This window comes from Camelus bactrianus, chromosome 14 (assembly GCF_048773025.1).
Source record: "Camelus bactrianus isolate YW-2024 breed Bactrian camel chromosome 14, ASM4877302v1, whole genome shotgun sequence".
Taxonomy (NCBI): Eukaryota; Metazoa; Chordata; class Mammalia; order Artiodactyla; family Camelidae; genus Camelus; species Camelus bactrianus.
In genome coordinates this window covers 19078006-20231438 of record NC_133552.1, presented here as the reverse complement: position 1 = coordinate 20231438, position 1153433 = coordinate 19078006, and the positions used below count along the sequence as shown (strand labels likewise).

Below are 1153433 nucleotides of genomic sequence, written 5' to 3'. Positions count from 1 at the left end.
TTAAGAGAAAAGATTGAGATCTTTTCAAAGAGGAGGGAATTCTGCCTCCAGTTTGCCTTTGGACTCAAGACTACAACATTGACTCCTGCCAGTTTCCAGCCTGCTCACCTGCCCTGCAAATTTCAGACTTGCCAACCTCCACAATTACATGAATCAATCCCTTAAAACAAAAATCTCTCTCTATACACAAACACACATCCTATTGGTTCTGTTTCTCTAAAGAACCTTCCAGAATACAATTATTAATACATATAATGTCAATACTCAAGGTAATACTCAACGTCTTTGCTTCCTCACTAACGTTTGCATTTTAACAAGGGCTCAACTTTAAAAAGTAAGCAATGTGAACATTGCTAAATACTGTTGGAGAGCAAGTTAAGGGTAGGGAAGTACTTCCCAGTGACTTTAAAATCATTTCACATAGGTAGTGACCTATTAATGCGATGGCCCTGGGTTAGTCCCTATTTGGATTTATTTCCTCCTCCCTTGAAGCTATGCATGAGACACGTAGAAATGACTTTAGCTATAGACACCACATGCATTTCTTTTAGTCTGGGTTAATATTTGGAAATCATATATAAATAAAAACAGCCTTCCTATTGCTCTGTACACCTGCTGTATACTTGGTGTAATTCACCTATTCATCATAATCATAACAGCAAGGTAAACATGAGTCATTGTCTCTGTAAGAGTCTCAGAGAAAACAGAATCAAATGTTCCTCTGAAACTTCTGAGAGGAAAGTCAATATTTTATCCATTACATTAGGGCAGAAAAATCAATCAGTCCCAAATAAAAGTCTTTTCCTTTTTTAGCTTTTCCTGTGGAAGACTCATCAATAAATCTTCCAGAGTCATTACCGTTCCTTCCAAGGTAATATTACACACTTTCACAAATGGTAGGACAAGGATAATGTAAGGGCAAGGTGGAAAAGAAAGGAACTCCAACCTGAGATGTGATAAAACACCAAACGATTTTGGTTCCTACAATGCAGACCATTATTATGGGGATGCTGTTTTCTCTGCATGAAAATGTAGAAAATTTCTATTCACTGATAGTTACCCTATTTCTTTTTTATTGTTGGTGTTTTGACAATCATTTAACCTTACCTTTCTTGCCTGCTCACCTGCTCTTTCCTCCAACTTTTGGTCAGCCTTGTGAGATCATGGACAGCACGTTCTCTTGAGGTGGGAAGCCCCATAAAAAGACCAGCAGGATCCCCAGGCAGGGCCACTACTCTCCTAGCACCATCTGGTTCCCTGGCCCAGAGGCTCTATCTCACTTTTTGCCTCTGAAACAGATTACTTACAACTAAAATTTTATTGGTTCCCTGAGCTCACTCCTGATTGGTTATTTCCTTCACTCCTGATTGGTCCATTTCCCTAACCTCTGATTGGTCCATTTGTAGTACTTCATTTGCATGGAGCGCACTCCTGATTGGTTATTTCTCTCCCTCCTGATTGGTCCATTTCTACAAAGTTTGCTCCTAATTAGTCAACTTTTGTTATACCTTATTTGCATATGATGTTGCAAAGTGTAAACTGGCAGCCTATAAAAGTCTGTGTAACCATACAGAGGGGGTCCAGAGCTTGGAGTGTTAACTCCTCTGGGCCTGCTGGCATAACAAACCTGAGTTCTCCAACTCTCCGAGTGCTGCTTGGTCTCTTGCCTGGATCCAGGTTGCTGTCACAACTAAGCTGTAACACCGATCTGTAACACATTTTTTTCTGCAACACTACAAGAAGCAGAGGTTGTGATTTTCTATCTCAAAACTGGACCAGGTGAGCCAGACCATCTCCTCTGTCAGAATAAGGAAGTAGGTCTACAAAAGAGGACTAATAGGTAGACAAATATTAAGAAAGGTTTATTGCCTTGAGATCAATCGTGACTCAACTGGCCCTAACCCTAGAGTTGGTTAAGAGTCAACTTTTTGGCAATGTGAACCCTTTCTGGAGAAGACTTCCTTAACCTTAGAGCTGGTTGAGACTTAATGTTTCTGGGAGCTGTGGAAAGAAGGTGAGTGTTGGCTAAAGCAGAAGTAAGGTAGGAGCAAAAGGGAAAAGCGTAAAAGGACTAAGGGTCTTGTCTTCAGCCTGATTCCAAGGGGCAGTGTAGGGCATTGCCAAGTGCCATGGAGCCAGTGAAGAAAGATGAATTGTTTGATTACAAGTAATGTATTAAGATAATTATGCAAAGTACTGATCAATAAGTTTCTCCCCTACCTCTGTACTTCATAAATCCCTTTGCTTATCTTTTTTTTTTTAATTGAAATACAATCAGCTACAATTGAATGGTCCCCAAGTCTAAAGGTATAGTCATTCATTAGCCACCCACTGGGGTAGCAGAAACAAGGCTACTCATATCAGACAGAGCTAAAGAGAGACAAGCATCTGGAAGCAGAGGGCAGGACAAGTCTCCCAGCTCTCATAGACTTTGGGACAGATGCATGGGGTCAGGAAGAGGAGAGGAAGGATGGTACAGAATGCCTTCTTCTGCAGCAAGGAGCTTCCTTTGCCTGAGCTGAGAGTTTGGTAGATGCTGAATGGCCACCAACTTGTGCTTCCTGCTGCTTTCCATGACTCAGTTATCCCCAGGGTGATGGGAGGGTGGGGATCTGTCTACCTTCAGTGAGACTGAGAAAGGATAAGGTGGATCTAGACTAGGGTTTCTAAACTTTGGTATTATTGATATTCGGGGCTGGATAAATTTTTGTCATACTGCTGTTCTGTGCACTGTAGGATGTTTAGCAATATCCTTGAACTCTACCCATTGGACGGTAGTAGCACCAGCACTCCAGGTGTAATAACTCAAAATATTACTCTATTTTGCCCAGTGTTCATTGCGGGGGCATAATTGAACCCCAGCTGAGCACCACTGGTCTGAACTAGTCTGAAATCTCCCTCTGAGCCACCAGGGTATATTCTCTCCCTCTCTCTTCTTCTCTTTCTCTCTTCCCCCTCTCCCACCCCTAATCTGCTATAGCTCCTGTCCTAACTGGTCTCCTGTATCCCCTTTTACCCACCCCAAATCAGCTTCCACATTGAAGCCACAGGGATCTTTTTTAAAATGTCTGTCTTGTGCTTAAAGCTCTTTGAACCTTCCTTCTGCATTTGCCATCTGACCCAACCCTGTGTGATCAAGTTGCTCTGCAGACTCTTCGTCTTCAGTCCCTCCCTTATCCTCAGGACTCCAATGACCCTGCCCTCTCATTTTTCAGGTGGACTGTGATACATCCAGCCCCAGGGCCTTTGCACATGCTATCCTTCTGCCCGAGATTCTCTCCTCTTACATATTTTCCTGGTTAAAGTGTAGCTCAAGCATGACTTCCTTGGGGAAGCCTCTCTGAAGGCTCAGAAGGAATCAAGCTCCTCCTGCCAAATGTACTCGTATCAGTACAGAGCTCCTTGGTAGTACTTATCACAGTTGCGATTTTACACTGGAGGGCTGTTACCTAATTAATGTCTATTTCCTCCTCTGAGTCGTAAGATATAGGAAACTGGCACTAATGGACTTCTTCCCTTCCTCCTTCCCTCTCTTTATCTTCTTTCCTTCTTTTCTTCTCTTCTTCTCCCTTCACTTTTTGTGGGTGCAAGTCCATATGAGTCTGCTGATCCTGGTCTGTAGCCCCCACGCTGGGCTCTGTAGCATGTGACATCTGTCTTTCAGTTATTTATGTTTCAACTGATCTCCCTTTCTAGCAACCTGCCACTAATCCTCCACTCTTCCTATGGGCTAAGGCAGTTTTTTGAAGGCATATTGAGTTGCTGGAAAGATGTCACCCAAAGCTGTCTTTGTGGGACCCCTCCAAGGTGAGTAAAAAGCCCCAGCCTTTTGTTCAAAGAAAAAGAGACCCTGAGCCTTCCAATCACATCTCAGCCATTGTGCTGTAGCCCGTGCAGCTGATAATAAAAATAGTTTAAAAAAATCAGACAATGGCAAAAAAGGAAAAATCTAGCTCACTGCATTTATCAAGCAAACTCTGCTTTCACGGGGCTTTTGGCGGCAGGCAAGAGAAAGTACAGTTAATGACAATGGCTGATAGCGGTATTGCTGATGGGCTGTGAACTTGTCTGGCTCCTGTGTTTCTGGTTTGTGGTTCTATCCCAAGTCTGTAATGACATATAAAATAATAGACTGCTTATCCTCTTCCTTCTTCCTCATCGCGAATCACGTTTCTCAAGACAATACATGGAATTTACAGGATGCGAACTTGTCAGTTATGAATGCGCATCACTCAGTAGAGTGTCACTTAATCAAGACCTCCCACCTCATTTGAACTTAAACCTATTTCGTCCACATGGTTCCGCTTTAAACAAGCTTTCCTTGTTTCCATTTTGTCTTTCTTCCATCTCAGTCCCTTCAGGCTGTTTGAAATTCACCATTTCCAGATGAAAGCTTCAGAAAGTGTTCTCTACCAGAGAATAATGAAGCCACAAACTCTTCCAGTCTCGACAAGACAGTGCTGGGGATCTAGAGCTAAAGATCATAATGCAGGCATAACAAAGGGGATTGTTACGGATCTCTACAGGGATGAGGCACTTTTCACATCCATTACTGCACTTTGATGACACTTGCAGTATCCTAAGAGAAAACCCAAGGCCCCAGGAAAAGATGGGAGAGACATTCTTCTTTGTTGGAAATTCCATCTTACTAGGATTTCTATTGTAAACACCCTGAGCCACATTCTCATTTGCTTTACAAACTCAAGGAGAAATGCTCGCTGAGAAGATTCACAGAAGAGCTGGATGGGGGAATTGGGTAACTGGCTTAAGCTCCATGATTGCAGAGACCATGTTTTCTTCAACATCACATTCTTAGAGTTTAACAGAGTATTTGGCAGTTAGTGGTCCCAGTAAATACCTGTTGATCTTCTGTATGTGTAGCAAGTAATACAGCATGAAGATGGATGGGAATTTCCAGTGTAGATGGGAAGTAGGAAGGAGAAAATGTGAAAAATGAGGAAAAGTGGCAATAAGTAAGCTTATGTTATTTTCTTTAAAAATATTTCTTCTTTAGTTATATTGTCCTTCTGAGGCTGTCTTTAAGATGACTTCTTAAATAATTGCTCTTATTTCCATTTTTCATAGCTGAAGAAAGAAAAGTACAAAGCGTGGATTCCCTTGGGTCATGTGGTGAATCTATTTCATTCTTTCCCTGTTTTAAAAATCTTTGTTTCCTTCTTGATCTTAAATAGGTTCGCGTCTGTCTAACATTATTAGACAGGGACAAAAACTGTGCTACCAAAAACATTAGTCTAATCTAGTGCACCATAGGGCGACTTAGAGAGATTTAAGAGGAGTCAAGAGTTACTTGCCTAAAAGAGGCAGCTGTATTTACAGGAGAGATCAGTTCTCAATTTGTGTGAATAAGTTAAATTTTCTTTTGACCTTCCATGACACTAGAGGCCCTAGTTCTGCTGGAAGAATTTTCCAGGAGCTTGGAGATGAAAGTTTATCCAACTTTTTTTTCTTCCTTTTTCCACCAGCACATGGTAGACATCATAACAGGAACATCTTACAATGGTTTTCTTGAGAAAGGAGGTATTAGAGAAAAACAAATATCATGTACTATCACTTCTATGTGGGATCGAAAAATATGATACAATTGAACATATTTACAAAACAAAAACAGACTCACAGACATGGAAAACAATCTTCTGGTTATCAAGGGGGAGGGAGGCAGGGTTAAACTAGGAGTTTGGGATTAACAGATACACGCTACCATATATAAAATAGATAAACAACAAGGACCTACTTTATAGCACAGGGAACTACATTCAATATCTTGTAATAACCTATAATGGGAAAGAATCTAAAAAAGAATATATATATATATATATGTGTGTGTGTGTGTGTATATATATATATATATATGTATAAATGAATCACATTGCTGTATACCTGAAACTAACACAACACTGTAAATCAACTGTACTTCAATTTAAAAGAAATAAATTGGCTACATTTTTACCATCTCACTTTTTTTTATTCCACGACCTAACCACTGTTCTTGAGTCTGAATCACTCACTGCTACTTTGCTGTGTGATATCTTGTAGATCACTAACCTCTCTGTGTCCATTGTTTCACATCTGTACCTTGAGAATGAACGCTCTTCTTTACACCACAATGTAGGGCTAGAGGGAAAAATACAAGTAGATACAAGAAGGCTGAAGCGAGTCATGTTTCTAGTCCCAAAGGAAATTCAAATAAGTTTAGAGTTGCTACCACATTTCTTCGAATCTGTTACCTTTGATCTTCACCGTGGCAGTATTTAGGTACCACTAAGAAACAAACAAAAATGCTGTCAATTAAACTAAGACATGTGCCTTCTTATCACATCAATTTTAAGATATGTTTCCATTTTGGAGATGCTAAAACGTGAAAAAAAATCAACGAAACATGTATAGCATCTTATGTCACTAGAGCCAGGGCCATGCCCAATCTGAGCTATAGTTCAAAAATTATAAAGTAAACATTATCAATTATATGAGCTATTATTTTAGAAGCATTTTGCTACCCACAATTATTATCATGTGAATCCTGAAAGGACAGAACTAGTGACAGCTGTTTTCATGAGCTGTGGATGGACACGGTCTAACAGTCAGCATTTGACTTACATTACAGTTTTATTCAGCTTCCATGAGCCCATTTATTTATTTTAAATCCAACATTCTTTCTATGAGAAGTTCTTTTAAAATAATAGCCACTCTTCCGTGCCTCCCACAAATAACCATCCTTACACACTTGCTGCTGACTCGGCACTGGCAGTTAAACACAGCCTGTTTCCCAGGGCTGCCCTGGCTCTTCCATCCGGCAAGGGGGACGCTAAGGCAGCGTCGGTCACAACGCTGCCACTCCAACTGGCCTTGGTTGTACCAGCTCATCAATCAGACTGCTGTCAGTCTGCATTTAAAAGGGCAGTGAGGTTTATACTTTCCAAGAGAAAAATCTCAAAGTCTTGCCGGATTCCTTTTTTTTTTTTTTCTGTTTATAATAGGAAACTTTGCTCCATGAAGAATATATACATTCAAAACTGTGGAAAGCGGCTTGAGAGTGACTGTGACCACCTTTATAATGAACAGTAATGGAATTTTGATGGTTTGCTTCCACATCAGTCGGCCCAACTTCCCTTTGAAAGCACAGCGGGAGCGATCTAGACAGATGGGCAGGGTTGGAGAACATTGTATATTCCCTTGTTAATTTGTGTAACACTAGCTGTTATTCGCTACACACTTACTATGTGCCAAGCACTGTTGCAAGGAAATTCATAAGCTTGAGAGACTTTATTTCTCATCACATGTAACAGGCAGGTAATGCTACCAGTGACTTCTCACACGTGGAGGAAACTGAGTGTTACGTATTGAGTTGTGTCCCCTCAAAATTCCTATGTTGAAGTCTTAGCCCTCAGTGTGACTGTATTTAGAGATGGGGTCTTTAAAGAGGTAATGGAGTTAAAATGAGACCATTAGGGTGGGGCTTAGTTCAATAAACTGGTGTCCTTATGAGAAAGGGAAATTTGGACCCAAAGACAGGCACAGAGGGAGAGCCCTAGGTAAACATGAAGAGAGCTACCTGGAACCCAGAGACAGATCCTTCCTTTGTAACCCTCAGAAGCAACCCACCTCACAGACTCCTTGATCCTGCGCTTCCAGCCTCTCAAACTGTAAAACAGTGAATTTCTGATGTTGAAGCCAAGTTTGTGGTACTTTGTTGCAGTAATCCTAGCAAACTAATCAAACCAAACCAATGAAGGTGATGCAGTTTGCCGAAGGTCACCCAGCTAATAGGGGTCTATGGTTTGCACGTGAACTTCTCCGTCTGTATCTGGAGCCTGGGCTCCCCCTTAACACCATTCTCTACAGCCCCTGTGGAGACAGAATGAACCCTCTTCCCTGGGCCTCACGCTCCATGAAAATGAATGAGCCCATCAGCATGAGGTTGGTGGTTCCTACAAAAACTGTAACGGCACACAGCAGCTGTTTCCCTGCCATGCCACACTACAGGTGAAATATTGGATACACATGTCATTATTCCGCAAGGAAAAGTGAGGGCCAGACTGACCCAGTCCATCCGTCATGCAGTGTGTAAGCCCCGTGGGAGCCAGAAATGACTTTAGGGACACGGTTTTCCAAGTCGTCCTCTGAGTCTGATGATCAAGGTCACCATGACCTGTGACTCAGGTGCACCTCTGGAGGATGCTTCAAATCTTAAAGTCCTGATCTTGTCGTTCAACTGCTCAGAAGCCTGGATGACCATCTGCCGCTGTGCCGTGCAGTATAAAATCCCTAATCCGGTCCCTCATGTGGCATCGCCCTGGCCTGTGTTTCCAGTCCTCACTAGAGTAATACACCTTTTCTCCCCACATGCAGGCACGTGTAGGTGTGCACACACACAGACACACCCTGGACTCACGGCCATGCTGGCTCACTCCCTTCACCCTGGACTCGCCGAGTAAGCTCCCCCAGCCGCACTCTTCCTCCAAGGATTTCCTTGACCTGAAACTCCCTTCTTTACCCCTGTTCACCTACTGGCATCCTACTCACTCACGAAGTCCAATTCAAACCTCACATTCCTCAAAGGCATTTCTCCCGTCCCTTCAAATGGAACTATTTCCCCTCTAATTCAAAGTCCCAGGCCTATTTTCCAGTCTGCCTTCAAATGGAGATAATTATGACTCTGTTATCCCCATGAACTCTTGGGAGAGAGGGCCTCTGCCTGTTCAATTTGTGTGTGTACTCCGCAATATCTAGAATTTACATAGTGGAATATCTAAAATTCACACACTCTTTACATAGTAGGTACTCAATAAATTTTTGCTGGATTTAACGCAGTCTCCTGGGTCATCCCAATGAAGGCATCCAAGCAAGCTCTGAAAAAATTCACCAACCTTCAAGAACAAAAATCAAAGCCCTGGAGCCTTGCCCTTGGCTTTCATTTTAAGCAGAGCCAGCTCGGAAGGGCAGAGAAACTCTTTCTCATGTTTTTCCTGGAAGACAAAGTATGGGCCTGTGATCACCAAGTATGCTTTGTGGTCTCAAGTTCATTGTCTACCAAACATACAACATTTTATTTTGTTCCTAGACTAAACGGCTTTGAACTCCAGGAGTCAATAATAGAACATACTCCACGATTCCTTCACTTTAGGTGACAAAGTGACAGCACAGATGACGCCGTGGCCCCGAACAGAAATGACATTCAGTGTCCGATTAAAAGGTGCATATGGTCAAAGTCAATTTCATTTCTCCAGGTTGCTTTCTTCTTAAGAAATGCGAAGGCAGCACAAAAGAAACACGTTTCCCAGCTCATAGGCCTCACCCTGGGTGACTGTCCAATTTAAAACCACTACCTGATCAGTGTCACTTGATCTGGATGGCAACAACTTCATCAGCAGCACAATCTAAAACTTATGCCCCTTTTCTCTAAGTTGCTTTTGAACTTGATGGCAATTATTTTGTCCTCAGCGGCAGCTGGTGTAATGTGGAATGTGTAATGGTGAAAAGAATGGTGTTAAAAAACAAACAAACAAAAAAGGAGCCTGGAACCATCTGCTCCAAAACAAATCCTGGCTATACTAGAAATTAGGGATCTTTAATATGACTTAACATTCTGGGCCTCGGTTTCATCATCTGTCAAATGTGGGCAGAGGACTGTTTTAAAGGAGTGTTATGATAAACTAACTGAGTCAATAAACCAGGACATCAGTGTTGGATTTAACGTGAACTGTTATGATTGCAAAATGTTCTCTTCAGCAAAGAAAGGAAGCAGCAAAGAATATTACTGGCTTCTGTTACGGGCTGCATCTCAAACTCCCTTCCCTCTGCTTTTTTTTTTTTTTTTTTTTCCTTTGCAGAATCCGTTGTAAATTATAAGCAAACATACGAGTGATGCATGTATATTTAGTTTCACATATAACCTCATTGTTACTTCCTGGCTTCCTTCCAAGATATCTTACAAGTTATCAATCTCGCCAGGACAGAGTGTGTTTTCTGACCACTTCCCCTTTGCAATTAAGGACTGTGACCACTCGCTTACGCAGACGGAGACCAGCAGCCTTAACCCCAAAGGAGGTCAGAAACTCCCAGCTCTTCCCGCCGAGGGGGCTAGCTGAGAACCCGACACCATGTGTTTTAAGGCTGTGGCTAAGACTGTGACCATAGGAACTGGGAACACCCACCAACACCCAGTTTCCCCCAGCCCCACTTCCTTCGCTTCAATGCCATTAAGCATGGTTGCAGTGCATTTGTGAATGTTTTGAGTGGAGTTAGGTTTCTGGTGTTTATTATTGAATTGCTAAAGATTTGGAGAGACGACAAACAGACAAGTAAAGAAAGAGACAAAAAACATCCTTGACAGACAAGTACTATAAGCAGACCTGGGGTCCACGAAGGTCGGGGTTCTCGCCAAAGCCCCAGGTTTTGGTCAACTGCTCTTTAAATAAAACCTGCCCTAGATGCACAGCAAGGAGGCTTTATTTGCATAGGAGACCTGCCAGTCTGGCCTTGCAGATAGTAGATCAGAGTCAGGCTGGTGGCGAGTTTTCCTGTTTACCATCTACTTTCATGGAGGCGTTGAATGCAAGGCCTTACAAAGGATCTGGGAGGGCCATCTCTTCTCCTCTTCCCAGATTTGGGGTTTCAATTGCCTCTTTGCTCTCTGTATCACCTCTCCACGTTGAACATGGAGAAGATAAACTCCCAAAGGCTTCTCTTCCAAGCGTGTGGGAGGGCTTGGAAGCGGGGCCGGCTGTGCTGGCTATGGAAAGGTCGGGTTGCACCATGTCGTCCACAGGCTTTCCCAGCTGGGCAGGAAGGCTTCCCCATCTGACTTCATGGTGCCACTTACATATATTCATTCACCCACAAAAATTAAACCCACGTGGGTGGAGGCCGTGTCTAAGCTCTTTGCCATTGCAGGCCCCACCTTTACTGCATACTTGCCATGCTAGGTTTTTGGTTTAGTCAATGGGTTCACTGTGTCAGTTTTCTTTTCTTTTTTTTATTGTTGAGATAGGACTTCCAAAGGCCTGGGGAGAGACCAGCCTACGATTTCCTAGGAGAGTGAACTCCAAAGGCTTGTCCATCAGAGTTGAAGAGTCTTGAAGTGCGCAAGCATCCAAGCATCCAAGCATCCAAGACATATTTTATATTCCTTGGAAGTCTAGAATCTTATCACTCCTTTGAGAGGAGCTGAAAGTTTAAAGAAACTGTTGTTACTGGATCTGGTGAGGAGGATGTTGACTGGCACAATTTAAGACTATGAAAGGTCATGCTCTTTGAAGATGACATTGGCTGCAAGAGTGTAACTTACAGCTTCAAGAACCTTAAAATTTTACCTTTTCATCTAATAATTCTTCTAGGAATCTAGCCTAAAGATATAATATGAATATCAGCAAAAGGTCTGTACCCAGCAAAGTTCATCACAAAATTACATACGAAAGCCAAACGTTGGAAACAATTTTAAAGTCCAGCAGTAAGCAAAGGCTAGGTAAATGATGGGGTGTCATCATTAAACTGGAAAGTAAGACACTTTGTTGTGGCTGTTTTGATACCATGGATATTTTCTGTCCCCAAAGAACAAACTACTCAATAGTTGGGGAAAAAAGTGATGAATTTAACACGTGCTCCATCTCAGGAATCCTGCTTCTTCCTGTTTTGACCCTAAGCCCAGGGCTTTGGTGATTAGGTGGCTTTTAGACATAGGCTGAGTCTATCTGATGTACAAATAATCTGTAATTTAAAATCGAAAGCTTAATGATTTATTTTTAGTGTCATATCATATAGCTGTGATGTTAAAATAAACATGACAACCAAAAAATAGGGTCAAACCTTTACTTACAATGGTGATATTTATAAAGAGTATTTATCGATGAAGAGGAATATTTATAACAATAGCAAGTAAAAAAGAACAGGACATACATGGGCATGTACAGTGCAATCTAAGTAATGTAAACATATTTATATGACTATATAGGCTATTCATGTGCTAAGTTATTTACACAGATTTCACCAGTGAGAGATTATGAGTGATTACTTCTTTTTTAATATTTTTATATATATATTTTCTTATAGGTGCATATTACTTTCATATTAAATTAAAATTTCATAAGAAAAATATTTAAAAAGTGATTAAAATGACAGTTTATTGGGTTGAGTTAATGAGAAAGGAGAACTTAATGGTGGAGAATGTTTTTAAATACTTGAAATGAGATCCTTGGGTAAAATGTGTGGCTACTTCCTCCCTGAGAGTTCTGACTCCCGCTTTTATCCCTGAAGGGGCAGTGAATCTGAGGGCTGGGCAGTCTGGACCACTGATACTCCTTGTGTTCTAAATCTCTGTAAAATTAGGAGACTGAGCAAGGATAGGTTAGTGCTGCAGTATGAAACGGCCATGTTTTTTTCCCTTGACCATGGTTTTTCTGGCAAGTGCTTTATCAGTGAGTTGGCTCAAATCCCTGTCTCAGGCGCCCAGCACTATTAAGAAGTTCCCTATTTTTCAGCACTCTTCCTCATTCAAGCCCCCTTTGAGTATAAGCTCCTCTTATAGACGGTGGAACCCTTGAGGGCTGGAGTTGATCTACTTCTCCCAAGGCCTCCTCTACATGGTGCAGCACCAGGTGTTGATGGATTAGATGCCAGCTTTAGCTAACAAAGCCGGAAGCAGTCTAAGCTGAATGTTTTCTTATCTTCCAGTTGGCTCTGGCCCCTGCTCTCAATCCCTGAGGTCCAGCTCTCTCGGGGATCTAGATCCAGAATAGGATAGACATCAGGAGGGCAGGAGAGTCTCCCGTGGTCTTCAGTTGCCTTTGGGGTTCTCTAAATATGGCCAACTCTCTAATATAGTGGGGGTAATAGGGCAACACTAAATAGCAAATGGAATGGTGTATTTGTAATGGGCAAGAAAATAAAGACATCTCATCTTCTGAACAAAATTAGAGGCAATATCATTCATTTCATTAATAATTTTGACTACATAGGGGCCAGGATAGGGAAGGGGGTATTTTATGCAGTCGGCATTTTATTTCCACGGATCCTTTCAGAATACCGCTTGGACCAGAAACAGCTGGTAAGAGCTACTTTCTATGGAAGCCTAGGTTTTTCCTAAGGCCAACTTTGGGAGAATTGGCCTGAATTCTGGGAATCCCTCAGAGCTTCCCTGGCCTCCCTGGGGACGGGCTGGATCCTGAAGATGCTTCCTGGGGCTCTAGAGATTAATTTACTCTGGGGAATGAGAAAAAGGAGAGCAAAGGGAGAGAGGCATCAAAAGAACTGCCACAAATTACCTGCTACAGTTTGGATAAAGGTGTCCAGGGGAGGAAAAACAGCTCCCATCTAGGGCAGAAGGGTGCCCTGGTGTTTCTTCTGGCTCTATGGTCGAGATGGTAAAGGAAGATATGAGGCAAAGAGATCATATCCCTACTGAGAAGTTTATGGTCCTATAGAGATGGGGCTGGAAGAAGTCTGTTTACTTTAACAGGGCTGCCATACAAGGTGCCATGGACGAGGTGACTTAAATAACAAAAGTCTATTTTCTCACAGTTCTAGAGACTAGAAGTCTGAGATCAAAGGGTCAATAAGGTTGGTTCCTTCTGAGGGGTGTGAGGGAGGGATCTGTTCTCAGCCTCTTTCCTTGGCTTATAGATAACCGTCTTCTCCCTGTGTCTTCATATCATCTTCTCTTTGTATGTGTTAGTGGCCAAATTCCCTCTTCTTAGAAGGATCCCAGCCATATTAGATTAGGGCCCCCCCCTTATGATCTCATTTTAACTTAATTACCTCTGTAAATATTTAAATATGATCGCATTCTGAGGTCCTGGGGGTTAGGATTTCAAAAAGTATGAATTTTGAGGGGTATACAACCCAAAACAAAGCCCATTCATTTCTGGCTATGGTAAACTCTGGCACGGGAGTATTTCCCAGTCTTTAGTGTCCATAGGCCTAGGGTCCTCCACTCTTTATGCCAGTTAGAGAGCAGTGGAGAAAACCAACCCACAGACACACTGCATGCAAGACTTCAGTCTTAGACAGCAGGCACTGCATGAACCACCCACTCAGTCCCAGCCTAGACTGGACATGCTCTTCTTCTAAATGGAGCAGTTGCAGAAAAAGCAAAGTTCTATGGTGAATCCAAAATAGTCTGAAACTATGAAGCTGGGCAGTTTGGTTGTGTGGTGGAGCCCATTAATTATAGTATGTCCTGATCCTGTTTATTTGTCTAAACTCTTCTTGGTGCTGCAAAACTGTCCCCCTTGGACATCAAACAACAAAAAAGTGAGAGACCGTGTAGCAATAGTCATCCACCCTGTGGCTGCAGGTCTGTGGTGGGCAGGGGCAGGAGGACACACTGTCTTACTGGGCTGGGGCTCTACACGATGTGAGTTCACCTGGGTCCCATGGAGAGAGACGTTCCTGAGCATAACTGTGGGTTGGCTGGAGTGGTCTCCAGGACCAGCTGCCATCTTGTTTGTGATCAGCCAAATGTTTTGCAGGTTAAACTGATGGGTTTGGAGCAAGGGGGTTGTGTGATGAGGTGAGAGAAATACTCACAAAGCCTTTCCTAAATATCCTTCGTCCATGTCCCAGACTGTGGTCAAAGAGAGCAAAGACCAGCTGGCCAGTCTTGTTTGTTTAAGCTGTTGACTAATCTGTGAGTTCATGTGCTGAGCTGGTTCATGAAGTTCTTGAACTTTTATTATTCTTGGACTTTTGGCACAGTAAAAATGAAATAAGAAACTGATGCTTTCTTTAAAAGAAGCTATGAGATTGAGTGAATTCAATGTTTGAATTAAGAGATTCAAAGAATTCAAAGAAAATCTGACTAATATTTTTTTGATGGATATTCTGTGCCAGGCACTGGAATTGGAGTAAAGCTGAACTTTTTTTCTCAGCTCTATCAAGAACTCTATTCACTTGGTCTGCTTCTAAGGTCCGTGGGTCATACTGGGCCTGAGTTTCTGTGAAATGATGTTTAAATGCAAAATACTAATGAGTATTTATAAATCAGGGGTAAAGAAAAGTGAATATAGATCTGTGCTTTCCAATATGGTAGCCACCAGGCTCAGTGACTGGTGAGAAGCTGAGGAAATTCATTTCCTCACTTGCACTAAGCACATTTCAAGTCCTCCATAGCTACCCGTGCCTAATGGCTACCATGTTGGACAGCATGAATCTAGAACATTCTCAACATGGCAGAATGTCTATTGGGCAACAATGATGCAGATTATGAATACAGAAATCTGAGTTCATGTGGAATATTTTTCATTTCAAAACATTTTGCAAACTGCAACTCATGACAGCTGGAAAGGCCAATTAAGATACTGACTTTATATCTCAGGACTGAAGACAACCTTAAAGACTATCTAGATTCATTTCTCATCTGATGATTAATCTATTCTGCAACATCTCCACCAATCCTTTGTCTGTTTGGGGCTTGAAAATTCTGAGAATAGACATTTACTTTTCAAGGCAGTGGATTTTATCTGTGAATTTCCCTGGTCCAAAATGGTTGGTGTCATTCAGCACAAGGCTCTTAGAAATGTTAATTTTCCTTGGAAAATATTAAGGAAGTCCATATTCTTATTAATCTCTTTACAGATGAGTCACACAATTTCATTGCCATTGTGTATAGGAAGAATAAATGTCAACTGTAAAGGCAAATGTCAAAAATAAAATGAGGTTATGCAGTTGTTTGCCCCATGTCCTGTGGTACGCTAGTAGGTATGCTAATAATAATTTAAAAATTAGGTTTCAATGTATTAACATAGCCAAACAGATTACTTCCTACTAATAGTGATCTTACACATTTTTCAATGATTTTCTTTGTCGAAACTATTTCACCATCGAAAAATGAGTGAATTTTCCAGAGAAAAAATTAAGTTTACCTTTTAAAATGCCCACATTATGAGAATGAAAATCAAGCATGGTAGAAATACTTCCACAGAATGTCTCTGCTTGACTCAGCAGGGCATACTGACACACCCAGCTTTTTCTGAAGGTCTTGTCCTCAGCCCTGTGGTCCTGAGCTTGGCCCCTGCACCACTGAGGCTCACCGGCTATGCAACCCTGCAGCTGCTCTCCAATGTGTTCCTTACTTGTTCAGTAATTCTTCCAAGTCTTCCTCTGCTCTCACCAATCATTTCCAACCATAGTTGGCTATCCTTTATTCTAGTAGAGATTTTATTGCTTCAGTTCTTGTGTTCCTTTTCATGCCCACTGGATTTATGTTTAAAGATAAGAACCTGAAATGACCATTCTTGGAAGATTCCTAATTATTGGACTAAACAAAGTGCATAGACTTTGGGACAGCTCTTTTCCTTGGTGTCTTTCCACAGTGTCCACTACTGACTGATGAGGACAGAAATGTCACTGGCTGATAAATGATGCCGTGTAGTGATCATAGAAATAATTACAAGAAGAAGAAGAGGAAGAAGAAGGAGAAAAAACAGGAACATGCACACATTAAGCTTTGTTCTAAAAGCTTTGGCTATGTTGACTCATATTGTATTTCTTACAACCCCATAAGGTAAATTCTGCTTTCTTTATTGTTCAAATAAGTTAACCAAGGCACAGAAACATCGGCCACCAAGGCAGTAAGTGGTAGGGCCTGGATTTCATCACCGGACCCATGGCCCCAGAGTCCCTCTTTTTAACCATTTTAAGGTAGATTTTTTAAATAAAAATAAAACATGAATATACGCATATTAAGCATCTCTATTTTGAATGGGGACCTTTGGTGAAACCCGTGTACTGTTTTATGAGAGGCAGCTTGGTACAACAGAAAGAAACATAAGATCTATAGTCAGGACTGATGGGACATTTGTTCAGGGATTCAATACATATGAGTTTGAACACAGTCCCTTCTGAGTATCTTTTAAGGCTTTTTCTTCTACCTTTCCTAGGAGGCTAATAGAGCCTGGTTTGCACAGGAGCATATAGTGCATGCTTGTGGTGGTGATGATATCTGCCATACTGGTTATTTCTGAAATTCATCTACTCAGAAACACCTAATCAGACATATTTTTGCATATGTATTGCTGCTTCAATATTTTAAGACTGAGGAGGACTCACTTTATTCAACAACACTAACTCAGTGCCTGCTCTGTGCCAGGCATTTTGCTGGGTGATGAGGGTAAATAATGAATAATACAGATTTCACATCCTCAAGGGGCTCATAGTTTACTGGGGAAGACACTCAGGTAAATAGATAAAGACACTATAATGAAGAAAGTGATTGGATAAAGGTGAGTGAGGGACAAGAGAGAAAGGGCTCTTAGAAGAATCTCAGGGAGAAGCCTAGGAGGAGTTGTCACCTGCTCTGAGACTGGAAAGTTGTGGGGACAACTAGATATCTCTCCCAGCATCGTACCCCCTTGCACCTATCACAGTGCCCGACTGACAGCTGGTCTTCATAAATGCTTGTTGTGTGAATAAATTATCAGCATGAACACAGATGCAGGGGTTTGAAATGAAGAGCATAGTGTACAGGAAAATTATAAATAATTCTTTATGTTCTAAAACTAGAACTTTAAGTACTAAGCAGAGAGTGATGGGGATAAGCCTAAAGGTACCAATGCAAAAAAATGAAGAAAGGGTTTGTAAAGAGCTCGGACTTTATTTTAAGTAATCATAGGCCACTGACCGGTTTCAAATGGGAAAATTATACAGCCAGTTGCATGTGCTAAATAGATCATTCTGGAAATAGGGTTAAGTGGGAGAAGGTTGTTGGTGAAAAGGACAGTAAGGAAGTCATTTTACTACTATGGGCAAGAAATGAGGAGAGGCTGATTTAGAGACAGAGAGGAGGAAGCAAGCATTTGGGGAGGCCAGCAGCATAAGCCAATCCCTTGTCACCCCTCTGACTCTGATCTCTAAGAGTAAAGTAGATAGTATGTGGGGATAGGAGGGTTACCCGAGGTTTCACATCCTAAGGATTCAGGAGAGAAACAAAAACATATAGGCTAGTTTTTGAACAATATTATTTATAGCAACAAGTAGACCTAAGCATTAATAGATGCTGGAAAATCTGAAAAGACAATCAATCCCATAGCTAACTGAGAGGCTCTGGCCAGGTGATTCCCATGCATCCTGGGAGACATGGAATTATGTGATGCTCCTAGCCCTGGTCCCACTGGTCCTCCTCCCCATTGAGGAAGCACCTTCCTCACCACCTCACTCCCTGTGTGTCCACCATTGCCGAAGACACCTCCAGTAACCTGACCTACCCAGGAGCTGTGGGCACTCACACTAGCAGACTTTGGTAGGAAGAGAAAGGACAAAAGGTCAAATGCCATTGAAAGGATCTCAGAAACTTGAAAGAGGAACCCAGGCCAAACAGAACAACTGCCTTGCGGCAGAGGTTTGGTAAAGGAGTAGAGGTGAATTAAAAAATGATTTTAAGGAGAAGTCTTGAGACATAAGGAAGTATTGCAAAAGCTCAATTGAAGAGAAAAAAAATTTCTTAAAGTAAAATTTAATTCTGAATTTAAAAATCCAACAGATGACCTGAATAATAGAATTGAAACTGCTGGAAGATGAAACAAAGATCTTGATGATCCAATCAAAGAACACATGCATGATGAAAAGCAGAAATAAAATAAATGGAAATTACAAGTTCAAGGATAGAGGTCAGGAGAGACACATCTGGGAGACCTAATGTGGTGAAAAGAGGAGTTTCAAAGGGGAGGAAGGAAGAAGAAGAAATAATAATTATTCCCTGAGCAAAACTGAAGAAGGGAAAGATTCAGGAGACGTTTAGAAGATGGATAAGGTAAGACACTTTAATATCATTAATATCATTTGATTATGTTTTCAGAAACAACTATAATCTCTCTGATTAATTTCTGTATTTCCCAAAAGTTTATTTAAAAGGTCTAATACTTGAGATCATTTCATTTTAAGAATGAGTCTGAGATAATGCTAGTTAATTAAAAACCTATCAAACACAGATGCTTCCCAGAAAGCTGGAGATAAAATTACTTTAGATACTTCCAGCATTGTGCACAAAAGAGATACACAGCTGTGGACAGGTGTACTTCCTTCATACATGATCAAGTTACTTTTTTCACCTCCACCTCCCATTCAGGATTCCCTGAAGTCTCATAATCTACCATTAGAAATGCACTCCTTTAGGGGTAAGGCAGTAGACTTCATGATGACTGCAAACATAAAACCTTAATTCAACTGTCTATTGACACAAGTCAATGTTAATGTGTTATAGTTTATTAGCTAATTTGTTAGCACAAGGGAATGTGATGAGAACAGTTTGCTGGTGGGTTATATTTTTAGGGAGGCCAGACCCAGATGGGAGATTTCAATGGGTCCTCAGTGAGCAGTAATAGCTTGGATCTGAGATCAGAAGAGACTCAGGGGAGAAGGAACACTCAGGGGAGCAAAAAGAATGATAAAAGAACTGGTAAATACAAAAGACAAATGACTCCAGCTTTACAAGGTGGCTCAGGCTGACCCCCATCTCCAGGATAAGATATTTTCTTATTCTTACTACTTATTACAGTAAAATGCATTTTAAATATTACCAGTATGAAGGAATGTAAAAAAATTTTTATAATTCCCAAGCTTATGTTTCCTTATATGGCAGAAGGAACATTGAAGATGTGATTAAGTGAAGGATCTTGAGATGGAGAGAGAATCCTGGATTATCCAGATGAACCCAATGTAACCACGGGGGTCCTTGTAAGAGAGTGGCTGCAGAGCTAGTCAGAGAGAGGACTGAAGGGCAGAAGCAGAGGTCAGAGATTGGAATGACGAGTTTTGAAGATGGAGGAAGGGGCTGTGAGCCCAGGAACTTAGGAAGCTGGAAAAGACGGAACTGATTTGTCCCTGGAGACTCCAAAAAGGATGCAGCCCTGCAGACACATTTTAACTTTTTTAAATTTTGAGGGGAAGGGGAGGTAACTAGGTTTATTTATTTATTTAATGGAGGTGCTGGGGATTGAACCCAGGACTTCGTGCATGCTAAGCACGCACTCTACCACTGAGTCCTTCCCCCTCCCCAGTAGACATGTTTTAAACTTCTGACCTCTAGAACTGTAAGAGCATAAATTTGTGATATTTTACACCATTAAGTTTGTGGTGATTTGTTATAGCACCAATAAGAAACTAATACACTCTCTTAGGGCGAAAGGGGCAAAGAGAGAGGAAGGTGTTACCAGAGCCTAGAAAGCACTGGAGCTGTGGGGAAGGGATGGCCAGTCAGGAGTTGTGGCCACAGGGGAAACGACCAGGACCAGAATCTCAATGAAGCCGAGGAGGGTGGGGTTGGGGATGAGGTTTAGGGGGTGGGGAAGAGAATCAAGACCCTGCTTTCTCTCCCCTTCTGCCTTCTAGACACTGCCAGTGCTTCCTACTGGCTGAACTCATAGGACAAGGGAGCCCAGGATATGTTGGCCACAGAGGTCAGCATCCTGGCCACAGAGCAAGCCAGAGAATGGATTTTGTACAGAGCACAGAGCAGAGGGTTGGACCAATGGAGAAGAACGAGAAAGATTCTTGAATTATGACATCTTGGTAAGAATAATTATATTCACTATTTTAAACAAAAAAAGATTGTATCATAATGTATCTTAAACTATTTATTAGAGATTGAAAAATCACCTTTTTCCTTCATCTTTTTAGCTGGAAGTTACGGTTGCAGCCTTGACTAACTAAATAAACACAGAACTCATTATTGTACAATTCTAATGGTGTGATCGCATAATTGCAGGCAGAGTACCAAACTCATCACACAGCCTGAGATTTGAGAATGTCTAACAGGCTTTCAGTTTTCACAGAAAATTCTAAGCCCTGGGCATCACACTTTCAATAATGATGTAATTAACTGAAAAGTCTGATGTTGGAATTAGAATTCCAATGTAGAATATGCGAAACATGGAGATATTGTGTCTTCATGGAAAGCATCTTACAAAAACCTTCTTCATAGAGATATGAATCATGAGGGCAAATGTACTGTGGAAATACTGACAAATAATACTTCCATCCTCAGAAGCTGGAGGAAAAGGAGGTCAAGGAATATTGCTGTTTCAATGAAGACCAAATTTAAAATATCTGAGTTTTTCCTATATATGTTCTGAAGAAAATAAAGTGGCAAGACATGAGAAGAGAATTTTGGAATTGCTAGTAAAGTGAAATTAACAGCATAATCTTGAGTCATCCAGCCCAAATACCTAATCTCAGAAGGAAAAAACGGTGCTCATAATATAAACTGAGCTAAGGAGTAGCAGGTCCTTCAGATTCAGCATGCCCAAAGTAAAACTCTTTGTTCTTTGCCCCAGTCTACCTACACCTGTTTTTTTCTCTTGTGTTCTCTCTTTAAGACAATACTGCTCAGTCATCCAACCAGAAACCTGGGTCACTCTGGACTCTTCCCTTTTCTCACTCCCATGGAAGTTGCCCCCTTTCTTCTGAACATCTCCGAGATCAGTTATCCCTTCTCCAGTTCAATCCTTTCTGCCTTAATTCATGCACTCGCTTCAGCCTGGACAATTTCAGTTACCACCTAACCTGCCTCCCTGTTTCCCCCTTCTTCCTCTCACATTCACCTACGACATTCACTTATGTCAAAATAAATTTTCTAAAAACAGTCATCCAGCTGTGTTACCCCTGTGCCTAAACATTGTCAATGGATACCTGGTGCTCAAATCCAGCTCCCTCAACATGGCTCAGAAGGCTGCCCATGATCTGGCCCCAACCTGCCTCATCAGGTCACTCACTCTGCAGAGGCTCCTTGTGCTTTAGCTGCACTCAATGTGTTCTTTCCCCCGAAAACCCCCACTCTTTCTGGGCTTCCAGACCTTTGCCCGTATGGACCTCACAGACATCTCTGAAGACCTAGAATGAGTGCTACTTCTGTAAAAACCTCTTGGAGTCCCCTACAGAGTTTGTTGGACCTTCTTTGAACACTTGTAGCACTTGGTTCAGACGCCTAAGACAGCACTTACTTTAATTTGGCTTAAAAATCTCTTACCTGTTAAACAAGGAGTCCCTGAGGGTAAGAACTAAGTCTTGCTCGGGCTATTAGAAGACCTTATTTAATAAACAAATGAGAGAGAATCGATGTCCTTGGCAGTGGGTTTCAATGTAATTTTATAGAAAGGGAAGATTTATAAAGTCAACGACCAAATAGTTACAGAGTATTGTTCAAATTACCCAGTAGGAGGGTATTAGAAATGACAGACTTTATATCACTAAATTAAGAATACGAAATATTTGTTTACTCTTTACTACAGAGATAGTGTGTGTGTACATAAATAAAATACTTGTTTACTCTTTACTGCAAAGACAGCAATAATAGTAATGCAATAAAAAGGAACACCAAAACTTTTAAAAATGAGGAGATATTTGGAAGTAGGGAGATAAATGGATTAAACAAAATAGTACAAGTAAGGTGATGCTAAAATGGCAAGTTAAGTGTGACTGTTGATTCACAGTGGCTTCATCCTCTGTAGTGTCACTAAATATTCTTTCTCTGGATTCACAGCATCTTCATCCACCCAGTCACCCAGTCCAGTTCTCCTGCCAGCCACCTCTTATGAACAGTCATCAAGTTCTGTCTATTTTATCTCTTACATACTTAAAAATGTCTCCAAGACCTCCTTTCGAACAAGTGTTTGCCAGATCTAACAGAACGAGGCTGCACTATGTAGACTTTGCCAAGACATACCTCCATCCAACAGATTAGTGGTCCTCAAAGTGTGGTCCTCAGACCTCCTGGGGTCCTTGAGATCCATTCAGGGGATCCTCAGTATCTAAGCTATCTTTATAGCAACACTAGGGTCAGAATTTGCTTTTTTACTTTGTAGACATTTGCACTGATGAGTAAAATGCTGGTGCCTTAGAATAATCAAGGAAAGTTGATGTGAAAACTCAGGCATTCTTCATGGCTACAGACTTCAAAGGTTTTTTTTTTAAAGCCAGTTTCACTTAAGAATATCCTTGATGGAATAAATGCTATTATTTTTATTAAGTCTTAATACTTGAATATACATCTTTTTAATATTATGTGGGATGAAATGGAAAGTATGTACTGAAGCACTTCTGCTACATAACTAAGTATGATTGTCATAAAATAGATAAACAAGTTCATACTGTATAGCACGGGAAATTATATTCAATATCGTGTAGTAACTTACCATGAAAAAGAATATGAAAACAAATATATGTATGTTCATGTATGACTGAAGCATTATGCTGTACACCAGAAATCGACACAACTGACTATACTTCAGTAAAAGTATATATATACAAAAAAAATTTGATTGTCACAAAGTAAAGCACTCATGAGATTGTTTGAGTTTTAAGAAGGAAAAAAAAATCCCTTTTCTGGAGATTGACAAAATATATTTGTATATTAATGCCATTGATAAAATCTGCGTTAAACAAAAAACAACAAATTTTTGTTGATCACAGTATTTTCCACTCGAAGGTGACCATGGGACCACCTTTTTTATTCAGCGAATGTTGAGAAACATCCGAAAGAGCCATTTTCAAAGTGTGGTCTGGGACACCTAAGAATCTCTGATCCTCTCACGAGTTCTGTACCGTCAGAAGTATTTCATAATATACTAAGGCGTTCTTTTTCTTTTTCATTCTCATTCTCTCAAAGGTGTACAGTGGAGTTTACTAGAGGCCACATGAAGTGCAATACTGTAACAGATTCAATACAGAAGTAGATACGAGGCTCTAGTAAGCCAGACAGTAAAGAGATCTGAAAAAGTGTAAAACAGGGTCACTTTTCTCCTTAATTTAAAAAAAGGGATTATTTTCCTATAATGGAAAAGAATCTGAAAAAGAATATATATATATATACGACTGAATCACTTTGCTGTACACCTGAAACTAGCACAATATTGTAAACCAACTATATGTCAATAAAAAAATTTTTAAATAGAAAAAAATGGTTATTAAACAAATAAAACTGTACTATACTAACATGCTGCTGATACATCAAAAATCTCTCAGTTTAGATTTGTAATATCCCAAATATTTACAAATATAACCCACATAAACGAAAGCTCTATGAGGTCCGCATTAACTCTGATGAATGCGAAGGAGTTCCGAGACCAAAGAACACTCCTGAGAGCAGAATCACTCGTGTGGTAACTGTTATTTTTCCCTGCACAGCATCAATTCCTTTCTTTTTTGATATCTGTACTCTAATTTTCCCTTAACTCAATCCCCTGGCTCAAGGGAAGGCATTTGATTCAGGCTTGTGTATCCAGCCATGCCTGAGTCCAGATTAACCCTACATTTTTCAACTACATGAACCAGTAAATTGTCACTTGACTCCAAAAGAATCCCATTTCAATACACCAGGGTTCCAGGAAATACAGTTTGAGAAATGATGATCAAATCATTGTGCTGTTTATAGCTGAGTATTGACATAAACTTGAATTTTCAGTTGTGTTCTTGATCTTGGCAAGTCTTACTATCTATTAGTTTAATGGGACTTTGGCTTAATTATGTTATGATTTTGGTAACAGATTAACTGATGAATAGATATATTTATACAATAATAAACATATTAGGAAATTCTCAGTAAATTCAGACATGTCCAATTGAGAAGATACACTAAACAAATAATTATAATAACACAGTCATCTTCTGCTTAAGATAGCCACTGGTCAATTTCTCCCAGGTAACTATTACTCAAGGATTAGTTTTAATCATTATTTTTGCCCACAAAACCTTCTCTGACTATCCAGAATAGGTTAGGTCCCATGATGATTAAAATGTCTTCACTGTTCTTACATTTTTGCCTTCAAAGCAGTCATCACAGTTTTAGTGAACTCTTTGATGATTTGTTCAACGTGTTTCTTTCCCATTAGAATGTAAGCCCCATGTTGTCTCTTGGTCACCACTCTGTCCCTAGGATACAGCTTAGTGCTTGGTATACAGTAGGCATATACTCAATTACATTGCAGAATGAATGCATGAATGTGGGGGTGTCATGATAGAAGTGAAGGGTGCTATGGGAGAGTAAACAAAGAGAGTCAACCCGGGTTAGGAGAACAGAGAAGTCCTTCTGGAGTAAAGACATCTGAGCAGCAAGAGGAAGAATTGAGTAGGAATGTCATCCAGGTGTGGAGAGGTGGGAGAGGAGTCTACTAGAGTGAGGGGTAGTGTCTGAATGTAAGATGACCTAAGAAAAGGAGTCTAGAGCCAAATTATGAAGGACCACTTGAGGCCTTTATCTCAAGAGTTTAGACTTTATACCAATAACACTTAGGAGCCATTTAAAGACAGGAAGTTGGGAAATAGTACATCTTTTTGCTTTAAAAGGAAATCCTGATCAGGATGTACAGAATTGTTCCAGGGCAAGAAAGACTGGAGGTAGTGGACCAGTTAGGTGACATGATTAATTCAGGTGAGAAACAGTGTGGCTTGGACTGGGCTGGAAGCAGAAGCTCTGTGAATTCCTTCAATCATTTTTTTTTAATTGAAGTATAGTTAGTTACAATGTGTCGATTTCTGGTGTACAGCACAGTGTCCCAATCATGCATATACATACATATTTTCATTTCATATTCTTTTTCATCAAAGGTTATTACAAGATATTGAAAATAGTTTCCTGTGCTATACAGAAGAAACTTTTTAAAAATCTATGTTTATATATAGTGGCTAACATTTGTAAATCTCAAACTCCCGAATTTATCCCTTCCCACCCCTTTTCCCTAGTAACCATAAGATCATTTACTATGTCTAAGAGTCTGTTTCTGTTTTGTAGATAAGTTCATAGTGTCCTTTTTTTCTGATTCCACATATGAGTGATATCATATGGTATTTTTCTTTTTCCTTCTGGGTTAATTCACTTAGAATCCATGTTGCTGCAAATGGCATTATTTTATTCATTTTTATGGCTGAGTAGTATTCCATTGTATAAATATACCACAACTTTTTATCCTTCAATCATTTTTCATTGAACATGTATTTACTGTGTACCTACTATATACCAGGCAACATTCTAGGAAATGGGGATATAGAGGTGAATAATACTGATAAAATCCTTGAACATACAGAGTTTACATACTAATTGAGGAGTGAAATGTTGACAAATTAAAGTCAATTAATAGGCCAGAAACTTTCATTACCCTTGAAGAAGCAACATGTGGACTGACAGCAGGGTTTCCAATCCAGCCTGTGGATGCGGGAACACAGTGGGATGACATCTTTAGGGTACGATGGGAAAATCACTGTCATGGGGTAGGGATGTCACTTGAAGAACTCTGTAGGAATGTAATGTATGGTCTTATAAATGAAGCTACTGGGTCAAATAGACCAGAACATGATTCAAAGTTTTGAGGGAACTTCTTGTAATCTGAGGATCAAGATATCAAGGAATAAAAGACACATAACAAACACTGAAAAAGAACAGAAGGGGCTATAGTAAAGTCACTGTGGGTTTAGATATTATTACACATTAAAAAATCTTTGATCCTAGTAAAGATTTACTTTAAAAAGGTGAAATATAGAATTGTTTCCCAAAAGAAGAAAAAGAAGAAGGAAGAGAAAGAGAAGGAAATAACCCTTACTTCTCAAAGTTAACAAACAAAAAGTAGAAAGAGGCCCAGGAGTGCATGGAGTAGGGGACCAATGTTAATTATTTTTCTATTAGAGTTTGAAAAAAATTTTTCTTCCTCTTTCCCCGTCAAACTTGACGTACATATATACACAAATACTAAAAGCATTGAATTTGAACACACCATTGCATTTGTCTGGGTGCTTTTTTAACACAACCTGGTTACTCTTCCACAACTTGTGCTGAGTTCTACGTGTTTAATTGAGAACCCAAGCTTTGGTAACTCAGAGATACGTCATTTGTGAAAGATCTTCCCCATGGAAGTGCCCTTTACAGAATTACGCAGAAAGAGAACATAAAAGTAAAACATATTAACAAAAAGTGGAAACATCCTAAGTTTGTATACATGTTTAAATTGGCCAGAACCTCCAGTCCTTCCTGCTGAAGATGTATCAGACTCTGTTAGCGATGTTCGTATTTTCATTTTCTTCCCAAGGGGCACAATTCTGAATAGAGACTTTTTAAGAACCCTAGAAAGTTTTCCTTAGCAAGAAAATTAACATTGAACACCACCACCATCTCAGCTTTGTGTAACATCCTTCTTTCCTGAGTGCCAGCTGGATGAGCCCTCCTGGGTGGCCTACCTCTGCGTATACCCCTCTTATTTTTAGGACACTGAAAGAAAATAACTGCCCAGCAGTAGGAACGACATAGACCGACCTCTGGAGGAATGCAGTCTATGGTCTTACGTTGAGGATACTAGGTCCTACTCCTCTCACTGTACCGTTTCTTTTTTTAACTCAGAGTTAGTGCCTACAGGCTCTCCGCTACCACATTCCAAATCCACTTCGCTCAAAGACACTTTGAGGGCACAGAAGCAGGGATTTGGGAAGAGGGTTCTGGTTTTTCCAAGCCTGCCAAAAAAAATCAGAACCTATATTTGAAACCATGATAAAGGCTGCACCCTCAGGATCCCTGAGGGTGTTCTTTGCTGAATTTTTTTGAGGAGGAAGGACTGGGAAGGGTGGGAAGGAGAAGTAGATAGAAAAGATCTTCAAAGATCACCAAGTCCAATTTTCTAAATGCTATCGGGGAAACTGAGGCTCAAGGATGCTTACTGCCCCGGGAATGTCTGTGATGTCACCTTTATCCCCGACCAAAGCGTTCATCTGCCTCTCTCCCAGCCCATCTCTTGGGCTGCCAGAAAGGCAGCTGAGGATGGGCAAGTAGCATCTGGAACCGCTGGAACGACCCACAGCCTCCTCCTCTGAGGGCCCCGAGGGGGGAAGGAGGAGGCCTTTCAGTGAGGGAGTAAGAGAGGGAGGGCGAAAGGAAGGAAGGGGAGCCAGAGGTGGGAGTGGAAGCGGCAGCTTCGCTCGGGGCTGATTGGCTCCCAGGGCCAGCCCTCCCAAAGCGGTTTATAAGAGTTGGGGCGGCCGGGCGCCCTGCCCGCTCGCCCGCGCGCCCCAGGAGCAGCGCCCGGCTCTGAGCGCCCCACGTCGAGGCCCGCCTGGCCGCGCGCGGGCTCCGCGCCGCCTTCGGAGTTGGCCGCGGGCAGACGAGCCAGGGAGGGCAGGCGAGTGCCCGAGGCAGCGGGCCGAGCGCCATGCGCCGCGCCAGCCGAGACTACACCAAGTACCTGCGCGGCTCGGAGGAGATGGGCAGCGGCGGCGCCGGCGCCCCGCACGAGGGCCCCCTGCACGCCCCGCCGCCGCCCGCGCCGCCCGCGCCCGCCGCCGCCGCCGCCGCCGCCGCCTCCCGCTCCACGTTCGTGGCCCTCCTGGGGCTGGGGCTGGGCCAGGTCGTGTGCAGCGTCGCCCTGTTCCTCTACTTCCGAGCGCAGGTGAGTGCTCGCCTCCCAGGGGCGCGCGCGCGCGCGGCCGGGGCGCACCCACCTCGGTCCTCTCCCGCTCGCAGGGGATGGAGCCCGGGCCCCCGGCTTGGCTCCCCAGATCTTGCATATTCTGGAGGGCAAAGTGACTCCGAAAAGGGAGCGTCCGGCTCGGGGACAGCCTGGCGCGCGGCTGGGCGCACTGGCCTCTGGCCCCTGCGCGCGCACCCAGCCCCGCCGCGCGCTGAGGCTGGGCTCGCCCGGCCTCGTGCGTTTGAATTTCCCCCGGCGAGACCGCATTGGCCGCTCACCTTTTCTGGAAGTTACTGCACATTTTTCTCCTTCATACATTTCCCACTTGGAGCAAAGAATGAACTATGTCAACTTAGGGGGAAAAAAAAAATTGAGCGCCTCCAATTAGGCATCGATTTTTTTCCCTTCCTACCCATCACTGGGAGGAATTGCGTCCCTGGGGCCGGCGGCTTTGCACCGCGCGCGGCTAAGCGCGATGCGTGGGCTGCCAGCAGCTGCTGGAGCACCGAGGGGCGATGCCCAAGTCACCAGATGGACCGAATGACATAGCGCGACCAGAGAAGCCTGGTCTCGGTACCCGGGCTCCGCTCGCGCGAGGTGAAAAAAAGAGAAAGGGGCCCACGTGCCTTCTCACGAAGGTGCGCCGAGGAAGAAAGTGTGTGTGGACGCGGTGAAGTGCTCTCTCCTGACACAGCCTCGCGACAATCTAGCGAATAACCAAGCTTTTCAAAGATGAGGAAGACTGCTAGGAACTGCAGAGAGATAGTAGGAAGGAAGGGGTAAATTTGTAACATTATGCTTTCTGGTGGTTTTTGCTCTTGTGTTTTCTTGGAAATTGCAGTGCAGTTGGTTGGATTCATTCAAATATTCTTGTCTGGTGCTGTGAACTCTCTCAAAGGAAGTGGGGGGCTGACTGTGCATTTTTTTTTTTTATGGGAAAAGAGAGTTGGGTTTGGACTTCATTGGTTTTCAGATTCAAAGGTGATTACTAAACCAAACTGGATGCATCAAAACACGGCATTGCTTGGGTTGTGCGGGGTTTGACATGTGCTAGTCTTGAACTCCATTACTTGTGATCGTAGGCTTTATGTTAAATATTCATTACCCATTAATTTGCATTTTACAGACTTAGTTTGATGATCTAGTAAAACAAATGTAGACATACTCTGTGCAGTGCGTTAGGAAATCTGCATTATAATCTTTTTCTTTTGAGGAAATTTTGTTTCCTACAAAAAACAACTTTTGAGTGGTTTATTTGTGACATAGATTACACAAATCTATATGAAATTGATGGAACGTTTTTCTTTCATTGGAGTATGCTGCAGTCAAGAATGAGTGATTTATCCATTTTCCCATCCAGCATATGATTCCGTACCTCCATTTAATGCTTGCATAATTTATGCCTGTATTTCACATTGCACTATTAAACGGTATAGAATGTAAGTTAAGAATCATTTATTCAACATGCAGTGTCCATCTATTATGTGTGGGGCATGATGCCAGGTAATGAAGGGGCCTCTAACCAAAGACTTTACATTCTTAGTCAAATAAGAGAGGAGCTTTCAGAAATGGATAGAGGATGCCCTGGTTCTCTCTTTTTTGGCTGTTCTGACACCTTAGAATGAGGAATGAATGAGTTCTAGGGACCAGGGACAGCTTAGATTGGCAGGAACCATGGAAATCGGTGTGACCATTTAGGAAAGAATGACTTGCTGGGCTGTTCAGCTTCTTTGTAGGGATTCTCAGCATTAATGGTCTGGTGGGCTGAGGGCTCTGGCTTTCTGATGATCTTCATCCTAACTGAGCAGTCTTGATGTCACATCGATAATAGTGAAACATTCAACTTCTTTTTTTCCCCCAAAGTAAACATGTAAGTTAGTAAGCCTAGCTGGAAGTTTTTCACTTGGAAAATTTAATGTCATCAAATTTCTGGGTACAGTTTTCCTAAATGCCACGAAGATTGAGTTTATCCAAGACTTACGCAAAATATATTAGCCACTACTCTGAACCCAACTTTGTACTGCATTTTTGAAAGGACATCTCCTTCAGGAAAGAAGTAATAGTAGGGGCCGTGTTTTCATAGGAACACACCACTAGATATGATTGCATTTTACTGAGTGTGGTATCTGCCTTTGATACCTAAAGGAGTCCTCATCATTTACAGAGACATTCGGAAGTAGTTTCAAATAAAATGAGATGTTTGGAATTTGTTTCAAAATAACAGGTGGGGTGGGTGAGGGGACAGGGAAGTGGTTGCTTATAGATGAAACGAGATTGTCCAATCACACTGGCTCTTGTTGAAGCTCTGTGCCAGGTACCTGGACGTTCACTCTGTAATTATTTCCACTTTTACGTATGCTGGAAGCCTTCTTTCAAACATCTGGCCAAGAGAATAGATTCAGTTTGACCTGACAATGATTTAATATTTTCACTTACATTTGTTCCTTTGGATTAGAACTTAGTACCGAATAAGAGAGTTTTTTGATTTCCGCTAAAGTTTTAGGTCAGCTACTTGGGTTTTCTGAATGCATTTGAATTAGAATGAAATCATCTACTATCATGTAACATGTTTGCAGTTTACAGTGAAAAAAAAAAAAAGGAAGAAAAGAAAAGGGATCTAGTTTTATTGTTTTTGTTTAAAGGTGGTAGCTATGCAAATTATTGAGAAAAAAACAGTTCAATTTAGTTTTAAATGCATTGAGACGAATGCCCCAAATAGTGTAAAACTTATACTGACTTTAAACAAAATTTTCCCTTCTCAGCTTATGTTTAAATAGTTAAGCAGCCTCCTGAATGTTTGCAGATTGCCTGTGCCTAGATTAAAAAAAAAAAAAAAAGTACTAGATCCAGTGGAGATTGGCTTTTCCCCCACCAACCTTGCCAGAGAAAAAACAGCATGTGGCTTGTGCTATATATTTACCACATAGTATTCATACTTTGGTTTACAAAGAAAAAAAGAAAAAACCTTCTAAAATGTTGCTTTTAAATTTTATGTGTGCTTTAAAAAAAAAAAAAAGTCCATATAATCATATTCAAAGTTTAGAGTTTGGCTACAAGATAAACTTTTCAGAAAACTCAATCTCTGTTCCCTTTTAATTCCTTCCCCCAAGCCCTTAATACGCACACTAACCTCCCTGGGCTGTTTGTTACCCAAACAGGAGAGCAATCACTACCCAAAATCTGATGCAGAGATGTGTAGGCTGTCTGCTTGAAAAAAAAAACCCAGAAAACAAAGTAGCACAAATGTCAAGCATCCTGCCTCGTTTAACCCTACAAATGATTACTATTTTTTTTTTAAACTGAGTTCATGTCATATGAATTGCATTATATGATAGATGTATTCTTGAAGTCCATTTTCAGTCAGATGTTCAAGATTTACTTACTATGTTCAGTCATTTCTAGGCACAATGAATTCATTTGTAACTCAGTTTACTGTGATTTTTTTTCTTTGATGACGTTCTTCTCTATCTTCTTCTGTCATGTGTAAGTTCCTTGAAGATAAGGACTGCCTGTTTTACTTACTGCCTTATTTACAGCATCCAGCCTAGTGCCTGACATGTTGAATTTCCCGAAAAAGTTTTCAGATGATTTGCAACGCTAGAAACATACCCATTTTTAATTTGTAATGTGTAAATGATCTCATTAGTGGCTAAAATAGATGAAAAAGTATAATTGTTTCCATCCTGCAAATTCTCTATCCAGACTGCTGCGTCAGGGGATGGGTTGTTGGGGAGGTTCCATTGTTCAGTGAGGTTTGTGGAGTGTCCGGCACCAATCCCAGGCCCTGCCCTGCAGCCCCTGCAGCATCAAGACCGCAGGAGCAGAGGCCCTCATTGGCCCGTGTGTGCGTAGCTGGCCCTGCTTCCCCCCAGCATCTCTCCTCCTCCCTTTCTCCTGGGCTCCACTTTCAGGAAAGGAGAGATGCAGGAGCCCTGGAATAACAAAGATATTTGGTTCTAGGTTAAAATTAACATCTCTAACGTATGACCCTTAAGTACCCAAAATAAGTGAGTCTAGCAAAATTAATTATGCCATACTTTCATTTGGGAAAACAATTGATGACATTTTATAAATGTTTTAGCTCTAGTGTGACCTTCTGAAACAGTGGTTCCCACCTGCACCTTAGAAACACTTGGGGAGACACTCGGTTGACCCTTCCCCTTAAGGGTGTTGATTAAATTGGCCAAGGGTGGGATCTGGGCACAGACTTTTTTTTTAAGAGAGAAGAGACAAAATCTTTGCATTATATATCTTTGCATCAAGCCATAAGCCATTATTGACCATTGCAGTATTTTTGTACCAATTGATATTATTTGTGAAAAAATTGTAAAATTGGAGTCCAAGGAAATTAGGAGACATTTTAAGAGCAAACTATATTTGTACGTTTGGTATTTGAAAGCAGAACTGCTCAAACTTTAATGGGCATCAGGACCTATATGGGATCTAGTTGGAATGCAGATTCCCAGGCACTGCCCAGGGCGGGGCCTGACCTTCTGCATCTCTAACAAGCTCCCGGGGAGCCTGGGACGCTGCAGGTGTTTGGACGGTACTTGTGGCAGGGAGAGTAGCAGGGGCTGCCGCTTCTGTTGATGGCGTTTAGCTTGTCAGCAGGATGGAAGCTTAGTCAGTTTTAGGGTCCCCAGGCATTGCCCACTCATTCCAAATTGTTCCTTACTGCCGAGCCTGGCTTACCGAGCCAGCCGAAGCCTTTGCATGACTCTTCCGTCTTGAGGTCTGAACTCAATGATCCTTCGTATCAGTTGTCCAAGCTCCTCTGGTTTTGTGGGAAACTCCTTGGTATAAGTGAGCTTTAAAAAAAAAAAAAAAAAAAAAGAAGTATAGAATCGAAGAAGGCTTGCCTTACATGAAAACTCACATTTTCTGTCTCATACTAATTCTTTAAAAAAAAATAAAAAACAAACATAGGTTGCAAATAGTTTCGCTTTGTGAGTGACGCCCTTCCCGGGATTATAGATAATCCTTATATTTGCAAGAGTGGAATGACAAAATTTGTTTCAGCGGATGCTCAGTTGTTGAAAGGTGATTATTTCATTTTGCAACTCACGGATATGAAGAGGGTACGGACTCATTTATTTCTGATGGTTGGTTAATAAATCCGCACATCTTCTGATGACTTTTAGAAAGATAGACCAGGGAAAGAGAGACATGGTATGCATTGACTGGGCTTTGGTTATTGCCAACTTTTGTTATTTTTCCTTTTTTCATCTAGCCTGTACCTAATAAGCAAATGCACATGGAGTGCCTTGAATTTTTTGAGAGAAGAGGACAATAAATTAAACTGCTATTATTAAAACAGTTAGACAGCTAATTATCTCTACCCTTTACTTGGCAGTTGAAACCCCTCCTAAGGCTTGTCATAGCCACAGGAGGAGAAGGCAGATAATTCCAACAAAAGAGTAATACTTACAGAAATGCTTATTCTGGTACCTGCTTTAACCGGGTAACCAGCTAATAACTCGATGGAGATATTTTGGTTGGGACAATCCCTTACTCTACAAGAATTTTAGCATCTTTTCAACGTGTATCCATGTAGCTTGCTTCTGCCATGAGCCCCCCTCATCCCATGTGACACCATACATCACCACACTCATTCTCAGGCATCCATCCCCTGACAGACGTACCAACAAGATGTACTAGGTTAAGAAAACTGATGAAAGATTCAACAAAAAGGGAAATTATGCTTCTGGCTTCAGATTTTCTTTGAGGTTAGGAAATGGATTTCTCCTTCCCTTCTTTGGCTGATTAAAATATACATTGGTTAAGGGGAAAAGCCAGACAAACATAGCAGCTAAACATGATGTTAATTTCACCTGATTTATGTCAGCCTCATGCGAATTAGAAGCCAATGTTTTCACCAACTCAAGGGTAATTGTATTTCCTATTAATTGTTGGGGACATAAAAACTTTTGCAAGATTTTTTTGTCCTTAAGTCACACTTCATTAAATAGCAGAATGATCAATGACAACCACACTGACGTCCTCATGTTCTTCCCTCAGATGGATCCTAATAGAATATCAGAAGATGACACTCACTGCATTAATAGAATTTTCAAACTCCACGAAAACACGGACTTGCAAGATACAACTCTGGAGGGTCAAGACTCAAAATTAATACCTGATTCGTGTAAGAGAATTAAACAGGCCTTTCAAGCAGCTGTGCAGAAGGTGAGTTGACCTTGAGATTATGAACGAGTCAAGGGCCCTCACTGGCTCTCTTACGACTGAAAATTAAAACTGGCTAAGTGCTGTTGGCTTTGTTCTTTTTTTATTTTAATAGTTTGTAAAGGAGCTAATGTGAATTTTTTTTAGCAGAATTCTTTTGAAGTTGGTAATAGTTAATTATGGTGACCAGTGATATTCATGCAAATATTCTTTTCTATTCTCTTTCTTTTCTTTCTTCCTTCCTTCCTCCCTTCCTTCCTCTCTTTTCTTCCTCCCTTCCTTCCTCCCTTTTTTCTTTCTTTCTTTCTTTCTTTCTTTCTTTCTTTCTTTCTTTCTTTCTTTCTTTCTTTCTTTCTTTCTTTCTTTCTTTCTTTCTTTCTTTCTTTTCTTTCTTTCTTTCTTTCTTTTCTTTCTTTCTTAGGGATTTAAATTCACACTTGGAAAGAGGACAAGGATGGTTTGTGGTCCTCAGTGGATCAGTTTGCTAGCTTGAATCCCCTGTCTCAGAAACCATTCCCTCAGCTCACAGGATTCTCTGCTAGCTCTTTCCTTTATATTTGGTTTTGGGATGGTAGGATTCCCTATTCCACATCTGTTGACCCAGGAGAATAGCTATAGCTGGTCCACTGAGGTCATCTGAGGTCGGGGGGGAGGCAAGTAGAGCGGGAACTGATGTGGTGAGTGAGGTGGAAATTCTCTGCCCGTTTTTGCATTCCCCGGGAGAGCTGGGTGAGAAGGGAGGAGGTGGGGACAGAGGAGACTGGTGACTTCTCTTACACCGACAGCTCCAGTTGAGAAACACTGTAATAACTGCCTGTTTTACTTCCCTGGATAAAGCTGCTTGAGAATTCTGCGGCCCTGGAATTGCTTTGTTTACTGACTCCACCAAACACTGGGTAGAACCTAGTGATGCCACTGCGTGCCCATCTGTACGCATTGCATACTTACATGCCCCTCTGCATGGATTCTTGTGTCCACCCATACATTTGGGCTGTTTCTGATCATCTTAGAGGAAACTCTGAAGTCCTCAAATTCTTTAAATCTAAATTGAAGTTTAATATATATTTCAATATTTTATCTTTAATAAAATATCTGTTTCTTTTTTGAAGATTCACATATAGTGATAGCATTTTTAAAAAAGAGGCTATGTGTTGGGGGTAGAGGTAGGGTGATGCTTTGTGTAACCCTTAAAGCTGATATTTGCTATATTTCATCAAATCAAAGGTACCAGTTTTCAACTTTATTATTTTATGCATCACAAAGAAAGAAAAAAACATTCACTAAAAAATTAAACATGATCGTCATAAATTCAAGTTGCATCTCAATTTCAGTGATGCTGAAATGTAAAAACATATACATCATAGAATCAATAAAGTACATATTGCTCTAGAGCTAAAAGAGCATATTTCTTATAAATATTACATTTTCATTATGATTAGTGTGTAGGTGCTCAGCTAGCTTTATGCAGTAAATGCATATTTTAAAATTTGGGTCTAAATTTGATCTTTTTATCGTATATTGTGACTTTTGAGCTCTAGCAACAGCAGTCCCACTAGTCTAATTCATATTCTTATGTTCTATAACATTTTCTTTTTCCGCTTTTGCAAAGAACTAACTTTACTAAATAAAAAGAACAGAAAAATGGGCAACCTCAGGTTTTTCACTAGGAGAAGAAATTGGAAATTGAATGACTCATGCCGTATTTACCTCTGCCCATAGCATCTTAATTCATGTACATATTGCAGGAAAAACTGTAGGATGTGAAGTCAGATAAACTGGCTTTTGAATAAGTGTGATCTTGGGAAAGTATTTAGTATTTCTTCGCTTTGGCTTCCTTATGTTTATGATGCTCACAGTACCTCCCTAGCAGGATTGAGATTAATTTGAGATAATAGATGTAAAGGTGCTGAGGGCTGGAAATACAAGTATGCACTCGGTAAATGTTTATATGTTACTTTTACTGCCACTATTATTAATTCATTGTCATTATTGATGATTTAATCAAAGGCATATTTTTAAAGTATAGAGCAGGTTTGATCATTTTTCCAAGAGTGCATCTGAACAGTATCACACTGAAGCAAGTTGCAGAAAACCACTGTCATGTTTTTACCATCAGCAACAATTGAGTTGAGTACATACTATCCTTTAGGAAACTTCTAGGTCTATTTAAGAGAGCGTGTTCTTAAGGCATTTACAAGCTACATGTTGAGGGATAGTGCCTTAGTGGAGGAGAGAAAGCCATCACATTTGCAAGACCCTCAATTTAAAATTATCATCAAAAATCCTGATCTACGTTGGGGCAAAGGGGACCTACTGAGCTGTGTGTTGTGAAATCTAATACTCAATTTGATGTATTTTTTAAATTGAGGTATCATTGATTTACAATATTGTGTTAGTTTCAGGTGTACAGCAAAGTGACTCAGCTTTCTTTTTTCAGATTATATTCCATTATAGGTTATTATAAGATATTGGATATAATTCTCTGTGCTATACAGTAAATCCTTTTTGCTTATCTGTCTTATGTATAGTAGTTTATATCTGTTAATCCCATACTCTTAATTTGTCACTCTTTCTCTCCCTTTCCCCTTTGGTAACTGTAAGTTTGTGTTCTGTCTGTGAGTTTGTTTCTGTTTTGCATGTAGATTCATTTGTATTATTTTCTAGATTCCACCTATCAGTGATATATTTAAAAAAGAATGAAATATTGCCATTTGCAGCAACATGGATGGGCCTAGAGAATATTATTCTTAGTGAAGTGAAGTCAGGCATAGAAAGACAGATTCTAATTCCTTTTTTATTGTTTTGTTCTATGTTTTATTTTCATTAGTCTGCCTTTTATCGTCTTAACTCCCAAATACTGAGTAATCTATCTATAGGCAACATTTACATGCATTAGAGATGATCTGTTAGTTCAAAACTGAACCACTAATTAAGGTAATTCTGGTTAAGTAAATGATCACCTCCTAATTTTCTGTTTAGCTCAATCCATATTTTATCTCCTTACCATGAAAAAAGAGGTAAACTTTCAATTTCACTGGTGTCTTGGTTCTTAAACATTATACTTTAGGTTGCTTCTGGAAGAATAAATATGCAAGATCTGCCAAGATAATTTTGAAAATAAGTAATATTAAGAAGAACAGACACCATTAACAGTTAGTTATGAGAATGCAAGGATGAGTCATCTTAAAAGTGAAAGGAGAAAAACATTCTCATCTCACAGATACTGAGAAGGGATTGACAGAATTTTGCACTTATTTCTGATGTCTGAAATCCACTAGTAAATAGCACGACTTGGATTCTTGATGTTATCCTAAATAGCTCAAACTAAAAGTCAGCTAATGATGAAAAAGAGGAGCAATTCTCTCAATATTAGGAACACATCAAAGATGCCCACTGTCCCCATGTTATTTAACATTGTTCAGCACATGCGATTACATGTGAGAATGAAATAAAATATATAAAAGGTGGAACTTGCACGTGATATGATTGTGTACTTGGGAAAATTCAAAACAACGGAAAGGCTACAAGCAAAATACACCAGTTTGTGAAAGTTAATAGGTAGTGATCACTAGCTGTCCTTATTTCAAATAACAATTAGAAAATAGGAATGAAAGATTTTATTCACAACTTTTAAAAAGCCCTAAAAATTAGCTTCACGAGGAATGTACAAAGCTTATGGAAATAAAACTAGAAAACTCTACAGAGGCATTTAAAATAGGATTGGATAATGTAAAGACGGAAATACACAAAGTCATACCCACGAAAGAGAACGAACACCTTAGAGAAGCCCTCATTGTGTGCTGTGAATGTCTATGTGTATATAATTTAATATAAAAGTATTTTGAATAAATGGGCAGAGTTTGAATTATTCAAAAATGATACTGGGACAGTTTGTTTGCTATTTAAAAAAAAAAAAAGTGATATCCTGAGTGAAAATAAATCCCAGATGGAGAGAGATGGCCAATTATCTGCTCCCCGGCCGTTCTGTGCCTTCTGCTGCCTCAGTGAACGTTCTGCCCCTCCCTGTCCCATCAGGACTTCCCCGGTCATTGTCCCGTTTCCTTTAAGCTTCCTAAGTGACTGTCTACAGTAGAGGATGACAAACCATTGTGTACTGAAAGATGCTGATGAATAAAAATGACAGAATTTTCATTATTTTATTTTATCTAAAAAAATTTTTTAGAACTGTTTTTTGTGCAACTTTATTTATTTATTTAGAGAGGAAGGGAACTAGGTTTACTGATTTATTTTTAGATGGAGGTGCTGGGAATTGAACCTAGGACCTCATGCATGCTAAGCACCCACTCTACCACGGAGCTATCCCCTCCCTACAGAATTTTCACCATTTTAAGAGTCTGTTGGAGACCAGGTGCCTTGTTCCCGACGAGTAAGACTATGAGAGATTCAGTACCTGACAAGCCAGAAGGAGAAAGATTGGTGGGCAGACAAGCATAGTCAACTGCTCTTATTAAAGACACCCTGTTTTGATGATTACTAATAGATTAGTGTGACTCACAATATGAGTAGAACTTTATTTTATTAATTTCACATTTTTTGGTCGCTCTGTAGGATTTTACCTGTTATTCCTGAGTAACTATTACACCCAGGTCATTCTTTTTAAAGAATAAGAGCTTGTCACATTCTACCGTTGTGTGTTTGGAGGTAGAAGGTGCCGTTTCTTCTCCCAGCCCAGGGGATCTTGAGGAAGGAGACACGCTTTATCCACAGTCTTATGACTGGAATCAAACAATGTTTATCAAGGGCTAGGCACTTTGCTATAACCTCTCCTAGCACCGAGGATTTACGCTTCTCTTATCTTAGCCAAATAATGATTTGCCAAATGTGTTGTCCTGATGAGGATTATTGGTTAGTGTGGCATTCTGCATATCTTGCCAAAATCATCAGATTTCTCATTTCTCGTGCTGATGCTAAAAATAGGATGGAGGTACCAGGCATTCATAAGGAGGTTTGTGTCTTAGTTTTAGTTCTAATATAGATATTGGGTGAACCCGTAAAACACAATTACATTTGTGGCTGCTGTCATTATTGAGAGATCAACCCATCCAGTGGTAACAAACACTAGACATAGCACAATATCACATTCTGTGTGTGCAGAAAGTGATGTTTACCCAGCCCGACTTTGGTCAGACAAGTAATGCTGTTTTATCCTCCCTTTTTTTTTGTTTGTGGCTGGGTTTTCTTGGCTCTTTTTCCTCTTTAGCACAGAACACTGAAAGCCTCTTAGTGATCTAGCCCCACCAACCACAATTTACAGTCTATCATAACAGTCTGTGACAATAAAGAAAACACTGGTACAAATACGGTGTCCGATTTATAAAGCAATTCCTGTTCCAGCTTTGGCAGCCCCTCTGGCCCCTGCCATCCTGAGGAGTGAGGTGGGGAGCTCAGGCCTGAGCCGGGCACTTGGCCCTCAGACCTCCGGCCAGGCTTAGCGGGAAGCCATCTGTTTATTCACTGTTTATACATCCTGAGCCCTGAGGGCTGAGACTCGACTTGATGTCAGCATGCCCGGTTGTTGATTTCACCTTGGGTACCTGTTTGTGAAAAACTTCCCGAAACTGACTTTTATAAGTGTCTGAGGGTAACAACAAGGTCCTACTCTATAGCGCAGGGAACTATATTCAATAGCTTGTAATAGCCTGTAATGGAAACAAATCTGAAAGAGAATATATGTGTGTGTGTGTGTGTGTGTGTGTGTGTAACTGAGTTACTACGCTGTACACCAGAAACTAACACAACACTGTAAATCAACTATACTTCAGTTAAAAAAATAAACATTAAAGCCATGAAAAAAAAAAAGTCTGAAAGGGTGATGTGGAGGAGAGAGATCAATATAGAAGTCATACCAGTCACCTTGCTGTTGTGACCAGAGACCCGTCACTCAGTGAACCAAGTAAGATAGAAGGTTTTTCGCTCGCGTGCACCAATCCAGAGGTGGCAGTTCAGGGCTGGCAGAGAGGCCCCCCCCCCCTCCTCAACAGGTACCTTCCGCTGATGGTCCAAGTTGGCGTCTACGTTTGTTATCATTTCCAGACAGAGGGAAGGGAGAGAGAAAAAGTGAAGGCAAGACCTGGAAGTTGAGACGTCATCACCTCTAGTAGCATCTTATTGGCTGGAACTTGCTCATAAGATGACACTTCGATGCAAAGTAGGCTACACCCTCCAGCTGAAGGGGGTCGCCTATAACTAATCGGAAGGAGAGGATGGATTCCAGGAGCACAACGAGTGGTCTCCAATATTCACTAAACCCTGTTTAGGAAGGAAAATGGGCTCCCTATGTGAGCAAGAGTTAACTCTATGTACACACAAGTCTATGAAAAATTGACGTGGTCAAGATTGTATTTTATAAAAGTTAAAGCACTTTAGGATTACGCAGATCCCAGGAGACAGAGAAATTTAAAAGTAGATTTAACAGCATGCATCTTTTCGAGGAACTTTCACAGGCTGGTTTAGTCATATGCATCTGTGATCTTTGAATCAGCCTTGCTTCTCGCTTGCACAGTTTTTAGTCGGTTTTGTGGATTCAAGGGTATTAATGTAAAACCAGAAAGCTAGTCAGATGAAGTGATTGTCTTCTCCACATGCAAAGCTGATTCCTTAGAATTCCAATGTCAGTGACTGCAAGAAGCCTTGTAAGAACGAAAGTAGGTAAGAAATCAATTAAAACTTAAGTAGCTCCTAACTGCTTATGAAACTGTAATCATTGGAGTTGTTATGCAGCCATTATTTCTCGTCTGCTTTTTAGTGAAGTACACAGCAAAACCAACGGGAAAAAAATTAAGCCAATGCAGTATCTCTTTGCCTTTGTATATAAGAGCATGCGTCCCAAGAAAGTTTCTTGTAAACCCACAAGGCAACTTGGGGTTTGGGGGCAATGATGTTCCCAAATCATGATGTTAGTCATGTAGTGGTTTTCCAATGGGATTTCATCTCTGCCATAACAGTTTTGGGAACTGCAATTCAATCAACCCCAGTCATATCTAGCATTTATAAAAGCTGTCTTTATGGGAAAGCTGAAGTATGACCCACAGAATTTTCCTACAAAACCGAGGCCATCGACTGCCTTTGGCTCAACAACAGGCCATTGGCTGGGATGTGCTCAATCTCAGGGGAGACCCAGGGCAAAAGGTAGGAGGGTTTGCAAGAGGGAAATAACAGAGATGACCAGACAGCTGATGTTTGCTTGAACTTTTTGAAATTCAGGGTCTGAGAGGTCCGTTCTCTTGTGGCTTCCTCATCACTAGGGTGCTACCCCAGCCCTCAGTCTTTGCCCTTTGAGAATGCTAGTTGGTGGTGACGGTGGTGGTGGCAGCGGTGGTGATGGGAGTTGTAGCAGCTGCAGTAAAAATAATAATGATAATTAGAAACTGTGAGGCTGCTACCCATTAGAAAGTTTTGGTGAACCCAGAATCTCTTCTCCTCGGGGCCTCTACCTGCTTCTCATCTGATCTTCCCTTGCCTGGTGAGTGATGAGGTCAGCATTTCCATCAGTGCAAATCAGAAGCCAGAAGATGGTCTTACACACTTACTCATTGACTGTTCACCTCACCCCATCCTGTGAACTCCACCTCCTTACTAAACCTTCATATACGTCCGTCTACTCTGTGTCCTTACTGTTGTCACCAGTACAGGTGTCACCATCACCACCATCATCCTGTCTTGTCTGGACCACTGCCAGGGGCCTCCCCATCCTTCAGCCCACTGCCTCTAGTCCATCCTCTCCACCGCTGAGTGACTTCTCAAATGCAGATCTGAACTTGTCACTTACTTTGCTGCTTAAGAAAATCCTTCAGCGGACCCCTGTAGTCATCAGGGTTAAAAAAAAAAAAAAAACCCTATAGTCATCAGGATCAAGCCTGAGCTGTTGAACATGTAACACCAAGTCTTCTGTGTCTTGGAACCTTCATTCCAACCCCAGCATCTCCAGACTCATTACCTTGTGCTCCCTCTCATCACCCAATCTCAGCTTGTGCTCAGTGGCCCCACCACAGGGAAGTGCCAGATGTTCCCTAACGTGGCTGTGCCCTCCCCCCGCCTGCTGTAACCATAAGCACAGTGAGGGCATAGAGGATATCTGTCCTGGACATGCAGCATCCTAACACCCTGCAGGATGCCTGCCCCTAGCGGCCATCAGCAAGCTTTGAGGGATGGACAATGGACGGATGGATGGATGGATGAAATATGGGTTTTCTGTACACATTCTTTATATGTCATTCTGGGCTCTTCTTTATGTACCGTTTTTAATTGTTTTTCAAAACTGAGCTCAGGCATTTCCCAAAGGAGTCCCCCATCGGTGCCCGCCTGCCCACCTTTGGGGTTGGCAGCCCCTCCTGTGCACACCCAGGGTGTCTCGTATTCACCCCATCGCAGCATGGACCACAGAAGCTGGGTGCGGGTCTGACTCACCCGAATGTGAGCTTTCCAGGGACAGGGACTGTGTGATGTTTGCTGTGTCTCCCCAGTGGCAGGCACACAGCGAGCGCTCCATGAACGTTAAAAGAACCAGTTTAATGAATAACTGAGTGCTCTGTCTCATCCTTGTTCTTGGTGTCATCAGGTGACTGGTTATCAATGTTACCAGAACCTAGTCGCATTACCAGAGCCTGAAAGATTCTCATCAGGGGCTGGAGGTCACTCCCAAGCGTGGCCTTTTTCCTGCTTCTTTAAGGGGGGAGCTTCTTCCCTTTGGGGGGCATGAATGGGATGGAGACTTTGAGGCAGGCTAGGGAACCCTCCCTGGCCAGTCTGCCCCCTCCCCATCCCTCTCTGGCCTCATTTGTCCACAGTGGCTGGCTTGGTACCTCTGTTCCCCTTTGAGTTCCCTTCCTAGTAGTCAGAATCACTTTTGGGAGAGTCTGAAAGGGTGAGCCTTCTCAGAGGAGATGAGATTTTGTGGCTATCAGAAGCTGTGCTGATGGCAGGTGGCACGATTATATTTCAAGGGGCAGAAGTGAGCGGAGACACGGTAAGTGGCACAGTTCGTCCCAGAGGTCCCACTACAGTTACTCTGCCGAGCCCTTCAATTACACTTTTTTAACCCTAGCGCAAGACATTTTTAAATTGGCCTCTTTATGAAGACTAATACTGCCGTCATAAGGCTACTTTATGAAACCCCGAGGGGACCTTTAACTGTAGCAGAAACTTCCTCATTTAAACCATGAAGGTTAAACAATAAAAACTAATTTTCTATTCCCAGCATAGCCATCATGCTGCCAGGAAAGCATCACTCTGCTCTAGGAAAACAAGGGCACGGGATTCTCCAGCCCTTCGGTGGGTAGAGTCCATTATCTGTGTGCAAAGACATGTCGCCTTCAATCAGCAGGCTCCTTCTGGGAGAAATGAGCCCCCCGCGGGCTGTACTTGGCGCGGGAGGAGGAGGCCAGTTCCCATCCTGGTAAAGCTCTTCCCTGAGAGTTTCCAGAGACTTTCCAGAGATGCTTGCAAAGATGGTGGCAGTGGATTCAAGGAGGAGACGAAGAGATTAGGAGTTTCAGGGGGTGAGGGGGGGCGTGCCTGAGGGCAGGGGAGGGAGAATCTGTGTTGCAAAGACTTTAGTTTTGAGGGAGTTTTTAAAATCAATAGTTTATATTAAGAAATAAGGAATTTCAAGGATCAAAGGCCAAAGTTACACTTTCAAGTTGGAGATGGTTCTTAGCTTCAGGAGTAGCAGAGCTTATGCCTCAGCTACTGTCTCCCTGCCTCCCCAACACTCCCTAGACTTTGGGCCCCTCCCATGTCCCCCGCCCCCCAGCGCTGGCCTCCCTGTCCTGGTACCTTGTAGGGCTCTGCTCCAGGGAACCTGAGCTGAGAAACACATGCCTTTCGGAACATATATTGAGGTTTAACAGGACACTTAATGGATCTCGCTCTTTAAGTTCTTTGCTTTGAGGTGTTTTTGAACTGTCATCATTGACTCTTCTCAGCAAGCCTGGGGGGCCTCCAGCTCCATCCTGGCGCATATAAAGTGGCCCCACATCCTGTGGATTCAAAGTTCAGTGTGAGTTATAGGGGAAGAGGGGAGGAGGCGCAGACATCTATTCTAATCTTGTCTCCCTAGTTGCCCACAACGCCTGGCGGGTGTTCTTTCTGTGCCCAGTGTCCAGGAATGCTATGGAAATAAAATCTTTACAATTAGAGATGAGCTACTGATAAAACGGTAAGACATCTCTCCGAGGGAGCAGGTGTGCACTAAGTCTGCATGAACGGGCGGGCAGGAGACTTGTAGAGAGAACTGCCTCTAAGTAGTTCTGTGTGGCTCGAAAGTCCAGCGTCCTCAGAGGTGGTGGGGTGCAGGGGGTGTGGGGGGAGGAATAGCAGGAGAGCCTGGAGTGGCAACCGGCCCAGTTGTGCAAGGCTTATAAGCCCAGGCCAGGCATGGAGACTTGTTCCTGTAGTCTGCAGGCAGCCCCTGGGGGGTTTTCAGAAGAGGCGGGACTTGCTCTCCTGAGTACTTTCCGATGCTCTAGCAACGATGGACCAGTCTGAGGAAAGCAGGAGACCAGGAGAGGCGGTGAGAGGCTACTGTTGTCATCCTAATGAGAAATGATGAAAGCTTGCAGGCAGGCAGTGGTACTCCGGCTGGAAAGGAAAGGATGGATTTCTGAGCTATTTACAAGGTGGAAGTCTGCAGGATTCCTCTGCAGGAATAGGAAACTGACTATTCATTTTCTGGAAACAACCCATGTGTGGCATTCATGTGCTAACTCGGCTGATGAATACGCTCTTCTTGTAGCTAGGTTGGAGAAGAATTACAGGAAGTATATCATTAAGATGTTAAAATGAATGCATTACATATGTTAACAAGTGTATGAACCCTGTATTATATCTGGCAAACGGGGTGTTAAATCCTTGTTCAACCAGCCAGATGTCCCTGCAGCTGCTGCTGCTATGGCAGAGGGAGGCAGCCACCTGAGACCCCAGCTAAGAGCTGGTGCCAGTGGTTTCCGGAAGCATCTGGCTAGACAAATCGCTTCTCCTGTGCTCTGATTGACAGGTACCACATAGATCACACAGTTCACATCACAGTGCACAGGTGGGGTTTTCAGTCTGATAAGCCCAGACTCCAGCAACTTGACCTTTTTCACCGAATCTTTATAGGCGTGAATGTCCTCAGTGGGAATATAAATCTATTTGTACATATGATTTTGCAAGACCAAAAAAAAAAAAAAAAAACCGTGGTCAAATAAACAAAGACCAATTTAATAACATTCACTCTTGAATTGGAATGCTATCAAAGTCTTGTTTGGGGCAGTTATCCAGCTAAGTTTGCAAAGGCTGGTTTAGTGTTTGCTGTAAATGTTTGAATTACCTGGAGCAAAATTTCCATAACTGCTCAAAAGAAGTTGAAAGTCCCTGAGAGGTGTTTATATTTATTCTTATAGAGTACAATCTCTCCTAAGTGGCTTTGATTTACCAAGATTGAGCCAATTCTGGGATGTCTCCCTCCTCCCTACGCTTGGCAAAAAGATCCTAAAATATTCTAAAAGATGTTCAGAGGAGTCTGTCCCAACCGTCTGAAGACACGGGCTTCACTCTTGAAGTTCTCCCCATCACCCTCCTGGGAATTGTGCCTCTTGGATATTGAGTTCAGGAGAAGTGAAAAGAGCAGCAGTCCGAGAGACCACAGTTACACAATCACATTGATCTTTTGTGTACGTTCTTTCCTGGAGGAGAAATTGTGAAATCCCAACATTTTCCTATGAGTGAAATAAAAAAGCTGAAATTAAAAAAAAAAAAATCATCATGCCGGTTGTTTTCTTGTCTGTTCAAATGTACTCTGACAGCAGAGATGAAAAGTCAGTGCAGTCTAAATAGGAAAACACCACAATGAGAAGATTTTCAAATGTTGTGAAATGCCCTCATCTGCATTGTTTTTAGACCTCTGAGAGGGGGCAGAGGGCAGTTTCAACTTTGCAGTCCGGCTCGGGCAGCCCAGGCGCGTCAATGTTGGGCAGCGCCCACTAGGTGGCAGTATGTCAGAGGGTTTCTTTCATCCGAGACTTGGCCGCGATCGCTTTGGCGGTCTACCACTAGTTCGGTTTTTCTTTGTCCTGTTTTGAAGGGTTAAATGAAGCGATCGTAATTCAGAGATCCATTATGCTTATTTAAAAATGCATAAATTCGCTGAAAAGCCTGCTCGTTACAGTGTGACCATAAGTAAGTTCATTCATTTATGGGATTTTTTCTTAGTAATTTATAGGTAAGGATTCTAGTGGTCATGAGTAGTTTTTGGAAAGCAGGGGGTCGTTCGTTTTGTCCTTCCATGTGATGGATGCGAAACATGCTGTCTTCTGAGAAGGTGGATCGCTGAGCTCCCTGGGTTGCGGGACATGGGGTTGTCTTCAGTGGCTTTCAGCCAGGAGAAGATTGCGGGGGGGGGGGGCATCTGCCCAGTTTCCTCACCCTGGAAACTGTTTCTGGCTTCTGCCTGAGGCTGTTTGCCATGAGGTGTGTCTAAACTACCTGTATTTCTTTATGCAAATCTGTGGGAATTCTGATAGTGTAGACATCATAGGATTGCATTGCATGTGTATCCAGAGAGTTAACTATTCTTTTCAATTTATAGCTGAATATCAAATAAGGTAAAACACATATAACATTTTTTTAAAAGATCTCTTTCATCTGAATAATTTGTTCAGAGGAAAGGAGTTAGGCTGTTCTTTGTAATGTCTTCCCCAAATTAGATGATCAGAACTTTCTGATTTCAAAGAAACCAGAAGCCATGTCTGAATGATAAGATTTGGGAATAAAGAACTGCAAATTTTTAAACACTCTAATTAATGTGACAGAAGTAGGGGGGCTAATGCGGATGAAAACAAACAGAAATGCAAAGCTTAGGAAATAAATGGAATTGTCAGCTGGGGTGAAGTTTGGGTACTCCTTTGGAAGAGTTTCCTATAATCTTGAAAATTAAAAATATTCGGGGGTCATTCCAAAGAGATCTATGCTTGATATGTACAGAGCAAAGTATCTGACCCTTGAGAAAAAGGACCAGAGTGGCCCTGCTCTGTGGCATGGACTTGATGGAGTCATATTTGGAGATGGGGGGGTTATGGATTAGGTTGGGGGTTCACCAGCCAAGCCTTGAATGAGTCCTGGTCGGTTCTGAGCATCCTGTTTTCTGAAGCCCCTGGGAATTCTGAGACCATATTTCCTGATGTTGAGGCTCCTTTTTGTCAGACTCCCCAGGTACCCTGCAGCCAGGTCCCCAGGTAGTGAAGGTGTGTCTCCTTTCCACTTACTGCTTCAGGGAGGGACCCACCCTCTAAGGATTTCTTGATGGGGACAGAGAGGAAAGAAGACCTTTCCTTCTTCCCACTTAGGTTCTCCTGTCAGGGTCCTATAAATCAGACTGATGAAAGGCAAATTAGCAAGAGAGAAAAGCACACCAATTATTTAACGCAAGTTTTGCATGACACAGAAGGCTTCCTAAGGAAATGAAGACCTGCAGGAAGGGCTAAGCTGAGTGGATTGGGTTTGATAAAGAGTTGGAAGGTGTAGAAAAATGGGACAGGACAGGACTGGACAGGGTCTGAGCAACGGGTAGTGACCTGAGGATTCCTCTGGGTGTCCTTCCATCTTAAAAGATTAAGATGCTTCTTTCTTCGAGATGGGGAAGGCATCTCTCACCTGAGGGTCTATGAACTGCTTCAGGAGGTTACAGGAGGAAGGAAGTTACTCCTTCCAGCATCTGCCATTTCTCAAAATCCTTTCCCTTAAAATATTCCATATGCCAAAGCACCCTGTCTGGGGGGAGCATGTTCTGAACCTCAGAAGTAGGGGGGCTAATGCGGATGAAAACAAACAGAAATGCAAAGCTTAGGAAATAAATGGAATTGTCAGCTGGGGTGAAGTTTGGGTACTCCTTTGGAAGTACCCAGGCCATTGATACTTTAACCTCAGCTTCCAGGAGCATATTTGATGGCTACATCCTGTAAAGGAGGGTGGGCTTCTGGCCCTAGAAGAGGAGTGAGAAGGCAGAGGCTCAAGTCCCAGAGATATCAGTGGCAATCTTATTCTCCCTTGGCCTCCATCTCCCAGTCTGAGAAGTAAGGTTAGTAGTAGGTACCCTGTCTCTGATTCTAATGTGAATCAAATAGGGTCATACAAGGGGAAACTGTTGGCTCCGAATGTAAGGGGTTATTTAATTTTCAATTTTATATAAATATAAATTGTGAGACTATCATAACTCTATGACTAAATAGAGCTGTCACCAAGCAACCATTCATGCGGACACTCAATTAATAATAACATTTCTCAACACCTGCTACATCTTAGAATCACCTGGGGAGAGTCTTGTAAAAAATTACCAAGTCAACATCAGACTAATTGTATTACACTGGCTGGAGTTGGGCCAGGACCCCCTAAAAGTATAGTTTTAGAAGAATGTTATGTTTATGGTTGATATCTATGCACATAAATTATGATCTTCGAGTTAAGAAGATTGGGGGTGGGGTAGGGGATACAAGCAAAGATATTGAGAATACATTTTTTGTAGCCTGAGGCAATAAACACATCTTTCTTTTCCATTTTTCACACACTTGCTTTTCATGTAGACACTTCCCTGCAGAGTTTCAGAGAGGAACTGCCCTTCTTGGAGAACCGACAACATATAACATGAAAACAGCATTATCTTGTGGGTCTTCAGCTCGAGTTTTAATTCATCCTGGGTCATGACACACCTTTTTATTTTATTATTATTATTATTTTAAGCAGACACTGTAAGTGCTTCTGAATGGCTCTGGTTTTTGAATTTTTTTGTAATGAAAAATTCTGTGGCAGCTCTGACCTGGCAGCTGCTGATGAACTGGGCAGGAGAAGTTCATTCCCAGATGGCAGAGGACAAACGTTCTCTGTCCGCTTCATCAGCTTGGGCCTGGTCTCAGGCTTCAAGAAAAATCTCATATTGGCCCATCTCGGAAATCTCTGGGGATGTCAGAAGGATTGCTCTTCTCAGACTGAGGCCCCAGGTCAGCAGCACCAGCTCACCTGTTAGAAATGCACATTCTCAGGCCCCGCCCCCCCCCCCCCCCAGTGGGTCAGAAACCCTGTGTTTCATTCAGCAAGCCCTCCGGGAGACGGTGCTGCGTGTTCTCATGTGAGAACCACCGAGCTAGCACCAAGGTCCTTTCCTTGTTTTGCTCAATAATAAGCAGCTTTTCTCACCCAGCAGGCACTTGTAGGCATTGGTCGTATTTGCTTCCTTCTTCCCTCCCGCCTCTTCCCTCTGATGGTGAGGCAGGTCGGGGCTAGAGGGGAAGTGAAGGGTAGCTTTCATTCTCTGAATTAGTCTGTCACCCAGGTTCCTATTCCTGTTCCAATCTTTCAAGAGATAGTAATCAGATGAAGATATATAGATAAACACGTAAAGAGATACATAATATATAAAGACATATTGCATCAGAAATGTATAAAGCTATATACAATGAATAAAGATATATTATATGTACACTATATGTAATATATTATATATTCTTAAAGGTAAAAGATAATACACAATTTATAAAGATAAACTGTGTATATATAAATGTATAAAAATGCACACAGTGTATAAGGTACTTTGTGCATATATAAATCTCCATTGCGAATGCAGGGAAGACCAAACCAGGGAGTCCCAGAGATCAGGGTACCATTGGGAATCCAAAGATCATGACATGAGACTTGGGAGATTGACAGTCAGCACTGGAGAGAACTAAATCTTGGATGGAGTGGGGAGAGGAGCAGGACCTGGTAGAGGCCACCGTGTTGCACAACCCAAAAGGGCCAGCCGCCACTGGCCTAGAATTCCGGGCAGTGATGCTCCCTGAGCCGTGCAGACCAGCGACCTAAGTCAAGGCAAGGGCAGGAGGTCGTCCTGAAAGAGGCTATAAAGTTTCCTTCTCTAAGTCAGTCATGCTGTGACTTCTTTAGGATGTTAGAATAGGTAACTGAAGGCAGCTCTGCTGTGTCCTCCAAGGGTCTTTAAAAATAGAATAGATTCTCATCTCTCTTGGGGTCCTACAGGCAGAGAGAAGAAATCAATGAAACTTTATGACCAGAACCTTTCCTGCTGTTAACAGCTGAAGTCGTGTTATTTCCTCGATCTATCTACCTGTCATCTCTCCAAAGCCCTTCTCTCCAGACATTCAAAGAACCAGAGCTATCTGGTCCATCTTTCAGACGTCACAGGGCGGGAGCTAGTTAGCCCGGATGGTCCTCCCAAGAATGAAGAAATTAAGAAACTCTCCAGAGTGTTTCTAGTATCTAGATGTATGGATTTACCAGACCGCCTGCTAAGTGCCTACATGCGTTACCCCACTGAATCTTCACAACCACCTGTGATGGAGGTGCTGTTAAATATCCTCAGTGTATGGAAGTGACCGAGAAGGGATTTGAACTGACGTCAGAGCCTGCAGTTACATCCACTTGACTTTACTATTTAATGGTAGCTAAGGTTTTGGTTCGCGTGGGCCCGCAGTTACCTATTGGGTCCTTCACGGTCAGAGCTCAGATTGAGACGTGCAATTAGCTACGCTCTTTATGTACTTGTGTTCTTTCTTTTTCTGGCTTGTGCTTCTAAACCTCTATTTGTGGCAATATTTTAAGTTAATTGTTGGTAATCTTAAAGCTCTTAGACTTCCATGTAGTACTTTAAATATGCTGTGACTTTTTTTAAATAAAAAATTAACCACTGGGAACTAGGCATCTTTCTCTTCCTTATGGGCTGAGCGTCAGTGTTATAACAGGGATTCACTAATGAAACAGACATAAAAAGAGCCTCCCTAAAGATTTAGGAGGGTCATATACTCCGTGGTAATTGTTATTTTCCTAGTTAACTTCATCTCCATTTGTGTACCTGCTACAAATGTTTGATTATGTTCAGTGATTCCATTTTTTATCATTTACATTGTCTTTTATTTCTTCTTATTGTCCAAAGTGTTTTGCTAGATGGTAGGCACGCAGCCTACTTTTTAAGCACATCAACATAATTCTTCAGGGGTGGATTTCCCTTGATAACTACTTAGAACATCAAGAAATGTTACCATCTTGGCATAATTTTGAATAAGGATTGAAAATATACATCTAAAGTTCTCTCGGAAAATATTGGAGAGATTGGAGACAAGTGAAAGAAGAAAGCTTCTCTGCTTAAGGCTTCTGATGCACGAAGATAAAATGCTGATTATCTAAGCAAGAACTTTATTAACAGTGTAAATTTTGAGATGTCCTTTGTAGGTCTGAAACAATCTCTTAAGATATCCTATATCTCTCCTTACAATGAAGTCTCATGACCACATCTTCCCAAACTCCTGAAATATTTTTATATCTTTTATAAATCTAGTTCATTAACTTATAGTATGTATGATCTGAAATTATGATAACTTGTTGGATTGTTATCTTTAGATATGAAAGAAAGACCAGTTATATTAGGTACCTGGAGTTAATAAAATTGCATCAATTAAAAAAAAAAAGAAGGAAAGGAAAGAGGATTGATGTATTGTATGCCCAACAGTCCTGAATTCTTACTGCTCTATCGGAACAGTGAGAGTATAAATAAGATTCTTCTTCCCTTGTATTTCAGGAAATGCAGCATGTTGTTAAGTCACAACACATCAGAGCAGAAAAAGGTAAGTGTGGATCTGTCTGAATATTTGAAAACCCCCAGGGTCACCACTCTGGGCTAACATGGCTTTTCTTATCTCCAGCGATGGTGGAAGGTTCATGGTTGGATCTGACCAGGAGGAACAAGCCTGAGACCCAACCCTTTGCCCATCTCACGATCAACGCCACGGACATCCCATCAGGTAAGTTCCATTTGCATCCCAGCCTGGAAAATATCTCAAGAATTCTTTTATCAGCCAATTTGAATTCTCAAACCTATTCTTAGTCTGTGACCAAAAGTTTGAGAGCCCTTAACTTTCAGGCCAGAAGAAAGGTCATTTAGTCTTCAGTTAGTAATCCACATCATGGAAACAGTGATTCTCAATCATGCCAGAATGGACACCATCACTGTATTCAGGCCATCAGAGTGATTTTCTTTTAAATGACAGCTAGTTGAGGTTGCAGAGCTAGGAAGGACAGTCCCTTGTTAGGCTTGTCTCCATTTACCCAAGCAGAAGGTGGCCTGCAGTGCATGAATTCCTCCAGGTAGTCATACACTCAGCCATCTCTTGCAGAGTTTTACATAGGAGCTCAGCAGAGTGACATTAAAAGGCAGTGGCCCTCTAGAAAATGAGACATACTCCTTCTCCGGGGGGATTATCACCTTTTTCTGGCTAAGAAATTAGCTCAATGGACTGGAGACCTGATTATCTTTTGGAAATGAGGAAACCCAGAGTTCTATGCCTCCAGGTACCTTAATACACCAGCGATCTCAGCACACAATTCCCACTGGTTACTACACCTGGGGTTAGGTGAGCATCAAAAAGATTACAAAGGACATGATGACAGAGTGACAATTGGACATTATTATTATTGTCACACCATTTATTGAACACACACTACGTATCAGGCATTTTGCTCCGTATTCAAGGTCTCTGATCCTTACTACAACCTTGCAAGCTAGTGATTATCATACAGATTCTGCAAACAGGGAAACCAAGGTCCACCTAGTTTAACTGACCTGCTCGAAGCTGTGTTGGTGGCAGGATTAGAAGTTGAATTCCATTCTAGCTGATTCCCAAGGCCATGCTTTTTACACTATAGGTTATCATCTAAGTACCCGGGGCCAGTTGGCTTTGTCAGAGGGAAATAAATTCAGAGCTCTTATGTTCCTCTTTTCCTGTAAGAAGTAGATTAATGTAGCTTTAACAGCATGTCGTCTTGAGTCTGATGGCCTGGGTTTCAGGACCCACCGTGCTGCTTCCTGGCCAGGTGACCTTGTGCAAATTATTGGAATCATCTGGGAGTCGGCTTCTTCATGGGGATGGTAATAGCTACACTGGGAGTGTAGTTTGGTGCAGCCACTATGGAAAACAGTATGGAGATTCCTTAAAAAACTGAAAATAGACTTACCATCTGATCCCGCTACTGGGCATGTATCTGGAGGGAACTCTAATTCAAAAAGATACATGTACCCCAATGTTCATAGCAGCACTATTTACAATAGCCAAGACATAGAAGCAACCTAAATGTCCATGAACAAATGCCTGGATAAAGAAGATACAGTGTGTGTATATATATATACACACACATATATATGTACACAATGGAATATTACTAAGCCATTAAAAAGGAATGAAACAATGCCATTTGCAGCAACATGGATGGAACTGGAGCTACTAATACTAAACAAAGTAAGCCAGGAAGAGAAAGAAAAATACCATATGATATCACTTATACATGGAATCTAAAAAAATAACACAAAACGAACCTCTTTACAAGACAGAAACAGACTCACAGACATAGAAAACAAACTTAAGGTTAAAAGGGGGAAGGAGGGAATGGAGGGATAAATTAGGAGTTCGGGATTTGCAGATACACACTACTATATATAAAATAGATAAACAAGGTCATACAGTATAGCACAGGGAACTATATTCAGTATCTTGTAATAGCCTATAATGAAAAAGAATGTGAAAAGGAATATATATATATATAACTGAATCACTATGCTGTACACCAGAAATTAACTCAACATTGTAAACCGATTATACTTCACTGAAAAAATGATATCTATCTCATGAGGCAGCTACAAAGACTTCATGAGGTGATGTTGTAATGTGCTTACATGGAAGCAGGTGTGTAATAAGCACTCAGTGAATGTAATTTGTTAGTATTCTTTGAGTTTAATTAAATAATTATACATATTCTAATTTTTTCCCCCAAAATGATTCAAGGTCAGTTTTTCTTCAAGTTAAAAAAAAAAAAAAAGAATTCAAGTTTTAATAAACCGTTTTGAAGCCGTTGGCACGGTATGGGCCACGAAGGAATTTTTCCTGACTGCAGACATGGAAAGAAACCAACTCTTTGATTTTTAGAAAATTTTCCTAAATTATCTATCCCATCCCAGATATGTTCCCTATAAACGAATTTTCCCTGTGTGTGTGTGTGTGTGTGTGTGTGTGTGTGTGTGTTTGCGCACGCGCCTTATGGTGGAACCACACTAATCTTCTGGGTGAAAAGCTATTTTGCATGTCAGCAAAGGTGATCTAATTCATACTGATACGTCAGCTGTGTGTGCCGTGGATGGGCTGTGCATTGATCTTTTCAGTTCATTTTAAACGGCAAATGATAAATCTTGCCTTGGACTGTGTGCCAAAGTCTATTTGGCGGGAGCAAGCATGTTTTAGGTACAAAGCTCTCCCTCCAGGCACCTAGCATCAAATCATTGCCAAAAACAAGGCCAAACTCCTGGTTATTTTCTGATGGTTATTGAGCTTGAGACAGAGCGAAGTGAGTGAGCTAGTGTATGCTTCTGTTGAAGAAAACAGAACTTGCTCCTCGGGCTTGGCCAACAACTCCTTGGGTCCGTTCGTCTCCCATCTGGGGCCACTACTGGATGCTTCCGGGGAAGATGGCTTTCATTTTGCACGTTCCTCTTGGGCCTCTGTTTCACACTTACCTGTACTTATTACACATGAGAAAGAAATCAGAATCTGCCTTGTGTTGATTGTATTTCAAAGCTTCTTGGATAAAATGCGTGGGTAGAGGGGAGTATTTATTTTGGGAGGTCAGAAGTCGTGGCTTTCTCAAGGGTCACTCAGATAAATATTTGAAGAGGCATCTTGTCTAATATCTAACAGCGGTCACCCTGAGGGCTGGGGAGGTGGGGAGGCTGGGGAGGCGGGGAGGCTGGGAGGCGGCATGGAAACCCAGGCTTGCTCTTGTGAGGTTCTTCAGCCTGACTGAGTGCACATCTTCCTCATCTTTCCTCCCGCTCTGGTCTAGGCTTTTATAATAGGTATTCATACTAACCACTGACTTGGCGTTGAGTAATAGCAGCTGACGCTTATTGTGTGAAACTATTTTAAATATTTTAAATGTTTTATTTAATCCCACCAATATGGCACTTCTATGGAAGAGGAAAGTGGGATACACAGTATTAAGTAACCTGCCCCGAGTCACTAAGCTGTGAGTGTCAGAGTCTGGCTCCCAAGGGAGCAGCGCCTTTATCCTCCCAGTGCGTCCCAGGACGGAGCTTGTAGTCAAACCACGGTTCATCCAGGCTTCCTCTGGTGCTCATGTCCTTATGTTCTCAGGGTAAGAGAACAAATGACTTCGCGGTGGGCAGCAGATGACGCGTGGAGAGTCTTCACGTTACATCCATGTAAATTATACCAAAAAAATTTTTAAAAGTTTAAACAGACCATACTAACCTTTGGTTTAGTTATCATATGATTTCTCGATTTCCTTAAGGTTTACCTTCAATCATTTTAGGTCTCAGATTTCAAAGCAGTACTCATTTTCATAATCCGATTCCAGAGAAAATCTGAAGTGCGATCGTGAAGGAACAAAAGTTACTTCTGATAGGATGTCTGGACTCATCAGCATAACTCAGTAAAGAATAGAAAGAAGATTTACTGCTCTCGATGCAGACTTTTCCACAAGTGTGCGAATACACACAAAGGAACGTGTAAATACACACACGATGAGGGCACATGATCTTGGCTGGGCTGGTAAATGTGAAATCACTGATGGGTAAATCTAACTGTAAGTTCTATGTTTGCCTGAAGATGTTCACGGGGAGGTTAGGCACAGGAGAAAGAATAATGTTATTCCTATGTTTTTAATATTGCATTCATACAAAAGGACTTTAAAAGCTTTCACACGTCTTCATTAACGAAAGAAAGCAGTAGATTAAGATTCTTTGTAATGGAGTAAATTCTACAATATTTTCTTCTCTGGGTGCATTCCATTCTTTGCTTGAACAGTTTTCCTCGGTCACAATCCTTTTCTCAGCCCATCCACATTTGACCCAAGTCCTCCCAGCCCTCTGGCTCCTCTGTCCCCTCTCTGGGCTGAGCTCACCTGATCATTTCCGCAGCTCCCCCTTGGCAGTTGCTGGAACTGAGCTTCCCCTGTGTGCTATGTGACACTCCGAAATGAAAATGTTATCTTTTTTCGTTTTGTGTGCCCATTTCTTATTTTCTTCACTATGAAGTGGTAAGTGCCTTGAGGGTCCACTGCTTGGTATAATTCTTAATCATGGGTAGAGTGAACGCCCATAGAAAGGACCATTCAAGTATTTACTGAGTGACCAAATTGATCAGGGAATAGATAAAAACTGATATGTTTAGCAGGAAATAAGGACATTCCTCCACTCCTTCCACTTAACTTAAGCTATCAAAGGGAGTGGTATGTGGTCAAGGTTTCTGTATTCTCCCCTGTTTCATGTTCCTTCCCTGCCTTCCCAGACTACAGCGCCAAGCCCTTGCTCTAACGCTGGCTGATCCAGCCCGTCGAGAGGGCAGACTTCACCTTAGCCATTCTGCCGCTGTCTGTTAAGAGCCATCATAGGAGATAAACTGTAAGACCAATAATTCATTGGCTAAAGGATTGAATACAAGAGTAGAGTAAGAAGGAGGTAAACACAGATGGTTTGAGATAGGAAACACATTGAGTTTTATTAGGTTTGTCAATGGATTGGGTGGCTGTTTACCAATCTGGAGAAATGACTACGGTTTATGAGGATGCAATGAACAGAGTCTTGTAGTCTCATTTTGACTCACTTGGGACCACAGGATGATGTTTACATCTGGGATACTTTAATCTGGGATGACCTGAGGTAGGATCTTTGATGGAAAAGGGTATGTGCTGTGCTGGGGCCTGGAGGCAGCCTTGCCTGTGATGGCTTTGCAGGTTCAGTCTAGCGCCCTCCTGTGGATAAGAGGAGGAGTTCAGGAAACCTTTCCTGACCCTGGATAGAGGGATTGGAACCACTGGATTCTTCACCTTTGCAGGCCTGTCTAATGATAGGTTGCCCTACTGTCACTTGGAATCCACTGCAATTTTTTTCTGCCACTTACTTTCCCACCTGGTTTGTTCGTGCAGCAGCCTGGTATTGAGGTCCCCAGACCATATCCCTGCTGCCCAGTGGCCCTCCAGACACAGAACATTCTCCTTTTTGTGACTCTCTAGAGACAAAGGCAGGTGTTCAAGTTTGCCCAGGATTCTGACCAGTCTTGAAAGGTAGCCAGTGTGGGTTTCTGATTCTACAAGGATCTCCCAAGGACCCACTCTAACCAAAGTGTTGTCAGCTCCAGTGGATCCGTGGAATCCACTTAAGCTATGCCCCGTGGGCTGATTTCTCTTGGGTTACAAGCAGCAAAAAACTTCTCCCTGGCTGCAGGAACTAATCCCAACTCCATTCTGAGGCTCCTCAGCTCTGTTTTGCCTTGTTGAAATCCTAGCAGAGGCCAACCTTAGCTTAGCATAAGTATTTACCAAATCCTCTGGAGGAAAACTGTGTCTTTTGACTTTCCATAAAGTGACACCTTTTTCCCCACCAGCTGACACCTTTTCCAATTATATAATAGGTATCCACATAAATACAAATGTTTGATTAATTTTATCCTGGAGGTGGTCGCAATTTTCAAAGACCTAGTAAAATACACCAAAGACCTGAAATATTAAAAGCATTGGATGTATGGCTGATATAGATTTTCTAGAAACTTCTGCCGCTCCAGCAACAGTGGCATGAAGATCGGGTGTCACATTTCAGGTGTGAGAAGGAGCTAAAGGAGAATTCTGGCTCATCAGGAGAGATTTTACCATCTTTGGGGATGGTGTGACGTTGTGAAGTGGGGAAGTGCAAAGCCAAGAATATTTTCTTTGTGAACTTCTCCGGGGGCAGCTTTTCAGTCATGTGACCTTGGGAGGCATCTGGGCAATTGGAGGAGGAGAAAATCAGCGGTGATGAGCATAGAATTTAAGAGGCTGACTTTTTGGTTGAAGTTGCTGTGACCCAGATTTTCAGTTCCTTCTACATACCTCTCTCCATGAATTAAAAGAGAAGGTGATTAGAGATGATCGTACCGAGTGAAGTAAGTCAGACCACGTCTGAGAAAGACAAATACCATATGATGTCACTTATACGTGGAATCTAAACAATAATGATACAAATTCTATTTACAAACCAAAACAGACTCATGGACATAGAAAACAAACCATGGTTACTGAAGGGGAAAGGGCGGGGAGGGATAAATTAAGAATTGGAGGTTAACAGACACATGTTGCTATATATAAAATAATAAACAAGGACCTACTGTATAGCACAGGGAGCTATATTCAATTTCTTGTAATATCATAATGGAAAAGAATCTGAAAAGGAAAAATGTATATGTATGTATACGTATAACTGAATCACTTTGCTGTACGCTTGAAACTAACATTGTAAATCAACTACACTTCAATAAAAATTAAAAAAAAAAAAAAAAGGTGAGGGTCCCATGAAGTGTGGACGGTCTCCTCCGAGACCTGTTCCTTGCTTTCCTGTTTGAACTGCCTTTGATTGATTCTCTTCCTTCAGCCTTGAGTGACCTTTATGCTTCTGTTGGCTGAATCGTAGTCCTCCTTTAAGTTATCAGGCTCAGTTGCTCAATAAAGTCATTCTTGACTCTTCTGGGAGGAGGTAATCTCCTTCCTTTGAATTCCCACTACAGTATTTGCACCTTTCTTGTCAGGGCCCACACCTTGCTTCCAATCTGAATCCAATCATACTTATCCCACGAGGGCAGGAAAAATGAGATTTTTTGCCTTGGTACCCTCTCAAGTGCCTAGCAGAGGGCACTGGTACATCTTACCTGTACTCATACTCTGGCTTTAGAAGATACATTCGGAGAAGCTATTCTCCCATTGGAACAATGACTGTTACAGTGAGTTTTTCTCCAACCTCAGAATTGTGAGGGTGATGTCCTTCTCATTTGAAGGGGTGGGTTTTAAATCACATGTCTCATCAGGGAGGGTGAGAGCCCAGTGGTTGAGTACATGCTTAGCATATACAGGGTCCTGGATTCTATCTCCGAAAAATTAAAAAAAAAAAAATCAAGTGTCTCTCTTTTCCTTAGGTTCCCAGAAAGTGAGTCTGTCCTGCTGGTACCATGACCGAGGTTGGGCCAAGATCTCCAACATGACATTCAGGAATGGAAAACTCATAGTTAACCAAGACGGCTTTTATTACCTGTATGCCAACATTTGCTTTCGACACCACGAAGCTTCGGGAAACCTCAGTGTGAAGTATCTTCAGCTGATGGTGTATGTCACCAAAACCAGCATCAAAATCCCGAGTTCTCACACCCTGATGAAAGGAGGAAGCACCAAATACTGGTCAGGGAAAGCTGAATTCCATTTTTACTCTATAAACGTTGGAGGATTTTTTAAACTACGGTCTGGGGAGCAGATAAGCATTGAGGTATCCAACCCTTCACTACTGGATCCAGACCAAGATGCAACGTACTTTGGGGCTTTTAAAGTGCGAGATATAGATTGAGCCCCATTTGGTGGAGCGTTTTCATGTTATTTCTTAGGATGTATAGAAAACTTTTTTAAAACAAGCCCAGAAAGATGTATATAGGTGTGTAAGACTACTAAGAGGTATGACCCATAGGGTACAAGAAGACCCCAGCCATGCTTTTGACTCTGTAGAGAGCAAATGTATTTACAGCCAATGGGAGGTGTTGAACTCAAGATGTGTTACAATCTAAGGGTTTTCTTACACAATGGTTTTTCAATTTTGTAATGAATTCCTAGAATTAAAAGTGATTGGACCAGTTACAGTTGCCTTTATGAAAAACCACATTTGAGCAATGGGAAGGGTTAGTTTTCTGACTCTAGCCTGTGGTTACGTGCCACGATGCAGCTGAAGTGGAGAGGGGTCATCTAATGGCAAACTGAAAACAATCTGAAGGGTTAAATTCTTTTGAATTGTTACATCATGCTGGAACCTGCAAATAAAGACTTTTTCTAATGAGGAGAGGAAAATATATGTATTTTTATATAATATCTAAAGTTATATTTCAGATGTAATGTTTCCTGTGCAAAGTATTGTAAATTATATTTGTGCTATAGTATTTGATTCGAAATATTTAAAACTGTCTCGCTGTTGACATATTTAATGTTTTAAATGTACAGACGTATTTAACTGGTGCACTTTGTAAATCCCCCAGGGAAACCTTGCAGCTAAGAGGGAAAAAAATGTTGTTTGCTGATATCAACTGTATTATATTTCTTCCTCTTTTTTAACTTAATAGGTTTTTCAGACTTGTCAAGTCTGTGCAAAAAAAATTAAAATGGATGCCTTGAATAATAAGCAGAATGTTGGCCACCAGGTGCCTTTCAAATTTAGAAGCTAATTGACTTTAGAAAGCCGACATTGCCAAAAGAGATACATACTGGGCTACTGGGATCTGTCAAGAGTATTTATATAATTATTGAACAGGTGTTTTTTTCTACGAGTGCTGCAAATTGTACATATTTTTTTTAATGGCAAAGTTATCAGTGTCTTATCAGCAAAAACAAAATCCATTTTTAATTTAGCGGAAGTTATTTTATACTATACAATAAAAAACATTGCCTTTGAATGTTATTATTATTATTTTTTTGGTATGAAAATAAATTTATAAGAAAACCCGCCTTGTGCTTTTTGTGCTTCTCTTTCCTGTCTGTCTTGCTCTGTGATCCTGTTCTCGCCAATATGCTAATGTGGCTTCTATCTTTCCAGAGGTTACTGGGAGAAATGCAGATTTAATTAAAAATTAGGAACAGATTCAATTAAATTAACAAACCTCGGCATTTGAAACATAATTTACAAGGGATTTGGAGGCAAGAATGGAGCCAGATAGAAAATAGAGGCTTCCTCGCTCAAAAAAGATAAGTTTGTTATGCTTATGTCATGAGGAAAAAAAGTGTTGCTTTGCACAAGTTTGTGATGCCCTGCAGAGCAACTGTTTAACCTGGAGGAACCCCTGAATATTGTATCCCTTACGGCCGTGAAGAAGCATTAATGGTGGTCTGCGTGTTTATCCTCACAGGAATTTACATGGGGGAGCCATAAAATTTTTAACAGTAGATCCTTGATGGTGGGACTTAATCATGGATCAAAATACACTTATGGTTTTAAAACTATCCATAAATTGGAGGTCGATTGGTACAGAATATCTCTGAAGTGTTACATATCTCAATTACTCTGATCCTGTTTATTCTCAGTTTAAGGAAAAATGAATTTTGAGGGGCAATTGGAGAAATTCTCCACTCTCCACTGACACAAAATCTTGTCATATAGACTGCCTTTCTAACTCCCCTGGCTCCTAGAATACGATTTGATCATTTCCAATGGTGAATCACATTCATTCACTTTTGTTTGTTTGGTTCACATCATTTATGGAGCACCAACTATGTGTGAAGCACCGGGGATCCTATGGCCCTCTTCTTGCCCTTGAGGAATCTTCATTTTAATGGGAGCCAGCCTAGTAAGAGCGTGGTAAGCTCCAAGGTATAGGCATCTAGAGAATAATGTGGGAACAGAGAGGAGGTCGTTGAACCCAATCTGAGTATCACCGAAGGTCAAGAAAAAAATCAGACTGGATAGGAGGTGGGCTGAATGGCTCCAAAAGTGTTATAGAATATTCATTCTCACTTTTAACTTAGAGGCAACTAACTTACAGTGTCTCAAAGATGAGCTAAAACCCAAGGTCTAGGGATGGAAAAACACCTGGAATCTAGCAAGAAAGTACATGGTGGCACGAGCCAGACCAGAGAACCACCATGATGGATGGTCTGCAACATGAAGAGAGACCCTTTATACAAGACCTTGAAAATTCAGGCTGACAGTAATGTCAACTTTGTGTATGTTGCCTGGTAGGTCAGGGATATTTAGAGCTTCCCTGGAATGAATCTATGACAATGAAATGTTGGTGAGAACTGGCTTATTCCTTGAAGGACGCAACTGTAGCAAGCGGATATGACAGGAGGTAAAGGAAAGGTTTTTTCTTTTTTCTAGTGTTGCTCAACATTTCCAGGATCTGAAGAGAAGGATCCAAAACGCGAGATCCAATACCTTACTTTTCCCGCCTACATGCCACTTTGTACTCTCACTTTTTCTTCTCAATTACCCCCTCTCCACCACTTCCACTCTTAGGTGTTTTAATCCTTTCCTTTTTCCTTTTCCCCTAATGCCTGATTCTTGCCTCAGAGGACCATTTAGTTTCTCTGATGGCCCTTGGAGACTAGAAGGCAGCTGCATCTGATTGAGATGGAACCAGACCTTGTCAGTGCTCAGCACAGGGAAGAGGATGTTGAGGAATGACAGGACAGATCAGGAAACTAACACATACTGGATGCTACGGCCAATGGAATTGTTTGCTCATGTTACCTGCTCCATTTCTTCTTCTTCCTAACACATGTCAAATACAAAGCAAGGGAAGTGGGCCAAATTTGAAGTCATCTGTCTTTTTTTGACTCAGTTTTCACGGCTAGACCAGATCCCTGCCTCCTTGCATCTTCTCAGAACAGTACACAGGCGGCCATTCTTGTTTAACAAAGTTGCTTTCCTCCGGCTTCCCTTTGGTTCACTCATCTCCATCAGGACGTCCTAGAGAGCTACCCAGAGCAGACCCGTTTCCCGGGTGTCTCAGGTAAAAAGCTTCATCCTCTCTTTGTGTGTCTAATTATGGATGTGGCTAGAGATAGTGGCATGGGATTATACCTGCACATTGTAGCGGCACAACTTTGACTCAACTTGCGGCTTCACAGTTAGCCTGTGGAATCCTTCTGGGCCACTCCAAGCATGTGTTGGCTTCATTGTTGGCTTTGTTAATCGAATCTCTACTTTCTATGCTATGAAATTGAAATATGTTTCCCAGTAGCTGCATTTATAAATGCTAATTAGTTATTGATTCACATTATTATGATTTAGCCTCTCGTCACTTTACGATAAAATATTTTGTACACAGGGTATGTTAGATTTTAGCTATAAAACAGAAATCTATCCTTTTGATTAATAACACTTTTTATGGTACTGCTGCTCTTCTATTCTTGTAATTAAAAAATTCTATTTCCTTATCATCTACCCTCACCTCCCCTCTCCTTTGTTGACTGATATTTTCTGTTGTTACTGCGTCTTGACTAGCTCTCTGGCTATTTGCAGTGACAAGCTCTTTGATATTGTCAGACATGGACCACTTATAACATGATTCATACCATTCCTGGCTTTCAATCTCTATAGAAGTTTGAAAATTCAAAGAGGGATCCCTTCCTGTGACAAAGGAATGGGCTAGAAGTTACTTAGTCCATTAGAAGCCCCCAGAGCTAAGGACATGGGGATCAGGGCTGGTTTCAGAGACAATATACGTTCTCCTAGAAGGAGGTAATAGATACTTCAATCTCCCTTATCTTAAAATAAAGGGTCTTAAAATCACGAGATGTTACTCTCTTGGGCAAAACCCATTTTCTTCCTTTTCCTATGGATTCTGAAGAAGCTTTGTTTCCTCAAAAGACTGATCTCAACCATCTCAGGTTGGTGGAATGAAAGCTCCTCATGTGGCATGAGCATCTTTTGGAAGAAAGATCACAGATTTGGGTATCAGCCAGACTCAGGGTTGGAATCTGAGCTCTGTTGCCTGGTGACCCTGGGCCAGCAGCCACCATTTGGATTTCGGTTTCCTCCCTTGTAAAGCAGGAGCCTCCCTGTCTGTGCGGTAGAGTTGCGAGGGTTGGCAATAAGAAGAGCTCAAATAAGAGCCACTAGTTTTATCCTCTCATCCCATTTGCTACATCCCGAGTCCCCAGGTTGAACACACAGTTTGTCCTTTTTCTCCAGCTGCCACGTAGCCTGTCTTGAGCAAAGCGCCACACTCTGCATTGTGGGAGACACCAGGATAGAGACGGTATTAACTTCCTAGGGCTGCAGGATGGTCACGTGGCTGATGGCAGGAAGGGCAGGGCAGTTGAGAGATCAGAACCTTACCTGTGACCCTGAAATCTTGGATAAAGTTACCCAAGCATCCTCATGAGTTTGTTTTTAGTTGAGTTTGCGTTTCTGGTGGGAGCCAGTGAAATAACAAGAGTTTGCCCGAGCACTGTGAGGTGCGGAACAGAACAGCCTGCAGACGCAGGAGCGGAGGAGGGAACTTTGGGGCCACAGCCATGATCTCAGGGTGAAGGTGCTGGTGCTCTGAAGTGGTGACCTTGAAACTTCTCTGGGTGAGGAAACCTGTGCTGAGGACACTCGTTCAGGTTTAAAGTTAGAGTATTCACATTGAGAAGGAAAACATCTTGGTCCCTAATAGGTAAAAGGAGAAAACATCACACAACTCTAGGGGAAGCACAAATAATAAATAGGACTTGTCAGAAATACCCAACTGAGGGAAAATGTTATGAAATAGGGAAGGGGAATCTGGAGGCGTTTACCTAAATCCCAGAGAGACATTACAGCAGAGGAAGAAGGTGAGGCCCACAGAGTCAGCACCTTCCATCCCTTCTCTCTCCAAAATCACCAACACAGGTGGCCTGTGATCCAAAAGGCGAGTCCCATCCACGTCCAAGCTCAAGTCAATGGTGAGGGGGCTGGGAGGAGGGTCTGGCCCGTGGGAATGAAACAGGAAAGCAGCTTGTGGCTGAGCATCCATGTCGGTTCCGGGAGGAGGTTTTTGTGTGTGGCCAGAGGCTCAGCAGGGGTTCAGTTTTGAAAGAAGACGGTCAGGATGCCTAGAAGTGGTCTGACTCCAGCTGCCTGGAGGGATAGGCGAGCCCACTGCCAAGACACGGGGGAGCCCTGGGCTGGGGAGAGACCCCAGTGTCCATGTCCCCGGGAGAAGAATGGGCCTGACAGGCAGCAGGGCTTCCTTGCGAGTGAGGTCGGGAAACTTCCATGCAATCCTGTTCCCGAAACCGTGAAAGGCTGTTTTCCTCCATGAGTGTCATGCAGCCGCTAAACATATACCACAAACTTGGTGGCTTACAACAAAAATTCATTCTTACAGTTCTGCAGCCAAATATCTACAATTGAGGCGAGGGCAGGGCCACACTAACTCCAGGGCTCTGGGGGAGAATCCTTCCCTCCCTCTTCTGGCTTCTGGTGGCCCCAGGAGTCCCCGGTGACGGCTTCACATCAGTCTCTGCCTCTGTCTTTCTCCTTGTCTCCCTGTGTCTTCTTTGCTTCTGTTTCTTCTAAGGACAACTGCAACTGGATAGAGGGCCCACCTGGATAATCCAGGAAGATCTCCTCTCAAGGTCCTTAATTACATCTGCAATGGCCCATTTCCTAAGTAAGGTGACATCCAGAGACCCTAAGGGTTAAGATGTGGACCTGCCTTTTGGAAGCCACCATTCAACCTACTAAACTTTCCAAATCCCAATGAGTCATGGGACCAGCCACTCTGCTAGTCTCCTTTTTGGGGGTGATGGCTTCCAAGGAGGGACCGGAAAGAGGCCGAAACTGGAGAGACTATAAGTAAAACACTGAATGATCCCCCCAAAATCCCCAGATCTGCAACCTGCATGGGCACAGACAAATAGGAGAATGTTGCTGCACTAGGAGAATGGAATTACGGATATTTTCTTCCTTCCAAAATTGCCCTGCTGTTATGCTACCATTGAATTCAATAATAATGGGCATTAAAGCCGATCTTTTCAATAGAGAAACATCAGAGCTTTTGGTGCTAAATGAGCCTAAAGCCCCGTGATGTTGGCCTGTGCGCTTTTGAGATGGAATAACCGAGAAGCTTAGGGAAAAGTGTGTCAGCTGGAAGGGTGAGGAGAGGCTTTTTAGAATGAGAAAAAGTGACTTCTCCCCGGTGTGCTGTCTCTCTCTGTTTACACCCTTCCACTTAGATCGTATTTAGAATTAGGCGCTGACACACCAGGCAGGAACCAGACTTGGTGTCCAGCGTTCCCGCCTCCCCTCCTAACACAGGTTTTCCCACCATTGTCTTGATTTGAGGAGACAAGATGAGGAAACAGGACAGTTTCAGAGAAAAATACTTTCCTGAACGTGTTCAACAAACCCATTAATGAGATTGTTAAAAGAAACTCAACAACTCAGCTGAACATTTTTGTTTGTGATCTATTAAAGACCGGTGATAAAGGCTTTCTTTTAACACAGAAACTCTGATGTATCAAAACCTAGGGATTTTTTATTTAAGCCTGAAATATTGGCCCGCAGAAGTCCAGCCCTGCCAGCTGCAGTGTCTAGAGAACACCTACTGGCCTGAAAAAAAGAGTTAAGCTTCTGGTCCAACACCACTGCAAGAATTCTGCTTTTCTATTGTAAAAGCTGGCTAACTGGAGGAACACAGGCAAACCCGAGGAGAAAATCTTTCTTATCTGTGCTTTACAATAAAATCCTTTGAAGTTTGTTGTGTACTATTAATATTAATGCAGCCTTCAAATTATTTTTTAAAAGCTACACATGGCATAATCTTGTTTCTATAGGGGACTTACGGAGATTTCTGTGGTTATTGGTGTCCCTGAAGGAAATGAGTCATTCAGTGCCCTGGGTCTAACAGGAATGCAGGTCTTGACCCAGAAGAGATAGACCAATTTAGTCCACTCGCAATGAATATTTTAAAATACCTGCTCAAGATTTCTTAAGGAGAGAAGGAGAGTGACACAGATGTATAGGCAGAGAAGGAGGTTGCTGGTGACAACATTAACCCCCCTTTTGTCTGTCCTAAGCAATTCAGATCTGGCCCAAACTTGCCTATCCCACACAGTAAAAGGAGAAATTCATCAGAATCCCCCTAAATAGTCGGGCAACTCACTTTTGTTAGAGGAACACACCCCTTGGAAACCAGACCTCTAGGGATGGCCCTGGGGCCAAACATGAATTCCTTCCTGGCACACAGAGAAGTAATACACCTTTTCATCTCTGTCTTCTTACATTTCAAGTGCCCCAGCCACGAGCCCCTCCAGCCCTCCCAATTTGGCTCTGCAAAATGTACCACTGCAATCTCCAGTCTTCCCACAAAAACTAATTTCCCTTCTTATCGCTGAAAAGGGCTTATGAACTATATTACATCAAGTTGTTTAAAGTGATCTATAGTCCGTTAATGTAGTTGCATCCACTTTTCTTGGCCTTGATCAATGATTAAGAAATATCTGGGTTTGTTTTAGGAAACCCATGTCAGCATTTGTCCCATGATTAAAAACTGTGCATCAGGCAGGAGTCAGACATCTTTTCGGGTTTTGAGAGCCTCTGATATATTGAACATCATGCTAGGGCTATTTTCTTGCAAAATCTCTTTGAACCCTGATGACAATTCCATGAAGTGACTGTTATGATTCTGTTTTATAGACTGGTGAGTCAGGACATCTGGCTTGTGTGTGTGTGTGTGTGTGTGTGTTTAGGATTTGAATGTAAGACTACCAGGCTTTCTTCTGCACTCCTGCAGTCACACACCACGTGGCTGATGTCATTGCTTCTACCTGAGACGTCCTCCCATTTCTCACCTGGCCAGATTCTCACCGTCCTTGAAGTCCTTGGGTAAGCCCCGCGAATCCATCTGCCATCTTTTCCTTGTGAACTCCCATTGTTCTTTGTGTTCTAACCACACAATCTAAGACGCAGTTATCTCTTGGCTCCTACCACTTTTTGATTATTCCCTAAGACTTGGTCTTACCTTCCAAAAGGAATCTGAGCAGCTTCAGCATAGAAGAGTCTGTTCTCTGTGCTTCTTCAGGGTCCCCAAAGGGGTGGGGTGGACAATGGGGGTAGAGAAGAACCCAATACAGGCTGGTCGAGTACATGATTGTGAATTCACCTGTGTCCTCTGTCAGTCATGAGCATCCACAGCCTAGCTTGTGTGTGTGTGTGTGTGTGGCTCTTAAAAGCCCCTCCATTTTTGACCCCAATTTCTTGCTGAAGCTATACAGAATTGGATGAATGGTGGTGGATGGGGGGAAATGGAGCCATTGGGGCCATGTTTGCATTGTGAGTTTTTTTAGGTGTAGCGCCTTTACATGGAATCCCATGTCAGGGAGGTACAACAGAGTGGAAATATGAACAAATTTGACGTTGTGAGGTCAGAGATCTAGTCTTGCTCTGCAACAACTGTTTTAAACTTTGGATAAGACACTTAACCTTTCTGCAGCTCTGCTTCTGTATTCACAAAATTAAAATAATAATAGCCACTTCATCTATCTTGTGTTGTTGAGAATTCAAGCAAAACAAACATGCAAAGGTGTCAGAAGGAATAAACCGAAATACGGATTGAATAATGTCATCATTCCTGAAGTCCGTCAGATCTGTTACACAGTTTGACCTGATCAGCACTGAGCACCTATCCTGCTCATCCTCACCCCCTTTGGTACCATCTTCCAACCAGAAATCATTTCTGGGGAAGATTTTAGGGGTCAGTGGGGTCAATACATATGCTGGTGGCCATGCTGACCCAGATCTTCAAATTCATTCTACTCTGATTTGACATTTCAAGTGGGTTTTTTTTCCCCTCTCCTTTTGAGCCCTGGCTTCACATCCCGGAGGCTGAGCTCACCTCTTGCCAATTTTCCCTTTTCTAAAGTAGAAGAAAAAGAAGAAAAGGCAGAAAGGGAGTGCATTTTAATCATAGTTGCAATGGATCACTTTCTCTTTCCTGCAGGCAAAGTAAAAATGTCCTTGAAAGAGTAATGAATTAGAGTCTCAGGACCAAATCCATCTTCTTCTCCCCCTCCACCAAGCTCTTCTACATTTTCCTCTCTCAGCCTGAGGGGAGCTGATCAGCCTCGTGGTGAAAATGAGGACAGTCCAGGAAGATGGCGGTCTAAATCATTCTTCTTCATTTAAAAAAAACCCCAAGTCTTTAAGGACCACCCATGTCTAAAATCCTCACAGCTTAGAAGGTCTAGCACTTAGTAAGGACTCCATAAAATGTTGAACTCATTTAAAACCAATTTTTAGAAAAGTAAAGCCTTAGAGGGGATCCCCCAGAGATGTGTGTATTACAGTAGAAAGGAAATTCCCCAATGGCAAGAGTGGCTCATAAGGAGAACCATTTCAGACATCAAGGGTTGGTTAGAAAAGAGATATTTTGGGGTGCGTGTGTGTAGACAAGTGAGTGTGTCTGTGATGCGTCCTTGCGTTTTCAGGAGGTATAACTCAGGAGGCTTTTATTGGTAAGTAACAGAAAACTCCAATTCGAAGTGACCTAAATAGTGAGGAAATTTGCTTTCTTGTCTAATAAGAAATTCAACTGTCAATCAGGCTACAGATACAGTATGTCAAGGCTCCAGATCTGCCTCTTACTGTTCCCTGTGATCTGTTCTCCTTCACGTGTTGGCTTCACCCTCTTGGAGGCAGCAGAATGGTCACAGCTGTTCCGGGCATCCGATCCGGGCACAACAATGTTCAGAGGAGGAAATAATAAACACGACTTGTCCAGGCTTGGCCAGTGCCCTTGAGGGGCTCCCAGTGGTGCAGGGAGTTAGTTTTGCAATCCCCAAGAAGCTGGCTTCTAGTCAGAAGCCAGGTGAGAGCAGAGAGAATGGTATGCTTAGCTTCTGGAAAACCATGTTGATAAATGTGGCGTAATTTTACATCACGTTTGTGTACAGAACACAAACCGGAAGATTTCTCTGCAGCAAAACCCCACTGAGCACTAATCCACTCACAGCTGGGTGACCTTCACCTGAACCTTTCCCTCCGTGCTTACTTGGCTTCTAAGTAATGATGTGGGGCTGAATTTCCAGCACACACACATTCTTCTGAAATCTGAAATTCCCCTTAAATTCCATGCTCTAGCCAATACAGCAAGGATCTGGTATAAAAACTTTATTCTTTTAACATGAGCCCTTCCTGGCTTGATAGAGGCTAATTCCTCCAAACTTGTTTGGCTGCTCAAAACATGAGCTCAGTAGTCATTCTGAGTTCTGAGATGACTCAACAATTGCTTTGGATCAGCTGCACAACTGGCCCAAATGACTGCGAAAATTGGTCATTAAGATGATTGAGAAACATGTTTCAAGTGAGTAGCAGTCAATTTTGTGCCAGCAAGTTGATGTGGACAAACCCCAGCCTGATTTTCCTACCCAACCCCCGCCTCTGCCCTGTTCCCGGTCCTTCTACACAGTGCCCCCTTGGCAGGACAATTTTCTAAAACACAGTCTCGGTCAGGTCACTCACTGGTCCCAAAGCCGAACATCATTTCTCAACGCCACCAACAGATTAAATGTAAAGCATCTCCTGCAATCGACTGGTTTTTGCAAGTTTTTCTCCTGAAATCTCTGTCCCCTGGCCTCTACCCACTCTGCCCCATTCACGCCAAAATACCACCTGTTGTAAGAGAGGTCCAGCGTCTTAGCCGAGGGCACACAGTAAACGGCAGAGCCTGAATTCAAATCCAGGCACTTATGCTACAGAAGCCACTAGTCAACACTGTTATGCACAAAAATACAGTGGCCACTTTTACACTGTCTTCCATTTTCTAGCCGCATCCTGTCTGAACACACGGCAACAGAATTACGAAGAGCTCAACACAGTCACGACCTTTAGACAGGAGAGACTGGGCAGGAACTGGACTTCGACGTGGCTTATTCGGTCCCCTAATCAGTTCCCCAGTGACACACAGTGAGGGGAAGGCACGGCTGGATGTGAAATTTGGATTTAGTCACAAGATCTGCCTGGAGTCTAGGCTGTGCGATTTGCTAGTTCTGGGGTCGTGAACAAGCCATTTCACTTATCTCAGGGCAAAGTTTTCATCATTACTAAAATGAAGAAACTAACACTGTAAACGATGACTGTTACCTTCACGACGGTGAAACTGAGGGGCCAGAGGGATAAACAGGCACGCGCCCCCTGCTGCGGGGAGAGTGGCCGCAGCCGGCCAGAGGAAGACAGCCTTCGCTCCGAGACCCGTTCTGACCACCGACGGTGCTGAGTCAGTAAACAGTGGAGTGAGTGAGAAGACTGGCCACACGGGGACAGGAACTTCCTGCACAAAATGACAATGGGGAAGTTAATCTCCTTTCTCCCCACTGTGAGGCTACGGGGGGCAGAGACCAAGGGCCGAGAGTGGATTCCTCTCCCCTCGCCAACTCCCCACGACCCGGACACCATCAGGGTTGTGGGGTACAGTGGTCTCTGATGAGGATGCGAGCGGCTGGGGGAGGGTGGGGGTGGGGACAGGGACCGCAGGTGGGCTGACACCCAAGCTCCCAGCTCATGCTCCATTGTCCTATCAGACTTACAGTTGTAAAGCAAAGTAATTAAAGGATAAAATTATTAAGAACTGTAAGTCAGCGCAGCTCAGCTTTGAACCCCAAACCCCGTTCCCTCGGGACCGCACGAATCTTGGGCTTTGCGCAGGCGCAGAGTTGGATGCACTGCAGCAAAGCCTGGCGGGCTTGGCGGAGGCGGCGGGGGTTTTTCTGCCCTGAGGTCTTCTCAAGGCAACAGCAAAGCGAGGGTTTGACAACACTAAGGAAAGTTTATTAGGTTTCCTGCCTCAGATCTAGGGGTTCAGCCTCCTCTGCCCTCTTTTTAGGGAAACCGAGGATGATCTTTCTTTGCATTGGTTTTTGCTGACCACCACCTATTGGGAGGAGGGTCTGGACACTGATGTTCTAAGGCTGAGGTTGTTATGCTAAGTGAAAATAAACACTAATAAATCCCGCTGTACGCGCTGGGTCACATGCTGGCTTTAGGGAGACATTCACAACCATCTATATATTTTTTACTGAGTCTTATAGTGGAGAAGAAACATCATTCATGTGTCTCTATTTGACATGCATTTTATTATACATAGGACTGCTGGAAAACATCCCCCACCAGCCAGCTTTAACTCCTCTGCTGCCACACAATTGCTGCTAATGTCACCTTCAGGGAGTGCCTTGTTTAGACAGGGCCACTTTTGGGGGGGATCTGCTTCATGATTAAAAATGACTTATCAAAGTAAGTTGCTATAGAAATGAGTTGCATTATTCTGGATATAAGTCAACTAATTTCTGACTATAAGATGCCGCCAATGATATATAATATAAAAGCACAGATATAATGCATTGCTTAAAATCCTATGGCTGTCTGCAATAAAAGCATTCCTCGTACAATTTAAATTTTATATACATTGCCTAAATGCACTGTATGTTTTATCTAAAACTATATTGGCTCTGAGCCATATTAATTAAACTCTTAATTAATTATTAGAATTTGGGGGGGTTCATTTCATCTTATTTTTTCCAGATTGATTGAGATATTGACATAATGTATGTAAGCTTAAAGTATATCACCTGATGAGTTCATACATGTATATATTGCAAAATGATTACTAGAATATTTTAAATTAATGTTATTATTTGGATGACTCAAATTTCTTACAAAATATGCAGGCAAAATGGATCAAGTCTCTTAAAAAGTCCATATCCTTTGACAGAGAACTTCTACCCTGGAGAAATCAGAAGGGGAGAAAAACATATATGTAGAACATGTTTATCAGAGAAGCATAATATACAATTGTAAAATACAGAAAGTTACTTAGTTATCCAACAGGAGAATGATTACATAAATGATGGTATTAGAAAAAAAATATAATCTCAAGATAAAGAATGGACTTTGGAGTCAACAAGGTCTGAGTTTGAAACCTAGCTCTTTGATTTACTAACGATGTGAGCTGGAGAAGATTAGTTTTCTCATCTAATGCATTGATTGTCTATTGCTAAATTATGAACTGCCCCTAAGCTCTGTGGCCTTAAGACAACAATCAGTAATTGTCGTAGCTTCTACGTGTGCAGGTTGGTGGGGGTTGGCCTGATGGGGGCTGGGCTGGGCTGTGTACCTCTGCTTGTCACTGTATGTCTGTGTGTCTGGCGGGGACCCTGCACCACGTGTCCCTCATCCTCCTCTCTTATCCTAGTGGGATAGACAACATGCTCCTTATGTGGTGATAGAAGAGCCACAAGAGGAAAATGTGGAAGTACGTAAGACAACATCACATTTCTTCCTCATTCTCTGGGCTAAAAGCAAGTCACATTGACCAGACCTCAAGTCAAGGAGTAAAACAAATCACACAGTAAAGGTTACAACTCCATGACAGGAATTCTCAACCTTGGCACTCTTGGTCTTTTGGGCCAGGTAATTCTTTCTTGTCGGGGGCTGTCCTACAAAACACTGAATGTTCAGCAGCATCCCTGGCCTCTACATACTGAAGCACCTCTATAATTGTGACAACCAAAAATGTCACCAGGCATTGTCAGTTGTCCCCCAGAGGACAAAATTGGTCCTGGTTGAGAACCACCAATCTGTAGAGAGAGGTGAAGAGTTAAATACAATAATAGATCTGCTCCTGTGAGGGTTATAATATTACTGACCTTATATTGATTTCAGACGATTAAATTCAATTGCTGCTACTTTAATTGTTTAATAAATGCTGGCTTCTATGATGTAGCCATGTAATAATATAATAGCTATGTAGTGTATAATTAAATACAGCTATATAACATAGCCATTACAGATTATGTATGACAGCCCAAGCTGGGAAGCAATGTTCAATGACGCATCACCCCTGGGTGTGGGAGAGCTCTATCTGCAGACTTGTAACCATCTCGCATTTAGGAATAGACCCTCACCCCTACAGAGTTTTAGCAAAGCACATGGTCTCCCACCAGCCTCAGAACTGAGATGTGAATAGAAGTGATGCGAGTAACTTCAGCATCACCCCCATGGAAAGAAAGGAACTGCTTGCCCCCCACTTCCTCTCCACTCGCCCTGAGCTGCGGGGCAGATGTGGTGCTTGTGAGGAAGCCCAGACCCCGTGTCCAGGGCAGGACTGTAGCAGGTGAGGGAGTAACAAGACAAGAAGAGACCTGGGTATTGGATGACGTCATAAACAGATGCTTTCACGTCCCTAACGCCTTATTTTGTGAGAGAAAATTCAATCTATTTTGCAATACTGTACTTGGGGGCTTTTTATAACAGTAGCTTCGTCTGAATCATTAAAACAACCACAACAACAAACACCATAAATTGGGACAAGAAATAATATCCTGCAAGGGTAACAAAAATGTCAGCTATATGACTTTAGCAACTGTGTGAGCTTTTAACAATTGAGTTCAAGTTGGTTGTGTTTAAAATTGATCCCGGAACCGTTGTGGGATAGGCAGCCAGGGAACAGACATTGTAAGCTGAAGGGCTGGTGACCTTTGTCAAACCATAGCAAAACATCGGTCAAACTGGTTCCTGCGATAACACTGAAGACAGGTTATATGCCCTGGAGTAAACAGTGAGACGAAACCAGATTGTTGGTTTCTGTTGGCTGCTTCCTGCTGCTTTGAGTAGAGAGCGATGAAGTTTGGAAAGAATCTGTCAGTTTGCCAGCAGAGACAGAGGGAAACCCATCTGGGTTAGGGATGTCCCCTGTGCTTGGGACTGCAATCTGAATTGACTTGCAGTCCAGTAATTTTGGCCTCATGGAGCTGGAAAATTGAACCGTTTCAGCATCATAAACAGAAAGAGATAACACTGTGTCTAGGAACCTTTCTCCAGGGCCTGTTGTTAATGGAACCGTAGGAGCCAATCCAACGGCAAAGATAGAATTAAGCATATTGTTGTCTCACCCCAGCCTGTTATTTTAAATGGCCTCAAAGTTGCTACTGAATTAGAGAGAAAATAGTCCAAGTATAGCGATGAGTAAACACATGTGTTCATGAACTTGAGATTGTTGCAGACAAGATCGCTGGCTACCCTTGCATGCTCATGGAAATGACTGGGAGCAAACAGTCCAGAAAACTGCTAAGAATTCTGAAAGAATTATGTGATCAAAGAAACCACAAACCTGGCCTGCAAAAGCTGTAATTTTCTGGCCCCTGAAGCAACCCCCAGGAGAGCCGCGCATCCCCAAGTAAGGCATGCTCTCCCACACTCACTTTAGTTGTGGTCGCAGAAGTAAATGGACAGTCAGAGGCTCGGAGAGGTCAGGGGACAAAGGACTGTCTTCCAAAGACAAGAACTGGCATCTGCAGACCAAGGAATTTTCTTCATTGGCTGTGATGGAGACTTATCATAGTTCCTTCCCAGTAGGATTTCACCATTCTTAAGAACCAACGACTTTTTCTCCCATTCACCCTTTTTCCACATGAGTGTTTTTACTGCCACTCTCCTGTTTGACTCCACTGTCGAACACTGATTATGGGGAAGGTGTCAGAAAACATGCCCATTAATCAAAAATCTCCCAGATCTGGGCACCTCCAGTCCTGATGGAGAAGGCTTGATGTCATCCAGAAATCTTGAATTCTGGGTTGGATGTAGTAACTGGATGTTTTTTAGACTGTCCCCTTGTTAAAAGAGTGATTGTGTTTTTGTGTGGTTAGCAGGGCACAGTTGAGTGACGGGGGAACTTGGGGCAGAGGCTGGCAATTGTGCCCAGCATCCATTTTCTCCTTACATTTAGTAACACGCTCTCCCATGCTGGGTTTTTGCAAGATACATGACCGTGCAATGAGGGGCCAACTTTTCCTAGCCTCCTTTACAACTCAGCGTAGCCACGTGGTTGAGTTTGGGCAAGTGGCAAGTGGACAGAAAAGAATTAAGCCACTACCAAGGCACATTTTTCCTCCTAGCCTTTTAATTTTTTTAAAAAAAATTTTAATATATATTTTTATTGAATTATAGTCAGTTTACAATGTTGTGCCCATTTCTGGTGCACAGCACAATGCTTCAGTCATATAGGAACATACATATATTCGTCTTCATATTCCTTTTCACTGTAAGTTACTATAAGATATTGAATATGGTTGCCTGTGCTCTACAGTGTGGACTTGTTGTTTATCTATTTTATATGCATTAGTATCTGTACCAAGGCACATTCTTAAAAGAGGATGTTGCTTGTCTTGCATCTCCTCTGTATCTTCTTCCCTTTGGCTAAAACATGATGTGATTCTGTTGAGCCTTCAACCACACGGACCAGAGCAGTGCCCTGGGAATGTGGGCCCAAACCTGGGTTCCTGGGCAGCCACGGGCACAGAGCTCTCTAAGCCCCCTGGAAACCCGTCTGCCTCTGCATCTATCCACAAAAGACAAGAAAGCTTCTGTCTTGATGGGACCACTGTATTTGGGGGTCTTTTTGTAATAATAGTTTCAATCTGCCCTAAAAACTCAACTGTTCAGGTATAAAAGAAACCCCAAACCAATTTACGCATTATGATCTCACATTTTTTAAAAATGTAGGTAGGCACAGGGAAAAACCTGAAAAGCTAAGTATCAAAACATTTATTTCTGAACAGTATGAATAGTATTGTAGGTACTATGATAGTATGAATAGTATGAATAATGGCATTTTCTTTTTGGTGTTTTTCCATATTTTCCACCTTTTTTTGACTTTGCGTAAATATTATTAAACAAGCACCAATATCAGCTCTATTTTTTAAAGATAAATAACAATGATCTCTTATTTCTGTCCCTCATGCTTAGCTACTTTTATTTTCTCCAGTGGCCACAGTTTTTTCAAAGCTAGAAGCATTAGACCAGAAAAAAAAAAAAAAAGTCCCAAGAAAGCTCTAAGTGCTTTTTCTTATCTTTTAAAGCCATAAGACCTGTTCAACGCTTGGTTGACATCTATCAGAACACTTCAAATTTCCTGGAAAAACCGGAAGAATAATCACCAGCTGATTGCCACAGCTTAAAAAAGGCCCTCTTACAGCTGCTAAAACACCCCAAGACTCACAGAAGGGGCAGTTACAGGGAAGACAAATGGCCTGTTGAAGAGCTTGCCTACATTTTCTTTCTCTCCAGAAGCAGCTTCTGGCCAACGTGGTTCTCATGCTTTATACAGGGTTGTGATGATGGCTTTTTTGGAAGGCGTTTTTTCTGACCTGCTCAAAATCCTCTTTCTCTCTTCCTACATCCAATTGCCCAATACATAAAACTATTCCAGGTTAAATAATCTCTTCACCCCACCCCCGTCACTGTGCCCTTCCTGCTGTGGTTCTAGCGTAGGTTTGTCTCATTGCCGACTCCAACAGTGACTAGCCTCCCTGCCTCTCATCTCTCCTCTTTTTAATGCAGCCTCTATCCTGAGATCAGAGCTGTCCTTTTAAAAGACATATCTGATTCCATCAGTGCTCCACTTAATGGTTTCTATTGCTTTTCAGGTCGAGTCGAATGACTCACAGACCCCTCATGATCCAAGCTGTGCCTACATCTCCAGTCTCCTCCCCAGACATGATTCCCCACACACTCTACCCCAGCAAACACATCCTATATGAAGCTCCATGATTCAGCTACACTGAATTTTTTTTTCATCAAGAGACTTTAGTTTTTAGAGCAGTTTTAGTTTTACAAAAAATTAATCAGGGTACTGAGATTTCTCACACAGCCTCCAACCATCACCCAGTACACACAGTCCCCCCCCCCATTATTAATATTGTGCATTCATGTGTAACATTTTTGCAGCTGATGAGCCATTAATGATACATTATTATTAACAAAAATCCATTGTTTACAATAGGGCTCACTCTGTCTTGTACGTTCTACGGGTTTTGACAAATGTGTAAGGACATATATCCACCATTAAATTACTATACAGAATAAGTTCTCTGAACTAAAAATCCCCTGTGCTCTGCCTATTAATGCCTCCCTCCCTATGAGACCTGGAGACCACCGATCTTTTGCTGTCTCCATAGTTTTACCTTTTCCAGATTGTCATATTGTTAAATCACACAATATGTAGCCTTTTCAGTTTGACCTTTATCACCTAATAGTATGCATTTAAGGTTTCTCCATGTCTTTTCATGGCTTGACAGCTCATTTCTTTTTATTGTAGAATAACACACCAGTGTATGGATATACTTTAGTGTTCTTACCTGTTCCTCCCTGAAGGACATCTTGGTTTCTTGTAATTTTTGGTGATTATGAATAAAACTGCTAAAAACATTACTAAACATAAAATAGATAAACAACAAGGACCTACTGTATAGCACATAAAACTATATTCAGTTTCTTGTAATAACATATAATGGAAAAGAATCTGAAAAGAAAAAATACATATGTATATAAACGTATAACTGAATTACTTTGTTGTAAAACACCTGAAACTAACATTGTAAATCAACTACACTTCAATAAAATTTTTTTTAAGTATTAATTACTGAGCAAGTGGGTAAGTGAATGCAATGGATAGGGTTACGCCAAAGCTCAGACACATTGGGAAGTTCTCTTTAGGGCTTGAAAACACTGAGGTCTAATTTGTTACCATCTCTTCCCAAACAGGTAAGTTCAAGCAAATCACTGAAAACTTTAGGATTTTTCCTTTTCTACGTTTAGAGACAGAGACCACGCTATTTTCCTGGCTCTCCAGGAACCTTTATAAGTGGAGTAGATTACTATACCACATACAGGGTTATTGTGAAGAGACCTTGTAAGAATAGAAATGCCTAGAAGATTCCCTATTAGAGTCAGGAGAGAAAAGTTAGGAACTCTTCTTTCTGCCCTCCGCACGGCTGCCCAGAGTGATTGTGTTTTGGACTAGAGAAAGCTGCAGGGTGTAAATGTTCTACATCAGCCACTTGCACACACATCTAGAAATCACTCCAAAAGAATAAACTTCTTGTATGTGGTCCTCAGACCTTTCATCAATAATTTTAGCTTCAGCCCTGTCAGACTCAATTGGTCTGGCTGTAAGTATAGCTTTGCAGGCAAGCTAGTTCTGGTTCGAGCAGCAATAAATCACTGATAAGCACAAGGGAACTCGGTTTTCTTCCCAGAGCCTAGTCTCAAATCATCTCTTAGCGCACGCCTCGAAACTGGCATATTTTCGTTGACTGCCAAAAAAGAAGAATATATCAGAAAGTCAATTGGCCTCTGACCTGCCCCTAGTGATGAAATCTCTGCCTCTAATGACTTTCATTTGAAGCGTGGAGAGGAAAATAAATGTGAACAGAAAATACCGTAACATAAAGGTTGACCACGTAAGAGAATTCCTTCCCAGCTGTCTTCCATGGTTCAGTTATCCCTCGCTGCATGCCCACCGTTCAGAACAGGAAAACCAGAGACTGCAACTTCTGGATCAGCGCTTCTGGCTTCTTACCTCGTGTTTACTGGGGCAGAAGATACCTTAAGTGGCTGAGCAGCTGCCTCTCTTAGACAAGTGTTTGTACAGACTACACGTGGTGGGTAATCACTGGTAGATTCCAAATCCCAGAAACGCTTTTCTCTAGCTCTTGACCAGCCTCCTTTCTTTCCATTAACAGTAATGAGCTTACAGAAGAGAGATTGCTTCTAATACAACTGAATTATATTAAAAAAATATATACCCTCAAGACAAATCTGCTAAAATCATAAGGCGATTCAAACAGCAGACAAGATCCAGGGGGCAGTTTCCCCTCCTGACAGTCTCCTTTCCAGAACCAATTGTCACTGTAACTGAGAGTCACAAAGCTGGGAGACGGCGAGGCCAGATATTTTTTATGAGCTTGTTCAGGACAGTAGGACCTGAAGAACTCACCTTGGATGACAGTCTCCTACGTCCCAGGAAATGTCAATGTCAGGACATGACCATCTTCTATTTGTAGAGCAGAAGCTGCTTGTCTGACAATCCTGCTGCCCATTCCTGCTTATCCCAGCCCCCTGCCAGCCAGATCGTGACCCTGTGGTTAAACACAAGCCCCACACTTGTCCAGTGAGCTCTCTGACCTGGACGTTGGCTTTCGTCAAAAGAACACTTACTGTGGCGTAAAACTTGGGTTTGGGTCTGACTTCTGTTACTCGCTATCTGGGTGACCGAAAGTAATCTGGTTTCCTGATATTTATTTCTTAATCTACAAAATGGGGACTGTCCTTGCTCTGCCCAGCTTACAAGGTTGTGAGAAGCAAGAGAAGTAAGTAAAGCCATGGCTTGTACTTGTTTTGTGGATGATAAGAGCTACAGAACAGAAGGGGTGGTGGGGATTCAGAGTTACAGAGGGTGTATTATCATTTTTTAGGGCAAGTCAGACTGAGGATGGGGGACAATGTTGTGTGCCTGCTTATTTATTTCTACAGTCAAAAATGACTAGCTTTGCATCTAATAATCATTTTCCTTCTTCTCCTGGGCACACAGCTGGACTGAATTGCGCATCTCACTTACTCTCAGATGTTACTATCTTGTAAATTCTTACCAGTAAAATGTGGATGGAAGTGCTGTCTGCTACTTCTGGGCTTGACCCTTTAATATTTCTCAGCACAATCCTCTATCCTTAGTTCACGGTGCTTTTAGAGTCTTAGTCAATTTTTCATGCTACTTTTTGGCCAAAGAAATATCTAACAGTGCTAATTCTAAGTGTGGTTGGGTCTAAACAACTCAATAAGTATTTATATCCTTGTAATTCCATGATGTTGGAAAAATTGGTACACATGAATTAAAAGCCAAATAATATTTTTATTTTCTTCTTAAATAGTGACAGTTACTAAAGGGATATGTAGCCTGTTTGGACATGGCATAACTTCTTAAACCTGGGAGATTGGACGGCCACCCTCATTTCCTGTTGCATATTGATTTTCCGATGGTACCTGCTTTTTATAACAATAATGACTGAAAACCTAAATTCAAAAAGATACAGCATTATCACTGATCTCAGCAACATAATGGCATAAGACATTCTCAAAAGAGACATTCATCCATAAACAAAAGCACCTTTGTGGGTGTTGTGGGATTCCCCATCATATGCCCAGGGACCTGAGATAAATCCCACCCACCTGTGCACCCAGTAATAGGCAGACAGATGTTGATATGGGTGGTGAAACTGGGGGAGCCAGAAAATCTGCCCAGACTCCTCTTGTTGCAGTCAGGAAAAAAACCTGAAGAGTGTTGACTTGGGCAGATACTAGGAGGCAGGAGATAGAATTTGCAGAAGTTTAGCCACCCGGAAGGGAGAGTCCGGCAAGATATTGGAGCAAATAAAATATATGACTTTCATCACAGTAGAGGTGGTGGTATAAGATTTTCCCAGCCACTGTCCCCACACTCCTCAAGGAAACACTGCACAGGGTTTGATTTATATGTGGTGGTGGCCTCTCCCTCAAGGGAAAAGGACAGCAGTGAGTGAGTGCCTGGCTACCCTAGTTGTGCTGGTCACGGCTAGAGAAGCGCATGTCTCTCCAGCAGCGCCCAAGCACAGAGGCAGAAACCCTATGACTGGGAGGAGGGAGGGGATTGGGAAGGAGGCAGCTAAGGGACAAGGTTCCTGCTGATTGTGCTCAGTGGAAAGTCCACCCATGAGCCTCTGGGTGTACCATTCCCGAGGATCTCCCCACCATGTCTGTAGGCACTCCCAAAGCCCTGAGTACTAAACCCACACTGACGCCTGCTCCGTGGCTGACTCCTTGTGCATGCACCCGTGTGTGGTGGGGAGAGAGCTCTGGTAGACAGGGAGCATGCTCAGAAAACACGCCCCTGTCTGTGGACCAGGGAGAAACCACAGACTTGAGCTATAGTGCCACCTTCTGGAAAACAAGAGAGGATTCCAGTAGCCAGCCTGGTGACTTATAAGAACCAGAAAGAACATTAATGCTTGAGAATTTCGCCAGAAGAGGGAACCAAAAAAGTGGAGCAGGTGTAACCATACCAAGACAGATAAACCCCCAGATAATAACACCACCATCCTTCAGAATGCCCATTCTCAAGGCAACTAGCAAAGATTTAAAGAAGTGTCTGCTTCTTCAAATGCCAAAGTACAAGGAATATGAAAAATCAAGGAAATATGCTATCACAAAAAGAAAATAATAATTTTCCAATAATTGAGATCAAAAGCACAGAATTTCATGATATAGCTGATAAAGAATTCAAAATATCTGTTTTGAAGACACTCAGTGAGCTACCAAAAAAACTGAGAAAGATGATTAAATGAAATCTCAAAAAAAAAAAAAGATCAAAATGAGATTTTTTTTCCAAAGGGATAGAAATTGTAAAAAAATAAATAAATAAATAAATAAATAAAGACCCAAACAGAGTTTCTGGCACAGAAGAACTCAATGAATGAAATTTAAAAATGCAATAGAGAACATTTGCAGTAGAGTAGAGCAAATGGAAGAGAGAATTAGTGAATTAGAGGATAGGAATTTTGAAATAGTCCAGCTATAGACATATGAAAAAATAGAATGAAAAAGAGTGAAGACAGACTACATGATCTATGAGATCCCATTGAAAGAACAAATATTTGAATAATCAATATCACAGAAGGAGAAGAGAGAGAGAAGAGAGCAGACCATTTATTTTTTTAAAAAGCTGATAACTTCCCAAACCTGGGGAGGTAATTGAACATCAAAGTTCAAAAGCTAATAGATCATCCTATTATCTCAATACAAAAACTTTCTCCAAGACACACTGGCAAAAAAATTGAGGATAAGGAAAGAATTCTAAAAGTAACCAGGAAAAAAAAGATTGCAACCTACAAAGGAACCCTCATTAGCCCATCAGCAGATTTCTCAGCAGAAACTCTATAGGCTGGGAGAAAGTGGGATGACATATTTGAAGTGTTGAAAGAAAAAAATAATTGCCAGCCAAGAATTTGCTCTCTAGAAAAGTTATCCTTCAGATATGAAGGAGAAAGACTTTCCTAGACAAACAAAAGCTGAGGGATTTCATCAAACTCGACCTGCTTTGCAAGAAATGCTGAAAGGAGTTCTTCAAATTGAAATGAAAAGATACTAATCAATGAATAAAAACATACAAAAATATATAACACGTGGGTAAAGGTAAATGTAAGCCAGACTTCGAAAACTTTAAATCTGTAATAGGAGAGTGTGTTAACCACTGAATGATAGTATAAAGGTCAAAGAAAATTATTAAAAAGTATGGCTGCTATCCTGGGTTGATGAATTTGGTTAATGAATTCCAAAAAAATTGCAAGGGAAAGAACACTTCAGAATTCATTCTATGAGGCCACCATCACCCTGCTACCAAAACCACACAAAGATATCACAAAAAAGAAAATTACAGGCCAATATCACTTATGAATATAGATACAAACATCCTCAACAAAATACAAGCAAATCAGCTCCAACAATGCATTCAAAGGGTCATACATCACGATCAAGAGGGATTTATCCCAGGATACATGGATTTTTCAATATCCGAAAATCAATCCATGTGCTACACCACATTAACAAACTGAAGAATAGAAACCATATGATCGTCTCAATACATGCAGAAAAAGCTTTTGATAAAATTCAACATCCATTTAGGATAAAAACACTCCAAAAAGTGGGCATAAAGGGAACATATCCCAACATAATAAAGGCCATTTATGACAAACCCATAGCTAACATCATACTCAGTGGTGAAAGCTGAAAGCATTTCCTCTAAGACCAGGGGAAAAAAAGATAGCTACTATACTGGGTTAATGAATGCATAATATAAAAAGAAGTGAGTGATTAAGCCTCTCAGGCTGTGGCAGCCTCATTAGCCCTGCCCTGGGAGCGGAGAGTGAGGGGAGGCAGAGACAGAGGAAGGTCAGGGGAACAGCTCCAGCCCCCGCAGAGCCACCACCGCAGGCTGAGGATGGGCAGACTCCCATGGAGAGAAGATCCTGTTGCCCTGAGGGTATCTCAAGTACACTTTAAAAAAAAAAAAAAAAAAAAAAAGTAAGTAATGACATCAAAAATATAAAAGGAAAGGATTAAAATGGTGAAGTTTTGTAGATGACTGAACTGAAGCTGCTATGGGCTGAAAATAGACCGTTTCATCTGTGAGATGTCTTACATAAGCCTCACGGCAGCCACAAAGCAAAAACCTAAAGCGGGTGGACAGGGGATAAAGGGAAAAAAGAGCATGCCACCTGCGAAGATAGGAAGAAATAGAAGGAAAAAGAAAGAATGGAAATATAAAACTGCCAGAAAACAATTAATAAGATGGCATTAGTCAGTCCTCCTATACCAATATTCACTCTCAAAGTAAATGAATTGAGTTGACCAATCAAAAGGCACAGAGTGACTGGATGAATGAAGAAACAAGACTCAACTCTGTGCTGACTCTGAGATTCACTTCAGATTTAGAGACACACACAGGCTCCAATGAAGGAATTCATAAAATGCGATGGGAAGCCAAAATGAAAGAGGGAATAGCTATACTTATATTGGACAAAATAGATTTTAAGTTAAAATTGTTAACAAGAGACAAAGAAAGTCATTTTATAATGATGAAAGAATCAATTCATCAAGAAAATATAACAATGGTAAATATATATGTAATGAATCTTGGAGCACCTAAACATACTAAGCAAATACTAATAAATCTGAAGGGAGAAATAACAACAGATAAATAAATAATAAACAACCTCTCGCTCCCTCTCTTTCTCTCTCTCTCTCTATATATATATATATATACATAGACTTTATATATCCCATTTTCAGGGGATATATCATTTCAGGGGACTTTAATATCCCATTTTCAGCAAAGGACAGATCAAACAGAAAATCAATGTGGAAGCAATAGACTTGAACCATACATTAGACCAAATGGACCTAATAGACTTTTATAGAACCTTCCATCCAACAGAAGCAGAATACATGTTCTTCTCAAGTGCACACGGAAAATACAGCAGAATAGACTGTCTGATCAGACACAAACAAGCCTTAGAAAATTGAGGAAGATTGCAATAATATCAAATATCTTTTCTGACCACAGTGATATGAAACTAAAAGTCACAAGCAAGAGGAAAGCTAGAAAATCTACAAACATGTAGAAATTAAACAACCCACGCCTGAACAACCAGTTAGCCAAGGAAGTCATCCACAGTGAAATAAAAAAAAAAATCTTAAAACAAATGGAAATGCAGCATATAAAATCTGTGGGTTGCTGCCAAAGCAGTTCTGAGAGGGAAGTTTAAAGTGATAAATGCGTGTATTAAGAAATTAGAAAGATCTCAAATAAACAGCCGTGACAGGAAGTGGCACTGAAGTAGACTGACAGCCTAGGACCCTTTCGTTAGAAGAACAACACAGCTCACTTGTGGAGCATCAGCCCTGAAAGGCAGTGTTCAGGGCTCCGGGCTGGGACCTTGGGGGCTATTTCCTCTGAAGTAGGTCACATTTTCAATTTACGTCTTGTTTCCTGACCTATTTAGAGAAGATGGTAGTTCAAAATCAGGTAAACCTTTCTGGGAAAGTTTCTATTTGATTTTAACCTTATTAATAACATCGCTGAGAATTCCCCTCCAATCCTCCTGCAGCAGTACAGAGCTAAGAGGGAGACAGTCTGCACCTTCTCATGAGTAAGTAAAGATCACCATGCTTCTAGAAACTTCCTGGCTTGCATATGTCTACGTCATCTTGATGGTTTTAGGTAAAGTCCTGAGACTCTTTGATTTCACATATTTAGCCCAAATCTTTCCATTTTCACCTGTTTATGGACTTTCTTCATGCCCAGGCTGCTTGTTGGCTCAACAGAGGTAACTTGCTGCTGGTTGTGGATGGGAGAATGGGGAATGGAACTTCCTTGGCCCCATGACTTTTGGAAAATATTCCAGAGCATGTATGATTCTTTGCAGGTGTTTTCATGAAGACTGGTTTGAGAGCATATCTGACTTAGACCCACTCACATCACTGAAATTTGCCTCCATTGTGTCTCACTGAAGAGAAAATATGTACTGTACTTTTTTCTTTAATGTTTTCAGCTTTATTGAGGTATAATTGACAAATAAAATTGTAAGATATTTAAAATGTACATTGTGGAAGTTTTTTTTAAATTGAAGTGTAGTCAGTTTACAATGTTGTGTCAATGTCTGGTGTACAGCGTCATGTTTCCATCTTGGTAGTTCTGATATCTGCTTTTTTAAATATTTGGTTAAGGTCCAATAGACATTTATTGAGCACTTACTGTGTACCCTACACCAAATGCTTCCCGTGCTTTCTTTTGTTTAATAATTACCTTGTAAATAATAATTTACCTTTTACTTAAGAAATGGAGATTCTGAGAATCCAGATAATTTGTCCAAGTTTTCACCACTAGCATTTGCAAAATTTCAGCCCAGATAGTCTGACTACTATCCTGAGCCAACTGCTGAATCCACGGAGGTGACCTAAATATTAGTTGACAATCAAGAAGATAAACAGAAGTTTGCAAAAAAGGAGCTATGGGATTTTTATTTTAATGGAGTATGATAAATGCACTTGATCAAAGATGCTGAGATTCTTCAGCTTGTTTGAAAATTTGGCTCTCTGTCAGCAGCCAGAAGCTGAGGGAAAAACCAGAATTCTTACTTCTCAGTTGCTGGCTTCCAACTGTTATTTCCATGGAAACATATCAGATCTGCAAAAACAAGTTAAGTGCCTTAATATCATCACCGCCTAATGGCTGGAACTTCCTGTTTCAATCTAGCTGTCTGGTTTCAAGGGGAGAAGAGAGGAGAATTGGAATGGCCGACCTGAAGGGAAATGAACATTTCATCTCAGTGGTCTCTTGCTGGCTAAGAATAGGAATCATTGCTTTCTAACAGCCATTTAATTTTAGGCCAAGTATAAAAAGAGAAAGTGCCAGTGAACTCTGCTTCAAAGGATAATTAGCAGGAATCTCCTACTTCTTTGTCACCATCAGTCACTGTTATTGGCTGAGATTATTTGTTTATTGCTATAAATACCTAAGACCAATATGTGTGCTCCAGACTTTAGACATTATAGAAGCTTCAAAACCTGGAATGACTGCCATTGGCCAAAGAGATGGAAGAAGACTTCAAGGAGTAGGGGAATAAGAAGTTTCTCTGTCAACAGTCTTATGACTGTCACTAAGGACACATAGAAGCAGGCTCCATACCCTCTGTGGTTGCTCCTTTATTCTTAGAGGGTCAGATCACTCTCAAGCCACAATAGGGGGGCTCCTCAGACAATAAGTCTGGAAGGCTTTAGATGCTACAAATTGACTTTCTCCTAAGAAGGTTTGTAAACAAATACTGTGTCATTATAAGACCGTTACAACATCTTGGGTGGGCTTTGGCCTCCTGCCCAGAGTTTGGAGGTTGAGACAATCAGCAAGTGTGATTAAACCACTCTGTGGTCCATGGGTTCGTGAGGCTGTTGAAGCTTTTGCTACATCCTTCAGCCGGCAGCAACTCAGGGGCGCCCACCGGGTGCAGAGTTCTGAGCATGGGTGCAGAGTTCTGAGCACGGGTGCAGAGTTCTGAGCATGATGGGAAGCATGAGAGCAAAGGGAAGACAGTACTCCTGCTTCTTGAAGAGTTCTGAATTCACCAGCTCCTTTGGGAGCACACACATGAAAATGAGTCAGAAAATAGAAGAAAAACAACCGTTCCATCACACTAAAACAAAACTCCAAACCACGTTTTCCTGACCAAGTTAACTGTTGTCAGGTTGGTTCAAGTGATTTGGGGAACCAGACTTAGATGGAGTTAGAAAGGGAGTTAGAGGGAAATGTGGAGATTTTAGGGACAAAAAGAAGGAGGAACAGAAGGAGAAGCAGCAGCAGTCACAGGAGAAGTGGAGATTTGTGTAGGGAGGAATCAGGAGTAAGAACGAGAGTTGAGAAGGGAGGTGGCCAATGAGCATGGCTTAGATTAGCATTAGGAGCCCAATGTTGGAGGTAAGGACATTTCAGTGTCATGGGGTGGGTAAGTTATGGAGCCCAGCACCTTTTTTGGGGGAAGCGGGAAGAATTAGGTTTATTCATTTATTTTTGATGGAGGTACTGGGGATTGAACCCAGGACCTCATGTTTGCTAACCATGCACTCTACCGCTAAGCTATATCTTCCCAAGCCTGGAACCCAGCATCTTGAAGTTGAAGAGTTTTCATTTGCTTTGAGGAAATTAGGTATTTCTAAAGGTTTCTGAGAAAGGGCCAGCCTTGAGGGAATAGAGCCAAGGATGGAAGCAGCACATAGAAGAGACACCATGTTCCAGATCACTCAGTGGATCCCCATTTGAGTCCCAGCTCTTCTGTGGAGCCTGCCATGTCTCGTCCTTTCTCTGAACATTCATATTACTTAGAGGTTATATCACATAATCTATATCCCTTGATCATTCACTTGTTTAGTCTGTTCGTAGGATACAAAATCAGCGTTAGGGCCATGGCTGACACAAAGGTTATGCAACTCTGTAATTGTTACCATCTAAGAAGTGTTTTCTATAGGAAATAAAGGGCTATGATTTCTGAGGTTAGGCTCACTTGTAGGGGAGCACTGTTTGCTTTGGATTAGAATGTAAACATCACAGGACTGAGACTATCTGTTGACTTGCACACTGGAGCAAAATGACGCTCTTGGTATTTTGTTATTTATGTTGCTTAACACTGGTGTTTAAAAAATTGGATATGGCTCTCCTTGTGTCCTGCTCTTGCTTGTTCTCTCTTGCCACACTCCCTGAGAAAAGCAAGGGTCCAGAACCAGGATTCCTCTGTCCCATCAGCTGGAGTCTCTCTTCTGATTTTGATGGTTGATTTAACCGGAAGAAGATCCTGGTTAAACTAAATTACCCCAGGGAAGGGATTATACACTGTGAGCCTGGATCAGACCCTGAGGAGAAAGGGGAGGATGGAGGAGAGCAGAGGGGGTGCTGCGCAGGCAGATAGGAGATGGTAACACTCAAGAAGATCCATGGAAGAGCCCAAGGTCTCCTCATCTCCCCTCCTTCTGCAGATAGACTTGGCCTTTGGGTTGAAATACAAATAACGAATCCAAGTATGGAAAAGTGCTCAACCACACAAGGGGCTTAATAAATGGAAATTAAAAAGACATAGAAGAGGGGAGGGTCTAGCTCAGTGGTGGAGTGTGTGCTTAGCATGCACTAAGTCCTGGGTTCAATCCCCAGAACCTCCATTAAAATAAATAAATACATAAACAAACAAACCAACCTAATGATTTCCCCCTGCAAAAAAAAAAAATCCTTTAAAAAAAAAAGAAATAGAATCAAACAAACAGAAGACATCAAGTTACTTTTGAAAGGTTTTTAATGAGTGGGGTATGGTGAGATAGCTTTCTAAGTGAGGGTGGCAACTTTGATTTGAAATTTTAACTCAGTGTTGAACTTTCTAGGTCCAGCTTGTTATCCAGATTTAAGATTTTTAACATGTTAAAAATATCACTAATACATATTTATTGGAAAACAGCGCAAGAGACCAGAATATCAAAAGCTGATGGCAATGACTGCTTCTGCAGACTTAGCTGAAGTCAGGCACACCAAAAATGATGGCTCCTAATTAATGCTCCTACTGTCCATGATGAAAACAGCCAACACTGCCCCCGTGCTAAGCATTAACCCAAGTTTTGACAGGTTATTATCTCATTTGATTTTCCTCATAATTCTGCAATGCAGGTCCTTTTACTTTGCCTCTTTCCCCAGGGGAGGAAGCTAAAAATTAGAGAAATTAAGTTTGAACCATATGAAATTGCTCATATTCGACTGGCTTTGACCTAGACATAAGGCAGTCTCAGATGGTTCAACCTGATTAGCGTGTCCAGTCCAAGGTCACATGGTGGGCAAATGATAGAAATTATCCAAGGCATCTCACTCCAAACCCCCAGGGCCTTAACCACTGGGCAATACTAACTACATTTAGCTAAAAGGTGAGGGTGGGCGAGCCTGGGGTCAAGATGACAATGAAATTGATAAGCCATTGAAAGCAAATCATTTTGGGACGATTCAGAAAAACAAATTTTATCTAGAGTCTGGGGAAGCAACCTGTGTACTAGCATGTTGGATGAAGCAGAGTTCTGACCCCTCCCTCAGTTTTGTATTTGTCACCAAATTGCTGAAAGTAACTTCCTTTCTGAATCTCATATTCTTTTGTCAGATGGATATGATACCAAGGGTCATCTTGAAGGATGCTTTGGAAGGGATATGTAAGCCAAATGGACCAGGAGACAGGAGCCACTCAACATTTCCAAGGAAGTCCAAGTCTTGGGGATGCTTCCCGAAAGGTCAACTTCACTGTGTGGGCGGGAGCCCTGGCCAGGTTCCTCTCAATATTCTGCAGTCATTTTTCTCTTTCTACATTGTTTGCTTCTTCAGAGCTGGAAACCTACAATGATTCAAGAGTTCTGACTCATTCTGATGAGCCAGCTTGTCGTTAACATAAATCAGATGAAGTTGAAAGCCCACCTCAACATCACAAGGTCAAACACTGGCTGTTGTCACTGGAAAAAAAAACCCCGAGGCACTTGCTTTCATAAGCGTTGTTACAAAGAAGAGGTTCAAAGAGAGGTTTAGGCAAAAGAATCTTTGTACTTCCCACGGTGTCTGCAGTCAAGCTGCAGATGAAAATGATAACAATTTATTTTGAAATTTGCTCTTTAATTCTGATGGATTTTCTAAGCAAATGATTTTGAATCCAACAGCTGCTGGGTGAGCAGTATGTCCTAGTATAAATCAATCTTCTGCTACCTCCAGAGCGGTGAATAATATGTCTTGGTTAGTGCAGAAAAGATTCCTACATTCAAGATACAGAGCATTGGCACAACTTGCATGTGATTGCAAATATTCAAATGAAATGTAGGGGTCTTGCAAAGACTGAGTAATAAATCATGCAGCAGGCAAGTGCCTTCCTATTTGCATGGATTTCTGTGGAGTTGAAAGGAAAAACAAACAAATGAGGGCCAGCTTAATTCAAAGGCAACTCAGGTTGTCTATGACTGTTTCTGACTTAGCCTGGTCTTGCCAACATAGGACCTAGCCTGGACTCAGGAAAATGCAAACATAGGTTAATGTTGTCCCTGCCTAGGGAACAGCTTGATAAAAGGCGGGTCATAGATGGTACACCTCACCCCCCTCTCCACTCCTTCCAGGGTTAATCCTACTGGTTCTGGGCGAAGAGAGCATGGGCTTAATGCATCCCCAAATGGAAAGGGATGTGAAGTCCTGGCCTCCTCCTCTAAAACAGTACCTTGGAGGGAAGGGAGGGAAGGAAAAAGGAAATAAATGTGCTCATTATGTGGAGGAGAAAATAAATAATCGTCAGTGGAAAAGAGGAAAAATCAGGAAACCAGGAAATGGAGGTGGATTTTTAATAGTGAGATATCAAGTTTTCCCAGTGGAAATGCTCATAAGACTCAAGGAAAGTTTGTATGACATAGTGAAGCATTTATTTACTAATTTACCTTCGAAATCCTTCTAGATTTAATACTTGGCATTTTTTTAAATGAAGGTACTGGGGATTGAACCTAGGACCTCGTGCATGCTAAGCATGTGCTCTACCACTGAGCTATTCCCCACCCCCAATATTTAGGATTTTAAAAACCTATATTTAGCTTTTCCCAGAAAGCCCATTGCCTAGGAATAAAAGAGTGTACTTTTTTAGAAAATCCAATTCTTTCACCCCTTCTCTGCCTGCTCCCCTGTTATTTATCAGAGACCAGAAGGATGGGTTGAAGGATCTGTGTTCCAAATCCAAAGACTGTGATGCAAAAAGGAAAAGTGTAGGAATATGGAAGATAAATGACAAAAAAAGAGTCACTGTACGGATTTTGAATCTTTGGATATATTGACAAGATTAATCCAGATGGTTGTAAACTTGCAAAATACAGTATGTGTCTGTGTGTAGAAGCTAAAACAGGATTTGTCTTTCTTTTGGAAATCTATTATTCCAAGATCTGGGTGTTTAAGGTGCTCCATGTGGCTTTGGTAGCTTTGCCTTTCTCGCTCCTTCTTCTCAGTGACCGGGCAGTCGTGAAATGCATCCTCATGTGGGAGGTGATGCAGTTGTGTTGTGGCATCAGTGGAAAGACTTGAAAAAGCTCCGACATGTAACAAGAAGTCATAATTTCCCATCTTCCATTTCATGTCACTTCAGTCAGATTGTTTGAGGCATCCAGGTCCCAAAGTAAGACCTAGCAGCTGGTGTTCCTACTCCATTCATCGTAAATATAGAATCAAAACAAATCCATCACATCTATTTACAAAATAATATAAAACCCATCCTGAGGCATTGATAAGTTAAGGCCACCTTTCTACATTCAGCTGTTAGATTGCTCAGGACCTCTTCTCGCTGAAGGATATCAAAGCACATCTGTGCACATGAAGAGGGTGTGCTGGAAAGATGTAGGTGCCAGGTGTTGATCTAGATTTCATCTACGTTTGCAGGCTGCTGGCTCACCCAAAGATTCTAGCTGCAATGCTGCTGGATGTTTTAGTTTCTAGTCTTAGTACTTATGGCCTTGGGGAAATTACTCATGGGGTCTTAGTTCCCACGTGTATAAAAGAGCTTGGGTTTCCAAAATGTAGACATGGTATAATGAGTTCACAGCAAACCTCTGCACAGATTCAAATTTCTTTGGCCAACTGTGATTACTGTTGTGAAATATTAACCTCAAAATGACTGTCTCCTGCCTGGCCCAAGTCTAGTCTCTAGGAAACACTCAGATCCTTTGCCCCTAAAACTTCTGGCAGTGTAGGCCTGTGGTAATGCATCCATGACTATCCACCACTGTCACAGGCAACTTGAACTTTCCCGGAAGTGGGTCAGGCACTAGACCTCATGGTCAAGTCTTTCTAAGTAGGTTCCAGAAAGCCTTCCTCACTAGGCTTGAGGTAAGGAAGCCAGTACCCTTCCAGGTCCTCTTGGGGAATCTCAGGGAGGGATGCATTTTGGAGAATTAACATACCAACAGCTCTCTTCAATGAAATTGCTTCAAAAATTTCTCTTACTGTTATATCCTTTCTATATTAAAGTTGAAGAAAGCTCCGAGAATGTTGAAATTCCACTGGTGGAGAGACTGCCTCATACTTTGGTATCTGAATGAGGAAAAGATCTATTTTAACATTCTGGCAAATTGGTAAATCAGTTCAGCCTACACTAAAATCTCTCCTTCCACTACTAGAAAAGATGTACCTCTACACTCAAAATATCTTCTTAGCAAAAAGCCTTTGACCATGATGTCTCAAGATGTCTGTTATAATCATTTTTTAAAGACATCCAAAAAACATAACCCATTTAACTAAGAGCCACACTCTCATTTCCATTTAAAATAACACCCAGGAATTCAGAAGCCATGCAGATCACCACAAACAAGCATTTCAGGACAATCTTTTATGTCCCTAATTCTGTATTTATGCAAGAATTGATACTTTGCGCATTTGCTTAGTGTTATTAATTGGTCTCATCGTCATTCCTTGTGTTCTTTGAAAGTGAACATTCAGTCATTTGGAGGGTAAGAAAAAGGCACAAAATAAAGGTGAATAATACTCGTGAATATTATAGAGATGTGAACTGAAGACAAAAGCTCCTTATTCTATATTCAAATTAAGTAATCTTCACAAGAGTAGGAGAGAGTAACTCCTTCCAGCAGAGGAACTCAATGAAGTAAACTGATGTGACAGATGGCCCCACCATAATCTACCCGAATTGGCATTCATTAGCATACCAGGTTGTATCTTGATCAGGCACGGAACACGAGGTGTACACAGAAATAGCGTTTCTATTAACCTCATCCAAAAAGGATTCTCCTCTTCACCTTGGTGGGGGAAGCTGGTAGGAAAGTGAAGCCATGACGATCGATGCTGACTCCTGTCCCGCAAGCAGAAAGGGTTTCAAGCTCAGGCTGAGCCAACCTGGAGAGAGGCAACTATTCCCACAGAGACACTGAGGCTGTGTGGGACACAGGGCTGTGAGCCTTAGGAGACCTGAAGACCCTGAGAGTTGGGAGAAGATTTAGAAGCAGAGTGGGGGAAAGCACTGTTTTCACCTTTGTCCTCGAAGAAAAGTCATTCTCTGATATTGAGGGGAGAAATCTTGTTCGTGTATCAATTCGGTGTATCTCTGCTGTTAATGTAAAAAGCCTTTTACTTGAGCTGAAAAGCAACCAGTGGAGAGAGAAAGAAAAAAAAGAAGGAAACGACTGTACACTACCACCTGCTTTCCTGGGGAGATAGAAGGCATCAAAAGAAAACACATGTGAGTCGCTTTGGGCATAATAAATATACGGTATTGCTGTTAGCACTGCCCTTCAGGGTGCTGTTGGAAAAAACACTTTCATCTCCTGGGGCTGTGAGACCATCAGTTAAGGGAAATTGCTTCCCCCAGCTGATGACGCCCAAATCCATATCTCTAATTTCAGACCCCTCTTTAGAGCTTGGCACCCATAGATCCAGAGGTTTATAGGACACTCATTCATAGAGGCATCCGACAAGCATTTCTTAAGACGTGCCCTGTGGCAGGAACTGTGAAGTGAGGAATCCACATGGTTCATTGTTTAGTTTGGGAGACAGGCAAGTAAGAGGAAATGCTCATCCAGCTGAGGGAGAGAGGAAACAGGATGCTAGGGGGCACCTAGCAAGAGCCTCACTTGCTCGGGGTCATGGACACAATGGAGGAAATGACATTGAAGCCAAGACCTGAGGTGTGAGGAGGGATCACCCAGGGGAAGCTCAGGGAATGGAGGTTATGAAGATGGGGAAATAGGCAGGGGCCACAGTCTTTGCAAATGCCCGGAGGAGACAGAGATTGTGCTATATTTGAAGAAACAGGAACATCAGTCATGCTTCAGCTCTGCCCCTCCTTTTGTATCCCTTATCTATCTGTCTGTCTGTCTGTCTGTCTGTCTGTCTGTCTGTCTGTCTGTCTATCTATCTATCTATCTACCTATCTATCCATCTGCCTATCTACCTATCTATCCATCCATCCATCCATCCATCCATCCAACCATCAATCCATTCATCTATTTATGTGTCTATCTATGTGTTTATACATCTCTCCATCTATCTATCCATCCATCCATCCATCCATTTATCTATCTATCTATCATCTATCTATCTGCCTACCTACTTACCTACCTACCTAGACACTTTGGGAAAGAATAAGCATAAAACATGAAACCTGAGAGCCTGACAAGGTCTGGTAACTGAAATATATTAGTCAGGGTTTTCTAGAGAAACACAATGAATATTTTATATACATAGCTCTCAAGTTTCATGTTTTATGCTTATTCTTTCCCAAGATGTCCCCACATTTCCTGTCCAGCTAATTCTATTTACTCTGTAATTCTCAACAGAAACAATGCCATCTCTGAACAGCCCTTTCTGAAACTTCTATTTCCATTCTAGGGTGGGGGAGCCCTCTGTCTTCCCGGGCAGCCTGTGATTACATCTCCCATAGCACAAGTCACAACATATTTTTTTTTTTAAACTGAGTCTGTCTGCCTTCCCATCAGGTTCAAAGTGCTTTGGGGGCAGGTGTCAATTATATCTTCTATTAAGTTGAGTGTAACAGAGTGTCCCCAGGCATCCTCTAATCACAGGACATTAGACTATATTTTTGTGAACCACCTACTTCACTATGAGGCAGACTTTATGATACCAGGGAGTTTGTTTTGTTCGTTCCTCAGCTCCCACAATGGTACTTGGTATAAAATAGGTGCTGAAATAATTGTGTATTTGTTGAATGAATTAATGTAAGATTCTTGTCCTTATCCTGACTTTGACTCATTATTTCTTCATCATGGCAATCCACTCTTGTTTTTTTTCAGACTTCTTTGACATGAGATTGTCTAGTAAGTTGTCACCGACTATGTGACTTTGGACACACAGTTTCCAAACAAACTGTTTTCGTTTCCCCATCTGTGGCATCGTGATTATAAGAGAACTTACTTCATTAAATTTTTATGATGGGGAGGGTAATAGCTCAGTGGTAGAGCACATGCTTAGCATGCACAAGGTCCTGGGTTCAATCCCCAGTACTTCCACTAAAAATAAAATAAAATAAAATAAAATTTTCATGAGGGGCAAATGAATTAACACTTATACAACATTTAAACAGTGCCTGGCACATAGTAAGTGCTCGGTAAAGGTTAGCTATCCTCATCATCACCACCATCTTCATCATCAAAATTACCTCCATTTTCACTTCATATTCCCCAATCCTTTAAAATCACACCTTCGAAACACGGCTCCCATGACCAATCCATCAAGTAACAAGTGTCTTAATAATTTTAGGGGCCAGAGGACTGTTTCATGCATAGTTAGTTCCTAACACAATGCAAGGTGGCTATGAAATCCTTGAGTAAATTGACAGTTTGGAATTCCTCTTTTAAAAACCCTGCACCTTCATGCATAGGTCATCTCTTCAGATGGCCCCGTACTGAACTGATCTGTGCTTTTCAACAGAAAGTGAGTTTTGGTGAAACAGACTTTTCTTGTCTGTTCTTTCCTCTTTCGTTATGAATAACAGTTATGAGCAGGATAAAATAGCATTTCTATTTTTATACATGACATTCATCCACCTGCTTTTCCAAACCTGACACCTGAGCCAGATATATTTCATCCAAGATTTAGAAAGGAACTGAAGTTGGGGTAAAAAATGTCCTCAGGCGTTCCAAGAAGCAAATAAACACATGGTCCCGGTGGCCATTTCCAGAGGGATGTTAAAAAGTCAGTCTGAGCGTGCTGTTCCAGGCAAGTTGGACGGGTGCAAGTCACACTGTTTTTAGGCATGATGTCTTCTATGTCTGTGGGGCCAATAAAACTTTTCATTCCCTGGAAATTTACTACTAATCAAAATAAGATCTTTCTGTCATCTTTGATGGATGCTTATGGGTACTAAGTCCGTTGCCTGACACTGGTACGTATGACTGTCTATAAGAATAAAGTTTAAGCATCGTCCAAAAGATGGCACTGTTTATTTGTGTTTTTCTCATGCTTAATTGCCCATGTTACATTATGCGGGCACATTAATGAACTAAATTAAGACGGAGAGGAGATACCATCCTCCGCACAAATCAAACTGTCACTTTATTACAGGCCTTTTCAAACTCTTCCTCTTGTTCTGCAGCCAATGAATATGCCCAAGCTGTTAAATTTAATAACTGCAGTGTCAGCAAACCTTTTACTTATTAAATCCGTTTTTTTTTTTTCCTGTCTGAAGAGGATTCTGGAATCCATTTTTGAAATCATTACAAATGCATTCCAGAAGATGGGTACTTGAGACATATTTAACTTTTCAATCTTGAAAAGCTAGATTTTTAAATGTAAGTAGTTTTGTAATGATCTTTAAGTGTGACGACACAGGGGACACACAACTGGTAATTGTAGGTTGCCAGCTCTTAGAAGCTTTGTTCTTTGAAATTACTTGTGAAGCAAAAGATAAAAGCTCTAAAATAACTTTATCAGAAAAAACAGGAAATTAAGATTGATGACATGGCTTAAATCCCAAAATGTATTAGGGGATACGTCTGTGTAGGAGTGGGACATGGTGACAGATGGCTTTTTTTATGAGTGCTTCTGACATTGTGGTAAATATATATGTGTACATATATATATACACACACACACACACACATATATATATATATATATATATATATATATTTTTTTTTTGCCAGCCCAGTATGTCTTTAGGAAATCATCTTCCTTATTCTTGAGTTACTTCTATTTACTTACAATTTATTGGAGAAAACAAGTCAAATGGCAACCTTAAATTCAATGGGACAGGAAGGTACAGGGCTAGCATGTCCCTGGAGGGGAGGAAACGCACATATTTAGATAACAAGTATTATTACCTAAATTTGGGGAGTGGTCTGCCTGAGGCTTGGAAGCAGAAGCCAGTGAATGGTTTCACCAAGTTAGACGGAGGGTGGTTATTAGATACGGAAATGAGTAAAATTCCTGACAAAAACCTTTTTTGAATGAACAAAGACTTATCACGGGGAAATGACACTGAATGTGCATTAATAATCATAACAGGGTGGGTAGGAGTGGTTTTGACTCCAACTCCTACACCGCCACTTATAAACAAGGCTAGATCAGAGCTTTACAGAGCAGAAAACATTTCCTTTGTACCCCTCCACACACACACATGCACATAAACATTCAGGGAACTAGCCTCCTTTCTGACACTAGCAAAAAGCAAATAGCATTCAGATGTTTTTATTATGAAATACATCAATTATTCCCAGCAGTGTAAGAGAACAGACAGGGGGGAAGCTGCTAAGAGTTTTGTAGCAATTAAGAATTGCTAAGAGCCAATAAAGATTTCTCTGATGTATATTTAATAACAGCTGAAATTTTATAGGAGAAAGTGCCAGAAAATGTAATTGTGTCTACGTGTCTGTTTTTCTTTATATCTTACTTCCTATCATATCCTTCCGTATCTGTAATGCTTTGGAGCCTTCTTTCAGTGGGTTCAGCATCATAATGTGTTGAAATTATTCACATTTTATGTTTCCTGAAGACCAGAGTCTAAAGAGTTAAAGATAGGACTCACTGGCCTGCATCTAAGGGAAGCTGCTCGGATGCAGAACAAGCAATGAAAAAACAAAAACAGAAACAGACAACCAAGAGTCTAACTGGGATGGACTTATCCTCTATTAGTTTCTGGGCAGATCTGCATTAATTTCGTTGAGCATTTGGTTTCCTTTGATATTATGTACCCAGTGAGAACTGTTTGATACCTTTTATGATGCAGTTTACGTGATCAGCAAAAAGTGAATTTGGTCATGTGGTTCACCTACCTTCAGCTACATAATGAATATGGGTGCAGAAAAAAAAAAAAAAAACCTTGCTACGTTTGAATAAAGAATTTAAATCAGAGTCAGGCAAAGCTCAGTCTGATTCCTGGGTGCTATTTACTTGCTGCAGGACCTCGCCCAAGTTACTTCACCTCTCTGAGCTTTCATTGCCTCATCTATAGAATGATACCAACTTCAAAAGATTGGGTTTTTTGGGGAGGAGGGGATGATTAGGTTTGTTTACTTATTTATTTATTTTTAGAGGAGGTACTGGGGATTGAACCCAGGACCTTGTGCATGCTAAACCCATGCTCTGCCACTGAGCTATATCCTCTCCCTAGTCAAAGGATTATTTTGAGAGTTAAATCATATAGTTTATGTAAAGAACCTGGCATAATGCCTGAACATAATAAATATTCAATAAATGTTATCTATTAAGATACGATTTCCACCCCCCCCAAATTTGACATATCTTATCTCCTTAAACCTCATGATTGGTAAGAAGAAAAACTATTATTAGACTCCACCTGAGAAAACAGAGGCTGGGAGAGTTTGAAGGATATTCTTCCAGGTTACCTAGGGAGACAGCGCGAAGCCCAGGTCTACTAATGTCCTGCTCTGTGACGTTTCCCCAGACATCACTGTGTAGGTGACTAAGAAGTACTCCTATTTATAAGCCATCTTCATGGATGTGATGGTTAGTTTTGTGTGTATAGATAACTAGATGATATATAGGACCTAGTTATTTAATCAAACATTAATCTAGGTGTTGTTGTGAAGGTATTTTGTTGATGTGGTTAGCATGTACAATTAATTGACTTTGAGGAAATACAATTACCCTTAGCGAATGTGGTGGGCCTCATTTAATCAGTTGAGGGTTTCAAAAGCAAAAACTGAGGTTTCCTGAAGAAGAAATTTTGCCTCAAGACTGCAGCATTAACACCTGCCTGAGTGTCCAGCCTGCTGGCCTGCCTTACAAATCTTGGCACTGTCAGTCCCCACAATCCCGTGGAAGCAACCTAGATTTCCATCAACAGATGAACAGATAAAGATGATGTCGTATGTATATATACAATGGAATACTACTCAGCCATAAAGAAGGATAAAATAATGCCATTTGCAGCAACATGGATGGACCTAGAGATTATCATATTAAGCATATTAAGTGAAGTAAGTCAGAAAGATAAAGGCAAACATCACATAATATCACTTATATGTGGAATCTTAAAAAATAACACAAATGAACTTATTTACAAAACAGAAACAGACTCACAGACATAGAAAACAAACTTATAGTTACCAAAGGGGAAAGCGGGGAGGAATAAGGAGTTTGGGATTAACTGATACTAACTACTGCACATAAAATAGATAAACAACAAGGTCCTACTGTACAGCACAAAGAACTATATTCAATGGCTTGTAATAACCTATAGTGAAAAAGAATATAAATATATATGTATAACTGAATCATTATACTGTACATCAGACACTAACACAACATTGTAAGTGAACAATAGTTCAATTTAAGAAAAAAAACTGGATATACACAACCTAGACAGGACCAAACGCAGATATTTCTAAAATTATAACAGTAATTTGATGTGGTCAGGGGTTCATTTTTTTTTTTTTTTTTTTTAGTTTAGCGTGCACACATAACTTGGGGGAGAGTGGGCTGGGAGGGGTAAAGAATAAAAAATATTAAACCATAAAATAAAGTTGATGGTAGCTGTTCTGCTCTTTCCTATAGAGCAGACTACCCATGACTGGGGGTAGGACTGCTTAGAACTTGGACCCTCCTGTGCTTTGTAATCACATCATTGTGGAATGCCTGGTACGGGGATGCCATTCTCCACGTTTCTCCGGAGTCGCTTCCCATCCCAGACTTCTCCCGGTACTGCCATAATTGCTGTCCTGTCTTATGCTTGCTTGGGAAGTTCATGAATTGTGAACCTTAAAAGCCTCAAATTTAGAGGGAAGAGCATGGGCATTAGAGCCAGACTACTGGAGGCAGAGTCCCATCTTAACCGCTTGCTCTGTGTGTGTAACATGGGAACCCACCGATGCTCTGTATTCCCATTGGAAACTCACCTCATCCCTGCCTCTGTGGGCTGGTGTAAGGGATGTGGTGCATTATGTACGTGAGGAAGCATGTGTCGCTTGGTGCGTGGCGCATGGCAACCCCTCATTATATGCTCCGATGTTCGTTCCTGTTGGGTCCAGATGTTTGCACTAATTTTATGTAAATTACCACCTTACTGTATATAGTCTTATAGTTGCTTCTTATTGCTGCATGGGCCAAACTGTGTGCTCCTTAAAATCAGGAGTCTTCACACTTCAGGGCTGAAGATACAATAATGGCTCAATAAATGCTTATGAAGTTGATTTATTGCCCTCCTCCCACATGTGGAAGGTAAAACTAAATATTGGACCACAGCTGTGCCTATCTTTGAGGAATTTACAGTTTAATAAAGAAATTTTAAAGAGATATTATAATTCCATTTTTTTTTCTCTTATCCAGTTCCAGATCTACTGGTTGCTAGAAATGAATCGCAGCTGGCAATTTAAGCAAATGGTATGTTTTTTTGTTTCCTTAGGTGTGTGGACAGGCCTAGTAAACAGCAGAATGATGATCTGAAATGAAGGCAGGAGAACTGCTTCCGGTGCTGTGAGTGATGGTCTCCCTGGCTGCTGGTCTGACTCTTAGAACCAATGAGACGATGAAGGAGATGTCATCTGTTGAGTATCGGGCTGTGCCACTCCTCTGAGCCTTACAATTCTCTCACGCGCAAAATGGGATGATGATATGGTCCATGTGAGCATTAAATTTGGCTGTGTTCAAAGGGTCTAGCACTTGACCTCTATTCTACCCAATGGGTACCAATTAACATTCCTTGGCTTCAGCTCTCAGCTCAGTCTGGGCATCTTTAGCCAAGCTGCCCTCATCCACATGTTGACTTAGCTCCCTCCACTCCCCTTGGCAGGGATGGCTCTGTCTTGTTCTGTGCTCTGTCCTCGGCACCTACCACTGTGCAGCACATAAGTAGACTTCTACGCATGTTTGACAAATGAGGATTATATTATCGACGCAGGAGCAGCATAGCTTCTTCTTATAGTCATATTCTCCACTCACTGTCTGGAAGTTGCCCCACCTGTCCCGGAAGCGCTTCTCTAAAACCCCTATGAGATTTTTGACACTTTAAATATACTTATTTATGTGGTAGTTCCTCAAAAAATTAAATACAGAATTATCCTATGATCCTGCAATTCCACTCCTGGGTATGGTCCCAAAAGAACTGAAAGCAGGGAACTGAGCATATATTTGCACAGCCATGTTCATAGCAGCATTATTCACAATAGCCAAAAAGTGGAAATATCCCAAATGTCAGGTTTGGATAAACCAAATGGGGTATATATATACAATGGACCATTATTCAGCCTTTAAAAGAAACACAGCATGAGAACATGCTACAATACGGATGGACCTTGAAAACATTATGCTACGTGAAATAAGTCAGACACAAAAAAGACAAATATCGTACAATTCCATTCAGGTGAGGCGTCTAGAATAAGCAAATTCACAGAGACAGAAGGGAGAGGGCTGGTTACCTGGAGGGGATGGTGGAACGGAGAGTGGCTCTACAACGGAGACAGAGTGTTTGGGATGATGAAACGCAGAGGCAGGTGGTGGTAATGGCTTATACAACAATGGGAATCTACTTAATGCCACCGAACTGCACTTCCAAATAGTTAAACTGGTCAGTTTCATGTTATGTATATTTTGCCACAAAAATAAAAAATATTACGCAGGATCGTTCAAACTGGTAGGAGAATCTGCTCTGCCTAATCAAAATAGGGGCAGAGAGGGGCTCTGCATGGAAACTCCAGCCCTTTCAGACTCCCAGTGCCACCCAGAACCTTCAGTGACCACTGGCACTGGACTGTCCCTCACAGTCTCAACTGGGGGCTATGTCAGTTGGCCCCTGTCGGATCCTGGTTGCCCTGCAGAGCTGCCTTCCCGGGCTGTCGCTGTCTTTTGAGATTACCATGGTGCAAGGACAGTAATCACTGCTTGAACCTGATTGTGTTCTCAGCGTGACACTGGCTTACTGGGCATAACGGAGCGTGAACAGAATTCAGCTGACTTAAAATTTGGCTCTCCCAGTTGGCTTTCTCCCTACCCCACCAGCCAACCCTTTCTTCTCAACTTCTTTGGCTTCACCGTGGCTTCCAATCCTTTGTCAATATGGACCAACTGTCAGGGTAAATACAGTATCTTGTGCCGATGTGCGTTTCCCATTGATGGCATGTACATCAGAAGAAGCCTGTCCATACTGCAGATCAAAATGATTCTTTTTCCCTCCTTAGCTGCCAGAGCCATTCTCATCTCTGAGAATCAGATCTGTTCCAGGAGCTCATATATCATCATTACCTACAATACAAATTCTGAAATCAAAGCAGACCTGGCAATTTTATTGATGCTCAGAGCAGAACAGAGCCCAGGTCACCCTGAATCAATTGCGCTGGCTTTGCCTTGCTGACAACAAACATGCCACTGACAAAATTACCAGAGAAAAGATGACTTGGTAAGTTCAGTGCGGAAGGTAACTTGTCAGTGACAGAGGTGGGATATTTTTATCTGTATAACTCAATGCTAATGAAATTGGTGGGGATAACACCTGCCCGAAAACGTGTCCCTCAGGGAGCAGGGAGAAGCCGAAAGCACTAGAGTCAGCTTGTTTTCCGAGTCATTTTTCTCGACAGAGCTATGGTTTAATCAGGTGATCTTAACAAGAGCTGAGGAGTTGGGAACCCGAAGCAATAACCAATAAGGCCAGTTTTGTCACTCGTAAGCATGGCTCCTGGATCCGCTCTGGAAGGCACAGCTAATCCATCACATCTGGGTCTCAATTTTCTCATTTGTGCAGTAGAAAGAATCACACTGCATGGCCCTTGGCTCTCTTGAGGATTAGATGCTGTTTGTTAAGTGATTGGAGATCTAAGAATAGAATTCTAAATACAGGCACAACTCATGCTGTCATTTTAGCAAGGGTTGAGGTGAGAAAGAAAAATGTGCCACCGTGGGAGGTTACTGCGGGGCTCTGTAAGGGAATGCAGTGGGGGGAGGGAGGGAAATTAGGGAGGGGAACGTTGTCAGTTGATTAAAGGGAAATGAAGGGAAGCAGAAAGAATAGACATTTGTCAAGGGTCCCCAACACGATCCTCGGGTGTGATGATTCATTAGAAAGACTCGCAGGACCCTGTGAGGCTGCCAAACTCATAGCTATGTTTATTACATAAAAGGATGCAAATTAAAGTCAGAGAAGGAAAAGGTGCATGAGGAGACCAGGCCCAGGGCTCTCCACTGTGATGTTGCACAGACGATGCTCGGTTCTCCCAGCATCAACGTGCGGCAGTGTGTATGAAGTACTGCCAGCCAGGGAAGCTCCCCCAGCCTTAGGGGGCAGAGTTTTTATTGGCAGTCAGTCAGTCCCATAGGCACGGAGCAACCACATGACTGACCTTGGCTGCTCAGTCCCCAGCCCCACCCAGAGGCCCAACAGATACAGGGCTTCCGGAACACAAAACAGGCATTCACCGTAAGTCACATCATTAGCATAAACTGTTATAGCCTAAGGACCCAGGTATACAGAGATGCTGCTATCAGGCAAGGTGTTCCAGCTGCTCAGAGGTGATCTCCCAGGAGCCAGTCAAGGACCATTTCTTTCTTTGGAATGTGGCGTGTCTGGGCACCCCCAGTCTGTTGAGTTAAGCCTTTACCGCACAGACATGGAAAGAAGTGGAGTCCAAATTCCTTCTACCTGCCCATCTTGAGGGAAGGTCACTGCTAAGTGTGCTGAACCCTGCATGCTATGTACTACTAACCTGTTAACGTTGTTGCGAACATATAATTCATCCATTACCACTCTTTCAAGAGTCTCTCAATAGTCTTTATTTTCAGGTTTGATTCACCAAATTTCTTTCAGAACTCAAGGCTAGGAAAATGTTTTACCTTCTCAAGCTACCTTCTCATGTGTTTCTTTTAAAAGCCAACAAAATAGACTTACCCTATGATCCAGCAATCCCATTTCTGGGCATCTATCCAGAGGAAACTCTAATTCAAAGAGATACCTGCACCCCAATGTTCATAGCAGCACTATATACAATAGTCAAGACATGGAAGCAACATAAATGTACATTGACAGATGACTGGATAAAGAAGTTGTGGTATATTTATACTATGGAACAGTACTCAGCCATAAAAAAGAATGAAATAATGCCATTGGCAGCAACATAGAGGGACCTGGAGATTGTCATACTAAGTGAAGTCAGACAAAGAAAAATAGCATATGTTATCACTTATATATGGAATCTTACAAAAAAAGGGGGACACAAATGAACTTATTTACAAAGCAGAGACAGATTCACAGACATAGAAAACAAACTTATGTTTTTCAGGAAGGAAAGAGGGAGGGGAGGGATAAATTGAGAGTTTGGGATTTGTAGATACACAGGTCCTACTGTATAGCACAGTGAACTACATTCAATACCCTGTAATGACCTATAAAGAAAAAGAATATGAAAAGGAATATATATATGTGTGTGTATGTGTATGAATGAAACATTATGCTGTGCACCAGAAACTAACACAACATTGTAAATCAACTATACTTCAATAAAAAAAAAAAAAAGCCAACGAGAGTAATTATAACCCAGTGTCTTTCCCTTTTCCCTGGCCAGCTGTGTGTTCAGGGTTCAGTGTTGTGTTCATCATAGCAACTTTTTTCTGGCATAATTGCTGTCTTCTCTTCCCCTCTTCAGTGTGACCAATTAGAAAGAGTATGGCTTTGGAACCCAAAGGTATGGACTCAAGCCCTGGCTATTCAACAGGCTAGCAGTCTGGCCAAAGCCACAGACAAACACTTAACCTATTTAAACACATGACTTCGTTGTAAAGGGACTTTTCAAAATTGTTGTAAGGATTAGAGGTAAAGATGTAAACTGCCTCCTATTCAGTAGGTGCTAAATAAAGGGTAGCTATTCTTATTATCTTATCTTGTTTCCCTTGTTTATTTTTATCTCTTTGCCTGAGGGGTTTTGGGGGGGGATGAGTGGTGTTAACATAAAGTTCCTTAAATCTCTGTTCTAACTGATAGGATATAAACATAAAAACAAATTGTAAGTCTGTGTCAGTCACATTCCACGCTGGATGCGAGAACTAGCCTGCCAGGTCACTGATCGCAGAGCACATACTCCAACGATGGTCCCCGCAGCTGAGTTTGGAAGTCCTTTGACGGATCTGCCCTGAGGCCACCTCCCTGTGGGTCGTTCCCTGATAAGTGTCACAGGAACTCCAAGGCAGGCCCATCCCTGGGAAGTGCTGTGTCCCTCTGACAAACCACTCTGGCCCATTGGCCCTCCTGAACTTCCCTTAGAACCGCACTGCGTCCAAGATGCTTGCAGTGGACCACCCTTCCTTCAGCCCTGTCTCTTTCACTCGAGTCAGACCAGCACTGTGGTCTGATGCTCTCCTGGCCTTTCCTGGACCCCATCTCATGTTCTCTCACAGACGTTTTCCTTAAAGTTTCTTGCAAGTTTAATCTCATCCTGGCATCTGCTTCTCAGAGGTTCCAGACTTATCCAGACTGTTGGCCTAGAATGTAGTGACTGACAGAGTGAGCGGCTCCTTACGGGGAGGGGCTTTACCCATTATGGACCAGTGTGGTATTAGCGCCTTCCCTGTTCCGTGACCCTAGTTCTGCAGCAGATCTTCCTGTGCAGTCATGAGACACAGTCCCTTGGGTTATGTGGTTGAACTCTGGAGGGAAGATGTGGTCCACCCAACTTCTATCTTGGTTATGAGATTGTCCCTGACAAAAAGAAACATCACAAAGAGCATGCCTGGTCCTCAGGGGGTGAACTGGGCTGTATAAAGATTCAAAAATGAAAAAGAGTATGAAAAGGAATATATATATACGAATCACTATGCTGTACACCAGAAATTAACACAACACTGTAAATCGACTATATGTCAATAAAAAAAAGGTCTGATCTGGGTGTTTTTAGGCAGCATTTCCCTTCCTTAAACTAAAAAGTTCCAACCAAGGAGCATTCATTCCTCCCTGACTGACGAAATTACTTTTTTACCGCAGATTCTCTGCCATTTACCTTTCCCACCTTAATCAATAAGGAAGGAAGAGCAAATAGCTTGGCATCTATTAGCTGCATCGGTGTGAAAACATTGTTGAGGCTATTGTTGTGCCTCCAAGTCTGTTCAGGGAACTGAAACCAATTGAAAGTATGTTAAGAGTCTGTGAATTTGGGATCGTTTGGAGGCTCTCCAGTCTTGGCCAGGACACTTGTTCTTTTGAAAATGCCTGCATTACTAGAACATTACTTGCCGTGTGTTTACACTCAGCTGGCACTGTGGACCTGTGTCTAGACACAAGCCCCAGTTACAACCATGGCTGGGGCATGGAAGGGCTTCCATCAGCACTGAAGCTGAGCCGAGGGGAAAGGGCATGAGGTAAGCACGTGAAGGATGCTCCAGCAGCCAAAGGCAGGCAGTCGGGAACAGGTGTGCAACAGGCCAAGAGCTCCGCCTGCAGGTGGAACTTTGGGGTGGCAGGGCGTGGTTGGTAAAAACGGGCAAAAGTCTAAGCACAGTGGTGGTCAAGTCAGGAAGGCTCGTCAGGAGGTGGTGCGGCTCCATTCCCTGAAAAGAAAGATTTTGGGGCAGGGAAGTGTAGCAGAGACACAGGCTGGGGCAGGAAAACCAGGAAGCCAGTTATTAGCAGGAGACCGTGGTAAAAATAATACAGGAAATTCCCAGTTGCTGGAAACGCATTCTGAGGCCAGAGTAGGAGAAGTTGCAAGGTCAACAGTGCTCCTGGGAAGAGCTGCTTGGGATTCTCAGGACCACGGAGAGGATCTGTGTCTGATTACGGTCTGGGAAGGGGTTGAATTTCCTGCAAGGGGTTAAGAAAGCTCAGGAGACTGGGACCCACGCAAAACAGCACAGCAGAAAAGCACAAAAGATCAAGATCTTGGTAAAAGGAACCCCACTGTCCAGCTAACACTTCATGGTCCAAAGCATCAAGGAGGATATAGGTTTCTGTCCTCTCTGAGTCTGTGCCAGCATGGCTCCCATGCTCTCCGGGGGGACCAGCATCCTCTGTGGCTGATTCAGCTCCTGGAGCCTCAGTGATTTGGCCCTCCTCTTAGCTGGACTGCACTAGACCCTCCTGTGTCTCAGACCCAAGACAAGCCCATTGCTGCCTCCCCAGCTGTCAATAGAGAGACCAGAGCTTCCCCGGGTGCCTTAGCCAACAGTTTTCAAAGGAGCACTCATCTTAGGGGACTTGTGAACAGAGCATCACTGTCATTGTGCCACTGACACCCCAAACTGGCCTCTTTCCTTTTCAGAGTGTGTCCAAGTTGATCTGTGCATTCTTATTTCTCCTTAATAAGGAAACCAGAGGTATGTTCCCTTTGCCATCAGTAGCCCCTGAAACTCTGAGCCGCCTTGAAGCTGTGGGCCCTCCAGGTTCCCAAGCTTCAGCCCACCCCTCTTCACTTTGCCTTAGCCATGGAGGTGACTCCGGGTGTTCAGCCTCCGCTCCCTCGATACCCCATTGTTCTGTCTTTGCTAACTTTTCCTCCTTTCTGGGAACTTCAGTTTTAGCTGCTCATTTGCTTAATTACCTCTATTACTGATACTCACAAAAAGACGGAAGATGTAACAGATGGTGCCTTGGGTTGGATGGATGTTATGGATGCAGAACTGTCAACACACCTATCTCAATCCCACTTTAACTTTCACATTATGTCCCCCTGTGGACTGTTGGCAATGAGCTAAGCTGATGTGTGCTGCCGGCGCCCGGATTCACATCCAGTTTAGTCATTCTTTTGTCCTCCTGTGCTTCATCCTCCACTCTGCCCTCACTATATTTGGCTTCCCAGTGCTTTTGTAATGATCCCTGTAGCATCTTTTAAAACTATTCCACCTCATTTAAAATGTGGCATAAACGATGGGGCCTTGACAAATTAAGTAATAATAAGAAACCATTTTCAATATTCTGAATTTTTCCATTAAGCTCCCCCAAAATAGTGATCTAGGAATACCATTCTCTCTCCACTGTTAACGATGTGGTAATCCTGGTTTCATTAAAAACCTCATTATTCAAAGATTTATAACTCAGTCCAAGAAATCTCCCATGAAGTTGGAAACAGAGCCAGTCTCAGTTTAGAAACTTACTTTAAAACATTTGAGTGAGGATTGAGTATCCAGTGAGGAGACTGGTTAAAAACTAAATGTGTCAGGATTTGAAATGATGGGACAAAATCAACAGAATGAAATTTCACACGTTATTGCTGAGAGCTAGACGAAGGGTGAAAAGTTTTAAAATAGAAAGAATAGAAAAAAATAGAAAGGATGGGTATGTGGGAGTTAGAAGACCTGATTTTGGTCCTGGCTCTGTTTCCCAGTAGCTGTTGAAGCAGTTCACTGGAACTCTCCAGCTTAACCTCATCCCTCTGAGGAATGAGCTGGCATATGATCTCGAATATACATTGAAGCTCTTAAAAGATCAACTAATGAGAAAGTCCAGGTTTAATTCCCTGGCTAAAAGGAATGAGGGTTCTCTGGACAAGTGGCTGATTCCAGTGTTGAAATAGTGCCAATGAGCCGGCAGAATCTTGCTCTGCCAGAAAGTACGGAAATGCTCACAAAAGTGATGGGAACATGACAAAACGAAGCCAAAGCCAATTCCAGGTTTGTGATCATCATGAGGTTCATATGAACCAATCTAGATGTATAGCTGTTTGTTTTAAACCGGTAGTCGCTCAAGTTCAAACACATTCTAAAAGCTCTACATTTTTACCCCACCCCTCATTTTATATTTAATGTCACATTTTACATCTTTATGTGTATCCCTTAACTTTCTTGTAGTTTGAGTTGATGACACTGTTTCTTAACCTTTGAACTAGCTTTTTAAGTGGTCGACCCACAGCATTTAGTATATATTTACCTTTATCAAGGAGATTTTTTTTTCTTCATATGTTTTCTTATTACAGCCTGTTATGTTTTTCTTTTTTTAAAAAATGTGCAGACTTTGAGCTACTTGACTTTAGAGTTCAGATAGGAAAAAACAAAAACCTAAGTGATAAATGTGTGATGTGGGCCAAAAGGGCAACATGAGTTAAAATATCTGCTACTCTGATCCTAGTGAATGAAATAGTTACCCACCAAGTAATGAATTCTCCTTACCGTTTCAGTCTCTACAGTAATTGACCAGGAACCCTGCCCAAAGAATTGTCACTCTGAAGGGATGGTTGGTCTAAATTGGCGCTTCCCAACCCATTGGCTAGATAACTTTGAAAATCCTTGGGATTATTTCAAGAGATACTCAAATTCATGTGTATTTCAACTTATCTTTAGGTCTAATAAATGTCTTTCACTTGTATTTTTAGTGGTTTCCAAATGTAGGTAGATGCTGTTTTATTAGTAAATAATTTCATTTTGAAACCTTTCAGAATTCAAACTCCCTTATGGTATTACATTTTCAGTATCCATCTTAAAAAAAAAGAACAACCATAATCATGTGTGAAATCTGTGTTTTTTCCTTCTTTTATTCTCCTATAGAAGAAGGCTTAAAGAAACAGAGACCAACTACATTCTTCAATAGTATAAAAATGTTAGTTAAGCTTCCAAGTAATTTATAAATTTAATGCAATTCTAATGAAAATGTCAACATTTTTGTGGTAGGCAGATATAGGGAGATTTGACAGATTGTTTCTAAAACTTATTTGCAAGGACTAATGTTCAAGAATGCCTCCTCCTCCCCCCCAAAATATAACAAGAGGGCTCATGTCCTACCAAATAGAAAACTCAAATAAAACTACCATATGGAGCTGAAGGAGACTTTGGATGAATGGGAGAGGAGAGAGGATCTCAGACCAGGCTCATGTATATGAGAATTCGGCACGTGATCAAGATGTAACAGCTATGTTTTGTAGAGAAAATAAAAGGCACTGAAGGTATTTTAAACACAAAAGGATTTCATTCAGATATGTTACTTACAAAGTTGAAAGGGCTGAAGGGGCAATTTCAGGGCAGAGCCTCTGGAATGACCCAGAATACTGCAGCCTGCCTGCCAGGAGCCCTGTTATCTCAGCCTTTCTCAGGAAAGGAGACGGTGCAACTACAGGGCTCACAGATGCACTAAAGAAGCTGTGATGCAGGAAGCAGGAAGCTGCCCTCTCCACCACCTTAATTTCTACCTGAAGAATGAACATGGGACTATTGCTGCAGAAATGTCCACTGTTTCTAAGACCTTCAAGAACCTCCAATGAGTGCCCCTTCCCCAATGCACCTAATTTCGTATGGAGATTCTCACTGCAAAATCAGGGTTTGGTTAGAAGTCAAGACTGGGTAAAGAAAGAAGGCTGATGGTTGGTAGCAGAGCATCTGCAATGCGTATTACTGGGGAAAATAAGTTTTTTAGTTATTTCCACTTTGAAAAAAAGGACCCAGCCACTCATACTTAAACAAGAAATACTAAAAATAATAGGAACAATAATGATAATGATAATAATTGAGAACAACTGATCTAGATCAGAGATCAGTAAGCTTTTTCTGTAGAAGGCCAGATAGTACACTTTTTTGGCTTTGTGAGCCATATTGTCTCTGTCGCAACTCCTCAATTCTCCCATGGTAGCAGGTAAGTAATACATGAATGAATGAGTGTGGCTGTGTTCCAATAAAACTTTATTGACAAAAACAGGCGGTGGGCCAGATTTGTCCCACAGGCTGAAATTTGCCAGCCCTTGTTCTAGGAGATAATCACTGGAGCCCCTTTGTACATGAAGATTTCATATCACTGAAAAATGAGCTGACGTTGATTACTGGTAAGTGTTTACCTACTGAAATTGTTTTTCTTGTAATCATCCAGCTTAGAAACATCATTTATAGCAACTTCACTTGGAAATGGACTGATCTGCTCTGTGTGTTGTCTTTCATAAAAAAGAAAAGAAATTGGTGAAATGCCAAGCCATTCAACTTTAGAGTCTCTTTGAGCCTGAGCAGTTCATTAATTCAGACATTTTTGCAGGGATGTGTGAGACGTCAGTGGGCACCTTGCTTATGTCTCTGCCCTGGAAGAGGAAAGAGAGTAATCTAAAATCGGTACGTGTGAACCAAATCATGACTTTTTTTTTTTTTTAATAAAACTGTCACATTCTGTCAACATTGCCAAAGAACCTGAAAAAGGGGTTCCTTTGAGGAGATCCCTACCTGTGCTCATCATGCTTACACCAATATTCTCATCTTCCCCCCAAATCCCAAGCACACTTACCCACAACTGCACACACACCTGCACCCACTCACACACATGGACACATGTATACTGTCGCTTTTTGATGACCCCAGATTTTCAACAAGTGCTCTTTCTCTGAGACAGTCAACTTCATATAACCAGTTCATTGAGCTCACAATCAAATTTCTATCCCATAATCTCAAGATTTTTAGTTTAGAAATACAGAGAATGTTGGGACTGAGAAGCAGGTGGTGGCTCCCACTGATGTTAGCTGATCTTCACTCACCACTTACCTAACTGATTGGGAAGAATTCTAGAATTAGGTGTTTTTTGAGCTTGGATAGACTATTGAGATTATCAGGGACAAATCCCCCACTTTTTTCTGTAGCATAAGAAACTGAGGTCTGGAGAGGTGAATGTACACAGCTTGTTAGCAGAACTCAAATCTGGAACATCTACCCTTTTGGTAGTTAAATCTTCCAATAAAGACAGTTTTCTTATGCAACAAACAACTTCAGAAATGTTTAAAGAATTTGAAGGACAGAGGGAAAAGCTCACCCACATTTATTTGTTTGGAAGACTTAATTTGTGTGAACCAGTTTTCAATATATGCTATTCATGCTTCTCTTGTAAATGTCATTATCAGTATTTTAACTTTCATAGGTTAGGGTAGATTTCTCATCCAAATTTTTTTGTAATATTTTCACTGTTTTGAGGTCTTAGTCACATACCAAGAGCTTGTAGAATAAATTGAACTTCAAAAATCATACTTCAAGAAAGCCCAAGTTAAAAAAATACAATGTCAAGAATAAGTTTTCCAGATTTTAAATGCTACACAGACAACAAACAATTCGACTTAGGAAAAAACATATCTCCAATCTCTTACTTAACCCCCGATCATGTGCCTCTGATGTATATACACCTTGAATCATGCATGTCTATCAGGATAGAGATGAAAATATTTCATATTCTGAACATTAGAGAGGCTGCTTTTTAACCTCACTGTCTTCTTCTAAGTGAGTTTTGCCACCTCTTTGGTCTGTATACTTGAAAAAAGGATGCTGTCAGCAAATCTTGGAACTAGTTATCTTGGTGAATAATGGGAACATCTTGTCTCAGTAGGGGAGATTAATGTTACCTCTGTGGAACAGACTCTGATATCTGGAGGAAATTTAATACCAGAGGCCAAAGTTTCAGTAATGCACTTGGAAATCTGTACTGCCCAAACATGTGATAGAAGATAGAAAATTCATCCTTTATCACAGTGTAGAAAAAGATCTAGCTTCTCAGTTATATTTAAAAATTACTAATTCTTCTAAAAGCGAGACAAATTACACTTGCATGGTTTAATGTGTCTAGCAAGTTTGAGGACAATGTAGAAATATTAGAAAACATTTAAATAAAGATTATTGAGAGATGAACACTAAAGAAATATCTTCAGGAAAACCTGGGGAGTAAAATTCTCAAGTTCTTAGACATACATGGGATTTGGGATTATTTATCACCTTGCCATTAAAGAGAATGACATAATAGGCTTTCTTAGGATAATTTTTAAAAACTGAGTGTTTTGAAAGTAAGTATATTAACCCATGACTTCTCAAAGTTTTAAACCTGAGAGTTTATTAAGAAGTTCAGGACTATCTGTAAGATGAACTAATTCTTCACTTAACATTTATCAAACCGATGTCAAGTTCTAAGAATGGAATACAAAAACAGAACAGGAGACAGGCTTAGCTTAAATGTGTACTTCACAAAAAATTTTAGGAAATTGATCTCTGATGGAGAAAGGCAGACTAAGTGTAGGGCTTTTGTTTTCGTTTTTAATCTCTTTCCTCACTTTCTCAAAAGAATAATGATGGTAAATACAAGAAAATGGTTCAGTAAATCAGAAATATTTCTGAATTTGTGGAAGATACAATGCAGATAGGAACTCCATGGTACCTGCATAATATGTGGATGAAGAGCATAGCCAAGATACCACTTCTATATGAGGTCAAAATAAGATATTTTCCTCCAATTAAGGGTTTTTCGAGTGTTCTTCCCGTAACTTTAATGAAAGAATTACTTGAGGATATAGTCCAGCAAAACAAAAAAGGGAGCCAAAAAGTGACTGGCAACATGAGTGCATAAAAACAATGGAGCTCACCAGAAATGAATTGAGAAGAAGTTCCAGGAGGAAATCTGTGCAGCAGCTGCAGAAAAAATTGAACCCAAGTTAAAACAAGAAGACAGAGGCTCTATGCTGAATGTCAAAAAAAAAAAAAATGGAGTCTATGCATAAAATATGGTTGTTTTAAGTAATCAGGTTAAAGGTAATGAATCTTGTTAATAAAGAAAAAGAATTAAAATTTTTAGGGGAAAACAAAAGGGCTGCATGAGAAAGTCAAGATTTAAATATAAAGATATTAAAATATAGCATTATTTGAGAGTCTATAAACTGTAAGAAAAGAGATTTAACATTTTGAACTTAGGGCTTAATGTGGTAACTGATGAGACTTGGGGTTTTCCCCTTTGATGAGTGGCCAAGTGTGTTCTGCTAAGGACTGGGCATTTTGAAAGTCCCTGTATGGCATAAATTATTTGTATGGATGTTGGGTAGTAAAGATAAACACTATTTGTTAAAAAAAAAATATATAGCACCCGCTGCTTTGTTCTGGATAACTGGTTCCTGGTACGGGTGCTTGGCACGTAGCAGATACTGAGATATCTGTAGAAAGAAAGGAAAGAAGGAAGGAGAACGTTCTCTTTAAAATGATGAAAGTGTGTGGGTGCATGTGTGTAATTTTAAAATCTTCACCTATCACAACACCAAAAATAGACAGGCTTAAAAAATTAAAAACAGAAAACTGTAACGATGGAGTTGGGGAGAGATGACAAAACAGAATTTATCGATTGTTTACTTAGTACCAGCCCTGCAAGACAGGGCGTGTTACTCCTGTATTTTTTATGTTAAGTGAACTGAATTTCAGAGATATGAAGTGGCTTGTCAATATTGCTCATGTCACGAGTGCTGTTTAAACCTAGTTCTCATGGATTGGAAGCTTAAGTTCCTTTCATGAACTCTTGGGTACACTGAGTATCCTGTAGAAAACAATCAGGGCACTGTGTACCTTTTCCCTTCTCAGAAGACTCAGCATTTTGTTTTTCAGGCTTTTAGCTTAGAACATAATATCTATCTATCTAAAATTGGCTTTTGCGAAAGGTAATTTAGCAAGATGCTTTGTTTATGGAAGAGAAAAACCCAATCATGCTATAAAGATGTCCATCCTTGAGAACAAAAGTAGACGAATAATAGATGGATGCTAAATGAGGCAGGTGCCTGTGAGGATAATTTGAAGTAACCTGTGAGCAATAAAATGGAGTTAGTACTCATTCCCCTCCTCAAGTTCAAGTATCACACACCTAATACCTTTTCTTGCAGTCTCAAGGGGAGCAAAACCTCATAATGGGACCTCTTTGTTTAAAAAGAGAGTCCTTCAAATCAACCAAACTATTCAAAGTTCTTAACTCTTACTTGCCATAACAGTGCACAATATAATTACCCCACTTCATTGTCATTAAATTCTCACAGCATGCATCAAATATACACAGTATTCAGTGGGTTAGGTGCCAGGAGTGAATACACATCTAGGGTGAAGGCAAGATGAAAAAATGTAAATTATACGTATATATGTATGTGGGTGATAATGACTAGAAGCAAGAATTTGCGTAAGTAGCATATTGGTATGAATTCGGAAGAGAGAAGTATGTTGACACATTACAATTTCTGTATTATCTTTTCCATTCCATTCTAATCATCCCCAATTACAGTACATTAATTACTAATAACATTGCCATTCTATCTCCCCTCTTTTTGAAATGTTGAGATAGTCTAATTTTGACATCAGAGAATTTCCTCAATTTCTATCTTGCGTTTTAAGTGTGAAGTAACTTGTTTTCAGTTTTCTTTGTTAAGAGTAAATGTTGGGCTATTGCCTTGCGTTGAAAACTCATGAAGTGTCAGTACCAGGATTTGGGAAGGTTATACTGATTTGATTTATTAACTGATGTTAATGAGCTAACGTGAGTTTCAAAACGTTCTGCCTTTACTGACTTAACTGGCTTTTTTACTGTCTCGAATTAGAATTTCTAGCTAGTAAGTTACTTATCTATTTCTAAATAATACAAATTTTTGAGAAAAGATTGTCTCAGTAGCAAGTCTTATGCCATATCAGACAATGCATTTTGGCTCTATCCTTTGTTAATTATTTCATTTAGTTATAATTCTCCACACAGATAAATAAGAAATTTCAAAAGGAGAATCTGCTTCTAGTAAAGCTGTAGTAGACTGCAATATTCCAAATATTGTTGCACCAACGTACACATGCTCATTCCGTCCTTCTGAGAGATGGGACTGTGTCTCCCTTCCTTGAATTTGAGCAGAGCTTTGTGACTATTCTGACCAATAAACTGGTATGACAGAAGTGATGCTATTTAGCTTCCAAATCCAGGTCATACTAGTGACACAACTTCTGCTTTGCTCTCTCTGATATTTACCCTCAAAAGCCAGCAACTTTGCTGTAAGCCCAAACTAGCCCTTGTGAAGAGGTCACATGTAGAGGAACTGAGGCCCCCGGCCAACAGCCAGCGTCAGTCACCAGACATGGGAGTGAAGAAGCCTCCAGTTGATTCCACTAGACTTCGAGCTGCCTTAAACGTACACCAAGTGGGTGAAAATGAGCTGTTCTCATTGACCTCTGGCCAGGGGAAGGATTCATGAGCAAAATAAGTATTATGATAGTTGTAAGCTAAGTTCTGTTGCGGTATGTTACACAGCCATAGTAACTGTACAATAGTAGTGTCCATTGGATAATGTGAAGCTTCTCAAGTTAATTGGATAAGAGCCAATTCACTTTTCTTCCACACAGCAGGATAACCAAATACCGAATAACATTTGATGCTTTCCCACCTCCCATTAGAATTCATAAGCAGACAGAAATTACTGTTTGGACTCCATATCATAAGATGATTCAGTTCAGGACTGTTTTGGAACAGTGATAAGGAGATAGTTTGTAAGGAAAAGTGAGACTTTTTTTTTCTTTTCAAACAACTTCAAACATTTGGGCGTAAAATATTTTCGTTTCCCTGCCAACTCCTTTTACTTTTAAGACTATTATTTTTAGAGTGGTTTTAAGTTCACAGCCAGACAGAGAGGAAGTTCCAGAGAAAAGCCACATATCCTCTGACCCCATACATGCATCATCTCCCCCACTGTCATCAACGTCCCCTGTCAGACGGGTACGTTTGCTACAAATGGTAAACCCGCATTGATATATCATATTTATCCAAAGCCCAGAGTCTACCTTAGGGCTCCCAGTTGGGGTTGTACATTCAGTGGGTCTGGACAAATGTATAACGACATGTGTTCATAATTATAGTATCATACAGAGTATTTTCAGTGCCCTGAAAGTCCTCCGTGCTCTGTCTATTCATCCCTAACCCCTTCCCTCCCCAGCCCTAGCAACCACTGGTATTTATACTATATCCATAGTTTTGCCTTTTCCATAATACCATACATTTGGAATCATACAGTGTGTAGTAATTTCAAATTTGTTTCCTTCTCTTAGTTATATGCATTAAAGTAGCCTCTGTGTTTTTTTTTTTTTTCATGGCTTGATAGCTCATTTCTTTTTAGACTGAATAATATTTCATTTTCTGGATGTGCCACAGTTCATTAATTCATCTACCTACTGAAGGGCATCTTGGTTGAGTTCCAGGACAAACATTTTTTCCTTGTTTTCTTTCCACTACTCTTTCTGATGATGTCTACCACTTTGTGGGGCTAGGCTATCAAAATAGGGCTGACCTACTGTCTTAGTCCATTTAGGCCGCTCTAACCACAGACTGGGTGGCTTATAAGCAACAGAAATTTATTTCTCACAGTTCTGGAGGCTGAGACGTTCCAGATCAGCATGCCAGCAGATTTGGGGTCTGTTGAGCACTCCCTTCCTGGTTCCGGATATCTATGATGAATTTATCAGGGCTTTTATCTCCTTTCCAGCATGAAAAATATTTCTCTGATTGAGTTTCCACACTGAAATTAGATTCTCCTTTGAGCAGAAGCATGAATGTCATTATGCCTTCTGGTTAATTCTATTAAGGCTACTCCACTCATTTACGCCTAGGGGGACATGATCTGCATTTTAAGGTTTAGTGTGTCCCAGAAAAACCCCTGAGATGATTAGTGAAAAATAATACTAAGACGAGGTAGGCTGGTATTGGGAGAGACAGGCATTCTAGAGTCTACTTCTCCCTGAGAAATTCTTACCACATCTTAGGGATTTATGGGCTCTGGAAAGTCCTGTAGTAAAGACTTGGCTTCACCTAAAATTTTCCCAACTTAATTGGAGCTGGCAGCTTGATTTATATATTTATTTTGTTTTGCAAAATATCTATTAACTTCTCTGGGGACTTATTCCCCATGAGACACATGGAAAACTATTGGTGTAGGGTTTTAAGGTTAAAAAAAAAAAAAAAAAAGAAGCACTCCCATAAAGACGCTCATCTAAACATCACAACACTTCTGAAATGTATTCAGAGAAAAGAGTCACATTTTACGGAAGAGGAAGCTAATTCTTCTAGTAGTTAAGGGAAAAACAGAGACAGCTTCCATGCTGCTGGCGACCAGACAGCTACTCTGCAGGCTGAAAGAAGTGCTGATGTGTTGTCTTTGTAAGAAACATGAATTTGGTTCACTCAAAAAGAAAAATCTAATCTGTGTGTATGTGCGTGTGCGTATGCATGTGTATGTGTGTGTGCATGTGTGTATGTCTTATTTCTGGGTGCATAAGCTTGAGTTGGTCCAGAGTAAGATTCCAAAAAGATGAGGATGGCTGAACTTAAAAGCATGGTTTGTTGGTCTGGCTGGGTTCATACATCCAACCCCCCAGACCTGAGGTCCTAGAGCCTCCAACATCACAGAATTCACCACATCTTGTGGCCTGAAAAGTAGGTGGTCCGCCGGTTTGAACTCAAGCCCAGAAACACAGACCCTCTTGGTATTAATCCAGTACCCACAGTACTTAAGAAACTCTAAGGATAGATCCCCTTTTGGTAATTTGGATGCCAATCAGAGAACACAAGCCATTGGCTACTTTTATTTCATTTTCCTTTGATGCAGGAGAACTGTGGTGCCACGCTGAATCCTGCATCCCTCCCACAGGCAGTCCTAGTTGGAGGGTCTTACCAGATATCCATGGCAGAATCTCTCTTTGTGAAAAGTAACCATCCAAAGGGACACGTGGTTTTCAAGGTTTTTCGATGTCAGCGAGCCACCAAAATGCCTGACTTCCTGTTGGAGCTTATTAATAGGCCAAAATCTTGTTAAGTTGGGGATCTCCTCCACAGTATTTCTAGGGCTTCTGCTGATGGAAATTTAGCAACCCAATTGTTTTTTATGACTTTAAGTGATCTTTTAACACAGCTTCATTGCTTTCATAACCAAAAGCTGTTCATAATGGAACTCTTCCACACAAACCCATCTGAGGAATATGCTTACATACCTATTTTATAGGAATCTGAGCAGGAAGGTTCATGTTTTCTTTATTTCTAAACTTCCGTGAATGATTCATAGAAACTAAAGACAAGATTTCTGTGATACTTGTTTTTCTTCACTAGAGGATATGTACATTTATACATCTGGAGGATGTGGCTTAGAATCCAATGGAACCTCATAAAACATCAGGTTAAATCCTAATTTAGTTTGACATTCTTGTCCAGTTATCTAATGTGGAGAAGTGGAGTGTATTGTGAGGTACCCTAGGGTATTCTTACATCAAAGCAATAAAACAAATAAGATGGGATTTCTCAAAGAAGAGAGACTGTGTGTTCATTAGGATGTTAACAAAACCTGTATGTCAGTGCCTAACTGGATCTGAGCCTGGCTGCCTGGTCCCTACCTTCCACTCACTGTTGTTCTTTTTAACAAATCCCTCCTTTCTTTTCCACTCAAGGCTGACCTCTGGGGTCACATAGCTAGATCTAAAATGTGCTATAAGTGTTTGGTATTGTGTAGAAAGAGTCTTATCGAGAAAATTGACTTGTCTAAGTCAAAGCTACTAGAGATCAGGGCTAAAATAAAATCTCTTAATTCTCAGTTTAGTGTTTTTTCAACCCTACCATCTTTCCTTCCTGTGTGGATAAAACCCAGGAAAGTGAGGGATAAGGGTTGGGATGAAGAGAGATGTTTACAGCAGAGGAAGATTGCTGTGTAGCTTGGAAAACACGTTGAAAATCAAGAATTGCAGAAAATATATGGTCTCCAGACTGCACAAACACATTAGTATGATTGCAGTACATTAAGCTGCTTACATTAAGTGGACATTCCAATTAAATAGAATAGTCCATATTTCCTTATCCATAAAACTGTAATTGAAAGATCTCCAAAAATGAAAAAAGAAAAAAAGATTTTGTTGGTTTGCAGAAAAATCATTTGATAACACCTGACCTGAACTCATATTAAAAAGGCTTATTACAATCATAATTTTCCCATTACTGTGAATAGTCATACTTTTGATGCAGTGAAATTAACATGTTTGCTTTTGGAGGGCTGGCTTCAATTCCCTAACAGTGTCCCATATGCACCTTATCACTTTTCTAAAATTTGAAAAATTCTAGTCTTGAAATATGTCTGGTCCCAAGGGTTGTGAATAAAGGGATATGGGCCTATCTTTTATAAATAAATTGGTTTTCCCCAAAATTATACATGCTCATTATAACCAGTGAAGCGATATAGAAAAAAAAAATCTCTGTCTATATTTGGTGAATATTGTCTATGTTATTTCTCTCTGCATTGACACAGAAGGTAAGACAATAAGACATAATTTTCTAAAATAAGGTCATAATACATAGCAAAAGAAAACATTTCTTTGTCATAAAAGCTATTAGTTTCTGGGTGGGGAGGGTATAGCTCAGTGGTAGAGTACATGCTTCACATGCACAAGGTCCTGGGTTCAATCCCCAGTACCTCCATTTGAAAAAAAAAAAAATAGGGCTATTAGTTTCTAAAATATTTCTTCAAGTTTAAGACTAGATAATGGAAAACAACATGATATTAGAATAATAGGAATAGTACGTCTTTAGTTACATGTTTAATTTCAGGCATCGTCAGTTGACTTCCCACTATAAATATGAGAAAATCATCCTCTTATCCTGCCTCCCTTTATCTCAACTTCCCCACGTTCACACATACATTCTGTTCTCTCCTCATAATTCCTTCAGTTCTATCAAACTTGATCAATGAATTCTTTGTTGACTGCAAGGCCTTTTACTATAGTTTTTTTATTTCTAACTTTTTCTTTTTAATTTTGATTTATTCTTAGTTGAATAGACATTGTCAACGTTTTTTCTTCAAATGAGGCTCAAGATGTATGGTTTTTCTTATGTTTGAGAATGTCTGATACTTTTATACTTGACTCAGAGTACAACTGAGCTGGGTATAAGATTCTTGTGTCTCACTTCAAAGATTGGTAACAAAGTTTTACATACATCTTTGGGCATTAACTACAATTAGGGAGAGGTTTAAAAGCAATGTGATCTAAAAAAAATTTTTTTTAATTTAGTTTTCCATAGTAATTCCCATGGAATTTTTTCTTTAGCCTTGAAATTCACTAACTTTTCAAAGGTTTAAGACATTCTTTATTTTAAGAATGTTTTGAAATAATAAATGGAATCTGTGTGTCATGTATTCTATTACTGTTTTTAAAGACATAAATTAGATGTCAATTAGGCAATGTTTGAAGTCCTTTGTCTTCAGTACCTTATCAATTGTTTCTAATCACTTTTCTTAGTTTTTGTTTTATTTTGTGTGATTTTCTTTTGTTTTCCAACTATATTGCTGTCTGTTTTCAATCATGCGTATTCTACTAGTTGTTTCTTTCATGATTTTCAGAACTATCACAGTTTGGTTTTTTTTCTACCTCCTTTCCGAGTTCTGTCAGCTTACTTTTCACCATCTGTTATTTTATCATTCTTTCCTTGACTTCTTACAACTTTTCCATCAGCCGTCTTTTATGAAAAAAACACTGTGTATTAAACTCCTGTTAAACAAATAATTTGTCCTAAATTCTTGCATTCTTTACCTTGACAAATTCCAGGCTATTCCCAGGGCAGCCAGCTGTCCCGACTGCACATTCTCTCACTTTAGACTTTACCAGACTTGTGCCCCCACCAACTCCTGGGGACACAAGACAAATTGTCTCAGTGATCACCCTGAAGTACCTCTCTTTTAGCTGGAGATGAGAGAAGCAGATTCCTCTCCTGGGCCATGGCAGAATGAGGGGAAGAATGTGAATGTTCAAATTAGAAGAGGAAAATACCATAGATGCTCATCATGTTTTCCAGAGGCATTCTCCGTCTCACTTTAATTTCAGCCCATTTATCTCTCTGAGATGAGTGTAAGGTGCATGCAGACAAATTCAATTTTTAGCCACATCCTTTGCAAATTCTGTCTTGGTCATCTGGTACTTCTCTTTAAGAATATTGGGGGACTTGGCTATTTGAGGTCTCTGCTAAAACCGAGTCAAAGAATTTCCCATTTTGACAATATGTTATACTCACTTTTAGGAAAATCTTGTTCATGCCTGGAATCCAAAGAAGTTTGTGTCAACTCTCAGCATCCTTTTGAATTTTTGGTGCAATTTTCATTGTATTTGGCAAATATTCATTATGATTTGTGGTTGGGTGTTATAACCATGTTTTGTTTGAAAGAAGTGATAGTTCGACTAATTTTTCATTCTTTTTGATGGATTTCAAGGCAAGGGAGAGTAAAAACTGCTCCATCATTTTTAACCAGAAGACTGTAAATTTATTTCATGTTGGTCTTATTGACTACATCTCTTGAGGTGTCTTAACAGAAGGAAATCCTAGTGCTGCATCAAAATATGATCAATGATGCTGTTTTATAAATTAAGTTCTCCTTGTTTCAGGCCATAACACTATGTGTGGCTTACTTAGTACTCATCTCCAGTGCTCCATTGTCTCACACTCCATACGGCTTCCATTGGAGAAAGAGATCCACACACTTCTCAATAAGACTCTTCCAGCCACTATCCAATATTATGACTCTCAGCCCAGATACTTCCAGTCATTCTTTGCTACTTTATTTTTCTTCATAATACTAGTTGCTGTCTAAGTTAAATTCTCTCTATATATGAGCAATGTACATATATATATAACTTGGATAATTATATAAGTTATATATAACTTGTATGTGTTATATACAATTTATTCTATATAAAGTGTGTATATAATATATAGCATAAGTTATATAAGATATGACTTACTTAGGTCTCTGTATGTTTAAATATACATAGTACTTATTATCTTATTGATTGCCTATCTACACCACTGGAATATAAACTCCTGTAGGGGAGGAATGATTGTCTGTTTGTTCACTATTGTAATGTCTAGAAGAACGCCTGGTAAATAATAGGGGCTGAATGGATATGTCCAGAATGAATGAATGACTATGTCACATATATAAACGTCACCAAGCATATGTGTGGCAACAGAAGACTGGTTGGAAACCACTCCTCCATCACACTTCATGAGAGGAGGGATAGATACGGATTTATTTTCAAACCCGCTTTGAAACTGCCAATCAGCTGCCATGCTTGGTTAGGGTTACCCCCTCACGCCTCTCTTGAGATGAAGGTTCCTTATTGGGCTTTGAGGGTACATGAAAGTTGATGAAAGAATAAATCACTTTTTGCCCACAATAGTAAAGGGCCTCTTATTTGGGGGAAAAAAAAAGAAGTTAATGTAATCGAGGAGTTCTTTCTTTCCTCCATGATAGCCGAATGCATTTTAAGAAGGGATTCTCATCCACCAGGCAGCTTGGTGCTGTCCTCCCAAAATGAGTGCAGTCTCCCCCAGAATACAGTCCACCATCCTCAGGTATCCGGAGAACATATGATAGCAACAGATACCGTTTGACATTCCTTATTAGGTACGGGGAGAGAAGTTGCTAGTGGTTACATGCCATTTACTTCTGGGTCTCTCAAGGGCAGGGTGAAGGAGGAGAAAACAAGATCAATTAGATAAGCAGAGGGTGAATTAGCCATCTAATCAAGGACCTAAGCCATGAAGCACACAGCTCTTCTAAGAGACACTATTATCTTTAATGGAGTTCTTTAGAGCATCTTCAATTTTTCTAATGAAGACAGAAAGCCCCATCTTTAGTAAATGCTTCTCTCTGCTTGTTTGACCACAGGATTATCTGTTCCATTCAGTCCCCTGGGGAGCTGACGTGCTCCCTCTTTGTTCCTCATAGAATTATACTGAGAGGGAATCTGTCCAAATTATTTAATCAAATTATTCTTGCTCTGGCCAAATATAAGTGCTTAAATATCCCCACTAAATACTTCTCCTAATGATATTCACTTATCTAAAATTACCCCTTAACTGATAAGATATACGAGCAAAAACACTATTAGGTAAAATATTAAATGAACTCAAACCATTTAGAATGTTTTCATGTCAACCCCTGAATTTACTTAATCTCCAGTGAGCAATCTAAAAAGACAGGGTTTATTCTTCACTATATCTAGCCTGAAACAGCAAAGGGAAAAAAGGTTGAAGAAGAGGTGGCAAACAAGGAAAGAAAAACATTTTTCGTCTTTAATGTCTTCACTACACAAAATCCTATGACTTTTATTTGGATCTTGTATTTCTCAGTTTTGAGGAAGAGAGACATTCCAATACATTTGGAAATAGTGGTCCTGTGCACTATGTACAGGGTGGCTAAAATGGTGCTTGAAGACATTGACTAATTAGAATCACAATTTATTGACACGCAGGTTTATAAGGTATAATTTATATACAGTAAATATTACTCTTTATTGTGAACAGTTTTATGAATTTTGACTTACTCAACACCATGTAACCACCACTACAGTAAAGATATAGACCATTTCCATCACTTTCCAAAATTCCCTCTTGTCTCTTTGCAGTCAATCCCCTTCCACTACCCCCAGGTCCTGGTAACTAACCACCGATCGGTTTCTTCTCCCTATAGTCACACATTTTTCAGAATGTCATATAAATATAATCATACATTAGGTAGCTTTTAAAAGTCTGACCTCTTTCACTTACCATAACACATTTAAAATGCACCCATGTTATTGCATGTATCTATTTCATTCTATGCATATACCAAAGTTTGATTGTTCATGGACATTTGGTTGTTTATGGCATTTACCAATTGTTGGGCATCTGTTTGTTTGCAGTTTTTGGAGATTATGAATAAAGCCACTATAAGCAACTGTACAGGTTTTCTGTGTGCATGTTTTCTTTTTCTCACCTAGAAGTGGGATTGCTAAATTGTGCAGTAAATGTTCATAAGAAACGAACTGTTTTTCCAAAGTGGCTGCACCACTTTGCATTCCCATCCGTAATGTACAAGAGTTCCAGTTCACTAGCACTTGGAATTGTCATTTAAAAATTTTTTTGGCATCTAGTATGTGTGTAGTGATATCTTATATGGTTTTATTTGCATTTTCCAATTGACTAATGATGTTGAACATTTTTTCATGTATGTGCAATCTGTATATCTTATTTCCTGACATGATTGTTTAAATCTTTTGTCCATTTTTTATTGACTTGTTAGTTCTCTTTTTATTAAAAGGAGAGTTCCCTGTGTATTCCAGATACCACTTACTTATTCCTAATACCTTTTTGCAGAGTCAGATGGACCTTCCACCCAAAATTTGGTTCAAGATGTCAAGACTGATGATGCCACACATGTACCAAGAAGGCAGGAAAAGGTTTATTACTCACATAAAGAGGTTTTCTAGGGACAGTAGGACAGGCTTAAGAATAGGTTCAAAAATCGCTTAAGAAAGTATGGAACTGAGACTGGCTTGGGGTTTATGGTATTAGAGAGTGGGCTGAGATGAGGGTTCCCATGCCCACAGACTGGGACTTGCCTGGTTCGACATCTCCTGGTGCCAAAGAATGGAGCACCTATGCTCCTTTATCAGCTTTCACAGGGTGGGTAGAAAGCAGGCGAGAGTCGTGGGGCTTGAAAGCTGTCAGCAGTGAAATACTAAAAATAGAGTCAGATTCTGTTACACATGACCTTTACCAGCTTTGAAAATCACATTTTTAATATCAAAAGAAACAACTTGGTAACATTTAATGTAGAAGACGTATCGAGCACATCACTTATGCCTGGCTCTTCAATATACTTCAGAATCTTATAAAAAGATTATCACCTGGAAATATATTACTTGGGTCTTCTCTAAGGGAAATATCTGTTCTAAATGGACCAGATTCACGTCCAATGAATAAAAAGGGCTGTGAATATAGGCAACAAAACATAGATAACTGTGGGAATTGTGAAATCTCTTCTTTTTGTGAGAGAGAACAGAATTTCATCCAAGTGACGACTCACTCAAGTCACACCACCACCCAGTCTTTTGTTAGGATGCACTGCATGGGTGGCTCTGTCCCAGGTTCTGCATTTTACTGAAGATCTGATTGGCCAAATGACTGGCTGTGACTATGCAGTGGGTCACATGGAAAGAATGCAGGATGATTATAATTCAATTACAAAAGTATTATGCAAATTTCCGTCATTTGTCAGAAATGGGTGCAAGGCACTTGCTAGGATCTGCAGATTAAACATTAAGCAAAATACAGGCATGGCTGTTGAGAAATCTGATGTTTATTGGAAATGAAATACTTAAGTCAAATCATTATTGTAATGGCTTGAGATTGATTTTGAAAAGAATATAAATTAAAGAGTAGACTGGCCAATCATCCTTCCAACTTTACCCCAACCTGAACAGTTTTTATAGGGATGTGGAATAGAATATTTTTGGCTCTTTTTTCCAGAAATATGCAAGCTGACATGGCATTTGGGAACCTTATTTTCAATAGTGAGCACTAACCAGTATAATGATCATGTTTTATATACTGGTGAAATTCAATCTTTGAAACAGATAAAATGTGCTTTTATATCTCACAACACTGTTGTATTGTAAAAGTAATATTTTGGCCAAACGTGTTCTTATATTTTGTGCCTGAATCCCTTTCTCTTTTCTGAGGTGATATGAAGGTAGCCAATTTACGATCAACACCAGGGGGAAAATACAGGAGAGAGGATGAAGAGAGGAAAATATTGGCTTCATTGTCTATTAGTGTGTTGACACGGCTGGATTAAGGTATGCAAGTGCCCCTTGCAAGTTAATCAGTAGGGACATCAAACACACTAATAACATGGCATCCTTCAAACTGGTTGTCTTTCATTGTTTTCCCAATATTAATTTTTAGGTGGGAGAAGGAGTAGAAAAGTAGGACGACAGGTGACAGTGATTAGCAGCTTCTCTCTGGTTTAGGGCAATGGTTTTCAAAGTGTGGTCCCCAGAGCAGCAGCAGCAGCCTCACCTGAGAACTTGTTAGAAATGCAGATTCTTGAACTTCATTCCAAGCCTTTTGAGTCCAAAACTCTGAGTGAGGTCCAGCAATATGTTTTAATAAGCCTTGAAAAGAATTCTGATATATGCTGAAGTTTGAGAACCACTAGTCTACACAATTCAGCTCTGGTCACAAACTCTCATTCTTTATTCAGAAAAACCAAAGTCTTACAATGTACCTACTTACAAATCTTAGAAGATGATGTAGCCACCATCCACTGTTACTCAAGCATGTGCTTTGGGGGCCTGTTCCTAAACCCCCAACCTTGCTTCTATTACTACCACCACCATCAACCTATACTGGTTAACTCTCCATGAGAGGAGTTTTGCTAAATACAGAAGTGTTCTATTTTGTTACATTTTCAGTGATATGTTAATAGCCCCAGTGTACTGGGATCCTGACTCTTCTGGCCATTTGTGGTTCTATGTGACAAAGTAGCAACTCCCTGGCTGTGGTTACTCAGAAATCTCCCGGAGTGGTGGTGGGGAGGATGGGGAGGGAAGTTTTCTACTGATACGACTCTTGGTCTCTTTGCTTATCATTCCTCCCCTAAAAGTAGTTATAATTGTCAATTCCATAGTGGAGTTACTGCTGTTTTCTTTAAGAAGAAAACCAGAGGCTTGGATCACAGAAGTAATAAGATTAAGGGGCGAAGTTTCTTGTAGGTAATAATTTTTCATTTTAGTTTGTGCCAAAACAAAGATATTGTGCTGACAGCTTACATAATTTATATATATAACATTAATTTCAGACAGAGCAGACTTCAAATCAATGTAAGTTATCAGGGATAAAGAAGGGCATTACATAATGATAAAGGGGTCAGTTCTTTAAGAATACATAAGAGTCCTCACTGTGTATACACCTAGGAAAAGAGCATCCAAGTATGTGAGGCAAAAACTAATAGAACTGCAAAGAGAAATATATAAATCTACTATTACAGTTGCAGACTTCAACATCCCTCTATCAGAAATGAACAGATCCAGGAGGCAGAAAATCAGTAAGAACATAGTTGAACACAATAACACCATTAATCCACAGGTTATAATTAACATCATTCATCCAACAATGGCAGAATACACATTCTTCTCAAGCTCACATGAGACATTTACCAAAACAGACCACATTCTGAGCTATAAAATACATCTTTACAATTTTAAAGAACAGAAACCATACAATGTTTGCTCTCAGACAACAATGGAGTTTAACTAGAAATCAATGATAAAAGATAACAGGAAAAAAAATATGTGGTGATTAAGCAGCACATACCTGATTAACACAGAGGTCAAAAAAGAATTCTGAAGAGAAATCAAATAACATTTTGAACTAAATGAAAATAAAACACAATGTATCAAAACTGTGTCTCCTTCAATTTCTTTTTTAATTTCTTTTATCAGTGTCTTATAGTTTTCAGTGTACATCTTAGCTAAATTTATTCTTTGTTTATGGATTGGAAGAATTAATATTGTTAGAATGCCCATACTACCCAAGGTAATTTTAGAGTCAATGCAATTCCTATCAAAATCACAATGGCATATTTCACAGAACTAAAACAAATAACTCTAAAACTTGTATGGAACCACAAAAAAATCCCAAATAGCCCAAACAATCTTGAGTAACAGAAAACAAAGCTGGAAGTATCATGCTTCCTGATTTCAAACTATGCTACAAAGCTATAGTAATCAAAACAGACTGATACTGGCATGGAACAGACACACAGACCAACAGAACAGAATTGAGAGCCCAGAATTAAGCCCACAAATATATGGATAATTAATTTACTACAAAGGAGCAAAGAACATACAATGGGGAAAGGATAGTCTCTTCAACAAATGGTGTTGGGAAAAGTGGACAGCCACATGCAAAAGAGTAAAACTAGACCACTATCTGACACCATAAACAAATATTAACTCAAAATGGATCAAAGACTTGAATGTGAGACCTAAAACCAGAAAATTCCTGGAAGAAAACATAAACTTAGAAGAAATCATTGACATTGATCTTAGTGATGTTTTTGTAGATCCAACTCCAAAGGCAAGGGAAACAAAAGCAAAAATAAACAAATGGAACTACATGAAGCTAAAGCTTCTGCACAGTGAAGGCAAACATCATCAAAACCAAAAAGCAGCCTACTGAGTGGGAGAAGATATTTGCAAATCATATGTCCGATAAAGAGTCAATATGCAAAATATATGAAGGACTCATACAACTCAACAACAAAAAAACACCTCAGCTAAAAAGTGGACAGAGGATCTGAATAGACATTTTTTCCGAAGAAGATATACAGATAGGGTTGGAGGAGAGATGATTAAGCCTAACACAGAGGATTTATCGGGCAGAGAGCACAATCTATATGATACCACAGTGATGGATACATATTATTATACATTTGTCCAAACCCGTAGAATTTACAACACCAAGAGTGAACTGTAATGTAAACTATTGACTTTGGGTGATAATTATGCATCATGTAGGTTCATTAATTATGACAAATCTACACTGTGGTGGGGGATATAGAGGAGGCCTGCATGTGTAGGGGTAGGGGCCATAAGGGAAGTGTCTGTACCATCCCCTCAATTTCCTTGTAAACCTAAAACAAATCAATTTTTTAAAATTTTTTAAAAGGTGAAAAAAATTCTGTGAGTTATGTAAGTTTGTTCCCCTTTTACAGATGTGGAAGCTGAAGCATCAAATACATCAATTCGTATAACACCACATGTTCATAACTGGAGTAGTGGCAGTAACCCATCTCTGAGTCCATAGCCTATGTCATTAATATTGACATGATTTTAATAAGTAACAAGTCAAATGGGCAGATGATAAAGGATGAAAAGGGGGTTAAGTCTTCTTGGGAGGACGTGGTAATTTAAGTAATTTAAGTAATGGTGAGTTCCCCAGTATGCATATCACAAGAGGTGTGTGATAAAGTGACAGGTGAGTTGTGAGACAGTACTGATTTGTTGGAATAAGCTAGTAGGGCAATTTGAAAGCATCATAAGGAGTATGTGGTCCAAGTTATAATAGCAGAGAGAATAATGAGTAGAGAGGAAGTTGGGAGATATTCTGGAGATAAAATTGGTTTGATTTAGTGATAAATTGGGATGATATGGGAGGAGGGTCTCACCTGAGAACTGAGTCTGATGGTGCCACCCAGGTTAAGGAACAAAGTAGGACTGTGTTTGGGAGCAGAAGGAGCTGATGTGTCCAGTTTTGGGTGCCTGGGGAACATATCCAGGTGGAGATGTCCGGTGGAAAATATAGTCTGAGGCTCAGGAACCAGCTTAAATCAGGAGGGACAAATTTAAGAGTCATCAGCAGATCAATTAAAGAAAAGATTTGGGTCTAATGCAACATTGGAAATGACGCTGCCACCTGGGGAAGATGTAGAGCAGGTGAAGAGTCATGTGGAAACTGACTAAATGGGAGAAATGAAGAGAAACCGGTGGGAAAGACTATGAAATAGTGGTCAGATAGGAAGAAGGAAAACACAAAGCCAGTAAAACAGGAAGTCGAGTGAGGGGGAAATTTCCCGGAGCTGCCCGCCATGTCTGTGACTGTGCTGGGTTCATGCAACCTAAGTGAGCAGGGGCTTATGTTGACACTGACATCCAGGCACGCACCTGCAATCAAAGAATGCCTGCCTCATCCCTGTAAATATCCAGACGTCCTTATTCTGCTTATATTGTCAGCAAGATGCTGGGCAAAGTAATAATGTAGAAGGACAAAGCAGTCCCACCATTAACATATTAGTCCTAATCTAGTTAACAGATAACTTCACTAATTTAAAACAATTTGGTAGTGAGAAGCCTGAATTATGCAACATTTTAAAACTCAATTCTGGTGTACAGTGTGGTGACAAAATCAGCAGTTAATAAAGGCTTGTTACGTGAGACTCACTAAAGCTGCTTTGGTGGGAAAGAGAACTGGCAATCTCTATGCTTTGGTAAATAGATACAACTAAAATATGTAAAGAATTTTTAGATAGAGATTAACTAGCCTCTTTGCAATCTTGCTTATCCTTTTTCCATACTTAGGAAACCCTTTTCCAAGGACAGTTCAAAGACTTTAGCCTCATCTGAAAAACTGAAATTTTTAATCATTTATCCCAATTTGATGAGGTTTTATTATTTGTGAAATTTTCTACTTCATTGAGTCTGTGTGACTTTTTCCCTCCTCCTTCCTCTCACTCCCTTATCTCCCCCCAATTTCTTCTTGCCACACTCTCAGATTTTGACAGACCATCTCTTCTGTTCTGATGGCAACATTTCCCATTAAATAACTACACACACTCAAGCATTGCCCCTCACACGTCCGGGTGATTGGCAGATATTTGTTTAGAGAATTGGAAACAGCTGAGAGTGACATTCAAGGATTCAAAAGCAACTTGGTTGGGAAATAAATCTTTGGCTGGGGAAAAAATATGACTCTCTCTTTGCCAGGCAATAGCCTTATAATTTATCATTTATTGGAAAAGAGGAATGCATTTTGAGAATAGCATCAGACTAAAACTGATTGCAGATATTAAGCAATGTCTCTATGGGCCATTACTCATCGTGTACGTGCAAGCTGAGTGCCTCTGGAAGGCGGGAGCTGATGAGGGTGTTATACTGCACTGTCGTAATTGTTAGTGTCATAAACAATGGTATATGACGGGGTGAGAGCGGATTAGAGAGAATGAAGTGTTTTGTGCAGACTCTTCTAGAAAGAAGAAACAAGACATTATTTCACTGTGACGTTAACTGTTGATATGGGTTTTTGTTTGCTTATGGTTCCTAATGGTTATGATCGCTCCAGAGAAATATTCATGGCTTATTCATTTCAAAAAGCCACCCTAAGTGATAGCTTAAGCTGTTCCAATTTTGTGCTGTTGCAGCTGAAATAAAATGAAGGCTTTTTTTTTTCGGTATTAGAAAAAGAAAAGAGATTCAAGAGACCTGAACCAAATGCTGTGTAACCAGGACCCCAAAGACCTCAGACACTGGATAAAAACTATAATAAGAACCAAGAGAGAGAGGGAAACTCTCAGCTGTGAACTCACAGAGAACTCACCCATATTCCCATTTGACATTTGTCACTTTTTATCTATGTCGTATTTACTTCGATAACATTTTAGTTACTATACTGGACTATAAAAATCTCAAAACACAGATGGTATCCTATAAATTTTGGCTATCTCCTTAGAACCTAGCTCAGTAACTTGTCATAGGCTGAATAAAAACATTAATTTCTTGATAGATATACGGCATGAGTCACTATATTTATTACAACTCGTCTCCATGCCCTCAATTCTGTGAAAACATAAAATCTCGATTAGGCAATACTGCAAAGCCATAAACCAGAATGGATTTTAGAATGGATAAGCATCATTGTTTATATGTCCTTCCACCAGTCTTTAATTTTTAGTTAAAGCAATACTGGTGCTTGATAATATGTACACATTATTTGGGAAGAGTTTTACCTTTGATGAAAAAGGTATACCTTCTGGAGAAAAGCATTTTTTGTTATTATTCTTTTGATTAATTGATTGCTTTTTAATTGAAGTAGAGTTCACTTTTGTCATGTCTTTCACGTCCTCACAAGTTGCTGTTCAGGATATGAGGTAATGATTAGCACTACGTAATCCCCTCGAAGCAGTTTATTAAATGTAGATATTGACTAAGGAAAAAAGAGAGTTTGTGAATATAAACCCTGCAAAGGCAAATATATAAAGTATTGGAAAAGTCACATTAGTGTATTCTGTCAGCAAACTGTTTTGCAAGCAGCAGGGTTAACCCTTGAAGGACACTGTGGAATCAAATGGAAAATTTAGAACATCTTCTATCCTCTTATTTCTGGACACAGCCCCTCATCCCCCAAACAATGCTTCTATCAGAAGAGGAAAAAACAAAACAAAACAAAACAAAACAAAACAAAACAAAACAAATGAGCTAAGTGCTTATATCCAGAAGTTACATTTAAAAAAGAGTAACACCAAAGAAAATAGAACAAAATTTATTTTAAAAATCGGAGCAGAAATTGATTTTTAAAAGTATAGAAGCTCAACAAAGCAAAACATTTCTCTGGAAAAATAAAAATAATAGACAACTTCCAGTAAGACTGATCAATAAAAAAAATCAGAGACATCACAAATAAAAAGGTACAACTATTAGAAACGGAAAGGGAGACAGACTATACTGATGGAAGTTAAAAGAATGCATCTGCTGCAAGGAATTCAAGAGTTAATGATAGATTTCTTGGGTCCTAGGGGGAAGATTTCTTTCCGGCTAGAAACTCTTGCTTCTTGGTTTACTTCCTAGCCAATGAATGACCAGTTAAATGTCATTATACCACAATGACTCAAGCTGAGAAGTGTGTCGGGTTAACTCTTCAAAAAAGAAAATTTATAAAGACAAATGGGATGCTAATAAAGAATTCAGCAATCATAAACAACTAAATATGAAACATCAGACTATAAAAAGATTTTGCTCCCATGGTCTTTCAAAACCCTAGCTATCATTCAAAGTCCTTTTCAAAGGCCCCCTGCGGCACCTTGCTCCCTTTGATACTGTTCTGAGAGACATGACCTTTTCTCCTGTGAACACCCATCATGTTTTATGTTTGCTACATGAGTCCTAAGCAACATTTTCACCTTCAGGCTTATAGTTGTATAAGATTCTTGAGAGGATGGACTAGGTCTTATTCATCCAGGCAATTCTAGTAGTAGCAGATACTGTCAGTGGTTGGCAGTGGTCAAAACTTTAAGTTCAATGGAATTGGATTGCTGAAACTAATCCCTAATTCTTTTATAGAAATTCTGGGATCTGGGAGTTGACAAAATCTGAGAGCAGGAACAGTCCTTAGAGCATAATTTGTTCCACTAATGAAACAATGCAGCGAATCACATCAAAATACTCTCTCTGATGTCCGGGTCTTCTTGGAGCCCTCCCAGTGATGGGTACGTACCACTTCCTAGAGTCCATTTAAAGTTGGGCAGCATAACCATCTGTGGGATGTTTCTACTGGTCTTGGAATATCATTATATACATCCTTCAGTCATAAGCTCGCTTTCAGAATGCACACTACCATGAAGAATAAAATACAAAACTATTCAGCATAGTAGCCCACCAAATTCATTCATTCCATAAATACTGAGTGGTCACTTTGTCCCAGGGATAGTGCTGAGTGTTGAAAGTACAAAACTAATGGTATAGAATGTAGCCCCTCACTCAGGGTGTGTGGTCTACAAGTAAAGCATAGTACAGTTACAATACGATGTGACGAGCAGTTAGATTGTTACAGAAGCACAGGGCAGGGCACCGAAGCCAGGCTCGGGTGTGGAGTGTTTTTCAGAGGAAGTGACATTTAAGTAGACTTCGAAGGAAAGGCAGGAGATAGCCAAATAAGGGAGTTAGGGAGAGGGAATCGGAGGACAGGGTACAATGTGTGCAGAGACGTTGGCGAGTTTAGTTTGGAAGCAGCCACCCTGTTTCCTTTAAGCTTTCTGTTTCCAAGCTCTGAAGGTCCTGCTTATTTAACTAGGTGACTTTAAACAACAGAAAGGTATCCTTTTACAGCTTTGGAGGCTCGGAGTCAGGAATCAAGGCAGCAGCAGGGCCATGGTCCTGCCAGAGGCCCTAGAGGAGAATCCTTTCTTGCCTCTCCCGGTCTCTGGTGACTGTTGGCATTTCTCGGCTTGTGTCTCCATCCCTCCAACCTATGCCCCTGTCTTCACTGTTCTCTCTGTGTCTCTGCTCTGTGTGTCTCTTACAGGGACACTTGTCATTGGATTTAGGGTCCCTCCGATAATCTAGATTATCTCTAGATCCTTAACTTAAATATATCTGCAAAGATCCTTTTTTTTTTCCCCCCAAAAAGGTCACATTTATAGGTTCAGAGGCCTAGAACGTGGACATCTCTTTTCGGGGGCCACCATCCAACACACTACAGTCGGCGACTAGGTCTGATTTCCAAGTAGCATCTATTTCTGCCAGCCTGGGCCATGCAGAAATGCTCAGTAAGTGCTGAACATATTTTTATAAGCTCATGATTTAAACACCATTTGTCTAACTTCCATCTTCCTAGTATCTTCCAGTGCTCTTTAAAATTTTATTTTTGGTCATGAATTTAACAATATAATTTCGTTTTAAATTCATGGGGAAAGTAATAACAAGTTTTGGGGGATATAAGTTATATTTATACCTCAAAACAAATTTTTTAGAGTTCTCATGTTCAATATAATTATTTCTAAAAGCATTGACACAAGAGTCTACAAATACAGAGTGAGGTGATTTCCTTTCAAGAACTCAGTATATTATGTTCTGAGAACTTTGAGAAATCACCCTATTTTGATGAAAAAGTTCAATTCTGAATGCTGTCACCAGAAATGAAGAATTTTCTTCATTTTTTTTATAAGGAAATCAGTGCCTTGGACATGATGTTTTACTTCCCAGGAGGGAACACTATCTCTTGTTAGGTAGAAATGTGTGTTTTTTTCAGCAGAGAAACTGCTACTACAAATTTTTAGGAACAGGTTAATGTCTTATTTCAACTTCAATGTTAAAAGCCTATGTAGGAAAAACTTTTAGTGTCTTGGGTAATCTAGGGATGAATGACTAAATAGGCTGACTGTGAATTTTATAAGATGTGACTTTCATTTTAAAAAACATATAGTTTCCTTGTTTAGAAGCAAAAGATGAGTTGGGGGGGGTGTCAGATTTTGAAATGATATAAAGCCATACAACCCAGTATAACATATAAGATGAAATTTGACTTCAGTGATTAGTAAATGTCCTGTATCATATGTGCATATTTTTGGTCAACCAATTTTTATTAAAATATCCATTTTGATTGAAACTCTCTGGTGTCCTTAGCATATATGAGTGGAGGTACAAACAAATGCTCAGAAGCATATGTCTGAGATGAATTCATGCTTCGGCCTTATACTGGTGGACTTTGAAAATGATGGCCCTACTCTATGGCTGTATCATGCCATCTTTAAGGGTGTTGCAGACTACTGACAATCTGATTAATTGCTGGTTGAACTGAGTACTTGAATACTGAGTTCATCCTGAAGCACACAAAGAAAGTAACAAAAACTCTATCTGCATTTTTTTCCTGGAGTGTCCATTTCTTCACTGTAGGGAGTCAATGACCGTGGGCTCTTTCCTCCTTCCGTGACCAGGTCATGTTTTGGTGAAGAACCAGATCCAAGTATCTGTAGCATCACATCCAAATGGCTTGGCCTCATCTCTGTCTTAGTCAATATTTTGAAATCATAGATTTGGGGATTGAAGAATTTTCAAGAAGACATCCTCTACCTGCAGATCTCACTGACCTCTTCCCAGCTATCCAAGTGCTCGACCCACTCCATCCTCCCTTCTGGATGTTTCCTGTCATATAGGTCAGCAGGTTGGCATTGCATGTCCCTGTTACTCTGGCCACAGTAGACGGGACAGAGATAGATCTCTGTCATTGGTGGGCTGACCAGGAGTTCTCACGGTACCTAGCACAAGAGGTCTGCACAACAAGGACCTACCATATGGACAAGGACTAGCAGCTTTGGATAGATTCTCCTTGGGAAAGTTTGAGTGAGAGCTCCACCAAGTCAGTAGAATACAAAGTAATCCAGACGTGGAGAGAAGAGCCTGAAGGCGGTGAGCCCGAGCTGTGAAGCATGAGAGCCACGAGCAAGCGGAAGGCATGAATAGAGCAGATGAGGAGCAGAAAAGGAGAGGCAAGAAATAAGTTGACATCACAGTAACAAAAAGGAGCAGTTGAAAGGAAAAGCAGATGCAGGGATTGAAATAGAAACTTGACGTCAGTGGGAATGTAGTTTGGTGCAGCCACTATGGAAAACAGTATGGAGATTCATCAAAAAATTAAAAATAGACTTACCCTATGATCCAGCAGTCCCACTCCTGGGCATATATCTGGAGGAGACTATATGCACCCCAATGTTCATAACAGCACTATTTACAATAGCCAAGATGTGGAAGCAACCTAAATGTCCATCAACAAATGACTGTACAAAGAAGTTGTGAGATACACACACACACACACACACACACACACAATGGAATACTTCTTAGCCATAAAAAAGAATGAAATAATGTCATTTGCAGCAACATGGATGACCTAAGATTGCCATACTAAGTGAAGCAAACCAAAAAGAGAAAGACAAATACTATATGGTAACACATATAGGTGGAACCTTTAAAAATGACACAAATGAACTTATTTACAAAACAGAAACAGACTCACAAACATAGAAAACAATTTTATGGTTATGGGGAGTGGGAGCAGAAAGGGGAAAATGGAGGGATAAATTGGGAGTTTGGGATTTGCAGCTATTAACTAATATATATAAAATAGATAAAAATATATTTCTTCTGTATAGCACAGGGAACTATATTCAATATCTTGTAGTAACCTATAACGAAAAAGAATATGAAAATGAATATAAGTATGTGTATGTATGACTGAAACATTATGCAGTACACCAGAAATTGACACAACATTGTAAACTGGCTATACTTCAATTAAAAAGAATGCAAATAGATAACAAGGTCCTACTCTATAGCACAGGGAACTATATTCAATGTCTTGTAATAGCCTATAATGAAAAAGTATATGAAAAGGAATATACATGTGTATACATATAAATATATATAAAACAGTCACTATGCTATACACCAGAAATTAACATTGTAAACCAACTATACTTCAATAAAAACTAAGATAAAACAAAATTTTAAAACTTGACCCAGAAATAAAATTTCCGTTCTTGCCCTCAAGCTACTGTTAAAGCATCAGAGCCGGTGTGTATGCTGCAGGCGGTGAATGGTGTCCCAGTTCTCTGTGACCCCCAGCTGTGTGCTTCTGACACGGCACCCAGTTGTTCATACTTCTCCATGTACCTCATAAACTAAGGTAACCTGAGCTTATTTCTATTCTTTGCAACTGCAAGAACCTAAACAAATGTGATATCCTCAAGATGAGGCAAAGGGCAGAGTTAGATAGGCAAAATTATAATTAAAATATAAACTCATAATTTTGACACTAAAACATAATTATTTAACAATATTTCCACTTAAACTGGAGGCCAGACAATGTGCTTTGATTATTTCTATGTAGGCAAAGGACATACTCTTCAAAAAGTCAGTTCTGAAAGCCAGACACCCTCTGTTGATTCTGGGTTGCAGACACAAGTGACTACTCAGAAGGTAATTAGGTTGTTTGTCCTTTTAGAGAAATAGGATTTTCATGTTTAGAAGTGAAAACAATAGAAGACAGTGGCCCCCAGCAACCTTACTCTGTGTCCTAATGGAGATCTTTCCATCCTGCCTTGTAAGATTTCATCACCTTGCCCCTGCGGAGCAGTCAAGAGCAATTTGCGCATGAATGTCAGTCTGATGTCTGATGCTGAGCATTTCTTATTAACTCAGATGTGATGGAGAAGAGAAAATAGTTGTGCTGGTTTCCTAATATGCTGAAGTTTCCTCTCTTCTGAATCTGACACATGACATCTCTATTATCCGAACAATGCACGTGCACATTCTGTGTTCCACTTCCTCTCTCTGCTGTCTTTGAATCAGGCTCATTTCTTCACAAACAAAAAATCTCACTTCATTGTCTTGCTTAGATGACTCCCGCCCTTAAGAGTTGAAGGACGGCTACTTGCATTTAATAATTAAATTTGGAACAAATTGCATTCCTCTGTGGCAATAAATGTCTTACCCACCCCTAGTGGGGCAGAATGTCTTCTTTACTGAGATTCATTCCATTCTTGTGTGCCTTGTTAAGTTTAGGGGTCCAAAAACTGCTATTTTCAAAGGTGAGCACAGAGTTAGAAAGTATTGATCCTTGGAAGTTATCATAAGAACAAAAAGTAGAGAATGCTATTAATAATCACAACTATTTATTTATAATTTAACCATTTTCTTTCTTTTTTTGGTTGGTCCTTTTAGCTTTAATTAGATTCTTTTTTTTAAATTGTAGCATAGCTGATTTACAATGTGTTAATTTCTGGTGTACAGCATAGCAATTCAGTTATACACACATATATATACACATATATTTCTTTTCATATTCTTTTCCATTATAGGCTATTACAAGATATTGAATATAGTTCCCTGTGTTATACAGTAGGACCTTGTTGTTTATCTATTTTACATACAGTAGTTAGTATCTGCAAATCCGGAACTCCCAATTTATCCCTCCACCCTCTCCTTTCCCCATTGGTAAGCATAAGTTTGTTTTCTGTCTGTGAGTCTATTTCTGTTTTGTAAGTCAGTTCATTTGTGTTGTTTTTTTAAGATTCCACATATAAGTGATATCATATGATATTTGTCTTTCTCTTTTTGGCTTACTTCACTTAGTATGATAAACTAAGTCCATCTATGTTGCTGCAAATGGCATTATTTCATTCTTTTTTTATGGCTGAGGAGTATCGCATTGTGTGTGTGTGTGTGTGTACAACAACTTCTTTATCCAGTCATCTGTTGATGGACATTTAGGCTGCTTCCACATCCTGGCTATTGTAAATAGTGCTGCTATGAACACTGGGGTGCATGTATCTTTTCAAATTAGAGTTCCCTATGGATATGTGCCCAAGAGTGGGATTGCTGGATCATAGGGAGTAATTTAACTATTTCAATGACAATTTCCAGTACTAGAGACTTTAGCAAAAAAAGAAAGAAAGGAAAAAGGAGCATAGAGTTTGGAATAAGTCAGGGCCTGAACTTCTAGCTCTCCTCTTTCCCAGGACTGTGGCCTCCGCGGTCCCTGAGCAGTTCAGTTTCCACCTTTACAGGGAGTTAGCAATAGTTGCCTCATCTCCCAGGCAGGGCAGTGGTGAAGTTTAAACACTTCTGTGGGAAGTGCTAAGCCAATGAAAATTCCTCTTCAAAACCACGGTAATAGGATGGTGAATGCTGTGACAGGAAGGCAGGCTTCAGGTCTTTGTCACTTTTAATAATTATCATGTAGGCGATGGGGGTGGTGTGCAAACAAAATGAGAAGTATTCAGAATAAAACATTCAAAACGCCCAAGAGACACAATGACAGGTTATCAGCTCCTTCAGAAGCCTACATTTACATAAATATTTTTCTTTATGAAATGACCAGATTGAATTGAAAGGTGACAATGCAGCTTTTTTCCACTCCAGCCACATCTCTCCAAGATTGACAGCAGTGAGCTGAACTTAACAAAAATGAAATAATAGCAATTTAGCCTAAGACTTGAAGACAAAGACAAGATGACAAATAAGATTCATTTTTACCCTCTGCTTCCTTTCTGGTTTTTCCTCTCATTAATGTGAATAATTCATAGACTTTACATTTTGAAAGAAATAATTACAGTCATCAGAATCCGACTTTTTACAAGCTGTAAATTTTGAGAAGCTGTTTATTCCTAGTGGTGTCGATGTGATTTTAACTAATAAATATCTTTAATCTACCAATTAGAAAGCAAGTATCTAATGACACAGAGCAACACTAGCCTGCGTGGTTAATGTTAGCAATGTTATCAACGTTAAATGTGAAGGAGCTGGTAATAGACGCCACACTTGGTCTGAATGAGTTATACATAAAAAGCCCCAGGAAAGGATGCATTTTCAAAGCATACGCTTTGAAATCAACAGTACAAAACAGAAATGAAAATGGGATGTTTTGGTTTTGGGGGGACACTGTCTTCTTTCTAAGCATGTAACTGTTGGGGGGATTTGTGGCTCTGTTTACGGTACAGAGGATGCTCGATTTGCCAACCCAGCAAAGACGGAGGACCCAGAGTGGGGAGTGGGGACCCCATCATCCTCTAATTCTGTGAGGTGCAGCTCTTATCAACTGTTCTGGTCAAAGAAGTAGCTTGATATTTGGATACTGTTTCTCACCTCTAAAGCTATTTTTGGGGAGTGGGGGTATAGCTCAGTGGTAGAGGCTATGTATGCCTAGCATGCCCAGGGTGCTGGATTCAATCCCCAGTACCTCCATTAAAACAAACCAAAAAAAAAAAAAAAAAAAAGAATACATGAAAAAAATCTATTTCCTGTATTATTCTGTATCATTTATTTGATATAACATTTATTTTAAATCCTATTTTAAATGCCTCCAGTAGAAAACAATTTTAGAACATGTATTAATAATTTTAAAAATATTACCTTGATACATATTTCTTTTCTGTGTATTTTAATTCAGAGTATTCCCAAATATTATTTCCTTTAAAATGAAAGTCTTAAGTGATCCCTTCTAGATCGAAATTACTAGGGCTCTAAATGCTCCTGAATTTCGGCCTTGACCTCAGTTACCCCTTGCTTGTGTGGGTCTGAATGATCCCCTTGACTTCTCTCCAGCTGCCTTTTCTCTCCCTCTGAAATAGAAGTGTGACTACTTGAGTTCAGCTGAGTGTCAGGAAAAAATGGCCAAATACTTAGAAGTGGGCAAAACAGACAACTGGTTGTCCACCCTGGGAGTGTGGGACATTGACTACCTGACCTCCAGGGGATTCTACAGAAGTTTCACCTTTGGGTGATTTCTATTAACTGGGCTATTTTGGAACTCTGTATGGATAGAATGAAGTTGTAAAAAATTAAGAGTAATGCACATGATTCTCGTCCATAGCAATGGAAATCAATTTTATCTGGTAAGTATACAAATGATTTCTGATCTATAGAAATGGTGACCTCAAAGATGGCATTTTATTGCTTTATAGGATCTCAACTTTCTTTGCATCTGTTAGCAAATTCTTTTCCACATTCCTGATTGCCTGATCGTCAGATTTTCCAGTAACATCTTACTGATTCTTCCTTTAAGCACAGAGGCAAATAAAATATGTGATTTAGGTAAGAGTTATGATTTTATCATTTTGAAAATTATACCTGAGTAGCAATTTAGCTAATGAAGTGTGTGTGCGTGTGTGAAAGAGAGAGAGGGAGAGGGACAAAATGACTAAAACCCTCCTTGCTCATTTTGCTAACATTTATAACCGTAAGTAATCAGCTGCCCCCGCTGGACTTTAGCTGTTTCCACATTAAATCAGTAAATTGTGTCTAATTTAGAAAGTTCATCATCACCTAGGTAAATTACTTTCCAGTTTTACAGGGTTCGAGAAAGATCACAGAAGTTGGTACTTAATGTAATTATAGAATAATGATTACCATTTGTAAAAAAATTTCTTAGCATAAAGCAGCCAGAACAAAGCACTGACTTCAAACCAGAGGGAGGTTGTGAAACGGCTAACTGGTTCAATTGTCGTTTCCTCCCACTCAAGGTGTTCAGTCCTTGACTTTTTCCCTTGCTCAAATGAAGAGCTGGGTTAGCAGGAGTACTCTTCATGGAAGAAGAAATGGTGAGAGATACTGATATGAAATAGCTTGTGTAATGTGAATCTGAGAACTCGAAAAGAATTGTCGTCCCACGTGGAAATCTTGCGTTCATAAGGAGCGCTGTAATAAACAATGTAATTCCAGTTCGAGCCCAGTCTTTCATGAACCGCAAAAGGCATTAACCTTTGTTTTCGCTGCAGGCTTTCAAATAAATGCGTATGAGCTAATTACCACTTATATTTTGGAATCAAAGACATTGCTGCTACAGCTAATCTTACGGCAATCTAGCGAGAGGGTTTATACTCAATCCCAGCTGGATGCAGGTTTAGCTGAACCCTTCTTCATTCAATCCGATCTACATTTCTCTTTAAATGTATTAATACTGCATGTACCTTGTATAATCTTTGTTCATACCCTCCTGAATTATCTGGGGATAGGCGTGGATTACAAATTAACTTCCTAAACCACTATTCACTTTCTGCTAATAGGTTTTTGATTCGCATATTAGATACTAAAAGTCAATTCTTACTGAAATGAGAACCTCATAAAACAGTTTTCCCATGTGGAAATGGTGGTAAAGGAAGAAGGTAGGCAAGAGAGAGAGTCTATTTTTTCTTTGCTGCAATTACATTAGGATATATGAATTGTTTGTTATATTGCAAAATCCGGAATAAATAGAATTTGTGGAATCAAAAATTCTTATGAAGAGAGATACTTTTTCTTTTGCATCCTGTTTTAAAATCTTAGCATATGACATTTATTGTATTTGTCCATTTTCTACCGAAATAAAATAGAAAAGAGATCCTACTATTTTGATTACTGAGATCCTGCAATGTTACCCTGTCCATCCATGATCATTGAACAGTGATCAGTAGGGAGGCAGATGGACTGGAGACTGAGCAGAGTCCAGCGCCTCCATAAAACAGCAGGTCCTCTAGAGTTGTGCAGTGCATAACCTGTGTAACTGTATTTTTCAGTCCTGGATGTTTCTGAGCCTAACAGTGAAGACTGGACTTTTGGCAAAATGAAAGTGTGCGCCTACTTGGGATGGTCAGTTATCAGAGACTCCTGGATTGATCACTTCACTACGGTCTGCATCCTTCACCCAGCAATGTGCAAGGTTGGCTCATACTAGCTCCCAACCCGGTGAGAAAGGGAGGTGAATCTCCCGAAGGCAAAATGCATTCCTGCCCTGACACAGTTGAATAATAATTTGCTGTGGATCCAGTTGAATAATAATTTGTTCTAGACAGCATTGCTACTTTCCTCTCTCACAGCTGTCAAGAAATGCCACAGCAATATAAAGACACCTCCCCAACCCCCCCCCACCCCCCTACCCCCGTCAACCTGGGAAAGCCCAGCATACTGTCGGGAAGGGCCTGACCAAATCATCAGCCCCATGCAGTGGTGTCTTTGTTTGTGTGCCCTGGTATAGGAAATACGGGGGAGGGGATATAAGGAAGCTGCATCTCCAACCACGAGCTCTCTGCAGGCTCTCCTGCTCTGTGCAGAGGGCTTCTTACAGCTAAATTCTTGTTTGTATCATTTAAGGAAAGGATGCTTGTATCATTTAAGGAAAGGAATTTGTATTTCTTGCTGGGATCTGTTGACAACTTTCTGTCAGTCACTATCCCCCTGTGACAACCACCCACCAGCACATCCCTGGAATTCAAATCAGCATCAACAACTTCATCTCTATCCCTGATGACAAATTTTGTTGTCATTTGTTTCTTTGTCCTAAAAGTACAGAGTGGAAAAGGGGAGGGGGGAGCAGAGGAAAGGAGCCTTGTTAGTTGACTGCTGCAATTAATTAGATGCCTGTTATTGGAGGTTTTACAGGTTCTGTCTTTTTTTTTTTTTTTTTTCCCTGTCTTTCTTTTTTTAAGTATTTCTGCAATTTGACTCTGGCTGTTGCTGCTCATGATTATGAGCTCAGTGATAGAAGATATTGATTTGCCTTCTTCAAGTAGTAAATTCTTAATGACAGGAATTATCTCTCATCAATTTCTTTAGTACGATGCCCAGCATATGACTAGACACATGAAAGAACTGTGGATATAGGTTTCAATTATGAGATGATTTAGAACAAGTCACTTAACATTTCAGTTTTGCTGTCTATGATAAAAAAAATAAATGATTATAAATCAAAAGTTTTAAGAAACATTATAGGGTTATTGGTGGTATTAGTTTGTGTAGACTGTAAGCTCATAGGGCCTGGAAGAGAGCAGGTGATCAAGAAAGGGTCATTGTAATTACTATTATTATTATTATTATTATTATTAATGAAAATTGAAAATGAAAGAATTAGTCTTAAGAGCTTATAACTAAGTGTAATGACATGTACCTATCTAAGGATGAGGAAACCCTCACAGAGGGAAAGGCTTACTCACCTCCAGATCTGGACCCACCCTGGGGGAGAAAAGAGCAGCTTAGAGTTGGAATAATAATCAAAATTAATGGCTTCAGTCTCTTAGGTATCTAATATATGTTCTTTATCTTCATTTCACTTAATCTTTATAATAATGCTGCAAAGTAGTTATTGTCCTCATTTTTAAGACTTTTTTTAGAGCAGTTTTAGATTTAGAACAAAACTGAGAGGAAAGTACACAGATTTCCCATGTACCTTCTTCCTCTACACATGCATAGCCTCCCCCAATTTTTTCCCATTTTTTTAGTAAATAAGCTGAAGACCAACAACTTGTCCACGTTCCGCAGCTAATAGGTGACGAAGTCGGTCAAGGAGATCCGGACCCATTCGCTCTAGAGCCCTGGATCCTTTCTTTTCAACGTGAGTGAAAAGAGACTTATCCAGATCTTCTATACGTAGGACCTCGAAGTAAAATACAAAATGGCAATAGGTCTCGCTACTTATTTATATCTACTGGTAATCTCCAAATTGGACTCCTATTCTCCACTGTCAAACAGTTGTTCGCGCTCATGGATGGAAGACTGGGACATTCGCCACGCCTAACCCAGCGGAGGAGAGACATCAAACCGTGCAAAGAGGAGAAAGCTGCAGTAGAAGACAGCCTTCCAGGTAAGCCAGTTCCCACCCACATCCATAACCAGCTTTCCCCCGGAAGAGGATTTCTTCCATGATTCCAGTCTTCATGGTTTCCCTTTTGTCAAAACTCTACCGCACCAAGACCTTACACTCCAGCACTCTCAACACTATATGGTCTTTTATTACTTGCTAATTAGAATTAAAAGATAGAATTAGAATTAAAAGATAGAGTTGGAAGTGGCCATAGATCGCATACAGAAATTGAATTCTTTACAGAGAAGAGAAATAGTGCTTCCTGTGTGCAGGAATCTTCCTCGATTATAGGTGTGTTGCTTTGTAAAGGGCAAGGACTACGTCTTACTCAACTTTATGTAGCCCGTTCCCTCTCCCCACCCCCGACTCTAACAGTGCATAGTAAACAGTGGGTATACAAAATATACTACTGGGTGATTAGATCACTGACATATTTTATTAGGGAAACGACACACAAAAAAAGAAGGATTTTTTTCTCAGTCTTTAAATCTTCACGCTGTTATTATGCTACCTCGCTCTAGGGAATATATATGTTTCGCTCAGGACACACAGAAAGCCACGGTGGAGTGTTTTTATGGTCTCCCAAATATCCTGTTATCTTTGTTCAACAGGCACACTTGGGGTCCTCTTACACCTCAACATGGATCTGTTTCTGAAGTAATGTGATAGCTTTTCATCGATGATGAATTGGCAATATTTCATAACTTGAGCTTTGGGTTTTTAAAAATTTTATTTTGGATAGTTAACACATGTACACAAATCAAGATTTTAAGTGCAAAAGGGGTAAACGGGGGAAAAAAAAATCTCTCTCCCACCCTGTTTTCCAAGCTCCCAGTTGTCCTCCTCAGTTGTCACCACTGGTACGTGCTCTGTGATTTCAGAGGATGCAGGTATATGAACAGATACGTGTTCTCTCTTTGTCCCATCTCTGTCTGTCTCCCCTTGCTCTTGACTGCCACAGATGATCGCATACTCATCTTACTTTGCCTCTTGCTTTTCCACGTAGCAGGATATCTTGGTGATCATTTATTAGCACAGGCAGAGCTCCCTCAATATTTTAATACTAGCATGATGTTCCACTCCAATCCACTTTCAAAGAACCAGATATGACCTCTCCCTTATTATAGGGTATTTATGTTATTTCCAATCTTTTGGCATTATGAACACCTGCAATTAATATCCATATATACGTGGAATTTCAGACATACAGAAGTTCATTTAGGATCAAAGAGCATCTGCACATGACGTGCTGAAAGATATTGACAAACTATTATTGAAAACAGTTGTGCCCATTTATTTCCCCATTAGCAGTATATGAGAGTGCTTTGGCGAGAGTGCTGTCAAAATGTTTTATCTTCAACCTAATGGATTAAAAATAGTTTCTTTGTGTATTTTTTATTTTCATTCATCTTATTATAGATAAAGTTTAGTCTTTTCAAATGTTTAGAACCATATATAGATTTTTTTCCTGTGAATTGTCCAGATGCTCTGGTCATTTTTGTTCTTTTTCATATTGCTTATAGAAGTGCTTTATATATTATGGAAATTAGCCCCTTGGATGACGAATCATAAATATTTTTTTCCATTTTGTCCATTTTTTCACTTTGCTTGTAGAATCTTTATTCATGCAGAATTTTCATTTTTATCCTTCAGCTTATGCATGGTCCTATTTCCCACCACCTTCCTAGAATGGGTTCTCAGTGCCCACTCGCCTGCCCTAGCTCAGCTCCCAGCACTACCCTCCTCTCCTGGCAGGGGCCTGGGGTTGGGAGAGAAGAGGGTTGATGTCAGGTGCTTGTGGGCTCCAGGAGCCTGTGATGGGCTAAGAAAAGCTTAGCTTTTTCTTCTGCACAAATACCATGACAGATGGAGGAAGAGACTTCCAACAAAAGGAAAAAGTTTTTTCCTGCTTTTTGAATAAGGAGTTCTACAATTTCATTTTGCACTGGGCCCTGCAAATTCTATACTCAGTCCTGGTCATCTTCCCTAGATAAACCACATATGGTACCATTTTTCTGTCTGTTTTTGTTCTTTATATAAACCGTATTGCTTGTAGTCTCCATCTTGCTTTTTCATTAGATATTTTTTTTGTGGGCTTCACTTGTGTTAATGGCTGTAACAGTTGTTCAGTACACATGATGCCTCAATGAACGTTCTTGTATAGACTGTAGATGCTCCTGTGCAAGGCATATATGTGTGTCCAAATACGTGTGTGTGTATAATTTGCTGTCATAAGGTATGCGTATTTTTTACTTTACTACGAAAGACAAAATTATTTTCCAAAGGAATTATGGAAAGTTTACAATGAGAATTATATATTATATTATATTATATTTTCCCATTGAGCGCCATCCTTACCACAGCTTAAGTATAACATTTTAACTCACTGTGAAGGATAACATTTTAACTTACTGCGGTTTTAGTTTGCAAAGTCCTCATTGTTAAAAAGATTGAGCACTTCCTATAAGTTTAAGAGCTCTTTGGGTTGGCTCTGTTGTCAAGTGTTTATTCATGTATTTTACCACCACTCTTTGGGAGGAAAAGTGCTTTCTCTTTATTGTTTATATTTAGGGGTCTTTTGATTAACAGACATTCTTAACTTTACTCAGTTGAATTAGCCAATCTTTCATTTGTGGTTTGTGCTTTTTTGGATCTTGTTTTAGTATTTTTTTCCTACCTTGCCATCATAGAAATATTATTCTATATATTCTCCCCAATATCTTATACTTGTGGTTTCCATATTTGGGTCTTTACCCCATTAAATTGAATTTTGTGTATGCTTTTTAAGTAGTTGTCCTTATGGAAGACAAATAATCATAATATCATTTGTTGAATAACCCATTCTTTCCTCGCTGATCTACAGTGACACTCCAGTATTTATCAGATTTCGTTCCACGTGTGGTCCTGTTTCTAGGTGATGGAAGTATAAATCCATTGGTCTATTTTATATTCCTATACAATATTACATTTTCTTAATTAATTAAAGCTTTATTATAAACATAGGGCAATGACAACTGGTAAAACACTTCTCATCTTGTTAATTTTCTATAGGCATGTCTCCGCTATTCTTGTGATTTGTTTTCCATATAAATTTTGGCATCTGCTTATCAAGTTCCATGAAAGATTCCAGATTGAATGTGAATAAATTACATTTAATCTGTAGACCAATTTAGAGACAAATGACATCATGCTTAATATACTGGGTCCTCTTATCCAAAAGCATCTATATATATATATATATTCCTTTTCATATTCTTTTTTATTATAGGCTATTACAAGGTATTGAATATAGTTCCCTGTGCTATGCAGTAGGACCTTGTTGTTTATCTGTTTTATATATAGCAGTTAGTATCTGCAAATCCTGAACTCAGTATGTATATTCTGAATTTCTGCATTTACTAGTGATATGTAGGGTTAACTACACGTTAGTTAAGCACACTAGTTACATGCAAGGTAAACTGTTTCATGTGTCTTTGATTTTAAACTCTTCCAGAGCGGGTTCTGGGTCCCTCCTCGGCCAAAAATCTCGAAAACATCCCACGTATATGTTTATGATAATCACTTTTGAATAAATGAATGAACCAATTAAAAAAAAAGATACCTTAGAGATGTGAATGATAAACTTTCAACAAATTAGTTCTCAGCTTTAGATGTATTTCAAACCTGAAAGAGGATGTTACCAAAAATAAGATCATTTTCTCTACCTGATCATTTCTTTTCATTTTTCATGACCTAAGTCATCCAGCACATCCTCCATCCACTCATCCATATGGTAATATTAGTTATTATTTATTTGAGAACTTATGTTCTCTCTTCACATTATCCCATTTTCTAGATGAAGAAATTGGGTCTTAGAGGGGTTGAGCTCATACTCTAAAGGGGTAAAAGAAATAGAAACAAATAATTACAAAACAATGCGATGTATTGAATAGAGATATTTATGGGCTGCCTTCAGAACAGTGAGGAAAATGCACCCCACTCTGCCTGTCATTCAGAACAGTGGTACGGTCAGAGAGGATTCACAGATAAAGGTGATCTCAACTGAACTTTGATAAATAAACGGAAATGATCTAGACAGGTGAAGAAGCCAAGGAAATAACACATGCAGAAGTTCAGCAGCCTGATATTAGAGAGAACAATTTCAGTGTAGAAATGGGAGCTAATCCTTCGCACCACCGCCATCACTCTTTACAGATTGCTACTATCACAAACACCCCATCATGTAACCGTGAGTTCAGCAGTCAGTTTCCATTATTACTAGATACTATTCTTGTCTTTATACAGCTGCCTTTGTGCCCAGCACTGTGCCTGACACCGAGTTCACATCCCTTAACTGCGGGCTGCTTAAGGGGCTACCGAGACTGCTGGCTGGCTGGATACATGGAGATGCTACTTCTGGCTCGGCCCTTTTGAGGGAATTTCCTTGTAAATAGACATCTCTCAGTGACAGCCGCAGGGTGATTTGGACAGGACAGAAGAAGTTACCAGATATGTAAAAGAATTGAGCACGTTCTGAGCCCTTGGAAAAAGCACAGTCAGTTACTGGGTCCTGGAGGACGCTCTGCCTCATCTATAATAGTCCCCTCATCCAAGCCTCTGTGTTTTGCAAAATAATAATAATTAAAATAATAATAATAATATTTAGATTGAGAAATAACAAGATGTGATTAGAAAGTCACTTTGAAATACTCGTATTGGAAGATGCTATGCAGGATAGAATATCCCTGTAGAGAATCCCAAACTCCCTGCTTCACTAATTAAAATATCTTCCTATTTTCTAATCCCTTTCCTTTCTAACTGCAGGGGTGACCGCTGGCAAGATCTGCCCTCTACTGCCAGCTTCTGAACAAAGTCAAGAAATCGACATTATAATCATGCATTGTTTCCATAGCAAGCAATCCTGCAGCTCCGAGCAAAACACTTTCTAGACCCTACCAGAGTGTCTGTGGCAAAGAAAGGTTAATTAGCCTCTCGCTAATTGACAGTATTTCCCTCCACATCTGCTGGGGCCTGATGTGAGTTTAAATGTCTCTATTTCTATGCCTGGGGCTGACTGCACATGTATAAAATTTAAAGTCCTTTTCCAAACCTCGTTCTTTAAAAAAACCAGTCACGTGGCTGGCAAACCATCCCCTGCCTCTTTGGGCTTCTCTTCTGGCTCAGATGTTAGATTAGACTAGTGGTTTTCTAGCTGTTTCCTGGGGTCCCAGAAGTTCCAGAGTCCCCTTAGAGATCTCCTAGACTCTAGAACAGTGCTGTTCAGTAGAAATTCTGATATAATGGAAACATTCTGTTAGAGCAGGCAGACAGCTAGATATGAGCAGATAAAGGGGGACACACACCAAATGCAGGAAACCAAACATCATGCAAGCATGAGGGGTCCCTGGGCAGAGAAAGAAAAGCAGGAACCTTTGGACTGATAAGTGGTCACACCTTTTGGGGTGATGAGTGGCCTGGAGACGAACAAAGAAAGGTGAGAAAAGGCAGGAATTTCCAGTGTCTGAATGTAACCTTTTGCTCATTATGCCCTCATTTTAATAAAATTAGCTTTGCAGATTAAAAGTACCCATCCTGCACCGACGCCATGACGTTTCTGATCCAGAAAAAATAAGGACAAAAATCCCTCCTCCCTTTGGGAAGGTGGAGTTGGGATGAAAATCAGGAAACATGACCCCAAACCCTTCCCTCCTCAATGACTATTCCGCCCATTCAATTTTACACCCTATGTAACTAACTTGCCAAAGAAACTCAGGGCAGCCACTCACCTGAGCCCGCCTGCTCTCCCCTTGAGAGTGTACTTATCCATCCTTTAATAAATCCTCACTTTACTTTGTAACCACTATGTCTTGTCTCTGAATTCTTACTGGGACGGGACAAGAACCTGGACACCAGTTACATCATCGGCAACAGCTGTACATCCATGCTGTCCAATAGGGAGCTACTTGCCACTAGAGGCTATTGGGTGTTTGACATGTGGCTCATGTGAGTGAGACACCGGATTTTAAATTTTATTTAATTTTCATTAATTTACATTTAAATAGCCCTATGTGGTGAATGGCTACCATATTGGACCATGTAGCCCCATAGCGTTTGAGTTGGGGTCTAAATAGACAGATTCCAGGATTTGTCCCATTCCTGCTTCCATCAGAACACACTCGCCTTTCTCTGTTTTCAGTAATGTGCTTCCATGATGGTTTCCCTGAATGCAGGTTCAGAGCTAAATTTAGAGCATTTGAAAACCACTGGACAAAATAACCTGCAAAGCTCTTAAGTCTTGAGAGACTAATCCCATGGTCCTAATCGCCCTTTGTATGCAGCAAGGCCCACCCAGACTAACCTATTGTCTGTCATTCCTCATTTTCCCTGCCTTGGGGGAAGATGCTAATGCAGCTTGATGCGGTCCCTGAGCTGAAGAGTATCCTGGCTCCTTTGACGGCAAAGGCTTTTCATGATATTCTCAGCTTCTCCATCCAAATTGCTCCCCAGGGGCTGCTGTTTCATGGCTCTTTGTGGCTTGTGCTGGTCCTAGAGACTCAGACCTTGTTTAGAAAAAGGATCCCAAGGCCAGAAAAAAAAATCTGACTGAAGTTAATTTTCTCAGCCTGTTAAGTCTCTATTCTCACACAGCCGGAAAGGAGGGGCTGAGGATTTCCCAAGTAAAAGATGCCCAGAGCTCCGTCAAAGCCATCCTAGGATGCCCGCCTCCATAAACGCAACCTATAGTGACTGCGGCTCCCAGAGCTGGGACTGGGTGGTGGTGAGTGCTGTGCGCGCCTGCAGGGGAGGATGGTCAAAGCGGAGACTGTGAGTTGCACATGGTGAGCTTTGGGGTGACCCTGCCAGGGTGTGAACCCTGAGATGGGAGCCCAAGGAGGTCACCACATATGAGATAGGAATCTCACCTTAGTATTTTTGTAAGATGACCAAAAGATGAGGTTTAGAGCATTTCACAGCCCAGAACTGCCTACAACAGACAGTAACACACAGTATCACACAATAGTTTGACTCATAGAAGGTGTCAGTATCCGTGCCTGAGACTCTTGAAGGGGAAGGGGGAAGGATTCTACAGCTCCTAGAATGGTCACGTGGTGGGGGGTGTCGGAAAGGAGTGTGCAGCTCCCTCACGGAGGCCAAAAGCTCAGCCAGCTCCTTCAATTGCACTTCCCCAGACTCCCTACAAAACTTCCCCCTGGACAAAGGAGAGCAATCCCCAGTAACCTTCCAGAAGCCTTTTGTAGGGGGAAATGGCTGTGATTTTCCATCTTTCTCAACCACACTAGAACAAACAGTGGCGCCTGTTAAAGTTTAAGTCAATATTTTAACCAGAGAATCCAATTGAGAGAACCCCATCATTGTACGTTATTTTTCCAACCCCACATTCTCACTTAGAGCAGAAATTGTTGACAGGAGTCTTGTCTTCTGCCATGTGTTTGGATGAGGACTTTGTAGAAACACAGAGTGGGGCATTTTGAGGAGGACTTGCTGCAACAGTGTCATTTGCTGTAATTTTGCTTGGCTTTATCGCATTTCTGGTTGTCTCTTCTTACGTTAAATCACTTTCACCAAGCAAACAAATTATTGAAATACAAATTTTAAGACATTAAACTACAATCGCAAGCAGCTGCTCTTCCTTCTCCCCTGCTCTCTGGGCATCCGTCATTCAACATGGCGGCCATCATCCCTGTTACATACACACCAAACAGTCACCCTTCTCAAGCCCCCTGTTCCATCACATGAATGTTCTTTGCCTCCTGTTAAACAGCAAGAGAAGCCCTGAGTCCTGGAAGTTAAGCTGTTGTTTGGCCAGAAAGAGCATCAGAGTCTTGCCTCTTTTTATCCACCACCCGTCACAGAGGGCTTTCGTGAATTCCCTCTGGACTCCATTGGAAACAAAATTTGATCAGATGAGCCGCCATCAATGATACCAGGAACTCTCCCTTCAGAGATCTTCAGCAAGACTCTTCCAAAAAGAGCAACTGCACTCAATTGAGTAACCTCCCACTCCCCAATTCTTGGGGCAAGTTGCTGGCATGACACTCATTCACAGTGTGTCACCACTGGACTTCAATTTTAGAATAACAACATTTCCTCTTTCAGTTATCCAGTTACTTTAAGGACATTGCTGCAATGGTAGTGATGCTATTTGGAAGGAAATTCTCAAGAGGAAGCAGAAGTAATAATGAATCTATGCCCACCCACCTCCTCGTCACTTCTCTGTGAGTATCTCATGCCTTGTTCATATTCTGTCTCCAGGGCTGAGCAGAGGCTCTGGTTCCTGGTTGGTGAATGAGGGAATGAAGGAAGGAAGGAAGGAAGGAAGGAAGGAAGGAAGGAAGGAAGGAAGGAAGGAAGGAAGGAAGGAAGCTAAGCACAGATGGGAAATCAGGCAACATTTTCAAATTAAGATGTTGGGAAAAGAATTGACATAGCTCCTTTTTTCCCCTTATCCTTGAGTTTGGGTCTGGATCATATTTGAATTATTAAGAATTTCTTCTTGGAATGGAGTTCTCCAGTACAATAAAATAGGCATGTTTTGTCTATGGTGCCCCATCCCTGCATTCAGCAGCTCCATGCTTATTCTTGAAGGGCTTGATAAGGCTGTCTGTCTTCTGTCTGGAAGACGGCAACTGGAGAGCTGAGGGTCTCTCCACAGGGAGAACACACTTAAGGCTCCTTTGCTCAGTAGCCAGGCTGGCTGCTTTGGGGGTGTTCCTACTGGTCGCTTAGTACTGGGGGCCACGTACAGTTTCTGATGGAGATACCCAAAGCTATGTTGCTGGTCTCCATTAGGTACTAGTTATCTTGCTCTGTAGAAGCTGGACTTCAGCATGTCTAGCTCAGCCCTGTCTGAAATGCCACATGCCAAATCAAGGTCAGTGTGTTCTCCTTGTTTCTGAGCTTCCTAGTCCTAAAAGATGTAGGACAATTGGCTAATCCACCCAGAGAAGATTCTAGACCGATTACAAGTCAAAAATCTCTGCCAAAGCTTTCAAACACCTTGCAGTAATAAGGACATGTCAAGGCTGGGGTTACCCTCTAGGGACACTTTCTTTTATAGTGTGACTATCTCTGTATTATGGGCTGTAGCCAAATGATTTTTCATCCTGTGAAGCTGGGTCACAATTAGGTAAAAGCGATTTACAACTAAAGTGTCCACGTGGCTTATTACCTTTCCCCGAGCCACAAACCTCTGATTTAATACATCCAACCCACAGGGTAGGAATTATTTCTGAGAACAGTCTGTGCCAATATTGGACTGGGAATACCTCTTTATGTCCCCTACCCACAGAAGCCCTTTTACTCTCTTTTAACTATACAAATAAACTTCTCGGAATCATTTCCCAGGATTTATTGAAATGATAAAAGTGGAAGCTATTGAGATCTTACAAGGAAAGGGGAAATCTCTGGTTTGAAAAATGGAAAACTAATTTTTTTTTCCAGTTCCATTAAATTACCTATATCCTCACAGGACTCAACAGAGGATCTTGCTTGATACCTGCCTGGAGTCACATGAAATTTATTCTCCCAATTGTTCCCAAGGAAGTGATTAATGATGAGTCAGAAAGTCACCACACAGGAAGTCTATTCTCTATGACTTTGACCTACTTTTCTGAAAACGGACTCAGAGGAGTGAGTGTCATTTAGAATGCCTGGCAGAGAGAGCAACTTAACCTGATTATTGCAACCCAGAGGACTTGGGAGAGAGAGACTTCATGACCAGACGCAGCAGTCGGAATTTGGATTCACAGGAAGAAAAAGCAGTTAAGCAGTGGAACATACAATTAAGAACACGAAACAGAACAGAACCCAATCAGCGTGTGGATGGAGAGACAGTTAGCAAGACAGTATGATGGTGGACGGGTAACGGTGTAAAAACAGGCTGAACGGCTTCTCCCTACAATTCTGGGAGAATGTTAGGCTAGAGGCTCACATCTGAGAAAGCAAAAGAGCTATAGCAACTCATACTTAAGAAAAACCAAGCTGCATCTGGGAGGTGGCACTGGGCCATGTTTGTTATTTTCACATGCACTTACGTTTTTCTACTGCACAGAATCCCATGCCATTAATAAGAGATACATTGTTTATTTTCAAAGGGAACTATGCTTGCTTTTTCCACGGATGCAGTATTTCCTTTCGTGATTATTTAGCTACATGGGACATGTGCAAATGTGACCAAAGCTACCACGGCACTTCCAAAGTCTGGGCTGCCTCCCTGGGCACCCTGACTTGTTCTAGGATGTTCCCTCAATGAACTCCCGCTCCATTTTCCCACCACTCCATGCCATGGCGTGGCAGGGAGGGTATAAGCAGCTATAAAGAGTGCCTGATGCAGACCAACCTCAGCCCAGCCAACTGGGGACACAAGGAGAATCTGCATGCAACCCCAACAAGCTAGCACAGAACATAGTAAAATCTGGAGTTGAGTCTCACAGCCAGAAGGAACACATCAGCAATTTGGAGGAAGAGGGCATCAGTGACACTGAAAATGACCAAGAAATGCTTCCTGGGGAAACAGAGGCAGCAGGGCACAGGGAGATGAAGTGTGTGGCTCGGGAGGCAGCCAGATGTCACTGAAGGAGTTAACTCAGAGTCTCTAAGCTTTGATGCTCTCACCTACTTTTTTAAAACTAGGGGAAATGATACCCACCCACCATGCACTAAGGATGAAATTAAATAACTTATGTGCTCAGCACAGTGTTTGGCACATGGTAATTACTCAATAAAGGGGACAATTATACTTATGGCCCTTCAGCTGGACCTGGACACTTAAGTAAGATTAGGATGGATGGATGGGGGAAAGGATTATATTCCAAGCAGAGAGCATACAGGAAACACAGAACACAGCTCTTACACACATATATATATTCAGTCCTTACCCGTGTATACGCTCAAGAAACACCTGTCTAAAATTTGTAATCATTTTCTATTTGTTAGAAAGTTGCAAAGATATTACAGAGGTCCCTATACACTCTTTATCTAACTAAAGGTACAAAGGCAATCATATTGTAACATATAAACATATCAGATCAGTATATTGTACGCCTTAAACTTACACAGTGTTCCCTTTTTTAAAGAAAAACTTATTTATTTTAATGGAGGTACTGGGGATTGAACCCAGAACCTCATGCATGCTAAGCTAATGTGCTCTACCACTGAGCTGTACAGTACCCCCTGCACAGTGTTCTCTGTCAAGTAGATTGCAATTTTAAAAAAAAGAAAAAAAGAAAACATCAAGTAAATACAAACTGAAGAGCAGTCTCTGGAATGCCTGACCAGCACTCTTGAAACCCATCCAAGTGTGACAAAGAAAGAAGCAACAAATGATCGGAGGCAGCGAGATGAAGAGTGTATTCCTGTAAAGCTGAAAGGACCCCTGCATAAATCTGTGATGAGGAGGCCAAGGGGAGGAGGTGTCGGGGAAGAAATAAGTTAATTAAACACATTTCCTATCTCACGCTACCCTATGCCTGCCCAAGATCATCACCATGACCTACAAAACTGGCATTAAAGATTAAAAACTCTCATGAGGTTCTCCCTCTTCATCTTTCCCTCTTTCTTTGGGGAAAGATAAATGGCCTCCTTGATCGTGTGACACCAAAGCTCCCCAATGTGAGCAAATCAGGCAAACTCACACACAGAGGGGGGTGTGTTCTATTGCTGTGGAAAATTCTTAGGGTTTCTTGAGAAAGCCCACAGATCTTATCAAATAACTTTAATTGATAATTTACGAGGTGGGGAGGGTGTAGCTCAGTGGTAGAGCACATGCTCAGACTGCACGAGGTCCTGGGTTCAATCCCCAGTACCTCCAGTAAAAATAAATAAATAAATAAACTTAATTACCCTCCCCCCAAAATTTAAAAAAAAAAAAAAAAAAGATTTACTGATTATCTCCTATATAGAATGTGTGTCCTGGAAATACAATAGTAAGAAAACCATGAGCTCTTCCTTCACGTATTTTAGAGTCTAATGGGCTACACAATAAATAATTATGTAAATACAAGTTTATGAATTGTGGAAAAGCCTTTAGGAAGGACAAATTACATGGAGAACTAAGAATGTGTATGGGATGTGATCTGGTCAGGGAAATGAGGAAGGACATCTATGAGGAAGTGACTTTTGGATGGAGACCTGAAGGATGCAGAGGAATTCAGTGGGGGATGGGAGAGTAGTCCAAACTGAAGGAAACACAACAAATGTGGAGGCCATGCGGCAGACAAACTGAAAGTTGGCCATGGCCGGGGGCAGAAGCCCAGGGAATAAGGGTGAGATGGAGCTAAAGGTGGATACAGGGACTACGGTCATAGAGGCAGTGTTAGAGATTTGTGACTTTCCTAAAAGCAAAAGGAAGCCACTGAAGTATTTCCAGTTCTCCCAGCTTGGAGGGAAGAATGAATTGAAGAGGAACAAAACTGAAAATGTGGTGACTGAAAATCTCAAGAGTCTGGGAGAGCAAGGATGGTACTTGACAGAGGGTGACGGTGCCCGCGATCATCAGAGGTGAGCAGACTTGAGAGATATTTTGGAGGTGGAATCAGAGAGACGTGACAATAGACCAGCTACTGGAGGTGAACAAGGAGGCCAGACAAACAGAAGGGATAGGGAAGGCCGATGACCAGAGAGGCTGGACAGTCAGGGGAAACCCTGGGGAAATAGAGGACCCAAGGTTTTCCTTGGGGACGATGGCAAAAAGCAAGGCATGGGGGAATCTACCATCTAAAGGAAATCCACTGGTTTCGTCTGCCAAGAGGCGGGTGCTTAGAAAGTACTGGAATGTCTGGGAGACTGAGAAAGAAGGTTGGCAGTGAGGATACCTGGGCCCGCCCACCAGTGGGGCAGAGCGAGCGGGCTTGGAAGTGGTCTTAGAAGAGAAGATGGGGCACAGGGTGGGGCAGCTCCCTGGGGGTCTGAGAGGTGACCACCAGCAGCATTCAGTGTGGACAACACCCGGCAGAGGAAGGCCACAGGCCAGTTGGTGCCTCTCAGGGCAGGAAAGTCCCTCTTCCATCAGGAACTGTACCTGCCCTAGCTTTATACTCATCGTGGTCCTTCAAGACGGGGTGAGCCACTGGGCGCTGTTTGGGACCTGCTATCAATTATATAATTATTTTTAAACATACTTACGTTTTCTAAAGCACTGAGCTGCAAATACTTGCAAGTAGGCGAGGATTTCCCCAGGTGACTAGGAGCATCTTCAGGACAATACCGTATTTTGTGTATCTCTGCTTCCACAGTGTTAAGCATGACTACATGAATAAAGGCAGCCCTGGTTTTAGGTCGGGGTAACAAGTACACTGCAAAAGTCCTCAGGCAAGAAATAAATCAATAGATGAACTCAACATCATTGAAAATACCTTTCATTACTATTTGTGGGTGGGTGGGTGTGACACTCTGGAAGTCTGATGAATTAGGTCTATGAAGGCTGAACTCATCCTCTTTTCCATCTTGCTTATTTTCCTCCAAGCTGGAATAAAGCCACGAAGAAGTTAATCTCGTTAATGCACAGAGGTTGGTTTGCCCTTTCTTCCTGGCAGCTTCCAGAGGAATTGCATCATCCGCTAATGGCAGTCTGGGTCCCACTGCTCCTTCAATCCATGACTGTGACAGTGGGAAGCAGAAGGCACCCGACACAGAGGTGTGATCCGCCCACCATGCAGGGAGCAGGGTTCAGAGGTGTTTGGAAGCATGTTGCAAACCAGCCTGTGAAGAGTGGTTTCATCTTTCTTGTCCATCCTCCAACTGAGACTCGGTTTCCAAGCACTAGATTTGGGCTGCCTCAATTCCAGGACAACCAATGGAGATCAGGTCTCTGGAGGCAGTTAAGATGCTTATAAAGTGTTATTCCTCCAAGTCCTGCCTGTCCCCATCACCTGCATATATTATAACTCTCTGCCATCCTTCTTTCCCAGTATTTTTGTTCACTCATCCACTGCCTCTTTCCTCAGGCAGCGGTATCACATGGCTCACGTAGGTAAATATTTATTTACAAATCCACATGAAATGCAGATGAAAACAACACTGAATCTTTTTTTTTTTTTTTTTTTTTTTTTTGCCAATCAAGTTTGCACAGTTTTTTCATGTTAACACCTAATGTTGCCAAGTTTCCAAGGAAATGGATACTGTCTAACACTGCTGGCAGGAATATAAATGTCTGTAAGGTAATAGAGCAATGTTATCCTATGTTTTAAAAATATGCATAGCATTTGACCTGGCGGTTACAGATTGAAAGTCTATGCTCATTCTCTCCATGTAATTCTTTCTCAAAGTCATTTCATGAGGCAGTTATTATTATTGTTACCCTCATTTATGACATTGAGGAAAGTGAAACTTAAAAAAAAGGTGAGTGATTTGTTCAGGGTTACACAGTGACTATGTGGCCCAGAATGGGGTCAATTGCCGATCTCAAATTTGATCCTTAACTCTCAGATGATGTAAAAGGCTGTGTTCATACACTTACCAAAAGAATTTTCATCAAAGCTTTACTTACATAATGGAGAAAAATTGAAAGCAACCAGAATATGCAACAATAGGGAATTGATTTTTTAAATTATAGGGTAACCATACAGTGAAAAATGCATATATTCTTTAAAATGACATTCTAGAGGATGATTTAATGATGTAGAAATACGCTCATAATACACAATTTAGTGTACAACATAATGTACACTATAATCTCAATTTTTTAGAAATAATTATGTACACATGCATAGAAAAGATCTCCAAAGAATGGATATCCCAAAGTTAATAGTGCTAATCTCTTTCTGCTGGAATTTCAAGACCGTTGTTTTCTTTGTTACTGCATTTTTTTTTTATAATGAGCATGCATTTTTTTAGCATGAAAAAAATCACTACAACGACTCAAAAGCCCATGTTTCCCTCCCATTAGCGTGGATGGACTCTAGATCCATAAAAATAAATAACAATCTCCATTTATTAAAGCATCTCCTACCTGCCTGGCAAGAAGGCTTTTAGGGGATGTTTCACTTACTTGTCACCATTAACCCTAGTAGGTCCATGATACAGATGAGAAAACAGGTTCAGAGATTTTATTTAACTTGCCAAAGATCACACAGCCAAGTGGCAGAACTGGGACTCTAACCCATTGTCTCGTGTGTGGTTGAGAGCAAGGCTCTAAAGCCAGCCAGTTGGGATTCAGATTCCTGAGCTAGTTGCCGGCCATGTATGTGAGGAGTGATTTTCCCTTTGTACCTTGATTGCCTCTTACGTAAATTTGGATAATAATGGTGTCTACTATGCAACAATGAGGATTCAATGAGTTAATTATAAAGCTGTTAGAACAATACAGAGTATGCAGTACCTTGAAGAGCTGGCCTTAGGAAAAGAACCCTCCTGGTTGGCGCTGGGAGGGACCACCAAGTCAAATACATCGGGAACTGCAATCGATTTTGGCCGCTTAACTGGGTGACCTTGAACAAGTCACTTATCTCTCCGTTCCTCTATTTCATTATTTCTTGTGTGAAGTGCCCCAGTCACAGTAACTGCTAATGATGACAGTTGTCCCAAACATTCTACCGGCTCCTCCCTGTTCTCTCTCTCTCTCTCTCACACACACACACGCACACACAGTGACACAGTCCCTGGTTAGGAACCCACCCCTTTGCTCAGGCTGAGCTGTGCCCTGAACTCTGCTTAGGGTGGTTTCCAAGCTCCAGATGAAGAAGCTTGAAGATGATGATATATGTACCGAGTTCCTGATCTTGTAATAGGGAAGAACAAATCTGATTCCATATTAGATCTGTTCCTTTAGCCCTAACCCTGTGCTATGTTTCCTGTGCTTAGTCATGCTGGTTCTGCAACTTTTCGTAAAAGGATGTTGCCTAGAGCCTGAAATATACAGGACAGCCCATTCTCTGGACTCTGACCTTCAAGGGTAGAACACTTTTCCATTCATGTAGAGATAAAAAGTTGCAGAGCACAGAATAACATTTGCCTTATTGGAGGTTTACAGGAACATCATTACCTGACCTAGATGGACAGCTGCAAGAACAAAGGATTCCAACACCAAGAAGTTTGCAAAAACCAATCACATCCCCTCCCCTTTTAGTATAAAAGGAACCTGAATTCTGACTTGGGGAAGATGGTTCTCTAGGACTTTAGTCCCCCATTTTCTCAGTCTGCTGGCTTTCCAAATAAAATTGTTATTCCTTGCCCCAACACCTCATCCCCAGTGTATTGGCCTGTTGTGCAGTGAGCCAAACAAATCTGGACTCAGTAACAGTCTTTTTCAAGGAAGGGAGTCTGTTCTGATTCTAAAGCAGGAAAAGAAGTTCACCAATTTAACACCTTTCTGCCTTCCTTCAGTAACAACAGCAACAACAATAAAATCCTCAGCTTTGCCAGAAACCAGAAGCCCTGAGATGCTTTGCTTCTTTTAATAGTTCCAAAGAAAAGGAAAGTTCCATCTGCTTGCTGTTTACCTCCGGAGCCTGGAAGCACTGCAATTCTCAGAGCAGCAGCAGAGATGGAGGAAGCTGTCTAAATAAATGGCTGCAAGGGTTTGCGGCTATGATGTGTGCGGCGTGGGAAAATAAACACCAGCGCCACTAAGGTGTCTGTGTCTTCCGTTCCCGGTGGGGGGAGGAGAACGGGACGGAAGAGAGGAACCAAGTTGGCATTTCAGAGAGCAGCAGGGCTCCAGGTTATTTTATTTTTTTTCTTTTACAATGAGAAGATTCTAACAGTTGTTACCTTCCCCAGCCCACTGTTCCCTGGACTCTCTCTCTCCGAGCTCTGCCAAGACACATATTTCTCCTTCCCTGGGCCACCCAGAAGGTGTGATTTGGGAATGGCACTAAACAAACCACTGTGATTCCAGCCCCAAGGGAGCAACCGGCCCTGAACAAGGCTCCAGAGGGGAGTGGCTGGAGGGATGTGGCCTGGTCCAAGAGCATCCCTGCTTAGGAGGACTCTGGTGATGTAACTGAGCAGGACCCTATGGGGCCTTCCCAGGACAGACCCCTCCCCTTTATCCTCTTCTGTAGCTCCTTTCTGAAGTCCCCAGGTAATAGTGTATCTCAGGCATATTCTGAGTCTTTCAGATGCTAAAAACCACCACCAAAGGGAAGAAATTAACTACTTGATGATCAGGAGCATGCAGCCCCCAGGCCTTCTGACATCTAGGGATTGATTACCACCAGCCAATCAGAGAATCCTGCACGAACTAACCACGTACCCTGGGACTCCCCTCCCTCTTCCAGCTTTTAAAAATGCTTTGCTGAAACCCTTGGGGGGTTGGGATTTTGGGGGGCACAAGTCACTTGTTCTTCTTGCTCAGCCCTGCAATAAACCTTTCTCTGCTCCAGACTCTGACATTTCAGTTTGTTTGGCCTCACTGAGCATCGGGCACACAAACTCGTGTTTGGTAACGAGGAGGCCATCTCTACCCCACACTTCTGCCTTTTTGGGGGCCAGTGGTGGAGCCCAGCTCACCATGGACTAGGCTGCCACTCTTGGCATGGAATGGCCTGAATCCACTCCCATCAAGGCCGACCTGAGGTTGGGTCCGTTCTCCTGGTGGCAAAGGAAGACCCTGGCTGAAGGGCCACGTACAGACCTCTTCTTAGTGAGACCCCCATTTCCCATATTGAGCCATTTCCTCACGACATGGCCTCAGGAAAGATCAGTGGCCTAGAGAGTGTGGGAGACTATGCTGAACTGAAGATGGATGTTTCAGCAAAATGCATCCTGAGTAAGGGCCAACCAGCGACGGCCTGGGGCAGGCATATGCAAACTAAAGCTGGCAGTCCACTGCCTGCTTTTGTGCAGCCCTCAAGCTAAGAATAATTTTCACATTTTTAAGTGATTGCAAAAAAATCAAACAAATAGCAGTATTTTGTGACATGTGAACAGCATAGGAAATTCAAATATCAGTGCCCATCAGTCATATTTTATCAGAACTCAGCTGCACTCATTCATTTACATATTGTCTGTGTCTGCTTTCACGTTAAACAGAGGAGTTGAATAGTTATAATGGAGGCCACCTGACTCTGAAAGCCTCAAACATTTACTCTCTGGTCCTTTACAGAAATGGTCTGCCAAACTGCACTCTAGGACAGTGGTTTTCAAACTTTAGTGTAATTTAGAAATCCGCTGGTTAAAACAGATCTCAAGCCCCAGCTCCTGCTTCAGCAGGTCTGAAGTGGAGGCTGAAATTTGCATTTCTAATAAACTCCCAGGTGATGCTGTGGCTACCAGCCCAGGGTCCACACTTTGAGAACCAGTGTTCACAGGACTGCGACGGTTCAAAGGACACAGAAGGTAAAAAGAAGACGCGAAGAGGCGCTGGGGAGAGTAGGTTCCACAGGATATGAACTCTGGAAAGAAGGGAAAGGAACTTTCTAGGGAATGAATGTGTGTCTGATGAGCATACTTCTCAGCGAACACACACACGAAAACAGCAGACGGAGAGAAAAATTCAAGATCTGTAGCTGTGATGGAAAGAGAAAGAGACATTGCTTTGATTAAAATGTATGGACGGAAGGAAACACATTCCCTTTAAGCTCAGTGCTTCACTTGGCTCTTAGCAGCCTCTGTGTCTCTACCTTTGATAAGGAAGAGTGGTTATGAAAGGGCTAACTGGAAACAAGAAGAAGTTAATTCTTAACCCTTGGAGGTAAGGTTGTCTAAATTCCTTTGAGATTTCCCACACCTCTCTCTCAGGAAAAAGAGCCAGTTACCTGTTTCGATGATCTACTATCGCATAGTAAACCAGCCCCAGATACTGTGGCTTAAAACACAGTAAGCCATTGTTGCTCAGGATTTAATAAATTTTCTGCTTCCCACACTTATCAACCGGTCACCCAAAGTCTGTCTGCCAATTACCTTCTGGTTAAATGGGAGTTAAGAGAAATCTGGGAATGCTGCTTATAATAGGCAGGGATCTCCAGAGAAACAGAACCAGTAAGACAACAGGGTGTGTGTGTGTGTGTGTGTGTGTGTGGAGAGAGACAGACAGACAGATTTATTTTAAGGAACAGGCTCACACAATTTATGGGCACTGGCAGTTATCAAATGGGTAGGGCGGGCTCTGCAGGCTAGAAACTCGGCTAGGAGATGACACTGCATTCTTGAGTCCAAAATCGGCAGGGCAGACCAGCAGGCTGGACACTCAGGCAGAGTTTCGATTTCATGGTCTTGAAGCAAAGTCCCTTCTTTGGGAAACCTCAGCCTTTGTTCTTAAGACTCTCACCTGATTGGAAGAGGCCACCCATGTTATGGAGGAAAAATCTTCCTTCTTTGAAGTCTACTGATTCTAAAGGTTAATCATGTCTGAAAAATAATTTCATAGCACCATCTATATTGGAATTGGAGCAAACAGCTTGGTACCTGAGCTCAGCGAAGCTGATTAACCATCACACGTCGGTGCCCGAGGGTGAGAAGGGAAAGTCCCAGAGGCAATGCATACATAAGCTAGCTCCAACTGAGGAGAACTCTTGTCAACTTAGGGGCTATTTTGTATGCCATGGTCTAAATTTACTAAGAACATGCTTAGAGCTGCCTTATATTTTTCCCCTGTCTTAAACATCCCATATCACCTCTTTGCCTTGTCCCCCCATCAGACAGTAGTAGCTGCCACTGGACCTCCTAGAACACCCTTCCTGTCCCTCATCATAAACAACACGTCTTCCTCATGAAAAGCATTAGTCGAGACACTTGTCCTACACCATAGTTTTTGCAACTTCAGGCTTCAGATTGGCAACATTAGCTTCAGGCTTCTTGGATGCTCCACAACTCATAGAATTATGGAACTTCAGAACTTGTAGGGAAACTTAGCAGTCAACTTAGTCAAATTTCCTCTTTCTACTGATGAGGCAACCGGATGCAGTGACTTCTCTGAATCTGAGATGGAAGCGGGACCAGATTTCAGGTCTATTCTGCCCATCTCGGGCTTCTTTAGGCATGACAGAGAAGAGAGAACCAATGCATATTAGAAGGAAAAGTACCTGGAAGGGGACAGGAGAGGATGCTCTAAGTCTAACAAGTGGAACTTGTTCAAATTTTTTAATCTCCCTGAACCTCAGTTTCTTTGTTAAATGGCTTATGTTGGTGCTTCTCAAACTTCAATAAGCATACGAATCTCCAGGGTAGCTTGTTTAAACACAGACTTTGGTTCAGTAGGTCCGGAGAGGGTCTGCATTTCTAATCAGCTTCCAGATAATGCTGAGGCTGTTGGTCCTCAGTCATCTTTTAAGTAGGGCACAGGTGACCTGTTAGCCCAACGTAAGCCTTGCAGTTCCATGGTTTGGTGATTCTGTAATTATGGACAACAGCATCAGAAATACATAAAATGGGCAGTAGGAGAAAAATATTAAGTTTTACCTCTACTTCGCCCACACATTTTTCCACAGTACTTTTCTTCCATAGAGGGTCACCATATATTTTGATCTGTCTGAGAAAGTTGTGGTTTATGCCTATTTTCCCAGTGCGATGGTTAATAGAGTCCTTTGCACTCTTAAGAGTTTACCAGCTGGAACAATAAATTATATGGTCATCTATCTTCTAAGTTTCTTTTGCTCATGATCTATGTTCACAAAATACAGAATGCATTTGATTTCCACAGTTTTCCTATTTTGAGCCAAGAGAAGAAAAAAAATTTATGTCCCAGAAAGTTTTCCCGCCCAGTACGTCAGAATTCCATGGTTTGTGAGTTTCTGTTTTCTTTCCTTATGAAAAGCATACTCATTGCAGGGACTTGGCGAGGACCTTTGGTGTTCAGCCCGCCCAAGATGTGGGACCCTGGGAAAAACTGCTGGCTGTTTGTTTTGTGGTGACCAGCAGCAAAGCTCACTCAGATGATTAAAAGCTAAATGGAAAAATACCTCATGGGTGATTTTCCCACTTCCTATTCTCACAGAATCAATGTCTGAATGCACAGTTCCCAAGTGCAGGGGCAGCTCATGGAGTGAACTTCTATGCCTACTTAACCAAAGGCACTTCTCAAGGCTTTGCACAGGAAGGGTACAGCCCCGAACTCCAGATCCACACCTGCTGTGCCTCTAGTCTGCTCACAGGTCTTGCGTTGTAAGTACTTCAAACGGTTCCATTTAAGAGCCTATATTCCTGGAGGCTTCAAAATCAGTTATTAGTTGCCACCTTCTATTGTGAGTTAATAGCCTTTGTTCCTTTATTGATTCATTCAATAAATATTTGGTAAGTGCCTACTATGTGGCAAGAAAGGATTATCTGGCAGCTGAAATTCAGAACTGGACACAAAGATGAAATGAGAAAGGGGAGATATTAATGGAAATTGACAGGGTATAATGTAACATGCGTCCACAATTGATTCAGAACATAAGAGCCTATGGCCAAAAAAGGAAAGAAGAGGCATGGAATTAACATCAATCTCAAAAATTTAGCTCACTGCACACTGCTTTCAAGTCTTAACACAAAGGATGTTGGTTCACTGAGGCTCCTTGGCCACGCTATTTAAAATTGCAAGTCAGCCCCTAAGCCAGTTCTCCAAATCTCTGCTCTCCTTTATTTTCCCTCTATACTTATAACATGTGATATAATTCTCCTGGTTATGCTATTTATTGTCTTTCTTCCTCCATTTGAATGTGTGCTTCATAAATTTGCTGAATAAATGGCCGGACCTGTAGACCTGTAGAATGGTGTCAGAGAGGGAAAATTCCAGAATGAGCTGAAATTTGAAAACAACATCAGAACAACAGAAAAGAATTTTAAACCGTGAGAGGTGAGAAGAATAAGAATCAGACAAGCACACAGACGGCTGGGGAATGTTGAGTACAGTTTAACAGATGACAGCAAAATTACTCAACTCCGGTTTTGCTTCTGTCTTGTCCAATAAGCAAAAGAAAATGGTACCTTGAAAGGGTGGAAGAGGAGCGAACTGCAATTCAGAAAAATTCAGAGAAAAGGGGAGAATTGCAATTCAGTGCATGCACTCATATGAGCTCACATCTCCAGACCCAGCTAAATGGCATTCCAGGTACAAAAGGTACATTTGATCAACAACAGGACCACGATAGGCACTCTTGAATAGCAGAAGGGAAAGATGAAAAAAGCATCCTAATTTTCAAACAGTAATAAGAATGGACTGCTATCATACATGCATAGTATGGTGCAAATTTTGGATACAAAGGTTGAACAACACAAAACTCGTATTGAGTTGTTAACTTCTCCCATAAAGACATCATCTAGGTTGACCTAAAGTCATCCATCAGTACTTTTTGGAAACAGACATTCATTGAACTATGAATTCCCCTATAGGACATACTGTTCCAAAAAATCATAGTTCACCTCCTTACTCACAGTAACACAATCAGAGCTTTTGTCAAGTACCCTGAAGAAATCCACAACACAGTTTGTATATGGCTTTGCTCTGAGTAATGACTCTACTGAACAGGAAATAAGGTTAGCCTGGAGTGACATGGTCCCAGTGGGCTCATGCTGGCTCTGAACGGCCACTATCTTTTTAGTTTGTTTGCTTTTCATTAGTTGGAATCCAAACTCCTTTGAGTATGACCAAGAAGGTGAATATTCTTGGATATTCATTTTTGATATTCATGTTTGCCATAACATAATCATTATAGCTACCTTTTATTGGGGGATTAACAAATTCCAGGCATGGTGCCCAGGACTTTATACATATTATTTAATTTAGTCCTCACATGATTACTGTGTCCATTTTATAGATAAAGGCCCTCAAGTTCAGCAAGGTGAAGGGAGTGACCTAAAGGTCTGTAGAGGTCCTCAGACTTAAATCTGTGTGATAGTCCAAACCCACTTTTTAAAAATTGAGGTATAATTGAAATATAACACTATATTAGTTTCAGGTGTACAACACACTGATTCAGTATTTGTGTATACTCCTAAACGACCACCACAATAAGTCTAGTTAACATTTGTCACCATATAGAGTTATATTTTTTTTTTGATGAAAACTTTTAAGATCTATTCACTTAGCAACTTTCCAATATGCAATACAATAGTATTAGATACAGTTACCATGCTGTACATTACATCCCAGGACTTACTTATTTTATAACTAGAAGTTTGTACCTTTCGACCCCCTTTACCCATCTTGTTTTCTAAGATGCTTACGAATTAGCTGTTTGCTATGAAAGTCTAGATTTTTGCTGAGAACCAACACCACACACATAAGAATGTCACATAGTGCAAGCATTTAGAAGTACTTAATATAATAGAAAGATAACATAGACCATAATCAAAATTACTTTGACAGGGTTAAATGCCAGTGCAAAATTAGTAATAAAAAAAATGGAGCAGGGTTAAAAGTAGCAAAATATCTATTTCACCATTACAGAAAGAAGATGAGCATTCTAGGAAAATTATCTTTGATGGTTTAGTTGATTGTAAATTTATTATGATTCAACATAGTTCATCCAGATGTGGCTTCTAAGGAAACCAAGGTCTCTAGGCAGGTATAAAGAACAGGGTAACATCTGGTGATGTAGGGGGTGGGATAAATTGGGAGTTCAGGATTTGCAGATACTAACTATTATATATGAAATAGATAAACAACAAGGTCCTACTGTATAGCACAGGGAACTATATTCAATATCTCGCAATAATCTATAATGAAAAAGAATAGGAAAAAGAATATATATATATATATATATATACATGTATGTATAGCTGCATTACTGTACTGTATACCAGAAACTAATGCAACGTTGTAAATCGAGTATACTTCAATTTAAAAAAGGAAAAAATAGTGGTTGCCAAGGGGGAGGGGGTGGGAAGGGACGGACTGGGAGTTCGAAATTTGTAGATACTGACAGGCATATGCAGAACAGATAAACAAGATTATACTGTATAGCACAGGGAAATATATACAAGATCTTGTGGTAGCTTACAGCAAAAAAAATGTGACAATGAATATATGTATGTTCATGTATAACTGAAAAACTGTGCTCTACACTGGAATTCGACACAACATTGTAAAATGACTATAACTCAGTAAAATTGTTTAAAAAAAGGAAAAAATAATAAAATATTTTTAAATTAAAAAAGAAATCTGGTTACTAGATTTGTCAGATTGTGCTCTGGCCATTCACGTGGTGTCTAGCTCAAGGGGAAATGTTTGGAATGGCCATTTTCAAACTAAGGTGGTCCAGAAGAGCACAGTGAGAGTTACGAGGAGTTTAGAACCGCACAGCCTACCCTAAAACGTGTCCTTTTATGCCCTGTCAGGTGCTAACGCTAAATTAGAGGCACGGAGCAACACAGGAAGTTCTCAGTGTGGTAGAGATGAAGGAGGGGCAGAGTATGAGTGTCAAGGCAGAGGGGAGAGGTTCATAATTTACCTTCTGCACAGGAAAGGTGAAAGGGGAGTGCACAGTGGGAGAATGCAGGAAGAATGACCTCATGCCAAATGGGAGCCTCCGTCTTTCTCCATGTTCAAGGTTATGCAGGTGTGGCCAGTGACACCCAGAGTCGGAGCTACCATTGAAGAGTCAGCATGGCAAACTCCGGGGCCAGCCCAGCCTGGGTTTAACTCCTGGGATGACCACTTAATAGCTATGTCACTTCGAGCCATTAAACTCTTTGTGTCTCAGATTTCTCATCTGTGAAGGAGGACTAATTGTATTTAGCTCATGGGCTTGATGTGTGGTTTAAACAGGACAATATATGTAAATTTCTTAGACGCACGCTTGACAGATTAGCACTATCCAGGTTGCTCACGGATGGGACACTTGCTGGATCTCATTTAATTATCTCATTTAATGCTCAGAATACCCCTAGTATAGAGAATCCATTGCAATAACCGTCTCAGAATTGAGGAAGTTAAAACTTTGAAAGGTCAGGGAACCTGCGCAACATTACACAGACAGAATATTGTGGTGCCATTCTGCAAACTCGGGGTTTTCTGATTCAAGAGTCAGAGATTTTAACCTCTGGGCTTGACTGTTTCTAACTTGATCTCAAAATAACTAGGGAGCTCAGATCACAACGATGGCCAAATCACCAAATGAGAGGCGGTAATATTAATTAGCTGCGGGTTTTGGAAGGGCTGAAGGTGACGCCCGGTAGGTCCAATCTCCAACATTAGATGAAGTGAGAGGCCAGAGTTTTGACGATTGTGCTGATACTTAAGGAGCAGAGCGCAGGGAAGAAGATGGAGAGAAGATAATAAGAGGCAACATCATAAAAGATTTCCAAGTCAGCGTCACCAAGCTGAACTGTCTGGATGGAATCGGATCACTAGATCCACATGCAGTAATACGAGCAGGCTGAGCAAGGATGAAAAGCTCTATCTCATTGCCTGCAAGAAAAATAATAATACTAGCAAAGCTGTGTCTCATTAAGCTGCTCTTCCGGTTGTGAATGGCATATCGCATAACTGAGACAGGGTTAAAAGACCCAAACCTGTGGATGATATTGCTTTTGTTAATTGTAATTGAATGTTTTTAATTAAATATTACAAAGAATGATTATAAGAGTGATTTCTACAAATGATTACAAGAGTGGTTTCTACCTAGTTGAATGCTTAGAAAGAATTTTAAAATGTGTCACTAAAAAAATGTGCTGCCCAGTTAGATCTGGGTAAGATAGTTGCAAAGAAGAAGAGGAAAAAATAATAATAATTACAGGCTAGGAGGATTCCGTATCCCGTTTGCTTCACAAGTGTCTTCCAAGAGCTCCCTCAATTGTCCAGAACCAAGATTGGAAATCATAGATAATTTATTAGAGCTTGTTTGATTTGAGTTAACATGAAATTCCATCAGCTAAATGATCCAAATCTTCTCAATGGGAGTCTTACTGACATCCTAGGTGAGAGGTTTTATGCTGCAGGACTGCATAGCATTGAAACATTCAGCATCTCTGGTCCACAAGCACATCCCAGTCATTGTGACCATTGAAGAGCCCTCTCTGAACAGTTTCAAATGCTCCTTATAATAAACACAGGAGTTTTAGTGCCCCTACCAAAAACTACTGCTTGTATTAAAAAAAAAGACCTTAGCCCTACCTCAAAAAGTTAGAAAGTGGACTTACATATGTTTTAAATTTTAAAATATATACATTTAAGACATGTAAGTATCATTTTTTTAAATGACTTGTATATTAATTGCCTTTCTGTGATTAACCAGGCAGCTATGAGTCCTGATTGTTCAGTTAAGCGTTCTTCTTCTACATCTGACTACCTGGCGGCCTCCTAAAACATGGCTATTACAAGGCTTACACATATAATAAAAGGAATTATTGAAGAAACTATTTTTTAACCTGGAGAGGCAACAACTTAGAGAAACAGAATTATTGATTTCACACAAATAAAGAATTATCCCATTTGAGGATAATTAAGTTTCTTCTATGAGACTCCACACAGAATCTTCTAGAAATAGCTCTAAACAAATTGAACAAAATGCAGAAAAGACAACATGGTATAACAGAAAGGCTTTACAGCCTTAGTGCCAGACAAACCCAGTTATAAATCCTGGCTCCACCCTGTATGGTACATGTATAAATTGTCAAGTTACTTCTCAAAGCCTCATTTTTTTCCTCCTTAAAACTATTGTAAAAATATTTATCTCAAAGCATTATGAAGAATAAATAAAATAGTCTATCTTAAATTCCCAGCACTGTTTGGGGCAGATATTAGACACATAATAAATGACAATTTCCCTCATCATCTTCCTCTCTGTCCCTGGAGGTGGGAAGCAGAAAAAGACAATTACCTGTTTAAACACACTACCACGAAATGCTTTGATAGTTTAAGGTGTGGATAGAACTATAAAAATTCCTTTGGGATCGAATCCTTCCCTGATGGCAGACACTTTTGACACTGTTCCTTACCCATCTACACGACATTTTCATTTTTATTTCTGGATAGCAGCCTTCCATCTTTGTTTAAGATTGGATAAATATCCTTTGGCTTTCAGCAAGGTCAACCCAGCCCCTGGTCTAAATCCAGACCTTTTGTGACAGATTACATTACCTTTCATCAAATATTCACTCCCTCTCCATGACCTCCTTGAGAAAAGCATCCTTTCCTGTCCCATTGATTTTGGACTTGGAAGGCAGCAGAAATAAGAATTTGCTGGTTCCAAGCCAAGGTTTGCCTCTCAAGAGTTTCTGCCATGAGGAGCTATACCTTGGGTAGCTAGGGTCTCATAAGAAGGCGAGACCGTGGAACAGTGGCCCTGGCTGATGAGAGAGAAGTCAATGTGTGTTATTGTGAGTCTCCGAGATGAGGTTGCAGTGTTTTGCTCAGCAGTTATCGAAACAGCTGACTGATAACACCTGCCTTTCCCAAGATTAGCAAGATTAGCAGAGAAGCTTCTGAGCAATGGTTTTCGTCTCTGATAAGAGAAAGGTGCACAGAGATAAACTTTCTCCTCAGGGTCCCATCTTGACTTTGATTGAAGTAGCCAGCTTATGACCCCGAGGAGAAGGCCCAGAGAATCGCAGACACCAGCCTAGAATTCCTGATCTAACACCACCAACCATCTTGCTTGACTTCTTGCAAAGTGAGAAGAATAAATCCCGGTTTGTTTATACCATGATTTGTGGGGCGGCTGTGTTATCTGCAGCTGAATGTATCCTAAGTGAAACTTACCGCTAAGATTTCTAGTTTTCATAACATAAGCTAACATACTTGACAACTCCCTGAGTTATTTCTGATTGGTGACCAGATGCCATGGATTGCGTTGTTGTGTATGACTTCACTGGCTCATGCAGTCAACATTATCAGCTAATGCATTGGACACCCAAGCATTTAGGATGTCCCCCCAGGGAACCATAGTCCCCATCACCACACTGATGGGTACAAAGCTTCATTTCCCTCAGAGAATCTTCCTTCACTTCCAGCGTACATTTACTCTCCACAGTGAAATAGCCCATGTGTGGTAGAAGTTACTTTTTGATTTGGCTATCTTCCAAGGGCTCTCATGATCCGCCCCCTATCTCACCACAAATGGGACAGAAATGACAAAAGTGAGATTCCTGTGTAAAAGGAAGAGGAGAGAAAAGCCCGTTCCATTGACTCCTCATTTCAGGGCTAAACAGGAGGGAGACAGCCTGGGTTCAGGCCCTAGTTCTGCTACTTTCCAGCTGTGAGAATAGGGGCAGGTCATTTACCCTCTCTTCACCCACTTCATTTCCTCAGAAGTAGAATAGAGATGCAGCCCCAGTACATGACTCATAGTACTGCCACAAGGCTTAAATGAGTTCATGTATGAAGGGTGCCTAGAATGCTGCACTGAAAGCAACAGTTGTATATATAAGAATTCGCCAATTTTGATATTTCTATCAAAGCACAGAATGCTGAAGCTTATAGCGAGAACGATGGACAGGATCAGTAAGAGGCAAGATGGTACAACGGGAGTGCTGCCGAGACAGGGCATTTTGGCTAATGCATGGCATGTGGAATAATAGAATTAGAGAGTCAGGGACCCAAAGTAATGCTTAAATACCCTGTAAAGCATTCTCATCAAGTGAGTCTACTTTTCTTGACTGGAATGTGAAGCTCATTCTTTCCTGAGGTTGCTTATTTAATCAGACATTTGTATCACTGTAGTTTTTACCTCTTGACCTTAATTTTTAATTTTTAAGGATATGCAGAGTAAGTCTAATTTATTCTAAATGTGTGAGCCCCAACATCACTAGTTATTAGGGAAATGCAAATCACAACCACAATGAAACATCACCTCATGCCTGTTAGAATGGTCATCAAAAAAAAAAAAAAAAAAAAGCCAAGAGATAAATGCTGGTGAGAACATGGAGAAAAGAGAACACTTGTGCACTGTTGGTGAGAATGTAAACTAGAATAGACACTGTGGAAAACAGTATGAAGGATCTTCAAAAAATTAAAAACAAAGCTACCATATGACCCAGCAATCCTACTTCTGGGTATTTATGCAAAGGAAATGAAAACACTAACTCAAAAAGATATCTGCACTGCCATGTTCACTGCAGTATTACCTACAATGGCCAAGACATGGAAACAACCTGAGTGTCCACTGACAGATGAATGGATAAAGAAGTTGTGGTATGTATATGTGATGGAATACTATTCAGCCATAAAAAAGCAAAATAAACAAGGAAATCCTGCCATTTGCAAAAGCATGAATGACCTCAAAGGTATTATGCTAAGTGAAATAAGTCATACAGAGAAAGACGAATACTGTATGATCTCACTTATATGTGGAATCTGAAAAAATAAAACAAAACAAAAAAAACACACAAAGAAACCCCAACTAAACTCATAGAAAAAGAGGTCAGATTTGTGGTTACCAGAGGCTAGGGGGTGGGGTAGGGGGATGGGGGAAAGGTAGTCAAAAGGTGAAAACTTCCTGTTACCAGATAAATAAGTACTAGGGATATAATGTACAACATGATGACTACTGTTAATGATGCTGTGTGATACGTATGAAAATTACTAAGAGTAAATCCTAAGAATTCTCACCACAAGAATTGTTTTTTTCCTATTTTGCTTTCTCTATGTATTGTATCTATATGAGATGATGGATGCTAACTAAACTTATTATGGAACCATTTCACAATATATATGTCAAACCATGATGCTGTCCACCTTAAATTCATACCGTGATGTGTATCAATTATACCTCATTAACACTGGAAAGTTTTTCATGTGAGAGTCCTTCAAATATTTCATGAGGCATTATTGTCCACCTCAGCCCCTTCTGCCATAGGGCTTTTCCAGATTCAGTAGATCTTATGCATATGACATAGCACCTCTGTTTTAGCCACACACTCTACTTTGCCTGTGTCCTTTGTGTGGATACAACCCTGCAGCACAAAGCGCACCATGGCAGTCCCAGCTTCTCTCTTGTTTTAGAAACTGTACTTCTGTTGATGTAGCTTACACACTCATGAATCCCTCTAGCAACTTCATCTTGCATTTATTTCCCCTCTGCCTGACTTGCTACTAAACTCCGAATTTCATTTCTGTATTTTTCCAACCAGAAACTCTGATGCAGATTATCATTTTTATTGTTATTACATTTCATCCCATTAGATGCAGCCAATCATTTTAACTTGTCAAGATCTTATATCTTGGTTCTGCCATCCCCTGTGTTTTCCATCCCACCTAGATTGCTGTCATCTGGAAACTAGATCTTTGTCATCTGAAAACTTAGTAAGCTTGCCTACCATGTCTTCATTTAAGACTTTGGTAAAACTGTGAAATAGATCAGGGCACACCACCAAAACCCTATCTAGGTTGTCAGTGAACCATTAATTGGCACCTCTAGTATAAATTTTTAATGAGTTTCAAATTGTATTTATCTGTCCATGAGGATTTCACAAGGCACCTTGTCAGTTGCGAAAGTACCAGGTCTGCAACATCTGAAAGTCCCAGAACCCTACCCCTATTAACAACAACAGCAAAAGGAAATGACTTTTGTTTCAAAACATTGCCTTTGGTATTGATCTCTTAAACGTTTATATAAAGATGGATGTTCACTAGATTTATTGTAGTGATTATTTTGCAATATATACAAATATAGAATGATTATGTTGTACATCTCAAACTAATATGATGTGTCAATTACATCTCAGTCAAAAAGGGTTGCTCTGTTAACCCACTGTCAAGGGGTAGATGCTATATTTATTCCATCCACTTTTTTAAAAAGATCACAGTGCATGGGGAGAGTGTTTTCACGGGCAAGGACCTAAGCTTCACACCCATATCTTCTGTGAATCAGGAAATGCTGGGCAGGTTTGAGGACTGATGGGACTGGCCTGCTGGCACCTATTTGCATGAAGCCTTCCCAGGAGCCTTATTAGAAGGTCAATGATTTGGTATAACAAGACTAATATCCTGCTCCAGAATCATGTCCATAAGTCTCTAAAGCCTCTCCTTGTTCAATCAAGCAGTATTCCAGAAGGAAACAAAACGTACCCCAAGGACAGAGAGTCAAGATGCACGAATTTTGTCTGTGGGTAATGGCTGGTTAGGAGGGGTAATTTTCTATTATAGTGACATGTATGTTGCTTGAATTCCCTTTTAATTCTCGAGTCCAGGGGGAGAAATCACAGATATTTCAGGTAACTATAGGTTTCAGTCCTGGCTCTACTATTAAATATCAAAGGACCATTGCTAATTCCTAATGAAAAAGAATTCTTTGTGAATTCCTACAGTTGTCAAGAAACACCTGGCCGTGAGTCTTGAATTGTTTGCAAGTACCCAGGGCACCTACTATATTTGCTTTTGATGTCCTAACCTTCTTATTCCATAGAGTCTATTTGGGATTATATAGTAAATATGAAATCTCTGGACACTTCCTTGAGTTACATTCCATTTTAGGTTAATTCTGAACTTTATGACTCTGTTTTCCTACAGTCCTTAGCACATACATGGCCATACGCAGCTTTCCTTTGCTGCTAATCCCCGTTTCTAAGTGTCCAAAGTAGCTTTCACTCACTAAGAGTGGATTTTATAGCTCAAACTGGGGTTCTTAGTTTCCTCGCTGTGAAACCAGCGACCCTCAAGGGGTTGGCGAGTGTAAGAGCTTTTGTTTTGGGATCTTGGAGAAGTAGGAGTTTTCTGTGAAGAGATGAGAGGCGAAAAACCAGATCAACCCCTATGCCAAACCCCACCAAACCCCACTGAGCCCAGTGGAGCCCCAATTCCTAGCCTCATGTGAAAGAGAGTCCAACAAAGACTGTGAAAGCTCTGAATGGAAATAGGAATCCAGGTGATAACCAGCAGCACAGAGTGGGGGAAAGGACACTTATTTCCTTCACTTCATCTCGGTGCACTGATGCCTCCTGAGGGCTTGGGGTAGCCGAGGGAGGACGCCTGGCAGAGTCATTCCCACGAAGAGCCCTGCAGCTAAGGGGATCCTGGAGAAGAAGCAGGAGAGGAAGGACACGAGGAGATAACTTCCTCTCAGGTTCGTGGTTTTCCTGGGAAGTACTCATCTCAGTGATGGACAGTGATACTCTGCCTCTGGTCCTAGCAGACTGGAGTCTTTGAATTAGGGTTTACTCTCATCTTGGCTTCCATTCATGGGTCCCTTTTCCTCACTTGGTAACCTCACCAGGAGGTCATGTTTATCCTGCCATTCTATAAAAACACTATTACCCGTGTTCTAAACATTGGAATGTCGCTATACCGATGTCTTAAGCACTGTGTCCCATTGCTGCACCAATGTTTCATCTATGAAACAGTATACATCTTTACTAATTGTCAAAATTATATTTTGAATAGTAATTAGATGTTAGGTGTTTCTATTCTTTTTTTGCAGTCAGTTTTAATTCTCTTTGAAAAGTCTAGCTGGTCATAGGGAAATTCTTCATTTCATGGGAAATTTCTTTGCCCAAAACTGATGGTATACATTTTTCATCATTCTTAATCCTTATGTTATTGTTCAAAAATTTACATCTCATTCTTTGACACCATCTATAGAGCTAGGTAATTATCTTTTATTTTGTCTTCTTGTAAAATTCCAAACTTCCGTGATATTCGGCACACATGGGGTATATGTACAAGACCTTCAGCTTTCTGCCAAACTTCACAAATGCAGGAAGTACCTCTTAGATTTTGTTGTTGGCATTCCCCTGTGTTGGGGTGTCCGTTATCTCTCAGCTTTATGCTTACCCTTCTATTATCACAGTAGTGGGAAGACTGCAAAATACATTTTGCAGAATCCCTTGCCAGCTGGCAGCCAATGGGAGGCAGGAAAGGGAAGGAGAATGGTTTCTGCTTGCATCTGCAACAGGGCGGCAGCAGGAACCGCATAGCAGTAGGAACAGCAAGGATGGTGATGGTGGTGACAGCAACAGTCACAACAGCGGTTTTGAAAAGAACACAGAAGCCAGAGTCGCAGGTGAGTGCCAGGTCTCGGGCAGCAGTGTCCCGACAGTGTCCCAGCCTCAGTGGCACAGGGCAAAATCATATTCCCTCTCATCCTGCAGCTTAAGTTGCGATACAGTTTAGGGCAATGGCCAATCTTGGGATAAGCTAAGCTTTCTTGTTTTGCTCCCGTAGCCCATTCCAAAACTATCATGTTCCTTCCGTTCAACTCCCTCTCTGTCAAACAGCTAGATCTGTTTCTGTTTTCCCGACTGGGCAGGACAGACGCGGGCTGCTATGAATCAGCATGTGTGTGTAACAGTCAGCAGATGTGGGATGCCCTCGAAGGCATTTCATCATATCCTGGAAAAACATTCAAGGGAGACTCAACTAACAACGTCAACTCTGCAAACAACTGTTCTTTGTCTCTCATAGACAATCACCAACCTCTCAGATCCAGTGAGAGGTTTTGTAGCATTCAGGGGCATTTATAGACCTTTGCTTGTACCATGTTTATCCCCTAGAAGGTCTGCATTTAAACTATTGGGAAACATGCAGACTTTTTGTGTCTGATGAGTCCTTTCTTTTTTCTCTGAGTGATTCAATTCGTCACTTTTATCTCCCTATATTTTTCTTCTCATTAACCGCCTAAGAACTTTGAATCTGTAGTTTCCTCTTGGTATTTCTTCCTCCATTTCTCTAGGAACTCTTCATTTTTAGTAGCTACTCTGGCATTCCGAGAGAGGATTCTCAAGAAAGAAAGGAAGTCTGTAGTAATAACTCTAGCCCAGAGGAAGGGATAAGATTGCTCTCATGAGTCAGGTTAAAATGTGAAGCTTATGTTGATGATATCAGTGTGAGCAAGAATCTTGTGCCATAATTCATTATCATGCAGCCTCTATCCAAGATCAAATATGGAGAATATCGTACTCCTCCAAAAAGTAAGACAGGAACATTATTGTAACATACAGAGACAACAGTCAACTGCACAGTGTAATCTTTTTTTCTTCCAAATTTTGTATCTAATCAAGGGTCAAATTCTAGGGATTATCATATTAAGTGAAGTAAGTCAGAAAAAGACAAATACCATATGATATCACTTACAGTGAAATCTAAAAAAATTAAAAATGAACTTATTTATAGAACAGAAATAGACTCACAAACATAGAAAAAAAAAACTATGATTACTTAAGACGAAAGGGGTGTGGGAAAGGATAAATTAGGAGTTTGGGATTAACAGATACACACTCCTATATATAAAGTAGATAAACAAGGACCTACTGTATAGCACAGGGAACTATATTCAATATCTTGTAATAACCTATAATGGAAAATAATCTGAAAAAGAATATATATATATGTTTAACTGTATAACTGAATCACTTTGTTGTACACCTGAAACTAACACAACATTGCAAATCAACTCTACTTTAATAAAATAAATAAATAACATATAGGACAATTCCATAGATTACCATAGTCAAATTCATGCCTGTACCTCTGTATTTAGAAATTATTCCTTCATTGTTCTGAACAATGGGGATGGGGGTTACTGACTCCAAATCTGAGAAATATACAGCCTGTTGCCTTGATAGATTTTTTTTTTTAATTTTAAAATTCAGCCTCTCTGTCTGCATGCACTTTCCTCCCTATGTCTGCATATAATGGTAGATTTAGAAGTCGACACTTGATTAGATACAAATTTGGAAGAAAAAGATTAAACTGTGCAATTGAATATTGTCCAGAAGCAGAGAAAGGCATGCAGCCAAATTTCCCCAGCTCTTTTTTTCATCACATGGCGTTGCTTGGATATCAGCTAATCAACAAACTGGATTTTACCACAACCGCCCCATGCAGGAAGAGACTTTGCAAGAAAATTATATTGTTGCAAGAAAACTACATTGATTATGAATACAAGCTTTTTAAAAAGGGGATAATACAATACAGGGTAAGTTTCTTTTAAGCCAATCTGTCTTTCTGTTTCAGATACAAATTAGTTTGCAAATTTTTCCTCCTGAATTCTTCAAGCATTTTAATCAAACTTTATTAAGGATAGACCACTTGAATAAATAAGATGGAATTCCTTAGCAATAGCCCAAGAAAAGTACACATGAATTGTTGCCACAGGAAAGATCATCAGTCATTTCCTTATGCTATTTGAGGAGAGAAGAAATCTTTCCAGTTTTGGACAATATTTATGTTCTGCTCCACAGATACAGAAAATGGGCATAGGGATATTGAGATGATTTGAATACAGGATAGAGTGGAGGCTTCTATCATGGAGAATATTAAAAGGGTCTATCTTGGTTGATATGGTTTCTGGAGTACATGTTGAAAGAAAGTAGTATTAAATAAAATATTTATAGTTTAATTTATAAGTTTGTATTGTGGAAACAAAACACAGGAAGAAGTGGACTGATGTTTTCCTAATAAATTTCTCTTCTGGAAGATTTGAGCCTTAGCTTTGTATACTCAAACCAGAGCTTTCTCACACGTTAAAATCCTTGTTAAGCGGGGGAGGGTATAGCTTAAGTGGTAGAGGGTATGCTCAGCATGCACAAGGTCCTGGGTTCAATCCCCAGTACCTCCTCTAAAATTAAATAAATAAGTAAACCTAATTACCTTCCCCCTAAAAGAAATTTAAAACTTTTTTTGAAGTGCAACACACTTTAAAAAAAATTTTAATTCATGTTAAGTGTATGTACATGCGTGTGCACATACGATTGGGTAGAGGAGAGAGGAGGAACCAGCCTTGAGTAAGAGCATCCTATAGTCAAGTCTTGGTCAATCAAACAAGCCGACGGGGTAGGCGTCGTTGACAAGGGCAAAGGAATGAGCAGAGAAGAAAATGCTCCCATTTTCCACTCTGCCTCGGCAACCCTATACCAATATGTCAACCTTCCTTGATTGTTGATTTTTAAATTATTATATACACCTCAGATTCTAAACCCTAAACTGCGTGGAAAGGAAAGGAGACGTACTCAGAGCGGGTGTGGCGCCTTCATTTTGTATCTTGCTCAGGTTAGAAACACGGCTAGCTTTAATAGTTTCTTTTACAGTACCAGGCTGTGAAATTGCAAATCTAAATGTGCAAGAAATGGCAAGAGATATAAAGCCAACACTAAAAAAATCATATTTTCAAAGGATAGTTCATGAGCCAGGAAAGTGCACAACACATAGAGTATGATCTCCCTTTCCTAAAATCACACAGATGTACACAGAAAATAGATAGATAGATAGATAGATAGATAGATAGATAGATAGATAGATAGACAGATAGATAGATAGATAGACAGACAGACATCAAATGCCAACAATAGTTATGGACAGTTAGATTATAGATGATCTTACTTTCTTTGATTTTTAAATTTTCCCAAATTTTCAAAATAAGTATTACTTTTAGAATTTGATAAGGTAATAACTATTACTTAGAACTATCGAGAAATAACCATTGTGACCTGGTGTGTTTCTACAACCCACCTGTTTCAAACGCAGAGCGACGCAGAAAGACAGAGCTCTCTGAATTATTCCTTCAATAAGTAAGAGGTGGGAATAGGGCAAAGTGCAGAACTAAGCAGTCTGATGAGGTCCCAGCCTTGGAATCGCAAGAGAAAATGCCTTTCCCCTTGAAATAAAGAACATTTACTTATTTATTTACTTATTTGCTTACTTATTTAGGTACATACCCAAAATTGGTTGAACAAAATGAAATTTTATGCTATGTTTTGTTGTTGCTTGGAGGTGCAAGATGAAGATGGGAGAAAAACAGAGGAGACAACAGCAGCTCCGGAATGCTCCACAGATTCCTCGCATTCGAGTCCCTCCCTCCGCCTCGGACACTTCCTTGCTGAAGGTACAGCATGCTGTTCACAGCTGGAGGGGCCTTCTCTGTCTCTTCCTCAAGAGTAGAGGACTTCCCAGGTCTTTGTTTATCCAGCATTAGGGAGAACACTGGGCTCAACCAAGGCACTTGGTTGATGTGTGGGTGCGAGGATGAATGAGCATTTGGATGATCCAATCCTACACCCACCTAGGAACTCCAGGAGATGGTCACAGCTCCCTTGCTGACCCACCACCAGTGATGGGAGACTCACTAACTGACCACATTGTGGCTCCCGGCTAGCGAGTACCTTAGCTCCTTTCGGTCAAAATTAGTACCAGCCGTTCCCATACTCTTTGTAAAAATTTCGATTCTCTTCCATCCCCTCAAGGAAGGTTGAGCAACAGGGTAAAGATATTACAAATATTATCTGTTACTTCTCATTTAAGAACTTGAGAGTTTTACTAAAGACAGGAATTAGGCATTTTTTCTTTATAAATTAAAACCATAACTTTGGACTTTTGGACTTTTGCTCTTGAAATAGCTTGCAATTTTCGTGTTATATTATTCTCGATCATTTGAAAAGGCTTAGTTAGGAATCTATTTTCTTCTTCAAATATATTGTCTTTGAAAACATCTAATACAGAAAATGTGAAGCTGAAATGATGTCTTGAAGTGTGACATACATACTTGGCTACTTTTACTCTGGATATATTTCCAATATCAAGTTTAAGGAAATCTCTAGATCTCAAAAAAAAAAAAATTCTCACCCACAGATTTCAACTCCACATAAAATTTCTAGCAGATAAAATTCACTTAGCTTTTGTATGTAATTATCTTAGGTTTAGTTTTTATTACATGGTTATCAACTGGTTTTGAAAATTCTGTCATTGTTTTGAATTTTTTAGCCCAAGATGAACTTATTTTACCTTGATTTTTCTAAAATTTCTGTTTCCCCAACTGTATGCAGTAAGCACTTAAGACATGCTAGATATGTACAAGTAGTTGTGGCCCAGACTCTCCCAGGTCCGCTCTAGCACTGGATGGTAGCCTTCTCAAAGGTCTCCCCGCCAGTGGTCCATCTTCCCTTAAGCCCATTCCCCACAGCAGGACCAGAGTGATCTTTCTAAAATGCAGAGCTGCTCAGCTTAAAGAATGGCATTTTAGGCTGGGTAATTCTTTGTTGCCAGGGGACTGGGAGGCTGTCTTATGCTCTGTAGTATGTTTGGCAGTAACCCTGGCCTCTGCCAACTGAATGCCAGCGTCATCCATCCTTCTTTCCATCATTTGTGACAACCAAACATTTCTCCGGATATTGCCGAATGTCCTTTGAGGGTCAAAATCACTCGTGTTGAGAACCATTACCTCAAATAAAAACCAAGGGTTCCTCATACAAAAGATCATCTTTAAACTCTTAACGTAGCAGGAAAGACTTCTGTGATCTTCCGCTGTCTAACTCTAGAGACTTTTCCAGCTCAGACTCTATATTCTGGTTAAAAAGCCTGGTTCCCAGTATATTCAGATACTTTGTGCCCCATAAGAAAATGTGTACCTCTTTGTCCCTCTCATCAGCTGTTCTTTTTCTTCTAGTCGAGTAGTTCCCAAATGCTAGAGTCCATGTGTCACAACCACCTGGGGGGCACCAGAGTGCTGGCTGCCGTCTCCCAGAGTTTCTGAGTCTGTAGGTCTGGGGTGGGGCCTGAGAACTTGCATTTCTAACAAACTCTTAGGTGATGCTGATGGCCTTTGAGAACCAGTATTCTAGTCCCTTGAGGGACTTCTTCCTCACCCTGAAGACTCAGCTGTGCTGGTCGCCTCTTTCAGGAAGCCTCCTTGGCTGCTAAAGCAGAGATTGTTTTCCTTGTCGGTTTTCATAGCACTTTTCACTAATGACCTTGAACCCTTATCACATGACCCATCATCTACCTGTCTGTCTCCCCTGTGTCCTGAGGCCTCTCTGTGGGAAGTGCTCTTTTACCCTCCCGGGGCCTGGCATGCTTCAGACGCTGTGTAGACTCATGGCCTACCTTCCTCAGCTAGGATTATAATAGATTATAACACAGTTATAGGATATTGGAAATCCTTGGCTCTCTCTCAGCCCAATACTTTGACCTGCTTACCTAGAATCGCTCTTTTTTTTAAAACTCATTTTCACCATCACACAAGCCAGTGGATGACTGTTTGAGTAAACTAAGGGAGGGGAGTGGAAACTACCCAATTGTTTTCTAATTGTTACTCTATCTGTCTATCTAGCTACCTGTGTTTCTACCTTTCTGTATCTATTTGTATCTCTATTCATAGATATCTATATATCAACATATCTGAATCTTTCTATCATTTCTATCTCTATACATAGACAGGTATCTATATATCTATCTTTCTATTTATTTAGCTTTCTATATGTAAAAAGAATTTTTTTATTTTTCATAAAGGAAAAGCTTTAAAGTCACAGAACTATTAAAATTGTTTTAGATGGCTATGTAGAATACTCAAACATTTCTAAATGACTTACATAGAGACAGAGAAGCATCTTATTTCTGCGGAAGTCAGTTTGGAATACATCACGCTGTAATCCTATTGAACGCCACCGACTCATCAAAATCACCTGCTCTGCTCCGACAGGACCTAAGCCGAGGGCAGCAGCGATACTTTCACAGCATCATGAGGATTTACGACTCCAGGCCCCAGTGGGCTGCCCTGCAGGCCCGCTATATTCACAGCCTTCAGGAACAGCAGCTGCTTGGTGAGTTTAACTGTCTGACCTGAACCAGGCACCTCAGGACGGGACTCGTATGCTGCAGCCGGAAGTCAAGTTTCCAGATAAATAATGCAAGTAGAATGGCCCCTCCCAGCCTGCTAGTTTATCAACTTGGCAGGTAAAATTTAAAAATGATTATCTTTGACAATAAAAAGCAGGGTTTTATGGGGAAATTAAGAGGGGTTAAAGAAATCAGAGTATGGATTGTTATCCAATGTCAACAACTCTCTGAGATTTACAAGAACTTGATCTAGTAGAAATGGCCAGGGGCTCAGGCAGATGGTCGCAGCTTGGACCACAGCTCAGCCCCACGCTGGTTGTGCAAACTCAAAGGCTTGTTTGACTCACAGCAATAATAGGTATATACGTTATATACTGTGTTTCTGACATTGTACCACGTGCTCTGCACAGACTATCTCATACTCCCCATACTTTATGGTTGTGGGAAACTGCAGCTCAGGCAGATTACATAACCTGATCAAGATCTACCAATAGTCACCGCCAGTTAGGCCCATCATCTGCATCTTCACCCCCAGGCTCTGCCATCTCTCCTTCCACCAAGCTCGTGAGATTTTATGAAGCACAAATGAAAGAATGGTTGTGAAAAACCTTCAGAGATGATAAGGAACAACCCACTGAAAGGGGTAATTGTTATTAAATCCCTTTTCTTCCAGGAGTCATTTTCAGTCTCAGTCTCCCTCCCTTACTACTCTCTTCTCCTAACTCCAAAAGAGCCTTTCTTTTGTAAAACCCTCACTGGACATGAGCACAGCTACCTTATGACTGTTGTTCCTGTGTTTCCACAAGAGGAAAAGATGGTTTTGGCAAGTGATTTAATATCAAGAACAATGACAACAATAGTTATCTTTTGGGGGCTTTCTATGAGCCAGGTCTCATTCTAAGCACATTGCATGTACTATTTAAAACTCAAACACTTCTACCTGGTGGTGCCTTTATAACCACATTTTACAGAAGAGGAAATTGTGACATGAGTAACTTAAATAACTTAACCAGGGTCAAGCAACTAGTAAATGGCAGAGTCAGGACTCATCCTGGTCCCCATGATTGTCTGAAGGTTTGCAGAAGCGTCATCCAGTAGCTTTGTTTGTAGAGTAAAACTGCATAGAAACCAATGAAACCAAAACAAAGATATGCAATGTTTAGCGTATATAAAACCCCCCTGTCTATGTTATTAAAATACAGACTTCTGACTCGGAAGGACTTTGAAATAGAGTTAGAAATCCGCATTTTTAAAGATCTGCATTTTTAACGTGGCCTCAGCCCAGTAATTCTGGAGTGCTCGATCTGCAGACTACACCTTTGAAACACTGAGAAAAATGAAATGAAATGAAATACAGAGAGGTTGAATATACCTGTTTCTATCTGAAGAAATTTTTGAAATTGAAGATAAGCAATTCAGATGAAGACTCCTTATGGCTCAAGTCCCTCTCCAACTAATCAATGACTAGGTATTTATTAACTAAATTAGCTGAGAAATGGGAAAGAAGAAACATACTTCATGTCTTGAAAGATTCTACAATCTGAGCGTCCTAAACACAATTGTTTCTACCCCCACAAAGCAGAAGGAATTTTGTGCATATGGGAGTATTTGCAGAATTGTTTGCTTATCTGTTCTTTGAAATTTGTCTAATTTCTTCTCCCCCAGGTTATATTACCCAACAGGAGGCCTTGGCTTGTGCCGCTGTGCTTAGGGCTTCAACCGAGAGAGCCGCGGCCAAGGCAGCTTCTCAAGGAATCCTCCCCAGAAAAGCATCAGGCGTGGCAAGCACCAGGCGCTCAGCACTGCCTGTGGCTGCGGTTCGACCCAAGGCCCAAAGCACAGGGCTCCGATCCCCCAGAATCAAGGCTTTGCACAAGCTCTGAACAGGCAGTTTGCCCATGTTCTCTTGGCACCTAGTGGGTACTTAGTGCATATTTGTTGAATACGAATGAATAAAAGAATAACTTCGAATACAAACCCCACATCTAGAAATCATCTCTCTGTCTCTCTCATTCACATCCATTTTGCCAGCAAGAACAAGCTGAGAGGCTTAAGAGCAATGGAGCCAAGAGTAAGCAAGTCTTTCATTCCCTACATAATCTGTAGAGTAAAATGACTTTTGAACCTTTTAACGTAAAAGCTTCTTTTGAATTAGAACATCCCGGAGACATCCCAAGAACAGTGGAAAGGGCGAGTGACCAGAGGGTTCAGGTCCTCTGTCACCGGGTGAGCATATTTTGAAAGCCCCCTATGGTGTGTATTGAAAATACACAAACCAATGGAGTGACTGCTGAGCATGCAGGGCTTCTGGACCATATCATCTCAGAGCGACTGGACTGTGCCGTTCTGTGTCCCTCTTCCTCTCATCTTCCCCATCAAACAATAGCATTCCACTTGGCCCCAAATCTTCTGCTTCTTGCCTGACTCAGTCGCTTTGTGTCCTCTTGAAACTTGGACTTATCATCCAGCCACAGCTGAGTTCATTCTACACAGCTGTAATTGACCTCGACACCGGTAAGAGGATTCAGGCACACATCTTCCCCTGGCAGCTGAAGATACACTCTCAGCAGAGCAAAAATAGCCCCAAAGAACAGATCTCAAGTTTAACCTTTCTGTGGCCTTAATGGTTTTAAGCAAAGTACACCACACTGCACAAATATGCCAAAAGCAAAATAACACTGAGTCAGATCATCATATGAACGGTAGAGTATAAAATTACTTCTATTTCTTAGTTAGTTTCATCATTAGTGATTTTTTTATATGTTAAAAATAAGTCACCATTGCTCAGAGGAACTCAAAACAAACAAAAAAAATGCCTTCTCTTCATCTCATTTCTAAATGTTCAGCACACTTCTCTTGTTCAAATCGATCAATGACTTTGTCAAGCCCCTAAGAGGAGTTGGTTGAGATGGAATATAAACTTGCTTGACAAGAAATATGCTAACATTGACCTGAAAGGAAGATGCTGCAATATTACCAAAAAAAAAAGAAACTCATTGATGGTGATGATTATCTTCTCTCTACAAACATTAACATAGAAGATACACAACTTGTTGTGAGATTCTGAAAACTCCCAGTACTGGTCTGGGATCTGATCTAATTTTGGGTGGAGGGGGGACAAGAGGCATGGTTGGCAAGAAGACTTGGAAAGCCAATGCTGACTTTGCTGGGTTCATTCACTTAATCATAAAGAAGCTTCTTGACGTCTGTAAATCAGGCCCTGATTCATGTACTCCAAGTAGCTTTATGGTTCTAAGTTAAGAATTGTTAGGTAGGCTTAAAAGAAGAAAAAAGAAATCAAATGAAACTAGGGGGAGTTACGGGGTAGCCCTCTTAAGAGACAGGGGTTTGTAGTTGACCTAAGTTGGCCTGTATTAACCTTCCCATTGCTATCACAATGGGGCTTTTATCCCTTTGAACTTCTTGCATGCACTTTTATCTTAGACCTTTTTTTTTTTTTGATGGGCATAGATACTTGCTATGTCAACTTTAGCTAGCAATGCAGAATATTAAGGAGGCTATTTATAATTCTGAGCGGCATCCCTGCATGAAAAACTTCAGAAGCACCTTGTGTCTGATAGAGGACTCTGAAAGCTAGCTGTCAGGTGAATGTTACAGGCCCAGAAGAAGGACAGGTAGATCTAAGTTGGTACAGAAGGTCCCGTTTGTTGGATCTCCCTTCTGAGAAGATAATGCCCTACCTCGTGAGCCCCATACCCAAAGCTTATGAAGAATATGATTGGTTGATGGTGCTGGAAGAAAGATACTCACCTGGGAGGATGCTGAGATAGATGCTCAAAGGGGAGCAAAGGACACACGGTACCTTTCAGGAAAGCCTAATACTTTGACTTGTTGGAGACTAGATTCTTGCCCTCCCAATGTCAATGGGCATCATCAGAATTTAAAGTCCTTGAGATGTCACCATCTCACCTGAAATTACTAGTACGCGTACAGCACCTGGTTTGTGGTAGGTAATCAATTATATTGGTTGAATAATAATGACATGTTGAAAGATTTTGCAAATCAGACTGGCCTATAAATTTGTGAAATATTCTAGGGTCCCGGAATTCCACAACTACTAGTGGGGAGCAGCATTAGTTTATTAAGGACAGTGGATAAGAAGAGTGCAGCCAGGTGCCAGCAATAGGGGTGCGTTGTCTGTAAAGGATTGTAAAACAATCATAAAGCTGCTTAAAAGCTGGTCTGCTTTCTATTATCCCCATAAGCCAGCAATTCTAAACAGTACCAATGAAGAAATATTCTTCTCCCCAAAATCTTTTGTTGGTCTAGTTTCTAAACAATTGCTGAAGTTACTGTTGAGTTTAAATTATATATATATATATATATATATGCTTCAAAGTAGCACATTTTGATTGCTTTTCCTTTAATAAAATTTTATTCTGCATGGAAAGTGATTCAGAGAACTCCAAAACCATATCATATCAGCTGATGTGGTTTTTGTTGTGATCACAACCAACTCTTGTTTATGCTTATCATAAAGACAAGAAATAGAATTTGAATTACTTCTTTATGTGGCCACTTAGCATTTTCTTTTTTTCAAACAATTTTTGAGGTACAATTGATATGCACTAAATGTGTTCAATTAAAGTTCCGTGAGTCTTGATAAATGCATACAGTCACATAACCAGCACCACAGTCATACTATTTCCTTGTGTCCTTTCATAGACATTCTTCTCCCCCAAACTCTGGCCCATGATAATCATTGATCTGCTTTCTATCACTATGGTTTTGCCTTTTCTAGAATTTTACATAATTGGAATCAGAGCATAGTCTTTGGTGTCTAGCTTCTCTCACTTAGCATCATGCTCTTGAGGTCCATGGTGTTGTGCAAGTCAGTAGTTTGTTCCTTTTCCTTGGCAAGTAGCATTCCAATGTAGTGATACACCAAAATCTTCCTGTCTACTCACTGGTTAATGAACATTTGGATTGTTTCCAGCTGTGGACTATTACAAATAAAGCTGCCATAAATAGTTTAATATAAGCTAGTATGAGCCCACCGGGCTAGCTCAGTCGGTAGAGCATGAGACTCTTAATATAAGCCTTTATGTGCACATTTAAGTTCTTAATTCTCTTGAGTGTATACTTAGGAATACAATTACTGGGTCATATGGTGCATTCAGACTTCACTTTATAAGAAACTGCCATCGTGCTTTCTAAAGTGGTGGCACCATTTTGCATTCCCACTAACAGTGTATGAGTTCTAGTTGCTCTATGTCCTTGCAATGTCAGACATTTTAATTTTTGTATTTTAGTGACTGTTGACTGCTGGGCAGAAGAGAACTTGGATGGGTGGGAGACAATGTCACTGTCAGTTTCTGTCACAGTCTCACTGGGAACCATGGCAAACTTCAGGGGAGGAAGTTATGATAGATACAAAGGTGGTGATGGCAATAATCATGGAGATTTAATAGAAGTTTCAGAGTTCAGCAATTGATCCTGATAAGGCAACTCTCCAATTTATTTTTAGGGGAAGAGGAGTTTGGAGGAGATGAGAAAGAAGAAAAAGAAGCAACCCCTGCAAAAACACACACACACACACACACACAAAACTATCCTTGGGCAAAACTATGTTGTGCTTCAGTGTGTCCTCAGTCACTTCTCACTTTTCATTGTTTGCATTGTTCTTCAGGTTCAGCAATCAGCACCCCACCACCACCACCACCGAAATCTTTAAGCACTGTCTTAGTTACCTATTCCTGCATAGAATATTACTCTAAAATTTAGTGACTTAATATTTACTGTCTCACAGTTTCTGTGGTCAGAAATCTGGGAATGGCATAGCCGGGGCTTTGGACTCAGTGTCTCTAATAGAGTGCAATCAAGTTGTCGGCCAAGACTGTGGTCGCATCTGAAGATTCAATTGGGGAAGGATCTACTTTCAAGCTCACACTTGTGTTCACTGGCAAAACTCAGTTCTTTGGATGCTGTCAGACTCAGTGCTTTGGTTACTGGGGGTTGCCTGGAGGCCACCTTCAGTTTTTTGCCACATTGGCCCCTCAGTAGGGTAGAAACATCAATACATCGCAGTACGTCACAAATGGCAACTTGTTTCATCTGAGTTAGAAAACAAAAGAGAGCAAGAGGGAGAGTGTGTGTACAGTGGGAGTCACAGTTATTTATAGTCCAATCTTCAGAGTGACATCCCAACACCTTTGCTACGTCCTACTAATTAGAAACAAGTCACTAGGTCCAGCCCACACACTAAGGTAGGGAATTACACAACGGCATGCGTACAGGAAGTGGGGTGGAATCATTGGGAGCCACTTAAGAAGCTGTCTACCAAATCCAGGACTCAGGTGAATTGAGTAAGGTGCCTTGGGTGCAAAATTGAAGGAAATAGGGATTCTCCCCTGACCCCCAGCATGAATGCCATATAATCCCTCCCTAAACACATTGCTGCACTTCAGTCTCGGCCCTGCTATCCACCACATGCACCCACTAACTTTATGATGATTTCTGATCACCCTATGAGGACTCCTTGCCTAGACACCCAGTCTGAGCTTGTCTTCTCAGACAACTGTTGCATGCTACACACTGTCTTCCTGCCAGGACCCTCTCTTGAAACTCTAATGGAGTAGAACCCTATGGGGCCTTCCTGGAGCAGATACCCCCCAAGTCCTCCATCTGCCTCTTGCCTGTAGAAACACTTTAGCCTCCCAAGCCTTCCCTAAAAATAAATGTAATCAAGGAAGTGATAGACTGCAGGAAGGGGGAAAAAACGGTCAAGCAAGACAAAATAATAATAGTTTAGCCATTAAACAAAGTCAAGGACCTTTAGTTCCTACTCAAGGGATATAGATAATATTTTTTTAACTGTTTTGCAGATACTGAAACCCCCATCAGGTGAAACAAGTCAATTGTATGCTGACCACAAGCAAGTAGACCCCAGACTAGATGGAACCAGAAAATTGATGATGTTGACTACCAATTACCTCACCACCAACCAATCAGAAGAATGTCCACCCCACAATCTCCCTCACTCTGTTTTTAAAAACCTTTCCCTGAAAGCCATCAGGGAGTTTGAGTCTTATGAACACTAGCTACCTGGACTCCTTGCTTGGCACCCTGCAATAAACACTGTACCTTCCTTCACCACAACCCCATGTCTGTAGATTGGCTTTACTGCACATGGGAAAGTGAACCCAAGTTTGGTTCAGTAATAAAACTTGGCCGTGTTGTGTTCTAATCCTCCAACACGTTGTTGAGGGAAAAATGATTTCAGATAAGCCCAAGAGATTTAATAATTAATACCTAGTTCACATATAATCTGTACCTTTGGGGCAGGATTAATCAAATTACAATCCATATACCAGACTCGCTGAGGATGCTTAAGGAAAATGCAAATTCTTGGTCACATCCTACACACAGTGAATCAGAATCTGAACAGCAGCTCCCAGATGATACCTATGATAACCAACAGCCCTTTGCATTTAAAGTGTGACTTCAATAGTCATAACGCTTTAACCTTAATAAACTGAATTTCTGTTTGTCAAGTTCAACAAAAATTTAGGGGCAAGAATCCATGATGAGAGAGACTTTTGGGGGTGAGAGAAGTATCTTCTTAATAAACTTCAATAATCCACATAAATAAACTCTTATTATTCTTACTGAAAGCCAGGTCAAACCAATGGCTTGTAATAAGAGTACATGAATCCACTAAAATGATTTCTTTTTCCTAGATTTGGTATTACTATATATACATTACGACTCTGCCAGAATGAATCCTGACTTGGTTTTCCCTACTATTTCCTGTTTTGTGATGAAGGCTGTAGGAACATGTTCAAGAGTTCTCGCACCTTTTCAATTAACATGAGTTGCTAATTGCATTGGTGCTTGTACAGGAAACCATTATATCAGCTTCATTGACTCTGCTTTTCCCCCTAAATTACAGTCTATTGCCTGAAATGTAATCAATCCCTATGTTAAAAATCAATCCTTAGTCTGCCTCCAGAGAACTGTCCCTCATTTTTCTCCACATTAGGGTTTTCATACTAAGCCAGTTACACAATGGATACCATCAGGTCAGAAGTAGAGGAAATGCCTGTTGCTCTAAAAATCACAGCTTAGGTGCAGGGGCAGAAGCAATTACCCAACTGTAACCAAGCCAAACATTGAGATGCTACATGATGTGAGTTCCCAAGCCTTCTCCTGGCTCAAGACACAGCGTAGACCTGAGGGGGAGTGAGTTCACATATAATCTGTTTATAAACAGCAGGTTCTAGAGAAAGAAATTTTCCTACTTTAAAAATAATCTAATGAGATGAGAAGAATAATCAAAATGACCTGACAAGGTATCATAGAAAGTCAATGATGTTTCAGAAGCCCAGCTTTGTGTAAGGGGGAAAAAAATCACACCATTGTAAAGACATTGCTTATTTAAACTCAATAAGCTATTATAGTGTGTGTTACATTGTGTATTTATGTAAATGGGGGAAGATCAGAAGGTAAATGTTGGTTAAGTCAGGGGGCCTGTTTGAAGCACATCTGAGATTGGGTGGAGAGGTAGGGGTTGGGGAGGAGGGAGAGGTGGCTGATGGGTCAGATGATGTGTGAAAGGCAGGGAATGGGTGTAAAATGCAGCTCTATTTCCTAACTGGATGGTCTGAATGTTGAAAAAGCTGAGAAGTATGTTGAACAGGTTATGGCCAGGATGATGAAAATGTTGGGAAGAAATGCATGAAGCCAGATAAGAAGTTGATTAAGATCAAAAGAATAGATGTATAATCTACGTAACTTAAACGACCTTTCATTTTGGGACAGAAAGCCACGTGTCAATGTTCCAGCTGTCAGACAATTTCCACAAAAAAAGATGAAGTATATTTCGATTCTGCCCCCAGTTCCAGTGTATGGGATCTTTCCCCACACCAAGCAATTCTCAGATGCCACAAATACAACTCCATTCTGCCGCTATCTAGTTGGCGTTAGCATCAGATTCTGCAGGTTAAGGGCTCAATCCTATAAGACAGCCCCACTTCAGATGCCAATCCAAGCCATCCAGGTTGTAACTTACACTTCTGACTGACTGCTCATAAATCAGAGGCTCCAATGACCCCCTCCTTGAGTTCAATTAATTGGCTACAGCAGCTCACGGAACTCAGGAAAACATTTACTTACTAGATTACTGATTTATTATAAAAGGACATAATCCAGGAATAGCCAGATGGAAGAGATGCAGAGAGCAAGGTAGATGGAAGGGGCTCGGAGCTCCTCTCCAGGTTTGCCTCTGTCCCTGCATCTCCACATGGCCACCAACCTGAAAGCTCTCTGAACCCTGGCCTTTGGGGGTTTTATAGGGGTTTCATTAAGTAGGCATGATTGATTAAATCCCTGGCCATTGCTGATGGGACTCAATCTCCAGCCCCTCTTTCCTCCCTCCCTGGACGGCAGGCCTGCAGAACTGAAAGCCACATGGTTGGCTCCAAAGGGTCCTTATGTGTTTCCCAAAAATCACCTCATTAACATAACCAAAGACACCTTTATTGCTCTCCTCAAGGGAAATTCCAAGGGTTTTAGGAGCTCTGTGCCAGAAACAGAATGAAGACCAAATGTACATTCCTTATTATAAACCGCAATATCACAAGCATATACAAAAAAAGAAAGTAATTTTAGAATTGAGCATAATTCTTAGATAACAGATATAACTGACACAAATAAAGAATTTTTTTAAAACTTTACATATTATTTCAAAATTAGAATTTTATGATTAAATATCTCATGGCAAGATGGCTCATATTAAGTAGTTCTCATGCTATTTAGTCATTTATGCGTTCACATATTTGCCAAACCTGCGAACTAGTGGGAGTAATATTTGTTAATGACTATGTTTACAAGCAGTTAGGTGTGGCTGAATGCAGAGCACATACACACAAGTGGTGGGAAATAAGTCTAGAAAGAAATTACAGCCCTTTTATAGAGAAACTTTAATAAACTTTAATTAGCAGACAATAGAGAATCACTGGCATTGTTTTTAGTAGAATCTTGGCCTGAGAACATGTTAGGAAGGTTACTGAGCCAAACTTGGGTCTGCTTGCCCGAACGCAGTAAAATCTGCTGACACCAGGTTGTGGTGAAGGAAAGTACAATGTTTATTGCAGGTGTCAAATGAGGAGTCTGGACAGCTAACATTCAAAAGATTCAAACTCCTTGATGGCTTTCAGGCAAGGGATTTTAAAGACAGGGTAAGGGAGAGGGCTTCAAGGTGCACAATCAGTGATCAGTGATTGGACAGTCTTCTTACTGATTGGTGATGAGGTAACCAGGAGTCAACACCATCAACCTTCTGGTTCCAACCAGTCTGGGGTCTACTTGCCTGTGGTCAGCATACAGTTAACGTCTTCCATCTGGTAGGGGTTTCAGTATTTGCAACATAGCTCAAGGATATGGCTCAGAATATTATCGATCGCCCTTGAGAAGGAACTAAAAGTCCTTGACTCTTTTCATGGCTAAACTATTATTATTTTGTCTCACTTGACTGTTCGCCTTTGTTTCTGCATTTTCTCACTTCTCTGATTAAATTTATTCTTTGGAACTCAGGGAAGGCCTGGGAGCTTAAAGTTTTTCTATAAACAAGAGGCAGGTGGAGGACACGTGGAGGTCTGTCCCAGGAAGACCCCATAGGGTCCTGCTTGGTTACAGGAGGGCTAGCAGGATGAGCAGGATGAATCAGAGAAGAGGAAGGAATCAGGGATGAAGAAATTCAGGAGTCTGTCTACATATCCCAGGAGCAGAAGTGAGGGGGACTAAACCCAGGAATGAAATACAGGGAACGAAAGCAAAAGAACTGGTGACAGAAGGACCAGTGACTTAGGCTGGCGTGACAGAAGAGGCTGAGGGTATATCACAAAGGAAGCCCGAGTTAAAAGCACAGGGCCAATGATCCTCAGAAGAGTTGATTTTAAGGGTCAGTGAGTTGGCAGTCTCTGCATTTCACAGGCATGGGCAGAGAGAGAGAGGTCAGCCTTGGTGGCCAGGAAAGAGGGGAAAGGAGCAGAGATTCCCAGGGACAGTGAGCACAGAGGCACAAGGACAGAGTCAGGGACTGTGCGCGTAGGGCAGGGGTGTGCAGCCTGTTGCCCTAGAGAAAGAGGTCAAGGGGAGACAGAAACTGGAAAAGGAAGAGCTAATGCCTGCGTGAGGAAGATCAACACTAAGATACGACCATTGGTGTCAGTTCGGAGCCTTATGGTGACCTTAGCTAAGCAGGGTCATTCAGGCACAAGGGCAGCAGCTGGACTGATGTTAGGAGATTCCAGAGAGTCGCAGAATGAATTCAGAGTTTCAAGTAAGGTCCAAAATGCTTGGTCTGCATCCATTCAAGTTTCTCTATTTTTTCATTCTACTCAGCCTTCCTAGAAATTCCTATTTGAATCCCATTTTCTCCCATTCATTTATATAGCGTATTTCCCTTCCGCCACAATGGAAGTCATTTTCAAAAGCTGATATCAGCTGAATGTGTTAATGGGGTCTCATGATGAAACTCCATCAGGCAGAGCACATTGTTATTGCAATATATTTTATTAGGCTATTAATCCATGTTATAAAATGTATACTTATGAACAATTACTACCACAATTTGATATGTCCAATCCATCGATGTAGGAATTTGGAGCAACAGAGTCTATTTTAGTAAAGAAATTGAGATGAGTGAAGGTGAAATTCAAGATTCTATAGCATGTGTGAAATGAAATGATCCATTTTAAAGACTGGATATAACTACTACACTCCCATAGATATAATTCCATTTAGGACAAACCATTCCATTTTTAACTGTTAAGAATACATTAAAGCTAGAGAATTAAAGTCAGATAAAAATCTCTTAACAAAATGTCAACTGTTTCATCCACAAAGAACAGCAGGAAGCTTTTTTTTTTTAAGCCTCTTCTTTTTTGACTAATGGTTTAAAACCCATGCTAATTTCAGTAAATGTAAGGGATGATTATAGTCAGCACTTTAAAAATGAGAAAATGAATGATTTAGGATGCAAACTGTATTAAAAAAAATCTTGTCCTGATAAAAATTACTGGAGCCAATAGAGATATGGGGCAGGGGGAGGGGGTGAAAATGACAATAAAGTTGGTGCAGAACAGAGACACAGAGGAAATTTTATACGGAGAAAAAGATAAATCAATTAAAGCAGGAACCATGCTGTTTATTGTGATAAATCATATTAATAGAGTTCTTCTGAACAAGATATTCAAGTGAAGGAAATTATATGTATGTACATAAATAAGTCAGGGTTTTAATTGACTGCCTTAGCTTTTGGATGGGAGGATTCGATACCACACATTCATGGCTGTGTCTGTAACACTGCAAACAAACGCTTTGGCAGGGGACACCAAGCGCAGCCCTGTTTACAAGCATGCCCACAGCAGGTTCCGAAGAATAAAATGTTTCTGAAAAGGAGGGAAGCGTGGGAATCAGAGCTTTGCTCAGAATGACATTCTAATGATTCTCACTAACAGCCAAAGGATCGGTTCCATAGAAACCCGTCAAAGCAGCTTCATATTTTTCCTTCTAGCTCATCCATCAGACATTCCTTGAGTGTCGGGTGAGGAGGCAGGTCTAAGAGAAGGCACTGAAGATTTTGCAGGGACTGAAATGCTTCTGCCTAGGTTGTCTCTGCTGTTTACCTAATGGCTTCATGGCCCCCACTCTCTGACTGCGGGCTGTGACCAAGCCCAAGGTGACCTGTCCACAGGGGCTGGGGCGTGGGGCGTGGGGCTGTAGATTGCAGCCTTGCTCCCATGTGAGTGTGTGCTCAATGATGTCGTCTTCCACTGCTGCTCTGCCCGGGCAGGACAGTCCAGTGGGAGGACAAAAACGAAGAGTCTGAGTAAGTTGCAGAGGAGCCCACCTACAAATCCTTCTTCTGTCCTAACACAGGTTATTGTGGCTGTATAGACAGCTTAGTTTTTGTTTTCCTAGAGGGACAGAATTTTATTTTATTATTTCTTGAAGTATAGTCAGTTACAATGTGTCCATTTCTGGCATACAGCATACTGTTTCAGTCATATAAATACGTCCATATATTCATTTTCATATTCTTTTTCATTATAGATTACTACAAGATATTGAATATAGTTCCCTGTGCTAAATGGAAGAAATTTGTTTTCTATCTGTTTTACATATACTAGTTAATGTTTGCAAATCTCAAACTCCCAATTTAGCCCTTCCCACTCCCTTTCTCTAGCCCAGTAACCATAAGTTTTTCATTTTGTCTGTGAATCTGTTTCTGTGTTGTAGGTAAGTTAGTTCATTAGTGTCTTTTTTTTTTCTTTCTTCTTTTTTTTTAGATTCCACATATGAGTGATGTCAGATGGTATTTTTCTTTGCCTTTCTGGCTTACTTCACTTAGAATGATGATCTCTAGATTCATCCATGTTGCTGCAAATGGTATTATTTTATTCTTTTTCATGGCTAAGTAGTATTCCATTATATAAATATACTACAACTTCTTTATCCAGTCCTCTGTCAATGGATATTTAAGTCATTTCCATGTCTTGGCTATTGTAAATAGTGCTGCTATGAACATTGGGGTGCAGGTATCATCCTAAAGTAGGGTTCCTTCTGGATATATGCCCAGGAGTGGGATTCCTGGGTCATATGGTAAGTCTATTTTTAGTTTTCTGAGGAATCTCCATACTGTTTTCCATAATAGCTGCACCAAACTACTCTCCCAGCAACAGTGTAGGACAACAAATAATCCTAAAATTTATATGGAATCACAAAAGACCCAGAATTGCCAAAGCAATACTGAAGGAAAAGAACAAAGCTGGAGGAATAACCCCCCAAGACTTCAGACAGTACTACAGAGCTACAGTAATAAAACCAGTGTGGTTCTGGCACAAGAACAGACATATGGATCAATGGAACAGAATAAAGAGCCCAGAAATAAACCCACAGGTTTACGGTCAATTAACCTTTGACAAAGGAGGCAAGAATATACAATGGAAAAAAAGACAGTCTCTTCAGCAAGTGGTGTTGGGAAAACTGGACAGCAGCATGTAAATCAGTGAAGTTAGAACACACCCTCACACCACACACAAAAATAAACTCAAAATGGCTTAAAGATTTAAATATAAGACAAGACACTATAAACCTCCTAGAAGGAAATATAGGCAAAACATTCTCTGACATAAATCTTAGCAATGTTCTCCTAGGGCAGTCTACCCAGGCAATAGAAATAAAAGCAAAAATAAACAAATGGGACCTAATTAATCTTATAAGCTTCTGCACAGCAAAGGAAGCCATAAGCAAAACAAAATGATAACCAATGGAATGGGAGAAAATACTTACAAATAATGCGACTGACAAAGGCTTAATTTCCAGAATATATAAACAGCTCATACAACTTAATAACAAAAAAAACAAACAACTCAATCCAAAAATGGGCAGAAGACCCAAACAAGCAATTCTCCAATGAAGACATACAAATGGGCAATAAGCACATGAAAAAATGCTCAATATCACTAATTATCAGAGAAATGCAAATCAAAACTACAATGAGGTATCACCTCACACCAGTCAGAATGGCCATCATTCAAAAGTTCACAAACCATAAATGCTGGAGAGGGTGTGGAGAAAAGGGGACAGGTCCATTTTTGATCGGAACTAAGTGTCATCTGATCTTGCAAACATAACCTGGTCAGAAGCATGTTTTACTTTTTCTCCCCATGTTTGTTTTTAATTCAGGTCCTTAGTACCAAGGTTAAAAGCACAATTATGGAGTCTAATCATCTGAGTTGAACTCTGATGACATCACTTACCAGCAGTGTGACTGTAGAGAAAGGATTCCTCTTCTGTGCCTCGGTCTTCTCATCTGTAAAATGGTGAGAATAATTGTCCCTACTTTGTAGAGCTTTGGGACAACTAACACACAATGACTGATACTGGATGTGTTTATTTATATCAGCTAACTAATTACCTTGGTTTTAGAAGTATAAAAATTGTAGTAACAGAACAACTGATACTCAATATTTTAAATGTTTTACCATTACTTGGTATCTTTATGTATATCACAGTTAATTAAAAGGTAAGTTTGTTCTATAAATTGGGAGTTTGAGATTTGCAGATACTAGCTAATATATCTAAAACAGTTAAACAAGAAGTTTATACTGTATAGCACAGGGAACCATATTCAGTATCTTGTAGTAACTTACGGTGAAAAAGAATTTGACAATGAATATATGTATGTTCCTATATGACTGAAGCATTGTGCTGCACACCAGAAATTGACACAACATTATAAACTGACTGTACTTCAGTAAAACATATTTTAAAATAAAAAACAAAAGATTTTTAGAAAGGTAAGTTTGGTCAAGTGAATTCATTAAATAAAACTGTCCAGCCAAAGTTTGTAATGGCTGTTAGTAGGTAAACTCTCAGCATCTCTTCTTTCAAATCCGATTACATTTTGGAAAATGTATTACAAAAGAAGAGCAATAGATGCCATTGGAGAAATGGAGGGGGAAGCTCCAAACTGGCAACAACCCAAGTGTCCATCAATTAAATAGATAAGTAACAGGGGTTTATTCAGACAGTAAATATTACATAGCAATGAAAATGAATGAATTTTAGCACAAAAAACCATGATGAATTATAAAAACATAACATTGGGTGAAAGAAATCAGACACAAAAAAAATACATAATATGATATAGCTTTGATTCTACTTACAGAAAGTTTAAAGAATCAGTATTTAGTGACACATAATGACTACCATAAAAGTGAGGGGCATGACTCATTCTGTCAGTCTCAGCCTGTTGATCGTGATGCTGCTGGCCAGGGCCACCTGAGGTACTCACCTGGGTCCCCACTACTTGTGGAAGTCCCCACAGGTATTTCCCCAACCAGAGCCAACGCTGTGGCTGGACCGCCCCTGTGGTTTGTATTATGATTGTAAGAGACACCTGGGCAAGAAGCCATCAGGGAACTTTGAAGAACAATAGGTCCTGAATGGTATACAGCACACCCAAGGGCCACACAGCGAGGCTGTGCATTGAGGGAGAGGGAAGGACTGGAGACCTTGAGGCTCTGCCTTTATTAAGATCTAACGATGGCATGCCTAGGGCTTCACTGATTTCCTATAAACTGGAAAATACAAAGCATAAGAGGGGCAAGCAGGGCACAGGAAGGGAAAAGTGGAGTCATTCAAGGGGTCAGTTATCTAGGTTTTCTGAAAGGAGACTTCATGTGTGGGGCAGCCTGGCGCTACATCCACTTGTAACTGACAATATCCTTATTCGAGATGGGTGTCTTTGAAATGCATGCTTTGACAATCAGACTTAATGTCAGGCACTTCCACTCCATGACTACCATGACATGAAGGATCTAGTGATGGAAGGGGTATGTGGGTGTAGAGGATGTTTCCGGAATTCTGTCAACATCTTATTTCTTGGTCTGTGGGATGGTTACTCCCACAGTGTTTGTTCATAGCAATTCGCAATACGATGTATTTATGTCTTGATCATTTTTCTTTCTGTGTACTGTAACTCACCAAAAAAAAAAAAAAGACTTTAAAATCCCAGGTGTAAATTTGGAATTTTTTAATCAATAGAAATAAACATTTTATGAATAAAGATATTAGGAACCTAAGCTGGAAGTGAGTGGAGTCAATCTCTTTGTTATATGTGTATGCCCCACCTTCAGCATGATTTTCTGCACTTACGCCTCCAAATCCTTTGTTCCCTTCACCAACTCAGTTCTCAGCACTGCCAATCATAAAGATTAAAGAATAATTATAAATAAATCCATACTGGGATGCCTAAGGATATGCTCACAGTGTGCATAAGGGGTCTGGATCTTAGATGCGATGAATTAAAATTCATATTTTATGGCAAGACGGGAAAAATTAAACATAAAATTGTTCTCTGCCCTTTAGTGAGTCCTGTGCATCTGCATTAACCAGACCTCCCTAGGAGATAACATTCCTTCTTAAACTCATTCAGGAGCTTAAGATTAGGAGATAATCTTCCTTCTGAATCTTGTAAGAGGCCACAATGACCCACGACCCACTACTCACTTTGTACTTGTAGATCTGGATTGTGTGAACCGTCAATTATATGTTGTTTAATATACAGCCCTGCGTCCCAAAAAGTTAAATAACTGCTTTGACCTCTAACAGGCAGAATAGTTCTCAGGGCTCTCTGAGAGGCTATTCCCAGGTTATAATCCTCAGTTTGGCTCAACTACAATTTTCCATTTCTTTCTTAGATCTACTGATTAATTTTTTTGCCGACAGATGTAAAGAATAAAAGCTGGATCGTCAAGATGATGAAACGTACTCGTGAGAGATGTTCTTTTTGAGAAGAAAATTGACAAATGGACGTTCTAATCTGTATCATCTGCTCCTCTTCTATTTCAGACTCTAAGCATACTTCACTTACCTTTTTTCAGAGACCAAAAAAAAGTCCTCGATCATAAGAGTTCAGGACAAGTTCATTCCCATATTCTAGATCATGACTTAGACCAACAGTATTTTGCGGATCTATCTGTACCATTTTGAACAAGAAAAGCCGTTTCTGGCCTAAACCTAGTGACATTGAAAATACCTGCACTATAATGTTGATCTGCTTCAGAAATCTCTTAAATATATATCTCTAGAAGAATAAAGTTAACAGAGTCCAAGAAATAAGAGAATAAAACTGTCTTTTTAAGCCAAAAGTGAGTAACGCCATTGTTTGCTTGAATTGCCAACTCGAGAATGACGTATAGGTTCTATCCGGTTCATAATTCTCTCTGTCACAGTCCTTGGAAGGGTTGCTGGCCTAGGGACTTTATGAAGATGACACATGAGTTGAGAATGACTGACCCTTATAAAATTGCTCACGGTGGGGAGGGTAATTGCTAAGTGGTAGTGTGTGTGCTTAGCATGCACGAGGTCATGGGTTCAATCCCCAGTACCTCCATTAAAAAAAAGAAGAAATAAATAAATAAATAGACCTAATTACCCACCCCCCCAAAAAAAACCACAGAACAAAAATAAATAAAACTGCTCTTATACAGCTTTGTTTTAGTATAACTCTTTTGAGAGCCAAAGAGAAATAGCCCAGAGAAAGCCATTTTATGTGATTTGGGGATAGAGTTGGAGAAGTTGCTCACCACATAAAATGGGAAACTCAAGATTCAGTACCAAGACCAACTGGCTTCCCCTAAATAATTGATCTACTGCTTCGTTCTTTGTATTGGTCCTAAGGAATTTCAGGGCAAAATTTCTAGTCTACTGTTAGTATGGGCCCTCTTTGGTTGGATTTTATATCTCATATCCATATTTTGAATTTCCTTTGTTTTCAGTACTTGCCTTTTTGGTCTTGTAACTTGTGTTTTTCAGGATATAACAGAGTGTAATTTTCCCCCTCAAACTGGAGCATCTTAATCAAATAGGTCTGTAGTTCTAGTCCAGATTCTCTCCCATGTAACAGACAGAAACATTCATCTGCATTGTAGACCTCATCTGGATTTTATGCAGGTGTGTCAATGCATATCAAAAACTGAGTCCTTCTGTATTTCATAGCCTGTCTTGATAAGGGTCACCACATACTTGGTTACCCAAGTCAACCCCTCAGTACCATACTGGATTCTTCCTTCTCCCTATATAATTTGCTTCCAATTGACCTCCAAATCTTTTACTTTTTTTTTAAATTTTATAGAGTTATAGCCAGTTTACAATGTTGTGGGACCTATAATTCTTGTCATCTCGACTCCTAAAAATCTCTTGAGTCTATTCCTCTTTTTCCCGTCCCACCACTAGTAACTAATTTTAGGCCCTCCTTGTCCCTTGCCTAAATATACAGTAATTCTTACCAGCTTCCCTGTGCTAGTCTTGCCCCCCTCCCATAAAGTCAATGGCACACACTCCTGCAGGAGGGATCTCTCTAACACAAATCTGATCATGTCACGGCCTGGTTCAATTTTTTCTCCATGGCTCCCTATTACCTGCAAGATAAAATTCTTTAGAATGACTTGCAAATGGCCTTTTGTAATCTGAACTTCTAAGCCTTTACCTCTCTGTTCCTTAAACTGTGTGCTCCAAACATGCCAAACGCTCTTATTTCCCATTTTTATGCACATACTATTCCCTGAAATTCCTTTAAATTGCCTTCCCTTAAATACCCTCCCCTCTTTGCTGAGCCAGGGACTCTTCTATTTATCCTCAGCATGAGCCTTGCCTCTCAAAACTTTCCCTTTCACAGCCTTTCTCTTGTGTTTCTATAGAATTGACCGGTATGTCTATTATAGAAATTACCATGATATTTTGAAATTACTCCCTTGTACATTTCCTTCTTAGACAATGACTTCCCTCCACAGTCAGGCACTATGACTCACCTTCCTTTGCATCCCAGAGCTTAGCACAACACAGTTAAGTAAATTGATCAGTGAATGGTAGACAGATTTGTTAAGATTGATGAGGTCAGATGCTAGATTCAGAAGACTGTACTCTTTTTTTTTTTTATTGGAAGTATAGTTGATTTACAACGTTGTTGCGGGGAGGGTATAGCTCAAGTTGTAGAGCGCAGGCTTAGCATGCGTGAAGGTCTTGGGTTCAGTCCCCAGCACCACCTCCAAGGATAAATAAATAAGTAAACCTAATTACCTCCCTCCACAAAAAAAATACAATATTGTGTTAGCTTCAGGTGTACAGCAAAGTAATTCAGTTTTATATATACATATATAATATATATTATGTATATTCTTTATATTTTTTTCAGATTCTTTTCCATTATAGGTTATTTCAAGATATTGAATATAGTTCCCTGTGCTGTACAGTAGGTCCTTGTTGATTATCTGTTTCATATACAGCAGTGTGTCTATGATAATCGCAAACTCCTAATTTACCCCTCTCACTGACCCCTTTCCCCTTTGGTAACCATATTTTGTTTTCCATATCTGTAGGTCTATTTTTGGTTTGTAAAAAGTTCATTTGTATCATTTTTTTAAGATTCCACATATAAGTGACCCTCGAACCAGAGACACACTTAGGGGCCAGAGCCAGGAACCTTAGAGTGTGTCCTGCTGTCGTATAGTGTCAGTCACACTCAACATACAGATTAACCCTTCAAGCTTTCCTTTTTTATTCTCTTATTTCCCTCAAAAACCAACACACCCCACTTCTTGTTTTTTCATATAGTTTCCTGTGCTAGACAGAAGAAATTGTTTATCTATTTTACATATAGTAGTTAGTATCTGCAAATCTCAAACTCCCAATTTACCCCTCTCTACCCTCTTCCCCCTGGTAACCATAAGTTTGTTTTCTATGTCTATGAGTCTGTTTCTGTTTTGTAAGTATGTTCATTTGTGTCTTTTTTTTTTTTTTCGGTTCCACATTTCAGTGATATAAGATGGTATTTTTCTCTCTATTTCTGGCTTACTTCACTTAGAATGACAATCTTCAGGTCCATCTATGTTGCTACAAATGGCATTATTTTATTCTTTTCTTATGGCTGAGTAGTATTCCATTGTATAAATATACCACAGATTCTTTATCCAGTCATCTGTCAACAGACATTTAGGTTGTTTCCATGTCTTGGCTATTGTAGACAGTGTTGTCATGAACATTGGGGTGCGTGTATCTTTTCGACTTAGAGTTCCCTATGGATATAGGGCCAGGAGTGGGATTGCCTGATTGCATGGTAAGTCTATAACACCCCACTTCTATAATCTGAATTCAGATTAGCCCTCAAATTCTGCATAACCTATTCAAGCTTACTTATTAGCTATCTTCTGCTTATCTAACTACAGTATCTAACTATGAGTGCAGACATTACCTGTTCCTCAGGTTACAGACTTCTCTTCTTCCTTTTAGTAACATACTTCCCCAAGTCTTGGCTGAGCACAGGACTGCTCACTTAGAGACAATATTGCCTGGCCTCCCTCGCAGCTTGTATGCTCATCCAATGATGTTTTGGTAAATGGAATGTGAACACAGTGCTGTGTGCAATTTAGAGTTTCTGCTCTTGGAAGAAAACTCAGTGCTCTAACTTCCTCTGTCCTCCCTCCATTGGGCTGGAATATGGACGCAGAGGGAATGATCCTACAGACAAGGACAATGTGTGGGGGAACAAAAAGCTGGAAGGAACCTGGGACCCCTTTTCTACCTCACAGAGCACCCCTCTCCTCCTGGACTGCTTTCAATCCAGACTTTTTGTGTGAGAGAAATAAACCTTTCATCTTTTTTACATCACTATTGTTTGGGTCACTGTTAAAGCAGTCAATCCAACATTGGAACAATTTTGCTCAGCTTCTCCCAACGTCTTGTTTGACCTTGCAGACTCAGCTTAGATTTCCTCTCCCAGAATCTGCCCGCACCCCATCTCTATCCATTTCAACCAGTTTCCCTAAACTCCAAGCCTCTCTCTAAAACCTCACACTTTCTTAAGACCCTCATCTTTCCACTCCCTTCCTTCTTCTTTCCATCTCCGTTCTTTCTTCTTTTTCACAAAAGAAAAAAAAAAAAAGCTTTCCAAGTCTCCTGATGCCTTCCTTGTTCTCCATTTTTATGCTTACCTTTCCTCATTGCCCCAAGAAGGAACTGAGCTGTTGAGGACACAGTACTTCTTAGGGGACAGAGGAAGGGGAGAAGCAGAGTTGAAAAAGACTTATTTCTCTTTAGTGGTAAAGTGCATAAGGCTATAAATATAGTTACTAATTTTTTTACTAATTTCACAAGGGCAGAAGTTAAGTATTTGGAAGATGATGAATCTAATAATATAACAGTGCCATTGGATCACTATGGGGCCACTGAGCATTGAGTAAGTGGTGAGTTAGGGAAAGTAATTGGGATGAAAGAATAGATTGAATTGAATGACTTTGTCTCAAGGCCAAGAGACCAGTTAGGAGGTTAGGAACCCCCAGTCTAGGGTGATGCAGTGAACATGGAAAATAGGGGACCATTTCCACCAGATGTTCAAAGGAAGCAAAGTTGTGATGGCAGATTGGATATAGAAGCTCCACTGTTGTCTTCCCTCCTCACAAGGATGTTTTCTTCACTATTTGGTCTGCTACAGTACTGAAGGACTGCAGAGGGTATAAGGAATTTAAAAGAGAGACTAGAAATAAGTAAATGTATTTCCATAGTGCCGCACAGTAAAAATCTATGCAAATGAAATCACAAGCATGCAAATAAGTGAACCAGGATGAAATATCACGTCTTACATAAAATGGTTAACACGCTTTCCAAAGGGCACGTCAGGTACCTGCTGATGAATCAAATTCTGGTCTAGCATGAATAGCTTCAGATACGGGGCATCTCAATGAACAGGTTAAGTTTAGCCTGCTTTCAGTTTCTCTGCTCAGTCCCCTCCCAGCTCTTCTCCATGGCATCAGGCCCTCAATGGTTATTAAATAAAGCTAATGAAATAAAAGCCTCTCCTCATCTAACTAGGATTGTGTGAATCATCCCTAAACTTCTGTCTCTCTGGAAGCTTTCTTTGTGATCCAGTAGCATTGAAATCAGAAACCTCACAATTAAAACAAAACAAAAAAATTCTTTTTACTCTACTTCTGCAAAATGAGTCTTAACTTGCAAACAAAAACTATATGGATTGGTGGATAGGTTCTGCATCCAAAGACTTGGACTTAAGTCAGCTGCCTCCATCTGCCAGCCATATGTAACCCAAATATGACCAGTGTCCCATGTGCTCAGGTTTGCAGAAAAACCAAAACATTGCCCACAATTCCAATCTTCTCTCAATGAATGAAGAACAGTTTAAAAGTCATAGTATATTCTTTTTTTATTTTTTATTCAGTTTTTAAAATTAATTTTCTTTGGTGGGAGAGGTAATTAAGTTTGTTTGTTTGTTTTGAATGGAGGTGCTGGGGATTGAATCCAGGACCTTGTGCTTGCTAAGCATGTGCTCTGCCACTGAGCTATATCCTCCCTCCTAGTCATAGTATATTCAAAGTATAATAGAAAGTGAAATATTACAATCCTTTTCAGACATCTCTCTCATGTCTCTGTGGGGAGTAGAAAAAGGCTTTCCTCCATCTCATGCACTTCCTCATTCCCATGCATTCTCACCTAGGTGGGACCCATGCCATCCACATGTGGCCATTCTAGGGAATCAGCCCATTACCTCCACTCTACACACCAGCTGGGGTGAGAAAGGAGTCTCTTATGAATCTTTCCACATTGACCATCTTTGAATTTATCTCTAATCTTCCCCTGAGCCTTCAATATCCGTGAATTAAGGATTCTACCTGCCTAATCTACTCCACAGGATTGTTCTGAAGGCTCAATGTCACACTGGATGCAAAAGTGAATGTGATCAACTACTGTACAAGTTTAGGTGGAAAGTCATCATTATTTTGAGGCCTGATGTTTTCTTTCGCTTTCCATGGACTTGCCTTCTTAGAGGGAAAAACGCTCCAATTTCTCCCATTGTGGAGTGTTGGTGGGATGAGGAGGCTACCCTTCCTGCCTTCTGTGTCTCCCTTAAGCACCATCTCTCCCATTCCTTCCCTACAGAGCAAAGCTTTGGGGAAGTACTGTCCACATTCATTCTCTCTGTTTCTCGATCACCATTTAATTGTGCTGCCTCCCACTCTACTAAACCTACTGCTTCTGCGAAGGACATCAATGATGGACAAATCAACCAAACACTGGTGTGCTAAACCTCTTCCTCCCTTCAATTCCATCCCTTCTGGCTCTGCTTTTACCTCTCCATCATGCTCTCCCCACCCCCCAGCCTCATCTACACTAAGGTCCTTTGAATGTTTGTATGACCCTGGTGTATTCCTAATGATCACAATATTTACTAGTTCATACTGAGCACCTGCTATGCATCAGACTCCTGACATTTCCCACCTCATCTTCCCATCAACCCTATGAGGTAGCCTTTGTTATTCCCATTTTACAGGTGAAGAAACAGAGACTCCAAGAGGATGAGTGCTGGCTAAGATCACAGAGCCCACAATGCCGGAATTCAAACCCTGGTCCTTGCTCTCCAAAGCCAGGCTCCCTCTTCTCTGCAGACTTCCTGAGTTTAAATCTTGGCTACGCCATTTACTTGCTGAGCTCAAATCTGCCCCCTTACTTAACCTCTCTAACGTCTCTTTCCTCATCAGTCAAATGAGGATGATAACAGCATAGAGCTTTCAGAGTTCTTGTGAGGATTTGATTGGATAATGCTTGTAAACAACTCAGCAGAGTAGCTAGCACATAGCCAGCCTTAATACATGTTATTATTGCTTTTTATGATTGTGTTCAGTACCACTGTCTGTTTCTTCTGTCTATACACCTGCTCCCTGGACAGGATCATCTACACACTCGGCTTCAGTAGCATCAACATGGGAGAAAGCCCCTCTCTCCATAGTCAGCGCAGACCTCCCTGCCAAGTGCTGGACCACACTTCCAGTCACTGGCTGGATTTCCTCCATTTGCTAGCCCATGTACGCCTCACATGTGATAAACTCACAGCACAACTCATCCTCCAAACCTGCTTCTTCTCTGAATCCCGTAGGTTGGAGACTGACAATGCCACATGAGTCATGAACTTGGGCTTTATCCTTGATTGCCCTATCTCATTCTTTCCAGTCATTACATCAGTCACCTAATCCTTCCTCCTAAACTGTTTCATCCAGCCTCTCCTGGATGTTTTCAGTGTCATTGTTAATTCTGTCTTTATTTAAAAGTTTGATGTTTTGTTCATTATGGATGCTTTGCACTAATTTTGATTTTAAAAAATACTCCATTAAAATATTATTTGATTCTTGGGGGTTTTGTTGCTACCTTAAATTTTGCATCCAAGGTAAGCGTTTAACTCCCTTCACTCCACTGCCAAGTCTTCTCCCAATGCAATTTCCTGTAGAGTCCTGCTGGAATGACATTGCTAAAACTTGAGTCTATTCATGGCACACTCTTCCTCTTCCTTAAATGACTTCAGTGGCTCCCCAAGCCTTGCGATTCCACACTCCTGCCACCCTTCCACCATGAACCCTCTGATTTAGCAACAGGAATCCATTTCCTTTCCCTGAAGGTGGCCTGACTTTCATATTTCGGTGCCTTTGGAAATGTGGCAGGTGATCTTTCTGGCTATGCTTTCATTAACCTAGGATGGTCAGGAATAGGTTATACTTGCAAATAGCTGGATATTTATGCATTCATGAAATTTAAAACTTAAATTTCAACTTTATTTTATTAAAATCCTTCTAAAATTTATTCTACTATTCTGCAGTCCTCCGTATAATATATTCACAATTTAAAATATTCTCAATGGCTCAGCTTCATCATTCTAAGCATCAGTTATGGTCCTTTGCTATAATCCAGTGATGCCAACCTCAGGCACCATTGAAATTTGTAAGCCGTTTTGCCCCTAAATCCAACACTCACATATAATTCATTCTTCTCCTTATTCTGTTGCAGTCTTGAATTTGGAGTGTCTTCTTGTCCCTTCCCATCTCTGCTCTCTGCTGTCACTGGTTCTGCTTCTTATGATTCATTCCTAATGACTCGGCCTCATTCCATTTCCTTTGTCCATGTCACTCCCACCTTAACCTTGCTCTCTGCCATTCTCTCCATTGATTCTGCTTTCCCAGGACTTCTTGGAGTTGGCATTCATGGAGACTGATAATTAGAACCTTTGCCAACCTGGGATTGTCCTCTTTTCTTCTGCTCTGCTAACTGACTCTTCCATTTTATTATTCAATTTTTTTATCTTTATCTCCTTTTATGTCCTTTTACTCCTGAGTATGCCATTGTTCTGGTTGGTTGAGAGGTGCTGAATATATATCTACTTGTGGCTGTGTAATCTGTGGGCTAACTCTCAAGTTATTTCTGCTGTGGCATTTCTCCAGACAGGACATCATGGGCAGGGGTTAAGAAAGAATTCTAAGCAACAAGGTCCTACTGTACAGCACAGGGAACTATATACAATACCTTGTAATAGCCTATAATGAAAAAGAATATGAAAAGGAATACAGATATATATGTATAACTGAATCACTATGCTGTACACCAGAAATTGGCACAACATTGTAAATCGACTATACATCAAGAAAAAAATTCTTATAATTATTTTAAAGAGAAAAAAGAAAAAAATCTTTTAAAATTATTTTATTGATTTTTAAATTTATTTTAATTTTTAAAATGTTCTTTGATTCTTATTTTTTTATTGAAATGTAGTCAATTTACAATGTTAGAAGGAATTCTAACCTCAAGTATCTGAGGGACTTGACATCCTCTGTCCTTGGCCTCTATCGCTGTGTTCATCCGAGAACTCCAATCCTAAATGTTTTAGGTCAGGCTGAATGAAGAGCCGTGGAAAAGTCATATGAGCACCTGAAGTGTGTGATTCCTGAAGGGACTGCTGAGTCCGTGGGTCTCACTCATGTTTGAATAAATTCACTCTAAGTTCTTTTGGTTCCCTGTTAAAATAGGAGAAGGCAGGGGCTTACCCAGACTGCCAGTTGCCTCCCGAAATCTATCTTTGGGTGCATTAAATTGCTCCAGTAAGTGACAAGTTAATTTTTATTATTAAGAATTTACTTGTCACCATGAAATTATAAAATACAGAAAAATCCATACTAATGAACAAAGTATAGAAATACAGAAAACCCAGAAAGCTCCATCCTGAGATAGAAAGTAGTCAGAGCAAGATTTTCACATAGATCCTTTTCTAGTGACTGAGATATTTAAGAAAAATCAAGCATGGAGTCAAGACTGGAAGTTTCTGATTGCTCATTTTTCTGGTCATTCTCCTCTTAAATAAATAAATAAATAAATAAAGCAGGGGCCAGTGAAGTACTGGAGTGAAGTACAGTGAAGTACTCTTCCTGGATATTGAACACAAATGAATCTTTTTTGTTTGTTTCCACAATATTCTGCACCCCTACTCGCAATGTCCTTGAAAAGAAATGTGACTTAATGAAGACAGCAAGGACTCAGGAGCCAGTGAGACCCAGTGTGACCTCAGCCCCACGACTTACACTCTGGGTGGCCTTTGGCATGTCTACCTCATGTGGGAGCCCAACAAGGGGTTCCTGAAACTCACTTCCTAGGGTGCCTTTGAGAACTGAAGGGGGGAATGCCCTCGGGACCTTCAGTTCAGTGCCTGGCACATGGTGGGAACTCAGTGAACAGAGGTTCCCCTCACATCCTCCTCCTCTTTTCTGTCATATCATCTATGTCAAGGTCCAGAGCCTGATGTCAAGCTCTTTATCACCATCCTGTACCGACACTTGCTCTCAAGCATGGAACTAAGGAAATGTTTCTTCACAACACGAAAATGATGGTCCAATAAAAGAGGCAAATACAAGAACTCAATTTCATGGGATGATTATTAGCCCTGGATTCTTGGGGTGGCTTCTTTGGAATACATTTGGTAACAGCTTCTTTCCCTTTCAGAAGGAAGGAAGTGGGGAGGGACGATTTAGAGGAGCAGCGAGGAACTTAGGATATGCGGGGTGCCTGGGGGGACAGAAAGAGGGGTCAGACTGAGATGCAGATGGAAGCCATTCGCTAAGCAGAGGAATTTGGTAGAATCTGGTAGATGAGGAGGAGGCTCCCACGTGTGTAAGAGGGAGAGGGTGAGTTTGGAGCTGCGCTGCAGCACAATTTCTTTCACTCCAAGGTGTGTATAATGGGGGGCTCCTGCCAACCCTGGCCTAAATGTTTCTGAAAGCCAGTAGCAAGAACAAACCAACAGGAAGACTTGGTAGCTGGTTGGATGTAGAGGAACAAATACGTCATGGCCAGTTCACACGTTAAAAAACAAACAAAAATAGGGGTTTTGAAACCTTCTTGTACTCCTGGTCACTCTCTTCAACCCAGCAACGGACTCAGCACCATGAAGAGCCCAGCCCTCCCCTTCTCAGCACCAGGTCTGGGCTCCAGTGCGTCTGGGGAGACACATTGCCTGGAAGCCATCACGACATTCATTAATCTACTCTCAGATCAGGGTCTAGATCCTGAGACATCTGTTCTCTTATTGTTTCGGGGCCAAACCGGAAGGCAAGTGCAGGTGGAGGCCACGGCAAACCTGCAGTTAAACCCTCTGTGAAGAAACCACACAGGAAGGCTCCGTGCTCTGGACACGGCCTGCGCTGCTCCTCTGCAAAGGTGGGCCAACCGGGCGATGAGTAATAGTCTGAGCCCTGGACCCACAGACGGGACGAAAGGGATTCTCAGTGCCCAGGGCGGTGACTTCCTCCGCAAAGGCTGATTCAACAACGCTGTTCTCTTAGAGGGTTGGTCTACTTCTGGAAGGCAGCCCCATCAGGGTTCTATTATCCTTTGTTGAATCTCTTCCAAAACTCTGATGTCCTTGAAGTTAAAAAGCTAAAAACTGCAGAAAGTGCTGCACACCACACCAAATACTTTTGGAAATTTCTACCTCAGAGGAACCTGGACAAAGCCCACTCTCTCCATTTGGTTCCGATTGTGTTTCTCTCTTAGGATTTGTCTTGGGCATGTTCCCATACAAATAACTACTATCATCATCATCATCATCTCAGTTTTAAGAATTATAAATGCTAAAAACAGAAACAGACTCACAGGCGTAGTAAACAAATTTATGGTTACCGAGGAAAGGGGATGGGAAGGGATAAACTGGGAATTTGAGATTTGCAAATACTAACTACTATATATAAAACAGACTAAAAAAACAAATTTATTCTGTATAGCACAGGGAACTATATTCAATATCCTGCAGTAACCTATAATGAAAAAGAATATGAAAACGAATATATGCGTGTATATGTATGACTGAAACATTACTCTGTACACCATAAATTGACACACTGTAACTGACTATACTTCAATTTAAAAACAAAGCAAAACAAAGGATAATAATAATAATTCCCAATACATTAATTAAAATAAAGAGTAAGCTATCTTACCAAAAAAAAAAAAAAAGAATTATAGTAGCCATAAAGTTAGTTTATCATTTTTTGAGACAAGAAGTTTTACTATCTCAAATAAATTGTGAAAACAAATCAGCTATTAAAAAATAACAAGCATAGCCAACGGTACTAAACCATTTGCCCAACAGGTTCTTTTTTTGAATTTAGTGTTTTGAGTCAGGGTCCTTTTTGGAGCATCCACTGATTCTACAGGGCATACTTGCCAACAGACCACGTGGTCCCTCCCCCAGACGGCTGCGGCAGCCCTCTGCATGCTGTGCTATTGAATGCTTGCAGGCAGCTGAAAAATTGGACAGAGTGCCTGAGTCTTTGAAAGGTGGACAGGTCAACCTTTTTAATTTAGTAAGTCAACGTGATTTAGGTCCCCACCGAGTACAGCTTGTTCTATAATGGGGAAAAAAAAAAATAAAGCTCTGAAATTTCTTGCTTCAGCTCTGCCACTACGTTGGGGGTATTAGTGAGGGAAACCAAAGTCAGATCCTTCAAATCGGGACATCAAGGATGTGCCTGAGAGTGTCACAGACAGACCCTTGGGGGCAGGGTTCATATCTACAGCAGTCCTGAATTTAATTTTTTAAATGACCTCATTAAAAATATGTCAAAAGGGTATGCAAACAAGAAGCATGTATTACTGATTGAAATAGGCACTGTATTTACAGGTAGATTTTTATATATACACAAATACACACTCAGATCTGCCCTGCACCCACTGATGGCCAAACAATATGGGGGAGACCAACTGGCAACCATCCTCTAGTCGTCCTTTTCTCCACAAAACTCAGCTCATGACTTTGTTCCAGCCATGATGAATTTTTCAGTTACCAAAGAAGTTATGCCCTCTTTCCATCCCATATTTGGCTCAAATTGCTTCCACTACTTGGAATGCCCACCCTGCCCTGATTCTTTCTTAAGCTAGCTAACTATCTCCATCTGTTGAGAGTCCTAGTGACCTTATCCAGGAAGCCTTCTCCCTCCCCTCACTTCTCTCTCTCTCTTTCTCTCTCTCTCTCTCTCTCACACACACACACACACACACACACACACACAATCTACATACTTGACTAGCACCTCATTCCTACTCATCCCATAGAATTTAATACCATGTATTGAAAGATCTGGGTACTTATCTGGCCCCCTCCACCACCACTGTAACTGACCGGCACCCTATGGGGCCTTCCCAGGACAGACCCCCACACCCCCACCCCATCCTCCACCTGCCTCTTGTTTGTAGAAAAAACTTTAGCCCCCTAGAGCTTCCCCTAGTTCAAAAGAATAAATTTAATCAGAGAAGAGAGAACAGGCAGGATCAAAGGCAGTCAAGCAAGACAAAATAATAATAGTTAAGCCATTCAACAAAGTCAAGGACTTTTAGATCCTCCCCAAGGGCTGTACATAATCTTCTGAGCCATGCTTTTTGAGCTGTTTTGCAGATATCAAACCCTCAGCAGGTGAGAAGTGAACTATATGCCAACCACAAGCACGCAGACCACAGGCTGGCTGGAACCAGAAAGTTGATGTTGACTCCCGGTTACCTCATCACCAATCAATCGGAAGAATCTGCATGAGTTGATCACACTCCCTGCAACCCTCTCCCTCACCCTGTCTTTGAAAACCTTTCCCTGAGGGCCACTGGGGAGTTTGGGTCTTAGGAGCTCTAGCCACTTGAACTCCTTGCTTAGTGTCTGCGATAAACACCGTACTTTCCTTCACCACAACCCGGCGCCAGTAGATTAGCTTTACTGCTCGCACGTGAGCAGATCCAAGTTTGGTTCAGTAAAACCGTCCTCACCTTAGAGCATCAGCTCCACCAGGACAGAGCTGGTGTCTCTTCCACTGCGTTCCCATTCTTCATACACGATGCCTGGAAAACAGGCAAATAAACACTGAGTGAATGGAATGGAATGAGTGAGTGAATAAATTCTTGCTCTAACCACTTGGTGAACAGCTACTTCATACCCTGAAGGCTGAACTGACTTGAAGGCTGGTGGGTAGAAGATTCGGTCCCCATGTTCCCTAGGCAACAGGCAGCTACCAGACAGCACCATCCGCTGTCCCCTTGGATGAGAAAAAACACCTCAGTGGGTAGTTTTTCTTTCCCTGGAGATTTTCATCACAGTTTGTGGCTCATTTTATCAAGTCTAGACACTTTTTTTTCATGTGTTGTGGCGTCTCTGTCCTTGTAACACAAAACTCTTTAATCATTAGTCTTTCTGGTGGAATTTGATAGGGGTTATATAAAACCCCTCCTCTCATCTGCTAATGGCAATTTATGGACACTTACTATGAGCAATATACGTTGCAAAAGACTAGAAAACTCACCCTCCGGTTATGATTCAACACTATAACGCGATAGCCAGGAAACTAGACTGATAGTTTAATCAGTGGTGTGCGATCCTTACTTGTGGTTGGCTGCCTCACCAATTTTCATTTGGGAGTTGAAATGGACTCTGAGGCAGATATGGCATTAATTACAGGGGAAATTGGTTGCAATATGCCTTGAGGTAAAACCCTTCTGATGGGAATCTGAGATTGAAAGAAAGCCAAATTATAAAAGGATGATTTACGGGAAAAGACAAATGTATGCATTACCATCACTGCTTAGCAAAGAAAAAGGAGCTGATAAACCAGAAAGATTGTGGAATGACTGAAATGTGAAAAAAATAAAAAAAATCCTTGGGCCCTAACTCACTCAAAAAAAAGATTTATTCTTATGCTGAATGCATTATATTTCCCCAGATACATACGACATTTTCCAAGAGTGCGCTTCAATTAAAAGGCAAGCGAGCATTAATAACAGTTGGCAGGGTCCCTATTTCCTTCTAGACTGAAATATATTTAACTAAGAACTGAATAGGGAACATCTAGGGAAACCAAAGTTAAAATTCATTTTACTGGTCATGGTATCTGATGTGTATCAATTTTCTTCTTATAATAGCACATTTTTTTCCCCTAGGATTTGAAACACCTTCTTAGAAAATTCCTTCTTTTATCCTACCACTGAATATTGATAAAGTAAAATATGGAGACAAAATCATAGTTGAACGACTATCCCTAATTTCATACGAGAAAACTAAGACACAGGGAGCAAGTGAATGCAGTTTTTAAAGCAACATATTCTTTTTCACTAGATATATAATATAGTGAGTTACCGAGAAAAATTCTGAGAGTTAATACCTCTTCCCTCATTGCACCCAGGAAAAGAAGAGCAGCGTTGTATTTTTAAAGAGCTGGGACTCTTATTCCCAGAGGTGAGCAGCAATGAGGAGCCTCTGTGTTGCAGGCAGAGAGCAGCGCAGTGGAGTGCTTAGGGGCAGGGATTTAAGCCAGGCTATCTGCACCCAGATTCTGCCTAGGCTGCTTACCAGCTGGGCGACTTGAGCCGTGGCCTCTGTGCCTCTGTTCCCTCATCTGTATGCCTGGTAGAGTACAAAAGAGTTTCTTACTGTCTTAAGAATTAAGTTGGGTCCCTTCTTTAAAGGGAGGAGTTGCAGGAACCTTTTGAATTGAACAACGCAGAAGTTTCTGGACCCCAGAGAAGGGTAAGAGTTCTGAGACCAAGTGTAGAGGGGAGGATTTTACAGGTTTCCATCAGGCGGGGAAAACAGGTCGTGTCCAGATGGGAGACTGAAAGACACCTGAACCTGGGACTGTGTACCTTGATCGGGAGACCGCGGACCAAGAAATCATGGGCAAGTCTGTGGACATGGAGGGTGTCTCAGTCAGCCTGGAGCTGAGTGCCCACCAAATACATTTGTAGCTAAATGTATATTTATCGTGTGTTCCCTTTCTTCACACAGTGCCTGGAAAATAGGTAAATAAGTGTTGAGCAAGATGGGCTGCTTCTCTAAGTAGGGTTCTTGAAGATAGAACTGAAGACTTTTTTTTTTTTTTTAGATGATAGAAAGCAAGAAAAGGAGATAGAAATAGGGAGGAGAAGAGTGGACCCGAGACACGGAGGGTAGATTGAAAAACCGTCTACACGATATTTAACTGGCATTCCAAAAGAAGCAAAAAAAGAATTTGAAAGAGGTAATAGTTGAAGAAACAGTGGATGAGAGCTTTCTAGAATTCATGGAAGCTATAGGATCCTTAAGTTCAGGAAATACTACTAATTCTATACAGAACAGAAGAAAAGAAATCTACAGCTAGACTCATCGGAGTTAACTGCAGATTATCAAAGATGAAGGGAACATTTTAAAAAGTAACTAAAGAGAAGACACATAAACCACATAGTCTCAACAGTCTTGACAGCTGGTTTCTCAAAATCAAGAATGGGAACCAGAGACAAAGATAACATCTTCAAAGTACCGAAAAAAATCTATCAGCCAAACATGGTACCTAGCTAAGCAAACATTTTTTAAAAGTCAAAATAAATCATTCCTAGACACCATCCCCCAAAAAACTGAGAGAGAGAAATTACTACCAGCAAACCCTCAATAGAGGACATTCTGAAGATTACACTTAGGAAGAAAGAACATGGTCTAGTTGAAAGGTCTCCCATACAAAAGAGATGTTGGCAAAATATCAAGATGTATGATTGAATCTAAACAAGCATTAATTACGAAAAATAAGAAAAAATGGCTAACAAAGGATTATAAATTGAAATTAAATATTGGACAACAACTTTTAAGTAGAGGAACATCAGCTTGACTCTCTGTGATAACTCCCAGTTATCATCTCACTGGGCTTGTACTGCATGTGTAGTGTAACTTGGAAAGTACTAACTTCTTTATGACACATCATTTTCCTAAGAATATTGCATACCTTTTCATTTGTTCAAGGCACCATTTTTTTTATGTGCCTCAGGAGTCTTATAACGTTTCCTTTGTTACAGACATTATATATTTCTTCTTGAGTTCATGCTAGGAAATGTACCTTGTTATTTCTATTATAAATGGAGTCTTCTGTTATTATTTAATTGGTTTTTGTCAGTATATATAAAAATTAATAATTTACGTACATTAATTTTGTAGTAGTCATCTTCCTGAATTATTTTATTGTTTATAGTAGTTTTCTCCTTGATCATTAGTTTCACAGGTTTAAAAAATCACATCATATGCAAAGATTTTACTTCCTCGTTTTCAAAGTGTATTTCCCTTGCCTATTTGCATTATCTAGTACACCAGGCTAAACAATGTTACAGAAGAGAGGTGTTAGTGGACTTTCTCTTATTTCTGACTTTAATGGAAATGTTATTTCTAGAGTTTGTCCCCTAAGTCTGATGCTGTTTTGCAGATTGAGATGGGCATTCTTTATCATGTTACAGAAGAAATCTCTATATTCCTATTAATTTTTTAATAGATGTCAAATTTTATCAAATGCCTTTTTAGCATCCAAAAAGAATGATCATAGTATTTTTCCAATGTACAACTATTAATATAATGAAATACATGGTGGTGTACTTTTTATACCAGATCAACTATAGGTCACCCAAACACATTCTACATGGTCATGGTGTATTACCATCTATGGTACTACTGGATTCTGCTGAATTTTCTTTTCTTTTCTTTTCTTTTTTAGGATAATTGTCTCACCATTAAAATGAAAATCTGTGACATTTTGTGCAACTTTTTTCAGCATTTCATGACAATGTTATAATAATTCATAAAAAAAATCCTTTGGAGAATTCATTTTTCCATGTTCTGTGAAGCTGAAATTGCATGGAAATTATCTTCAATATCAATAACATCGTTTACTGTGAAGGAAGAACTTTCTTTTCACTTACTTCTTTTTCCTGCTCCCAATTTCAACCCTGGAGGAGACAAAGGCAACTAAATGGGGTAGAGTGATGTGGGTGTGTAAGGATTAAGCACAAAGTGAAAAATACAGAAGTTGTTAAGCACTTGTCTCCTCTGCCTAGCTTCCCAGCCCAAAGCAGCAGTTTTAAGTTGGGGGAGGGGAGAATCTCAAACTTTAAATGAAGTTCAGAGTTTCTGATGATTAAGCTGGGCTGCACCTTTAAATGGCTGAACTGACATTATCCCTATGACTTGAAGTGACTTGAGGACTTTTGATAATCTAAGAGTTACTGGAAAAATCTCTGGAACTTAAACAAGAACAGTGAATTGGCTTGAAGAGCCACAGGAGGAAACAAGGTTATTTTATGATTGCACTCTGTTGAGTCTATCTTTTGCTGTGTGGCAGTTACACCTGCTTAGGACACTTCAAAGAATGATGAACAAAAGCAGCCCAGGCTGTTTAAAGGAATACAAAAATGGGGGGAAAAATGAAATGAAAGAAAAAAAATCTTGGCTTTCTCACTGTGACTATCCAACACAGAGTTCTTTCCTCCATTTCCGTTTAAAATTTGTAAATCCTACCTAGAAGAGACTCTTCTATTTCAGAAACATTTTTGACCAATAGTACATCTTCTTTCTCAAAACAGATAACCATCCTGGCTCCCAGGAATCAGAAAGAAATGGCTGGTGGAGAGAACATACTGGTCAAAGTGGTGTCACCATTGGATATAGGCGTGAAGACATCCCTCCGGGAGTAAGTTGATGGAAAAGCAAAACAACCAGGGTCCTTCTTCTATTTCTCTCTGGTATTTAGAATTCAGCTACATCTCCTGAGGAGTAACCGGAACCACAAAGCAATAATTCTCTGATCACTGCAGTTACTAAGGAGGAGACATTTGATCATTCAATACCTGCAAGTATCCAGGAGAGTTAGCTGTGCAATAGTCTATCCCAAGCTTCTTAAAGATGATGTTAACAAAATCATTGGCAAGAGCTGGCATGGCCGTTGAGGGGAGTTTCTTTTTTTGTAGTCTTTCAAAATTTTTATTATTTGTTTATTCCCTTGCATGCTCATTCCCCTTTTCAGTTCTTCCCTCAATGAGCAATACTCAAAGTGTATTCATTCATTTTTATGTGTTGAAGCAAAACACGGACTCTTCTATGAAGACATCTTGTAAATTTCCATACATGGTATTGGCTGTAGGGTTCCTTCTAGTTTTATTTTTTTTAACTTTTCCTTTTTCCACAAGGCACTGAGTTATCATTAAGTCATCTGCTTCTAACAGCTGCATAGTAATCCACAGTGTGTATATAATATTCCCACAGTGATGAACAACCAGATTTTCTCCGAATTCTCATAAAAAAAAACCTGTGATGAACAACCAGATTTTCTCCAAATTCTCATAAAAAACCTGGGATGAAAATCTTTATATACCGCCTTATGAACCTGTGTGATGTGTTCTTTGGGATATATACACCCCAAAGAGGAATTTCTGAGTCATTGAGTTCATACGTCTACACCGAGGTCTGGATCTACAATCTGACTAAGTTGTGCCATAGTGCTGTTCAGAACAGCTGTGCTGGTCACCCTCCCACAAGCGGTCCCCCAGCATTTTTGATCTCCTCGTCCCCCTTGGTTTACACAGCTTTCTAACGGATGTAAAACAAAGGGATAACATTGTTATCTTAATTTGCGTTTCTCTGATTACTAATAAATTAGAGCATTTCTTCATACACAAAATAGAATTTTATGTAAAGAGCTGGTTCAAATCCTTTGCCCATGTTTCTGTTGGAGTTACTGTCTTTTTTCTTGTTGATTTGTCTCTTGTTAGTCGCTTGTTGCTTTAGACATTGCCAGAATTTTATTTCTGTCATTTGTCTGTCTCCTTTATAGAACTGAAACTTTTAACTCTGATGTAATCAAATCCATCATTTTTTTTCTTACTCAGTTTCATTTTTGTTGTTTTATTTAAGTAATTCTTCACAGTGTCTATGTCATAAATATATTTTACAATATTATCTTGAATTAACTTAATAGTTTTATTTCTTACCTTTAAGATTATCATCCATCTAGAACTCACCTTTCCATGTGATATTTGGTAGCAATTCAGTTTTACTTTCTGTTCATAGAGTGAGTCCACTTTTGCAACACCGACTACTAAACAGTAAATCTTTTCTTAATGATTTATGGTACCACTTTTATTGTAAATTAGGTTCTCATATTTGCATGAGTCTTTCTCTCAGCTCTGTACTCCATTCCATCGATCTATTTGTTTCTGCACAAATGCTAGAATGATTTGACACCATATTGCAAAATCTTATGTGTCAGGACCCTGTATTTATTCTACTTTCTAAAGTGACTTTGCTGTTTATGGACCCTATACATTCCTAAGTAAGATTACTGAGCTCCTCCAAATGTCTGAGCAGTCTTTTGCTTTTATTTTGGTTCTCTATATGATGAAAATTATATGAAAGGAGGTGGGTATCAGTAGAGTAGGCAGAAAAAAAACCAAAAGTGCTCAGGCAAACACTTCATTTATGTATCAGACTAATTCATTTCCTATAGTGAGGGACTGAGCTGTAGGCCTCAAAATGCATCAGGGCCCTGGCAAACCTACTTGGTTGTGTGAAATCCAGCCCTCTCCCGCCTTCATCTTTCTTCTGACTTTCTTCAGCATTTTCCTGACATTTAGGTCCTATATCCCCAGATGGTATTGCTATGGAATTTCCACTAAATGGGCAGATCCAATATGACCAGTGTCCCTATAAGAAGAGGAGATTAGGACACAAACACACACAGAAGGAAGACTGCATGAATACACAGCAAGAAGGCAGCTCTCTATAAGCCAACGAGAGAGGCCCCAGAAGAAACCAATTCTGCCAACACCTTGATCCTTGATATACATACAATGGGATACTACCATTCAGCCATAAAAAAGGATGAAATAATGCCATTTGCAGCAACATGGGTGAATCTGGAGATTGTCATACTAAGTGAAGTAAGCCAGAAAGAGAAGGAAAAATACCATATGATACCACCTACATGTGGAATCTAAAAAACTGACACAAATCAACTCATTTACAAAACAGAAAGAGACTCACAGACATAGAAAACACACTTACGGTTACCAAAGGGGGAAGAGGGAGGGGAGGGATAAACTGGGAGTTCTAGATTTGCAGATACTAACTACTATATATTAAGTAGATAAACAACAAGGTCCTACTGTATAGGACAGGGAATTATAGTCAATATCTTGTAATAGCCTATAATGAAAAGGAATATATATATGGAATATATATATATATAATTGAATCACTGTGCTGTACTCCAGAAACACAACATTGTAAACAACTATACTTCAATTAAAAAAAAAAACTTGCTCAATGAACAAATGAATAAATTGAAGGACTAAAAACATAGTAAGAGTCCATTAATGGTGATTACTTAAATAAATTATGGTAGATCCATAGAAGGGCAGTATAAAATAAGATCTCTAAAAACCAGATTGCCTGGAATAAAATTCTGTCTCTGACACTTGGTATCTTTGTGGTCTAGGGAAACTTAATCTCCTAATATCTCAATTTTCTCATCTCCAAAATGGGGATTACAAAAGTACCCACCCCTTAGCATTGGCATAAGGATTAATGAGATAGTCATATTAAATGCTTAGCACAGTTCTTGACATACAGCAAATACCTAAATAATGTTACTGGAATACTATGCGACCATTTAAAGCATGAGGCTGATTTACATATATAGACATGGAAAGATCATAGATGTTAAAGATACTGCAAAACAAATATGTATTGTATGATCTCACATATGTTTAAACACATATATGTATGTGTGTGCAGATTAAAATATATAGAAGAAATCAAAGCAGACTTCTATCAATCGTTGCCTATAACAAAGATGATGTGAATGGCACCATTTATTTCCGCACCATGTATTTCTGCATTGTTTGAATTGCGTGATTGAATATTTATAATGGGCACCAATGTATTTGGGGGTTTTGTACATAAAACTTTTTACATGGGGTAAAAGATTCCTTCTTCACCTGCCTGCTGAGACCTGTCTTCTGAGAGGATGCACCAGATCTGTGAGGTGTGATTTTAAGAATGTTTGGGAAAGTCTCTGCCAGGACTTTTTATCAAAGTCTATTAATCTTTTAAATTCATCCCCCTGTTGATAAGCAAACATTTAAGTCCCTTTCTATGATTTGTATTTTCCCCAAGTATAAAACCAGACTGTGAGAGTAAAGAATAGACTTTTTCAGGCTGTGCTCCCTGCCCCCCTCCCACCCAGGGTTCTGAATCACTCTCCTAGGAGAGATGCTCCTTTGTTTCTCTTCCTAAGATGTAACCTAGAAACGTAACTCAGTCCTGATGTCTCAGCTTCACCCCGACGTCAAAAATGCCTGATCAAGAGAACGTCTCCACGTAGCAGCTGGGCTGTGATCATCTCTCTTCCTGTTGATAATGAGTGACTCTCCTGTTCTGAGAACCTGAGCCTTTTCTGACTTTCTTTTTCCTCACTTCTCACACTCAACCCATTTTTAATCATCAGCAAGTCAACAAACGCCTCTTGAGAACTTACCATGTGCCAGGCACGGACCTTGGGGCTGTAGAGACACGGTCAATGGCCTTTGTCTTTGAGGTGCTCACAGTCTAGTGGGAAAACAGACCTGGAAGCAAACAACATATTCTACAAAGTGTTACGGAAACACAGAGGAACAGCCACTTTCCCCGGATAACATCTCTTGTATTCATTTCTTCCATTACCTCGCTTATCTAAGTCCTTCACCTGCAGTGGTTCCCTGACTCAGCTCTCTATTTTCAGTACCTCCCGTTCTACTCCCCTCTATACAAGGCAGCCAAATGAATCTTCTCAGATTACAGTTTTTTTTTATTCCCTGATTTTACATGATTTTCCTTTACTCCAATGCTCAAAAATCTTAGTTTCTCATTATTAACATTATCACATACAAAATACATTACCTTGGGTTCAAGGCTAGTACATAGTATACTGTCAACAGGTAGCGAAAGAATGAATGAATGAAAGACTCTGGACTGAACCTACTCAAACTTCTATTTTACATTCATATGATTCTAACCACACTGCTTTATCTACATGAATATTAAGCCTGGCCCAAATGCACACTGGCACTTTCCTGCCTCTGTCCCTCACCGGTACCACTCTTTCTGTGTCCCTGGGAAGCCCCTTTTAAGTCCCTCCTAACTGCCAAGACTCTGCAGCTCAGCTCTGGACCCACCTCTTCAGTGGAGTCCTCCCTAAACACCACTCTGTTCCCAAACTCTTTGGCCCAGTCACTCATTTGCTGCTTTGGAATATGCTTCTGGGAGTTGTTATCTTTTGATAAATATCCCCCTGTCTCTCCAAACAGGATCCCCATAATTTATCAACTTCTCTGAAACTGGAGCTCCAGTTGTTAGCTCTCGAATAATAATCACTTACAGGGCTGAAATAATACATTTGGAAGAGAAAACAACATTTATTCCCAATCGGTGCAAATGATACAGTTCCACGTCTACCCCCACTGTAGCCAGAACAAGGGATCTGACAGGAAATCGCGCGGCAGCAGCCCTCGCTAGCATGATAATGAATTGGGAACGTCCTGATCAGCATCTTCTTTCCCATCAGCACGACAAAATTACAAATCTCCTTCCAGGGCCGGCTCCAGCAAACCCACCAGCTGTCACTGGGCACTTCATAATTTATTTGGTTTGATGATTAAAGATGCAGGTGTGTTTAAATTGGAAAGTGGGAGAAAAGAAGAAAGGGGAGGCAAGGGTCCCCCTGGGCTCTGTGCGAAATTGAAAGCATCTCCCTGATATAACTCTCTGCGATCTTCAAGCTTCGAAAGAGGAGGCAAGCAGCAAAATCCACGTTTTTATCTCGTTCCACGCGTTGTCATTGATTTCATTCCAAAATCCAGGAGCCACAGGGCACGGAGAGGATCTGTTTAACTTGCAACTACAAAGCAACTGGGAAGGGTCTGACCACAGGCAAGTTGAGTTTTCCTAGCACCCCTACCCATGAAGATGCAAAGCCCTCTCTGGTCAGCTACGTGCCCACCCCGTACCATGGCCCTCTCGGCTCATCCTAGTGGGACACCTATCTCAGTGGACTCACACTTTATGTGCCTCTGCGCCCCAAGTGGAATAGATCAGGAATGGAATTCCTCAAGATCAGGGCTTTTGTATCCTTGTTATTTCAGTCCTCAGAACAGTGTCCAGCAAAGAGTAGGCCTGTAATGTTTGAACTGAACAAAACCTAATGATGTCTTATGACTTCCCACTTCCGACTATCCTAAACCCATTGCAGAAAACACAGGCTGCCTGCTGCGTCTTGTCACAGGACTGCAGGTGCACGCTGCAGCTGGACGAGTCTAAATGGAATTTTGAGAATAAAATAATGCCATTTGCAGCAACATGGATGGACCTGGAGAAAGTCATTCTAAGTGAAGCAAGCCAGAAAGAGAAGGAAAAATACCATATGATATCACATATGTGGAATCTAAAAGACTGACACAAACTTCTTTACAAAATAGAAACAGACACACAGACGTAGAAAACAAACTTAGGGTTACCACGGGGAAGGGACAAATTGGGAGTTCAGGATTTGCAGATACTAACTACTATATATAAAACATAAACAACAAGTTTCTTCTGTATAGCACAGGGAACCATATTCAATATCTTGCAGTAACCTACAATGGAAAAGAATATGAAAAGGAATATATGTATATGTATATGTATGACTGAAACATTATGCTATATACCAGCAATTGACACATTGTAAAATGACTACACTTCAATTTTTTAAAAATGGAATTTTGAAGATCTTTCTTATCAACTATTGTATAACACATTAAGAAGGCATTTTCACATATGTTATTGAATTAATCCTAACAACAACCCATGAGTTAGGTAGTATTATTCCCATTTTACAAGTGAAATAACTGAAACAAGAGAAATCTGGCGTAGCAGGTAGAATAATGGTCTTCTAAACATATTAAGTCCTAATCCCTAGAATTTGTGATGTATAAATGTTACCCTATAAGGAAAAAGGATCTTTGCAGGTACCATTAAGTTAAGAATTTTGAGTTGGAGAGATTATCCTGGATTATCCGGCAGTCCCTAAATGTAATCACAAGGGTTCTCATAAGAGGGATGCAGAGGGAGATTTCATGCATGAGCACGCACACACACACGGAAGCAACATGACCACAAAGGCAGATATTGGAGTAATGCAACCACAAATCAAGACATACTGGCAGCCACCAGAAGGGGACAAGACAAGGACCAGATCATTCCCTAGAGCTCCAGGGGACGTGGCCCTGTTGCCACCTTGATTTGGAGCCAGTGACCTTGGACTTCTGGCCTGCAGAACTGTAGAAGAATGCATTTCGGTTGTTTTGAGCCACGGCGTCTGTAGTCATTTGTTATAGCACAGGAAACGAACACGTTGGGCAATTGGCCTAAAGTCAAATACCAGTAAGAGGTCCAGTCAGGATTCAAATCTAGGTCCTCTGACTTTAAAGCCCAAACCTAATTCCCTGTATCACATGCCAGGGACGTGACCCAATCCCAGACTATGTCTAGGAACTTGGGGAAGCTGTATTGGCTTTCCAGCCTTCCATTCCAGAGTGGTAAGAGTGTCTGACTCCTTCACAAGGAACAGACCTCTATGTGATCTACCCGGTACTATATGAAGCACTATACACATATATTCTCAATATTCACCACCTTAGGAATTAGATGCAATTCTTATACCTATTCCAAATGAAAAAAACGAAGGTACAGAGAGGAGGTTAAATTACATACCCAAGGTCACACATGCTTTAGGAAATTATCTGTATTTCTAATAATAAATATGGCAGGGTAGTATTTTTAAAGTTTTAACTGTGTCCAATCCCCTTCCCACATGTCCAACTCTCCTCCCCAAAATGTCTTCGAACGTTCCACAAGGTGTCTCCGCTGCCTCAGGCAAGGCGTTATGAATCACCTGCTGCCTCAGGAGTACTAAAGCAGAGGAGGGAGAGCATCTTCCTCCTGTTTGACAAGCTGAAGTACGGGCACCAGATGGCACAAATTTGGAAAAATAGAGGACCTTTGGTCCCCTATGTCATTCAGCCCAGGACAGGATCTCATGTCTGGGAGGAGGGGGGAGCATGCTCATGGACAGGAATGGAGGACCATCGAGAGGCTGCCCAGCTTTGCCTCCTGGAAGCTTCATGGCCACAGAGCCAGGACTAAGGCCACAGGAGTCTGGGTGTTCCCCACCAGTGGACAAGCAGGGCTTCAATTCTCTTGACTTTAAATCCATCTCAGGCACCTCCACTCTTGTTTGATGGCTTGGGCCCCTCGCACAAGTGACCACAAACACTTGGAAAGGAAGATGGGACCCTGACACCTGGAGGGAGAGGGCAGTGGGGTATGGAGAGCCCCGAGGACTGAACTGATGAGGCATTTTGTGGTCTCCCCTGAAATTCCCTGACCCCTCTCACCCTCACCCCCTCCATTACGGCATCAGCAACCAACCCATTCAATAAGGAATGCATCCGAGGGACCCAGAGTGCACCATAAGCTGCGGAAGAACCTGACCCGATGGGGTCCTCTGCTGGGAATCTGTCACAGGAAGTGATGCTGATCTGTGGCATCCTCTAATTCTCCCAAGTACTCAGATTCTTGATATTTGGTCCTTTAACTTAATCATACACCAGACTGTGGGGCTTCTCCGGTCATGTTGCATCTCTTTCTCTCCCACCTCATTCCTCTCTGACAAATGACTCATTAGCAAACCCAACAGTCATGGAGCAACGCTCGCATTTAGCCTCCCTTCCTTCTAGTCCGTCAGCAACAAGGGTCCCTTCCATTTAACACAGTGCCAGGTGCAGCAACAAATTAAGAGCTGGAAAGGGCAAAGCACCAATTACAGAACACAAGGCTGGGTCTGCTGGGGGAGGAAGAAATGGCAGGTTCGACCTTTTAGACTTATGCCAACGCACAGGTCAACTGGGTCCACTTAGTCAACGCCCTTTTCTGAACCATCTCAAGGAATGAACAACATCTCTTACCACAAGCAAACTCAGATCTTTTTTCAATCTATAGAACCAGACTCAAAGCATTTATAGACTGATTTCTAAAATGTTTGGAAAACTTTATTTCATGGAGATATTTGGGAGATTCCCAAAAGGAAAGTAAATGGCATAATATTCTACGGGAAGAAAACACTGTGCAATCAAGCTGTAACTGATCCTCTGTTTGGTTGGTGTGGCATGGTGTTGCCAGTATATTCTTTTATTTACCACCATCCCACAAAGATCTTGACCAATTTTCGATTGCATATTATATGTTCAGCCCTGGACCAGGCACCAAAGAGAATGAAGTTTGAGTCTTTGACTTTGTAGAAGCAACTAGGTCTCATTCTATGCTCACCCATGGGGAATTTGCCCTGTCATAGTCATGTCTTCTCATTAGATATTCCTGGAGCATCAGATCATTCCAGCTCACAGGCAAGGCCCCTAAAATGACCCATCTCTGCCCTTTGGGATGCCGCAGCTTCCGGCATGTGGGAACCACGACAGTCTGAGTTGATCTGTAGGCTCGTCCTTGAGAAGAAACCACGAGCAGCAAATAGCAACGTCAGTCTTCATGTTATTCCTCTGCCGCTCTCACCATGAGAACAGTCCTGTTAGCTTTCAAAAAGCCCCTTCCATGGTCCTTTGGGTGAATCACCCTTGCAATTCTGCTCATTATTTAAGATTTGCCAAGTGTCCATCCCATAGGAGATCATTAAGTTGCCTGACGTGTATACACTTGGCAGAAATATTCCGAGTGTGCTTAGTCACTGCCAGTGTTCTTCCAGAGCTGGAAATACCACAGAGGAAATGTGTACTTGACCTGAGCTCCTGACTGTCGATTCTTTTAAGTAAGTGTAAACAGAGCAGAAACCCTCCATCAGAGAACATCTGCAAAAGGGAAACCAACTAAGAGTACGAGCAGCAGATGGGGCTTGAGAGTCAGGAATGAAAAACCCAGGATGCGTCCAAACTCTGTAAATCATTACTGACTGCTCTCCACGCCGTCTTAATGACTTTTACTACCTCTTGGTTCCAATTCGAAGTGCACATTAAAGCAAGCAACATTGCAAAGACCAGAGGGGCTAGAACAGTAAACTACCCGTAGCTCGGGAATCGTTACGCATTAATTATTCAGGAGCTGGAGCTACTCTTTGCAAACATTAAAACCAGTGACAGCAAAGAAATATGCCTTCCGTTTGGAGGATGGGAAGGAGCAGTGCTATTTGGGGTTGATGCTGGCACGATATTTAGCAGAGCATGACAGGTTTAGTAGATAAATAACGTGATGTAGTATCATGCAAACTGTTAGCAATGTATTGGAAGGCTCAAGTATTCCCTGCAGGGCATTTACATTGGATTTGCTATGATTGCAATATCTGCACAGTGATGCATTACGTGTTTTATTCTCTTTATTATATGTTTTCATTACTTTGTGTGTTAGAATGCAATAAAGGAAGCTGAAGCAATAAAGGCTGATGGATAATAATAATTCTGCAAAGATGCAACTTCCTTTCTAAAGCAGTTCGAGAGTCAAAAGAACCAAGAGCATCCAATCATCTGTTCCTTTGTTAAGGTTTCATCCTCTTTTCTGATAAAGGAATGGTAATGGGTTTGGAAATAGCTTTTGGTGACAGCTGGCACTGTGTGGTAAAGGAGGAGGAAGGTAGGGGAGGACAGGCTCCATTTTAGATGCTAAATCCCGCGCGCGGTTCAGTTCTCCGCTTCTCACTTTTCTTCCCTGTTCTACAGCTTACATATCAGACGTCCTCTTTGAAAAAAAAAAGGAAATCATTTGTTCAGGAATCTGTACTGTCCCATTCTCTCACTCTGACAGCTTATCCTACATTTTAAAGTTTGTTTTAACCTCTTCCCAAGGGATTCTTTGTAGTAGCTCAAAAACTGAGATCACCGGAGTCAGAAACTTAATAAATGTGTGTGCTGATTAGGGAGGAAGTGTCCCCACCTAAGTCTACGATGCGCTTCAGACTCTTTTCCATGATGTGTTATTTTAAGAAATTGACTATAGTTCCCTGTGCGATACAGTGGGTCCTTGTTTATCTATTTTGGTAATAAAAGGAAAAAATATATACGTATGTATATGTATAACTGAACCACTTTGCTGTACACCTGAAACTAAATTGCAAATCAACTATAATTCAATAAAAAAATCTTTTTTTTTTAAAAGTAAAAAGAAAAAGAGCTTCAGAGAATCAGATACGGCTGAGCATGTGTGACGAGCTGGTAAAAGGTTCTATAAGGAATAGGTTTCTCACAGTGGTTTTGTTCGGGGAATACGGTTTATTTGTGGACATCCAAGGAAGTGATCAGACTGGAAAGAGACCAGTGATTGAGATGTTGGAGAGAGGTGCTGCACACAGAAACTGGATGAAAAAAGACTTTGGAGATCCCGGGGAGTAATAACGGGGTACTAACGTTGCTTAGGTGGGAAAATACAGCCCAGAGTCAGAGCAAGCAGCAGCCTCTCACTTCCATGCCAAGCACAGAATGTCTCCGACCCCGTCCAGATGGGAACATAGCACCACCCACCGCTCCCCGAGGGCCTGAAGCTCTGGGAGTTCAGAGAGAGAGCACCGAGTCCTGGTCATGGAGATCAACCTCTGGGTGGCGGGCGGGGTTGGAGGTGGGGGAACCAGCCTTGGATTCACAGAGAGGCATGGCCTAAATGACTCCAAAAGCAACACACACCGACCAGCAGCACGATGCAGAGAAGCAGGGTTGAGGGCACCTACGAGGCCCTTCCCCAGGCCCCCCAGCAACACTCAGGGAAAATTCTGCAGGAAATTGAGGTCTGGCATTATGTCGAAGTGGGCATGAGTCAGTGAAATTTGGGTTATAAACACTCATTTATTTGTACCCACAAACAGATGAGGCTTTGGGGAAACTTAGGTTATATAGGAAGTAAAGGGGAAATTACATTTGAGATTGCAAAGGGCAGGCAGTCACTCTCAGGGTATGATTTTCTAAGAGGCCCAAAGCAATATAAACAACCCACAGTTAACTGCACTCGTGAACAGAGCGTTGGTATAGTCAGGTCAGGCCAGGGAGGGAATGTAGGGGAGTCGCTGCAGAGGGTGACAGAAAGGAGGGGGATGTCTGGGGTCACATCAAACCTAGCAGAGTATCTACAAAACTTGGGCCACAAAAAATCAAAGAGAAAGCTGGTTAAAGCACAGATTGCAGGGCCCCCCTCCCCAGAGGTCCCAATGCAGTTAACTAGGATATTTCACAAGCTTCCCTCCCAATGTAATCTTGACAGAAGTGGTCTTCAAACCACTCCTGGACAAACTTCATGATAGGAGTATCTGTCAAGGCCATCCGGGTCTACATTGCAAACTTAGAGGCCAGACCACCGTCAAGGGAATCATCAAGACTGTACCCAGAAGGGATGGAACCCCGTGGAAAGAAGAGCGTAAAGTGAAGACAGCAGGGAACGCTGTGACCACACAAGAGGTCAGAAACCAGGAAGTCAAGAGAAGCAGGGAGAAGTGTGAGGTGTGGGACAGGGCCACAGACACACAGGACTGCAGGTCACAACTTTCACGTGGTACCCTTGGCCCCACGTCAGAGGGCCTCATGTTGGGCTGGGCAGTGGTGGAAAACTCTCAAGAGATAATTCCATCTGATCAGCTATTTCCAGTGCTTTTGTGGTCACTGTGTGTGGTAGGCATGTTTTTAGGGATGTCAAATTGACTTCTTAGATACATTTCTATTAACTAGTAGAATCGTTTGCTGTCGTGGTGTAGGTGCTAGTTAGTGGGTCTGGTTTTTGAGGAGCTGTTTATTTCTTGATAGATGTTAGTCCTCCAAAGTTACTATTATGACAGAAAGGGCATGTGCTTTGGAGGCAGAAGGTCTAGAATTCTAATTCAGGCTCAACTCACACACTGGGTGACATTGAGCACGTGAATCAACCTCTTAGGACACTGGATGTCTGTTCTATAAAACGGGGATGCTTGTACTTAGCTTTGTGTGGGTTAAATAAAATCAAATATATACAAATAAAATATAGTTGTGAGGCATTCCTCATAGTGCTTGGGATTTAAAAGGCATTGACTAAATGGTGACCTTTATTATTATTACCAGACTAGTCTATAGTGTTGAATAGCTCATCTTTCTAAAAATTGTGGTTAGCAGATCACACTTTTCCAAATTCTAAGTAAAAACTGATCTGTTTTTATGACTTCAGCATACATAATTACTTGTATTTCTAACTTAGACTAAAACAGGGTATATGATTAATGTGTTTTACAGAAATATTAGCACTTGGATAAGGTTATTCTTTTTTTCACAAGTTTAATCTAAGCCTGATTTTTTTCTTAGAATTCAGCAGAACATGTTCTTTATACTGGTGATCTCTGCTGTACAATACACCTATTTTCTGTGCGTCCTGTAGTTACTCATGGCTATTCAACAGGCACTAAATGAATGGTGACCATTATTATTATTATCAGCCTAGTCTATAGCCTTGAATAGCTCATCTTTCTAAAAAATTATGGTTAGCAGGTCACAGTTTTCCAAATTTTAAGTAAAAACTGAACTGTACAGCAGACCCAGACAGACGACCTTAGGGTCATAGAAACTCCCTATTCTCTTTGCATCATTTCTTAGTACTAATCCTCTTTACCTTCTCCAGTATTTACTTAAGTCTAAGACCCACTGCCAACAATTCTATTATTTTTCCACCCCAGCCCTACCAACTAGGAGCAAGATGGGAAGTGATGAAAGCATGGCAGTAAACCAGAAGAGGAAACTTAATCCCTATGTGGCTACTCTTCGTGGGCTTTCACTGTGTTGCAGGGTTTTACGGTTTATGGATTACTACAATACGATTGGTAAATTCCATAAAATGATGAATTTACGTGGTGCTTTCAAAGCACAGAGGAGGGAGCAACTACAGGAGGCAAATTCAGTATGGCTTCAAAGAGAAAGTGAGAGTTAATGTGGGTCTTGAGATTATAAAGGTGGAAGAGAGAGTCAAGAGTGTTTCAGGCAGTGTGAAAAGCATGTGCAAAGGAAGAGCAGATATCCAGTGGTGAGAACTCTGTGTGTGTGTGTGTGTGTGTGTGTGTGTGTGTGTGTGTGTTTGGAGGTGGTGATGAAGGATTGGAGGTGAGATCAGAATGGCTGGTTGGGATTGGACTGGGAATAGCTTTTAGTCCAAATTATAGAGTTACCACTTTATCCATAAGAATCAACTGACTTAAAAAATCATTCCAAAGGCAATATGTGTATAAACTGTACAGGACAAGAATAGAAGTGAGGGGACAGTTAAAAGCCGGCTGCAATAGCTTTTAACTATTTGATACATCTTACAGACCTCCCCCTTCTTCCGGTACCAACGCAAAGTGGAGGTGAGTCTACAACAGAAGACAAGGGACAGCAAGCAACAGCATCCTGCTTTGGTAACGTGAACTGTCAGTGGATCAAAGTGAAATTCAGCCTTTGTTTATGCCCACGTTTCACTTAAGGTCCAGAACTGCAGGTTCTGCTAACTTAAAAAGCATTTTACTTCTAAAATAAGTATATTTCCTTTGAAAATGGATTCTTTGGCTTACTCTATCAAAGGTGTTAGTTGCTTAGACCTACAAAACTAGGATTCTGAAACTAGCTTCAATGTGATTCTAATGGTATGTTCAAGCTACTTAGAGCTCTTATCAGAAGTTCCACATCACCGTGAAGGGGTTACAGTCTGGACAAGGGGACAGAGTGCTGGGTCTACAAAGCTGCTGCTGAGACCTAAGGCAGAAGAAATGATTACTTTCAAAGTTCAGAGACTCCATAAACAAGATCAGACTGTTTGCATTCACAGATTCTTCAATCCCCTCAAATAGTTGCAACTGCCTCCCTCCCCCTTAATCATATAATCTCTATACATTTAGACAATTAATGACCAAAGTTTCATTTAATCAAACCATTGTTTGCCCTCAAATCCTAAACTTATTACCAAAACTAGCTTCAGTGACCATGAGGAAATTCTGAAGAAATTCTTGCCAAGTGATTCATTGAACAATGAAACAGAATACTTCTAACAGAGAGCAATTTTATACTTGGATCCATTTAATGAATGACTGAAATGGAAGTGGTTAACCATTAGGCTATAAAATAAAAATCACAGGATCATATCAATAAAGGCAGAAAAAACATTTGACTAAAAGCAACACCAACTCATGATAAAACTAGGAATAGAGGAAAACGTCCTCAACTTGGTAAAGAATATCTACAAAAAATCAACAGCTAACATTGTATTTAAATCGAAGATTTCCCACTAAGATTAGGCACAAGGCAGGGATGTACCCACTCACCATTCATTTTCAACTGGAAGTTCAACTCAGTTAGATAAGAAAGTGAAATAAAAGGTGTATCAAACAGGAAGTAAGAAGCAAAACTGTCATTGTTTTCAAATGACACAATCATCAATGTTGAAAATCCAAAAGAATTATAAAAAATTCCTGGAACTAATATGTGATTATGACAATTTTGAAGAATACAAGATTAATAAATGAAAGTCAACTGCTTTCCTATATACTATCAGTTAACAAGCAGAATTTGAAATTAAAAACACAATACTATTTACATTAGCACACAACAAATGAATTCCTTAGGCATAAAACTAACAAAATGTGTACAATATCTATATGAGGAAAACTACAAAATTTTGATGAACAAAATCAAAGAACTAAATAAGTGGAGAGATGTTTTATGTTTATGGATAAAAATGCTCTACGTTGTCAAGATGTCAATTCTTCCCAACTTTATAATGGAAAAGAATCATATATATATATATTTATGTATATACTTTATGTATATACATATATATGTAATATATATGTATAACTGAATTGCTTTGCTGTACACCTGAAACTAACATTGTAAATTAACTATACTTCAATAAAAAATAAAATAAAATGAAATCACACACACATATAATTCTTCCCAACTTGATCTATAGATTCAATGCAATCCCAATCAATATCTCAGCAAGAATTTTTTGTTTTATTTTATTTTGCATTTGGGGAGGGCGATAATTAGGTTTATTTATTTATTTATTATTTATTTTAATGGAGGTACTGGAGATTGAAGCTAGGACCTCATGCATGCTAAGTACGTGCTCTACCACTAAGCTATACCCTCTCCCCTCAGCAAGTTATTTTGTGGATATTAACCAACTAATTCTAAAGTTTATATGGAAAGGCAAAAGGCCCAGAATGGCTATCACAATGTTGAAGAAGAAGAAAAAAGGTGGGGATTGACACTACCTGAGTTCAAGAATTATTATAAAGCTACAGTAATCAAGATGGTGTGGTACTGGCAAAGGCATAGAAAAACAGATAAATGGAATAGAATAGAGAGTCCAGAAATAGGCTCCCATAAATATAGTCAATTGATCTTTGATAAAGGAGCAAAGGTAACACAATGGAGCACAGATAGTCTCTTCAACAAATGGTACTGGGACAACTGGACAACTACATGCAAATGAGCTAATCTAGACATAGACCTTACATCCTTCACAAAAATTAACTCAGAATGGATTACAGACAACTTATAGGAGAAAACCTCAATTGCCTTGGGCATGGTGATGACTTTTTAGATACAACACCAAACGTATGATCCATATGAGAAAGAATTGATAAGCTGGACTTCATTTAAATTAAAAACTTCTGCAAAAGACAATGTCAAGAGGATGACAAGACAAGTCACAGAGTTGGAGAAAATATTTGCAAAAGATATATCTGATAAAGAACTATTATCCAAAACATACAAAGAACTCTTAAAACTCAACAAGAAAACAAACAACTCAATTAAAAAATGAGCCAAAAACCTTAATAGATATCTCAACAACAACAACAAAAAATATATATATATAGATCTCAAATAAGAATATGAAAAGATGCTTCATATCATACGTTATCAGAGAAATGCAAATTAAAACAACAACAAGATACTATTACACACCTATTAGAAGAGCCAAAATCCAGAACAATGACAACACCAAATGCTGTTGAGAAAATGGAGTAACAGAAACTCTCCTTCATCGCTGGTGGGAATGAAAAAAAATGGCACAGCCACCTTGGACGAGAGTTTGGCAGTTTCTTACAAAATTTAACATATTCTTACCATCAGATCCATCAGTCATGCTCCTTGGTATTTACTCAGAGGAAGTGAAAATTCATGTCCACACAAAAACCTGCACATGGATGTTTGTAGCAGCTTTATTCATAGTTGCCAAAACTTGGAAGCAACCAAAATGTTCTCCAGTAGGTAAATGGAATGGATAAATAAACTGTGGTACATCCAGACAACAGAATATTACTTGGCGCTAAAAAGATATCAGCTATCAAGCCATTAAAAGACATGGAAGAGATTTAAATGCATATTACTAAATGGATGGAGCCAATCTGAAAAAGCTACACGGTGTGTGATTCCAACTATATAACATTTCAACAAGGCAAAACTATGGAGATGGTGAAAAGATCCGTCATTGCGGGGGACAGGGAGTGTTGCAGTGAGGGCAGTTGAAAGAGATGAATAGGCAGATTACAGAGGATTTTTAGGGCAGTGAAAAGACTCTATATGAAACCATAATGTTGGATGCATATCATTATACATTTGTCCCAACCCATAGCATGTACAACACCGAGAGTGGAGCCTACTGTAAACTATGGACTTTGAGTGATAATGAAGTGTCAAGGTGGGTTCACCAACTGTAGCAAATGGGCCACTCTGGAGGGGGATATTGACAATGGGGGAGGCTGCACATGTGTGGGGGTGGGATATATGTGGGTAATTTCTATACTTTTCTCTCAATTTTTCTGTGAACCTAAAAGTGATCTCAAAAAATTAAGCCTTTTTTTTTTAAGTCATAGACTCACTAATCAAGGCATGAGATTGAATTTTTGTCACAGAAAGGAAAGTTGTCTCTCTTATCAAAATGAAGATACGTAGTGAGAAGAACCAGTTGTATGAACTTGGATAAGCCACTTATTCTCTCTCATCCTCTGTTTCCTACAATTAAAAATGCGGGTAATAAGTCACAAGAATTAATTACATTCAAACCTCATGAATTTTTCTTAGTAGGGAGGGACCTAATAAAGTGAACTGAATTCAATTCAGTGAAGGTGAAGCTATCTCCAGAATACAGAAGAGCACAGAGTCATCCTAACTGTCATGTTAGGTGAGCCCTGTATGTACAGGGTCATGAGGCAAGTGTCCTTCTCCTTTAGGACGTACTGTAGACAGATTCCCTCTGTGTCAAGATCAGCCACTGTCAGATGCTTCCCACACCCACTGCATGTTCAGAAAAACTAGTTCTAAGTACAGACTGTCTCAAAGCCTTGTTACCCAGCATGAAATCTGCCCATCTCCAGTGCACAATGCAAAGTTTCCATCCCCACCACTGCCTCCTAGGGGCCAGCTCACATCTGGAGCATCCAGACCAAATGAGAATCTAGCCTACTGTTAAATGTTTCCAAGATGGAGATTCTTGGTGACCATATATAAGCAAACAACAACAAAAAATGTGGAAAAAAAAGAAAGAAAGAAAGAGAGAAAAAGAAAATAGAATCAAAAAGAAAATACATGAGAAACTGGTTTGCACACACACAGTAAAACCCTTCAAGCCTTTGAGATTAAATCACCTTCTTGGCTGCAAAGGCTATTTCTGAATTGAGCACTTGCTCCAACGTGGGTCAGAGGCAGATAGCATGTCTTCTGTTCTGCATGTGCCAAGGGCCATGTCAGTACTCAAAAATAAGAAAGAAATATGAACATTAAAAACGTGAGGCTAAAACCCCACGCAACCCTCTGCCAATTCCTGCTTTTGAAATTCTAAACTGCAGACCGAACCATATGGTTCCACATACCTTGCTAACTAGAGGCTCCTCTCTTGGGAAATGACTCAATCATGCATTTGTCTTTCTGGGGATGGCTGAGTTTTCTAAAAGCCCTCTGTCCTCACCAGCCTGTACACTTTTTGTTGAAGGAAAATCCTGTGAAAAGCAGAACAGTCAAGAGTCATTAATAGTCACACTCAGAAGCTTTCATACTTACCCACATCCCTCCAAGCAGGCCTCCCTGTGGTTACTAAATTTTTCCTCTTGCTGAGATCTCCCAGCATGCTCTAGGATTATCAAGTAAAGCCAAATATTAAGAAGAAAATCTTGAAAAATCCTTCAGTGCCTGGGGTGGAATCAAATCAGACGTGCCCTCCACTCTGGCACCAGCCAGCTGAGCTACAAACAACGACTCGGCCCGTGCTGAGAAGACACATCATGAGTAGAAACCCAGAATGCTTCTGCAATACATTGTAGAATCAAAAACGGGGGAAATGAAGTACATAAAACAGTAGGAAAGTTTGCAGAAATAACCGTGAATATTTATTTCAGGCATTCATCTGGACATAGCAACGTCGAAACATTTTTCCCTCAGCATTTCTTTCTGCCCTCAAGTCCTTGTACTGGGTAAGATTCTGAACTCCTTAATCATAGCAACTCTGCACCGTGTCTCAATTTGCAAGTAAATGTAGCTTTTGCCAAAGTGAGTGCTGGACTCAGAAAAGAGTTGACATTAAAAAAGAAAAGAAAAAAAAAAAAAAAAGCTGAGCTGGAAACAAAAACATGGAAGCCGGTATCCCCGGTCAAATGGATTTTATTACAGCACATTTTAGTGTCTTCTTTATGTATTCTACTTGGTTGCTCAGATTGTGAAAATTAGAAAATAAAAATTAAGTGGCTGTGTAATATCTGACTTGTCAGTTTTTCCACCTGGCATTTCTTCCTCTTGCAGCATTAACTCTGTCTCAAGGAGAATATGCATGAATTATGGAAAGCCACCTGTCTCATCCAGTGAAATGGGAAGGGTAGTGGGCTGGAAGTCAGGGGGCCTGGTTGCCAAGCCCGTGTCTGCTACTTTCTGCTACGTGTCCTTCAGCAAATCCCTGTAACCCTCTGGGCCTTACCTGTGGTTAAGCTTTTACAGAAAATATCATCTTAGTCAAGAAAACAGAATCTCCTAAGAAGGTTGTCTCCAAAGGAGAATCTTTGGGCATGGAGGGGTATGTCTACCAAATACCCAAGCCTGAATAATCTGAATCACCGAAGTCTGCCTGTCAAATATGAATGGTGTTCATGAAAAAAGCTGCTAGTTCAGCTCACAATTCAACCACACAAGTGTGCCTTTCTTTTGTACTTTTGTGAGTAACAGAAAGACTTTATTTGTATTCCCCATATCAACACAGAGACTGTTGAAAAGACATGTACACCCAAGGATTGAGATTTAATAAAATTAATAATTTTGCTGCTTCATCAGGGTCATTCCTAAGTGAAACTCTTTTTGCTTTGTCTTTTCCCAGGGCATGCAGAGAAAACGTTTACTAGCGCAGTTGACGGTACTGTCTTGATTTGTGCTAAGATGTCAGCAGTTTTCCCTACCATGGCATTTGTACTGTGACCGCAAATGTCAACACAGTGAAAAAAAAGCAAAACTGGAAACAGTTTTGACCTCACAGACCCCCTGGAAGTGTCTCAGGAATCACCAAGCATCCACAGACAATCCTTTGATAACCACTCTGTTCACGTATTAATATAACGATGTGAAAGTAACACACGTGGCTTCCAGACAGAGGACAGAAACAAGGAGACAACAAAAGGGAATTCATTTTATAAAATGCAAGTTTCATCAGACATGGAATAACCAGATATCTGGTTCTACAGCACAGATATCATGTATTTTCCCCTTGGTATTATCATCAGCTTTGTTTAAAATTAGCATATACCAGGTAACAAAAGCATATTGCTGTAGGCATTAGTTTCTAAGGACTGATGTAACAAATAACCCCTCTGGTCATTTCAAAGCAACAGAAATGTATTCTCCCACACTTCCAGAGGCTGGAAGTCTGAAATCAAGGTGTCAGCGGGGCTACGTACCCTCTGAAAGCTCTAGAAAAGAATCCTTCCTTGCCTCTTCCCAGCTTCTAGTGGCTCCCAGCGACCTTCGGTGTTTCTTCGCTTGCAGCTACCCGACTCCAATCTCTTCCCCCATGGACACATGGTGTTCTCTCTGTCTGTCGGGCCATGCATCCTCTCCTCTTATAAGGACACCAATCATTAGATCTGGGGCCCACCCTAATCCAGTATGACCTCATCTTAGCTTGATTACATTTGCAAAGTCCCTGTTTCCAAACAAGATCACATTCCTAGGCACTGGGCATTAGAACTTGAGCATGTCTTTTTTGTGGGGAGACACAAGATTGCGTCCCTTAAACTCACTACACTACATAATAATAATGAATTAACAACAAGTCATGCTGTTCGTTTGCTTTTGATCTTCAAAGAGTTGGAAATATTGGTCAATAAATTTCATTTTTTGAGACTGTTCAATTGAGGCAAAATTGAAAAGCATGTGTTTATAGTGTACAACTTGATTAGTTTCAACATATATATACAGTCATCCCTCAGTATCTGCAGGAGATTGGCTCCAGGGCTTCCGTGGATACCAAAATTCAAGGATGCTCAAATCCCTCATATAAAATGGTGTAGTATTTGCAAATAACCTACACACATTCTCCTGTATACTTTAAATTATCTCTAGATTATTTATAATACCAATGTAAATGCTATGTAAATAGTTGCATAAGTGTGGCAAACTCAGATTTTGCTGTTTGAAACTCTCTGGAACTTTTTTCCTTTTCTGAATATTTTTGATCCACTGTTGGTTGAATCTGCTGATATGGAAATTGTGGATATGGAGGACTGACTGGATACCCATGTAACTATCATCACAAGGCAGCAAACATATCCATCACCCTCCAAATTTACCATGTGCTCCTTTGTAATCCTTCCTTATTGCCCCTCTCCTCCCCCATCTCGTGTCCCCAGGCAATCACTGATCTGCTTTCTGTCACTATGATTAGTTTGCATTTTTTAGAGTTCATATAATGGAATCACACAGTATAAGCCTTTTTTTGTCTGGCTTCTTTCACTGAGCATAATTTTGTGATTCATCCATGTTGTCACATGTATTAGTGAGTCCTTCCTTTTAACTGTTAAATAGTATTCCATTGTATGGATGTTCCACAATTTGTCTGTCTGTAACCTACTAGGTGGAAATTTGAGTTGTTTCCAGACTTGGCTGATACAAATAAAAGAAGAACTTTTAAATCTTCCAAATGCAAGGAATTTATTTTTACAGTGTACATTTTATTTGTTCATGAACCTAACAAAGTATTTGTTGCTATAAATAAAACTAAGCTCCTATGGTTTCCAAGAAGACTGGATCCCACTGGTATAAACTATGGAGAGTCTTTTGAAAAGAAAGTTGAATGATAAATCAAGAGCCAAAAAATGATCATTTTCTTCTCAGTAATTCCACTCTTAGGAATTTAGCCTAGAGAATTAATTTTTAAAAAAGGCAAGCTGATGAAGATATTGTCTGCAGATCTCTCCAGAATAGGAAAAGTTTGGAAGCAATCTAAATATATAATCAAGAAATGTTGAAACAACATGAGAGAGTGCTTTAGATATAACAGTCAGTTCCAAAAAAAAGTAATATGAAATTATGTCTGGATTACCATTGCAACCATATAAAATTTAGATATGTTTGTGGGTGAGGGAACTTAAACATTATTAGTGTGCAACAGTTATGGAATAATGAATGATATTTCCTTTGCTGTCTATTTGTGTCATAAAATTTATGCAATAATAAATATCACTGCTCTAAAGTCACTAAACCCATAGGCTTCTCCTTGATAACATGCAAAAGCTGTTTGTATCCATCTGACCCATCCGTTTATTATCAATCAAAAAAATTATGGTATTTTCAGAGACCCAGTCTAAACTATGTCATGTATATTGCTTCAGACAGAACCTGGAGGTTGGTATTAAAAACTCTTCTCTACTCTGGGAATCTTCTTTCAAGTCAAAAGTGTATGCGTATAAATGAATGAGATCTCATACATTGCTGGTGGGTGTTTGATCTGGTACAAGCACTTTGGAAAACTATTTGGCATTATCTAACAAAGCAGAACATCCTACATACACTTATGACCGTACATCCCCCTGCTAGGTATATACCCAACAGAAATGCACACGTACGCTCAGCGAAGGCATGTACTAGAATGTTGATAGCGACATTATTTGTAATAGCCCCAAATTGGAAACCACCCAAATGCTCATCAACAGAAAATGGATACACAAACTGTGGTGGAGACAATACAATAGAATCCTCTATGACAATTAGAATGAATGCGCTACAACTGCACATGTTCATATGGTCGAATCTCACAAAGGTTGAGAGAAATAAGCCAGATGCAGTAGAGTGTATACACTATTCCATTTACATGAGTACAAAGCCAGGCAAAAGTAATCTATGCTTTTAGGGATCAAGATAACAGTTGTCCTTGGAGGTAGAAGAGAAGATACTGAAAGAAACATAAAAGGGCTTTGGGGTGCTTATATTGTACTATTTATTGATCCAAATGCTGATTATATGAGTGTGATCAGTTTGTGGAAATTCATCAAGCTGTACCTTATGTGGACTTCTCTGTAAGGTATATTATACCACAATGAAAGTTTTTTTGTAAAGTCGATAAGCATTATCAAAAGCTGTAAGAGTATTACCACGAGCTTTCTTTTTTAGGTAGATACTGAAAAGAGGGCCAGTTGGCAGAGTTAGTACAGTGCTGTGAATTTACAATGAACTGGAAAGTCAGGGTTATATAGCGTGGTGCATCGGGGGAACTTTGTAACCAGCCAGGAATGGTTATTGCTAGTCACAGAGCTGAAAGCTCTCAATAAATTTTGTTTCCTCCATCGCGCACTGTCTGATGATTGGCAAAGAAATAAAATACAGCATCAAGAAAGCCAGAATGCCCTCTGCAAGAATAAAACATACTGCCAGTATGACACACAGCTGCACCTCCATCCAAAGCTGTACAGAGCTGATGAGAGGTCCAAGCCGCTTCATGACTTGGAGAGCCTTCATGACTTTCCAGAAGCACGGTTAGAAAAAGCAAAGGGAAAATGTGTTTCCACTAAGATCCCTGATGGAAGGAAGGAACATTCTTCTCCAACCAAGAAAGGAGAGAAGAGTAACAGCATCTTGGTTTGTTACAGATCAGCTCCAGGAGGCAGAGGAGAAATTCTCCATCTACCTGAAGAAGGGCCATTTCCCTTTAGTCCTCACAGAATGCCCAAGAACTGTTTGGTTTCCAGAATTGCGATTAAAAATTTCAACTCTCCTAGTGCTGGTTTTCAGTCTTCCAATTTCTGTTAATGACACAAGGACTGCAGCAAGTTTCTTGAGCAGTTTCCTCATATCTTCTACACGGCTTTGCGACTGAAAGCCAGAATCTGGCAAAACCATGGGACTGAAAAGGGCTTAATTTCCAGAATATATAAACAAAAAAAGAAATCCTTACAAGAGCCCTATGGGAGAGGTAAAGTTATGATGTTCGATTTTTAAATAAAGACATGGTGAGCGGGGAGGGTATAGCTCAATGGCAGAGCACATGCTTAGCACACACAAGGTCCTGGGTTCAATCCCCAGTGCCTCCTCTAAATAAATAAACAAACCTAACTACCCCCCCAAAAAAAGAAACAAAAAATTAAATAAACAAAATAAACAAGGACATGGCAACTTGGGTAGGTAAAAGGTCTTCCATAAGATTAAAATAATAGTAATATGAACCCATTGTTTTAAAACAATGATCTGTTTTTGTAAAACACATACATGTATCAGTATATATTATGTATGTAGACATACACAAATATGTATGTTTACAGGTGACTTTACAAGTTGAGCACTGAGAATTATTCGGAAGGACACATGCTAAATTATACACATGGGCCAGCTGGGGGTGGAGGCTGACACGGGTCAGGAAAGAGTAAGTAAGGGCAAATAAAGAAAAAATATTTAACTTAAAAAGAGGTATTATGAAAAAGGCAGTATGATATGATCCAGTTTACAGATTTATATGAAATGATACAATTGCATGTATTTCTACATGAATAAGGAAAATTGTCTTTAACTTGAAAAAATAGCAAAATCTGCTCACATTTCTGAAACTCATCTGTTTTCCTAGCACTGGAGCGCTGGTAGCTGCAGTAAAATTCTGCAAGTGAAACCGAGCGAGAGTGAAACAGGAGCTCTTAGGAACAACGCGCGCTGAGCTGAAGTCAGGCAACAGAAATGGGTGTGTGGTGGGGTCTTGGGGGTGAGGGCTGGCTGCAGACCAATATTTCAGAAAATGCACTGAAACATTCAATGCTGTGGTGCAGACATGGATGGCAAAGAAACTAAATGAAATGTCAGCTGAGCACACAAGAGAGAATAAATATCTTTTTCAGAGCCCAAGTGTCAGGCAAGATACGCACCAGCACCAGGCGGCTACGGGGCAGAGGACAAGCGCTGACCCAGGAACCGGAGGTCTGTGGTTTATTCCTTACCCTGGCCTGGCCACATACCAACTGCAGAGCCTTGGAAAAGGAACTTCACCTCTTGGCCTCAATTTCTACTCATGTAAAAATGACAACAAAAATAAGACCTCACCTGTGATGATCAGGAGAGAGAGTATGTATGCATTTACTTTACAAAATGCTTTAAAAAGCATTTTATTTTAAAAAGTGCCCAGAAAAGATCACTGACTACCCCACACACATACATGCACACCACTCACGTGTACATTACTATATAGAAATAGACACCATTCACATATAGAAATTCTTATATACATAGTATTACAGTAACACAGCTCTCCTCCCAACTTACTTATAGATGGGGAAACGAGGCTGTAAGGCCTTAAAAGCTAATAATCACATAGTAACCCATTATAATGCTTTGGGGATCTGGCAGAGATATTCATTTTTATAATAGTTTATTCATGGCTGTTAAACATTATTTCTGATCTGGAGAGGGGTCTGTAATCCTTGACCTGGAAAACTTCCAAAACCACGTGCTATGGACTCAATTATGTCTCCTCTCCAAATTTCATACGTTGAAGTCCTAACTTCCAGTGTGGGGATATTTGGAGATGGAGCCTTTGGGAGGAAATTAGGTTTAGACGAGGTCATGGGGAGAAGGCCCTCATGATGGGATCAGTGCCCTTATAAGAAGAGACAGCTTGCTCCCTTTCTCCCGAGTGAGGGCATAGGGAGAAGGGAGCCAACTACAAGCCAGAGAAGAAAGCTCTCACCAGAAACTGAACCCCACCAAATCTTGGACTTTCCAGCCTCCAGAACTATGAGAAAATAAATACCTGTTGTTTAACCCATCCAGCCTATGGGTTTTGTTGTTATGGCAGCCTGAGAAGACTAAGACGCCAGCTCAGGAGCCTCTACATCCTGTCTTCACTGTATCCTGAACTTCCTGTATCATAACACTCATCACCTTGTATTGTCAGTACCACTTCTGGCTGTGTGATCTTGGGCAAGTTACTTAAAACTCTCCTGTGCCTCTGTTTCCTCTTCCATAAAATGGGAATAATAATGGAATCTATTTCATAGGACTTTGCCACGTCCCAGTGTAATGATTAAGTGATTTAATCTATGACTTCACCTAGAATATTCTCTGCCAAAGAGTAGATATTTAGTAAGTAGAAGAAGCTGTTTTTAAATACACGCACCCCAAGGTTCATAGCAGCACTATTTATAATAGCCAAGACATGGAAGCAACCTAAATGTCCATCAACAGATGATTGGATAAAGAAGTGTGGTATATTTATACAATGGAATACTACTCAGGCATAAAAAAGAATGAAATAATGCCATTTGCAGCAGCATGGATGGACCTAGGGATTATCATACTGAGCAAAGTAAGTCAGAAAGAGAAAGACAAATATCATATGATATCACTTATATTTGGAATCTAAAATATGATACATATGAACTTATTTACAAAATAGAAACAGATTGACAGACATAGAAAACAAACTTATGGTTACCAGGGGGGAAAAGAGGGTGGGGGGGCATAAATTAGGAGTCTGGGATTTTCAGATACTAATTACTGTATATAAAATAGGCAAACAACAAGGACCTACTGTATAGCACAGGGAAATATATTCAATACCCTATAATGGCCTATAATGAAAATGAAAATAAAAAGGAATATATATATGTATAAATGAGTCACTATCCTGTATACCAGAAATTAACATAACATTGTAAATCAACTATTCTTGAATTTTAAAAAAGAAGCTATTTCTGTCGCTGTTGTTTTTGTTGTCATGTGACTACTTGGCTAAATTATAAACTCCTTAAGGGCCTAGGGACCTTGACAAGCCCTAAGAATGAACACAGTAACACAGCACGTAAATAAATATTTGCTAACTGAACAACTAGGCGATGAGGAAGGAGAGAATGATTGGTGGAGAGGCAAAACATTTTCAGGAAGTACATACTGCATCTGTAAATAGAAACAAAAGCTATTTTCTCAGAGATTTTAAGCAGAAATTTATAAGTTTCAATTTAATTGATTCAACACGCAGCCAAAAAGACGAGGAATGAATAGTATAATATTCTTGGAACAACTGTCTTGTGCATAATAAAATACCCACCATGCAATTGTCGGGGGTGTGCTCCATCCTAAAGCCCATTAAAGCTGCTGGAAAAACCATCGTGCAGGTTTTGGTTTTTCATTTAATTTTCATAAAATATTTTACTGGAGGGAAGTTTGGGGTGTAATAGCAATGAAGCGTGCCTACTGCTTTAGGTGACATTTCATTTCACTTCTGGAAACCTGTGGAGATAAATACACTAGTCCCAATGCCTGGGACTTTTGCTGGTGATCCAAAAATGAAATGTCATGGACAGCAACTTATTTTTTATTGCTTAATACCCAACCGTTTGCCCAGCAAATCAGAATGACAAAAACAATAGCTATTTTAAGACGGGACACCACATGAGATATAGAAAACTCATCTCATTGGGAACTTCAGTCCTATTCTTGACAAAAGAGCTATGAAAGTGTGAACTTTAAAATATTCCTCATTACTCTCTGAACAAGGGTGATTATGATCCTTTAATTTTGTTTTGACTCAAATCATAAAGCAAAGGCATGAATATACTGCATGGTTGCAGCCACATTATTTGCATAAACAATCCATATTTCTAGGCAAACCTTTTATAGCCTAAATAAGTCTCAAAGACAATGAGAGCAGTAAGTAAGTTAGATTTAAAAGCAAGACGGTGCTCTGTAGCTCAAAGAACTCAGAGCAAACAGAGAGCCTGTTCGTTCTGTTACCAGGACTGCAGTTGACAATTTGTCAAGCTTATCGCATATCTCAAAACAACAGAGCATAATTCCCACCTCGGACTAAATCATCTAAAGAAATTCAGCAATATTGCCCTGCTCCTTTAAACTACAAATAAGTTGCTCAACTGTATAACTTAGTCTCCCCAACAGAAGGAGAGAAAAAAACTCTCTTCTGGGCCTTTCTCAGTAGCCTTTGGGGAGAGTGCCAAGATAAAAGTTTTCCAGAGACTTCTAACAGAACTGTTTGTGTTGGAAAATGCCCACGTGTCATCTCTGTCAGAATATTCCACACCGATTCTTATGGAAAAGGAGGAAAGAATCGATATTCATGAAATCCTTGTGTATTTTTGTTTGGGACAGTCAAGTCATATGGGAGAGGGAGTCAAGAGAGCTTATTTCTCCTCCTTGGAAAATCCACAGGGATCATCACTGGAGTTTCCATGCATCACACATCCCATTGACAAGAGCAAGAGGTAAGCTAATTAAAGTCTAGAACATGCTGCTTAATTTCTTCATGAAAAGGCCCTCCCTTGTTTTGTGTATATTTGCTCAATGGCATTACCTCGCAGCTCTGACTACATCATGTTGGTGATTGCTACAAAAGATGCGTTAGCTTCTTTTTTCTCATGACTCTTCACTCTTTCCCTGGGTACAACCATCTAGTCATATGGCTTTAAAAGTTATCTGGATGCTGATGATGCCATCCCTGACTTCTATCTCCATCCCTGACTTCTGCTTGAGTTCCAGACTTTTATATACAATTTCCCACTTGATGAATCCATTAGGAGGAAGAATAGAAATCTCAAACATAAGCCTTTTCAAAACAGAACTCGTGATTTCCATCCCATATCTATTTCTCTTACAGACACCTGCTCACTTGCTCAAGCTACAGATCGAGGATTCGTTCTTGATTATTCCTCTCCTCCATCAGCAACCCCTGTCAGGCTGGCATCCAAATTATATAATGAACAAGTAAAAACTTAAATGAATATTAAGATAGTGAGAAGTTTCTTGAAGACTATGAAACCGGGTGACATGAGAGGAAGGTGTGAGGTCCTACTTTTGGTAGGGTAGTCAGGGAAAGCCTTTTTAGGAAGGTGACAATTCTGTCATCTGGATATACGGATGGAGATTCCCATGCAAAGATCTAGTGACCAGCCATTCCAGGCAGACGCAACAATGACTCTATGGAAATAAAAAAGGCTTCTTTGAATGAGGTAGGGAAGTAAGAGCTCTGGTTGCAAAAGGAGATAGGAGTCTACTTACATAGGATATTTAAAACCAAAATAAGAAGTTTGGAGTTTATTTATCCAAGTAGAGTAGCAAGTCATCAGCAGGGAATGATAAGATCTACTTCATTTTTAGAAGATCACTCAAGATCCTTGGGCACCATAGACTGAATTCCTTTGCATCCTTCCACTACCATCACCGCCACGCACAGATACTATTGGTCCTGACACTGTCCTGATACTGACAACACATACGGATGCTGGCTAGAAGCACAGAGCAATAATATAGAATACATAATTAACTTGGAAGAAGAAAGGAAGGAAGCGAAGGAGAGAGAGAAGGAGAGAAGAGGAAGGCAAGGAAGACAGGTAAACCTTAAGAAACCAGGAAAACACTGCTATACATAAAATAGATAAACAACAAGGTCCTACTGCACAGCACAGGGAACTATATTCAATATCTTCTAATAGCCTATAATGGAGAAGAATCTGAAAAAGAATATATTATTTATATATATATATAAATGTGTGTATATATATATACACACACACACATACATACATATATATACACACACACACATACACACACATAAAAAACTGAATCACTTTGCTATATGCCTGAAACTAATACAACTTTGTAAATCAACTGTATTTCAATTAAAAAAAGAAAGAAATTGGGATGAAAAAACGAACTCAAAATCTAATGGTGACTGTTGAGAGAGAAGCCCAAAATGGTAGAGTATGGATATCAGCCCTGGATGCTAATGGCAGAGGCTTAACTTAGCATATAGGAAGAGGAGATACAGCCCAGGGACAGTGTGAAGCAGGAAGCTGAAAATAAGAATCTTGGGTAGAGCAGGGCCCTTGAAAGGATTTCCCTGTCTGGATAAAGAGGACTAGAAAAACTCCACCCATCAGCTCAGGGAAGGGAAAAACAAGCTTGCAAATTACTGGAAATCTGAGTGGAAAATACACAGAATCTTTCTTGAAATTGAAACCCCACACCAGAAAGAGCATCAGAAGCTAACAATACCCAGGAAGTGTAATAAACTCAAACCTTATAAAACCTTCTCTAGTACTGGTGAACCTGGGCCACAAGGGAGCACATGACTTACATGGGAAAAAACAACCCCAGTGTAACAGAAGCCCACAATAAAAAAAATTGCAAACCACACAAGAAATAAAACCACTTGAAGGAGAAGAGCACACACAGCCATTAGTAGATTTAACACCACATATTCCAGAGTAGCTGACAAAACAATCTAAAAGACATTAAAAAATAAGAATAAAAACTAAAATGAAAGATTTGGGTACTAGGAACAAAGAAGAGACAAGTTGAAAACAAAAACAAAATACATATTACTTTAAACATTTAAAATATTACTTATTCCAAAACAATCTTAAGAAAGAAAAACAGGCTGCCACCTCTCTCTCCCTCTTCGGAGACGACCTGTACTCTGTCTATGGAGTGTGTACCTACTTTTAATCTGAGCACCCAACCCCCACACCTCGTGGCCTTTCTCTTGCCTTTCAATGTAGTTCTCTGAATAAATCCACCTTCACTCAAAAGAAAAAAGAAAGAAAGAAAAACAAAGCTGGAGTACTCACACTCCCTGACTTCAAAACATATTACAAAGCTCCAGTAATCAAAACAGTATGGTTCTGGCATAAAGACATACAGATCAATGGAACAGAACTGCTCAGAAATAAACCCACCCATATGTGGTCAAATGCTCTTTCGATCCCTTTCTTTGGATAAAGGGTTACTATCCAAAATACATAAGAAACTTCTACAACTCAATAGCAAAAAACAAACAAACAAAAAATACAAATAACCTGATTTTTTTTAATGGATAAAGGACTTGAACAGACGTTTCTCCAAAGAAAGCATACAAATGGCCAACAGGTAAATGATAAGATTCTCCACATCACTAATCATCAGAGAAATGCAAATCAAAACCACAATAAGATGTCACCTTATACTTGTTGTGTCTTAGGACTTGGCCACTCTCAAAAAAAAAAAGAAAGAAAGAAAGAAAAGAAAAACCAAATAATAGAAAATAACAAGCATTGGTGAAGATGTGGAGAAATTGGAATCCTTGTGCACCACTGGAGGGAATGTAAAATGGTACAGCCCCAATGGAAAACAGTATGGAAGTTCCTCAAAAAATTAAAATTAGGACTATCATATTATTAAGCAATCCCACTTTGGGGAATTTATCCAAAAAGAAGAAAGGAAGGAAGGAAGGGAGGGAGGGAGGAAGGGAGGAAGGAAGGAAGGAAGGGAGGAAGGAAGGAAGGAAGACATAAATCAGGATCTTGAAGAGATATCTGTACACCCCTGTTCATAGCAACATTACTCACAATAGCCAAGAGATGGAAACAACTTAAGTGTCCATGGACAGATGGATGGATAAAGAAAGTATGGTGTATATACATACAATGGAGTATTACTCAGCCTTTAAAAAGAAATAAATCCTGTCATACGCTATAACATGGATGAACTTTAAGGACATAATGTTAAGTGAAATAAGTCAATAAGAAGGACAAATACTAACTGATTCCAGTCATACGAGGAATCTAAAATAGTCTGACTTACGGAAGCAGAAAGTAGAATGGTGGCTGCCAGTGGTCAGAGGGAGGGAGACATGGGGAGTTACTCTTCCATGGGTATAGAGGTTCATTCTATGAAAAAGTTGATGAAAGATAAAAAAAAAAAAGCTCTAGAGCTCTGCTGTACAACATCGTGCATACAACTAACAATACTGGGCTGTACACGTCACAATTTGCCAGGAGGGTAGATTTCATGTTGTGTAATTTTTTTTTACCACAATTAAAAAATATTAGGGGCACATCTACATTTTAATAAACTATTCTATATCCCCAAAATTCATTCATTAAAATTTGAAAACTCAATGAGTAGGTTATAGCAGGTGAGAACCAGATCAAGACAAAGTAAGCTCCAAATAGATTTAAGGAAATTACGCCAAATGCAGCACAAATACAAAGGATATATACAATCTTCAGGAGGGAGTAAGAAACATGAAGACTAGAAGAAAAGGTTCAGCATATATGCAGTAGGGTAACAAGAAGAGAGAATGGTAAGAGGGCAACATTTAGGTCTGACTAGTCACAGGACTCTATTCTCCTGGATATAAAGTTTGGTCCGGGGGTCAGCATATGTCCAAACAAGTCCCAGGAGAATGTTTCCTTAGGGTAGATATATGGTGTTGGGAGATTTAACAGCTTGTCACTGGGTTGCAAGATAATTAGGAGCTGGGTGTTGTGCTGTGGGGAGTGGGAGTAGAGACACATGCAGCATGGGATGGAAAACTTTGATAATTCCTTGGCTTTTTCCCACACCTATTTTTTTCTTTCTTTACAGAAGCTATTTCCAGGGAAGAAAAAAAAAAAAAAAAACTCCAAAAATGAAAGCACACCACTTCTGAGCACCCACTGTGAACCCAACACTGTCCCATAGGCACTGGGAATGAAATGAGTAAGATCTGATCCACAGGGAACCAGAACACGAGGCGCTGAAAGGGATCGGGAGGCAGCCTCCTGGTGTCTCGTCCAGAGCCCTTCGGCTGTGTCATCCTCCCTCACCACCCTAGAGCACTGTGCGCCAGGCATGACAATGATGGAGAGCTAAATCAAGGTATTTTAACCTCCTCTCGACCCTGGTTTGAGTTCGTAATGAAACAAAATGCACCAGCCTCCCTCCAGTACACAGAGTGGCTCTTGCCCTGCTCTTTTGGCAGAAGCATCTCATTCGGAACAGCTCGGGCTCCCTGGGCTCTTTGTAACGATCGGTGGGGATGAATGTTGACGTTTCACAATCATTGTGGAAAATCCTTTGCTCACAGCCTAAGGGAGAGCAAGACCGCTGAGCACAGAGTGAGCGCCAAATAATCAGGCACAGGGGTACGCTGGAACCCGCAGCCAGACACCCTGCGATGGCAGTGGGGTTTGCTGAGTGATCAGGACGGGGCAGCAGACATAATGATTAAATGGGGACTGCTGAAAATGAAAGAAAACACTGCAAAAAGAAAAAAAAAAAAAAGGCACCACCATTCTACACTCAAGACAAAATGAATGAAATAATCTACTTAAATCCCTTTGCATCTGCGTGAAACCCTACTGTAAAGGTCCAGCCACCTGGGTCCAATGTGGGACGCCTCTGATGGATCTCACTCGCTCCTGAACGCCCAGCCAGGTTAGCCAAGGCTCCGTCAAGCCTGCCGCGCAGTTGGATAGCTCCCTCTGCCCAATCCTGGGCTTCCCTCTCCCTTTCATGGGTGTTGGTCCCAAATAAATAGCTTGGGTCCAAATTTCCTCTCAGCATGTGCTTCTGGATCATCCCACCGGCAGCACAACTTAACGCCTCACTTTTCAGGACACCTTAAGGGGTGCTGACTTACAGAAGGCGTGTTAGGAAACTAGCAGCCAGGAGCAGCTGGGAAACGGGGAAAGATTTGGTGTCGCTGCCTTCGCTGGCACCTGGGGATACCAGCCAGTTGTCGGGTGACCCTTTCCTTAATTTGAGAGATGCCTTCTGTCGGCAAGCCACCACTCATGCAGCCAGTGAGGGGAACAAGGGAAATTTTAGTCTAGGTGTATGGGAAATACTTATGGGAAATAAAGACCGTGCGGTCCTCTGTCACAGAGAATATAGAAGGGAATCTGACTGCTCTTGCTACAGTCGTTTTAACGTTAATGATGTGCTGTAGGAATCTACAACTATTATGTCATTATTTGGTTACATTATTTGGGAATTTAAAATTGGCAACAAATATTTTGGCATAAATAGGCTCAAAAAATGAAAGGGACTGTTTAATGAAAAAATCAAACACTCTATGCATGAGCAAGTTGATGACAAAACTATAAACTCAAAATGTTTATCAACACTGACCATCCACCACGGGGACTGTATGGTATCACTGATCCCGCAAAAATCAGAAGACACAAAGATGCTCACATAACAACATCCACTCCCAAAGGTGGTGCCTGAAGACAATGACCTAAGACATACAACTGTGGAAAGTGTGCAGCAAAGCAAGACTTTTCGCTTAGATCAAATAACTGCTCCTCTAAATTTTATTCTAAATATTAATTTAATTAGTACATTCATTTTATTCCATCTTTCTTGTGCAAATACAAAATGTGAAGATAGCTGTTCATGCACTGGCTCCAGTGCAGAAAAATGGTTCAAACAAACGATGCTACTTTTACATACACGTAATCAAACACTATAAATTGGAAAATGATTATTTTCAATAATGATTCAATTTTTTAAAATTCAAGTCATGGTACCAAAGTAGAGCACTTGGAATTCATCCTGTTGAAGCTAAAACATCTGACATTCCCAGAGCAAGATGCCATTACAAACTCAGTTAAACGAATTGGTGCTACTGTAAATTCAGTGCTTCAAAAGGTCAAACTAAAGTTATCCTTGCATAATAATATAAATACAAATTTTGATGGGGCACAGTGCCATGGTAAAACCATGTTCTTTTTTTTTAAAACCATGTTCTTTTTAAGGAAATTTATGGAGCAGAAATGTGCTTGGAATTAGATGTGGTGCAACATAATTTATACTTGCACTCAAGTTGTCAAAGTAGTAGCAGAAGCTATGAGAATTTATAAATATTATAATATATACAGAGTTAGAATAACTGAACTACATATTTCTTGTGAAAAATCTGATTTTGAATACAAAGCAGTATGTGCTTTTCTCTTTGCTGGCTGCCATAGGTAGGATTTTAGAAATATTTGAGCCTTTGAAGAAATAATTTGTACATCTCTCTAAGTGTCCTATGATGGTGCTGAACCCTTTATAAATGAGCCTTCTAAATTTGGGCCATAGTTTTCCAGTTTAGTTCGGGAAATTTTTTTTATCAATATTTCCAATGAATGGAATATCAAAAAACTTCAGTTTTCCAGACTTTCAGAAAATCCCCATTCTGCCCTATTCAGTTCAAAGATAGCTCCCCTGGCCAGAGAAGGTAGGAGTAAACGAGGGGAAAGGGTGAGTGTTTTCTCTGCTTCGTCCATCAACATCACCCCCTCGGCCTGAAGCAGAGGGTCTCTTTCTTCCTTGTTGATGTTCTGACCTTAAAAGCCCATTATCCTTAACATTTTTCCCTCCTAAGCCTCGGCTCACTCCGGCCTTTGGTCCTTCTGATCTCTGTTACTTACTGGTCCTTACCTCACCTTCACCTCATCTCTGACAACAGGTTCCTCTTTCCACTTTTGGGCACGTGCCCTTTTTATAACCGAGTTTCTCAGACAGTATGTGCGTCCTCACTGGCTCCAGATGCCTTCTCCTTTTGTCCTCAGAGGGAACAATACGTGTGATTGCAAAGACAGAATCGTAACTGTGAAAGCTTGCCAACCCCCTTGACTCCCCTCTGCAGGAACAGAATTATAACCATCTTTTCTTGAATTCATTCAAAGCTGCCTTCTCTAAGTATTGAGTACCTGACTTAACCCTACAAGCCTTCTCTCTGCTTAGCCAGCAGAAATCCTAAAAGGACAGGCCCCGCCTCACAAGACGCCCATCACTTCCAGAATACCATGAGGCAGAAGGACCAGGTAGCTCTTTCTGACAACGATCTCTTTAAAATATACCGAGGGTTCAAGTAAAGTGGATGACAGTGAGTGGAAAGAAAGGGGACAATTGCTGGAGACAGAGTGGAAGTGGAATTGATAAGCCCTGCCAATAAGTTATGCATGGATGAGAGAGAAAAAAGGTCGTGAGTCTTGCAGGAGTAGTCAAAGGTGCTCTGTAAAATGGTGAGAAAGTAGGGAGGAAGAGGAGAGAACATCTTTAATATTCAAGAGCAAAAGTTGAAAAAACATCTTTCGATTTGACACTAATTTAGCATCTGCCATTCTCTTACCTTGTATTCCTATTTGCCTCTTAAGCACATTTAGCCCTTCCAGGTTGTCCAAAAACTATCCTGTAAGGTCGACGTGGAGGTAAGAGAGTTGTCCAGGGTGTCAACACGAGCGGATGACACAGCTGGACTCTCATGTCTCCCGGCAGCCCAGTGGTTCTCCTTTCTTTTCCAAGATGCTACGGCTCACGGCATCGCTAATGATCTGTAGGCATTAAAGGACAGCCATCACCAGCATCGTTTTTGTATTACAAATAGGCAAAGCCAGCAATGGTTTGTGCCAGTGGCTGTCATTGGCAGGGGCTGAACTGACTAGCTTAGCCTGATAACCTTGCCCCAAGAATCTTTCCATCCTTGACTGCCACACCAGGGCTTGGTCAGTTAGCTGTGAGAAATCCTGAAACATCATGAGAAACTCTCTTTCAGGGTGTTTCTCCTCTCCTAAATCTGAACTTCCCTCTCCTTTCACACTGAGCAGCAACCACAGTAGTCCCCTAACAACTCGCTCTCTCTCTTCCCCTGCTCCTCCCTCCTCTTCTCCCCTCTCCTCTCCCTCTCCCATCACGCACCACTCCTGCCTTGCTGTGGTTCACCAGCACTAAATGTCCCTGCACCCAGTCCTCCACCAACCACCATCACACTTATTTCTCTTAAGCTCTGAAAATCTTACTCCTCCAGCAAATCTATTCATTTACCAAGTATTCACTGAATCCTTATCATGTGCTAGGCACCATTCAAGGTACAGGGAATAATACATTGAGCAAGACGAAGTCCCTGAGCTCACCAAGTTTAAATCTATAGTCTTCAAAGCTCTTTACTGACCACATCAGGGCTCCCCGTTGTCTGAAATACCACAGATTTGGTTTCTGTGGTGACATCACCATCAACACATTCACCCAGATTAGAAATACGTCCATGGGGGGAGGTGAGCCCCACTTCATCTCACTCCACCATCTTGATCTCTCTCCCCTTAACTAAATACCCAGGCTAGAAATAGACTCACCTCTGACTTGTCACTTTCCAACATGTATGCAGTCATTTACAAAGTCCTGGGTTTTTATACCCTAAGAATTCCACATGCTTATTCTGTTTTCCTCATCACTACTCAACATTCTACCTTAGGACTCTCACCATGGGTCACTTGGACTGATGCAACCACCTCTCGCTGGTTGCTCTGCCTGTGGTCTTGCCTCCCTCCAGTCCATCTTCCAGGAGATCTCTCATGATGTATTTAAAATGAAAATCTAATCATATCCATTTCCTGCCCATAACCCTTAAAAAGCCTAAGCTACTTGACACGGCACACAAAACCTTCTATCATCCATCTGTCGCCTCATTGCTTTGCATAGTTCCTATCTTATGTTTTTCCTGAGTTATCTGTGTGTGTCTGTGTCCCTAACTCGGGGGGGGGGGTGTTGGTTTTTTTTTTTTATGCTGGTTTGTACATCTTTGTAGTCTCCGTGCCTAGCACAGTGCCAGACATATAGTAGCCCCTTAATAAATTCTGAACTGAACTGGGTTTCTGCCATTGTCTTGCATTTATATGTGTGTCTTATCAAGTTTTCATGGGCCTGTGTCTTGCTTCTTTAATCTTATACTGCATTTTTGGGGAGTCGTCCTTAGGACGAGTTTACATAAGTTCCTGTTCTCTTCTTCCTTCCGGGGGCATTGTAGAATTGTATTTCCTCCTCCCTTTGAATTAGGGGTAGCCATGTGATTTGTTCCGGCCAATAAAATATGAACAATACTGGCATGCACCTCTTCCTGGAGAAAGCATTTAATTACCCAGTACAAGATACTGCCACCATCTCCTCCCCCTGCTGTAGGGGAAGCACAAGAGGAAATGGAGGCTTCCTGGGTCCTTGAGGGACAAAGGTGACCTGTGCTTGACATGTAGCATGAGCAAGAAACAAGTACTATCAATCCACTGAGACGGGGGGATTTACTGTGGTTGAATAATCCTGTGTGCCTTGATCGCTCCATTCCCTGAGGACAGGAACTCTGCTGATTAGCTTTGTGTCTCCCTGGTGCCACATTCAAAACAGACTAGAATATAAATACTACACATACATTTTGGTTTCTGATTTTTCCTAACGCACAACGTCCCGTTTCCAATATTCCTCTCTCTGCTGCCTCCTTACTAAAGCACCATTTCTGTTCCATTCTGGCACAGTTATGGTTTCCAAAATATAAAAATTAAAATTTCTAACCAGTTCATAATCCCATGTTGATCATGCATGTAGCACTTCGTAGAGAATGGGATGTCTGCCCTCTGGACAGTTCCCACAGGTAGCTCAGCCGTAGCAGCGCTTTTCGGGGAATGAGAGAAGGAGGCTCCAAGCACAGGCACGCAGCTCGGAGGGGCAAAGCCAAGGGGCTGTAATAACCAGCTTACCAGGGGACGGGAGTTCTACCGCGCAGGTCTCCCTGTGTCCTCAGCCCCAGCAGATGGCTCAATGACGTGACAATAAATGTAATAAAATTCTTCCTCCATTTGCCTTTATATGCCTTTAAAAATCCTCACTTTTGAGCATATGATTCTATGAGAAAAAAAAAATCCTCTTCCTACAATCCCTTTTAAACGCTGCTGTAAACAACGGACTGTTCAAAAAGAAAAGGGTTCCAACACAGAGGCTCTACCTGAAAAAAGTGCCTAACATGGACTTACTCTCTCTGTAATCCTTATGGTAACTTGAAAGGCTCATTTTTGCCTCCTCACATAAATGTATCATACATCACTCCAATCTCATTTCATGCACATTGGCACAGAGCTACCAACTACATGCATTTGTTCATAGAGTTAAAAACAAAAAACCCATGGCCTTCTTACCATTTGCTTCTACCTATAACACTTCTAACAGAATGCCTGTTACCTCCTCCGGCAGCTGCATCTCCAAATATACCCTTTCATAGGAAAAGGTCCAGCGAATCATAGCCCATCTGTTTAATATTCTGGAAGTTAAAATAAAGCCTGTAGGCACTGTCTTTATGATTTATGTCTCCTAAAGCCAATTACAAATTTTCAGCTAGAGTTATCAAAACTTTGAATTTGAATTTGAACGTTTACATTTTTATAAATGCCAAGTGTTTCATTTTGGAGGAAAATGTGTCTACATTTACCATAAATACAATGTAATTTCCTAAAGATGCTTTCTGAAAGACAAACAAATCTTCAAGTTAAAAATAAGCTTATAGTGGGCTGGGGGAGGGCAAAGCTCAGTGGTAGAACACATGCTTAGCACGCAAGAGGTCATGGGTTCAATCCCTAGTACCTCCAATAAAAAATAAATAAACGATAAAAACCTAATTAGCACCCTTCAAAACAGAAAGTAAATAAAAACAATTTTTTTAAATAAGCTAATAGGCACAGGGAACTAGTCATTGGCTTGTAGTAGCCTGTAATGAAAAAGAATATGAAAAGGAATATATATATATATATATATATTCAGCTATATATATATATAGCTGAATCACTATGCTGCACACCAGAAACTAATACAACATTGTAAATCAACTATGCTTCAATTAAAAAAGTTAAAAAAATAAGCTTATAAAATTTTTATAATGTTAAACAAAATGAATCTAAGGAAGAATCTCATTTTTTTTCAACCTAAACAAAGTGTTTAGGAACTACAGGGAATATTTCTTTAGTGTAAAAATACATAAAACAAACCTGTGCACTCTGGTCTATACTCTGAAGGGAGTAAGATCTCCGGCTCCGTATCGCCCATAACGATGCCTAGCAGAAGTCCCTCATTTTCTCATGAAGGGTCATTGGGTGGGTTCTGCTTTGCACGTTTTAAAATCTATCAACATAATACCAAGAAAAAAAACACACAGGAAGAAGATTGATAGATCCTCATACACAAGTATTTAAAACTCAATACTAAATTAAGTAATACTAAATTAACAAGTGTTAGCCACTATATATAAAAATCGATTTTAAAAAATTTCTTCTGTATAGCATAAGGAACTATATTCAATATCTTGTGATAACCTTTAATGAAAAAGAATTTGAAAACAAATATATGTATGCATATGCATGGCTGGGACATTGTGCTGTACACCAGAAATTGACACTTTTTTTAAATTGAAGTACAGTCAATTACAATGTAACTGAATGTACTCTAATAAAAAATATAATACTAAATTAAAAGACATAAAATTAGGATATTTGAACATAATATCTTAACAGAGAGAGATCTTTTACAAACTACACACACACACACACACACACAAAAGAAGATAAAGAATGGCCAGCAGACCTATAGGAAAAAAAATGGGATTGAGTTCTTCAAATGAAACTTTCACTCAGCATATAAGCAAAGATTTTAAAAACCAAGGGCATACTTCAGGTGGTGATAAATATTGATGTCAACTTTTGGGAAAGAAATTTAAATACATATATTAAAACCCCTATAAATGTAGATTCCCTTAAACCACCAGTTCTAATTCAAGGTGTTTGTCCCCATACAATCATTAGATAAGTGTCTATAAGGATTTTTATCACAGAGATTTTGACACAAATCCTAATATAAAAAAATCTGGAAGGATGCATACCAAAATATTATCTGTGATTATCTACAAATAAAACTTTAAAAAAATCACTAGTATTTTTTTCTTTTTTTCTACTTATCTATATGTCTAAAGTTTCTGTAAAAACACCTATTACTTCTGAAGCATTCATTTTCATTCTCTTTTTCAGAAAAATGTATTTTAAAAGCATAGAAAGGGTGATTGGAACTTTGGGATTCCTAATCAGGGTTACCCACAAGTCAAATTTTATTCCAACTGAGAGCGGATTAAATGTGAAAAGCAAAACAGTAGGCTCCTTACCCAGCAACACTTGTTTCTCTTCTGGTTACTTCCACCTACACATAGAATTACTCAAAGAAGATGTTTATAGTCCCATACATTTTCTAGATAACTTTGGCCATGAATCCACAATCACTTAGTTTTAATGAGATCAGATACCGGATAAAATCTCAGGGCATGAAGGTATGGCAGGCAGTAGAAGAGAAATTGATGCCAACTTTCCTGAGAATCCCCAAAGTAAGAAAGCATCTCCTTCCCCTATATTAATTCCTGGTTACACACTGGAAAACAGCAGCAAGTGAGAACTGCCAAGCCGAGACACAAAAACCAGAACGTGACCGTGGGCTGCGAGGTCGCCAGGCTGGCAGGTGCAGGGCTGAATGGCCGCGTGCCACGGCAGTCAAATGCCTGTGACAATCACACATTTACAATCCCTTTGGCAGTGTTTCCAACCCAGACTGAGGGATTCTGTCTTCCCCATATTAGGCAATAACAAAGATTTCAATGAACCAAACATTTTATGTTAGTGTCAACAGCACTAACACAGGATTGGCTGGCAGAAAGACAGGGAAGCCGAGAGTGTCTGCATTATTGACTCCAGAGAAACTCTATGAGCACCATCTGTCGTCAGCACCCCCACCCTTTCTATTCCACACCCTTGCCCCACTTCTGAGAGCGCCCCCCAAGTCTTGGCCCAAGAACCTGAAATCCCAATGTTTCCCTAAATTCATATTTGGAAAGTTCATTTCAGCAGAGCAGTTGGGAACAGAAGATCTCTTAATGCTGCAAAGTATTATTAGTTGTCCAGCTGCAAGATTTATCTGCTCTTCCAACCTTCATTCTAAGACCAAACTCAATGCTGCAATGCTTCTCCTGCATAACGTAGGGGGAGGGAGGTGGTGGAAGCCGACAGTCTGGAAAACCACTGTTCTCGAACTTGAGGGTCTATAAACTGGTTCAAGGTCATAAAAGCAAAACAGGAAAGTCTCCTGAATGAGTAATAGGAAATAAGTGGCATAGAGCAAAGACAAGTTTCCAAAATACCCACAAACCACACACGGTATCTACATTTGTATCTAGTTGACTTTTTATGGCTTTTCAGGAAATGAACTGTCCCACTCTGAAAAAGCAGACGAACAGTATTAGGACATAAATCAAGACCAAAACCAAACCCAACAGTGAATATAGTACTACATTTGATCTGTATTGACCGAAAAAGACAATATTAAAATGAGATCACTCAGAGCTTTCCACTAAAAACAAAAACAAACCACGTATACAGAAGTAGTTTAAAATTTATTTATAAATTTATTTAAAAGAGTATAGAAGACTTTTTTTTTCTCTTGCTCACCTTTATGGCCTGAATTAAGAAAGCAGAATTCAAATCTAGAGATGCCAAAGCTTCTCCAAACCTGATCTGAGAATTGGATGAGAATTAGCTGTTTACAGAGACAAGCAAGTGCTACTCATAGTTTTTTACCAACCTGAAAGCATCAAACGATTCCCTTCTTTTCTATCTTAACAGTATGGCTGTAATTACACTCCCAGTGAGAGGCGAGACCAATTAGAAAACTAACGTAACGTGTCGCTGGCAGCAGAGATGAAGTGGGAGTTCAGCAGGCAGCTCCTGCACACACACAGAAGCAAGGACAGGGAGAAACCAGTCGTCCCCAGCTGCTCAGCCGAGTGGATGGGCAGCTGAAGTCAAGGTGAAAACAGGGAGGGTGAACGAAGCTGCATGAAGTAAAAAGCATCTCATGTGGTTTTTCGAGGTCAGTTGACAAAGGCCAGATGGAAGCAAACATTTCTCACATATTCTGGAAGAAAAAGAAAACAAACATTAGTGCCAGCTACAAAACAATATCCAAAGTTTCTGTTAGCCTAAAATGAACTTCCATAAACTGACTATACGTCAATGAATAAATATATATATATATACACACAAAAAATTAAAATTAAAAAAATAAAATGAAGTCCCTCCAAAGAACACTCTGACCTCATGACTCTTTTCTTCAATGATTTAAAGGCCCAGTGAAATGATTTAATTTTCAGCTTCCATTGCATTTGATTTACAAAATGGTCTCTGTCAACGGTGCAATGGCTTGTGGAATGACAGCTCGTCAGCTGTGTTCTGAGAGATAGGCTAACATGGGTCACAGCTAATAGTGTGCACAAATATTGTCATCCACCTCCACAGTTACAGCGAGGATGGGACAAACACAATGTGGAGCAGAGCAATTTAAATGGAAATGTATGGAGTAGAGGTGCACTGTACTATACAGCAGGAAGGTGACCTCTAGGGGGACCTTGAGGGAAGGAGACGGACTACATGAGTCCCCTCCCCCTACCATGTGCAAAGGGTCAAGACATCTCCACTAGGCCTCCCAGGATGCCAAGGTCCACCTGGGATTCAGACTATTGCTGCTCTAACATTCTGGGAAACGAAAATCTCAGGTTGCCTCATAGATCTTGGCAAATCCTTAGGTGTCCCTGAAGACACAGGATTCCGAGTTTCCCTAGCATCTCAAAGGGTCTCACCCACTGGTATCAGAAAAATGATCATCTGAAGTGATCCTTTAAATGTCCCACGCTAGGTGCATTATGAAAAGAAACAAAGGACCCTAGAAAACCAATTTTTTTGAATATAAATGCAATTTTAAGTAATTAAGGAATAAATATGTATTAAGCAATCCAAGAAGAATGTGATTTAAATTAGAAAAAGCTTCAAAAATAAAGATTAGTCTAATTTGTCTATCTAAAACACACTTATCAAAGGCCTACTAGTTAAGTGTCTCATAATGATGTTTCAAAAAAACAAGTTTTTCTTTCTTTGGCTTCCATCACAGTTTGATCAGATTTTCTGCCTTCCTCCTTGCCTTCTCTGTCTTTGGCTTCTTACTGACTCCAGCATTTCCTCCAAGCCCCATCTGTGAGCTCTGCTCTCTTATCCTTTGTGGGAGCTCAATCGTCATCCATCAACATCTAAATACATGACACGTTCTAAATATATCCCGCATACTAACCTCTGATCCACTTGTTCTTTATAAAACACATGCGGGATAAAAGTGTAGTCTGTGGCTTTCCCTTTTGCTTTTCTATGCCATCCTTTGATGAGCAGATGTTTTACTTTACTGTATATTTATCATTTATGTTTGGTTTATACTTTGGGTTTTACGAAATCCTCCCTCGCTCAATTTTATAAAGAATCTATTTTCTTCTAAAATTTAAAAGGTTCTTCCTTTCCATTTATAAGCTTAAATCCACCTGGAATTGATTTTTTTATGATTTCACGTGGGTACTCAATTGTCCCAACGGTGTTTATTGAAGAGTCTGTTTTCCCAGTGGTGGGCTCTGCCTTTGGTTCTACATCAAATTTCTATAAGTGGTTGGGTCTGCCTGTGTCAGTTCCAAACCACATTAAATGTTTAATTAACTCCCCAATGTATTTCTTTATCTTCAGGAGTAGATTGGCTATATTCTTGATTCTTTGCTGTGATTAGAATTTAACTAAATCAATAGGTTATTTGAGAAGTCATTCTTATCCAGTAACAAGGTAGAATTCCATTTATTTATTCCTTAATGTCTTTCTATAAAATTGTATATATTTTTAGAAAGTAATGTACATCTTTTGTTTTACCTTTTTATTAGTTTTTTTAATTATTCTCAATGTGTAGAGAGAAGGTTAGTTTTTATATACTAATCCTATATCTACCACTATTGTTAGGCCCTTATTTATTCTAATAATTTGAATATAAATCCTATTTATTATTCATATTCAAATTTATAATCCTTTATGTTCATTTACTCTCTTCCATCATCTTCCCTTCAATCCCAGGTATTTTTCTATGAACAGGTACCTTCTAAATTGGGAGAGTTATTAAGTAGAGGAGAAAATGTACAGCCTGTCTCCAAGTCCTGTTCAAAATCTGAGTTTCGATCACATTTCACAACTTATGAATTCTATAAATTAGGATAATGTCTTAAACTCCCAACTAATGCCCTATTTTCCACATGACCCCCACTCACAGATTCTTATGAGTCACTAATAACACAAGATGCAAAGATACCATGTTTTGATTCCTTTCTCTCTCTTGTATGTTGTCCCTACTCTGAGTGACACAGCAATACACATGGGCATACGTTATAAATAAATAGACACCTCCAGTATCCATTCTCCATAAATTTGCCGGCATTCAATTATCTTCAATATATACACGTTTGTGAAATCTATCCATAAATTTTAACTATGAGGTGCCTCCCAAGGAAACATGCATATAAGATTTCTAACAGACTGTCTTCCCCAAAATGATCTTTTGTCCATTATGTATTCATTAAGGGGTGATCTTCTCTAGAGTTTCCAGGTCAGCAAGCACTTGATTATTTTGTTGTATTTTACCAGTTTAAAGATTTCTATCTGTTCCAATTTTTTTTAATAGATACATATACACTTGGGCTTCCCTTAAATTGTAAAACCCACTGTACTTAGTTTTGATTCTGTACACATTGCAAACCCCACAATCCCATACATTCCAAAGCTTTGGTGCTGTTTCCATAATATATGGTCCACACAAAACACATTACACACATATTACAACAGAGTTGCAAGCTTTTCTTCATAGAAATCTGTAAGGACATTTCATTTTCAGAAAATGCCTTTGCTGTAGGGTATTAAAAAATCATTTTCTAGTGAAAAATTAAATACCGGTCTCTTTGATGTGCTAGTTTCACTGAAAGAATATATTACTAGAGAATGCGTCCTATTTTTACGACCATAGTTCACTGAAAATCTTCCTGAAAAAAAAAATATTCATTTGTTTTTTGCTGTAGGTCTGGGCAAAGAGTAATATTAAAAAAAAAAAAAAAAAAAAAAAAAAAAAAGCCTTGAAGTCCAGGCAATCACGGAGCAAACAAAGGACAGGTGTCATTTTTTATTGTGACTGGCATTGGCTGGAGCTGAAATCAGGACTTCCTCCCTCTCTCAGAAGCTATTGTGGAATTTACAGTAATCACCCTGGCTGACTGCCCCTCACACAGCTGAACAGCCCACCAAAAAAATAACATCTGGGGAGAAGGCCACAGCATATGTTTTAAATTCTCATTGTTTTTATTCTTCAGCTTTGAAAGATTTTTTTTTTTGAGTAAAAAAAATAAATAAAACTCACCCAGCTGTTACGACTATTCATATTCCAACGGCCTCCAAAGCCCTGGAGGCCACCTGCTTGGCCTTCACCTTGACGTTGGTCCAGAAAAGCATGATTTACCCTTTAAAACAATGAAAAATGTGTGTAAGTGGAAAGCTTGCTGCAGGGCGGAGAGAGTTCTGAGACCCTAATGCTCTGTCTGAACGGACTGTGGGGATGGCTGGCCCCGCTCAGGTCAGGAGTCTACAGAAACTTCTTTTCCCATTAACCACGTGATATGCTGTTAACAGTCCTCTGCTGGAGCAGCTGCCAGTCTTGGCTCAGGCCCAAAGGGGGCATAAATCCTTCACTTTAGACTTTCACTCACCCACCTCTACCCGGTCTTCAACAGCCTTGACCACCCCAGCAACCGCACCCCTAAGGGTCATGCCGGCCGTGAACCCCGGAGGTGGAGGAAACATAGAAGCTTTGGGAAGAACTGAAACATGAAAGGAAATCAAAAATAGCTCTGTGGTCACAAGACAGATGCCCCTCCCATCTAGCCTGTGCCCCACTGCCAGTCTCACTAAAGTCAATCCCATAAGCGAAAAGCAGAAGGAGAAGAGGAAGAGAATGTGGGGAGGGGAAACTTCAAAAGAAGGAAGGGGTACATCTTCAATCGTACCTGCAGCAACCAATTTCAGAAATTAAGTTTAATATATAGGAGGTAAAACTACAAAGAAAGGCAAGAAGTGATGATCCCAAGAGTCAGAAGAAGTTACCAGTAGAATGATGGTTATATTCTGTTTCTGGAGCTGGCTACCTGGGTGTCCATGTTATTTTATTTTATTTTTTTTACCTTGAGCACACGTACTTATTTTTCTATTCATAAATATATGCATATAAGTATGTATTCTTTACATAACAGGAATCATATAGGTTTTTTTTACTTTTTTGGGGTTTTTTAATTATTATTTTTTATTGAAGTGTAGTTGATTTACAATGTTAATTTCAGGTGTACAGCAAAGCGATTCAGTTATACATATAATTTTTTTTTTCAGTTTCTTTTCCATTATGGCTCATTACAAGAAATTGAGTATAGTTCCCTGTGCTATACAGTAGGTCCTTGTTGTTTATCTATTTTATATACAGTAATGTGTATCTGTTAATCCCAAATTCCTAATCTATCCCTTCCCCTTCCTTCCCCTGACTGGTAACCACAGTTTGTCTTCTGTCTGTGAGCCTATTTCTGGTTTGTAAATAAAACATGTATCTTTTTTTTTCATATTCCACACATAAACAACATCATATGATATTTGTCTCCCTCTGACTTATTTCACTTAATATGACAACCTCTAGGTCCATCCATGTTGCTGCAAATGGCATTATTTCACTCTTTTTATGGCTGAGTAGTATTCTATTGTATAAACATACCACATCTTCTTTATCCAGTCATCTGTCAATAGACATTTAGGTTGCTTCCATGTCTTGGCTATTGTAAATAGTGCTGCTATGAACATTGGGGTGCATGTGTCTTTTTGAATTACAGTTTTCTCTGGATATTCGCCCAGGAGTGGGATTGCTGGATAATATGGTAAGTCTATTTTTAGTTTTTTAAGGAACCTCCATACTGTTTTCCACAACGGGTGCACCAAACTACTTCCCACCAACAGTGTAGGAGGGTTCCTTTGTCTCCACAATGGGTATCCATGTTCTAATTCATCATTCTAAATATTTGTTTCATGGACTCTTCTGCGTTGTACCTCTTATAATTTTAAAATTTAAAAAAGAAAATTAAAGGCAACACCATGCTCTGAGATGCCCACGTATGGCTGAATGGAGTCAGGAACACGGAGGCTGGAGAAATAGCATTGGAGTAGGTACCTATGATGTCAATGGATTATTGAGGCATGTGGTTGGAGTGGGTGGCTGTAAGCCACCAACTGTGGGAGATTTGGGAATTTTGAGGATAAGGACTGCTGAGTGGCATGGTCAGAGGCTGGAGAGTTTTACATCTCCGGGCTCAGTGTACCAGATAAAATGCCAACTGCACGTTGACTCAGGTTAGTCTCTGGCTTACAGGGTTGCTGTTTTCTCAACGTCAAGCACCATCTGGCAGTGGCTACATCTTAGTCATTAGAAAGCCTTTTTCCCTCTCACCATGGAATCTACCCGGGCGCCGTATTCTGGTCAGCCCGGTTCGCTGCAGAGCTGGAAGTTTGTCACCTTTTCTAGACTTCTTAACATGTAAACTGAGGTATGACACCTGAGCTGGCGACCTGATTATTAAGGAAGAGAGAGCAGACCCTGAGCCCCCTAAAACTACACAACCAAAGGTGTTCTGGACAGTCCATATGTCTGGGGCTGTTTTTATCCAGTCTTTCCATCAGTAACAAAGATGGGATTTCCCTCAACATCCCCCATCCCACTCCACATCCAAACCACTAGAAGTCTTGTTGGCTCCACCCACTAAACACACCCTGCAGTCACCCATTTCTTCCCATTGTCATATTCTATCCAAATCCCTTCCCTCTCCCATCTGGCTTCTGCTTCCACTCCCACCCTCTGTAATCCATTCTCCACGCAACAACTTACTAAACTGTAAGAGGAATCATGCCCTCCTTTTGTTTTAAAACCCTCCCATGACTTCCCATTTGTGTTAGAATAAAATCACTGGCTTACAAAATCCTCTAGTTCCCAGCTTCTGCCTACCTTTCCTACCTCATTTGGTACTTTTCTTTTGTTGAGCATCTATAATCCAATCGTTTGGGACTCAGAAAGTCGAGCTCATTCCCACTTTAGGGCCTTTGGTTTTGTTCCTCTTCTTGATAAGAGGGGGCATCCCACTGCACGTTTCACTCTCCTCTCCCATCTCTGTGTGACTGGCTCTTGTTCTTGGATGTGACCTCTTCACTGAGGAACTCTCACCTCCGATCTCTCCCTGAACATCACCCTGTGATGTGGTCCTCATATGCTGTTAAATTGTTGGCTTCTATTTCTCTCCTCTGGATTGTAATTTCCATGCAGTCAGGGACCTTCTCTGTCTAGTTTACACCTATTCCCAGTACTTACACAAAGCCTTCAGAGTGTGCCCTGATAGAGGTGAATGAATGAATGATCCAGGTTCACGGTCCCCACCTCCGCCTGCTTCTGTGACAGCAGCTGCATCGTGAAACCACCCATGGTGGTGAGTGCAGCTCACTGTCCACTGCCCTCAGTTCACTCAAACACTGAAGACCGACAACTTGTCATGTACACGATGTGATTCACTGTTGAGTATGTTACTAAGAGGACAGCACAGCAGGTCAGCTAGAGATCATGGGGTGGTAAAGAGATTGCCTTTTCAATTTCTAACGAGAATTCAAATAGGTAGGGAAAATGTACCAATTTATACTTTTGTTTACTAGTGTTAGAAAGCTAGAAATGTTACAAACATTTCATTGCTGTTGAACTAGTGCTCTGGATTTTCTTCCAAGGAGTAACTTGGATAAAAACCATTGTTCAAGTTCCAATAAATCAATACAGTTCACTCCAACTTTCAGCTTGCAGCCCAGACTGTTTCAAGTCCTTGACCCCCAGTGCTCTGTCTTTTCCCTCTGGAGTTTCAACATTCTTCTCTTACTCAGAAAGTTACACTGGGTCAGGTTCAGGTACAATCACAATAGAATTCACCAAAACGTTTTTGGGGAATCCACAATCTTCCTATTAGAAAACTCAGGGTTGCATTTTCTGCTCTGTGAACTTCCAAACGGTAGAAAATGCATTGTCTCTTTGATTCCAATAAAATTATGTCCCTGGAGAAAACCTAACTTACGTCCTCAACACTCATACTATGTTTGTGTTGTTGCCCTCAGCAGGAATGGACACAGCTTTTCTTTTCATTAAAAGACTATCGGAGGGTGGGAAGGGATAGACTGGGATTTCAAAATTGTAGAATAGACTACACTGTATAGCACAGGGAAATATACACCAAATGTTATGGTAACTCACAGAGAAAAAAATGTGACAATGAGTGTGTATATGTCCATGTATGACTGAAAAATTGTGCTGAACACTGGAATTTGACACAACATTGTAAAATGATTATAAATCAATAAAAAACGTTAAAAAAAAAAGACTTGAATATTTTCATATAAGAAGATGAAAAAGCTCACTATAAACTCCAAAGGACAATACAAACAGAAGCTTCTTTCAAAAATTGATGGAGAGCGTACACAATGTTTCAAGGCTTGATTAGTTGTTTCAAAATTGACTACTGAGTTTATTATCCAAAGAGATTTCCTCTTGGATTAAATTTGGATTTACATTTTACTAAACCCAATAGAAAGAACATAAGGTATAGGACATAAACAGCCACCAATATTTAGGTAATCAGCAATAAGGAAATAGAGAAGGAAGGTCAAGGTTTCTATAATTAAAATGTAATCTTTTCCACCTCTAATCAAATAATGCATTTTTATTGGGTGCCCATTGAAGATAATTTCTTAGCAAAGAGGCCTATTAATGTGACATATCACTGTCTTTAAAAATGCTTAAAACTTTATAATCCAATTAATCCTCAGAAATCCAGAGAAGTAACTGGCTACTATTAACCAGCGTTATAGAAATACATATAAGGTTTTTAATAGAAGGGCTTTTAAAGAGAAAATGAGAAAAAAATAAAAGACTAAATGGATTTCCAACCTACTCTATAAAAAAAAATAGGTAACAGTTACAGTTCCCCCTTACCCAACAAAATAGCCGTACCAGTGTATCGGAGTTCCAATGTTTTCTTATAATCAGAGAAGAACACATAAATTCACACTGGATATTTTTAAACTATTCTGACTGGATTATGGAAGCAGTATAATCCAGTCAAAAGAACATAAGTACCCATCCACAGTTGGCAACTGCATCAGAATCAGAAGCTTCCCTGAACCCTTTTTAAAGTCTCATTCACAAAATGAAACCACCACCATTTAAAAATACACATCAGTGATAGTGGGAAGGGTAAACATAAATGAAACCACTCAGTTGCAAAAGGATTTGCGCCTTTAAATCATGAAAGTCTTCACATTAAATTCTTCTCCTGAGACAATCACTGCAATAAACTCAAACAGCCCACAGTCTCCCCAGGAAAAAATTAAAATAATGATAGACATGGTGATTATTAGCATTGGCTCAACATCAACATGGCATTCTGGGTACCCTTAATGCCTGATGTTAGAAAGACGATTGAGACTATTTATGCTATTAAAAATTACTTACTGGATCTATTTTAAGATCTTTCCTAATACCTTAGTCAACATAAAACAACTTCAATGGTGGTTCTTCTCTGAGCTTTTATATTCAAGTATGAGTATCTTACTGTTTATACTAGTTCAATTATTCTAAAATAGTTTACAAATAGTAAAGCATCATCCCAAAGGATTAATATCCTTTGTCCCATGGGAGGCAAATTACGTATAATCTAAATAAACACACAGCTTGAGAGCTGATTCCACTTTCTAGTGTGAATTTATGCCAATTCAGAAAAATGGGGTATTGTGTATGTATGTACGTGTGTGTGTGCGCGTGTGTGTAGTAGCTGGCATCCTCACACAACACCTCAGTAATATAAAGATTAAAAAAGTAAAGAGGTATACCTGAATCACTTTGCTATACACCTGAAACCAACATTGTAAATCAACTACACTTCAAATAAATTTTTTTTAAAAAGGTGATATAGATTCTAAAACCACACTCAATATTACAACAGGGTTTTCCTAAAACATTTCAAAAACTTTATAAGTAATTGTTTTAACCAAGGATGCTTATTTTATTAGCCATTACTACCTCCTGTGTTCAGCCTGGTGGGTTTTGGTTCTTCCTTCCTCCTGTTGCTGTCGTTTAAATTCCAGTAATTCACTCTAGGAGCAATAAAAGTTTTAAAATATGATTTTCAGTTAACATAGTTGTACAGAAGACACCTAAATCAATTATATATTTAACCTTAGCTGGTGCAATATTTCATTTTTGAAACTTTTACATAAGTACCATTTCCGTGTGAAATTATTTTCTTATATAACAAGGTGTAGGAGAAATAATTGTCCCTTAGTCAAAGAATAACCCTGCGAGTGTAAAATTGTGAGATTAAAAAGCCAATGTGCGTGTCTAAGATATTAGACCATTAGGTACAACATACAGAGGGGAAAACACAATGTGGGCCAAACTCACCTGAGTCTTACAAGCAAAAACAAATCAAATTAGTTCCTTATGGAATGTCGCACAATGCTACTTCTTGGTAATTTCTCTAGCATCTCTATCCCAACAAATTTGGAGCTACTTACAAAGAAATATTGGACTCGATTCTGAAGTGCAATTCCATTAGAACAACGTTTTCCATCCTGGAGAATAATCACTCACCTATCACTGAGTACTTACTTCAAATACTAGCGAACTTTGGACTCCCTGAAGGGGTATTTCCTTCAAAGAGGAAGTCGTGTTACCACAACTAAATCTCTAGCTTCTGACATGCTGATTATCTTCTTGGAAGAGGCAACTTAACTTCCACACTCAGTTACTATGTTGACAGTATTAAACCAAATAACTCGGCGCCAGAGAATCTCTGACACACCCCTGCCTGCCCCTCGAGGCAGACCAAGTTATAACCTCCTGTCAAAGACAGAAAAAAGCAGAGGGAAGTTATCAGGCCCGTGTCATAGTCAGTGCCTGAGTCAGAACGATTTTTCTGGCAGAGAAAATACTGTCACATCTTGATAAACACATACCAACACAAGTATTGTTTTAGCCATCAAACTTCCTTGATGAAAAGTATAAAATAAATTCGAAGTTCAGACTGACATTTTATTCTTTTAATTTTATTCGCAGGCCTTCCAACATCCTATAGTCTCCAGAATAAAAAGACTGGTTTCCTATAATGTGATATTCCAAATGCCCATTAATCCCTAAGGCACATTATTTAATTCTAATTTCTACCTAGCGCCAATGACAAGGGGAAAATTAGAGAGTTTTCTGAATAATTGAATAATATTCATTCAACCATTTCTCAACTATTTATTAAACACCAAGGTGTCGAGCTTTGTACCAGAAGGTCACTTTTCCACAATGGCATAAAGTCTTTCATTTTAATTTTTGTCACTATAGTAATATGCACATAGCTTCAAAAGTCTACCAAACAATAGTACTGCTTTTACTAGACTTATACTAAAATAAAAGCAGTTCCAGCCCTCCCCGTCATCCCTACAGTCACTTTCAATTTTTATGTGTGATTTTATCTGTCAATTGATCTCCTTCTTAAAAGTATGCATATTCTTCTGCTTCTTAATTTTTTTCTGAAATTGTATTTTCTTTTGGCTTCCTACTATGGAGAAGATTTATATCTCGATTACTCCCTCCATCTCAATTTCAACTTCCTTTCCCGATACCCCACCATCCTCATCCCTCATCTTTACGACTCTTTTTTAACTTTCAGTGCCATGGAGGAAGGGCTCTGGGGGTCTTCCAGTAGATCCTGCAGATTTCCAAGTCATCCTCTTTCCAACCCCAGCCCTCGGAGGTACCAGGTGCCTCCAATTCCAGACTTGCATTGGGACTGCTTCAACTTGCATCTTAGCATTTCTTACAAGTGAGTTCTGCCTTTTTCTGCTCTACTTTCCAGCTTCCAAAATTTCGCTGATATCGTTTCTTTGCTGCAGTCTCCTGGTTTGTTCTTTTTTCTTACTGGCTTACCTTTTTCCAAAAACATTTCCTTTATCTCTTTTTTTTTTTTTAAGTGGAACTTGGGGAGAGAGGAACTAGAGATAAGCAAATTAAATGTACAAATTTTAACCAGAAGACCTTAACATTTTCAAACGAAAATTATACCAGAATTCTCTTTCTTGATTCTCACAACAGTTCTCAAAGGTAGGCAGGTAAAGAAAACGTTATTTGATGAATGAATGGGTGAGAATGATTATGCCTGCTTTATAGATAAGGAAACAGAGGTTCAGAGACCAAGTAAGTATTTTGTCAAGAGCTAAATGACTAGTAAGTAGCAAAATAAAGACTAGAGCTTAGTTTTTTTATTTTGTTGTGTTGTGTTTTGTTTTGTTTTGTATCTAATCTCCTGCAAAATGCATCCAAAAGAGGTGGTTCAGATTCAGGATAACTTGTTAATCATACTCAAGTGTAAACAGCCATATCCAGCATTACAGGGCCTATTTACACTCAGAAGTTTTAGCAAAACATACCTAACCTAAGCTCAAACCTAAATCTCTCTTGTCAAAGGATGCTGATTTTCTCACCTGCGTTAATCTATTTCTCCAAGGAGCAACTTCCAATATCCCGCCATTCTAAGTTTACTAACATGAACTCTGAACAAACTACACTCATCAGTTCTAGACAGGAGACAAAGATTGTTGTAAAAAACTATGAAACACATATATTTAACATATGCATATTACTACATATTTCTTTAAAATAATTTTAAGGTAATTTTTTTCAGTCTTGGCAAAAATGATCCTAAAATTTACCTAGAAAAAATAAAATGCAATCATAGCAATTCAAAAAATCCTAAAAAAAAAAAAAAAAAAAAGGAAATGAGGGAAAACCAGCTTCGCTAAATATTAAAACATATCATGAAACTGCAGCAAGACAATTTGATTGAGTCCAGGAAAAGACCTAGTACATGAAACATAGCTGACCATAAGTTGTGTTCAACCCTTGCAGGAGAGATGGTTCAATGAATGATAATGGACTAGCCAACTATTGTGAGAAAAATTAGAGCAAGATCCTTTATTTTTACATCAAAATAAATTTTATAGAGGCTTAAGATTTGATCCTAAAAGACGGAACCATAGAAGTTTTCAAAGGAGGCATGCGTACATTTATTTATAAACTTGGAGTGAAGGAGATCCAGAAATCATAAAGGAAAAGGATCAATAAATTTGGCTGCATAAAAATTCAAAGCTTCAACTGGGAAAAAATACAACCCCCCCCCAAATTTTTTTTAATGTTTATGACACACATAAGCTAATTCAATTATTCTTTCATTCATTCATTCAACAAGATCTAAGTGCTCATTATGAGGCAGGCTTAGATCTATGTGACAGGGATATGATAATGAACAGGACAGATGAGGTCCTTGCTCCTTAAGAGTTTATATTCTGGAAAAAAAGGAAGGCCATGAATAAGTGAGAAAAATATCCACCCATAATCCTATGTAGAGGATTAAACACACTGTTGTGAGGCTCCGTGGTTCAGCTCCTATTTTAGACGTAGGCTCAGGGAAGGCCTGAGGACGTAGCTAAAGACCTTATATAAACCCATAAGGAAAACACAACAGCCAAACAGAAAAAGGGCCAAGGACGGGAGGGGGATGTTGGCAGATAAACTGCAGGCTGCCTGTAAATTAAAACTAGTCTTCGTCTTCACCCATAATCAAATACAAATCAAAACAATGAGATAAATATTTTCTTCTAGCATATCGACAAGAGCTAGAAAAGGTTGCTAGAGAATCAGGTACATTCAAGTGTTTTGGTGGAGTCTCTAAGTTAGTGAAAACCAATTTAGTTTTTGGAGAGCAATTTAGCAGAAACCATCAACATGTAAAGTGTCCACATCCTCTTGCAGAAGTGTTCAAAGATATGTGTATGAGGAGAGTCACAGCTGCCTTACTGGAACAGTAAAAGTTCAAGAGAAAGTCTTAATGCACATCAACAAGGAACTGGCACAATCAAGTGGACCCTCCAGACAACAGAACACTATGCAGCAGTGACAAAGAATGACGTAGGTCCAGGGCTTGCCTAGGGGGAGATCTCTACGATACATTAAGCGATAAAAGTTAGGTTCAGAAGGTTCAGAGCAGTTTTCTTGGGACTTCTCCATGTAAACAGAAAAGAGACATAAATCCATTTCAACTTCTATATGGTGGTATATATCATATTTTACACATTTTTATGGCAAAACACATACTAAAATGTTAACTGTAATTATCACAGGAGAGAAAAGAAGAGAGGGTAGATGGGCAGAGGAAGGAAACTTTAATACCATAAAGAGTGTTTTTTTAACTTTTGACCCATATGAATATTATATCATTTCTTTGTGCCATCAGCAAAGGTTTATCTGTGTAGGAGACCATTTCAGGTTTTTTAGGCTTTCCTTTATTTAAAAATCCCAAAGAAATGGGGTGGGTATAGCTCAGTGGTAGAGAGTGTGCTTAGCATGCACGAGGTCCTGGGTTTAATCCCCAGTACTTCCACTTAAATAAAAAATAAAATCAATCAATCAATCAATCAATGCATGCTAATTACCTCCCCCCCAAATAAAAAAATAAGTAAATAAATTTTCAATCTCGATGAATATAACGCTTTTAATACATAAAGATGTAAAAGGGCAAAACACTGTATCATGAAACCAAGAACTGTCCAGGAGGAAGAAAAGAGGACGGAGAAGGAGTAACAGACAGCATCTTGTTACAGAGGCGAGAACAGGGGAGGGGAGAAAACACAGAGCAGGAGGGAAACGGGCCCGGGGAGCTGGGAAGGCGTCACCACGCAAGAACGATGCTCCAGATGGCAGACGGAAAGGCTGCACTCACGATTATTATCCTGTAACTAGCAAAGCATATTTACTAGGGAGAGGCTGGTTTTCTTTCAGTGCCATGAAGAATCATTTCAGCTAATTAATTTGTTCTGCTGAACTAACAGCCACCGCGGATGCATCCGCCTGCCTTATAAGCATATCCCTGGTTCATTTACGCGGTTCTCACTTAGAAATGCAACACCTTGTTGGGTGGATACAAAATAAGTTGTTCTTTGTTCCAAGGACTGAGCTTTAGACAGTAAGAAAATCAAAACGCTCTAAGAAGGAGGGACATGACGCACAGCATCTGAGGCACTGTCAAGTCTCGTCTCACTCAACAAAATTTGTGAAGCATGAACCATTTGCCAGATACCTGGATTCACGCTGAAGGTAGAGATGCAAAGAAGATTCCGGTCCAGCAGGAAGGAAATCACAGTATAAAGAGGGAGACAGGCCCAGAAGGAACCGTGATGCAAAGCAGAAAGAAAGGTGCTGCCGAATGCAAGGTTAAGAAACATAACACAGGAATACAAAGGAAGAGATGCAAACAAGAGAAATAAGGAACACATGTTCCTGAATGTCATGTGACATTTTAAGTGCATCCATGAAGGATCCCAGAGGAAAGTGCGTGTGTTTTCTCACTGCTCCACACATCTCCCTGCATTCAGACGGAGCTCTATACAGAGCAGATACTTAAGTAATGCGATGAACAAAATATCATCTTGGAGATGCCAAGAGCAGAACCTCCTGTAAACACTGGCCTAATGGTATATAGTTAATGAGGACAACACTGTGCAGCCCTCCAGGGATGCTCTCACCAGGGGAAGGGCTGCCATGATCAGGGCCGGGGCCCAAGCTAATGGCAAGAAGGAAAGGGGTCACCATCTCCAGCTAGAGGTTATAGAAACCACTCCTCCATGTTACAACTTACCAAAGGGTCAACTATACAATAAGCAGGTGTGCGCCAGGCTGGACGCTCATGAAAGCTGATGAGTTGGGAGGGAAATGCAATCTCCAAAGCAAGGCTGTGGTCATTGAAGACTAGGATAGGGTCATTTTAAAATCATGTTTGAATTCCAGTGGGGCGTGTTCCAACATGGTTCAGCTTGACTGCTTTATGGAAACATTAAAGTGCCATCACCCGGGCAGGACATATTTCTCCCAGGAGACAATGTCCTTTCAACTCAACAAGAGGAAAAGGATAGTGAAGCAGGGGAGCTGACACCATGAAACTCAAAAACCCCAACCTTTTAATGTTTTTTTAATACAAGAAAAGGGTTTGGGGGCAGGGGATAGCTTAGAGAAGTCTTGGCTTTGTGTTCCCCCATAGTAATACCTTTGCCCAGAAGGACAAAATGGCCTTGGCTAAAAGAAAAAGTGGAAACAACCTCAAAATATTAAGAGGAGACCCACCAAATCCAAGGAAGTGAATATAAATGGGTAAAATAGGAGAGTCAAAAATAGCATTAATAATGTGTATATAAACAATGGAATACTACTGAGCCATAAAATAGAATGAAATAATGCCATTTGCAGCAACATGGATGGACCTGGAGATCATCATACTAAGTGAAGTAAGCCAGAAAGAGAAAGAAAAATATCATATGAGATCACTTATATGTGGAATCTTAAAAAAAAAAAAAGGACACAGATTAACTTATTTACAAAACAAAGACAGACTCACAGACATAGGAAAAAAACCTTACGTTACCAGAGGGAAAAAGGGGTGGGGAAAGATAAATTGGAAGTTCGAGATTTGCAGATACTAACTATTGTATGTAAAATAGGTAAACAACAAGTCCCTACTGTATAGTACAGGGAACTATATTCAATACCTCATAATGGCCAATAATGAAAAAGAATATGAAAAGGAATAAATATATATATATATAAAAATGAATCATTATGTTGTACACCAGAAATTAACACAATATTGTAAACCAACTATACTTCAATTTTTAAAAAGTGGATAATCTCCTACTAGTTACTGTTAGTGTTATCATTTTAATATTAAAAATGGACTTTTAGCTATAATAGTCATTGAATCACCTAGCTATCTCCTACCCCCAGAAATTCTTCCTACCAAATTTCTTCTAACATAAAAAAATATTTTTTTCTCAAAAAAGTTACTTATCCACTGGGGAAAATGTAGAAAATACAGAAACTATAAAGAATAACATGATAATCACTCATAAAAACTCGCCACCCAGAGATAAGTGCCTTTAACGTGTCAATATATTTCCTTCATTTCTTGATTTACGTACATACATAGATTATAACTGCTTATCGCCTCCACAAGTTTGCAGCCTTACCACGTACCAGGCCTGAGCATAAACTTTCCAGATGCTTTTTCTCTCTCCTGTAATCTTAGGAACAATGTCACGAGGTAAATAACATCACTGTCATATGTAACAGGCGAGGTTTAGAGAGATGAAGTAAAGTACACAGAGTACAGGAAGAAGAGGTCGGCTTCAGCCCTCACCCAGACTTTTCTATCATCTTTCTTTTTTCATTCCCACATAGGTGAGCATATTCCTGCATCATTAAAGCATGGTAGTAATTGATGCATGATATTCCAAACTTCAAAACCTTCAGATCCTCTATCCTGAACAAATGGTTTCAAACTTTCTATGGGTGTGATTTTAAAAAGAAAAGTACATCTTGTGTGCTTTTCTGATTATTTCCCCAGGATAGCTGTATACCTTTCAGATCTAATACTTCTGTATTTAGGAAATGTTAGAATTTGATATTGTCAGAGAGCTCTTCAGTTCCTCTCGCCAGCAACGGTATAAGGGAGTCCACAGCATCTTTTAACAGCTAATAGGGTAAGCTTTCTTCGCCCAGCAAACACACACATTATTATCTGAATTTTTGTAAAGTTTCTTATTTATTCTTTTGATTATTCTCCCAGTTGAAGTGTAGAAATAGTTTTTCAAACTACCTCATGTGCCATTGAAATTTTTGCTGGAATTGCATTAAACTCACAAATTACTTTGGATAGAACTATAGTTACTACAGGACTGAATTTTACCACTCAGACACCCCAGCCATCTCCACTTTATCCACATGGATATTTATGGATCGTGAGAAAGTTCTCAGGTTTTTCTGGTTTTTTTTCTAATGTTTTTAGGGATTGAGCAATTTTTTACATAGTTGCTTTTAGATGAGATCTCCATGTTTACTAAGTAGTTTTTGCTAATACTTGAGGAAGTTGTTGATTCTTAAACATATGTTTTATAACCAACTTTTATTTAACTCCATTTGTTCTCATCATTTTTCAGCTGATTCTCTTAGGTTGTGTACGCAAATTGCTCTCATACATAAATAACAACTTTATTTATTTCCAATCATTAGATAAGCTCCTTTTTTAATTTTTTTTTCTTTTCAAGTTGGCCAAAACAATTCCCAAACCTTGTTCCATGCAATATTAAGGTTTTTTTTTTTTTTCTTTACTAAAAAGAGTTTTTCATCAAATAACATTGAGATGCACTAGGTTAGAATTTCCAGAACAATATTGGTTGTTGGTAGGGGGTGCAAACAGTCTTTTGTTGTTCACTGTTCTCATATTTCACCACTGAGATTAATGTTGGTTATTGGTTTGTAAGATTATATATATGTTAAGAAAAAAAATTTATTTCTAGTTTACTACAGTTCCTCTTTAAAATGATAAATTTTAATCTATCAATGCCTATTTTTTACAACTAAAGAGGTAGTCAAATTCTTTTTCTCTCATGATCATACTGCAGTGATTAAGATATAAAAAGTTATAATATACAGCTAGTCATCTTCACATTCCCAGAATAAACCTTACTTTGCTTTGGTAAATTATTTAAGAGAAAAAAAGTCTCAGCAGCTAGAATTTTCTTTCAGATGTTAAACTCTGTAAATCTGTGTGCGTGTGTGCACGTATTCCCCTTATCAAGTTGTGACACCATGGAGATGATAATTAAATAATATTAATTCTAAATTATTTCATCTTTTTCCTTGCTGTAAAACAATTTGTAGAGCATAGGGGAAAAAATCTGTTCCTTAGACACACATTACTATCTATAAAATAGATAAACAAAAAGGACCTACTGTATAGCACAGGGAACTATATTCCATTTCTTGTAAACAACATATAATGAAAAAGAATCTGAAAAAAAAAATATATATATATATAATATATATATACTATATATATACACATACATATACCTGAATCATTTTGCTGTACACCTGAAACTAGCATTGTACATCAGCTACATTTTAATTTTTTTAAAAAAACGTTTTTTAAATCTGTTTCTTGAAAATTCTAATGAACTTGCCTATAAAATTATCCAAGTTTAGCTTGTTAAGGGAAAGTAATTTTCAGAAAACTTTAGAAATCACTTGCATTTTCGTTTTTCATTTTAATTCTTTGAGTCATTTTAGAGTTTCACATTTTTTTATAAAACCATTTACTTAATCCACGTATTCAATTCATTAGCATAGTATTATCTATAGTAATATAAACTTAATCTCTTCTAAAACTGTGGTTCTAGCCCCTCATTTCTAATGTTGTGTATTTGATTTCTACTAATCTTTTCTTGATTAGACTTTCCAGAGATTTGTTCATTCTGCTGACCTTATCAAAGAACAAGCTGTTGGATTTTTATAACAGCTGTTTCTTGAAGTTTTGTTATTAATTTCTGTTCTTATCTTAATTACTTCCTTCAGTATTGTTTTTTGTTCTTGTTCTAAATTCTTAGGTTGGATATTTAATTCATTTCTGTTTTGAGTAATGATTGGATTTAAACTTACGATTTTTCCTTCTCTGAGTATAGTGTCTCAAAGCACTGCTCTGCATGCATTCCCCATAAAGTGCTCTCATCATGATTTTTAATGTATTATATAATAGTTTTCTCTGTCACCCAATAATTTAAGTATGTTCTCATTTTTTGGTTTGTTTTTACTTTCCAAATGACTATATAAAATCAATAACCATGCAAAATCAGTAAGTGTGCTCAGCTTATCTGAAAATTTTTTGAATTCCTGAAAGGTAGAAAGGAGATCAATTATACAGAGAAACAAGGGTGCAGGATGAACTAGAGCTGAGTTAGCTGTGCTTCTGAAGAAGCTCCAGGAAGGGGTCACAAAGATGACTAGTTGGAGGGGAAAGGGTATATAGCTCAGAAGTATAGTGCATGCTTAGCATACATGAGGTCCTGGGTTCAATCCCCAGTACCTCCTCTAAAAATAAATAAGTAAATAAATAAACCAAATCCCCCTCCTCCCAAAAAAGAACCTAAAATAAATTAAATTAAATCTTTAAAAAACCCACTGTGAAATTTCTTATGATGGGGAGGAGAGAGAAAAGAAGAGAAGTAAATAAATGGAACAGAAAATTCAGAGTCAAGAAAATAACAGAAAATAAGAAAGAAAACACAGTTAAAAAGTAAATTATGTAGCAAGAATATGTGCAAGCACACTAGAAATCACAATAAATGAGAATGTAGTAAAAGAGTCTACGAAATTGGATAAAAGAAAAATCAGCCACTTTTGTCACTAGAAATTTAAGCCAAGTGACACAGAGAGGTTAAAATTAAGGGACGGAAAAAGAAATTGGCACATAAATTATAACAAAAAGGTTGACAGAAAAAAATATTAGAATCAGACAAAATAAAAAGGCAAAAAATCAAGCTGAAAAGTCACTAAATGGGGACAGTAGTATATTTCATGTTGATAAAAATCTGTGCTGAAAGACAGGCTTCCCATAAGTCTCATTGGTTGGAATTGCTTCCCATGTCAATGGCTGAACCAATCACAGTCGAGGAGAATGAAACTCCCATTAAGAGACCATTTGTGAATGGATCCCTGCACCAGGGTGGTGTCTGACTTCTCTGAAACACAGGCCATGCTAAAGTAGGATGAATCATGAAGGGGAAAAATAGGGTTTTAGGAGAGAAGTAGGCAGTCAACAATATTCGATACACCATTCTGAAGTTATCACAACACACATTTTTTTCTTTTGCAGCATTAATTACTACCAAGTGATTAATCACTGTAAAATAAAAGTGCAATGTTTTATTTCTTTGTCTCCGTTTAATTGTCTGTCTCCTCCATGAAAAAGTAAACTTTAGGAGTGCAGGAACCTTGTCTATCCTGTTCTTAATTGAAGCTCCAGTATCTTGCAGAAGGCTCAGTATATAATAGGAGCTCAATACATGTTTGTTAACAGAATGGATGGGTGGATGGATAGATGGATGGATGAACACTGGGATAAATTACTCTGAGATACATCAACCAGAATAATACAGTATGTATAAAAAAAAAAAAAGCCAGAAAATGAAGGCTTCAAAGTGGTTTTAAATAATGTCACAGGGTTACAGGGACATATGGATGACAGAAAGACCACTGAATTGAACATTCAGAAGGGATTTTAAGTTTAGAGAGCAGTTTCAGTAAGACCATTTGCGAATAGAAACCAGAACATAAAGCATTAAGGACAAAATGGGTAATAAAGATGTGATTACAGTAAGATTACCTTTACCTTTTTTTTTTTTTTTTTTTTTTTTTTTTTTAGTAGAAGCAGGAAAGGTGATGTCTGTGAGGAGAGCAGAATCAAGGAAAGAGTTGGTTGGCTTCTTTATTTTAGAATGGCAAGCGTCAGCACTTGTTGCCAAAAAGAGTAGTAGTCAATGAAGAAAATATTGAAGGTATGGGGAGGCGGAAGGGAATTGAATCAAATGTAAACTATTGAGAAGTTAAACTTATGGAAGCACCTACTGTCCCCAGAGACCAGAGCAATGGGAGAATGTGGAAGTCAGAGACAAATAGAGCAAGATCAAGGTGCTGTCCCCTCAACTTAACCCAGATGACCTCCCCTCCAATTACTCCACAGTAGGTTGTCAATAAGTATTTGTTGAATGAATGTAAGGAACAAACCCATGAATAGATGCAATGATACAAATGTGTTATTTTCCGTATCTTCTCACCAGGTACGTGACTCTTCCTGTTTTCTTATGCTAAATAACTGAAGGGATAAGAAGTAACAGACTCTACCAATCAGGGAATGCCTCCAGTAGACATTTTCTAACAACAGACTGAACAGAAAGGGAGAGAAGCAAAAATAAGGTAAATATTCTTATGTATTCTACCGTTACTGAAATCCTGAGTGATGGAATTACCCATATGCTAGTTATTCATTTTACTGAAAGCTTCAGTAAGTAAAGGGAAATGATTTATGTGAAAGGAGAGAATGTTCAATCAATAACCAGCAAATCTGTATGTATCAGTATTTGTCTAACTCCAGAAAAAAAACAAGATTAAGAAATAAAAAGCTTAATTTTCCACTGTTTAAAATAACTGCTCAACCTGAAAATTAAAGCCCTGATATGATTTTCTAATCTGTTGAGCATTCTCTTTGTAAAACTGTCCTACTTTTCATGGTCTTCATGTTCTAAATATATACGCCAAACTTTATAAAACACTATTCAAAATCCACTAGAAGTTGTTTTAAACTAAATCATATCTACCCTGATTTCACAACACTCCCCTCAGTATCTAAGTACCTCAGCACTTGGAAATAAGTTAAAAGATCACAGAAACTGATCCAACACTTTTGTATCATTTGACAGACGTTACTGAAAATATAACACGAGTGTACACCCGATTTCACTTCTACTTGCTAATTACTAGAATCTTATTATAGCATTGCTTATTTAATTGTAGGTTTCAATATGAGGCCTTTGCCCAAAGGGGAAAAAAAACATTTTTTAAACACCAAGGGATAAAAATGTTTCGTGGTTTCTTCATTGCTTGTATACAAGCTTGATAACTAGATCAACTTACATTATTTCTTTCAATAATTTAATTACCACCTACTGTACACAAAACAGCTCAGTGACATAGTCACGTGTACTTATGCTGGATGAAACTATGGAAGAGTAAGGGGCTGACCACTGTCAGGAGGAGGGTTGGACTCAAAAGGGTCAAATTATAGCAACAATCATTAGTATGTATTTCTTAATGTGATTTCCACACACAATTGCTATGTAAGTGAACTTGTGCAGCAAAGACATAAAAGGAGAAAAAAAAACACAAATTAAACCAAGTCAAGGAAATCAGAAAGGGAGTTAAAATTAGCTAATTGGATAATTGATAAAACAGATTTTGAAAGATATTCTGGAAGAAATGACAGGCTATATCAACCACTAATCCAGCAAGAAAAAAACTGGAAAATCAAAATGATGGGGAAGATGATGGTCTCCAACTAGCTGAATAATTTATTTAGCATTTTTAGAGGACAGGGTGAAGGGGTCTAGCTCAGTGGTAGAGTACATGTTTAGCGTGCATGAGGTCCTGGGTTCAGTCCCCAACACTGCCATTAAAAAAAAAAAAAAAAAGACCTAGAATGAAGTGGTCCCTTGGAGTGGACGCCCATCTTCCTCATCTTCCCCCCCCCCCCCCGTTGAGGATTTCTGGTACCACTGAGCCTAAGTATCAAAAGTAGGTACGACCATTAAGTCACAACACTGTTTTCAGCTACCATGCCAGAAATTTCGTATTCTAATAAGGATTATTACCCATTAAGCACTTTTCTTAGAGGCTCTGCATTCATTTCACTGATTTTTATTGCTCATTTTATTTGAAACTATATGTTTTATTTGGGATGCCTCACATATTTGTATGTGTGTCGAGCATCTTTACATTTTATTATGTGTGTATTTTTAGGTGAACATTTAAGCCAGTTTCATGATTTTGTATGTCTGCTTTGTTTGTTACACATTGTAGTGTTCTCCGGACACTCTTTGCAATATCATATACCTTCAGTTTAAAAAATGGCAGTGGCACTGGTTATGTTTTCTCGATCAGAAGTTCCCAAGGGCTCTAGCATCTTCTCCATGAAATGCTGGTGCCAACTACAGCAGACACACTGTTGCCCCCTATGAGGCTCAGTGTCATGAGAGTTTTGACCGGACGGAGCCACCACACCACCATCCTCCTAAAACACATTCACCACCATGTCACCATTTTTCATGCCTGCGTTATTTTTTCAGGATTTTCATGGATGTGTATATTTCGGTTCAGAAACCCTGTAAAATGATCTAGTACCACCAGCAAATAATCAGCAGTGGCTAATAGGGTTTTCAAGTACCTCCTGATGTTGTTCTTCCTTCATCTTTTGCAATTTTCGATTTTCCCCTTCCTTTAGAGAATTCATACAAGCCCAGCTTCTGGCCTATAATGGTACAGGAAAAAAAAAAATCGTGGGAAAAGGCATCACCACGATATACTGGTCTGCCCACCATGGGTCTGGTTCAAACTACTCAACCTCTGTACTAAGCAGATAGTAAGCTCTCCACATACACTTGCTTACTGAGTGATTTATGCATGTGTCTGAAGATGCCCCTTGGGATGTATAAAAAGAAGGCACATCTAAGCACAATCATCCAGCACGTTTTAGAGGATGATGTAAATGTTTGTTTAGTTAAGCTTTAAAAATATCCCCTCAGAGATAATCAACACAGTTTATTCTTTCTAGTGAGAAGGATTGGAAATAGAGGAAAGTTAAATATGTTTTTCAAGAATATTCCAACTAGCTGATGAATATCAGAGGCAAGCAATGGTGACACTGACTACAGAGTATTGACATGTCTTGTGCTCATTAACGCTGTCCTATTAAATCGCTTGTCAGCTGGTGATGGATAACATGTAATTCCAGAGATGCGTTCCTTTCTAAGTCTTCACGCCCCTAATCTATACCTGAAGTTCATTTCTGGTCCTAAGAAGCAAAGCAAAGGCTGTTTGAGAGCACAGCAGTCATCATTTCTGGCTGAATTAGGACCTCAAGGGGGAACCTCCAAAGAGCCAGCACACACGGTACGATATCCCACTATTGTCCCACCCACCTTCCACGCCAGGGTTCCACCATGTCTGCTAGAAGTTATGAGATTTCAAGCAGTCAGTCTGTTCATTTCTCACACACTTTCTCTCCCTCACATTGATTTGCAGCTTACCCTCTTTTAGGCAGAGAAGCCGGTCTGATAAGCTAACACGTTGAAAATTCCATTGTTCTCATAAAACTACCAGCAGCATTATAGCAGCAGGTGACATATTTCAGGCCCGGTTCCTTGGACTAATAATCCATAAAGCTTACGTCGCCCGGTCCCCCCCCCCTTCCCTTACTGTAATTTTTCTCAAGCACTTCTTAATTCATTCCCCCATTTCTGTCACTATAAAACCCATATTCCATCAAATAAGAAGCAGCACTTGCCAGAAGGGAAGAGCGGCTTTGGGAACTGTATCGCCTGGGGCACTTCCAGATGTGCTCAGAAAGCCCACCTAGATCCAAGCCCTGCTAATCAGACAGGCAAACATATGCTAGGACTTTATCCTGAACACGAGGGGACTATGATACGATAGAAAAGGTGGTGAGTCATTCTCCAGAGACTCCTTTTTACATTAGAGAAGGCTAGTTTTCATCACAAATATTCCATATCAGAACAGAAAGAGGGGGAGGGGGCCAGGGGGCACATCTTCTACTCAAGGGACTAAAAGGAGGAGTAAAATATTTAGTTTAAGTCAATATGATGCCTTGAGTGAGGAACACATTTGTCTATCTTCCTTTTAAACTTAAGCACTTTGTTGTTCTTTTATCAGAATATGGGTCCTAGTTATTGACACAGAAAACAAAAAAATGGTTAGATCCATAAAGTGTCAATGAAAAGGCCACAGAAACTGGGAAGTCACTTGGCTTCTCAGCTACAAAGAGTTCAAGGCTGGTATTTCAACTACAGGTTCAATATTATTATAGACATTAACAGCTCAACTTAGAATGATGCTGTACACCAGAAATTGACACGTTGCAATTGACTGTACTTCAATTTTAAAAAGAAGAAAACAAAAAAAAGAATTCAATTTTACTTGCAGTCCTAATGCTTACTTACCCAGCTGTGATCCCTAGGCAGAACAGGAAGTTTCTGTTCAAAAATATTGGGGCGGGGGGGACGGATTTCTGATTACTATTTTTCTTAGTTCTAAGTCCCAGAAATTTCTGCCATTGAATTTACATAATTTTTCTATCATTAAATATTGATTTAATATATTAAAACTAAACTTTTTAATTTTATTTTTTATTAAAGTGTAGTGGATTTAAAAACTAAATTTTTGTTATTCCATTAAAATATACACTTTTACTCATCCCCCCTCACAAGCTACGCTTATAGTATATTCACTCAATAAGCAATATTTCAGCCTCCTATGCACAGGCACCGTGGTAAGACACGACCCCAGACCTCAAAGGCTTATGGCCTCGTGTGGAAGGAAAACAAGAAGATTAATGACTGCAGTACAGCATGAGAGGTATTGTGGTAGAGGAAGCTAAAAAGAATGACATTTAGTTAAATCGGATCAAGCACACCTTCTCAAAGCGGGTGGCGCTAAGTTGTGTTTTAAAGAGTAGGAATCAGACTAAGCAGGCGGCAGGGCGTTGTGTGAATGAATGAAAAGTGGCATTGGAGTAGTTTGCTGGGGCTACAAAATCCTCCGGGCTGGGTGGCATAAACAACAGAAATTGATTGCCTTCCATGGAAGCCAGAAGTCCAAAATCAAGGTGTCTGTAAGGCTGGTTCCATCTGAGGGCTTTGAGGGAAGGGTCTGGGCCTCTATCCTTGGCTTGTAGATGACCGTCTCCTACATGTGTCTCCCCACATCATCGTCCCTCTATACACGTCTGCTCCTGTGTCCAGATTGCCCCCTTTCATAAGGACACTTGTCCTCCTGGGTTAGAACCCACACTAATGATCTCATCTTATCTTGATGAGCTCGGTAAAGCCCCAATCTCCAAATAAGGTCACATTTTGATGGACTAGGGGGTTAGGACTTCAACATATAAATTTTGGGGGGGGACGCAATTCAACTCGTGACAAGCACCAAGTCCCCATTTCAAGATGGTGGCGTGAATACGTTTCTGCTCCATTCTGCTCTCAAAAATTACCCTAACCAGAGGAGGAAGTAAAACAAACACAAACTCCATCTTCAGAAGCCGAGAGATGTCTAGAGTCCCAGACAGAAATCTATGAAGACAAAGTAGATGAAGAAATGGGAAGTGTTTAGGATGAGAAAAAAATAACCTAAAGACTTGCCAGTGAGGGATAAAAGACCCACAAGAAGCCAGTCTTCCCCTCAGAGCAACGTGAGGATCCCAGAAATGGATTCACCAGCAACTGGGGAAGATGGATGAAAGGAAGGCAGCTATGCCTGCTCCTCCCCAGAAAATTCAGGTTCTAATCCTCCCAGCCCTGACAGGAAATCAAAAGTATATTCTCCAGATGAACTAAACCAGGCAGGTCTATGACAGAAGGCAGCCGCCGTCAAATCCCAGGCTGAGAATGAATGGTGAGCCTCTAGGCTCTTCTTTGCAGTTTTCTTCTGCTCCCTGCATGGCTTCCTCTGAGAAGTAGAGGGCGATATTTTGTCCATGAAACAAGAATAGGTTGCTATTTTTCCCAAGCAACAGAGAAGGATGGAGCTCTTGGAAATTAAAAGTATTTCCCCTTCCCCTACAAAAAAGACAAACCAGAAAAATATTTAGAAGATAAAGTCAAGAAAATGTGTGGGATAACAGGAAAAATAATTATGTACATTTTATATATTTTTATATTTTATATATATTTTGTACATATATATAGTTTATAGCATATAACTTTTATGTTATATATATTATACATAAAATATATTCCCACATTTTTGGTATAGAGTTCCTAAAATCTTTGTTATTTCCTAAATGGTTTAGAGCATCTCTTGTTCAAATATTTGAGCTTTGACCCATCCCTGACACAGGGCTCCTAAACCATTATAATTTGTGAAGTGATTAAAGCATAAGAAGCATCTTCTGTTCTACTTAGGCAACTTCCTGTGGGCTCCTGGATGGGGGCTGGTCATCAGAAAGACCAAGTCATGATAGAAAGTTTGGAATTTTCAGTTTCCAACTTCCACCCTCCAGCAAGGAATAAGGGGGTGGAAGTGGCATTATTAACTCATCATGTGTACATGAGAAAGCTGCCATAAAAATCCCAGAGATACAGGGGTTCAGGGAACTTTCAGGTAGGTGAATATATCCATCTACCAGGAAGGTGGCCACAGCCCAGCTCCACAGGGACAGACGCTCCTGCGCTGGGGACCCTCCCTGACCTCACCCTATGTATCTCTTCCTCTGGTTGTTCATCTGTATCCTTTACCATATTTTTTCATAAACTGGTGAACACAAGTATTTCCCTGAGTTCTGTGAGCAGCTCTAGCAAATTCATCAAACCCAGGGTGCAAGACATGGGAACTTTTGATTTGTGGCCAAATTGGACAGAAGTTGTGGGTAACCAGGGGACCTGCCACTTGTGATCAGCATCTGCAGTGGGGAGCGGTCCTGTGGGACTGAGCCCTTAAACTGTGGGATCTGATGCTGTCTCCAGGAAGAGAGCGTCAGTATTGGATTGAATCCTAAGACACTTAACTGGTGTTGCAGAATTGCTTGGTGGGGCAAACCTCCCCTGGCACCTGGCGTCAGAAGAGGTGTGTGTGGTAGCGGCAGAGGGGTAAAAGAGACACTCCAGAGGGAAAGGACTGGGGTTTTTTCCTAACTCAATATGTCAGGAAGTAGGGGCAAAGATACATTAGAGGAGAAAAACATATTTTTGCAAAAAATTAGAAGATAAGTCAAGGAGGCCTAAGATTTGAATAATAAGAATCTCATAAAGGGGGAGGGTAGAGCTCAGTGGTAGAGCATGTGCTTAGCATGCACAAGGTCCTGGGTTCAATCCCCAGTACTTCCATTAAAAGAGAAAAAAAAAAAAGTATCCCATAAAGAGAAAATGAAGGGAAATAAATCAAAGAAATAACACAAGAAAATCATCTAAAACTAGATGTAAATTTCCAGACTGGAAATGAATAAAAATAAGCCTTACACTAAGGCATCTCATTATGAAATTACAGAATACCAGAAAGAAAAAAAAAAGAGGAGATACTAAAATAGTTTCAGGGAAGCAGGGAAAAGCCCCCCATATAAGACCTGAAATTCAGATGGCTTTGGATTTCTCAGGAACAAATAACTCAAAGTTAGGAGAGCAATGCCGTCAAAATGCTGAAGGGAAGTGATTTGCAATTTGGAATACTTACCAGAAAATTGCAAGCCAAGTGTGAGGGCTGAATAAAGAGTTTCAGACATGCAAGGACCTGAACTTACATCTTCTCTTGGGAAGCTACTAAATAATCCACTCTACCAAAACAAAGAAATAAAGCAAAAAAAAAAAAAAAGAAAAACGAAAAAGAAAAAGAGAGAGAGACAGAGAGAGAAGAAACAAGACCCAGAAATCAGAGAACCAAACACAGGAAAGCAATAAAAGCAACTCCCTAGATGACATTAAAGCAGTGAGTCTCCTCCTTGGCTGCACACTAGAATTACTCAGGGAGCTTTAAAAGCCTAAAGCCCGAGCCACAGTATAGCAAGATCTCCAGGTGTGCAAGCCAGGCCCTGGGGAATTCTAAAGCCCCCCCCCCCCCCAGGTGCTTCCAGTGCTCGGGTGAGGTTGAGAGCCATTCGGGGAAAGGACAGTCCCAGAACAGCTGCGCACGTTGTGCCTAAAGCCCAACCAGCCCAGGTTAGGTCAGGAGGGAGGAGGGATCAATCAAGGAAGCCTGAGATTTGAATAATAATTTTCCCATAACGAGGGGGTGGGACGTTGCCAGAAGGGAAAGAAACCCGGAATTGACAAGTTATCTGAAAGGAACAAAGTGGGGGAAAAAAAATGTGTGGAAATTTTCATCAAGAGGAATTGGAGAACAGTCACAGAAGCTAAAGGAAGACAGTCACATGTTCACAGGAAACCAAGAAAACGCACAAATAAAATGAAATTGTTTCCAAGTTGTAGGAGAAGGAAAATGTACAGTATAACTGGCTTGGTGGTGAGAAAATACTTGTAGGGTCATAATAAGGGAAAGCCTGAAATCCTGAATTAATTCTATTAGGAGAATGGGGGGAAGAAATGAGTAAGATCTAAAACTGATTCACTGAGAGAGAGCATTATATACAGTGACAGGTCTGCAGAGCCAAATAAAATGCACAGCAAAGGGAGTGAGGTGGGGTGAATTATGACGTCCCCCAAAGACGTCCGGGCCCTAATCCCTGGGAGCTGTGACTGTTACAAGGTGAAAAGGACTCTGCAGAAATTGAGAATCTGGAGATGGGGAGGTGCTCCCCGGTGATCCAGTGGGACCAATATAATCACAATGGTCCTTATAAGAGGAAGGCAAGAAGGTCAAAGAGCAGAGAGGAGGTGACGTGAGGATGAAAGTCAAGGCTAGAGTGATCCCTGTGCCAAGGAGCCAAGAGAAGCCAGGAGAGACAAGGAATCGATTCCCCCTTGAGCCTTCAGAAGGAACCAGCCCAGCTAACCCTGATTTTAGTCCCTTCACACCCATGTCTGACTTCTGACCTCCAGAATTATGAGAGAATCAATCTACGTTGTTTTAAGCTACTAAATTTGCAAAACTTCTTTATGGCAGCAATGGAAAAATACACAAGGAGTTTAAAGAATTGAAGCAGACATCGGGTTGAAGGGGTGCAAGGGATGGATGCCTTTGGGTGTTGAACACAAATCACCTGTGGACTGTGTTCTGATTCGGGTCTGGAGTGGGTCTTGAGATTTGTCTACATTTCTATAAGTGCCCAGGTGATGCCCATACTCCTGGTCCATGGACCACACTTGGAGTGGCAGAGACCGAGGCACCAGGATAGCAGGGAGGTGAGTTGGAGGGGTGAGGAGGAGAAGGTGCAGAGGTTGGCAGAGCAGAGAGGGCTTTGTGCTAAAGCTAAGACATTTGACTTAATCCTTGAAGATATAGGGAACCACTGGACAGGGGAACACCGGGTGGTTTTTTTTAAATTAGTATTCTCTGTAAAAGAGCCAGGGCGGGCAGCCAACCAGAGATGGGTTGCACATTATTGTACAGCTGAAAATATCCAAGGATGAAGACTGTGGAGGGTGTAATGATGCTGGTGTACCTGCTTCCACATCCATACCCAGTACACAGAACTATACCCACCCTGCATAAGTGGACATTGTAAGTTCCCTTCGTCTGAGGTTGTCTTTTGTGACACCTCCAGGAATTTTCTGCTCGTCAGTTTTCATCAACAACATTATATAGCATTTATTAAATTTGCATCTGACACGGCAGATCCACACTTAAATAAAGTCTAAGAAGAACCATTTTCCCAGGAAACTTGCATTAGGTAGTAAAATTTAAATTGTTCTTTTAAAAACCTGAAGCCTTGCAGCTCCTCACAGCCCACATGTATGGGGATCACGCAGTGTTCACTTTCTATGCACTGACCATACTTAAGACAAACTGCAGGTGTCTTCTTTTAACCTCCCAGAAGTGTAACGTACATATTTGATTTTCCGAAAGCATTACAAATGATTCTGCAGTGCAGTCTCTGAGGAATTCCACGCATATGGATTAGACAGCATGGGAAGAATACAATATGGGTAAAAAGTCACTAAAGTATATTGAACACCCACCAATTATTAATTGCTTGGTGTCAAAATGGGAGCAGCTATTGAATGTGGTTCGGTAAGGAGCCATCCTGGGTCCAATCTCGCTCCGTATTTTCTATTAATAGCTCTGAGGATCTTATGACTCATGCACTAATCAATCCACAGAAAATGCAGCTCTGGGAGTCATTACTAATGCCTTGGACGACAAGATTAAAATGCAGGATGATCTTGTTAAGTTGAAGAAATGAGCCAAAATCAATAGAGCGGGTATACCTAGTTCCACCAGGTGTTTCAACCACAGGATTCGAGAAGCCCTCAAACAGAAGTCAAGACCATCCTGCCAGCCAAACACCCAGGTGGTAAAGCCATCCGACTCCCCCCACCTGCAAAAGCTCCCCAGACAGACGTCAAGGAGCAGCTCTCCTGCCTGAACCAGGGCACGGTCCACGGGTGATCCGTGTGCCCATCAATGTTTGGAAGCACCGCTCTCTAGCCCTTCCCTTTCTGGCCATATCCTCTCACTCCCACCGCTCTGAACACTTGGGGCAGTTGGCTTTCATTTTTATCCATGTGCCTCATGTGCTTTAAAAAAGTCAACACTTAAAGGCATCTGTCTGATTTAATTCTACCACCTACAGCTTCTCAACTCCTTCCCCCAGTGACCTGGGATGTGGGGAGAGGGATGATGGATTTGATATGACTTGTGGGGCCCACAGTACCAAATCTGGACCTTGGAACACCACATTAGAAGGGGGAGAAAAAAGGAGCACTTAGACATTTGTAGATAAGACTGGAATGACCGTTTCCTAAGGAGAGTCATAATGTCCTCCTGACATTTTAAAAAGTGGTCACCAAAGAGAAAAGGGCTGCAGATCCGGCTTCTCAAACAACTTAGCATTTACCTGCCTAAACCCAGAAAAGCTAAGACTTTAAAACTTAAACCGATCTTTTCTTTCAACTACAACCCTTTCCCAGAGTCATCCTTAATGACACTTACTTTCTTGCCCCCAATTAGCCAGACAATAACCAAGCCCTGCCAGTTTCAGCTTCTCCATGGTTCTCTGTTCTGAACACTCATCTCCACCCTCTCACCCACTGACCTACTTCAAGTCTCCATGACTCCTCCTCGAGAATCATACAGAAGCCTCCTAGAGGCCTCTGTGTTCCTTTAGTTCCATGCTTCACGTGGTTACCAGTGTGATCAGCTAAATGGCATATCTGATCAGGAAACTTCCCTGTTTAAAACTTTTCAGTACCTTCTGTACCCACGGAACGAGGTTCAAGTTCTCCACTGTGGCAGGTGAATGTCCACAGCGGTGTTCTACCAGGAGTACCACCAGCCTCCTGGATGGGGCATCTCTGGACGTCTGGACGTCTCAATGTGTGGAGGATGCTACTAGCATTCTGTGCCCAGGAGTCAGGAATGCCACACATCCTGTGGTACCCAAGACAGCCCACACAAGAAACCATCCCGCCCAAACTGTCCCTCATAGCTCCCACCTCCTAGCTTGCCCTTCTAGACTGCAGCTCCACAAAACTCATTCCTAACACAGCCAGGCTTTTTCTTGCCATGGTACCTTAATTCTTGCTTCCATGGGATAATTAATTCCTGACGCCTGGAATGATCTCTTCTGACTCATCTTTTAAGCTCAGCTTTCTAATTGCTAGATGCACTACACTCACCCCTTTGCTTTATAGCTAGTTCTCTCCTTTCTTTGACTAAGGTCCTTCCAGGCAGAAATTGTATGCATTTGTATAACATAAAAAGCTGGAGGATGGATAGATGAATGGATGACTGGGTGATATTAAAGACTTTTCAGAGGCTGACGTTTGGTCCCAGTGTCTGTAATGTAGGCTCCAAGTAGAAGCATCATTTTACAGCTGAGACAATAGTTAAGGTCAAAGTTTCAGCTCCAGTCACCTGCCTTTAGTTCCAAAATTCTATACAGGTCACTCTATGGCCTTAATTTCATTCACTAAACACCTCTTTGTGGTTTTTTCTTTCTTTTTTTGAGCATTGTTAAAACAATTCCAGATTTTTATTTTGATTTATTTGGGGGCAGTAGGTAATTAGGGTTTTATTTATTTATTTATGATGCAGTACTGGGGATTGAACCCAGGACCTCGTGCATGCCAGGCATGCACTCTACCACTGAACTATACCCTCCCTCCCCAACTAAACACCTCTTTAGAAATTGCCAGATGGCACCCGGCATGACACACCACTTACGCAAGGAGCAACTTGACAGGTACTTCTGCTTGGCAGCTCTGTGTCCAGTCTTCTCAAGAACTCAGCATTTTTGCTAGCAGGAACACAAAGAGGTGTTAGTGCCTTCGTAAAAGCAGAAATATCATTCTTTATTGTGCCTCTGGATACTAGCCTGGACTTTTATTGGGTGATGACGGAAAGTGTCCCAGGTAGAGAAGGAGAGGTGAGTGGGAGAACATGGTGGAGCAGACAATCAAAACAAAATGCTATGGCAAGTCTGCATTTCATCGCCTGACAAATATACTACCAGGTTTGCGGAATGTGAACGTATGATTTCAGTTTTTTTCTGCTTCGTGTCCTCTGACATGGAGATAAATGCCCCCTCAGATACCCCAGAATGGGGCCCTAACTTTCCCATCTGAACGTTTAAAGCTTGACACCCAGACTTCACTGTAGGGCTGTGGAACACCACTCCCCTACAACACCTCACTCATCCCACGCTGGGGCCACATTCGGCCCCTCACCCTTCAGGGGTCTCTCTTCAGGTCATCTTCCTGCCCTCCTGGCTCTGACTACTCTCAGGATTCACAGAGCTGCTAATCCAGTAACTCTTAATCATTGATGGGGCGTGGACCCCTTTGGAATTCTGAAAGCAGAAATGGACCCTCTTCCTCCACACAGACACACAAACACAAACACACACACACACACACACACACACACACACACACACACACTCCTTTGCATTTGATTTGCACTTTCTGTGGGAGGTAAGAGGGGCTGCCAGTTCCGGTCTGTATTTCTGGCATATTTTTAGCTCTGAGAGACTGTGAAAGCTGGGCCTAGACATGTCCTCTGTTTTAATAAGTTCTTTGTTTTTCCCTTAAAAATCCAAACCCTCAGCCTGGTTTCTCCTCTCACATACATCCAGCATAGGATGCTGGAATTGCTTCCTAGCCCTTACTTTAATGACAGCTCCATTCTGCCCACCATTGATGAATTTCTACGCCTCTGACCTCTCCCCAGGTAATCTGTGGGATTTTGATCCTCTTACTGCATATCCACAACCAAACACCTCAGCGAGGCCTGACTTCCATTGCACCAGACCCTTGCAGCCTGCTCCCCTCCTGCCTCCTTCCTCCCATCACCCCTCTGCTTCCCCTGAATACTTTAGGCCTAATGCTAAGATCTCATTTATCAAGCTCTTAGGGCCTGGGCATCAACAGAAACACAAATGGTGTAGTAAAAGCACATGGTATCCAGTGGGGGTGGAAACCAAAACAAGGAACTGGAAATTAAACAGAGATGCCAACATCACTTCAAATAATTACTTAGGGAGAACATGGCACTTGAACAAGGTCGGAAGCCTGAGCTGGGAAAGGTAGAGCTAAGTTAAGCGACAGACAGAACCCTGAGAAATGGGAGGCTCCCACCGCCGAGCCGAGCAGCCTTCCCATGTGTCTAGGATTGCTTATCTGGCCCGGGACAGTCAAGGAGACTAATGAAGGCTGCAGAGTCTGGAAGCTGCCCCAATGTCTGGGGCTTTATGAAGTCATCAGTCAAGTGTGAAAAGAAGAGGGTTGCCAGAAGTTTGGATGAGATTTCTGAAAACCCTTAGCTAAGAGCAGACCATGGGAGAAAAAGCAGTGAGAAAGAAACACCGTGATCAGCACATAAGGGGCTTCAGACCAAGTAGACGGGCGGCTCCGCATTGTGTTCCAATGCCAAGCACTTAGCTGGGTGCGTAGCCAGCCCCCAACCACAGCCCTTGTGCCAATGACCACTGCCCCACTCACGCCACAGATCAAATCATGATGACAGGGCCACAGGACTGTCTGGGGGTATACAAGTGGGGTCCTGTGCAGAATGGGGATTACTCCCAGGTGATTAGCTATGAGAACAAGAAGCTCCAAGTTACCAGGCTAACTGGTATTTTTCTACTATCAGTACAATAATTTCTGTATATTGGCTGAGCTGGATTGGGACCCTGGTATTTAATTATGGTCATATTTAATAAAAAGAAAATAGAAACTCCTTGAAGGGCAGAGAGGAGGAACATCTCCTGGAGGGGAACTCCAACAAGACTAAGAATGCTGGACTCTGGCACTGAGTCACCTTTTCCTGGGGGTTCCTCCCTCTTTGTCACCACTGTGACTCTGCCACCAACTGAGGGGGGTGATCCTCTCCCACTTTATCACGCTGACCCCAATATAAATACAGGACCCCTTCTTTCATTCTCTATAGAGCAACTGAGGATGAGCTACCAATAACAGACTGGTTTTGAAGAGTTAGTTGACTCTATGAGCCTTAAGCATCCTTCCTGCTTGTTCTTAGGGCGATGCCTATGGATTATCCTAAAAAGTCTCTTCAGGATGACATCACCTGGACATAACTCCGTTGTAGCAGAGACAGCTAAATATCCATCACAATGGAAGTTCTCTTCTGGTCACACAACCTGACTACTTTCCCTGGTCTCCCTTGCAGCTCAGGTTGGCCATGTGGTTGAGTTTTGACCAATGGGATGAGGAAGGAAGTGATGTGCACCACTTCCAGAACGAACTAATAATAAACTTCCCACACAGGCACTTCTTACATTTTCCTCCTTCTGGCTGTCAGGTTAGAGGCAGGCCCTAGAACAAACTTGGAAGGAGAGGCTAAGAAGAGGAGAAAAATAGAATTCTCAAGGAGTAAGCTAGGCATCTGAGCTATTTCAGAACCATGGTCAGGTGAGGAGAGCGTGGGAAAGCGAAGGAACCTGCTCACCCTTAAGCTGTTTTCATGTCAGGTCTAGGAGCTGCTTAGGCCCAGAGTATAAAAACGAATAGTCATTTATCCCAGAATCACCAAGATCATGTCTAGTTTGAGGACGGGGGTTTGGAAGGAAAAACTGCAGTATAAGAAATTCAGGGAAGGAAAGGGATGGGCTAGTCTTATTGCAATGTGATGGAATATTAATCTATCCATGGAGATTCATCAATCAAAAATATTTTTTGACCTTTTGGAAAGGATAAAATGTATAGGAGAGGCTGCAAAGAGTGAAATGTGTGTCTGTTGGCTCATTGAAATAGGCCAGAAACGCAAAGACAATTATTCCTATAAGGCTTTAAAAATCATATTTAGAAAGACAACTAGGGTTTTTAATGTTCAAGGAAGAATCAGTTTACATAAAAAACAAACTTATGGTTACCAAAGGGCAAGGCAGAGTGGAATAAATTGGGAGTAAGGGATTAACAGATATACACTACCATATATAAAATAGATAAACAAGAGTTTTTTAAAAAAAAAATTTTCAAAAAAGAATCCATTTAGAAACATTCACTTAGACCTGTAGGAGCTCCTGTCACTCATCACACCCCAGGGCTTCGAGATGCTCTGCACTGTCCTCTACTCGGTTACCCACATCTGCCAATTTTGCAATGGGATAGGACACACCAGGGCATGCCAACAAAAAGGTTCAACTACTAATTTGAAAGCAAATAATCATCATTCGGCAGGTACCCTCCCTGAAAAAATACCAGTTACAAACTCTCCCTGGGACTCTCTGTCTCGCTGGGAGTGGGTGAGGCAGCTGTTCCTTCTCTCACCTCCAGTCAGCTGACACATGAAGGCCAATGACCCAGGGTGCGGACAGTGACCTAAATGAGTGAAGCGGGCCACGAGGGAGGGCAACGGGAGCGGGACTCAATGGCAAATGACAACTGCCATGCAGGCCAGCATCCAGGAGACCAGGGAGGGCAGAGAGGACTGTGACAAACTAGAGAGTCATCCTCCCTGGAAAGGGGTCAGCAGCCACTCAGTTCCACACCTTCACTGTCCCATAGGGACACAGGCCAGCATAGCCAGATGTCCTTGTTTTTCTAGGTATAACCAAAATGCAAGACACTTTTCATATGAAATAGCTTGAATACTACTTAAAAATTTTTGAAACACTGTGGGCCAACGCTATGCTGACCGAAAAACAAAAACTAAACAAGCCTCCACAGGTCAAATGGGGCCCCAAAGGCCACCTGATGGTGCCCAGGTGATTTTGTTTCTGCTGTTCAGACTAGTGTATCTCTTAATTACATGCCCTTTATATTCATTTTAAAAAAGAGACAGCAAAAACAAGCAAGATTGGATTCTAGTGTTGAAGAGGGATTTAGAAACAGCTGCTCTGCTGGTTTATGTACATCAGCTACTACCAGGAGAGAGAAGGTCTATCATATTTCATATTTATATCCAACACTACAGTATATTATTTCATTTACAGTTTATAACTATATCTATTTGTTTTAATACATTAAGAGCAATGGTGAGACACTATAAGATAAAAAGACAACCCACAAAAAATATTTACAACCAAAGAAAAAATAATGGAAGGATTAGTGTGAAAAATACATGAAGAGTCTAGTAAATCAATTTTTTAAAAGACAAGCCAATAAAACAATGGGCAAAAAGGTAGAAAAATGTATTTCACAGGGAAAGAAACCCAATTAATAGTAATGATAAAAAGAACAAAAATATAGCAACTTAGGACTCATATATTGCTTATTATGTATGGTAATCGCATTATATATATATAAAATAATGTTATATATATAATGTTATATATATATAATATATGTAATAATAATTATATATATATATTATATATATATAAATAAATAAAAAACAATAATCACACATATATATATATGTACATATATGTATATAAATTTCATGACAACCTTGTGAGGGTGCTATTATAATCTCCAATTTATAGAAGTAATTTGCTCAAGATCATACAGCCAATAAATGTCAAAGCCAAGATCAGACTCAGGCAGCCTGGCTCCAGATTCCATGCTTTTAGTCACTAAACTTGATTGCTTCTCATGAGCAATATCCATGTGGAAAGATGTTCAGTCTCACTAATGGCTGAGGACGTGCAGACTAAAATAAGATTCCACTTCACACCTGTCAGACTGGCAAAAAAAATCCCCCTCTCAGGGCAGCAAGCCATGAGCAGCAGGCTTCCTGTTGGTCCCAGCCAAACACTCCCGGCCTTCTAGACAGGAGGCTAGGAGCTGCAGGGATAAGAATCTCCTGGCTGGCATCACCAAAAATTGGTTATTGAACTCAGGTTCAGCTGCTCATCAGTCAAGAATCCAATTCTGAGAGACAAGTGTTGGGCAAAAGGAAAGATAGCTTTATTGAAGAAGCTGGCAATCCCGGGGACAAGGTGGACTCATGTTCCTAAGAACCAACTCCCAACTTCCCAGTTTTTGCTCAGAGGTGATATAGGGAAAAGAAGAAAGGGCTATGTGCGGGGGAGGTGTCAGTCTTCTATTTTCAGAGACGACTGTCTCCATCACATGGTTCCAAGTAGCCATCAGGTCTCACTTGTGGTTGGAATGTCATCCGAGCCGTAAATCTCTGATCAGCTAAGGCATCAGCCTTCTCCATCAGCAGCAAGCTAAGCTAAGCTAATGGTGAGCTAGCGTAGAAGTCAGGCACAGTGAGCATAAAATCACAGACATATCATAATGAAGAAATGAAGGTGGAATAATGCTAAGGAGCCCAGAGTTCCTAGTTACAGTCTCACTGCCTCAATTACAAAGCCACCTGCTAAAGATGGCAAAACCACACTTTGTTTGAGTTACTTAATGCCTGGGGAGGAGAGCTATCAGGCTGACTCAAACACTATTTTTGGATCATTCCACAAGAAAGGTAGACTTCCTGTTCTTTAAAAAAAAAAAAAAAAGACTTCCTGTTCTTTATATTATGTACTTAAATTTTGGTGTTTTTTTTTTTAACCATAACCTTTCCTACCCTAACCAATAGAGTTTTTTTTTTTCATAAGTAGGATACCATAGTATTTTGTTCTGCAAATTGCTTTTTTCACTTAACAACATCCTTGAGATTTTTTTCCATATTATTATATAGCTATCTTATTCCTTGTGTCAGCTGGAGAGCATTCTACAACATGGATAAAAAATAATACATTCAACCACCCCTACTGATGAATATTTAATTATTTGTTTGAATATCCTGGTATATACATCTTTTGTGCACATGTATGAGTATTCTTCCAGGATATAGATCTACTGTAGAATTATTTTCTAGCACACGTACTTATAAATATATGCATATATTTAAACCATGCTTAATAGTGCCCAAGCCGTGCAATACACACCAAAAGTTAGTTATATGAAAGTGGCAATTCAGAATGATAGCCTACCTCCTCTAAGCATTAATCCCCTCCTGCCCAATTGAAAAAACTCTCCCTTGATCCCACAGCCTCATCCAGTTATTGCCTCATGTCACTGTTCCCAAATTCCTCAAAAGAGTTGTTGCTAAATGCCATCTCTCTTTCCACATCTCCACTTAGACCTGAGTCTATTCCAGTCAGGCTCCCTACCCACCCCCCATCACACCCAGATCATTCCTGTCCGCATCACAAATGTCTCCCTTCTAACATGTCCATTGGTCCTCTCTGCTGACCTTTCAGCAGCCATGGAGAATGGATGAGTCTCTCCTTTTGGAAACACATCTGCCTTGATTTCCATGACACCACACTCATCATCTACCTTACCTCTCAGATGCTTTCAAAACTCTACATTTTCTAAACAAGTTTGTAGTCACATTCCATAGATTTTAATGTCGGATACTTCAAAATTTATATTCTTTTATCCCAGAGTAATTTCAATTTTGGTTTTGACTTTTTTACCCTAAAAGTCTCCTTCCACCCTGCCAGGGAACCTGACTCTTTTATTTATTTTTTAATTGAATAATAATTAGTATACAATATTATATTAGTTAAAGGTATACAACATAGTGATTTGATATTTTTATACATTATGAAATAAATGATCACCACAGTAAGTCTAGTCTGGTGACAGATTATAACCTAATAGTCACTTTAAAAGGTAATTAGAAAAAAATTTTAAGTGGATAACTTTAAAATTTCTTCATTTCTGGTTGTATTAAGTTTTTCTTAGAAATGGTGGTTTTCTAGAATTTGGGGGTATTTTTTGGAATTTACTGAGAGTCTTTGAGGCCTTAGTCATGGCCAATGACAGTTAAGTTAAGTCAGTATTTGTAAATTTTTTCATATACAAGGTACAACACTTCATTACTATGTCTATACAATCATGCCAAGTCATTGTTATTCATATCTTCTATTTCTTATGTATTTTTTTTGCTTCATATGTCCTAGTTAAATAAAAAGGAAATTAAATAAATCTATATTGCAGACTTTGGCAGTTTTGTTTTATATATTATTTCAAATCTATATTGATATTTATAATTTACATTATCTTTTGGATTACACATTTTATCGGCATAAAATATCATTTATCCTGCTGAATGCTTTCCACCTTGAATTCAATTTTGTCTCACATTAATATTGCCATATCTGCCTTTTTTAATTAGCATTTATGGATATATGTTCCACACCTTTATTTTCCAACTCTTCTGTTTTATAGATATGTCTTGTTGTAGCATATAGCTAAATTTTTACTTTTTTACTCAATCCAACAGCTTTTCTTTTGATAAGGAAAGTTAGCCTACCTACCTTTTCTGTGATTGCTAATTTGTTGCTTATAAAACTCCTACCTTCTTTCCTGCCTTTTGTGGTGATGATCAAATTTTCATCTCTATTTTTTTTCTTCTAATGTTTTGGTTATATATCTTATTTGTATATGTAATACAATTAAACATATAATAAACACACAATTAGTTATTTTTTCTATCAATATCTGGACTTCACAAGCATTCACTCATGCAAAGAAAAAAAATACTTGTTTTACTTCCTAACCTCCTCTCTTCCTTGAGCCTCTTCTAGCACTAAAATCCTCCTTAATTTTAAATTGACCACGTTGATTCTTAAAAAGGAAATTATAAAATAATCACATTTGACTATAAATGTAACTGTCTTCTTGTTCACAATTGTTCTGATGTGTTCTCTCTTCCTCTTCCTTGGATTCCTTATTTGTTTGACCAGGGTTCATTTTGTGGGATTTTTTTCAGTACAGATCTTAGAACTCCCACAGAAGTGATGAAGTTGGCTGGTGGTGCAAGGAGCTTGTCTCCAGGATAAGAGGAGGGGGTACATATTCCCCTAGGTATAGCATGTTTACCAGGGGCACTTTCGGGGCCCCAGATCCTTCTTAGTGAATCTCATGCCCAAACATCGTTAGGCTTTACCCTTTGGGGCAAAGGCCAGAGTCAGCTGGTCCCTCTCTCTTACTTCCTCCTCTCCTGTCCTCATTTGGAGTTCCTTTGTACTCCACCTTCTCCCTCCAAGCACTATACTAGATTTCTTACAAGGGTTCTATTGATTTATCTTCTTTTGAGTTAGCAACTATTAGCTCCACTCCATGCTATATATGAGGAAACGGGGGCTCAGAGAGGTTAAACAGCTAATGAGGAGAGAGGTTAAAGCTTGAGACCAGGCCAGCAGTCTGATCCCAGATCTGCCCACCCAAGAGGGGACCATTGATGGTACCAGGTCCAACAAATGAGATACTTACGTGAAACTATTTTGGAAATAAGGTACCAGTCAACTTTCATCTTTTAACAATTATTAATTATATCCTGAGAAAGACAGAAACTGTCCCTGACACCCAGGGGCTGGCCTGTTACTCACAGCTAAGCCTTGATGTTCTCCTGTTGAAAGTAATTTCACACAATATCAGTATCAGAGGAGGTCACTCTGTGATGGTGACAGTGATGACAAAAATAAGACCACTCCATAACACGTCTAAACAAAGAAAAATGCACAAACCTTGTCTAAACCACAAAAATGACCAAACACCCCCTCAATTCTGGCTCATCGGAGTAACTGCTGCTTTCTTATCAATTACAGTATTAAGTCTCACTCTGGTCTTCCCTCCTTTTAGACAAGCTCGATTAAGATACCTAATCACAACTACCCCTGCTTCCTGGTAACAGCCAACCCAGGAGAAAGCCCTTCTTCTTCAAACCCTCCCCTCAAGGCACCTGACACAGATCCAAACCCTATCAATCCTTTATGACATCTTCTCACTAACGTGGCGCACAGTTCCCCATCGTGTGGCCAGTGAGTTTGGAATTCATCTTACAAGCAATGGAGAATAATCAAGGCATTTGGAGTAGGGTCGTGGCATGACCAGAGCTGTGATTTAGAAAACGAAATCAGACAAACATGGAAGACAGACAAGAAAAGAGACCGCTGGCAAAGAGATTAAGAAAGCCATTCCAGTGGCTCAGGGGATGACAAGGAGACAGGAGCCAAGCGCAAGCGGCACGTGATAAATACCCCTAGGAAGGCAGAGGGAGGAGGAATTAAAATAAGCCAACGTTCCCTAGGACATCTGTAGGCAGAATTGATAGTGGGTAGAAATCTGGGTTCAGTCTTAACCATCAACGTGATTTAACATTCAGTAGGGATTCTCTCAGATTTCTCATAAACCATTCAGGCTGGTTCTGAACAAAACAGGGGATTTTTGTATCTATAAATTCACTTCATTAGCATAAGATAGAAAGCCATGAATAGGATGACTTTCGGTTCACCTTACTTGGATTATAAAATGTGAGGTTGGATTCAAGCCTATCATACGGATAAGGGATCAATTTAGCCCTTAAGTGTCTTTTGGAAGCTCCCACGAAGGGCATTAGAAGTTTCGTGAGCATATTAGAAGACAAACTTGGAACCTAAGTGTGCATATTCAGCAGACCTGCCTGGATCCTCAGCTCCAGGAAACTAAAATAGATGAAGATAGGCCTCCTAGGAACTAATCACACTATCATTCAAATGGAAATTAAAAAGATGCATGGTTCCAACGGCGGAAATGAAGGAAACTTCCCAACATTACCATGGACAGGCTGAGCTCATGGTGGTGCTTGCAATTGAGGAATAAGAAGGTTCTGTTTTGGAATGAGCTTGGTTCCAAGAGCTTTCTCCAACTAGCTTTTCCCTGCTCTCCTAGAAATTTTGGAAACTGTACCTAGGAGTAAGGTACAGCCAAGAGGGTTCACAAAAGCCCATGTACCCTACAGTAAGCTGAATTGTGGTGTAAATCCAGTTTTGGACCTGGAAGAGGATGTCATTCATGAATGAGGAAAGTCAGACAAAGACATACTTCCTCAGTTCTTCTTTTGCCTCCTCCAGGCAAAATTTAGATCTTGTTGGAAGAAACAGAAGTCAACTTTGCCCAAATCTTTCTCTCTGAACTGATCTATTCTAGAGTCTTCTCCACAGGTCTCCATGTGGCTACAATGCTTATCACCCCCACCCTGACCATATAATCCTGACCTTCAAAGTACACCGCACCTCTAGATCACCTATTTTCCCTAGCCCCCTAAATCCCAAGACCAAGATTTGGCTGCATCGCTCACTGTGTCTGTGACTTAAGTCAATTTAAATGAAGATGATATAAATTGGGAATTCGAAAATTGCACCTCTTGGGGAGTGATGGAAATGTTAGCTAACTTGACTGTGACAGTGGTTTCATTGGTGTGTACATCTATCAAAAGTCATCAAATTGTACATTTGAAATATGCGTAGTTTACTGTACAGGAACCACACCACAATAAAGGTATTTTTTTTAAAAGATGATATATCCCTAATAGGGTTAATCTAAATGAAAAAAGTGTATCATATGCCTAATACTGCTGACCCTCCACAGGTCCTCAATAAAACAGCAGTTTATTGCTTTGCTTATTTCACTTAAAAGAGCCAAGTCCTTTGTATTTTTTAAACTGTACAAATGTATAATCTGTAACATTAAATGGTTATTAGATGTGAATTAAAATTACAAATACTTAAAGTATATCCAATTCTTATCTCTCCAGCAAATCCTTAAAAGAACATTGTTTTTCCTAACAAAGGGGCAGGGAAGGATAAATTAGGAGTTTGAGATTAGCAGATACTAACCACATATATAAAACAGATAAACAACAAGGTCCTACTGTATAGCATAGGGAACTATATTCAATAGCTTGTAATAACCTATAATGAAAAAGAATATGAAACGGGGAGGGTATAGCTCAGTGGTAAGTACGTGCCTAGCATGCACAAGGTCCTGGGTTCAATCCCCAGTACCTCCATTAAATAAATAAACAAACAAACAAACAAACAAACTTAATTACCTCCCCCACAACAACAACAACAAAATCTCTTTTAAGAATATGAAAATGAAATATATATGTATGTATAAATAAATCACTATGATGTACACCAAAAACTAACACAGCATTGTAAATTAACTACACTTCAATAAAAAATTAAATCAAAAATTCAAATTTTTTTCAAAAATGCATCTGATTGCCCCACTCACATCCTACCCTAGCCCCCATAACTAGTTAAAAAGGCTCAGAATTCAAACGTGTCTCTTCACCCATCCAAAAGCCACATGACTAGAAAGATGACTATAACTCAAAGTAAATTACCATTTAAATATAAAGTGCTGAAGTTTAAATAATGTAAATCACAACATTCTTTCTTTGATTTTAACAAAACACACACACTGGTTTATTAACTGTTACTTCAAATCTTCAAATCTACCAGTAATGTTGACTAATAAAAAAGGCCATGACATTTTACAGGCAGTAAAGAGTGACAGAGTAAAATAATAGTGAGAACTATGCCAAAGTTAGAAGCCTATTTCTACCCTTCACTTTCATGCCCAAGAATCCTAGAACTCACTTCTAAATTGTGAAATCTGAGTCTGTCCCCAGCCAGAGTAGCAGACTTAATGCACCATTAATCTGGTCTGTTCTCAGTTGCCAACTGAAATAGTCAGTCATTCGATTTTGAAGGAAAAGACAGTACCGCAGAAGTACATTCCAGAGGTCTTTCCATAAAAACCATCCCGTGTGCTCCATCTGCACGTGCAATCTGCTTGTGTATTTTCAGCCAGCTTGCATGGGCAGATTAATGCGTACAATTAGGAAGCAACCTCACAGGCATTCGATAAACTGCCTTCATTATTACACTCAGGAGAGTCCCTCTGGGTGTCAATAAAAGCCTAGTTTTCTGCCTGTTAGCTAAATAATTGACAACACTAAAAATAATCAGAAGCAAATGAACGAAGTCAAGAACAAGGTGGTAAGAAAGAGCACATTAAGATTCTCGTGGTGGTGCCCCAGGATGCTACCATGAGCTTTTTCTCCAGCAACTGGGATTTACAGTCTGCTCAAGTCCGTGCTTGCCCTTCTCTACACAAAACAAAACAAAACAAAAGCGAAACAAAGAACACCATTCCTGGTCTGCTATTTGACCCGCATATCACAGCATGCGAAACCAGCAAGGTCACGAGGCATCGACTAGTTTGAAAGAATTTCATATTTACGTTTCTACTTTGTGATCCTTAGTTTGACAGCATCAGGAGAATCTAATTTTCTAGGGGAGGGGATAGAATGGGAAGAGTCTGGTTGGTCTAGAGAAAACTTGGAGCTGTTAAAATCCTAACAGTTCTCCTCCACAATTTTTCCGCCATAAATTAATCTGAGAAGGGACAATAAAAGCTTTTTATGCAGAGAAGCCATCTTTTCCAAGAAGTTTCTTGCATATTTCTAGCTATATAATGGCCATTCATTTCATGAGCTATTGATCTTTTAATTTCAAAAATAGTTCAAAACAAAAAACACTTAAAACACACACACATACACTTCTCCTTGTGTTTCTCAATAGGCTTTAAAAATCAATTTGAGATACTTCTCATTTTCAGCCAACTTCTCTTTTTCCTGGTTAACTGGGACTTTCACGATAAGCAGAAGAAAGAGCAAGAGTGAAATGTGCGTGTAATTGAATTCAGCTCCACTGACAGTGTGTGAGGTGGCTGGGGGAAAAACTCGTTTTTCTTTACAGAAAAAGGGTGCTCTCTGGTCTTTAGTAAAACACAAACTCAAGAAGCTGGAGGACTAGGAGGAAAAAGTTTTGACAACACAATCTCCCATTTCCCTTAAAACCCCAAGAATCTCTCATCATGTTTTAAACTCTCCAGAGAACTGGAGATTGTTCAACTTCCCAGTCCTGTACCCAAGACCCCTCACTAGTAAGCAGGTCTTCCCCTTCCAGTTGAAAAGGAGGATGCTGCAGAATTAACACATCTGCTCTTTTTGTGCCTCCAGGATACAACTGCCCCATGGCACCCCCTTATCTACTTCAACTTCTCTGATTGGCCTAGAAATCAACGCTCATCCATTCTCTGCCAATGAACAGGGAAGGCAATAATACATTAACATCCTTAATCTATCGCCTCCCTCCTTCCATCTCTATCTAAGGCAGCCAACCTCTCCTGGTGTTTAGCTTTCTACCAGCTTCATCACCCTATGCTTGCCTTAGAACAACAATGGGGAAAAACAGGCTATGAATTCTATGATTCAAACTGAAGAAGATAACGTCACTCGTTATCTTCCACCCAACCCCATTCCATCTCCCACTCTTTTCCTGGCTACTAAAGAATACTTTGGTGAGTATAGATGTCTCCAACTTTAGAATCTCACTTCCATAATGACAAGTTCAACTGCATAATGAATATAATAGCCAAGAATCCAATATCAGATGTTTTGAACAGATACCACCACCTAGAATTTAAAAGCACAATGAACAATGTGTCTATAAAAGGTACAAAGTTCTGAAAACATAAACTTACTACTGTTGATGTTCTCTAAAAGCTTCTCTTCTAAGGAATTCTTGAAGTCTTTTTTTCTCCTCTAGTTTATTGCTCTGAAATTGAAAGTGTCAAAGTACAATCTATTAGGGAAGCTTTAAGCAGAATCATGATATTAAGGTTACCCAAGGTCCAAAATCTTTAGGCTCACGTGGCCTCAGTAGTCCAATATGGTACCTACCGGGGCTTCCAAGATGTTACCTGTCTCACGACCCATAAGCCCCACACTGAAAGCCAGGAGCCCCACGTTCTTTCCATGGGTCCCCTCTCCCATCTTTATTGGCATAATCACAGAATAAGTATTTCACATTTTTATTCTTAGTTCAAATGACAGCAACATGTATATTTTAAGCAATGTTTTCAAAATGTTCTAAGGAAAACATGAAATTTTCACACCAAGTATGTTAAATTAAAATGATAATAAATGCTTAAACAGTTGATATGAAATATATATATATATATATATATATATATACCCACATTCCAATAAAGCATTCAGGCAGAGATTTTCAATAAGCCAATTCAACTCCCTTCTGACTTAGAATCAGATACTTAAAGCTATTGAGAGACTGAACAGCAAATGTCAAAAAAAAAAAAAGCCAACCACTTGAATAAAAAAGAGTTCTCTTTTTAAATTTGTTGTTTGGAGAGTCTAGAGATAAGGGACTTTATACTTGACATTATTGTCACCATGGCTCTGGCATATTTTAATCCAGCTTAATAATCCAAGAACACTTGCTATTTTTCACTGACACAACTGTCTTTTTTAAATTTGCTTATGAAACAAGTAGACTTTCTAAACAACAATTTTAATAGGGAGTTGGAAGCAAGTTCTACAACACGGAGAGACTTGAAGTTTTAAATGAATCCACGGGAGACGTCAAGCAGCTGGGTCTGCTTTAATAAAAATAAAATTGGATTTGCCCAGCAGGAAGAACTGTGAAAACGGAGTAGTGGAAACCGTCCCTTCCAAACCCTAACATAAGTTTAGCTCCATGTTCCAAAGAAGAGGAAAAAAATTGTTCATATTGTTTATTTCCATGAAAGTCTTCAGTCACACAGAACTATTTACAAGTCCCATTTTGAAAGGTAAAAATGGATGATTTCAGTTTCACAAAAAAGTAAAGGAAATTTACTACAATCAGGGAGAACCAATTATAATATAAGGCAGTTGAATTATTCATGAAACACAGTTCTAGGATGCAAACTAATGGAGAATTGCAAAACTGAATAAATGTGATCTCAATCTAGAAAAAAAAGATCCTGACTCACGAGACCAAAAGTTGTCCATTATAATGAGCTCCCTGCTTCTCTGGGGGAAAAAAAAGGGGAAACAGGGAGATAAAAGACAGTATACAAGCAGGAGGTTTAACAGTTAAACCAGGATGAGGAATGCTTCTTTGAGAACAGTGAGAAAACCACATCTAAAGACCAAGGCCAGGTTCCTTTAGCAAGGTCAGAAATTGGAATACCAGTTCTAACCTCTCCACTTATAGATTACCATTGAACTCAACTCACAAAAACAGTCACTCAGTAGCTAGATTCTGTCCAACAAAGCTCTGTTTATCCCTCAAGAGCCAATGGAGAAGTATTTTGCAAATTGCTGAAATATTTGAATGTTCAGTACCTACCACCGTTTTAGTATAATAATTTAGTAAATAATTAGATTTAGTCAGACTGTTTCTTTCCACATAACATTGAATTAAGGAGTCACCCAACCATACTTATACATTCATATATTCTTTTGATAACTATGTAACCTTAAAAAGCTGAAGCTCTAATTTGTTCTTAGAAACAATGAGTACATACGTGTAAACTAAAAAAATGTGCAGTATATTATATATATTTACTTACATGCAATATAATGTGTATGTGCAGTCAAACTATAATGATTCTACCTAATAAAACTGAAAAAGGGAAAAAAATAATTGGCTAAGAAAAAAAGAATGAATCCAAAAATCTTAAAAATAAAATAAAATAAAAACAAACGCAGAATATAAAATATCTATGAACACGAGGTCCAGAAGAAAAAATTATGGGACCAACTCTAGGTCCAACATCACTGAGTGACCTTAAACAAATCATTTAATATCACTGAATCTCATTTACTCTATAAACACTTATCAAATGCCTATTATATGCTTGGGGGAGGGTATAGCTCAGTGGTAGAGCACATGCTTAGCATGCATGAGGTCCTGGGTTCAATCCCCAGTACCTCCATTAAAAAAAAAAAAAAGTAATTAAAAAAATATAAACTTAATTATCCACCCCCCAAAAAAACAAAAAAATTGTAATGCCTATTATATGCTTGAACTATGTTAGGTTAGGTGCTGGGAATACAGATATAAACAGAGTAGTGCCTACTCTGGAAAACTTCAGAAGCTAGCTGGGAACACAGATAAGAAAGCCATGATGACAGTGTGTAATATGTACTAGGGGACAGAGGTTTGCAAATATGTGATACGGACACAAAGGAAAAGCACAGAAGTGGGAAATTGAGAAAGGCTTTTAACAGTCCCAGTGCCTTCAAAGTGCAGGCCCCACTCAGAGCACAGGAGCCAAAAGTCTAAGTGACATTAGTGATGTGGTTTCTAATCCCGGGTTCATGGATGACCTGTGTGTTAGGAGAAGGCTCATTTGTAGAGAGAGCAGGCTCAGAGCTTTCCTCAGATTCTCCAAATAAAAGGATGATGACCAAATAAAAGGAGAAGAACCCTGGCTCTAACAAGAGGCAGAAAGTCTAGATAAAGATCAATCTTAAACAAGAGCTTTCCAGGAGGAGGAGGAGATAACAGGAGCAAGGCTACTGCCCTCCATTGTGCGGGTTCTCACTGCGCAGGAGCCTAGCAGAGAGGTCAGAAAAGGCTGAAACAGAACCCGCATTCGGCTCACCGAGCCTTGCATCCCAGCACGGGGTGCTTCAGCACAGAGCAGGGGTGTCTTTTTCTATTTCTCACAAAGGTTCCCATCTGTCACCAGTCTGAGCACCCGCAGAAGTGACTCCCTGCATGAAGAATCTGTTTCTAATTTGCACAAAGGCAATGATGGGCTGGTAGTGACCCTGGATACAAAAAGGGCACTCCTATAACTTTACAGTATTTTCAATATAGAAAGGCATGCAAGAATACGCCAGTTCAGAGAACCCCAAGAAACTCACGGATAAATTCAAAGGGGTTTGTAGTGAGATAGGCAGAAGGTAAGGCTGAGAAAGAAGGGTCTGAAGGGGCAATTCTAGAGGAACTTATATACGAAGTAAAGGAGTCTGGACTTCATTAAAGGCAATGATAAGCCATTATGTTATTTTAAGCAGGAGAGGAAGCAGCTCACCCTGAAGGCCACATGGAGGATAAACTGCAGAAAGGACCACAGACATAAAAAACAACCAATTACTGGATTCTCACAGTAATCCAGGCCATATATTGTGAGTCCCAAATTAAGGCAACAGGGATAGAGAAAAAAGGATAAACTCTAGGGGAAAAAAAAATGTGGGTGACAGAAATAAGAGGAAGGAAAAAAGAAATAACAGGAGGTAGGCTAAATTAATATAGGATGAGTCAGAAAAGGGGGACGACTACAGGATGACTGGCATTTAAGAGTGTCAGAATGAATACGAGTTCAATTTTGGACCTACTGGATTTGAGACATACTGTGGCACATCTAGAAGGAAATATCAAATGTACAGTGAAATATGTGATTCAAGGATTCAGGAATATGCTATGGTCTGGAGAGGTGGAGCTCAGAAATCATCGGCACAAGCGATAAACAAATCCATAGGTGTGTAAATGTGGGGGCTTCCACCTCAGAATACGGCAGCAGAAGCACAGGGAAATGAGGAAGATGAACAGATGGGACCCTGGCTAGACCATCAATAGTAGAAAAATGAGTGGAGGAAAAGGATCCAGAAAAAGATCCAGAGGGATGGAATTTGAAGGACAGAGTACTTAAAAGTCACAATATTAAAAAAAAAAAAAAAAAGTTGAAATAAGTTAGAAACTGAAGACTAGCAGCAAATGAAGTAGGTATGCTTCACTTAATAGCATTAAAACTAACTAATGATGCTTCTCAGTGTGTCTGCATAAAACACCATCCATGACCTCCAGGGCTTCAATAACTTTATCAGCTTAATGACTTTATAGTTTAGTGGAAAGAGCAAGGAAAGGCTTCAGATGTCACTCAGGTCTCTAGCTGGTTTCCTACCCTTTCTGAGGTTTTGATGCCCTAAGAGGTTCGGAGAATTCAACGAAAGCATTTGTAAACAACATAGCACTGCATAATATTATTTCAAATGTAAGGAGAATCAAAGGCAGAATAAGATGAATGCAGGAGGCAGGGAGGGGCTTTGACATGGAATGGAAAAATTCTTAAGTGAGTGAGCATTATGAAAGTCTAAAAAAATAAAATAAAATTGTTACTTAATTCATCAATGTGATTAAGAGGGAAAAGCATGGTGGAGGTTTATTCTCACGGCACTAAATTCGAATGAAAGGCTTGCTGTGAGGATTTATGAAAACTTGTCTACCATGTTGTAAGATCCGGTGGCAAAAAAAAGTACTTGCATGTGTTATCCTGCTGTTTCATTTTTTTAACAACTTTATTTCACGGATGCACTAATATTTTAGAGATATTTTCTCTGCTTTATGAATTTCCAGGAAGAGAAATTAATACACTACAAAACCACGTGAGTTGTACTAGCTTCCTATTGTTGTAACAGCCACAAACTCAGTGGCTTAAAACAACATGTATTTATTAATAATCTTACAGCTCTGGAGGTCAGAAGTCCAAAATGGGTCTCACGGGGCTAAAATAACGTATGGATGTTGAGGGAAATTGGCAGATTCCAGTACCAGTAGCAGTTGTCACATCTAACAGGCTTTTAGGGAGCTGGCACTATGAATCCCCTCCAAACACTACAGCAGGGAATCTTCACCTCTCCCTACCCTATGATAAGAAATCTGTTTCCAGAATCACATCTCCTATTTGCATGCTCTGCCATCCTAAGGTGCCAGTCATCTGTTTGGTCAGGGTAGAGGTTAGCGGTACCCAAACTGTTTTAGTTTTGTAGCTCCTACCCATAGGTTTAGTCTTTTTTATCCATTGGCCCCTTCTTCTGAATCTTTCTCCTGCTCCCATCTCTTCATGCTTTCAGTCTCTGCCTCCCTCTGCCAAATCAAGGATTTGTGATTACAATGGACCCACCCAAATAATCCAGAATACTCTTCCTATTTGAAGGTAAGTTGATTAGCAACCTTAATTCCACCTGCAAACTTAATTCCCCTTTGCCATGTAACATACCATATTCCTAAGTTCCAGGAATTCAAATGTGGAGGGGCAGAGGATGGCGCATTATTCTGCCTACCACATGGGTTGTAATCTGTCTTTAAATCAGTAAGTATCAGGGGAGGGGGCAGGGCTAAAAAACAACAACAAAAAATCAATAAGTTTCTGACACATAATCTGCCAGATAATTCACAACATCTTTGCCCCCCACCCTTAATCCTCTGAGGTTTGGTTTTGGAAGTGGGGAGTGGATGAAGGAGGGCCTCTCTCCTTTAGAGTGAAGCAGTGGTGTGCTGATAAACTTAACAACCAGCTCTAGCAGGGAGGAGGAAGGCAGGTTGATTTGTCCCATTTCCTGATTTCTGTGGCAAAAAATGCTCCCTCATAGTCAGTTTCAATCTATCAGCATGAAGTCAATGAGTCCACAAAAATGTATCAATCCACTCTTATGAGCCAATAAAAGGAGGCTTCAATACACCCCTGGAAGAAAACATAACATCAACATACTCTAGTGTGGGGAATACAAGTCTGACCGAAGCATCCCAGTGCCCTCTTCAAAGTTGCCCTTAACCCACAGGGTTAATTCTTCCTGGACCCCCGGACATGACCAGCTGCTAAAGAGCTGGCTGCCTTTCATGCCTCTGTGCTCATTAAAGGATCAAAGGACACCCACCTGTGCCAGCAGGGAATACAGTTTACTCTCCCCTCAGTCACACACAGCTCGTGCCCTATCAGTGTTCCATGTGACCCCTCTTGGGAGAGGACAGACTAAAAGGCAAGGGGGGTTAAGACCAAGAGGCCAAGCTAGAGGTTCTCGGGTGCTTGGACCTTACGTGGCTCATAGTTCTGGACAGCAGCCACTTGTCTGGGGAGGAGAGTGGGGTTTGCAGGCTGGTGTCCATGTGCGTGTTTGCTGTGCATTTTCAAAACTAAATGCTCCCCGTAAGCACAGCCATTATCCCTTCCCTTGGCCGTGTTCACACTGGCAACGTGAAGTACGCCATTTCTAGATGGCTATTTTCCATTTCTCTTTCATCTGACACAAGCTGCTAAACAGGCTCACATTTAGTAAGAAAAGCCACAGATTTCTACACAACAGGAAGAGTGAGGCCAGGGTGGCAGTGCAGGCCAATTAGCCAGAGAACTCAGGTCTGTGGAAGGACCAGAATGGGCTGTTCCTTGAGATTAATGCTCCTCAAATCCACCTGTACACAAGAACCCCCTGGGGAGCTTGTTAAAATGCAGAAGGTCTCGGGGCAGGAGGGGCTTGAGATTCTGCATTTCTAATAAGCGATGCCAATGCTGCTGGTTCAAGGACCGTATTTTGAATGGCAAGGATCTACAGATCCACTCTCTCTCCCCGTCTCTCACTTTTGGCCAAATTTATACCAATAATCATTACAGTTATCGCATTAGGAAAGCTAACCCCATTAAGGTTTCTGTAGCTAATGCGTGCTATACATCTAGTAATGATTACTATCCATCTAGTGTTGGCGTACCACGTGGAGAGCTGAAAATGCTGCTTTTACTCCCATTTAGTTAAAGGAACCTGTTTCAGTCACCAGTGTTTCTCAATAGTATACATTATTTCACCCAGGAAGAAATGAGCTATAAAAGACCCGCAAGCTAGACAATTATGGGTATTAAATGACCACTACTAAATCACGCTTAGGATGTGAGTTTACAGCACGATAATTCTTCAGGATTTGCAAGCCTTTTAATTCAGTTCCTGGTGATGATTTGATATTTTTCTTAGTTCCATCTGAAATGCTGAAAGACTTTGATATACGAAGGGAACACCTCCTCTACAATCACAAGACCGAAGTGTAAACCTTCTTTTGAAGGAGAAAATGGGGGGGGGGGGGCGGTTGATGGAAAAGAGCAGGGAATAGAGAGGCAGAAAGAGAGAGAAGGACAAGTTTTAAAAAGTTATTATAATAACTTTGGGGGAGGGTATTGCTCAGCAGAGTGCATGCCTAGCATGCATGAGGTCCTGGGTCCAATGCCAGCACCTCCATTAAAAAATCAAGAAGTAAGTAAGCATAATTACTGCCCCCAACTAAAAAAAAGAAAAAAGAAAAAAACCAATAAAATAAAAATAAAATGATATTATAAAAAGGGAAGAAAAAAACCTAGACAAAAAGTTACTATAATGTTTTCAATGAAGGTGTAATAGCTGATCAATTGAAGTGAATTGCTGAATCAAATTTAGTAAAGTTCCTATACTCTTTTTTTTAATACCTCCAGCATTTCATTCCCATTCCTCATGTATAAGTCCAGTCTCATCTCCACCTCCAGAGCCTGTATCTCTACAGATGCAGCGTCTCTGCATCTACAGATGTTCCTGGTTTTTCGAGAAGATGTGAGACTTACAGATTCATTTTACAGGAATAGTTCAGAGAGGGATAGGAGCTTGACCAAGGGCACACAGCACAGCAGGACACCTTCCATGAAAGACTTAGTCTGTTCCTCAGCCAGGTAGAGGGCTCCTTGGGGAAAGAAAAGACTCACTTTTGCACATTCCATAAGCCAACAGCTTTTGGCTTCATTGACTCTAACTTCTAAAAAAAAAAAAAAACCAAACAAACAAACAAAAAAACTATTGCTTGGTAACCAGGTTTAAATTTTCACCAATACTCAATCTTTAAGAGGAAAAAAACAAAGAGAAGAAGGAAGAGAGATACAGACAGACAGCAGATAAAAGAACTGTGTTTCCGTGACTTAGACCCACAGTGGGTGTCATACTTTTCATCAGTGTCAGGAGTCAAGCTCTTGCCCCCAAACCTTCAACACGTAAAACCTGCTACAGCTTAAATATAACACAGCTTAGGACTCTGCGGGGGGTTGGGGGGCGAGGAGTGGGATGGGGCTAGAACAACACTACATTCTTCCTGCTCTAGGAGGTAAGCAGTTTTAAGAGATTTTTTTCCCCTGAGCCCCAGGAAGAGGATCAAAACCAAAACATCACTTTGAGGTTTAAAATAGATCATATCACTAATACTGCAATGCCAATGCACGCTTTTTCTTTTTTCAGTGAGAGAGGTATGTTCACTTATTTAAAATCACCCTGGAGGAGGAGGGTATAGCTCAAGCAGTAGAACGCATGTTTAGCATGCACAAGATCCTGGGTTCAATCCCCAGTACCTCCATTAAAAAATAATAATAATTAAAATAAATAAACTTTCAAGAAAAAAAAAAAGTTTGAACTTAAAAAAAAAAATCACTCTGGAAAATTCAGAATTTGGATATAAATATGACAATGTACCATTGGTGGCTGTTGTGATTAATTGCTGCCCCTTCTGGCCAAATATAAAGCTACTCCTTTGATCACTTGCCTGGGAGGTGAGACAGTGTGATGATAAAGAACTTGACCTGAGAGGCTAGTCAGCCTGGATTTGAATCCTACTTCTATTTACTGGCTGCGAGCCCTTGGGCAAGGAATCTAATTATGCGTCAGTTTCTTCATTTGCAAACTTGGGTAATAAGAATAATAGAAACTTCATAGGCTCTTGTGAGGATTAAATGCTTTGTATATGAACAATATCCAGGAGGGAAGCCCTCAGCGACTGTCCGTCCATTCACCATCCTCTCCCGTCTCACCTTTTCTCTCTGAATTGCCTTCATTTTTTGGATTTTGGCTTCTTCAGCTTCCTTCTTGATTCTTATGCTTTCTTCTCTATTTAGCTAAATTGTATTGAGATGACAGAGGACAAAAAACAGTTACTATTTTTCAGTCTGAACCCCTGGAACACAGAATTATGATGACTGGCAAATCGCAGTATTGTTTTGCTAGACCTCGCAGTGATTATAGGTTGAGCTCCTTAGAGCTCACAGCACAGAATGGTCAGGCTGCATCTGCTGCCCATGAAAATTCTCTTTGTGTTTCTTCCTTGGTGTCTGTCTCTCTGTGTCCCACCCCCACCCCTACCCCCAGCCCAGGTTGGGGAGAAGAAAGGGCAGACAATTCTTCCTGGTTATAAAACCCAGAGTTCGTTGTTTAAAAAAAAAAAAAAATCATTAGCATCTTGAAATATTTTGTGTTGCTTTCATGACTGGAACGGAGTAAACAAAGTCATGTTCTTGGAACCAAAATATTCAAAACATATTAGAGAGTTAAATTAAACTAGGGGAGAACAAGTCCCTTTACCAAGGGTCCTGCTGACTGATACACGGCTTGGGTACAGATTCTCAATATTTATCCCTTCACTTCCCACTTCCTGATTTCTTTGATTTCTGAGCGTTTCCTTTGCAATTGGTTTCAAGGTTTTATGCTTTTGGTAAATAAAGTTACTGTGTTATTTCATGGTTACTTTGAAAATGTTGGGACTCTCATCTCTTGCCAAATTTAAGCTAAAAGGGATGGATTCTGACCTTTTGCTGGTATTTCGACTGCATCAGCTGAAGTTGTTGTCTCTGCCTGACTTCAGCCTCTGACTGGCTTCCACCTAAGGGGGAGAGAACAGTCATGAAGGCGAAACATGAATACTAAGCTGAAAAGTCAGTCATCAAAGACTAATGAATACCTGGTAAGTCTACACCATGAGTTTCTTTAACATTTTCATACCCCTGGAAATAAGGACATAGCCAGTTCCTTTTTTTTAATAAGACATGAAAGAATAGTAATTGCTTAAAAGAGAAACAGAACTGAACAGATAGATAAGGCCATATTCCCCAAAGAAGAAGATAATTCAACCAAGGTTTTTCAATCATGTAAGTATTCAAGTTTCTATTTAAACTGAACTCACACCGGAAGGTCCATGCTCAGTAATAAGAAATGGTGCCTTGGAAATTCTAGAACATTCTCCCTGACCATTCCTTAACCTAATAAAAATGATCATCAGTGATGCTTTCATTGTCTTCTTCTTCTGATTCCATTGCCCTGTATTCAAGTAGCAAAGCGCAGGAAATCAGAGGCCTTGCCACAAGGGGAGTACCCAGTTTTTAAAAGTACAATGGGAATATTCTAGTTAGAAACTGATTGTCAATCCATACTATTTATTGTTCTTTCTTTAGGTATTTAAGGAAAATACGGATGCTAGACTATTTTGTCTGCTCTCTATGAAAACTATAATAATTGGGGGCCAGAAATCCTTGCAGGTTGACAGTCATCTAAGAATTACTGTTCAGGGATTTTGCAGCGTTTATGCAAGCTTAGTGTGCGTATTTTAAAGATTCCTTTGACGTAATTCTCTGGTGCTTTGGTCACTAAAAGTCTCAGTTCTCTGAAGGATTCACTCACACAGAAGATACATTAAAACAACTTGCATTCAGCACAGTGCTTATAATTGAACTGATAAAAACACCACAGAGACTGAATCCCCAAAGGTATAAAGGTACCTATTTGGTCTTGGCCCTCCAGTCTCTGTTGTAGGGGTTGGGAGAATGGGAAAGAAACAGTGAGGGCTACTGAGGCTTTCATCTAATGTTACAGCCACTTGCAGTATCTCCTAGAACCATTCCAATATCTTAATAGGGAGCGGAATAAGGGAGGAGTTGAGAATTTTAAAATGGAGAAAGTCAGCTGTCTAAGCGTTTGCAGGTTTTCTTCAAAACTCATCTCAACGTTTAATACATTCTAGAATTCTTTTCTGCCCCCTACCCTCTTCCCATGCACATATCCTTGACCATTCCCAGATGCATCGTAGAGCAGAAAGCTGCAATGAGACGCCTGCTCCTTTTTGGTTAAGGTCCCAAGACAACAGGCGTCAACATCGCCAAATTCCAAAGGCACGTGTGTGGTTTCTAAGCAGGATCTGCAAGGGGGCAACTGAAAACTGGCTTGGGGACCGTTAATGAGCAACTCCCTTCAACCAATTAAAAGAGGTTAGCTAGGCTAGGGAGGTAGAAATCAGAGGAAAGATGTCTTTGTGTATTTCATCATCTGTGTGTGTGTCTTTGGGGAAGGAGGAATGTTCACATCAATGTGAGCAAGAGAGGTTTAACAAAAATCACTTGAAGAGTGCAATCCACATCCTTAAGAGACAGAGGGACCTAGTGGCCCCGTGCTGAGGACAGTCAGAGCCAAAAGGTATGTGGCTATTGTCAGGTGGCTCCTCAGACTGCACGGGAAGTGGCCTGTATTCCCAGAGTTTGTGGGGAGAAGGCACAAGTGTCTGCTGTACTCCCAGTCTGGCTGTCATGAAAGAGAATCCATCCATCCTAAAGGGACTTGCCCATGTGGGCTACCCAGAGGTACCCTGGAGCTCTCCAAAGACAGTCGAGCCACCAAGAGCCAATGGTGAAGCCAAGTGCTGCTGGCAGGAAAGGGTGTCATCTCGACCAGGGAAATCCAGCTCAGAGATGGCCGGGAGCAAGGAGGGACGCTGAAGAACTCCAAGAAGCCCCAGGGTGAGATGCACAGGAAGCACCCACCAAAACTCGAAGAACCTGGGATGATGGGTGCACGACAGACCCTTCCCTCTTCTTCCCGCTTTGACCCAGGAGGGGTCAGAATATGGGAACGGAGGAGTCAACAGAGAAAAATTCAGCCACACTCCATGTCCTCTGCTAGCTTTCTACCCCAAATCATGGGTTAGAGCAGGGAAGAAGGTCTCATCTTCTCCATTAGGATCAGAGTTTCCTCTGATTATTAGAATCAGTACCAAGGACAGAACATTCATCACTGAAATGACACTCTTTTTATGCCTGGAACTAGCTGGACAACTTTACCATTTGAGAAAGGCCAAAAAGATCTAATTTCATCCAAAGAACATCAGAAAAACTAGGAGCCAGTTTGAGGGGGCCAGTTAGGAAAAGCGGTCTCCAGGTTGAACCCCTTAAATGCATTTTTTCAGCATAAAGGTGACACTTGAGATTATCCCTTTTCATGAAATACCGTGGGATGATGATGTTAATACTATTACTTCCACTCATTAAGTAATTATAAAATTAGCTTGCTTTTACCACCATCTTGGAAAAAATACTTCTCTGAAACTGTTGTGATAGTTAAGTAGCCTCTGACTCTAACATGTTTGTATGAACTCAGTCTGTGGGAACCGTGCATCCAGCCCTTTAGTTCTCAGCTGCTGCTGGGAGAGAAGAGAGAAGAAAGGACAGGAATGATTCTGTTTGGGTGGCTTCCCTGTTGAATGGTTCCAACACCGCACAAAGGCAGCCCAGACAACTCATCACTCTGCCGCGTGCCCCAGAGGCCCGAAGGTCTCTATGTGCAGAATGAAAACAGGGGTGATGCTCTCTTTATCCCCACCCCTAGGTCCCCAGCTCACCTCATCTAAGTTTTGGAATTGACTCTCCATTCACCTTTTTCCCCATTACCACTGAACTGCCGTGATTAATATGCTTGTGATAGCGCTAGTCAGGATGGGAGTAAAAGATATGACAGGGCATATGCAGCACCCTGGGTAAGATTTCTGCAGAGCTGATCATCTAAGAGGCTCTAAATTATCTGGCAATTAAGCCTTCACTTCATTCCCACATGACGGTGGCATCATACGCTTGCTACTTGCAGAAAATCAGAAACGGCAGTCTACCTGCATACTTATTTCAACTTTAAATGCGTTCTATTCCAAGCAGCACAGTGACCCAATGACCTATATCATACATTCAGAGACAGATGTAGGCAAGGTGCTAACAGGATCCTTGGGTGGCCCTGTCCTCCCGCATTCAGGCAACTGGCTCGCTGTCTTACCTAGCCGCCTGGGCTCCAGGTTAATGGGCTGACCCCTATGTTTCTCCTTCCATCTCTCCAGGTCCTCCAGCTCTTTCTCAGCAACTAAACCAGGTAAGAAAGATAAAACCATCGATTATTATTATTATGTAGAAAGGAAACTGGTCCCTTGAAAGCATAAGCAGGGGGAGGGGTATAGCTCAGAGGTACAGCACATGCTCAGCATACAAGAGGTCCTGGGTTCAATCCCCAATGCATCCATTAAAACATAAATAAGATAAATAAACCTAATTACCTCCTCCCTCCCCAAAAATAAATAAATAAAATAAATTCTACGAAAATAAAATAAATGTTCTAAAAAAATTTTTTTAAAGAAAAGAAAGCATAAGAAACCACCATCCAATGGAAAATTAGCTACATGCGAGCAGGAGTGGATGAGACATCCAGGAAAGGAAAACACCATCCAGTCCTAACCCCCTGGGGTCACCCTGGACCCACTCCTAAGGCTTGTCTCCCCAAGACTCTACACAGAAGATCCAAATTTGAAAACAACCTGAACTTCGACTAAATTAGGAAGTTTAGTTTTTCCTCCCATTCTGGCATTTTTACTGAAATCAGTCAGACAGAGAAAGACAAATATCGTATGATATCACTTATATGTAGAACCTTAAAAAATGATACAAATGAGCTTATTTACAAAACAGAAAGAGACTCGCAGACATGGAAAACAGTAGTCCTATTGTAAAGCACAGGGAACTCCATTCAATATTTTGTAATGACCCATAATGAAAAAGAATACATACATATGTATAACTCACTATGATGTACACCAGAAACTAACACATTGTAAATTGGCTATGCTTCAATAAAAATAAAAATAAGATTTTAAAAATAAAATCCTATATCAATTTAACGTTAAAAGTTTCCCATAGAGAATGTGTGCAAAACTAGAATACTCATGTGTCAGCAAGAACTCTTCACACACAGTAAACAGATATCTCCAGTGAACTCTGATGCCCATATTCACTGCGCTTTAAATGTTCCCCAAGCTCACAGCAACCACGAGGAGTAAGGGTGCTCAGATTCTTGGCTCTTGGGACCACCAGGCGGAGCCTACTCCGTGGGGCAGCGCTCATTCCCCTAATATACACTGGGTGTCAGCAGGGGGCGCCAGAGATACTAGATTCTGTTCTTCCAATATATGTCCAGATCGCCTCCTTAGACCTGATTGTTTCAAACGTCCATTTACAATATTTTTCTAATAATAGTATTAGAGGGGAAAAAAAAACTTTCTGAAACATCTTAAAAATCCAGACCACGCTGAGGCTTAAACTCCTGTTAAGTATTTAAATCAAAAGCTTGTAAAATCAGAATCTTTGGGTCAACTGCTGGCAGTGCCCACAGTCTCTGTATCTGCATAGCTGTGATTGCCACATTCTGCAAAGACCCAGATGCAACACGCAGGAAGCTACCTGTCCGGTGAGATCTTTAGAGAGCTGCTTTTCTGTTGTGCCTTTATGCTTATTGGTCATCACAAAATTCAATTTCCTATCAAGATCAAGAATGGAGAGCACAGAATCTCAGTGCTAGCCCCACAGCTTGACTTGAAGGAGCCTCAGAACATCGTTTTGAACTAAATAAACTTTAGTTCTACTTCCAGCTCTAAGGTGTAATGCTATAACTTTAAACGGCACAGTTTATTTTATGGTACAACTTCAATTAAGCATGTTATATACCCACTGGGTACAAGGAGTACAAAAATGAATAAGATGTAGTCCCTGTCCTCAAAGAGCTTATAATCTAGAGAAGGAGAGTGAAATCACGAATAAAAACAGCTGAGGGTAGACTCCAATAGTTACAAAATTATGGGAGCACAGAGGCTAAAGAAAAATTCCATTAAGAAGGAATGGGACAGACTGGGACATTGTGCTATACACCAGAAATTGACACATTGTAACTGATGGTACTTCAAAAAAAAAAAGAGGAACGAGACAGATCCAGTAAGAGACAAGTTATTTTATAATCTATTTCCTGTATCACTTGTCTGTTTCAAAAATGTTCATAGTTCTGTAAAGATTTCTGCACTGAGCCCAATTTTACAGGAACTAGATAGGTCTGCTGGCAATAGGTGTGAAATTGTTTAAGCCCAACAGAAACCTCAGATTTAAAAACCATAGATATAACTGTGCTGTGAGTTCTGTTGTAACACAAAGAAACAAATTTAGAAGCATGAACAGCAGAATAATTTTAAAAGGTATAATTAAAACTGCTAAAGTTAAAAAAGAAAAAACAATGTTATCTGGTGAGTCTATACAAATCAGAAAAGAAAAAACACTTCAGACGAAAGCAAACCAATTCTCCTCTATGAGAAAATGAGAAGTCTTCTGAATGTTAAATAATATACGTACTCCGTTGCATCTCATTTCTTCGCTTTTCATTTGGTGCTATCACAGTATATGCGCCTGTGCTGGAACAAAGAGAAAAAGAAAAACTGATTATCATGAGAAATTACTGATGCATCTAAATTTAAACCACTAGACATTCTTCCTGAAAATAATGCTGTATTTATGATCATCACCATCAAATAGGTATTGTGAAAGGGAATCTTCCTCTGAAGACCCAGGTCTGTTTCTTGAGGAGCTTACAGTCTAGTTGTCAAAGCAAAACAAATGCACACAGCCAAATATGGAAATATAAAGCCATTGATGAAGGGTGACAAGTGACTGGTTCAGGGTTGGCTCTTGGTACACTGTCTTTGTAGGGATCTATTGTTCCTCCAGGTGGCGCTCATGGGCACATCCCTTTGAGATGGTTCTCGACTGGGCTTCTCTTCCAGGGACCCACAATGGGAATACAGGAAACACGCATGCCTTTTTTATTTTATTTTGTTATTGTTGTTGCTCCTGGGCATAGGGACCATTTGCAACATAGCCACCTCTGTGATGACCCATCTGAGTAATCAAATGGCCACAGCCTTGTGTTTTGGACTTTGACTCGTCCAGGTACGGGTCCACGGGGCCCCTCATTCTCTTGGGGACACAGGTGGAACACCATCAGGGGCTCAAAGAAGCAAGGAGTCACTTCAGTTCACTGGGGGGACCAGGGAAGACCTCATTTAAGCAAAAATAGTCCACACTGAGATACAAGAAGTGGTTAAAATACTGTGAGCTTCTGAAGGCAGAAACTGCTTGATTGATCTGTATATGCCCAGCTCCTGGCACAGAATTGCTGCTTGATGAATGTGGGCTGAATTGAAATGAAATGATGCCACAGACACAGTCCGTGAGTCCGTGCTGGCGTGGCTCTTCTTTGAGATGATGCATGTAGTCCCACAAAAGTATGAATACCTCAAAGAGCAAAAATACAACACAGTAACAGACTGCAGCATGCATGTGGGTACAGTGTTAGGGGAAAGATTATGCATAAATATAATCATCTCATCAATGTGGGTCTTTAAAAAACAAAAAAGAAAAATCCAAATACTCTTAGAAGTCGCTGTCAAACATGAAATGTACAATTTCAAAGGATAAATTAGCAAAGACTGAACAGGAGAGGCTGAAAGTGCCGCTTAACAGAAGCCATTCCTTCCTTATCTCATTATTTTCCTAGCAGCGAGCCTTCAGCCAGCTTCAAACCGGGCTTTAATTTTAGATTCGTAAATGGGAGGTGTGCAACCACCGTTGCATGCAAATGGGACTGCTGGATGCCCAATTACCTAATGTATATCAGCAAACGTTGCATGTGTAGCCTAGCATGTGTACAACGATGTGAATACAAAATTAGGAGGCTGCCGCTGGAAATTAGTCCCTTGTTCATTGCATATTCTTTGTTCACCCTAAGAAAGATTTTTCACTCCTCAATTGCCCACACTTTATAGGAGTTTGAGAGCTGCAGCTCTATGGGTAGGACCTGCAAACTTGAATACGATGCAATACTGAGCCGTTCTGCAGAGCCTTAAAGATGAAACACGAGATGATGGATTTAAATGCCAACCACGAAATGACTGCAGAATCTTTCATGTCCACTAACATTGTGGTACGGAGCTTCTTATCATACCAGAGATTTGACTACACTACAGATCAGTAGTTCTTAAACTTTAGCATGCATGAGAATCACCTGGAGGGTTGGTAAAGTGTAGTTTCTGATTCGGCAGGTGGTTGGGGGGGAGGTCTGATAACTTGCATTTTTACCAGTTCTCAGGTGATGATGATGTTCTTGGATCTAGGGACCACACTTTGAGAAACACTGCTATAGATCAGTCAAGCTGTCTTCAAACATTTGGACTAAAAGGGAATTGAGGGATTAATAAATCATTGATAAGGACACAGAGGTTAAATCATATGCCAGAGATCATGAGGTTAGTTAAGCAATCATGCTGAGACTCAAACTCAGCCCTTGTAACTTAGACCAACTGGGCATCGGGAGCTCACCCTTGCACTCAATCTAGAAAGCATAAAATACGCCTGTCCTTAACTCCAGCCTCTTGACAGACTTCTGAAGAAAGTAATCTACTTAACAGAGCACCCATCATGGACTTGTGTCAGGGGCTTATGAGGAGTGAGGGGAGATACCAAAATACAGACACCAACCCCTTTAACAGTGCCTACACTTTAATTAGGAATAATTCATGAAATCACTGGAGCAGAACAGAGGGATGTCCAAACAAGCCTCAAAGTGGGAAGATGGAAGTAGTCAGAGACCCAAGGTGGAGGGGAGTCACTGAGACCCCAGAGGCGTAGAAAATTTCAGAGAAGAATAGCAGCAAATTTGGGCTCTGAAGTGGCCAAAAGGATTTCTGTGTGAGGGCTTTGTTAAAAGAAGCTTTGCAGAGAATTTTCCGAGTTCCGTAAGTCTCTCTTACGACATTTCCGGGAAAGGTTTAGAAAGAAAAAAAAACAGTTTATTAAAGATTTTATTCTACAGTATCTCATCTGATTAAGTGTGACAATATCATACTAGAATCTTTAGTCTAGGAATAAGACTGTGGTAAATCTATGGCCAACGTGTGCAGCCGACAAGTACCCAGACACAGCACTGGGCCGTGAAAAAAGGGGGAAGAATTATCTAGCCTCGAGATTAGACGCTTTTAATCGAGAGCATTTAAACATCACCCCAGGCTCAAGGACAGTGGTCCCAGTAATGAATGTTTTATGTTAGAGAATTCCTTAGCGACCTTCTTAGCGATATTTTATTGGCAGAAAATGTCAAATCCGAAACATAATATTCAGAAGGAAGCCCTGCCGAGTAATGGATCCTCTACTCTTATTTGCTATAGGAAGAGGAGCTTAGGTCTAAGGATTTGCTTTTTATTTTTTAATATCATGTGGGGGAACATAAGGCCTGCGTAGATACTAACATGCATCTCTTCGCTTTTCCTTGACATGAATAACAAGTATAACTTATTCATGTGTTCAGCCAATTAGTTTCCACCCACCGCAAGGGCCTCTGCTGTTTTAACCTCCATGGCATCCGTTTCAACAGCCTGACCCTCAAATCTGCTGCTGGAGACAAGCCTAACTCACCTATATTTAGCATTCTGCTCATTTCCTGATTAAGCCGCCTTCAAGCCACTGAAATAAATGTGTATCTTTGAAAATGAGTCTCCTTAATTACCTCATGGAAATTTAATGAAATATTTCAATTTGTAAGATTATTTTCACTTTCCAACAGCACACACTTGTGAAATATTCTAAGGGAGAATGTATAAAGATTAACACAAGATAATGAGAAAAGTATTTTTCTGGACCATTAAAAATATACATCTATATTTAATAAGAAAAATACACTTAAATCTTTTCCCTGTGAGGTCTCTCCTGAACTACACAACTGCCTCTCACGTGTACATTCTTGCAAATTTTATAAGGTCTTATCAATAAGCGATCTACAGAAATGTGCTATGTTGAAGTTAGGAAAAATATCCTGGCTGGCTGAAAGTATTACATAAATATATCCCCTGGTGTGTCCAAACTGCAGCAGATGGAATTTAAATTTCTAATTAGGAACAACACTGGCTTGACTGAAAAAGAAATGTAGTTGAGAGCAAAAATTCAGAAAGAGATTGTTACAAAGAGCTCATTTCAAGCAGAATAGGCAACATGTAAAGTCTACTGTTCCACAAAAAGTTGGTTTGACCAGAAATAGATTCATGGACATAGAAAATAAACTGTGGTTACCAAGCGGAAAAGGAGGGGCAGGGATAGATGAGGAGTTTGGGGTTAATAGATACACATTACTATATGTAAAATAGATAAACAATTAGGACCTACTGAATAGCACAGGAAACCATATTCAATTTCTTGTAATGCACTGAAATGGAAAAGAATATGAATATATATATATAAAAAAGTTGGTTTGAGGTTTTCATAATTCATGAAAATCTTACCCTTAGGTGAAACTGAAAAAAAAAAGGAAATTTTTAGTTAATCAAAGGTACTGGATAGAGAATTAGTTTCTAGATGTGGCTTTCCATATTGGCTTATTTTTCATATGATCTTCAACATAGGAATCTGAAGTTTACTGTTTTTAACCAACATTGAGTCAAAACATATGAGGTTTTCAAAGTTCTTTTATAAACAGACCATTTTCCCAAGAAAAACAAGAAATGACAAAATCAGGTTGAGGAAGTCATTTTTGACCCCTAACCTTGTCACACCAACCCTGATCCAGTCTGTATACCTCTGGTGTGGAAGGACTAATGAATCCTTTTTAGTCTTAGAGCCTGCAGGGCTCAAGACATAGTCTGCATACCCGAGAGGCTGATGTGAAGCTGGTTAGGGCTATAACTCACAGCTTCTGTTGGAGGGCTGAAGAGATGCCCAGAGGACTAGATACCCGGAGGGAACAGATAAACAAGAGACCGTCAGGTTATCAGGGCCTTTGTTCAAGGGGTATCTTTACGGAAAGTAGAGAGGTGGTAAATTTATGTAAATTAGAAAAAAGTGCCCCTTCTGTCAGGCGGCGGTAACCCCACACTAGGGCACACGATTTGGTATGTATATTTCAGCTTCAAATTACTACCTTAGCCAGGCAAGTTTGTACAGTTACCAACCTGTGCAATCATACAGGGTATACCTGAAAGGCATTATTTCTTCACTTAAAACACTCATACACATAAATGATAAAAGCTATGAAAAAAGAAGCAAGAAGGATTCATTCTAAATATACAAAGAACATACATGAAATATAATATTAAAGAGACCATCTCTAAGAGGCCAAAAACCAGTGACAGGAGTAAAGGTGGAGACCAACGGGTAAGTATACTTGCAAAATGTATTAATTTGCTTTCTTAAGGAATTCATATTTTCAGAATGCAGAGATGTCAGGTCTGGGATGTGATCTGAGCCTATGTGCAAGCTAACCTTAGCCGAGGAGTTAGGCTATAACAGTTTCATGGATGCTGGGAGAAGACATGAGACTCCTGGGTCAGAGACAAAGGACTTCATTCCTCTTGCAGCATCAGCATCCACATATTTATGTCTATTCTCTCTGGCTCCAAGTCTTACGGGGGCAACACGATGGATGCTGCACACATGGGATGTTTGCATCACAGCTGAGGAACACTGAGATGGGAAATCCACTGTTTTTATAGCAGATAGTAAGCAAGCCTGGTCTTTGTCCAAGGAAGGCTGTACCTCATCTCTCAAGGTTCCCAGCTACATAACAACCCTGAGAAATAGCCCAGGTTAAAGCATGGTCAGGTATGAGGTGTTGGCACACCCAGCAAGACATCTAGGGCTCAGGAGGTCCAAGCAGGACTGTCTTTTCCAACAAGAAAATATTTTAAAACAGCTTAATGATAAGAAAATTGACATTTACATAAAAGCCATTTATTTATCAAATGGTCATACATTTCCTTTTATTATTACTATTATTAGGTTGAGACCCGATTATGTCCACATGTCTTAAGCATTGCTCCTCAAGGTCATCTATAACTGAAAGGAGAAAACCAGAAATGCAAGACCCAAAGGATTTATATCTAAATATCTGCATAGAATATTTAAAAACAAAATCCATCTTTTATTTCTGATTTTGAAAGAAACATATGCTCAAATAGTAAAATGTAGAAAATTATTTTTTAAACATTTAACAGTCACTCATAAGCCCACTCCTCAGAGACCTCAACTACAGTTTTATTGGAGTGAATTTCAGTGCAGTCCATACTCTGTACATATTACACAGTTGCAATCACATCTTAAGTCCAATTTTATATGCTGTTTTCACTTCTAAGTGGTTTTCTCAATTATGCATGTAACAAGCTGAATATTAAATGGCTACATAATATCTCACAATTTCCATGCATCATAATATAACCACTCACTTAACCATTTCAGTTGTTTCAATTGTTTACTATTATAAACAATCTAGCAGGATGCACAAAGCATAAAACATAAAGCTTTGCGCAGAACATTATCTAGAAGAAAACTCCTAATAGTCATCTAAAATCAGCAGTCAGAACAGGAATGTGGAATATATCTAAATTTTTCCTCCTTAGCAATTATTTGCATTTCCAAAGTTCTGGCGACAGTTTGATCATATGATTAATTTCTGCTCTAATGCTTAGCTCTCCTCAATTCGTAAACTAGAAGAGATCCTGGCCCTACCTAACCATTCATTCTCACCACCTCCTTACTAAAAGCACTTCCGTGTTATTCAGGTTGATAACATGTCCAATTAAGATTATAGTCCCCAACCTTCTTGATAGCCAGATACGACCATGTGATTAAGTTTCACAAATTGAGATATAAGGGAAAGCCATTGGGAAGGATTTCTAGGAAAGCTCCTTTAAATGGAAACAGACAGACAGACAGACAGGAAAAGCTTTTTTGCTGCCTTCCCCCTTCCTGGAAGGCTGAAGTGGTAGCTGGTGCTCAAGCAACGATCTTGGTCAGTGAGGCAACTGAGATGTACATGGAAGACACGCATCAGAAATGGCAGAGCAGAAAGAAGCAGTCTGGTGCCCTGTGACTATAAAACCAGCACATTAGTGGTGCTCTATTGCCAAACTGCCCGACTTTGAACTCTAATTCTGTTACTTCTTAACTACAACTTTGAGCAAATTACTTAGTCTATTTTTTCACCTATAAAGTGGGGATAACAACAATCCATCTCCTAGAATATAAAGTGCTTAGAACAATGCTAGGAAGTAACAAATATTCTATTACGATTGCGTGTAATTTGTACTGAATCAGCCCTAGGCCACCTACCTTCAGACTTAAAAGAGAGAAACAAGCCAAGTCATTTATGCTTAAGACACCGATTTGGAGATGGCTCTTTTATTATATGTAATTATAATAATGAGATATAACATATAAGACACTTATTTCATTATATCAAATAGAACCTAGCTCTGAATCAAAAAGGGCATCTCCTTTGTCATTCTGTGACTGAATCCCTTTGCTGCATTCTCTTCCACAACAGATGGAATTTCATTTTTCTAATTGTTTTTTACATTTCTGGGTCTGGCTCTTTCCTCTGGCATGGATATTCTGGTTCCTGGTTCTCTCCTTTGTCCTTTGTCCCAACAGTAACAAAAACTACTGCGTGAAACAAAGTGGGGTCATAAGTAATATCTCATTAAAGGCCTTGGAACCAAACCACTGGCTTCGCTGGGCCTCCAGCTTGCAGATGGTGGCTGGTGGGACTTCTCAGGCTCCATAATTTTGTGAGCCATTAACTTATAATACACGTCTTCATATGTATAACATATTGGTTCTGTTTCTCTGGAGGACCCTAATACACTAGGTAAATCGTCTTAGAGAATTTACAGAATGCCTCACAATCTAGATTTGAAGAAATGATGATTTCCTTATGATGAGATATTCAGGTTAAATAAATATTTTTGGAAAGAGTACTACATAGGAGATGTTATCTAGATTCCATTGTTAGACCAAGGGTTGTTTCCTTGTACAACTAAATAATAAATCAATGTGTAAAACAGTATCTGCCTATACAGGCAATAGTCATCACATTTTAAAATAAAGATTGGAAAGAGAACATATATTCCCCCTTTTGTCACCCCCTATTAGCAGAAATCAGAGGGCATAATGACTCTAAGGCTTTCTACTTGGCATAAAGAGTCAAAAAGCACAACCTGCACTTTAAAACTAAAGAGGTCTCTACATCAAATGACTTAAAGTGTTTATTTCTAAGGATCTGAACAGTAGGAGACTTTTCCTTTCTTTAACATTTTCGTAATATTTACGTTCTTATAACAAAGCAGATATGACTTGACTTTAACATCCAGGAAAAAAATAGTCTAAGGATTTTTTAAAGAGAAAATACTTAAAGATTTCTTAAAGCAGGGGTTTCACACTTTCTTACAAGACTAGGATGCACAGGATTTCCGCTCTCACTGGCTCCATTTTAGTAAAACCAAATGCTGGGCAATACCAGCCTTTGAGTTTTAATGACGGGAAATGTCTTCAGTTTTTCTACAGGACTTTAAAAGAAATTGCCTTTTAAGTGTTCATATTTGGGGGGGAGGGGATTACAAACTTTACAGAACAAAGGAACCATCATCAACTGATTCTCTGATACAGAACAGACCCTTCAAATGCAGTCTTCTCCCTTTGATGATTTTTTTTCCTGTTAAGCTTTTGTTTCAGATTCAAATACGTTCTGAATAGATGCAATTAACCTTAACAATATGTATAACCTTACATCACTCTACTGACTTTGAAGTAACTAACCTTACTGTGTAATTGAACTAAGTTTCTTTCTTTCTCATTTCTGCTATGCTTCTACTGATTATTATAGGCATTATGGGTTTTCAAGCTTTCATCATCCCGTTGATTTATTGTTTCACTGTTTCAGCTGTCAAAGGCTTTTTGAGAAATGCCCACTCATTTTTGATACTGTATTTGAGCAAAAATGATTGCCCCCTCAAGACTTGGCAGACTGCAAATGCATACCATACGGAGAAGTGGAATCTAGTGCAGAAAAGTTGGAAACCCTTTCTAAACAGGACCATAGTTTCTACCCCGCTGTATAAACAGGAAGGTAAATTTGACCTAATCAAGCCAAAATGTCTTTTCTTTCCATCCGCTCCAACAATCTCTTCTGCCATGCACAAAACTATGCTTTTCACACTGTAGGTGGTAACTCACTGAAGGGTCATGGAATCAATTTAATGGATTTATTTTTAACGAATAAGAATAGAAAATGTCGAAGTGCATCACATATAATTAAGGATGAGAATTGTTTTGTGACATTTTTTCAGTTATATATAAACCCACAGATACCCACGCATGAACCAGGTCACGAATGTCAAATGACTTGCTAACTTTAGGCTGTGGTGGGAAGTGTGAAAGATCGCTGGAAGCCAGTATGTTGCTGAAGTGGCTTAGAAACAGTGACGGTGAGAAAACTGCTCTAATGCAAGCCCACCAAGCTGTCAGGAGGAAAAGCAGCAGAGGAAAGAGGAGCTGCACAGAAACTGCTACTGCAAACTACATCTCCAGCCCATCATTTTAAAGCTGTAAATAAACGTTGCATTACTGTTTCCGTAGGACCACTCTCTTGAGCTTATAGAAATTCTATTTTCTTGATGTAAAAATATGATAATTGATAGGAAATTCAGGAGCTGCACTGTCCCTCACTCCTCCAGCTCCATCCTGTTCAGGATCCAGACTTTGGGAGGTAGTCCCAGGTTTGAGCACCGGTTCTGTGGCTTAAAAAAGCCATGCGACCTTCGGAGATCACTGACTCTCAAGACTCGGTTTCTTCAGCTATAAAGGGGCAAAGTTTTTAGTCTTTATATGACAGGTGTAGGGTAAGGTCTAGCACACGATTACGAATTGGAGACATAAGAGTTCAAGCTATTGTTGTCTTGATGTTAGTCCCTCGGAGTACCCAGTTTAACTATTCTAAGTCACAATTCATTGACTTTCTGCTACCACAGTGTTGCAATGCGTTGCCACATTTCTCATTTCTACAATAAGTCAAATAGGGAGAGCTCTACCAATTAGTTTCATAGTAGAATTTGGTCATCATTGAGACACCTACCCAGCTGAGTCATACAATTATCACTGAGTTAAATACTGTTGTTTTACAAACTTTCTGAATGTCTCTGAGTCTTGCCGGGAGATTGAGTTAAAAAGTTTCCTAATGAATAGCTATCTATACAGAGCCATCAAGAAGATGACTCATTATAATCAATCATAGATTTTTCTCTTCCTCTGTACCATTATTTCAGAGCACTGAAAGGGACTTGGTCATTATTCAGATTTCTATCTCCAGGGAGGACTAATGGCCTGATGCTTTCATGCCATTTAACATCTACAGGCAAAAGCTTATTTTCTCGCAGTCATCAGTGGAGACAGAAGAGAAATCTGGGGCATGGCAGTGAAGAAGAAAAGGTGAAAGCAGTTCTTACAGGCTCTCATAAGTTTGTAAAAACTTGCATTTAAGACCATTTTATGTGGCTAATTCAGATTCAAATGAACTGAGTCAAGAACGACTTAAGACGTTTTCGATGGTCTGTTTTAGACATAAATTACACTTCAGGATTCAGAGCACACTCAACAATTATTAAATAGTGATGTTTATAAAATTGGAATACCATAATTTTATGACTGTGTTATAACATATCTCATCTTAGATCTCATCTTATATTTACAAAATGTTTAATACTAAATTAACACAGTGTTCTTCAAGAGAGGAGAGTCAGATACCAGCCATTAATAGGTGGTCTTACCAAGCCATTCTTTATCCTCCCTTCACTGTCCCTTGAGAATCTGAGGGTGAAGGGAAGGATTCCCAGGGTACTTTCTTCCCCAGAGCACAACAAGCTGGGAAAAGCACTAAAATTAGAGTAAGGAAAGTAGGGAACATCCCCTGAACCCCAAGAGAGGAAGTAAGAGAAAGGAGGGGGTTTTACCAGGACACTTCAACAGCCACCATGTCTAAGCTGCTGTGGTCGGGCGGTTGGGTCCTCCAAGGAGCAGACATCAAGATGAGATCAGACATGCAAGAGATTTACTAGGAGGAAGGCCTGTGAAGGACAAAAGGGGGACAAGCAAGAGTAGGCAGGGAAAGCCTTGAGAACAGGAGAGGACTGATACCTGTGAAAGGAAAGAGGGAAGGAGGATTGAGAAGGAAGAGCCTCAGGCTGGTATACGGTTCTGAGAAAAGCTTGGATAGGTCACTGGGGAGTCTTCTGGCAAAAGGTGCTCAACAAAGGAGTCCTCCATGGGCCAAGAATGGGCTGTCATTAGTACCCTGGGATGTTTAGACGCTGGCTGGTAACAGTACAGAATAAGTATGATCTCAGAGTAAAGGGTGTAATGGATTCCAAAAGAGGCAGCTAGCGCTGTCAGTTGACCATGGTCCCCACAGTAAGTTCTTTGGTTAGAGCAGGCAGATAGCTGGATATTAGCAGAGAAAGAAGGGTAGAGGCCAAATGGCAGGAAACCATGCATCTTATGAATAACAGGAGTTCTTGGGCAGACAGAGAAAAGCAGGAACCTTGGGACTGATAAGAGATCACCTATTTTGGGGTGACAAATGTCCTGGAGGCAAAGAAAGGTGGGAAAAGGCAGGAATCTCCAATGTCCAAATGTAACCTTTTGCTCATCATGCCCATTACAATAAAACTAGCCTTGCGGATTAGATACCCATCATGCACTGACGCCACGACACTTCTGATCCAAACTAAATAAGGACAAAAATCCTTCCTTCCCTTCAGAAGGTGGAGCTGGGATGAAAATCAGGGAATACGATCCCAAACCCTTCCCTCCCCAATGACTATTCCACCCATTCATTTTCACACCCTATGTAACCAACCTGCCAAAGAAACTCAGAGCAGCTGCTCACCTGAGCCCGCCTGCTCTCGCCTTGAGAATACACTATCTATAGCTTAATAAATCCTCGCTTTACTTTCTTGACCTCCGTGTCCTGTCTCTGAATTCTTTCTGCAATGAGACAAGAACCTAATCACCAGCAACACATTTAAAAAAAATTTTTTTAATTTTTCATTTTTTAGTTAAAGTGTAGTTGATTTACAATGTTGTGTTAGTTTCTGGTGTACAGCATAGCGATTCAGTTACATATATACATTCATTTTCACATTCTTTTTCAATATAGGCTATTACAAGACATTGAATATAGTTCCCTACTACATGTAAAACACATAAACTATAAGATCATACTGTATAGCACAGTCAGTTCTTTTGAAGATCTGAACAGCAAGCTTCTCTGGCCGCCACAGAGACTACTTAAATTCTGGTGGTATAATAAAGTATAAATATTTAATCTTTGTCCCTGGCTCCTGGCACAGAGTTCCCTACAATCCTTGGAATTTCAAGTAAAAACAGTGTCAGTGTATGCTATCAGGATGATTCCTGGTGGGGGCCCTAGATAGCTTCAGGACGGAAGCTGTTTGCCATAAAAACAACCACGTGATTAGAACTTTCCTGTCCACCTTGCCCCCACCTCTGGGGAGGGGAGGGGCTGGAGAGTGAATTCAATCACCAGTGGCCAGTGATTTCATCAATTGTGCCTACGTGCTGAAACCTAAATAAAAATTCTCACACAAGTTTTTAGGTGCTTCCAGATAAGTGAACACACCAAGGTGCAAGGAGGGTGACCCGCCCAGAAAGGAAGTTCTCTGGAACGCCTCCCTCCAAATAAATCTTCCATTTGGCTGTTCCAACATTGTATCCTTCAAAATAAAACTGTAACCACATGTATAGTGATTTCCATGAGTTCTGTGAGTCATTCCCGTGAATTGGGCATGGGGGGAGGTTGTGGGAACCCCCAAACTGGTAGCCAGAACTGTGGGTGGCCTGGGGTGCCACCAGTGGCTTACTTTTAAAGTGGAGGCAGACTTGTGGGACTGAGCCCTTAACTTGCAGGGTCTGCATCAACTCTGGGTAGTGTCAGAATTGAACTGAATTACAGATTATTGCTGTTGGAACAATGTATTTGTCAGGGCAGGGAAAAAACAATAACTACGACAACTCCTGATTATCCTGGAGATCACAGTTCAAACATCACCTCTCGGGCACAACTCTTCCTGCTCCCCAGACTAGCTCAAGCCCTGGCTTTCCTTTAAAGCCAATGCATATAAAGAGTCATTAATATAATTATCTGATAACTGTCTGCCCCCATCAACTAGACTATAAGCTTCATAAGGGCTTGTCTTTTGTTGAGCAGTTATTTGTTCCAATATTTTTAATTAAATATCCAGAGCTAAAGACCCTCTCTTATTATAGGGTTGTTGGGCAGATTGAAAGAATTAGCATATGTAATTCACCTTAATTCACTTTAACATACTAAGACTATATAAGTGTTTGCTGTTGTTATTGCTAAGATTTGTCTCTATGGTTCTCACTATAGAGTTGACCACAAATATGTTAAGGAGAACTGAGTCTGTACATAAATTACGTTAAAGTTAACTATACAGTAATATTCCACATTATGGATTCATTTTTCAGAATATCTTTTTATTTCCTTCAAAAGGCATCAAGCTAAAGGACCACCTCCAGGTATGATTACAGACAAGTATCTGAACACAGTGAGCCCTGCCTGTGTTACTATCATAGGCAAGAGCCTACTGCCCAGACTTGGGTAAAGTGAGGGGATAATCCCTTCCAGAAAAACTCATGCCTTAGTCTGACATTTATCTAGATTTTGGGGGGAGCGTAAAGGATTACTTGGGATTAGAAGTTTGTGTGACCTTTCTCCTCTCTTTAAATCTGTATAATTAGCTTACAGTATTTAAGGACAACATAAAATCCCCAACTGAAAATAATTAGGAAAGCCAATATTTATCAGTAAACACTTGTAATTACTTAAATCCAAATACAGTCAAGAGCTCAGCCTTGCCTTAGAGTCAATTAGAGGTCCTCAGGAATCATTTTAACAAGTTGCCTTAAAGTCTCCTTATTTATATTTATATGTAAGTCAGTGTTTTAAATCAGTGTGTTTTTACAAGGCACAAACACTCCAGGGTGACAGCATAGTACTTGGTCAATAAACATTTGTTGTATGAATTCAAGGCTATGAGCACCCAACATTTACTGGATATCTGCTTTCTGCCAGGCATGAAGTTATGTTTTATGCATACATGTCTCCCACGCACACAGAGACCCTGAGAGGTTGGTATTGTCTCATTTTAAGTAATGAGGACACTGAAGAATAAAATAGCTAAGCCCTTTGCTGAAGTTCAGAGAACAAGTAATGGCCAAATCAGAACTTGAACTCAAGCCTGCCTGGCATCAATGCCCATGGTTCTTTGCCCACACTTGGGCTTCCCTACAAACCAGGGTCAAAGTTCAACCCTTGATCATATAAATAAGCTCATATTGAAAGTGAACAAGTTTCACTGTTAAGCACATAACTCTATCCTTCCAAATTTTTCTTAATTTTCAATCAGAAAATGCTTCTAATTTCCCTCCCAAAAAATCAAATATTCATAACTTTTTTGTCAATGTTGTACTGTGATGTTATTTGCCATTCAACCTTGGTTTCCTACTTCCATTAAAGGAAACAAGCAAAAATAAACAGTAGACATAAGTAACTAATGGAGGTATAAGAAGAAATCAGAGTGGTCCAAACAGGATTTTACATGTTAAATATCTACAAGGAAATGTATCTTATAATATTCTGCTTGTTACAACTGGTTCACAAGAAAATGATGAGTCCTGTGAAACGTAACTGAACTCTCCCATGAACTTGCTAATGGTCTATTGTCAAATCTTAGAAATCAAAAAATAGAATGCAATGAGGTCTTCAGATACTGAGGTCTGGGTAATTAATTAGAAAACCATCCCCTTCTGAGTAATTTGGCCCAGCAAGATTCTGGGGTAATTTACAATCAAATAAGAAAACAGATACAACTGCTAATGTTAGAGATGATAGGAGCTTGCCATTAAATGACTATATATAAAAAGATGCTTTGTAATAGAAAAAAGGCATGTGGAGGGTGTTATCATCAACATGAAATTATACATCGAGTGAACTCTGCTACATCAAATGTTACAGCTTTTAGAGATGTAGATTACTTGAAATTAATGTGGCCAGATACCTCCCATTCTGAGGAGAGAAATGCAGCAATCTCTAATTGAACTCACCTGGGTCATCCACCCCATCTAAGGCTAACCCTAAGCTGAACAATATTCAAAGCCTGGTACTTATGAATTCTTTCAAAAGTTAAAGGATGAAAGAAAATGTGTTTATTGGTCATAAGGTTACATATTATATCTTAGTAACCAGCAAACCAGGGTTTGTCTTTCGCGTAACTGGAAGTTAATGAAAAGTGGAAAGGATTCTACCTAATAAAACTGAAAAAGGAAACAAAAAAAGAAAAGAAAACAAAAGAAAAGGGGAACTGAAAATGAAACCATTGGGAAAGTTCCAGTTCACAGATGCAGCACTTCAAAAGCAGTCATGTCTTTACTAACCATCCTGCAGAATTTTAATTTTGCTTGAGCAACTCATTCCATTGGTGGGAAAGGAAAGCTCGCTGACACTTCACATAATAAATGTTCCCAGGATAGCAACTGTGGTCCCTGAACCAAAGACCAAGAATGAGTGCTACCTAGCTGTCCCTATGTAGACTTAACACTGGCGACAAGAAACACCGCAGTCACTCACACCCTCTCTAGCTCAGTCCTCTGGTCCTAAGAGGCTGCTTTATCCGGGAGTTTTGTTGGGATGTGAGCTCCCAGAGGCAGCATTTGCACCTTCTACCCCGTAACCTATTTCCTCTTCACCCTTACCCTGGCAGCTGACGTGAAGATACTATTCAGGGCATCAATTTTTCAAAACAGGAAGGAAAAAATTATTTTCCTACTAGTTAAGAGTATGAGTTCTGGAGATACCTGGAAAATTAGTAAGAAGTCTAGGCGGTTATTACACACCCATGTCTTTCAGTCCTGGAGCCAGTCACAAGAATCAGGAAAGTCGTTGTCTTGAAAGGAACGGGGCCCGGATGTTCAATAAAGGACCCTAGACTGGCACACTCAGTTTAGAAGGCAATTCATGGCTGCTTTTGTACAGGCAAATGAGACTTCGTTTTCTCAGAAGCCCTGTGACTGGGCCCCAGCGTTTCAAACTCCAGTGATCAGGAGTCCGTCCGGGGGGCTGGGCTCCCGCCTCGCAGAACAGGTGGTTAAATACTCACAACCTCGGGGCCGCGCGCTCCGGACTCTCCAGCGAAGGGGTCTCGGGAGTCGCCTCCAAACCCGGCCTGGGACCCTCCGGCGGGCCCAGCTCCCTGCTCCGCACAGAGGGGTCCCGCGCCGGGCGGGAGGCGGCAGGGACTCCGGACCCGGCGCCCAGCACCCTACTGCGGGTGTACATGGTTCAGAGCCCACGGGGCCGGGGCCGCTGCTGCTGCGGGAGCGAAGCGGGCGGGGCTGGGACGCTTCGCGGGTCTCGAGATGCGATTCCGACGGGCGGGGGCCGCGGTTTTAACAGCCGAGTTTCGATTCTCGCTACCGCCTGCAGACTGCGCCCGCCTCCCGGGACTTCCCCGGCCCTGCTGCTCTATGGCGACCTCTGACCTGAACGCAGGTGACAGCTCTGGCAGCGCGCCTCCCGGGATGTTGAGGGGCGCTGGCTCGGCCGCCTCCAGGTGAGTAGGTTGGAGGTCTCCCAACCACCTTCAACGATGATAAAGTTATCTACGATCAGACACGGACACCTCGTGCAAGCGAGTAGTCGCCACAAGGGGACTGAAGTCCTGAAAGACACTCTACGGGCTGTTTAAAAGGTCACCCTAATATGAGGTTACTGCTGGGTATCTGAGACTGTGAACAATGTATTAATCTTCAGATGCCAGAGTTGAGGTCAACGATTAAAATCATCGAAACACAATGTTGCCTTTTATCAAGAATGACTGCTGTTTGGTTTTGACAATTGCTTTCAAGTTAAAGGAAATGGAAAGTGAAATCAAAAGCCAAAGAAGGCGGGGAGAGTATAGCGCGGTGGAGAGTGTGTACTTAGCATGCGTGAGGTCCTGGGTTCAATTCCCCAGCACCTCCATTTAAAACATATATATAAATAAGTGAACCTAATTACCTCCCCCCCCAAAAAAAAATTAAAAAGCCAAAGAAAAAGCAGGCTGAGAGAAAGGCAGAAGTGATTCTCCATACAGCCTTGTCAAGTAATTGATCAGACTTTCAAGAAATAGTGATTAAATACCTGCTCTGTGCAAGACTGGGCAATGATTCAACTATGGTGTGAGAACTGTTTAAAACACGGAATTGCAAGGTTCTGTACCTGTAGGTCTGGGGCGAGTCCTGACATTCATGTTTTTTAAAAGGTCCCGGATGACTCTGCTGTGTGCTGGGTTGACCACTGCTGTCATAATGCTGGCTGCACAGAGGTGAAAGAAGGCTCTCGCCTCACGTCACCTGTATTCTAGAGGTGCAAACAAACGTTAATGCCACCATGGGATACGGCAAAGAACAAGACAATGTGTAAGACTGGTGGATGCTCGGGGAAACTAGGGATTAGCCCTTGGAATAATTCAAAGAAAAGGAACATTTGAGAGCAAGCAACAAAATTCAAGGAATTCATTGAGAAGAAGGAGGCGGGATGTCAGAGGTTTACACAGACAAGGTGGGTACCTGACTCCAGTGGGGCAGGGCGGCTGGAGCACCCCAGCTTCTGGTCAGCAAGCCACTTAGGAGCCGGATTGTTTTACTTGTGTCACTGGTGCTTGGCAAAGACAGATACCTGTCTGACTGCTGATGGAAGAATGAACATGAAAGGCAGGCAGGACGTGGTGTAGGACATAATACACCTAGTTTGGAGCCCCAGTAATTTAATGGTTGATGTTTTTACGGTAACTTTGAGGTTTTTAGCTTTGTAAATGGGTAGGTGGCCCAACCATTCCTCATTAAGCAGGACGGACAGGTTTGGGCAGAAGGTGAAAGAAGTCTGACTTGCGAACTGTTGCGTCGGAGGTGCCTGCGGAGTGAGAAGTGTGAACAGTGGGTCTGGGTGGTCCCCTCTGGAGGTCATCTTCAAAATCTTCTCTGCTGGGAAAACCCCTCCAGGAACTTCTGTTTCAGACGAGAAAGCAACTGTTTAGGTGGTTGGATTAAATCCAAAGTTTGAAAAAGGGAAAACCCAAATTAGGGGAAACCCAGTTCTATTAAAGGAGCTGGTAAGAGTAATAGTTGATTTCAGGAATATACCTAATTAACTATGTTTATCTTACAACACAACCATGTAACACAGCCAAGTTTCAAACACGAGATAGAAGTAGAAGATAAGAGGCAAAATCTAAATTGTTTACTCTGTTCACAGTTCAATTGGCTACCTTCTCAAAGGGTTTTTTAAAATGTGAATGTTGTTTCTTATTGCAATAGACATCTACAAGCTTCTTCAGGATGCTCCAGGGTGAATCATCTACTTGCTTTCACCCTGTCTCTGACCTTCTGTGTGTGCATTTGTATGAGAATAGGGGCTGGCCTCCTACCAGGGGTGTTCTGAGGCATGTGCCTCTGCAGCTGTGCTGGTGGAGAGAAGCAGGCAACTGGGGAAGCTTCCGGATCCCCATCCCTGCTTCAGCCAGAGCACTTTAGCCCTGTCTCTTCTAGACCCTAGACTGCTGCCTGATTTTGTTTGAAGCAGGAATTCCACAGCTTTGAAAGTTTGAAGAATCTCCCTTGTGGAGGGGATAGGATGGTGGTGTATAGCTTGGTAGTACAGTGCACATTTAGCATGCATGAGGTCCTGGGTTCAATCCCCAGTACCCCCAATAGAAGGAGAAGGAGGAGAAGAAGAGGAAGAGAAGGAGAGAATTACAAAACGTTTGAAGCAACACTCAACTAGACAATCGCCTATATGTTTTAAGGGACCGGGGGAACACCTGCAACCGACTGAGATTGTTAAATTGCCTGAAATAGGGCCAATTAGATATTTGCTTAGGAAATGGTTTCTTTTCAAATATAACTGCCTCTGGGAAATGATCATTTCCTCATTCCTTTAGGTAAAGGAGTTTAGTCTAAGCAAAAGACATTGTGGTGGGGGAAGAGGGAAGCTGAGTGAAAAGAGGAGGATTCCAAGAGATGTGCAAAGGGAAATGTAAAATGAGACATTTTGAGGAAATAGTAATTCAGGGCTATAGTGAAGAATTTTAGCTAGTCCAATGAGAGAAGATAAAATAACATCAAAAAGAACCTTCACCACTTTGGTCTAGGTCTAATGATAACATTAGCATGTTCCAAGAAAATAAATGGAAATATGTATCTGATTTTTAAATTGGTTGCATTGGATTGTTTCTTCATTAGCATGGATAATTATATATAAATAGAGACACATAGACTTAGCTTTTACTTGTCATTAAGTGTCTCAGTGAAAATAGTTTCTGAAAATTCTACAAAGTCGTGCTTCCTTAAATTTGATTCTATAGTGGAAAGTTAGATTAATCCAATAGATTTAGGACAGCAGTTATTTTAACACTTTTTTTTTCTTTTCTAACAAAGGAGCTATGTAAAACACTTGGCATCACCTCATTTTAAGTGTGTGTGTGTGTGTGTGTGTGTGTGTGTGTGTGAGCATATTTGTAGCATGACAATTTCATATTCTTTAGAAATTTCTTCACATGTATACCACAAAATCATTGAATGCTGCAGTAATAAATTACCTTACGTTCATGTAAGAAATATTTATTGAATGATAAACACATGCCACTCAGTCTGTCAGACCCCAGAGCCACAGAGGGGAACAGATAGAACCTTGCTTGTTATTCTAGCTCCATGTTTCAGATTATCTAACTACCACCTCATTTTAGGAAACAGACACTTCGGTAAAGTGACTTGTCAAAATCACGTAGCAAATTAGTGACAGAATCAGAACTTGAATTTAGGTCTTCTGGAGTCCATATCTAGCTTTTTACATTTTGCAAGATGATTGTGACAAAATATATTTTTTGATAAAATTCAGGATTTGGAATGCACCTCAATTACTATAATTTTCCCAATGAGCAGCTGCATATTATTTTCCGACACGATTTGGTCAAAGTTGCTAAACTTAACAGAATCGACATTAATAAAAACCTTAATGCTCCAATATGCATCTCTATAATTACATGATCAAATGATCTATACAATGACAGTAATTTATACAACATGTCAAATTTTCATGAATAGCAGACATGTTAATTTGGGTTCAAATTCCTTTTCTTTAGCAGCGTTAAAATAGTGAGCTTCATAGTGTAGCACAAAGAATTCTGCTTAAGAATGGAAAGCTGTACACCTGTCCCCTCTATTTTGCTGGTGACAATGTGCACTGTCACTTGGGGAAATGAGGGCTGTAGAAATGTGCTTTCCATGTTTCCTATCTTTTGGCAGCTGGCAGAATTTCTTGGTTTGTAAATTCAAATCTGAGGAATAGGTAGTTGCTTGCACCTCTGGGTTCTAACACTGTGTAGTAGCTGTCACAAGACCTCTACCAGCTGCAGGGAGAGAGGAATCCCCCTTTGGAAAAACTTCTGAAGATTCTGTCAGTGGCTTGGGAGAGAGATTCCCCTGATCTGTTTCTTTAGCTGTGATAAGTGAATCAAATGGAAACTCTCCAGAGGACTGTCTTTTTTTCACCCAGCCACTGTGCCTTTTCCAAAAGTGCCCCTTCTTAGGGAACTCCTAGTTGCTCTGATGCTTTAACTCTTGTGTGCGCATTCACAGTCCTTTGTAAATATCACCAGGTCTGTAAGAGAATGTGGGGAGCAGAGGAAAAAGACAAAAGACCTGACCTTGAGACCAGGCAGAGCCATTCAAGAGTTTTGTGACCCCAGGCAAACACTAAAACTCTCTGAGCTTTGGATGCTTCATTTGTAAGATGGAATTATTAATCGTAATACTACCACCTGTCCAATCTACCGTTAGGGGTTTGTGAGGGCCAGGTGAGATAACGTATGTGAAAGTGGTTCATAAATTGCACCTTGATGCCATATAAATGGAAGTTATTTTTTGAGGTGTCGAAGCAAGAGCTTTATATGTTTTCTAATAATACTTAAATTTGTCCTCAAAGCGTTCTTAACTTCAGTTCCAGCAGCTCTTGGCTTTCAATTGCTAAAACATTACAGAGCTATATCCTTAGTGTGTTTTATCTTGAAATCCCGTTCAGAATAGAAATAAAGCAGTATATGGTTTTACCTCCCAACGCATAAATGCCTGGCCCAGAAGTATAGTCCCCAGTGAAGCTGGAACTCCATTGGCATAACTGGATGGTACTGAGCACCTCATAGACATTTTGTGACACTGTTCCATCCCTAATACCTTCTGGAAGCTGACAAGACTTCTATTTCTATGGATAAAACCCAAGGTTCTCCTATTTGACTTGACTTGTGTGACTTGGGGTTGGGATTCCCCATAGGTATACTGCACAGGTCGGAGTTCAGGACTCTTCTGAGTGGTCCTCAGTAGCCCATCTACTATGTGGCTCCTTTCCTTGAGGTACCAGTAAGACAATCCCTGAAAGTGGTTAAGATAATGAAGTAACATGAAGTCCAAGGAAAGAGAGAGTGAGCCTTAAACGTATCTACCAAGGGTTTGCTGTTCAAACTTTAGGCTGTCAGATAGGTCTGTGTTTACATCTTGGCTCTACCACTTACAACTGAGAGGCTTTGGGTGGATTACTGAACATCTCAGGGCCTCAGTTTCTTCAACTGTAAAATGAGAATGAGAGTTATAAGACCTACTGAATAGTGTTGTTATATACATTAGGTAAGTACAAAGTGTTCAGTACCATGTATGCAATGTAGTGTACTCAATAAATTATTTAAACTCAAAAAATAAAGTGAGCTGGTCAATATACTCGAACAAGCACTTTACAAACGAAAAAAGATATCCAAATGTCTAATAAATATACGAAAAGGAGTCCCACTTCATTTGTCATGGGGGAAGTACAAATTAATATTACAATGAGATACCTCCAGACACACTCAACAGAATGGCTAAAATGAAAGAGGAAAAACTATCGTGAGCAAGGACGTGAAACAACCAAAATTCTCATGTTCTGCTAGTGGGCTTGTAAATTAGTACAACCTGTTTGGAATACTATTTGGCAAAATCACCTGAGGCTGAATATTTTCTTTTCCAGCCATTCCACACTTGTATATGTGTTCACCAAGTCATGCACAAGAATGTTCATATGAGCATCATTCATGGGAGTGTAAAACTAGAAACAGCTCATATGTCTATCAACAATAGATTCATAAACTGTCGTAAGCTCCTACAGTGTACTATCGTATAATAGGGGGTCTATATTGTCACCTTCTAAATAGTATTAGGCCATTATGTTTCTTCCTCAGGCCATTTTCAGGTGTCATTGTACTTCTATCTAGCCTCCCTCACTCATGTGACTTGTATTGGTTAGATTATAGATTTAGCTGCAATATTAATTGTGATCTAAACATCTGAGAAGCTGCTCTTATATGCCAGTCCTGACATGCACAAAGCCAGGGCTATATAGTGACTCTATGACTTCAAGGGTCCAGGCTTCTACTGTGTTGCTCTGCCTTCTCTAGGGTGATTCTCTTATCTTCATCTACTGCATAAATAATCCAGCCAGTGATGAGGAAGAAAACGAAACTGGAGGACAAGTCCAATCCCTTTAAGTATGCACCTAGAGATTGCACTTATCACTTCTGCTGACATTTCACTGGTCAAAATTTAGTTATATGCCAAACCCAGTTACAAGAGATGTAACTTTTTTCCTCCTTTGGTTCCCTTTGGCTTTAGGGGGGCGTAGGGGGAGGTTTTTGTTTTGTTTTGTTTTTATTCTTGTTTTGTTTTGTTGGTGGCAGTGATGGGATCCAAACCAAAAATTTAGTCTTTTTTTTTTTCTCCCAAAAATTGTAGTCTTAATCCAGTCATTGAAAACTTATTTGTTGAGTACCTAGTATGTACCAGACACTGTTCCAGGCACTGGGAATAAACAAGTGCATCAACCCATCAAAAAGCCCTGCCATAATAAAGCTTTCATTCTTGACAACTAACAAAATAAATAATATATGTAGTGTGTTAAATATTGTTAAGTAATCAGATTTCAAGATGGCCTGCAGTGATTCTTGCTTCCTACCCCAAATTCGGACTAAATGTAATGCAGCAGTGGGAATTAATACAGACTTTAGTACCTGGCAATGTGGTACAGTTTAACAAAAATTGATAACATGGGTTTGGCTTTGGAACAGAGAGCAGGAGCTGGAAGGACTTTGAGGGAAAAGATAGTGCAAGTTTAGGACCATTAAATAGACTGTTAGAGTAAGCCTATTAGGCTTTGAGGAGGCTGCCAGTGAAAGATGAAGGGAAATGTTATCAGGAACTGGAGAATAAGGGATCTTTGTTACACCGTGGTAGCTAGCCTAGCAACACTGCTGCCTACAGAAAATGTGGACACTAGAAAATTTACCTAATGAACTGCCAAGGAGATTACCAGGCAGAATGCTGAAGATCCTGCCTAATTTATTTTTGCTGTTTATAATAAAATATGAGAGGGGAGAGATAACTTAAATGAAGGATTATTAAAAAGGAGTCAGGACTTGCTGGTTTGGGAAATTCTCTCTTAAATGGCAAACTAAGCTAAATTTAAGAAATGAGTTTTTTTCTTTTTTACTGAAGTATAGTCAGTTACAATATGTCAGTTTCTGGTGTATAGCACAATGGCCCATTCATATATATATATATACATATATTCATTTTCATATTCTTTTTCATTAAAGGTTATTACAAGTTATTAAATATAGTTCACTGTGCTATACCGAAGAAATTTGTTATCTATTTTTAAATATATAGTGGTTAACATTTGCAAATCTCAAACTTCCAAGTTTATTTCTTTCCACCTGCTTTCCCCTGGTAACCATAAGATTGTTTACTATGTCTGTGAGTCTGTTTCTGTTTCGTAGATGAGTTCATTAGTGCCTTCTTTTCTCTCTCTCTTTCTTTCTGTTTTTGTTTTTGGGTATTTTTATTAGATTCCACATACGAGTGATATCTTATGGTATTTTTCTTTCTCTTTCTGGCTTACTTCACTTAGAATGACGATCTCCAGGTCCATCCATGCTGCTGCAAATGGCAATATTTTATTCTTCTTTATGGCCAAGTAGTAAGAAATGAGTTTTTGAAGAGCTCAAATCAGAACACCATCATGAAAGCCTCATCTAAAGAGGAAGCTGAGAGAGTGGCTATTAATTCCTTTGCTAAGACATCAGAATGATCTAAGGTGGGGGGGAGGGTATAGCTCAATGGTAGATCACATGCTTAGCATGTGCCAGGTCCTGGATTCAGTCCCCAGTACCTCCATGAAATATAAATAAAGTTACTATAAGAAAAAGAAAGAAAAGACTGATCTAAGGTAATAAATATCTCTGGGAATCATTCAAAGAATAAAAGTTTCAGAAGCTTAAGAGTGTTGTCCTTCAAAGTTTGTCCTTCAAGACAAAAGCCAAGATGTGTTTTCTGTCCAGTGGAATAACCCAAATAAGATTCATTTAAAAACAAACAAACAAACAAAAACCTCAGGCCATTTGAGAGAACTGTATTTGCAGAAACACCACCAGTTTGGACTGAAAGAGATAGATATGTTACAAAATGAAAAAAAAAAAAAAGTTTTGTACTGACAGGAGTCAGTCTGAAAAAACTACACAACTGCACACATGGGAGACCTATCATGGAAGAGGAAAGGTGACTCAAAGGACAGAAGTTGAACCCCAGAGGGTGTAAAGAAATGCCATGGAGAGTTACGAGGCCTAATGGAGGAAGGTTTTGAGTCCTTATGGAGGAAATGCCCATCTGTACACCGCTGGATTTCAGAATTGCTATAGCCCAGTGACACCTACTTGCCTTCTATTTTTCCCGTTTGAACAGGGTATCTATCCTGGTTATCGGATGCATATCCCACCATTTTATGTTGGATATATTGGGGGCAGATGACTTGTCCCTTTACTTTCTAGGTCTTCAGGTCAAGAGAAACTACACTGGAGGCGCTATACCTAAGTAACTACATGTGAGGAGCCTCACGTGCACCAGACCTAAATTAGGTGACGAGACTCTAGATTTGAGCTGATGATCTAATGGAATGAGACTTGTAGGGGTTTGGGAGGTGGTGAATATATTATTCACGTGGAAGAGATATGAATCTTTGGGGACCAATGGGCATACCATGGTAGCTAGCCTCCAAGGTGGCCTCCAATGATTATTTAGGACAGACTGAAGGAAATCAAGGAAGAAAGCAAGGGGGAAAGTAGAGAGGGTATGGAGATAATCCAGATGAGAAATGATGGTGGCTTTGGCCAGCATGACGGCAGGAGAGGTAATGAGAAATGGCTAGATTCTGGGATAATTTTTTAAAGGGTAATGAACAGGAATTTGAAAGTAGGATGGACAAGCACAGGTTGGATGAGAATTGTACAGAAATAAAGATGATATCAAATATTTTGGCATTAGTAGCTAGAAAGATGGAGTTGACATCAGCTAAATTGGGGATGGCTGTGAGGGGGACGTGAGCTCGCTTTTGGACATGTTAAGTTTTAACAGCATCCTAGATACCCAAAGAGAGTAAATTGTTCAAGCCCAGTGGGGTGTCAAGGGAGATGTCCAGACTGAAGATATAAATTTGGACCTCATCGGCATATAGTGTGTATTCAAAGTGACATGATTGGATGAATTTACCTAGGGTGTGATAGACAGAAAAGGGAGTTTGGATGTCCCATCCCCTCGCTTTAGATTATAGAAGCAATGTTGTCACTATAGAAGAAGAGGAGAAAAGATATCAAAGGAGAATTAGAATTCTCTCCCTGCTCACTCCAGGTCCAGGCTGGTCAGATAGAACAAATATACAGGTATCCAGTGAACCAGGCTGATGTTCCAGTGGTGTGGGGTCAACGCTGAAATGGAAGAACAAACAAACACATCTGAATCTCCAAATCTCAACTCCAACCAGGAACAGGGTGACAGACAAGGTGGAAAAGCTGTTGACTAGCAGCTGGTAAACCAGCTCTTTATCTTCTAGCTGCATAGTTCTCAATGTTGGTTATACCTTGGAATCACTGGGGCTTGGGGCCACGCCAGAAGCCAGATTTAACTGATCAGGGGTCCAGCCTGGACATCGGGAGTCTTGAAGGCTTGCCAGGGATTCCAGTGTACAGCCAAGGCTTGGGGATCTGTGCAGATGAAGAAACCTCCAGCTAGTAAGTCATCCTTCTCGGCATCTTTAGGAACAGCTCTTGGTTTGCTTTTTGTCCAGAAAGACATTAGAGAGAAGTCACTAAACTGTAATAGAAGAGATGGCTTAGAAGGCTGAAAAATAGACAACATATAGGGAGAAGTCTTGAACTTTTATTTCAGATTGCTTCTAGTAGGTCATTTCTCAGAACATGAGGCTAAGACCACAAGGCTGTATGCAAGCAGAATGACAATTTGGGCTTTTTTGTGATAGAGTAGGTGTTGTAGTGTACAGCAGAAGACGCGTCAGCTGGTCTGTGAGGGAAGGATAATGAAATGTGTACCCAGAATGTACTAAAACACAGGCTATGGGAGTAGATTTAATGCCTGACACTCTTCAGGAGAATGTGGGGAGAGTAAAGGTATAAAAATTGTTTATTGATGTCAGAAATGTCTAATTATTTAAACAGTGCTTTTGGAACTCCTTCCAAATACATATGTGGTGTGTCTGCATGTCAGAGTATGGTTTCATTCAGACCCTGTGCAGCGGACCCCAAAAGTTCACCCTGGTCTTTTGGCTGGAGGACAGGTACATCACATCAGTGAGATGGGCTTTGTGGCACCATGTTGTGAAAAATAAAGCATTTTGAAGAGAAAACCCACCTCACCCTAAGTCCCTGTTGCTTTCAATAAATTATCATGGCTATAATGTAGGCAAGACACCTAAAATGCTAGGAAAGTGGTACCGTTTGTACAATGTCAGTATCCAATAAAGGTTTGGGGGCTCCGTTCAGGTTAAAACAATCCAACAGACTTTGTCGCAAAGCCTTGCATACTCATGCAGAATCTGGCCATGAAAACAAAGTTAAGACCCAAACAAAACACGGTGTTTTCTATTTCCTAGTTGTGTTTGTCAGCAATGCTTTTTGTGAAGCAAAAGACCTTGGGTCATCATGCTGTTATCCCTTTCCAGGGTGTATTTAATCCAAGTGACACGTGCTTCTGGCTTATGAAATGCGAAGGTTGAGTTTTAAGCCCCTGGGGAAATAAATGAAGCAATCAAATGTATCCTGTTATAAATGTAAGAGGTAGATGAGTTCTCAGGTACCATCAACAATCTGTGCTTCAGACCAGTGTTTAATTCTGGCTGTATTCTAAACTGTATTTAAACCATACTCTAAAGAGATGACTGACACTGGGACTTGGGGAATTTTAAACAAGAAATGTACCTGTATTGTCTCTTATTCTTAAAGGGTACATGACCTTTAAGCGAATGAGCGAATTACTGGTCTCCTCTGAACCTGTTTCCTTCTCTATAAAACCTCTCCTACCCATTTGCTTTTACATGATTTCAGGGCCAGATGTGATCATTCCACACTGGAAATCCTAAATTTTTTTTATAGCTATTATTTGACAAGTTAACAATAGCCTACTGGATAATCTGGATCTGCAAATTTAGTCTTGTAACAGTGAGAGGGTAACATTTTTACAGGTAATATAAATGTGCTCTACAGGAGGGTTGAGAATCTAAAAAAGAACTTTTCCATTTATTAGCTCATTATTTATCCTGATATAACCTGTGAAGAATGTTAGTTTCTCCGTTTTAAAGTTGAAGCAAGCAACTCAGAATGAATACACCACACATACACACTGCACACACATTTACTGGGCTACTACTCTGTGTCAAACATTGACAGGCACTGTGTTAGTTTCTGTGTTGTGTTAGTTCCAAAATCAGGCTTCAAGTCTAATTCATCGAATTCTCTACTGCTCTCCTCACTCTCTAGCTCCGTGTGATCATATTGATTATTTTAAAGGAGACACCATCCAGCAACGAAAAGAGGATTAAAAGATACTGTCTTAGCCCGTTTGGGTTGCTATAACAACATACCACAGACCCGGTGGCTTATAAACATCAGAAACTTATTGTGCACAGTTCTGGAGGCTGGAAGCCCAAGGTTAGGACTCCAGCATCACTAGGTGAGAGCCTTTTCTGACTTACAGACTTCTCGTTGCAGCATCACTTGGTGGATTGGGCTGAGGGGTTCTGTGGAATCGATTTTCTTTGAGTTCTTCTGCAAGCGCTAAGGCCCCCACCCAGGTGCACAAGATTCCTGGAGCACCGCCCTGTTACCTCACCTCCAGCCAATCAGAAGAAAGTTACATGCCCTGCAGCTCTGACCACAAATTTTGCCTGTAAAAACTTTGCTCCAAAAACAATTGGGGAATTTAGGGTTTTCTTGGGCAGAAGCCATCCTGTCCTCCTTGCTCACCCCTGCAATCAAACTTTCTCTGCTCCAAACTCTGATGTTTCGGTTTGTTTGGCCTCACTGTGTGTCAGGCACACAAACTTTTGTTCGGTAACAGCACGACATGTTGAAGGATGCAGGTAGTCTCAACAGCTGAGGATGGCCCCGGCTGACAGCCAGAAAGGACACAGGAACCTCAGTCCTACAACTGCAAGGAACCAAATTCTGCCAACAACCTGAATGAGGCAGAGTCTTTCCCAGAGCCTGGATAGTAGCCCAGCCTGATGACATTTTGATTTTGGTCTTGTGATACCCTGAGCAGAGAGCCCAGCCAAGCCCGCTTGGATTTCTGACCTACAGAACTGTGAGCTGATAAGTAGGTGTTTTAAGCCACTCAGTTTGTGGTAATTCGTTACAGCAGTGTTGACTGAAATAAACTGACAGCCTAAAATTGAGGGTTACGTTTTATTTGGCGGACATTTCTGAGGACTTGAACCCCTTCGAGCCTGGGATGACAGCCTCTCAGATGCTCTGAGGGACTGCTCTGAAGAGGTAGGGGAGGATCTAGGATATATAGGAGCTTTACAACAAAGACCAGACAGTTGGAACATTAAAAGATTGCTTGTTAACTAAAGAAAACCAGGCATCTCAAGTTAAAGGATTTAGCGCTTTTCTATGTATGGGAGGAAGCAAACATTTGGGCCCATTGAATTCGTTCCTTTGACAGCTATCTAGGGCCAGCATCCAGTCCCTTCTTATTCTGAGTCCCCTCAGGGTGCACCACTGTGAGTGGCTGCAGAGGCCAGGCTGCAGGCTTGTCTTCACTGAGGGGTGACAGCAGCCGCTGATGACCTGATGGTTTCAGCATTCTTTGTTTACTGATATGATTTATGGTTTGCAGTATTTTTCGTTCACAGCCGCAATAGGGAACTAACACAGATAGACAATGATATAAATATAAAACTATGGGTTTACACTACTTTCAATCAAAATACCACAGGGATTTTCTAATCTTCCCTTTTTCAGATCCCTTCAGAAATGAATGACCGGATTTCCCTTATCTTTAAAGCATGTACTTATTTGCTCAGTCTCCTCATATGTTCACAGGACTCCTTACCGTGTGGGTCATCTCTTCAGCCTCACAGCACACAGGGGTTGCACTGGCTGAGTTCCTGTCACCCCTGACCCCATCGCACGCACTAAACCCAGACCCCACCTTCCATGGTGGCCATGCCAACCAAGTTACCCCTGGCATATCCCCCCCAAATCTAGAGGATTTGTTTAATGTACATTTTATTTTTTAGCATCATTTTAGAGACTAGTTCTCTCTTTAAAAATGGTGGCTATGTACCACTTCCTGCTCTACCAATGTTATTGCTGCCGTCAACACAAAACAGTACTGAATACCACTGTGCTCACCATGTGTGAGGCATTCTGACGCAATTCTTGGTGAGGAATATGATGCCTGCTTGCAGACCACTATTTCATGATATAACAAGGATGAGAGAATTACAACCCTAGATTGATAGTTGAACTTCTACTTTGCTTAACATTCTTCTTCAAAATATGGTAGACTCTCTTATCCAGTTTTAAGATTTTTTTTAAACCAACAGCCTGATGGGGAGGAAAAAATTTTCCTCTATCTTTCTAAGTTCTTCTGGCTGATCTAAGAATTAAATTGACCTGAAATAGACTAATAGGAGACTATCAAACAAGGTTTAATAACATATATACATGGGAGACATCCAGAAAAAATGAGTAACTTGTCAAAATGACCAAAGTCCTCACCTTAAATATCATCCTTAGGTAAAGATGAAAGAGGATGTAAAGGGTGGGGAGAGTCAGTTGTGGGAAGTTGCCAGGAAAAGCACAGCAAATAAAGGTGATTGTGATGCAGATTTGTCATTTCTTTCCTCACTAATAAGAGCTTCTGGAGATTTGATCATCTTCTGGAACAGAGGGAAACACCCTTTCAAATGGAGATTTCCTTTACAAATGTAAGCATCTCTTACAAACGAGTACCACCTAGTCGGTTTTTAGAGTTCTTCCCAGTCTGCTCTTTCTTAGAAAATAATCAGCTTAAGATAATTAATACGCCATGAGACATATTTGGTGGGGAGAGTAATTCTGCTCCCCTACAAGCTCATGTGTTTATTAGTATAAAGGAAAAAACACTCCTGTGTGTTTCTCCTTTACCGCTCACACATGTTGACTTACAGAAAGACAAACAACAGAACAGTTGTGAGTTTGAGTTTGTTAATGAAAAAAATTAATCAATAGTCAATCTAAGAAAGAACACCAAATGTTTTATTTGAGGCAACCTGGGGATTGTAACCATGGAGACAGTCTTTCAGAGAGCTCTGAGGACTTTCCCACCAGTTAGAGGTCAAAACACAGTTATATAAGTTTTTGAGACAAAGGGATATAATGACATATTATTGACAGTTTACACAATCCGGATCTACATGTGAAAAGTGATTAGTGGGTCAAGGGTCCTTGTGGCCCCTCACAAGATTAAGAAGGAAGCTGTCTCCTAAAAAGTTGTGACCGTCGATGAGATACAAAGGAAATGTTATCTCCTAAGGAGATTTAGTGAATGTAGATGCACAAGACTCACTAAAGGGGAAGGAGGAGGCTCAAATTTTATGTTTAAATTTTTCTTGTCTTGTTCTAAAACATGAATTTTATTTCATCAAGTTTTATTCAAGGTCCTGCTGAGGACTAGAGCCCAGAAGACAGCCACTGTTAGTTAGCTCTGAGGAAACCGCTCCAAAGAGGTGGGGGAGAAGTCACTTTATATATGATGTTTTGGCTAGGAAATATGTGCAATCAAGCATATACCTAGGTAACAGATTACTGCTAATTACAAAGAACAAACATCTCAAGTTAATGATTTTAATGCTTTTCTGTGTATGGGAAAATGCAAGAGCCTGAGGTCATTAAAATTCTTCCTGAGATATGCATCTAACTATCTAAGATGCCTGCTTGTCCAAAGCACAGAGGGCTTCATCCTGTTATATAGTCTTAATTTCCTTTCAGCGCACTGTCCCTCAGCGAGTGCAGTGGGTTACAACTTAACCCTTCTAGAACTTCGTAGAACTAGTGGTGAGCAACGCTCTTTGTTCTTCTTTGTTCATACGGAACGCTTCACTTCTGACACTTCTGGTCACCAAATGTGTATATGTCTGTGTGTGTGCATGTGTGCAGACCGAAAGAGAGCAGGATTTTTTCACACCAAGCAATTCTGTGACACCAGCTGGGTGTCCTACAATTTAATTCAATTCTGACACTACCCGGAGATAGCATCAGATCTCGCAGGTTAAGGGCTCAGTCCCACAGACTGTACCCCCATCTCCCCAGATGCCAACTGCAAGTTCAGGTGACCTGTGCTTCTGACCGATTGGCTATAAACTGGGGCTTCTCACAACCCCCTCCATGGGTTTGCTTAATTTGCTAGAGAGACCCACAGAACTCAAAGAAACAGTTACTTACATTTACCACTTTATTATAGAGGGTATTATAAAGGATACCGAAAAACACCCAGATGAAGAGGTAATAGGGTTGAGACAGGAGGGAAGGGGGCAGGGCACAGCCATTCAAAGAATGACACAGCAATTAACACCAAAATGGTGGAAGATTCAACCCCCAGTAGGCATTGAGGCTCAAGATGGAGGGAGATTTGACTTGCAGTGACCTTGAGCTTCAATATACAGCCATTGTAATATGTTAGTATGGTGAATAACTTGCCCACAGGCACCATGACAGTCCCAAGGCTAGTCATAAAAGGTCAAAGAGTGGGCACTGGCCCAACTCCTGGGAAACCCAGACTCTTCCCCGAGGTAGTTGGAATAGTCCTCCCACTTGTTGGCATGTGAAGCTTCCAAGCTCATAAAAACTGGCAACACTGCCCCTCACCACCTCTCTCCCTCCCTCATCTTCGGAGACAGCCCACACTCTGTCTATGGAGTGTGTACCTACTTCTACTTCAGTCTGAGCATCCAACCCCCACACCTCGTGGCCTTTCTCTCACCTTCTGAAACAGCCTACACTCTATGCTGCATGTATCTCTCTAACTAAATCTACCTTTACTCAACTGTAGCTCGCTCTTGAATTCTTTCCGACTTGAACCCAAGGACCCACACTTGGTGGGGCACGTCCCAGGGACTTAACCAAGACTTGGGACATGGACTTCCTCACACGTCACATGTTTTTCCTGTATCAGGGTGAGGTTTGGAATAGTCTCAAGTTCAGGAGCTTCTGTCACCTGGGAACTAGCGGGGCACCACCCTCCAGGCTTGTGGCTGAGTTCACCAATCTGGAAACTCATCAAATCTCCTTGTTCAAGAGTTTTTACAGAGCTTAATCTGCAGCCTGCCCCCTTCTCATCCCCAGAAGTAGCAGGGAGGGGGAGGGGAGCGGAATGTTCCAACTTTCTAATCACTTGGACCATCTGCATGCAGACTGAGGCCACAGAGGGGACCCACCCTAAAATGCACCAAAATGCCAACAACAAGATGTGCTCAGAAGGAGCTCCTTAGAAATAGCAAAAGGCCCTTATAGCTGGAAATTCCAACGGTTTAAAAACCTTTGTGCCAGGAACTAGGGACAAAGATCAAATACATTTCTTATCATACCACAGTTGGGAACGTATCTTCCATACATTTCTCCTCCTTTGGGGACTGAGAGAGACAAAGGAAGGGCTGGATTTGGGAAAGTGTAAAACACAATAAATTGTAATGAAAATAGGCAGGTAAGACAGAGAAGAATTTGTTTTGCTACTGAGTAGATAAAAGACCTCCTCTTTCAACTGTGAACTTGGCTGAAAGAGGAGGACAAAATAATTATATATTCACCTCAGTCTTTCAATAGAGGCAGAAAGAGCTTTCCATTTCAAATTTGTTTTGTTTTGTACCACATGTGGGTTAATTAGATAAAACCATGTCATACGCCAGATTCAATCAGCCTGAAAATAATCAGAAAACCGGGTTTGGCACGGCGTATGCTGTTTTGGCTCAGTTAGGCAAAAGCACAAAATGTAAATTGGATCCAGAAAATAACATATGGGTACTGGTGCCAGATTTCCTTTCATGGAATTATCTCTCGCTGGCACCTGAGCAGCAGATGCTGCCCTCGGTGACCATTAGACAAATCTACAGGACACTGATACCCATTTTCCACGTTTAGACACTGGACACCTCCATGAAGGGCACTTATTTTACTGCCTTTGACTTAAGCCAAACCCAGCTTTCCAGTTATTGGCAGTCAGTCAACTGCAAAGGCATGTTGAAGTTAAAAAAATGAAAACACATTAAAAAAAAACAATTTAAAAAAAATGAAAACACGATTTGGTTTGGCTTATCCCCGGGTGACTTCCTTCAGATTCACTTCTTTGTTTTTAAAATCTTCTGTAGGATGAGGCATATAGTCCTGAAATCACTCTTCAGCTGTATTTCCTTGTCACAGATGGCTCAGTGAGTATCATTAAGGCAGAGCATTTCATTGTCATCCTACCTAAGTCCCAAAGGATGAACATTTTTGCAAATATCCAAGTGAATCACAGAGTGACAAACAGTCTTTTTAAAAACCTAATCATCTGATTGACGATAAAATCCAAATGGATGATAAATTACTGGTCACTCGAGCTCATGGTTGTCAAATGATTGCCAACCACTATTAAGGCTTCACACTTCTCTGCTCATGTCCAGCCCAACAGAGAAGAAGCTTCTTTCCCTGAAGCACTCAGCAAACCTCTCCCATAATCCCAGTGTCCCAGAAGGGCTACGTGCCCATCCCTGAAACAAGCACCATGGCTAGAGTGGTGGGCCCACCCTGAGAGTAGAGGACAGAATCAATCCTTGTTGGTCTTTGTTGGGTGGGGCCAAGAGGGATAGAATGTAGGAAGGAAGCCAATAGAGTTTATGCACCACCCAGTACAATGTCCCTGCCACTGTCCTGGTTCAAGCCTAAACATCTCTTACTCAGGCTGTTGCAGTAACTTTCTTGTTGATGTCCCCCCTCTAGTTTTGGCCCATTGATCCTGCATCACTAACAGAACGATCTTCCTAGCATGTAGATCTGATCATGTCACCCCCACATTTGACATTTTTTGATGTCTTGCCTTCACCTATAAGAGAAATTCTAAGTGCCTTTTCTTATTAAATAAAGCTGCTCACTATCTGGCCTTTGTCTGGTTGTCTGTCCACCCTTACCCATCTTCGTTGTCTTCTTTGTATTTAAAGTTTAGCAAAACTCAATGATTTGCAGTACTGTTCATTGACCATGCTGTCTCCTACCTCCTTCCCCAATCCTGCTTCATTCTTAACCAATCCAGCAAACTGGTATTCACCCTTCCATGGCCAGCTTGAGCACTGGCTTCTCCAACTTCCTGCCTGGGTCTCTTCTGGCCCCCTCTCCTTTGCGCCCACTGCACTTTGTCACAGTACAGGCCTCTTTTCTGACCAGACCGGCATGGTGGTTGGTGGATTCATTGAAAAACGAATTAAATCTGGATCATAACAGTAATGATACATATTTTAAACATTATTTTTTTAAACATCACTTATAAATCAGTTTCACAACTTTTTTATTTATCATTTCCCTTAATGAGCTTTTTTAGACTTTTTTTCTAATAACACCCTCCCCCACCACCTTTGAAATGTTAATACAACAGACATACAATGTATCCAGTCTGTTTGTTCATGATGTACTCTGTTTATCTACAGCGCCAAAGGCTCTTACTTGGGTGTCAGTCCTCTGATTCAGTTTTGCCTCAGTTTCTTCCATATTGATCATCTATCCTCTATGATTACTAATTTGGGTTTGCTAAAATAAAGGGGGAACAAGACATTTTAAAAGCAAACTGAGGAGGGAAGGTATAGTTCTAGGGTAGAGTGTGTGCCTAGCATGCATGACGTCCTGGGTTCAATCCCCAGTACCTCCATTTAAAAAAAAAAAAAAAAGATTTAAATAAATAAATAGCACCTAATTACCCTCCCTCCCAAAAAGCAAACTGAGTGTAGAGTTACAATCAATTTTTGTAATTCTCTTAAGTCTGCCAATTTGACAGCTTTCTTTCTTTCTTTTTTTTTTTTTGTAACCTGCTTTTAGAAGGTTTTTCCAAAGCATTTAATTTCATTTCTGTAAAAACAACTCCTTTTCCTCCCACACTCACTTTATCGCTGTGTGATGTCTAATCAAATTTTATCATTTCAAAGACAAGACAACCACATGGAAATCAAACACAACAGTCAGGGTGGGGGCAGGAGGAAGAAAATGTTTCCTTGTAGGAAACAAACAGCTGAAAGTGCTGATATAAGAAAAATAGTAACTAACGCTTTTTGAGAACTTTCTAGGTATCTGGCAATATTCTAAGAGCTTTGCAAGAGTTAATTCATGTAATTCTCACACGGGAGGTGCTATTACCATCTCCCACTTTAGTGATGAAAACCGAGGCACAGGAAGGTCAACTTTTTTTTTTCCTTGCCAAATGTCTTTTTTTGGGGGGGAGGGTGTTAATTAGGTTTGTTTGTTTATTTGTTTGTTTGTTTAAAGGAGGTACTAGGGATTGAACCCAGGATGTTTTAAAACATTTTTTTCCTGAGGTATTTCTAAGATGTATTACCAATATCTGCTTTTCTTTTAGGAAGTCTATTGAACATAAATTACCTATCTCTGAAGTGATGTAACTAATAAAAACAGGCCAATAAAAATTTAATATGTCTCCCCATTTGGGCTTCCAAAGCCCAAGGATTCCTCTTCATTCTCAGGGAAGCTAGGGAAGTGAGTTTTGCTAGATTAGGAAGAGATCCCTTTGAGAAGACAGAGGACTTACTTGTTCTTTTTTCCATCCTTTTTGTGTGTGTGCGTGTGCTGATGAGGGTGACCTTAGCAAAGAACCAAAGTTTGAGAACTGAGTAGTCTTTCTGGAAGATTTTTCTTTACATCCAGCTGTTGCTGTAGGAGGAGATGCCCAAGGCATCAGGGGAACTGGGGCAAGTCTAGAAGCAGTCAGCAGTCTGCTCTCAGTGGGTAGGGGTCTGAGCCGAGGTGTGTCCCTGCTGAGCCCACTTCCCCTCCACCAAGCTATTCTTTTGCCCAATTCTTCTTTCTCCTCTTTTCCTGACTTCTGCACTGGAAGCTTCCCTCCAGTTCTCGAGCAGGGCCAGCAGCTGAGAGGAGCTTCGGCTGACCTCGTTCATGCTTTACTTGCTCCTTGGCTCCAGGCTGGCAGCCTGTGACTGCGAGGGCCCAGCCACTGGGGAGGACTGTAACCCTCTCACAGTCCGTGTACTCCAAGGAATCAGCGAACTTATTTGTTTTCTTGACACTGTATACTCAACGAATTGTAGAGTATCTGATACCCAACAGATGCTTAATACATATTTATTGGATATATGACTGGGTGAATGAATGAATGAATGACCTGTGGGTCCCAATCCAATTCATTTACTTAGTTCACCAGTGTCCTTGATACTTATGAATCAGACTAATGAAAATTAATTCTGTCATAAGGTCATGTTTCTGAAGTCTTGGCTTTTTTTTTTTTTACACAGTTCTACATGCCACCTTTTTAATTTCTTTGTGTTTGTTTCCAGCTGAAATTTCCAGCCCTCTTCCTCATTCATCTAAAAACGTCTTACCCATTCTTTTCTGATCATCTCAGTGTTTAAGTCTCCATCAACCCTTCTCTGATGACCCTAGTTAAAAGTGGCCATTTCCTGGGGGAGGGTATAGCTCAGTGGTAGAGCGTGTGCTTAGTATGCACAAGGTCCTGAGTTCTATCCCCAGCACCTCCATTAAAACAAATAAATAAACCAACCTCCCCCCTTCCCCCATAAATAATTTTTTTTTAAAGTGGTCATTTCCTCGCATAAATGCCAAGCACATTGTGGTGGTAATTCTCTTCATAAATGCATTGTACAAACTGCTTCCATATCCCCTCCACCCTGTTTTATCCTTATAATTTCCCTGAGTCAGAATGTTAGATAAATGTTACTTCCCTTCCACAGATAAGGAGAGATTTGGTGAGGTTAATAGGCATGTTCAGGAACACAAGCCTAGAAAATGAAAGAAGATACACCAGAACTCAGATCTCTTCAATCCTCCTGGTCCACTCCTTTTTATACTGCTGTACAATGCAGCATAAATTTATTACAATCACTCCATGTTAGTGCTATCTTCCCTACTGGATTGTAAATTCCTCCAGGCCCTAACATCTTGGTCTTGCTAGTAACATTAACTAAATTAGTAAGTTAGCATAATCCTCAACACTTAAAAAAAAAAAAAGCTCTCTCTTCTTGTATGCTGCTTTTGCAATGGATGTAAAGGGCAAAAGAGCTGCCAAGTTGGTACAGGAGTTGGCAAGCGCCACACTGCCTTCATTCGTTGGTTAATTTTTGCTCCAAAAGGCTTTACTTAAAAATTAATAATAAAATGGGTCTTTCTATATCCAAGCTACCACAAAACCATTTGTGGAGAGAGACAAGTTTCTTCTTTGTAGTTTCATCTTAAATATAGCCATTCATATGCCAGGAAGGGGTGGAATAAGCAAATTGCTACTTCATCGCCCTCATGAATGGGAGAATTGCGGTATTGAACAGAAGTATGATCCGTAGTTGGTGGTGGGGAAAAAAAGTCTCTTGTGGGTTATATACATCAGGGAGATTCAGTCACTGCAGTTATACTCTGAGTCTCTCCTAGTCGGGCATCAGATGAGACCTACGTCAGAACTAATATCAGGAAGCGAGGCCCCACCACTCATTGCCCCAGGAGTCCCAACGTTGGCTTTACACCCGTGAATCCGAAACAAACAAACAAAAATCCTCCGGGACCCAGGGGCTTCAGCTCGGAGCCTGACACTTGGCCTTGATTGCACAAGTTGCCCCGAGCCCAGGTGAGAACCAGTTCCTCTGAGGCCCCGCCCTCCACCAGCGCAGCGGGTGCAGCGCAGGTAAAACTCGCGAACGGAGCCGCCCTGACTAGTTTGTCCCTGCGGCGCCCCGTAGGCAGCGCGGCGCTCCGAGCGGCTCGCGCGCCTCTGTGTCATGGCTGCCCGTGGAGGCGTCGCCCCGGCCGGCGAAGGTCTGCGCTACGCCGAGTACTCGCCGCCCCCCGCCAAGCGGTCCGACGCGGACATCGACCCGGGGCTGGTGAGTCCTGCCCGCGCTCCCGCCGCTCTCCCGCGCCAAGCTGCCGGAGCCTGTCCGCTAGCGCCCCCCGGAAACCCCTCTACTCCCTGCCTCACCCCTTACCCTCGAACCGGGGACCTCCCGGTGTTCATTCACCATCTTTGTCCCACCCCTCACTTGTTCAGCCGAGATGCTGCTCGGTGCCTGGCGTTGACGAGTAAGCTTGCCCAGTCTCTGGTCCCTCAAGGAGCTTCCACTCTTGTCGGGGAGACTGAAAAGAAAACAGGCAGTTGCTGATGCAACACGATGAGTACTGTAGGGTGGATGTTCCCCGTCACGTAAGAGACCCCAGCCCAGTCTTTCGGGGCCAGGCGGTGAGGTCAGGGGAGGCTTCTTGGAGGAAGCGATGTAACCATCTATGTAAAGCTAAGATCTGAAGAATGACTGGCAGTAAACTCAGGGAAGAGGAAAAAGTATTTCAGCTATGAGTCGTAGTAGCTATAAAGTAGACCAGAGAAAGGGCCCAGCCGGAAATAGCAGGGGGTTTATTCAGGCTGAAAAGTAGAGCTGGGAAAAGGAAGTGTTTATTCATGAGATGGAGATGTTTTACTTTTTGGGGGGGGGGGGGTACTAAGTTTTTGGAATCCAGTGTGAAATTTACACCAACAGCACATCTCAGTTCAGACTAGACACATTTCACAGGCTCAGTTGCCACATGTAGTCAGTGGCTACCTTATTGATCAGTGTTGTTCCCAGATAAATGGGCGCTAGAAGCTGGTAAACCACAGGAATAGGCTGGGATATCCTGAGGGCAATGGTACTATTTTGATGAGCTTTGAGCAGAGGAGTGATGGGTTGGGCTATTGTAAAGTTCTCTCAAGCTGTGTGTAAGAAGAATGGATTAGTTAGAGAAAGTCTGGAAACATGGCTGTTTTATCCCTTTTCCACACCACGTTCCATGCTGATCCAGCCCGCAGCAATATGTCTTGCCTTTAGATGCAGCACACTTTCTGTCTGTAGGGTTGGTTTTGACTAGTCATACACTGTCTTGTGACACCTTTTATGTTGACCTGTCATTTCCCATCATTTTTCTGTTTTCTGAGAGCAGAGACTGGGTATTTACTTCGAGTAAGCACTCAAGTTGTGAGTGCTCAGTAATCATTACTTGATTAACTGATAAATTTCTGGGACAGTGTCAGCTGGGTTTGCCTGGAAATGTTTCAGAAAGCAGTATGCTTTTATTCAGCAGACATTTGAGAACTGCTGAGTGCCATGTATCATCCTTGGAGTAAGTAAATGAACAAGACAGATAAAAGTTTGAAAAGGCAAACTGAGCTCCTGCTGTGTCTGATTCATTTCTTACTACAACCCTGTAAGGAAGGTCCTTTTTAATTCTCACTTAAATGAGGAGACAGGGACTCAGAAAGTGGTAAGCAGCTCATCCAGGATCATTCTCCTAATAAGTATTAGACCTAGGATTCCAAATCCTATACTCGTTCCACTATTACTTGCTGACTCCTTAGAAATAAGCCTTTCTGAATGGAGTATTCAGTCAGTGATATAAACCTGATGAGATACTAGGTTAGGTGTAAGTCATCTCTTTATGGGGAGTAGTGAAATATCTCAGTACTAGGCTGATTTGGAAGGCAGCTGGAGCCCTGTAGCATTCTGAAGATAGAAATAATATTGGTGATTTTTTAAATATAAGTAGGTAAAATGTACTGCTTTAATTGAAGCATAAAGGTGAAACAAGTATTTTATTAGAAAATAACATGTCTACTCCTTAAATATGCAAGTGTTCGGGCATGATTCCATCAGAAGACACAAGGAAGTGCTAATCAGTTGCTGGCATATTGCATCAAAGCAAAAAAATCACTGAGTGTGATGGCTGTAAATGCAGGCTGATTTCAGGTGTATTACATTGGCAGTTCAGATGCAAATAAGGACCATTTGCATCAACACACTCATTTTCCCCAAGTTGTGAACAATTTTTGGTAAAACTTTGAACAAAACAAAGTGGAATCTTACCTCAGTTTACATGATAGTTGCATTTTGGAAAAATTCAGTCTTCACTAAAACGGTACAAAAATGATATATTTTACGTATAATAAAGTCCTAGACTGAGATGACTATATACAGGCTTTTCACTACTTAATGTCCAGTAGAATCTTTCAAGATCTTGAGGGATGCCGACAGTTTTTTGTTGTACAGTGTCGTCTTATACATTTTAGGACTTCTAGGATCAGTGTTCCCCATGCACCAAATACCCTCACTCCTATCCAGCTTATTATGACAACCAAAAATTCCTCACAAACTTTCAAAATGTCCCTAAGGGTCTGTTTTGCTTCTGTTGGGAATCATTGGTCCAGGCAGTGACCAGTGATGAGGTAGAAGATAAGACAGTTGATAATAACTTCAGGGGAACTTGGAAGTAATGAAAGTGATGGGAAGTTGACAAAGGGTAGTGTTAGGAAAGAATAAATGACCTAGGTGTGGGACATATTCACTAATCTTATTGAAAACAGTAGAAATAAAATGTTTGGCAAGGAACTGAAGAAATTTTTCATACCATTTTTTAAAAAGATGCAATTTATTTTAAAGTTTTTGAAATATATCTGCAGTTATAAATGTGAAAGGACTTTCTCAGGTAAGCTTCCCTTTAGAGACTAAGAATTAATGTTCATTAACCTGTTTGGGAAATTAGATAAAAATGTAGGCAAAAATACTTGTGTCGTAATTTGAATGAAATACTATCTTAAAATTCATTGTTTACTACTCAGAGGTCATGGTCAAACTTTGCTTCAGCAAAGCTGGTTCTCATGGAAAAGTGGAAAAGAAACTTTAAAGTTACTCTGTCTTTATCATCTCTACCCTGACCTATCAGGCTTTAAAAACAGAGTCTCTTTGCTTCTGGAACTTTACCCTTTTTAACCTTCACACTGCCATCAGTTATTTTTCTATACTAAGACCTAATTATGGTGACCTCCCTTTTAGTAAATTTTCCAGGGTCCAAACCTTCCATTGTAATTGTATAAACTGGATAAATATAGCATGGTGGCATACAGGACTCTTCATGAACTGACCCCTGAATGACTTAACTTAACCCCATTTTCCGTCCCCTTCGCTGTCCTGTACCCTGTGCTGTGACTTCACTTACAATGGTTTTCTCCTTTGAAATTCCTTGCCTGGCAAACTCTTACTCATTTTTTGAGACTCAGGTTAGTAATATATAGCCTCGCCTGGCTCAAGTTCCCTTTCCCTAGCATAATAAAGGTGTGTTATCCCATGTATTTCCTTAGACAGTTGCACAGTTTTTTATTAAGTTATTTCTTATAAAGTATCAAAATTATTTGTATTTGTGTAAGCATCTAGATTGTGAAATCTTCAAGGCAAGAACTTACAAGCTTCTGTGATTGGCATTCATTGCAACTGACACATGGTAGTCACTTAGTTTATTAAGTGAGCAACTATTAGCTTTTATTACTGATGGGTGACTTAATGAATAAATATGGCTGTTTGGTTCAGCACATTGACGCAGGTATTTTTCTGTAGGATTTCTCCTTTATATTAGCCTCCAAGGGAGGACAAGAGTCTGTCTGTCTTGCTTTCTACTCTTTCCCCAGAATTAAGCACAAGGCCTGGAGTATGCTCAATAAGTGTATATTTATAGACAAATGCTAAATAAATGTTTGTTGAGTGACGGAATAGTCTCCATCTTTCCTTTTCCATCACAACTACCTTCCTGAAGCAGAATAATATTTTTTTCTTAATTTCCCTCAGGTACAACTATTGTCTATCATAAACTTAAATGTTGCGGTCTCAGGATAGAAGTTTTAGCATTTTATAACGCTTTCAGGCAGTTTATATTTATCTAGAAGGTTATTTACTGCTTATGCTGTTTTGGAAGAAAAAAATGCCTTAGGGAATTTGTAAACAGTTTTGGTGCTTTTTTTTTTCCTCCAGCAGTAGCAGCTATGATGGAGTGGCTATTTTCCCAGTTCTCAGAAATTCTTTGATTCATGGTAGTGGAACATTTAAAGTAATTTTTCCTGGTTTTTTCCCCCCTCTGGTGAATATTTGAAACTAGACGATGATAACACATACCTGACTTGGCCCACGTGTTGATTTGCTGGCATTATTTAAATAGTGCTTCCACTTTTTGAAACATGTCTTTTAAACTAAAATTAGATATTCTTTCTAGGCAAGGACCAAGTTGGTTTTTTAATTTTGTTTTGTTTTGGAGGAGGGGCATAATTTGGTTTGTTTGTTTGTTTGTTTATTTATTTATTTATTTATTTATTTATTTATTTATTTTAATGGGGGTACTGGGGATTGAACCCAGGACCTCGTGCATGCTGAGCATGCCACTCTACCACTGAGCTATACCCTCCCCCTCAGGCAAGGACAGAGAGGATCCTTGTTCTCAGTTCTCTGCATAGTACAAGCCACGTGGTTATGGCTCTGTAAATTTCTTCTGGATGATTAACAAATGAGTGAAACAACTAGAAAAATAGAGGATGAGAGACATATTTTATAGAATGATGAAATGACAGCCTTAAATTTAAAAAATTAAGATAAATGAGACTCTGATTTTTTTCTTTTTTTCTTTTTAATGGTATAGAGGGGCATCTATTAAAATATAAGCATCTAATACATGTTAGGTATGGTCAGTGCACATAAAACTCTGACTTCTTCCAACATGCTTTCCCAAAATTTGGTAATTTTATTGCTTAAGGCCTCTGATAACATAGGCAGTCTCCAACTCTTGTATTTAAAGTCTGTCAATTCAATTCAGTTTAACAGATTTTTTTTTAAACACAAAATACATGGAAGCTATATACGAGGTGTGTGTGGGGAAGAGATGAGTAAACCAGAGCTGCAACCCTCAAGGATAGAGGGCAGCAAACCTATTTTATGAGTGTTTTTCACATATAGGATACTATGTGATGTATATGTATGTCCTAAGTATATAAAAATTTATAGCAACCCAAGAATGTAGGTATTATTAACCTCATTTTGCTGGAACACAGGTATCCTAATTCCAGGCTAGAGCCTAGGTCTTCATATGACAATTCAGAAATTACTCCCATACTCTTTGAATAGACTATAAAAAAAAGATGAGGAAGCACTAGTATAGAGGTTAAGTAACTTGGCCAAGGTCACGTTGCTGACACGTAGAGAGCAATTCAAACTGTATATCTTTGAATTCCGAAGTCTGTGATCCAAAGACTTTTAGTGATAAAAGGTAGGTAATAAGCGTATGTAACTACTGTTAACATTTTGGTTTATATTATTCCATTTTTTTCCCTGTGTGTATGCACTGTACATTCTGCCTTATAACTTGCTTTTATTCTCTAACATGGTCTGTAAACATTCATCAATATATTATTTAATTGGGGATGCATATTTTAGATATGCCTTAGTTTAATTATTCCCCTGTTCAGTATTCAAACTGTTTACAGTTTTATATAATATAAATAATGCAGTGATGAATATTCTCATCTATGAGAACATTTTATGCACCTTTCTGATTATTTTCTGAGCCTAATGACATGAGTATCGTTAAGGCTCTTGAGTTCTATGATGAAATTACCCTCAAAACAGATTGCCCCAATTTGAATTTGCAGTATCAGTTTATGAGAATGTTCATTGAACTACTGCCTTGACAGTGTGTAAGGCTTTGAGTAGTTGGCTAAAATGTATGCCTCTCATTATTAATGGCCTTTATACTGGAGTGTGACAGGTTGCCAGGTGGCCCATCCAGAAGTTGAAGGAGGTACTAGTAATATTACTTCCATACTTAACAAATTGGTTGGTTTTATTTTGAATGTAGGGGTGTTGAAAATACAACTTCTTGTTGGAGGGTAAGGGAAGATAAAATTTTGTGAGGAGGAAAAAATCAGGGAATTATAAGGAGTGAGAACATCAAGGACCAGTGCTAGGATCCAGTTTGACGTTAGATAATTAAATGACACTCTCTTCTGTAGGTAATTTATAAAACTGCCTAGGGAGAAGTTGTACAAGACTTTGTAAGTTTTTTGTGAATGGGCATTTAAGTTAGATGGGGATGTTTCATCGAGTATGAGCTCACACTAGAAAGATAATTGAATTATTTTTATAGTCTGTTAAAAGAGTGTGGGAATAATTTTTAAATTGTTGCTTGAAGACCTGGGCTCTAGTCTGGAATGAGGATGCCTGTGTTCCTGTCCCAGTGCAGACACTGATAACCATTGCTACAGCTCAGGCAAGGCGTGTGACTTTCCAGGACCTCAGTGTCTTCCTCCGTAAAATGGAAGAAGTGGAGCGGGTTTTGGCTAGATGTTTTCTATAATTTCTTTCAGCTCTACAGATGCCAACAAAACGTTGGACATCTTATGGCAGCTATTGAAAATACAACAAACATATCTTTTTGTTATAGAAGTATAATGTCTCTGGACCTAGAATACTGTGTGTACATCTGCTTACATCTTTCAAAAGTCAGACAGAAATGGAAAATTTCCAGAAAGATGACAAATATATGAATTTAGGGGAGAAGTGTGTGATTGTATGAGAGGGAGAGAGGCAGGGAAGGCTCATTTGAAGATAGGCTAAAATAGTTTAGAACTTAATTCAGGAATAGTGTAGAACTCTTAATTCAGGATGTTATTGAATAAAAAGAATTTAGTAAAAGTCAGTGCAGTAATGATACACGATAAAGGAGAAAAGTCCCTTTCCTCTGAATTGTAGGAAGTAGAACTAAGGCGACTCCTTAAACTTGAAAGAGAGAAATTTAGGGGCAGTGAATTAAATAGCAGTGATGAGCAAGTTAAAGAAACTAACTCCTAGACCTCAGTGAACCTTGAAGTGCTCAGAAGACCAAGCTCTAGAGAGCAGGTGTATCTGAAGCTTCGGGCCAAAGAAAAGTCTCAAGGGCATCAGGGCAAGGGTGCAGAGCTTGCCATGCTTCTTACTTCTTAACACATATGTTCCAAGCAGTTAAGTCATCTTTCAGTATCATTCTGGTTTAATTTTCTAATTAGAGTTTTTCTTTGAAAATCGTGTCCCTTCGTGGCCTGTGTGCTTAGGGTTATTATCTTGAGGTGATTCCATATTGCTAAATAGATGGACATTGACCTTATATTTTACAAGTTGTCTGGTCCAATCTATCTTTGAAATATTTCACGTTACTGGTCCAAACTGTATATAACATATTCTGTCGATACTTAACATATTCTATAGAGGATCCCTACCCCTCAGCACACACGTAGTCAGTTGCAGTTAGACTCACAGTGGATTGAGGACAGGATCTGAATCAGAATTCAGTTTTGCCAGCTTTAATCTTTGTTCTCTGCCTGTATCCACCCTTTTCCCTCTTGATCTAACCTTGACCCTGTCCCTCAGTTTTATCTGGACTCTTCTCAGAAACCATCTGTGACCCAGAAGCAGAGTACTTAGCAACTGGCCACCTGTCTAGCTAACTATACATCCACACATTCATCCATCCAGTCAATTAACTACTTTTATTTAACCAGTATTATAGTCTGGGAATACAAAGTTGAAGAATGCCTGCTTCCTGCTGTCTAGAGGCTCACAGTTCAGTAAAGGAGACAAGTTGTAAAGTTGTGGTCTGGAATCACAATAGAGAAATAAACTGGGAGGTAGAGAGATGGGAGTGTTTGAATAGGGGAGAGGGTACCATTGGTACTGATTTGGTTCATATTTGGAAGTTTACTTGATCCTGCTACCTGTCTAGAGTAGTTCCATTTCTCTTTGCTATTTAGCAGTGAGAAACCATATGTACTAGACATCCTTCTGTGTTAGAGAGGTGTCAGTAATGCTATCGTTACATGAAGGGTTGTGAAACAGAAAGGTAGGGATGTATTAGAGTCAAATGAATGAGGGTAGTAGGGATATGACTCAGGTACCCCCAACTGCCTCACTCAGACAGCGCTTCAGAGGATAGAGAGCTTATTTTGAGAAGTGTAGGGTAAGGACCAGCTCACAGGGAAAATATCCAAGAGTAGGTGTAGGTTTCTTACTTAACAATCTCTGACCAAATACCTGCTGAAATCATTTTTCAGCCTCTTCAACTACTTCCTACTAGCATTGGCTTAATTAATTATAATAAAGATAGAAATATGGAATCTTTCCCTCAAGTTAAACCTAATGTTAAAAGTTTTACAGATTTTTTTAAAAATTTCAATTACTATTATATTCAATTATTGTAATAATTGTAGAGTTTTTAGTTAGTGCATCCTTGTTTCAAATTTGGCAGACTGAATGTGTTAACACTAATAAAATCTGTACAGCACGTTGGTGATCTCAGGGTCATTGTATAAAGCAGTGGCTCTTAACTCCAGTGTCTCTACACATTGACCTGGTAATAAGAGAAGAGGTTGGAGTTACCACCATGTGCCTTTGCAAATAGCCCAGAGCTAATCTGTGGTCCATAATCTCATTTAAAATCTGGGCCTACGAGTGGGAGTGTCATGGGTCAACTTTTGAGATTCATTGACAAATAAAATTGCCATCTCTTTATTATTATCCCAAAGAATATGTATGGTTAAAATCTAGTAAGTTTTAAAATGAATTAGATAAACTTATGGCGAAATAAAATATAAAAGTAAAGTAGTAAGTTTTGAGGACTTGCATAGTTTTGTTTTGAGGCTGCAGGTCAGTTTGTAACCTTTGTGAGCTGATCTTATTAAACTATATCTCTACCCCCAGCTCAGTGTCTTGTTCGTAGCAGGCTCTCAGATTAGATCTTTAAGTGATGAATTAGTGAATAATGAATGAGTCAAAGGGATATGCCTAAAAGCATTATTTTTTGGTCTTGAAACACAGCAGAAATCTCCTTCAGCCAGGGTTCCCCAGAGAAACAGAACTAAGTAGGGTGTATTATTTATCTTTTTCTTTATTTCCAGGAATTGGCTTACACAGTTGTGTGGGCTGGCAAGTCTAAAATTTGTGGGGCAGTCCTGCTGACTGGCAGCTTTCAGACAGCAGCTGATCCTTGAGGCAGAATTTCTACTTCCTCAGGGAAATCTCAGTTTTCTTCTTAAGGCTTTTCAGCTGGTTGGATGAGCTCCACCTAGATTATCAGAGATAAACTCCTTTACTTAAGGACAGCTGGTCACAGATGTTAGCCAGAAGTACAGAATACCGACACAGCAGCACCTCGATTGGTGTTTAATTGACTGTCCTCGCCAAATTGACGCATAAAGCAAACCAGCACAGTAGACTTGGGTTTAAGAACTTGGAGCCAAATGTGCAGCCTGGTTTGGCGAACCTGTGATGAGCCAAGGGCAACCACGACTAGGCTGACTGGACAGGACTTTCTGACTAGGCACATTTAGCATGGAGGAAGGAAGCAAGCTGCTTATGCTATTAGGAGAAAGTGGAGATGAGGTTTACATCAGCCAGTCACTGAATAAATGCAAAACAGTGCTTAAAAGATTATTCTTAAGATCATAAGTTACAGCAAGGATTTCAGTTTGGGGAATTTTTTTGTTAATTATATTAGGGAGAGAAGTACTTATCTGGCCGGAGCCTGAGTTTTATTTCTTACTATGTTTGCTTTTGGTTTTGTTTTATTGTTTGGATTTGTTTTTGTTTTGCCCTTTTATTTACTCTAGCCATGCTCTGGAAATTAATGTATGCCTGTGGTTTAAAATACCTTAAGTGACTTTAAAGTTAAACAAACAAACAAGATGGAGTTAGCCTTGCCTTTTTCCTTTTACTTAAGTTTTTCACTTAAGTTAATTAAGGAATTTGTGTTTTGAAAGAAGTTCAAGTATATTTGTTGCTGCCAATGGAACAGTAATGGTAAGGGCCAGGCAGATGACTGTGGGTTGGTCCAGTTTAGATATGAAGATCTGTGAAATTCATACCAGCTTGAAGATTTTAGGAAAGGATGCGTGTAAACATTCCCTTCCTAATGTCATTTTATCATGTCTGACACTTCTTCTCGAATATAGATTCCCTTCTCCTCCTTTTGATCTGCATGTGCAATACCTCTCTTTCCAAAATTCTGCTGATTTGCCAGCAGTCTTTCTTGTTTCTTCCCATTTTTCTCCTTTCCACTGGCTGTTGTTTAAATTCAAAGAGCTTTCTTTATAGACATTGAACCAAATAAGGCATCATGAAACACTGAGTTCAGCAGAAAGTGATTTGCTTGTGATTAACCCTTGAGAATTGAATCACTGCAAGATAACAAAAGAATGTTTTTTGAGGCAACCTGCTCATTCTTCTTTTCCATTAGTAGATGAGACCTTTTCTTTCTCAGGTGCTAGGAATTCATGTACAGCTGTGCTCAGGTTTTATTTATCATACTCAGGGTGGCATGTTTTTAGAAAATCAAGTCCAAAGGAGGGCTTATGACAGACAGCCCTTCGCTCTGCCCTGGTCCTCTCACAGACTTTCCCCCCAGCAAAAGGCAGCTTCATTCTTCCAGTTGTCTAAGGCAGTAACCTTGACATCCTTCCTCCTCGCCCCTGTTTATTGAGGTGTAATTGATAAATAAAAACTGTATATATTTAAGGTGTAAGATGTATTGATTTGATGTACATTGTGAAATGATTATGTAAGTAAGCTAATTAACACATTCATCACCTCACATCGTTACTTCCTGTGTGTGTGTGTGTGTGCGTGTGTGCACGCGGGCACACACATGTGCACTTGTGGTGAGAACACTTAGACCTACTTTTTTAGAAAATTTCAAGGATAACTTACTTATCTTAGAACTGAAAATCTGAAGCACATCACCCCATTTCTCCCACCCCAGCCCCTGGCAACCCCCGTTCCACTCTCTGCTTCCCTAAGTTAGACTTTTTTAGATTCCATGTATCTGTGAGACCATACAACATTTATCTTTCTGAATCTGGCTTACTTCACTTTGTATAGTGTCCTCCAGGTTCATCTGTGTCACAAATGTTAGAATTTCCATCTTTTTTATGGGTAAATAATATTCATTGTACATGTACACCACATCTTCTTTATCCTTTCATCTTCTCTTTCTTTCTTTTATACCTCACATCTGGTCTCAACAAATCTTGTCAACTTTATCTTTAGAATATATCCAGAATCTGACCACTTGCCCCCAACTCTATTACTAATCACTTTGGTCCAAGCTGCCATTATCTCCTTCCTGGACTATTTTAATTGACTCCTAACTCATCTGCATGCCTCTGGCCTTGACGTGTGTATTCTCAACATGACAACTTGTGATCATTTTAGGATGGTAAATAAGACAGTCTTGGGCCTCTCCTCAAAGCAGACATGTCTCATAGCACTCAGAGAAAAACTAACATCCTGTGTTGACCTGATCCGTGTTACTTCTCTGACCTCATTTTCTGTTCCTTTTTCATCCTCTCACTTCTGTGCACGCTGGCTTCCTGCGTGTGCCTCAGGCACACCAGGCATATACCCCTGCCTTGGCGCCTTCAGACTTGTTCTCTCTGCCTGCAGTGGCTTTTCCTTAAATATTGGCATGGCTTCTTCACTTTCTTCCTTTCTTCCCCAGCAAAAGTCACCTTTTCAGTGAAGTTTGTCTTGCTCACTCTATCTAAATTTGTTGCTTTCACTATATAAATGCACACCTAATTCTTTACCTGCTTAATTTTCTCTGTAGCACACATCCTGTTGTATATTTTTCTAGTTTATATTGCTTATTGTCTGTCTCTCATGCTACAATGTATTTCATTGGATTTTGTCTGATATATCCCCAGGACTTAGAATTCTGGCTGGCACATCGCAGGCCCTTGGCTGAGTAGGTATTGAAATACTTGGAGGTGGGAGATAACTTCCAAATGGCTACTTGAAAAAAAATACCTGACTTTTTTATTGGGAGTTTTGTTATTTTCCTTTGTTTAACAACACAATACTCCTTCATGGTTTTTTTCCACGTGGATCTGTGAATTGTATTCATTTTATTATTGTAATGAAATTTACCTGGCACAGACCCTGAACTTCATTTTCTTTATCTTCTGTGAGACTTCTGGATATATTTACCGGATGTTTTGAGATATGATTATGTGTTAATTTCTTAATTAAATTTGACTGTCATTTTCCACTGTGCTTCCCCATTTCAGTGAATTCCATTCCCTAGCAGATACCAACACAGTGCACAAATAATACAAGTTCCAAAAGGCATTTGGATGGTGGGGATGCTTCTTAAGATCATGTGCATCCCATTATACTAACTTTTGAAAACCTCCTATGTACTAGGTGCTTTGTTAGATTTTAGAAATCCAAAGAGATAAACAGCCTCTACCTCCAGAAGCTCACATTTTAGAAGGGATTTGAAATAGATAAACCATTAATAAATAATGTGCTATGTATTATAGTAGAGAAAGCTACTAAGTACTCTGAGGTCACTAAAAAGTTTAACTTGAGTGAGGAGATGGGCAGGGAAAGCTTCAGCTGGAGATGACCTTGAAGCTATTTGTTGAGGAATAAGTAGGAATTTTCCAGGAGGACTGAGCAGAGAAGAAGGGAGTAAGAGTAAAGATGTGGGAGAGAAGAAAGAATTGACAGACATCTGCCATGTTTACCCAGTGTGCTGATCATTTTTCATAACCTCTCCTCAGAAATCATTTTGAGCATCCTATGATGTAGGTATCCACATTCCCATTTTACAGATGAGGAAATGGGCCCAGAGAGATCAGCTTAGGTAGACATTGAGTTGGAATTGGAGTTTGGGCCTGATTAACTTTAAAGCCCATGGATTATACATTCAGGGCTGAGGGGTGGGAAGATTGAAGAAGTTCATACTTGCTGTGTGGATGGAAAACATGAAGGCTTATGAAAAAAGTAAAAGTTTAGAACAGTAAGGGCAAAGAGGAATAGGGAATGGTATGAGTCAAGGATGAGGAAGATGATGATACTGAGCCGATTTGAAAGCCCAGCCACATCAGAAACTATAATTTTTAATGGTGCTATTTATTGCGAACGTAAGACTCTTCTCCAGCCAGCGTTAGCAGTCTCAGCAAGGGATTCTCCATGGTTAACTCTCCAGCCATTTTGAAACCAGTCAGTGATTTCATTGGGAATTTACTGTTTGTTGATTTCTGCTGTGCTGTTACACATATGCTTGGACATTTTAAAATCTAAAATATTCATGCATTGTGTATGGTCCAAGGGAATGCAGTGAAAACTACGTTTTTTGGCATTATTGACAAATATAAATTTGTCATGAATTTTTAAAACTTAATTACCAGTGGCCAATAACACATAAACTTGTTATATGCATGCGTATCATCTTTGTTTTCCATGGTGACCATGATGAGATTGTTAAAAACTGAATTTCCAAATTTGGTGTAAATAGAATTTTTCTGTTTTCCTTATATAGACCACTTTTCCCAACACTGGTCTGGACCAGTTGTAAAAGAATTGGTTGGTGGAATTTTTAACTGATTTGTAACTTTTTTAGTTCTTAGTTATATACATGCACATTTTTATAGAAAGATCAACTTGTTCTAAATATGTGCTAGTATAAAAAATGTGTCTAGGAATTTGTTTAGATCTTCTGCAGTCTTAGAAAATGTTAGCTACTTTTCTAAACATCTGAATCTTAAAGAAAATGTTTCAGAACTAAAACTTGCTGAAGACAGCCTTGTGGAGATTTAAAACAACAGCAGCAAAACCACCTTATACTGCGTCCACATTTACCATCGACTGTCTTCCCGCAAACGTATGACACCTCCAGCAGTTTTAGCTTAGGTCAGAGTACAGGTGCATACGTCTTTTGTTGTTTTTTTTTTCCTTCTTTCTTTTTCTTTCTGTATCTTTCTTTTTCTTTCTACATCTTTCTTTTTAAATCACACTGCCTGATTTGTTTCTCAGCACGTATTCTGATTTTCCTAAGTCAAAGAAATAGCAACATTTCTCTAGTTTCTGTAAAATCACAGGTACAACGTGATGTCGGTCTAGTTGCATGAGCAATTACAGACATTTAACCTGGTTATTGCCTAGTTGGTAGCAAATGACAGAACTTGTGCTAACACTATGCCTCATTCTCCATTTTGCTTTCGAAATATCTTTTCAATGCCATTTTTGTTCTGTTACTGGCAATTTAGTTTTAAAGCATCATTGTTTAAAAAACATTTAAAATAAAAACTGAAGCACATCGTTGTGCTTGACACTAGATCAAATGTGCTGTTGTGTATATAAAAGAAACAAAATGGATCCTGTTAGCCTGAGGATACAATACTGAGGTTTTAAGTAAATGTGAAATAGCGTAGTGATAAAGCATATGGGGAAATTTTTTTCAACAGTAGTAAAATAGAGAAGATGTTGATAGAATTCTCTGATATTTACACAGTTATGCCAAACGAACCATGGGGTATTGTTTTGAAAAAGCCCCAGTATGCTTTTGATGTTATTTTGCTTTAAAGAATTAAAATCAAATAAAGGTATGGTCAAGAGTTCTTTGTGAACTATTTGCTCAGGTTTCAGACCGACTCTCCTGTAATTCCTGTTTTCGGTGTTTGCAATTGGTTACTTTTTTCTGTTTGGGTCTTTCACGTATGTGGAGCGTTGGGGCAACTTACTTGTGTCTGAGAAAAAAATACCTATGACTTTTTAGTGAATGAGAAACTATTAGGGAGTAGGTTAATATTTTTTTCTAAGAAATAAATAATACTCTTATTCTGGGCCAATTAAGTTTAAAGTTTTAACTTAATTGTTTATCTCTAACAGTCTTAGTACTTCCATAGGAAACTTTGAGAAGGACCTTTATTCTTATTTCAGAGTACAGTATCTGGTAGCGTATGAGGCATATTGGTTTTTAAAATTTCAAGTTGAGCTCAACTTCCAAATAATATATTTTATCAATTGTTTATGCTTAAAACATGTAAACTATTTGGGTTTTTTTTTTTTTTTTAGGGGGTAAGGTAATTAGGTGTTTGTTTATTTTAAGGGCAGTACTGGGGAATTGAACCCAGGACCTCATGCAAACTAAGCATGGACTCGACCACCGAGCTATACCCTCCCTTCTATACTATTTTAATATTAAGCTACTTGAGAACAATTAAAGAGGTAAATCAGATACAACCTCCTTCCAATAAGAAATTTTAACTTCGACAAGAAATGCAGTTTTGATTAGCTATGCTAATACTCTGTCCATTTTCAGTGTGGATGAATAAGATTTGATTGTATAATTTTTGGTTATTTTTTGAACATCCTTATTTGTTCCAGTGATCTGCCTAATTTGGGTTTGTTTTTGTTGTTTTTAAAGGTTGTAAGATTTTCTGTGTTTATCTTTCTATAAAGTTGGTCTGTAGAAGTAGAGATTGATTCTGGCATCAACATTATTTTTCTTATTGTACTATTGTTGAATGAGTGAGAAATGAAATCTATATGGCAGGTCTTCTGATGTGCTCTAGGAGCTCAGAGTAAATGAAACACCCTTCTTGATTTCAGTGAGCATTTAGTTTTTATAGAGGTTCTCATGTTGGGGCTTGTGAACAGAGTGGCTTCAGGGAAACCCGTGCATTCCCTGAAATTATATACAAAAAAATTGTGGTGTGTATATATTTGTGGATTTCTGGGGTGAGATCCATAGAGTTCATCAGATTTTTTAAATGTGGTTGATATCTAGGAGAACTTGAGACAGAACACATCTGGCCATAAATTAGTGCAATAAATGCTGTGATAAGGATAAAGATAAAAATCTTTGGGAGATTAGCATAGACATCGGAGGTTCACCATGTTCGATGTTCTGTATAGAACCTCTTTGGTGTAAGCCTTTGCCTTGTGTCTCTCAAGCACAGTATAGTGACTGGTGTGTAGTAATGCTTGGATCAGTGAGGGTGCTCGTAGTAATGGATGGGTTTTTTGAACTTAGTTTAATGAAAGGACTATTTGCAGAGCTGTGGGCATGGTTTAAGGTGACCAGAAAGGGATGATAAATATCCCAGGGTCTAGCAACAATTGGAAATAGTTATCCATCCAGGCAAAAAGGCAAGAGAATGGGAACTATGCTCCAAAACCCAGTGAGAGCTGCAGGCGTGGAAGAGGAGCAGCTCAGTAGGAACTGTGGCCAGAGAAGCAGAGCAGGGAATAACTGCCATGTCTCTGTCTACTTCCACTCTTCCCTTCTGCTGATGCTTCCTGTTGGGAAAAATAGTCTCCCGTGCTCAGTCTTCAACCCTGCTTGACCATGGAGGAATGGGCGGGCCTTGGTCTTGGGACACTTCTTATCAAGAGCTGAGGAGCTCACACAGCCTGTGCTTTGTGGGATCATCTTTCCCTGTACCATGCATGCCCCTGGCTTTCAGTATTTCGGACTCCAGGGATAGTGTAGGGTACAGAGGGGGCGGGGTCCTTCTGCAGCACATGATGGGTGCTTGTGGGCTAATTTCCTTTTGTCAGCTGACTGCTGGGGGCATCCACTAGCCATAAGAGAAAGATGCACACAGTTGGAGCTGATCTTACTCTGTCTCTTCTCTATGTGAGTAGATCATTGTTCTGTCTAGTGCTTACTGTTGTGTTTTCCTTGGCAACTTTGATGCCAAGATGTAATGGGCAGAAATGTTGAGAGTCCTCCCCTGGGACTGGTAACCGGTGCATGGTGTTTTGTTCAACACTTCCTCTCATTGGCAAAACCCAACCAGAAACTAGAGGGCAAGTGAGGACTAGGTAATGTAGTCTTTAGAGATAAGGGGAAACAGGTACAGAGCAAGTCAGAGAAGGGTGGGAAATGAATCTGGAGGGACAGATGGAGAATAATCATCAAAGTGTGCAATACTTATTTGTTGAATTAAATTGAGTTTTTAATTGTTAAACATAGTTGATCCTTAATTTAGTAAGGTGAAAAGTGATCAAATGACTAATGGTTTGATATTTGTGATATAAATACCTTGGCATAATAATGAAGCAACTGTTTGTCTCTTCTTTATATATTTGAATAGTCCAAATAGTAAAAATGATATAACTATTATTAATCTATAAAAATGTGAAATTAAAATAACTCAACTTTTCAAGACATTTTTCAAATATGCATTTTTCAGAATGTGAAAATTTGGATTATTTAATCTATAAAAGACCAATTCATTTTCTAGGTCCTACCTCAAAAATCACTTTTATGAATCTTCTTTTACTGGGACAAGTTTAAGGGTTTATGAAACATTGTTCATACTTCTGTTATACCACTTACATTCAGTAATAGCTAGTTATTTTTATTAATAGTATTAAAAGTGGTTCACATTTACTGCCTGTTTACTGTTTGCCAAGGCACTGTATAAGTCCTTTACGTGCATTATTACGTGTTATCTTCACAGTAGCCCTAGGAGTATAGGTGCTGTTGCTTGGTGCTTGGGATGCATCAGTGGATGGAACAATTCCACAAAGGCCAGAGATCTTTAAATTCTGGTATTAATATTTCTACACCATTTTGGTTTTGTGGTTGTTATTGTTAGTGTTCTCTGGTCACTCTTACAGTCAAGCACCTTTTCATGTGTTTATTAGCCATTTAGATTTTTTTTTCTGTGAAGTCCCTGACCTACTCTTTTGCCCATTTTCTGTTGGATTATCTGTCTTCTTCTTCTTCTTCTTCCTTTTTCTTCTTCTCCTTTCTTCTCCTTCTTTCTTCTTCTTCACAGCAAAATTAAAGCCTTTATAAGAAAACAGTCCTTTGATGCTTTGTAGTCTAGTTGAACAGTTTAATGGTCTCCCATTCTGCTTGGCTGATTCAAGCAGAAGTGTTAAGAATAGGTCAGAGTCTGGATAGGCAAAGATAAATATTTCTAGTCAGATGAAAAAATAAACGATTTATAAGGAAGGAAGATAAATTCACACGTGAAACAGTTGAGTGTTTTAGTGGGACTGAGGATCCTGAAAGTGAACCAATGGAAGATAAGATTGGAAAATTCAAAAAACCCCAGGAACCTGTGCAAAAATAGACCTCAGCAGAACATCATCTTTAAATCAATACTTGTTTCCGTTCTGTTGGGGAGTAATTAAGTCTAGACAACCTGAAGGGAACCTCAAGGACGGTCTGCCGCTCTGGCAAGCCAGCTCTAGGCTTGTCCTCTTGCCAAGGAAGGAATCTTCTTTTACTGAGGTGGTTGTCCTAGCGTCGCTGCCTGGTGAGAAGGTCTGTCTTAGAACTGGAACTGAGAAGCCTAGATGGGGGGGAGGGTATAGCTCAAATGGTGGAGCACATGCTCAGCATGCACAAGGTCCTGGGTTCAATCCCAAGTACCTCCTCTAAAACTAAATAAACCTAGTTACCTCCTCCCCTCAAAAAAAAGAAAAAAGAAAGAATATTAAAAAAAAAAAAAAAAAGAAGCCTAGATGAACTTTCTTCATCTTGTCTATGAAGAGCTCTATTTCTAAGAGATAGGACCAGGTATTAAAGTTAGAGCATCTCCGTATAGTTGGTCTTTATGTCCTGATGTTTCTCATTATAGAGTCTTCCCTAGAAGATTTGGGGCTTTGATTTCCTAAGCCTTTATTCCCTTACAAAACTTGAAGACTGATGGCTGTGGGGCTTTTTGGTCTTACTATTCCTCTAGTCTCAGCCTTACAACTGCTGCACTGATGTGAAGTGAATCCATTCTGTTCCTTAGTGAGATTATTGTAGCTTTTTAAAAAATCTTCCCTGGATCCTACAGATTTACCTCTCTCGTCGCTAATCAGACAAAACACATTTCTATGGTGTCTCTCCTTAATTCTGATCCCATCAAAAATTAACTTGGCTGCAAGTGCCTGAAAACCGAAAGTAATAGTAGTAGTTTAGGAAGGCAGAATTTTACTTTTATCTCATGTAAATAGAGGCAGTCCACGGGTGCTGTGGCATCTCCGTGATCATCCAGGACAGTCTCTTTCGTCTCATTGTTCTTCCTTCTTTATCCGACATGGTGCTCCGGTATAATGTCTGCATTGCAGCCAGCGGGAAGGAGGAACCGTAAAGGAGAAGGACATTGCCTTGTCTCCTGAGAGATTTCTCAGAAGCTGCACACACCACTCTGCTTATAGCCTATAAACCAACACTTAGTAAACACAGCCATACCGAAGTCTAAGGAAGGCTTGGAAATAACACGTCTGGCTAAAAATAAGACTTTTTGATCCTTTAGAAGAAAGGAAGAATGGGTCTCAGGGGCAAACATTGATCTTTGCTACATAAAACCTTCTTCTGTTGTGACTTAAGTATTTTCCTGAGATGGTTAAGGAGAAAAGCATAGAATAATATGGACTATGGAACCAGTTTATCAGGGTGAGCTCATAACTGCAGATTCTGAATTCTTGGCTCTTACTTTAAAATGTTTTCATTAGTCTAGAAAGGTAGAAATAAACTAGCCTTAAGTTGTTCATCACTTTTACTAATTTGGGGTAGTTTGGCTTCTTTTCTAAACATGGATATAATGTTTTACCAAATTTTTTTAATGTTTATGGGGGGTAATTAAGTTTATTCATTTATTTTTAACAGAGGTACTCTGGGAATTGAACCCAGGACCTCGTGCATGCTAGGCACACACTCTACCACTGCACTATACCCTCCCCTTGTTTTATCAAATTTTTAAATATAGCAGACCCCATTGAGCTTCACAAATGTAAAGGAGGAGAAAGTATTTGCCTTTTATCTTTATAGAAGATAAATACATTAAACCCACTATTAAGAAGCCGATAGACACAACATTTTAAACTGACTATATACTTCAATAAAAATGTATTTTGAAAAGTCTATAGAAAACATTTTAGCAGTAGGTAAAATGAAAGCTCTTAGCTAGAATGAATTCAAATAAATGGAAATGAAATGAAATCTAGAATTATTTTAGTTCAAATAGCTGAAAATTAGCTGATACAGTGCACAGCAGATATAATCCCATAGACGCTGCAGATTTTTAAAAATTTTACAGAGCAGAGCTGGAGGAAAAGAGGAAAAAGTAGTATTAACATTATTATTCTCATTACTTAAAATGATTTACTTAAATACCTCAGTATGTAATACTGTAAGTAATAATCATTTTTTCCTCCACAGGCAAGAAGTTTGATAACTGTAGGTCTGGGTATCGCAGCTCTTGGATTTGCAGGTAAGATAAAGGATACAGATCAATAAATGCTGCAGGAGAAATATTTCCAAATAGCTTCGAAAGTGATTCATGAGAAGACTTCTGGTATTCTGAGGCTCAGTTTCAAGACATACCTCCTCCATCTTTACAACATTACAGTTACTGAACATCCGTTGGCATAGTGAAATCTAGATGAATTCTGTAGTGAAGAAAGTTAACGACAGAAAAGCTAGGAAAACTAGCCCCATAATAGTTGATCTTTCTGATACTTTTTTAGTTTGAACTATAGTGAACTATTAAAAAATAAAATCTTTAATATGAAGCAGAATAAGTGATAGGAGGCTTTTATTCTCCCATATATTTTTTCTTGCAGATAAAATTACACATTTTCTGAGCTGTCAGTTCTTTCTGATGAGCATAGTCATTCCCTATAGTATATTTATTACTTCATTTTTAATGTATTGGTGTAATTTCTTTGACAAACTCAGGTTAATTTTTTTACTGTGCAAATCACCTTTTTAGAAAGAATAGGTATAAAGATTTAAAGTAAAATTGCTATCTCTTCTAGTCATTAACTTACAGTTCTACATTGCATAGCTCTTCTCTAAATGTAAATCTGAAAGCATTTCCTTGTTGATAAAGATTTACATTTTTCCTTTAGCTTTTGTGTCTCTTTGGTTCCATGGATTTGGTCTTCTTAACTGGATCTTCTTTTTAGGAGGAGCCACATTCCACTGTGGTTCTATGGAGTTTAGTAGGATCCGATAGAAAAATGAGACATAAAAGATTTTGTTTTGTTTTGCATAGTATTTAACTTCCCACAACTCTCCTTTAAAGCACCTTACCTAAAAGAACTCTAAAATCAGGAAAGTCAGCGGTTCACATTCCTTCCCTTGGTCCTCGTACCATCAGTCTTGTGTCTCACACAACGTAACTATGGTTAACTATTTACTGAGGTTTCATGAGAAGAATGTCATATCTTAATAGGAATTCTGACAAACTTGCCCATAAACATAAAACAATTTTAGTATTAATGATTATAGCAGAATAGGCATAGTCATTTCAAATTCAAATGTAAGGTTTTTATTTGAAGTTAGAGAAAGATGTGCTTTTGCCAAGGTCTTCTTTCTAAAATGAAAATTGGTGTTTGTATTCTGTGCATACTACAGTGTTGCCAAATTTATTTTACTAACTAGAATATAAAGTAACAGTCAGATCTCTTCCAGGGTCAAATACAACTGAATAATAGAATTTAGGAGAAGTTACCCCTAGACTGTTGGAACTAGGTCTCCTTTATAAGTAAGGTAAATGTCCAGATGTCACTTCTTGAAGCCTTTAACTGCTTTTTCACATTGAGACTGCCTGATTGTGGTTTTGAAGGAATTTTGAGGTAATTTAAATGCTATATTTTATACTGGTATAGAGCCAAATGGAAGTTGATATCTATATGATAAGGGATTTAGATGAGTTAGGGTTTCAGCTTCATTAATTTTACTTTGTTTAATGTTTTCCTTGAGCTCAAGAGCTTTTTATCTTCTACCTGGATTGGCTACTTCACATCTTCCTATTTCTAGCATCCTGGTTTTCATTGTAACATTGTTTGTGTAAGAATAACTGTGTATTTAGACAGGTAACATCTTACAGAAGAGCTTTGTAGTTGAACTTTCCCAGCAGAAATCTTGATTTGCAAATAATGTTATGATTAGAAATTGAAGTCGTAACTGGTTTTCCATCAAAGCTTTGGGAAAAGAGACACTAGTATTAGTAGATTTCTGATTAGGGTATAAAAGGTAAACCAGCCAGATAATGTTTTATTCTTGTTCTGTGCCCTCAAAACAATTTAGAACTTGTTTTGCTGTTGGTACCTAGTTGTCAAGACTCAGGGATTTTCTGTTCGTTTGTTTTTTAATGGAGGTACTGGGATTTGAACCCAGGACCTTGTACATGCTAAGTATGTGCTCTAGGCACTGAGCTATACCCTCCCCTCGACTCAGGGGAGTTTTGATTATGAGGATGCCTAAGAAAGGAAAGCACTAAAATAAAGTAAGTTTTTAGGAGAGTAGTCATCCTCAGTGAGAAATTGACAATAAACATTAAAAGTATTTCCTACATAATTGCTTTTTTATTTTAGAGGTAACTCCATAAAAATCACTCCTCTTTTGTATAGATCATAAACACTACTCATTTTCCATATATTTTAAAGTGATGATCATTGTGAAAAGCAATATAACTAATCATTTTAGATTCATGAGTATCTTTATATGTAAAGGACTTTATCTACAGTTTGTTGTGAAAAGAGAACTAGGATGTAATTTTTTGTGTGACCTGTAACATTGTATAGATGTGAGATTTTATACATAAGCTTTGAAATTTTCTAATTTTATAATTACAGACTAGAGCTTAATAAATTTAAAAGCTATGAGAATTATATTAAAATGAAGTCTGTCCTCCATTTAATAAGTTAGACATTTGAAAAAACACAACTGACTTCTGGTAGATTTTGAAATAGTTGTTGAAGGAACATACATACTGTTAAGTAAACACTGTGGTGAGCACTTTGTAGGTATTGGCTTTCATAATAGAAAGTATATTTGCTTTTATTCCTCTTGCTGTTTAGGTCGCTGTGCATTTCAGATCTGGAAACCTCTAGGACAAGTAATCGCAGAAACTGCAAAGAAGATTTCAACTCCTGTAAGTTAAAGATGGCTTTAGTTAGAAAGTTCATTTTGATTTTTATTTATATGCCATATTTGATAGTAATTAAGAAAAATGTTTTGGATTTTCCAGTGTTTCTATCATTGCCAAGTTTATCTACTTTATTGATTTAATTTCATTATAAGTTTCATGGTCATGTTATATTTATATCTAACTTTATTCCTGGTTTTGACTTCTAATTATTACATTCCTTTTAGTAGTATTACGTCAACTTTGAGGTAATTTACTTTCCTTGTTTAATTAGTATTCATTGATTCATTTAGTGATTGTCCTGTGCCAGGAGCTGAGCATAACTGCTGAACAAAACAGACATGGTCCTGAGGGAGCTTACCCAAGAGTTTATTTCATCTTGAAATATGAAACTCATGTCCTTATACCACCACTGGCCATCTCAAACATAAAATTATAAAATTCCAACCTTGAAATCCTATAGTGTTTATACACTCATCTACCAGCATTACAGTCACTCTACTGAGCTGAATGTAAGTGAAGAATGATAGTGGGTATCTAAAAGGCTACAGTGTGGTGAACTGTGGTTTGTGACCACTGGAGACCGTGTGAAGAAAACTCACATAAACATTGATTTCTGGGAAATAGAAGATCTGGGATAGATCAGCTTGGCTTGTGGCAGTTTGAGAGTGAATGACAAAGGCATTACAGGCTTGTAAGGCTTAGTTAGTCATGAACAATGACCACACTTTCAAAGGATGACATACTGACAGATAATTAAATTCAGGGTCAAAAGAACTGCAAGTGATTTTGCAGACCTATAGATGCATGTCTGTGATGAGAGGGAGCAAGTGTTTATTTTCTGTTTTTCTATTTATGTTTTATTTGGCTAAAGTATTAATAGATATTTAGCATCCATTCGGTGAATGTTCATTAAGCACCTACTACATATCAGACATCATTGTAGGGAGTGGAACATAGTCATGAACCAGACAAGGACACTGCCTTCTAGGAGCTTACATTTTAGTGAAGACTATTAACAAATAAGTAAGATATATAATATGTGGAAGTGTTGAATGTAGAAGTTTGCTTTTTTTTAGAAAAGGAAAACAGGGTAAGAGGTTGATTCTTTAACAGCAGAGAGGAGTCTATGAGATAGGTCAGGGAAGGCCTTTCTGAGAAGATGAGGGAGCAGATCACGTGAACATCTGAGAAGGCTTTCTAGGCAGTGGGAACACCACAGAGGTCCAGAGGTGGAAATGAATTTTGCAGCAAGAGTAACTCAAGTGGAGTATGTAAAAAGAATGGGGGTGGTTTGGGCCAGGTTACTTAGGGCCAAATAGACTACGATAAAGACTGCAGGTGTTACTTTAAGTATGATAGAAAGCCTTTGGAAGGTTTTTACCATGGGGGCAATGTGATTTCCATTTTAGATGATCACACCTGCTGCATAGAGTATAGGCTAGAATGAGCCAGGGGAGAGGCTGTAAAACCCGTGAAGCGGGTATTGAGATAGTCCAGGTAATAGGTGGTGGTAGCTTGAAATAGATTAGTGGGAATGGAAGTAATGACGTATTTCTTTAAATGAACGTCATTTATGTCTTGCTATATGTTTATGTATAGTAAATGGAGAGAATTTGAGAAATCATCTCTCTCCTGTTACGGTGACCTTCAGTAGGTATGTTTATACCATATATAGAAGACTCAAGCTTTGTAGAACTACGTTACTTAACATTGTAAAGGGAGAGAGAGCAAGGAACTAAGAAAATTTTCACTGTTCTGTGGAGGCTCACAGGAAAGGTAGAGTAGTTTAAGAGATTGTTGTGGGTGTCCTGAACCCAGCCCCTGCATTTCTTAAGGAGGGGAAAGTGTTGCATGCCCCCTCTCCCTCCCCTTTGTGGGCTTCAAGTTAAAGACAAGTGGCTTTTGATAAATCTGGCCTGTTTTCCACAAAGTACTCCTCTTGCAGTTTGCAGTGAAACACCTTAGACTATTTATATCATCATCATAATTATACCTCATTGAAGATAATGAGTTTTTAAAATAACTCTTTAAATATTGTTCCAGGGAAGTTGAGGAATGAAGCGTATGCATACTTTCTCTTGGCACTGATTCCAAAAAGTCTAATTCATAAACAGGACATAAACATTTGTATTTTGTAAGTATGTTCATTATTGAACGAAACAGAGTTACTAACCAGTAGGACCTGTAATTTTATGACCATAAATCCCTGTCACTCAGAAGAGAATGTTCAAGGCTCAAGTTCCTATGGGTTCTCTTTTCATTTTTGCTTAAACTTTATTCTCTTGCTTTAAACTTCAGCATCATCTTGTTCTTAAATCTCATCTTTCTTGACTGGATAAAGAAGCTGTGGTATATTTATATAATGGAATACTACTTAGCCATAAAAAAGAATAAATAATGCCATTTGCAGCAACATGGATGGACCTGGAGATCGTCATTCTAAGTGAAGTAAGCCAGAAAGAGAAAGAAAAATACCATATGATGTCACTCATAAGTAGAACCTAAAAAAAGAAAAAAGAAGACACTGATGAACTCATCCACAAAACAGAAACAGACTCACAGACATAGTAAACAATCTTATGGTTACTGGAGGGTAGATGAGAACTATATTCAGTGTCTTGTAGTAATCTATAATGAAAAAGAATGTGAAAACAGATGTAAGTATGTCTATGTATGACTGAAACAGCATGCTGTACACCAGAAATTGACACATTATAATTGACTATACTTCAAAAAAAAAAAAACTCATCTTTCTTCCCCTAATTTTTCCCCCTTTTGCTGGAAGAGTAATTTTTTTCATAGAGCATGTATGGATGGTGAATGTTTTGAATTCTCTACTAAGTAATTTTTTTTTTGCTCTCATTGTTACCATGTAGCTGCTGGCTCCTTGGATTCTGGTAGAACCAGTATTTGTGCTTTTGGTTTTTAGTTTGGGATGATTTATGTTTGTGTGTGTGTTGTTTAGCTCTGGAATTTGGGGAGGGGGGAGTTCTCTTTACTACTGATGTTCTGAAATTTCACTGGAATTTTTAACCTTGGCTTATGTGAAAATTGTCTATCTTTTGTTCTGTAAGATTCTCTTGTATTTTTTCTTTATTTTTTCCTTCCAGTGTCTCTCTGCTCCTAGAATTCATGTAAGTGGTCTTTCTCAGCGGTTTGGTAGGTTTGCTCCAACCTTTTTTTTTTTTCAACTTTTCTTTCTGGTGTAGGGTAGGAAAGGGGACTTCCTTCCTTCCTTCCCTCCTCCCTCCCACAGGCTCTGTGCTCATGGAGTTAGGAATGTTTCTCTCTCTGCTGTTCTGGTGTAATTAATTACCCTGATGTTATTTTTTTGTATTTGTTGACTCTGAATTTCATATTTTCTTCATTCTTCCGGTGGATTGGAGTTGCTGTGTTTTCTCTATGTGCAGTCTTACCTGTTTTCAATCTTCCAGGATTTCTTTAAACTTTCTGGTTTACTACTTGTCTCATTTCTTGTTTTCTAGGCCTATTATGGATTTTTCTTGTTTAAAATATCTCTTTTCTCATTTCAAAGGCACTTTAGAAAGCAAAAGGCTTTTATTATTCAGTCTACTGTTTTGAACCAGTACCCTTTTACTTGATTTCTTTAAGTATTAATGTATATTATTGATTCAGCTAATGTCTAATTACCCCTAATTTTTTTCCTAGGGGAAAAAAACCCAAGTCATTTATCTTCTTTTGAGGCTTTTATTTTTCTGTTTGTGAATTTGTACTTTTACTTGAATACAAGTTTTTAAAATTGGATTTAAATTGTTTTATGGTTAAGTGAAATTCATGGAAATAACACTAATTAAAATCATCCTTCTGTGGCTCTATAAATCAAATAGATTATTGTACATAATTAAAGTTTATGGGAACTGTATTTCTTCTCAGGACAATGGAGTGATATATTTCTCAGGTTTTCTAGAGGGCTTTTTATGTTTCAAGTTATTGATTGCGTAAGTTAGCTAATGAAGACTTTCATTTAACTTGGTTCATTTCATATCTTCTTTAATGATATATAGCACTACAGCATTGAATATTTTAGGAGGAAAATTATTTTGATTTTTGTTGTTCATTTGTACCTTATAAATAGAATTATGAAGGATAATCATTTGTAAGATTCAGGTGTATTTCAAATAGACAGCAGAATAAATCCCACTGTTTCTTTTCTTGGAAGTTCTATTAGAAAAGTATAACCGTCTACTCCATCTGTTTGGTGATATAGTTGTTCCTTATTGTAAGCTCATTTTTGTGAATCTAAACATTTCCTTGACCCGCCGGTGTTGTCAGAAAGTGGTTCTGCATTGCTTTATGTCTGTATATCCTAATATGATGCAATAGTGGTATATTATTTGTAAGCTTCAAAAGGCCTTTTAGTTATACTTTATTGGGGGTGATAAGGAGTAGAGAGTTACAATTTTCTGCTTGCTTATGACATAGGTACTAATTTAGACAGAATAATATATTAAAATACTAACAAATTCTTTAAAAAATTATGTACTATAAAAGCCAACTTTCATATGAGTTTTTAAAATTTTTTATATATATTTTATTGATGTATAGTGAGTTTACAATGTTGTATCAATTTCTGGTGTACAGCATAATACTTCAGTCATATAGGAACATACATATATTCATTTTCATATTCTTTTTAACCATAGTTACTATAAGATATTGAATATAGTTCCCTGTGCTATATAGTATAAACTTGTTATTTTTTATATATCAGTTATCATATGAGTTTAGAAGGCATGATTTTCTCTGAAGTTACATGAGTAATTTTTTTTGTTTGTGTTCTCTGTCTACTTTGCTGTATGCAGCCCCCAAATATTAAATGTCTGTCCTCAAAATGATCTGGTTCCTTTGGAGGGATTGTGATGATTGTGTATGCAGAGATAGACTTACTTATAAGCAGGTATGAGCCTCATCCAGATGCTAGATTTTAAGTAACCTTTTTTTAGCTTCCTTTTCCACCTGGGAAAATCTGAAAACAAAAAATATGCTCAGATATAATACCTGCTTTTAGGGCTACTGAGCTTCGTGAATATAGTGGGAATGACAGTTCATGAAAAATCTTCCATTTATGTTTATTATGCTGAAAAATTGAAATTTCAGAGCTTCCTAACATAGATAACTCATAGAAATACTATGGAGTGAGGTATGCATCTAGTAAAAATTTTGGTTGCCTGAGAGACATCTTAAAACCAGCTGTTCTTTTGTTAAATCTCTGTTCCTTTATATATATATTCCCCTATGTATCTCTTATTCCTTTATATATTCCCCTGTGTGGGGATGTGCTTGTGTATATATACACAATTTCTCCACTTTAGCTTGTGTACTTAAACAATTTGATTCCCTTCCTCCCTTCACAACTTGGAGGAGGGGACTGGTTTTTGTTTACTTACTAGATTGTTAATTACTTGAAATTTGAAATAGTACATCATATTCCTCACCAGACTGGTACATTGATAGATTAGCATCTATGTGATAAAGGACAGAACCTCACTCATCTCATTTGAAAAGTTTCTGGCACATAGTAGGTGCTGAAGTGTTGTTGAATGAATTAATAACTGCCAGAGAATTATTACCAATGGACATTTATAACGATCTATCCCAAGAAAACAGTTTATGTAAATGACCAGATCTGGCTCCCTGAGACTCATCTTTTAAGCTCTAATAATTTCTTTGCTTTATTTAATTTAGCTTTTTTTAATTGTACAAGTAACTGTTCATTGTCAAAAATTTAGAAAGTAAAAACAAACATAAGAAAGAAAAAAATTATTCATAATCCCACCACCCAAAAATAACATTTTGGTGTATGTACTTTCTCAGATTTTGTTTTATGAAAGCATACATTATTTGTTTTTCCTTACAAAAATAGTGGTTCACATTTTAGAAACATGTATACATTCAATCAAGTATTCATCTTTTTCCTTCTGCAAGTTGAGATCATGTATCCTATTCTGAGAACTCCTGAAAAGAGTTGTCTCTTTTTGCTGTTTCTCATTCCTTTACTCCTGCTCTCTCTCAGACTCACTCTGATCAAATCTTCACTCCCAGTCCCTTCAGCTCTTGTCAGTGTATTTGACTTTTGGCTAAATCCAGCAGTCAGTTCTCAGCTCTGGTCTGATTTTGACCTATCGGAAGCATTTGAAACTATTTTTCACTTCCTCAATTTTGACATCCGCTTTTCCTCCTCCCGCACTGCTGGGCCTTTGCAGTTTCCCATACTGATTCCTCTCCATTTCTGTGCCGCTCAGCATTGCAGCCTCTAGGTCTCAGTCTTTGGACTTTCCAGCTACACCGCCTCTTCCGGTGATCTTATTTAGCCTCATGGCTTTAAATACCAGCTGTTTGACATGGGACTCATGATTCTCAAATGTTATCTCCAGGCTGGACTTTCCTTCCTTTTAGATGCTTAATAGGCACTTGAAACTTAATGTAACCAAAACCAGTCTCCTGATACTTGTTTCCCACAACAAACAACCGCCCCTTCTCTAAGAAGTTGGCAGTTTAGGCCAGAAACCTGGCAGTCACCTGCAGTTTAAGTTCTCTGGAACAGAGTAAGACAAAGATCAGCAAGCTGTTAGTTTATTAGGGAGTGCCCTTAGGATCAACAGCTCCAGAAGGCGAGAGAAAGAAGGATGGGGGATAATTTAGGCTGCAGTGTAGTCTTCTTTTTTTTTAAGAATTCATATTTATTTTTATATGTATATTTTTATTGAAGTATAGTCAGTTTACAGTGTGTCAGTTTTCAGTGTACAGCACAATGCTTCAGTCATATATGAACATAGGTATATTCGTTTTCATATTCTTTTTCACCATAAGTTACTGCAAGATATTGAATATAGTTCCCTGTGCTATACAGGATAAATGTGCTTATCTATTTTATATATGGTAGTTAGTATCTGCAGATTTCGAATTCCCATTTATCCCACTCCCTTCCCACCCTGGTAACCGTAAGTTTGTTTTCTATGTCTGTGAGTCTGTTTCTGTTTTGTAGACAAGTTCCTTTGTCTCTTTTTTTTTTTTTTTTTAGATTCCACATAAAAGTGATATCATGGTATTGTTCTTTCTGGCTTACTTCACTTAGAATGACACTCTCCAGGTCCATCCATGTTGCTGCAAATGGCATTATTTTATTCTTTTTAATGGCTGAGTAGTATTCCATTGTAGAAATATACTACAGCTTCTTTATCCAGTCATCTGTCAATGAACATTTAGATTGTTTCCATGTCTTGGCTGTTGTAGATAGTGCTGCTGTGAACATCGGGGTGTGTGTATCCTTTTAAATTAAGGTTCCCTCTGGATATATGCCCAGGAGTAGGATTGTTGGATCATATGGTAAGTCTGTTTTTATAAGTCTGTTTTAGTCTTTTGAGGAATCTCCATACTGTTTTCCACAGTGGCTGCACCAAACTACATTCCCACCAGCAGTGTAGGAGGGTGGTTCCCTTTCTCCACACCCTCTCCAGCATTTATCATTTTTGGACTTAATATTTGCAAAAGATGAGACTAACAAGGGCTTAATTTCCAGGATATACAACCTAATAAAAAAACAAACAACCCAATCCAAAAATGGGCAGAAGACCCAAACAAGCAATTCTCCAATGAAAACATACGAATGGCCAATAGGCACATGAAAAAATGCTAAATATCACCAATTATCAGAGAAATGCAAATCAAAACTACAAATGAGGTATCACCTCACACCAGTCAGAATGGCCATCATTCAAAAGTCCACAAATGTCAAATGCAATGTAGTCTCGACAAAGGCCTGAGCAGCCCCCTGGGAGCTCTGAAGCGTGGGTGGGTCATTGTGGTTGTCCCAAGTTGGGGCAAGAGGCCACAAAACTAAATAACATCACCTGGGAAGTAACTATAGACAAGAAGTGCTAGGACTGAGTCCTAGAGAACTGTAATGGTTCTTCCCCCACATCAGCTAGGCGTTAGCTGGAGACTGCCCTGCGAAGGGGCGTGAGCTTGATGTTCTTCAGCCAAGGCAGTTCCTGGAGTTTGACTGCTGAGCGCTGCCTGCCAACAGCAGCCCAGTGTCTTGAGGAGTAAGCACCTCACTTCGAAGGAGAATTTGTACAATGTGTAACAGTGCTTACTGCACCGTCTTTAATTCCCTATTTCTCATATCCCATATTCAATCCAAGCAAGTGTTTTTTCTGCTTTCAAAATACATCCAGAATGTGACAGCTCACCTCCTCCTCTGCTACCACATTGGTCCATACCTCCATCATCTCTCACCTAGATTATGTTGTGTCTTCCCAACTGGTCTCCTACCTCCACGCTGTACCTGTCTTTCTGTTCTTCACAGGGCAGTTGACATAATCCTTTTAAAGCCAAGTCGGATTCTCTTACTTGAGGGCTCTGGCTTCTACCACTGAGGATAAAATCCTAAGTCATTTCCATTGCTTCCCAGGCCTTCCAGGGTCTGGCCCCAGGAACCTTTCTCTTCCCACTCTCCTCCTTGCTCAGGCCTCTCCAGCCACACTGACCTTTCAGTCCAGTCTTCCCATCTCTGCTGGCCTGCCTGTCTGCTATTCTGGTGTCCTCCCTACTTTTCAGTTTTTCTTCTTCTTTGTCAGCCAGTCTCAGGTTAAAACGACGTCTGTCATATCAACAGTAAATGACTTGGTCAAGGTTATCCAATGAGAAAATGACTCTAGAGCTTCAGAAAATGTTCAGGCCTTCTGCTTCTACTTATCTCTTTTATTCTTTCAGAGTAGAAAAATTAATGTATTTGAAAGTGAAAAAAAATTGTTACCATTTTGTAAGTGATCACCTTGGTCATAATTTCTTGTAAAGAATTATTGTTTAGTGCTGCCCCTCCCCACACCCCACAATTTCAAGTTGACTTCTAGTAAAATGCATTAGTCTTACTGCAGCTGTGTGATGGGATTGAGGTCATGCCACCTCATACGTGAAACTAATTATTTCTTGCTCTTTCGTTCCTGTACAGAGCTTTTCATCCTACTATAAAGGAGGATTTGAACAGAAAATGAGTAGACGAGAAGCTAGTCTTATTTTGGGTGTAAGGTAGGTGTACTGCATAAGTATTATTTTGTTTTATGGCTGAGTTTGTCTTGAAAAAGCAAAAAATGTGAGAGTAAAGTTATCCTTGTATTTTAAATTACAAATAGGAGGCAGAGGAGAAAATATCAAATTTTTATATTTTAAAACCTCAAATCTAAGAGAATATCCTACTCCCCTTAAAAAAATCAGGCATCGTTGTGATGTGCTTTTATCCCTTAATAAGGAGCTATTATATTTGAAGTCTCAATGCAATTATCGAAATATCCCTTATTGTGATGCTGAATTCTTTCTGGATTGAGTTGTATAATTTGATGTATCATATTTTTAATTATAATATGGGATCTGTTTCACAGTTCTTTTCTAGTTCCAAAATTTTACATGTAGCATATTTTATTATACTTGTTCACCTTAGTATTCATTTATTTTTCAACTTCGGACAGTGTAGGAGAAAGTTAATGATTTTGTGTGATTGATGTATGATATCATTTAACACTTAAAGTTAAGAAAACGTACCCTCCCATAGATTTAGCAGTATTTATATTTGTTTACCTTATGTTCCTCTAGAGCCCACCCAAATTTTAGAGCAATATGTTACCTACAACAAATCTTATGGTGATTTAGTCAACGTAATTAAGCAGAACAGATCATAAAGACCTCATTGACATAATTTTTTAATCTGTTGTAGATTAGCAGATTTTTAAGATCAAAACATTTTATTATTTCTTATGACCAATCAAGAAGAACAAGAAAGTGACCAGGGGAGGAACAGCTCAACGTAGCTTGGTGCTTCATTTAAATATAAGAAGCAATGAGCTCTCTCACGGAGAATACAAAAAAGGAAATGATTTTAAGCAGGTGAACCAAATTAGGAGATTAGCCGTATTGCTAACTATTCCTTGCTTTAACATTATTCAGAATGGCATTGTTATTTTTTTGAACTTTTATTGGGCCTCCACATTATCTCATTCATAGACCTAAAATGTGACTATGAAGTACATTATAAAACCAAGCACAACGGTTTTTTAGAGTATCATTTAATATTATCCAGGGTACTTCTGTTTTTAGGACGGGTAACTAGGAGTTGACTTAAGATACATGATTATAAAGTTTTATCCCATTGAACTGGAAGCTGTGCAAAATTTCACAAGGAAAATTGATTGGCTAACAGCATAGCCTTTGATTACAAGTGAATCTGGGTACAAATACCACTTTTACATCTATTAGTGGCATGTCCTTAGTTTCATTACTTGTAAAATGGAGATGATATTAGCTTCTACTGCATAGAGTTGTTGTGAAGATTAACACATATGAAACTTTTAACATAAACATAGCGCCTAATTACTACTCATTAAATATCAGCTAAGCAAACAGATTCTCATCCTGAGTCTGTCGCTGAGGCACTGGTCAGGTTATTTTCAGCTTTTCTGCACTTTAGCATCTTCATTTTTGATTTGGAATGAATGATATTTTGCCTTGTTGGAAGATGGTAAAATGATACGAGAGATGCCTTTTTATCAAAGTGCCCACCAGATAACATGTGCCGAATAAATGTTGGCTCCACTCTCTTCGCATTTCCATCATGAATGCAGAAGCTAATATTTGCCCATAACACATTAAATAGACAGGTACAATTTATTTGCTTTTCTCTAGCCCTTTCTTTCTGTCAGACAGTGTTGATTTTGAGAAGATTCTTCAAGCTGTGAATGCATTTCTGTGGTCAATGAGTCCAAATGATTTAGACTATATAACAAGTAGATAAAGACAAGGCAAATGGAGCTGACTCTGTTGATACCCTATTTAAGAACAGAAAAATTCTCTATGCTACTAGATGGCTATATATTTATTCTTACATATTGCATAAAGCCTGAAATATTTTACTGAACTGCCCAGGAAAACTATTACTATATCTGGTATTTTCTGAAATGATACACACATTTGTGTTTTTCAGACTTTCGCAAAACTTCTGTGGAACTCTGTTTAAACTAAATGTTATTCTATAGACTAGTTGTAAAAAAAAGAAAGAAAAGAAAGAAACTAAAACTGCTCCATTTGCTTCAGGATCAGGAAATACCGTTCCGTTCCACACACCCCACTCGTCTACTCCCAGTCACATACATTCCAGGGAGCAGTTTGAAATCCCTGATCTAGGCAAAATGGTATTTAAGGTTACATTTTCAGTTCATGGTGAAACTGTCTATACTGGAGATACATCAGAGCTACATCTAATTTTTACACTTTGTTTAAGAACTAGGATTCTCCCGTCTTGTTTAATCTTTACAAGACCAATGTCAAGGAGCTTATTCCCTGTATTTTCTTCTAGGAGTTTTAAGATTTCAGGTCTTACATCTAAGTCTTTAACCCATTTTGAGTTAATTTTGGTGTATGATATAAGATAGGGGTCCAGTATCATTCCTTTGCATATGACTGTCCAGATTTCCTTTTCCCAATAAACACCATTTATTGAAGAGACTATCCTTCCCCTCATTGTATATTCTTTGCTCCTTTGTTGTAAATTAGTTGACCGTACATGCATGGGTTTATTTCTGGGCTCTATCCCATAATATCAATCTATGTGTCTGTTGTTAATGCCAATACATACTGTTTGATTACTAGAGCATTGTAATACCGTTTGAAATCAGGAAGTTTGTCTCCAGCTTTATTCTTCTTTCTCAAGATTGCTTTGGCTATTCAAGGATCATTTGTGGTTCCATACAAATTTTAGTATTTTTTTTGTTCTGTTTCTGTGAAAATGCCATTGGAGTTTTGATATAGGCTGCATTGAATCTGTATTTTGCTTTGGGTAGTATGGACATTTTATTTACTTCTTCCAATCATTGAACGCAGAATGTCTTTCCATTTATTTGTGTCTTCCTTAGTTTCTTTCATCAGTGTCTTCTGGTTTTCAGTGTACAGGTCCTTGGTTAAATTTATTCCTGGCTATTTTATTCCTTTTGATATAATTGTAAATGGGATTGTTTTCTTGATTTCTCTTTCTGAGAGTTTGTTATTAGTATATAGAAACACAATAGATTTTTGTACATTGATTTTTATATCCTGCAACTTTACTGAGTTTGTTGATTAGTTCTAACAGTCTTTTGGTGGAGTCTTTAGAGTTTTTTTTATACGTAACATCATGTCATCTGCAAATAGTGACAGGTTTACTTGATTCTTCCTTTATGATTTGGATGCCTTTTATTTCTTTTTCTTGACTGATTGCTCTGACTAGGACTTGGGATACTATGTTGAATAAAAGTAGCGAGAGTGGGCAACTCTGGCATGTTGCTGATCTTAGTGGAGAAGTTTCCAGCTTTTCATCATTGAGTATGTTAGCTGTGGACTTTTCATATATGGTCTTTATTATGTTGAGGCCTATTCCCTCTACACCAACTTTGTTGAGAGTCTTTATCATTAATGGATATTGAATTTTGTCAAATGCTTCTTCTGTGTCTATTGAGATGACCATGTGCTTTTTATCCTTCATTTTGTTACTGTGGTGTATCATATTGATTGATTTTCAGATGTTGAGTCATCCTTGCATTCCTGGAATAAATCCCACTTGATCATGATGTATGATCCCTTTAATGTATTGTTGAACTTGGTTTGGTAATATTTGTTGAGGATTTTTGCATTTGTGATCATCAGGGATATTGGTTTGTATTTTTCTTTTCTTGTAGTGTCCATGTCTGGTTTTTGGTATCGGGGTAATGCTAGCCTCATCAAATGCGTTTGGAAGTGTTTCCTCCCTCTTCTATTTTTTGGAAGAGTTTGAGGATTTGTATTAATTATTCTTTAAATGTCTGATTGAATTTAGTGAAGACATCTGGTCCTGGACTTTTCTTTGCTGGAAATTTTTTTATTGCTCATTCAGTCTCATTAGTAGTAATTGGTCTGTTTAGATTTTCTATTTCTTCAAGTTTAGTCTTGGTAGGTGGTTTGTTTCTGGGAATTTATCCAGATCTAGGTTGTTCAATTTGTTGTTATATAATACAGTTCACAATAGTCTCTCATCCTTTGTATTTCAGTGATATCAGTTGTAATCTCTCCTTTTTCATTTTTTATTTTACTTGAGTCTTCTGTTTTCTTGGTGAGTCTAGATAATGGTTCATCTGTTTTGTTTACATTTGCAAAAAAAAGGGCTCTTAGTTTCTTTGATCTTTTATTTTATCTTTTTAGTCTCTATTTCATTTATTTTCACTGTGATCTTTATTATTTTACTTTGGTTATTTTGGGCTTAGTTTGTTTTCTTTTTATACTTCACTGAAGTGTAAAGTTAGGTTGTTTATTGCTATAAACTTTCCTCTTAGAACTGCTTTAGCTGCACCCTGTAAGTTTTGGTATGTTCATTTGTGTCAAGATATTTTTTGATTTCTCTTCTGATTTTCCCTTTGACTTAAGAATTACTTATTATTGAAGACTATTTTGTATGCTTATGCAGCAGTTGATAGTGCATTTTAGCATGCTTGACGATCTGTTATTTAGCCCCAGGAGATTAGAAGTAGCAAGTAACAGGCAAGGAGCAGCTAGAGACTAGAACACTGGCAGAACTGAGGATTGCATACTGACAGTGTTCAAAACAAAAGAACTTAAACGGATAGCATTTTATGCCCCTTTAATAGAAGGGCAAGCAAACCTCTGCAGACCTTGAGAGTTTCTTTGCACTCAATTGATACTCATAATAATGCTTTTGAGTCATTCAAAAAATGCTAAATTAGATTATTTGTACTCCATTTTTTAAAGGTAGGAAGTACATAATACATTTTTATAAGCATCCTTTATGTTCATAATGAATAACTACTATTCCTTGAACACTAACTGTGTGCTAGATCATGCTAATCTTTTTACTTTTATTGTCTAACTTATCCTTAAAATAATCCTGGGAGGTATGCTCTGTTTTGTAATGTCTGTTTTACATATGAGAGAATTATATAAGCAAGACACAGTTTTATAGACAATGAATGAAGTTTTTAAACCTGTCTGAATATCTCTAAAAGTACCTGCTTTTAGCCACTACAGTGTGGTTCGTCCATGCAGATTAAATCATTTTGAGTTACACAGCCACCACCATGTACTTTGAGTCAGCTACTATTATTTCTGTTTGAGGCCTAGAAAAGTTAGGTAGCTTAAATAATCTAGTATAAATATTAACTAGCAATATGAGTATATTGCTGTTGTTAGTGTTAATTCCTTTTCTTTATCTGAAAAATGTACTAAAGGGAAGCTTTTCCATTATTGGATAAATTAAGTTTTACAGGAATAATTTGTGGTTTATTTAACTTTCTTCTTTAATTTTTGTTTAGACCGTAGGCTCTAACAGCCAGCCTTTTCCCATAGGTTTCTCACACAGCTAAATAAATTATGAGCTATGAAGGGTTTTGAGATGCTCTGTCGAAAAATAATAATATTGAAAGCTAACTATGACGAAACGTTGGTATACATCATGCACTGTTCAAGCACTTTGTCATCATTAGCTAATTTAATCCTTATAATTGCTCTGTGAGGAATATATTATTCCTAGCCCTGTTTTATAATGAGGAAGCTAAGGCAAAGAGATGGTAAAAAAAATTTGACCAAGGCTCCCCATCCTACATGGCAATGCTGGGATTAAAATCCTGCAGTCTGGTAGCTCTACAGTTCAAACACCTGTTTGTTATATATGCTCCCTTCCCTCGACCCCCCAGGTAGCTTGAAGCATAATTTTCTAACTCACAGTAATAGTCTTCAGACTATGGTTCCCCTATCCTACCTATTGTGTCTGTTTTTTTTTTAATTGAGAATAAAGACTGAGATTAAAAGGACTGAAGAAAAGTACACGCAGCAGTGAATCAATGATTTATTTTGATGGTTGGTGGAATTAAGTGAAAAGCTGTAATTTCATTTTTACCCACAAGATGGTGAAATTCTCATTAGTCTTTAATTTCTTGAAACTAATATGAACCGTTAATTTATAACCTGCATTTGACATTATTTATTATAAGCACTTTAATTTCTTTTTACAGCCCATCTGCTGGCAAGGCCAAGATTAGAGCAGCTCACAGGAGAATCATGATTTTGAATCACCCAGATAAAGGTAGGTAAAATTCCTGTTTTTCATAATATGTGGATCAGAATATGTTCTGAACCTTTCCATTACTTAAGCTCATTATAAATGATGTATAGTTGAAATGGAAGTTTATGTGTCACATGTGTTGTGATTTTTCTTGTAAATAAAGGAGCCTTTAGGTGGGAGTTCAGTGATCCAGAGAAGTGATGGATTTATGTAGTTACCAACTTTTGAGAACGTAGTTACTGATTTTTGTATATGAGTACCTACCCCCTGTTTGAGGCTCCTAGCATTTTGATGGAGAAAGAAAAAAAATATGAGTTGTAGACTCTTTGACTGTATAAACTAAATCAGTTTAGTTTCATCATGAATTATATTTGTTAAACCTTACACATAAAAGCATAAGATTTAGGGGATAGTCTCTAAATCTCTGAATGTAATATGTCACAGATGATTCTGAATTTCTTAATTTTATTCTGGAAGGCTCTGAGGCTGAGCCCGTTTGTTTTTAACTGGCCAGGTTTTTAATGTAAATTTATCTTACAGAAAGACAATTATTATAACTTTAACTACACTACAGCTGCTTGAGAGAGAAAGCCCATATGTTCATTACTGTTTCTGCTCCAAAATAACAGATGGTAGAAAGTTGCACTCTATTTCAGAAGTCAAAAATGGGGGAGCAGGGGGCAGAGAGTGAGGGTTGCTTGGATTCTTACTTACAGACTTTTAGTTTTCTAATTATTTTGAAAAAAATTAAACAAATTTTGGATTCCTACCAATCCTGACTCCAAAATAAGCCTCCCCCCTTAGCTTTCTCACATAATTACTTACTATAAAAATTCTTTTCACTAAATGTCATCTCCTTTGGTTTTTGCACTTGCTGTTCTTTAGTGTGAATAAATAAGAGAATAAACTTTGAAAAGAGGTTTCGCTTAAAATTTTAAACAGCTTCAACGGTCACTAAAAGATCCATTCAATTAATTTACTTTGCATTGTGGTCTTTCCGAGTAATTGACTCAGAAAGAAATGTGTTTAAGTGCCTCTTTGAAGCCCTCTACCTCCTAAACATCTTCTGTCCCTTCCAGGTCAAGTATATGCCCTTCTCTGATTGATTGCAGTGGGATCAAGTGCTCATGTCTTTCGGATGATTGACAGGTTGTTGGTTGTGTCTGCTGGCAAGGAAGCCAGCTCTAAAATGTTTCTAAAAGAATATGTATTTTTAAATACTTTTAGTTAAAAAAGAAAGAAAGAAAATGTTTATGTATTTTATGAGCCAGTAATGTTGAAGGAATTACTTGATTTACTTTGAGATTATATATTTATCAGAAGTGGAGTTGATGTCTGCCCATAGTGTGCTTACTAATATCCTTCAGGCTGGTCTTGCGTTGGTGGCAGAGTGAGGGAGTGGACCTGGAAGCAGGAGGCCAGCATTCTTCTCTGGCTTCTGCCTTCTAGCTCACAAGAGGCTTTGGACACTCCCTTGATCTCTCTAAATGTCAAGTTTATCATCTATAAAGTGAAGGGATTTATTTCTTCTTATTTTTGATTGAAGTACAGTCAACTACAATATGTCAATTTCTGGTGTGAAGCAAAACGTCCCAGTTATGCATATACATACATATATTCGTTTTCATCTTCTAAAGCTTTTTTTGGTTATATGATATAATGTAATGTTTGTATTGCCTATTCAATTAATGAAGAACCTGTACATTGTATCTCTATTCAGATCACATTTTAACTTAAGAAGGATACTTTTAATCAAACGTTGTCAACCACAGTTGTGTTGACAACTGTAGACATCTTGTCTATATAATTGCTCACTCACCCAAAATTTTAAAACATTTGGAATTTCAGAGTTCATAGGCTTCTTAAAACCTATTCGTATACTCATAGTTAAGAACTCCTGCTTTAGTAAAAGTATGGTGAATTAAAGAATATTGCAGCTACTTGAGGGAAAAAACTCACATATGATGGAGTTGGGAGATGATAGCTTATAAACGTGGTAATTGTCTCTTGAGAAGGAAGGTTGTTTTGTTTTTCCTTGTTTTTAATGAGAAGAAGATAGATTTTTGTTGTTGTTGACTTTCACAGTGGTTTCTGTTTTCTAATTTCTAATTCTCCAGCAGTTATAATTTGCTTTGGCCAGGTCATGGAGTGGTTGCAAAACTTGACTTCTCTTCCGAGTGCTTCTGAAATTTATGAATGTTCTTTTCCCTACCACCCCACCCGCAACTGACTTTTCAGTTGGTTTTGCTACCAGCTGGTAAAACAAAGCTAGAACTTCAAATGTGTGATCGACTATAATCTGTTACATATTTCATTATCAGCTTGTGCAAAGAAAGTGACACCAGAAAATTAGGTGTGGGAAATGACTGCAAATAAATTTTTTGTAGCCAGTTTTAAATGAGCATTCAGATGTGTTTTGGTAAAAAGTAAATTTTGCCTTTTGAATTTAGTGAGATAAAAGGTTAATGTGGTAAAAATGTCTCAGGTCTTTGATCTAATGTTTTCAAAATACCTTTTAGATTATAGTTTTTTAAGTTACTGGAGGAAAAGTTTAGTTGTTATGAAATCAGTAGTTTGATATGAAGGCCTAATGAATATGGAAAGGAAGACAGGCTAGTTAGAGACGAAAGAGTGTAGAACCTCAGAGATCTCTCATAGACTTATCTAATCCAGTGCTTCTCAAAGTGTGGTTTGCCTTCTCATGCTAGACCACAATTTGTTACCTTTGTCCAACAAATTAAAAATCGAAAGGGAGCAGGGTGTAGCTCAGTGGTAGAGCACATGCTTAGTGTGCACGAGGTCCTGGGTTCAAGCCCCAGTACCTCTATGTTTAAAGAAAAATAAAGCACTACAGCGTTACTGTAAATAAAAATGAGGATGTTGTTGGTGAAATATATATATTAAAAAAAAATCAAAAGTAAGCATTCAGAAATCTTTATAGCTATTTGACATGGCTATGATATCCAAGTATGGGATACTTTCGTGTTTTGTAAAAGTGTTAGTCCACCACAGATTAGAAAAAAAATTTTAAGAAGTACTTCACCGTACTTTGAAGATGCTGATCTAATCAATACTGCCCCCTAAATCACATTGTTTCTGCTCCATCCTGGGAAAAATTCCCTGTTGGCTCTTCTTAAAGATTTTTAGTGATGGAGAGCTTCCTGCTTTGTAGGGCAGCACTCTGGTAGACAGCAGTAACTACTAGAAAGTTCTTTTTTACATTTAGCTGAAATCTGCTTGCCCACAGCAGAGTTTCTTAGTCTTTGTTCCATGTATGTCCCCTTTCAATACATAAGATACTCTTTTTTAATAGTATTTAAATCAAAATTAAATTAAATATTGGGATTAAAAACAAATCAAAGTAATTATACTGTTAAATGGGTTTTCCCTAATTACTCTCATTGTAGAAGAAGCTAAGTTTGACACAAAGCCCTGGTAATAATGTAACTTATTGCAATATATTATATTTAAAAGATGTATCATAAACATTTAGAAAATATATGATGACTAAGCGTCAACATGGAATTAATAAGAAAAAAAGGTCATGCCTAATTAGCTGGATTTCCTTTTTTTTGATAGGTGCACTAGATTATTATTTATTTCAGAGGACTCATCTTTCATTTCCCTTCATTTCAACATTTTATTAGGTTTAAGGTTTTGTATTTGAGTTAATAATTTTTTGGTAAAGAGATAATTGTTTTCTTGCACATTAATTTTCCTTGGTAAGTGCTGAGATCTTTAAAAATAATGAACATGGCTTATTTATCTTTAAAACCTACATGGTTGATATTTAATAAATTCTAATTTTTTTCATGAGTGAATGAATAAGAAAATGGATAAAAAGTAGGCATAGCAATGAAATTTACAGGTAAAATAGTATTGGGAGTGAAAACAAATATATAATAATCACATCAACATTTTAAAAGACTCATTAGATTGATATGAAATGACCTGAAACTATCTTATTTATTTAGAAATTATTCATTCAACTTCTATGTTGTACCAGAACGTTGCGTTAATAAATATTGAGGCTTACACTGTAGAACAGGTCAACTAGGTGTTTGTCCTCATCAGGCATACGTTCTAGTGGAGGGACAGACAAAAAACAAGCAAGCCTATTTCAAGTTGTGGCAGGTGCAATAAAGGTACAGTGGACTGAGATTATAGAATATGGGAAAGAAGCAACTTTACACGGGCTGACTGGGAAGGCCTCTCTGAGGAGACCTGAGGGATGAAGAGAAGCTATTCCTGTGAAGAGTGATTGGAAAGTAAGGGAGCTAGCACGTTCCTGGAGGAAAGAACTTAGTGTGCTTAAGGACGTGGAAGAAAACTACTGTGGTAGGGGTTTAAGAAACAGAGAGGTTGTGCGAGGTGAGATGGTGCCCAGATTTTGAAAACAGTATGCTTTCTGATAAAGAAACACTGCAGGTTCTGTATAACATTTGAACTTTATTTATTATGCTGTCAGGTTTTATGCAGTAGAGTGATGTAATTCAATTTACTTTTTAAAAGGTCACTTTTCTGTTTAATCTCTTTTATTTTTAGGTTTGCTTTGTATTGAAGTAGAATAAATAGGCAGAGAAGTGCATAAATCATGAATATGTATCTAAATAAATTTTTACAAATACACATGTAAACAGATCATCTGAGTGATCATTCATTCAACAGATACTTATTTAAGTAGCTAACGCAGTTGGTGAACTAGACACTGAACAAGATAGCCACGGGCCTTGCCTTTGTGGAACTTGTATTGCGCTGGGAGAGACAGACAGGACGTAGATTAAAAATGGCCACACGTTCTTCACAGCACCTCTCATCAAGAGGTGGTCTGTTTCCTGACCATGTATATTCAGGCTGTCCTTGTCACTTGCTTTGACCAATAGAGTACAGCACAAGTGACATGGTATGTATTCGAAGCCTGGGCCTCAAGAAGCATTGCAGCTTCAGCTGTTAAATCTTGGAATCCAGAGGCCACCATGTGAATAAAACCAGGTTCACCTCCTGAAGGATTAAAGATCACCTTGAGCGTGAGGACTAGCCATCCCCGATGAGGACCCATTGAGGCCATGCTGAGCCTTCCAGCCCTAACCGACCTGACCCAGCTCGGAAGAACCACCCAGCTAGTTCATAGAATAGTGCAGGGGGAAAAAAAAGTTGTTATCAGCCACTAAGTTTTAGGGTAGTTATGCAGAAAAGGCTAGACTGAAAAATGTCACATGATGGTAAGTGCTTTTAAGAAAAATAAAATCGAGTTGGGGAGTAGAGGTTGCCAGCTGGAGAGGAGGCAGCTGCCGTATTATTTATGGCTGTCTTAGAAATTCTCTGTAGGAAGAAAATACTTGAGCAAAAACCTGAGGCAGTAAGTCATGCAAAGATCTGAAGAAAGAGTATTTTGACCAGAAGGAACATCATGTGCAAAGGTTTTGAAATGAGAACATACTGTGTGTTTCTGGAACTGTAAGGAGATTGGCTTGAGCACGGTGAGCAAGGGGAACAGTGATAGGAAGCATGATCGAAGAAGACACGCAGGACCAAGGAAGGGATGGAGAAGCTTGCCAGCTATGTTGAGAACTTGGGCTGTCTTAATTTGCTGAAGTATAGTTATTTATGGTGTTCCTTTATAATCCTTTTTATTTCTCTTAGCTATGATAGTAATGTCTTCTCTTTGACTTCTGATGGCAGTCATTTGAATCTGTTTTCTTTTTTCTTGATCAAACAAGCTAAAGGTTTGTTTTAATGATCAACAAGCTAAAGGCTTCTTTTCAAAGAATCAGCTTTTGGTCTAACTGATCTTCTCTCTCTCTCTCTCTTTTTTTTTTTTTTCCTAATTCTCCCCTTCATTAATTTTTGTTTTAATTTTTACTATTTTCTTTTTGCTTTAGGTTTGGTTTATTCTCTTTTCAGTATCTTAAGGTTGAAGTCAAGGTTATTGATAGGAGATCTTTCTTTTTTTTTTAACACAGGTATTTACAGCTATCTTTGCCTTAGCTGTTCCCCGTAAGTTTTATGTCATGTCTTTATTTATCTCAAAGTATTTCCTTGTTTTTCTTTTGATTTCTTCTTCGACCTATTGATTGTTCAAGAATGTGTTTAATTTCTACTAATTTCTATTTATTTCTTAAATTTGTCCTTGTTACTGATTTCTAATTTGATTCCATTGGGGTTGGAGAATATAATGTATTATTTTAATCCTTTTAATTTATTGAGTTTTGTTTTATGGCCTCGCCAGTGATCTCTCCTGGAAAATGTTCCATATACACTTGAGAAGAATGTATATTCTGTTGTTGGGTAGACGTTCTATAGATGTCTGTTAGGTCTAGTTGGTTTTAAGTGTTGTCCACATCTTCTATTTTCTTGTTGATCTTTTGTCTGGTTGTACTATCCATTATTGAAAATGGGGCATTAATCCTTACTATTGAATTGTCTGTTTCTCTCTTCATTTTTCTTAGTTTTTTGTTTCATGTATTTTTTGGTGCTCTCTTGTTAGGTGTATACATTTTTATAATTGTTATATCTCTAGTAACATTTTTTGTTTTGAAGTCTATTTTGTTTCATAGGAGTATAGCCACGCTAGCTTTTCTGTGGTTGGTGTTTCATGATATATCTTTTTCCATCCTTTTACTTTCAATTTATTTGTATTTTTGAATCTAAAGTCTGTCTCCTGTACACAGCCTATAGTTGGATCATGTTTTTTAATACAATCTGACAACCTAATAATTGATTAGATTGTTTAATCCATTCACATATAATGTTATTATTGATCTAGTTGGATTTCTGTCTGCATTTGCTTTTTGTTTTCTGTCTCATGTCTTTGCCCCATCTATTATTCTTCCTTTACTTCATTCTTTTGCACTGAGTGAACATTTTGTAATGTAGTATTTTGATTTTATTAATTATTTTTTATTATTTTTGAATATTTTAAAAAGTAGTTGCTTTCAGATTTACCATATACATCTTAATTTATCAGAATCAGCTTCAGATTTATACTAGCCTAATTCTGATAATATATAGAAACATTACTCCTATGCAGCTCTCTTCCCATTTACCCCCTTTTGTGCTGTTGTTATACATATAACATCTACTGTTACAAACCTGACCGTACACTGTTAGACGCATTACCTTACCGTCTGCTGTGATTTCCCTTAATCCACAACAGTTTAATCCTATTCATCTCCTTTGTGCTGTTACTAGCAAATGTATTAAGCATGTATTATTATCTGTATGTTATAAGCCTAACAATACATTTTATGCATGTTATTTTATACAGTTGCTTTTTCAATCAGTTAAGAGAACAAAGAAGAAACAAAGAAAATTTATGTTGTCTTCTATAAGTACATAGTTATATTTACTAGTGCTGTTTGTGTGGATTCAGATTACCATCTGAGGTCACTTGCTTTTATCCTGAAGAAGTTCCTTTAGGATTTCTTCTAAAGTGGGTCTGTTACCAGTAAATTCTTTCCATTTTTGTTTACCCAGGATAGCGTTTGTTTCACCTTCGTTTCTGAATAACAGCTTTGCTGACTGTGGGATTCTTAGTTGACAGTTTTTTCTTTGAGAACTTTGATTATGTTGTCCCGTTGCCTTCTGGCCTCCATTGTTTCTGCTAAGTTAGCTGTTAATCTTATTTAGGGATTCTTTAATAAGTGACACATTGTTTTCCTTTTGCCACTGTTAAAAGATAAACTGAAGCATATTAAATTTTTAAGAGTTTGTTGGAGCAAATTATTTGAATTAGGCAGACCAAACCGGAAGTGGTTAGGAGCGCCCTACGGGAAAGACTGTTAGAGAGAAGAGGCAAAATCAAAGCAAGGAGATTACTTGATTGGCTATAACTTAAGCATTTGCTTTATTTGGAAAAGCCTAGTTCATGTTAATTTCTTAATGTTGAAGGACTTACAGGCTTAGGTTTTGGTTTGATTATGTAGTCTGTTAGGCATTTAAGTCACCTCAGTTTAATGTCCTCTTTAATTAATTTATTCCACAGGCAGACTCTCTGCCAGGATTCTGGAGCTGGGAATGGGAACTATGGCAAGCTTCTCGCTGAGTGAACCCCCCCTAGGAGCTAGTGAGCATGAGACAGAGGGGCAGTCGTCCAAGGTCTTCCCAGCTCGCCTCTCCTGGGGCAGAACATGCCTTGCGGACTGGGAGACAAGCTGTTGAGGTCCCAGTGTTGTAAGGGAGCCTTGCCCAGGGTAGAGCCCAGGTTCCGCTTTCCTGGGCCTTAGCTTCAGCCTCAGGCATCTGGGGCAGGAAGAGCCAGAGGTCCATCTTCTCCCGGAAGGGAAGCCCTCTGTCCAGGAGCTGAGGAGAAAGGAGCCCCCTGTCTTGCTACAGTCATCCAGCGTCGGGTGTCTGCCTTGCTGTGCTGGGAGGGGAAAAGAAGGGAGCTGTTGTGGCTCAAAGGCCACAGATTCCTGCCTTTCTTACCGAATTTTCATAGAGTTTCTTTAATAGATAGTTCTTGTGTGTGTGTGCTTTTAAGACCATTTCTAGAGGCTTCAGATGTTTGGGGGTTTTTTATATAGTTTTTACCAGTTACACTGGGGAACAGATCAGTGGAACTCCTCATGCCAGAAGCCAGTCTCCTATGTGTATATACACATGTATCCACATGATTTTAACATCTTTTTTTTAAGAAGGGTGGGTCGCTTTTAAGAACCATTCAGATCAGCAGATGGCAACACTTCTTCTATCTTACAGATTTGGGATGTAGACATTCCTAAGTTTCAATGAGAATTAAGGAATCTAGAAAAATCTATGATAGTATCTGCTTAAGAAAGACCCAAGGATAAAAGGGACTTGTATCTTCTTAATCCTCACGTTGGTGTACTTTCTGTGAAACTCGCGTTAGTAACGCATTATCCAGGCACGCCTGAAGGATCCTGAGAGCTCAGTTCCAGACCACTGCAATAAGGCAGGTTCCACAGTAAAGCAAGCCACGTAAATATTTTGGTTTCGTGGTGTATATAGAGGTTATGTTTACACTATACTGTTGTCTGTTAAGTGTGCAATAGCATAATGTCTAAAAAACAATGTTCATGCCTTAATTAAAAAATAAAGCTGTTGGAAAAACGGCACGGATAGACTTGACACAGGGTTGCAATAAACCTTCAGTTTGTGAAAAACACACAGTGTCTGCGAAGTGCGGTAAAGCAAAGCGCATTAAAACGAGGTACGCCCGTACCTAACTTTGAAACAATTGTTAATTGTAGAATATTTGCGTATTTTCTTTTGTGCCGGTTGGGAATTTTTACCCAGATGTTTGTTTATTTTTTAAGCATGCACTCCTAACACACTTTACCTGGTTTCTGTATCTCTGGAGTGGTTTTACTTGTGTGAAACTGATGTTTGATGCAGGAAAATAATAGAATAGTGACTCAGTACTTCCTTCTCCCCATCAAGGATGGGTGTCCCGTCTGTGTACTCAGAGCTGTGCTGATAATAGATCTCTCTAGATCTAAAGCGCGATTGCTCTTCGAGGTATCTATTATCTAATGGGAAGATAGACATACATATTTAAAAGGTAAATCACAGGCATGATCTCAGTCTTCTCAAGAAGGAAGAGAACCTGAGGTGAGATTACAGGCTTGAAGAAAGTCAAAAGGTTTATAACAAGCACATGTTTAACATGGTAGGAATTTAATAAGCAAGAAATTTGGTAAACAAAATGAGAGGCAGGGTGGTGTGGTGACTGAGAAGAGTGCGGGCTCGGGAGCCAGGCGTCCTGGGAATCCTGGATCCACCTCGTGTTCACTCTGGCTGCTGTTGGGCAAGTAACTAAGTGTTTTTGTGCTTCATTCTCTTTATGTAATGAAAATAAGAATTGAGCAGCTACGAAGGATGGTTGGAAGAGGCAAATGCAATAATATGTTAGAATAATGCCGAGTCACTGTCCTCGTCACCATGGTCCTGTCACAGGTTTACTGAGCCCCTGTGATTTGGGGGCAGTGTGAATTGGTAGTGTGTCAGACTTCAGTAAGGTCAGCACATCTCCAGTGTTAGTTTCTCGATAAACTTTTAAAATTGAAATACACATTCATAAAAGTACACAGATTGTAAGCACACAACTCAGTGAATTGTCATAAAGTGAACTCATTTGTGTAGCCAGTACCCAGATTAAGAAATTAAACCGCACAAAAATTTTCTCCTCGTGTGCATTTCCAGTCACTCCCCACACCCCAATAGTGACCACGCTCCTGATTTTTGTGGCCATAGATGAGTTTTGCCTGTTTTTGAACTTTATGTAAGTAGAATCATGAAGTGTGCAGTCTTTCATTCTTGTCTTCTTTCATTTTGCTATCTTTGTGAGATTATTCACATAGCAGTGAATGCTGTAGTAGGGAATCATGCATATTCATTGCTGTATAGTATTTCATGGTATGTATATCCTGCCATTTATCCATATTTTTCTTTTAGGTTGTCTCTCTCTTTTGAATTGACTTGGGAACATCATATATTCTTCTGGTGTTCTAGATATGAGTCCTTTGTGTTACAGATATCTTTTCTTTGTGGCTTGCTTTTATTTACCTTTAATGATGTTTATTTATAAACAAAATTTAAATTCTGATATAGTTCAGTTTATAGTTCAAAGTTTTCCTTTATAGTTAGTGCTTTATTTTGTTTAGGAAATTTTGCCTGTCTCAAGGTCATGAAAATCTCAACATCGTGAAATTAATTTCTAGAATCTTTGTTATCTTACATAATTATATCAGTAATGAACTGGAATCGATTTTTGTATAAGGTGTGAGATAAGGGTAAAGTTTTAATTATTTTTATATAGATGTCGAAATGGTCCTGCATTATTCATTGAAAAGGCATCCCCTACACCTCCCAGTAATTTGCAGTGTTACCTTGTTATAAATCAAACAGCCAGAGATTTGTGAAAATATTTCTCTACTTTCTTTCTTCTTCCTTTGGTTAATTTTTTTTAACGCTTGTGCCACTACCATAATGTTTTGTATAGATTTATAACAAATCTTCATTTCAGATAGTGTAAATTTTTTCAAGATTTTTGTTATTTAAGGTTTTTTTTTTTTTTTTTTTTTTTTTTTTTGCTGTTTAGCCCTTTACATTTTAATGTAAGTTAGGAACTGTGTCGTCAGTTTGCACGTGCGCATGCACAAGCACACACATACGCTTTCACACACAAACCTCCTGGGTTATGATTGGGTTTGCTATGACTCTGTAGATCTATATCCTGGGGAGCATTGATGTCTTTATGTTGTTGAATTTTCCAGTCTGTGAACAAGACATATCCTTTCATCTATTTAGGTCATCTTTAATTTATTTCAATAAGATTGTTCAGTTTGTAGTCATATCCATAATTTGTTAAATTTATTCCTAGGTATTGATTTTTTTCCAATGCTACTATAAATTGTATTGTTTTATGTAGTTATTTATTTCTAGGACATAAAAAAGTTAGTTTTGTGTATATTGCTGTTGTATCCAGCATCTTGTTAAATTTGAATAGTCTATGATTTTGTCTTTAGGTCCTTTTGGATTTTCTACATACTCAATTGTGTCATTTATGAAGAATGACCATTTCTTTCCAATCCTTGTTTCTTTTTTTATTGGGAATAGAGAGGGGGCATTTATTGCAGTGGCTAGAACCTCCAGTAAAGTGTTAAATAGAAGTGATAGTGGGCATCCTTTTCTTGTTGCTGATCTCAGTCAAAGGTTTTAACATTTTACTACAAAGTATAATATTTGCTGTATTTTTTGAGAACTCCTATCACATAAAAGAAGTTTATCCCTCTACTCTTAGTTTACTAAAAGTTTTTATTATGAATGTGTATGGAGTTTTCTACATTTGTTGAGATGACATGTGAAATGTATTCCTTATTCTGTTAATGTGATTAATTACCTTGATTAATTTTCTAATGTGAAAGCCAGTCTTGGATTTCTGATATCAACCTAACTTGGTTGTGAATTTAGCCTGATCTGCTAAGCTGGTATTTGTTTTTGCATCTATGTTCATCTTGTGATATTTTCATCAGGGTTTGTATCAAAGATACGCTGGCCTCATAAAAAGAATTGAAATATGTTTTCCTTTTCTTCTTCTTCTTATTCTTCTTTCCTCTTTCCTCTTTCTTCTTTATTCTCCCTCTCCCTCTCCTCCTCCTCCTTCCTCTTCCTCTTCCTCCTCTTCCTCTTCTTTTTTTTTTTTGAAAAATTTAGTCATACAACTATCTTTGCCAGACTTTACTTGTGGGAAGATTTTTACTTACAGATTCAGTTTCTCAAATAGTTATGATTCTTTTTTTCCCATTTCTTCTTGTTATATTATTTCTTCTTGATATATTATGTTTTTCCTAGAGGTTATTTCATTTAAATTTTAAATGCTTTGGTATGAAGTTGATTAGCTTTTTTAAAAAAACTAACCTTTGGCATTGTTAATTATCTTGATTGCTAATTCCTGTTGTGGTATTTTCCTTGATGCGTGGGTTACTTGTAAGTATATTGACTGATTTCCAAATGTTGGGATTCCCTAGATGTGTTTGTTATTGACTTCCAGCTCAAGTCCACTGTGGTCAATTAACATACTTACATCAGTACTTCTCAAACTGTCTGCGATGGAGGACATGATTTTTTCGCAATCTCTGGTGGACTGGTAACTTTTGTAAAATATAACCAAAAAAATGAATTTATTAGAAAATTGAAATAAAAAGATATGTAAGTTCTAAGCCCCAGTTTTTGTTATTAGATTCTACAGGTACACACTACTGTGTTAAGTGGCTATAATATTTTCTAAGCACTTATTCTCAGTTTCTCAGCCTGTCTAACTGTGGTCCCGTAACAGCTGCATAGCAGCACTCATCCATGGAACACAATTCAGGTAGCGCTGCTTATTATGATTTGAGTCTTTGAAGTTCGTTGAGACTTGCTTTATAGCCTTAGCACATGGTCAACTTCAGTAAGTGTTCCATGTACAGTTTAAAAGGTGAGTTCTGCACTTGTAAGATGGAGTGCTTTATGTATGTCATTTAGATCGAGGTTCATCATGTTATTCAACTTTTTGATATTCTTATTACTATTTCTTTTTGTCTAATTGTTTTTCTATGAATTACTGAGGGAGGTATATTAAATCTCCCACTGATAATGGATTTGTGTCTTTTCTGTCTGTATTTCCCTTATATATCTTGAAGCTATGTTACTAGGTATATTCAAATTTACAATTGCTCTGTCTTACCAGTAGACTGACCCTTTTAACGCTGTGAAATTTCCCTCTTAATCTCTAGTATTGTGTTTTGCCTTAAGTTTTGCCTGATAATTAGCATACCAGTGCCAGCTTTATTTTCATTAGTGTATTTTTTTAAAATTTTTTTTAAAAAGATAGTCTCTTGTAACATACAGTTTGCTGGTTACTTTATTCATCAGCTATGTTGTATATAGTTGTATGTATATTTATACATACAATAAAGTATATCTTTAAATGCACAGTTTGATGAGATTTGACAAATGTATACACCCATGTAACCACTAGCACAATGAAGACATAGAACATTTCAAAGCTCAAAAGGATCTTTGATGCCCCCTCTCACTGCCAGTCCCTACCCAAGCTTGGGCAGTCACCGTTCTGCTTTCTGCCACTACAGATAAGATGTGTCTTTTCTCATGTTTCATGTGAGTGGGATTGTATAGTATGTACTATTTTGTGTCTGGTTTCTTTGAAGGAAAAGAGCAGTGTAGAATTTTGGGCTCATTGCAATGCGTTTCCTGATCTCTCTAGACCTGGCTGACCTGGTAGACCTCTGGTGCTCTTACACTGATGCGTTTGAATTTTATTAAACTCTTCTAGTTGATGTCAATGGGAGGGTTGGTCTAAAACATGGCAGCTCACGATAGCCAGAGCACAAGAGCTCCAGCAGTGTTTGATGAAAGTACAAAGGTACAGAGGGTGAGTGCTCTAGTTAAATGGAATCCCAGTGGTCCCCCAATAATTTGAGCAGGATCAAAAGATTCAAAGGGATGTTATTTCCATTAAATAAAGGATATTTATCCTATATATTTTATCAGTCAAGATTCAGTGCCAGAAACTAGATGTTTTAAGCAGGAGAGCATTTAATGCAGGGAATTAATGGTTACAAACTGTTGGAAGGTCTGAGGGAGTAAATTTTAGACTTGGGTTATAAGAGTGGCTCCCCAGATAATTACAGAGCTGCTCTGTTGGGGAAGCTACTTGTGGACGACCTCACAGACCACCAGGAGCTGTACAGAAATCACAGCTGCTGCCGCCACCGCCCCACGACCTCACTGGCCCCGCAGCAAAGCCCTTCTCTCCCTTCCGCCTCCAGACCTCCCAAGAGTGCCCCTCGTGGATAGATCCTACTTTGAATCAAACACTACTGGAAGGGAATATAGAAATTGTGTTTTTGGCTTAGCACCTTCCCCAAATTTTAGGAAGATAGAATGAGGGTAGAATGAGAGCCAAACCTACAGTTTCTGCCCTACACATAAAAGACAGCTCCAGTGTCCCTCTGACTAAAAGAGGGTGGACAGTAATTCAGTGTTATTCTGAATAAACTGTCCATTTTTCTCTCTGGCATTGCCATCGATAAATACTATGTTTAATGAGAATTTCGATCTTCTGTGCCTTTGATTTTTTTCCTGTCTGCTAAATGAGCATGTTATGACCAGTGATTTAAATATCCGGCGTGCGTATCAATCAGTTAAAGGTTATGTTTGAGCTCAGTTAATAATTTAATATTTGTCAAAGATACACAAGATGCCCAGCATTACCTTGGTAACTCTCAAAATTTAAACAGCTTACCAGGATTGACATTACCTAATTCCGAGGTCATCTTCAAAGATTATCCTGAAATCAGTTTATTTTATAGCCAAGTGCACACGGAAACTTTCATCAATTTCATTTGTGACTCTGATTGTATATTTAAGGGCACTCTGTGATATATTCCATAAATGTTTATAGCAATTCAGATCTTGATGTGAAAATGTCAGTGGTACCCTCAAGGGTAAAAAGCTAAAAATAGCTCCTCTAGCATTGTCCTTATGTTCGTTGATCTGTTTTCCTTTATAAAGTGGGTGGTTTGATGTCAATAAAAGGCCTGGATAGAGTCAGGACAATATACACACCAATACGGTCTAGATGTTTTTTAGTTCGTTGTAAGGTACTGAGGTCTTATGATGTTTTCAGCAGCTATAGATCGTTTGCACTCAAGGGGAGAATAAAAAATAAAAACAAACACAAAGAGACTGGTGAACTGTAATAGGATTGTTAGCTCGAGCGTTAAGCAATGAAAGTGTTCAGGACTAGAAGTTAGAAGGTGTACATTGCTTAAATAGCTTTAATGTGACAGTTTGGGGCCAGTATTTTTGTATGTCGGATAGGCTCTGTGATTTACAATGATTCTGAATTTGAAATTCACTTCAATTTTCCTCTTGCTGTTTGCATTAGAAAGAATTCATTGCAAAGAACTCTAAAAAAGAACCGACTTAAGTTTATTTTAGGGCACAGTGAATCTAAGACTGTACTCCACAGGTATTCCAATAGGACTATTTCAGAGAACAGGGAGCATATCCTTTAACATAATTTTTATTACCACTTATTTACTAGTTAATTCATTAGTATTAGTAAATATGATTTTAAGTACATAGTTGCCTTTCCTAACATATATTTTATTTTTGTGAAAACATAAGGCATGATAAGACTCTGAAAGGTCCCTTGGATTGCCTTACCTCCTTCAGAAAGATAACCTCCTTTGGAAGAATATTCTTCCCTTAAAAAAAAAAAAGTCTTAGAGAAAGACCGTTATTTTATTTACCTAACCACCCACTTAATTTCAGAAAAATTCTCCGGTCAGATATTTGAATGGTAATGTCTGACCAGTGGAATGTTTGATTTTTTTTTAAAATTATTCCTTATTATATGTTTCTTTACTTTTCTCAGAGGTTATCTTCGTTTGTTGGGTATCTGTAGTGCTTCACTGAACAAGTTTAACGTATGCTGTTGTGATTTCTAGTGAGCTTATAAAAGAATTTGTCAGAGGATGAATGTGTGGGGAAATACCAGAGAATTCTAATAATGTTTTTCTTTATTTGAGACTTTAAAAACATGTCCATAATAAGTGTGTTTTAATCCATTTACTCTTCTCTGTCCTCTCAGGTGGATCTCCTTACTTAGCAACCAAAATTAATGAAGCAAAAGACTTGCTAGAAGCAACCACCAAACACTGATTGATGCTCAAGGACCACTCTGAAGGAAAGAAAAGGGACCCTATTTAAAAAAAAAAAAAAAAGTCCTGCAAACTGGTCTAAACCATGGCCGTTAAAAATTTCATACACAGACTGACCACTTCTTCCACTACTAAGCTGTATAATAATAAAAGACCAATAGTCTGTCTTTGTATTACCTTTTAAAGGAACACTTGGCATTCTGTCGCTGATCTTTCCCCTTCTTTTCTCCCTCTCTGATGGTCATACATTTTAAGATGTCTGTTCTGTTAGCGCTAAGTTCCTCCCGCTCCCCTCCCCCACACAAATATGATGGTTGGTGGTGTCACTGGGATCTGTGAGCAACGAGTAAAAAGTTTCTCGCTGCTTGTACTCATGCTCACATTGTCCCTTGTTTCCTCGGACGAATTTAGTACTCAGCCCACGTAAGATGCTTTAAGTGTTTTGAGGCCGTACACTGACTGCCAGCCCGTGGGAAAATGATCTGAAACGTCCTGGAACTTACTAAACGGTGTTCTGTAAAGTGGTGGTTAGAGAGCTCTGCTCTCCCCGAGACCCTCTGGCTGAAGCCTGAGAACTCGGAGAGCTACTAACACGATTAAAGATTTGCAAAATGAGCCCTGCCGGGAAAGGCTGGAGAGGGCCGGGAGAAGTCCGAGGCGTCGTAGCTCAGCGTAGCTTCCAGTCCTGTGGGTTTATTTGGTTGTTCATTCTGCGCATTTTTACTGAGCACCTGCAGTGTGTGAGGCGCTCACTGTAGGGGTCCTCCAGAGTTACAGGTGTGAACCAGGCATGGACCCTGACCTAAAGGGACTTGTAGAGGAAAGAGAAACCGCATGAATCCTGTTAGAGAGGCACAGATGATATGCTTAGGAAGTTCAAGAGAAAAGAATATTTTAAACCAAGCACCAGGGGGCGCTTCTAGAATCAGTGCGTAGAGCTCTGCTTTAAAAAATAGATACACCGTATGATTGTTAAGTCTGTTGTTGCCCCTGAGATCAGTCAGAATGAGCAGAAATAGGATATATTATTAGTCAGTTTGATTAACATGCAGGATTTCTCCAAAGCAAGGGATGAACACTTGGTTTGGAAGGGCTTTAAATTATTTCCTCACAACAGCCCCTGGTCATCATCAGTTTACTACGCCAGAGGCAGAATACCAGCATTATTTTCTGGTACTCTTTACAGCCCTGGGTTCATCCCGGATAGACTGAACTACTGCATTTCATCTGTTTTCAGATACTTTTTAAATGTTGTAGATGCATCTTTCAGTTTATGACATCCTGTAGTTAGGGAGTTCTCAACGTTGGCAATATCGACTTACCGAGCTGAATAATTCGTCTTTTATGGGGAGCTCTCCTGCACACGATAGGGTGATCGCCAATATCTCTGGCCCTGGTGGAGAGCCACTGCTGTAAATGTTGTGTTTTCTTTTGGTACAGAAAATAATGACCTGACTTAAAGGTGACTGATTCTTAGAGTCACTGAAATCATGGTTCTTGCTTTGAAATCCCCATGCATGTCCTAGTTTTTCTTGTGCTTTAGCGTTTGTTGGTTTGTTTTTTTCTGCTCACTGTTATCCCCGTACCTTGAACGCCCTCCTAATTCCCAGATCTCCACATGCCCAAAGCCAAGGGATAGTTTAAGGCCAAGCTGAGATCTGTCCCTCCTTTTCTGATGCTTCCAGCTGAAGTAATATCATGAATTGTCAGCTCTCTGAGAGCAGGGACTTATCTGTCTTGGTCACAGCCACACTGACACTCAATCAATATTTGTTGACTGAATGAATAAATTCCCATAACACTTTATTCCTCACTTAATGATACCTTGTGAAACAACTACTTGTGTAACATTACTTATTTCTCCTACAAAAGTGCAAGAACTTGTAGAGCAAGAATTTGTCATTCATCTTTGTAACCTCTCTTCAGTATGGAGTACTCACTTTTAGTAGACGTCTTGAAGTTAAAATACTAAAAAATGTTCTCTGAATTCTATGCTTCAAAGAAAGTTACCTCTAATTTTTTTTGAAGTATAGTCAGTTACAATGTGTCAATTTCTGGTGTACAGCATAATAGATCGCAGTCATGCATACATATACATATATTTGTTTTCATATTCTTTTTCATTAAAGGTTATTACAAGGAACTGAATATAGTTTCCTGTGCTAACCACTAATTTTGAAAGTTACGCTAAGCAATATTGGGGTACTCTCAGGACATACGCATTGATGTATTTTCTAACCTGTACTATATTCATGAAAATCTGAGTCCCCAGCATTCACTTGGAATTTCCTTCATTCTGTTCTCATTTTTCTGCTGAGCATGTGCCTAAGAGTCAGACAGATCTGGTTTTGAATACTGTCCTATCACATGATCTTGGGCAGTTAATCTGCAAGTCTATAGTTGCCTCATCTAGAATACAGGGAAAACAATAATCCTATCTAATAAGGTCATTGTAGGGAATAAAGTATAAATCATTTAGTCTCGTAGCAGATGCTCAAAAATATAATGATTGCTTCTTTCATGGCCCTATTTAATTAGATCTGTTAGACTACCTTGGGTTAAGGATTGAGGTGTGTTCCAGTAGTCATATATTTTACTCTTGAATCCACAATTTGGATAGTACGTGGCATAGACAGCTCGTCTCGCTTCCATGCAGCATCACGTGGGGCAGAAGCCGGGCTTGCTGACATGGAGGTTAACCGGGGTGTCTACCTGGAGCCCTGGTTCCTCCCTACATAGGTCTCTGCGTGGGGCAGCCGTGTTACAAGATAAGTGATCTAGGACCAGAGGTGCAAGCTGCATCCTCGGCCTGTTTCATGGAGCCCACCTGGATTCAAGAGTGAGGATAGAGAGGATTGTGGAAGAATTAATGACCATATTTAGTATGTAGCAGGGCAGGTTCCAAATTTTTTTTACCCTTCCTTAGTCAAATCAGTTAAGGCATTCCCTTTAAAAAATTCTTCGGAAATGTAGAATTTAAGTTCAACTGGCTAGTGTAGTTTCAGATGATACTACTACTATTTAAGGTCGATAATAATTCAGTAGTCAGTCTCTAAATGGCAGAATACTTGTAAAATTGGATTTTAAGCAGCTACCCACCCTCAACTCCTTATTATCTGTAGAAGGCTTATTTGAATGGTCACCTGTCTTCAGTAAAGATGGCGTTTACATATTTGCTGTCATTGCATATTCTTAATTACTTGCTGGGTTGGTATTGCAGTTTCTGTTTATTCTTACATTTAGATGCAACCTGAGGGAGCAGGAAAGAAAGGACGTTTTCAAAACAAAGCAGTTACTTCCCAGATTCCAGAGAATATGTGTGTAAGTCAGATGCACAGTTAATTAAAGAGGAGCACAGAATACCATGTACAGTACAGTTGATAGCGCCAATCTCCAGCATAAAGTCAAAGGTGGAGAGCAGTTTAGTGAGGAAAACTGGGTTGATTGTGGGAGGCATTGTTTTATTTAATCTTCAAACCATTTCCTTTATTTGGTTTAAAATGCATTTTAGTTATTTAGCAAATAGTGAACTATGTCAGGCAGTAAAGAAACAGTTCATTTAAAAAATGTGTATTATGCTCAAACTAAATAGAAAAAGCAGATTCTTAGAGAACTTTAAAACAAATTTTTTTTTTAAATTTACTGAAGTTGATTTAGAATGTTAGTTTCTGGTGTACAGCATAGTGATTCAGTTATACATACATACGTGTATGTATATATATATATGTATCTTTTTTGTATTTCCATTATGGTTTATTATAGGATATTGAATATAGTTCCCTGTGCTATATAGTAGGACCTTGTTTATCTGTTTTATATACAGTAATTTGTGTCTGCTAATTCCAGACTCCAAATTTATCCCTCCCCCATCTCCTTTCCATTTATCTACACTTGGATTATCAGTGCCTTTTCTCTTCCCTTCTATGAATGTGGAGAACCAAGAATTGACTTTAGAAATGTTTACATATATTGCATAAAAAACCCTATTTTCTGTCTGTGAGTCTATTTTATAAATAAGTTCATTTGTATCATATTTTAAATTCCACATATAAGTGATATCATATGATATTTCTCTTTCTCTGGTGATCTCCAGGTCCATCCATGTTGCTGCAGATGGCATTATTTCATTCTTTTTTGCCTGGTTCTTTTGAATTAAGAAATACTAAGATACACTCAGTGATTACCCAGTAGGGTCATAAGAAATAACACATCTTATCCAAGTACAGAAATCCTCTGGTTGTCATAGGGGACCTCGAAAGAGCTCCTAGTGACAAATCTTCAACACATGTGGCAGTTAACTTAAGAGAGTTTAATGACATTTGTGGGGGAAGATGAATCAGCTAGGCCCTTCGTGTCAAAAATACGAAGTTTCTATTACTCAACCCACGTAGGATGAGCTACAGAGGCTGCAGCGAGAAGTGAAATATCCAAATAGGCCAGCGCATCCCGCACGGCGGGAAGCACGCCATCCACAGGCACTCGTCACCTCACCTAGCAGCCACCTCCCGGATGACAACCTCCGGCCATCAGGAGGAGTTGACGGCAGTGAGTGAATGTTTCAGCACAGAGCCTCCCTGCTGATGGAAAGGCAACCAGAGAGCATATCCTGTTAGCACTAGGTCAGTATCATCCACTTGTCAAAAACATGCCATGAATTATGAGCCAAAATGTTATTTACGGTGGAGATGGACACATTAGGAGATTAGTATAATTTATTAGCTGGAAAAGTTGAGAAGATTCTCTGGACACTTTTTTTTAGATGGAATCTAAGTGATCTGGATCACTGCCCACGAGAGAAATTGCTGGGTATAGTAGACAAAGAAAATGTTCCTTCTAATGATTTTTATGAGCTGAGTAGCTATTGTTCCCAGCTGAGTGCTCTTTTCCTTTTTTTATTGTTGCTGAGCTAAAGAATTTATAAAAAGCTTTTTTTTTTTATTAAAAACCCTGCTCAACTGAAATGGAAGTTCATTAAGTCCTGTTCATTTCTCTTCCTGTCATAATAACCCTTTCCCCCTCTGCTCTGTTGAGCGGTGCCTGGCAGCGCTGGTCAACATTTTAAGTCTGAAAAACAGACTATTACGTAGATTTGACTATGCCATCTCCAACATAGAGGGAGATTAATTTCAAAGGGCAGAATATGATCACTCAGGCTAGATGTTGGCCATACATTTCAAATTAGTATCTCAACTTAGAGGGGGGAAGTGCCCCTGGAAAATTAAATCGACAGTCGAAATTTATTCAAAACTTAAATTGATTCTGACAAGATGAAAATCACATTGAGATACTGGTTCCAATATTGACGTGTGAACTATAGTGCTGAAGACCAAGAAATTAATACCAGCTTCTTTTCATAAATCCAAAATATTTTAATAATAATAAGTAACGGGTACTTGTTGAGCACCTTGTGCCAAGCAGCCTGCCTACGTTCTCTCTCCTTTCATAGCAGCCCTAGGAGATGGGTGCTAGTCTTGTCTCCATTTAACAGATGAAGAAACAAAGGCTCAGAGAGGTTTCGGAACTTTGCCAAGAGTACATGGCTAGCAAGTGGTGGGACTGGGATCCAAATCCAGTTTGGCTTGACTCTGAAGCACACGCTCTTTACCTTTATTGCACTAATTGGAAATACGTGGGACTCGTGGTAGAACGAAGGGGCTTGCAAGGCTCTTGGCTCACTTTTTGTTCCTTGTGACATTGGGTTACAATTTGGGGAAACGGGTTTATGGAAGGATCCAGCGTCACTTGGCGTGAGCAGGGAGTACCTAATGTCCTTCATTCTGCCCCGGAAGCTTGTGATGTCCATCCAACCACTCATAGCAGAAGTTCACTTGTAGAGTTGAGCAGTGTGAGTTTTTCTGACTTGGAGTGGGGCTGGAGGAAACTTTGATGAGATTTTATTTGAAACATTCATGGGCCAGAGTTTTCAAGGAGAATATCTAGACCAAGTTTCAGAAGATAGCTCATGAAGGTGAGGCAGCGGGCCCTGGGACGGAAATGGAGAAATTGCTTGATACAACACAGATGAGAATAAGAGGGCTGAATTTATTGAAAGAAGCAGAGAAGCAATGAGACAAAGTTAAAAAGAGAGACGTTTGAAACAAAAAGAGATAACTTACAGCCTTTGGAAGGGAATTGAGTGCTCTGTAGAATTTCTGAAAATTGCTTTCCAGTATTCCCAAGTGTGGGCGGGGTTATTGGTTCATACCATGCTTTTATGTCAGATTCCAAAGTTACATTTTGCACAATCTAAGACTGTGTCTTTGAGGTTATCACTTAACTTTCTACACTTTCACCTGCTCTAATCAAATGGTAAAAAGCTGTCTAACTTCTAGAGATTTCTAACTCCTCTTGACTATAATACTCATAGCAGACTTGTGAGTTCCATGAACATAGGTACACCTTAACTCAAAAACAAGTGCTTGATCTTTCCATTTATCTACACTTGGATTATCAGTGCCTTTGCTCTTCCCTTCAATGAATGTGGAGAACCAAGAGTTGACTTTAGAAATGTTTACATTTTGTCTTCCATTCCTCTGGAGTAGGAGGAAAATATCCAACAATGTCTGTCCTCTGGTGGTGAGATGTCAGACTATATTTGCATAATCTGCATCTCTCAGGCTGGCCTGGGATGTTGTACAGCGCGCTGTTGCAAGAACGCAGCACGTACACACAGAAACGCACCTTCCCTAATTCACCCCCCTCGGCTCTGATCCATGCTTTGTTCCTCAGCTTCTGGGTACTTAGGCATTCAAGTTTACATTCTATTCCATTCCGTTTTGTACTCACTTATGTACTGTATACTCGTTGGGTTTTTTTTTTCCCCCTTGTAAACAGATTTTTTTCAAATCCGATATGTGAACTCTGGAAATAAATACTAAATACTGCCGTGTTTTGCTTTAAAATTGTAAAGGATAAACTATAAGATACTTTATCTATCTAGTTTTCTCAGTACAATTAAAATTGAATCTGATTTGCCAAAACTGAATTTACACTCCATTTTCCTGGTGTACGACTCTTGAAGAAAAGACACTAACATTATATGTTATGTAACTTCGTCTGCACTGTGAGCCCTCACACCAATCCTGCTCTCACTTGTTTTAGACCTCCCTGCTGCAGGAGATGCTGGGCTCCGTTGTCCCTCGGGTATTCACTGGGTCCCTTCTAAAGGGCAATGATCAGAAACCAAAATCATAGACAGAGTGGATTTTTCTCAGAAGTCATTCATGAAACTTGGATTTTTTTTTACCTCTCATACCAAAATAATCAAGGGAAAAAAAAAGTAAAAGAAAGAAACCAGCCCAACAATACTTTAAAATTGATTTTTGTATTTCTCTTGTAAGGCAAATACCAGGAAAGTACTTGCTTCCTGGGTTTATTTACTTGTGTTTTGCCCAAGGTATCTTCATATCAATTTTTGGCCTGCAGAACCCTAAACACAGGCATTGGTAAGAAAAATGCCGACCCAACTGAACTGTCAGCCCAGGAATATATTACTGAATATGTCTGCACACACGCCTGCATCCCGGACCTGGTGTAAGTGTACAGTAAGGGCACTGTTCCGTGTCCAGCTTCTAACAGGAGGAGAGGACGGACAGGTGTTCCTCCCACCCTGTCATCTCCCCCCATCCACTCCCCTGGCCCCATGAAATGGTCACATCTTAATTATCCTTCCACCAAAGACAGTGGCGGATTCTGTGGGTACAATGCATGTTGTCATCACCCCTGGGAGGGTCTCATGTCATGAGGCACTGTCCTGTGATCTGTTTTCAAGTCAGTAGAGGAAGACGGACTGACAGCGTTGTCCTTACAGAGTCTGTCTACAGTCAAATGCGAGTTTGGATCTTGTTTTGTCATGGGAGGAAAGCGTTTTGCACAGCAGCCTAGTGAATTAAGAACAATAAACAGAATCACATCGTGGATATGGTACATTTGCCCCTGTCGATGGGCTTTATGTTTGGAACATCAGTTTCCTGTACAGACACAATTGAGTACATGTTACCAAGATATGAAAACTGCAGGCATACGGAGGGTGTGTGGGATGTTAAATTTTAAGAAACACAATGAAGAGGAAAATCAGGGAAAACCTGAAAAGAGGCAAATGATGAAATTATTTGTTTGAATTCTTTGCTCAAGAGATATGTGAAGCAGCTAGGCCCTCCAAATACTCTGGAAATACGACAACATGGATGACTTGAGTAGGTTACCATCTTTCTTTGTGGACTGAATTTTTAATAAAGCCAGAACACCTCAAGGGTGATCCTGGGGGTCTGGTGTGTGGTTTGGGTACGTTCTGTGGATTACAGCCTCTTCCCTTAGGTAGTGAGTGGGGTCTGGAGTCAGTAGGTCTGAGTAACTCTTTCATTTCTTTCTTTTCTTTTTTTTTTTTTTTAAACAGGTGATTAAACTGGGGATTGAACCCAGGACCTCGAGCGTGCTAAGCATACACTCTACCACTGAGCTATACCGAACCCCCTGCGTTTCTTAACATCAAGGGAATAGAGTGTTTTCCCCCAAAGCCTGGCTGACAGTTACTCCTGGGAAAGAAGAACAATCGAGCTAAACTGCCTGGAAATATCTGGAGCCACGAACACCTAGTTAGCAGGGGTCAGCCGGGCAGGTGGTAATTGCTCAGCGCCCCATTCAAGGGCGGCGGTAGAATTACAGTAGTATAAATTGGCTTTAGGGGACAAATCGATCAACAGAAAGAGGTTTAAAGATTTCTAGCACTCAGGTTTACAACAAGGGTTCCAGCTTCCTGGATTCAATGAGGGGGTGCGTGGCATCCCTGCTTAACTTCAGGCCGTGCTCCCCCTTCCAACCCCAACACAACCATTTCTTTCTTACTCGCAAGACTACCATAGCCTAAGACAGCTTTTGGTCTTTGCTGTGTGGGACTTATAAATCCACATGGCAGTGAAAATTTCTCCTTCTCCTAATGAACCCATGGGCCTTTTTTTTTTTTAATGATTTGTTTGGGGGGGATTGGGGAAGGTAATTAGGTTTATTTATTTATTTAATGGAGGCACTGGGGATTGAACGCAGGACCTCAGGCCCTCTACCACTGAGCTAAACCCTCCCCGTGAAGCCATCAGCCTTTGTTCTCTCCTACTCTTGGCCTTACCCCTCCTTATCCCCACCTCCCGCCCCGCCCGACCTTTCGCATCAGCTACACCTCTGGACCCTCGCAGCCTGGGTGAGACTCCTCCCGGGCCATCAGTGAGCTGCAGGCACGAGCCCAGCTCCCCAAGCCTGCCTCGCCTTGCTTTCTCCTTCTGGAATACCGCCCACCTACCTGCCCATGGAGGGAGACGCGGAGACGATGGAGAAAGCGATGGGAACTAACGGGGAGAAATGCACTGAATGTTCCAAACGTTTTGAAGAGAGGTGTTTGTTCAAGGCATTATTAATATTTCTGCAGGGAACAGCAACATTGATTTTTCCTCCGAGAGCCATTCTGCCTTTGCATGGAATCATCAGCGTGTTGAACCTTTCCCTTTTGTAAATGGGTGAAGTGCCTTACCCACGGCCTGATAGCACGGACTTTGAAGTTGGTATTTTTTTATTTCGAGCTCCAGGCATGAATCTTTGCTCCATTTTGCAGATGGCTCGGAGATCTATTCGCTGGAATCTATGCTGGGTAATACCACATTGCTTTAATTTTCTCTGGGGCTTGGTGTATGAGTTCGCCAACGTCAAGCACCTACTTCATTGCTCATAGAATGCTCTGCACCAGCTTCAGGCTGCAAACTTCCCACACTGATGGATGTAAAAATCTTCCTTTGCAGCCCAGTCAATCAGGTGTCCGACTATATGTGGGAGCCAGTTAGTGTGTTTCACAGAGCCAGGTGCAAAGCTGCCCGGTAACATCTGCAGGTGAGCTGCTTTGCTCGAATGGGATCTGCATGTTTGGCTTTATATGAAGATGTTTTCACTTGACACGGAGTCATCTGTGGTCTCGTTCTCCGCCCACTCCATTAAGCAGACACACCTACACGTGTTACCAATTTGATCTGCTGTGAGAGGAGGCTGGTACCTAGTGTTTCTCTTCCTGCTGCTAACATTTATCCAGATGCCTCTTGGGAAACTGTATTCACCCATCCATAGGGCTTTCAGAGGGGAGGGGCAACAATCTTTTATGTTATCATCAGGGCATTTTCTGATAATACTGCATGTCTAACTTAAATTATCCAATCAAGATCTACTTGAGGATTTTGTGCTTTCTTTTTTAAAAATGTGTTTAAAGATGGCAGTTTTTCTCAAAGAAAGAACACACCTGAGTTCCTACAGTTTGGGGACTGAAGATATGGGTTCTGGCTCTGCAGCTAATGAGCTCTGTAACTGGGCAGGAGGAAGCCTGTTCTGAGCCACTTGGATTCACTGTTCTCTAAGGAGCACAGAATTTGGAGAAGCAGCATGCGTGCCAAGTCACACAGACCTAAGTTTAAGTCCCTGATCCACTTTCTATTAGCGGGGTGATCTTGTGGAAGTTTTGTGGCCTTTATTTTGGTTTCTTGACCCATAAAATGGGTATAGTAACATATACCTCAGGGGGTATTTGGGGAGTTAAAGGATTTCATAGATACGGACATGCCTGCTTAGGACCTGTACACGGTAGATTTTCCAAAAATGTTCATTTTTACTTGCCTATCTTTGGCTTTCCTGGTTTTTTATTTCAAGTGCTGTACAAATATTACAACAACAATACACAGATTTTTAAATGAGTGAATAACAGATTACCAATACCACAACAGGGGTCTGGGTGCCAACCTCCATCCCCCATCCCACCCACAGTGGAAAATCCACATATGACTATATCGTTGGCCCTCAGTATCTGTGATTCTGCATTTTCAAATTCAACCAACCACAGATCTTACAGAACTGTATTTGTAACTGAGCAGGACACTGTGGGGCCTTCCCAGGACAGACCCATCCCCCATATCTTCTGCTGTAACTCCTCTCCAAAGTGCCCAGGTAATAGTGTCTCATGCATATTTCCTGAGTTTTTCAGATGCTAAAAACCACCACCAAATGGAAGAAATTAACTACTTGATGATCATGAGCATGTAGCCCCCAGGCCTTTTGGCGCCTAAGGATTGATCACTGTCAACAAATCTGAGAATTGTGCACAGCTGATCTCACACCCTGGGCTGCCCTCCCTCAGTTGGCTTTTAAAATGGCTCGGTTAAATCCCTTCAGGGAGTTCAGGGGTTTTCCTGGGCATGAGTTATCTGTTCTCTTTGCTCAGCCCAGCAATCAAACCTTTCTCTGCTCCAAACTCCAACATTTTGGTATTGTTTGGCCTCACTGTGCTCAGGCACACGAACTTGTATTTGGTAACAATTTTGGTGGAGCCAGCCTAGGAGTCTGTCCCCATGGCAGGTCAACCCTGGCCAGAGGCAGCTCTTTTCCCTGGGTCCCAGCAGCTGCCAGAGCTCACTTCGCTTCAGGGAACTGGGATGGGAAGGACTCTTGCCGGCAGGCAACGGCCGCCCTGGCAGGAGGCTGTTTGGAGCCAAGAAGCATCCGGAGCGGTGGTCCACATTCAGTGTCACCTAGAGGTGAGTCGCTCCAGCTTATGCAAGCTGGGAATTCACTCCACCTGGGCTCGTTCTCTTCTGGGGAGTGAGCCGCTCTGGGCTCATGTGAGCCACTTTGGGTCCATTCCCTTTTGAGACCTGCGTCAATCTGTTTGGAGGCTTCCATCTGGAGTGGAAATGGAATTTTTAGGCTACACCTCCTCTGATTTCCTGTCTATGCGACCATGGCTTATTTGTTGTTTGTGTTTTCGTGTGTATCATGTTGGGGTGAGCCACTCCAGCTTGCACAGGATAAAAGAGTCTACCCGTTCTGCCTGGGCTCATTTCTGTCCAGAAAGGGAGCTCCTCTGGGCTCACTGGGAGCCACTCTGGGTTCCTTCTCTTTCAGGAGATCTTTCCTTTGTGGGACCCTGTTTGTGCGTGTGTGTCAGTACTTGCGTTGCACAATATACAAAATAGGTTCAACAGGTATACGTGATCAAACATATGGCCTACAAAGTGTTTCCCCATTAACATACCTCCAAGCCTGTTCACTGTGTCTGATTAGCTTTCCCCCAACGTGGGTAACTAGGCAGAGATGAAGGAAGCCTTGCACCCAGGGACATGATCTAAACCTGGGGCAGGAGCTACCACCCCAACAACGAGGGACAGATATTTTGATCATCCATACTTCCTATTGAAAGACTTGTAGTGGAAATGATGGAAAAGTGTATACATATTAAGGTACAGGAATGCCATTCTGGCTTATGCATGGTTTGACCAACTTTACTGAACACAGAGCCGCCTGTTCTACGGCCTTTGGACATGCATTGTACACCTGCTTTGGCCTTGAGGAGGGGAATGCGTTTGAAAGTCAAAACGGAGGAGCTGTGGCTCAGACATTTCAAGGTACAACTAGGTGCCCACTGCGGACATGATCTCAGACTCATTCCTGTATTGTTGAGAACTAACTTTCTGAGCCGTGTCGTACTCGGGATGCCACCAGCCATTCTCACAGCAGTGTCTGATGGCAGAGGGCAGCTGCAGCCTTATGACCTCAGGGTCTCCTCTTGTAACTATTAAATTTTTAGACAGTAAAATTGCTTTAGGTCAGATATTAGCAGAAAAAAAATACATGTGTAGTGGCCAGTAGCTCTTGTCATATATATGTTAATACCACATCAGAAGTTAAAACCTACTCACATAAAAGTAGACAGCTGGCTACCTGGCTACAAGTCGCAGGTCCAGACTGGTTTTCAGGCTTAGTCTCCCGAATTCCTCAAGAAATGAGATCTTAACCATAAAAGGCTCAGATCTAGGGCTTGGAGCTCGAGAATATTTCCAATTCAGTGCCATTCCCCTAATCAAGGTAGGACTAGCCAGAGTGGTCGTCGCCCCGTTCCCTGATGGACTTGGGATGAGATAGGATTGGAGATTGAAACCAAGTTCCTCTGCCGAGTTTATGATTTGCCTCTCCAAAACATTTATTCCCCTTCTGGTCCAACATCTGTTCACCTCAAGATTGAGGAGCCCAAGGAAAAGGGGGGAATTGTAACTGATCAGGACCCTATCTATGGGCCCTTCCTGGGACTGACCCCTCCCCCATACCCTCTGCTGTAGCTCCTCTCTGCAGTCCTCAGATAATAGTATCTCGTGCACATTTCCTGAGTTGTTCAGATGCTAAAAACCACCACCAAATGGAAGAAATTAACTAGATGAGCATGAGTGCATAGCCCCTAGGCCTTCTGGTGCCTGGGGATCACCATCAGCCAGTCCAAGAATTGTACACAGTTGATCACATGCCCCAGACACCCCTCCCTCAGCTGAGCCTTTACAAATTCTCAGCAGAAACCCTTAGGGGTCGGGAGCTGGGAGAGGGCAGATTTGGGCACAAGCCACCCATTCTCCTTGCCCAGCCCTGCAATAAACCTGCTCTAAACTCTGACATTTCAGTATTGTTTGGCCTCACAGTGCATTGAGCACATAAACTATTGAAAAAATTCCATATATACTCTATCCATGCAGTTCAAACCTGCATTTTTCAAAGGTCAACTATAATTACAACATCCTAACACCAACCATTTGCTTTTTTTCTGAGGGAAAAGTTCCTGAAAACTCCACTCCTGGCTTAGAGTGAATGCTGGAAATTCTATTAAGTCTCCTCCAGGTGGTCATTCATTCCAATATGATCACAGTCCAAGGACCTCCCTACCTCTCAGGACATTTGTCACTTGTCATGTTGTATTGAGGACGCCAGAGGACGCAGCCAGCGAAATGAACAGGAGGCACTTTGTGACAAATAGACTTAAAAACTGGCACCAGCATCAGAAAAGACCTTGTAGATCTTCAGGCCTCCCTCCTTCTGGTGTGTCGGATCAATTTCCAGATCTGTGGCGTTTTTTTAAAGCACTTCTCACAGCAAAGAGGATAAGCACTGTGAGTTAAAGGGGGAAGCATCAAGGCTGGGGGCAAAAGGGAATGTTACCATGTTACCATTTTATGGCTCCTCGGGAAAGGACAGGATTCTAAGAACACAGGCTTTGGAGACAGACTAATGTGGATTTAAATTCTGGTTCATATACTTACTTGCTGTGTGGCTTTGGACAAGTTACTTAACCTCTGAGTCCTCCGTTTCCTAATCTGTAAAATGGAGATGATTTCACCCACATCACACAGTTGCTGTGAGGGTGAAATATAGTGATGCACGTAAAACCTCAAACAGTTCCTGTTCGATCTGTAACTGTGTATGCAACTGATTTCTTTCTTAAGCCAGTGATTTTTTTTTTTTCTACTTTGGCTGTTTCTCAGGATCACCTGTGTAGCTTTTACAACTCCTAGTGTCCAGGCAGCACCCCCAGACCACCCGCCTTTTTGGAGTGGGAGCCAGGAAACACTGTCTTTAAAGCCCCGCTGGTGTTTCCATGTCCGGGGCAAGGCAGAGCATCCCTGGGCTAGATGCAGGCTGAGTGCACAGCTGTCTGCACGGTTCTGTGGGAGCGTAGCTCAGGAAGATGGGCAGGACTTGGGTCCGATGGACAGTGTAGCAGGGACTCGGCTGTCTCTGGGAGCTGCCTGCAGGGCGTCCCCAGGGCCAGACGGAGGTTAATCACCACGGGAAAGGAGATTAATCTCCACTCCCCATGGCATTTTTATCTAAGTGATACCAGCTTAAAATGGAATTCAAGGGTAGCCTGGAGAAGAATCATGTCCAGAGCAGGCAGCTTAAGGAGAAGTGGTCAGCAAAAGAGGGGAGAGACAGCAAAAGGAGATGGTGAGAGCAAGACTACACCTGCAGGTCCTGACCACGCTGACCACGCAGGCACCCTGACCTTCAGGACCAGGTAGCCAGAGTTACTGTCTCTCCCTCCGGGAGTCAGATCTTTAGTGGGAAGTGCAGTATGGTTGGCCCCAGAACCAGCAGCAGTATCACTGGGGCGCCAGTTAGAAACAGACTCTCAGATCCCCCACACCTCACCTCCTGAATCAGAATCTCTAGGGAGTAGGGTCTGTTGGGCCAGCTGACATCCTTCAAAGTCCAACGACCTCCATTTCTGGGCTCTCAGATAAAGGACATTCTTTACTGGGCGGACATTCTTTACTGGACATTCTTTACTCCCCTAACAAACTCCCCAGGTGATAGCCCCAGGTAACAACTACCTTATCAGAGTCAAACCCCATCGCCCTTCCCAGACCCTAAACCTCTTACCTCACCTACAGCCAATCAGAGCCTTGTGCACGAGCCGATCAGGCACCTTGTGACCTGATCTTATAAAACACCCCAATAACCAGCCTTTGTTGCTCATCCAGACACCTCATCTATGGGGTTCGCTGTTGTTTATGACAGTGTACCCTATTAAACTCCTTTCTGTTCTTATACTTAACCTCTGGTAAATTATTTTACCAACCCGTGCTACCACAGCAGGGTGTAGGACTATGCATTTAAGTATTTTATTTTGTTTGTGGGTTTTTTGTTTGCATCTTGGGGGGCGGTAATTAGGTTTATTTAGTTATCTTAATGGAGGTGCTGGGGGTTGAACCCAGGACCTCATACATGCTAAGCAAACACTCTAACCACTGAGCTATACCCTTCCCCCAGGACTATGCATTTTTACAAGGCTCTCCAGTGATTACATGCTCATTAAAGGTCGAGAAGCACTGCGATAGTGAAAAAGAACAAACTTCAGAGGCAAATGGTGCTTCTGAGTGAACGGGTTCTAGCTCTTTCTCTTACTCTGTGATCTTGAAGAGTTACTTATCCGAACTCCTGTTTCCTCATCTGTAAATTAGCAATGAAAGCATTGACCTTAAAGCTGCCAAGAAAACTGCGGATGGGATATAGAGGGTTCACGGACTTGGATGGGGAAAAAAAAATTATTTTCCCTAATTTCTAACTGAAATCTAGCATGCTCTTCAATTCTGAATGCAGGCAACAAGTCCCAGTAGTGTTAGCAGGCCCGTAAGTCTGTCTGCAGTAGGAATCACAGACATTTGCATACCACATTACAGCTACCTGCAGTGTCTCTACACATTGTTTGGGTTCATCTGCTTCAAATTGACAGATTTTAGGCTTGCTGCTAGATCTCGATATTTAATGCATTAATAATGAGGCACATTAACAACTCAAATGTGTTTTAGTTTTATAAAAACTGTATTTGAAACTAATTGGTTTCCTTTGTAATTTTGTTTGTTTTTTTATTGCATACATTTGAAAACTTTATTCTGAAGAGGGGTTCAGAGGCCCAAGGCATAGAAAAGTTTAAGAAACCCCTCTTGCCTTGCAAGTTGCTGTGAAGATTAAACAGTGGAATCCGGTGTGTCTAACACTGAGCAGAGATGCAAATAACGGCATCCTGATTGCCCTCCTCAGCATCGTCTTAAGAGCTTGTCCTAAACCTCCAGCCCCTTCTGGGGGCCCGTCAGAATGCACAGTGTCTAGCCAACTCTCCCTGCAGGTATTTTTCTAGCGAATTCTAGTTTTATTGAATGAGCATTAGTGTTTATCGAAATGCATACTCTGTGCCAGAGAGGTGAAGTAAGCTGTTTAGGATCACACAGCGGGTAGCGGAAAGCTGGCGTTCACCTCCACCCCACCATGCGCATGCCAACATCCAGATGTAGGGGCACAGATGAAGGGCTCCTGCATCCTCCTGGTTCAAGAAGGCAACAGAGGGCTATAAGATGGCTCACTGAGCACCTACAGTTGCTTAGAAGCTTCTTGTGCAGGCAGCAAGCATTTACTGAGCACTTACTAGGTACATGCCCCTGTGCCAGTTGCTAGGCTATGCAGCTGGCTGTCATGAGCCCACCTCTAAGAAGCACAGAAAGAAAACCCCCCACCCAGCAGGGGCAAGAGGTAGAGACAGAAATGAGGGGAGGGCCCCCCAATAACTTGGGTCCAGTGTAAAGTTTATAATGGCTAATTATGTGTGTCAACTTGGCTGGGCTACAGTGTCCAAATATTTGGTGAAATATTCTTCCAGATATTTTTTCATCTGAGTCTTACATGTAAATTGGCAGACTTTGAATAAAGCAGATTGTCCTCCATAATGTGGGTGGCCCTCATCCAGTTCGTTAAAGAAATCAGCACAAAGGCTGACCTCCCCTCTGCAAGAAGGAACTCTGGCAGCAGATGGCTTTTGGACTTGATCTGCAGCATTGACTCTTGCCTGGGTCTCCAGCTTGCTGGCCCACTCATCAGATTTTGGACTTGCCAGCCTATTCATGTGAGCCCGTTATCTCAATCTTTCCCAAAAGGTCATTATTTAATGATAAAGGAGTCCATTCATCAAGAGACTATAACAATATATACAGTCGGCATCAGAATTCCTAAATACATTATTAAGCAAACACTAGCAAATCTGAAAGGGGAAACAGACAACAGCACAGTTATAGTAGGGACCTCAGTACCCTAGTGAGCAATAAACAGATCATCTAGACAATGACTCTTGCAATAGGTGATCAACCAATATTTAACAAGGGAGCCAAGAATACACAATAGGGAAAAATAGTCTCTTCAGTAAATGGTGCTTGGAAAACTGGATAATCACATGCAGAGCAATGAAATTGTACTTCTGTCTTATACCACTCGCAAAAATTAACTTGAAATGGATTAAAGACTTAAACATAAGACCTAAAACCACACAACTCCTAGCGGGAAACAGAGTGAGGGAAAGCTCCTTGGCATAGGTCTTAACACTGATTTTTTGTTTGGACACCAAAAGCAAAGGCCAAAAAGCAGAAATAAACAAGTTGGGACTACAGCAAACTAAAAGCTTCTGCACAGCAAAGGAAACCAACAACTAAACGAACAGACAACCTACCAAAGGGAGAAGATACTTGCAAATCTTATATCTGTTAAGGGGTTAATGTCCAAAATATAGAAAGAACTCATATAACTTAATAGTTGAAAAAAAAAAATCTGAAGAGTGGGCAGAGCATCTGAATAGACATTTTTCCAAAGAAGGCATACAGATGGCCAGCAGTTTCATCAGGAAAATGCAGATCAAAACTACAATGAGATATCACCTCACATCTTGTAGATATCTTCAAAAAGACAAGTGTTAGCGAGGATGTGGAGAAAAGGAGATGCTTGTGCACTGTTGGTAGAAATGTAAATTAATGCAGCAAATAAGGGAAACAATATGGAGGTTCCTCAAAAAATTAAAAATAGAACTTCCAGATCCAGCAATCCCATTCCTGAGTATATATACAAAGGAAATGAAATCAGGATCTCAGATATCTGGACTCCCATGTTCAGTGCAGTGTTATTGACAATAGCCAACATACAGAAACAACCTAAGTGTCCATCAATGGAAGGATGGATAAAGAAGATGTGTGCATGTCGGGGCAGGGGTGGGGTGTGTATACAGTGGAATATTGTTCAGCTGTGAGAAAGAAGAAAGTCCTGCCATTTGCAACAACATGGATGGACCTTGAGGGCATTATGCTGAGTAGAATAAGCCAGACAGAGAACGTCAAATACTGTATGATCTTACTTATATGTGGAATCTAAAAAAGCCAAACTCATGGAAACAGAGAGAAGAATGGTGGTTGCCAGGGGCTGGGGCATGGGAGAAACGGGGAGATGCTGATTAAAGGGTACAAACTTTCAGTTATAAGATGAGTAAGTCCTGGGGATCTAACATACAGCATAGTGACCATAGTTAACAATGCTTAATATATATTTGAACATTGATGAGAATAAAAAATGTTCTCACCACAAAAATGGTATGAGGTGATGAAAGTGTTAACTAACCTTAATGTGGTAATTATTTTGCAATGATTATATATAAGTAGATCAAATTATCACATTGTACAGCTTAAACTTATATGAAGTTATATGTCAATATATCTCAGTGAAGCTGAAACAAAAATAAAATTAAAAAATAAACAAAAAACAAAGTCCAACTGGCTCTATCCACTTGTGATTATGCTTTTCTGTGCTTTACTTTCTGTTTGATTATGTCTCATATTACAAGGCTCCTGGTCTGGGGTTCTGAGCGCCTGAGATATTTTTGTTTCGTCACAGATCCTTTGAGGCCATGGTGTATTTAGGCTAATAAAAGCAGTGCTGGTTCACTGGGAAACCTGGGGTTAGGAAGGCAAGGAAGTAACATTTACTGAGTGCCTGCTGAGTGCTGGGCACTGTGCATTTTAATTATTAGTATACAAAAAAGTAAGTAGAATTGTGCCCATTTCACAGACAAGGAAAGTGAAGTCTGGAGAGGGGAAGTGACTCTCTTGCAATCCCCAGCTAGCCAGAGGATCAGAGCTGGCATCCAAACCTGTCTGTCTGCCTGACATTCAAGGCAACCAAGGCCAGGCTCTTCAAATCGCAGGGTGTCACCTCCCAGAAGGTGCTAGGCCTGGGGAAGAAGACCCCAGCTCCGCAGAGCCATTGCTTCCTGGCCCCGCGGGAGCTTCCTACCCCCAGTGGGCCCCGGCAGCCATGCCAGTCTCTCCTGGGAGAGAATACTCTGCGCCCTGCTTGACGCCCATGCAGATCACCAAACTGCCAAATAAAGGAGCCCTGCAGCCTCAGTGTTTCAAACATCCCACTTTGATGTTGACCCCAGAGCGTAGGTTTCACCCAGGATCCTCCGGGTCTTGGCGTGTCGATCATCAAGTGCTTCTTGACCTCCTTCCACTTTTGGCTCCACTACAACCCTGCCATTGTGCTCTGCTGATGAGAACATCGCGTGGGCAGAGGTCCAGAGCTCTCCTGCAGCCCTGGAAGATTGCATCTCTCGCTTGTTTCCTTATCTGTGTGCCTTTTAATGCTATCACACAAGGAAATTAAATTGGTCTGGCACCATTTGCTCTCCAGAAAGCTACTTTGGCTGTTCAATCTACCAAAGAGGGTGGATTTATTTGGGTGCTTCTTTTTGGAGAGAGTGAACAGGCTTTTTCAGAGCCACCCACCATTAGCTGAAAGGCCCGAGCTCCCGTGCCAGGCCCACCTGTCAAGAGTACGGTGGCCAAATGGGGCAGATGGGATCCAAGCAGGGCCAGTGGATGGCCTCTTAATTTAGCCCTGGAGTCCTTTCCTGCTCTGCTCCGGGCCTCCTGGAAATAGGAAAACTGGGGAAGGCCAGGACATGAGTCAGAAAACCATCCAAGAGCCTGAGTGTTAAAAACTCACCTCCAGACTGCAACAGTGATTGTTCAGAAAAGAAGAGCTGGAAACCCAAATGAAACATTGGTTTTGCTCATGCTGCCTGGAAGGCTCTCCTTTGCCTTGTTTTTCTGTGTGAATGAACGCCTACCCCTCCATCCTTCAAAGGGCGCCCCTTCTTGGGGGTTTTCCCAGCACTGCCTCCCCTGCCCACCTCCCTGAGTGGAGCCCACTGGCCCCCTCTGTGCATCCTTAGCGGAGTGAAATGACCTCTTGGCGCAATTGTGGGTGCATATTATTCTGTATTTTTATTTTGACATTCTCCAAAATGGAGGTAAGGTAGACTACAAATATATAATTAAAATGTAAAATAAACCACTTACTTTAAGTGACAAAATCAGGGCAAGGGGAAATAAGAGTTAGAAAGGTAAGAAAAAAGAGTGACGTTTGTGCATGAATTACATAATCTGGAGTCTTCTACTCAGGCTTCGGGGGGGTCCGTGGCTTTGGCCCTAAGCTTTCCGGCAGGGGTCAGGAAGAACGTCCTCAACAGTGTCCTTAGATGGACGTTCATGGGGCTTTGTCATAGAACATCCTTTTCTGTCCACCTGTGGCATCACCCCTAAGTGCCCTTCCAGGAAAGCGACTCAGCAGGGTGGCCAGTACAATGGGATTAGGCTACGTGGTCTTCTGTTGGGCTGGTTAGAGTCACAGATGGGCTTTACTGAATCAGGAGCTGCAGAGCTCGCTGGCCTCAGAGGAGATCCAGATGAGTACTGGGTGGTACCCATGCAGGGCTGTGACTACTGAGCTCTTCGGCTGCCTCGCATCTTCTGTGCTCCTCAAAGGGCTGTGGTCTAGAATGCAGCTCCTGCCACTAAGGGCCGTGCCCCCCTCAGCCCCCACCACAGTCTCGCCAGATGCTGTTTGGTAGGGTAAAGAGGGTTTTTTTTTTATGTCTATATATAATATCTTTATTACTGGCAATATTGGTCCATACGCTACATGATACCAATAGTACAATTAAGTTCAATCTTTCAAAATCATCATTTAAACAGCAAAAGTCTAAGAAATGGTAAATGGATTCTTTCCTGGGCCCAAGATAAAACTGTATCTCACTTCTTACAGCCTTTGTTCCTACATAAAAAATACTGTATAAGGGATCCTGCCTAGAAAAACTTCTGCTGAGGAAGTCACGAGGCAAGGCCTGCAAAACAAACTTTCAAATAGCCAGTGTATTGAAATAAAACATCAGCAGCTGTTTAGTTGATTTTCACCTACTTTTTTTAACATATATTTTTATTGAAGTATAGTCAGTTTACAATGTTGTGTCCATTTCTGGTGTACAGCACAATGCTTCAGTCCTACATGAACATCCATATATTCGTTTTCGTATTCTTTTTTACCATAAGTTACTACAAAATATTCAACATAGTTCCCTGTTCTATAAAGTATGAACTTGTTTATCTGATTCCGTCTGCTTTTAAGCATGCAAAATAGCTAAGGATAAAAATGTTTATAATTAAAGCACTGTGCTTTATCTGAACCCACTCACAATTTCTTTGGGACATATTCTTCCACTCTTTGTTTCTCAGGATAACCTTTTTATAGTAGGGGAGGTCATGTTATAATTTTCTCCATTTTAAAATGTGGAAACAGAGGCTCAGAGAGACGTAGACTTACTTACACTGCCCCAGGGCCCAGAATTCTGCTGGAGACCCTAAGCCCCACTCTTTCCCCTCCATGCCCCTGTCAGCACTAGGATTCTATGATTCCCACCAGAAATTCCAAACCGCGCAGATCAAACTTGCCCAAGAGAATCTGTGTGGCTTTGATGCACGTGGCATCCTCTATAAATCACGGTCACGCCCGCTCACGGGGACTCCAGGCTGAGCCGTCACTCAGAGCTCTAATCACGTTCTGGGTCTTAGGCCACTGGGGTGAATCTGGCAGTGGAGCAGTGAGTGTTAAAGCAGAAAGCCTGGTGACAGAAGGAGCTCTCTGAGGGTTCAGTGAAATAAATTACTCAAACCGTCGGTTTTCTTTAAAAGCAGTGAAACTGAATTCCTGCTACGATACTGGGATAAACAAAATGTAATCTACCACATTGTCCCAGCTCATCCAAATCGCGTCTTCTTTTTTTATGTAAGTAATTGAAAAAAAATTGCAGAGACCTTGGGGAGTGTTATCTTATTTGGATCTGATTTTACCAGAAAAGCCGAACATTTCCTACTGAAGGCAAGTGCGGTGTTGGCTGTAAATGCGGGCGAACTGCAAGGTGAAGTAGCTCCCCTGTACAATCACAAATGCAAATGTTTAAAGCTATTCAACAATTTTCCCTTTGCAGCTGCCCATTTTATCTCTCACGAAACTAGTAATGATACAAGCGGTTGATTATGGTTTACAATAGCAATAAACCTCTCACAATTGGCTGTTTCCAAAATAAATAGCCATTCTGTTAAATGTTAAATAACAAGTCATAAACGGCTGAAAACAACCAATTTCTTGTGGATTATTGCCTGAATAAATTTCAGCGGGAATGGCAGATCATTAAGCTGTAAACACCACAGATCAAAACAACGGAAAGTTTTTTAAAAATCAATCAATCAAGGAATCTATCAAGAACTCCCATTTCACAAACCAAGTCAGACCACACATTGTAACGTGATTCTTCGGAGCTTCTCCTTGGCTGGTCATGGTTAGCTCTATTCTTCCCCAAATCCTTCCACACTTTTTCAGAATTAAAGACTACTTAGCCTGGTAGTTAAATTGGCCGATTCTGAGAGCACACCGTTTCACTCAGCTGCATTCTATAAGCACTATACATTTAAAGTCGACAATATTCCAATTGATACAACACAGACCTGTCCACCAAGTTAAACATTTGAGTCAAAGCTCAGTGGCAAATATATTCACACTGCAGCTCTAATAAAGGCTGTTCTATAAGAGAAGCCAACTTCATCGGGGTGATTGACAGAAGATTCCTCGCCATGGCAACCGGGGTTATCTCTCTGGAATAACAGCGTTAACCTCCTTCATACCCAGTTTTTCATCCTTAAGTTTAAAAGGCAGTTGCATGCCTCTTGTGTGAGCCTTTATTTTTATTTTTGAATGAACAGTTCGAACTTAGATAAAAATAGAACAAGATGCAGGGAAACCAAATTAATTTCAAATTCCCCCTGAAAAAAAGCATTACAATGGGTTTTGCAGGCAGAACAGTTAAAGGGCAGGAAGGGTCCCTGTGTCTTCTGAGCACAGGGCGATGGCAGAGAGCTTTTTATTCATCTGCTACCTCTAAAATAGCCTAGTGCATTGATTTGCTTTGTGCTGTCATGGGACCAAGGTAAAGAATTGTTTTCAGATTGTATTCCTGCCTCATTATTTGATCTCATAATCCTTAATACACACATATACACGTGTGTGCACACACATACACACACACCCAAGATGTGCTCTAGTGCAAAGTAATAAGTGACCTGTAGAAAATGGTGGAAAAATGGTTATTCTATCTGATAAAGCAGGCATATTTCATCACTCTTTTGAAAGAAATTGCTAAATGGACCTCAAACCACCTCCTCTGTCTTCTAGCTAATTAGTTCTGGGTAACCCTAGACATCAGTGTCTTGCAATGTCACCAAAGTGTCTCACCAGCCCCTCACAGGGATGCTGTGCCACCGTTCTGGACCTGACCTCCAATGCCTGTCTCTGCAAGTGAAAAGCCTTGCACTCAAGCCTGGAGGAACACAGAGGCTCTGAGGAGGACAGACAGACTGAAACCTGGATGGGCCACTGCCAAGTTCTCCCCATCTCTTACCCCATCTCAGATCCACTTCCCAGGGGAGCCAGCTCGATAGCAGTTGCTCCCTTGAGAGGCCAAGTGATCTTTCTTCAGACTTGTATCATTCAAAGCCCCCATCTTAAAACCTAAAGCCTTTTGTAACCTTGGAGAACTTGAGTCCTCTGCTGAGAAGAGAAGGCTAGGCAGGAAGGGGAAAAGGTGCTACTTGGGCCAAAGCAAGAGGAATCCGGGACTACGGTTTCTAAAAAGGGCAGAATAACATGGGGCTTTTGAAAAGGGGGGAAGGTGGCCATCTAGCAGAATCTCTCCAGGGGAATCTCTGACCTGATTTGGATTTAAGCAAACAAACTATCCAGAAGGCATGACAAATGGAATTCAGAAGACGTTCTGTGTGAGCAGTTCTATCCTAAGTTTGGAAGTAGGAAGAGACCACCACCCCACCCCACCCCCGCCGCCTCATACTGGACACAAACACTGAAGGCCTCCTGCCACCCCCTCTCCGTGACCACTTTGTATCCGCAGATGCAGCCCCTGTCTCTGCTCCCTGAGAAGGGGTGTCCAGGGCAGCGACATTGTATCTCGGTGCTTCTTGTCTTTCCCCCTTTTGTCCTCTCATTCCCACCTCCCCAGGGTTTCACTTTCCAAATGAAGTGGCTGCACCGTCATCCTTGCCTCAGGCTCTGCGTGCAATTTGGGCGCTGAGGAAACCACCGGGATGAGTCAGACTCGGGGCTGGGGCCAGGTGCTCCAAACACTTTTTAGGCAAAGGAGTGGGCGGTGAAAAGCATGGCCCTTCTCTCCGAGGGAGTCCAAAGACTCCCACTCCTTCATTTGCTAAATGATCCCTGACTTTATAGCCACTTCGGGAAGCTGCAAGTTTCCCAAAGGCTGAGGTTTGAGTAAGGGTTGCTTAATTGCTTTCCAGAAATAGGGTAATGGGCCTGTTTTTCTTCATCACCAAAGGGTTGAACCGGGAGGAAATGAAGCCTCCTTGTACCCAAGGTGTTTGCAATTGGTTTCTCCTAAAACAGAAAAGAACTTTCTTTTAATAGTCAAAAGAACAGTAGCAACAACAGTGAAAGTCCGGGGTCACACACTGATCATCCGACGGAGGAACCCTGGCGCCGCCTGGAAACACACACAGCGGTGGCGGTGCCTCCCCCCGTCCAGAGGAAGGGAAGAAGGTCTCTTCCTTCACACTCATTGCCCTCCTCACCAAGTCTTGCTAAACCCAGTGGCGCATGTAAATATTTCATTATTGATGGCCGTGTTGGTTTATTCATGCGCCCGGCCCAGCCATCCTGCGCGCGCTCTCTGTTTCGTGGCGTCTGTGTGGGGCTGGTTGGCTGCAGCTTGTGCTAATGAGGCCAACGTCTGGGTTCAGGCCCCACGGGGGCCAGTTAACTTCACTCAGCGCCACAGCCAGAGGCTGCACTCAACCCCGGAGCCCGTGCACCAGCGGCCAAGGGCACCCAGCAAGGTGGGTGCGGGGAGGGGAGGGGGGTGGTCGATGGCGCAACACGCTGTCCCCTCCTCTGCTGGAGAAACAGCTACTCCCCGTGGTGCCCTCAGCTTCTGCAAAGGTCAGCATAGTTTTCTTAGTGTCTCTGAGTGCGTGTTTAGGATTTTCCTTTTTCATTCAATCAGCGAATATTTACCAAGCATCTCGATGCGTTAAGGATGTTGAGGCACTGCTTTTGCCTCGAGTCCCGCGGCTTTTTCATTCTTCACCCACTAAACATCGTCTCCGAGGGGGAGGGGCGACGGGGACATCAGGAAATAAACTAAGTAGAGTTGCAGATTTTTATAATGTTTTTGTATAATGTAACCTACAAGAAAAAAATGCATTTATTTATTCACTCAATAAATGTTTATTGGCGCTGTGTTGTGTCTTGTCTTGGGCACTAGGAATATGCCAGTGAAACAAAACAGATGAAAAAATTCCTGGTCTCATGGAGTTTATGTTTCTTTGTAGGAGGTGATAGATAGTAAATAAGAAAGGCTAATAAAAAATATGTATGTTACCTGATGGTAAGTGCCACGGAGGAAAATAACGCAGCAACGGGGATAGAGGTTGCTGGGAAGGACGCTGCAATTATAAATAGGGCGGTCAGCTGAAGTGAATTAAAGGTGAGGCCCTGAAAGGGGAGAGACAGTGAGCTGCGTGGACAACAGACGGGAGAACATTCCAGGCGGAGGGAGCAGCAAAGGTAGCGAGCCCGAGGAGGGAGCATGCATGGCGCGCCGGAGCAACAGCAAGGAGGCCGGTGTGTCTGGGGCGGAGTGAGGGAAGAGGGGCAGTGGGAGGTGTACCGAGATGGGAGGGGGCGAGGGGGACTATGGAGGGTCCAGAGGCCCTCGGAAGGGCTTTGGCTTCTTTCTGAAGAAATCAGAAAAGGCTCATCCAAAAAGGTACTTTGGAGCTGGGTCTTGAAGGCTGAGCAGTGTTAATGTATTTGTCTGCACCCCCTCCCCCCTCCCGGGGGAGGGGGACGCTGCCAGACCTCCCCTGTGATTTGGGAGATGAAGCGTGCAGATACTAGGGTGCGTTTTCAGACTTGAGGACTGAGTGGAGTTAGCCTCGGCCCCCTGCCGACCCTCACTCCGCCCTGTCCCCAGATGGCACATGGTACAAGCCTGGCAGTCACGTGTGGTCCCCTAGTGGGCGCCCACACTGGACCTGGGATTACTTTACCCACCAGCCAGGCAGGTGGGGCTCAGAGCAGACGCGGAAGAAAGGACTGAGTCATTAGTTGCCTTGTAACATTACAGTCATCAGCTCAGGCCTGCAAGAAACATGAAAGTCACTTAGCAGGTGACCCAAGGCCAGATTAGTAAAGGAGAAGGCAGCCATGTCCCAAGTTCCAAGCAGGAAGGCGTCACCTCGAGCCACGGCACGGTGCGTTGGGAAGGGGTGATGATAGAAAGCTTAGAGGGGTGAGATTTGCGCGGGTCGATGAGCGGGGTTGATGTGGGTCCATGAATGGGAGGAGGAAGGGCATGGAAAGTCTTTGTCCCTGTGTGAGGGACCGTAGGACATTTTGGTCACGTTCAGGAGTCAGGAAGAGGACGTTGTAGGCTAGAGTGGAGTGGCTGTGTCGGGAAAGAGTGAGAAAAGGGCTGGCAAAGAGTGGGGCAGATGTGGAAGTCCTGGCATGCCTGCCAGAGAAGTTTAGACATTTCCCCAGCGCGATTGGCTGCATTAGATGGTGGGGTTGTAGCAAACAGAACCATGTCTGTTTCCTTTATGTATATATATGTGCACGTGGTAGTCTTGTCAGATGTAAAATACAGGAGACCCAAGGAAATTTGGATTTCAGAAAAACAACGGAGAATTAGTTTTAGTATAATGTAGTATATTGCATGCAATATTGGGGATGAAATTACACTTTTAAAAATTCATTGCTTATATGAAGTTCAAATGTAACTGGACATGGGTATTTTTATTTGCTAAGTCTGTCAACCCAAGTATGTGGATCTGAATCAATGCTGCTTTCTGATGCTGTGGGCTCCAGGCCAGAACCCTCCTCCTGTTACACTAATTAGCCTGGACAGCTCTGCCACCAGGGAGCTGATTTCTTGGCCACCCTTGATGCCGGCTCAGCTCTCTGATGGCTCCAGTCTGTGAGTTACCCACGAGAACTGCCAGGACCCCCGCTGTGTCCCCAGGGATCAGCAACAGCGCCCCCCCCCCCCAAACCTGCCTCTGTAGGCAGGGACTAGGAATCCTGACTTTGCCAGTAAAGCAGGGGCAGAGCTGAGGATCAATATCAGTCCTGATGTGCAGGAAGGGGAGGCAGTGGGGAGGTGCTGGGGGGTGGGTGACGCGGCTCGCTGTCCTGAGCTGGTATTGATTGTGCAAGCAAGGATGCTAAAATGGAGTACTGGTGGCAGGCTTCTTCTTCGTGGGGACGACTCCTCAGACATCTCTCAGTCTAATGCGCTCAAAGGGAGGACAAAAAGTTCTTTCCTTTCACTAATGCAATGCCTTGGGAGCTGCAATGTATTCTTTGTTCTTTCTTTTTTTTTTTTTTGTCTCTTTTTTTTTTTCTTTCTTTTTTTTAAATGCAAATTTGAGGGGAAAAACCCCCAACAGTCTTCTGTCTTTTGGGACTCTATCTCTTAAATGTGGTCCATCGTTCAGTTCGAGAACGAAAGCACAAACTATTAAAACTAATAGAATTTACATTGAAAGGCTAGCATATGTTGGACTCTGTAGTAATAAGCATTTTGTTCATGTTGTGGGGAGAATTCTATGAGGAAGATGTTACTCTCCCCATTTCACAGATTCATAAATAGAGACTCACTGAGGCTCAGTGATTTGCTCAGGGCTATGCAGCCTGCTGGTGGGTCAGATCCTTGGTTCAAACCCAGGTCAGTTTGACTTTTAACACTACTGCTGGCTCAAGGAAATGCACACCCCACTGGTCTTAGGCTAGCTTACCCTTGAAAATTCCTAAGTGATCAACATCCTCTGAGAAACTTCCTGGCTACTCTGAAAAAATCAGCTACCCTTCTCTGTTCTCAGATGATTTCTGTTTCACCTGTGTTGCAGAACCTCCACCATTGTGCTGTAAAAACATTCACCTTTCTACATCCCCACTTATCCCCAAGGTCCTCGAGGTCCAAGTCTTTTTCTCTATCAAGTGTGGCTCTCTCTACCTGCAGAGGCCAGAATATTGTTTGGCACACAGTAGGTGCTCAGTAAATGTCTGCTAATGGACACTCTTATTTCTAATTCTCTTTGCCCATTTGTTTAGGGAGCTCAAGGATGCTGTCATGGTGACGTGTTTCATTGTGACTGCTGGTCGGTCTTCATGCTTATCTGTTTTCTTACACTGAGTTTTCTATTTGTCCGTCTTCACTAGGAACTCAGCTACCCGGTCAATACAGATACTGACAGAAGTATTCTGGGGTCAAAAGATTAGACCAGAGTGGATGCCAAGATGGATACATTTGTGGAAGGAAGTCCAACCTGGTCTTCTCCATTGTTTTTCCCTGTGATTTGGTGGGAGGGTCAAGGGCAAAGTCAGCCCAATGGGAGACCTAACTTCCTGGACTTAGGGTCTTAAGGTCAGTGTATTTTCAGTCACAGTGATATAGGGGCAGTTACAGTATCAGGAGAAGGAAAAAAAAATGCCAATGAAAGAGAATAACAGATTGGCTCTGATCCTACCTTCTCTTAGAAAAGTCATCCTATTTTTGAAGAGTGCATATTCCCACGTACCCTCTTTCAGGAAGTGGGTAGGTACAATTTCCCATGGTCCTGCTTCCAGAAGGAGATGTGAGTATAAAGGGAAATGTACCATCCCATGTGTACTCTGGCCCTTAAGGACGATAGGGCTGTGGGACGGGTCACTGATCCTTGTGGACAGACATCAGCTGAGAGGCCTGGTGGGTTTCCAGCCTAGCCACCCACCAGCAGCTCAGGCACTGAGGACGTCTATAAATGGAGATTGCAGCAATTAAATACTTTCCATTTCTGTATTCTTCTGCAGGTCCAAGGTCCTCCAAGGGATTTTCTGACTAACTGTGATCACATTAATTCATCTCCCATAGGCTACGTTCCTTTTAGGTCCCATCCAGGGCAAAGATGACCGCGTTACAAATCTGGGCTTGTTCTTGCTGACCGAGTTAAATTTGGTCTGTCTCTTCTGCACAAGAAGAAAAAGCCAGAGCTGCGCTGAACAACTGTCTTGAGGGCACGTCCAGAGCTGAGTTGGTCTCTCTCATCTTCATCCTTTTTTTGTTTTTGTTACGGTACATATTTCAGTGATGTCAGGACTTTTTTTCAAGGTTCCACCTTGGGAGAAGCTCAGGAAACAGTCTGTGCTAGCATTGCTGAAGCTAAGACAGGTTTATGCATATGAGCCCGGCTGTTTATTGATCCCAGGGAGTAAGGAACCATTTGGAATATCCTGCCATTGAGAAATATAACCCTTGAGCAGCCAAAGCCATTTGTCTGCCTTCCCTGTTGAAAGAAGCACAGGTGAAACTCCTCAGCTAGGAGGAACTTCGTGGGAAGAATACTGCAGGCGAACGATACACTCCTTGGACTTGCGTTGCAGCTTGGATTAGAAAAGTCAGCTTGTCGTGCCTCGGTGTACATTTTGTCAGAGGCCATCCCGAGAATGAGAGCATGGATTATTCAGGGGGTCTTGTGTTGGATCTACCGTGGAGTAGATTTTGGGTGTATTTTACTTCTGTGTGAGGAGTTTGAAGCTTGGGTTGTTGATGCTGTTGATTTAATGCTGTATGTTGCCAGGAAGGAGGCCCCCCAAAATTCAGAATTTTAAAATAAAGCGTTACAATATGCTGGGAGAATATGGAGAATGGGTCTCAACTCCCAGCCTGAGAGCCTTATGGGGAAAGAAACCTCCAAAAATTAAAGTCAGAGATTTATATTTTGTACACATTTTGAATTTGAGAAGGAGGTTACATTCCCCCCACCCCCGAGGTTTGGTTTTGTTTTTTAAACTAGCCAGGTTCTGTGAAATACGTTCTCTAAGGAATGTTGAAGGAACTTCCAACCATGAGTTTTAGTTTCCACTGCTCTGGGGGCACCAATGGTGCCCCAAACCTTCTTTCGTTTACAACTTGCCATTTCTGAAGGCCTGAGCTTGGAAGGCAGTGGACGGAGTGGCATTTGAGTACCTTCCTAGGAAAAGGATCTGGACAGCTCTGCTGTGAGGTAATGAGGGCTGCGGGCTCTGATCAGGACTGACTTATGAATCTGCTGCAGCCGTGCACTTGGCCAAAGATGGATGAGGCACGTGACTATAGAAATTTGAGAAACTGACAAAAAATATATATAAATATCATACATGTATATATACATTTATAAAAATATATTATCTATATACAATATTAAATTGGATGTTTATATCATAATAAAACTATACTAAATTATGTACTATATTAAGTTAAAACATTATATATAATAGATGTGTATATAATATACAACATATAACATGTTTATAAATTAATAACTTATCTATATATATTCAAATTTATATTAAATTATAAAATATCCTAATAAAATTATATACCTTTATTATATTAAATACACAAATATAATATATTTATTATAAATTTATAAATATGTATTATTTATATCTCTATATTATATACCTATCATCATATAGATTTTAAGAAGCTATTAGGAGAATGACCGAGGGGTAAGATGGTCTTGAGTGCAGAGGCTCACACTCAGAGTAAGGGATATAGGAAGTGAGTCTGGCCTGGTCTCCTCTCCTAAATTCATGGGCATCATCATCCTGGGTATGTGCTAAAACCAGATGTCAGCACCTTTCTGATTTTTGCTTCTCAAACGCTAATGTGTTTATGAATCCCCGCAGGATCATGTTAAAAGGCAGATTTTGGCTCAGCAGGTTTAGGTGAGACCCAAGATTCTTCCTTGGCAGTTACTGGTATTGAAAAATTTCAAGGCTCCCTGATAAGAATTGGTTGGTTAATGTCTAAAAAGTACATTTTAGGGTTCAGAATAAGATGCCATTGGGGAAAGAAAGAAGGAAGAGAGAGATAGGGGTTCCTGGTCTCCAGCGGTTGGACCTCAGTGGCTTTTGGCAGGGCTGCCCCAAAACTCAGAGGACAAAGGTCCGATCAGAACCAGTGTGGAATGATGACCCATTGGCAAGATGATGCCTTGAGTCCTGCACACAGTAAAAGCTAAGCCTAAATGCTTTTTTCTCATTCACAAGCATGTATCGGATTTGAAAGATCCATCTATTATGGGTTGAATTGTGTCCCCCACAAAAGATATGTTGACGTCCTAACCCCCATACCTCAGGGCCATTGCAGATGTAACCAGTTAAGATGAAGTCATATTGGAGTAGGATGGGCCCCTAATCTAATGACTAGTGGTCTTATCAGAAGGCTATGTGTAGACAGAAACACACAGGGAGAGAGAACACCCTGTGATGCCCAAGGCAGAGACTGGGGTGATGCATCTTCAAGGTAAGGAGCTTTTGGGCAGCACCAGGAGGCCTGCAAGGCCTGTTCTTGCCCAGCTTCAAGGCCGAAGAGAGAGCCCAGAGTCAGGGACAGAGATATCAGTGGTCTAATGGGTAGAGAGACCTTACACATCCGAAGCAAGGTCCTGGAGTGACACCTCACCGTGTGCAGTGGAGGCGGGCAGGACATGGCAGGGGGTTAGCAGTTTTAGGGGGAATTGAAGTCAGGTTGGTCCCTTGGTTACCAGGGAAACCAGCACAGGGGCACGCCCCTCACCACCCCTTTGACAGTCTGTCGGGAACATCATTAGCTGGGGCCTGGGGCAAGTGTGTAGGAAGGTCAGTCAGGTGAGTTGGGTGTAGCAACTGGTCCAGCAGGGGTGTGCTGAGAGCAAGAGAACAGCCATCTTGAGTGGCCTGACCGTACAGGAGTGCCAAGGATTCCCGAACACAAACAGAAATCAGGAAGAGCAAGGAAAGGATCCTCCCCTAGGGTCTTCAGAGAGAGCATCGCCCTGTTGATAACCTTGATTATAGATTCCTAGCCTCCAGAATTGTAAGAGAATAAAGCTCTGTTGTTTTAAACCACTCAGTTTGTGGTTCTTGTTACAGCAGCCCTGGCAAACTGCTGCATCCTCTCGTGGCCCTTACAGGAGAGTCGTAACTGCATTTCCTTGTGAGCGAACCTGATCTCACCCAGGAGCCTGGAAGCTCCTAGGGGTCTCTAGAGGCTACTGCCGAACGCAGACCACAGTGCGGGCTAGTAAATATGGGTTGAATAAACACATTTTAGGAGTTTAGATCTCAATGGTGTATTAAATACAAACAAAACATAAGAATTAGCAAGGGAGTAATGGCTGCCTGGATTGGTGTGCGTATTTTATTCAGAGCATTAGATAATCTCACTGACGTTTTGCATAAATGAACTATTAAGCCATCATCTGAAACCCAAAACAATGGCTTCCCTCTGCGACACAAAACAAAACAAAAGCCTGCGTCTTCTCTCTGTAGGTTAAAGATGATTGTCGTGCTAGTCAAGTGACAGACCGTGGTCGTTCCCATCTCGTAACATCTCAGCATCTTTTCTGCTTTCTCACTAGAGCTGGAATGGCTGCTGAGGGACCCTGCCTGCCTGTGCGATTTACATTATTGGAGATTTAAAGCAAACACTATTTCAAAACTAGCAGTAACTTCAATAATTGACTGAAGTTAATGCCCCGAGGCAGAATCTCAGATCATCAATTCAACTTACCTGGTTCTTAATGGCTGGGAAATAGCTGGTATCTGGAGAAGGGCTGTGTACCGAAGAGGCCACGACAGGAGGGACCCAGTGCGTTGGAAGAGATTTGTGACTGTAATCTCATTGGATCTTTATTTCTTCATGAACGCCTTTCGGAATAGCAATGTAGCAGATCCTTGGCTGGGAGAGAGAACTGTGCAAATGGTTTGCATGTGTGTCCATGGTGCACGCACCAGGACCAGCAGAGGTAAAGAAGTAGGAAGGATCCACATTGCAAAGACTTTTGAAGGATGAGTAAGAAAATATATGGACGATGAGGGATAGAAAAATTGAACTAATTAGACAGGCTCCCCATTCCTTTAATGACTTTGACTCTCTTTTCACAGTTCTTTATTCTTTGTTATTTAAAGATTCTGCTTCTATTTGGTGACATTATTGACTTCTTATTTAAATGAAATGGGTAGTGACATTTAGGGGACTTCTTTTTTTGACCCTGACAGAGTCCATACCATCAACCAGATCCTTGAGTCCATCACCCACGTGCACATCCAATGCCATCCAGGCTTTAATTCAGTCCAGTAAATAGAATGACTTCCTACCTTGTGCCAGGCTCAGGGCCTGACAGTTGAATAGAAAGATAAGTAAAATATAGCTCCAGCTTGTGAGGAGTTTTATAATCTGGAGGAGGGATTAGATGCACTGTGTAGACACAGAGGGTCCCTTTATTTTCTGTCCTGAAGGGTGATCTTGGCCAATCCTTGGAGGGCAATCAAAAAGTTAAGCCACATTGTCTCCTAAATCTGGAGTCTGCTCCAGCATCTCCCAGTCATGAGTCTGTTCTCTGCAGCTGAATCGACAGGTAATCTCAGAAGTAACCCACTCAGAGGGCTGGACCAGGTCCATCTCTCCCCGGGCCACCCTGTGCTTCACCAAATCCAGTAACTCAGACTACAGTGTAGATACATGGAGTTCCTTACTGAATGCTTTTGGGTTTAGGGGTCTCATTTGGGTTCTAACCAATCCAGAGACGGTATAAGTTGCCACCCTGGGGAAACAGAAGGTGGGATCTGCTTCACTGTGGGCCCAGCAAGTGCTTGATGATAGAGTACAGGGCTTCTGTGCAGCTCTGGACGGCTGCCGTGGACACCTGGGGCCAAAACGTGCCTTCCTGCTACCTCCCCCAGAACTGAAATGATGAGGCCCCCACTGGCCTCCCCACTGAGCCACAGCTGGAGGAGAAGGAACTAAGAGGATAGATACCTGGCTGGACTTCCCCACACCCGGCCTACCTGGTTTACAATCCTTCCCACCACCCCTACGGAGCCTGGGGACACCAAAGACCAGCAGCCGGAGAACAAGAGATGGGTGGAGCCTGTTCTCCATTTTTCAGGCCAAGCACCCCCACCCACTGGTATGGGGGGTGTGGTCCTGGGAATTCCTTCCCCTCTCCACTCATTGATCAGGCCAATCTTTCCTCCGTGGACCAGAGGGAAGTGAGGGTGAGAAAGGGAACCGAAATATGCCCTCCGTACTTCCTTCTGATCTTGGAGTGGAAGTCCCCTTTCCTCCGTGAGAATGAGTATGTGCTCTGGGTAGAGAGGCAGCCCAGAATGTCCCTGCAAGGAGGCAAGGCAGACAGGTGCCAGACCAAATCTCCTAAGAGTGTTCCAAGTATGCAGAGGGGATGAGAGTTGAAGTTATAGGTGGGTGTTTCCGTCTCCCACACCTTCCAGACTTGGCCCTGTGCAAGGGAGTTGTCCCCTCTCATCACCCGCCCGCCCCCCAGCATTCATTACCCCAAGCTCTGGTCTTGAATTTCTTCCTCCTGGTCATCCCTACGGCTACCTCCCCAGGTCTCTCGTTTCATGACCCCACACATGCACTGGGAAAATGTGTGCCTTTCTGAGGGTTTCTTGGAGAATCTTATAATCTAGATCTGTGCCTACATGGGTGATGGCATTTCCTTCTCATCATGGCTGCTGGATGGGGTGGGCTGAGGACTGCTCCTTACTGTGGCTCCGGGCAAGCTGTGGGCGGGCTGACCACTTTGCTTGGTCATCTGTGAAGGTTACCTGAGTGAGCACAGTTTCCCTCAGCCTGCACACAGCCTAAGCCTGTAATCCTGCGTGGAGGTGTTTCCCATCTGCCTGCTTTGGGCCTCGCCTCTGAGGAACGGTGGGCGTTCGCTGCCCCGGCTCTCCCGGGCCCTGCGGCCTCTAAGAGGCCACAGGGAGGTGCTCGCTGTGGCAGAGGGAGACGGGGCACCGGGCCTGGTGCACTGGCTCACCTTAAATCGTTTTGGTACAGGTTTTCTCCTGATAAAAGCCAGCAGGAAGGAGGGTCTCCTAATTCACTTCAATGCAGGGATGTAGATAAATGAGCTTATTCTGGGGGGAGAAGGGGAAGGAGGGCAGGGGAAGGGCTGAGACACCTTTGGAGGTTTCGAAGATGGAAAGGCTTAAGTGTAGGCAGGCCCCAGAGGATGTGCCCTGGAGGCCAGCCTTGGGGAGGAGGGTGGAGGCAGAGGAAACCCCAGGAACAGAGGCCTGGAGATGAGAAAGCAAATGCGGCCAGCAGGCATTAGGGGGAGATGAGGTTCGCCATTCAGCAGTGGAGTAGGAAGTAAGTAGGGAGGTGGAAAGACTGGCTAATTCCTGGGGCTCTGGAGTGCCTACTTCATACGTAACTGAAGGGAAGGAGCTGATCAAAGCACCCCTTTCGGAAGCTTAATCCCACAACGGTGTGGAGGAGGGACTGGAGGAGAGACGGGCAGGAAGAAGGGCGGCAGGTGAGGAGGAGGATGGTGGTGGTGAAGAGGACGATGATGGTGAGATCGAGGGAGACATTCACCATTGGAAGCACTCCGCATCTGTTATCTCCTGTAATCCCCACAGCACTCCTCTGGAGGGAGATGGCTGTTTTCACCATTTTACAGATAACAAAACTGAGAAACGGAGACTTCAGGTGACCTGTCCAGGGTCACCCAGCTAATAAGGGGGAGACCTGGGTACAGCCAGGCACCCTCACCTCTTCATCCAGGCAGAACACGAGGAGGGCCTGAGCAAAAGTGAGGCGCTGGCACTGGAAAGGCAGAGGCAGGTGGGCTGAATTTGGAGGCGATGTGATCATAATGAGGGCAGGAGGCTGGAAGGAGAATGGAAAGGATCCCCCACGTCATTGCCACGGGTCTTCGGCAAACAGTGGTAATATCACTGAAACAGGGAAGCCCGGAGGAGGAGCTGGTTTCCAGAATCAGGTGGAGCACTGGTGTAGCCGCCAGCATCTCTGCTTGGAGCCCGCCGGTCCTGCAAGCAGCCTTCTCACTGCTTTCCCTTGCTTCTCCTTGTCCCTCCACTGCCCATTTACACGGTGATCTCTCCGGGGTGGGGAGCAGATCCTATTTCCCTCAGCTAAAATCCTCCAGCCTTCACAGCTCAGCAATCTAGAATCCAGGTTCCTTACTCTGGCCGACAAACCTTACTCCAAGTGGCTGCAGCCAGTCGATCTGACGACATCTCACAGCCCTGTGCCCTAGTCCGCCTTGCTTCAGTCTCCTTGGCTTTCCATTTGCTCCCCACGCCCTTGGAGCCCTGCCTACCCGTGAGCCGCCTCATGCCAGTGCCCGCCGTCCTCGCTCTGCATCGTTCCAGGCTCACAGGCCCTCACTGAAGTGCCCACTGTAGGGTGGCCTGCCTGGGCTGGGTCCTCTGAGGTGGTTCCTCCAGTCACCACTTTATCCCGTCTCCCAGTCTTGTCGATTGCCATCAATGTGATCACGTTTATGTGCATGTGTATGTATTTGTTTCCTATCGCTGCTGAAACAAGTGACCACACTTAGTGACACAGAAATGTATTCTGTCCCAGTGATGCAGACCGGAGGTCCAAAATCAGCATTCACCAGACTGAAATCAAGATGTCGGCTGGCAAGGCCACACCACTGGAGGCCCTGGAAGAGTCTGTTCTTGCCTCTCCCACCTTCTGGTGGTCGCTGGCATTCCTTGGCTTGTGGCTGCATCGCTCCGGTCTTCAAAGCCAACATCTCTCTGCTCCATCTTCTTATCACCTCCTCCTCTGTGTGACTGTGTCAGAATCTCCCTCTGCTTTCCTCTTAGAAGAATGCATGTGATTGCACTTGGGATTCACTCTGATAATCCAGGGTAATCTCCCCACATCCAGACCTTAACTTAATCACATCTACAAAGACCCTCTTTCTGTGTAAGGTGACATTTCTTGGTTCCAGGGATTAGGACCTGATGTCTTTGGGGGACCATTATCCAGCCTCTATGATTTCTGTTTCCTTCCACTTGCTCAATGGAAAAAAAAATCTGCCACAGCCCAGGCACCAAGAACTGAGCCTGGATGCTCAATTATCATTTATTAAATAAGTAAATATGTTAATATAGCCAAGTGTACTTTATTTTAAAGAGTATATTTCATTATATGCTCATCATTTAATAATAATCTGCCATACTCTTCTAACTTCCTGTGACAATAAAATAGCTTTGATATAACCGTCATCTTACATAAATGAAAACATGATTTAATGAAACGGCATTTTATGAGCTTTAGGCAAAGCAAACGTTTGAATTATCTTGTTTAAATTAAATGGCTCTTTTGTGTTCCGTTGTAAGCATCACTAAGTGTGTCTATCAAGCTAATACAGCAGCATCATTATATTCTAAATTATACAATTTAATTACATGTAACTTGAAATTTCAACTGAAGCATTGTTGAGGTACAAGCCTGACCTTTCATCCACTCATTACCGTTTTGTTTTTTTTTTTTTTCCCCAAAGGATATGACACTTAAGAAACATTTAACAAAATCTTATGTTTTGAATTGCTTAAATAAACCTGAAGAAACAACCCCGGTTCTAATCCTTGCTTTGCCACTTGTAGGCTGCATATCCCTGGGCAAGATACTTGAGCAGCTAAGATGCTCAGGCCCCGCTCTATAGAATGTTCTCGAAGCGTGAGATGGGTCCAGGTAAGTGCCTCAACTGTGCCTCTCTGCCGTCAGCCAGTACCATCTCCCCCTTCCTCCTTCCTGTCCTGCAAACAAACCAGGGAGGGAAATCTGTTTTAGAGCTGATAAATAACTCCTCAAACCCACACATACTGTATACATGAACATATTGGCTTGAAATATGTAGGTGGCAAAGCATGCGGTGCTGGCCCCCCAGGAGACCCCCGCCTGCTCTTCCGTTGCATCGTGCACGAGAAACTGCCCCCGCAGCTCGGGGAGATGTGATGCCTCCGCCAGAGCGATCATGGTCCAGGAATGAGAAGCAGTGAAGCTGAGCCCTTTCCAAGGATGATGCTCTTCTTTGGGTATCTGGTTGGTGGTTAACAGACGCTTCCTGCCAAGTTCAGGCTGGCAGGGTGGGAGGCAGAGGAAAGGAAGGGGTGCCTGCAAACTGTCCGAGGGATGGAGAGAGAGAGAAGGGGACTGAAGCATGGGGATGGCCAGGTGTTCTTTAAGGAGAAACTAACTACATCCTGTAGTTTTTTGGAACTTAAAAAAAAAAAAAAAAAAGGGTAAGGCTGAGCAGACAGTAGTGTCCAAAGTCACAGAATACATATCAAAGCAGAGTGGAGTGTTTCCTCTTTTCCCACCCTGTACTTCCTTTTTTATGAGCTCACAATTTCATAGACTTTGAGTTTCAGAGAAGTCCTTAGAGATAATTTGGCCCAACTTCCTTCCCCATACAGAAATCTCCTTTACGACATTGGCAACAGATGGCCATCCTTTGTGGTGTTGCTTTTGTTGTGATTTATTTCCTTCAGTAATTGGTTTTTATAGAACACTATTAAGTTAAGGAGTTTATTTTTCAAGTCCCCATTGAAATGCCTCTGTTTACTGTCTCTGTGTGGGTGTTTGTCCCACATCAGATTCCGCCCTGGGACTCTCTGCCCCCTGGTGGCCCCAACTATAAACAGGGGCGGGAAAGGGAAAAAGACTCCTCAGGCGAGACTTCAGTGCCAGGGAACCGGGACAGAAGGGCAGGAATAATTTGAAAGAAATCTCCTAGCTTGAGAAAAGGTCTTTCTGACCTTTAATATTATTTTTCCCCCTCCAAATAGTGCCCATCAAGATTTCTTTCAGTTAGAAGGCTCAAAGAAAAATTTTAGAAATACTGAAAAAGTGCACAAAAAGTAAGAAACATTCAAGAGTCCTAAGATTATACTGTTTCTTCAGTTTGCATATTCTGCTCTTCTCACGTTACATTTGGGCCATTTTTCACATCATTATATGTTCTCCTGCAATGTACTTCCCGATTACACATCGTACTCTGTTGTGTAGCTGTGGAATTACTCACTTGTCCACCCCGTCTGGTTCCTCTCATGTCTTGCCTCCTCATGCTGGTCAGGGAAGCTGCCTCTGGCATAAGCCCTTCTTAATCTACCTTGACTTTCATCCAGACACATAAACGCTGGTCCCAGTGCATTTGGATGGGATGACACAATTACAGTGTGTTTCCTGGGAGTAATCACGGCGCCGCTGTGAAGTCCATCTTCGGGCTTTGTGTGGATGATGTGTTAATTACACTCTGTCAAGCCACAGACTTCTAGTCCCCAAGCCTCTCTCGGTGAACACAATCGTTTGTTTCATGCCGCAAGTGAGAACAAACCTAAATGGTCCCTTTAAATCGGCCTTGGCTGCTAACTTCGGCTCCATTGATTTGCTGCAGTCAAGGCTCAGGCAATGGGAAGGCCAGCGGTCTTAGCCTGTGTTGGACCGGGATGGGCTGCAGAGAATGACTCTCTACCCAGGCCAAAGGGTGGTAGCCGGGCTCCCACTCTAGGATAAGGCAGTACTGCTCTCACGCTCCAGTTCCACCCCATCTGGCTCCCTGCTGTCCCTAATCCAAATGAGGCATTGGGCTGCGCTGCTGTTGCTGATGAGAAGGGCAGCAGGGCCGGAAAGCAGAAGGCAAACACTTGCCCTGGGATGCCAGGGGAATGTCTGTGCCCTGATGCTTCGAGAAGGACATACAGAGTCAGAGATTCTACAGTTACAAAATCTTGAATCTTGAATCCCACTAGAGCCTAATGGCTTAGTCACTTGGATTATTTGATCCTGTAAGGACACACATATACACACACACACACACAGACACACACACACACGCACACATGCACACAGGCACACATACACACCAACCCTTTAAAAGACATCCTGGGCCAGTAAGATTCCACCTGCTGCTTTGATCTCTGAGTTTCCATCTCTCTGTCTCATTTGGTGCTACCTGAACAGCTGTCCATAGGGCATCCTCCGTACGTGGTCCTTGACCTTGTTCTAATAACTTTCACCTCCTCCTCACGTAGGTCCACACCCTGGATGTTGGCACCATCCTACTTCATCTTATTCCTCCCACATCCTGTGCTACATATAACTGCCCACTTCATTGGGGGAACCCTTGGGTATCAGAGTAGGAATTTTCACATAAAAGAAAGCCCTTCTCTTTCTCGGTGATGTACTCTGCCACCTGGGCCTTAGGCAGTGTTGCTTGTGCTCTGGGTCTCATGATGGCCTTGGCAGTGACGAGGCTTAACCATGTGGCTTTGGACGCAGTGGACACACAAGAGAGGATCACAAAGACACGTGCAGTGGCCGGGGGTAGCTACAGATTTGGGCTTGTCACTCCCTTTCTCCTGGTAACGCTGACGCTCCTCCTAGCTGCAGAAATGGCCACGTGACCCAGGCCTAGCTGATCATCATGCCCCCTTTCCCTGGAAACAGCAATCAGCCCAGGCTTGGCTGTGAGACCTGTACAGAAGTAATCGGAGTCTGTTCCTGGGGTTGATTCACGCAGCCGTGTTCTGTGCCGGGTGGACGAGGAGAGAAAATGAGGCCAGCAAATAAAAGAGCAAAGACAGCAGAAATGAGAGAGAGGAGCAAAGAGGAGAAGTGTTGTGGAGGCGCTGAGCACTGGTTCTGGTCCTTGAGGCCCTGGACCCTCCACAGCTACTTCAGTTACACGAAGATCCTCAGCATCCTTCTTAACAATATGAGCCAATTATTCTTGTCTTCCATAAGCCAGTTGTGATGGTCTCTGACACATGTGGCCAAAATGGCCCTGACTAATGCACTTTCTGATGCCAGCAGGTGTCAGTCTGATTTGTGAATACAGATGAGACATCCCTCTAGGGACTTCTGGAAATAGCACAAGGACACTTTGAGCAAGAACTATTTCCTGCAGGCAAGCAGGAGGCGGTCTCCTGCCATAATAATTTGGATTATAGAAGGGAAGTATGACCTTGTTTTGTAATCATAAGCTAATGAAGCCAGGGATATGTAGGTCATACCGTCACAAAGTCACACAAACCTCTTAGCCAAACTGGCTCCTTGTTGGGTCTCCCCCACCTGCCCAGCGCCCCAGTGCCTCAGACAGGACCAGACACATGTCTGAAATGTAGCCATGGAGATTGCCTGGGTTTTGGCTAGACACCTCTCTGTTTCACTCAACACTCTACAGAGAGAGGCTTTGGAGGGAGAATTGTGAGGTTTTAATGGTAAGATCAATGCAGAAAGAGGAGGAGGGCGAATAATCAAGGAATAATCACAGTAAGAGTTAAGTTTTGGGAGGCAGGTGTTGGTGATGACTAACCTAGATTAAAAAATTATTGCGGTGGGGGGAGGGCACAGCTCAGAGGTAGAGCACGTGCTCAGCATTCACAAAGTCCTGTGTTCCATCCCTAGTGCCTCCATTAAAAGTAATTATTAAGAGGAGACTAGGTATGTGGCAGAGATCAATTCAGAGCTGGACATAGATAGAGACAGTGTATGTGGGACACTGAGATCCACTGTGTCTGCTGGTTAAGCTGGTGCTTGGAAACCAGATCTAGAACTCAGGAGAGAGCTCCAGGCCAGCACTTAAGAACTAGATGCCACAGGCATGTGGATGGAATTGAAACCACAAAGATTAAATGAAATTACTTGAGAAGATGGTTGTATTAGTTCCCTGGGTTTACCATAACAAATCGTCATGAACTGGGTGGCATAAAACAGTGGAAATTTATTTCATCACAGTTCAGGATGCCAGAAGTCTGAAATCAGGTTGTCACCAGGGCCATGCTCCCTCTGAAGGCTCTTGAGAAGAATTCTTCCTTGCCTCGTCCTACTTTTTGATAATTGCTGGTGTTGGAAAACAAAATTCAACTTACTAAATGTTAAAAACCTTTACTGACTTCATTCAATGATCCATGAATTGGGTAGCATCCCATCTAGCACGTAAAAAGGAGCTCAAAGGAGCCAAATGAAATGAAAGACTTTTATAGGCAGAAGGGAGCAGGAACATGGAAGTTATGCTAGGCTAAAAAAGTGACTGGTTACTGCAAGATTACCTTCCTTTAGGGGAAGACAGGGGTCCCTGTAGCATATGACCTCCCTAGTGCTGACCAGGTGATTCCTGATTGCCTGGTTAAAGGTTCCATTTCTGGAAGAGGCTGAAACTGTAATTAAGCACCGAGTCGTGGCTTAGTGATGTGGGGTTTAGCATAAGTGACTCCATTTTGGTGCTCTTGTTTTTAACACTGGCAATTGCTAGTGCTACTTGGCTTATAGTGGATCAAATATCTGCCTCTCTTATCACGTGGCCTTCCTCCCTCTGTGTCTGGCTGGCTGTGTGTGTCCTCTCCTTTTCTTATATGGACATTAGTCAAAATCAATTTAGGACCCACCCTAAACCAGTATGATTTTGTCAACTGAAAAAAAAAAAAAAAAAAAAAAAAAAGAACACTTAGCCTAAAAGTTGCTAGTTATGTAAAATTTAGGGAACTTACTGAGGACTTTAGCCTGGGAGACAGCCTCTCAGATGGCTCTGAGGAACTGTTCAAGAGAGGTAAGGGAGGAACCAGGATATACAGGGATTTTTGCTGAAAAAATACCACGTTGTGGTTGGATATCAAATTACTGCTAATCACACACACACACACACACACACACACACACACACACACACACACACACACACACAAAGCAGACATCCCACGTTAAAGATTTTATTGCTTTTCTATGTGTGGAAGGATGCAAGAGTCTGAGCTCACTGACGTTATTCCTTTGATATGCACCGTAACTCTCTACAGCCAGTATCCTGTTTTTCTTCATCCCGAATTCCCCGTAGGGCGCACCATCAGGAACGGCAGCAGTGGCTGATGGTTTTTCACTGAAAGGGCAGGCAACATTCTTTGTCCGCAATCTCATCTTAACTAATTACGTCTGCCAAGATTCTAGTTCCAAACAAGGTCCCATTCTGAGTTCTGAGTGGACAAAAATTTGGGGGGGACACTTTCTAACCCAGCATAAAGGTGAAGAGAAAAAGAAAGCAAGCCAAGGACAGAATCATGAGAATCCCTAACACTGTTGAAATTCGAAGGGAAGGGTCAGCGGAGGAATGAAGAAGGAGGTGGAGGAAGGAGACGTGAGAGAGGGAGGAGGCAAAGGAGCCAAGGGAGTAGAGTCTTCTCGAAACCCCGGGACTAACGCACATCCACAGCTGCTGAGAGGGCAAGCGTGAGGGGTGCAGACAGGTCACTGCACGTGTCCATCGGAGAGTACTGGTCACTGAAGCGGGGTGACCAGCCCTCCCGGTTTGCCCATGACTGCTGGGGCTGCCTTGGATGCAGGATTTTCAGTGCTAAAACCAGGACAGTACCACGCCCACCTGGACGGTTGGTCTCCCTACCTCAGCACCTGCTGCTACTTAAGAACGGAGGGTGGAGAGAAGGCAGGGATGAAGTTTGATGGGTTGGGGAGTGAGTGGAAGTTAAACTTGCCTGAGGCATGGCTGTGGCTCTGACCGTGGCTGCGTTGTGCTTTTCTGAAAATTTCACCTCTTGGGGAATTTTCTTGGTTAGGATGTGGACTTGGGTTTTTAGTCCAAAGTAAAGTCTTCAGGTAAGGTCAGCTCAGTCTACAACCACCTGACATCAAAGAACAACCAAATTATTGGAGATCAAAGTGACCCTCGGATGCAACAAAAGCCCCTCTGACCCTCCTTGTCTGGCGGGACACTCTAGGGCACTCTATTTAAATGAACCCAATTTTGAAAGTTCACCTGCCTCTACTGAATGTGACAGCTATATTGTTCTGCCTTCAGAGCATTTATCTTCAAAGCATTCAGTGCCAGGCAAAAGCCTTGATTTTTCCTTAAAAAGAAATCATCAGGGTGTCTGATTCTGTCCAGACCTTCGGATGTGTGATTTCATTATTCACAGTTGGCACTCCTCTCCTGGCTTTTGATCTGTAGTTTACCGGAGATGTGCATAAGGAGGCTCTCTTTTCCATAAACTGAAGCTCTTTACCTTCTCAGCCCAGAATAACTTCCCATTTATTCCTCTGATAAAGTGCTGATGCCGTAAGCCAGCAAATATTAAACCTGTTATTATATAAACACGCACTAGACTCGCATCCAGCCCGGATCAGCATCCAGATCGCTGTCAGTGCTCCTCTAGTGTTTGCTGATACTGAACAGCAGAGGGACCTGGGGGAATTTTTCGCAACCATTAGATCTGGAGATGGAATCTCTTCTGAGAGCAGTTTGCAAAGTCTATCACCCATCTCCCAATTCTGTTGCTGGCTTGCCAAGGTGGTTAAATAATCTCAGCCTGAACTCAGTAATAAGCCTTTTTAAGTACACATCAAAGCACCACTGAATTTAAATTCTTGGGTGGCTTTCCACCTGTCCTCAGATGAAGACCAATTTGTTAATATTGCTTCTGAGGACCCCACTTGCCTCACTAGCTTCGTCTCATCCCAGACTCTTTCCCCCTTCTGCTCTCAGCCCTGCTGCCGGTCTTTTAATTCTGCAGAGGTGATACTGTCCCCTCTTCTGCATCCTCTCAGTTGAATGATATCATTTTCCCTTCACCTGGTTATCTCCTACCCATCCTTCTCTTGTTACCTCAGTTATCACTTTCTCAGGGAAGCTTTGCCTGATGTACCTCATGTTCCACCCACCCCATGTTCAACCCACTTACTCACCCCCATCCCTGGGCTAAGTCAGAGTCCTTTATCTGCTTTCACAGAACCTCTACCAAGTCAAGACTGGTGGGATATGTGAGCGCAGGAAGCACCACCAAAATCTCAGGGGTGAATGAATGTGGAGCCAGTGAACTTGACATTCACCCTCCAAAGCGCGGTGCCAAGTCCATGAACCTGCCCTCTCTTCCTCTCTTGGAACTTACCTGCTCTCTCCTGAGATAGATAGATAGATAGACAGACAGACAGACATTTCATATTTCAATTCTGAGTGCCCCTGCAATGCCTGTTCAAGCATTTATAGATAGTAGACAGATGCTCTAAAAAGTTTACTGAATCAACCAAGCCATATACAAATGGTTATTGAAAGCATTTTCTTTTCTCCTTTATTTCTGAGAAATCTAAGAATCTTCATCTCCTCTCACCAACAGTATTTTTAGGAAACTGTTTCCAGTGTTAATTGGAATTGTTAATAAGTGGAATTCAAAAGCAAAGAAGTTTATGTAAATATGTACGTCTGCGGTACTTTTGACAATCTGTGACAACATGGATGGACCTAGAGGGCATTACGCTTAGTGAAATAAGTCAGAGATTGGCAAGTACCGTATGATTTCATTATTTATATGTGGAATCTAAAAACCAAACCAAACCAAACCAAAAGAAACTCATAGATGCAGAGAACAAATTGGTGGTTGCCAGAAGGGTACAAACTTTCAGCTATAAGGTAAGTAAGTCATGGGGATGTAATGTGCAGCACAGGGAATGCAGTCAACAATATTGTAATAACTCTATATGGTGACAGATGGTAACTAGACTTATCGTGGTGATCATTTCATAATATATAAAAATATCAAATCACTACGTGTACACCTGAAACTAAAATAATACTGTATGTCAATTACAATTCAATAAAAATTAAAATAAATAAAGCTGAGCAGGCTGTCAGCTAACCACTCTCATTGCCAAGTTTTCTTGAAGGGAGATCTGAGTGAGGTGACTTCATGGCTGCCACAGCCAAGGATCTGGTCTACTGGCTTTGTCTTCCCTCTTTATTAGTTTAAAGGTGGCTGCTTTAGAGCAATTCAAAACAAGAGGGTTGGGTGGGGAGGCCTCATTTTTATCAGACTTCTGCCAGCAGGCTTGTCCTCCTTGCCTGGCAAAGAAAGCTGAGTCAGAGAAGTCTGGGAGCTAGGGGTCTAATTTTGTCAGTCTTATCGCCTGCCACGTCTACACGTCCCTGCTTCTGATGCCAGCAAATCTCCAAATTATGGGCCTCTCAGTCAACTGAGATGGCTGGGTACCAGCAGAGAACATCTCAGAAGAGTTCTTTTTCTTCTCTCCCTGGTGACAGATGTTCTCTAGCCCATGTTTGTCTTTTTCTTGTAGCATCTTGCCAAAAGATGCAAGGAGTAGCCAATATAACCCAACAACCCTAAATGTTTCCCACCATTTCCTTTAACATTATAGGTGTGTGATTTGAATCTCAAGGCATGACAAGCAAGAATCTGAAACAAGTGTCCTGCCACCACCTAGTAAGCGTTACCAGTATCCCAGTCTACACTAGAGGTCTGCACTGCCCTCTGTCCTGCCACCTTGAGTCACCCATTCTGTATTTTCAGATACAGTATTTGTGCTGCTCTGTTTACTGCCACTAAATTTAAAAAGAATGTGTTTTGCTACAAGTAACAGAAAACCTGAATAGCAAGGGCTTAAACAATAAACTTTTTATTTACTCAACAAGCAATCTGGAGGTAGGTGGTTCCTGGGCATGTTTAACATGTTTATGACATCAAGACACCAGATTGTCATTGCATCTAGTTTTTGTCCTCCTCATGATCACAAGATGGCTGCTGCAGCTCCAAGCATTATATCCTCACCTAACCATGTCCAAAAGTCAGAAAGGAGGGTCTCATAAGAGTGTTTTCGTTGTGCACCTTTCTCCTTTGATCAGGGAGGGGGAGTACTTCCTAGAGACCTCTCAGCATCGTTCTGTTAGCACCATCTTCAGTTGCAAATGAGGCTTGGAACGTGAGTCTCTAGCATTTTCACTCTTTCTAGTGGGAAGCGGGCAAAAGGGGAGAGGGGTTTGGAGTGTAGCCAGACAGCAGTGTTTGCCATGGGATCATGTTTATTGATCTTAGTCCTTCAACCTCTGACTTGGAAACAGATAAACCATCTGTTTTCCCTTCCTGGGGAGTAGCAGATTATGAATAAATTATGCTGCCAGAGCCCAGAGAGTCCTTAAAACAAAGTACTGTCAGTCCAAGGCCCTCATTTCATTAGACCCATATTAGTTTCTATTGCTCATTTGATGATGGCATCTGATTGTCCCCTAGGATGGGGAGTACTGGCAGTAGAGGAGAAAGGGAGAACGTGACCTCTGATCTGTTCAACCACCCCCTTCTCCCAGTGCTGGATAATCATGGCAGCGTAGGTGCTCCAGCCATTTCCGGGTTGCCAGTGAAGCTAAGGCTACAGGTTCAGGGCACGGGGACTGATATGTTCTAGAAACCTCTGTACTAGACCCTGGGAGAAGGTCATTGGAGAGAGGATACATTATTGAGAGAGCAAATTTAGCCACCACTGCGGGAGCTGGAAGCACTGGGAGCACTGAGCCCTGCTCCCTGGTGCCTTGGAGCACATGCAGAGGCCCCCACCAACCACTCTGGTTCTGAGGACCCATAACTCAGCTTTCCCAAGACCATCATTCCAAGCCAAGAAAAGGGATTCTACATGTGAACACTGCCTGGATCATGGAGGTTAACGTAAACTTAAACAGGCTCCCTTAGGAGTTATCTGGATCTGGTCTGTACCCTTCCTGGACCACAGGCAGTTCCTCTGTTTCCTCCTCATACTCTGGCCGGTGCTGGTCTGGCTCCAAGAAGTGGGAATGATGCATTACCTTCTTGTAAAGGCCATCCCAACGGGCTCTCACCTCCATGGGCTGCTGGGGCTTGTTTGTGAGCCCTGACTTGACATCCGGTTTTCACGAGTGCCAGCAGATTCACACCACCATCAAAACTTGGCCTGGCCCCTGAATCCATTAGTTTGAAAACTGTTCATCACAAGAATTTTGCAGACCAGATGTCAGCTGGGATCCTAGTGCTTTTTGAGATTCAAATGACATTGGCTTCAGAGAACAGTGAACAAAAATATGGGCCTGAGAGTCCATCTGCCCATGTCCCATCTGGGCACTCATTTGACTCACTGTGTGATCTTGTGCAGGTAACTTAACTCCTCTGTTTCTTTGTCTGTGAAATAGGCATAACAATATTTTTATAAATTTGGGGTGATGAGTCAATGAATTATTGCAAGTAAAGCATTAAGAACAGGGCCAGACCTACAGTGTTACTGTTGGCTCTGGTCCATTTCTTCCAGCAACCATGGCTCTGAATTTCTGCTGCAGCTAAGAGGCCAGTTCCAAGGACTGCCTTGCCATCCCATCCTCTCTGGTTTTCTACACTGTCACCCCATGCTCAGTGCCGCCCTCCTTTCTTGACTGCATACCTCGATCTCTAAGGCTGGGTATGCAAGAAGCTTTCTGAATTTGCTGGGCAATGAAGGAGATTTATAATGCAGTGCTACACAACTTAGGTTAAAATATAAGACAGACAGTTCTTAAAAGTTCTTTGAGCGCCACAGTCCCCAGCCTTCAGCCATCTCCCCATCTCTCTTTTCAGATTGACTCTTTCCTTACCTTTGTTCCTCTGTCTGCTTATGACAGAGACCTTGAGGCTTTGATTCTGCACCAAATATTCCCAGGAAGGTATTTTCTTGAACAAAGATAGCTCTTTTGTCCTCAGAGGAACTCAAGTTTCTGCTAAGTAACAAAAATTCTCCCCTTTATATGTGGGTGATGATAACTAATTGTGATAAGTAAAGACTTAAATGGGCACTAATAATAAAATGACAACTAACAATTCTCATCAGCATGTGTTTTACAGTTTACAGAGAACTTTCAAATTCCTTATTATCTCATTTGGATGAATTTCCTTATCTGTTTATTTCTGGAGGGTTTATAAATAAGGGCTTCATAGCAGAGAAGGGACACACACAAGTACCCATGAACACACGTGCACACATGCACAAAGCCCGTGGTTTTGTGTGGGCTCTGCGCCCACACAAAGCTCCAGGAGGGACGGGGCCCCAGGTCAATCTACAGACAAAGTCACTGATACAGTGTCTATTGATCCCAAGTCCTGTGCTGGAAACTCCTGACACCATGAGCCACCACGAGGAGCTATTATAACCTTGTTCTCTTCGTGGATACACGTATTGAGTTTCTGAAAATTCAGAGAACGGATGGGCTCATCTTCCTCTGGGATTACTGGGTCATTTCTCAGCATGTCTGAAGCCAGAACGAGAGCGAGGCCCTGATGAATCACACTCAGCATCCACAGTTCAAGCAGGAGGAATCTGAAATTTGAACAAAGGTTTAAGTACTTCCCAGCACACAGCCTTTCATCTTCAAGGACTAATTCACAGTGTGCATTTTATACATCTTTATAGGGTCATGTTGCCATTCCTGGACCCTTATTTCTTAACAATTGGTGGGTGACGTGACACTTATAAGTGAATTCATTCAGCGGAAGAGCTTGCCTTGACACGTGTTTCATTGGGAGAGGCCATAAATACTTTCCACACACGTCTGTATATCCATGTGATGCTTCATTTTGGAAAGCAACAATAATAACTGTCATTAAGCAGCAGAGAGGCTAATGTTTCAGCTGGCCAAGTGGAGAAGACAAACAAGGATCATTGTGTCAAGTCATAAAATGGATTGTGCTTTGGCACCAGCTGCCTGCTTATTTCTGGGTTCCAGAGTTCAAGGACTTGAATTTAACCTGTGGTTGTAACTTATCACCATGACCTCAGGCAACTTACCAGCTTCTCTCTGTCCAAGGGTCATGACTGGCATGGGAAGTGGCTGGAAGCCTACGACTTGGAATAGTCATTGCCCGGGCTTTTTCAGTGTCCCTGAATAGCTGCAGGAATGAAACACAATGACTTGTCAGGCATGTCCCTAGAGCTCTTTGCCACCATCATGGCCTCCAACACACATTCAACATTGTAACTGGCCGATCACTTCTCAGTCTCCATCACTGGATCTTAAACTCCAGGCAGGCACTGTGTCCTATTTATCTCCAGGCATCTAACATAGTGCCTGGCATATATTAATGAAGTAACAGGTTGTTGATTGAATAAATGAATGGCCCTGTCCCAACAGGACAAAGGAATTCGATTTTTCTGAACTGAATGATTCCCCACAACAACACTCACCTCCCCTAACTTCCTTTGGATGACTTTATGTCTCTTGTGTTGTGCCAACTAAAAATTGTCGCCCACCATCTGGTTCTACAAGAACGAATCTGTTAGCCACTGCATTCACTGACCTTCAACAAACCCTCAAAGGAGATCAGGGTGCAGATCAGAAGGAGGTTCTCTGTGCTCTAGGAAAAACTGGCAGAACAGGTCTTCAGATAGAGATCTTCAGAAAATTTTATGAACCCAACTTCTTCCATTTTCTCACAACTAGAAAAGCACTAAAATCATTACCAGAGACACTTGCTCCTTATGACTAGCAGCAACCGTCTGCCAAAATGTGTGCCTGATTGTGCATATTTCCCCCTCACTACAATCACATATATACTGACCTCCCCCCTACCTCTTTGGAGCAGCTCCTCAGAGCTATCTGAGAGGCTGTCTCCTGGCCTGTAGTCCTCATTAGGCCCCAAATAAAACTTAACTCACAACTCTCACGTTGTGCACTATTTTTCAGTCGACAGGTGCATGTAGGTAATGAGTATTGATTGAGAACATTTACACTTTATTTATTCTGTCTCTCAACAGACATGACAATGAATAATTCTATCATAAAATCAAATATAAGTTCAAAGGGAGGTGTAATGGGTTGGGACCATGGGGGAAGAGATGCCTAAGCTTGTCTTAAGGCCAGGCCTGATGGGGATGTTTCAGCACCTTTAGCTGAGAGTGGGTCTCAGTCACCTCCTAGGGGCAGTTTGAAATGTGTCTGTCATGACTAGAGAGGACTAGCAGCCCTTAATGGGTGAGGCTCAAGGATGCTAAACATCCTACAAAACTTGGGTCATTCCCGAGAATGAAGACGTTTCTGCCCCAATGCCATTAATGCCCAAGGTGGGAGGTCATCTTTTATGCTGCCAGTTAGTTTGATCCAGGATATGATGTTTCTTTCCTTCCTGCATTCTTTCCTTCTTTCTTTTCTTTTCCTTCCTTCCTTTCCTTTCTTCCTGCTTTCCTTCCTTCTTCCGCTACTTCCTAAACATCTACTACAGGAAATGTATGGTGAGGGTTGTGAAGATGACTCAGCCATGGACTTGGCCTTGGGGAGCACAGTCATGCAGGGAAAGATGTGACATGTGCTTAAAAAAAAAAAAAAAACAAGAGAACTGGCAGAAAATAGTAAGTGGAAGGCAAGGAGAGGTGAAGTGTTAGAGGAGATCGGAGGGAGGATGTGCTTGATGTTTTCAATGAAGTGCATCTCACACATCAATACCTGATCATGTTCTATGGAGCTTTACAATTGACAAAGGCCTTTCCCGTATGATTTCTGGTTTATATTAATCCTCACAGTAACCCTATAAAGGTACTTTGTTTGCCCTCAGACTTACTCCTCACCACCTCTCTGCTCTACTCTGTGTCTCCAGGGCCCTGCCCTGCAGGCCATGTCCCCCCCTCCCTTATTAGCTGGCTTCCAACTGGATTTGGCCAATGGGAAGCACTGGTGGGAGGAGGGAGCTTCTCCATTAAGCCGTGAGTGGCTGTTTCCTTTCTGGGGCTCCACCCTCCACCAGACAGGCCTTCTGCGCCTGGACTCCAGAATTCTGCCTCCTTCCCCTTTCGTCTTCCTGCTGTCGCAAATCTCTGGTTTACCTCATCATCCCTTCTAGGGTCTCAGAGCCTCCATCACCTGACTAAGCAGTTCCTTGCGTTAAATTCCCTCGGTTGTAAATGTTTGAAGGGGATTATGTTTTCTTAATTAGATCCTAATTAGAAGGAAAGCATTATTCTTAACATTTCAAGATAAGGAGAGAGAATTAAAGGACTTTCCCAAGGTCAACCAGGTATATGAGGCAGAGCCCAGTGCTGTCTCCTGATGCCAAACACAAGCCTTTATCCACTGCTTCGTGCTGCTTCCCATAGAGATAATAGCAATGAAAAAGTCATACAAAGATTTTTCCAAGAACGTATGAAAGACATATCAAGTTGAATTTTTTTCCCTTTCTCTGTGCTTTCAACTTTGAAAGAACTTTAAGCTTTCATGATATGGCTTTTGTTTTGATTTGTTCTTGGAAGAAGTTAATATATTGGCTAGATTAAGAGAATGCCACACAAGTGCTTCTGGATATCAGCCTGACATTTGACGAAGTCGCTCTTGAGAGCCTCATGGAACAATGCCCATTGGTACAGTCACAGGGATTAGCAAATGACTGATGCAAGATAAAAAACAGTCCTCATAGTACTTTGTGCCATAGTATCTCAGCATATTGCTGTGGTTATCATGATTATCTCACCTTGGAAGAAGAAGAAAAGTAAAAATATTGAAAATGCTTTGGGTTTAGAAGTGTTTTTGGTAAATATACGAATTAGAGATGCATTTATTACAGGTCCATCACACCCTGCCTGCAAGGATATTTAATTCTTCAGTGTTCCTAAATTAATTAATAAATATTAGTAATCACTAAATCAACTGATTCAATAATAAAGCCCTGTTTTCTGAAAAGACCTTATAAGGGACAACCTGTATCTGAAGTAAGGGGCCTTGGGGGATATGGGCCAGTGAGGAGTTGGCCAGGGAGCGATGGATAGGAAAGGGTGCTCTGTAAGAAGACTCAGTTTGGGGGGGAAGGCTTACCCAGAAGGCTCATTTGGGGTGGGGGGGTCTTTGTTCAGACAATGCCGTGACTCCTATGACTTCCCCTATAGAATAAGGAACTGAAAGGGGGAGTCTAGAAGCATCAAGTCATGGTTTATCATGGGCCATGGACCACATCCATGTCCAGGCAAATCTATTTTGTCTTGAAAGCAGAGAAGGAGGAATAAGAGAAAAAAACATTTGGTGGTACTGTTTCCTTCTTTGCACAAGAAACCCAATAAATAGCCTCCCTCCCTTCCTTCCTTTTGAAGTGCATGGCATTGAATGCTAAATTATCAACATCTCTGAAGGGTTGGGGTTGGATGAATTTATATATAAATCCCAGTGATTCTCAATTGTAGATCTCAGGAAACATTTGGAAAATTGTGGGGTCATTTTTGTTAGATACAAGGGCTAGGAGTTGTTTGGTGTATGTCAGGGTAGTAAGGACAGTTCCACACAGCAAAGAATTATGCTAGAACTATTGCACCTGCCCCTAAGGTGTACATGTGGTAGGTAATCTGTTGTGGTTGTCCCATTAAGGCCATGAAGTTGAGACTACATGTCTTCTGGGGCTGGGACTGGAGTTTCCCTTAAAAAAGAGGGGCTTTCAGGGGTCACTTTTTATAAAAGAGGTGATTATCAGGAAAAATTCTCATAGTTCTTTGGGGGCAAGACATCTAAGAGTGTTTCTTCTTGGAACAGATGTGGGACCACCTGCAACAGAGAGTCAACATAGGATCATGTTAGGTTTTGTTGCTTGGAGGGGCAGCAATTCTCAGCAGAGAGAATTTGTGAGTTGGTAGAGTTATCACTGAGTTTCTTTCGCTGTGGAAGTAACGAGCTGGCCTGTTTCATGTAACTCCACTGGTGCAGAGCATCTTCTCCACATTGTCAGGCTGTGGGAAGTGTGAGTCTCTCTTTGGTGGGTGCATTTAAATGGCTGCAGCAGCCTCTGACGTTTGTGTGGTAGTGATGTAAGTGAAAGGGCGCCAAAGGAAGGCAAGTCCTGAGGGCAAAAGACCAAGGCTGCAAGGTCCACTCACCCCTTCCCATTTGCGAAGTCTCCTGCCATGGCCAATTTTGGAAGATTGAGGTTTTACTATATTGACGAAGTTATGGGTACTAATGAATACCGTTTCTTCTTCCTGGGTACTTTGGTACAGCAGTAAGTCTGAGGCTGGTATGACACAGAGGATGTGGGCAGAAGTGATACATGTCACTTTCAGACCTGACCCCTAAAAGATCCTGTGAGGTTCTTCGCTTACACTCTCCGTTGCTTATCCCAGTGCACAGCAGAGCCATTCCACAGGTGCAGCCCAGTTCCCTGGGTATTGTCTGGAGGCAAACTGCTCAGGAGAGTCATTTGCCCTATACTGGACTGCAACATGCATAAGAATCAAATTTCTGCTGTATGGAGTCATTGAGATTTGAGGGATAATTTGTTACAACATCATAGCCTAGTTGTTATACAGAAACATTGAAAGAGCACTAATCAATGCACTACTGCCGTTCACCTGGAGAAAGGTACAGTGGTATATGACATGGCTTTGCTTTCTGCCTGTTAAGATCTGAATGAGGACACTGGTGGTATGCTGATCAAATTGGAAACTGATGGGAGACTGGCAGGGATACCTGTGTATCCGATGGCAACACAGGAATCTAAAATAACTTAAAAATTAGAATAATGGGCCAAAATAAAAACTTCCATAGGGCTAAATGGAAACCCCTACACATGTGCTATCGCCATTTGTGTATCTTCTTTGGAGAAATGTCTATTCATAACCTTTCTCATTTTTAAACTGGGCTGTTCGTCTTTTTATTGCTCACCGGTAATGGTTCTTTTTATATTCGGGATACTAGACTCTGAACAGATACATGATTTGCAAATATCTATCCCATTTGTGATTTGTCTTTGTAATTTCTTTTTTTTAGATTTTAAAAATATTTATTACAAGCAGATTCCCTTTCCCATGTTAAAAAGGAAACATCTGACTGGAAATATTCAGAGATGGAAATTGGGTTAAATGAATTCCCAAGTCCTTATCCAAAAAGGTATCAATAAAGGAAAAGATTAAGGAACTTAAAATCAGGAAAGCCTACTCACAGTTTAGATGGGGGAAAAGAGAAACAAAAACTAACCCAAATAAAGTCAGATTGTTTACATTTTACAGTCTATAATTAAGAACAAAAGAACTGCGCTATTTAATATATTTCTCCATGAACATTTTTTGAAATTCAGATCACAGCATAGCATTTACAAATCTTTTGTCTTTCTTTGGATCATCTACCCCTTTTGCACAGTTCTTGAAAACAGCGTTATCATCCCATCTTCTTTCAGCTTTCAAGTTGGCCTGAGGCTGGGATGGGTCAGTGAGATTAAGGAGAGTGGTTCCATTCAGAATGTTTGCCATACAAATCCTTTCTTCTCCAGCTTTTTGCTCTTGTCCCTTCCTGGCTTGCTTTTCAGATCTTTCCTAGTTCTGCAGTATCACCACCATCATCACTCTCCTCTATAAAATCTTTATCTTCCTCATCTGTTAGGGGATCATCTGCATTGAGCTTGGCAGGGGGAATCTGGTCTAACAGCGGCTTCTCCGACACTGAAGAGGAGTTTTATGTCCTTGGGTTGGACGATCTCTTATTTTTCTCTCTTGAAGCAACTCTCTCTCTCTCTTCCAATTCTCCTGAAGTCATGGTTCCAAATCTCTTCAGGAGCATCCTGAGGGGTTTGTCTATATTATATCTTTGTATGAAATGGTAGGTCTCTACTTGAATGTTGCTTTGAGAATTGGCTCAAATCACCTTCTCCTTTTCCTCTCTCATCTGTTGCCAGTTCAAAAGTTGGCCTGAGTGCTGTTGTCATCTTCAAGGCTGGCTGAGGTCCAATGCGTCAACCATCAGAGATCATACAGATACCATTAGGACACAGTCTTTGTAATTTCTTGATGCACAAAAGTCTTTAATTTTGATGAAATCCAATGTATTTTTTCTTTGGTTGCTTGTGCTTCAGGTGTCATATCTAGGAAATGAATCCAAGGCAATGAAAATTTAACCTAAGTTTTTTTTTTTTTTTCCTGTTACATTTAAGTCTTTGATCTACTTGGGGTAAATTTACTTTGAGTAAAAATATGGTGCGAGGTGGAGGTCCAACTCCATTCTTTACATGTGTTTATTCAATTGACTGCTTTTTTTTTTTTTAATTGACCGCTTCTTAAAGGCTGTTTTTTCCCCATCGAAGGGTCTTGGCATCCTTGTAAAAAATTAATTGAGCATAATGTGTAGACATATTTCTAGACTATCAGTTCTATTCCATTGATTTATATGTCTGTCTTTATACCAGTACTATACTGTTTTGAGTTTGTAGTAAGTGCTGAAATCTGAACATGTGAGTCCTCCAACTTTTTCAAGATTGTTTTGGCTATTCTGGGTTCCTTGAATTTCCATATGAATTTTAGGATCAGCCTGCAAATTTCTTAAAAAAAAGAAACAGAATGTTAGGGATGGCAATGAATGTGTACATCACTTTGGGGAGTATTGACACCTTAAAAATGTTAGATCTTCCAATCTGTTCATACAGGATGTCTTTCTATTTATTTAAGTCTTTTAAAATTTCTTTCAATGATGTTTTGTAGTTTTCAGTGTATAAGCCTTGTACTTGTTTTGTTGCATTTAAACCTAGGTATGTTATTCTTTTTGACACTGTTGTAAGTGGAATTATTTTCTTAATTTCATTTTCAGAGTTCATTTCATGTTCATTGCTAGTGTACAGAAATACAACTAACTTTTGTATATTTATTTTGCATCCTATTGCTGTGTTTATTAGCTCTAAATTTTTTGTGTTAATTCCTTAGAATTTTCTATACATAAGATTATGTCATCTGAAAACAGAGAGTTTACTTCTTGCTTTTTAATCCAATTGATCTTCCTCCTTCCCTTCCTCCTTCCCTCCCTCCCCTTTCCTTCTTTCCTTCCTCTCTCCCTCCCTTTCTTCCTTTCTCTTCTCTTCTTTTTGCCTGCTTGCTTTGTCACTGTTAATGTAGCTGTATTCTCCCCCAGCTTTACTGAAGTATAATTGACAAAAATGACAAAAATGTATGTATTTAAGGTATACAATGTGATGTTTTGATATATGTATCAAACTACCACAGCCATTTAAGTAACACATTCATCACCCAACACAGTTACTTTTCTTTTTCTGTGTGGTGAGAACACTTAAGATCTACATTCTGAGCAATTTCAAGTATGCAATACAGTATTATTATTGTCTATTGTATCTCCAGAAATTATTCATCCTGCCTAACTGAACTTGATACTCTTTGAATGACATCTCTCCATTCCCCCTTCTCTCATGCCCCAGCAACTACCATTCTACTTTGCTTTTATCAGTTCAACTTTTTTTGATTCCACATATTGATGAGCTCATGCAGTATTTGTCTTTCTGTGTCTGGCTTATTTTACTTAGTGTAATGCTCTTCAGGTTCATCCATGTTGTCACAAATGGCAGGATTTCCTTCTTTATCACTGAATAATTTCCCGTGTGTGTGTGTGTGTGTATCTATATATCTCTATATATCTATATCTTTATATATTATATCTCCATTCATTCACATTTATCCATTCATCCATCAACAGACATTTGGGTCATTTCCAAATCTTGGCTACTGTGAATAATGCTGCAATGAACGTGGGAGTGCGGATATTGCTTTGAGATAGTGATTTCATTTCCTTTGGATATATACTGAGAAGTGGGATTGCTGGATCATATGGTGGTTCTATTTTTAGATTTTTGAGGAAACTCAAACTGTTTTCCTTAGTGGATGCAACAGTGTACATTCCCACTACATTCACTTTCTTCCATATCCTTACCAACACTTAACTATCTTTTGGTTTTTTTTTCTTGATAATAAAGCCATTCTAACATCTCATTGGTTGAGGTGACATCTCATTGTAGTTTTGATTTGCATTTCCCTGTGATAGTGATATTGAGTATCTTTTCCTATGCCTAATGACCATTTGTTTATCTTCTTTTGAGAAATGTCTATTCATATCCTTTGCCCATTTTAAAATTGGGTTCTTAGTGGGGTTTTTTTTCTATTGATTCTCCTATATATCTTAGATATTAACCCCTTATCAGATATATGATTTGCAAATATTTTCTCCCATTCCATATATTGTCCCTTCACTCTGTTGTTTTCTTTGCTGTGCAGAAGCTTTTTAGATTTATGTGATTTCAATTGCCTATTTTAGCTTTTGTTGCTTGTGTTTTTAGGGTAATATCCAAAATATCAGTGCCCAGACCAATGTAAAGTAGTTTTTTTCCCTATATTTTCTTCTAGTACTTTTATAGTTTCAGGTCTTACATTTAAGTTTTAATTCATTTCAAATTGATTTCTGTATACAGTGTGAGGTAAGGGTCCAGTTTCATTCTTCTGCATGTGGATATTCAGTTTTCCCAACACTATTTATTGAAGAGACTGTCCTTTCCCCATTGCGTGTTCTTGGAACCATTGTCAAAGAGCAGATGACCATAAAGGAGTAAATTTATTTCTGGGCTATCTATTCAGTTCCATTAATCTGTATGCCTGTTTTTATGTCAGTACCATACTGTTTTGATTACTGTAGATTTTATATATTTTGCAATATATTTTAAAATCAGGAATTGTGATGCCACCAACTTTAATCTCCTTGCCTCAAGACTGCCTCGGCAATTTGGGGTCTTCGGTTCTCTACACACTTTAGGATCTTTTTTCTGTTTTTGTGAAAAATGCTACTGCAACTTTGATAGATATTGCTTTGAATCTGTAGATCACTTTGGGTAGTACTGATATTTTAACAATATTAATTCTTCCCATCCATGAATATGGGATATCTTCCCATTTATTTGTGTCTCCTTCAATTAATTTTATCAATGTTTCCTAGTTTTCAGTTAGATTTATTCCTAACTCTTTTATTCCTTTTGATGTTATTGTGAATGGAATGGCTTTATTTCTTTTTAAAATAGTTTGTTGTTGGTATGTAGAAGTGCAACAGATTTTTGTGTTGACTTTGGATCTACCAACTTTACTAAATTTGTTTATTAGTTCTAACAGTGTTTTGGTGGAGTCTTAAGGGTTTCCTATATATAAGATCATGTCATTGGTAAAGAGAGACAGTTTTACTTCTTCTTTTCTGATTTGAGTGACCTTTATTTATTTTTCTTGCCTAATTATTCTGGCCAGTACTCCCAGTACTATGTTGAATAAAAGTGGTAAGAATAGGCACACATGTCTTGTTCCTAATTTTAAAGGAAAAGCTTACTGCTTTTTACTATTGAGTGTTATGTTAACTATGGGCTTTTCATGTATGGCCTTTATTATGTGGAGGTATATTTCTCCTATACTTAGCTTACTGAGAGATTTTTATCATGAAAACATATTGAATTTTTTCAAATGCTCTTTTGGCATCTATTGGGATGACCATATGATTTTTACCCTTTATTCGATTAATGTGGTATATCACATTTATTGATTTATGTATGTTGAACTATCCTAGCATCCCAGGAATAACTGCCACTTTATCATGGTTTATAATCCTGTTACTGTATTACTGAATTGGGTTTGCTAGTATTTTGCTGATTTTAAATCTATATTCATCAGGGATATTGATCTGTAATTTTCTTATGGTGTCCTTGTCTGGTTTTGGTATGAGGGTAATGCTGGCTTTGTAAAATGAGTTTGGAAGTGTTCCCTCCTCTTCAAGTTTTTGGAAGATTTTGAGGATTGGTGTTAATTTTTCTTTAAATGTTTGGTGGGATTCATCAATCAAGCCATCTGTTTGTAGGCTTTTCTTTGTTGGGAGGTTTTTGATGACTCATTCAATCTCCTTATTCATTATTGGTCTGTTCAGATGTTCTATTTCCTCATGATTCAGCCTTAAAAGGTTGTATGTTTCTAGGAATTTACTTATTTCTTCTAGGTAATCTAATTTGTTGGTGTATAATTGTTCATAAGAGTCTCCTATGATCCTTAGTATTTCTCTGCTGTGAGTTGTAATGTCTCACCTTTCATTTATAATTTTATTTATTTACACACTCTCTTTTTTCTTGGTTAGTCCAGCTAAAGGTGTGCAAATTATGTTTATCTTCTGAAAAAGCTGACTCAGTTTTGTTGATACTTTCTATTGTTTTGTTAGTCTCTATTTCATTTATTTCTGCTCTAATCTTTATTATTTCCTTCCTTCTGCTCAAGTTGAGCTTAGTTTATTCTTTAGTTCCTTGAGATGTAATGTTAGGTTGTTTACTTGAGAAATTTCTTTTTTTATTAACATAAGTGTTTATTGCTATAAACTTCACTCAGAGAACTGCTTTTGCTGTATCCCATAAGTTTTGGTATCTTTCCATTGTTTGTCTCAAGGTATGTTTTTATTCCTTATTTGATTTCTTCTTTGATCCAATACTTGTTCAAGAGTGTATTGTTTAATTTTCACATTTTTATGACTTTTTGCAATTTTCCTCCTTTAATTTCTAGTTTCATACCATCCATTGTGATCAAAAAAGATACTTGCTATGTTTTCAATTTTATTCAATTTATTAAGACTTGCTTTGTAGCCTAACAAAGGATCTTCCCTAGAGAATGTACCATGTGCACATTCTGTGTATGTCTATTAGGTTTATTTGGTCTATACTGTTATTCAAGTTCACTGTTTCCTTATTGACTTTCTGCCTGGATGATCTAGCCATTGCTGAAATTGGGTATTGAAGTGCCTTACTATTATTGTATTGCTACCTACTACTCACTTCAGTTCTGTTAATGTTTGCTTTAAATATTAGTTAATTAAGTTATTAATTAAATTAAACATTAAATATTAAAATACTAGGTGTTCCAGTGTTGTATATATTTACAATTGTTATATTTTTCTTGATGCACTGACCTCTTTATTATTATAGAATGACTTTCTTCTCTTATTACAGTCTTTGGCTTAAAGTCTATTTTATCTGATATAAGTATAGCCACCCTTGATTTCTTTTGGTTACCATTTCATGGACTATCTTTTTCCGTCCCTTCATACTCATCCTTTGTGTGGCTCTAAGGCTAAAGTGGGTCTCTTGTAGGCAGCATATTGTTGGATCCTGTATTCCCATTCACTGAGCACTCTACGTCTTAGATTGGTGATTTAATATATTTACACTTGAAGTTATTACTGATAGGTAAGGATTTATGATTGCCATTTTTGTTCATTGCCTTATGACTGTTTTGTAGTTTTTTTCTTCTCTCTTGCTGTCTTTCTTTGTAATTTGATAAAATTTTCTTGTAGTGGTACTTATTGATTCCTTTCTCTTCGTCTTTTGCATGTCTACCAAAGATTTTTTCTTTGTGGTTACCATGTGAGGCTTCCATAAAATAGCTTATATTTCAGATGTTATTAGAGCCTATTTTAAGCTGATAACTTCGGTTACATACAAAAACTGTAATTTTACTTCTCGCCCCACATATTATGTTACTGAAGTTAATTTACATATTTTATATTGTATACCTATTAAATTATTCTAGATATGGTTATTTTAATAATTTCATCTTTTAACTTTCATACCAAATGGTGACTTACAAGGCATATAATTTTCAAATTACAGAAAATCAAAGATAAAGAATAAACCATGAAAGCCAGAGGAAAAAAATATCTTACATATAGAGGAACAAAGATAAGAATTACATCTGACTCTTTCTCAGAAACCATGCAAACAAAAAGTGAGAGGAATGAAATATTTAAAGTATTGAGAGGAAAAAACCCCCAACATCCTAGGATTTTGTACCCTGGAAATTATTTATCAAAAGTGAAGAAGCAATAAGAAGACCAATACAAATTGAGAGAATTTACTGCCAGTAGACTTGCCTTCCACTTCACGTTTAGTTTGTCCTTATTGCTATTTGTTATTGTTCATGCATTTGTTTCATGATTTTCCTGAACTTTGTAGAGTCTATAGTTTTTGCTATGTGTGTCCACTGAAGTCTCTGCTTAGTTAGCTAAACGGTGCTAGAAAAGTAGGATATATACATAGAAAATAAAACTTGACTCCTAGCCACCCCCCATACAACTACCCCCCCCACCCCACAACAATTACCTGTAGATTATAAATCTATAAAAGATAACATGCAAAGTTATCTATGGATGACAGCTACATGATCTTGGACTAGACAGATATCCTTAGAACAGTAAAGAAAGACTAACCCACAAATTGACATATATTTATTTTACCACATTAAAGGATAAAAGAAAAGTGTGATTATCTCAACAGAAGCAGTCAACATCCTCTCATGGGATTTAAAAAAAAAACAAGAAAGAAATTATTTCTTAAGAATGGAAATGAGTAGTTATTACTAAGTATCCTTGTGTGTGTGGGTGTTATCTTTAGACTCCATTCCATTGGCTTGTCTATTCCAGCTCCAATATCATACTCTCTTAATTTAAAAAATTTGATGTCCAGTAGAGTAGGCATTCTAATACTTTTGCCCTTTGAGATTATACTGATTTTTGATCTTTTGTATTTTCATACAATTTAGAATCACCTTGTCAACTTTCACAATAAAAGCAGCAAAAACCCGTTGGGATTTTGTTTTGGATTGCTGTGAATGAATACATCAGTTTAGAGAAATACCAGCTTAGGGAAACTGACATCTGACAATATTGAGTTTCTCCATGTATATACATACATTTACTTACATATTTTTTAATTCCCTCAGTAATATTTTATAGTTTCCTATATAGAGGTCTTGCATATCTTTTTGTTCATTTTTCTTCATAGGTATTTTATGTGCTTGGATGTTACTGCAAATGAATCTCTTATAAAACTTTATTTTCCTTTTTTTTTCTGGTATAAAGAAGTATGTATGATTGACTAGTGTACTAGTCAGGGTTCAGATAAACAGAACCAATAGGATATATACAGACGTATAAGAGGTGACATATTTTAGGAATTGGCTCACACTGTTATGGAAGCCAGCAAGTCCTTTGATCTGCTGTTTCCAAGCTGGAAAACCAGGAAAGCTGGTGGTTTAATTTAGCCTAAGTCTGAAGGTCTGAGAACTGGGGTCTGATGGCATAAATCCTGGTGTGTATTAAAAAACCTGAGAGCCAAGAGCACTGAAGGGAAGAAGGTGGAGGTCTCAGCTCAAACACAGGGCAAATTTGCCCTTTTTCTACCTTTTTGTTCTATTCAGGTTCTCAAAGGAATGGATGATGCTCACCCTTATTGGTAAAGGAGATCTTTAAGCAGTCTGTGGATTTAAATGCTAACCTCTCTGGGACATACCTTTATGGACACACCCTGAAATAATGCTTTATCAGCTATCTTAGCAACCCTAAGCCCAATCAAGTTGACACAAAATTAACCATCACAATTGCTATATTTACCCCCTGAAATCTATAACCTTATAAATATAATTTCAATAGCTTGTAATTGTACTTTGAACCTTCTACATATACAATCTTGCTTTCTGTTAAAAAAAAAAAAAGGAAAAAGGAAGAGAAAAAGGTTGTTTTATTTCTTTCTCTCTAACCCTTATACATTTATTTCTTTTTCTGGCTTCATTGTGCTGGCTAGAACTTTTATTAAAATATGAATATAAGTGGTGATAGCAAGCATCTTTGATTCACTTCAAATCTCTGAGCAAAATCTTTCAACAATTTACCATTAACTGTGATGACTGCTGTAGGTTTGGATAGGTAGCCTTTAATAGATAAAAGAATATTCTCTTCTATTCTTTGTTAACAAAGAGGGTTACTTTTTATGAAAGGATGTTAAATTTCTGCATCTGCTGAGATGATACGTTGTCTTTTATTCTCTTTATGTGGGAAAACACATTGTTTTGTTGTTGTTGTTCTTCCCTACACCTCTGTCACTTATTTGCATAACTCCTTGGGAGAAGGAGTAATAAGAGGCCTGTTACATCTTTAAAACAGAGAAGGGCATACTATAAGCATACCTGTTCAAAGAATTACAACGAGTTACTCTAAATCCTACAATGAAGAAATGATGACTTCCTAATTTTGAAGCTGATCTTTAAATTACCAGCCTTTTATAATAAAACAAGAGTCCATACCAGATGTTGCAAACTGATGACCAGCAGGCCTGCAGTGGGTTTTGTCTAGCCCATGGTGGTTTTTTTTTAACCCCTGTCCCCATCCCCAACCCCTTCAATTTGTTGCTAGAGATGCAAAGATTTTACATTTACATCCGTGATTTCTGCCTTCTCTTAAAAAAAAAAAGGAATCTGACAATTATGGGCCTGCATGCAACAATCTGCTGGAGCATACGGACCAAACCCGCTTTCAAGAAGGCAAAGCATTTGTTCTGTAAGTTGCTGCTGGTATATACTTTCCTAGAACATTTCTACTTCTAATTTTGTTGTACATTGTATAATCTTGGCAGACTACCTGCCCTTTCATGAAAATGTCGTTTAGTAAGTAAACAAACATTAAAAAAAAAAAACCCCTAAAATTTACACTGCTATAAAATGCTGGGAGAACACAGGTTAAACCAAAATAGAAAAGGTAAATTAAAGGGCAGAGGGGAGGTTGGAACTGGACTTTTAAGATTCCAAGGCAAAGTAAACCAAAGTATACAGCTTAGAAAACGTTATACGTGTACAACATAAGGTGGACCCTGAAGCTGACTTTAAGAAAATTTTTAAGGAAATTTGTCAGACTACAAAAGTGGTTTCCTTTATCTTGTTGAACTGTAAAGATTTGACTTTGACATAAATTCAAAACGTTTAATGCAATGACCACTTCCCAGATAATTAAAACAATTTACGTATTAAAATACCATTTTCTGTAGAATATATTCTACAATTTGGAATCAGACCCAAAGAATGTATTACTAAACAATAAGCTGCCCTTAAGTATCTATGAACGTCTATGATCAATTTGGTATGTATGACTAAGTTTATGACACCTCAATTCTAGGCACAAAATGGACACTTACAACTTTTTTTTTGTTTGTTTTTTTGTTTTTGCTTTTGCCTTTTTAATTTGGAGGAGGTGGGGAAAAAAGCAGGATGAGTATATGATTTGCCAGTTAAAACAAAACCATCTTTTTACTTACAAGTCACAAGGTCAAGACACTCTCCAAGCTCTGAAAACAAGAGGATATTCAGAAGCAGTATGATACCTGGTTAATAAGTAAAAGTAATCCAATAAATTGCAATCAAAGAGCCCCTTAAAAAAGAGTTCATAGTTCATTTGCTGATACTTCAGAATCGCAGGCTTTTCTCTACATTACTAAAAAATGCAAATGAATCTATTTTTGAGATAATATGGCAATCCACTTCTTTCCCAGGTCAGACCATACCAGCCCCCTCGGTGCTGTGGGATGTTTAATCAATTTTGGTAGCCCAGCCCTTCACAACATCCTGAACTGTCAAACTCTAACTCTTAAGGATTGCAGCATGGATTTCTGGGAGTCACTGCCTCGTTTTCAAATCACATAAATGGAGAGAGAGGGGCCACTTCCTAGGTGCCTCGAATCCCTTCCTATATTACTTCTAGGAGTTTCCACTTTTCTGCATCCCTCGATTCCAAATATTTCAAAGGTCTGTGTTAGGTAAGAGGCAAACAACAGATACTTTTTGAGGTGTGAAGTCCAGCAACTGGTGGGGCGCCCCAGAACCCAGAAGTCGATTAGAATGGTTGACAGCAGCCTGCCCCTCTGGGCTCAGCCACGGCAGGGAGCGGCACTTACCAATGGTTTGGAGCCACAGAAGGCTTGATTTTAGTTCTGCAGATTACTCACAGTGGGCCACTCCTCGCCAGCTACACAGTTGGCCCTGCGGCTCCGCTGCTGAATTTTGCAGAAACGCTTCCGAAGGCATCCCAGAGCAACAGGCTGCCACTGTGAGAGGGCCGAGGCAGCAGTGATCCTCAGCACTTCCAGCGCCTGCAGGCAGCGCAGTACCCGGGTTATGCTTACAACACCGGACACCGAGCGCCCCGCCATCTGCGCAGTTGGTCACTGTCTCCTCGGAGGCAGTTGAGGGAAGATGCAGGGATGGCAAGGCCCGCTGTCGTAGTGAAAGGCTGGGATCTGGGCCTGGAAGCTAGGGCACTGGGCCGACACGTGAGGCGGGACGGACAGCATTATGTGTCCTCTGCCAGGTGGAGGGTGACATGAGCACACTGAGCAGTTAGTTGGGCGTAAGGGCCTGAGCCGAGGGGATGCACTCCAGGCCGAGGTGAGGCGGCCGCGAAAAATCCTCACAACGCTGGCCCTCCCGGCTGCTCATCTCCAATCAAGTGATGGTTCCCTGCGTGAAGCCAAGTCCACCACACCCCGGAAAACAATAGGCGCTCACCAGGCCTAGAGGTCTGCGCATGCTCAGCGCAGGCAGCACTAGCTGCTCGCTGAGTGCGTCGTCTCAATTAGGCGCCCTTCCGGGGCAACTGCGACACCGGAAGCAGGTGTTCTAACCTGGTCTCTGGCTCCAGCTCGGCTCCCGCGCGGATCCGGTTCCATCTCTGTCCTAGGAGCCGCCAGCAGCTTCTGCTTAAGGGGGTTCAGCCCCACCTCAAGCTGGACAACTTCAGCTCGCAAGGCAAGTTCTTCCTCCCTGGCAGGCATGACTACCTGCTCTGGAAGTTATCAATACATTAATTTTTGAGTGTTTACTCAGACTTGCTTTTTCCTTCCCCCTCCTTCAACCCAAATCGATCATGGTGTGTTTTCTTTCTGTATATTGTTGGATTTGTTTTGCTAAAATTTTGTGTAAAATTTTTGAATATACGTGAGCGTGAGATAGACCTATTTTGTTCTGTTGTCTGTGAGCCTGTTCCTGTTCTGTTCTGTTTTATTTATTCGTTTTATTTATTTATTTCTTTGATTCCACGTATAAATGATAGCATATAGTATTTGTCTTTCTCTGATTCATTTCACTAAGTATATTACCCTCCAACAATTTCATCCATGTTGTTGCAAATGGCAAGATTTCATTCTTTCTTACGGCTGATACGGTCTTTAGCAAGCTAGAGAGATTCTTTACATTTTTAAATATTTAGTCACACTAAGAAATTAAGACAGAGACATTTGGGGGAAGCTGTATAGGAGGTTACTTGCCATGTGACACCGAGCATCTTCATGTCGTTCCAGGGAGCAGTCGGCTCCATGGCTCTAGCTGTCTTTTCAGTAGTTGACAGCGTTTCAGTCCTTGCAGCCTTGGTGGTCTTCAGTTCTATTGATTGAATGAGTACTTCTTTATCTACAAAAGTAGAACGGATTTTTTAAAAAGTCTTTTTCATTATGTCAGGAATGTATCCAACTGGATTCTCTTAACTAAAAATTTTGTTTTAAAAGCGTCTAAGTAGTATTTGGGGAATTCTCTTCCTGAAGCTTCTAACTGGCTTTCATAAGAATCAGTTTTTTCCACCTGTTCTTTATAGAGCAGGTCATTTATGGAGGGATTGTCAAGGGAAGGCTGAAGAGGGGCAATTTGGTTACTTGATTGATTACATACCTTTTCCACATGGGATGTTGTATTTCACATTCTTGAATTAATCTTTAACTGATTTCTCATATCTGATGCCTTATTCCATTTGGGCTGCTGTAACAAAAATACCTAACAGATGAGGTGTTTTAAACAGCAAATATTTATATTTCACTGTTTTGGAGGCTGGAAGGTCTAAGATAAGATGCCAGCAGATTTGGTGTCTGGTGAGAACTCACTGGTTCATAGACTGCTCTCTTGCTCTAACTAGGATGGTGGAAGGGGCAAAAGAACTCTCTGGGGTCTTTTTATAAGAGCACTTAATCCGGTTCATGAGTGTTCCACTCTCGTGACCTAATTACTTCCCAAAAGCCCCCCCCTCCTACTGCTACCACAGTGGGGGTTCAAGATTTCAACATATAAGTTTTAGGGGAACACAAACATTCATTCAGTAGCATCTGATTTTGTTTTCTTTCAAATGTTGATTAACTGATTTTTTTTTTTCTCCACCCCATCACCCTTCTTTCTTCCTTAGCTGAGTTTCTTTCAGAAACTGATTCTGTATATTGCTTCAGATATGGATGGCTTGGGAACTTTCCAAAGATTTTTATTGCTCATTTTGGCTAAAAATTTTCTTGATATTCCCAGAATCCTGAATTCTCCCCTAATTCAGTAAAATGGTCTGTTTTTATATTTCAACTTTAGCCTGCAAGAATAAGGCCATCTTGATACAGCCAAGGGGTCTACCACCTCAGATTGTTCCTCAAAAACATATTTCAGTTTTATTTGAAAGCTTTTTTTATGTGTATTTCCCCAAAGCACCTTAGCTGAAAATCAAATTTAGTCAAGAGCTTTATATAGACCAGTGTCTCTTGCTTGCTTCCTGTATGCTAGTAAAATCGTGTATTTTATTTTAACCTCAATCTGCATGTGTTTAAAATATAAAGCTAAGGTTAAGGATTTCACTGCTAGCAACCCAACCTGGACATCTCAATTTCTAGATAAAATCTTTTACAGAGGCCATTTTATTAGCCCCACAGCTCAACCCTACCATATATGCACGTTTATCCTATTAATCTTTAGCTACAAAAATATCACGATCATTTACGAGCTAAAGTTTGTTTTAGCTTTTTAGTTTTCTGGGCCTTTTCCATGTTATTTCCATCAGCTTGAGGGAGGAGAATCTCAGACCTCAGGGACAAAGAGGCTTTGGGACTGGCCACCTGCTGTTGCTGGCCCTCTCCTGTTGGCCTCTTGGCCTAAATCCTTGGTGTCTCATGGTGGAAAGAGAGAGTGAGGCTCCTGGGGAAGGAGAATACCTCCCCTGGCCATTTATGGTGGGGCTCTGATGCTCCTCCTTTGTTGTCAGAGGGTCTTCTGTCTTATCCAGGGAGGAGTAACCTGGGAGGCCTTCTGTTGCTAGGTTGGAGATTGGAGATTCCACGTCTGGATGGCCTTCCTCTTTCTGGTGGGAGGCCGCAAGATGCCCTGTGCTCTGTTGTTCCTCAGGTCCGGAGGTCCCAAGCCAGCCAGCTTTCTTCTTACCACAGTTTGGTCTCCTTTGGTGCCTCTTGGGCCATTCCCAGGCTTTATACTTGTGCTTAGGGGGGAGGAGTCAGGAGAATGGGTCTGAACCTGCTGTTTTTATCTGTGTAAAAGATTTTATTTTATTCACCCTTCTTTTGTTATTTATAAAATGGTACCCTACGTTCAGAGATCCTGTGTGATTTTCATGCCAAAAGAATGTCAGGATTTACTCTCTGCTCATACACAAAAGCTATGATTGGATTGACATGCTTTATACCCCATGAAATACTGCTTGGACCTATTCTCCACCTGGGACCCAGGACCTCACACTCATATTCAGATTTCAACACCATACTCAAGAGCTGGGCAAAATTGTGTAATTCTGTTGGAATTAGGGGCTAGAGAACCAGCGCCATGTGCTTTCTGCCCTTTCCTGTTAAATAAGGAAACAGGCTGCCTGCTCAGTCAGAGATCTTTATGCTTGGAAGATTTTGCCTTACCTGGCTTTCTTGCCTCCCAACAGAAGCTTGGCTGTGTCTGGAAATTTATTTACCAAAGCTCTGATCTCAAGTTAAGCCTGGACATAACCACCACTAGGCTGCAGGCGTGTCTAGTGGTGTGTGGAGAGTTGGTAGAACTGAGAGCCTGAGATGTCTCCTGGGAAGGAATTTCAGCCCCACCCACAGCTGGAATTCAGACATAGGCATTTGTTTTTCTTAACTCTTCTCTTTCCTTCACATTTCTAATCTAACTGTCCATAAATCTTGTCAACACCACCTTCTAATATGTCCAGAATCCAGCATCTTCTCATTGTCTCCATTGCTGCCTCTTCAGCAAACCACCGTCAGCTCTCGGTGCACTGGCTCGTTAGCCGATCTCCCTCCACCTTAGCTCCTCCACCACAGAATTGCAAGTCAGATGATGAAACTCCCCTGGGTAAATCCCTCTGGTATTTTCCATTTCACTCGGGGTAAAATTCACGTTCTTCAGTGGCCCGTAGGGCCCCGCGTGATCTAGCCTCTGGTACCTCGCTGACGTCATTTCCGTCTTCTCTCCTCCTCCCTCACTCCTGTCCAGCAATGGCAGCCCTCAAACACGCCAGACCCCCTCCCACTTCAGCACCCTCACACTTAGAATCCCCTCTGCCTACGGTGCTCTTCCCCCGCAAATCTGCAGGGCTCACTCTTGAACTGCCCAAATGGCCCCCCTGTCAACAGGTCATTGCTGGTCAGCAATGGTTACGGTATCCAATCCTGGGTTGCTCCTAATTCCCTTACTCTGCTCTGTTTCTCTTCATAGCACTTGGCATCACTTGACAAAGATGTTTATTTATTTGTCTCTTGATTCCTTAGGAAAATGTAAGCTCTGTGTGAGAGAGGACTTTTAGTGCATTCCTTCTGTGTCACCAGAATCTAGAACAGAACCTGACATGTGATAGGCATTCACTGTTTAATGAGTAAATGTATGAGTGAATGAATATAGATGATCATGTACATCTCTTCAGGGTGGAACAGGGACGCCTCCTACAAGAACTTGTAAAGAAACGAGGCCTGCAAAAGGTTTTGTTTGTTTGTTTTTTGGTTTTCAATTGAAGTGCCATCAGTTACAATGCATCAATTTCTGGTGTACAGCACAATGTCCCAGTCGTGCATATACGTACATATATTCATTTTTATATTCTTTTTCATTAAAGTTTATTATAAGGTATTGAAAATAGTTCCCTGTGCTATACCGAAGAAACTTTCTAAAATCTAGTTTTATATATAGTGGCTAACATTTGTAAATCTCAAACTCCCAAATTTATCCTTTCCCACCGCCTTTCCCTGGTAACCATCAGATTGTTTACTATGTCTGTGAGTCTGTTTCTGTTTTGTGGATGAGTTCATGGTGTCCTTTTGTTTGTTTGTTTGTTTATTTAGATTCCGCATATGGGTGATATCATATGGTATCTTTCTCTTTCTGGCTTACTTCACATAGAATGACATTCTCCAGGTCCATCATGTTGCTGCAAATGGCGTTATTTCATTCTTGTTTATGGCTGACTAGTATACCATTGTATAAATATACCACAACTTCTTTATCCTGTCATCTGTTGATGGACATTGAGGTTGTTTCCATGTCTTGGTTGTTGTATATAGTGCTGCTGCACTGGGATGCAGGTGTCTTTTCAAATTAGAATTCCCTCCGGTATATACCAGGAGTGGGATTGCTGGATCATAGGGTAAGTCTATTTTTAGTTTTTTGAGGCATTTCCATGCTGTTTTCCATAATGGCTGCACCGAACTACACTCCTACCAATAATGTAAGAGGGTTTCCTTTTCTCCACACCCTCTCCAGCATTTATCATTCATGGACTTTTGAATGATGGCCATTCTGACTGTTGTGAGGTGATACCTCATTGCAGTTTTGATTTGCATTTCTCTGATAATTAGTGATATTGAGCATTTTTTCATGTGCCTATTGGCCATTTATATGTCTTCATTGGAGAATTGCTTGTTTAGGTCTTCTGCCCACTTTTGGATTTGTTTGGTTTTTTGTTTGTTTGTTTGTTTGTTATTAAGTTGTATAAGCTGTTTATATATTCTAGAAATTAAGCCCTTGTCAATTGCATCATTTGCAAATATTTTCTCCCATTCTGTAAGTTGTCATTTTGTTTTGCTTATGGCTTCTTTTGCTGTTTAAAAGCATAAAAGTTTAATTAGGTCTCATTTGTTTATTTTTGCTGTTATTTCTATTGCCTAGGTAAACTGCCCTAGGAGAACTTTGGTAAGATTTATGTTAGAGAATGTTTTGCCTATGTTTTCTTCTAGGAGATTTATCATGTCTTGTCTTATATTTTAAGTCTTTAATCCATTTTGAGTTTATTTTTGTGTATGGAGTGAGGGAGTGTTCTAACTTCATTGATTTACATGCTGCTGTCTAGTTTTCCCAACACTACTTGCTGAAGAGATTGTCTTTTCTCCATCATATATTCTTGCCTCCTTTGTCAAAGATTAATTGACCATAGTTCTATGGTTTATTTCTGGGCTCTCTATTCTGTTCCATTGATCCCTATGTCTGTTTTTATGCCAGTACCACACTGTTTTAATTACTGTAGCTCTGTAGTATTATCTGAAGTCTGGGAGGGTTATTCCTCCAGCTTCATTCTTTTTCTTCAATACTGCTTTGGCAATTCTGGGTCTTCTAGGATTCCATATAAATTTTAGGCCTGCAAGAGTTTTAACCAAGAGCTGAGAAGTGTATTCTAACGACTGAGTAATGACAGTCTTTAGGCCATTGGGCACATGTCTGATCTTCAGAAAACAGTAGGATTGTACATGAAATCAGAAAGATCCATTTCCCTGGAGTGTAAAACATGGGTCCCAAAACAACACTGCTGTGGGGCTGCCGAACAGAGGAGAGAATTTTTCCTCCCTTTTCTCCAGGTATTTCCTATTTCTGTGTAACACACTGCGAAAACTTAGCAGCTTGAAACGACACCCATTCATTATCTCAGTTCTGTAGGTCAGAAGTCCAGGCAGGCTTGGCTAGGTTCTCTACTTAGGGTCTCACGAGGCCAAAGTCATGGTGTCAGTCAGACTGGGCTCTTCCCTGGAGGCTCTGGGGAAGAGCCTGCTTCCAGGGCCATTCAGATTGTTGAGTTTCTTGTGGCCAAAGGACTGAGGTCTTCATTTTTTTCTAATGTCGGCCAGGGGCCACTTTCAGCTTCTAGAGGGCACCTGCATTTCTTTCTCCGTTGCCCCTCCATCTTCAAGGCAGCAGTGGTACATGAGATCCTTGTGCTTCATATCTCTGACTTCTCCCTCTGCTGTGAGCTGGAGAAGACTCTGCTTTTAAGGGCCTCATTAAGTTTAAGTTAGGCCCAGCTGGGTAATCTTTCCTTTGCCATATAAAGTAACCTAATCACAGGAGTGACATCTTATCACGTTCACAGATTCTGCTGGCACTCAAAAGGGAAGGGGCACAAAGGGAGGGTCACAGTGGTCATTCTTAGAATTCTACCCAACAGACCCATTTCACTGCACATCGTAGCACAGCTTGGCTCTGAGGGTTCTTGGCATCACAAATGATAACCTGATGGAGGAGCAGCAGTAGCCACTGTACCTGGGACAAAAATAGTGGGGTTCCTGAGGACTGTTCAGCCCTGGGGAGTCCTCGAGGGAACTGGGATACTTCTGGGAATGGCAGTACCCTTTAAACTTGTTTATGGACCCATGAGAGCCACCTTGCAGAGAACTATAGAAAGACTTGAGAAATAAAGAATTTCCCGAGGGTAGGTGATCCTGTACCAGCAGATAGTGGCCACTGATGAATCAAATGTGAGCCGTTACCCTTCAGGTGACACGTCTGTGTATATAAGGTAGTGAGGATTGGGAGATTTCCCCCCTGTTAGAGCAGATATTAGTAACTGAATCTGATGAAGTCTTGAAGATCTGATGTATGACCTTCTATGGCCTTGCTGTTTCAAGGTCATAACCTGGTAAGTAGCTCAGCCAGAATTCACCTGTAGGCTTCAAGCCCAAAAGCCTGTGAATTCTCTTAAGCACTCTGCCAGGGATGGGAAACACGTGGCACGCTTGCTGTGATTCACCCTCCCGTGACCCATCCTTGGCTGACCATGCAGACCTACCTGCTGAGCCTGAGAATCAAGACTCCTCTCCCGACCACCACTGCCGATTAAACAGAGTTGAAATGCAGGGCAGAACTCATCTCCCATCCCTGGACCACATTATACCTCAAATTCCAGCAGTCTCAGAAACAGAAGATTGCTACTTCTTTCTTATTCTAGCTGCAAAATTGCATATTGTAAGTGTTAGAGGAACACCTAACTCCCTCTATTATGTACCATTAGTTAAATCTGACAAGAGAAAGGGAAATGAGAGTTGAAATCTTTTGTACTTTTTTTTAGGGCTATTATTCAAAGGTATATGAATTCTGGGATTCTCTTCTCTTAGTATTCTCCTTTTCTAATGAATAGAAAAAGAATTAAAATGATTAAATGGCAGGAATACAGACTCAAAGAGGATGTAGTAAAGTCATTTGCGCGATTTAACCTTAGAGAGAACTGACGACATTAACGTTAGAGGTTGTGCCCTGTTCCCTTGGAGAAGCAGGGCGGCGGTCTTAGGAGAGCCATCGGGAAGCACAGGTTGATGAGAGTTACTGCAAGTTATGTAATCTGTTGCCACGAGAGGCAGAGGGGTCTCTTGGGTGGTGCAGAAGCTCTGTTTGGAAGTAGGCAGGTAGAGAAAGGCTACTGGAGCCTAGTGTCATCCTGAGCTTTGAACCTTGAAGGGTAACTTCTTTATACTGACATCTCTGGATGGATCTACGCATTGCGGTCAGCTCACACCCCGGAGGTCAGGTATTTCTAGATTAAACAGGTGAGTCAAAGAAAAAAGCCATGACTCAGTCTAAAAGACAGTAAACAGAGGTTACCCTGTACTTGGGCTCAGTTATACTTACTGCTTTTTTCTTTGCTAAAAAAAGAACTAATTGTGGAGTTCTTTGTTTAATGAGGTTGTCGGTTCCTTGAGGGCAGGGCTTGGCTCTTTTTAATTCACTGCTGTATCTGCAAAGCACAGGTCAGTGTTTAACACTCAGGCAGGGGCTCGGTAAACATGTGTTGAATGAATGAACCAAAGCAGGAGGATGTGACCTTTGGAGCACTGGCTGACGTGAAAGCATGCCACAGGTGGGTCTGATTTTCAGTACGCCTTCTCCCTCCTATAGCTTCTCTCTTCCTTCAAATGTCTACCAATTCTGTGCTGTCGGTTGGCTGCTAGGTTTTTCCCCAGTTGAGTTGAGCTGACAATGACCAGGGCTATTTTAAGCTATTTTTGGAGAATCTTAACAAGATGTTTCTAGGTTCCAGCTGCTGGGAAGATTCTAAATTGGTAACCAAGGTGCTGATCTAGGAAATGTCATATGCTATAAGGAGGCTCTCTGCAGACTGCTAAAGGAATTTTCAGAATCGGGCCACATGACAGATGAGGGGTGGGTGGGAGGGAATTTTTTTGTGCTGGTGGTGGTAGAGGGAGGTGGGTCAGATCAACTGTTCTTGTTTTTAACAGAAGCTGTGATAGTCGCAAATGCCTGCAAGACATCTAGCATTTTTATTAAGCCTCTTGCAACTAGATACCTCAATAATAAGCGCCTTACAGGCAAGGGCTCGGCTTGGTTGGTTGATCGCCGGTGGGTGGTTGATTGGTTGGCTGGTTGGTTAATTGTTTGCTTTCTTCTGGTCAAGGCTTGACTTTTCTAATTGACTGACAAAGTCATGAGACACCATTACCTTGCCTGAAGTGGGTCTTTCTGGTTAGAATTAATCGCACGTGCCTTGGTGCTCCCAGAGCGGTTGGGAGACATTTTATTTCATTCTGAGCTCTCCCCAGCAGGCCACTTAGGATAGGAAGCCTGTCACTCAGATCTGTGTCCAGAGCCTCAACCGCAGTGCATCACGAGTCTGTCCTCGAGACAGCTGTGTTGGTCTCAACGGAATTGAATTATAGTCTCCGGGCCCCTCCATCACTCCTGAGCCTTGATTGGCCATGGAGAAACAAGTCCAAAGCATCTGGCACTGCCCCCCCCCCCCTTTCTTTCCATTCTTTTCTGTGAGTTTTCCTTCTGTCTTCTGCCCTTCCCACCCTTCTGTCTTTCTTTTTCTTCCCTTCTTTCTTCGACCTTCCCACTCCATCTTGTTCTCTGTCTCTGCTCAGTGTCCATCTCTCTGCACAACTCTTTTTCTTCTTCTATTTCTCTCTCCTCTTCCCCCTTCTCTGTGCCATGTAAGGGTTTGTAGGTGGTTAACTGCACAAGGATGCTTTGCCAAGAAGAGAAACGAGGGCAGGAATCCAGCCTACACTCTGCTTGCTGAGGCATAAGCACTGGCATGGGGTTTTGTCTGCCCAGAGGAGGCATCTTTTTCTAATTGACACAAAAGCTTTTTGGGGGCTAACAGCGGCTCTTTCCTTTCCTAGAATATATCTAAGGGAAGCAGCTGTTTTGTATTTTTCTCTGAATCTCAATAGAAACCTCCCCTGCCCTCCTTCTCCCTCCTGCTGACCAAACCTGGGCAGGTTAGAATTGCGTTTGTATCAGAAACATACCATTAAAAAGAGTCTCTGTGAAGAATATCCTTTCATGGGAGAATGCTCTAGACTTTACATTAATAGGTGTGATGAGGAGGTTGGGTGTACAACTGTGGGGAAGCAATCCTGGAGTTAGAAAGTGCTCTTTGGTTATAAAGAGATTTGTTAATAGAAGCAATATGAAAACAGAACGTTTTACAGGACGCATTCTACATGGAATGCATTCTATTTCATTACAACTGCCTATTCTGTTACTCTTGTTCCTGCACACATACAAATGGGAGAATAATAATTTTGCTAAGTAATTGACTGAAATCTTTATTTTTTAAGGACGTAACCTATGGTATTTTGTTTAATTAAGAAATGAAGATGGAAAATTTTTTTTAAAAGTGTCTCTGCAATATTCTAGTGCTTTCGTCGTCTTTTCTGATGATCCTTTATTTTTGTTGGGGTGCGTTTACATAAAAGAGCTAACCTTTCAATCATTCGCCTTTGATGTTTAACTCTGATGTTCTCTTCTCAGTTGTCTATATAACTAAACCCTCCTAAGCTCTTGTTGATCCGCTGGCAGTGGTGGTGTTTGTTTAACAGTGGTGTTGGTTCCATAATCTCCGACAGGAAGCGTTGAAGGTGGGATATCTTTGCAAACTGCTGGACAGTCAGAGAACTGGGGGCTTGGCAGTTCAAGTTCTTGGAACGCTCTTGAGATTAAGGTCATTTTTAATTTTCTTTTGTATCCGTAGTGCCTTGCTTGGCTGTCACAAAAAAGGCATCCATCAAGGCTGTTGACTGCCCCAGGGAAGGGCATAAATAAAGCCTCCTCTAACTGCGGGCTGCCGAAGAGGCTCATCCTGGTGTGAAAAGCAGCCATTATAAATCCACATCAAGGCGGGTGCCCTGACTCACATTCAGCTGACCTGGGGTATAGTGAGACATACCTGTGTTATCTCTTGTGAAATGCAAGAAACAGGGACGTGATAGGTTAAGCCAGTTAAAAAAAAAAAAAAAAAAAGGACGTGGGGGAGAGCGAGGGAGACCCGAAACCAGCTCAGTTTCCGTAGAGCAAAGACTCCTGTGAGGTCACCCAGGTAGGAGAGCGGGGAGATTGTTCCTTGATCTCCTGTTCCACCATCGTGGTGGCAGCGGTTCGGGTCTGCCTTTTCTGTTCCCATTGACTGACTTCCTCCTGTCCTCCAGCCTCACAGCTTCTGCTTGGTGCTTGGCGCTAGGGTGTCCCTCAGCTTCTGGAGTCCCTCTGTCTCTCTCTGTAGGTCCCATTGTCCAGCTCTCCAAGGGGGACCCTGATGGAGCTGGTGGGCCGCGTCAGCAGAGAGGCCCCTCTGCACTGCACGGAGCCCTGGTACCCGGCTGCGGTAGGGACAGCGCCTTGTACGTGGCGGCCCCTCCGACAAGGATCGTGGGGGGCAGGTGTCCAAGGCTTCTCAGAGGTGGTCAGAGTGCGTGGCCTACATACCTTTTGAGGATGGCTGCTGTCCCTTGAGTGTCAGACCAGAATGGTTTTAAGCTTACAGGCATACCCCATTCAGCCCTGACCCATTTAGTGCAGCTTGTCCCAGGATTACTTTTGTGCTACATCTACAAACCCAGTAGTACATCTACTGAAACACTGAGTCAGTCAGAGGACAGTGGAGCAGGTCAGCCAGTAGAGGGGGCACCATCCAAGCCCTCAGCCACTGGGTCCTTGCGAGTCCTAGAGCCCTAGCGTTGCTTGATCCACAGTCCCTCTCACTTGGCTGTGATTTTTGTGTCGTTGACCCAAATGGCTGACAGAAGGGGCTAGCGGTGCCTCAGAAGTGCCCAGGGAGAGTACCACACTGCAGCGTTTTACCAAAGCTGGAGTCTCCTTCGAGGAAATGGTTCAGAAAAGAGAATTGGGCCATTAGGGATTGATGGAAATCCTTCAATTTTATGGAGGAAGGATGTCATAAAACTCACTGCAACCTGGGAGGACTGACTGAAGGTTATGTGGAGCTGGAGGAAATGATGGTTGGAGCTTGCCAGACTTGAGGGGACTTGCTGAGAACAGTCACCACCCTCTTTAAGGATCATGCCATGGTGATTCCCTTGGTGCTCTCATCTGGGGGAGTACACTGTCTTCACCCCACCCTACCCCTATGCTGTCTCCCAAGAAATGAACTCAAGACATTAACCAGGGAAAGAGCCCCGATCTTCTCCCCACCCTCACACGACTGGCACTCACTGGGACTTCCTCTGCCAGTGTGAGGAATACATGGGCCTGAATCTGTTCTCTGGCTCCACAGTGAGTGTCGCCATGAGATCCAGATACAGTTTCCCTTTTGGGGACTTGGCAGCTCCCTCAAGCCTCCTGCTGGGAACTGGGGTGGGTAGAATTGAGAAGAGGCTGCCTGGGTCTTTGTCCTTGTTCCCCTTGATCTCTCCCTCTAAGTGGCAGGCTCAGTCCCTGACGCCATCAATCCAGCACATTTCATAAACAGTAAATTCACGTTAAGAACCTGCCGCTGAGCAGCCATCTGTCTCCATTTTTGTCAGTGTGCTATTACAACAATGCTACTGTACCGTGGGGTCGTCTTTCACGGAAGACTCCTTGATCTGAAGGCGAACATGTTAAACATGGAGACAAGAGCGATGGGCCAGCTGACAGCATTTCCACCCACTAGCCTTTCATCACTGGAGCCGGGAATTTAATCTTGGTTTTGACCTAAGGTGATGATATTGATGGTTTCTATATTTTGCTGTGCTTGATTTATATACTTTAAGATTACAGAGCATTCCAACATCCTGATTTATAACTTGTTAGGTAGGAAGGAGGCAGGCCAGCGTTATTACTGTTTGAGTGTTGCTGGTAGATAAACTGAGGCATAGGGTAGTTAAGTTTCCAAGGTCAGACAGCAAAGGAGGAAAAATTGGAATGCATCTTGGAGTCGTGATCTCCCTCTTGAACAACCAAGTCATCTCCCTTTACCTGGCTTTTTTTTTTTTTTTTTTTGGTGGTGGGGGTGCAGGATACTATTTAAGCATTTCACAAAACTGCTACACGTGGCTGGTCTGAATATAGCAAAGAGAACTGGAACCAGCTCCGGGCTGAGTTGTAAGAAGCTGCCACCTGGATCCCAAGCCAGTTTTTAATACATAACATCCTACAATGTTTCTCCTTGCAGCACTCAAGACCTTTCTCCACTCATCATTTTTATTAGGAGGAAAACATATTAAACAAAACCAAAAAACCTCAACAGCATAAAATCTATGAACGCAAGCCAAGGATGCAGACAGCACCAGAAGGGATTGTAGGCAGTGGGAAGCCTTCTTGCAAAGGAAGCTTGTTCACTTATGTGCAGTCTCCACGTGCTTGTCTCTAGGTGGAATCATTTGCTGGTGCTCACAGTATATGTTCCTATGCTTATCATCAGTGAACTCCCTTAAAAGCCATTTTGGATGATAGAAGAGAAGGTTAGGTGGGTAACAGGCTATCAGAGCTCTTGAAAATTTCATTATTTCCATGACTGTGGCACACCTTATCTGTTAACATGGAGACTTACCTAAGAGAAGTCAGATCTAATCTGCAAGCATGGATTTCAGGGAAGGCGGCCATCCCGTTGCTCTCATTCCTGCAGCATCCTGGGCCGTCACTAGCGTTGCTCGCCTCCACCTTTCTTTGAGGAAGGTGCTTGGCATTGACACATTGCCTCCAGTCTCTGTGTAAATCTTCTTTGTGGCTTTCCCACTGCTTTTTTTTGTTTGCTTGTTTTTGATGCACTGAGCACAGTGCCTGCTGGAATTGAAATGACCAAGTTGCCTTTGAATAGTCAGTGGATGCCAAGAATAACACATCTGCCTTTGTTCCTTGGGCTGATGGTTAACTAAGTGTCATCTTGGGTAGGTATGGCGCCCAGCTGTTTGGTCAAATGCTAGTCTACTTATTATGGTGAAGGTAGTTTTTAGATGTGGTTAACATTTGAATCAGTAAACTTTGAGAAAGCAGATCATTCTCCATAATGTAGGTGGGCCTCATCCAATCTACTGAAGGCCTTAAGGGGAAAGGTTTCCCAAAGAAGAAGCAATTTGTCTCAAGACTGCAGCATAGAAATTCTACCTACATTTCTAGCCTGCGGGCCTGCCCTGCAGTATTTAGACTCAAGATTGCAACATCAACATGAATTTTTAGCCTGTTGACCTGCCCTACAAATTTTGGATTTGCCAGCCTCCAAAATTACATGAGCCACACCTTAAAGTATATCTGTCTCTCCCTCTTTCTCTCTGTGCCCAAGAAGGGGCTGCTCCAGCTCCCAAGTTTACTGCCATGCAGCCCGAGGCTGCAGGCTGGTTTGTGGGTACAGGCGTCCCCTGTGCTCGTCCAGCAGTTCCCTGCTGAGGACTGGGCTGCGCTCCCCCTGCTCAGGCCACTGATGGGAAAGGACCAGCCCTGAGTGGTCTTAAGTGTTCTCCTTCAGCCTCTTCAGCAGAAAATGGAAATAAGGTTGACCAAAAAGTGAATCAAGAGAATGTTTGCTATAGATTATGATGAGGATGAAATGAGGGTGGACCTGCCACACAGTGAAGGCTCTATGTTTATTAAATTAATCCAGCATCACAGTCTGTTGATTTGTTGTTGTAGGCATAAAAAGATGTCCATAGGTGTACTACTGTGTGAGGATGGGTGGGGGAAAACTGGAATGCCCTTCATGGTGTCCCCAAATCATTGTTTCCGGGTTTTCTGGAGGAATGTGGTTGGTGTGGTGGTGAAGGAAAGGGCGTGAGTGTTTGGAGGGAGATAAAGCCACCTTCAAATCCTGCTTCTCCCATCTGCTAGCTTTCTGATTTAAAGCAAATGATACTACCTTTTTGAGACTCCAGACTTTTAAGGCTTTAAATTTGACCCTAGCTTGAGAGGGTTGGGGCCTTGGGAATGCACCCCAACAGGGAAAGAACTGGAGGACGCACGCTGTGGTGAATCACCCCAGCTGACCACCACTGAAAATCAAGCCTTCTGAATGTGACAGCATGTCATGCCACTGGAATCGTTCCCAGTTTTGCCACCAAATTTGTCCCAGATTGCTCAGGAATGGTGGTTATAGGCATTTGGAGAATGGACTCCCTGTTGGAAGCCCGATAAAGGGCTATAAAACCTGGTGAGTAGAGCAGTGAAACGTATTGGGGATGGAGGATGAGTGGGAAAGAGAAGAAAACAGCTGCCAAATGAAGGTCTTTCTCGTGAACAGCTTTGAGAAGTCCTGACTCCACACAAAGGTGGGGCTTGGAGGGAGCCGGGCACCCCGGGGACATTACTTGGTGTGGTGTGGGTGGTGATATCCATTTTTAATAAACAAAAAAATTAGGATTTTTTTTTTCTCATTCTGTAGAGCAGTGGTTCTGAGCCAGTAGAGATGTGGTTCCCCAGGGGACATCTGGCCAAGTCTGGAGTCAGTTTTTATTGTCGTGCTTGGGGTGGGGGATGCTGCTGTCGTCCAGTGGGCACCTAGAGCTTCTGAGCATCCTACAGTGCACAGGGCAGCCTCACAGCAAGGTGTCCAGCTCCCAGTGTCAGGGGTGCGGAGGCGGGGAGACCCTGCTCTGGAGGCCCTCCCTGCCCTAAGGGAAGCGAGGCTGTTCTAGAATGGGCTGGCAGGCCGGTGGCAGTAAAAGCATAGGAGTCGCATTGCCACTTGTGGGCGAACAGGAGACTCAGATGTATTTCGGATGTTTCCTCCAAGACGAAGGATTTCATTGCACGCCTAATTCTGTGCTGTGGGTGCTGCCACACCAAAACCAGATACTGGATCATAGATTTGGAAATGGTTGTGAGACCAGTTCACCTCATTGCCTCAGCGTGATGGTGAGATGGAGCCAAGATGGATTTCATGACAATGAAATAGCATCCCTGACAAAGTGACCTTGTTTCTGCCATTCGGTTGGTGCTTTCCGTGTGGTTTCCTATTGCTCCAGGTTTTATCTCCCCAGTTAGAAGGCAGACTCGGAGCAGCCAAGGGCTATGAATTCTCTCCCCTTTTCTGGGCCTCCTGCCATTCCTAACAAAGGGCAAGCCCTCAGGAAACAAATGTGTAATCAAGGAGAGTCACCACTAGCTTAACGTAGTCCAACAGGCTGACAACCTGAAAAAAAAAAATTAGGACAGGAAGAAGAAAACCATCCTCAGTGATGGATGCTCTAAAATTAGAGTCTGCAGTACAGGTATTGTATTTCCTCAGAATATTAATATGCCCTCCCAGTAGTGCATCATCGAGATTGCACTGGGAAATTAGGAAGGGCAAGGAAAAAGCTTCAGGCTGGAAGGATATTTTGAATATCTTAAGTGATTGAAATAAGCAAATTAAAAAAAATGAATTTGCTATATTCAGGACCAGATGAATGACAAGGCAGTAAGTTTTAGGTCATTTTTATGGTGGCCCTTGGGGAAGCATCAGAGGATTCTTGTGTCCCAATGAACTGTTCATCAAAATGTTTTCCAGATTCTTCAAGTTGCAAAGGGACATAACGAATAGTGTTTCCGGTCTGCTCTGCTTAAGAGGTTGTGACCTGTTCAAGATAACTTAGTGGCAAAGCCAGGACTAAAACCAGTTTCTCAACTCGACTGTCACCCTGTGCTGCTTCGCCTGCCCTTTGTCGTGGTGTCTGATACTCCACCACTGACAGGGAGGGAGCTAAAAGGATGGTGGCGGTTTGGTCAGGCAGATATGGGCATGCATCCCAGCTTTGCTGCTCCCTTTCTGCAAGGCTTGGTTAACTTTTCTGACTCTTGGTTTCTCATCTGGGAGTAGAGAAAATAATTACCACAAGCAGTTGATTAATCTGTGCCATGAAAGCTTCCAGGTCCCCTAAAACTCTCTATTGTAATGCAGTTATTACACATCTTCGTAACTTAGACTAGTGCTCCTCAGACTGTGATTCTGGAAACCCTTGTTCTGCAAGACATCTTCAAAAGTTTTCTCCGATCAATGTGTTTCATGGCTAAATAAGTGTGTGAGATGCCAGTTAAGTCAAGGTAAATAGAGATGGGAATTCTCAGAGCCTTTAATAGGTTAGTGGGTATTGTGACTCACCAAAGGATGTAATAAACAGCACTTCACAAATATGCATGACTATAGAACCCCTTTTTAGTGGAATATCTCATAACATCTTGTGGAACACTAGTTTCCATGGAACAGAGTTTTGGAATTATGGTAGGTTGATTGCATTGATGGCCCCACCCCTTGTTTCTTGCCTCAGCCATGTGACTTATTTTGGCCAATTGATTTTAGCAAGTGTGATGCAAACGAAGACTTGGAAAGTCCTCCTTGCACTGAGGCTTGCTCTCATGCTGCTCTCCATAATCATGATCCTAATCATACTCTTCTCTTACTCCATCATAGTCTTGAATATATGCTAGGACCAGGCTGCTGGGAGGATGAAGGAGTCTTGTGGAGGAGAGTGGGTTTGTCACAGCTGAGGTCACTGGGCTGTGGTTGCCTCAAGCCAACCACCAGGCAGCTATCACCAGGAGCATGATTCCAGCCTGCAGCTAGCCGACCTAGAAAACGTGCAGGCGAGTCCAGCCAAGATCAGGAGAAATCCCCAACTTAAATCACAGACCTGCAGACCTGGGAGCTAAATAAGTAACTGTAAGCTGTCCATTTTGGGGTAGTCTGTCATGCAGCATTACGTGCGGCAGTAGAAAACTGTTACAGAAATTGAAATGGAAACTGGTATGGAAGTGCAAGTCCACACTCGGACCCCAACTGTTCGTCTTATTTGCACACACAGAGTACACTTATCTCTCCTTCCAAGATCCCTAGTGATCTCGTTTAATCACAGTATCAGGCTCAAGGTCCAGGGTCTCAAGATGTGCAGCGTATCTGAATGTGGCACCTGGATGTAACTCCTCTGTAGTGAAGGACTTTGAATGAAAAAGATAAGCTATTTCCCCCCAAACCTAATGCACCTGAATTCTGCTTCCTGAGGGTAACTCTACAATCCATTGTTGTCTATGGCTCTGTGCTCTGTCATCTGGGAGGCCTTTACTTTTTCACTCTCCTTGGCCACCTCTGTGTGCTTTGAGCAATTTTCTCAGCCTGCTTTCTGTCTGTGGAAGTGGGGGACCCAGAGGTTTTCTTACATTTTCAGCTGTCTCAGTTTCTTTTAGTTTAAGTTGGTAAAACTTTTGCCAATACAGTGCCCTCAAAGCTTTTGTGAATTTCTTATAGATCTGATGAGCTAAAAGCAATACCCACAATTCTTTTAGAGCTAGATCTCTCTCTAGACTTAATTACTGTTATTTGGGTAAGTCAGGTTTTTGTAGGACAATGCTCTTAAGATTTCTAGCAGCCCTTTTGTCTAGCATAGAGGTTCTGCTCAGTTCTGCTCTGTTTCTTTCTGAGGTTATAATAAAAGGTCTTAAAGTTAAATGTTTGATTCCATCCTTGCCCTGGGCTTTATTTTACTTTGAGAATCTTTTGCTGACTGCAGAGACTAGAGGTGAGAAACAATTTTGTTTTTCAGCCAAGAAGTTCTGGTCCTTCTGTAGTCCCTGTAAACTTGCTTACACACTGGTAGGTTGTTTCTTGAAGTCTTCTCTTTTCTTGTAGAAGTTTATCATATGCAGGTAGTGAGAGCCACTGATACTTCAACATTCTGCCTGGAAGTGTTAGTGCTCAAATCCCAAAGTTCAATAGGTACATTTTCTGTCTTATGAATGACCACATATAGAAATTTTATCAGTTTTTTTCTTTTGCTACATGCCCAATGTTGCTATTTTCCCATCCTTCTATAGCAGATTTCTCATCACTTTTCCAGCCTTTGCCCACTGCTTGGTATCAAAGTCAATACCATATTTATTTTTTTGTTTTAACAGCACCCTAATTCTAAATCACAATTTCTGTATCAGTTACCTACTGCCACAAAAATGCTGCATAACAAGCACCTCAAAATTCAGTGGTTTAAGACAACCATTTAGCTCACAAGTCTGCCAATCAACAGTTGAGGCTGAATCATACTTGTCTTTGACATGTTCTCTTTTTTCCCATTTAAAAAAAATTTATTTATTTATTTATTGAGGTATAGTTGATTTAAAATGTGTTAATTTCTGGTGTACAGCATAGTGATTCATTTATACAACTCATTTATACATATATATGTGTGTGTGTGTGTGTATTCCTTTTCATATTCTTTTCCATTATAGGCCATTACAAGGTGTTGAATATAGTTCCCTGTGCTACAGAGTAGGAACTTCTTGTGTATGTATTTATATAGTAGTTAGTATTTACAAATCCCAAACTCCAGAGGGCAAGCAGAAATTTGCATGTGCTTGTCAAGCTTCTGCTAACGTCTTTTTGGCCAAGGCAGGGCAGATGACCAAGTTCAAGGTTGGAGTGAGATTGATTACAAAGCTTCAGGGAAAGAGGTGTAGATACAGACTGGCCATTAAATGGGGCTGTTAATAACCTCCATCTGCTATAGAAATTGTTGCTGCGGAAATGTAAGATTTCCTGAGTTAGAACCTTGCTCCAGTGCCTCCCTGGAACAGGGCTCAGTGATGTCCTCATGGGCCAGCTAGCTCAATTTCTTTACCTTTTCTGGATCTTTCATAAATTTGTTTGGAATATTTTCAAATCCACCTACGTCTTTTGCCAATATCGTCTTTTCATGGCACATTCCATGTATTTATTATCTATAGAGGCACCTTCTCTTATTTGTCCTAAGTTAATTATCTTACTGGGAAGAGGGAATAGTTGATAGAAATAGAAGGAAGAGAAGGAAGAATGTGAGGGGGTAAAAATGCTTACCGAAAGTAGAGATGTTTGAGTGTCAGTGAAGTTATATGTGTGTCTATGTGGCTGCATATGTGTACATTTGCATTGTGGATTACACATGCATGTGTCTATGTTCATGAATTTTTATTAGTGTGTGAATATATACATTTCTGTGCACATGTGCATTTGTGCCTGTATATATGCATAGTGGTGGGTGGTCCTTCCCAGTTTATTAAAAAATACCACTATACTTGACCTGATAAATCAGTGAGACAGTGAGATGAGTACTTACAAGGAAAAGCCTCATGGGAAAAGAAGGAAATAGGAAGCCAAAGGGTTATAGGAACAAAGCAGGAGTTGGGGGCTTCTGTATCTCATCCTACACTTCCAGGTTTGAGCAATTTCAAATGGTAGTGATGAGCATTTCCTCACTCCTTTCCCCTCGATGTCCTTCCTTAAACTTGGATGCTGGAGAAAGAGGAAATATTTGAAGTGTCCGTGTTGCCTTTCCATGAAGTAATAGGAAACATAGAAGCACAAGGTCAGTTTGTCCCGTTGATTCTCCCACCACCATGTCCCATCCTTATTGGAGACAGAGGACCAGGGATAAGATATCTAGTTCTTTCTCTGTCTCAAGATTGGGGTGTTGTTCTCTTTCCTTTGAAATATCTTGTATTTGAGAAAACACACCAGGTTTGTCTTTGCCAAGACTGTCTTCCAAGAGGTCTGGTTTGAGTTAGGAACTTTACTGGTTATTCATTGATTTCATGAGTCCCTAAAATATCCCAGTGAGGCTACAGGAATCTAGAGTTCCTCGGAGGTCCTGGTTCTAGTTCCACGCAGACCACCTTGGGACTGGTGGGAGATTACTTACTATGTTGCATTAAAGCATTTGTTACTGCAGGGAGGAATCAGGAAGCTGAATCCACTTGATACGGTAGTGGTGAACTCTGAGGGGAAATACTTTCCACTTGGCAGTGGGCTGTGAAGCCATGAGATTGAATGTGTTAGCTAGACGAGTTCTATAAACGTAGATGACCTAGTAAGACCAGATAATGTATAAAATTTCAGGAAGACTTTGTGAGATAGGTTGTTACTATTTTCCCCATTTCAGAGATTGTCACGTTCCTATGATCACTCACGGGGGATGATTCCATAAAAAAGCTCCTGAATGCCTTACTATACTGTCTCCAGGACCAGGCCATCTACCCCATTCATGACCAAAATGCTGGAAGCTTCGTTGATCAGCCCATAGTAGTAAGCAGTGATACAAAATAGTTGACTGCCGGTTGACACAGTCTAGATGTCACTGTCCTCTGCCACCCACAGTTTGATTGCACACCAGGCCCAGCACCACAGAGCCTTTTCTTTGGGCTGCATGAACCAAAGTTACCTTTATCTGCTCAAGGAACAGATTATGAGGTGCAGAATCCTTCCCAGTTGCTGCCCAGCCTTAGGAAGTGACAGTTATCCTCACTAAGGATTCAGAGCACTTCCTATTTGAAACTTGATTTACTGTGATTGTAAGTCATAAAAATGATGCATGATGTGTTGATTTGATGTAACAATCTATGTCTGTTTAATAAACGACCCACAATGGTTTTCATACATTATCTCCACCTGAAGACAGTATTTGACTTGCCAACCTATATTTCACATTCTATCTGAAAAAAATACTAGAGTAACAGACCCTCACTTATGCAAGAACACATTCAAAAGCAAAAGATTTATTTACTGATGAGAGCCTTAGATTGACCAATTTTTAGCCTTTTCTTCTAAAAAGAAGAATACTTTCCAAAAAGAGATTGCTACCAGATGTACTGGGTTACATAGCATTTGCTCAGATATGAAAAGCAGATGAAATGGAATATTCTGGTTTCTGATTCAGTCCTATTCTTATCTGCACATAGCTCTTCTTAAGTGAACTTGACAGTATTGTGGGTTGATATTAAGATAGACTACTTTAGTAAACAAGAAAAAAAGAGTTTCACTCTCTACAATAGCAAATGAGCTTTATATAGAAATTTCTTTGCGCAGGGGAAGATATTACAATTTTCAACACACAATAAATATGTTTTCTAGACAAAAAATGCATTTCATTACATGCAGTGCACTTTCTATTGTACATTAACCACTTTTCTGCTTTGTGTAGAAAAGTACTATTTTCTACTGTAAAATGTTTACAATTTATTTTTATGAGTCTGTTTTTCCCATGAAGTGAGAACATTCCATTACATAACCCTGTACGATAAATGTACATTATGTAAGAGGTGAAATGTGCAGTAGAAACATCTGAGCTTTATCGTTTCGGTATCTGTACAGTTCTGAGAGCAGGCAAACAGAGTGAGAATTTTGGACCCAAACAGCTAATTTTATTAACACCACCAGTCTGTAATTACTAGATTTACTGGGGTCTTTTGCTTTGATACTCTCAGCAACTATAATGGATGTGTATGTTCTCTGAAATAATACTACTGCATGTTCCAGCTACAACTATAATTTTTCCTGACAATGTTTCTGCTGGGTTAAAAAAAAAAAACATAATTAATACTTTATTTAATCCTTGAATACTGTATACCTAGTTGACCATCATTCAAAATGGCAGTTGCCCAGAGCCATGTAGTTTCTTCACAGTTGAATGTATATGACCCTAATTACTGTTTATTAGAAACACACCAAGTAAGTAAAAAGGGAGTTGCAACAAAAATTCTGGCTCTAAATGTCCTCCTGGCAGAGGGTTGCTGTGGCAGTGACCGCCCATTTGTCCGTGAGAGTTTGAAAGTCTTTGCAGGTTAGCGAGTTACAATTATTTTGCTTATCGGTCTTACGTTTGAACATATTTAATGGAGTATTTGGGGATGACACTTACGCTTGTCTTAGTTTATTCTTATATTTAGAAATATCTTTGTTTTTGACTGTTTATCCCTAAGGACGGGAATAGGCGAATAGCAGGGAAAGGGCTTGTCTGCTTTTCTTGGGATGATGTATCTAAGGTACCATGCCTTCAGTCTGCCTGGCTCAGTTCTGGGTGCTTTATGCATGCTCTTCTGTTCAAAATTCACATCCATCCTAGGAAGCAGGTATTAACATTACTGTATCACGAATCTGGGCCGAGTGCCTCCGAGTGGTTAAGTCATGAACCTTAGTTACAAGGCCAGTGAATGTTGTACTCGGATTCGACTCTCCTACACACAGTATGAGAAATTCCTAAATGTCTGAGGCCCAGAAATTTTTTAAAAAGTCTCCTTGAAAACAGAAGAGGAAATTTGGAGTTGGTGGAACTAGAAACAATATTTTTAATGATCTAACATAGAAACACACTCACTATAAATTAACTCTGAAAGGTTCAAGTTTGGTTGCTACACATATAAATATAGTTTATTCAGATACAAATAACAGACTGATTGAATATATATGGAAGCCTTTTGCCATTTTGATATTGAGTGAGCCAAGCTATAAGATTTTAGGAGTTTAACATCTCTTTATTTTCTCAGTTTATGAGGAGAAACTGTGAGTATTATGGTAAAATAGTTCTTATGTTTTGGGGATAAAACATTTTTTATTGAGTGTAACAAATAAACACAGCACTCATTTTTAGAAAAGGGATTTTAAAAAACCCTCAAAGTAAAACATCTCCAACCCTTACCAAGGAAATCAACTTGTCACATATCGTATTTGTTGCTTGGGTACTTGTTTAAACAGCCTCCTTTTCTACACAATTACTACCAACGTTTTCTACTTTTGTCATTTCATTTTTATTATGCTCAATGAAAATGAGAGGTTTATCCAGATGGAAGCAAACTTCTTTACGCCATCAAACGTTTTTGATACGGTATTTACTAAAAGTATTTAAGTACTTTCACACATGGACAACTGACTTTTCCTTGCTGCAGTAGGTAAAGGATACTTAAGCCAGCAAGAAGAGTTCTCGTATGATGGAATCTTACTCAGCCTCAGAAAGTAATGAAATTCTGACACATGCTACAACATGCATGAACCTTGAAGACATTTAGCTGAGTGAAATTAGTGAGACACAGAAAGCTAAATGGTTCCACATAAATGAGGGACCTAGAATGGGCAAATTTAAAGAGACATAAAATAATATGGAGGTTACCAGGAGGACGGGTGTAGGGAGTTATTGTTTAATGGGTACATTAAAATTTTGGGGGTGATAATGTTGAAAAAGTTTTGAGTATAGTGGCGATTGGTTACATAACATTCTGAATGTATTTAATGTCACTGAACCATACAATTACAAATGGTTAAAATGACTTTTAAAGAGTATATTTTACCACAATAAAAAAAAATTTTTTTTAAAGGTAATAATTCTGCCAGGGTATTACAACCCATGGGCAGAAAGTTCTAGCCTTTGTTACTGGAACTGATAACTCAGTATGTTCTGATTCAACAAATTCAGAAAGCTCCTTTGTGGGCTTTGCTTTCACTCATTGGGTTCTTTTGGTCAATAAATATTTAAAAGTCATGTTATGTCATGTCAGACTGAGGGACCAGAAGGATGAGTAAGGTAGGTCTCCAGATAGCAGGGCATGGGAGAAACAGTCACTTTCATAAGTGATTAAAATACAGTATTAGGGCTGCAGGAGAAACATAATGGATATTAGTGAGAACACAGGAGAGGAGGGTCCTGAGGGGATCAAGTCTTCATGGAAGAGCTGACAATTAATTGATCTGAGTTTGAACTTTGAGAAGGAATTGTGTTGCTTTGTATTCAGTAGGATGTAGTACATTATTGCTCACATTTTCTGTTTTGGAAACTTGGATCTAAAATATTTGCAGCTTTTTCAAATATTTTGTAATTTTTCCTCTTTTGTGTATAAGCAAACTGGTCCCTGGAGGCAGAAAAACATCTTGGTTCATTCTCTGTCCTGCTTTCTAAATATTTATAAGGAAAATCACTTTGAGAAATAATTGAAAGTAAATGAGACATGCTTGGATCCCTCAAAGAGCTTGTGATCTAATAGGGAGATGAGGCAAAGATAGCTGGGCAGTAAATGCCTTAAGAAATAGTCAACATGGGATGGCTATGCAGAGGCGAGAGAAATGACTTCTAGGGGATGGAGAAAAGCTTTGTGAATGAGGAAGGTCTCTGTGTTTTCCTCTTAAGACCGTGTAGAATTGTGATAACCAGATGTGAGTAAGGTTGTTTCCTTTGAATAGAAGAACATGAGCAAAGGCAGAAAGGCAAAAAGTAATTGTCTCATTGAGGGGAGCAGTGAGAAAGCAAGCCAGAAAGGCCCGTTGGGGCCAAATTATGAGGATCTGCAAACTTTCAGTGCTCTGCTTATTCTCAGAATTCAAGAATAGTGATTTGTTATTGGGTGTTACCTAGGAGAGAGGGGCCAGAGTTTTTACACGTGTGTTTATGTACAGAGGATGGTGGAGAATGGAGAGTGAGAGCAGGGATCTGAAGGCGCTGGATGGGCGTTGGGCTCATGAGAAGAATGGGCGTAGGCTGAACTAGAAGCATGACAGTGAAAGGCAGGACACGTTTCGGAGTCACTGGGTCCTGGTTTCAAATCCCGTGCTCAAAATTTTCCAACTGCAAATTTGGCCAAATTAGTTAGAACTTCTGAGCCTCATTCTCCTTTGTGAGACCAACAAGGTCAATAATACTGTCTTTATGTAGGGTTATCCCAAGGATGAAAGAGAATGGGGTAACAGACATAAGTAGACTCCAGATGGCTCTCAAAGGTACCCATGTTAGTTCCTTCCCCAAGTAATCTCTAAAGTCCTATCTGAACCTGAATGTCTGTGAAATAATTCAGAACTTTTTTCCTGTGAAAAGAAGTTATTCACAATATTGAAGTTAGAAAGTAGTGTCTTTTGTCAGATCTAATATAAGGGCCGTCCAACTCCTTTTCCTAATCAGAGCTCTAAGTTGGCGTTTACCCTGTGCACTGTATCCTTCTGCTACACCGACTACCGGCAATACTTGAATACGTGAGTACACATTTGAAACCGCTACCAGGCTTTCAATTTGCAGTAGTCTAGATTGTGGTACCTGTGTGTGTCTCCTAGACCTTGTCTTTATAATTGTCACTTTACAGAATTCTTTTTTTCTAATTATTTTTCAGGTGAACCTCTTAGGTTTTCTGTTTTATGTTAACATCTATAAATGAGGTCGTCTCCTTTCTGACTGTTGCATCCTTACTTGTGTCTCCTGACCTAGAGATAAATGTGTCAGGAAGATGGTGGGCATCAGCAGATGACAAGAGAAAGACCTCTAGTGGTCCAACATTTAATATGATATTGCTATTTAGTTTGAATCCCATAGCTCCATTTTCTTATCTTTCCTGTCACCTGGCTCACACCATATAGAAACTTTTGGGAAAATGTCTTTTCCCCATTGAACTCTGAGCTCATTAAGGAAGGGGTCTTTTCTTATTCAGCTCCATACTCGTAGTGTTAGCACTGAGCCTGAACATAACGTATGTGTAGATACTTATGGGAGGCATGAATAAGTACCTTAATTTATCAGAGCTCAATAAAAAGAGCCTGAGGACAATAATGTCCAATAGGAAATTATGAACGTGTTTTCAGAATTTCAAAGAACATTCACTGTTCTAACATCTTCCTAAAAAAAGTTTCATTTAAAATTAATATCTTGAATACTTGTCTTTTTTTGTGATTCTCATGTAAGAAAGCAGGAAGGAGATACAATTTAAAGCTCTATTCTACTTGTAATTAAAGAGGGGAAGCCCAAATTTTCTCTCAATTGTTGGTCCAAGTGGGAATTTTTGAATTCCTTTTCTAACTTGTATGCTTTCCAGAAAACATACAAATAAATAAATCCAGGAACTAGTAATATTAACTAATTGGCTACTTTGTACCCATGCATGAGGACCAAAAACAAAGGTTAAGATTTATGTTTATCACATTTGGATGTCATATCATGGTATTTTCAAATAACATCTATTCTAATGCTATATAATCTCCTTTTTTTTTTAGTACTTTCCACTCCATGATTTTTATATATTCCTGTTTGAAATACTGGTTTGTCTCTTAATGTCAGTCATGCATTTAATCATTTAAAAATGATGGGCTATGAGATGGGACTGAATAATGTGAAAAATATTTCTCAAGGAAGAATTAAAATATATCAAAGAATAATTTGCAAAACCAATATGGTAGAAGTCATATTTATTGAAAAAAATTAATATCTTTGCTATAAAATTTGTAACAGGAATATTTACTGAATGTTTATTTTGATGCATAAACCTGAATATTACATACCAAGTACAAGACAGCACTAGTTTTTCCTTTATTTACATTTTATGAAAATTGTTATGCGGTCCGTGTTAAAAGAACTGATGATGGAGAATTGTTACATTAGAAAAATAATATTCTTGGTAAAGCATTCTCAAGGAGTCCAATCACATTTTCTGCCCCTTCAATAAGGCAAAAGTCCCTAGAACGGCATATAACTTAATTTACAAAATACAATAACTGTTCAGACACATATTCAAGTTTTCTTTTGGTATGATTATTCCTCTCACTGTAAAATTACTTTTTTTTCTTTCTTTCTTCCTTTTTTTTTTTTACTAAAACAGAAAGACTTTCAGGAAAAATGTCATTGAATGGTTTCAGCTATACATTACATATACAACTCTGTAGCCTAGCAACAACCATTGCCACACCATCATTAAAGTCAAATATTTTGCTTGGTGAGCTATTCTCAAATGTAGCATATTTTAAGGTTTTGCCATCATGATGACTGTGGAATCATTGTTTGGTTTTCATAGCAAACGGATCTGTCACAGTATGAAGCTTTGTTTATTTTAGGGAACTGGTACACAATTACATTTCCACTCACAAGAGAACGCCACAGATACAGCTAGAGTCAGGCTCTGGTGGCTCCACGAAGGTCCCACGCTGGACCAGCCCCAGACCTCCTGGGCTCACCCTGCACAGCCCTGGCTGGGTTCAGGTGGTTTCATTTCCAGAAACTTTTGCTGCTCTTCACAGTTAGGTAGTTTTAATTCCTTCAAAGGCACACAACTTCCACCTCTTTTCCAGCGTTGCTCCCACGCCTGTGAATTCCTGTTTAAACATGCGTGGCAGCCTCATCAAAAGCATTTCGATTTCGTTTGCAGATATCTGTTAGAAAGGAAGAAAAGTCACTTTGGGGAAAGGAACTCATCTTAGAGGAGGCAGGGGGTTGAGTAAGGACATGCTTTCCCAGTGAGATAAACGTGAGTTTTTCAGCTTGGCTGTCAAGTCATGGCCTTAAAAAAGGAGCGCAAGTGAAAGGGCTCCCTCCCATCGTCCCCTGAGCAGCTGGCCGGAGTGGGGCACGAGACAGTGGGTGGAAATTCCAGGTGTACCCGTCATGTGGATGGCGACCTTGCTGCCAGCACCGCGCCTGAACAGTCCTCCCTGATGGAAAAGGAGCTGGGTATGGAATTTAAGGGGGCTCAGAGCAAATTCAGCACCACTTCTGGAAAGCTACCACTCCTCTGAAACAAAGGGCAGCACTTTTTATCTAACTCAGTGAGGATCAGACGGCATGTGGGTGGATTTCTTGCCACCCTAACAACTTTCTCTTCCTTTCACTTTCACAGGAACTAGAGACCATACGGGTTTAGGAATAGAAATGAACTTCAATGCCTACAACAGTAAAAGTCTTGATGTCCAGTCATAATATCCAGGTAGGTTTTCTTAATGCATTTTTTTCTTCTCCCAACTTTGATTATATACATTTTTATACCAGTAATCTGCTTTATCTTAAACAAAGAACAAGCCAACCACAATCCTCCTGTTCTAAGAAGCCACTGCTCTTGTTTTCCTGTGTTTGCATCCTGATCCGTGCACACAGGGATCTCATATAATAAGGTGCCTGAGATCTTGGAATTGGGGGTCTGACATTTCTGTTTGGATATTGTTTCCACTGTTGTTATGAGCTAAATGGCCTCTACACCAGGATGGTTAGTCTCTCTAAGCCTTAGCAAGTGGGAATACCAACGTTCAGTAAGGATGTGGGAAGACTACTGGCTCAGCACAGACTCGGGCACAGTGCGTCAGTGAGTTAGAACCTCATTATTTTCATGGTACAGTTACTGTGTGGATATCATTTTAGTTTATACTTTTCATTTAACAATTAAGACTCATTTTAAAAAGAGACCAAATAGGCCAGAAAATCAAATCAACTGTTCATTTAATATTCACATGGAAAAAGATTTTACATGACAGTCAATATTCCTAGGCCTGTAATACAAAACTTTAGTTAAACAGAGGCAATCCTGAAAGTTGAAATCAGTTGTAGAATTTTTATGTGAATTATTTTGAAATCTGAATGTATTTTTTCCACAAAACTGTAAAATGGATTATGAGATTCCCAAGTCAACCCATAAAAGTGTATCAAACACATTGTTAAAAGGTTCCTAATGAATTTGAGAAAGGACATTTTCTTTCAGTGAGCATCGGACAAAGCGCCTTCACCAGCATCCTGAGTTTATTCCCACAGCATTCATGAAAGGTACGCAGGGCAGACGTTGCATGTGACAGCTGAGGAAACTGAGCGAGCTACAGGGGGTCAAGTGCTGTATCAGAGATGGAATTGGGGAAGACTCCACTGCTTGTGGGCTGGGAGTGGGCACTGGTTTGCTTTAAATGTTCCCCATTGTTGTCAACATCTGCGGGTGAAGAACCACGGGTGTGGTGGGTTTTTTCTAAGTGTCAATCACCTGGGGTACTTGTTTTTTTCTTTTTTTTTTTTTTTTTTTTTTAAACTTTCCCTAGTCTCTTCTCTGGAGTCTCTAATTCAGCCAGTGTGGAGTGTAAGCCCAGATTAGGTTTAATAGTCACCCCGAGTCAGGCATATTTGGGTTAATAATGGGGGTTTATTTTATTTTATTAAGAACTTTATTGTGGTATGGTTCCTGTACAAGTAACTACACGTATTTCAAATGTACAATTTGATGAATTTGGATAGATGTATATATACACCAGTGAAACCACTAGCTAACATTTCTGTCATTCTCCAAGAGGTGCCATTTTCGAATTCCCAATTTATCCCTTCCCTCTGGTAACCACAAGTTTGTTTTCTATGTCTTTGAGTTGTTTCTGTTTTGTAGGTAAGTTCATTTGTTTCCTTTTTTGGATTCCATGTATGAGTGATATCATATGGCATTTTTCTTTCTCTTTCTGGCTTCTCTCAGAATGACGATCTCCAGGTTCATCCATGTTGCTGCAAATGGCATTATTTTACTTTTTTATGACTGGGTAGTATTCTATTGTGTGTGTGTGTGTGTGTGTGTGTGTGTGGTCTGTGTGTGTCTGTATACACACACATATACACATCTTCTTTATCCAGTCATCTGTTGATGCATATTTGAGTTGTTTCCATGGCTATTGTAAATAATGCTGCTATGAACATTGGGATGCATGTGTCTTTAAATTACATTTTTCTCCAGGTATTTGCCCAGGAGTGGTATTGCTGGATCATATGGTAAGTCTATTTTTAGTTTTTTAAGGAACCTCCATACTGTCCTCCATAGTTGCACGAATTTACATTTCCACCAACAGTGTAAGAGGGTCCTTTTTTCTCCACACCCTCTCCAGCATTTATCATTTGTAGACTTTTTAATGATGGCCATTCTGACTGGTGTGAGGTGATAGCTCATGGTAGTTTTGATTTGCATTTCTCTAACAATCAGTGATGTTGAGCATCTTTTCATGTTGGCCATCTATCTCCCTGTCTTCTTTGGAAAGATGTCTATTTAGGTAAAGCCTTTTCTGCATGTATTGAGATGATCATATGGTTTTTATTCTTCAGTTTGTTAATGTGGTATATCACATGGACTGATCTGCAGATATTGAAAAATCCTTGCATCCTTGGGGTAAATCCAACTTGATTATAGTGTGTGATCCCTTTAATGCATTTTTGGAATCAATTTGCTAGTATTTTGTTGAGGATTTTTGTGTCTATATTCATAAGTGATACTGGCTTGTAATTTTCTTTTTTTGTGATATCTTTGTCTGGTTTTGGTATCAGGTTGATGATGGCCTCACAGAATGAGTTTGGAAGTGTTCCTTCCTCTGCAATTTTTTGGAATAGCTTCAGAATGATAGGTGTTAAACTCTTCTCTGAATGTTTGGTAGAATTCCCTTGTGAAGTTATCTGTTTGCTGGGCGTTTTATTACTGACTCAATTTCAGTACTGGTAATTGGTCTGTTCATATTATATTTCTTACTAGTTCAATCTTGGCAAATTGTACTTTTCTAAGAAATTGTCCATTTCTTCTATGTTGTCCTTTTTGTTGGCATATAGTTGCTCATAGTAGCCTCTTATGATCCCTTGTATTTCTGTGGTGTCGGTTATAACTTCTTTTCATTTCTGATTTTATTACTTTGGGCCCTCTCCCCTTTTTTTGATGAGTATGACTAAAGGTTTATCAATCAATTTTATCTTTTCAGAGAACCAGCTTTTACTTTCATTGATATTTTCTTTTCTTTTTAGTCTTTATTTCATTTATTTCTGCTCTAATCTTTATGATTTTTTTTCTTCTATTAACTTTTTGGGCTTCGTTCTTCTTTCTCTAGTTGCTTTAGGTGTAAGCTTAGGGTGTTTACTTGAGATTTTTCTTGTTTCGTGAGGTAGGCTTTTATTGCTATAAACTTTCCTCTTAGAACTGCTTTTTTGCTGTGTCCCAGAGGTTTTGGATCATTGTGTTTTTGTTTTCATTTGTCTCAAAGTATTTTTTATTTTCTCTTTGATTTCTTCAGTGATCCATCGGTTATTTAGTAGCTTAGTAGCATATTATTTAGCCTCCGCGTGTTTGCAGTTTTTAGTTTTATTCTTAGTGTTGATTTCTAACCTTACAGCATTGTGGTTGGAAAAGATGCTTTTTATGATTTCAATTTTCTTAAATTTACCAAGGCTAGCTTTGTGGGCCGGCATGTGGTCAATTCTGGAGAATGTTCCATGTGTATTTGAGAAGAATGTGTATTCTTGCTTTTGGATGGAATGCTCTATGAATATCAATTAAGTCCATCTGGTCTAATGTGTTATTTAGGGCCTGTATTTCCTTACTAATTTTCCGTCTGGATGATCTGTCCATTGATGTAAGTGGGGTGTTAAGGTCCCCCACTATTATTGTGTTATTGTCAATTTCTCCTTTTGTGTATGTTAACAATTGCCTTATATATTGAGGTGTTCCTATGTTGGGTGCATATACAATTGTTATTTCTTCTTAGATTGATCCCTTGATCATTCTGTAGTGTCCTTCTTTGTCTCTTGTAACAGTCTGTATTTTAAAGTCTCTTTTGTCTGATGTAAGTATTGCTACTCCAGCTTTCTTTTGGTTTCCATTTTCATGGAATATCTTTTTCCATCCCTCTACTTTTAGCCTGCATGTATCTCTAGCTCTGACATGGGTCTCTTCTAGACAACATATATATGGGTCTTATTTTCATATCCATTCAGCCAGTCTGTGTCTTTTGGTTAGAGCATTTAATCTATTTACATTTAAGGTAATTATGAATACATATATTCTTATTGCCATTTTGGTAATTCTTTTGGGTTTGTTTTTGTAGGTCTTTTTTTGTTTTTCTTTTTGTTCTCTTTTCTTGTGATTTGATGACCAGAGAAGTTCCTTTAACATTTGTTGTAAAGCTGTTTTGGTGGTACTGAATTCTTTTAGCTTTTGTTTATCTGTGAAGCTTTTGATTTCCCCATCAAGTGTAAATAAGAGCCTTATTGGATAGAATATTCTTGGTTGTAAGGTTTCCCCTTTCATCACTTTATAAATATATCATGCCACCCCCTTCTGGCCTGTAGAGTTTGTTGAAAAATCAGCTTTTAACCTTATGGGAGCTCCTTTGTATGTTATTTGTTGCCCTTCTCTTGCTGATTTTAATATTTTCTCCTTAATTTTTGTCAATTTGATGACTATGTACCTTGGTGTGTTCCTCTTTGGGTTGATCCTGTGTCGAACTCTGTGCTTCTTGGACTTGGGTGACTGTTTCCTTTCCCAAGTTAGGGAAGTTTTCAGTTATCTCTTCAAAAGTTTTCTCAGGTCCTTCTATTTCTGGGACCTCTATAATGTGACAACTTCATGTTGTCCCCGAGTCCTCTTAAACTATCCTCATTTCTTTTCATTCTTTTCTTTTTTCTGTTCTGCAGTAGTGGTTTTCGCTATTCTGTCTTCTAGCTCACTGATCCATTCTTCTGCCGTATTTAGTTTGTTCTTGGTTCCTTCTAGTGTGTTATTCATTTCAGTAATTTTATTCTTCAATTCTGTTCTGGGTATTCTTTATATTTTCCAGCTCTTTGCTAAAAACTTCACCCTGTACATCTGTACTCCTCTTGAGTTCTCTGAACATCTTCGCCATCGTTACTTTAAGATCTTTCTCAGATAAGTTGCCTCTCTCCTCATCACTTACTTCTTCTCCTGGGATTTTATCTTGTGCCTTGGCTTGGAAGATATTCGTCTGCCACCTCAGTATTGTCTAGTCTATCTTTCTATTTGTATTTCTAGGTAGGTTAGTTAACGTTTCTCGACCTTGGAGAAGTAGCCCTCTGTGGGAGATGTCCTATGCATCACAGCAGTGCACTCCTCTCTTGTCACCCAAGGGCCAGGGTCCAGCCGGTACCGGTATAGAATCTGGCCTGTGTTGGTTGATTCTTTCTGTACTTTGGGATTGCTGTTTTCTTATTTCTGGTATCTGCCCCTTGGTGGATGAGGCTGGACTAGAGGCTTATGCAGATTTCCTGGCAGGAGTCAGTGCCTGCCCACTGCTGGGTGAAGCTTGGTCCTGGACCTCTGGTGGGTACCTAGAGGCGTTTGTGGCTCAGGAAGTCTGCTGATGGGTGGGGCTATGTTCCCACCCAGTATGTGGTTTGGCCTGAGGCTTCCCAGCCCTTCAGCCTCTGGGCTGTTGGGTGGAGCTAGGCCTTGGTGCTAATGATCCAATCAATATGTCAGCCTCCACAGCTCATGTTGATGAACACTCCCAGGATGTCCACCACCAGCTTTTATGTCCCCTGGGTGAGCTGCAGCTGTATCCTGCCTCCCTAGGAGAGCTTCCAAAACCAGCAAGCAGGTCTGGCCCAGGTTCCTATGAAGTCACTGCTTCTGCCCTTGAACCTGGTGCATGCGAGATTCTGTGTATGTTTCCTAAGAGAATGAAGTCTGTTTCCCTAGTTCCATGGAGATCCTGGAGTTAAGCCCTGCTGGCCTTCAAAACCGCATGTCCTGGGGTCTCCTCCCAAAGCCAGAACCCTGGGCTGGGGAGCCTGACATGGGGCTCAGAACTCACACTCCTGTGGGAAGGCCTCTGTGACTTAATTATTCTTCAGCTTGTAGGTCGCCCACCTGGGGGGTATGGGGCCCGATTATATCATGAGCACACCCCTACTTCTGACCTGCTGTTGTTGACTTTTATGTTTTCAGTTGAAGGTGATCTTTGTTGCTAGGTTCCAGTCTTTTTTTTTTTTTTTTTTTGATGGTTGTTTAGCGGTTAGTCATGCTTTTCTTGTAGTTGCGAGGAGAGGTGAGCTTGTGGTCCTGCTACGCTCCCATCCAGCTTCCCTGATGCCCATGCCGACCCCAGGCCAAGAATGAAGAGTTGAATCAGACAAACTTGAAATTTAATCTGGGCTAGGCCCTGAGCAATCTTTGTGACCTTGGGCAGGTCATTTAATAGCTGTAATTCTGAGGCTGAAGGAATTACAAGATGGAGGAGTAGGAGGACCTTGCCAAACAAGCATCAATAAAAAAGACTGGACCCTACCATAAAAGATATTCTGTAACTAAAGAAATAAAGAAGGAACCACAATGAGATGGTAGGAGGGGCGTGCTCATGATGTAATCAAATTCCATTTCCTACCCCTGGCTGGGTGACCCATAAACCGGAGAATAGTTATAGTGCAGAGTAGCTCCCATAGAAATGAGAGTTCAGAGCCCTGTGTCAGGCTCCCCAGCCTGGGGGTCTGGCATCTGAAAGAGGAGCGAACAGAGCATTTGGCTTTGAAGGCCAGTGGGGTTTAATTGTAGGAGCTCCAGAGGACTAGAGAATATATATAGACTTCACTCTTAAGGGGTGCACACAAAATCTCACATGCGCTGGGACCAAGAGCAAAAGCAGTTAACTTTATAGAAGCCTGGGCCAAACCTACCAGCTAGTCTTTCAGGGTCTCCTGGGGAGGCTGTGGTTCACCCCGGGGACATAAAAACTGGTGGAGGCCATATCAGGGGGTATTCATCTGCATGAACTCTCCTGGAGGCTGACATCTTGCTTGAGTCATTAGCACCAAGACCAGGCCCCACTCAACAGCCTATGGGTTCCAATGCTGGGATGCCTCAGGCCAGACAACAAACTAGGCGGGAACACAGCCCCACCCATCAGCAACCAAGCTGTCTAAAGACTTCCTGAGCACACAGTCACCTTTAGATATGGCTCCAGACACAGCCCTGCCCACCAGAGGGCCAGGACCCAGCTCTACCCACAAGTGGGCAGGCATCACTGGTCCCTCCTACCAGGAAGCCTACACAAGCAAGGCCTCTAGGATCAACCTCACTTACCAGGGGGCAGACATCAGAAGCAAGACAACTAGGATCCCACAGCTTGCCGAACTGAGTCCACAAATGCAGACCGCACCCTACCCTGGGGCCAGCTGGCCCTTGGGTGACAAGAGGGGAGTTCAGTGCTGGGACACATAGGACGTCTCTTGCAGAGGGCCACTTCTCCAAGTCAAGAGATGTAACTAACCTACAACATGCATAAAAATACAAATAAAAATTTAGACAAAATGAGGCAGTAGAGGAATATATTCCACACAAAGGAACAAGATAAAAATGCCAGGAGAACAACTAAGTGAAGTGGAGATAGGCAGTCTATCTGAGAAAAAGTTCTGAGTAATGACAGTAAGAATGGATGCAGAGAAAGAGAAGTTAGAAGTTTTTAACAAAAAGTTAGAAAATATAAAGAACAACCAGAGTTGAAGAATTCAATAACTGAAATGAAAAATATACTAGACGACATCAATAGCAGAAAAAATGAGGCAAAGTAATGGATCAGTGAGCTGGAAGACAGAGTAATGGAAACCACAGCTGTGGAACAGGATAAAGAACAAAAAGAATGAAAATAAATGAATACAGTTTAAGAGACCTCTGGGACAACATTTAGCACATAAACATTCACATTATAGGTCCCAGAAGGAGAAGAGAGGAAGAAAGGGCCTGAAGAGATAATAGCTGAGGACTTCCCTAACCTAGAAAAGGAAACAGTCACCCAAGTCCAGGAAGTGTAGAGAGTCCCAAACAGAATTAACCCAAAGAGGAATGCACCAAGATGCATTGTAATCAAGTAGACAAAAATTAGAGATAAGGAGAAAATATTAAAAGCAGCAAGGGACAAGAAACAACATATAGGGGGACTCCCATAAGGTTAATAGCTGATTTTTCAGCAGAAGCTCTGCAGCCCAGAAGGGAGTGGCACGATATACTTAAAGTGATGAGATGGAAAACCCTACAACCAAGAATACTCCATCCAGTAAGTCTCTTGTTCAAGTTTGATGGAGAAATCAAAAGCTTTACAGACAAGCAAAAGCTAAAAGAATTCAGCACCACCAAATTCTCTTGGCAGAAAAGGCCACAACTAGAAACAAGAAGACTATGAAATGGAAAAGCTCACTGGTAAAGGCAAACATACAGTAAAGGCAGGAAACCATTCACACACAAACTAAAAGACAAAAGTAATAAAATCATCTATATCCACAATAAACTGTTAAGGGATCCACAAAACAACTAGATGTAAAATATGATATCAAAATTAGTAATCATGAGGGAAGGAGAGTACAAATGCAGAGTACTTAAAATGCATCTGAAGTTAAGAGATCAGCAACTTAAAACAACCATATGTATACTATGTAGACACATATGGCTATATGTATGTATATGTGTATATGTATATATGTGTGTGTGTGTGTGTATATAGACTGCTATACCAAAACCTCATGGTAACGACAAACCAAAAATCTATCATGGATATACACATGAAAAAGAAGAAGGATTATATTAAAATGAATGTATGTATGTATATGTAAGACAACTATTATGCTGTACACCAGAAACTGACACATTGTAAATGGACTACATACTTCAATTTAAAAAAATGAAAAAGGAATCCAAACAACACTAAATATAGTCACCAAATCACAAGAGAACAAAAGAAAGGGGGAAAAACACAGCTACAAAATCAAATCCAAAACAATGAACAAAACAGCTATAAGAACATACATATAGATAATTACCTTAAATGGATTAAATGCTCCAACCAAAAGACATAGACTGGCTGGATGAGTACAAAAATAAGTTATATATGTATACATATATACACACACACATACATACATGCTGTCTACAGGATGCCCACTTCAGCTCTAGAGACACATGCAGGCTGAAAGTAAGGGGATGGAAAAAGATATTCCATGAAAACTCAGATCAAAAGAAGCCTGGAGTAGCAATACTTAACATCAGACAAAAGAGACTTTAAAATAAAGACTTACAAGAGACAAGGAAGGACACTACAGAATGATCAAGGGATCAATCCAAGAGGAAGATGTAACAATTGTAAATATATATGCACCCAACATAGGAAAACATCAATATATAAGGAAAATGTTAATGGAGATAAAGGAGAAACTGACAGTAACACAATAATAGTGGGAGACTTTAACCCCCACAACTTACATCAGTGGACAGATCATCCAGACAGAAAATCAGTAAGGAAACATAGGCCTTAAATGACACAGTGGAACAGATGGACTTAATTGATATTTATAGACCATTCCATCTGAAAGCATCAGAATACACATTCTCAAGTGCTCATGGAATGTTCTCCAGGCTAGATCACATGCTGGCCCACAAAGCAAGCCTTGGTAAATTTAAGAAAACTGATACCATATCAAGCATCTTTCCTGACCACAATGCTATGAAATTAGAAACCTACTACAAGAAAAAAACTGCAAAAAATACAAATGGAGGCTAAACAATATGTTACTAAACAAACAATGGATCACTGAAGAAGTCAAAGAGGAAATTAAAAAAATAGCTGGAAACAAATGGAAATGAAAACACTATGATCCAAAAGCTATGGGACACAGCAAAAGCAGTTCTAAGAGGGAAGTCTATAGTCATATAAACTTACCTCAGGAAACAAGAAAAATCTCAAACAACCTAACCTTACATGTAAAGCAACTAGAGAAAGAACAACAAACAAAACTCAAAAGTTAGTAGAAGGAAAGAAATCATAAAGATGAGAGCAGAAATAATTGAGACTAAAAAAATAATAGAAAAGATCAATAAAACTAGAAGCTGGTTCTTTAAAAAGATAAACAGCAGGCTCATCAAGAAAAAAAAATGAAGAGGGCCCAGATCAACAAAATCAGAAATGAAAAGGAAGTTACAAGTGACACCACAGAAATACAAAGGACCATAAGAAACTGCTATGAGCAACTATATGCCCATAAAATTGACAACCTAGGAGAAATGGACAAGGTTTTAGAAAGGCGTAATCTCCCAAGTCTGAGCCAGGAAGAAATAGAAAATATTAACAGACAAATTACCATCACTGAAATTGAATTAGAAATTAAAAAACTCCCAACAAATGAAACTCCAGGACCAGATGGCTTCACAGATAAATTCTACGAAACGTTTAGAGATGAGTTAACACCTATTCTTCTGAAACTATTCCAAAAAATTGAAGAGGAAGGAATACTTCTGAACTTATTCTGTGAGGCCACTGTCAATTACCCTGATAGCAAAACCAGACAAAGATATCACAAAGAAAGAAAATTACAGACCAATATCACTGATGAACATAGACGCAAAAATCCTCAACAAAAAAACTGAGTCCAGAACTACATTAAAAGGATTCGAGTGGGATTTATCCCAGGCATGCAAGGATTTTTCAGTATCTGCAATGTGATATGCCACATTAACAACTGAAGAATAAAAACCATATGATCATCTCATATGATGCAGAAAAAGCTTTTGATAAAATTCAACATCCATTTATGATAAAAACTCTGCCATGATACTATCCATAGAAAATCCTAAAGATGCTACCAGAAAAGTACTACAGGTCATCAATGAATTCAGTAAAGTTGCAAGATACAAAATTAGTGCACCAAAATCTGTTGGATTTCTGAACACTAACAACAAAGTATCAGAGAAGTTAAAGAAACAATCCCATTTACCACTGAATCAAAAAGAATAAAATACCTAGGACTAAGCCTACCTAACAAGGTAAAAGCCCTGTACTCCAAAAAGTGTAAGATGCTGTTGAAAGAAATTAATGACACAAGCAGATGGAAAGATATACTGTGTTCTTGGATTGGAAGAATCAATATTGTTATAATGACCATAGAACCCAAGGCAAGATACAGATTCAGTGCAATCCTTATCAAATTACCAATGGCATTTTTTATGGAACTAGAACGAAGAATGTTAAAATTTGTATGGAAACCCAAAAGACTCTGAATAGCTATAGCAATCTGGAAAAAGAAAGGAGTTGGAGAAATCAGCTTCCCTGACTTCATACTATACTACAAAGCTATAGTAATCAAAACAGTACAGTACTGGCACAAAAAGAGACACAGATCAATGGAACAGGATAGAAAGCCCAGAAATAAACCCACACATTTATGATCAATTAATCTATGACAAAGGAAGCAAAAATATACAATGGAGAAGACAGTCTCTTCAGTAAGTGGTGCTGGGAAAACCAGACAGCTACATGTAAAAGAATGAAATTAGAACATTCTCTAACACCATATACAAACATAAACTCAAAATGGATTAAAGACCTAAAGACTCTAAAACTCCTAGAGGAAAACATAGGCAGAACACTCTCTGACATAGATTGCAGCAATATTTTTTTGGATTCATCTCCTAGAGTAATGGAAATAAAAACAAAAATAAACAAATAGGACCTAATTAAACTTAAAAGCTTTTGCAAAGTAAAGGAAAGGAAACCATAAAATGAAAAGACAAACTACGGAATGAGAATACATATTTGCAAATGATGTGACCAACAAGGAATTAATTTCCAAAATTACAAACAGCTCATACAGTAACAAAAACACAACTCAATCAAAAAATGGGCAGATGGTCTAAATAGACATTCCTCCAAGGAAAACATACAGATGGCCAACAGGCACATGAGAAAATACTCAACACTGCTAATTATTAGAAAAATGCAAATCAAAACAACAGTGACTTATCACCTCATACCAAAAATAATGACCATCATTAAAAAGCCTGTAAACAATGAATGCTGGAGAGGGTGTGGAGAAAAAGGAACCCTCCTACACTGTTAGTGGGAATGTAAATTGGTGCAGCCACTATTGTGGACAGTATGGAAGTTCCTTAAAAAACTGAAAATAGACTTACCATATGATCCAGCAATCCCACTCCTGGGCATAGATCTGGAAAAAGCTCTATTTTGAAAAGACACATGCACCCCAGTGTTTATAGCAGCACTATTTACAATAGCCAAGACATGGAAGCAACCTAAATGTCTACTGACAGATGACTGGATAAAGAAGATGTGGTATATGTGTGTGTGTATATATACATACACACACAATGGAATACTACTCAGACATAGAAAAGAATGGAATAATGCCAGTCGTAGCAACAAGGATGATTATCGTACTAGGTGAAGTAGGTTATACAGAGAAAGACAAATTATCATATGATATTGCTTATATGTGGAATCTAAAAAAATAATACAAATGAACTTATTTACAAAACAGAAACAGACTCACAGAGAAAACAAACTTAAGATTATCAAAGGGGGAAGGGGAGGGAGGGCTAAATAAGCAGTTTGCGACTAACAGATCCACACTAGTGTACGTAAAACAGATAACCAACAAGGACCTACCATACAGCACAGGGAACTATACTCAATATCATGTAATAACCTATAATGGGAAAGAATCTGAACTATATACATATGTATAACTGAGACCCTTTGCTCTACACCTGAAACTAACACAACATTGTAAAAAAAAATCTATACTTCAATTTTAAAAATTAAGAAAATTAAAAAAAGTACAGACATTAATAGTTTTTTGCTCCCTCGATAGTCCTTTGATTATTATAATTTAAGATTAAATATTTTTTCATTTTAAAAATTAGCTGTAATTCTCAGTTTCTTCATGTGTGTAACAGAAATAACAATCTCGTAGTGTGGTTGTGAGCATTGTATGTAAAGTGTAACACAGGGCCTGGCACAAGTATGCTTTCTATATTTATATCCATTTTAGGCAATGCTGATCGGCTACTACATGGTAACGTAAAACCTTCTGTTGTAGGCAGGTCAAGCTCCATGCTCAGAAGCCAAAGAAAACAAGTACAGAGAGAGAGATGTGGCCAAGCCGTTTTTAGCTGGTCCAGAAGGCAGTATCCCTTAAGCTTCATGAGGTCAAGGTAACCTCTTAACAAGTCCACTTCTTTGTTTTGGAGGACAGCACAGGGAATCTGTGTTCGGCTCCAGTCCCCAGTCAAATTCAAGTGACACCCCTGGGATAAACAGTCCTTTTCCAGATCAAGCAGAGGCCACACTGAAGGTGACAGATGGAGGAACAGCCAGCCCAACCACAGCCTTGTTTCCAGCGTAACTGTCTCCTCCCTTGGAAAAGTAGGAAAGGAGCCTTGTGCTACTTATTAGGAACGAGAGAAAAAGTTGAATTCTTGTTGGGAAAATAAAGATCTGATCTAAAGTTTATGTCTTTGGAGGAGGCCAGCTGGGGTCAGGTCAGGCCATCCCACCCAGCAGCCCCACAGCTGACTGTGAAAAGTGCACCAACTCACAGTCACTGAGACCCTTTTCCTTGCCAAATGCTTCTGAACAAATTTTCTTTAATTCTCACCACACTCCTATAAGAGAGGGAATAATTTACAAATGAGGGAACTGAGGTCCATAGAGATTAGGTAACCCAGGCAGTCAGTGTGGAGCTGGGGCGTCAATCCAGGCTCCCCGGCCTTGTTCTTAGACACTGATGCCAGTCGTCATGGGGGACGGGGACTGGAGATAATCTACTTGGTCACTGCCTCTCTGCTCACAGATGGGGACCATGGGGCCAGTGTCCGAGTACAGGAGGACAGGGCTCCTCTGTGATGAATACTATTTTACAGTGATACCAACATCCATAGCAAAAATCTGGAAGTTCCCAACTCCGCCAGCTCATAAACTTCCTGAGTCCTCCCGTGGGCCAGGCACAGAGTATGTGCTTTAAGTGCATTATCTCATCAAAAAGCTCATTAAACAAGCAAATAAACCCTTCACTTGCTGGAAGGAAGAGATATAGAGGCAAAAGACTGGATCATAGTCATGGAATGACCATTAACTAGCTTTACCATCTTGTCTAAGTCACTTAATCTCTTTGGGTGTTTTTTCATTGACCTGACCCGGCAATTGGAAAGAAGTCCATTGAATGCTCTAAGGACCTGGATTTGAGTCCTGGCCCCACCACATATCAGCACCGGTCCATGGGCAAGCCATATAAAATTCATCTGTCTGCTAGGTTGTGGCAAAGATCTCAAACTGAGAGAATGTGATAGGTCTTTTGTGTACTTTAAAGCACAAAACAAATGGCAACCAACGCTTAGAAGCACTTAACTGTGTGCCCTATACAGGTGTGAATGCTTTTCATATATTAAGTCATTTAATATACGTTATAACCCATAAAAACTCATTTTTATGGACTGTAAGACTGAGGCACAGAGATGTTACATCAATTGTCAAAGGTCACACAGCTAAGAAGTGGTGAAACTCGGATTTGAAATTCTCATGACTAGTTTGAATAACCAATTAGCCAGGAATTAGTATAGTGGAAATTAGTGTCCTTAAAAGTAATTAACCCTCACTTGCTGTTGGTAGTGCAAGGTAACAGCTTGATTCTACCACGAAGATGTAAATGATGTGGCCAGAGATGTGTCACAATTACAGAGCAGGCGCCTCAAATGAAATCCTACCTAACGCGTCCATTTAATGAGGCCAAATTCTAAAGCATTTCCTTAAAGATGTTTATATCTCACGCGAGAAGAAAGATCAAGGAGTAACTGCTTTCATATTAGTTTGATGGCTTTTAAACCTTTTCCCTACCCTGACAAAATGACCTGTATGACAAATGACGTTTTGGAGCTTTCAAGACAAATTCAGGAAAATTCAGTTTGTCCTGTTTTACCCTATGACCACAGAATTTTTACTTTACAAATACCTTCATTTACTTTAATTCTGTTTCTTCTCCTCCTCATAAAAACATGCCAGCTCCTGCAATTCTGCCTTCACAACGTCCTTTCTGTTCCTACCAATCATTCCCGGGTCTTGAGAACTGAAAGAGCCATGGACTCATCACATGAAACAAAGCACCCAGACCTCACCGGCTGAGCTCAGAGTGCAACGTACCCATTTCCCCACCAGTCGTGCAGGAGCCCCTTGCCCGAATCCCGCCTGAGGTCGGCGATTCTCCCTCAGCTCCTGCCTGTCATAGATGGAACGCGGGCGTCCGGGGAAGGGCTGCTGCTCGCCCAGCCGGTGAGTGGAGGGGCTTGGACTTGCTGCAGGGTTTCTGATGCTGAATCCAGCCCTGCTCTCACCGCACTGCTTCCGTGCTCTCACAAGGATACTGCGAGGCGCATCGGAGACACGCGGTTAAGAGCATCCCGTGCGGTATTGCGATATAGGTCAGAAACGTGCTGTGACTGTGAAATCTCATTTTCCCATATACCACTTACTGGTGCTCTAGAAAGTGGGGAGGACTGTCATAAACATGATGCTTTTATTACCCTCTTACCCAGCTGGCTTCTGGTCCAAGAAATTGGTGGGCTGCGTCTTTTTAGTCTTTGATGTTGTCAGGAGACCCCTCCACTCCTGTTTTGTTTAAAAGGTCTGAAGTCTAACATATATTCTTTGAAAAAGGATTGATTTGCTCTAATTAAAAAGAAAAGAAAAGATGAGAAGGAATGAAGTCTCCTTGTAACCAAGGTGCTTGTGTGCTGGTAACACCACGCAGGTAATTCGTCAGATGCGCTTGATTTGTTTTCTGATTTGCTGACTCTAGCCCAAGCCCACGGCTTCCTTGCCAGGCCTCTGAGCACATGTATAAATTGACACCAGCATGCATAAATCAATTTTACTATGGGGATGGTTGGCTCCATGTCCCGTATTAGTCAGGCAAGGGAAGCAAGTGCAGAGGGGTTCCTGCTTGAGGGACTGAAAATACACAGGCTTTGTCAAGGCTGGAGAGTCAGAGAAACCAGTTGCAAGACCAGATTCCCTTCCACAGGACAAACTGACGGTTCACCTTTAGTGCACATTTAAATCTTGTTCATCCTCCATAACCCTGGGCAGAGCACGGCGTTAGCACACAGACACCTTGCAGCAAATGTCCTCCGAGAGAGGTACAGAATGCAGGTGGGGAGGGAGGAAGGACACAAAGGAGCAAGTATGGGAGGAAAAAGGAAAGATCAACAGAAGCGAAGAAAAAGGAAAAGAAAAGGAAAGGACTGGAAGGAAGAGGAACAGGGAGGAAGGGAAGGAGGGAGGAGGCAAAGAACAGGAAAGAAGGAAGAAGATAAAGAGAAGGAAAGAACTAGAAGGAGAAAAGGAAGGATCTGGATGGAAAATGAGAGAAGGGAGGGAGGGGAGAAAGAGGAGAAATGCGCAGTGACAGCTCAGGTGCCCCAGAGGAAGTCCCAAGAAGGAGCGCAGACTCAAGGGCACCCCCTGTTAGTCGTGACTTCGCCCTTCTCTCTCTCCTATTTCACTAAATACCTGCCTGCCAAATTTAGTGCTGCCTTAGCTCACAGCTGATTCTCAAGTTAGTTGAGAATGACATAAATATGTCACTTCCTCATCTAGACTCCAGGCTTTCTGAGAACAGGATCCTTTCTTAGATTTCTTTTGTACCCTGGCCACTCGCTGTTCTGCCTGGTCCCTAGACAGCGCTGGGTTTGTGAAAAGCAGTGACTTAGCGGAACTGTCATTGAGACCCTAGTAACCTTGCCAATTTCTCTTTCTGTGGATGAGCAACTTCCCTTCCTGTTTTTTAATGCAGCCAAATGGAAATCTTGTTCCCCCCAGCGCTTCATATGCTTTCCAGAGGTGCTGCGATATCTAAAAAACATACTCATGATACTCTGTCTAAACAACAGAATCTCATTCACTCATTAACATACTGTGACAGGTGGCCATCCAGCAGAACACCAGAACAGACGTAATATTAAAGATTATTCCGGTGGGCAGTCTTACAAACACTACTTGGGACTTTTCCTCCACCCTTACTGCCTAGCTATTGTCTGGGAAAGAATGCTCTCCAATTAAGGCAGATTTGAATCGCCTTGGAACTGACAAGATATTTTGTATCTCAGAGGTATGCTTTTAGTACAGAATGGCAAATGGTTTGCCCCTCTGGTGGAAAATGTACACAAGCCCAGAAGTACCCGAGCTCATCACCGAACGTGGTGTCATACCCCAGATGGCAGCTCTTCCTAAATCAGCATCTGTGGCAACATTATGTTGAGTCTGGTTTCAGAATCAAATCTTCCACTTGGTGGGTCTTGGGAAGAGGCTTTAGGTACGTAATGGGGAGAGCCTGACAAACCTGGAGAACTGGGTCTCAGTCTCTTAGAGATGACATAATAGAGGGAAGAGCGGATGACTCCCTCCACTTGACTGTAAGGAAATACTCATTTGCTGATGCTCAACTCAAATGTGACTTCCTTGCTGCTTAGGGTCAGTGAGTGAGCTTGGAGGGCTCTGGGCTGACGTGAGAGATTCCAGATACTGAGCAGAAAGCATCTTCAAGATAGTGTTGTATGCCTGTGCCAAGGGTGTGAGTTTAGACTCAGCAAAGCTTCTGGAAGCCATCTCCCCCCACCACCCTAGCCCTGTCTTCCTCTGAATGCATCTTTCTGACTTGGTCACATATTTCTGATACAAGAGAGCTGAGTGAACAAGAGTGAGTGTAGAAGAGACTGAGAAGGAAAAAAATAAGCAAATACAATTATCAAGAGCAGGAACAGTGTTTTAAGTGGAAAGTGGCCTATTTGGGGGCTACACAGTCTTAGGGAACCATATGCAATTTACTTGCCCAGCATACTTTAAATTAATTCCTGTCTCTCTTTCGATTTCTCATCATTCTTTTTCCCATTTGTGGCCTTCGGGGAAATCCTAAGAAAAACAGCTCCACCGGCTGAACAAGCCCTCTTTCCTTATCTCCATCGGCACTGGGAGAGGCAGAATCTAAACCGTACCTTACAACAGTTGTGGTCATGGGGATGCTGTCTGATATTAAGGAAACTGTGGTTCTAAATGGACTTTTTAAAAAGCCATCTTCCTTCTGACCAAGGAAGTGAAAGACATATGTGGAGAACTACAAAACACTGACTAAGGAAATTAAAGATGAATTAAAGAAATGGAAAGATATCCCATGTTCCTGAATTAGAAGAATTAATATTGTTAAAGTGGCCATACTACTCAAAGCAATCTGCAGATTTAATGCGATCCCTATCAAATTACCCAGGACATTTTTCACAGAACTAGAACAAATAATCCAAAATTTATATGGAATCACAAAAGACCCAGAATTGCCAAAGCAATCCTGAAGAAAAAGAATGAAGCTGGAGGAATAACCCTTCCAGGCTTCAAACAATACTACAGAGCGTCAGTAATCAAAACAGCATGGTATGGCTACAAAAATAGACATATAGATCAATGGAACAGAATAGAGAGCCCAGAAATAAACTCACGGACTTTTGGTTAATCTTTGACAGAGGAGGCAAAAACATACAATGGAGTAAAGACAGTCTCTTCAGCATATGGTGTTGGGAAAACTGGACAGCCGCATGTAAATCAATGAAGTTAGAACACACCCTCACACCATACACGAAAACAAACTCAAAATGGCTTAAATACTTAAACGTAAAACAAGACACTATAAACCCCTATATGTTTTAGAAGAAAACATAGGCAAAACATTATCTGACATAAATCCTAGCAATGTTCTCCTAGGGCAGTCTACCCAGGCAATAGAAATATAGGCAAAAATGAAAGGGACCTAATTAAACTTACAAGCTTTTGCACACCAAAGGAAACCATAAGCAAAACAAAAAGACAACCTATGGAATGCAAGAAAATATTTGCAAAAGATGAGCCTGACAAGGGCTTAATCTCCAGAATATATAAACAGCTTGTACAACTTAATAAGAATAAAACCAGACAACCCAATCCAAAATGGGCAGAAGACCTAAACAAGCAATTCTCCAATGAAGACATACAAATGGCCAATAGCACATGAAAAAATGCTCAATATCGCTAATTATCAGAGAAATGCAAATCTAAAGTACAGTGAGGTATCACCTCACACCAGTCAGAATGGTCAAAAGTCCATGATAAATGCTGGAGAGGATGTGGAGAAAGGGAACCCTCCTACACTGCTGGTGGGAATGTAGTTTGGTGCAGCCATTGTGGAAAACAGTATGGAGATTCCTCGAAAGACTAAAAATAGACTTATCATATGATCCAGCAATCCCATTCCTGGGCATATATCCAGACGGAACCTTAATCCAAAAAGACACCTGCACCCCAATGTTCACAGCAGCACTGTTTACAATAGCCAAGACATGGAAACAACCTAAATGTCCATTGTCAGATGACTGGATAAAAAAGTTGTGGTATATTTATACAATGGAATACTATTCAGCCATAAAAATCATAAAATAATGCCATTTGCAGCAACACGGATGTTTCTGGAGAATGTCATTCTAAGTGAAGCCAGGAAGAGAAAAATATATATAGTATCACATACATGAAATCTAACAAAAGACAAATGAATTTATTTACAAAGCAGAAACAGACTCACCCATAGGGAGCAAACTTATGGTTACTGGTGGGGAAGGGGGTGGGAAGAAATAAATTAGGAGTTCAAGATTTGCAGATATTAACTAATATATATATATAAAATAGATAAACAACGAGTCATACTGCATAGCACAGGGAACTATATTCAATATCTTGTAGTAACCTGTGGTGAAAAAGAGTATGAAAATGAATATGTGTACATGTATGACTGAAGCATTATGCTGTACATCAGAAACTAACACATTGTAAATTGACTATACTTCAATTAAAAATATATATATATACACACACACACACAAAGCCATCTTCCCAGAGTCAGCAAACCTGTGCTGTGGAAGCCAGGCAGAATCCACTGCCTTAAAGCAACATTAACTGAAACCCTGGGGGGGGCCCAGGATGCTTGGCTCGTTCTGGTTAACCTGGGCAGGTGCCCCAGGCCCATGTGCAGGAGAGTCTCAGCATCCGGGCTGGCGGCAGCTCCGGGACCCTGAGCCTTTGGGCTGCTGATGCAGGGATGAGGCCCTGGTGGGTACTTAGAAGGCAAACCTCTCATTAGTTTGTTTCCTGCTGAAAGCCATGAGGATATGGACTTCCAGTAAACAGCAATAAATTGCTCTCTGCATTAAAAAGTCTAAATATCCTCTCAGCTTCACTAGAATAGAGAGAGTACTGGGTCCAATCCCTGGTACCTAGGAATTTTAGCCAGAACACTTTCTTGATATATTTTTAACCTCAGGTGTAAGGAGAGAATTTGACAGCTCCACTGAGCATTTCATTCAGGGGATGGAGGGCTGTCTCAGGGAGACCCTGTGTATTTCCACTGCGAGGGAAATTCTTCATTATCTTCTAAAATACAAGTACCAGTCTGAGATGAGATGGGATTCCCCTTGACTGCATCCCTTCTGGAAAGGCCCATCGTCTGCTGGCCAGAGACCAGGAGTGTGAGTCTCTCCTCAGAGACTCAGAGTCACAGGTCTCCCCTGAGCTGGTGGACGGCACACGGTGGACACTGTCCTGAGGGTGGAAATATAACAGGAGCTCCCACCCATCAGAATAACTAATTATCACTGTGCCAGGTGATGCAGCCTGGAGACGCGCACACACACACTTGTGCAGGAGATGCGCACACACACGTGTGCAACACACACACACAGATCATCAACCGGCACTGCCGAGGCAGAGGAGGCAAGAGCCCTGCAGTGTCTTAGATGAACAGTAAGAGGACTCCTTGGCCATTTCAGCTCATGCTGACACAACTGCTTCTCAACAAAGGCTTCCCACCTGAGATTTCCGGAAAGGGGAGGAAAGAAATGTGAGCGATTCAGGAAGCATAACAGCAACAATAGAAACCATCCCTCAGGGCTGGTTCTACACCAGGTACCTCGGTGCAAGCAGTATTTCATTTACTCCTCCAGGCAATAGTAGTGGTGATATTAGGAAGAATGATATTGGAGAAGGAAAAAACAAGCCCTTCAAAGAGCTTGCTTTCAACGAAGGAATATCGTATCGTTCCTCCTCCTGCTCGTTTCATCTGTGTTAACCGAGCGCCTTCTATCACCCCCTCACCCCACCCCCATCCAAGGGAGGGGAGGCCACAGGGAAGGCGCTGACACGGCTCTGGATGTGAAGACTCTTACACTCCACGCTGGACAGTCTACCCTGTCACCAGCTGCTGGAGGTTCAGGGGGCACCAAGCTCTATGACTGAAAAATACTTTCTGTTCCAGATGAGTTCTCGCAAAGGAGAAGTATAAACCCATTAGAAAGGCCAAGAGTTGTGGGATCATTAACTGGTGAGATCATCTGAATGCAGACTAGAGGACAGCGGAGTACTGTCATCAACGCTGACCACGGAAGAGTCAGAGTGACTTACGTGCGTGAGTTCGGGCCAGGGAGCTGCGGGCGTGCGCCCGGTCCTGCACCTCCCGTGTGCTTTGCTGGGCTCTACTCTCATTTCTGTTTTCCTTCGCGGCAGGACACTCAGCAAGATGCTCAGTGACAGGCCTAGCGTCTCCTCCCCTCCCAGGGATGCCCGAGGCAGTACTGGTGAAGGCCAGGCCATCACCTTCTTCCCACAGAGGCCTCACTGTTCGCCGCAATTTATATATAAAATTGAGCTCTTTTTGGGCTAGGAGCGTAGCTGATCTGCGGAGGAGAAAAACTAGCCCCAGAGAGATGAGGAGTGATGGGCTGACTCGGGGTGAGACCCTGGAGGGCACAGCTGAGAGGAACTTCTGTACAGTCATTTTTCCCATTTAGAGAATGATGCTGAAAAACTACCACTAAAAAACAGTTTTCTTGAGAGTCATAGCAGATCTTTGTGTTATTTGAGGTGATTTTTCCTCTATTGTGTGGTGTCCTTAACAGAGAATCCAGTGAGAATATGGTCTAAGGATAATGCCTCTTGAGTCACCCTGACATGACTTCTCCCTTGTTGGGGGAACTTTAAGGCCAACCTGCACTTTTAAATACCTCATGTGCTTTTCAGAGTAATTGGGCATCTGCTGAAAGTTGTTGTCATTTTCCACAACTGCTGGTCTTTCTACAAAGACAAAAGCAGGTGAAAAGAAGACAACTCTGCTCAAAACCAAGTCTTGTGAAGGAGAGGAACCAGTGAACCTCTGCACGGCTCACGCCGGGTCCACCCGCAGCCGGCAATCCACATACCAAATTTCAGCCACGTGAGTCCCACTTAAGAAGAAGGGCTTACCTTGGAGTCCAGCTGCTGCATGTATGACCAAAGATACTCTATATTGGCTCCGAAAGGATGGACGTGCAGAAACGTTGAGATGATGCCTAAGTTAAAGAGACAAATGTTGGCCATTACTGAGAGGCAAATAAAAGTCTCAGTCAAATACTGTCATCGGACCCCAGTGACAGTTTTGTCAGGCTAAGTCACGGTCCTGCCATTTCTAACAGCACTCGGCAGCCATTCAATAACAGCACGTTCTGAAGACAGTAATAGTACCGTGGCAAAGAGAACGCTGTCTCCTGGAATGATAGTAGTTAGAAAAGCTGGACTCTGAGATAATACGTAGATGAGCAAAGGTCTTTCTAAACAAAGCCACATGGAAGCATTTCAGCTACCAATTTTCTGCTTGATTTACCAATATCAAATTGTAGTTATTGGAAGGATAAAATGCTCTCTTTTCGTTCCCTCAGTGGGCTCTGTGGTGTGAAAATGGCTCCTACGGCTTTGTAGGGGATCACACTGCCTCAGGTTTCCCTGATGGTGACAGCTGCTGGTTGCGAGAAGTATTTAATCTGAATTTCCCCTCACTGCCCCTCAGGAAGCACAGACTCTCGCTGAACCCTCTGCTCTTGTCTAAAGGGAGCTGTCCTGCTCCCTCCTGCTTGCTGCTGTAAGTTACAGGATCATTTGGAAAGGCCCGGCAGCGGACGGTCTGGTTGGAGTCTGCTTATAAATCAGAAGGCTTTTCCATCGTGAAGTTCAGCTGTCAGCGTGGTACTGACGAATGAGAAGCTGAATGCTGGTGTCAGGGCTGAAGTGAAAACATTACCCTCCTACCCTCCCTGCTCTTAGATCCAAAATCAAAGCAGTGAAAACAAGGACGCCGACTCTGCAGGCCGAGTGCTCCTGCTTGTTGAGAACTGGGGCTCTCTTTGAACCCGGCTTTGAGATGAGTCAGACTGGAGGACGAGCCCGCACGTTCTGTTTATTGTGAAGCTTTGATGCTTGAAAGTCAAAGGTCAAAGGGGGGACCTGCACTTGTATGAAACGCGGTTAGGGCTGGCCTGGGCCGAGCATGTCACTTCTGCACGAGGTCGCCCTGTGAACTGCCGCGTGGCCTGGACTGATCTGAGACGGGGGCTCCTGAGCCCTGGTCACCTGGGTGATGCTCGGGATGCTCTGGACGAGCGTCAGGTTTTAAAGAAAAGTTCCCAGTTGATCCTTAGGCTGAGAACAGGGAACGAAGGGTCCAGACAAGCTCCCAAAACCTGTCTTCAGAACACTGCTTTTATGAGGGTGTTCTAGGTGGACAGTAGAATGAGGAAGACAGAAAAGATTCGTTACATTTCTCCATAAAGCAAAAACCTCCGTTTTCCGAGGTTGACCTTTTCCCGAAAATATAAAGAACTACTGTTTTGTTCTAGATTATGTTCTTTTTTTTGTTAAAATGTCTTTTTTAATGAAATAATGGTGATGATAGAAGGTAACAATGGTAGTTTTAATCTCTTTAAGTGGCAAATAGCCATTTTTAATATACTTAAGCGGAATTGCTTTGTCCCCCTCCTATTTATTTACTTATTTTTGACGTGTATTCTTTTTTTAATCATAGTCTATGAATTCTGTCTCTTAGATTCTTTCCGGAAATATCTGTCTGTCTGTCTATCTTAGGGGGAGGTAATTAAGTTTGTTTGTTTGTTTGTTTATTTATTTTAATGGATGTACTGGGGGTTGAACCCAGGACCTTGTGCATACTGAGCTATACCCTCCACCCCTCAACTTTGTTAATCTATGTTTTAACTTTATAGACCTGGTAACTACTTCCCTGTCTCTGAAATTCTCAAATCTGGTAAGATGGCTCTCAGTAATTCTGTTACTAATAAGAGTTAAAGTGTAGACTCTCATGAGTGATGTACTTAAAAAATAAATGAGAATAATATTAAAAAAAAATAACACTTTCATCGGCATTCCTTAAGTGGGAGAGAGGGGACAGATTTCTTACGGTGACTTGCTCTATTTCAGGATGGTGAGTGGGGCTTTCCCTGCTGTCCCAGGCTGAGGACAAACCATCCTGTGTCCACTGCTTTCTGCGGAGAGCCTCCAACAAATGGGAGGCAGCCCCTGTCCCCTCTGAGGAGGAGGACCGGGAAGAGAGAAGGAGCAGTCAGCTCTGGCTTTGGGAGAAGGCGAGGGTGTTCCTGGTGGGAAGCTTTTGTCTTCTTTTAAACAGGATGCTCCCAGGGCGGGAAGGAGGCCCCTCAAGAGCGTGGCTCTCAGAGACTGGTTGCAAGAGGGCAGGCACATCCCTTTCCTCGGCTGGACATCCGCTCAGGCAGCAGACGGACTGATCTGGCTTTGTGCCAACCAGAGCAGCAAATAAAGAAAAAAACCGCATTTTTCATGTCCATATCCCCACAGGACAAAGCGTCACCAGCATCTCCCGGGGAACCAGCCGCCTCTCCTGTAAATGCCCACGGGAGTGTGACATGAAGTTAAATGTCTCCAACAGAATGAATGGAATGCTTCAGAAGAGGGTGGTGCTGGGCGCCATGGGGGAGCAGTTGACAACTCTTGGCCTCGGAGATGAAGTGCTGAAGGAGGAAACTGAGGCATACCAGAAACGGGAGGACCTGGAGCGGCCGCGTTTCCTGCCTCTGTGATGATGGGACCCCTTTATGTACATGGACTTGCTCCCTCACTGTTTACCGTCCCTCGGCCCCAGTCTTGGGTCTGCACCCCCAAGAAACTCTACCCTTAGACAATATTTGTGTGTTCTAGTTCAGTATTGGGAATACAATATACAATAAATGTATGCTGAATGAATTTATCCTCTAGAACTGAGAACAGCCAGTATACTTGTTTAAAATGTCTACTGTTCTGTTGTTAATGCAGATAAAGACGAACCTTAAAAATGGCTGCCAGTACTAACTGATAACGTAATACTCTTTCAAAAACCAGGTAACTTTGAGGAGTTATTCATCAGTGATTTCTGACCTTAACTCATCCTGTTAGGGTTTCAGGACAGAGTAACTTGTATCGTTTGGGCATGGAAACTTTTTATTGAAACGATTTTGCTCATATAACTAAGGGAAAAAATGCTCATGTGATTTCTATGTATCTTTCTCAAATCAGATTAGAAACCCTGACCCAGACATGAGTATCTTTCCCTAGGAGAGTATTGAGAAACAGCTCAGTGGTAGCTGATATGAACAAGCCATTAGTTTTTCTTTGTACAAGTTTAGCAGTTGCCCACTAGATACACGTGGGGCCAAAGCAGGTAGTTAAATAAAGGTACCCCAGGCTGTTCCTGTGGATGGCAACCAAGTTATTCAGCACGGCTAGAGATACAGCAGAAATGGGAAACACTAGTCATTGTCCCAAGTACTGCAGCCCTCCTCCTGCCTCCTCCTCCCCTTGCCCCCGCCCATCACAGGAGCATCACAGAAGCATGTCATGCCATCGGAAAAAATGTTTCTAGGCCCTGATTCTGGATCAGGTTCATTTTGGGGAAACCTCCTAAATAACCAGCTAAAGCCTCTTGTAGCTCCTTTAAAGGAACTGGGATATTTCCTGAGAATGGAAATAAAGGATAGCTGTAACTCAGAACTGAATGAAAAATGCCACAAAGCCAGAAATGGAAACTATTTATGGTCCTCTGGAAAAGACCCAAAGGCTTGGTAAGAGGAATGCTAGGAACTGAGGGCGGAGAACTTGGCCGTTTCTAAGCTGGTGGATTTCCAAAGGGATGGGCTCAACTATTGGCCTTGGCTCTTCCCATGGGGAAGCAAGGTCTCCCTATTTAAGAATGGGTTTCCCAACAGTGGTAAATACAACTATAAGTAGCTAACTTAAGAAAATAAAGAAGGAGTGGAAAAGGCTGTCAGTACTCTTGAGTTTTTTGTCCATCTCAGGACCTTAAAAGCTACTTTAGAATAAGACACAAACCAGCTCTGTACAACCTATGGCAAATCTCTCGGTAGGAAGGCCCATTTAAACAAGCACATAAAGGCATTTTGAGCTTTTCCCATCAAAATCATCTAGCTTATTCTAATTTTAGGCCTCACTAAGACCAAGGGAGCAGTATTTAAAATAGCCAAACAGTGCTAGATTTTTACTGCCAGATTTTTACTAATTCATTTCCTTAGCAACATTTTAGTGCCAAGGTCATAGGGACACAGCGTTACACAGACAGACTCTCAGGGAACTTATATTCTAGGTAAGCAACACAGATGATAAACATAGATTAAAAATAAAGGAGATATTTTCAGATAGTGGTAAGCACAGTGCAGAAAACAAAACAGGAAATAGGACTGAATAGGGAGTAACCTCCAGCTTGATGGAGTGCTGCTTTACATAGGCGGTCAAGTGAAGGTGGATCTGCCTAAGTGTCAGCCACAGAGAGCCTGGGGGAAGATTACTCAGGTACAGGCAATAGCAAGTGCAAAGGACCTGAGGTGGAAATGAGGTGGCAGGAACAAACTTGGCTGGAGCGTGGTACAGCCTACGTTTAGAGGTAGGTAGAGGGACAGATCACGTAGGGCCTGGTATTGAGCTCTAACTACAGCAGGAAACCAGTGGAAGGGTTCTGAGTAGGGGCATGCTATGAACTGAATTACGTTTTAAAAAATTCATTCAAGCTGCTGTCCAGAGGAAACTCTTCATCCTTTAGGACTCCCTCAACTGTCCTTTCTTCTGACAAGGCCTCTGCAGCATAAGTAGCCCCTTCTCTGTGTTTCTGATTTTAGTATAGCCATTTCATTGCCGTTAACTACTTTCTTCCTCGCTAGTCTAAGAACTTCTCGAGGGAAGAGACCGTCTTATCCCTGCCGTCAGCTGACGCAGGTCTTGCGTACAGCAGCCAGTAGTTCCCAAAAACATGGTCCCAGAGGTGCCTGCTTCAGTAGCACCTCGGATGTTAGTTTTACAACAAACAGAATCTGTGTGGGGACAAAGATTCTGCCTTTTAAACACGCTGTCCAGATGTTTCTTTTCCACGGTGAAGGCTGGTAAGTTTTAGAGCAGGCTCTTGACAAATGTTTTCTGATTTATTGATATGGACATTTGTGTCTTGGAAACAAGATTTAGGTCAATGACTCATTCTTTATGGTCAGTAGCTTTCAGAGAAGAACACACTCCCCAGATTGCTTTTCTCAGGTGCAGCTAAATATAGCCTCAACTCTACTCACTGAAAACACCAAAAAGTCACCACTCAACCTTCTTTAAGTGTTTTCTCTACATTTCATTCATCTGTTTCCTAATACCCACGTATTAGAGGGAACGTTTCAATTCAGGTATAGACTGGCTGTGTGCAGAAGTGTGAAACGGTGACAGTGATGAAAATGGTGGTGGTGGTGGTGGTGGTAGGGGGAGGGCTTGGTGTGGACAGTCATCCTGGTTGCCCATCATCCGTATGTTCTGATTTGCAGAGGAGTCAGGATGATAATATAAAAAAGCTTCCTTGATCATTAAGAATTTGAGGGTGGTTCTCAGGGACCTGGGGAAGTTTTAAACAGAAACTTAATAAACAGAGTTGTTGAGAAGGTTTTGATTCTATTTGGATCGGATTTACAGCGATGACTGGCATTAACAGGGTGCCAGTGAGGGCTGCTGGGACTGGAAATCTATTGTGTTGGAATTAATTTAAAAGCAAGAGAAGATGGAGTGATCCAGACCCAGGGTTACACAGCCAACATCTCCTCAGAGCTATCTGCCTAATTAATAAAACAATTTGATCCTTTCTCCTTCATAACAATAGCCAGTGGTTTCCAGCCAAACATGGTTCCAAAGCTTTGGTCCTAAACCAAAAGTATTGACTCATTCTGTCCCACGCAAGTTCAACGCATGTCAACTCCAACGTGGAGGGCACTTGTGAAATGAACTAGGAGTTCTGGCACAGACACCAGGTGGGGTCAAGCTGACCTAATGTGTGGTTACTATACAGGTTTGAGATATCCAACGTTACCCTCCAAAACTCCCATAAAAAAGTAATTCTTTTAGGTTTGGTTATACGCTGACCTGTCTTCACAAGCACTGATTGCAAAATAAATAAGCCAGCAATCACAATAGGAAAATGCCAAGGGCCTAGCTGCTTTAGCTGACTTGGAACGTAGCACCTGATCCCCAGTAACTGTCAGGCAGAAAGTTTGGCAGAATGGTGGGACTCCCGAGGGACTCAGGATTCCAATCTACAAAGCTCCAAGTAGTGGAAACCCCGCTGATCTTCTGTAATGTGTACCTAATTCATATGCTTTAAAGAGGCCAGTTTTATAAAATGGTCATGAGAATGTCTGGAAGGACTCCATTCTTTGGCCCCGATAAATTAACGTCACAGATGATCACACACAACTGGGATCGCTCATTGTTCAGGAAGTTCTAGCCTCAGTGTTGTGTTCTCTGGAATTCCGTGTCTGAAATAATTTCCCTCTGACACGCCCCTTCTCTTCCAGGCAATCAAGATTTGTGCCACTGTGCATTCCTGATGGGACATTTGTGTGTCCCAAGAGGGTGTTATCTGAATATATTTGCATAGAGCATATACCGTAGACACGTAGATGTGATGAAGATTTTGCCAATAAGCATTTCTAACAAAGGAGAAAACCTTTTAGCTGTGCCCCTGGCCTTGTAGACTGACTTAGAACAGGCCTACTGTATCCTACATATGGGTTTAATTATCCTAAGGGAATATTCCAGGGAAACTGCAGAATATTCCTGACCCCTCCAGATGTATCAGAAGTCCGGGGGACTCTCAGGACCATTCAGCCCTCGGGTATGCTTCAGAAAAGAGCAGACCCAGCACGAGAAGCTCCTTTCTCTCTCTAGCTGGTCCAGAGCCGTTTCGGACCCATATTCCGTCATTCTGTCCCTATCGTGGTCCTTATCTAGATTCCAGAAGCTGCAGGAGAGGTCTTTTTGGTCCTGACATTCAGGTTTCTGCAAAATAGGAATGACCACATTCACTCTGCAGAGAGACACATATAATGGCCGGGGGAACTGCATCCTTCGGCAGGACTTGTCGCGCCGATCTTGGAGACCCTTCTCTACTACAGCATTCTTTCGGATGATTACTCTCTTTGACTACACAGCAGTGTAAGTACCCAGGTATTTGGGGGTAGGATTTGGGCAGGAAGCCACAACTGTAATGAAACTTCCATTAAGTACAGTAAAATCAAATACTGAGGTGGAGCAGTAACAGAGAAATGAAGGGAAGACTAAACACCTAAACTTAGTTTAATCAAAACCGTCCATCTCCAGCCTCCCTTCCACCTAAACATTCTCATATATTGATTCAAAATGAACGTCCCGAGCCATTCTTCTGCTCAACCCTGAATGCTAAGATGGGTGTGCCAGTTCAAAAGGCCAAAAAGTGAAGGAAAATCTTGAAAAATTTGGAGTTGGTTGTACCTAATATGTTTACTGAAGGGGAAGGAAATAAAATAAATGGAGAATCACTCCTATTTTTCTTTTTTAACCTTCGAGTGGTCTGCATTATTCAGACTTAAAGAGGGAAAGTTTATGGCTAATCACTTAAGTATGTGCTTTCTCCTACCCTAAAAGCATCCTAGGGGAAATCACAACTTTATTACCCCGGGTGAAGGAGAAGCAGTTGTCAGCGTTTGACACATTTTCCAAACAAGAAAAATCCAGTTGCCAACTACATATGGGTTCATTTTGGGTTCCCGGACCTGCCAGCACATGAGCATGTCCTAGGAAACTTGTGCACGGCCCGTTAGTACAGCCGTAGATCATCACAGAGAAAAAAAAAATAATTGGTTTTCTGAGGAGTAGCTCTAAGTTGATGTCATATTCAATAACCCTGTAGTTGAAAAATCCATATATGATGGATGAAGTCTGGACTATTTTTTGCGTTTAATTCCTCCTGCACCAGCTTCTACAGGACCTGATGCGCCTGTCATTCCGAGGTGAGTGCACGCCGTATTTAGAAGATGCCACCAGGCGGTACCTCTGCCAGGTAACGAACCACAGAACAGTTTATCTCACATGTACAGCGGCCTCATTCCTCACTCTCAAGCGTGCCATGGAGGAGCCAGTCTAAACTTGGAACCTCATGCTGGGGTCAGCGCCAAGGTGCAGCTTGAATCAATGCTGTGCATCAGGGAGTGAGGCTGGTGGCTCCTCCTCCTCTGGTTTTGAGGACTTTGGAGACAGCCTTAAATACACAGGCTTCTAAGCTGGGGTCCCAGGCATGGTACCAACCTGTCCTCATCAAGAACTCTTCCTTATGAGACTAAGTACCACTTCTGGATCTGCTGCTGCTGACCACCAGAAGGGAACATTTAGAGCTTTCTCGGGTCCCAACAAAGAGAAAGCCAACCTAGGTATATTTTGTGGGGCAACTGAATAAATTTTAGGTGAACAGCAACTTCCTTCCTTCCTTCCTTCCTTCCTTCCTTCCTTCCATCCTCCCATCCTTCCTTCCTCCCTCCCTCCCTCTCTCCATTCCTTCCTTCCTTCCTTCCTTCCTTCCTTCCTTCCTTCCTTCCTTCCTTCCTTCCTCCTTCCCTCCCTTCCTTCCCCTTTCTTAGCAGCCAGCTCGTTTTATTTATCTTGGAGAAATGGATCCAGACTTAGGTAGGGAAGCCTGGATTGGCCCAGCACTGTATTCTGATGGCCCTGTATCAGCATGGTGGCTCTGGCCTTGGGCCTGACCTCAGGACCTCTCCAGAGCCCGGCAGTCTGGCTTGGTGTGGGACTTTTGCACTGAACCCAACCCGACCTCAGTTGGAAGCGATGCATCCATATTTTGAAATTCAAATTTGTAACATGTAAGATACAAGTTAACCTATTTTTCTTATACTCAGTTTTATGTTGGATAAACCAACTCACATCCATGGTTACAGAAGAGCAGAGCCCCCACTGGTTTATATGCCCCTGATTTGACATGTGTGTGATATAATCTTGATGAAGGTCATCCTACCTCTGACCAGAAGGCAGAGCTCTTTAAATTACTAACACGTTGGAGGTGAATTACTTAAGCACTGTTTAGATGAATGATTACCTAAGAGAGAGCAGATTAGGAAAACAGAATTTCCTTACCGATTAGCAGAGCTTCTTTCTCTGATTTTAAGCCTTGGCTTTTTTTCTCAATATTGTTCTCTCGGTCTTGGTTGACCAGTGCGACTGTCAGCACATTGATTTCCTAAAAAGTTAAAAAACAAAAACACAGGTGTTTATGTAGAGTCTGTGAATTCCAACAAAAGCCACCAGGTCTTTTAAACTCTATAAAAGAGGTCATCGCTTCCATTTATAACTAAAGATCAACTTTTGTAAGCGTTCGATCTATTTGCCCAAGAGTAGAAAAGTAATTCTAGAACTTAATTCTCCCAGCTGCTGCTCCCAGCAAGACGAGCAACTCTTCGCAAAAGTGGCACATTGTGTGCAAATTATCTTACATTTTGGTCCATGTCTTGATCAAACTCTTAGCAAAAACTATTTGACTGTAGCTACTTTAACAAGTTTTTATTTCATATATGAAGAATTTTCCTGAAAAGCACATACGGACTAATTTCTAACACTCTGTGAGTAATTTGTGTGAGTGTGTGGGGAGGCAGGGCCTTTTGGGAAGGTGAGATAGAACTGTTGCAAGGACTGTTTACATTGAGTAAGGCTATGTCCTTATACACAACTGCAAAAGCTAGATAAAGTGAAGGTTGGGAAATTCTTTTCTTTGGAAACTAAAAATGAAGAACTGTACAATAAGACCATATGTGAAACACTGAGGCGGGACTATTTTCAGTTCTTTCTATGGCCTTTTAAATTTAAAAACATAAAAAGATTTAACTCGTGTTCTCCCAGACTTGAAATGAGGGCTCAGAATGGCGAATGATGCAATACAAAATCCAATCGAATGATCAGAGACCTGCATAAATGGGACAGTAGGACCATCAGGATAGTTGAGTCCTGTTGGAGGGAAATTTCTCACTGCAAGATCTCAAAGAAAGACCAGCATGTGGGACAAAGAGTTAAGGACACTGTTTCCATTAGATCATGAGGACTCTGTCAGAGGGACAGAGGATAGGGAGGGAGGGACGAAGGACAACTTGGCTGGTCTGGCAGGTGTTACAAGGACTGGAACTGGTTACAGGATAGACATTTAGCTAGTGAATACAAATTAACAAAGTTGGCCAGACAAAAGAATATAGGAAATTGTTGGGAGCATGTTGAACATGTAAAGAGCACAAACCCCACCCAAAGGCAATCAAATTGAGAAAGAAAGAAGAAGAAAAAAAAAAAAAACCCTCAGTGCTTGTCGATCAGAATAGATCTATGAGCTGAACTTAACCTATGAGCTACTACTTTGTAAATTAGGGGTAATTAGAAATCGCCAAGGAGAACGGCTCTCCTGGAAAACTGCAGGTGGTAGTATCTGGTGAGCATTTTGAAGGCTCCTGTAAATGTAAGACTTACCTGCTGAAGACTGAGTGAGTGATGAAAACTGAGTGAGAGGTGAAGATGGCTTAGGTAAAGGATGAGAGCATCACAGTGATGTGATGATAGAAAAGACGGAAGATCGTGGTCGACTAGAGGGTACCAGCTGAGGCCTAGGGCTGATGGCGGGAGTGTGCGTGTGAGGACAGAGAGCAGACAGGGTTTAGGGAACGGTCCAAGGCAAGTCTGCGGCCAGTTAGACTAAAAGGTCATTAGAGATGACAGATGCTCTTATACCTCTTACGTCAAAAAGGGATCTTGGGAACCAGACGCTGTAGAAATATAATCCAGAACTTGAAAACAATAAATCCAAAGGTTTACAAAGATGGGAATAGAACATTTTATAAAGAGGAGATTCTTTCTGAGATAAAATAACATGAATGTGTTTGAAGGGTTAGAAGAGCTTTAGAGGAAAGAGGATGGAAAAATATTAACTAGGATGATAACTATCATTTAAGAAAAATATAAATAATGAACCTCAGGGCTGAGTGGAAACAGTATCTCCAAGTACGGGTGATCTATTAACAGCCTGGATGATAATTGGGGCCAAATGAAATTACAGAGAAGAGTTTAGCAGACAACAGGCCCACTGTAACTGCCAAAACTGAGTGGTGTTCTGGGACCATCTCACAGTTGAGAATCTGGCTTTATGGAGGGAAATGGACCACCAAGGGAGGCAGCATGTCAGGAGCCAGCAAGGGATGGCAAGGGCAGACCAGCCTAGGACCCGTCCCCATGCCCAAAGCTGGAGTCACAAAGAAAGGGGATTGTGAACAGGTCTCAACAGATGCTACTGAATCAACAAGTCTACAAGGGGCCAGATATTCCCCACTGACTATTGCTTTGATGATGTTTTAAGGTTGAGTAAATGAGGGAAAGCTAGGAGCCCCAAGACCACTTTTCTGATATTACACTTGTTAATATATATGCACCCAATATAGGAGCCCCTAAGTACATAAAACAATTACTAACAGAGATAAAGGGGGAAACTGATGGGAATACAATCATTGTCGGAGATTATAACACTGAGTTAACATCAATAGACAGATCTTCCAGACAGAAAATAAATAAGGCAACAGAGAAATTAAATGATACAACAGAAAAATTAGACTTGGTGGATATTTTCAGAGCATTACAACCCCCAAAAATAGGATATACATTCTTTTCAAGTGCACATGGAACATTTTCTAGGATTGATCATGTACTTGGGCACAAAAGAAGCCTCAACAATTTTAAGAAGCTAGAAATTATCTCAAGCATCTTTACTGTGGAAGTATTTCTTGAGATTAAATATTGCAGCCTGTGCTCTGCTGACCACAAATGGTGTGCTCCTCTGTGGCCATCGCCAGTGACTGTGGAGTGGACACACCTCTCTGCAAGGCTCCAACAAATAGTCTAGCAGGACCTGAGGCTTGGCAGATGCTTCAGCCTTTGGGTACCACTGTGAGTTCTGAGTTCTGCCCAGGGTGGAGATACGGCTTTTTTTTTTTTTTTTTTTTTTTTTTTTTTGACTCCTCCAGGAGGGAGAAGAGCTCTGCTGGGAAGTGGCACAGGACCTAATGAAGTTGAGCAGGCAGGCTCCAATTACAGTTGAATATTAATAAGTTGGCCTCAAGAATCTGCAGGAGAACTACCATTTCCAGTACAGTCAAAGGTGTGTCCAAGCATATAAACAAGAGACCTGGGTCTACAGCATCATACGACTTGTGACCACTCAAAGAGTTACTACTGAGTTAGCATCCAGAGCCTAAGCCTGCCTTGGGCACGCATTAAACGCTCAGACTCTTGCTGACAAAGTCACAGAGCTGATGAGATGGGTGCATGCTTTTGTCACACATTTTTCCAGAGACAAAATTTAAAGTTAATATGGATGTGTTTTAAGGAGTAGAAGACAGGACAGTGGTTTTAGAACGCTACTTGGTGTGCTATGCTTTTTTTTTTTTTACACCTTTTCTCACTATAACAAAAAAGCAGAGGAGTGTTGTAATGATTCATGATTCATGGTTTCCTTAGAAAAGTAAAGTTCATTTGATTTGTCTGTATTTCTAGTAGAGTTGTTTAATTTAACAAGAGAATTATAATTATTAGCAGGTTGCAAGTTTAGGGTTGTCTACAAAGTACAAAACAGGTACAAGCAATATCTGGATCCTCTTTCCATGTTTGCATTTAGTGCCTTCAAATCTAAATTATCATCCAGGGTTCGTCAGAAGAGCTCCAGCATTATAACTGGTTAAGGTAAAGAGAATATACAGAGAGAAGACGTGGAGCTGGATAATTCCCCAGGCCAAACCCTCGCTGCATTTAGGCTAAGCCTGGTTTTACTTCCTGTTACTCAATAAATATTTATGCTGCATACAGCTATTACATGCCTACCACATGCCAAGGAATGCGAAGTTTTTAAGGATACTGGGTCCAAAGCAGCAAGAAGTGCATGCTTACCCAGGAGCCAGCAAGCAATTCTTACAAAAAGTCTGTAAGAAAGCTTACGGGAAATGTCAGGAGATGAAGCTGGAGGAGCAGGTGGATCACAATAAGGAGCTTGGCTCTTACCCGGAAGGCTTAACAAATGAAGAGCGTTCAGCAGAGGAGTGACATGAACAGTTCTGCATTTTGGGATACTGGTTTGGAGGCAAGGGGTGCTGGAGGCAGGGATGCCAGGTTGGAGCCCACTGCAATGGTCTATTTTTCACCTTTTCATGATGAGGGCAAAAACCAAGTTAATGGCGTGCAGAGTGCGAAACCTAAGAGACACTTAAGAGGTAGAACTAAAACCATCTCGTGACTGGGTGGACAAGGAAAATGTTGGGAATGGGCCAGCGCTTCAGTGGAAAGGAAGACAGGAAAGAAGCAAGTGTGAGTGAAGATGATGTAGATTCAGTTTTGGAAATGTTGAACTTGAGGTTTCTATGACATCTTGTCAAGATGCTTGAGAGAAAGTAGGGTTTTGCACTTAGAAGCAAGGCCCGGACAGCCCTTTAATGGCCCATTTCTCAGGTTAGTGTTTGCAGCGCACAACCTTGATGTCTCCTTCTGGGACAAAGAAAGGGCTTGCTTACTGCTTGATATAAAAGAGGTGGCTCCCCCAAGCTCAGGGTTCCTCTCCTGTAACACAGTCCATGGCACGTTCAGGCTGCCATGTGGGCGCCTGTCGGGGGATGACCAGGTTGCAAGATCCATCTGAGGATAAATCCAGTGAAGCCAGGACAGCTGTCTGGTCGCACATGATAAATCCTCAGATGGACACTCGCTAAAACCTTTTCGGAGAACAACCCATTGCAGAAGGGACAAACTGACCAGAAGGAGCACACTTTCCAGGATATCAGAGGACATAACTAGTTTATGTTTCATCTCTAACTGTACAAAAACCATGGCTCAAGTCTAAGTCCTGGTCCTGCCTTAAGAGTTTCATACTCTCTCCCTAGGAGGTGCCACCTTACCTATTCAGTAATTGGGGAACACATTTTACTGGGATGTTAGATCGTAAGTTAGAAAGACTTTGCCCCATTCTTCAAAACATCACTGTTCTTATTACTCATTCCTACCCTGAATCTCTGGAAGGTAGAAGGAACTTTTCAGAATGGGAAAGTTTCATCTTTAGAAACAGAATATTAGTAGACTCCATCTTTTATTACATTCAAATCCTTTACTCTGATAGATGTAATATGCCCTGAAGAATTATGTACCTATTAGATGTTCTAGAAAGGGTGTTCCACATGCTTAGAGATTGCACACTGGGTGTGGGGAGGGGTAGACAGGGTTGGGAAGTGAAGGAGATTATTAAGGACAAATCGTTAATGGTGGACAAAGTATACACTAGGAAGGAAACATTAGGATGGGGATCAAGAGTTTCCATATAGTGAGATCAATAGGATTATGATATAGTACTCCACGGGAAGTGGCAAGAACACCTTTCATTTGACACAGTTAAAAAAGCACTGCAGACTAGACAATGCACAATAAGTAACAATTCTGCATTTGGCAGGAGAATGAACAACATCTCATAAATCTTTTCTCAGTGCACCTTTTAACTCCATTTCTGTGACACTTAGAAAGGATCTTTAAAGGGCTGGAAGAAGAGGTTTTCAATAACTGGGAACTAGATATCACAGAGTTTTTTTTAGACTTCTTAAAGGTGAGCTACTTAAAGGCAGAAATTTCCCCTCGAAGAGTCCTTGTCAATTACTTTGCAAAATGATCAAAGTAATTCATCCATTTAGAAAAGCTTTTTGAGTAATTTACTGAGCTAGAATTGTGCTTTGTTGATTTGTTTTTGTTCCCTTCCACCTACCCAAGCTCCTAAGAACCAAGAATCCAGCTTCCTCAGCATTATAAAATAATCCTTTCCTTATTATTTTTAGTTCATTATTCCCATGACCTCCTTAACTTTATTGCTTCCCTTCAAAGTAACACAGCCAGCTTAGTACAGGCAATATATATTTATCTTGGATTTCAATGCCAATAAGAATTAGAAAAGAAAGAAGAGGGAGAAAAAACAATTAAAAAGTGGATATTCGAGAAAAGGATTGATGGGGGTGAGTAACTGAGGAAGCTTCAAAATTTCCTACAGTTCAAGGGGAGGTAAGACTGCATCAATCCCCAAGAGTGAGCAGGACCTCAGGACTTGTCTACGGGTCAGAAGTCCCAAGGCCTCAGTAATGTTACCGGCTGCTGAAGCTTGGTGCTGCCAATCCTGAGGGTGGTGGGCTGCCCACCCACCTGTCCCTTTCCTCAGAAGCCTTTGCTGTCCAGGGTCTGCAGAGGGGAGCCTCAGAGGAGACCATTTGAAAGCAAACACGCAGGCTCCTGCCCTCAGCCAAGAGGCGGTGCCGCGTCACGGCACGACCACGTTTCACACGCTGAGATGTTGCCACCGCACTGGACGCAGCTGCTGGACTCGGACCCAGCGTGCGTGCATAATGGCCTAAGACGACTCCAAGATTTTCCAGGATTTCTCATCACAAAGATTAAAATAGGTGAGAACTGGTTATCGGCCATAAAAAGGGCCTTTAAAGAAAGAGAAAATTCAGTGTGGTTTAGTTACCAGAGATAGCCACATAAGGCATTTCTCCTGGTACCTTTCTTTTTAGATCCTCCTTGATTATATTTATTTAGTAAAAATATAGAGTGCTTACTCTGTGCAGGTAGTAGAATTAGAACTTTACAAAGGTGAATTCATTCAATCCTCCTAATGGCCCTAGGAGATCAGGACTACAGACGAAGAAATGAAAGATGGAGAGGATAAGGACTCGCCTAAGGTCACACGGTAAGAAGCAGACTTGAGATTCGAACCAGTGCTCCCTCACTCCAGAGTCTTAACCATTGTGCTGGGCTGCCTCTCTTGAATGCCCTCCTGGCACTTATTATGGTCCTTGTCAATTTAAAATTGCTTGTTGAGCACTGGGACTGAATCCCCTTCCGAGTCTGGGTATCGGGAGCCCAGCAGGGGCCCCCTGCTCCCCCATGAGCGGGTGGCTGGGGGCGGGGAGGTCCGGCAGAGTCATGGACGCAAAGGGGAGGGAGGGAGAAAGCCAGCAGGGACCTGGCTGAAGAGCAGGCTGTTAGCAGGGATGGGACCCCGGCTCTCTGCTTCTGTTAGAAGTGGTGACATCTTATCTGTCGGACAAGGGTGACTTGTAACCATGGCCTTGCAGCCAGGAAGGGTTTCAAAGGCAGAATGCGAGGGCTGGCGAAGAAGATACGGCGCGCATGCTCTCCGGGTTTGGAAGATGTATGCAGGGGAAAGCCGAGGTCAAGGTGGCACTCCAAAGGTAAGGGTGGGCCACGGGCAGGACTGGCTGAGCAGGAGAGGAGGCTCGGGCCGGGGGACCCAGGGGAGCTCCAGCCACACCCCAACCATGTGGTAATAAGGCAGGACCACCGAGATAATGGGAAAAGAGAGAAAAGCAGGGGATACGGAAGCTGTTCTAAAGGAAGGATGGACAGACTCTGTGCGTGAAGCAGAGAAAAGAGAAGAGGTAAACAACAATTTAAAACGAAGTCTGGACAACTAGCAGAATAATGATAAGAATAATAAGAATCAGAGGTCACAAGACGAAGGAGAAGCACTGGCTCCAATATTTTAGAAACACTGGAGATAGGGGTTGTGAGCCCACGACAGCATCTGGGCTGGGAGGCGCTCTCCAGCCCATCTTCCATCCCCCTCCCTCTCCTGCAGGTGACAGGAGCCCCTGTTGTCCCTGCCACCCTCAGAGTGTCTCTGCCTGGACTTGAGGTGACTGCTCTACCCGCGGTCATCTCTCTACACAGGGACAGTGTCTTCAGTTGCCAGCACAGTTCCCTGCACACAGCAAATCTGCAACCAGTATTTTCTGAAAGAATGAACAGTAGACTCTTGGTAATATCTGTTGAATTAAATCAAATGGATTTACTTTGTCGGTGAAACCAACTGACAGTAACAGGATTTGGTCGGCACCCTTGGCCTAGAGTGATTTACCGGAAGTCTATGAGGACTGTGTAAGACAGAGTGAAAAAAACACCACCATCACTATGGGTGTTGTACAGACTTTTGGTCCCTAAATGTTGCAGCATCATTTTAAAGTAAAATAATTTCTTTACCATTTTAGATTGAAGAAGGTACAAAAGGTAATTTTGAGTTTGTATCTATTATCAGTGCCTTCAATATGTACAAATTTAAATATAAACTTTTTAGGGAGATCATAACATAAGCTTATAATCTGTTTCCTTTTCTTTCTTTTCCTTTTAAACCTTTAAGACAATTCCCTAGTTCACCTTAATTCTTCATAATAATCTTTCTTGGTTTTCTCATTGCAAATATATATATTTATAAATATGTGTATATTTATAGTGCAGAAAATTTATAAAATATAGATAAAATAAAAAGTAACTGGAATTCTGATCTGCAGATACAAGCACTATTAACATTCAGATATTTACCTTTCATATTTTATATACACACATATATAATACATATAATATAACATATAATATATAATATATGTATAATATATAATATATATTATAATAGATAATAGATAATATATATACATGAATGTATGTGTATATATTGTTGTTGCTTAAATCTTATTTGAAAAACTAGGATTATCCCATACATACTTTTAATAAGAGAACTCTTGATAAGAAAGAGTAACTTCAGTTTTGGAATGTTTCCCATTAAACGCTAAGAGCATCACTGCTGCCTGGATTATAATTTAATTACGGCTGTCACAGTTCACACTGAGCTTAAACTGTGGTCTCCTGCTGGTGAGCAGATGACTTTCTTTTGGCATAGTTTTGTCACAGCCATATTTTAAATGAAAACAATCTAAAAACGAGAAAAAAATTCTTTTGCATTCCTTTAACTCCATTCATTATTTAAAGTGTCGGTTGTAGCATTTTCTTTTAGTTTTACCATATGCCAGTGTAGATGTTACCAAACGAAATAAGACACTTGATCTCAAAAACAGTTGTGTGTTTCTCTTCAATACACAAAAACAATGCAACTTGTACTACTATATCTGTGTTAAGACCATACCCTTCATAGCTTGAAAAAGTACTGACATGAAAAATCTCCTTAACCAATAAAAATGGAGCAGCAAACAGAAGAAACTAAAGTGAAATACTTTTAAATGTATGTATGTGCATCCAGAATTAGTAAGTTTGATTCATCTTCTGTGATACTGACTCTATTGCTGGTAAAGATTAATCGTATTATGGTGCTCTTGGCAAGTTATTTGCTGAGTCCATTTCTCAGCATGACACTTCTTATTTTTCTCAGCTACAAAGCACCCACTATCATAATTTTCACCTGCTGAGTTTACATTACTAATGATAATATTAAAATTCAGAGTTTTTTTGACCTTTACAGAGGTAAATTAGGTCATGAGAATAGATGGGATGCAATCTGATAAATGGCGAAGAGAAACATTTAATTATTATTAAAGGAAAATCAAATTTCACAAGGTTTACCAACCATACCGTGAGATCTTAGTAAACATTAGTCTCCCCTTCCAATGCACCAAAATCCAACTCCCTCTTCTCACTGCCCTCTTGCATATTCCATCTATGAGAAATATTCCAGGAACTAAGTGCTCTGACTGCTGATGCATGGTGCATGATGGATGCAGAATTTGGGGTCCTCTGAATTAAAAAACACAATGAATAATGGCAGTGATGATAATACTAGTAATAGTTAGCCCTCACTAAGTGCTTGGTAGATGCCAGATGCTGGTGTTGCTATTACTCCCATTTCACAGATAATAAAATTGAGGCACAAATACACTAAGTAGTTTCCTAAGCTCACATACCTAGAAAGTAGTGGCTATAAGATGGGGCCTCAGGTAGTCAGACTCTGGAGCTATCAGTCTATGCTGCCTTCTGTCCAAGGTACTTCTCAGGGAATCGCAACTTCTCAACATTGTTCGAGACCCTAATCCCAGGACAAATCCTACCCTTACTGAGAGGACTGAAGCTAGTTTCAGTGATTTCCCTTTTCAGCATATGCTGTTTCCACAGTGGCCCATGTGCTCCTTGAGGGCACTGGCTAGGCTGTGGTCACATGTGTCTCCCAACGCACAGTGCTGTGCCCATAATGCTGCTGTGGCCATCAGGTGGACTTGGCTGGACACCGTTAGGAGCGGCATGTTGTGAGTCCACCTATCTTTTGTGTATTCTCCAAATGGTTATGAGTTCTCATGAACCCAAGTCTGGCAATTTTTTGTAACTGTGTATTTTCCTTTTGGGGTTGAATCGCAGCAAAGTTCAACATTTAGACTAAAAGCCTCTGGACACTTCTGTATCATTTTGTTAGAATGTATCAAACCTCCACCACTCTTTCATCCATCACATGTCTATTGAGCATCTATCCTATGGTTCAAGATTCAAAGATGAATGTGGTGGTTCCTGCTCTCAAAGAATGTAAGAGTCTAGAGGATGGACAGGCTTGCAAAATATATTAAAATATAGTGTGATATACCCATGACAAGGGCTGGCCTTGGGGGCTGTGGAAGCCCGCAGTAGCACCTAACCTGGACTGGAGCAGACGGTAGGCAGGGGTTACCCAAAGTGTGGTCCACAGGCTGATGGCACTGGGAGTTTACTACAAGTACAGATGCTCAGGCCTCAGCCCAAACCTTCCCAGCCTCCAACTCTCAGGGGTGGGGGAGGCAGCAATCTGTTTTAAGAAGCTCTCCTTTTGATTCTGTCGCTTAACCAAAGTTTGAGAAATACTGCCTTAGAGAATGTAAGACTCACAGACACAAAACCAGTAGGCAAGAACTCTTTTAACACCAAATGAAAATCTGCAAAATATGAAGGTTGGGCAAGTGAGCTCCACAGCCTCAATTCTAACTTTCACTGTCTGTGAGACTTCTGCACACATCTTAAAGTGAACAGCAGCGGACCAGGCTTAATCTTTGAGATCACCTGCAGATGATATATGGAAGGAAATGTTTGCATTTCTCACCTAATCAGGTCAGATTCACAGGGCTGTCTGAGGCTACCGGAATTTCTGTACCAACTCAATCATCAATAAATGTTATAAATGTATTACAAATGTGCCCGCCTACATAAGCTCACCACTGTATTAGGTTCTGTAAGGCATACCTGTACATTACTTGCCCTTAAGGTGCTTACATCTGAGTTGAAGAGCTAGGCCTGGCTTGTTTAGAATGTTTGCAATGATGATAAATACTGAGGGAATATGGAGAAGATGGTAATTGATTTGGGCTGATCTTAGGATAAGGCCCCAAGAAAGAGGAATTGAGGTGGGGCTTAACAACAGTGGGATTTGCACTGCAGGCAAACAGGATGACATGATGGATGGAGGAAAGCTGAATTATCAGTAAAAACATCTAATTAATTAGAGTTTTAATGAATGGTGCACCTGGTTGAAATCAACCTGTTGACTTAAAGTCATTTATTCAGGATTATCAGGTCAAGCAATTATTCCCAAAACCAGGCCAATAGTTACTCTGTTCTTACCAAGGGGACCCACTTGAATGCTGTTACATGAAATGGCTGGGAGTGACCCCTAGACTCACAGCGATGAGACACACTTATGTGCATGTGCATCAGTGTGTTTGCACACACGGTGAGAGGAGCAGGGAATTACACCCACATAGGTTTGGGGGCTTCGGACAGATCGCACTTAGGGACTTTTCTCAGAGTTTCAAGGCATCTTTCTCAAAGTTGGCATGGAAAGAAATTGTGCAAATTAGATTCTGAAAGTCTCATACACAGAAGTAGCTCATCAGCATACACTGAACAGTCTGGAAACTGTCCAGACAAAGAAAGGCACTCTGAAATCTCACGGGGAAACTGACATAACCATAAAATGACAGGGATGCTGAGCATCACAGCCACAAATCTCCCCTACAAGGGCAATTTCAGGGCTAGGAAGGCCAAGGCTTAGAGGGTTTTCTTAAAAAAAAAAAAAAAAAAAAAAACCAAAACCCCAGAAATCTGTTCAGAATATATGGAACTAACAAGAGGGGAAGTTCATCTACTGGTGAATCCTTGTTCCCCGCTGTTTTCAGATCACTGATCCTGGTGATCTGTCAGCAGGAACAGAAGCTGTGTGAGTAGAGGAGGTGCCCCACTTTCCCCTACCGTCTTCCAGAGGCGCTGGAACAAACGTCTGCTTCTGTCCACCTCCGGGGCCCCTGGCCTTTTATCACAAATGCTCCTCACCTTTCTTCCTGGTCCATTTTGATCAGCAGCAGCACCTCAGGCAGCGCTGAGCTCTCCCAGGAGACAGGGAGTCTCTAGGTTTGTCAGACTTTGAAATGATATTGCCTGCACTCCAGTCACGTCTGTGTATTTCTGTACGCACCTCTTGTCGATGGTTTGGAGCATACATGTATCTTCTTGGTCATATTAGAAATTAAAAAGTTAATTTCCTATTTGGGCTTAGATAAGAGTTCATTTTGTCCTTTATCTCTCTTGAGAGGGCAGACAAGCCTCATTTGGGTAGGAGTGACCTTGGTCTGGGATCCATATAGAGAACAGGTCCCTAGACCACCCAGAAGATGGACCCATAGTTCACGATACAAAAACCCCAATAAAATGCCTCAGTATTGTTCCTTTAAATTATGTATGAAGTGTATACAATCTGCCTTTCTCTTAGAATGCAGATTATTGCAGATTATTTCTCTTAGAATGCAGTGACGTTCCTCTCCTGTTGAAGAACTCAGTATCCTCTCTCTGTGGGTAACTCCAGACATTATTATTGGTTGTTTATCTCATCACTTACCGTGTAGGGACTGAGCCTTAATCTTCTTAAAGAATCAGTGGATCTCCCTCTATCCCTAAATCCCAGTCAAGTGGAAAAGCGCCCCCACTTAAAAAGTGCTGAAATGGTGGATGAGTTAACTAATACATTGCTAGAGAATAGTCATTGCATACTATCCGTGACGGCAAAAACAAATAGCATTTTAAAGTCCCACAGCAGGGACTGATTAAATAAACTACAGCACATCTGTGGCATGACGTATGAGGCAGTCATTAAAAGTCATATTAAGAAAACATTTAATAACATGGGGAAATGCTCATGATTTATGATGAAAAAAGTGTAGGCTGTAAAACTGCCCACACGATACGCTGTCAATTTGGTGAGCACGTATGTACGTGCCCATAGACAAATCTGAAGGAAACACAAAGAGGCGTAAACACTAATTTCTGAGTGTTGAGATTGCAGATGGTTATTTTTTCTTTATATTTTCCTAATTTTCCACAGAAAGAAAACGGCTCCTTTAAGATAGGAGCATTTGCATTTGTATGTGTGTATACTGGATATATAAAAGCTACCAATCTTCCTTTCTAAATAATTGTTCTTTGCTTCTATATCACTTGAATTATCATTAACCTTTGGGGACGAAGTATCTTAGCCTCAAAAAATGGAAGACTTTCGTTCACAGCTTGCTTTTAGCTGTGTAGGTGTCACATCTGTGTCAGACCACTTCGCTTAGCACTGACATTTGTCTCCATGGCTGTTTTTCTCTAACCTGGCCTGGGGTAAGAAGGTCTTTTCACTTCTCCAAGCCCAACCTGTCAGTTTTATTACACATGCGCTAATCCTGTTACATTCTCCAAATCCCCTAATAGCCAAGCAGGTCCTGCCAGCCTCTGTCCTGACAAGAAGGACCCACTGTGGAAACACACTGCTGCTCCAGCTGTGGAAACACATGGTTGGCTGGCCGTGAGGCTCTTGGTAAGGAAACTTCTCCTGAATGTTTACTAGAAATAAAAGCACTAAGCCTGAAGTCAACTTTGGCCCATTTTGACAGTCATGCCCTCTCGAATCCTCCTCGGGGCTCTGCACGTGCTGGGAAATGGGCGTCGGAACAGGGTCGCCTCTGATCATCAAATCCTTTTCAAGGGGGCTGGGTTGGGATGTGTGTGGATGTTTTTCAGGTGGAATTCTGGGTTTCACAGCAAATGGCGCATACAGCTGTTTCACAGCAGAAAAAAACGTAGTAAACTGGCTGGAAGAAAGCAGCTACATGGGGGGAGGGGGTGGGGAGAGAGGCGGGGAAGGAAGCCTCAGCAGGTGAAAAGCAATGCTACAGAAGCTGGGACTGGAACAAAAGGTCAGATTCTAGGATAAAGGAAATACCAACCCACGCAAAGCCCCTCTTCCTGATTTCAGACATCTCCAGAGCAGGGTGACCTCCGGCATCTAGCCATGGTCCATCCCTCCCTGAAGGAAGACAAAGTGATTTTCCAGTTGAGTTTTTTAGGGGCTTCAAAGTCCCCCCTCCACCTACACATGGTACCCCACTCCCATCAGATTCTTGTCTCCACGCACCCAATCTGTCCAATAAAGGTCTTGTTTCTGGAGGGTTTCTAGAAACATGCCAACCAGGTATCTCAGGCCCCTTATTCCCACCGTGATATTGACCTGAAGGCAGAGCGTGAGTCCTGATGGAATGAAACAGAGGACAAGCATGTTTTGGTAAGAGCGGGACACACGACAGAGAGTCAGCTCCGTGTGGGGCAGGAACCACGTCTATATTAGGCACCAGTTAATCTCCAGAACCCAGCACAGCACCCAGCATGTGGACGGCTAGGGTATTAATGATACTCAGCACTAACCAACCACATCAAGACTGCCAAGCAACGGTCACAATAACCCTGTGAGGTGGGTGCGATCATTATGTTCATTTTAGGAGTGAACACAATGGTGGTGCAGGGGTGCGATGTGTGGCTCAGGGTCACCCAGACAGGAGAAGGCAGAACCTGGGCTGAAACCAGGCCACCTGGTACCCAGATCTTTTTTTAACCTCTCCCCTCTGCTGCCTCCCTCAATGAATACTTGTTGATTTACTGAGTCAAAAAGGGATGGCGGGCTGTGTTGGAACACAGCCTGGGGGACTCTGTACAGACTCAGGCAGTGAGATGGTGAGAAGAAGGACACCGAGGGGCTAGAAGACCCGTGGCATCTGCAGTCTCACACCTGGTGTCTGCCAGGCGCATGCTCCCTGGGCCGGGTTCAAGTTCCCCGATAGAGCCGGTGGGATGGAGTACGGGAGGGGCAGACCCTGATGCTGAGGTCTTCCCTGATGTCTCGTCTGCTCCTCTTCCAGTTCAAGGTCGGGGCCCCCAAGGGCAGGCAGGAAGTTGTTACGGGAGGAAGGGACAGAGCCTGAGTTGTCTTTGCCCTTTGAGAATATGGTCCCAGTTTCCTGTGGGGTTTTTCTTTTTCTCTCTCTCCTTGTTTAATACATCAGTGTGCATGTTCTCTCGGGCTTACCTGCCTGAAGGATGATAAGCACATGCTGAAGGTGGGCCAAGGACTCAGTGCTCACAGGGGTTCCGCCGTGGACGTCATTAGAACACCTGGTTAATGACAGCCCTCTGCGGCGGCGGGTGCTAAACGTGAAGGATGTTCTTCACACAGGAGCCCTTCCGCTCACTCCAACATCTTTACTCTGACCCACTTAGAGACAACTTGAGGATTTACTTTCTTACAGAGGCAACGTGAAAAACTGAAAAATCTTCTCCTTTGTGCTTTTGTTTTACTGTTGGGTGGGAAAGGCGTTCCCTTGACAGTGGTCACCTTCAGGCGCCACAAATTAAACCTCTTTACAGATTGCAAGTGATTTCTCTAACCCCAGTGTGTGATCCCGAACTGTGCCAACAGAGGATGGTGGTGGGAGGGCTAGCAGGTTTCCTACAGCAGAAACAAGGAGGGAGGAGAGAGAATTCATGGACGACTTCTACACCAAATGGTTCTACACATCGCAGGCTTAAGCTACCACTTTATTTGATTCCTCCTACTTGCTCCTACACTTCTCACATCCTCTCCCGTCCCTTCCACCTTCTCACAAGTCTGACACAAGTCAGGATCATAGGTGTGATATCTCTGGGAAGAAGGTTTCATAAAATTTTTTCATTTTTGCATCAAAAGAGATAAAAATGTGAGGACTGGTATTAAGTTAAATAGACAATAAATGGATTAAATTAACAGTTAATTTAATTTTAAATTAAAATGTTAAAAGTTTTTTTTAAGTAAAAATTTTGATATCTGTTACATGTAATGACCAGGTTAGTTATTCATTAGACCTCGGGATTAAGAGAGAGCTCAGAGGCAGAGAGCAAATGAAAAATCATGGTTATGTTTTTTAGGATAGAAAACTGGATCTTGAATAGCTGAAATCTCTAAAAGATCTGTGATAAGGATTCGTTTTAAACTTAGGTACACGTAAAAGGTTGGACTGCCCTGCCCCACTGTCGTGAATATATCCAGTTCCAAATACAAGGAAAAACCTATTTCAAATCGTAAGTACAGTCTTCTTGGGAGAAAAGACCTTCGCAGCTGATCTCAGTTTCTGGCTCTGATATTTTTAGATTAGCTTTCAGAAACCTTCTCTCATGGGCATGAGCTTGCAGAAGATCCTGTGCACCGGGCGGGATGGGGAGGGACAAGGATGGGCTTTGTAAGAGTGCCTCTGTTCGGGGACCTCAAGACTACCAAGCAAGGTATTGGTCAGATACTGTTGCTGCTCAGTAAAATGTAAACATAATAGAAAGCATTAGTAACCGCCTGGACCTAGGTGCAGCCATCATCCCACAAGTGTGGCTTTTGACCCTAAACGGGCAACAGAGTTAGTGAATTGCAGGACTCAACGCATCTTGGAGAGGATGCCTTCAGGGCGACTAAGGGATACGGTAAGTGTGCAGCCACCACACACACACTCACACTCTGAATGCCAAACGATGCGGTAAGTCTGAAGCTCCCTGCCAGACTTCATGACATGGCTATTCATCTATGGACTCCCCTAGAAACAAAGAGGATGAATGCAGACCAAGACTTACGGGCGTGTTAATTGTGGTATTATTTATAATATTGAAAAAATGGGAAGCTCAATGCCTGACACACAGGCATGTGGCTCAGTTATGTCGTACTTACGTTATACGGCCATTAAGAACCATGTGTTTGGGGGAGGATGTAGCTCAATTGGTGGAGCACATGCTCAGCATGCACAAGGTCCTGGGTTCAATCCCCAGTGCCTCCTCTGAACATAAATAAACCTAGTTACCTGCCCCCCCCAAATAAAAATAATAATAAAAAAAGAACCATGCCTTTGAGGGACTTTTGTTGACAAGAAAAATACTCATGGTATAATGAGATATCAAAAAGGTCCAAATGGAAAGCAATATGATCATATTTATTTGTTCATTTATTTATCGGTTTTTTCCTCTCCAGTCACCTGCCTGCCTATGATTGGAAAGAACTAAAATATAATATTGATAGTGGTTTTCTCTGAGCAATGAGATATTAGCTGCTTCTTCTCCACTTTCATATTTTTTTCTGTAATTTTCCAGTTTCACACAAACCTTTTCCTTTTCCTTTTATAGAAGTATATGTTGTTCTAAGAAAGCAATTGTTAACTCTCACAAGAATACCCAGCTAAGCCAGCACCAGCCCACTGTGTAGTTATTATTGGTAAATGATAATACCAAAATCCCTGCCCCTGAATGTGAATAATTATAGTGAAAGAAATCTGGATGTCTCAGTCAGTAACGTCTCAGCTTTAAACCTCATGACCTGCATTAAAATGCATCCTGTCCAAGTTCTGCCTGTGTATGAAATTCTGATACTGATGCATGAAGAGGGAGCTGGTACTTGGTGAGGACATACTCTGGGCCAGGTGCTCATGCACATGGGTTTCGCTTAGTACACTTATGGATGAGGAGGGTGAAGTTCAACAAGGTCAAATCACCTAAATGTCCATCGACAGATGACTGGATAAAGAGGTTGTGGTATATTTATACAATGGAATACTACTCAGCAATAAAAAAGAACAAAACAATGTCATTTGCAGCAACATGGATGGACCTGGAGATCGTCATTCTAAGTGAAGTAAGCCAGAAAGACAAAGAAAAATACCATATGAGATCGCTCATACGTGGAATCTAAAAAAAGAAATAGAAAAAGAAAAAAGAGGACACTTAATGAACTCATCTACAAAACAGAAACAGACTCAAAGAAATAGTAAACAATCATGGTTACCAGAGGGGAAAGGGAGTGGGAAAGGATAAATTTGGGAGTTTGAGATTTGCAAATGTTACACATTATATATAAAAATAGATTAAAAAAAATTTCATCTGCATAGCACAGAGAACTATATTCAATATCTTGTAATAACCTTTAATGAAAAAGAATATGAAAATGAATCTATGTACATATATGCGTGACTGGGACATTATGCTACACCAGAGACTGACACATTGTAACTGACTACACTTCTATAAAAATTTTTAAAAACAGTAAAAAATAAAACAAAATGGTCAAATCACTTGCTCTGGTCACACAGCTACTCAATGGTCAAAATGGATTCAAACCCTCTCACTCTGGCTTGAAAGCCTCCACTCCTTTGAACACCACAGGGTTGGTGGAAACTTCAGATAACATGCAGACTTCGTTTCAGACATTTTAAAAGATCTGAAAGTATTCTGCCATGCCAGCACTCCTACCGTGCGGCCAAAATAAGTAATTTTTGTTTCCTCTCTTTCACGCAACCTAGTGGAGGTTCTAGGGGAACTGCTCAAAGGAGACAACGTTACAGGCAGAAAAGAGAAGGACGAGTGAATAATTCAGACAACTGGGAAACCTTGGAGACAATGGGCAATTTTTCAGGGTATACAAACTAGCCTGGCCCTCTGCTCAGTGAGAAAAGTGGTCCCAGCGGTGACGGCCAAGGGCTAGCAGGCTTCATCGGTCCACAATGTCTTGCCAACCCAGCCCCGGGCAAGGGGTTCCTTCTTAGCCTGAGCCCTACCCCTCAATGGCCATTTCTTTGCATTGATTACAAAGCACACATCATGGACTCTAGAGATTTATTTATTTTAAATGTTAAAAACTTTCCTCTAGAAGGGTGAACAGATATTAAAGATGATCTCTTTCCACATTTCTCCATTTAATAATAAACGCCTTTTGATATTTCTCAAGAAAGAGCTGACAGACTAGATACTGTGTCAGGCCTATCTTTACACGTACCATCGACTTTAATCCCATCAGCAGATGAGTCCGCAATCCTAACAACATCCCATGCAGTTAGAACCTCCCAATTACAAAGCGCTTCCACGACAGTTACCTCACCTGCCTCTCCCAGGAAGCCTTAAGGAAGGAAAGGGAGGTAATGTCAAACTCATTTTACTGAGCAGGAAATTGAGGCAACCTGCCACTGCGTCTGATGTTTTGGATTAGACAGCAGCTTCCCTGGAAGGCACAGAGGGACTGACTCTGATGGGGGTGCATGGGAAAGTTTTGGAAACGAGCAACGTGTCCCCAGAAGACAGGATCCTGAAAAGGGGTTTCAGGGTAAGGATAGGGGTCATGAAATGTTGCAGTGGGAAGACAAACTCTACTTGCAGAGCTCTGTATGAACGGCTTCCATTTCGAGCTTTCTCCTTCCTCAAGCCTATCTGTTTTTCAAAACCAAACCCAAACCCCACAGATCTGGGAAGCCACTCTTGATTATCCAGCACGAAGAAACCCTAATAATAACACCTTAAGGTTGGCACGTGTCTTAGCTCATTACATCACATCAGGTTTTGGAGGTAGGTTTCATAGTCCATTTTACGAACAAGGAAAATGCAGCTCAGAGGGGTTCAGTGACTTGTCAAGCTGACACAGTTAATAAGCAGCAAAGTCCGGATTTCAAAGCTCATCACGTCACAGCTGCCTCAGCTTCCTGTACACTTATCACATCTCATATACTGCCTGCCCACGTGTTCCTTAGTTCATCAACCTTTTGTTCTAAGTTCGTTGAGGGCAGACAGCAAGCCCTGCATTTCTTTGTTGCCACCCTCTCCCTCAGTGGAGCCCACGTACCCAGGAGGTTCTCAATACGCATCGTATGTTAAATATCTGTTTGGTAGGAAGAGTAGTTATTAAGAGGGATTTTTTGGTACTATGAGTGTCAGGCGCTCTGCTGTATATAATTAAAACAAGAGAGAACATGAAATGTGTAATTTCTCCTAGCTCGAGCTTAATCAGGCATTCATTACCATGTCTGAGTCTGTGTTCTGTGAAAGGAGCTGCTTAGTAAGCACTTTCTGTGACGAGGCTAGTCAAATACATACAGATATCAAAGAGATTTTTAAAAAAGCAAAAAAAAAAACCCCATCAAACATATGGAGAGACAATGACCTACAAGGCACACTATTTCACCTGAGCCTAAAGAGCTTCCAAGGCAAAGAGAACCCTTGACTAATGCTGGGCAATTCAAGGAACACCGAGAAAGGAAGCCGGGTGCCAACTGGGACCTTGTACCGTTAGACGCTGTATCAGGAAGACAGATGCGACACGTTACTTACAGTTCTGGGTCATGAACAGAGAGACATGCTTCCAAGGGCTTTCCTGGGAGAAAGGGTTTGCTTTGAAACCTCTCCAGCATAACAATCAATCATTTCATTACCATCTTCTTTGACAGGCAAACGCAATAAATCTGTATGCAATATGCAACTTATTACCCTGTTTTCCCTCCAAACACATCATCAGTTTTTAGCTCTGAAAATAGAAAGGGCTCAAACAAATTCATTGAGACTAGAAATTCTGTGGTAGAGACTGGCTCAAGTCCTTGTCCGCTGACACCTGGTAACCTGAGCTAACAATTACGGGACCTACCTACCATATTTTATTGCCAAACCACACAGAAGAATCTTAGTAAGTCACTGAGAGACGGGGCTTCTGACTTCCTTTGTGTTACAAAGGACCACATTCTCGTGGGCATTCAACCAACACCAAGAAGAGCAAATACCAGGTTCGTGGTACCTACGTTTGTGTCCTCGTGGCTGTGGCCATTGGTCTCGATCAGTTCCTTGGTACCTTTCAACTGCAAATTTTAAGAAAAAAAAAAAGACCCAAATGAATAAGCAAGTATGTCTGTTAAGTGCATATTATCCTGTTAACCCTGATTTCTCTGAGGTCGCACTTTATAAAACTTCCAACGAGAAAAAAACAGATGGAACACATAATTCTAATGAGTCTTGCTGAAACCAGTTTGCGACCAGTATTTTATGAAACTTGACGGCTGGCAAGAAATAAATGGGCCTTGGTCATTATTTTTTAAATAATAAGATTAGAAAGTAGTTCCATAGGCATAAAATGTATAAAATTGGTTCTTAAGAATAATAAATGGCTTCATTCCCTCATTGTATTGCTGTTAATTTAAACCCTGCAGTGTTTGCAAGTTGCCACCAGCTCAATGATGTGATACTAACGATTATTCATGAATGATGCATTTTCGCTGGTTTTAACATGCCACGGTGATACTGTACGCGGCCTCCTTGAGAACCTATTTGAATGACTGACATGGCTTCTGGAGGCCTAAGACAAGATGATTTGATGTTTGGGTTGGGGGAGGAAGAATTGGGAAAACATCCCTTGGGTCACTGAGGCATCAGAAGAAAAGCTATTTCTCAAGTGAGATTTTTAACAGTGAACTTTTGAAAATGCCTCTCTCTCCCCTCTCTCTCAGAAGGCTTAGGAAGTAATCAGTTACGTGGAGATTTCTGGAAACCTTTAATTGGCATTTTATCCTAGGCTGACTCAAAGCAGACACATGGAGACAGAGAACAAGGGCAGAGGTGAGCAGGCCTCGCACCTGTTGGCTGGGACTTCCTCCTGGCTTGTTGTACTGAGGAAGCAGCATCTCCTGCATCCTCTTTTTTATGCCTAAAATAAAGTATTCGTGGTGGGATATAAATACTTAAAGTTTGAAAGAAAATAAATGCACGCACACCACCAATGTGTTTGACTCAAATGTTGGTGCTTCTGGGCTATTTGTATGTGTTAAAAATGAAAGCTTCTTTGGTTTTTGTAAAAATCTCAGACTCTCAGCAAGAGAGCCATACACTCTCTGCTCCAAGAGAGGGGCTTTGCCAAAGGAAGGAGCTGAGTATGGGGCAGCCGGTGGTGGACCAGTGGAGTAGATGATGGCTCACTTCCATATCATCCCACCTGAGAAAGAAAAGTCCTGCCCAGTGTTCCTCAGGGCTCCTTCACCGATGTTCCCACGCATAGCAAAGGGCAGGGAGCATGGGCAGTGTGTGACCGACACGGGGAGAAAAAGTGCCCCACTGTGAGAGGAGGACTGTCCATCATTAGAAGGCACAAAGGGACTTAAAAAACCCTCTCTGCTTTCCTGTCTTAAGGTTTTCTTATCCTACGTGTTCCTCATCTTCTTCCTCTTCATCAACCCTCTCCACTCATTCCGCCTTGTAACTTGCGCTTCTGGGAGCTGAGAGCAGGGTTAGCTCAGAAGAAGGTTTTGTTATTTCTCAGCAGACACACGGGACTATGTCCATTTCAAAGCTTCACATATTTCCAGCACAGATATGCCCATCACTCTCCTCCCGTTTCAGTAAATTCCATCATCCTGCCCTATGTTGTCCTCTCACTCTGCCCCGGCTTTTCAGGCCACCCACTTGTCTTGACTCACTCCCTGCTCTCGTGCACCAGATCCACACAGGCCCCTCCTCCCCTGACGGCCGAGGCTGCAGGCCGGCCGCCCCCCCCCCCCCCCCCGTTCTCTCCTGGGCTGCTCCTCTCCTCCATGTGGACGGGCTGGCATCTTGCCTGACAATTCCTGGGCTTGTGACACAGACTTCAGGTGTGGGTAGCTTCCACCACCTTCGTGAAGGAGATGAAAGGCAGGAGGCAGCGGGGCCTGGTGAGGCTGCATCTTAGCAAACAGAGAGCTTAGGGAATGAGCCCGCCTTCCCTGGGCTGGGGGCTGCCACTGGTAAGGCTCTGCCTCGTACAACCTGTTCCTTCTTTTCAGGATTCCCATCAAGGGGCTGTCACTTTAAAGAGCAAAATTCCAAGTTCAGGGTGTGTGTGTGTGTATGTCTGTGTGTGTGTATCTATGTAATAGTAAGACTTTAGGCCCAACCAGATCTCCAGGAGTGACGCCGTTTGCTTAGGCCTTACCTGTGCAGCCACTGAAAAGGTGTTTATACATACAGTTACTCTACACAAGTTCAAAGAAAGCCGTGTAGGGCAATGCCCAGAAAGGCAGAGGTGTGCTTCTAAATGCATGTCTGTGTGGGCAGCAGCTACAGGCAGACAGAAGGAAACGAGTTCGCTGCCTGCGCATCTCTGCAAGGATGACAGGACCACCAGGTGAGGGGCTCTCAGGAAAACAGCCTGGTGGTGCCAACGGCACCCAAATGCATTTGGTTGCTGTGGGTCCTCTTAGATTAAAGTATTCTTGGCGCCCTTGCTTGAAAAAGAGCCATCTTCTCAATACAGCAGATTTTTGAAAAGGAAATGCTTCCTTTCCAGTTGTATTTCCCAGGTCTTTAGTGATTTTAGTTGTTCTGAATCTTCTTTGTGGTCCTCATTTATCTTTTACTTTTTTTTAAGTAACAGAGAGTGAAGTGTGATGCGTTTCCAAAGCCTGCTGCAGAATGCAGCAATGCATTCTACAAAATTTAGCATCTGTTTTTATGACTGGGGTTTGGACTTCAAATCAAAATAAAGGATTAGAGTCATTTATGGAGAGAAATTCACCCCTCCTCATCCCAGTAAATCAAGGAGGCAGAGAGAGACAACATAAAACAACAAAGCTCGGAGCTACGTCTGTCTGATCAGGAGCAAATGTGGACCAAACCAGCTCCACTTTGCTGAAAACCTTTTAATAACATAAAGAAGAAAGAACAGTGACTTCAGGTCTCTTGGATAGTAGGTCATTGTGAATCTAGCCATTAGATTTTTTAGTTCAATCTAATGTATCCACAATCAGACAGATTCAGCCTCAGGCTAAGTTACTAAATCTATCTTAATCATATAAAGATAATGATTAGTTTTAGAAAGGATTTTTCCTCCAAAGCTATAAAAAGCTTATAAACTATCCAACATATTCACTTTTCAAACTATCTTTTCAGCAAACTATCTTCATTTTCCCCTCACAAATCACTCGTACTTTCAGGGGAAAGTAACTAGAAAGATACTTCCCTGATCTCAAACCATTAAAAAGTTACAACTACTTGAAAAGTGACTGATTCACAGCTGACTCGGGTCATACTCTACCAACTTCATACTTTTTTAAAAGCATCACTTCTGAAATTATTTGTGTTGTACAAAGAACCTTCTCATATACTACTGTGGGTAAAAAATAAAATAAAATAAAATAACCTAAATTTGATTACCCCCAAAGGGTTGGGGCTACTGTATGTGATTTTTTTCCCCTTTCCACATACCATTCATTACAATGTGGGCAGCATGCGAAGGCCAGAGAGAAAAAGGCATTTCAAGCCCTCCCCCAGCTTCTCCCATGTAGATATTGGGCTTAGATTTCACTCAGTTGCAAAGCGATCCGTCTTACCTGCTGTAAGACAATACTTTCAAATCCACTTATCAATGTCAGGCCACGCTTTAGCATCAAAGAAAGCCAGGATGAAACAATCAGACTTCACAAACTTCATATAAAAGGCTTATTGCTCACCCTGGTTCGATAAGTGCCCTGATGCAGAGGGAAGATATATATATATATTTTTAATGTGGCGATGAATCAGCCCTTCTTATTCAGATGTCTGCAGGAGGACCGTGGGTTATGCTAAACTCATTTTCCTCACTATTAGACTTAAGAGGAAACTAGCTGCTTGCTTTGAAATATATCTGCATTGCCAGTGTTTTGAAACTTTATCAAAATTCATTGGTCTCCTACAAGAAACTTTCATACGTCGCTAGTGGGCTTGGGTGGTCTAAAGGGGCACGAGAGTGAGAACAGAGATGCGGGAAATGAGATTATAAATTCCACGGGGCCACGCTGCCAGGAGGCTGCGAGGGGACAGGCTAATGACACCGCAGATTAATCTCAGCAGCTGGCGCGTGCGTCAAACACGGGGGAGGCGCGGGTCAGTGTCTGAGCCCACTCGCGAGCCAGAGCCACCGCACTCACTTACCTGTTCCTGGAGGACCTTCAGTAACGCCTGTGTGTGTGACTGCTCCTCCTTTGCTTGCTCCAGTTCTGACTTCTTGTTGTTTAACTCTTCCTGGATGGTCAGCAATTGCTATGAAATGAAAGGATATTTAGGATAAGTAGGACCGAAGGTCAATGGAATGTTGTAAGATATTCAAAACCTCCATTCCAAAACACGAGGAAATGACCAGTACACGTTTTCAAGCTTAGTCCAGACTTCAGGGGACTTTTTAAAATGTGCGTTTCACCCCCTACTTTAGTGTAACAAGTATTGTACTTAAGGCCTTATTAGGCTGTCTGTGATTTGAGGCACAATTGTTATTTCAGTATTTGTGATGGCACTTTTATATTCCTATATACAAAGGTGTATTTGTAAAAAGTTCTACAATAGTCACATCAACAAAAGAAAGGACAAAAACCACATGATCATCTCAACCGATGCAGAAAAAGCATTTGATAAAACTCAACACCCATTTATGATAAAAACTCTCGCCAAAGTGGGTATAGAGGGAACATATCTCAACATCATAAAAGCTATATATGACAAACCTACAGCCAGCATAGTACTCAATGGTGAAAAACTCAAAAGCTTCCCACTAAAATCTGGGACAAGACAAGGCTGCCCACTATCACCACTCCTATTCAACATAGTCCTGGAAGTCCTAGCCACAGCAGTCAGGCAAGAGAAAGAAATAAAAGGGATCCAAATTGGAAAAGAAGAGGTAAAAGTGTCACTATATGCAGATGACATGATACTATATATAGAAAACCCTAAAAGGTCCACACAAAAACTATTAGAAATAATCGAAGAATTCAGCAAGGTAGCAGGTTACAAGATTAATGTTCAAAAATCAGTTACATTTCTTTACACTGATGATGAATCAACAGAAAAAGAAAGTGAAGAAATAATCCCCTTTAAAATAGCACCCAAAGTAATAAAATACCAGGAGTAAATCTAACCAAGGAGGTGAAAGACTCGTACATGGAAAACTATAAACCACTGATGAAGGAAATTAAAGAAGACTTAAAAAAATGGGAAGATACCCCATGATCCTGGATTGGAAGAATCAACATTGTTAAAATGGTCATACTGCCGAAGGCAATCTACAGATTTAATGCAATTCCTATCAAATTACCCAGGACATATTTCACAGAACTAGAACAAATCATAATAAAATTTATACGGAACCACAAAAGACCTAGAATTGCCAAAGCATTATAGAAGAAAAAGAAAGAGGTTGGAGGAATAACTCTCCCAGACTTCAGACAATACTACAGAGCTACAGTCATCAAGACAGCATGGTATTGGTACAAAAACAGACATGTGGACCAATGGAACAGGACAGAGAGCCCAGAAATGAACCCACAAACTTTTGGTCAACTAATCTTAGACAAAGGAGGCAAGAACATACAATGGAATAAAGACAGTCTCTTCAGCATATGGTGTTGGGAAAACTGGATAGCAGCATGTAAATCAATGAAGCTAGAATATTCCCTCACACCATACACAAAAATAAACTCAAAATGGATCAAAGACTTAAATATAAGACAAGATACAATAAACCTCCTAGAAGAAAATGTAGGCAAAACATTATCTGACATACATCTCAAAAATGCTCTCCTAGGGCAGTCTACCCAAGCAATAGAAATAAAAACAAGAATAAACAAATGGGACCTAATTAAACTTACAAGCTTCTGCACAGCAAAGGAAACCATAAGTAAAATAAAATGACAACCTACGGAATGGGAGAAAATTTTTGCAAATGAAACCAACGAAGGCTTGATCTCTAGAATATATAAGCAGCTCACACAACTTATTAAGAAAAACCAAACAACCCAATCCAAAAATGGGCAGAAGACCTAAACAAGCAATTCTCCAAGGAAGAAATATAAATGATCAATAGGCACATGAAAAAATGCTCAGTATCACTAATTATCAGAGAAATGCAAATCAAAACTACAATGAGGTATCACCTCACACCAGTCAGAATGGCCATCATTCAAACGTCCACAAATGACAAATGCTGGAGAGGCTGTGGAGAAAAGGGAACCCTCCTACACTGCTGGTGGGAATGCAGTTTGGTGCAGCCACTGTGGAAAACAGTATGGAGATTCCTCAAAAGACTAGGAACAGACATACCGTATGATTCAGGAATCCCATCCTGGGCTTGTATCCAGAAGGAACCTTACTTCAAAGTGACACCTGCACCCCAATGTTCATAAAAGCACTATTTACAATAGCCAAGACATGGAAACAGCCTAAATGTCCATCAACAGATGACTGGATAAAGAAGAAGTGGTATATTTATACAATGGAATTCTATACAGCCATAAAATGACAACATAACGCCATTTGCAGCAACATGGATGTTACTGGAAAATGTCATTCTAAGTGAAGTAAGCCAGAAAGAGAAAGAAAAATACCATATGAGATTGCTCATATGCGAATCTAAAAAATAAAAACAAATAAACCCCATAAATACAAAACAGAAACAGACTCATAGACATAGAATACAAACTTGTGGCTGCCCAGGGGATGGGGGTGGGGGGTGGGAAGGGACTTGGATTTCAAAATGTAGAATAGATAAACAAGATTGCACTGTGTAGCACAGGGAAATATATACAGGATCTTATGGTGGCTCACAGCGAAAGAGAATGTGACAATGAATGTATGTATGTTCATGTATAACTGAAAAATTGTGCTCTACACTGGAATTTGACACAACATTGTAATATGACTATAACTCAATAAAAAAAAGATGTACAATAGTGCTGAGAAACTAAAACATATTGGTAAGTGAAGACATTAAATAATAAAAACATTTGAAATAATTAGTCAGCTTGTCTGAGGTCACATCATTTTACATATGACACTAAAGCTAGCGTTACAGTAGGTCCGCGGAGCTACTTCACCGGGAAGCTGGGACCACAAAAGATCCATTTTATTTTCTCTGTTATGATGGTGATGTTTTATTAGATCAGCAGGACTGAAGTCCAAACTGCAATCAATGTATCAGCCGAGAAAACTGCTGATATAAGCTGTCAGAACACTAAGCTCTGGCCTCCACTGCTATTTTTAAGCTGGGACACTGAAGGGATTTCTGGAAGCCTTGAGCAATCCTCGCCCTACCAACTGTAACTCACGGGGAGGTTTACCCTGTCTGCCAGAAGCATGGCGCTGCCCAGCACTAACTCTGCGGAATGTGCTTATATGTTAATACAGCCACAGGCTGGAGAACACATTCAGCAGCTTCAGAACGGGCCCTGGAAACGGCTATGTCTGTTCAAAGCTTCTTGACGATAAAGGACTCGTTTGAAAAGACAGAAGTGCATTTCTTCTGCTCCCGCACGTACCAGGTGCCACACGGATGATGTGAAAATGTGAGTGTATTCCTGCCACCCGGGTAGCTGTCTCAGCTCCAGGGCTGCTGCGTCGGGGCCTGGACAAGCTGGCCGCAGGGCCGTCTGGCCAGCTCAGAACCACCACCAAGGCCCAACTAAACCCTCATGCTTAAACCCACCAGCTGGCAGGATTAAATTAAACCCTCAAAACCACTGGTTTGGGGGTATGTTGTGGGGTACAAAGTACTCAGAAAAATACACTGTGCTTCCCCTCGGGCTTGCTTGTCCGGTTCCCTCGTCTGGCACTGGATGCACATTTAAGAACCTACTTTGGTCCCCGAACATAAACAGTGATTTCCTGGCCGTTTTCTAAACACTCAGCGCCTCTTCTTTCACCACCTGCCCAAATCGTAATCACATACGAGGTGATGCGCGCATCCCACACCGGCTCCCTTAACGCTGTATGTGTTTCAATCGTGCACCAATTGATTAAAGTGCAGAAACCAGGGGGCCGATATTGTACTTTGGCACCGTGACAAGTACCTAAAATGACTGTTTCCAAACAGCGGGGAATGACCCTGTTCCTTTATTCTCATTCACGACCAGCCCCGGAAGAGTTCCGAGGGCATGTGGTGTTCTGACTTCGATGATGCCAAATGAATTTTTATGTCGTTACACAATTGCAAATCCCGTCCTTAAGCCTCCTTTAAAAATGAGCCAAATGAAGGGCAGGAAATTGTCTTCAAGTGTAGGTAGCTTATACTCATTTGCTGCAGCACTGGAAGGAGCAAAATTTAGGAACAGCGGATGTCCCGCAGAACGGGGCTGGCCACACGAACGAAAGTGCATCTGCACAACGGAACGTCACGCAGCCGTTAAAGGGGGAGTTGCACGAGTGTTTCTGGGCATGGGAGATGCTCACGATATACTGTTCTCCACACGAAAAGTTCAGGTTATGAAAAGGCTTTGTTGAATTTTGCAAAATAGTCATAGAAAAGGATTTGGATGCTGTCTCTGGGTGAGTGGGTTTCCGGATCTTTCTGCTAGTTCTGTTTGTAATTTTCTGGTATGTCTATAAGGAGCATACACTGCTTTAGAAACAAGAGAGAAAAAAACAAATGAACTTAATTAAGGTTGGGGAAGGGACAAAGAAAGGAATACTACTACTTGGACACAATTCTCAGCTGTTATTACCAACACTGTGAATAAATCAGAGGGGAAATGAGAACTCCAGTGAGTCTGCCATTTCAACTACACATTTACAACACTTCTTCATGCTGCTGCAACACACACGCACACCCCCTTCCCTTGACTTTGCTTCCCATTTAAGCCTCCATCCTATCTCATTCTTCCTTGGAATCACACTTTTTGAAGTTTATTTAATTCACCACCTGCCCATATCATAATCATATACAAGGTAATACACACATCCCACACCGGCTCCCTTAACACTTTACGTGATTTTTTTTTTTTAATTTAAAAAGTGTAATTCCAAGGAATCGTCCCCCACCTTCTCTTCTCATGAGTAGGCAACCACCTTCAGTGATTTCTATCTTTCGTATTTGAATGTGTTTTCCCAAAACATATATTGTTATTTTGCGAGTACGCATTTGTAGGTAAGTGATAGTGTCATATTTCTTGTTTACTATGCTTTCTTTTTTATTGAACTATAGTCGATTTACAATGTTGTGTTAATTTCTGGTGTACAGCATAGTGATTCATATATATATATATATTCCTTTTCATATTCTTTTTCCATATAGGCCATTACATTGAATATAGTTCCCTGTGCTGTACAGTAGCACCTTGTTGCTTATCTATTTTATGTATAGTAGTTAGTATCTAGAAATCGCGAACTCCCTGTTTATCCCTCCCCACTCCCTTTCCCCACTGGTAACCATAAGTTTTCTATGTCTGGGAGTCTGTCTCTGTTTTGTAAATGAGTTCATGTCTTGTTTACTACGTTTTTACTAAGCATTGTGTTTTTAAGATCCATCCATGTTAATACGTGTATCTGTACCTAACTATTGCTTCTGGTGGCTGCATAATATTTTATGGGGTGTGTCCACGCAACTATTCCACTCTCCCAGTGAAGGTCACTCAGATCACCTCTGTTTCTCCTCGCTCTGTACAAGCCTGCAGTGGAACACGCTGGTGCATGGTCCCTTATGGACCTCTGGGAGAATTTCCCTGGCATGTGTCCAGCAGAACTGCTGGTTCACAGGGCATGCCTAAGGAGTTCATTGCCAAAGTAGGTTGTACCAGTCTACTCGCTCACCATTGGTATATGAGTTACCATGTCCACACCCACACTAACAATTTGCATTATCCAGCCTTCTAACACTTCAGTCTAATAATATCAAGATTCATCTTTTAAAAGTCTGACTCCCTGTGACTTTAAACATCTCATCATATGTTCACCAGCTTTTGAGCTTTATTGATGCTTCTTAAAAGAGTAGTCCAGGGTAATGGTTCTTAAATCTGGGGAGCTTTGCAAAAATACTGATTCCTGGGCCCCACAGAAGACCAGTTAACTCAGAATATCTCGGGGATGGACCCAGGCAGAGACATCTTTAAAAAAAAAAACCTTCACAGATAATTCTAATGTGCAACTGGAGATGAAAACCACTGGCTCCTTAAATGCTTATTGAATCCTCAACCTGCTACAATGTAACTTTCATCCAGAATCAGATTGTTCTCACTAAAGTCACCAATGCTGTTCTAATTTTCTAATTGCCAGCGAGGATGCCAGGTGCCGCTTTTCTCAGTACCTGCTCTCTCTGCAGGTGATCCTGCCCACACTGGGGCTTCAGCAACATGGCTCACGCACTGGTGCTTTACAAGGCTGACTTTAGAGCCTCCGCCTCTCCTGTTACGCCCTGGACACTTCACTTAGTCTATTTCAAACTGTGCCTCCTGTGACCCCTCCCCTCACACCCCTCCTGCTAGTCCCCTGGTATCCAGAGTTAAAACGTTGAAGTCCACGTGGCCCTTTCATCACCCTCATAACCTCTCTGCCTGTTCCTGGGCCTTCTCTTCATCCATCTTCACTGTCACAGTTAAGATGACCATCTCCCTCTTCTGGATCTGCCTGTTTCCCCATCATTCACCCTACACTCCTGAGAAAATGGACCACCTAAGAATTAAAGTGCTCCCATGCTTAAAAAACGCCACTGATTACCCCAGCTCAACTGGATAAAATCCAAACCATGGGCCAGCTCATCCTTCCCCAGACATGCCAGGTCCTTGCATGACTATGAAAAGCTCACTACGCAGAAGTCTGCCTGGCAGATTCTGACTCATCTTGAAAGCCAACTTAAAGAATGCTTTTGGGCCAACATCAACCCATATGATGACCTTACACAACAGAAAAGAGCTCCAGCCTCTAGGTGGGCGGGACCCCTCGCTAGAGCACGTGGTTGGGCAGTGGAGTGGGGACTTGGTTTCATGCCCATCCCATCTGGCCTGGTGCCCTTGTCCAGGGAAAAACCTGCACAATTATGTGCAGTAGTCTTGTGTTCTTGCCCAATAAAGAGCTCCTCCAATCAGCCAGGCAAAGTTAGAGGCTCTAACTTCCAACTTCCCAAAGCACTTTCATATGATACACTGCATTTCACAGAAAGCTCCCCGACCAGACTACATCCACCAATGGCAGGGTCAATAATTGGGTTACCTCCAACACACAGTAGGCGCTGAGTGAATGAATGAATGAGTGAGGAGATGAACGAATGCTTGCTCTAGTTTCCCCAGTTCTATGGGATTAAGCCTTGATCTAGCAAAAAAAAAAAAAAAAAAACAAAACCAAACAAAAAAACCACACACACACACAGACAAAAATCAAAATGTGCACAATAACAAAAATTACCTGTGGCTCCGTGACTGGGTAATTTATCGTTCTACACATATAGATGGATGAGACCTTCAGAGGGAAGTGGCATTCCATTTAAGACATTTTGATTCATTACTCTGAAAGCTCCAGGTACCACCCCTCATCTATAGAGGAATATTTCTTAAGAGTCTAAGGAAATCCAATCAGTAAATTTATAAGTTCCACCAGGAAAACAAACAGATCAACCAAAACTACCACTAGAGGAAAACCAAAATCAACACCCCCCCAGACTATTTTCTGCATTCTTTCAAATTAGTTCTTTCTTTTGTTAACCAAATATAAACTCATGAATCTAATATTTATGTCTTCAAAATAGTGGTGATTCAAAACTGCTATTCTTCACTCGACTAGACGGCCTATAAAAACAACGAGATAGTCTGCAAGTAGATAATTTTAAGTCAGCCTTTCTGGTCTTTTTTCCCTTGAAATTTATGAGACTGTATAATAGTCTTTCCAGTTTGAATGTTTAAGCACCAAAGTGCCTCAATTACAGAAGTTCACAGGCAGCTAGAATGTAATCAGAAGTCTCTCGGCTGGCTCGGCTGACTGCAGCATAATTTTAATTTAACATTGGAGGGTATGGCATTAAACAGATGCACGATTCCATTTTTTGGTGGTTACAAGTGAGTGAGTGTGTTCCAATTAGACAATTATCTATATGCCAATCACGGGCAAACACTCTGGCGGATAATAACAGGTAAATAAATGCCGTACCTGACACATCTTGATATTTCCAGGCCACTGATTTAATAGGATCATTTGTAAATGCTCTTTGGGGAGGCAGACTTCAGTGTGTAATGGGTCTTTCTCTCTCTGATGAATTCAAAGAGCATCACAAATGTTATTCGGAGCCCCGGAATAAGTGAGGTCACATTTCCATTTTTACAGATGGGCGAATCACAGGCACCCAGAGGTTAAGTCACGTACCCAAGGCCACACTGTCTGGGAAGGACCTACCACCGGCACAACTCAGTTTTCCTGCTTCAGACTGTGGTTTCTGCCCTGGCAACCACACTGCCCTGTCAATTGGAAATGGAAATCAGGACCTGCCAGACTTACCACGTCTAGACTTCCACCTTGGCATTCACCATTTCCACTTAAGAGCGAGGCTGCTGGAGACATGCTTTTGTGTATCCTTCCGTGAGTGCTGTGGTGAATTCAACTTTCCTTTAAAAACTGTAACCCCTTCTTTCTTCTTTTCCCTTAAATTTTATAATTTGGTCACTAAGGTGAAGTTTTTATGTAGCTAATAGATCGTATCAGGTTAGATTCCATGAAAGTCACAGACTACAGCACAAATTGTCTGTATGAAGTACACGGGCAAGGTCTCATTATAAGCTGACACAGAATTGTGATACTTCAGGAATCTTTGGCAGGACGGGTGGGCAGCTAGGGGACAGAGGTGGCGGCTGACATGAAATTGAGAGGATCTCTGAACGGAACACTGATTTTGTGTCTTTCACGGTGGTGGAGGAGTGCTCTTTTTAAATTTATAGTCGTGGCGGGTCAGGTTAATTTGTGCCACTGGGTAGATGTATACACATAGTGACAAACACACACACACACACACACACACACACACACACACACACACACACACAATTTCCTCCCTTTCCCTCTTACCCTCATTTTAGGATTTCCCCAGTGACTGGCTCTGTGTCTAGTTCTTTTAAAACAATCCAGTAGTATTCAATCAATCAATCGTTCATTCATTCTTTCAGTCATCCCTTATCTACTAAGTACACAGTGCGGGACTGGATGAGACAGAGAACAGGGAGGAAACAGACACTAAGTAGCATGTCCTTGAGACGCTGGGTCACCAGGATGCTAATACAGACACTAAAATGTACTTAGGGTACACAAAACACTCCAAATAACGGCTACAACCAGTGTGGCTTCCCTAGGAGATTTGGGGGGGGGGTCAATTAAGGTGTTAGGAGAACATGGGCTCAGGGGATCCGTTTTGAATCAGAACTTGTTCTACTTATCAGAAATGAGCCACTAAAAATTGATGCTTCAAGCCTGGAAATATTTGAACCCACAGAGTGTCACCAGTGTAATATGTTTTTGCTCTTTTGATTCAGTTTTAATAAATGTTATTCTGTCTCCATAACTTTGCTATAAATTCAATGTCCTCCTCAGTGGGATATGCCTTTAAGGCCAGGAGAGTATCACCTAAAGAAATAAGGTCCACTGACTTCCAAAGAGAGTTTTCCACCAAAGGCCAGGGTGGATGTGAATGTGTCTGGAAGGACCAGTCCAGCAGTCATTTTCATGTCTAGCCTGTGTGGCGACACCTTGAGCATCCAGCATCACCACATCTGCACAACTCGTCTCCAGCTTGAATTCTCTGTGTATTTCAGCCTGTGATCTGAACCCCACCCGAGGCCAGCCCTACCAGATCCTTGTCATCTTGTCCTTCTACAAGGTGAGAGGTGACACATCCATTAATGTGTCACTGCTTCTGCTGCTTTCTCCCCGGTGCTGTCGGGACCTTCTGCCCCCTCAGTCCTGTTTTGGTTCTACGGGCTTCAGAACCCTTAGGAAGGTGAGCCCTAGGTCCTGCTGCTGAAGTCTACCTGCACCTCCTTTACATCTAACACTGAATCCCAAGCCAATCCCTGATTGTTGGGGAAAGTCTGAGATGTAAAAAAATCAAGTCCACATTATTGCAACCTAAGGGCAAGGCTTTGCCTAAAAGCAAACACATCTCACAGTATTTCTGACAAAGGAGAGAAACCAGCTCAGGGGAAGGACAGTCATTTACCACCTGGTACCTACAATGTTCACTTTTTCCCTTGGGGAAGAAAAAAAAGATGGAATTGAACTAGTCTGAATTTTCTTGTCACACGAGGTGGTAAGACTACTCAAAATTTATTCTCGTTTAAAATGTCATCTGCTTCCACCTGCAGATGAAACGGCACTTCAATTTACGGCAAGGTCTGAGAATAACCAAGCCTGTGACCTGGTTTGTCAACCCTGGTGCCTCTCTCTCTGCCTCCAGCTCGGTGACCCCTGGGGGAGAGACATCTCTCGGAGAGAACCCCACCATTCAGATGACTGATAACAGGAACACTGGATCACAGAAATGAAATTGTGCTCGGAGGCTAATATCCTATTACACCAGGCTATACATATTTAATTCCTTGGGTCTTTCCTCGTAAATCAATTCCTTCAGGCCCTTAATCTCGTCAATATCTTTTCTGATATTGGATTTTAAATGCCATTCTCGTTGCTAGGAAGAAAGGCAATCTCTTGCTCCTGATCCAACCAGGCTTCATTTACAGCCGAGACGCGCCTGGAGCCTGGCCCTGTTCCCTGACCCCGCTGCTAAGATCCTAATGTCGGTCACAGCCGGACCTGCCCAAGTGCAGGTCTGGCCAGCTTGCCCTCTGAGAGGTCAAGACCACGAACCCTGGGGTTATACCATCAGTACCCTGGGAGCCTGGGACAGCTCCGGGAGACTGGTGAGAAAGCAGAAGTAAGTGTTTTCGAGGGTTTGGATCCTCACAGGGGTGCCTGGGACAGGAGGGACACCGCCACCCACCCAGGGCAGTCCTCTGGCAAGGATACCCTTCTCTGAACGTATGAGCAAGGGCTTGACCGAGGACACCCACCATGTGCATCATCAGAACAAGATCTCACAAGATGAAGGGAGGGCATGAGCTGTGGATGCTCTAGAGGAGAAGGGCACAACCCCGGAGAGCAAGGGTTTGGAGCTGGAAGTTTCCAGGTTCCCTGGGACTGGCCCTTAACACTGGGATTTCCCCAGCTGCAGGGAAAGGCAAAAATCCATGAATTCTGTGAACTATGCAAAATTTCCAAAGGGAAGCAGGAGCAATAAATCTAAGACTTCAAGAGTGACCAATGGTTGGGAAACACAACGTAGGTGGCCACTGAGATGGGGATTTGGGGGCCTAAGCCTGCAGGCAATGGGCTGGGGGTACCAAGGGCAGGACTCTGGGAGCTGTTGGTCTTGGCGCAGGAAATAAGCAGGTGCAACTGCACAAAACTCAACAGTAATAAAACTAACAAAAGGTCCATACGTTTATTATCAGCGTGTACCAGTGCTTCTGACAAAATCAGTGATAAAAGATTCCTTCCTGATAAAAATCCTTTGTTGATCTAAAACCTAAACACCTGCTGTCATTACTGCCAAGCTTCTATATACAGGGGGAGGATATAGCTCAGTGGTAGAGTGTGTGCTTAGCACACATGACATCCTGGGTTCAATTCCAGGTACCTCCACTAAAATAAATAAACCTAACCACACCCCCCAAAATAAAAAAAAAATTAAAAATGAGATTCTACATACATGTGTAAGTTTCAAATGCGCATTTCATTTCTTACGCTTTAATAAACATATTCTCTGTAGAAAAGAATCTAGAAAATGTCAGTTTCATAATCTGCTCCCTCCCTGACCCCCATACGCTCATATAAGGACACAGCTATGCACGGTTTCTGGATTTAGAATCACTTGAGCTTGTTAGACACTGTGTCTCCAACCTCTGCCGCACTACGTGTATTCCTACATTTCTACAGTAGATTCAAAATAAACAATGACAGCACAGTTATTGCCAAGACTAAGAACCAGAACCGGACGACTTCAGTTCATGCCATGGGACCTCTTAAAGAATTACGTTTAAAATCTGAAACAGTGAGACGTGGTGAGAATAACTGTTTAAGTACAAACTTTAGTTCATACATTAAATGTTTTTACATAATTTCAGTATTTTAAAAGTTGAAATGAATTCTTTTACAATTGGCAATGGTTTGCCTTAAAACTAAAGGAAGAACCCAAACTGAGATAAACTAATAAAATACCAACAAATTCAAATAAATTTGACTTTAGGAAAAAAAAAAACAAAAGGACAAAACCAAGAAAATGTTACACCATTGGTACAATTAGTAGTTGCCTAAATTGTACCTTTTGCACGTGGATTTGTTAAGATTCACATATTTACCAAACAATTTTTTACAACCTGTATTATATTAACTATAATCAAGTTCAAAAGTTCAAACTGTTAGGTGGATTTAAAAAAAAAACTATTTAATAGATAGTTGTGATTTTTTCCTTTCCTTGTACTATGTATTTATTTAGGAGTTTTACTGAGAGATTTTAATTTTAATTTATTTATTTATGTATTATTGAAGTGATTTACAATGTTGTGTTAGTTTCTGCTATATAGCACAGTGATTCAGTTATACACATATATTTTTTCATATTTTTTTCATTATGGGTTATTACAAGATATTGAATAAAGTTCCCCATGCTATACAGTAGGAACTGACTGTCGCTGTGTACCTGTTTTTTATATGGTAGCTTGTATGTAATAATCCCAAACTCCTAGCTTAGCCCCCCACTTCCCCCTTTGGTACCCATAAACTTGCTCTCTATGTCTGTGAGTCTGTTTTTGTTTTGTAAATAAGTTCATTTGCATCATTTTTTAGATTCCACATATAAGTGATACCATATGATATTTGTCTCTGTCTGACTTATTTCATTTAGTATCATAATCTCTAGGTCCATCCATGTGACTGCAGTACAATTCTATTTTTTAAAAAATTTACAGGTATAATTATATATGAAATTCAATATAAGAAAAATTTCACTGTCTGTATTTCTTTCTCGGCCATCATTATTACTTGTTTCATTTCATGATTATTACCAAAAATAATTTTGTCATGTAGACAAGGAGGATGTTTTATTAAAGGTCCTCTCTGAGTGTCAAATTACACTAGGCACACTCCTGGCAGGCAGCCCAGTGTCCGGGCAGGAGAGGAGATCGTGACCTTGGGAGAGGGGGGACTGTTTCATCAGACATGGTTTAAGAGATGGTTTCCTTTACTTGAATAACCTCCAGGGAGGGCCTTGTGTGAAAGACAAGATACTTTTTGGCATTTGCGTAACCCAACAGAGTTACTTATGATGACACAGTATACCCCAGTAAGGTGACATTATTATGAAAAGAAATACAGCCAAGGATTGGAGAAAAGGCAAAAAAAAAAAAAAAAAAAAAAAAAAAAGTAGCCCTAGGTCATCACTTCCAAGGTCAGCATGGTTGGCTCTATTGCTAACTTGCTGTGTGACCTAGAGCAAGCCACTTCACTGCTCTGATCTCCTCTTTCCCTCCCAACTGTCTCATGAGGAATGGTTTTTATTTGCAAAGCAATATACCACTTTCTTGATTACTGAACACAGGAACAGAAGAGGCAGGAGTGGTTCAGAGAAGACTAAAGTCTATTTTCTCTTCTTCAGATGATTGTTTTAAGTAGTGTAATTTGCGGGGTCGTTTCAACTCCCTGTTTTTCACTTTCTTCCTGTGTTCAACAAAGATAACAATACTCACCAGTGGGATATTATGAAAAGAACATCTATTTAGCATGTGAGGCTCCGTGAATGGCAAAGGGTACCGAGTTAAATGTAAGTGCTGTCATTATCCTCTTTGCAAAACTGGAGAGACTAAGACTCAGCGAGGTCAAGTGACTTTTAACTTACATGAGTGGGCGCTCTTGGGGATTAGTATTCAGAAAGCAAGAGCTGTTGTTCAGTCCCGTCCTAGCCATGCTGGTTGTCCTCCTTCAGCCAATTTTCAAAACACAGGGCCAGCCAACTTGAATTAACACCATTCATGCAATTCCCAAGAGAAGGTGTCAACTGCCTTGCCAATGGAGGAACATATATCAGTGAGAGTCTCTCTATTGCCTTTGCTGGCAATTCCACTGCAAATGATAATCCAATTTGCTAGGATTTATTTATTCTTCTCGCTTTTGGGGAAATTATATAAGGTGGTCATCACCCCAGCCTCTGGGCACATGTACAGCTGTTAATGTAGAAATTTAAAATATTAACATGCTTCCCAGCCAGGTTGGCCCATTTACTTCAAACAAGAACCTAACCGCACAGCTGGGTCCTGCACCATGCCCCAAAGGCCAGTAGAGATTTGTGCTTTCTCTGAAGGGTTTGTAACTCAGTCATGAGCTAGCTTATAGCTAGAAAACCCTTTATGGGTGACTTGTAACCGAAATCCTGTGGCTGTCTTTGGAGGTGGCTTAGGCAAAGTGACCCGGGCCTCATTCGGTTCAGCCCATGGAGAGCCAAACCATGCTCATTCCAGCATCAACAACAGATACTACCACCAGCACTGACCATCCTGATTGCAGTTTTAGAAAAGTAGCTTTGACTTAGTGGTTACGGAGTAAGAACACAAGCTGTGGTTTCGAGAGCTTTTAGATGAATTCTAACTGGTGAGAAAGTTGTAATGATCTAACACGTTCTGCATATGAACGAAGTGAGAAAACACAGCTGAAAGCTTTATCTCTACATCAGCCATAGGTGTCTAAGGATGGAAAGCTTTCTCTATTATGAGGCTAGAAGGCCTTTGTCGCCTGTTACTTACCTCCTGATTAACTGTAGAATCTAGTGAAGCTAATTCAATGATGACAATATTTCCAGTTTTTCCTCTGTTAACACAAGTTAACATTTTTTACAGCTAGGAGACTCAGACAGCTAGGGGCAGGATGGAGGATGGAGAACCTCGAATCTTTTTAGGTGGATCTGGAACAAGGTTTGCAAATAATGGGCACATTCATCTGCTACAGAAGAAGAGTGAGGCAGAGGAAGTCCGCCCATTCCCTGACGTTTCCATGTTATTTTAGTACACTTTGACTGGTCTGGAACCCCATGTGTTAGGAGTCTCAGAGTAATCAGAACCTCGTAGAGGTCTCCAAGTTCACCTGCTCTCTACACCAGGGCCAAGTCCTGGGTAGACTGGCGAGGGCCGCACTGGATAAGAATAGTGTCTCTGAGGGGCTTGAACCACCTGCAGGTGGTCTGAGTGGCAGCTACTTGGCCTCTGGATTATCTTAGATTTGCCTGGTCTCTGAAATAAAGGCTGTCTTTAAGGAAAAAAATAAAACAAAACAGCAACAGTAGTAGCAGCAGCAACAGAAAACCTCAAGTACAGCCATTGTGAGATGTACCACATGTTCTTAATATCTGGGGCTGAGATCTATTGGGTAAAATAAAACACAGCACTACCCACTTGGCATAGATCTCAAAAATGCAGACAGAAAATTACCATTTTAAACCAATCTTCTCTGCTTCTGAAACATTAAACATAAGAAGCATTAAAGAGGTGAGCTGAATCACTCAGGCCCTTTACAATAAATGGTGTCAGCATGCCATGAGTGATAACGGCAAAAAAGGGCTCCCAAGGTTATAAAAATTAAAAGAAATTAGAGCTGTAGCCCCACACTTAATATCAGTGTCAATCTACCCTGTGATGAAGCGTTTCTCCAGCCTTAGCAATCCCCGACTTGAGATCAGCAATCGCTTGCAATTTAACATTACGTGGGGGAAAGTCTACCCATGTCCTTTTAATGAAAATTTCAATCACAGGTTTTGCTGAAGCAGCTGAAAGAGAAGATAGCTTCTAACAATGATGGCACAGAAAAGATCATCACACGTGATATACAGCTGGCTAAGTGTGCCTTCTAGACATAGTGGCTAACGTCAGGGTTAGTGTCTATGATTGTAGTTTTTTCAAAAGGAAACCACATTTTTAGATCTGCTAGCAGACTTTGTGTAGCAGTGATTTTTGCTTCCAGATGACAATTTGAAAATTTAAATCATAATACAAGCAAGTGACAAAAAGCAGTTACAGTCTAATCCAAGTGAGTATATCAGGATTAAGAAGGATTATGTGAGGATTACTCTGGGAATGTTAAAAAAAAAAAAATCACTTGTTTTGCCACTGAGTTCACTATGGATAATCTTCAAAAACATATGAAAGTTTTCTTTTGTTCCAAGTTGTTAAAATATTCATTTTTTTCTGTTGTTTTACATTAATGAATGCATATTCTGAAGCTATCAAAAAGACTGTTATTATCCTGGTTTAACCTGTTAATGGGATTATATTACACTAAAAGACTTTTATAATGTTGAACCAACCTTGCATTCCTGGTATAAAGTCAATCGGGTAGTTTGTAAAATACCAGATTAAATTAGCTTTTTAAAAGGAATTTTAAATCTATGTTCATAAGTGAGGCTGACCTGTAATTCCCCATCCCCTCTTCTTTTTTTACTGTCTTTGTTCTGTTTTGGTATCAAGTATACTAGGTATACTAGCCTTATGAGTTAGTTGGAAGTGTTTCCTCCTTTTCTATTCTCTGAACAATTTTGTAAAAGACTGGCATAATGTTCCTTGAATGTGTGGTAGAACTCTCCTGTGAAGCCATTTTGGATCTGCTGCTTTGATGTGGACTTTAAGCTACTAACTCCAATTTTTTAAATGAGCTCATTCAGGCTTTCAATTTTTTTTCCTGATTTAATTTTGATAAGGTTTTCCTTTTTGTTTGTTTGTCTTCCTTTAGGAATTTGTCTTTAAACTTGAGTTTAAAAATCTATCATAAAGTTATTCCTGATTTTTTATATCTATTTAATCTCTGTCACATCTATAGTTATAACTCATTTTCTTTTTAAATACTGTTTATTAGGTCATTCTCTTTATGGTTAGTGTTGCCAAATATTTCCATTCTCTTAGTCTTCAAAAAAGCAACATTTGCTGCAATTTATGTCAAGTAGTGTTCTGCCTATTTTTCCTCTAGGAGTTTTACAGTATCCGATAAATTACTGCAATATTTTTTTCAAACCAGCTCCTAGAATAATGGAAATAAAGGCAAAAATAAACAAATGGGACCTAATTAAACTTAAAAGCTTTTGCACAGCAAAGGAAACCATAAACAAAATGAAAAGACAACACACAGAATGGGAGAAAATATTTGCCAATGACACAACCGACAAGGGACTAACTTCCAAAATATACAAATAGTTCATGCAGCTTAATATCAAAAAAACAAACAACCCAATTAAAAATTGGGCAGAAGACCTAGACAGACATTTCTCCAAAAATGATGTACAGATGGCCAACAGGCACATGAAAAGATAACATCACTAATTATTAGAGAAATGCAAATCAAAAGTATGAATCACCTCAAATCAGTCAGAATAGCCATCATTAAAAAGTCTACAACTAATAAGTGCTGGAGAGAGTATGGAGAAAAAGAAACCCTCCTACAATGTTGGTGGGAATGTAAATTGGTGCACTCACTATGGAAAACAGCATGGAGACTCCTTAAAAAACTAAAAATAGACTTATTGTATGATCCAGCAATCCCATATCCAGAGAAAACTATAATTCGAAAAGACACATGCACCCTTATAAAGAAGTTGTGGTATATATACACAATGGAATATTACTCAGCCATAAAATGAATAAAATAATGCCATTTGCAGCAACATAGATGGACCAAGACATTATCATATTAAGGGAAGTAAGTCAGACAGAGAAAGACAAATACTATACGATATCGCTTATATGTGGAATCTAAAAAAAAACAAATTTTATTTACAAACCATAAATAGACTCACAAACATAGAAAACAAACTATGATTACCAAAGGGGAAAGGTTGTGGGGAGGATAAAGAGGAGTTTGGTATTAACAGATATACATGACTATATATAAAAAGAGATAAACAACAAGGACCTACTGCATAGCACAGAGACCTATATTCAATCTCTTACAATAACACATAATTGAAAAAAATCTGAAATATATGTGTGCATATATATGCATGTAGATGTATAACTGAATTGCTTGGCTGTACATCTGAAACTAACATTGTCAATTAACTACACTTCAATAAAAAAATTAAAAAAGGGCAACATTTGGCTTTGTTGATCTCTATTACATGGCAATTTGCTATTTTAGGAATTTCTATCCTTACCTTTACTTATCCTTCCTTTTATGAGTTTATTCTCTTTTTTAGTAAGATTTAGATGCTTACTCCTATTTCCAGTTTTCTTTTTTCCTAAAACAGACATTTAAAGTTTAAAATTTTTCCTTTAGGTTCTGCTTCAGTTTCATCCCATGAGTTTTGATATGTTGTATTTTAATTATCAATTACTTCTAAGTATTTTAAAGTTGAAATTCCGATTTCTTTTTAGACCTGTGGATTTAGATGTGTGTTTTTAAATTTCTAGGACTTCATTTTAGTTATCTTTTGTGACATTCATTTCTAACAATTGTGTTGTGGTCAGAAAATATGATAGCACTCCCTTGAAATTTGGTTGAGATTCCCCTCAAGGTCTAGTATGGGATTAATTTTTGTCAACGTTCCAGGTATATTTGAAAGGTACAGTTTTCTGTATAGGTTCTGTCAATCAAGTGTATAGAAGCTGAGTTCTATGGAAGTGCTTCATTAACTGCAAACATCAGCAGGAACAGCAAGAGAAAGGGAACAGCAGAGCAGCTTAGAAAAATGTGCTTACTCCCTGACATCTTCTAGGGTCTTTCACTAGTGGGCTTGGCATGTTCCCATTGTCCTTTAAATCTCAATTTGTGACATAATCTCACTTTCAAGAGATTAGGAAAAACAACCAGGAAGAAATATTAAGCACTGTACTGCCTGGTTTGGAGCCTTCTTACCTACTTTTTCTAATCCTTGGTTCCTTTATAAGCACAGTACGAACATCATCTTCCAGGACCCAAGGCTCTTAAAGCATTTGGATAGTAGAAAATGTCTAAACAGAATCACTTGTGGCCGCACGTACACACATTCAGCGTAAGTGAAAACACAACGGTTTACTTCCCACAGTTGCAGTCATCTTTTCAGAGTCCCAGGGCCACACGGGATGAGATCCGTGACTAATAAGCTCCTTAGCATCTTTCCTACTGGCAGAAAGCATTCATGACCTCCAAAGACAGAAGGACTCCATCAATCCTTACACCTCAACAAGGACTAGTCAGAAAGCTGGTTCTGCTCAGACAGTGAGGTGAGATTATTATGTATTTGGGCAGGGGGAGAAAAAGCAGCAGAGATTAAGAATCAGGGAAGTTGGTTTACAGTTTTCAGTAGCTGAGGATAAAACATAGATGTGTGGTGACTCAACAGTGTATTCTTTTCTTCACCCGTTTATGCAGAGATTTGTTGTATATAAATAACTTAATTAGCCATAAAAGACTGGCCTTAAGTGCCAGAATTAGTCTCTACCCTAGGATCAGAAGAAAAAAGAAACTAATAGTTATTTAACATGCTGGGGGCAGAGGTGGGGCGGGCAGAATCATAGCCCCTGTGTCTCAACTCATCTTTCAGTGGGATAGGAGAATGATATAAATGAACCTAAAAGGCAAGGATTCTCAGACTGCAAGTGCGAGGAGGCAAGAGTAAGGAGCCAGGAATCAGGACCAGGAATCTGGAGTCATGAGCAGCAGGAAGTGAGACTGGGGCTTGGGAGGTGGGGCTGAGTTCAGTGACTTCAACTCTGATTAAAATTAGGAAGTAAGTGGGCTGGATTAGGGGCTCTCTCATGCCCCTCCTAGGTTTAACAGTCTGTATCTTGCAGTTTTCCTGTGGTAACAGCAGTGGGGAAACTGAACCCACGTCCAGCCCAAATTTTATATGACAACACATTCTACCTTGCTTTTCTTTCTTTCTTTCTATTTTTTTTTTTTCCTGTGGATGGACCATGAAAAATGACCAGCAAATAGTGGACTTAAAAATCAAGCAAGTCAATCACCAGCAGGACGGAAAGGCAGACTGAAAAGACCAGCCCAATGAACTAGGCCCCAAGGGCCCACAAGGGAAAGAAGATGTGACCTGGGAGAGCTCCTTAAATAATCTGGCGATTCTCTGAAATCTGAGCTCCTACTACCAGAAGAAGGGTAGAGAAACTCCATCATGAGCATCCCTTTTCTCCTTCTCTCTAAATGATAAATAGCAACATTCCTGGGGGAAAATTATATTGTAACGAGAAACTCAGCACAACAGCTTTTTTATGGACTTTACAGTTAGGTCATTACCAAGATCTTCCTGAAATAAATTGTGAGTAGCACTGAAGATAAGAAATACAAACCACTAGGGAAGAAATATAAACCCAGGAGGGAAAAAGAAGACAAGGTGAGTGCACAGAGAATTAGCGAAGGACAAAACTGCAGGGTACCACTTTGTATTTAAACGACTGAAAATGTCAGGAAACGACTTACTCAGGATACAACGTAAATCATGGGTGAATATATACATCTCTAACCACGAATGGGAGCCCCGGTAATGACCGACGAAAGCCTAATGACTGGAATGCCTGAGTGACACCTGGCCTAAGATAAATCAAGGTGGCGGCGGTGGTGATGGAGGATATAAAAAATGCAACGTGTATGGACGAGGGGGGGCATAGCACAATAAATTGCAAATGTAATTACAATAAATTACAAGACAAAAGGAAGAAAAGAGTGATGGTAAAGCTTTGGAAGGTCATTTTGTGAATCTTTCATTTATTTAAGCACAATTTGTAACACCCCTTCCTTGGAAACCTACAACCAGAGTTCAAATATGCTCTCTCTTTTTCTGTCTTTCCCAGTACTCCCAGAAAATAAAGCTGCCGTGGCCGTTTACTAACTGTGTGTGTGCATGTGTGTGCATGTGCATGCGTGTGCGCGTGTGTGAGAGAGACAGACAGACAGATCCAGAGACACACAGAGATGAAAATAAAGGCACCAAAGCTGGAAAGGTAATTACTAAACTGAGGAAGTCATGTCAAGTTAAGAACTTCATGAAGCAAGGTCTTTTCAGTGATCAATTGAGTTAAGTGGGTGGTCTATAAAGTGAGGACCAGATTGGGCAGTAAATTTGTTTAAGTTTCCCTTGATGACTATTCAGGGTGCTTTGTTAAACAGAGGAGAAAACATAGTCTTTAACTAACCATCTAACATCTTGGAACTGAGTTCCCAATTCCACTCTTTGGTTACAATTCCAGAGATGTTAACAGACTACGTTTAGCTATTCCATTGGTCGATATTTAAAAACGATCAACACTATATGTTTATGTGCACATGAAAAAAGAGACTGAAAGAATGTATGTAAGAGTTAACAATAGTTATATCCGGCATTCAGACACTCTGATTTGTTTCCTTTTATATGCTTCTTTTAGGTTTCCAAGTTTTCTGCGTTGAGCATATACTCTTGCAGAAAGCAAAATAAAACAAAAATTAAAATGACAAAACTAGACCCAGAAAAACCGCAGCTCCTTCCTACGTTTCTCTTCCTCTCTGTTTGTTCTCCTACTCAGATCCAGAGGACTGTTTTTTCCCTCTGAGTCATTCTCCTTTCTCCTGTGTTTCCACATTGTATTCTTTCACCCCCACCACACTTCTCCTGGCTTTCTCTTCACAGCCTTCCTTTCTGATGAGGAGGAAATTGGCGGATCTTCCTAATCCTCATGTTTCCTCTCCTAACCAGCTGCACAGAGAAGCCCTGGAGCACGATTCCCTCCGCACCGCAGCCCAGTTGGAGAGATGGATAATTACATCAGTCTGGCTGGGAGAGTGACACCTGCTGCATACAGGTGGCGGCGTGTGCGGCCGGGTGCAGGGTTTCGGCGTGGATGAGGCTGCCTCTTTGCATTGGCAAGCTATAAATAGGGATGGAGTCAAGGCCACAACACAGGGGTTCATTTTAGCATCCATGCCCGGACAGAGGCATGACGATGGTCAAACAGTATGCGTCTGCAGCTAAAGTCCATTTTGATTTACTACCTTTAAGAAAAGATCCATCTCGCTATAAATCTGGCACTCTCGGCTTGGTAGATGGTCTATAAGTCAGGAAGCAATTTCCAAAAGAGGTGGTGGAGGGGAGGGTCACTCAGAGGTCATGCACCCTCTGTGGCCGACAGTAGGGGGGAAGGTCGAGTTCCTTTATCTTGGGAATGGCTGCACGTCTACAGAGTCCATCCTTCCCACTGCAGATGGTGGGGAAAGCAGCAAAAAGGGAAGAAGCCCGGCGATTTTAATGGTCTGCCGGGTAATGCCATTATTTCTCCCCCTGGCTCCTACATTGATTTGTTTGCTAGTCTCATTATTTTTAGAAGAGATGATTACTAATGAGGATGCATCTGATGATCAAATTAATTACTGGCAGAGCAGGATGACTGATGATGAGATGAAGCCTCCCAGAGTTAGACTTTATTACGGCTTCTCTTTCTCTTCCCAGAAGTAAAGAGATTTACCTTCATAGTTCAAATTTAATAAATAAAAGCCACGCGGGTGTTATTTTCCTCTTGCTCGCTCTTACTCCAGTGTAAAAACCAAATTAAAGGCGAGGTCACAGAGGCAAAAACAGACAATGGGTTTTTGCCCAAAATATTTCTAGCCATCAATGAGCACAGGAAGGGCAGAACTTCCCAGTCTTCTGGCCCTGCACCCCCAACCCCCATCACTGTGGCTCTTCTCTACAGGGTAGAGTTCCAGGGAAACAGAGAGAACACAGGTGTGTAACAGGGAAGAACCAATCTGACTCCATATTGGATCTGTTCCTTTAGCTCTAACCCTGTGCTCTGTTGCCTGTGTTTAGTCACGCTGGTTCTTTTATGAAAGAATGTTGCCTGTAGCCTGAAATATACAGGACAGTCCGTTCTCAAGGCTCTGACCTTTAAGGCTATCACACTTTTCCATTCATACAGAGATAAAAAGTTGCAGAACAGAGAGTAACATTTGTCTTGCTGGAGCTTTACAGGGACACCATGACCTGATCTAAGTGGACCGCTGCAAGAACAAAGGATTCTGACACCAAGGAGTTTGCAACTTTTTAGTATAAAAGGAGCCTGGATTCTGACTTGGGGAAGACGGTTCTCTAGGACACTGGTCCCCTACCTTCTTGGTCTGCTGGCTTTCTGAATAGAGTCGTTATTCCTTGCCCCTTGATTTATTGGCCTGTTTTGCGGTGAGCAGAATGAGTGTGGACTCGGCAGCAGGGGCTGTGGTCAGGCAGGCCTGGGTTGGAACTCTGACTCTGCCAGGGACGTGCTATACCCTGGGCAAGTCGCTCACCGTCTCCAGGTCTCAATGTCTTCTGTGAGAAATCAGGATAAGCACATACTCCCAAGTTGTGAGTGCTGAATGGAGTCATGCGAAGGAATTTTTGTGAGTTCACTGTGGGGAGTGAGTCCCGCTGTTGTAAGAGGGTGGGAGCAACAGTGCAGGACACCCCAGGATCTAGAACTTCAGATCTGGATTTGTCCAAACTACCTTTGCGAGTCCTGAGCCCTTGCTTAAATGTCTACTTCTTCATGTTTTCCACGGGCAGGTGGCAATCATGGCTTGCACTTGGAGAACAGCTTTTCCAAACGTGTTCACATACGTGACCTCATTTTATGGCAACAAACCTTGACTGAGGTTGGTGGGACCCATTCTCCAGATGGAGGACCCGAGGTTCAGATGGGCTGACTCTCGCAAAGTTGTGGAGAAAACGGCCAAGCTGGAGCCACCTCTCCTTCCTACTGGCTTGGTGTTCTCATTTTCTTGTGCAGAAGCTCGGCGCCCCTCATGTCCACCAAGACAGCTTATCTCCTTCCTTATCTGAAAATCTCTGGCCAGTGAAAATGGCAAGATGCCAGTGGCCCACCTTGGTTTGAAACTGCTAAGAATTCAGAGAGTTTTCCTCTTCATGAGCTTCGCACTTAGTCCTCTGTCTCTTGTCCGGAGTCAAATGGGAACGTGCCCATATAAACTCCCAGCCCCTAAGCAGATGTCAGGTGCGATCATTTCAAAGGGTAGGGCTTTGTAATGTGCAGCCCTGGGCAAGAACTGGTTGCTATTTCTGGTTCCAGATTGTCCCCGGCCATCCCTTCAAGCATCTCACACTGCAGTTGGTAAATACCTTCTTCAGAAGTGCCAGGGAATCTGACTGCAAACGTTAGAGAATGCCCACGCTGACAGCAGGAACTCGATAATTGACTCTAGCCGCCTAAGGGAAGGGGCTCTGAATCGTAAAATGAGAATTAGCATCACCGTCACACGGGCTGCTATTATAATGCACCGTCCCAAGCTATGGCTGAAGAATGGGTGGAAGATGAAATTCAAACTCGGGTAGTTAAGTGAAAAGGAAGGATGACCACAGTGGACCCCAAATTCGAACAGTTGTGAACTTTCATGTCGCGTCCTGGAACCTTTTTGAAGCCACACCATCTGAAAGATTTACAGGTTTTATGATCTTTCTGATTCTAGCAAAATGTTTTTAAATGTTAAATGTTAAAAGACTTTTAACATGGACGTCAGAAATGTCTTGTGAGTTGTTTCCTATTCATAAGGGAAGAAACTGCAGCTGTGTGGCCGAAGTAGAATGAGACAAACGTAGGTTATGTCTCTTGTAAAAATTTCAGATTTTTATGTGTGTATTTACATGCACTTTTTTTTTTAAACTTTCTAAGACTAAAGGTTTTACTACTTCCACATGAAACTCTAAAAGAATGACCCTTTCTCTACAGTGTAATAATGCGATTTTCCTGCCCTGTCCAGTGACACTGAATTATTTTCTGCACTGATATTAAATATTGAAAAATTAAATATCAAATATATTATGATAAGGTTGTTACATACTTTTTCCTGAATGAGTAAACAAACAGGTCATCACATATGTGCACTTTCTTTTTTCCAACTGAACAATTTTGAGGTTCGTGAACCTATTAAGGAGGAAGAATCTTGTAATTGCCACAGAAATTCAGAATGAATCAATCTTTAGTTTTTCCCATCCTACATCTAGTTCATCTTTCTAAATATTTCACAGAAGCTCTCCAAATGTATGATAGAAATGTTGACATTTTTTTCAGACAAATTTCTCTTTTGTTCTTCCGTGTTTCTGTTTGCATCGTTACTCCCCCTCAACCACCATTTTTAACTTGAGAGGAAGAGCGGTCCTTCCCGCCGCCTCTTCCTTTGTCTCTGCACATCCTTCTCATCCCTGCATCCCCAGCAGCCTCCACTCCCTCATCTGTGCACATTCACTGAAGCCCAGGCTCGCCTTCCTGCACACTATCTGTTTTTCTCAGTCCCCTGCCTCCTCCTCTCTTCTAGGGCAAAATACCCAAACAGGATGGAGGACAAGCTTGTTTAACCTAGTTAAACAGGATTTGTATTTTCACTAATGAGGATGAGTAGGGGTGTCATATTTGTAAATAAGCAACTTAAAGATCAAAATTCTCTTGTCATTATTACATATTGCAGCCTCTTCCAGTCACCTTTTTTCAGACTGTCTTCCTTTCTTCCTCCCCCAAACCCTTCTGATCTGTATCTCTGTCTCCTCCTCCTGAAACATCTATTTTTATTCCAAAATATGCTGACTGAAGTTGCTCTGCTCCTGCCCCTCAGACACTGGGGAGATGCGCTTGCTGCCCTTCCCTGCCCTACTTCCTGGACCGCAGGGATAACGTGTAATACGCTTCCTCTTCTCCCTCCCCGGGCACCACGCTCACCAGGAATTCATTCAAGGACTAGATTAAAGGTAGAAGCCCCTGAAGCAGGTTCTGATTCAAATGTCAGACCCAGTGTGTTTGCTTTTTCCTTCCTTCACAGGCAATTAAAATGTCTGTCAATGAATAAACTTAAAAGAGCAAAGAGGATGGGAAGAGAATTTCAGGGAGCTCTTAGTGTATGACAGACGCTGGTATTCGTGGGGTCCCCAGTGCTCCTCAAAATGCAGCCTGCTGGTCAGTGAGGCCCTGCATGGGAGAAAGACTCAGCCGTGGAGGAGACCTGGACTCGGCAATGAGCAAACCACGTGGCGTCCCAGAAAAGTGAACCAAGCCTTCGAGCCCAAATATAAACAGAATCCCGAGCATCACCTCACATGAGAAGAAACCTGGAGCATGACTGAGACAGAACGGAGACACAGAAAACCAAACAGCCAGTCCTGGAATAAACAGAAATGATTCGGGAACAAAAAAGAATTTAAAAAATTCCACTTAGTATTCTCAGAAAGATTTGAAAAGATACTGCCACCAAAAAATAAGACTGCATGAAAAGATCATAATCAAAGAACACAAATAACATTTGCAGATAAAATAGCATGATTATCAAATAGAAACTTCAATGGGAAGGATAAGAGATAAAGTTTAAGACAGATACTATGAGATACAGGGGAAGTGGGAACAGAGCATCAGCCTGGTAGGTCCATTATCTGACTGCTGGGCATTTCAGAATGAAAATAAAAACAGAAATCAAAAGTGAAAAATTATCAAGGGAACAGAGACTCCTGTTGCATTTGTGGTTTCTGCCTGCAGCACCTCACCCGAGTTCTTCTCAGCACCCCTGTGAAGACCACTCGGAGGAGTGGGTGGCTGGACTTTCTAGGATTTTCACAATATTTAAGGGAAATGCTTTTTTTCAGAAGTTAAAGTGAAATTATTTAAAGTTGTCTTGGGTAAGTTCTTTTTACCTGTCTTTCCCTAAAAATTTTCTAGTGATCAAAAATGCTACCATCCCCACCATGGACACCATCCTCCCACTACATCGCCACCACAGCCACCATCGTCGCAGTCCATGGTATGACTCCTGCTGCATGATAATTATCCTGACTTCGACATGTGCACATCAGACCTCATTACATAAGAATTTGGGAGGGGAACGGAACACAAACTTTTCACTCTCTCTATAAAAAGTACTTACTAAGCAACTGAATAGTTTAAGGAAGATTTCAGAGGAGGTGCTTAACTTTACTTAAGTGGTCAGATGCACTCACTGATGTTCTAATTTTAACATACTTTCATCCATTTCTTAATCCATATCCCCAAATTCTCAACCAACGTTTGGCAAAACTAGCTGGGGTTACTTTGTATTTTAGGAAAGTAACATTATCATATTTCTCTGTCGTCTTTGACAAAACTAGCCTAGATGAAGTTTTATAATACATATACAGAGAAATCTCAGATATGTTCCTCTTTGAGCATAAGGGGAAAAAACACTTGTTACTTAATTTCTAAAATGGTGTTGATTATAACAGTCCTCTTTTTCCCAATTTTTCCCTGATCTGCCCTGGCTGAAAGTTGTCAACAGAGCTGACCAGCCCTGGACTTTACTAATGTCAAGCCAAGCTGGACATGGGCCAATGGTTTACTGGCCTAAGACGGCTGGGCCTCAGATGACATTTGCTAACAGTATTAGAGCATCGGTTGAAGGTATATATGAGGAACCTACTGACATAATCATCATTAGTCACTCAGAGTTTTATGATCAGCAGCTTATAATGGTATTCTGTTGTTATCTAAATATGTATCAATTCTGTCAATACGATTTACACATGGCTTCAAAAGAATTCTGATTTTTAAGCTGGTTATTTAAAATATATGACATACTGACTCATCCTCGTGAATGAAAATATAAATCCGGTTTAAACTTACGTGTGCTTGAAACCATTATGAGAGGCCATTATACATGTATTACAGTGGATGAAAAAGATAAGACAAAACACAACAAAACAAACTGGCCGTTCCAAGTGCTGGCTGATCAGGACACTGAATGACCGGAATGCTCATATAATCCCATTGGAATGCACGAGGGTACAGACACTTTGGAAAACAGTCTGGCAGTTTCTTAAAAAGTCAAACACACTCACCATATGACCTAGTAAATCCTGCTCCTAGGTATTTATCCAAGTGAAATGTGAAAAATTATGTCCAAATGAAAAGCCTGCAAGGGAATGTTTACTGCAGATTTATTCATATTTGCCCCAAAAAGGAAACCACCCAAAAGTCCATTAACTAGTGACTAGATAAATGGCTCATCCTTACAGTGAAATACTACCATTCAGCATAAATACAATGAACAACAGACACATACGGCAACACAGATGAATCTCAGATTCACTACACCGAGTGACAGCAGCCAGACTCAAGAGGTGGCACAAGGTACAACTCAACTTCTATGACATTCTTGAAAAGGCAAAACCATGAGGGTAGAAAACAAATCAGGGGCTGCTGGGAGTGGGGTTGACTAAAAAGGAGCATGAGGGAATTTTAGGGGTGGTGATGGAATGGTTTTATATATTGATTGTGGTAGTGGTGGTTACATGAGTGTATGAATTTGTGAAGATTTACAGAATTGTACCCCCTCAAAAGAGTATTTTTTATAAGATCATTTTTTCCCTCTCTTTTTTTAAATTAAAGTATAGCTGATTTACAATATTGTGTTAGTTTCTGGTGCACAGCAAAGTGATATACACACACACACACACATACATATACACACACACACACATTTTCATATTCTTTTCCATTATAGTTTATTACAGGATATTGAAAGTAGTTCCCTGTGCTATACAGTAGGTCCTTGTTGTTTATCTATTTTATATTTAGTAGTGTGTGTCTATTAATCCCAAACTCCTAATTTATCCCCCACCCCCTTTTCCCTTTGGCTTGCTTTCTATGTCTGTGAGTCTGTGTCTGATTTGTAAATAAGTTCATCTGTATCATTTTTTAAATTTCACATATAAGTGCTGTCATATGATGTTTTTCTCTGTCTGACTTCACTTAGTATGACAATCTCCAGGTTGCTGCAAATGACATTATTTCATTCTTTTTTATGGCTGAGTAGTATTCTATTCTCTCTCTATATATATTCCATTTTATATATATATAATATATACACACACATACATATATATACCTAAGAAAACAATTCAGTGCAGTAATCTGAAGACAAATAAGAATTCAAATATATATATACATATTTTTTTTTCCTTGGGTACCTAAAGGTACAAATGGAAACCCATGCTCTCACTCTCCCCATGGCAGAGACCAGTTAACTTCTTCGCCAGCTTCAGATCAGGTAAAGGCTGCCGTGTTACCATGGATATAAGCTATTATTTCCTTTTGTATGAAATCTCTAATATTAAACTGTGACTCACATGCAAGGCAGGGTAGACTGAGAAACAGCCAGACAGAGTCGCCCAAGGGTTGTTCATTTTTCGGAACTCTGCCCGTAATGTTTTCTTTGTGAACTCATGAGAAACCATGTGAAGTCAGTGAACATATCCTTAAGGGATTACGAGAAGAAAGGTTAGACACTTTCTGGCTACACTTGAAGGCAATTCTAAAAATTGCACGCTAGTCCCAAGGCTGTTAAGACTCCGTATTTTGTTTTGTTTGTTACAGAAATAATTTCTCGTAGACGAGTTGCTCAAACAAGGACATGTGGGAGGCCAGCCCCTCCTCCATCTGTTGACTTTCCTGTGAGATCATGACTTTCTGATTTGTAAAGTGGACAGCGAGCAGATGGAGAGTGGGTTTTAAAGTCAGGAGTAAAAAGCAAAATCAATTATACTTTAATAAAAAAAAAGAAAAAAAAAGAAAGGAGAATTCTTCGCAGTGGGGCTCACATTAGCAAATTGTGGGAATTTATTCAAAGTGGTTAAGGTAGAAAGATGCACATGAATTTAAAAGCTGTATTAAAGATGGGTTGCCACAGAGATCGTCGTGCATCCGTCTAACAACCAGTAAAAGTGGAAATCCTAACTACTGCCGCTGAGTGAGTGCGTCCCCTGTGCTCAGAAGGTGCTGCATGAATCTGCAGGGTATCAGCCCTCCCCACACTTGGCCTTGCTCCTTATGAATCAAGAACCTCAAACAACCCAGAGCTCCCCCCAGGCGCCAGGTTGGCTCTTGCCTCTGTACATTTGTCCATCCGTTCTTCCATTCAACAAATCTATTTTGACAATATACTCTGTGTCTGTTATTGATTGAATTGTGTTCCCCCCAAATTTATATGTTGATGTTCTAAACCCCGGTATCTCAGAACATGAGCTCATCGGGAAACAGTCACTGCAGATGTCATCAGTCAAGATGAAGTCATACTGCAGTAGTGTGGGTCCCTTCACATTTTGTACAAATTATGACCTGATAAAAAGCGGAAATTTGGACACAGGCACACACGCAGGGAGGACGCCTTGAAGATGAAGACAGGAAGCCGGGTGACGCGTCTACAAGCTGAGGAAGGAAGAAGGTGGCCAGCGAACCACTGGAAGTGAGGGGAGGGACGAGGAACCCACAGAGGAACCAACCCCGCCATCACCCTCGTCTTGCACTTTGAGGTCCAGAACTGTGAGACTGTGGTTTAGACTGAACCAGGGTAAACCAAAACAAACCCCCAAACAAAATTCCTTCCAAAATAAAACAAGCACACTAAAGGACATTTCCTACTGACCAGGGGATTCTGCAAACAGGGGAGAAGCTGCAATAACGAAACAGCTCCTTTAAGGGGCTGGAGCTCAGTGGTGGCACTGCTCCAAGGTGGACGAGGCTGAACAGTGCCCGGCAGACGCGACACCCCAAAGTGCTTCTTCCTGCCTGGCTAGCTCACCCTCGCCGCCTCTGACTTCTTTCAGATTTGAATCTTCAGCCATCTTACAGGTTTTGTCAGCTTTTAAAGCAACCAGGATTCTCTTTCCTGGAGGAAAAGGGCTGTGAGATAGTAGCTTGCAGGCTGGATCTAGTGTCACAGTCCTTGGGGAAACGGGCAGACTCTCCTCCCTTCGAAGGCACCACGCACACCCAGGGCTGGGGCATATGGACCACCCGGGGGCCTCGCACTGCAGCTGTCAGACCGATTTCCAAGTGTGGGGACCTGAGCAACACCTATAAATGACATTTTCCTGGCTGGCCCTGACCTCTGAATCTCACTGACTGGTCTAACACACGCTGTGAAGATCAGCGAGTCAGGACTCAAAAAGCCAAGACTCCACAATTGCTTTTAAACGGCAGGAAATGTTTAAGACAGGATTTCTGTGACTTGTCATTAACTTGTTTACATCCCCATCTGCACTTCTTGTTCATATTCCCTGCTCTCAATTATTTCTCCCTGCTTGGAGAAGGTTTCTGCAGCAGTTACCTCTAATCGTTAAGACACTTTTGTAGGCAATTCAGGCTCCTGGTCTTTGAGAGCAGTCACTACGGATGGGGGGGATTTAAAAAAATATCCTACTCAGTGTATGAGTTCTCCTCATTCTGCTTATATTTCCCTTGTTTAAAGAAAAACAATTTTTTTTTCCAGGAAAGAGTGATTAGATTTATATAGCCAGAGGAGTCATAAATAAAATACTCATGTGTGATGATAATTTCGGCTATGCTATTGTTTTGTTAATTTCGGCTATGTTATTCTAAGAGAACACAAAGACCCAAATATCTCAAGTGCATCACACATCAGCTGATGTCTTCAGATATAAATCCAGCTCTGAGTCTTTGATTCCATCCCCTCCTCTGCCAGTGCCCAGGTGTCCCCTGCCCACCCCTCCATCCCCTCATTTCCCACAGGCCATGTTCCTCTCCCTCCAAAGCCCACACCTCCTGTCTCTTTCTTACAACAGCTGGAAGGACACGGCTTTAACCTGAGTGTGCCAGGTGGACGTGTCTGTCGCTCTTTAATGAAAGCACAGATACTGGCCCGTTTCTAGAGCTGCCTGTCCCCCCGGATTCTAGTGCTCCATCCATTCCATCCACAAACATTTCTTAAACATGGAGCATGTCCACAGAACCTGCCTACAGGCTAGGTGTAACCCAGGAGAAGTGGAAATAACATAGCTTATGTTTTCATCGACCTGGGAAACGAACAAACTCGCCAGGCTGTTGTAAAAATCAGCTGGCCTGCTTTTAAAGGACAGAGCTCTAAGGTACGGAACACTCACGTGAGGATGGGCAAGGATTTTCTGACCGTTTGCCATGAGGCTAAACTTCACATACAAAGCTCAGGCTCCTAGATTCTCTTCCTCCGTTTCCCACCTTGAGGGTAATAATTTGTCTTATTTCTTTGGCTTGGCTTTTCTCCAGATCCTACTTTTCCACTTTCCTGTCCTTAGCAACTTTTCTTTTGTCTTTCTGTAACCAAGCAGGACCCTGGGGGGCCTTCCAGGGTCAGGCTCCTCCCCCCATCCTCTGCAGCAGCTCCTCTCTGAAGTCTTCAGATGACAATATCTCATGTACATTTCCTGAGTTGTTCAGATGCTTAAAACCACCACCAAAGGGAAGAAATTAATTGCTTGATGATCAAGGGCTCGTGGCCCCCAGACCTTCTGGCGCCTGGGGGTTGATGGTGTTGACTGCCCTGTTACCTCCACATCAACCCATCAGAAGATTGTACACAAGCTCATCACGTACCCTGTGACCTCCCCTCCCTTCCCTTCCCTTTCCTGACCTTTAAATATGTTTTGCTGAAATCCTTCAGGGAGTTTGGGGTTTTCTCAGGCATCAGCCACCCCGTCCTCCTTGCTCAGCCCTGCAAGAAACCTTTCTCTGCTCCAAACTCTGATGTTTCAGTTTGTTTGGCCTCGTGGTGCGGCAGGCACACGAACTTGCCCTTGGTAACACTCCTCCCACCTTGCCTGGCAAATGGTTGCCACTTCACTTCCACTGACTACGCACGTCCCTTCCCCTTCCTCTCGAAAACGGGGCTGGCGGCGCGGGCGTGGTACCTGCTGCATGCCTTGCATGGTCTGCTGCAGGAACTGGAGCTGCTGGTCCTTGGTGAGGTTCTCTTCCGTTCGGAAAAGCTGCTCCTTCTCCTGCTTCAGCAGCTCCACCTCATTCCTGTAGGCGTCCAGCTGCCACCGGAGGCTGTCATTCTCCTCTTTCAGTGCGTAGGCCTGAGCGGCCAGGGCTGCGGGGCAAACAGAACAAGTTCCGGTGAGCCACCTGCCTGCTTAGCTGGAGGGCCTTCCGTGTGGAAGGAGAGCCTCCCTTTAACCCGGATTCTTAACGTTCAGACCCAGACGAGATGCCTTCCCGCGGGGCTCTTTATTATGCAGCTGGTGAGCATTGCTTCTTGGGGAATTTTCAGCTATTCTATTTGTCCCGTCTCACGTACGAACGCGGGCACAGGATTAATTCCTTCCAAATTCTTGTCTCTTGACCCCTCCCCCCATCCAAGGCTGCCATTCAGAAATCGATCTGTGTTGCTAGGTGATGAGAGCACTCAGAATTCCAGACAACCACTGTATCTACCCCACGGCTGCCCTCTGCCTTTGGGCAGGACGGCTTAGCCCCTCGGAGGGCTGCTTTCTTTTAAATCATGAGCGGGCCCCCAGGTGGAGGGATGCGGCCGGGGCAGCCCTGGAGAGGGGGGAAATGATGGGCACACCATTCCTCCCTGCTCTACCGCAGGGACAAACTGCACAAATTGTTTCCTCTAACTCTTATCAGGAGGGTAACCTAGCTGCATCTGTTTCACCACCAGATTAACTACCTAAGACTCCTTCCTGAAGCCTGAAATTCCCAGCGTGCAGACTCAGCCCTCACTCACATCTCCACCTTACTGAGAAAACGAGACAGTTAATTCAGGGTCTTACAGATCTCCAGGCTAAGGCTCCCCGGGCAACTGAAATCGAATAAAAGAGAAGAGTGGATGGTACAAAACAAAATTGAGGATGGGGACTCCGTTCCCCCAGTTTCCAGCTTACTGCTTGGTGGTCTCTCCAATAATAATAATAATATTACTTTCTGAGCACTCACCATACAACAGACAGAGGACCACAAATTAGCTCACTTCATGGCCCCATCAACCCTCTGAAGTGGGTGCTGCTCTTTACAGATGAGAGAAATGAGGCCCAGGGAAGTTAGAGAACTTGTCTGATCCCATGAAGAAAGGAGCCTTAAACCCAGTCCTCAAACCCACATCTGGTTTCAGAGCCCCTACTCCCCCAGTCACTGGGCTATCCTGCCAGCCAGATGGGTTTAGTTCTTACCAGACTGTTTGATAACATCCCCAAATTCTCCCGCTCTACCTTCTCGCCAGTTTCCCATACTTTCTTCCTCCTCCTTTGAAAAACTCACTCTCTACTTTTGTAAGTAAGGGAAAAGTGAAGATATTTTAAAGGCTGGTTATCAGAAACATCTTTAAAGAAGGAACTTCCAGTTTTTAAGGGTGTGGTGTGGAGCCTCTGCCTGGCAGACGGCAGATCCTCAGTCTAGGATCATTTCCACACCTCACCCCACCCCCAATTCCAGTCCCAGAGCCAGACCGAGGTCAGCCTCTCAGCTGTCCCACCCGCACAGGATGACAGATCTTTCCGGAGGTGCTCTGAAACCCCAGCGAGTTCTCTCCTTCAGTATCAACCATCAAATTACATTAACAGTGATTTTATAGTGAGTATTTTACGGTATTCTGCTTTGCAAAATGATTACGTATAGTACACACTGAAATGCTAATCAAATAGAACATGCAATTAACCAGAAAATTCCCTACCTCAAACCATCAGGGATCAATTAGTCAACAAGCATTTACTGCTCATGTACTCTGTGCCGGGCCTGTCTGGGCATCATGGATCACAAAGTAAGGAGACAGAATATGTCTCTTCTCTCAAGGAGCTTGAAATATAACAGAAACTGACACATTTGAAAGGAACACATTCTAGGAAGAGAGAACAGCCCGACTCCTGGCATACGGTAGGCACTCAGTAAGTGTTGGCTGGATAAATAAATGAGCAACTAACTTAGTGCCAAGGTTTATGATGAGGGAATCCATCCTATGGAGTTCAAAGAAGAGAAAGGGAAGTGCAGACTGGAATAATAACAGAGGACTTTGAAGGCTGAAAGCTCAAGAACCGGGGAGGGACATCTCAGTCAGGAGCAAGGGCGTAAGCAAAGCCCAGAGATGAGAAATGGAGGTAGAATATTCGAGGCAGGGAGCAGAGAAGCTTGACCACGAGGGAAGAGTCTGTCTGGAAGCAGTGAGAGGACGGTGAGCCAAGTCGGGTGATGAGAGAGGGTGGAGGCTCAGCAGTCAGGCTGGAGAGCTGGGATGGATGGGGCGGCCAACGGAGAACCACCAAAGGTACTTGGGTAGTGGAAGGACATGTCCGAACTGGTGATTTAGGAAGATTAGTTTGGCAATGGTGCGTGGAATGAACTGGAGGCTGAAGAGGATGGATCAAGGAAATTTTATTCGGTGTAGACGTGTGTGCAAAACCAAGGAGCTGCCAATTTTACAGTTTTCAGGGGCTTATAAAGTCAGAAACTCTCCAGGGTGTTCCCAGGGATAGGAGCTAGTGCTTTTTAACACATTGCAGCCCAACCTTAGACCTCGTCCAGGCCCTTAGATACCCGTGCCTGACGACTCAGTTTACCAACCCTTAAAGAAATGGTTATGAGGCATCATTTAAGAGAGAGACGTTGTAATAGGGCAAAATTACAGAAAATGTAAACGACGAAAAAAGTGTTGGCACCACAGACGCACATTACTACATTTAGTGGCATTCAAAGACACTTAAGTCATTTCCTTAGGAAGCTCTATTTGGCCCTTTCTCAATTCAGAGTGGCATTTTTATTATCATAACTGATAGCAGGTGTTTGTGAAGAAATCGATTAGTATGCAGGGATGGAAATTACATTTTCCAAATGAACTGCACAGTCGGCAAGATATGCTGAAATCTGTGTAGCAAAGTGTAAGCAGCCATAAAGCATGTGTCAGCAACATTATTTAAATAAATTGTGTGACCCTAAATACATATAGGGAAGTGCACCATCCATTATTATAGGGGTTCCCTGATAAGCCTGTGGAATGGCATTGCTGACGGATCTTATTCTTGGCTAAGCCAAGTGACCACTGTCCCTGCCAAGTAGGATACTGTGTCGTTTGTACTTCCTGAATAGATGTGTGATATCATTATATAAAAAAAGAAAAAAAAAAACCAAAACAGCAGCTGTAACTCTCCCCTCTCCCCTCCCCTCAAATCAATACCATAGCCAATCCCTTCAATGTTTTTATAATTGGGGCATATAACTGATTTACATTCCTTATTAAATGATTTCAAGCTTGATATTTGCAAAAAAATTTTTTTGGTTACTCACGTGGCAGCAAAGTGGTTCTCTTCTAAAAGGTGAGAAATTGTATATTGACTCCACTTAACTTCTGGCCACCTGTCTGTAAACATTATCAGTGTGAAGCTGCCTGGATCCACCCTCAGATGAGGCTTCCTGGAAGAGGCTAGATTACGTTTCCTGGGCCAGAGCTCTAAAGGGAACAAAATTCTAATAATTTCTAACTTAACACCACTTCTCAGAGTATTAAAATTTCAGAAACTGGGAGGGTCCACCCTTTCATTTCTCTCTCTCTCTGCCTTTTTCTCCTTTGTTCTTTCTGGGACACTGCATTCAATTAAACAGTTTTTAAAAAATGTATAATCAAGCTTTTGATAAAGTTTACCCTTGAGAGACTGTACAACAAATCCACCATTCAAAAAAGCATACGGATTCAAAATAAACACCACTATGCATCTTTTTGTAGGAATCCCTGAGGAGTGCACTGCGTTCCAATAAACAGGAAACAGAATATTTAGCTAACAGGTGGATTACCAATTTTCAATAAAATTTTTAAAAAGGATACCGTAAGGCACTTTAAGTGTAAATGATTCTGAACACAACTGAATTTTCCTTGGGTGCTTTTAAAGGCACTGCGGAATCCAGTGGGGCCTCCGGATTATTATGAGCTCATTCACCAAGCTACTGTTAATGGAGGAGCCCTGTGCGGGGAGCCGTGGAATCCACGAGGGCAAATCCAGTGTAGGCATCGGTTTATACTTGCATGGGACCTTAGGAAAACTCTGTTATGGGGATTTTCTGATTGGACCAAAAAAGGAACGAACAATATTGGAAAAGACTTTGCTCAGTAAGATTAAATTACATTTCAAAAATTAGCCCTGGGCTACAAAAAATTACCAAAGTGACACTAGTGTATGAAAGCTGATGCAGAGATTAAATTGCACTGCTGAAGAAGAGACTGAAAGGTATTCCAGCACCTTGCTGCATCCTTTACTAGGTTCTACGTAAAGCATTGTTCCTTATATTAACTATGGTCAGAATGACCTCCTCCTCTGTCTCTTGCATTACTTACTGTGTTTCCATGGGAACAGATAACGGCATGCTTAACTTCTTTAAGTAAATAATCTGGTGAAAGCCTTGAAATCTCTCTCTTACCAGCCTAAGCCAGCCTCAGAAAAATAATTAGCACGCTATGAAAAATGTAAGTTATTTTGGGTTATGTCCCAGTAAGCTGACAGTATGTTAATATCTTTTTCATGCTCAGGCAAGATGTAACTAAATAATCAAACACGTTAACATACTGTTTCTAACAATATCTGGATTTCTCAAGAACTGTTTGTCTTCGTGTCTTTGGGGGACTGTGTGTTTAATGCCCTCCCTCCACTTTGCCAGATGTCCCCCTGGCATGCCTGGAGGACGTGCTGAGCTGTGCCTTTCCCTCCCACATGCAAAGGACACCTTTTTCAAGGATTTTTATCAGCTGCTGCCCAGACAGCTAGGTGTGCTGATAGATCCAGAACCCAGGATGGCTGGATGGGTCTCAGGCCGCATGATGTCTGTGCACCTTCCAGCTCCCCTGGCCCGGGGACTTAGGGGCCATCCCCAGGCTCCATCTGCCTCCTGCATTCTGCCTCTTTTCTTGCAGGGCGCCTGGGGTGTCCAGTTGCTTCATTTTGGCACAGACAGCACACTGTGTACCCAATGTCATGCTTTCCTTCACTGAGTGAAGCTTGTTCCTGAGAAGTGACAGGCCCAGGGGTTGCCGTCAACTGGTTCTCACTGATGGAATGCGAAGGGGGTGTGGGGTGATGTGTGTCTTTGGCACTTTCCCTCATTCTCTTCCTGCTGCTGGGAACAGGCCTGGGTCTTTAACTCATCAAGTGGAGGAAAGGTGCCCACTGACCAAGACTATCTGCTTTGGACTCTATAGTGCCCAAGAAATAAACTTCTTTTTTTTTCCCTTCTGGTAAAGCCACTTGAAGATGTGGGACTTCTTTGTAAAACAGCTGGTATTACTCAAACCCAGAGTTTCCCAAATACTGGCTGGCATCAGAAACTCCTGGTGGGTGTGCTCAAACACGTATTTCTGGGCCCCTGGAGTTTTCAACGTGGTGTGTCCAGGATGAAGTCTGAGCATGTACATTCCTCCAAGTTCCAGGCAGCGCTGCAGCCGAGACCACCCTTGGAGACGGCTGCTCAGACCATGGCTCTGTATATCCCCCTGCTTCTGAACCGGGGCTATAGTTGGCATGTTTGGACAGATATTCCTCGGGGCACCACAGGCTCAGCCTGTCATTCCGGCTTCATTCTTGACCTTCTGAATGAGCCCCAGCTCCATGCTCTGCACCAGTGAAGGTCATCCTGTCCCAGCCCCATCCCCATCCCCCGGCCACCTCCTTATGGAGGGAGGGGGAGACTGGGGCAAAAGATACAATCGCTACTGTTTTCCTTCCCCTCTTTCCCCCAAACAACAGTAGCAGCAGCAGAAACAGTAACAGAGGTAGTGACCGCTAACAATTTTACTTCCTGGCAACATGCTAAACCTATTATTTGCATAATCTCCTTTCGCCCTCACAAAAACACGATCTAGACAATACGACTGTTATTTCTAATTCACAGGCGACGGGGCTGAGTTTGAGAGACGTGGAGGCTGCCCAGCTGGTGGGAGGTGCAGGGCTCACACTCGGCAAGCGTGACCCCAGAACCCCTACTCCCTGGTGTCGTGATGCGATGCTACCCGGGCGGCCTCGTGCGGTCCGTGCTGCAGCTGTAGAGCGAAGGGAACCAGGGCTGCTGCGCGGGGCTGGATCTGCTCCTAACGGAGGTAAACCATGCCCTTGCTGGCTCTGCCGGGGGGACTGTCCTGCTGGAGACAGGCTCCGCTCTGGAGGCAGAAAGGATGAGTCTACTTTAAAAATAAACACACATGGCTCTTCTGCAGGAGAATTTGGGAATGAACGATCCATACGGAAGGTAAACTCAGAGTTCTTGAATCTTGAGGCCTGACTTGATCCACTCAGGGGTCCCTCCTTCTGCCCTGTGTCTCTCTCCTTGGAAATGGATGCAGAGGCTACTGATTGCTGAGCTCCTGGGTCTCGGCTGGTTCCCAGGTCTCCACGAAGAGAGCCGTGTCCAGGGACTCGGGCTGACCCAGGACTCCCAGAGGACCACCAGCCCAGTGCCTACCCAACTCTATATTCTGCTTTTTTAAATGTCCTGCACCTTTGATTGGAGTAAAGGTGGTGAAAACCCCTCTTCCCACAGAGTCCCCAGGGTATGAATGGGCTCAGGAAAACCCAAGACAAGGACCAGATGGACCTCAGAAGACCAGACGAAAGCACGGGGCCCTCAGGCTGCTGTCAGGCTGGTGCCTCCCAGCATCCCGGCAAGGATCTGGAGAGCATCCTAGTCTGGTCTCCCACAAGGTAGCCTCTCACGCTCCCGACAAACTGTAATCGATCTGTTTTGCAGTAGCGCTTGTAACACCACTGAAGCAGCAATCTGCCTCAGATCGCTCGCGGAAATTCCTTCTGCTACATCTGTGCAGGATTATTATTATTACAACTTAGCATTGACATAACGTTTTATATTTGCCATGTGTATTAGAGTCTGCACATTAGCTATTATTAGGGAGAGCCAAACAGACGCACGAGGCAGTGTCTATTTCCGTCTTTGTGTGAGGCCAGGGGAATAAGGGTAATTTGGAGAGGGCGGCTAGGCTGGATCCTGTTATAAAGACTTAGATGTGAGTCTGGAGGCACAACCGGCAGCAGGTGACTCAGGAAGAGAAGATCCTCTGCCCCTCCCTCCGCACAGCCCCTCCTAAGGAAGTGGTCTGTACCAATGGTGGCTGTGTTGTACAGTGCCGTGGGGACACTGCTGAGAACTCACCTTCTGCTTTATCACTTTTCCATCGATGCTATTATCCTCTGAGACCTCTGCCAGCTCTCCCCATTTTCCTCCGAGGAAAGTAAGTGAAGGGAAGAGGCATGCCCACCTCTCCCACAGCAAGGTGAGTGTGCCATTTAAAACTCTGATGGATGCTCTGGTGGGTGAGGGGTGCCTGTAGCATCCTCAGGGAAGCAGATCAGCAGTGACTCCCACGAACCTCAGCTGGGTGCCTGCTCTGACCTCGGAGCTCCGTGCCCAGCGATGGGGGGACTGACGCAGGTAAGGACCTGGGGAAGCCACTTACCTGCTCCCTCCACCACGTGCTGTGGTGGTTGGACCAAGGGAGGGGAGGCTTCTGGCTGTGAAAGGAGAGCAGGGGGGGGGCCTTCCAGAAGAAGGTGGGGTGGGCTGGGCCTCGAAGTCAGGCTCTCACTGTGAAAAGCTGAAGGCAAGTGGGAGTGGGGCTTCCCCACAGTGATGACTACTTCCACCTGCCACTCCAGATGAAGACGGTGCCAAGGCCGGCGGGCACGATCAGTGCGGTGAGGAGAGGACGCTGGGCTGCTGAGGGCCCCACGTCCTGGCATCAGGCACATGGAGAGGGGCATTCCTTGCCCCACTCACCCAGGACTCTTTCTTTCTTTTTTTTTTTTATTAGACTTCAGCTTTCTTTTTCACTTGCAATCTCTATTTCAATGTCCAAGATACAAGACTACCTTTTTTCCAACCCTCTGGATAGTTTAAAGATTCTTTTTTTTAGGGCTGTCAGACAGACCAAGATACACCACAGAATGACACAGGTTTTCCGGAACACAGCCCCTCCCTGGCCTTGCCCCCTCCCTCACAGACAACCCACCTCCCCTGGGGACCGTGCTCCACCCTCACTGCTGGCTGGTCTCATCCAAAAAGAAAGAGCGGCTTTAAACAGCAACCCCTCCCCTGAAGGCATCACCCTTCTCATTCCTCATCCAACTGCAACGCCAGGGCTGTCATCCTCTCTCCTCCCAACCGGCAGATTTTTTCCCTTTTAACAGATGATCACTTCTAATTTTCTTCAAGAATCCTTTGCCTCAAGGAGTGACGTCTTCCTACTCCTTCTAACCCCCTCACCCTCACATAACATGCTCTTAAACGGGTGGTTTCTACCGCATAGAATTCAGTGCGCCCTGAAATGTGCAGTGGAGTCAGCCCACACCTGAAGCGTGTTCTCAGTTCAAGGCGTTGCCCTTGGCAAGAAAGAGCGACCTTTCCCACAAAGCTTCTATTTTAAGACGCCAAATCCTTGGGATAACAAAGATGTGTTGAACGGAAAGCCTCTCTCTTCCCTCAGGTCTCGTGCCCTGCATAAACTCAAACTCTCCAGCTCGAGTGGGGACCAAGGCTGGTGGGAAGTGGTGCCCAGTCAGATCCCTCCTCACCAGCGTTGACACCGGTTTAAGCACTGGTGTTTGTGCCTGGCATGGGGACAAAGAGTCCCATCCTCTCTAAGTACACAATCAAGGTAGAATCACACTGGTCTGAACAATCACTGGCATCTCCAGGCCAGTATTTCTCACAGCTTGTCCCGCACACAGCCTCCATTTGCCCCATGAGAATTCCTGGACCACCCCAGACCCTCTGAACCAGTTTCTGTGATGGGGGCTGAGGCTATGCACGTGGACAAGTTTCCAGGTTACTCTGATGCATGCCAAACTTCTAGAACCAGTTTACTAGCTTTTAGTGACCAAGATCACTGGTTCTTCGTAACTGCCTCCCAGTCTTGTATTTCTTTCATTATTTTTCTTTGACACCTGCTTTCCCTCAGCCTTTTCTAACGACTTCTCTGTTATTGAAAGAACCTTCTCCTCTCCAGCTTTTACCGTCCACCGTGGCCTTCCAGGGTTCTCTGCCATCTGCCTTCTCACACTGCATTAATCTGTCTCCCAGTTCCTCTCCGAATGCTACTTAATGCCTCTCCCGTGATGACGCTGTGACTCAATGCTTTCATAAGTCCTCCAGCCAGTGTCTCCAAAACACATTTTTCTGATCTACTAGATGGGGCTGTACATTGCTTTCTTTTGCAGCTATATTTCTGGAGAAAGCTCGGCTGCAGCAGGTCTGTGGTGGCTGGTACCCAGGAGGGGCGGGGCTGCACCTCTGTGCTCTGTGGGGTCTATTCGCCCCTGACCAAGGGCCCTCGGACCAGTGTCTCCCTGGAGGACAGGAGACCCCTCCTGTGCATGCTCCCCCAGCCCCTGGTCACTAGGTCCTCGGAGGCCGTTCTCTCTGGCAACCACTCAGGCACCCCCGCTTCCCTCTCACCACTGATGGATGAGAACACAGTCCCTGGCTATTCTCGGAGAGTCAGAGAAGAGGAGGGACTCTGTCCTTGGCTCTCATCACATTTTTCTGCATCAGGCTACTTTCATTCCTTCTTCCCTCCAAACTAGGAGGGTCTATTTTTCCATTAAGCAAAGGATACTTGGATGCAGCTCACACAGACAGGACGAGAGGAATCCTCTACCTGTGTCATACACATGGTACCTAAACGAATAAACCACCTCCCTTTCATTTCTTCCTTCTTTGGTCCTCTGTCAGTCACCTCCTCTCCACTAAGCATTTTTATCTTTTACTTCATTTACATTTCTTCTTGTTCTCACATTACCTTACTTCACCCTTTTTTTTTTTTTCCCATTTTCCTTCTTTCCTACCTACAATTGACCTCCATCAATCCTCTGTCACATGCCAGCGGTTTCCAATCCCTTGTGCATCTGACTTGCCTGAGGAGTATTTGAATAACACAGATTCCTGGGCGTTAACCCCCAGGCATCGGTGTTTGTGTAAAGCCTCCCAGGTCTGCCTTTGCCTTGTGTGCAGCCAGGGCTGGAAACAGCTCCTTTTACCTTCTGTTACAGTTCAGCAGTGTCCACATTGCCGGAGTACCATATTCAAAATGCACCAGAATCCCAGATTTGGTTATTTCTTATGACCTCGAGGAAACCCTCTGAGGATGAGCCTTACATTACTGCCAACAAGCTGAGGCTCAGAGAAGGGACAACACGTGCCAGGCCAAGCCAGACACAAAACGAAGATCTCTCAAGGGGCCTTTGACCTCGTCTGGTTCTAAGTTATTTCTTCCCTCTGTTTGGTGACCCTAAAAATCTCTCTTCCAGGGACATCAGTTCTCACTGCTGCAGGCCACTTTCTCCGAGCCCTTCTGGCGGTTGGACCACCCAAGTGACCCTCTCTTCAAAAGAGCATCAAGGCGAGCCTGGCAGTCCTCGGTCAGGCCTCGAACATGGGAGGGACACATGCAAGAAAGTCTCTCAAAAACTTATTTTCAGAACTCCTGATTTCTGCTCACATGCCTCACCTGGACACAACTTCTCACATCTTTTCACCCCCGGAGCCTGAGGGCAACGAAGCCCAGCTTCGCCAGACTCAGGATTCATCTTCTCCGAGTCCTTGGGCGGGAATAGCACACGTATTTTATAAACTGTCTGGATGGCTAAATTATAGCAATTTTTCCCTGGGAGAGAGTTGTTCAGATATTAAAACCCACTATATATTGAGTATGCTCATCTTTCTCGCATCCCCACAAAAAGCAGTTTTTGCTGTGCTCATTAAAATGATTTGCTTTTGGCTTCTGACGAGTATAATTTTTCAGGTAGCTATGTTTTATTCTTACTAGCGACTCCCTGAAATCCCTCTGCAAGTGCTGAAGCCCCAGTTAAGCGCTATTAATCAAACACTAAACGCTTTTTAAAACAGCTCTCCCCCCTCTTCTCTAATTGAGAAATAGTGCTGTTTGGGCAAGTTTATGAAGTGACCTTGATTGAATTAAAGAGGTCAGGGATGGAACAGACTTCAAACTCATATTCAGTGATTTTCAAGAAATGACTTCCCTCCAATTAAGCGGGAATTAGCATGAAATATTTTGTTTCTGAAAGGTTGAAAGAATTCCTCTGAGAAGGCAGCTCTCTTGTTACTAGCTTTATTGAACGTGGGAGAGAAGGCGTCATGGATGGTTCTATATAAAGCGCTTTGTTAACAGGGTGCTGATGACCCTGCATCGATTATAATCTTCCTTGGGAGCCTAAAGGTTACATAGAAGGGGCAAAAATCTCAATTTGAGGTTTGATTTCTATTTTAAAAGCCCCAGGACTTAACAACTTTAAATTAGTTAAAAAAAATTAAGCCACATTTTCCATCTGCAATAATCTCAACCCAGTTCCAGGGGAAAAGGTTTCAAACGTTACCTTCTTTCTTTCTTTGTTGTTTCTCCTTTTAGCTCCATCCTTCACCTTGCCAAGTCCCCAACTTTTAATGACCTGAAAGAACGTGTCCTTCTTGTGCTAAAGAGTAACGCGTGGAGTCTCTGATACATAATTATGGGAGTGGGATTCCACAGGGGCGTAAAGAGGGACCAGGCATACATGGTGGTTTGGGGGCTGTCGGGTATCCGTGAGGAGCAGCAGTCCTGGGAGGATGCTGGCCAGGCTTCTCTGTATCCTACTGTCTGCTCCTGTCAACCTTGGAGAGTCGTGTACACACGGATCACACACAGGAGGAAGGCGGGGGGTGGGGTGTTAGACAGACAGAAGGAGGTTTAAAGCCTACGAGCCTGGGGGCAATTTAGTTACCCTCCATCAGACCTCAGGGTCCTCATCTGAAAACCATGGTCAATGCTTACTACGGGGATCAAATAGCGAATAGTTTTTGTTTTGTTTTGTTTTTGGTCTATGCTGAAAAAAATATCCTTCAACAGAATAAAAAAATTAGTTCTCGCTAGTTTTCATTTCCGATCCATTCATTTAACAAGTGCTTGTCCACCTATAAGTACAATGCAACACGCTGGCCATTCAGGGCATCTTGAAGGAGCAGATGGGGTCAGCGGTCCTCCCATCTCAGCATGCGTTCACTCCTATTTGCTTAAAACAAACAAAGAAATAAATGAAACCTTCTCCAGGGGTGACAGAGTTCAGATGAACAGAGTATCCAACTTCTTCTCACATACTCTCAGCTCTCACGGTTCTTCTGCTTGTTAGAGTTTATCTGCATCTTGGCCGTGACTTCTGAGAGTGTAGCGAGTAGGCACTGTGTGGACCCATGGCCCAGGGCTGTTCCAGGACAAGGAGAACTCTGAAAATACATTACTTGGAGTTCCCACGGTAGATAGGCAACACTCTCAGATCAAAGACTGAGTCTCGAATAGTCTTATCAAACTTGTTTGCTCTTTCCGCCCCTTAATATGACACTGCAAGACAAACGATATCATGGTCCCAGCCACATCGTAAGAATTCACTGAATATTTGCCATTTTAATCTTACCATTTCTTTGTATTATGGCATTGCTTAAGACAATTTCCTGGAAGTAAAGAGCTAAGGATGGAGGAATGGATGGCTTTAGGATATTCATATTATATAAACTATCCCATTAAAGTCTAATATGACTACAGAACTATAGTAATCAAAACAGCATGGTATTGGTACAAAAACAGACATAAGGACCAATGGAACAGAATAGAGAGCCCAGAAATAAATCTACAAATTTTTGGTCAATTAATCCTTGACAAAGGAGGTAAGAACATACAACGGAGTAAAGACAGTCTCTTCAGCAAATGGTGGTGGGAAAACTGAACAGCAGCATGTAAATCAACGAAGCTAGAACACTCCCTCACACCATACACAAAAATAAACTCCAAATGGATTAAAGACTTAAACATAAGACACTATAAACCTCTTAGAAGAAAACATAGGCAAAACATTATCTGACATAGAGCTCAGCAATGATCTCCTAGGGCAGTCTACCCAGGCAACAGAAATAAAAGCAAAATGAACAAATGGGACCTAATTAAACTTATATTCTTTTCCACAGCAAAGGAAACCATAAGCAAAACAAAATGACAACCTATGGAATGGGAGAAAATATTTGCTAATGACGTGACTGACAAGGGCTTAATTTCTACAATATAGAAACAGCTCATACAACTTAATAGGAAAAAACCAAACAACCCAGTCCAAAAATGGGCAGAAGACGGAAACAAGCAATTCTCCAATGAAGACATACAAATGGCCAATAGGCACATGAAAAAATGCTCAATATTGCTAATTATCAGAGAAATGCAAATCAAAACTATAATAAGGTTATCACCTCACACCAGTCAGAATGGCCATGATTTAAAAGTCCACAAATAATAAATGTGGGAGGGGGTATGGAGAAAGGGAGCCCTTCTACACTATTGTTGGGAATGTAGTTTGGTACAGCCATTATGGAAAACAGTATGGAGATTCCTCAAAAAACTAAAAACAGACTTATCCTATGATGCAGCAATCCCACTCCTGGGCATATATCCAGAGGGAACCTTAATTCAAAAAGATACATGCACCCCAATGTTCACAGCAGCACTATTTACAATAGCCAAGACATGGAAGCAAAGTAAATGTCCATCAACAGATGACTAGGTAAAGAAGTTGTGGTATATTTATACAATGGAACACTACTCAGTCATAAAAAAAGAATAAAATAATGCCATTTGCAGCAACATGGATGGACCTGGAGAATGTCATTCTAAGAGAAGTAAGCCAGAAAGAGAAAGAAAACTACTACCATATGATATCATTTATATGTGGAATCTAAAAAAAAAAAAAAAAAAAAGGACCAATGAACTTACTTACAAAACAGAAACAGACTCACAGACATAGAAAACAAACTTATGGTTACTAGTAGGGGAGGCGGGTGGGAAGGGATAAATTGGGAGTTCGAGATTTGCAGATACTAACTACTATATATAAAACAGATAAACAACAAGTTTATACTGTACAGCACAGGGAACTATACTCAATATCTTATAGTAACTTTTGGTGAAAAAGAATATGAAAATGAATATATGTATGTTCCTATATGACTGAAGCATTATGCTGTACACCAGAAATGGACACAACATTGTAAACTAACTATACTTCAATAAAAATACATTTTTTAAAAAAGTCTAATATGGCAAGTGGAGACATTTCTTCAACAACTGACTGGTAAATCACTAAAAGAAGAGTGAAATCTCTTATCCTACCTCCAAAAGATTTGCCAAATACGTGCCATCACTTACGCTGCAACTGACAACTTGTAATCATAAAACAAAATCCCAATATAAACTTGCAGAATTTAATCAGCCTTCTAGTTAACTATTGTTGGGGGTAAAATTACATTTTTCTCATTAATTGAGAACATGGGATGCGGAGGCAGAGGACATATTACTTCTAAGACCTCTTCCAGATCAAAACTTCCCTGAGTCTGTATATCTCAGTAAGAGTGATATTGTAGATGCTCTTCCCTCAGATTTTTAATTTTTAACAGTGATCGAGGTGGGTAGGGTATAGCTCAAGTGGTAGAGCACATGATTAACACACACGAGGTCCTGGGTTCAATCTCCAGTATCTCCTCTAATAAAATAAATAAATAAACCTAATTACTGCTCCTCTCAAAAAAAAAAAAAAAAGAGTGAGAGGTATTACTCATAAAGAGAAGCCTCAGGAACAAGAGGGGAGGGAGAGCACTTCATTAAGTCTTGAAATTAGATGGAGAGTCACTGAACCTGTGATCTTGGAGGAGGCTCTCTCAGGCCCTGGGGAGGCAGAGGACACATGGGATGAGGTGGAAAATCAAAGAAGTACCATTGTGGCTCAGATCATTCCAGATCCAGCATCACGTCTGTGCTTGTGTTCTGAGAAATGTTTTCATGTTCCTCTTCACCTGCGTGGAGAGTCGGGGAAAGGAAGGCATGGGCTGCAACAGCGTGTGCTGTTTCCCGAGGGAGTGCATCACGTGGCACAGGACGGCGCCTTCACCTCTTCAAACCATTCCTTCTTCTTGCCCAAAGCCATAGAGCAGATCGTCTTCAAGGAAATAAATATCACTCAGCTAGAAAAGGAACTGTGCCAATTTCCCGAATATTTTTAAAAGCGGGCATTGCCGTTGGAACGGGCTAGAGAACAGTTCACTGGATGCGCTGTCTATGTGGAAGCTAACCTCTTCCTCGTCAGTAGAAAACAGAGAAAGGAACAGGAAGGCTAAGCAAAAGCCTTGTCTGGATTGACGTACACTTCTCCAGGCCACCTGTGCCTGCCCGTGGCATCATGGTGCTGCACACAGAGCAGGCAGTCAAAATCCTTGGTGGGTTTTACTGACTCTTAGTGATGCCACCGAAGGCATTTGGGGGATATTCTGGAGCTCTTCCCCATAGCGTTTAGTGATGCCACAGAAAGGTCATTAGCCTGGAAAGAAGGAAGAGCACTGAGTTCCAGACCTCCTACTTCTGATGTTGGGCAAATAACATCACTTCTCAACATGGGACTGCACATTCCTTGTTGTGAAAAAAGGAGGCAGTTATACAACATGGTTTCTAAGGGTCTCTTCTACACCCGAAGAGACTTATCGTGGCCAGTCTCCTTGTGGGGAAGAGCTTAACATGTCTGCCTGGGTTAGAACTTGAATTATTTCATGGGTCCTCAATTTAATAGTGGTGCAAGTGTGATCATATTTGGAATAGGAAACTGTAAGATGATACGGTAGAGGAAGGTAAGAAGGTATGGCAAAGTAAATGTGGTAATTCCCTAATTAGAAGCAAAAGAAGGCAAGTCAATAAACGTCTACCATTGGGAACTTGTTACCATTCATTGCTACTTCTGACTTCCCTCAATGATTGGAAACGGCCAGGTAGACTCCTCAATCAAGATGAGTTTTACCACAGATTCTCCTGGGTCATTTTTAAAGTAATATTTACTGTAATTTAATTATCTAAATAATATATGTATATACTATAGAAATTTTTGAGATGCACAAAGAGGAAAAAAAATCACCTATAATTATACTATCTAGAAATAATCACTCTGAGTATTTTGACTATCTCCTTATAGATTTTCCCCTAACATAAAAATTAGGAATACAACACATACACAAACACACAACTGGAATGATCTGTACATTGATTTGTAACTGCTTTTTTAAATCACTTAGCAATACCTAGAGAACATTCTCTCATGCCATTATATAGTCTGCTAAAACATGATTTTTTTCCTCAAGGCTGCTTATGGATAGATGATTAATTAACCAATACCCTAGTGTTTGATATTTATGTGTTTCTAAATTAATTCTCATAGTTGGAAATTTGGGTAACTACATCAAGCAGCAGTGACCCACAAGCCCTGGGTGGAGAGCAGGGAGGGGTCTCTGGGACAGGGCGGCTCTAGAAGTCACTGTGGGCTCATGAAAGAACCCGCAACTCCCTGCCTGCAGCACCACGATGGATCGACTCCGTTTTGCAACTTCCAGAAATGTTTCTTCCTACTTCTCTTAGTGACGGGGAGTCTCAAATAAAACTTTCCTTACCAGCCCCTTCCCAGAAAAGCCCTCCCACACTGGGTCCTGGGGCTGGGGAGTAGAGCTGCTAAGCGCTAAGTCCCTCTTTGGTATCAAGGACATGCATCTCAGTAAAAGAGAAGAGTGTCTAAGCCATTTAGATGTGGGAGAGCTTGCTATAACAGTAATTTTTAATTGCTATAAACCTCAATGTCCAGGACTTCTAAGCAGAAGTTATCATAAATGGCAGGTAGAATTTCCAAGAAAGGGGAAGAAAGTAATTACTACTACTGCTTTCAATGACTTTTTCCATTACTTGTATGGCACTTAACCGTGTGTGGCCAACTGGAATTCTCCAGGATGTCTTCTTGTCCCCCCTCTCTGTACTTCTGGCATCTTTAGGCCTTTGATTAATAAAGCTAATGGGCAAAAGGGTCAGGAGTCAGGGTCTAATCCCTTTACGTCACCCACTGTTCGGATGAACGATGCAGTTATAAATGCATAGGAGAATTACGACAATGGTGTTCATAAACAGCGCATCCGGGCTGAGAAGCTGGTAACAGCGTATGTTTTAATACGGCCTGGTATTGATTCTCTTGGCCAATGTCCCACTTTAACAACGTTATAGTCACACTTTAAGATTTTAAGATGGAGCGGTATAGAAGAAAATCAATAGATACTAACTTTCCACTCCCAGCCAGCAATATAGCTAGAGCTCTTAGCCACGCTCACATTTAAGGGAACTAAAAGATGCTTTGGGGAGGGCTGGCCTAGTTTTCAGCCTTTAATAACCTCAGGTATCCACTGTGACCACCTCAAAGATTATAGCTTCAAGTCTTCAAGGTTCACAGGAAGGAGTCCATGAGCCAGAAAGGATATATATGCATTTGCTCTGTTTTCTATTTTATGAACAAAAAAAAGGGGGGGGGGGCTAAAAAAAAAAAAAGAATCACTCACACAAAGAGTTCTGACTGAAAAGAAAATCATGTAGAATTATTGTTTCTGAGCTTAAAAACCATGCTTATGTATTAGGCTGTGCAGGAGGAAAAAATGAGAAATCACAGTCTCTTGGAGTGTTAGAACTAACCCAGATTCATTTTCTTCTTCCATTCTTCTTAATCATTAGATTTCCTAAAATGAATAAACACTACGTTTATATGAAAGATAGATTTCATTTTTAAATTGTTCCATGCTGCTGCAGGGCAATGAGCTAATCCACTAAAAGCATTTTCTATGAGCACCAACTGGCGTCATAGGCCAGCACTTGACTAATTACATCAACGTTGAAAAGGATGATCCTTATTTCATAATCAGAAACTCCTACTCATTACTTACAAACTAAGAGGAAACATTAGGAATAATCACCACTAAGGAATTCTTTCATATATTTAGGAAAGAAAAAAAAAAAAAAAAGGAGTTACAAACTTACCCAGATTCTGTCATCTCAACTCTCTTGAAAATATTCTGACTTTTTTCCAGAAGTTGGGCAAACCACACTTAAATTCCAACAACACTGTGTTAATTTTGCTCAAATGCAAGCTGAAAACATATTTTAACATCCTGTCAGAATGAGATACTAAGAGTGTCGATAAAATGACACTAAAATAAATGTAAATTTAGATTGCTGTTACAAGTGGCTGCCTGGCTCCGGGAAGATGTTAGGTTGCTACAGTATTTTCCATAGCAACTTCGCATCTTATGACATAAATATTCCCTCAGTGTCCTTAGAACCTGCTAAGGAAACAGGATTAAATCTACTCCCCTACGTAATGATCCTGCATCAAACCTTATCAGAATGAAATGCCCGGAAAACCTAATAAACTGCAATCTAGATCACAGCGCTCCCGGCAGCAGAAAGGCATCAGAGCACCGCGGGATGGCCGTGCTGTGACCTCGTGCTGCACCCTGGCCACCTGTCCACGCTTCTCCCAGGTCAAGGTCTCCACAGTTCTCCCTTTGTGAACACTGGCTGTTAAGTTCCTCACTTTTTCCTCTGCCTGCCAACCGCCCATCAGCCCGAGAGCCCTTCATCGCTCTCCAGGGGGCTCATGTCACCAGCAAGAATCCAGGGCTTAAAAGAGCCGGAGCCCGATCTGCAAATGCAGCTGCGAGCATGTGCTGGACTGTCGCACAGGAAACCACCCAAAGAACCCACCCAGCGCCAAGCTAGCACTGACCGGGTGTGGACTGTCTGAGAGCCTCAGTGAAGGCTCACTGGGGCTTTCTGGAGGGGCCGCACAGCTGAGTGGTTGGAGTATCAGGGAAATACCCGTGGTCTCCAAGACACAGCACAATCTCAGCAACACAAATCGATTTGACACGAAACACATGATTATGGAAAATCTGTGCATATATGCGTGCAGTGTCAGGAAGATGGCATTGTCGGCGCTATATGAAAATCAGATTATCAGGGGGCCCGGCTTAAACACAGTTTAGGCTCCAAATGTGTGAATTTACACAACAGAGAGACACAGTCTGGCTGGACAGCAGTGCTGCTGTTACCACGGACTCCTCTATGGGATGGGCTTAAATGCATCTGTCTCTTGCATTTAAAACGTAGAGAAATGATTTCTACACTTTCTAGAAACATATCCATTATGAAATGGGAACTGAAAAATCTACCGCAAATAATATGATTTCTTTTGGCAAGATTAGCAAGTTTTTTTTTTTTTAAAGGAAGAAACAAAGAAAAAGCCTTGACTTCTTGCAAATGAAGCTCGATTTTAAGAGATTAGGAATGAAGCAGGCTACTCAACCCACCTCAGAAGATTGATTTCATCATCCTTAAGCCTTATAAGTTTTAATTTGTCACACTTCCTCGTTTGGCACTTGGGTTCCCAGAAGATACTCTGCTGTGGCTGAACATAAAACAGTCGTCTCTAATCCGGTGGTGGCTGATGGACACGTGTCACTGCCTGCTTCTCCTACAGGTTGTCAGTACATGTGAAAACAGGTCTACGGCTTATCCGTCCACGCGCCTCTCAGTACTGATGCTCCTGCCCGCCAAGGGAGCGGGGGGTTCTGCTGGGCAGGAAGCGCGGCTCCTGGCATGTGGCCTCAGACTGAGCCATCTCACTTTCCATATCTCAAGGCTCTAGTCCCTCTGCCTAGCTCTGAGCGGCCCCAGAGTAAGCCTGCTCAGATCACATTCAATGTCTCCTAAAAGGATGCTTCTACCATCTGCGAGTGGTATGGCCCCTTGGCTGGTCCCTGTCAACTGGCTGCAGGACCCTGGGCTGGAATCCCTTAGCCCCTTCCTTCCATGCCTGGGCTGGTTCTGGGGTGGCAGTGAGTCCCTTCTTAGACTTGTGCCGAACTGTAATTCCTCTGTTGAGCATCTTTTATGTCTTTCAAAAGCACTCCCATACGGGAAATAAACCAAATCAGAAAAATGAAGGCAGCCTTGGTGTTCAAAGAGATCAAAGTGGGTATCCAGGGAGAACCTTATTATTATCAATTTTTTTTAACCTAATGCTTCCAGCTATACATATGAAACTCTTCAGAGAGACTGAATACTTCTAATTCCAACTGAACTTAATTATGAGTCTCTAATTTCACTCAGTTAGCTGAAAGATCTGGAAAATCCTTGCTTGGCTTCTTATTGAAATTCTTAAAAAATCTGTACCTATGTTGTGGTGAGTTTCCATGGGAAAGTGACAACCCAGAAAACATTCTTCATGATTGAAAGAGTATCTGCTCCTATAAGGAGCTCTGAGTTTAACTGAAGTATAATTAAAATCCAAGAGCATTTATGCCTTATGGAACAGTTTAAGGGTTGTCTGTTAGGCAAAGTTTTACTCTTCTAAAATCTGTGTTCAACGTACAATACACACTCACCAAGCATCAGGTGAGGTACATACACAGGATAGCAACATACATCGTGGTCTACGTTTAATTTAAATCAATGGCTTAAAACATATTTGGCATCAGGCACTGCATCTCTATTAACTTAAAATGTTTACTTTTCTCTTCAAAAAGCATCTCACACCCTTGAGGGCGGGGTAGGCTATGTCTAACTCTCTCCACATCCCCTGGGTCCACAGCGCCTTGAACACAAGAAGGTGCTTGACATTTATGTTTGTTGAATTGGAATGACGCTGAGTTTCAACTCTGGTCAATGGCCTCTTCAGCACGAGGCACTGAACTCTGTGTGTGTAAAAGTGTGGAGAAATTAACCATCTTTGTTTGAACATGCTTCTAAATGCCTGCCATTTCAATTTACCTGGAAAAAATGTTCTTAGGGCTACCATCTTCCTATCACCCGATGGCACGGAGGCATCAAAAACACAGATCTGAAGAAGGAAATATGCAACTGAGGTCAACAAACTTTAACTGAGCACTTACTTGGTGAAGGGCCCAGGACCAGGTGCTGGAGGATGACTGAGATGAGATGAGAAGGTAAGCGACTTAACAGTCACTGAGTCCTTGTTAGGGCTCAGGGCTGGGAGGGCTTTACAGGACGTGGATGCACTGACGCTCACAATACAGACACCATTCAGGTTCTAGGCACGAGGCCTTACAATCTAGGACCCACTCCCTCTTTTCTCCCTTCCTTCCTGCGCACTCCTGCCCCTCCCCCACTGCCACTTCTGGAGGGAAGGGGAGGAGGAGGAGGAGGTGAGGGGAAGGAGAGGGGGAGACACAGAACGAGAGAGAAAAGAGAAACAGATCTGGCTCTTACAGTTCGGCCTGGTTCCAGCAGGAGGCAGACTATGCAACAATAAATTTGAATTTTTAGCAAAATTCACCTCATTTTCCATCTTTATCAGCATCTTAGCCTGGCTCCCACAAATGTTTCTTCCCCTGTTAAGATTCATCTGCTGAGCAGCGGCGGAACAGCCTGCCCAGAGTGATAGGGAAGTGACGGTGGTCCAGACAAGGGGAACCCTGGCCAAAGACACACCATCAATTACTATATGTGGTAAACAGCAAAAGTACAGTGAAGCATCCTTCATCATCGTCAAAGCAGCGACACCATGGAAAGTTCTGACTTGAGAAAAAGTTAAACCCCAGGTACCATACAAGTCTTCATATACTAAACCGTGCCTCTTCTGAAAAGCAAAGTCAACTCTGTCCGTCTCCTGCTCAGACATAAAGCCCGCGTGGGTTAGTTTTTGTTCTAGGAGGGAGATGAAAGGCCGAGCATCGCTGAGGTCCAGACTCAGGCACCCTGGGGCAGCTGGGCCTCTCCATGGCCCTCGTGTGGGCAGGAGGCTCCAAGGAGGAGGGTATCCCCTGCAACCATCCTGGGATTTCCAAGAATTCCTGGCTCAGCTGCTGCCTTGAAAAGTCTGAGGCAAAATCTTACTGTTTTCAGCACAAAAGGAAGGGGCAGGCACTCCTTAAAGGATGGAGAAATTTTCTTTTATCTCAGAGTCTGGCAGCCCCCCGCCAGTGCAGGGGCGTGCCCCCCTCCCTTTTGAGAGGCCAGCTCAGTGGGAGAGAGGGGACTAGCACGTTCAGATTTGTGCCAGGAGATATGGCTGAAAGGGGTGTTTCCCTCAGGCTGCTGGACCCCCCTCAGCAGTTCACAGGGACCTCATCCCAGGCACAGTCACAAGACCAGAGGACAATTCTTGCTGTCAGGCTGTGTCCCCCCCCCAACCCCCCAGCCATGTGCACAACCACCGCTTGCCTTTGGGCAGGATCTCGAGGGCCCAGTGGAATCAAAAGGTTAGTTGCTTTCCCTTCCCTCTAATCAGTCCCACGCTTTGCTCATAAACCACACGCCACGTTCTTTGGTCCATCTCAATTTGAAAAGCCCCCAAAAGACTTTGAACTCCTCAGGGCCTGGCATTTGAAGCCTGTTTCTCTCATCCCTGCCCTTGGCCTTGGTGTGCAACACTCCCTGCATCGTGTTCATTCATTCTGCTGAACAACGGACCAGCCTGGAGAAAGGTCTGCAAGGTCATGTCCTATTGCGGGGTCTTCTCAGATGCCCCGGGAGAAGACAGCAGAGGTCTGGGAAGAGGGCTCACCCGTCAGACTTCTGGGGAGGACCTCGTGATCCCCAGTGAGAAGAGAGGTTGGATTCTTCCAGAGCAGGAGCCAGTCCTGCAGGTGCACACAGGCTTGCTGCCACGGTCTGTAAGATCTCCTCGGTGAACCTGTTTTTCTTGAATCATTATAATTCTGAGCCAACAGTATTCTTATCTTATCCCAAGCAGCTGATGAGATTGTACATATGTCTCCCTTGGGAAATTGACAGGTTGTTTGAAAATAAATGTCACACCCCACTCCCAACACTCCCCAAAATAAGAAGGAAAAAAAAAAAAAAAGCCACAGGTTCAAATCAGAATGTTTGATTGATTCAATTCTTTCCCTTACCTATCTTATAAGGATGTTAAGGATCCAGGTTTTGCATAAACTTGCCCTCATCCAGAAACTTCAAAATTGATGAAAGCCTTTTTGAAGGCAAAAATTTCTTTCTTTATTGGAAGATCTCATTGAATTTAAGAAAAATCCCACCCAAACTCACTCTCTTCTTTTGATATATGAAGGTTTGCAGAATAGAAATGCCGTGGGGAGGGTGGTTTCCTCAAATAAGCGAATCCAGACCCAACAATCGACCAGCTTCATAAGAGACATACATGGACACAGAAATGCTACGTTCATTTTTCAGACAAAGGATATATGGCTCCAAAAAATAGTGGCACGGCGCCTGCTTTTTATTCAAAGCTTCTAAATGATTTCCATGAATGGAATTTGAGGATGAAAGGGACATTTTCTGAGGCAGAGGTTCTCAAACTTCAGCCGGCATCAGGGTTCCCTGGAGGGCTTTGAATCACTGATCGATCGCTAGATCTCACCGCCCCCCGCCCCCCTCCCCCACCCAGCCAGAGCTTCTGATCCAGTAGGTCTTGAGAAGGACCCGAGGATTTATGTCTCGAGTAATTTCCTAGGCGATGCGGGTATTTCTGGACTGGGGACCACGCATCTAAGAAGCACTGCTTTAAGGAAATTAACACCTTTCCCTCTACCCCACCCCCTGGAAACATCTGGATGCAGGAGCATTTTCGCGTCGTGATCATCGTTTCTGCCGCTGGGCTTCTCTTGCAAAGCCCTGGAGAAACAGAGCATTCCGACTGCTCTGCAGTCCTGGTGACCTGAGCATTTTGGAATCTTGATTTCGGCTTCTACCAGCAGATTAGCAAAGCTCCTCTGTTCCTAGTCACTTGAATCTTCCTGTGAAAGAGCCTGGGAGAGGTGAGTGTCTTACTCACTGGTACTCAGGAGACAGAGAAAATCTATGCCATTCCTCTCAGTTTCTTTCTGGGGCAATGGTGGCGATCGTGGCCACTCCCGGGCCCTTTGGGGCACGCTTTTCCCGTCAGACAAGCAGCCACCCTCGGTGTCTCCTTTGTGCGAGTGAGCACTTCCCTTGTCGGCTTTTTACAATACCAAGGGAATTACACACAATTTGAGAAGAGGGTTTTAAATCAGCATCTCAGACTAGGCAGAGCATATAAAGCGAGGTTCTCGCTAAGCTTCTCTCCTTTTTGTAACTCAAGGATTGATGCACCTTTCTTGGTACCAAGTGAGGCCATCCCTTTGATTACAGGTTAGGAACTAAAATTTATTAGGAAAAAAGAAGTCTAATTCTCCAGCACGTTGCTTCAGAGGCTAGAAAGCTTCTTTAGGGATTAAACGTTTCCCAAGGAAGAAGTACACGGACTGAAACCAATTTTTATCTGTATTTCAGCATCAGCGGTGGCTGCTAGACTCTGGAAAAGGATTTTTATGGGAACCTGCAAACATCCTTGAAAAAATGTGCAACAGCCCCAGACCTACGTACAGAGAACCAGCCGGAGCAATTTAAATCATGATGTTCCCAAGAAGGAGTTTCCAGTTCTATTAATACAACGCAGAGTCACTCAAAGATGAAAGTTGAGTGTAACTGAAATAAAAGTGAGTTATGCGGCCATCTCCCAGTATGTATGCCCCATCTGAGATGAGGAGGATCATTACGGTACCTCACAGGGATGTGGCAGTTATCAGCGTTACCTGATTCATCGACTCGCATCTTTTTTGTGGGGCTCTCACAGTTCTCATCATCTGACATTTCCATCTCTTCTTCGCGGCGGATGCCCATAAGCTGCTCGCTCTGAGCGTTCCGGAGCTCCTGGAAGGAGAGGAGGGCGCCCGGGCGTCAGAGTCACGGACACACGGCACACCTTACCCAACGGCCGCTTGGTGTGTTACGACCGACACGGGAACATTGAGCATCTAAAGTCTTCGCCTCCCGAACACTCGTGGACAGACCCAGGGATTTGGTATCAGACTCAGGATAAACCCCTGCTCACCGATGACTCGTCAAGGGCTCTTCCCCAAGTTACTTAACCTTGTGAGTCTCAATTTCCTCATTCGTAAAAAGGAAGGCAGTAACATCTGCCTGGTAGGGGCTGCTGTGAGGATCCCATGAATAATTAGGAAGGTGAGCAACAGCACTTTAGGGATGTTTCTTTATCTTTCTTAGCATCAGCTCACTCCCTGAGATACTGTGACAACGTGAGTTTTGAGGATTAAAAAAATCAATGCATGGGAGAGACTCAGCATCATGCTAGAGACTTGGTTCAGGAACCTGATGATACTGAATACTATTACCATTCATGCAAAACAGTGTCCTTGCATGTGTGTGTGCGCCCCATGTGCTGTCTCTAACTCTCTCTCTCTCTCCCTCCCACACACACACACACACACACACACACTTCGGATACCCAAATGGTGAAATTTAAATGATGTCTAAGAACAAAATGAACACAGATGCCTTCTTTTTTGTGTGTTTCACATGACCGTGTGGGATCTCTTGTTTGTGTCGTGATGGTTCTCTTAGCATTATTTTAAGATCTTTTCTTAGGAACATGTCTGTCTCCATTTCCTAGAAGAGGGACTGCAATCAAGGCGTTTAATTTCTTTGAGCCTTTGTCTACTCACATGTAAATGGGGAACAGTGGTACTACAAGAGTGTTTGAAGGCAAGACTGTATGTGAAAACTCAAGAGTAAAGAATTACACAATAAATTGTTTACTACTGTGCCTAAAAGTCAGAATGCTAGAATTGTTTATGTTAAATAATTATTTTACCATTTTGGATCAGGCTGTATATTATATATTTGTGGATCCTTATCTGTGCTGTTCTCAAAAAAATAAAAACCTAAGGAAAGGGCTGCATTACTGTTTTTTCCTCCATCTAAATTGAAGCCTTCAAATAAAAGTCAAATAGTTAAACTAATTACACTTTATGATAAATAAATGTATGAATCGCAATAAAACTAAATGACAACACCTTATGTATTAATGGCATGATTTTAGACACAGTTAAAAGTGCCCATGCGATGGGTGTGTGAATTTTATTCTGTTTTAGGTTCTCTCAATACTCATCTCTCCTTAGCTCACAGATTTTAACTGGAACCTGATAGAAAGGAAATTATTTATTGCTAACTGTATCTGCATGGTTACCTGAACTCTGGGAATCACCTTTGCAGAGATAAAGACGGGGGAAGGGAGGAGCAGGAGGCAAGGATCCTAGGACAGGGCCGCCCATCACAGGCCAGTCCTGAGAGGCAGCAGGGTGACAGGTCGTGTCTCCTTACTTGACCACGCCACCCAGTAGAAAGAGGTGCCAATTCCATCTTAAATACCATCATAGGGTCCCGGAGGCTGATGTCACATGTGATTAGTGGGGAAATTTTTAGATTGTGGACTAATCTCTCTACTGCCAGATAGCCCAATTTCTAATGAAGTGGTCTGAAAATATCTGAAACAAAGAAAAGTCAGGTGGAAAGACCAAAGGAGGCTGAAAGGGCCTGTTGTTTAGTCCCTGCAGTTAATGACCAACTGTCACACAGTAGCTGTTCTTATGGGGAAGGGTGGCGTGGCAGAGAGGAAAAAAATTGGAGGGGGGGAAAAAAAGCTGAGGGTGTTTCCACAGGGTGCGTCTGGTTCAGCAGTAAATCACTAGTACACGCTAATAAATCTGTAAAGGTGTTGCAGAAAATTAACAGATGCTGTTCACGGGAACGTGGAAAAATCAAGCCAATTATCAAGCTTATATGCAACTGAGAAATCACCCACAATGTTAAATTGCCAACTGGTATTTAATCAATTAGGCGACATGCAGGAGGGAAAATCAAAGGTAATTTAGAATCCTATTTCCTAGTATATCAAAAGAGGCGGTGGGAGTGCCTGGGCGACACAAAGACCCTTTACAGGAGCATCTTTCTGGATCGTGTCCGTTTCTACCTCCCGGTGGGGAGCAAAGCGAGCAGGCTTCCCTGGGACAAGGCTGGAGGACTTCTCGAGTCCTGCTCAGCAACAGAGAGGGTGGCCTGCACGGGGGAGGCAGGGCTAGAGGAACGGGATCAGACCTGGCAGGAGGCATGATTAGATGAATAACTGATACTTGCTGACACTCACAGACCAACGACAGTCTTTTTTTTTTTTGGTCTGGATTTATTCAGCATCATGCCACCTTCCTTTCTCTTAACATTTCTTTTAATCACATCTCGTGTTACGAGAAGGGAAAAAAAAATCAACAATTCATAGACAGATCATTCCCAAATCTGAATCATAGTTTATGGATTCCAATCTGTGTTCAGAACCCTCAATGAGTATATTTTATCATGGATTTTCGGGACTCTTCCCTTCTGAAAATCAGCCTTGACGTAGGTCTTGAGTCAGTGTCTGGGAGAGCATCACGTAGGCACCCTTTGTTTTTCTGGCCCCAGAAAAATTAAAGAGAAACCCCACCGCCTCCTTATTCATCATTCTGAGCAGTGGAACAGAACTGCATCAGTCACCAACCATCTTCTTGGGATTTGTGAACAAAATAACAAATGTCCTTCTTAATAATAAATTGCACTAGCATTTTAAGTGTCCCATTATTGTGAAGTCATTCCGTATTCACCATAATAACAGTGATAATAAAGAATTCATTTGGTATGCATGTGGATGTTACATCTAATGCCATTGGTATTCAACTGTAATTTAGCATTAGTTAATGGGCACTTAAAATGCTACCCATATGATTGATACCACAGTACTCTGTGGTTCCTCAAACTCTGCATAAAACACTTATTTTTATATGTGTGAGCCAAAATCATTAGAGAGATAAACCTTACCTTCTATAAGTTTGGGATTTTGAAAGAGGGGATTAGCATTTAGAGAACTTTAGTATTAACATGCCAGAGATGGAGAGGCATTCAAATGAAAAACATTCTTTCATTTAAAAAAAAAAAGAAACAAGAAAAAGAAGAAGCAAACAAAGACAGTATACTTACTTTTAAATTACAGGTTCAAAGCGTACACTACACTGCGGAGTTAAAAAATAACAACTGGATGACCAATGACTAGTGACACATTCTGGTCCTTCTAGGTGGCAGGGAAGGTCAAGTTCTGAACTCTTTTTTTTGGGGAGATACTCACACGTGGCACATGAACTGATGCAGAAGGGCGGACTGGGCTAGCCGGGACATTCACTTCCCTGGGGAAACGTGCTCTGGGGTGGGGTCTGGCATAACCCACTGGCCAGCACGGGGGACGAAGGCATTTCTTACGATGAGGAGACATGGGTGACAGGCTCTTCTAGCCAAAGAGCAAACCGTCACCATCATATTGCAGAACACTGAAAAAACTCAGTATTTAATTTAAAAACTCACTTTCTATTTCAAGTTACACTTTTTTTTTTTTTTTTTTTGAAATGAGGCAGAGTGTCTTGGTTTATTTTTGCGCTCTTTGCTATGAATGGGAGAGATTCTTTTCTCCCTTGTGGGGTGGGGAGAAAAGCACTCTGTCCTCTAAGCATTAAGTCAGCTGCTTTTCTGGATAAGGAACCGATCAGAGCTGGATTTGGAGCTGACAGTGAGGCAGGACAACGGCAGGAGGACTGCCCACCGTAACAAAGACCGTCATGGCTGCAGCCACACCGTTCCCTGCCAATCCAGCTGTGTGATGGTGGTTAAAAAGTAATAATAAAATCACCAACCTCAGAATGCTTTCGCCAAATGTCTATGTTCTTGCGCTGAGCTTTCGAGAAATGGTCCCAAGCTTTTTGTCTGGTAGAAGCGTTGAAAACGGCCACAATCTGCTCAACTTTGGTGAACAAGGAAGTCAAACAAGACAAGTAATTTATGTTGTGATCACTATAGGGAAGCAAAGCAAAGACACTAGGAGTCTATGGATGATGTCACAGCAGAAGTAACATCATCCATATCCATCCCGTCTGTGCCTGTTTTTGTACTTACATTTCAATTTCAGCAAGGTTGGGGAGGTCTCCCTTCAAGTCTGTCTCCATAACTTTAGGGTAAAATGCATTCTAAATGTGACTGGGAAAAGTTCATGGACATCTGCTTCCAAGCCGTCTTTAGCTCTCGTTTAATAATATGACTTGGTACATCTATATACCTAGGTCTGCAGACATCCAGGCACCGGCGTGGGCATACAGATACAGATACACAGGTCAAGTAACGCCTGGGCTGGGGGCTTAGAGGTGAAGCCGGGGTGCAGTGGCTGAATGCGGAAGAGCCAAACGTGCATTCTTTTCTCTTTTGGTCTCCATCTGTAGGACCCAGTGCAGCCCTCTGAAGACATCACTGTGTCCAGGATCCAAGTTGGGGCAGTGAGTAATTGTGTGGCATCTGCCCTCAGTCTCAAGGCCATTTTTACTTCTCAGTTCCCTTTTTTCCCCCTGGGGTGCCCATTGTAGCCAGCCCTCCAGCCCTCTGGCAGGAAACAGGGGCCATGGCCTCCGCATCAGGACAGACCAAGGCTCACTGCCAGCAGCACCGTGTACAGAGCTTATTTCAACACCATATGGTGCCCTCCACAGCTCATCGGGACCACATGCCATCCTCCGTTATTCTGTTTTCACATTCATCAGGCTCCCCTCCCTCTGGCTCCCAACCCCCCTCGAAGTTCTAACTCTGACTTAATTTAGCACTTCTGTGGCTTCCAGGCAAGGTGCTATTCCAGTGATCGATGTGGAACGGTTGTGAACAAAGCTTTATAGAGAGAGGGTAGAGCTTTTAGGAGAGGGTGTCAGAGGTGCGGCCAAGCAACTGCAGATTCAATCTTGCTAAAACGGTTATTGATCTAGGAAGCATGGGATTACGGACATTACAGCACTGAATTAACCATATGATTAAACCTGAACTTCTCAATACTTAGTCAGGAAGGCACAGTTACAATGAGCTTCTTAGGGCTGCTAACACTCTACTTAACATAAATCTTTCTCAAGTGATTCCCAAGGCTCTATTATAAAAAAGGACATCAAAGTGCTTTCAAATCTTCCAGGTGTCCAAAGCATGTCACACAGTAATAGGATAATCCCTGCAGAAGGGCAACACTTGGTGCCACAATTTCAAAAATTAGCACACAAAATAAGCAAGTGTATGACGGAGAAGAGGAAGAAAGCAGGTTCCCTTCGCTTACTACACTGTGAATGTTTTAGAAGGCTAAGGAGCAACTAATTCTCAATCTAGGGGTCATTTTTACAGGGTTTTTTTAATGTTTTGTGTTTTCTACCTCTAGAGAATCCCAACTCCAAAACTCCTTATTTATCAAGCTTTATCACATCACATGATCAATCTGTTGCCCTCAAGTTTAACAGGAGAATTTGCTGTTGGCTAAGCTCACACTCACCCTGAGAGCACACAGCTGCCCCCTCCTACCTCACCTGCAGGAAGGGACGTTGCCAGGCTACAGGCTGAGCTGCTCTAAGTGCCAGCTTCTACCCGACCGCTGACCCCCCGAGATCTGCTCAGCTGCACGGCAGCGTGGCTGGCGGAGGAGAACTGGGTCAGCCTGCTGCCTGGGCTTCCCACGGCTTTGTCTGCAGGGAGGCTGGGCTCACGGGGGCGGAGCTCCAAGGTGCCTGCTGCACGGGCAACACAGAGCAGCCCTTCCAAAATGCAAAGGTGCAATCCACCGTCTGATGCGATCGTCTGGCAGGGGTGGTGATCGTGGGATTGTTCATGAGTAATGGGTCCCCCTGCTTATTAATAGTAGTGCTCTTTGATCAGCATCATGTGGAAGAGTAAGAAGTGTGGTATCCTGACACCAGGCGTGAGGACAGTAGGGTTGAGGCTGATTATTTGGGTGCTGAAAGTCAATATTCTGCCATCGATCAGGGAAGGCTGTTAATAAAGGGATACACTAATGAGAAACTTAAGTGGTCATACATGTGTGTGTGGAGTGGGAGGAACATAAGAGAGACCAGCAATGCACAGGGAAGAGTACAGAGGGGAAGGCACTTAGAAGACTGTGTACAGGTTCAAGCATAAAAATGGATCCTCTAACAGCTACTCAAGCCATGCCTTCTTGTAGGTACTCCCTGTTGGAGGCTAAGTGCCTCAGTTATTTAGGCCTTAGTTATTACCATATCCCAGGCCATAAGATCAATTCATTCGTTCATTCAGCAAACCTCTGAGATCCTACTAGTTACCAGGCACTTGACTGATAATCACAGTCAACCATACGATTAAGACATAGTCCTTGCCCTTGATGAGACTAGTCTTTAGGGAGAAAGAGAGACAAGCAGATAATTATCCTATGCAAGAGAGGAATGGATGGCAATGATGGGGACAGAGCAACGAACTCAGGAGGTGCAGTCAGGGAACACCCTCAAAGAAAGGCAACATTTGCTAAGACTTAAATGATGAATCAATGCTTGCCCAGCAGAGAAGGCAGGAGTGGCAGGTTCAGAGGCTGGCGTGGAGTTGTGAAAGAACCTTGTGTGAAAGCAGTTGGTGGGGATGCGGCTAAAGCCGGACAGGAAGGAATCAGGAAGGACCGCGGATGCTAAGCCAGACTGTGACTTTATGTTGTAGGCTAGAGGAGGCACACTCGAGTAGGATTTGTTTGGGAGACATAATGAAGGCTTGAGTTAAGACAGAGCGCAAGAATGGAGGGAGGAGCAAGGAGTCATCTGACAGGGTGGGATGACAGGACACAGTGGCTGAGTTACTACAAGGGAGGAAGGAGGGAGACCAGGATGACTCATGCTTGGGACATACATCAGAGACCAGGAGGATGAGTACAGGAGGAGGTCTGAGAAAGAAGCTAAGGAGCTTGCTTTCAGACAGGCTGAATTTGAGATGCCTGAGGGTCATCCAGAGGCTGTTGAAATATATATTGGAGGTTCAGAAAGAAGTCAGAATTCATAGATCTATTGTGAATTTTCTGGGCCATTCTCAATTTCATGCAATAGTATTCTTTTCAATAGCGTAATTAATTAAAAGCAAAACTAATTATGATAATTTTATAGTTCTTACTAAGTTTTATACTTTCCCCCAACATAGTAACAAATTAAAAAAACCCCAAAACCAAAAAAACCCAAAAAATGTATAACTCAGCTTAGATTTAAAAAATACTCACACGGTATTTCTGTGGCCCAGCTGACTTCTCTCATCTCCCTGCAGATCAACCCTGAACTGGCCATTTGTCTTGCAAATGAAAGTTCTTGGGCACACAGAAGACTCAGAAGAGTGCTCTGATCAGCATGAATTCATCATCATTAGGGAAAAACTACCTCAAAGAGTATGCCTTAATGAATGTGATTCAAAGACAGCATATTTTTAAAATCATAAATCAGGCTGACCGCTGGGATGGATGTCCCGAGGAAAGACCATACACTCTTCACTGTCTCCAGCAGGAAACACCAAAGAGCAAGTCTGTGAATTCGACGACCGCTGGCTGCTTCTCCAGTATAACCCGTACAACTTGTTCCGTCCACAATAAAACTGCAAATAGTCACTAATTAAATGGGATCCTTAACACTCTAAGTAAACACTCAGAGAGGAGAGAAATAGTAAACAAGATGGCACTGATCTTTGCTCAAAAAGGTAGCGTGCAGAGGTTGTGCAGTGGGCAGAAGGCATTCAGATCAACCCCCGCGGGGAACTTCACCGCCCCACGTCTACACTGTCTGTATCAGTTAGCACATTTCAGCATTTTGGAAGTATTATCAACAAAAAGAGCTCTCAGTAAGAGAACTTGTATTTATCCATCACACCTTGTGAATCTCTCCCACCCCCTTCTCACCACACATCAATTCCGTGCTTTAAGTTTGCGTAAATTAGGTTATAGGAGAAAAAAGAAAAAAAAAATGAGAAGTGACTGATTTTTCAAAAGCAGGCTTGAATGTCATGACAGCGCCCCTGGTACATATCCAACAGGTATAAATGAACACAAGGGGAGGATAAACAGAGCTTTGAAGAAATTGCTAATCACTCTTGGCAGATGAAAACCCCTTGTTAAAAGATAAATTGAGGTATATTAAAAATTTTTGAAGTTTATTTCAGCAAAAATGGATTCCAATCGGGCAGCACCAAATCAGAAGTGCTTAGAGCGCTCCACTGATGGGAACTCAGGAAAGACGGACAGAGAAAAGGCTGAAGCAAAGAAAGCAGATTCTTGATTGGCGGAAACTTAAAGCCTAGTTGGTTATTTGTGATTGCTTGTCCTTAGGTTTCCATTTCTTAACCTTGAGGCATTTACAGGCTTAGGTTTTGATTTAGAGCCTTAGAGCCTCCTCCGTCTAGTGGCCCCCGTGCTTAATTAATTCAACACCCTGCTGGGGATTACTCATTATCTTATACATGTGTATGTCAGGGGACACACACAGCACCCCCAACACCCACATACACACAGCATGCACACATTTGTGTATACAGTCTTTAGAATCTCAGAAAAATCCTAAGACTAAGTAATTCAACAATTTTTTTTTTTTTGGTACTCTTCCCTACCTCAAAATATGTGGACATCTGCTGAGCTCAGAACAGACTCCTTACATGAGAGAGAACTTCACAAATTATCTTGAGAAGCACTTGTCTGCAGTCTTCTCAGAAAAGACAAGCTCAGAACAAGACATGCATTTACCCAGAAACAGACCACACTTCAAGAAGCTCCCCGGGAGGGAACTGGGCACCGAGCACAAAACCTCAGATTTCCTGGGCTGCACGAAGCTCCTGATTTTTGAGCTCTGGGCAGAAACGCATTGACAGCAGAGAAAGAGAAAGGTTAGGCTCCTCCATGAGACACAAGCACAGACCTCCTTCATATTCTCTGGAGCGCATCATCTCATGTCCTCGTACCTCCCGCATCTTTTGCTCCAGCTAAGCAGCTGCAAGAGAGAGCCTTAAATCCATTGAGTGGTCCAGATATCTTGGAGAAACTGATTAAGCCCTTACAGGCAATAGGCCGGCCTCAGTAGAACACCTCAAACAAATCTTCCAAGCTTAATTTTTGGTTTTAATGTTCTCTGGGCTCATGATAGAGCCTTAACTCAGCAGGGTTCAGAGGAAATTTTATTTTCGTTTAGGGGATAACATTTTCCCAAATCCTTTATGAATAGCTTGTGAGAGATTTTCAAAGGCACGTAACAAAGGAAAGAGTTCACTTCACAGACCCAAGCTTGTTAGTGTTTGTTTTAAATACTAGAAATTCCAGGAGGGTGGATGAGCCTTGGCCCTGGACTGAAGAAGTAGAACAGAGAATGTGGAGGGAGATGTGGGCCCTCAGGAAGCCCAGAAGAGCAAGACAAAGCCAGAGGGAGGAGCTGTGAGCGTTGAACAGGACAGGGGAAGCTGTTACACTGATTCCCAGAGAGATTCCTGCGCCCTCACTGGGTTCTGGGTCCTGAGCACAGGAGCCTGCCAGCCAGTCTGGCCGGAAGCCCAGGAAGCAGGATGAACTCGGTCAACCCCATACATTAAGGAGGCATGGACTGGAATTTCAAGTCGAGGAGGAGAAAGGGCATGCCAGGGTTTTTGTCTTGAGATGAGTAAAAAGAACAATGCTGTGTGACACTGTGAATCCATTACAGCCTTGTTAAACCGGAGGCTAAAACACCAACAGCAAGCATTTTATTTCTGACCTTCCTGGCTAGAATGAGGCCAGAAGTTTGGTCCTTTTGGGGAAAGGGGTGGGGAGAGGAAGAGAAACATGCTGATCACGTTATTAAGAAAAGAAAGAGGGTGCTTTTAGCAAAGATTAAGCAAGTTGGAAATGGTGACATTGCTCAAATCAATGGTAGCATATTAGGCAGCTAGTGACTTTTAAAGCTTTGTATAAATCCTCATACATTTCAGGGAACCGTAGATCGCTTATTAATGCATATATTCAAATAGTCTGGAAAGTAACAAAACAGAAATCCTTGAGACTATTATAATTTTAATGGTTCCTTGCAATATATAGCATCAGGCTTTTAAAAATCCAATAAATCCACCTGCCTAGATTATCTGTATTGGCTAAATAAAAGTAATATATGTATATAAGAAAAAAAAGGAACAAAATGAAAAGTAAAAGGCTACTTTCCCATCCTGACTGCCTCCCACCCAGTGTCTCTTGAAGGGTAACCACAATCTCTGCATCCAGAGAGAGCTACACATACAGAACACACTGTGTCTATTTCTCTATGTGTAACCTTCTGTAACTTACACAAAAGTGCTCATATTATACACACGTGCTATATCTCACTTTTTTATACCTAACTCATCTTGGAAATCTCGTCTTATGTATATTGTTAATAAGGCTGCAATGAACATCTTCATCTTCTGACAACACGCTTTTCTAAATATCTTTAGAAGAAATTTTAGCAGTGGAGAAGATAGATAAAAGAGTATTTGAATTTTCAATTTTTGAGAGCTTTTTCCAAATTGCACTCCAGTTTGCCCTCCAAGCCCGCTAGTGCTGTTTTTCCAATATTGTTTTCCTCTCGCTTGTCAATGGCTGGTAATCAAATGTTTACATTTTGCCGTTCCTGATCAATGAGAAAAGGCTTGCTGTTATATGATGACCAACTCTCTGAAAACAAGCTACCTACATTTGCAGTTTCCACTGTGAATCACAAAAATAAGTCCCCAGACTCATAAGAACTGCCCTATGACCGGCAGGAGACTCGTAGTGAAGAGTGGATGATTAATCCAGCAGGAAGGGGAGGGACGAGGTTTCTGGGTGTCTCTTCTCCTTTGTGACCCTCAAAACGGTGACCCTGCTTTCCCCTTGGGTCACCACCAACTCCATTTGTGGTGCTATGAAAATCAGGTAACAGTAGTTGGCCAGTTCTAATTAGTTAGACTCACTGGGCCAGGCACTATGTTTGATGATAGTGGTTTTCAAAGCATGGATCCCAGACTCGCACTGTGGCCATCACTTGGGAACTTATTAAGATGCAAGCAGCCCCTAGACCTACTGAATAAAAACCCTAGGAGTGGGGTCCAGTATATTCTTTTTTAAAAAATATTTTCCCCAGTTTTATTGAGATATAATTGACATACAACACTGCATAAGTTTGAGGTGTACAGCATAATGATTTGCTATATGGATGTACTGTGAAATGATTACTACAAGGCTAGGTAACATCCATCACCTCACACAGCTACAATTTTTTTCTTGTGATGAAAATTTTTAAGATTAGCAACTTCAGCAACTTTCAAATGGACAATATGGACAAATGGACAATACAGTATTGTTAACTGTGGTCACCGTGCTGTAAATTTCATACCCAAGAATTATTTCATTTATGACTAGAAGTTTGTGCCTTTTGACCATCTTCACCCACTGCCCCCTGCCCCCACCTCTGGCAGCCACTCCTCCAGCAGAGTCTGTTTTTATAAGCACTCCAGGTCATTCCAGCACATAGTGAAGTTGCGTTTGAGGACCTCTGATTAAAAACATTATCTCATTCAAATTTCCCAACAACCCTCTGGGGCAGGTGCTACTTTTGTACCCATTTCACTGATGAAGAAACTGACATTCACACAGCGGGCTCATTACTCATCTAAGGTCCTAACTTAGCAATGGTGAAGCTGGGAATGGAAATTGCATCTACCCAACTTCAAATCATGCATTTACACCCATTTGTGTATGTATCTGTACTATGGGCCAAAGTCTTACGAACACTGACGAGTACAACATGTCAGACGTGGTCCCAGGCACTGGAGACAAAAGAGATCCAAAGATGCTGCTGGTCCTCGCAGCCCCAGCAGGAGGAGGCAGCCCCACAAGTGACAGAATCCCACTACGAGGACTTCTGAAAGGGAGGCTGCAGAGAGCGCTGCAGGAGGCAGAAAAGGCTTTAACCACCACCAGGCCAACGTAAGCAGAATTTTCTACTGCAAAGAAGTCAAATATTTGAGGCTGTGATGGGGCAGGAAGCTGCACTGACCTCTCTCCAAAAGTGTACTGAGCAACTGAAAGACAGGGCTGGAGAATCCAAGTGTCTGGGAAAAGGGCTCCTGCTTATCTGTCTACCAGATGCGACCAATGAAGGGCCAGGCGGCTGGCATTGGTGATGTCATGTAGTTCAGAGACTGTTTCCTCATAGCACCCCCCGCCTTGCCTCCCCCTTACACTTAGCAGTGGCTTCTGTCCTGGTCCCTACAGCTGGGCTCAGATCAAAGTAGCAAGGTTTCCATCTTTAGCTCCCAAGAGTTATATATTTGCTGAACTCCTGTGCTTCACTTAACACTCATATGTTAATCCTTGAAATCTAGCCTTCTTCAATTTTTTATTGTTACAGAGTGTAAGACTTCACTTCTCCCTCGTAATTTGCTATCATTCACTTTTTAATGTTAACATTATATTGAATTACTTGGCTCAGTGTGTGTGTGTGTATGTGTGGTTGTTGTTTTTTGTTTTGTTTTTTTTTTTAAAGTAAGGCTGAAAGGAGATAGCAAAAAAGGCTCAACTAGGTTCCGGCAGACTTCCAGAATCTTCTGCCGTCAGCTTCGGTGTCCCGCGACATAGGAAATTCTGTGCTCATCCTTGATTTGGAAGTTTTTATAAAATATATTTTCTCTGGACATTTATTCCTTGAGAGCAAACAGATTTTTTTTTTCATGAAGATTATGTTCCCAGCACTTAAAACACTGGCAAATACAGCCATCTATATAACTTTGAGGAGAAACAGAAAGCCTGGGAGTGACTACAGCAGCTACGGGGAATTTTTCCCCCACGGATGGCGCACAACAGTAAGGACAGCAGCGAATGTGGGAAAACATTCTAACACTTCATAAAAGTCTTTTTCGACAGCAAGGACACAGGAGCCAAATTTCCCTTGGCAGAAATTAGAGGGGGAAAAAAAGTTTAGCTGCGAAGTTCCTAAGAAGCAAATGATTTCAGAAAGAACTTTTTAGGTAGAAGAAATGTGGGCGAGGACATGGATCTGCCTGAAAGCGGGGTCAGGGTTCACATTGAGATCGGAAGCCCCTCGCATTTCATTCCAGCACTTAGCGCTCTACCTGGCACTTAATAGAGACCCAATAAATAACTGTGGATGAATTTCATCATTCATTCAGGTGCCTGAGGCTTTTACGATTCTAGTCAAGAAAACAGATGAGGACGCGGCAGAGGAGAAGATCGGGGCAGGATGCAGCCTCTCTGACAAGAACACTGACCTGTCTGCAGCACCAGCGGAGGCCACACACACTTGCGGGGGCATAAGTGGCTTAAAACTCACAGTGCTGCCTGGCAGGCTTAACCCCCCACAGCAAGGCAGAGTCTGGACAAGGGTAGGGAGGACCATCCGATCCTCTGTTCTGTGATCAGCTCCGGAGCTATTGACATCCTGGCTGGGTCCCGGCAGACACTCGATGTGTTTAGATATTCAGGGACGGTCAAGGGTGGAAGTTGCTGACACAACAGGGGCAGCTGAAGTCCCAGGCGATTCCCTAGGGGATCGTCTGGTCAAAATCTTTCACCATAGAGATGAGAAAACGAAGACTCAAGGAGCTTCAAAGACTTTCCTAAAGTCACCCGGCTCATCAGTGGTCAAGCTGGGATTAGAACCAGAGCGTCTGTGTGCCTGGTCAGAAGTGTCTCCACTGTTTGCTGTTTTCGGGATCTAAGGTGAGGCTGATGCCATTTCCTAACCTAAAGGAATAAAGCGGATTTGCATGATAGTTCCAACCAGACCAACTCCAGGTTAAAATATTCATAACACTGCTGAGTACCACTTCTGCAATACGTGTTTTACTTTTAAGGAGAAAGGTGTATGAGAGCAAAGCCAGTTGAGATCACAGCTTACCCCAAAACCCAACATTTAGAATGTGTTTTGCAGTTGTTAGGTTGCACCCCAATTTCCAATACCAGCTTCATTTCCATCTATGATGTCTGATCAACAATCATTGTTTGTACTGAGATGCTTACAAGAATTATGCCTGGAAGGGGTGCAGGGAGGTGGGAAAAGAGATCAGTAAATGGTCTCTGTCTCTATTTACCCTAAAATCTTGCCTGAGGAAGAAACCAAACCCCCCAAACCTGATGCTTAGAAGATAATCAAATGCCCTTATAGACAGTATTGAGTGCGTAACGGAAGGAAGGAGAAAGGGAGGCGGTTATGTGAAAAGGTTCGTGGAGGAGGTGTGATAGGGGCTTCAGTCCTGGCGGGGGCGGGGGGGTGGGGGGACACTTCAGATGGGGGTTGGAGGAAGTGGAAGCATGAGTGCGGAGGGGGAGAGAGGGCCAAGCTAGAGCCAAGGACTTCCTTTTCCAACCAGATGGCAGCATTTACATTCAGTGTGATGCCAGCACACTTCTTCGACTCCACCTGTAAACTATGCATTTTACACTCGCCCTCCTCTGATCATTTTCATTTTTCATAAACACACACACCCAGAAAGCAAGCTGCACGAGGAGCCAAGAGTCTTGGGTTCTAACCTGCCCATAAATTGCTAAATGACCAGGCCTATTGGGTCTGCTTCTTGGAACCTCAGTCTCCTCCTCTATAAAATGAGAGGGTTTGGGCCAATGAGTCTCTGAGGTCCCCTGACATTTGACAGTCACTACTCCTCCGTCCTGCTCACTGATATTCATGGTGCGTTTCCTTAAATTAACATGAAGAAGCCCTTCTCGGTGGCCGTCTGCTTCCCATTTGCCTTTTGCCCACCTTGCTCCCTGCCCTCCCTTCTCTCTTACCTAGAAGCATGCTGGACAAGTCCTGGAGTGGGACTATCATGGAGTGTTTAAATTTTCATCAGACATGTGTGTGTTGTAACAAGGCATGCACAATTGATCATCTTGGCATGCGTATTAATAATTGAGCGCTGTGGTACATGCTTCCTGAACTTTATAAACAGCTCCTCTCTGAGCTTTGAAATGACAGGCTTTGCTCATAACTGAAAAACTGAACACAGGTAGGCCTTTGGGGAGTTCCTGTGAAGTATAAATGTTTAAAAAGCAGAGAAGATCAAAACCTGGAAGTCTCTCGATTGGGACACCTGGGGAAGTTTCTGCCCAATGCACAGGGTGAGAAACAGTGTTAGGATGAGACAAGGATGACATGAGAATAAGATGACATAGAATGAGATGATTCACCTGCGAATTTGCTTTTCCTTCCTCTATATCTAGCGAATGAGATCTATCCAGCTGGCCTGGAAAGGAAGGGAAAGCCTCAAGAACCGGACCATCTCGCACAGGCTAGAGATGCCCTCAGCTAGTATCTTTGAAATCGCACGTCTGTGGTCAGAGGTGAAAAGCGGTCCCAAGCAAAAGCGAGTGGATTCTGTACGCCCCAGACTCTTGGTTGGGTTTAGCTGCTGCCCTTCTACACTTGATGCCAAGGCTCAGTGGAAACAATGCCTATTTGATTATACTTAAGCAGCTGATTCTGGGGTGAAGGCCAGAGATATGAAGAAGGTTAGAACTTAAACAAATGTGGGCAGAACTGAACACCAACAAAGCTAGAAGGTACCTGCTGGCCTTTGATGCAGACCTTGAAATAAATCACAACTCTTTCTTTATGTTATCATTCACGGCTCTTGATTTTTTTGTTCTCCATCTGAGCAGACACTATTTGTTTAAATACGAAAGCAGGGACAAATACAATAAGCAAGACAAGGAGATGCATGCATTCAATCCAGTTTAATGGACTAACTCAGTGGAATTTCCCTTCTCCTGTTCAGTTGGCTATTTGCAACAAAATTTACATATCACTGTGCTTGGAGCTTGGTTAAGGTACCTGAACTTTCCTGGAAGTTGTTCAGCGAGCCCAACCTTCAGGACACCAGGCCAGCCCCGTGTGCTGTAATAGGCTAGTTCTACAATATACCTGCCTCCAAACTGCCCGGGAGCGACTCCCCGAAACTTGGCTTGCCAATGTGGAGAGGCTGCCGCAGATGCTAGGAGAATGGCACTGACGATGTGGAGATCCTTTACGGGGGAGGGGGCACTCAGGGCTCCTGCCAGAGAACCAGGAGATTTCCAGCCACTTAGGAGAAGGAAAGCCGAGATGTCATTCCCGAAATGTAGTGCTTTATAATCCTCATCTAATTCTAAAGGAGAAAGCCAAATGGGACTCCTGGGGTGTCTGCCAGGAATATTCATGCCGATAAATGGGGATATGACTGGTTCTGCTTTTGGAAAATACGGCCAGTGTGTCGATCGCTGTGGATTTCAGCAGCTATTGTCTTAGAGGCAGCTTGATGCGTGGGTACCAAGCCCACGCTGAAGCCCACTGTGGGGAGCAGAAAACATGGCTGAGGCAAACAAATCTAACTCCGCCAGATGTGAAATGAAATATATTTAAAATTCAGAGGGTGAGGAAATGTACACACACAGTGCCAGGTTAGCCAGGTTACGGCGAAAACTTCCGTGATGAATTTCTCGTCAGAATCTGGTTCCCCTTAGCCTATGGGGAATTGTCACCTCTGTAAAAGCATGGAGGGAAGAGTGGAAAGTTCTGAGGCTGCTTGGGGAGCTCTGCCATCTTCCTGTCCTCCCTCCCAGGCTTAATGCCAGCTGAGGCTCACTTTAAAGTATCTCCCACCTTCCAGTCATCCTGAAGGCTCCTGACTATCAAGGATTCACAAGAAGACCCCTCTCAGGCCCTCCATGGCTGGGGCGTGTATCCCTCAGCCATCTCGGGGGGCTGTCAAGTTCAGCTGGGGTTTCCACAATCTCTGCCAGTATCTCCTGGCTGCCTGCTGAAATACTTCCCAGAATCAAATCTCAGTGTCGAGAGGGAATGTCTCAACAGGAACAGGAAGCTGGGAAACGCAGAGGTTGTGAGACAGTGACAACTGGGGAGATGTCAACACGAACGCCTGTGTTGGCTCTTCCCCCCAAGCTCTCCTGCTACCAAGGGTCTGGTAAAATGTAGCAATTTCCAGCAGAAGCACAGCTAGTGAGCTCTTGTTTTGGTTTATTTGATTACACATGCAAGGTGAGACTCCACTATCCACAGGCAGTGCTAACACGGATGCCACGCTGTTCTGCGATGTTTCAGGGTTACTTTCTGCCTTCCTTCCGCTGTGCTCACTCACTCACTCATCCACCAAATATTTGCTGCATACTTCTATGCCCCAGACACTTGATCTGCGTGGATGACTGAAAGAGATGAGGCCTTTCCTTTGTGATGCTATTTGTCATAATCAAAACCAGACAGTTCATTGAATCATTCCCCTTTGGATAAGTGCTCTGAGGATCTGATAAGATGCAGGGATGGTGAACCTGCCAGGAGAGGGTGGATCAGGAAGGCCTCTCTGTAAGGGGTGGCCTCACTGCTGAGACTTAAAGGATGAGAAGGATTCAAGCAAGCAGAGTGCAGGGAAGAGCACCTTGGACAGAGGGAACAGATGTGCAGAGGCCCAGAGGCAGGGCGGGGTGGGGGAGCTTTGATGGCCTCAGCAGGAAAGAGGCCAATGAGGATGATGCACTATGAGTCAAGGGAAGGCTGACGTTGAAGAGGCAAGCACGGAGAGCTCTGGGCTCGTGAGAGTGAATGTTATTTTAAGTGCGATGGGAATCTATTCAAGGGATTTAAGAGGGAAAAACATGCTCTGAATTATATCAGATGATGTGTGAAAAATAGATTGTGCCAGAGTAAAGGTGGGAAGGGAGGAACTACGTATGACAGAAACTGCAAAAAGTCTCCCCGTAGCCAATTCTCCCCTTCTTCCTTCCTCAGAGAATTCCAGTTTTATTCTGGAGAGCAATGGGCCCAGTCTAAAAAAGCGTATTTCTCATTTTCCTTGCAGGTAGGCATGGCCACGTGTGATAATTCTGCACAATGAGGCAGAAATGGAAATCTGTTGGGGGTCCTTGGGCAAGTGTTGCTTTCCTGCTCTAAAAGTGCAATCTCTTCCTCTTTCTTCCTCATCCTGCAGGAAAAGATGTGATGGCAGGAGCAACAGCAGCCCTCATAGACAGCCATCTAGGAAGTCTAATAGCATCACAGAAGCCTCAGGCCTGACAGCTATGAACCACTGAACCAGTTCCAGGAAACACCTAAATCTGGATTTCACTGTGTCTGAAAAGACAATACTCCATTTGTTTAAGATAGTTTGGTGGGGTTTTCTGTTGCTCACAGACGGACACCCTGTCTCACTGACATACCAGGCTCTTACTGTAGTTCAGGAAGCCTGCACTTGAATGGTGGCAGTTAAAATGAAGAAAAGTGGGTCAGTGTTGAATGTTGGCAAACAACAGGATTTCCTAATGGCCTAGATGTAGGCTATGGTGGGTGTGAAAATTCCTTACAGGATTTTGGTCTGAGAATTTATTAAAATAGGAAGAAAAGACCCAAAGAAGAACAGGTTTGAAGACATTAAGAGCAAGAATTTAATTTTTGAAATTTTAGAGGTGAGGTGCCTAAGCGGTAGCTATGATAGTAATCTCAGCTCGCATGGCTCCTGTGAGGAGGGATTTCCCTCTGAAATTCCTGGTCCTGTTCTAGCCTTTCATTCTGTTCTTCTTAGGGAGGAAGGGAACCAGCCTGCCTGGAGAGAGTATGGTGACCCTAGAACAATGCGGGGTTCAAGTGTGCAGGTCCGCTTACACATCCTGCATCAGTACACCGCCCGTGGCTGGTTGAATCCGCGGATGTGGAACCGCAGGTAGGACGTGCCTGCTGTAAAGCTACATGTGGATTTTTCATCACGCAGAGGGTCCGCGCCTCTAACCCCCAGCGCAAGTTCAAGGGTCACCTGTACTCATTCCCTTGCCGCCTCTCCACATGCTGTGTGGCACAGACGGGCGTGGGCTGCAGAGGAAGACGTCCTCTGGGGGATGCTCCCCCCGACTGGTCCAGCACTGGGAAGCCCAGCATGGCTGCAGGTCTCAACCCCGTTATCCAGTTCAGCCTACATCAGCAGTGACACACTGATGCTGGTATCCCCACATGCTGGACTTCTTTGTCTCTCAGTGGTTTCAAACCCAGGCCAGCGTCCACCTGTACAACGTGAGGCATGTCCCTTCTTTCAGCCACAGGATCGGGGGCTTGTTTTTAACAGGTGCTTCTTTTTCAGGAGCTACTGCCAGAAAAAAAGCTGAAATCCCTCCCCTACTCTAATGTGGGGCGGCCTTCCTATCTTCCTTGTGAGAGTCAACGGTTGAGTCTTCCCTGCCAGATGGGGCTGTAAACTGAGTAGGGATGAGAATTTATTGAAAATGGATGCCAGCGAGCAAAAGGTAATCAGTCATCATTGCACCATGCGGGCAGCTGGCTCCTCGCCATAACTTTGTGGGAATTATACTATTAGAATAGTGTAGTCTTTCCCTCTCTCCCTTCCCTCTGCTGGCAATCCACCCTACTCCCCCCTACCTACTAATCCATTGTCTGTGCCCCCCATTTAAAAGGTAATCTCTGCATTAGTGTTCTTTATCCTAGCCCTAGGAACCCCAACTCCAGGACTGCTGGGCACACTCAGTCCAGAAAAAGGTTGTTGCTCACAAGGAATTTAGGAAAGGTGTTCTGACGATGTTCTCTCTGAGACAGGGCACTTCTGATTTTTCCTAGAAAGACATTATGTCCCAGAGTGGTCTCATACTGGATATGTGGTCACTTCTCATAGTTTCTGTTTGGGAGTTTCCTTATATGATATCTTATGCTACTGCAAAAAAAAATGGTCTTTTCACAACAAAGTCATAGAAAACACGTTTACAGTTAAGATCCTGGTTTTCCACGCCCTTCCTTCTCTCTTTCCATCCTAAGGGATACGTTATCCCTTGGGTTTACACTGGTGAAAGCGGCGATAGGCATTTTGGCACGTTATATACTGAAAATAATATTTATTCTCAGAATGAATATGGAAATCGCTTATGTCGCCATCCTGCATGGGTGGGACCCTGCACCTGGTGTGGAGTGGAGCACATCACTGTCACAGGGTCATTCGATGGCTTTTACCGAGCAAGGGCACATCAGCAGCTGCGATGCATTGCGCCACTGTGGCGTTAACTACAGCCACAGACGGAGTGCACATTAAAAAAAAAAGAAACGCCCTTTTTTTGAATAGAGCCCTGGGTAATTACCCTGACTATTGTTCTATGAGAAAGCCTCATTTACAGCCTTCTATCCATTTTGGATCTAGACACGGCAAATCACTGGAATTAAGTGGTTCAGGCAATTGGCTTTCCAAATGAAGACAGGACAGAAAAAAAAAAAAAAAGTAATAACATTGCTGAAAAATCTCTACTCCTGAGTTGCCCGTGTTGACAGCCAAGGCTCACCTCAAAGAAAGGATCCTGGGGAGGAGTTTTTCTGACGGTACCTTCTTCCTAAACAGAGCCCGAGGACAATGTGTGACAGTGTGCTTAGGGACTGCTTCCCACTGTCGGCACTGGGAGGGCCCGTGTGCACAGCCCACAGGCGAGGGGTGGCCGCCCCGCAGGTGTGGCGTGAACTGTGCTGGGTCCAGCAGGCACGGAAGCATCCGTCTGTCCTGCCCTAGGGGCCGGGCTGGGCGCTCTGAGGAAAAGCTACAGAAATGTTGCTCACCTTGGGAAGTAAGCTCTCAGGGCGGGGTCCGTGGTCCTCCAAGTTGCCACAGAACATGAGATCGGTTATGAGGTTTGCCATTCGATATGGAGTAAAATGGGAAATTACTGGACTACTTACCCCCAAACGAAAAAAATTAAATGAGTACCAAAGAAAAGGCAAAAATCACGACAAAAGGGATGGCCCCCAAATTTTTACTTACATTGAGTGAGGATCCCGGTTAAGGCGTTTTTAAAATTCTCCTTGGCCTCCTCCATCTCTTGCTCATGGGTGGCTTTTTCGTTCATCAGCCGGCGGACGTGGCTGTTGGCCGACTGCACCATTGAATAGAACTGGTTGGCGGAACGCCGATTCACCTCCCCTCGCTCAATCCAGGACAGCAGCACTGTGATGGCCTCGGAGAACTTGCTGTCGTCTGGAAATGGAAAGCCACCAAGTCCGAGTCACGCCAAGGCAAGATTTTGAGGTTCCCCTCAAAAGGCAGAGCACGGTCCATCCTAATGGGTACATTTTCAGAACGTGACACGTGAGCCTCCCTGAGACTAACGGCTCCATCCTCACTTAGCTTGTCTTCTAGCACCTAACTCTCATCACAGAGCCATCCCAGAGTGGTTCACCCTCCCATCCACCAACTCGATGAGCTCAATTTTAGGAGCTGTGTTCTGGGCACTCCTTGAAATACAGTACAGCCTCTTTCTTCCATCAAATGCAGATTTCCCTTTTTTTAAAGACTGGCTGGAAAAACCGTTATTCACCTATTTGGCCTCCACTTCATCTTTTTATTCTTCTGTCAGAAATATCACAGAGTGATACTAGTTTTGACTTAGAATCTGCTGAGTTAATGTCCAGATGTGGACGACAGATCAAATTACTTTTAAAAGCGGCTGTCATGTAAGATATGGTTCCCAAGGTGGTGGTAAGGATAAGTTAACTCTTGTTCATCTACAATTCAAAATTAACTTCACTTGAGGTTTAATATAACACATTTGATTAGGCAGAAAAATAGAATATTTCCTTGTTTTCGACAAAAGAGGACCTGTTCCCAGGGTGGTTAGTGTTGGCTTTCGAAGGCTAAGGAAAAGCCATTTGAACCTGGTTTGGGGTGGGGGTGGGGGGAACGGGAGGTTCCTCTTGTAAATCAGTGATAAAGTGTACTTCAAAGAAAATGAATAGATTTGCTTGTTTGCAAATAGCTCCTGGAACAGATCTGTGTGGTACGTATGGCTTGGAGGTGGAGAAAAAGCAAGTTTGAAGGTGGTTAAGTTAGTTAGAACAGGAAGCTATATGTCAGTTATCACCACATTGACCCATTCCACTGCTCAAGGCTCACTGCATACTTTCCAGACAAATTTGATGACAGAAGCCTTTCACTTGTATTATTCTATCCCGAAAAAAATGATTTAAGAAATAAATCCTTGAAACTAGCACAACATTGTAAATTAACTATATACTTCAATAAAAAAAATTAAAAATAAAAAAAATTCTACATTTTCTAAGTAAACTGAGTGGAGTCTGAATTTGAAAAATAAGGAGCAAAATTAGACTAAAAGATAGATTCTGGGGTGGGGGGAGGGGATAGCTCAGTGGGAGACTGCATGCTTAGCATGCACGAGGTCCTGGGTTCAATCCCCAGTACCTCCATCTAAGTAAGTAAGTAGGTAAGTAAATAAATAAATAAGCCTAATAACTGCCCCTCCTCCAAAAGATTAATTCTTATTCATTTATTTGACAAATACTTAGTGCCTACCAAGCTCCCTCCACTAGGGGAATATCAGAGATACCCTTATGCATTATGTGTGTGTAAATATAGTTTATATATTTTCATATATTGTTTATATATATACACATACATACATATCCATATATACACTCCAGATGAACGGATAGCGGGTGATACATATTTGGTAAAGAAACTTCATTTTATTTTACTCACCAGATGTTTTGTAATCAACCATCCTTGTTAGCATTTAACACATCACACAAAGCCTCCGTCTGTGAGTGCGGAGTGCTTTGTGAGTTTCTCAGAGTGCTGTAGAAACACCATCAGTACCCGTTTTCCCCCCAGAAGTCCCCTCCCAGACTGGGCAAGACCTCCCTGCAGTGGCTGTTGCCTGCCCAGGGGACAGGTGCACTGAAGGAAGGCAGGCTCACCTGTGAGTACCAGGTCCCGTGGGTCCCCTGGAGACTGTGCTGTTGACAGGCCACCATCCTGTGCCCTCTCTCCCAGGGCAGAGGCAGTCCGGGCTTGGGGGATCAAGGCTTTTTTCCTGTGCAAACCTGCCCCCTCTGCCCTCACACCTTCACCCCAGGAGACACCTGGCCTGGGGAGGGCCCACAGGGCAGCCTGCTCGGGGCAAGACTCAATTCTCCTGCAGATCTCAACCCACAGCCAGTGTCACGGCTGTCGCACACAGGTTTGTTATGCCAGGATTTCAGTCTAAGTTCAGACCTCAGTGAACTCCAGCTGCATATGGTTCTTATCTCATTTCAGGGACCAGGGTGGCTTGTGTAAGACAGAATCCATCACACAGCTTAACACCGCGTTCAGCCCGCAGCGAGGCCCATAATTTAGCCTTATGCCTGCGGGAGCCCCAGGGCGGCCCTTACAGTCAGAATAAATTCCACCTCCCTCACACTCTCCACCTCTCTCCCTGCAGATATATGTTAGCAGAATGGGCCTCCGAAAAGACAGCAGAAATAAACCTAACGCTTATAAGAAATCTTTTTTTTTTACCCCCTCTCTTAAAAAAATCACAACAGAAAAGAGAACTCTGACTTCATGGACCATTTTTCCCCTTTGCTGTGACTTTCATCTCTACGTAACACAAAGAAAAATCTGGACATTTCTGTTCCAGGGCTTACAAGGAGAGAGACAGCTCACAAGGCGGTTCCATCTTTCACTCGCATACGGGCAGTGTTTTTCTTTTCTGCTTGTGGTCACTCAGTTCATTAACACCCTACTTTACAGTCAGGAAGGGCACGCTTAAATTTTAAAAATGGATGCTTGTGCGAATGATTTAAAAGCCAGATTTTATTGTTCATCACTTCGAGACCCAAAGCATAAGTTTACCAGCAGATGAGAGTCAATTGATAGTTTTCAGAAACAGCAATCTTAGGACTGAGCAATGGAAAAAACACAATTTAAATGGACAAGAGACTTTCTAATATTTTAACAACAGTGGGAAGAATTCCATTTTCTTAATAAATATAAATACAATAAATAAAAAATATACGTTATATAAATATGGCTTAGTATTTATAGTTTTGAAAACTCCTAACTTCATCCTCATTTCTGAACTTTCTGAGGCAAGTTGATATATGACTATGTACTGACATTCAAATAACGGTGAAAACATTAGTTCACACACGACTGGTAAGTCTAGTCAGTATCTGTTGCCCTGTAAGTGACGTTATGTTAATTAAGACGAAGTCAGCAGCTCCCTCCGAATGGGCTACAGGAGTGTGCTGGGAGCAGCCATTTTCAATACCCAACTGTAAATTTGACTTTGTATTCAGTGGAAAGATCACTGAGAAAACAGGAAACAGTATAAACTAATTTAAACGGGATTTAGATGGCAGCATTATTAGGGCTAGTCATGTGGAAAGAAACGAACACTGCTCGTAAAAATCACATCAAAGACGCACTTAGAAAAATTCCAAGTACTTTCTGCGAACATGCTTCGGTTTAACTCTGAACATGAGTGCCCTTTAGAAACTAGAATCTGCAGATATGCCTTCTCCACAGTAAGAACTGGAAACACTGGCATATTATGGAGTGACTGTGGACCACTTGCTCATTAACAACTGCCCAATGTTTTCTAATCAGTGTCCTCACCATGTCACACCTGGGTTACTGCAAATGCTTGCTCCAAGGCCTCCTCTGACTTGATTTTTCCCCTTCAATCCATTCCCCCTTTCCTTTGTCATATCCTCTCTGTTAAACACCATGGCCTTGCCTCCTGACTTTTGCACGTGCTATGCACTCATCCTAGGGGCCCAGGAGCTCTGGTCTACTTGGCTCACTGTTATGCTTCCTTCAAGAGTCAGTCTAAGTGCCTTTCATAAAGGAAGCTTTTCTGTAACCCTAGCATTAATTTGGCGTCCCCGTGCTATGTTTCCACAATTCCCTACACAGCCCACTATTACAACATTAGTCACTCTGTACGGTAACTGTTGGCTCACGTATGTGTCTCGAGTTTGGAGGGGCTACCATGACAATAAAACTTCCAAAACATATTTCAGTCTTCTGCTCACTCTGAGCTTTTCCCTCTGCAGTTTAGTTTTATTTCATGGCACTCTCTAATAGATTCGCAATGATTAACACTGGAAAGTCGCAACAAATTCAGTGGTCAAAAGTCGGGAAACACTAGTTGATAACAAACATTTTAATTTCACATTGAAAAGTATTTTCACATTGTCTACCAGAGATAAATGTTCTCTGGGCACTTAGGCTGGTGGGTCTTTTTACCCTTCAGGCCTCTGAGGTTATTCCCATTGGCTATGAAAGTGAAGAGTGATGTCAGATAACTACACAGAAGCAGAGCCTTCCACAGGAAGCTAACTAGCTTATTAAAGGACTCAAGGCGGGTTGTACAGCTCAAGTGGTAGAGCGTGTGCCTAACATACACAAGGTCCTGGGTTCAATCCCCAGTACCTCCTCTATAAATAAATAAAGTAAACCTAATTACCTCCACCCTAAAAAATAAAAATAAATAATAAAACTTTTTTTTAAAAGGTCTCAAAAGTCTTTTTGAAAGCTTTTTTTTTTAAAACCCTGGAGAGATAACAACCGTTTCTGGCTTTGTGAGGAATAAATAAATGATAATGGTGATCAGACTTCAATGCCACCACCTATCTCATTCCATTTCTGGTTCCTTTGGAATTCAGCAGCCTCCCTCCCTCTCCCTCTTCTGTGTTTACTGGGCAGGAGGCACACAATAGGCATTTAAAAAGCTGTGTATGGGAGACACCTTTGCTGTTCGAAGACCACAAGCACGAGCCTCATCTGGGGGCTTGCTGAAGAGGCAGCCTCGCCCTCACTCAGGCCTCCTGACTCGGAATCTGCATCCTCGCCCACGTGTTTCACACACACGTTGAAACTGGAGAAGCTGTGGAAGAATTCACTCAGCGAAAACCAGGGAAACTGGTTAGGGGCGCATCTAACTTAAAAGATAACGGAAACCTGAGATGGAAAGTCACGTTTGAGACAGCAGGAACATGGAAAGGATTTGATGTGATCCTCATGAGATTTGTGAATTTCTGTCCCCAAACCCTCCACCTCCATTAATAGCTGCTTAAACATTCATCACCCTCATCCTAGAAAAAATGTGAAAAAAAAAAGTCAAAGACTTGGAAATGGGCATAGACGTGACTGCAGATCCTTTCAGTGGGATGCTGGGCGTAGATCAGAGGACCCTGCCCACCCCTCCGCTGGGATTACCTGATATTACAGGGGTGTGAATTTTTAACTGTCTTTGACCAGGCTATCTTAACAATTCTTTAAGGAGCGAACATAAACTGTGGAAAACTGATACCCGTGCAAATAATTCTCTGTAACAATGTAAATGAATTTCTGTCCAGAAGAACATAAAAATCTTTATAAAGCAAACTCTTCTGAACTGGTATGAACATCCTACTCACTCCATCATTAATGAATGAGTTAAATCAAATCACTGCACATGCTCGTGTTACATCTGTCAGTCGTGATTCCACTGCCAGAGTATCCTTTAGCAACCACTGAACTGCAAGGGGCTTGAAGGCAGGACCCCGGCTGTGGTCGTACCCGAACCCCAGGGCAGCGCACAGAGCACAGGGCCCAGCAGGCAGGTACTTGGTGAACTTTAGTGTAAGTGATGTGCAGACAAGGAAGGGGAAAAAGGAATCAAACTGGTAAGTAGTGTCTTCTCCTGCTCTGTGTTCAGCGGGAGATCTGGGCCCGAATTTCACAACAGGTGGGTGAGACCCCAGCCATGAACACTGGGTATGGAGAACTCAGGTGGGCTGGAGTAGCTGGATTTGCGGCCGGGTCTCAAAAGGAACAACAGGAAGGGCAATTCCACGTTTGAACAAAATGTCTCGAGAATGAGGGCAAAAAAGGAAGACATTCTACATTTTTCTTTCCAAATAAATGGGGACGTATACACACACACACACACATACACAATCTCTCCAACAATTTAGTACCTATTAAAATAAGAAAATTCAGCCTGGCGGCGTGGGGAGGGGGGTGGCTGTAAAGGCAATAGAAACATGCACTAATTAATTCTGCTTTGGGGTCAGGCAAAACGTTTCTAGATGAAATGGTCCATCTTGCCTCTATGAAGATCGATACCCCGGTGGAGGAAGTGACTCTCCAACGGGCTGCCTGCTTCGTCTTTCCTTAGCCCCAAGAAGGAAGTCTGGCTCTTAGCTAATGGAACGTCCACTTGGCTCATAGGGTTATTGATTTTTACTTTCTTAGAACCATAAATATTGACAACCATCTCAGCAGAATGCTGGCAACCACTTCTGCCCTCTCTCCCCCTGGCAGGTTGATCGGGGGCCTTTCTGTATGCAAATCAGAGACTAGTCCTTGGAAGTGATGAGGGCCGGTCCCAGGAGGACTGTATCCTGGGTGACACGTCACGTCCCAAGGATGCTGCTTGCAGAGCTGCCTCTAAATCTCACCTACACAGAGAGGAACTCCTCATTTCATCACGTAATGAAAGATTATGTGAAGCTTTCCAAAGTGGAGGAAAGTATACAAAAACTTTTAAATGCTCTTGCCAGGAGAAATCCCCAGTGAACTAGGATATAATCTTTCTTCACTGTTTAATCAATCTCTTCCTCCCACAGTCCAAACACAGGGTTCCTCCAGGGGTGGATGGTCCATGTTAGACACACAGAAATTCATTATCTCATCTGCCTGGTGCTACTGTTTCCAATAAATTGTAATTATGGTGTTATTGAGTTCCTTTTCTCACTTTCTCAAAGCCGTGCTATAAACTTTGGATCTGTGAGCAGTTACTTCCCAGTCAGTCTTCATTAAGTTGAATTGTCTCAGAACAATGTCTATTTAATCAGCAGGGTGCTCGCTAATTGTCTTTTTTAGAATTTGTATTAATGTAACAGACACTGGGCGCCCAGTGCATTAGACAGTAAATTACAACTCCGTGCTTCCTCTGACTTCAGGAAGCCCGGGATCTGGGGTTACCTGGCCCCAGAAGGTCGCCCTCTCTCAGCCCACCACTGCCCAGTTGGGTTGCTCATCACTTCTGGGACAGCACGCTGTCTTTCCTGTGCACTGTAGTGGGAAGGGCCTTGAAATTGCGCCTATCACTCAGGAAATCTAAAGTCTGTGAGGCAGGGGTTTGCACGCTGTTCTCTTTCCCCTCAGTGCTTAGCACAGTGCCACACATATGGTAAAGGTCTCAGCAAGGCTTGTGGAGTGAATGGAATGGTGGCCGAGGGCACATCCCTCCCCTACGCTTCTGATCATGCCGGCTAGCACTGCTGACCAGAAACGCAGCAAGCTCATAGCTCCAGCCAGCTAAGGAAGAGAGAAAGGAATTAATCTACTGAGCACCTACTATGTGCACACTTTTAACACTGGGCAGGAGATGGAGGGCCTCATGGGGCACCAGACAGACTTGGCTAGTACAGATTTTGCTAGATAACGCTGATTTTCAAAAAGAAAATGGTAAGGATAAACAAGTGCAATGTAAAATGCGGAAAAAAATGTTCGTAATAAACCTGAGATGGCAAGATTTCTCAGGGGAGGAAAAAAAATCAAATCCAATTAGGTATTTTCAGATTGCATTTCCATTTTCTTTCTGATCCAGGCTTTTTTACCTTAAGTCTTGATGGCGTTTTATATCCTCACATCAAGGAAATCATCTTCGGGGAAACAGCTTCCTCGGCTCCTCCTGTCTGGCTTTGCAGCGTTATAAGGAGCACAGAGTGGATTTCCTCTCTGAGGCAGCCAATTTCCTAAGCAATTAAATGCTGTTTATATTCCAAACTCTGTGCTTGGGTTGAAATTGTCAAGCTTGATATTACCTGACTGTTGCCTGAGATGTATCCCCAGCTAGTTCACTCTACTGTAACTGCCATCTATTAAAATTTCCAATCTGTTCTCTCCTCAAGGGATCACACGGTACTTGGCAAAGGGGCAGGTTCTAAATTCTGCAAATTATACTCATCTGTATAAGTATATATTTTTGAAATGGCAAGGTTTGCAAATTATTTTACCAAATTGACACCCCAATCTGCTATCTTCCAACAGGAAAGGCAATGCTGCATCACACACAGCATAGACACTTCCGTGCTGGTTTCTTAAAAAGAACACAATGTAGATGTCAGGCTTTCCTGAAACTCCCCCAGGGGGTCACAGCGCCAAGGTGCTAGGTTTTGTCACTTTTAGGTGTGGCCGAGATCGAATGCAGTTTAGCTGATACAGCTCATTAGCTGAGACTACACAATGTACCGGATATTAAAGGAAAAAAATGGTGTGTTCCAAAATCAACATTCCACTATTGAGAACACTGCTTTCTCATTCTGCCCACTCCTTATGGATTCCAGTCTGAATGGAAAAGTGATGAGAGGATGTCTGCATTTTATATGCTTTTTATTAAAGGGACAGCCACAGCCTATGTATTTATGACTGAAAGCAGAACATGCACTGAGAGCAGCAGTAAGAAGCACTCAGTGGTTATGTCAACTGAAGAAGGTGCTAGAAGAATGAAGTCACGAGCCACTGCGGTCGCTGACCTTCAACACACCCTGAGAGGAGTTCAGGGCGGAGATCAGGAAGGGGGCCCTCTGTGTTCTGGGAAAACTGGCAGAACAGGCCTCCAGATAGATACTTTCAGGAGAAAATTTTATGAACCCAAATTCTTGCATCGTCCCGTCCTTAGAAAAATACTAAAACCCTCGACCAGGATACCTGTTCCTCATGACTAGCAGCAACCTCCTACCACGAGGTGTGCTTGATTGATTACACGTACCCTTTGCCAAAATCACACACATGCCGACCCCTCCACCCCCCACCTCTTCAGAACAGTCCCTCGAGCCATCTGAGAGGTTGTCTCCTCAGTTCTGGTCCTCGGGAAGACACTGAATAAACTCAACACACAGCTCTTAACGATAGGCATTTTTTCCAAGTCAGTACATTCAGTGGGGCGTTTCAGTGGCAGCTGCATCTGACTGGGGTTCCCAAGGCTAGAGCAGGGGATGAGGGCTGGAAGCAGAAGTCTTTCTTTTTTTCAAGTTTTTTAAAAAGAAATGGAAGAATAGAAGTCAATTACCTATATCTTCCTAAAAATAAGTTTTGGGGAGCTTTTCATGTTTCCTTTAGTGAAAACACCCAATCTACTTTACACACTGCCAGCCATGCCCTAAAACACTCAGAGAATCAACCGCATCTCTCCTCTCCTAAGAAACCGTTAATGGCTTCTCCACTGCATATGGGAGGAAACCCAAATCCAGCGACAGCCCTCAGGCTTCACTATCTGGCCCCAGACTGCTTTCTCTGTCTCACCTCACTGACTCTTACAAACCCTCAAGCAGCAGACACATTCCCCAGAGGAGGGGCCTTGCCTGTCTCCTCCTTTGCCGAATTCCCCTCTGCTTCCTCGTGTCTTTACTCCTAGGGCTCCAGCCTCTAACAAGAAATGTCTTTAGGCCCTTTCTTCTCCCAGGTGGGAAAACTTTGTTTATCCTGCGAAGTTCCATTTCCGCCTCCTCCGTGAAGACTTTCTCGACACCTCTATCAACATCACTCACACTTGTCCCTGAGTTCCCAGGGCCGTTGTTCATGTATTGGTTGACAATCATGTCATTGGCTTTGCATAACAGTTAATCGTTTACTTGTAGACACCTACATGTGGCCGGCGATCGTGACCTATGTTTTCTCATTAAAACCTGACACACCCAATGGACGGAGGAGCGTCTGACGTCACTTGCCAGTAAAATGCACCCACGTTGCTTGTGTCAAACGACTTTGATCAATAACAGAACAGAATTCACACGTGTGTCATCCTAACTTCCAAATCTGGCCCCTCCCCAATCATCTGTAGTTCTGCAGGGCAGGTACTAAATCTCCCGGGGCCTCAAACCTGAGAGAGGAGCCCAGCAAACAACGAGAGAAATGAAATACACTCACTTCTAGCTCTAATTCTTTCATGGGTGTTAGGAGTGTCCCTTCCACCCCATCTCTGAAGATGGGGACTCTAGCCTACATTTCTCTTCTATTCTGCAAGGACCCCAGTATCATTTCTAATGTGCCTTTGGGGACGCTTTGTTAAGAGTCTAGCAGAGATGCCAACTCTCTGGATCTGGAAGAGCACGGAGGGCACCTGCCTGCCCGCAGGAGGAGACACTAGCTCATCCAGCATGGTTAGTAGTAGCCTGCTTTGGGGTAGGGCAGGTGACTCTCCTGCCCCTCTTTCCCTGAGTTTTGTTCAGTGAAGGCACACACACACTGGAGGAGAACGCAGGGGAGAACCCTGGGCAGGGGTAGGGCTTATCCAGGCAGCATGATGAAGCCCAGGTGGCTCCTGCTGCCACGTGACCCCGTGCACACGAAATCAGCATGTGAAGGGTTAGGAGAGACACCCAGGGCCCCGGCGCCTGGGGATCGCGTCGTTTCTCCGGTGGCGGGCGATGGCTAGCGCCGAGGCTGCGGAAGAAAAGCGGGGGCTCCTACCTTTCAGCTTCTCGGCCAGCAGCGTGGCCTCGTGCTCCGAGTAGTGCATGATGGGCGGCGGCGAGGGCGGCCGCAACCGGTCCTCCTCCAGCTTGCGCCGGTGCCGCTCCTCGCGGGCGCGCATCCTCTGCTTGCATTCCCACTCGTAGAAGTCGTCCCTGGCCTGGGCGAAGTCCACGTGCAGTCGGCCCGAATCCTTTTTGTCCGTGCTGGACCCTAATCGCATCCGGTAACCTGAAACCGGCGGGAGGGCTGGTCACATCACACTGTGCAACGAGGGCACCGCACAGTTGGGTCCAGGCGCTCAAGGCAAACCTTACTTCTTTGTCCCTACAAAGGACACCCTTCCCAGAAGAGGTGGGAAGCTGTTGTCCTTATCTTCAGCAATTGGTAAAGGTAAGTCTATGGCAGATTTCGGGATGAACACACTGCTGGGAGGTGTCTGCAAGCCGCTGTGACCAAGAGGATGATCTCAGGAACCAGGGCACCTTTCCTAACTCCTTCTTCCCTCTGGCTTCCAGGAAGCTCAGAAACAAATTTGGCATGTAGCTTTCCCTACCCACACCCCCTTACTATTTTATGGCCACGATTTTATATTTTCAATTTACTGTTAACTCCATTGGATAAGCTTTCTTGCATTCTTTTTAGAAAAAGGTGGAGTGGGAGTAAATAAAGAGTATCCGTGATATTTAAAAAGTGAAGCAAAGTAAATTCCACCACACCTCACTCACAGGCTATTGCTTCATTCTCCTAGAAAATGCTGTTGCACTGTTTCTCTCTCAGCAGCTGCAAAAGCCACAATTACCAAGGCAATTTTGCAGTGCTGTTTTATTTCCACTTATCCTCGGGGGCACGCAGGAGAATATTCTACCTTCAATCAGGGGGACTTAAAGCCCTCCAGCACTTCGTCTGGTGCTAGGCAGTGCACAGATCGTCCATGCAATCTCTGAAGGCCACGGGAGCCCGAGCGAGAACCCAGAGCCAGAGCAAAAACATGGGCCTGGGAAGTCTTTGGGGGATTTACTGTGAGCTCCCCAACTTATAAAGATTATGAGCAGAAACTTGATCTGAGAAATCAACACAAACAGAACTGAAACCAGAGCTCCAGCCTAACTTCAAATGAAGGAGGCTTGGCTTTGAGGTTGCTCTACAGTTCGGGGTACTCAGATTAAAAAAAAAACAACAAAAACATAAATTCAGGTCCCAGCAGGGTCCTGGCTGTCAGGGGCTGCCAGAAGAGAGAGCAAAATAAGCACTTTTGTTGCGCAGGGACTTTACAAATAAGACGCCAGTCTGAATTGCTAGGTTACTCTGTGCTGGTATTCAGGGCTGTGGGTAGATTTCGATGGATTATTTTAGCATTTGGGGTTGAAACTCAGCTGAAAATCCCAGTAGCAGCTGGCTTCTCCCCAGGCGGGTACTTCACACTCTTGAAAAGTTACAAATATGAAACAGTCTCACATCTTGATTCCTGTTATGCCCTTCTCACTCCCAGGTTTAAACGGCGTTATCTAAAAACGGGAAGATGTTAACAGCACCTGTCAAAAACGCAAACATCTGATCGCAGAGGAGCAGGATTAATGCTCAAGCTCAGTGTACCTTGGTTGTGGGCCATGTAAATTTAACAAGTCAGCGGGCCACAGTGACATATACGGAACAGCAGAGCAGGCGGAACGGCCTAAGACTGGCCAGCTGTCCCAACTAGCCAATCGTCTTTCCCCTGCCCCTGTCCAGAGCATCACTTTTCAGATATTTCTGGTTCCAAAAAGCACCCTCTTTTTCACAAGAACATCATCGTTATGGCCTTAAAAGAGCCTCTGATGAGGCTGGGTCTAAAATTAGCTTGGCCTTCAAATGTGCATGTGGTCCTAAAATTAGACAGGCCTTCCAGCTGGGCTCCGGCCTGCAGGAGCTCGCACGCAGGATGGGCAGCCTGCCTTACTGCCCCTCCCAAGCAGCCTTTCCGATCTGCCTGGAATGATACTGCAACCTTCCCAGGATGGCCCAGGCAGAGCTGGGGGACACCTGTGCACCCAGGCAGGGAGGCAGGAGGTGGGTGAGGCCTCTGCTGTGGGCTCCTTCTGCTGCCAATGGGCAGACCAAGGAGCAGTCAGGCAGGGGCCTGGCTGGGAAGCAGGACCAGGGTTGGGAGTTGGAAAGATACAGCCTCAAGGCGTAAACTGAGGACTTTCATGTGCCTAAATTTGGGACTGTTCATCTTTGGCAGAGTATTATGAGGTTTCTGATTGGGTCTAAACGTGGTGCTATGTCGGCGTGGAAAAGCACCTTTGATTTACTGGAACCCTTTCATTTATTCAGCTGGGGGTAAAGTCATAGTTGTCTTGGGAAAGCTGTGATTAGAACCCAAATTCCCAGAGCAGGGTTCCTGAGAAACAAGAATCAGTCCTTCTTTATCATCCTCAGGCCATTTGTGTTAAAAAAAACAACCATTTACTGATTGGTTCCCATGTTGCACGTGCCCTGCCAGGCACTTAATATCCATTATTTTGAGTTACTCCTCATAACAATCCGATGAGGTAGGACTATTATTATCTCGATTTTGCAGATGAGAAAACAGAGGCTGGAGAGAGGTTATCTTGCCCAAGGCATGTGAAACCCAGTGCCATGCACTCACCAGAATCCCCAGATGTCTAATAGATTACTCTGATGCTATATAGCTCAAGAGTATGGGAAAAATATGTGTGCTGGAAAATATTTTTATTCTGTTTTGTCTTCTGTCTCCATCTTGGAATGTTTTCAATTTTTTTTTCCATTTGGTAAGGTTTTATTGGAATAAGAGTTTTAAAGTTCTCCCTATCACTGTTTAGCTCCGGAAAGTCTCTGTGGTGTTGGAATAATCCCAAAGCTTCTGGGGTTTGCAAGAGAATTTCATGACAACCGGGGCTGACTGCAGAAATTAAGTAAATCTGGTAGTAATGCTCAGGTTTTTGTTTTTGTTTTTTCCCTATTCTTTTTCTCACCTTCTCCCACTAGCATTGCCTCTGGAAGAGTGTGCAGAGTGACAGGCTAAAATATGCAGAGGGAGGGTGAGAGGGGATGGCAGTAAGTTAAATCTAAGAATACATCCTTCTGAAGCCACGTATCAATACGAGCTCTGTAGTTCTTAAGATTTGGCAAAGGCCTTGCTGACAGGCCCCACACACTTGCTCCAACACCCACGGAGTCGAAGGCAGCATTAGGCCTAATTTCTGCATCTGTAAAAATCTCCCAAATAAATGGCACTACAGAAGCAGGGACGTGGGGGCGGGCTTAGCCAAGCTAAATGCACTGGCAAATGGGCAATGATTCAGGGCCTCCTGCTAGGGCGCCAGGGACGACTGTCCGCTACGGACTGATCATGATGGGGTGCCCTGGTGTCTGGAAAGTGAACCACTTCTGAAAAAACTGAAATTATGCTGGGAGAGCACTTTATTCCCCCCCAGGGAATTACATCCAATAATAGTAATGGTCCTCGGTATTCATAATACTGCTTTTCATCTAATAAGCACTTGAGAACATTAATTAGAAACCTGATGGAATTCCTAAAGGCTGGATGGTGGGAAACCATGTCTGCGGGGAAGAGGTGCATTCACAGACTTAACACTGAGCTCCGAGCTCTGGGCAGCCTCCGAGCTCCGGGCAGCTCCAGCCCCAAACCTGAAGACTTCACTGTGCATGAAGGTAAAAGGGAATATGCTCAGATTAGCATCACAAAACATCACAAACTACCGAGGAAACCCCTTATGTAAGGCGAAGTACCAGAAAGGTAAATGGCTTTATCAACCATGAACTCCTCGGCAAAGCGGATGTGACAGAAATTCTTCTTGCTTTTCCGAATCGCTGTAATGTCACCGCACTGCTCAAAGACTTCCTGGATGATTTCCTCGGTAGCGTTTTCTGGTAATCCTCCGACAAACACCGTCTTACACCCAGGAGGTCGCTCTCTCGTGGAGGGAGGGGGAAGATCTGACAATCACAACAAAACAGAGGGTTTTGCTTTTTATTTGCGCTTTTTCCCCCCTGGTTCACCTGTCAGAAGTAAAAGTCGCAGAGTAACTTTCTCCATTCTGAGTTGTGATGAATTTCTAGACTGACTTACACGGATGGTGGGCTGTCCTGTTTTTCAGTTCCTTCCCTCCTCCTCTCCACCTTTCTTTACTCTCTCTGTTCGTTTCTACACAGAGTGGCTGTGCTCGTCCGCAAACAGAGATAAAGCACATGTTAGCATAATTTCATTTCTCCTTCATAATATGGAAGCCCAGAAAACCAGGGGGAAAAAAAAAAACCTTCACGAAGTACAAAGCATGATGAAATGAAAACATGATGAAAAACCGAGGCTTGTTATCTGCTTTGTCTTGTTGGGGGATAACAGAGCCGCAAAGGCAGAACACAGAAGCAGAACCTGAAAGCACACACAGCACTTACTGGGCTGGGAAACACTGGTTTGAAAAGAACACTTTTTTTTTTTATTATTATTATTCACATTTAAATGAGCAAACTATTAAAGTTAGGGGAGGCTGTCTAAAAAGATACACTGTATACTGTCACAACGTTTTACCTAGTTTATATGTAGATTACTAAAGCTATCTCTTGAAAAGCCCACTTTAAAAACGCAACACTGATGACTGTGAATTAAAAAAAAAAATCCCAGCTAGTTAAGTCCATAAACTTAGTATCCGAGGCTACATTAAAAAAAAAAAATTCGGCCTATTTATTTCATCAAATGTATGTTTCCTTCAAGCGAACACAATTTGGCCCAGAAACTCTGAGATGCAGGCTCCCCCCAAAATCACTAACTGCCAAATTAATTCCATTTTCCATCTAGCAAAACGCATTTCAGAGTTTTTCTCCCACATTTGTGAATATGGATGGAAGTGCTCACATATTTCACACTCTGATCGGCAGCAAAGGCTAGACTCCATTGCCCGCAAAAAAAGATCCTTAATGCTGGTATGTTTCCCCAAATCACACATGCTGCCTTCACGGTGTCAGTGCAGCTCCTGGGCAGACACAGGGACCCATATATCTGTTCTAAGCTAGGGACAAAGGCCTTCTGTAGAGTGGATGCCTATTCCCTTGTACCTAAGTGGGAGAATTTTGAGGTACATCTGAAAGTGAATGCAACACTATATTAAAAAAAAAAAGAAATTTAAATTTATGATCAGATATTTCTCCCGGATATCACTTACTTGGATTTTGAGGGAAAAGAGTACAGCTTTTGCAGTGGATTATTTCTTTGACGACGGCCACTTCCGTCGGCGGTGGGGGTGGCACCAGCCCCAGGCCCGGTATCATTGGGTTAATTGGGGTGATCCCAGTCATCATGTTGAGGCCTGGATCAAAGCCTGGGACACAGATCGAGTCTGCAAAGTACACAAGATAACATTTTGGCTGGAGGAGCTTAAATCAATTTTTGTTGTTACTTTTGCTATTTTCCTGCAAAGATTATTTGGCTTTATGCTTTTCTATTTCGTAGGGATTTCTCCTGGTGTAAATAGAGCATTATGGAAAGCCATTCCAGAAAGGTAAAACGAAAATAAAAGATGAACTTCACACTACAAGGAAAGGAAATGATATTATTTAAAATATTAACGTGGCAGAACAGAACACAGCATATCAAAGGGTAAAACCATGCACCATGAAGCTTTGCTATTATTGTGAATTCGATCTTCTGTTTCTTAACTTCAATGCAGATGCGATGCCTTATGACCCAGGATGTGGGAAGAATGCCATTTAACAATGAAGTGCCCAGTGAATCCAATTATCAACCTGGTTTTTATCAGAAGAGCCTCCTTACCCAAAGGACCTAGATTTGGAAAAGTTCAGTTTTATATGTGCATACTTTATAATGAGGCAGTCAGGTCCAACCTAACCTATTTCCCCCAGGAAATAAAAAACAAAGGATGCTTATAATTACTAAGGCTAGGGTTAGATACATGCTGACATAAAATTAGCTGTACACATATCTGAGTCCTATTGGACAATCCCACTGTCTCCCTATAACTCAATCAGCAAAGAATTGACCATCCTTCTGAAATCTTTATTTGTTGTAAAAAAATTTACAAATTGATGCCCTGCATTAAAAAAAAAAAAATGAAAGGGCACAAAAAAGATGGGTTTGCCAATATAAACACTGAACTGTTTTTTTTAGTGTGATGATAAAGCAAGTCATTTCAAAGGTGATATCCAGGGATATTTTTTCTTTTTTTTTAATTAGTAAGACCTTTCTAAGTGCAGGGACAGTTAAAATGTACTGCACTTTCTGTAGTAGCTGCCAGGGGGTCCCCCTCCTGAGAATGTTTGTTTACAGAAAACAGATGCTCTCGCTGGTGGACAGGTAACTTCTCCCACGTGGACAGACAGCAGCACAGATGCCACCAGCAGTAGCCACGGTGGCCCTCCACCCTGGTCCTCAGGGATGAAATTTCCTTCTCTTATTTTCCTTTTTTCCCCCAGTTATTCTAGCTCATTCCGATTCTTCCCTCCTGCCCCCTCGCCTTTGTGGCTCTCGTGTACAGCCTGCGCTTTTAGGCCCCTGCATGGCCTCACTCTGCACACCTGTGCTGAAAGGGCAGGTGAGCCCAGAGGCAGCTGAGGTGACAACTACAAGCTCTGTTTATTTACTAAGACGCTCCGGGGGATTCAGGGCCGGCACCACCTTTTCCTTTTCTAAGAAGTTGATTACAGCTTTCCTCCAGCTACCTTGGATATTTCCTCTCCTCCTCTGGGTTGAACAGAACAGGCAGGATAATCCTGATCTATAACCCCAAGAGGACTGCTCTCCCATTTATGAGGAAATAAATCTATTTAATGGGATAGCGCCCCAGCGTGACTTCAGTAAAATGAGGTGGGGTTTTTGGTCTGGTTTTGGTTTTGGCTTTAAAGAAGCCCTCAGTGTATATGCCAAATAAGCATTCTCTTCCAGACCAGTCACCTTGACACTCTGCACATTTCTGTATTTCTGGTTCTCAGTTTCTTCATCTCTTACAAGGGGTTTTTGACTGGATAATGTCTTGGAGCACGAGCCTTGTCGGACTCCAGGATTCTGCGCTTGATAATTGCTCAAAACAAAATGAGATCCAAGTGACATGAAAGTTTGCAAGGGAGAGGCAAGACCCAAACTTAGCAGTTCAATTAAATTTCCAGCATCACAAAGTGAACAAATGGCAGAGTCAGAACTAGGGCCCAGGTCTCTGGCTCCTGATCTATACATGCCTCTTTTAACCACTTCAAAATTTCCACCTAGAATGACCCAACTTAATCATGTACCTACTACAGGCCACTATTAAAAATGTACTCTACTCTTTAAACAAAAATCAAGACATATCCTTGTGATCCAGATGCCAAGTGTAAAGGAGGGGTTCCAGAGGAGAATGGCTTTCAATGTCAACGTCACTGAAATAACATATTGGCTTCTAAGGGGAATAGATTAGAAATAGAAATATTGGCAGTGGGAGTCTTGGCATGCTTATGCCTTTATCGAACTTCACTCCGTACATGAGATTTGTCTGTTTCTTTCCTGGCCTGGCCCTTGCTATTGTTTGCCAACACAGGGTGATTTAAGGCTGAAACCACTCAGGACTGCAGACCCTGAAATGAGAGCTCCGTGAATTATAATAACCAGATGTTCCCCAAAAGGAGACAAGGAGCCTGGCCCTTGCAGTCTCATTTAGTTGTAGCAGACTTCTGTTTTCTTTGTGAAGGCCAAATAAATAAATACATCTACAGAAATGGGGACAAAAGATACTGCTTTTGAGCAGAAGATTTTAATTCACGACAAGAGTTCCTTTGCTTTTTTTTTTTTTTTACCTGAGACATTAATACGAAGAGACCGTGAGCTTTAATGCAATCTGCGTGGTGAGTGCAGTCGTTTGAAAAGAGCTCAGAAAGGAATTAATACTTAAATTATGTTGGACCTCAAAGGATCTGAGATTCAGTATTTGAGAGGAAGGAGTGGGAAGGATTTGACTTGAAAAAAATATATGAACCCATCACTTTTTTAACAATCTATGAAGAGATGAAAATTGTTTTCTCAAACAGCATAGGAGCCTACTATGGGTAAACTCCTTGAAGCAAATGCATAATTTTTGAAAGTCTGATAAAGACACATGCCCAGGAAGACAAAGGTGAGAGGAGAGAGTGTAATTGCTAAGAGTCAGTTCATTGTCTTGCTTAGAAAAGCTGCCCCTGTGAACTTAAGAGATAGTGGATTCTAATTCCACCCCCGGAAAAGAGGGAGGAGGCTGAAATGGCAGCAAGAAAAAAATCCAGCTAAGCATATAGTAGAACTTTCTTTTAGAAACTGTACTTAAACCAGAGGAAGTGTTCCTTACTTCAAAGCCTGCGGCCCTGCCCCACTCCTCTCTGTGTGGCCTGCTCCAAGCACCGTGGAAGCCAGGCCAGAGCTCAGCAGATGTTTCTCTCCCCAGCTGGACAAGACAAAAACTGGAACAAAGATCCTGTTGACTGAATCGCAGTCCAGCATTTTATCAATGAGATGAGCATTTTTCAGAGGGCTGGTTGGGGTTTTGTGTTCAGGGCACCAGAGGGCTGGCAGTTGAGTTCATTCATTCATTCATTCACTCAGCATTTTCTGGGCACGTTCTCTTCCTGGGATCTGGAGTTACAGAGGTAACTGTAATACATCCCCCACTTGGGGAAATCCCAGGGTTTGAGGGGAGCATGAGAGATGGGCGCCAAGCTCAGCAGAAGAGCTGAGAAATGTGAGCGGAGGAGGGACTGAAACAGCCGTCCAGGGAGGGACCTGCCAGGGGGAGCATGATCGGCCGGGAGAATTGCCCATAGTTATCCCCGGCTACAGCGCGGTGAGTGTGGGCCTGTGTGGCCATGTTATACTGCAGGGTCACAGGAGTCAAAGCAGATCGGACAGGATCTTGCCATTCAAGCTGAGTGTGTTTTGACTTTATTCTCATGGGACGGCAGCCACCGAAGGTCGGATGTGCGCTCTGCAGGGCTGTGCGGGCTGCCTTCCACCCCTCCCGCCCTCTTTGTCTGCTGTCCCTGGTGGTGGCTTGCCCCTTTTCTGCCCTTCCCAGTCAATGCCTCAGGAAAGGGTTTCATATTGAAAGTGAGAACTAGCCCCCACTTGAAACAAAGGCAATAGAAGCCTGTCTCCGGGCAGGGCTGGACCTAAGTGGGTTAGGCGTGGGCTGGACTGCGGTTGAGGGGACAGAGGTGAGCTGTCAGTGCCAAGAACAAGTGCGGCCCAGAAGGCAGGACACGGTGTTCCAAGGGAATAATGAGAGAAAAGAGGTGGGAATCGGGCCAACCAGTAGCACTGTAGGCCTGGGGATGGGTAGAGACTGCTAACAGCAGACAGGACACAAGGCCGGGCCAGCCAGCTTTGCCAGGGGACCCTGCCCGCAGGCCACAGTCTGGGATGGGGGTGCTGTGGTTTAAACTGTGTCCCCCTGAACAGGTATGTTGAAGTCCTAACTCCCCTGGTGCCTGAGAATATGACTTTATTTAAAATGAGGTCTTTGTGGGTAATCACGGTAAGATAAGGTCATACGCAATGAGGGCGGGCCCCATCTAACGGGACTGGCGTCCTTACAGGAAGAGACGCAGACAGACGCACAGAGAGAACGCGCCAGGTGACTGCAGTGATGGAGCTGCAAGCCAAGGGACGCTGGGGACTGCTGACAAAAGCCAGAAGCTAGGAGGAGGGCATGGAACAGATTCTTCCCTGGAGCCTACAGAGACGACAGGACGGCCCTGCGACACCTTGCCTGCAGGCTTCTCGCCTCCGGAACGATGAGAGAAGACATTTCTGTTTTAAGCCCTCCCAGTCTGCTGCACTTTGTTCTGAGCCCTAGGGCACGAATACAGGAGGTGGTCTCACAGCAGGAACTCTGGAGGGGGTGGCAGCTGACCCATGCCTTAGAAAAGGTGGCTTCTATACATGCGACAGGCGTATAAAAAAGGTATTTCCATAACATACCTATTGGGATCATAAACACAAAGATAATTCTCAATATTCTCTTAGAAGGAATGTTCAAAACCAGTCCCCTGCTCTTAGGTTTCCCCTCTATGAAAAAGCAAACCTTGAAGATCACCCCGTATTTGTCGAGAACAAATCAACCATGTAGATGATGAGTTAACGTACTAGTGTACTTTATAAGTGAATGCCTACAAGCAGAATCTTTAAGAGCGCAAAACTGAAAATGCTTTTGTGATCCTTCCAAAAAGACCCAAAGGTGGATAGGTATGTTTTCCATTTAAACCCAAGATGCATATCCGAAGTGGGCTCCCAGAGCTCGCCTGTGCACACGCTATAAACAAAGACCTCATTCCATCAATAAAACCCTCTGTGTCTGCTTTGACTGGGGATGTAATGCTGGCGGCTGCAGGAATGCAGCCGTCAACAGTTATTTTAAGTACTGTTGACTTGAGTGAGATTTGTGTCCATGTCTGAAAATATGACACGACACCAAGTGAAGAGGATTTCAAGACTACTGACCAAAACCAGGGCAGAGGAGAACTGACTGCTAGAAGGGGTCTGTCAGATCTTTCCGGCAACCTGCTCATAGAGCAGGCGCCCGAAAAGCAAACAGGCTTTGAGGGAGCGGGAGGTAAAAGCCCATCAAAGGTTCTGTGAAATTCACTCACGGGGGGTGGGGGAGCGGTTTGAATTCGATGCTGGAGCAGCTTCTGTACAGAGGCCTGAGCTGTCGCACTCAAAGGCAGCCACTCTGCGTCCCTTGGACGTGCTGCAACACACTCCTCAGACACAATGTGCCTCACAGCCAAGGTGTAAAAACCACGCTGGCACCAGCCAGCCAGGCGGGGAGGGGGGGTCACGAGGACGAGGAGGCCAAGGACACTGGGCATTATGGAAGATTGTGACATTTCAAAGCGGAAGGAGACTTGGGCATTACCTAGTCCTTACCCTCTGGATTTGGAGATGAGCAAATGGAGGCTCAGAGAGGTTCAGTGACTTGCCCAAAGGGACACAGCTAGGCAGGGGTAAAGCTGAAACTGGAATCAAGAGTCCTGCTGCTTTGTCAGCAGGTCTGTGGCCTCCAAAGCCTCTCCACCCTGCCTTCCTGGGGACGTGTCTAGTAACAGCACACTCACTGCCTCTTGGAGTGGCCCATTCCATTTTCCAGTGGTTTTCATGGTGAGAAATTTACCCGTCCTGTGTTGAGTCAGGACCTGATACCCTGTAGTTAAATCCACTGTCCTTGGTCTGCACTCCTGGGCTACTGCACCAAGCCAAGCTCTCTCTCCAGCCTTTACTGGTCACAGCCTCGAAGGCAGCTCACGGGAGCCCGCGTCTTCTCGCAGCAGCCCCGGCACCCTGCTTCCTCTGTCCTTCTGCATGTGACTGTCCTCCAGGACCACCTGCCTGAGGTCTAGGGTTCTTCCCAGAAATAGGGCCCGCAGACGCCAGCCGCTTTGATCAGCAGTGCTCTCTGCCTTTCTGAATTCAGAACTCTGTGTCTTTTACTGACTTGGTACAACATGGCTGAAAAACGGTTGTCACATCTGAACGCTTGTTTTGGGCCAGGCCTGTGCCGAAAGCCTCACATCCTCATGATGTGACCCCTTTTGGTGGTCCCATCGCAGAGCTGACCCCCATCGGATGGCCTCATCCAACCAGAACACACGTGTCTTGTCTCTGCGGGATGCCGTGGTGCAGCTCTCCAGCTGCCCCGTTTTGAGACGAAATAAAAGATTCTGCATTTTGCCCTGAATTTTCCCCAATCTGTCTTTGTAGGTTCTCCTCTCGTCTCGAATGTTCCCTCCCCGGCCTTCGGTGTCGCACAGCACGGCGGGACGAGTCTTCCTGTCAGGTCCTGCCCTTTCCAGCTCGCCAGCGGGTTTCTCCCTGCAGGTCAGATGCAGCCACGGAAGGAGAGAAGAGCCCCTTGGACACGTCCGTTGAGACGCCTTCCTCCTCGCGTTTATTTCCTCTGAGCGCTCTGCTGTTGAGTTCCAGTTTTGAGGGCCACGGCCGAGCCTCAGGGCAGGTGGGGTTACTCCCGACTCCCCGTGTTGGAAGCTCATGCTAAGTTATTTTCCCTGCGCTGGGGCCTCCGGGAACCCTCCCACTTGTTTCTATGTCTTGGCTGAATGCTCGCCTTTGCAGACTGTCCACAGTGCCCAGGGCATCCGTCCTGCTCCCTCCCGTCCTGTTAGACACTCTTGAGCAGGTTAAGTAACTGCAGGGTCTTCCTGTTTCTTTTAAGGGTACCTGCCCTTCCTCTCAGGTCCTGGTTTAAAACCTCTGTTAGGTGACCACATCCAGTCACGTGCCCCGGCCTGCAGACAGACCTACCCTTGAAAGGTTTTCGCCCTCATCCTCTCTTTCGTCTCCATTACTATTTAGGCTCTCACTAGTTCATCCGTGGAATTGCAGTCCTCTGTGTACCCAGAGGCTGCAGATGCTACATCTTCCTCCCTCCTTGTCCACCCTCCCCGCCCCCGCTGCCTCTCCCCATCCTCTTCTCACCCCCATGGACTTGGGATCAGCCAGCGATGCTCACAGGAGACCCACGAGAATCGGCCCTAATTGGGGCCTCTAAATTACTTCTTTCAAACTTTTCACATCCCTATCTCATTAGCCAATGATTAATTTTCTCTCTGTACGATGTTATGTGACTTTGTACTGCGGGACTGTGACATGATGATGGGGAAAAAAGGACTGAATAGGCTCTCGGTGTTCTCCGCTGTGTCCTCACTGACAGGTTCATGGCACAGGAGCAGAAGAGTCGAGGCGAAACATTATTGAGTCTTGGGAAATATTTTTGAATATTCAGTCAAGCATGCAAGACGCACTCTTGAATATTTTTTACACAGCTATTTATCCATTTATCTGCCTATCTTTCCAAGGAGTGGGGGACACTCTATGTATTGCAAGACTAGAGAATTTATGTCAACACATTTCTTCCTGGCATTCAATGCCTCTTTGCTCTGTAGAGCTGTTCCTCTTCTTTGAAGTGAGGGTAATAGCCTGGCGTCATATTGATGTAAAGCCTGCTGGAGTCAGTGGTCGTGACAGCAGAGCTGGTGTTTCACAGCCTGCGAACGTCTTTATAGGGAGCTCCCATTTGAAACCTGCATCCTTCCAAGGCAACATACAAGGCCTAACCTTTTGATTCTATTTATCAACCTTGGTTTCAGTTTACAGAGGCATCTGGGAGATAGGGAACATCTCATAAATTTAAACGAGAACAAAGGAAAGCGTATTCAATATTTAGCCTCAAAGAAAACATTCACATCATATTATTTTAAACAATTGATGTAGGTTTCAATTTAAACTTCCTGTTTGATGGGGTGGAGGGAACGCAGAGTTGGTCTCTTTAAATAAGATCAGCACAGAGCTGTGCATCTGGAGAGAAAATAGAGCCTATTTTAAAAGCAAACACTCCATATTCCTAAAGGAAACTTTGAATCGTGTGTTGTTTTTAAATCACAGACTAGACGAATATTAATATAACTTTTCTACTAGGCTGTGTGGGCATCACCTTAACTCCAGGGTCCAACATAGTCCATGGCACCTGGTGTCACCCTCAAGAAATATTTGTTAAATGGATGAAAGAAATTGCAAAATTCACAAAAGTGACAGAGGTCATACAAAAGGGACAAGACACGGTAATGCCTGGATGTTCAACCCACAAGGTCACTGCCTAAATTCATGTAAGATTCTCAAGCAAATGATAACTGGCATTCTTTCTATTTAGCTTATTAACTGAACAAGGAGAGCGATGAGGGTTTCTGCTCGTTGTTTCTCTTAATATCATCAGAAAACGGCGATGACTGTTACTCACGTGTTACAGGTAATGAGACTGGGAGGCACGGGAGTGCAGGTGCGCTCAAGATCACAGAAAACCCTGACAGGACCACTCTGAGTGCTCGTCAATACAGCATCTGTAAGACAGCACTTGCCCTCACAGTCCTGCCAGCTCATGGCTGCAAGAACACAGACCTGATCATACAGGAGTGAGATCCCTTTTACAGGAGGGGAATACAGTGTCATTTAAGGCCATACAAAGTCCATCCATCAGTTTGGGAGCACTTGGGAAATTCAGGACAGGAATGGGTGCTTTCTTATTACAATGTACTTCCGTGCCACAGGGGAACGCTATCACTGAATGGTGGCAGAAGTAAAGAGCTGCTTAATCAAATCAAGCTCCCAAAAGAGGTAAAAATCAAGTCCAAACTCATCTACTGCTCAAATTTTAAATAGGAAGCATGTATTACCATATTCAATAGACACTATCTTTGATTTTATATTGTGGACAATTAAGGGAAAAACAAAGATGGAGAAAATAGAGGAATTGTAGATTATGTGTAGGAATGAGGAAATGGGGGGGGGGAAGAATACTGAAAATGGAAAGAAAAGAGAAATCAGAGGGAAAGGCAGCAACAGACAGATGAGGGGACAGTCTGAGTCCTGAGTTCAAGGGCAGGCTTGCCCTCCTGCCCAGCTGACTACCCTTTACTCCTCCCTTTTAAATCTGCAAAAAGAGGAGAGAAAATAATACCTTGATCAGGTAGGTGTGAGGCTTAAATAAGTTAAAATACATAAAGGGCTTAAAACAGTGGCTGGTATATAGGAAGTGCTCGATACGTATTAACTAGTCACTTTTATGATGAATATCATGTATATTGTGTGTTAGAGCAGGCGGCGTGTGTGTTACACTGTATACATGATACCATACTGTCTGAGCATCCTACGTTTAAAAAAATAAAAGCATATCCCAGTTCTCCGTTGCTTTCTAAATTAATGTTTCATTGATCTATCCTAATTTCAAGAAGTAATTTTAAAATTTATTTTAGTATTTTTATTGTTCCTTTTTTTGAATGGAGGTACTGGGCATTGAACCCAGGACCTTGTACATGCTGAGCACGTGCTCTACCACTGAGCTGTTTCCACCCCCCAAAAAGTATTTTTTAGGTGGAAATCAGGAGGGTCTTCTAGGTAAATAACTGAGAAGGCAGTGCCAAATAGTTTCCCCACAGGAGAAATTCTGCCAAGAGATTAGTATCAGGAAAAAATCTCCTCCCTCTCCCGAAGGACCCAAGATGGTTTTCTGTGCCCGGAAATGAGAGTTACAGGATTCAGAGCTGTTTCCTCTCTGCTTTTTGTGCCAGGATTACTAGGTGCTATATCCAAACACACCATCATGCTGTTCATATATCTGGTGTATCTGCTTTCCCTTTAAACTTAGTTTTTTCCCTCTGCAATCCGATTTTATTAACTTAAACGAACATGTCTATGTTATTAAGCTTCTTTACACACACACACACGTCCTTTTAATAAATTAAAATTGAGTAGACTTAAAAAATACTTCGTTACATCTGATGCTCTGGCTAGATTTAATTACTTACATGTTGATGTGTATTTTAATTTAGAAAACACCAGTGCCAAACTCTCCTTGCTGGTAGCCTGTCATTTCTAGCAACATCTAGAGTAATCCCACTGGCTGATTTTTTCAGAGAAGTAAACTAAGGTTGAATAATTTCTCTAACAAATTGCCATTTAAAACTAATTCAGCTTTTTGGGCTGAGTGCGGTATACTTTGGGGAGCATTTCTTAACCACTTGTTTTGGTTGAGTCTTCCTCCACAGTGTTGATCCCTCAGTACGAAAAACTCAGAGGACTCCGTTCCCACATGAAAAACATACCCCCAACATTTTTTTTCTGGAGAAGTCAAGCTTAAAAGCAGAGACTAGCTCCCAGGTTTTCATTTGAAATGATTTATTTTCTGTCCAGTTGTAAATGCAAAGAATGTTTTTGTTCTTCACTTGGGGGTCTACATCTCATTCTCATTCCCCGAGGCATCTAGTTTTGAACTGTCACTAAGCTTTTATGCAACACTGTATTTCCAAAATCCTTTTTCAGTCATTTAATAAGCTAGTCCTCATTACATCTCTCCAAGAACACTCTCCCTTTACAGATGAATAAGGTTTGGGAGACTAAAGACATTTGCCCACAACATTACCAGAAACAGAAGAGAGGTAGACTGTGGTCCATCCTCTCCTGGCTGCCGTGAGGATCTACTTGCCTGTAGTCTCCGAAAAGGCACAGAGCAGAGGGAAATAGGTATCACGCCCAATTTCGGGTTCAGTCTTATGTTCACCTCAAGTTCCTCATCTCAGATGTGAAGCTAAAACCTGCCCTGCCTACTTCCCACTGTTATTATGGGTGCCACATGCTATGATGGGCATTTATGTCCCAGCAGTTTACAAACCAGAAAATCAATATACAAATGTAAACTGTAGTTAGGATTTTCCCTTTCAAAGGCCTCTGGGGCTCCACAATGGTGGTAAGTGCTCATCCTGTGCAGAAAGAGAATCAATATATTGTCCCATATATTATTGTGCTTTAAAGAGTATGTAGGAACATGACAGGAGGGAGGAGGGGGAAAAAGAGGGGGAATGAATGCGTGTGTAATGTGCGCATGTGTGGGGTGTGGCCTCTTGTATCTCGCCGTAACCCACTGTCCCACCACAGCTACGCCATTCTCCATGTTAGGGTCATCCACTAAGTTTTATAGCTGGAAAAACTGAGGAAGTGAGCGGCATATCACCCGAGGTGTCTCTGAGACGTCTGCTCATTCAGTATCTCCAAGGTTGCTAAGCGATGTGCTAGATGTCAAGGGCACAGAGGGAAGCCAGGATCCCCGGCTTAAGGTGCACAGTGCGCTGCGACGCAGACACGTGGGCGCGGAGCTGCATTAGAAAGTGGCAGCAGCAAAATGAGGGAGGGCGCATAGCACCTGCGCCGTCCTCCGGAAAAGAGCCCGTCCACATGCTGACTGACAAGGCAGCCTTCCTCAATGAAAGGACCTGTCTGGCTGAGCCACTGTGTCCCCAAGCCCGAGCACAGAGCAGTTTGTAAATGCATTTCCAAGTCAGACAGCGGCTGCCCCTCGGGGCTGGAGCCACGCTTTCAATAGTGGTCATTTTTACTGCATTTATCCAATGACTTTTTGAGGGCAGAGGACTGTCGGGTGCTTTGTTTATCTTCCTTTTATCTGTATGATTATGTATCTTTCTCCTCATAATACCGGGAGCATTCTGGATCAGCAGACCGCCTTCAGGCTGAGTTTATGTTAAAAGTGTCCAAGGGCGTGGAGGACTGAGTTTACAAAGCACAGATCTGCCAGAGGCCAAGTCCAAGGGCTAGCTAATCTACATCTGCTTGTTGAAATTGGACAGGGAATTTTCATTTGCCAGAAAAGCCAGAGTAGAACTGGACATTCATACCCTTGTTCAATTACAGGTTTTTTGGGTTTGTTTTTTTTTTTTCTTGACTGTAAGAAAAACAGATCATCACATTTTTTTTTCAAATACATTTGGTAAATCAGTCAAAAGGACCTGAAATCTTTATTGCAGGTATTTATCTTCCTTCCATCACAGAGTGATGCGACATGGGCGTGGGGGAAGTGAATAATTTCAGCAGAAAGTGTTTGTTGAACAGAGCTAAGTTAACCTAAAATAAAACAGAGTAACCTGGGGGGATGTATCATGTATGTATCATGAGGAATGATCCTGGGGCCTTTTCTGCTCGGTACTGTCACTTGATGTCTTGAACAGAGAACTCTGTAACATGCTCATCAAATACTGTCATCACCAAGCACTTGTGCTTAAAGCTTGTGTTGGGTGCTGGGGACACAAAAAGGTTGAAGACAAGGGTTTGGGCTTCATGGTTGCAGAGGGACAGAAACTTTCAGGAAAACTAAAAGTGATAAATAACAAAGTATCTTAATTTGTGGCAAAGCATCTCAAAACGAAACCAAAGGTCTGATGGCACACACAGTGTCACACAGCTGACACATTCACAGTGGGTTGTGAAAAGGAAGCCAGATGCGTGAGAGGGAAATCCTAACCCCTGAGGATGCCATCAGAGAAGTCTAGTCCCACAAAGTGTCCCTCACACTGTCCCCTTTGCCACCACTTGTCAAGGGACTATTCCAGGATGGCTCTGAACTGCTACCACTGTAAGAAGCAGAGAGGTATGTGTCAGGATGCAGGACAGACTCACACCTGGCTGGGGTGGCCTGCCTTGCACTGGCCTCTCCTGTGGCTGTGGACACCAGGTCCCCCTTGGACTGACTTCACACCAGCCTGACCGGTAGGTTTTGTTAGCAATGGTGATTACCACCCAGATTTCCCCTCCCTCACCATCTCACAGTTCTGATTTTTTTCACATCCTTTTCCCCACAAACAGCTCCTGAGTGTAGTCCCTTCTTCCTCATGGGTGAATTGCCCTCTGAGTTGGGGCTGGCTTTGAAGAATCCATATGGACCATGGAGGAAGGTTTGGTTAGGGTCTGGAAGAATACTCGTTTTTACTGTGTATTCTAGGGGCCAGGCAAGATGCCAGGCACCTGCACAAACCTTCTTCCACGTCATCTTCACTACAGCCGTTGCAGGGGAAATTAAGGAATCGAAGAAATTTAAGTTAGAAACGGCAGCGTCGGAATGCAAACCGTCAGTTCAGTCTTACTGCAAAGCTCCTTTTGTCTCGCCAGGACCGTCAATGACAAAGCCCTGAATTGGATGGATTACAGGGTTTTATCACTACACAGGACTGACCTTTAGCTGGTAAACACCAGGGTGGCCATATCACTGTTTCAGGCCAGCATCTGTTCTGTTTGGTCAGTGCCCAAGACCTACTGGTTGTTAAATATTTGGGTATCATTGTTGCCCTTATCAAAATGAAATATGTGGCAAATGTTTAACTTCTGCTTCTGGCGAGGAGAGAGAAACACAGACTGGAAATGCTCTCCTACCTGAAATGACTAAAAAGCCAGATAAAATATATGGAACATGGTTTTCAGAGACTGGACACCAGGCAGAGCGAGACAGTGATTCCTGAGAGGAGGGAGACAAACAAGGTGAGCCATGAGTGCCTGGAATCCCGCCACCAGAGAGTTTCCGAGATACAGCACAGGGAGGCGGAGCCCTGGAGGAGTCTAGCCGTTTCCTGAGTAAAGACAGAGCTGGCAGTTTAGGGGTGCTAAGTCGGAGTTCACTAGAGTTCGCAGGCCAGATTATTGGAGGGAAAAGAACGGCACACAAGTGCATACACACACATACACACATGTACACACACAGAGCTTGGAGATTTAAAGAGGACCCCCACGGACAGGCATGAGCACACACACATCCACACACAGACCATCCACCCCTCCACACACACATACATAGCTCGGAGATTTAAAGAGGACCCACCCCAAGTCTTCAGCTAAGAACTGAATGCATGTGAGGAAAACTACGCTGGGAAAAGAACCACTGAAAAGGATTAGAAAGAACAATCCATGGAGATCACAAAGGCTGGGGAGAGTCTGTGCCCTCATCAGCTAGAGTGGAAAAGCCTCAACCTTCATGAGGTTTTGGGTAGAATCCTCTGAAAGGTACTGCCTCCGCAGTAGGGCAAAGTTAGCCCTAGATTAACAAAGCTTTGAAGCAAGCCTTAAAAGGTTCACACTATTTCCAATTAACTTAAATGTTTCCTGGAAGAAACCTCAAGGATATTTAAAGGAAAACAAAAATACTCAGCACCTTACAAGGTGAAATTCACAATGTCTGGCAACCAGTGAAAAATTAGCACTTGTGATTGATAGGCCAACCCAAACCTGTGATTGTGTTATTTTACATGGCAAAGGGGAATTAAGGCTGCAGATGGCATTAAAGTTGCTAATCAGCTGACCATAAGATAGAGAGATTATCCTGGATTGTTCCACGGGGCCCAGTATAATCATAATGGTCCTTAAAGGGGGAAGAGGGAGGCAGAAGAGAAAGCTAGAATGATTTGATGTGAGGAGTCAACCCATCGTTGCTGGCTTTGAAGATGGAAGGGGGCCATAAGCCAAAGAATGGAGGCAGCAGAAGTTGGAAAAGGCAAGGAAACAGATTCTTTCTTGGAGCCTCCAGAAAGGACCAAGGCCTTGATGACATCATGATTTTAGCCTAGGGAGACCTTCTAACCTACAGAACTGTAAGATAATAAATTGTGTTGTTTTAAGCCACTAAGTTTGCGGTAACTAGTTATAGCAACATTAAAAAAATACACTAGGCATACAAAGAAGCAAGAAGACGTGACCCATAATAGAGAGAAAAATAAATCAACAGAAAAAAATAGCTTAAACGACAGATGACAGATTTAGCAGACAATGATACTGAAATAGTTATAACTGTGCTCCATATGTTCAAGAAGGTGGGACAAAGATTGAACATGTTAAATAGACATGGAGGATTAACAAAATACTCAAACTGAACTTCTAGAGATGAGAACTACAATGCATGAGATGAAAATACAGCATGAAATTAACAGTAGATTAAACATTACATTAAAAAATAAGAACCTGTAGACACAGCAATAGAAACTATCAAAAAATGAAACACAGGGAGAAAAAATTAAAAAATAAACAGCATTGAAAAAGCTGTGGGACAACCACAAACAGCCTAATATACTTGCAATTACATTCTCTGAAGGAAGGAGGTGGAACCAGAAAGAAACCTGAAGATATAATAGAGGAAGATTATCCACATTTGGAAAACAAACAAACAAAAAATTTTAAACTTAACAGATCCAAACAGCTCAAGAATATATAGCACAAAAACATGAAGAAAAGTATATCAAGACACATCATAATTAAGTTATTTAAAACCAGTAATAAAGACAAATTCTTAAAAGCAGCCAGGGAAAAACAGATATATTATGTACAGAGGAACAAAGATAACAAAGGGAGGGGATTTTTGTTGAGAACACTGAAAGCTAAAAGACTGGAGTGACACCTTTAAAGAATTGAAAGAAAAAAAATCTGTCAACCCAGAATTCTGTACCCAATAAAAATATCTTTCAGAATGAAAGCAACATAATGATATTTTGGACATCATAAGCTGAAAGAATCCAACACCAGCAGATATACACTATAAAAATATTAAAGAATGTCCTTCAGGCAGAAAAAAAGGATGTGAAATGTAAATCTTAATCTTAGTCTTAATCTACACAAAGGGATGCAGAACATGGAAAATGGTAAATATGTGGTTCAGTGTAAAAGAGATTTTCTTTTTCTAATTTCTTTAAAAGATAATCAACTGAAAAAGCAAAAATACTAGCAATGTATGTTGGGTTCATAACATGTAGAAGTAAAATGTGGAACAGCAAATAGCATATAGGACAAGTGGGGTAAATAAAAGTATAGTGTTTATGGTTCTTATACTATACGTGAAGTGGTAAGCCAACAGAGGTAAAATTGGAATCATCAAAGATACTCAGACAGAAGGCAGAAAAATAGAAAAGATGGAATAAAGAGCAGAACAGACAAATAAAATCAATTAATAAAACTGATTTTAACCCAATCATACTGATAATCATATTAAAGGTAAGCAGTCTAAATACCCTAATTAAGAGGCAGAGATTGTTAGACCGGATTAAAAGAAGTGAGACCCAACTACAGGCTGCCTACAAGAAACTCACATTAAATCTTAAGTCATAAATAGGTTAAAAGTATTGAAATTATACACCATGCTGGAGGAGGGGCTATATTAATATCAGACAAGGTAGATATCAGAACAAAAGAAAGTACCAGAGATACAGGGTCATTTCATAATAATAAAGGGGACAAATAATCAAGAGAATATAACAGTCCAAAACATTTTTGCACTGAATAAGAAGACTTCAAAATACATGAAGTAAAAACTGATGGAATGGAAAGATGAGGTAGAAAAATCTGTAATGACAGTCCGAGATTCCAATAACCCTCTCTTAACTGCTAGAACAAGCAGGCAGCAAATCACGAAGAATACAGAACACTTAATTAACACTATCAATCAATGTGACCTAATTGACATTTATAGAACTCCTCACTTAACAATAGCAGAAAACACATTCTTTTCAAGTGTACATGGTGCATTTACCAAGACAGACCATATTCTGGGCATAAAGCAAATCTCAATAAAATTACAAAGATACAAATCAAAGTGTATTCTCATATGATAATGGAATTAAATTAGAAATTAATGATAGAAAGACATCGAGACTGTCATCAAATATTTGGAAACTAAATAATGTATTTCTGAATAATCTGTAGGTCAAAGAAAAAATCAAGAGGAATTTAAAAGTATTTTAAATTAAATGAAAATAAAAATAACATGCCAAAATTTATGGGATGCAGCTAAAGCAGTACTTAGAGGGAAATTTATGGCACTAAAATACCTAATTAGAAAAAAGTCTCAATGAACCTGGCTTCCACCTTAAAAAACTAGGAAAAAAGATGAGCAAATTAAGCTTAATATAAACAGTAGAAGGAAATAATAAAGATAAAAATAAGAATCAACCATAAAACATTAAAACTATAAAGAAAATTAATGAACCCAAAAGCTCGTTCTTTTGTGAAGATCAGATAAAATTCCAGCCAAGATTAAGAAGGAAGAGAGAGAAGATACAAATTACTAATATTAGGCATGTTACAAATCCTAACAAGTATAAAGGGATATTGCAAACAAATTCATGTCAATACATTTGACAATTTGGATGGAACAGACTCCTTGAAAGACACAAAGTTCTAAAGCTCACTAAAGGAAAAATAATGTGTATAGCCCTCTATCTATTAAAGAAATAGAATCCAGACCTAAAATCATTTTCACCATGAAAGAGGAGGCAGAAAAAAAGAAAAAAAGTCCCATATGACTTCACTTGAGAATTCTACACTAGTATAAATTAAATATTAAAGAAAACATAATAGCAATTCTGCACAAACTCTTCCAGAAAACTAAAGAGGAGGCAACGCTTTCCAATTCGTTTTATGATGCCAACATTACACCAACACCAAAACAAGACAGAGGCATTAGGAGAAAAGAAAGTTATAGACATTATCTGTGATGAACTCTGATGTAAAATTTTAGCAAACCAAATCTAGTGATCTGTATAAAGTATAATACATCATGGCCAAGTAGGGTTTATCCCAGGAATGCAAAATTGATTTAACATTAAAACAATCAATGTAATTTACCAAAGTAGCAGACTAAAAAACAAAACCGAAAAACCCATAATCATCTTCATAGATGCAGAAAAGGCATTTGAAAAAAATCCAATACTCATTTTCTTAGCAAACTGAAATCTGAAGAAAACTTCCTCAACCCAATAAGGGTGATGTACTTAAAACAGGCATCCTCATATTTCATTGTATTTTCCTGATGAGATCAGGAACAAGGCAAGGATATCCATTTTTACGGCTTCTATTCATCCATCAACATGCATGACAACATAGATCATTTTCAGAATGATTATACTGAGTGAAAGAAGCCAGAAATTGAGTACATTCTGTATTACATCATTTATATAAAATTCTGGAAAATATAAAATAATTTATAGAGAAAGACAGAAGATTCACAGTTCCCTGGGGATTGGGGTGGGGTGGGGGTTTGAATAGGCAAGCGGGAACAATTACAAAGGGAACAAGGAAACTTCCTGGTGTGACAAACATGTTCATTATCTTGACTGTGATGATGATTTCGCAAGTGTATTCCCGTGTCAAAGCTTATCCAGTTACACAATTTAAATAAGTACAATCTATTGTATGTCAATTGCACTTCCTATATCTATGGAGTATAATTTAAGCACACAGCCCACTATTACGCCAATCTTACAATCTTAAAAGTCAACAAGAAGCACCATGGGGATTATAGATGAACTGAGCAAAATCGGGCATAAAACCTGGCTCCAGACCTCAAGTGGTTTTGAAAACTGTAGATGATTTTGGTCGGGTGAGATTAATTCTCACTCTCAACTCAGTCCAAGAGAGAAAAAGTCTCCCAAGCAACAAACACCTTGCAGGGTTTTAGATGTCACTGTATATCTGAATCGGCTCCACAGAAATTCTTCTCCCAGCTTGTTAAATTTCAAGCCTTCTCCTTGGAGCCACGAGCAGAGTAAGAAAAACACAGAGGACTCCACCTCACTGTGATAGCGATTCAAGGCAAGCAAAGCTTAAGCTGTTTGCACATCAGATTAAAACAGAATTGAGGAGAGAGACATCATTATCCTGGGTGCTAAAATGAATATTAAGACAGAGCTAGTTTAGATATTGCTAATACTGCAATATGCAATATTTTAAGTTTGTAACCCATGGGGAATCCATACATCCTCCTATTGCTTCCCTCAGAGTTAGGATTTTAAATAAGTTCCACATGCTTAATAAATAAGGCCTGTTTATTTACTGAAAGGCAACAGACCCTACAGTACTATCAACAAAGGCTTCCCTCGCGGTCTCCTGCTGCTGGTGCTTACAGGGCTGCAATTACAGAACAGGGTTCTCGGGAAAAGAAGAAATGACACTATTACCACTGGCAGGAATTCTCCCGGCACTGTGGAGACTCTCTATTGAAAGAAATACAAAGCCAGATTGCTGTTAGCAGAATGCATGGAGTTCTTTTGGCAGAGGCTTTGCTCCTTCTGGACACCACCCTGTGAGTTAATGACACTCAACTCTGAAGTGAAGGCTGCCACTCCCAGGAGGCGCACAGCAACGTTCATGAGACCGCTGGGCGGGGGAGCCAGCTTGCTGGCCTTCATTTTCTGGCTGTGCCACTCACTAGCTAGGCGACTCAGAACGGACTCCTTAGCCCCTCTGGGCCTTGGGACACTTATTTGTAAAAATGAGGAAATGTTAGCACCTACTTCATGAGACGCAGATTAGATAAGAACTGTGAGATGCTTGGGGAAATGCCTGGCACACAGACAATAAATGTAAGCAATTATTACTATTAACACAGCTTTGCTGGAGGACGGAGGACAGAAGCATCTCTAACCTGCCTCCCGATGACAAGCACCATAGGATTAAGGCAGTAAGACACAGAAGTGCTTCCTCCAACGATGCGGCAAAACCTGCCAAGAAAGAGGACCACGCAAAACCAGTCTATCAAGTAATGGTTATAGTAATTCCACTAATTCCTGAGTACCTCCGCATACATTCCAGTGGATACAGGGCATCACGTACACAGTATTATTAACTCCCACCACAACCCTAAGAAGTAGATGACAGAGCTCCCATTTTCCAGATGAGGAAACTCAAGTCTAGAGAAGTTAAATAATTTGCTTCTGCTCATGTGGCTGGTGAGAGCATTTCTGCACGGAGCCTAACAGAGTCGGGCTGTTAGCTCGTGGGTTTTCCACTATGCCTTGTGGTTTTGCAACAGTGTGTGCTGAGCAACGCCGTTCTGGAGGAAAACAAGTCCTTCAGGAGGCAGAGTTTCCAACAGCGTGCGTGCAGTCTTTTTCAGTTATTAAAAGAAGGTCAGTGCCAAGGACTGCTGGGTGAAACCTACTTCCTTGTCACCTCTGAACACGGAGGTAACATCATTATTGCTATGCCATCTCTGTGTGTCAGGAGAACATACTTGAACTGGTAATGAATGTTTTCCTGATTTTTCCTTGGTCCCTACCTGCTACCATAATTCAAATCACGCTGCTCAGTGCTTACTTCCTCAGGGAAGGATATTATGCATATTATGCAGAAAGCACAGAACAAAGAAATGTGCAGCACGGAGGCACCAGGGTGTCCCCGGGGTTGTGAGGACCTGAGGCATCAAGCTCTAGGGTCAGGTTTCCTGCTTCCCAGATGAGAGGGAAAGACTGTCTGACTAATGCTCACATGAGTCCATTTTAATGTATATTTGGGATGGATTTCATGAATTAAAATTAATTATTCTTTTAAAATAGGAGAAAATTTGTATCTTATACTACTCATAAGCTCATAACTATCAGAATATTCCTCAGGATTCTCAAGAAAACTTGTAATGATTAACTTTTATATTAAGTAACAATTTTATTAAAATATAGCATAGCATATATTAAATTCAACTCATAACTACTAAAAATATTTGCAAATATATATGACACACATAAGGGCAAAATCCCTAATGTATAAAGAACACTAATGAGTTCAAAAGAAAAAGAAGAAAATGTTTCCAGAGAAAACAAACAAGGAATTCACGAGAGAAGAAACAGACACATATAAACAATTAAGATTTTGAAAAGGTCCAAACTCACAGAAAAAGAGATCAGATTTGTGGTTGCCAGAGGAGAGGGGGAAGTGGATGAAGGTTGGCAAAAGGTACAAACTTCCAGTTATAAGGTAATTAAGTCACGGACGGCGTGATGACTATAGTTAACACTGCTGTATGTTATACAGGAAAGTCATTAAGAGAGTAAGTAAATCCTAAGAATTCTCAAGACAGGAAAAATAATTTTTTTCTTTCCTTCGAGGAATGGGCCAACACTACATGTGGCTATGTCAATTATTATGCATCCAAAGAATATGTTTACTGACATGAGAAAATTATGTCTTTTTCCACCCTGGTAAGAAAAAGTGATAAACAACTATATATTTGAAATGGCACCATATTTTTAGTAGCCAACACATTCGTTTATATTTTTGTAGAAAAAGTGACTAGAAGGAAATACGCCGATATAAGTAGTGGTTACTCTGAACCTTTAGATTAAAATAGTTTTCTTTCAAAGATAACTGCTATATACTCAACATTTTTGTAGTAAAATTATGCCATACATTTTTTTCTCTGTACATTCCAAGTTTTAAAACAGTAGTCTATCTTTGATGGGAAATGGATGAGACGGGATTCATGCTACCCACCTCTCCATGTCGTTAGTGAGACATGCTGATAACGTATAACATTTCTTTGTAACAGTGTTGTCATTTTCCAAAGAGGATTATTGAGGATTAGATGGGCAGACCTGTTGGAAAATTTAACTTTACATAAAATTGTTTTTAGAACTGGGAGTCTAGTTCAGCATGGGCAGATTCTTTCATGAGGAAAGAATGAAGAGAACACAAATTACAATACTATTTTAACATATTATTTTTTCCAAGCAAATGATGTGCTTAATAGCTGCCTCCCATTCAGTAAGTTTACAACTGGGAGAAAAGTTGACAGAAACTAATGTTCACCAAATAGTAATATTAATAAACCATTTTTTACCACCTATGGTTTATGTGGATGCAAAATTTTTAGTTTTTTCTTTGGACAATTGAAAAATTAGAAATAAAATTACTTTTTGGCATTATCATTCAAGTGGTACAAGAACATGGTGATTCTTTTTGGGAAATAAGCTTTGAAATTTTACTTAATATTTTAGGAAGTAAAAATTCTCTTTAGGTGCTCTTTTAAACTGTTTAGAGCTGATTTTAACACACTTGAGTTTATTCTGCATAGCAACCTCTGTAACAGGCTTTCAAATTCCTACCAGGAATCAGGCTTCAAATACCAAAACTTGACCTGATAACATTAACTACAAGAAAGCTTATGAAACACTTTTTAAAAACGGGAAGGTTGAAAAATGAAGCCTAATGAATTTAGAAGTGAGAGAAGAAAACTGTATGTGAGTTTTCGAGCCCTCTAAAGCTAATGCTCCACTGATAGATTTTTTTCCCCCAGCAAATATGAGTAAGTGCCTTCTAAGGACACACCTGACCCTACTCTCCCAAAGCTTACCTCCTGGTGGGGACGGATGGAACATAAATCATAAAGAAAGTTAATTTCAGGTAGTGACAAGTGCCAGGTGCAGGGGTGTAACAGTTACCCGGAAGTGGAGAGGAAGGAGGAAGCCACTGAGCTGATCCAAGAAGATCTCTCTGGAAACGTGACGTTTGATTTGAGCTCCTAATAACAAGGCGCTGGGCTGTGGGAAGGGGTAAGACCTAGGGGAGGAGAGTCTGGGCAGAGGGAATGGATGGAGCAAAGGCTTGAGGGCATGAACAAGCTTATTAGCACGTTCCAGACCTAAAAGGAGGCCAGTGTGGATGGAGCCTGGTGGGCAGCGGGTGCAGCAAAGAGATGTGAGAGCAGCAGCAGGGGAAGGTCATGGTGTGTGAACAGTGCTCCTAAGAACTTTCTCATCCCTACGATTCAACTGGATAATCACTGTGTTTCATGCCTACTGACTTCCTGCTCCAGTGAGCATTCAAAAGTGTTTTCATGTTAAAAAGAAAGATTTGAAAACCAAGGTAGTTTTCAATTCAATTCTAATTGCTAGAGGATAATATAGACACACATACATATATTTATCTATGTGTGTATGTGTATATGTATATAATATATATGTGATACGTTTATAAAGACACGTTTATAAACATATATACAAATGTATAAAATGTATGAACATGTATACACACAAATACACATCTACATACAGATGCTTTTGAGCATTTGAAAAGGATTCATTCCAGAGAATCAATGGCTTAGAAATCATGGCAGAGGATGTACAACTGAACGTTCATGAACGTTCAAGGCCTTGAAGCTGGAGAAGCAAAATTAGCCACAGGTGGGTGGTGACTTTTCCGCAGTCGGGGAAGGCCAGTCTGTCAATGAAACCAGAGATTACTAATAAAAGACACGTGAATGACATGAACAGGTATATGCTGAAAATAGCAGAGCTGGAAAGCGCTAACATTAGAGATGGAGCCAATAGTAACAATGACGCCTGCCGGGATTAAGCAGATCGGTGTCACTTAAGAGACATGATCGAAACAGAGAAGAAACTCAATCCACGTATGAGAAACCTTAAGCTATTTCACTTGAGGAGAAACGAATCTTGCTCACTGGAAAAAGCCAGAAGCCTAAGCAAGAAAAGACCATGAGGGGAAGGTCCCTTAAAAGGCCAGTCAGATGATATGAGAACAATACGCTGGAAAGCGAAGTATAATAATACATTTGCTTTGCTTGTTCTGGAAATGTTCTGGAGTTCTGGAAGTGACTGGTGAGGGAGAGGATGGCGTTCCTTATACCCCATAACCCTTTAGAGTAAAATCTGTTTGATAAGGGATTCAGTTCAATACCACCAACAATGTAAATTATGCGCCCACGTGTGCCTTGCACTGTGCTGGGAGATGTTTCTGCTCACGGAGCCTAAAACCTACTTGCTAAAGAGAAAAGGCATGGTGTTAGCAGCCCCTGGCAGGTGGAGTGCATCCATTTTACAAAATCCTATCAGCAGAGCAAATAATAGAAACAAATTGACTATAGCTCAGGGTCAAACCATATGGTAAGAGCGATCATTGCCTTGATGCCGATGGGGAAAGGCATCCCTGAAGTTGGCCCCGGCTACCAGGGGAGGCCATCTGAAGGGAGTGGGACTGGAGGTGCCCTCGGAGAAGCTGGTAGAACTTAGATGGGTGGAGAGGTAGGGGAAGGTGTTTCTGAATCATTAACAGCTCAGCAAGAGCAGTTCAATCTGATCCAACTGTGAGTCTGGAAATATTGCCTAATTATTAACTAGCAGGTGAGAGAATAGAAAACAAACCTCTGATGTGAATGCAGGCTTCCATCTGGCTGCAGGACACCAGGAGGCCCTTTGAATTATGACTCTCGGGCGATACAAAGACGGCAGAACTTTTGCTTACTAAATTAGCAAAAATAATTTCACTAAACACCCAGAGTGAGCAAGGATGCTAAAAAGAAAACACTCGGGCATCTCTGATGAGGGTATAAATTGTAAAACCCTCCCCAAAGTAATTCTGAGATGTCTCCAGAGTAACTGAAACAACCCCATCATCTGCTGACCTGGAAGCTGACCTTAAAGAAACATTCCACATGGGAAATAAAAGGTCAGAGATACTAACTGCGGAGTTATTAATACTGTCTGAAAATCAGGGACAGCTCAAAGGTTACCAACAGGGTAGTCAAAGTAATGCAAATCGATGAGTGAGATCCTTTTTCACCCACAGAGATAGTAAAGGTTAAAATGCTTTTAAGGACCCACGATTGGTGTGAGTATACAATGGGGTAAACGTCTGTGGGGGACACTTTGGCCACACCAAAATTTAAAACAGTCATTCCCTTGTGTCAGTTCTAGAAACTCAGAGAAGGGAAATGATTGGATAAGTTAAAATACTTAAAAGTGTGTAAAGGATCTTACTGATCCCTAGGCATCTCTTAATTTCCTTTTCAAAACCATATAATGCACAATATACATCTGACCCCTGAAAGACAAGACATCATGACAGATGTTGACAGGCCCACCTTCTTTTTATTTATTTATTTGTTTGTTTGTTTGTTTACTTATTTATTTTTGCAGGGGAGAGGTAATTAGGTTTATTTTTTAATTTACTTTTTCTTTTCTTTCTTTCTTTCTTTTTTCTTTTTTTTTTTTTGTGGAGGGAGGTAATTAGGTTTACTTACTTATTTATTTATTTTTTAAGGGAGGTACTGGGGATTGAACCCAGGACCTTGTAATGCTAAGCATGCACTCTACCACTGAGCTATACCCTCCCCTCCAGCGGCCCACTTTCTACGAAGGAACATAAAGGTCACGGAGATTAAGGGGTTTACCCTTACTAGCCCTAAATTCATATGCCTGGCAAGCTTGAAAGTCAAATCCTTTACTAGTGTTCTGTGATGGAAATGGTAGGAATTTCAAAAGGCTAAATGCAGTCATCTTGTTTATGTGAAAATATCCATTTAAGGCGCACAGTTCCATCTCGTGGCAGCAAACCAGTAGGGCCTGGGGAGTAATTCAATATCTTCTGTGGAATAATGGATAATACTGCTCCTATTATATTTGGGGGGCGGTGGGGTGAGGACTGGAGGGGGCAGACAGAGAAAGAAAAACGGCTTGTTGGTCCTCTGACCTAGCATGTGTGAAAGAACAAACAAAAATAACTTACATGCAAATATCAGACGCAGTGTGAATGCTTAAGTGGAGGTGAGGTTTGGGTGGGATCTGTTACTCACAGGCGTTGCTATACTTGGACAGCAGGTTCCAACAGGGAGTGCGGTATTATTATTTTGCAGCAGGAGAAGTAATAATTCTCATCACTTCTAAAAGCCATGTGGACTTCAGTGGGTTTCACAATAATCAATTAATTAACCAAAGTAAATATTTAGAATGAATTACAGCACCAAGATATGAAATCAAGGCATATAAATGAGCTTTAGACATGAAAGAGTGATTACTCAAAAGGGAGAAGTAGTGTCACACCAGATGGCTGTCCCCAGGAATAACGTCAGTGGACACATACTACCGTTGCCCTGTTACTTGTCAAGAAAAATGTCCGCAAAACTTCAGTCACTCTATAAAAGTCCTGGCAAGTACAAGACTGTGTTGGTCAAGAATGTGTTTCATTTTGAGTTTTGAAATCCTCCCTTCCCAGTGGCTCATTGTTTGATCCTGGACTAAGGATTCACTATTTTTCTGTGCCTCAGCTTTACTATCTGTAATGTGGACTGAAAAGCTTGGCTCAGACCAGGAGCTTTGGGTTCTTTCTTCTCGAGGACTCTCTTTTTTACATTAGCTCCAGTGTCCTTAGTCAAATACTTCTTTCTATCATTCCCAAAAGTGTACTGTTATATCTGAGTTTGTCTTAATTTTCTCTTGATCCTATGTCTCCCTCAAGTTACGTTGACATTTATCTGCCCCTTTCCTAGACAAACACCTTCAAAGAGTTGACTATACAAAGTGTTTCTACTTCTCATTATTCTCCTGCCTTTCTCCCGCCCTCCTTTTCTCTCTCCGTTTGTTTTGTTTTGTTTTGTTTTTATTTTGAAGGAAGTTTAATAGTCATCCTGAATTTAAATATGAAAAGAAGTAGTGAATCTGTCAAGATCGTGAGGGTAATATTACTACCACTGCTAATAACCTCTTTACTAATTAACTAATAATAATCTCTTGGTGTGGCACTTTCTGGCTTTTCGCAGGGTCTCCCTATGAACCATCTCATTTGACCCTTAAATATTGCTCAGTCTTTAACCCCCAACCCGGCTTCTATTCCTGCACGTGGGGATGGCTCTTGTTAACGTCATCAATGACCTCCCCATTGCAGTCTTTTCACTTGATCTCTCGTTAGAAACCAATCCTGCCGGCTGCTCCAAGTCTGAGAAGTGTGGCTTGGCGCCCATAATGTGACACATTTCTGTATTCTTTCTTCTTTTCTGACTACACCTCCTCACCCTCCTTTACTGATGTAACCCTTTTTCCCAAACTTTAAACGCTGGACATTTGCAAAGCCTACTCCTACCCCTTGCTCTCCCTCTGCTCTCTTCATGCCACTTCCCTGACGTCCAGGTGCTGACGAACATAGGTGTGTGTGTGCGCGTGTGTGTGTGTGTGTCCGGCCCCCAAGTCTCTCACTCCAAACCCTTACATCCCTCTGCCTACTTCCTATCTCAGCCTAGATTTCTGACGAGAGCTCAGACCTAAGATGTACAGATCTGAATGCGCCCTTCTCCCCTGTATTTGTTCCTTCTGTATTTCTGGTTTCGTGAAATGCCACCACCATTTACCCAGTTGCTCAAGCTAGAAACTTGGGATCCATCTTGATCCCCCTTTCCCCTCTCATCTAATCACAAAGTCCTGAGGCCTCTACCTCAAAAATGAAAACAGATCTGCCCTCGTGTCTCCAACGTCACTCCCAACCCCCAGTGGTGGCCACACTCACTCCACTGGGGACTTGCACGGCCTCTTTACTGATTCCCCTGCTTCCATCCCCACCCCAGCACCAAAATCCATTCTCCTTTAACATTCAAATTCAGTCATGGCGTCTCTCAGTTGAGTGAATGAATGAATGAATGAATGAATGAGTAAATAACCTTTGGTTAATCTTAGAATTAATCCCACACCTTCTCTTAGGACCTACAGGACCTCTAACCACCTCTGTAACTCCTCACATGGCAGTCTCCCCCCAAATCCACTCAGCTGGCCCTCTGGCAGTTCTCCCAGCAAGTCAAGCTCCTTCTGCCCTTAGGGTCCCTAACGCTCTTCCTTCCCCCCTTTCCAGAGCTGACTCCTCGTCCTTCAGGACCACAGCTTAAATTTTGATCTGATTACATGAAGATCTATGGCAGATTCCCTCCCTTGTGCTCTACTGTGGCAGCATCTTGTTACTTCCTTCCTAGTGATTATTACAATTTGTAATCACATACTCATTACTGTCTTTACCTGTTTACTACCTGTCTCCACAATTGAAGGGGCAAAACCCACAAAGGGACCAGAAAGACCTCCCAGGGAGGGCCACTGCCTTCCCGCTTTTGCGCTTCTATAAAACAGCTTGCTTCTAGGAAAATGAAACCTACCCCTGAAATTCCATTGGTTCCCAAAAGCTCACTCCTGATTGGTCCATTTCTAACACCTCATTCGCATATGACACGAACTTACTGGAAACCTAAAACCCTATAAAAGCCTGCAGTTGGGGTCCAGAGCTTGAAATGTTAACTCCTCTGGGCCCGCCGGTGTAATAAATCTGAGTTCTTCAACCCTCTGAGTGTTGCTTGGTCTCTTGACCAAGTTTCTGCAACATCATCAGACAACGAGCTCCATTAGGGTAGAAATAACTTTAGTTCTTCACAGCAAAAGGTGGTCAACATATAAAGAAGGGATGGAGGGAGGGAGGAAAAGAAGAAAGGGGGGGAGGAAAAATGGATGGATATTGTCAGGCTATAAAATTAGAAACAGTGTGCAATGCCTAAAATTGGGATGGGGCACTATTAATTCAAAAATTCATTTTCTTGAGAATAAAATTTGAGTTTCAACAAGTTCTGCATCTTTTGAACTTATTTTTACATACACTTTAAAAATTATAACGTGTTTTTCCTTCAAAGCTACTAATTTCTATACAAATTTGTTTTTTTCAGTCAAAGCAGGAAATGCATGACTCTCCTGAGAAGTCTTTTAAAGAAATCCCTTCTCTGCATTCTTTTCTCTGTCCTCAGCCCAAATAAACAAACAAGGGAAGGTGTGAGGGGTGAGGCTACTGCTGGAGGGAGTGGATCCCCTAACTTGACCATTGTAAGTTGGTACCAAGGAGTCTGAGGCAAAACCAGGCACAGCTCTGCAGAGGTTTCTGATATTTGTATTAGTTATTATAAATAATTCATATGAAAAGGTGAACACCAAATAACAAGAAGGAAGAATATGAAGCATTGTATGTTTCTGAATCGCTGCTGGAAGGAATTCATTTTCAGCCGACACACAATAGAGCCTCACCCTTTGACATGTAGTTGGCCGCAAATGCAACTAACCGGCAACAAGAAACAGACACGTTCGTAGAGCTGCCTGCTTTGAGAAGAGGCCCACGACCTGAGAGAAGATAATCACAAGGCTGTACGGAAGGTACTTTTTAATTTCTTTTTTTCAAATAGGAGAAAAAGGTGGGGGAGGGGGGCAAATGGTTTGTGCCATTCTAATAAATAGAGAGTCAGTAAAGGGGCAAGAAATCATAGGCAAGAGATTCCTTTTACACACATTTACTGAATATGCACTGTGCTGGGAGGCACAAGGGGCACAGAGATGAATAAAACATAGTTTTTTTTTCCCTTTAAAAGGCTTAGCACTAAGCAGAAGATACAGATTGGATGGAAGGAAGGAGGGGTGGATGGACAGACAGATGGACACAAAGGTAGATATAGCGTAAGGAAAGGATGAATAGCTGAGTGTGGTCTCCCGGGGAAAAGGAAGAATGAAAAAATGAAACAGGGAGAGGTAAGGAGACTCTGATTATAAATGTGAAGAAATGAATGAAAGATGTTAATTAATTTTATCTGCATCTCAGTTGCCTTGTGAAATATCAGTAGGCCTTCCCTTTATTTTCGTGCACACAAAACTCTTAGAGTGAATGAATGAAGACTGTAGTCTCCTGTCAATTAAGTCTTGCCTTTAAGCAGCCAAGGTTAGAGTTTAGTTGTTGCTTTATAACCGGTCAGCTTCGTTCAGTGGAAGATACAGTGTCACTCCCAGATCTGACAAGCTCTCCACCAGGCGTGGGAGGGAACAGTCAAGGGGGCCTGAGTATCCCCCCAAGCCCATCAAAACCGGAGGAAACGGTCAAGATACATTGTTCTGTAGAACTTAACCAGACCCTATCCAGACCTCTATCTGTTCATCCATGAAATACTGGGGCTGGACCAGATTAGTGTTAGCAGAAAGCCTCCTTCACATTTGCACTGGTGTTGGCTGCCTGGAGACCCCATTGAGATGTAAAGACACATCCCGTTTCAGTAGGGAAGAGGCCCTGGTAGGTTAGCCACATTGGCCACGAGCATGGGAACACATTTGCCGCTGTGGAGGGGATCACTAAGGCTTAAGTGAAATATCAGATCTGAAATCTCTCTGAAACATTAAACACTACACACCAGTATATTACTATCTAAAGTCCTTTCTCACTCCCAAATCTTTTTATTTCTACCGAGTGGGCACTCTTCTCTTCCCACACCAGGAATACCACATTACAATAAATTCTTAATGATCCACATTTCGGTTATTTTGTGCCCCAAGTCTTGCTTTCAGGTTCTCATGAACATGACTGTAACAGGCCTGGCCTTATTTCCTTTTCCTTCCTAAGTATGGGGTCTGCAGGAAGCCGTTGGAAACAGAACACTTGTGTAACCAAGCAGGACCCTGTGGGATCTCCCCGGGACAGACCCCTCCCCCTGTCCTCTGCTGCAGCTCCTCTCTGAAGTCCGCAGATAACAGTATCTCATGCATAGCTCCTGAGTTTTTCAGATACTTAAAACCACCACCAAAGGGAAGAAATTAACTACTTGGTGATCTTGAGCACACGGCCCGAGACCTTCTGGCACCTAGGGGCTTGAGTGTTGACCGCCCTGTTCCCTCCACATCAACCAACCAGAGAACTGTGCACGAGCTGATCATGTACCCTGCGACCCCTCCTCCCTCAGCTGGCCTTTAACTATGCTTTGCTGAAACCCTTCAAGGAGTTCAAGGTTTTCTTGGGCATGAGCCACGCCGTCCTCCTTGCTTGGCTCTGCGATAAACCTTCCTCTGCTCCAAATTGTGACGTTTCAGTTAGTTCAGCCTCACGGTGCGTTCCGAATTTGCATTCCGAAACACTTGGTTTATTTGTTCAAAGGAGGAGCCCGTCACACAGGGACGGTGCAAAGGACTGCACAGATGGTGCGCTGGCTCTATTCCTTGGTTTGAGCCTGGGCTCGGGAACACCAAGAGCTGTGAGAAGGGAGGTGGGCGGGAAAACGGACACGTCTGCTTTCCTTCTACGCCTGTTCTTTTTACAAAGTTCCTACTTTTCTTTAAGGAACTCTCATTAATCAGACATAACCATGATGAAAAGCAATTGTAGATGAAAAGAAGCAAGGCCACCTATTTAGGATTTTAGATGGTCTGTACCCAATTACCTCTTCTTGGGAGGAAAAACTGAGATACGGGGGGCCCTACCGACACCCTTCCCAGGGCTGCCTGACCTGAGACCCTCTGATTTCCAGCACTGACACAGTTCTTCACATCTTCACGTTTGCCCTCAGCTACTGGTTACTCAGCAAAAGCTACAGCTACGCCAAAGGGCTCGAAACGGGCGGGAACACATCCCTCCCTCTCTTGCAGGTTGCTTCTTGGAAGCCTAGACAGAGTCACGTTCCTGACGGCCATTCTCCTGCATCACTTCCACGGCTGTGTGGGCGATTAACTCTGCAGGGGCTCCGTGGGTCCATTAAAGAACAAATGCACAAACAAACAAAAAACCCACCATTGGCGCCAGAGAGATTACCTTAATTAGAGAGACACTCTTCCTGTGGTTCTTGTTAGAAGTTACCATCTCGCTTTATTTCCTCCAGACATTACCTGGGTGCTAGTCGCTGGAGCACTGTGCGTCGCCAGGGCTTATCGTTCTGGATCATTAGGGTTTTCCTACATCTAGAATTTCAGAGCTTTAAGGGAACCTGGACACCCTCTTTTGACAGGTGGGCATAGCAAGGCCCTCGGAATCTGGGCACCTGGCCCCTGGTGCCTGAGCCGCCATGTGACAGAGTAAAGGAGGCCTCACACCAAGCCTGTGGGGTCTTTGGCATTCTGTTCCCCCAGTAGGATACTGACTCACTTTTCTGGCACCTTCGTGCCCCTTCCTGTCTCCTCAGGTCAGTCCAGGCCAGCTGCATGCCGGGCATCTCCCCTGCCTCCTGCAGAGCCTCAAGCTTGCCCCTCTCCCATCCACGTCCCAGCAAGAACAACACAGAAATCCAGACGAGAATGACATCATCATCTTCCTCTATTATTTCCCTAAATTGCTTTTTTCCTATCCATGACTGGGCAGTTGTTTTCTCACAGCTGGGGAGGAACAAATTCAGAAAGATGTTCCTCAAATACATGGTTTCCAAGAGAGAGGCCACACTAAGTTCTGAAAATATAAAATGAGCATTTTTGAGTGAAATGAAAATGTCTCCGGTGAGAACCTGGTCAGCAGTGATTCACTCTTGCGCGGGGCTCCCCTGTGGAGACTTCAGTTGCTTCGCATTAGGGTGGCGAGGCCTCTTTTTCCTGCTGAGATGGAATAAATGGCTAGGAAGCATTAAGTGATGGAGGTCGCAAGAGTTCCAGCCAGTGAAGTTGAGGAACATTTCTTTAAGGATGCCCTCATGGCCGTAAAGACTTAGTGAACTTGAAGACGACAGTATTTCGCCTTCCTCTTAAGGATGAAGCATCTCTTTGCCCACAGGCATAAACTTTCAGAAGCAAAGCTTCAAGGTCAAAGCTGTGCCTTCTGTGATAGCAAGTAAGTGTCCCTGATGAGAAGGAAAATAGTTTATGATAGTTCAAGGATATGTGTCTTGATGCCCAAGACATTTTTTTCTGGGATAAAACCTGATTAAATGAGATGATACACAGTGCTCGCAGCATACGATAATCAATATGTTGTTTTGGATCTGCACCTGTAGCCCCCCCTTTTTAGGCTTTACAGCTCAGCTACCTTTACACACACAAAAATCAGCTGTAAAATTACGTTTTACATAAGGTCACAGAAATGTAGCATCAAACAAGCTTCCCCACCCATCCCCAGGCCAAATGGGGTCTTTTTTGGTTTACCCAACAGCCCAGGCCCTGACGTCCTTCAAAGAGTTGTATTCTCAAGTTTTCAGCTGTAGTTTGCAGGGCCTCATGTCTCAGCACGTCTGAAACAGGCCCTGGAGTCTACAGTCCAGGGCATGTTGACGCAAGTGACTTGTGGAAATTACCTTGAGTAATCCTGTCCCAGTGCTCTGGGTGTACGTGGGAGCTTCCACATGGCTTGTAGAAGGGAACGGTCACTGCTCCCAGGACAGGAGGAAAGTCAGAGCAAGGGAATCACTGTTCGCAGGGGCCAAGTCTTTTTTCATTCCCTTGAAATAGTCATCCAAGACCACTCCCCCAATGCCCTTCCCTCCTCCTCGCTAAACTGCCCCCCAAAGAGGGACAGGAAGCTAGCATTTTGGATCCCTACAATATATTCCATACTCCACATTACCGATTCTGGAAACTGCAACAATCCTCTGATGTTGATATTGTTATGTCCCCTTTACAGACAGAAACACTCAGAGAAGTTAAACACAGAGGAGGGAAAGAGCCTGGATTCAAACCCAGGACCTCAGGCTCTAAAGCCACCGTCTGCCTCTTACAGAGAGGGTTCATCAATTTCTAAAGAGGAGGATTTTTCTTCCGCAAATGGCACAGAAAGGGCCTCCCTTTACTGCTGTTATCAGCTAGACCCCCTTTCTCCTTCCCACCTTCCGACCCTTCCAACCTCCTGCTTGTCCTCATCAGCTTCTTCCATCCAGCGACCCCTCCCCCTCCACTTTCTCCCTGATGCTGGTCCTCCCTTTTTTCACGGCTCTACCTCCATCCAGTCTTGTAGGATCATGTGGTCTGAATTCATAATGACTCTCCTTTAAATGCTCACATCTTCTTTGTGCCCCCGGCCTTTCATTGCAGCCACCTGCTGAAACCCAACCTGGATACAGCCCACTCACTGAGAAAATGCAACACGGCTGTGGGAAAATACATCAGGCTCGCGATGAGTGATCATCAACCTTACCAAACTTCCACAGTCAGCTTCTTCTCACTCCCCCAGTGACTGCCTGCAAGGGCTCTCCCTTCTCAAACTTTCCACTCCTCATCAGCCTACTTAACCTTACCAGATGACCTTGCCTCCTACTCTTCTGAGAAAATAGAATCCGTCAGCCAAGAGTGCTCTCCATCTCTATTACCAAATCGACAGGCCCACCTGCTCTGGATTCCCTGCTTCTTGAAGAGTGAATACTTAAGTTGACCCATGTCCATCCCATCTGTGTCAATCACTAGAAAACTCAAAATTTCTTTTTTTCCTTTGGGAGAGCTTTATTTTCTCCCAATATTTATGATCATTTTTGGTTACTGACATTAACCAGAAGCCATGATCACCATGGTCTTATTCATAGTGTCAACTTCATATTACTGTTATTCCTGGTTAAAGTTCAGTACAGATTTTAGATCACTGGACCCCAAGTCTTAAACCTGTAACATTTAATCTCCAGATTTCCAGCACAATAAAAATGCTATGCCTAAAAATTAAACAATTGAAATCTTTTACATTTCAATATAATACCAAAAAATCTCTACAACTAGTCACTCTTTCCCGACCCCCAAGATATATTTCCACCAAAGGTATTTCTTTTTAAAAGTAAAAGAATAAAGATAGTACTGGCCTGAGGCAAAAAGGTAGGGGGTTTTGCTTTAATCATTTCCCCCCAATTCCTGAAAGAGTGGAGAGTTCAGCATCCAGCCCTGGATTTCAGTTCCAGCACTGCCTCCTTCCACCTGGGTAACCTTAGGTAAGTGAATGAACATCACTCAAGCTCGGGTCCCTTAGCTATGAAACTGGGTTAATAATATTTAGCTAGCAGAGGATTAAATGAAGCAAGGTATTTAGAGCATTTGGTATGTATTAGGTGCTCAATAACTGGTGGGCTTGTTACTATTCTTTTCAGCGTTCCTAGCAAAGTCATTCGTATCATAGCCTCAGATTTATACTGATTATGTCTCTAGGGAACACACACACACACACACACACACACACACACACACACACACTTTAAAAAAAAAAAGCTTTGAAAACTTCTGCTTCCAGCCATAAGGAAGCAACAGACATAAAACCTAACCTTCTGCCTCAAGCAACTAAAAAGGTGAGACATGATATATGGAATGACAATTTCCAGGCACCGGACAATGGGAAATACAGGACGGTGATTACTGAGAGAAAGGACGAAGATGAAGTGAAACCTGCAAGCGTCCCAGCCAGCTGTCTAGAAAGTTTCCAGGATTTACTCGGGGAAGAGAAACCCAAACAGAGCCTGAGGGGTACCTGAGTTCAGTGTCTGAGGAGGCCAAGGCAGCTGGAAATTACAGGGCAGAGCACTGGAGAGGAAGGAGCTAATCAGAGAGAGAGTTCCAGAGATCTTCAGACGATTCCCCTCAAGACTTTGGCTGGGTATTGATCAGGCGTGTGAGGGAAGTGCCAAGGCTGAGGCAGCAACTGTGGGAAAGGAGCAGGTGGAACCACTTCTGACATTCACAAAGCTCTGGGAGCAGATCAACTTCCAACAGCCAGGGATGGGGAGCCCTGCAATATACTGAGGTAGAGTTCCAAGTAGTGTCTTGCCACAGAAGTAGGATAAAATTATCTCCAGTCTAAAGGCTGCTCTGGACCCAGTTTCCCAAGCTTAAAAGCAAGGCTTGAACAACTAGGAATAGACTTACCATATGACCCAGTAATCCCGCTCCTGGGCATATATTCAGAAGGAACCCTACTTCAGGATGACACCTGCACCCCAATGTTCACAGCAGCACTATTTACAATAGCCAAGACATGGAAACAGCCTAAATGTCCATCAACAGATGACTGGATAAAGAAGATGTGGTATATTTATACAATGGAATAGTACTTAGCCATAAAAACTGACAACATAATGCCATTTGCAGCAACATGGATGCTCCTGGAGAATGTCATTCTAAGTGAAGTAAGCCAGAAAGAGAAAGAAAAATACCATATGAAATCGCTCATATGTGGAATCTAAAAACAAACAAACAAACAAAGCATAAATACAAAACAGAAATAGACTCACAGACATAAAATATAAACTTGTGGTTGCCAAGGGGGCAGGGGGTGGGAAGAGATAGACTGAGATTTCAAAATTGTAGAATAAATAAACAAGATTATACTGTATAGCACAGGGAAATACATACAAGATCTTATGGTAGCTCACAGAGAAAAAAATGTGACAATGAATATATACATGTTCATGTATAACTGAAAAATTGTGCTCTACACTGGAATTTGACACAACATTGTAAAATGATTATAAATCAATAAAAAAATGTTAAAAAAAAAGCAAGCCTTGAATGAATTAAACTATTTTTAAGGAACTTAACTGCATCTGAGAACAAGTTTCAAAAATATTTAAAGGAATACAAAAAAAAAATCTGGCACTTACAATGTAAAACTCACAATGACAAAAAATTATGAGGCGTGCAAAGGAACAGAAAAATATGACCCAACACAAAGACAAAAATCAATCAATAGAAAGACACTTAGAAACATTACAGATAACAGAATTAGTTCAGTACACTAAAACAGCTGTTATAAATATACTCCATATGTACAAGAAGGTAAATGAAAGCATAAGCATGATAAGGAGAGATAAGGAAGATAGATTTTTTTAAAAAAGAAGAAAAGAGGAGGTAATCTGGAAAGATAATGCTCAATTATGAGAAAAGTAAATCACAGACGTCAAAAAAGGAGACCGATGGTTGCGGCTATCTTCCATATCTAACCATGATTAAAGACATAACAGCTAGACTTCAGAACAGTCCAGGGACCGGGTATGAAAATGACTTTTCCAAAATTAATACACTTTATAAAATTATTTATATAAGCAAATCAAGTCATACATTCATTCTCTAACTATATAGTTATTGAGCACCCAGATCTGTTTGATGATAGAGGAAACACAAAGATGAATTAGACGTGGCTCCTGCCTGTGTAAGTGTACAGTCCAGCACAGTCTATTAGATACATGATAGCCTAATGATACAAAGCTATAATGTGATATAGCCACAACTCAAAGACACAGAATGTAACACAGAAAATGACAAGGCTGCAAAAGAAAAGGAAATAAAAGGAAACAAGATGGAGAAGTCACTATGCAATTATTCCAGATTTACAAATAAAAGGCTTTGACATTAATTCAAAGCAGAAATCCAATGTACAGTGATGTGCATGTGTGCTCGCAGGATATGAACATGCAAATCGATTTCCATATAGGAATTTAACAGTTTGGATTTTCTTTCTGGTCCCAGCTGTCTCAGAATGTCTACTATGGAGGCAGGATACAATTTTCCATTATGAAATGCAAATATTTCCCTTCTGTTCATGTTGCAGTCAAAGACATTAAAGCTTTTCTATTTCAGGGAAAGAAAAGGAAAACAAGAAAATTAGGAAATGTGTGTATTTGTGTTGTATATGCATACATACATGTTACATATTTCTATGCAATATATGTAAACTTCATATATCTATTCACATGTAAATGTACACACAATTATCTGAAAATATTTTCTCCAGTTTTAGACTTAGAGAGTGGGTAAGTAAGTGATCTGCATAGTTTAAAAGCTGAATAGTACGTATACCGAAGCATGACAGATCAAATCAAGACTAAGGTAACCAAGAGATGGAAACCAGCTTAAAATTAAAACAAAAAAATTGTTGTGACATACACAGGAACGCAAAAACTACACATTGATAATTCAAAAGAAGTCCATCTACAAAGAAGTTAATTTACAAAGCAAGTCATATTTATGTGCTTCATTTCATGGAAGAGAAAAATGACTATATTTCAAATAACTTTGTTATGTAAGCATTTAAAAAGGACTTCCACTTTATAACATCTCTAGCCACCAAGAATATAGGCTGTTGTCACTTGTGGAGAGTTACTGGAGGACAAGCCTTGATTTGTTTGAAGTGACATCAATTACCCAACACATTACACAGTACCGGCAGAAGCAAAGATTTTTTGGAAACAGTTTTCTACCAGTTCCCTTCCCTCTAGAAATACTGCAGACACACATCATACACAAAGCACTGGAGTGAATGTTCCAGGAGGGCACGTGTGTTCTCAGCACCTGTGGCAGCGCCTGACATGGTAGGTGCTGAGTGTTCGAGCCCTGTACGGGTACATCTAGGCTGTCTACCTCATCACTCTCTTCTGGGACTTCCAAGAGCATTCCTGATGCCTCTCGCCACTCTTCAATCCAATCCCTAGAAAACTACTTGGGTGATTTTTTTTTTTCTCTTTTAAATATGAGTCAGAGGTTGCTTCCCTGCTTAAAATCCTTCAGTGGCTTGCACTTCAAATACAATCTGCACTCCTGGTCTTGGCAGGCAGGGTCTGGCCCCAGCCGACCTCTCAACACATGTTAAGGACCAACCTGCCAACCCACCCATGCCAAGCACTGCCTCTCGCCCCCACACACACCTCCCTTTCATCTCCTTGAAAGAGCCAAGGTCTTATTACCTCAGACCTTTCCTGCTCTTAGAATTTTCTCATCTTCTCTAACTTCCCCTTTTCTTCCTGTTCCTCCCACCTTCTTCCTCCCTACTTTATCCTGGGGTGTCTTAGCCCTAAGAGGACCTTTTCAGAGGAACCTTTTATGAATGCACTCCAATACCTCCAAGCTAAGTTAGGCTCCCGTTCCTCTTCTGTAACGCCCCACGGTTGTAATCATATAATCACTTGCACAGCTACTTAGATAACATCTCCTCTTTAGAAATATGTACGCGCTACAGGAGCCTCACCTGTCTGTCGTGTGAATGGCTGCTTCTCCCGTGACTTGGAAAATACGCTGTGCATTACGAGCCTTCAGTAATACTGCGGTGAATGAATGAATGAATACACCAATGCACTGCCCTACTGTCCTGGGGAATAAAGGGGCAAGTAACCATGGAAAGTGCAACAGCACTGTCAAGAAGACGTGAAATCAGGTACATAAATTGTGAAACGTAAGTCGAGGGCCTGTTTGCTTTCTGGCACTTGATAATGAGAAATCTTTCAACAAGGTGAAAAATGAAAACAAAACAGGACCGAGCAGCATCTTTTAGAGAGTCCAGCTACTGAGCAGCAGATGATCCGTGTCCCCTTAATCATGCCTGTGACAGACAGTGTCACCATTAATATCTGAAGGGACTGGAGAAAGGAATTTTACTGGTTCAGGTATAATTTTCATCTTCAAAACAAGTATGCGGGATGGCTTATCATCAGACAGCCCATCTGGGTGTCTCTGAGAGCTGATGAGACGGTTTCAGGCCCAGATTCCTTCATCAGATGTTCTCAGTCTCTGACTACTTCTCCCATTTCAAACCTTGGAGCCCAGCAATGGACAGAAATCTGGTGGGTCACCGAGAAAAGACACAGATGAAGGAGGTATTTGGAGATGCAAACAGAGGTCGGGCTGCCACCTGGGTGAGCAGCTGAGGGCCTATTTCTAATTTCAGAGCCAAAGCGTGACTGGGGGAGAGAGGAGTCAATGGGCCATCCGCGTGCTGCGATCGCCCAAACTAACCTCCGTACCCGCTTCTTTCAGGAGCTCTAGATCCTTACGTGTGACTGATCACCACGTGTTTCCTTCAACTGGTTCTTCAAACTCCACACATCCAAAAGGAATCTCGCCATCCTTCCTCACCCTCTTTCTCTTCCAACCTTCCCCAGCTCAGTAAGCGGCCCCTCCAACGACACAATTTCCAAAGCTAGAAACTCAGGAGTCATTGCTGAGTCTTCACACTCCTTACTTTCCATGTGGACTCAATCACTGTTTCCTGTTTTGTTTTTTGTTTTTTTTTTTCTAGAATTAAATGTCTTGGGGGTCTCTTTAGTCTATCTCCACCGCCATGATTATTACTGCCATTATTGTCATTATTATTTCCTCTCCGGGTGACTGCTACCGCCTCCCATCCCCTCTCTGTGCCGCCAACCTTTCCCCATTCCCATCAGGGCTCTGCAGGACCCACAAAAGTGCTCTGTAAAACTACTGCTCTCGTCATCCAACTCCCCTGCTCAACGCTCTCCAGCGACACCGGATAGCACCCTTTATCTGTTAGGAGCAGAACCACTTATCATGTTGATTTGTATTTGCTTATTTACTCTTCTCTATTTCTCCCACTAGGCTCTAAAATCGGAGAGTGAGGTCTCTGTCTTGTATTCCCAGGATTCAGCACCATGTCCGGCTCAATAAATCCCAGTGAAAAGAGTGATGCTTCAGGAGATGCAGGGATTTAACAAATGCCTCTCCAAATCTGGGCATATTAAAGAGGAGAAAGGTGTTCCTGGGAGGATTAAACAACCCAACAAGGAAAGGAGAGAAAAAGTCTTCTGAGGGAGCAGAGCGGAATTAAGATGAGTGGGAGCATTGGAGAATGGCAGAGAGGAAGGAAGAGATCAGAGAGGGGACTTAGCCTCCCTGCGAGTTGTAGAGCTAAGCTCTTCTCAGACTGGCAGGGGACAGAGGCTCCAACAGCAAACCCAGGGCTTCAGAGAAACAGCAAGGTATGAACCGAGGAACAACTCAGATGCTTGGGAGATGAAGATATCTTTCCCTGGCTCCAGGTTAAGCTGGGATAAGGCACGTGGCACTACCTCACAGACAGTGCTTCCTTAGCTAACAGGGAGGTAGCGATGCCTTTTTGGAACATGCATTTGAAACACAACAAATGGCACGCTAAGAAACTCAGGGTAGAAGATACACGTCAACTTAAAGCCAGTAACAGCTAAGGAGAGACTGCTGACATTAGGGAAGAAAGTTTTACAAAGTTTAGAGAAAAGCAAGGTATAATCTCATGGCCAGAGAATATCCAGGAAATATTACCAGTCCCGGGCAAGCAACTTGAAACCTGGGGACTCAGCTGCTGCTGGCCAACCCTTCCAGTTGATGACTATAGCTTTGGAGAAGAAGCCAGGGTATATAGGAAGGGAGCAGCTGGTCACACAGATGGTGTCAAAGCTCAGGACTGGATATTCTTGGTTTGGGCTAATGACACCAGAGGTGGGGGGCTCCCGGAAAGTGACAGCATGTATTGTAGGAAACCGGGAAGAAGGCTTCAGGCAACAGTAGACCACAGGAGAATTATTTGCAAACTTGAGATTAAGGAGTGACGCTGTTCAGTGAAAACACAAACAAACAAACAAAAATTATAAACTAGATAATAGGGAGGGTGCTATATATGACAAAGAAAGATGGATGATCGTGGAGAGGGATCTCCACAGTTGATGGGAAAAAAATCTGGCTTAGGTGGCTATATTCTAGTGTCTCATGAGATGCCAATATGTATTTTTTTAAAGACTAAATTATGTTTAGGGAATCCTATGTATTAGACATCATTCCTTTAAACTGTTCCTTGCACATTAGCAGAGTAAAGGCTCTGAGGAAACCTACTCAAAGAAAGCAACCTACTTGTGCTAAAGTAGGAATTTGCCATGGTTATTAGGGTACATAAATACTTATGTGACATCCACCCTACCTAACAACTGTGAGACACTGATGTTTCAACAGGCCAGTTTAGAGAACTTGGATCTATTTCAATGCAAAAAAAAAGTATTAATAGTAAGAACAAATCAATAACAGCAGAAAAAAAAAAAGAAAAAAAATCCACAGAACTGGAAGTATGAGGAATAAAATAAACATACAATACCAGAAGGAAGTAAATATTATATTCTAGATAAACCAGACTTTGTGTACGGGACTTAAGGCTAGAGTACAGCAGGAGAATAGTGTATTTTGAGTGAAAAGAAACAAATTTAATGCAATGATCTCAAGTAGCACTTCATAGGAAGCACGGCAAATGGGGATGTATCAAAGTGGGAACAGGATTGTTGTGGGGAACACGTGGGTGATGATAAAAGGAGAGGAAAATGAAAGAGTTGTGATTGTGGGAGCTCAGAACAGCATGACATGGCAGCAATGAATACATCTGATTTCCTGAGAAATCCTTTTGATAAAATCAGAGGGTATGAAAAATGTGTGCCTTGCTTTGCTGATAATTTTCATCTCCCAATAAACAGAGGAAAAGGTAGTAGAGAACAGGATTTAGTGTCAATTTAATTTTAACAAATATGGGAAGAGTAGTTGGTCATTTAGAAATACCAGAAACTTTGGGAGAAGGCCAAGTGCTCGTAAAAATCCAGACTCTCCATAATCCTGTCAGAGACGTTTTAGAGGAGATTTCTTGGAACGAAGGCTACACTAAATTATCTTTAAGTCCCTTCTGAGACTTTAAAGGCTGCCTCAAACATGTTATAGTCACACCGAAGAATTCCAGGGGCTGTTGGCAAGGAAACTGAGTGAGAAGCAACATTCTGTGGCGCTATGAATACGGTGTAAAGAAAAAAATAGCACCACACACATGGCACAGTACATTACACTGAGATATCAGGTACAGTAAGAAGATGCACATACAAATATACTATAGAGCTGTAAGAATTGAAACAATATGGTGCAGGAATAAAAAGAGATTAGCAGTGCAGAATAGATACTTCTGAAATAGACTGAAATATACATAGAATTGAATTTCTGATAAAAGACAGAAGTAAATCCACAACAGCATGGATAATTAGGAAAATGTATCAACTGTAGAGAGGGGGGGAACCTTTCTTTATTTAGAGATGAAATACAGAACTCACAAAGGAAATGTTAAACAGGTTTTTTTTTTTAAAGGAACAACATTAAAAAGGCAAAACAAACAAACAAACAAACAAACAAACAAAAAACCCAGACTGGATAAATGTTTTTAGAAAACATGAACTCCAAAATTAGAATGCTTAAAAGTAATGACCAAATATAAGCCAATAAAAAAATCACAGAGAACCCCATCTGATACATCAATATAGTATGAAAGTAGTCTATTTACAGAAGAGGAAATGTAAATAGAAAATAATGGAGGAAAAACGACATAATTTAAAAGAGTAGTTATAAAAGAATTTAAGGTAAAATAATAGGATGCCATCTTTGCATATCAAGTTAGTAAATATTAAATACATATGTGTATCTGGGGAATTAATTGCCCAGCATTTAACGAGAAACTTCAAAATGTTCATTTGCTTTGACCTACTAATTCTACATGTAGGAGTCTATCCAAGGGAAATAATTCTAATTGCTTGAAAGCCTTTTGGATATTTCAGTATTTACTGAAAAAAAATCAAAAGGAACAAAGAAAGGAATAAGCTAATATTTAATGAATGCTTGCTATGTGTAGGTTCTATGCAGTTTTATATATAAGTTACCAGATTACCATCTCACAACAGCCCCAGGAAATAGATACACAATCACCATTTCACAGAAAAGGTAAATGTTTTTACACACTTGATGTGATTAACCACTCCAAAGAAACTTGGCTGGTAACAGTGAAAAAACAAAGACAGCTTAAATGGAAATACTGGAAAACCAGGGAAGATTTATTGAATGGACTGTTCAAAAAATGTTCGTATAAAACTCTAAAATGGAAAAATAGTTTAGGATAAGGGGTCAATAAAAATGAATAGAATATATTATATTTAATAGGATTAAAATATTTGCATGGAACAAAGATTGGAAGAAAATAAAGAAACACTAACCAAATAAGAGAGCACTTGACCCTGAGAGAGTGTCAAGGAAGGGAGTCGGCTGGCAGCCCTGAGAACAAAGCTGAGTGTAGTTCAATCGGCGGACAAGGTAGGGGATGATGAAGGACTCTCAGGAAGACCCCAAAAGGCTCAGACACAGTTTAAGCAGTTTGGCTAATCCAAGAGACAGAGAATGTAATTCAGGGCAGATACGGTAAATCTTCTATAACGAGTAGGGCTATAATTCTTTTCATGGTAAGTTGCTGGGAAAATCATAAATTGGTCATGGTTAAAATGTCAGAAGACTCAAAATCATAAGAAAAAATAATGAATTATTGAGGTGGTAGCTTACTCTGAAAGCCACGTAACATTTTCTGAGAGAAACGGGAGGTGGAGACAAGGGTGAAGGAATTTCTGCTGTATGAATATTTCAATTAGGCAGCTGATAAAATTTGGGTAGAAACATATATATCTTTACTCTCAAGTTATTAGAATGGAGTATCTGTCAAGATTAGCTTTAGGGAAGAGGGGTCTGGATAAACACATGTTCAAACCATAGAAAACGTCATTTATGTCTGTACACACACATCCCACAGCTGATTCTTCTTCAACTGTATGAATTTTATAACATTTTGGAGAATTTCATAAATGTCCTAAAGAAAATGTTTTGTAACTCAATATTTGACTGTCCTTTTTCTGTCTCCCGATTTCCCCTGTCTCCTGTCCTCTCTTCTCATGTTGTTTGCTATATTAAAAAAGAAATTGCATGTATACATATACGCATGTGTGTACATGTACGTTTGTATATATGCGCACACACGCACACACACTATATATAATTTACGACAGCTTGTTTAGAGTTTTATATGTATGGCCCCTACTGACAAAAACAAAAACAAAAAACAACAAAAAAATCCCAAATGTTTGGTCAGCTCAGCTCAAAGTACACAGGTCTGTGGGTGTGAAACTTAGTAACTCTCCAAAGACAATTGGTTTCTACTTAGTGCGTACTGTCTACACTCATCTAACTCGATGGGCAAAAGCGAATTGTTCTTTTGGCATATAACAACGACTGCAGTATAATGACTGTCACTTCTCCGTGGCAGATTCTGGGAGGGCAGGGATCATGCCTGTTTTGTTTACTGCTGGAGCCCCTGCACCAGGACAGTGTCTCAACAAACACGAGTTGAATGAGTGAATGCAGTGAATACTGAAATCCCATGTGTCTTTCCAGGCAGCTCAAGTCCTGCCTCCCTGATAACATTTTCCCTCAGAGCCCCAGTCATTGATCCTTCTGAAAATTACTACATTACTAGTCTGAACCACTACTTAGCACCTGATTCTACACAGTATTTGTACTGCTGTCTTTTTGTTGCTGTTTGTCAATTTAAGGACGCCTGAATACATATATATTTATATTTCCCAAAGCACCTGTTACACAGCACGTGAAAAATCTGCACAAACGTGTGTTAAATTAAATGATGAACTCTTCCCAGTGACTTTCTGCTTTGTGACATTTCCAAACATTTTCTCTGTTGAATTCATTAGTGTATCACGATTCCTAAGTGTGATGGAAAGAAAACGGAATGCAGTGCCAGCTGAGTTGGGTTTCTAAGTTCTGCCACTTCAGTGCTGGAAAAGTCACCTAAAAGTTGGGTCCTCTCTTTCCCTATTTTTAAAATGGGAACATGAACAAGAGCCACAGCCACCATAAAGTCCCTGCCCGTCTCAAAGAGAAGACTGTGCAAGCGAACGGCACAGCCTAAGCGAAAGAGTTCTGCAAGCTGGAAAGCAAGTATTAGCTCTTCTATTTACCATTTAAAATATGAAACTGACGTTCCAATGCCGCAGCTAGGAGATTCTGCCTGCGGCTTTTTCTGAGAACAGCTATTGGGCAGAAGAGCGAGGTGATGAGAAAAAAAAAATCTCAATTCAAGCACAGCCTGCCAAACACGCCCCGGTCATCACTCCCGGACAGGGCTCAACACTTGCGTGTGGGGAGATTACAAGGCTGCCGTCATCCACACCCCCTTGGCGCGGCTTTCAGGCATCTTCCAGCTCAGGAGAAGGCTTACCCGATACAAGCTGCTGTCCAGGCAACCCCACGGGAACCATGCCCAAGTTATTCATGGCGGTGGCCCAGGCGCTGGGATCTGTCACCGACATGTTGAGCTGGGTCGTGTCTATTGCCAGACTCCCCAAACCATCGGCTGCTGCAGGGGGGAAAACAAACTCGGACTTAGAATCCACAGGCGAGGGTGTCAATTTGAAATGAAATCGCGTTTCGAGAGATGGGAGGCTTCATTTCAGCACATCTCCAAAGCACAAAAAAAATATAGCATCGTAATCTACAGCGATGCTTTCTCTAGATGTAAACATAAAAAGTTTTCAAATATATTCTGAGAGGAAACTTAATGACGTGCGGTTTATATTATACACAGCATGCCGTTAAGGAAGTGACCTTGGGGAAAAAAAAAAAACCTGAAGTATAGTTTCCTCCACCCAGTGAAACATTAGTTAAGTAACAAAGTTGAGAGGCAAAGCCAGAGTACTTGCTGGGTAAAACAAGTCAACTGGCTTACTAAACTAAGAATAAATAAATTCATGTTTCCGAGAGTAATTCTGAGGCAGGCACACCCTCTAATCACTTAATAAAATCTCTAAAATCAGTTGTCAAGCAGTCAAACTGGTCCTGACTGAATTTATGAAGTGTTAACATTTTAACATGCCCCTTCCTTTACAAACTGTTTACATCCTTACATTAAGGAAATGCAGGTGTCTGCCTAAAGTGACTCCCAGAATATTTCTTGTAAGCACAAACTTTCATCAAAACAAAATAAACAAATAAATCATACTGAAAACAAATAGCACAGAGCTGAAAAACAGTCAGCAAAATACTGACTTAATGCTCTTTGATGTTCACTAGTTCCACAGTCTGAATTCTTGTAGGAGCCCAGGCTGCTGGATGAATGCATATTCTCGTGGCTGGGGAGGCTTTCCACTAAGACACAAAATGCCTTTTTTGTGTTTGGTGCTGGCCGCCGATATTTACCTGCAGCCATCATCTGAGGAAGCTGCTGGGGACACAGGGTGATGCTTTCAACGCCACCTGCATCTACTACTGAATTACGAGCATCTTGAGGGGCGGGAGCACTTTGATGGCTGAGAGCAGGGTCCCCACGGAGATCATCGGAGTCTGCAAGAGGGGAAGAGGAGTGTGGTGAGAAAGGGGAATAGTTAACTGAGGGAGCCTTTGTGGGGGGCAGGGGAACTGTTGTCCAAACAAAACAAACAAACAAACAACAGGCAACAAAAAACAAAGAACAACTTTGAGTCACAGGCACAGAAGGAAAGCTGCTTCCACCCCGTGTGTCCGAGGCTGCCTCCTGGCTCAGCTGCAGAGCTGGGAGACACGTGGGTCAGCTGTCAACCACCGAGAGCAGGGCTGGCTGAATAAACAGTCTGTCGGTCAGCGGAGCGGCCAGTGCCTTGCCTCCTGCTGAAGAGACTCCACCAAAGGGGCTTATCAGACCCTGCACAGCCTCTTCCACACAATTCACATCAATGGAGAGGGCAGACTCAGGGCTAAACATGATTTTTTTTACAGGTAAAAAATTAATTGATGCTGTTATTTTCAAAGACAGTCGTCTGTGAAATGTATTTGGAGAGGAGAAAATAGTAGGGAAGAGGAAGGAAAAAAGCAAGAAGCTATTCGCTGTGAGGCTGCTAGGGGAGGGTACCCAGGCTACAAGCGTCAGGAAAGGCGAAAGGAAAGAGTGGGTGCTGCCTCTTAAAGAAGATGTAGAGTTGGGGGGGAGGTGCAGCAGAGGAAAAAGCATTTGTTGTTTTAGTTCCTTGGCAAGATAAATTGAACTGGCCACAATCTGTTTGGTCTAAATTTTCCGCAGAATTGCACAGCTTATGTGTAAGTGCATTTTTATAAGGCTTTTCAAAGCACTTTTCTAACAAAAACACATAACAGTAAGACATCACTGAAAGTTGCAAAGGGCTCCTGTCTATTGCACTGTTTATAAAATACCACGCGTCCTCTCCATCCTTAAAAGTGCAAAGACATAGCGTTCACACACACACACATTTTAAATGCACCTTTATCAATTCAAGACTGGAAGAGAAAACATGCCATTCGGGACGGGTGAGCTAAGAAGCCTGAATTTTGAGTAGATTGCTAAAACAATTGAATTTACATATTCATTTTTATTTAGGTACAAATTTAGACATTTTTCTAAACTGTGTTTCTGTTCATGGGTATTTCAGAATCAGTGTTCTGGTCTGGTTGTCACTGTATTTAGTGTAAAGTTTGATGGAGTGCTCTTTCATTTCTTTGATTCTTAAGTGCAAGAATCAATGACCCCTTTGAACACTGTGCTCTCAAAAAAAATCCTTGCTGCCAGGTGAATATAAGTTTAATTCCAATGAAGCTCCAGTTTGAGTATCTCAAGGACAGGTGGGCACTGAGCGCACTGTGTCTATGGTCTCCACAAATCCCTAGCCCTCAGCCAGAGGGGCCTGTAAAATAGTAGTTTCCAGTGGCCTGTCAGGAAGATGAAACACCTCCATATGCAGTAGTGAATAATCCTAACTTTGGGAGCCAACTGTGCTCAGGACAAATGTTTGATACCTTGCAGTTAAACTCTGCTACCCAAAAGAATTCAGAACTTGTTTATCTGTTATACGCATCCATTATTTTAGGCAATGGATGCCACCAGATAGAGAGATTCTCACCATGTAAGATAAACTCAATAACATCAATGCATAGCTAACCAAAATGCCTGCCCTTTGGCTATCCACACGCCAGCAACACTTCCAGGATGAAGCCTCAGAGCAGTTTCCTCTCTCCACCTCCCACCATTTCAGAACACCAAAGCGGAGTCAGGCTAGAATGTGTTCATTCTTGTGCTCAAATGGCCCAGCAGCAGAGGCGTTTCAGATCTTTGCAAGGTCACGATTTGTCTTACTTATCTTCCCAGTGAAGTTTAGTTGGCTGGCTTTTTTTTTTTTTTTTTTTTTTTTTTGTAGCTCAAGTTTTTCCCGCAATGGGCATTAATCACCACTTTTTTCCTGTCCAGTGAGTCTGCAGTTCTGGAACACGGTATCAGAGAACATCCCTTTACTTTGTAGGCTTTATGCCTTGGGCCTGACCGGCCATGTTTCACTTTGCCTTTCTGGCCAGCGTTTTAGGGGTGGTGTTCGATCTCCTCGGCTTTATAACTGTCTGTTCCGAGGTTTTACGTTAGTGATTATGGTCTTACAGAGGCACATCAAGTGTCCTGGAGGCCCACAGCCTCTACCCTACTTTTCATCCCCATCTTAACAAAGTTCTACTGTTTCGTTAAAAAAAAAAAAAGTATTGCTTCCGTGGCAAGCTGTGGTTTGTAAACCTGAATTCATCCCCTAATGAGACTCTGTGACATTCAACATATTACATCTCTTCAATCTCCCAACCCATTGGTTTGAATGACACACAACTTCACGTGGCCGCCATTTACCTAGAAAGGTGACTCAAAAGGAAGTTCTGCCACATCTTCAGCATTTCTGATGGTCTCATGGCTGCCTTGCAAGTCTTCAAAAATTTTAAACTGATGTGATCACTTGGCTTGGGAGAAAGGTGGTATTTTAAATGAATTACTACCCAGTAGTTTATGAATAGTTGCAAGAGGGATTTTTTATACTCCACTAATATCTAATTGTTCCTATTGAGTACCTGCCTCTTTAAATGATTCAAGGCCATACTTTATCATTCAAATCAATTTCTCTGCCTTAGTTTTCTTATTTCTAAACTATAGAAAAGATTAATGGTCATAATGATGTTTATTTACACACAGAGATGTGGGGAGCTAAAAATTATAGCTAATAAAGCACTTGGAATATAGTAGGTGCTAATTATTATTATTTTATTTGGAAGAGTAGTGTTTCCATTAAGGTACCCTGGGATCTTTGTGTTCTGCTGGCTAATTATGTAATTAATTTTAAAACAGTGAGTAACACTTGATATTTCTAAAAGTAAGCGTTGCCCTAGTTTTCTGTGTCACACCTAAATTGTACCAGAATATTTCATTTTCCACCATTCCTTTATAAAATAATATAATATAATTTAAAAGATGTATACATTTTTGTCTCTAGGTTTGTTTTTTTTTTTCTTTCTGCCTATGCAACTACAAAGGCTGTCAAGAGATTCATGACCGATGGTGAAATTGGCAGTTTCTATTTACAGTTTTTAGTGAGGAAAGATCGTCCGGAAACAATCAGGTGTATAAAATGCCATGGATAACAGTACAGGTTTATCTAGGTTCAACAGAAATCTAAGCTGTTCTTTGTTAAGGTACATTCAAGTACAAAACCTCATGCTCAATTTCATAGCTCTTCAACAAGACATATTTATGCTCAAGACTTCCCTGGGCTGTGTCAATGGGGCAAACAGTTTTTGAAACTCACCAAGCCTAAGAAAATACTATTTGGCCCTAAAAAAAATGACACAGGCTTCTCCTGCTCCTAATAACACAACCCTTTCTACCTGTCCAACTTTTTACAGGTCCCAAGGACACACATACACACGCTGTAATAAAATCCATCTGTAATTGTCCACAAAACCCAGATTCCTATTAAAAGAGGGTAGAGATAAGTTAAGAATTGAATTTTTTTTCCTTTTTTTTTTAATTTAAAGGAATGATTTTGTTTGAGTTAAGTCCTTAGGTTCATACCTAATTCAATAGAAAATACAGTGAGAAAATCAGATTTATTAATGTCTTGTTGAGAGTTGATTCCAAAGAAAACTTACTTCATAGGAAACATTCATTAACATTATCATAGTTTATAGTAAAAAGAAAAATGCATTCCCATCTAAAGTTCTACTTTCTTCTTCCATGATTAAGAAAATATCTCACTTTGATCTTCGTGTAATGAGTAGGATACTCTCCTGAGGTTATGGAAATATCCATAGTTTAAAATGATACAGAATATTGCTAAATAGATGTTACTTATGTTTTAATTCCATGATTTTTAAGCAACCATCTATGAATAAGGGAGGCATCTCTGGGCTTCCTACAATGGTACAATGGTAAACTAAGTAATTCAGACTAATTCTCCCACTGAGAAACAACCAGAAGAATCTAATGTATTTCAACAGTTTTATAACATTCTCACTCACTATTATCTGTTCAAACACAACAGGATCGCAAAGACATGCTTTAATTACTGTAGAGGGTTGCTAAACAGGCTTCTAAGGAGAATGGGTCTTCTTATGTACTAGGTCTTCTCTTTGATCTAGGAGCTGGATGGAATCTGCAAGTTTTGAGACAGAGTGGAATTGCTCTGCAAAAGGTGATAAAAGAAGCCATTAAGGCTAAGTGCCTTCAGGAGAAAGAAAGAAGGGATCTTTGGTGGCCACTCATGGGAAGAGGGGACTTCAGAGAAGAGAAATGACTAACGCAGACTTTCGGGTGGTTCACTGGAAAATATATAATGTAAATCTTCCTTCTGCCCCCTCTACAGAAATGTCAGCCAAATCCACATTGCTTCTTAATTCTTAAATAGGAGTAATTTTTGGATGGTGGGTGCCCTTTAGAGGACAGAGCGTGAAGAGGACAAGAAGGAGGCAGTTGATAACAGAGATTATCTGAGGTGCTACATTACAAGGAATGATGAAGTTTTCAGGTCTGTTAAATATTCAAGATGTAGGTTATCAATGATCAATGCCTCCTAATTAGTGAGAAATAAAAGGATTAAGGTTTTGAAGAAGAGATTTAGCTCAGATGAGAGTGTGTGAGGAATTAGATTTTGTGCGGGAATTTCCGATGAGAGAATTGTAAAGAAGGAATATTATGTCAAATACAGCTAGAAAGAGCCTTCTCAGTAATGGAGAGAGAAGTCTTCACTTGGAAACGATATGGGCAGAGGCTGGAACTGGGCCAAGATCAATTCAGGGAAGGCTGAACCCTGTAGTAATTCTATCAAAGCCATGAAATCAAAAGACCTTCTTTAATATGTGACCTATCACTCATGGATTTATAAAACCACCGAACTCTTTTCAAAAGGTCACGGGGTGACATACGTCACAGCACAGTGCACCTGAGGAGATGTGCCATTCTTGTTCCAGGCAGTTTTGTCCATTAAGGCAAGAGGACCGAGGAGATATGTACCCCCTCCTCTGTGTTCCCACTGTACTCTGACCTTTCTCTGTGCCGGTACTGTAACTTCATACTCTAATTAGTTGTTTATGTCTATGCCCCTAGTAAACAAAAAGCTTAGAATGATCATGGAAACTAGTTGCTTTTGCAAACCCTGCAGCTAACAGACACAGTATCCGGAATGTGGCAGATGCTCAATGTATATATAAAATTATAATATGTTTATAAACCTATGAAATACATTTAAATCATTATATAGAAATTACACAGACAAAATTATATAAATACATCTTTTTTCAAATGAATTCAGGCATAGAAGGAAGGAAACAAAGTTAAAAAGGACAATAATAAAAAGAGAGAAAGAAAGTAATAAAGGAACAAAGGGACAAAATTCAGTTCTAGGGTCCAATCTCAAAGGTTGGAGGTTTGAAAACTAAAGGACACAAAAGGAGACTAGAACACGATGAATTGAAAGTATCAAAGAAAGACGATTTTAAGAAGTGTTAGATCTTTCCAGAGAAGCTTTTGGTGCCCTCAGCAAGTCATTCTCCAAGATCCAAGATCCCACACCTCGCTGGTAAGACACGGAGGGTCGTGAGCAGGTTACAGTGATGTTCTCCTGTTGTGAGACTTCTTGCAGCTGCTCTTTGGGAGGCGAGATCTATAAATAACGCCATTTCCAGATCCATTAAGCAGTACATTAGTGTAGCAAAGGCATGTATGTATGGCGCTGAAGAAGCGAAATCAGTGGAAGAAAGGAAAAGTTTCAATTTGCCGTGCACTGTGCAGGATAAAAAGCAGCTCTGGCCATTTCTCAAACACAAAATGCCATTAAGGGTCTGTGATTACATCCTCCATTTTTCTACTTTGTCTAGTAGCCAGTTTTAAACTACAAATCATCGTCCTTCCATCTGAGGGAGGAAATGGTTACTGAATGGATGATAAACTTTTACCCATGACATGTCTGTCTTCGAATAACTCAATGTTGAGAGAGAGACAGAGAGAGAGAATGAATAAATATGAGAGAGAACCAGAAGGTCTCCCTCTGAAACGCAATTAAACAAAATAACCAAATTTGCCAGAGACAACTCAACCACCATGAGCACGACAGTAAAGAAAGCCAACTGTCTTTTGACACAAAGAAAAATACTATTTGGCATTACACACATACGTGTAGAGAAATGACAATGGTAAAATTACTTTGTTTTCAGGAAATCTTGGCTTTAAAAAATTACGCTTTACATTTCGAAGTTAAACAAAATAATAAAAGAGAACGTTTGAGACCAAAGGAATAAAGTCCCTCTCTTTCCACTAAAAACAGAAAAGAAAATGGGACTGGTCGCTACCATGTAATATGTGATTCCAAAGTCCTTGTAGAGACAAGTTTTAAAAAACAGGACCTTCTTAGAATATTTCAGATTTTCTGAGAAGGGCAATATTAAACTTGAAGGCTGTTTATCAAACATGTAATGGGTCAACTACTTCCTCTCATTAATGGATCTCTGTCAGTCAGGACAAACACACGCAAGTTCACAGCATGTTAAGGTTCGAACCCGAGAGTTCCTCAATCCTAGCTTCTCCTGGATACACAAGCCCCCAGAATGCTTCCGCCAGGCCTCAACGGTTCACAAGTTCTCCCTTCAGTGGAGCCCTTACCTGGAAAACCGGATATCTGAGCTCAGTCCTTCGATCATTACTTCTACAGTGATGTGTAGCCTTGGGGAAGGGACACTTCTGGTCCCTGGATAGGGGCACTGACGTGTAACTGACAAATAAGTAAGTTAGAGACAAGTTCATAAAGTAAATAAGGACACATCAGAGAGCTCTTACTTCCCCTCAGTTTTTTGTTTTTGTTTTTTTTCCTGTTCGCTCTGTCTGTCCTCTTCACTTCCCATCCAGAAAGTTCTACGGTACAGACAAGGGAAACCAAAGGCTGGAACCACATAAATGCTTCACTTGGATCGGCAGCATCCTGGGCTGCCAATAAGGAGCGACAGGGAGACCAGAGGAGGAGTCCCCTGGAGAAGAGCAGACTTCAGGTGGCTTTCTGGCTTCAAAGACACAGCCACCAAAAGTGGTAAGAACGCTACGAACTGTGGACGCTGTCACACATCAAAGAACGCTTTGTCGTGTCTGCGTAGTGCAGGTGGTCCCTGCGGCCACACTCGTACAAGGAAAGTGATTTCTGCGAACGTTATGGTCTCATGTAAAGGAATGCAGACTATCTCTAACTCTGTAATTTGGGCTGTTTTGTACTCAGTTTTTTCATTACATACTCATTTTACACCTTGACCCGACGACCATGGAAAACATATTAAGCTACAAAGTGGAATACTTTAATTGCGGTGGGTGAGTAACTGATTCCTAAGTGGCTGCCAGCGCTAGTAAATGAGTTATGTATTTTCCAAAAAGCCCTGATTAGAGCCCTTGAATCAATGGAAATCTACCTGCAATAAAACCCAGATCAGACCGTGACCGGCCCCAGCCAGTTGCTCATCCTGTTTAACATTTCCCCTCGGAGGGCCACCAGGAACATGTGAGTTACTCTTTAAACTAATGTGCTCTTAATGATGCCACGGCCACACAGTGAATAAAGCATTGGCCCCGCAGCAGCGATCGCCCCGGGACTGGCAGATGGAGCGGGACACCTGCCCTCTGGTGTGTTACTGGGGGCCCGGGACCTTGTTCTCTCTTCTCCAGATGAGCAGCCACAGCTCTTGCCGAGGCTCTGTAACCAGTGGGCAGGAGAGTGGGGGCCTGAGGTTCCCTGGGACAGTCCTTTTTCACTCTTCTGGGAATTACAGGTGGTGACACGGGGTTGGGCTAGTTAGGGGAGGGCCACTGGGGCATGAGTGCCCAGTCCAAACGCATGTGCGGCAAGACAGCCAAGTGGAGAGTCCTGGGCGGGCAGGGAGCATCCTGAGGAAATGGGTCAGACCTTTGTTGCTACTGGCTGTGTTCAGCAAGATTCAAAAAGAGGGGGAGGAAAAATGCTGATGGGAAGGTTCCAGCAACCAAAACAAGGTTAATGGTCAGCGTAAAACATTGCTGCTATACCCATAACATCTTCCCTTCCCTCCCCATCCCTCCTCCCTCCTCCTATCTGTTACAGATTTCCATGCAAAAGTGTGTATGTGCTGCCCTCCACCCCACCTTCTCCCCTGAACACTCATCCTCCTTGTCAGGTCAGTAGGAGACGCTATTTGCCTCTTAAGCACGTCACACAGAAATCCCTCCTTCTGTACAAGGGGATGGCATTTGGAGGACTAAGCTTCTCAAATGGAATATCTTTCTCTACTCCTATCTTCCAGCTTAAGACCTCATCCAGCCCAGGGAAAGTAGCTTATTTTTCTAACTGCGGCTATGTCACTAACTAGACGCTAAAGGCGCCGAGGTCTACAATAACGTTGGAGAGCCGAAAATGTTCTGTGCCAGCTTGCAATGAAATGTGCATGATCAAAGGCAAAAAGTTACTTCATGAAATACCTATGCGTTTCGTATTAGGACAACTTCTTTAATTCGCAAATTTAATATCTATACAGATATCATTATAGTTAAAAATCATTTGTGAGTGGGGCTCTTCTCACGCTGCAAGAAATCCCTGAGCCTGCATGGTTATGGGGAAATCAGAGCAGGTTTTAAATGAAAGGAGTAACTTGGAGGCAAATAGTTTCAAAAGCAGAAGTATAAAACCCCTGTTCAAATGTCCTATAGACAGACTTCTATTGAACGTCAGATGTGAGTGCATTTCGTCCTTTTGATGAGATGTGGTGGAGTGAGGCTTCCAGAAGGAAGTTGCTGGTGCCTGGAGCCTACCAAGTTTTAAGTGGCTGTGTGAGGCACCATCTGGCCCCTTCCTTCCTGCTGTGTGTGAGATAAACAAAGCTCCGTTTCCCCTCAAATTTGCCAAACTCAGTTCAAGATCAAACACCACCCCCAGTTATTTATTCACAGATGATTTACATATTATCAGGGGTGGGGGCGTGCAGAGGAGTGAGCAAAAACTGGCCCTAGAGAACACAGATATGAGAGAAAAACATTGGGCTCATGGTGCTTAAGCTAGTTTCTTGTTAGCTCAGAGTAATCATATTTATTTATGGTTTTACTATTTATGAAAAAAAAAAGAAATTATGCTGAATGTGCTTTGTGGGAATTAACCGTATATTGCTATTGCTACCATGGTTTATTATTTTCACAGCAAGATGGCTTAAGCCCAACCCAAACAAGTATTTTAAAAGAATTTCCCACCAGCATTATCACATTTTCCCCTTTCTAGTCTTAATGAAAAAGATCATCTGCTCTTCAAGAACTCTGATGTTCTCATTCTTGCGCATTTCTAAAATTTATGGTTCATTATGAGATGATGTTTATTGTGAAAGGATGACTCAGAAAGTCAGCAGCAGCGAGGGGTTGCTAAGCGGTGCGGGATATGAAGTGACAGCACTTAAGAACCTCCGTGGCCGTCAGCGCCAAATATTCACCTTGGACCGTTAATGCAATCAGGATAACGATTTTTATTACTTACACAATGAAGTAGACGTGCCTTCACATACTTATTCCAACATATCGACCTGACACAATCCCTAGACACAGAGTTTTATTAATAAGGTAAAAATAAAGTAGATAAAACCACGAGACACATAATCAACATAAAACTAAATGCAGCATTATTTCCAGACTCCCCACAGTAAAATCTCCTGATGCTAAACTCTCACTTTAATAGGAGACACCATCTCCATTCAAACACGCATCCCAAAGTCTGGCTACCATCCCTCCCTACCAGCTAATTCAACTGCCCTTTTTTCTTTTTTTTTTTGTAGTGAAATTTGCATGGATGTGCACTGACATGGTTCTTTTCAATCTGGGCATAAACATGAATATACATGAGGTGGATGGAAACTAATGTTCTTATAAGGACCTTTTTATTTGAAAGGCCTTTTTACTGGCACTAATACTTACAACGAGTTAAAAAAAAAAAAAACTAACGTCTAGAAACTAAAAGGAATATGTCGTTCTCTCAGCCCTCCCCCAAAGGCACCTAGTGGGAAAACAGCTTCTTACATAACAGTCCCATATCTTTGATTTCACAAAAACCCACAGCAACCTATGAAATAGATGTTATTAGCACTTTTTTGCAAAGGAAGAAAAGCTAAGGTTCAGAAAATTAAGAACCTGGCTCATTTATCCCAGGTCAAAAAGCTAATGAATGGCAGAGCCCAGGGTTCAGTTTGTCTTAGCCTGGACCTGTGCTGTTGTAGATTTGGGGAACTTTTCTTCAACAAAAAAGCCTGACAAGGAGGTCCCTCTTGGTTTGACTGGCTCTAAAGACAGAGTTGTCTGGGGGTAAAGGGTTAGTTCCATCCCCCAGGGATGCATTCACTCAACAGATCTTTATTAAATGCTTACTGTTTGTGGGTCACTGTGCTTGAGATCAGGAATAGAATAGCAAACAAGACAGATTCATCTTTAAGGAGTCTGCAAATTAAGAAGCACTAGCAGACGAACGAATATAACAAAACAGACATGGACTCACAAATGCAGAGAACAAAACTAATGGTTACTAGCAGGTAGAATGAAGGGGATTGAGAGGTACAAACTACTAGGTATAAAATGAATAGGATACAAGGATGTGATGAACAGCATAGGGAATGTAGCCAATATTTTATAATAAATTTATATGGAGTATAAGCTACAAAAATATTGAACCACTATGTTGTACACCTGAAATGGATATAATACTTAAGTCCACTATAGCTCAGTTGGGGAAAAAAAAAGCATCAGTGAGACTCGAGTTTGCCCCAGTGTGGCTGACTAGATACTCTTTAAAGTCTGCCTATTATAAGAAAACACAACAACTAGTTTCTGGTTATAACTACTTACTAAGGTATTGTTATTCCTGAAGGAAGGAAGGAAAGTCACTAAGATTCTTCCCATTCCCCCAACTCCCCCTTACCCTCCCACCTCCACAAAAAAAAAAAACCCAGAAAGACAAGTAGGCTGAAACCAGCAGTTGCTGTGAGCAGTGAGCAAACATGAAGCCGGAGTTGCTTGCAAGAAAAATGCCAGCAGTGACATGGTGCTAGGAGACAGCCTGCCACGGTGAAGTGGAACCAGAGTCTGAGGATCGCAAGGTAATCAGGACCTGGGAGCTTTGTCGTGTCTGCACGGCCCTCACCCCAGCCCCCAGGCAGCCACCTGGACCCCTCTACCTCAGTTATAAAATAAACAGGCAAGGAAAAGCACATCAGCACATCAGCAGAACTCACTGCTGGAAGACAGCTCAAAACCCATGCTCTATGGAGAAGCATTTTTTTTTTTTTAATGGAGATACTGGGGATTGAACCCAGGACCTCATGCATGCCAAGCATGTGCTCTATCACTGAGCTATACCCATACCCCAAGAAGCCCATTTCTCTTAATGTCAGAACATGCATGGTGCATTTAGAGAGACGGGAAGGGGGAACACACACACACAAGATGTCTGCCTAGGGCTGACCTGCAGTCTGAGGGTTTTAATGGGTTAGGTTTTACCAGAAGGTCTCACAAATGTCTTAGCCCAGACAGGGCTTAGCTTTGTCCAGAAATGATATGGAGGGTAAACTTGTGGTTTGAGCTGAGAGCTTGGTTTAAGCATCCTCATCGCCAACCAGGGCTGCCCAGAACTGTTATCTTTGTGTAGACAGCTCCCTTTGCAATCTCCAAGTCACCAACCTCCCCACACACTTCTAATGAAATGTAACAGAGAAAAGGACGGCAGGGCCATACAAATGGGACAGTGGGGAGGTAAAGTCAGGTTACTCTTCCTTTTTCCCGTTTCCTCTCCCTTTTTGTGCTAGCACCCTTTCCTGTCCCACTTCCTCTGCTTCACAAGCTCTCTCACAATGCTGGCAGCTGGCTGCAGGGCTGGCCCGGAGTTCATTCCTCCTTTCTGCCTTCTGCCACACACAAGAGCTACAGGGAGTAAGAAGTGGAGGTACCGAGGAGCTGGGTAGAGCCAGGAGTTGAGTGAACAAGAAATCCCAACTTCTAATTCCTCTTGCAAGGGATCAGAGACATACTGGAGGTGCTGGAGGCACAAGGGTCTGTGTTACTGTGTGATGGAAACTTGAATCCAAGTCCCACTGCGTGCTCATCGGAACTGTTACCACGGCACCAGTCACTTTTTCATTTCCGGTGAAGATAAACTTAAACCCTGAGAGCTGATCTGGGAACTTCCCCCTTTCTGCCTCTCTTATAAAAATGAGCACGGCAGTTTGGCAGCACAATTTGCATATCATAGGAGAGCCCCTATCACAAGTCCCCCCAGGCCAGTTCCCTGAGCTTTTCCACTTTATGCCTTCAATCCTCATCTCACAAGTTATTACAGGGGCTAAGGCATAATGCCTTTTGGAGGAACTGAAAGAAATGAAGCATTATGGGCAACACTGTCAGACATCTTGATGGTTAAAATCCACATCCCTTTAGACAGGCTCTTGTAAAGAAATTCTTTGGACTACAAAACAGCAGCAAAATCTCCACCCAGGACAATCTCCTGAACGCATCTTTATCTCAGCTATTCCCCCCCTGAAAAGTACATATTCTGGTCTCTCTTGTTTGTTTTGTTTTGTTTCAACCAGTATTTTGGCTTGATTCATTATTGGTTCACATGACACCAGAACAATAAGTTAGCTGGTGTGAGACTGTGAGTGGCAGGGTTTGGCAAGAGCATCAGTGTTTTGGTCTGTAAACTCCTGTGGTCCAAGAAATCAAACGCAGGAAAGGCTTGTAGTGTCACCTCGATGACTACATCCATCAAATGAAATTCAGAACAATGGCCAACAATGGCAGAGATCTTTTGGATGTGTTATCTGCCATTGGATCACACACTCGGGAACGAAGGAGATGAACAGACCGTTTTAGGAAGAGCAGCAAATTAAAGAGATGATGTGAGTTAATACTGAAATGTGATACAGAATAAAATAGAGGTTATAGTCAGATCCTTCCCATCAGACTTGTATTGAGCTCAAATTGTTCCTCAATTTGCAAGCTCCTTGCTGAGTTCAACTGCAAAAATAAGTTTATACGAGGAGAAAAGGGGATTTCTGAAATACATTAAATGTAATGCAATGGTTGTAAATTTATAGTTAAAATCCAGAAAAGTGTATTTCCTCCCTGCTGTGTGATCACAGTTTTGTTACATGAGGTTACACAGTCTAATTTTATGCTCTCTGCTAGTTTTGTTATATTTGCATATTCTTGACCCAGATTAATGAAAACGTATGACGTATAAATGATACGGGGCTCCACATGGAGACTCATCAAAACATTTAACTGCACAGCATTGCTTGTCTCGTCCGTTGCAGCAAACAGCATGCACAGTGCTAGTGAGTGCACGGAACTTAGGTCTCGCCAATGTGAGCGGGGAGGCGTTAGGACAGAGGAGAGGCCAAGGGATCAGCCTTACTCTTCCGTTTACCAAAATGGAAGTTTCCTCCATTTACTGAAAGCAAAACAAGTGACCAGCGATTAGTTAATACCACATTTAAAGTCGGCTGAGAAGAAGCACTTAATAGCAGTAACTAGACGTTGTGTTAAGAGAAGATGGTTTCTCCCTGTCCGTTTACCTGCTTTGACTCACATTAAATCAAGAAACTGCAGCATATTTGGTGAGAAGGTCTTTCTAGTTCTATTCATAATTTCTTTTCTTTCTCGCCATCCCCCATCTCCGGCTTTTGTGCATCAGAGAACACCTTCATAGTTCGGGGTGTTTTAAAATTCTGATCAGAATTGGCAGCGGGAAAAGAGCCGGGGAAATAATGGAGACTCCAGTACTGATGTGACACATTTATAAACCCTATGAATTTTTAACAAAGAACAATATCCAAAATTAGATTTGAAATGAGGCTTTTCTTTGTAGGCGCTCTTAAGGTAAGTGGAGTGTGAGTGGATTTTGCTTTATATTCAGGAAATGATACCAAGTACAAAAAACATCACGATTTAACAGAAAATAAAAGCAGATTGTTGACTGTGCCCAGATCTTTTTTCTTCTTCTAGATTTTCAGAAGTGTGGCAGTTTTTCAAATTGTATTTCCTTTTATTTACATGTCACATATATGCCAAGGACCGCAATGGCAACCCTTTTGTATTATATGGAGAAGTTTTTACTTGTTTGTTTTCAACTGTTAAAGAAAAAAAAAACTTTCAACCTTTGGGGAGGAAGATAATAAGCTTTCCCATTTGCAAACGAAGCCACCTCAAATAAATACTGAAAAAATGTCATCGTGCAGAAGATAAGAGAGTGAGGTGATTACTACTTAATTTACATTTTGAGACTAAAGCTGAACTCTTGTCTACATAAGGCTTAGGTTTCTGGCATCACAGGAACATATATTCCTGTCACCTCTGCCTACAGCCCCCTCCTCCCGGAGCTCCTGGGACGCAGCTTCCTTTTCCCCCAGTCTGCCAAGCGCGATCCTCTGCCAGTGACTCGGCGCTTGTGGTTCCTGCACATCCCTGTGCGACCACCCCGTCCTCGCCCCCGAAGCCTTTCTCTGCTGAAATGGAACCCTCTGCGGAGAGGCCGTCCCGGACCTACCAAAAATAGCAGCTTCGCTTTCCTTCTGCCCTTCTACCAGCTGCATTTTTCTCCATAGGACTTCTCAGCATTTGAGACTGTTATTACGTAATTATTTCTTTGATGGGTTGGTCTTCCGTAAGGGCAGGCTGACTTTTACAAATTTTTTTTATGTTTTTCCTGCTAAATCACCATCAGCTGAAACAGCATCTGGTACACAGTAGACATGCATCCTCCTTTCCCTCCACACAAATGCACTGAATAAACAGTGAGTGTGTCTCTGTGTCTGTACACCCACACACACGTATATACGTACTGCATTAATTGTGCTGTTTATTTTTTGCATTTCCTGATGCTTTACATCTGGGGCCTTGCTGACACTGGAGGGACTGCCCCTCCCAGGACCAGTCAACTTCTAAACAGAGCCAACCATGGGAGCTTACTCTTCCAAAGCAAACCAACCAATCCAGAGCTCATACCCTCCCCATCGACTCCTTTGTGGGGCTCACACACTAAGCGACTGTCCTCTGGCCCTAATCACCCCAGAGCCAGGTACCAGACAATGAGAGACAGCCCTGTACCTCAGAGCCGGCTGGGGTTATTCAAAATAACCCATCCTGAATCTGCTTACCCCGCTCCACTGGTTCGTTCTCTCAGAAACTACAGTGAGGCCTCTTGCCCACCTTTCCCTGGCTCCTTCTGCATCCTGACTGACCCTGGTGCCTCCCCGTGTGCCCCACCCCTGCAGGGTGTGGCAGGCTCACGCCTCCTAGGAACTGTGAGTAACACACTCTCTCTTCAATGGCGGTCTTCTCCTGACCTCTTGACTTCACCAGATCCGAACAATACTGAAATCTCTATATTTTAAAACACACACATACAAATTTGTTGAATGACTCAATTAAACCAGTGAAGTTCACTGTATCTTCAAGGAAAATGATATATAATCGTCATCAGGAGTTAGGTTTCCTTGGACTCATGATAAATGAAACAACTGTAACATTTTAAAGATCTGTAGGCCACTTGGCCCTCATCTTGGCTGTGAGTTTAATTTACAGGTTGACTGCTTGTGGTTATTATTGTTGGTGTCTGTCTAACCCTCAAGCTTTTCTTGCATCTGGGCACCCCAATGCAAGGGAGCAGCCCTGCTTTCTTCTTTCCGCTACAGACACAAATAATTAACACTAGACACCAAGCACCAATAAATTGACAATAAAACACATACAAGTTTATACTTTTTGAATATAAGGAAATAAGTCCTACCCGTCAACTTCTAAATTACAGCAAGCTCTAAAAGTAATGAGGCCACATTTCTACCCCTGAAGCACTTGGTGAGTTTTTCCAACACATTAGAACACAGTTGTTCTCATTTCATTCCAAGAAAATGTAGTTCATGTTGTTCCACGGCCCACTGGTCAGATGCCTGGATGTTCTGTGCCGAAACACACCTCAGGCAGGGCCGAGCCCGGGCCCGACAGGCATGGCAGCCGTGGAAACTGATCCTGGGAAACTGACCTTGGATTCACCCTCACGGTAAGCTCCGAGGAATGTGCTGGGTGGTTACCCATTACTTGCACTTGGTAAGGAGCAAAGCCTGGGGCTGGAGTCTTCAGCACAGTGGGCACGGGCCAGAAAGATATAAAGACGTCCACAGGAATGGCAAAGGGAGCTTCTGGAATGAACTGGAGGGAGCCCCAACCCTGGCAGTGGCTGTCTGGGGCAGGAGAACCCTCAGTGGGATTTGATAGCCTGGGAGGCCTGACTCTCTAAGGGGGAGCTCCCACGGCGCCTCCGTCTACGCAGCTGTCTGCCTGCACTCACACGCATGCTTCCTGCGCTTCTGTTGCCCAGCTCTTTCCAACCGTGGTCACCCTGCAGACAACCACACGCTCCTTCATAGAAACGCTACCTGACCTGGCTTCAGGTATCAGTCATAGTAACAGAATGATGTTCAGGAAACTTCAGAAGGGTCATAAAACTGTGCTTGTGTGCTCTGAAAACCATCTTTGCAAATAAACACAAGGACGAAGAATTTACAACAGAGGAGTCAGGAGCGCTCTCCCTGGTCCATCGGCTCTCTTCTCCCACCAGTGCTGCACACGGCCTCCCACACGTCCCGGCTGATGGCTGCTCCCCCGTGAGCCCTGCACTTCCCTCTCTTCTCTGCGCATCCTTCTTCCAGGCTTGCGTCCAGGCCCACCTCCTCCGTGAAACCTCACAAGATCAACTCTTTACGAATGCTTGCTCCCTCCAACTCTAGACTTCCTCCAGGGTGGTATGTCTGGGGATTTAGTGTGAGACGTGAAATCATCATTTTAATTTGTAATAGCTATGTTTACTTTAAGCCACGCGAAATTGATGTTTTTGTGGATTGAAAATAATGATCAAAGATTGGCAGTTTCATATAGTTCAGCCTAATATATATGTACCAGGAGGAAAAAAAAAATGTATTACAAGAAAACCGTATGATTTTGCTGATATTTTTGCTTAGGAAGAGGCTTCAATAGATACTTTGTGGAGTCGTACATAAACAAATAAGTAAATAAACATTCTGATGGTGCAGACATGGCAGAAGTGGTTAAGCTGATTTCCACCATCAAACTGCAGAACAAATACATTTGGACAACCAGTGGTCCTTATGCCTCTTGGGCCATCTAACATGACCTTTTTTTGGTGGTTATTTTCTCTGTGTGTCTGTGTTTTCTCTCCAACTAGTCTCCCAGACATTTAAAGGCAGAGAGCAATGTGAATGATCAGCCTCTTAGCATAGTACCTTATACACAGCAGACAGGCCCATGAGCGGGATTTGTCTGGGTGATTACGATGATGGTATCTCACCAGGAAACACCATTTGTCCTCCTTCTTGTTATTCTAAAGCTGGGAACTGATGGGCCATGCTGTTCTGGCCAGGAAGCCTCAGACCTGGAACAATTTACAACTCAGGGCTCTTAGGAGCGCTGCATGTTAGAAACTGCCAAGAAATGATAAGAGGCAGTGTAGTCTGTTGGACAGAACATGGGCTGGCCATCTGGACTCACTCTATTTAGCTGCATAGCATGCATAGTTCTCCCCAGCTTCCCAGTCCCAGCAGACAAGGCCACAAGCAGGTGGGAGAGAAGAGACCGTGGGAAGCCAGCTCCTCCGATAACATTCTCCTGGAACCTGACCTCTCGGCCCAGCTGCTGAACACTGCAACCAGCATCAGGTTCAGTGAAATACCGTCCTTTAAAAAGTGATGCCTGGGTCTTGTGAAAGGTGTGGGGATAATTACGACTCACATGCTTCAAAACACTAAACTAATGTCGCTCGTACAGCCTAGATACTTCATTTCTCCTTTAAACACATATAAAATACTATGTGCAGCTGGTATTTTGAAAGCCCTTATAACTTAGGCTTTTATTTTAAATATAGTGTTTAAGGAAAAACAAACAAACAAACAACATGCCTAGTAACCAGTCCTTATTGCCATGCACAGCAGCGAATGACATGTCTCCAGCGTAGCCGGGAGGTTCGTCACTAGATGTCACAATCAATAATATTAAAGAAAAAATGTATTGTAGAAATGGGTGATGAGGAGAGAGAAAAGATGTTATTTTCCTCTGGCGTGTCAGGAAAGCACCACAAGGAAGAACTATATGGACTCAGTCCTGAAGGATAAAAAAACAGCTCAGTAGGAAGAGAGGGAAAGAAGGCAGGCTAGTCCAAAGGGAATGGTAAACCCTGATGTGAGGAGTCCGGAGTCGGGGAGGCCTCTCTCTTTACCACTTTACATTTAAGTGAAGTTACTCTGATGAAACCGGTCTCCCCATATCTATATAACGACAGGGGTAGTTTTTATTCTCTAAAATGCTGCTTTGAGGAAGATGTCAAGGGATTTAGGCGTACACTTCCAAAATAAAACATTTTCCTAAATAAAGATGCTAGTTTATCAACTAGAAGACTAAAGTGAACTTTTTTTTTTAAATAAAAGGTAGACAGAAACGATGAGGAAAGTCATAACAATATAAACATGCATTTACTCACCAACTCATGCAATCCTAAAACGAGGGTTTTACTGCTCAAAAGTGTGAAAGAGATCATTTTAATAAAGAATATAATGCATATTTTTACAACACAGAAAGTCATCTCAGAATTCATTAACCAAGAGACCCCAAAATACACAAAATATTGGAGATTTTAACAGAGTTTTAAATAAAGTGACTGAGAACAGATTTACAATGGTTGAATTAAACTAGGTTAGGAATGGCAGGAGTCTGTTCCCAAACTTTGAGCACAGGGAAGAACTATGTAATAGCCTTAATACTGACTAGCTTAAAAAAAAAAAGTTAATAACCACATGGAAATGGCTGGACTCTTAGAAGAAAGTTACCCTACCATCCTGAAGTTCATAATAGTGTGGGTAAAGAATATTAATTCTAATCAGATCCATGCCATTGACTTAGGAAAAACATTTTAAAACATTAGCAAAAAGATAAGTATGATATGAATGCAAAGACATCAGCTCTAATATAAAAGAGATTCTGAAAAATAAAATTTTGATCACATAACTATATAGTCATAATCCTAGTGAAAGCAAAGGAGATGCCGCTATAGAGTTCACCATATCTTGACAAGAACTTCCCTGATGAATTCTGATTCTACAAGGATGAGAAGTAAATGGGAGCAATGACACAAAGTAAAGACAACCACAAAAGTGTCAGGAGAATTCCTAGGAGAACATGGGAGAGGCCTGAACCCAGAAGGACTGAGATTGAACATTTTGAAAAAATACCAGAGGAAGCACCTAGAGTATGTTTTAAAATACCTGAATTTTAAAATCCTGTCTGTCCCCTCCCACAAGATTATACTGTATAGCACAGGGAAATATACACAAGATCTTATGGTAGCTCACAGAGAAAAAAATGTGACAATGAATATATGTATGTTCATGTATAACTGAAAAATTGTGCTCGACACTAGAATTTGACATAACATTGTAAAATGATTATAAATTGATAAAAAATGTTAAATAAATAAATACATCTGCATATTTAAAAAAATAAAATATCTGAAGAGGAGGAACAAGCGAAAACTGAAACATTTGAAGGGGGGGGGGTCATTAACAATAAACAACCAAGACTGCAGAATTGTTCAGGTCTCCTTTTGTGAGTTTCCCTCTGCAAGCAAAATAATCCATACACTCAAACAAAGAATCCACCCACAAATGGGGAAGGTAGAATAAACAGTGCAAACATGCGATGTCAGTCCGAGGTGGTGGTGGGAGTGGGGAGAGGAAAGACATTAGTGTGAGCATCAGATATTCTCTGAACAAGTAGCAAGTGTGAGACTCAGTCCCAGGAGCAGAGTGACCAAGATGGCGGAGCAGGAAGACACTGAGCTCACCTCCTCTCATGGGCACACCGAAATTACAACTATTTACAGAGCAGCTATTGATGAGAAAGACCAGAAGACTAGCAGGAACGATTTTCTATGACTAAAGACATACAGAAGGAATCACAACAAGACAGCTAGTGGGAGGGGAGGTCAGAACCCCTACGCCCAGGTGGGTGACCCACAAACTGGAAGGGAATCACAACTGCACAGCTTCTCCCCAGGGATGAGGGGTCTGAGCTCCACACTGGGCTCCCCAGCCCTGTGGTCCTGCACCGGGAAGACAAGTCCCCAGAGTGTTTGGCTTTGAAGGCTAGCAGGGCTTACTGTCGGGAGAGCCAGAGGGCTGTAGGAAACAGAGACGCCACTCTTAAAGGGCACACACAAGCTCACAAGCTCCAGGACCCAGGGCAGGAGCAGTAATTTGACAGGAGCCTGGGTCAGACACACCTGCTGATCTTGGAGAGAGTCCCAGAGGCAGGAGGCGATTAGAGCTCACCCTGGGGAAACAGACTCCGGCAGCAGCCGTTTTGGGGAGCTCATTTTACCACGCGGACACTGGGGCTGACAAGTACCGTCTGGAATCCTCCCTCTAGCCTATTGGCCTCAGGACCCAACCCCGCCACCTCCCAACAGCTTGGAGGCACTAGTAGTGGAATGTCTTGGGCCAAGCAGCAGCTGGGAAGCGACACAGCCCCACTCACCAGCAGACAGGCTGCTTTGAGACCCTCTGAGCCCACAGCTACCCCGGAACCCAGCCCTATCTGCCAGAGGGCTGGGGACCTGGCCCTGCTCACCAGTGCACTAGCCCCAGTAACACCAGGGCCCTGCAGCCATAGACCTCGAGACCCAGCTCCACTGAGGGGCCAACAATAGCCCAGGGACCAGCCTCAATCACCACTGGGCAGGCACCAGCCCCAGGAAGCCTTGGACCCCAGCCCCACCCACCAGCAGGCCGACACCAGTTCCAGGACATCGTGGACCCCTCAGCCAGCCACCCTGAGATCCAGTCCCACATACCAGCAAGTCGACACTAGCTATGGGATACCCCAGACTCTGCAGCCAGCTGTGCCAGAAACTGATCCCACCCCCCAAGCAGGCTGAGACTAGATCTGGGATCCCTGGTCCTACAACCACCCACCCCAGAACTGGGCTATGTCAACCAGTGGGCCAGCAGCCTCCACACAAGGCGGGGCCTGGCAACCAACACGACCAGGGCCCAGCCTGCCAGACTGCCCACTGTAGTCAGCCCACCCCAACAGAAGGACCCAGGAAGCCCACATAGGAAACATCCCTAAAGCATCCAGATAGCTCTGGGGACAGAGGGTATTGCACTGCCAGGAGGCACGGAATCTCTCCTACAAAAGGCCACTTCTCCAAGGTTGGGAAACATAACCAACCTACGAAACACATTGAAATAAAACCCATAAATCCAGCAAAATGAGGTGACAGAGAAATACCTTCTAAACAAAGGAACAAGATAACATCGGAGAAGAAGAGCCAAGTCAAGTGGACATAGGCAATCTACCCAACAAAGAGTTCAAGGTAATCATCACAAAGACGTCCAAAGAACTCAGGAGAAGACTGGATGGACAGAGTGAGAAGTTAGAAGCTTTTAACACAGAGTTAAAAAAATATAAAGAAGAACCAGAGATGACGAATATAACAATTGAAATAAAAAATAGAAGGAATCAGCAGTTGACTGGATGGCACAGAGGAATGGATCAGCGAGCTGGAAGACAGAGTAGGAGAAATCACTGATACTGAACAGAAAAAAGAAAAAGGGATAAAAAGAAATGAGGACAGTTCAAGAGGCCTTTGGGACAACATCAAGTGTACTGACATTCACATTCTGGGGGTTCCAGAGGAGAAGAGAGAGAGAAAGGGGCAGAGAACATATTTAAAGACATAATAGCTGCAAAGTTCCCTAACCTGGGAAAGGAAACAGACATCTAGGTCTAGGAAGCACAGAGTCCCAAACAGGATCAACCCGAAGAGGACCACACCAAGACACATTGTAACTAAAATGACAAAAATTTAAGGTAAAGAAGGAATAGTAAAAGCATCAAGAGTAAAGCAACTAGTTACATAAAGAGAACTCCCTTACGGCTACCAGCTGACTTTTCAGCAGAAATTCTGGAAGGAGAGGCATGGTATATTTAAAACAATGAAAGGGAAAAATCTACCACCAAGAATATTCCACCTGGCAAGGCTTTCATTCATATTTGATGGAGAGAGAGAGATCAAAAGTTGTACTAGACAAGTAGTAGCTTAAAGAGTTCAGCACCACCAAACCAGCTTTATAAGAAATGTTAAAGGGACTTCTCTCAGTGAGAAAGAAAAGGCCACAACTAGAAACATGAAAACCATAAAAGGAAACAAAATCTCATTGGTAAAGGCAAATATACAGTAAAGGTGGGAAGTGAACCACGTATAAAGCGGGTAGGAAGGTTAAAAGACAAAAGTAGCAAAATTATCTATGTCCACAGCAAGTAGTTCAGGGACACACAAAACAGAAAGATGCAAAATACACCAACAACAGTGAACGTGAGGAGTAAAAATGCAGCGCTGTTAAAATGCATTTGAACTTGAGAGAGACCAGCACCTCAATCCTGAAACCAATGTGATACGACACTAGGTTAAAGGCTACCCACTTTACTCTCTAGAAAATCTGAGTTTGTGGCAAATTTATCAGGATTAGGTCATTTGAACTAGAGAATAGTGAGTGCAACTTTGAAACTGCCCATAACGACTATTGGAGTCGATGTCAGCTTTCAAATGACAAGTTACTAGCCTTGTGACTAGGGGTGAAAAATAAAGAATGAGAGTGATTTCACATATTAGAAGGAAAGCAGATGTAGAAAATGGACTAGATTAATTAAGGAATACACCAAAGAATAAAATTAGGACCAGTGGGAAGGGATAGGTGAACTGGCTTCAGATTCATTCATTCTTTTCCCCACTCACTCAGCGAATATTTAGTTAATTAACTCCCATTGGGTGTAGCACCATTTTCAGTTCTAAGCAAATGAAAACTCACTCCAAAGAAGGCTGGCCCAGAGAGATAGGTCAGTATATAGGTATGCCTGGAGATAAATGGGTATAGTAATTAAAACACGGGTTAATGTAAGGAACAGAGAGAACCAATCCACTCTGCCAGTGGAAGTGATTTTAGATTTTTCTTGAAGCATGAATGAAGGTGAAAATTGGAGGGGTATTAAAAAGGAATAAAAAGTGTTTCTGGCATTGACAACACTATAAGCAAAGACACATAAGTGAGAAGTCCATGATGTGGTATAGAAATGAGTATTTTTGTTCGCCTGGGGCTTACAGGGCAAATGGTGAAGTGGTGGGGAATAATGCTGAAAATATAGATGGCAGCCCAGCTAAGGAGTTTGATCTCCACAGGCAGTGGGGACCAGAGTGTTTTACATTGGGAACGACAGGAGCAAATTTGTAATTTAAGATCCTTCTTAGAGTAAAGTAAGGCTCAGCTCACAGGGAGAGAAGCCTGGGGAGGGTTCATCTCTTCCAAAGCAATTGCTAGAGACCAGTCAAGATGGGACGATGGCAGTGGAGACGGAGAGAGGGAACAGATTTGAGAGATATTTCCAGATAGAAAGATAGGATTTGAGGAGCAACTGAAATCCATAGGTGATGGTGCAAGAAGGTCCTATTCAATAACTGTTCCCAGGTTTCTGGCTCAGGGGATTGGTGGATAAAAGTAGGGGATTTCCAAGGCATGAGAAGAGTTAAAGTGTCAGTTTAGTTTGGAAGGAGGAAAATGTGAGCTTTCTACAGAGCAATCAAATGCTCCCATTACTGAACTTATGTAATATACAAAAGCATGTTTGTCCCCAGGCAGACACATGCTTCTCTCAGGAGCCGCAGAGCTAGCCTTTGTGCCTGGCACTCCACACAGTGGTCCTCAGCCTTTGATGGACACTGGGGAGGAATCACGTGGGGAGGTTTTTACAAACACATATGCTGGTCTCCACCCTCAGATTTTTTTTTAAACCTTCAGTGGATCTGATATGGAGATTCTGGCATTTTTAAAAATAGCTCCAAAATAGATTCTGATGTGCATCAAGATTTGACAGCCACCGTAACATCCAGCCAATAAATAACACATTAATTAGTTAAAAGAAAAAAGAAGAAGGAGAGAAGGCTTCCTGAAGTTTATGCAGCAGCAGCTGGTTGACCTTCTATTCTCAACGGTATAGTATTGGCTGGGAAGATGCAAGACGCAAGATGACCTTTAAGATCTTCCAGTCTTAAGGGTTCATGAATGTGATGTTATGAAATCCCTGGCTTTGACCCTTGAAGATAGAGCACTAGCTGAATAATCACTGGCCTGACTCAAAGAATCTTTTCTTACATCTTTTACATTATTAATGACCATCCTCTCTTACAGCAACCTGTTCTTTAACCTCACAATATTCTGTGTTTTTGTAGAGATACACTTCTCTCCATTTGCTTCTCCCTCAAGGCCTGTCTCTTCTACGAGACTGAAGTTCTTTACAAACAGGCTGGGATTCTGTTTCTTTGGTTGTTGTGTAACCAGCACCCACCTAGCAAAGCACAGGTACTTAGTGAATAGGTGAGCAGTGAGCCAGATTTTTTTGTGTGTGAAAATGTTTAAGCCACATTGCATTACTTTCAGTATGCCTATGGATCTGTCCATGAGGGTCTTACAGACTCAGGAAACAGTTTCCAAAGTGTTAAAAAAAAACACATACAGCTGCAGACAAGATATTTTTAGATTCTTCCTCAAGAAAACACTTCGGCTCCAAGAACTTCGATGTCCTATAAGATAGCTCCTTATGTAAAATAAATCAAACGTCAGTATAGGGAATAAATATCTAAAAGGGCGAACCAGGCACAGGTGTTTAACCTGAAAAATATAATTTAAGCCCCGGTTCTGTATCTGGATCTAAGAAGTTGTACCCTACAAGCCAGATGAACCTGTGGCTTTCATATCATTTAAATGTTAATGATCAGGTTTAACGATTAGGTACAAAATAAAGAAATGAATGAAAGGCTGAACTAATGGGAAACTCAAAGTTCACATCAGCAGAGTAATTCAAGAAGTAGAAACGGGTGGCTCATTTGAGGAGCCAAAATGTTACAAATCTCTATACGAATTGTGGTCAATATGCTTTTATATGTTTGAACAGTTAAACATTTGCTGACAGTACTTACTTATGCTGTTTAACTAACTCACGACATTTTAAAATATTTTACAGTCCTGAGAGGGAATGTGAGTTGTTTTTTCTAAACACAAAAATGATCAAAATCAGAATTCTAGTTTACCTAAAATTTGCCACTTCCTTATTTCTCACCTCATCCGAGTCTCACAACTTTACAGATCAGGAAACGAACCATCAGAGTAACCTCACATGGAGGTTACTAAAACTGGAATACTGTGAGAAGTGTTAATTATAATAAAAAAATCACTGAAGCATCATGTTAATCCAGGTGAAAAGTATATTATATTTACAAAACCATGTTTTTATTAAAATGGTAAACATAAACTTCAATTATCAGAATGACAGAAGAATACTAGATTCTAATTGACGATACAATTTGGGTTACCAAGGAGAAAGTCATGTTGTTTCAACTGACGTTATCAAAAAGATGTTAAGAGTAGTGGTAAGATACATTGACATCTTGCGGCCTTTGGTAGTGGGGCCACTGAGAAGGATGTTATCACCTCTGTGGTATCCTGGACAAAACTGTTGTATAACCTCAATTTAATCATGAAAGGATATCAGACAAAAATCACATCAAAGACATCTTGCAGACAACTAACCAGTACTCTTCCAAGACACCACGACTGTGAAAGACAAAGAAAGAATACAGAACTGACTTGTTGATTTTCCATATTTCTGATGTATTCAGATCATCACTCTAAAGTCCGGACATAGTACTGGATATATAAATGTAGGTTTAAGACATTGGAATAATTCCAGATCACATCCAGGGTATTAGCTAAATTCTAGGATGCAGACTTGTTTTTATGTTATTTGCAGTTTTCCCCGAACAGCTATAATCAAAAAAGGATCCTCTATTAACTAGAGATATCAGTTAACTGATCGAAAATTACGCTCAGCTAAATTTACATAAGTCATTTCTTACAAAGGCTGTATGTCTTTCTGAATCAGTATCTCAGATCAGAGTATTAGAATTATGACGGCTATTTTCATTGTCCAAACAGGAAAGCAGGCACACAAGAAAAGTAGAACAAAAAGAGAGAGGGGGAAATTGAAGCAAGGAGGAAGGAAACACTATTCCTTTAAAGCACATTCATTAACCTGGGACTACTAGATGCTCCAGGCTAGAAGTGAGCAGCTTGCTTCTAAACAGATTTTAATTTTTAATCTGGTGGAATAGGTCAGGTGCCACTCTCCCACCTGGAGGCCCGTCCCAGGACCTACCTGCCCCAAGGCAGTACTGAGGGTCCGCTAGTAATGGTCACCTTTGGGTAAATGCAACCTCCAGGCAGCCACGTGGCTCTACGTGTTCTGACCCCCAAGGACCAGTACTAAAAGCTGGATGAGATTTCACAACAAGGTGGGGTTTTTGTCCTTAGATATTTTTTAGGGATAAGAAAAGACACAGCCAATAAAAACATTTTTTAAAGTGAGGTAGAAATAACTAAGATCCTAAAAAAATCAAGATCAGCTTTACTACTTAAGTAAAATTGGGTGGGGGCATGTATGTTGGTCCAAATGTGATGCTCGTGAGACAAATGCTGAGACATGAGCAAGATCTGGGAAATCAAAACGCCTTAAATGCAGGGAGAACTGAATGGAGCAGGCCCCAGAGCTTCACGTGAAGCTAAAACAATCAAAGAAGAACCGAGAGTGACTGATGCCCAAGCTCTTTGCAGACCTAAGATCAGCTGGCTACTAGCACAGGCAGGCCTCAGCTGTCCATGAAAATGAGAGCACATTTTAAAAGCTGCGTTTTAATTTTAGAGGTACTCAACATTTCCAGTATTGTTTACTGGAAAAGGCCAACACCCGCGTGTTTTATTTATGCGAGGCAGAACCTCAGTCTAAAAGCACTCGGTTTTCCACATGGCATTCGCTGAGAATGTGTTCGAAGCATAGTTCCGGGGCCAAGAATATTGTTTTCTTCAGACTCAGTGCATGCATTATTAAAGGCCTTCTGCTGTGCCCTCGACCGGGAGATGGCAGAAGAGAAAGCAGTGGCCCCGCATTCTGAATGCAGAGGGCCGACGCCCAGTCATTCACTACAAACTCGAACAGCAATAACCCCAGACTCACACTAAGCCACGCCTCTCTTTAGTTCCCTCTAGAGAAAAGGAATATGGAAATATTTAAATAAAACTCATATAAAAGTTCAGTCCCAAGTACAACATCTTGGGTTTTTTGGACGGTAAGTATTTCTCTGAGCCTGGTGCCTGGCGTCCCCTTTCCACATTCCAGGGCTGCGTAGACATTCACACCAGCCCCCAGTTCCACCAGCAAAGCCAGAGAACTATATACTGACTCCTTCCAACAAGATTTGTGTTAAGATCATTAAATGCCCAAAGTAATTTTTTTATTAGCTGAACCAGAAATAATACATAATATACATACCAATTTTGTGACAGCGAGAAGAGTTACTCATGTTAGTGAGCCAAGAATATCTGTGGTATAAATTAAAAATCTTCGGATTAAGTCCAGTGTTTTAAATAGACTATGGAAAAGCATGAGGCTAATGCCAGGTGAATTTTGACTGGAATACAGGAGAGCCTTTGTCATTCTAGGAAAAGTACTTCTTCACAATAGGCAAGTTCTCAGGTAAGTCCAGAAATTATTCCTTTTACTTGGAAAGTTATCTTCTTTCACTTGGGAAAATGCTTTCTTTAAACTGCTCCCTTATTGCATTTTAATAAATAATTTGATTTATAGACATTAGATACACCCACATTTCTAGTGTAACATCTTTTGCATAAAGCAAAGCGCATCTGTGACAAAAATGTCCATCCTACTTAGATATGGGGAACAAATAGCTGACCAGCATCCCCATGTGCATGGGAACACGTGCCTCATTTTATATAACACTTGCCCCTTAAAAATAAGAATATAAAATGCTTTCTTCAGAAAATTTCAGAAGAGTATGGTTTTTGCATTACACCTCTACTTGATACACTTTCCAATACTTCAGAACCCTTATATTAAGAACTGGTGCTGACATAATTTGAATTGACCCCATGAGTACGTACAGAAGTGCCAGTGCATCTCAGCCACTATGCTCTGAGCAGGTGACGCAAGATGAGTCAGGCACCGTCTGCTGGTCCTGCCTACGAGGAGCCCACGACAGGGCTGGCAGGAGAGACACGTGTACCTGGTTGTAACGTCCTGGGATTATATCCTGGTGGTGTGAATCGCATGCTCTGGCAGAGCAGAGTAAAGAGTGAGGACTTCGGGAGGGGATGTGGGAGTCGGAAGGGTAGGGACTCAGCAGAGGAGGTGACATCTGAGTTGCGTCGTAAAGGTTTAGCACAGGCACTGGAGAGCATTCCAAGCCAGGGAAAATCAAACCAGCCCGCCCACGCCAAGTGTTTATAGTCAGACTTTTGAAAGTATTTTCCTTCAACGAGACTTCAGTTTGCAAAGACTCACATAAAATAATGATCGCAAATTAGATGGTTTCCTTCGCACTAGCCTGCCCTTCTGCCAAACTCCCTAGAACAGTTAGGAAGTACAAGTAACAAGAAGAGGACTGAAAGTACCTTGGTAGGGACAGAGAAAATGAGGATGCTTCCCTCACTGAAGTCATGGTCGGAATCAGCGCTGCTGGCCTGTGAGTGAGAAGCGCTGGCACTGAAACCACGAGATTCACGCTGCAACAACCACGCCTTTCGGTCTGCTTGCAACACAGATGAAATCAATCTCTTTAAGAAAGAGGGTCTGCTATGAAAAAGTCTGTAAAGCCCTATCACCCACAGGGTGTGTAAGAATTTTGCTCTGTGTTGGGTCCTTTTAGCCAGAAGGGAGGAGAGACAGCGAGGAGAGACTGATCATTTTCTCCCAGCCACCTAATCGCACTGGTATCCTGAATGGAGATGAAGGCTGTGCTGCAGACTTTGTGATTTGCACTGTGTTCCTCTTCTGCTACAGAGGGAAAAGTAAGGGGGGAGCAGGGTCCCCGGGGTAGACATGGATGGAGGAAAAGAGTTCTGGGAAGTCTCCACCTTCATTCAGGTTCTAATACTCAAATGAAGATGATGCTAAGAGGCTGAGAGACCAAGAGGACAAGACTTTGATGGGTTTTCACAGTGCCCAGAAGCTAATGAAACTGGGGTTAAAAACCTAAGGGGAATTTAAGCTAGCTGGGACCTAAATATAATACGTTGCATCTTGCTTATTCACATTTTATGAAATGAAGTACCGGTATTTTCATACTGGTATTTTTTCAAAGTGGTGTGCCTGCGTGTGTAAGTGTATGTGTGTGTGTGTGCCTGTGTGTGTAAGAGAACGAGGTTTGGTTACCGGGGGAAAGGGGGTGGGAAGGGATAAATTGGGAGTTCGAGATTTGCAGACACTAACTCCTATATTTAAAATAGATAAACAGCACGTTTATACTGTAGAGCATAGGGAACTATATTCAATATCTTGTAGTAACATCTAATAAAAAAGAATATGAAAATGAATATATGTATGTATATGTATGACTGAACTATTATGCTGTACACCAGAAACTGACACAACATTGTAAACTGACTATACTTCAATCAAATAAATAAATAAACAAACCAAGTGTCTGGATTGCGTTCACTGTTTACTTTTCTTTGAGCCATCGACCAGTAGAGCCAAGTTGTAGGAAGATGTGCCTTGGAGATTGAACCCTCTTACTATTCCCCACGTAGAAGGAGGCAGCTTCAGAAAGCTGAGGGTTTGGCTCCCTAGATCCAGGTGTCATGCCCTCCTGTCCATGGGGGGGCTATGGGGCTGCCTGGGGCTCATGAGTCTTGGGTTCTGGCTTCTAGTTCTGGGTCTCAGGTGGAAATGAAAAGCCAGAGTTCGGGCTGCACGCTTTACATGGCTGTTCTCTCCCACTGTTCTCTGATTCCATCGCACAGTGTGATGTTCTGAAGAAATGTTTCATCCTTCCGGGTTTCACAGATTCATATTTTAGAGCCACTGTAATAATAACAATGCCCCATCTAGTGTCAAAACAGGGAATACTGGCTCAGGAGTGCCGTGAGGACTGGCTCTGTGGCCCTTCACTGCCTCAGGGCTCAGAATGGAGGTCTGCATAAATGCTGCTGGGGGGGTCTTTGTCATATCCCACCTGGCCAACTTGGTGGCGTGAGACAAGTTTAAAAAGCTTTTTAGGAAGCTATTTTACAGCTTCCATGTGTGATGTACAACACTAGCACAATAGGGCTTTTATTAAGGTCTTACAGGATAATCTTTCCCACTCTCTGTACCGGCAGCATCATCACCAACATAAAAGAGCCTCTGGGGGATGGAGATGGGCAGGCAGTGCCTACCCGAGGGGAGATCAGGAGAGATTCTGGGTGCCGCAAGCAAGTCAGCCCAATTCTGGCATCTTGAAGACTCACCTGGGAGTTTGCCAGGATTTTAATCTGCCTTCCCCTTTCCACTTCCTTCTTTCTGAACGCTCCCACAAGGAACTGCCTCTGACCAGCTAACGGCTAACCTCACACAAACCCAACTCCCTGGGTTCCGTACAGCGTTGCCCAATCCTTGCTAAATGCCACCCCCCAGGAAAGAAACCAAGGGAGGGAACAACATAAGGACTGAGACAGGGCGTCTACCAGTTAGACAAACGACCCTCCTCCTCGGGTGTTTGACTCTCCTGTGTGTTTCTGTTGTTGTCTCTATTAAGCAATTTAACTTTCATACCGCCATGTAAGAACCACTTCATTTTGGAACCTGCCTCCCTCTGGGAACACAGGTCAGCTCAGTGGAGTACTTATGGGGTGTCTGTCTGCTGCAGGCCAGACACTGTCTTAATAATGTCTGGGCTGAGAGAATGCAAGACTCAGAAATTCTGTGTCATGCTGCCCGGCCTGCTTTCAGCCTGGGACCTAGGTAACTGGAGGCATATTTTACTTCCCATGACCAAGTTCAGTGGAAGACATTTTCTCCCTGTTTATTACCCTTACACCTCGTTCCCGTGATGGCTGAAGCCCGCCCCAGCAGTGGCTGATCTTTTGGAATGCTCACATCCTGGATGAAATGACGGCTCCAGCCACTCACCCGCTCAGATCTCTTCTAACTGGCTGCCTCCACTAGTCAAACTTCTGCTCAGTCACTTGGAATTCTACCCTTTCCTAGCCAAATGTGACTTCGGCCCAGCCCTCAGCATTGGCTTGCCAGTTTAATGTGCCTCTCCTGGGATCCACATTCCAAAATCAGCTTCATTCCAACTGGCCCAGACCGTCCTGAATTTCCTCATCGCCCAACCCCACATTCCTGCCCCATGACCTTCGTGTCCATCCTGAGGGCAACGCACCCTCTGAAAGAGTTCAGAGTGATGGTCTCGGCTCAGTTCTGTTGATCTCGGTCCGGGTCTGGCAACTGTGGTACTCTGGAGTACAACTGTTACCTAGTACCCAGCAACTGAGGCAGCTCCCACAGAAACTCCCAAGGGAGATTTGCCTTAGAGGGCCGCCAGAACAACAGCAGTCTCCGACAATCACTGAGGAAAGGAAACACCTGGAGGTTTTATTGAGCACCTAGAATAGTGCCTGGTACATGATGGGATTCAAATATTTTGACAAACTATGCAAAGATATCTTTCAGATAACAAATTGCAAATGCTCAGAGTTATGCACGGATACCGTAACTCAGGACAGAGAGTCTGGGTTTGTATCTGCACCCCCAGTGCCTGGCGTCCAGTACAACTGATGCCTATTTGTTGAATTAAGATGATTTTGTTGAGAAAAGTATGTCAAAGGCATTTTCGGAGGTTATGTAATTTCCTAGGAATCTGGATGAGGCAGGGCTTTTGAAGATGCCCCAAAACATAACCATCAGATCGCCTGGAGCCCTGAATCTGCATGCTACGGTGTTCCTGAGGCACTGGGGTCCGTGCGTCTACCTGGTGGGCAGGGAGCCCTGCAGGACAGTCGGGACCTAATGTGCATTCCCCTCCTGCCGGGGTCCGTGGCACCCTCAGATTTGACCTGGGATGCGGGAGGTTCCTCTGGACACATCTATTTACTCACAAGCTAAAACAGGAATCTGGGTTTGGCCAAGCATCTCCAACCTGAAACACATCTGAGGATGAAAAACAGTCAGCTACAGACCTGCTAATGGAGTCCGACAGAGCTGCCAAAACAGCTGGATGTCAATGAACATGTCAATGTCATGATTTTAGTATGCCCTTCACTAAAGGCTACTAGTTTAGAGCATTTATGTATTTATCTTTCATAGCTGAAGCTCTCCATAAATGTGGGGAACACTATACTTAGGCCAATCAAGGGTGCATGATTTCCAAAGTACATTAAAATGCGTTAGTGCTCATTTCACATACAACATAAAGCATCCATTTTTAAAATGCTCACAGCAATCGATGCCTTTAATTGCGCAGAAAAGCACACACAGGTGTAGAAATGTTCAGTCCTCGCCAGGGTTCCTGATAAGTCATCTTCAGAGATAAATCTCCACAACGGATGTTTCAATTAAGACAGTGATATTTATTGAAAGGTGAGCCATAAATGTATAGGCACTTGAAACATTATTGAACGGAAGTAATTTATGCTGCAGCTGGGCACTGCATTTCAGCCCTGCTTTGATTTTATCAGCATTTGTCAATTAATCAACATGAACCTTGTAAAACATGTACTCTTATTAGTGAAAACAAGCAACGGCTTGCAGACTCTGAAGGAAAGGTCGCTTAATAATTTGCTAATTGTGCAAAGATGGATTTCACTTTTTTTTTTAAAAGGTAAACTCTCCTTACCACTCTACATAAAAGAGAGCTTTATTTAAGCTTAGCCTTGATAACTGAAATACGGTCAGTGGTTGATTTTTTTTTTTTTTTTTACTGGTATTAAATAGCAGAAAAAGATTAAGATGGAAAGAAATCAATTCAGCTTCAGGTTTTTCAAACTTATTTTAAGAAGTTTTTTATTGCCACCTATGACATTTCAGGGTTGCCCACCTTGAGGCTATGGCTATAAACAAATCAATTATATTTTCTTGGCAGACAAATGAAGAGGAAAAAGACAAAGTAGCAGAAATGGGAAATGAAGAAGCACAAAAGAGCTGTGCAGGGGCAATGTTCTGTTGCTTTTCTTTTTGTTTTTTCATTTGCCTCAATTCGTCCTCCATTCTGCTAGATGAGACGTCAGCTCCCGACTTCTGACTGCCAGTTCATTTCAAGCTCAGTGAGTAAGAAAGAAGCAGAATCTAGCTCTCCCCGGGGGGAAGCCGGGCATTAGCACACTCGCCACCTCTCCAGGCCACCAAGAAAGCGCTCTACCTTCCAGGCACAGTGTTACCACCACCCAGAGCTCAGGGAAGTTTAAAATGGGTAACATACCTCGGACAGCAATTTCTACACTGGGGTCTGCAGGGCTGAATCGAGAAATCCGCACCATCTTAGAAGTATAAGTGAAACTTAAGATGAGATAGCATGCCTCGAGGCATTTGTAGGAGTAAGAATTTTGCACGGAGTTTACAGAGACCACGTTCCTTGAATAGAGATGGGTCTTGGCAGATGGTCTGGGCAAAGTGCTTGGCTGCAGGCTCCTTTTATATGAGTTACGAGGCCCGGGTTGCTCTCTGCCTGCTCAAACTGGCTGATCAATCCATTCCATTCCATTCTGTTACTCCGTTCTAAATACGGCATTATTTCAGGCACATTTCCCTAAGCAGATGCAAGCACCCTTTTCCTGTGTGAGACTCCCTTGGGCAAATTAGGGTTCTTGGAAAAGGGTCAAGGAGCAATCAAACAAAATACCTACTGAGAAACAAGCATGTGGTTTCCAGGGACGTCATTCGTACAGGCCACAAGTCAAATTTTAGACACAGCTTGGGCAGGAGTGTTGAGTCTGATAGGACCAGCTCTGGGAAGCAAAATCCTGATACCTGCAGCCAAAGATTCTTTTTGTGGTCATGACAGGTAAGTTTTTTTCCTCCAGCTTCATCAAAGTATAATTGACAAACAAAATTGTATAAGGTATGTATAAACAGGATTTGATATACATGGGATGAAATAAAAATTCATATTTTAAGGCAAGACAAGACCAATTTCAAAACAAACATTTTTCCTTTGCCCGCTTGGGCCTCCTCCCTCCCCTCTGTATGTTGCATCAGGCGTCTGCTTTATGCATTGACCAGACCTCCCCAATAGCAGAAATGCCAGCTCCACCATAAAGATCGATTTTCCTTTCTTCTGGCATCAGCCATGTAACTCCTTAGAAGACAGCATTCCTTTCTCAGTCCTACAAGCGGTCACAATGACCCACCACTCACGTGTATGTACAGACATCTCTGGTGAACTTTATGGACAATGTCAATATGTCATTTCCCTTAAAGACACAGATTGGTGCAGAACAGATTGGTCAGACGACTGGGGAGATACTGGGCCACACCTAGTGGGTGTTCTCACTTAAATACTTACTTGTAACCTCTTTAATGCTACTAACCTTATTCCTTGTATTTCTGCCTGTTTTACCAGATTATGAGTTTCTTGCATGACCAAATGTATGACTGAGCTTCCAACAGCAAAAAAAAAACTGATGTCCTGAAACAACTGACCAAACATACAGTTCTGTAAGATCGATGATTGCAATAGTGTCACTCTGGATATGGGAAGAAACAACAAGGGGGAACCGTGTCCGAGACCATGACAGAGCCTCAGATCCCTTACGTACAAAACTGGGCTTTCAGCTTCTGCTAACAGGGCCTAATTCAGCAGCAGCACTTTGAGAGGCCTAGCAATGAAATGCTTGCCCCACCTGGGAATGCACATTCCTAGCACAGCGGGACAAACTGGTCATGGAATGCCTCCAGAACCTTGGTCGAAATTAAGACCGAAAAGGAGGGGACTGTAAAATAAAGAAGGCTGCTCACCATCCAGTTCTACCAGACTCGTGTCATTAACTCCTGCAGATGCTGACCTACAACACACCCTGAAAGGGATTCAGGGCAAAGATCAGGATGAAGGAGGTACTTTGTGTTCTAGGAAAACTGGCAGGACAGACCCCTCAGATAGTGAGATATTTTCAGGAGAGTTTTATGAACTCAGATTCTTGCATCTTCCCATACTTAGAAAAGCACTAAAATCATTAACCATGTTCCTTGCAAATAGCAGTGAACGTCTACCAAGATGTGTGCTTGACTGCAGTACCCTCTTCTCCAAAATCACGTATCTGCTGCCCCTCCCCCCGACCTCTGCAGGATGGTTCTCAGAGCTCCCTGAGAGACTGTCTCTCGAGTTACAATCCTCAGGGTGGCTTGAATAAAATTTCCATTTCTTTCTTTCTTTGACTATTGCTCAATTTTTTTCATCAACACACACACATACATAGTGAAATGATGACCGCGATAAAGTTAGTTATCATGTACATCACCCCACATTACTCGTGTGTGTGTGTGTGTGTGTGTGTGGTAAGGGTTTAATTTTTTTATGGAAGCAAAATTGATAGTCATATGATAATGGAAAACTTCCTTGTCCAACATTTCTAATTAAAAGCTGCTAATCAAATCCTAATTTCTTAATAAAATCATATTTAAAAAAATTATAAAGGGAAAGTTACCATAAAATTACTATCTTCAGTTCTTATCGTCCTATCTAACAAATGTGGAATATTTCTGAAATAGATACTCCTTATTGTATTCTTTTCTCTCAGTCATAGGGAGAAAAGTCCCTTGTATGTTTTTTTAATATTTGCTTTTATTAAGTTCAGCTGCAGTTAGCTCACTTCCATATATCAGGACTCTTCAAAACAGAAGAGACAAGAGGCAAATGCAAATGTGGGAAGGGAAGCTGCTTGGTAACACAAAAGCCGCTCCCTCGCAAGAGTTATTTCTCCCTAAAACATATAGACCATATTAAGAAGCCACAGGGAAAAAAAAAATGAATAGATGTGGATGGCAGGTTTTCATCTGTTTCCTTGACATCTCAGAATACTGTAAATGAGTCTGTGTGTTTCAATTCAAACTGTTCCATTATCTTGGAGGTCTTAATCATTTGCAATAGCAGTTTCTGAAATGTTCAAAGCCTGTGCTCAAGGAGCATCACTGGCATTCAATGTAGTCATACTGCGTTAAGCAGATTTACAACCTTGTTCATGGTTATCCTTGATCATCTTTATTTAAAAGTAAGTTCAGGCTGATGAAGTGGCTTAAGCCTCCTCTTACATTTCAGCCTGTCAGTCCCACCCCACCAGAACACCTGGCTCTGCTGGGCACCCTCACACTTCTCCCAATGAGACTAAAGCTGGCAAGGTGAATGGGGCAGAGTCGTAGGTGGCATTTAACCTGGAAAAAAGTTTAAGAGGGCAGCCTTGTTTTCACATGTGTTGGTTTTATTCAGGTATGGGATGGCCAACAAATTAGAGATGCTGGCCGCTGAAAAGATAGTGTGTTACACGTAGCTCCCAAGAGGAGGTGCCGTGAAGGGCTACATGGGGAGGTACCAAGGTTGGTCAGGAGCAGGGGAAATAAGGAAAAGATGTGAGCCAGAACCTTTTCTGTGGTTTCTGCAGGAAAGACAAAGCAAGGCAGGGTAAGAAGGTTTAGGGTTGGACGGTTTAAATAATCTCAGTAGGTTCTGGGGTCCAGGGGTGATATCTCATTGTCTGGTACCTGGCCCCAGGGTGATTTAGGGCAGGGAGATAGTGTCCTGGACTGCAGGAGCCTGGTAAAAGGGCACAGGTGGGGCGTGCAAATCAAAAGTGTGCTCCCAGACAGTGCTCTCTCTAAAAAGTAGCTAAGTCTGGGAAGGGCTATGCCTCCCTGGCTTCTGCAAGACTCTAAGATGTCAAGATACATCTCGTAAAATACAGAAGATAAAAAACATGATGAATACAAGCCTGTCTGAAACAGTACTGTAAGAAACACAAGAACAGAGCTTCTTAAATTTTGCTGTGCTTAAAAATGACCTGGGTATTTGTTAAACTATAGATTCTGATTCATTAGATCAGGTGGGGCTTGAGATTCTGCATTTCTAATAAAGTCCTTGGTGATGTTGGGGCCACGCTTTGAGTAGTCAGGGGTAAGAATATCCCTGGGTCACCTTCTACAGCGGGGAGGGGAGAGCCTGACACTGACTGAACCCTGCTTTGAACCAGATACTGCTCGGCACTGAATGTACAGACTTCACCTTGTTTTGCTTGGACAACATCTTTTGCTCATAGGAAAAATCATCCCAATGTTACAGGTAAGGGAACTGAGACTCAGGGTGGTTCAGTAACCTGCCCCAAGTCACTCAGCTATAAGTTAGAAGACATAAGTGTCTGACTTAAAAACCCAATTTTTTCCCCTACCGCAACATAAGTACAGATGTTTCCACTCTGATGGAAAATAAAAAGTCTCTGTTGGTAAAGGCTTCATAAAATATAAAGTCCATGGACTTGAATCGTGGCCATTTATAGCTTGACTTCTGAAAAGAAGAGAAATTCTGAATGGTGCTCATTACCTGGAGACCAGAAGTAAACGATGCTGACTGAATCACCTGTATTTCATTATAGCCGTTCGAGAAACACTTTCAATGAGATTCCCTACTAAACTGGTGTTTTTATTTTAAAAACAGATGCATGTACATGGTAAGATATAGACAATAAAAGTCCATCTTCCACCCACATGCCTTCATTTCTACTGCACAGAGATAACTACTGCTAGGTTGGTGTAGCCTTTTAGAAATTCTACGCAAAGAGTAACCTCCTATGCAAATAATAAACTTGTTCCACGAATTCATTCATCTGGCCATTCATTTTTCCAGGGTGGTGGGGGGAAGAGTAAATAAAACACACACAACATCCCTCATGCACCTGACATGCCAGTAGGGGAGCTAGATCATAAAATAACAAGTGAAATTATGTCCAATAGGGATAAATGGTAATGAAAATGCTGGGGAGGGGGGCATTTGCGATTATAAATGCAGTGGTTAAGGAGGGCCTCTTTGAAAAGGTGGTATTTGAGCAGACACATGAAGAAGGTCATCCTATTCCACATTCACTTTTTCCTTTAGCAGCACATGTTGAAGCCCTTGCTGTACCAGGACTTAAAGGTCCACCTCGTTCTTTTTGATGGCTTCATAGTTCTCCACTATTTGCGTATACCGTAAGACCGATCGATATTTAGTTATTTCCACAAAGGGAATGTTTTAGATTAATCCCTTTTTTTAATTTGTTAGGTGATCGTCTGAGTGGTTATAAGGAGATTCGGGGAGTGTGGTATAAAGCCTGACGAGGTAGAAAGGGGCTTTAATTAGGTGGGAGCAGTTGTGGCCGTGAACCCTCATGGGCCATTCGACCAGATGACCATGTCATCACTGAGTATTTACAGAATGCCTGCTTCACGTCAGTGCTCTCCCTTTTCCTGCCGCATCTGAGGCTGGGCTACATCCACCAGGTGCAGGGGGATGGCTGGGAGTTTCTCTATCTGGAAGCCAAGGTGACTTCCTACTTGCAACATCTCCCTCAATACAAGGCTACCCTGAAACCCCTGCAGAGTCAAATAAAAACCCTCCAGGTGACAAGTTTTCTGCATTTCCCACACAGGAAGCACTATCAAAAATTTCAGGGAGGAGTTAACCCTCTGGACTCTGGGTACCATCTTCCCCTTTAGGAGGAAGGAAAACAAGTAAAACTCCTTACCTTCCAGTAATAGTTATTTACATGGATACAGATGTTTAGCACTGGGCCATATGACCCAACAGATTTCACATTTAATGAAAGATTCATTTATTCATTTAATTATTATCTGGGGGCAGTACCTGAATTATATCAGTACTCTGCCGGGCTCTAGAGGAGGGATAAATATCAGTGCAATATGGTCCCTGTCCTTGTCACCTGCGAGCTCTTAACAAAGACTGAACAAGGGGAAAAAACAACGGTGATTTCAAAGCGGTGTGTGGTAAGTGGTGCCAAGGACAATGCGACAGGAATTATGGTAAAGAAGGAAAGGGGAGGATGCTATGATCAGAGAGGGATGCTGGCTGACAGATAAGCAGGGAGGGATGGAGGTGGAACCAGGGGACTTTGGGAGGGGTGTGTGTGTGTGTGTGTAACATGTATGGATGGAAGGTAAATATAACTGCACTATAAGCAAAGGCCCAGGTGAGAGAAAATGCAGGTGTTATAAAGGGGACATAAAGTGGCCCAGTAGAGCTTAAACACAGAATGTGGGGGGGTGACTGCTGGTGACAGAACAAGTTGGTTGGAGGGAGGCTGGCAGATATTCTGAGGCTCTGACTTTGTCATCAGACGTGAGATAAACGAATGAGTCCTGAAAGATATCAAGAGAAGCACCGCCAAAGTGTCCCTCCTTCTCTGTCTCTGCTCTTTTTGGCGGGAGGGGGTGTTGCGCACTTTGGTTTTATAACCTTTATTTCTATATCCAGTCTTTTTAAAAAAAACAACTCAATACTTATCAAAGTCATACATGCCCATTGTGTCAAGAGGTAAGGAGTGTTTCAAGGCCTCTCATCAAAACCAGCAATCCCCTTACCCCGCACCCCCGTCTCCACCACCCCCTCCTGCTCCTCAGAAGCCACGTTTTTTGTGGTTTATTTTTATTATGAAAGATAATGATTTGCCAGAGCAAGCAGCCTGCTGTACAGGTAAGACTTTTGCCCCAACCAGAGGTTAATCTGTGGGCTGGCCCGGGGCAGGAAGACTAACCCGTGAATCGAACCCACCCCTCCCCTTCAAGGAGGCTGAATCCTGTCATGGGAGAGGACACTTGTAATTCTGAAATTTGCTTCCGTTTATTGAGGTAATGTGTGTACACTGATCTTTCTTAAATGATCAGTTTTTTAGAGATTATCTAATGTCTTCCTACTGTGCCAAATGAGGACAATGTGACATTGTCTTCCACCATCGCCACCTCCCCATAAGCATCCTTCCCCCGTCTTTCCAGTAGGTTACACAGCAGTTTGTGGTAAACTGATACTCTGTGTTTACACCGCTGTCACTATGTAATACTGTTTACTTTCGGGCCACATAGTGTTAGAACCCACATCCTGGCTTGTTCAATATTTCGTTCTTCCTGCTGTTGTCTTTTTCTTCCTTCCTTTTTGTGTGTATCTATTACTGACTGCTCTTGAACTTTTCAAAGGAACTATAAAAACCCTATTAAAACACATTTTTTTTTTTTTAACGTGATCATCTGAGTCAGTTAATCTGTCAGACGTGCTTTTCCCTCCAGGAGCCTCCCCGAGTCCGTCAGGTCTCGCGGTTTGGTTTCCCAGGCCAGCTGCCCACCTGTTGTCCTGGGGCTTCTTTTTAACAGCATCTTGCGAAATCCCTGTGCCTCTCGCCTGTGCTGGGTCCCCCGTTTCCTGGATCCCATGGTTTCCGCTTTCTTGGTTTACAGCCTCATTTTTGTAGATCCTCATTCTCTAGTGGCTTCCTGAGGAAAGGTACACGGGAGGTAAATTTGCTGAGACCTTCCTTGCGTGTCTGAAAAATGTCCTAACTCTGCTCTCGCACGTGCTTGCCAGTTACGCTTGCCATTTAGGTCCGAGTGAAAAAACCACTGCCCTCGGAATTCTGAAGGCTGAACTTCACCGTCTTCCAGCTTCCAGGGCTGCGGCGGCGAAGTCGGATGCCGCTGGCTTTCCTGATCTGTTATCTGGGACCTGCTTTATTTCTCCAGAAGGTTTTGGACTCTTCCTTTTAATCCCTGGTGTTCTAAAGAAACTTAACAAGGATCTTTTCTTAACCACTGTCTAGGAACTTGCTCTTCCCTTTAAAACTGGAAATTCCTGTCATTCTGATTTGAAAATTTTTCTTGTATTGTTCTTTGATACTTGTCTCCCCACCGTTTGTTGTTTTTTTTTTTTTTTCCTATTTTCTCTTTCTGGAACGCCTGCGGTTGAAACGTTGAACCCCGTGGATTGATCCACTACATTCCTTGCCTTCTTTTCCCCCACTATTCCCACCACTGTCCATCTTTGCTTGTTTATCTACTTTCTAGGAAGTTTGCCTGACTTTATCTTTTACATGTCTGAATAATTTTTTTTAACCATGAGTTTAATTTCCAAGATATCTTTCTTATTTTCTGATTGTTTCTTATATATATATAAACATGTTATATTATATATATATTATATATATAATATATATATATATATATAACTTCTGTTTTATTTTCATGGAAATAATACTGTCTCCCATCTTTTGGAAGATACTATAGGTTTTTAAAAGCTCTTCTTTTGCTTCTTGAATTATCTATATTTTCTCTAAGTCCCCCAACCACCCCCCCCCGTTTTGATCTCTCTATTTTACTGCATTTTTTGTTGGGGGTTATACTCAAATATCTGGTGACCCTCTCACCATCTATATTTAAGATATTCATATATACATGTGACATTTATCAAATACATATATATATATGGAAAGAAAGTGTAGGCTTCAGTTATAGTCAGATGCAGTGAGTCCCTACACAAATGACTGGAGACCTGAGTTGGGGGAGGATGTGCTTACTCCCTGGCAGGCATCCCTGGGAGGTAACCGGGTGGGAACCCAGCCATTTCGCTAGGGACACTCCAATGCCAGTCAGGTTACTTCTTTGAGCTATTCAGTTCCTCTAGCTAAGAATTCTTTAAACTTCTGTTTCAGGAGCCTGTCTGTGGCTACAGGTGCTCTGGGAGCTATGCTGTGGGACAGTCCAGGAGGGTCTTATCTGTTCACTCTGTGGACTTTCACTCAGTTCCCCTGGTTTCATCTCTTTATCCTGGGCCTTGTTTCCCTGAGTCCAGAGCATCTCTGATTCAGTTTAGCCCAGGACGATGCCTCAAGCCTCCAGGGGGGATGGAGATTTGGTAGCAGCAGTGTGAGGCTGGAGAGGAACAGGGCCAAGCTGTTCTATACACTCTCTCTGTCCCACTAAGTACTACTAACTACTCGGTAACGACTGTTAACCAGTTCCCCTTTTCCAGTCTCACCCTCACACGCTTCCTAAGCCTCCCCAGGGTCCCGTGGAATGAATCTGTAGGCTTCTCTCAGTCCCCCTCAGCCACCCCCACCCTCCATCACTGGGCCGTCTTCCCCAAGCTTGCCAGCATCTCTTGTTCGGTACCACCTCTTCCTCTGTTCTCTCTCATTCTCACTTTCTGCCTCTTTATAGTTTTTTGATTCTCTGCTGCAATTTTAGGGAGATGTTTGGAAGAAGAAGATATACATGCATGTGTTCAATCTGACAGAACCACAAGTTCCCAGTCTTGTCAATTTTAGCTTGTCCTCGCGTACTTATTACATACTTCACGTTAGTCGAGTTAGTTTATCCAGAGAACTTTAGGCGTTGCCTCAAATCAACTACTAACTACCTAATGACTACTTTCAGGTAGGACAGTGCCAAAATCATTTTAATTCTCTGTTATTTTCTAGGGACCCCCAGCAAAGTGAGTTGAATTCCTCCATAAATTTACCTTTATAGGGAATCTCACTGTTATCTTGGCTCTAGAAATTTGGACAAAGAGTCTGTTTGAGGCCGATGCCACATCAATTTTTAAATACACAGGAAGGAGGGAAGGAGGGAAGAGGGGAGGGAGAGATGGAGGAATAATGGGGGGAGGAAAAAAGAAAGAAATGGACCGCAAGAAAATGATTTAAAAACAGAATAGGAAGAGGATTGGCCCAAATAAATAACTATTTCGGGAAAAGGTATGTAAATTTATTAAGTAAGAAAAGAGACTGCAGAAAATGAAGTGACTTTAAGATAACTAAACAATAGTCGCTCCCTTGGAAGGCAGCTGAGTAATCTCTGTCATGGAATATTAGCTGTGAAATGCCAGTTATTCACTCAGTTAGCCAGTAAGAAAATATCCACATGAGAAATTCTCACAATTACATACACAGGTCACCTTCCAATTATGTACCCACCCTTTTATTGGCTTGAAGGGGATCTATTTTTGGCTTAAGAATGCATATATCCTCACCTCATCCCCCAAACAAATTTAAGTCAGCTTGTTTGTTATCCTTTTAATATATTACTTGAATGTGTTTATATTTTCCTGAGTACATTTCTTACAAATTTGTCTACCTGAAATTATGTACTTCTCTCTATTCTGTGCCATGCTCAATTATGGACCAGTAAGTTTCTAAAAACTTAATCATGTTGTCAACAAGAACGCTTCTAATGGAGCTGCAGTCACCTCTTTGAGCTTGACAAGACGAAAAACTTTATAGTCAAGACTGATCTTGTTTTGAATCCCAACTCTTTCACTTACGGAACGTGTGGCCTTCAGGGAACTAGTAATCTCCCCAATAGGATAATGGACACACTGTTATCTACTTCATAGGTTGTTATGTGGATTAAATCATATAATGCAGATAAAGAGCCTGACATATTGTAAGTGCCCAATAGATAAAAGCTATTAAAATCAGAACATGAGAGGAAACTGAAACCCTTGATCTCTAAAAATACACCTTTTCTATGTGAATTGTTTTCACTTCCATTTTTAGGCATCAGATCGCCAGTATGCTTGGTCAACCAGAAGCAGCTTGTCAGCCACGAAAAAGCAAGGGGCAAGTTCTTACAGACAATGAGGGGAAGCAATAGGAAAGTGGGGGACAGGTAAAGGAGACTGGGAAAAAAAGGCAAGTATTTGTCTTTGGGTCAGTCCCTTAACCTTTCTATAGTTGATTTAACTATAAAATTAGGAGGTGGATAAAGTCCCTCCAGAGGTCTGTGGTTGGATAATTTTGGAACATGACTCTGTCCCACGCTCTCCACCTCCCCTATTCAAGTCAGGGGATCGATTTTTTTTTTTAACCTGGCACACCACAAACTTATTCGCCTACAAATAAATTCTCCCCATTTTTTTCTTTTCGGGTGCTATGTATTAACATATCTCGGAAAGGATGGGTGAGTTGATCTGTAATTTCCCACCTACAATAGATTTCTCTGGGTTTTATTACATCACCTAAATGTTTGGTTGAGGAAAAAAGGGCAAACATGGTAAGTCAGACGTTTTATTTGTTGATGTTTTCTCCTATAGCAGCCTATTAACTTTTAGAGTGGGAGAAAAATCTTTCATAATTTCAATGAAACTGGACATTTCTACATCTGGTTTACCAATTTCATCTGTGCAGGAGCATCAGTGTCTTGGGCAGCTGATCACCAAAGTGCTGCCAAGTCAGTGGATGTGATTTGGTGATGAAGACAGACGTATTACTGGGACACATCTGGCAATTTTGGCAATCAGTGAATGAAATGAATCAACCATGTAGGGATGGGACCAGCTGCTCGGTGATCAACGTGACCTGAATGGAAAATAACTGGGATAAATTCATCCCTAGACCGCAGGACTGGACCCTGACACCAGAATAAAACTCTAACGGGCGTTCATGATGAGTTACAAAGTAAACCGTTAGATCATTTCTAATAATAAAATACTTTCCCTTTTTCTATCAATCTACCAACATCTACTTTATCTGAAAGGGAGAGACTGTGCTGAGCGTTTGCTGAGAAGGAAAGGATGTAGCAGGAAGGAGGCCAGAGAGCCTACCAGAAAAGACCTAGGAGCCGAGTGCTGTCAGTAACTTTCCATGCAGCCTTCAGTAAGTCTTTTGTTTCCTTACTTTCAAAAATAACTATCCTCAAGTAGCTTATAATTTCACTGATTATATTTATATTTATAAATTTGGGATTTTTGTTTAATGCTTTCTCATGTTACAAAATCGTTCTTTAAAAAAATTTTTTTTTCTTATTTGGTGGGGTGGAGATAATTAGGTTTATTTTTTAATTTATGTTTAGAGGAGGTACTGGGGATTGAACCCAGGGCCTCATGCATGCTAAGCATGGGCTCTACCCCTTGAGTTATACCCACTGCCCCACCCCACACAAAATCATTCTTAATGTATCTACCTAGCAGAGATAAAAGTGAATACATATTTTGATGTTCTTTAGTTAACGACATGCAATGAAGCCCCCCGTTTCATCTTACTTGTAGGAATTCTTTCAGAACCTGTTGTGATGTTTTGCCTTTTTCTCTTTCCTTCCCCTCAAGGCTGCTAAGGTTTTCAAGTGTTATAATTATTACCATATTTTCCCTGAATAATCTACTCTCACCCCCCCCCCAAATACTCTCCCTTCTTTTCAAAAGGAAGTTTATCAAAAGACAATTCTGTAGAATTCAAAGGAGGAGTGTATTGGTAGTAAGGTGGCCAAATGAGGGGCTTCCCACTGCGCAGGACTTTCCGGGCCAAAACCGGCACAGTCCCTGATAAACAGGGACAGTGGGTCACCCTTGTCAGTAGCTTGAGAGGACTGGAAGTGGCAGTGGACGCCTGCTTCAGAAAATTGCCACTTTCGCCCTCTCAGCAGAAGTACTCTTCTTTCAGGGCTGAGCAGCTGTAGCAAGCAAACACCAGATGGATGAATGCATTTCATGACCTTTAAAGTTTCTTTTATACCAGTGGTTCTCAGTTCTGCCTTCTTACTAAAATCGTCTGGTTAAGCTTTTTAAAAATGATACTAATTTCCTGACTTCACTGGGCTGAAGGTGAGTCGCAGTCACCAGCATGTATGCCTGAAATTCTCCAGCTTATTCTCATGTTACCCAGGGCTAAGAAATAGGATTTGCGTGTGTTCTGAGATTCAAACTACAGGTCTTGCAAGAGTCACCTGAAGCAAGGAGAAATCCACTCTATGATCTCTGACTTCTTAACTACTGCATGCCAGTTTCCACCTTCACATTTAAAACAAGTGAGAACCCCCAGACTGACTTTAGATGTATTCACCCGGGGTTCATGATCTATTTCAAGATCCCTGGTCATGTTTTCATTCTGATCATCAATCACCACCATCTACTGACATAATTTTTTTGCACGAGATACTGTATTAGGTAGGCACCGTGGGGCCGCAAAGATATGCACCTCAAGGTTTCTGCCTTCAGGGAGCTCAATGCAGAAAACGTGAAAGGTGACGAAATGATCAAGCAAGTGACCTCAAGAGGAGCTCCAGGAGGAAATGGCTGTGGCCTGGGACGGGTGGGAGATCCGCACGGAGCAAGTAGGATTTAAAGAAGGTCTTTGTGGACTTGCGTAGAATTTCAATGAGAAGGCCAGAAAAGGCCTTCCAAGGATGGAGTGGCTAAGAAGCAATCAGACTACCATATTTAAATATATATGCAAATAATAAAGTTCACATCCTGAGCAACGCAAACTATGCGAGGCCAACTGCTGAGCAAGGGGACGTAACCAGCCCGGTCGCTCTTTTTGGTGGTAACCACTTGTGATGGTGAAAAGAAGAATGAAACTGGCAGAGGAAACAGTTGGTTCAGCATAAGCCAAGAGACAAGCCTGGTCTGTAACTGGGAGAAGGAGCCACGGAGCAGCAGCCCCAGTCCCTTCCCTCTCGTGCGGGGCCCACTGAAGAGACCTGATTACCCGGCATCCAGGCAAAAGCTGCGCAGATCACTGCCAAACCCTTGAGGTTCCTACTCTCTCTGATCAGATGATTGTTTAATGTTGAAGGAGCACAAAAAAGCGTGCAGAAGCTACGTGTTATCTTTTATGTCCTGTTACATGATTATCAGTCATTGATTTTCAATTACTTTCCTAACACAGTGGCCTCCTCTCTGGATTTCAGAATGAAAAGCACCACTGTTCCATTTGTCTTTGCCTCCTAAAATAGTTGATTTTCATATTCATTCCAGTATCTGGTCTTCATGCAAGACATTAACTAAATGCCAACGAACGATCTGGGTATGCATCATCTCAGGAAGTCAGTTGGCAAAATTAACATTTAGAAGTAGGCACCACTGGTTATTTCACACATTATTAACTTACATTACAATTCAAATAAGCTTACAGCTGGCAAAAAAAAAAAAATCTCTTCTGTAAAGTGATCTCAGACATAATAGGCTTAATCAGAGATAAATTAAATTAGGCAGCCATGCATACTACAGCATATTAATTCTGAGTAGTTATTAAATACATTTTCTGTTATCAGTGGCGTGAACAACATTATACGCAAACAAATTCTTCAAGAGGATAGCAAATAAAGTTTATATGTGGGATGCTGTGTGCCTGACATTTTCCCATGCCTTCTTATAATGTTAAGTAATATTTTCTGCTAATAATGGCACGAGGTTAAGTCTCCATAAATGAGTCAACTTCACTCCCAGGCAAGGAAGTCAAAGGACCACAGACAAAACTGCTGGTGTGGTTTTGGATTTTTCCAAAGGAAACTTTTCTACCTTTCTATGGCAATTTTTAAAAGAAGACATTGGTGAGTCATAGTTGGAGGAAAATTGACCAAAATATAAGGTAGTGGATATTCATTATGTCAAAAGGGATTCATGGTGCATTTCATTGTGTTTTGGGTAACCTGTGCTGCCTGAGAATGTTCAAAGAAGGAAATTATTAAGGTTGAATGCTGTTTTGTAAATAATATCCTACCATTTTTCTCTTTCTTTTCCTAAATGGTAGTAATCTAAGCCATCAAGCTAACACTTGGATTCCATAAACTAGCCAGTGGTGCTTATGATAAAAGAAAAGAAAAGAAAAAGAGACATGTAAGGAATAAAGAGATATATCAAGGGAGGTAATGTACACACATACATTCATGTTACCTTTCTGGATGTATTTTTGCCATATTATCTTGTTCTTTTATTAATCAATCAGGCCCTGTCACTTCTATATCCAGAAGCAATTCAAGTTACTAGGTCTAACTCCCCCATCCCCAGGTGTGCCCTCAAGTCTGAGAAAAACGTTTGACATTCTCCGTGCTTTGCACATTTAAAACTCAACGTAAGGTGACAAGAACATTAAGCTGCCCAGTGAGCAAAACGTGAAACTAATCACTACCTGTTCTTAGCCACGGGTACAGTAATTGGCAAATTAAAGTGCCTGAGAATGGCTGGGCCACCTGCGTCGGAAAGCATCACCTCGGAATGACTAATGAAGACAAATGTATGCAGCTAGCTTTACTGACAACTTCTTCAAGCACCAGCAGACTGAAAAGGCAACATGATGGTACCTATTTCATTTACCGTAAAGTTTGCATCATGTTGAATTTTTGTTCTTTAAAGGAATGAAACCTAACCGCCCTCAATAATTTGTATATACATACTGGTTGAGTTAAGACTGTTATTTACTCCTGAAAACCCAATGTTTTTCTTTTTAAGATGGCAAACTGGGATCTACTTGCTTATTAAAATGTTGAATTTGTAGCTTTATAACAACTAGATTCAAATAAATACAAATACTTAAAAAGAGAAAATGAGTTTGTTTTAATACACTTGCTACTATTCATCCATCCATCCATCCATCCATCCGTGTATTCGACATTTACTGAACACCTACTATGTGCTAGGCACTTCTTGATATGTGGCAGAGAGAGATGAATGATGACATCTCCTTAAGGAGCCTGTCAACTACTGGAGGAAAGTTGAATGCACACCCACAACTAGGAGAGACTACTTGTTACTGTAGGAGTATTTTCAGAGTACTTCCCTCTTCCTTAGAGACTTCAGAGAGAAGACCTTGAGCTGCATTCTAGCACAATATAAAGAGGGCACAAAAGGAAGAGTTTTTGAGGCCAAACAAGCTCGAGAAAAATCTTCCACGTTGAGAGAATATAGCATGTGCAAAAATCAACAGAAGGTCATGGTCTGACTGAGGAAAAGGGACCGCCTTCAGAGTATAAGAAGGAAATAAATACAAGAGACAAGAAGTCAACAGATGATGAAGGTGAACGCTAGGCAAGGGTGAGAATGTGCGGGGCCCCAGAAGGCAAGCCCAGGACTTGGGATTTACTTCTATGGGGGCAGTAGTTTGCAAAACACGTGCCCAGGGGTTCCAGGAAGGGAGGGAGACAGACTGGGGAGGAGTGAAAAGTGGAGGAGAGGCTGGGCAGTCAGGTCTCCGGGCTCCAAGACTCTGCCTCAACCATGGTAGCTTTGACAATATCTGTCTTCTACGGCACCTTTTAAGTGTTAAAATAATTTTTAATTTGAAATAATTTCAGATTTACAGAAAAGTTGCAAAGAGAGTTTCCATAAACGCCTCACCGGGTTTCCCCTAATATTAACCTTTTTACGTTACTGTGGCACAACCAAGAAACCAACATTGCTATTCACCAAACCCCAGACTACATTCCTATTTCACCAGTGTTTCCACTTGGGGCCTTCCTCTGCTCCAGACTCCAGTCCAAGACGCCACACTGCATTGAGTCATCATGTCTCTTTTGTCTCTTGTGGTGTGTGACAGGTTCTCAGTTTTTCCTGGTTACTCATGACCCTGACAGTCTTGAGGAAGATGCACCAGGTACTTCACAGAAGGCCCCTGTGGGTCTGCCTGATGTTTTCCTCATGGCTAGACTAGGACTGTGGGTTTTGGGAAGAGTTCCACAGTGGTGAGGTACACTTTTCATCATGGCAGATCGGGGGGCATATATCATCAACAAGACTTGGCACCCGCAATGCTAACCTTGATCACTCGGTTAAGGTAGTGCTAACCAGGCTTCCCCATCGTCAAGTTACTATTCTTCATCTTCACATACTCTCTTATTTGGAAGTTAGTCACTAAGTCCAGCCCCACGTTCAAGGATGAGGGGTGAGCTTCACTTCCTGGAGGAGCCTCTATCTACGTGTATTATTTGGAATTATTCTACAAGGAAGATTTGTCACTTCTACTCCTATTATTTGTTCAATCATTTATTTAAATTAGGAACTCATATATATTTATTTTATACTTTAGGTTATAATCCAATACCAATCCAATTTTATTGCTCAGACTGTCCCAGCTTTGGCCATTGGGAACTTTTTTCAAGTTGGCTCTTACTGTCCTTTGACATGCTCTCATCCTCCTTTTTTTTCTCCCCCAAACATAAATCACATTTTTATGAAAAATAATTTTTTTTTCTGAAACAAAAACATAAGTGAGAAAAGTGGCACTGTTCTATATTTTAAAAAATTCCTTTGCTGTGCAGAAGCTTGTAAGTTTGGTCCCATTTGTTTATTCTTGCTTTTATTTTTATTGCTTGGGTAGACTGCCCTAGGAGAGTATTTTTGAGATGAATATCAGATAATGTTTTGCCTATATTTTCTTCTGGGAGGTTTATTGTATCTTATCTTATGTTCCTTTAATGTCTGGCATAATCAAAGACATCCATTTGTTTTTTGAGCACTTTATTATTTTAGAGCATAGCAGATGATCCAGGCTTATATTGTACTTTTACTTCCCCAGCCCTAGAACCAGCCATTTCTCCAAGGATCCCTAGTTCCTTTTAATGGAGGATGACATTTAGAAACCAGTATCTGGGCATGGGTGTGCTAGATGCTACTGAGATATCACTGCTCCCAGGCCCTGCCAGCAGAAAGAGTTAGGAAATGTATGTATATATTCAAGCCCAAATATATATACATAGCTATAATTGGTTTTGTGTCTGTCCATCTGTATATACAATTACACTGAACATGAGCTCATACTGACATGTCCAACTCTAATCCATTACTAACTGGTTCACTCTGGCTTTCCTTCTTTGCTTATCTGCAAAGGCCTCGACAGGGAGAAATCTGGCTCTCCTCATCCAGTTACTTATTTGTTCAAATCCAATATTTGAAACTTACTTTGAAAACAAATTTCTATTCCTTTAAAATAATAGAAAAAAGCTTGCAAATAAACACTGATAAGACAGGTCCTTAAGTTATTTAATGTAGTAAAGTGTATTATTAAATTTATACTTTTAAGAATATTGTTCTGAGACTGAGGGAGGGATGGATTGAAGGGGGCTGAGAGCTGAGATAAGGATAAATGTTACAAAGGATACAGAGATACTCTACACACGACAGTAAGGGCCTGAGATAAAACAGCAACTAGGGAAAAACAGAAGAAGGAATCTATCTGAGTAATACTTTAGAAGATTAATGCATGGAACTTGAGTGATTAGATGCGTAAAGTGAGAGAGAGAAGCTGGAGATAAAAATGGCTTAAGTAATGGGATGAATGGTGTCCTTTAATCTGAGGTAGAAAATACAGTGGGAGGAAAGGATTTAAAATGGAATTTTAGGGCATTTAAAATGGAACATCCGCATGGACATGTTTCAAAGACCTCATGAAATGTGGTTCTGGATTTCAAGAAAGTTGTCTAAGCTGTAAAACTGAATTTCAGGATACTAATCAAAAAAGGAAGATGGAAAATATTAGGACTGGATAAAAAAGCCAGGAATATGGGAAGAATAAGAAACAGAAAATCAGGGACAACAGCCTATACAACATTAATATTGAGAAATACATGCTGAATTCTAACACAAGCCACAATGAAATGGAGTTTTGAATTAGATAATATATAGTGTTACATAAATATAACACAGGATTACTTTTTATCCATTATCATCTTTGCCCTTGTTTTGTTTTCACCAATCATTTCCTGCATCTTCTGGGCACACAGAAAGACTATAATTCCCATTCGTCCTTGCATTTAGGTGCAAGCACGTAACCAGTTCTACCCAAAGGAATGTGGATTACACACGTAGCCTTTAAAATTTCCTGTGGGATCCTCTACTTAATTGTCTATTTTACTATTTCCTTAATATCAGATATAAGATAAAGAGGAAGACTACAAGAATAATAGAGAAAAACTATATGACAGATTCCATGGATAAAGAAAAATTTTTGAAAAAATTCAAAAACCACTCATGATAAAACACTAATCAACTAGGAATGGAAGAGAACATTCCCAATGTGATAAAACAAAAATCTCTGAAAATCCTACAGCTAAAATCTTTCTCAATTTTTAATACAGTAAAAGACTCCTCATAAAATCAGGAGTAAGGCAAGGATGCCCAATCTCACCTCTTCCATGCAATACTGTATAGGAGGTTTGAGCCATTGCAATAAAGTAAGAAAAAAGAAATAAAACATAAAATTTACAAAAAAACAAAAGGGTCTCTCTGCGCATATTTTGTATAAAAAATCCTATGAAATCTACCAAACAACATTTAGAACTAGTAAGGAAACTTACAAAAAAAAATTACAGGGCACAATTTTATTTTTTTATTGCTATGTAATTCACATAACATATGTTTCACCCATTTAAAGTGTATGATTCAATGATTTTTTGGTATATTCACAAGGTTGTGTAACCATTACCCTTATCTAATTCCAGGATATTTTCATCACTCAAAAAGAAAGCTGTACCTATTAGCAGTCACTCCCCATTTACTTCCTGACACCACTAATCTACTTCCTCTCTCCATGAAGTTGCCTATTCTGGATATTTCATATAAATAGAATTATACAATATGGGGTCTTTTGTGTCTGGCTTCTTTCAATTAGCACAGTGTTTTCAAGGTTCATCCACATTGTAGCATTTATTTGTATTTCATCCCTTTTTATGGCTGAAAAATGTTATTCCAAGATAATACCATAATTGTAGTTTTATGTATTAGCAGGAGACAATTGCAAGATAAAAACTTTAAATTCTACCTAAATTATTTAAAGTATATAAAATCGTCATAATAAATGAACCAAGAGGCACACAAGAATTATACACTAAAAATTATAAAATATTGCTGCAAATATTAAATAAGACCTATAACCAAAGAGAGAATGTATATTTATGGATTGAAAGGCTCAATATTGATGTCAATTCTTCCCAAATTGAGCCTTAGATTCAACATATCCTCAACTGTAATCCCACTAAGCTGATTATTTTTAGAAACTGGCAAGTAATTCTACAGTCTACATATATTTTCAGAAGAACTAGGTTATCTAAGCCAATTTTGTAAAAGAAGAACAAAGGTGCAGGACTTAGACCATCTGACCTGAAGACTTACCATAAAGGTACAGTAATCAATACAATATGGTATTAGCATAAGGAGCAACAAAATTAAAGGAACAGAATAGAAAGCTTCAAAATAGATGCACATTTATGTGGTCATGTGATTTTTGAAAGGAGTACTAAGGTATTCCAATACGGAAAGGAAAGGTTTTTCAAAATAGTGGTGGAAGAATTAAATATCCTATACAGGAAATAATAAACCCTGCCCTGACCTCACATAATACCCAAAAGTTAATTCAACATGGATCATAAATCTAATATAAAAGTTAAAACCATAAAGCTTTTCAAAGACATCAGAAGTTTTTTTTGACTTGGGGGTAAAGTTATCTTAAGATACAAAAATCAATGAAAGAAAAAGGTCAACAGACTATACCCTCAAAATTAAAACTTCTGCTCATCAAAAGACATCATTAAGAGAATGAATAGGCAAGTCATAGATTGGAATTGGAAGGAAATAGTTGCAAAGTATACATCTAATAAAATACTGGAATACATACATCTTACACCTCAAAAATAAAAATACAAACAATCCAATATAAAGATGAGCAAATAACTATTTAATGGATGGACACCTTACAAAGGAAGATATATGAATGGCCAGAAGATGTCATGGAAAATGAATAGTAAATCACAATGAAGTTTCACCACAAACCCAAATTTTAGCTTACCAGATTGGCTAAAGTTAAAGAGACTGATAATACCAAACGCTTTTGAGAATGTGTGACAACTAAATCTATCATATATTGTTGGTGGGGAAATAAAATGGTGCAACTACTTTGGAAAAAAGATCTGATAATTTCTTCTAAAACTGAATATATACCTACCTATAACTATTCCACTCTTAGACACTGACTTAATAGAAATGATGGCCTATGCTTACAGAAAGACTTGTTCAAGAATGTTCACAGAAACATCATTCAGAATAGAAGAGCACAGGTGTCCATCCAAAGAAGAACATAAACAAACTGTGGTACATGAATACAATCAAATATCACTCAGCGAGAGATAGACATGAATTACTGATAGACTCAAGAATAGATTAATCTCAAAAACACAGTATGGAAAAGAAACCTGAGAAAAAAAGAGTATGTAGTATATGATTCTATTTATATAAAGTTCTAGAAGTAGACATGATTTTCTCTGGGGATGGGTAGGGGGTGAAGATGTGCTAGGAAGGTGTGTAAGGGAAATTTCTGGGGTAATACACAGTTGGGGGAGCACAGAAGTATGTATCTGTTGGAACTCATAGAAATGCACACTTAAGATCTACGTACTTTATGTAAGTACATATGTAAATTTTACTGTAAAATTTTTATTTAAAAAGAAGAATCATAAAAAAATCCTCAACTCTGAATTCTAGTAATGATACATATGCCTGAGCATGGGGGGAATCTTACTGATGTCTGCAACTTACTTTGAAGTGCTTCCAAAACCAAGATGAATTCATGGGTGAGTAAAGGGAGGCACAGGGGTGAGTATGCGAGTAGTCACTGCAAATTTCTTTCAACTTTTCTGTGTGGTTACACATTTCCATAATAAAATGGTGCAAGAGAAAAAAAAATCCTTAAAAACTGAGTCTTTCACAATAAATAATAAATAAAAGGAAAAAGTTAAAAAAAAAAAAAAAAGAAACAAAGCAATCCCAACTTCATAAGGGATGAGCCATGAGAAACTGGCAAAGTTTTAAAATAAATAGTCCAAGTCTTAATTTCGTTATTTGTGTCATGTAAATGATAATAACTCCTATACAGGATGTTAAAGGACTACACTTGCTAAGATATGTAAAGAACAGTTTCTGATATCAATAAGCCCTGAGTAAATATCTTAGCTACTATTTTTAGTGAGCACGGAGTGCCTCAGGCCATAAATCCATTTTTTTTTAATTTATTAATTTAAAAATAAAATGTCTCAGAAACAGAAGAGGAAGACGATGTTTGCACGCTTTGCCAAGGCAATTGTTATGTCTGTTGTATAAATCAGATTCCTTGTGATTATTTTTCTGTGCATGAGTGTCATTTATCAGGACCCCTAAGTGAACGAGCTAGTAGAAAGGAAATACGATATTTTTAAAAACCCATAAAGCATATTTTTAGAAATGGTATTTCCTTGACTTTCATTCCAGGAAAATGCTAACACATGGCATGGAGCATGCTAGGCCCAGAAAAGCAAGCCTGCCAGATGCCACAGCAATAAATAGAGCGGGGCTTTGGAGAGAAAATGTAAAACGGGATGTTAATGTAAAATGTAACGTTACGTCTCTGATAACCTTACCATCTGGTATTCAGCCCACTGAAATGAGCGGGTTTTGGGAAATTCACCTTTGTCGGTCACCTTTAATTAATTTTCTTATTTATTTGCTTAACAAAATTTAAATCACAATCTACTATGGGCAAAGTTCTATGCATGTCCTCCAGGGCCTTCGCAAAATGAAGCTGGGTGAGGTAATTTTAGAACAAGCTCTAAGTGCAGTGTAATGAGAGGTTAGTACTATTTACTAACTACTAACAACTAACTACTACTAACTATGTATGTAATAGTAAATAGTAATTTACCATTTACACCTGCCACATCCTTTTTCAATATTTGTTTTAAAAAAGACAATTTTAGCATTTTCAGTCAACAGATTAAGCAACCACATATTTTCACAAAGGACAGGAATTCTCAGAGAGGAAAGAAAGGTAGCAGAATGTGTTATGTGGGTTATGTCTTACTTTGCTGAGGAATGCCTAAGTAGAAATACGTTTTTATAAATTATATTTTCTGTAGTACTTACAAGTATGATCATTTTTATAAATAGATATTTTAAATACAGGTGGAATTTCTTCATGTGGTATCTTTCACTTTGAATTTAGTAATGTTTCTAAGAAGAGAATTGAGCTCCAGAATGTTGAAAATTGCTTCATCCTATAATGACTGCTGTCCTTTGGGTTTTCAAATGCATACACTTGTGATAATTCTAAGCAACTGTGATTGACGGATTTTTACCCAGAATTCGTAAATAACAACAAAACATTCTTCTAAGTTAAAGGAAAAGTACATTCCATTCCTTTCACTCATCTTTATTTTGGGATTATATGTTCTCTGGTAAAATTTAGGATGGAATTTCAAACAGTGTTGGCATTGTTCAGTTAATAGCAGTCTTTTGTGTGTGTGAAAAATTTCAAATGAATGGAAATGGTCTTAGACATTTTATCTAGAAAACTTGCGCCCATAGTATTTATTCAAATGTTGTCCATACTTGCAGGAAAGAAGTCAGAAAAATGTCTGTCTCATAAAAAAAATGTCATCCCCTTGTGTGTATTTAAAAAAGAACCCCCTACCCTACACCCAGTACACATACACACAATCCCTGTGCTATCAATAGAAGCTAAAGATAAAATTAAAGAAACACTGACTGCATGCCAAATTCGGGGATAACGAGGAAGAAAAAGCTGGTCGGCAATCACCTCTCCCGGCTCTTATTTTTTCCTCCCACTTATCTCTCCCAGGCTGGGATGTCCATACTCCATGACCTCTTTCTTGGGTGGAGACACAAGCTGCGAGTCAGGTGCCCTGCACTTTAATGTCTTATTATTCTTCCTCTTGAGTGAAACCTTACTGTTAAGAGGAAATAAAATGCTAGATGTAAATGAAAATACTCGTCACCTGGAAATCCTCTTTCTGGACTTCTGCACCAACACACCTGTAATCTTGACGCATCCTTTCAATTTAAACAGTACTGAATTTGTCAGAGAAGTGTATTAGGAGACCTATATTCAAATAAAGTTTACCACTGACTTTTGGTGAATCCACTGTTTTCTAAATTAATACAAGTTGCTTTAGAACAATGAAAGGCTAAACTTCTATAACCCCTTCGAATGCAGATCATCTTAGAGTAAAAGCATAGGGAGAAACCAGAGATTCATAAAGCAAGACAGAGAGGGTTTTTTTTTGTTGTTGCTGAGATTCTTATTAGCCACAAGCTTATATTATGTATTTACTTGAGTGTATAACTGCCTTGAAATTAAAAATCACATAATTCCAACAAGTGTGCTCTTTCGAGTTCACCCAAATTAAGGAGGCTTCTCTATATTAATTTTGTTTCTTTCACAAGCATCCTTGAGATCCTTTGTCCTTAATTATTTGTGTCTATGTTTCAAGTATTAACAGCACACTTGAAATTCACAGTTTTTCTAAGTTCCTAACAATTACTTAGCTTTGTTTTCTGCCTAGACTTGTTAACCTAATTTTGTCTTCAACACTTTGGGGAATGATGCATTGCTTACCTTTAAATTTTGCATCGCTGTTTCTGTATTAAAGAATCCAAATTCAGGTTTCAATTTACTCAATATGAATTCGCTAATCCTCTCATCTGAATTAAAAACCACACTTTTTTTTTCATTCCTCTCCATTACGTTTCAAATTGTAACAGATGCTTTCTCAAATTATATTTAAAAAGCTTATAATCCAACATCATGACCAAGCTTTTTTCTGCCTGGCACTGGTGGCCTATTTCTTTTTATGAACTCTGATATAAAAGAAAAGGAAAAGAAAATGCAGAAGGATGACAGCAGGCCTATTACTAGACACATATCCTCATTCTCCTCTGCAGCTTCATCTTCTTGGATGGTCTCTGAACCCACTCCTGAGAGAACGGGCCTGCACCGGAAGGGAGGGGAACGGAAGGCAGGCCGCGGAGCTGAAGATAATTTGAGCTGAGTCCTGAAGCCATACCTTGGAAGCAGATGGATGGACAGAGCAGCTATCTGACTTTCTAAAACGAAATCCACCAGAAATTAAGACTGTACAACTTGTGGGAATTCCGGCATACTTATTAACAAATATACCAAAGGTCATCTGCAAATCTATCATTTGGATGGATACTGATAAAAATCAAATATTTACTGTTAGAAAACAGCACTAATTATCTTATATTGGGGGTATTAGTGCTACCAGGACACATTTTACTTAAAAACATATGTGAGCTAAGATTGAAAAGCATTTCCCTGCTGATTTCAGACACACAAGAGCGCCTGAGTGGTGCGCGGATGCCCAGCAGAACCGCTACAGGTAATGTGTGCAGGAATTTCTGACAGAAATCCTATTTTCTGAAGACTTACACTCAGCTGAAGGAGTCTGTTGAAAACTAAACTTGGTACAAATCTTAGCTTAGCAGAATTCCATCAAATGCAACAAAAATAAAGATTAAGGGAGGGGAAAAAAAAATCCCTATAAACTTGACTTTCAGAAAAGACCAGAGCACTGCTTGCAAGGGAAACCAAAGGAAATTCTCAATACTTATTAATCTTTTTATACAGAAAATTACATTTGGCAAGTGCTGAGATCATTTACAGTCTAATAATTTCCAGTATCTTGAAAGGAATAAATAATTAAAAAGAGCAAGAATTGAACCCAAGAAAGGCTCTGTCAGTTCTAGAAATAATTGCTTTTACTCTTCAATTTTTCAAAGTTTCATTGTTTTTTTTTTTCTAGTGGTGTCAGTTGGCTCAGTCCACAGTCATATACATAAATATAATTGAAAAACTTTAATCTCATAGAATAACAAAACAGAACAGAATTTCTGAGTAGTCTAAACTCTGACATATACAGCTCTTAAAATTCTAAGAGTAGACACTTATTTTTAGAGCTCTAAATAACCTGGGAACCCTAAAGTCTCTAAAACCCAGAGACTTTAATTTTAGTAACTCCTGAGGACTGATGCTCTCAGTTAACTGATATTTCATCTGTTTTTAGACCTCAGTGTTCAATCATAGGAGGCCTAAATGTTAAAGTTAAGTGTTCTAGTAGATGAAAGATGGAACACTAAACTACCTCCAAGTCAAATGACCACGTAACCTCTACAAATATTTATTACTGCAACCCCTATAAATATTTATTGCTTTGCTTATTTATTCAACCATTCCACAAATATTTATTTAGCACATGCTAGTCAAAACATAAAACAATCCTAAAATCCACTAAAGAGTACAAAGGTATATCCATTTGGGGATTTTTGATAGCTCCCTTTTTTTGAGGCATCAGAATCTAAACAAACATTTAACATGAAATAGATCTTGAAACATTACACCTAACTTTTAAAAAATAATGCACATTTTTCTAATGTTATGAAACTAAGAGACAAAAGGAAATACTTGATTGGTTTAATAGCCTCCAAAACTAGCTGATCTCTGAGATGATGGAGTGTAAAAAATTGTAGAAGAAATAGAAAATATGAACAGACCAATTATCAGGAATGAAACTGAATCGGTAATTCAAAAACTCTCAACAAACAAAAGCCCAGGACCAGATGGTTTCACGGGTAAATTTTACTAAACATTTGGAGAAGAATTAACACCTATTCTAAAACTACTGCAGAAGGACTACTTCCATACTCATTCTATAAGGCCAGCATCACCTTGATAACCAAAATCAAACAAAGGTATCACACAAAGAGAAAATTACAGGCTAACATCACTGATGAACATAAAAGCAAAAATCCTCAACAAAATATTAGCAAAATGAATCCAATAATACATTAAAAGGATCATACACTATGATCAAGTGGGATTTATCCCAGGGATGCAAGGGTTTTTCAATATCTGCAAATCAATCAATGCAATACACCACATTAATAAACTGAAGAATAATCATATGATCTTCTCCATAGACGCTGAAAAAGCTTTTGATAAAATTCAACATCCATTATGACAAAAACTCTCTAGAAAGTGGGCATAGAGGGACTGTATCTTAACATCATAAAGGCCATATATGACAAACCCACAGCTAGCATCACGCTCATTCCTCAAAAAGATCAGGAACAAGGGAAGAATGCCCACTCTCACTACTTTTATTCAACACTGTATTGGAAGTCCTATCAGATAAGAAAAAGAAACTGAAAAAATCTAAATTGTAAAGGAAAAAGTAAAATTGTCCCTGTTTGCAGATGACACGATACTATATATAGAAAATCCCAAAGATGCTACCAAAAAAGCTATTAGAACTCATTAATGAATTCAGTAAAGTTTCAGGATACAAAATTCATAAATAGAAATCTGTTGGGTTTATATACACTAACAATGAAATATCATTAAGAGAAATCAAGTAAAGAATCCCATTCATAATTACATCAAAAAGAATAAAATGCCTAGGAATAAATCTAACAAAAGAGATAAAAGACCTGTACTCAAAAAGCTAAGATGTTGAGGAAAAAAACTGAAGATGACACAAACAAATGGAAAGATATAGTGCTCATGGATTGGAAGAATTAATATTGTTAAAATGACCATACTACTCAAGGAAATCGACTGATCCAATGCAATTACTATCAAAATACCAATGGGGGTTTTCACAGAACTAGAAAAAAATCCTAAAATTTGTATGGGAACACAAAAGATCCCAAATAGCAAAAATAATCTTGAGAAAGAAGAACAAAGTTGGAGGTATCATGCTCTCTGATTTTAAACTACGCTACAAGCTACAGTCATCAAAACAGTGTGATACCAGCACAAAAACATACACATGGATAAATGGAACAGAATAGAGAGCCCAGAAATAAATCCATATTTATATAGGCCATTAACCTATGACAGGGGGCAAAATATACAATGGGGATAAGGCAGTCCCTTCAATAGATGATGTTGGGAAAACTGGACACCTACAAGAAAAATTCAAACTGAACGACTTTCTCACAACATATACAAAAATAAACTGAAAATAGATTAAAAACTAACCGCAAGACCTGACAACATAAAACTCCTAGAAGAAAAATAGGCAGTACCCTTTTTGACATTGGCCTTAGCAATAATTTTTTTAATATGTCTCCTCAGGCAAGGGAAACAAAAGCAAAAATTAAAAAATGGGACTGCATCAAGCTAAGTAGCTTTTGCACAGTGAAAGAAACTATCAGAAAAATGAAAAGGCCACCCACTGGATGGGAGAAGATACTTGCAAACAATACGTCTGGTAAGGAATTAATATCCAAAGTATACAAAACTCATTTAACTCAACATCAAAAAAAAGAAACTCACTAAAAAATGGGCAGAGGCCTGAACAGACATTTTTTCAAAGAAGATATACAGACTGCAACAGACACACGAAAAAATGTTCAACATTACTAATCACTAGGGAAAAGCAAACCAAAATGACAGTGAGATATCATCTCACACCTATTAGAATAATTATTACCAAAAAAAGAACAAGTAACAAGTGTTGGTGAGGATGGGGAGAAAAAGGGACCCTAGTATTCTGTTAGTAAGAATGTAAATTGGTACAATCGTTATGGAAAACAGTATAGAGGGTCCTCAAAAAATTAAAAACAGAACTACCATATGATCCAGTGATTCCATCTCTGTGTATTATTCTGATGAAAACAAAAATAGTGATATGGAAAGATATATGTACCCCTATGTTCAATGCAGCATTGTTTACAAAAGGAAAGATATGGAAGCAACCTAACTGTGCATTAATGAATGAATGGATAAAGATGTGGTACATATATCCAATGGAATATTACTCAGTCATAAAAAAAGAATGAAATCTTGCTATTTGTGACAACATGGATGGATCTAGAGGGTATTATGATAAGTGAAAAAAGTCATACAGATAAAGACAAATACTGTACGGCTTCACTTATATGTGGAATCTAAAAACAAAAAACAAAACAAATGAACAAACATAAAAGAAGAGACAACAGAGAACAAACAGATGGTTACCAGAGGGGAGGGGGGATTAAGAGATGAGGGACATAGTTCAAGGAGATTAAGAGTTACAAATTTTCAGTTAGAAAATAATGAATCACAGGGATGAAATGTACAGTATGGGGAATATCATTAGTTATATTGGGATATTTCTATATGGTGACAGATGGTAACTAGACATACCATGGTGATCATTTTGCAATGTATAGAAATACTGAGTCACTATTCTGTGCACCTGGAACTATCATAGTGATGCAGGTCAATTATACCTCAATTTAAAAAAATTTGTAAACACTGGGAGGAAATGCATAAAAATGCTAATAATGATAGTTAACTCTGGGGGGGGTATTATGGGTGATTTTTAGTTTTTCATCTATATTTTTATGTATTTCTAGTTGTCTGCAATAAACAGGTATTGTTTGTAAAATTAGAAAGAAAACAATAAATGTCATTAAAATGAAAATAAATAAAATATGGCAGTAGATACACACCTTTATTACATTCTGTAGGTTTAAACTACTTCATAAAAATTAATATATTTTTAAAAATTTTGTTGTGTAAATGGAGAACGTTAGAGAAATTTAGGCAACTAGAAGGAGCTATTCCAGCAAGTCCAATATTCTTACTTTTGAGTCTAGAATATACAAGGCTGATTATTTCCCATCTTTAGCAAGAGGAACAATGAAGAGTTAATGCAGAAAGAAAAACTGTCCTCGACATGGTAGATCATTGGCACTTTCGGCAAATGCATGGTCATTTCCAGAGGGAAGTAAATTATCTGAAAGTAATTATATTGTACCCCCTAGATTTCAAAGAGTGTTTCAACTCATACACTGTGCACGTAGGTTACTCTTTTTCTTCCTTACTGGGCATGAATGTGAAGTTTAAGGGGCACAGTTAATGCATGTTACATTTTCACTGCTGCTAAAAATGTAAATTAGAGTCTAGATTTTGAAATAATAATTTGCACACTTAGAGTATTGATTAGCTGTGCAAGACCATAATTGAGGGTTTTTTTTTTTTGTAAATGTTTAAACCTCTCACAAAAACTTCTTCTTGATTCCAAATTGTCACTAAACATTTTCTAACATAATTCCAAGGAGCTCACTGGGTGCTGAGGGGCTCTAGCAAGAACAGAACCCACAAACATGTTAGCTTTGGACCATATATAGTTTTTAGAATTAACAGCAAGTGTCTCAGAGTTACATTTGTTTGTTTGTTTTTAAATCATAGTGGTAAATAAGTCTGAAATATTTCACTAGTGAAGCAAGAGTCATTTGAGATATATTATTAAACATGAGGGGTGAAAATTTATCTCAGACACAAGTGGCATCGCACAGCACACATTTTTCTAAAAACAGAGCCTCCGTGCATGAGGATTAGATATATACCCACAATAACAGGGCATACTGACCTATAATTTTCCATATTACACCCTTGTATTTTTTATTACATGCTATTTTTCAACTAGGAGAGGAACATGGTCTCATAAAGCTAATATTTATTCTTCCAAGTTTACAGAGCTAGTAGTCCACTTCAGGAAATGAGAAAGTCAAATACAACTTGGTGTCCTGTGCACTGAAGAAGAAAGGACAGGACAATCACTGTGTTTAAAAAAACCAGACTCAGGAACTCGGTCATAAGGCTTTAAATAATTAAACAACACAAGGTAAGGAAAGCATTTATTGTTATTACTTCTCTCTCCATAAATGTAGCCTTTTTATAGATGATAAATCTTATCATGTAGGACTCTTCATTTTAGTAGAAAGCAAAAAAAAAAAAAAAAAAAAAAAGTCCCTTGAATTCAGTTCCCATTCTCAGCCCTGTACCTATTGTGTGTATTTTGTGTAAGTGAAGGCAGTCAGTGTAATCCACCATAACAACCAAGACGCCCCTACTTATAACTGTATCTTTAAGTCATTAATTCTTCTCATTTTGTTAAGTAACCTCTGTACTAGGGAATTCAATGATTTCTAACGTTAAATCCAAAGAAAATCGTAGCAAATGAGAAATCGTTTTTCTATGGAGAGGTTGTGCCTGTATCACGGTAACTGTCTCAAGAGATCACAGCCTTAAACAAAGCTTTTGTGGGAGAAATTTCCCGAAGTGCATTGTTTCTATGCCCTCTCCTTTTAATTTATAGCCTCACTTGAGATTTTTGGAAGAATCCAGAGTCATTTTTCCATTCTCTGCTGCATGAGGAGTGAAGGGCGAGTAACTGAGGGAGAAGACAAATGCTGATGGGGGTGGGTGAGGCACGGGGTATTGGGGCTGATGGGACAGAGTGTCAGCTGCAGTGAAGGATCTTTGAGCTCCCCACAAACTGATCCCTGAACTCCCGAGGAAGCCTTTGACATGGGGCAGAGAGCTGAAACTGAGCTGCACCGTACAAAGCAAGTGAAAAAAAAAGTACTCCTTTGCTACTTACCTTTTTCAGCCTTCCCTCAGATTTCAGATGCTCAACCCCTTCCTGTCTCAGTGACTGAGCTTTGCAACATCAGCCCCACTCTTTCCCCTGGGGTTCTGGCCCTATCTTTTCCGTAAGTCCCCAGCTGTCCTCTCTCTCCTATTTTCCTGCACTGAATTCTTCTGATGGTATCTTTCCCATAGCCATGTTCCCATTTCAAACAACAGTGATCTCCTTTACACACCAAACCAGAAAGTCTGGTTCTCCAAAAGAGCATCCATATATGAGCGTCAGTGTATTTCTAGACAGCTGGAAAATGAATGTAAGCCCAGAGCATAAGAATGATATGGCAGGGAGAGAACAGTACCTGGAGTTAAAAAATTGGGATTCACGCTCAACTCCACCACTGGCTCAACTCTGCCAAGTTCAGCATTCTCAACTCCAACTGAGGACTTTGTGGTCTGGGCAGTCCCTCTGCTCAGATGTGCGAAGCAGGTTTGAATCTGGTTATTACATCGACTGGGGATGGGGGAGCTGCTGGTCTTTAGCTCCTGGAAGCTTGGGGCTCCTAACCATTCTAAAATCAATGGGACAATCTTGCATCATAAAGAAGCATTCCCCTCAAAAAGTCAACAGTGGCCCCACTGAGAAATACTAATAGATGATTTTTAATGCTCCTGCATCCGCTCTGTATTCTCAAACTTAAGTGAAATGCAGAGAATGCAAGAGACCCAGAACAAAACTGTGAGGATACATGAAGTTGTGGATTGTACGATTTCAAAGGTTTGGAAAAATGGGTTTCACTCTCCCAAGGAGAAAAAGGATGACTTGAGATTTGTGTCTGGGATGATATGGGGCGCTCTAACCGATACATTCTCTCTGTGGCAGAAGAAATAAATTGCCTCGCTAGGAGGTCAGGAATTACTTAGGTTTTCCTGACAAAAAGGTTTCTAAGAAAGGAGAATCTCTATTAGGTTTCAAAAGGAAAGTGGATATCTAAGTATGAAAGTCTGAAAGCAAACAGATTCTCATTGGTTTCAGTCAGTTCAAGCAGGATCATGCTCATAGACTGGGGAAGAATATTTAGGTAACTTCTCAAGTCCTTTCCAGCGCCTCTTCTTTCCATGGATACACTTGTTACATCTCGACCAAACTGACAGACTGGAGAGTTCAAGGTAAATGCACAATCTCCCACCCACCCTCTCCCCGAATACGTTCTGCATGCCCCACACTTCAAAGTGAGCCAATTGTGGGGCCCAGCAAGGAGGGGTGCACTGGGAAAACTGGAATCTAGCCCAGCACTGCAGCAAAATCTACTTTGATTTCTCAGTAGAAATAAAAGAAGTTTTCTAAAGAACCCACAGTAAAGGGCTATTAGAGGAGAAAACATTTGTCACCGTGGACAGTATAAAAGTCCAACTAAATGAAATAAATGCCTCTGAAAAAGACACGTCATTCGAGGCAAAGTACTATGTTCCTTTTCCTTGCTCTTCATTGAGTTTCGTCCACTCAATGTACCAAGCTCTAGCTGCTCTCCTGTTCATTTTTCCATGCACGAAAGATGCACGGATTAATTCTGGCCTTTAGGTAGGTCTTTGTCAGAAAGTACTTACAAAATCCAAGTGTTTTACTTGGTACTATCTCAACAGCAGAAAGGGGACTTCCAAAATAAAATGCTTGCTTTGCTAGCGAGCTTTTTCCTTAAGTAAGCAACGATCACTGTGAGTGATTTTCTGAGCTGTTAATGCACACGCATTAGACAACAACAACCACAACCCTCTTCTGTCAGAATAAATCACAGGGTGAGTACCCTATGGTGGAACTAAATGAAAACATTCTGGCCACTGGGATGTTATAATTTGAAAAATGTCATAATGATAACGCTAGCTGATATTGACAAATGCAGTTCTGATTTTCAACGATTCAAAATATAATTTATCCACAAGGCCTTAACTAATTGAAAGTACTTAACAAGATCCGATATATGTAGACACCCAACATAAATGTATTGAATCTATTCAGTTAGAATTTATGAGCACAGAAATAAAATTTGTTTTAAGGCAACGTGCGGGGATATTTTCTTTCTAATATCCTTGTAATATCCATGGAGTATACAGTAATAAGTATGGGAAGCAGCACGTCAAATTTCTTTTCATTACATCCATCTCCCAATGAAGTCAAAGGAGTCCAATCTGTGCACTACTTACTTCCAGAATTCTTATTGCAATAGGGTATGGCTATTGCCCATCTTAAAGACATCCCTCCAAATTAATAATAACTTCAGTGAGACAAATGGAAAAATTAACACAAACCTGAAGACCTCCAGTAGATCAGAAGACAAAGGTGTTCTCTGCGGACTTGACTGAAACAGTGTGTTCACAGAAGTCTTTTGAATGGAAGCTGTTCACAAAGGAAGCTCCGTGGAAGACAGGGCAGCTTCGACATGCCAGATGCTTCTGGAAGGAGAGAAAAGCACACCATTAAGCGTCCGAAGTACTGTTACTGCCGGTACCAGCCAGGGTGGTCAGCAGGTGCTGCAGGAGCATCTACTGCTGTTATTAAAATAATGATATTAATTTCTATTAATTTTTTGTACTCCCAGATCTTACTCATTTATAAACGGCAAGGTGGGACAGTAACCATTCAGCACTGCATTTAGGAATTTCTAAAGGTCAAAACTATTTTATAACCAAGTGAACTCTGCTTTTGCCCTTATTTAACCAGACGGGGGTTGAAGGATGGTGTGCAGGGTGCGAGCACGAAGGTGGCAATGCTGCCTGCCCTTCACTGAGCATCGGCTGCCAGGCCCTGGGCACGGGCTTCATGGCTCTTTAACCTGAATGGTGGCCCTGCAATTGGAGGGCACTGGCCCCATTTTCCAGATGAGAAAACTAAGGCACAGATTCCTCAGGTCAGGCTTACAACCCAGGTCATCAAAGCCCCAAAGGCTCAGGGCTGGCTCTTTCTCTCATTTCACTCTGTGGCCTGCGTGACTTAGAAAAATATTTCACTTGGTGCAGCCACTGTGGAGAACAGTATGGAGGTTCCTTGAAAAACTAAAGATAGAGTTGCCATATGATCCAGCAATCGTATTCCTGGACATATATTTGGAAGAAATTCTAATTTGAAAAGATACATACACCCCAATGTTTATAGCAGCACTGTTTACAATAGCCAAGACATGGAAGCAACCTAAATGTCCATCAACAAATGGCTGGATAAAGAAGTGGTGGTATATATATATATACACAACAGAATACTACTCGGCCATAAAATAGAATAAAATAATGCCATTTGCAGCAACCTGGACGGACTTAGAGATTATCATACTAAGTGAAGAAGTCAGACAGAGAAAGACAAATATCATGAGATATCACTTATATGTGAAATCTAAAAAAAGTGGAACCAAAAATGATGGTGTAACAAAAGTCAACAAGAATAGATTTTGAAGTGGAAACCTCAGAATCACATGAAAGGGAAGTGGGAACAGGAATTTTGAAAAATATATTAAATACATGTATACCAAAAAGAGCACAGATCGTAAGTGGCTTGATGAATTATTCTGAACCCTTATAACCATAACCTGAATCAAGAAACTTCTAGAACATTGATAATATTCAGAATCCTGGTTTATGTCTTCTCCCAAATACTGTCTGTTACCTCCCCTCCAAAGGTACCACTCTTCTGACTTCTAACCACATATATTAGCTTTGTCCATCTTTGAGCTTTATATAAATGGATTTATATTAAAAAATAAAATTTAAAACGTGATACAAATGTACTTATTTACAAAACAGAAATAGACCCACAGACATAGAAAAAAACTTATGGTTACCAAAGGGGAAAGTGGGGGGAGGGATAAATTAGGAATTCGGGATAAACAGACACACATTACAATATATAAAATAGATAAACAACAAGGACCTACTGTATAGCACAGGGAACTATATTCAATACCTTGTAATAACCTATAATGGAAAAGAATCTGAAAAAGAATATGTGTGTGTGTGTATAAAACTGAACCACTTTGCTGTATATCAGAAAGTAACAAAACACTATAAATCAACTATACTTCAATAAATTTAAAAAAATTTCTCTCCTAATTTGCTTTAGTTTTATATCAGATACTATCTTATTCAGTCAGGTCCCACAGAAATAGAGACACCCAGTTTTAAGCAGTGCCTTCCTCTCCCACTTTCTTCCTTCTGCAAAGAGAGAGAGCTCCGTGGAAACACAGAGGTCCGCTTGTGTTGTGGGGTAGGTTCGTGTGCTGTGAGACATCAAGGAGATACCAACGCAAACGATCCATCTTCATCTGGCCCCTCCATGGGACCCACAGTTCTTTTGATGTCGGGATGAAGGGGAACATTGCCTCTCCCTCTGGGCTTTCCTGATGCATTTAGCAACAGAGCCTGCATCTTCTGTGGACAACTCTGAGCCATATGAGAGTATCTCCCCATGGCCATGTCGGTCTTAGCAGCTAAGGGTTGGCTGACAAGGTGGGGCTCTATCTAAATTTCTGTCCTTATTTTTAGTCAAATATCTACATGTTTTGGGTCGTTCCGGTGCCAAGAGCTTACCCTCCACCAATTGTCCCAGTACCCATTCTCACAGTGTGTTTCAGGGTCACTGCCCCCAAGTAATCACTTCCAAATTCCCCTCGAGGTGCCAGCTTTTAATGCCATTGCCTTCCGTACGAGCTTTGGAACTTTCAGCTCATATCATCTGTACTGCATTTGGGAAGCTCCTCAGAAAGGCTAGAGGAAGATAAAGCGGGAAGGTCATGCGTAACTTTTTAAATTTTTATTTTATTTTAGGCAACTGAAGCTTAAGTCATGAATAAAGAAACAAGGAAAAATGGTTGACAGCATTTTCAGAGTTCTGCAGAGCAGAAGCCTGGGATTATTACATGGGGAAGAAAAAAGAAAAAGAAAAAAGAACAGAGCCAAACAGAGCCAGTTTATCCCTGCATAAAAGAAGGAAGAAGGGCTTGACAAAGAACAGGGAATGAAAGGATTTGGACCATAGACTCTAACCTAAATGACCGGAATACAAAATAAATAGAAACTCTTCTTAAAACCTCAATACTAGCATTTTGATTTCGTCACACCACTTAAAGACAAAGTTTCCGGTGGTGAGTCGAAACCTGCACACCCCGTTTCCCACAAAATCTCAATGGCAATTTCCAAGCATTCACTCAGCCACTATTTAGTGCCTCCTCCTGAGTGAGTCAAAATGTTCAAAAATTCTAGGAATACAGGAAAAAAGCAAGATAGTCTCTCCCTTAAGAATCTTACTGCCTTGTAGGAGGAGGCAACTAGGACGTGCCTGGCACAACCCAGGGCGCATCCTGAGAACTCATTAGTGGTTAGGAAGCAGTGGTGGTACTGTTACATAACAGAGCATGATGATGTCGGTGAGGGAAGAGATGCTCTGAAGCTTTGAAAGGACTGGAGATCCTCTCTCTTGGGGATGAGGGGAATCAAGGAGGCTTCAGTGAGGTTCAAGATCAACCATAGCTAAACACACACAAATAATCATGCTTTCACAGAAATCCTCTAATGATAATTAAAAAGCTAGAAAATGAGCTACGTGAGGGGGAAAAAAAAAGGTCCATGAAATTAGACATTATTTCCTAGGATTTGGTGTGAAAGTAGATATCTACCATAACAACACAGTCAGCGAATGAGACAAAGAAGAAAATCTCTGTATTGCTACCAAGAAAGATACACTGGGTCCTGTTCTACTCAACTGTGATCCAAAATGACACCATGACTTTTAATGAAACTCAGCAAGTTCTAGACACACCATTTAAAACCTTAGCCTCAAATTTAAGTCACAGGGCTTGTGACTCAAATCTCCAGGGTGTCCTTTCCAGGGTATTGTTTACAGAAACATGTCTGTCACTGTGCAGAGAAACTACACGCCATTTTATTCTGCAAAGTATGATGAAAAGATGCACTATCTTGTGCAGAGCCACAAAATGATTCTGGCTTTGATTCTCTAGAAGCAGTGAAAACAAAGACTCTGTTTGACTTTGTATCATTCAGGTAGAAATACTGTCCTATGGCATTAACGAACATTCCTATGTCCCCCATATTCTGGACCTTATTTAATTCAAAAGAAGCTTGGCAGGAATCTCATCATTTGTGGATTTCAAATAAAGTCCCCCTGAATAAATCCCTTTTTCAGGGGCTTACTGAGTCATGCCAATTTGTCCTCGTCAGATCCATACAATATTGTACTGAACAGAAGAGTTAAACGCACATGGTAACCTTGAATCCTCTCAACACCCTCTCTGCTTCCCAGCCCTGGCAGGTCTGCTTAAGGAGAGTGAACGTGCAAAAGACGTGGCGTGGTCATTTCCTTCTCAATCCCTTCCACTGAATTATGAAATCCTACCAACCCCTCTTCCCATTCATCCAACTCATGACATCACGATCTATGCACGACCACAAGCTTTTCACTGGTTTTCCTTCTTGTAGTTCATCCTTCTAACCGTTGAAAGATCTGTCATCCCCTCTTACTGGTCTATAGTGGTGATAAATAAATCTCTGGATAAAAAATACACGAATGAATGTATAAATGAAATAATTTTTTAAATTTAACTCTAATTATGGACATCTGCTATTCAAGAACTTGTAATGGTTCCCTGCTTTCTTAAGGATGAGACCTAAGTTCTCATCAGGAATATCCGCTCCCACCATCCTCTCTAACCTTAAAACAGACTATTTCTGACCCAAACCCTGGGTCAGATAGAAATATTCTGCTCTTTATATCACAGTGACTCTCAACGAGGGATGCACCGTACTTACCCAGGTCAACGGAACTGAATCACCAGAGGAAAGTTTGCACCCCGTGCATTTCAGAAACGCTCCGCAGGTGATTCAGACGTACATCACCTGTGTCTCTCCTTCTCCAGGTGTTATGAACCCACCCAGCACAGCACAGGGAAGCCTCACCTTTTAAATGGATCTTCCTAGGCCACAGCAATATTCCATCCCTTCCCTAGATGAGAGCATAGAGTTAAAATATTTTAAACCAGAAAGGACCTGCCATTGATTCTCCTGCTTGACTCTATACTAGTATTCACACCCTTGTGAATTCACAGCCCCTCTCCTCACCCACCTTGAGTGTGGGCTGGACCTAGAGTCTTCTGATGAACAGGATATGGCAGAAGTGATGGGAGGTGGTCCCTCTCTTATCCTCTGACTCTAGTGATGCCAGCCACCATGCTGGGAAATGCTCTATGGAGAGGCCCCTGCACGGTGACAGACACGTTTCTGTGAACAATACCCTGTAAAGGTCACCCTGGAGATCTGCGTCACAAGCCCTGTGACTTAAATTTGAGGCTAAGTTTAAAAACAGTGAGTCTAGCTAGAGCTTGCCAAGTTACAATAAAGAGCATTCTCATGACCCTAGAAAGTTCTTTTCTAGTCAAGCCCTCGCAAAAGGGAAGCTTCAGTTTCTCCACCACCATTGATGGCTTTGCTCGTACTTGAACTTCATATACAGAGAAATCACACATTATATGTTCTTTTCCATCCGGCTTCCTTTGCTCAACATAATGATCATGACTTATTTTTATTGTTCAATCTGTTTAGTTAATTCATGAGCATTATTGTATAAATGACAACTGTATAAATGAGTATTATTCCATTGTATGAAAACTTCATAGTTCATTATCCATTCTCCTGCTGACACGACATTTAGGTTGAGTCAGCTTTTGGCCATTATAGACAAAGTTATGGCAACCATTCTGATACAAGGCTTTTTGTGAACATGTGCTTTCATGTTTCTTAAATAAATAACTAGGTGTGAGATGGCTGGCTGCATAGGGCAGGGATATGTTTAAGTTCTAAAGAACCACCAGTTTTCCAAAAAACGGCCGTACTGTTTTACACCCTCATCAGCAGTCAGAGTTCCCGTATTCCCACGTCCTTACCGACATTCAGTGTCATCGCCGCTTCTATTTGTAGCCAATCTAGTGGGTGTAAAGTAGTACTTGAACCTGCATTTCCCTCATGACTAATGATGTCATTACTGTATCTTCAAATATTTACTGGATGTTCTGATATCTTCTCATGTGAACATTCTGTTTGAGCAATTCCCCCATGGGGACGAGGGGTGTTCTCTGTCTTCTCAAACTGCGTTGTAAAGGTTCTTCATAGATTCTGGATCCAATTCCTTTGTCACGTATCTATATTGTGAATTATTTTCCCAGCTTGCGGTTTCTCTATTAACAGTGTCCATTCATGAATAGAAGTTCTTCCTGTGGTGAAGTCCAATTTATTGACTTTTTTTTTTCTATATGTTAGTGTTTTTGGTATTCTAAGAAACAGTTGCTATCTTTCTAAGACATTCTCCTACATTTTTTTTTTCTAGAAGCTTTACAGTTTTTGCCTTTATGGGAAGGTCTATGACACATCTTGAATTACTTTTTGTGTGAAGTAGGCACTAAGTTTCATTTTGTTTCAATGCAGTTAATGAATGGCTCTAGTACCATCTGTTGATGAATTTTCCTTTATCTCACTAACCTGCTTTGATATCTTTGTTGAAAATCAATTAACCATATAATTGTTCATTTCTGATTCTGTTTCACTGATCCATTTTTGTATCCTTATCTAATATCTTATTTTCTTAATTATTGATGCTTTTATAGTAAGTCTTGGAATCAGGGAGGCAGAGTCCCCCCACATTGTCATTCTTTTTTCAAAAATGTTTGACTCAAAAAAAAAAAAAGAGGAAAAATGTTTTGACTCTTATAAATCCTTGTGTTTTCATATGAATTTTAGAGTTAACTTGCCAATTTCTCCAAAAAGAAAAAAGAAACCTTCTGGGATTATGATAGACTATATATTATTTTGGGAAAAAATAATATCTTAAAAATAGTAAGTCTTCCATTATAGAATACTATATATTTTTCCACTTAGGTCATTGTTAATTTTCATCATAAGTATTTTATAATTTTTAGTGTTCAGGTTTTGTGCTTCTCATTTAAACATATTATTACCTTATGGTGTTGATATGACTGTAAGTGGTATTTTAAATTTCATTTTCTAATTGTTTCTTCATGTATAGAAATAGAATTGATTTTTTTTATTTTTTATTTTTTATTAGAATTGATATTTTATATTGACCTTGTATCCTGAGGCCTTGATAAATTGAATAGATTTTTGCTAAGTTCATATAGATCTTTTTAGATTCCTTTGAGTTTTCTAGATAGACGATAATGCCATTTGCAAATAAAAACAGTTTAATTACTTCTTCCTTTCCAATCTGTTAACTTTAAAAATTTCTCTTAGTAGCTAATCCTATTTCACTGGCTAGGACCTACAGTAAAACGTTGAGCAAAGGAAGCCTGCTCAATTTCTTTCATCAATGTTTTCCTAGTTTATAGAGTATATAGTATAGATCTTTCACCCCCTTGGTTAAGTTTATTCCCAGGTGTTTTATTCTTTCTAATGCAAATTGAAATCGGATTGCTTTTTTACTTTCTCTTTCTGGTAGTTCGTTATTGGTGTACAGAAAAGTAACAGATTTCTGTATTATTAATTTTGTATCCTGAAACTTTACTGGAATTATTTAGGGTTTTCTACATAAAGTATACTGCCATCTGAAAATAGTGACAGTTTTACTTCCTTCCTTCCAATTTGGATGCCTTTTATTTCCTTTTCTTGTCTGACTGTGTGGCTGGGACTTCCAATACTATGTTAAATGTAAGTGGTGAGAGTGGGCATCCTTCTCCTGTTCCTGAAAGTAGAGAAAAGGCTTTCGGCTTTTCACCACTGAGTTTGATGTTAGTTGTGAGTTAGTCATGAATGGCCTTTATTATGTTGAGGTATGTTTCCTCTATCCACACTTTAATGAGAGTTTTTATCATAAGTGGATGCTGAATTTTGTCAAATGCTGTTTCTGGATCTACTGAGATAATCACATGACTTTTATCCCTTGATTTCATTAATGTACACCGATTGTTGGATGTTAAAGCATACCTGCATACATGGAATAAACTCAGTGTAGTCATGATGTATCATTCTTTTCACGTATCACTGCATTCTATTCCTAATTGTGGGTTAAAATATTTTTGTGTCTACGGTCATGACAGGTATCAATGCGTATTATTTTAATGGTGTCTTTATGAGGATTTAGTATTAAAATAGTACAGATCTCAGAAAATGACTTAGGAGGTCTTCTAACTCTATTTTCTATATTTTCTTAATATTAGTATTATTTCTTCCTTAAACATTTGAAGGAATTCACTAGTAACACCATCTAGATCTGGAGGGGGTTTTTTTTTTGGTTGTTGTCATGGTGATGTTAAATTTCATTAATTTAATAAATACAGAACTGCTCCTATCTTCTACTTCTTCTTCTATCAGTTTTAGTAGATTTTTTTTATCTTACTAAACAAGAAAATTTTCAATTTCAAATAAGATGATTTTGTCTCCTACTACTTTTCATACCCTATACTAACAATTCCTGCCCTTACTTTTTTCCTTTCCATTTCACTTGACTAAACTATAACCATATCCCTGGGTATTCAGCTAAATGTTATTTTTTCCTTTTCTGTGAGCTTCTCCAGTCCTTACTAATTTAATCTTATACCGTCTTGTATTTCCCATTATCTTTCATTAGCTTACCTCTGAAAATAGATTATAGAATCCTTGAAGGCAGAAATCATATCTTAAACTTCATTGTTCCCCATAGCAACTTCACATAGTTATTTAATGTTAGTAAATATTTATGGGATTATTGATATGCCCACTCTTGGCGTTAGTCTGAACATCTACTGTGGATGAGTGTGGAGTACCTTATATAGTTCCAGGAAGCAAGGGAGTGTTAAAAATAATGATAATAATAAAAAACTAGTATCAGGCCATGACAAAAGGCATAGGAGCCAACCGGAAAGAGCTGACCATATACCCCAAAGAATAAAATAAACATCATGAGTTCATAATCCTATAAACAAATGACTGAAAAAACAAATGGGAGAGAAGAGACAAGTCTTCCTTAAATAATGCTAGATAGAAAATAAAGAAGGAAGGAGGGAAACAGAAAATAATTAGAATAGCCACTAGGAATTGCAACAGGTAAAATCCATTGATGAATGCTAAAATTAGTTAGCAAAACTTTGAGGAGGAACAGTTAAATGACTTCAAAGTAGCCCCCTAAAATATTTATCAATTACTGTGGTACTTTTAACACACATCCACAATTATTTTAGAGTCTCCTGTCTGGGAGACAGAACTATATTTCTCTCCCCTTGACTGTGTGACAGACTTAGTGACTTGCTTGAAATGCATACAATATGGAAAGAGAAAATGGTAACTATGAAGAAGCCTGGAAGATACCACCTTAATCAAGTGATCAAGTAAAAGGAATGTTGATATCATATACCTTTTATATGATGAGAAAGGTACTTCACCTCTGTGGTATTCATCCTTAGAATCCAAAACCCTCATCTGACTATGACAAAACATCAGAAAAAAATTCAGGAATATTCTACAGAATATCTGACAAGTGTTCTTCAAAACTGTCAAGGCCATGAAAGACAAAGAAAAACTGAAACTGTCACAGATTAGAAGAAACTAAGGGGATATGAGCCCTGCAGTGTCCTAGAAGGGAAAAAGGACAGATTTGAAAATCTGGTGAAGTTTGGGTTAAGTATGGAGTAGAGTTAATTGTATTTTGCAAATGTTAATTTGTTAGTTTGGATAGATGTACCATAGTTAGGTAACCATGGTGCCACAGGCACCTTTAGGGGAAGCTGCGTGAAGAGCACAGACTAACTTTCTGTATTGCTTTTGCAATTCTTTGGTAAACGTAAAATTATTTCCAAAATGAAAGACTTTTTTAACTAAAAAAATCTATTGTATTATTCCACACATTGTTTGGCTTCACTGTAAGTCTGTATTCCTTCTGTTTATATTAATAATTAATAATTGAACTTACATTCCTTTTTGTGAAATGGTCTAGAGCTGTTTGGACTTATAATTACAAATATACAAATCTCATGAAATGGTATAAAGAAAAGCAATTTATTAGAAACATTATAATTTATTAATAACATGATGGCTATTAGTAATAACTATAATAACTATTTCCAAGAAAATGCAGGGTACCACAAGAGAAGGAAATAATAGTCAGTTCCACAACCACTCTCTCTTAGGAAACAAATAAATAAAAGAAACTTATTATCCTTGAGAGAGGCAGAACCAACTTATTTCCCAATTTAACTTCTCAATCAACTATAAAAAGATAGGAGATTTATGCTTGTTCTAGATGTTTCCAGCTGAAGATGTCAAATTGATCACATCAGTTTACTATGCCTTCCCAGGTTCCCATTAATATTAAAGTCAAGAAGCCAAGTAGTCACAAATCTGCAAAACCAAAGAAAGTAGGAATGGATGAAACATTTCAGCAGAATTCTAGATGATGGAGTTGATCAGAAAACTGATAAAGCAATAACCCGAATACATGTAAGAAGGGAGGATGATCAAGAAAATGCAGAAAGGGAGAATCCTGCAGGGAAACAACTGGATTTTCAACAAACATCCTAAAAAAAAAAAGTAGGATGATGGGCTATACTCTCTGACGATACAGTTCCCAAATTTTCATTCTTAAATATATTTGGATAAGAACTATTGACAGATATTTGAAGAAAGCTGGAAAGATAAAGCAAAATATCTCAATAAGCAACAACCAAACAAACAAAAAAGATTCTTGAGAAAACCTGAATAATTTGGGGAACAGAAGTTTAAAAACTCTAAAAAACAAGAACAGAATTCTATTCTTAAAAAGGAACAGAGAATAAAAAAGAGTGTTAGAAAAGTAAAAATATAATAGTCAAAAAAATTTTAATCAATATAAGGTAAGAAAACAGTTTTGAATAAGTCACCCCAAAAGTTAGGCAAACAGTTGAGAAAGAAAAGGAAAGCACAAGAGAAAAGGTGTGCGGAAGCCAACCAGAAGGCCCAGCTACTAAGAATTCTAAAAAGAGTTCTAAAGAAGAAAAACAGAGGAGAGGGAATAATCAAAGAAATCATTTAAAAGAAATTCCCACAACTAAGGGTCACAAGTCATCAAAATGAAAGGGCCCATCAAGAAGCCCATCAAAATGATCCATTAAGAAAAAGAACTATAATCAGATATGTTTTAGTGAAAGTTTCTAAAAATCAGTTTCCAAAAATTGAGGGCAGAGAAAAGTAACTTGCGAAGGAAAAGAATCAGATTTCTTATCAGCAATATTAGATGCTAAAAAATAGGGCAAAGTCTTTCAAGTTTTCAAGGAAAATTATTATTAACATAATTTTGATCTGGCCAAACTACTACTATGCATTTCATTTTCAGATATGCAGAAAGTTGGAATATTTACCTCCTATCTACCTCCTTTTAGGAAGATCCCTGACATATGCTTCAGCAGTATTCGGGATTAAAGTGAGAAAGACAAAGGCATGGATCCAGGGAAGATCAGTGCAAGACAAGATGACTAGAGAGCAGCTGCTCCAGCCTGGGACAGTGGGAAGGACCTAGGATACCGGCGTACTGCAAAGATTTGATTCTACCCCCTGAGAAGCTGAACGAACCTAAGGGATGCCACAAATACAGATTATGCAAAGAAAAATAAAAACAACTAGAAACTATAGGAGAAACAAAAAGCTATACAAAATAAGGCAATGTAAGCATAGTATACAACTTCAATCAGCAGTAAGGTGCACATACTCATAATAATTTTTATTGAGTTTTTTAACCTTTAGAGTCAACCTACAGACAAAACATAAAGCCTTAATATGGTAAAAAAAAAACAGACTATAAATGATAACACCTTCATAATGTAAAATTAAAAGCACACGTGAGAGAAACTAGGAGGTATTAAAAGGAGAAGTTAGGGAAAGGGTAATATTCTCATCTTAGAAAGTAAGAAATCATTAGATACTGCCTACAACCAATAAGATAGAAATACAGGAATAAGTATACGATTTAAATATATATAGGTAGCAAGAACTAAAAATGGTAGTACACTGGGAGTGGAATGGTAGAGTACAAATAATCTAGAACCTTATCTATCATAATAAAAAGTCAATATATTAATAGTATCTAAATTTGACAAATCAAGAAATGGTGTTTATATACACATGCACACACACTTGATTCAGCCAGTATTACAAATATATTTAGAGTTATAAAGGCAAAAGCATAAACACAGAAACAGACAAAAGAATGCTAAGCTTTTCCCTGTGCAGTAAGACTGGGGGTGAGGTCTATTGAGGCGGGAAGCCCCTTAAAAAGACCGGCAGGATCCCCCAAACAGGGCCACTACTTTTGTGCAGGCACCATCCGGTTCCCTGGCCCAGAGGCCCTATCTCACTTTTTGCCTCTGAAATGGCTTACTTACCCCTAAAATTCTATTGGTTCCCTGAGCTCACTTCTGATTGGTTATCTCCTTCACTCCTGATTGGTTATTACTCTCACTTCTGATTGGTCCATCCCCCTCACTCCTGATTGGTTATTTCTCTCACTCCTGATTGGTCTATTTCTACAAAGCTTGTTCCTGGTTGGTCAACTTCAATTATACTTTATTTGCATATGATGTTGCAAAGTGTAAAACTGGCAGCCTACAAAGGCCTGTGTAAACCGACAGACAGGGTCCAGAGCTTGGAACGTTAACTCCTCTGTGCCTGATGGCATAACAAACCTGAGTTCTCCAACTCTCTGAGTGCTGCTTGGTCTCTCGCCCGGATCCAGGTTGCTGTCACAACTGAGCTATAACTCCAAGCTGTAACACATTTTTCCACAACACTAGGACTATAGCTTTTCATTATAAGCCTTCTGTACTTTTCTTTGACACAACATTGTAAAATGACTATTATTCAATAAAAAAAGTTTAAAAAAAAAAGCCTTCTGTACTTTTCAATTTTAAAAGCATATATACATATATATACATTTTATTGATAAAAATAAATATTTCTGAAATATTTAACACTTTGAATGTGAAATATTTATTAACATTTTAAAAAATCTATCTGGAAATCATCCCATTAGACTGTGTTTTATAGTGTTGACTTCAGCATTTAAATAAGGTCTTGTTGGTATTTCAGAAATTAAAATAGTACATCTTAAAGTCTCAAATAGAAATGTCTTCTACAGATCCTACCCTGTGGCAGGCCATAGCACAGAAAAATTTTAGAATACATGACGAAATTGCCTACTTCAGGGGCATCAGGTGTCAACGAAATTAAAAAAACTGTGGTTAAAATATTTCTGAAAAATATATGAGATGAGTAAGTGCCTGTCTTTCATGACTCTCCATGATTGGGGCCATCCTGAAATACCCTGGGTCTGTCATTCAGTCCCTGTGTGATTTCCACTAAGTGAGATGACAAACTGTCCATCAGAATCAGAGTCTGTGAGCCACATCCCCAACCTTCATTTCTAGGTGACAATACCTCTGCCATCAAAACATGATATAGCTCAAAAGACTTTAGGCACAGTAGGACACCACAGAATTTATGTCACCTGAAATTTGGGATGTACCTGATGTGGCATGAATTGGAATTTTCCGGATAGAATAAAGTACTCTGTGATATGGATTTGGAAAAAGGAAAAATGAAGTGGAAAGCCTTAAAAAGAGACAAGTGTCAAAATAAGAAAGATTGTTGAGTCTGTGGATGGTATTCTCATTCATCTTCAAATTTCTTTTGCTCCCATGTTTAAACATTTCAAATGAAGAGTTTTTTCCAATGTCATTTGATACAGGCAAACATCTGAAATTCAACGGCAGACTTTAAATACTTCCCGTCTTGTAGGAGCTTTAAAAATGAATGTTGGCTTGCTTTTCCTAAAGAAAAAAAAATATGCAGGCTTCTTTTCTCCCCTTCCTGAATGAGAATTTTCCAGCTGCTGCTAAGTTTCCAGACATGTGTCCTCTGGATTGGATAGTCCTACATGAAAATACTCTGTTTTTTGTTTTTCTTTTTTTTAGCAAAAATTAGGGCTCAGGAAGGTTAACAAGTAGTAATAGACTTCAGATATCTATTGGAAATCATTATGGAAAGAGTTTATCTGGACATATATAGAGATATAACTAGAAAACGGAAGTCACTAAAATGTTTTTGCAACAGAATAACAACCCCCCAAAGAGCAAATAATCCATAATTATTATAGGATCCCCTTCCTGCAAATGAAATCAGAGATTAAAGAGCTTCCAGATCATGGCATGTGAGCTTTCACAAGCCTTCTAGAATCAGGAAAGAACAAGGCGTTGCTGCCCTGCCCTTTCTGAAGCATGCACGCGTAGCAGTGGTTGCTACTAACACGATTGTTACTACGCAGTCCTTTTAAGTAGGTAAGTTCTGCAAGAACGAGTTCCATGTCTCGTTCATTACTGTATCCCATCTTCTAGAAAAGTGTCTGACATACAATGGCGTTTTGTAAGTTTTCGTAAGTGAATGACAAGCTTCTAATTTTACCGCACAGAGCAAAGGAGCAGGTCGAAGTGCTGTGCAAATTCAAAAACACTAAGATGTCTCTTGTTATTCCCTATAATTCAGTCCCCTGTTGGGGACAGCTCCTGAGCACTCTGACAAAGCCTGTCCCCTGCATTTTGAATCCTGCTACAGGCTATGTAATTAGATGCGTCCACAGAGGTGACAGGCAGAACAGTGCAGGTGTTCAGAGCATGAACTCTGGAACCAGACTCCACCTCTATGACTGACTTACTGGCTGTATGACTTCGAGCAAGTTATTGAACTTCTTTATACTTAATTGGCTCATCTGTAAATTGGGAGATAACCGTGCCTAACTTACATGACTGTTGTGAAAATTAAATGGGTTGCTCTACGTAACTCCTGGAAAACTGAGCCTGGCACACGGAAGGCGGTAAGGAGCACTGCTAATTCTGATGCCAGTGCTCCTATGACTGTAGGGAGGCAGAAAAAATATAAGGGAATTCAGTAATGTCCATACTGCGACTTTAAAAAATTCTTTTTTACTAATGCCACACAAGTTTAAGGATAGAGTTGATATTCCTGAATTCCCCTGAAGTTTCAATTTGATGCACTTTTCTTGGACATATTTACTTCCTTAAAGAGCCCAGTGAAACTACAGCTTAGTAAGTTATATGTTTCGGATAAAATATAAATATTAGCTGAGGCATTTAATCACAGAGGCAGCTTTGGGGTCTCTCCCCATGTTTTTTAAAGCATGATTCTGAAGGTGCTCTCTTTTTCACAAAGGCCTTTGAAAGTGATGTGGACACGACAAGCTTCTTTAAAGGGAAAACAATTTTAACTTTTATGGAGATTTGCTTTAGGAACGTTCTTAGCGTGGGTAAGCCGACATACTTTCTGACAACAATTTCATTCAGAAGAGCTTAGTTTATGATTATTGTACACATGTTAGAGTTTGTGCAGTTATATTTATATTGACTCTCTGCTCCATTAGGATTGAAATCCAGATGTCAGTTTCCTTCAATGCAAACATATCAGATTGACCTGAATTTTTCTGGAGACTTAAAAGCAAAACTCAGCACATCACTCCTGAACCGTACTCTGTATTGTGAGCAAAATCTTCCAGTTAGAACCTATTCCATCAGGTCAAGGGGTTCTCTGGGGGGGCAAAAAAAAAAAAAATCAGTTTGTCAAAGAAATTCTAAAATTTCCAAAATAAAGTATAAAGCAATATGCCATTTCATTGATTCTTATTTATTCTTTTATAGTGCTTTGGGAAATGTCAGACCATCAGTCTGCATCATTTCCTCTCTTTCTAGGGGAAAAAACTGTCACCAGCAGTTGCTGCTTCAAACTAGATAATCTTGTAGGTTCGTTCTAAGAGATCCCTAGAAATTGCCTTCCCATGCGTGACCATGCCAATATCGTAGCGTAAAGCTTAGAAGTGTGTGTGTGTGTGTGTGTGTGTGTATGTGATTTATTTATTTATTTATACTTTTGTAAGACCAGGTTGAGCTTTACTATTACTGGAAGGTCTACAAATGGCCATCTGATTTAAACCATTGCAGTTACACAAAAATCCTTCCAGAATGAAGGAGCCCAGGAAGCCAGTTCTAACTTACTTTCCTTCTGACTCCACTAGACACTTCTAATTACACCACACTGTTTGAGGCACTTGTACCACCTTGTATATTACCATCCCCAAATTCAAACCTATTCCATCCTGAGAACAAAAAGCTGGCAAGAACCACTCAAGTGATGTGTGAACAAAATCCAATAAAAAAGCAACATCCTGACACGGAAATGTCGTGTGAGCTGCTGGATGGCACACGGCTCCAAAGTTTATCAAAATATTTTGAAAGATTTTGCCAGTGAGCATATAATTGACTGAAAGACTTGCCAGCACTGTTCTAGAGAAGTTTAACACGCTATATAACAAAGAAAACCATTTACAAAAACAGTTGAATGATAAAAATATATTTTTAGAGAGCTTCCAAAACCAATTTGTTCCCCCCGACCCTCTGCCATCTTTGGCCAGGGAAATAACTGTGATGTTATCAGCTTTCACATTTTGATGTTCATACTTCACCTGCTGCCTATCACTTGCATTTCTGCATGGGGACCTAAGAAGCACAAATTTCCTGGTTCAAATTGCTGTTAGTATAATCCTGACTCGTGAGGCCAGCATCTGCTCTTTTTTTATCAGCGTTAACATTCTTCCATTCATCCATCCATCCATCCACTCAACCATACATCCATCTAGTCTTCCAACCATCTGTCCATTTTTCTAACAAATATTAGTCAAGTCTCTAAGATGTGTCAAGCATTGTGCTGGTTGCAGAGATATAGTGATGATCAAGAGAGAGGCCTCGCCATCATGCAACTTACAGTATAGCTGGGAAGACTCAGAGTGAAAGGATTAATAGTCATAATTTGCGCTAAGTGTCAAGATAAACAAAGCACAACATGTTACATGGGGAATCCAGAGAAAGCTCAAAGGATTCCTAAGAGAAACAGCATTTATCCTGAGGCCTTAAGAATAAGTAGTACTCAGTCAGAAAAAAAGTAAATAAATAAAGGGAGTTAGAGGCCAGGGGGAACAGCACAATTTAATGACCAGGGGAAGGAAGAGTGTGAAACACTAAAAGAAAAAAACTGAAAGAAGGAATGGCTGGTGCGTAGACAACAAGGAGAGACGTGAAAAGAAATAAGACTGGAGAGGTGGGCACAGGTTGGGACTCCTCCTGTTTTTCCAAGAGTCATCATTTGCCCTTCTCTGATTAACTATTGTTTTAATCAATACTGGGCAGGGTAACTCTCATGATACACCCTGAAGTAGTAATACACAATACAAGTATTATTCTGCTATTCTTCATGCAAAACTCACCTTGCAACCCAGTGCACTGTCACCACACACAAGCAACCGTCCATCTACTCCCTCAGGCAAATGGGGGAGGGGGGAGCTTTTATTAAATGACAGGTCAAACATCATGACCACATCTCCAACTGTGATTTACATTTCCTTTATGAGACTCGTTGCAAGGAGGGAAAATAACACAAATGTAACGAAGACATTTAACATCAAGAAATAAAAAGGAGAAAAATCGCAAGTACTGCTTTGTTTTTAAGTAAAAGTTTTCCCTTAGCTGTTGGTCAGATGGTTTGGAAAACAGTAGTTTTCAAGGAAAAATAAGGATCTCAAAACTGTAATTTTGCATTAATTTATTCTATAAACAATTGTCCTCCTAGAATACATCAAAATATTTAACCATGAAACGCACATATTAATGCAAGGCTTGTTTACATCCAGACACATTTATGTACACATTTGTATGTGCATCTATTTCTCTCTTAGCAGGCAGGGAAGGGAGCAGTAATAATTAGTTTTTATTCTTCTGGGTTAAGTAGAGCAATGATATCTACTTCATATTCACCGCTAGAGACAAAGAGGCAATTTGGGATTCCAGCTCTTCTTGCTGGATTCTATTACAATTAAAGTGGAATAAAATAAAACTCAAACCAGTTTTATATGTCCTAAATTTCCAATTGACAGGTTGTTTTTTTTTTTGATTTTTGGTCCTAACTACTTTTGTTCCATCCCAGGAAGTCCCTATGGGTAGCTGCCGAATTTCTAAACCAGAAGCAACTCTGTTCTAGGAACATGATTCTATCTAACAGCAAATATGTTTTCATCTTAATAAATTGTAAAAAGTCTCTCCTATCCTTTACTTTTTTTCTAAATTCTCTCTCCCCCTTTCACTCTGGCATGTGAAACTTGTGGCTGGAGCCAAATACATTGGTTGAGAGGGTGTTAACTTGAACAGCTGGGAGGGAGCAGTGAATGCTGCGGGCCAGCCAACCCTCCCCACCCAAGTGCCGGGTTCCGGCCCCACTCAGTGCAAACAGCTTGTTCTAAGTAACTCTCCCACGTTCAGTTGTCTAACGATACGGTGAAATCTACTGGTAGGCCTATTTTGGCTTAATCCATAGATCTTTCTTACAATCAGAGCTATCTAATATGGGGACTGTTTGCCTTTTATAAAGTAGCAACCCTCTTGACCTGTTGGTCTGCTGGGCGCTGGAATATTAGCTCGATGATCAGTCAAGATGCCGTGGAAGAGATAGGTGGATTCCACGGGAAAAAAAAGTGGCCAGAGGCCCAGCTTTGATCACCCTCACTCTCCCTCATCCTAAAATAACCTCATCGTCAGTACTGAGGCTTCCTGCCGGCCTGGCTGCGGGTTGAGGCACCTTCACTTCCCCTAACAAGACCACTTAACAATGGTGGGTTCACTGACGCCTTTTAGACACGTATCTCATTTCAACTTCACAGCAGTGCCATGACAGTATTCCCAGACAAATGCATGGATGGTCACCGCATTCATCAACTTGTCCAGGGTCACACAACAAGGAAGTGGCAGAGCCGGGACAGGACACAGGTCTTCTGAGTCCCTATGCATCACGTGTCCCCAAAGGGCCAAGGCTTAGACAAGGTCTCATAAAAGATTCTGCGATCATCTACCATGAAAATCACTGATCACTGCAGGTGAGGTTTTCAATGCGTATTCCTGGATCCCAGCCAAGAGCTATGAACTAGATTCTTGAAGGGTGGGGCCAAGAGTCTGCATTTTAACAAGCGCCCTGGGCAATTCTTACTCACAGCGGAGTTAACAGACTGCTGCTCTCAGTTTTTTCTTCTATCTCTCAACTTCAGAGGGTTACTCAACTTGTCACTAGGGATCTTTCTGGGATTTTAAAAAATCATCCTTTAAGTGTCTTTGATAAAAAAGCCATTTGCCCGGACCCTCCTGATCTCACATTTTCTATTTAACAAATACTTATATGGTATTTACTACATGCTAGGCCCTGTTACTCGATTAAATTCTCACCACAACCTTACGTGGTAGATGGTATTATTATAATACTCATGTTATAGACGAGGAAATGTCTGCACAGAGAGGCCAAAGGGACTTGCCTCAAATCACACGCAAGACGTGAGCCCAGGCTGTCTGGCTCAAGTCCACGTGTCAACCACCGCACTAGGCTAGATCTGCAGGCTCAAACCAGGATTTGCAATCACCCTGCGAAGTGCAGGGGAGCATGGCTCACAGCCACCTTCGGTGCGGGGTTTACAGAGCAGCGCAGGGTTGTCCCAGGACGTCCTCCTACTCCCTGGGCCTCCACGTCTTCCGTGTTCTGTTCCCCCTGCGGGCATGCCCGGAACACCCCCAGCCCCTTCTTCACACAGCGGATACCTTCTCATCCGACGCGACCTGGACACCATCCCCGGATGTCCACGACTTTTGAGAGTCCCCTCGTCCTCACTTCCAGGTCCCAGCGCACACTGGCTTTGTGGCACAGATCACACAAAGCCACACCCGGAGATCTGCTCCCAGCTTCCACAGGATACTGCAGACCCCCTCGGGGTGGACATCCAGCCCTAGTTACTTTCTGCCCCCGGGTACCCAGTGGTGGGAAGCAGCTCGGTGTGCCATAAACATGCGGTTATACACCCAGTAAGGAATGGTTATTCGCCTTATAATAGAATTTACCAAAGGTTTCTAAACCTCTGTGCTCGCTGACATATCATTAATTTCTGGATAGAAAGCCTGGAGAACAGAAAGTCAAAGCCACTGCCAGCTGGAGATCAATTCAAATTTCTGATAAAATATCTCTGAAATGATCATTTAAGTCAGCGGGAAATCCGTGGACCTATGAAAATGGGAATTAAGCTCTGGTTCTCAGGGACACTGCTGCACACATCAGCGCACACTGGCTTCAGAAGCAAGCAAACGGGGGAGGTGAGGCTTTGGCTTGTGAATTCGGTCCTTCCCTCTCCAGCTGGCGGAAGCAAGAAATTGTGAGAGCTCGGCTCTCCAGGCTACTGAAGGATCAAGTTTCCCTGCTCTGCAATGACCGCTGAAGCCATCTGGGGCAAACAAAATTCTTTAGCACAAGAAGGATGCAGGAAACAATGGAGAGGAATTGGTTCTCTGGCTCCTGCTTCTAGAAAAGTCTGGCTGGTGTTTCATCTAACTTGTCTCTCAGCGGCCTAGTAAATCAAACAGGATAGTTGCAAAATGTTCTACAGTGTTAGGGTAAGAATACTTTGCATGCCTAGAAAGCCACCCGAGTTGTAATTAAATTCTTCAAACAAGCAAACCAGCCCCAAATACAGAGAATTAGCTCCCCCATCTTGCGCAGCTTACTAAATTCTTGAGATTGCAGACACGCTAAGCAGACTCACGGACGTTTTTCTCCCTTTAAAAGAGATTTAGTCTTTTCCCTCACATCAAAGAAAGTATATCAAAGAAATACAAAATGGAATTTGTGATTAGTAGAAACAGACTGTATTAATTTTTCTTTCTAAACAATACCCTAAGACGAAAACAAGCCAAAGCCATTATGCTAATGCGGTGATGGAGAGCTCAGATTGCCACACAAATAAACAGCGTATTTCAGATTGAAAAAAAAAAAAAAAGACTATACACTGTACCTCACAATTATATTTTACAGTGGAAAATATGTTTATGAAGCTTTTGGCCTGGTGATTTAAGGGAGATGCCCTCGAGTCTTCAGGTCCCCACAAGTTTCACTTGAAACACACAGTTCTGGGAAACCCATTACTTTATGAAATATGAACAAAAGTTCAAGAGTTAGTGCCCTCTGCCGTGGCTGTAGGCTTGATGGACTCTAACGTGGGCTAATTACCTCTGCTCTGCCCCATGGTCAAAAACTGAACTATGATTTCTTCGAAATGGATCCCATGGGATAAGTCAGGGAGCACTGATGCCCAATCAGAGAGTGGCCCACAAGCAAAACCAATCTCAACAGTGCATTCCTCACCAAGAAGAACTAACTCATCGACCATGTCAATAAGGCTTCCTCTCCTTTAAATTCCCTGCCCGCTTCTTTCAGTTCATTCTCGGGCGGTTGGTTTTGAGAACTGATCCGAGCCAATTTGGTCATTCGTGGATATTAGATTTCTTTTGATAGGTGAGACTGTGGGTCTTCCTCTCCCACAATCTTGCTACCAAATTCGGCCACAAACGCAAACATCTCTTGGCAAAATGCACAAAAACAGTTATGTAATCAGTTCCATGAAAAATCCCTCTCTCTCTCTTCTTTTTGAGGTTCCAACATCATTTTGGATGGAGTTCAGGGCAGACAGATGTCATGATATTCTAATGCAACATTTAGCTAACTCTTTTAGTTAGTTAAGGGCAGTCTTGCATAGAAAATGGCCAGAGCTATAAACCTGTGGTTCAAAAGGCAACTGAGTTTCCTACATTTGTTTCACTAGATTCTTAAAAAATGTTTATTCATGCATCAGTATGGAATCCACAAAATCTTGAACCCATTCATTGCACCACTGGGGGAACAATTCTAAATCCTCCTTTTTGATTAGATACAAAGATCACTGAAGCATTCATGGTAACCATCTCATGAATCTTTCAGACACTAGCAAAACACCCTGAACTGAATATTCTCGATTAGGGGCTTCAGATATTAGCTTTCCATCATTGATGTAGATTAATTCAAATATAACACACACACTGCACTGTGTCTACACTGAGGAATTTATAAGTAAATTATAGAAAACACAATCAAGTGGAATCTCCATTCATTTCAACATTCTTTTGTTAAATTTAAGATTGAAATTAGTGATTCTGGGCAGCACAGGACAAAACTCTCTCCTCCCCCAGTCGGGAATCCGTGTCAAATCTTAATTCCTTTTCATAGTATACGAAAGACTTGGGGGCCTAAAGAGAGCATAGGTGGAGAACACGAAAAGCCTGGGGACTAGTTTCAAGTATGCAAATAGCCATGTGAGGTCTTTCGGTTAGGAATCCGTGCGCAAATGTTTCCCCAAGGTATTGGCAAGGCAACTGAGATGCATATTAATTCATATTCAATTGCAACAGATTCAACTCAGTGCAATTCAGTTCAATAGCATTATTGAACTCATGTGTATGTTTCCCCCACTTTTGCCATCCACCCTATATGCCACCTCTGACCCACCCACCTACAGAATGTGCTGGCTTGGAAAAAAAATGTATCTGCCTAATAGGAAACAGATTCTCTGGCCACTAAGCCTACTGGGCCACCACTTGGACCGTTTCTTCCCATTTCCTGCCTCTGTGCTTCAGCTCAGACTGTTCCCAGCACCTGAAATGCCCTTCCACACACCCTCCATGATCTGCCTCTAATTAGCTGAGACTGTGATGAGTTCATGTCAGTCTGCCCATATCCCCTGGCAGACAGTGCAAGCTGTGTCAGGGACCACAGCAACATGGCAGCAGCCTCGCTCGGGTCCCTGACCATCACCTGCAGTGACCATCACTCTTTAAAAGCAATCCTTTCATGAACTCACCCTGGCAGTAGACTTCAGGATTGAAAAAAAAAAGTATTAAACTAAGACAGTTAATAAATAATTTAAGCTGCGGAAAACTTGTCAGTGTGGCACATTTATAACTGAATAAAAAAAGAAAAAAGTGACCTGGCAAAAGCAAGGCTGCTAAAATCAACACAGCTGAGTGCCAAGTGGCCAACTGCTTTAGCAAACACCTCAGAAGATGTGCAATTAAAACGGGCCACGTTAAGGGGTGAAGGGCACGACCATAAAACATGGCAGTGCTTCGTGCTTCTGCAAAGTTAATCTCAACTGCATTTAACTCCATAAACTCAAGAGCCCCATTCTTTAGAAGTTTAGTTTTAAAGATCTAGCATAAGAATTCTAGACTATGACATCCCTTTTCACAGACACATTACAAGATATTAACACAGTGCCATAAACTTTCATCAAAATGAGGCTGAAGTGACTTTCTGCAAGGCTGAAACCTACACTTTTTTTCTTCTTCTTCATTATCTGCAGAGGGTTTAGAATCGTCTCTGTAAGTTCAACAGGGGATCATCTGTACTTTCCAAAAAATGTGATATGACTACAGAGAGTTGAAACAGAAAGCCTCTGCCTACTAATTACGCTATAGAAAAATGCACAGTCATTCCCTCTCCTCCACACGCAATCATACCAGCCGAGGGGGAGGGAGGGAAGAGCATCACTTACTGGTCACCTTATGTAACTCCTACAACCCTGTGACGTAGGTCTGATTATCTTCATTTTAATAGATGACAGAAGTGAGGCTAAGAGAGTAATTTGTCCAAGGTCATGAAGCTTATAAAGGGCAGGGTTGGGGCCCAAACCCTGACTTGAGTCCAAAAACTCTTGTGTCCTTGGTGCCCAGGAGAACACACTGTGTTCAGGGAATGACGCAGGGGAGGAGGCCGGGGAGGGTGCAGTGTGTGAAGAGGCTGCCACGCCCTTTGGCCCTGCCGCTGAGCGGGCTGCACTGTGATGCAAGTACTCCTTACAACTGGGCCGCGCCAGGGGAGGCCAGGAGGGACTGAATGGGGCTCAGCTGAACCGGGTGGAGGGGCAGGGATGTTCATGCAGACATTTGGAGTCCAGGGAATCAATTAAGAGTGATTAGCCACCATAGGTCATGATTACGCCTATCAGATGCTGTGTTTTTAAAAATAGAATCTGATGTCAAATATCTCATGGTAAAGAAACACAGCTGACCATCTGGAAGATTTGGCTATCTGAAATTAGCCTGGGCTAGCAAATGAGGAGAGAAGGTGGGTCTCCATCAGAAGACCCTGCTCTCTCTCTGTCACCCCACTCACTGATCCCCCAACTACATGAGCAACAGTACACTGCTCAGTGTGGGAGATGTGTTTGCTTAAGATTCCCGAACTTATGGAACCACAAAACTGCAAGGGAAGACTGACAAATAACAAACATTCCAACATAGAGTCAAATGCAAAATATATACAATCTACAATAATTACCCCAGGAGTCCAGAGAGGGGAGGAACATGGCGTCCCAGGATGTCAAGGTCCCTCCCAGCCTCTCACCCCTACTACCCCTAGTCCAAGTAAAAGCAAAAAGGAATCAAACTAGTAGGGCCATGTTTTAATAGTCATCCCCCTCACGCAAGCAACATGATTCTTCCTAGTTTAGCTAAAGGGAGGGAAGGAGGGAAGGAAAGAAAACTGTTTCCGGTAAAGTACACATACAAAGTTTGTATCACACCAAGTTTTTCGCAAATTCTTAGAAGTTCCTACCTAAGAGTGCCCCTCCCTCTTTCCTTTCCGTATACTTTACTGGAAACAGATTTCCTGAAGATGCGGGTGCCTGAGAACACACCCCAGTTCTCCAAACTCCAGAAGAATGCGCTCTGGCCCACGCTGTTTTGGGACTATGTGAAAAAGTCAGTAAAATTTGACTTTTGTCCAGATTCTCTGCATGAGGTACACTGACCTCTTGTGTCTGCAAACAAGGTTTGTTTGTTTGTTTGTTTGTTTTTGTATAAGAGAGTAATTGAATTCTGTATTTTATAGGTACATTATGAAAGGCACAAATTAATAAACTGCAATGATTTACTGACATGAACAACTGAATAATAAAATATTTAGTTTTAATTTTGGAACAGTGAGAGATCCACCCTTAGAAGACATTATTTGGATACAAGCCCATGTGATGATGCAGACTGTGCAGGATATGAGAGGCCTGCTGGGAGAAGTGGTCAGGATTGCCCAAAGACTGATGCCAGAGGCTCAGCCTAGTTTGCTTAACAACTGATGCTGGTCGGGCAGTCCGGCTCCCACAGGAGGGACTGTGTCCAAGTTCTCCCTCCTAAGAGGCCAGTGACTACCCTCACCCCCACGGGGAAAGCTGCAGTCTCCCCCTTTCCCCTCACGTTTTGCATACAAGTCCTTCGGTACCAAAGCAGCTCTTCGTCCCTGGGTCCTACGAGGCCACTCTTGTGTCCCTCCTCCTAAAAAGGAATTTAATCCTAAAAAGGAAGGACAACAGAGACCGGGAAGGCCTGAACAGCCTCGGCAGGTTCTCAAGGGGGCTAAGTGCACCCATGACCTCTCTGACCGCAAGTCCCAGCCTACACGGAAAGACAGCTTCGCCCTGCGAGTCCACTGCTTGGAACAGACACGAACAGAAGTTCGAGTGTAAAGGCTGAAAATGTGAATTGCCCAATACTGCATTTAGACTGTACTTTAATCATTTATTTGTAAGACTGACTCCTCCACTGGACTGGGAGCTTCCTGAGGTCTGGGACTAAGTCCTCAAGGCCTCGCTCAGTTCCGCAGACAGAGTGAGCGCGTTACGCGCTTGTCAGATACACGAAAAAATTAGTGCTACAAGGCAAGAGAGTTGCCCCCAAATGATACGTGAATTTTAAAGCTGATGTGGCATTTAAGTATTTATAAGATACCACAGAGACTGATTAGTATAGAGTTACGAAGAGAATCAAATTAAGTATCTGACAGTTTATTTGTGGACTAGATCCTTGGTGTGGGATCTTGGCTATCAAGGTGAGTCCACCTTCTGAGAAGTCAGAGGCAGATGCTCGATGGCACATACATCACGGTTCTTGAATTAGAAGGGAAAACTCTATTTAAGAATAGGGAAATTGAAGAAAATGAGTCTTGCATTAACGAGATTCAGATAATTCAATATTTTACTACTAAACCACAGAGATCCAGATTACTAGGGAATAGCGGTTGCTTTGAATTAACCACCACCCTGGGTAAGCCGGTGTTGGCTTAATGAGCTTTCCGTGGACTGGGCTTAGTAAAAAATTGTATTAGTTGTTTCATACAAATATGGTAGAGCTGATGAATTACTCATAATGAAGGAAAATAACCTCTAATCCATTTTAATAATCCCCTTACTTCAAAATACAAAAGTTTATCCCTAAGCACAGAGAATCTTAGATGGTGATATGGGCCCAGAGAAGCGAAGTGGTTTACTGAAGTCACACAGCTATTCACGATGGAGACAAGACTGGAATCTCGGTCTCACAACTCTTTGTCTGGTACACGGTCCACCACCTCAGTGATCCTCAAAGAGTGCTCTGCGGAACCCGCCGGGCACCCAGGATGGGGCCCGGGGAGACCTGGAAGGCAGCGTTCCACTGTTTGCCTGGCGCTTCCTTTTCAGGTGGACACGCTGGGCTTTTAGTGCTTTGGCATCCAGATTTGTGGATTTTATGCCATTAAAAAAAACTACTACAAACAATTACCACCATGTCATGAAAGAAGGGATATTCTGCTACTAAAAACATTTAGTATAAAAGAATCTCAGAATAAACAGAGACTCTTGATAAAAAAAAAAACACAACACTGTCCTACAATTTCCTCATTTCATACAGGTCATATAAAAAATACAAACACCGAAAAGCACTGCTTTGTAGACCTGCATTTGGGAAGGAATGGTTTTGTGGGAAGAACACAGAATTTGGGTCTTAACCGCATCACAGTAGCAGAACATCCTGTTTTTTTTATCCATAAAGTTCAATAATTCCTAACCTACACCCTGGAAGGGTGGTTCCTTTACAAAAAATCAAGTTTGGTTATTCTCAAAACGTGGCCTCAGGGCTACCTACAAAAGCAACATCTGAGGTGTGTACCAAAAAGCCAAGTTCCTTGGCCCTATGCTGGATGAGGCTCTCAGGAAATAAGGTCTATTTCTAAGAGACAAGAGGAGGAAGGCAGGAAACCTGGGTTCTTATTTTTTAAGTGGTGGTTTACCAGATCTGCTCCAACCCCTGCAGACACTGGTGGTAAGAGTCCAAGGAGGAATCCCTTTGAAAATCTGCACCAACTGTAAAAGTGGGAAAGAGGAGAACAGGAGAAGGAGGATGGCAGCAGGGGGTACTAGAGCAGAGGACATCACTTGTTCGCACAGTCACTGTTTTCTCATGTGACAAACAAGATCAGTGACTTTTTAACCCCTCTCTTCCCCGTTAAGCTGTGTTCAAGGAGAATCTCTCAAGGAAACAAATCTTTTGACAGACCCAGAGCTGCTCTGGTAGAAGTGACCAGGGACCCTGTCCCGTGAGCCTCCTCTCAGACACCCTCCCCACTCCACCCTCCGGGTAGCCTCTGAGGTCCCCTACACGGGAGGATGACAGAACCACCTGATCTCCAAGATATCACTCTGGTTCCAGAGAAGGTAAATCTAACCATCAAGCATCAGCCATCAACCAATGCCATCATTTGACATAATTAGTCCAGAAAATGTAGTCAATTCAGTCACCAGATTCTCCTTCTTGAGGAGGGGTTCACAAGCAGGTCGGTGTGGCACACAACAAACTCAGTCAATGAGAAGGTCCTAACTTTAACTTTTCATTTAATCCATCCTTCTTCTTCATCCAACACAGAGGTTCTAACCAAGCATTCGGCACCCTTTCTTCCTTCACGGTACCTGCGGAACCGGTCCCTTCCTTTCCTTCCTCCACAGCTCCAGCCACAGTCCAAGCATCTGGAGACGACCTGAGTCCCCCAGTTGCCTTCCTCGCGCTGTTCCAGCCCTCAGACCTCTTCAGTTAACCGCACGCCTTCTCCCTAACTCCTTGCTTTGATAATGACATCTGAAAACCCAACTGTGATCAGGGTTAAGTTCTCACCCCATGGTCTCCAAAGAGACATTTCTCTCATTAATTGACGAAAGCCCCAGTGATTCCTGGTTCCCTAATTCCTTTCACTGACAAGCATATTCACCTTCAGGCTCCCATCTCTTGTCCCCTACCCTGGACAGTGTTCCTGTCTGGGTCCCCGCTGATTCCACCACGCACCTCTGTGTTGAGGTCAAATCTTTGGACTAGTTCTCGAGTCTGCTCACCTCACATCCTCCTCAGCCCGAGTCCTGTCATGACCATGAAATACGGCTGCCGCCCTCCTTGCCCCACTCGCTCTGCCCCGGCGACCTGGGCCCCGTGCTGTCCTCAAACACAGCAGGCACGTTCCAGCTTCTGGGCCCTTGGACATGCTGGTTCCTCTCCCTGGAAGAGCTCCCCTCAGATATCTGCACAGGTAAGCCTTTCTTTTCATTCACGTTTCTGTTCAAATGACATCCTGTCAGAGAGGACTTACCTGACCACCTTATTTAAACCAGTGCTTCCATTTCTCTCTTCACCCTGCTTTATTATTTCTTTTCATAACCTCACCGCCTGAAATTCCAACATATATGCATTAGTTGATATGCTATTGTCTGGTTCTCCTCTCATGATTCTACAGCAACATGAGTTCTGAAGAGTAATTTTGTTTTTGACACAGTATTCTGGACATAGGGCACTTAGAAGGTGTTCAATTAGGAAGGAAGAAAGGGAAGAAGAAAAAATTTGACTTTGTTCTTAAAATCCTCATTTCATCAACTCTCCTTTTACATTTAATGTGAAATAATGCATATAGATATATATTTAAAAATTTTAATTGTGGTAAAAGAGACATAATATTATGTCTATTTTAACAATGTTCAACTATATAATTCAGCAGCATTAAGTACATCGATACTGTTGTGCAACCATCACCACCATCCACCTACAGAACTCTTCTCAATGTGCAAAACTAGCCCCCTGATTCACCTACCTCCAGCCCCTGGAAACCACCATTCTACACTCTGCTTCTATGAATTTGACTATTCTAAGTGTCTTGTATAAGTGAAATTATGCAGTATTTTTTTAATGACTGGTTTAATTCATTTGGTATAATGTCCTCAAGGTTTATCCATGTTGTAGCATGGTCAGAATTTCCTTCCTTTTTAAGGCTGAGTAATATTGCATTGTGCATATATAGCACATTTTGTTTATCTGTTCATCCATAGATGGATAATTGGGTTGCCTCCACTTTTTGGTTATTGTAGGAAATGTTGCTATGAACATGGATATACAAATACCTCTTTGAAACTCTGCTTTTAATTCTTTTGGATACATACCGAGAAGTAAAATTGATGGATCATCTCGTAAATCTATTATTCCTTTTTTGAGCAATTGTCATACTGTTTTCATAGTGGCTGCATCATTTTATTCCTACCAGCCAAGTGTTCCATTTCTTCACATTCTCATCAAGTCTTGTTATTTTCTGTTTCTTTTTTTTCCTTTTTGATAGTAGCCATTTTAAAGGGTTGGAGATATCTCACTGTAGTTTTGATTTGCATTTCCCTAATGACTGTTAATACTGAGCTTCTTTTATTATACTTGTTGGCCATCTGCACGTCTATTTAAGTCCTTTGCCCATTTATTAAATTGGGTTTTTGTTGTTGTTGTTGCTGTTATTTCTGAGTTGTAGTTCTTTATATATTCTGGATATTAATCCCTTATCAGATACGTGATTTGCAAATATTTTCTCTCATTCAACGGGCTGCTGAATAATACGTAGTTTTAATTCCTTGGATTGATGGGTGTCCTCTTAACCTGACCATAATTTATACCGGATGGTGCACTTCTAGAGAAGAGAGATGGGCCTGTTACTTCGATCCATGCAATTCTCAGCAAACAATGCTCCGTGCAGACTTGATGCCTGAAGTTTTTTAAAGATGATTAAGAAACAAGGTAGGATACTATTTGGTATCTTGGTACCACTTTTCTTTCAATAGTGGCCGATAAACGGAAGTACAAATGTTAATTAAAAGCACATAATGTTGCCTGATTATGAATAAAATGTCCCAGCTCACTAGAGCATAATTCCCACAGCGTTAGAGGGGAATTAACTAGCTTTATTAAAGATTTGGAGGACTAGTCACTTTTTCATCATCCTTTAATTAAAACCTCTACATCTTGCACTTGAAAGCCTTTGTTTTTTACCCATTATTTTCACTCTTTTATCCTGGCCTCAAAAAAAAGATGAAAAAAATTTTAAAGCACGTAAGTTTCTAAATGAGCTTTTCAAAAGCTCTGTAATAAAAGAAAGGCAGGGTTTTCTAAAATACTGAAAAAAAATAAGATTTTAATGTTCTTTGAACTAGGAGGCCACGGGAAAGCAAAGTAAAGCAGTGGTTAGCAGAACATTTTGAATGTAAAGTTCTTTTTGAGTCTCAAATAAATTATGTTCATATGCAGTTTCTCTCTCCCTCCCTGCTCACCCTAACTGAAAGGTGCTGCGGTGCAGGGGCACCAGTGCGAAGTCCTAGAGCAGAAAAGCATCCAGTTACAGCACAGCTTACTTTACTTTCTTCTTAACTTGGAAGTTATTTGCTCTCAAGTAAATGGCGGGGCGAGACCACCTCCCTCAACCTCAGGCCTCTTCCCCTCCCAAAGGCCCACCCCTGAGTGCCTCACACACCGTGCGTGACACAGAGCAGACATGCAATAAAAGTTTGTTAAATAAATTAATAATCTAAATAATATTAGTTAGGACCAGCGGGGTATTGTGTGCCAGGCCCTCTGCTGGGTGCTCCACAGCCGTGATGTCACAGCTCCCGGGAGAGGTGTGGTCACTTCACAACCATCACACTCTCCTACGCTCAATTCTCTATTTATCCCCATAAACCCCAGTTATGGAGTTTCTCTCCTCTAAAAATTCTACTGTATGCTACTTAAGGAAAGGAAAATCAGCTTGGTATTTTTTTTATATTGATTTCGAGACCCCCATTTCTCAACCCTTTTATACAAGTAGAGTTTATGACATAGCTAGTTTCAGTCCAGCTGGGAAGAAACCTAGAAACAATCTACCTTTCTGGTTTTATCCTCTGTCAGTGAATTTAGTCGGACGCATCTTGCAAAAAGAAAAAATAGATATATGTGATAAAGAATCTGAGTGTTTGAGATTTACAAATGTTAGCCACTATATATGAAAATAGATTTTAAAAAAGTTTCTTCTGTATAGCACAGGGAACTATATTCAATATCTTGTAATAACCTTTAATGAAAAAGAATATGAAAACGAATATATGTGTGTATATGCATGAATGGAACATTGTGCTGTATGCCAGAAACTGACACATTGTAACTGATGGTATTTCAATTAAAAAAAAAAAAAAGAATCTGAGTGATGGCAGTAAAGAGAGGCACCTAACTTTCTACATCAGAAATATGATCTGTATGATTAGAATATAAAGACACCTGAATTTCTCTTTTCGGTTTATGCTTTTGGAGGCTCATTAAGTCTATGTTTTTGCTTTCTTCTAAATATTGTTTTCCATATTTCAAACATCTAATTACGTAAACACAATGTAAAGTGAGATGATACACTATTTGGAAAACCATAAAATTATAGAGTAGATAAACTTCCATTATAATCCAATTTTCACTCTGTCGTAATTTTCCCAAAGGGCTTCCTTTGGGGTTGAAACTTCCCAAGCTTGATGTCGGCTCAAAACTGAATGTTTTGACTCATGTGAATTTGGAGAAGATTCAGCTCCACCTTCTCTCTGTTGATCGAGTTTGTTTCCTATAAAAGTAAATCAGGCTTAATCTCCTTTTTGTTGACATAGCCTCTGACAGAATTCAGGACCCTTTCTCCTTCTGAATTCTTGGGCACTTAATTACTTACGTCACCGTCACGTAAACAGCACAGAAGATTACTGAGATGATGCTCTTTGCCCAATCCCCTGGTTCCGTCCCTCGCATGATGTACCCCCAGTATATCTAGCACATACTGTTCTATACATAGGCCTGTTGTCTTACTGTAGACATGTAGAATTGTTAGATCCAATGGAATGTAGCTATTAAATAGTAAAATACGCTGCCACACTACCTTCCAAGATGACAGGACTAAATTATCATAATGTCACCTAAAGTGCATATGTGAGAGTACTTATTTCCCATATTCGCCAACACTGAATATTATCAATCTATTGGATAAAAATTTGTTCACTGTTATTTTAAAATAAAATTCTATCATTGTTACAAGTTTGAATATTTTGCTGTCCACTTTTAAAATGTTATCATTCGTTTCGCTTTTAATTTTGTTGTGGTAGATCTGTAAGTTATTTTTTATAGAAGGTTTTGCACCTTGAAAAATATCTTTATTACACCTTCATGTCTGTGATTTCTGGGCTTAATGTAATTTTCCATGACAATTTAAGAGCTTTATATGTCATTGTATTGAAGAATCCAGGGTGGTGAAAAGAAGTCTGCTCACATAATGTTCTCTTTCTTACATAACTTTCTTTTTCATCTGTGAGAACAGAACTTTTTCTTTCTCCTTTCCTAGAAGTTCTGAAATTTCATCAAGATGCACTTAGATGTACTTTGTTTTCCTTTCATTGTGCTAGAATTTGGCCAAACCATTTAATCTCAAGACACAAGTCTATTTTCAACTTAGAGAAATTATCTTCTGCTATTTCTCTGATAATTTCTTTGATTACTTTCTTATCTATTTTCTCTGCTCCCTTCTAGAACTCCCAGTCAATAACTGTTTGACCTCTCAGATTGATTTTCCATGACCCACATTTTGCTCATGTTTTCATTCTTCTGTCCCATTGCTTTGCACTTCGGTAGGAGTGCCTTAACTTCCCAAATTACTATTTTGGCACTCAGCATTTTCATCCTATTATTCACCCCCTCCACTGAATTTTTTTTTTTTTTAATTTGGGAACTTCCATGTTTGCCAGTATCTCTTTCTTGTTCTCTGACTCCCCCATTCTCCCTTCCTTATTTTTAAGTCTGAGCAATATCATGTTCTCTTATACTTGAAAAAGGTTTTAATGAGGGTAGCGTATGCACAACCTGACTCCTCCCAAACTATATATATATAAAAGTATAGTCAGTTTACAGTGTTGTTTCCATTTCTGGTGTACAGCATAATCCTTCAGTCATACATGAACGTAAGTTACTATAAGATATTGAATATAGTTTCCTGTGCTATACAGTATAAACTTGCTGTTTCTCTATTTTATATATATTAGTTAGTATCTTAATGTGGCACTTCAGGTTGCTTGATACAAAACTTGGTGGGGGGGGGGGAGAATTCTGTACCATTGTTGTGTGCTGACCTAAATAAAGAATTACAGTTCTACTAACAACAACAGCAGTTCATGTATGTTAAAATTTCCTGTTTGTCTTAAGTATTCTGTGCATGTTAGCTCATTCAGTCCTTGGAGGAATCCTGTTATCCCCATTTTACAGAAAAAGACATTGACGGAAAGTGGCTAGCTGGCTTCAACAACACCAATAACACTGCGAGTATCATTACTAGCAGTGCACAATACTACTGCTAGAAGGAGAGGAGCTGAGTTTGATCCCAGGCTGAGTATCTCCAGCGACCACTCAATTAAAAAAGCCAATATTCTAACAATCGTTTGTACAACTATGAAAACAACAAACAAACAAGTAATGCAGCTGTCACACTAAGCTGTCCAACCTGGAGTAGCTGAAGTTTAGGTGCCAAGAATGCCTCTGACTCAGGATCCCTCGGAATCAATTACTGAAGTGAGGACAACTCTCCTGTGTACGTTTTAATATTCACCTAATACTTCCTGTGGCATGTGAGCGAAGGCTACGTTGGAAGAGACAGGAAGTAACTAAACAAAGCATCCTATGTTCATAGCATTTCCAACAATACCTATCAGCTCCCATAAATCACCTGATTCAATGGAGGTAACAAGCTTGACGCAGATATTGTTAGGAACTGAAGTATATAATCAGAGTAGACAAGATGTTGCAGGGATTTACTTTGTGATAGACAGAAAGAGTAAAATTTCTCCCAAAGAATCAAAGCCGCACAAAGGAAAGGTGGTGCCATTCAATTATTTCTGACTTACCACTTCTGATAGGAAGCCACCCGGGACTGACCCTGCCGAGCCGACCTGTAAAACATAACCTCAGCTGGAGCTCTTCATACAAGTGAAGCTAAGAAATGAAAATTGCCTGGCTTAGAAAATGGCTATGGTGGAATGCCAACCAGCAGAAATCTCTCCTGTGCAGACATAAGGCATCATCAGAATTTGAAAAGAGTTATCTTTCCACATTAGCCCTAAGTGGTGTGCGGAATCAACCAGGTTGAGAATGATTAAAAGTTAAAAGGGGGTAGCTACAGCGACAATAACATTAAACAAAACTGCCTAAGCTATGGTACCCCTGGCTATTTTTAAATCTTTAAGAACAAACAGGAATTTGCTAAATCATTAAAATCAAATTAGCATAATTTAGGATCTAAAGTTATTAGAGTGTTAATGCAGTGATTACATTTCTTTAAACTCAGCTAATGAAAAGTCACTGTTACTTTCTGTTAGAAGAAATTGCGTTAACTAATATCACTGGGTACCATTTAGATTAGCCAGTTCATCTCCATAGGAGCCAAAATTTGTACCACTACTAAGAATGTTAATATTTGACATATAATTAGACTGAAAGGTCTTGGCCAAATACAATTACAAGTAGAAAAATGAATTTTCTACTATTGTATGGAAAACACTATTCAAAACATAAATACAAATGAATAAAACCTAAAATGAACAAGAAGTGAAAGCATGTAAGTTCGAGTGGTCAGTTGTGCTTAACAACACTGTCTTGTACACTTAAAAAATTGAGAGAGTAGATTTTATGTTACGTATTCTCACATCCGCAATAAAATTTTTTAAAAAGAGTGAAAACAGTCTTACGGGGGGGTAATGGGACTATAAGAAGAGGTTCTGTATTTTGCTAAAAATTTCAAAATATTTAATTTCTAGTCAGTTAAAGATTGAATCAACAACTGTTCTGTCACAAAACATTTTCTACAGGAAATTCTTACAAAATAAACAAAAAGAGGAGAATACAATGACCCCTAATTCTTCTATCCTGAGATATTATCATTGTTTAACAGTTTGATACACACTTTCCAGTTTTTCTCTTTACTATAAATATTTTTATTTAAAAACAGGATAAATTTTTGTGTTCCTTTATTGCTAAGTAATACGCTATGGACTTTCCCACATTTTAAAATGTTGTTCTATAACAGCAGTTCTCAAAGTATGCACAGCAGGCTCCTAAGTGTCCCTGACATCCTTTCTTTGGGTCTCAAAAGTCAAATCTATTTTCATAACAGTACTGAAATGTTATTTGCCTTTTTCACCGTGTTGACCTTTGCACTAATGGGGGACAAGCCACTGAGGGTCAAACTGCTGTAGCCTGAAATAGAATCAAGGTAGTTTTTGAGTTGAGGTCCAGTATCAAAGAAGCATATCCACAATTATTCAAAAAGGCTATTGAAATGCTCCTCCCATATATTTGTGGGACAGGATTTTCTTTATATTCTTCAACTGAAACGTATCATAACAGACTGAACAGTGAAAAAGGTAAGAGAATCCATATGTCTTCTTTTGAGCCAACAAGTAAGATATAAAAGGGATTTGCAAAAATCTAAAACAAGACTTACTGTTCTAGCATTTTTTGTTTTGAAAAACATATTTTCCAAAAAGTGTGTTATTTAGCAGGTAATATGTTTAATGTTCTTTTTAAATGTAAGAATACATATATTGATTTTTTCCTATTTAATTTCTAATATAGCAAATATTAATCAGATGAACAAAAGTTCTTTGGCGTCGTCAGTAATTTTTAAGGGTGTAAAGTTCTGAGGCCAAAAAGTTTGGGGAAGGACTTTTATCAAAAGCATAGTGGTCTTTTTAATGGGCATGCTTTAATTTATTCAACACGAGCATACACAGTTCTTGAAAGCAAGGATTACAGTGTAAATCCTGAAGAGCCCAGTCGGAAGATTTGCTTCCAGGGAGTAAGCACCTGATCCTGGGGAGGGATTGTGGACAGCTCCTGGAAAGTAAGTCCCTCTCCCACAAGGGGGGCAGACTGAAGGCAAGGACCAAAGGCTAGACTTCCCCCAGCTCTTTATACACAACCACATTCCTTCTCCTGCTTAGCTTTTCTCCCTTCTCAATATTTTGTCCAATTTTTCTAGGATTTCCACAAAAGTAACGTCCAAAGAAGTTGTCATACAAATGTATTTCAGCAAGCCAAGTGATAGTTCCCTTGAACTCACATTACATTTCTGGTATCTTTTTTCTATTTCTCACTGATAATCAATCAGGCTGAGTCCTGAGCACTTACTTCTGTCACTGACTCCCTTCCCATCCTCATGGCCTCTGAGTCAAATACTGGGGACCTGAATGGCCCTTAATAATTAGAAGTATTATTTAAATCATGCTTTTGGGTGTTTTTTTTTTTTTTTTTTTGGTGGGGGCAAGGTGAAGAATATACATACAGTACTCTGAACTCATGGCCCAGTTTATCTATTTTGCAAATCTGGATTTTCTTAAATCAAGATTATCCACACTTACTGATTTTTTAAATTAATCAGAATAAAAAACATCTGCCCCGAGTCCTAAAGCATAAAAATTCCATAAAATGCATTCTCTCCTGCTTTAATATTACTTTCAATGAATTAAATACATACAGAGTTAGCCTCATTAATCTCAAATGGTCTCCAGAGGACTTACTAAGTAACTTTAAACCTGACTACACTCCCTAAAAGGGGCTCTGCAGTACTCAGGAATTCCCATTGTTACAGGCGCACTGGAGTCCCCATTTAAAGCAGTCTGGGTATCCACACTAGAATGCTCACAAGAGCAGAACTGCAGGACAGGATGGCCACGTGAGGTCCCAAACCTGTGATCGCCGGAGCGGCAGACCCCGATGTTAGTGCAGAATGAGTCTGGGAATCTTCAGCAATGAATTTCAAATGCAAAAGTTGAATCTTCTCTCCAAAGATGTACTCTGGCTCTTCCTATTTTTATTTTATTTTTTTAATAAAATGATACATTTTTATTTTCAAAATCGGGGATTTACTCTCTAGGTTACCAACGTCAAAGAATAGTAGCTAATTGAAAGGTCTGAGAAATTCGCAAGCCTCCCTTTGTAGTAAACAACTTGGTTTGCAGCATTACCTTTAACAACGTAACATATGCAGAGCCTTGATGAGCACCTCAGTAACTTCAATCTGACGTGGACTCAAGTGTTTGGATACTTCTAGTTTTTAGCAACAAAAAAAGTGCCAGGTGGAACGTCTGCTACGTTTCCAAATGGACTTACCTGTTCATTTCTCACTCAGGATTTTAAAAATGTTTGGCTCTTCCTATTTTAAATCAAACCACACCCTTCTGTCCAATACAGCCTTCCCATTTTATGAGTCAATCACAGACTCAGGGTCCTCAATAAACAGAGATTCTCAAGAAACCTAAGAGAGTGGGGTATGAAACAATCCACTTGGGTCCTCTTCCCAATCTCCTCTGGGCCTGGGATACTTGCATTGGACCTGGTCTCGTGTTCTTAAGAGTAGGGCCACTGTTGCTGCAACCAGTGAATTAAATTCTTCCTACCACTGCAATACCTTTTACTCATGGTCCTACTCCTAAATGTCTACCCTTCTCCTCTCCTGGGATAAGAAAGTGACTTTTCTGGACAGGTTTTTGTCATTTTCTAGGGATAACATTTTGATTCCTTCTCTTCCATAACTGAAGGAGAAAACATGGAAAAATACCAAAAAACTAAACGCTATGTCCTACCTCATCCCTAACCCTAACTCCTAGAGGGTGAAGACAGTAACGTCATCATGGAGGAAGGCAAATGCACTTGAGCTTGATCTTCTAGGGGCCGTTGACAGTGGCGCTGTTGGTCTCTGGAAGTTAAAGTGTCCCAGGTGCCCCCAGTAGGAATCTGTGCTCAAGAAGCAGATGCCTCAGGTGCCCTTCTCGCTCCAGTGCTTCTCAACAGGCAACAATATGCCCTCGAGAGACATTCTGGGTTGTCACAACTAGGGGAGTGGGAGTGGGGATGGGGGGATGCTGTGCTACCAGCATTCAGCAGGCAGAAGGCAGGAATGCTGCTAAATACCCCAGCACACACAGGACAGCTCCCACAACAACGTATTCCCTGGTGCAAGATGTCAATAGGTTAAGAAATCCTGCCCCAGTCTAACACAAAACATCCAGCTTCTAGGTCCGTGGATATGAATGGAAACGCCGCTTGCCACATTCAATACTTCATTCAACTCACTGCATTTTTGTACTGTTTCCATGAGCAGAGAGATCTGACCCCCGGCTCTGACACTAGTTGTGGGACCTTGGGGAAGGGGCTGAAAATCGGTGTTTCATCAGTGAAGCAAGCAAGCAAGCAAGCAAGCAAGCCTGCCTGCCTGCCTGCCTGCCTGCCTGCCTGCCTGCCTGCCTTCAAGATGACTGCCATGAAGATTACATTAGAAAATATATACATAGAGCTGATTGAAGAATTCAGCAAGGTAGCAGGTTACAAAATTAACGTTCAAAAATCAGTTGCATTTCTTTACACTGACGATAAATCAACAGAAGAAGAAAGTAAAGAAACAATCCCCTTTAAAATAGCATCCAAAGTAATAAAATATCTGGGAATAAATCTAACCAAGGAGGTGAAAGAATTATACACAGAAAACTATAAACCATTGATGAAGGAAATTAAAGAAGACTTTAAAAAATGGAAAGATATTCCATGCTCTTGGATTGGAAGAATCAATATTGTTAAAATGGTCACACTGCCCAAGGCAATCTACAGATTTAATGCAATCCCTATCCAATTACCCAGGACATATTTCACAGAACTAGAAAAAATCATAATAAAATTCATATGGAACCATCAAAGACCTAGAATTGCCAAAGCATTACTGAAGAGAAAGAAAGAGGCTGGAGGAATAACTCTCCCAGACTTCAGACAATACTATAGAGCTACAGTCATCAAGACAGCATGGTATTGGTACAAAAACAGACATATAGACCAATGGAACAGAATAGAGAGCCCAGAAATGAACCCACAAACTTTTGGTCAACTCATCTTTGACAAAGGAGGCAAGAATATACATTGGAATAAAGACAATCTCTTCAGCAAATGGTGTTGGGAAAACTGGACAGCAGCATGTAAAACAATGAAGCTAGAACACTCCCTTACACCATATACAAAAATCAACTCAAAATGGATCAAAGACTTAAACATAAGACAAGATACAATAAACCTCCTAGAGGAAAACATAGGCAAAACATTATCTGACATACATGTCAAAAATTTTCTCCTAGAAGAAATAAAAGCAAGAATAAACAAATGGGACCTAATGAAACTTACAAGCTTCTGCACAGCAAAGGAAACCAGAAATAAAACAAGAAGAAAACCTACGGAATGGGAGAAAATTTTTGCAAGTGAAACCGACAAAGGCTTGATCTCCAGAATATATAAGCAGCTCATACAACTCAATAAGAAAAAATTAACAACCCAATCCAAAAATGGGCAGAAGACCTAAACAAGCAATTCTCCAAGGAAGACATACAAATGATCAAAAAGCACATGAAAAAATGCTCAATATCACTAATTATCAGAGAAATGCAAATCAAAACTACAATGACGTATCACCTCACACCAGTCAGAATGGCCGTCATTCAAAAATCCACAAATGACAAATGCTGGAGAGGCTGTGGAGAAAGGGGAACCCTCCTACACTGCTGGTGGGAATGCAGTTTGGTGCAGCCACTATGGAAAACAGTGTGGAGATTCCTCAAAAGACTAGGAATAGACTTACCATATGACCCAGGAATCCCACTCCTGGGCTTGTATCCAGAAGGAAATCTACTTCAGGATGACACCTGCACCCCAATGTTCATAGCAGCACTATTTACAATAGCCAAAGCATGGAAACAGCCTAAATGTCCATCAACAGGTGACTGGATAAAGAAGAGGTGGTATATTTATACAATGGAATACTACTCAGCCATAAAAACCGACAACATAATGCCATTTGCAGCAACATGGATGCTCCTGGAGAATGTCATTCTAAGTGAAGTAAGCCAGAAAGAGAAAGAAAAATACCATATGAGATCGCTCATATGTGGAATCTAAAAAACAAAAACAAAAACAAACAAACAAACAAAAACAAAGCGTAAATAAAGGACAGAAATAGACTCACAGACAGAGAATACAGACTTATGGTTACCAGGGGGGTGGAGGGTGGGAAGGGATAGACTGGGATTTCAAAATTGTAGAATAGACTACACTGTATAGCACAGGGAAATATACACAAAATGTTATGATAACTCACAGAGAAAAAAATGTGACAATGAGTGTGTATATGTCCATGAATAACTGAAAAATTGTGCTGAACACTGGAATTTGACACAACATTGTAAAATGATTATAAATCAATAAAAAATGTTAAAAAAAAAAAAGAAAATATATACAAAAAAAAGCTCAGTGGATAAGTTAGCTGCTGTTGCTGGCGCCATCATCATCACCAGTATCATGATCACTGTCAAACACTTAACAACTACCAGGTGCCTGGCACTGTGTTTGGACCTGAAAATACACTAATGAGGAAAGACTTGGAGCTCATCAGAAGGGAGCTCACAGACACACCCAGCTGGGCAGAAATGCAATCAGAAATCATATCCCAAAGTTCTGAAATCCTAAAGAATTGTCCCAAAGTGAGAAGCACGCTCGTGTGCTCCTTGACCACCCAGTGAGGCACATCTCTCCCTCCTTCTCTAGCATCACAGGATGCTATGTTGGTCCCAACAGGGTCTCCTCCCGCTCCCCTGCTACCTCTCCCTCCCTTCATAACCCTGGGTTCTCTGGTTCCCTGGAACTTCAGGCATTTTAAGGTGAACAGGTACTCTCACAACAAAGAGAAAAGAGCATGCAAGCGGGTTGACTTCCCGTGGGCCTCAGAAAGGGGCCGGGCTGACAATGCCACCACGTTCAAAATTCAGGGGTCGAAATGTCAGCCCAGGAGGAGTATGTGGTCAGGACGTACCGTCAGTCCATCTGCTCCCTCTTGGCATGTCAGTTAGAAACTCTTATTAATTTAGCAGAAATAAGCATCTTTCAGGGAAAAAAATCCCCCCAGTTAAAGAACCCCTCATAATTTATTTTCTTTATTATATCAAGTGACTTTTACTTTTCCCTCTTATACCACATGGTACAGTTCTGCTCTTTGCTCTGTGCAAGAAGGTTACAATTTGCACATACACATTATAATTTGTACCTGTGCGAATGACTGCGGTGTCACATTCACTAGAATAATGACCTGTAGCATAAATAAATCGGGGTTGGCAGGAAGGTATATGCCCTAAGAGAATATCCTTTAAGCTCTGCGGTTCAAAAATGAAGTTCTGTCTTGCATCCATCTACACACTCAGCAGCAGGGAAAATTACTTGAAAGGTAAAAGCTCCATTTAGATGTTGCATATTTTTTTGTGGATTTGGATTAAACCCAAATGGTTATTTTTAGGTTAATGTAGAAACGCTGTGGGAAAATGAATCATGCTTTAATTGCCATAATGCTATATCATTTACTTCCACTAGAAATGATGGGTGGATCTGGTTTGGGGGTAAGTCCTAAACAAGCCAATTAGCGCACGGATTAACCTCTGTAATCACTCTCTAGCCAATTGCTTTCCATAATTTTTCCATAAAATTTGTTTGCGCTCATGTTTCGTAATGAAGCAGGTAACTAGCCTGTGTTTCAGGAATTTGGTCCTGTAGCATAGAAAAGTTTACAGTATTTGCTTTGGAGAAACTTACTGCCGATTTACGTGCATATAACACAAAAATCCCCTATTTTGCTGAAAGGCTTCAAGCCATAAGAGGCTACAAGATAATTAATTTGTGGACTGTCAAAAAACAGATAGTTTCACTTAAAAAAAAAAAAAAAAAACAAAAAACCTCCATGAGTTCTCAACTCTACAAACCCTTTTTCAAGAAAAAAACACATCCTGACCAGACAGATAAAGGAGGCAGAGACATGTCTGCGTGACAGATTTCTTCCTTCAAAGTCTATCATCACCTTCCATAATACTTCTCTATTATTCTGGTCGCTCAATCTTTTACGTTCGGGAAGGAATATTTTTAAGATCTAACTGTGAAAAGTGCTAAGCTGCTCCCCCTTTTGTTGGGGCAGTCCTAGGAAGATACTTATGTCCCAAATCTGAGCTGAAGCCTGTGTGCCCCGGGGCCAGGCGTACCTGATGTGTGGACGACTGAGAGGTGGATTCTCTTTGGACCAATCCATGTCGACACAGGAGGAGCCGAGAACCCTCCTAGGCTAGGAATGGAAGGAAAAGGAGTGACAAGGAAATGATTTTCTTCTAAGATAAATAAAAAGAAGCAATCTGAGAGCAACAAAATGTCTACCTGCTGAATATGGAGGGTCTCCATTCCAGCAGGCACGCAGGAGTCCTGGGTAGAGAAATTACAAGAAATGTCGTGCCAGCAAATAAGAGCAGTTTATCTGAAATCTCAGTGGGGCACTAGAAGTTTGAGACATTAGAAGCATTTGTCCAGCAGCATTTATCAGTTTATGGGAGATGACACTCACTCCTGGGCCACACTTCAGTGCCATAGATGTGAGGTTGTCACCCTCGAGGGGGCATCGGTAGAAATCTCAAGAACTCCCAGTTACCGATGACTTAGGGGCCACGTGTGGAGTCACAGCTGCTGGAAACCCTGCCCAGAGTGGAAGGGGAATAAACTTGCTGGTGATCAGCAGTAATCAACAGGATGCATGCGAGACATTCACTGGAGACTCCCGAGTTACTTGGGAGGAATCTGAAAGAGCTGGCTGGAGCCAAAGAAATGCTGTTGTGTAACTAATACTGTGATTTGTTTCTACTCCCAGGACGGAGTGCCCTGGGAAATACAGGAAATGTGCAGCAGTAATAATGATGACTGCGATAATGGCTACTTTATTTTTTGTGTCGTTCTTGGCATTGTTTCTGTGAATTCAGACAACTGTATCAAAATATTTCACTGGAAATTAATAAGCTCTCAAGTTGAATTATAAAACACCCTGTGATGTGAGACACAGTAGCCAAAAGTATTGAACCAGGTGGAAGAAACTGCTGAAAATCGATGTTTCTTCTATCTTCTCATGATGATATACCACACACATAAAAATTTTCCTGGCTTATTACTGATTGGAACCGAGGAGTGGAAGAATGGTCTCATTTACCTTGAGTCACAGGGTTCTTTGGGGGCATCTCTGGCACCTGCCAAGTAAGTCTCTCACCCTGTGGGCAGGGTCCTTCCGGCCACAGTTAACACCCACCAGGCAGAGTCCTCACAGACTCCAGGAAACAGAATTCATTCTACAGGGTGGTACTTAGCCTGTCTCCAAACAGATAATAGTCCTGCCTCTCAGTGACCCTGCATTTCCCGGGCTCTGGACAAAGCCCCTCTGGACATACGACAGCTACCCATCCTCTCTGCACTAGCTGATTTCTCTCAGCTCATCCTAGGTCTGGCCCTTGACCTGGGTTCCAGACCTGGCCCTCCTTTCCAATTCTGCATGCCTGTCAATTCAGGTATTCTCTCGGGCAATATCTGACTTAAAACCAAAACAATATTTAATCCAATCCTACCAACTTTACAGGCATTCTATATAGCATCAAAAATAAACCAAGTATTTCATTTTTCTTTTATTTCATCAATTTTTGAAGAAATTATAGAGAAGATGGGGGATTAAATGTTGAATGGCACAGGACAGGTCTGAATGGGGCCAGAATGACCTCTGACAGGACACAGGCTTATAGATTTGGGGGTGCACACATGTAAACTGCACTGTACTTTTTTGGGATGGGTACCATTTTCAGATTAAGAAAACTACCTTTTCCTTCCTGGTATACTAAGAATTAATATCATGAACTAACGTTGGATTTCAATCAATACTTCGTTGGCATATAATGAGATAATCACACGATTTTTCTCCTTTACAAAATTAGTGTGGAATATTACATTGAACCAATCTTGTGCTGCTGATTTAAAGTCAATTTGTTCATGTGTTAACTTTTTTATATGTTAATTAACTTGATAATATTTTCTTCATAAATTTTGTACTTATTAAAATTGTTGAGAGTATCCTCATATTATATTTTCAATGTCTGCAAGGCACCACAATGATACCCTCTTTTTTCATTCCCAGTATCTGACTATTTTATTCTCTTTTTCCTTGTTTGAGCTTGTCAGTTTTAATACTTTTCAGAGAATAAATTTTGGCTTTGATGATGGCCTCTGCTATATATTTGCTTTTAAATATTCATTTTTTTCTGCTCTTCTGCTTTTTTTTTTTTTTTTTCTTCCTTCTACTTCTCTTCAGTTTATTATTTCCTTTCTTTGTGAGATGGCTACTCGGTTCATTAATTTTCAGTCTTTATTCTAACATACACAATTAAGGCTATAAATTTCCCTCAAAGATGGCTTTAGCTGCATTTTATACATGAAATTTTGATATGTCAAAATTTCCTTATTCAGGTAAAATATTTTCTAATTGTCATTGTTATTTCTTCTTTGACCCATTTCATTATTTACATAGAAGAATAATTTTTAATTTTTAAATATGCAACTATTCAAGGTTTTACTATTGTTTTCAAGATTATTGTTGCTGATGCAACTTAAGTGAATAGTAAACAACTTTTAATCCTTTGTAAGATTTTAATCCTTTCAAATATTTTGAGACTTGATTTTTGATCTGGTCAAGCTCATATTATTAAGTGGCAAAAATCTGAGGATTATTATAACTTCCAGATGAATTACCATTTACCATTGTAAAAGATCCTCTTTATATCTGGTAATGTTTCTTGCTTTAAGGTCATCTTAGTATTAATATAGCTACAAAGGGCCTTTTCTGTGGCAAGGGGGTGGGGGGCGGACATTGGTGTTTACATTTTACATTTTTTCCCATCTTTTCACTTCCAACCTTTTTACAACCTTATATTTCAGATGTTACCTATTGAAGCAGCATTAAGTTGGGCCTTACCCAATCTGACAACCTTTGTTCTTTAATTAGAGCATTATGTCTATTTAAAATTAATACAACTGCTAATATATTTAGATTGAACTCTACTATCTTACTATCTACCTAGCTTTCTAAACATCAGTATCAACTTCAAATGTGGATCTTATGAGGATGTATTTTAATTTAATAAGAAGATTTGTACAAGAACTTTCAAAACTATGTCCTAAATCAAACTTTGCATTGGCAAATATTCTTCCACTTATGATTTAAAAACCAAAACAAAACCTCTGCAACACAGGCTCCTGAATGCAGTTTTACAGATGCTTTAAAAATCTATCAGGTAATGGCAGCATCATAAGAATATATGCACAGTCTCCTGAGATGACTCCTTTGAAAGAAACAAAGCTCATGATGTTTGGCAGCAGAAGGTATCAAGGAAGGCTCTAAGAAGGAAAGGAGTTTGATGAGCTTAGGGAACATAAAGTAAGTGTGGCAAGAAGGGGTGAGATTAGGGAGATGGGATAAGCTAGATCCTGTAGAGCCTTATGGACTGTTGACTGTATTAGAAATGCACTTTGCAGTATATAGGGCAATGTCATGGTCTGATTTATGTTTTTAATAGTTTACTCGGGCAGCTACCATAAAAGCTGATCAGAGGAGGCAAGAGTGGAAGTGGGTGGATGATAAGGTAGACATTGCAGTCTCCTAAAGATGTCTCTCCCTGCTTGAGAAACAGAAGCAGGTGGATGTTGAGTTATCTCTTCAGGTAGAATCAACAAGAGATAATGGCTCACATGGGAAGTGAGGGAGAAGGTGGTATCAGCGATGGCGTCACAGTTCTGGCTCAAACAACATGCTGATAAGAAATGTCTGTGAATTTTTATCTACAACAAAGACTAATAATTGTAGGCCATTTATCAAATCCACCTGTTATTATCTTATCATTATCTCATTTTCATTATTTAATAGATTTTCAAAATCACAACCTTATGAAAACCTCTTGTGGTTCCCCAAACTCCAATCTCCCCTTAATATTCTTCCTTTGTAGTTTTCATGATAAAAATGATTCCAAATAAAGCCCAACAAGGCACCACATATTCTTCTATATTATTATTCTCACAAAAACATTATAAGGTTTGGTCAGAAACCTTCAGTGGTTCAGACCAGGTTAACGCTGACTCTAAAAAAATTAAAACACATAACTTTTGTTCTATTGCATTTTTCCCCAAGAAAACAAAACTGAAATAGACAATTCTCACGAAAGACAATTTGGTTTTCCCTACCACAAAACTTCAGTGCCACTACTTTCAAAGGAATCATTTCTATTATAAAAAAACCATCATGTTTGTAATTGAAATGACAACCCTCAAAACATTTACTGGGCCTGTGTTTCATTCAGGTTTTCGAGTTTTAACCTCTCTCTCCAAAATAAAAAGATAAAGTTCCTGATGGAGTTGTAAAACTGTTGAGTAACTTTTTTTCCAGTTATGAAAGTTATGTCAGATGCATCCAAGGAAGAATGTTTTCTGAACATTAGAGAAGATTCATTCATGGGGAGGGGGAAATTCCTCAACCATCATAATCTGCAGAGCATCAATAACAAGTTAACACACATCCCTCATCTGCAAAAACAAAGTGGTGCATATGCCAGAGGTCCCCAGAATTTAAAGCACAAGTATGTGCAGAGGGTCGGAGGAGGGACGCGTGTGCCGTCCATGGGGATGAGGAAGATGATGGAGGAAGGGGAAGGGTGTCAGTGTTCCCATTGTTCGCTGTAGAGATGTTGCTCCTGGGGTTAAGGAATAGAAAGGAGACAGGAACAGTGAGAGATTAGACAGAGCCTTGTTTTTCAAACATCAGGTCATGAGCCATTAGTGAGTGGACTGTGACCAGAATTTGTTTTCTTAGCTACAATGGAAGGTATCAGAGTATGTTGTAGGAACAGAGGTACCGTTTCATGGAAGTTTTGTTTCACCTGTCTATGAACGCATTTTGTGAAAACAGGTAAACGTGTACGCACTGACTGGTCATATAGATGCTTTTAATTCTATGGTTTGTAGCAAAGTGAGTCACTGAGCTCCAGTACTTAAGGTTCCCGGCCATTTCCTTCTCACAGGAAGGGATAGTAAGTTAAAGACCTGTTGTTCATTTTTCACTCGGGCTTTATACCTTCAGAACGAAACAGCTGAGCCTCCGCTTTATCCCTGTTTCCAGTAATGGAGCAGAGAAGAAAGCTTTGCTTCCGACATTTCGGAAATTATCCCTTATTTGTCTCATCCTATGTCATATGCCGCCTCTCTGTTAAGCAGTTCTTAAATCCTTTAGCCCCACCAGCTCACTGGGCTTTTAAAGATTATGAAGATCATCTCTCTCCTTTGGGTATCTGTTTTGTTAGACGGTCTTAAAAACTGCCATATGAGCTGGCTTTACTTAAAAATACATCCCTATCTAAATGACTGTCCAACTGGAAAAAAAAAATAGTATGCAGTAAATCAGAACCACTTCCCTGCTGCATAAACTTGAAGAGTCATTCATCCTCTCTGAGCCTTAGTTTCTCTGGCTGTAAATTAAAGTTAATACTATCTCCTTAGCCAGACTGTCGTGAGGAGTGGAGACGGTTCGTGCCAAGTGCCTGCCAAAAGGCAGGTATTCAGTAAACGACTCTTGAATTATAATAACACGGGAACGCAGGCACACAACCGTGTATGAGCCTCCTCACAGACAAGCAGGCACCTTGTTTCGTATCTTTTCATCTCTTTTCATCCCCTGAGCGCAACACAGGGCCTGACACACAGCGGATGCTTGATACTAGTTGAGGAAACTGGATTAAGGGGAGATGCTCTTGTGTTTTCTGGATAAGAGCGCAGCCCTATTGCCAAAACAATTACGAGAGCCAGTCTGGCCCATGTCAGCCCATTGGTGTTTTTTGTTTTTGTTTTTTTTTTGGACGGGGAGTCAATAGGAAACACCCACCTCCCAAACGGTCCGCCTACGATGGGAGCCAAAGTCAAGTGCGGTTGGGAAAGCTTCATCCTCCCTGACAGGAAGTTAACGCATCTCTCTGCTCTGGGAAGAAGCCAGTAATTGAAAGCACCTGCGGGTCAAGACGAGCCAGGCACTGGGGCTGAGGAAAGAGTGGTATTTTTGCTTATCTTCAAAAGGCAAGAACAGGTTGATAAGACAGAACAGTTGTTTTGCTGGGAAACAAGCCTGTGACAGACCATAATGAATAGGGGCCAAGCTCACTTTCTCTTCAAAACCTCCGTCTGCTCCCATCTCGGCACAAACACCTCACACCCCAAAATCTGCATCCACTGTTCTAGCCTCGAATCCCCCGACCCCTCGAGGTGACAGGGCATCTCTGAGCCCCTGTCCAAACTGGCCTTGCTGGCAGCCCCACTCTCTTGTGGCCGCGGAGCTGGGTCTGAGGGTGGAGGGGGGCCTGAGGCTGGATGAGGTTTCTCTGCCATCTCAGAGGAATTCCAGGTGTCATTCAAACGACATGCCTGCACCGCCTGATAAAACAGGCCATTTGTGTCTCAGTAAACAGTCATCCCTAAAGGACCCTTAGGCGTAGGAAGGCACTGAGCTTTCCCATCCTTCCAACTTCAAAGTGACAATGAAAATACAATTCTTATACATCTAGCCTTTCTGGCTGACCCTAGGGTGGCATTAGCTTTCTATCCTGCCATTAAATTGCCTCACAAAAATAATCTTTTTGTCAGGTTTCTTTCTGTTTCCTCTCTCGCCCACGTAAACAAGAGGCCCCCAGGGAGGAGGGAATGTGAGGGTGGGGAGATCAGAAACAGAGGCCGGTGAATGGCATCCGTCTGAGGCCTGGCCCGTGGGCCCTGGGTCACTGTGAAAGGGCAAAGGGGACACGCTGAGCTTTTCCAGAGCCCACTTCTCTTTCTGCTCCTGCCAGGTGGCAGGGTTACACACTTCACAAAGCCAAGTCAAAGGTCACATGTGGAGAGATGGCAAGAAACTTTCGGGGATTTCCTGAGTTTTGAAACTTGACATCCATGCTGTGTAACAGGGTGTGTTCCTGGGGGGTGGATTGCCATTTGTGTTGGAAAGACGCTTCAGGGGAAGGTGTCTCCTCCAAGTAAGATGACAAACACGTCTGACTGTTAGCATCCACTGCTCTCTCTCTGCTTTCAACCAATCAAACCAGCCAGCTTGTCTGAGCCACCGGGACCTCTGTGTGTGTGTGTGTGTGTGTGGCGGGGAGGGGTACGTGGGAGGGGGTGCTGTGTCAGTTGGCTGAAGTTTTCCCCATGACGGCAAGGGGCAAGAGAACTATTTGTTCATGTTTGATACATACACAGTAGTGGATCAGCCTTTGAATGGGTCTAGAAAATTCAAATGTTTATTGTTAACTGAGCCAGATGATAGTTAAGTGCTGGGAGGACAGTGGTGAATAACATCCCCACCTTCATGGAACATGAACTCTAGTAGGAAGGGACAGCAAACAGACAAGCTAAAAAACAATTTCCAATAGTGGGGGTAAGTGCTCTGGAGAAGGTAAAACACGGTCACTGGATAGAATGACTGGATATGGAATGGGGTTAGTTTCAGGCAGGTTTAGACAAGGCCTCCAGGAGGAGCTGGCATTCAAGCTGAAAGCTGAAGGATCAGAAGAAGCCACCAAGCTCTGGTTCTGGTCAGGAGCAGCCCAGGTAGCAGATGCAAATGCCCTGTGGTGACGGCGGAGGGTAAGCATGGCTTGTACACCTGGAGCTGCTGCACAATGACCAAGTGGCATGAGGGGAAGTCACGGGGGCAGGAGGCTCAGATTCCACTAGGGTTTGCGGGTGGTGTGAAGGAGCCCCCGTGTCCTTCTGTGAGCGAAGGGAAACCATTGGAAGGGACTTAAAGTAAGTACCCTTTGCCTCCTAACTGCAAGCTATCAGCTCACCACCTTCTAAGGATCCATGCCTTCCAAGACTGCAGATTTTGACAGCACAGAGACGTGTTCCCTGCACCCTCAATTTCTGCATTTCCATTATTTGTGAAAAATATTCCATCAAGAACAGAAGTTTGAGGACTAATTGTTTACATCTAAATAAAACTAGCATTAAAAAAAAAAAAAAGACCTTTTACCTACCACCACATTCTCACCATTCTTGCATACTTCCAAATGGCTTGAACAGCAAGAAAGAAGAACCAGAAAATAGTCAAAAGAGTACAGATTAATATAAATTACCCTTCTCACAACATCCCTGGGATTGACTGGCCAAGTCTCGATGTCGACCGAATTCTCTGGGAGTGAGTGCCTTCTGCAGAGTATCTCAGACACAGTGCAGGCTGGACCGAACTGCTTCTCTTCCCCTATGAGCTGCCAGCATCTCCCTTTGGACCAATTGAGGATTATTGCTTCAATAAGGCATGCAAGCTCGTTGTTTGCTAAGCTGGCTCAGCCAACCATTGAATCATAAGAGAGGCGGACCTGGCCAGTCCTCTTGCCTCTGAACTGGATCGCAGTTCACATCTCCAAGAACCCCACCCTTGGTGCAAAGACCAACTGGGGAACAAGGCTCTGTAGCAAAGTCTGCATTCTGTTTCCATGAGGAAGGAGTTCCCTAATACAGTCAACTACTTTTGTCAGGTTAATGTTCTTAAGTCTATATCTGCTTTGGTTCCCTTAAATGAACACAAACCAGAGACAAAAGCACAGAAATGAAATGATTTCAAAGAGCCCAAGAGCCCAGAGAAGAACACATTAACTTAATTTGTATCCCCAGATAAATGACAAGATATGTGTATAAGGGAAGCAAACTTTTAAAAAATTCATTAATGGTGTGTAAAGATGAAAGTTATCTTTGACTGGAAAGGTAACTGATAAAGACATCAGAGAGACGGATCTGAAATTGCACTTGCTAAATAATCACCAGATGAGACAGATCCAGGTACAATCTGGGTTTGTTTTCGTCTTGCAGGTCCCGAGGGAATGCTTCCGTTTTGAAAGACGGGTAAGCCAACAACGCAGGGAAATCTTCCTCTCTGAAATGTCTAGCTTGAGTGAACAATGGGTGATCAGATATCACAAAAACGTGTTTGGCCTAAACGCATCTGCACATCTTCAGATGACTTGAAAAACCTGCCTTGAGACTAAACTGGAGACGATCTCTTCAGAGGTACTTCTGAAAAGTGGGAATCTCTGGTGCCAAGATACCACTGCCAACTCAGGAGAGGGAGGGGTTGAGACCCCAAGTGCTATCAGGTAAGGCATGTGCAGACCCTAAAATGGTATTCAGGTTTAACCTCCCTACGGCCAGGGGCATCCACGTCACGAAACCTAAATCCTCCTCACCAAGAGGGTGGCTAGAAAATATATAAAAACAAAATACAATTTTATATAAAATGACTTTCTATGTCAAAAATTGGGTGAAAGGCTTCTTTTCTTTTGTGTATAATTGATATAAAAATGTTGTTCTGAAATAAGACAATAGCTTCAAAACTGAACTTAAATTTCTGATAATCAGAACACATTAAAAGAGGAAATAAGCTTCCCTTTAACAGGAAACATACTTATTTGGAAACTGCCAGTTTAAGTCAAAAGTAATACAATTTCTTAGAAACAAACTAATTAAAACACTTCATTAGAACTATTCCAATTTCAAAGGACAGAAACCCAATACAAAGTAGCTACATTAAAAAGGAGAATTTATTGGCACACTTATCTGAAAAGTCCAAGGGATTCAGGTGTGGCTAGATCTAGGTGCTTAAATTGTACTACCAGAAGCTCTCTCCTTAATTGTGCTACCCTCTGCATTGGCTTATTCTTAAGCAAGTTATTATTAATAGAGGCAAAATGACTACCAGAAGTCTAAATTTATGCTGTGTTATGTAACAACCTAAGCTTAAAACAAAACAAAACTTCTTCCAAGACTGGGCTTATTAACCTGATTTGGTTCACATGCCATCCCTGTGGTCTATATGCACATTGAGGGAGTAAAACTTTGAATGGGGTGCTGTTAGCACCACTTGAATTCCACAGGTGAAAGAAGAGACCTGGTTCCCAAAGGAAAACTTAAGGTGTGGTTACCAGGAAAGGAACACATGCCACCATGTGAGACCAACAGATATTTCCTATGTGACATCTGTGCTGGTCCTTCCATTTATCTGTTTCCTCCTCTTGTCATCAACGTCCTATCAAAAATGATTTCAGATATTCCCTCCAGCAAAAACTCTCCCAAATTCCACTGAATTGTTCACTTTAAAATGGTTAATTAAAAAAAAAAAAAAAAAAGAGGTTGCTCGCTCCCCAGACTCCCATCCCCTGGTCTGCGGCCCCTTTCAGGTCCTCCCTTGCTGCTGAATTCACTGCACTTTTTGAAACTCTCTGTTTACGTGTTTATCTTAAATATAACAAATGCCCCGAAGGCTTTTTATCCTTGCCACCTGGGACCATCCTTGACACAAAATAGCAAGTATTTATGGAATTAGACTATTGTTGACAGAGATGGTTCTTCTGTCTCACGGTAAATCAATCAGTCCGCTGCAGTATCAGTCACACTGAATTTATTCTGAAGTAACGAGGAAACAGTCTCCAGGCGAGTGTCCATCTTTAATGTCTCCGTCTTGTAAACGGAAATTTGAAAATTCAGTAACTGAGAAACGCATTTTTGCCTAGTCTCTAAAGCCCAACTCAGACGAGAACGGCAGAACATTAACTGCTGAAGTATTTTAAAATAACTCATTAGAAGTGCCAGCACCACTATTCAGTCCACAACCCAGCAAAATAACTCTAACTCATCTCTAACTCCGTTTATATTTTCAGTTTATATTTTTGACTTCACAAAAATAGACGTTTTGCGTTTCGCTACAATCAAAGATGCTTCGTGTAAAAACAGCCTATGGAATGGCAACACGTGCCTTTTCAGATGACGTCATTCTAAACATTGCTTAAATTTACCATTACTTAAAATACTAACTGCATAAGTGGATCCTAGAGGCCACTGCTCTGCATCTTGCAAACGTACATATGCTCTGAGCCTAAATCACACACGTTTCCTTCTCGGCATCGAATGAAAGTGAGGACTATCTCACAATAACCCAGTTCCAACATCTCAGGTTTCAGAACCATCCACTTCAAGTTGAACTCTTGCGATCAAGACCTTAAAGCTGTGATGAATCCCACATTCAGGTCTTATTGGTTTAGGTAAGACGGTACCAAGGTACTAGAAGCAAGGGGAAGGGAAACCAATACTAGGTGGGGAGGGTACGGGCTTGGGTATCTTACACACACACACGGCGGGCGTCCCACCATATGCAAGCTTTCACACAACATGGCATCACCATCAGCTACCCAGACACACGCTGGAGGGACAGTGGGCTGCGCGGGACTTCCCAAGAGACGGTGCAATCAAGCAGAGAACCACGTTTGCTGTTCTTTATGGGAAATGTAGGGACTTTTGAAGAGTACTTTTCCCTATTCATCTTTCTCTTCTTATAACTGACTTGCAGATAAGGTCTACCTATTCCTGCTTGAAATAAGATTCAATTCCACTGCTCAGAGAATCAACCACCCCCAAAACTCTGAAGGACAAATTATTACTGCCATGGTTTACACATGAGAATACGAAGCCTCAGAGAGGTTCAGTAACTTTCCTACAATAATGTGCTCAAAAAATCCAATTCTCCTCCTCCATGCAAGGATTCTAAGAGCTATCTTCTGGATACTCAGCTATCTTCAGGACGCTTGTATATAGCAAAAGAGCTGCACTTTGTATTATTTTAAAAAGAGAGTTCATCTCTTATGAACCTTCTGAGATATTTTAACAGTAATTCAAATCATCATAATTATGCCATTAAAGCAAAGATTTCATATCACAAAATGTCTCTTAATTGTTGAAAAGTTTAGACCATAAACAACCCATATTTAGAGGGTAAATCTCTTGTGTATTTGTGTCTTATCTCAGCAACAACCTTCAAACACTAATAACCTGAGACTTTTTTTTTTTTTATGAACTTTAGGTAACTCTCAAAGAGACATAAAATCCTAAATTCACTTTCATTTGGCTTTTTAAAATAAAATCAAAATTGCAGATGCTACCCACTCAAGACGTGCTTTCTCAGATCCTCCTCCAAGCATGAAACACGTACCTGACGGAACGTAGCTGACATTTGCTCAAGCTGAGGCCCCAGAATGGGACAATTAAATCCAGTCTGGGGACTGTTCATCTTCTAAGGAATTTCTGCTCCAGGGAGATCCTGACCTTTTAAAGCTACAAAGCCTTTTTATATACCAAAAACATTTCTTTAATCTGAAAAGGTATATTATAATTTAGTCAAATTTAATAGTCATGGGTTTAGTAAGCTGCAAACGTCGCTGATTGCATTTGATAACAGGATAACTGCGAAGCAAAAGAACACTGGCTGTCTGACCACCATTTACATTGTATCCAACATCACAATGGTGCAACCGCCCACAGGGCTGTTCCAGCCTCCTGGGGCTTTTCCTACAGCTACAGCTGGCCAGGGCAGGAGAGGATGGGCTCGGCCCGACTGTGCGTGGGTACCAACCCGGACGAGGTGAGACTGTTTTGACTTAACATAATAGCTCACTATTCACGACATATTAAACTCACTAGCTTAGTGTGTTTAAATTCTCTCCACAAACACTAAACTCCATGCCTCCCACCACCCCAACTTCTTTAGTTTAGAAAACATTCCTTTTCTAAGGTGCTGGGCTTTGGTCTTGGCCTGCCCGGGTCCCCGCCTGATGCTCCGTGCCTGAGCCGTCTCCAGCCCCTGCTGGGAAGGAGCAGGGACCTTTAGCCCTGATACTCTGAGGGACTTCTGATGTCTTACCAACCCTTTTTTAAGGGTCCCGGCTTAAGAAGGAAAATGCTTAAAAAGAAAATGATGAAGTATTTATTGACAGCCTCCACCTCCTCGTGGGAGACGTCCTCTGATGTCACGGAAGGGTCATGCTGGGGAGGCTGCACACCAGTTGATTTTTAAAATTCCAAGAGGCCACAGAAAAGGACTCACCTCTGCTCTAGGAGGTAAACAGCACATCATAATATATTTACTAACCTGGAGGCTCTTAGCTAAAAAATGCAGCTTTTACTGTATTCCCAGCACCTTCCTCCTTCCCCTTTCATTCCTATTTCCTCCCTTTTTCTTTCTCATTTACACAGAATTTTAAGGTCAGAAGAGACCTTGATGGTTAAATAATTCAACTCTCTTGGCTCTGCTTTCTCCTCTCTTTGTTTCCCACTGCATCTCTACACCCCAGCTTGCTTCGTCTCATCTCTGAAACTGGACTCCCTGGTCCCTTCCTCTTCCTCCTCCCACTTGCTCTGAAATCACTGCCGCCTACAGGGCAGGCATCATGCATTCCTGGGATGAACAGTAGAATCAAGACAAGCATTGTGACATAAGGGTTGAGCCCATGTCATGATTTAAGGTCCAGGACCAACCCACCCAAAGGGATCAACCTGACCTCATGGTCCTTTATCTTTCTTAACACACAAAAAGACCAGGCACTCAGTTATCTATCTACTAATGAATGAATAAATCATTGTTTATCCACATCAATAGCATATTTGGGATGATCATTCTCCTTTAAATGGAAACACACCCATAGGAGAATTCAGGGAGGGATTTTCATTGGTCACAGACACCTTATTGTGAATTAGTTTAATCCCATTACATTCTCCTAAGTTAGCCAGGTAGACAGAGAAAGAAATGGGAGTTTGTAATGACACTGAGAGGAGAAGGTAATTTTGGACCCTGGGCTCTTTTGTAGGTGGGCAGGTGGAGGGATGGGGGTCGAAGTTGAGAGGTCCTCAAGCAAAATGGAAATTCTGGGTAGTCAGAGGCAACCTAAGGACAGTATGGGTACCTCAAGACAGGTGAGAGGGGGCACGGCCCCAGGAGATGGGAAAGGTATATAAAAGGGAAAGACGGCAACTGTGTTGAACATAAACACTACTATTGGCTTAGGATTACAAAGCTGTGGTTACAACACCTACGTACTGAATTGGAGAACCTGCACTGAGTAGTCTATGAAGAGGTCACGACAAAAGCTAACGGTGAATGTAGGACGACCACCATTCCACAACGATTTTAGTTTTCCAAAACAAAACAAGGCAAACAAACAAGAGAAAAAGAAAAGAAAAGCTGCCCCATAAGACAGATGGGGCTTGACCTTGGCTGCTCTGAAGAGAAAGCTCATACTTCACTGGGGTCAAAGTATTCACCCATTCCTTAAAACTGGCTCAAAAACAATACAGCTGCCTCATTCTTTTTTGAGGTCATTTGTATGACTCAATTTTGCTTTGGTCTGGTTTTACAAATTATTAGTTCCTGCAAATAATGTCAAGTAGAGGGATTAAAGGAAGCGCAGGATAGTGAGCAAAGAGCACAGCATAAATCAGGCGCACGGCCAAGTCCACTCACGGCGGATACACTGAAGTGTTGGTTTGCGTGCTGTTTCCTTCCATTCTAGGCCTAGAATACTGTGAGAGAGCAAAAAGTTACCTTTCTGAGTGTCCTAATGCTACCTGGGAAACTGTAAATAACTACAGGTGGGCCCTGGATAGTGAGACACTCCTTGTTACTTCCAAAGAGATTCCATAATCTCCCTTAGAAATTCTAAAGAGATTTTCCATCCCTTCCAAATTGTATATAAGATGCAAAAAGGCAGGTGTACATAAGGATACATCTACACATCAGAAGGAACAACCCAGGTTCAAATAGGAAGCAACATGACTAACTTAACAGAAGTCTGGCTTGCAATCCTATTTCTGCCTACATTCATCTCAAAAGGAACCCTTCACTGGCCTGTATACAATTTAAATAATTTTTTTTAAGTTACACCAAAAAATTGTTAGAATTAATAACTAATTCAGTAAAGTTACAGGGTACAAAATCAGCGTACAAAAATCAGTCGTATTTCTATACACTAAAAACAGAAAAATCTGAAAAATACTATATCTGAAAAAGAAATAAAGAATACAGTACCACTTATAATAGAATCCAAAATAATAAAATACTTAGAAATAAATTTAACCAAAGGGGTAAAAGATCTATATGTTGAAAATTACAGGACATTGATGAAAGAAATTGAAGAATTGACAAATAAATGTAAAGAAATCTCAAGTTTATGGATTGGAAGATTTAGTATTATAAAGATGTCAATACAATGAAAAGTGAACTACAGATTTAATGCAATCCTTACCAATGGCATTTTTTTGCAGAAATTAATAAATACATCCTAAAATTCATAGGGAACTCTGCAAAGTCAAAACAATCTTGAAAAACTACAAAGTAAGAAATCTCACAATTCCTGACTTCAAAACTTATTATAAAGCTACAGTAATTGAAGCAGTATGGTAACTGACATAAAGAAAGACATATAAACCAATGGAATAGAACAGAGAGCCGAGCCCCCAGCCCCCCAGATAAACCCTTGACTATCTGGTCAAATAATTTTCAACAAGGTACCTAGACCATACAATGCACAAAGAATACTCTCTTCAACAAATGGTGCTAGGAAATCTCAATATTCACATGCAAAATGATGAAACTGGACCTTTATCTTACACCATCCACAAAAATTAATTCTAATGAACTAAAGACTTACAATGTAAGACCCCAAACTATAAAACCACTAGATGAGAAAAACAGGGGAAAAGCTCCTTGACATTGATCTTGGCAATGATTTTTTGGATAGACACCAAAAGCACAAGCAACAAAAACAAAAATAAACAAATGGAATTACATCAAACTAAAAAGCTTCTGCACAGCGGAAAAAAAAAATGGCAAAATAAAAAGGCAACCTACAGAATGGAAGGAAATATTTGTAAGCCATATATCTGATAAGGGGTTAATATCCAAAGTATATAAGGAATTCATAAAATTGAACAGCAAAAAAAAAAAAAATCTGATTTTAAAATGGGCAGAGGACTTGAACAGATATTTTTCCAAAGAAGACCTCTAAATGGCCAACAGGACATGAAAAGATGCTCAACATTACTAACCATTTTTTAATAAGGTTGCTTATTTCATTGTTGTTGTTGAGTTGTGTGAGTTCTTTATACATTTTGGATATAAACCTCTTATCAGATAATATGATATGCAAGTATCTTCTCCCATTCTGTAGGTTGCCTTTTCATTTGACGATGCTTTCCTTCAACATGCAAAAGCTTTTTAGTTTGATATAGTCCCATGTTTTTATTTTCTAGCAAAATCAGTAATTTTCAAAATTAGGCTAATTATACCTTGGCAATAACCAAGATTCCTAAGACATTTTGAAAATACAAAGTAGGTTTCTACATAACAAAATGATACTTGCATTTTCATCATATCTTTTTACCCAAGAGCGCAAGTGTTAAATGATAATATTCTTGTCCATTGGGTATCTTGAGAGAGTAAACTTAAAAAAAATGGATCTACAATAACCTCAGAACTCACTAATACCCTAATCTGTCAAAAGTAAAAAGAAGTTCAGATCAAGTACAGAAGCTATGGAAGAAAAGTGCATTTATTACATCACCTTAGCTGTGTCTTCATAATCACACACAAGACAGCCGCCATCAGCAGTTGGTGATATTGGTGTTCTCGACCCTTGCTCGGCTGCCTTGTACCTAACTTTGCTAATTACACAGTACTGTACAATACTTCTTTGTATTATTTAAAGGACTCTATTTAGACATGTTGACTTCACTAATTAGTCTATAAATACTTGACTTTTACCCACTGCTTTGGTAAGTGAGATAATTGCAGAGGAAAGGCCAAAGCATTTATGGTCAATCAGATGACGACAAAGGGTCTTAAAGCTTAGTAAAACATAAAACATGATGTGTAAAGGCAGAAGCTATTAGCAGGATCAATATTTCTCCTAGTACCTTAATAAATCAGTACATCAAAGCCTCGACACCCGATGGAGAAAAAAACCTCAGTCTACCTACATGGAAGCTTCCAAACCGGAAAATAAAATTCCATTTAAATTACAAAGTCTTAATTGGTGTACAAAGGAAATGACAAGTTACAAAACCAGTCTCTGAATTCTGAATGCGGTAGGAGTTTTTAAATCATTAGTGCAGGAAGAAAAGCAGAAAGACAAAGAACACTGCGGCTCTCAGGGCTGCACATTTATAATTTGCAACTGGTAAATATGTATGATTCTGCTCCACTGCAGCCGGGATGACATACTGCTTGATAGAGGCAGCACGGAGCAGAGGAATCAAAGCAGAGAAAGGTTCAGTGGCTGTAACCCACCTCCTCACACACTCAACAGTTTTCAGTCTTTCTGAGTCTCCCCTCACTTAAAATACCGTCCCTTGTGAAAGGCTCCTTAAAATGAAAAGTACTTTGATGCCAATGGACGTTCAAAGCATAGCAAAAAGTATCCATGGTGAGCTCCAACTGTCTCATGGGGTGTAAATAATAGTACTTTTTTCCCTAAACCCTTAGCTTCCCCCATTCTCTTTGATGCTTGCAAGAAAACAAGCAATCAGTTAAAACTAGTTACTAGGATTACTTGTCCAATTGTTTTAACTATAGGACTAATTCGTTTTCTTTTTTAATAAGTAAGAAAAGAACACAACGTAAATCAACTATACTTCAATTAAAAAGTTTTAAAAAAAGACAAAAGAAACATTTTTCAATGATCAGTACAGGAAACATGAGGCTTTTCTTTAAGGACACTGTATCTCCTTATTTATAGAGGTGACAGTGACTGTAGACACTACTTTGACTCTACTACAATTACAATGTTTAATTAAAAACATTTTTTTTCACACAAGCTCAAATGACTTGACTGTAGCTCTCAAATCTCACAGCAAGTTAAAGCTGAGAACTAAGAGGTCACATCAGGAAATGCGTTTAGAAAAGGCCGTAGCTGCCAAACCAGCAACAAAAGAAGGCAAGGCTCCCTAACATCTTAAGATGTTTATTCATGATTGATTAATTTTCTTTCATTCCACAAACATTTATCAGACACTTAAATATCAGATGTAGGTGTGATGAGGATTACACCAAAGAAAGTTCCCAGGATGTTCCATCCTCAAGGAGCCTGACCATCTAAGTCAGTAGGGAAGGCACACACCACCAGAGTCAGACCACGTTACAGGATTTAAATTAATATAAAAGTCAGCTGTCACAGGACTGGATATCATTATGTGCCCAAGAAGGGCTAGAGTAAAATTTAAAGAAGAAATCTCTACTGGCAGTTGTTTTCAAGGAAAGGACTAGGGGAGAGGTCACAGAGAGGAGTGAGACAGGATGTGAGCAGGTGAAAAAGGAAACAGCAAACATTCCGAACAATAGGAAAAGCAAGGATGAGCTACTGAAAGCCCAGAGTCCGCTGTGAAGGAGGAGGAGGTTTACAGGGCAGATCAGAGCAGGTCAGAGTAGAAAAGTTCCACCCAAACGACCAGGAAGGGCAGTGGCAGGACTGCAGGGAACTCAGGATGGGAAAGTTTTTACTTAAAGCCGGAGAAGAAATGGAGAGTCAGGAGATGCTGTACCATTCCCCAGTCCAGGAGCAGTTGGGGTGTAGAAATTGCAAAGGAAAGATATCCTCTCTATAGAAGAGGCGAGTTTCCTTTATGGCCAGAGTCCTATTAAGAGCAGTCTAAGGTTTCAGAAGACGTAGGAGCAAGCCACAATTTCAGGGAAGGGGCGCTGAGAGGGTGGTCGTGGTAGAGGAATCTCCTTGACGGAAACAGAAATGAGGGTATGCGAGAGGACCCCCATCTGGAAGGCTTCCATGCTGGGAGGGGACAAAGCGGGCAGAGACAGGAGGCTGGGTAGCTCCGACGGATCTGCTCCTGAACAGAATCTGGGGTCATGCAGCTTCAGGAACTTCACCCAGTGCCGGAAAAAGCACCCTCCTCCAACCTCACCTGTCACTGACAAGCATAATATCCTAAGATGCTTTACAGTTAAACTCACCAGGTTCCAACAGCTTAAGGAGTTGGGCTGAAAGGAGAGGATTCACTCTGTGGCTCCAGGCAGGAAACACAAGAGCAGAGAGAGACAAGCTACAGGGAGGTTGCCGGTTAGGAGGCCACAGCTGATGGGGCGTGCACGACTTACTAGCATGGGTATTTGTCACCATCACACGTATGCCCTGCCTTGTGAAGTTCCAGCAAATCTAGGCCCCGTATCCCACTGTAGGAAGTCACAGCAAAGCGTCGGAGGGGCTCCTGTCTGCGAGAGCCCTCCCATGGGGCCAACGCGACTTGGAAGGCTGCGTCTGCAGTACATTCTGAGGGCTGGGACACCACCATGGTGTTGGGGTGTCAAGAAGGCAGCATCTGCTGACCTGGGTACCTCTGGGAGAGCAGGAAACATCTTTGCTAGGCTTCGAGTTGGCAGCTGCCCCCTCCGCTCTCCCCAAGCAACTTTCTGACTGCCGGCAGCCTTCCTGCAGAAGGGCCATCAGCGGTTGTGTGGATGGCGGGGCTGGACTGGCTGGGAGAATTCTGCCGCCGTCGCCAGCATGAACGATTCCTCTGGGTGTCCTCGTTCAAGCAGCAGTTAATTGGAGAACAATTAGCCTGTTGTTCACCTCCTTGAGGGCGGGCAAGGCTGGGCGGGCCATCCAGCTGAACTAAGGTTCCAGGGCAACAGTGACGGAGCCGGGGTGTCTCCAGGATGGGTCTGGGTTTGTGGCAGCGGCGGGGAAAGTCCAGCGTTTCTATCACCACTGACCACGGTGAATGAGTCACTGACTTGCCTGAGTTGCTCTGACAGACTTGCATTTATTTCTCTTAGTCTCTGTGACAAGGGGACACTTCCACCTTCCCACACTAAACAGGCTGGACCATTCATTATTTTTCATTCTCTTTTTTCCCCCCTACTCTTCCAGGTAAAGGGCAAAATGGATCATTATGGTGAATTACAGATGGGAAATCAACAAAAGATACAAAGATGAAAGGGAAGCATGTTTTTACAAGAAAGCCATTGGATTTGCCTTTTTAAATGTTTTCATGTGAACTTCCTTTTTACCAGCTGGCCAATACAGTCTTGGGGACTGGGCTGTCTTTCTGATTAAAGAGGATTTCTTTTCCACCATTTAATCATCTACTTCTACCCGCTAACCACACTTGGTCCCCTTAAAGAGGACAGAAGCAACACAAGAAAACTTCTCTCGGTTTCTGCCTCCTCAGCCCCTACCCGCTTCTTTGGCTTCCATGACAAAAAAGGGTGACACAAACGGAGCAGAAATATGTTATCAGGGACTTTCTCAGTTCACTGCACCACTCGCTCAGCTAAATCTCGCAAACTCACACACATCTGGCTCGTTGGTAAGTCTCGGTGGAATTCAGCTGCGCCTGTACAGGGGAGCGGGGGGACGGCGCTTGGCATGAGACTCACCCTCTGGCTTGCTGACTCCTCAAATGTGCGAGGGTCACAGGCCAGAAAATAGCCCCTCCAAACACATGTACCCTTACTTGGTGTGTTTATACTTTTTTCCCCCCTCATTTTCCATGCTCGAGTCTCTTCTTAAATAAAAACCATTTTTGTACTTTGGCTCTCTATAAACTGCACTGGAATCCAGCATTCTGTGCACAAGCTTACTTTCTGCACAACCTAGGAGAAAATATAGGTTCAAGGAGATTTTACATCTACAGACCCCAGACCCACTGCGGATTCTGCAGATTTAGAACTCACCCTCTCTTAGGTAGTTCAAACAATTTCTGAAAAGGAATACTTATTTAAATACGCTTCTTCTAGTGTTCTTGAGGTATGTTGTGAATTATCACAAATATCCCAAATCAAAGATATACAAAACTATGAACAGGAGAACAAGGATCATGATTGCAGAGAGTATGTGGGGCTTCCTCCTTCAAGTCAGTAGCCATCGGTAATATACCAGGAAAGGAACCACCCAGAACAGTGATGGAAGAGAGAGCCATGGAGGTTAGCAAAGTATATGCTGTGTTTATGAATTATAACAAAGAAAACCTTAATTTCTAACAGGAATTACCACATGCCGGGAGCACGGACCATATGGAAAAAATCTAATTCTTTGGTTAAGTAACTTTTAAAAAATGTTGAGATGTATTTTCCTTTAATCAAGTGCTTTAAACATACTTGAACTGGGTTTTTTTTTTTCTTTAAAACTAATATATCATTAAAGTAAAAGTTTCAACTAGTTCAAAAGACTAGCCAAGAACTAAAGACTTCCGTACTGCCAGAGTGTCACTTTCTAGAGATAACAACCATAAACAGGTTCATGTGTAGACAAAGCATATAAAAGCATCTTTATACACATGCATATTTGCTGGTATAGGCTTAAGTCGTATGGAAACATTTGCTATTTTATACAAAAATGCTCAATGATAGGTAAAATTCCTGCTGCACTGGTCCTATCGTTGGCATAGATTGACTTGCTGTTTTTAACAGCTACATTACACCTTATTGAATAGGTCACTATAAATACCTATATTCCAGTTTGCATACTTCCCGGTTACTTCCAAGTTTTAACTATTTCAAAAGAAGATACACTATGCTTTCCTGCATGTCTTGTACAGATAAAACTAAAACTCCTCCAAAAAATACTTTGCCAGTCTACACCCCTTCCAGCAGGATGACAGCTTCTCGGCATCACTAGATAATAGCACATATTTAAAACCGTTTTCAATGAACAGGTGAAAAATATCTTATTTTAACACTTTTTTCTTTCATCATGAGCAAGGCCATGTTTCTTGGTCACTGTATTTTTCTTTGTACTGACCATTCATATTCTTATTTTCTTTCTTTTTTTTTCCAGATCTTTTCTTTTTATAGTTTTTAATTTTTTAAAAAATATTTTTATTGAAGTATAGTCAGTTTACAATGTTGTGTCCATTTCTGGTGTACAGCACAATGCTTCATTGATACATGAACATACATATATTCATTTTCATATTCTTTTTCACCATAAGTTACTATAAGGTATTGAATATAGTTCCCTGTGTTATACAGTATAAACTTGTTGTTTACATACATATATATATACACACACACATATATATATGTATGTTAGTATCTGAAAAAGAAATAAAAGGGATCCAAATTGGAAGAGAAAAGGTAAAATTGTCATTATATGCAGATGACATGATCCTATATATATATATATATATATATATATATATATATATATATATATATATATAAAACTCTAAAGGCTCCACTCAAGAACTATTAGAGCTAATAAAAGAATTCAGCAAGGTAGCAGGATACAAGATTAACATACAGAAATCACTGGCATTTCTTTACACTAACAATGAAATACCAGAAAAGGAAAGTAAAGAAACAATCCCTTTAAAAATTGCATCCAAAAAATTAAACTACTTAGGAATAAATCTGGCCAAGGAAGTGAAAGACTTCTTTGAGGAGAACTACAAAACACTGAGTAAGGAAATCAAAGCTGATTTAAAGAAATAGAAACATGTTCTTATTTTCTTTTACTGGATTGTTACCGTTTATTGATTGATGCACGAGTCCCTTGTTCAGCAAGGAAATTAGCCCATCACCTGTCGTATGTATTGCAAACACTTTTCCTAATTTTCATTTGTCTGTTGACTTTCGCTTTGGGGTGGAAGGCAGGCTTCTAGCAAATTAGACGTTTTAAACAATACATCAGTAGCTATTTGTATGCGTGGTGTGGACCATGACCTGCTCTATTCGGGGTGTCATGCTTATCTTAGGGAGCAAGGTCACCAGGACTAATTGGTGGACACTCCCCCGAGTTTCACACCATCACAGGAGCCCCTATGATGGTTCACTCTCACCTGGCAGCCTGATCCTTGGTCGGGATCCTGACCCAGAAGTGCCCACCCCTTTTATTTAGAAGTCACTCAAAAAGGCAATAAACAAAATGTCATTACTCTTTTATTTGTTCCTCCTCCTTCCCCACCAACAATTCTGGGAAGAGTTGGGGGAGAAAGGAAAGTCTGTAACCGGAAGATGTATTCTTGGGTTCCACATCCTCTCCCTCAACATCACCACTGACACTCGTGACTGAGGGTGCAAACCTGCCGCTGGTCCGGACGCACAGAATGACAGGGCACCAGTCCAGCCGGCAACAAGCTCGTCTGCACTTGTGCAGGCGGGGAGCTGGTGGCCAGGTGCAAATCCTGACCCCTGACTTGGTCACTGTGTTTATTATCCAGAGCCAGTTAACCTCCGGGGCTCAGATTCCTCATCTATAAAATACAGATAAGTATGATGCGTCCGAAAAATAAAGAGCAGCTACATCACAGGACCCCCATACAGTAAAAGGAGTTATTCCACAGAGCAATGCCCGGCACGTGGCATGTTTTACATAAGCATAAATAATAATTAGAATTGTATTAATATTCATCCTGATAACGAGACTAGAGAGCAATGTAAGTTAAGAGCAGGATAAAATCCATCAAGCCTTAGTTAAGTACCATGTGACCACAGAAAAGGGAGCCACAAAGGATCAGTCAAGAAATACAGAAAGGAAAACGCAGGACTTGAGTAGGAGTCCTAAGATGAAGCAAAGACAAGTGTGGTGTGCATTCCAAAGGTAGGGAGAGCCTTAAAAAAAAAAGACAAGAAAAAAAAAACCCCACCACTTCAGGGACGGGGAGTAAAACTAGCGTGAGCACAACAGAAGGTGCATTGAGACAGGAGGAGACAACTTTAAAACTGTAGCTCGCCAAGGAGTTAACGTCCCAGATAGTTCGACTCTGTTTATTTAAAGAAGAAAGTGCTTATTTACTCTTTCCTCTCAAGGAATAAACTGGATCAGCTGTTATCTCCCAAGTAGAGCTAAGCCCTAACAGAAGAAAGGAAAGTTGCATTCCCAAAGTTTATCTCTAAGGCAAAGGTCTGAAAGGAGAAATAAGTGCCTGTCCCTTCGGAAACCCTGCCGCACAGAATGAACTTTCCCGGCTGGTCCCTGCAGCCCCTGGCGACAAACGCTGCAAAGGCAGAGTTCATTCATTCGGGCGTTCATTCACGCAGCGTTTGATGACCACCTACCACCAGCGCGCGGGCAGCTCCCCTAAGAGATGGGCTACATTCTGAACAAGAAGCCAGGCGTCCACTGTCCCAGGGCTCCTATTCCAGTGTGTGTGTGGGGGGGGGGGTCAGAGGGGGAGCAAGGGGCACCGGGTGTAAAAATAAATCAAAGCATGAGGGAGGCTGGCTCCATCAGATGATGAAAAGTGTCGTGGAGAAGGTAAAAGTGAGCGTTGTCCCGGGGTGGAAAGCCCTTCTGAGCAAGTGACATCAGACAATATCTGAATGAGGAGACAGAAGATGGGTAGCAAGAAGTTCCGGGCAGAGAGGACCATCAGAGCCAAGCTGCTGAGTCTGGAAAAGGCTTGGTGTGTTCACAGCACAAAAAAAAAGCAGACCAGCGAGGCTGGAGCCAGTGATGGGGAAAGTGCCAGGGGAGAGCTTCCTAAACAAAGTGATTTTGAATTCCAGCTTTGAACATCAAACCCACATCTCCCCCTACCCCCGCCCCCATCTCTGCTGCTGCGGTTTTGGGGGTTTTGTTGGTAGCGCCTGCCAGAGGTCTGTCAGCTCCTCCGCTGCAGACACATAATGCATAAGCTCAGGACCTCAGAAGCTCCCTCGGTCCATGGGTCTCACTCAGGGATCCAGGATGGGATCCCAGGGGCCTGATTGGAGGAAAGCAAAAGGCTTGGGTGAATATGCACTCACAATTATACTCTGGGGAGCGAGGGAAAGGATTTCCAGACATCTTCAGCAGAATTTTAGTCTAACTTAGTTGAAGGAAAGATACCTGCCTTTTGTTTCCTTATTTTGCCTGTGAGCTTCCAAAAATTAGCACTTGGGACAAAATCAATTGGAAAGGGCAGAAATTCCAAGGGTGACCTACGTGCAAACCACACCCAGGGGAATGAGGACAATCACTGGAGTATCGCTAACCTTTTATGATTTATGGCAAAACCACATCCCACCCCTAATGCCATCCTAGTAAACGTCCCTTAGGGTCACTCTGAAAAGCAAAGCAAAACCACAGATGGATGGAAAACAAACCTCACCCAGTATGGGAATTCTTAAATACATATTTCTACTTTATTTCTTGGCCTCTTTTCTAAATGTTTCATCTTTTAATCACCGTACATATTATAGTATCAAAATAACCTGCAACTGATGATAATTAAGAGTAGGAAATCTAAGGAATGTCTGTTCTTCCAAGCTGAGTTTTAACTAAATGTGTTTAGTAGTAAAATCATGCTTTCTTATATAAACGTTGAATGTAAGTCTGGAGATGTTAAGGCTGACGTTTTTCCCCATTTGTCATTTACTAGCATGGATTAATAGGCCAGTCTGTATTTGATACTAGATTTCTTTATTCTTAAAATAATAAGACCAAATTTCTCTATGAGGTTACACTGCTTTCTTAAAAAAGATGTTAATTCCATGGTCACAAGGGGTAAAACTCAATGAGCTTGTCCACAAATTTCAGGCATTTTAAACATTTTAGGTATAGTCATTTTAGGGCAAACCATCAATGCATGGACCAAAGAATTTTATACTTACTATATCACACGATTTCTGTTCTACTAGTATTTCTAAAGAAGGTAAACGCCCAAGATGAATAAATGTATTTTATTCCTGAGTTTGGAATATACATATTGTTATTCTCAAAGGTAAAAGCATATTTGTCTTCTGTTAAAATGTGATTTTTTTGTTGTTGTTCAAATCCTTCTATGTACAGCAATACAGAAGGAACTCTGGTTATATGGGGAATAAAGTACTTTTTCTAGAAGACAAAGAGCTAAGACTAGAAGCTAAGAACTTAGTGTTTTTTTGGACTGTTATCATTTGACAGAATAACTAAAAGACACTGTTTCCACTCACAGAACCTAAGGTATAAAATCACCAAAAATTTCATAAGGTACTAAGCTATACTTATGTTCTAAATAAGATGAGTTTAAATGTTCATGTGTGTGAAAATGTTTTGCAAATTATAAAATATTGTAAAGTGTAAGGGCACACTTATTATTACTGGAATTGTTTCATTATGCCAATTACTACCACTAAAGTCTTGTCTGTCATTATTTTTGCAGTGACCAGGCCCAGATCATTTAAAATAAGAATGAACAGAACAGTGAGCTGCTCTCCTATAAGTAGAAACAACTCATGGAAAAAGTTATTCCACCCATGCAATCACTGTGTTTATTCATAATCTGAACAACGGACCTCCACTGTCAATTCTTGATTGGTTTGTCCAACAACTTTTTAAAACTCACCAGAACGGATGGAGAAGAAAAGATACAACTAAAACCTGATAGTGTAGGTAGTGGTCTGGAATAACCAGATCCTTATTGGAAAGTCAATATCAGGGCCTATTCCTTACACTTAACTCTAAAGAGTTATCAAAGTAACACATTTGAATATAATAATTAGCATCAAGAGCTTTTTCATCATGTCAGCACAAATTTATAATATTTTAAGCTCTATTATTATTTTAAAACCTATGTGGTCTTCAGTCTTCTATCACTTTTATCTTACCTATCTATAATAGTTTTAATGTTTAATATGCCTTAAAATGGACAAAACTATATCCTATAAACTGTCTCCCAAGAGTACTTTGTTTTTCTTTAAAAAAAAAAAAAAGATGAAAATTGCCTGCCCTGAAGTGATAAATATAACTCCTAAAGTCAATTTTAAAACCTATCAAGCTATGGCCCAATAATTAATTAATTAATCTGCAAATATTTGTAGAAAGTAGACTGAGAATCAAAATATCCCTAATTTAGAGAGAAACTGAGGTTCAGAGAGAGAAGGACCTCGTAGAGAAGGGATCAGGACGTAATCGACATGTCTCCTGAGCTCCCTTCCCACAATTAGAGCTGCAAGAAGGAGAAACAGCACATAGAAAGCAGATTTATAAATCATGACAACATGAGTCAGGGTATGAGTGTGTAACTTCAAACATCTTTGAATTTAACAAGCTAGAAACCCAGAGCTTGATAAATTTCTGAATTACATAAATGCTTTTCCTTGGTTTCTTGCTTACAATAAATTTACAATAAATATTGACAGGATATTTCAATTTGAGGATTCTAGCCAGTCTGCTTTCTAATGAGACTATAGCCTGTTTGGGTTTTAAAGCACTCTGACATTTAAAAATGTTTACTTCGGGTCTCTAAAAGCCACAGAAAATGCTCCCCTACTATAAAAATGCTGATTGGTTGTGCTCTCAAAACAAAATATGAAAAATCCTTAGGTGATGGATTTTTCTGTGATAGAACAACACTCCTTTTTTCCATTTGTGGACAACTGACACTATTATTTATAAACTTGAGTTAAATCGGATAGTATAATGCTCCAGCCACATTATTTTGATCAAAGGTGTCAGATAAATGCTTTGCCTCTCCAAAGGATAATCCAAAAACCATTTTCCCCCTTCCCCAGTATGCACGAAACCTTCTAGAAGGGCCGGCACGTGGCACACTGTCCACAGAGGATGACACACGTTAAGAACACCCAAAATCTGAATTAAAATTTCAGCTTGTGACAAGGGAGAGCTGTCCTCAGCAAACATGTCAGGGTGCCTTTGGAAGGAAGTCAGAGACCCCTCTGGCCACTTCTGTCCCTAAGAAAGAGAAAAATCACACTTTATCCAAACCAGGGTCAGTGTGATAACCTCCTCCCAGACACAGGTTGTCAGGTGGTCCGCTCCACCTGAGACTCCAGGGGTCAAGTCGGATCACAAGTTGAGAGAAGAGAGGGCAGCCCAGATAAGACGACCAAGCTCCGGAAATAGGGCATCCGAGCATGGTTGCCAGGGCTGGCCTCGGCCACCCCTCCACCCAGACCAGGCACCAACACTCCAGAACTGGGTTTTTCTGTGTCTGCCAAAATTCAGGCTCCTACCCTGATTTGGGTCCATTAGTATAATTATTATTTTCATCACCACAATCATTAAGTTTATAAAACTCATTTTATGGATGAACTCAGACAGAGGAAGGCCAATAGACTTCATTTCCAAAGCCAGTTTTGATCTATGAGGAGTGGCTGCCCAGGGGTGTGCACAGAGAAGCCTTCCAAGGCTGGGGATGGTGGGGAAGTGCGACCTGCCAATTCCAGGCTGTTCATTATGGGAACAGGCCTGTCAAGTCCCCAAGGCTTACAGCACATGTAGGTAATCAATAAATATTTATTGAAATAATCATTTCATGCAATGTGGCTGAGGTCTCTGTGTAAGCGAAGCTTTAAAAAAAAAAAAAGGTAACAGACAGTAATGCCCTTCGTTGTAAATATCTGCCTTTATTTATTCATCCGCTCGCCAACCTTTCATCTGGGATACTTCAACAGTTCCTTAAGGGGTCTTCCTGCCTCCATCCTTAGCCCTTTCCAAACCACACTGCTATTAAAATGACCTTCTCCATAATTGTGTTGGATCATGTTTGCCCTTCTCATGTCTGGTTCTTTATTCTTATTGGGATTGCTTGTGAAGCATGGCACACAAGCATATAAAAACCAGCCATGGCAGACAGAGAAACAGACTGGACAGATGGATGGATGGATGGATGGATGGATGTTGACAGGTTGGTAGGCAGGGATGGATGGCTAGTGGGATGAATAGGTAGAAAGAAGGAAAGATAGAAAGATTGATAGACCCCAGATATTCACCCAGGACACTTCTGTTAATCGATTTACCAATTATTAATTGGGGAACAACTTTTCTGTTCTCCTAAATCCCCTTAGCTTTGGCTCACAGACCTTCTTGAAAGCTTGTAACCCATAGGCTAGGGTCAAAGACACTCCTAGTGAGACTCAGCAGAGCAGGGCCCCCTGGCATTACCACATGGAGAGGCATATGGAGACAATGCCTCTTCCTTTATTAAAATCTTTTACCTGCAGTACAAGGGGCAAGCTCCTTAGCAGTCAGACACCATCTTTCTCCATCTGGCCTCTGAGGCTCTCGCTCAGCTTCCTCTGCATCCCCATTCCCCAGGAATGAGCCCCTGATAACTCCCTGAGCACATCATGATGCTTCTAGTTCCATGTCTTTTCTCATGGTGGTTTTGCTTTGTCGTCTGCTTGACAAACTCCAATTTGGTTTTGAAAACCCTGTTTATAAATTATCGCGTGCCACACCCTGGGAAAAGCCGGTCATTCCCTTCTCTGCGTTAGCTCCGTAACCTCCCCCATAAGTATTTCTATAGTTGCACCCGTCACATCTTTTCTCAGTGAGTTGAAATGATTATCTGCAAACTGGTTGAGAGAAGGAACTTTGTCTTAATTTGCATCTGTTTTCTTAGCACCTGGCACAGTGTGGAAACACTGACTATAACTGGGGATACTTTCAGGGTTGCCAGATTAGGAAGCAAGGGGAATAGTGATGAAATTAACCAACAGGGGGCATGAGAAAGAGAAGCAGACTGTTTTGTGAGATGTAATTTGTTTCATACGGAGACATTCAAATTTCAAAGTCCCAGTAAGATATGTCTCCAAAAAAAAAAAAAAAAAAAAAGTTGGGGAATCTGGGTCTAGAGCTGGGGGAATGGGTTAGAGCTGAAGGCAGTCATTTGGGACTTGTCTGTATACGGGTAACAGTGAGAGCTACCTACACACAGACCTGATGAAAATGGATGGATGGATAAAGAGAACCCAATAAAAGCTAAGAAAAGGAGGTAAGAAAAGGGCTCTGTAGTAAGGCTCTGGGGAAGAATAACATAAAAGAACCTAGAGGACTTGAGGCCAAAGGCATTAAAAAGTTAGAATAAGAAGGAGTATCATCCTTGCTAGTGTCTCATAATGGTCAAGTGGGATGAAAACTGAACAGAGATGATGGATTTTACAGCCTGGGGGGATGGGGTGCAGGGAAAAGTGAGACGTCACTGAGAGCAAGTTCAGTGGAGGGAAAGGACCAGGAAGAAACAGACTGTAGTTGGTTAGACTGATCGAGCATTGTTCATCCAGACTCAGTACTGAGACTGTGCGTCTGCAAGAAAGATGGCTGAGCAGGACGCCTTCAGTGGCTGCCTGGGTGGGGAGTGGAGGGGAGGAGAGAGTGATGGAGAAGCAGGGTGAGAAGGAATTCGCAAGTGCACAAAGCAGGAAGGTGTCTACTCTTCCCACTGCAACATTTTGCTTTATATCTGGGGCAAGCTGGCCTTAGGAAAATGGTCTCACAATTCCTGTTGGTGATGAATGTCTGCCCCCACCTCATATTCCTCATGGTTCCATGGAGGTAAAGGAATATCAACTTCCCAAGAAAATAGAGACTCTGCCTTCCCACTTACTTCTCCCTCAAAGGAATAATTCACCTGATTTTTGTTGGGGAAAAGTTATTGAGCTTGTCCAGCTCACCACCTTCCTCCCTTAAAATCACAGGAGGCACACGCCCTCCTGTTGGGTTTGCTTTCAACAGCGTGCCACAGTTAGGGAAGAGCGGGGCTCTCTGGCTCCGCCTGCAACTCAAGGGCCAGATAATATCAAAGGAGCGGTATTAAGAAGCCCATGTGGTCACACACGTAAACCATATCCTCGAATTCAATCATACTGATAATAAAGCTCATGGTACGTGCTCCATTTGTTTGACCGATGTTTGCCTCTGAGAGAGCTCTGAATTCAAGGAGAGAATCCACGCTTGATTACTACCACCTTAAAAACTACCTTTCAAGGAGATGGTCAGAAAAACAGAAATATAAGGCCTCCGATTCCTCATCTGAGATTTGAAGGGATGGAAGTAGTCATGTCTAAAGTCCCCTTCATCAATCTCCAAACATTTCCTTGTTATTGTATACAAGTGCGTATTAGACAAGCAGGAGGAACCAAGAGTCAGAGACATTCTCAGAAACAAAGGGAGGTGAGGACTGCAAGGAGAAGCAGGCAGTCAACTGTGTAGTACAGCAGAAAGGTCTCCTGGGATGAAGACAGATTAAGAGATCAGAGGGCACCTTATCAAAAGCATCCTCCGAGAGAGGATGGGATTAGTAGAGTGGAGACCACTGTATATAAACAAAAATGTATCTGCACATCTACAGACACAGAGAAAAAGACATAGACACACAAACATAGATGGGGTTTCAAAATTGTAGAACAGATAAACAAGATTACACTGTATAGCACAGGGAAATATACACAAGATCTTATGGTAGCTCACAGAGAAAAAATGTGACAATGAATATATATATATGTTCATGTATAACTGAAAAATTGTGCTCTACACTGGAATTTGACACAACATTGTAAAATGATTATAAATCAATAAAAAATGTTAAAGCAAACAAACAAAACAAAATAGAGAATCAATCTGGAAAAAAATTTCCTCCCAATTTCACTGGCTAGAAACCCTACAATTATATAACCCTCTTCCCCCACTAGATTGCAAAACTTTGTGCCTCTGCTGCTAAATTTTCCCAGAGAAAAAAACAAAGCCACGAAGTGCTTAAAAGAAAATGCTAAGAATCATTTGGCTCAAAGAACAAAACAGAGACTTTTAACTGAGCTGAAGACAGCAGAATATTATTTTGCTCTCTTGTCCCTTGGAAGCCCTGTGACCTTTTCAGTGCCAACATTCCCTGCGCCAGGGGCTTAGGTGAGGGGGGTTTCCACGTCCTGTGCTCAGGGGCGGTGGGGGGAGCAGTGATGATCGAGCAGGGGTCAGGGCACTTGTGGCTTAAGGACTAAGAGATCTCATCTGATTCATCAGTGAGCACCTCCGGGAACAGAGTGGAGAAAGCAATTTGTCTTTCTTTTTGCTCCTGCTGTAAACAGAAATCTCACTCAGCTTTGTCCTGAATTCTTGCACAGGAAATCTCAGCTCACCTGCCTTTTGAGACACAGGTCTCCAGCGGGCACCCCCGAGAGGCAGGAGTAAGATGTGTTCCATGCAGTGAGATCAGTTGCTACGCGTTCCACTGTGGCAACGGCGATTCACAAGGGCAAAGCTGATCCACCCAGCTTTCAGCTACAGTCCCCCTGGAATCTGTCCCTGCTGTTAGAGGGATCATTATCTGGTTATCCCCGAGGCCCATTCTTACAGTTTTCACAGAAAAATCACCTCTTGCATAAGAAATGAAATTTAAAATCATCTCCTCGTGGATGTCACTGAGTCACTCCATTACCTCTGGGACAGATATAAATTATGCATTCTTTGATTCTCTTCAAAATTTTAGAGGCACAGGGGGACAGAGCAGAACCTCACTGGCACTAAAAAATACAAGGCATTCCAGAAAGAAACAATAACTTGTGTGATATCAACCGCTCCTCTGGCTACAAAGGCTCCCTGCTTGGTCAAGGAAATCGCGTAAAGCATGGGAAACGAACAGCAGGCTTGCATGCTAATGACTGCTGGTGACAAGGACTCACTGAATGTCACTGCTTCGTGTCCTCATGCTGCTCATTTTTCTTATCTCAGTGACTTCTACTTTCACAAGACTGATGCACCCCCATGAATTAGCATCCTTCTGAGTGTCTGCAACTGAGAAGGCCCTCAGAAATGTCTGTATTCGAACTCTAGGCGCCCTTCTGCCTGCCCTTCCCCCAGTGCCACTACTTAATATTGAGAGTTATTCGTCTATACCATGGGAATGGTGCTGTATGAATCCTCTTGAGCTAGTTCGATTTTCACCTCTCGACGCTGCCAGGGCCTGCTATCATCCGTGTGTTCCTATTTCCACGAGGGCATGACATTTTCCTAATCAGCATGAGTAAAATGCAATGGCTCTCGCTGCAGGAATTAAAAAAAATGTGCATGTTCTCATGATCTCCTGCTACAATGACCTATTTCACACCAGCATCTGCTTGGGGCTGATGAACTGTTCCAGATGTGAGCGAGCTGCATCGCACAGCAAGAATGCTACCCAGACGTCCACAGAGGGCTACAGATGTTTCATTCCATGGTCCGTATTCAGCATGCACCTGGCTAATTTTTTCCATTATTATTCTAAGGAAAGAACCTCCCTTAGAGAATCAAACCCATGGTATATTGTTTGCCTCAGATGCCTGAGATAACTTGAAGACAAATAAAAGAACAGCACCCCCCCGCCCCAGAAATCAGTCTTGCCACAGACGTTAATTCAATTGCTTGGACTCTAACAGCTGCTGCCTAGAGTTTGAGGAGTTCCTTGACTGATGGGAAAAGTGAGACAAACTCCAGTGTCCTGCTTTAAAGGCTTTCCTCGGGCAAAATGCACTGTGCAATATTAATTTTTCAGTTTAAAAATTAGAGGTATTCGGAAACGGTTACTGCCCACCCCAAACAGGAGAGAAAATCACCGTTCAGATGATAAAATGTGTACAACTGTCACCAAAACATATGCCAATTCTGAACAACATGCCTGGAAGCCCTTGACCTAATGAGGTTAGTGACAGGGATATGGATGGCTAGGAAAGAGAACGAAACTCAGAAAGAATTTTCGTCGTGAACTGCCATATTTCTCCTGTCATTTATTTAGCCAGTTTTCTCCCTCAAGATTACAACACGGGACCACAAATCTTCAAGGTTAATGCTGCATACGACAGACTAAGGGCTATTTGAAATGTAATATGTGTATCAATCTGATAGGAAAAAACAGGGCACATGCGGAGGACTTTTCAGATAGGTCGCGGTCTTATAAAGATGTCAGTCAGGAGTGTGAACCGCAAAACGGCCGTTCCCAGGCAATCGGGGAAAGTGCACTATGGTTGGTCAGCGGGTTCTGGAAAAGCAACGCTCCTTTGGGCCTGAGCACTCGGTGGCAGGGACCCACTCTGCTATCCCTGGCCTCCAAGGTACAATCCATGCATTTCTACTCAAATTGATGCCGTGGGTTAAAATCAGAGCTTGGACGACATCAATGGAAGTGATGCGATGCTCCCCAAGGTTCCCATCTCCGTAAATCACTGTCAGACATGGGAGGGGGGAAGGCACTCGGAGTTCCAGCACGCCCACCGCAGACCAAACGGCCGCTTTGGTTTTCCCCTTTAATCCCAGCCAGGGCACCTGTGCTGTTTCAACACCTATTGTGCTTGAATTCTTGGTAAAGAGAAACCACAGGTTTCTGACAAACGTGCTTTATCATAGTAGGGGATGCCCCCTCCTGAGTCCTGCACGAATGTTTACCGATTGGCTGCAGAAACCCAGGGGCAGGGAGGATCCCAGATATTCAAGGTTCCTCCACAAGGACTGGCATCCATGAGGCAGATGCCGAGCTGCACAATGCCTGCCCCTGCCTGATGCTCTAGGAACCATGTATCAGATTGAAATGGGAAGGAAAGGGAAATGGTATCATTGAAGCTCTACGTTCTTGTCCCTTCCCTTGTGGATGTTTCTGAGAACAGAGACAAGATAGGAAAATGCATAGGTCATAGGGCACAGAAGACAAACAGGACCAGGAAGACTCAAGAGAAGTTCTTCTGAACCAGTTGGGAGGCAGGTAAAGAGGGTGAGGGGCGCACCTGGAGGGAGGGCACAGGAAGACCCCGATGCCTTCTAGGAGTTCATGCTTTGCAAGGTTTAGGCTAACGTTTACCTAAAACTGAATTTAAAATTTGTTGTAAGCACCTGTAGCTCAGGAATATTTTCAATTTTGAAAGAGAAGGTGCGAGTGTCAAGTGTGTAGTGAATCGCCTTTCAGACTTGACTGAAAAAACATCCGTCTGAAGATCTCCTGAGAGGAGCCAGGGGCCTGCGAGCAACCTTCCCCCTTGGTGTTTTAATGGGGACTATGAGGAAGTTTGACTCCATCTGACGCTTTCAATCTCCAAGTCCTCCTTGGAAAGAGCGCAAGCAGGGACTGCTTGCCCGGTGAGAGTTGAGAGGAAAGGCTGCCAGGCTTCGACTGTTTTCATAAAACAAGCCAGGTAAATCTTGGGGAGCGACACCACTGCTGCCTTCATTACACCTGCGCCCTGCCTCTGACAAGTGGAAAACGCATCAGCTGCTCTCTGGACACAGGCAAGTGACCCAGAAGACTTCTGCAGACAGCGTTCAGGCCTTATCTTCCGAGCATCTAAACTCAGTTTTATTAGACCGTTCCGTACAGTGCCTCCGCCTTCCTGTGGCCCCATCAATCCTTCAGCTCTTCTCAAGAGGCTCTTGTTACAGGATGCTTTTATACCGTGCTTATTAACAAGTCACCACTTACCCCCATGGCTCGGAGCAGTGAGACTAGGGTTGTCACCAGAAGAATAAGACACAGATTCCTCAGTCACTTTGCGAAGTTCCAGCTGAAGTTCTCTTCACCCAGTAAGACGCCTGCCTGGTCACATGGAATTCTGCACCAGGGTCTCTTTTGGAAAATCAACCCACACAGGTGGCATGACAACCTAGCTCCAAGGGGCGAGGATGTATGCATGGACTGCAGCTAAGGGTTAACGCCTGGGGGAGGGAGGATTTAGCAGAGCACATCCTAGAAATGCATCGTAACATGTAAGTTCCTAAAGACTAAAAAGGAAAAAAAAATGAAAGAATTTACATTCTGTTGAAATGTATTGACCTTGTAGTCTAATGAGAAATTTATGAGAGTAGATAATGGAAGAAAAAATATTTTCTTCAATTAAAAAGACAACTCAGGGAGAAATGTTGAGAATGAAGAAAATGAGATCTTAAAAGCGGTCAGAGTAATTGCCTGTCTAAGAAATGCGAATCCAGTCCCAGTATGTCCCTACTTAGATAGGCCCCAAATCTTCAATGGGACCTCTCGCACTAGGATGACAGAAGGCCGGGGTATTTGAGAAGTTTAAACCAGGAGAGGAGGGGAGTATATTGCCTCTCCTTCCGCTGTTAAGACCCAACCCACCTGGCACTCAGGTTTCTGCTTTTTCCAGGAAATCTTCCCACACCAATGGGGTTAGGTTCCCTGGTGTGATCTTACAGGACTCCACTTTTCCTTGATACAAATCACACTTGTAGTTACTTCTCTCTGTCTCTCCACCCCCCATCCCCAGATCTGTGCTGTCCAGTATGGGAGGCACTAGCCACATGTGGCTGTTGAGCACTTGAAATGTGGCTGGTTCAAACTGTGATGTACTTCTGTGCAAAATATAGATTGGATTTGGAAGGCTTAATGTGAATTCCTCTTGAAGGAATGCAGCCCGGCTGACACCTTGGTTTCAGAGCAGTGAGAACCACCTTAGTCTTCTGACCTTCAGTGCTATGAGAGAATACATTACTGAGTCTGTGGTTAATTGTTACAGCAGTAACAGAAAACTAATACACGTGGCTGCTAGAAGGTGTACGTGGATGGATCACGTGACATTTCTGTTGGCCAGCACTGGGTTCAATTATAAGCTCCCCAAGGGCAGGGACTGTGGGTTTCACACACGGCTCCCGCCCGTGCTGGTCAGTCCAGAACAGCAGGGATGAATTAAGCAATTTAAATAGAGACAGTTCCTCTCCTTTCAGAAATTTATAACCCACCCATTATTCTGATAAACATTTATTAAGCACTCACTCTGAGCCAGGTACCGCGCAAGGCCCTGAGGATATAAAAATAAACAAGAAGTGGTTGCCAGGAGCTGGAGGGAGCGAGGGACAGGGAGCAACTGCTTGGCAGGTATGGGATTTCCTCTTGAGATGATGAAAATGTTTTGGAATTAGATAGCAGTGGTAGTTGCATAACATTGTCAATGTCCTAAATACCACTGTTTCACTTTAAAATGGCTAATATTTTGTTGCGTGATTTTTATCTCAATAAAAAATAATCATAATAAAACAAGAAGATGGCATGGTCCGGGATCTCAGTGTAGCCCAGGGTTGCAAGTACGTACGTATGTACATGCCATACAGCACTCGGGCCTTAGGCCAGACAGCCATAACCAGGCTGCCACTGCTTCGGGGGGACCAACGGCCAGGCGAAGGATGTGCCAAGGTAAAGATGTGGGTGTCAGGGAAGGCTTGAAAAGATAAAACGTCAGCTGTTTTAGCTAAATCTTCAAAGATGAGCAGGACTTCTTTCTTTTTAAAGCACGCAAACTGTGGAAGAAGCAGTATTCCAGACAGAAAGCTCAAACATGTAAGTGACCCTAGACGACTTTTTCAACTCTTGGCAGTCTCTGTCGGCCTCTGCCTCCATGTCCCTCCCCTACCTGACCGTCCTTTGATCAAGAAGGATTTCATTTTGTTTCCCAAAGTTGTGACACACATGAAAACGTTTATTTCTAATTCTTAATAATAATGAATGGAAAAAACAAATCTCTGCTCTCAGTTCAAATATTACCTTCTCAGAAAGGCCTTCCTATCAAAAGGAGAATCACTCAACAGTTATAATATAAAAGTCACCCTGAGTTATTTCCTTCAGATCATTATCTGATATTTTCCTGTTCACTGTTTGTTTACTTCTGCCTCCTCTTTCTAGAATGTCAGCTCAGTCTGAGCATGACTGGTATGTCTCATTCACTGCTTTATCTGCAGCATTTATGAGTGCCAAACCTGGGGGAGTGGGGACAGCTCAGTGGTAGAGTGCACACTTAACATGCATGAGGTCCTGGGTTCAATCCCCAGTACCTCCATTTAAAAATAGATAAATAAATTATAAAATATTTTTTAAAAATCTTAGAAGGTACTTTTGTTAAATGAATGAATGAATGAATGAATGAATAAGAAATTCAAATATTATTACCCGACTTAATTCCACATCCCATCTCCTCCCCACAATGATTTACACAACTTTATTACTGGAAGATTTATTAATCTTATATCTATCCTAGAGGTCATATTTGATTTATTGAGTATTGTAGGATTAATTAAGAGTATGGGACCAGAAATCCTATTGCCTAGATAAAAATTCTAGTTCCTTTTTTTTTCCTTCTAGTGTATGGCCTTGGGTAAGCCACTTAACCTTTCTATGATTTGGGTTTCCTCATCAGTTAAAATCATTATGTCACAGGGTTGCTCGAAGACTGAAAGTGTATGGAATAGTGCCCGGGACCTACTAAGCTCAGTAAATATAACTCCAGAGTGGGTTGAAGTCACAAAAAAAAAGAATGGTGGCTTAAAAAATGGAGAATTTTCCACCCTCAAATGGCTTTAGGAGTGAGTCTTCTATTCCCAAAGGTGTTCAGAGACTTAATTATCCACTTGAAGATACTGGATTTATGCAGCAGAAAGCCATTAACACTAGGTAACATTTACCATCCCCGCTTCTACTCTTGCAACCTTAAGATCCCATAGTCGTGACTAATATTGTAAACTGAAGCTAAGAAGTATATGGCGCAGTCCCTGAATGCAGCAAAGAGCCTTCAGCCTCCAGCAAGCACCCAGCAGATGCATCTGCACCATCTTCTGAAGCGAGTCCGTGTCTTTTCTGTGGGGAACTTCATGGGTGCCCATGGGTGTCTGTGTTCCCGACCACCTCACGCAACTACAAGGAAGTAGGGGTGGATGAACATGGGAACTTGAGCACAGATGTTCTTGGAGACATAAAGAGACTTGCTCAGAAGGCTCAGGATAAAGAAAACTAAGGGTAAACTGAAGGGAAGAAACTACCAAGAGCTTGTGATCTGCAAATGAGACAAAAACACAAACAAAAGACCAAAAACCACTATGATTCTTAGGGGGAATTTAAATATAATTCAATTTTAACTTTAATCCCTTTTAATTTTAATTCTAATGTAAACATTAGAATGAAAAGAATTTAAATATATTCACGTTTAAAGAAAGCCATAACTTACTGCAGACAGAGGGAACAAGACAACCTCTCCCAGAGAGTCCCTAGACAGAGGAGGGGAAAGTAGTTTCAAGGGGTCCTTTGAGATGTCCATCAAGACAACTACACAGAGGGCAGGGCTGGGCGGTCAGGGCTATGTGTGCCCCGCGGTGCACCCAGATGCCAGCAGCTGGTAGTGGGGGCTTTTTTAAAGGAAGTGAGACCTGAAAAATCTAAATCTAGCTTCAGAATGAAAGAATGAATCTGTGGGCTTCTTCTGACTCTGTGATAGCAAGAGTAATAACCTGGGACACTCATGTCCTTGAGAAACACAGAATCCTAAATCACCGGCTACACCAGAAAAGACCATCGTATGGTATTCTGCATTCATTTTTATGATGCTCAGTTCTCTACAAGTTAGTAAGCTGTGTGTGCTTGGTCAGCCGACCTTCAGCTTTTTTTGTTTTTGTAACCAATAATGGACCCTTCTGGTACCAGCAAGTGATGCTATGAGCATTCGTAGGCATATTATAAGTTACTTTTCACCAGTGGTAGATCTGGAGCAGCTTCTCTGTGACATATTTTCGAGCGCTGGCCAGAATAGCTGCACTGAGAACAGTTCCCGTGTGCTCAGGTGAAGACCTAAAAATACACACTCACTCACTCTCCTTCCTACCGCAGTGAAAGTCATTTTAAACCACCCTACGAAAGACTTTGATGTCAATATGTGTTAGCTTCAGCTAAGCTGTTTCAAATCCTGTCCACACATTTGGGGGGACTCTTTCAGATTCTGATGAGCTAGCCAAAAGTGACACTGGAATTGTTAGACTCCTTCCACCCTGCTGGCACACCACAATTTTCAGTAAGCTCATCCTGAGTTCCAAGAACTTCAGAGTTTATTTTTATAGGTAAGGTTCCGCCCTCTTTCAAGGGAATCCTGAGGGTTTCTTTTTTTGTGTGCCATATCTACAGAAATTTGCTTGAGTCTTTAGGGATTTATTTTAGAACCAAATAAGTTTTAAATTCATGTATATATGTTATTTAGCATGCCATATTTACATTCAAGAACTTGTCAATTTAATACAGCTTGCCCTTTGGGAGATCAATAGCAGCAGATGGTAATAAAAGTGAGGACTGTTGAAATATGATAATATAGAATTATTTTAAGGCTATTGGAAGAGTTAGTTTATTTGGTAGACCTTTCTTGGATCTCTTGCACCCTAACAAGAACAAAATATTGGAATGGGAAGGGCCTGACTTGAGCAATTTTAGTAATCTCTGATTCCTACCAGCTCCTTCTGGGATCACTATTTGTTTCATCAGATCCCCAGAGAAGGAAAAAAGTCCAATTTCTTTCATGCATATTTTAAAGTAATTTTTTAAAATCTTAAACCATCTAATAAGACATAGAACTATCTTACAAATGAGAGGGAAAAAAACTTTAAAAACATTTTCCAACCACACAAGGTTCTAAGTTACAAATGATGCTCTCTCTAGACTGCTAGGGAGACCTTTGGCTGTTGCAGTAAACTGGAGGCATCTACCAGCCTAAACTGTGTCGAAGCTGGAGAAGGCAATACCCTGCAATACACAGGGTGGGCATTCACTGAGAGAAATCATCCCTACCTAGAATGCCAACAGGGGACACAAGGGAAAAATACAGAAACAGATTAGGAGCAGAAAGTTTTGTCTCTCTTTCCAATCATGATAAATCAAGTGAACAAAAAAAAAAAAAAAAAAATAGGTAATGATATAGAATATTTGAAAACCATAATTAAAATAGCAGCTCTAGTTAATATATATCATACCCATACCCCAGAAAGAGTAAAGATCTTCTTTTCCAGTATCCATCAGACAGGCACAAAATTTGACAATATATTAGGTCACAGATACAACATCCACAAATTCCTGAAAATAGGAAAGTATAGAAAACATTCTTTTATCACAATGCAATAAATCTGTTCATTACTAACAAAACTAGAAAAAAGTATACCTTACCTTCTGAAAATTTTAGCTCTCTCATAATTTGGGGGTCCAAAAAAGTACATTTAGGAAACAACTATATGAAAAAAATAACCCTATGTGATAGCTAAAGTAGTGCTCAAAGGAAAATTCATAGACTTAAACAGTTTATTAATAAATAAGAACAAATAAAAAATAAATTAAGCATCCAAGTTATGATGTTAATAAAAACCAAAAACTAAAGAAAGCAGAGAAAGGAATACACCTAAGTATAAATTAATAGGAAGAAAGACAAGAGTTAATAAATAAATCAAAAAGCTAGTACTTAAACTGTTAGCTAACCAGACGGGATGAGGAAGGAAGCTTATACAATTATACAAAGTAAGAAACAATAAGAGCAAATAACACCAATATAGAAGGCATTTCTGATAATAGATTCCTTTGATCAACTCTTTACAAATAAATTTCAAAACTTGGATGAAAGAGGTAATGTTATAGAATACATGGTATGCCAAACTGGCTCCAGAAGGAAAAAAGATCTAATCAGACAAATTATCATGCAAATAAAGGAAGTAAACGGTTACCCCAAAACTGGACACACACACACACGGCTTAGGTGGTTTCACAGCACAACTTGCCAAAATTTTTAAATAACAGATAATTCTGGTATCATTTAAACTCTTCCAGAGCATAAGGGAAAAAAGACAGGGGTGATTTCCAAGTTCTTTTTGCAAAGCGATAGTAACACTGATACCAAAATCTGACAGACTGCATACACCAAATAGAAAATTATAGCACAAACTCACTTAGGAATAGCAATGCGAAAATCAGAAACTAAATATTGACAAACAGAATCCAGCAGCAAATACAATCATCTGCATGGCCAGATGGAATTTATTTCAGAAATGTAAAGAAAAAAAGCAACAGTATTAAAAAAAAATCTGTCAACACGAAATTCCTCACTGTGGCATTCAATGCCTTTTCGAGGATGGTGGTCGTCCTTTCCACAGGAATCCCCCACTCCAATGACGCCACACTACGCCATTCAGTCTTGCACATACTTAACGCTATTTCCTGTCCCTGGACCTCTAATAATTTTGTATCTGTGTTTGGAATGTCATGGGCCCCAACTTCCTCCCAGTTCTAAATATTTTATCCATCCATCAAAACTGTATTTAAATATAAAATCATAAGAAAAGCTTCCTTGCTTCTCCTCACAATCAGAAACCTCTCTCCTTCTGTTAAACAGTTGAAAAGCTCTGTCTCTCTCCCTCTCTCATAGCACATGTACTTACCTGTGTATTAAAGGTATTTGCACCTTGAAGGCACCACTTCTCCTATTAGACCAGAATCCTTTTTGAGGGTAAGGGCCATGTCTTAGGTAACCCAATCACCCCAAGCGCCAATCTTTACACACTTGCATGTTCTGGTGCAGACACACACACACAAATTCAAAATGTAAAGGTAAAAAGCGAGCTGAAGGCTTGTGAGAAATGGTTTTCCCTAAAATGTTGCTGTGTGCACGCAGAATAAAAAGTTAATATCTGAAACTCAGCAGGGCAGTAGCCATGCCAGCCCACTATAATCCTATGGCTGGAATCATGGAGGAATGACATGCCCGCGAGCTCCAGGCTAAGGAACCCCAATTACCTTCCACCAGCACGGTGACAGGGACGGCTTCTGCAGAAGCCAAAGAGCCACTAGACCCGCCAATCCAAGGCATGGGGTGGGGATGAGTAAGGGAGCCAGGATGGAACTGTTGGTTTCATTAGATTGCTGGCTTGGAAGCGAGTACTTTGCACACCCACACACGTCCCCCGACTACACACACCCACCCTCTTCACATGTTCATTTTCACGAAGCCCAGATATTAACTTGTGTTCCAAAATTTCGCCGAGAATGTGTAAGCTTGTGAGACAGTCACAATGTCAAGTTTCAAAATGTCCGTGTAATTTGTTACGCACGGCGGGGTCAACAGTCCTATCAGAGCTGCAGCAGAAGGTTTGCCAAGAGCAGAATATTAAACAGAGCACAGACTACAGGACTGAGCGTGAGACACTGACATGGGGTTAGATCGATACAAAAAGGCCACATCCCAACCATTGTTGATACGTTATTTTGAGAACTGGACTTTCAGCATAAACCTGTTACATTGTTACCAGGTGCAATTTCAAAAGCGATTAAATCTAATGAAATGACATATTTCTGGTTCATTCTGAATACTGGAGTTACAGTTTATTTTATGACCACATAAAACAAAGAAGCTGACATAACCAGCACTATTTTTTTTTTTTTTTTTTTTTTTTTTTGCCTGCTTCTCATGCTGGTCCATCCCTGCTTTAGAAGGTGCCCTTTTAGGTACCTGAGATGCCCACTCCTGGTTTTCCTCCTCCCCGTCTCATGCTCCCTCATCTCTGCAGACTCCTCTTTCCCCATCTGCCCTTCTAGTTCAGTGGTCCCCAGGCCTCCATATTTCAGCCCTCATCTCAAGTCATCTCATGCCACTCCCCCTGCCAATTCAGAGCTTACTACTCATGGTTTCAACCCACAACTAAAAGCCTTATGTCACCAAAATCTCTATCTCCAGATAAGAATCATATACCCAACTCTCCCCAGTTTGTTATCAGCTGTGCGTGCATAAACTGAACTCACTCTCTCCATACCAACCAAGAGAGAATAAATGATGGCCCCCCAAAGATATCCATGTCTTCATCACCAGAATCTCTGATTATGTTATCTTATATGGCAAAAGGGATTTTGTAGATGTGATCTGGTTAAAGGTCTTGAGACTTTCTGGGTAGGCTCAATATAGTCACAAAGGCGCTGATAAGAGTGAGACAGAAGAGTCTGATTCAATGTGGGAAAGACTTCACTGGCCATTGCTGCTTTTGAAGGCAGAAGAGGGCCATGAAGTAAAGAATGTCAACAGCCTCTAGGAGCTGGAAGAAGCAAGGAGAGATTCTCCCCTAGAGCATCTGGAGGGAGTGCAGCCACGCTGACACCTTGATTTTAGCCCACTGAACACATTTCAGCCTTCTGGCCTCCAGAATTGTAAGACAGCGATTGTGTGCTGTTGGAAACAATTAATTTTGTGGCCATAGAGGGCACTAGTAGTACCAATTCCCTTCTTAGTCTGTGGTACCACCCTGAAGCATACTTAGATTCTTCGGTCACTCCTGATTACCACTCTGCCTCCTAAATTCTTCATGTTCCCTCCCAACCATCTGTTCTCATCTCCATGGGTACTCCCTGAGACAGATCTGCATCCTCAGAGTCTTTACTAGTCTCCTTGAATCTACTTTGACCACTCAATTCCCCCAGCTCCAGCCTGGGCAAGATCAGTCTTCAAACTGTCCCCAGAGGATATCTACAAGCACAAATCTGATCAAGACTCAAGCCAAATGGCTCACTACTGACAACAGAGTGGCAATAAGCTTCTTTATCTGATAAAAAGGTCTTCATATTTTGACACCCATCTAATCATCCAATTTTAATCTCTGTCTTCTGTCTAAACTTGGCGCTCTGCACAGAATTCCATTCATACTTGGTGCTTTATCTTTGCTCTGTCTGTCTGGTGTTCCCTCACTACTTGTCTAACTGTCTAACATACAGAACCAACTGTGTTGGCAAGCTCTCGACAGTGACCTCCTGGAAGGCTGGGACCTCCCCCCATCTCCTTCTCAGTGCCTCGTCCAGCCCTGACTGAACAAACAAGCCTCCCCTTCTCATGACCTCTGACATATGCCCTCCCTGTCTTTCTCCTACTTTGGGTTCATATTTGGCTTTGGAATTACTTTGAGAATTAACCCATGCCCTCAGACTCATATATTTTTAATGAGCAGATACTAGATTTGAGAAGTGGTACCAGAACAACCAGCCGTGGCATCACAACCACTTCTTCTAGTGCAAAGAACTTCCCCTTAAAAGACGGCTTCAGGACAACAGACATCTGCCAGTGCTAATTCTGCTACAGCTGGAGACCCACTCAAAGCTATTCTTACACCACCTCTTCATTTGCCCTTCTTGGTTATAAGGAATTCTACTTCCTTTCAGTTTGCAGCATAGATAAACTTTTGTACTTTCAAATAATTTTCATTCCTTTTCTCTGGCCCATATCCAATTTCCTAATACTATGTTTAAAATATGGAAATGAAAACCAGACTCTAACATGGGCTTTATCAATGTTTAACACAGTGAGTGGATTATTTCATGATTGTTGCATGTTACATTCTAGTTAATGCAACCCAGATCATGTTAACCTTTTGGTAATAGTCCTATGTTGCTGACTCGTATTCCTGAGTGACAGGGTGAGAAGGACTTTTTACCTTCAGAATACCTACATGTCAATTCCATTCTTTACAGTGGCTAGGATAAGTTACCAGTATTTTTTCCTAAAATAATAAAAATCTCACACTTTTGCAAAGAACTGTCTGATGCACTGACAGGAGAGGTGAGCTTGACTTGATGTTCTGCTCTATAGCTGGAATCATTAGACTCAAATCAGAGCCTCACAAGGTTCTCTAGCAGTTTTCTTCATTTTTAAATATATGCTATATATTTATGTAGGCAATAATTTAATTCCAACTAAAAATAAATACACTTATCCTTCAACTATCAGTTGAAACAACTTCATTTTAGAAGCCATAAACACAGAAATGATTTAGACAGACCATGTGGAAATAGTTTAAGGAGTTATCCTCTGATTTCATAACCTCTGTGTATTTTTTCATTTAAGTCTACAATGAGAAAGACACAGTTGAGAGCAGAAAACTCATAAGTTAATCTACTTTTCTGATAAAGCAGTGGAAATGAAGACCCAAATTATGTTTCTGAAGTGACATGGGACAAGATAAACAAAGAAAATTCATCTCTACTTGGCTCCTGGAGAAAAAAATCTGAATCCAGATTAAGTATGTTTCTATTAATTTAAGGAAATTAGTTCATTTAGCTTTCTCACACTGACCTAATAAAACTGAAGCAAACACATTAATAAAAATTTTTGGACACTTGTTAAAATAGACTTAATATTATCTCATTTAAACAAGATGTATAAGTGAGTGGATTTGGTGTGGAAAAATCTAGATCACAGTCTTAGCTCATTTGCTATCAGATCAAAAAATTCGTATTACCCCTCTAGATACCTTTCTTTTATTCAATAATGACAGTCAGTAATCACACTAATGCTTATACCTGTCTTCTCTCCTCTGCTGTGAGCATGGCTGAGAAATCCACACAACACTTAAAAGTATAAAGAATAAATTAAAATACAAACGTGTGATATAGACCAGTATGATCTGCAGAACACGGCTCAGCGTTCTGATGTAAGGAAAGTGGGGCTGAAATGTGAAGCTGAAAGTCTTCCTTGAGCTCCACGTCCCATACCTCCTAGACGTGTGGCTTCTAAGCTGTAGTTTCCTCATCAGTGCATGAGACCGACTGTCCAGTTTCCAGACTTTATACTTACCATGGAAATTCTACTCAGACTCCCAGCAAATAAACGATAAAAACAAGGCTCTTCTGGTGATACAAATGTAAGGATGGAGGGTGTTGCTCACTCTAACCCTCCATTCCATCCCAACCCCAGATCCAACTGCAAGACAGACTCTAAAGACTATACAGACTTCATAAGCCAGATTACAACATAAAACGACCCCCCAAAAATGGAAAGTATGAAAGAGTGGCTGTGAGACACAGACAATAGACTATTTCAAGAAATGCATTACAATTAAAGTTTTCTTTATCAAAAGACACCATAAAGAATGGGAGCTAATTAAACTTACAAGTTTTTTCACAGCAAAGGAAATCATAAGCAAAACAAAAAGACAACCTGCAGAGTGGGAGAAAATATCTGCAAAAGATGAGACTGACATAGGCTTAATTTCCAGAATGTACAAATAGCTCATACAACTTAGTAACAAAAAAAAAAAACCCAATCCAAAACTGGGCAGAAGACCTAAACAAGCAATTCTCCAATGACAACATACAAAAAGCCAATAGACACATGAAAAGATGCTCAATATTGCTAATTATCAGAGACATGCAAATCTAAAGTACAATGAGGTTATCACCTCACACCAGTCAGAATGGCCATCATTCAAAAGTCCACAAATAATAAATGCTGGAGAGGCTGTGGAGAAAAGGGAACCCTCCTTCACTGCTGGTGGGAATGCAGTTTGGTGCAGCCACTGTGGAAAACAGTACGGAGATTCTTCAAAAGGCTAAAAATAGACTTACCATATGATCCATTAATCCCATTCCTGGGTATATATCCAGAGCGAACCTTAATTCAAAAAGATACATGTACCCCACTATTCATAACAGCAGTATTTACAAAAGGCAAGACATGGAAAGAACCTAAATGTCCATTGGCAGACTGGATAAAGAAGTTGTGGTGTATTTATACAATGGAATACTACTCAGCCACAAAAAGAATAAACTACTACCATTTTCGACAACATGGATGGACCTGGAGATCGTCATTCTAAGTGAAGTAAGCCAGAAAGAGAAAGAAAAATACCATATGATATCAATTACATGTGGAATCTAAAAAAAAAAAAGGACACAAATGAACTTATCTACAAAACTGAAACAGACCCACAGACATAGAAAACAAACTCATGGTTACCAGTGGAGGGAAAGGGTGGGAAGGGATGTATTGGGAGTTCAAGATTTGCAGATACTAATACATGTAAAGTTGATAAACAGTAAGTGCACACTGTATAGCACAGAGAACTATATTCAATATTTTGTAGTAACTTACAGTGAAAAAGAACATGAAAATGAATATATGTATGTTCATGTATGACTGAAGCATTATGCTATACACCAGAAATTGACACATTGTAAACTGTATACTTCAATACATATATGTGTGTGTGTGTGTGTGTGTGTGTGTGTGTGTGTGTATGTTTCTAATATATATATATATTAGAAAAAAAGACACCAAAAAGAAAGTGAAGAGCCAATTCGCAATGGATGCTTTACAGAATATATGAGAATGCTTATAAATCAAAAGATAAAGATAGCCCAACAGAGAAATGGGCAAATGTCAGAAACAGATATTTCAAAGAAGAGGAAGCATGAATGGGCAATAAACTTATGAATAAATTATCAAATATCTGGAGAAATTTAAACTGTGAGATACCATTTGACCACCAAAACTTGGGAGAAATTTAAAAACCTGTACTTTCCAAATGTTGACAAGAACTGGTAGAATATTAAATTTGTCTAATCACTTTGGAAAATAATTTAGCATCATATTTGAAGATACACTGACTAATCATTTCAACAATTAAATATATTCCCCGGAGAAACACATGCATCTCTGTATCAGAGACCCGAGAAAGGTCAAAAGTCTTGTCAGCATTGTTTGTCACAGCAAAAAACAAACAAACAAAAGCAATCTGACTATAAACACCTCAAACGATGTCCATCAACAAATCATTAAAACCTTTTGGAATAGTCATACAATAGACTATTTCACAGCAGTGAAAATTAATGAGTGTAGCTACAATAAGCTCCACGACAAATCTCAGGAAAATAACGGTGAGTTAAAAAAAAAAAAAAAAAAAAAGCAAAACAGAATATTACTCTGTCTATGTAAACTTCAAAACATATAAAACAGCATGTTGTCTACAGATGCGTACATGCACAGTAAAACCATGTGACAGAGCCAGGTAATCACAGGGAAGCAGTTTGCTGGGAGAGAAGGGAGAGGAGAAAACTTGAGGAGGGGACACAGGAGGCATCTGATTTATTTCTAATGTTCTGTTTCTTAGGCTGAGAGGCACACACAGCTGCTGTTTTACCATTCCTTATTCTGTAAATGCATGTTATATATTTTTCATTACATGTATAAAATATTGCATTAAAATTCTACAAAAGAGCACCGGGGAAGGGAGGGACCTGCAAATCCAGGGCAGAATCAGAGACTCTGCCAGGTACGTCTTTGATTCCCTCCCACCTGCGTCTCTTCTCAGACTTAAAGGCACATCTCATAGGTCCCACGCACAAATCCCGCCAAAGGATAATCAAGGTTGGGGCTAATAAAAGTTGGAGGTAACTCTTCCCAGGGAACCTCTGAAGTCCAAAGACCAGCTTTGGCTTTGAAGCCCTCCTGATAACCCCCACATCTGCCAGGTGTCACCTCCTTCCTGTGTTACCTCCCCGCCCTCCCCCCACCCCCGCCCACCACCACATAGCTCGTCAGTGGAGGTGACTGGAGTGGCCTGCAGATCACTTCAAAAGCTTCCTGGAGCTTCCTCGAGACTAATTACTCCTAATTATCACAATGCTTTGTATATATTTTTCACAGGATATGGCCGGAAAGTTTTTAATCATTCGTCTTGGTGGGGAAAAAATCATTTGAACATCTTTTTGACTAGATATGGAATGTGAAAGGAATTCAAAAAAGGGTACCAATAAAACTTCTTGTAATTAGATATTTATTTAAAGGTAAGTGACTTATGGATTTAAGACTTTTGTTGCTGTATGTCAGCTGATCAATGTTTCCTGAAACATTCAGTCCTTGAAAATATAACTTAGTAAATTTGCAGTAATTTAAAATCTTGAGTGTCTGGGACAGGTAAAAATGTGTGATTAAGTAACTTATGGGAACATTCATATGGTTTTATTCATAGGTGATTTTAAATACCATCATTGTTTTAATAAAAACAAACACACATAGAGTGAAAAACAAAATCCTAGGAAAAAAACCAAAAGGGCTAGGCTATTTGATGTACACTTGTAAACAATAGAACATCAATAAATCTATTCGTATGTGATTTAAGTTAATTCCTCAAAATTAGTTGGGTTGGGTTTTTTATTTCTACACCAGTATGCAAAAGTTATTGGCATAGATTCCTCTATGCTGGAAATGCGATCTTAATGAAATATACCATGGAAAGAAGGAAGAAAGGCAGGAAGGAAGGGATAAAGGAAGGAAGGAAGGAATTAGATTTTTGCTAAAGACAGCCTATATGATTAAACTAAACCAATGTAAGGCATACTGATAGTTGCCAGATTACTATCCTTCTCTGCAGAGGAAAAGTCCTAAAAATGCTAATGTTCATCACAAATTCTGCTGAAGTCAAATCTGGACCTGATAAAGTCAACAATCCTTCAGCACTCTGAGAATGGATCTCAAGCAGAAGTCTCCAATAATTATTCCTTTGCCGGCTACCCATACAAAACAATTTCAGACATTCTTCAAAGCTCTACTTAATATTCTAGATCACTGAAGTTCTCAAAAGTATTAGTAACTCTCATAATAATTATTCAATAACAATATTTGGCCAGTGTTTCACATATTAACAGGATAAATGCCAACTAATTCCAAGAACTGCTAGTGTAACTGGATTAAAATTTTTGCTAAAAATTATTTTGGAGGAGAGCAGCAGTCCAGGGCCTGATAAAGACTGCTTCCTGGACAGACTTCCTCATCTACTTACCTTCCTGCAGTTGTCTGGACTGAGCGCTTTGCTGACAACAGAGGGATTCTACTGTTTTGCCCCAAATGTATCTTCAGGTCAACACAATTCTAGGGAAAAGGCTAAGGATGGAGGAACAATTCCACAGCCTGATCTATGGATGGGATGAGAAAGAAAACTGGGGGTGGAGTGAGCGGAGATAGAGTCTGAGAGAGAGTGTTAGGAAGGCCCTTCCGGGATGCTGAGACAGCTGCAAATTCTCCGGCTTTGTGCTCTTGGTTACCCTGCCTGTAGTGAACCCCTTAAAATCAACCCTTAAAATAAATTAAATCAAAGAAATGTCTCTTTCCTTTCAGCAGATACACTCTATTAGCTGAAGCAGGCACAAGGCAGCCCAGACTTCAGGGGAGGGGACATAGAGTCTCTTAGGGAAGAAAAAGCAGCCCCTTTCAAAACCTTCAAAGCTCACCTGGCAGGCGAAGGAGATGGGAGGAGCTCAGTCTTCCCCACTTAGCAGGAATCAGAGCAGGAGGGTGGGGACAGCCTCACCCTTGAGGAAACATTTGGATTTGTAATTCTATTGCCCCCTCTCTGCCCTCACCCCAGCACACACAGGCACTCCTTTTCAAACAATTCACCAGTTTTACCCCAGGGGAAGCTCTTGGACTAATTAAAACTCAATTCATAGTGAGGATGCTCAGAAAATCTTAGTTATCTGAACTCCCCCTCCTCCTGTTGTCAAATGTATGACCAGTTTTGCACAGAAGTTGAGCGATGGAGTTTAGAGGCACGCTGCAACTGGAAGTTCAGCGGTTGAATCCATTCAGGTTTTTGGACCATAGTTCGATCCTCATGTCTCCCAGTGCTAGCGGTATCTCTGTGAGCTCAGCCAGTAGATCCGCCCCGACACGAGCGGTTCTCTCTTATGGAGCCCCATCAACACCAACCCACTTTGTTCTTGGGTGGGTGAGAGTGTGTGGAAGTGCAAAGAGAGAGGGGAGAAGAAATTTCCAAGATGTACAGATAATCTGCTCCTTAAAATACTTCTCCTCCCTTTGCAACTTGGAATGTAGTACCCAGGAATGTGGTACAATCTTTGGAATAGACGATTTCAACTGTCAACAAGCACGAACGGCCGTGATAAAACCAGCAACTGACTTGGGTCGAGTACATCTTTCCATGTGCACTGCTACCAGTGGCTGCCCTGCAACAGTGTGAATAAAGATTCGTCTGTACACAGACAGACAGACAGACAGACACACACACACACACATTATTCCTCGAAATGGCATCTTCATATAAGGAGAGTTCTATTTGTATAAAACAGTATGTTTGAAATTACAGGCAATGCGGCAACAATTCCTGAATTACTCTTTTGTTTGTTCAGCACTTGAGTTCAAAAGGCTAATTAGTATTTTGTTTAAGTGGTAGGAAGAGGAGGCCGAGGCTGACACGGGACCCACGGCATCTGATCTTTGGCCAGCAGAGCAAGTGGTTAGGATGTGAGGCACGGAGCTGCCTCCAGTTAGTATCTCACTGAGTTTTCACCACGACGCTGGGAAGTAGGTGTTATTATCTCCATTTTACAAAACGAAGAAACAAAGGTTGAGAGAATTTACGTAACTTCCCATGGTGCCACAGCTAACTATTAGTAAGAGCCCACATTCAAACCCAGGCCTAACTCTAAACCCTACACTCGAGGCTACAGCTTTGTTTGCTGGGAGGTGGTGCCCATGGTGGCCATGGAGGTGCCCGGCTCCAGTCTCCCTTCCAGAGAACCTGCTGCAGGGGGCCTGGCTGACAGGCAGTTGCTGGACCTTTGCATCCACCATGGCTCTCTTCCAAGACCACGGTTCCCTGGAGCTTCCCTCTGCCCATCCGAACGTGGTGAGGTGCCAGAATTGGCCCATTCCCACCAAACCTGGGATTCCTCTAACGTGGTGCCATCCAATCCGGTAGCCACTAGCAGCATGTGAGTACCGAACACCTCAAATGTGGGCAGTGTGACTAAAGAGATGAATGTTTAATTTTATTCCATTTTAACTGATTTAAATCTAAGTAGCCCCCAGTGGCTATCAGCTACCATACCTGACAGCACAGACACAGAACATTTCTGCCACTGCAGAAAGTTCTATTAAACTGCATTGCCCCAAAAGGACAGCTTCTGCTTAAAAGACATCATCAGGTTGAAATCTGCACAGATCCAAAGGGGAGGTAAAAAAAAAGACTTACCTTACAGGCACTTCCCTTTGAGAGACCCGTCTCAGAAGAACCTGCAGACACAAGGAAGATTGTCAGAGGTGAAGGGAGGCGGGTGGACAGTAGGAAGCGGGCGTGGATCTCAGGCGACTCAGAGACACCCTGCCTCTCTGGGGCTGGTCCCACAGCTGGGCAAAGAAATGGCATCTTAGGAAGGTGGGAGAGGCATAGCTGGTCAGATGGGGCTTGGCGGGCAGGACTTTCTGTGGTTATTGAGAGGGAAGGGGAACTAGGAACCAAACCTAGAACAGAGTTTTATGGAGCAATGCCAGGTAGAAGAGTTGTTTTCATTTTTTTCCATCAGTTTCTCCTATACTGTAATTCCTCCTTGATTATGTGACCCTGATCTCCTTATCAAAAACCTTATTGTCCCTCATGTTCCTCCACCCTCCAGTCACCAGAAAAAATATACCTGCAATAAATATTAGACTTTTACATTTACGTATTAGACTTTTACATTTATGTATTAGAGTTTAACATTCACTAGTCTTTATGCAGATTAACTGAACATTTAAAACTTTTCTCAAGAAGAGTGAACCATTCTTTTAACATGCATTAGGACCCTCAGTTAACATTCTTTCATTGGGTCATAGGGTCAGTGGCAAAAAGATTATACTTTTTACCTTCATCAGAGGTATTTTTACAGGACATATTGGCTAACAGCTTTTGATATAAAATAAAACTTGTGAAAATCAAATACACTTATAAAATATGTATATACAATTTCACTTACTGAAAAGCTATAATTGAGGCAAAGGTCTAAAACAATCAATTTTAAGAGCTACTTGCAAATTCATAACTGTTCTTTTCTTTAGCAATCATTAGCCTGAATTGGTACCCAAGCCAGAATATGAGAAAACAGAAGATTCATATCGACAGGTTTAAATTCCGTAGTCTCAATTCCCAGATATGCTCTTATTAATTGGTTTTGTGAGTTTCTCTTCAAAATGTGTGGAATTAGTACATTCATCTAAAAAGGCAACTGAGTATTCACGTACAGCTGAAAAATAACAAACTTCAGAAACACAGATGTTCAACCAAATTCTCACTTGCTTACTCCCAGCTAAATTCATCTCTGAGCTTTAAAAAGATTTCTGAAACTGTCAAGGACAAAAACATAAGTAAATAAATGGCATTATACATTATACATCAGCCCACATCTGGCTCTGTCACCACTTAGGGCATGTTATTATAGACATTCAACATCTGGGCGGGGGGAAAGGACCTACTTGGGAGCTTTCCGCTACCATGACAACCGAATGTACATTTCTCACACAGTTCGGTCTCTGCGCATTTATTTTTAACACCACTGCAAGTCCTTTCATTTTCATTTTAAAAGCCCAGAGTAGGTACTGTTTTGAAACAACAATCATCGTGGTAAATAATACCTATGTGGAGGAAGTCAGTTGGTAGGGCAGGTTTCTCTTGCTTCTGTCCTACTTTATTACTATGGAGAGGACAAATGCTTTTTAGTCGGAGTGATGCAGTTAGAATAGTTTGCACCTTATGGCTTTTAGACGTGGAAGTCCTCTATTTCTGAGTTACTCAAGAGATGGCTCTTAGTGGAAAAGTCCTAATGAAAATGGTTAAAATTAGCCGCCGTTATTTTTACCATGAAGAAGCCTCCCTTCTGAATGTCCAAATTTTTATCAAGATTCTAAATGACACCAAATATGGACAATAATAAAGGCTGCTTCCATGTACTGATGTTTTCTGTATATTGCATGTGTAATGCACCTTGCAAACATCATTTTATTTTTATTCTTCAAAATGACCTGTAAAGTTGGTATTACTGTCATCTCACAGTTACGGACACTAAACTATGGAGAAAGGTACAATGACATTCACTGTGGAAGGACTGACTGAATGCCGACGATGTGCTAGGAACCAGGACTACAGTGGTACAAGGCATTATAGCATGTCCCTACTTGCGTGGAACCAATGATGTGTGGGGCAACAGGAAACAAACAGCCAGTGAGGGACTGAGGCAGAAGTCTGGCTTGGGTGTCCAAGATGGCAGAGTACGGAGCCCTAAACTCACTACTTCCCATGACGCACTAATATCATAACTATTTACAAAGAAACTGTGTGTGAGAATGACCTGAAGGCTAGCAGAAAGGATTTTCCACAACTAAAGATGTAAAGAGAGAACCACGACGAGATGGGTAAGAGGGATGGAGACGTGGTATAGTCAGAACCCACACCCCCAGATAATCACAATTGTAGAGGTTCTCTGCAAGGATGGAGTAGTCCGAGCCCCACACTGGACTCACCATCCAGAAGGTCCTCTATCAGGAAGACAAGCCCCCAGAACATCAGGCTTGAAGGCCAGCAGGGTTTGCATCTGAGAAAGGCGGAGGGCTACAGGAGGCAGAGACTCGGCTCTTTAGGACACGCACAAATCTCACCCTCTCCGAGCCCAGCACAGATGCAGTCATGGGAAAGGAGCCTGATTCAGACCCACCTGCTCACCTTGGAGAGCCTCCTGGAGAGGCAGGACGCAACCGGGACTCCACCAGGGAACAAAGACGCCGGCAGAAGCCCTTTTTAGGAGCTTGCTCAACCACGAGGACTCTGGTGATGGCAGGCACCATTTTGGAGTCCCCCCCTCCAGCCTATCAGTGCTGGGGGCTTACCTGCCCACCGGTGGGTAAGCTATCAGCTCCAGGCTTGCCTGGGGCCATGCAGCCAGCCATGCTGGGACCTGGCCTGGTGCACTAGTGGGCTGGCAGCCACTGCATGAGGCAGGGCCTGGCAGTCAACCGGGCCAGCAGTCAGCCCTGCACACCAGCTCACCCAAAGCAGCCTGCCCCGCCGCAAGACAAGGGCCCACAGAACCCACATAAAAAGCACCCCTAGAGCGTTCATCTCTGGTGACCAGAGGGGATGGTGCTGCTGGGCCCCAAAGGAAGTCTCCTACCTGAGGCCGCTTCTCTCACTCTGTGCACAGAAAGAAGCTCAAAATGGATTAAACACTTAAATGTAAGACCCGAAGCCATAAAACTGCTGGAAGAAAACACACGCAGTATGCTTTCTGGCATCAGTCTTAGCAATCATTTCTGGGCTCTGTCTCCTCGGGGAAGGGAATCAGAAGCCCAAAGAAGCAAACGGGACGACGTCAAACAGGAAGTTTCTGCACAGTGAACAAAATGAAAAGGCAGACTACTGAATGGGAGACGATATTTGCAAATGATGTAACTGATAAGGCGTTAATATCCAAAATGTGCAAAGAATCATATAGCTCAACATAAACAAACAACTGGATTAAAAAGTAGTCAGAGGACCTGAGCAGACATGTTTTCCCAAAGAAGACATGCAGATGGCCAACACACGAGGAGATGCTGAACATCCCAAATCATCAGGGAAACGCAGATGTAAACCACAGTGAGGTACCATCTCACACCTGACAAAAGGGGTATTACAAAAAGACGGCATACAAGGAGTCATGGAGAGGACATGGAGAAAAGAGAACCTTTGTGCACTGTTGGTTCGAACATAAATTGGTGCAGGCACTATGGAAACCAGTACGGAGGGTCCTCAAAAACCCAGATTGTTGGTCGGTTATTCACATCTCTCCCCAACTCCCATTCACATGGGCAGCCTGAAATCAGCCATGCTTGGCAAATGCTAAGAAAAATCAGGCCTTTTTTCTCCCTACGGGACAAATTACTAGCATAGCACTTCCCTCCAAAAAGTGCATCACCCTCCGCCACAAGAAAATATACTTCATGAAGGCAGTCTTCGTCTGTTTCGATCAACGCTTTCTCCACAAGAGCTATAGTGCATGGCGCGCTGTAGGAATCAAGTATTTGTTGAATGAATTAATATTCTGTCGTATCTCCTTTCCTCAACCAGACTGAAAGAGTATCCGAACTCCAAACCTCCATTTTCAGAACCTGGATAAGCACACCCTGTGATTCAGAAAGCCTGGCCCTTTCCCCAGCCTACTTCATCTGCTCCTAAAGGGGTCCGCTCTCCGTCCGCATGGGTCATGAGCAGAAGCTACAGGTCTTGCCAGTGATCCTCAGTCTCTGGAAATATCTCCAACCGACAAAAGGGCAAACAGTATACTGCAAAAAGCATGACACGGCTGGTTTTCATCTTTATTGTAACTTGTTAAGACAAACATTAAACTACATACAGGTGGTATGGTGGGCTCTGTACAAAATCACGGGGAAAGGTTTGAGCTCCTTTAAAATATACTATTTAGAATGTGAAACCACTTTTTTTTTTTTTTTTTAAATTCAAGGAGCAATTGAACAGAAGCGCTGAAGGCAACACCAAGCTGACAAGGACCCATAGAGTTAAACAGTATTCCTTCGCTCACTCTAAAGATCGCTCTGTGGTAAGTGGCATGTTTCCTTCAGGGAGAGACGCTGACCCACTTAAAAGTGTTAATAGGATCTTAACTAGATTTTAGTGGAAATAGTTGAGTGTTAGTGAGTTGCTGAATACCGTGGAGGCAGTCAGGATTCGGTTGGGAAGGTGGCAGAGTCTCTGAGGACAAGGTAATAGACTCGAAGTACTGGATTAATTGGGCCAAGAGCATATGGTTGTATTTATTGTGTGGGGAGGTTCGTTCTTCATAAACAACACTTTCTAATTTTCCTTACCTAGGAGTTACCAATATACCCCAAATCACTCATATATAACTGCATAGCTTATTAGTAAAATGTTCCTTATGATTTTCCTTATTTTCAACCATTATCAGTGGTAGGGAGTTAATACATCCCTGACAGAAATGTTACCAAAAGGCTGGTCTGGTCGCAGAGGAAGCCTGGTCTAATGCGTGTTGAGTGCTTTCGACACCCCACCCCAACCCATCAGACACATTATTTCATATGATCTACCAATAATTCTGCAGGGCAGATTACATCCTCATGTTAAAATTATGAAAACTGAAGCCCAAGGAGGCGACAGCTCACCAGTCAGGGCAAATATGGTCACTGAAACCCCAGACCACAAGCTCAAGAACCTAGTCTGTCCACCATACGATGCTGATTCTACTGGAATACAATTCCGTCTCTTCAGGGATGAGCTGGGCCTGGGTAGATATGAGCATGCCCCAGCCAAGCCGCAGGCAGACCACGTCTTATGGAAGCTCTACAGGCCTGATCTCTGAGTTTCATCTGGCTAAGCCCCACCTCGAGCTTAGGGTGAAGGCTAGCAGCACCCACGTCACGGAGCTGAGACTCAACCGGGGAAAGGCAGGCGCAGGGGCGCTCTGGCCGGCACGCAGGACGCACAGTGGGAGAGGGTAGACCCCTTCACATGACACCAGCTGTTCAACACCTTCCTCTGTGAGGTGTTCCTGAAAAAGCTCTTAGAAACATACCCCTGCATGATGAAAGACACTTCAGTAAACGAACCCTTCATACAAGAAAACATCATCTTATTCTAAGGGCGGAGAATGGACAGGAGTAGAGGAAGGGCGATGCATTATTTCTGCTTGAGTCTCCTGATGATAAAAATAGTGGATTTTAAACAACATATTTTTTTTTCCCCAGAAACTTAAATTATTTCTATTCTGCTCGGTGTCACAAATATTTTTATCTCTTATGCAAGAAACATTGTGCTACCTGTCAAAAGCTATAAAGATGAGTAAGAGATGATTTCTTCCCTTGAGGAATCATTGATCTAATGAAAAGATGGAAATCTTTCTGGAACAGATTTCACACGTTCCTCTGTCCTTAGGAATAATATTATATGAGTTTTCCTTGGTGACTTAGGGCGCCGTCAGGTATAGCGGCTGCTGTCCTGGGCCACGACAGTGCGCACAGCTGTAGTTAGAAATGAGTGTGACTTGGGAGCAGAGGGCTCCTGATCGCAGGAGTTAACCAAGAACTTGCCATCCGCCTTCTTGAACTGAATGGATGGATGGATGGACAGACAGATATAAATATCCTGTTACTTTCTGGTCTTTTCCTCTTCTCATTCCATGTATGAACTAAAGACCTGCCATCTGATAAATAATGCTTTCAACAAGCACAGAACTGCCTTCAGTCTTCCCTGAGGCACAGGCAAGGAGGGCTGAAGCCTTCTGCTGAGGACCCTGCCGAGTCTCTAAAGCTGCCCTAAAGGTTACTTCTTGCTGGGCCTTTCTCTGACAGGTCAGCCACCCACCTCCCTCTCACCACTTGAATTTCCACAGCGCTGGCAGCGTCCCTTCAAATCCCTGCCAATTGGGATTGGCACCCACCCAATCCACCACCCTCTCCACCCTCTGAGGTTCTTGAATTACACTGCACGGAAGATGCCTCGTGCAGGGCAGCCGGAGAGCAGGCGCTCAGTACAGGCCAGTTTCGGATCCGACACTTGTCCCAGTCTCTGCGTCTCTCACAAGATCGGCCTGATACCTACAGATGCTGCTCCTCTTTGTGGTCAGCAAACCCACCAATCACAGTCCATCACTTCTTATTTGTGCCTGTTTGTGAAGAGTTTTCTTTTTTCCCTTTGACCCCTGCACGCGATGCTCATTATGCCGGCACCGACTCACTTGTAACGGTGCAGTCTGACAGCTTAGAAGTGCCTTATTATTTTCACAAATTTTCTCCACCCAGTGGATCTATTTTAATAAGAAAGTCACTTTTGCTTTATTTATATTTTTATAAACAGTTTATACCTTGGTTATAAAGAATAATCCAGGGTCTGAGTTGTGTTACTGTGGATATGCAATTCGACATTTCTGGAAGCGGCATCACCGCCATTCTGACGCTGCTTCCTCTAATGATGACAAACCTACAGATGATGAAAGTCTAAAGTTTGCATGTAAAAGGCAAAGCAATTATAAAGTACAGCTCATGCAGCATCTGATTATTTCTCCCCGTATAACTTCACACCTGCAACTGAACAAAAAATGTTCTTTTCTTATTTGTAACATAAACCATGTCACAGAATCCCATTATTTTAATCTCCTTGCAGGCTCTCATTAAACCTAACGTGTATATTATAATTGCACTGAAAACTGACAACTGTTGCATTACGAGGGCATAAGAATTAACGTAAGGTGCATCAGCACAAGTATTAAAGAAACTGCTACAAACATAAGAAAAGCAGGACTCCACTACTCTCTTAGGGACTTCATTTACGTAAAAAAAATTTCCCATCTCCTGTTCATACAGACAAGTATCAGATAAATTATAGTCTCGGAATAAACTTATCTTTATTAATAGGGTTTTTTTTTCCAGAAAATAACTTCCTGTGATCCCCCTAGTTTTGAAATTATGCACCACTCATGAGTATATGAAAATCTCAGCATTGCACGCTGACTCGTTTCAAATTTACGTGGCAGAGTTCCAAACGCTGGGGAGCTGCGAAGTGCCCATCCTTGCACAATATCAACCATCTGCCCTGGCCATCAGGACAGAGTTCAGATATTTCTCCAGTGTGATATTATAAATTCAAAGTGCTCTTGGCATTTATGTATTGTTTTTTTGTGAAATTTTGCAGGTGATAAATGGATTCTAGCTTTTCCAAACTCAGACGCATCAAAGCACGTTCATGTGAGTACTTTTCTTGTGCTGTGTATTCGACTGTGTGTATTTGTACTTGCTCACTCACCTCTCTCTCTCTCACACACACACACACACACACACACACACACACACACACACGGTCTGCCAGACTGAGAGCAAGCACCTTTCTGTGAGTGCACCACAAAACGCTAAAGGTTTGGTACCCATTCAAATGGATATTTCTGAAGTATTTACTCAACATTTATTAAGCAGAATTGAAGGAAATTCGTTTTCGACTAAGAAAAGTTTGTATCTCTTGATGGTCAGTTAACGGGGCTCGTTCATGTCCTGAATGAACACATCACTTACACTTGCTTCAGCCTTTCATTTCACAATTTTGTTTGGTCTCATTACTGCCTAGAATTAGTCACTCACACTCACCAGGGCAGCAGTAACCCACACATACGTTGTTACAAAGTGACAAAGTGGGTTGCAAAGTTCTTTTGTTTGTTTACATTCCTGTTGTCAAAGCATTTTCCACTTTTCTGTGGTCCTTTTTTCAGATCTATCTTCTTTTATGATTTACCAAACCAAGCAAAATCTTGGAAAGCACACTAACTTTAAAATTTAGATATTAAAAAAATGAACAGCATGGTAACTATATGTATTTGAAATTATATTTCAATACATATTTGATGTAATGTACATTTGGTGTTACATTTGAAAGCAGCTAAGAAAATAAATCTTAAAAGTTTTCATCAGAAGAAAGAAAAACTATACTATGTGTAGTGATGGACATTAACTAGGCTTACAGTGGTGATCACCTCACAATATATACATATATCAAGTCATTATGCTGTACACCTGAAACTAATATGTTATATGTCAATTATAGCTCAATAAAAGAAAATAAATTTTAAAAATAAATCACTCATTTTCTAAAAAACAGACCTACATAAACTACTACTCAGTATTAGAATTTCAACTGTGAATTGCCAAATTCAGGTAATTCTAAACTAGTATGATGGTAAGGCTTGCCGTAACATTGTGCAAAATATTCAAAAGAGATAGTTCAGCGATGTCAATAATTTTTCATCACTGTTATAAAAGTATTCAACAGAGATAGTTCAGCAGGGGCAACAATTCTTTTTGCTATCTTTCCCCCACCCCCATGAGGGGGTTGAAATAGATCTTGTCTTTCCAATGGCCTAAACATTACACGAGGAAACGGAAGTTAACAGATGCCATGTTTCTGGTTCATATCAGTGATATTCCCTTAGTATACACTGGGGCCCGGGGAAGCGGCCTTTCCTTCAACCTGCTCTGCTCACCCAGACACGCACATGTATCCATGGATCCATCTGTTAGGCATCAAGAATTACAATACTTGGAAGGCTAATCCTTCAGTCTAAACGTTTAAATGTTAAATGCTAAATTACGCTGCAGGATCTGAAGCATGGAACTTGCAAACATGACTCAGTCACACATCTGGTTCAGCCCTGTCCAGATGTCGGAATGCATCAGTCATTTCAGATTAACTTATAATGAGAGAAATCAAGGCACGACCCGTGTAGTCTCAAAGGTCCACTTAGATGGTGATGAAGATGGGTGATGCTCCCTGAAGTATGGCTGACTCTCCAATGTTATTAGGAATATACATTTCTGACATTTTAAATATCTGAAGTCAGTGATTTTAGCCACTTGGGAAAAACAATGTTGCGGCATGCAATTGAGGTTATTTCAACAGAGCCAGTTCAATCTTAGATCATCATTTCTAGTGCATTCTAGCAAAGCTTCTTTCATAAAGTCACTCCTCACAGTAGTGCCAGGCTCCAGAGAATGTGACTTAACAAAAAATTACTCGTACAGTTTGCCAAACAAGTCAACCTCTTAGCAGTTGGGAGCTTTGCCCAGGAGCCTGGGCTTGCCCCTGGCATGGTCCCTTGCTCTCCATCAGTTCCAGCAATGCCACACTGCCTTCCAGTTTGCTAATGCACTGGCCTCATAAACACAGATTCCCCAAGTGCTCTCCAAGATGCTAATGTCACCTTCAGGGTGGACACCCTCTTTTCCTTTTTACCAGCTCTGCATTTTTTTTTTCAGTCATTCATACCCAGTCACTGTCTGTAGTCATCCTCACAAATGAATGTTAATACTGTACCATAAAGAATTTCTGGTAATTTGTTTTGTGGAGAGAGTTGAAAGGGGGTGATCATAAGAAAGCAAGCCAAAAGGAAAATCATTTCAACTGTTCTGAAAGCTGACCTCTGTGAAGCAGTCAAAGAGAGCAGATTCATGTCCCAGGAAGGCTCATTTTGAATAAGAGCGTGTTCATTACAGTTAGGAAGGGCAGACTGAGTAGACCTTACACTGACTGGCCCAGTTAACAGTAGCAGAAAATGTTGGGAATGAAAACACAGAGATATCCTGAATGGATTTCACTCATGTTCTTGTAAGTCAGAGTTTGGGAGCATCATATTTGATGACTAAGAAAGATCTGGAAGGGAACTGGATTATCATTGGCAAATAATTATAAATGGGTAAGAATGACATCTTTGTTGGTGCTCCATCTGTCCTCAGCTATAAAGGGTATTTTTTTTTTTTGAGGTTAATTTTTGCTTTTATTTGCTAGTGTAACTTAACTACAGTGAGTTGTTTTTTGTTTGTTTGTTTGTTTGTTTGTTCTGTTCTGTTCTGTTCTGTTTTTGCTAAACGCTTAGGAATAGAATTACGGGTATTTTCCAAAAAAGTAAAAGTAAAGCAGACTTTAGGACTCCCAGAACGTTTTTACCCAAGAATTCCTGTAAAGTGATTTGAAAATTAATGTTTTTTCCTCCAGGGGAACTTGTATTAAAAAATGAATCTGATGACCATTTAATTATTATAAATTCTCCTCAGTATTTTTCTCAAGCCTTTTATAATATGACTCTCAAAATAAATCAGTGGCATTACAATCTGTGCCTCCCATTACAGCCCAGGACTTCGTTCTGTAAATGCAATACAATAGATTTCATTTCCCATCACCTTTCACTATCTTTTATGACCTCATCAGTATCGTCAACAAAGGCTATTTAATGTGTAGCCACAAAGAAATACTAAGCTTACATTTTGTAATAAATATTTCTGGGCGATAAAAACTGTACTTAAATATTTCTGAGTGATAATAAAAATCTACACTAGTTGATAACAGTAAAATATTTATCTTAATGATTTTATTGTTTGCTCAACCATCTCTAAAAGTTCATGATACTACTACAGTCAAAAACTGTTTCTCACAGGAGGTGAGGAGTGGAAGAACGCTCCTGCCACAAAAAAAATTGAAAAAAAAATTTTTAAAAACTGGTTCTCACAGTTCATCATATTTATTATAGTCAAAAATAGATTCTCAGAGTCCATTATAAATATACGTTGAAAAATGGATCAGCCTGCTAATGTGTGCAAGGTTCCTTTTTGGGATAATGAAAATGTTCTAAAATTAAATTACAATAATGGTTACACAACTCTATACATATACTTAGAAACCTTGGATTATATACTTTAAATGGGTGACCTCTATGGTTTGCAAATTACATCTCACTAAAGCTACTTTTAAATGAATAAATTATTGAAACTAATATTTTTAAAAGATCAACAAAACTGAAAAACCTTTAGCTAGACTAAGAAAAAAAGAGCCAAAAAAAAAAAAATTAGAAATGAAAGAGGATACTTTTGTACAAAAATAATGAGTAACAAATGATTTAATACTATGAAAGCTTTCTTAAATTTTTAATCTATCAAAAATCATCAAAGATTAATAAAAGAAAGAGGAGACATTATAACTGATGCCATAGAAATAAAAAGAATTATGAGATTACTATGAATAATTATATGCCAACAAAATGAATAATCCAGAAAAACTGGATAAACACATCTATTATGAGTAAAGAGTTTGAATCAGTAACCAAACATATCCCAGGATCAGACGGCTTCAGTGGTGAATTCTACCAAACATTTAAAGAAGAATTAATGGCAATTCTTCTTAAAATCTTCCAGAAAAATTGAAGGGGAGGAAAACACTTCCAAACCCATTTGATGAGTCCAACACTACCCCGCTAACAAAGCTGAATAAAGATAATGCAAGAAAACTACAGGCCAATATCACTGATGAATACAAATGTAAACATCGTCAACAAAATACTAGGAAACTGAATTCAACAGCACATTGAAAGAATCATGTACCATGATCAAGTGGGATTTATCCCTGGAATGCAAGGACGGCTCAACATTCAAAAATCAGTCAATATGATACACCATGTCAAAAGAATGAAGGAGAAAAATCACATGATCATCTCAACAGGTGCAAAAAAGCATTTGACAAAATTCAACATCCATTTATGATTTTAAAAGGAATGATCTATTCTGTCTAAGTTCTCAACTTCACGTGGGTAAAACTGTTCACAGTATCAAACAGTTGTTGAAATCTTCATCTATAACTGTGGATCTGCATATTTCTCCCTTCAGCATTATCAGTCTGACTTCACATATTTTGTAGCTCTGTTGTTTGCTGCATTCACATTTAGTATAGCTGTATCTTCATGGTAGACTGATGCTTTTACCATTATATAAAGTTCACCTTTCTCTGGTGATTTTCTTTATTTACATTATCTGATGTTAATACAACCTTGAATTCATTTGATTGATGTTGACATGATACATACTTTGTTCTTTTACTTTCAGTGGGCCTATATTCCTATATTTGAAGTGAGTTCCTTGTAGACAGCATATAGTTCTTGTTTTTTTTAACATATCTTTTTTTAATTTTCGGGAGGAGGTAATTAGGTTTATTTATTTTTTTAATGGAGGTACTGGGGATTGAACCCAGGAACTCACACATGCTAAGCATGCACTCTACTGCTGAGCTATATCCTCCCCCATAAAGCTTTTTTTGTCTTTTAGTCAACCCTAACAATTTGTCTTTTAGTTGACATTTTTAGGTTATCTGCATTAATGTAATTATTGATATGTTATGGCTTAAGTCTGCCAACTTTTAAAAAATTTTGTTTATTCTATTTTTCATTTCTCTATTTTCTTGTTTCAAGTAGGTAAGATCAACATTGTAGAATTCTATTTTGATTCATCTGTAGTGTTTTTGAATGTATCCCTCTGTATAATTTTTCAGTGGCTTCTCTAAATATTACATACACACCTAACTTACCACAGCCTGTTGCTGGCATCATTTTACCAGTTCAAGTGCAGTACAGAAAACTTACCTATTTTTATGTCTTTTTACTGTCCCTATTTAAAATAAAATTTAACGAATACTTCCTCTACATTAATTTAGAAGCTACATCCGACGCTGATACAATTTTCCCTTCAATCACTGAACATAATTTAGAAAACTCATGGGATGAAAAACCTAATATATTCACCCATATTTCTTCTTTTCTGAGCGCCCCAAATCCCTTTTTTGTCGTTTCCTTTCAGTTCAGATAAGTTCCTCAAGCTAATTTTTTAGCACAGGTCAGCTGGTGTCTAATTCTCTTCGTTTTCCCTATTTTGAGAATGTTTTGATTTCCCCTTCATTCCTGAAGAATATTTTCACTAGGTTTAGGCCAATGCATTGACAGTTCTTTTGTTTTAGCACTTGAAAGATATTGTAACACTTCCTTCTGGCTTCCATTGTTTCTGTGGGAAATCTATTCTTTTAATTGTTTTGCTCCTGTAGGTAAGGGGTTATTTTCTCTTGCTGCTTTCAAGAAGTTCCTTTAAAAATAGTTTTAACGATTAACTATCATGTGTCTTGGTGTGAATTTGTGTTTATTCTTTTGGGGCCTTGCTCAGCTTCTTCAGTCTTAGGTTTATTTCTCTTGCCAAATCTAGGTAATTTTCAGCCACTATATATATACATAGTTTGCCATTATAATTTCAACTAGTTTTTCAGCATGCTTCTTTCTCCTTTCCGTCTGGCATTTCAATGCTATGAATTTTAAATTTTCGTTATAATCCCACAGGTCCCTGTTGCTCTGTTGATTGGGGTTTTTTTCTCATTCTGGTTTCCTTCTGCTGTTCACGTTGGGTTAATTCTCTCATTTTGCCTTCCAGTTCACTGATTCTATCCTCTACCCCCTCGATTCTGCTGTTCAGCATAGCTGCTGAGGTTTTTATTCTGATTTTTGTATTTTCAATTTTGAAATTTCCATTTGGTCCTTCTTCATATTTTACATTTCCTTGCTGAAACTTCCTGTTCCTTTTCTAGTACTTTTTAGTTTTTCCATTGTTTCAAGAGTATTTGCAGTTGCTTATTGAAGCATTTTTACCATGACTGTTTTAAAATCCTTGTCAGAAGCTGATGAAAGAAACTGAAGATGACATAAACAGATGAAAAGATATATATTCTTACATTGGAAGAATCCATACAGTTATAATGGCCATACTACCCATGGCAATTCAGTGAAATCCCTAACAAATTACCAAAGACATTTTTCACAGAATTGTGACCAAGAAAAGTTAAAATTTGCATGAAAATACAAAAGCCCCTAAATAGCCAAAATAATCTGAACAGAGCTGGAGGAATCAAGCTCCCTGACTTCAGACTACTACAAAGCTAAAGTAATCAAAACAGTACAGCACTGGTAAAAAAACAGACACACAGACCAAAGAAACCAGATAGAAAGCCTAGAAAAAACCCGCACACTTATGGTCAATTAATCTACGACAAAGGAGGCAAGAATATACAATGGATAAAAAACAATCTCTTTAATAAGTATTGGTAAGAAAAACTGGACAGCTACATGTAAAATAATGATATTAGAACATTCTCTAACACTATATACAAAACTAAACTCAAAATGGATTAAAAAACTGAAAGTAAGACCAGATATTCTAAAACTTCTAGAGGAAAACATAGGCAGAATGTTCTTTGACATAAATCACAGAAATATTTGTGTGAATCCATCTCCTAGAGTAATAAAAATAAAAGCAAAAATAAATGGGACCTAAACTTAAAAGATTTTGCACAGCAAAAGAAACCAAAACAGACTATGAAATGGGAGAAGACATTTGTAAATGATGCAACTGACAAGGGATTAATTTCCGAAATATACAATCAGCTCATACAACTTAATATCAAAAAAAAAAAAAAAAGTACCAAACAACCCAATCAAAAAGCGGGCAGGTGACCTAAATAGATATTTCTCCAAAGAAGACCTACAGATGGCCAACAGGCACGTGAAAAGATGTTCAATATCATTAATTATTCATGATATGAAAATAAAAACTACAATGAGGTATCAATCACACTAGTCAGAATAGCCATCATTAAAAAGTCTACAGATAAACTCTGGAGAGGGTGTGGAGAGAAAGGAACCCTCTTACACTATTGGTGGGAATGTAAATTGGTACAGCCACTATGGAAGTTTCTTAAAAAACTAAAAATAGAGCTACCATATGATCTAGCAATCCCACTCCTGGGCATATATCCAGAGAAAACTATAATTTGAAAAGACACATGCACCCCAATGTTAATAGCAGTACTATTTACAATAGCCAGGACATGGAAGCAACCTAAATGATCACCAACAGATGGATGGATAAAGAAGTTGTAGTGTATATATATACAATGGAATACTACTCAGTTATAAAAAAGAATGAAATAATGTCATTTGCATTGGATGGATGGACCTAGAGATGATCATTCTAAGTGAAGTAAGTCAAAGACAAGTGTCACATATCACTTATATGTGGGATCTAAAAAAATGAGAGAAATGAACTTATTTACCAAAGAAAAACAGACTCACAGACATAGAAAACAAACTTACAGTTACCAAAAGGAGACAGAGGAGGGATAATTTAGGAGTTTGGGATTAATAGATACACACTATATATAAAATGGATAGGCAACAAGAATCTACTGTATAGCACAGGAAACCATATTCAGTATCTTGTAATAACCTACAATGGGAAAGAATCTGAAAAATTATATATATATATATACACACACACACACACATATATACACATATATATATGACTGAATCACTTTGCTGTACACTTGAAACTGACACAACATTGTAAATAAACTATACTTCAATTTAAAAAAATAAAATAAAATCCTTGTCAGATAATTCTGTCATCTCAATGTTCGTATCTACTGACTATTTTTTTTTCACACAATCTGAGATCTTCCTTGTCGTTGGTATGAAGAGTGATTTTTCAAATAAAACCTGAACATTTTTGTATTATGCTCTGAGACACTGGGTCTTATTTAAACCTTCCACTTTAATAGGTTTTCCCTGATACTGATCTGACAGGGGTAGGGAGGCTACCATCTCATTACTGCCAAGGGAAGGCAGAAGTCCAGGCTCCCAACCTGGCCTCCACTGACACACAAGTGGAGAACTTTGTCAGACGAGTATCCGTCTTCACTTGTTTAGCCCTTGTACTTGATTATATCACATCTTTATTTTCCAGACTTTTCTGCCTGACAGTCCTTAAGCACTACTTCAACGATAGTGAGGACAGAATATTCCAGGAAGAACAGGACAGCAATAAAATACCATGTAAAACAAGAGTAAAATGAAAACACCCTCCCTCAGTTAAAGCTTACTGCCATTAATACATAGTCCCCAAACAGGTTTGGCTTATATGTTTTTAATTTAAAAGCTGATTCTCCTGCTTTTCTCTATAAAGAAACATGTACACATAAAATAAAAGGATTAACTTGTGTGGACCTCAATGTAGTATATAAAGATGTGAATATGTGTATACACACACACACACACACACACACACACACACAAACCTCCAATGAAATATTTGCTCACAGTAGAATACTTCGGGAAAAAAATGTACAAAAATATAAATTTATGTAATACCACCTACTTATAAACTACTGTTAAGTTTTCTTTGGAATAGTCCACTCTAGTTTCTTCTTATGCACTTATTATTTTCTTCTTTTTTATAAAATGGCTTACACTGTAAACACATTTTGAACCCTGCTTTATTCACTTAACATAATGATGTGTTTTCCCATTTAGTTAAATGGTCTTTAAAAAAATGAGTCTTTAAATGGCTATAATATCATTCTACCTTGTGAAGGTGTCATAATTTATTTAAAGTCCTATTTGAGGATAGGTTTCTACATTTTTGTCGTTTTTTAAATAATACTGCAATGCATACCCTTTAACGTAAATCTCTGTGTCTTTCTTAGGGTAGACTGCTGGAATTCGGATTATTGGATTGCACTACTGGTAGCGCAAGCCTCCCTCCTGGAGTGGGAAACACTGCTGTGGGTCAGGGCCAAGTTCGCTCCTGGCCATAGCACTGAAAAGAAATGTGCAAATTCTGCATGCTTCTACAAGCAACACACCGCTGGGGTTCTGTTTGGAACACTTCTTTCCTGTGAAGTAGTGTGGCCAGGCAAGCCTGAATCTCCTCCAGCTTGCTCCAAGAGGGATTTGCCTCCTCTGCTCCTTAGAGGAGCTGCGGGGAACCAGGGAAACTGAGTCACGCGTGTGCTTCCTCTGGTTTGTACCCTGCTTCTTTTCACCACTGGAGAAGTAGGGGCCAAAATCAGAGTGTCAGGAGGCTTTTTTTTTTTTTTTTTTTGCAGGAAGCCTTAATTGCTAATTTTTTTCAGGACAAATAAAAGTTTCCATGCTGTGAGGAAATAGTATCTTTGAAACATAATGGGGAACACAATATCTAAATGGCAGTATCTGTCTATCTATGGCCAAAATTTAGGCAACTACATAGTTGCGTTGCACTATGTAACTGCAGTGTTGTATGTGATTGTAATGTTGTATCTCTGATCACACTTTGCTCTCAATGAGGTGCTTTTAAGCTGTTCTCTTTTCCTTAATAGATCTTGCAAGTTATTTAATTGTAAAAATGTGGCTTGTCATATACTACCTTCTAATTTTACATTCTTTAAAACAAGCATGTTTCCACTGACATCAAGACAAAGCAGCATCTTTACACAAAAGAAGGACTCATCTATCAGCCTACCCTGAAACACCCAATTTCCACTGCTGCTTGCACCTCTGAGAGCAGCCTTAGCAGGGAAGAACTCACATTTTATTTATTCGTGCTCTTTGCTCATTTTTCTATTGAGGTGGTAGGCTTTCTTTTTCTTATGAATTTGAGAAATTCCTCTAAGTATTGATGACATTAACCCTGAATCTGTCATATTTGTTACAAATACTTCCCCCAGCTTTCAGTGCCATTTGATTCCATATGTGATGCATTTTTTACCATTCAGAAATGTTAACGTTTAGTACATTAAAGTATGTCTTTTACTTTAGCATTTTTTGTTTATAGTTAGTATACTTTCCCAAGTCCAAAATCATATATATAAAGCTATATTTTCTTCTTCTACTTTTATTATTTTACTATTTTATGATTTCAACTTAGTATTATTTTAAACATTATTTTTGAGAAATCATTGATTCTTCATTGATTTGTATACCATTTTTATCATATACTAAATTATTTCACATACTGGATCTTTAGAGGCCTACTAGTTGTACCACTGTGTTATCTGATGAATCTTAGACTGTTTACCAGGGTACATACTGCATATCTTATAAAGCAAGTATTTTTTCCTCCACTACTATTTACCGTTTCTTTCCTCAAAATTTTAACTAGCTCAACTCATTTATTCCTCTAAATGAATTTCAAAAGTTAGTAATTCAAGTTTCAAAATAAAAATTCTCTAAGATTTTTAACATAAGATTTAAATGTTATGACTATTAAAAAAAGATGTTTACACCAGTAAACATGTAAAAAGGCATTTAATTGCACTACTAATCATACCACTGCAGGTTTATCTGCCATCTAAAAAGTCGATAAAAATTCTGAAGTTTGAGAATGTCCAGTGTTGGGATAAAAATGGAAAAAATTAGCATTTTCATAGACCATTGATGAGAAAGGAAATTGGTGGTTATTTTAGAGGAAGTCTGTCATAGCTACCAAAATGTAAAATGTGTCTACCAATTGATCAAACAATTGCCGTTCTAGGAATCTGTCCCACAGACATTCTTACACACGTACATAACGATACAAGGCAGGTCATTGTACCGTTGTTTGTAATAATCCTATGTTGGAATCCACATAAAAGTCCACCCTACGGGAATGATAAAGTATGCAGCATCCATACAATGGGATCCTGTACAGCTATTAAACAGAATGATGTAGATCTGTATGTAATCACGTGGAACAAACTCTCTAAGATACGGTTAGTCACCCCTTACCTGCGGTTATGCTTTCCAAGGCTTCAGTTACTCAAGGTCAACCGCAGTCCAAAAATATTACATGGAAAATTCCAGAAATAAACGATTCATAAGTTTTAAATTGCACATTATTCTAAGCAGTGTGATGAAATCTCACGCCATCCTGCTCCGTGCCCCCAGGATGTGAATCATCCCTCTGTCCAGCGTGTCCCACTCATGAGTAGCCGGCTCAGTTAGCAGAAGGACCATCTCAGTATCTCACTGCTTGTGTTCAAGCCACCCTTATTTCACTCAGTAATGGCCCCAAAGTGTAAGAGTAGTGATGCTGGCAATTCAGATCTGCCAAGGAGAAGCCGTAAAGTGCTTCCTTTAAGTGAAAAGGTGAAAGTTCTTGACTAGTAAGGAAAGAAAGACATCCATACACTGAAGTTGCAAAGACCTACAGTAAGAACAAACCTATCCGTGAAATTGTGAAGAAGAAAAAATAAATTTGTGCTAGATTTACTGTTGCACCTCAAACTGCAAAAGTTACGGCCGCAGCATGTGGTATGTGCTTAGTTAAGATGGAAAAGGCACTAAATTTCTACATATTTTGAGAGACACACATGTTCACATGACTTTTATTATAGTATATTGCTACAGTTGTTCTATTTCATTATCTTTTTAGTCTCTTACTGTGCCTAATTCATAAAATAAACTTAATCATAAGCATGTATATATAGGAAAAAACAGTATATGTAAGGTTTCATGCTCTCCATGGTTTCAGGCATCCAATGGGGGGGTTCTTGGAAGGTCTCCCCCACAGATAAAGGGGACAACAGCATAGTTTTAAATAAAAAATAAGTTTAAGAACAATATGAGCAATATAATGCTATTTATATTTTAAAGTATCTGTCTTTGTGTATGTGTAGGTAGTATGTATATGTATAAATTATTTAGGACAGACATTAAAAGGGTAATTATATTTACTTCTGGGGAGGTTAAGTGAAATTAGACAGTAAAAAGAAAGACTACAACAACTAATCTAAGTATTTGTATGTTATTTATCTACTACAATCTTATATTCATATATAACTTATATGTTTTAAATAAAACATTTTAAAAGCAACGCCTACTCATCATTAACACTACCTTTTCCTGGACGGCCATTTGGGTGTCTTTGTGCTCATTCGCTCTTGAACTGGGGGAAACGCTATTCATACTCGGAGCTGGCCAACAGATAATACGTGTGGCCCCGGCTGGCAATGCCCCTTGGGTGGTGGTTTCTGATCCCCCTCCTGGGTTCCACCCTGTGGTGTAAGTTAGCCTGGACACTTTGGGTGTTTAGCCAGCATTCATCCCGGACTGCCCTACGTGACTGGGGTAGGATTTCTTCTCTCCTGTCCTCGCGTATTTCTCTACCCCAAAGCCCATCAGACAAAGAGTAAGAGAAAAGCCACAACCCACACACACGATGCAGGATGAGCGTTTACTGCCCCCACTTCCACGGTCGGTCGGTGCGTCAGGTGGGGAGGGCACCTTACCGCCCGGGACAGATCTATTCTTCCCCTCCAGCACCAACCACTGAACAAGGACAGTGCACTTCTGGGAGTTACAGTCTAGGAAGATATACAATAATTCAGTGCGGAGGGAAAGCTCTGCTCCAGTATCGTGAACATGTCAAGAAGCCCAGGACCCACAGGAGACGGCCGCGCCAGCTCTCCGACGGGTGCAGAAAACCAAGGCTGGCCAACAATTTCTATTCTCACTTCAGCTCCGTCAGCCTCGTGATCAGCAGAATTTCCTCCAGGAATCCTGTAAGAGGCTATCGGTCTTATTTTCCACTGGTTTCATGTCTTTATCTTTCCCTGTGTCACCGCTGACATTTAAGCGGAAAGTCAGGAGAGGCTGCGTCAGGGCCTATCAGCCAAGTGGCACTATAAATGTGTCCCTTCATAAATAAAAGTCAAGTCCAAAATGTAATACAAGGCGGCTAATGGACAAAAGAGCCCATGAACACAAAAGGTGTATGTGGACAAACACAATCTTGGGGACTTTTCTGCACCGCGGTGGTGTATCTGCCACTTACCGATCAAGCATGGTGGCTTCCAGGACACTGATCTCCCAAGGACCACATACCCCGTGTTGTGTATGTGGGCAGAGAACAGGAAATGTTTCTATGACAGCTGCCCTGAAGGTCAGGAGCAAGGGGAGAGGAAGGGATGAAGAGCAGCCTTGGAAAAGAGAGACACTGAAATACGGGTTGAGATAAAGGTGGACGGTGGAGCGTAAAAAGGGGATTAACACCCGTGAAGTCATGAAAGAGGACAGAGTCCCAGAAACGGTACAAGAGAAAAATTCTGCACATGCTCAGTGGGAAGCAGAGGCTCTGCTGGAAAAGACATTCAGCCCAATGTTCTTCAAACTTAAAACTGGGATTTAGTGCCACCAGGAAACAGCAGGTAAGCACGAAAGCTGAGGCCACTTATCATAGTGATTGTTTCCACCGATAAGCATTTCTTTGTCCGAACAGATGCCCACTATTAACAACAAAGTCACAACTGAATTAGCAACTCGGCTTCCAGTGGTGTTCCGTATGGAAAAACATAATATAAAAATATGATTTTTTTTTTTGGCCTTTTGACAGAGGTAAACGTGCTGGAAGGATATCTTCCACTCTTTAAGTGTGGAAATATAGGTTCGATTCATATATCTTCTATAATTTCCACATGTGAGAAGTGAGAAAGTGTTTAAAATTATTCAATATCAGTAAAATACGATGTGTACCGGGATTTTGTTGGATCTTGTCAGTTACACAGAGCAAGATGAGGCAGCCAAGGAGGGGCCGGGACTTGCGCTAGACTTGCGGCTGGAGCAAGCGTGAGTGGGCCGGACCGCACAAAGCACAACGCTCACTCCGACCTCAATTCAGGGCCAAAGAAAACCCGGGAGGCCCAGGACCCAGGGTGACACACAGAAAGTGGGCCGGCAGTCCTAGGAAGCCCCCCTGCGGTGGTGGGCAGACATTAATCTGTCACCAGGGAAGCAGCGGCAGGGCCCTGTCCCTGGGCTGGGCTTCTAGGGCAGCAGAGCCACTGGGGGAGCTGGTGGAGGGGGTCTGGGCCCGTTCCTACCATGGAGACCAAATGACTGATAAGAAGAGAGTCATGACCCGGACCACATTCAAGCTGTCTGAGGTTCGTGAAGTCAAGACACAGAAGCTTTGCTGTTACTAAGGCAACAGGAAGGGTTATCATCGAATGGGCCGACAGTCAGGAGCACTGAGAAAGCATGCCCAGGGCCACGCACAGCAAACACAAGAAAAGGGTCTCCTATTAGTAGCAGGGGCGTAACATCACATCCAATGTCAAATGACAGAATCTCCTCAAAGTGAAAAATTTTGCATTTAAAGTCCGCAGTTAACAACGGTTTCCCGGAATCGCGCGAAGCTGGCTCTGGAGAAGCAGGCAGGTCAGGGCTCAGGCTGCCAGGTTACGGTGTAACTTCCTGCTTAATTCTGAGCAGCGTCCCCTAACCTCCCGGGGCCTCGGGCTTCTCACCCCCACAATCCCTACGGCCACTTCTGGAAACTCGTGGAGTCCATGAGTTTTTCTTAAGACTCTCTCATTACAAACATAACTTTAGTAAAAACGATCCTATATTGGGACATTCACGCTGATTCGACAAAACTAAAGGGAATAACCACACTCCAAAATAGAGGTTTGGAGCATTCCAGCTTCCTTCACCAAAATCCCTTGAAAAGTAGGCATGGTAACAAGCCAACGGACCCCTTGAAAGACTGAGAATGAAGTAAGTCCCATTCATCCTAGCTGAGCACGGTCTCCCTCACGCGTCTGTGCGCTGCTCAGCCTTCCCTGGGGCGAGGGCTGGTGTGCCGGGACCGGCTTTGTCCCCCAGCGGGGGGCCGGGCACAGCTGTGGCAGGGCTGGGCAGTGAGCAGTGTGGGCTTTCGTGGGAGGCAGGAGGGAGAGAGGCTGGTCTTAAACACATGCAGGAAGTGGGGGTGGAGGGCTGGGTCTCAGGGACACGGGTGTGTCCAGCCCAATCCAATCAGGAAGGCTTCCCGGAAAGATGCAGAATTCCTGGCACAGGTCGGCCCCCATTCTCAAGGGAAGGCCACCCACAGGCCAGCGCTGCTCCAAACACGAGAGGAGACCTGACATTCCAGAGTCTCTCCTAGGCCCACAGAGGTCAGGACTACTAGATGGGGACCTCCCAGGCCTAACTCAGCCAGCACTTCACTGTGGTCTTGGCACCAGAGAGGGAAGACTGGGAAGAAAGGGGCTGGAGGGGAAAATACTATTGTATGGATCTAATTTTATGGAGAAGAGCAGAAGCTTGTTAACGGTGCTGCTTGAAAGCAGGACTCCGTAAAGCCCCGGGGACTCGGCTCACAGCTCATCTTTCATAAAATTCCAATCCTGGCACCATCCTCACGCCTTAAATGTACTCAGAACCAACTGTCCAAGAGCACAAAATATTGCCCACAAGTATTTGCTTTTATTAACCTACTAAATCTTTACAAAATTCTCTTTTCTTTGGTTAGAAATGAACAAAACAGGGTTAATCCCCTATGTCTTTTTCAACCGCAGAAGCACAATTTAAAGAGAACGGACAACCTACCGCAGGTGGTACACCAAATTAAGGAGGATCCTCAGAAAAACCGGCCCCAAAAGGAGAAAAAAAAAGACCACTAGCACGAGCCTTGGCCCCTTGAAGTCCTACAGCCTGGGGACACCCAGCCGAGGCCAGGCCTCCGCCCACCTCCAAGACCCTTTCGATCCTCACATACTCATCTAGCAGGTGGCCAATTCAGAGCAGGCACAGGTAGGTTTTTCTGGTCTCAGTGGGCAGGTGCCACATCTGAATTCAAGTCCCTTAAGCATGGCATTCAGCAATGCTGAGAGAACCTCTGCTTTGTCAAAACGTCCATCTCCCATCTCTCCTCACTCTTAGTTACAGCCTCCCCCAACATCTGCAGCGTAATGAATCCAAGCTCCCCTCAAAAAACGTGCCTGAAAGCGGCAGGTACGTCTCACCTTGGACCTACCAAGATTTCACGAGATTGACAACGTGAGTTTAGTTTTGAACTCATCACTACAAAACTCCCCTCTTCTGGAGAAAGGAACAATCCCAAACACAGGTCTCTGCTGAGCATCATTAGAGGAAGCCAAGGGAAGGACAGGAGTGGGGAACAGGGTCCAGGAGCAACTCTTTACCTCACGGAAGCCACTTTGTCCAGCTCACAAGATCAGAGCCTGCTTTGTTCAGCTCATCCCCTAAAGACCATGTGTGGGCGAGGAGATTTTCATCACTGCCGTCTCATTCTACAAGATAGGACTGCGCTTCCTCATCTTTTGGGACGGCCGTGAAATAATGGTACACCTCGTCAACAGAGGCTGGTTACTTCAGGGAGGGGGATAGGAATTAATTTCAAACCTATCACAGAGTTTCCAGTTATTTCCCATGAGATACCACACCAGGGCCCAGCACTGGAAGCCATAATTTCCATATTTATTGGAAATTGCATTTCAGCCAACGTGACGCATTGTATTGTGTCCTCATAGTGAGGCCTCGCCCAGGGAAGCAGAAGGGACTCACACTGCCATCACAAGTGTCTGGGGCCTTTTTCAGGAAATATTTGGCCCCCTAATTCAGAGAAAGTTTCTTTAAACGCACTGCATTTCAGCAAAGACTGTAATTGAAGGAACTGATTTCTAACCTAATAAACTTCTTTGCCACCTAAACCAAAGAGTTTAAATCTACGCAGTGCATGGCAAGTGATAATAGAACCAAATGACTCGTTTTTGGGTTTTTTTTAAATCATACGTCTCCCAGCAGGATTGCTTAGCTGGGTCTTTATTTATTCATGGTCATGCATTTTCTTCTCTAAGGCTGTTTCACAATCTGCTAAAATATATTTTTATATGAAATTAAATTTTTATATATTGTACATATGTGAAAACTATGTGTTTACGTATGTGTTTACGTGTGTACACATGTGTTTATATCTGGATTTGGCACGAACATGAACACATTCATCACAAAAAATGTGACATAAACTCTTGCATTAAGAGAAAAAGGTTGAGAAGTTAAGTAAAATTTGTTAACAAGAAAAAACTGGCATTGTATAAAAATGTTAAAAACCCCGTATTTTCTTAAGATTTGCACTGGAGCTAGTCTTAGATCACCAGGACCCAATTTGGCTTGTTAATTGAACCGGCATTAAAATCAACAGCATTGATTAAAACAGTCTGAGCTAAGAGCAGGCATTTAACCTTTGCAGTTGACAACAGCACCCTCCCATATTTTATATTATAATTATAATACATAATACACCATCCCGTGGTAGATCAGGAAACTGACCACCACGGCTTTTACATTTTCTTATGTTTTTAAAAATGCCCTTTGCCTCTCTAAGTGATTCATTTACAAATTTTACAATGCTCCTTATATTAAAAAAAAATGCAAGTCTTTATCTCTTGGTTTTCTTGATATTATTATATTAAAATGTTTATTTCGGCAGCCTTGCAAAATTAATCTTAAAATATTTCGCCAAAATCAATACATTCAGATTAGAGGACATACCCTCTAAAAGGAGCAGCTGTTTTTCTCTCTGAGGAGTTGCAACCATGTAACATACTTATGCCCTACTTTAAAATATCATCTCAGGAAAAAAAATGAAATTTTCAAGTTCACCATATCTACTTTCATAGCTCCTCAATTCCAGGGTATGCATTTTTTTCCCCCGCGTTTTAGCATTTTTGAAAATGAGATACATCTTAAAATAATATCCACATTAAATCTGGGTTATCTCTTTATTTTCTTCTAAAAAGCTATAATTGCATCTAGAAATCCACAGTGTATCAGACATGAGAAAATACATCATTTCCCACACGCTCACTACTTACACTAAGCACGCAGATTCTGCTACAAGTTCACTGTAACAGTACTCCTCTCACACAGAAAGCCCTAGAAGCAGTTTGATGTCCCTGTGGGTTGACTGGCCTAATACCCACAATCGGTCACCTTTCTGCCTGAAAGAGAGGAAAAGAGGGGCACCAGGAACCACCAAAAAGAATGGGAAAGTGAAACTCCTGGTTGTGCAGTACCCTTCTCTGCAAGCAGTGGTCATGTGATTCAGCTCTGGCCCACGGGAGGAAAGCGGGGGAGTGTGAGCTCTAGGAAAGTCTGCATTTAGACAAAGGGAAGAGACTTGGCCGGCGTGACCCCTTGTCTTGCCCTTTCAGGATGATGGCACCAAGGCTCAGAGAGGTTAAGGTAACTCACCTCAAACCATGCAGCTGGTAAGTGGCAGAGCAGAGGCAAATCGGCCTCAGGGCAGTAGGCCAGGTCCTCAGGAGCCAATTTCTTGAGAGTGCTCAATGCTACCCGGGTAATAGGCACCAGTCAAATCAAATTTCATCACGCAACCCTTTGTATGACTTGCAAAATTTAAAAAAAGCCCTCTCTGGAAAAAGCCTGTCCCATTCCCCTCCCACTCACCCACCCACACAAAGAAAGCCTGCCCAGAATCCCTCGTCTTTCTTGCTGGGGTAACCTGCAGCTGCTGCCCCTCAAATTCTGAAATCAAATAAGCATGGCTGATGCACTTCCACTAAATTGAGGTCTTATCTAATGCATAAATCTTTTAATACGCCTTCCAATTTATTTGATTTAGAACAAACACACATATACGGTGTACAGTAAAATCAAGAAAAAAATTAAGAAAAAAAGTCCACTAATTTTTCCTCAGAACATTGATCCTGAATTGACCAAAGTAAATAAATGAGTGAATCTATTAATATACTGTGTTCTTATTACTCAAAATCATTTTCCCTGTGCCTCCATGCAATACATGTTGGGCAAATATTGAAACAACATAGATTTGGAAGGACATCTGCTCAGGAAACCCCACGCACCTTGGACCAGAACTGAGCACAGAGAGAACTCAAACCTCAGGTCTTTTTGCCTCCAAATCTAGATTTAGGACCTTAGAAATCCTGAGCCCAGAAAAATGAACCAGGCAAGCCCACAGCTAGTGAGACACAAGAACTAAATTCAGACACCAGACTCTGTCCAAATTTGTTGCACATCTGCTCCGAAAAAAAGCTTTATCCCAGAGGTAACATACAGGAGAATAAAACACATCCCCACCCTCATGGCCCCCAAGCCCCTGTGACCACTGTGTGACTTAAATCAGTTCGATTGACATCAGAGACATTATCAGTAATAGAAAAATTTCAAAAAGAAGTCTCACGTGCCTCGTAAGAGATCTCAAGTTAAATGAAGCTTTCCATTTGACAGAATTCTAAAATGCCTAATAATCAAGATAAAAATGACTAGGATGATAATGACCACAATGGTAACATTTATTATTGAGCACTTACTATGTACTAGTCACTATTTTAAATATGTTCCAACTTCCAATACACAGAAAGAGCTTTAGATATTATTATTAACCTAATTTTACAAATGAGTTAACAAAAAAGCTTAGAGAATTACTTAATCACTTGTCCAAATTTACATATGCTAATAATTTCTACACAATTCAGCCTCCAATTTCAAAAGATCCTGCCACTATTCTATAGTCCTTTAAAAAGGGACAACTCCTACACACACACACACACACACACACACACACACACACACACACACACACACACAGTTTATCTGTATCTATGGAGCTGTTTGCTTTGAATATCCCCAAATTTAATCAATATCAGGAAAGAAAGCAAGGAGCTGGAAGATGAGATACTACACATCCAGAATTGGTCATTTGTAGTGAAAAACATAAATCAGTAAGGTGAAGAAAAGGACGAGTTTAACAAGAAAGTTTCCAACACATTATGCTTTAATTAATTGTGAATTGAAAGAATTATTGGGGAAAATAATATTTTTCATGCATTTAAATTTAGCCTATGGGTGTCACTGACACAAAGTTTCATTTCAATAAAAACAATTTTCCAAGTAATAGAAGCAGAACTTTGGGCAGAAGTACCCAAGAGATGGCCACAAAGATTCACAGATTCGCTCCAATGTTCAAGGAGAAGAAAGTATAGCCCTAAATTTCCCCAAGATTCCACTGGGACGGGATGTCTTTACTTAATTAACTACTCGTCCACGATACTATGTAAAAAATGCTGACCTTGCAGCTTTGTGTGGATAACTCGCAGTGGCCTCAACAACCCTATTCATTGGAGTATCCATTTTCCTGTCTAACAGAGCCCAGTTTGAACTTCCTCCACTTGCGCTGATACTCTGTGTCTCTCATTTATGCCACGGCGGCGTTTGTAGCAGGTGTGCAATCTTCACGTTCAAGATCAGATACAGTCCAAGGCAGAGAAGAACACAAGTAGAAAATGAAAAGGAAGAGACGTGCCTTTCCCTGTCTTTCAAAGTAAAACAGTTGCAATTAGGTAGGAAAAGAAATTACCTATAAAAATTAACTCAAAACTGTTTTTCTTTTAAATTTATAGATAAAGGAGAATTGTTGACAGAAGCGAACTGATTTAAATGTGTATGTGTGTCCCGTCTCACCAACGTGCAAGCTTCCATACTGTATATAAGGTTCTCGAGGACAAGGGTCAGATTGACAAACCTCATCCCTCACATGGGATGACGCCTGTGTCCCCTGCTGCCTACTCTCTGGTTGTGAAGCTGCTGAGAGATTTGCTGGTAACCATGATCAGGTCACTCACTCCCGACCCAGCACAGCACCCTGCCCACGGGAGGTGCTCATTTAACACAAGTTGGACTAAACAGAAATAACGTCAGTGTTACCTCGTTACCTCTATGAACCACCAATTTAGACGAGCTTTGATATTTTCCAAATCGTTCGTTTGTTTTCTCCCTTTAGAATTGCTACTATTTTAAAAGCTTAGGCATATGGTAATACTTAGCTGGGTGTAAATATTTAACCCAATCTCTACTAAGTAAAGCATTTAACATTTTATATACAATCTGAAGACATATAGAAACTATACATACACACATTTGGAAGAAAAGCAGGTCCCATCCTAACAGTGCTGTTTTCCACGTGGTAGCAGTGAATAGAGATTTATACATCGGGAGGGGAGGGCACCTCACCATTTATCTTCCATCAGCCCAGCTGCTGAAATACAGCAACTCTCTCTCCCCTTCTCTCCCCGTCTCCAGTCATGGCTGCCTTCATATTCAGGATGCAGTAGCTGCTTATTTTTAAAAGTCTAGAACTTCACATAATATTCTTACACTCATTGTGCTTCCTCGTTCCACTCCCACTGCAAAGCTTCCAAGGTGTCTGTCAAATCTGAATGCTCTTTCCCACTTTTCATTGGAGAGATTAAGTTGATAAAAATAGAATCCCAAACTGTCATAGGCCTTTTAGGCATCTTAATTAATTGTAATTAGTTTTTAAATATTCAGTTCCTGATTTCCCATAAAACTGAGGGCATCACACATATGGGAGCTGTCATTTTTCCTGGTAATAGAAAGGTGGCCGTTCATTCTTCCCTGTGGTCTTTCTACTTTCGACCTTGACTGGTATGTGTGTGGCTGGTAAATGACTGAATTAATTTTATAGTGAGTGACATATTTTGAAATCTGCAAAGCATCTTCTTCTGGGATTTTAAGCCAACCCTTGCTTTTCCCGAGACAGCTCTGTGCACTGCTGCAATAATAAGTTGGAGATCTTGACTTTCCCATTAGCATCTCGCAATTTATGAGCTTTGCTAACCATGGGATGATTTTTAAAGGATGCTCCTAATCCCCCAATGCACCTAGATAACTAGAAAAATAACAGACACTAAATGAGTACTTTAGAGAAGGAATTTAACTAAGAATTTAAAGCTTCACCCAAGCTGAAAGTAATCACAGAAAAACTTTATAATGGTCCTGAACTGACTTCAATATTCCCTTCACATTAATAAAGGGATGCACCAGCTTTGAATAACTTATTTCATTTAGGCTGCACAACTGCCCTATGATGCAGTGGTCATCATCTACAATTTTTACATGGGGAAACTGAGGCGCAGGTATTTTAGGTAAATTACTAAGTCAGGAATTAGCAGAGCTGCAGTTCAACCACGTTCACAGCACTGCGCCAACCCCCAGGCAGAATATGGGTCCTTGAGCTTCCTAATATTTACAGTTCCTTGTGGGTCCTTACATCAAATTTAAACCTAAAAAAGTATTCAAAGTTCAATTATTCTATGGATTATTCAAGACTTTGGGGTTCAATTTATCACTGACTACATATGGTGTAGGAAGTGGTAGGTCTACAATTTTTAACCATGACCATCCATGAGCAAAGATTTAACATATTTTGGGAATTAATTGAAAAATCAAGTTATAAAGAAATCTGTACATCAAATAATAATTTTCCCAATAGAATTTGCCAACCAAGTGGAAATCAAAGAAAAGTATGCGTTGTTCCAAACAAAAATCTTTATGTTAGTTTCTATCAGTGTCATCCATTGTCAAAGCATTAAATTCTTACTTTTGGTACTCCTGTAACCAAAATTGATCAGTCAACCATAGGCCCTCTGTACACTCCAGGTAAACCATTTTTAATTAAAATATCATTCAATTACCAACTGATTAGAAGTTCTGAACTCCACGGTAATTGACTATTTAAGCAAAAAGTTTGCTGAATTATCCTAAAATACTCAGTAGAACTTGCTAAGTGAAGAGAATTAGAAATGGATTTTTTTTTCCTCAAACAGAATTCAGATTGTATCAACGCACCAGTACAATTTCATACACTTAAAGACAAACACCCTTTATAGGTCATTATTAGGAATTTAGCTAATTATGCATTAGTTTCTATTGAGAAGCTTGACTGCACATCTTGTGACAGCTTTTGTCCCAGGCTCTCTCTTCAAGGATGTCTGTAAAGCAATCATCCTGGAAGGATGAAGATACTGTCTCCCTCCAGGACAGAGGACAGATGTGTTACCTGACCAGGATAATAAAGGCTGGGTAACTTGGCCAGCAGCTCTTTATAAGTCTGGTGACTTCCTCCCAAACTCTGCCTTCCTCAGCCATGACACAGACCCACTGCGTGTGAAGCACCCACCTGGGGTCGCTCGGCATTGCCCCCGTGGGAGTTGGGGGAACCAGGGACACTGACACACAGGAAGTTCACACCGCCAGCTGTGCCGTGAGGAATAAAATCCTGTGTGTCTGACCCGGGAGTTTCATGTCTCCTACACACGTGTACGGAACTGTGGCAGGCTAACTTATTAGCTCACAGGTGGGGTAAAATCTCTGCGCCTTCGCTGCTCCGGGTGGTTATGAATGACTAAGTAGGTATTTGCAGAGGATCCCTAACTCTGGGGTGAGTTTTTGCACCTGCCTCTGAAGGCTGGAACTCAACTCGCAGCTGTCACTTGTGCTCAGGGCAAACCCGCTAAAGAGCACCACCTTCCTACGATCCTGGCCACCCGAGAGCTACTGAAATGAGGCGGGCGGTGACAGTGGGGGAGGCTTGTCTGCTGCCGGGTTATTAGCATCATTGTGACCTTAGATCTGTACACCAAAAACAAGATTATTTTTTTTTCGCCATGATTGATTACATGCTTTCCCAGGCTGACCTGTACATCCCTGCCATCAATCAGCCTCAGGGGAAGAAAATCTTGTGTCTCGCTCTCTCACTCCAGGTTACCCCCAGGGTGACATAAGCCAGACGGGTTTCTGAGGCCCTGAGATGCCCTACCTTCTGCCTTTCCCCACCTTGCCAGTCAGGCACACGGACAGTTAACAACCAACTTGCACAAAGCATGTCTCAGAAACCATCTGATCCTTCTCCCACTTGGAGAGGCAGACAAGCAGAATTTGTATGCTCTCCTCACAGAGGCTCAGTGAATCCTAGTGGCTTCACCCAAACTCAGATCTGGTCACTGATGGGGCAGACACATCAGCTCGGGGCTTCCACCTCTTTCCTCTGTACCATCCCGCTCTCTGTACGGCACAACACTCAGAAGCCCAGCAGATGGTTCTGCCACGCGTGCGGTCCACGGCTCCCTCGCCGGCCCCTCACAGGGGATGCCCGTGGGCTGCACTAGCCTGTTATCCTCCTGGCACAGACGGCATCTTCCACGTCTCCCCAGGCGGGCGACTGTGCCTGCACACAGTGCAGTCTGTGCTGTGTTCCTGAAGCCAACCACCCCCCACATACACCTGCACCAAAGGCTCTGCTCCCCAGCCTCCATTCTGCCCTCCCATTTGCTCCGTGAGCCCCTAAGTGGCCCCCTGAGAGGCAGGGGAGCACAGTGGTTAGGGAGTGGGGGTTCTAGAGTCGGAGGACATGGGGTTTTGAACCCTGGCTCAATCACTTATTAGTTGTATGATCTCAGGTGACTTATTTCACCTCTCTGTGCCTTAGCTTCATCATCTGTACAATGGGTATAACAATACCTCTATTACAGGACTGCTGTAAAGACTGCATGAATTAAATACATTACTCCCAACAGGCCTACACTCAATAAATGTTTTCTGTCACCACCATCACCACTACTACAGCTGCTCTGAGTCCCCACGGGACACAGTGATCTCATTTTGGTTAGCACCCCAATTTCTCACTGTCAGGCCTGGACCTGAATTCAGGTGAACTTCTCCAGGGTCCCTATACCCAGTCCTACAAAACAGCAATCTAGCCTGGCCCACTCTGCCATCAGAAACAAAATCGTCAAAGACAATGTGACAAGCTCCGCAAATCCTCCTCACTGAGTGAATACATGCGTTGGAAGACTGTCCTTCACAATATATATTCTGGAAGAGAAATTAAGGTCTGGGCTGGACCAGCCTCCACCTCTTCTGTGAGTAAATCTACAGATAAGGCAAAATAATAACCCTCATCCCCTCTGAGATGCCTACATCCTATTCCCAGAAGCTGTGAATGTGTTACATTACCTGGCAAAAAGGACTTTACAGACAGGATTAACAAGGACAATGAGACAGCAGATTTTCCTAGACTATCTAAGTAAACTCAATCTAATTACAGGAGTCCTTAAAAACAGAGCAACTTCCCTAGCTGCAGCGAATCAGAGAGGTGGCAGGATGAGAAAGACACCACCCACCTCTGCAGGCTGTGAAGATGAAATGGGGCTACCAACCAAGGACTGTGCCTGGCCTCTGGAAACTGAAAAGTGCAAGAAAATGGATTTCCCCCAGAGCATCCAGGGAGGAACACAGCCCCACTGACACCCTGACGCTAGCCCAGTGAGACCCAGGTTGGATTGCTGCCCTCCAGAACTTCAAGATAATAAATCTGTACTAGTCAAGTCACTAAGTTCATGGTAACTTATTACAGCAACAATAGAAATCTAACATATAGTCCCTGTGGATTCTTCTAGCAGGCAAAGACCACAGGCCAGTATCCAAGCAGCATACGGTGGCATTAAGCAACAGAAAAACACATACTCACTAATTCATTCATTCATTGAGTCACTCCATGAATTTATGAAGCACCTGCCAGAGGCCAGGCACTGTTCAGTGTGCTAAGGAAAACAACAGAAAACCAGAGAGGCACGTTGGCTTCTGTTCCATGGAGCTTACATTCCAGAGGTAAGAGAGGTCAATAAAGAAACAGGACAATTTCTAACAGTGATGGATGCTGGGAAGAAAATAAAACAGAACAATGAGATCGAGAACAGGGTGGGCAGAGCTGGGGGGTAGGAAACCCACCACCAGGTGGGAGGAAGGCTCCCAAAGAAATGACATTTGAGCTGAAATCAAAAAGGTACAAGGATTGTCAGCAAGGCAAAGAGCCAAGCCAGCTCCTGAGCCGCTCACCCGCGGCTGACCGCGGCATCCTTCCAGAGAAGGTAAGAGATGAAACGCCCACTGAGAAACTGATGCGACTTCTCGCTCAGAGGAGAAGTGCACTGTGTGAATTGCTCCACTCATTTTCCTGTCCCCACTCTTCACAGCGTGACTTTTAAGGCTTTGGTTTTTAACATACTTCATGCACAGCATAAAGGGGTGCCGTCCCTGGAGTCCCTCCGTATCACTCCCAGGGAGATCACTCCATGCTCTCCTTATCTGAATATGGATGTGGTCAGATTCCCGGGGATGGCTAGATGGCCCTAATTGTGATGGACTTCCCCGGGGCAGGCTGCTGCCTGTATCAGTGACACTGGCTCCGGGACCAAGTCCATCACTCAGGTTCAGACCCAGATGGAGACGCAGAGCCAATGCAGGCCCAGCTGGCTCCCTGCACACTTCATTAGGAGACAAATATCAAAAGGTGGAGGCTGTAAGTACATGTGTAAAATTCTCTCTCCTATCATGTAGGAATGATGGTCTTTGAGATCCGAAACATACAGATCCAAAACATACGGAAACAAGCCACTCGATTTATCTATTAAATAGCACCTTGCTCTAACACCTGTAGCAAAAGTGACAACAGCTCCAATTTTAATATTGTCACAGTAGTGTCATTAATATTTCTCACAATTGCTCCTTTCATAGGTTTTTTAATGAAGGTCAAGCTAGAACATCCATACAATCTGTTTCAATGCAGAATTCCCAGACATACATAAACAATCCAGAGTGGTGCAAATCACCGTGAGCACCTGCTAAGAGTTTCTTCCAAGCACAGCTTCCCATGTGAGAAGGTGACAAAGCTGAGATATGCAAAACGCTCCCAGTCCTAGGGCTCCTCTATCCATTTCTGTTGTTTTCTATGTTAATATAATCGACTTACAAACAGACTTAACTTTGAGTGCGAAGGCTTTTGTGGTGGGCAACTGGGGTGCAGAGTTAACACCTCATAGTGATAATTCACTGACTCTGAGAACGGTGCTCAGGTTTTAGAGCTGGAATATCTGAGTTTGATTTCCAATCCCACCATGTCCAGTAAGTGTATGACCTTGAATAGGACACATCTCTGTCCAAGCGTCAATCCTTTCTTTTCTCTAAACTGAAGTCGAAAGAAATGCCCTTTCACCTGTTTCAGAGGGTTCTCTCAATTACAAAATGAGATACACTTTGTGGACTAGAGAACAAAAGCGTAAACCCAAAGTCCCCGGCCTCCTCACTCATGGTGCTACGAATATGTTGTGTTTAAGACAACAGCCTAGGTCCCAGTCCTCTGCACTCCACCCAGGATTCCTCTCCCCAGTAATTCCCACTGGGATGCCCTGGTGGTGGTGCGAGTGGGCGTTCCTGCCACCTGAGAGCTGAGTTCCTCCCCTCCGCACTTTAAAAATGGAAAACAATTCTGAGCCTTTCATCTTTACAAAAACAGGTCATAGGCTGGGTTTGTCCTAAGGACCAGAGTTGGCTGACCCAAGCCTTATGCCTTATCCCTTGTACACGCCACAGCACACTTGTTTCTGTTGGGGGGGGGGGGTCTGCTGTAAGAGGAGCTGAGGGGAAGCGGGTTAAGTCAGGAGAGATACCTGGAACCTCTGTTCCCTTGGACACCCAGGCTGTCCCTCAGTCTGGTCTCACTGGTAGATTTCCTCCCTCGCGGTTTTCTCTCAGTCCAGCTCTTCTGGGAACCCAAAGCCATGGGAGAGATCAGTCCACGTGTGAACTCCAGAAGTGAGCCGGCTCCACTTCCCACACTCAGGGCTCCTGAGCACTGTGCCAACAAGGCACGCTGTTTCCACACCCCCGAACATTCTATGACAGTTAGAAGCCCCTCTGCCCACAGCACATGGATGGGACCTGGTGGCTGCAGTTACCTATGATGCAGTCCGTCCCAGTAAAAAGGCATCTCTGAGCTGCCCAGAATGTTTTCTACATTTATAAGCTGGTATGCTCATTATCGATTAAAAAAAAAAAAAAGAGGAGGAGGATGGGAAAGAGGAAGAGGGGAGGAAGGAACAAGAAAACAAGAGGGGATGAGGAGGGGAGAGAAAGGAAGGGGAAGAGAAACCACTGCAGAATATTCTGCTTGGATGTCATCATTATCACAAAATGATTTCCACCTGGACTTATATTAAATCCATCAAACACTGTCACTAACTCAAAAACAAAAGCAAGCTTCGCCACCACTGACGGTTTCTGAAGGAGGAGGCGAAGATTCGGTCTTCCTTTGGGATGTTTTCCCCTCTTAACAGAAACCTTGACTTCGATTCTTCTAGATTTTCACATCTATGCTGTAAGTCAAGACTTCCTCAAGCGTATAGGGCACCCCCTCCTTAAGCCCACAAATGAGTTAGAACACGGTGCCCCTTCAGCGCCGGGTCTCAGCACAGACTGGGTACCTGAAGGTGCCTTTGTTGGGGCCTGAGCGGGGGATGAAGTCACCTCTTAACCTGACAGATCCAGCTGTGCCCAAGGACCCCCAAAACAGATTCTCGTTCCCACTCGTGTTCCTGGCCAAGCTGCACAGCAGCACACAGAGGCCCTGACTCAGCGCTGGCTGGGAGCCGCTGCCCACAGGCCAGATGAATTTAGTCCGTTGTGTGCAGCCACCGTGCTGACACAGATGCTGGTGAGAGTATTTATGGTGGTGGTGGTGGTGGTGGTGCTGGCGAGCCTTTGCTTACTGTCACTTAAAGAGCACTGATTTTGAGAGGGACGGAGACAACTGAGAGGCAGAGAGGGTAAAGCCGTCCACAGTGGTGCTAAGTTGTAGGAGGAGGGGCACTAACAGCCGAGAAGATGAGCAGCGAAGCAAGAAGGGTAAAACCAAATCAGCCTACACCAGAGCCAACCGCTGAAGTCGAGGATGGCTGCTCCCCGCAGAGGATGCTAAGCACCCAGAGGTCCGAACTAAAGAGCACTTCTTCCATCGTGGGAAGGAAGGTTTGGGGGGCCTAGTGTGGGCAGACTGAAGCAGTGGGCAGCTGAGGAGCCAGGAGGCCGGTGACGAGGTTTCAATCGCCCAGATGGGAGAGAAGAGACACCGGTGGTGGCCTGGAGATGTGCGAGGAGGAAAATCGGAAGCTGCCTGGAAGCTATCGGGCAGAACCAGCAGCGACAGACTGGAACGGGGAGGAGAAAAGGTCAAGGTGGAGTCAGGGCTGACCGAGTTTCCGGCCCAGGAAAGGACTGATGATGGCTGTGTCCTGGTTGCCAAGATAACAAGCCTGAGTGGCAGGCAGAGAAGCCTCAGGGTCTGTCTCTGGGATTCTCCTGCTCTTGGCTATGCTGTGCGGACCTGACCTCCTTCCCCTTAAGGGTACAACATGCGCCTCTTGTGACGCGCGTGAGGTGTGTTTATCACCTGAAATGACTCACCTTCCGCCACCCCAGCCCCCCGTTCCAGGATGCTGCAGGTTACAATCATGCTTCAGAAACACGTATTTTCCAGCATTGTTAGCAGAAACAAACATCTGCGACACCTAATCCAACCCATTCATGGCAAAGATACATAAAAGCACTCTAACTTTTAGCAGAACTTCTTTAAACACCGAGAGCGTTACAGCAGAGATCTACCTTTCCAGCAGAGAAAGTACTCCATATTTTCCTCTGGAAACTGAAGATACTATGTATAAATTTGAAAGCATATATTTCTTCAAAGTATTAATTTTTAAAGCGGCCGAAATTGCTAACAACCAGGGAAAGTACTGATTTATAAATTACGTTCTCAGTGCATAGTGTATACATTGTGAATTTGCATGCATATTAAATGCAAATAACCAGAAGAGCATAACATTAAAGCTTCAAATTTATATGTGCAAAAGACAGTAAATTCTAACATTAAAATTCTTCCCAGAAAATATTAACTCCCCGCGTCCCATGTGATCGCCACACAGCCAGCGGAGCAGTCTCACTGCTGAGTTTAGGAAGGCTGTAACCTGGGTCGCCCACGCCCACCCCACTAATCCGGCAGAGTAGATAAGACCATCCGGCACTGTGAGGAACAAAAGGAAGGTGCGAATGTTGCCCAGCTCTTCAAACAGTTGTTTTATTTAAATAACTTGACCAAAAAAAAGGGTACCACTAAAACTGCCACCATTGAATCACTTAAGAGGATCTTTCTTCACTGTAAAGATTTTGACATTGAAGAAATGGGACAAAAGACAGCTGAACATGCTCTTCCACTATAGTAAAAATAAGACATTTGTGATGGTAAAATTTTACGTGTCAACTTGGTAGGTGATGGGGCCCAGTTATCTGGGCCCACACTGGTCTCGATGTTGCTGTAAAGGTATTTTGCAGATGTGATTCACCTTATTCATCAGTTAACTTTTGGTAAAGGAGATTACCCTGGATCATCTGGGTGGGCCTCATTCAATCAGTTGAAGGCCTTAAGAGCAAAAACTGAGTTTCCAAGGGAAAAAGGAATTCTGCCTGAAAACTTGAACACAGAAACCCTGCCGAAGTTTTAGCCTCTTGACGTGTCCTATAATTCTAGACTCGAGGGCACAATAGCAGCTCTGGCCTGCTGGCCAGCCCAGAGAGTTTCAGACTAGCCAGCTCCCACAGCTGCGTGAGCCAACTGCTTATAATCAATCTCTTAATACATACATACCACACATACGCACACTCTTATATGTGCATATATATTGATTCTGTTTCTCTGGAAAACCCTGACTGAGCCAAGATTCAAAGCAACTTCCAGTTTAGAACAAAGTGTACGGTGTTGTAACCCATCCTGGTGGGTGGGTGAGTGCTGCCTGATTTTGATTACAGTGTAAAAATTAACGTATTCTCTTTTTTGAAAAAAATTTTTCATTGGGAGACATATAACATTATGTTAGTTTCAGTGGTACAACGTAACAATTTACTGTTTGTAAATATTGCAAAACGATCACCATCATCAGTCTGGTTAACACCCATCCTAACACATGTTATAAATCTTTTTTCTTGTGATGAGAACTTTTAAGATCTTCTCCTTTAGCAACATGCAAACGCACCACACAGAACTGCTAACTGTAGTCACCCTGTGCTACCTTACATCCCCGCCACTTACTTTACAACTGGAAGTCTGTACCTATTGACTACTTCTGCTCATTTTGTTCAAATAGCTTCACCACTATGGAGTGCATGCCTATCTTGAAAATTTCCTTCCTGATACCCATTTAAAGAATTTTCACTCTAAGAAGTTGACGCTAAGAAGAATGATGGGGAACTGTACTTGTAAAAGAGGCTCATGAAAACTTTCGGTGGTTGACTACCCGCTCAGCAATGCCAGTTCGGGGGCTTGCCTTGCTGGATTTATTCTGTGACTCCTCTGTGGATGCTAAGTCTCGGGGGATGGAACTGTCCCTTCATCTATGGCCTGAGAACACCAACTGGACCATCAGTTCTAATGAAGCAAATACCCGTGTCAAGTTTCGATCAAACAATTTCATGGGTTTAGTACCACTCTGATCCATCCTCCTCTGGCTCCTTTCCTCCCTTGGCCTCAAAGGGCAGCTCACAATGTGTGCTTCCCGCCTTGGCTCTTCCCATCTCCTCTCTGCAAGGGGGGTGCTTCTCCACATGCAGATCCAATTACTGTGTGTGCACAGCCGATCCGGGGCTGTACTTCCTTCCCTGACTGCTAACTCTTCTCACATCCCCTTTATCTCCTGCCAACTGTAGGATGTCCTGGGAGTGGGAGGCATGAGGGGAAGGGTCGTAGCACGTCCCAACAAGAACTGATCGACTGAACAGATTTATACCTTCTGCAAACTGATCCACTGTTCCATGATTGGTAAGCTGGGGAGAGAACTGACCTTTTCCAGAAGGCATTTGCACATCTGCTGTATAATCTTCTAGATATCCCTCCCCCCTTTTTTTGGACGGCTAGGAATGGGAGGAATTCTTCAAGGCAGCCCTCCAGCCTCGACTGGGAGTTACCGGTAACCTCCCCTCATCTTCTCTAGCAATCCTGGCACCAAGTCCAGTCCCTCCTCCCTCTCCCTTCCTCAGCCGCAGTCCTTCTCATCAGTGCCTTCCTTCTTCCTCTTCTTCTGAGTTATTTTATAGCCCACAGCAAGAATCATCTCCCCCAGATGTCATTTAGACCATGTCATGTGTTGCCAAGTGTTCCAACTGGTTCTTCTGAAACTAAGTTTCCACCCCGGACCTCAAGTCCACCAGCCGACTCCCTTCCTTCCTAGTTGTGCCCCCGCCTCCGCCGCCCAGCACTCCCCCCATCCTCCCTTGTCTGCAGCACCCTTTCTGCTCTCCAAACAGGGGGACAAATCCTTCTCTTTCATTACTCCTCCCCTAACATGTCCCTGCTCTCCTTTGGATCTCCACTCAGAACAGATACCCCTGAACAGGAAAAAATAAACCCTGCTCATCCCTCACGAAGAAAACTCAAGAGCCGATGGGCTTCCTCCATCCCACACCCGGAATAACTAACTCGCCTTGGTTTCCCACCATTCCTGATTCAGATCATAAGGTCTGTACTCACATCCAGGAAACCCCTGGGCAAAATGCTATTAACTCCCTAAGTAGTAACTCTTGACTCTGTCTGAAATCACCCCTATTGGTTCCATTCTCATAACAAAGTCTCAAAACAGAAACCTCCTGTGAAGTTAACCTTTCCTCTTGGCAAATATTCTCAAACACAGAAGCTGATCTACGCAAGCATTATTAGGCATGCGCATCGAAATGCATTTCCCACTGTGATTTATGCACATGTTACATACAGCTATGGATATATTTTTGGCAAATTGTTTTTTTAAATATTTAATAGCCACTAAATGGGTAAAATAATACTCTGCTCCTTATGGAACAGTGAGAAGTCATTCATTACAATTTGCAACTGTAATCAGTAATGGGGGCAGAAAGAATGCCAATGGTTTTCAATCATCACTGGTAAAAATGTAAATTTTTTTTTTTTTAAATTAAGACTCTAAAGTTCACCTGCATTCATCTCCTGCTAATTCAGGCTGGGACTATTTCCTAGGACTCTGAGTGGCTTAGCATCATCAAGACATGTCGCAAGCTTCATCCAAATTATTCAGTACGTACCATGCATTATTCTGAACGTCTCAGAAGATGAAACAGGGAGAGGAAATGAGAGTGTCTGAAGAACAAAAGGGAAAATTGAAGCATCGAGACCTCGGGCTAAAAGTATCAAACCCTTGAGAGGGTTTTAAGGACATTTTAGAGGCCTGAAAAATGAGGACAAATAAGCAGGCCCATTAACTCAGCAGCGAATTAAAACGCCATCGTTTCCAATTTTAGCCTTGAGGACCAAGGGTCCCAAACGGACCACGCGTTCTGTCCCCTCTGCAGAAGGACGGCGTCCTCTGCTACATATTCTTAAGTGTGTTTCTTCTTTTCCAGCTAATTTAGTGAAAGACTGACTATCCACTTCCTAACTCTTCTCCTAAAACATTATTACTAACTTCCCTGGGACCATGGTAAAGGGACAGTGGGGAAATAAGCAACTGGAGATTCAAAGAACAAGCAATATTCTCCGTTCATTCCAACTTCTCTTTTTCCTTCTAGTTAACGATGCACTTCGCTATCTTCAGATGCATTGTCCTTGACCATATACTTGAGGCAAGATGGTAAAACACAGCACATAGATAATGCACAAACTGAAGAGCCTCTGAATTTAAGGAGGAGACCATATTCTACAGTTGTGTACATTTCACTGTCTCATCTCATGGAAACGGGAGTTCAAAGCAGCTCTTTCCAAAAGGTCTGGAAGATCTAACATGACCACATGAGAGATATTCCTTAACAACTAGTTTGTATTTCAATGTATTCATAACACAGTCTCTCTCCTTAAGTAGCGCTAGGCCCAGAGGTTAACTGCTTTCAACACTTTAAGTCATAATCTTGGAATCTGTCTCTGCATCTGGAAATCAGTGCTTCCCCAGCAGGAGGTCCCGGCACACTGCTGTGCTGGGAACTGGTTCCAGATTTGCTATGAGGGACTGACATCCCTCAGCCGCAGAGGACCAGGTGGGGCCATGGGCAGCCGGTGCCTCTGGACAGGTCACAGGTGGCCATCAGCTTCCCCAGAATCCGAAGGCACAGTCCTCACTGTGCTGCTGAGAAGCATGAAACGTCCACAGACACTCAGGTCAACAGGCTGCTGCGCCAGGACCACTGCCCTCTGTGGAGAAGTGGCCCCTGCCGCTGGGGGAGGAGTTTGCATTCCAGGTGTGCAGGTACATCTGGCTGGAGGCAGGGCTCTAGAAAAGTCAGGGATGGGGACCTGGTGGGCAGAGCTACAAGTATCAGCTCCCCAAATTCTCTTTATGGGTTTCAGAAACTTCTTTGCACTGGGGGCTGATGCGCTTTCCTTAGCATCCCAGCGACCTACAGAGTGACTGCTCTGACAATGACCATGTGTTTTACTAATTAGGGTCCCATTGTGAGTTTTAATTACATCATAGAAAAAAATTTCAATGAGAAGTATCAGAGTATTGCATTTATAGAGCAAAGAAAAGGAGTAAAGTTACTGAATCTTTAACATAGAATTTTAACTGTTGCAAACTTTGGGATAGTGGTGAAATGGCTTGTCTATTTCTTAATCGCTATCGGGTAGTATCTGACAGTGACCAACATGATTTTGAAAAGGAGAATCACTGACATCTGGGTCAAGAATTATGTTGAGCTATTTCAGACAAATATGCAAGATAAAAAGGTATGTTCACAAAAGCAAGCTCAGGTTTCTCATTTGAAAATTTGAGAAGATTTTATTTGGAAGTTTCTTATCTATACAGTCGCCAACTGGACGTGTCCAGCTCACGACGTTATTAAGTATCTGTTTCTACGTGTGTCACGAGGCGAAACTGAGAACTCATTTAAACAACATGCTTATATTACTACTTCTTGGTTTTTCGATTTTAAGTGCCCTCTATTGGCCTCCCAAGGAGGAGGATGAGGGTTACTTTTGTTTGATTTTTTTTTTATACACGTATACTTGTCCCATGTCCCTATCCTCTCAGAGTTCTAGCACAATTCCAGTTATACTAAATATCCATTTTTATATCATTACAGATACAGAGACACTGTTAGTATCTGAGTCATGTAATGTTCCTTGATTACATTTCCTTTTCCGCATTACTTCTGTCCTTCCTGGAGTTAATCATTGTTACATTTAACTTGGGTTGGTTTCCTTACGTACTTATCAGGAGGTTATCCCCAAAGCCTCCCCCAGATTTGTCAATCTCCTCTCAGTACGAACACATCAGGCGTCTTACAAGTTTTATCATCTTGATGAGGTCCCTCCTGAAGCCCGCCACCTACTCCATTTAGATTGGTGGGTCACTAGTCCCACTGCACAGCTGGCTCTCATGTGGTCCCATCTCTGGGATCTGGGGTCTTTCTTTTTGTTGGTTTACCCCATCATTTATCAAAGCACATCATAGTGCTTTCAAGTTTAATGATGAAGTATTGGTTTTATCTTTTAGTCAGGACACTCTTATCTTTGGTTGGGAGAAATGTCTTTCAATTATTCCTTTGGTCGTTTTCTGTCCTCTGTTTTCTATATTCTCTCAATCTGGTGCTACTATTTTTGGACATTTAACCTAGCAGATCGATCTTGTAAGTTTATTTTTTTTTTTTTCTATATTACTCTCTGTTCTTTCTCTTTTTCCTCCACATTCTGGGAAATTTCCTTAACTTTATCTCCCAGTCTTTATAAACCTGTTCTGTTTCGTGGTTGTAATATCACGCCTTATTTCTCTGAAGATAGGAACGATTTCTTTTTTTAAGATTTCTTCTTCCTGCAAAAGTTCAGCTGCGTCCAAGTTGCTTTTTCCCTGCATCCATGTTTTAGTTTCTGTCTCTCATAACAGAGACTTTCCTTAAATGTCTGATGATCCTGGGCTGTCTGCTGATAATTAAGGGTGAGAGGCCTTAGAAAGTAAACGGGAAGGTTACATGTGTGTGTTGGGTAGGGGATTTATTTTAGGATTGTCTAGTTCTTTGGGGGAACCCCTGTTGTCTGGATCCTCATGTTTATTTTTAGGTCAGAAACTCCTGGAGTCTCCTACAGGTAGGGAATCATCCTGGCTGCCCTCAGGCTGCGGGGCAGGGAGGAGGCAGCCAGGGTCCTCGGGATGCGGTAAACTACGCAGTCTCCCTGATTGCAAGACTATGCAGTACCACTTCTAGTTTTACTGCTACTTTTCAATCCAGAAACTTCTATTTTATCATCTCTACAGAAAAAAAAAAAATAATAATATCCATTCCTATGCTGGAGTGGAAGAGGGGCCGCTACCCCCAAGTTGGGGAGCAGACCTGAACGTTCAACTAATACTCTTAATTGTAATCCCATCCTCACTCTCATTTCCAGGGGGCTCCTGTTGCTGAAAATGCCTGAGCTTTTGCAGAGTTCGTCAGTATAAATAAGGCCACTTCTTTTCTCCTCTGCTCAGGAAGCTATCATTCATCCACTTGTATCCCAGATTCCCAAATGCTACGGCTGTTGTCCCATTTCTTTGTTTTTATAGGTGTGTAAATTTAGGGGGAAAAAAACCCTTAAATATCATTTTAATGCTGCTTTGGGAATTGCCAGGAACTAAAACATGTATTCATCTTTAACCTGAAACCAATATTTTCACATTGATATTGAAGTGGGGATTATGCAATTTAAAAAAAAGTTAACCATTCAGACAAGGCCCAATGTTCAGGTGGAATAAGAAGTAGGGAAAATAGCAATTTGGGGATTTCTGTGAAACTAAAGTTAATAATTGTGTATTTTTGTAAACCAGGATGTCACACTGTCCTAACAACGCACCAGGCAATGTGGGAAATAAAAATATGTCCTTATTTCAGAACAGCCTCTAAAAATTCTCAAAAAAGGTTAAATAGTAAAGAGGTCCCTGAATTAATAATTAACCTAAAAAAAGGTCTGCAGAGGGGAAGAGCACCAGACAGAAGAGTAGAAAGGTAAGGGGCGAACTCACTGGAGGAAAATGGATTTAAACATAGTTTTGAAGAATAAATGTTAGACCTTTCTTCTGCAGAGTCTGCATAATGTGTATTAGATACAAAGTGATCAATTGAGAAATAAGATTTACTTAATGCAGACTAAGGCTGCTAGCAGAAGGGGGAAAAAAAGCTCTTCTGCTTATAATATAGCAGCTTTAAGTCTGAATTCTCAGTTTTTCACCACAGCAGGTCATTAAGATGTTGAAATCATTTTTAAAAGTACCAGTTAAATTCACTACAAACTTGTGAAAAGAGATCCAGTAAAATGTTGTATTTTTTCTCAATGCTGCTTAGATTTTGAAGTTACACTTCCTATAGATACTGAAAACTCCATTATCACAGAAAGAACTGCTGGTAAAACAACTCTGTTACTGTGGGTCTGCAACTCTCTGGTCCCTAACACCATCTATCTCACTGAAATAAAGAACGTGGTTTTTGATAACGCGCAGTTTTCAGCAGTGGAACTATTGCCATGGCAGAGGACTCAGATGGATATAACACGAGAATTCCAAGGAGAATATCGTGCCTGTTTGTGAAAATGGGATGACACAATGAACAGACAAAATCTGTCTTCCCCATCGGGTCTGGGTAGGTGCTAGTGGGAGTCAAGTGTGGACGGGTCGTGGGAGAAGTCTAAATGCAGGAGCTCTTCAGAGCCACGAGCGGGGGTGAACTGCGAAGGTCCATGAGCCTACAACTTGGTAGACAAAAAGGACACACGTTTTCTGAAGAAGGAGTGATGTCATCAAGGCAAATTTTCAGAAGATGTAATCAGCCAGCGTGCTACAGGGCCAAAATCTTAGTCACAGAAAATAGTTCAGACCCTAAATAACGCAGTGATCCAAGGTCAAGGTCAAGTTCACGCAAAGTCGGCCCGGGCAGCCTGGCAGTAGACACGTGAGAGAACTCACTTCAGAGATCAATGAAATGGAGCCTTCTCCGTCTACAGAGCTATACACAAAGTCAGTCAAGGAAAAGGGATGGGACTGAATTAGTCCTGACAAAAGCACTTCCCCTGAAGTTGTTTTTACACCCAATCCTTGGTGTCCTTCGGTTTTTAATTCGAGAAACATTTCCTGAGTATCTACTATGTGCAAGGCTGACAGTCTTTGCTCATCATTTTGTCTCATTACCTTAGAAGCCGAATGAAAAAGATCCCAGCTAATTGATCTCACAGGCTGACTGATGTTCTGTAAGAACAACAGATTGATTTTTTTTATAGACAGCAATACTAATTCTCCCATTATGTTCTCTTTCTGTGCACAGGGTCCAATCAACTTGAAGGGCCAACTCAATTCGCAGAGAAGAAAGGCATTGAGAGAACAGGGTCCATTAGGCCCAATATTGCCTCAATTACTCTAATTCCATTATTCCTGTTCATATTACTTCTTTAATCAATATCTCCTTTCAGTTATTCATGTTTACCCTTTTCAAAATCACAAGTAATAGGATTATGGTCTTTTGGGCTCAGTGGCAACAGACTTTCATAAATACATTTCTGAATTTGTGATTGTGTCCAGATCTGCAACTGAGAAGTCTCAAATTGAATCAAGCCTCCCAGAGGCCGCCCCACAGAAGGCTGCAGAGCTTCTTAATGCGATATAGGTGCTGTCACCTGTTCTGCCATTTGTCACTCACTGTCAAGCCCAGCCACGTGCGGCCTCACGGCTTTGCTGGTTTATTCTTCCCATGTCTCGGCCTTTGGGCAATTTAACTACTCTTCAAAGGGGACCGTTTTCTGTGCACATCCCTGCTTTTCGGTTAATGTAATCCTTCTCCTCTCGCTGATAATTACTCCGCTCTGCAAGAGTTCCATCTGAATACTGCATCCACCACTGCCTCTTCCACGGAACAATTAATCCACTCCTCTGTTCCACCTCCGTGACAGCCTCATGAATTAAAGGAACTCTGTTTTCCCTCCATTTCTTTTAACAAACATCAATGCACTGTCTACTGTTTGCGAGATGCTGCACTCTCAGAGTAAACAGGACACATATGAAGGCCCTCCCCGCAACACCTGCCAGCCCTCCTGAGGGTGTTACTAAACTACCATGTGATGTAAAAGAGGCAAGTGACAGGCATGATGTGCAGAGTCCACTGAAAGTTCTCCTGGCGCTCAGAATGGGTAAATTTCTTAGGAGCGGAGGGCAGTTTCACAAAGGAGGAGAATGTGAGTGAGACCCTGTGGGACGGGAGGACTCTGAACATGGAAGCTGGAAGGGGGAAGGAACACACTGTGCCTTAGAAGAAAAGCAGGCAAATCTAGTTGGGACAGATGACTTAGAGAGTCCATGAAAGAGAGAAAGGGCTGAGATCTGCAAGTGCCAGGTGCGGGAGGCCTGACTTCCCTGTAGAAGCAGTGAGGCCGGGAGGAGTTGGGCAGGAGACAAGCCTGTGAACCCAGTCAGCCTCCTTGACACGTGTGGGATGAACGGAAGGCAACTGCAGTGTGTAGATATGAGACGGAAAGAAGGCTCAGCAACCTGGAAGGGGAAAGGGACCTTCGAGATTCAGTGCCTGCCCTCCCGCGGAGCCTGACCCAGCCCCTCACCCTCTCTCCCTTCCACTTCATGCTCCAGCAGCATCCACCCAAACAGCACACCTGCTCCCTCACACCTCCCCGCTAAGCTGCCCAGGCCCTGTCTCCTCTGGAATGTTCTCTCTCCACCACGCTTGTCCACCTGGCAATGTTCTACACCTTCCAGCCTCCACTCAAGTGCCACCTTCTCTCTAAAGCATTTCTGGACTCCCCGCAGCCAACTCAGGAGCCCTCTGTCCTGTGTGGAAGGAGCACAGAGCACAGAGCGCCATCACTGCAATAATTTTTTGCATGAGCATCTCCCACCTAAATTAGAATGCCCCTGATGTTATCCCCAGAGCGATGTGTAGTACATGCAAGGACAACACATGAATGGATGAATGAGGGAAGGAGGGAATGAATGAATGGACCAATGGAATGGTCATATGAACCAACAAAAGAAAAAAGGAAAGAAAAGCCCAGAAAAGGATGTTCATATATGAAAGGGCAAAGGGAAGTAAGATGATGAAAGCATATGGAAACTTAACAGAGCTCAGTGGGAACCAAACGTCGGGGGAGCAGGAGGTGGAGGAGAACGGCCAGCTTCTGAGTTCCCTGCCAGCAGCCTGCTGCCCCTCTTCAGAATTTTTATATCATCAGCCTAAAAGCACTGAATATAAAATTACAGATTTAAAAGAAACAAAAAAAGGAAGCATCAGGAGACAAAGCCAGAAAAAGAACCCAAAGAGAACAAACACCGAGATTCATATTTTAACTCACCCACGTGCAAATATTTTCTAAGAAAGTCTGATAGACTCCTGATTCAAAGAAAAATTGCTTTAATTACAATGTTTCCCATGTATCATAAACACACATTCTAATTTCAGATGTCTTTAAAAAACTGCCACATGAACTGCTAACTAAAAAAAAAAACATAAAAATCATTTTCCTTTTTAAAATCGGAGTTTAACAATGAATATGTGTATTATCATCAATTCCACAAAACTCTTAGAGCTGAATTTTCAGAAATCTCAGGTTAATGAAATTGGAGAATACAAAGTGGAAGTGGGGGAAAAGATTTAGCAATGATGAACTAGTTTTTAGTTTTCAAGGCACTTGACGTTTTATTTCTGGTTTATTCCTCTTTAATAGGAGAGAAGTGTTAGGTACACATAAAATAACCTAGTTATTGAAGTAAGATGTATGAGAATGCTGTAAGTGCGGCAGTGCATACTTTTAGGGCAATAAGCAAGCTATTTAAGGACAGTTTAATAACCGAGATGCAACGGCTCACTGAAATCTACATGCAATCGTCAAAGAGCTATTCCAGCATCATTCTGATTTGCTCGTCGTGTGACCAGAACAAATTGTTTTTCTTTTAATTTATTCCTGTGGACATTCTCACAAAACAAACATGGGGATTGACAGGGTAATTTATAGAACAGTTTCTAATAGAGGGTAGTAAGCACTTCAATAAAATGGAAAAAAGAGCAGTGGAGGAAACGTAAGCAGGACGAAGTTACACATCCTTATGCGATGGCGTTTGGTGGAACTGTGCCTGCCTGCATCACACACCCCATAAATATCTGTCATGCGATTTACCAATATTCTTAGGCACTAATGTCAGTGTGAAAAATGCTAAAATGAATTTTTATTTTCATTTTCATTTTCTACTGCCTGTCACCATCTTATAAATCCAGTGCTGTCCAGACCAATGCTATCACTTGGCCATGGGACAGCCTGCAGCCCCACCCCCAGGAACAGGAAAGCTTCTGTGGGGTTGAGAAGCCTGGAAGTAAATTATTCCAGCTCACCTGCTGTGCGGCCTTGGGGAGGCTGGGGCCTGAGCCACACACTCAGTATCTAGAGGTTGGCCTGACTGCCTGCAGCCCTAACCCAGGGGCAGAAGTCAATCCGCAGGGTCCCTAAAGATGCCTACTTCATCACCAGGAGGAAGCCCGCCACTGGCCTCTGACTTCTCTCAGTGGGAGGCTTCCTTTCGGGGACAGAAAGGTAATCGTTCCCTGGAAGTCACAGTAGACACGTCCAGGAAGTTCTACCCTTGCAAGAAATGTGGGTTTTCTAGACAAACATCCCCGAAGAATGGGTCACTTAAGGGCTACCTTAAGACCAGTCGCTTCATATTTCATAACTGAAATGTAAACACGCCAAAGACCACTGCTAATAATTCGGAGCCAAGGAAGCACAGACAAGAGAGAAGACACAATGACAGGAGATCTGTTTCAGGGCAGCATTTATAGGCGAGAGCTCTCAAACAGGATGTTAAATTTAATAAGTGCAAAGTGATGCAGCTGGAAGGAAAGAAGAGCCTAGCTAAGTATGATTTAAATGGTATTGAATTAGCTAAAAAGACAACGGTGATGTACTGATAAAGATGGCAAGTAAACTGGCGTCGCCAGCAGAGAAAGCGGGCCTGGCTCTCGCAGAGGGCCATGTCTTAGAAAGAAGTCTACTTGCTGTTCCTTCTAAAAGAAAACTTTTATTCCATTTACGATGTCTTTGAACTTGGACTCTCCTGAAAGTAAGGGTTCGCTGAGGACAAGGCTCAGCAGAATACCCGCCCACTTCTGCTCCCTGCACTTCGCTTCTGCCAATTGAATTTGACCATGGGCATTATGGTCTTTGCCGCTCACTCATTCAACCACTATGAAGCAACAAGAGTCGCACTGGTTTCTTTAGGGCAAACCAAGAGGAATCAAGTCCCCTTCCCTTAGACAGTATAATGGGTTGAATTATGTACTCCCAAAAGATATGGAAGTCCTAATCTCTCACACATGTAGATGGGGCCTTGTTTAGAGTTTATGCAGATGGCCAAATTACAATAGTCATTAAAGTGGTCTCTAATCCAGTGTGACAGGTGGAGATAACAAGGGGAAATTGGAACAGAGAGACAGACAATGAGAAGAGACAGGAAGAAGATGGCCATCCATGGACCAAGGGACACCTGAGGCTACCAGAAGCCAGGAGAAAGGCGTGGACCATATTCTCCCTCACAGCTCTCAGAAGGAGCCAGCCCTGCTGACGCCTTGATTTTGATTCTAGCCTCCAAAACTGTGAGATAAGTGTCTGTGGTTTAAGTCCCCCATTTTGTGCTACTTTATTACAACTGCCAGAGAAAACTAACACAGACTGGGTCCCAAAAGAAGCAAAGTCAATGACAAAACTGCCAAACCCAGTGGAACTCCTCGTGGGTGTCTGTCTACAGATGGTTTGACTCAGTCAGGGGGGCCAGGTCCAGTCACTGGACCACAGACCACCACCGTCCATGTCAGTTCCATAAAGCCCATCAAACAAAATGATGGTTTGTATCCCATACAGAGGCTGACCCAAAGGGGACCGTTTAATCCTCTAAAAGGACGATCAGAAAGAAACAGAAGCAATAAAGGTTAATGGAAAAATTAATCTTGGTGACCTATTCGGGCAAATCAAAGTTGTGGGACATGCATTTATTTAAAAGGAAAATGCAAAGAATCTTTAGAAGGGCAACTTCAGATAAGGGGGCAGAAATAAGACTTTAATTAAAAGAGTCTTCAGTCACCTATTTACATAAATGTTGAAAAGATCGTCTTCTGATAACGTAGTAACGATGAACAACAGCAATAATTCTATGTTAATTCTGCAGAAGATGGAAAGAGATTTCAGGTGACCAGTCCTGCTTCCTCACTGGGTGTCCACCCCATAGTAGGTACTCTGTAGATGCTCCCTAGATGCCTGTTAGTTTACTGAGACCACTATGACTGGCCATCTGCACCCCGGTTATAAGTGAGCAAAATGCATACACGAGAATGACGTCGACTGTACAGTTAAGCTGCGTCACTTCTCACACGGTGACAAGTGACCTGCCGTTAGTCGTGCTTGTCCCTTGCTATACCCGCCATCCCTTTACCTGAGCATGGTGAGCCCTCTCTCCTCCAAGGGTTAAAAAGATGGTATCATGCTGGCTGCGAAGGACCTGTAAGATAAAGGCCACCTTGTTAGAGAGAATTTCATCAAACTCAGAGTCGTCTGAACATATGTAAGCAGATGCGAGGTTTCACTTACAAATTTCAAGCTGGAAGTTGCCCTTTCCTATTTCCAGCCATTCTAACTGCCTGTCCTTGGAGAAGGTCTCTGCATAGTCATAATCAATGAATGTGAAGGTCTCGTCATAAATACAACCCTTGAACTATCAATCTTCCAAAGAATATTTCTGCTTTAAAAGTAGTCCCTATTGCTAAAGTCACCAGACCTGGACAAGAGCCAGGGCCAGGGCCTCCCAAACCTAGAAAAGCCTAAGTAATAAAGCTGTATATTAAGGAAGGGCAGGACGACCCGGAGTATCATTCAGAAGCAATGTGAGGTGCTGACCACTATAGGGTTACTCTGCTGAAGTGTGGGAAAGACTTCCGGTGCATGGCCCACCTGAAATAAGAGTTAGGCACTTGTAAGTTTCCTCTCAGGAAATCTGTTGTACCGTAAACTATAAAAATGCATCTAGAGGTTTTCACAGAAGAAGTCTCAGCTTTGTTCATTAGCAAGTATTTTGAAATCTCGCAACGCAAGTTGGGTCCACAGACCAGCAAAGTCAGTACCGCCAGGGAGCCTGAAAGGCTGAGATCTCCTGAAACAGAACACGATCCTCGGGTGATTCCTATGCTCATTCAGGTCGGAGAAGCATGGTTTTGAAGTGCCTGATGCACTTGACCTGAAATCACTTGGAATCACAAGAAATAGGTTGCCTGAAACTTCAAGATCATCTGCTGGTGGCCAGGGGTTAACAGAATCACAATCCTTTTATTACAGTAGAATGAATCTGGGGACCTACTAAACTCTCCAGAAACCCCTTACTGGCTGGCCACGTCAACTCTTCTCTTCCAGAGTATGCAGGCTAGTTGAAAACTGACATCGAAAATCATAGCTGATTCTAGAAGAACTTTGTTTTACACTCAAAAGACCAGCACCGTAGGCCATTCATTCATTCCGTAACCGGAGAGTGGACATCTATCTACTCCGCAATCCATAATAACCCACACTGGGCAAAGAGTCCCAAGTGCAGTGGCAGGACGGAAATTAAAGCAGGAATGGGAGCTCTCGCAGGGAAGGGTCAGCGCAGGAGGGGAGGAAGGGTGCAGAGGGGGCACGGTTGCGCACTCAGAAAGCACCTGCCCCAGACCTAGAGCTCTGTGGAGGCTTCCTGAGCTGAGCTTTCAACAGAGAAGAGGAAAGATTTTTCAAGAAGCAGCCCACCTACAGGGCCAGTGAGTGAGAAGCTGGATTAGGGCGAGCGTTCGGACCAGCAATGAAGGAGTCAACTACTTTGCTTAGAAAAAATGTTGGATAGTGATTTTATAGTTTCCCCCCCTCCCAACTGCTTTGAATATTTGTATGCACGAGCTGTAACTGTGGCAGCCCTGGGGAACATTTTTTCTCCTTTCAACTCTCCTACCTGTAGACAAGGAGGAATGGCAAACATCAAATGCATGGAGCTCTGACTCAGAAGTCTGCTGAATACTGCAAGGGGGCAGGGACAACAGAACCGTGCCTCCACAGCTGCTGGCTGATCACACAAGAGTGTCAATGAAACCTCAACCAGCGATACGGGGGACATAAAGGGAATCGCATTAAAGTTATCACAAAAGTCAGCAAACTGTCTTCAGTGAGGGACACTGGCCATTTGGCAGGTGCGCCGCTGGGAGCAACGGAAGGCTCTCGGTGAGACCACAGTGTGTCATCCACTGCCTCTGCCTGTCTCCTCTCCCCGAATTTAAATAGACCCTGCCCTGCCTCCTTCCCCCTCACTTCCTCCTGTGATTTCTCTGACTCATTCTCCTTCTCCCTCACCACCTCCAAGCGCCCTCCCATCTCTGATTCAACTCCCTTCTTCTCCCTCTCAGCCTGCCTGTTTCTCACCCGTTCCTGTAATGAGGAAGAGAAGCGAGGGTAACAGAGCATCTTTCTACCTTTTTTCCCTTGTTCTATCTCTTTTCCCTTTTCTTCACTAAAACTCCCACACATCTTTCCCCTCTTCTTTGCTCTCTCCTTTCCTCAAGTCGAATCTCTGTGATCCGTGTGTAGCCAGTCCTCCCCGGCCCAGAGGTGAGAAGTGACAGGACAATTGCTGGACCCCTCCGCTGATCCACTGTCACATTTGGAGTTCCCAAGATTCTCTCGACCTGCTGCCAGGTCAACAGTTGAGAAGGAAAAAAGAAAAAAGAAAATTTAAAAAATATAGTAAGCTAGCATTTTCTCAGCAGTTTTTTAAAAATGTAGGACAATTCTGGGATGTTCAGCTGGTGTACTCAAAAGGTACAGAGGTGTAAAGTAATCTAGGCAAAAGGGCTTCATTCTGTCTCTGGTTTTCTGTAGGGACGCTCCCACCACCCTACCATGAATTCAGCTCTCTCCTTAGTGTTAATCTTGCCCCTCTTGTGCCCATCCCCCAAACCCTCCCAAGATGACTGACATGCGCCTGATTACTGGTGACAATACAGCAGGAGTTAGCAGAGTGCTTCCTGATAAAGGCACAACACAGCACACAAAGAGGTTCATATAACGCCCCATCAGGAAACCTAGCAAGTAGATGAAGATTATTGTAATATAGAAAATGCCTGGAACCACTTCCCCCGTGAAATGCACTCACGGAGAACTCTGCAGAGGCGGCTGCGGAAGGGCAATCTGATACATGCTCTTTGAATTACAAAGAAGCAATTGGGTTTTCGTTAGGTGTTTCACTCTTATTTTCAACCCCTGCGAACCATCAGCAAAACTCCGCAGACAGGTCTGGTTTGCTCACCCTTTATGGTGCCTAGAGGTAGCGTGTGCCCCTGAAATACAGGAGATGCTCCCCAAACATGTGAGGAACGAATGAGTTAACTAATCAAAGAATCAACTGATCCATCAACATAAGCCTAAGTCACAACAGAATCAAGTAGCTGGAGGAAAAGACTACGGCACATGGAAAATCTCCCCCAGCTTTCAGCATTGCCACCTAATCATAAGGTCAACGCGGGGTTTTGGAAGTCACTCATCTCCAAGGAGTAGAAAGGGAAGAGGGGGTGGCCGGGTAGGGACACGGAGTGGTCAGATGTGACAGCTAACTTTCCAATAGCAAATGAGCGAATAGAAAATCTCTCGAGAACAGACCAAAGTTCTCGAAAAGAGCACAGCAGTCTGGGATAAATTAGTCAGTCCCTCCGTTGGTTTCCATGATGTTTTGTTCACACCCTGGCATTACTGATGGTCTCATCACAGCATTCCTCTTCTTCAAACTTTGTGAGTCACACTAGGAAGTGACGACCTGACCATGGCTCCCCAAGATTTCCGGGGCAAGCCAAGAAGGCTCCAGAATGGATTCACTCTGAAGACCAGGAAACGGATTGTAACCCCAGCTTGGAAAACGCTGGGGTGGGGGTGGGCAGCGAGGAGATGTGATGGGTGGAGCTACGCCTACTCAGAACCCCGAGAGGTCCCACCCCTCTCGACTCCCGTGGGAGCTCAGGGACCCGGTTAGCAGCTCCCCAAACAGTGATGCAAGTCACTCCAATCAACCAACGAAGAGTGAGAGCAGAGCTGGCCTAGCTGGTGGTGCAACTGGTTATCGCTTGCTCTTAAAAATGTCTTAAACGTAATTTATTACATATAATCAGTGTTCCCGGAGTAGGCGTTCACTTCTTCACGTTCAAAAATTCACAAGCAGTTCTTTTCAACATTAGCAACACTAACACCATTAAAATCATTGGGCTGAGATGGTCACCACCTCCCCCACCCAAGAAAAGACATCTTCAGACACCTATCCCATTATCATCCAGAAAGATCTAGAAAGAACCAGTGGTAACTTTCAACACCATTGCCCCCTCAGTCCCGAATCAGTTTTAACAAACGCCCTGCACCCTGTAATCTGAAAAGAAGGATTCTGCCTCTTGAAGAGAAAACTTCAGCAGTCCTAGGGCACCTATTTTAATTTAAATCCAACCCAGTGCAAAATGCCTCGATGGCCCATCCGTGGAGAGAGTATTTTAAAGCAATTACTTATATTACTACATCTGCATATCATGAGACCTAAGTTTGTTACCATTCAACAAGCAGGGTCTTCTAATAATAAGAAACTAAAGAAAAGACAGCATGCTTTAAGCGTTTCTCCCCTTAAATTTCATTTTGAGGTGTCCAGCAATAGAGTTTCCTAATCACACGAGGGCCTGAGCTCTACAATTTCAGTCTTGCCTATAGATCATTGTAAGTATTTCCAGGAAGAAGAAAATAGTTGTACTTGTCATCTGCCTTCACTCCCTCAAGTCCCACAGCTGTGCTGTTGCACCGGGCCGTTGAGAACTGCAGAAAGGAGGGGAAGTCTGTGACGGCCCAAAGCCCGCTCGGAGTGCCGTCTCCCCCTGTGATCCACGTGGTGTCCTTTCCAGATCAACTCCCTGTTCAGTTTCACCAGCACCTCAACACTTTTATGACCTCTGACCTCACCTGGATAAGCTACTGCTTATGGGAAGGATATAAACCACTTTCTTCCACAGCATCTTTGTGCACGTGCGTATACGAGTGTTCATTTCTCGTATGATTTCCAAGTTAGAACTCAAGGTCAAACAGGCAAATTGTGCATCCACAGCAGGAGCTGCAGAATGAAGGCAGAGCAAGGAAAGGGCACCCATTGCCACCACTTCCACTGCACCCTGGGAAGATATAACAGAACCCAGACAATCCCCTTCTCAGTCCCGAGATCCAGCCACGCCCTCGGCTAAACAGGCCTTCCCATGGCGGGGGGGGGGGGGGGGGGGGGGGGCGGCCCATGAATGCCTCGCTAAGAGATCCCCACATATTTCCATAGTTTATGACGACAAAGCAATTACGGCTTCAGTCGTTCGTGAATAAAGCTCCTTAACATTTTAATGAGAACATTAAACTCAGCTTCACTTGGTTTGGTCTCCCTAGAAAGTCTGTTAGCCTTGGACAAAGTTTCTTTAAAAAGCAGTAATGACATCGCAGGCCTCTCTGTGTCCCACGGGGCATGACCGGGCCACAAGCACGGGCTGCATCACTTCTCTTCTGAACCAGCCCATATATCGTGATATGGGTGCCGTCTGGTAAATGAGAGAAGGCGTCCGGAGAAATACTTTCCTCTCTGTGGTACTTGTGTGTGTCTGCGTGCTCACTCATTTTATTTCTGACTTGTCTCCTAATTCGCCTTTTATGTTATACACAGCTTTGAGTCCAACGTGTGACTCAGTAAATGTTAAATCATACTTTTCTGCTCTTTTCCCTTAATCATTTCCTCCCGCCTCTGCTCTCTCTGGCAACGTGACCGATTGCCACCAAGGCTCCCAACTGCCATCTGCCTGGGGGCCCATTACATTCAGCAGACAACCAAGAGAGCTTCAGGAGCCAGAGGTGAACAAGAAATAATTCTCAGCCTCAGTGACTTAACAAGAATGTCGGCCTCTTCCTCTGAACAGAGTCTGGAGCAGCGTCAATGAGAGAGTTTGCCACCCTGAAAACCAAGTGGGACAGAAGAGCAAAGCTGAAGTGGGTTAATATATTCAGGTCACTGATGCAGTCAACTCTCCCAGCATTGACTGAGCACCTGCTGTGCACTGAGAACAGTTCCTGATACTGGGGTGCAGTCAGGAGTGAGGCAGACAAGACCTCCACTCCCACAGAGCTTAGCAGTAAACAGTAAGAGAGAACATCAGAGGGTAACAAGTGAGATGAAGCACAGACAGTAGGGTGACGGGGTAAGAGAGGCCAGGTAAACAGGGCAGACAGGAGGAGACAAGCAGAGCAAAGAGCTACAGCAAAATCCTTAAGGTCAAGGTCGTGGAAAGACGTGGAGGAATCTTAAATGCACACGACTAAATGAAAGGAGCTAATCTGAACCGCCCGTCTCCTGTATGATTGCAACTACACGACGTTCTGGAAAAGGCAAAGCTATGCAGAAAGTAAAAAGATCAGTGGTTGCAAGGGACTGGGGAGAGGATGAGATGAACAGAAGTACAGAGACTCTGTAGGGTAGTGGAACTTCCGTATGACACTGTGTGACTTCTGCATAACGGTAGATACATGTCATCACACATTTACCAAAAGCCATAGAAAGTACAACACTAAGAGTGAGCCCTAAGGTTAACCATGGACTTTGGGTGATGGTGACATGTCAGTGTAGGGTCATTGACTATAACAAATGTATCGCTCTGGTGGGGGATGTCCTCAGTGGGAGAGACTGTGCCTTCAGGCAGGAGATATATGAGAACTCTCTGTATTTCCTCAATTCTGCTGTGAACCTAAAACCACTCTTAAAAAGGAAGTCTTTTTTAAAAAAATTCTTAAAGTAAAAAAGTGTGGGGCATTGAAGAACAAAAAGGAGTCCGGCTTTGCTAGAATATAGTGACCAAGGCAGGGCAGGGAATGACACCAAGGAGGTGACAGGGAGGAGGTAGAATTCCACTCTAAAGGCACCAGGAGCCACCAGCTAGTGTGAAGCGGGGCTCGTCACATGTTTTACGTATCTGACAAGTCACCGGGCTACTGTGTGGGAAATGGATTAGAGAGAGGAGTCAACAAAGGCTGACGGTGGTGGTCGCGGGCGGCAGCTGCAGAAGTGACTGGATGTGAAATATGTTTTGAAAGAAGAGCTGACGGGACTGACGATGGATAGTTTGGAAGTGGGAGGTGATGGAGAACGAGAAGCTAAAGATGATTTCTGAACAGGAGGAGATGCTGTTCACTGAGACGGGGAAGGGCCTTGGGAAATTACCTGTGAGGACCACACAAGGTGCCACGTGGAGCCCGAAGGAGGCAGTGGGAGCATCCGGGTCCATCAAGGGAGCTCAAGTGCGACTGGCGTGACCTCTGCCTTCATCAGAAAAGCAAATGTGTGTGTGTGTGAGGGAGAGAGAGACACGTACACTCACATACACTTATGTATAGGGATATGTGCAAATATATGTCATGTTTAATAGACAGGCTTTGCAATTCCAAGAATATTTGAAATCATTTCAACAATCTTTCAAGAAATAAAGGGAAAGAGTTGTGTTGCGGTTGTGGTTGTTGTGTGCCCATTAACATGCAAGGAAGCCGAGGGCAAATGAGGTGAAGAGCCTTGCGGGAAGTCACAGGGCCAGGCACCAGCAGAGCTGAACTAGGAACCAGGCGTCCACACCGCACATCACACCCCTCAGGGTAAACCATCCACAACATGCTGTGGGACACACACTTCGGATGAGGTGAGGGGTGGTGAGGTGCTGCCCCCTTTCCTTTACCCATCCTGTCTGGACACTATTTAAATCAGCCATAAAATGTGGCTGACAAATCTTAAAAAAAAAAAAATCAATAACATGAAAGCAAACCTCACAGAGAGCAAGTCAAATACTCAAGTGCAACGTGACACTGATTTTTAACCAGACGTTTTAATTATGAACAACAAGACCTCTCACGCACAAGCCCTTCAGAAACCTCCTTGGGGTGACAGAGACGGAGCTTCCTCCAAAACAGAAGAAACGGGCGTAATACTGTCTCCTGATCCGCCTCACTGGGACCTCCTCACCTCTTCTCTGGGTTTCTCAAAGCACACGAAAAGCACCACGTATTAGGAAAAGGGAAATAAAAACATTAGAAGCAAAAGGTTGACAGGTCTGGTTTTTGCAACATTATTTAAAGGAGCAAAATTCAACTCGATGAAGTTAACTGCTAAAACCATTCCGATCATATTTAAAGAAGACGGGGGGCGGGCCTGGGAGGGCTGGCCGCACTGCTAGCCTGTACACCACCTCTACAGGGCTTCACGACACACTCCTTTTCCAGCCACCAGGCTCTCCCCCAGAAGCTGCGAGTCTCCCACCTCACATCTTGACGCCTGAGAGGGAAACGGTGAGGGGGTGTCCGCCACCGTGTTTGTCGCTGTGAGACATACACTCCGTTCCTCCCGACTGTGGGCTGCCTGCTTTTCTTGTTGATTTGCAGACTTCCTCTCTGCCGCTTTTCTCTAACGATGTGTTTCCAAAGGACCCCGACGCTGCAAGCACAGCCCCATGCGCGGACCGCGTGGTCGCAGCCAGCAGTACCCATGGTAACCGGACTGAGCACCCGAGCAGCAGGTTAGGGAGAAAAGGGTTTGAGATGTTTGGCCAGCTGCTCCCTGACCTCCAACCAGGGGATTTAGAAAATCACTTTTCAGTGTTAAAATCATATGTAAAGATGGGAATCAGTCCCCATCAATGTTGATTTTCTTACCAAATGTTTTCCCGGAGATACCCACGGCCAACACGCTCAGCACACACGGAAGGAGAGTGGACACTTGCTCTGTGGTTAGACAGACACCCGCGCAGCTCTCTCTCTGAAACAATCCACAGCTTCATTCACATCGAGATCCTCCACCGGGCCCTATCTGCCTACAGAGCCCTGCTCGGGTACATCATTTTCCTAACTCTGTCTTCTCATTCCATTCGGATGTTCTTTCTTCTTTTTGGTAGTGTGGTGATTGCGATTTGCGAAGAGAGTTAAGGAAAGACAGATGGCAAGAGTGCAGGTAAACTGAGGATAGTTCACAGGGGGCTGGACTCAGAGCCTAGTTAGAGCCTAAGTCAGCGAGCCAGGTGGGCCGACGGTGGGGGCCTGGAGGGCAGACAAGCACGCGAGTAGGAATGGCCAAAAGCAAGCAGTGGACTAGAAACCGGGGAGGCATCCAGGGTAGCAGGCTTTCAACACCACTGAGAGACATCTTAGAGGCGACTCCAGAGCCTGGAAGCAGGAGGATGCAGGACCCCAGTGGTACCTGTCATGGGCAACGGCAAGGAACAGTGTGGGCAACAGCACGGCGAACGCCACACTCCTCTCCCTTTACAGGCAAAATAACCTCTCTGCACAGCTCTATTTCTTGCCTTTCTTTCACAGCTTGGGCCTGATGTCAAATACCCTTTTATCCTCGTAAGACACCTGAAACCCTTGCCAGCCAATTATCAGAGTGATGACCCTATCCTTACACAATTACACACCATCGCTTTCTTTGCAGAGCATTTTTCACATCTACAGTGTCATTTCATTCTCACAACAACTACGTGCCATACACACTATGAGATCAATAAACCCAGGCTCACAGAGACTTAAAATTTTGTGCAGTGCCACACAGGTTTGAAAGAGCCTTCACTCAAACCCCGATCTTGCAACTGGGGACCCTGTGCTTTCTAGAACACGCTGTTAGTCTATTTCTTGTCCTCTATGTGCTGTAAACTTCACTAATCTAGGCTTCACTAATTCAGAATTGGTGAGGCAATAAACCAGCGCCCGCTGATACTGACTTACCTGGAATCTGGGAGGTGCTACAACAGATGTGCCTACACCATCACACAGGACGCTGGATGGGGAAACTACAGCCTGAAGGTAGAGAGAGAGAAAGCTTGCCTTTGTTTAGTCATGAGGCCTACATCACCAACGTAGCACCAATGTGCAGTTACAAAAATTAATTTGCTAACTATAAATGATTTAATTCTGTTTCCATGGCTAATCAATATTTTCTAAAATTCAAAAACAAAAAATCCCCCAAATGTAAGGTATGATCTTAAAGTAACAGTACTGAGTCTATAGGCTAAAATAAAAAGCCATCACAGTTGTATGGTTCTGTCAAGCACTTTTATCATTTATTACATTATTCTGTAGTTCAAATTTCTGTTCATTCATATCTGCCTCTCCTTAAAGAGTCTGACATAAAGCTGGCCTTCAAATATTTGTTGGATGGATGGATGGGCACACAAAGGGATGAATGCATGTGTCCATCAAGCTGCACCCCATGTCAGTTACAGAAGGAAATGCCACTTGCTTTAAGCTCAATGGGCCAAGCTACATAGATACAGATTCAAATCCTGATGTTTGCCATTGTGTCATATTGGGCACATTAACTCAGTCCTTGATTCTAAGCTTCCTCGTCAGCAAGATGCGGTTACCTCCGAGTACCACACGGAACTGATGAGGATCAAATGACGTCACAGACTCGGTACACGGCCCAGGTTGCAGAAGCTGCTGTCGCTTATTTATTTCCCCCTTTCTATCACAAGTCTAGCATGACCCCTTTCATACCACCCTTCACAATGGCGCTTCAGTATACAAAACCCTGCTGGAAAGCTAACGGATAAACATCAGTTCTCGACAATGATGGGCCACCTCCCCTCCACCAACATCAAACTTGTCTACTCCTGGTTCAGAGAGAAGCTGTTGTGTATAGCAGGTGTTCAGCCGATTTTGATGACTAACTGTGGTGATGACTAGATGAGTAAATGTCCCAGAGAACCGAAGCCCATCAATATTCTTTTCTAAAACGCATGGTATACTTAACCACTTTGCTAAAAGAACAGGTCGAAAGAGATGCAGCATTTTCTTGACCCAGGGTTATCCACATGAACTCAAGACTTAACAATGGAATGAGAAGTTATAACTCTTTGTAGGCTTTGTAAGTCAGTAGATTTGCTCACACTAAACGTTCCCAGCTTTTGACGCTGTGATCATGGCTTTCACTTCTTCCCATGGTCAGTAGCTTCATCCTCAGGAAGGCATGTGACACTGAGTAATTAACAAGACAAAATCTTTGTCATCTTCAAAGAGTTTACCAGGAATCATTCTCAGGTATTTCTCAGCTATGGCCTCATGACACATGTTTAGTAAGAGCTTCAAGGAGGACCCACATCTTTCCGAGTCCAAGGAGACCTGCTAGATCCCCCGTACGTAGTAGGCACTCAACAAATATTTATAAAGTGAATTAATAGAGTAAATAGCATGCAACCTTTGTAATTACTGTTTTCTATTTGACGACTTTATTCTAATCCATGACTAGGCCCCTGACTCGTTTAAGGCTGTACTTTTTCATCTGCAAAATAAGGAAGTTTGGGTTAAATGATCTCAAAGATCCTTTCTAACATTAATCTTCCATGGTCCTATACTTTTGGGCACATATATATGTTCCAGATGATGGAGCTGCTGGAAATCTGACCACCAGGTGAGATCTCAGAGGACATAATGAATAAACAACGCACTCTTCACCCTCTATTACAGACGTCCTCGAAATCACTGACTAAGTGCCTCTTGGCAATATTGTACCATATCCTTGTACCACGGCAACAAAAATTAAAAAATTAGCTCTTTGATTTCCTTCTCTCACCCTTAACGTCATAAATGAAGAAAGACTGACCCTGGAATGTAAACATATTGATCTATTTTTATTTTCCTGAGTCAAATGTTCAAAAGTGAAAAACTAGCATACTTCCAAAGCCAACTGAGTTCAAGCAAACAAAATTTAAAATTCCTCAAAGGAATTTTTTTTTTTCCTAAGAACTAAAGCTAGCGCTGCCACTGATCCTCTGTTCCTAGCTATTTCTTGGTGCATATATTAACCTACCAGCTACATTTGTTTTAGTAATATTACAGCTTCACTGTTTGCATAGAAACACAATTCGACTCCTTTAAACTAGTCTAACTATATTAAAACTGAAACTTCTAAATTAAAAGCGTTCACACAGACAGGAGGTGGATGCTTTCAAATACCAAGTCAAAGATTTGTCAACAAGCAGAGCTGAGAGGCACAACAGCACAGCTTCTCCCCCGGGGGCACCGGCCGCCTTGGACAGCTCCCTCTCCCAGGGAGGACACAGTGCCTTTAATTCCATCCGACACGAATTCAAAGCACACTTTCCTCAAGTGTTGTACCAAACTCTCTAGGGGATGCGAAAAATGAATAAAACATATCATCTCTGCCTGGGAGGAGATGCAGCAAGCCGAGTGGATAAAAGCAGCAAAACCGGAAAACAACTACCTGGGAACGAAAGCCAACTTTGCCATAATGAGCTGGACCCGAAAGGGCAAGTTACTCAACCTTTCTGATCCAGCGTCTTCCTCCACAGCATGGTGCGAATAACAGGACCCACCTCGTTAGGGCTGTTACGAGGATTCACTAAGTTATCCCTCCCACCGCGTTAAGAGTGGTTCCGGGCACACAGCGAGCGCTCAGCGTTGGCACCTGTATCGTGATTACCATCATTATGAACATACAACCCGTGAGTTTAAAAGTTTCATTTTTTTATTTAGTCAAACTGAAGCTATTACAGATCCTAGGACATGAATGGGAGAAAGCAAAGTGGAAAATTCTCTTTCCAAGTTTCATGATTTTCCTTGTGTCTTCCTGACCAATTATACCCATCTCTTCCTCAGACAGACATGAAGACGGTGATGGGTAAGGATGTAAAGAGGTGAAGAAACATGGGAAAGAGAGAAAAGGAGAGCGTGTAAGGGGGGCAGGCAGGAGGAGCATTTCTGAGTGACCTCAAACCATCAGGGAGGCAGGGGTTGAACTAAGACAGAGACAGAAATTCGTTGCAGTCCTGCCCTGACTCTTTTCCTCCTCTGTCCAGAAAATCCCTCCTGCTTTTCCTTCCACTGTTTACACCTTTGTTTCATAGACTGTTAGAGGCAGAAAGGGCCTCATAGGTCCCCTAATCGAGTTTTCTTATTTCATACATGAGAAAAACCGAGGGCCAATGAGACGGCCATTCACCGGTGGTTGTACTGCTCTGTGGAGGCACCGACAGTGCTAACGCTGGACTCCCAGTGCCCCTGGTCTGTGCTGTCTCCCTGAGGACAACAGAACGAGTACATGGAGTCTGGCTGGCCCTTATCCCGTTTGGCAGGTGTACAAATTTTTATCTTGGGAAGAAGATCTTGAGAAATAGTCTTAAATGAATGAACAAGGAGCTTACTGTTTTTAACGCAATAAACATGTCTTATGATTACCTTCATTGCCTGCTAAGCCTAAAATTAGGTTTTTCTATGCTTGGGCAAGTTCTGCCTACCCAATAACAGAACAATCAGATTGCAATTAAACAGATTTTCTCACTTGGGTCCTACACAAACAGACACACACACACACACACACACACACACACACACACAAAACCAAGAGGCATTTAATCAAAACAAAGTTTGAACCCACTCTTAATTGTTACTCTTCTGGCCTGTGTTTAAGAGAAGGCGATATCAAATATTGCAAGATAAGGCTCTCCGAATATAGACTTTAAATCATTTCTCTTCCAAAATAGGAACGAGTTTCTTGCTACAGCTTCATACGCTCCTTCTAATCCAACAACAAAAGGCAGCCTAAGCGCTGCATTCCCCAGGCTTTCCTGTCTGGCTTCACGGTGTGCCCTCAGCGTGGCTGTCCCAAAGCAGGTCAACTGTCTCCTAGATGGCTTGACTTTCCTTATTCCTAGCTTTCAAGTGCACAGTGGAACTGAGGCTCTGTAACCAGAGCCTTTTAAATACCCTTTAATAATTAATATATTTAAAAATAAACACCATAAGTATGTGTTTCTGTTGTGGTTATAGCTCAGATCCTTAACTATCTGGCTAAAATGAACATTTTCGAAAAAAACAGGAAAAGCCCCTGGCTTGCTTACACACTCCCCCTTTCCCTTTCCCTACGATTAGGGAGCTACTCTCTTATTTGCCTCACGATGTGGGGTTTCAAAGGTGTGGCCTCGCTGTGATTAGGGGAGAGATTCTGTCAGTCTTCTCTCATTGTTCAGACTTCAGGAACACCCGACTCTGGGCCACTAAAAATAACTCAGCTCTGTTGTGCAAACAGGTGCTGACTTTTAGTAGACTAGATCCACATAAAGCCTGTTATTAGAACTGGGCTTGGTAAGGATCGTTTACGAGGGTCTAGACTCTGCCACTACTATGTTTTTGTTTTTGTTTTTGTTTTTTGTTTTATTCTCTCCATTTTTCTTTCAGGGTAAATGCAGCTGGCCACCACCGGTGGTGGTGGTTGTGGCCGCCATTCTCATTCATAGGAAATTCAATAACAGGAAAGGCAGAACTCAGTGTTGCCAAGACAACTGCAAAAATCAAACACCGAAGCAGCTCGGGAAGACTTGAGCCAAAATCTGAAAGTTTCTAAGGAAGGAAAAGAAAAAGTTGCAGCATCCTCCTCCCCTGCGTGCCGACCAGCAGCGGCAGCTCAGTCTCTCCAGATGCCTCGCAAAAAAGAAGCACCGCAAATGGATCAGGAGCTGAGATCCTGGGGGAGCCAATTAGATTTAAGCCGTTTTCAAAATTCTGTGAGAGAAAAAAAATGGGATTAGGGAAAAAAAAAAAAACAAACCTGGCACTTAGAATGACATTTTACATGTTCTGCTTAGGGCTTATGGAAGACTACTCATATAAAGTCTAGTTGTCACGTTTATAAAATAAACCTTGGGTTTTTAATATAACAGAATAGAATCCTTGGCTAAGAAAACAAACTTCACTTTGGAGGAAGGATGTGGCACATCACATCGAATAGGTACCTCATCCTTCATCTTTGGAGTATCAGCCAAAACATGACAAATTAGGCCAAGGTCAGTGGCAGGTAATTGCAGACAAGTTCTCCTCCAGCAGATGGCCATGCATCACTGTGAGCTTCCCGCAACTGTCTAGCAGAGCCAGGGTGGGGACAGCCCTACAAGGCAGGAGGAATGTTCAGATCCTGCCCCCCAGTGCCAGTTCATCCATGGCCCTTTGGTAACTGATGATGGGCGAAGTGGGGACCGGGAAGCGGAGCAGCTTCAGAAAGGACGGCAAGTGTCTCCTCAGGTGCAGAAGCAGGTCTGCTGGTGGGAACCGAGGACCTAGCGTCCCCTGACTCCTGGATCTCTCCAGAGCTCACTACTCTCATTTGGTGGCTATCTGAATCAGGTATAACCTTTCTTAATTAAATGCACAGCAGACATGTCAGAGGCAACAGCGTCAGGCAAATAAACAAAAAAACAAAACAAAACAAAACCAGTGAGGCTTATACACAGCCAACTTCAGTTGGATTTCTGGGATGGCTTCTCTTCACTCCAGGATGAAGCAGCCACAGATCCAACTTCAAAGATGATTTTGTAAAAGCAGCCAGACTCTACCGCTCAGACCCTCATTCACTCCTTCACCTTCTCTTTAATGTGGCATCAAAGTAACTGGGGTCCAAGAAGCCAAGAAGGAGGTAAAAGGAAACATGCCCTCTTGAAAACCATTCTAGGACCCCTGGGCAAGGATCTGCTTTTGTTCTGCTGTGAGGTTGGATGTTTCCGTTACAGCACCTCAACCCTTCTCCCCCTAGGGGAATGGTTATTTCATTGCCTCGGGTGACAAACATATATGAGGCACCTACTCTGGGTCAACCACCGAACCATTATGTCAGGAAGGACACTACGGAAGAGAACTCGGATTCTAAGCTAATGAAGGTGTAACATTCTGTGCAAGAAACAATTCATCTGTCAGCACCTTTTTTTTCCCCAAGTTCTACCTTAAATCTAACCTATTCCATGAGGTTGTTCCGATGTCCTAGCCAGAAATATCATCTCCTTCACTTGAGTTCCTACATCGCTTTCTAGTTTATATTTCAGTCATGTATGTAAGTATCTTATTGCCCCCTTTAATCTTTCTGAACAATAATATTTGAATGACTGAAAAGAGCAAAATGTAATGAATATCAGATTCTTGACTATGCAGTAGAGACAAGTATGTCAGTTACAGAGGAACCCAAGTGGTCAGGGAGGACCTTCCCCAGCTCTGCCTGATAAGATGCCGGAGCTGAACTGTCAAAGGAAGGAAGAAGAGTGCGCCTAAATTAAGGAGGAAAATAAGCAAAAGTCTAAAGTCCCAGGATGTCTCCTAACTCATTTATTTAAAGTGTAGTAAGTTCTAATGACCCTCGGAGAGGCCTCAAAGGGCAATCACAAGTCCTTTTAAGATGGGAGCATCAGTCCCATGACAGCACTGCAAGCCCCCATCAGTAATGACTAGGGGATAATGATATCTTTGTTTTTGAGGCCCTGGAACGCCTCTAGGGACCATCACCCTCCAGAGAATCTTCAGAAACAGCTGCATTCCCATGTTTGCATTTACCAGGCTGAATGATGGGACCTCTACGGAAACAAGAAAGGATTCAGAGCTTAATCAAGCCAAGCCTCTGTTATGCACAGTCGCTACCGCCAATCACAGACAGTGACAAGTTATGTCTTTTTTATGAACTTCTTGGAACAATATTTTCCCTAGATAATTACAACAGGGGAATACGTATCCTGTGTCAGCCCAAACCAAAAAATTCCATGGCCTGAGCTAAACAGCATCAATATAAATATTTGAGCTTTGCAATGGATTCAAAGAAATCGTGTTTAGAATGTCTCTTTCAAGCTAATATTCTTTAGAAAGAACGGTTTCTTAAGCATTTACTTTCTTTCTGGCCTCACTGTGTAAATCACGCTGCTCCTCCTCAATTTCTCAGGCTCCCCAAGGTCACTCTCTAGGGTGTTTGCTCTAAAACCCAGCTTGGCGCCAAAGATTCCGCCCCAGCTTTCAAGTTCACTTAGATGACACTTTCCCACACAGGGTCTCTTCCTATTTCCCTCCATTCAGATCTAGTTGATCTGTATTTTCTGCAGAAAGTTTCGCTTCCCAGTAATTGCCATCTGCCTTTTGCATAGTTTCTTTCCATTCCCCTGGGTAGGTCACTGCCACTGGGAAGGCAGCAGAGAGGAGAAGCCGTTGATCTAATGAAGCTTCTATGCAGGACTCACAGCTAATGGTGAGGAGCTGAGTGCAGTGGTTCTCTGGGGAGCGCAGGTGAGCACAAGTGTTCCGGGCACAGCTGAGATTCATCTGGGCACCTTGCTGTTAGCCTAAAGCAGGCATTCCAACATCTGAGCAGTGACCTGTTAATAGCTTACATAATGAAGAAATGAGGCAGTGTGCTTGGCAATTCAGACCCGAACTATGTAAGGCCTCAGTTCAAAAGGAAATTCTGGGAAGAGAAGTATTAAATGGTGACTTTTTTTTTTTCTTTAAGATGCTCGTGGTGGAAAAATGGCTAGTACGTTATGGACATCTGAACTCTTCTGCTTTTTCCATCTTTCTGGACTTTTAGACGGCTGGGAGCTCCACTCGGAGCCCAGCCTGGGTGGCCTCCCAGGTTTTCTGGGGAATGAGAACACCTTGCCTGCCGAGATCATCCCCATCACCTATCAGATTCGCCCGCCTCAGGAATGGAAGAAACTTGCCACGGCCTTTTAGAAGACCTGGGGGGAGAGAAAAATTGCCATGTGGTTTTAAACAATGAGAAATCTCCTAAAATAAATGAAGTCTTAGCCAATATAAAGCAACCAAGGAGTCAAAAGTCATGTATGAGACCTTAGGGATAAACTTTCAGCAGGCTCCTCCCACTGTCTTGATTAAAATGACAAAGGAAAAGCATCCGATGCTGTAAACAAAGAAACAGTAAGCAAGGCTGAGTTTTGGACCTGATAACAAAAGGCAGCCTTAAGAAGCTCTTAGGACATACCAGGATCTTATCAAGATTATCTCATTGAATCTTCACAACCATCTTTTTAGGCAGATGATAGTATTAATATCCTCATTTTTAAGATGAAAAAACTGAGGCTTAGCAAGCTCAATTAAATGAATCACCCAAGTCTCCCCAGTTTGATGAGATTTGAATGCATGCTCTCAATTACTGACACTATCAGTGACCAATGAGATTTTTAAAATCAGGATTAGCCTATTTCCAAGAAATTTTGGAGAATGACGGAAAGAGGTGAGCAAGAAAAACAAGAATGCCAAAGGACCAAAAAAAAAAAAAAAAAAAAAAGACTGAGAAAAATTAAAAGAAAGAACCGGAGGAAAACACAAAATTTCTCCAACCACGTTGTCACTTCATTTCTGTGTTCTCTGGCTTAATGAGGCAAAAGGAGATTCTAAAGTCAAACGGTGTGAATGTTTGCCCACAAAGACTGGGGCTTGTTCTCAGCCAAGTGAGTCGTCTGTTAAACAAGGCTTCACATGCAGACTCAAACCTCACTTACAGGGTCCCGCTCTTATTCAAGTGTGATTTGTCCCCATGGGGCTCTGTCAAGCGGTCACCGCCCGGGAACTGAGTTTTCTACTGTGTCTCCTCCTCGGGGAGACTGGGGAGGGGTGGTGACATCATGAGAACACTGTCTGCCTTCTGTCCTATGACTCAACTGAATATGTCAGAAACGCTGTTACTGCTGGTCCCGCAGCAATGCATGAATTATTCGATCTGCCAAGCAAATTCATGTGGAAAACAGCAGGCTATCTCTATCCCAGCCCCACGGAAGAGTGGCAGGGCAGCGATGAGAAGCTACTCAAGCAAAACCAGACCACAGGAGAGCTGAACGTCACCTGCTCCCTTCACTCCTCCCACGAACAAGCGGACACACAACATTTCCATCTTCCTCTTGCCAGAAATGGGTAAAAGCAGAATCTCCTCCTCTGCACTCTCATACGAGTTGGGACCAATTGCTAATGACAGCGCTCACCATATTGTGCTGTAATTATATCTGAGGTGTCTGCCTTCCCACTTATGTAGTAGGTCCTTCTAGCCCCTTAGTATCTGAGTCCCACGCATCTGGTACCAAGCTTAACACTGTTGAACAAACCAACGTAAGACTGAATATAACAGTGAGTAGATGACAACGGCTCCAGCCATTTCTGGCTAAAGAAATGCTCTCTTTCCCCTAATGTTTATGACTAAAGATGGCTGACACTGTCACACTCAGACAGGGGTGGGGAGAGGGAGGTAATGGCCATTTGTAGTGTTAGACGGCTAGGAAGTTTCAGCACTCACTGAGTGCTTGTGTGTGGTTTATAGGTGCAGTATCTCGTGTTTTCTTCTGCTCTTGGATCTCTCCCACCTCGTACCTACCTATCTCATAATTTGCTCCCCAAGTCACTTATTTTCTTTGGACTTAATTAATTCAATTAGCATCCTTACTCTAAAAAAGGCATTCTCCTTTTTATTGTAAGTTCCTGGATGGAGGAAAGGGCAGGAAATGTGACTCGGTCTTACCCCACAGCGCTGCCCACAGCCTGCCAGCCACATTCCCAGTCTGAAGGATGCTGGAGTTTCAGCAAGACTCAATACAGACACGGCCCCTTCTCTTGCAGAATTTACAGTTGGTGGTAGGAAGAGAGAGAAAAAATAAGGTGAGTGAAGTGTAGTCACTAGGACAGAGGAAACACAGGGTGCTTTAAGAGCACAGAGGAAGGAGATCAAACCTAACCCGGAAATCACAAGGGGCCCCTAGACAGAGTCCTTTGCGGTTTGGACCTGTGAGATGAGTAGGACTTCTCAGGCAGAAGAGGAACACGGGAAGGAGGAGGGGAAGACCCAGAGACGAGTGAGAACACGATGTACTCAAAGCACTTAAGGAAGTAAAGATTGGCTGAGATTGAAGTGAGGAGGCAGTCTGGACCTCAGCTGTTTTATTCCAAGGGCAACAAGAGGCCCTGAAAAATTTTTAACCAAGGTAGTGGTATCTGGATCTGAGTTTCAGGAGAGAGACTGAGGTTGTAGATAAAGACACAGAGATGTGGGAGTTGTGTCGTTAGAGCAGGCTAAGTGTAGTAATAAATAGATCTTCAGCATTTTCCTTTTAGCAAGATTACTCTGGCTGCCATATGGAGAATGGATTATAAAACCGTGAGACTCGATACACAGAAACCACTTAGGATGCTGTCTCAGTAGTCCAGACGAGGATGGTGATGGCAATGATGGAAATGGAGAGTTGGATGGGTTCAAGTGAATATTAAGAAGACAGAATTCACAGACTTCAACAATCCTAGGTCGGGCGATGGTAACCTTCTCCTTAAAGGGCCAGACAGGGAAATTTTAGGCTTTGCCAACCATACAGTTTCTGCCACAACTGCTCAACTCTGCTGTCTGGGTAAGAAATAAACAATGAGAGAGACCATATCCAAGTGAATGAGTGTGTTTGTATTCCAATAAAAATTTATTTACAAAAAGCAGGCCAACAGGCCAAATTTAGCCCAGGGCTGAAGTCTGCAGACCTATGGAAGGAGTGAGGGGTGTGGCAGTAAAAGCGGTCAAAAATGGCTCCCAAGTCTGGGGCTTGGGCCCTGCCTGGCCAGCTTACTGTTTACAGAGAGAGAGAGATGGAAAAGGAGCAGAGTTCGGGCAGGGTGGAGGTGCGGTCACTTTTCAGACAAGCTGAGTTCAACATACTGATGTCCTGAGAGACATCACCCAAGCTCTAGGTAAAAATATAGAGAGTCGGGAGTTGTCTTCATGAGGGTGGACCAAATTTTATAAGCGGACCCCCAAATTCTGTGGCTTTAGTAGTAAGAAATTTCTCACGAGGTAATGTAAGAAACTCACATGGGGATGGGGGATATCATCTGTTCGGTAGCAGTGCCCACGTTGCTGAGCCTCAAGGAGGAAAGTTCAGAGAGGGGCACTTGCGAGAGCCTTCCGTGCACCAGGGCTACACAGGGCACATATCCTGTCCGCCCACCTTCCACTAGAGAGGTCCCACTCCCACGGCCACCTCCCCGCAGGGAGGCCTGGGGAACGCAGCAGAGCTGTGTGTCTGGGATCACGGTGGAGTGGATTTGGGTCACAGGCCACCAGGATCGACCACCAGAGTCAAAAATACCTCCGCAGGCCAGGAGGCACAAAGACGAGTAAGAGGGACTCAGGCAACCATGTTCAGAGCTTGGAAGAACCCCCGCGTCTGGAGATGAAAGGAGGAGGAGGAAGACCCAGCAAAGGAGAAGGACAGGAGGAAGCAAAACTGGAGCAGTGAGGCGGGCACTCAATGAACGTATGTAGAAATGAGCACAAATTTAGCCTTTAAGCGTTGAGCCCACCTCTGACAAGCTGACTCTTATTTGGTACCTCTGATACTTAGACAAAAATGAGCCAAACTGCATTTAAGTGGCAAAATCGGCTCCTCAAAAAAATCTAGGTTTTCATTACCATTCAGATGGACTGCTTCAGGGCTACGTACTGCAATATTCTCTCTCTCTTTTTTTTTTTTTCCTCCATTCACTTTTGTGTCCATAAATCAACCTATATAAGTAAAATGTTTTCTGCATCAAAAATTTTACGTGGTCTCACACACATACAGACATACGGCTGTAAATACGAATACACACCTGTTTGTGGATACACGCACACTCAGCACTCCCAGGGTTCATTACCACCAGGCATCTCTTTCTCACTTCCATTATTGGGCAGTTCTCCCTACCCTCGGCTTTGCTCAAGGCTTCTCCTCCACCTCCCACCTGACCCATTTACTCGTCTGTTCTTGGCTCCCAAAGAGAAGACCCAGGAAGATGATTTGGATTCCACCCCATAACATTTTAAGCACTGCTTCATTAGTACGAAACACAACAAAGCCTGCAGCTGAAATCAAAAAAATCCAGGCCAGAACGCCCAGGCCCCCTTCCTCCGCAATTCTGAGCCAAGGAGACCTCAGCTGGGAGAAGGAAAATTTGAGATCCTGCAGACCTCTGTCTACCGATCTCCCCACTTTACTCTCTCTGGAGTGTAAAGTCTTGGGGGTACAGAAGGGGTGTGTGAGGGTTTTGTATCTGGAACACTCTTTTTGGCAGGAAAACAACCCGCCTTGCTTATAAATACGTCAAAAAAAAAAAAAAAAAAAAAGACAAGCAGATTCTAAAAAATGATCTGCCCAGGCAGCACACAGATGGTAAAGGAAGCCAAATCAGGGAGCTTCTCTACATGCCCAGCATAAATTATTAGTGTCCTCAACCTGACCAAGTGACTATCTGTAAGACTGACCTCGAACACCGTGGGGTTCAGTAAGTATAAACTGAGGATGGTGACAGTGTTACCCATATTTCCTTACTTAATGACACACAGGTGGCAGTTTGGTGGCACAAATCATATGCATTTTATTCTTCCTTGATGGCTTTTCATATCGTAACTCACATCAGCCGTGAATCTGATTATTGGCAAGAGCCTTCCAATTAGCGAAATTAATTCTTCCTCTGATTCGAGAGAGACCAGCCTGTATGGACAAACAAAGGGACACTTTGCAAGCAGGACATCAGCCCTGGCATCCGTGGGGAGATTTTCCATCGGCTCCAACAAGTCCTTCTTACTGTGACTTTAAGAGGGTCATCATTACTCAGAGTCGGCCAGCTTCAAAAACCATCTGCCAAGCACATCTAGAAATTTAGCTGCTGATGCAGATAATATGTGAAACTGAGAAACCGCAACTTGTTTCCCACCAGCTAGGTTAAGTATCCAGTTGTTTTGTTTGTTTGTTTGTTTGTTTTTTAATTCTAGACTCCTTCAGCGGGTTTCAGGGGGTAGTTGTGGGGGAAGGGCAGGAGTCTACCAACAGGAAGTGAATGTGGAATTCACAGTGTGAACACCCTACCTGAGGCCTTCACAGGGCACCTGGGCTGGACAGCCCATGGATTTTGTTTGGTCAGATCCTTCTCTCATCCCTGTCATTCTCCTAAAGTCACCAAGTCAATTCTGCCATCTCTTCCTCTTCACAAGGCAGTCTTGTCTCCTCCAAGTCTAGAAAATTGAGGCCGTTCAGCAATGCTGGGAACCCGGGGACCACCCCCGCCTCTTCCACCTGCAGCATCAATTGTCTTGCATGATCAGCGCTGAACAGGCCTCACACCGGCCCCCCTTCTCTCCCTCCACCGCCCCCGCCTTAGTTCAGGTCCTTGTCATCCTTTATTCAAACGAGTACGGAAACGTCTAGCAATCGCCTTGCCTACGGGTGAATTTCTCCAGAATGGATCCTACCCATGAAAAGCAAACAACATCTGAAACACAAATCAGTCAGTATCTGGCCTCGCCTTAAAACACTTGAACGAGACACACCATCTGAAAATACATCCAAATTTCTTACATGGCAGGGAGAACTGCAAACGTTAGGCGCCAGACCATGGCTACAACCTCATTCTCGTGACATGCTTCTCCTGTTTCTCTCACTCACACACACACACACACACACACACGCACCCACTCCAAGTATTAACCTCCGGGACCACTCACACTAGCGTCTCTGCCTAGAACGCCCTCCTCGCTCCCCGCCCTGACCCACACTTGGCTCCTCCTAGTACATGTTTAAGGTTCTTTCAGGGGCCACCTCTTGGCAGCCTTGGGACACCACCTCAGTGCAGTCCAAACACCTCCATCCAGCTCTGTGAGTGAAAGCTAACAGTGCCATTTGATGACATAATTTTGTATCTCTCAGCAGCATGGTAATCTGTGGAACAGAACAAGGGAAACAGAATTAGATCTAAACCCCAGGGAATTTCGTGTATGATCAAAGTGGAAAAGCAGTGGACTCTCAAATAATGGTTCTGGGATAATGGGTTAAACACGTAGAAATGGTAATTTCGGATACTCAGCCAGTATCTTCCCCCCACATTAATTCCAGATAGAATAAATACTTAAATGTCTGAAAAATCACAGAAGAGCTAGAAGAAAATTTATGAGATGGTTTCTATAATCCAAGGGAAAGGTTTTTCCAAGCATGATGTTAAAAAACAGAAACTATAAAGACTGATCCATTTAATTAAATAAATAAATAGGTTTTAATTGGAGAAAAGTACTATAAATCCAAGTGAAAAGACAATCAACAAATTGAGAAAAATGCATAACCCGTACCTTGCCTGGCATCTATTTTGAGTAAACTGATTCATATGGCAGAAGGTTAATCTCCCTAATATATAAAGAGCACTTGTGAACCAATACAAAAAGCCAAATCTTCTTTCAGAAAAAGCAAAACAAATCACATAAACAAGTACACAAGTTGCTTCTAAATTTCTGTGAAGTTTTCAAACTCCTACGTCAAAGAAATTCCATTTTTGAATGATATTTTGCATACCAGAATGGCAAAAGTTTAAAAAAAAAAACCACTCAGGGTTATTGAAGGTGTGGGAAAGGGTCACTGTTAAATACTGCTGTTAAGAGAGTTCTGGACAGCAGTTAACAGAGCCTCAAACACTCTGACCCAGAATTTTCCCCAGAATTTATCCTGGAGAACAAACTAAACATCCATCAACAGGGAGCAGCTTTATAAACCAGAGTAGCTCTTTGTCCGGTGCTACCACAGACCCATCAAACTCACAGAGATACGCATATTCACTCACACAGAAAGCCATGCTTGATATGCTGTAAATTTTTTAATTGAGTTAAAAACAGTGTATAACATCCTCTTATTTTAAAATATGTTTGTTCATATGCACAGGAAAAAAAAAAAAACACACTTGGAAGGACATTTACCAGCATGTAAATAATCATTATCTCCGAGAGGTGGGAATATGAATTCTTTCCTCTTTCCTTCTTCAGACCTTTCTGTATTCTCAGATTTTTTTTTTTTTTACCAAGGGTGTGTATACTTTTATAGTTAAAAAATAACTACCAACAATACAACTATTTCCAACGTTTAAAAAGGATGAATAAAATAGAGAAAAGACAAAAACAGTGTTCATATGAATGGATTGAGAGAGCGGGGTCATGTATCTGGAAGAGCTGCCATTTTAACTAAATTTTACCAACTGCCAACCAGGAACACCCATAAAGTCCATCCTCTAGAGCTCTGCCAAACCCAATGAACAGAGTACCACAGGGCCACCTGAACAATTCGCACTGTAAATGTACTTTTCTGCATCCCCTTCACACACAAAACCGTCGGCAGATATTCTGATTCCAGTGAGCATAAAACAAGAATGAACTATTCATTTTCATATTACAGGAAGTAGAGCTAATTTCCTCCCTCCTTCTCTCTGACAGTTTGCCTATTTTTAGTCAGGGGGGAAAAAAAGCTGGAAGACTTTTCAGCTCTAAGGATAAATCCATGAATAGGTTACCAGGACCCGCTGTAAGTCTATACATATGTTCTTCTTCTTCTTCTTTCTTTTTTTTTAAAGCCTATGATTAGCTAATAGTTATCACAAAAACAGATGGGTATCAGAGGATAGTTAGAAAAACAACAAAGAAAATGTCAACTAACTAAGCTTTAAATTCTACAGATTTTTATTATCCAATATAATTTTAAGTGCATCGTTTTAAAATAGGGGCGTTTCAACCATGGGGAGTCCGGGAGAGCTAGGACTTAGTGACTGGTCTCTCTGAAAACAAAAGAAGTAAAAGTTATTTATAGTGACCTTTGAATGTTTACCTTAGAGCTGGCTAATCAGATGTAAATTGTCACCCCATGGATATGCATAATCAACTTTATTCCCTTTGCTAATTGAGAAATAGAGCTGTTAATGTCAAGAAACATTTGAAAAATGCACCAAGCTTGCTCAATGGAGCAAGTTCTTTATAAAAGTCAGAGTTTCCATATGGTAAAATCATGGAAATTAGGCTTAGGGAAAAAAAAAAAAACTAAGAAAGACTAATTTGTTATTGAGCTAGTCTGTGCTGGAACAAAAAATAAGTCTTAACAACCCCAAACCTGGGATTTTTTTTTTTAACCACTTCTAGTGTTCAAAAATAACTCCATCAGTTCTTATGAAAAATCATCCATTGCCTTATACTCCAGAGTTCCTCTCCTGCTGAGTCCATGCTTCCCTGGCTGGCCTTGGCTTTGCCTTAGCGGCCACTTTGCCAGGACACGCATTTACCTACTGAACTCGGTTCACACAAGTCAGTCTTTCCCTTTCTTTAACTCTACAAAAGTCTTTTTCATTTTCTCTAAAACTGACCACCATAAGGTAAGTGGGTCACACTCCAACTGTGCAAAAAGGGGACAATATGTTTTCTTGAGTGACACTTCAAGATCGCTTCCACCTTAAATGCTGGAGAGGGTGTGGAGAAAAGGGAGCCCTCCTGCACTGCTGCTGGGAACGTAGTTTGGTGCAGCCGTTATGGAAAACAGTATGGAGATTCCTTAAACGAAAAATAGATTTACCCTGTGATCCAGTAATCCTACTCCTGGGCACATATCCAGACAAAACTCTAATTTGAAAAGATACATGCACCCCAGTGTTCATATCAGCACTATTTAAAATAGCCAAGACATGGGAGCAACCTAAATGTCCATCAACAGATAACTGGATGAAGAAGCTGTGGTATGTTTTTACAATGGAATACTACTCAGACATAAAATAGGATGAAATAGTGCCATTTGTAGCAACATGGATGGCCCTAGAGATTATCATACTAAGTGAAGTAAACCCAGACAGAGAAAGACGAATACCATCTGATATCATTTATATGTGGACTATAAAATAAAAAGACACAAATGAACTCATTTACAAAACAGAAACAGACTCACAGATACAGAAAACAATCGTATGGTTATCAAAGGGGAAGAAAGAAGGGGAGGGATAAATTAGGAATTTGGGATTAACATACACACTACTACATACAAAACAGATAAACAAGGGCCTGCTGTATAGCACAGGGAACTATATTCAATAGCTTGTAATAAGCTATAATGGAAAAGAATCTGAAAAAGAATCTACATATATATGTATAACTGAATCACTATGCTGTACACCAGAAACTAACATGATACTATAAATCAACCATATGTCAATAAAAAAGTAAACAAATAAATGAATAAGGTCACTTCCATCTTTATAACACCAGTGGAAGCATGTATAATTTCAATTTACTGTTGATGTTAGAGAAGACGTGGTTGAAGCAGTGGCCAACTGCGAAGGACCTTCTTCAATTCCAAGACCCACGTCTACCCTTATTCAATGACTCTTTTGTTTTATGAAACCTGACTTTTCTCCCTCTTCTTTGAGAGTCCTTATGAATGAACATTCTCTCCCTCACAATACCTGTGAGTAAAACCCTCTCCTTAACAGTTTGTTGCATTTTGTCTCCCACATGGTGCATTTAAGAAAGGAAAGCCACCGCTAAGCGTAAGCCTCACCCATTCTCCTCTCACGGGGATGACCAAGAACTGCTGTTGCTAAAGAGGATGGAAAACCAAACCCGAGGAAGAGAGCAACAGCACTGAGAGCACCCAGGCAGACGACAGGTGGGGCTTTGCCCTAAGGGAGCCCAGACCTCAAGCCAATGCAATCACCAGGCCTCCCGGAAGTGACATGTTCACAAGGCACATGTGACAGGAGGCGTACGCTTCTCTGAGAAGGACACAATTAGCGGAGTAAGTATTTGCTTTGAAGCAAGGTCCCTCTCTCCATCCCCACTACACATTGCAGGATCCTAAGCTGGGTTCCTTAACCTCTCTGAGCCTCAGTTTCCTCGTCTGTAAAAGCACTTGAATTAGCCTCCCAACCAGGGGCCCCACCTTGGCTCAATGAAACGTTCAAATCCTTTCTCCTTTTACCTTTATATTCTCTAGACTTTTCTTTGCTTTTTTAAAAGTAATAATTTCATTAAGATGTATTTCACATACCATAAAAATTCACCCTTTTAGTGCGTATAACTCAGCGGGTTTTCATATATTCGGAGTAGCTATTATGACTACATAATCCCAGAGCATTTACATCATCCCCAAACGAAACCCCACGCCCACTAGCACTCACTCCCCATCCTAGATCACAAACCGCGGCAATCACCAATCCCCTTTCTGTTTCTGTGGATTTGCCACGTCTTCAAGGTTCATCCACGGTACAGCATACGTCCGTACTTTGTTCCTTTTGAGAGCTGAATCGAAATTCACTCTCTGGATATATCACAGTTCATTTATCCACTCATCAGTTGGTGGGCATTTCTGGCTCATATGAATAATGCTGTCACGAACATTCATGTACAGGTATTTCTGCAGACCTAACGTACAGCCAGTTCTCCTGGGTATCCATTCACCTAAGAGAAGAGCTGCTGGATCATATGGTCCCTCTATACCCAACCCTTCGAGGAACTGCCGAACTGTTCTCCGAAGTGGCTATACCATCCTCTTTGCTTTTGACCTCACTGGGTTCCTTCTGTGCTTTCTGGTTGTTTCAGCTCAGCTAGGGAAATAACTGGGGTGACTGTAAAGGTATTTTCTACAGAATGGGCAATTTTTAGCCACTGTAGGTAGAGAAAACACAAGGTAGGTGCTATGCCTGTGGAGGCCATGTGATGCGGTGCCGCGCAGAGCAGGCAGACTGGACCCCCCGCCCAGGGCAGCAACGGTGCCTGGAGCTCAGGGGCCAGTTCAGGAAGTTCTGACACGGTTTACATTCCTAGGCCCTCAATTTATAACAATAAACCACACAGACACAAGCACACACATACCTTCATTTCAGGGGCTTACAGTACCACCAGGACAAGATGACAAGAACATAAATCATGACAAAATGTGGTTTTCAAGAAACTAACACCTGAGAGAATAATTCCACCTGGGCACATCTGGGAAGATGATTTTGGAGCAGAAAGCATCATTCCTAGCTCTTAAGAAGGACAACTACATTTTAAACAAGCAAAAGTGAGGAACTGCATCTGAGACAGAGGGAATAGTGTAGGCAAAGGCACAGAGTGAAGGGATGAGAATGAGGAATCAGGAAAGAACAGGAAAGAAACAAGGAAGAACTGACATGCTGAAAAGTGAGGTAGGAGGTGGAACACAAGATGAGTCCCAGGTTGCTGGCACGGAGTATAGGAGAGATGATAGCGCCGTTCACAGGAACAATGGCTAAGGCTGGAGGACGACCTGGCCCGAGAGGGAAGCACGGAGCTCCACCTCAGATATGCAGAGTTTAAACCACCAGGGAGCATGGGCAGGATGCAGGTGGGGAACACAGGCAGGTCAGTCCCACTGGGCAGATGAAAGCACGGAACTGGGGCTTAGGAAATATTTCCTAATGGAGATCATTGCTGAAGCCTTCAGCGTGAGTAAAGAGAAAGAAGAAAAGGGGCCTGTTATAACTTATCCCCAAACAGGAAAGTTGGTAAAGGAGACCAGGATTAGGCAGGGCCAGGATTTGGGAAATGGGCCCAACTTTGGGACGGAACCTCAAGGAAGGCAGCGGACTGTTCAGCTCCACTGCCCGAAGGGACACAGCGAGCTCAGCCGTAAGCAGACCAGTGCTGCTATGCGGAGAGCTTGCCTGCTAGTTCGGCACGGCCGCAGGGACTTCCCGTCGGAGAGGATGGCCATTTCCGAGCACACCTCCTTCACTGACTGAGATGAGATGCAGGGCAGAGTCCAGGCTCCCAGGACGAGCAAGAGCTGAGCAAAATCTCCAAGTTCCATCCAAAGGGATGGATTCCACCAAGGCTCTGGTTCACAGACCGGACAGCCACAGCGGACTGTGGGCAGGGATGCAGCTTGGTGCAGAGGTAGGCAACCAGGACTCACCCCCCTCCTCCCTCTCAACACCTGGCCTGGTGTTGGGGAGGGCAGGGCTCATTTGGGGCCCCACCTGCTACTGTAATGAAGCTTCTATTGTTTTTTCTGCCCAGCTCAGCAAAGACTCAGAAACCCAGTGTAGCCGAACCTTCAGATGCTCACAGTTACACCAGAATCAGGGCTGAGGAAGGGACAGAGCCTTACAGAACATCCACATTTGTTGGAGCAAAGAAAGAAGAGGGAGGAAAAAGGCAAGGCAGAGAAAACATTTAAACAACACGCTGTACGTCAGTGAGAGTGACAGTGACGCAGGAGAGAAGCTAGTCAGGGACACCAGAGGACAGGAGGACTCAGAGCAAATGATGGGGTCACCAGGAAACTTTGGATCCCCTGGTTTTCGCCAAAATGTTCACTTCGCTATACCCAGTAGTGATGCCCTACCACAGATAACACTTTGTCGGCCCATTTTTTAAAGCTCCCTTTTTGGTTTTTGGCAACCAATACGTAAGAGTGGCAACTCCCAGATAAATACCTTTGGTGAACACATCCAATCTTGACCTAGAAGCTGCCTTAAAAGCAAATAAAAAGATCAATAATATAAATTAGAAATATGGGCCTCCAAAAGGTCCAATTCCTAGGGCAGAAAAATACCAGAAATGCCGCAGAATGCCACACCACGGCACAAATGATACAATGTAAACTTCAGTGGTTCTAAAACAGACAGGCTGCGAACTAAAATTTAAACAGTTACATTATACTATCAAAAGGTATCTTCTGAAAATCTAAAAGATGACAATTTTAATATAAATAAAAACTCACAAAAATGAACAGCTTCCCCCCCCCTTGTCTTTCACTGAGGCAAAAAGTAAAGCAAAAATCATCTTAACACCAAGATCAAAAATAGAAAATTTCAATCAACACCACACTTTTCACAAAATTGTAACAGGCTGAAATCTGCAAGTCGCACATGTCACGTCTTCTGCACACTTCACTGAAGATACATTTATTCAAAACAAAACATCTCCCAGTGATCCTGCTAGGGAAGGAACATGAATCATATATGCTGAGAAACCCTCCTCACAGTTTTAACCTTTTTTGGGGGGGAAAAAAGATGCAGAGCTTCCAGCACATCCACTAGTAAAGAGGCCTGTGAAAAACCATTTCACAGTTTTAAAAAGCAAGAATCGCTTTGACACTTTGAGGCCTGATATCCAACATTTCAGATACAGAAGCAAAGAATTCATCCCAGTCGGCGGCTGCCTTACGACTTGGGAAGCAACTGTACAGCAACCCATTCTGAAATCTGTGCAGACACTGGGACAGACACTGCAAAGTAAAGGACAAAAAAAAAAAAAAAAAAAAAAAAAAAAAAAAGCCCAGTGGACAATAAGCCAGCATGGAAGCTCAGGTCCTGCATAGAACATCTCATAGGAAAGCTTGGTGGCCCCTAATATCACGGTATCACGCTAGGGCTGCAGTTTAGAATGACTCGACGATCAACATGCCAAACAGATGACTTCGTGTTCATGCACAGTGGCTTCTGGTTCAGGGTTCTGATCTGGGGCTTTAGCGAAGAACACACATGCTCCCATGCTAGGGACAAGTGGCAAAGAGATTTGTTTTCCTGCTTGGATGGAGAAAGTACTCCAGTCCAAGAGCAATTGCTGGAGGGGAGACACACTCCAGAGCTATTCTTAAAGTTATTCCTACTCTGAATACTAAAGAACTTTTCTCAGGCTTTTTGAATGAGCTAGAAACCAGTTTTGAAAGATAAGATATTAAACCATTTGTATAGGGAATAAGAACACTGGAGATTATTTACTTTGCTGTAATTACTCTGGCACATGGGGAGATTAGCTTTCAAATGCTACTAGGTTTGCATACAGAGGTTTCAATAATGAAGAAAAATTAGTTCATGTTTTGAATATTTAGGGGCCTGAAGTATATATTATTGCTAAAGAATAAACACTGGTTAATACCTATGCAGTGAATAATAATTGCCAAAACTATTCATTGTTCCTAAGTCTGCATTTCTTTCCCCCAAAATAATCATTTGTTTTTAAAAAGCATCTTGATTTTTTATTAGCGTCAATGGTAAATGAAAATGTATTTGAATGTTCACAAATGAGTCTGAGTCTTGGATTTTCAATCAGGAAGCAAGGTAGTCAACACTCTCCTCCAGTAAGGGAAGACATAAAATCTGCTTTTGACGTTAAGAAAAATATGAAAACAAATATATGTATGCATATGTATGATGGGGACATTGTGCTGTACACCAGAAACTGATACACTGTAACTGACAGTACTTCAATAAAAAAATAAAAAATAAAACAAAAAGACAATTTTCAGGAAGAGATGAATGGATTTTAAAATTCATGATTTACTACGATATTTGACGATGTTTTCAAGATTAATGGTGCTATGACTTCAGCTGGCACAGAATGTATTATTGCCAAGGTTTTTCAGAGCATCCCAGCCTTGTAAACTCCAGCTTTATAAGCTCTAGCCCCTTGCTTGTTATTTTTTAGGTGAGGAGGAACCAAGATTAAATGACAATGTTCACACAACTTTCTTTTGACTTTTTACTTTGAAATAGTTACCAACTTGCAGAAAATTTACAAAAATAGCACAGAGAGTGCTGTGTGCCTTTAGCCCAGCTTCCCCCGAAGGGTAACATCTTACACATCTGTAGTACAGCATCAAATCCAGGAAACTACACTGGTACAATACTCTATAAAGTATTTTAATATTTATAAAGTATTTAAATATTTATAAAGACTACAGGCCTTATTCAGATTTTATCAGCTCTTACATGCACTCACGTGTGGGTGTGGGTGTGTGTGCACATGTTATGTATTTCTGTGCAATTTTATCCCTTGGATAGATTCAAGTAACCACCCTTCCAAACAAGAAACAGAATTCTACCCTCCCTTGCCAAGGAACGCTCTTATTCTACACCCCTCATCCCATCCCGGTCCCTTGGTTACCACTAACGTATATTTTATCTCTGTAATTCTGTCATTTCATATATACATGGAATCACATATCATGAAACCTCTGAGATTGCTTTTTTTCCACTCAGCATGCCCTTTAGATCCATCCCCATTGTTGCATGAATTAATAGTTTATTTGTACCCTTCTTAGTGCTCAGAAATACTGCCGTCATGTTCATCATCATACAAACTGAGTACAAAAATACAATGGTGAATTTTACTGGGTTGATAAATAATACTCCTCTCACATTCCAAACAAAATAAGAAAGCAAATGAAGTAGTCATACAGGGGACAGAGATATCAGTCTTTTACTGTCCAATCTGATTGGAGAACATGGCTTTATATATCCGCGGCCAAAAGCGCTGGCTAACATTCTACTGCAGGATTAAACTTACCAACTGGCATAAGCTAGAAAACTACTGGTAGACAGATCAGAAAGTCTGGGGCCTGCTGAGTTCCTACTCCCCAACTTTCCTCTCAAGAAAGCTCAAACGCCCAAGAGGCATGGTGAAATGGGCAGTGTTCTTTCCAGATGCTTCCTTCCTTGGGTGTAGTGTACAAGTTTTTCCTCCTCCATAGAAACACAGAGAGTACGGAATAACCACCCCCAAACGTAGCTTTTATCTCTAGTCTCATTCACCTTCTTTTTGCTTCTCCCCTTCATTTATGGGTAACCAGAAATGTGGCTGTCCCCCTGAGCAGAGACCACTTATAAAGACTGTAGATCCAGGCAGCTTCAGATGGCATTCTCAGCTACCTTCGAGGCTCCTCCAGGAATGTTACACATCTGTCTTCCTTCTATTGTCCAAAGGCCCAGTGATGAGCCTTTTCTTAACTTAGTTCTACAGACCATCTCACATTATTTCTTGCTAGTGGATTTTCACTCAGTAGCTGAGACATTCAAAGCAGAGAAACATAATGAGCACGCAATATGCTAGGAGTTCAGAGAACTTAACTTACATTCTGAACAAAGACTGTATCTGTTTTGTTTTCCCCTAATGTTTGTTCAAAAAGAAATCACTAACTATAGAAAATACACTATGTTTACCAATTCTATATCAGTCTTCTTTAAGAAGCTATTTATTAGTTTCTCAGTTTTACATTTAAAAACACATCCTGTACCTAAAGGAATATATTTTATTAAAAAACAACAATTACATGCACTTGATGGCAATACGCTAAACTAGAACAGGCCGTTTTATCTCTGACCCATGCAAAAAAATTTGAAGAAAATATCCTTGATAACAAAGAACTAAAATTCTAAAATTAAAAAAATGACAAGGAATAAGGAATGACACCACAGATAGAAGATGCACTCTTGTACATTTCTTCATAGGGAGGATAATGGGTAACAATTAAATTAAGATACTGATAGAAAAAAATAAGAAAGAGTGTATCTTAATAAATTAGGCAGAACCACTGAAAGAATAAAAATTGAATCTCTTAAGCAAACAATAGAAAATTTGATATATTCAAAGGAAGCTAGGAAAAAAGGAAAGAAAAACTAAAAGGAAAAAAAAAACTAAATATCAAATGTGAATAAGACCGCAGAAAGAAGTCCTGGTATGAAAGTACATGAAATCACTATAAATAGTTTGAACTCACCAATCAAACCTGCAGAGGAGTTCTGACTTCTAATAATGGTGGAGTAGCTTTTATCAGACTAACCTTCCTGCTGAAAATGAGTACAAACTCTACACAAAATATGAAACCAACTCTTTGAAGGCGCTGAAAATAAACCAAACAAAAAAGAAAGCCGACCTTTGAAAGAAAGAAACCCACTGGTTAAGATCCACTTTTATAGATCTTTTCCCCCTAGGACACTGGAGCTGGAATCCAAGAAGCAATCTACAGTTTTGTTGGTTTGAGGAATCAGAGAACAGTGTCTGAGGTGCCAGAGCACTATAGAAAGGGGCCAGAGTGGGACTGGAGGTAGGAAAACCCCAAAACTACAGTCTTCATATAAATCTTTGGCTGATTATATAATTGTGCATGCACGGGGCAAGATTCCAAAGAAAGAGCAAGGAGAAATCAACCAATGGAAGGCAGAAAGAGCTAGAGATTTCAGCAGCTGTTCATCTCAGAAGAAACAAAATCTGCAATTCAAGTCCTGCCAACTTAGGTGGGGCCTGGGAAACAACTCAGGCTTTCCAGTGATGCCACAGAAGGGTCACAGTTTAGAAGAAAAGACTGTGTTGAAAGACTGTTTGTCCTAGGACTAAAGGAAAAGCCAAAATAAACCTATACCAACAAAGCCTGATACCAAGCCTCCACACGTTAAGTGCAATCACTACATAACATTACCAGCTGCCACAACACAACACAGATATACTCAGAGGGAAATAACACAGTCCACAGCGTCCAAAGCATATCTTCCACAGTATATATGTAATAAAAATTCACTAGATATGAAAATAAGAAAATGTGACGCATAGTCAAGAGAAGAGTCAGGCCACAGAAACAACTCTGATGTTGGAGTTAGGAAACAAAAATATTTTAATAATTTTGATAAAGATGTTATAAAGTCTATGAAGAATTTGTGCCTAAAGGATGACTAGCTAGGGAATTTCAGGAAAGGTAGGGAAACTATAAAAATGGGACACATGTAAATCCTAAATTGAAAAACACAGTATCTAAAATTGAAAATTTTACTAAATGGGATTAACAGCAGATTGGCCACAATAAAGAATCAATAAACTTGAAGTGAGTCAACAGAAATCATCCAAACTAAAGCATAAAAATCATAGATAAACAAATAAATTTACTATTATTACAGAGTCTCAAAAACGGAAGGATGTTACAAGGTAGTATAACATATTTATAGTTGGAAGCTTCAGAGGAGAGAAGAAACAGACAGGAACAGGAAAATTATCTGAAAAATGATCAGCTAAAAATTTTTATAAATTTTATCAAAAAAACAATAACAAATCCAGGATAAATAAAAAGAAAACCACATCTTGGAAAATCATAGTCATATTGCAAGAGAGCAAATAAAAATAAGTAAGAAACAATCTATATATAGAGAGGAGGGTGAGAGGGAAAACAAGTAATTAAGAATCGTAACAGAGCTACTGTTAGAAAAATGAAGGCTGGGAGACAATGGAATGACATCTTCAACTGCTGAAAAAACAACTAAATTCTATATTTGGCCCAAAAAAAAAAGCTTTCAATATCTTTCATTTCAAAAATGAAGGCAAAATAAAGATATTGTCAGATAAGCAAAAATCATTTAATCATTTACAGCAAAAGATGTGCATAACAAAAAAGACTAAAGAAAGCTTTTTTGAGGTGAAAAGAAATAATCCTGAGATCATTTGAGATACTGGGTACTGGATAAAGAATAAAAAGAAGATTCAAATAATATATGAATAAATATAAAATACTACATATTTTCTTTGATTTTTAAAAGTCAGTTCACTAATGCAAAAGCAACAGTAATATATTGTGGATTTTATAACATATGTAAGAAAAAACTATGAGCTATCAATAGCACAAAGACAAAGAGCAATGAAAATAAAAATGTACTGTTGTGAGGGTCTTCCACTTTGTATACAGTTTTATAACATTACTTGTAGGTAGTTTGCAATGAGATAAAGCTGAATATTGTATTCTCTAGAGCAACCATTAAAAAATAATATGAGATATAGCTAAACTAAAATAAAGGATATAAAATTGGACACTAAAAATATTCAATCAGCACCAAAAAAAGAAAAGAAAGAAACAACATCAACAACAAAACAAAAACATAAATTAGAGGGACAAATAGAAACCAAATGGCAAGACTGCATGAACATGGATATCAATAATTACATTAAACATACACAGAATAAGCCATTGAATTACAAGGCATGGATTGTTAAGCTAGAAAAGGAAGCAAACAATTACATGCTCTATAAAAATGATGCCCTTTAGAAGTGAAGACAGAGGTTGAAAAAGAAAGAATGGAAAACTATAATTTATATAATACGACACATAAGAAACATGGTGTGGCTATGTAAATATCAAATGAAGTATACTTCAAGCCAATGGATATTATCAAAGAAAATAAATTATTTCACAAAAAGGGGTATTACTTAGCAGGCCATTTCATTAACACCATTAACCATCGAAATGCAAATCAAAACCACAATGAGACGTCACCTCATACCTGTTAGAACGGCAATTATCAAAAAAAGAAGAGATAACAAGGGTTGGTGAGGATATGGAGAAAAGGGAGCCTTAAACACTGTTCCTTAAGATTTCCTCTGTAAACAGTCAAGTTGTCTGGAGAAAAGGAGACAGTGCCCCTACATACATGCACACACAACTACTGGAACTCAAAAATTCATTTAGTAATGCAAGATGATACAAAGTCACTACATAAAAATCAACCGTATTTCTATATACCAGCAACAAATAATTGCAAATGAAATTTAAAATACCATTCACAATAGCATAAAACATTAAATACTCAGGAATAAATATAATAAGAAATATGCAAGGCCACTATACTGGAATCCACAAAATATTGGAGAATAAAATAAAGACTACATAAATAAAAAGGTATTTCACGTTACATGTTCAGTCACTGGACATCCCAATAACAAACTGTCAACTTTCCCAAAGTTGATCTATAGATTCAACACCATCCCAGTCAAAATCTCAGCATGATTTTTTTGTAGCAATTGACAGCTGATTCTTACTTAGGATTTTTGTGGCAACTGACAGCTGATTCTAAAATTTACAAGGAAATGTAAAGGATTTGTAGTTGTCAAAACAATCTCTAAAAAGAAGAACAAAGCTAAAGGATTTACAAAACCTGATTTCAAAATTTACAAAAATGTTACAATAATCAAGAAATTGAGGTACTGATGTAAAGACAGATAAACAGATCAATGAAACAGAAAAAAAGAATTGAGAAGTATGTGTGGACATATATGACCAATTAGTCTCCAATAAAGGTGCAAAAATAATTCAATAGACAAAGTACAATCCTTTAAACAACTGATCTTGAAATAACTATAAGTCTGTAATGAATAAATGAGCCTCAAAATATGCATAACAAGTAATCCAAGACGGTTCATAGACCTAAACATAAAGACTAAAACTGTAATGCTGCTAGATGAAAACATAGGAAAATACCATTACATCCTTAGGACAGCAAAGATCTTTCTGCACACAGATCCACTAAGGGTTAGGCAAAAAACTGATACATTTTACTCACCATAATTAAAACTTCTGTTCTCCAAAAGATATGTCAGAAAATCGAAAGACAAGCCATAAATAGGAAGAAAATACTTGAAATACACATACCTGACAAAGGACTTGTATTCAAAACATACTTTAAAATTCTGTAATTTAATAATAAATAGAGAACCCAATAAAAAAGGGCAAAAGAATTAAATAGAATCTTCACTCAAGAAGATACAAATGGCCATTTAGCACATGTAAAGATGTTCAGTTAGACATCATTAGCTAGGAAATGCAAATGAAAACCACAATGAAACCTACTTAGCAGAATGGTACCTGAAAACGACTGAGAACGTGGAGCACCTAGAACTCTCAGACATCACTGATGGGAACCTAAAATGATATGACCACTTTGGAAACTATTTGCAGTTTTTCATATACCTATCCCATGATTAAGTAATTCCATTCAAAGGTATTTATACACTCTCTACTCCCTCCCTCTCCACCCCTCTCCCAGTCAAAAAGGCATTATACATAAATGTTTTGTACAATGCAGCTGTATTTAGCCAATTAATCAAAACAACTAAAAATTCCATCAACAGGCTGATAAAGTATGGTATATCCATGAAACAAAATAATGCATGCAGTAAAAGAAATAAACTGCTAAAGACGCCAGCCATGGGTACATAATGTATAATTTCATTTATATAAAGTTCTACAACAGGTCAAAACAAGATACGCTGATAGACACCAGAAAAATGATTGTATCTGTGCTTAAGAGCAGGGTGTAAAAGTGACTAGAAAAAGGCATCAGGGCTCAATCCAGGTGATCAAAGTTTTCCGCACTTTGATTGGAGTGGTAGTTACATAGGTATATGTATTTGGTAAATTCATCGAACCATACACTTAAAATCAGTATAGTTTTTATGTGTCAATTATACTCTTCTCACCAAAAAGACAAACATTCCCTAAATGACTTTAAAAAGCGAGCAATATCTTGTCTATAAAAACCACATTTTAAAAGGGATATAAAATTATAGAAACAAGAGGATAAAAAATATACATATATCCAATATAAATGAACCAAAAGGAAGCTAGCATAACATTCTTAATATCTGATAAAAAAACAGAATTCAAGGAAAAAATCATAAGGGACAAAGAAATGACATTAGTAAAAGGAACAGTAGGTTGAGACTATACATCTATCATGTACATAAAGGTGCCTAACAATTTTGCCTGAAAATAAATGATAATCATCAGAAAAATATGGATAGAAGTGGATATGCCTAAAATAATAATTATGATATTAACTCACACGCTCAGAAAGTGATGGATAACGCAAAACAACAAAATACAGAAACACAGTGAATAAACAGAAACTAATAGCTATAGTCAAGACTCTACATGAAGCAGAGAAGTGTGATTTAGGACACTCCTAAATATTAATGATGGCCACAAGAAACAATAAATTCCAAAGGATCAACATCATATAAAAAATGTCCTATGACCATACATGTAATAAAACCAGAAACTGATCAACAAAAAGGAAGCTAAAACAACAACAAAAAAATTATGTCTGGAAAATAAATAACATACCATTAAATAATCATGATAGAGGAAATCTCAAAGGAAATTATAATTTTAAATATGTATCTAAGGAAACAAGTATTAATGCTGAAAGCAAATAAGTATAACATTCAACACAAGAATGTGGAAAGAGTAATTAACAAAATGAGACCACGGAAAGGAAATAAGAACATAGGGGGAAAAAAATCAATGGAGAGGACATTCATATAAGGGAGGAAGAAGAAGTAGGAAAAAGGACAAAGGAAGGAAGAGGGAAGAAGAAGAAGATTAACAAAATCACTTTCAAAAGATTCCTAAATATAACTCAGGCAAACCTGAATAAAATAACAAGAAAGAAATGCATATTAACAACAACAAGAAGAAAGAATAGGGATGGGTGTGGGCCAAATGGGTGAAGGAGGTCAAAAGGTACAAACTTATAACTAGAAAGTTATAAAATAAATAAATCATGGGGATGTAATGTACAAATAAGAATAATGTATACTACTATCTATAGTAATATTATATAATATACTCTTATTATATTGAAAGTTGCTATGAGAGTGGATCTTAAAGTTCTCATTACAAGAAAAATATTTTGTAATTATGCGTGGTGATGAATGTTAACCAGACATTGTGGTGATCATTTCACATTATATACAAATATCGAATCATTATGTTGTACACCTGAAGCTAATACGTCAGTTATACCTCAATAAAATAAATAAAATTAATCAATTAAAAAGAATTAAAAAAACAGGTATTACTACAAACAAAATTTTAAATGAGAAAAAATAACTGTCAAACATTCTTGAAATTATTTAATGTCAAAATTGTTTGAGATGAAGAAGAAACCTTCATTAAAAAAGCATTAAAAAATAGAAACTGTAATAATGATAACTTTAAAAATCTCTTCCACAACAAAAAAGATCAAGCTCAGATCCTTTTGCCAGTGAGCTCTACTTTCAAAGAACAGAAAAATCCTCTCTCATACACTAAGTTGTTAAAGTATATAGGAAAAGAGGGAAAGCTTCTTAACATATTAGGTGAGAATACTGGTTATCTCATTATAAAACCTGATAAGGACAATGCAAAAAAACTCTGCTCATCAACATAAATGCAACTATCCTAAAGCAAACACTAGCCAATCAAATCCAAACAAAGTATTAAAATAACTATGGAGGAGGAGTCAAGGTCAGATAAACTTTACCCTGATATCCAGACACATCGTATGTCTGGAAAATAAATACCTTGATCATTCAAGGATAGTTTGACATTAGAAAATTTATTAAAGTAACCAATCACATTAACAGATGAAATAACAGAATCACCTGATTATCTCAATAAAGAAGGAAATAAAGAAAGAATATTTGAAAAATGTTAAACAATGATTCATGTTAAAAATTCTCAGACACTGAAAATAAGGGTAACTTGTTAACCAAATAATGACACATACCAAAATCTGCAGCAAGCACCATAACTGAAAAACTTTACACTCATGATGCTACCTGCTGTCACTACGTCAGGCCAACACTAGGAGGCAAGAAATTAAATCAGAGACATAATGATTTAAGGAGAGAAAAAACTGATAAGCAGAAAGTGTGACTATCAACATAGAAAAATCTGATACAATCAACAGAAGAATAGAAAATATGACCATCAACATAAAACAATGAAATAAGCAAAACCAAAGTAAGAATGAACAGAATCGATACATAAATAAATCAAAAATAAGAAATTTGAGCAAGGTGGTTAAACTGAAAATCAGCTAATGAAAATCCACAACGTTGCTCTACAGAAGTAATGACCAATTAGAAAATATAAAAGAGAACGTCCACAATAAAACAAAATATCTTTATATAAAGTTCAGAATGCAAATGACCTTCATGGAGAAGCTTTAAAACTATGTTAGTATCAGCTATAATAAATACGATTATAATGAATTAATGGAGAAATGTTCCATGCATAGGAAAAAATTATGAATCTGTGATTTTTTTTTTTTGAACAACATCCTTTCTCCACCTCTCTCCGAAGGCTCAGGGTCTAATTTCCAGCTGACCTAGAAGTGGCATTTAAGTTTCCACTGGCCACCCTCTGTAAAGGTCTGGAGCTAGTCACCCTTCCAGATACTTGCTTTCTCCAAGATTACTACATCTCTTATACTGCCTGTTAAGAGTCTGATGTCTTTCAGCAGTGATAACTGTGTTCTCACACTTCCTGCTGAGCTGCAGCGCTCCACACCCACCCACAGGTGCACCCAGGGGCATCCCTCATTCACATACAGCTGCACACATACACATCATCACTCATATGCTCAGGGTTAGGTGTGAGCACTGATTTCTATGGTTTTGGCTGCTCCAGCCTGGCCCTCTGTCTGGAAGCCAGAGCTGTTCAATGTGGTGACTAAGCATTCAGGCTCTCCCTGAATCCTCCCCAAAGCAATGGAAACCACCAGTGGTGGGCAATCTGTGAGATAAGCAGATCTCAAGTGAAAGGAGTGGAAACTAGAAATGCACCAAGTGCTAAGGTCATAGGCAAGACACCTGATTTAAGATCTCACCTCAACATAAGGAACCCAAAGCAGCAACCACCAGGGGACCCAGGTGCAGCTCACCAGGTATGGACCACCTCAGAACGTGCAACAGGACGGCCAGAACTCTGAAAGACTAGCCAGAACCCTAAAAGGGTTTCCTATACCCTTTGGCTGTGGACCTAAAGGACCATATCACCCCCTGACCCCTAGCCTGTTCAGAAAAATGAGTCTCTTGTCCATGTATGACCTCCCATCTCAGGCTGCTGGAGAAGACATCAGAATTCATGCGGTCTCTCTGGAGCATGACACCTGCAACATTTTAAAATTCACTGGAATTTTCACATATAAAGAAAAGAACTTCCAGCTTGTTCACCTAATCCTTTCTTCAAGCAGAGATAGTTGAAAAAAATTCAAGATTTATCTCTCTAACTGTAATCATTCTAAAAGCCAGACAGAGAATTAATAGTGTTTCATTTTGGGGGGAGATTGTCTAAAGTTAACATAAATTACTTCCATTATGATGGAAAAATCACACACATAAATCTGATGTTTCTCTCAGGATAATGTTTGCAGATTTATAGACCCAATGCAATATAAATAAGGATAAGGAAGCAAGGATCCTCTTCAATTAGTCTGGTGCCCCACAGAGTAAATGGTCTCTAAACCCACCACGTTCTCTGTGTTCAGGTCACCCTGCACCTGAACTCTGGACTCCCATCCTCCATGCCTTGGCACAAGTTTTCCCTCACATAGAAACCCTTTCAATGCCTCTCTCTCTTTTTACATTGAGATATAACTGACACATAACATTCTGTAAGTTTCAGGCATACAATATAATGATTCAATATATGTACATATTGGACAATAAGTTTCATTAACATCCATCACTACACACAGTTGCATTTTTTTTCCTTATGATGAGAACTTTAAAGATGTACTCTCTCAGCAACTTTCAAATATGCAATACAGCATCGTGAACTCTAGTCAGTGCTTCTTTCCATCACCCCCTTCCCTCAATGGCTACTCAAACATCACTTTCTCCTTGAAAGTCTCTTGCCAAATGCCCAAGCCCATAGATCTGTCGCAATTATAAGCTCATCTTCCATCCACCTTGCATTAGACTTACTTGCTTCTCTGACAGGCAGGGCTGGCATCTTGGGTGTTTGACCTGTGAAGTTACACGGAGCCCCACTCTTACACCATCACTTGGTTTAACACCTTCCTGCCAACATCTTGAAAGTCTTAATAATTTTATCGTTGAATCTGTCTTATAAGTGACTGGAGCATGAGCCGTGGAGTCCACACACGTACATCCACAGGGCTTCGACACCTCACTGCATGTGGCTTTCCCGATGCACAGTGAGGGCAGAGTTCCCGAGGACCCGCAATGTGTGGGAGTTCAGCAGGACTCAAAGCACAAGGCAAGTGCATTACATGTATCACTGAGTAGTGAGTAAGCAGAGGCAATGAACGCCCCGAAAGGTGGTGCCCCCCATTTGAACCAGAACTTGATGTGATTGCAGAAAGAAGGCTACAGTTCTAAATGTTAGCCAGCTGTTAATGCTGGAAATAATGACACAGAAAGAAAGAGAAATAGAGGGTAACCCATGGTTGGTTTGTTTTCCTTTCAGTTTTCCCTTATTTATCAGTAAGCAAAGGTAGAGAGTTTTGGGCGGAATGTGCACCTAACAAGTGAAATAAAAACAACTGAGGTCGTTTCGTGCCGTGTTTGCATCGTTCTGATAAGAACGGGACACATGTGAATGGTGTGATTTCAGTGACTCCACACCAGTTCAGTGCCCTGGTGTTTACATTTAAAACTTGTATTGCATAGTACAAAAATGAATGGTAAAGTTCATGTTAATAATTTAAATTTTCAATTATTCCTTACTTAGAATGACACTACATAGCAAGGAAAAATAAAACATAAGAAACCACAGAAGAGAGGGAAAAAAACTTTATATTTTATACCGTTATGGCCTCTTTTTGCCCTGTTTTTGAATAAGGGATCCCACATTTTCAATTGCACTGGACCCCGGAGGCAGCCCTGCCCCTGAGACTTAAGTTCCCAGAGGGTGGGGACTCTGCTTTGTTTGTGTTTCTATGATTACATTACAACACCAGGCTCCTAGTTTGAGTTCATTCAGTAAAGACGTGTTAGCTGCGGAACGTGGTGGGTATGATACGGAACAAAAGACCACAAGGTCCCAAATGAGAAAAACGATCATCTGACTCCCTCCTCCATGCTGGACAGACAACACCTGGGGTGTTAAGCCGAGTTCCAAGGGCCACATTTGAAAAGGGATGCAGAGAAGAAGGTACCAGATTTAAATTCTTTCAGCAACTTATTAGCTACATAAACAAGCGGAAGTTAACTAACTTTTATGAGCCTCAGCTTTCTCTTCTGCAAAATAAGGGTAGTAAGGTGTTTAAAAAAAGGCACAGGAGGAGTACAACCACGGACTTCTAACTGCTGAATATCTGTCAGAGGAAACAGGAGGAGGTTTAAGAGTGGCAGGTAACCGCACAGTAGAAACCAATGGGAAGAAACTTAGCAGAAGGCAGAAAACTAATATGAGGAAAATTTTCTGAAGCGGCAAACGTGAGCCTGCCTGGGAATATAGTAAGTTCTCAGCCTCTTGAGTCAAGGAGTACCTGATCATACTTGATCAAGTATAAGGAACATGTCAGGTCAGGTAACGGCTAAGACATAAAATCACACTAACAACAGTGCTGGTACAGTTTCCAGGTACGTCCTAAAACCCAGATACTACGAGAGGCACTTTATATACATGAACTTATTGAATCATAACAACCAATCCATGAAGTGGGTAATATTCCTCTTACTGCTGTTACTCTCACTCTGAGGGTAAAGAAAGTTTAATTAACTTCTTCAAGATCACAAAGCTAGTATGTTATGAAGAGGGCCACCTTCCACTGAGTTCTCTTCAAACTCTGAGATTCATAAATATTGGACCACATTCACCCAAATGCTAAGTGAAATACGAATGATTAAAAATCCCACTTGTGAATGTAAAAGACTCCCAGATGGTACCTTCAACTTCACATAAATGTGACATCATCATCTGAATCATCACGAGGGAACCTAAAAGCTACAGTAAACCATCAAAGAGAACTACATCATCACAAAGCAGAGCTTTAAAAAAAATATATCAAGGAGCCAAAAGATGTTCGCTTTCCTAGAGCATCAACACAGTTACTGAGTTTCCAGCCTTCCCAAAATGGTTCCTCCACCCAAGGAAACCTTCAAGGTTCTGCAACTCTCTCCCTGCTCCTCCCTTAACGATGCCCTCAGTCTCCACCCTGCCAGAGCGAGGAAGAGCCTGGGCCTGCCAGACAGCAGCTTTGTCCCATTTCAAGACAGGTGTTGTAGCTTTTTATACTTACACATCTTGGAAGGCACCCTAGGAAAGCCATATTTGGGCACTTGGAAATCTAGCAGGTGTGAAATTGCCTCTTGCTGGAACACTGTTCACTTTTCCTTGCTTGTTTCCTACCACTTAAGCCCAGGATGTGACTGAAACCGACACCTGTGAGAGCGAAGCTGGGATGCTCATTTAAATGCTTCCATCTTCAAAAAGTTTCTCAGGACCCATGTAGGTGTTCTGTCTTCTACCTGTTAGGATTGTTTGAAATGACATCACCACAAATTTCAACGGAAAACTCAGACCTGGGAGACAGCTGACTCTATCTGCTATTCCTAAAAGCACTTCAAACGTGTCATTTTTCATAGTCATTTCAAGCAAGTAACAAAGCACTCGGTGAGTACAAGTGCATTTTTAGCACACTCTTGCAAAAGGAAGCCCAAGGCAGGAGAGTCACTGAAAACACTTGGATTTAGAAGTGAGTTGATTTCATAGCTATAAATGAGATCCAAGCCTCTTTCTGTCCAGGTGTTACTCTCCATCAAATTGGCGGTAGCACTCTGAAGAATTTATACAAATGCCTGGAGGAAAAGATAAAGAAAAAAAGAAAGAAAAAACATATTTGAAAGAAAGACGAAATGACCAAACCCTTAAGCCACAAGTAGGGAAAAAAAGGAAATTAGATTCCTGAATGTTTCATTAGGATAAAAATGTACAAATAGAAGCTTTGCCACTGAGAACAGTTATTCTGCACTATCAGATCAGCAGTACAACACCTTATCTCTTCACATCACCAGGTTGTTCTTATATTTGAAACTACATAATATATTACACTGTAATACCTATCGGCTTCGAACACAGTAGAAAAATACCTACACAGCATAAATCATACATGACATCACATTAGGTCTTTTAAATAATGCTGTGAACGCCAGGAAAAGATTCTAGGGATCCATTTTTCATGTTCTTTTTGCTCCTGCCCAAATAGAAGGGCTTCCATTGCCTCTCCACCAGTTCCCTTCAATTAAATAAATCAAATGTGTACAAAGAACTTTCCATGCATGAAAGGTAACAAATGCTTCTGTACAAATAGGAATGCCAGGAACCAGAATGCTGAGTTCAAACAAGGCTGGCCTCTCTTTTGTACCTCTTATGTGTCTGAGACCTTGTTTTTCCTTCTGCCCTCCTTTCGATGTCTCTGTTTTATCAATACCTCCAACCGATGGATGGAAAGGACATAAGAGGGAAATCCCATAGCAACCATGCTTTCCTCTCCCCTTGGCAGCACCAGGGTACCACGTGGATGAAATAATCTACTTGTCCGAACCTGGGCACAAGGACCGTTTTGTTCACTTGTGTATCTGCCCTGACTAGCACCACAGTAGAAACTCAATAAACACCAAATGCATAGGTAAAGACGAACCAAAGCCCAATCAAAGTATGCCTTTGTATTATCACCCTGGTGACAGGTTTTGGAGGAAATTCAACTAAGAACTAAAATGAACTTAAACATGAAGTGAAGCAAGCCAGAAAGAGAAAGAAAAATACCATATGATATCAATTATGTGTGGAATCTAAAAAAAAGACAAACGAACCTATTTACAAAACAGAAACAGACTCACAGACATAGAAAACAAACTTATGGTTACCAGGAGGGGAAGAGGGTGGGAAGGGATAAATTAGGAGTTCTAGATTTGCAGATACTAACTAATATACATAAAAAAGATAAACAACAAGCTCATACTGTACAGCACAGGGAACTATATTCAATATCTTGTAGTAACTTATGGTGAAAAAGAATATAAAAATGAATATATGTATGTTCATGTATGACTGAAACATTATGCTGTACACCAGAAACTGACACAACATTGTAAACTGATTATACTTCAATAAAAATATATTTGAAAAAGAATCTGGACTGTTTTCAATTCATGTTTATCTAATTCATTCTTCCTCAAAAGAAGACACTTTATCTTCGCCTCCCCTTCTCTGCCCTCCCCCTTCTCCATCTCCTTCTCTTCACACACACACAGCTTCTATTTAAATCTATGTGAGAAATGCACCTTTACATTACTTGGCTGCCCTGCTTCATCTTGCTATGCACGCAGCATCTATGTGATAACAACAAAAGAAGGATTATCTGACTCCCTTATTCTCATGAGGGCACAGGTCCACTAGGAGAAGAGGAAGGAGAGAGCAAGACCGCCAGCACCGAATGCTCGGATGTTTGGCAAGATAAAGCTAAGGTAACATTTCCCTGCAAACCAAGAACTCAAATGTTATTACATGGGATGTGTGTCCCACCTTGATGATTAAGTTGCACTTCTAAAGCATTTGATCTTGGAGGGAAAGGATAAGATTTTTCTGACTGGTATTTAGAAGAAGGGATGAACAAAAAAAGAAGAAAATTTTCTTTTTTAGTTCTGCCTTTATAAGGTAGCCAAATAGGTTATCTTTCCCCACTGATTAAGCAAGCCGGTCCCTCAGAGCAGGACAAGGGGGCTGTAAAGGACCCTGCTTCCCTAAAAGTGCTTGAACATTAAAGGATCAGGATGACCGCTAGCCTGAAGAGCATGGAGAAGAAGGGGGTGCAGGAAGACCCTGAACTCACCTCTGATGGACACAAATTCACAACTACATATAGGATAATTCCCACGGAAAGGGACCTTAAAACTGGATGAACAGAGCCTCCAAACAAAGGATAACAGGACAGCACGGAGACAGGGTCTCACCACAGAGAAAACCACACATCAGTCATGGTGAACGACAATGAGGAGAGGTAACAAAGGGACAGATCGTTTCCCCGAGGAGCGAGGGATTCACACGCCACATCAGGCACCCCAGCCACTAGGTTCTGCGTGGAGACACGAGCCCCCAAAACACTTGGCTTTGAAAACCAACAGGGAACATGTCAGGCCAACCTCAGAACTGCAGGGAACAGAAGCCCACAGGTAAAGGGCACACCCACAGACTCACCTGACCCAAAAAGCAGCACCAAAACACCCGACTGAAAAGCACATGGACTGGAGATGAAGGGTCCCACCTACTAATCTTAAAGCATCTGCCAAAGAGCCGGACAGCGGTCGGGATGCTCCCTGGGGACTGAAACACGGGTGGGAGGTATTTTTGCAGCCTTAGGCTACCTTGCTAACACCGGCACTGACAGGCACCATTCTGGAATTCTCCCTCTAAGCTGCTTGCACCAGTGGACATGCCCAGCTGAGAGCCCTGCCCACCTCGGCACCTCGGTCAGGCCTCAGAGCTGGTGGAGCGGTAGCCCCACCCAGCAGCACCTGGCAGCAGCCAGCTGGGCCCCGCAGCCAGGCCGGGCCGATGTGCCACGGCAGCCACCACAGCAGGAGGCGGCACAAAGCCCATGTGTGGGACACCCCTTGAGCGCTAGCTCTGGCGGGCAGGCGGGACTGTGCTTCTAAGGCCACTTTTGCAAGACTGGGAACGACAGCTGTTTGACCTAACGCACAGAAACAAACACAGAGAACAAAGCACAACGAGGAGACAGGGGGGTATGTTCCGATTGAAGGAACAAAACAAAACCTCAGAAAGAGAAGTAGATGGAATGGAGATAAGCAATCTACCTGACAAAGAGGCCCAGTAATGAGCACAAAGAGGCTCACGGAACTCAGAAGAAGGACCGAAGAACACAGCAAAGACCTTCAACAAGGAGACAGAAAGATGTAAGAGGGAACCGAGCAGAAGTTAAAACTAAACTGAAGAACAAACCAAGGGGAGCTCCAGAAGACTGGACGGGGGGGAACAAATCAGCAAGCTGGAGGGCAAAACAGTGCAACGCATCCAGTCAGAGCAGCAAAATTAAAGAATTATAAAAAGTGAAAATGCCTTAAGGGACATTTGGGACAACATTAAGAGGAATAAAATTCACAGTGTTGGGGCCCCAGGAAAAGAGAAAAGAGTGGCCAGAAAAATTATCTGAAACTAGGCCACTTTAATACACCATTCAAAAAAATTAACTCAAAATGGATTAAAGATTTCAATGTAAGACTGAAACCGTAAGATGCCTCAGGGAAAACATAGGTGGTAGCCTCACTGACATCAATCCTAGTGATATTTTTGTGGATTTGACTCTGAAGGCAAGGGAAACAAAAGCCAAAATAAACAAATGGGACTATGTCAAACTAAAAACCTTCTGCATAGTGAAGGAAAAACATCAACAAGATGAAAAGGCAGCCTATGGAATGGGAGAAGATATTTGCAAATTAGATGTCCAATATGGGGTTAATATCCAAAATATATAAAGAACTCATACAACTCAACAATTTAAAAAAACATTAAAATGGGCAGAGGATCTGAATAAACACTTTTTCCAAAGAAATGACATACAGATGGCCAACAGGCACATGAAAAGATGGACAATATCACTCATTATTAGGGAAAGCAAGTCAAAACCACAAGAGATATCATCTCACACTTCTTAGAATGGCTACTATCGAGAAGACAAGAAAAAACAAATTTTGAGGAGGATGTGGAAAAAAGGGACTCACCATGCACTGCTGCTGGAGCTGTAAACTGGTGCAGCCATTACTGAAAACAGTATGGAGATTCATCAAAAAAAAAAAAATTAAGACGAGAACTACCATATAACCAGGCTATTTCACTGAATAGTTATCCACAGAACACAAAACCACTAATTCAAAAAGATACATGCACCCTTATGTTTATTAAGAATTATTCACAATACCCAAGATATGGAAACAACCTAAGTGTCCATCAATAAATAAATGAATAAAGAAGATGTGGAGTATATATATGATAGAATACTACTCTGCCATGAAAAAGAATGGAATCCTGCCACTTATGACAACATGGATGAAGATACTCTGCTATGTGAAATAAGTCAGACAGAGAAAGATAAATACCACGTAATTTCACTCGTATGTGGAATCTAAAAAACAAAACAAAACAAAACAAAACAAATTAACAAACAAAACAAAACAACACGAAGCTGAGAGATACAGAGAAGAGATAAGTGGTTACCAGAGGGGTAGAGGGCTGGGGGGTGGATGAAATGGGTGAAGGTGGTAAAACGCATGGTGATGGATGGTAACAGGACTTGTGATGGTCACCACTCTGTAGTGTGTGCAGATGTTGAGTTATAATGCTGTAGATCTAAAACATAGTAATAATTATTATAATAAACACAGAATATGGAGCTCAGGGCTCACCAACTGCTGATGTAATCCTCTTGCCATGAGGGGTCCCAAACAGAAGGCTCAAAAGAGCTAACACCATATCAGCCAAAGCCATGTCCTCTCCCTGAGGCTAGGGCAGGAATTAGATGGCAAGAACTTAACAAATAAGAGCATATCTTTTATCTCCAGAGTCCAGTTTATCTTCCACAAGGAAGAAATTTATGCAGGAGAAGTAACTGCTGGTCACCTTGTTGTTATTTCCACAACCTCCTTCTGCTCCTCACCAGCTATGCGCCACTTAAAGAGAGTTTTGATGCTTCTAACTTTTTTGGTCACCAGATATGATCCAAGGAGCACATGATGACGATATTATTTTTCAAAGCAAACCACATATTTACACAACAAAGGAATGAAATAAAAGCATGGTCATGCAATTGAAAAAAATGTAAACCCACAGAAAAGCACCCACCAAAGGACAAAGGAAATCTTAAGCTTATAAACTCTTGAGTTTTGTTATGCAACTCTGCACTCCTTTCACCTCTAGTCATTCAGTGACCATTCTATCATCTGCATGAAATTAAAAAATGAACTACGACGGAACACCTGAATCATCCGGCAAATATACGCATGCTTTAAATATCAAGGACAAGGAGAAGAATACACACACCGGGGGAAGGAGAAATTCTCCTCTGCTCAGAATTCAGCCCTAAAGAGACTGAAGAAAACACGTCGTTTTAGGCAGAAGCGTTTGAACTCTGGTGTCAAGGCCAAAGTCTTACACTGAGGTACACCCTGAACTTGTCCATCTTTTCTTTCCCCCTGTGCAAGTGTCAGTACTGACACTCCAGCTCTTTCCTGGAGCACTTACTGCCTTCTCAAGACTCCAAATCATTTTAATGGACTCAAGTTACAACCTTGATCAATCTGTGGCTGATTCCCCATTACCCACGTTAAAACAAACGGGAACAAAAGAGCAACACCTCCCTGCGGATGCAGCACGCAGCGCCTCCACACCCAGGTGAGGTTCTGCTCTGCAGGGATCAGCAGGACTGCACTGTCCCTCACTCTCAGGAGACAATGCCGACATAGACTCAAATGAATTCAGTCCATGGTCTTTTCTACTTGATTGGCAGACAACATAAGTAGGCTGTCATTACAAAGTTGTTCCAGAAAGTCTGTTTTAGGCAAGGAGTTCCCTGAGGTCGGGGGGCTCACCAGAAGAACGGGGACGACGGCAAAAGACGGTGCTGAAGTCCACGGGTGGTTGCTTGGGGTGGGGGGCGGTGAGGGGAGAGGCCGGCAGGAGGGTGCACCAGCGTGTGCTATCAATCACATCTTGCGTTGGATGTACACCTTGTGTTGGACGCACATCTTGACTTGGACGGCCAAGGGCGAGACAAGATTAGGCAGCCTTTCTCTAGGCTCTTTCCCACCCCACCTTCCCCTCTGGCCCCACATTTAATCAAATGTCTGAAGCCATTTGAAAAATAGTATCAACTTGGAGGAGTTTTTTATGCTAAAATTATTAGCATTATTATCAGTCATTCGCTTACTGATTCTCTCGTTTTAAAGAAATCAAATTTTAAGGTGAGTTGTGGATACCTATTAGCACATCTGGCATAGACACTAATATGGCCAACCCACAACAAGAAACCACTCTTCAAATTTAAAACAGAAGCTCCCCCTTACACTGCCTTCTAGTATAGGAAATGTACAATGGTCCAAAGTACTCAAGGCCATGGCACCAGCGGTGGGAGTTTGACACCTCTTGGGCTTTTATAAATCCAATTTCCCCTCCTCTTATTTCCCTTTACTCCTTTCTTTTCATCTTTCTTTTTCTTCTTCCCTGAAGAGGCATGAAGGGACAGGAATAAGGTGGGGAAAGGGCAAACGAGCTACGAACCAAACAAGGCTGGAGTTTCACAAGTCAGAGCACATTCTTTTCCTAGCGTGGTCCTCAGAAAAAAAAAAAGTGAAAGCCTCATATTCATCAGTTTTTTTTCAATTCCATTGCTTACTGCGGAATTAAAGACAATCTGAAGAAAACAGCATCACCTGTCAATGTAAAGACTTTGTGCGGATAAAAGCACCCAGGTTATTTCTCTCCATATCTATTTTCCAGGCCCCCTTAGATGGTGAGAGTTCACAGGGTGGCAGTGTGCATCTGAGTCTAGCACAGGGCTCGTCTCTCTGGCATTTAATACCCAGTCCCCTCCGTGAACGTCTGGAGAACTTGGGCCAATACATCACGGTGTCCCACAAAGTGTCCTGAGATCAAGGGCTCTCCAGGACGGCAACAGATCCTGAGTGAAGTAAGAATTTAATACACTCATTTGAGAAAACGAATGCTGGTTGAAGGGAAGAAAAGAAAAAGCGCATGTTTGTTCACAGCAGAGCTTCCTGGAGAATGTGAGATGCAGTGGGGCTTCCTGAGAGAGAGGCCCGGTAGGTCGGATTTCCCAAGACTTACCTGACCACTGACTCCTTGGGGTTTCACATCACTGATCAATGTTCCGTAAAACACAAGTTGGAGGGGGAAAAAATGGACCACGTATGTACACTCCAACCATGCATTTAATAATATATTTTGTCTAAATTATTTTTAAACGGGAGATGGAGGTGTGGGAGCATCAGCAAGAAGATGAGTGACTGGGAGAGAAAGGCAGAAAGTTTCTGCCCTTTCTTTGGTCAGTTAAGTTCCGAACAAGCACCTAATTACCTCCCAACTAGAGCCAGAGCCTCTCTCTCAGCTTTAGTCATTCAATCAAGAATAATAATCACAATAATCACCTAGTCCAGGCCTTTTGTTGCATAAGTGAGAAAACCGAGGCCCCCTAACGGTATCTACTTTGCCTGAGGTCATTTAGTGAAAATCTGCAGAAGACAGAACAGAAAATCCAATATTCCAAATATCCAACACTCCCTAAAATTATATTTACTCAGTACGTACTCCAGAGATAATCGTATAGGCTGAGATAGAGTAGAAAATCTAAATGAGTATTTATTTAACTCAGATTGAAACACCACCCTTTTGATTAGGTTCTAGTAAAACCGCTTAACTCGCACTCCACCAGTTTGGCTTTTGGGAGAATTCAGCTGGGCCGAGGTAAGCGTTCTCCCTTGCATTATTCACAGAGAAGGCACCTGTCCAATGTCACTACGTGTAGCACTGGAAACGGTGGCAGCCCCTCTGCTTCTGCTCCTGGAAGATCACCCTTACCCTGAGCGTGGGGTCCTTACCACGCTCTCGGGGGATCCGCTCTACCCACAGGGTTGGGACTCTTCCCCACTCTCACAGTGTTACCTTCCACCCATACATTAATGGCTCCCAAATTCATAAGTGTGGTTAACCACCTTGGCTACTTCTGCAGTAAAGCAGCAAAGCAAAGCAAAGAAGGAGCGAAAAGGAGAGAAAGGTGGCCTCTCCAGGGCCGGCCTTGCAGCAGAGATGCTGTTTCTATCTCACAGCACATCAAACTAGGCATGCCCTCATTCTTGTCCATAAACCCCATCTCCCCCTTTTGTTCCCAGTTTCAGCTGTTAGCAACCGCAGTCCTCTAGCTGTCCAAACAAGAAGTCTGGGGTTCAGTCTATATTTCTCTGTTGCCCTCAGAACTTACAGCCAATTAATCTCCAAGGTCAGTTGCTTTTACCAAGATCAAATTCTCCTTTTTAGCCTGGATAACTCAACAGGTCTGTCCCTAACTGGACTGCATGCCTCTGGCCTCGTTCTACCCTCAAAACCCACCCTCTATTCAAGAAACCATTGTCTTTATAAAACACAAAACAGACTCCGTCACATCTGTGCTCAAAACCCTTCAGTAGCACCATATCACCTACAGGTCAAAGCCCAAACTCCATGTGGTCCAGGAACTGCCTGTGGCTTCCTGCTACGTCTGTGTTCTCTCTGACCTCCGTGCTTTTGTTCATGCTGTCCCCTCATCCTCACCTTCATTCTGCAGGACTGAGTTCAGGCACCACCTCCTCCTCCAGGAAGCCTTCCCTGCCTCGGTCTAGTCTAGCTATCCATTCATCATACTTCTATGATACTCTGTAACCTGCCACTGCTCTTTAACAGAGCTTCCTCACTCTCTCTTTGTGGTGTGTCTCATCCCTGAGGGGAGAAGCGATGTCTCACCTCTGTGTGCCCAGTTCCTAGCACAGTGCCAATCATATAAAAGGTGCCCAGTAAATACCCACTGAATGAATAAAATGAGTAACCAGTTGTGACAGGCACAGACCCACTAATCCCACCTCCTGAGTTCCTCCCCACTTCCCAGAACCCCTGCCAAGTTCTAGGTAATGGCCTTGGGTAATCACATCAATTTCCCATACACTGGAGATCACTCCAATTTAAACCTCACTAATTTGGCTGGCCTTTCCAAGTCAGTTTCAATTAACGAGGTTTTCTCTGTTGAGATGTTTTACATAGAATGCTTTGTGGACAGAATTATTCTGGTAAGAGTCCTCAGTTCTCCACCACTTTCTATGGATGGAGCCTTCTACAGTAAATGACAGAGTTTACGATTTTTAAAAAGTTGCTGTTGAAGATATTTCTAAGCAGAATATTAGGGCCACCTGTTTTCACTCAATCAGAACTCCCTTCCTCAGCCAAACTTATTTAAGCTTGGTCCCAGTCCTATTTTTTTCTTTCTTTGGGAACAATTTGAGGGAAAAAAAAATCCACTTAGCCATTCTGGAATGAGAGGAGATTTAAAATGATTAAAACATACTATACAGTGAAGGTGTAACTGCTTTGGGCTCCGAATAACCAACATAATTCAAAAATGCATTGAAACTACATTTCGGTTTAGTACCTAGCTTAGTCTTCCTGAAGAAATCACTGTCTAACCAGCTTAAAGCAAAATAAAATATTTTCAAGTTAAAAAGGACTAAGGCTATAACTTTTGAGTAAATGCAATCAGCAGAGTATTTTAGTAGAACATCATGATTATTATATACATAATAATAATAATAAACATTTCTGCCATCAGGATCCTTGGCATGGCAGAGGAGAGAAAGGAGCTTGCCCCATGGGCTTGTCACCTAAATTAAACAAGCAGTATGACTCACACAAGTTTCACAGGTTAGAGTTAATTAACATTTTATCCCAAGCAGAGTAGGAAAAGGGAAAGAAAATTAAAATCAATTTTAACAGCATCAGAATTCACTTCAAACCTTATACGAGGCATCGGTAATGCAAATATAATTTAAGTGACTTACGCCACCACCCAGCTCAGCCTGCTGCCCCTTGTTCCTGTATGTACTCAGCTAACCCTTAAAAAGAGCATATTTGCAGGGTTAATTCTTGTACAGCTTCACAGCCAGTGGCAGAGCTGCCTAGAGACGGCAGATTAGATGAACTCCAGGGACCTGCTCCTGTTTTATGACTCAATTTTCTCTTTTTTGCCTCCTGACACTCCCTATGACTAAGCATCCAATGACAGAAAACACTTGTTGAACCTAGATTTACCTCATACCGCGTTTATTCTTTTTTTAATTGACGTAAAACTGATACCCAATATATTAGTTTCAGGGGTACAACACAGTGATTCAATATTTTTATAGATTATACGCCATTTAAAGTTATTGAAAATAATGTCTATATTTCTTTGTGCTATTCAATATATCCTCATAGCTCATCTGTTTCATACATGCACCCCAGTGTTCACAGTAGCATTATTTACAATAGCCAAGACATGGAAGCAACCTAAGTGTCCATCAACAGATGAGTGGATAAAGAAGATGTACACAGACACACACAATGGAGTATTACTCAGCCATAAGAATGAAATTCTGCCATTTGCAATAACGTGGATGGACCTAGAGAATATTATGCTTAGGAAAATAAGTCAGAGTAAGAAATACTCCATATTATCACTTACACATGGAATCGAAAAAAATTAAACAAATGAACGTATATAACAAAACAGAACAGACTCACAGATATAGAAAACAAACTAGTGGTTACCAATGGGGAGAGGGAAGCAGGGAGGGGCAATATAGGGATATGGAGTTAAGAGATACACTGTGTGTATTTTTTTTTTAATTTTCAATGTGTGATCTGTATTGAGTTTCATTTCAAAAAAGCTGTTAAATTTTTTAATTAAAAAAGAAAATAATGTAACTTATTTTTATCTTCCACCATGAAGCCAAACTTCAGTACAACTTCAGCACAAGTATAAACTTTATAGATTACGTTTTTAAATACTAATTTCACCCCAGCTTTGTCTACCATTTTCTTGCCCTTGTCTTAAGTATACACCCTCAAATCCTTTTAATCAAAGACTATTTGAAATTGACGTGAAAATAATTTAAGCCTCTAGAATATACTTCCATTCTCATACAGTTAATTATATTTTCTACCCAGTCATTGAAACACACATGCCAAATAAGGATGATGGTCAAATCAGACCGCTACAATTTAAAAAAAAATTTTTTTAAGTGAACTAGCTTCCAACTGCTAAGTACTGAATAACCAATACCAAAAATAATACCCTTTTAAAAAAGACAATATGCTATTAGGTGAAAGAATAAAAAGATATATTCTTCTTAAATCTTGCACCAAGATTTTCTTAAATGAGAATCCCCATAAGAATTAAATTGGTAGATTCAAAAAGTTCAGAGGGCGGAGCATGGTTCAGGCAGCACTGTCTACTAATGTTTCTGGTCTACTGGCCCTCAGTACTCAGTGGATTCTCTCTGGCCTTTCAGGCCACCCCAGGAAAACAAGACAAAGCAAGTTCCCCACCTGTCCAGCACACCGCCCTGGATGTGGTAAAGTCAGCAGCCAGGCTGCACACGGTGACAGCTCACAGCACTGACACGAATTACATCTAACTGCTCAGAGGCACGTGCACAGAGTGAAAAACAACCCACACCTAACAGACTGGGCTAGTCAAAAGATACACCTCACTAGTAACTGGTCCCCTCCTGGAACCTTCCCTCCACACCTGGTGGTTAGAGGGTAAATCTCTCTCCAAGGTAAACCTCCATGCCTGGATGACCAGCCCTCATTCCCCACAAAAACCATATGTATTGTGGGGGGATGGGAAACAAAAATAGAAGGATTTCATATACCTTAAATAATCTTATACCATCCTCAGAAAGGAACAATAACTTTTATATATATATAAAAATATAAAATATAAGCATTACATAATGCTTCTATAATACATTATAAGCATATATAAGCATTCTATATATTGTAAGCATATATAAGCATTACATATATAAATGGTACATAAATACCTTCTGCAGCAAGAGGAAAGACCAGACAGTAATTGCTACATGAAAAGTCCAGTAATTGTATTGAAAAACACCATGAGCTCAGTTATTTCCCACACAAAGAACTGAAAGATAATAACCTCTATGCACAAACGAATCTTGGGCTTTACAAGCATGTCCGAAGCATCAAAAGGCATTAGAGTAAGCCACATCCAACGTGGCAATTTATCCTTGGACTTTGTCTGAATGCTCCCAAGTAAAACAGAGACCCAGTTTTTCACTACACCTAAAGCACTGTCCTTTAAAAAGCATTTTCATCTTCTCTGTACCAGAAACTTGTTTCCTGAATACACTGTTCAGATTGCTGATCTGCAGGTTCAACCCCTCACCAAGAGGCTCTCCGCATCTTAGACATGGAAAAAAAGCTAGGACTATTTGGGGGTGAACTGTGTCCCCCACAATGGTATGGTGAAGTCCTAATATCTGATCCCTAGGGGCCCAACCTTATTTGAAAATAGGGTGTTTGAAGATGTAATCAAGTGAAGGCGAGATCGCTGGGGTAAGCCCTAATCCAATATGACTGGTAGTTTATAAGAACAGACACTGAGACACAAGGGCAGAGGCAGAGACAGAAGTGGTGCAGCAGAAGCCAGCAAGGCAGAGGACTGCCCTCCACCACTGCCAGCAAACCCCCGGAAACTAGGAAGGGGTAAGGAAGGATTCTCCCCTAGAGGTGTCGGGGGAGCATGGCCTGGCCAACACCTTAACTTCAGACTTCCGGCCTCCAGAACTATGAGCCATTCAATGTGTGTGGGTTTAAGTGACCCTGTCCGTGGCACCTTATTATGGCAGCCCTCGGAAACTGATACAGGGGTGCCTCCTCCCTGCCTGCCTTCCAGCAGGACTTCACGGAAATTAACCCTGATGGGAGGGACTAAGCTTAGCCCACAGAACCCCTCCGGGACCCATCCCAACGGATAAGGTCCCGAGACCAGAAACTGTCATGTGTGAGCTAAAGAGAAGCAAAAAAGTGCCACTGCAATCTGCCACCTTCAAACGTGAAAGCATCTTTGGAAACTGCTGAGGTCACCCTGCCTTCCTTCCCCAAGGCGGTCATCCTGAAGACGGCAGCGAGGCAGATTCACTTCTGACCTGTCATTTGCTTTTCAGAACACCCAGATCTAAAGAACCTTCAGTAACTCAATGTTTTAACATCTGTAGGGTATGTGTGCATGGATGAAGACAATTCTGTATGATTTAATGAAAATCACAGCATGTGCCACTAGCAACTGGGAAAACTGGGCATTTCTGCTGAAGAGATTGACAAAATGGGATGTAAAGGAGACTCCAGCTTGCTCGGTTTGGAACAAAGATATGTGGGACATACTCACAAGGAGAGAGGACAGCTCTGGAGACACGGAATCAAAGAACTTACTGTTAGAGCAGTTATATTTTTAGAGATCTCAAACCATAATTTTACAGATGAGAAAAACCACACTCAAGATACATCTTTAGGATGCCACTGCCAACCCTGACCTAGGCAGGCTTTCCACCAGACTGCTGTCTGTCTGCTCCTCAGTCTCCAAAGAGGGAAGTGACGGCGTTTGCTTGTAACATGCTTTTAGATACCCCAGCTAAAGCCAATTGGGGGTCAGCAAAAACCAAAACAAACAAAGAAATGCTAATATTTTTAAATAGAAAATGGGCCTGGGAAAATGGGGAACATACTTCTATGCTATAAAATGTTAATCAAAATCCTCGGTGTGTAAATGTATCAGAACACATGATATTTAAGGTAACAATCTAGTAACTGGGCCTTTAAAGATCACAATTACAAGTTGGCTTTTCTGAACAGACATAAAAGAATTCCTCTCCACTACCTACGAAAACAAAACAATAACGTAATCAATAAAACACATTACGGTATTTACCAAACTGAAACAAGCAATAAAATTTATTACCACTCATTTTGGACCACACGAAGTCCTTGTAGAATGGGGAAGTATGAAAGGAAAAGGCAAATTTGGGGCAGGACTGAAATGTGAAGGATGAAAGGCCACGGAGAAAAATAATTCAAAAACCTAAGAACAGTTAACACACATCTACCTCATTACACCAGAAGGTCGTTCAAGGTTAAGGCTTAAAAACAGGTCTTCCATTTAGCACCGACCACCGCACAGACAATGATGGGAAGAATCTTTGCTTCCTCAGGCTTCCCGTAAAAGTGCAGCAATACAGAAGGTAAAGCGAGTGATAGAGAATGATGATCAAAACCCATTTTCAGGACTAACTCCTTCCACTTCCCTCCTTTTATTGATTTTTTTTTAAACCCACTTTGCACTCTCTCAGTCAGCTTGGTTGCAGGAACATCGTTTAATGTACCCTATTGATTCAATCACACACATTTATACTTGCATAGAAACTTCTGCTACAGTGCATTTATTGATCTTTTAATTATTAATGGAGGCCAGAAAACCTGAAGGGCTTTGTTGTAAATATTTCTTATTTTCCCATGTTATGGCAGGAAAATTATCAAAAATTTTCAGCAAATGAAGCATCGTGGTTTGCTTATTGCCTCCAGTCACGGGTTATGTCTCAGACATGCTGTCAATAAGAATGTTTTTCTAAAACTGAAATTATATACGACTGAACAACTCACTGGATGAAAGTGTATTTTTTTTCCCTCAATTTCTAGAAATCGCCCTGACCCGTCCTTAATTTGGCCCGGGGAGTGGCAAGGATTCCCTTTCAGTGTGGCCGCGTTCAGATTATACAGAGTTCATCGGGTGAACAAGCTTTCTGGCAAAATTGCCACAAGGTTAAGAACCTACGCTGACAGCTGTGAACGAACAGTGAAGTGGCAGGCGTTTCTGGTGAGTTACTTTATCACACTTAAGTTAGTTCTTAATATTTTGTCTCTAATCTAAGGCATCGTCTTCTAGTCCTAGGGGAAGATTCATTCTCACCCAGATTTTCTATTGGATAAACAATAAAAGTTAAGAGGACTGTCTGGGTGGGAAACTCTATGGGCTGTAATAAGGGGTTCTGGGGCCTTTGGCAGAAACAGGAGAGGTGGAGCTCAGCCCTTACTGAAGATGTGGGAGGCAGCAAAGACATTAAGCTCAAGGTGGAAAAGAGATGAAACGTTGGCTTGTCATCCTTGCCATCCAAACTCCTCCTCATCTCCCCCCACAAATCCCACTTCACATAGCCTTACAAACAGTCAACTTAAACGTGGATGAATCAAGTGAACCAGAAGATCCAGTCCTAATGCAAGTCAGGTCTCATCTCGCCCTGCCCTTTACGTCTTCCCAGTCCTGGGTATCAGCAGGCAGACCTGCCACTTCTGGCCTGAGTGGTCATGAAGATGAACAGAGGGGCTACAGATCTCGGAGTATTTACAGTAATTACTGGGCCACCTGCACCCTGAACTGGTGACTGATGCAGATTTCTTCAAGCAAAAGTCGGTCTGGATCTCTGGGAAATCTCCACATTGCTCAGTGGCAGCAGCAAACGCTTAGACAGTCTGACAGGCTCCACTTCCCCTCCAAGCCTCCCAGTTCCTGAGCATGGGCTGTTCTTTCCACTTGGGTCAGACCTGTACTGAACTATCCTGATGGACGGGCACTCTTCCTCAGCAGTGCTCTCACCGGCCAAGGACACCAGCCAGGTTTGCACAGGCTATACGTATCACCCAGGATGCAGAGTTAACAGAGATACATACATACCATGAGCAAAACAGAGGGTAACATATTCAACAGGGAAGGAGACAAGGCTTGACCTTCCAGAAAGGACCGCCTGATTAAAGGTGTGGTATCCACAAACACAAATGTTACCAAGCAAGTCATAATTTGTGAGTATCAGGAATACACCTTGACTTTCATTATTTAAAATTCATGTACAGCTAATTCGCCAATCACACTGAACACACATGGGTCCTTACATGGCAAACAAACCTAACAACCTGGAGTCTAGTTCTTATTCTGCTCCACATACTACACAGGGGATCAGCCTCACTTGAACCAATTCTGATAAGAGAACGGAGACTATGATTTTAAGCCGTTTTTTTTTCCTGCAGAATTCTTACTTTAAGTTAAACCTAAATTCATAACCATAATTAGTTGCTTGAAAATCTTCTGTATTTTAAAAGAAAATGTATAGTAAAATATTATAAATAAGATAGTGTGTTCCAAATATTATTATAAAGCATTGGGAATACCATATTCTTTATTTTACAATATGAATACTCTCTAAAGCCCTTTTACTCAGGCTCAAAGAGCATACAACCTAGAAGAAAATAATTGTATAAATTAGGCCATAGCTTTTTAAATACAAGAGTCTTTAATCCATTTCTCAACCTAACAAAATATAGTTATACGGCCAAGTATACGGTCAGACAATCCAGTAATTTATGGAAAAGCTCTGTGATGTTAAGTGAAAAAGAAAAAAATATCTTATACCAGAAACATTTATTCTGTGGTTAACTGTCTTTCTCTAATGCCATATATAGAACTACAATGGAATTAGTTCTTAAATTATCAATTAAAAAGATTAATTGGTGAAGATAATATTAACCTGCTCTATTTAAACGGCCCATCTCTCATCCACACTTAAATAGAAACAATGTTTTCCTTTGCTACGTTTCAAAGAGAAGTCCCTTCCAAATAATAATCCTTTAATTGTGTGTCATTAGAGATGCTATAAAAATAATAAAGTGAGTTCATGTCCAACAGGTATACCAAGATGGCAATCGATGCCTCCTGGCTTCTGTTTGGTTCCTTTTCAAGATAGTGACTACAGCAAGCACATATTAATGCCTTTGCCTCAAAAACTCTGGAACCATGTCATTTATTCATACTAGTTTTGCTAACTGTAACTCAATTCTTAAGAAGGCCCAACACTCTGCCTTAATTAAATGATACCAGACCAAAATTCCTGCCTTTCTGAGAGGCTAGAACAATACATAAACTAATTAATAACAAAAATACATGGATGTATATACGTGCATGTATATGTTCTGGTAGATTGGTGGGGCTGCATTTTAAATAAGACGGTTAGATAAGGGGATAGCTGGACAAAGCCCTGGAGACGATGAGAAAGTCAGGTGGATATCATGGAAAACTTCCAGGCAGAGGGAACAGTAGATTCCTAAGTAGGGAGTCTAATATTTCCGAGAAAGAGAAACAAGGCCAATGTGCCTAGAGTGAGATAAATGAGGTAAAGGGTAGTGAGTATTCAATTCAGGAAGGTACCAAGGACCTTTGTAAAGACTTTTTTTTCTCTGAATGAGAAGGAATGCTATTCAAGGGTTTTGAGCAAAGTAATATCATTTATTATTCTTAAAACAGCTGTACTGAGATATAATTGATATATCACACATTAATCCATTTAAAAGGTATACAATTCAATGGCTTTTAGTATACTCACGGAGTTGTGAAACCAACACCATAATTGACTTTGGAACATTTTCATCACTCCAGAAAGAAACCCCAAAGCTCTCAGCAGTCACTCTCCATCCCCCAGACTCCCAGCCCTAGGCACCCAGCACTTCACTCTCTGTCTCCACTGATTAGCCTATTTTGGGACATTTCATGTGAATGGCATTGTGCAATATGTGGTCTTTTGTGACTGGCTTCTTCCACTTAGTATAATGTTTTCAAGGTTCATCCCAGTAGCACAGATTAGTATTTCATTTCTTTTCATTGCTCAACAGAATCCCATTGTAGGGCTCGACCTCCCTTAGTTTATCCATTCATCAGTTGATGGGCATTTTGGTTGTTTCAACTTGTTAGCAATTCTAAAGAATACTTTTATGAACATTTGTGTACTAGTTTTTGTGCAGACATGTATTTCCAATGCTCCTGGGTAAATACCTAAGAGTACACTTGCTGGGTCACGTGGCAACTCTATGTTTAATCTTTTAAGGAACTGCCAAAACTAATTTCCAAGGTGGCTGAACCTTTTTACATTCCACCAGCAGTGTATGAGGGCTCTGACCTCTCCGCAGCCTCAACACTTGGTAATTATCTGTCTTTTTGATCAGAGCATCTAAGCTGGTGGGAAGTGGCATCTCATTGTGGTTTTGATTTGCATCTCACAGATGGCTAATAATATTGAGCATCTTTTTTATGTGCTTATTGATCACTTGTATATCTCCTTTGGAGAAATGCCTATTCAGATCCTCTGCTTATTTTTAATAGGGTATATGTTTTTATTACTGAATTGTAAGCATTCTCCATATATCCTAGATACAAGTCCTTTATCAGACATGAGATGTGCAGATACTGTCTACCATTTCGTTGCTGTTTCTCATTTTTACGGTCTGCTTTAAAACACAAAATTTTTCAATTTTGATGAAGTCCAAATTATTTTTTTGTCACTATGTCATAGTTTAGAAACTGTTGCTTAGTTTAAGATCATAAAGTTTTACACTTACTTCATCTTCTCAGGGTTTAATGGATTTAGGTCTCTATTCCATTTTGAATTAATTTTTGTATGTGTGAGAGAAGGGGTTCTAACTTTTTTCTTTCGCATGTAGAAACCCAGTTGTCTCAGTAACATTTTTTGAAAAGACTATTCTCTCTCCACTGAATTATCTTGGCACCCCTGTAAATTACACTAAATTACACTTCAACAGGATTTGTCCACGATCTCAAGAATAGGCTAAGTAGGCAAGGGCAGGGACAGAGAGACTAGCTGGGGGGCTACTATCATAAACCGGGTAAGAGAAGACGGAGGCTCAGCCATGAGGGAGACAACGGAAGTGCTGAGAAGGGGTCGAAGTCTGGATGTGTTTCAAAAATTGAGCTGAAAGGATCTGCTTAAAGACTGGACATGGATCAGAGAGGAAGAGAGGACTCAAAGTTGACCCCAATATTTTTGGTTGTGATGCCACGCAGACTGCAATTTTGGTTTGGAGAAGAGTGACAGGATCACCTGGGCTACTATATTAAAAACAGACGGTAGGGAGATGGAAATGAAAGTAGAGAGGCCATTCAGAAGGCCACTGCGGTAATCCCTCTTTGGAAACTTATTTGAATTGCCATCCATGCTTCTTAGAGACATGACGACTAATCTCCAACAAACAATTAATTGTGAGAGCTACAAATCTCACCAAAGGTCAATATTCCAGGCTAGATGGGATTTTAGGCATGCTCCAAATCATACTCCTCCAGAAGACCTCTTGTCTTCACTGGAAGACAAGAGAGCCTCATTTTCTAATAACTCAGAAACTCTTTCAAGCAGCTCTTGTAGCAGACTTTCTAGTAGGTCCAGCCCAGGGGGTTCTCAGGCATAAATCTCCAAGTTCTATTAAAGCCCCTGAGAAGATGGTCAAGGCACAAGTCCAACAGCTCACACCACTGCACTGGAAAAATGTACTGCACCTCTCGCGTTCCTTAGAGACTTAATCTCCCTCCTCTGACCTCAGGAGAGGCAGGTGAAGCAGGATAAGGACTGTAACACACAGGGAGGAAACAGAAGCATCTAAGCGTCTTGTACTTCATTAAAAAAAAAAAAAGTGATTTTCTTCTGGATTTAGGAGCTTTCCTCTCCCTTTTATCCTAGACAAGATTTCCGTTTCAGTGAAAATCTACTGAGTCTGCAGGGCACAAGGAAAAGCTAGTGTTCCTTTCAAGAGAAAGCAGGAGGCTTCGAGGCTTCTCTGAAAACTGGTTCTGGGCAACTCGGAGCTAGTTCTGAGAACCTGTTACACAGACAGACAAAAAGTCTCAGTTTAAGACCCCAGAAACCCTTCAAGTCATTTTCTGCCAGTGCAGCAGCAGCTAATGAGGAAGCAGTTCCTCTTAGCACTAGAGAGATTCAGAGGAAAGGGGGCCAGGATACCATGTCAATAATTTCCAAGGCACACAGAGGAAAATGTAAATCTGTCCCCGGGCCTGGAGACAAGACAAAGACCAACTGGAACCCTGGAACAGGCTGTTAAGCAGTTGTGTGGAGAGGAATGGGAGACATCTGATGAATCACTCCAAAACTGACATTAAAGCAAACAACCCAAATGTAAATATGAAGACTGTTGGCTTCAATTAAGCCTAAGCTACAGGAGTGTGAACTTTAATATTTCCTCAGTGTACAGCCCTGCCAGTGCTTTCACCATTATTAAAGTGTGTTTATACAGGGTTTGGCTTTTCATCTATTATGGAAAAATTACATCTTGCCAATAGCACTGCAGAGGCCTAAACACAGTAAATCCTCCACTGACCTTGAACCCAAGCTAAAGCAAATAGTCACTCTCCTTGGTGCTGAACTGCCTAAATAATGCACTGCATAAATGGCTATGAATATAAATTACAAAGCATCTTAGCATTCATGGATTACCAACAGGGTACACGTTTTTTAAGAAGGCCGTGTTTGTAGAGGCACTTTGATGTAGACAAAATTCTTCAGGACATAACTGGAAAGGCACCCCCTTGCAGAGAATAATCATGTATTTATTGAGCACTGAGAGAGAGCCAGGGTTTGTGCCCCACAAAAGAGGTCTCTGGCCGACTGGTTTCAGGACAGTGGAGGAAGAAGCTGCTTAACAGAGGGTATGCAAGAGGAGAGGTAACCGCAATACAGAAGTCAAACTGGAGAAGCATCATGAGACGAGTAACAGAAAGCAAGGGTAGAAGAAGACAAAAATATCAACCAGAATGTCAATATCACAGAAAATGGCATCTCCATCAGAACCACCAAGAAAATGCAGCAACATGGAAAAGTGCTTGTAAAATAATGTTAAACGTAAAAAAGCAAGACACAGAATGATAAATGCTCTCTACTATTAAAATCATGTCTACAAAAGGCTCAAATCTGAAAGGGAATAAAGAAAACTCAAAAACAGTAGATGACAGTGGTAGAATTATCAACCTATCAGTTTTCATTTAAAATTCTCTTTAATCTATGGTAAAGACACGTGTGTACACACACACTATATTTTTATAGGCAATCAAAGTGTATGTGAATATTCACTGCAGCTCTATGATGGTTAAAAAAAATGGGACACAATTTGAATATCCATCTATAAGGGACAGATTAAATTAATTCTGGCATATACAGAAAACGACTTCCTACACCACTTTAAAAACTGAGGTAGAACTATTTGTACTGATGTGAAGCTATGCCTATGAGATATGGCCAAGCAGAGGTGTAGGAAAAAATGCATAGTGTAAAAGGATTTTTATGAAAATAACTGTATTAATATATGTGGGTGTCTACAGAGGAAAGAAAGAGTTTAGAGTAATTGACACTAAACGGAGGGGCAATTTTAGGATTAGATGTTTTCATTTCCTATATAAATCTATTCCTGTAATGTCTAAATTTTGTATAAACTTATAATTACATGTGTCACTGGAAAAACTTTTTAAAGAGAAGAAATCGAATTAAAAATTTTCACAAGCAACTAGCATACGGGGACAAACTTTAGAAGTGTATCCTAGAGTGTATCTGAGGGCAGCCAGGGGTAAAGTCTAAGAGGCGCTTTGAAGAGCGGAGGGTGGACAGGGCTAGTGCAGGGCAGGACCCAGACAGGCAGTGTAACCACGGGAATGAAGAGAAGTGGTCACACGGAGCTCTAACCTGGCGGTGCCTAAGCGATCACCCTAGGTGGAAGGGGAGCAGGAATGAGAAAACCACCCGAACATCAAAGGAGAAGGTATTTCACAGGGTGCAAAGGAACATTCATCCACAGAGTCCTGAGAAAAAGTGACAGGGAATTTCTGAAAGGCAGACGAGGGGAGGAGGCAAAAGCATGGAAAGGCAAGGTTGAGAAGGAATGCGTAACAGTGACCAAAACAGCACCAAAGAAAAACAAGAGGCAAGTAAACGGACTGCATGAGGGGCACTTATAACGGCCAATTTACCAAAAGCCAGTCGAGCACAAGGTAATCTGGCTCCAAGCCCATTAACCTGAAATCTGCTTTCTTGCTTCCAAAAAGCAATCAGACTTCAAAATGCAGTTTGGCCTTAACGAGCTCAGCAAATTTCAGTTGAAAATCACCGTTCCTGTAGACAGTCTGTGTCACCACGTCCCAGACGCTCCTGGGAAGTGGATGGGCTAACTGGTTCAGCGGGTGGGAGAGCTGACAAGAGTAAGCAGCACCGCCCCGGTCTAAGAAGTAAAATGTTTGACTCTACCACTTACAAGCACATCTAAACCACTACGTGCCTCAGGTCCCTAGTCTGAAAAATGGGTATGATTTCAAAGAATTGTGAGATTCTAGTGATGGACAAATGATAATTCAGTGCCTCGGACACAGCACAACACTCAGATGTCTCTGAATGAACAAATGAACCAGTGCAGTCTGGCCCTACGTGTACTATCACTGTGCACAAAACAAGGTGCGGGAGAGGGCCGAATTCCAGTGGGTTCTGCCACTGCAGTCAGGTCAGGCAACTTCCTTTTAACATCAAAGTCTCCCATTCACCGCTTCTACCACTGTTCCTGCCGTTCCCGGGCATCTGCATCCTGTCCTCAACCTTGAAAATGCTATTTCTGTGCTGTCTGCCTTTTCTCTTTGGAACTACAAAATCTAAGATGGTGAGGGGTGTAAAGTCATACCTCACGAACAGGCAAAGAGCCAGCTAATGCTAAAAAGCCAAGCAGAGAAGGAAGCATTTCCAGATCTTCCTCAGGCCCAGAGAGAATCTTGTGGTGCCAACCGTGACACGGTGGCAGAGAAGGCGATCCCAGGTCATTTGACAATGTGGAGGTAAAACAGTTTTGAGGATCTAGATGTGAACAGCACATCAAATTGGATCCCTTTTTCCTGAAGGGCATAAGATGGAGAAACACCCTCTAGGCTAGAGTTTGTTCATCTGGGTCCTTGGGTACCAAAGGGATCCACGGGTAGAATTCACGGAGGCACTCACGCTCAGGTGGGAAGAAAACTAGCTCTGTATTTTCACCAATACCTAATGGAAATGTAGCATTTGCTTCAATTATGAATTTAGGCAACGAGTCACCACAGCATTAGAGGCACTTGTACATCTGTCACCAACAGAAGTCACAGATCGTTTCGTATCTCACTGCAAGTGGTGCTGATATTTCAAAATATCCTCTGTTTATAACCAGTTTGGAATTACCATGGTTACTGTCCTCACTGCCAGAGCTGATACAATGTGTTAACCAAGAAGTACATGTATTACTACAAAGCAAATTTGATTTAATATTTCGATAATTATAATTAATGCAACTGGTCCCTTATCACTCTGTATGTTTTATTTTATGAATTCACATCCTTTGCTCTGAGAAGCAGGACTTAGACTCTGTCAGACTATCAAGGTACCTATGATGCTAAAAAAAAAAAAAAAAAGGTTAAGAACCCTTGCCCTAGATTATACTGTTTAACAATTGAAAGCATTGTACAGGCACCAATCCCACTGCTTGGAACACTTTTAAATATGAAGATAAAAAAAAAACCCTGAGAATCTGCAATTATATTGAGATGTACGAGTTGCTTATACTGACTAACAAGTTCAAAATTAATCACATGACCTATATACAGACCAGCCTATGCGGCAAACAGTCTGATTTGAGTTCTTTTTTATAACCTTTTCCCATGGAGTTAAAAACACAAGCATCTGAGTTAAGAACTTGGCTTTGAATCCTATCTCAAATTTACTGTTTGGCCTTGGGCAAGCCAGTAAACCTCTCTAAGCCTCATTTTTTTTCTCAACTATAAAATGTGAATGATAATACCTGCCTCAAAGCATTATTAAGAGGATTAAATAACACCTGCAAAACACTAAATAATACATGCAAAGTACTTAGCACAGTACCCCACATAGTAAGTACTCAATAAATTGTAACACTGTCACCGCTTTCTTTTAGCTGTTAATGGCATTCAGACCATAACTTACATTGAGTCTTTTAAGATGATTTCTTTAAAAGATTACATAATCAAGAAGCAATATAATACACTGCTTCAGAACACAGACTCTTAAAGGGTTTGAATTTTCCTCCACCACTTACAAGCTGGGTCAGCTACTTCATTTCTCTGAGATGTAGTTTCCAGATCTATAAAATGGGGAAAATAATATCTACCTCATAGGACTGTTACAAGGGTCAAGTCTGTAACCACACATGAATTTAAAAAGTCCAGGCACACAGTAAATACTCCGTAATTTTCAACTATTACTTATTATCATCAATGGATATTATATAATGGTTTCTCATCAAGTTACACAGAACTCTTTCTTCTCATCTGAAGTATAGTGGTGATTTATCATAAATGAAGTGGAGTCAGTCCCATATAAAAGAAACTATTTACATGAGTATGTTTTTGATGTTAATAACAGGCAGGGAGCACATTCAGCTACAGTTATTTCCTAGGAGAGATGAGAAGGACCCTACTTTCCGTGGCTTAGTAACCCAATCACAGCTTACACAAGAAAGATGCTTAAAAGTTTGGTATAAGTGCTTCATTCGTGGCAACAGATCTGTGTTAGATAGGGACGAAGGTAGCTTTGCCTTTATACCTTTAAGCAGGTGCAGAGAGGGGGGCCTCTATGGCCCAGGCTGGAGCGCACCTTGGAGAAAGGAGCCATGGGAATGCTGGGCTCGGTGACAACAGCAAGGGTCACGTCAGCATCACAGGAGCAGGGACGATGCACCTGTTTCCCAGCAGGGGACCAGCCTTGCTCCTCACCTGGCAATTAGCAGGGTTTGACTTAGTTTAAAACCTTCACAAACCACTGCACTCTGAGAATGCGACTCATGTTATTTTCTGAACTAAGAGTATTGATAATAAAAAAGTCACTTCACATCTTTTAAGGTAGCTGAGTAATTAGTAACTCAACAAAATTATCACAGCAACGTTATGAAGCAAGTGAAATTATTCTCATCATCATTTGATTTCATTCATTTTTTTTTACTTATGAGCTTTAAGAATTCAGGGGGTTTTGCTGAACTGTAATACTGATCCTCCCAGCATGTAAGGCAATGAATCAAATTATGATACGTACCCCAACAATTCTAATATAAAAGTAACGTCATCACTCTTCCCAGCACTCAACAAAAATGCAAATTCCAGATCTGCTTTTTTTAAATAACAATTAAGAGATTACTAAGCCATTCATTTTCAGAGTTAGAAGCAGTAAATCTGTAGGTTTTCCGCAGATGCACACAGAGGTATCCCATGGAGATCTAGTTTTCCAACACATATAGCTAAAGGTCTATTCCCAGGAGGAAGGAAAAACAAGAAGCTTTTCCTACCAGGAGAGCAAAACTTGGCATACTCCGGGCTTAGTGGCCAAAGATTATCAGGTTGTAGAAACATTTACAGTGGAATCAAGGCAGACTGGTAGTTAGAGGGCTCTCCTCTTCAGTGCTTTACTTGTGTCGGTATTACTATTTCCAGCATCCCTTAGTAGTGTCCAAAGTCAAACATCCCAGCTGACAGATTAACAATGCCCTTGCAATGCTGGCTTTTAACATTGCAGGGACTTGGCAAATCACCAGGGAGAGGTGGACCTGGTCTCTGCTTGGTGCCTGGACCACTGGAGCTCAACCACACAGAGATGCCTTCCAGATCGCCAGACAGCTGACCGTGGTTCTCAACTCCACACTGATGTGACTCTGCAGTGGAGCACTGTCACAGTTTAGATTAAGGCATGATGTCTGATCTGGAACCTTCTGTCAAAAGAGCCTTGGAGCCAGATTGACAAACGTGCCTTCTATGTCAACAGATGGGGTAAAGGGAAGACAGGACAGAAATCCAGGAATGGATATCCATGTGTGTATGTCTGCACAGTTCCCATCTGGTACCAAATATTCCATGAGGTCACATCTGCTTTGGGCCCATTCAAAATAAAGTACTTTTACTGGAAGTGATCATGTGGAAACTTTCTCAATGGAAAATGCTTTTTATTTAATTAAAACCCTACACACTTAATTATCATAGTTAAGCATTCATTCTAGAATGAAAATAATCTCCTTAAAACAAATATGGCCTTCGGTGGCTTCCTTGTATTTTTGACCCAAAATCCTACTACTTGAGGATGAGCAAGGCCTCTATCCTCCATGCTGCCTGGATGCCAAACCTCTCTGCGAGTCCTCGGACTTTCTGTCACGCTCCTTCACACATCTCAGCCCTCCCTAGGTGCCTGGAGTGTTCTGGCTTCGCAGCAGTTCTGACCGATGCTACTCACCTTCCCCAGCTCAGCCTCAGCGAAGATCAGCCTCCCTGTAAAGCCTTTACCAACTCTCCTTTCCCAGGAAAGTCTGACCCACTCCTTCCTCTGTGCCCTTGAAACACCCTGGACCACTCTGCCCTTCTGCCTGCCACGGCCCTTGGCTGCCCTGTTCCCTTACAGCTTTATGGAGGAATAATCCAAATTGAACACACCACACATTTTAAGTGCACAGTTTCCTAAGTCTGAACATACAGCTACCCCTGTGAAACCCTCACCACAATCAATACAATGAACACAGCCCACCAGCCTCAAAAGACTTTCACGCCCTGTAGTCATCTCTCCCTCTCACCCCTCCTCGCCTTTCCCCATCCCCAGGCAACACTGACTTGCTTACAGACACGATATATTCATTAGCATTTTCAACAGTTTTAAATATATGGAAGTATACAATATGTACTCTTCTTCATTTGTTTCTTTCATTCAGCATAATTGCACCGAGATTCATCCATGCTGTTGCATGAGTCAGTGCGTCATGACATTTTACTCCTGAGCAGTTTCCGCACGGATAGGGATGCGCGACAGTGAGTCCACCCTTTCACCTGTTGACGAGCATGTGAGTTGTTTCAACTTTTTGTCTGTTACCAAGTTCACTGCTATGAATTTCCTATGTAAGTCATTAAACATACACATGGTTTTCTTCTCTCTCGGGTAAATATTTAGAAGTGGGAATGGATGAATCATGCAGGAGATGCTGAATTTTTTTAAGAAACTGACAAACTATTTTCCAAAGTGACTGTGCCATTTTGCATTTTCACCAACAGTGTATGAAAGTTCCATTTCCTCCATGTCTTCATCAACATTTGATATGGTTGGTTGTTTTAATTACAGCCATTCTAGTATGCCTACCATGTTACTGCATCGGAGTTTTAATTTGCATTTCCCTGATGATTAATGATATTGAGCATCTTTTCATGTGTTTATTTATATTTCTTCTTTGGTGAAATATCTGTTCGTGTAGGATGCCCATAATTCTAGTGGGCTGCTTGTTTTCTCATCATTAAGTTTTGAGAATAATGTATATACTCTGGATGTAAGTCCATTATCAGACATATTTGGAAATATTTTCTCCCTATCTGTGGTCTATCTTTGCATTTTCTTAACAGTATCTTTTGAAGAGCAGAAACATTTAATTTTGATGAAGTCTAATTTTATCAATTTGTTCTTTTATGCAATGTGGTTTTTGTGTCATATCTAAGAAATCTTTGTCCAAGCCAATGTCACAAAGATTTTTTCCTATGTTTTCTTCTACAGGGTTTATAGTTTCAGGTTTTCCTTAAATGTCTACAATCCACCTTGCGTTCATTTTAATACACACGATAAAGGTGTGGCTCAATGTTCATTCTTCTGCTTATGGATAGTCAATTGTTCCAGAATCATTTGTTGAAGAAACAATCCTATCTCCACTGAATTAACCTCTGCACCTCTGTCTAAAATCAGCTGTCTGCATACGTCTGGGTCTATTTCTGACTCTCTCTGCCGTTCGTCACCTGTCTGTTGTGACACCAGCACCACACTCTTGGTCACTGAGCTTTGTAAGTCACGAAATCAGATTAATTTCAGTCTTTCAACTTCTCTCTTCCCTTTCGAGGTTGTGCTGGCTAGCTAGTCTAGGCTCTCCGCATACCTACGTGAGTCCTTAGGTTCATCTTTGCAGTTTCAAAAACTGCTAGCATTTTGATTGGGGTTTCACTGAATCTACAGATCAGTTTGGGAAAAACTGGCATCATAACAATAGTGATATTTCTGACCATGTACAAATTATAGTTCTCCACTTATTTGGGCCTTCTTCAGTTTTTCTCTGCAATATTTTATGGTTTTTCAATGTATAAGTTTTGCACATTTTTTGTCAGATTTATCTCCAAGCATTTCAGTTTCTGATGCTATTGTCAATGGCATTTTTATTTCAATTTCTGATCGTTCATTGTTAGTATATAGCAATACAATTGATTTTTATATATTGATATTCCATACTGGAATCTTGCCAGAGGTCACTGGAATTAAAAATTAAGTTAACATCTCAATGCCTAAAGGTACAAAGGAAGTTGATCAAAACTATGTACATGAAATTATATGCTGTGGAGATATATTTGTTGGGGAAAAAAGAGGAAGTAAGGATATTTCCTCAACATTTCTGATTCTACATCTTTGGCTTGGATGGCTTGAGTGAGTCTTTGAGCTCATTAGTCAAGGGTTTGGGGAAAACTCTAAGATTTAATGTATATGGTCCTTCCTAAAACAGTTTCTGAAATGCGAAACAGTACAATCCCTCGCCACAGAAGAGGAACCCCAGGGAGCTGGTAATAGTATTGCTTCCCCTCCTTTCAGCCATGATTCCTTTAGGATGGTTTCGGCTTTTTTTCCCTCATCCTTTTATGCCCAGGTCTCCTTAAAGGAACCTAGCCCTTACATTTCAGAACTGGGACTTAAACTGGAGTGTTTCCTCTATGTATTGACTTGCATTGTGAATGATTAGTCTTGGGTTCCTGACTCTAAATTCTACATATTAATTCGTGTTGCCTGCCTGTGTAACTAAATCTGCTTATGTTCTTGTTGGCCCCACATCCATAAGTAGGATGCTGGCTTCACAACGCAGCATATCCTGCCTGCTGCATTGATTCTCCACAACAGAAAAACTCAGAGGTCACATGTTCCTCCATCCTTCACATCACCAGGACTCTAACTGCTCGGGACATAAAGAAAGGCTGCCATTGTTACAAACCCCAGAACACAAAACTGCTTCTCTATTCCACATCGCACAAAAAACTTCAAAGAATATTACTAATTGAAAGAATTTTGGGTTGAATAGGAGCATTTTCAGCTATATCCACATCTCCAGATGACCAACACTGTCAGAGGCAGCATCTCTCAGTATGAACGACACACTGTATAAAGGGCAGAAAGAAATCAAGACGCCAGAGTAAACATGCAGATTTAACATCAAAGAATGAAATCTGGTCAAAACTCCCTAAAGCTGCTTCCTCTCTCTCCATGGTGACATAACAGTCATTCAGCAGGACCTCTGTCACTGCTTTCATCAGGGCTTTGTGTACCTGAGATGCTCCAAGGCATCACACCCTCACACCCTCTCTCTCTGGTTATAAAGCATTACCTGCGGGCTATCAATTTTCTTCATACAATTAAAATAAATGTTTACAACCGTAATATATTTTATAGTATAACATTACAAAACACAATAAAGCCTAAATAAGAAAACAAATCATCATTAAACTTACCAGCCAGAGATCACCGCTCCTAACATCTGGCATATATTCCCCTAGACTTTTCTCCTCTCTTACAACATTTTCAACAAAAATGAAATTATAAAGTTACCCATGGCTGTTTTGTAAGTTGTCAAGTCGGTAAAATGGCAGGAACACATGTTGATTATTTTGGGGTGCGATTTTAGCAAAAGAAGTAAAACATGAGAGAAAGCGTTAAACCTTCAACAAATATGGTGTGAGACCAGCCCTCCCTCCAGCCACCCATGGCTTATTCCTAAAATGAGCAGAATTAACAAGCAATCAGAGAACTCCCTTACTAATTAGAAAACCGTATCCCAAATGCTGTCACTCAGCCGGGTGGCATGAGACATCCCATCCACAGGTAAAGCTCCAAGCAGCCTGTAGGTACATGCGGCCACAAAATGGGGGTGGGAGAGTGGGGAAGAAATAAAGTCATGTCGTTTCTGCTGAGAAGGGGAAAAAAATAAGTGCAAGAGGTTCACAGAAAAGGATGTGTGTGAGGTGAGGGACACACCACACCACTTGGCATTTTTAAATACACCCACTTCCCGCACTGGGCTGGCAGCCCTGGGCAGGCGTCTTATTCCTCTTTTTCATCCCCAGCACCTGGCACTTAGGATCTGCTGAATGAATTTAGGGCTTGTCCCAGAAGCAGCCAAGTTGAAATTGGATGGGCAGAAATCAGCCTATGTAACACCCCACAAAAAAGATGAAAATATAATCTTCTCTAATTATAACTGTCCCAGTGTGATTTAGGCAGAAGCCAACCCTGCATGTGTTAAAGGGAAAAGTTTGTAAATAACCTGGGTAATATTACGGCTCTAGGCATCCTTAGTCCCATTTCTCAACACACACACACACACACAATTGATTTTCCAACACTTAGTCAAATATATTTTCACTAAGAACACTACTGTCAAGGTAAGTATGTGATGTGAAGGGAAAAAAAATGGGTGAAAGATAATCATACAAGATACCTGATGTGGTATATTAATTGCAAAACAGCTCCTAAGTCTCTGTTCCTCTCTATATCCACACACTTGGATATTTGACTTTGCACCTTCTCCCTTCAAGAGGTAGATGGCGTCTATCTCCCCACTCCTTGAATCAGGGTTGGTCCTGTGACTTGCTTTGAGTAACGGAACACAAGGCGAGTGAAGGGGTACCAGTTCCAAGACAGGGTCTCAAAAGGCCTTGGAACTTCTGCTCTCTTGGAAGTCTGCCTAGGCGCCACGCTGGGCTAGGGATGAAGGGAGACAAAAGGCCATGTGGCTCCACCAGCCTCGTTCCTCCAGCTGACAGTCAGTCAGCCACTAGACTTGTGACCAGCCAGCCCTGAGCCATGCTGCCACGTGGACTCAGACGTGGAACATTTCATCAAAGAATCAGGGGAACGTCAACTAAAACCACCACAAGATACCACTAAATACCTACCAAGGTGGCTAAATTTAAAAAAATGGTAACACCAAATGCTGGTGAGGATGCAGAGAAACCAGACCGCACATACGCTGCTGGCGAGAATGTAAAATGGTACGGCCACTGCCGAAAACAGCTGGGCAGTTTTTTTTTATAAAACTAAACATGAAGCAACCCACCAATTGCACTCTTGGGCATTTGTCCCAGAGAAATAAAAACCTGGGATACGCTCAAACAAAACAAAACAAAAAACCTATGCACGAATGTCCACGACAACTTTATTCACAGTAGGTCAAAAACTGGAAACAACCCAGAAGTTCTTCTATAGAAAAGTGATTAAAAAAACTAGACACGGCAACAAAGTGAGACAAACCACTGGTCCACACCGCAACTTACATGAATCTCCGGGGAATTACACTGAGTGACAAAAAGCCAATCCCGAAAGGCCACTTACTTACTATATTTATATAACACCCGTGAAATGACAAAATTATAGAATCCGGAAAACAGATTAGTGGTGCTAGGGTCACAGCTACAGGCAGGGACAAGAAGAGAATAAAATGGGAATTTAAAAAAGGCAGCGTGGAGGATCCCTGTGCTGGTGGAAATATTCTGCATCTTGACTATATCACTGTCAGGACCCTGGTTATGATACTGTCCTCCAGCTTTGCAAGACATTGTCATTTGAAGAAACCAAGTAAAAGATACCAGGGATCTCTCTATATTAGTACTCACAACTGAATATGAATCTACAATCATCTCAAAATAAAAAGTTTCATTCAAAACTAACCACGTGTATGCTATATGCCAGAAATTGACACAACACTGTAAACTGACCAGACTTCAATTAAAAAAAAAAAAATATATATATATATATATAATAAAAAGGCAAAAAAACCCATTGTAAACTGACTATACTTCAATAAAAAAAAAAATGAATGAATGAATGAAAAAAAGAACTAACTACCTGAATGGCTTTGGGCAAGTTACTGAACTAACTTACAGGCCCTGGTTTCTTATGTGTAACACAGGGACAGAGCAGTGCCTAAGCTAACACGGCTGAAATTAGATGACTAAGTGAAATGACACTCATAATGCTCTTAGAGGATAGTCAGTACTCAGTAAATGTTATTACTGATAATATTAATAGCAACAGTAACAAGCACAAACGGCAACAAATAATAATAAATACAGTCACAATTAAATAAATATTTTTGTTTGTATAAAGTCCAGCCAGATTTTGGGGGGCAGGACAGCAAGGTAGACAGCAGAATTCACGTGGTCAAGGTGCTTACTAGAAAAACAAGACCTTAAGCAAGGGAAAGGAGACCTTCTTTGCTCAAGGACCAGGAAACTGAGAAAGACAGCTCTATTTCAGAAAAAGCTGTAGACCAGAACAAGGAAAACCTGTGTCAGAAAGTTAAGTAAATGAAAACCTGGGCTGGAAACTGATTAGTCTCTGTCATATGACTAAAGATAATATAATTAAAAGCATACCCCCAAGAGTTCAATTAAACTTATCCCCATTAAACTTTTCAACCCCTCATGTTATGCTCCATGATGCCTAATAAGGAAATGTCTCATTTAAAAAAAAAAAAAAGTGATGGAGATGACAGAGCCGCCACTGTCTTTCAGAGTTGAATGTAACTGTAACACTGTAAATCAGACCTTGGTGCAGACACTTCGAGCTGCGCATCAGAGTCATGGGGATAAGCATTTTGAAATAAGGATTAATGGTTTCCATCTTATATCCCCTTGGAACAATGAAGACTGGTGTCTCTTCAGTGTGTGAATACAGGCAACCCTTGAAGATACTTGCTTCTTTGATGGCACCTGAATCCAGCCAAGGTACAGAATAGTCAAGCTACACTGTATTTAAGTGCATCCATCCATCCATCCATCCACTCACTCAACAGGTAATTACTGAGCATCTCCTTTATGTTCGGTACCATACCGATGCTGCAGTACAACTACGAGCAAGAGGGACATGATCTCTGCCTTCATGACGCTTGCATTTCATCAGGAGGGTAATATAATTGTTTATCGATCATAAAGTGTACAGTAACAGGGAGTACAGAGGGGCTCTGGGAACCCCACTGGACGCAGGAGCTCAGAACTCATCTGATGGTTTACCAGGTTATCATCAACAGCAAGTTGATCTCTTCCATAGACTGGGAAAGCAGCTTTTTTTTTTTTTTCTTTTTTTTTCCTTCTAGATAATGCAAAAAAAAACACCTCATTTATCTGCCATCGTCAAAGAGTATTCTGGTCTGGTTAAGTGTACTTGCTAGAAAATATCACCTTGTACTAAAATTTTAATTAAAATTTCTGAAAACTAAATCCTTCCAAAACACAGCAGGTGATACACGCCTCTGCATCACTAAGACAAACAGGTGACTGTAATTTACTCTCTTATCCACGGCCCCTGGTGAGGCTGGGAATGTCAGGACCACATGCTCACTTTGAACTCTGCCGAGGGAGGTAGAAGACCAGAACACTCGCTTGCGGCAGCCTGTGGTCTGTCCGTGCACCTCCCCCGCCCCCACGCCCCCCATAAGCAGGGCAGACATCAGCGTGTTTGCCCCGCACCACACAACCCCGGTGCAGTGACGCGTTCTGTTTCCTTTAGAGCCCACTGACTCCACTGGCACATGTCCACACTGCCTGCCCCCACCAGCACTCCTCTCTTCTAACCCTCTTTCTTCAGCTGTGTTTTCTCCTTCTGGTATTTTCTAAGCTAGATCAGACATGAAAATTTCCAAGGGAACTCAAACAGCAGGTACCATATTGAAATTTAAACTAAAGATACTTCACCCAAAACAAAATTCAGCTGCATGGGATTTCTGACCGATCTTTTCAGGGGGTAGGGGTACTGTGCTTTCCTGGCTTTCCTTCCAGGTTCACAAATATTCCACAGCATCACAGTAGGGGAAAAAAAAAAAAACAACAGGGGAGAAAGTGATGGGAAGGGAGAAAGTGATGGGAAGGGATAAACTGGGAGTTTGAGACTTGTAGATGCTAACTACTATATATAAAATAAACAATAAGATTATACTGTATAGCACAGGGAACTATAGTCAATATCTTGCAGTGACTTATGGTGAAAAGAATATAAAAACAAATATATGTATGTTCATGTATGACTGAAGCATTATGCTGTACAGCAGAAATTGACACAACATTGTAAACGGACATTTCAATAAAATATATCTATATACATATATATATATACACACACACACACAAAAACAAGAATAAACACCACCAGTCTGGCAGTGAGCATTATGCCTCTTAATATTATACAGCATTTTTCCCTACAAAGAGTTCACACATTTGTACTATTATCTTGTTTATTCTCCCCAAATTCCTGAGATACAGAAAAAAAGCAAGTACGATTATTAATACTTTGAGAGGAAAGCTGTGACTACCAAGATTCCAAGTGAGTTGCCCAAAGTCAAAGAAAGAGGCCTGAGGGTCCTCCCTCCTCCCTGCCCTCATTTTCTTTCCAGGAAACATTGCTTCTTAAGACTTCCAGAGCAGAAATGCCCACAAGATAACCTGAATTTCCTCTCAGATATAGAGAAACTGAGGTAAGAAAAAGCAAGATCAACAGACTCTTCCAAAAGATGTTCTCAGTCTGAAGAAAACCACCCTTATTTCATACAAAAACTTATTCCAAGTCCCTAAAACTTACAGGAAAATACTCTCATCCTTCTACATCATCAGATGGACTCATCACTTCTCCAGACATCTTGAAATTACATCAGATAAATAGGATAACTCTCAAAGAACTTTTCATACAGTGAGGGGGAAAAAAAACACACCATTCTATGGCAGCTTGTAAAACTATCCACTCAGGGTCACAGACATGACTTTGCATTGGAAAGTTACAAATATCAAATCCCCACCCACTGTCTTTGGATGTCTTCCCTTTACCGCTTCAGACTGGCTAGTCTCCAGATGAACTGCACCGTCAGGACCCGCGTCTCCTCATTATCCAACCACAGGCACTCTGGTGCCTTTTCTTTCTCCTCATTCGCGTCTGCTGAATCGCCCCGGATTCTTGTTATACGGTATTTTCAGTGTTCACAGGGTTCTCACTGCTTTCAGCCAAATCTGTGTCACTCCCCAGCCTCAATTAGTAAAACACTACACACTTTTACAGCAGAGGAGCTAGGAAGAGCATTCCACGTAGTCAGCGGCAGAACAGGAAGAGAAACAAAAACGGTAAAATACAAGCACGTGTCTCTGCCCTTCTTTTGGTCATGCTGCCTCCTGCAAATCTAATTCCTGCACATCCTCCTCCTTTCCTTGTTCTACACCAGGTGTTAGATAAAGCAGGGCGGACCAGCTCCAGTCGGAGAAGGACGTTTCATGTGCCCGGGTGAATGTGAGATGGATATGACTGCTGAGATCCATCTGCAGGGAGAGCTCAGTGCTGGCAAAAGTATGAAGAATTCATCCCTCAACATCTCCACGGAGCGAGAAACATAAATTAAGGCAGCTCAGGGGCAATTTAAACTTTGTTACCAATTCGGTCTCTCTGTCTAGGCTGTGCTTTCTGTTTGGAGCTCGAAGATAAATGGAAGCGGCCGATGCAGCCACTTCCAATTCTTCCCTGCAAACCTCCCTCCAATCCTCCCTTTGCTCCCGGGGCTGTGAACAGTCTCCTGTTGAGAAGAAAGAAGAAAAGGTGTGCAGGTTGGGGGCTAGGATTTCCTCTACAGGAGAGCCAAGTCTCAGTTCCTTGAGATTAATTAGGGGTGTGACGTGAGCTTCCTCGTAACGATCAGATTTGAGTTTCTTCCTTATCGACTTCCTCCGCTGTTTAGTTAACCATGGGATAAAATTTAACTCCCTAAACTGTTCTCGGATGTCCTTTAAGTGGTAGTACTGCTAGTTAAGCACTGAACCAGACAACACACAACAGAGAAAGAACAGCAGAAGCTACACCTGGATCTCTTGCTCCCAACAAGAGCAAGCCCGTGGCATCCGCATTCACCAGAAGAAGTTAATTATCTGGGGCAGGCGCTCACTGGAATCCTACAGCCCAATAAAAAAGGCACTGGGGTAGCCAACTGTGGGAATTCGGCAAGATACTTACTCTCTTACTATTCACAGTGCGTAGTACAAAACAATACTAACTCTATGTAAAGTCAGAAGATAATTTAAGGAAAAAAAAGTGACATATCTGTATGAAGGCTGAAATATTTACAGAATATTTATTTTTTAATGTAATTAAGAGGGTTTCTAAACGATTCAGTCAGTTCTCATTTTCTTACTCAAGGAGCTGATTAACACAGCGGAGAACCTAAAACGGCAGACCACGTAGCTTAACGACAGCTCATAATCCATTCTCTTTATGACTGGCATATGGGTTCACGGAATATCCTTCAGATTCAACAGAATTCATCATTTCAAGGCAGCTGAGACTCGCAGAGGGTCATTCCGTCCAACCCTCTTCTTTTGCACCCAAGGGAAATTTGGCTTCAATTGTTTGAGGGACCACAGGTGTTAAATGGAAGAGTCAGGCCTCGAAGTACCACTGCAGCTGACATTGTGAAGTAGAGCCGTGCAGACTAGACTCAAAAGAAGTCTTAAAATCCACGAGCTGCTTCAGTTAGTGTCTTCCATCCCCAGCCGCATCCTTAGTTCTCTTCCCAAAATCCTACTAACAAACACTACCTCCGAGACCCTCCTAAGTACAAGTCTCAGATGGAGTTAATACTCCAACTTCAACAGGACTTAATGTCCTTTCAGCTTTCCGTGGCTGTTGATTGACATTTTCCTTGAGATAGTAAAGTAATTAGTGATTTTGATTTAAAGAGCATGTTACCGTATACACACTACTACACAGAAAACAGATAAACAACAAGGACCTACTTAGTGTACAGCACAGGGAACCATCATCAGTATCTTGTCATAATCTTTAATGGGAAAGAATCTGTAAAAGAATAACTAAATCACCTTGCTGTACACCTGAAACTAACACAGCATTGTAAATCAACTATACTTCAATAAAAAACAGATAATTTTTTTAAAACGAATGCATTATTGAAAATTTTGCTAGCCTGGAATAAGCAAAAGGCTTTTGTAGATCAATTATGCAAGAGGGATAAGATAGCAACTTAAAACTAAAATGGGAGCACAGTCTAGAAATAGAGTTACATGCGTCAGCACAGATACATAAGACCCACAGAGGATGCGTATCCTAAACATGTGAGAATGTGTCCTGGTCCAGAAGAATTCCAAGGAGACTCCCCAGCTTTTCACAACATCCCCCAGCAGCACACTTTAATGTTTACCTCTCTCACCACCATCATCAGACACCTATTCGAAACCTGCCCACTACATTTTAGGAGGCACAGTATTTAATTTTGCCAAAACTGGGTCAGTCAAGACATAAACAGAGGATACAGTGTCCCTCAAGTGTCACTCAGTAGAGCAAAAGGAAAAAACTCCCCAGGACCTACCTCCCCCTAATGCTGGCCCACACCCTGAAACATCTATGAAAACACTTTCAAAAATTAAAAAAAAAAATTAAAGTGAGAGAGTTAGAGCCATCCTAGAGATGCCTGTGAAAGGAAACACTGCTGGAACAGAAGGCAGGCCTTATATCCACAACGAACCATCCTCGTAAACCCAGCTGAGAAATGAGCCCACTCGTAACGGCACAACCAGGAGCCGGGATAATTACAACAGAAACACTTTATTTCAAATCATGAAAAGAGTTACACTTGATCTTCTTGTTAGCAGGGGCTGTGCAGACAGCAACATTAACTGTGAAATGTAAGGGCAGATAACAGCTGATTTGAAAGGGGATTGTGTAAATCTAGTTAAAGAGCAACTTTAGAAGATTATTTTCAATTACTGAGATAGCATCGTGGCTCTCAGGAAAAAAAAATGGAAAGGTTTGTTCTTTCACCACATACAGTGTACAGAATCTAACAGAACCGCCTGCTTTCAGGCAATAATATCAGCTAGCAGCTAATATGCCTTCCCTCCACGTTACCCTCCCCGTCTTCAAGTCTTTTTCGATTATTTCTAGCACTCACTCAGCTCTGTGAACAAAAAAACATTTCAGCCGGGGAAACTGCTCAGAAAAATCCCCTTCAGAATAATCACTAAGGCTTTTAGATTTCCAAGTGCCAAGTTTACATAACCTGGGAGACCTCTGAACTGGGGCCGGGCTCAGGCAGGCCAAGGGTCCCTGTTTGGCTGATGAAATGGCATTGGCTTCACCTGTCAGAACATTAAACTGAGAGTATCTGGGCCTCAGCCCCGAGTCACTTCACCTCAACTCGTACAGAGGAACACACACAGACTCATGCATCCACCAACACCCAAGCTAATACATCTCCCGCTGCTGCATGAAAAAACCCTGACGAATGAAACCCCTACTTGGCACTTTCTTTAACATGGCTTGCGTCAAGAGTGCAAAGGATGTATCCAGGAAGAAAGACAAGAAAACCGAAATAAGCAACAAGAACCTAGTGTAAAGGAGGACATCAAACTAGGAAGGTAGAAACCCTGTGCCTTCCTGGCTCTGCCACTGACAAGCTGTGATGCCTCCAAGCCTCAGCGCCCCACACCTGCACTTGCCAGGTGTTTCCAATGCTCTGGTCACTTCATACGACTCTCCCTGGACATACCATGTTCTTCTGTGCCTCTGTATCTCAGCTTTGAATGACCTTCTCCACCTGGGGAACTTCTCTGGAGCCAAGCTTAATTATCTCTGTAAATGGTACCTCCACTCCCTCATCAGGATGAATCACACCTTGCTGTGGGCACCTCTAAGCCTCATTTGCATTATGCTCACCACACAGTGTTAGTGATCCCTATCTGTCCGCTTCCTCTTACAGTCTCCGTGCTTCTCAACTCTGTACATTCAAAACTGCCATAACATTAGGGAACATTCAGTAAAAGTTTGTGAAATAAAGAATGAATCAATGAAGGAATAGATAATGAACTGACTTCACCAAATTTTGGTTTCATCACCTTTACAACAGGAATAAGAATCATTACCCAGGTCATTCAGAAGTCGTGATGAGCAAAGCATGAGATGGCGCTTTGCACATTGTCAGGTGCCATATAAATGTATGTACTGATCATGATAAAGACGGTAATATTAAAATGCCGCAATGTACAGACACAGTGTGATAATCCCCACATTCAGTAAACTTATTCCCCATCCACATCACATGCTTACACTCTACTCTGTTTCAATATTCTTTTCTCAGAAAAAGAAATTCAAAATTTTGCAAAAGAGGACACTCCACTGTCAAAAAAATAAAAGTTCCCCCAGCACTAAAACGAAACACTGAAAAGTAAGAGAATCATTAAAGTCACTTTACATATGCCTCTCCTTCCATTACTCACCCACAGTCTTCTGCATAGATGTGTGACCCTATCCAGGTTCCCCTCTGTGATGTAAACTGAACACTGCACAGTCCACGGCTGTGTTGGCACCCAAAACAGTCAAAAGGCCAAGCCGCATCTCTGGAAGCAGAGGTCCAGGACGCACCGCAGGGCTGAGGCAGCTCCCGGAAGAGCCAGGGACAATCAGGGGGATTTGGAAAGGAAGCCACAGCAGAACGATCTCACATTCCAATTGTAGGTAACTGAGGATTGTTAAGCATTTCTCTTCAAGTAGCTCTGTTCTTCCTAACCACAGTGCTCTCACCACAGAAAGAGAAAGAATTCTCTCACCTGATCAAGGCCACTGCTGTAACAGTAAGAAATCCTAAAGCAGTTCCAGTAGCTTGAGGAAGCAAGCTATCATCCTATCCTCACTCAAGCCAAAGCACCAGACCATTCCAGGCCCTGGGACAACGGGACATGGGCACTGCTATTGCTGGGCTGTGGGAGGATCTGCTTTGGTACCCTCAAGTCTAAAAACACACGAGCTCACGGCTGCTCCCTTACTTACATGCCATGATTATGAAAGGTGAGAAATAACCCTTAAATGATGTTCAGGTCCCAGGATTCCCCTTGCTCACAAGAACTAAACAGATCTAGTTTCTAAACGTGCAGACATATTCAAGGTCAAGCTATGGCCGGTCAACGTCCCGCAAAAGACTTAAACTAATCCACTGGCTAGAAGGAGGGGAACTGAGAGTCCTCACTAAAGGGATGAACAGCCTGTCCCAGCTGCAAGTGATCAGGAACTAGTTGGCCCATCAGCTGCCTGGCTACAGCTGGATCCAACACCCAGTTCCCCCAAAGAGATCCGTGCTCTCGTAGTGCCAAAATAAATGTCTCTCTTAAAAAAGTAAAAAATTGCCCAATTGAAAATAAGTCTCTAATCTGCATCCTTTCAATAGAACTGAAGTGCACTTCACCAACACAGAGCACGGGCATCTTGAATTAGCAGAGAACTATTTTTAACACATGAAGGATAAGATATGAAATTAGTTTCACGGGGAATGAGAACCTTGGAGATTATTTACTTTGCCTTAATTACTCTGACTCACCATTAATTTAGCTTTCCTAGGATACTAAATATTTCACGCTAAGATCTGGAGACTAACGAGACCGGAGCACCGATTTGGAGCGCTGGAAGCCTGCAGCAGCAGCTTCCGCACTGAGGCACACATGCCCCTGCGAGGCATCAAAGGCCATCCACGGTGCACCGCTCAGTGACGCTTTCATTGGCTATTCTGTTGTTTTCAACCCTGGGACCAGGATGCAGGGAGCCAAACTTGATTCAGCTTCTGTTTAACTCCTCAGCCAGTAAAATCACTTGTGCTCACAGCTACTCATGGCTGCTGCCAAATAGGGCAGGCAACAACTACCTCGAGCCAAGGAGAGAGAAGTTTCGGCTGCACGCTTCAAAGAAGTTTTTAATGATCGGTGCAACTGGGCAATGGAGCCGATTCCCAGTAAAGATGACTAAGGAGCTACTATGATGGATATTCTGTAATGGCTTCATTAGAGCATCAGTGGGAAAGGACGCACTCAGCTCCCACCAAAGCATCTGCGATGAGCAGGGTCTGCCATGTACCGCTGGCCACTTGCCCAAGCCCTGTACGCTCCCCTGTGGCTCTGAATCAGTTGTCCACTGGCAGACACCCCAAACAGGCCGTGCTCAGCCGCAGGCAGGAGCCCAAGAAGAGCAATTTGCTTGCTGCCAGATGCAACGGGAGACTCACTGGGGCCACTCAATCTGCCGGTGCCCTCCAGCTCCGCTTGGCATCAGCAGTTAGCAAGGGGCAGTGGGGGGAGAGCCCTCCTTCTGACCCATGACCAGAAGAACTCTTCCTTGTCCTTCATGTCAGAAGAACTGACCCTGTGTTCCATAATTCCATTCCTGCGAGTTTAAGCCATCTCTTTTCTCCACTAAGTATGCTACACCCTAACCTTCTCTTTGCTCATGTAAACGTATTTTCACTCTGATACAGTTGTGCTTTATTCATAAGTTGTCCCTTTTCATCTTCTTCCTGATGAGGACATTGTTTGACTTCACCAAGCCATCGCCTTACAGCGTTCTGAACCCACGTGAACGTAGCAACCAAGTTCACACATCTCCAAAAGCCTGCCACTTCTTTACGTGGTAATACAGTTCTGTCATGGAAATATGCTTCCAAGATAAACATATGTAATTTAATGATGATAATTTCTATTTCTCTAGAATAAGCACAGCTTTAGAACATGCTCACATATACCATACACTGTATCTGATCTATTTTTTTCCATTTGGCCCCTTTCCACGTGTCTCAAGCTCATGAAACTCCCACCTTGCAGAGTCACTTCCCACGGGGAAGCCTGTTCTCTTCGTCACTGTTGATCCCCCTTCCTTGTTTTCTGGGTCACACACCTCGATTGGGCCATTCGCACTTTCCGTCACTTTTATTATTTGTAATTCTCTTCAATGCCGTATCTTAATTGTAATACTAGATATTGTTTTCCTTCTTTTGCATCACCAGAAAAAAATAAAGCCAGTTGCTATTAGTAGTATCTCCTGGGGAGAGAAGGAGCATCATATACGTGGTGGAAAAAAAGGTTCCACATTCCTGTCTCTTCCACTTATCAGCTATGACAGTGGACCAGTTACTTAATCTTTTTGAACTTTGGTTTCCTCCGATGATTGACATTAAAAAGAGTTGCCATGAGGATTAAATAGGATGGCATATGCAACTGTGCCTGAAAATACTCAAAAGATGTTAACTATAATTCTTCTGCTAGGTTTCCACTCAAACACCACTTTTGCTCACACTAATAAAGGTTATCCTGGTAAATGGCATTTCTCTGCCACCGGGTCCCTGGAAGTGTGTCTTCCCGTGAGTCTCCCCACTCATTTCCTCCAAAGGATGCTCACGGCACACAAGGTCCAAACATTCCAGAGATCGTTGATTTCTAAGTTAGCCTTTTACTACTAAATTCAGCTGCGAGGAACTCAGAAGCACTACAGTTGAAAGTACAGAGTAAACGCACGAATGCCCACCGTCCCCCGGCACATCCAGTCATGTCTGGCTGCGATGGGAGGTGAACAGAGCACGTGCCAATGGCAACAAATGGGAGGCCACTCAGGGGCCTTCCAACTGCCCACCCTGAGCCATCACCCCTCAAGCTCTAGACTTGCAGCTGGTGGAACACACAACTCTCCTTCCTTGCCTCCCTGCCTTCCTGGTGAAACATTTTACACCACAGAAGCTTTGATTAACCTCAAATTATGTCACATCAAATTTGTCTCGCTCAGAGAAATGGTGACATCTGAAATTCTGCTGTAATTTTGAAGTCTCCACTCACAGATTCAGAAGCTAAAATAGAAAAAAGAAAAAAAAAAAAAGCTCCCAACAGGCAGTTGAGGGATTTCAATGTGTAATTCGCAAAAGGGTGGTTTTGTAGCTTAGATGGCTGATGGCTATTAAATGTAAAATGGGCATACCTTTTGATCCTGCAATTCGTCTAACAAGAATTTACCCAAATGAGATTATTGCACCAGTGTAAAATGGTATACATACAGGCATGCTTAGAGCAGCAATAATTTTTAGATTCAAAACGTGGAAACAACTTAAATGTCTATCAGGGATCCTGGGGTAAATTCTAACAGACACTTTAGCAGCCTCCTCGGCAAGCTGTTCCCTGTCTTTTCTAGCAGATATCTGAGTTTCTTACACGTGAAGTTTAAAAGGGATTAACAAGAATTTCTACCCAAATTTGAAGCAATCAGAACAAGGCATTGCCCTGGTCATGTAACCTAAGATGATCCAAGCAGAAGGAAACCAACCTTTTTTGGGATGATTTGCTTGTTTGATGACCAAGAGAAGCTCCCTCTCTGGTTAGTGTGGTGCGCCTGGGGCTGCAGCTGTTTTGTCACCATGAGAAGCATGAAAGAGAGTAGGAAAGAGAACATTATAAGAAAGAAATCCTAAATCCTGAATTAAATCACGCCTGAAGCCTCCACCACTGAATCTGTCAGTATGTTCTTATTATTTAAGCTAGTTTACCTTGGGATTCATGTTACTTACAACGAAGAGCACCCAATACAAGTATTTAGTCATTAAAAAGATAATACATATGTGCTGACATGGAAAGATGCCCACCACATGTCATGAGAACAACATGGCAGATTACAGAATAGCACATCCAGCAAAATCCCATTCATTTAGAATTTTGTCTGTATCGTGTGTGTGTGTGTGTGTGTGTGTGGTGTGTATACAGAGAGACAGACAGGCAGATAGAGACAGAGTCAGAAAGAGACAGACAGATAAACCTGGGAGAACTTAACTAAAATGTCCACAATGGTGAGCTCTAGTGTTTCTGAAGAATTTTACTTACTTTTTTGCACCCCTCATACCCTTTCCAACAACCTGCATTTTGAGGGGCACAGAAAAATTAAGCTTTAAAAACAAGCTGGCTATTTACTGATTCTGTTTATCTTTCCTGTAAAATAAATGGACAGCTTTGCCTCCTATCCCTCTCCAAACTGAAGTGTTACCCCCCCACCCCCCCCAAAAAAAATCAAAGACACTAGCCAGGCACTGAAAATCTTGTTTCATTATGAAATTCCACGATGAAGCAATGAAAGCACTTTAAGATTTGAATGTGTACAAGCTGCGAAAGAAATACAGCCAGAGGTGCCTAAGTGGCTTTCTAGAAGAGTGGAAATAATACTAATCAAAATGAAACATCTTCTGAAGGAAGCTGAGCACATCACACTCCAGAAAGGCAAAGTGGTGGGGGAGGTGGGGGAGAGACCACAGCTGCTTCCTGGAAAAGCAGGGGCCAGTGAGGCCACCAGAAGGGCACAGGCGTGGCTGGCGCGGGGCGCTGGCACGCCGCTATGTAGTGGGTGAAACTCTCCACCGCTGCTGGCTATCCACACCCTTTTCTCACAGGGATAAACCCCCCAGCACCTGACCCCACTCCTCAGCAGCGGAGCCTCATTCCAGTCACATTAAGCTCTCCAAAGGTAACAGCTTCGAGCAAAGCAGAAAAGTAGACGTTCTCTGTGATCTCTTTCAGTTCTAACGTTATAATTAAACCAAACATATTACATAAATTGTTGGGAAGAAGAGGGTTATTTCAAAGATCCAAACACCATTAGGATAGAAACATCTGAGTGTCGCAGACTTGGGCTGGAAGTGGCAACACTGGGTTAGAAAAATTTACCAAAGGCACATGGAAAACAGGAGTCAGAGATGAAAATCTTGATTTATTTATTGGTGATTTTTACTCTAGCTTTCAGGATTTTTCTGGTTGTAAAGTCTCAAAAACTCTGGCTGTAAAATCAGTTAATTGGAGAGAATCTCTCTTTAAGGTAGTAGGAAACTTGCAGGTACAAGGTCAATCCCAAAATACTAAGACAGCTTGTTTTACAAGTTAACTTCCAGCAGTTATTTGTTTCTTTTACAATAACTGAACACACTGTCCCTACACTGTATTTCATGAGAATGCCACTGTTCTCAGTCAGTCACCATTTATTTCTGGCAGAGTCACAATACTCCAAGAAAGAAAAGAATCAAAAATAAACACCACCCATAAAATTGTCTATATTACTTATTTGCCTTGGGATCAAGTTAAAGAGGCATCTCCGAAAAGCATCCCTCCCACTCAAAACTGAAAGCACCCACCAGGTTATCCTTTTGTCTCTTCTGTGTCTCATTCTCCTTGATCCCAGTCTGATGGCTTGTTGGCAGCCTTCAATATTAAAGGGCATCAGAATGAGGAAGAAGACAACAATGCGTGGTTCTCAAACCTCAGTTCCAGTAAGAATCCCTTAAGGTCCCTCTTTAGTCCTTCTGCATCAGTATCTCAAAGTGGGCTTAAGAAGGAAGCTGTACTTTTAACAAACATCCTCCACAGAGAACAGGGTATGGACCACCCTTTGGGAACCAGGGATATAGGTTATTACAAGATGACCAAATCACTTACGGATTGTAAACCTGATAACGGAACTCGGATCCTTCCATTCTCCATATCCATGGTCACTCTCCTCATCCCTGGTCCAGGAGGCCGCCATCACTGTCTCTCCCTGGACTTGACCCAAATTTCAAAGTTGGTTGTGTTCCTTCCACTCTCATCGTGTCCAATCCCTTCTCCAGAAATTTGCCAGAAAGATCTTACACACGACAAGCCACACCACATCACTTTCCCTAAAACCCTTCAACAACTGCTTAATGGGAAGGGGTTTCCATTAAGGGTGATGAAAATGTGTTAGGATGGATACAGGTGGTGGTTCCACAACACTGTGAATACACTAAATGCCACAGAATTATTCACTTAAAAATGGTTCATCTTACGTTATATGAATTTCACCTCAATTTAAAAAAAGGAAAAAACAAACTTCAATGGCATCTTGCTGCACTTAGGATAAAATCGTCATTGCACTCGGGATAAAGTCGTCAGCCTGGCCTGGTACGTCCGGCATAATCAGGCCCTAACCTACATCTCAGCAGCCTCCCTCCAGCCACTGTCACCCTCACTCTCTGCACCAGCCACACTGGCCGTCTTTCAGTGACTCTAAAAGCCAAGCTCTCTCTCACATCGAGGCTTCATACATGGGACCCTCCCCACCACCTCACCCCAAGATAACCCCAATCAATCTTCAGGTCTTAATGTACAAATTACTCTCCCATATAAGCCTTCCCTGACCTCCCTCACAGTATCCTTTCAGAGAAATCTGGTCTTTTCCAAGAACTTATCATGAGCTCCAATTACAAAATAATTTGGGCTTGCTTAATATTCTTTCCAGCGAACTGCAGACTCCCAGGAGGACGGGATTGGGGATGATTTTTGTTCACTGCTGCATTTCCAGCACCTAGTGTCAACTTGGCGCCATTAGTACCTATTCATTTGGGACAATGAGTACGCAGCACGCTTTCCTCCAAAACCACTCAGTCTACAAAATGTCGAGCTAGGTCACAAGATGATGTGAGATTTAAAATACATATGTCAACATTATTAGTAACCAGATGAGAAAGATCACAAACTATTTAGGGCCAACTCAACACAACACAGGGAACACCCACCAGGCACAGAAAACGACTGCTCTACTGTCTACTGCGCCTGCTCTGGGTTTCTAGGTAGAATCAAGTTCCTGATGCTCGAGAAAACTCCATTTAAAAACTCTCTCCTTGTGCCACTGCACATCACTCAGTAATAAGGAAAGAAACAGAGACTGCATCTTTGCAGAAAGATGCAACCGAACCAAGGAAAAGACCAGGCTTCAGAAAGATGCCAGGAGAAACCGCTGGCTGCTCTCACGTGGGTACCACGCTCTTGAAGAAAAGTGCACAGAGTCCGACCAGGGAAGAAAGGACCCTGAACTCAGTCCATTCTGAGGGATTTTCTTTTTAAAAAGGGAAACAGAGGAGACACTCACATTAAGAGCAGGCGTAATTGGGTGTTTTGTTGCTAAACAACTATTCTTTGGTGATTATAGGTGTGCAAGTGATTTATTCTCTCTGACCTTGCATTTGTACTAACTGGAACCCCAATGTGTCCCTGATGCTGAAGTGTGTCTTAATCACTTGCCTTCAAAGCTTATGCCCAGTTAAAGTAAGCCTATTTCTTTTCCATTGTCGGCTCGCCCAGAGCGGCCCAGCCCCCAGGCCCCCCGCCCAGCACTCACCTCCGGGGATCACTGTGGAGAGCAGAGGCCACAGGCAGGTTGCAAGGAGATCCACCTGTGTGTAACTGCGCACCCGTCCCAGAACGTCCCCCGGGACGGCAGGAGAACATCGGGACCTGAACACAAGTACCACCCATCCCATGGGCTATTTCTCGATACAGAAGTTCTTCTTTAGCCAAAGCTTCAGACTTTCCCAGGCCCCAGGCCTAGACCTGCTGATGGTTTAAAGAGTTTCCCCACATGTGCTGCAACGCCTAACGGGACCTCTCCTTGCACCTGAGGCTGGGGCACCCGCAACTGGGCTGTCCGTGAGACCTTTTGGCCATCTTAGTGATAGCTCGAAATCTTCCTCCTTGCTCCAAATCCCAGCTCTCTGTGCTTGGCTGGGGAGCCCCTGGAGAAAGGAGAAAAAAAAAGCTGCCCACTGCGGCCAACTATGGGGCCAACAAGGAAGCAACCAACAAAACTGCTCGCCAACAGGGCATGGAGCCTGAGCAGGGTCCTTGCAGTGGTCCGGGAGGGCACCGTGCCAGCTGGCCCCCAGCTCTGCTACCTCTGACATGGCTTCTAAATTGGCTTTATACTTGAAGATGCTACCTGAGTCCTATTGCCTTCTCCCCAGAGCATTCTTATTAACGTTCCTCCCAATGTCTTTGTTACAGAGCCACATCCACTTCTACAAAAGATGAGGCGGAAAAGCCTGATAACACATAAAAAGCATCCTTGTGCAGGAGAGTGAAGTGCCAGCAAAACCAAATCCCTACGTAGCAGCAGAGGTATAACCTGCAAACCAAAGTGCATTCAGGAGTGGGGCACAAGACCAACATGTTAATAGGGGCCGAAGGACGTTACACATCTCATAAGGGAGATGAGGTCAGTAAGAACCACTGGCTGAAAATAAGACAGGGGTGGTTAAGAAAAGAGGAACTCAAGGACAGACTTACAAGGACACTAGGGGAGGTTTCCAAAATGCCGACTCTATTTGACAAAGGCAAATTAGTATCTGGGAAACCAGAGACCAGGAGGAGATGAATAGTCAGGAAAAGGATGGAGATTCCTAGTGGGAGGGGTGACATTATAAATGCAAGGTACTTTCTGCCAGGACTGGAGCTGGCCAGAGTTTTGCAGTGGAAGAAGCCAGAACATCAGAAGAGGAAAACCTCACCCAATTTACACCATTTCCAGGCTTTGAGGAACGGGGGACTGGCTAACTAGGAAAACAGAAATCTCTCCAAGCATTTTTCACAGAGGAAATTTATGATAGAGGATTGGTTACTCAGGTGATGGGGGAGCAGAGAGCCTAAGACAGGACAGTGAGGTAAAGCAGAGATTAGGAAGAGCAGGAAGCTGCCACCTCCCCTGGGCTAACAACAATCAACCACAGAAGGAGGTGGTGCGGCTGGAGCCCATGGGCCAAGGTCACAGGTGAGCAGCTGGAACCAGAGACGGTCTGTTAAGCCTGATCTGGGGAGGGATTCCCACTGCTTGGGAGGCTACAGGAAGCTGGAGGAAAGAAAAAAATACCCCAGCTTTGCCCTTCTCCCTGCTGTCTCCCACATGCCTCCCATGGGCTGAACACCGCAAGCCAGCTGACTGGGAAATCTGGGGGAGCAGCCTGCAGGGCTGAGCCCCTCGGACATGGAGAGGAAGAGGGAAGGCCAGGACGATGGGACAAGGAGCAGGAGTTACAGTGAGCAGTGATAAGCACACGTCTTTCCCAACAGACGTACTTTTTAAAGCCTTGCTTATTGCCATGTATCGGTCCCCCAGGAATAAATAAAGCGCCAGCTACGCCTGCCAGAGTGCCCTACTGGCCTCCCCGCCACCGCGTGCAGGTGCACCCTGATCCTCTCTGCCTGGTCCCCAAGCTGGAGGGGGATGGAGGATTTACTCTACAGTGTTACCTTTTCTGCAGTTACAGTTAATCCAGGACTAGTCTAAACAAGTGATTTTTTTTTTCAGAATCCCGGAATGAAAAAGGCTCTTTTAAAAAGTAAAAAAATCGTTAAGTATTTAATGGGAGAAAATACATGCACGTACATGTAGGTGCACACACCCTCAAATGAGTGCAAGCGAAACTGGTGGCATCGGAACCCGACTGGGGGACGGCATCGATCGATGTCCTGGTTGTGATACTGGCCCGCAGGTTTGCAAGACGCCATCACCAGGGAGAATGGGTAAAAGGCACACAGGCTCTCCCTGCGTTATTTCTCACAACTGCACATCAATCTATAAGTGTCTCTGAATAAAACGTTTAATTAAAACATTTCATAAATATGTGCATAATATTCTAAATGAGTAAGGCCTCTTCCTTTCCACTGTTTCACCCATGGTGTCTCCGGCCTCTATTCTCACGTGCGCCGTATTTCTACTGTCCTGACCGATCTCCCTGTTAAAAGCAAGGCCCGTAAGCTCTTTGCTGACCCACTCCACAGCTCCTTGTAATTTGGGCTTCTCTTTGTCATTGGCTCAGTGCTACTTCTGCGGAAATATGATGGTGTCAGGTTGCTCTTGTTTGATTATTCAGCCTCCGCATTTCTGACTACAGACAGAGCTGGAATATTAGTATGCATGCACGGGACGATTAGAAGGCAGCCCGATCTTATTTCAGATCATCTAACAAGCCTTAACCTGCTCATTGCATAATTAAGAATTCCATCCAAAACAGCTCTCTTTATGGACTGAAGCTTCCCTTCTCCCACCACATGTACCCTCTGATCTCCTGCGGGAGCCGGTGGTCTAAGAACTGGCGGGAGAAACTGCAGGGGGAAAAAAAAGCCTCGCATTTTGACAGAACAAGAGCAAAGCAGCAGCCCACCCTCGGCCACCACTCATTCATTTATAGCTAAAACACAGGCTATCAGAGAAGCAGGGGAAACAAGAGCGAGAAGTGCATGCTAGGTCTTCCAGAAACTGCTGCTGGATGAAAACCACTTCTTAGCCAAAAGGATGGGGGAAAGACTCACTATTCATCACAAAATGGACACGAGTCACAGACATCTCTCCAGCTCTACCTACCATTCCACAAATCCTGCCCATAAAATATAACTTTCTTCCTTTAATGATCTGGTGGTGAATTATTTATATTCTTCAATTTATCTTTCTGTCTTCTTTTATTTATGCCCAGAATTGTACTACTTAACTTGGAAGCCTGACCAGGATTCCAGGCAAGGCCAAGGAGTCTCAGCCCTTTTAGGGGCATGGAGTCAGAGGGACAGAGCCGGCCACAGTGTGGGTGGCAGACTGACGCCTCAGTCTCGGAATGGCACTGAGCTACATGGGCACACACGTCAGGACTCCTCTTCATGCTGACTTGTCCAGACAGCTTTCCAGCAAAATTCATCTTGCATCCTTTCCCATCTCCAGCCCCACAGTCATTACCTTTGCTGGGGTTCCCGTCCTTGTTTGTCCAGGCAGTGCCACCTCCTAGCTGGTCTCTGTGCCCCCGATTCTCCCTCAATCGACCCACTTCCCCCACATCTGCCAGCATGACCTTTCTAAACTGCAAATCAAAAGTAACAATGCTCTCATCTTACTGATTTACAAAACAGAAACAGACTCACAGACATAGAAAACAAACTTACAGCTACCAAAGGGGAAAGAGGGGGGAAGGGATAAATTAGGAGTTTGGGATTAGCAGATAAAAACTACTATGTGCAAAATGTGTAGACAACAAGGTTCTACTGTACAGCACAGGGAACTATATTCAATATCTTGTAATAAACTATAATGGAAAAATATGAAAAAGAATACATATATGATCATATATATTACATAACTGAATCAGTTGGCTGCACACCAGAAAGTAAGACTACATTGTAAGTCAACTATATTTCCATTAAAAAAAATGCCTTTATCTTATAATTCTTTAGTAGCTCTCTATCACTTGAGGCCAGAGCTCCCAAATTTGCTTATTATAAAAAAACCAGTGGGATATATACAAATATATATATGTACAACAGGATCACTATGCTGTACAGCAGAAACTAACACAATATTGTAAATCAACCATATACTTCATTAAAAAAAACCATTATTAAAACAAATAAACAGATAAAGCAGATTCTTCAGTCTCTTATGTTGGATTCCTCCAGAAACAGATCTTGAGACAGAATTTAAACGCAAGTTTATCACCTGGGAGGGGATCCTAGGAGGGACTAGGACAGGGAAGGAAGACAGCCAACAAAGCGCAGGTCACCCAGCTGACTGCCATCCTGGGCAATGAGGCTCTGCTTCCCTCGGGATTCTGGGACACAGTGGAGGTTTAAGGTCTTTGCACCCGATGGGCCAGGATGTCAGGTGCTGCCGCCAGCTCTCTTCTGTCATTGGCTAAGGTCCACTCCTGAGGCCACATGAACTTTGCTGCCCAACAGCTGCCCCACAGGTGGAAGAGACAGCACTCAGATGGAGCACAGCAGTGTATGCAGTAGAATTCTGCAGACACATACGGGAGCGGTGAGCATCCAGGCACAGGACTGCGTCTCCCCAGCCCGGCTGGGGGCCTGAAGGTTTTGATTCGGAGGCCACTGGGTGGGACCCAGGAATCAACACTTTGGCAAGCACTTCACTGAACAGGCAGATTATGAAACACTGACCGATACTATAAAGTTCAAGATCCTTGGTGGGTCTTACTCGTCTCCAGCCCTGCCTTCCAGACCTCCCGACCCCCCTGTATAGTCATGTGAAAACCACACTGAGTTGGCGCACTTTCTGCAAGTCTTCCCTGCAAGTAGCATATTCTCCCCCATGAGTAGGAACTGTGTCCTAAGACTTTCTAATCCCCAGAGCCCAATACTATACCATTCACATAGTAAATGCTCAATAAATGTTTATTTAAAAGACAATCCTAAAGGGAAACAGTATAGTACTACTTACTTAGGTTCCCTGGACAAAACTATCTTCCCTATCTATCAAAATGGTGTAAAACTAAGCAAATATATATTGAGCACCTAATATATGCAAGACACTCAAGAACCCCTCCAGAAAAGTTCTATAACCTTTGATCAGCATACACCTTAAGAAAGATTTGCAGCTACAATACGGTGAATTAAAGCCTACAAAAGAGACAGTGCTCGTGGTTGAAAGGTGAAGGATGCTTTAAGAGGAATTGGAAGGCTGTCAGACTTCACCCTACCTTGTGACTCTGCCACGGCTGTCCCCAGAGACACAGTTACCCTCCACCCACTTCACAAAGATGGAGCACGGTGAACAAGAAAGTCTTATTTCAAGGGCACTGACCTCTCAGGATTATAACCTCTTCCAATGCCCAGAAGCTCAGTACCTGGGACCAAGATGGTAACTCTAGGCTCTACCCTTAAATGCCCAACAGTTTCTGTGGTTTTCAAGGTATTCAAGTTGCTCTCTTGCAAATGAGACCAAAGCAGAGGTCTGGACACTCACAGTCACTAAAGACCTCATCAGTGGCTTTTCTCCCACTGTTTGTGATGTTAACCACAGCACCTTGGCCACATTCCAGTCTGGATAATTACACTGGGGCTAGCAAACTTCACCCTCCAGCTCCAGCTCGATAAAGGATTCCTTTGGACCAGCTGCCATGACCTTTGTGATGCTGCTGTGGGCTATTAAAGAGCTATTCTGGACTTAGGATGGCTGTATTCATGAAAAATCAATACCCTGGTATAACTTTCTACACTGAGAAGAAATATATTCCAGAATATCACTGGCTAAGTCAGCTGTTTTGACATATTTTTTCATACAGGGCCAGAAACAATTAGAAAAGTACAGTAATTTCCTCTCCATTTCCCCAATTTTTGTTATCTGTGCAGATACGGACAGAAGGAGGGTAGGTGCAAATTCCACAAAATACACGTTGAGCATCTACCACGTGCCAGGCTCTGCTGTGGGTACCGGGCACTGTTGTAAGGGTCAAAGATTGTGTTCTCAGCATAAATTTGAAAATTTTTCAAAGGGAATAATTCAACCTAATTCTTCCTTTGCAGCTACATTTCTGAAAATCTGAATGTATCAGCTTTACTTAAGGTCTCCTAATCAAATACTATTTCCGTCCACTCTTAGAATTAAAAATATATATACACAGGACCTTAAACTCAATGTGTATGTGGGTGTGTATGCAAGTATATGTGTGTCTAAGAATGAGAAAATAAAGTTTCTTGGCCAGTCTGGAGGGCAGCAACTGGGAGGCTGCTTAGATAAATATTTATTTGTTTGCTCGTTCTTAGCAATCATCCTATTTGTGTGGGTGAGAGTTTATAGGTTACAATAGCAGAAGCTGACACAGGCAAATGGAAAACATAAATATCTCTTGTTTAAAGCTTTTCTTTAAAGCTTTTCTTTCTTTAAAAAACCCCACAGATCAGGTCCTGTGGTGCTCTATCACAGGGATAAAAACAACAAAAAGGAAAAAAAACGTAGGTACTACGTACGTTTTTGCACATACACAGACACACACCTTATTTTGAACATGAAGACAGGAGAGGGAAGCTAATTAAATTTCAAGATTCCAGCGGAATAAATTAAATGTATGAACTACAGAATATTTAACAACGTGCTATGCAAAGAGAAATGGTTCAGAATTTTTTTTTTTAAAGAATGATAACCTTACAATTCAGATCAATCCTAGAGGATCCAAAACAAGCCCTTGTCCTGGACAAACTATAACCAGACTGGGAAAAATGATTTTAAAAAATCAGTGAAGTTCATTTAAAATTTGCCAAATTATTATTCTGCTTGGAAATCCTTCTAGCTGGAACAAGTTAATATCAGGCTTCTAAAACTAAGTTAAACATGCTGCAAATCAATGCATTCCCCCTCTACAAATCTGCGCAAGTGCATGCTTTTCTGGTGAAAATGGCTCTTCAGTGGTGCTTAATATTGTCCCTACGTTGTTTCTCCAACCAATCCAACCCAAGGTTTTCTATTTAAGGTGTACGAAAGTTAAATTCTTACCCTTGTCATAAATAATAAATAATAGATACAGATTCTTAAAATAGCATAAGAAACCTCAAGATATGTCACACACACATCTCCTAAGTTTAGAAGAAAGGCTTAATGATGGATACATGACACAAGTTTGCCACCCAATACGCCACTGATTATCACTTTAGAGTTAAGAAACAATCTGCACTGCTGCCGTCATTCACAGATAGATGACTTCTTGTCCACCAACAGGCTCCAGGTAACACCTTCGGCCAGACAGCTTTGATAAAAGACTGGAGTGAACATTACGCAGCGGCACAGTCTGTCCCACGTACATTAAAGAGTCCAGATCACTAGGCCAGCACTCTGTCTATCACACTGCAGACAGAAGACCAGAACGAGTGATTAATTAGCCAGAATGTTTAAACTCTCACAGGTATACAAGCTGACCAGCACAGTCTTCAATCGTATCCTTATTTAACATTGACATAGAGAATAAAAGATCATTAAAGATTGTCCAAAGATGTAAATAATTTACAAAGCAAGGGACTGAGCTTCCCCAGTTTGAGGAAAATGGTGGGAGTCACAGGATTTTCCGAGACTGAAGGCTGAATACACAGTGTGTGGTGCATCTAAAACCATAATGTAGCCTATTGTCAACACTGAAGTTTTACTACCAAACAGCCCTTATTTCCTAAGTATCCTTATTAGGATAAAAATCTTGGTTACACATTCTATGTAAATAAAGAACAAAGAAAGAATGATTTGGGGGAGGAAATACGGGGAAAACTTTCACATGTGACCCAAAGCAAGACATCCTGGAGATGGCTCTGTCACCAGGCTCGAGTTACAACACTCAATGTGCCTCAATGTCCCTTAAAACTAAAGGGTTAGGCCACAGCATCAATCTCTAGTTCCCCCGCTGACAGTAAAATCCAGTCACCTATTTAGGTATCACAGAGCTACTCAAGTAAGATTTTTTTGTAAAATCCCAAGTTCATCGGACAGCAGCACAAAATGTGCTCATGGTGTTTAATGACTAGAAAGGGAAGACTGAGAAGGGTCTAAACAATCCTCCCTGTCTTGCATTTTTCAGTTTATACTGGGCTTAAGAGGGTAATTGAAATTAGATGCTTCATTTCACCCCACAATAACAATATAATTCTTGTTATAATAAAATTTTTAGATATTCTTTTTAAAGACATCCTAAAAAAGAAACAGCTTCACCTTCATCAAATGCAACTTAGGCGATCTGTCTCATTTGGAGGGTTGAAATGCTTGAGCTACAGTATGAGTATCAGGATGTGGAAGCAGCTGTCACTGCTTTGTTTTTCATTCACAGTAGGTGGTTGCCAAGCAACAAAATACTATTGTCTGTTTCCATGATCTATTGGCCAATTCTACTGGTGATAACGCTTTCCACAGTTTAAAACAGGGCCACCTTTTGGACAAGAAGAAACGAGAAAAAATTCTACAGATGACAATAACATACATATATATATAAACACACTGAATGTACCCCAAAATTATGTGTGTAAATATACGGCTGTGTGCTGATATACATATATTTTGAATATATATGTGTGTGTATATATATATATATATATATACACACACATACATGCATGTGTATGTGTGTGAATATATACATTCTTCTCCTACCTACCTTCAAATCCATCTAAATTTGATAGCAAAAATTAGAATCTAAATCCCTGAAGGCAAATCAAAGCAGGACCAAGAGATATGAAAACACAGTAAGAAATATTTTCTCAACAGCAATAATCTCCAATTTGCCAGATGTATCAAATTCTGTCCCCTGACTACAAAGTTCTCTAGTCAGGAGAGCAATTCTGTCTACCTATATAAAAATAATAAATGGAAAGCCTTTACTATCTACTTTGGAATCATCTAACATATTTAATATGCTGTTTTACGTCATATCATGTGCTACCACTGTGTACAAAGATAATTCAAATAGGGAAATTCTGTTTCTCTTTACATCCAAGATTAACATATATTCATTTCTCTTAAACTTTTTTTATTGTTATAATCATACATATATTCATTTTTAAAATAACTGAATTGCTCTCCTTGGAATCGCCTCATGTGATTCCCACTTTGTTTTGATATTGGTCCCTAGGGAATAACAGTCATGCTATGTTACTCTTGCATATTTCACTAGCTTACAAATAAAATAACGCAGTGTACTCAATATAAAGCTGTCAACATTAGCTTGCATCAGTTGCTGTTTGTTTTCCATTGACAAGGCTTCTAAAGAATTACAATATTCTTAGATGTACAGACACAACATCAAAACAGCCTGAAGGAATTAAAGCTTGAAAATGCTAGAAGCAATCAGGCTTTGAAATGAAGAGAAATCAGTATCATTTATGCATACATATATACTTCTGCAGAGACCCTAAATAATGCCAGAACAGTCTTTGGATTTTAGGCAACACTCATTCGTCTTCCTTCACAATATTTCCAAAGCACTTTAACTTCACTATTTAGTGCATCCCTCTAGAGGAGCCTTTGAAACTCACTTTTTGAAATTCATTACCACCTGCAAAGCTGTATGTATTGCAAGAAACTGGAATAAGCAAATCCTATTACGTGGATTGACATCATTACTATAAAATCTCCTATCAAACGGGCAACGTTAGCAAAACAGACACAAAGAGTGTTAATAATGAACTGAATACTAGTCAAAATTACCACTTTTTCCAGGCAGAGCCATCTTCAGCAAAACACACCCACGTCTCAGGAGCGCCCATCCGGGATTCTCCTTCACGTCTCACCCCACAGATGACCCACTTCCTTTCCCCTCAGCTCCTAAGCTTGCTCACCTGTGTCTCGCCCTCTTTAAGAAACAATTTCCTTCCCACTTTTCCCACCCTCTTCATATCTCTTAGGCATCCATTACTTTCCCCAAACTACTGGACTCAAATCTGCAGCCCAGCACGCCACAAACCTCCCAATAAGCACTGTTTCCTTCATTGTTCTAGATCTGCTTTAAAAATCTCTACCACCGAACATACACAGTATTCATAAAAGTACGGTTACAAGCCAGTTTATTTTAATGTTACAGCAGCAAAATTAGAAAAAGAAAAGGAGAAAGGCAGGAGTGTATCCGGAGGAAGGCGGGTGGGAGTGTGGCTATACACAATGGGACGCGGGGATCCTACCGAGCCGGGCTTCCCCACCTGTCGACCCCACTTCCCCCATGTGCGCGCCGCGGGATGACAACCACAACACTCCAAAACCACCCCCTCCGGAAAGAAGGCGGGGTTTCGCCTTCAGCCAATCAGGACCCGCAAGCCCAGGGTGTCCAACCTATGGGGTGGCCGTGGCCGTGCAGGGGGCGGACGTGGGGTGGTCGGGGAGGGGCCGCGTCCGTGGGAGGCGCGCACGTGTCGAGTCTGGAGAGGCGGGGAGACAGAGAGGCGGCAGGCAGCCAGCTCTGGAGGCTCGGGCTCTGCACCCTGGCAGCCGCCAAGTCCAGCTGCCCAGTGCCTCTTTTGCCTCGGGCTGGGCCGGGAAGGACCTGCTCCCGCCAAGGAAGACCCGTCCACGGCGTCTGAGTTCCCCAAGTAAGGGGACAGTCACAAACAACAACAATAGTACCTAGCTCCGACAAGGCGGGGAGGAAAGTTGCCGGCCCGCACCGCGCGGAGTCCGCCAAGGCAGAGAGGACGAGAGACGCAGGGCGGGAGGGAGACAACCTAGAAAGAAGAGGGCAGCGGGAGGGCTGCACGAGCAGGACACGGTCCCAGGTGCGGTGAGCGGCGGGGCGCGCTATCCAAGGTGCACGGGTGGTGGGAGGCGCGCGGCGGGCGCGGAGCCCAGAGCCAATTCTGGCTGGCGGCGGCGGGGAGAGCTAAGAACAGCTGTCTGGGGCGCCAGGCACCCCCAGGCTCGTAAAAGTGACCCGACCGGAGCTGGGGTGGGGAGAGGAAGGGCACGGGTGGCTGCGCTGAAGCCCCCACGCTCCCCTGCACCCCTCCCTGCCGGCCTCACCTCTAGCTCTATTCCCCTCCCCCCCGAGCCCACTCCCCTCCGAGCCTCTGTCCGGGTGCCGCGGCAGGGGCGGGACCGCGGAACCCTCGCTCCGAGCCTGGACGCCCCAGGGATGCTGCGGGCCCCGGAGCGGCTTACCTGGGGCCGCGGTACCGGGAGCGGAGACAGTCCGCCGCGCGGAGCCGGGCGCGGCGCGGCTCCTCCTCGCCTCCGCGTCCTCCTTCTCCGCTTTTCTCGGACTCTGTCCACGGCACGGAGCTAGGAGACCGGGCCCGGCTGCAGCTGCCTTTCCCACTACCGCCTCGGCCGCCGCTGCAGCAGACAGAGGACGCCCAGTGGCGGCTGGAAGCCTGTGTGAGTAGCGACGCCGGAGAGAGTGGGATCTGCTGAGCCGCGCTGGAGACTCCGCGGCTCCGGGCGCGCGGCCGTGCGCACGCGCGCGGGCGAGTGTGCGTGTGTGTGAGTGTGCGCGCGCGCGCGCCCACGGGGTGGGGGAGCCGCGAGGGGAGGGGGAGAGAAGCCGAAAGATGCTCGTAGGGACCGAGGCAAAATTCTTTGCCCCTGGAAATCCGTAAACCGGGAAAAGGATGGTCGAACGCGCGTCTCGCTCGCGGGGAGCCGCCCGAGGGGCGGCGGCGGCGACGGAGGAGGGAGGAAAGGCAGCGCGGCGCGCACGGGCTCCGGATCCGAACGGGGCTGAGCGGAGCGGAACGCGCAGCCACAGATGCAGCAGAGGCGGCGCCCGCAGCCCATGGTTGCGCTGCCCCCTCTAGGGAGGGGCCGAGCAGCTCGCTCCCGCCACCGCCGCCGCTGTCCGGACTTCTCGGGTGGGCGCGGGGGACAGACATAGGGACCCCACGGTTGCCACTACAACCTTGGGAGGCGCTCGGCCCGCTGAGGGGCCGAGCCAGGAGCCCGGGCGCACGTGGCCGACTACCGGCTGGAGCCGGCGTGTGCAAGGGCTGCGGGCGCGGAGTGGGCGGTTGGAACCCCGCCGAGCGTGGCCCACCTCGACTGGGTAGAGGATGTGGGGCGGGGGAGCGAGGGTGAGGTGGGGCGGGGGAGCGAGGGTGAGGTGGGTGGGGGGTGCTGTCAATGTGCACAGTCGAGGGGAAAGAGGGGGCTTCCACTCGGGACAGAATGTTGCCTTTTTTCCTCTTTAGAGGCCACTTTTCCTCAAAGTTATCCACTTCCCAGGTAAAATTGCCAGCCTCCTCTTTGTTCGGATTCAGCTAACTGCTGGCATCTGAGCAGTGCTTCTTTGAAGTCAGGCTCTTCCAAGGAAGGGCCTGCCTGGGGCCGCTCATGGCCTTTTAACCCCCTAGTCTCTCATTCATCCAAGCCACGTTGTGTACCTTAAGAAAAATTTTCAAGCACATCCGCATGCCCTTTGTCCCAAAAGACATCCCATCCTAGAGGTATTCTTTTCCATGCTTATTTTAAATTCTGAGTACAGTTTTATTTACTCAAGAATTTTTTTTATTTTTTTAATTGAAATATGGTCAGTCTACAACGTGTCAATTTCTGAATTTCTTGAAGGAAGGGTCATAAAGTCTGGTAGATACTTGAGATACCTTTCCCTGGCAAGACTCCTAGGGCAGGGGTTGTGTTACACATATTTCTGTATGCCCTCCAGTACTGAGCCCAGTAGCCTGTACTTTTTGTGTTCTCTATAAATGTTGAATGAATGACATTGTTTTGTAGCTACACATATCCTGAAGGCAAAGACTTGGATGCTGGGAAAGTCATTACCACCCCACCAGGCTTGCTTGATTTTAACTTACGCCATTTCCCAGTGTGTGACTCTTCCCCTCTGGCGGCCAGAGCCCCCTGCAAAGAGAGGCAGCAGAGAGTCCTGACCCATTGTGCAGTCTCACCCAGGGTGCAGGCAGAGAGCACCCTGCAGGGAATCCAGTGGGGTACCTGGGTGTGGGAAGGCTAAAGCTTGCTTCATTTCAGTCCTGGGGGAATACAATCCCTCAACATGAAAGTCACCTTTCATTAACAGTTTATAATGTCTCTTCTAGAGCAGAAGGACAGGAAAAGAGTTTTAAGAGAAATGCATGCTTCTAATAACTTGTCAGGTACAAGCTTTTCTCTTGTAAAGAGCATTACTTCATGGCTACTTGCCAATACTTGCAGCATCACCCCAGACTGCTAATTATCTGGTAGCACCAAGCCCACATCCTTCAACCTTGGTATTTCTACAGTCATCCTGTTCTAAACAGAAGTCCTCAATTTTACATTCCATGCTGAATTTCAGTGCCGTTGAACTCAGGCTCTTAGATGAGCTGCTTCTCTCTCCACTCATGATATCCCAGCTTTGAAACATGACTGAAATAAAGTGAAAATTAAAATGGATTTATTTGGGTGCTGCCGTGTGTTCTCTAGTGGGAGTCCCATTAAATGACTTCTCTTCTGTCACTCAATTTACAATCTTCTTAGCAGCCATTTGGTGTGATATGGAATGCCTGTGCTTTTTTGTTATATTGGAAGCTTAGATATTTAAATTTTTTTTTTACTTGAAAGGGAGCTCTAGAACTTGCAGGAGAAGCAGGAAAAACTCTGATACCCAAAATGAACTCCTGACAGCAAACCTTTAAAATGGGTATGACTCAGTCTTCCAAAATAGTTTTAAAGCTTTGTTTTGCTTAGAAAGTTGCCTTTAGGGTTTCAACAGCTTCCCAGGTGCTTCCTTTCTTGGTGGGATGGAAGAATGAAACAAACTCATCACGTCTCTGATGAGCAACAAAGGGGACAGACTTGTCTTTGTAAAAATAAATACATTTACAAGAAGCTAATGTTTAAAAATAAGAATGTAAGTTTATAGCAATCTTAATGTACGTTAATTTAAAAGATAATGGAAAAAAACAATAACAGCATAAGAGATACAGTGTTTCTGACCCACTTAAAAGTTCGGAAGAACATCTAGGATTAAAATGCTAAAAGCCATAGCTGCCTGCTAGCTAAATGAATAATAATAAAATGTACTACTGAGAGATTCATTTTCATATGTTATTATCAGCTGAACTGAGAATAACAATTATAAAGGTCCTAGTTTTCTTCCTAAAAAGGGAATACTCCTTAACTGCTTTTTTCAGTTTGCAGCAGTGCAATAAACTAGTCAAACATTAACTTCCTTAAAAATACAGCATTCGGCAAGGGTGGGGTGTGTAGAGAAACACCTTAAACTGATTTGACCACAACTAACTCATCTATTCTGTCTGTCTAAAGGAAAAACAAAAGCTTTCCACCTCTGAAGACTGGTAAATTTAGGCTGTGAGATGTGCCATGAATTCCAAAATCAGCTCCACGTGCTGGGAGCTGATTGCCCCAAATTCTTTCAAGTGCGAAGGCAGGGACCGTTAGCTGAAGTGTTGCTGTTGAGTTTAGTGGGTGTGAGCACGCATAAGGGTGCAGGTAATTTCTCCCATAATTAGGTGACAGATCACTTAGTGCCTTCGAGTTTTAAATGATAAAAACCACCTTGACCTGCACCTGGACCTAAATGCCAGCTCAGTACAGAGTATAGCATGGGAACAAGGAGAAGTTTCAAGTTATCCTGTTTGTCTTCATGCTTTTGTAACATTGTTTTATTCCAGATATTTCTTAGGGCTACTGAATTCTGACTGGAGAGCAGTCATGTTTAGGAAAGTCTGAAATCAGAGAAAAAAGGCAGTAGTGTATTCCAAGCAAAGGGACAGGCTCTGATAGTTATCAGTGCTGACACTGGGAGGCAGGTGGATATATTAAATACCAGTGGTTCTTAACAGCTTATGGAGTGATGGATTTCCTGCAAGCTGAAGAAAGTGTTGGATCCTCTCAGAAAGTGAACATACGAACATACAAAAACTTTTGAATAAAATGTCAGGAAGTTAAGGGAGCCCCCTCTGGAGTTCGGGTTAAGAATCCCCATCTAACGGAGATCCTTTGCATGTTGACATTTATGGCTGAAGGGAAATGAGTTGGTAGGTACACTAACAGCCTCACTTTTCTTTTTAATCTAATAAGTTATTTGATTGTCAACACCAAGAAGATACATAAGCAAATCAGTAAACCACACAAATATTTACTGAGTACCTACTTCATAAGCAGTACTATGCCTCATGCCACAGTTGTTACCAATGAAGTATAAAATGCAGTCTGTCTTTGCCTTTAAGGAGCCTACACTCTAGCTATTATCATTCCTGGGAACAAAAAAAGGGAACATAAGCATAATGTATCATTTGACCAGGTGCAACAAACTTCAGTTTGAATTACCAGTGTGACTTAATGAGCCATTTGTTCAATAAGCCGTTCCATTGAAAAATTGATCAGTGGCCAATGTATACATGCATATTTTCATATTCATATTCCCAATAGTAATTACTTAGATTATCATATGATGTATAAGTTAAAAAGCTAGTCTGTTGCTGGGTTCTGAATTTTAGATTGAGGATAAGGAGAAAATTACTGACAAGAAAAAATAGCCCATGTTGGCAATGGCAGCTGTGACGACCTATCACTGGGGGTCCCTGGGCAGAGTGAAGCTGATTACAATATGCTGGAGTTTTTATGTCAGCTGATCAACGAATTAGTAGGGCCACCCATGTGTTTTGAGATGTCTGTATCAATAAAGATCCTTCAGTCTATTCTTGGATAACTTTAGTTTAATATTTTATTATTACTCTCCTTAAAATGTCTTAATTTTTGCCCTCTGTTCTTTTCACTAGTTAACATATTTATTTTGGGTGACCAGAATTTCTAGAAATACATCTCTTTCACTCAGTTCATGACAAAATTATAAGGAGTAGAAAAGCAATAATCCAAGGAAACAAGAAGTTTTCAGTTAAAGGCAGTGTTACCATAAACTCCCCTTCCACTTATAGGGTGGCAGAAATACTAAGTCGGTCACATAATCAAAGCTGTGCAAAGCCCAGCCATCCACGTATTGACCACTTACATCACCTGCCTCTCCAGCAGCCCCAGGGGCTTCACGTAAGGATACCAAGATGACCAGTCACATCTTTTCACTGTGATATAAAAGTAGCCCTGGGCACCAAGTCAGAAGCTCTTGAGTTCAGTCCCAGCCTGGCCAGCAATCTGCCGTGAGACCTTGGGCAACTCACTTTCTGAGCTTTAGTCGGCCCTCCTGTGTAAACTACCTCCTTGGTTAAGAAAATCGCGTGAAGCAACATGGGAAAGGGTTTCTCATGTTGTAGGAGCTAAGAAACTCTGCGCAATCTTGGATCGAAATCAAAAGCGTGTGGCAGAAAATTGGAACACGGGCATGAATGGGCAGCTCCTGTAGAAATGCTGGAAGCCCTTGTTAGAGTGTAACTTAAAGATCATGGAACTGATCTGATGATTTCTGGGAGTCCCTTCCGAAGATACTTTAAGAAAACCACAGATAACCAAAAGTTGGCAGAAGCAGACACATGCAGGAAATTGTGGGTTCCATAATTCTAGAGGTGCTGTAATTCTGTAAACTCTGCTGCTGTTGCAAAACCCAAGCTTTTGTGTTCATTTGTTTTTAATTAGTCTCTTTTTCCTGTCACACAGACCCTGCTTCCCCAATGGTGTTTTGAGCTGCTAATTTAGCTATAGGAACATTTATTGTGCAGATTAAGACCAACTGTAAAATTTCTTTTTTTAAACAAAAAATAACTCACTGTTTATCCCCCCTTAATTGTGAAAGCAGTGTGTGTACTCAGTGGGGAAAAACAGGCAATACAGAAATGTATAAAGAAGAAAAAAATGCTGTAACATCACCTCTCAGATTCCTACTTTGGTGTATACCCTCCCAGACATTTTCTTTGTATAAGTTTATTCTTTTAAAATGTCATTCATATATAAAGGAGATAAACAACAAAGTCCCACTGTATAGCACAGGGAACTATATTCAATATCTTATAATAACCTAGAATGAAAAAGAATATGTATATAGGCATAACTGAATCACTGTGTTGGACACCAGAAACTTAACACACTGTAAATCAACTATACTTCAATTAAAAATCTGTTGATAATATGATAAATAAAATAAAATGCCATTGAAATCAACATTCAGCCATTTAAATACATACCAGCTTTTAGCAAAAACTGTTAAACCTTTTCACAAAAAGGTGCAAGCATTTTTTTCTTCCATTCATATTCTTTCTTTCCAAGATGGACTCTCGTCTCAGCAAGTCCTTTAAATGGGATTTTACCTAGTCATCCTTGAAACCTGTCCTTTCTATTTCCCCACTTCCACCACTTCTAACAATGAGTACTTTTTAATGACCCTTTGAAAACTTAATCTCACCTTGAGCTGACGTGTTCTGGAGTCACAAGCCCCACTCCTTGGCCCCTAGCCATTCTGTGGATGCTTCGCATTACTTAACCTCCACCCCCAAGATGAGGTCCAGCTCTGACCTTGGAGCTGGTACTGCATTCCCTGATGGAGCAGAAAAGATTCTTGATTTCAATGAGTAACCAGAATGTTCACTGGAGTGACCATCTGCTGATTGTGCAGAAGGTTGGCCTGGAGGTGAAGATTCTGAGTTCATGTTTTGTGTCAATTGCTGCAGGCAGAATTTGGTAAGTGTGTTTTGTTTTAAGAGTATATAAACAGTCCTTCAAGATGCAAATGCTGGGTGTAATTCCAATAGAATCTGCTACTCTTGTAACTGAGCATGCTCACTATTTTACCCAGGAAGCTTTCATTATTAACTAAACATATAACAATGTTTATAATTTCACTGATTTGTTTGTTGTACAGAGCATGACAAGTTCCCGAAGTAAAACAACCCTAACCCAAGCTACCCCACTCTGCCGATCAAAGAGACCAGGACCTCTGGCATCACTCTTAAAATGAAAGCTAAAGAATTGACAGTAGGAAGGAAGAAAAAAAGGAAAACTAGGTGAGATTAATTACTTACAGGAATTCTCTGAAGAATATACATCCTACATTGTGAATTATGCAAGTTTTAAATAAGTAAGTTACCACCCTGTATATGCAACTCATATAAGAAAATAATGAGATAATAAAATGCAGCATAAGAGGTGAACTTATAATCTTGGAAACTGTATACATGGCATAGCAATATGTGTTAAAAAGTTTTAGAGAATTGATAGCATGTCTCTAGCATTAATCAAAGGAGAGTGTCATCGTATTCAGCAAATCAGAGAACTTCAGCAACTAGAAAGGTGATCTTTTGTTAGACAGGATCTCTTGTCTTGATTTTTTCCTGTCCTAGATGCTGCGTGTGTATGTTCTGTAGGTCATCTTGGGCTGAGAAGTGGCCTTGGGCACTTTACCGAGAGATGCCAAGTTTATAGCATTGAATCTGAAAGGTGAGGTGACAGCAGAAACAGAAAATCCGAAGGGAGACAAGATGAGGCCAGTGCTCCAAGACCAAGTCCATGAGAGCTGAGTACCCTCGGGATACCCCTCTTATGTGGTACTTGGCTTGGCTGAAACTGAAAGAGAGGGCTGCCCTCCACCTCCATTTCTTTTGACTCCATTCTCAAAAGTCAGCCTTTATTAAATTAATGTAATCAGGCCATACTTGGCCAGAATAACTAAGAAATATTAAAGTAAATACCAAATATTTTGATGTAATTACTTTATGACAGTTCTGCTAAAATACAGTATATTGTATATCATTTAACCTAATCTTCACAAATTAGAATCACTAGAATAAATATAATATTTAATAGTAAGATAGCATAGAAAAGTAAACATATTATGGGATGGATTTAAGATCAAATTGAGCTAGATTTAAGTCATGGGTCTGTCACTCTCTGAGTGCATATGGGTATGTTTCTTAACCTCTCTAAGCTTCAATTTCCACATCTGAAAATAGGGATAATTTAATACCTATCTCTTAGGACTTTTTGCAAAGATTAAATGAGATAATACTAACCATTTTGTTCTTCCCTAATGTCAACATGTCCCTGGGGGATGATGAGGATATATATTTTACTTTCTGTGATGGTTAATATTTTGTGTCAACTTAACTGGATAAAGGGGTAACCAGATATTTGGCTGAACATTTTTCTGAGTGTGTCTGTGAGAGTGTTTCCAGATGAGATTAGCATTTGGGTAGACTGAGTAAAGCAGACAGCTCTCCCCAGTGCGGATGGGTGTCCATCATCCAATCTGCTGAGGGCCTGAATAGAACAAAATGGCAGAAGAAGGGAGAATTCACTCTCTCTGGTTGACCCCTTTGGTTCCCCTGGTTCTCAGGCCTTTAGACTCCAACTAGAACTACACCACTGGCTTTCCTGATCTCCAGCTTGCGTTCAGCAGTTGGTGTCACTTCTTAGCCTCCATAAATATGTGAGCCAATTCCTTATAATAATCTCTTTAAATATATACATTGGTTCTATTTCTCTTGAGAACCCTGACTACTACACCCTCCCCCACCACTGAATGGACCTTTGAGTTCATGTGTCCAGTTTCTACTTCTTCAAGGTCTCAACCATCTCTTCTTATTTCTTCAGTGAGACTGACTGTAGATTTTTCTCTGCTCAAAGCAGAACTCCATTGCCCAGACTTGGGGACATCTAATTTTCACTAGTCTCTTTTCACTTAGTTCCCAACTTTAAGCTATATTCTGAATACATAAAGTATTGATATCTTGGGAAAACATACAAACAAACAAACCCAGCAGAAAAGTCAGACATCTGCCCTCTCTCCTTCTTGTTCAATTCCCCACCCCTCATATCACACCACATATTCATGTAAATCAGGTTCTTGTGATTTCAGCTAGCATCAATCACTTCCTCAGGGCCAGACCACTCCTCAGTTTTTTGAAACTGTAAAACTGTGGGCCAAGCCTCAGACCATGAAGATTTCATTAAGGGTTACATCCTGTGCGACCCAGCCTGAAACATTCAGTGATTTTAGCATAAAAATTACAACACAAGTATTTGGAAATAAGTGAACTCAAGTTCTTTTCTATGTTTAAGATGATCCAAGAGTCACATTTTCAAATGCAAAGATCCAGTCTGTGTATATACATTTCTTAATGTGTAGTTACAAGGGATTTAATCAACATATAAAGAGTTTATAGACAAAGAAAGTGATTGTATCTGAATTGAGTTAAGAGAGGTGGTGGAATGGTCCTCTCTGAAGCTCTTTATAAATAGGTTTAAATAAAAGCATTTATTCACAGTACTTCCCAAAGGTAGACATTGATAATCAATCAAGTACTCTTTTGGTCAGATGATTCTCTGGTACGAAAAAACAGAAAAGTCACAGTAGGATGATGCATTTTGATAGTTTTATTCCATGACAATTATAGAAGGAAAAATGAAAAGAAATGGAAATTGGCCTTTAGCAGCTGTTTTAATGAGACAGTCTGCATTTCAGATTTCTGAAACGCAGACAGTTTGTGAGAAAAAGAAACAGGATTTTGTATTGTGGTAAAAGATCTTTTGTTAAAGATCTTGGTCTTATTGTGGAGGAAGAGAGACAGAGACAGAGAGAATCTAAGCTACCTGCTGTGGGTTGAATGTTTGTGTCTCCCACAAAATTCGTATGTGGAAGACTAATCCCCAGTGGGATGGTGTCAGCATTAGGAGACGAGGCCTTTGGGAGTGAATTAGGTCCTGCAGGTGGAGCCCTTGTGAATGGGATTAGTGCCCTTATAAGAAGAGACATGAGCGCTTGCTCTCGACCATGTGAGGGTAAGACAAGAACATGGCCGTCTGCAAGCCAGGAAGAGAGTCTTCACCAGCCCCTGGATCTGCCAACACCGTGATCATAGACTTCCCTGCATTCAGAACTGTGAGAAGTAAGTGTTGTCTAGAGCCAGCATGGTGTTCTGATAAATCAGCCTCACCTACGGTACTACTCCAAGAGTTACTGCAGTAGTTGTCTTTTACCCTAACTTTGGCAAAGGGACTACGTAGTAATCTGTTCTTGGACTAGGAGACTTAGAATTTCCAGGAAACCATTAAAGTTTTGCTAACAACCATGCCTAATTATTCGATTGTGTATGTATTTTACTCATATAGCCTTGTCATTAATTATACAGTTAACTAGACTCTTATTTCATGCTTAAAAGAAGAAATGTCAATTATGACCTTGTGTTTGGCTTATATTTCTCTAAAGCCATTTTCAATCTCTTTTCAGATTTCATGTTACACACGATTACCTATAACTAATGAAAATAAAATAAATGCTTTAAACTTTTTCATTAATCTCATATCAGGAATGTTTTTGGAGCATTCTAGCAGTGTTAATGAAAGAAATCTATGCTATGCCTCTGCAGAACCACAATCCACAATTAAACGTTTACAGTGACATCCTTAAGAAAGCGGTGTTTGCCCGGAACAACCATTTCACAAAATGCTACGAATAACTGCATTACTCTGGAAACCAGTGGAACTGACTTGCAAATTCTACAACTGGAATAAGATGAGGGATGAGGCATAATGCTTCCAAATTCAATACATGCTTTGAATTTCCTTTTTAATTTGTTTTCCAGGTTTTTTCCTTTTCCCAGCCTGTTATAATGGTGCTTTATTTTAGACTATTAACTTTATGTGATGTGAAGATGGAAAACACATCTTAGAGTCAGAAAACCTGGGTTCAAGCCATGAGTCTCCCACGTACTGTCTTACTTTCAGTAAATTATTTTACCAACTCCTGCTCACCTTTTTCATATGTAAAGTAGAGATAATGGTGTTGCCTATCTCACGAAGTTATTGTGAAGATTAAATTACATTGTTCACATAAAAATTGGGTAAAACCTAAGGCATTGTATAAATGCTAAAGTATCTGGGGGTTTTTACTACAACTGTTAACTACTTTAAAATACTAATATTTTCAAAGCTAACTGTAAGATTACAGTCAACCATGAGTTGAACTACTTGGCATAGTTTCTAGAGCAAAATAAAGAGTCCACTTGCTGTTCATCCCATGCCAACATCAATGTTTCCCCTAGTGAGTGCTCAGCATAGTATAAAGCATACAGTAAGGTGTTCAATACATCTTCTTGGACTCAATTGCTCTGTGTTATTTATTCCCTTCTTTTTTATTGAAGTATAGTTGATTTACAATGTTTCAGGTGTACAGCAAAGTGATTCAGTTATATATATTTTTTTTTCAGATTCTTTTCCAGTATAGTTTATTACAAGATATTTAATATAGTTCCCTGAGCTATATAGTAGGTTCTTGTTGTTTATCCATTTTATATATAGTAGTGTGTATCTATTAATCTCCTAATCTATCTCTCCCCCTGCCTTTCCCCTTTGGTAACTGTAAGATTGTTTTTTATGTCTGTGAGTCTATCTCTGTTTTGTAAATAAGTTTATTTGTATCATATTTTAGATTCCACATATAAGTGATAACGTATGATATTTGTCTGTCTCTGTCTGACTTACTATCTTCTTTTTACTCAACTTCCTTTCCTTTCAGTCCTCCTGTAGTGTTCTTGTTTTATACTATGTAGGTTATTTTTTCACAGGAAGCAAATATCTGAAGGACTATGAGAAATGCCCTTAGCACTTTCCATCTAAGAAATTCATAGGCCTTTTATAAACACATTTATGATCATCACACAATACTGTCTACCTTGAATGTTTTCTCATCGTTTTATCATGCGTGTCTGCCTAGTTTAAAATCACAGGGCAGGAACTCTATCTAATTGTTTGTAAATCAGGGAGCGAGCTTTGCTGTTCAATAAATGCCAAGAAGTCACAGCATCCATGTGAGGTGAATAGGTGGAAATTATTATTTCTGTCTATTGCAAGGTGAAAATAAAATGGGTTCTTTACAATTTTCAAAGCATTCTCACATCGATTGTCTGGTTTGTCCATCACGCCAGCACGGCGAGGAAGCTGGATAGGGAAGTTTGACTGTTGGCCTTCTTGTATGAAAGCAGAGCGTGAGACTAAAAGGTTAAACGCCCTCTCCAAGGCCGCTGGGCAAGTCAGCAGCACAGCAAGAGAGGCAGCCAAGCCAGCGGAGCCGCTGCCCGTGCTCTTCTCAACAGATGCTGCAGGAACTTCTAGCCATGATCGTGACAAGTGTGTGAGCACATCAGGAAGCACATCTATTTTCTTTCCTTTGAATCTCAGCACTTAACTCTGACCCAGGCCCACAGCAAGTGCTTAGTAAATAGTTGCTTAATTAATTAATATGGATATCCTATCAGCAGGGCTCAAGAACTAATTATTGAATCTATGGCAAGACCTGACCTCCTTGCCATGGAGGCATCTGCTCAACCCACGAAAACCATACTATGTTGCTAATTTTCTGTTTTGTTTAGTGAAACTTGTGATGCCAATTTTCAATCCTACTTTCCAGCTGTATCATTCTCCCAGCAAGCTGCTACCTCTGTTCAATAAATCAGGCACATAGACATTTCTCTCAACTATAACCTGCAAAATACATTAAACAGAAGAACCCTCAGGAGTTTCTGTGTAATATTTCATTCTATTAAGAAAATGTGTGATGCGTTTACTGCTGAAATCTGGGATGTCCAGAAGTCAGACACTGTTGATACCAGGACACACATGACTTGCAATTGAGAATCTGCGATTAACATCCTTGATTTGTGCCAATGGCGTATGAGAGTTCTGAGACATTTGTATGCTGTAGTGAACTTTGAAAAGTGTACACACAAACTGGATTGTGCAGTAAGAGAGTTGGGAACAGCAGAAAGTAAGCAAGGGGAGGGTGTGAGAATGGCTGTACGTTTCCCAGTAGCTACTTCTCTTGGATGTGGCTGGGAATAGTAAGCCTCTTAGCCAGACTAGATTCAGCTGAAGGAGCTGCTTGCTCACATATTAGTGTTCTTCAACTCTCGGTAGTGCCAGAATCAAAGGATGATGCGCATGTTTGGACGTGCACTTGTTTAGGGACCAACTCAACATCCTTGTTATGTATGCTTTCATTTTGCAGATGTATATTAGTCTTTTGGTAGCATTTTGGCTAATTATCTTTTCAAAATGGTTCATCAAGGAAGTCAGTGGTTGAATTTGCTGTCTTATTTCTCTGAATCATAATCAATTCTGATTATGAACCAAGAGACTACCAACCCTTTCTCACCCACCCAGTCTCTGTTATACACACAAATGGGTGAATTACAGCTAACCTATGTCCTCAGCTCAGTTTTTCAATTTTTAGAAAAAACTGACAAAACATCCATCAAACTATTTCTCTTGGAAGAAAATCTTATTTAAAATGAAGACTTTATGATAAAATGTTCTAACAACACTTTGAGAAATTCCAGAATATACAATCCTGGATTCACTAATGCATCCAAGATCAACATGTGGTAGTTCAATTTTATTATCCCTTCAGTAACACTGTCTGAGATTTGAAGTGCTTTTCCAACTTTTCATATCAAATGAGAGATCTGAGAAACATGCAGAGAAAATGACAGAGGAAAGTGGATCCCAACTCCCTACACCATGACCCTTACATCTTCTTTATGTTTACTTTGCTTAACCTTTAATTTCCATATGCCAGTTAGGCACACACTAATATCTCTGAACAGCACAAAATAATTGACACACATAAGTACTGACACAAGCTAAGTTAACAAACCTAAACATTGAAATATCAACCAGTCCTATTCAAAGAAAAACAGAAAAATATTTGTTAGGTGTTACTCAAGTAGGGGAGTTCATTTTTATTAATAGGAGTCAACAAATAAATGGCTTAGGAACAACATAATGTCTTCCTTTTGGTGGTGTTAATTCTGTAGTATATTTCACTGTACTCAATAATGTTTTGTACAGTGTTATTTTTGTTCAACTGTATATGTACTAAGATGTTTTCTAAAGTGATTCTATTGTCATTTCTCTTAAAATTATATTTTTAAATAAACATCAACTAATTTTTTGTTGTTGCAAATCCAGATTTTCATATATGAAGTTGTTTAAATGGTCCATCTATGTTCTGAGTTAATTTTTAATCAAGTGTTGAGCATCTCCTACATTTCAGGCGCTGTGATAAAATACACCAGCTACTTCCTATAGGGCATGTATTATTATCCTCATTTTTTATAGATGACAAAGCTCTGCTTCAGAAAGGTTAAATTTTAAGTTCCCAAGGTAAGAAAAATGAATAAATGCTGGTATCTAAGAATCCAGATCTTTCTTCAAGGCTTATGCTTTTTTCAGTACATCACGTGGCCTCTCAAATTAGAACCATCAAGGGTTAGGTAGATAAATGCAGTTGCACACATACATACACACACGCAGAGTATTTTTAAAAATAGTCTTGGCATCCAAAAAACAATTGCATTGGAAAGACATAAGTGTCAGTAGTGAACTTTTGACATTTTGGTATACACCTGCCTTGGCTTTAACCATTACAAAATCTGAATTAGCGCTGGCCTAACCTTGAGGAATCTACCTGGCTCTTAGTAAAGTAAATACAATTTGTGCAGGAGACAGTTTCCCATTTTCTGCATTTCTGAACAGCTGGGTCATCAGGTATAAAAACTAAAAGTAGATTTAATAAGCTATTTATTTCTATAAAGAGACAAATTCTTATTATTCACCAAGAACAGACTGCATTTGGGGATACTAGATTAGATGGCAGAAATCACAATTGAAATTCTGAATACATTAGAATCCCAGCATGTTGCAGACCAATTAAAACTGACAACCAAGTGGAGTAAAGACACACGGGTAAGTATAGAAAATTCTACATTGTCGTAAGGGTGATTTCCCCCTGCTCTTTTCTCTTTGGTATTTTTCTTCCTTCTGAATATTCCAGTTCATTTCATGAATCTTTTCCTGCTTGGCTTCTGAATTTTAATCAAATTGAATGCCGACAGATATCAGATTTTAATCCGTAGTAGAATACCTTGGCGCTTTGATGTATTTAGTGCTCTGATGTTGGGAAACTATCACTAACTAGAAATACGAGCTTTTGTAGACAATATGTAATTTTCATAATCTTAAACCGAGATGGGAAAAATAGATACTGCACTAAATGTTTCAGCCACGTGTTCACCTCCCTGTATTAAATCAGTATTGGCAGCTGAGTAGGAGATTACAGGGTACAACTGCTTTAACCTTCAGCGGTAAATGATGCTTGCTGAATTGCCTCCCTGTGCCTCTGGAGCCCAAGAAGCTTAAGAATACAGGTTTGATGCTCATGATGAGAAAACACAGTAAAATAGCATCCCGCAGGTTGGGGGAGAGTTACAATTAAATGTATTGCTAATAGAGATTATGGAATTTATTTTTCTGAAGTTTTGTAAGGAAGTTGTGTGTCAGGCATGCCTGACTCCAGGAGATTACGTCTGATATAACAACATAAACAGCAGATACCTTGAGCACCCGCCATGCATCATGCATTGCACTGGGTGCTGATGCTATCTAGTTTCATTCTCATAACATCCCTGTGGAGCAGGCGTTGGTATCACAATTGTGCACACAGTGGAAAATGATGCTCAGAAAAGTTAAATACTGGACCCAGGGTCTTGGATTAGAGCTGCGCCTGAAACCCCAGATCTCATACCAGTGCCCCTTCTTCTGATCTCAGTGACCCACCATATGGATCACACATTAGTTCTCTCTCAAGTCAAAAGACACAATGAAGGGGTTGTTCATAAATGTACTACAGTGTTTGAAAAAATGTTAGAGAACAGCTAGATATAATCCCAATACAAACATAACTTCATTTAAACACAAATGCCATTCCTGCCTGAAATTGATTTTTAACCTACATCTTTTTTGAAGACGGAGCATCTGTGGAGTGTGTGGGGGTGGGCGGGGGAGGAGGAATACAGCTGTCTCAGCAGCACTGAAGGAAAAGGGGCAAGTTAAATGGATTCTGCACTCAAACAAGATTCATAATCCTTAAGTACTTCTCTATTTAATAAATTGTGACAGAGTTGCTCCATGTAGGTCCAGAAAAGGACATGATGATTGGGCCTCTTGTAAGAAATGCTTTTTAAAAATGGAGGTTGGATTTATATTACTATAAAAACAAACAGGTTTGGGGGCCAGGGAAATGTTTCCTCATTTTATTAACTTATAAAAAGTAGCAAACAGTGCCATCTACTGGGCTTTCATTTTCTCTTTGTTAGAGGTTTTGCAAAGGCTCTGAAGAGTTGTGTATACTCATTATATATTCACAACATAAATAAGAAAAAACCTGCCTTACCTGTCATGAAGATTTCAAGATGTTTTTAAATGTCTGTCTATTTCTTCATAAATACATTCTAAGTCACTTTATTAAAAGAAAATCCAATAAAAACAAAATAATTGCCTTCACAGAAATCTATCATGATATTAAAAAAAAAATCTTTCTAGAAAGAAAGTTAAATTACCTACGTGGAGGCATCACCAAGTAAAAATTGAGAACCCTCCACAGGTTTATGAAATAACCTGCCTCCTCTGCTCAGCTGACAACTCTTTGACCTCAATCTCATCCACATCAGAGGCTAACATATTTCCTTCTTTACAAAGAAGAGGAGGGAAAAAGAAATGCTTACCCTAACACAGAGGCCAGGCTCTACGTAGTGTGTACGATGCTCATTCCATGCTGCCTGCGTGGTGGGGAAGAAAGGGCTGGGGGCGTGGTCCTCAGCTCTTCCCGGGAGGATGCAGCGTGCTAGGTCCCGTGGCTTCTCCACAGGTCAGCGTGTGAGGCAGCTCGTGATCCATGCGCTGACAACAGCCCAGCACAGTGCTTCTCACAATGAGGTCCTCGAATCACCTGCATCAGAATCACCCCGGGAGCTTGTGAAAGACACTGGCTCCTGGCCTGAACCTAAGAGATGTTGAGTGATAAACCTCTGGTCCGGCACCCAGACGTCTTCATTTAACAGGCTGTTCTCGGGCACGTTGGGGTTTGATAACCACCATCTAGAACCTTGGGATTCTTTCCTTGGTAGACTCTGTGGTGCCTAAGATCACACTGCAGGGGGAGAGGCCTCCAGTGATCTCAGACCTTTCCTGCGAGGTCTGTTCTCCTGTGCCTGCACATCGGCCGCATGAGTGGTATTTTAAAAGTTGTACATTCCTGGATCCCATCTCAGTGATTCCAAGTCACTGGGGAGCTCCCCTGGCCACACCAACGTACAGCCAATCTTGGTGAGTTGTAGCCCTGGGGAAATTCCAGGACCACCCTGACAAAGACAGTCTTCAGCAGAACTATGGAGCAGACAGACAGCATTTGTGGGTTGTCTCCCACTGCTTTTTGAGCTCCCCCTCCTTCCTTTTGGCACCCTTCCTTGTCCTGGGGGCCCCTTCTTTCCCTTTTAATTCCCATACTTGGATTCCTTTCATTTATCCCATTCTTAATCAGCCTTGTTGATGGCAACTAACCTCTCCTAGAACATTAACTTTTAATGGACTTAGGTCCCCACAGGGTGGCCTGTAAAGTCTAGAAACACAAAATGTCATTTTGTCATGTGTTGTAAGAGAATATCAATGAATTATTTATTCTTTGTCCAACTACGTTTTCAGACATGGTGCTCCTCCTCTAGATAAAATGCCAATTGCTTTGTCCTAATAAAAGCTCCCAGGTTTGATGGTGATGGGTTCACAGAGTGTGTGGCTCACAAAGAGTGTGAAGACACGGGTTCGATCACCCAGCCTTTTGTGGAAGTTGGCTCCTGTGAGGTGTCACCTCTCCTGGAGATGCTGGGCATCCAGACTGGTCTCTGACTCCCCAAAAGGACAAAGGTGACACCAGGGAAACACATCTCCAGGACCAAGGACACCTTCCTGTCCCATATCTACAGCCGAGTCACCCATCAAAGCCCCATATGAAGCCCTGTCCACAGTGACTCCGCTGTCTTAAAACCACAGCGCTTGAACAGTCTGACCCACTTCACAACAGCTCGTTTCTAAATAGTTCTTAAGTTGTGTTGAAGAAAAAGAGCACGAGGAAGGATGATTTGAAGGCAAAAATTTGCAAAGACATGGAACATGAGTATTGGTGTTACAGTTACCTTTCCAGCTCACTGGAAATAGGCCCATTAGAGGCAGCGACCATGTCCTGTATTTATTTATATCTTCCATAGTATCTCATGCAGAGCTAGTGCTCAATAAATAGTAGCTCATTTAATAAAACACGTTGTCTCACATGACCCTCAGGGCCAAGAGACAAACAGCAATTTGGGGGGGGGGGGGAAGCTCCTTTAATTCAGGAATTGCCGGCTATTCTGCAGATTGGCAATTACAGTCAGGGTAGGATATGTCTAAGACTGAGACCCTCTGGACATCACTGTCGAGATTCTGATTCAGCCTCTTCCCAGACCAAGTCCTTCTGGACTTGGTGAACTTGGAAGCCTACCTGCTTCATTCCATCGAGCTTTAATTGGCTCTCCAGGCCTTTTCCTTTACACAGAACTGCTCCTGGGGCAACTCTGTTATTCTCTAAGCATAATTTTTGTCCTGTTCCCCAGACTCTTCCACAATCATGAGACACCTCCTCTTCTCATTCATTGTTGGTTGACCTTTCCCAGGGGATCTCAACTTTAGCTACGTATCAGAAACACTTGAATTGACTTTGTAAAATGCCGATGCCCAAGTCTCCTAAGCAAGTCTGATTTAATTGGTTTGGAGTGGAGCCAAGGATTCTGTATTTTTAAAAATCTCTCAGGTAATTTGCATATGCAACCAGAATTGAGAACACTCCACTTTTCTTATGCTTGGCTAAAAAGTTCCTATTTTCCCTTTCTCCTCAAATTTAAGTCAAAATTCCTGACTTAAGATTTAACTATTAAAATTTAATACATGCAAATATTGACATTGGCAAAAAGCAGGCAGACAGCGATATAGACAGTATAAAGCCAAATGAAATTATATAAATGCAATGTATTTGTGTTTGGAGTATTACACTCTGCCTCGCTGCCATCACCTCATGGAGGTAACTAAAATCCTCAGATATTTTAAAGGTTTTAAGGCTAAGGATTCCCCAGATATGTTTAAGAAGCACCTAGCTAATACATGAATATAAACCGGTATGAAATGGAAAGCTCTGGTAAAACAAAACCCTGGGAGTCTTGACCAATGTTCTCTCTTCCCCAAGCATTTCTCCAAACCTCTAATGCTGGAGAAGTTAACGAGTCGAGAGATGCAATTTGCTTTCAGGGAAGGATTGCCTTGAATGGAATTTAGAAATACGACTCCCACTCAAATGTGCTGCCCAGCAGATGATGTTGCCAGCTCTCATATCTGACCTGGTTTACTGCCCACCGAGTGCACCGTTTCCAGGAATTAGATGTTAATTACCTTTGAGTACAATAGCAAGGGATCCTTCTCGGCCCACCACTATGCTGTGCATGGCACATCAGTGTCTAGGGGATATGCGAATGGCCAATAAATATATGTGTGTAATAGGTTTCGCTCAAATAAAGTGATTCACATTAGGACAAAATGCCCTCCTCCATCCATTTGAAATTGTTTTATTCAATTATATTCCACACTATTAGACCTCTACTATTTCTGTCAGTAATCAATGGAGATGATGATGGCATAAAATCTCCATGTCTAACCTCTATTTTATCAGGAAAAATTAGCTGACCTGAAATATATAATTAGTTTATAAAATGTGTTTTGAACACATTTAAATAATGAGAGTTTTTATCTGCCAATTTTACTGAATAGGCATTTATGGGTGTATAGAGAACTTTAAGGACAATTGTAAAAGAACTCATAGCCAATTGAGGGATGAGCCTTAGATGAGTAATATGAACTATTGACTTTTAATTGTTATGAAATCATGTCATCCTTCCAAAACCATATGCTGTTCTGCGAGCTAAAAACAGCCATTTCTGTTTCTGTTCCACCTTCCTTGCTTTTTGTTTTTTGTTTTTTTTTTTTTTTTTTTTTTGAGAACTGTAACAGATTTCCTAGGTTTAGGTTTTGTTATCTTTCTCGGAATTCAGTGCTGTGTAATTAAAAAATCAAAAAGATTTGACAAGTCAGAAAACCAGAGTGAGAGGCAGAATACATAGACGTATGATTCTTGAGAGACCCCCAACCATGCTGCCTTCGTTTTTAACTGCAGACCCATTATGTAGGCTTATTTTCTTTGTTCTCTTTTTCTCACTAACTAGGCATGTCAGAGTTGACCCAGTAGCATCTAACAGCTCTTCAGCGGTGAAGTGGAATCCAGTGACACAGTAGCATCACATACTTTTAAGTATGAAATTTTGTCCTTTTAGAACGGTTGCTAATATTGGGTAAATGCTCAGGGAACAGACATTTTTGCTAACTCGCTTGGAAATTAACAGAGAAGATCAACAGAATAGCAAATTGTCAAAACATGCTGGTCCCCTGCTGCCACAACAAGGACAAGATAAAATCTAGAAAGTCGATGGTGAACGAAAGCTAACTTTGTGACAATTAGCAATTAGCAGTGACTTGTGGATTTTGAGTTGCTACTGATCAAGTGACAAAAGAAGAAAGAGGGAGGGCAAAGGGGAGGAGGGGAGGGGAAGCAATCTCTTTCTTCACATTGTTCTATTAAAGAAGATTGTTTTTGAGTCTTGAATGAGAAACCAGAAGGTACTCCTCATTGGATACCATGACTTACACTGTTACAAACTGATTAGAGAGGAAATTGCTCCTTCAGCCTCCTACAGGATAATGACAATTGACTTCTTCTCTTCAACCATACTAAGAAAGTCCATGGAAATTTATCGCAATGGGCAAAAACTTGGCTGACATTACTAGATGATCAGGGCCACGTGTTATACAACTCCAGGGGCAACATTCTAGAGGAGACTTACTGTTTGAGCAGGTTATGACTACTCTCAACCCACAAACATAACTGCAAAAAAAATCCATTTATGTTCTAAAACTCACCTTGATTTCTGACTCTGGACTTCCCATCACTCCTACCTGGAGGAAATCTTAACTTCTGCTTCTCTTGGAAATGTTCTCTGCCCCCAAAATGTGTCATTATTCTGGGATTTTGCACATCACAACAAGCGGGCACCAGAGGAGCCAGGTTTGAGCCCGCTCAGGAGGCTGCCATTGAAGTGAAAGGACCCTGGCAGAAGGAGACTGTGGGTGCACCGCTAAAGGGTGGGAGCTGCAGGGGATGGTGAGAGATCACTTGGAAGTTATCCTACTCAAGAATGGTACAGACTAGAGTTCCCTGACTAGGGGGATTTAAATCATCTGCAAATACAACTTAAGAGAGAGAGTCTACAACTGACAGGACACAAACAGCAAAGCTAAGGAAATAGGCCTTTCCCCTTTCCCCGCAGCCCTCCTCCTTCACCTTGGGGTAGGGAGAGAGGTCACTGCATTGGGAGTTGGAGTTTAGAAGAAGACAGTGGTAGAAGCAGCCTGCACTTCCTACTCCTGGTACCCAAACAAAAGTAGGAGGAGTCAGACCTCAGCTGAGATCTGCCTTACTGTAAGCAGGAAATTAAAGTTAGATGTGGGTCTACATAATGATGAGACTGTAGATATGGTTGAAAATGACCACAAATGCTATGGGATTTCTCTGAGATGCTGCCAAGTGGTAGAAAGGATACACTGATCAGGATATGGATGAAGGCAATGGATTCCTGATTCTGTCCCACTGAATTCACATCCATTGTCTCTTTCCACATTCTTCATCCCTCCAGTCTGGCCGCCCTCTGATGCTTCCATGTCCTCCTTTCTCTACAGTCACAGCCAATGTTTGAAGCCATTCTGCACTAGGTCCTTCTGCCTCCCTGGGTATTTCCTGAAAGCTGCATCTGACTCCTGCTCCAGGACCTCCCTCCCTGGGGAAAGCTCTTCTCCTCTTCCTACTTTTTTTAAACTCTGCTTGCTCCTGCAAACATTTTCTCCCTTATGCATCCTCTATAAGGAGTGTAAGTTCTTTGATGGGCTTATTTTTATTTTTAGGGGAAAAAAGCCAGAAAGGATAGGGTCTACTTTTACTTTCTACACTGGAGGTAGTAGAACATAGAGCTGGATTTTAGTTTGAATATGGAAAAGAATAAAGGGAAAATTAGGTGAGAGATAATACAAATTATATATCAAAATATTATCCAGCTCCACTTTGGTTTCTGATGGAATTTAGTAATCCTTGATCTGATTGAATTTGGCTATTAGATGCAGAAGACAAATGTACTTAAGCAACTCACAGTATCTTTTACACCTGGATGTGCTTGCTTCCTCCCTTATGTTTCATGTGGACAGTGTAAGAGAAGCAGCAGAGCATGGGGACTGAGACCACCTGGGTCCAAATCCTGGCTAAGCCATGATGTCACCATGTGACTGAGAACTCTCTGGGCCTCAGTTTCCCCATATGGGAAATGGGAATGATGATAATAGCATCCACCTCACAGGGAAGCTATGAGCATGTTTATAATATGCTTATAAGAGTGTATGATACATAGTAAGTGCAGAAGAAGTGCTTACTGATGATAATTTCCCTGTCTTCTTACATTCTACAATCTCTATGGGGCAATAAATTGGCTGCATGTGTAGCATCCCTTAGCTAGACAAAGTCTTTCTGGAGCTCTCCAGACGAGGTCATTCTCTCAGGAGTTTCCTGTGTTACTTCCTCAGAGCACTTACATTCCTGTAATTCAAGAACTAACCTTGTAATTATTTAACATCTGTCTTCCCTGCTCAGTTATGAGGTCTAGGACTTCAGGAACAAAGTCTCCTTTTACACTGGATCCTAGTAGCTTACACAGAGTGGCTGCTTCATAGGTGTTTTTGTTATAGAAATGAATGAATCTGTCGAAGTGTTGGGGATGGTGGGAGGTGTGGGACAGAAGGCATCGTGGCACAAGTCCGATTCCCCATCCAGCTGCCTGGGGCGAAGAGCTGGGGATTTGGGAGGGGTGAGTGGATCTAAATTAAGTTCACTCCTGGGATCCCTTACAATCTATGCAACTGTCCAGGGCTTTCCAATTCAGAGTAAGCCAGGTGTTACATCTCCTGCTGTAGGTTCGGGGGCTACAGGATATATTCTAGCAGGTTTTGCTCAAGTATTTATTGGCATAAAAGTTTACTTTCATTTCACTTTCCAGAGGTAGGATAAAATGGCATCAACCCATTAGCTGCTTTTGAGCTATAAACAGTAAAAACATCTGGACTTAGTTCTGGGCTTTAAGAGAGACATTTTAAAATGTAAATTGCTACTCTTCATATTTAGTATATTTTAAGACTTAAAAAAGAAAAAAAAAGTGTAGGTTGCTTAAAGGCCTTGTGGCTTGCTCCAAAATTGGTAGTTTCCAATTTAACTTGGACTAATCGGTTGCTTGGCTGAGGGTTGCTTGGGGGAGAAGGACTTAATGATTACAGAGAACACTGATATGTGCAGACTTCATGCTTTAAAAATCATTATTATAAATAGTAATATTCATAGAATAGTATATGAAGACGCATACCATTGTTATGACTTCATAGACAACCTCGAGGAGTTAGATCCAGCAGACAAACCAATGATGGAGAGCTCAGACATGTGGTTCGCTTCTCTCCCTCCAAGAAGCAGCCCTTCCGCCCCGACCCGGCCTCAATCCCCTTGTATCTGATTCAAACATTCTCTTTTACTCTTTCCCCATGGTCATTGGACTGGTGTGCTGAGGGTGGTCTGCCACACAATGGCTGTAGTTGGAAATATCCAATTTTTTCCTTTCCTTTTCATCCAAATCATATCCATCAGCCCACAGACAGTTCATGTTGTTCATTCCTCTGAAAACTTGTGAGACATGTTGGCCCTTCATGAAGTGCTTACCTTTCAGTGTTGCTGAGCTGATTATCTGCTTCTTGTCTTACTGGTGGCACAATTCGGTGTAAGATAAAGGAGAAAAGGGACAATTTATCGCACTTCATATTATGTTGCAGAGACATGCAGTTAGTAGATGTAAATTGTTGAATAAAAGATCCAGAACCTTGGAATACTTGATTAAATCAAGTTACATACTTGTGTGGTGCCCTAGCAAATGTCTAGCACTTCTTAAGTGTTCAATAAATATTAGCACTCCACTTGTAATCTGAGATACTGAATTTAGTTTTAAAATAAACCAACAAGCCACATGAACTACTTCCCAGGTATGTTCTGAGTTGAGCCTTCTTTTTCACAACTTCTATGCTTACCACCATACTACCACTTCAAGAGGACAGCTATTTTAAATGATGACCCTGTGGCAAGGAATCCACAATTATTAAGAAAGGAAAGTTCTTACTGTGTGTGACATACTGAACGTATTTAATCCAGTTTCCATCCCATCTTTGGCTGTGCCTCCTGAGCCTGGACAACAGAACAGTGCTGAATAAACACTGCAAAGCTTAACTGAATAGGTTCACCGTGGATTTACTCTGATCTGCATCACTTAGATCATTAAGGACAATCCCTTTTTTCATAGCTTTATGGCATTTCACATCATTTCATTTTCCTTAAATGTGCTAACACTACACTGTTACCCTCAGCTGTTTTCCTTACCCCCTATCTAATCAAGAGCTCCTTTGATTTCCCATTAAAAAAAATTGTTCTCTCCTTAAGTAGGTCTCTTTTATTTCCATTCTGACTCAGGGGTCCTCTTTCTTCTCAAGGCTACTCCTTTCCTCTCTGCCCTGGAGCCTGTCCCCTCCCGGTCTTCCAGGATGCACTCCATGAATTGGCTTCTAATCTCTTGTTTCTTCAGTGTTGCCCTTTTCAGGAACTCTGAAAGCATGACTGGGTTTTCCAGGCCTTAGGAAATCCCTCTCTTCACCCTACTAGCTAGCCTATAAATTATCTATGTTTCTAGCTTTTCATTTACTATCTCATTTCTCAAAAGTACAGTCAACATATGTTATCTCCATTTACTCACTTTTCTGGTTTGATGGATGACATCCCTCCAGCCTGGACACCTCAGGCCACAAATTCCAGTCCTAAGGCGTAATCTTGTGCTCAGATTCTAGGATAAAACTTGTCATGAGGAAGCCACCATCACCCCTAAGGTTCACAGTTTTGAATATCTGTGTCAAGTGTTCCAACCTGGAACTAGGTTCTGCCTGGATCTCTGCTACTAGAACTACTGAAGCTAACCAGTTATCAGCTTCACCTTCTGCCCACTGCTAATCTCCACTTCTCCTTCATATGTGGACAGACAGACATCAGAACGGTAACTTTATTATTAATAAAGCTGATTGGTAAATGTGTCTTTAGATGTTTGGCCGAATAGTTTTATTAAACTGAATTTTCTCCTATAACAGCAGTCCAGAATGCATCCTCTCTGCACTTGATTTGCAGTCTGGTTTACAAGAAAAAGAGTCAGGGGCTAAACCTTCTTCCAAATTAAAAAAAAAGGAAAGTCACTCATCTATTGGGACAAGAGGAAGATTGGGATTAGCTGAAAACATTCCTACCATAATTTTCCATTTCTGGAGAGTAGACTGGACATTCTCTTCCCTTTATGGAAATGAGTCATGAGGAATAAATGTTCCACGCTACCCATCCTCTGCCTCCTTGCTGGGGCTTCTCCTAACTCCAATTCGGCATCAGAAAACCTGTCTAATCTTAGCCACCACGCCAGCCCTGCTGCTGCTGGAATACACTCACTCTTTAACCCTACACACTGGTTTCTGGCTCAGAAATCAATCATAAGATCTTAATTACTCAATCCAGTGACATCTTCCCAGTCCTCATCTTCTCTCACTTCTCAGCCCTAAAATTCTGATTGCTTCTCATTTGACTGGAAAAAGAGGCAAAGATCATGGGGTCATACTCTGTGCTTTTGTACATTGTTTCTTGTATGATCACCATTGTTTCTAATCAGAAGAGAGTTCTCTTAACAACCAAGTCCCTTTACTTTAGGCCTTTGTAAAAATCAACATTCATGTTAAAATGACTTCCTATTGATGTACGAGAGGAATAGGAGCTTTGGAGCAAAATCAGATCAGAGGTTAGGTTTGAATCCAAATTCTGACACATACTAGGCATACAATTTTAACTTTCCACTGCTTCAGTAATTTCATTCATAAATTGGGAATTTCATGAAATAATCAATGCTAATTTTATTAACAGCATTTAATATGTATTGACTATTTAATTCTAACTACTTAAGACTTTATAGGTGTTATTTAACGCTACAACAACGTCACAAAGTAAATTGTATTATTATCCCCATTCTACAGATTTTTAAAGTGAGATAATGACTGTAAGAAACTTGCTCGAGTCACAGCACCAGGAAGTGGTAGTTTGGAATGAATCTAGTAAAACAAGTATTAGAATTTCAAGTTTATATAACTCTAAAGTTAAAGCTCTTAACAAGTGTGTTTTTCTTCTTTCCCTAAACTTATGGTATACAAAGACCTCCTACAGTGCCTTGTACAGAATATGAAGTCATTAGATAGTTAGCTGTCATCATCAACATCATCATCATCATAGTTGTCATCATTACTATTAAACAAAAGGTTACACTCTAACTTGGTCAGAGTCTTAGTGTAGACGTTTCTCAACTGAGTTTATTATGTATTTGCTAAAAGGAGTCAACCTCTCTTTCCCCTAAAAATCTTGCAGCGTTATTCATGTACTAGCATAAACATGGGCATGTTCCTTTATAAACTAGGTACAGGGAAAACTCTCCTGTGACACAAAATAGAGAAGCAACAAAGAAAAACATTGATAAATTTAACTACATACAAAATAAAACAACTTTTGCCTGGCAAAAAGTAGTATAAACAAAGTCAAAAGACAAATGACAAACTGGAATAAATATTTGCGACTTGTATCAAAAACAAAAGATTATTCTAGCCTCAAGATGAATGTATTGACCAGTGAACTAAAATACAGAGCTCAGAAATAAACTGTCCCATATATGTTCAAATGATTTTTTTGACAAGAATGCCAAGACTATTCAATGGGGAGAGGACAGTCTTTTCAACAAACAGTAGTGGAAAACTGGATATCCACATGCAAAAGAATGAAGTTAGACCCTTACCTTATATCATATACAAAATTAATTCAAAATGGATCAAAGACCTAAATGTAAGAGCCAAAACAATGAAACTCTTAGAAGAAAACGTAGAGGAAAAGCTTTGTGATATTGGATTTGGCAAAAGATTTTTGGATATGACACCCAAAGCACAGGCCCAAAGATAAACATAAATAAATTGGATTTCATCAAATTAGAACTTTCTGCACGTCAAAAGACACCATCAACAGAGTGAAAAAGGAAACCCACGGAGTGGAAAACATATTTGTAAATAACATATCTGATAACGGGATTGATAGCTAGGATATATAAAGAACTTCCATAACTCATCAACTATGACAACAATAATAAAGACATTTCAATTAAAAAAGTGGGCAAAGGACTTGAGTAGACATTTCTCCAAAGAAGATCTACAAATAGCCAATAAGCTCATGAAATGATGCTCTACATCACTAATTACTAGGGAAACGCAGCTCAGACCAAAGTTTTGAGCCACTTTACATACCTAAGGATGTTTAATATAATAATAAAATAAATGTTGGAGAAGATGTTGAGAAATTGAAACGCCTGTGCAATGCTGGTATGTCAAGATAATCTCTCAGGTTAGAGGAGTGAGTTCAAGATGAGTGATCAACATGATATGACTACCATAAAAGCCTTTGTAAACTTAGGCTGCATTAATAGAAAAGTGAGTACTAGGATGGGATGAAATAGGCCTCTTCTACAAGTGGCTGATCAGACTATACTTTAAGTGTCATTTTCTGTTCTGCATCTTTCATAGGACAATATTAAGGCAGAGTACATCCAGAGGGATGTGGCTGGGATGGCGGAGGGCTATGGACTTTTGTCACATGAGCTGTTATAGAAGAACTGGGAATATTTGGCTCAGAGAAGATAATTCTTGAGCTGGACACAGGCTATATTATCACCAGCTCTTTGAAACAGAGTTCATAGTAACTTTTTAAACAACATAATTACAATACATTGTTCATAATGTTTTGTAATATACTTTGTCTAAACTCATTCAATGAATTTATACACTTGGTAAAATGCTATTTTTATGGTATTAATTACTATTTTTTCCTCATTATTTAATAGGGTATATTTGGCCTCTAATTTTTGTATTCACTCCAGTGTCCACCATATTAGCACTGCTATATTTGATTCTGGTTTAAAGAATGCTTGCAATTTTAAGGACTTTGGTATTCTTTGAACTTATTTGTCTAAATTGTGATGTATTAGCAGTTATAATAGTTAATATCACAGAATATACATTTTCCCTTTGGTATATGGGATAGTAAACCATGTTACCATGGTTGTTTGTTTATCATCTACTTAGTGTTTTTCCATATTTCTCAAACAACCATGGTTAAAGCAGCCATAATTATACTAAAGTATATTGAAACTAAAGCATCTGGGAAACATCCTAATGAAAGTTCAAGACTTTGTACAAGAAAATTAGCATTCTTGAAGGCCTAAAAAGCATGGTTAAGGATACTTCTGATGCCAAAACTCTGAGAAGTACTCAAAACCCCTGTGCCATCAGCTAATGGAATACTGTAATTCTAAGGGGAAAAAGAAAAGAATATTTGAAAATGATTAAAAGAGAGGTTACTTTCAGTGGTGTAGAGAATAACAGACATAGAAAGCTGGTTTCCTGAAAATGATTTTGCTATAGATGTAATTAGGAAAGATATAAAGTGTGTCATTGGGAGAATTATATTAGAATTATAGTTTAACTCCATAATTATGCATAACCCATATAGAGACAATAAAAACAAAGTGAAATTGCCCCAAATTATCCTGAAGAGGCATTGAATTTATGATTAATGTACAATATTCTATTCAGAGAAATGTTATGGTTTCCATTTTCAATAAAGATTTTCTTTCTATTTCCGTACAGTCCCCTTGTTTAGTTGTGTTTTCATGAAGCTTATTACAGCTTTCTTTTTCAAAAGATGGAACATTTTACATAATTTTTCAATATATAAAACTCTTTAAAAGCATAGTTCAAACTATAATCGAAGAACACAAAAGCATATTCTTTGGCTTGTTAATAAGCATGTTTACTTTCATTAGAATTACCTAAAAGTTTCATTTCATTTTCTGGAAAAGCCTTTTTTTTTTTGAAGTCTTGGTCTTTATAAATATTCACACATTTTGGTTTAAAATCATAAAAGTAAATTTTGCAAGTAGTTTTCATGTTCTTTTACAAATAATAAATGAATTATCTGTTATTTAGTATCTTCCTATGTCAATCAAATAATCTCATGCCAGACTAGCCATAGTAAGCCCAGTATTTAAAAACTTACAGTTATTTTAACCTATTTCAAACAAGGAACTCTACCTAAGTTCTCTAAGTTGTAAGCTAACATTTATTTTGATTCAGAGGTAGATTTCTTAGTACTTACTAAGCTATGGCATCTGAAGGTTGAGTAAGAGTTGACTCCTGAATGTAGGAGAGAGAACTTTCAGGAAGAGGGAGTAACATGTGAAAATATACACCTACAAAAGAATTAGAGTTTTGTTTTGGCTGGAGTACAGGGTTTACTGTAAAATAGAACAGGACAAAAATGGGCAAGTGGGTGGACAAGCAGGTTGGGACAAATTTTTTAAGTGTTTACTGGTTAGTCCTGAAATTGATTTTGTGTCTCTGGAAAGTTTTTCTTTTTTGTTTTAGAAGAGGAATTACATGCTCAGTTTTTACTCAAAGAAGGTTATTCAAGCAAAAATATTAACAATAAGATTAGAACTAAGAGAAACTGAAGATATGGTTGATTGTCTTATTCACTAATTCATTCCACATACACCAGAGCACCTATGATGCATGCCAGGCATCTGCCAGCTGGGGGAACTACAAAGGGAATAAAACAGAAACTTTCAGGGTCTGATGAGTGGAAACCACCATAAGAACTTACTAACTGCTTCGCAGCTCACCTCAAATGTCACTGCTTCTTTAAAACTCTCCTGCCCTCATTTGGAATTAATTGCATCTTATTTTGTGTTTCCACAGGGCTTGGTTTATGTTTCTATTACAGGATGTTTTACGTTGTATTTGAACCTATTATATACATGTTTCCCTTGCCAACTACATTGATCTTCTGGATGAAAAGAATCATGTCATATTTCTTTTTGCAGTTACCTAACCCAGAGAAGGAAGAACATAAAATTTGTTTCTTTGCCATCAGCTCACTGTTTTGGGCTCTAACGCATACACCAGTCTGCTTCTTTCTTAGGTTATGTCACAAAATGAAAACTGATATTCAAAATTTGCTCCCATTGCCAGGCCCTACTTCCATATGTGTATAACATTTTGGAGCATTTTAAATTATTCATACATCAGCTTGAAGGTTTGAGGACTAGCAACATTAATGTTTACAAGTGTTTTGAGGCTGAGAGCAACAAGTCATATTTACTTTAGCCTAGGTTAAAACCATTTCACAACACCAATAAAAGTTTTTTATAATTGTTATTAATTTTATATTTTTTGATGTTTCTGAAGTGAAAAATCACAAAGATGCTATAAAATACTCTTAGCAATAAATACTTTTAAAGTGACTGTAAATTTTCTGAAACCATGATGCATGGTGACAAGTGCTATGACTGACATTTTATAATGTTCTATCTTCTGTATCTACGTTTCTTTGTAATAATCTGAGTTAATTACCCTTGATCTGCAACAGACTGTTATTCTAGTGTTCTTGAGCTGTAGGTGGGAGAATGAACAATTAGAAAAGAGAATTGCTGATTTTAAAAAATGGGAAAGATGGGAAAGGATGGTTTGAAAGAACCAGGATGATTATACAAGGCTACAGGATCTGAGGATGTGCACACATGATTTATTTCTGTCCCTGTATTTGTCATGTAGTTGGAATGAGAGCAATCAAAAGATTTTCCCTAAATATCAACCTTTCTGTCTGGCTGAATGAGTCTTTTGATAAACCTGTCTAAAATCACATAACCTTGATGCAGTTGAAAAATTTTAACAAAAATTTGTTAAACTCACAATCAAGATGTATTTAATAAATTTACTGTATGTAGCAACATGGCAGCTCCTAAGAACACTAATATCAAAAAAGATTAATACAAAATAGTGATTGATTTGTTATACTTGAAGGCTAATAGTGTACTTTTATCATTATACTAAATACATGGAATAAAGTTCGTGCCTTTTGGCTTGCTTTTTAAACTCAAAGCAAATAAATAATATCAAAATTACACTAAATGGGGCAGTGATTAGATTTCAAAGGTGCTACGTTTCTTCTTCTTCTTTTTTTTTTTTTTTCTTTCTTTTTTTCTGTTGCTGCTGCTGCTGGAAGTAGAATTGACCTGCAATGAGGAACAGGAGGAGAGTAACAGTCATCTCTTAAAAATAAGATGACTTAGTTTGGGATTCCCAGAAGCAGACTCTGAGCTAGTGATGTATTAGTGAAGTCCTCCCAGGAGAAATCAGTAAGGAAACAAGATTGGTAAGAAGAAAGAAGCCAAGTAAGGCTGTAATATCAAGCAAAGTCCTTTTGAGGGTAGCAAATTTCCCACTAAAATCTTAGGTGAGAGTGAGTGAAAGTAAAAGCACACTTCACTTGGGAGAGGGGTGCTCAAAAAGGATAAAAAAAGATCTGAGAGGATCTGGGCAAGCACTGACCTTGTCTACTACACAGTGTTTCTGAGAAAGTTTATCTCTGTGATGCATTTCAAAGTAAAGATGGAGCCTCTTGCATAAGACAGTTATAAATGAAGAGATTGTTTTCAATGTTCAGGATCTAAATTTAGGCCAGTGAATTAAACTTTGGAGTCACAACAAAAATGAGAATTGGAGCCTGAAAATGACACAACTGTGGCTACGCAGGGACCGAGAAAAGAAAAGCTCTGAATGATGAAGTGGTATTTCTGATGGAAAGAAATGAAAGAAAAATGAGAAAATTACACTAATTACTAGGAAACGGTGCCTGTGTAAATTACACTGACAGATTAATAGAGATTGAAAGGCTTAGAAGATGAATAATCTAAATTAGTCAAATATTAGAAGAACAATGGGCTTTTCTGAAAATGGAGTGCCTTATACAAATTTGTGCATGAATCACAAATTAAAATAATATCAACATTATCTAACTTCCCAGCAAAATCAGTATTATATCCAAGGGATGGAGGTGTCCTCAAAGCAGTCTCACTCTACGGAATGACATGGTCTCTGTGGAAATGGTGGATTAAGAGAAAACTGTGTGGTATTTTCAGCCAGTAGATGTGCTGACATCCAGCTGGATAACTGGGCATGAATTAGTTAACACTAGGCATCGAAGACAAACAACTCATGCAAATCGCAGGATTGCTATTTTTCTCCCCACATCACACACACAAAGAAGCACTGTGGAATCAAAGAGAAACCGTCTTAAAAGCACCTTGAAGAAGCTTCTCCAGTACAAGCTTGGGGATTACAAATTTCTATTCTATGTTCAGTATATTATGGGCAGTAATAAGTGATAGATGAAGTGGATGATACGTCTTGACTTAAACATTCTGGACAAAAAAAATATTTGAAAATGTGTCTTAGGCTGGCATTGTATTACCACTGCCTCTAAATTACCTTGTGACCGAGCAAGACTGGCAAATATCTGTAATTTGTTTTATTCCAATTCTGCCATGATTGTTATGTCAGAGAGCTTTTTGGTAAGAAGCCTTCTAAAACTACTTGTCACGTGAACTCTGGTTGGGGTACATCATCCCATTAATTATGAGATTGAAGTTTTTCATTCTTTCACGTCCATGTTTACTGGGTTATAAAAACAGCAGCTCTGTCATTACTAAATCATACACTATTTTTATTTTTCTAAAGATCTAGATCTCACAGCCATCATTTAAATAGAACATTACGGAAGAGAAAAAGCAGTTTGGAGCATCCCATTCCTAGCTATGTATTGAATAAATCTATTTTGCTATTAGTATCCGTTTCAATTTATTTTCCCTGGTTTTGGTCATAGTTCAGTAACATCCAGGAGAAAGTGCTATGTGATAGCTAACTGTTAGCTGATAGCTATGATAGAAGAGCCATTACTTACACTGCAAATTTATCAGAAAAGTAAAACAAAAACAAAACGCTTCCCTTAGAAATACATTATAAATTCAAGTAAACAAACATAGCATAGGTTATTTAAAAAAACTTTTAGCATAGGTTAATTTTGACAGGCACATAACTTTTAGTTTCTGAGCATTAACTTTACTACTCATTAGCTTAGCTAATGGAAAATAAAATATTTATAATATTGAAAATATGAACAATTGATAAATCAAGTAGTTTTTAGTTGAAAAACCACAAGTTCTTTTGAATCTCCTGCCTCCTCTCACCAAAAAATAGTCCTAAATCTTCACAGTATTGATGTAGGTCTTAATGATTTTTATGGATGAACAATGGATTCCATGTTCAATGTACAGTGATATAGGAACTTGGAGTATTAACTGCAATCACTTATGTGAACTTTACAAGGTCCCAAAGCAACTTTTATAAGCAGAATTTCATGTTCCTTAGCCAAAATGTTTTACTAACACTGACCTTTGTGTACTGTTATCTATGCATCTGAGTGATTTTTTTTAAGACTGAATTTTTTTAAAGCAGTTATAGGTTTTACAACAAAACTGAAAGTTACAGAGTTTTCCCATACACCTCCTGTCCTCACACATGCATAGTGAGGTATAGCATCACTCACCAGATTCACATCACTCACCAGAATGCCCTATCTTTTTTAAACCAAGTGTGAACCTATATTGACACATCATAATCACCCAAAGTGCATAGTTTACCTTTGGATTCACCCTTGGTGTTGTACATTTTATGCATTTGGACAAATGCATAATGACATAAACCCATCATTATGGTTTCATACAAAATATTTTCACTGCCCTAAAAATCTCCTCTGTGCTCTGCCTATTCATCTCTCCTCCAACACCCCACCCTCCACAGCACCCCTGGCAACCACTGATCTTTTTACTGTCTTCATAGTTTTTCCTCTTTCAGAATGTCAGACAGTTGGAATCATACAACATGTAGCCTTTTCAGATTGGCTTATTTCATTTAGTAATATACAATGAAGTTTCCCCATATCTTTTCATGGCCTGATAACTCATCTCATTTTTAGGACTAAATAATATGTACCACATGGATGTACCACAGTTTATTTATCCATTCACCTACTGAAGGACATCTTGGTTGCTTCCACGTTTTGGCATTTATGAATAAAGCTCTGTAAACAACTGCATTTTTGTGTGGACATCAGTTTTCAATTCATTTGGGTAAGTACCAAGAAGCGAGACTGCAGACTATACATTAAGAGTACATTTAGTTTTGTAAGAAACTACCAAACTGGCTTCTAAAATGGCTGTACCATTTTACATTCCCACCAGCAGTGAATGAGAGGGTTTCTGTGGCTCCACATCCTCACCAGCATTGGTGTTGTCATTGGTCCAGATTTTGGCCATTCTAATAGGTGTGTAGTGGTATCTCACTGTTTTAATTCTCATTTCCCTGATGACATATTATGTGAAACATCTTTTCAAATGTTTATTTGCCATCTGTATATCTTCTTTGGCAAAGTGTCCATTAAGATCTTTGGCCCATTTTTTAACCCAGTTATTTGTTTTCTTATTGTTGAATTTTAAGTGTTTTATTGTATATTTTGAATAACAGTTCTTTATCAGATGTGTCTTTTGCCAACATTATCTCCCAGTTTATGATTTATATTATCATTCTCGTGACATTGTCTTTTGCAGAACAGAAGTTTTTAATTTTAATGAGGTCCAGCTTATCAATTATTTCTTTCATGGATTATGCCTTTGATGTTACATCTAAAAAGGTATCACCATATCCATGGTCATCTAGGCATTCTCCTATGTTATCTTCTAAAAGTTTTATAGTTTTTCATTTTGTATTTAGGTCTATGATCCACTAACTCCAACTCTAACTCTAACCCTTAAAAAAGCCACTAGTCATGTACAAGGGAACCCCTATAAGACTATCAGCTTATTTTTCAGCAGAAATGTTGCAGGCCAGAAGGGACTGGCATGATATATTCAAAGTGCTAAAAGGAAAAAACTTACAACCAAAAATACTCAATATTATTATTCATAATTGAAGGAGAGAGAAAGAATTTCTCAGACAAGCAAAAGCTAAAGGAGTTTACTCCTACTAAACTGGCCTTACAAGAAATGTTAAAGGGACTTCTTAAAATGGAAAAGAAAAGCCACAACTAGAAAGAAGAAAATTATGAAAGAAAAATCTCACTGGCAAAAGCAAACATAGAGTAAATGTAGTGAATCAACCACTAAGAAAACTAGTACAAAGAATAAAAGACAAAAGTAGTAATCATCTATATCTAAAATAATGAGTTAAGCAATACACAAAATAAAAATATGTAAAATATAATGTCAAAAAATAAAATGTGTGTATGTATGCCTTTAGAATGCTCTGGAACTTAGGCAACCATCAACATAAAATACACTGCTATATATATAGGTTTTATATGAACTATATGAATCTACAAAACAGATGAACAAACCAAACAAAACAGAAACAGACTCATAGACACACAGAACATCCTTGATCACCAGAAAAGGGAGCAGTGAAGGAGATGGTGAGGTACAAACTTCCAGTTATAAATAAGTCACAAAAATGTAATGTACAAGGAGTGCAGTAATAATATGGTAAATAACTTTGTATGGTGATAGATGATTACTGGACTTACAATGGTGTTCAGTTCATAATGTATATAAATGTTGACTCACTGTGTAGTATCCCTGAAACTAATATAATATTGTCTGTCCAATAAAAAAAAAGAGAACTGTATGCTTTCTTGGGGAAATGATCCCTTTATCACTACATAATGTCTGCTTACCTCTGCTAACTTTCCTTACTTTGAATTCTACTCTACAAATTAATAAAGCAATTCTGCTTTCTTTTGATTAGTGTTAGCACGGTATTATTTTTCTGTTTACTTTTAATCTATATGTGTCTTTATATTTAATGTGATTTTCTTAGAGACAACATACAGTTGAGTCCTGTTTTTTATCCACTCTGATAATCTCTGTCTTGTGATAAGTGTTTTCAGATTACTGACATTCAAAGTAATTATTGATATAAATGGAGTAATATCTACCATATTTGTCACTATTTTTAATTTGTTGCCACTATTCTTTGTTCCTATTTTTGTCTTCCACTCTTTTTCCACCTTTTGTAGTTTTAATCAAGCGTTTTATTTAATTCCATTTTCTTTCCTTGGAGAATATCAGTTATACTTCTTTTTAAATTTTTAAGTGGTTGCCATAGAGTTTGTAATATACATTTACAACAAATCCAAGTCCACTTTCAAAGAACACTACATCACTTTATAAGCAGTGTTGAGTACCTTATAATAATAAAGCAGTCCTAATTTCTTTCTTCCCTTATATCATTGCTGTCATTTACTTCACTTATACGTAAGCACCCATAAACATACACGTATATACACAAGATATATACATAAGGATTAATAATTGAATATATTCAATTGCTATTATTATTGTTTTGAACATACTGTTATCTGTTAGATCAATTAAGAATAAAACAAATAAAAGGTTTTATTTTACATTCACTTATTCCTTCTTCTATTCTCTTTCTTATTTTATATACACCCAAGTTTCTGACCTATATTATGTTCTTTCTCTCGAAAGAACTTCTTTTAATATTTCTTGCAGAGCAGCAAGAAATACTGGTAACAAATTTGTCTGAGGTAGTATTTCTTCTTCACTTTTGAAGGATAATTCCATAGGGTATGGAATTCTAGGTTGATGGGTTTTTTTCTCTCGATACTTTTAAGTTTTTCACACCACTCTTTTCTTGCTTGCATAGTTTCTGAGGAAAGGTCAGATGTAATGCTTATCTGAAGAAAAATCTCACAATATCTGGGTTCCCCTGGAGTTTTTAACTCTCAGAGTTGTCCACAATGAGCCTCCAGAAATTCATCAGTTACACTCCAGGTTTTCCTATCCTGGCACTGGTTCCCAAGGGGGTTTCTACTTGTGGGCCTGCTCTGGCCAGTGGTGAATTCCTGTATTCACCTGTCTGTCTCTCCAATCTTGCGGCCACAATTTGCCCTTTGCCTCCACCTCTCTTAGGGACCCAAGAAGAGTTGTTGATTTTTCAGCCTATTCAGTGTTGTTAGGACTTTCAAGCTCTTTACATGTGAAACCCCTGGTTTTGTTTAAACCATAACATTTATCTTTTTGGTTAAGTTCATTTTATGCCTTGAAATCTATTAAAATAATGGATTAAATATAGAAATAAAAGATTACTTATTGATGGTAAAATTGAGGCTTTCTGCTGGAATCATTTCTTGCAGTGCCACAAAGTTAAAAAAACAGGGCTTTGAATTTCAGTTCTGCCCCTGACAAGCTGTGTGATGAGATTCCAGGAAAGTTATGTAAACTGTCTAATCTTCAGTTTCCCCATCTGTAAATTAGGGATAATAATATATACCTTAAACCATTATTCTGAGAATTAAATAAAAGAATATATACAAATTGCCAAATAGGACACAGCATAGTTTCTCAGTGTATTACTGTCATTAGTGTTGTTAGTTCCTAGCTGTAGTGTTCTAGAGAACAGCATGATTAGTCAACTGACCGAAAAAACACAGACTAATAGATAACAGATAGATGGTTTACGCTGGCCATGACTGTCCAAGGTGGCTGACTTAATTGGCTTTAATGCATTACTATCTGGTCTTTTCCATGGTGAATATATGCTTAAAAGAGGATATAAATTTCTTTACATTAGTCAACTATAATTTGCCCATAGATTGCACATGTAGTAATATTTTGATATATTAACCGTGGGTTTTTTCCTCCCTCTGCTTCCGTGCACTAGTTACATTCTTATGGTCATTTAAGTAATAGAACCTAGCAAACTACAGTCAGACAGATACTGCTGAGATGTAAGAAGTCATTCATCAGCTTTGAGCTTCGTATTAGGCTTTTTAAAAACCCCACAGTAGAACAATATTCATGAAATCATAGCTTTCCTTTACAGAAGACTGGGCATTTGGAGAGAGAAAACATTTGCTGAACCTCAAAGCACTGGGAGCCTTGAAAGACTCATTTTATATTGGAAATCAAAGAGTGAGGAAGAATGAATGGATCCGATAACGGGCCACAAAGAGGTAAAATTTGACCCACATACAGAAAGAGAGAATTACACAGAAACAGAAGAGGCCTTGTAGTTGGACAGGGAAGCTGACTGCATTGACTGGAGATACAGCATGGACAAAAGACAATGATCAAGACAAAGAAGAATGAATTACACCTCTGCAGAGGCCAGTAAGGTCAGAGAATGGCACTTGGACCAGGACCTTCCCCTGATGACAAAACAATATAAGTTCCCCAGGAACTTAGACCACTTTGAAGCAGAAAATGAGAAGGAGGAGAATTCTGCACTGAGTTGTTACCCAAAAGAGACTGAGTTTTAAGGCAAAAGTGTTATGTGACAAAAGCCATTAAGTAAAAGGGCTCATGTTCTAAGCTAGGTTCAGTTACAGACAAATTTTTAAAGTCAATTTTCTTTTTTCTTTTCCAGGGTGGGGGGAAGTAATTAGATTTTTTTTAATGGCGGTACAGGGGATTGAACCCAGGACCTCATGCATGCTAAGCAAGCACTCTACCACTGAGCTATACCCTCCCCCACCTAAAGTTAACTTTATAACCTTAGAGTTTGTGACCATATTAAAACATCATATCCACTAACTACACCATCAGGCTTGAGGATACCTCACTTTAATTCTCTTAGTTAATCTAAAAGCTTCCATCATCTGAAATGATTCTTAAGATTAGAGCAAAGAAGAGAAAAAATTTTCTCTTTCAAATAATTCTTTCAACTCTCACAACATTTTATATGGGTACATGTATTATTATCATGGGTATTTTAGAAAAGTATATTGAAAATTTCTCAAATAGGGCATATTATCATAAGCAGATTAAACCTATTTTCTTTATCTTAATTTAAAAACAAACTTTGAAAAATATAACTCTGGGTTTTAGTTATTGTGTACAAATATTTTGAAACCTATTATAAACTTAAAAAGAGTTTAGAAAACTAGAATTTTTCTTTTATAAGTTGTAAATGAAAGTATGAGGTATAACTATTAGAAGGGCCTTTTAAATATGCAAAATACATTTAAATATTTTCATATAATCCCCATTTGGTTCAGCCTTGTCTTCAGCTGAGCATAGTGAGTGTTCGCTACAATCTTCAGGTTTAGCTGTTTTTATTCGTAACTACATTTCTGAATCAGGGACCAAAGCTGATGTGTTACAGTATTAAACCATTTGAAGTGTTAGCCATCATAAGCTATGCAAATTCACAACAGGACTGATAGTGCGGGGCATAACAAGATTATTAGTATCAGGTTTTAATATCGGCTATGCTCTACTGAATCTTGTGCACGTAGAAAAGTGAGGAGAAAATGGACTTGAGATACCTTTTTGACGTTGTTGCTTTGAACTCATTAAGTCCTAAAAATAAATATTTAAAAACCATATCTTCAACAATTAATATTTTGTTTCTGCTTCTTAAAATCTGACTCAATGGAGCCACAAGAAGGACCACTTTTATTCTAAAAGAGACAAGTTAAGTTTTGATTTGCTGCTGTGGACACAGTATACGACTTTCAATGAGAAAAAATACATGGTAGTCTATACTGGTTAACATTCTTCTTTTAAGAGCTGATAAGTTTGCCTTATATGATGCTATAACTTCAATTTACTTACAGAATAGTAACAAAGAACTTACAGACAGAAAAGTGAACAAAAATTGTATACACTGCAACATTCTAAAATATGCTAACAAGAAAGTAGAAATGATGGCTACTTTCTGGATAAAGAGAAAACTGAGTAAAATATGTGAAGTCTTGAACATATAACATTATTATAAATGTCAATATTCATGGCCTGTTTCGAAGCCAGTGGTTTCAAAAAGTCAGTTCTCACAAAAAGTTTGAAACAGACAACCATTTAAAATATCTTAAGAATGTAAATCATTGTAAATTTCAGCATTTCTTTCCTTCTAAATTGTTGCTTCATATGATAGTGAAGGCAACAGGTTTATCAACAGGCATTCATGAGTACAGTATATCTTATCCATTCAAAGTATTCATACAGAGTCTTCCACTATCCTTTTATGAGCATTCCTACCGTCTACCCACAGCTATCAATTATAGGGTTGGAAGGCACTTTAACAAACAGATAACTGATTCAAAAAAAAAAGAGAGAGAGAAAATGTATCTGTCAGTAAGACAGATTTCTGATAGTGGATGCTGGTTGTTAAGAATTATAGGATTTTCTCACCTTTCTGTCCCACAATTTTTGTAACACAGTCTGTGCTTTTCATCGCCCTATGGACATATTAATCTTTCATTCCAATGCATTTTCTCAGTTCGGCTGCAGTTTTTTCCAGTTGTTGAATGTTCCATTGCCATTGTCTTCTATTTGACTGAAGCTTGTTTACTTGACAGTGCAAACGCTTAAGAATTGCACCGTATCTCTTATGTTGTACCTATTAAAAGAAGAGTACAGGTCAACAGGGCTTGAGAAGGAAAAATAGTAAACAGCCATAAAGGATATTTTGACTACTCTAAAGAGGAAAACACTTGATTAAAAATTACTCACTGTAAATAATAATGATAATAAAAATAAACAATAATTATAACTATTTATTCAACACTTATTACATGTTAGATACTGTGATGAGAGATGTGAGAGCTTTTTACATATAATTAAATTCTGATAACACCTTATGATGTAAATATCATTATCCCCATTATCGTATAAACTGAAGATGAAAGAGTTTAAGTAATGCGATCAAGGTTTCACAGCTAGCACGTGATGGTGTTTGGAATTTGAACCCAAGGGAAGCATATGTGATGAAGGGCCTTCTATTTATTAAAACAGTTTCCAGTTAAGAGAAAAGGTTTCACTTCCTGTATGCAGTGGTTCACTGAAACATAGACCCATTGTTGTAAAAGATTTAGGGATCACATAGGCTATTTCCCTGCCATTAAGTAGATCAGTGTTTATGCTTAACTAGAACGGAAGGTAATGAAACACACTGGAAAGTGCAAGGATTTGGTGTCAGGCCACAAGGAAAGTAAAAAGGTCAAAATTCTTGACGTTAGTGTTGGCTATACGAGGAACACCCAATTTTTTTTAAAACCAACTTTAATGAGATATAGTTCACATAGCGTACAATCCATTCTTTAAAGTGTGTAATTCAATGGGTTTAGTATATTAAGAGTTGTGCAACCATCACCAGAATCAACTTTAGAAAATTTTCATTACCCCTGAAGGAAATCTAGTGCCTGTAAGCTGCGACTCCCTGTCCCCCCATGCCCACCCTTAGCACTAGGCAATCACTAATCTACCTTCTCTTTATATATATTTGCCTATTCTGGACATTTCATGTAAATTACACTATACAAGGTGTGCGTTTGGGGGACTGGCTTTGTTCACTTAGCCTAGTGTTTTTGTGGGTTGACAATGATTTACCATGCATCAGCACTTCATTTCTTTTTATTGCTAAATAATATTTCATAGTATGAAACAGTACATTTTATTTATCCAGTTCATCAGTTGATGGACATTTGGGTTGTTCTCACTTTTTAGGTGGATGTATGTTTTCACATCTGTGGGTAAATACCTGGGTCACATGATAACTCTGTGTTTAAACATTTGAGGAACTGCCATATTTTTTCCAAAGTGACTGCAACATTTTTACATTTCCATGAACAATGTGTGAGTGTTCCAATTTCCTCATATCCTCAAAAATACTTGTTATTGTCTGTCTTTTTGGTTATAGCCATTCTATTGGGTGTGAGGTGATATCTCATTGTGGTTAAACACCTACTTTTAAAGGAATTGGGAAAGTTACCTATTCATTTTTTAAAGGTCTCCTTTTAAAATTTACTTTTATTTATTTTTTGTGGTATAATACACATAAAATTTACCATCTTAACTATTTTTAAATGTACTGTTACAGTTCAGTACTTATTAAGTACATTCATATCTTCACACAGTGAGTACCAACCATTCACCTCCACAACTCTTTTCATCTTTCAAAACTGAAACTCTGTAACCAGTAAACAGTAAATCCCTTTCTTCACTGCCTCCAGCCCCTGGCAACCACCATTCTAAATTCCGTCTTTATGAATTTAACTGTGTTAGGTACTTCATATAAGTAGAATCATACAGTATTTGTCTTCTTGTGACTGGCTTATTTGACTTAGTGCAATGCCCTCAGAGTTCATCCATGTTGTAGCATGTGTCAGTTTCTTTCCTTTATAAGGCTGAATAATGTTTCATTGTATATATACACCAGATTTTGCTTATCCATTCATCCATCAGTGGACACTTGGGTTGTTCCTATTTTTGGCTGTTGTGACTAATGCTGCTATAAATATGGGTACACAAATATCTCTTTGAGACTACTTTCAATTCTTTTGGGTACATACCCAGAAGTAGAATTGCTGGATCATACAGTAATTCTATTTTTAAGTTTTTTCAGGAACTGCCATACTGGCTTTCTACTCTGGTTGCACTAGTTTACATTCCCACCAGCATGTGGGAGGGTTCCAATTTTTCCCATACTGAAAGTACTTGTTATTATCTGCCTTTTTGATCACAAACATAGCCGTCTTAGTAGGTGTGAAGCAGTATTTCCAGTGAGTATGACAGCAGCATTGCAGTAAAACATCCACTTTTAAATGAACCGATAGAATCACACAATAATAGGGCTGGGAAAGTTACCTCTTCATTCTCATATCTATTTAAGAGAGAGTTCTAGCAAGTTAGGAAGGTGGTTCTAGGTCAATTCAAAGAAGAATCAATTTGCCAAAACACCAATTCACCAAATTTATCAAAATAACCAATTTGCCACTCCATTTTTTTTGTACTTTACTCTATCCTCATCTAACATGCTATATACAATATAAACTGTATATATATATATACATATACAGTTTATATCTGTCTCTCTAACCAGAAAGCAAGTTCCATGAAGACAGGGATTTTTAGCCATTTATTTCATTCATCCCTCTATTGTCAGAGCCTAAAAGAGCAACTGGCATATAGTAAAATCTCAGTAATTGTGCTGAATTAGAATAAAGGATAAAATGAGAGTTTCTGTAAATCAAGTGACTGCTACACTATTGCTAAATTCTGTATTGTTTAGAGTTTCTCCATATATGTAAGAAGCACTCCACAAAATGTCATTCTTTTACCAGGAAGAAAGTGCTGGACTTAAAAGAACAGGAGATCATTTGCTGCCATTTCAACATGTCATGTAACTTTTCTTCACTTTAGATGTTTAATCTAAAAAGTATAGTTGTTTTGGCATGTGAGATTCTTTGCCTTTGCATATAAATTTTAGAACATCTTGTCTATCTCTACAAAAAATACATATTAGAATTTTTAATGGGATCTCTAAGGGTTAAATCAAGAGATAATTTGGGGGAAAGTTGTCACTTAAAAATACTGAGTTTTGTAGACCATGAACATAAGTATATCACTCCATTTATGTAGTATTTAGCAAATATTTTATGCTCTTTAGTGTTAATGAAAAGAGTTTTGTTTAATCCATTTCACTTTCCAGCTGTTTCTTGCTACTACATAGAAGTTACATAGAAATACAATTGATTTTTGTATTTTGACCTTTCATCCTGTGAACTTGCTAAATTCATTTACTGGTTTACTAGCCGTTTTGTAGAATCCTTAGGATTTTCTACATGAGCAATCATGCTGTCTGTGAATAAAGACAGGTTTACTTCTTTACAATCTTTTTGCCTTATATTTTTTCTTGCATTATAGCACTGATTAGGACCTCCAACATAATGCTGCCTAGAGGATGTGTGGTCAGACATCTCTGCCATTTTAGAGGGAAAGCAGTCAACATTTCACCGCTAAAAATGATGTTGCTAGCCGTAAGTTTTTTTACAGATGCCCTTTATCAGGTTGAGAAAGTCTCCTTCTATTCTGAATTTGCTGAGAGCTATTATGAATGGGGGTTGAGTTTTGTCTCCTGTTTCAGTAACTATTAAGTTGATTTTATCTTTTTATCGCCTTAGTTTTGTTAATGTGGTAAATTACATTGTTTCATAAAAGTTGAACCAACTGTGCATTTCTGAGATAAACTTCACTTGGTCGTGAGGTATTAACCTTTTTATATATCGCTGAAGTAAATTTGAAAATATTTTGCACCTGTGCTCATGAGGGACATTGGTCTGTAATTACTTTTCTAATAATGTTCCTGCTCATTTTTTTTCTGGTAAAGTTATGCTGGCCCCCTAAAGTAAGTTAGGAAGAGTTCCCTTCTTCATTTTCTGAGTTTGTATAGGCTGGGTATTATTTCTTCCTTAAATGATGACAGAATTCACAAGTGAAGCCCCATCAGTCTGCAGCTTTCCTCACAGGGAGGGTTTTACTTATTAATTCAATTTCATTGATTCTTATTTCATGTCATTTATATAGCTTAATTTGACATGGATTATAGGCCCAAATATAAAAGCAATTTCTTCTTGTGTTATTGTATGTGTGTTTTTCAACGAATTTGTCCATTTCATCAACTTATCAAATTTACTGACATAAAGTTGTTCATAAAAGGCCTTTAATATCCTCTTAAGTCTATAGGCCCTAAAGTAGTGACCCCACTATCCTCTCTGTTTTATATCAGTATTGCTATGGTTTATCAATTTTATTAGTCTTTCTAACTTCTGGCTCTGTTGATTTTCTCTATTTTTCCATTTTCTATTTCATTGATTTCTAATACATATGATTTCATTTCTTCCAATTTGCTATTGGCTGAATTTATTCTTATTTTTCTAGTCCCTTATGGTGGAAGCTTAGATAATTGCTTTTAAACCTTTTTTCCTTTTCTAATACAGGCATTTAAAGCTGTAAAAATTCCTCTAGATGTTGCTTTAGCTACCCTCTGCAATTTGTTACATGTTGTGTTTTCATTATCATTCACTTTCAAATATTTTCTAATAATTCTTATGATTTCTTCTTTGACTCATGGGTTATTTATAACCATAATGCTCAGTTTCAAAATGTTTATGTATTTTCTAGTTTTCTTATTTTTATTGATTTCTTTTTTTTAATTGAAGTATAGTTGACTTACAATGTTGTGGTAGTTTCTGGTATATAGCATGGTGATTCAGTCATACATATATATACATATTCTTTTTCATTATAAGTTATTATAAGATAATGAATATAGTTTCCTGTGCTATACTGTAGGACCTTGTTTATCTAGTTTATATATAGTAGTGTGTATCTGATAGTCCCAAACTACTAATTTATACCTCCCTCCACCCTTTTCCCCTTTGGTAACCATTAATTTATTTTCTGTGTCTGTGACTCTCTTTTTTTGTAAATAAGTTCATCTGTCTCATTTTTTACATTCCACATATAAGTGATATCATGTGATATTTGTCTTTCTCTGACTTACTTCACTTAGTATGATAATCTCTAGGTCCATCCATGTTGCTGCAAATGGCATTATTTTATTCTTTTTAATGGCTGAATAGTATTCTATTATATATATATATATTTATATACACACCACACTTCTTCATCCAATCATCTGCCAATGGACATCTAGGTTACTTTCATGTCTTGGCTATTGTAAATAGTGCTGCTATGAACATTGGGGTGCATGTGTCTTTCTGAATTAGAATTTTCTTCAGATATATCTCAAGGAGTGGGACTGCTGGATCACATAGTAACTCTAGTTTTTCTCTTTTTAATTCTGTCAGTTTTTGCTTATGTAGTTTGAAGCTCTGTGATTAAGTGAATACACAGTTAGTATTATTATTCATTTCTGATGAATTAACTGACTCTTTAACTTTGTTAGTAGCCCATATCTTGAAATTACTTGATATTAATACAGCAACAACCAGTTTTCTTAAGTTCGATGTCTTCATAATTTATCCTTTTCCATCTTTCAACCTATCTGTGTCTTTATATTCAAAGTGCATCTCTTGTGAAAAAGTTATGTTTGCAAATTGCCTTTTAATAGAATCCGATTTTTCCCTTTTAATTGGAGTGTCTGGTCCATTTACATTTGATGTAACCATTGGTATGTTTGGGTTTAAGTCTACCATCTCAATATTTGTGTTCTATTCATCCCTTGTTCCTTTTTCCTTTCTTCCTTCTTTTCTGTCTTCACTTAAAGTGGATCATATACCTAAATATAAAATTCAAAACTATAAAACTCCTAGAAGATAACATAGGAGAAAGCCTCTAGATGACCTTGGGTTTGATGATGTCTTTTTAGATACAACACCAAAGGCACAATCCATGAAAGAAATCATTGATAAGCTGGGCCTCATTAAAATTAAAAACTGTTCTGCAAAAGACACTGTCAAGAGAATAAGACAAGTCCCAGATTGGGAGAAAATATTAAAAAAAAAAACCACATCTGATAAAAGACTGTTATTCAAAATATACAATAAACTCTTAAAATTCAACAATAAGAAAACAAATAACCAGATTAAAAAATAGGCCAAAGACCTGAACAGACACTACACCAAAGAAAATATACAGATGGCAAATAGACATTTGAAAAGATGTTCCACATAATATGTCATCAGGGAAATGAGAATTAAAACAATAAGATACCACTACAGACCTATTAGAATGGCCAAAATCTGGAACACTAACAATACCAAATGCTGGTGAGGATGTGGAGCAACAAGAACCCTTTTGTTCATTGCTGGTGGGAATACAAAATGCTACAGTCATTTTAGAAGACAGTTTGGCAGTTTCTTACAAAACTAACATATCATTACATGATCCAGCAATCACACTCCTTGGCATTTACCCAAAGGAGTTAAAAACTGATGTCCACACAACAACATAGACATTTGTAGAAGCTTTATTCCTAATTGCCAAAACTTGGAAGCAATCAAGATGTCCTTTAGTGGGTGAATTGATAAACTGTCGTAGATTCAGACAATGGAATATTATTTAGCACTAAAAAATACATACATAAAACAAAACAAAGAAAGAGCTGACAAGCAATAAAAAGACACAAGACACCCTGAATGCATATTACTAAGTGAAAGAAGCCAATCTTTTACGACATTCTGGAAAAGGTAAAACCAAGGAAACAGTAAAAGCTCAGTGATTGACAGGGGTTGAGGGAGGGAGGGATGAACAGGTAGAGCACAGAGGATTTTTAAGACAGTGAAACTCTCCTGTATGACAGGAGAATGATGGATACACGTCAGTACACATCTGTCAAAACCCAAAGAAGCTACAACACCAGGAGTGAATCTAATGTAAACTAGGAACTCTGGGTGCTAATGAAGTGTCAATGTAGGTTTATCAGTTATAACAAATGTACACTCTGGTGGGAGACATTGATAGTTAAGGAGGCTGCCAGGGGGTAGGGAGTATGCGGGAACACTTTGTACTTTCTGCTTAATTTTGCTATGAACCTAAAGTGGCTCTAAAAAAATTAAATGTTTAAAAGAATCAATAGCCATTCTCATCATTGTTCTTGTATATTTAATGTGACTTTTTTTCTGACTGCTTTTAAGATTTTTTTCTTTGGTTTTCAGTAGCTTGACTATAATTTCCTTAGGTATGTTTTTCTCTGTATTTGTCCTGCTTTAGGTTTGCTAAGTTTCTTAAATCTGTGAGTTAGTTTTTAGTCAAGTTTGGAAAAATTTTGGCCAATATTTCTTCAAATATATTTCTGTTCCCTTTTCTCTCTCTCCTCTCATTCCGGGACTCTAATTACCCATATGTCACATTGTTTAACATGGTCTCACCGGTACTTCTTGGTTCAAAGGTGTGTGTACTATGATGTTCACTAGAACACTACTTTTAATAGTGAACCACTGGAAATAACTTAATGTCTATCAGTTGTAACGTGTAAATAAATTAAGGTATAGCCATACTGTGGGACATTTTGTAACAGTTAAAAAAGAATGAAGTTGGCCCACATGTACTAATATGAAAAACATTTCTATGAGACAGGTTATTGAGTAAGTAAAGTATTTACAAAATTATATGTAAGGTACATTTATATAATCTTCCTATATGCACCGATGTGTGTGCAGGTGTGTGTGTACATGTACACATATGTATATTCACATGCTCACAGTTACTCAAGAGCACATACATATATAAGACTTGAAAGATATACACCAAATAGTGGTTGCCATTAATAAGAGAAGAGCATGATAAGAGAAAGAGCAATACAATGGCAGGCAGTGGTCAAAGGAAATTTAGCCTTCCCCCTAATATTTTAATCTTTTTCGAGGAGAATATATTTCCGCAGAAGTGAAAACCAATTTTTGAAAAGATTGGGAGCAGAGTCCAAAAGACCTGAACTCATGTCCTGTTCTTTCCCTTAACACTAGCTACATAACTTTGTACAAGTGATTTAAATTTTCTGAAATTCTGTAAAATATGTTATTATGAGAACTTAAATGGGATAGCCTATATATAAAGTGCTTGAAAATACCAAGCACTCGGTAAACAACAATAGATTTAATAATACTGAACATGTCTTCTTGTACTTTTTATAAAATAGAATAATTTGTTACCATGCTATCCAGCTATGTGAATCATTCTTATCCTGCCTTTAATTCACCTTTTTACCTTTGCTTCTGTGGGTTTTTCATGTAGGACCGGCTTTCTAGTTGTGTGATCATTTCTGTGGCTAACCTCAGTAAATGAATGGATTAGTTAACTGTGTAAGCTGCATGCTGTATTGGATCATGTTCAACATATCTTGTCTCTGACTCCTAGTAGCTTTGCAGGCACTCTAAATTTTTCCCTATCCTTCTAAGTTTGGAGCTCAAATTGTACAAAATTCAGGCAAGGGTAACTATCAGTGAATCTTAAAATGCTTTACACAATGACTGTTATCACAAGGTATTACTTGCAGCACTCATCATTTGCTAAAAACTTCTTAACTGCTCTAGTTTCCCTTCCCTGAAAGCTCTTGGATTTGGCAAATAACATTTTTTTAAACCTTGAACGAAAAGTCACTGATTGTTGCTTAATGTTTTGTATTTGAAGCTTTGTGTTTGTATGCTTTGTATTTTGCTTCCCTGATTTTTTTTGGCAATAACTCATAACTTATCTTTATTCTCCTCTCTCTTATGTTTAGTTCCTTTCTTCCAGAATGTATATAATGACAGACAATAGACAGGGAAAAAAAGACATCTGGGGTAAGTATTTGGAAATATTTCTTTCATTCAGATTTGGCCTTAAAGAACAAAAAACATCCATTTGATAAAAAAAAAAGTAGAATTCAAAAAACATTTTAATTTTTTTCTTAATCAAAAAATGCAAAAAGTAACATTAGTATAAGCATGCAAAGCACAAAATGTTTGAAGGAATTAAAAGATTAAACAAAAATGCTGTAATCAAAGCAAAAGATGACCATGAACTGTGGCTAAAGACATTCAGAAGTAAGAAAAAAAAAAAGACTCAAAGAAGAAATAAGTAATAAAAAATCTGGTATTTGAATATATCCTTTTAAAAAACTGGTTGTTTTGAGAAAGAAGTTACTCATACCAATGATCAATTCTCATTATGCGACAAGAGAAATTGTTGGGAAAAAATGCAGTGTTTTCAAGACAATGCTGTGGCTGTATCTGTCCTTCAGTTTTATAGTTTATTATAGATAATCTCTAATTTCTTAGATATTCATTTTTTCAACCATAACATTGTGACACAATTGAGGACTACTTTTAATGCATTAGAGTTAATAAAACTAAAATTTAAAAGCCTAAAAGAATCTTTAGTAACCCCATTATAAAAGCTTAAAAAGAGTTTACTAAATTTCAGGACAAGAAGTATAATGATGAAAACATTAAAAAATGAAGTCTTAAGCTAAGGGGCATTCCATCTAAATCTAACATTGGTAGCCACTCATACCACCCTTTGCCACTAAAAATACCCATTTACATTTCTGCTTCTGTCAAAATAAAGTAAGTGTATTTCATTTACCTATTTCTCATGCTAACTACAACTAAAAACCCTGTACATTGTATAAAATATTAACATAAGAAGCTTCTGAAAGGTGGAGAGAATAGGGCAGACTTGCTAGAGAGCTCAGGATCCAAGGAACGATGTGATGCTGAGCTCCCTGGATTTTCTTTTTCCCTCACATATCCCAGACTGCATATGGGGAAGACAGCAGCCTGGAAATGCCAACAGGTGCAGACAAAGAAGGCTCCGAGAAAAGCCTGCTCTCTAGCCAAAGAACCAGGAAAAGGGCTGTCTAAGCAAGACCAAAAATATTTAGGTAGTAATTACTCTGCTAAAGTCAAACATCACAGGAAAAAACGATGGCTCCACCACCACCCAGATCAGCAAAGATTGAGTGCAAAGCCTAGACCATTGCTGGGACATAAAAAGGTGTCCCAATCCTCTGCTGGGATGGTGTCAGAGAAGGCTAATTGAGGAGCCGGGACTTTTCATTCCACTGGGAAGTAACAAATCACACCCTCTAGTGTGAGTGGAGCCCTTCTGGGGTGGCTAGACTTCTACTCCCATTTAGTGGTAACAAGGCATCCTTCCCCCTTTCCCTGGGAGAAAGTCAGAGGCCTAGTGGAGAGTCAGGACTTAATACCACCGCGCAGTAGTAACAAGGCCACATCTACGTGGAGTCACTGGAGGCCACATGGGAGGGGTAATGAGGTGCTCCTGCCCCTCCTGGCCAGGACCTCATCAGCAGAAGCCTAGCTGGCAGCCAGGACTCCTACTTCTGACCACCAGTAACAAGACGTCCTTCCTCCCTACATTGAGTGTCAATGAAGTACGTACATGTATGTGTTAAGAAGCAGGAATCCAATTTTATTTCAAAATTGTCTTTATTTTTTCATATGGCTAACATTATGTTTGCATCATTCATCACAGATTACTTCTGGATTATTTTTTTCTGTTTTATTAATCATTTTTTTCTATTTCTATGCCCCTTGTGTACTGTCTTCCTATTTACAATTTTATAATAAATCTTGATATGCTGAAGGGTAAGAACATATCCATTTATTTAGATTGCTAGTAAAGTATAAGATAAAATCATGGTGTTTCTTAAAGACAGTGTTTTGTAAAGGTGAGGGTTTTGTCTTCAAATTCCTCAGATGTTTATTTTGTCAAATTAGTCATAGGAAGTTGAAAATATGCATCTTTATATTTTCCAAAGTAATTTTTAAGGGTGAAAATTATTTATTTACCCTTAACAGTATACACTTTTCCATTTTTGTTCTCCACTCATCTAAACAATAACTACATAAGTCTACCAGTGGTACCTCAAATTTAGTCTCACCTTTAATTTTACATATCAGTTTGTTTGTTTTTTAGTTGGACAGCTGAAAATCACAAACATGAAGTCAGAGAGGTATAAAATACCAATGCTTCCATTGTCTTTACTCTACTTTGAAGAGTCTATAATGTCTATCTGTGACATCTTTTTGGCTGGATTGCCTCTGCTTTCTAGCCATTAATTGGGTACAAAGTTGGTGGAATGGGACCTGGAAGAATTCTAGGTCAGATTTAAATAGGAGTGAGTGCTTGCTTTGTTTGCATACATTCATATATTTGAATATTTTTGAATGAGGAAGTTATCTATAATTATCTATTAATGGTTTGAACTTATCAACTGCTTTTTTTTAGCTCTTTTTTGTTCTCCAGCTGTTTTGAGAATTGAGAGTAAACTATGGAAATTATGAATGCAGTATAAGTTTAAAAAACGATCCCATAAAACATTGAAATCCACATAATTAAGACTTACCTCTATTTCTTTTCTTAATTTTTCATGTGTCTTTTTTTCTTCCTCAAGAAAACAAGTTTTTTCAATGATGGATTCTTTTACAGTTATAATTTTATCCTTTAGCTTTGCAATGTCTTCCTGTATGTTTATAAAATTTAAAATATACAAGTCAAATGATGAATGGTCACTATAAGTCCAAGATTTTCAGTGTTTCTATAATTTAAGAAAACTAGACATCACATTTAATTTCAATAAATAGGATTAGAATATTAATTCTATAGGTACAAGGAACAAAGAATGGTTATTCAAAAAAGCAACCCTTAGATTTGAAAATTTAGAAGTAAAAACCAAATGAAAATAATACACAAAGGAAAGTGGTAGTCATAGCAGCAACTGCCCAGCAATAATGTAAAGGACATTTTTTAGTTTTTAGCAAAATATAATAGATATTTTAAGTTTTTATCTCCCAATGTTTTCAAAGAATATTAAAAGAAAGATGCTTAAGATGCAATTACTAATTCATATTGTTTGCACAACAGCATTAAGCACACCAAAGTTATTTTAATTGGTCTAGAGCCATTAGCTTGGAAGCTAGGGGCTCAACACTTTTGTGAGTCACCCTTTTTGCAACAAATGGATTAATTGTTCACTGTGATTTTGTTTGACTATATATTCTTATTAATCCATAGGGGATTTAGAGATGTTTCCTTTATGCATTTGCACATTTGGCAAAGTTGTTACATAACTCATACACTTAGGCAAGTTTTTAAAATTTGTGAATCCCATTATAGCCCCCATGGGTATTTTACTAAGTTAGTGATAAATTTGTCATTTAATAAGTATACTTGTAAAAAACAAAAGGAGTAATAGGAAAAGTTTTAGTAAGTGGTATTTCAAACCTGTAGTTGTTTCATAACGTTTCCTTTTGGATTTTGGAGATCCTGCCTAAGTTCCTCTTTCATTATCTTTAGTTTTTTAACGAGCTCTCGTTTCTCATCGAGTTCAGTCATGAATGACCATTTGCTTTCTACCTCCCTCAAACTGTCTTTATGCGTTTTCATTTTTCCATAGTATTCATTGTATCTTATCATGTGTTCCTCAAAATCCTCTTGGGCTGCTTCTATGTCAAATTTAAGCCTCACATTTTCTGAATGCAAGGATTTGATTTGGTTTTCCAGATTTCCACACTGAAGCTTGGTATTCTGTATGGCAGCGTCTTGCTGATAAATTCGCCTTTCGGTTTCTTTAGTTTCCGCACAGACAGATTCTATTTGTGTTTCAAGCTCATGTAGTTCATTCTGCAAGATATTTCAACGTTATTGTTATTAATTCATGACAGTCAACATGAAAGGCAAGTCATTGTTTTGATCCATAGTGCGTGTAGGAAAAAAATCACTTCACATAAAAAATATGTATTTATCAGATATAGAAAAATTGATGCATAACAGGAGACATGTAATAAAGTACCAAAATTATTTCATAATCAGAGGGAGCCCAGGGTTATATATTTCCTATTTTTTAATGTTCATCTAATTCTAAATATTAAAATTTTATCATTTGTCTTAATATTTTATATGTAAAAGATACTTTACAATCATTTTACTAACACATTTGTAGGCATCAGAAGTACTAATGAAAGGAAAACTATACGATAAAAATGATAAAACCCTGAGTTAAAAAAACAGCAGATCTAAGTTCTAGTGCCCTTACTGCTATTCACTGGTTGGAGTGATCATACATGGCAAATAATTTAATTACCCCTTTCAAACCACACTTTCTTCATTTGCAAAATGAGTACAAAAGTATACCTTAACTTTGCCTCTGTGGGGCATTTGGCATTTCTAACCAGCACCGCCTTTAAAAAACCTAGTGTTTACACCACTACTACTCTCTGGTTCTCCTCAGGTATCTCTTGAGCATTTCTTCTCAATCTCAATGGTTTCTTCAAATACAGGTTTTCTTCAGGGTTCAGTCATCATAATTTCCTTCTCTCATTCTATATAGACTCCTTGGGTAATCTTACCCATAGTTACATCTTGAGCTGCATATATGCTGATGATTCACAAAATACAGTGGCTCTCGAGTCCCACACCCAGCTGCCATGGGCCATCTCAAATTCATCACGCCCCAGATCAGACTAACCCTCCCCTCCCCTCCCCTATCCCATCTTGTTCTCCCTTGTATCAGTTTTCTACTGTTGGAACCACAAAACCTGGGTGACATACAACAATTAAGCGTTTATGTGATGAGGAGCAACTGGGTTGGCTAGGTGGTTCTGTTGACTCGGCTGGATTTGCTCAAACGTCTGGAGGTTGGCTGCCTGCAAGATGGTTTAGGCTGGATTCAACTGGGCTGAATGGGATGCCCTGGCTTTGCTTCACATGTATCTTGTCCTGCAGTGGGCCAGGCCAGGCATGTCCTTCTCATGATGACAGCAGATGCAGAAAAATGGAAGCCCAATTATGTAACAACTTTTTCAAGCTTCTGTTTGAATAACATTTGCTACATCCCAGCTGGTCACGTGATCAAACTCTCAGTGAAGAGGCAGAAAGTATGCCCACCCACTATGGGAGACCACTGTAATAATACATGGCAAAGGGTATGGCTATACACAGGATAAAGATTTGGGAACAAAAATGCAAATTAGAACACCCCTATGTTCCCAAACTTAGTTACTGGTACTACTCTGAGAGCCACACTTAATTCCTCCCTTCTCTTTATTATCTGTATTTAACCATTCATCAAATTCTAGACATCCTCCCACCAAAAACAATTGTAGGCCTTTATCTTTTTTTTCTGTCTAGTGTGGTCATCCTCTTTAAATACATGTATAATTTTGTGAGGGAAGTACTGCACTAAAAAGACAGACCCAGTCTATCCTTTTCTTGGCAGAAATAAGAGGGGGAAGTACACTGAAGAATGAAACATGCTAATGAACGTCAATCTTTATCTCCAACTCATTTAAAATGCCCACTTGACATTTCTATTTAGATATTGAATAGACACGTCAACTATATATGTTCAGAAAAGAACTTTATTTATTATTGAAGTATAGTTGATTTACAATGTTGTGTTAGTTTCTGATGTACAGCATAATGATTCAGTTATACATATATTCTTTTTCATTATAGGTTACTACAAGATACTGAATGTAGTTCCCTGTGCTATACAGTGGGACCTTGTTGTTTTATCTATTTTATATATAGTAGTTTCTATCTGCTAATCCCAAACTCCTAATTTATCCCTCCACCCTCTCTCCCCTTTGGTAACCACAAATTTGTTTGCTATGTCTCTGAGTCTTTTTTTTGTCTTGTAAACAAGTTCATTTGTATCATATTTTTAGATTCCACATATGATATCATATGATATTTGTCTCTCCACCTGACTTAACTTCACTTAGTATGATAATCTCTAGGTCCATCCATGCTGCTGCAAATGGCATTATTTCATTCTTTTTTATGGCTGAATAGTATTCGTGTGTGTGTGTGTGTGTGTGTGTGTGTGTGTATAAACACCACACTTCTTTATCCAGTCATCTGTTGATGGACATTTAGGTTGCTTCCAGATCCTGGCTATTGTAAATAGAGCTGCTATGAACACTGGAGTGCAGGTATCTTTTCAAATTATAATTTTCTCCATATACACCCAAGAGTGGGGTTGCTGGATCACATAGTAACTCTATTTTTAGTTTTTTAAGGAATCTCCATGCTGTTTTTCATACTGGCTGCACCAATTTACATTCCCACCAACAGTGTAGGGGGATTCTCCAGAAAAGAATTTTTAATTTGCACACTCAACATGTTCCTTCTTCCAGTCTTCCTGATTTCAGTAAACTGTACCACATTCCACCTGGACACTTAAAAACTTAGAAGTCATTCTTGACTCTTTCCTTTATTTTATCCCCTACAACCTACTTACCAACAAATCTTGATGGCTGGGCATCCAAAATAAAATCCCAGTTCACTCCTGACCAGTCTTCTTATTATGGCCCAGCTTCTAACTGGTCTCCCTGTTTCTGTTCTTCCCCCACTCCCCCCAGCTAGACTCTATTTCAGGCAAAAGAATCTTTTAAAAACATATATCATATCATGCTACTTCTTTGCTCAAAATCCTCCCAGTGTTTCCCATTGCACTAATGATAAAATTCTAATTCTGTAATTTGGCTTTTAAGGCCGTATATGTTCTATCCTGCTCATGTACTACTCTGCCCCTTCCAGCTCCCTTCTATTTATGAAATATGTCTAGCTCCTTCTCCCCTAAGGGCGTTTGTAACTGTTCTCTGTACCTTAAAATTCTCTACCCCTAGCTATTACTTGTTGGGGTCTTTCCCTTTCACAATTCAGCTTTATTATTACTCCTCAGAACAGTCTTCCTTGAATCAAAATGTAAATTAACCACCCACTCTCCTCCCCCATTATACTCTACACATTAGCCTTTTGTACTTCCTTTGTAACACCTCAATCAATGGAATTACATTATTTCTTTATTATTTGCCTCCCTTGAGCAGAAAGTAAACTCCACGGGTGCAGTAAGCTTTCCTAACTTCTTTACCACCATCTTCCCTGTGCTTAAAATAGCACCTGGCACAAAGCAGGTGCTTAATAAATACTTAGTAAATGATTGAATGAGTGATGCACGTGGAATGGTCAGGAAAGGGACACATGCCCTGCCAACTAGACCAGGCTGCTGACCGTCCTGATCAGTATGGGGAGATGACATTTCCACCAACTTGGTCATCATCTCTCCTCTCTCCTGGACTGTTGACTTTCTCCCCTGGCTTTAGTCAATTTCTCCTCCAATCCATTTCTACCCTTTCACTAGAATTATATTTCTTCTTGTTGTTGCTGTTCTTCTCCTCCTCTTTTTCCTCCTCCTTCTTCTTCTTCCTTTTTCTCTTCCTCATCTCCCTCCCCTTTTTTCTCCTTCCTTTTTTTGTTAATAGATTTATTGAGGTATAATTGATGTAAATAAACTGCACATATTTAAACTTTAAAATTTGACAAGTTTTGACTAACTTTTATGATCAAGAGACCATCACAATTAAGACAGTGAACATATCCATTACCCACAAAAGTTTCCTCCTGATCCTTTGTGATCTATCCTACCCTCCTCAGCTCTCTGTTTCCAGGCAAACATTCATCTGCTTTCCATCACTAAAGATCAGTTTGCATTTTGAAAAATTGTATATAAAAAGAATCATATAATATATATTTTAGTATCACTCCTTTCACTCAGCATAATTATTTTGAGATTCATCCATGTTGTTGGATGTATCAGTAATGTTTCCTTTTTATTTCTGAGCAGTAGTTCTTGTTTGGATGTATCACACTTTGATGACCCTTTCATTTGATGGACATTTGGGTTGTTTCTGGTTTTCCAGTGGGCATACACTTTTATTTCTCTTGGGTGAACAAATATCTAGAAATTGAACAGCTAGATCATATGATATATATAGCTGGAGCTTTTAAAGAACTGTAGACTGTTTTCACAAGCGGTTATACCATTTTACACTCCAAATAACAGGGTCTGAGAGCTTCAGTTCTTCCATATCTGCCCCAGCACTTGGTATGGTCAGTCTTTTTAAATTTACCCATTCTAGTGCATTTCAATTTGCATTTCCTTAATAACATTGCATTCCTTAATAACAATTAATAACACTGAGTATCTTTTCATGTGCTTGTCTTTTGCAGTATCATTTTTGATGAAATGACCATTGAAATCTTTTGCCCATTTTTAAACTGGGTTGTTTGCCTTCTTGAATTATAAGAGTCCTTTATATAGTACAAATAAAATCAAGTACATTATCAGATATGCTTTCAAATATTTTCTCTCTGTCTGTGACAACCTAAATGCCCATAGGGCTCCAGCAAGTATACTTCACATTCATTTTCATAACAGTGACTTTTGAACAGAAATAAGAACATTTTTTGATGAAGTCCAATTTAAAAAATTTTTATATAGTATTTAAGGTATCTTGGCCAAACTAAACATCACTAAGCTCTTCTCCTATGTTTTCTTCTAGACACTTTGTAGTTTTAATTCTTGTGTTTAGGCCTATAATCCATTTTGAGTTATTTTTCATATGTGGTATGAGGTGAAAATTGTTCACTTTTTTTGCATGTGGCTGTCCACCATTTTTGATAGATTATCCTTTCCCTAATGAATTGCCTTGACTAAGAACACAGGTGTTCTTAGTCAACTCATGCTTCTAAATAAAAGACTGGTGGTTTAAATAATAGACTTTATTTCTCACAAGCCTGGAGGCTAAGAAGTCCAAGATCAAGGTACAACAGAGTTGGTGACTGGTGAGAGGAGAGGCCTATTCCTGAATTGCAGACAAATCCTTTCTTGCTGTTTTCATATGGCAGAGAGAAAGAGCAAGAAAGCTCTGGGGTCTCTTTCTCTTCTTATAATCCCATCATAGGGGCCCCACCCTTACAACTTCATCTAAACCTAATTACCTCCCAAAAGCCCTGTCTCCAAATACCATCACACTGGAGGAACACAAACATTCTGTCCATAATAGCACCTCTCTGAAATCAATCAATATGTGTGGGGCTATTTCTGAAAACCATATTCTGTTCCATGGATCTATCTTTATGCGATGTCACACTGTCCTGATTACTGTACTCTATAATAAATCTTAAAAGCAGGTAATATTAGAACTTCCAACATTGTTCTTCAAAGCTGTTTGGGCTATTAGAGGTTCTTTGCCTTTCCATATCACTTTTAGAATCAGCCTGTCAATTTTGCTAAAAAAAAAAAGCCTGCTGGGATTTTGATTGGAATTGTTTTTAAACAATAGATAAAAGAGAAAGAACTCACTTGTTAACAATACTGGGTCTTCTGATTCATGAAAATGGTATATCTCCTATTTTGGTCTTTAATTTATTTCAGCAGTGTTTTGCAGTTTTCAGAACGAATTGTCTTAGTCTGCTTGGGCCGCCATAACAAAATACTATAGATTCAGCAGCTAAAATAACAGAAATTTATTTCTCACAGTTCTGGAGTCTGGAAAGGGTGTCAGCATGGTCAGGTTCTGGTGAGAACTCTCCCTGGCTTGCAGAGGGTTGCCTTCTGTGTCCTCACATGGCAGAGAGGGAGAGAGAGCAAGCTCTCCTGTGTCTCTTCTTTTAAGGGCACTAACCCTAACATCAGGACCCCACCTTCATGACCTAATCTCCTCCCAACTACCTCCCAAAGACCTTCTCTCCAAATACCATCACATTGAGAATAGGCTTCAACACAAGATTTTGGGGGAGACACAAACATTCGGTCTATAACACAAAACTTTTGTCAAATTTACCACTAACTGTTTCATAGTTTTGATGTTACTATAAATGATACTGCTTTTTAAATGTTAATTTCTGGTTATTTCTTTCAATATATAAAAATACAACTGCTTTTTATAATTAATCTTATCTTGCAACCTTTCTAAATTCACTTATTAGTCCTAATAGCTTTTTTAAAATAATAGATTCCTTAGGATTTTCCAAAAATACTCATGCCACCTGTGAATAAAAACAGTTTTACTTCCTCCTTTCCATTTTGGATATCTTTTATTTCTTTTTCTTGCAAGGAGTGGCTTAAACCACCAATACCACAGAATGAACAGAAGTGGTAAGACACATCCTTGCCTTATTCCTGATCTCAGGAGAGAAACAGTCTTTCACTATTAGGTATGATGTTGACTGTAGGATTTATGTAGATGCCCTTTTTCAGTTGGCTGGAATTGTATTCGCTGAAAGTTTTTATCTTAAATAGACGTTGAATTATAATGAGTGTTTTTCATGTATCTAGAATTCTCTTTCTAAAACATAAATTTAACCATTTGCTCTTTTGCTTAAAGCCCATCAAAACCTTCCCCATCACCTCTAGAATAAAGTTCAAGTTTCTTACCATGCTATAAATCTCTCACTACTCAAAATATATTCTATGTTATACCACTACCACTATGAGTGGACCAATGTTATTTAAAGCCTCAGTGAATTTTCTGATGTTCTTTTTGTCCAGAATATCATCCTACTCACTCCCTAACCTTCAAACCTATCCCAGACACCCAACCATGCAAGTGAACTCCAGCCATTCTTTAAAACTCAACTGAAACAGCACTTTCTTTGTGATCATTCCTTTTTCAGTGTTAAATCTGTGTTTATGCCTATATTGTTGACACCACTGCACTGCATGTAATTAGTTGTTTACTTCTTTGTCTTTCTCTTCAATAGATGGTGTACAACTTAAGAGTGAGGACAATGTCAGCAAAATACTTAATAGAAAGTAAGCCCTCAGTGTAAGTGAAAAAACATCTGTGAAACTCTGAAGACTGAGAAGTTTTACATAAAATTTCTTCACAGAAATCTAAGTAAGACATTATTTTTGTATTATATACTATTTTCAACATATATTCTTTTCTAAAAGTGAATAATGCAAGGTAAATATTTATAAGAAATCCATATTAACATGATAGTAAAAAATTATCATCATGTCTCTGCTGATGCATTCATACCTAAAGCCAGTATCAAAAGGAGGTCCTGTACTGCCCACCAGGGCCCCAGCAAGGATACCTTACGTAATAGTTACAAGCATTATTTCATTTAATCATCATAAAAATCTTATAGGCAGGTCCTATTATTATCTCCATTTTACAAATGAGGAAACAGAATAACAGAGAAATTAACCCATGGAGCTGGAAGTAGCAAATCTTGTCTTTTAAACTAGGCAGCTCAGCTCCAGAGCATATTCTTTTCATTTCTATGATATATTTAATAAAAACCTTTACAAAGCACATAGCAGAGATGCTGTTTTCCTTTTCACTTCTCTAGCTATACTAACGGAGTACAGTTACATCTAACTATGCTGCATGCAAAAACAAAGCATGACTTCCAGATTCCCTGTGGTGAAATTACGAATATATTTTGAAATATAAGGAACACTGAAATGTTCCTTATTTACTTGAAATGGGCACTGGCAACTAATAATTATAAGCCATAGCTTTAAAAACACTGGCTTAAAAATTTAACATTCCTTCAATTCAGCATTTTAGGAAAAATTATCAAAAAGAAGTGAATTTAAAGTAATTCGACTGGACACATTGGGTTTTATATGCTTATTTATAGTCACAGTGACGTTGAACATTTGCACATTGGGTGTGTAAAATGTTCCATGAAACTGGAATACTCAGGTAGACTTTACTTAGGGATATCAGAATAATTAAGAAGCTACAAATAAGAAAAAAATAAATTTTAAATTGTCTCCCTAAAGTTATTAAACTATGCTTAATAACTTCCCTGTTACTAGTTTTTCATAGTTTTAAAGAACATAAAGACTCATTTAAAAGACTACGTAAAACAGGTTACCTGCAAATGGAACAGAACTTTTTTGTTTTTTTCTGTTTCTGACGTTTGTGATCGTTGTTGCTTTGCAACTTGCTCTATAGCATCGGTTAATGAAGACGTGTCTCGTTTAGCCAGAGCTAGACAAGAGAATAAAACACATAATAAAAATCTAAATGCAAAGACTCTAAGAAGCTCATGTTTCTTCACTCAAAAGCATGAAAATTGGGATGTTTTCTCATAAATAAACTAAATTTAGGGTTGATGCTCTTCCTTTTCCGACTATAAACAAAACCAAAATCAAAGGCCACAATAATAGACGATTCAAAGTCACCTACTGCAACATTATACCTGTTCCTTTATAGAACAGTGTAAATATTTTGACTGCCCTAAATTTTTTTTTATCCAGACCATTTGCACATATGCTATAACTATAGTGCTACCATAACAACTATATCACAATTACAGGTGATGAATTTTCATTATAGGCTTGCATTTTCAGGTTGTTACGGCTTTCCTGAATACCATATAAGTTTCCTCCTGGTGTAATTTAACAGCTTCTTTCTATTCTAACTTGCTGCTAATTTTAACACAATTATTCTATCATACTACTTTTTTATTACTGCTTATCTTTTAGTTACATATTGCTTAAGATGGCTTCATTACCTTCTTCAGGAATGCCTTGACTCTTCCTTTCTTTGTTGCCTGACATGCTTGTGTCTTTTCCTCTTTTTAGTTCACCTTCTTTACTTCTACAAAATAATCAATGTTGATAATCTTTTACTTTTCTTTTTTTTTCCCTGTCAAGTATTGGTGATTCTGAAAACAAATTAATAGTCAAATATCTCACAGGGATGATGGTGACAGTCATCATTAGTTCCAAGAATTAAAATACAATGATTAAGTGAGAGATTTGGGAAAGAAAGTAGAAACTGTGTTTGGATCTTGGTTGTCCTGCTTTTCAGCTGTTATGACCCTGAGCAAGTTTCTTAATTTCTTTGATCACCAGTTTCCTCATCTGTAAAACCTCATAGGGCTGTTGTAATAATTAAAGCAATGTACGTAACATGCTTAGCACAGGACCTGACATATAGTAACTAGTTATTCTGGATTAGTAGCTGGTATCTCCAGACTACTATGAAGTAGATTCTGAAACTATAACCAGAATCTGTGAGAAACAGTGCCAACATGGATTAGCAACTTCCGTGGTGGGTACAGGATGCACTCGTGTCCTGTGCTATTTTGGCCAGGGTAAGCCTTGTGCAGTCTTAAATTCATATTTCAGTCACTTGTATATCTAGGAGTAAGTGATAACATGAAGGGGTATCTTTCTCCCCTGAAAGGTGGAAAGAGTTCTCTCCTCTATCAACTCAACAAATGAATGCTGAGTTGGCAGAGTTAAAGGTATTACCAACTTTAGGAAAAAGTGTATCTGCGTTTGCTCCTCCATTCCTATGCAAAAGAAATCATATAAGTTTGCATAATTAATAAAAGGAATGTAATGTTGTTAAATACTTCTGAAACTGTCATCTATTTAACACTTGAACAGATGGATTTTTTTCCATTTAAATGACATCCTTTAAAAAAAATCTTAGTTGGTTTTAAAGAACTTGTGAATCTTTCCAAATCATACTAGAGTCACGATAAACTTTACAAGCCAAAAGAAGTGAATATGATCATAACAGTACAGCATGTGTGAGGAAGCTTCCACAAGGAAGTCTGCAAAATCACTAAATCTCTCTCCTAAACATTGGTTAAATACAAAGTTCTTGTATACTAGTTACAAGTGTTTTCCCAAAGCAAAAATTGAAAAGACTGCAATCTGATATATAAAGCAACAAAGAAAATGTTAAATTGCTTTCTAAGCAGGAGACTCAAATCTATCCAGAAGTATCTTATTAAGCTAAAGAAATCCTGAGAGAAATATGCAGCAACGTGTCATTAAGAGAATCGATGATTCTTTCCTGTTTATTCACATAACTTCTTCCTTGAAGTCTCACTTCAGATTTGCCTGCTTCATGATGGCTCCCCTGATACTGAGCCCACTCACCCTGTTCATGCCATTACTCTATGTCCTTTTGGCCCCAGATTAGTGTAATGAATTTGAATCTCATTTTCTCTTTAGCTCTCTTACATGGGTTTCATGGTCACAGACATCATCCGCCTACCTATCCTGATGGACCTGGAACGAAATACTAGTCTATTGTTCTCTTGCAATGAATAAAGTGTCCTTGCTCCAACCTAAGGCCAATCCTCTACTTTTGTACCCCTTTCTCTTCTATTCAAGGATATTACTTCTTTAAATGTCCCATCAATATAATTTCCTCCTTTACTTGGTCAAACATATTATCCTGGACAGCCTATCATATAATCATCAGCAACAATAACCACCCTTGCTTGACACTCTAATCTCCTTCAGCTATTGACCCATTTCTTTGCTCTCCTTTATAGCCAAGATCCTTGCAGTCCACTTTCTCTCCTTTTACTCTTCTAAAGCCCACCAGAATTAATCATTTACAACTCCCCCTTTAAAGTTCTTATCAAAGTATCTATGATGTCCATATTGCCACATTCAGTGGTAAGCTCAGTCCACACCTTCCTTGAACTATCCACATCACTTGGCACATTTGATCATGCCCTCCTTCTTGAAACATCATACTTCTTGGTTTCCTTTGCTGGTTCCTGCTCATCTTTCTCATTTATGTTAGAGTGCCCCAATACTCAGTCCTCAGGCACCTTCTTTTCTCCATCCTCACTCTGCAGCTAATGCCATCCAGTTTCATGGCTTTAAAATTATAGGCTAGAAACTCCCAAACTTCACTCTCTAATCTGACATCTCTCTTGGGCTCCAGACTCATACCAATCTTCCTACCTGATATCTCCACTTGGACTTCTTACAGGCACTTTAACTTATGTTCCAAACTGAACTCTTGATGTCTCATTCCACTTCATCACTCCCCCTAAATCTACTCCTTCATGGTCTTTTCCATACCAGGAAATTACAAATTCGTTTTTCTTGTTCAGACTCAAAACCCTAGAACATTAGCAAGGAGGTCTCTAGAAGGGTGTAGAGCCCAAGGCAATTCAATTAGCCTTGCCCAAGATAATCATAAATAAGAGCTCATTATTGATGCTTCATAGGTCCTTTGGGAAATCCTTTAAGATGCTCCCCAAGTATGTGGTCCACGACTGCTGCCCTAAATGTTTTACCCAATGGACAAATCAGAATCTCGACTCTTTTCCTTCTCTTACGTGCTGTACGCAATTCTTTTGGCAAAACTTATTGGTTACACCTTTAAATTATACTGGAATTCAATCACTCCTTACCACTTTCAAATGCTACCTTAGCAGAGAAGCCTTCCATTTCTTTACTCTGCCTCACTTATCTTAATAGCATTTATCACCACTGACATACATTTGTTTCTTTTCTATTTCCTTTTACTAATATAAGCTCCATGATGGAAGAGACCTGGAACAGTGCTTGGCACATAACAGGTAGCTAACTGTAGTCTGTTGCTACTCCAGTTCACCCTGTTCTCCTGACAGAATAACGTTCCTGAAACACTTCAGTGATCATATCAGATAGCAACCAATCTTTCAGCTCCATCTTAGATGGCATCTTCTTTAGGAAGTCTTTCTTGATCTTTCTGAGTAGATGTGATCTCTCTCTCTTGTTAGCAGAACTGTTTCTCTATCTCTATTATACCATGATAGATAACAGTATAGGCCCCAGGGTAAGACAGAGCTAATCTTGATTCTAGGTTGTGCCACTTACTAGTTTATTAGGTAAATTCTTTCCAACCTGAGCCTCAGATTCCTTATCTGGAAATGAGAACAATAATAGTACCTGCTTCATCAGGATTTTTGTGAGGACTAAGTGAATTAATGCATGTAAAGCATTTAGCAAATTCCTGCCACTCAAATTTCTATTCCTGTTATTGCCATTATTTTTTACTATATTTCTCCATTAGACTATAAGCTGCAAGAAGGCAAATACAATGCCTTAACCATTTTTGTATTCTCTAAAGTTTGATGAAGAAATGAAAAAAATGAAGAAAATTAGATTCATATAATAAAAAATAAAGTAACTGGTACTTCTTGATCTCTATTCTTGAAGCAGCATAAACTGAAGAACTCTTGGGTGATATTTATTTAAACCAGCTATTCATGAAAGGATATCTGCTTTAAAACTGAGAAAGTTTTTGTTTTTTCCAGATCTCTACTGTAGAATGCACAAAAAATAAAAGTGAAAACAAACTACTGCCATCTACTGATGATTCATTACAATTGCATAAATCAATGAAAAGAGTTTAGAGACTAGAGAGTATCAATTATTCTTTCATTCAAACCACATATGTGGGTATATATTAATATGCAAAGCACTGTGGGAAATATGAAGATGAATTAAATAACTCTGATTAAAAAAATAAAAACATTATAATACCTACAGTATGACAGCAAATATCCAAACATTACATATAAAAAATCATTTAGAAAACACACTTTCAACTAAAAAATGGCTTTACAGAAAATAATGCAATGGAATTACTATAATAAACCACCATGTTCTATATTAACTATAGCTAACATGTATTAATTACCTGTAACTAGTACTGTTCTAATTGCTTTCACATAGATCATCTGTTTTTTCCCTCAGAGCAACCCTACAAGATAGACATTACTTTTACTTGTATTTTGTAGATGAGGAAACTAAGACTTGGAGAAATTAGAAAATTCACGCAAAGTCATGCATCCAAGCAGGAAGGATGAAATTTGAATCAATCAGGATCCAAATTAACATTTATTAGGTACTTAATATGTACTAAGCATTGTGATAAGCATGACTTGTGCATCATCTCATTTGAATTCAAGAGGTGAGTCCTTGTACTAGGCCATTGGGAGGAGATTTTAAAAAGGCCACGGTTCAAGCTTTTGGAAACTCGTCATCTGGTACCTCCCTCCAAACTAATGAGCAAAATAAAGCAAGGTTGTCAAACTCCACTGAGCCTTTGAGGGTTTTAGGCTTAAAAGAATTAAGAGGGGGTAACTGTCCATGTGTACCCATGTCACATAAGCACCATTTTTCACTCTGAATGAAAAAGCTGTTGTGTGGTCTTGCCAGGCAGTTAAGTTTATAATTTCCTCCTACCTCCTTTATAATAGATGTTTTATTAGAAAACAAGGAAAGAAAAATTGTGCAGATAAATTTCACATAAGTGTGAAATTGCTTTTGTTTTTGTTTTCCAAGTGGGAGGGAGACTTTAATACCTAAAGCTGAGGTTCTACTGGGGAAGCTAAAAAACTAACCTGGGAAAAGATGAGACAAAAATTTTCCTGAAATTAAGTTTTAAATTACAGTCTATATTTGTCATAAGCATGATAGAATCAGATACGGACGGTTTGATTCCAGCAATAAAGAGGCATCACAAGAAAAAAATGTAACACACTGCACAAATGAGTGAGAATCAATAATACATACTTCAGGTGAAAAAGACTAAGTCTTTTCAACCACATGGTTTCAAGGGAAGTTCAGAGTCATCCAAAAAAAACTAATCAATTGAATCATTAAACATGTACTGCATACCTATTATATACCTGAGTCTTAGAATCTGCTGAAACTAGGAATCACTCTCGTCTCTAGTTAGGCAAGGAGATTAAAGTTTCAGGACGCTGAAAACAGAAAGAAACCAGAGGGGTGGTACTGTTCCTTAACTTCCTTTCAAAGACAATGTAGAGAATATTCATATATTACTCATTGCTTATAGCTTTCTGTCAAAGGTGGGATTTCTCTGAATATACAGATAGTACTGGACTACTGAAACATCTTGTTTTGAGGTGTAGACATTACAAAGATTAGTCTGTAGCTCAAAACCAATTTTTAAGGGATACCCAGGCAACTGTTTGGAAAAGAAACTATAGGCCTTTGGTGAAATCCAGTCATAAACCATCTACTTGTCTCCTTCAGAACAGTAAGGGGCAAGATCTTTTTTTACTCTATAAACAAGTAAGTATAATTTCTAGACCAAGAAGCGCTTGTAGCTGGTTGAATGGTGGTCCCCTAGAAATATGTACGTGTCCTAACCCCCAGAACCTGTGAATGTAATCTTATTTGGAAAAAGGGTATTTGTAGATGTAATTAAGTTAAAGATCTCAAGATGAGGTCATCCTGGATTTAGAGTGGGCCCTAAATTCAGTGACAGGTGAGAGACTGAACATGCAAACAATGTCTAGACTATATATAAAAACAGAACTCTGACCCACAGTCTGCGGCAACCAACCCAGGAAACCACTCATTATCTACAGCAACCAGCCCAGGAAGGTAGCCTGCTCTCTATAGGTCAGACTTGTAGGAAGTCAGACCACTATCTCTAATAAAGATTCAGGAGTCAGGCATTAATCCCTGTAACAACTGGTCCCAAAATGGCCAGTGCTTGATTAATAACTGAGAGTTTCCCTAATTTTTGTCCCTACTGTGACTTGGGACCAATCAGAGAAAGCCAAATATGCACCCTTAACCAATCACAAAGGATGCCCCAGTTCTAGTTAGCCCATCTATAGTTTCCGCATGCCAACAGCCTCCACTCAGGGCACACCTGAAGATATCCCTTTTTTCCACTATAAGCTTTCGCACCCCTCTGCCCGCCTTTAAGTCTCTGTCAGAACACAAGTAATGGTGGCTGACTCCCTTGCTCTAGCAAGCTCTGAGTAAACAGCCTTTGTTTACTATCATATGATGATCTTTTCTTTGCCACATGGGTGCCCTTATATGAAAGATGTAGAGGGAGATTTGCAAGTGAGTAGACCATGCGAGGATGGAGGCATAAGAAACCCAAGTCATGCAGCTCCAAAGTAAGGAACACCTGGAGCCGCCGTTAGAGGCCAGGAAAGCTTTGAAGGGAGCACGGTCCTGACAACATCTTGATTTAAGACTTCTGCCTCTATAATGATGAGAGAGCACCTTTTTGTTGTTTCAAGCCATCTAGTTTGTGGTGATTTGTTATGGCGAACTTAGGAAACTAACATGAGCTTTTCACAAGGATATTTGCATGTTACATGTCTTTTTCGGGAAGGACTCATAAACTCTACCGTAAATGTCTTAAAAACAACTGTTCCCAGTTTTTTTAAATTCTAATTGTTTTCACAAGAAGGATTTACATGGTGATGTAAGAATATCTGGGGATTTTTCCAATGGTTCCCCTTAATAGCCAAGCACTATCTCTGCCCACAAAAAGTTCTAAGTCTCCGTGAAGGAAACACCCATAGTGAAATAATGAAAATGCAGAGGTACAGGAGATGCTCTCTTGGTCTACCTACACTTAACCCAAATCCATTAACTCATTCTGTTTTCTTTGTAAATCACAAGCTAATTCCCACATCATGCTGAATGCTGAAGGGTAAGGAAGCTACCCTCCAGGGAGTCCGCCCACTCCTGCTCCTACCAGTTGACTCATACAGTGACAATGTCACTGGTGTTTGTTCTCCAAACCTGTTTATGCCAGTTGTACTTCTCATTATGCTTTCATAATTTAATTAAATATTAGGTAAACCAATGAAATAAAGTTGTTGTCCCTTGAAAGTCTGTGTTTAATATTTTGGAAAGACCCAATTAAGGTTACTTGTTTGAATGTGTGCGATAACTAAAAAGATTATAAAGAAGAAATCTGCACTAAGATTGCTTCTCAAGTGTCTTTAAATTATCTTCCTCTTAAAGGAACAAAATCGTGGGACATCTTAGCTGATGTTTAGAGGTGTAATTTATGGAAGAGAGACGAGGCAGAACTCTATAATCAGAAGGCCATGTGCAAAGAAAAGGCCTTGGACTTTCTCAACAGATTAACAAACAAGTACACGGTTGTTCTAGGTTAAAGTAAAATGTTTAAGGTATTATGTTAATACTTTTCATGGCTCTGGTTGAACTGACTTTCCTTTTAAACAGCTTTATTTAGATATAAAATATGTACTATCAAGTTCATCTTTATAAAGTGTATATAACTTAATGTTTAAATAACTTTTTCAATTTATTGCTTGGTTATGGGTCCAGATTGCATCTATGAGAGAGCTTTTCCTGTGTGGACAAATTACTAAAGAAGAAGCAAGTTAATTCTGCGTGGTGAGGGGATGGAGATTCAAGGAAGGCTGTTTGAGCTTGAAGGGTCTGGAACAAGTAACAATTAAATAAGCATATAAAGAGAAAGGTGTTCTAAGTAGAAGAAACAGCATTATGTAAAGGATGAAATTATGTGGCCTTCCAAGAACAGCCTTTAGTTTGAGTGGCTTGTTGTGAGTTGTTGTTGAAGAGGGAAGTGTTTTTTCAAAACTGATTATCCATCTGAATCATATATAAGGATTAAAACAAAACAAAAAGCGAAGCAAAACATGCGCAGACCCGACACCCAGAGTTTCTGATTCAAATGTTTATCTGGAGTGAGGGGGAGGGGCACGTCCCTAGATTTACGTTTTTTTGTTAAGTTCCACTTTAGTTCTTAGTTTTGATGTGTACTCAGGATCAGGAGCCACTGGAGTGAGGGGGAATGGGGATGAGGAAAGAGAGTGTGAGAAGATGAGGCCATAGTCTAAAAGCAGATGGTGGAAGGAAATGGTATGTAAATACAATATAATAACAAACTTTCTCCTTCCTGACAGCTTCTCTATTTTGAAATATTTCCTTTTTAACCTTTTACTGTTACTGTTGCATTAAAGAGAATGAATTCCCACCATTATCTATAAAAACAGATAAATATTTTACAGCTTTGTAATAAAAGACCTCTTGCTTACAGTAATATTTAACATCAAACAAGCTCAGGGCAGAGTGCACCTTCCCATCAGGTGTACCATATACCACTCAGGGTTCTTAACAAATGTCCAGCAAAAATAATGAAAATACAAATTTTGACAAAAACATCTGCCAGATACTGAACAGTGGGCCCCTATTCTGGGTTGGTGACCCCATTCTCTAGTCAAATAGCATAGCAGCACTTGCCCGCTTCCAAGTGCTCTTCTAAACTCCCAAATATCTAAGATTCTTTCCTTCAGGTACACATTCTTCAGCACCTATCATCTGAATAACCATCAGAAAAAAAAGGGACTTTTCCTTTCATCATAACCAGTTCCACAGGACGCACCCTTTCTCCTACTCTTTGACGGTCGGAGATATTTTTTGCCTTCCATATACATAGTAGCTGTTAAATATTTTTAAATAAATGAATGTTATACTCTTTGAGGGCAGAAAAAGGATTCTAATTTGCATCCTTATCACCATTCTAAGGGCCAGTGCCTTCTAATTTTCTACTCGTGGCATATATTTTAAAAGGGCACACAGGACATGCGTTTGTCAACACGAATGAACAGGCTGAGCTGTAAAAGAGTCCAGTCAGCAAGTTAGGCGGGATCAGCAAAAAGGAAAGGAGGGTTCAGCCAACTTGTTTCTGGAAACAAAGCAAGACAGAAGGGGCCCGGGGGAGAGAAAGAAAAATCCGCCAAGGAGGCCCATTAATTGAACCTTGGATGGGACACAGTGCCAAGTGCTGCCGTAATGAGGTCCTCGGGCCTGGCTCTGGTGAAGAAACCAAGTGTGACAACCGCGCTGCTGGGCCGGCCTCTCGTCGTGGCGCGACGGGGAGCGCGGCCGTGGGCCAGGGGCTTCCCTCGGCGCCGGGAAGGGAGGCGGCGACCCACCCCAGGCCGCTCGGCCGCGCGCCCCGTCGGGAGGCCCGCCCCGCTCCCCTCGCGGCCCGCCCGGCCCCGCCCGGCCTCCTGCCCGCGGACACGCCTGGCTCCGGCCTCACGGCCCGTCAGCCGCTCGGGTTCCCGTTCCTCCTCCCGGCGCGGGGCCGCGGGTGCGGGCTGACGGCCGCCTGACCCGGAACTGCTGACGTTTCCCCCGCGCTCGGCGCCTCCCCCCTCCCCCCCCCCCGGATCCCGCCGCCCTCCCTGCGCCCTGGCGGCCGTGCCTCGGCGCGGTCGGGCGAATGAGGCGGCTGAGGCGGCTGAGGCGGGACGGGCGCCGCCCACACAGCCGCGGGCACCCGCCTTCGGACCCCCAGGGTACATGCTCGCACCTCGCGGTTTCGTTCCGGCTCAGGACCGGCGTGGAGGGCGGCAGAGTGTGCAGAGTGCGCAACCAAAAGTGACCTGCGGCAAGGCGGGGACGAAGAACAGCCTTGGGTGCGCGTCCGACGGTCAAAAAGTCCCTAAGGGGCGGGAGAAGCCGGTGCAGGTGTCCGGGCAGGTGGGGGAATCGGTGCCCCCTCCCCCAGCGGGGGCCGAGCGCGGACCTGGCGGTGACAGGCGCTGTGTGGCTTTTCACAGTGCAGAGGGAGGGGGTTAGGAGTGGCGGCAGGAGAAAACCGTCCTGGCAACGGGGGTGGGGGATGGTCACCAGAGAGACTGGCAGCCTGGGGTGGGAGGGCAGTGCTGGGGGTGAGAAAACCTACTCAGGGGCAGTGAATAGGAGAGTAGGTAGGATGCACTCCTGATCCGAATCGCAGTTGCTTTTGTGATAACTGCCGTACCTGAGTGTGAATCTTGGGGGGAAATGTATCAGTCATCTCTGCTATTCTCTCCTAAGAAAGCAATTAAAAAAAAAAATTGACAAATAGTTGATTGCCAATAGTATATTCGTTTCCAGTGTACAATATAGTGATTCAGTACTTTATAGGTTATACTCCATTTAAAGTTATTATAAAATATTGGCAGTATTCCCTGTGCTGTACTATATATTCTGTATCTTACTTATTTTACACGTGTTAGTTGGTACCTCTTAACCCCCCTTTCTCTTTAACCACTAGTTTGTTCTCTATATCTGAGTCTGTTTCTGAAAACAAACAAAAACAACCCTGCAGTTTTTAAATGCAGCTCCTTTTAACCCACTGAACTTAGGGCCCAGATATTTCATATGAAGGGATGTGATCTAACATGCCAGTCACCTCAGGATAATGATATATCAATAAGTTGACAGCCTGTAATTAAAAAACAGGACTTGGTCAAGTCAACAAGCAATTCCCTGCTTAAAATTTGCTATCTGAAAAAACAAAACAAAAACTGTTCTTCTGCGGAAAAGATGTAAAGTACTTTCACAAAATGAATTAAGAGATGGCTTTGCTTTCATTGTCATTGTTCTCATGACAAATAGTGGACTGGCTTTTCTGGGAGGAGTCTAGATTCATTACTTTGGTTACATTCTAAAATCAATGCAACTCTTCTTTTTATCCATCCGTAAACTTCTGTTGTAACTATATAGAGATTGATATAATTTTGTATTCCTACTTAAGCTAATTTTTCTTTTCAGGTGAGTTTTAGGGGACACAAAAATCTGTTTTAAAGAATTTTGTACAGTATTGAAGGATGGCAGAAGCAGTGTTGATTGATCTCTTTGGCTTGAAACTGAACTCTCAGAAAAACTGTCATCAGGCATTACTAAAGACATTGAATTCCATCAGAAACCACCACAGTGCCAAGGCCAAGTTCCTTTGCATAATGTGTTGCAGTAACATCAGTTGTGACCATGATAATTGTGAATTAGAAACAAGCAATGGATTATCAACTCTCTTAAGAGAATTTGAGACTGTTAGCAATCCCAGCATGGCTGCCTCTTTGTATACCATTAAACAAAAAATTGATGAAAAAAATTTGAGCAGCATTAAGGTAATTGTGCCTGCGCACCGGAAGACAATAATGAAGGCATTTATTGATCAACTCTTCACTGATGTTTACAATTTTGAGTTTGAAGACTTAGAGATGACTTTGAGGGGAGGTCTTTTGAAACAATCTACTGAAACGAACACGATCACAGCTCAAGAACAAGAAGCAATCCGGAATGAAATAGAAACATATTTGAGAAGTTTGCCAGCACTGAAAGGAGAATTAACCATTATCACATCTCCTTTGATCTCAGGTATGTTAAACACTATCTGTAGATGTGAAAAGCCAGTCTTTTTTTACAGGTAGTTCACCTCTTTTCCCTTCTTTCTTTTGTAGACTGTTGTGAGCTTATGCTCATTAGCATCAGTTACAACATGGGAGTGTCATGGGTGGCCTTGTAGTGTCAGGGGTGTCAAGGGATAGTCCCTTGAAAGCCACCCTAAGTAAATAAATTCACTTTATGCAAATTCAGCTTTAAGACAAATCCCCTAGCCTTCCTTTTAAATGAGATTTATGACCCTAAGCATCTCCTGCTTAGAAATTCTGAAACCTTAACTCGCTGGTGCTTTTCCAGAGGAGTGAAATTTAAAACAGTCAATCTTACTTCTTGGATAAAGGATATTTACTGTGGTTTATATGCTGTTGGTTATAACAAAGACAAATGGGACAAAAGGTACCCTTTGAAGAGCAATAATCCCACAGGGAAGGTAAAACAAGCTCAAAGCAGTATGCAATAAGAATAGATGGAGGTACAAAGGGCTATAGAAATTAGAAGTCATATAACTAATGTAGGTTGACGTGATCAGGGGAAGTCTTAATGAGCGACTGGGTTTGTAATGCTTTATAGCTTTTGTATAGCATGTTTTTAATCTTCAATACTTATCTTCAACAGATATTTTCATACACGGATTTACTACAAGAGCAGGTGGCATATCTTACATACCAACTCTTAGCTCCTTCAATCTCTTCAGTAGTTCCAAACGAAGAGATCCCAAGGTCGTCGTTCAAGAAAATCTGCGTAGGTTGGGGAATGCCGCAGGATTTAATGCGAAGAAATTTTACCGAATAAAAGTAAAATTTTGTTTCTTATTTTGGAAGCTCTAAAGTGTATTTTGGACTCTGCTAATGACTGCATGGACTTTAAATAAGCTATTTAACTTTTGCACCTGGTGTTTATCTAAAATTTAGGATCATGCTTGTGATTGTTTTTCTTAGAGCTATACATTGTAGCCTAAAGATCAGTTCTACATATTTCACTTGGAGCTCCTCACCTCTAAAAGGACAGTTAATTCTCAGAGTATAGTACCACTACCCTTTTTGATTTAGAATGAAACTTCCTGAATGGTAGGAGAGAAAGGCCATTATTTTCTAAATCAACACTAAGAGGAACTAGGGTACAGTTGGTGAGATAATTGTTTCCTATAGAATTCCAGCTTTACTTGACTCCAGGAAAAGTAAAACTATCATTGATTTGCTAATTTAATTTCTTTCAATAAATTGGTACTTTGTGGAAATTACTGCAAGTAGAGATTTACCCCATCTCTAGTGGGAGGTGTTCATGATGGATGGTCTATTTTGAATTTTTAAATGTTAAAGTTTGCTTTGAATAAAATATGCAGACATTAGCATACCAGAGATAAATAAGTAAATTTGTTATCTTATCATATACCTATGGAAGTGATATATTTTATGAATGCTAGTAATCTTAAACTGGTTATATAATTTTGTACAAAACTACCTTCAGAAAAGCTTATGGCATGAGAAATTTTTATTTTCAAAATATTTTTATCTCACATCTTTGGGATTAGACTGATCATGCCAATGATGTCTGGATTATGGGGAGGAAGGAGCCTGAATCTTATGATGGAATCACCACAAATCAAAGAGGAGTCACAATAGCAGCGCTTGGTGCTGACTGTATACCGATAGTTTTTGCAGATCCTGTCAAGAAAGCATGTGGGGTTGCTCACTCTGGTAAGTGGACTTAATTAAAGCTTCTAGGGTTTGACCAATTTTTTTAGCACAGGAAAAGGTATAATTTCTTTCTGATGGACATTACAAATAGTTGATTACTTCACATGGTGCTAAGGGTAAGACAGGGTAGAGCTGGCACACTCATGATAGGAGCAGGTAAAAGGAATGCCTAAGTCACATTATGTGACTCAGAGTATAATTCCCAAAGAAAGCAGTACCTGGGCTGATTTGGGGGATATTTGTAGGATTTAGCTAGGTATCAGTGTTTCTGGGACAAGGGTGCTGTTAACATTTGGGGCAAGATAGTTTACATTGCAGACAAAGTTTGCTTGGCTTTTGAAATTCTTAATGCCAGTAGCACTCCCACGAATAAAAAAAAAAGAGCCTCCATGCTTTTCAAAACACTCCCAGGGGGTTGTACTGCCTCTAGTTGAGAACCCTTGAGGGCTAGGCCATAGGGAATAGGAAGGTGAGACATTAGATATGTCACAGGAGGGTGTCCTTGATGATTCAGAAGCATGTGTAAAGGTATGGAGGTAAGAAAAAACAAGATATGTTTGAAAAATTGCATTTAGTTTAATATGCTGTAGGCTAGTGACTTTACTCTCTAAAGATAAGAACAAAGAAGAATTTTTAGGTGCTATGTTGTGTTAGGTTATGGAATTTTGTTTTCTGCAGGTTTTTAAAAATACTATTTAGATTATCCAGTGGTTAGGATTCTACGTAAAATGAGGAATGATCTTTTGGATTTTCTTCTGCTTGTAAATCTATGACTACTTTGCTTTTTAGATGACAGATAAATAAGAAAATGGAGTGTTTTCTTTTGATCTAGCTAGAGTAATGAAGTTGGATAACTACAAGTCATGGTTAATATTTGACATTGTCAAAAGTTATTTAAAATTTGAGTCTCAGTTATTGGACATAAAACGGGAATATTATTTGTAATTTGTTACTTCCTAGGTTTTGAAACATTATGTTTAAAAGATAAATGAAACAGTCTTGCAAAAGAACAACATTAGATGTCTCACACTTTTTGATTTCAAAACTTGTTATAAAGCTATAGTAATCAAATCAGTATATATGGTACTGCCAAAGAGACAGACACATAGACCAATGGAATTGAATATACAGCCCAGAAATAACCCCTTACATATGTAGTCTAATGATTTTTGACAAAGTACCTAGACTGTACAATGGAGAAAGGACAGTCTCTTTAGCAAATGGTGCTGGGAAAACTGGATAGTCATATGCAAAAGAATAATGTTGCATCCTCATCTTACATCACATATAAAACTTAAAATGGATCAAAGATCCAAATGTAAGAGTTAAAGCTATAAAATGCATAGAAGAAAACATACGTGTAAATCCTCGTGATCTTGATTAGACAATGGTTTCTTAGATATGACACCAAAAGCCCAAGCAACAAAAGTAAAAGTAGATAAACTGGATTCCATCAAAATGAAAAACTTCTGTGCATCAAAGGACACAATCAACAAAGTGAAAAGTCAACCCACAGGATGAGAGAAAATATTTGCAATTCATGTATCTAATAAGGGGTTAATATTCAGAGTGAATAAAGAACTCCTACAACTCAGCAACAACCATAAAAGACAACTTGATAAAAAAACAGGTAATGACTTCAGTAGACCTTTCTCCAAAGATGATATGCAAATGGCCAATAAGCATGTGAAAAGTTGCCCAATCTCTAATAATGTGGGAAATGTCGATCAAAACCACAATGAGATATCAACTCACACCCATAGCGATGGCTAATATTAAAAAATTTTTTTGAAAATACATATTGGTGAGGCTGGGGAGAAATTGGATCCATGCTGCACTATTGGCGGGAGTATAAAATGGTTCAGCTGCCATGGAAAACAATATGATGGTTCTTGAAAAATTTTTAAGTAGAATTATCTTATTACCCAGTAATTCCACTTCTTGAGTATACATGCAAAAGAATTGAAAGCAAGATTTTGACATTTGCACACCATGCTCATAGCAGAATTATTCATAATAGCTAAGAGGTAGAAGCAACCCACATGTCCACCAATGACTGAATAGACAAGCAAAATATATACGATGGAATAATATTCAGCCTTAATGAGGAAGGAAATCCTGAAACAAGTGACAACATGAAAGAATCTTGAGGATATTATGCAAGTGAAATAAGCCAGTTGCGAAAAGACAAATACTGAATGATTCTACTTACACGAGGTGCCTAGAGTAGTCAAATTCATAGGTACAGAAAGATGAATGGTGGTTGCCAGGGACTGGGAAAGGTGGAAAGAGGGGAGTTCTCGTTTAATGGGTATAGGGTTTTAGTTTTGCAAAATGAAAAAATTCTAGAGATTGGTTGCACAGTAATGTGGATTGGCTTAATACTACTGAAATGTACACTTGAAAACAGTTTAAATGGTAAATTTTATGTTATTTATTTTTCCCCACATTTCTTAAAAATGTGACAAAAAAAAAAGTGAAGGAGAGAAGACTAAAGATATAATCCCAGTGGAAACTGAAAGTACAGACCATTTTAAAAAGGAAGAGGAATGTCTCTCTTGTGTCAGCTGCTTTGTATAAAATGCTGCATTTAAAAACTAGTATTTTAATTATTTAATTGATTATTTAGCTTAATTAATTTGGTGATTCATTTACAATTTCCAGGTTTTGAAAAATACAGGAACTGCCTCATTTTTAACTTAGATATAAGCTATGGTGAAATTTTGTGATGTTTCAACTTTGCTTATCTCTTTTGCTTCCTGTTATATTCCCCAGGTTGGAGAGGTACTCTGTTAGGCATTGCTACGGCTACAGTGAACGCTATGGTAGCAGAATACGGCTGTAGTTTAGAAGACATTATCGTTGTACTGGGGCCTTCAGTAGGACCTTGCTGTTTCACTCTGCCAAGGGAATCAGCAAAGGCATTTCATAATCTTGATCCTGGATGTGTACAGCGACTTGACTCACCAAATCCCCATGTTGACATCCGTAAAGCCACCAGGTATGTTCGACTTCAGTCCAGAACTGCAAGTTTGGTTATTTCTTATTCCTTCTAAAATGAAAATTATTTTAGGGAACAATCAGTAACTCCAAAGAAAAATTCAGGTGGCAGGTGTTTAAGTAGCTGACATACACTCTTAGACAAAAACTCATTTTCAATATGAAATCTTTTCTCATTTAAGTTTGAATAACAGAAATCTTCCAGTATCTCTTATTGATTTACAAGTGAAGGAAGAAACAGTTGGCATTTAGTTATAAGAGATCTACTTTAACTTCATATAGAAAAGTTGGTACTTTTGTAGGGAAAAAAATGGCACTTCACAGCCATTCCTCAGCTGAATTCTCCTAAATATAATAAACTATCAGGAAGCTAATGTTTAAAAATTATTCTTATTCTCTAATTAAATAGAGGAATATATTTTTCAGCAAAAAATATTAGATAATATAAACACACAGTCACTTTCAAGTTCTTTATGGTCCCTTGTATTTTTGAGCTTATGAAGTTTTGCTATTAATAGTTATTAAAAATTGTTTGTCACTTCTACAAAGGAAAATTGATGTCTGATTTGATTCGAGTAGTGCAACCTTACCCAGATTCCGCCTCATTTAGTACATAAGTTAGAAAGGATTGAAACAGATTCTTAAACGTGACTTGTGGAATAAGACTCGTTAATTTATAGTCATGTTTCATACCATAAAGTGTTTATGGAGAAGCAAGTTTTCTGTGAAAAATCTGGTTAATAGGAGGCAAGGATATGGGAGAGCCAGATGACTACAAAGCATGGTCTGTCTGAATCAAGTGAATCTTGTCTCCAAATACCCTGGTAACCATAGAAGTTTCTTCTCAAATGCATACTTGATTTTGATTATAAAACAGATTTGTCTGCAGGGCAACGTGGAGGTTGTATACTTCACATATGAACTTAGGTAATAAATGGTGATGAAATGTACCGTTTCCTGACAGGACAGTCCCTGTTCTGTAAATGAATAACAATTTGCATTGTTCCAAGCAGATCTTTCCCAGAATTCTTTTATACCAACATCCATACTTTTTTCATATTGCTTTGGCTATTAATAAACTCTTTCTGTCTTTTGAAATACGTGTATCCTAAGGATTCTTCTAGAACGAGGAGGAATTCTACCGCAGAATATTCAGGACCAGAACCAAGATCTCAGCCTCTGTACATCCTGCCATCCTGACAAGTTTTTCTCCCATATCCGAGATGGTCTTAACTTTGGTACACAGATTGGCTTCATATCAATTAGGGAATGAGGTACAGCAAGGTTCTCCCTTCCCCTCCCCTTCCTTTTCCTTCCTTCCTCTTTCCACCTTTCTCTCCCCTCATTTTTGAAAAGAATTATATTTTACTCCTTTATTCCTATAGGAACAATTAATTTCCTACTTTTGAGTGAAGCAATAGTGGTAGAAATTTAATTTTCAGTGGCATACTCTAAATATAAAGAGCAGCCAGTCCTTTCCCTGGATAATGAAGAAGAATCAGGCAGACATATATTAAAAGTATAAAAATAAAATAATTTTTGGTTTAAAAATCCTGTATGGATGCCATTCAGCTCTCCTATGTACTTGGCGTCTGTAATTTCCTGTCATAACGTCCTTCGACTTTTCTTTTTTTATTCTTTTTATTTTTGAGAAGAAATCTTTGCATAGAAATTCTAAATTCTATAATAATAAGAAATCCACACATACACAGACTTGCTTGATTTTCAAGTAGATTTCCAACTGATTATAGCAGGAATTGGCCAATTTTCATTAAAGGGCCAGATGGTACATATTTTAGGCTTTGTGGGACATGCAGTCTCTGTCTCAGCTATTCAACTTTTTATTGTAGAGCAGAAGCAGACCGGAGCAATACAGAAACAAATGAGTATGGCTGTTTCAATAAAACTTTATTTACAAAAAAAACCAGCTGAGGGGCCAGAGTTGGTACACAGGCTGTATAGTTTGCTGACACCTGATCTACAGTTATAGAGTAAGATAGAGTTTAATTTCATTAAATTGGTATTTATTACAGGGTTTTTAAAGAGTTATACAAAAATATTTCATAATAGTGATTTAGCACAGACCTATTAACAAATGTCTGATTTTCCTTAAGTTTACTTTTAACTGAGTTATTTTTAGTTTTTACAATGTCTTTAACTCTTTAGTATACAAAAGACTTTAACAGACTTAATAATTGTTACTTTGATATTTTACCAGCACCAGTAACGGTCTCATACTTGATTTCTGTGTATTTTTACAGGTACTTGACTAGATTTTTGCCTGCTTCCTGCTTCCTTCCATAGTGATTGTAAAAGAGAAATTTAACTGTTTGGTGTACTTAAAACCAAAAGGATTATAATGGATAATTCATCTTTAGGATACATTTTCATTATTGTCCACAGCATTATGATTTTCCTTGATTCTAACAATAACTGACAAAAATCAGCATAATGTAGCTTATATGTTATACAGATGAGGATTATTCTTAAAAGTTGTTCTCTGTATTTGTCACATAAATCAGGAATAGGTCTGTTCAGTTCATTATTTATTGGGAATGCCTTTATCTGTCAAGTGTTGTATGAATCATAGGTGAAATCAAGATGAGTAAGACTTTTTCCTCTGAGTCTAATGCAGTGGAGGAGATAAACACTTCTAACACTTAAGTTTAATCTTAATAGCAGAAGAGTACAGGAGAAAGAAGGATTAATTTTGTCTAGAAAGTGGGATAGAGAAGATATTACAGAGAAAATGGCTTATCACATGGGCCCAAAATATGTAAAGGCTTTTGACAAATAAAGAACAACCATAACAGGTAGAAGGACTACCATCAACTAGGGCATGAAACTCAAAGTGGATGATAACATGTTCTAGAAAGAGAAGGGTGTGGGCGAGAGTTACTGGAAAAACAGGTTGGAAATGGATTAGTTAGGGTCTTGAATGCCATGCCAAAGAGTCTGGAGTTCATTTTCCTGGCAAAGAGTAGTCATAGAAAGTTGGAGAGTGTTTCTGTGTCCTTGGCCTTATATTAAACAGGATGGATTTCACTTGTGAGGGACCAAAGCAGAGAGATTAATTAAAAGGCAGTCAAAATACTTTAAAAAAGAATTATGGAAACCTGAATGCAGTGGAAATTAAAATAGAGGAGAGAGTAGGTGGATTAGAGAGACATTTGGTGAAATGTCCAGATCCTGGTACTAAATCATGGAGAGGGTAGGTGAGGAAGAGTGGGGAAGTCGCTGATGATGACGCAGACTCTTGGCTGACTACCTCGAGTGGCAGCAAAGACGGGGAGGAGGTTGGGACAAGTGGGAGGGATAATGAGGTTGATACACAGACTGAAATACCCCAGGATGGAAATATGTGGTCAATAATTAGAAATAGAGACCTGGAACCTAGGAGAGAGCTGGGGGTGGGGGGGAAGACATTTGGGAGTTGGCTTTGCAGAGACGATGCCTGAGTCAGCTGGAGTAGGCTGGATCATCTGGGCAGAAATACAGGGTGAGAGAAAAGGAAGTCCAAGGATGAACCCTCATAAGAACACTTGCATTTAAGAACAAGAAGCTGAACCAGTAAAATAGAGTAATCCTAGAAGAGAAAAATTGAGAAGAGTCGTTTTGAAGAAAGAAGCCAGCATAGATGTGAGAGATGCTCAAAAAGAAATCTTCAGAAAGAAAATAAAATGAGGACTGAGAAGAAGCCAATGGATTAACCATATTAAGCTGTTCTACGGGTAGTGGTGGTGGAGTCAGATTTCAGTGCTTTGAGGGTGAGGATGCGTCAGTGCTGACTCTTTGCCAATATTTACTAGAGAAAATAAAGCACCAGGGTATTTTGAAGGAAGGGGTATGTATATGTACATAAGTTTTATGGGGGGATGAATAGTTTTAAGTGTATTTGTAGGCTGAAGAAAGGAGTTAAGCTGTTTTCCTTTGGGAAGAATCGTATATATGGTACATATTTTTAATACAAATTAAGGGCACGTTGTACCTTAACAAGATTTCTTATTTCGTATGTATGTCTTTTCTGAATGTGCAGAAAGCTCTATTTGTTTGGTGCTTCTAAAGGGCTTTCATATCCATGACCTGATTTTACCTTTGTCATTACTCTGAAACGCACAGGTCAGGTGTTACCTTCTTATTCAGAGAGAAAACCCGAGCCTCTTTACAGTAGAGGGTGAAATCACGTAACTTGTGATGAAGTCAAGATTTGAACCCACATGTTGTGCCTCCAACTCATTTCAGATTTTACAGTTAATCAGTGCTATCTAAATTAAGGTTTTACAACTTTTTATTAAAATCACATATCCGTACAGTCAAAATTTTGTCGACGTATTCCAGTTTAAAAAATTTAGTTGTAGCCCTCAAGATTTAATATCCAGTGAAAGATGACCATCAATAAACCGACAATGTTAATACTGTGATATGTGTTGTAAGGTTGTCACAACTTAATACTTTGTTTAATTGTTCTATGCACCTCATAGCTCAGCGTGAAATTTACATGAAATGCCTCATTTTTTCTAATTTAGGGAAGGCATGAAATACAAATCATAGGATAGCAATTTCAAACTCATACAAATGTTCTTTTGTTTAATGGTAACAAGAAAGATTAAGGAATAATTCCACACATTGAGAAAGACTGATAATTTTCCAGTTCTTCACTGTGCATTATTTTGTTGAATTCAGGGTATTAGGCAGCCATATTTCATTTTATGCACCAAAATATTCCACAACCAAATAAAAATTATTTTTGACTATCTGTGATTTTGGATTGCCTGTGCCAGAGCATATAAAGTTGTCTGTATGCTGTTTTACTGAGTGAAAAGTATTGATTGAGTAACTCAGAACCAGAATGTAGGTCGTTAAGTAGTCATGTCTTATTGTCACAAAAAGATCTCTATCACTTTTAAGCATCTGTATATAGGTTTCTGGGACTTCTAGGGTGTACCCACATTGATGATTTTTAATAAGTTTTGTTTTCAATCTAAGCACTGTTATTAACTGCATATAAGTTGTCATTTTGTTAAGAAGAAAAATTAAATTTGTAAATCAGATAAGAATTCATGACTGTTACCTCCAAATATCACATTTAAAACTGAAATTTGCCTAATTGTAAATTTAAATTCTGAAGAATAGTGTACTGACTAAACATGATACACTCCATTGCTTTACAAAGTAAATGAAAAAAATGATTTTTCCACTAGGAGGTAGTGTTTCTACAAGTAACTACTCTGTTTCTTGGTATAAAGTTGAACCAATCTTAATCCCTGTATTTTATTTGTACAAAATTTTTTAAAAGGGCATTTAAAGGTCATTGCTCTTACTTTAGAGGTAACTTATTATGGTTCAAGCAGATAAACATCTTTAGGAGTCCTCACCTACCTGGGTCTCACTTCTGCAGAATCTCCAGTAACTTCTTTTCTGTAAGTAGATTTTGGGGGGGGAAATTCAAAGAAGCTCACTCTGTGTCACATGACAAAAGCATAAATAATACCCTTGGATCCAGAAGCTGGAAATAAGAGGACAGCGACATTTGAACGACATCATTTTATATCTCAAAGTGGGATTTGGTACTTGTTTTCACTCAGTTGTCCTAAAGTTACACTTCCACTGTATCCATCCTGCTTTTTATGTGAACTCTTAGAGAATGCCACCAATCTATGGAAGTCCAGTACTTCAGAGAAAGCACTGCTCGGTTATCTGTGTGTATAGACATGGATCTGTGTGTGTGCTAAATGATATACAAGAAATATGCAAGTGTCAAGTATGATACATAGCCCCTTTGCCCCAGCTCATGTAAATTCACACAAATCACATTGGATGCAGTGGAACCATAGATTTCTCGCTGTAAAAATTTTGTAAATCGTGCAGTAAAGAAAGGAAGCATGGTCCCTATGCTTAATGTATGTGTTTATACGCACTCTGGTCTAAAGCACGTCCACGTCCACTGTGGGCAGTGTTTTTAAACTTGTGATTTCAAAGATGAGACAGCTGCTATAAGTGCATTGTTCTGTGTTAGGTCATTGCTTAATGAAGGAAAAGAAATCTGCCAGTACTGCTTTCTCCAGATTAATGCATTTAGTTTGGACTCAGGATGATCACATGTCAGTTCTGTGGAAACAAACTTTTCATCCTCTCCTTAGATGCATTTTCTTTGCAGAGAAAAAATGCTTACATCACACTCCCTGTGTCTGTTTGCCAAGTGCCTGAGGTGAGCTGTGTCCTTTCTGTATCTGGAGCAGGCTTTTTTGTTTTACTTAATTTTCAGAAGGCTGGGGTGTCCAGTTACTGTATCTTATTAAACAATTAAAATTTCTAACAGATTCTGTAGTTCAAAATATCACTGTTCCTTTCTGACAGCAGTAACAGAGTCTTCTTATTTCATGAGAAATATTTGTAGAAAATAGATTTGTCCATGGTGACATTTGACTTTTGAATTTTTATTATCCTCCATTTTCTTAATTCTTAGTTTTGCAACACAGCGCTTCCCTATTCCTTCAGCTTCCTTAAGCACGTGTTTTAGAGTTGTATTTGCCCCCCTAATCCTTGTTTCTGTAACCTATGTTTCATATAACTTCATTCTTTGAGTTTTCTGCTTTTAACTACATATTCAGACTTGATCATTGAGTTGTTTGTTGGACATACTCTATGGGCCCCTCCAATGCAACATCCTCTACACTTAACTCATCATTTCCCCTCCAAAACCTGCTCCCCTCTGGTGTTCTATCTCAGAGAATGAAATCATTACCCATGCAGTTGCCTTCTGGATAGAAGCCCTGGAGTGTTTCGGAATGCCTTCCTTTTCTTCACCCTTTCCCTTCCCACGCTACCACTACCGACTTTGTAAATCTACCATCCGTTTCTGTGTCTCTATTTCAACTGCCACAGACCTTTCAGATCATCATCTTTTACTTGCAGTGTTAGAGCAGCCTTCTAACTAGTGCTTCCTCATTGCATCCTTTCCTACACTGCCATTATAGATTGCCCTAAAATGCAAATCTGGTCATATTACATTCTTCAAAATTATTTTATGGCTTCTCCACTGTCTCTGAGATAAAGACCTACTCATTAAAGTTTCTAAGTGCTTTCATGATCTCAGCCCTGCTCACCTCTTCAATTTCCACTACTTTCCATTCTACACCTATATTCCAGTCATTCTGTACTTTTTTCATTTCCTAGAATATGCCATTAAGATAGGTTAGACCACTGAGGTTGGTTTGCACTCAGACTGACTAGAACTCAAATTTGGTTCAAGGTTATTTTCACTTAGGCTTTCTACTTAATTAGCAAAGAAGCAGGACCCAGGACATACACAAAATACACATCTAAGGAATTGAGTACAGCACTCTACTGTCTCCTTAGGTCCTCTTGACGATATGACCAAAATTCAGTTGTCTGTTTAGCACAGTTGGCCCTCCATATCTGTGGGTTCCACATTCATGGATTCAACCAACTGTGGGTTGAAAATACTCAGGGAGAAAAAAACAATTCCAGAAAGTTTCAAAAAAGTAAAACCTGAATTCTCCACGTTCTGGCAACTAGCTACATAGCATTTACTTTGCACTTAACAACTATTTACAGCCTATTCACATTATTTATTATAAGTAATCTAGAGATGATTTTCAAGTATATGATACGTGCATAGGTTACATACAAATACTGTGTCATTTTATATAAGGGACATGAGCATTCCTGGATTTTGGTATCCGAGGGGGTCCTGGAACCAGTCCCCTCCGGACGCCAAGGGATGACTGTGTGTACACAGTGAGTAGTGTGCCAGGCCATGGATAGAAGCTCAGTAGCTTTTGTTCCATTAGGCAGGGTGAGCGGCCGGCCATGTTAAATGTTTAAAGGGTTAACTTCTGCCATATAAGGAAAGTTTTGCTGCAGCTAAAAATATGAACACTTTTTTTCCTGTGTCATTGGGTCCACAGCAGGCCTTACCACGATCTTCTACAGCCATGCTTTCTCTTGTCTCTAGCTTTGTACCTGTTGATGACTGTTCTCAACCTCACTTCTGACTTAGAATCATTCTCTAAGACTCAAATCAGGGGCCACCTCTTCCGGAACATTTTCCTTTTCCTCACTAGCATCCTGTATATCATCTTTTATAGTCTTCAGTGTATCAATTTTTAAATATTGGTCTGTCTACTATTAAACATAACTTTCATCAGAGTAGAGACCATATCTTACTCCATATTTTTAGTATTTAGCAAAGATAATAACACAATGTAATATTCTAACATCTATAGAAGGAAAAAAGGGAGGGAGGGGTAGAAATCCTTTAATGATTCAATGCAAAGTCTGGATCCACTACAAAGTCTACAAAGCTTATTAAAGATAATAAACAATTTTGAGGCATGTGTGTTGTAATTTTTTATGAGGTACTTTTTATATCTTAAATATTTAGTTGAACTTATTTAATAAAACGATACATTAAAGTCATTCTAAAGAAGGAACATTTCTCATGGAAATCTGTTTTAAACTGTTTATCTATGTTTCTTTACCATTCTTTATCATTAGACTTTCCTGTCTCCAACTTATGTAGCAATATAAACTTTAAAATATTGCTTTAGGATACATGCGTGCTGTGGGAATCATGTATGTTAGAGACCAATATTTATTTTGCAAAGCTGTTTATTTCTTTTCACTCTTGAAAAAAGTATGTATATATGTCAGTTTTCTTTTTTAAAGCAAAAGATGAACATTGTCACCTCATTCTTGTACATGCATGGAGTGGGGCATGGTGGGTAGAAAGCAGAAATTTGGATTCTTAAACAAAGTATGAAAGTCGTATTCCATTTATATTAACACAGAGAACAAACAACGTATATAGAGGAGGTCTATAATCCACAAAATAGGAGACAACAAAAAGCCACATTTTTATGCTAGCAACCATCTCAAAATAATAAGCTTATTTTAACATTTTCTATTATGTAAAATGGAATCTGGTTGGTATGATGGTTCCTTTATAATGAAAAACTACATGGAGCTTCCATCCTCTGATATAAGAATAGAATAGAATAAAAGTGTGTGGCTTATCAGTTTAATGGTAAAAGTTAGGGGTTTTCAGTGAGAATTAATGGGATGGCCAGAAAAGCTCTTGGGATCACAGGTTGCTATATACTTCTAGAATAAGCAAATCAGTATTGCCACTCTGCTCTAAACGGATTAGACTATAGCTGGAGTACATTTTGGGAAATAAGCCTTAAACAAGGTCAGAGGAATGCAGTACTAATGGTGAGGGGGCCCAAAGCCAGATTATGGGAGGAACAGTCAAAGGGACTAGAAATGAACAGCTTGGCGAAAAGAAGTCTCAGTGGCATTTGGACGACACGCTGCAGATGTTTGAAGTACAAAATGCTGAAAGGATGGAAAAGAAAAACAACAAATTTGTAGAAACTATAGGAAGGCTGATTTTGGATTAGTATGAACATTGAGAAAGGCAATCCATCAGGGGCCTTCAATACCCAGCAAGGCCCTGTCTGCTCTTTTTTCCCAGGCCATTTATCCGGGTTATGTTTGCAGCAAGCAACCTTGAAGGAAATGTTAAGATCCCACTTTGGAGAAAAGGCAGACTTGCTTACTACTTTTTTATAAAAGCTGCGGATTCCCTAAGCTCAGTATTTTTAACCTAGGACAAAGACCTACCTTGTGCATAGGATACACCTGGGCCCCTCTTTGGTGCCCACATGGGACTTGGTGGGTAAGGGAGACTAACTGGAACATGATGTGTATCCTACTTGTTGACTATGAATAATGAAATCTTCCATTATTCATCTCACGTCCTCTGCCAACATCAGTGAAACAGTGATAGACTAATTTATTAGCTCACAAGTAGAAGTAGATCGATGAATCCCAGCCCCAACAAAGGAGAACACGTTAGTGGGTTCCCCATTGAGAGATGTTCAAAAGCAGATGGATAAACCTCTATGTTGGATACTTCATAAGCATTGCAAAAAATAAGGCCCCAGACTAGTTTTCTTTAGATTTTCAATGTCATTCCAATCGCATAAATCCTATTTCTCTTTTTAGGAAAAACAGAATATAGGGTTAGACTTGTCTGCAGAATACCAGAAGATTCTAATTGAGTTATCCCAAGAGAAGAATATTGCTGTGCCCCTCCAACTTGAACCACTGGGAAATCCCTATATAAACATGGCCTCAATACATATTTTAAATGACTCCACCTATTGTTTCTACATATCCCTAATCTAATCAATCTTTATTTGCTTTCAGATAAAGGGAAACTCAAAATTATTATGCCAAAAATGTAATTCATCCCTGACTTCATGTCAAAGCTCTTAGCACCCTGGGAAGTCAGGATTTGAATCTCTAATCTCTGCTTTGACAGCCCTCTTTCTTCTCTATTACAAGCTAAGTATTTCTGAGCTGTTTTGTTGGAAATTTTTTCATGAACATAAGTTTTATTAGCATTAATGAAACTTTAGTATCTAATGTGCTGTTAAGCACACTCAATATTTTTCTCTCATTGCTGAAAGCCTCTGAAAATGTTTATCAAAATACTTTGAAAAATGTGTGTTAAAATCTGGTCTAGCATTTTGAAGGAGAGGTGTGATCCAGGTGACACCTGCTATCACTGAACATAAGCAAAACTTTAATGTTAACATCATGATCCTAACCTTTTTTGTCTTTTCCTTTGCAAATGATTTGTGCATCATGCACATTCATCCACTGGGTGGCAACATGTACTCAGGAATGTTTACCACTTCTAGCTCCCACAATCTAACTGAATTTAAGACATTAAACGTTTACATCTGGAAAATTGCCATTGTATCAAATCTTAAGAATCAGTATTGCCTGCATTCAAGCTCCTACTTACAGAGATTTTGATAATGTTAATACCTCCTACCATTTACTCTCAAATACATTCTTCTCCCAGTATGTTCACACACCGCACATTAGTGAAATAGATGATCCCTGTCTTGACAGCCATCTTTGTGCCCTATTACAAGTTAAGTATCTCTGACTTGTCTTACTGCAAATTCATGAACCTAATTTTTATTAGCATTGACGAAACTTTAGTTCTTCTCAATCCATGCCATGTTATAGTTACTCATACCTCACTCCATAAACACACACATGCTCTTTCTAAGTCCCCCTAAACTATTTTCCAACTCCAATACTATTAGTTCTTATTTCTGTGGCTCTTGCCGAGCAATGGACTTTCGCCTTTTCCATTTTACTTCTTAAATATCACATCTCCTCCACAGTGAAATCAAGAGACACATCATCAATCTCCTATATAACATCATACACATCCCCTCTGGTTTTGCACCACGTCCTAGACAAATAAGTAGTGAAGATTCAGGATATTCATTTAGTCTTGGGAAGTCATAGATTTCCCTTTCACTTAAGTTAACTGTCCAGAGTGCAGAATGAAACCAATTAACTAACTCTGTGTACGATTTATCTTCAATTAAGAGAAGGAAAAACTTCCAAGAAATTAAATTGTATATCAAGTGTGATTACAACTCACAAAAAGTTATATATATTTTAAAAATTGAAAATAAAATAGTAGTAATGGTAGATGCATTAGATGATGAAATTATGAAAGCTTTTGTTTCCCAATTTCTGATTTTCTGTATTTTTTCTATATTTTCTATGTTTTTCTATATATTTTAATGAACTATACCTTTTTCAAAAGAAAAAGTTGCATCTAAATGTGCCTAAGCCATCTTTTATCTCTTTCCTAGATTGAAAACCTCCTGTTTCTTGCATATAAGCTTCTGCTATCTAATTTTCCAAAAAGTACCTAATAATATTTTGACATTTCCTTGAATCTCTGCATGGCACTGAGTGTGACGGGATATTTGACTCATTTTTTTAATCTTTATTTTAGAATAGCTTTTAGACTTACAGATAATTGTGGAAACTCCATATATCCCACATCCATTCTTCCCTATTGCTACCACCTTACATTATTAATTTGGTATATTTGTTGTAGTTAATGAACCAATATATTGATGTATTATTGTTAACTAAAGTCCACACTTTATTCAGATTTTCTTTGTTTTTGTGTCCTTTTTCTGTTCCAGGATCCCACCAGGATACCACATTACAGTTAGTCCTTATATTTTCTTAGGCTCTTCTTGATTGCAACAATTTCTCAGGTTCTCCTTACTTTTCATGACCTTAGCAGCTTTGAGGAATACTGGTCAGGTACTTTGTAGACTGTCCTTCAGTTGGGATTTCTCTGATGTTTTTCTAATGTTTAGATTTGGATTGTGGATTTGGGGGCAGAAGACCACAGAGGTAAAGTCATATCAAGGGTAAATACTATCAACATGACTTAGCAACATTGATCATCTGGCTGTGGGGTAATATTTGTCAGGTTTCTCTACAGTAAAGTCACTCTTTCATTCTTCCTCTCCATGTTGTGCTTTTTGGTGGTGTGTGCACAGGCACACTTACTGAGAGTGGAGTTATGTTCTACCTTAAATTATTTGAAATTTTTCTTCACAGATTTGTCTACTCTCCTCCCTTTATTATTTATTCAATAATTTTTATATCCAAAGGAAACAAGAAGATTAATTTGACAAGATGTATGCACCCCAAAGTTCATAACAGCATTGTTTATAATAGCTAAGTTATGGAAGCAATCTAAGTGTCCATTAACAGATGAATGGATAAAGAAGATGTGGGGTGTGTGTGTGTGTATACATTACACACACTATTCAGCCATTTAAAAGAATAACATTTTGCCATTAGCAACAACTGGGGTGGACCTGGAGGGTATTATGCTAAGTGAAATAAGTCATATAGAGAAAGACAAATACTGTATGTCATTACTTACATGTGGAATCTAAAAAATAAAGCAAAGCAATGAACATAACAAAACAGAAACAGATTCATAGATAAAGAGAAGAAACTAATGCTTACCAGTGGGGAGAGGGAAGAGGTGGGGGCAACATATGATACGGGTAGGGGATTAAGGGGTATAAACTACTATGCATAAAATAAATAAGCTACAAGTATACACTACACAGTACAGTGAATATAGGCAATATTTTATAATAATTTTAAATGGTACATACAAATTTGGAGAGTTTATACTGCTTTAAAGAATTCAATCTAAAATTGGGTAAACCGCCACCAGGTGGCGTAAGCCCTCTCTGCCTGGCAAAGACATTTGTAAGTAATTTGTAAGTAACCGTTGTTTTTCCTCTTGGACATTTTTTCAAATTCAGATGGTGAGAACTCGTCTGAATGTGGAATCCAGGTTTATCATTTTATGTGGAGGGGCTCCCAGTCCTCCAGCCCCCTGGGCAGAAATCGTTGACTTATTTTTCTGTCGCACTTCATGTTTTACTTATTGAGTCACTGCTTGTTCAAACTGGCTCCTTCTCTCACCGTTGGCCCCTTCATAAAAACCTCCAGTTTAGCAGTGGCAGGGAAAAAACACCACGGGCTGGTCTCAGCCGACAGCAAGTTCTCTGCTGCTTCTGAGCCTTTGCTCCTGCTCTTCCCTTTCCCTGAAATTCCTCCTTTAAACTCTGCTATCACTGGCTTGCCAGTGTTCAGCAAACATTTGAGTAGTCATTATGGTGATGGTAATATATGAAGTCCCAAACTATATACTCTCTCTCCAACCTGGAATCTGCTACGTCCCTCCCTATCCTCCCAAGGGTAGAGAGCATCTAGTTGGTAAAATGAGCATGTAAACAAATATATTGAAGATATTTACCAGGCATGGTGGTGACCAAGGTATCAGACTTGTAGAGGTGGTCAAGAAAGAAATTGGCCCTTGGGTTAGGTCTGAAGTTAGTTAACTCAAGCAGTACAAATGGATATAGAGTTAAAGATGGTTTTACATAGTGAGATAAAATGGCATGGTACTTCAAAATCTGACAGCTTCAGCATGGGTAGAAGGTATGATGTATGTAGAAAAATGGCCAAAGTTGGTATGAAAAAGAACGGCAGGGACCAGATTATGAGGGCCCTTGAATGACAGGCAAAGTTAGGACTTTATCCTTTAGACATGAGGAATCACGGCAATATTTAGAAAGGGGGATGACATGAACAGATTTGCATTTTAGAAAGATCATCCTCAGATGTATGTAGAATGGACTGGAAAGAGGGGAGACCAGATACAAGGCTACCAGTTAGGAAATGACCATAGAGCCTGGGTGGGGAAGCTAAGGCTTGAACCAAGGTAGAAGCTGCCTGAAAGAGAGGCAGGGGTGAATCTGAGAGATTCAACAGAATTTGATGAGGAATCAAATATGAGAGTAAGGAGAGTGCTGGGTGACCACCAGTGTCCTGGTTTAGGTCACTGGCTGAGTGGTGATGTCATTAATCAGGATAGAGGAGACAGGAGGCTCAGCAGTTTTTAGAGGGTGGTAGTGATGAATATCTTGAGTCTAACTTGGGACACGTTATCTGATTATTTGCACTAATGGCCTTCATACCTCATTAACACATAGGTTAGAGTGAAAGATCTCTGTAAAGAAAAATCTCCTACTATCATTCATCAATCAATCAACATGCAGTCAAAAATATTTCAGGAGTTTAAGTGCAATGGATATTGAGGACCATACATCCCAAATTTTCCAAGATAGTTCCACTTCCTACAGTATTACTCTTTTCAATCAACACATGCCATTCAAAACATAATTAATATGATTTAATCGTTATCGCTTGTAAGACTTTTCTCATAAGTATAAGTTCATAAATTATGAAAAGGTTTAAGGTATGAGTCCTCAGGAATCTGTAGTCTAATCCCGAACAACTCAACACCCAGGAAAGAACGGCTGAGTGGTAAACAGCAGTGTTGTAAGCGTTCACTGGGCTTCCAGAAAGTGGCTGTCATTTTGGGTAGAGAGGGCTGCACTGAGGAGGAGCTGGAACTGCAGCAAGGTTCTGAGAATGAACAGTATCCGAAAGCCAGACAGTGAGTGAGGAAAGCAGCATTAGGAAAGGGACCAAATTGGAAATGACCTCAATGTGTTCAGAGATTGGAGACCACGGCCCTTTTCCATTAGTCTTTGACTCAGCCGCGGGGAGAGGCTGGTAGCCTGAGTGACTCCTATTGCTGCTTTCCTATATCCATCTCCTCTTCAGGATTCACTCCGTGATCCTTTGGCCAAGATATAATGAAATTTCCTAGTTGTGCAGTTTCTAGGATCTGTTCTTTCATTCCCTTCCTGGCTTTTTTCAATTTGCATCTCATTCTGAATTTTAGCTCTTCTCACCTTAGTCCTAAACACTTTTTGCTAAGTTTTAGTGTTCTCTAGTCACCTGCATTTCTGTTTTTGGTATGATTCCCATTTTCCTGTGAGGTATACATGCAGTCTTTTGAGGCAATGAAACTGAAATTTGCATTAGAGTTAACGGTACAATAATGAGATGTTCTAGTATATTTTCGAGAGCTGTGGATAAATAAATGCATGGTGCTAAAAAAAATCCGTAATGTAATGAGACTATATAATAGTGCCTCCTGCATAGTAAGCATTTGATAAATCTTTAAAGATTAATGAATTTTACATAATAACCTATCAAACAAGGATACATTTTTTTTCTGTTACACATTTTTCATAAGCACTTTTTACTGCCAGAGCAAGAGAGGCAGTAGAAGCTCCAGGGGTAAGTGGCAAGGTCATGCTGCTTCTGAGATGATTCCTCCGGCTTCTCCTTAAGTCAGTTCAAGCTCTGACTCCTGATGCTCTGAGGCAAAGTGAGGATCAGGGAACTTGTATGCCAACCCCCTTCTCTCCAGGGGCCCTTGCTCAGGGACATGTAAAAAGTGTATCAGAACATCTGTCCACATGGCTGACTCCACTTTAGCTACTTGTTTACAAATAGGAGTTCTGAGCACTTTGGAAACAGTCTGTTCTTTAAAGTTGGCGAACATTCCTTTTATAATTTGTTTACACTGTTTGTTGGACAAGCTACTAATATTGCTGGCAGAACAAAATCAAAATTCAAGCAGCCTCACTCTGACAATTGATCCTAAATCCCAAGTCAGCAAAGTCCAATTAATGAGGTTTTGTTATCTATATATCTATATGTATGTATACAGGGTTACATGTATGTGAATTAAGAATGATAACAATTTAGAACTGAAGGACATGGAACAAAAAGGATTTCTATTAAAAGCCCACATTTTGCAGATGAAGAGATTTGAGACTGGTAAATTGTTCTTCTTGTACCCAAGAGAGGAGTTCTATATTTAAATACAATCCAGAAATAGCCTCCTTTAGGGATGTAATTTGCTATGATTCCATGGCTCCACTGAGCACATTACATGTTATGTAATGCTCTTCCTTCTATTAGCTGTGTCTTGTCATCTCCTGTAAGTCTACAGCCACTCTGAAGACAGAGATTTTGTTTTATTTATCTTTGCACAAGCCCCACAATACCTGTCCCAGCCCATCCCCCTGTCTGGTACTGGACTGAACATCAGGCCGTCTGCAGGCAGCCATGATCCTGTTCTGAAGTCAAGGAAATAGGCACTAAGGTGGCAGTCTCCTGTGAGCTTTGCAAATTTTCTTCTGCTCCAGGTCATCTGACAGTTTCCCCGAATAATCCTGTATGCCATTTGGAGCCCTGTGATCTCTACTCTTCACATGAAAGCATGAAGCTGCCTCCCTGTGCTAAGGCCCTCCCATGCCATTGTTTCCCCACCCTAATACCAGCAACTGCAGAGGACAGCACTGGGTTGGCCACTCTCTGGTTAATTTAGAATTGCTGCCACTCCTCAGCACCCCCTTTCACGGTGCTCCACAGCTCAACCTCCTCCATCCTGGCACTTTGACTGTCAAGTAACATAGGCAGCCTGTGTAATTCCACCTGAGAGCTAAAGCTATTGCTTGTCTGACACTGTTATATGAAAGGAGGTGAATAATTTGAAAGAGTGAATTTGGACATCAGTCACTCACTAAACAAATATTTATTGAGTACCTGATATATACCATACCAGACCCTTTCCTGGGTGCTGGAGACACAGCAGGGAACAAAATCAAATTCCTGCCCTCGTGGAGTTCATACTCTGGGTCAGGGCAGGACACAACAAACAAATAAATGAGTAGATACATGATACAAAATCACTGCTAAAGAGTAAGTGCTGTGAAAAGACAAGAAGCAGGGAAAGGGAATAGAAAATGACATCACTAATCAGCATCACTCATCATCAGGGAAATACAAACCCAGTCCTCAGCGAGATATCACCTCACATCTGTCAGAATGGCTGTTCTCAAAAAGACAAGAAATTACAGGTGTTGGTGAGGATGTGGAGAAAAGGGAACCCTTGTGTACCATTGGTGGGACTGTAAATTGGTGTGGGCACTATGGAAAACAGTGTGGAGGTTCCTCAAAAAATTAAAACTAGAGCTACAGTAATTCCATGCCTTGGTGTTATTCCAAAGGAAACAAAAATGTTAACTTGAAAAGATACCTGCACTCTCATGTTCACTGCAGCATTATTTACAACAGCCAAGATATGGAAACAATGTAAGTGTCCATTGATGGATGAATGGATAAAGAAAATGTGATATATAGAGATAGATAGATAGATAGTTAGATAAATAGATAGGTAGGTAGATAGATAGTATTCTGACATAAAAAAAGAAGGAAATCCTGCCATTTGTGACAACATGGATGGACCTTGATGGTACCATGCTAAGTGAAATAAATCAGACACAGAAACATAAATACCATATGATCTCACTTACATGTGGAATCTAGAAAAAAAAAAAGAAAAGAAAAGAAAAAGAAAAAACCAAACTCATAGATACAGAGGACAGACAGGTGATTGCCAGAGGTAGGGGATGGGGCGTGAAATGGGTAAAGGGGGTCAAAAGGTGCAAAGTTCCAGCTATAAAATAAATAAATCCTGGGGATGTAATGTACAGCATTGTAACTGCAGTTAATAATACTATACTATATAGTTGAAAATTGCTGAGGGAGTAGATCTTAAAAGTGCTCCCCTCTCAAAAAAAAAAAAAAAAAAAAGAAGAAGAAGAAGAAGAAAGAAAATGACAGGAAAGGTTCATTTTAGAAAGAATGGTCAAGGAAGACCTGGACACAGAGACATTTGGGAATCAGATGAGATATCTATCTACCTATATATATATGGATGTATATGGATGGTATTTAAAGTCATGGGACAAGTGGGATCATCTAGAGAATAAACATAATTAGTGAAGCGATGTCTGAGGACTCAGCATTGGGACATTACAACGTTAGAGGTAGAGAAGGTGAGGAAGACTCAAGAAAGAAGTTTACGAAGGAAGAGCCACTGAGGCAGGACAAGCAGGAGAGGGGAGTGATCTGGAAGTCAAACTGAGAAAATGATTCAATAAGGAGGATAAGCAACTAAGACCAAGAATGGACCTTGGAATTTGGCAACACAGAAGTTAATGGTGAGCAAAGAAATAGTGTTTTTATTGAAATGGAGGAGACCCTGACAGGAGTCAGACCCCTGATAGCGTGGGAGAAGAGATGGAGAGTGAATGTGCTCTGTGCCTTCGAGGTGCTTTACTACAGAAGGAAGCAGAAAACGGGAGATATCTAGAGAGGCGTGAAGGACCAAGAGAGGCTTCTATTTTTCTGAGAGAAATAACAGCATTTTGTTTGCGTGCAGAGAACAAAGATGCAGCAGAGGGAAACTGGTGATGTAAAAAGGAGAGGGATTATTGCACAGGCAAAAGGCACTGAGATTCAGTGGGCGTGAAGACCGCATTCCCTCCAGTAAAAACATCTCTTTCAGCCATAGACTTACGACTTTTCAGAGGAAGGCAAACAGTAAATTCACCATTTTTGCAAGTGTGCATTTCACTTCTGCTGTGTTTGGCTTTCCCATCATTAAGTTACTGTTCATGATATAAGTGGACTCATACTGATAATAACGTCGTTCTACAAAATTTTAGCCAGTCATCCTTCAGCAAAGTCAATGGTGTCTTAATGGACCATTTGCAGTTTCTAATCGTAGAACAACTTGAAATTTCCACTCTTCAGTGTATGGGAAGTAATCGATCAGTATTGTGATTCAACCCACATGATGAAAACAATAGCAACTTTCTTTCTGTAGCACTCTGATAGTTCTAGTTTGTCTGCTTTAGTTTAGAACTAGGGCTTCCTTCGAGAGAACTAAAGCCCAGAGAAAACCCAAATGGAAAATGTATGATCCTATGAACAGAAAATACAATCTTTTGTTTGGGTTCTTCTTACCTTGGTTTTCAGTACCTCAGTTCTGAGTTCCCTGGCATAAATAAGGGTAGAAACTCACCTGAAGTCCAAGCTACTTTTTACCATCAAAGTATTCCATGGGATGAAAATTACACATAAGTAAGAAACAAGATTTTCAGGACATCAGAGTTATAGTCAGAAAGAGGGAGCACCTTCAGTGAGTATAAACCTTCATTGAGACAGAGGTGATAGATTCCTGTTAATGTAAAACTAGAGATTTGGGGATCTAGAAGAAGCTAGTAAAGATCATTTTTTCCAACCATGTATTTTTTCAGATAAATAAACTCAGTGACCAAGTGATGAAGTCACTTATACCAAGATTTGGAGGTGGTTAGTAGCCATGATGGGTGAATTTTAAAATTAATAAAATGGAAACTAAAGTAGTAACAACAACAACAACAACAATCATGTTTGTTGATTGCTTCCATACACCGGGCACTGTGCTGACCACGTTAAAGTCGTAACTTCATTTAAAACTTACAGTGACTGCATGAGATAGAAAGCAGGAGATTTCTTAACCAACTGCTGCTTTTTTTCACTTACCACTTTGTGTTAGAAACTAAGAGTCAGAAGGATTAAATGATTTGTTCGATATCGTACAACAGATAAAACCGAAATCTAACGTAGGGATAGGGAGTTCAAACCTCAACTCTTCCTGTCGTTCCACGTAACCTTTCTCAGAAAGTGAGGGCAGAGGGGATCCAGTCCAATACCCCCACTTGATACTGGAATCTTTGTACCCTTAAGTAGCAAAAAGCCAACACCTTAGTGAATTGGGCCCCATGATAACGGATATAAAGTGGATTACACATGCTTTTTCCTGTTTTAGAATTCTACTTGTTTTACCAATTGACTTAAACAGCCCATCAAACTAACCTTTATAATATTAAGTAGTAAGTTAGATTTGCATACCTATCCTGGGCTAATAGAAACCTGAGATGTCCAATGGAGGATATTTTGGTCAGTTTTAAAATATCTTGAGTCACAGGCCGTAGCCTTTTAGTGGACTGAATTTTTGTTAATATAAACTATTTTGATGATAAAGGGAAAATTGAATGGACCATTAGGTTCTCCATTCCTGAGAAGGAAAAAATTTGTGGACAGTAATAAGGTATCCTAAGGGCTGGAGTTTATGGCTTTCAGCTCTGTTAGCCACTATGAAGCTATTACTATAATGTTCTATATCAGTATTTTAATAGTGTGTCTTAACAGCTCCAATATTAAACGGCTCTTCATGTTTGTTTACAAAAATATCTGTGAGCTAATGTTTGGAGAACATTCACCATTAACTCTATTAAGGCAAATGATAGGTACCATGTTCCCATATTAAGAAAGAGAAACTAAACGAGAGAGAAATAAAAAAATATGCACTTAATTTGGGTAAAGTATTGAGTCATTGGAAGAGTCCATGATAGGACAGGATTCTAGTGACTACTAGCCTGGATTAAGAGAGTTTTAGTTTTTGAAAAAAATAAAAAACAAAACTTTGGGGGAATGTTAGGTGCACAAAAACAAACCCAACACTAAGTCTTAATTTTCTGTGGCCTATCAGAGAGCAATTTAACTAGCACGTTTAATGCTCGGGCAAGAACTGGGATAATTATGAAAACTAGAAAGGATTAGAAAGCTTAGTGAATCAGGACAGTTTTTCTCTGCCATCGTCTTACACTGGAGGATGTTTGCATTTTGTTCATTTCTTACAGTGAGTTTCATGTTGGCTCTTTGGGGTCTGGATTTTGGTTTACTTCAGTTAGCACAATACTGAATACTAATATTTTGTTCCTTCAATTTTCCCTCCTTTCCCAATTCCCAAGCTTGAGGGATCCCTTCCACGGAAGCTCAGTATTGAAAGCCTGTCTTAGTCTTGCGAGTTTCTTAACACCAAAAAGAAGCCCCGTCAGAGCTACACAGATGTTGCTTCCCTACCGTGATGAGGGAGTGTTGGGGCTGAGCTGGGCGTGTTCTTCAGGTAGCTTTCACTACAGAAGCTGTTAGCAAACACTTTTGTTACATCTCTGGTGGTATCTGGAAAATAATGATAAAAAAAAAATCAATCCACTGCAGGCCTAGGTACTCAGAGAATATCTTATTTACAGTGGCCAAATATCCTTAGAGTTTTAGGAGCTGTTCCCACTTGTGTGTGTTTGATATAGAAACAGGGTTTCTCTCTCTGGAGAGGATATTTGTTTACACAAAAGAAAGCTGAGATTTTAGAATGTTTTGTCTATGAACCTATGTGTGCAGGCCTACTAGGAACTGATACATTTTCTTTTCTTATTTTAACATTTTATTATTTTTCTTTTTTCATCATTTTTAAACAGATAAGTGGATGGAAAAACTTATCGGTCCTCTTCCCTTGAATCAGAAGGTAAACATTCTCTCATCACAGGATATGTTATTTGGGAAAGGGTAAATTAAAGAGTTAGAGCAATTTGAGGTGGGAACACTCAGCCTATTTCTCTGCCAGTAATGGTGGACATTACTTCATGACTATGTTTGAAATTTTCCTCAGCCTGCTTTTAAGGGCTGGACTTGATCAATTCAAGCATTTCCATGACACCAATTTGAATTTCCTCCATCTGAATTTCACACAGTTGCTTCTAGCTAGAAGGAAATTTGTTTGGCTCTTTATAAAAAATGTTGAAAAGTCAAAAGTTTCCAAGATCATTTCTATTTTTTTCTTTCTTTTGGTAAAACTAAACTGCTTCAAAATTGCCCAATTAAGTAATTATATCCTTCATTATTCTTATGGTTTGCAGGATTATGGTTATAAAAACATTAAATACAGGAAACTTATGTAACTTGTACTAACATCTTTTAGAAATTAGATCCTTTCTTCTTTAAAAATCCTGCCACTTTTCTCTTCCATAGAGATTGAGTCACATGTTTACCCTTTTTGTTTTAAGGCAGATTATTCCATTTCTTTCAATCATGACATCCTTTATTATACATATGACTCAGCTAAGAATTCTTATGACTTGTTTTTTTTTTTTTACATCTCTCTCTTCCCTTTATTTTGGGGAATTGAGTTGGTACACCAGTGCTTTTCTTCCCTGTGAGGGAGCCTCATTGTTCTTATGGCAAAGGTTCCTAATTTACTTGGACATCTCGAGATATAATTTGTTTTATGGTAGTCAGACTATTCTTTCCTTTGGACCAATGCCTATTCTATGCCTTTCCCTTTCTGTACTTTTTTCTACTCATTGTTCAGATGGTCTTGCTCTTCTAGCTAAAGGAGAATTCAGACATTTTCCAGGTATGATTCAAGCTTCTTTTGTCCTATCATAGGGAAAGCAGAAATTACCTGATGAAGCAATATGTAGAAATGAAAGCTAGAAGTTGTGATGAATGAGCTAATTTTTCAAAGTGCCGTGGTCCTGAGTGCCAGCATCAGACCCAGAGCCCAAGCTCTCCCCTCTGATTTCAGATCCCGAATTAGTTTGTTAGTCCTGTTGTCTCTCTCCATGGACCAGTCTCTGAGGGAGAACAGGGGCTAAGAAAGAGAAGGAACTATTTTACACCATCTGGGACAGATTTAGCCCTGGGAGCTCTATCTCCTCCCTTAGGTTGTTGACAGTCCACTGGCATCCTGAAGGAAAAGCATTAGAATTCTTCACCACTCATCCATTAATTAATTAATCAACATGCACAACTACCTACAGGCCAGGTGCTGGGTTTACAGAGATAAAACAAATAACAGCTTCCATTTATTGAGCAAACTCTTTTCTAGAAATTTAATACCTTCTTTCTAATCCTCACAATCGTCTTTGAAGAGAGGAATTGTTACCTCCATTTTACAGATGTGTAGATGGAGGCTCAGAGAGATGGAGTGACTTGTCCAAAGTTACAAAAATACCTGAAGTGAGCTTTTAACTTGGGTCTAAGTCCCAAGTCACTCTCTTTCTCTTATGTCACATATCCTGCTCGTTAACTCCTACTTCCTTCAATACGACTTGGTCTCTGCCTTTAAAAGATTTACATGTGCACAAAAATTGCATGTTGGATGATTCTGTTTATATAAAATGTTCAGAATAGGCAAACCTATAGAGACAGAAGGTAAATCTACAGTTGCCTAGGGCTGGGTGTAAGAAGGTGGGAAGTGACTGCTAATGGTACAGGATGTCTTTTGGGAGAAATGAAATGTTCTAAAATTATTCATGGTGTTGGTTGTACAACTCCGTAACTATATTAAACATCATTCAGTTGTACACTTTAAATGAGTGAACTGTATGATACGTGAATTAATCTCAATAAAGCTGTTTTTTTTTTTTTTAAATAAGGTTAATAATGTAGTAGACAGATCTATAAATAGCTAACATAACACGAGGCAACATGAAAGCAGATGTGAGTAATGCACTCTGGAAACTCCGGGGAAGGTGCAGTTCTTAAGTCCACGGGGCTGGAAGATGACTTCATGAAGTGGAGCCAGACCTTAGAGCAAAATGAGAATGTTGGTAGGCAGAGGAGAGTGGAGCCTGAGAGGACGGCACGGGCAAAGTCACAGGCATTTCCGAGGGCTGGGTTTTCCTGGGAGAATGGCAAGTCATGGCAAGTCATCCATTTGGAAATAAGTGAAGGGTGAGTGGGGGATAGAGAGGGAAATGAAGTTGGAAAGGAATCCAGCTATACAGAACGATGTGCTAGGGACTAGGCTTTATACACCATGGAGAATCTTCTTCACGGTGGGAGAAAGCACATTTTATTTTTTAATTCTTTTCTATTTAATCGAGCTACAATTGACAAATAAAATTGTGTATATTAAAAGTGTATAATGTGATGATCTGACATAGGTATAACTTGTGAAATGATGACCACAACGAGGTTAATTAACCTCCATCCCTTAGTTACCATTTTTATTTGTGTGTGGTGAGGATGTGTAAGGTCCAGTCTCTTAGGAACTGTACATGACACAGTTCTGTTAACTACAGTCACCATGCTGTATATGAGATCCCCAGAGCTTACTCATCTAGTAACTGAAGGCTTGTGTCCTTTGACCAGCATTTCCCTATTTCCCCCACCTCCCAGTCCCTGGTAACCACCATTCTGGAGCAAGTATATTTAAAATTGGATCTGAGATTCTGTTTTTCTGCATCAGAGATCTAGTTTCAGCAAAACAACGCCATTCATGAAATTAAACTAATGTTGCAAACTTGAGTTTTCTGGAGTTTTTCTTAACATGAATAGTATATAATTGTAAATTTCTTTTCATTTTATAGTTGTATAAGTATTTAAAGTTTCAAATTTATACCTAGTTGTATGCTTTTACTAAAATAAAATAATATAGATTAAAATTTATTTTTTCCTTTAGAGGGAGTTCATAATTTAAGTAAGAGATATTAGTCTAGGAGGTAGAATATTAATCAGTGTCTTCCAAACCTGACCCGGGGGGCCCCATACTGTACCAGCAGACACTCTGGGTATGCTGTGCTACAGAGCTGAGAAGCTGTGCCTAAAATTGCACATGTACAATTATAGGAGAGTCTTTACACAGTCATGAAATAAGAATTTCACAGTATGTTAATGCAAACGTAAGAGTAGGAGAATCTGACCTATTAAATGAAAATTTAGATAGTGGAGCCATTTGCAGTAGTCACTAGGCATGATCACACTGTAGGCTGGAACTTTGCTATGGATTTTATTTGATGATCTCAAGCGTTCTGTAGAGTAATGTTGCTCTGATCACTGCTGTGGATAGCATGAGGGAGAATGGCCCAATATCTAGCAACTTCTTCCCCGTCCATTCTCTTGACTGAACATTTTGACAGACTCACTTGACAGAAACAAACTGGCTGACCATTTAAACCTTCTGCCAAAAGAAAAAGGAAAAACGAAAAGAAATAGAGCTTCACTGTATCTTAACTAACAGGCAGGCATTGGGAAAGAGTAATCTTTTTTTTCCATCCTTTGTTTTGGAAAGACAACAATTGACGCGCCCTTGACTGCAAACTCAGAGTCCATTTTCTGGTGAAAAAGATATAGGAGCTTTGAAAGTGAAAAAAACAAAGTTTTTTCCCCATCTCCTTCTGTTTCAACTTTACAAACTGTTGCATAAAGATGCCCTTCAAAATGATGCAAAGATCCAAGTTAGCACATTTTGTCAATAAGGATTTGTTAAAATTAAAAAATTTCTACTAACTATACTTTGATGATTTTTTAAAACTTAAATATTAAAACATTAAGAAATTCAAATGTTTGTATGTTCCCTACTGTCAATATTTATATGAAAAGGTCACTGCAAATTCAATAAAGAAGGAGTTAAAAGGAATGGGAGGAAGAGGCATTTTATAATTAATTCAGTTTTTATTAAAAAAATTGTTTATAATCAGTACTTATTTCACTTGTTTCCCTTACTTTTATTAGTTTATCCAACTCCCTCCTTAATTTATAGAAATAATGTGTAATTTATAGAACTAATGTTGTATATTGAGTAAGATTTAATAATATTTATTAACCACTTAAAATATGGATGACTTAAACACTTTATATTTTTTCTTCCTAAGATAACAAAGCAATTAAGTTACTATTCTTTTATGTATGACCATTTATAAGAATGATGGAATTGAGTGTGGGCAGTGATGGAGTTGGGTGTGTGCAGGAATAATATCTGCACGCACTCACACTCATCTTCTATATTATCTGTGTATTCTTTGAGGTCACCGGGATCTGTACCAGGGTCTTGTCTTTTCCTTGCCCTCTCCTTACTTCCTATTGTCGTCCTGGCATGCAGCACCCATCTGGAGTTGACACTATATGAATTTAGTGTGAGCTCTGTTTGCATCGATAAACAGATTCATTGTCTCTAACTCCAATTTTGAAAGCAAAGTCAGTGTGCGTGACTTGGCCTGAGTGCTCCTGTCATTGGTGAAATCGTCAGGAATTGATACAATGTGTGGGCATTCCTTTCTGGCAGAAAAGCAGAAGCAGAGATTCCTCAATCTCTCAGAACAATAATAATCTTCCTTTTTCTTCTAGGACTCACAGTTTGACCCTTCCCTCTCCTTTTGATCACATAAGACCTCAAATTGCCTTACCAACACATTCATATTAAACTCTTGCCCAGTTAGGAAGTGGAATGATCATTTCTACTTACTGAGACTGAAAAACAGGAAGTGAAACAATTCTTGTGGTCATCGAGCAAATTAACCTGGGAGCCAGGAATGGTCCTCAGTAGAACTACAGAACACTCAGCAGCTTAATAGCTAATGGAAGCAAAAGGAACATGTATAATTATTATCCTTTCAATGAAGAGTTTCAGTGAAATTTTCTGTCTTACACCCATGCTCATCATGCACTTACATCTACAAGTACTAGGCTGTATCTGAGTCTTCCCCAGGGACATTTATGCATCCTAAGACATCTATCTTACTCTAACTTACATTCCTTTCTGTGTTTGAAAAGCTACCCAATGAGATTGTAAATGATGTCTTAACTTTTTGTACCTTCTGTAACTTTAATATCTGTTCTTAGCAAGGATTCCAAAAATAAAAATTAAGCTGAATTGAATTTAGGCAACAGGACAAAATGGACCCAGCTAATCCATTCTAAAATATTGTAGTAATCTACCCAAAGGATAAAAATAGGAAAAAAAAAACATTAACATGGGGCCTTAGGATACTCTGACATATGTGAAAGCAGTTCCTGAAATGTGGCAATTGGTGGTACTAGTGAGTTGGGAAGGTAGATATGCCAATTACAGGGTGAGGAGGTGAACAGTAAGTACATCTGAGAATTAAGAGCAGTGATACAAGCTGAGCTCCTATGTCCTGACATAGCTGTTAGATGTTGGCCATCAGGCGGATCCACCTGAGGGTCCGGGAAACATTGTGAACAAGTCTGGCCAGATCACACACAGTATGAGTTAGGAAATAGCAGAACTCACAAAGCAAGAATGTTTCTGTCTCTTTCGTAGGCATCTAAAAATGGAATTAGCTACCAATGAGAAAGAAAGAAGCAACCAGATTCCTCAAGAGTAGGAGGAAAGGTTTAGATTCCTCTTTTCTTTTTTTTTTCTTACGGATTTTTTCTATGGTTAGCAAAACTACGCTCACCCATCCTTTGGTGTTGACAGCATAGTATCCCACGGTATCTGCCGGGTAGCCCTTGACCTGTAAATCATCCACCTTCTTTCATCCTTGTTGCAACTGGAAGGCTCCTTGTGGGGCAGCATCCTTCTTGAAGCTGAAAATAATTGCTTATCTTTATAAAGGCTGAGAGAGGCCTGAGGGAGGGAATACCAGAAATAGAGAATGGTGGCAGTGGGGAAAAGGAAGCGTGATTAGAGTGGGGAAGGGGAGAGCTTTCAGCTTAGAGGCACATGGACCAGTCTGCAAAGTAACCTTTTCCTCAAAAATTCAATTGAAAGCATTCACAAGTCTGCCCATCCAGCCCTGCTGGCTGGTCATCTTGGCAGCAAAGATCAAAGATGATGACAAAGCCATGTGAATCCTGGGTAGAAAGACATTCCCATGATGTGCCCCATGGGACTTTCTGCCTTCCAGCTGACAGCATCATCTGTTTCAAAAAAAAAAAAAAAAAAAAAAAAATTTGTGCTTCCAATCTGACTGAAGCTGAGAAATTTTCCTGACAGGGGTGGAAGCTGTAGCACACATGGCCTGTTAGATTTGCATTCTTTGTTTGGTGGGACACAAAGTCACTACTCTATCAACAGATCGAAATAGTGAGAATATTCTCTCTCTCAGATTTTCATACGCACAACCACTCCACCCCCCACACGTGTGCATGCAGACACACATACCCACCTTACCACTTTAGGATTAGGGCTTTTTTTTTTCTTTTATAGTTATAGATGGAATCAATCAGTCGGTTTCTCTGTGTGTGTGTTTCTCTCTCTCTTTGTCTAGTATTTCCTAGACTCATGGCTAACTTTCCCTCCAGATTGGGTGGTTTTAAATTCAGGACAATCTTGATAGAATAAAGACTTTTTACCATTAAGGCTATTCGAAAACATGTGCTACCAGCCCTACAAGAAATATCAAAAGGTCATTCCAAACAGTTTTTTTGAGTGGGGTTTAACTGCTGAAATAAGTGAAATAAGTGACAATTTCTCACAATGGCTAATTTGAAGGGGACAAGAGGCACCTGGAAATAGTTTGGTGCATTTGGTAAAAACATAACAGCCTCCTTCTTTTATGGCAGCTTGTGTCATGGGTTTCTTCCTAGCATGGAGATGTTGCCAAGGCAATAGCTTAACAATCTTCTACATGGCTGCTTTTCACATTAATTCACATGGGCTTCACGGATGTTAATCTTTATAACACACCTAGGCAGCCCAGAAGGGTAGACTGTATTTTTTCAGTCTGTTTTTCATGGAGGGAAAGAACAAAAGGAGACGTTTCTGGTCTCCTCTCCCCATTCCAGGACACACCATCAGTCACCAGCCTGTGGGTTTTGAAATGGCCTTAGGACCTCAGGCCAGGATTGTAGGGAAAAGTTCAGGGGATCTAAAGGGAAAGAATGCAACAAACCCAATCAAGGACATAGCTGATGGTCAGAGCTGGAAGGTCTGCTACTGAGACTGTGTGGAAGCCAGGAGGCAGAAGCCCAAAAGGAACCAGAGCCAAAAGTCACAGTTGGCCAAGCTCTGAGCCAAAGCACAAGACAGGAACCAAAGAAGCAGTCAACACCCAGCAAGAATGTCCAGCGTCAGCATCCAGAGAGTGCCCCCATGACCTCCCCTGGTACAGCTCCCTCCCCTGACTTGGGCAGCTCCTTTGGAAAGCAGCCATTGCCGCTGGGCTTGGGGGTGTGACTACCTTAGAGCCAGGATGAGCTGTTTTCAGTTTTTACTGGTTCTACACTACGTAGAGACAATAAAAACAAGCTCTTCGTACCCAGGATGTCTCTGGAGTCATAAAGCTCACCAAAGTATCATGGAGGCAGGGCTTGGACTAGGGTGGACAATGAGGTGCCTGTGTGCCAAACTTTTCTTTTTTAATTTTGTTTTTTATTGAAGTGTAGTTGATTTATGATGTTAGTTTCAGATGTACAGTAACAAGATTCAATTATACATACACATATTTTTTTTCAGACTCTTTTCCATTATATGTTATTATAAGAAACTGAATACAGTTCCCTATGCTATACAGTAGATCCTTGTTATTTATCTATTTTTATATACTGTGTCTGTTAATCCCAAACTCCTAATTTATCTCTCCCCTGCCCTTTTCCCTTCGGTAACCATAGTTTGTTTTCTGTGTCTGTGAGTCTATTTTTGATTTGTAAATGAGATTTGTATCATTTTTTTTAGATCCCACATATAAGTGATATCATATGATATTTGTCTTTCTCTGTCTGACTTACTTCACATAATACAATAATCTCTAGGTCCATCCACATTCCTGCAAATGGCATTCTTTCATTCTTTTTTTATAGCCGAGTAGTATTCCATTGTGTATATATACCACAGCTTCTTTATCCAGTCATCTCTTGATGGACATATAGGTTGTTCCATGTCTTGGCTGTTGTAAACAGTGCTGCTATGAACACTGGGGTGCATGTGTCTTTTCAAAGTAGAGTTTTCTCTGGATATATGCCCAGGAGTGGGGTTGTTGGATCATATGGTAAGTCTATTTTTAGTTTTTTAAGGAACTTCCATATCTTCATACTGGCTACAACAATTTACATTCCCAACAACAGTGTAGGAGGGTTCCTTTTCCCCCACACTCCTAGGATGCCAAACTCAAGGAGGCATTCACTCTTTGGGTCAAATGCAGGTCTCAGAGGCTCAGAGAGGGGAAGGGTGCCTCTCTCAAGGCCAGGCAGCACTGGCCCTGACACCCAATAGCCTCTATTTTCCTTTGATCTTAGGTCATGAATCCACTCTGAATCAGTCTGTGGAGCCCACGGTGTTTCTTGAAACAAAATTCATGATTAATATTTAGCTACTCCCTGGCATTTAATAATGTAGGATGGATGAAAATAAACTCCTGAATTAATGTAACAGAAAAATGTTGGTTAACACCATAATAAAGACTTTTTTTCTTATCCTTTTGCTGGCCAGAGAGTTCTAAGTACTTTCCCAAGAGTGTTTGCTTCAAAAAGAACAGAGAGAAAGTTACTGAGAGATCCCAGAAAATGTTTACTGAATGAAGAAATAATGAATTAGAACTGGTGACAGAGAGAATGGGACTCACATGAACCCCATGAAAATATTCAGTATCTCCATTTTAGTTCCATCTGGTGATGAACAAGCTTGGCTTATGCTATGTACTAATTTTTTCATGAGTTACCTATATTAAGGGCCCACAAGCTTTTCCGCTGAAACTTCTCATTTAAATCACTTTAGTTGACTCTGATCCCAACCAGGTAAGATGTTAGGGAAAGAATAAGTACAATAGAAATAGTAAAAAACTTTATCCAAGAAGGCTTATTTAAGGTTAATTTTGATTTGGGCTGGTTGTGAAGAGCTCCCCGAATCCATATTCTAAATCTAAGTAGGGATGTCTTCAATTTTCCATTCAAAAGTGATTTTCCTTCTTTCTTTTTTTCTCACTGGGCTCTGCAGGTTGGGCTGTATTCTCTCTGCTTCTGAGGCTCCATCTCCAGGATTTATAGTTGCTGACAACGTGCTTCAATAATTCACAAGGAATGGGACTCGTTTTATGTTCTCCCTTTTCTCAGTTGGCTCAGTGATGCAGACAGATTAAAAACATGCTTTTTGTCAGTGAAATTAGTCGAGAGGAATCAGAGACATCTTAGGAGGAGTAATACTGAAAGAGTTACTGCTACTGAACCTTTTTCCCACCAATGCACAACTGGATAAAACCAGAAACACACCAGGATCTGCCCTGCACCCTTGAATCTTGCTCTCCTGGTGACTGTACTGAAGTTAAGACTTTCCTGTCCAGCCTCCAAAATGTGGAGTTTATTTATACTCTCCGTTGAATGTACTGGCTCTCAAGGTTTAAGGAAGGGAAATCTAAGGATAAAATGAAATTCTAAATTCACTCACTCAGCTTATAACCTGGTCATTTGTTTGCTAATTATCTTAGGAAGATGTTTAAATAGCAACTATTATGCATTGTTGCCACAACTGTCTTCAAAAGAAGATGCATTTTATTTCTGCGTAGCCTCAGACAACAGGGCAGGAAAGAGAAGGCCGCCCGGCCATGACGTTCACTCCTTAGTGTCCAGGAGAAAAAGCCTCCTGGGGACATGCCATTGTTCATGGGTCTTTAATATTAGATGTCACAGGTTCTATGTCAGGCTCAAATCCCCAACCGGCCTCATCCCAGAGGAGGCTGGAGCCTGTCAGGGCTTTCCGTGTCCTGACTTTGTTGATCAGTTCTGCTCACTGAAGTTCAGCAGCCAACTCCTCTCCCTGAGCAAACAAGACTGTGGCTTGAAGGCATCATAAACCGGGATTTCCACGGCCAATTTCAATACTCGGTTCCTCTCTGAAGCCAAAAACCAGACTCACCCAGAAGGTGGACACACTCCTCCAGATAAAGAATATATTTATTTAGGTTCATACAGAAACCAAAGAAGAACAGGGTGGATGAGAAAATCCTACACTGTCCCTTGCAACTGAGCCGAGAGCCATTCTGAAGCCTGGCTGGCCACTTCAGTGGGCTGTGTACCCGTATCACGCCCTTTCAGACTTTGGCATGCCTTGCGTTTATCAGTTTGATTTCAGCATTAGTGGTTTCATAAATTTTTCTTCCTTGTATTTTCCATGTATCTCATATCATTATTTAAAGTGTATTTTGGATAGACTGGTCCTAGCAAATGACTAAAAAAATTATGCTTTCGAACAGTATATTTACAATAGAATATTGCAAGCTTTGCTGTCTGGAAATCAGCTGACATCCGATATGTCCTTATATATCTATATATGTAAATGTACATAGGTGTACAGATAGTTCTAGACATAAATATTAACTATATTTACATGCAGTTTTCTTTGGGTAACTCTATACAAAATTTAACCTCAGTTTCACTTGGCTTTTGGCAATAAATTGGCATCTAGTTTTTTTATCCAATTGGCAAATGCACATAATTACTAAATGAGTTTAAAGAATATAATTTTTCCTTTTGTTTTCTTTAAAATGCAATTTGAGATTGGAGTAAAACAGAATGAATATCAGTGAAGGCCGAGAACCTTCCATAAATTTTAATATGCCAAGCCTTTGGTCCCTGGAACCATAGCCCAGAGGCCTACACTGATCCAGAAATTCCAGTCATCAAAATATGGGTTTTTTTTTCTTACTCCTCCATCATATTCTGGAGCTTGTGGAAGTCCTAAAATGGTTGCCAATTCACTCTTACAACTTTCACCAGGCTGAAGGAAGAACTGACTCCAAAATGTGTTCTATGACAATGACCCTGTCCCAGCCCTCGCCTCACAAAGGTGAGTCCTCCTGGTGTTAAAACTGTCATGGCTCCAGATACAAGTGATGAGCTCTTGGGCTTCACCTTAGGGGCTGCTGGGGGCAACTAGCTCCCCCAGGGATATGCCACACAGACACCAAAATACTCCAATCCAATTCATCTTTTTTCATACCAATACTGCTTTGTAGTCATTTCTGTAATGGTGGGCAAACTTAGTCTCAAGGTTATTGTCTTTCCTTCCTTCCTCTCTCTTTCTGTCTCTCTTTTCCTTTCCCTCAGTTCCTTCCTCCCCCCCTCCCTGAATGACTAGCAGGGGTTGAAAGAGGAATTGAGAAGAATAGTGAGTTATAAGACCACCCCATAAAGAGATGGGGTATTTTGGATGATGGTGGTGATGGTGAAGTATGGTTGATTTTTGCTATTTATTTCAGAGGTGTATCTAAAAGAACTTGTGATGGGCTACGTACAGGACAATGAAAAAAGAATAATTAAAGATGACCTCCAGAGTAGGCCTGAGCAACTGGGGCCATGACACTAATCAGGATATGAAAGAGTAGCAGAGGAGTATGTTAGAAAGAGGAAATCTAAAGCAACCTAAGGATGGGGTACAAAGTTCTGAGAGAAATGGAACAGATTCAAAGTTTAGATTATCTAATTAACTAGGGAATTCAACTTGGTCCATCTTTTCCATCCCTCTCTGCCTCAGATTCTTAGTTTCATATTCTTTCCTAGGCAGCTATGAGGTTTGGCAGACTTCAGTCTATAATTTTCTACAAACTGGCTTAAATTTCTCAGAGATTTTGCATTTTCAGCAGCCTCCCAGGTGACATTGATGCTGCGGTCTGAGGACATTTTGAGTAACAAGGTTCCAGTCAGACAGACCCAGCTTTGAATTATTTCCTAGCCAATTGTTCGTTGTATAATATTGGACAAGTTTAAATCATCTCAGAGCTTTAGTTTCTTGTAAAAATAGGCACAATATATCTACCTTATAAAGTTACTGAGAAAATGAAATGATGTCATGTCTCTAGAGCATAAAGCAAGGAACCCAGCTCCTTACTCACAACAGGGCTCACTAATTTAGTCTTCCTCCCACTGTGTCTCAAAAAGGCTGTGTATTTATAGCTTGTATCAGAATTTTTAAAAAATCACTGTGAGACCATTGACATTCAGAAAATTAATGTACAGTTTTGACTATTGTTGAGTAACTCCAATGGTCCACATAATGTAGTCATTTGAATTTTGCTGAGGTACACATTGGAGTGCTATACACTGAGGGGAGGCTCACTGGCAGGAGGGTGTCACTTTCCTGAAGCCAAGTATTCAGTGCCAAGCATCCTCATCTCAGCCTGACTTTACAGTTCTGAGCTCATTTTCCTGTCCACGCACATTTTATAAAGCAAGAAAATCTCTGTATTTCGTGGAAAATGCCCCTGTTAAACAAAGGAACAAAGAGAAAAAAACCAAACAAATCCAACCAACCAGTGAAGAGTGTTGGCATGGAAGTGAAGAGAAAGTTAAGAAATCTAAGAAATAGATGATGCTTATACAGCAAAATAGGAGTTTGGGATAAATTTTGGAGAGGGAATGCCACATTGGCAGTGGCTTAAATCCATGATATGAATGCTTTTACCATTTGCTCCATGAAGAAATAAGGAAAGGCCATTCTCAAACTATTTCAATAAATTTTCCAGACAGAAATCATATTACTTGCTTTATAAATGAGTCTACTCCTCTATTTATAGAATTATAAAGGTCTTAAGGGTTCAATTAAAAGTTTTTAATGATACTTGACTGAAATTTATGGGAGAAATTCTATGCTATAATGGTATCTGTGATTTGGTGAATTTGTAAATTGTAAAGTGGACATTATTAACCATTGGATTGGTAATTGCATTGTAAAGAGAGAATTGGCATCTTTAACTTCCTGATTTACAATAAGGCCATGGCATTTGTCAATAGATATTCAACACCATATATACAGGCTGCATGCTACAAAGTATAGGGACAAATAAGACATGGGTCCTACCCTCTTTTGAGGAAGGGAAAACACTGGTTCCACGATGCAAATATAATCTTGAAAATTGGGAGAGTAAATTATCTTGGGGAAAGAATATTGGAATCTATGTCTGGCAGATGGTCATAATATTGGTGCATTTAAACAGCTATTAATTCCCCTGGTAATCATCCTGGGAGACAAAAAGCAGATACCATTTATTATGCTACTAAAAGCACAGAACTAGCTCTAAGAAATCTGACATATCCTAGAAGTGATCAACAGATCTCAGCACTTTGGATCTCTGTGAAGTCACTTAACCTTGCCTGGAACTCCCTGTGGTGGCTAGGGCTAACACGCCTAAGGATAGAGATAGATTTCCACAAAAAATAATTTTTACACTCACATCCATAAAAGAACAGCAGTCTCATTTTCACAAGGCTCCGATCAGTCTCAACACTGCCTTCCTTTCATTTGAACTTGTAGTCCTTATTGGAGAGATGATTCCACACTCTATTGTTGTTTGAAGAGTCTTGAGTTGAATTCTGAGGATACATTAGGCTATGTTGCAGAAAGACTGGTATTTCCTGGGGCAGATTAAGGGGAGTGAACCACAAGATTGATTAAAATTCAATTGGACGCTAATTCCTTCATATTATCTCCTGAAATCCTCACTTAAAATGCAAATAATCCAGGGAGGGTAATACCTTAAAAAGCATGAAGGAGTAAGCTATCAAGAGAGCTGCCAAGGTCTATTTCCCTCCTACTTCTAACAATTTCCACAGAATGTCACTCATTCTCAGAAGTCTTTTCAAGACTTTTTCAAGAATTCACTTGAAAGACTTATGAGAGATTTCCTGATCTCCTGGGTGGAGGTGGGCTATCACCCCAGTTTAGTGAGGAGGGAAAGTGTAGTGTGGCATTCAAGTAGTCTTAGTCAAAAGGGGGAACTAAGCTTTTGTTGAGTGTCTCCCACATCCCCAGCTCTGTCCTATGAGCTTTGCATAAGCCACCTCATTAAATCCTTTCTCCAATGCCATTATGCTCTTATGACTATCACCATTTTGCTGATGGGAAACTGAGGCTACGTGAGGTTAAGTCACTGCCAGGAAGAGTTGATAAATAGCAGATCTTGGAATCAAACTTGACTTACCTCATTACAAAGCTCATTAGCCCCAGAAAAAGACAGGAATCTCACCTAGGAAACTTGGTCCAAGGCATTTTGGTTTTCTCCCTCACCACACAGGTCTACATGATTCTGACTTGTTGTACAGAGGCTCCTCAAGAAAAGAAATGTAGAGGATGAAAGCTTAACATGTTAAGTGTTTGAGACCTATTATTGAGCAGGACTGGAGTAGCAATGGAAGAAAGACTATTTCCCATGTCCTATGCTGAAAAAGCGCCTCATTTCTTTATTTTTAGAATGTTTACAAAATTATTCTGTAACAGAGATAAATACAATCCTACCACATGATCCAGCAATCATGCTCCCAAATGAGCTGAAAACTTATGTCCACATAAAAAATTATACACACATTTTTATAGCCACTTTATTCATAATTGTCAAAATTGGAAGCAACCAAGATGTAATTCAATAGTTGAATGGATAAACAAAGTGTGGTACATTCAGACAATGGAAAGTTTTCAGTAAAAAGAAATGAGCTATCAAGCCGTGAAAAGACATGGGGAAAACACATTGCAAGTGAAAGAAGCCAATCTGAAAGGCTATATACTATATGATTCTAACTTTATGACATTCTGGAAAACAGAAATATGGAGAAAGTAAAAATATCAGAGGTTGCCAGGGGTTCAGTGGGGTTGAGGGGGTAGGGGAGGGAGATGAACAGCAGGCACACAGGCATTTTTAGGGCAGGAAAACTATTCTTCATGATACTGTAATGGTGGATACATGACTATGTATTTGTCAGAATCACAGAATCATACAACATAGAGTGAACCTTGATGTAAACTATGGGGGGCTTTAATTAATAATAATGTATCGATATTTTTTCATCAATTGTACCACACCAATGCAACATGTTAATAATAGGGAAACTGAGCAGAAGTTGTGTGTCTTGGAAAGAGAGTAAATGGGAACTCTGTATTTTCTGTTCACTTTTTCTTTAAACCTAAAACTGCTCTAAAAAGTACGTTAATTGAAAAATCGTTCTAAATATAGACAATATCACAGACAGAGAATACAGACTTGTGGTTACCAGGGGGGTGGAGGGTGGGAAGGGATAGACTGGGATTTCAAAATTGTAGAATAGACTACACTGTATAGCATAGGGAAATATACACAAAATGTTATGATAACTCACAGAGAAAAAAATGTGACAATGAGTGTGTATATGTCCATGAATAACTGAAAAATTGTGCTGAACACTGGAATTTGACACAACATTGTAAAATGATTATAAATCAATAAAAAATGTTAAATAAATAAATAAATATAGACAATAATATTGTACTATAATTATGTAATGCAATGGGTATCACTACAATGGCAATCATATTACAATATAAAAATGTATCAAAGAACACACTGTACATCTTAAGTTTACACAATGATATGTGTCAAGCATATTTATTAAAAAATTATTTCAGAACTATTTCATTCTTCATATGCCTTATTACAGTGTAATAGATATAGGTAGAGAGAAAAGAAAGAAAAAGAATAGTGTAAAGGAAAGGGAGAGGCTGAAAAATATGAGAATTATAATAAACTAAAATAAAATTTGTGCCACCAGGAAGGAAAAAAAGGATTAGACATTTTCAGAGCTATCTTTTCTTAATCTCTTTTTTTTTTTTCTTTTCTTCCTTTGTTCTTTTTTTGGGGCATGAGGTGGGGAGAAGAATTTCGGCAAGCTCAGAATGTGGAATAAGATGACAGCATGGAATCTTAAAAATAGTCTATGCACTTTCCCAAACGCAGGCATTTTACTTAGGGAGGACAGAAGACCAGTTGTCTGGAACAGTATATATTTATGAGATGATTAAGCCTGAGATGGTTAAACTCTAACTTCTAGGTGGCTGGGGGAAGAGAGTGCATAATGTGCTGACACCAAAAGAATCACGGGGCTGAACATTTAGGAACCTGCTTTCAGCTTGGTCTCCAAGTGTGAGTAGGGCACGTTGGGGTTACTCAGAATCAGAGGTGGTGCTGATATGCAGACCCAGAGTGAGGTGAAGGAGCTTAGGGATGTGAGAGCATATCTTCCCAACAGACTTTCATTTCTATTGAGGCATAATATTGCTACAATGGCATTTTATATGTATAGTTATTACTATTACAGGTAGTACATATATATAAAAGTCCATGAATCTTAGGTACATAGTTTGTTGAATTTGTTATCTATGAATTTACCCATGACTCACAACCTGTATCAAGATACAGAATATTTCCAGTATTTCAAAAAACTTCTTTGTTCTCCTTTCTAGTGAGTAACTCTGTGTTCAGAGGTACTCATTCTGATTTTTAAAAATTAGTTTTGCCTATAAACCTCATATAAATGGAATCATACTGTATGCACTCATTTGTCTAGTTCCTTTCATCCAGCACCATGTCTGTGAGACTCACCCACTTCGCTGCATGTAACAGTGGTTTGTTCTTTTTTATTGCTACTCAGTATCCCATTGTATGAAAATGCCATAGTTTACTTATCCATTCTATCATGGATGAAGATTTGGATTGTCTTCAGAGTTTTTACTTTAATGAATGCGTCTGCTATGAAGATTCTTGCATCTGTCTTTTGGTGGATACATGTGTCCATTTCTCTCATGTGTACACCTAGGAGTGGAATTGCTGGGTCACAGGACAGGCACAAAGATACTGTCAATCAATTTTCCAAAATGGTTATACAATTTCAGTTTCTGCTAGCAACATATGAAGGATTCCAGTTGCCCCACATCTTCATCAACTTGTGTTATTACCTGTCTTTAAAATTTTAGCCATTCTGATGAGTGTGGTAGGGTATCCATTCTGGTTTTAATTTATATTTGCCTGATAAGTAATGGTATTGAGAATTTTTTCCCAAATAATTATTGATCATTTGGATATTCACTTTTGAAAGCGCTTACTTAAGTCTTTTGTCCCTTATTTAAATTGGATTGTCTATCTGTTGATTATTGATTTATATGACATATTCTAAATGCAAGCCTTCTGTCAGGTGTATGTAGTGCAAACACCTTCTGTCAGTCTGTGATTTGCCTTTTAACTCTCTTAATGGTATATTTTGGTTAATAAAAGTTCTTAATTTTGATGAAATTTAAGTTACTAATCTTTTGTTTTATAATTAGTAGTTTTCTTATACTATTTAAAACTTATCCCAGGTCATAAATACATTAGTCTGTTCTCTTCTAGAAGCTTTATTTTTCACTTTTAGATCTATAATCCATGTTTAATTAACTTTTGTAAAAAAATAGACACTTAAGAATAGCTAGGATATTACTAAAAAGAAAGAGCTACTGAAGAGGGGGTTAGGTAAGCACTGTAAGATACAATTAAAATAGTGCAGCACTGGTACATGAATAGACAGAAAGACCAACAAAAACAGAAAACCCAGAAAAACATTAACTTTTGTATATGGTGTGAGGTAAAGGTCACACACACAAAAATGTTCCATTAAAAGGATGTTGGATCTCCAGGTTGATTCTCTAATTTTATCTTTCTTCCTATTTTCTATCTTTTGAGCACATATGTCATACTTTGTACTTAGGAAACTTTATCTTCCATCCCTTTTATTAAAATGTTCACTTTGAAGGTTTTATCCTAATTCCCAAGAATTTTTGTTCAATAAATGTTGCTTCTTCTTATTTATTTTATTTTTATAAGGATTGGGTATTTTTGGTTTGTTTGAAGTATTCTGTTTCATTCAATGCCTCTCTTTTCTCTGAGTCTTTTTTTTTTTTCCTGTTGGTTTTTTGTTTGTTTTGGTCTGTGTCTTTCTCTGATTTAATACTATTATTGGTTGTGTGCTTATACTTAAGGTACTAAAAAAGGTTGCTTATAAGTTCTGACTGAGTAGAGGGGCATTGCTGAGTAGTGGGCTTCACTCTAAGATAATCTGGCTGAGTGTTTGCTTAGAGGAACCCCAACGATCAAGATCTAAAGGTTTTTTTGCTGGGTCAGTTTCCCTAGAGAGGAATCTTGCAACTTCACACCTGAAGGTTATAAGTTCTTGCAACATTTTGGGACTGAGTGGGAGAAAGGGCTGAGGCAGGGGTGAGGAGGGTTTACACTTCAGATGCCCCACATTTGGTCTGTTTTCTGTGTATTGAGTACAGTTCTTCAGTGAGGTGAGGCCAGTGAGCAAGACTTATGTTTTCTTTTATGATAAGGGAAGAGGTGGTCATTTAGCTGAGCAGGCTTAGGAGGAAGATTTATGAGGTTAATTGTTTCTTATACAGATTTTCAACTGAGCTTCTGGCTTTCAGCCTCACCTGAACACCCCACTTTCGGAGGTAATTGGCATCCCAACTCCTGAGACTTTCTGCGTTTTGTCACATGCATCTGCTTATTTCTGGAGTTAGCTTGAGGCTTCCCCACCTCTAACCACTTCCAGGCTTTTTCTAGTTTCCTATGTTAGTAACCACTCATCCATTGGACTTTCAGCTTTCAAGTTTTTATTGTCATTCCTTTTCCTATTCTCTCTTTTTTTCAAATTGAAGTATAGTCAGTTTACAATTGTGCTGTGTAGTTTCTGGTGTACAGCACAGTGATTCAGTTATACATATGTATATTCCTTTCCATATTCTTTTTCATTATAGGCTATTACAAGATATTGAATATAGTTCCCTGCGCTATACAGTAGGACCTTGCTGTTCATCTATCTTATAGATAGTAGTTAGTATCTGCAAATCCCAAACTCCCAACTTATCCCTCCTCCCCCTCTTCCTGTTCTCTGTATACTTGTGGATTTATATGTTTTAATGCCTTTACTGACTTCCTAGTGAGATTTCTGGGGGGAAAATGGTAAACATTTGTGTTCAGTCTACATTTTAACTGAAAGCTAGTTAGTCAATATTTAAGAACTTAAAGGCAGCTCCAGATGTCTCTGAAACTTAAATAAGAATTGTAACTTTATTCACTGTTGTCCTAGAAGCAGACTGATAAATGAAAGTGCCCATATTCAGTATGTCCCTTGGGGAATGTTAAAGAATGAAATGGGAACCAAGAAATGGATCATTGCCAAGGGGACATTTTGGGACTCACTTTTCTGACCATATTTAGGGTCAAATCCCCGCAAAAATGTGGCAACTTTATAACATAAAACTGCTGTTCTGGGTTTGTTGGCTTGATTATTACAGGAAAATTACAACAGAAAAAAGAATATAATCATTACTGAACACATGCTATTTGTTTAGGAATGATTATTTTCCTCACTGATGCAAAGGCTTAGAAACCTAATCTAAGTTTTCAATGGAACATTCAGATTTTGCTCACCAGAAATCCTTCAAGTATGTGAGCATATTTTAAATATACTCTACTTATGCTTCTTTGTCTTCCTGGAATTGTTTCCATATTTTACAGATAAGTGTCACTTGTATTACAATCAGTCATAGGTGGTGATTCTGGATTTTAAAAAATACACATTTATTAAGAAACCTGACATCAATGTGTGATAGTGTTTTCTTTTTCCAATTTGCTTTGTGCAGCTGGAAAATCAGGCTACATCGTTTTTTTAAAGAATGAATTAAATCCTGGCAATTGAGGGAGTTTAGTGACATGTTCCTCACATTGGTGACTTCCAGAACCTGACCTTAGATAACTGCTCTATTAGCCTCCATCATTATGAGTGAAGATTTCTTTAGCATCAACAGTTGATAGCCTGCTGCTGCCAGATTTGGATGATCAATATTACAGAGCCAGAGAAAGTATGAAATAGGAAGAAAATAGAAAGTATGTTTGTATCTAACAAAATCATAGGTGTAGATATCAAATTCCTCTAAGAAGACTTCAGAAATTTTTGGATTTTTCAGACCATCCAAGTACAAGGAGTGTTTAAAGGTGAGGAGTGTGGAGAGTAGCTGAACGGAAATTATTTCAGACATGTGAGGCTGTATGCAGAAGTGAGTGAGAAAGGGGAAGGAAGGGACTATGGTTACGTAAAGGAAGAAGACACAAGAAGTGTGTTGAGTTGGATGGGGAAGAGCCTAGTCACCAAGAGCATCTTGAGTCTTGTGTATGTACAGTGAGTTTTTTAGTGAATGGCAGATGTAGTAGCAGAAAAACTAACAAAGTGCTGGAGAATTTAGAGTTTGCAGCTGTGGTGCATGGAATCCAATCCCTAAGCAATGTCACTGTACAAAAGCACAGTAGAAATAGGCAATCCAAGTTGTAATATGGTTCTCAAAAATATTCAGGGAAGTCCAAGTAAGGCACACAAAACATATTTTACTAAAGTCTTTTCTAACTTACAGCACCCAATTCCCAGATGGTTCTGTGTCCAGGGCTATAGACTCACCTGTCTTTATTAAGCAAATTACCTAATAAATGAGAAACGAACCTGGTTTTGGATATTATTAGGAGGTTCTTGAGAAAGGCACTGGTATAAATATTGTTCAGCTTCTAGATTATAGAAGGCTTTCTGCTAGACATCCTTTTCTTTGCATCTAACCAAGTTTAAGGGAAAACTGAGCCACCTATGTTTCTTGGCCTTCACACAAATAGTCAGAATTCCACTGGTTGCCGCAGATACCCTGTATCTTTGTGATAGAAGCTTTACTGGAGTGATGACAGTTGTTACTGAGAGAAATCTGATGCCCCAAGCCCTTCTCCTTGAGTTATTATCTGCCCAGGAAAGACACTGGATGGAGGGCTTAAAGAAGAAAAATGCTTTTTTTGAAGGAGCCAAAAATCCCTGTTGTGTATGCCCATGTGAACACCAATCCAATGGGAAAAAAATTACCATGCTGCAATTGTTAGCAATACGGTGCCTATTAGTGTTAATTGAATGATCAAAGTCTACACTAAAAGCATATGATTAGAAAAATTCCTGTAAAAATCGGTACGTCTGAAACAAACCAATTGATTTAATAATTCAGCCTCAGGCAATTGTATCCTTGATAGCTTATAATTGTGAGAAAAGTTTGAATTTGTTTGTCACAATAAAGGACAGATCCATTTCATTTTTATATGAAAGAATATTTTTGCAAACCCAACCCCATAAAGTCATATATGATTAAAACATAAAATATGACTGAAAAGTCTATATCAAAAATTATCCTCTGTTTTAATTTTGCACCCTTAAGAAATCCTAGAGCAGATTTATGACTCTTTATAAAATCAAATCAGGAGAATAAACATTCAGTAAGCACATATGATGGGCCAGACTTTGCCTTAAGTCCTATGGGAGGAACAAAGAAAGTTCCTGTCTTCTTAAAATCTAGTAGAGGAAAATTGTTAAGAACTGAAAGTTTAAATAACATCATAAGATATAAGTAATACTTTAAGACAACAATGGAAAAGCACATACAAGACCAATTGTGAATACAAGTCAGACATTAAAATTCCTTTGTGAAATAGTAATTCAGCTATTTGGATAAAGAATGGAGTTTCTGAAAATGTTAGAGGAGACAGGCCTAGAAAAAGGAATTGTATTAAAATTATGGCTCTTAGATGCCAGGGTAAGATTTTAGAACTTGATTTTGTAGGGAAACCATTAAAAAATTTTAATTCTAACCTTAAGTGGAGAAGTGACAAAACCAGAGCCGCATGTTGGAGAGGTGAATCTTTCAGCTATGTGCAGACTGGACAGAGAAACTTCAGACACTGAGATGGTTTAAAGGGTACTGCCATCTTCCAGGGAAATGGGATGGACCTGCCACCACCTAAATTTAGTTCAGGTGTCTAGACTGATGCCACACACACACACACACACACACACACACACACACACACACACATGCTAAGAGAGCCTGAGAAGGTTTATTACTCACAGAATGAGGATGCTAAGGTAGAGCAGGGCAAACTTCCAAGCAGATCCAAAGGCTTGAGAGCACAGGAAGGGGTGACTGGCTTGGCTTTTCATGATGGTTAGTGTAGGGATGGAGTGAGTGTCCCCTTATCTACGCTGAAGTTTTCACGATTTGAATTTCCTGCTGGTACCAAAGGAGGGAGCCCTCAGGCTTCTTATCAGCTGGTCTGGATGTGGGGCAGAGGAGAAGGGAAATGATGTGGTTGGAAAGTTGTCAGCAGACATCAAAAACGGACTCCGATTCTTTATAACACACATACAGGGTGATAAGAGTGATGAAGTGCCAATACTGCACATGAGCTATAAGCCTGCACCTGATGGAACCTGCACTGTGGGAAGCAGGTCTCTGGAAGGAAGGATTTCTATGAGAGTGTGGTTATGTAACAGTCAGTTTACGGGCCTATTGAGGGCCTTTGGAATGTCAAAGAGGAGGTCTCTAGGGCTTTGCAGTAAATATCCCAGGAACTCTTGACCTTTTGTTCACTGCATTTCTTTTTTTAAAAAATTCTAATATATTGCTTATGTTTTGGAGAAAGATTTTTTTGAAAGATGCAAAGCTAGAGGAGATTGTCTGCCTCTGGGATCAGAGTTGTAGATTCTATTTTAGTTTAATAAATAAGTCAGTTTTGATTCGAGTACCAGTTACACGCTGTGAACCTTTGTGTACAGTAACAATTATCTAGGAAACTTGTTTAAAATGTCCATTTCTGCCTGCAACCCCAGGGATTCTGGATGAGAGGTTTGGGGTGGATCTCAGGAACGTGTCTCATGACAAGTGTCCCTCATACAGGGGTTTCCGGGCCTCACTTGAGAAACATCACCCGATGGTGTAGCCAGCACTACACTAGGTATTGCAAGGCTTCAGGCAGAGTCTAACACAATCACAATCAACAAGGTGACTGCTTTGCTGGCTCTTTCCCTGCTTAATCAGTCTGCACCTATGAAGTCTGTAACAGCAAAAATTAAAGCCAGGACTACGATTCTGTTTGGTCACTGTTAGCAGTGCTTGAGTGCTTTACTCTGACAAGGGCTCTATATGCTTTTTCTAATTTAACCTTCTTGAAGTCAAATAAGTATCACAATATAGTGTAGAAAATTGAGGCTCAGTAAGATTGACTTACTAAGTCCTGCAGTCACTAAATGGTAAAGCCAGTTTTCAAACCTAGTGTTGTCTAAATCAGACTTGGGTTATTAACCATGGCACTCCATATACCGTCAGGAGCTCAGTTCTAGCTTTGTAGTCTCGCTTGAGTAATAATGGGGGAGAGGGTAGGGGCGTGGTCCAATGGCACTCAGAGCAGGGGAAAATGAAGCAGTTGCCTGCTTAGATTTCTCATATATTGACAGTAGAATAACAGATGTTGGTTTGATACCATAAGGGTCTCTGTCTCCCAGGGTAGAAACTTCATTGACTGACACTTCAGCCCTTCCGTGAGATTCTGGAAGACTTGAATTCTGTAGGTTACTTCCCTGTAAGCACAGTTTATCTGGTTTAGAATAGCACTTTTTGGACCAGTCACTTTCAAGAGGCTGAGAGGCACTAAGGTGGATGGAAGAGAGCGAGGGAAGGAAACAGAGGTGGGGCATGCGGCTAGGAAGGTACACAGGGCACAGGTCATACAGGGCTTGGAGGTCATGGTCAGAAATTTGGTTTTTAGTCTAAGTATGGTGAGAAATAAATGGAATGTTTTAGATGGGAGAGTTAGTGCTCTGATTTAATGTCTTAAAAATAGCCTTTTGGTTTCCATGTGAAGAATGGATGAGAAGGAGCAAGCGCTGAAGTGGGAAGATGGGTAAGGAGGTTATTTTATCCTCTGAATATTTTGGGTGTATAAAAGTTCTTCATGAAGGAAAAGCCAACAAAGAAAGAAAACCGACAGTTTTAGACTTGATGGGGCAGGAGAGTAGAGCTCAGAAAAAAATTCTAGAGGCTCCCCCACTTCCTCCTCAAAGCAATTTTGGAGCGAAGTTAAGAAGAAGAGGGAGAGGGAATCGGAACTTAAGCATTTCAGATTTCATGTTTTGTTCTTTTATGTCCTTCTAAAATCTACCCTCGCCCAATATTATTCTTCTCAACCTTAGCAGAGATGAACTGAAAGCCAATGCAACAGGTTGGTGTCTAAGATGATAGTAATCTCTGTAGGGTATTATGTATGTAAATGCGTTTTCCTAGGAGAGTTGAATAAAAGTCTGCTTCTTGATGATGGATGAGAACCCAGCTCTGGAGTCTCGACATTTTAAATTCTGTATCTCTGTTTATTTCTGTATTCATTCATTCATTCATTCATTCATATTCTTCAGCCTGACTCTATTCAATTCCTCCTGCTCAAACAAGAATGCCCACGCATTCTTGATAGAAATACCCCCATATGTGTGCTATCTACATTCTTCTCAGGACACCACACAGGAGACAATATGATGTTGACCCATCCCACCATGGTGATGTAAACTTTGATTGCCCTGTTTGGAGAGAAACTACTTGCCTCCAAAGACATCCTAGCCTTAACCCTAGGAATCTGTGATATGTTACCTTAAATGACAGAAAAAGACTATGCAGATGTGTTTAAGGTTAAAGACTTTGAGATGCTAACATTATCCTGGATTTTCCAGGTGGGTCCAATCTAGTCACATGAATCCTTTATTAAGAGCAGACAGAGCTTTTATTAAGACTTTGGAGAACCAGAGAGATGGTAGTATGGAAAGACTCAATCCACCATTGCTGGCTTTGGAAATGGAGGTAAAAGGCCATGAACTGAGGAATGCAGATGGCCTTAAAATGATGGAAAAGGCAAAGAAATTGATTCCCCAAGAAGCCTCCAGATAGCAACAGAGCCCAGCCAACACCTTAATTTTATCCCAATGAGACCCATGCCGAACTTCTCACCTACAGAACTGTAAAGACAATAAATTAATATTCTTTAAGTCCCTAAGTTTGTGGTAATTTGTTACAGCAGCAGTTGAAAATGGATATACTTGGTCAAAACAGTATTTTTGGTTAAAAGCTGTTGACTGGCCTTATCTGGGCATAACAGGATATTGAAAGAACATCATGGCTCTCACGGATCTGATGATAAGCTTGAGAACAAGGGTGTGGCAACGGTCAGAAACCAAGGGAGCTCTGAAATACCAAGAGATAGGAAACAACCTATATAGTAACAGTTTCATTCTTAGGCTTTACTCCACCAAGCTGGTACACAATGGGGAACAATAATTTTCCAAGGAATTAGGAAGGGGGATAAGATGCTAGACCGTCAAAAAAAGAGCTGATATGCATTTCACCGAAGGAGTTTAGATTTTATCCTGAAGAGCTTAGAGAGGTTCTGGAAGACCCTAAGCATTTTGTAACTTCTCTCTGTAAAGATGAGGTTTTCTACTCAGCTTCTTTCAAAATCTGTCCATTATGGTTTCCCATCTTTTTAACATAGCTTCTGGTTTTCTCTTGGGCTCCAAGTCCACACTTAAACTCCAGATCAGTAGCAATGTTGTTTCTTTTTCAGTCCTTGCTCCTTACCTCCCTCCCTCCTTCCCATTCTCGCTCTTTCTTTCTCACTTTCTCTTCCCAATTTGCTTTTTTTTCCTTTGGCTCTTCTCAGTCTTTATGGAAAACAATGCACGTTCTTGGGAAGTTCCCCAATCTCATTTTTCTGCTACATCTTTGCACTTACTACCCCCTTTGCCCAAGTTGTCCCCTCCCCCTCTCTACCTGGCAAACTACCACTTATCTTTCACCACCAAGGTTAATTCTCTGACCTTTCTCCAAGGTCCCCCAGATGGAGCACTATCTTCTTTGAGGCATCACTGTACCTTCTCTGTTCCTCAACTATAGGACCATGTTGACATCTGTTTTCCCTATTCCTCTCCTTTTTCTTCTATCAGACCCTAAACTCTTTTTCGGAAGTTATCTTCAGTGGCTTAGCATGGTGCTAGGTCCATGAGTGAGAGAATGATACTGCCCAGGACCCTTTCTGAAATTTGCTGAGGTTGGTATATCTTCATGTCAATCTCCACATTTGGTTGATCATATGAAATGTAAAGTGTGTTTCATAAAAAAAGGACAATATTTTCATTTTTTTATACCCTGCCTCAAGTAAAGATTCACAGGAAAGTTTTAGAGGAAGCAAATAATTCTGAAGTTGATTACATTTTCAATATAATCCTAAATTTAGGATTCTCAAAAGAGCAGATACGTTTAATGTCCCCCTCCCCTCCCACTCACTTTAAGAATCACTTCTATAGGGGCTAGAATGGCTGATCCAGGAGTGCTGCTAACCTCATTTTTGTTGTGCTGTGGAGACGTGGGAACAGGGGCAGGGAGTCTTCATTCAGATTTCAGTGTTGGACAAAACCTTCTGGAAGAATCTGAGCAGCAGGAACTCCTACAGATAAGGGCTTCAAGAAACACCAAGAATGGTCACAGGACTAACAAAACTAGAATTAACCTGTAAGTTTAATGACTGCTCATAGAATTATAGAATTAAATAAAATTACAAGCTGGGAAAGACTGTCACAAAACAGATCTCTAACCCATCAATTGCTGTGAATTACTGATTGACCTTGTTGATGGGCTCCTTCAACGTTCCTCTCACCTCATTTTCTTCGCACAGCTAGCGTGGAAACTCCCAGCAAATCACTGCTTCGGAGGTTGGGGCGGTAGAGAGATGCAGCTGTCTGCTTTGCCCATGCCTGGAGGGTTGATCCAAAAGATAAAAAAACGTTGGAGAAGCAAGGACAGCCCATCCCCACTCTTAAGGTCATTTATTCATGTTATTTATCCTTTGTTTCATTCCAGAAATTATTTGAAGTTGTATCTAAAAACACATATACAATGCTACAGAATAACTGAAGGAAAATAAAATAAAACCAGAGACAAGGTTAACACAAAAAATATTTGCAATACATCACCTGAAGAGGGTTCCAGAGTTGGCTCTGAGCTTCCTAGCTGCCAAACAAAATGAAACATAATTGATAACAATGTTTAGAGTGCCTAAAAATGAAAACAACCCCCTTTATTTTCAGAGATGCACAATTCTTCCTGATACGGAGAACTGAGAGAAACATCTCCTGTGATTTCCCATGGAGATCAACATCCTCAACAATAATTTCTGTGATAAATAAAAACGCAAGTGTAGAATGACTTCCTCTTCTTAGATCCCTGTCTGCAAGTTAGAGAGGCACAATGCAAAGCATAGCTGGTATACAAGACACCAAACCTATTACATCTAAAGCTTTGATTTTCTTCCTTAACTCTTTTAGATTCAAGAGGAAGGAGTGGACTATTACAGATTTATGGTAATCTTCCTTGAATGATATTTCTCAGAACTAAGCTTTTTATTAAAAAAAAGTTCCACAAGGAAATTCACAGTATATTGTCTATTTAGGACCCAATCTCTAGGTTACTGATAAAGAGAAGTTCCCTACATATATTTTAAGAATAAACTGAGAGAATGGCAAGTTTGACGTCTCCTTATGACATTTATGAATAATGAGGAGTTTAATCAGGGCACGTGACTGCCCCGTGTCAGCCCCATGTTCACACGGGGGTTGGGTAAAGGGTGTACCCTAAGGCAGGGCCAATATTTTCATCAGAAAGTATTCAATTGTTTAACTTGAGCACAAAGACAATCCAGGCCTAGAAGCATTATGGGTTAATATATATCCACAAAGTTTTCAGGCTGGAAAATGTTGCAGTTAAGTGATATTCATCACCTAAAGTGTTCATTAAAAAAAAAAAAAAAGAAACCTCAAGGACATAGTCTAATTTAAAGAACTAATGTAAAATAATATTTAATGCAAACTAATTAAAAATTAGAGTCTCTGAGCTCAAAACGATAGGATTCTGGAATGGCTAATGTTCATTTGTTCTTTCTGTTTACAGAACAGCTGTCTAGTTTATGACATCAAACTATGTCATCAATTTCCAACTATGATGGAATACCTACATTCCTACTGGAAGACAAAAAGCCATTTAAAAAAATCTTGTTGCAGTCCTGCAAAGCAATTAGGACTTAAGGGGCTAAGATCCCAGAGAAAAGGGAACAGCAGAGAGGTGAACTGACTTCAGTGTCAACTTTTCCTCTTGGCTGTTTTCCGATTCTTGGTCTAGAACAAGAGATGAGACTCTGGGCAGAAAATTTCTAGGAGGTAGACGATTAAATAACTAAAAATATTAACTCTTGACAGTAGAGAGATAATTAAAGGAAGAAAAAGTAAAACAGAAGTATATAAAATAACTATGTATCAATGTACAGCCACTGGACCAATAAATGGGCCTGGCCAAGGGCAGGGAAATCAATCTCCCCTCCTTGCAGGTGACCCCCAAGGGACTGTGACCTCCACAATCCGATGCACTCAGTATCTGATCAGGGAATGTGAGAGGCTCACCGCCCACAGAATCACCTGCCTAATGCCTCATGAAGCTGGCTGTGGTTGGATATGTTTTGTTAAATGTTATAGAGCCCAGTCCTCATGTGTTTCTTGGGTCCTCTTCCTGAGCCAAGTTCTTTCCTGTTTCAGCCTTTGGTTTTTGATGTTTTACGCTCCATCTTAAAACACATCAATCTTTTTCCTGCTTATATTTATTAAAATGTTGCTTAGTATTTATGTAATAACACTGAGGGGTATAGTCCCTTCCTGACACCTGAATCTGTGGGGTTAAAAAATCAGCCACCTTCCACTTCCTTTGGGCACTTTTCCCTCTGAATGTTCTGTTCCGTAACCAGCCTATTAAATGAAGCTTGTTTCCAGTCACTTTTACAATTTTTTAAGATCCTTCAGGATTTTGATCAGCAGTTATTTCTTTTCTCCTTACAAAGACACCTGCTTCAAGTTGTCTATGACTAGAGCAGATACAGTTATTTCATTATCATGCTGAAGGAACTTTGAAAGGTAAATACAGTTGTTGAGTAACAAATTCTGCCTTCTGGAATCCCAGGATGGAATTTCCAGCTGTAAGCATGGGTGCTACTTAGCATTTCTGGATGGAAAGTCTGACTAACAGGCTCCTTTCTCAAGAACCAGGAGTACCATTTGCCTGGCACTAGTTATTAGCAGTTGTGGGACTGGGCCCCACCAGCAATGTGTTACAGACCTCTCTTCAGAATTCCCCCAGCTAAGAAAAGACTCATGAGTCAGAATTTTGGGAACTGCAGAGGTAGCTACCTTGATTTTCAGGGAAATCTGTCTGGCTTACAAGGCATAAAAATAAATAAATGCTATCTGTTTTGAAAGAGATACAGGGATGTGTAAGTGTGGAGAGATTGAAATAGATACCAACATACATATACTAACCTCCTATTCACTGGAGAGACCCCCACAAGATGATGACTTCCGGGCAGATGGCTGAAAAAGATCACAGTTAGTTTGTTGGAAGTGTTTGAGTCATTAGACACTGTACAAGTCCCAATGCAGTGGATTCACAAATTAAGCAGGATTAATTTGGTGGTAGGAAAATAACAAATTAAGCAATGTATGGAAGTATTCAACTGTTAAGAACACTGATCAACCATAACATGTAGGAGTAATTAAAATAATTCCAAAATAATAAAGCACATTAATGTTGAAAACAGAAAGAGACAATTCAACTGTATTTATTTAAAATACATATATTCTGTACTAAAATAGTGTATTTTTTTTTGCATTCATTATTCCCTGTGGGCATTGTTACATGTTTTCTACATGTTGATATGAGTTTATTTCTCATTTCAGGTTATATACAAAACACGTTTATCATGAATAATTCAAAGAGATGGGAGGAGAGATATAAAGTTAAAAACAAAATTCACAGGGAAATCCCAACTGAGATCAGTATTGTTGAGAATTTTGTCAGCATCCTTGCAGACACGTCTCTGTATGTATACATGATAGATACCAGTGTAGTAAGTTTGTATTTGCTACAAGGTTAAGACGTTGTTGTTTATAAACAGTCAATCTCTTTTCTTTTTACTCTCTGGAAGGGAAATTTTGTTCACTTACCATTTTTGTCTCCTTCTACCTTATTATTCAGATTATGGTAATTACGGAAGAGAGAGACCCAAAGGAAGAGGGAAGACGGATGGGAAGAGGAGGAGTTGATCAATCTGCGAGCAAAGTTTGTGGCTGAGACTGGAAAAGCTGCTGGGAAGACAGAGCCTTCTGGAAGGAGCTATTATAGTGTGAAAGAGAACAGGATGAAAAAGGTACAGAAGATATTTTAAGATGTGGTACTGTGGGTTGGGAACTGTATGGTCTTTAATGTTTTCTGAAAGTTGAAAGCAAAGACTGAAATTGCTCAGTAAAGCCGCTTGGTAGCTGGGCTGCTTCTGCGAATGTCATGGTGCCAAGACTAGATCACAGTGGGATCTGGGATTTCTTTGATTTACACATAAATGGGACTAGATCAACCATGCTGCTTCATAATTCCTTTTCTCTCAAAGATATGTCATGGTGCCTCCATCAATTCAACAAATTTAAATCTCCGTGATTCTCTTTAGTGGATGCACAAATTCTCTTGTGGGAAGATTCTCTTGTGGGAATAGGCCCATGTCGGTGGATGTTTCTGTTGTTTCTAATGGTGATGAACACCTTTGTATATCTTTGCCTATTTATGTGACTATCTCATTGGAATAACTATTTACTAGAAATAACATTTTACATTTAAAATTATATTACATAACAGCAACAAAAAAGTCACACTAATTTATATTTCCACTGAGTAGAAAAACTCCATAGCCACATCAGTGCATTCTTACCACCTTATTTTTTTGGTGAGAATTACTACAATTTTGACAACATATCTACAGCATATGTCTGAAGAAGCTGAAATCAAGGGAGACTGAGGGACTCAGTCTAAGATGTTAGGACTAAGTAGTTCTAGTCTATTTGTCTCTTCCTCTGTGCCTGGAAGAGTCAAATGACAAAGATGTCTAATAGGCCAAATGGAAACTAATACTGCCCAGAAGGGAACGGAAGATCCTGGAAAGTGGCAAATGAAACTGTCTTCAGTTCAACTCATCTGTGTAACCGGGATGCATGCACCATGGAGGCTGGATGATGTGTATAAAAATACTTTGTAAATCGCTGGAGATTGAGGTACCATTTGGGAAAAGAATTACCCCCTTCATCTGCATACTTAGGACTGTGTGTTTAGCTCACTGAAGAATTATAAACCTTGCATCTCAATGTCATTTTTATCTTCTGCAACCAGATAACCGAATTCCCAGTAAATGAAACATTTATTGTAAAAGAGCTGACAAGGTCATTGTCAATCTGGACCACTTTTTCTTGTGATACTCTGATGATTGGAAGCCAGAACGTCCAATTCTGTACTGTCTTGTAGCAAATGTACTTTAGACAGTATCTGTCTCTGTAAATTCATGTCCCCAGTTTGCCTCTGACCTTAGCCCAGGAGGCTTGTTGATTCTATGCTTATTTATGTTCTTTTTGTCTCTAGAAAAGTGGGTCCAGACAGCCCTCTCTGAGTTTATTTTACCAGCTCAGGTCCTGCTGGACTCTTAAGGAGTTCAGGCACCAGAACAGCTGTGTTTAACCTTGTCTGTTAGTCCCCGCCCAAGAAACCCATCTGAATTGGCAAAACTTCTGAAAACACAAGTGAGACTAAATTACAAATGGAGAAAGCGTCTGGGTTAAAATAAACTGTCACCAGACAAAAGCTATCTCCTTCCAAGCTCTTTTTTTCTATAACAAAAACAGGGAACTAGATCTGATCTTATTCTTAAGTGAGATTTGTTATTCTAATCTTTTTAAAAACACATCTCAGAATTTCTGATCAGCAATAAGAAGTAGGGGGAAGTTCAGTTGTCTGCTTGCAGTAATAAACATTCAAATCTAATTTCTGCAGTTCTGCCTTTGGTATCTTTATTTTGAACTAGAATAGCAGAGAAAAAGTGGATCGAGGACCTGGTAATTGGAGCATGTCTTGTGTTGCCTGGTTACTGGGACCTTCTGGAGATTAGATTTTCAGGATACTTAAATGCACAGAGAAGCAAACAAACACAGCTCCTACACCTCTCTGGTAATTCCTCTGTGAGGACGGGACAGGCTTCTAACATTGGAAACTAGGTGAGGGGAGAAAATCGTTTCTGTTAGTAGAGGATAATGAATAGTAATTATTTTCAACTATGTCTGTCCCTAGGAGATGGTCTCGCCATCTGAGACACATGGTCAGTGGGAAGTGGTTCCATTCAGTATGATGAATTGCATTCTGCTCTAATTCCAAGGATCCTCAGATGAGTACACACTGGCCTACTTATCTTTAAAAGCTGCTCGTGCAATCTGCAAGATAAAAGGACCTTCTAATTCACTGGTCTTGAAAAAAAGTAAAATAGAAGTAGGCTTTCAAGTTTCCCTAAGGAGGGTGCTATAGGATTTGTGTTGAAATGGATCTGAAGAGTTAGGAGAGACTAGCAGGTCAGAGATGTAGACAGGCTGATTCTCTTCCATCAGCTAATCTAAAACTAAGCTTCTGCCAGATGAGGTTTTTAGCTCAGCAGCATCATTGCCCCTTTCAGTATTCTCTCTTGTATCACATGCAGAATGTCATTTTCCTGAGTTTCTTGCCAGTAGAATTCTGGGATAAATCTGCCAATGATAGAAACTTAGGTGAAATTTGGAAGAAGAGGTGTTTTTCTCTTGCGCCAGCCATGGGTAGGGAGCTAAGATCATCGCTGGTGGTTTCCCTAGGCTACAGGGGGTCCTTTAGACAAACAGCTGAGGTCATTGGCAGTGGCTTCCCTGCCATCACTGTGCATCTCTAGGTCTCCTAAAATGGACTCTTGACCTTTGCTCCCTCAACTCTTCCAATTCTTTCTAATTTTTTTATATTAAGTATCTCTTCACTCAAAATGCATGGTCATTTTTTCCCTCCCTGAATAATCCTTAATGACACAAAGGTATAGAAACAAAGGCCCAATACTCTGGTCATCTATGTTGATAAATCTGAATTTTGATTATCACCAATATATGGCTTACAGACATAAAAATATATGTGGTATAATATCCTTTTTATAATGTTCAAAAGCCAAGTAATATGTGGTGCTAGAAGTAAAGATAGAGTTATGTTTGGGGAGGACCAAGAGCGTCTTGACTGGGTGAGCCATGAGGAGGGCTTTGAATGCTGGTAGTGATTGATTTCCTCATCAAGTGATGCTTACATGCTTGAGTGTTTTGGGGGATAATTCTTTAAGCAAGAGAACCATAATTGTGCCCTTTTCTTTATAGATGTTCAACTTCAATAAAATATTTATTTAAAAAATTAAAGGCTGGTGGGAAATTTCATTTTTAGTGTCAATTCTAAAATGGCAAGGTAACATTAAATTTCATCTTCCTCTTTGACAGTTGCTACAACTGAGATAGCAGGGGACCCAGTAACCTACCCTCTCATGGTCTGCCTTAAAGCCCAGTCTTCTATCCATTTATAACC

General features: G+C 40.9%; 7 protein-coding genes, 1 long non-coding RNA gene, 3 other non-coding genes and 1 pseudogene across 40 annotated transcripts; 7 read left to right on the top strand and 5 right to left on the bottom strand.

Moving 5' to 3' along the window:
* Nucleotides 1–27967: 27967 nt before the first annotated feature.
* Nucleotides 27968–61133, top strand: TNFSF11 (TNF superfamily member 11). The gene is made up of 5 exons (XM_074378227.1): nt 27968–28367; nt 34407–34574; nt 52150–52195; nt 52274–52372; nt 59576–61133. Exons 1-5 carry the CDS (start codon nt 28131–28133, stop codon nt 59995–59997), a joined length of 972 nt encoding a protein of 323 aa, XP_074234328.1. The 5' UTR covers nt 27968–28130; the 3' UTR covers nt 59998–61133.
* A 59954-nt stretch (nt 61134–121087) lies between these two features.
* TRNAV-CAC (transfer RNA valine (anticodon CAC)) lies at nt 121088–121160 on the top strand. Its single transcript has one exon. It is a non-coding gene; the product is annotated as a tRNA-Val (tRNA).
* A 36516-nt stretch (nt 121161–157676) lies between these two features.
* On the top strand, nt 157677–157749 carry TRNAS-AGA (transfer RNA serine (anticodon AGA)). The gene has a single exon. It is a non-coding gene; the product is annotated as a tRNA-Ser (tRNA).
* A 22770-nt stretch (nt 157750–180519) lies between these two features.
* FAM216B (family with sequence similarity 216 member B) lies at nt 180520–187257 on the top strand. The gene is made up of 4 exons (XM_010973268.3): nt 180520–180649; nt 182443–182554; nt 185144–185264; nt 186946–187257. The coding sequence occupies exons 2-4, from the start codon at nt 182450–182452 to the stop codon at nt 187161–187163; spliced, it is 444 nt and encodes a 147-aa protein (XP_010971570.1). The 5' UTR covers nt 180520–180649; nt 182443–182449; the 3' UTR covers nt 187164–187257.
* A 75228-nt stretch (nt 187258–262485) lies between these two features.
* Nucleotides 262486–340629, bottom strand: EPSTI1 (epithelial stromal interaction 1). Of its 5 annotated transcripts, none has more exons than XM_074378224.1 (11): nt 340232–340629; nt 324516–324574; nt 322129–322212; nt 318852–318925; nt 318081–318164; nt 309186–309259; nt 295612–295684; nt 287781–287813; nt 272143–272216; nt 266371–266470; nt 262486–263025 (listed from the first exon to the last, which is right to left on the bottom strand). In XM_074378224.1, exons 1-11 carry the CDS (start codon nt 340408–340410, stop codon nt 263017–263019), a joined length of 843 nt encoding a protein of 280 aa, XP_074234325.1. In that variant the 5' UTR covers nt 340411–340629; the 3' UTR covers nt 262486–263016. The 5 variants fall into 5 exon arrangements, with proteins under 5 accessions (XP_074234325.1, XP_010971566.1, XP_074234327.1 ...); XM_010973264.3 differs by lacking the exon at nt 287781–287813 and adding an exon at nt 285989–286072; XM_074378226.1 differs by lacking the exons at nt 287781–287813; nt 340232–340629 and adding exons at nt 285989–286072; nt 339969–340092.
* On the top strand, nt 311351–311423 carry TRNAA-AGC (transfer RNA alanine (anticodon AGC)). Its single transcript has one exon. It is a non-coding gene; the product is annotated as a tRNA-Ala (tRNA).
* A 21826-nt stretch (nt 340630–362455) lies between the features above and the next one.
* Nucleotides 362456–423452, top strand: DNAJC15 (DnaJ heat shock protein family (Hsp40) member C15). 3 transcript variants are annotated; one of them, XM_045508899.2, is made up of 7 exons: nt 362456–362622; nt 382562–382613; nt 385210–385283; nt 394255–394331; nt 400325–400395; nt 406338–406371; nt 416498–423452. In XM_045508899.2, the coding sequence occupies exons 1-7, from the start codon at nt 362518–362520 to the stop codon at nt 416526–416528; spliced, it is 444 nt and encodes a 147-aa protein (XP_045364855.2). In that variant the 5' UTR covers nt 362456–362517; the 3' UTR covers nt 416529–423452. The 3 variants fall into 3 exon arrangements, with proteins under 3 accessions (XP_045364855.2, XP_045364856.1, XP_010971565.1); XM_045508900.2 differs by lacking the exon at nt 406338–406371 and adding an exon at nt 401454–401523 and having other exon boundaries at nt 362457–362622; XM_010973263.3 differs by lacking the exon at nt 406338–406371 and having other exon boundaries at nt 362462–362622.
* A 41940-nt stretch (nt 423453–465392) lies between these two features.
* Nucleotides 465393–483055, bottom strand: LOC123613760 (uncharacterized). The gene is made up of 3 exons (XR_006721187.2): nt 482304–483055; nt 466576–466676; nt 465393–466107 (listed from the first exon to the last, which is right to left on the bottom strand). It is a non-coding gene; the product is annotated as an uncharacterized LOC123613760 (long non-coding RNA).
* On the bottom strand, nt 471787–473395 carry LOC105083430 (spliceosome-associated protein CWC15 homolog pseudogene; annotated as a pseudogene).
* A 26488-nt stretch (nt 483056–509543) lies between the features above and the next one.
* Nucleotides 509544–1021922, bottom strand: ENOX1 (ecto-NOX disulfide-thiol exchanger 1). 8 transcript variants are annotated; one of them, XM_074378219.1, is made up of 21 exons: nt 1021050–1021922; nt 1006152–1006229; nt 917865–917930; nt 866973–867013; nt 806829–806873; nt 773126–773269; nt 747200–747347; nt 706760–706903; nt 705783–705920; nt 660505–660678; nt 659075–659281; nt 655316–655549; nt 644834–645046; nt 627904–628010; nt 623926–624043; nt 599355–599539; nt 566822–566929; nt 562690–562746; nt 542036–542138; nt 533003–533088; nt 509544–510517 (listed from the first exon to the last, which is right to left on the bottom strand). In XM_074378219.1, the coding sequence occupies exons 7-21, from the start codon at nt 747285–747287 to the stop codon at nt 510386–510388; spliced, it is 2094 nt and encodes a 697-aa protein (XP_074234320.1). In that variant the 5' UTR covers nt 747288–747347; nt 773126–773269; nt 806829–806873; nt 866973–867013; nt 917865–917930; nt 1006152–1006229; nt 1021050–1021922; the 3' UTR covers nt 509544–510385. The 8 variants fall into 8 exon arrangements, with proteins under 8 accessions (XP_074234320.1, XP_074234317.1, XP_074234318.1 ...); XM_074378216.1 differs by lacking the exon at nt 806829–806873; XM_074378217.1 differs by lacking the exon at nt 1006152–1006229.
* Nucleotides 1021923–1040659: 18737 nt separating this feature from the next.
* On the bottom strand, nt 1040660–1142122 carry CCDC122 (coiled-coil domain containing 122). Of its 15 annotated transcripts, XM_045514006.2 has the most exons (12): nt 1141980–1142118; nt 1133446–1133626; nt 1125742–1125871; nt 1124784–1124892; nt 1120998–1121186; nt 1119620–1119718; nt 1098455–1098539; nt 1082540–1082625; nt 1081898–1082013; nt 1073441–1073839; nt 1072563–1072679; nt 1040660–1061309 (listed from the first exon to the last, which is right to left on the bottom strand). In XM_045514006.2, exons 8-12 carry the CDS (start codon nt 1082583–1082585, stop codon nt 1061160–1061162), a joined length of 828 nt encoding a protein of 275 aa, XP_045369962.2. In that variant the 5' UTR covers nt 1082586–1082625; nt 1098455–1098539; nt 1119620–1119718; nt 1120998–1121186; nt 1124784–1124892; nt 1125742–1125871; nt 1133446–1133626; nt 1141980–1142118; the 3' UTR covers nt 1040660–1061159. The 15 variants fall into 15 exon arrangements, with proteins under 15 accessions (XP_045369962.2, XP_074234312.1, XP_045369955.2 ...); XM_074378211.1 differs by lacking the exon at nt 1120998–1121186 and having other exon boundaries at nt 1082540–1082692; XM_045513999.2 differs by lacking the exon at nt 1120998–1121186.
* On the top strand, nt 1091817–1103241 carry LACC1 (laccase domain containing 1). 3 transcript variants are annotated; one of them, XM_045513998.2, is made up of 7 exons: nt 1091817–1092037; nt 1093161–1093766; nt 1094406–1094584; nt 1095322–1095487; nt 1098263–1098488; nt 1099601–1099761; nt 1100749–1103241. In XM_045513998.2, the coding sequence occupies exons 2-6, from the start codon at nt 1093217–1093219 to the stop codon at nt 1099758–1099760; spliced, it is 1281 nt and encodes a 426-aa protein (XP_045369954.1). In that variant the 5' UTR covers nt 1091817–1092037; nt 1093161–1093216; the 3' UTR covers nt 1099761; nt 1100749–1103241. The 3 variants fall into 3 exon arrangements, with proteins under 3 accessions (XP_045369954.1, XP_074234310.1, XP_010949677.1); XM_074378209.1 differs by having other exon boundaries at nt 1091817–1092089; XM_010951375.3 differs by having other exon boundaries at nt 1091965–1092101.
* Nucleotides 1142123–1153433: the final 11311 nt, after the last annotated feature.

What these genes read in the sequence shown, in the direction of transcription:
- CCDC122 (XM_074378210.1), bottom strand. Translation starts at nt 1,091,923, where the DNA reads ATGTACCCTGGGGGTCCGAAGGCGGGTGCCCGCGGCTGTGTGGGCGGC. An exon ending in GGCCGTGAGGCCGGAGCCAG is followed by an intron (nt 1,082,626 to 1,091,642) that starts GCGTGTCCGCGG and finishes ATTATTTTGTAG; the next exon opens with AAGTAAAGAAGGTGAACTAA. An exon ending in AAGTTCTGTTCCATTTGCAG is followed by an intron (nt 1,073,840 to 1,081,897) that starts GTAACCTGTTTT and finishes AATATCTTGCAG; the next exon opens with AATGAACTACATGAGCTTGA.
- FAM216B (XM_010973268.3), top strand. Translation starts at nt 182,450, where the DNA reads ATGAAGATGGGAGAAAAACAGAGGAGACAACAGCAGCTCCGGAATGCT. An exon ending in CGGACACTTCCTTGCTGAAG is followed by an intron (nt 182,555 to 185,143) that starts GTACAGCATGCT and finishes CTGCTCCGACAG; the next exon opens with GACCTAAGCCGAGGGCAGCA. An exon ending in TCAGGAACAGCAGCTGCTTG is followed by an intron (nt 185,265 to 186,945) that starts GTGAGTTTAACT and finishes CTTCTCCCCCAG; the next exon opens with GTTATATTACCCAACAGGAG.
- TNFSF11 (XM_074378227.1), top strand. Translation starts at nt 28,131, where the DNA reads ATGCGCCGCGCCAGCCGAGACTACACCAAGTACCTGCGCGGCTCGGAG. An exon ending in TTCAAGCAGCTGTGCAGAAG is followed by an intron (nt 34,575 to 52,149) that starts GTGAGTTGACCT and finishes CTTGTATTTCAG; the next exon opens with GAAATGCAGCATGTTGTTAA. An exon ending in CGCCACGGACATCCCATCAG is followed by an intron (nt 52,373 to 59,575) that starts GTAAGTTCCATT and finishes TCTTTTCCTTAG; the next exon opens with GTTCCCAGAAAGTGAGTCTG.
- EPSTI1 (XM_010973264.3), bottom strand. Translation starts at nt 340,410, where the DNA reads ATGTACACCCGCAGTAGGGTGCTGGGCGCCGGGTCCGGAGTCCCTGCC. An exon ending in CCTGGAGCCCAGGCGGCTAG is followed by an intron (nt 318,926 to 322,128) that starts GTAAGACAGCGA and finishes TCTCCCCCTTAG; the next exon opens with GTGGAAGCCAGTCAGAGGCT. An exon ending in TTTAGAGAACATCAACAGTA is followed by an intron (nt 295,685 to 309,185) that starts GTAAGTTTATGT and finishes TGTTCCTGCTAG; the next exon opens with CAAAAATGCTGAGTTCTTGA.
- DNAJC15 (XM_010973263.3), top strand. Translation starts at nt 362,518, where the DNA reads ATGGCTGCCCGTGGAGGCGTCGCCCCGGCCGGCGAAGGTCTGCGCTAC. An exon ending in AGTCTTATTTTGGGTGTAAG is followed by an intron (nt 394,332 to 400,324) that starts GTAGGTGTACTG and finishes TTCTTTTTACAG; the next exon opens with CCCATCTGCTGGCAAGGCCA. An exon ending in TTTGAATCACCCAGATAAAG is followed by an intron (nt 400,396 to 416,497) that starts GTAGGTAAAATT and finishes CTGTCCTCTCAG; the next exon opens with GTGGATCTCCTTACTTAGCA.
- LACC1 (XM_045513998.2), top strand. Translation starts at nt 1,093,217, where the DNA reads ATGGCAGAAGCAGTGTTGATTGATCTCTTTGGCTTGAAACTGAACTCT. An exon ending in CACATCTCCTTTGATCTCAG is followed by an intron (nt 1,093,767 to 1,094,405) that starts GTATGTTAAACA and finishes TATCTTCAACAG; the next exon opens with ATATTTTCATACACGGATTT. An exon ending in GACATCCGTAAAGCCACCAG is followed by an intron (nt 1,098,489 to 1,099,600) that starts GTATGTTCGACT and finishes GTGTATCCTAAG; the next exon opens with GATTCTTCTAGAACGAGGAG.
- ENOX1 (XM_074378219.1), bottom strand. Translation starts at nt 747,287, where the DNA reads ATGGGATCCAGGAAACGGGGGACCCAGCACAGGCGAGAGGCACAGGGA. An exon ending in TCCTCAGATGATGGCTGCAG is followed by an intron (nt 705,921 to 706,759) that starts GTAAATATCGGC and finishes TCCCCCCTGCAG; the next exon opens with CAGCCGATGGTTTGGGGAGT. An exon ending in GAAAGAAGCTCTGCTAATCG is followed by an intron (nt 533,089 to 542,035) that starts GTAAGGAAATTC and finishes TCTTTAACTTAG; the next exon opens with GCATCATCTCAACGTTTCTG.